The 1,153,433-nt window shown below is 42.3% G+C and overlaps 6 protein-coding genes across 13 annotated transcripts in view; 4 read left to right on the top strand and 2 right to left on the bottom strand.

Moving 5' to 3' along the window:
- Positions 1-18,182, top strand: part of RANBP9 (RAN binding protein 9) — a 90,095-nt gene extending 71,913 nt beyond the window's left edge. The window contains exons 10-14 of one of the 2 annotated variants that reach the window (XM_073631085.1): positions 1,963-2,110; positions 7,811-7,932; positions 10,666-10,814; positions 12,512-12,623; positions 16,909-18,182. In XM_073631085.1, the coding sequence (XP_073487186.1) occupies positions 1,963-2,110; positions 7,811-7,932; positions 10,666-10,814; positions 12,512-12,623; positions 16,909-17,039 (662 nt within the window). In that variant the 3' untranslated portion in view covers positions 17,040-18,182. Of the gene's footprint in view, positions 1-1,962; positions 2,111-7,810; positions 7,933-10,662; positions 10,815-12,511; positions 12,624-16,908 lie in introns of both variants that reach the window. The other variant, XM_073631084.1, reaches the window with a different exon arrangement.
- A 17,896-nt stretch (positions 18,183-36,078) lies between these two features.
- Positions 36,079-77,372, bottom strand: NOL7 (nucleolar protein 7). Its single transcript, XM_073631083.1, has 8 exons — positions 77,177-77,372; positions 70,974-71,034; positions 63,189-63,247; positions 55,186-55,226; positions 47,199-47,253; positions 45,869-45,990; positions 42,336-42,413; positions 36,079-38,731 (listed from the first exon to the last, which is right to left on the bottom strand). Exons 1-8 carry the CDS (start codon positions 77,287-77,289, stop codon positions 38,667-38,669), a joined length of 594 nt encoding a protein of 197 aa, XP_073487184.1. The 5' UTR covers positions 77,290-77,372; the 3' UTR covers positions 36,079-38,666.
- A 49,136-nt stretch (positions 77,373-126,508) lies between these two features.
- Positions 126,509-155,875, top strand: SIRT5 (sirtuin 5). Of its 2 annotated transcripts, none has more exons than XM_073631080.1 (9): positions 126,509-126,633; positions 136,799-136,925; positions 140,548-140,681; positions 143,846-144,071; positions 146,082-146,169; positions 147,553-147,606; positions 147,767-147,890; positions 148,547-148,662; positions 154,183-155,875. In XM_073631080.1, exons 2-9 carry the CDS (start codon positions 136,817-136,819, stop codon positions 154,256-154,258), a joined length of 927 nt encoding a protein of 308 aa, XP_073487181.1. In that variant the 5' UTR covers positions 126,509-126,633; positions 136,799-136,816; the 3' UTR covers positions 154,259-155,875. The 2 variants fall into 2 exon arrangements, with proteins under 2 accessions (XP_073487181.1, XP_073487182.1); XM_073631081.1 differs by lacking the exon at positions 126,509-126,633 and adding an exon at positions 136,504-136,523.
- Positions 155,876-212,942: 57,067 nt separating this feature from the next.
- Positions 212,943-354,317, top strand: GFOD1 (Gfo/Idh/MocA-like oxidoreductase domain containing 1). Its single transcript, XM_073631079.1, has 2 exons — positions 212,943-213,697; positions 336,778-354,317. Exons 1-2 carry the CDS (start codon positions 213,445-213,447, stop codon positions 337,695-337,697), a joined length of 1,173 nt encoding a protein of 390 aa, XP_073487180.1. The 5' UTR covers positions 212,943-213,444; the 3' UTR covers positions 337,698-354,317.
- A 62,737-nt stretch (positions 354,318-417,054) lies between these two features.
- On the top strand, positions 417,055-452,140 carry TBC1D7 (TBC1 domain family member 7). Its single transcript, XM_073631078.1, has 8 exons — positions 417,055-417,202; positions 426,489-426,611; positions 427,254-427,334; positions 429,794-429,981; positions 430,729-430,866; positions 436,763-436,908; positions 444,927-445,056; positions 451,942-452,140. The coding sequence occupies exons 2-8, from the start codon at positions 426,500-426,502 to the stop codon at positions 452,026-452,028; spliced, it is 882 nt and encodes a 293-aa protein (XP_073487179.1). The 5' UTR covers positions 417,055-417,202; positions 426,489-426,499; the 3' UTR covers positions 452,029-452,140.
- Positions 452,141-497,792: 45,652 nt separating this feature from the next.
- On the bottom strand, positions 497,793-1,006,063 carry PHACTR1 (phosphatase and actin regulator 1). Of its 6 annotated transcripts, XM_073631073.1 has the most exons (17): positions 1,005,727-1,006,063; positions 1,005,332-1,005,354; positions 1,004,688-1,004,795; positions 997,087-997,186; positions 966,365-966,511; positions 676,304-676,468; positions 595,936-596,016; positions 559,249-559,410; positions 548,937-549,134; positions 544,590-544,905; positions 530,171-530,391; positions 526,854-527,010; positions 526,265-526,320; positions 523,540-523,601; positions 505,549-505,689; positions 501,354-501,430; positions 497,793-498,976 (listed from the first exon to the last, which is right to left on the bottom strand). In XM_073631073.1, the coding sequence occupies exons 4-17, from the start codon at positions 997,145-997,147 to the stop codon at positions 498,961-498,963; spliced, it is 1,860 nt and encodes a 619-aa protein (XP_073487174.1). In that variant the 5' UTR covers positions 997,148-997,186; positions 1,004,688-1,004,795; positions 1,005,332-1,005,354; positions 1,005,727-1,006,063; the 3' UTR covers positions 497,793-498,960. The 6 variants fall into 6 exon arrangements, with proteins under 6 accessions (XP_073487174.1, XP_073487176.1, XP_073487177.1 ...); XM_073631075.1 differs by lacking the exon at positions 548,937-549,134 and having other exon boundaries at positions 1,005,727-1,006,060; XM_073631076.1 differs by lacking the exons at positions 966,365-966,511; positions 997,087-997,186; positions 1,004,688-1,004,795; positions 1,005,332-1,005,354; positions 1,005,727-1,006,063 and adding an exon at positions 882,874-883,032.
- Between the last annotated feature and the right edge of the window lie 147,370 nt (positions 1,006,064-1,153,433).

Genomic DNA, 1,153,433 nt, shown 5'->3' with positions numbered 1-1,153,433 from the left:
CGATTTGCGCAGCCATGCCAACCTGACGCAGTATAATGATGGCGGCAGGTCAGCAAGCGGCTAAAACTGGTACACAGGATGAGAATATTGGGCAAATGATCGTCCATGTTTTTTTGTCTCATATGAAAAATGAAGAGGTTACTAAGGTTGCAAAAATTCTTGTATGATAGAATACAACTTCAGAAGCGATGTATTGTAATGTATTATTTCGTTTCCGAGCATGTGTGGTCTTGGTCTTCTGATTTTTTTTTTTTTTCTTTTCAAACCAAACAAATACTGTACTGATTAAACAATAATCGCTCCTTCTGTTATTGTACAAGAGAAATTTTCATGCTTGTCCCTTTAGATAATTTCACATGAACTGTCGTGATCGTCTCTGTTGATTAGATTATCGTACGATCAATTTGAGAGAGTTTTTTTTTTTTTTTTTTTTTTGCGTCCGATTTTCTGATCGTGTGTACTAAGCTTTAGTAACAGATTGGATTGTATTATTCCTAATTTGTTATTGATCAACCTTTGCATGGGGCCAAAGGCCTACTTATTTTTTCTGTTAACTCCTAACATGGCAAATGCTGTATAAATAAACCTAATATCTTTAAAGAAGGCAAAGCCAGATGCTTGCACATGCCTTTAGCATTAAAGCTGAACTCCTGGCAGATATAATATAAAAGTATACCATTTAGAATGGCTGTAAATTACTTCTAATTGATTGAATATATAGTAGAAGTAAATGAGTCTGCCAGGTTTTTGACTGCAAGAAGGTGGAGGAACAGCATGGGGAACTAATCAGGCTCCACTGCATTGCATTGTGCTGTTAATCTAGTCTTGGAGCCTTCTGACTGGAGGAGAGAGCAGAGTGGATAGAATAAGGACCTTAGCAGGGTGCTGATATATCATTTTTGTTCTCTTAGCAGGCTGGGGGTGGGTTGATGACCAACCTGTAATACCTAACTGCAAAGGAGAAAAGTAAGGCGAGGGACCTGGTTAAACTGTCTTGCAGGCCTGCCTGAATAGCCTAGTTGTCTGAATAAAAGTACACATCTTTGACAGTTGGGACAGATCACACATCTCTTTAAATGAATACAAAGCTTCCTCTGGCTGAGTGAGAGGGGTGGGCTGACGATGTCATGCTCTCAGACTCGTCCAATCAGAGGAAGCTTTGTATTCATTCACAGAATACAAAGCTGCCTATGATTGGCTGAGCGCTGCTCAGCCTGACTCTATTTTGTTCTGGGTGCGAGACGGGGAAGTCTCTGTCTCACAGCTGGAACCCAGCACTGTGTACTATATGTAGCTGAAGTTGTATGCAGTACATACAGTGCTTAGAGACACTGCAGCACTTTGGACCAACTATTTAAAGTGACATGAAACTTGGTCAGCTTTAAATAATGCAATTTTGTGGGATGAAACTTAGGTATTGGGTACAGACGCCTACATTCCGTTATGCATTCCTTTTGGATTCCACTACACTGCTGCTGTAAAAAACATCAAAAAATCATTGAGGGGGATGTCAAGCAGACATCGGGGTTGATTTACTAAAGGAAAATCCTCTGTGCACTACAACTACACTCGCTGTAGATCTGAGGGGAAGCTCTGCTGATTTCTATCATCCAATCATGTACAAGCAAAAATGCTGTTTTTTATTTTCCTCGCATGTCCCCCGCAGATCTACAGCGACTGTACTTCCAACTGCACTTGTAGTGCACAGTGGATTTGCCTTTAGTAAATAAACCACATTGTTTGCTATCACACTTTATCTGTAAAATGTAAAAGCAAATAAACATACCTTTTAACATTTGTACACTATTTTTATATGTTGTATACCGGTACATCTTCATTTGTTTTGTTTCAATAACCTATTTAAAAATATGCATGTAATATTTGTGTATAACCAATCTTTTGTATATAATTAGGTATTTGATGGTTTTCTTACAGCAAATGTCTTTACTTTTCTCTTCTTAGGATCAGAAAGCAACTGCAGTAATGGCGTTATATCCAACAAAGCTCACCAGTCCCACAGTCGTAGTAAACACCAGCCTTCCAGCCTTAATGTAACAGAGCTTAACAGTATAAACATGACAATGTCACAGCAAATCAACAGCTATCCTAGGTAAGGAGTCCCCACTGTGAATGAATGGTCTGCTTGATGACACAAATTTTCTGACAACTGTCAGGTTGAGTTTGTGCTGCTCCTGCAAAGCAGCCTGTTGTGTGACTCGCTGCACACTGCCGCATTCCTGCTGACTTGCCAGAATATCGGCTTGCAAGGCATATATTTCATTCATGCTTCTGTGCAGTCCCCGTAATGCGTTATATGGAAAAGGCTGTTGTAGAGCACTTTGAAATCTAAAAGGCTCAGGCAAAGACTAAGCCGACATCACTTGTGTTAAATAGGCCTGATTTTTAGTTGGCCTCCTACTGCCATTTATTTTTTCCTCCCAGGTTTGTTTAACCACTTCAGACCCGGAAGGATTTACCCCCTTCCTGATCAGAGCACTTTTTGCGATACGGCACTGCGTCACTTTAACTGACAATTGGGCGGTCATGCAACGTTGCACCCAAACAAAATTGATGTCCTTTTTTTCCCACAAATAGAGCTTTCTTTTGGTGGTATTTGATCACCTCTGCAGTTTTTATTTTTTGCGCTATAAACAAAAAAAGAGCGACAATTTTGAAAAAAAAAAGCAATATTATTTACTTTTTGCTATAACATAAATATCCCCCCTGAACTGCAATCGAGTTCAAGGTTAGATTTCTGCTGCTGTTTCTAATTATAAAGTGGAGAAATGCGTGCACTCCGGGAGTAACCACTCTGATACCTGTTCAGCTCGATTACTTCCACATCTCTGTTTATTTCAGGACGGTGCTAATGTTTTATACACAAAGAATAATAGTTTATACGTAATTGCTATGCAAATGTGGTCAGTCTAATAGGTACATCTTATTGGCTGAAATACAAGAATGCAGAAACTTGATGCTTGAAGCTTGGTTGAAGCTGGTTCTCTCTTCACTTCCTTATTCTTCTAATGCGGGGGTAGTAGGGGATAGGCGCCATCTTTCTTGGTTCCAAAGCAAAGCTGTTTTACTATGTAATAAATAAGGAGTTGCATAGAAACATGTATACACAGAAGAAAATAGACATTTTTATGATTATCATTATGTACATTACATTCCTCCACAGTGCATTTTTATTTATTTTTTTTTATTAGTAATGACTGCGATCTTTATCGCGATTGCAGCGGACACATCGGACACTTTTGACACTATTTTGGGACCATTGACATTTATACAGCGATCAGCGAAATAAAAATGCACTGATTACTGCGTAAATGACACTGGCAGGAAGGTGTTAAACACTAGGGGGCGATCAAGGGGTTAACTGCGTTCCCTCACTGTGTTCTAACTGTAGGGGGGGATGGGCTCTCTAGAACATGACAGAGATCTCTCCTCCCGATCACTGGGAGCAGTAGATCCCTGTTATGTTGCTAGGCAGATCAGAGAAATGCCATGTTTACATCTCCCTGTTCTGCCTCTCCGTGCCACAATTGCGGGCCACCGGCGGACATCGAGTCCACGGGACCCACGTGCACGCTCACGCCCGCCCACTAGCCCGCGATTTGAAGGGGACGTGCAAGTACGCCCATTTGCGCAGCCGTGCCATTGTTCCGACGTACATCGTCGTGCGCTGGTCAGCAAGCGGTTAATAGGTTAATGTATAACAGCACATGTAAATAAAAATTTGATTTTTTTTTTTTTTTTTTTAGGCTTTCCTACACATCAATTTTATTATGGTAACAAGAGGCTCCCTATCACACTCTTTCTTAAAACCCTGAAGTTTAACAAATTTTTTTCCTTTAGTCTCATTACTTGCTTCCAATACTGTGCGGCTGCTGGATCCTGTAGAAATCTTCACTGAAGGGATGCAGGCCCTCTTCCTGGCTCTGACCTTCTGTCACTGCAGTGGTTGATAGTTTTAGGTCTTCATGCAGAACAGCAGTACAGATGGACAGCAGCAGCACATCGGAGCTGCACCTCTCCATTTGGTAAAGTTTTTCATTAATTCCTGTAAGATGATCTCTGAGAGGGAAAGGAGTATAAGATAAGTCACAAGATCCTCTCCCCGTTCTCAGATCATCTTACTTGCAGTGTAATCCATGAAAGAACTTTTCTCAATGGAGAGCAGGAGTGGCTGTGGGTCCCTGCCGGGTCATCTTTTGTTCATTTCGGCCTGGAGATCCAAAGCGGTTATCTCCCCCCTCAGCACCAGCAAATTCAGAGCCAGGAAGAGGAAGGACATCCCCTGCAGTGAAGATTTCTAGAGAATCCAGCAGCCTCCACAACGGGGGACATGCTTCATTACAGCTAAATAATGCAACTAAGACTGTGGGAAAAAAAAATAGCTGAACTTCAGCTTTCAAATGTTCTTGCCCTAGGCTTCAGCCTTTTTGGCCTTTTCTATAAATCTGAGGTTGATGGTTAAGTAGAATTTCCTTTAAAAATGAAAGCTACCGATTTATTTGAAAGTGTAAAGAAAACTGCAATTAAAATTAGTATTGTTTAGCAAAATATTAAAGTGAAACGATATTTTATCTATTTATTTATTTAAAAAATTCAATTTAATTCACTTTTAATATTCAAAGTAAATCCATCCACGTTTCCATGCTTTATTTTGTTGAGAAATCACCTTGAAAAAATCCCCCCTAGCGTTTCTGGCCGTGGCCATCTTGAGTAAGGGAAGAGAATTCATGTAGCATTTATTTTATGGAATCCACCTGCACTTAGCTCAGGCGTGCAGGCAGGAGAAGATGTACTTAGCTGAGAAAGTTCCTCCTGAAGACTCCTGGGATGTTTGACATAATTTGCTTAGGGATGGAAACCATGATGTAACTGAAGAAATGTAAAAAAACAAAAAGTAAAAAAAAAAAGTAAATATGATATACTTTCATAAATATTTACTAATGCTAGCAGAATAAGGATTAAAGATAGTCAATGTTGATTTAGAGAGTGAAGTTCTGCTTTAAGTAAACATTTCAACGTTTAAGTTAAAGAGCCTATCCATTATTTCTACCTGCTCTTAGGCAAGACTTTGTAGAGTTATTTAAAGGGAAATCACAGTGTGTTCCTTGTGAGCTCATAATTTGGGTTAAAATTACAGTGTTCACTGTGAAAGTCATTTTTGATGTGACTTTAAAATAAAACGTGTTCTCATTGTTTATTTGAATGGAATTTTATAAATGAAATATAGAGATTTCTAGAGGAGTCACTAGAAGAGCGCTCTTATTGGCTCCCTCCCCCCTTTCCTCAATCTTCTCATTACCATCTTTTGGTACGCTCTAGTTATACTCCACTGTCCCTTCACTAGCAGATTTATGTTCTGCTCATTTTATGGAGTACTATAAACAACTTCTTTCTGTATCTCTGTTGAACTAGTATATGATGATGTCCCTCACACTGTGTAATGATGCTTACTTGCTGATCTTTGTACCTTGTTACAATTTTTATACGTCATTGTCTGTACCAGTTTATTGCCACAATTCAATAAACATATTTCTGATAAAAAAAAAAAGACTGATTGTGGCAAATAAAACACAGTATTTGATTCATTCAAGAGACCTGATATCTTGACTTTTTAATCAATAATGCACTTGCAGCCTACTCTAATGGTAGAATAGGCTAAACGCAAAAGAGCTGTTCAGTGCGCTATTAATTAGTTGTGCATATATTGAATTCTGGCAATCGTGAGGCCTTCTATTCACAGAATAGTCACACTTTCCCAAGGCATCTTTCAGAACAGCACCTGAGAGATAGTGACTCCTCCCACCGGACCACAGGAAACGCCTTCTTCATCCAGTTCTTTAAAGGGAGGCACCTCCCTACCACACCTCAGTTATTGTGTTTCCTCCGGCCCGGAGGGAACATCTTTTGGTGGGGAGCCAGGATCTCTTAGGTGCTCCTGAGAGACAAGGTCTCCTCTCATTTTTTTTCCTCCTTTTTTAGAGAACTTCAGCCCTCCCATCTTACCAGGGCTTTGGCAGCGGTAGGTTCGGGCTCCTCTTATCCCCTAGGTGCTTGGGGAGAGCCGCAGAAGATCTGGTGACCCGGATCTTCAGGGGGTAAACGCCCTCCTTCATTTGGGCTTTAGCTGTTTTCAGTGTGTCTATTGGACTTGGGCCATAATAGTATATTATATATTAATATGTATTCAAAGAACTAAGGTGTATTTATATCTCAAAACTATACTACTTAGAACAGCGGTCGCCAACCAGTGATCAATGAGAATATTTTGGTGGTCCCCAGGGGTTCTGCTGCAAATCAACATTGTGGCAGATATATAGTGCCCAATGTTGTTTTCAGTGTGCACTAACAGTCAATACTGTCAGTGAGCATTGATACCCAATGCCTCCTCTGTAGTTTCGGCTCCTGTGAACTCAGAGGGAGGCGCCGGGAGTACTGCAGAGAGCTGGAGGTGAAGTAGGGGACTTCCTAATGGCAGCTCTGATCAGACTGTGGGAGGGAGCATGGAGCTTGAGCATATGGCTGGATAAGGAGGTGAGATCCAATCTGTGTAAGGTAGCAATGTGATGCAGAGTGTGGGAGCCGGAACCTTGTGTGTGTGTGTGTAAGGCAGCAATGTGATCCAGGCGGAGGGGAGCAGAGAGTTGGAGCGGTGTGTGTGTGTATAAGGCATGTAATATTCATGTTAGTGGTCCGTGGGATTCAAAATTGTGAGGTCCAAAGGTTGGCGACCACTGACTTAGAGGGTACTGTTGTAAAATTACAGACATTTGGGGTATTTTAGATAATCTGGCACACACCGGGCTATACTTGTTATTTTTTTAACTTTAGTTTGTTTAAAATGTGGAAGGATTAGAACCCCCTGTCAAGTTTTCTACTGCTGTCTAGGGCTCTGTTGAAGAGCCTTCCCCATACTTCCTGTCCTACTGAGGCACCTTCACAGTTTTTCAGGTGGACCTGATCAGAAGCTCAATGTGAGGTTGACATGTGGATGTTAACGGACATCCACATCCTTTTAAATTACGTTCTCATTTACATTCAACTTGCCTTAGACTGTCCGGGTATAGAAACATTTTTTGGAGAAGATCTGTTCCTTTTTCAGTCTTTCCTACCTAAATGTGATAGATGAAAAGTAGTCTGATGTAATCGGAAGCAAGTCCATCCATAGGTCTAACGTGTCCAGAAAGCTGCATTTTTTAATGGAGCTAGACACTAAATGGACACGAAATCACAAAAGCAACCATCCCATTTTGCTCTCATTCAGCAGGGGATCTGTTCACATTTCCCTAGCTGAACAGACTGGGCAACCCACAATGATTTAATCAGGCAGGAGGTGAGGGACCAGGGACACAAAACAATACAAATACTTAAGTAGAATAAAGCAGGTTTTAGAACCGCTTGTCCAATTATTTTTGCAGTTAACATTAACAATCTGATAGACGTTCTGTTCCTTCCCCATTTTATCCAAAACTAAAAACAATGACTAAGCACAGGAGTAGTTAGGAGAATTCAGCAATAATTGTACCAGATCATTTAACTTACTGTGTGGTCTTATGAGAAGGGTGGTTTTATCTGCTGACATAAATATTTTCAGGTTGTCAATAAGACAATACCTAATATAATAAAATAAAATCAGATGATCGATCGTTAATCGGTATTACGTATTTAGTGTCATGATGAGGACTGTGTCAGCAGAGGATTTTTTTTCTTTGCTCTTTGTGTCTCTGTAAAATAATGTTTGCACCTTCTTGCTATGCATTTTGCTAATGTAAGGTATGCTTTTGTTTTCTTACAGCAGTGATGTAGAAATGGAGACTGATCACTACTCCAATGGGTTTGCTGCAGCCTCATCTAATGGATTTCTTAATGGCAGCACAAAGCATGACAGTGAAGTGGAAGAATGTGACACAGAAATGGGTTTGCCGTGATATTCATTGCCTTCATCATTAGTTAGGATTAGCCTAATGGGGATTTCCCATTTAACTGGCAATCCAGTATTGCATGTGACCTCTTTATTTAGTAACACAGAGATGTCTCCTGCCACTCCAGGTTCTTACTGGGGTCTGAAACTCTAATTCTAGATTTAACATCTGTATTGCTGTGTAGTCAAAAAAATTGTTATTTTGCTCCATCAAGGTATTACCTGAGTAGCTAGCCATACATAATTTATCACTCCCTGATAAAATATTCCCCCATTCACGTGGATGAAGGAATCTCCACTGCCAGCTGTTACATTTACATTTTAATAATGTGCGGTCACTGTTTGGCCGACTGGAGTTTCCATGCCTTACAGTAAGCCAGCAGATGGTTCAGACCATTCCTAGATGACCCTTTTAATCGAACCACAGTGGCTGTAAGGATCTGTAATAGTCTCTGACAGTAATTGGGTGGGCATGGGAGGCATGATGCAAGATAAACGTCTTGTTGACAGTCACCTAACAATACTATTATTTAGGGGTGCTGCAAATGACATAACATGCAGACACCTGAACAATTGCTGGCTGATCAGACTTTCTTCTTAAGATATCTTTTATCAATAACAAGTGCATCTAATGCTCAGAAGCTGATATCGCAACCAGTGCTTTAATCATTTTACAAATATTTGGCCAAACTAAATGCACTGGGCTGGAAATATTACCTGTTTTTTGTGTGTGTCTGTTTTTTTGGGGGTTTTTTTTCTAGAAAACCATTAGCAGTCCATGTCTTTTTGCATAATGATGGTGTTAAATGAATATACAAGGAAAAAAGGTTTCCAAGGCCTAAAATGTTTTGTTCTCACTGTGTACACTATACGTACCCCATTATCTGACACCAATTTGAGCATCATAACACTCGTACCATGTGAGGGTTAAAGTGGAAGGGACAGAGTACAGTAGTTATGCTAGATAAGATGGTTGTTTTTTTAGTAGGGACGGAACTGATATAAAAGAAAAAAAACTTTTTTTATTAGGTTTCCCATGATGTTTTGTGGCAAAAAAATTTTGACACTAAGGTGGGAACTCTCCAGGCTAATACGTATTGGCTCTATTCTAACTACATATTCTAGCAACGCTATTTTATGGTATTCTCTCAAGAAATCCACAAAAGGGATAGGTTGAATAGATCAAACGCCAACCAATCTGTTCCATCTTGGTAGATCTGTTGTCAGATTGCCAGTTTACAGTCTATAGGGCAGTGTTTCTCAAGTCCAGTCCTCAAGGCGCCGCAACAGGTCATGTTTTTAGGATTTCCCTCTGATGAAACAGCTGTGGTGATTACTAGGGCAGTGAAACTGATCAAATCACCTGTGCACAATAATGGAAAGCCTGAAAACATGATCTGTTGGGGCGCCTTGAGGACTGGAGTTGAGAAACACTGCTATAGGGGAATTAGAGGGGACAATGCACATATCACTTTTAAGAGAGGACAATGATAGTGTCAGTTTGGAGCCATGTTTAAAGCAGACCTTGCACTTCAAGCATGTTCTCCTTGTTCAATGTGCAGCTGACACCCCCCTTTGGCCATACATCTCCTTTAACTAACTTTTTTCCTCAACTGGGTTTAATTTATTGCACTTTTATCCAGCCTCTTGGCAAAGAGGCCCACGTTTCATCATACAGTATATCATGGGTGAGTTGGAAAGAAAAGTCACAGTGGGTTTCAGCATGTCGGGCAGATGTCCCACCACCTGTTCTGAGTGATAGATCAGCTAGTGTATGTGTTTCATGCAATGAATAGCAGAAGAATATAGCCTAACACAAGGACAAGTTAGTGGTACCCAAAGGGAAATTCTAGTTCTCCTCCCTCAAGCGCATTTTCCATGTTTTGGGAATTCACTTGGTCACATATGTCAAACACAAGGCCCTCAGGCCGAGTATGGCCGGCTAGGCCTTGTCATGATCTCCCTGTAAGTCAATGCAGAGCCGCCTCCACAGGGAGGTACTAGAGCCAGGCCAGGTAGGAAAGAGTAGAGATGCAAGGAAGCTTGGTTGGGGTTGCATAGTGCACCCCTAAACCCTGCACTTTGTACACAGTGCACCCCTGAACTCTACACGTATTGTACTCCTGAACTCTGTACATAATGCACTCATTAACACTGCACTCTGTACATGGCTCACTCCAAAATCCTGCACTCTGTACATAGCACACCTCTGAACCCCGCACTCTGTATGTAACACACACCTTGAACCCTGCACTCTCTGTGTAGCACACGCTAGATACAACCGGCCCTTTGAAGACAGCAATACTGCTGATGCGGCCCATGATGAAATTGAGTTTGACGCCCCTGCACTAGGTGAACTCTTGACTCTCCATTACAATATATAACAAAATGTAGTGCAGAAAGCTGAAACCGGCTTTTGCTGTCACAGTAGGACCAGAGTTTGGGAGACATCTCCATGCTGGGTCATGAACAAAGTGGAGAGATGTGACCCACAGAATTTCCACTTTAAGCTTATATCTTCTATCTTTCCCTGAACTGAATACCTGAAATCTGATCTGAAGCCTGATATGGGGAACACACGCACTTGACATGCATTTTAGAATTCTTGGTTTGGTTACCATACAAATGCACTATTTGAGGAAAATGGTAGGTTTTGGAAAGGATCTTGTTGTCATGTATGACTTCATCATTGAGTATTGTAACTGGCAAACTCCCTTTTCTTACAGAAGTAGATTCAACTCAGGTCAGACGACAGCTGTGCGGGGGGAGCCAGGCTGCTGTCGAGAGAATGATCTGTTTTGGAAGAGAGCTACAAGCTATGAGTGAGCAACTAAGACGAGAACGAGGAAAAAATGCCACTAACAAAAACATGTTAAAGGTATGTTTGCTGTTTAAGCTGCAATGTCATGTCATGTCATAATTTGGCCCTTGTGTATGAGAGCTGAAAACAGTCACCATGTTTCACTCACCCGCATCCCTCAGCTACCCACAGAGAGAGGCACTCACAATGTTTGATGTATGCAGTATGTGATGTAAGCGCCTGCCATCAGACAAATATATTGTCTGCCTATGCTGACCTTCTGAAAATGTTAGATGCCTGGCTGCCTCTGTCTTCAAAACTTTGCGTTTCTGACCTGGAAAAATTAATTTAGCACGAGGGTTAAGAGTAAAGTCAGAACTCCAACTTTGCATACTTGTTCTGGAAGAGTCCGGGAGGTCACTTGACAGCCAGGGAACTAGTATTTTCAGATGGAGACCAGCAGATAGCAGACTTTGTGCTTGTTTCATGACAGTTTCTGTTGAGCATCAACCTGGGAAAAGCCTTTATTTGGGGGCTTCTGGGATGCACTGGGCTGCTATTTACTCAAACAAGGGGTCTGTTCAGACACCATAAAGTGATATGGACCTGTTGTCTCTATAAAGACGAATCCACTATTGTATGTATTTTCTTTTGTGTGGCTGCAACATCAGTTACTATGCCACACTGTGGATTAAATAACATCTCATTTTTTTTTTTTATTGTTTTGTCTCCTATGGGACAAAGTACATGCAGTATTTCATGTATCCATTAGAGTAGGTGCTTCTGATAACAGCTAGGAAGGAGACGGATGCTGCATAACGACAGCATTTCTCAGCTTTGAGCACTTTCTCCAGATAAGCAACAGCAAGAGGATTGCATAAAATCTGTGCTTCCAATATGTCCATGATATTTTTATTTAGAAGTGTGTGTTCAGAATTTTTACTCATCATAAGCCTGGGATGCACTGGACTGCTATTTACCCAAACAAGGGCTATGTTCATGCACCATTAAGTGATATGGACCTGTGGTCTATTTACAGTGAATCCACTATTATATGAATTTTCTTTTGTCTGGTTCAGGCTGTGACTCAATTACTACACCATACTGTAGAATACAAAACTTATCTCTCATTTTATTTTTTTAGTGTTCTATGGGACAAAAGTACATGTAGCATTTTATGATAACAGCTAGGAAGGAGACGGATGCTGCATAACGACAGCATTTCTCAGCTTTGAGCACTTTCTCCAGATAAGCAACAGCAAGAGGATTGCATAAAATCTGTGCTTCCAATATGTCCATGATATTTTTCTTTAGAAGTGTGTGTTCAGAATTTTTACTCATCATAAGCTTGGGATGCACTGGAATGCTATTTACCCAAACAAGGGCTATGTTCATGCACCATTAAGTGATATGGACCTGTGGTCTATTTACAGTGGAATCCACTATTATATGAATTTTCTTTTGTCTGGTTCAGGCTGTGACTCAGTTACTACACCATACTGTAGAATACAAAACTTATCTCTCATTTTATTTTTTTAGTGTTCTATGGGACAAAAGTACATGTAGCATTTTATGTGTTTCTGATAACAGCTAGGAAGGAGACAGATTCTGCATAACGACAGCTTGTTTCCGCTCTGAGTACGTTCCCCAGATAAGGAATGTATAAAATCTCTGCTTCCAATGTCTATGATATTTTTATGTAGAAGTATGTGTTCAGTATTTTTACTTCTTATGCTAATGTATTTTTTTTTTAATCAATTGAATTTATTTTACAGGATGCATTTAGTTTATTGGCTTATTCTGATCCTTGGAATAGCCCAGTTGGCTACCAGCTTGATCCCATACAGAGAGAGCATGTGTGCTCTTCTCTCAACAGTGCAATATTAGGTAAGAACGATCATTCTTTGGTGTAAAGACCATTCCAACAATTAGTACCATTTATTTATTGAGGTGGTTTTATAAAACCTTAGTTCAAATAATTTGCAGGCCTACATCTGAATTGTCTGATGATTGGACTTTGTTCAGTGGCTGCTCTCATTACTCCATCTCATTTGTCTGTCTGCATTTCACAGATGCATATATTTTATACACAAGGCCTTGTTTTATACAGATAATCCTGGCTGCAGTTACTATAGAAACAGTCTGGGAATTCTGCCAAATTCAATGCTACACATTTCACTGTGTATTTGTGTGTGATTTGAGCAGTGAGGGGGTTGTCTGGCTAAACGCACAGGCAGTCATTCTTCTTTCCTTTACAGCAGTCACAATTATACTCCTCTAAAGCACGATATGTAATTTAACAAAGATTTTTTCCCCCCCCCAAATTCCTGACATGATTAACTGTATATTCTTTATCACCATTCAGGTGTTAAGAATATGCAGACAATAGCTTAGAGCTGTTCAAATGAATAATTTGTATTTAATGTTAAAAAAAAAAACAAAACGTATTTCGTAGACGGAAACTTGATCATTGTGTGCTTCATTACAACTACCTACGTTTTATATACATAAAGATCAGTAGATCCAGGACTAGAGGCAGCTGAAATAGTATGAAAATTTCAACCTTTATTTTCAAAGTTAAAGTGGTTGTAAACCTCAGACATGAAAAATGAACAAAGCCTATCCCTCTGTAGTGTGTACTTGTCTCAAATACAGAGCACTAATGCCCCGTACACACGGTGGGACTTTGTTCGGACATTCCGACAACAAAATCCTAGGATTTTTTCCGACGGATGTTGGCTCAAACTTGTCTTGCATACACACGGTCACACAAAGTTGTCGGAAAATCCGATCGTTCTAAACGCGGTGACGTAAAACACGTACGTCGGGACTATAAACGGGGCAGTGGCCAATAGCTTTCATCTCTTTATTTATTCTGAGTATGCATGGCACTTTGTCCGTTGGATTTGTGTACACACGATCGGAAATTCCGACAACGGATTTTGTTGTTGGAAAATTGTATATCCTGCTCTCAAACTTTGTGTGTCGGAAAATCCGATGGAAAATGTGTGATGGAGCCTACACACGGTCGGAATTTCCGGCAACAAGGTCCTATCACACATTTTCCGTCAGAAAATCCGTCCGTGTGTACGGGGCATTAGTGTCATTTCTGTCCACTGCCTTGTTCCTCTGCTATAAGAATAAGTCGCTTCTGACAAGTTTTCCTGACACCAAGAGAAAAATGGTGACAGGGGAAGGACCTCCAGCTAATTGTCAGCCTTAACTATGTTACTGTCTGGAGGAAGGGACCCATCCCTTTCAATCCGCTCTCAGAGCTCCCCTCACAAATGTAAATTCAGCTCTACCCCCTGCTTTTGAGAGCTGAGAAATCCTGTGTAAATTCTGCACTCTGAATGGATGCAGGGGAAAGACAGGTACAACTTGTGTAGGGGGATTTGTTTCATCACTGGGTATATGTAAGGGTTTACAACAACTTTGAGGCTGATCCTTCTTCTGAAATTTCTAGTTGGCAGTTGTGCTGAACCTCTGGCTTCAGGTACTGAAAAAAGAACACGTATGCATTATATTGTAGCTCGCAGGTCCCTAGATGTGGTGTCTGCATCCGATTTTTCTTTTTTCAGGTTGGGTACATTTTCTGCAAGTACAAAAAAAAAATACCTGTAGATTTTTCCAGCAATTGTCTGTGAACCACAGAACACCTCCCCCTATGTTGTGAAGATGAGAGGGAGATGTTTTTGAGCCCCAGATGAAGACTGAGTAGCCTGGGGTGAAAACACTGTTCCTCCATTGATACTGTAGAGTGAGTGAGTATTGTCATCCAAGGATGGAAGTGCTACTGACAAGATCACCAGGTGAAAATAAAGCATAAATAAAGAAAATATAGCCACTGCTTCTCAGGACTGGTAGCTGCAGTGTAATGTGGGTCTTGGGTTTAGATATGCTCTAAAGCAGGGATATTCAATTTGTGGACCTCCAGCTGTTGCAGAACTACAAGTCCCATGAGGCATAGCAAGACTCTGACAACCACAAACATGACACCCAGAGGTAGAGGCATGATGGGACTTGTAGTTTTGCAACCGCTGGAGGTCCGCTAATTGCATATCCCTGCTCTAAAGTGTCCATATCTTTTGAAAGTTTATCTAATCCCCAAACCAAAAATTGCTATATATTGAAGCTCTTTAGTCCATAGTGTAACACGGTGACTGCATTCATTTTAATTTTCAAGCTTTTTTTTTTTTGCTTTATTTTCACCTGGTACTCCTGCAAATACTGCAAAGTACTTCCTGTCATCGGGTTGCTTACCGTGAAGGTTTGTCACGCCTTCACTGTATCTAAGGAGGGTGTCATGGTTGTCATCCTAGACTGCTCTCCTGATATGGACTGCTAGTAAAGAAGATTTACTCTTTTACAAGGACACTGCATTTCTGGCAAGATCAACAGGCTGCATTTTCTGAAACAAACCTAAGGCAACCACCACATCAATTGACTGTCAGCTGCAACAGATTGCATTCATGATCTCGGGTTTAGTACCAAGCAGTACAAAAATAAAATTCACAACAGCAGTACTGAAATTGCAGCCACTCTTATTTTCTGTGGTGGCAGGGGCTTGGCAGCCTGACAGCCACCTTTATGTAAACAAGCACCAGGTGCTGTAAGCTGTTAGAAACTGAGTATGTATGAATTACTCCACAGTACATGCAGCTACTGAGGTCAGAGAGGACTTGTTTTTAGCTGTCCCTAAGACTATGTCATTAATTTATTGTTCATAGTCTGGTCACAAGTTGACTTTAGGACAGTATAGTATGATCCATTCCTTCTAGTTGTCATAAGTTGTGGACTAGGATACGTTTCTATTGTTTTAAAAACTGGAACACGGTGTTAGGCCTGTTTCACAGGGACTCAGCTTGTTTAGGAGTAGTGTGAACAGCAAGCTTTGTTGAAGCTTTTAAAGTACCATTCAGCTCCAATTGAACACAGACCCAAATGGGAGTGCTGATTATCACCTTAAACAAGCTGCTAGCAGGTTTTAGCACTACTTAAAGCTTGTTTAAAAAGTCTGCTAAAGCCTGCTAGCAGCTTGTTTAACTGCTTGCCGACCGCCCCACATACATATAATACAGGTGAAATTGCGTACTTGCGCGCCGCCGCCGACCAGCTCCCGCTATGATTGGACACATCGGGAGCCAATCGGCAGGTCCAGCGGACCCACCGATCGTTCCCAACAGAGGCAGAACTGCGGTCTGCCTATGTAAACAAGGCAGATTTCCATTCTGTGACAAGGGAAGACAGAGATCCTGTATTTCTGCAAAGCAGGAACACGCATCTCTGTCTTTCTACAGTTAAAGCACCCCCCACACAGTTCAAAATCACTCTCTAGGGAAACATTTAACCCTGCCTGTGTAATTTTCTGACGGTTGGCAGGTGCCAGCGGTAATCCATGCACCCGGTGATAAACCTCTGTTGTGTTTAATCACAGCATGGCCGGGTCGCTGTGGTAGTGCGCCCGGAAGTGTCAGATCACGTACTAGGTGTGTGATCTGGCGCAGCCAGGCTGCCTTGCCACCATATATCTAGGTTTTACGGTCGGCAAGCAGTTAAGTACCGTAGTTTTGCTGCATTCCATGAATGTAAGCAATTCTAAAGCGTGACATGTTTGGTATCTATTTACTCTGCGTAACATCATCTTTTTATATTTTCCCAAAAAATTGGATCATCTATGGGGCCTTTTTGCATTAAAATTCATATTTTTTTCCCCAAAAAAAATTGCGTTTGAAAAATTGCTGTGCAAATACCATGCGATATAAAAAAATTACAATCACCACCATTTTATTCTTTAGGGTCTTTGCTAAACAAATTATATATTTAATGTTTGGGGGTTTTGAGTAATTTTTTAGAAAAAAAATGATGATTTATACATGTAAGAGGGAAATGCCAGAATTGGCCTGGATGCGAACTGGTTAAAGGCTTAGAGAAAGCTGCTCGAAGCTTGCGGAACGTTTCATAAAAGCTTGCTGTCCACACTACTCTTATACAAGCTGAAGCCTGTGTGACACAGGCCTTATAGTTAACACATGCATTTTCTATTTTCTTAGACCTATTCATTTTATAATAGAACCCTGTCAGACTGCCGTTTTTGCCAAAGAGGTGAATTTGTTTTGTCATAATGGTATCTCTATGTTCCTAACAATATTTTGTGTGTTTAATCCCATAGATATACACAACCTGCCAAAGCAGCCACCCCTCTCCTTGGCTCTGGAACAAGCTGCTCAGTGTTTAGAGATGATGGCTCACTCAGGCATAGGTTCCTGTGCATTTGCCAGGGTGGCTGATTACTTACATTAGCTATGCATTAGAAGAAGTCAATGTAAACACAGACTATATATGCAGTATGGGAATACTGTAAGACACATAGACCAGCTCTAGTTACTTGGAACTTTTTATTTTGTTTTCAGTTATACCATTTGTAACAAGCACGACTCTACCATTGACTTTAAATAGCTATTTTTTTTATTACTATAATTTCTTTCACTTTTAAGAGAAAGTTGATATGTAATTCTGGTGTGATATATACCAGCAATAATTTGATTTGACTTATATTAATCCTATAATATTCTCTTCCAATACGTGAGGTACAGTGAAGAACAAAAAATAAACAAAAAAAATTCAAAGACTCACAGGGTTGTGCTAAAGGACAAGCAAAAGGCTTGCAGCTTGGTCCTGTGGTTTTTTTTTTTTTTTTTTTTTTCTTTTTTAATTTTGTTTGGGTGCGTAACAGACACTTCTGTGCTGCAAAAGGATAAGTGTTTACAATCTGCATCCAGGCTTTTTATTTGCACAGTCCATTCATTGCCTCCAGGTCTTCACTCACCAAACTGTTATGTATCTGTTGTGAGCCTGCACGCACTGTGATTGAGAAACAGAACTGCCAGTGTACCAGTTGTGTATGTTCACTTGGCATGTCTAAAGTGTGGACATCAATCATATATGCTTCTGGTCTATCTACTAACCTGTAAAGGGCATCATCAGATGTAGGACATCTTGTGTGGATTGCAGAATATCCCCAACTCTTGTTGTAAGACTTGAAATAACCTGTAATTTCTTTTCCTTCTATCTGCATCTTGACTTTGTAGTCCCAGGATGGGTTGCTGTGGCCAGCTTCAGCCTTTGTTCTCGCTATGGGCTGTGTCATTGTTTTTTCCTGTTGTGTGATAAATTCTTTATTGTAACATGTCAGCACAACGTGTGATGTGAAGACTTCTGCTCAACTCATCCCATAACAGGACTGCTTCTTCTACACTATATTAGAGATTGGTGTGTCTTTAATCATTTATTTATAGAAAAGAACCAAATATTTAGTCTATTTCTAGGTATCTTAATTTCACCTTTGTACACTTTAATTTTTAAGTGCTAAAATATTGAATAAAAATGTAACTGTACTTAAATTAATCTGCCAATAAAAATTTCAAAATTTGGAAACTGAAACAAGGCTTAACATTTTTCTGAATGTGTCTTGGCTCAGGGGGAACTCTGTGTGCCAACCTAGGCAAAGGGTGACCTGGTGCTTCTTACTGGAATCAAGGTTTGAATTTTAAGGGAAGATTCAAGGAATTTTAAGTCAGATCTGTCATAGGCCTGAGTCTATGGCTACACTGGCACAGAAGAAAAAGGCCTTTGCTACGGAGAAATTTCACCACTTGTTGGCATTCATCTAATTTGCAGCACACTGAAACCAATATGATTTGTAACAAGATAATTGTTAACAATCTGTTAAATCTCTGGCTGTGTCTGTCTGCTTTGCATAAGCAGAGCGCACACAGACAAGCCATCCACCTGCTCAGTGGGGATCAGCGGACAGAGTCCACGCTGTGCAGACAGACTCCTGGCACCCCATGTGAAAGGGGCCTAAAGAAGTTGTTCAGTCTGTTTGAAAAAAAATACTACAATTACTTTAGCTGCTTACTTTTAATAAAGGACACTTACCTGTCCAGGGATTCAGCACTGTCCTTCAGCCAGAATGGTTGTTCGCCGGTGTTCAGGTTCCTGGCACTGCCATGTTTACTGTGCAAATCCAACTGTGAGTCCCTGCAGTTTCATAGCCATCTCCCTACTGTGCATCCGTGTGCCGCACTGCGCTGTGTGACTGGTCCCACAACCTCCTGGGACCTGCGAAATGTCCCAGGAGGTTGTAGGGACGGAGAGGGAAGAACTTCTAGTGGGATTGCCTAAGCGATTCCAGCAAAAGTGGGAAATGGGTACCTGTCAAAACTGGAAAAAAAAATATGATGGAAGAGTCTGTTACAGCCCTACATATGAAAAGGCACAAGGTTATCTACAAATCCCAGGACCATTAAGAGAAAGGGGGGGGGAGATCAGAAGAAGGGAAGTAAAAAGGGGTTCTCAAATTGTGAAGTCTTGAGTTTGTATAACAGGAGGACATTATTATCGGGGTGTGCCATTAAACTATTGAAGGGGGTCGGACATCTTCCACTTGACAAGGTGACTTTCCTAGCATAGTAGAAAAAATAAAACAAAAACAATCTTGTATGATGTGTAGTAGCAAGTGTGTCACAGATGCCGGTTAGAAACATGAGTGGATCCATAGGTATCGTCAACACACTCACAGTCCCAACCTCAGATACTACTATCCTCCAGAAATCCTGTAGACGAGGATAGGACCTAACCATGTGAATAAATGTACCTACCAAAGCCCAACATTTGGGACAGGTAGGATCAGCATTAGCTTATATGGATGACAACCTTTGAGGAGCGTAATAAGCTCTATGAATACATTTTCAGTTGGATCCACTTATCCTTAGCTGATATAAGAGGAACATATTGCTGGATACCCACCTCCCAATCTCCGTCAGTTAGATTAGGCAGATACCCATGGCAAGTATCATATAAGCAGGTGACTTTGGAAGTATCGAGCTGAGCAATACAATGGGAGGTTAGCGGTTTATCTAGCTTTTCTGTAAACAAAAGTGACTCCACTGGGTGGAGTAGCGTCCCTTGAGGAAATGTAAATTGGGCCTGAGCAGCATGCCTAAGTTGAAGATATCTGAAAAACATTTTGTTGGGCAACCAGTAATCAACTTAAAAGTGATTGTAAAGGTTTTTTTTTTTTTTTTTTCAATAACAAACATGTTATACTTGCCTCCTCTGTGCAGTTGGTTTTGCACAGAGCAGCCCAGATCCTCCTCTTCTTGGGTCCTTCGTTGCTGCTCCTGGCCCCTCCCTCCTTTTGAGTGCCCCTCAGCCAGAAGCTTGCTACAGGTTGTCACCCGAACCAAGTCAGCTCCGTGTATCCATTCAGACACGGAGCCCCAACCCCTCTCTCCCCTGATTGGCTGGCTGACTTTGGCTGAGAGAGCAGCAGTGCTATTGGCTCCCGCAGCTGTCAATCAGGAGGAGTGTACTGGATGGCTGAGGGGATCGTGGACATTGCTAGAGAAAGAAGGAGCTCAGGTAGGTAATTGGGGGTGCTGGGGAGGCTGCTACACACAGGTTTTTTATCTTAATAATATATATATATATATATATATATATATATATATATATATATATATATATATATATATATATATAATATGAATTTCAGTAAAAAGGGTTTTAAGTAGGATAACCCTACCCCCCGACAGCACGTCACTGAGACCGTTTCGAGAGGATCGGGTAGAGGTTATCCATCAGGAAAGCAGACAAATCCCCCTGGACCACTATCCCCAAGTATTTGAAGTGGGATACCCAGTGCAATGGGGCTACTGGGTCTAAGGGGACTCTACCCAAGCCCAGGAAAAACATGACCAACTTGTCCCAGTTTATCCTGATGCCAGAGAAGGAGCCAAAGTTGTCAATCATTTCCAGAGCTGCCGACAGTGAGGCAGAAACATCACCAAGATAAAGCAGAGTGTCAGCCGCATAGAGTGATATCTTCTCCCCCAGGGGCCCTCTAAGAATACCTTGGGGATTAGCGGATTGGTGTATTTTATGGCCAGAGCAAACGGGCCCAGAGAAAGTGGGCATCCATGTCCAAGGAGAAGCTAAATTCAGGGGATGAAATGTCTCCTGTATGTATCGTAGCCACAGGGGAAACATACAGCAGTTGGAGCCAGGATATACAGTACATTTACAACCAAAGCCAAACTTCCTCAGGACCTCACAAAGATAAATCCACTCCACTGAGTCAAATGTTTTCTCCACATCCAGGGAGGCCACCAAACCTGGAGAGTCGTCGAACCCACAATAGTGAACAACCTACAGAGGTTTATGTTTGTACCCTTGCCAAGCATGAACCCTTTCTGATCGCTGTGAATAAAGGATAGAATGACATTATTGAAGCAAGTAGCCGTAATTTTGGTAAAGATTTTTGCGTCCACGTTCAGCAATGATATAGGAGAGTAGGATGAGCAGAAGTACCTACCTGGCTTGGGACATTGGAAGTTGGGAGAATCTCCCCCTCCACTAACGTTGCATGAAATTTAGGGGCCAGAGCTTTAATACCCGTTTTATAGAACTCTGATGGTAGGCCATCCATTCCAGGAGTTTTCCCAGACTGCATAGAATAGATGGCCTGTTGCATCTATTCTGTGCAGAAGTGGGAAACCCAGTGCAATGTGGCTACTGGGTCTAAGGGGACCCTGTTGCACTTTGTTGCAAGTGTCCAGGGGACAAGTCTGTTGCACTTTGTCCAGGGGAAGGCTCTGTTCAACAGTCAGAGTGGGGAATTTTACTTCTGACAGAAATCCTCATTTGCACACTTGTTCTGTACCAGTAATTTAAACTATTGCAAGACAGAAAATTGGCACAAAAGCTGGCCAACTAACACTTTCATAGAGCTGAGCAAAGGCAGCCTCCTTATGTCTCTCATAATAGATTCAATATAAAGGAAAACTTCACTTTTTTAGTTAAGTTGTTCTTTATGTATCATCCCAACCCCTGAGTGCAGCTCACATGGTTAAATATTTACCTTCCTCCCTGAACCAGTAATTTTTCTCTGTGTGGTCCTACCTGACAGCGCACAGCCTTTGCAAGAAAAGACATCCTATGTGGGTCCCCTACTACTGTTCACCATGGTTACATATGGCCATCCAGTGGAGTACAGCTCACCCAGAGGAATAAATTGGTTAGTGACACGTGTGCAGTAGGAGGGGACCTGGCCAGGATGTTTTCTCTTCAAAAGTGTGTGGCATTAGGTAGGGCTGTACAGTGCAGATCACTGGAACAAGTAGGAAGGTATTACTGGGTGGGATCCATTAAGGGGGTCACCTAAAGGACAAGGATTTTTGTAGAGTCCATTGAGGGACAAAGCATCAGTTTAGGATACTACGTGTTGTACTGCCTCCTACAGGAGAAATAGAAAGAAAAATTGGAGGCCAGCCCCTAGGGGCTATAACCCCTCCACTATACTTCTCTAGTTGTCCATAGGAACATAGTTTAACATTTAGGGGAGGGTACTGTGAATTCAAGAAAACTATTTTAGTCACTACGAAATCCAGTTTTTCCTCAATCGTTCCTTTAAGGGACACTGCTTCAGGTTATAAAACACCAACAATGACTCACCAAATTCATGTATAAATAGTGAAAGGCTAAACAAGGGAACACTGCTTTAGATATTCTAGAATAACAAACCAGGAGTCTGACTGTTGGAAGGGAGCTGTGGCGTTAAAGTAAACCGTAACAGCCCTTACAAAATCCAGGCAATGGAAAGGAGTTGAGAACCACTGCTGTAGATGGTAAGGCCAAGACTTTGTGCCCAGAGTATTAATGAATATCACTAATCCCTTCTTCTGGAAAAGAGGCAAACATCATTAAAATCACTGGTCAATAGTGACGAAATGCGTAGGGTGGAGCCTGCTTTTCTGACGTCATCACGCTTTCCTCGGAGGAGGAGATGTTCTGACAGCAGTTAGCGTACGAAGGAAGCTGCCGCTTTGATCCAATGATATGGTCACCTGTGTGTGCTTGTACTCAGCCACCTTTCTGTAAGTGCATTACTTTATTAAGCTCATTAAATATATTAACATACTGCACTATGGGAGTCCTCTCTGGTTTATATTTTTGAGTGACATCGCCAACCACAGTGGAGCAGCCTTGGTCCTTCCTATCCCCTCAGGCGTTACAGATACCACAGCCTTGAAATGTTCATACGGTTTTTGGGAGACCTAATTCCCGAGGCTTGGTGAGACCAACTATTTGGTCTGTATAGCTGGTAAGGAGCCAACCTATTTCACTTTGGGTGTTCCGGTTTCATTGGATAAAGGGACTTTTTTCTCATCACAGTGCCAATTGTAGTACTCACCTGTTGAAGCTTCTTTTTCCTTTTGCAAGTTCATTGGGACTTTATATTCACCATTTATTTTCATTTTTATTTTTATCACGCATGTTAATATATTTCACTTGTGATTATCAGATTCACAATATTCAACTGTGGGATTTATTTAATTGATTTGTTATTTATGTACATATTAGTGATGTTTACTTGACCAGTTTCACATCACTTAATGATTCAATTTTCACATTACTAGTATACATCACATATGTCTTCAATTTAGCGCTGCACCATTTATATACGAAATGGAAATAGATTACCTAGGGATGGGCCTGGGTCAGGCACAAAGGGAGCACAACTAACTAATTTAGGTGAAAGGCTGAGACCACCTTGGGTAGAATAGAAAGTTTGTGGTCACAAAATGACCTTGTTCTTGTATTGGATCAGATGAGGATCTTTGAAAATTAAGGCTGCCAATTCCGACATCTTCCAAGCCAATATAATAGCCACCAAAAGTCCAAGGGAATTGTCCTAAATGATTTAAAGGGGAGGCTTTGTAACACCAAAACCAGATTAATATTCCTTGGTTGATGAGGAGTTCTGACAAGATGAGCAATGTAACTCCCTAGAAGAAGATGGACAGAATACATGACAAGTGAACTTTAAGAAACGTGCAGACTGATGACCCTTGATTGTACTAAGGGGCAGGCATTGATCAACTTCCAGCCCAAAAAAAAAAAACACATGCCCTACCACAAAACGGCAAAGGTGAATGCCTCTGGATTCACACCGACACATCACTATTCACATCCCATGGTAAGTCTTTCATAAAGTATACATGCTCCTTTAGCATAGTCAGAATATGTCAGAGATGCCACTGCATCTTCAAACCTCGTCTTAACAGCCATGTTGAGGCCACTGGAGAAGCAGTGGCCTTAACATGCTATGAGCCCAACATTGACCCATAGCAAAGAGAGCTGGCTGGTTGGTAGAGGCTATGGAGCACTGGCAAACAGCCAAACAAGGTCAGTGTACCCCACATTCCCAGGCTGGTACAGGGCAATAAAAATTTCTGGGGTCCCATTTACCTCTGTGAAGCAGTTTGGACAGCAGCATCAAATGTGCAAAAGGCATAGATTGGAGCATACAAAAATTTGTTTAAAAACCCGATGTGCAAATATTGTGCAACAACCACCATTTTAATCTCCAGGGTACCCATTTCAAAAAATATATAATGATTAGGTTTTAAGTAATTTTCTAGCAAATAAAATAGGATTTTTATTACAGCTTACCTGTAAAATCCTTTTCTTGGAGTACATCATGGGACACAGAGCCTTAAAGTGGATGTAAAACCAAATTTTTTTTTTTATATCATACCTTAGAGCAGGGACATGCAATTAGCGGACCTCCAGCTGTTGCAAAACTACAAGTCCCATAATGCCTCTACCTCTGGGTATCATGCTTGTGGCTGTCAGTCTTGCGATGCCTCATGGGACTTGTAGTTCTGCAACAGCTGGAGGTCCGCCAATTACATATCCCTGCTTTAGAGTATAAGATTTCCTATCATTTGAGCCCAGTCTTGCCACACAGAGTTAATGCATCTCTGAGCAATCCTCTTTTATTGTTCAGTGAGATAAATCTTGACAAACTGAGAAAAACTTTGTCAAATCTTCCCCCTTGCTGTGAGTGACAGTGGATTTACATATCTCGTGCACTAGCCTAAGAGACATGCAGTATTTTTTAATTCCCTTCCACTCCTTTCTTCAGCAGCTCTGCAAGGATTGGCTGTTCCACACCTCAGCATGATTTGGCATGCTGAAGTCATGTGGTTACTTTCCTGTCTTTTCACTGGATGTTAGAGATCATAGCAGAAGTTCAGTGTTAGAAATACACAGGAGAAAATGCATATTGAAAAGGGGAGTGTAGAGGTGGGCGGGGAGTCTAGTGACATCACAACTCCACCCACCGAGCTCCAGACAACAGACCCACCCACAGAATCTGCAGTTTTTCGGCTCTCATAACAGACAGAGGGGAGACATTTGACAGGTAAAGATACATGCAGGAGGCATGTATATCCTTATAGATAAACCCTATGGCAGTAGTTTAGAAAGGATGACATTGGGTTTACATCCACTTTAAGTCATTACTTAATGGGTTATAGGAAGTTTACTCCCTATATAACCCCTCCTCCTCCCAGGAGCACATCAGTTTTTGTAGCAAAGCAATATACTTAAATCCCAAAAAAAGAGGGGAGGGACCTCTGTGTCCCATGATGTACTCCAAGAAAAGGATTTTACAGGTAAGCTGTAATAAAAATCCTATTTTTTTTATTGTACATCATGGGACACAGAGCCTTGAGTAATTACTTAATGGGATGTCCCATAGCAATGCCACTTGAGGGGTGGGAGAAACAACCCGCAGGGTACACCCAGACTTGAGGATCTATACTGCTGCTTGCAGCATACTGTGCCCGAAGGCGATATCCTTATACCTCCTTACATCCACCTGATAAAATTGTGTGAATGTATGCACTCAAGACCAAGTTGCGGCCTTACAGATCTGAGCCATGGAGGCCTGATGACACACTGCCCAAAAACCACTAACTGACTTGGTAGAATGTGCCTTAACTTGAAACGGGGGAATTTTACCCCTTACATCATAAGTTTGAACTATCACTTGCTGAATCCCCTTAGCAACAGTGGATTTCGATGCTGCCTGTCCTTTCTTTGACCCTCCGGCAGAATAAATAAGACATCAGTCTTACGAATCTGAGCAGTTCTCTTTAAATAGATTTTCACTGCTCTCACCACATCAAGAAAATGTAGTGACTTTTCTTCCCTGGAACATGGTTTAGGAAAAAACGATGGCAGGACAATATTTTGGTTCAGGTGAAAATCTGAAAATACTTTCTGCAAAACACCTGCACACCACTCTGTCCTTATGAAAAATCAAATATGGCTTTTTACAAGAAAGAGCAGCCAATTCTGAAACCCTCCTTGCTGAGGATATAGCAACCAAAAATACCAACTTCCTTGTCAGAGGGACTAGGGGAATTTGTTGTATCGGTTCAAATGGCTGTTTTTGTAACACAGACAAAACTAAGTTTAAGTCCCAAGGGTTCAAGGGAGGTTTGACGGGCGGATTAGGCCGCGTCACCCCTTGTATAAAGCCCCAGACTAAAGAATGAGTAGCAAGTGGTCTTTAAAATAAGAGTGATAAAGCTGAGACTTTGCCTTTAATAGTACTTAAGGCCAATTTCATTTCTACCCCTAATTGTAGAAAGGCAAGAATTCTGCCTATGATATATCTCCGAGGCCAACCCTTGGATTCACACAAGGAAACATAAGCCTTCCAGACTCTATAATATATAGTTCTGGAAGCTGGCATCCTAGCATTAATCAGGGTAGAGATAACTGACCCGGAGAAGCCCATGTTTCTTTAGAATGTGTGTTTCAATAACCAATCTGTTAAATTTATAGACCGTAAGGAAGGATGGAATATCGGTCCCTGAGAGAGCAGATCTGGCCGTAGTGGGAGTGACCATGGGCCTTCCACTGCCATCTTTACAATTTCTGCGTACCATGACCTTCTGGGCCATGCTGGTGCCACCAGAATTATCGGTTTTCTTTCCAGCTTGATCCTGCAAAGAAGTCGAGGCCGCAACTGAATGGGGAGGGGGGAATGCATAGATCAGTGAGAACTGATCCCATGGGGTCACCAACACATCCGTTCCACATGCGAATGGATCCCTTGTTCTGGCCACAAAGTTGCCAAACTTCGTGTTGAACCTGGATGGTAGAAGATCCACGTCCGGAGTCCCCCATCTTTGGCAAACAGCCTGAAAAATGTTGGGGTGAAGAGACCATCCCCCTGGGAATAACTGCTGGTGACTTAAATAGTTTGCCTGACAATTCTCTACTCCCAGAATGAATATTGCAGAAAGGCACGGAACATTCCTTTCTGCCCAAGTTAGAATATGGTTCACCTCTCTCTGTGCTGAGAGACTTTTGGTGCCCCCTTGGTGATTGATATAGGCCACAGCTGTGGCATTGTCGGATTGAATCCTGACAGGACAATCCTGTAACCTGAAAGTCCAGGCCTTTAGAGCTAGACGTACTGCCCAAATCTCTACGATATTCGTGGGCAAGATTCTTTCGATTCTTGACCACTGACCTTGGACAGTTGTCTTTTCTAGTACTGCTCCCCAGCCTGAAGGGCTGGCATCCATTGTTACTTTCCAGATGACTGGTCTGAAGGATTTTCCTTTCAGCAGATTCTGGGTTAATAAATACCAAGTGAGGCTTTGGCCACTCTTGGGGACAGCCACATTGGCAAGTCTAAAGCTTGAATTGTTTCGTTCCAAGCAGACAGGATACTGTTTTGCAGCAGTCTTGAATGGAACTGGGCATAGGGAACTGCTTCGAATGAAGCCATCTTTCCCAACAACCTCAAAGGCGAATAGAAGGACCCTTCTTTGCCCTGACTACCTGAACCAGCTCCTTTATGGCACTGATTTTTGCCTGGGGTAAAAACACCCTCTGGGTTGTATCTATGACAAGACCCAAGTACTCTAATCTTCTTATTGGTTTTAAAGAAGACTTCTCTAGGTTGAGGCCCCAACCTAGGTATTCCAGGTAGTTGACTGTGGTGACCAAGCTTTGGTCTAAGCGGGCTACCGACCGGTCTATTAAGAGCAGGTCATCTAGGTACACTATAATCGTTATACCTTGGGCCCTTAATCCAGTCAGAGGAGGAGCCAGGACCTTTGTGAACACCCGAGGTGCAGTAGCTAGACCGAAAGGCAGGGCTACAAACTGAAAATGAAGTTTTTCCACTTTGAACCGCAGATATTTCTGATGAGCGGAGAAAATAGGTACCAGCAGGTATGCATCCTTGATGTCTTGATGCCAGAAGTTCTCCTCTTTGTAAGATGGAGAGTACTGATCAGATTGATTCCACATCAAATCTTTAGGAACCGGTTTAGATCTTTGAGATCTAGGATGGGTCTGACATCTCCATTTGGTTTTGGCACCATAAAAAAGGTTTGAATAAAACCCCAATCCATGCTCTTGCACGGAAACCACAATGATTACTTTTTGCGACAAAAGTCGCTCCAACGCTTGAAAGAGAGAGTTCTTTTTCTCTGGGTCTTTGGAACATTTGACCTGAGGAAAAGGGAATTCTTGGAACTCTAGTTTGTAGCCTAGAGTTTTTGTGGAGACCACCCAACTGTCCTGAAAATCCTCCTGCTAGACCCTTGAGAACTGTAGCAGTCTTCCCCCCACTCGAACGAGCAGGGGCGCCCCTGCTCGTTCGAGTGGGGGGAACTGTAGCAGTCTTCCCCCCACTCGAACGAGCAGGGGCACCCCTCATAAAGAGGCTTTAGCATTCTGTCTTGTAGATTTCCTCCCCCAGGACTTCTTTTGTCCCTGGGGTTGACTGAGTTTTTCCTCTTGAACCTGACGGTGGAGGCCGTCGCGACTGCCTGGAGGCTGATGCCCCTGGCACTGGAAAAAGAGCCCGTTTAAATGAGGGACGTTTACTCCTTTTCTTAACTGGCAAAAGAGTACTTTTTCCACTTGAGATTTTTTGGATATAATTGTCCAAATCCTTCTCAAATAGCCTTGCACCACGGAAGGGAAACCCACCCAGGAGCTTTTTACATGGCGTTTCGGTTGACCAGTTTTTCAACCATAAGATTCTACGCATATGCATCAACCCAAGCGTAAGGCGGGAGGTCTGAGGATAGAATCTCTGATTGCGTGAACTGCAAAACACAAAGCCGCCGGCAGGTTGGCTAACTCCCGGGCCTGCTGTTCAGGGAACAGCACTTTGAGCACTTGCTTCAAGTGGTCTCTCAGGGATTGAAATACCCCAGTTGCCGCCACCAGGGCTTTTTTTTCTCAAACAATAGGTGCTGGAAATTAACCACGACCCCACAAAACCCCTCCCCCTACACACACCCTCCAAATCATATCAAATAGTGGGTGTTCAGTCAAATTTCACGAAAACAGTAGGAGGGTCTTAAAGGGGCATTAAATACCAGGATTGCATTACATACAGAGTGCAGAGCTGTCACTTGTAAACACAGAAACCAGACTTTTGTGTTTACAAGTGATTGTGGTGAGTAGGCACCAAAGGGTCTGAGCCAGAGGGGGTGGAACTGAGTTCCACCAAGTTCCCCTTGAAAAAAAGCCCTGGCCGCTACGGAACCTGCTAAGGAATTCCAATTGTTTATTGGTTGGATCCCTAAGCATTCGAGCATTTTTAACAGGACAAGTCAGACTTTTATTCACAGAGAATATAGCGGCGTCAATTGCCGGTATACCCCAATGTGAATTTTTCCTCCATAGGATAAAGTGTTGAAAGCTTTTTAGGAGGGAAAAAATGTTTATCTGGGTGATCCCACTCAGAATAAATAAGCTTTTCCAGCAAGAAAATGAACAGGAAAGGCATGCACAGTTTGAGGAGGCTTCAGTGAACCCAAGCAAGACATGGGTTTTTCAACCTTCTCAGTTACGGGTAACTTAAATATGGAGCGGACCATTCCAGCAAGAGCTTGCACCAGCAATTTCTCATCCTGTGAAGCTTAAGAGGGTCCTTCCCCACTTGATTCCTCAGAAGAGGAGTCCTCGGTCTCATCCCGTTCCTCTGAGGGGATTTGTCTCCCCTTTCCCAGAGTTCTGATGTTTGAGGGTCATGGGTGGTAGACGGAGACCCAATGCGTTTTCTTCCACTTTGTGAAGATACGATTAAGGCCATTAATCTTTCCTCTAATCCACCTATGGTTGAGGAAAAAACCTCCTGAGTAATATATACAGGGGCTGAAATCCCAGAAGCAGTTGCAGCACCTGACCCCGACAGCTCACTCCGACCAGCCTCCTTCGTCCTTCAGGGGGAGATGGTGCTGCAGAGGGGGGGTCCTCAGAGCCTGAGGGAGATCCCTTTGAGCCCCTATTCCTCTGGGAATTTGTACCTCCCTTTCTGCCCATAGTGCCAAGCACAAAATGCAGAGGTACTACCAGAAACGCACCCACTGCTGAGCAATATAGTCCAGCAACTGCCGCTGCTATCAAGGCTCAGTCTGATGCTAAGTAAATGTTGCCTGGGAATGCCTGTGTCACCCACACTCACATGCTCCCGTCTGCTCTGTGTTCCTCCTTGAGCTGTATGTACCTGCAAAAGTGTGCACTCTATAGCTTTGTATAGTCCGCGTTGTGGGTGTTAAACCACACTGTCATGCTAAAGCTCCGCCCCCTCGACCACCTCTTCGCACCCCCTCATCTTTTTCAAAAAAGATCGCTTTTCCCGCGCGGGCCAAGGGCTCCGATCCTGATCGGATCACACATGGAGGGAAGGCTGGGGCGGAGGAGAGAGGAGGGCCGATGGATGGAGAGCCGCCATAACGGGATGCATTCCGCCAACTGCCCTATGGCTTCTAGCCTAAAGGAAGCTGTGGGGGGCCATTCCTAAAAGGAAAAAAAAAACCCTTCCCTCATACCTACCTGGAGCATGGGCACGGAGGAGCGTGCAGCTTGTGACACAGAGACGAGACTGACAAGCATGGAAAGGTACGTGCTCTTGACAGCTCCCGGTGGCGACTTTAGGCATAGCATACATTTACTTAAAGGAGAAAGCCCACAAGAATTAGAAAAATTCCTTAGGAATCTCCCTTACCTTATCCAGCTGCAGGGTTCTGTAGGAAAAGAAACCCAATCTTCGCCTCTCACGGTGGGCTCCGTTTAGAAAACCTTTAGGGACTGGGGCCCGCTTTTTTTTTTTTTTTTTTTATCAGGGGATCCGCAGCTCTGGGCCTGTAAAGCACCCCGCCAGGAATATGGCTGAAAAAAAAAAAATACTGGTTCCCGGGGTCCAGCTCTCTAAAAAGAGAAGCGTTACAGGTAAAACCTTGTTTCTTCAGACACAAGGCCCGGGTACCATTCAATTCGGCCTAAAAAGACACTTTGAATGGATCCGGTTGCATGGCTTGCCCCAGTAAGGAATATTTCAGTGGAGCTCAGCACAGCACATCTTTACTCGTGACCAACACCTAAGATACTGGCGAAAAAAACTGATGTGCTCCTGGAAGGAGGAGGGGTTATATAGGGAGTAAACTTCCTTTGATTGGGTTTACCAGTGTCAACACCTGAAGGTGGCCTATAACCCATTAAGTAATTACTTAAGGCTCTGTGTCCCATGATGTACGAAAAAGAAATGCTGATTTTTACATGTATGTGAGGAGTGTCAGAACTGGCATTGTGGTTAGGCAGCTCAAGTGGAATAACACATTTTGGCTCAGTCAGCAAAGCCTCAAAGATTTTTTTTAAGGCGTTGTAAAGTTGCCAGGTCATAAATGGGGATCTAACTTCCATTAGGCAGAGCTAGGTGTAAACAGTTTAGCAGGCAATTAAAAGAGAAGTGTGGAATTTCAAAATAAGAAACATACATACTTACATAGACAGAGGCAGCATTGCTCCATGTTTTAGCCCGCTGTCAGCTGAATCTGGGTCACAAGAGTGCGAAACTAAGTGCATTCCTGCAACCCACAGAAGTATGGGCAAATGAGCTTTGACCATACTTCTCCTTTAATAAAAAGATATCATCAGGATTTAGAAGTGAACAATCAGAGATCAAACTTGATCAGGTGATATAATATGGGGGCATTAACTGCCGTAAGAGTTCTACTCTCTATCAACTCAAGACTTAAAGCGGTTCTAAACCACGGTTGTTGAAAAAAACAAAAACGCACAAGACAATGGCAAAATGCGCTAGTATGCATCGCATACTAACACATTATGAAATGCTCACCTTGGAACGAAGCCCACCAGCACTGTAAAGTCACCGCTAAGGGCTGACATGCTCCCCTGTCTTTCTTCCGGGTTTGTGGGCTCCGGCTATGTGATTGGCTGGAGCCGCAATGACTTCAAGCCCTCGGTTCCGGCACAAAGCTCTGAAGGTCCAGCAAGGTATGCCGGAACTTCAGAGCGCATGCACCAGTGATGTCACTGACTGCATGCAGGGTGACTATCTACTAAACGTTTAGGAGATATTTTTACCTACAAGTAAGCCTTTCCTGTATGTAAAAATGACCAAGTGGGGTTTACAACCGAATTAACAGAATGAACCTCTGGGTCACAGAAGTGCACTTATTTAAATGGACTGGGGTGTCTTTCACAATGAATGGCACCATAATGCATCACACACAACAGGCATTAAACAAGTGTGAATGGGCCCTTAAACTATGACACTCAGCTGCTGCTGAAGGGTGTACACATCTACTGAAGTCAGCTGACGGCCTCTTATGGTTTCCAATACCATTTCTATGCTGATGACACCCAAATCGATCTCTCTACCCTCAAGCTCACCCCATCAGATTCCTCAAGTATCACTGATTTACTAACAGACATATCAGCCTGGATGTCGCATCACTTCCTCAAACTCAATCTATCCAAAACGGAGCTCATATTTCCTCCCCCACGTCCCCTTCCCCTGACTTATCTGTCAAGATCAAACGGCATAACTATCAGTTTGTCCCCACATGGCAGGGTTCTAGGGGTAACCCTGGACACTAAACTGTGCTTTCAGGCCCACATCTAGTCCCTGTCCAAACCATGCCACATCAACTTCTGCAACCTCTCCGAAACACGCCTCTTTTTAACCAATGACACCACAAAGTTTCTAATTTACTCCCTGGTTGTCTCTCGCGTCGATTACTGCAACTCCCTCCTCATTGGATTACCTTTAGATAGGCTATTCCCCTTCAGTCCAGCACAATTGCTGCTGCCAGGCTCATCCACCTTACCAACCGTTCAGTGTCCAGTACCCCTCTCTGCCAATCCCTCCACTGGCTTCCGCTCAACCAACAAATAAAATTCTAAATACTAACTTACAAAGACATTCACAACTCTGCCCCCAGCTACAGCTCTAACCTGGTCTCAAAATATCATCCAAACTGCTCTCTTTGATACTCCCAAGACCTCCTAGTCTCTAGTTCCCTTGTCACCTCCTCCCATGCTTTCCTCCAGGACTTCTACCGAGCATCACCCATCCTTTGGAACTTCCTATCCCGATCTGTCTCCTAATCTATCTAGCTTTAAACAATCCCTGAAAACCCTTCTCTTTAAACAAGCCTATCATGCTTCTAATACAGTGTTTTTACTTTCTCCATCAGCTCATCCCCCACAGTTTTGTGTTAGTACTAAAGTGCTGCTATGTGAATAAAGTGAACAGTGTTAAATCCAAACAGAACAGCTGCACCATTAAAAATTATCTTAAAACATTAGATATTGATAAATGAAAACAATGGTGCCCTTATTCCAACAAAAAACAACATACATAATTGCACAAAAGCCCCATAAAAGGCATACATCAATCTATATATGTAAAAGTCCTTCAACAGGTTAATAGTGACTTCTTAAAGTGTCCATGCAGAGCGCCTACCTCCTCCAACACAAAACTTTATTGTGATAAATTTCACTGCTTCCACCACCGGGTGCAATGCCCGCTCACCTTAAGAGGAGACCCCACTGAGTCAAATCGTGCTTTTGGGATATATAATCTTTAGTGCGAACAGGAGCGCGCTGTTAGAGGGAAAAATTCAGAGTGTCCTCTAATACCTAGACATCCGCTGTTCTCTGGAGTGACTCAGAGCAGAAAAAAGAAAAAAAAAAGAAAAAAAAAAGAAAAAAAAAAAAAACACTTTCATTGCTCAAAATTATATATGAATGTGGGTTTATTGCATATGACAATATTCCACTAACAATTTATACACACATATATAGATTGATGTATCCCTTTATAGGGCTTTTGTGCAATTATGTCTATTGTTTTTTGTTGGAATAAGCGCACCATTGATTTCAATTATCCATCCCCCTCAGTTATTAACTTTTGTATCACTTGACGCTCCCTCTTAGATTGTAAGCGCTAAATGAGCAGGGCCTTTCGATTCCTCTTGGTACCAAATTGTATTTTAACTGTAATGTCTGCCTTCACATTGTAAAGCTCTGCGCAAATTGTTGGCGCTATATAAAACCTGTATAATAATAATAAATAAGTCTACAGCAGCCCTCAAATTTTCCACTCGCCTACTTGCATTTTGTGAGTGGAAAATGAGGGCTTGCGAGCTGGGCTGCCTGCCTGGGAGAGGGGGGGGAGCACCGCCTCCTGGGTTGATCGGGAGCCGTTCTCCCAGCGATCGCCCCGGGGAGGAAGAGGAGAGCCACAGGATAGCATGCTGTTAGCGGGGCTTACATTATAATTGTCTCCACTCGACACAGCCCCTCCTCCTGACCTGCGCCTCTGATAGACAGAATGGGATGCGTTCTAGCATAGGCACGGGTCAGGAGGAGGCGGGGCTGTGTCTAGCAGAGCAGATTATAATGTAAGCGCCGGTAACAACGTGCTATCCCGCGGCTCTCCTCTTCCTCCCCAGGGCGATCGCTGGGAGAACAGCTCCCGATCAACCCCGCCGTCAGTACTCTCCCTCCCTCTCCCAGGCAGGCAGCCCAGCTCGCAAACCCTCATTTATTTTGCGAGTGGAAAATTTGAGGGCTGCTGTAGACTTATTATACAGGTTTTATATAGTGTCAACAATTTGTGCAGCGCCTCCTCCAGCCATGCATTCCTCTGCCCGAGGCTGCAATGGGTACGGTGTGGCTGATATGGGCACGGTAAGGCTGCAACAGTGGGCACAGGTGAGGCTGCATTGAGGGGCACAGGTGAGGCTGCATTGAGGGGCACAGGTGAGGCTGCATTGAGGGGCACAGGTGAGGCTGCACTGATAAAGTTGTTAATATTTATTTTTGTAACTTATTTTTGCATAAAGCATTTAAGTGTCATTTCATGAGATAACTTATGAGGGCGTGTTTAGGGGCAGGGTAGGGGTTGAGTGGGGCACTGGTGGCGAGTAACCCTTGAGGCCTGGCTAGTAGCTCAGGACTTGACATTCTGAGCCCTGGTCTACAGGATGTGTACAGTGCAGGGACAGAAATCAAAGAGGCAGCTGTATATATATATATATATATATATATATATATATATATATATATATATATATATATATATATATATATATATTTTTTTTAAACACACATGAATCTGTTTTACTTACAGTGCTCTACAAAAATGACCATTTGTGGGGGCTTAGTTTTACTTTAAAACTATTTTAGTTCCGATTTGTAACACTACAAAATGTAGAAAGTGCAAGGTGGCATATACTTATGTGAAGCACTGTACCTAAATTTGGCTAAAACAACCTTTGTATATGTAGCTTTAGAAGGTAAAAAAGAACTGCAAATTTCTTTTTGAGAAGAGGAGTTTTTGGAGGAACAAATTATGTACGTTGTTTACTACATTTGTTATAAGTTATTGTATATAGTTATACATTTTTTTTTTCTTTTCTTGTACATTGTCATCAGGTTCAGATAGAAACATATTGCTGCAACTTCATTTGTTCTATTAGTGCACCCAACACAGTTCAATCTGTTTACACCAAATCTGGATCACAGCCCAAACAAAATCCTTTGCCTGTAGATTGAGCGAGGAATAAAAATGAAGTAAATCAGCTGCCTTCAGCACTCCATCTGCTATATGGTGCTTAACTACTTATCTCTAACATCTTCTGAGGTCAATGGCTAGGCTATTTCTATTCTGAGGCAGCAATAAACCCGCCAGTGTGCAGCACTTTCACTGCAGCAAATTAACTCCCAACATGCTGATGTTCATTCCCAAAATTAGAATCAGCAGAGGGAGAAATGTGTACTATGTAAAACTGTCCTGTTTAACTACAGTGTGGATGTGGGCCGAATAAGCAAATATATTTTGTGCATCAGTATAAATGAAGTATGCTTGTGATAGGTGTACATTCTGAGATGCATATTCTTTTAATCTCAACTAATTTGAATAAACATGAATGTTCATTCATGCCGACCTGAATGAGCTGCATTAAAATATAGGTCAGGAGGATGTGCGACGCAGAGTTTGGGACCACATGAATGTCTATGAATCATGTCATCCCCATTCAAGAAAAGATTCCATTCAGACAGCTATAGTTGCTACGCCATCTGCAGAATTCTCCATGTACATAGCCTTTACCAACCCGTTAAAAATCTCACTAAATTAAGACAAAAACATTTTTTTTTATTAAAGGAGAAAATAAAAATTGTATACATTTACTTGTGTACAGCTGTACATAATAAAACCGGTTTCACAGAAATCCGAAACATAATAAAAATAATCCACAATCCGTAGAACAGTGTTATTTTGAGTTTCTGATCCCCAACAGTGCATATTTTCCCATCTACCATAAAGTCAAAATCTACATTTAAAGCTGAACATCAGGCACAAATATTTCCAATATTTCTGTAACTGCTGATCCCTCTTGCCATAATACTGCATTTATTTCCAATGAAACCCATGCAAATACCTGAAAACAGTCCAAAAAGCAAGGCTCCAAAGTGCCAGTAGCAAAGGACTTGCTGTAATAAAACACTTGTAACAGACAAGTAATGGCAGCACCACCCAGATACATTTGTACTGGGTTACTGGTCTCCACCTGCGCAAGATAATAAGCCAGAGACAGCTGCTACAGCTCTGGTGACGGGACTAATTTTGCAGAATCATGCAGGGACAATTCTCCAGTCCCATCACTACCCATATACCTGGGCTCAGGTACCTCTCTTCAATTTTGATTTACTAAAGCACTGCAGCCATAAACTGCATAGCAGCTGCTACAGCTATACTGCCTCACATCTGAAGCCTAAAGTGGTTTTAAACCTCAGACAAAGCACATCCATCTATAGTGTGTACTTGTCACAATTAAGAGTGCCAAGTCATTTCTGTCTCCAGTCCTGCAGAGTTCCATTAGGTCGTCTGGTGATATCCGTGAAGACCCCGGACTTCTACTTCCATCAGAGAGAACCAATGATTTGATCATTCAAGCCTTTTTGACCCGGTGTTGATGACATCCGGCTCCACCCTTTCTGGTAAGAGTACCTCATCTTATTTCATCTATTGGATCCACCACTGTTGAAGTCTCTTAAGGTCATTTGCACGATAGAAGATTGACACCTTATTGTCATGCGCTTCCTTTGGACTTTGATATAATTCACTTCATTTTGGACTTTTTGCTTTGTGTATGACTGTTACATTTAGGTACATTTCCACATGCATTGGGTTTGATTTTTCACATTTTCTCCTTGCACTGTATCACAGAGCATATATTTTGTTAGCGCTACATTTTTCTACACTCTTCGTTTAAAATTTGTCACATTTTGTGTAGCAGCTGCCCTATTTATTGTATATTTGCGCAGTATTATTCCACTTCTAGGATAAGTGATGACATGAATATCAATTTGACATATTTTAAAAGAGAGGTGCAGGAAAAAATAAAAACATTAATACCCACCAATGTGGATGCAGCATCGACCCGATGCTGCAGTTGTCTCCCTCTGGCTCTAAGACTGGGAACTGGGTGATCATGTGACCGATCATCGCTCAGTTTTCCTACTTTACTGAGCAGAGCGCAGTGACTGTGTCATCAGCTCTCTGCTCTGCCCCTCCAGCGCTTACTGGAGGGGCTGGGCTGTAGAGGAGGTGGGTGCAGCTGGCTCAGGCTCCTAGTGGTGCACTGAGAGGCTGAGCCAAGCTGCAGGTCAGGCATCTGGATGGATCCTGACTTTATTGTCCGGATCCCTGCAGAGCCTGGACCAGCTATGCAATATCAGCTGCCAGCGAGCTTTAGCCTGCTGTCAGCTGAATCCAAGTCACAGGAGTGCAGAACTAAGTGCAATACTGTGACACAGAAGAGAGAGAGCTTTGGCCCTACTTCTTTAAAGGAAAAGTTCACCGTTTGGGAAAAAAATAATAAATGCACAAATTTTTTTTCAGAAAAAAAATGTGCATTTATTATTTTTTCCCTAAGGAGCTTGGAAAGCATTGCACCTGCAATTAGTGGATTAGGGGTGTAATACCAGACTCCTGTTGACAAGCCACGCAGCCATCTGCCCATACCTAAATACTGCCTGACTGTTAATGAACTACAAGGCTACTCATCAGGGACCTGGCAGTCCATTCAGAACTACAAGCCGCCAGCCGCAATGGCCGACGGTGGTTGTAGTACGTGCATTCACGGGAAACTGTGAATGAATGAAGCGGCCATGTGGGCGGAGCACAGCACAGCTGCATTATTTTCAAATAGTGACAGCGCGTGTGGGGAGAAGATCCTCCGCTCACTGTCACAGGAAGGGACGAGAGGGGAAAAGGCTGCAGCTACTGGAACATGTTACACTCTAAATATGGGTGGAACATGTGACATGTTCCAAAAGGTGAACTTATCCTTAAGGTGTTTGAATGCTGGAAAAGCGTACAGAATTTTCGTGAGAAGCAGAACTGTTTAGAGTTACACTTAGCCCACTGGATGGTTCTGACTTTTTCAAGATGCGACTAGACAAAAATGGTGTTGCTTTCCTTTATGTGGGGTCTGATCGGTTTATTTCCCATCTGGTCATAGCTTTAGTTACATGAAGCTATTTCCCCGGCTGCCAACCCATACACAAAATTATTAAGTGGTAGAACATAAGGTTTAAAAGAAAAAAACAATGGCTTTGCACATGCCCAAAAACTAACAGTAAATCATTATAGATTTTCAGTGAAGGACAGGAAAACATGCACTGTGCAACATTTACAGAGTCTTGTTTATGGCAATTTTAGAGTTTCTTTCTATTTCTCCACCGAAGGTTGAACTTTGTTGCTTTCTGTTTCTCCTCTTCTCCTGTTTATAAAAATAATAAATGGTGATCAAAAGTTTTTCCCAACAACAGTCTACACAAAATGTGGTGAATTTACTAATGAAATGCATAAGGTTAAGCTCTCACTTTAATAATATGCATGAAAAATATCCTGCTTAAAAGTATGCAGTACATCTTTGCCATACACACACACACATTTCCCCATGTTTTATCTCTTTAAAAAGCAGAAAATTGCTGAACAAAATTGGTCAATCCTGCCAGAAATTTAGTGTGCTCCTAACCGCTTGTAGTGAGCAGACAACTCTTTGCTGCACTGAAATCCCAAGTAGTGTTTATAGCACTGCTGGAGCTCTTTTTTCCTGAAATGCAGAACCCCAAAAATTATAATTATATATATATATATAATTATAATTTTTATATATATATATATATATATATATATATATATATATATATATATATACACACATACACACACACACACACATATATATATATATATATATATACATACACACTGTGGGGAAATTATTTGATCCCCTGAAGATTTTGTAAATTTGCCTGCTTACAAAGAAATGAAGGGTCTATCATTTTATCATTGGTGTATTTAAAATGATAGAGACAGAAGATCAACTAAAAATCCAGAAAAAAAAACATGATAGAAATGTTATAAATGGAGTTGAGCAAAAAAAAAAAAAGTATTTCATCCCCAAGCAAAACATGACTTAGTACTTGGTGGAGAAACCCTTGTTGGCAAGCACAGAAGTAAGACATTTCCTGTAGTTGGTGACCAGGGTTGCACACATCTCAGGAGGGATTTTGGTCCACTCTTCTTTATAGATCTTCTCTAAATCCACCCAAAAGAGGAAGCTCCACTTGTTTGCCTCCTGCCCCTGCAAGGGGGGTGTTGGCGTAGTAGGTACCTACTCCCACTTCTATCTGACTTTGCCACAGCAAACTCAACCGGAAATTCGCCCCCCTTCCCCCCCCCCCGCTGCCGAGCCATTCATGAAGCAATCTGCGCATTCACAGTAGGGGACTGGTTGTTAAGCTGCATGGCTTCATTTTCGGTTTCCATTAGTTGAGATGGCAGCAGCCTCAGGTGAAGACACCTCTGGATCCTTGGTCAGATAAATGTCCTAACATTAAAAGTCAGCAGCTACAGTATTTGTAGCTGCTGGCTTATTTTTTTTTCTGAAGGAGCCTGGAGCACTGCTATAAGGTTTTTTGGCTGTGGCTTGGCAATTTGAAGTTTCAGCTCCCTCCATAAATATTCTATAGAATTAAGGTCTGGAGACTGGCTAGGCCACTCCATGACCTTAATGTGCTTCTGTTTAAGCCACTCCTTTGTTGACTTGGCGGTATGTTTTGGGTCGTTGTCATGCTGGAAGACCCATCCACGACCCATCTTCAATGTTCCAGCTGAGGGAAGAAGGTTCTCATCCAAGATTTTACAATACATGGCCCCGTCCATTGACCCCTCAAGTTGGCCTGTACCCTAGCAGAGAAACAACCCCAAAGCATCATGTTTCCACCTCCGTGCTTCACTGTAGGGATGGTGTTCTTAAGGTCATAGTCAGCAATTTTCTCCCTCCATACATGGCAAGTTGAGTTAATGCCAAAGAGCTCAATTTTGGTCTCATCTGACCACAGCATTTTCTCCCAATCCTTCTCTGAATCGATTAGCTTTTTATTGGCAAACTTCAGACTGGCCTGTACATGTGCCTTCTTGAGGAGGGGGGACTTTGCAGGCGCTGCAGGATTTCAATCCATGGTGGTGTATTGTGTTACCAATAGTTTGTTTGGTGGCTGTGGTCCCGACTGCCTTGAGATCATTCACAAGCTCCCCCCCCATGTAGTTCTGGCCCGATTCCTAATTTTTCTCATGATCATCATTACCCCATGAGGCGAAATCTTGCATGGAACTCCAGACCAAGAGCGATTGGTGGTTACTTTGTATTTCTTCCAAAAGCAAATAACTGCTCCAACAGTTGTCTCCTTCTCACCAAGCTTCTTGCTGATGGTCTTGTAGCCCATTCCAGCCTTGTGCATGTCTACAATCTTGTGCCCGACATCCTTTTACAGCTCTTTGGTCTTTCCCATGATGGTGAGGTTTGAATGAAAGAAAGATTCTGTGGACAGGTGTCTTTTATACACATAACGAGTTGTCGTTAAGAGCACCTTCTTAAATTACTTATCTGTGTACCACATGAGGACATACGGTAGCCAGTCTGTGGGAGCCAGAATTATTGTTGGTTGGTAGGGGATCAAATACTTATTTTACTCACTGAACTGAAACTCAATTTATAACATTTGTATCGTGTTTTTTTATGGCTTTTTGGTTGACATTCTGTCTCTAGCATTTAAAAACACACCGATGATAAAAAAAAGTATAGACCCTTCATTTCTTTGTAAGTTGGCATACTTACAAAATCTGCAGGGAATAAATTATTTTCCCGTTTATACACACACATGCTAAAATTTACAAGTTACTACTTGTGTTTTAAATAAAATTTTTACTGGATTAGTGCACTATGGAGCCCACCTTCTCTTATTACATGTAAACTGTATTTGATGAGCCACGAAAGCGATCCTTATACTGGAGCGGTTTTGGATACCTCTGGAAACCAACTGATTGCTGGGAATTATTGTTCCATCTATACAAGAGGCTTGCCTCGACCCATGGGGGTCTCTGCATGCGGTGAGAGGCTGGGGAAAACTATTGGCACACAGCGGATGGTGACAACACTTGGATGGTTTCCGTTTTTTTCTTGCACAAGCACTTTACTTTATTAACTATCTATTATCCTTGATTGGACAATACTGAGCGGATGGTGACGACACTTTGGATGAATTGGATGTTTCCTGTTTACTTGAAGGGGGAACTTTACTTTATGAATTTTTTTGTTAACTTTGATTGGACATTTTATTTTCATGTACTTATCACTTTGAAGCACCTTTGCACTTTTGGAATTTTTTGCAGTTCTATGTAAGATTACATATATGAAGTTTCTCACTTGATTATTGCACTTTTGAATATTGCACTTTATAGCTTATTAATTATTGTTTCACTGAGTATGCGCCATATTATTTATTCCTATTGATAGATTTGCTCCCTTTTATTTAGCTGCAGGACTTTGTGCCTCCACCTCCAACTCATACACAATTCTGTATCGCTGCACTTCCAATAGTGCAAGTGAAGTTGAAGAATAAGCGCCACAGAACAACCAAAATGTTGATGAGAAAGCCTTAATGAATTTTCAGTGGAAGACACAGTGATGGGAATTAATCAGAACCGGAGCAGCTAATCAGCTTCTCTCTTTCATTTTCAAGGCTTAACAATCAAGAAGCTGAACACAGGAGCTGATTGGTTGCTATGCACAGCTACTCCAGTTTTAATACTCACAGTAAATATGCCAACACAAACACAATTAAATGTTTTTCTGTGTAAAAAAAAAAAAAAAAAAAAAAAAAACACTTCACTCCCTTTAGTGTATGATTATATATATATATATATATATATATATATATATATATATATATATATATATATATATATATATATATATATATATATATATATATATATATATTATATATAAAATACTGTTGAATATTATTACATACCCCAGGAGTTGTCCATAAACTTAACTGCTGGCATTTTGTTTGCTCCCGTTTTTCTTGAAATGGAAAGAAATTCATTTGCTGCAAAAAACATAAAAGTACAAATATGTAAGGTGTTATGCATATTATCACCTGCTGAAGGAGATAACCATCCTACTGTGTAACTTAATCCCTTCACGCCGAAGTAACACAATTATGCGGCCTCACTGGACTGAGCTTTTTTCAGTGGGGCCACATATTTGCGCATCTCCCTTTGTGCTGGGAGCACGCCACCCTCACCTGATCGCTGTGATAGCCTCTGATTGCCCATCACAGTGATCAGTTACTGTGAATCCCGTCCCCACGCATTTCTCTGTGAGTTGATTAGAGAGATGCATCGTATCTCTCTCCCTTTGCAGAGTAGAAAATAAATAAATAATAAAATTTAAAAAAATTGCTAGATCAAGGTTTGATCTAGGCCAGTGTGAGGGTTAGTGTTTGGGTCAAAGGTCAGGGTCAGTATTCTTTTGGACAGGAATTTTTTATTTTTTTATTAGTATCAGTGTGTTTTAGTTAGGATTAAAAAAAAAAAGAAGCAAAATGTGCACTATTGTTTTTTTAGCTGTACTACGGGTACAAACAACTAACATGCCCATATGTGGTATAGCTGCGATTGTCAGAATTTCATTTGGGTTGCTCTTTGGTAGAAGGTTATAGTAGTAGCAGGAAATATACAGCTACATTTTTAAAAAAAATATATATTTTTTTACTATTATGGGCCAGTTTTCCTTTGATAATAAAAAAAAAAAAACATGAGATATTCATTACCATTTACCATCAAATGAAAGCCCAATTTGTCCTGAAAAAAACAAGGTATAATCCACCTGGATGTACAAAATAGTTGTGATGTTATGTACAGTTTTACTAACACATGTCAAAGTTGCAAAATTGTGCTTAGGCATTAAGATTTACATAGTTACATACATAGTAGGTGAGGTTGAAAAAAGTCAAGTCCATCAACTCCAACCTATAAGTGTGATTATATGTCAGTATTACATTGTATATCCCTGTATGTTACGGTCGTTCAGGTGCTTATCTAATAGTTTTTTAATACTAATCGATGCCCCCCCCCGCTGAGACCACCACCTGTGGTGTGAATGTGAATTCCACATCCTTGCCGCTCTTACAGTAAAGAACCCTCTACGTAGTTTAAGGTTAAACGTCTTTTCTTCTAATTTTAATAAGTGGCCACGTGTCTTGTTAAACTCCCTTCCACAAAAAAGTTTTATCCCTATTGTGGGGTCACCAGTATGGTATTTGTAAACTGAAATCATATCCGCCCTTCTTTGTAATCGCTCCATTTCCAGTACATTCTTCCTGAGGACTGGTGCCCAGAACTGGACAGCATACTTCAGGTGAGGCCGAACCAGAGTCTTGTAGAGTGGGAGAATTATCGCTTTATCCCTAGAGTTAATCCCTTTTTTAATGCATGCCAATATTCTGTTTGCTTTGTTAGCAGCAGCTTGGCATTGCATGCCATTGCTGAGCCTATCATCTACTAGGACCCCCAGGTCCTTTTTCATCCTAGATTCCCCCAGAGGTTCTCCGCCCAGTGTATAGATTGCATTCACATTTTTGCCACCCAAATGCATTATTTTACATCATTATACATTTGTTTTACCTTTAGGAGCAAAGGGGTTAAAGAAAATGTGTCTGACCAGGTAAATTGGAGCTGCCAATACAGATTTGCCTTTAAAGATGCAAGAGCTGCTTTATTACTTTTCATCCTGACTTTTGACCTGGATGCTTTTGTAACAGAAGTCACATGTCAACGTTTTCCATATTTCTATATGGCAAGCTAATGACCAGTGAAGCTGTAGCCTAGTCTGTGCTTGTATAATTCTAGCTAAAGTGTGCTATTTCAGGGATTCTGTCTGCCAGAATGTAATATCTGCCTAGCAAATCACAGAGCTGTAAACCCCATTTTTTCTTAGAATTGTATTTTAAGTATATTGTATTTAATAATTGTAAGTTTTAAGTAATGCTTTACTGGTAAAAAGCCAATGCAATGAATGCAAGTAAACTGAACACAGTTTTGCTTTTACTTTTAACCTCTTCCAGTCCACAAACTTATGATATGATCATTCTTAAGCAGATTTCAGATTTAGCCGCTCGTTATGTGGAAAAATGATATATCAAAACAAAATCACACCATTGTTGTGTACTGTATACGACCAGCATACTAGCGTCAAGTAGTGAAATGCAGACACACAAACAGGTGTCATTTTAGGTATTTAAATGAATAAGCTCACCTTCTGGAACATGTTATATGTTCCAGTAGCTACAGCCTCTCTCCCTCTCCCTGCGACAGCGAGCGGAGGATCTTCCCCGCAAACCCGCTGTCACTATTTGAAAGTAACGTGGCCGCGCACACAGGCGCGTCATTCATTTACAGTTTTTGTGTTTACAGACAAACAGGTGATATTTTTTTTAGGCATTTAAAGGATAAGTTCACCTTTTTGGAACATGTTACATGTTCCGCCCATATTTAGGGTGGAACATGTAACATGTTCCAGTAGCTGCAGCCTTTCCCCCTCTCTGTGACAGCGAGAGGGGAATCTTCTCCCCACGCCAGCTGTCAACATTTGAAACGGGGCCGTGCTGGGCTTTATCCACACAACCGTGACATTGCATGCACAAAATACAACTACCGTGAGCCATTGCAGCTGGCTGCTTGTAGTTCTTAATAGACTGAGACTGTCACTGATGAGTAGCCTTGTAGTTCATTACAAGCGGTTTACAAACTGCAGGGCTTGTTAAACAGTCAGTACATATGAAGATATGGGCTGAAAGCTGCAGAGCTTGTCTGTAGGAGTCTGGCATTACACCCAATTCACTGATAACGGGTGCAATGCTATCCAGGCTCCTTAAGAAAAAAATAATTAATGCACATTTTTTGCAAAAATATGTGCATCTATTATTTTTTCCCCAAAAGGTAAACCTATCCTTTAAAAATCCTTTAACATGGTCTCGGTTTTCACCTAAGGAAAAGTACCATTATGATATGTGATGTAAAATCTAGTGGCCAGTGTGCAGAGTTCTCAAAAGAGACTTTAAACATGGTGTCACCTTTTCCAGCACATTTTGCATAATTCATCATTTGGATTACTGATCTAGTCAATTCATCAAACTTCTACTGAGAGAGGACACAGTAAGGTTAATTTATTTTTTTTATTCTAGTAGAATTTAACATTCTTTCAACCTTCCTAATTCTAAATAATACATGCATGTGCACTGGGGTAACAATTACGCGATGGAGCGCTCTGCAATCACAGCACAGGCAGTGTGCTGTGAACGCACAGTGAACTGCACAATCGCTAGCGACATCCAAAGCCGATATCTATATCTTGTTACCAATGCATTTTTAAAAGATTTTGAAAGTACATCATACAAGCTTTAATATAGGGGAAAATAAAAATGTTGGGTTTATCACAACTTTAAATAAAAGCCATTACAGACAGACATAAAAGGATTCACCACGATCATACAATACAGACCTGTTGTCCTGTTTTTGTTTTTTCCATACAATGTGCTCTGGAGGAACTGTTTTGCTTTTTGCTGCTGTAAATCAATTGCATTTTGATCGTTCAGGTGCACAACCATATAGTTGTTTTGGAGACTGTGATAAGAGAAATATGCCAGGTAAGATTGGAAAACATTCATTCATTTCTTTCAAGCAGTTTCATGTGCCTTAGGCCTCATTCACACGAGGCGGACCCAGTTTCCACGGAGCCCGCCTCGGTCCGCTGGCTCAGCAGGAGATCTCTCCGTGGATCTCCGCTGAGCCGGCGGATGACAGGTCCCTCTCTGCTCACCGAGCGGGGAGGGGCTTGTCAGGCGCCGCTGCTGCCTATGGAGGGATCAGACGAAAACGGACAGCATGTCCGTTTTCATCAGATCTCACCCGATCTGATAGCGACGGATCTCGAAGTAGGGCCATCCGTCTGCTTTATGCGGATCGGACCGGGTCGAATATCAGCGGACATGTCGACGCTGACATCCATCACTCCATAGGCTAACATGGAGCGCCTGTTCAAATCCGCCGTCAAAACTGACAGGCGGATCTGAACAGTCCGATCGTGTGAAAGGGGCCTAACATGTAAAAAAACAAAACTGTAATCTTTCAAAATACATATTGTAAGTTTAGTTAGTTCGTACTAAGTTTTACAAAACAGGGATTATTCACAGAAGCCAGATGCTAGCTTTTTTTTTTTTATTATAGTTACAGAACCAAAGTTCTGCTTAGCTAAATTCATCCACACAGGGAGCGAATTCACCCCTCTGACCTCTTTATAAATGACATTTCCATCCACAGCTCCTTCCCCAGTCATAGTCACCATTACAGGAAATGGTGACATCACCAGAGCTTCATTATAAGAAAGCTCCCGAACCTAGAGATTGGCCGCTAGGAAAGTTATATATCGTGTGGGCAGGTCTAAGCAACATGATGACTATCAAACCAGGGCAATTGTTCCAAAGCGTTTCAATTGTGCAGCTTCAAATTGTGTAAACAGAAATGTACCAAAGTAAATAAACCTTTCAGGGCACTTGTTTCTCTGCAGGATATGGCTTTGAACAGCAATCATTCACAGACCAGAAATAGGGCAAGGAAAAGACAGGATTACCTTTGGGCTACAATTTCCGGGTACACACAAAAGTAATTTAAAAACATTTAACTTTATTTTTAATTGCAAAATATATTTTTTTTTGCTTGACATTCGACTGCTCCCTTCGTATAGGCTCCAATTAAAAAAAATAAACAAAAAAAAAATATATATATCCTTATGTGAAAGGTAGTTTTTAGTACTGCAAAAGAAAATCTAGTACCTTTTTCTAGGACGTAACTTCTTAGCATGTTTAGTTTTGCCACCGTGTTCCTTCTCTGTTAAAAGAAATACAGATTAGGTCTTAAAATGATGGGAGCACAACATACAGCACACAACAGGGTGATTAGCTCTGTTTTTGGCTTGCTGTACCAAAATGCTCAAATTTCTCTTCTACCTCTCTGATTGGATAATTGCGCCTGCACATTTAAACAGACGGGTTGGTTACCCAGATGCTTCTTGGCACTTCCGTACCAAATTAAGTGTTCTATAAAGCAATAAACACATGTACAGCTGGAAAACCTCCCTGCCTATTACGTGAACATGAACAGCTCTCCCAATGCAATAGAGAAAGAGTTGAAGAGGCTTCAGTGTTAAGAGAATAGAAAAAAAAAAAAAAAGACAGATGAAATTAAAATCTTCAGAGATCGAGTCACATAAAAAAGTGAGAACTTTCTGTATTTAAATGTACATAAACCCAAAAATGAAAAATATGCAGCTGCTCAAGCAATAGCCAACTTGCAAAGCTTAATTTTAACTTTTCTGTTGTATTGCACTGAATTTTACCTGATCTTTCCAGTCACAGTGCTGTCGCGGACAATGCTCACCCAATGCAGTAGTGGTTTTGCCACCCCACAGTGCTTGCTTCTGCTGGAGGAGGATGCAATAACTTAAACATATTAAGCCCCATGCACACAGGACAGTTTTTTATTCCTCTGGACGGCTATGCTCCAGGGGAGGAAAAAGCAGAGTTAAAAACGCGCCTATTAAATTTATTCTGGGCATTGGAATGAATGAATGCGCTTAGCCCTAAATTTCGCATACACACGTTTACACGTGTTAAGGCACATTGGGCGTTCTCCTGGGCACTCTGGGTTTTATTTTCTGCCGCTAAACGCCTATGTGTGCATGGATACATAGGGGCGTTTAACAGTAGGAAAAAAAAAAAAAAAAACACGATTCTAAAAGCAGCATTTTTAACACCCTGTGGCATGAGGCCACAATGGTAATTATAACAATTATCCACACCTACAGGCTACTACCATACAGTGTTGTCACTGAAAATGAAGAGTTGCTGTATCTTTCAAAATGCCCACAGTCCTGGCTATAAAGTGGATGACTTTTGACTGATGAAAAAAAAAATTTTTTTTTTATAACAGCTTACCTGCAAAATCCTTTTCTTGGAGTATATCATGGGACACAGAGCCTAAGAAATAACTTAATGGGTTATGGGCCACCTTCAGGTGTTGACACTGGTATACCCAATCCAGGAAGTTCACTCCTTATATAACCCCTCCTCCTTTCAGGAGTACCTCAGCTTTTGTAGCAAAGCAATATACTTAAACCCCATAAAAGAGGGGAGGGGCCTCTCCCATGATGTACTCCAAGAAAAGGATTTTACAGGTAAGCTGTTATAAAAATCCTATTTTCTTTATCGTACATCATGGGACACAGAGCCTAATAACTTAATGGGACGTCCCATAGAAATGCTATTTGAGGTGAGGGAGAGACAAACCGTAGGGCACCCCCAGACCTGTGGACTTATACTGCCACCTGCAGCACACTGCGCCCAAAGGGGATATCCTCATACCTCCTTACATCCACCTGATAAAATATTGTAAATGTACGCACTGAAGACCAAGTTGCGGCCTTACAGATCTGAGCCATGCAGGTCTGGTGACGCACTGCCCAAGAAGCACTAACTGACCTGGTAGAGTGTGCCTTAACTTGAAAAGGGGGAATCTTACCCCTGAAATCATAAGTTTGAATTATCACTTGTCGAATCCACTTAGCGACAATGGATTTCGATGCTGCCTGTTCTTTCTTAGGACCCTCTGGCATAATAAATAAGACATTACTCTTACGAATCTGAGCAGTTTAAATAGATTTTCACTGCTCTCACCACATCAAGACAATGTAGTGACGTTTCTTCCCTGGTACATGGTTTTGGAAAAACTGATGGCAGGACAATATCTTGGTTCAGGTGGAAACCTGAGACTATTTTTGGTAAGGGTGTAACACCACCCTGTCCTCATGAAAAATCAAATATGGCTCTTTACAAGAAAAAGCAGCCAATTCTGAAACCCTCCTTGCTGAGGATATAGCAACCAAAAATACCAGCTTCCTTGTCAGAAGGACTAAGGGCTCTTTCACACGGGGTGTCCGTATGTCCGTTTTTCATTCTTCCGTTTTCGGATGAAAAACGGACATACACGTATCCCTATGGAGCGTTGGATGTCAGCGGTGACATGTCCGCTGACATCCGACCCGCTCTGATCCAAAAAGTGTAACGGAGGAAAACCCTACTTTTCCATCAGTTTTCGGATCAGATGACGACGGACACTACGGTCCGTCATCATCCGATCCCCCATAGGGGAGAGCGGCGCTCTGACAGGTCCTGTCATCTTTCTGCTCAGCGGGGATCGGCGGAGCGATCCCCACTGAGCAGGCAGGTGTTCACGGGGCGGATCATCACTGATCCGCCCCGTGTAAAAGAGCCCTAAGGGAATATGCTGTATCGGTTCAAATGGCTGTTTTTGTAACACTGACAAAACTAAGTTCAAGTCCCAAGGGGTTAAAGGTGATTTAACTGGCGGATTAATCCGCATCACCCCTTGCATAAAACCCCAGACTAAAGAATGCGTAGCAAGCAGTCTTTGAAATAAAATCGATAAGGCTGAGACTTGGCCCTTAATAGTACTTAAGGCCAACTTCATCTCTACGTCTAATTGTAGAAAGGCAAGAATTCTGCCTGTGATATATCTCCGAGGGTGCCAACCCTTGGATTCACACCAGGAAACGTAAGCCTTCCAGACTATAATATATAGCTCTGGATGCTGGTTTCCTTGCATTAATCAAAGTAGAGATAACTGACTCGGAAAGCCCACGTTTCTTCAGAATGTGGGTTTCAATAGCCAGGCCGTTAAAATTTAGCGTTTGGAATATCAGCCCCTGTGAAAGCAGGTCTGGCCTTAGTGGGAGGGACCATGGACCCTCCACTGCCATCTTTACGATTTCTGCATGCCATGACCTTCTGGGCCTTGCTGGTGCTACCAGAATTACCAGCTTTCTTTCCAGCTTGATCCTGCAAAGAAGTCGTGGCAACAACTGAATAGGGGGGATGCATAGATCAGTGAGAACTGATCCCATGGGGTTACCAATGCATCTGTTCCGCATGCGAGTGGATCCCTTGTCCTGGACACAAAGTTGACTAACGTCATGTTGAATCTGGACGCTAGAAGATCTATGTCTGGAATCCCCCATCTTTGGCAAACAGCCCCAAAAATGTTGACCATTCCCCTGGAAATAACTGCTGGCGACTTAAGTAGTCCGCCTGCCAATTCTCTATTCCCGGAATGAAGACTGCCGATAGGCACGAAATATTCCTTTCTGCTCAAGTTAGAATATGGTTCACCTCTCTCTGCGCTGAGGCACTCTTGGTGCCCCCTTGGTGAGTGATATAGGCCACAGCCGTGGCATTGTTGGATTGGATCCTGCCAGGACAATCCCTTAACCTGAAGGTCCAGGTTTTCAGAGCCAGACGCACTGCCTGAATCTCTAGGATGTTGATGGGCAAGGCTCTTTCCTTTCTTGGCCACTGTCCCTGGACAGTCGTCTTGTCTAGTACTGCTCCCTAGCCTAAAAGGCTGGCATCTGTCGTTACTACTTTCCAGATAATTGGTCTGAAGGACTTTCCTTTCAGCAGATTCTGGGTTAATAACCACCAACTGAGGCTTTGGGACACTCTTGGGGACAGCCGCATTGGCAAGTCCAAAGCTTGGATCGTTTTGTTCCAAGCAGACAGGATACTGTTTTGCAACAGTTTTGAATGGAACTGGGCATAGGGGACTGCTTCGAATGAAGCCACCATCTTTCCTAACAACCTCATGCAAAGGCGAATTGAGGGATTTCTTTTCGACCTGACCATCCGCACCAGCTCTCGTATGGAGCTGATCTTTGCCGAAGGCAAGAACACCTTTTTCTGGGCTGTGTCCATGATCAGGCCCAAATACTCCAGCCTTCTTAATGGTTTTAAGGAGGACTTCTAGGTTGAGGATCCAACCCAGACTTTCCAGGTAACTGGTTGTAATGCATACACTTTGCTCGAAGTGAGCCACTGACTGGTCTATTAGCAATAGATCATCTACGTACACCAAGACTGTTATGCCCTGTGCCCTTAACCTGGCTAGAGGTGGGGGCCAGTACTTTTGTGAATACCCGGGGTGCTGTGGCTAGCCTGTAAGGCAAGGCTACAAACTGAAAGTGCTGCTGTTCTACTTCGAATCGCAGAAACCTTTGGTGAGCGGGAAATATAGGGACATGCAGATATGCATCCCTGATGTCGATGGACGCCAGAAGTTCTCTTCCTTGTAGAATGGAGACCACTGACCTGATCGACTCCATGCGAAGGGAGCGCATTTTCATGAACCGATTTAGATTCCTTAGATCTAGAATGGGTCTGACACCACCATTTGGTTTTAGTACCGTAAATAGGTTTGAATAAAACCCCAAACCTTGCTCTTCTGTGGGGATCTGTATGATCACCCCCTGAGCCATGGCAAAACATCTATGGCTATGGCAAAACATAATGCTTTTTGGTACTTATCCGTTGGATCTTTAAGCATCTGTGCATTGTCTACTGGATAAGTTAAACTTTTATTCACACTGGAAATCGCAGCGTCAACTGCCGGAACCTTCCATTTTTTGGTGAATTTTTCCTCCATGGGATAGAGAACAAGAATCTCTTTGGAGGGAGAAAATGCTTATCCAGGTGATCCCATTCAGCATAAATAAGCTTTTCTAGTAATGCATGGACAGGAAATGCATGCAAAGGCTGTAAAGGTTTTAAAGAACCCAAGGAAGAAACCGGACTTTCAGCTAACTGTTAGGGGTAGCATGAAAGCGTAGCGAACCATTTCCGTAAGGATTTGTACCTCAGATTGTGAAGCTACATCATCAAATGTTGTTTCTTGCGCAGAGGAATAATCGGCTTGTTTTTCCTCTCGATCGCCTGAGAGTAATACCTCATCCTGTCCCCATCCCGTTCCCTTGGTAAAGGATCTGAAGTGGGGGAAGAAGATCTAGCACGCTTTCTATCCACTTGGATAGAGGATGCAAATAAAGCCTTCTAGGCCCTGCAGGGCAGAGGAAAATGCATCTTCAGTCACGTATACAGGGGCTGAAGTGTGAGAAGCAGTTGTACCACCAATCGGTTCCAAAGACTCACCCTGGCTTGCCATATCTGGTATCTCCAGAGAGGATGACAGTGTGGAGGCATGACTGGAGTTCCCCGCGCCTGGGGTTGGAACTTTTGGTGCCTTTGTGGTAACCTTGAAAGCCATAGTGCTAAGCACAAAAGCAGAGGCACTCTAATAAAAATGTACTATTTGCTGAGCAATAGTATAGAAATAACAATGGCAGCATAAAGATTAATCTGATGCTAAACACTGTATTTTCCTGTACTGGAAATGCCTGTATACACCCCTCACGTGCCCCGGAGCTCTTGTGTGGCAGACTCTTTATTCAGCTGCTCTGGTAGAGACATTTAGTCATAAGAGTGTCCGCTTTTATAGACTTCTCAGGTGTAAGCCTGACTGCCTGTGCGTCGTGTGCTCCACGTGGACGCTGAGTCCCGCACCCAGCGCCGACTGCCTCTCATTCCACTGACCCTCCCCATCTCCTCTTTTCAAAAGTGAACCTCAGCCCACGCGCGGACGGCACGGCATTCAGGTCTGAGACACAGACCCAAATAAGAGGCTGCTGCGGCCGTCATGCGGCCCTTCTGGCAGGAACGGAGGGATTTCTTCTCACATATATGAGAGAAGCTGGCTTCCTTGCATTAGGAGTAATGCTAAAAGGCAGGTAAACATAAAAATGTTTATATAAGAAAGCCACCCCGCACCCCTCGCGGGGGGGGGGGGTGTTTCTTAGCAGTTGAGGCTTTAGTGCCGTCACACTTTGAATAATCATGTAACACCGCTCTTCCCTTACCTTATCCTCGCTGAAGGATACTGCTGGAACAGACAGATCCAAATTTCACCCATCATGGCGGACTGCGTTAGTATACCTTCAAAGACATGTACACACCCCTCAGGGCAACTTTAGGTAATGTAGCAAGACCAAAAAGAGTCCTGGTTCCTAGGGTCCAACTCTCAAGGAAGCGTTACAGGAAAAACCTCGCTCTTCTATGCGAGGCCCGGGAACCATCCTGTGGCCTCAGTGGCTTGGATGGATCTGACTGTGGAGGTTATTTAACCTCTTCAATACCGGGCCAATTCTGACACTTTGCTCCTACATGTAAAAATCATCATTTTTTTGCTAGAAAATTACATAGAACCCCCAAACATTATATATGTTTTTTTTAGCAAAGACACTAGAGAATACAATGGCGGTTGTTGCAACTTTTTATCTCACACAGTATTTGCGCAGGAATTTTTCGAACGTGTTTTTTTGGGGAAAAAACTGTTTTGTGTTTAAAAAAATGACAAAACAGTAAAGTTAGCCCAATGTTTTTGCATTTTGTGAAAGATGAAGTTACGCCGAGTAAATAGATACCTAACATGTCACGCTTCAAAATTGCACACGCTCGTGGAATGGCGCCAATGTTCGGTACTTAAAAAACACCATAGGCGACGCTTGAAATTTTTTTACTGGTTACATGTTTTGAGTTACAGAGGAGGTCTAGGGCCAAAATTATTGCTCTCGCTCCAACGTTCGTGGCGATATCTCACATGTATGGTTTGAACACCGTTTTCATATGTGGGCGGGACTTACGTATGCGTTTACTTCTGCGTGCGAGCACACGGGGACAGCGGCGCTTTAAAAAAATTTTTTTTTTTTTTTTTTTGTTGTTAATTATATTTTTTTTTTTTTTATTTTGACACTTTTTTGAAAAAAAAAAAAAAAAAAAATTGATCACTTTCATTCCTATTACAAGGAATGTAAACATCCCTTGCAATAGCAATATGACATGTCAGGTGCTCTTAATAGTGAGATATGGGGTCAATAAGACCCCATATCTCACCACTAGGCTGGGAAGCCTGAAATAAAAAAAATACAAAAATAAAACGATCACCGCTTCCCAGCCGAAGCGGCGCCGTTTTTTTGAATGGAGAGGCCGGGCGTGACGTCATAACATCGCGCCCGGCCTCCGACGATCATAGAGACTCCGGGGACCATCTGGTCCGCCGGAAATCTCTATGATCTACATCCGGCGCCGGCGGATCCACTCTCCGCCTCACCGATCGTAACGGTGAGTCGGAGCAAGCACCGGAGGGCGGCGGGAGGGGGGACGTGTGAGATTCGCCGGCTGAAACCGGCAATATCTGAATGATGTCTGTAACTACAGGCATCATTCAGATATACCAACCCAAAAACCCAGGACGTCATATGACGTCCGTGGTACTGAAGTGGTTAAATCCAGCATGGGTCCCTTCGGAGCTCCTCAGAGCACATCTTCACTCGTAACCAACACCTTAGACACTGTCAAAAAACTGAGGTACTCCTGGAAGGAGGAGGGGTTATATAAAGGAGTGAACTTCCTGTATTGGGTATACCAGTGTCAACACCTGAGGGTGGCCCATAACCCATTAAGTTATTACTTAGGCTCTGTGTCCCATGATGTAAGATAAAGAAAGATATTTTGGGGATGCTTGAAACTTTTGAAACTCATTGAAATTGATACATAGTGACAGTATATACCATGCTTGTTTATGAATCCTTGCTTTCACATTTACTTCAAATTACTTTTGTTTATGTTCAGAGCTTAGGATGCTGTGCTAGAGAGCCAACATTTTATACAAAATGTATTTCTACCCTGTTTGTTACCCATTGAGAAAGCCCAGATAGTAATTATTAAATGCCTGGTAAGGGGGGCACCCTACATTATACAAGTATATATTGATACCCAAACAATTTAACAAATATTCCAAGCACAATGTAAATCTGGCTTTATATCATAGACAAGGATAAAGTCAACTATTAAATCTTACCTTTTCCCTTTGTCTCATCAGTAGGTTCGGAGGGTTCATCTCTATAAAAAGAAACCAACCACAGTTTAATAGGTACTGATACACCAGACAGAGAAGGGGGACACATATGAAAATTTTAGATTAAAAAAAATCAAAAGGATGGAAAAAACGGAGTTACTTACCGGTAACATCCTTTTCCAGGAATCTTTCAGGACAGCACCATAGAGAGACACCGGCTCCTCCCCTCTTAGGAAACACCGCCTTCCAATTCAATATTTAAATCTCATCCTCCCAACGGCCCCTCAGTTCTTCACGAGTTCCTCCGGCCAGCTGGGGAGACACAAGAATACGTCATACAAATCTTTATCTTACCTGACGTTCTCATGCGATGAGTTTTCATAGATAATCAAAAACCTGGGTGGGTACTAGTGCTGTCCTGAAAGATTCCTGGAAAAGGATGTTACCGGTAAGTAACTCCGTTTTTCCCCATTCATCTTTCAGGACAGCACCATAGAGAGGATAAGCGAGCACCTTACCTTAGGGAGGGACTACTGCCTGCAGCACCTTACACCCAAAGGCTTGGTCTTTGGCTGACAGCAGGTCCAATCTGTAATGCTTCACAAACGTGGAAAAACTGGACCACGTTGCTGCTCTACAGATCTGCTCCGGAGAAGCACCAGCCCACTCTGCTTGAGAAGTTGCCACTGCCCTGGTGGAATGTGCTTTAATACCCTCCGGGGGCTCCAAACCCCCGATTACATAGGCCTGGCTAATGGCCAACCTTAACCATCTGGCTATTGATCGTCTAGAGGCTTTGAACCCTTTCCTAGCCCCTGAAAACAATACAAAAAAAGAATCGGATTTCCTAAACTGTTTTGTACTATCTAAGTACTGAAGGACACACTTTCTAACGTCCAGTTTGTGAAAAATATGCTCCTGTTCCCTCACAGGATTCGAACAGAAGGTAGGTAAAATAATTTCCTGGCCCCTATGAAAACTAGAGGCCACTTTTGGTAAAAAGGCCGGATCCGTTTTAAAAATCAAACGGTCCGGAAAAACCTGAAAAAAAAGGCGCCCTAATAGAAAGGGCTTCGAGTTCACTTACTCTCCTTGCTGTGGTGATCGCCACCAAAAACACAGTTTTGAGGGTGATCAACTTCAAGGTACAGGATTCCAATGGCTCAAAAGGATCCCCTGTAAGAGACTGTAAAACTAAGGAAAGATCCCACACTGGGAATGGGGAACTTTTAACAGGCCTCTGTCTGCCTAAAGCTCTAAAAAACCTAGCTACCCAAGGAACTATAGCTAGCGGCTTTTCCAGGAAAACGCTTAGTGCCGATACCTGTCCTTTCAAGGTGCTAAGGGCTAATCCTTTGTCCGCTCCTGCCTGCAGAAACTCTAATACTGCTACAGAACTTCGTACATCGAAGGAGCTTTCTGTGCACCAACTGTTAAAGCGTTTCCACACCTTTAGGTAAATGGCTTGCGTCTCTCTTTTCCTGCAATTTAGGAGAGTTGTCACTAGCCGGTCCGAGAAACCTTTGCCCTTTAGCAATTCTTCCTCAGTAGCCACGCTGCGAGGTTCCATCGCTCCACCTGAGGGCAACAGATTGGACCCTGAGAGAGAAGATCCTCCCGGATAGGCAGAATCCAGGGAGGCTCCACTGTCAGACTCTTCAAGAGGGAGAACCACGGCCTCCTTGGCCAGTGTGGTGCGATCAGAATGAGGGTTGTGTCTTCTGACCGAAATTTTCTCAGAACTGCTGGAATCATTACGGGAGGGGGGAAGGCATAACACTTTGAGAAACGCCAGCTCTGAGCTAGTGCATCCACCCCGGCTGCTCCGTCCCATCTGTTTAGGGAAAAGAACAGACGAGCTTTTGTATTCGCCTTTGAGGCGAAGAGATCCACGGAGGGGACCCCCCCACTTCCGAGTAATCATCTCGAAGATGTCCTGGTTCAAGACCCAGTCGCCTTCCTTCAGCATTTTTCTGCTCAGAAAATCTGCTACGTGGTTCTGCTCCCCCTTCAGATGTATTGCAGAGAGAGAGAGAGAGAGAATGCTCCCTTCGGCCCACCTGAGGATGGATTCTGCCAGACCCCACAAGGATCTGCTCCTGGTTCCCCCTTGCCTGTTGATGTAGGCCACTGCTGATGAGTTGTCCGAACGGACCCTCACATGCTGCCCCAGGAGTTCTCTCTGAAAAGCTCTGAGAGCCAACTCTATTGCTCTCAGTTCCCTCCAGTTCGAGGACTTCTTTGCGTCTTCTTTTTCCCAGGTGCCTTGCATCATCTTGGAATCTAGGTGTGCTCCCCACCCTGTGCCGCTCGCATCGGTCGTAACCGTTCTGGACACTGGAAGAACCCACTCCAGGCCCTGTGAGAGATTGGACCCTTTCCTCCACCACCAGAGGGACCTTTTGACCTGACTTGGCACAGATATAAGGGAGTCCAGAGATGCTGGACTGTGGTCCCAGACACTCAGAATAAACAGCTGTAGGGGGCGAAAGTGCAGCCCTGCCCACTGAACTGCCGGAAGCGTGGAAGTCAGTAAGCCCAGTGCTGACATTGCTTTCCTTACTGAGATCTGACTGCTGCCCTGGAGCAGTAATATTGCTCTGTCCACCTTCTGGATTTTTTCTGCTGGAAGGAACACTTTTTGTTTTGTCGAATCCAGTACATAGCCCAGGAAGGTGACCTTTTGGGCCGGAACCAAACTGGATTTTTCCAGGTTCAAGAGCCATCCCAGGTTTTCTAAGCTGTCTCTTGCTACCTGAAGATCCTGGTACAACTGCTCCGGGGAAGGAGCAAACAGGAGTAGGTCGTCCAGGTACGCGACTACAGAGATGCCTCTGAGCCGCAAGAAAGCCAGGACCTCCACCATCACTTTGGTGAAGATGCGGGGGGGAAGAGGATAGTCCAAAGGGGAGTGCTTTGAACTGTAGATGAAACGTTCCTTCCCCAGTTTTCACCGCCAGTCTGAGAAACCTCTGGTAACTTTCTGCGACTGGAATGTGCAGATAAGCGTCCTTTAAGTCTATTGACGCCATGAAGCAATTTGGGGGAAGAAGCGCTTTCACCGAATAGATAGAATCCATCCGGAATTTCCTGTAGGTAATTGAGACATTCAGAGGCTTCAGATTCATGATAAGCCTGAATTTTCCCGAAGGCTTGCGGACCACAAAAATGTGGGAGTAAAAGCCTCTGCCTATCTCCTCTACAGGAACCCTCACTATCACCTCTTGTTCCTCTAACTCCTGTAGGGAGGATAGAAGAGCTGACGCTTTCTCTGCACACTTTGGCAGCTCGGTGACCAGAAGTCTGTGCTGAGGAGGTTCTGAGAACTCTAGCTGGTAACCTCTTCTTATGATCCCTAACACAAACTGGTTGGAGGTGATCATCTCCCATTGTGGGAGGAAGGCCCCCAATCTTCCTCCCACCGTGGTTACCCCGTCATTGGGTCTTCTTGGGCTGTTCAGGAGGGCGAAAAATCGCCCCTCCCCGCCCCTTGCCCTTCTGCCCCCAAGCTTTTTTCTGCCGCTCTCCTTTTGGGGTTTCAAACTTTCTCTGAGGGCGAAACTTTCTTTTAGCCTGCTCCCCAAATTTCTTTTTAATGGGAAAGGCCTTTTTCTTATCGGCCGTCCGGTCTAAAACGGTCTCTAAACCTGGGCCAAACAAGAGATCTCCTGTGAGGGGAATTCCACAGAGTTTAACTTTAGACGCGCTGTCTCCTTGCCACGTCTTAAGCCATAGGGCCCCTCGAGCCGAATTAGTGAGGGCTGAAGACCTTGCGGACATGCGCACTGATTCGGCGGAAGCGTCCGCAATATACGCTACACCCTTAAGTAGCATGGGAAAGGAAGCCAAAATAGTCTCTTTTGGCGTTCCTGCCTCAATATGCGCCTTTATCTGCGTAAGCCAATATTCCATATTGCGGGCCACTACTGTGACCGCCATGGCAGGCTTAAGGTTTCCCTGTGACGAATCCCAGGACTTCTTTAAGAGAGAGTCCATCCTTCTGTCCATGGGGTCTGCAAGAACCCCCATGTCCTCGAAGGCCAGATCTGTTTGCCTGGAAACCTGAGAAAAAGCAGCATCCAGCCTAGGGGTCTTATTCCAGACTAGAGACTCCCCTTCTGAAAAAGGAAACCTTCGCTTCAAAGCCCTTGAAAAGAAAGGTTTTCTCTCAGGATCTTTCCATTCATTCTTTATGGCCTCAACCAATACATCATGGACTGGGAAATCCTTCCTTTTTTTGTTCCCCAAGACCTTTGTACATTTGGTCATGGAGCGACAACACCTTCTTTTCTTCCTGAATTCCCAAAGTGGTGTGAATAGCTCCCAAGAGCTCCTCCACTTCGTCCAGGGAAAGCTTATAGCGAGAGGTTTTTGTGGATTCCCCATCCACCTCCTCCACATCCGATTCCCTTTGAGAATCTGAAGCGGTGCTATCTGGCTCCTCCTCAATTTCTACTCTGGAGCCCCCTGGTCTCTCTCCACTAACAGAGGGAGTATCCACTGGGCTAGGTGTAACACTCTGCTGCACTGGTAAAGGACTGCTTTGGGCTTGCGGCAACTGGAAGCTAGAAAAGAGTGCCTTAAAGGACTGAAAGGTGCTAGAAAGCTCTTTGACGGATGCAGCAAGATCTGTACCCTGTTCTGCTGCCTGTTCCCTGACTAATCCATCAATGCACTCCTTGCAAAGTGCCTTGGTCCAGGATTCCCCCATACTAACTCTACAAGAGGGGCATTTTTTCTTTGAACCATGAGGCGACTTGCTTTTCTCTGTGGCTTTCTGAAAAAGAAAGAGAGAGAGTCGCCATAAATGCCCAATCCCACCAGTGCTTTTACAGAGGACCACCAGGAGTGCCCCCCCCCAGGACCAACCACCACCAGGGTCCCAGACACACTCCCCTTCCCCCCGACCACCAGTGAGGGGAGAACACCCGTGAAGCTATCGGGATTTAGGTAAGGGAACACCACCCCAGGGTTCCACTTACCTTAGCACGGCTGGTGCTACTGTCTCCTGGAGCAGTTCTAGAGACCTCTGTCTCAGACATGTCCGCTGAGGATGGTGGTCGATCGTTTCCCCCGACAGCTGACTCTACAGCAAAGCAAGAGGGTCGCACCAGCCGAACGCTCGGTCCGTTTTCTTTCCCCGCGTCCGGAACCGGAAGACGCGGAATCGTCGGAAGTGCCCGCCCTCGCCGGAACTGACGTCACCCGTCATCCGACCCGGCCATAGAGCTTCAAACGCTGGCTGCTTGAACAAGCAGGAGAGACTCAGGCACTTCCCACAGCGCCCCCCTGGGCAGAAGAAACACGGACCTCCTCAGCTGTCTCTTTCCCCAAGAGAGGCTGAGGCGCACCAATTCAGTTTTAAAAACAGGTAAGTATGGCTTCCCCAGCCTTTACCTAACTGAATAAACAATAGTAGAGGGAAAGAGCTAGAGAGACCCGACTCCCCCTCTTCCTCACACAAAATCTTTGGCTTCAGTCTCCCTGACTGATCCGCCACGGTTCCCAAGCAGTGTCTCCCCACCGGAGGAAACACCTGAACTGAGGGGCCGTTGGGAGGATGAGATTTAAATATTGAATTGGAAGGCGGTGTTTCCTAAGAGGGGAGGAGCCGGTGTCTCTCTATGGTGCTGTCCTGAAAGATGAATGGGGAAAATTGAGAGAAAAAAATGTAACAAGCTATTGTTCTGCATATTGTATTGACTACTACATTACTGGATACAAAATCAAACACTTACGTGGTGTATTAAACAGTATAAGTATGTCTCTTCTGCAATAAAACGATGCCTGCATGCTCTATTAAAAAAACTAAAAAAAAAACCCCTAAAATTCAGTTTTTAAACATGTATCCTTTATTGGTTATATGTCAAACACCATAATAGTACACATATAACATGTATAAAATGTTATCAGAAGACCAGAACATCATCCTTCGTTTATGACAAACTTAATCTGAACCTACGTTCACTATAAATGAGCCAAACAAAGGCTATGAGAACTTACAATGCCTCAGTAGACTGCCAATGAGCTCCCCCGCCTCTCTCCTACCATGTGGGCCATCACACATACTTCAGGTGCAGTGCGGAGCTTCACAAACTAGTGTCAATGTCTATTTTTCGGTAGAATGTCTATAGTGCAGTGTGCAAGTGAAAATACATGTCCTATAGATGTGAAGAGGGAGCCTAGGTTGCCTTGATCCTTTTACCTGTTTTTGTGATTGAAATTTGCTGTGTACAGCCAGCATAGTATTTATGCAGAAAGGGACCCTAAAATAACAGGGTAAACAATTGGTCCAAGGTATCCATACATTGTAAAAATGAACACATATAGAGGCTTCAGCATACCAAGGAATGATGCAAGGGACTAAATTCCAACAAAATGTAACAGCAGCATGTCCAGACACAGGATCACTGGCCTACTTTAAAAACAATATTCTTTACCAGTGAACCTTCATTATGCAAGGATAAAATCTGATGAACTATTAGGGTCATCCTACAATAGTCAACATTTCAGAACTGTGCAGGGACTCTTTTCAATGCAGAAAGACCTTAATCTTTTGAGAAACCATCCCAGAAAGGCTTTCCCTTCTCTGTGTACATTGCATCAACAGGAAAGCACAGGTATATGAACACAGAAAATCCCAGCCTAGAAACTACCTACTCTAACACCAGTCAACAAAGGGGACTTGTAAATAAACTTGCAGGTCCCTTGCCTACCAACTAAATGTGCATGAACACAACTTAGGCCTCATGCACACTGGATGTTTTTAAGGCAGCTGTTTTTGGCTGTAGACATTTTTTTTCTACAGTCATTAAACTCTCCATCATGTTATCCTATCTGTCCATGCACACATAGGCTGTTATCAGCAGTTTTAGGCAGTGGCGTTTTTGAGCAGTAAAAAAAAAAACCCACAAAACTAGCGGGTTATGAGAGATGTTTTTCAGCAGTAAAAACGCTCTAATGCTGATAAATGCTCAAAAACACCGCTCACCAGCGTTTAACGTTTTTGATCCAATCAAAAAAAAAAATTTTTTTTTGAAGAGAAAATATTTTACATATTTTTTATATAATGCCAAAACGCCAATGTGGAAAAACGATAAAAAACGCTATTGCAAAAACGTTAAAAAACTCACTGCAAAGCTACTGACATTTTCATAACGTTATTTTAACGTCCAGTGTGCATGAGGCCTCAAAGTGTTAACAGACCCACAACAGTAAAATCAGTCTGTATATGCAGTAAAGCATGCTTGTTATACTCAATGTGGTACCTAAGGGGTTAATCCTCCATATTGTGTAAAAAGGCTGTTTGATCTGGTCTTCTCTGATCCTCTCCTCCTTCCACTGTCTCATACAATGTCTAATACAGAGCTAGGGGACAGGCTGCACATGCTCAGTTTGGAGTGTATTGCTAGAGAGATTTTTTTTTTCTAAGGAGGGTGCATGTGATCAGCACTGTCCAGACAGAGAGTCAGGCGTCCTGTATCCTAATAGGACAGTCAGTGCAGAATGAAATCTCCTCCAAGTACACTAAAACGCAGATCAACTTAAGTCAATGTGAATGAAAGTTCACATGAAATGGATGGAAATGTAACATCCATTTTCCCTGCATTTTATCGCAAGTCAGTGTGAATTCAGACTGTATCTGGTGGTAGGCCTTTATTTTCCACTCCCCCAACCCGGGTCTACCGCTGTTCTAACTCATTCTGCTGAAAACAGGGTATTGTAAGCTATGTTCACAAACGACAGAAAGGGAATTGAAAACCTCAGGCTGAAGGAATAAAGAGCCTGGTCCCCCCCATCTTCGGTTGTGTGTAAATCCCAAGTCACTGAAACACATTGTTGTTTTCAGGTGAGGAGCTTATGATGTAGCAGATCCTTTTCTGACTAAGAAAGAACAACAAAAAAAAAACTAAGCTTTAGTGGAAGAAGTATTCTCTCAAGTTGATTCCTGAAAGATGACCAAGGAAAAATCAACCTGTGGAAAACAGGTAATGAAGTAAACTTACGGCTTCTCTGGAAGTGCAGTGATTGTTTGAAGGATGTCATCTGAAAGCAGCTTTTTTTTCTAAAATAGAAGGTAAACTTGTTTATTTGGAAATTCAAGCACAAAACTAATTATCACTGAAAATATAATTATGAAAACAAAGGGACCAAGCAAGAAATATTTGTTTAGATGTAGGTTGTTTCCATATAAATTTGTATGTCTTCATGCTTCTTATTCTACTGGAGAAAGAGCTTTACTTTGTACACAACGTGACAAGCCCATTAGGGTTTAGTTACATTGGAAATTTTAATTACTTGCTGCTAGGTATAACTACTTTTTGGCAACCAAATCTGAAATCAATGTTCTACTAAGAAGACTATTGCCACAGAGACGCTAAATCATTTAAGGCGTATTCATACAGTCTTCATGCAAAGCATGTTACATGAAATGCAGTAGAAATTTCATCCTTTCCTATGTAGCTCTTTCACTTTTATGTGCTACAGTTTAGTGTGAAAGGGAAATTGTACATTCTCATTCACACCTACACATATATTTTACCACACTTGCTGCATGCATACGGAACAGTGTGAATCCAGCCTTAGTATCAAATTATACAAATCGCCCGTGTAGCTCAGTCCTTAGGAAGTAGCGGCCTACTGACGTGAAAAGATACTGCCCATGAATACCTAACAGATGTGAAATATCCTCATCAAAAGAAGTATGGTCAAAGCTTTTTTGGTCATACTTCTCCTGTGGGTGGAGGAGTGCACTTATTGGTGGTCTTCTGTGACCCAGAATCAGCCAACAGCGGGCTAAAGTCCACTGACGGCTGACAATACAGAGCTGGCCCAGGCTCTGGAAGGATCCCAATAATAATATTGGGATGTACAAAAAAAAGTATTTGATCCCCTGCTGATTTAGCTCGTTTGCCCACTGACAAAGAAATTATCTAGGGCTGCAACGAACGATTATTTTCATAATCGATTCGTTGGCCGATTGTTGTTTTGATTAATTGGTTGATAACCTTAAAAAGAAAGTGTGATGTATAATTTAGTTAATATGTAAAGTTAAAAAAAAAGGCAATTTATTCTTAAATACCAATAACCAACTATATGGTTAGGGAGCAAAATCTCTAATCCACTCTTAAACTAACAGACAAAAGAGATATATTGTATATACAATTAGGGGTTGAAGCTGGTAAATATCATCAGACTCAGATCAAAATTTTTTATTTAAAGAAAAAAAATAAAAGAAAAAAAATTGACTGTTTTGCAGATTTTCAAACAGAACTGTAATATATTATATGCTGGCCATACAAAAACAATGTCTTAGTTCAAAAAAAAAAAATAAAAAAAAAAAATTGTAATTTTAAGAACGTTCATTTGATTTTCTAATCATTAGTGGGGTGAAATCGACGTTTGTTTTCAACCACAGTGACGGGAAAATATAGAAATAATAGAAAAATGCTTGGTCAAGGGAATTTTTTAGACAGTGTATGTGGTTTTTGTTCAGAAATTACATTCATTTTAAAACAGAATGTTAAAAGCAAGTGAAATTTTCAAACAACATTCTTTCATTCAGCGAATGTACAAAGATTTTTCATATGAATATTCTCATCTGAAAATTGATCCGTGTGGCCAGCATAGGGCACGGTGCACACCTATGCAGTTTGCTTTTGGTCTGTTTCTGCAGCGCTTTTTGCTGTGCTTTTCATTTTTGCAAACGTGATTTTGCTGCGATTTGCATTTTTGCATTTTTTTTTGACCAAAAAAAAGACACAAACTGCTGCAAAAACACACTACATGCTTTTCTGCAGCTTCTCCATATATAGTATATTGAACCAAAAAAGCACTGTTTTGCGTTGAAAAAAGTTCTTGACCCTTTCCAAATACGTAGCGGCTGGAAAAAAAAAAAGCATAGATGTGAACGTGTCCCATAGGAAACCATGTTAAATGGACTGTAGCACGTTTCTGCAAAAAGAACCAAAAAACACATAGGTGTGAACCAGGCCCAGGACATTTAGTAAAATAATGGGGTTAAAAAAACTAAAATTAACCCTTTATAGTACAAAAAGAGAAAATCGCTAATGTAAGGGGTTAATTTTTTTACTGTGGAACAGTGAAAGTAATATTTACAGTAGCGATTGTTTGCTTTTTTTTGTACTATAAAGGGCTAATTTTAGTTTTTTTTAAACCCATTATGTTACTGACCGATTAATCGATTATGAAAATAGTAATCAATTAATTTCATAATTGATTAGTTGTCAATTGATTAGTTGTTTTGGCCCTAAAATTATCAGTCTATAATTTTAATGGTTTACTTTAACAGTGAGAGACAGAATAACAAAAATATCCAGAAAAACGCATTTCAAAAAAGTTATAAATGGATTTGCATTTTGATGAGTGAAAAAAGTATTTGACCCCTATGCAAAAACAGGACTTAGTACTTGGTGGCAAAACCCTCACAGAGGTCAGACGTTTCTTGTAGTTGGCCACCAGGTTTGCACACATGTCAGGAGGGATTTTGTCCTACTCCTCTTTGCAGATACTCTCCAAGTCATTAAAGTTTTGAGGCCGATGTTTGGTAACTTGAACCTTCAGATCCCTCCACATATTCTCTATGGGATTAAGCTCTGGAGACTGGCTAGACCACTCCAGGACCTTAATATGCTTCTTCTTGAGCCACTCTTTTGTTGCCGTGGCTGTGTGTTTTGGGTCACTGTCCTGCTGGAATACCCATCCGCAACCCATTTTTAATGCCCTGGCTGAGGGATGGAGGCTCTCACCCAAGATTTGATAGTACATGGCCCCATCCATCGTCCCTTTGATGCAGTGAACTTGTCCTGTCCCCTTAGCAGAAAAGCACACCCAAAACATGATGTTTCCACCTCAATGTTTGATGGTGGGGAAGGTGTGCTTGGGGTCATAGGCAGCATTCCTCCTTCTCCAAACACGTTGAGTTGATGCCAAAGAGCTCGATTTTGGCCTCATCTGACCACAACATTTTCATTCAGTTCCCTGAATAATTCAAATTCAAATATTCTAATAATTCAAAAATAATTAATTAGTAAAATTCAGACGGGCTTGTACATGTGCTTTCTTGAGCAGGGGGACCTTGCGGGCGCTGCAGGATTTCAGTCCTTCAAGGCGTAGTGTTACCAATTGTATTCTTAGCGAGTATGGTCCCAGTTTCCTTGAGATCATTGAGAAGTTTCTCCCGAGTAGTTCTTTAAGACCCCTTTCACACTGGAGGCGTTTTTCAGGCACTACAGCGCTAAAAATAGATAGCACAGCGCCTGTAAAAAGCCTCAGCTGCAAAACCAGTGTGAAAGCCCGAGTGCTTTCACATTGGGGCGTTGCGTTGGCATGGCATCACAAAAAGTCCTGCCAGCAGCTTCTTTGCAGCGGTGTAGGAGCGGTGAATACACCTCTCCTCCACCGCTCCTGCCCATTGAAAACAATGGGGCAGCGCCGTGATACCGCCGGCAAAGCACCGCTGCAGCGGCATTTTACGGGCGGATTTAACCCCTCTTCGGCCGCCAGCGAGGGGTTAAAACCGCCCCATTAGCGGCCGTATAGCGCCACTAAACCTATGGTAAAGCGGTGCTAAAAATAGCGCCGCTTTATCGCTGACGCCCGGGGCGGCTCATTGTGAAAGGGGTCTAAGAGAGCCTAATCTTAGCTCATTGTCTGTATAGAAGACACCTGGGAGCCAGAAATCTTGCTGATTAATAGGGTATCAAATACTTATTTCTAGGTGTGCACCAAATGGAAATTTTGGTGCCAAAACCAAAAATGACAGTTTTTAAAAAATATTTAGATTTTTATGTATAAATTGTATTATAGTCGACTTTCTAATTACTATCAATTTAAATTAATATGAATTTATTGTTGGCCATTATTGGCACCTTTAGTGCAAGAAAGGGCAAGCAAAATGCAGTCTGCAGTCTCTAACCATCTCTTGCATCATGTCCTTGGTCTCTAACCATCTCTTCCATCATGTCCTCGGTCTCTAACCATCTCTTGTATCATGTCTGCAATCTCTTACTTAAACACACTAAAAGTATTAGCAAAATTTCCATTCGGTGCACCTCTAGCAGAAATGCTAAAAGAGATCAATCCACCCTCACCAGTGCCTGTCAGATGCAGCCTACCAGTCAGATGCAGCCTAGCCTGTGCCCACCAGATGCAGCCTGCCTATTTTTGTTGTCATTCTGTCTCTCACTGTTAAAATAAACCTACCATTAAACTATAGACTGATCATTTGTCAGTGGGCAAATGTACAAAATCAGCAGGGGATCAAATACTTTTTTCCCCCCACTGTACCTAGATGCCTGATCGGCAACTGGCTCAGCCTCTCAGCTCGCCACTAGGAGTGAGCCAGCCAGCCAGCCATTTCCACCCCAATCACCACTCTGCTCAGAACAGATCGAGAACTGACTGATCAACAGTCATGTGATTACTCAGTTCTGTTCCTGTGGGGAAAGTCAGATGATGCAGCAGGAAGGCTGGTATGGATGGGTTTTTTTCCCCCCATTCCCAAACTTCTCCTTAAGGCTAGGTTCACATATATGCAAGTCTGGTTTTGGTGCAGAGTCTGTTGTGGTTTCCATTCAGTGGTTCGGGTGCAAATTTGACACAGAAATTAGGTCAAAACACATCCATTTTGCATATACAGTGGGGACAGAAAGTATTCAGACCCCCTTAAATTATTCACTCTTTGTTATATTGCAGCCATTTGCTAAAATCATTTAAGTTAATTTTTTTTCCTCAATGTACACAGAGCACCCAATATTGACAGAAAAACACAGAATTGTTGACATTTTTTTTATTAAAAAAGAAAAACTGAAATATCACATGGTCCTAAGTATTCAGACCCTTTGCTCAGTATTTAGTAGAAGCACCCTTTTGATCTAATACAGCCATGAGTTTTTTTTTGGGAAAGATGCAACAAGTTTTTCACACCTGAATTTGGGGATCCTCTGCCATTCCTCCTTGCAGATCCTCTACAGTTCTGTCAGGTTGGATGGTAAACGTTGGTGGACAGACATTTTTAGGTCTCTCCAGAGACGCGCCATTGTGTTTGGGTCAGTCAGGGCTCTGGCTGGGCCATTCAAGAACAGTCACAGAGTTACTGTGAAGCCACTCCTTTGTTATTTTAGCTGTGTGCTTAGGGTCATTGTCTTGTTGGAAGGTAAACCTTCGGCCCAGTCGGAGGTCCTGAGCACTCTGGAGAAGGTTTTCGTCCAGGATATCCCTGTACTTGGCCGCATTCATCTTTCCCTCGATTGCAACCAGTCGTCCTATCCCTGCAGCTGAAAAATACCCCCACAGCATGATGCTGCCACCACCATGCTTCACTGTTGGGACTGTATTGGACAGGTGATGAGCAGTGTCTGTTTTTCTCCACACATACCGCTTAGAATTAAGGCCAAAAAGTTCTATCTAGGTCTCATCAGACCAGAGAATCCTATTTCTCACCATCTTGGAGTCCTTCTCCCCCGACAGCTCAGTTTGGCCGGACGGCCAGCTCTAGGAAGGGTTCTGGTCGTCCCAAACGTCTTCCATTTAAGAATTATGGAGGCCACTGGGCTCTTAGGAACCTTAAGTCCAGCAGAAATTTTTTTAACCTTGGCCAGATCTGTGCCTTGCCACAATTCTGTCTCTGAGCTCTTCAGGCAGTTCCTTTTGACCTCATGATTCTCATTTGCTCTGACATGCACTGTGAGCTGTAAGGTCTTATATAGACAGGTGTGTGGCTTTCCTAATCAAGTCCAATCAGTATAATCAAACACAACTGGACTCAAATGAAGGTGTAGAACTATCTCAAGGATGATCAGAAGAAATGGACAGCACCTGAGTTAAATATATGAGTGTCACAGCAAAGGGTCTGAATACTTAGGACCATGTGATATTTCAGTTTTTCTTTTTTAATAAATCTGCAAAAATGTCAACAATTCTGTGTTTTTCTGTCAATATGGGGTGCCGTGTGTACATTAATGAGGAAAAAAAAATGAACTTAAATGATTTTAGCAAATGGCTGCAATATAACAAAGAGTGAAAAATTTAAGGGGGTCTGAATACTTTCCATCCCCACTGTATGTGAACCGAGCCCTAGCCCTGGTTCACATTGATGCGATTTGGCATGCGATTTGACATGTCAAATCACAAGCCAAATCGGCAGCAATGGCAGCGTCCGAATCGGTGCAACGCTGCACTGATTCCCAAAAGTAGTTTCTACTTTTGGCGATTTCGGGGTGCAATTTCCATTGACAACCCGCACAGATGTCTCTGAAGTCTCCTCAAAGTCGGGACTGATATATGGGAATGAAATCGTGCGAGTTTACATTTCATTCCCGCAGTTAGTGTGAACCGGGGCTAATGCTATTCTTTTTTGCAGAAATGCCCAAATGCTCAATGTCATTTTTTTTTTTGCCAGATACTTTATTTTAAAGATTTAAAGTTCGTATATAGAAAAGAGAAACAGTGTGCAAATAAATATATGGTATTATTTCAGCTTTACAGAATACATAAGTCTGCTAATAACCGGACAAGATTATTTCAGAATACCCAGTACACCTTATAAGCATGAAAACGCCGCTCACCATAACCGATCCTAGTGTGGATGTGTTCATGTGAAAGCATCAGTCAATGCCGCTCCTCCTGAGGCTTTCACATGAACACATCGACACTACGATTGGCTATGGTTAGCGGTGTTTTCATGATTATATGTTCATTGATCACTGGATTATTTTCTCTTACGCTGGCATCCCTACTATTCTGAGTGCCAATATAGGGCCTTGCACCTCAAACTGGAGCGGCACCACCAAATACTAATGCCCTTATCTAGTACACCTTAGCATTTATGAGCAGCAAACAAGAAATGGGAAAGAATAAAGAGGAATGGAGGGAGAGGGGATGGGGAGGGAGAGGGAGAGGGGATGGGGAGGGAGAGGGAGAGGGGATGGGGAGGGAGAGGGAGAGGGGATGGGGAGGGAGAGGGAGAGGGGATGGGGAGGGAGAGGGAGAGGGGATGGGGAGGGAGAGGGAGAGGGAGAGGGAGAGGGAGAGGGGATGGGGAGGGAGAGGGAGAGGGAGAGGGAGAGGGAGAGGGAGAGGGAATGGGGAGGGAGAGGGAGAGGGAGAGGGGATGGGGAGGGAGAGGGGATGGGGAGGGGGAGGGGGGGAGGGGATGGGGAGGGGGAGGGGGGGAGGGGATGGGGAGAGGGGATGGGGATGGGGAATGGGGAGGGGGAGAGGGGATGGGGAGGGGGAGAGGGGATGGGGAGGGGGAGAGGGGATGGGGAGGGGGAGAGGGGATGGGGTCGTGAAGAAAAAAAAAAAAAAAAAAAAAAGGAAATAAACTTGGTAAATTATAACATAAGCACCTCCATGCACTGTTTGAAAGAAGCGTGCCTTAACCTCTTCAATTGCAGACAGAATGACATAAAGAGATTGAAAAGGCCCAAGTCTCACAGCAAATGAAAATCCATATACTATGACAATCTTACATTGATGGTAAGCCTGATGTTTCTGCACTAGAAGATAGTAAAATTTGTCTCTAATCAAGTCCACAGGTGCAACACTTGGAGTATTCAGCATTGTCATGGTTTTTGAATGGTAACTCAACATATAATGGTGTAAAAGAACACAAATACAAGCCAGGTTTTGTGGGTTTTTTACATTTATAATAGAAGTTGATGCTTAAATATAGGAATCATGTAATTCAGAGATTTTCTGTTTGCAACATTTTACCTAATAATGCAACACCATTACATTGTATGACTGGATAATATGTTAGTTTATACCTTTTGCTCACTGAAAAGCTCCTGTTTGCGTTTCCTCTTCTCTTTTAAGAGGGTCTTCTCTCTGGTAAAGAAAAGTGTTCTCAGTTTGTTTTAGTGATCATAGATGTTTTAAAAACATTTTTAAGCAAAATCACAGGAAAGAATATATGATTGCCATGGCCAACATGAGACTTTATTCAATTTTATAATGAATTAGATAAACAGTGCTGTACACAGGATCAGCGCACTTATAGTCCACTGAGAGCTACAAGCTCAGCTGGCACAATGACAGGACTTAATAGTTTATTCATTCACAGATCTCTGAATAAATGATGCGGCTGTGCGGGCGAAGTCCAAACTACCGTGACAATTTGAAAAGTGACATGCAGCTTCGGAGGAGAGGAACTCCCGCCGGCTGTAAAGAGGGGCTCGGGGGATGTGGGCTTGAGTGCTTAGCAACATGTTCTACCCTAAACACAAGTGTAACATATTGCTAAATGTGGAGATAGTGTTTATACTATATTTACTGTGCTTCAGCTATGAATGAACACAGAAGTGATCAGTACCGATCACTAATAATGTTTACTCAAGACAGGAAAGATGCAGAGCAGGGGAGGTCAGTGAACATGTCTCTCATATTTACCAGCACCCCACCTCTCCTCCCTCACTCCAGATAACAGCTTTTAATTAGCAGCATCTGCTAGATAGTTCTGCCACAAATTCATGGTCACTGAAGAGACCATGAGCTTTAAGGATAAGTTCACTTTTTGTAACATGTTACACCCATATTCAGGATGTAACATGTTACTAATGCAAACCCCCCCCGCGGTATATCTGCCTGCGCATATTGGAGGTACAGGCTACACAGAGTCTGCAGGACCGTGGCATTACACCCACTATCTGCTGATCATAGGTGCAATGCTTTACAGGTCCCTAAAAAAATGAAAATTAATAAATTGATATTTTTTACCTGCAAAAAAAAAAAAAAAATGTACACTTTTTTTGTAAAAGTGAACTTATCCTTTAAAGGAGAAGTCTAGCCTGGGCTTCTCCTAAGGGTCACAGGAGTGCAATTCATTGTGCACGTCACTGCCACCAGTCGAGGCACCACGTCAACCCAACTTCCCAAGTCTGGATCCGCCAGCTGCCTTGATTGATGGCAGTCTCAGCATCTCAGTGAGCCACTGAGATGGCCGCTCCCCTCCACAGCTCATCGCTCCAATGAGCATGGATAAGCAGACCAGGAGTGATGCTGACTGACAGTCAGCATCGCTCTGCTCGGGGAGGAGTGAGAACCGAGCCAACGGTGGTGTTCGGTGGCTCGGTTCTCAGTGCAAAGATGCCGGGGGACAGCTGCAGCATCGTTCTGATGCTCCATCCATGGAGGCAATTATGATTAGCAAAAAAAAAACATTCTTCTCTTTTAAAGCGTAACTAATCTCAAGCAAACCATTTTATTTTGTCCCTCCCCCTTACACAAATATTAACTGCTTTCCAAATGTTACCTATGGATTGCTTTTGTGCTAACAAAACTGCACTACCAGATTTCCAATCTAAGCTGGGCCCTGGTAACTCATGGGATTGCTACATTACAGCTATCCCAGGAGACAGTGGGTTACTAAGCTTACTAAGGCACACATGCTGCAGATTTTCAATACATGCACACAAATGCAGCATTTGTGCGCATGCAGAGAAATCCACCACCCTGGACAGATACACTGCCAGTCTCCTCCAGCTCCCAAACGCCTGGAAGAGACCAGTGACACATTTATGCATGGGAAGGTTCTTTAAAAATGGTGGCGCGGAAAAGGGGTGGGGGGGGAGGCAATTCAAAAGTGGTTTAATTCTGCTTTAAGGCAGAAGGGGGAATGCAGTTTATGTAAGGTATACTCAGTTCGCTATATGTTGGTGGCAGTGGAAAGGTAAACACTGCTTTACAGAAAACACACTATTATCCCAGTAAGCAAGGTTGTATTAATGCATTGCAGAGTTACAGGCAGGGGAACAATGAGAGGAAGCTGATCTTTTTCTCTTTCTAGACATCCTCTGCTGCTCCAGCATATAAAATGACAGTGCAAAGCCTGCCCTCAGAGAGCTGCTCTTCAATTCAGCCTCAGAATTTGCAGACGAAGAGAACTTAAGTTGTGTGTAGGAGAATGGCTTTAGAGTGCTGTTTGTTGACATATGCTGAGGCTGGGTTCAAGAGCACTTCTCTGAAGTAGTCTCAGTGCTGTCATTCTGCTGCAACCTAACCGAGAGCATCCAGAAAAAACATTTTTTTTTTACAAAACCAAACTGTCCCATTCTTCTTATTTTTCCCACAATTCTAATTCTGGACAGTGATTTGTTGACAGTATAGGAGCAAGAGTGTGTTCAAAGAATAATAAAAACAAACATATTTTATCTGGTGACATGGTCTCTTTAACCACTTGCCAACTGGCTCACACAGATATACGTCGGCAGAATGGCACAGACAGGCATATTAACGTACCTGTACATTGCCCTTTAAGACGCAGGATTGTGAGCGCGTGCGCCCGCCACGAGCTCCATGAGTGTGATCACAGGTCTCTCAGACTCGATGTCCGTGAGGATACCCACGATCGTCTCACGGAGAGGAAGAACGGGAAATGCTGATGTAAACAAGCATTTCCCCATTCTGCCTAGTGACAAGACACTGATCACCACTCCCTGTGATTGGGAGCGGTGATCAGTGTCGTGACACACGTAGCCCATCCCCCCTAGTTAGAACATATCCCTAGGACACACTTAACCCCTTCAGCGCCCCCTACTGGTTAACCCCTTCACTGCCAGTCACATTTACACAGTAATCAATGCATTTCTAATCGCACTGATCGCTGTATAAATGTGAATGGTCCCAAAATAGCGCCAAAAGTGTCCGATCTGTCCGCCATAGTGTCGCAGTCACAATAAAAATCGCTGATCACCGCCATGACTAGTAAAAAAAAAAAAATTAATAAAAATGCCATAAAACTATCCCCTATTTTGTAGACGCTATAACTTTTGCGCAATCCGAATGCTTATTGCGATTTTATAGCAAAAAGTAAAAAATATTGCATTTTTTTCCAAAATCATCGCTCTTTTTTTGTTTATAACGCAACAAATAAAAACCGCAAAGGTGATCAAATACAACCAAAAGAAAGCTCTACTTGTGGGGAAAAAAGGACGTCAACTTTGTTTGGGAGCCACGTCGCACGACCGCGCAATTGTCAGTTAAAGCGACACAGTGCCGAATCACAAAAAGTGCTCTGGTCTTTGGCCAGCCAAATGGTCCGGGGCTGAAGTGGTTAACCACCTCAATATTGACATATTTTAAAGATACACGGGCTGCCAGTTAAGGATGAGTTCCGGCAAACTCGCACACCCCACGTGCAGAGCCCGCCAGGAAGTCGGCTCTGCACAGCGCTGATCACAGGCAGTGAGACATTTCCCAATCTCTGCAGCCACGTATCGGGACAATTTCTTACTGCCTGTGATTAGCGATGTGCAGTGCCGACTTCTGGGTGGCTCTGCACGTGGGGTGTGCGAACACGCTGGAACACATCCTTACTGCCAGTGTGCCTCTGACCTGAGCGGTCACTAGCACTGATCAGAATGATGATGCAGACAAGAGTAGCTCTGTGCCTTGTGATCCAATCACAGGTGTAAACCGTAGTGGTTATAGACATTCACAATGGAGGAAGCTCCCCTTCCTTATACATGAGATGTTTGGCAAATGGGTAAGTACGGCGGCAAAGCGGCTCTTTTATGCCGGATCACATACCTATAGCATGATTTTGGCACTTCCAGGTAGGTGGTGCGCGCGCATGCCGCTGTGGCTGTGCTGTGATTAGACACAGCACATGATACTCAGCGGGTGCCGGTCAATAGATGTCTGCTGGCACACGCTGATAGGCGAGGAGACACACAGGAAAGAGCTCTACCTATGTAAACAAGGCATAGCTCTGTTCTGCCAGCAGGGATGTGGTGGATTTTGTTTCCCTGCAAAGCAAGGAATATAATTCACCAGCTCCCTTATTAAAAACACATAGTAAACACAAAAACACTGGTTAGGCACACATGTAACCCTTTGATCGCCCCTTTGATGTTTAACCCTTCCCAGCCAGTGTCATTAGTACAGAGACAGTGTATATTTTTAGCACTGATCATTGTGTCAGTGTCATTGATTCCCACAAAGCGTCATTTAGTGTCCAATTGTCCACCGCAATATCGCAGTCCTGCTATAAGTTGCTAAATGCCGCCATTACTAGTATAAAAAAAATAAATAAAAATTTGTAGGCGCTAAAACTTTTGCGCAAACCAATCAATATATAAGCTTTTTGGGATTTTTTTTATCAAAAATATGTAGCAGAATACATATTGGCCTAAATTGATGCAGAAATTCGACTTTTTAAATTTTCTACATTTTTTTATTGGATGCGTTTTAAAGCAGAAAGTAAAAAAAAAAAAAACTTTTTTTTTCAAAATTGTCTGTTTTTTTTTTTTTGTTTATAGCACAAAAAATAAACACAGAGGTGATCAAATACCACCAAAAAAAAAAAAAAAAAACTATTTGTGGGGGAAAAAAAGGACATCAATTTCATTTAGGTACAGTGTCTCACAACTGCCCAACTGTCAGTTAACCGCCAGCCGACCAGCCAATGCAGTTATACTGCGGCAGGTTGGCACGGCTGCGCAAATCGCCATAGCTATACGTTGTTCCCTAAAGTCGCCATAGCAGGCGTGCGCCACGTGTCCCTAGAGCCGATGTGCATTGCCGGTGGGTGCAATGTCCGCCAGGCACCAGTGATTGCTTGTGACAGAACGAGAACAGGGATGTGTGTGTGTAAACACATAAATCCCGGTTCTCTCAGAGGAGAGGAGACAGAACGTGTGTTCGTACTAAGTAGGAACACCGATCATTCTCCTCCCCTAGGCAGTCCCATCCCCCCTACAGTTAGAATACGCCTAGGGAACACAGGTAACCCCTTGATCGCCCCCTAGTGTCAACCCCTTCCCTGCCAGTGACATTTATACAGTAATCAGTGGCTATTTTTAGCTCTGATCGCTGTATAAATGTCAGTGGTCCCAAAATAGTGTCAAAAGTGTCCGATCTGTCCGCCGCAATGTCGCAGTCCTGATAAAAATCGCAGATCACCGCCATTACTAGTAAAAAAAAAAAAAAAAAAAAAAAAAAGACAAATCTAAAAACATTTGCGCAAACCAATCAATATATGCTTATTGCGGATTTTTTTTACCAAAAATATGTAGAAGAATACATATCGGCCTAAACTGAAGAAGAAATTATTATTTTTTTATTTTTGGGGGATATTTATTATAGCAAAAAGTACAAAATAGTGTTTTGTTTTTTTTCAAAATTGTTGCTCTTTTTTTTTTTTTTTTTTTTTTATTATAGAGCAAAAAATAAAAACCGCAGAGGTGATCAAATACCACCAAAAGAAAGCTCTATTTGTGGGGGAAAAAAGGACATAAATTTTGTTTGGGTACAACATCGCACGACTGCACAATTGTCAGTTAAAGCGACATAGTGCCGTATCGCTAAAAAATGGGCTGGTCAGGAAGGGGGCAAATCCTTCCGGGGCTGAAGTGGTTAAAGTAACGCAGCGCCATCCTTTTTATAGGTTGGGGGATAATACAAAGTCTATCGTGAACGCACTGATAATGCAGAGTCTATATAGTGAACGCACTGATAATGCAGAGTCTATATAGTGAACGCACTGATAATGCAGAGTCTATCGTGAATGCACTGATAATACAGAGTCTATAGTGAATGCACTGATAATACAGAGTCTATAGTGAATGCACTGATAATGCAGAGTCTATAGTGAATGTACTGATAATGCAGAGTCTATAGTGAATGCACTGATAATGCAGAGTCTATAGTGAATGCACTGATAATACAGAGTCTATAGTGAATGCACTGATAATGCAGAGTCTATAGTGAATGCACTGATAATGCAGAGTCTATAGTGAATGTACTGATAATACAGAGTCTATAGTGAATGCACTGATAATGCAGAGTCTATATAGTGAATGCACTGATAATGCAGAGTCTATAGTGAATGTACTGATAATGCAGAGTCTATAGTGAATGCACTGCTTCCACCTTTGTTCTACACGGTACATCCTGCAGACTGGGAGATGCACCCACAGAACACACACATATTACAAGACGGATGATTGCGTCCTTCTGGCCGCTCATTCACCTGCCGGCCACCTCCCTCCTCGTGCGGGCGTTCTGCTCCGCCTGGCTTCTAGCATTCTGGAAAGTGACCTCCTCCGGCGCCTCATCATTTTCACTCTCCAGCTCCGGAGTCATGCTGCTGCCACACAACACACACTTCAGCTGAGCGCAGGAAGCGGAAGAGCGCTGCGAGTACAGCACACTACCTGCTGGAATATCCCGAATAGCGACCTCTTCTGGCCGGCTGACCGAAACCCTTGGTCGAAACACTAGAGCTCCGGAAGTGAGGCGCACCGCTTACTGGAATGTCCACTTTCTCATACACAGCGACACCCGCAGCCCTGTATGACCGAGACAAGCGCTAAGGCGCATTGCACGCTTGAATGACATCTATCTCGCAGGGCGACACTTGCTGCTCAGGATGACCATAACATCTAAGTAGAATGTTGTATTCATGGGTTACCGTGGCTGAGACTCCACAAAATGTTTAGATATATAATGGGGTATGGCGCTCCCTTTAGGATAAATGGGATGGTGTAATGGGAGGGAGGTTTTATTGTATAGTCCCTTGCTTCTAGAACCAATTTTATACCTCCAACTATGCCCCTAGTGGTGGTACAAATTACCACCAACCCTATTAAGTGCAAAAAAAATCTAATGTGCAACAGTGCAGTCTTCAGTGAGAAAATTAACCATTCCCAAATTCATAACTCATACATGTGACCACACTAGAAAAAACAAAACCAAACAGTTCCAAATACATGAATCATACCTGTGACCACACTAGAAAAAAGGGGGTTGTATGCTGGACCCCTAATTTTGTGATAGATCTTCCCCAACAAGCCAACATTGACTTATTAGCAAAGACCATGCAGTACACCTTGTAGCAAATCAAATTAATTAATAGTATAATTTATATAATATAAACAGTGGTCATAGTCCTAAGTGTGCTAAATCATTAGAATTCAGCAGACCCCCTCCAGGTGCATCTTTACTCAATTAGTGCAAGTGTGTGCAAAACAATTAATATTAAATAGTCATAGTCCATATAGTAATCAGAGTCTTACATCCAATATTCAAAATTATTTCCAAAGAAACTGTGACTGGGGTGCTCTCAGATGATAATGGTGACTTGTTGTGCTCCCCCTCACGGGTCCCCACTCACCGAATCCCGCAACCCCAAAAGGGGCAAACAGCATAGGGTATCACGGCCACAAGCTCCTCTCCACCACGATCATCTGGGGTATCCAAATTGGTCTCCGCTCACCGTGTTGTATTTAAGGTATGTTCCCACTGGCTCCCTTTATCTCCAACAGACCTGTCTGTTCCCCAGGACACCAGGCGAGCGCCATACCCCATTATATATCTAAACATTTTGTGGAGTCTCCTTAGGGAAGCTTCTTTAGGGGGGCTGCACACCTTACATTCTGTCCTAAGCGCAGCGGTTCCATACATACTTAATACCGTGGCTGAGAGTCTCTTCCACTCGTGGTGTTATCTGACTAAACTTATATCTCCCAACTTCCTCTGCCCCAACCCGAAGCTCCCATCTTTCTCTGACCAAATCCATACCTCCCAACTTTCCCTTACTAAACCCATACACCTTAACCTTCTCTGACCAAATCCATACCTCCTATTGTTCCCTGACTAAACCCATATTTCCCAACATTCTCTGACTAAATCCATACCTCCAAACTTACACTGACTAAACCCACACCCCCAACCTTCCCTGGCCAAACCCATATTTCCCATCTTTTTATGACCAAACCTATACCTCCAACCTTCTCGGACCAAACCCATATTTCCCTGACCAAACCCATATCCCCAAACCTTCTGTACCCAAACCCATATTTCCTAACTTTCCCTGACCAGAGCCATACCTCCCAGCTTTCTCTGACCCAACCCATACCCCCAAACCATCTCTGACCAAACCCAAATTTCCCAACTTTCCTTGACCAAACCCATACCTCCCAACTTTCTCTGACCCAACCCATAGCTCCCAGCTTTCTCTGACCCAACCCATAGCTCCCAGCTTTCTCTGACCCAACCCCATACCTCCCACCTTTTGCTGATTAAACCTATACCCCTCAACCTTCTCTGACCAAATTTATACCTCACAACTTTCCCTGACCAAACCCATATTTCCAAACTTTCTCTGGCCAAACCTCTACCTCCCAACCTTCTCTGACCGAATCCATACCTCCGAACTTTCACAGAGTAAACCCACACACCCCAACCTTCTCTGACCAAACCCATATCTCCCAACTTTCCTTGGAAAAAAAACCATATCCCCAAACCTTCTCTGGCTAAACCCATAGTTCCCAATTTTCTCTGATCAAACTCATACCCCCCAAACCTTCCCTGACTAAATCCATATCCCTAAACCTTCCCTGACCAAACCCATATTTCCCAACCTTTACTGTCCAAGCCCATACCTCCAAGGCTCCTCTGCCCCCCCCCCCCCAGCCTTCTCTGACCAAACCCATACCTCCCAACTTTCCCTAACCAAACCCATACTTCCCAAGTTTCCCTGAAAAAAACCCATACCCCAAAATCTTCTCTGACCAAACCCATATTTCTGAACTTTCACTGACCAATCCCATACCCCCAAATCTTCTCTGATCAAACCCATATTTCCCAATTTTTACTGTCCAAGCCATAGCTCCAAAGCCCCTGTGACCAAACCCATACCTCACAACTTTCCCTGACCAAACCCATACTTCCCAACTTTCCCTGACTAAACTAGTGCCCCCAAACCTTCTCTAACCACACCTAAACCCATAAAACCTCTCTGACCAAATCCATACCCCCAAAACTTCTCAGACCAAACCCAGCCATACCCCCTAACCTTCTCTGGCCAAACCCATTTTTCCTATAGTCACGATAAACCACTTCAAAGCCGCAACATAAATTATATATATAGATATATATATATATCTAGATATATATATCTAGATATATATATGTGTACAGTAAAACCTTGGATTGTGAGCAGAATTCGTTACAAAAACATGCTTGTAATCCAAAGCACTTAAAAGCGAATTTCCCCATAAGAAATAATGGAAACTCAAATGATTTGTTCCACAACCATTAATTCATAGGTCCTACAGTTTATAGCCCATATAAAAAGATTATAAAAATGTGATAAGTTGTGTAACTATAAAATGTCCATCCACAAAAGGAAGCCTCCACAAGGAGATTAGAAGCAAAATCCAGCAGGAGCTACAGAGTATAAAGGAGAAGAGAGGCGCCTCTAAATGTAGCAATATGTTGCTAAATGTTGTACCTTCATTAAATGTAATCATATTACTACACTTAGCCTCGGTTCACACTGGGACGACTTGTCAGGCGACCTAGGTCGCCTGACAAGTAGCGTCCCGTTCAGTACAATGGAACCGTTCTAATCGGAGCGACGCAAGTCGCTCTGACTTAGAAAAAGGTTCCTGTACGACTTTGGGGGCGACTTGGGGCGACTTGCATAGACTTCTATACAGAAGTCGTTTTGCAAGTCGCCCTGGCAGTCGTGTGCAGGTCGCTTTAGTGAGGCGACCTGCAAGTCGTGCCGCCTCTGGTGTGAACCGAGGCTTAGAGGCGCCTCTCTTCTTTTTTATACTCAGTTGTGACATGACGCTACTTGTAAATCAAGACATCGCTTGTATATCAAGTCAAAATGTATTAAAAAATGTTGCGTGCCTTGCAAAACGCTCTCAAACCAAGTTACTCTCAAACCAAGGTTTTACTGTATACATAAATAATATATTATAGATTAAAATGGAACTTTAGTCAGAAAATTAAGTCGTGCTAAATCACTTGAGGCTGGTCCTTTTTGCAGGTATAGCAATGTAAAACATTACAAATAAGTGCCTTTACGGTTTAAAATCCAGTAATAAACGGTCTCACCCTGCTCTGCACATGCCCAGTTGCTTTCCATTTTTAGGCACTATGCAGAATTTGTAGAAGCCGATTGGCTGACAATCTAGAAGTTAAAGCGGGACTAAACCCATCAATTTACCAGTTTGAAAAAACAGTTACATTCCCGGCATGCAAGGAATGTTAAGTGTCATATTTGCATGTGTTCTTAACTAAACTTCTAAAGTATCAAATGACTGGTGTTATAACTGATCATATGTGCAATACCATGGCAGTTGCAGATCAAACAGAAGCAGCTTCCTTGGCTAAAAAGGATAGGAGGGTTTAGTTGTGCTTTAACTGCTGCTCAGGTGCTCTGAGCTTCAACAAAATGGCAGCCTCCAGCAAGACGAAACAGAAACAATGCTGGAAGAAATTTACAGCACACAATAATTTTGGTAGCATCATTATTAATGTGGAATGTATGTTCCTTGCTAAAAAAAATATTTTTTACCAATTGTTATGAGTAAAGTTACGCTTTAATAAACACACTTTCACCTGTCCCAGGATCCAGCGATGTGCTCACCCGAACCATCGCTTCCCTCCCTCTTCTTCCCCAGAGCCGGAATTTCAACTGCGGCTTCACAGCCAGGTGGCACTCCGCATGCGCAAAAGGCACTGTGCCTGTTCAGGGCCCTCTTATCCAGCGGGCACAGCTGGGCACTGCCCAGGGGCCCCAGGTACACATGGTGCCCCATCAGGACCCAGCTACCTAGGGAGATGCTGCTGGCACTGGGGCACAAATGCTTCTCCAGCTCTGCCTTATCTCTCCTACTGATTGCAACACATTAATACCTTTCCTCTTCGATTGCTCTCCTTCCACGGCTCACTCCACCTTCTTTCCAGATGAGTTTCTTTCACTTATTTCTGCTACAAACGGCTCGCCCTCTATCTACACTTTCAGTTTGCCGTAAGTTGGACAATTTCACAACGATCTGATCTGATTCCCCTCCCTCTCCCCTGTTAATGCTATGGCCTCTCCTGTCCATAAATCTGCACTATAAACAACATTGCAGCCTCCAGTCTCAGCTTTGGGCATTTGGAAGAGATAAAAAGTGAGCATGCATAGAAAGGGTGCAAGACAGATGAACGTGTGGACTGTCTTGCACCCTTTCTATGCCTGCTCACTTTTTATTTCTTCCAACTGTCCTGCAGCCTAATGCCCCATACACACAGTTGGATTTTCCGATGGACAATGTCCGATCGGAGCGTGTTGTCGGAAATTCCGACCGTGTGTGGGCGCCATCGGACATTTTCCATCGGATTTTCCGACACACAAAGTTGGAGAGCAGGAGATAAAATTTTCCGACAACAAAATCCGATCGCGTCAATTCCGACCGTGTGTGGCCTGTTCCGACGCACAAAGTGCCACGCATGCTCAGAAGAAATTCCAAGACGGGACAGCTCGTTCTGGTAAACTTAGCGTTCGCAATGGATACAGCACTTTCGTCACGCTGCAATGTTCAAAATGGTTTAATACAGCGCACTCTCTTCTTCTTTATAATGTGACAAGAATTAAGTAGTTTTGCTGATCATATTCACACACACTTCTCACAAAGTTTTATTTGTGTTTTTTTAGTGGGATTCCCTGAATATATTGTTATTAGTTGTCACATCTGACTTTCTTTTTTTTTTTTGTATTTTCAGCCTTTTTTTTTCTTTAATGTTTGGATTTTTTCCAAGGCTGATCTTTGTTCAATGTTATTTTTATTTTTACTCCAGAATATTTTTGTGTGTGTTTTGTGTGTCAAGTTACCCCAACACCATTGATATCTTGTATTATTTAATCTCCAGGAGATTGTTTGGTGTTGGTGTCCCTTGTTCATTTCACATTGTATATTTGAAATGTACCTGAATCCTCACAAACCAACTGTCATTTTTGAAGTAAAACACATAGGAGAGTAGAATTCCAAACAAAAATCCTTTATTAAGGGATCAGAACCAAACAAAGAGGAAGGCAACACTGGATCAACAAGAGAAATAAGCGAAGCCTGGGACCCCCACGGCAGACGTCGATTCTTCAACATCAAAATTGGTGGCCTGAGGAGTCCATATGTAAGGGAGGGCAGTCTGGTCCGGGATTCGCAGAGACTCGGATAGCAGCAGATGACATGTATGTCCCCAGGCTGTGGTACCACAAGAGGCTGCATCTTTTGGCCGACCAGACTGGATCCAGGGTCCTCACTTTCTGGTCTTCCTTTCACGCTTCCTTCCCGGCTGTGGCTGTGCAGTTGGAGATGTGGCAGGAGGAGGAGTAGGACCTTGAGGAGGACTGGGAGGACCTGGAGGAAAGGGAGGACGAGGAGGAGGACCTGCAGGAGGAGGAGGAGGAGGACCATCACAAAGGTGTGTCTCAGGTGTAATTTGGCCCCTCATACCTTTCTTCAGAGCCTCCGATATGAGGGCCTCACACATTACTTGTTGGCCCTCCTCCATCCTCTGCATTTTATATGCAATGACGGCAGCAATGTCCTCCTCCACGGTCTGTCGTGCTCCCAGGACCTCTGTAGCCCTCCAAAAGAGTCCTCCGGTAGCCTCCTATAGGGCACTCCTCCTACTGCCACTTTCTCTTTTCAGTGGGGGTGGAGGGACCTGCAGATCAGCCAGCCGGCTCGGCCCGGCCACCTCCTGGCTGAGACTTCCCTGTGTATGAAAAAGGGACATGGTTTTAGTTGTTGCTTCATCAATCACAATCCTAAATTAGTACTCCCAACTAACATCTAGTTAACATCATTGATTGGACAAGCAGAAATATTTAGAGGAATGCTATACCTGGCTCAATCTGGGCTCCTCCATGTGTTGTTGCCTGGAAGGCCCAGGCTGGGCGTCAGAAGCCTCAGCCGGGGGGGAAGGAAGCATGGAAGGAAGACTGGAGAGGGATGGCCTGGGTTCAGTCTGGCCTGCCATAAAATGCAGCCTGTCATAGTACAACATCCTGGGGACATAGATGTCATCTGCTGCTCCGGATCTCTGTGAATCCAGGACTTTCTAGCGCTCCCTTAGATATGTACTCCTCAGGCCACCAATTAATATCTTTAAATAGGTGATGTCTGCCGTGGGGGTCACCTGCTTCACAATTACCAACAATTGCACCAGTGCTGCCTTCCTCTTTGCTTGGTTCTTGAAATGGGGGTGTTTAATCTCCCACAGACAGCGCAGCTCCCTTAACATATCTACGAATACTGACATGAAGTCATTATCTTTGAGTACCATATCCATGTTCACTGCAAGACACAACACAAGACAAAGCCTAATGTCAGACAAAACTCTCCTAATCTTTTACAATATAGGCCTCAATGTAGAAGCAGTATAGGCACAAGTTTGTCTCTTACCTTCGTTCTTACGATCGGCGCCTCCAATGCTCCTTCCTCCGCTCACAGATCGTACGTAATACGCACGCGTGTTACGCTTTATATACACTGCGCATGCGTGTAACTCCGCCCGCCCCTGACGTTCTTTCTAGTCTATTCCCCGCCCCTTTTCGTTCGGCACAGTGGGTGAAGAGCAGGTGCGTGATAATTGCAGGAACGAGGAGGAGAAGGAGGAAAGCCCGGATCCAGGCACGTCCCGATCCAGAAGGAGACGTTTTAAGGCCACAAATATGTCCTTTGGGGAGATGTTGGATATGGTCGACATCATGAAGAAGTCCGACTATGACGGGAAGTATGGGCCTTACCCCAACCCGAACATCCGAAAGGCCAAGATCATGGCGAAAGTGGTCAGGAGTCTTGAGAGGAATTTCGGGGTCCGAAGATCAAAAGATCAGCTCAGGAAGTGGTGGTCGGACCTGAAATTGAGAGAGCCAGAGCAGTACCGAAAGATCCGGAGAGTGCTGCAAAAAAGTAAGTAGTTGTGCTGTGTTCCTATTCTTTCTGTCTTTATTCCGTTCGTTCTGCTCCATATGCTTTTAGTAATTGTAACGTTTAAAAGGGCAACTTTAATGTTCACGGGCCCATTATTCGTTCGTATCAAACATTTTTCTTTGGGCCTCTAAAACACCATTGTTTAGGCCATATGCATTTTCCCACATTTTTTTTGGGCCTACTTGGATGCCAAATATTTGTTTGTGTAGATGGGTTTGTTACTAGAATGAAATGCCAACTAGATTGTGTGTAAGGAGAGGACACTGAGCAGCTGTTTTCACATCTGGACACTGGAGCACTAGTGTGATACCCCAGAACACCCTTTTTATTAGGGGGCCACACAGGTGCTCCAGTGTATACTATAGGGGGGTCTCCATCTGTGAAGCTTGTACAAGACAGGTAAAGTATTGCAGCTTGACAAAGGGCAATAAAAAATATACATCTTGGAACTCTGCTAAAATAGATAATTGTACCCCACTTCAAAGCAATGTTTCCTATTTCTAGTTCTGCCATAAAATATCTGTGTGCTAAGTATACCATTTTTGTTTTACATAGGGGAGAAAAGACTCGGAGGACACCCCTCATCCCAGGAGACCAGAGACCCCCCACCTCTGGAAGAAGGTGAAATACCGCAAACCCAAGAAGAAGAGCAGGAGGAAGAAGAAGATGTGGTGGAGATTGGCACCACAACAGGTGAGTGTCTGCGACCACAGGCTCAGGTAAAAGAGATGGATGGTGGCAGATTTTTGATACCTATTTTTGTTTTCTTTATCTCTTTTTAGGTGATCATGATGTGAGGGAGAGAGAACGCTTTACTTCTGAAAGTGCCCAGATCCTGATCGGGGAGATCATGGGGTGTAATCTCGAATTGCACAACATACAGCAACAAATCAGTGATGTTATTAAAAAAAATAATAACATCATTGATGTTTTGGGGCGAATTTAAAAGGCCACAAAATCACCTTTTTGGATTGTGGTCCAATCTTTAAAATATTTTTGCAATGTTTTGAAAAGCCAAATTTGGAGGATGCACACAGTGTGCCAACATGTGCTATCTGACATCACGGGAGATCAATGGACGCGTTTTGGGGGTGCAACACCTTCCTCAATTATAAAGTAGCGGTGAGGAAGGGCTTGCTCCCCCAAAACACGTCCCTTGATCCCCCCTGATGGCAGCTAGCACATGTTGACATTCTGAACTTGGTGTGCATCTTCCAAATTTGGCTTTTCCAGGGGTGATTTCCCCCCATCTGAACGCTATATCAAACACAGTTCCTAAATACTCATGTCTGATATAGCCTTCAGGTTTTACCATATGTGAACTTTGTAAGTTCAATTTTTTTGGATTTCTTGTTGGTTTTACACAGGCCTGTTTTATCAGAAAAGGACATTTCAATTTTTGATAATGCTACAGCAAAAATTGTTATACAACAAACATGTTGGTTCCTTTTAAAAACCTTTGGTAAATGCACATGTGATTGTGCAGCTATAAAAAAGTTGGTTACTCAAGAATGTGTGGATTATTGTCTCAACGCTACAACACTTTTGGGGTGATGTAATTGCTGTTTTATGCAAACATGGGGGTTATTTCCTAAGGGCAAATACACTTTGCACTACAAGTGCAGTTTCAGTGCAGTTGCAAGTGCACTTGTAGTGAAATGTGGAAGTACCAGCCAACAGTGTTTTTATAAGGTTACCCAATCACAACATTTTCTGCACTCAACACATTTCTGTCAGGGTCAGCTAAAACAAACACAAGCAGTAAATGTCCACAAAGAATTTCTTTTGGTTGTTTTTTATTTGAAAAAGGTTTCACAGATTGTCTGGCATATTGATAGCCCCCCTACCCGCAAAGAACTCCAGGTATCGTAACCGGACATCACGGGCATTCAGGGAGGGCAAGCCAGGACAGCCACTTTCAAGCGCCGTCAGTGTTGATGGATTTGGGATTCCGGCCTCAGGCCCAACTGAGCCAGCATAGTTGGCTGAATGTTTTCTTAAAAAATTATGGAGAACACAGCAGGCAAGTATTATATGGTTCAGTTTATACTCCGCCATATGGATGGGTGTCAGAAATAATCGGAACCGGCTGGCCAGGATTCCAAATGTGTTCTCCACCACTCTTCGGGCTCTGGCCAGCCGGTAATTAAAAACCCTCTGTTCCGGGGTGAGGGTCCTCATCGGGAATGGCCGCATCAGGTGGTCCCCCAGCGCAAACGCTTCATCAGCAACGAACACAAATGGGAGACCTTCAACATTGTCCTCTGGAGGTGGCAAGTCCAAGCTGCCATTCTGGAGACGCCTGTAGAACTCCATCTGGGCGATGACTCCACCATCGGACATCCGGCCATTCTTCCCCACGTCCACATACAGGAACTCGTAATTAGCCGACACCACCGCCAACATCACTATACTATTAAACCCCTTGTAATTATAATAGTACGACCCCCAGTTGGGTGGTGGGACGATGTGGACGTGTTTCCCATCAATTGCCCCTCCGCAGTTAGGAAAGTCCCACCGCTGGGCAAAGTGGGAGGCCACAGTCTGCCATTCCTGTGGCGTTGAAGGAAACTGTTGAGGAAAAAACAATAAACATTACTATTTTTTCACAGAAACATGGCAAGCAGATTAGACACAAACATTATGGGGCAACCTCCAGATAGCATTTATTAAGGGGAATTTAACAACAACAAAGTATAAGGTACACCTATCATATTCCCCCTCCCCCCTCTCATGGGCCATTTCTAACATTATAGGGGGGGGGAACTCTTGGACAGGTAACCCTCTTCACTTCATTGAGAGATGAATGCCTAAATAATGGGTATTACTTGGAACAGCCCCTCCTTAGTTACACTATTGGCAGACCACTGGACAGGTAAGAAGTGTCTGAATACAAAGATATAAATACACACTGTACACATTTGAGCACATTTGAACATTCTGATATTACCTATCAAAATAATAATAGGATACAAAAACTTTAAACAGTACCATTGGAAAGTATACAGGCAGGCCCTTGCACTACATGCTTTGGGGAATTCATCCATAAATCTGAGCACTAAAGAGATGGGTATAGTGTGTATGGGTTTGGCAAAGTCAGCAGATAGATGATTGAGGATAGAGAATTGTGATCAGCTGACTTAGCAGTTGGGGGGAGGGAGGGTTCCAAAAAATTTGGGGACACCACAAAAAAAAGCCTCTGGCACTCTGCCTGAATTTAAATCAAAAATAACATTTCCAAACATTTTAGGGGGTGTTTGGGGTAAAGCACTACTATAGAGCTGATAAAATACATTGTTAAGTGACTACATGAGGTGAATATAGGGCAGGAGACACCATGCTGGGGAGGTTATTGAAGGGCAAATATGTATGAAGGACATAAAATAATAATTACATAAAAATCCAGCATGCATGAGAACAAAGGGGACATTCACAGCATATTACAATCGTGGTAATTAGGGAATGAGGAAAGAAATACAAGATATTAGCAAACATTCAATACAATAAAATGTGATATTAAAGGATAAAAATCTTACCTTCATATACTCCTTCTGCAGGACCTGTATGATGGCAGAACAGGTCTCTGGGATGATGATACCCAGAGCCTGGGGGGAGATGCCTGTCGAGAACTTCAAGTCCTGCAGACTTCTCCCTGTGGCCAAATACCGCAAGGTAGCAACCAACCTCTGCTCCGGAGTGATGGCTTGCCTCATGCAGGTATCCTGCCTGCTGATATAGGGGGTCAGCGAAGCCAACAAACGGTGAAACACGGGGTCCGCCATCCTGAGAAAGTTCCTGAAATCATCAGGATTATTCTCACGGATCTCACGGAGCAAAGGCATATGACAGAACTGGTCATGCTGAAGCAACCAATTCTTGGTCCATGAACTCCTCCCCACCCTGTTCATGGACTGGACTTGTGTCAAGGTCAGGACCCCAACACCAAGCCCCCGCACAGCACGAACTCTATGAGGAGTACGCATACGAAACATGGCTAGAAAACGGTCGGCTTCTCAGAACGAAGTAACAGAACACACTGAAGAACAGCAAGGCCTGTGAAGAGCGACCTGAAAAACAGCAACGAGCAGGCAAGATCACACAGAAAACTCTGATACGAACTGACTGCACGCACTGAAGAGAAGATACAAACCCACAAGCACAAACTGAACGGCGGAAAACGATCTGAAAGCCACGAGTCTGAAAAAGCGCGAATCGTCTCTCACCAAATTTTTACTAACACGAGATTAGCAAAAGAAGCCCAAAGGGTGCCGCGCTTGGTTCTGAACCGGCCTTTTCTAGTTTCGTCGTACGTGGTGTACGTGACCGCGTGGTTGTCGATCGGAAATTCCGACAACTTTGTGCGACCGTGTGTAGGCAAAACAAGTTTGAGCCAACATCCGTCGGAAAAAATCCTAGGATTTTGTTGTCGGAATGTCCGAACAAAGTCCGACCGTGTGTACGCCCTATAACACGTTTTCTGCGGCTATTTAAACTGCCCATAGACGCAACATTTTCCTATAGCCAGCAGTCTGATCGAAGAACAATCAGATTCCTCCAATCCACACAATGTCCCCCACCAGGACATTGTATTCTGACATCAAGATCTGGCACTATCAGAATACACTGACCATCAGCTGCACTTAAATTGGTAGCATTCAACAGGCAATACTGCCCACTGAAAGCAACGGGGTATTGGTAAAATCATGTCTCAACCACCTGTTTTTGCCACCCTCACAACCACAAGTCTAAACAAGGCCAGTAAAAGCAGGCAGTTCAGCCATGACTTTACCACCCTTACCACTCATTTCAGGGCAGTACATGTGACAAAAAGCAAATAGCATGTCACCATGAATGGGGCTGCACCATAACCACCCTACAGCCATGCAATGATCCCTGCAGTCTGAGCATAACACACGAATGATCCCTGCATTCTGAGCATAACACACTAATGATTAAGGATGAGCTCCGGCATGTTCGCAGTGCCGACTTCCCGGCGGGCTCCTTACTAATGATCCCTGCATTCTGAGAGCAAGCACTCCTGATCCCTGCATTCTGAGAGCAACACCCTCCTTAATCCTGCATTCTCAGCGCAACGCACTACTTAAACCTGCATTTTGAGCACAACGCACGCCTTAACACTGCATTCTGAGCACAACGCACGCCTTGACCCTGCATTTTGAGCATAGCGCACTGCTTAACCCTGCATTCTGAGCATAATGCACTGCTTAACCCTGCTTACTGTCTATCTATTTTTTCTTTTGGTGGGATGCTTCAGAATTCCCTGCCTATAGACTCCTGAGATGTAAATCCTGCCCTACCTACAAATCGCATAGATGCACAAAAAGTAGTGCATGCACTGGCACCACAATCTCAGTGTGAACCGGCCCTAACAACAGGACACCATGCTCGGTGATCTTTGACTTCAACAGTAGATCTCCATTTGTCTAAGGTTAACAACACAGAAGGTCTCAAAAAAGATCACTTATCCGGCGCTTAGGGAAATGTACTAATGAAATGGAAGAGCAGCTGCTATAGTATAAACAAACATTTCTAAAAAGGAAGCTATCAAAACTACAATTAAAATAAGATTAAATTAAAAAAATAGTCTTTCAAACTTCAGCAGCGCTAAAGGTTTTGCGTAAAAGCCTGTAAAGTCTGTAAATCCAGCTGAAACCGAAATTCAAACAGTTTTTTTCATATAAAATAAATGAATGATTCATCAGCTGTTTAAAACGTCCGACCATCGATACATCTAGTGCTTATGCTCCCTCTAGGAATTGCACTCACCAGAAAAAAGATTAATCAAAGCCTCTTAGTATATGTGGGGTGGCTACGATCGCTGCCAAACGAACATCCGTCCAATCCTCAGTAAGCGAACAGCCGAAATGGAAACAGACACTCATGTCTTCTGATTCACCGGGATCCAATCAGCTGAGAATTTTCCATAATACTCGAGCAAAGAAGGAGAGAGGAAGCCTAATAGTGTAAAACTGTAAAGCTTTTTATTATCCCTTCCCCTAATACATTGAACTTACAAACAAATATAAAAAAAAAGGCATCCAATGAATGGTAGCACGGTGCATTCGGTTCTGTTAATCTCACCACCTGTCCGAGAGCTGTAAACAAGGAAAAGGGGCGCCTCTGAGTATATATCAATAATCATTTATTTACAACAAACAATATCCACTCACATGGAAGATTGTAGTACTGCGTTCCGGTGCGTCTCTGAGTAGAGCAGAAGCTGTAGGACCACAAGTCTCAGCAAGTCCGTGCAGTGCTGGTCTTACATCAGGTCCTGGCAAGGATAGATGATGGTGACTGGACACGGCAGGGGCTCCCTCAGGTCTCCAGATGGCGCTTCCGGATATATAATGGGTTAACAAAGCATAGACCAACGGTCTGTGGGTTCCAAGGAGGGGGTGAGGGGACGCCAAGGCCGATCGCCGGGCGCGCTGCAGTCCGAGGCTCGTACGTCTCCGTGAGAGAGATATGGTAGCGGCCGTACAGGGAGCCAGAACGAGGCCTGGATAGCAAGCACAGCGCGGCGCCGGGTCGTGACGTCACGGCTATGCGACGCGTTTCCGAGTCTGCGCGCTATTGGTGACAGGAATAGCGGCTATTCCTGTCACCAATAGCGCGCAGACTCGGAAACGCGTCGCATAGCCGTGACGTCACGACCCGGCGCCGCGCTGTGCTTGCTATCCAGGCCTCGTTCTGGCTCCCTGTACGGCCGCTACCATATCTCTCTCACGGAGACGTACGAGCCTCGGACTGCAGCGCGCCCGGCGATCGGCCTTGGCGTCCCCTCACCCCCTCCTTGGAACCCACAGACCGTTGGTCTATGCTTTGTTAACCCATTATATATCCGGAAGCGCCATCTGGAGACCTGAGGGAGCCCCTGCCGTGTCCAGTCACCATCATCTATCCTTGCCAGGACCTGATGTAAGACCAGCACTGCACGGACTTGCTGAGACTTGTGGTCCTACAGCTTCTGCTCTACTCAGAGACGCACCGGAACGCAGTACTACAATCTTCCATGTGAGTGGATATTGTTTGTTGTAAATAAATGATTATTGATATATACTCAGAGGCGCCCCTTTTCCTTGTTTATTTTCTTTAGCCTATTGGACCTTGCTTCTGGTCTTTTTTTGGTGGCAGCCCTGATTGACTCCCTCCTGTATATATATCCATATATACCATCCCTGCCATTGGACTATTTAGGAACAGTTATGTGAGGTATACTTGCTTTGCGCCTTTTTTACTTGTTTTTTGTCCGAGAGCTGTAATCATCCGTGGTGGTTCCCGGGATACAACAAGAACCAATGACCTGTATAGCAAGCCGTGTGGTATGCCTAGACGCATTTCGTGAATCCGTCTTTATCAATAGGCGTGACCCACACGGCCAAAACTTGCTAATATATATCCTCTCAGAATTGTGTGTTAACCCCTTCACTACTGAATATTCGATCACTCATGAACAACGAAAGGTAACCCCCTGAATGGGACTTTGACAGACCACCAACTCAATGCTAAAAAATGTCTTTTAATAATATAGAATAAAAAACATGTATTGTCTATACAAAGCCAAAATACATAAAGTGCATCACATAGAAAACAAAATAGGACATATGCTAATATAAATCATCCTATATACTCTCCAAGGGATTGTATGCCCTGATGTCCGACGCGTTTCCAGTATTCAATATTCAGATACCTTCATCAGGGGCTGAGAGTTGGATAAATCTACAGAGATATTGATTCCAATGAAATAATTACATGTTAAAGAGGCACCAAAGGCAATTAGGTCAAATCGAATGTTGCAAGAGCACCAGACTATAATAATGGACGTGTTTTTTTTTAAGTACACTGCGTCTGCGACATCAGTAAATAATGGACGAGGTACATGGGACAGGTTGTCGTTGGAGCCTAGAATATGGGCTCAGTGACAGGCGGAAAAGTATCCAAGTGTCCCTGGGTAGGTGTATCTTGAGGGTGTCCTGGTCCAGTATGTGGTGTGCTGCCTGCTTAATACTTAAAATACGAAACGCGTCTAGGTATACCACACGGCTTGCTATACAGGTCATTGGCTCTTGTTTCAACCCAGGAACCACCACGGATGATTACAGCTCTCGGACAAGTGGTAAGATTAACAGAACCGAATGCACCGTGCTACCATTCATTGGATGCCTTTTTTTACTATTTGTTTGTAAGTTCAATGTATTAGGGGAAGGGGGTCTTTTGGATAATAAAAAGCTTTACAGTTTTACACTATGAGGCTTCCTCACTCCTTCTTTGCCCGAGTATTATGGAAAACTCTCAGGCGTGAGTGTCTGTTTCCATATCGGCTGTTTCCTACTGAGGATTGGACAGATGTTCGTTTTTCAGCGATCGTAGCTACATCACATATACTATGAGGCTTTGATTGATCTTTTTTTTGTGAAAGCATCTCTCTAAGGTTGCCTACCCAGCCCGTCCATTAGGGGTGCCCGGGCTCCGCCCCCCCATCCTCCGGGTCACTGGGCATATGAATTAGAGCGGCCAGGGTTTGTTTTGTTTTTTTGAAGCACTGATTATAGCCATGGGCTCTAAAAGGCTTCAAAATAGGGTGGACTTGGGACGCAGAGCATTGTGTCTGGAGCCCACCCAGGTTTGTTACAACAGCCAGTGAAAATTTGCTGTTGCAACACTGATCCTCCTCCCGGCCAATCGGGAAATAGGTATGAGACCTGTTTCCCGATTGGCCAAAGCGCCTGGCGATCCTATTGGAGGAGAGAGGAGACACCGCAGAAGCTGCTCCAGGAGAGGACAACGGAGCAGTTTCCCCGAACCCTCCACGCTTTCACCTCCTGCATCCAAGGTAAGGACAGAGGGTGGTGGTGGGGGAGTGTGTTAGTGCCACCACTGTTGCCTACCCCTGCCTTAGAGTCTTTTCAACCCCTCTTCCTCCCTCAGTGCCCCCTAGATCCCTTTAGTTCCATGCACCAACTCATTTCCAACTGGGAAATATGTTTCCTCAGTCCCTTTCATTGTATCAAAAGTGAGACTTCTGGAGTCTATTTACACCCCTGATATCTTACCAAAGACAACAGCGTTATGACAAAAATGTACAAAAATTATTTTTAAAAAATGATTTTAAAAAATAGGTCAAAATCAAAATAAAAGTTCTAATCAGCCTAAAAAGCCACACCCAATATGTAGCATAATTTAGCCATACCTACTGTTTGCCACGGCACGCATAGCACGCCACAGGTCACCATCTTCATTGTTGGGGCCCCAGTGCATTACTTTGCCCAGGGGCTCATGATGCTTTTAAGATGACACTGCATCTGTTGAATTGTCCGGCATTCTTCTGGGATCCGTGACGTGTCACAGAAGGGTGTAAGGAGGGACAGGGAGAGGAGAACTGTCAAGACTAGGTACCCGTTCCCCCCCCCCCCAAACAAAATGTCATGCCAAATGTGGCAGGGAAGAGGGGGAGGAGTGCTTAAAGCGGAGCTTACCCTTTTGGGTGGAGCTCCGCTTTAAGCACCTTCTACTGTTAAAGAGGAACTGCAGTCTGCTCATATAATTTGTAATAAAAACATCTTTGCCATTCTGAAGCTTCACTCCAACTATTTTGCATATTATTTTATATATACTATGATTCTGTACTTGCCAAATATGCTGCAGACATCTCCCTCCACTGAGTCTGGCTGCAACCATTTTAACTGTGGGAAGCTAAAGCTGCTGCCTGTTCACTTCCTGGATTTACACAGACACACAGAGGCACACCTCCAGCTCTGCAGCTCTCATTGGCCCTCTTATGACTCATCCCCCCCTCCATTCCTGGCAAACTCTCACGAGAGTGAGAGAGAGAGCTGTGTATAATGTTATAAGCCTAGGCCTTTTTAACAGACAAGAAACAGGAAGTGGGCTGTATAAGGTATTTACTGGCAGAAAAAAATGTTTTACTATCCAAAGATAAAACAACAAGGGCAGAAGATTTAATAGATGGAAAGATGAAAAAAACGACTAAAGTTCTGCTTTAACAATTTGGCCACACCCACTTTTTGCTGCAGTCACTACCTTTTTGAAGTGTCCCTCATTCTCAAGTTCTAAAGTAGGGAGTTATGTCAGTGAAGCATTGTGATGTGAACAGGGCACATAGAAAACATTTGGTATTTATGTGCCCTTGTATTGAGGTTGTGTTGATCTATACAGCTCAGGGGAGATATTGTACAGAGTGGTGGAGTTTATTGTTCTCTCTGCTGCTATGTATTATATCTGGGAGTCAGCCACTGGTTTTCTTATGACAGTACAGAGGCCAACTCCCGGAGTTCCCCATATCAGAGCAGTATATCAAATAAGCCCTTCCTCTGCTGTGCACTACTTTCATTCAGCTCTGATCTTATATAACAGAAATCATCTGGACCCGGGGGTTACACCTCAGTGTCCTACCGTCGTAGGCACCCCTCGGGTCGGAGGGGCAAACAATCCAATGGCAGAGGTGGCGTTAACGGAGGACATAGAGGCAGGGGCTTCCATCAAGATCATTATGACCCAAAATATAATACCAGAACTGACCACCCTATCGATGGTTATGGTTATGGTACCCCTGTCCATGTGAGTAACCGTTTTTCTGCCCTCCGAGATGGACAGTCTCGAGATACACAATATGACTATACATATTATAATGACAGTGGGAATGGTGAGAATAACAGAGTGGCTTACTAGTCTAACCACTCTGGCCCTTCCCAAACTCCGGGTTTTCACAAACCAGGGTACAACCACCCTCCTCGAAGCCCAAGACCAAGAGAGGATGTAGAGGAGGGTGGCGATTACAATGGAGGAAAGAGAAAAAGGTCACACTAGGCGCCGGTATATATAATTTAAGTAAGGTCAGTCTTTCTGACCACGAAAAATATGTCCTTGATAAGGGACTTAAATTTGTCCCCCCAAAAAGCTAAATAAATTCTCCACATTTGTGGATGTACACAAATACATCCGCTAGTTAAATATACAAAGACATTTTTTGTCCCAACCTGTAGCTAATTCTAGGATTAGGGGACCGAGTGATATCAGACACTCGGGTCTCTCTAACCCATCACTTTTTAACCCCCCTAATAACATGTCCCATTCCGTCAATGTTTTTAAAGAGTTGGTGTTACACGATTTGGAAAAAATCCCTGACAAACATATACATCAAGATCCAGCCATTAGAGCAGGCATTGACTCTCTCTGTGATAGGAACAACTTGGTCATCCGCCCGGCCGATAAGGGCGGCGGTATAGTGGTCTTAGATAAGGCTGACTATATTGCTGAAATGAAACGTCTATTAGATGACCGTACTACCTATAACATTCTCCCTAAGGATCCTACGAAGGATTACAAATGAGCTCTCACGGCCCTTATAGATGAGGGTTTCTCACTTAATATACTCAATAAAAAAGAGAGAGATTTCCTGGTACCAGCAGCACCCCGGATACCGGTCATCTATTACCTTCCGAAAGTGCATAAGAATCCCACCAATCCCCCTGGTCGTCCCATCGTAAGTGGGATAGATTCGGTTACTTCACGAATCGTCAAGCAGATGCCTTCCTATCTAAAGGACACTAGGGCTGCGATTAATCTTTTAGAACAAGTCGAATACCAGGACGGCCTACTTCTAGCTACTGCGGATGTTTCCGCATTATATACGTCCATTCCATTGGATCAGGGTCTGGCGGCTGTCAATCTGTTCCTTTCTAGGGACTCTGGCCTTCCTCTCATTCACAGAAATTATGTTATGGAACTCCTTAGGTTTGCTACGGAACATAACTATTTCTGGTTTCAGGGAACTTACTATTCCCAGATTAAGGGTGTGGCCATGGGGGCCAAATATGCCCCCAGTCTGGCCAACCTTTTCTTGGCCCTATGGGAGGAGGATGTCGTCTATGCCTGCAGACCACCGCAGTTGGTCCTGTGGGCTAGATATATAGATGACATCCTCCTCCTATGGAACGGTGACCTCGAGTCACTTGAAAAGTACATGGATCATCTAAACACCAATGATAGAAACATCTCTTTGTGCTTTGAGGCCAGCCTTAAGACCATACATTTCCTTGATCTTGAAGTGTCTATAGTCAATAGACAACTGGTACTCAAAACTTTTTTTAAGCCCACAGATCGCAACGGGTACATCCCGGTGGACAGTTGTCACCATCAGCAGTGGCTGAAATCTGTCCCTAAAGGACAGTTCCTCAGGTTGCGACAAAATTGTAGCAATACTGAGGACTTCCAGTCACAGTGCCAAACTCTTAGAAAAAGATTTCTAGAAAAGGGATAGAGACCATCTGACCTTGATAATACCATTAAGGAAGTCGGGGCGCGTTCAGTTCAGGGGGAGATTGCCCCCATGTAATTGATCCCCCTCGGTCCATCTCTTTTTTTCAAGACTGTAAGGGATTTTTCCCGTGTAGAAAGTGTAATGTGTGCCTACACAATATTAGTGGGAGACGCAAAACAACGACTTTCCACTCTACGGTAACATCTAGAGAGTATAACATGAAACACTTTACTACATGTGCTACCCGACATATTGTTTATCTTATCACATGTCCATGTGGTAAACAGTATGTCGGGCACACTACCAGGACTTTCTCCATTAGGGTCAATGAACACATCGCCAAAATTAAGAAAGGCTGTATTAAGCACATTGTTCCCCACCTTACAGGCACCTCTTTTATTATTATAGATAAATTTGTCCCCCATTGGAGGGGCGAGTCTTGGGTTAGGGGCGTGTCGCGGCTCGAAACGTACTGGATTTATGAGCTCAGGTGTTATACTCCGCACGGTATGAATGTCGAATGGGACATTAATAGTTTCATTAACCGTGCGTGAGAGATACTCTGGTTCCTGAGCCGTGACGCACCCCTTACCTTTTTGTCCCTATGTATTATACTTTACTTTTGGGTTACGGTTATTTTTTAGTTTGCAGTTATGAGTGTTATTGGGGTTTTTATTTCCATTCTTGTGTTCATTTTTACTTTTATGCCATTTATGTTTCTCTTCTGTATTTGTGGAGTATAGTGTCTCCCATTTTATGCGAGCTCGTCCCTCTGTGTAATTGACTCTACTTTGGGTTGGGTTCTATATTTCCACCCTGGTTTAATGATACCAGATATATTTGATGCCACATTTGTCTATCCCAAGATCATAGATTTCCCCCTCCCCTGGTCAGTTTGACAATGGGGCATTGTCTGTTCATCTCCTGTTGTGGCCTGAATTTGCAGTCCTATGTTGGAGCTGCAGGGATGTGATTAGTACAGATACACTACTGGTGGAATTCACCTTTATTCTATGATACAGTGTAAGAGTTAATCCCCCCCCCACATCTGATTATTATGATATGCCCATCCTGCGATATGTCACCTATATGATTTTTTTTGTTCGTGGTCATGTTTCAGAGGCAAGTAATTTAGTTTCAATACGGCGGTACCGCTCTGGCATTTGTTTTTCATTTGTTGCCATAGCGGTCCGCGCCGTGTTGTTTAGTGTTGCCATAACAATGTGCGCCGCGATCTAGTGATTAACATTCTACTGACAGGAGGGGGAGTGGTCTATCCGTCCAGCCTGTCAGCGATTGGCCCGTTTGGCCACGATCGCTGACGAGGCTGGCTTTGGAGCGGCCATCTGCCTCTTTCCATACAGAGGCTTGGAGCGCATGCCCCATAAGAGGGAGTGGAGGAGTTGCCGGCGGCGCATTGGCTGTCGGCATGTATCCCCTCCCCACTTCCCTATGTGACCAGGAATGCACGCCCCCCCGTAATGATCGTGTGAAGCATCAGCGGCGCAGTGTGCGCCGGCTGTTGTTTCCTTTCCGGTCACATGCTTTAGGCTTTTGGAACGCAGGTTCCTCCAGTTAATGTGAGGCTTGGAACGCAAGCCGATTTGATATTTCGATTTTCGAGATCTTTTACCAATGTTTACACTCCGGTCTTACCCTGAAATTGTTATATACTTATAACCTAATGTAATATGTTCGCTTACATGGGACTGATACCATATTAGCATTATAAGTAGCCAGTTTATGGTGTTTTATTATTCAATCTCGCACTTCCGGTTCCGCCATGATGGGGGCGGATCCAATGAATTTACAATGGTGTCTACAGTCTATATATATGGGCAGTGTGGAGAGGCTGTTTCATGCCCCTGTTGAAGGCTTTTTAGTCGAAACGCGTAGGGCGTTCAGCTTTCCACATTGCCAATAATTTTTATCTTGTGATCACTTTTAATTTGTAAGGTTTTTTATTCAATAAATCCCTTTATTTTTGACCTGCGCCATGTGGAGCCCCTTTTTCCTTTTTTTTCCTCTACGTTTTTATCCTTGATTGGTCCCTTTGAACCTGCCTGGAACCTGAGAGCGTGCGAGAGGACTGTCCACCCTCACCGTTGACTGCCTTGGCTAATGGTGACCGCGACTCTAGGGACAACCTGGCCGATTGGAGATCGTGATCGAAGAGAACACTTGGAGAGAGTGTATGGGAGGTTACCTCCACAAGCTCCGATAGACGTACAGCTATATGGCTGACACGACCCACTCGCTCTGGTAAGAGTATTTTACTCTATATGTTTTGTCGTGCTGTCCATGATTGATGTGCTTTCCAGTCTCCAGTCAACATCATGGGTCCAAGCACCCCAGCTGTCTGAGAGGACTCCTTTTATGCACTGACTCCAGCCTTGGACTGCAGTCCGTGGAGCATAACATATTGTTACTGGACATTCTTCATATATTTAACACTTTTTTTGGACATTTACATACACTTCACCAGTGTTTATTATTGTGTAGATTAATATCACATTATATTTGGTTTCAGTCACCAATCGTATGTTTGATTCACTCACCTTTTAGCGCTGCACTTATTCTTTTTATATAACAGAAATCAGTCTATTTTCTAATTCCAAAAGAGGGTTTATTTAGAACAGGTGAAGACTCTTGCAAATAATGTAATGTTTTATAACTTTAAGTGGAACATTACCCTTCTATCCTTTACAGCCAAGGAAGCTGCCATCTTAGCCTCTGTTTGGTCTGCAGTTGCCATGGTGCTACACATGTGATCAGCTATATTTGAAATTCTGGGAGATACCACACTGCTATATACCATTTCTAGCAAACTTTACAATAAAAAACAGGGATTTTTAGTTCACACATATTGCAGTACATATTTAACCACTTGCCAACCGCAATACCTATATATATGTTGCGATTTGGAAGAGGTTTACTGGGATTATGGCTGGCTTTTCCATGAACGTATTCTGAGCAGCTCATGAGCCGCTGAAATGCTTTCCGCAGTGTCGGGAAGAGACTTCCCTTCCTCCAGCTACTCGCCGGTGTTTCTCTGGCTTACCGTTTCTGCCGGTAGATACTCAACTTGATCACCTCTATGGCCTTGGAGGACCGGTGCAACGTCATGACGTAATTTCTGGTCCATGCTGGAAGTAAATAATTTTTAATATTTTTTTTTTAAGTGGATGTTAACCCATTGTGTAGGCTTGTACCTAAAGGTAAGCCTATAATAAGGCTTACCTGTAAGTAGTATGAATCTCCTAAGGCCCGTTTCACATGGGCGTTCCGTATGTCCGTTTTTCATCCATCTGTTGACGGATGAAAAATGGACATACATGTATCTCTATGGGATAGCGGACGTTAGCAGGAGATCATCCGCTGTCATCCGCTAATATGCGTGTCCGCTAAGCGTTTATGACCTCAACATGGGGGGGGTGGGTGTTTTGTTGATGGGGACAAGGGCCTCTTCCCGACAACCCTGGCCGGTGGTTGTCGGGGTCTGCGGGCGGGGGTCTTATCGGAATTTGGGGGCCCCCCTATGTGAATGGGTATCGGGTACATACTACCTCTACCCATTTACCAAAAAGGCAATGAAATGTAAATCGCCCTGCCCCCAGCGATGTCACAAGGGCGGCCTCTCCAGGTGACATCATCGGATAGCTATGCCCCATGGCTTTATAACAGATGTGGACGACAACACAGCGGAGGATTATGGCAGCAGAAGAACAGCAGCTTTTTCATTTTTTTAGTGGGTAAACGGCAGCGAGGAAGAAGACGGCGGTGGGAGAGAAGGCATCGGGGAAGACAGCGGCGGTGTAGAAGGCACCGGGAGAGACGGCAAGAGAAGACAGCGGCGGAAAGAGACGATGGTGGAAAAGACAGAGCAATTATTAAAAAAGGAATTGTCAAAAACCAGCTCTTGTTTTTTTTTTACATTTCACTGCCTTTTCAGTGAATGGGTAGGGGTAGTATGTACCCGATACCCAATCACATGGGGGGGCCGGGATCTGGGGGATTCCGGTAAGCCCCCCACCCGCAGACCCCGACAACCACCAGCCAGGGTTGTCGGGAAGAGGCCCTTGTCCCCATCAACAAAGTACCCACCCCCCCCATGTTAAGGGCATGCGGCCTGGTATGGTTCAGGAGGGGGGGGGGGGGGGGCGCTCGCTCGTCCCCTCCCTTTCCTGACCTGCCGGGCTGCATGCTCAATAAGGGTCTGGTATGGATTTTGGGGGGCCCACGCCTTTTAAAAAAAAAAATTTGGCGTGGGGGGTCCCCTCCGCATCCATACTGGACCCGAAGGGCCTGGTATGGGCCTGGGGGGGGACCCCATGCCGTTTGTTTTGCAATTCTTTTTTTTTCGCCAGCAATTTCTTTTTTTTACATTCAGCTGTCAGCAGGGATGTGGCGTTTATTAAGGACATGGCAACCAGTTTCCTGGCCCCTTCTTAGCAACCAGCTATATACAGTGTTTGAAGTTCAGCCACTTTTTTTTTTTTGTAAAAAACGGATCTCAGTGGATATAGAAAAGAAAAATTGGCACGGTTTACTTCCACTTTAAAGCTAAAGATCACTTTTTTTTCATCCTTATTTCTGTTACAAGGGATGTTTACATTCCTTGTAATAGGAATAAAAGTGATAAAAAGAGGCGAATGCATATGTAAGTCGCAAACACATATGTAAACAATATTTGTACCACACATGTGAGGTATCGCTGCGAACATTAGCACAAGAGCAATAATTCTAGCACTAAACCCCCTCTGTAAAGGCATTTAAAGCGTCGTCTCTGGACATTTTTAGATACTATAGTTTGTTACCATTCCACGAGCGTGCACAATTTTAAAGTGTGACATGTTAGGTATCTATTTACTCAGCATAACATCATCTTTCACATTATACAAAAAATGTAGGTAAATATTGTGTTTTGTTTTTTTATTATCTTATTGTTAACGTGTATGTTTTCCCAAAAAAATGTGTTTGCAAAACTGCTGCACAAATACCGTGTGACATAAAAAATTGCACCGATTGCCATTTTATTCCTTAGGGTCTCTGCTAAAAAAAGTAAAATGTTTGGGGGTAATAAGTAATTTTCTAGCAAAAAAACAGAAAATTGGCCAACTGTGTTAGCGTAATCACTCTATGGCCATCCTACTCTGCTCTGCAAAATGCAAATGCTACAGTGAACACAATGCTAACACAGGGCAAACAGACACAAATTGGAGAACACACATACATGTGGATGAGCAGCCTCAAATGCTGTTTGTGGTTGCCTGTATCTGTTTGCAGATACAGGCACTTATATACTGTACACTTATATGGGCTGCTTGTGCGCAGCACCCGGCTGCTCAAGTCGCAAAAACACATGGCCAGTTCACTTTTACCAAAACCTATGCAGGTAAGGGGCATCTATAAATAAAAACAAACTGTACCACCTGAAGTCCAAAAAAACTCCCAGAGATGGCATAATCCCATTTACCTTGTTGCTCAAACCCCCTGTAAGGACCTGTGCGATCCACAATCTCCTCCATCACAGCATTGCTCAGTTCAGAGCTACTGCCACAGGGGTGAGGAAGCACATAGGAGGGGGGTTAAATTGGCTGTTTTTTGCTTGGGGTCCCCCTTAAAAGTTATAGCAGACACTAATGGTCTGACATGACATATTTTTTTGGGGGGGGGGGGGCACGCCATTTTCTTGTGTTCAAGGCCCTTTTTGACATCCATCATCCATCCAAGAATATCCCATGTGTTTTTTTGTGTGGGAGTCCCCCATTAACATTTGTCAGGACCTCATCTAGGATAAGGGAGCAGGATAGATGAAGGGGATCCCCCTACCTGTTTGTTTGGAAACAAAAGTAAGCAGCTAAAGCTGTCAGTTACCAGCAATTTAAGTTTCTTTGTAACTTTCAATGTTGCTGTAGTAGCACTTCACAGGAAGGGTTTTGGCACCCCCAGGCATGTTCTTTAAAGAAATTTTGCATTTTTAACTACTTCAGCTCCAGGGACATACAGGTAAGTTTAAGTAGGTATAAGGGGATGATGCACACAGCTGTAGGCATCATCCAGTACCATTTTTTAGAACCTGCGGTCGACTCTCTTGTAAAAGCAATCCTAGTGGCTAACTAGCCGCTGGATTGCTTTTACAAGCAGTGGAAGGGGTCATCCTTCCGCAACTGTACTGGGATCTCCTGTCCCACCGGGAGTCCTTATCGACCAGCTGGCGCTTCCACCGATCATAGAGCCCATCAAAGACTGGTTTGGCTTTGTTTTGCTCTATGATATAGTAACCCAGAAGTGATGACGTCACATCACTTTCGGGTTACCCAGATGTAAATGGCGCCATTTAAAAAGAAAAATTAAAGCAACACTGTAAAAATGAATAAATAAATATTATTAACCACTTGACAACTGGGCACTTAAACCCCCTTCCTAACCAGACCAATTTTCAGCATGCAACACTGTACCCATATGAAATTTTTGTCCTTTTTTTCACACAAATAGAGCTTTCTTTTGGTGGTATTTAATCACCACTGGGTTTTTTATTTTTTGCGCTATAAATCAAAAAAGACTGAAAATTCGATAAAAAAAAAAAAAATTCTTTGTTTCTGTTAAAATTTATTGCAGAGTATTGGCGAGTATTGGCAGAGTATTGGCGAGTATTGGTAGAGTATTGGCGGGTATTGGCGACTATTGGTAGAGTATTGGCAGAGTATTGGTAGAGTATTGGCAGAGTTTTGCAGTGTTGCAGAGTATTGGCAGAGTATTGCACAGTGTTGCAGAGTATTGCAGAGTATTGCACAGTGTTGTAGAGTATTGCACAGTGTTGCAGAGTATTGCAGTGTTGCAGAGTATTGCAGAGTGTTGCACAGTGTTGCAGAGTATTGCAGAGTATTGCAGTGTTGCAGAGTATTACCATTATTTACATTGCGCAGCGCTGTGGGCACTAAACATCCAGTCCACAGCACTGCTACCATCTCTCCTCGGCGGTCACGGATGTTCCCGGGTGCGTGCCCCAGGGGGCGCGCGGGAGCAACATTCTGGAATTAAGTCCATGGACGTCCACCCAGAACTAGCCGACCGCGCTGTTGCCGTCCTTCGGCAATGGCCCGGTCGGCAAGTGGTTAAACAAAAATTAAAGTGCCCCCGTTCTTGCGCACAAAGGTGAATGTACATGTCAGTCCCGCACGCACACAGACAGCGATTGACCAACACGTGAGATATCACCGCGAACATCAGATCATGGGCAGTAATTCTAACACCAGTGCGTACATCTAAAATAGTAACCTGTAAAGGCTTTTAAAGCGTCACCTATGGAAAGTAAAATGTATGTTGTTTGTCGTGTTTGCATGGACGCGCGTAATTTTAAAGCGTGACATGTTTGGTATCTATTTACTTGGTGAAATATCATATTTTCATATTTTACCAAAAATTGGGTTATGCACTGTGTTTTTTTGACATTTACATTCCCAAAAGTGTTTTTTTTTTCCCATAAAAATTGCATTTGAAAAACTGCTGCACAAATACCATGTGACATAAAAATTTGCAAAACCCACCAATTTATTGCATTTTAACTACTGTTTGCCCTAGCATTGTAAAGTGCTGCGCAAACTGTTGGCACTATATAAATCCTGTATAATAATAATTTATTCTCTAGGGCCTCTGCTTTAAAAAATATATAATGCTTGGGTGTTCTAAGAAATTTTCTAGAAAAAAATATGGATTGTTACATGTAAACAAAAAGTGCTGAAAAAGGCCTGGTCTTCAAGTGGTTAATGTTGTCCCTAAATCATTATTGAATAGCTGCTCCCTGCCAAACTAATTTTAAAAAAATGTTTGTCTTGCTTTGGTACATGTTCCCCAGGGCAGTGCCCAGACCCCGGTGCCATTTGTTTGACAATTCCTCGCCTTCTAGCCTAGAAAATAGCCAATACTGTTAACATTTGGCTCACACTGACTTCTGTGAACATACCTCTAACAAAACCCAGGTACACTTGGCTCATCCCTATTTATCACTAAATGTAACACAAAGACATACATCCCCACTTTTTGAGCTGGGAATGAGGGACACCTATTAGCAATAGTATGTAGGCATAGGGTACCCCCCCTGCCACACCCCCTTAAAGGAGAAATGTACAAAAAAAAAGATTGGGTAAACCCACAAATGCCACTACTATTTCTTTTATACTGGCTTTTGACATTTACAGATGCACCGATTTAGGAATTTAATGAAAGGTTTAGCACTGGGACAGACTTTTTGAAAGATAAATAGTGCATTTTATATACAACTATATAAATCAGACAAATGACAAATGAGGAGGAAAGATGGACAGAGGGACATTGTACCAAAGCAGGGTGTCACGTACCTGGTAGGTTGTGAGCCTGAAGTGCAGGAAAAGACCTCCCTTACAGCTCCCACTCCCGTTCCCCTGGAATGGAGACAGAGGGCCAGGAGTGAAGAGTGGTATGGGTGCCTGGCAGGATCAACAGTTGCTGAAAGTCCAGTAGTGGTGGCACCCTCTGGAGTCAGTAGTCTGAGGAGTAGACTGAGGACAGAGACTGGAATGCAGGACTGGAACCAGGAACAACAGCAGGTAATAGCAGACTGGAAGCTGGACTGGAACAACAGCAGAAGATAGCCTGGAACACTGGACTGGAACCAGGAACAACAGCAGGTAATAGACTGGAACGCTGGGCTGGAACACAGCAGAAGATAGCCTGGAACGCTGGGCTGGAACACAGCAGAAGGTAGCCTGGAACGCTGGACTGGAACCAGGAACAACAGCAGGTAATAGACTGGAACGCTGGACTGGAACACAGCAGAAGGTAGCCTGGAACGCTGGACTGGAACCAGGAACAACAGCAGGTAATAGACTGGAACGCTGGACTGGAACACAGCAGAAGATAGCCTTGAACGCTGGGCTGGAACACAGCAGAAGGTAGCCTGGAACGCTGGACTGGAACCAGCAGAAGGTAGCCTGGAACGCTGGACTGGAACCAGGAACAACAACAGATAATAGCAAACTGGAAGCTGGACTGGAACCAGGAACAACAGCAGGTAATAGCAGACTGGAAGCTGATGAACACAGCGGAGGGTCAACAAGCCGGTGGTCAGTAACTTTCGGACAGCAGAGGTACCAGGGGTAATGCAGAGGGATGGTCAGGCAAGCCAAGAGGGTCTGGTGCAGGCAGATAGCAGGATCGTCAAACAGGAAGCCGGGTCAGATAACAGGAAACACAGATCAGATCAGGTAACACTCACAGAACGCTGTAGAGCAGACAGCGGGGATGGAGTGTGACAGGCAGGTTTAAATAGCCCGCCTGACACCAGCGGGAGTGCGCGCGCGCGTGCCCGTGCGTGACCGCACCCGTGAACGCGCGCACATGCGCAATGGGACCCGTGGCCGGGTTCCCGTGCGCCTGGGACGCCGGTTACTAGCAGGATCTTCGTGACATTGCCCCCCCCAAGGGGCAGCCTCCGGATGCCCCTTTGAAAAAATTTCTCTGGATGAGCTGTCTTAAAGGCTTGTAACAGGTCTTCAGCATGGATATTATCCTCTGGTTCCCAAGAATTCTCCTCTGGGCCAAACCCCTTCCACTTTATTAAGAATTGATTTTGGTTACCTCTTTTCCTGTGGTCCATGATAGCCTCCACCTCGAATTCCTCTTCCCCATCTACCAGGATTGGATCAGGAGGATCCGTACTTCGACCTGGAAATGGGTTAGTAATAGATGGTTTAAGCAAGGACACGTGAAAAACTGGATGTACCTTTAGTGAATCCGGGAGTTCAAGTTCATATGCAACTTCATTAATTCTCTGTTTAACAGGGAATGGTCCAAGAAATTTGGGACCCAATTTCTTGGAAGGGCAGGCCAACCTGAGGTTTATGGTGGACAACCATACCTGATCCCCAGGTGCAAGTGAGAGCTCACCTCGCCTCTTTTTATCGAAGGTTGCTTTGTTGTACTCCTGGGTTCTGGTCATGGTGTCCTGTAGAACTTGGTTGTTAGAGGTAAAGAAATCCAATTTCTCCTGGACTGCGGGTACTGTGCATTCTGGAAGAGAGTTTGGTAAAAATGAGGGGTGGAAACCATAATTCGCAAAAAACGGAGTTTGCTTGATAGCAGAATGAATAGAATTGTTATAAGCGAATTCGGCCAATGGTAAAACAGCAATCCAATTATCTTGGGCAAAGGAAGAAAAACAGCGCAAATATTGTTCAAGGGTCTGGTTTGTTCTTTCTGTTTGCCCATTAGTCTGGGGGTGATAAGCCGATGAAAATGAGAGTTCAATGTCCAAGGTTTTACACAAAGCCCTCCAGAATCGAGAGGTAAATTGTACCCCTCGATCTGAAACGATGTTAACTGGTACCCCATGGAGCCTGACGACCTCTTTAATAATTGCTTGTGCTGTTTCTGTAGCTGAAGGGGTACCCTTCATTGGGACAAAGTGCGCCATCTTCGACAACCGGTCCACTATGACAAAGATTGAAGTGAAGCCCCCGGACGGGGGTAGTTCTACAATAAAATCTATTGAGAGCATTTTCCAGGGTCTATCTGGGACAGGCAAGGGTTTTAGTAGACCCCATGCCTTTGTTTTGTGCCCTTTGTTCCTAAGGCAGGTGGTACAGGACTCTACAAACTCTTTACAATCTTTGCGCAGCTGAGGCCACCAGAAGGTGCGCTGAACCAAATCAGTGGTCTTAGCCACACCGAAATGCCCAGCCAGCGCATGATCGTGACAAAGCTCTAGTACTGGAACTCGTAGTGTTTCAGGTAAAAAGATCCTACTCTCATGCCACAATAACCCATCCTTAACCTGGAGCTCTGTCTTAATGGAAGATTCTATTTCTGCGGAGGCCTGTTTAATCTGGGAAAGCAGGTTTCCCTGAAGTAGAAGAAAGTTCCCTGGAGACAAAATGGTGTCTGCAGGGGAAATCTCTTGAGGTTTGTGAAACATTCTAGACAGGGCGTCAGGTTTGGTATTCTTGGAGCCAGGACGGTAAGTGACATGGAAGGAGAACCTGGAGAAAAAGAGAGCCCACCTGGCCTGACGTGGTTTCAACCTCTTTGCAGACCTCAAATACTCCAGGTTCTTATGATCTGTAAAGATTAAAACTGGATGAGCGGCACCCTCCAACAGATAGCGCCACTCCTCCAATGCTGACTTGATTGCCAACAACTCTCTGTCACCTACATCATAATTTCTCTCTGCCGTGGATAATTTACGAGAAAAGAAAGCCACAGGATGCAGCAGGGCTTTGGTTCCCTGTCTTTGGGATAATACTGCTCCTACAGCAATTTCAGATGCATCCACTTCTAGAATAAATGGCAGAGAGGAATCTGGATGCTTCAGTACAGAGGCGGAGGTAAAAAGGCCCTTGAGAGTCTCAAAAGCCTTTTGAGCCTCGGCCGACCAATGGAAGCGTGTACCCTGTTTGGTAAGCTGTGTGATGGGTGCAATGATGGCTGAGAACCCTTTAATAAATTTGCGGTAAAAATTAGCGAATCCAACGAATCGCTGGATTCCTTTCTTATCAGTCGGGACTGGCCAATCTAGAACAGCCGTGACCTTCTGGGGGTCCATTTTAATGCCCTTACTGGAGATGACTAACCCTAAAAATGGAATACTTTCCTGTTCGAATTCACATTTTTCAGCCTTTGCATATAGACCGTGTTGTCGAAGTCGGCCCAATACACTTCTGACGTGCCTGCGATGGGATTCAAGGGAACAAGAGAAAATCAATATGTCGTCTAAATAGACGATGACAAACAGGTCTAGAAAGTCACGTAACACATCATTAATAAAGTATTGAAATGTGGCAGGGGCATTACACAGGCCGAAAGGCATCACAAGGTACTCAAAATGTCCATAACGGGTACGAAAAGCGGTCTTCCATTCGTCTCCATCCCTGATACGAACTAAATTGTAGGCCCCACGGAGATCAAGTTTGGTGAATATGGTAGCCGTCCCCAGTCTCTGAAACAACTCTGGTACTAAGGGGAGAGGGTACCGATTCTTCACAGTAATCTTGTTTAGTTTGCGGTAATCCACACACGGCCTGAGGGTTTTATCTTTTTTCTGCACGAAGAAGATGCCTGCACCTGCGGGGGACATGGATGGACGAATGAAGCCTCTTTTGAGGTTTTCGTCAATGTATTCCTTCAATGCCCCTTGCTCCACCTCAGTCAGGGGAAATATTCTTCCAAAAGGAATTTCAGCACCAGGAAGTAACTCAATGGGACAGTCATAGGCCCGGTGAGGGGGTAACACCTCTGCCCTCTGTTTACTAAATACGTCCAGGAAATCATGATAGGCGGAAGGAATGGATTGAAGTAGACTAGGATCTGTATCTAGGCATAACAGAGTAGAGTTCTCCTGGATGTTCTGGGTTCTGCAAAACTGTTGGCAGTAAGGAGAGGGAAAGGTCACCTCACCCGTGATCCAATTTATGTCCGGATTATGGGCCTGTAACCATGGCATGCCGAGTATTATGGGGAACAGGGGTGAAGCGATAATGTCCAGGCGCAGCTGTTCCTGATGGACGTTGGAAATGAAAACGGGTATTGGCATAGTCTCTTGGGTGACAGGTCCAGACTTGATAGCGGTCCCATCAGCTAGATGGATAGAAAGTCCATGGGCTTTAGGTGACAAGGGTATTTGGTGTTGGATGGCAAAACGAGAATCCATGAAACAGCTGCAAGCTCCTGAGTCAATAATGGCAGTGATTTGTAGATCCTTCCCTGGAAGCTGTAGCAGAAGAGGAAGAGCAAGGTGAGTGGTATTTTTAGCCAGAGATGTCACATAGTCATTAGATAGAGATAAACACTTACAGAGTTTGAGGGGACAGTTCCTGACATAGTGCCTGGGTTCCCCACAATACAGGCACAAGTTATTTGCTCGACGGCGTTGTCGTTCCTCTGGGGTGAGTAAAGGCCGCATGACTCCTAATTGCATTGGCTCAGGTAAGTTAAGCGTGGAGGTAGGTGGTGTTGATGATGGGTGATGGGGAACCTTAGGGGTAACCCAAGTTGGACGAGAAGATCCCATAGCTCTCTCAGACCTGCGCTCTCGTAGGCGTCGATCGATGTGGATAGCTAGATCGATTAAAGCATTTAAAGTCTGTGGTGTACCCACCCTGGCCAGTTCATCCTTCAGAGGATCAGAAAGTCCCAACCGAAATTGATAACGGAGAGCCGCATCGTTCCAGTTAGTATCCACACTCCACTTCCTGAATTCAGCCACATAATCCTCTGCTGCTCTGCGACCTTGTTGAAGGGAGCGGAGAGCCGCCTCTGCAGTTACAGATAGCTGGGGGTCATCATATAACTGGCCTAGTGCGTCAAAGAAAGTGGAGAGGTTGGTCAGAGATATGTCCTTTTGCTCTAAGAGGCGATGGGCCCAGGTTTGGGGGTCACCAGAGAGTAGAGAAATCACGTAGCCCACCTTTGTAGCCTCCAGGGAAAAGGTACGTGGCTGAAGAGCAAAAAATAGTTCGCAGGAGTTGCGGAAGGCTCTGAACTTATGGCGATTTCCAAAGAAACGTTCAGGTGTGGGAACCTTAGGTTCCGGAGGGAGCATCACCACCGTTGAGGAAGGCCCAACTGAAGGAGCAGGAGCAGAGGAAGCTCCCTGGGCCCCAATGGGGTTAGACAGGGTTAACACTCGTTCCTCCAGTCTGGTGTATCCTTGCTGCAGATTTTTGACTGCTTCAGTCAATCCTGCCAGGTGTGCACAGAGTTCCTCCATGGGAGACGTTCCCTGCTCAGGCTCAGACATGGCTGTCTGCTACTGTCACGTACCTGGTAGGTTGTGAGCCTGAAGTGCAGGAAAAGACCTCCCTTACAGCTCCCACTCCCGTTCCCCTGGAATGGAGACAGAGGGCCAGGAGTGAAGAGTGGTATGGGTGCCTGGCAGGATCAACAGTTGCTGAAAGTCCAGTAGTGGTGGCACCCTCTGGAGTCAGTAGTCTGAGGAGTAGACTGAGGACAGAGACTGGAATGAAGGACTGGAACCAGGAACAACAGCAGGTAATAGCAGACTAGAAGCTGGACTGGAACAACAGCAGAAGATAGCCTGGAACACTGGACTGGAACCAGGAACAACAGCAGGTAATAGACTGGAACGCTGGGCTGGAACACAGCAGAAGATAGCCTGGAACGCTGGGCTGGAACACAGCAGAAGGTAGCCTGGAACGCTGGACTGGAACCAGCAGAAGGTAGCCTGGAACGCTGGACTGGAACCAGGAACAACAGCAGGTAATAGCAAACTGGAAGCTGGACTGGAACCAGGAACAACAGCAGGTAATAGCAGACTGGAAGCTGATGAACACAGCGGAGGGTCAACAAGCCGGTGGTCAGTAACAGCAGAGGTACCAGGGGTAATGCAGAGGGATGGTCAGGCAAGCCAAGAGGGTCTGGTGCAGGCAGATAGCAGGATCGTCAAACAGGAAGCCGGGTCAGATAACAGGAAACACAGATCAGATCAGGTAAAACTCACAGAACGCTGTAGAGCAGACAGCGGGGATGCAGTGTGACAGGCAGGTTTAAATAGCCCGCCTGACACCAGCGGGAGTGCGCGCGCGTGCCCGTGCGTGACCGCACCCGTGAACGCGCGCACATGCGCAATGGGACCCGTGGCCGGGTTCCCGTGCGCCAGGGACGCCGGTTACTGGCAGGATGTTCGTGACACAGGGGCAGTTGGGAGCCATGCATCCCTTCCCTCCTGTCAGAAGGACGATCTGCCTTGTTTATGTAGTGCTGGTAGATTTACAATCTACCGCAGATTAGGTAAATTTAGTAAATTGTGTGTTAGGAAGGTTAAAAGGTCGCCTCTGTTCCAGCTTGGCTGACGTTGTGTGTGACGTTGTGACGTTGGAAAGGCAACGTGTCGAAGTGTATAGATGCTTCTCTGTCTTGGAGACAAGCTCGGTGGAGGTGGTCCTCCGAGTTGCATTCTGGGAAAGGGGTATTTATGGGACAGACGCCATGTTCTGGGGTTCGTTTTTACAGCCACCTGCTGGCCCTCCTGGCCGACAGGTATGCGTTAAGGAGCTACCTCGTGGTCCTCCGATCGGGAGGCCCATGATGCTACGGCGCAGGGGTGGGTCCAGAGGCTTCTCTGGGGCCTACCACCGCGGCCGAGGAATGGTCCTGAGCTGTCGGTCCTGTGTGACGAAGCTGGACAGCCGAGGGGATCCCAGGGGAGGACCCGTCTTGGAGAGATCACGCGGCGTGCTGGTCTATAGAGGGGCCTGGTGACTCGGTTGGAGGACGTATCCAAAAGAAGTGATTATACAGCATAGTGTTGCCGGTTCGGCTTAAAGGTTCAGGCACTGTGACTGACTGTTCACTGCAGAAAATCTGATACATCCTGTGGCAGAGGATCGTGCAGATTTACCCCCCCAAATAAGTCTGTGGCAGAGACTTTAGATTCGTGCTGCGTACTGGCTGCTAGACTAGTGAGAGAGGCCTATCCAGACAAGCAAAGAGTGTGTCCCGTGAGGGGAACACATTCCACATAATTATCTGAATTCTACCGGGACATTTGTCGCTAAGATTTTGTAAGAAGATATTTGAGTTTCTCCTGAAAGTTTCCTTTTCCGTCACTTTCCTGCTACTTCCTAAAGTTTGACTGTTCAAAAAAGCATTGAAAAGTACTCCAGTGTTGGTGCGTGTGTCGTCCAGCAGTAAACTCAACGGAACCCCTAGACCCGGTTCCCGGTGAAACAGAGGGAAGCAAAGTGAAAGTAACAGACCCGCTTAAACCAGGAGCTCCACCGTGAGTTAGTGCTACATTTACATAGGTAGATCGCAGTTCTGTGTCGCTGCTTGACGATCGGCGGGTGTTTGCAGACATCGAGTACCTGGATTGGCTTCCGCTGTGTGTAATCACAGCAGAAGCGAGCTGCCAGCGTCAGGCATGTGCACCCTAAACGGAAGTGTCGGATCACGTATTTATACATACCTCCCAACTTTTTGAGATGGTAATGAGGGACACCTATTAGCAAAAGTATGCAGGCATAGGACACACCACCTTGCCACACCCCCTTCAAGGAGAATTGTAAAAAAAAAAAAAAAAAAAGGATTGGTTAAACCCACAAGTTCTTTTTTTTTAGCACTACTATTCCTTTATATTGGCTTTTGAACTTTATAAATGCAGCAATTTAGAATTTGGACAAAAGGTTTAGCACTGGGAAACACTTTTTTAAAGATAAAAAGTGCATTTTATATACAAACATATAGATCAGACCAAAATGAGGGACAAATGAGGGGCACTGAGGGACAGAGGGACTTTGTTCCAAATCGGGGACAGTCCCTCGAAATCTGGGACAGTTGGGAGTTATGCAGAGACTATTTCTGCTTCTGGTCAGTCAGCAATTTCTTGCTGTTTTTTGGGCAATTGTTGCTTTTTCAGGTGACAAATTGTGGGCTCTGTGGCTCGCTAGGTAGTGAAGCTCGTATCACGATACAAACATTAAAATCTCCACCTTCCAAAATCAAGTGACTAATGGTAGCGCCCGCATTTCTATCCTCACATGATCACATTAAGGCTTAAATGGCTAAGTGTTTAGCTAAGTGATAGGATTAAACCTAAGTGTTAAAGGTTATTTTTAAACTTGACCTCCAGGCAAACAGCTGTATAAGATAAAAATGTATTTACATCCAAGAACAAATAAATTCATATTTTGCAGTTTACCAATCCTTAAGCCTCATACACACTGGCCGAATGTCGGGCGGTTCAATAGAAAAAAACAACAACAAAAAAATAGCAGTGTGTACTAGACTTTACATGTGGCCGCTATGTCAGTTTTTGTTTTCTTTTATCTTGTCAAATTTGTTTATTGAATTTTAACAATTAATATACTTAAGGACATATGGTGGCAGCAAATGAAAAGATCACATATACTGTATGGTAATAATATTGAGTTGTAGTTCCAACATAAACTAAAAGTAGTTTAACTAAAACAATTTTAGCATGGATCTAACTACTCAAAAGATTGCGTCATACATTGTATAAGAGAGGATAAAACCATCTTAAACCACGTTAATATAAGATGACCAAGATAAAAAAAAAATAAGGTCTTAATTATTATCAAGAGTATAGTTTTTAAATTAAAAAAAAATAATAATTTATTACAGAATCTAAAATCTTATACTACATATTGGAACTATGTACAATTGGTATAATGATAACCAAGGAAATAAACGTTTTGCTACCAGAACTATATAAAGAGTAAATTGAAAGAGGAGAGAGCGAATAAGGGGAAAAATGTAGAAGAGAGAAAGAAGATAAAACAAAAAGTAATCTTAGGTAGGAGAAAAAATAGGGAAGAAAAAAATGAGAACATCAGTTTTTTTATTTCAGATTTTGGAGGTTATTTACTAAAGGAAAATGCACTTTGCACTGCAAGTGCACTTGTAAGTGCAGTCACTGTAGATCCGAGGGGGACATGCAAGGGAAATAAAAAACAGCTTTTTAGCTTGCACATGATTGGATAATAAAATCAGCAGAGCTTCCCTTCATTTCAGATCTACCCCTTAGATTTAGAGCGACTGCACTTTCAAGTGCACTTGCAGTGCAAAGCGGATTTGCCTTTCGTAAATAACCCCCTTTGTTTTCATTATTTTACCCTGGTAATCCCACGTGTAAAGACACTTTGAGGAGGCATTTACTAAAACTAGAGAGTGCAAAAACACTGCTGAAGTTAGAAGCTGACTGGCCACCATGTACAGCTTCACCACATTCTGAGGAGCAGCACCCTAGGATAGAATGTGTTTTGGACCACAGAACACCTTCACCACTCCCTATGTCCATAACATGGGTAATATGTCTTTTGTGGTTCACAGACATGAACTGGACAAGAATGATAAGACTTCTTGGGATTTTAGTGCAGCAGAAGCAAAGAGCACAGTAATTTAGGAACTTATTCGATTTGTGTCAGGATCTACAAGCCGGTTTAACAGAAAAAAAAAAAATTCTGTACAACCCTCCTGCCCAAAATTCGGCTGGTTCTTGCTGAACCGGCCAAATTTTTATCAATCCATATATGGCCTGCTTAAAACAATGATATGAGCAGCAGCAAGTCAGCTGTGGAGTTAATGCGGAAATAAACTTTCAGGTAATCAATTGTTTATCCTTATTGCTTGGTCACTAGTATACATTTTTGATTACCTGGAAGTTCTTTCCCTATCCACTCCGCAGCTGACACTGTGCTGCTCATAACTGCTGAGCATATCCTATGAAACCAGACTTTTCTACCTGCACCAGACATGTACGTCCTGTCTCCACATGTCCTATATAATTGGTTTATTCTGTCAAGGAATAATACTTTGTGCCTAGCCTGCTACTTTTTGATTTACGATAAGTGTTTCAGAACATTACTGCTATTGCTCAATCGCTGTAGTATATTTCTCTTACAGTTTAAAGTGGAACTTCACCTTAAAGGGGAATTTCCACTTCATGCCCCCCTTTCTTTTAGAAAAACTTTTCAGGAAAGGGGTTGAGCAGGTACCTAGTTTTGACAGGTATCCACTCCCACTTTCAGATGGATTGTCTAGGCTAGTGACGGCGAACCTTGGCACCCCAGATGTTTTGGAACTACATTTCCCATGATGCTCAACTACACTGCAGAGTGCATGAGCATCATGGGAAATGTAGTTCCAAAACATCTGGGCTGGCAAGGTTCACCATCACTGGTCTAGGCGATGCCATCGGCAGTTCGTGACCCAACTCCCCCCCCCCCCGCAACTTCTAGGAACATGTCACAGGTCCCAGAAGGCTGTAGGGCCATTCAAAAAGCGATCCCTGGACAGGTAAGTGTCCTTTCATTAAAAGTCAGCAGCTACGGTGTTTGTGCAGAACTTCTTGTCTGTATTGTACTTTGCCCACATTGCAACATCATCAGTTCACTGGGATCTGGGAATAGGAAGACTACAAGTCCTATCTACTATGGCTAGAGGGACTCACAGATCACAGGAGCCAGTGTATTGTACCAATGATGCACTGAACATGGTTCCAATGCCCTGATGCCTTCAATGCAAAAATATTATAAATACACAATTAATGTGGGTGAATTTATTAAAGTTTTGCAAAAAGTGGTACTTAACCCAAAATGTAAAATTTTGTTGCTTACCAACTATTAGATGTAGTGACTGCATCCATTTTCATTGATGACTACAGAAGAAAGAAAGCCTAAAAAAAGAAAACGAATGCAGCCATCACATCTGAGAATTGGTAAGATATAATATATCAAATGCTTTTGGGTTTATGTGTATGGTGTTTTGATTTCATGGTGAACTGGTTTATTTTGTAAGACCTAATGCACACAAATATTTACCAGCTCCTGTTTCCTGAGGCATAAAACCCCCAACAAATTCCCGCAATTTCTGCATCTGCGGTTACCCTTGCATGTGCGCTTCACCCCAGATCTGCACATGCACCATATGCGCATGTGCAGATACATGCCGATGCAGAAGCTATTAATGTTTACCCTTAGCACAGCTGCGTACAGCCATTTATTTATTTATTTCAGGCACTTATATAGCACTCACAATTTATGCAGTGATTTATTTTAATATATATCTATATTGTACATCAGTCCCTGCCCTCAAGGAGCTTACAATTAAGGGTCCTTAACTCACATACATGCCAACAGTCCTGATTCTGCCAGGACATTCACGGGATTTAGACCCTTGTCCCGTTTTTATGTTGTCACGGGCATTTGTCCCGACTCCCAGACAATCACCACAACCGCCGCTAGAGGTCTGGGGCCAGCACTGGCGATGATCTCCGGCACCATTTTACAAAAGACCAGCACTCGTTGAGCCTGTGACCTGTTGTGGGAAAGGCCGCGGGGCGGGGGGTTGGTGGCAGCTCCATTTCTTTGGCAGCCACCTGGGCTCTGCCTCTTGTTTCTTCCACTCGGCAAGTCAGGCTCGGCCTCCACAAGAGCTGGTCTTCTGTAATGGTCGCGGAGATCAAATCATGCATTATCCAACGAGAGGCAGAGCCGAAGGACTTTGCTAGGGGCACCTGATGTAAGGAGGGACTCTGCTGGGAATGCCTGATGTAAGGAGGGATTCTACTGGGGGCACCTGATGTAAGGAGGGACTCTACTGGGGGGCACCTGAAGTAAGGAGGGATTCTGCTGGGAATGCCTGGTGTAAGGAGGGACTATACTGGGGGCACCTGAAGTAAGGAGGAACTCTACTGGGAATGCCTGATGTAAGAAGGGATTCTACTGGGAATGCCTGATGTAAGAAGGGATTCTACTGGGAATGCCTGATGTAAGGAGGGACTCTACTGGGGGCACCTGATGTAAGGAGGGACTCTACTGGGAATGCCTGATGTAAGGAGGGACTCTACTGGGAATGCCTGATGTAAGGAGGGACTCTACTGGGGGCACCTGAAGTAAGGAGGAACTCTACTGGGAATGACTGATGTAAGGAGGGAATCTACTGGGGGCACCTGAAGTAAGAAGGGACTCTACTGGGAATGCCTGATGTAAGGAGGGACTCTACTTGGAATGCCTGGTGTAAGGAGGGACTCTGCTGGGGACACCTGATGGCATCTGGTGGCAGGTGATGGTTGCAAGTGACATGCTCAGGGCTCCCACTGATTCTGCATTAGGGTGAGTTGAACTATTTCATTTTATATTACAATGTAATAATAGAAATAATGCCCTTCAATCATCCTGACACCATATTAACCATGGTGCCGTGATGATTGAAGCGCTAACACCAGGTGTTTGGAGTATCTTTATTTGCTGATTGTTAAACTTTCTGGAATATACATATTTCTATTGGTGTACGATCTGGGCCTGCTGTCCCACCATCCCTCTTTCTTTCCTTCCTTCTGTCTCCTTCCCTCCCTATTTCCTTCTTTCTTTCTTTCTCTCTCTCTCCCTCTCTCTTTCTCCCTTTCTTTCTCCCTTGTTCATCTCAGACCTGAGCCATGCCCCATTTAAGCCACGCCCAATATTTAGGTTAAACCATGCCCATTTTTCACCTTGGCGCACATTTTTTCTTTCCCTGCTACGTCACACCTACAAATGAATGCCCGCCCCCTAAGTATATTAAGACTCCGCCTACAGACAAAAATCTATCCCTATAAATTTTTTTACAATGTTGGCAACTATGAACTTACATTCATGCATACATACACATTCAGTTGTATTAATGACTGTATGGTACACATGTGACTCCCTGCCAGCAAACACCAGGGATTTTACGCCTTGCCACACAGGAGCTGGTAAGTGTCCATAGGCCTAAGGTTGGGGTCACACATGTGCGGTGCAAATTGAAGCTCCGTTTTCACAGCTAATTGACAAAGTAGTTGTTCAGCATTTCAGGTTCGTTTTTGATCAGGATCAGGTCAGGATTTAATCCTGTTCACAACTGAATGATGTGCGATTCAGAAGCGTTCCCATAGAAGTCAATGGGCCTGAATTCGCACCTGAGCTGAACCGCAGTGCTAAGAAAACTGACAGGACTTTTTCAATTTGCACTAAATCCGAACTCCAGCTGCACCAGACATACTGTATGTAAACAGGCACAATATAAAGCAATGTTCTTTCACATGTCATACGAATTAGATGTGGTTCAAAACGCATCCAATTTGCATATGTGTGAACTAGGCCTCAATGTTTTTTGTTAAAGCGGAACTTCACCTTAAAGGCTCTTTCACACAGGCATTGAAAATAGGCGGCTGAGTCACATTTTAAATGCTTCCCGAACGCCTATCAATGCCACACAGAACTGTTACTATAGGGAGTGGATGGAGGTGTTCACACTGCGGTGTTAGCGTTGCAGTGAGGCAAAATGAACGCAAAATGAGCTTGCAGGCCTTGACGCTTTGAAACTGCCTCCAATCACTTCTATTGAAATGCACCACAACCGCATCTTAAACGCAACGTAAACGCACCTATTGCGTTTACAGTGCATTTACGGTGCAGTTGCAAAGAATCAAAAGTGATCATTTTCCCATTTTAGCATTGTAATAATAAAAAAAAAACCCATATGCACGTTTTTTGGCAAGGTAAATTAAAACTGCACAACCAATGCCTATTATTACTGTAATGTTATTTACGCGCCCCAAACACAGACCCTGCATTCACTGAATCTGGTCTCCCACAGTAAACAGATAATGTAAATGCAATTATTTTAGTAAATATAAACTGCTAAATACCTTTTCTCATCAGCAGTGTATAGCAGTCTTGTGACTTCTATCAGTGTTTGGCTAAAGCTTGTAGGAGGAGTTTTCATATCCTATCAGGATGCAGGACCCCTGACCCTCTATCTGGACAGTGCTGATTGGCCCTCTGATGATCAAATGCACCCTTCCAAGAAAAAAAGAAAAACTCTCTAGCAATACACACCAAACTGAGCATGTGCAGCCTGTCCCCTGGTTCTGTATTATCAGGAAATATATTGGGAACAGTGGAAGAAGGGGAGAATCTGTGCATGTAGGATCACACAACCTGTTTACACAATGCAGAAGATTAACCCCTTAGGTACCACAGTGAGTATAACAAGCATGCTTTACAGCATTTACAGACTGATTTTCCTGTTGTGGGTTTAGTAACACTTTAACCAACACGCTTATAGCGTTAATGCGAGCTGTTAGCTGAGTTTGCGTCACATTTAACGTGCTTTAAAGGCGAGTTACAAATGCTCCCCAAACGCCCTATGCACTTTTGACATGAGTTTGATGAGCATTAAATATGCACTCCGGGTGCTTAGGTTTATTCTTGGCTGCTATAAACAAGGCCTAACACCCTGCAAACTCACTGCAAACACATACCAGTGAGTTTATGGTGCGTTACCATAGACTTGAATAAGTTGAGATGCTTGAATCCTTCCAAACTCCACATGAAGCTTCATGTTTGAACGCGACGCAAACTCTTCCTGTTTTGATAATGTGAACGGCACTGTGTGCTGTCCATAGTATTCATTGCAGAATGCTTTACTAGGAGTTTGAGGAGAGTTAAAAACACTCCACAAATTTCTGCTTTTAATGCCCGTGCGAACAGGGCCTAACACCTCCTTTCCTGACAGACTGCATGGCAGCCTATGTATGGGTTAATCCCGCCTCTCATACCTCATAGGACTCCAGTCCCATAAATCTTTGCTTCTAGTCAGAAACCGTGTTCCTTTTTTTTTCCTGGATCCTGTTTATTACCTTTTTATTTCCCTCAGCCCCTCTAGGTCTGAACATATCGATCATTTCAGATCACAACATCAGCATTCTTCATCAAGTTCCAGGCGTCCTAGATCAGCTTCTAGACGTCATAGCGAAGAGCCCAAATCCACGTCTGGGCATCATTCCCACCGCCATTCTAGCCGCTCTGAAAGGAGAGCTTGCTGGGGATGTAAAGCTCAGGTCCCAGAGGGTAAATCCCTCTGTGAGCTATGTTATTCACGAGCTGCAAAGGAAAGAGGAGCTGGAGACCAGCAGGTAGAAGCTCTGGTCAGAAAGGTGGTTCAGGAATCTTTGATCAGAATGGATCCCAACCGTACAAGTATTCCTCCTTCTGCTCCAGCACTAGTTCCTGGCGGGGTCGACCTTGGGACTCCTGGTCCCTCTAGACGTAGTCCCTCTTTAAGTGGATCCTCGGATAGCGAGGCAGAGGTGGATGACCCTGGCGCGGGTTTTGATTTTTTCCTGGTGCCATGGTTGGTAAAAGCGGTTAAAGACGCATTGAGATGGGAAGAGCCAGTAGAAGCACCCTCTAAACAGAGGAAATACTTCAAACATCTCAAGAAAGATCGCCCAAATTTCCCCTTCCTGGGCGAACTTGGCGAAATTATTTCAGATGAATGGGGTAAAGTTAAGAGAAAAAACTTGCTAATCTCCAAAGTAGCAAAGATGTATCCATTCAAGAGTGAAGAGGTAAAGCATCTGGAATCGGCTCCGCTCATTGACACTGCTTTAATGAGGTTGGTGAGACATGTCACTCTCCCTCTGGAAGATACCTTTTCATTCAAGGATGGTCTAGAGAGGAAGATCGATACTGATCTTAAGCGCATCTATATCACGGCAGGTATGGCTTGTAAAACCAGCCTTAGCCCTTGCAGCCTTGTCTAAAGCTATGGAGTCTTGGACGGATGATGTGGATGCAGCTTTAGCAAGTGTTTCTGAAGAATTGGTCAAGAGCTCACCGGTCCACGAACTGAAGCTGACGATAGTCTTCTTGGGGGAAGCATCCCTTGATATTATTCGCCTAGTGGCACATGTCATGCTCTCTTCAGTCACAGGTAAGCGCGCCTTGTGGCTGCGCCCGTGGGTTGCGGACCCTGCCTCTAAACAGGCTTGGTGTAGAATTCCCTTTGAGGGCTCCTCCCTCTTTGGGAATAAGCTTGACTCTGCCATTACCCGTGCTACGGGGGGGTAAATCAGGGTTCTTACTCCAGGGCCATCACCTCTTGGGTCAGAGAAGACCTCAACCCAGACAAGATCCAGAGCGCACTAGAGATGCCCGCGACTACAGGCCCGGCCGCAAATTTAGAAAGAACTGGAAGAGAAATCAACCTTCTGGCCAGAAATCCTCAAAGACAACCTCTTCTGGAGGATGGAAAGCTTCCAAGTCTTTTTGATATAAAGCCTGTCTAGGCGGAGCATGTTGGGGCTCGTTTACTCCTTTTTCAGCACGTCTGGGAAGCTTCGATCAGGGACTACTGGACGGTCAAGACAGTCTCATCAGGTCATTCGTGGGTATTCAGCAGTCCACCCATACACCGGTTTGTTCCCACAGTCCTACCACACTTGGAAGAGAAGAAACAAGTTCTTCTGTCATATACAGACTCACTGATAGCTCAAGGTGCCGCCATTCCGGTACTAACAGAAGAAAGATTTCAAGGGGTTTATTCCCCCCTTTTCATGGTCCCCAAAAAGAATGGCTCCTGGAGGCCAGTCATCGACTTGACACACCTGAACTCCTTCATCAAGAAGGAAAAATTCAAGATGGAAACACTGCTAACAATACGTCAGACAATACAACCAGGCGATTGGCTTGTCTCCATAGACCTGAAAGAAGCCTATTTTCATGTGCCGATTGCAAGGGAATTCCAGAAGTATCTCTGTTTTGCAGTAGACCAGAGGCATCTCCAATTTACATGTCTCCCATTCGGGCTTACAACGTCGCCTCAAGTGTTTTCGAAGCTCTTACTGGCTGTTGTGGCATTAATCAGAGTCAGAGGTATCCAGTTACACCACTATCTGGACGACCTACTCCTGCTTTCGCAAGACAGGGAACAGCTGTTGTCATAACGAGATAAGGTCATCTCTACCCTGACTGAGGTCGGTTGGCTGCTGAACAGGGAGAAAAGTCATCTAGACCCGACACAGTCTCTAATATTCCTCGGATCCCAATTCAACACGGTGAAGAGCACCATCTCTTTGCCTCTAGAGAAAATTCCGGTAATTCGGGACAGAATTCATCTCGCAATGTCGTCATCCCTTCTCAGAGCTTTGCAATGTCTCAAGATAATCAGCACCATGGTAGCAACAGCCCCCATGGTGAAATGGGCACAATGGAAGATGCAGCCCTTTCAGAAGGGTTTTCTCCAACAGTGGGATCCGGGGTCTCAACACCATTTGTCCGGATAACCCCTTCCATGTGGGAGAGCCTCCCCTGGTGGCTGCAGCGGAAAAATCTCCTCAATTGCGATTCCATAGCACCTGTCTCCTGGATCACGGTGACAACGGATGCCAGCAACAGAGGTCGGGGCGCTCTCTGTCTGACGGATGTAGCCCAAGGCAAATGGGATTTCCCATCCCAAGGTGTAGTCTCAAATGTTCTGGAGCTCCGAGCTGCCTTCTGTGCTCTACAAGCATTTCTCCACTTGACATCAGGAGCCTCAGTTCTCCTAAGGCTAGACAATACGACAGCAGTGTCATATATCAAAAGACAAGGGGGCAACCGCAGTCTCTCCTTACTGAGGGAAGTAAGTCCAATCATGTCCTGGGCTCAGACGAACTTGACGGATCTGACGGCTGTCTTCCCGGAATTCAAAATGTCCAGGCAGAATTTCTCCCAAGGTTTGCCCTGGACAACAACGAATGGTCTCTCCACACCGAGGTTTTCAACTTGATTCTGTCTCTGGGGATGATGCCGGAGGTAGACCTGTTTGCATCCCCTTGCAACTACAGACTGAAGAAATATTACACGAGATGTCCCCAGGCCTTCGGAGTGGATACCCTGACGGACTAGTGGAGATTCCACAGGGCTTATGCCTTTCCCCCAGTTCCGGTCATTCTCCGATTTCTATCGAGGCTCAGGTGGGAAGAAGTCGAAGTAGTGGCAGCTGTTCCGTATTGGCCCAACAGACCATGGTTACCCCTCCTGTTGCAGCTCAGCTACCGGGATCCAATTCCTCTCCCTTCCAGACCAGATCTCCTGTTGCAGGGAACTTCTCTTCACCCATGCCCATCCCATCTCCATCTGATGGCTTGGTTTTTGAGAGGGGAAGGCTGGAAGCACTAGGATGTCCAAGTACAGCTATTGCAACTTTACTGAATGCCAGTAGACCAGGTACCAACAAAGTTTACCAAAGAATTTGGTCGAAGTTTGCAGATTATGTTTCCACCACTGACGGTTCCTGTAATGATCCAAAGATGCAGGATATTCTGGGCTTTTTACAAACAGGCCTGGATCTGTCCTTATCAGTAAGTTCTTTACGGGTTCAGGTTTCCGAAATCTCTGCCTTCACAGGTGTATCCTGGGCCAGACACCCTCTTACTAGGCAGTTCTTCAGAGGAGCAATAAGGCTCAGGCCTCAAAGAAAACCGAGGTTTTTCAAGTGGGATCTTCTTTTTGTCCTGGATTTCTTTTCGGAAAAAGAAATACAACATATGGATCAGGCAGCTATTAAAGATCTTTCTCTCAAAGCTGTCTTCCTAGTGGCTATAACATCGGCTAAGAGTGTCTTCGAGATCAGTTCTCTAGGATGGAAAGAACCATTCCTTACTTTCTTCCCTGATCGTGTGGTCTTGATTCCTATGCTAGGATCAAATCTTAAGGTAACATCTGTATTCCATGAGAATCAAGAGATTGTTCTTAAATTTTCCGGACAACTGAAAACTCTAGTATTCATCCTTTAGATGTTGGAGAAGTTTTAAAGCAATACTTAGAAGCCACAGCTTCTTTTCGGAAGTCTGATCATCTGTTCATTTATTTCCATGGTAAAAACAAAGGTTTGCGTGCTTCTTCCAGAATCATTGCAGCTTGGATTGTTCAGGCCATCCAAGGGGCTTATAAGGCTAAAGCCCCGTACACACGGTCGGACTTTGTTCGGACATTCCGACAACAAAATCCTAGGATTTTTTCCGACGGATGTTGGCTCAAACTTGTCTTGCATACACACGGTCACACAAAGTTGTCGGAAAATCCGATCATTTTAAACGCGGTGACGTAAAACATGTACGCCGGGACTATAAACGGGGCAGTGGCCAATAGCTTTCATCTCTTTATTTATTCTGAGCATGCGTGGCACTTTGTCCGTCGGATTTGTGTACACACGATCGGAATTTCCGACAACGGATTTTGTTATCGGAAAATTTTATCTCCTGCTCTCCAACTTTGTGTGTCGGAAAATCCGATGGAAAATGTCCGATGGAGCCCACACACGGTCGGAATTTCCGACAACACGCTCCGATCGGACATTTTCCATCGGAAAATCAGACCGTGTGTACGGGGCATAAGGGTTTGGCTCCTCCGGAGGCAGTGACCGCTCATTCTACCAGGAGCGTTTCTACATGGTGGGCAGCTTCCCGTCATGTATCCCCGGAAGTGATCTGTAAAGCGGCCTCATGGTCGTCGATTAACACATTTATGACGCACTATTGCGTAGAACCGGCTTCTTTGTCTTCGGTTAATTTTGGTTTGCATGTCTTATCTGTTGACGGTGCCAATTAAACCTTTTTTTTCTTTAACCAGCAATTTCCCACCTGGGTGTGTATGGCTAGTCATTTCCCATACGTAGGCTGCCATTGAGTCTGTCAGGAAAACGGAAAATTTATATCAAATACTTACCATCATTTTCCTTTCCTGATGGACTCCATGGCAGCAGGAGTTCCCTCCCATTTGCTGAAGTAGGCTAAGTTACAGAACACGGTCTCTGACTAGAAGCAAAGATTTATGGGAGTGGGGTCCTGTGAGGTGGGATTAACCCACACGTAGGCTGCCATGGAGTCCATCAGGAAAGGAAAATTACGGTAAGTATTTGATATAAATTTTCCGTTTTCTCACCGTTGGAGGGGGAAAGTGGGTACCTAGTTTTAGCAGGTACCCGTTCCCACTTTGCTACCACCACCCAAAACCCCCTGGGACACGTCACAGGTCCCAGAAGGCTGCAAGTCCATTCACAAAGCGCAGCATGACTTGTGCATGTGCAGTGAGAAGCCAGCTGTGAAGTTGTAAGGAGTCACAGCTGGCTGTCCATAGTAAACACCCCAACACCAGGGACCCGAAGACCAGTGAAGAGCTGGACCAGGTGAGGACGGTGCTGGATCCTTGGACAGGTAAGTGTCCTTTTTAAAAAAAAAAAAAAAAGACAGCAGCTACAGCTGCTAACTTACAGGGCCAGTTCACACCATAGAAACGCAGTCCAGACGCATTCCAGATGCTTTTCTGCATGCGCGTTTTTGACACATTTTTGATGCACTTTTTTTTATAACGCATCAAAAACGCACTGGAATGCATCAAAAAGGTGCATGCAGAAAAACACCTGGAACGCATCAGGACTGCGTTTCTATGGTGTGCCATATAACCCACGATCCATGTGTTTTTGAGGCAGAAAAAAAAAGACGCACTGGACTGCATGTGATGTGAACTGGCCCTTGACAAAAAAAAATTAAAGGTCAGGTCACACCACATGCAGTCCAGTGCGTTTTTTTTTTTCTGCATCAAAAACGCATGGAAAGTAGGTTATATGATTTTCAATGGCATAGTTCACACCAGTGCTTCCAGTTCCAGTGTATTCCAGTTCCAGAAAAAAAAGAACATGCTGAATTTTTCCTGCACTGGATGGCTGTAAAACACATAAAAAACGCACTGGAACACACCGGAACGCAGCTAAATGCACCAAAAGCGCACATGTCCTTATTTAACTGCTTTAACAAACCAGGGTGCCAAGATGGGCCCTTCCAATTTTTTTCAGCCCATTTTGTTTTATTACTTTTTCATGTAGACACAAAGTGCCAAGTTTTTAATGCCAATGTAGTTTAGCACTTGTGACCTGAGCCCAGCCACACAGAGAACATAGCAGTAGGGTATAAGAACTGTGCTGTACTCAGTCCCTGTAGAAGAGGTGTACTTCTGGCAGCGGCCGATAGGTGGTGCTGCAGGCTACGTGTGGCTGCTGTCACACTTGTTTATTGGAGTAGTTGCAGGCCTGGCTGCTCGGCAGGTAATAGGAAAGATCTGTGATGTTGGGGAGAATTGTACAAGAGAGGGGGGTCTGTATGGGAGGGTCGTTCTACCGGATAGAGGAAGGTGGGGAGGGGGAGACGCTGCTTACAGGCGATGGGAAGTTACTGCAATGGTGGCTTCCTGCACTACAGATCGGCCTTGTAGATTGTTATACTGCTCATGTGTAAGTCTGTGTGTGTGTGTGTACACATTGATTTCAGGTGTGCGATCTGCAGATCAATGTTATTAGAGGTGCCTTTTCCCCTGTATGGGGCGTATATACACGTGCTGCCAGTCCTGATCCCAGTGACCTCAGCATGTCCTGTGTGGCCTTGTACTGGAAACATGCTGATCGTTGTCTAGCTGGGCTCACACAGCAAACTAAATATTTAGGGCTCCTTCACCCCAAATGTACAGGGCAGCATGGGTCAGACCAGTCCAAACCTATACACAACACTTTGCCGTAGATCTGTGCAAACCAAGGTGCTTTGTTAGGCCAGTTGCACACAGACGTAATCATTTACTGAAGTTTATACTCTGGATCTTATTGACAGGAAGGTCCTCAGAAAAACGTTCCTTGCGTAAGTGTAAAAATCTTCGTCCTCTTCTGCCAGCATTGCAGGTATACATGCGTATGCCCGTAAATGTATACATGCGTATGCCCGTAAATGTATACATGCGTATGCCCGTAAATGTATACATGCGTATGCCCGTAAATGTATACATGTGTATGCCCATAGATGACTGCACCCAAATCTCACATTTTCTGATTTCATCTTACGGCTCTATTACTGTTCTTTACATAGCTGTGTGTGTTGTTCCATGGATGAACTTGTGCTCAGATCAGTAAAACATTTGCTATTACTTTTGTTTTTTTTACTCGCGTATGCAAGAGGCATGTGGGGGAAAAAAAAGCAGATGTATTTTTACAAAGCACAGTACAGTAAAACCTTGGATTGCGAGCATAATTTGTTCCAGAAACATTCTTGTAATCAAAGCAAATTTCCCCATAAGAAATAATGGAAACTCAAATGATTTGTTCCACAATCATTTATTCATAAGTCCTTCTTCAGTTTATAGTCCATATAAAAAGATTATAACAATGTGATCAGTTGTGTAACCATAAAATGTCCATCCACAAACGGCAAGCCTATACAAGGGGATTAGAAGCAAAATCCAGCAGGAGCTACAGAGTATAAAAGAGAAGAGAGGTGCCTCTAAGTGTAGCAATATGGTTACATTTAATGAAGGTACAACATTTAGCAATTCACATGGCTGATGATTAAAAGAGGCACATCTAAGTATGCAGGAATCCGGACTAAAGCTGTCCACATAGGCCAGTGATGGCGAACCTTGGCACCCCAGATGTTTTGGAACTACATTTCCCATGATGCTCCACTACACTGCAAAGTCCATGAGCATCATGGGAAATGTAGTTCCAAAACATCTGGGGTGCCAAGGTTCGCCATCACTGACATAGACCATCTCCCGCACCGCCGGCTCTCACCGCTGTCAGTCTGCAATTGTGACCGGGAAGACTATCCTGCAGTAGAGCAGGGTTGTACTTTGATGTGTCTGTTTTAATTATCAACTATATGAGTTGCTAAATGTTGTACCTTCATTAAATGTAACCATATTGCTACACTTAGAGGCACCTCTCTTCCCTTTTATACTCCGTTGTGACATGCCGCTACTTGTATATCAAGACATCGCTTGTATATCAAGTCAAAATGTATTTAAAAATTTTGCTTGTCTTGCAAAACGCTCTCAAACCAAGTTACTCTCAAATCAAGGTTTTACTGTATTATGCAATGTTCTACACTGCATCACCATGTGCTGTGGTTCATGGATTTGAATTAAGGTGTCTGTTTATGAAACTGAAATGAGCTGCGATCCTGATGATTGCAGCTCATCTCAGATCATTCGTTTATGAAAAAGAGATGATCAGGGGAGAACACAGAGAATCTGTCATTGACAGAAGAAGAAATTCCCAGTTTATGAAGGTGCAACTCAGCACCTCAACTGGCGATCTGTGTGAGAATTCCCCCTCCCCAGAGTCTCCATCCCAGAGGTGACGAATCGGGGAGAGAGTCTCCAGAGAACTGAGGAGGAAGACTAGAGGACTTCCTTCTTCCTCAATCAGACACCCCAAGACAGTAAAAGAAAAAAAAAAAAAAAAAAAGCCCAGCCCCCCCCTCCTCTCACAAACCCCCCCTAATTTGGTAGAGCAGGTTAGATACACAATAAATATAATATATACGTGCGTATGTACAGTATCTCACAGAAGTGAGTACACCCCTCATATTTTTGGAAATATTTTATTCTATCTTTTCATGTGAGACTGAAGAAATGACACTTTACTACAATGTAAAGTGGTGAGTGTACAGCTTGTATAACAGTGTAAATTTGCTGTCCCCTGAAAATAACTCAACACACAGCCATTAATGTCTGGCAACAAAAGTGAGTACACTCCTAAGTGAAAATGTCCAAATTAGGCTCAAAGTGTCAATATTTTGTGTGGCCACCATTATTTTCCAGCACTGCCTTAACTTTCTTGGGCATGGCGTTCACCAGAGCTTCACAGGTTGCCAGTGGAGTCCTCTTCCACTCCTCCATGATGACATCACAGAGCTGGTGGATGTTAGAGATCTTGCGCTCCTCCACCTTCCGTTTGAGGATGCCCCACAGATGCTCAATAGGGTTTAGGTCTGGATACATGCTTGGCCAGTCCATCACCTTTACCCTCAGCTTCTATAGCAAGGCAGTGGTCGTCTTGGAGGTGTGTTTGGGGTTGTTATGTTGGAATACTGCCCTGCGGTCCAGTCTCCGAAGGGAGGGGATCATGCCCTGCTTCAGTATGTCACAGTACATGTTGGCATTCATGGTTCCCTCAATGAACTGTAGCTCCCCAGTGCCAGCAGCACTCATGCAGCCCCAGACCATGACACTCCCACCACCATGCTTGACTGTAGGCAAGACACACTTGTCTTTGTACTCCTCACCTGGTTGCCGCCATACACGATTGACACCATCTGAACCCAATAAGTTTATCTTGGTCTCATCAGACCACAGGACATGGTTCCAGTAATCCATGTCCTTAGTCTACATGTCTTCAGCAAACTGTTTGTGGGCTTACTTGTGCATCATCTTTAGAAGAGGCTTCCTTCTAGGATGACACCCATGCAGTTTTTTGAGGCATATGGTCTGAGCACTGACAGGCTGACCCCCCACCCCTTCAAACTCTGCAGCAATGCTGGTAGCACTCATACATCTATTTCCCAAAGACAACCTCTGGATATGACTCTGAGCACCTGCACTCAACTTCTTTGGTCAACCATGGCAAGCCCTGTTCTGAGTGGAACCTATCCAGTTAAACCGCTGTATGGTCTTGGCAATCTTATAGCCTAGGCCAGGGGTCAGCATCCTTTTTCCACTTAAGGGCCGGATTCAATGTATGTGAATGCATGGAGGGCGCATTCACCTGCTAATAAATGAAGTTGGGGGGGTACAGTGGTGGCTGTGGACAGGGGGGGTACAGTGGTGGCTGTGGACAGGGGGGGATACACAGAGGTGGCTGTGGACGGGGGGGGATACAGAGGTGGCTGGGGACAGGGGGTACAGAGGTGGACACGGGGGGGGGGGGAATACAGTGGTGTCTGTGGACTGGGGGGGGTACAGAGGTGGACACGGGGGGGGAATACAGTGGTGGCTGTGGACTGGGGGGGGGGCACAGTGGTGGCTGTGGACTGGGGGGGGTACAGCGGTGGCTGTGGACTGGGGGGGGGTACAGCGGTGGCTGTGGACTTGGGGGGGGGGGGGTACAGTGGTGGCTGTGGACTGGGGGGGGTACAGCGGTGGCTGTGGACTGGGGGGGGGGGGTACAGTGGTGGCTGTGGACAGGGTCCAAACAATACTTAAGATGGCCCTGAATATTCCTCCTATTAGTCACTGTTATCTGCAAAAGTGTTTGTGATATGATAAAACTGCAGCTATATTACCTCATTAAGAGCGCCACTCGGTGCTCAGATTGCTCGCCGCCTCTCTTCTTCTCGTCTGACAATTCGGCAGGACAGAGAATGACGTCAGTCAGGAGGAGAGGCGGGGGGGGGAGTAGAGAGGCGGCAAGTAATCTGAACGCCGAGTGGTGCTCTTATTGAGGTAATATGGCTGCAGTTTTACCATATAACAGTATGAAAAACATCCAATCACTTGTCCACGGGCCGGATCCTGTGAATTAATGGCGGGCTGGAGATTTAGCGGTGGCGGGCTGCGGGTTGCTGACCCCTGGCCTAGGCCATCTTTATGTAGAGCAACAATTCTTTTTTTCAGATCCTCGGAGAGTTCTTTGCCATGAGGTGCCATGTTGAACTTCTAGTGACCAGTATGAGAGAGTGAGAGCGATAACACCAAATTTAACACACCTGCTCTCCATTCACACCTGAGGCCTTGAACCACTAACGAGTCACATGACACCGGGGAGGGAAAATGGCTAATTGGGGCTCAATTTGGACATTTTCACTTGGGGTGTACTCACTTTTGTTGCCAGCGGTTTAGACATTAACGGCTGTGTGTTGAGTTATTTTGAGAGGACAGCAAATTTACACTGTTATACAAGCTGTACACCCACTGCTTTACATTGTTACAAAGTGTCATTTCTTCAGTGTTGTCACATGAAAAGATAGAATAAAATATTTCCAAAAATGAGAAGGGTGTACTCACTTTTGTGAGATACTGTGTGTATATTAATAATATATAAAAAATCCAACATTGAGGGTTTAACCCCCTCTTAAAAGCTGGTGTGACAGAAAATGCAGGAGTACAATTTGGAAAGAGGATAGTGTCTCCATCACAAGGCCGAATGGCAAGGAGAAAATGCATGAGCACAATTTGGAAAGGGGATAGAGTTTTTCCATTGGAAAACCTGTGTTGGACACAATTTGGAAACTGAAAAGAGTATCTCCATTCACTCCAATTTTGTATTGGAATTGCACCTGAACCTCTGAACAAAATCTCACTGCAAACCGGCCCACACATATGTGAACCGAGTCTGAAGGTATCGGTTTTAGTATCGAAGCATTTGCGGGAGTACAAGTACTTGTGCAGATGTACAGTATCGGCACCGGTATTAGTGCAATGCTAACCCAAGTCTAGTATAAAAAGTCCTCCATGTCCTGCAAGTACTCCAAGAAAAGGATTTCACAGGTAAAGCAAAAATTCAAATTTTCTGTTTAACCGCTGGCCGCCCCCCGGCCATCATATGACGGCCAGGCAGCGCGGCTCTCGTTCTGGGAGGACGTCATATGACGCCCTCGCCTTCCTTGCCCACCAGCGGCAATCACGCGCGCCTGCCGTGTCACTGGGCACCCGATGCGCGTGCCCGGCGGCCGTGATATCCGCCGGGCACCTGCGATTGCCCGGTAACACGGCAGGACCGTGGATCTGTGTATGTAAACACACAAATCCATGTCCTGTCAGAGAGGAGACCGATGTGTGTTCTCAGTATAGAGCTACACCGATCGGTCTCCTCCCCTTGTGAGTCCCCTCCCCTTCAGTTAGAAACACTCCCTAGCAACACAGTTAACCCCTCGATCACACCCTAGTGTTAACCCCTTCCCTGCCAGTCACATTTACACAGTAATCAATGCATTTTTATAGCACGGATCGCTGTATAAATGTGAATGGTCCCAAAAATGTGTCAAAAGTGTCTGATATGTCCGCCACAATATCGCAGTCACGATAAAAATCGCAAAACGCCGCCATTACTAGTAAAAAAAAAAATAAATAATAAAAATGCTATAAATACCCTATTTTGTAGTCGCTATAACTTTTGCGCAAACCAATCAATATACTCTTATTGCGTTTTTTATTTGTTTATTTTTTTTACCAAAAATATGTAGAAGAATACGTTTCGGCCTAAACTGAGGAAAAAAATTGTTTAAAAAAATAAATAAAATTGGATATTTATTATAGCAAAAAGTAAAAAATATTGTGTTTTTTTTTTTTTTTTTTATTTTTTTTTCAAACTTGTCACTCTTCTTTTGTTTATAGCGCAAAAAATAAAAACCGCAGAGGTGATCAAATACCACTAAAAGCTCTATTTGTGGGGAAAAAATAATAAAAATTTAATTTGGGTACAGTGTTGCATGACCACGCAATTGTCATTCAAAGTGTGACAGCGCTGAAAGCGGAAAAATGGCCTCCGCTTTCCGATAAGAGTGGTCTCTGCGGCGAATTCGCTGCGAGATCATTTTTATCGGCGGCTGGGGAGGGGCACCCTCCCCTGCTGCCACGCTCCGGTGCCCTCCGCCGCTTACTAGAGCTGTCGGCAGAGGCGAAGGCGATTGGATGTTTTCACTTGCTGGGTATGGAGACAAGTGAGGGGAAGATGGCCCCCACCCGTCTCCATACCATTGCAGGGCGGAAGCGACGTCAAAACGTCACTTCCGCCCATAGTTCTTAAAGGGCCATTTTTTATTATTTTTTTTATTGCATTTGAGTGTAGATATGAGATCTGAGGTCTTTTTGACCCCAGATCTCATATTTGAGAGGTCCTGTCATGCTTTTTTTCTATTACAAGGGATGTTTACATTCCTTGTAATAGAAATAAAAGTGACACAATTTTTTTTTTTTTTTTTTAAAGAACAGTGTAAAAATAAAAGGTAAAATAAATAAGAAAATACATTTTTTTTTTTTTTTTTTTTTTTAAATGCTCCCCGTCCCACCGAGCTCGCGTACAGAAGCGAACGCATACGTGAGTAGCTCCCGCATATGAAAACGGTGTTCAAACCACACATGTGAGGTATCGCTGTGATCGGTACAGCGAGAGCAATAATTCTAGCCCTAGACCTCCTCTGTAACTCAAAACATGCAACCTGTAGAATTTTTTAAACGTCACCTATGGAGATTTTTAAGGGTAAAAGTTTGTCGCCATTCCACGAGCGGGCACAATTTTGAAGCAAGACATGTTGGGAATCCATTTACTCGGCATAACATTATCTTTCACAACATAAACAAAAACTGGGCTAACTTTACTGTTGTCTTATTTTTTAATTCAAAAAAGTGTATTTTTTTCCAAAAAAAGTGCGCTTGTAAGACTGCTGCGCAAATATGGTGTGACAGAAAGTATTGCAACGACCGCCATTTTATTCTCTAGGGCAGTGATGGCGAACCTTGGCACCCCAGATGTTTTGGAACTACATTTCCCATGATGCTCATGCACTCTGCAGTGTAGTTAAGCATCATGGGAAATGTAGTTCCAAAACATCTGGAGTGCCAAGGTTCGCCATCACTGCTCTAGGGTGTTAGAAAAAAAATGTATAATTTTTGGGGGTTCTAAGTAATTTTCTAGCAAAAAAAAAACTGTTTCCAACCGTGGATAACAGAGAGGTATGGGGTTTGGGGCTTTTGCAGAATCATACTTGCCTAGTTTGGATGTAGCATCGATCCGATGCTGCATCTGTCCCCTGCCGACTCTAACACTGAGCTGTGAGAACCGAGCAATTGGCGGTGTTAGATCGCTCAATTCTCACAGCTCAGTGTTGTCAACCTATTAGAATTAATTTTACTGACACAACACCCAAAATTTACTGACATTTCCAACATTTAGTGCAAATTTGAGTATTTAGGCTACAAACAAGTACAATATGCAGTTAGCAATTTGATTTAAGATGGATATTAAGACAAACCTATTTCTTGTTTTAGTTTTGATATAGTAAGTAGCTCAAGGACAGGACTTAGAATGGGCAGGCACACACACATAAAATTGACTCTCACGGTGACACTGACAGCAGCACAGATGATGATGACCGCTCACTGATACAACACGTTCCCTCCTGAGTCACAGTAACCATCTCTTGCCACGCCAGGTGGATTCTTCCGTTCACTCCAGTCCTTACAGCACTGACAGCCCCCCTCCGGGCTTTCCTTGCTCCCGTCCTGCAGACCCACACACGAGGCTCCGGCCACTTGGCTTCCTTTGCCCAATGACATCACAGAACATGCCTAGGCACCGCCTCCTCCAGACCCGCGCCCCACAGGCACCACCCAAACACACTGTAGCAGGGACTCGGATGGTCTCGGCTAATTCTGGACCAGAGCGAGCGCTACAGCCATATTCTTTACTGGCAAACTTTTTGTGTCACTGGCAAGAGAAAAATACCCATTATTTAGTGGCTGCCAGTAAAAATACCGATGGTTGGCAACACTGCTCACAGCTCCGTGAGCAGTGAGCTGGTGACTGTCAGTCAGCAGCTTTCTGCTCTGCCCCCCCCTCGCTCACTGGAGCGCTGGGCTGTAGAGGGAGCCGCCGGCTCAGGCTTTCAGCGGCCCGCTAAGAGGCTGCGCCGGGTGCCTGTCCAGGCATGTGGGCGGGTCCCGACCCCAGTGTTGCGATCTTGCCCGAGCTGAGCAAACAAACGAGCTGAGCTTTGGCTGTATGTCTCCTTTAACTGATTTTGGGGGTACGACATTTTGTATTATTTGTAGTCTTTTGATGACAAACCATTTTTGTCCATATTGTATCTGCTTTAAGGGCCAACTGTTCCTAGAGGAGTTTAGTGATTTGCCTGTAGAAGCAACTAATGTTATCCTATGGGGTTATTTACGAAAGGCAAATCCATTTTGCACTACAAGTGCAAAGTGCACTTGGAAGTGCAGTTGCTGTAAATCTGAAGGGAAGATCTGAAATGAGGGGAAGCTCTGCTGAATTTATTATCCAATCATGTATAAGCTAAAATGCTGTTTTTTATTTTCCTTGCATGTCCCCCTCGGATCTACAGCGACTGCACTTCCAAGTGCAATTTCAAGTGCACTTTGTAGTGCAAAGTGGATTTTCCTTTGGTAAATAACCCCCTATGTGTCCATGCACATTAGGACATTTAGAGGCAGTAAAAAAAACCCTTCTGTTTTGCATTATTAATGCCGCGTACACACGGGCGGACTTTTCAACGGACTTTCGAATGAACGGACTTGCCTACACACGATCAACCAAAGTCCGACAGATTCGTACGTGATGACGTACGACCGGACTAAAATAAGGAAGTTCATAGCCAGTAGCCAATAGCTGCCCTAGCGTCGTTTTTTTGTCCGTCGGACTAGCATACAGATGAGCGGATTTTTCGACTGGACTCGAGTCCATCGGAAAGATTTGAAACATGTTTTATTTCTAGGTCCGTCGGACTTTTGGGGAAAAAAAGTCCGCTGGAGCCCACACACGATCGACTTGTCCGCCGGATCCTAGTCCATTGAAAAGTCCACTTGTGTGTACACGGCATAAGAGTGGTTTTCTGGCAGAAAAAAAAAAACGCTAAATGCTAGTACAAAAAAACTCTCAAAGAGTATTTTTGTTTTTCTGTCGAGCACAGGTGTGTTTTTTTTTTTTTTTTTTTTTTAAAGCCAGTGTGCATGGACCCTAAGATGTTTATGATTCTTCAGAATATATTTGCTTTCTATATCAAATTATTCTACAAAACTATAATTATATGGCGTGTGTATTGTAAGCAAGAACTGAGATTTGTCTCTTTTTTGCTTTTTTCTTCTTCTTCATTTGTTACTCTGCTGCTTTGAAAGCAATCTGTACCAGCTGGAATTGGCTTTTGCTACATCTTTTTACACTCCTTTACCCCAGACAGATGTCAAAAACTACACGGGGTGATGTATGTATGCCAAGCTGCCCTGGAGGAAGCTGGCCAGTCGTAGGAGGGGGGGTGGGGGGTATATTGTCAGCAAATTTCAGATGCCATGCTCTTTGCTCACGTAGCACTTTAATAGTCTGATGCCTAGAACTGCACGTCTCTCCTGTATGTTGGCTATGACTCAGGCTGTGTACTTAGGACTTCCTCCCCTACTCTGCAAGGCAAAGCTATACACTGCTCTGCTGTCTGTGTAATGGTAAGATGCTCAACGCTGCAACCTGCCAATTCACATCCTGGTCTCCCGTTTATCAATTTACTACACAGGAGAAAGAATAGGTTTAGCAACTCTAAAACTTCATAGTGCACTTTATATCTAACAAAATTAAGGCTGAATATATTTTTAATAACCTTGTGAAATCGTATTGCTCAGAAAATGTTATTGTTTAATGGTACTTTTTTATATGTGCTTCAACACCTACACTTTGATAGAACAGTTAACATTTTTTTTAATTTGCATGTTTTGTCTTCTAGGTAGCCTAATTAGTCCTAATGATTTTTCTTCCATTTCACACTCGGAGGCTGGTAACCCAGGTTTACTTTGGATTGAAGCCAGGAAGACAGAAGGGCATTGCTGTTGCTATGGCACGACCAAGCTCTAGTAAGTATCACTGTGTTGGTAGAAATGGTCTGTACATCTGCTATAAGATGGCATTTCCATCCAACTTTTTAAAGCTTTTCTTTAAAAGAAAAAAAACAGACATTTTATGTTTTACAATGGCTTGAATTTTGCATGGTACTTGCAATGCTAAGGCAACATACATCAAAACTTCAACATTATTTCTTTATAAAGGCTGTTGAATGGTCCAAAATTCAACCCCTGAGTGGCTCTGCAAGCCCCAGCCTGCTCGACTGAGTCGGGTGCAAACTTCTAGCCTGAACAGCAACTGCAACTTGTCAGATGTGGTCATTGTTCAGGTATTTTCTCTCTGTCTCTCACAAGCTCAATGGACAGACTTCAAGTTGTCTGTGCCCAGCCATAACTACAGTTTAAAATGTTTGATCATTTCATTTAGTAGACATTGCTCCTATATTGTTCTGTCTGCTTTATCTCACTTTGATTTGCCTTAGTAGCATATATCCTTAACCACTTAAGGACCAGCCTCGTTTTGAGATTTTGGTGTTTACAAGTTTAAAACCTTTTTTTTTTTTTTTGCTAGAAAATTACTTAGAAACCCCCAAACATTATATATTGTTTTTTTTTTCTAACACCCTAGAGAATAAAATGGCGGTCATTGCAATACTTTTTTTCACACCGTATTTGTGCAATGGTCTTTTTTTGGGGGGAAAAAAAAATCACTTTTTTTTGAATAAAAAAATAAGACAACAGTGAAGTAAGACCAATTTTTTTTTATATTGTGAAAGATAATTGCGCCCACTCGTGGAATGGCGTCAAACTTTTGCCCTTAAAAAACTCCATAGGCGACGTTTAAAAAAATTCTACAGGTTGCATGTTTTGAGTTACAGAGGAGGTCTAGGGCTGGAATTATTGCTCTCGCTCTAACCATTGCGGCAATACCTCATGTGTGGTTTGACCACCGTTTTCATATGCGGGCGCTACTCACGTTTTTTTTTTTTTTCTTCTTATTTATTTTACTGGATTTTTTTTTTTTTCACTGTAAAAAAAAAATTGGGTCACTTTTTTTATTCCTATTACAAGGAATGTAAACATCCCTTAGAAAAAAGCATGACAGGTCCTCTTAATTATGAGATCTGGGGTCAAAAAGTCCTCAGATCTCATATTTGGACTAAAATGCAATTAAAAAAAAAAAAATTTTTGTCATTTGAAAAAATGGCTCTATAAGACGTATTGGCGGAAGTGACGTTATGATGTTGCTTCTGCCCTGCTATGGTATGGGGACGGGTGGGGGTTATTTTCCCCTCACTCGTCTCCATACCCGGCCATGGACAGGTCCCGATCGCCTCCGCCGTTGCCGACAGCTCCGGTTAGCGACGGTAGGGGGGTGGCTCCTCTCCCGCCGCCGATAACGCACACGTACCAAATTTCGTGTGTAGCTCTGTCTTTTCAACAGAAGCTGGTCTAATGACCGGCTTCTATTGAACGGTCCTGCTGGAAAACCAGCATTTGATCAGTGCATACAACCAATGGCTGCAGCGCTGAACTGTGTATTCTGATGGGAGGAGAATCTCCGCTGTCAGAATACAATAGAGCAGTGGTTGCCAACCTTTCAGACCTCACGGACCACTAAACTCACAATTTTGAAGCCCGCGGACCACTATAATGAATTTTACATACCTTATACACACAATGCTCGGGCTCTCTGCCCCCCTCCCCTGGATCACACTGCTGCCTTATACACACAATGCTCTGGCTCGCTGCACTCCTCCCCCTGGATCACACTGCTGCCTTACACACACAATGCACTGGCTCTCTGCACCCCTCCCCCTGGATCACACTACTGCCTCATACACACAATGCACTGGCTCTCTGCCCCCTCCCACTCTGCATCACACTGCTGACTTATACAAACTCCTCATTATTGGATCTCACCTCCTTTCCAGCCATGTGCTCAAGCTCAGTGCTCCCTCCCGCAGTCTGTAATCAGTGCTGCCATTGAAAGTCCCCTTCTCCCCCCCCCTCCCCCCCCCCCTCTGCACTGCTCCATTTGAGTTCACACAGGAGCCAGAACTACGGAGGAGGCATCAGGTATCAATGCGCGTTGACAGTATTGATTGTCCGTGCGCATTGAGAATAACACTGGAAACAACTTTGGGTGGTATACATCCGCCACAATGTTGATTTGCGGCAGTACCCTTGGGGACCACCAGAATTTCCTTGTGGACCATCAGTGGTCCAAAGACAGCTGTTTGGTGACTGCTGCAATAGAGCAGTGGGGGAGATTCCTGCATCCTCATCACTTGTGTGGATGCGGGGATCTGTGAATTATTTTTCGCTCCACCCGCTGGTTGATTAAAAAAAAAAAAAAAAAAACTCTGCGTTTATACCATGCTTTATTGCCATTAAAATCCCATGCAATCTCTAACAATTACAGCGCCCCTGTCCCCCCGTGCTCGTGCGCAGTGGTGAAATCATACGTGGGTCATGCCCACATATGTAAACGATGTTCAAACCAAACGTGAGGTATCGTCGCGAGCGTCAGAGTGAGAACAATCATTCTGCCACTAGATATCCTCTGGAAACTCTAAACTGGTATTCTGTAGAAATGTTTAAAGCAACGCCTATGGAGATTTTTAATTAGCGGAGTATGTCGCCATTCCATGAGTGTGCGCAATTTTAAAGCATGACGTTTAATTAATTGAAGTGTATTTTTTTTCCAAAAAAAGTGTTTGAAAAACCGCTGCACAAATACCATATGACATAAAAAATTGCATTGATCGCCATTTTATTCTCTAGGGACTTTCTAGCAAAAAATACAGATTTTTACATATATGAGAGGTGTTAGAATTGGCCCCAGGCAAGTGGTTAAAGCAATACAGTATGCATTCAGTATTTTATCACAATACATATTGAATTTATCACAACAATGTTGTAATATTAGATTTTGTAGTATTTCTTATATAAAAAGTCAACTCACAATTCTCGCACAGGTTATTGAATCTTAGCATGATTCTAGCTTCGGAATGATATTGATTGCGGGGTTCTGTAAGGTGTCCGTTGAAGAAAACATTAGGGCTAGATTTACACTGCTGTGATCAAACTGCTTTATGTAATGCTACTTGGATCCTACTTGGATGTGGTTTGCATATTCTATGGGACCAAAATTACTCTGTGCCAAGTTGCATTGATGTGAATTTACACCATTGCAAACAATGTGATTTTCATTGTCATGCGTCTTGAGTTGTACAGAATTGCATTTGAATTTGCACTAGTGTGATCTAAGCCCTAATGTACCACTGGGAGGAGGATTACTGTTATTAGATACCCTCACCAGAATTCCCAGATCTGCCCAACAGCTGTGGACAATACAAAGCCAAGTAATGGTGTCACACGTCCCCTGTGAACTTTCTATTCTGTAGAATAAACAAATAATTGGGAAGCCCATAGTGACACTTTGTGTCTCCTTGTAGCAGTTTATGATTAATCCCCCTCCTACAGGACTATAAACTGCTGTAGTCTCCAAGAGGTAGAAAAAGCTGGGAGATTATGTATAACAGAGACATGGGGTTCTTTACACACTAAATAGTAGTAACATTCATACTGCATTGTTTTTTAACCTTACATCATTTCTCACATGTAATAGATCTGGCTGAATTTCGAGAAGTATTTGCTAAGGCAAAACATATAGCAGTTATTACAGGAGCTGGAGTTAGTGCAGAGAGTGGAGTTCCTACTTTCAGAGGTTCTGGAGGATTCTGGAGGAAATGGCAAGCTCAGGTAAGCATTTAAATCACCTGGGTAGCATTTAATTTGTTACATTTATGGAATCCCTATCAGAGGGATAGATCTGCTAAAGGCATACGCTGTAAATCAGTTCTGATCTGTAAGCTTGTTTGTAAGGATAGGTCATATAAGCTGAAGTGTTGTAAACCAGTTGTAGAAGAAAAGGAACCCAAACTATGTGCTAAAAGCAGAGATGATGAGGTTACCTATTGCAACCAATTACATGTTTTATCCGTTTAATTTAAAAAAAAATATCTTATTTTTGTGGTTCATCCTACCTCTCTGCTTTTCATCAATCTGCATTTACCAGGTTATAAACAATACAGTGCTAAAATTACTTAGCTTGAATAAAGCTTTATCACTTCAATACAGGGAGCTTTCACCTCCTTCCTAGCCGGTCCAATTTTCAGCTTTCAGCACTGTCGCATTTTAAATGACAATTGTGCGGTCATGCAACACTGTACATAAATGAGTTTTGTTTTTCCACACAAATAGAGCTTTCTTTTGGTAGTATGTAGCCACGACTGGGGTTTTTATTTTTTTGCTAAAAAAAAAAAAGAAAACAAAAAAAATGCATTTTTCCTCGTTTTCAGTTATTAAATTTTGCAATTAAATAATCTTCCTTCAAAAATTTGGGCCAAAATGTATTCTGCTTCATTTTTTTTTTTTTTTTTTGGTGAAAATATCCAAAATCAGTGTATTATTTAGTCTGTAAGAAAGTTATAGAGTCCATAAACTATAGTGTATATACAGTATATCTGAAAATCTATCAATCCTGATGTTCTGATGTTCATTTTTTGAAGCCCAAAAAGGCCAGGACAGTACAAATGCCCCCAAGTTCCCCCTTTTTTTTGAAAGTAGACAGTCCAAGGTATTTAGTAAGAGGCGTGGCGAGTTTTTTTTGAAGTTGTAATTTTTTTTTAAATTTATTTATTTATTTTACATACTGTCAGCATTTCAGTACAGCGTTATTCTATAAGGAGTGTGGCGGTGAATAGGGACACTAACTGGTGACAGTATGTAAAAATCCATTAAATTTATTTCTTATATATTACTTTTTTTTTTTTTTTTTTTTAACACACTGTGACCAGTGCAATCAATACAGTGTTACCACAGTAACACTGTACTAATCTGGGGAAGTGATCTGGATTTTTTTTAGCCATTATGATTGTTTATACCAGTAAATTTCACTGGTATAAGCAACTGTTTTTATTGAATGAAACTGATTCATTCAGTGTCATTTGTTGTGATTTGGCCACAGCTAATAACATGGTGTAGATGGGCTGTGATTTGCCCTGACTATATCATGTGATCACTGTGACCAGTCACAGCTAGCAACACAATTGTACACCATGGGTGGCATGAAAGGAAGCCATCCATTGTTTACAATTGTCATGTGATTTGGTGTGCGATCACATGGTACTGGCAGCAGGCCGGTACACTGATCAGTCATTGTCTGTATCTGACGGACACAGATTGCTCCATAGCATGGCGTGTGTGGGGGGATGTCATGACGCTGACAAAAGTCGAGACGATCGACGGAAGTTCAGTCCTGCCATCATTTTGCTATAGACCGGGTGGGATAAAATATAAAATGCCCATCAAGGATTCAGCAAATTGCAGTCTGCTACGTCCAGGTTTGTCAATTGTCTGCTTCTAAAGAAATAAAAGTAACTCACTGGAACATTTAAGCCTCGTACACACTTTTAATTTTCTTTTAGTTCAACCCAGCGGGCTGAACGAAAAAAAACAAAAAGCTGAGGAGCTTGAGGGGCGTTGTTGTACCAACTATGCAATGTTAGTACAGTGATCTCTACGCTGAGCTATTGTGTTCTGACAGGGGGGGGGGGCTGCACCTCGTGGATAATGGTTTTTCAGCATGCCTTTTTGACAGAAGTCGGCCAGGCTGATGTACACATAGGCCGAATAGTGGCCTGTTTCTGTTGAACCTGCTGATACCGGCCGATATTTGGTCCGTGTGTACCAGGCTTTAGGGTGCATCCACACCTGCGAATGCACCCGCACCCCGATTGGATGTGAGAACCCCAATGGGGGCTGCCTGCAAAAAGCTGTGGAAAGCGGCCCCATTGATAGCAATAATAGGCTGCTAGCTTCCGAAGCAAATCGCTGCCAATTGCATGTAATCTCTTATGCAGTGATCAAATGCGAGCGATCAGCCTTAGATGCAGATTGCTGCGTCCAGGACTGATCGCTTGCATTAAGATTATATGCAAGTTAGCACGATTAGCCACAGGAGCCGGTAGGCTCCCATTGCTTTCAAGGTGGCTGCCTCCTGCAGGCAATCATGGGAACCCCCCTGCTGGGGTTCAAATCTAATTAGAGTGTGGGTGCATTTGCAGGTAAGAATGCATCCTTTAACATATGTCAACAGTTAAGACACATAGGGGTTGATTTACTAAAACTGAAGAGTGCAAAATCTGGTGCAACTCTGCATAGAATCCAATCGTTTTACAGGTTTTGTTGTCAAAGATTAATTGAACAAGGTGCAGTTAGAAGCTGATTGGCTACCATGCACAGGTGCACCAGATTTTGCACTCTCTAGTTGTAGTAATTCAAACCCACAGTGTGAATTGTTTGGGTTTTAAGTGGTGGAAACCTTTTTAGAATGAAGGCAGAAAAGATGATGAAATGGTTGAGCTGCCTGCCCAATTACATACATAAATAATATAAACAGTGGAAGAGGGATGTCCAGTGTACTGGGGATATTGCTGCAAGAATTGTATTTTAAACTAGGTGGAAGATTTTAGTTTCAGGATAGGCTTTGTATAAACACGTTTAAAAATGCATGAGGGTAGTGCAAAATCTGGTGCAGCTCTACATTCAAACCAATCAGCTTCCAGAGTTTTTTTTTTTTTTTTGTCAACGCTTAATTGAACAAGCTGAAGTCAGAAGCTGATTGGCTTCAGCTGCACCAGGTTTTGCACACTCCAGTTTTAGCAAATTAATTCATAGCTTCCCGTTTAATTTCTGTTGCCACTTCCATGGTACAGTTATAAGTAAAGTTAAAGTGTAAATATCTACATTTTTACACGGCCAGTGTTTTTTAAACTCCATCTCCAAAAAATATCTCAATACAGATGGACACATGTTGCTGACATTTATGTAATATTAAAGCTGCTTCCATTATTTTATCCTAGCACTTGGCTACACCAGAGGCCTTTGCCAGGAATCCCTCTCGTGTTTGGGAATTTTATCATTACCGCAGAGAAGTCGTGCTGACAAAAAGTCCAAACCCAGCACATCTAGCCATTGCAGAGTGTGAATCTCGGCTCAGCAAGCAGGGGAGGAAGGTGGTGGTGATTACACAGAATATTGATGAACTGCATCGCAAGGCTGGGACACGCAATCTCTTTGAAATACATGGTAGGCTGGAGACAACATTTTGTGATTGTCCCTCAATAACCAGATGGGCACTACTCAAAAATGTATTTTATGAATTTCTCTATAGTAAGCCCCCATTTATACTTGAACATCAGCGTTTGAATGCAATTTTGAAGCTTTTTTGTTTGCTTTTTGAAGCGATTTTCTGGTGTTTTTTATTTTAGCCAATGGAAAGCAGTATCATCTGTGTTTATCGTATGCCACCCCTGTTCTTGTATCTGCTTCCTGGTTTTTCTGTGTGGTTTCTTGTACTGTCATAGCTCTTGGGCTATACCAATTTCTTTCCAGGCCTTCTGCTGCTTGCCATGGCTCTTGTATTGGGCATCACTGAGGTTGTAGAGGTTCTTGTGGGCCCTCCACTTCCAGCATGGACACTCCGAAGTTATAGCATGGTATGGCACATATATAGAGTCTGAAAGGCTGCGCACCCCGGATAGCAAATGTTGAAAAGAAGGAAAAAGTTCCCCGTGGGGTTTTAAAGCAGCAATTGAAAGTCACAGAAGAATTAGTAAAAAATAGGTATTTTTATTATCAAAAAACAATAGGACAATACTGTACAAAAGTTAAAACATGAGCTCTGGTATACACTGTGCGAGACCAAAGGATAGGGAGAAGGGGGAAAAAATGGTTGACAATACCAAATAGAGTACAAATTTCAAAATTTATTTAAAAATTCTCAGCTTGCAATAATGGAATTTTGGTTGTACTGTCCGATGTGTGGAAAAAACAAAATTCCGTTGTTGCAAGCTGAGAATTTTTAAATGATTTTGAAATTTGTACTCTATTTGGTATTGTCAACCATTTTTTCCCCCTTCTCCCTATCCTTTGGTCTCGCACAGTGTATACCAGAGCTCATGTTTTAACTTTTGTACAGTATTATCCTATTGTTTTTTGATAATAAAAATACCTATTTTTTACTACCGTATTTATCGGCGTATAACACGCACTTTTTCCCCTTAAAATCAGGGGAAAATCGCGGATGCGTGTTATACGCCGATCCCCTGCCATCCCGAGCTGTCAGATCTTTAAAATCGCCGACCGCGATTTGAAAATGGCGCCGCCGGCGCCGAAATACACAGAGCCGGTCCTCGGCTCTTCTCGGCCACTTTCGGCTTCACTCGAGCGCCGCCCGAACCTAGCCGAGTGTACTCGGCTAGGTTCGGATGGCTCCGCTCACAGTCACGCCCATCCCGGGCGGGACTACGAGTGGAGCCGAAAGTGAACGAGAGCCGCCGAGGAGCGGCTCTGTGTATTTCGGTGCCGGCGGCGCCATTTTCAAATCGCGGTTGGCGATTATGAAGCCTAGGATGGCAGGGGATCTAAGGATCGAAGGCTGCACTGGGGCAAGGCTGCACTGGGGCAAGGCTGCACTGACAAGGCTGCACTGGGGCAAGACTGCACTGAGAAGGCTGCAATGATGGGCATTTAAATGTAAGTTTTTTCCCTTCAACTTCCCTCCTAAAAGTTTTTTTCCTTAAAATTCTCTCCTAAACTTGGGGTGCGTGTTATACGCCGGCGCGTGTTATACGCTGATAAATACGGTAATTCTTCTGTGACTCTCAATCGCTGCTTTAAAACCCCACTGGGAACTTTTTCCTTCTTTTCAGGACACTCCAAAGTATCCCATTTTGTTCACGAGCATGAGGCTGCTAGGAGATTGAGATCATGCGCAGAATGTGTGAAAAAATGCACTCAACGTCTATGGAGCCAAAAAATGTACAATTCTGTGGGAGAAAAGCTCACATATTTTTCATGTGACAACTGGCAGCACAGCGCTCAGGTGTAAATGGGTACCACTGGATATTATAGGAATGTGAGTGTTGTCGTACTTCAGGAAATATGCAACAAGTTACTCGTGTGAATGGAGAATAAGATTGTTTTGTTTTTTACTCTATTACTTAGACTAAAATAGTATAGGTCCTTTAAGTAATGCTTGTAATAAAGCATATAGCTTAGAAGTGTATTTATTATCTGTATTTCATTTTGAATTAGGTAGCTTATTTAGGACCCGTTGTAACACTTGTGGCAGTTTGAAGGAAAGTTACAAGAGCCCTATATGTCCTGCTCTTGAAGGAAAAGGGTAAGATTTTCACATGAACTTTGTTTGCATCTATTTTCTCAGGTTGGGTTTGAGCAAGGCCCTAACGTGGGCAAGCCCCTCTCTTGAGCTAGGAGCTTGTAGTGGGTCATTGTTACATTCTAAAATGTTTTGAGTACTATTGTTAAAGGTACACGTTCAAATTTTTAACAGTATTAGTAAACAGTTTTTTAACAGTAGAGTATTGTCAAAGCCTTTTTGGCCATACTTCTCTTGTGGGTCACAGAAGTGGACTTATTTTTGCTCTCCTGTGATCCAGAGTCACTTTATAACAGGCTTTTGCCTGCTATCAGCTGATGTTAGAGAGCCATCCTTCTGGAAAGATCCTTACCATATTGTCGAGATCCACTCAGCTGCCTGATTGACAGCTGGCTTCCGCTCTCAGCGCGTGGCTGAGAACTGAAGCCAAGTGTGCCCGCCCCCTCTCCCGCCCAGTGCTCCAGCGAGCGCTGGAGGGGCAGAGCGGAGAGCAGTGACTGTCGATCACTGCTCTCTGTTTGGAGCAGACATGCAAATTGAGCAATCATCAATTATGTGATAGCTCAGTTCTCTGTCTTAGGGCCAATGTAGGACAGCTGCAACAACACACCGATGCTGCAAGATAGAGGCGAGTATGAAGATTTATTTATGTGCCCCATACATGTTCTTTAACATTATGACTCAAAGGACAGGTCCTAACTGCTCCAGATTCTATGTGGCTCATTTTGTGCACCTAGCTTACCTGCATGCTAGGTTCCAATAGTTCCCAGCATCCTCCTCTTCTACATGCCTCTGAATCTGAGCCTGTAACGGTACAGACAATGTTAATTCGCTAGAGCACTGACCTTTTTCAAGACCACTGCAGCCGTGTGTACATATATATTGGAGAAACCATGAAAGGTTGCACAGTACAGATCATGTGAAAAGAGTATGTTGAACCATTTAAAAGCCCAGTGGGAAGCCTGATTAATTTAGCTGCACTGGATTTTTATATAATTATAAGGTAAATTATTTGGACTTCTTGGCTTTAGTACAGCTATAATGTTTCCTGGAACAGAAAATTATTGTCTGTGGCATGCACCCCAGATGTGATCAGTAGAAGTCTAATGCAGGCTGATGTACTGTGATTTGAGAGTGTTGGTTCTGAACGAAGTGTCTGCTTTAATTAATCATAGAGGGTAGGCAAGAGGATTGATGACACCCCACAGTGTAGAAGTGACCAAGTAATAGATCTACCATAGGCAAAGTTCTCAGAAGGCCTGAAGGATTTTTAACTATGACACATTTGTTTTGAACAGAGTTGCTGATGGTTATGTATTTTACTTCCTTCAAATATTTTCTTATGTAATGGGATAAAACATGGTCTTCTTTCTTTGTTTCTGTTAGTGCTCCTGAACCTGAAGCGACTGATGCTGCTATTCCAGTAGATGACTTACCAAGGTGAAGATATAGTTTATTTTTGTATTTATTTTTTTTATCTTTCTTTTTTTTTCCTCTGATTGTCAGAAAACAATATATATAAGCCAGTTTCCACGAGTACAGGGGAAGAAGTAAAACAAAGTTATTGAAGTAAACAATGATGTCTTGTATCTGCTTTCAGGTGTGAAGAAAATGACTGCCGCGGTCTCCTCCGACCTAATGTTGTTTGGTTTGGTGAGACTCTGGATTCCACTCTTCTTGGAGAAGTGGAGAAAGAGTTGGAAACATGTGATTTGTGTTTGGTGGTAAGTGGTATTGGGGATAAAAAAACAAAGGGTTTTTATGCACTTCAGAGCCAAGATGTGCTCAACACATCTTAGATATGTCTTATGCCGCGTTCACACGGTCGGAACTTCCGACAACAATACAATACCGACAAATGTTCAATGTGAGCTTGTTGTTGGAAAATCCGTCAGTGTGTATGCTCCATCGGACATTTGCTGTCGGAATTTCCGACAACAAATGTTTGAGAGCTGGTTCTCAAATTTTCCGACAACAAAACTTGTCAGAAATTCCGAGTGTGTGTACACAATTCTGACGCACGAAATTCCACACATGCTCGGAATCAAGCAGAAGAGCCGCACTAGCTATTGAACGTCATTTTTCTAGGCTCGTTGTATGTCTTGTACGTCACAGCGTTCTTCACGTTCCGAATTTGCGACATTTGTGTGACCGTGTGTATGCAAGACAAGTTTGAGCCAACATCCGTCGGAAAAAAATCCATGGTTTTGTTGTCGGGATGTCCGATCGTGTGTACGCGGCATTAGTGTTTTGTGTCCCATTTAAAAAAATAAAAAAAAATCCATCATATTTATATACTACATATTGTGTTTTTTTTTTTATCATATTATGCAGTGATACTATTTGTTATAGTCATACTCTCACATGGATTGCCTTTCAGGTTGGAACTTCATCAGTTGTCTATCCTGCTGCCGTGTTTGCACCACAAGTGGCTGCTCGAGGAGTGCCTGTTGCTGAGTTCAACATGGAAAGTACACCTGCAACTACGGGCTTTACGTAAGAAGTGTCTTGAGTTAAACTTTATGTTGTGGTCTTGCTAGATCGGTATAAAGGACAGTAATTTTCACAAATCTGAATGCAAACATACTTTGGATTCTGTAATTTGCATGTTTAGCCTTTATATGACATGGCATGTTGCTGCGCCTTTTATAAATAGTCCGAAGAAAAATTACTTGCAGTCGCTGTGAAAAATTTTATTATATCACATAGTGATATATTTCAAGCATTTCTTTCTTTTTAATTGTGATGGTTATGTCTTACAGCTAGTAAAAACCCAAAATTCAGTATCTCAAAAAATTAGAATATTACATAAGACCAATAAAAAAAAATAAAAAAAAAAGGATTTTTAATACAGAAATGCTGGCTTGCTGAACAGTATGTCCATGTACAGTATAGTATGCACTCAATACTTGGTCGGGGCTCCTTTTGCATGAATTACTGCATCAATGCGGCGTGGCATGGAGGCGATCAGCCTGTGGCAATGCTGAGGTATTGTGGAAGCCCAGGTTGCTTTGATAGAGGCCTTTAGCTCGTCTGCATTGTTGGGTCTGGTGTCTCTCATTTTCCTCTTGCCAATACCCCACAGATTCTTTATGGGGTTTAGGTCAGGTGAGTTTGCTGGCCAATCAAGCACATTGAGACCATAATCATTAAACTAGGTATTGGTACTTTTGGCAGTGTGTGCAAGTGCCAAGTCCGGCTTGAAAATGAAATCAGCATTTCCATAAAGCTGGTCAGCAGAGGAAAGCATGAAGTGCTCTAGAATTTCCTGGTAGGGGGCTGCGCTGACTTTGGACTTGATAAAACACAGTGGACCAACACCAGCAGAGGACATGGCTCCCCAAATCATCACTGACTGTGGAAACTTCACACTGGACCTCATGCAACTTGGATTCTGTGTCTCTCCATTCTTCCTCCAGACTCTGGGATCTTGATTTCCAAATGAAATGCAAAATTTACCACAGTCCGTGATTTGAGCCATGTTGTCTGCTGGTGTTGGTGCACTGTGTTATATCAAGTCCAAAGTCAGCGAAGCCCTCTACCAGGAAATTCTAGAGCACTTCATGCTTCCCTCTGCTGACCAACTTTATGGAGATGCTGATTTCATTTTCCTGCAGGTCCTGGCACCTGCCTACACTGCCAAAATTACCAATATCTGGTTTAATGATCATGGTATCACTGTGCTTGATTGGCCAGCAAACTCGTCTGACCTAAATCCCATAAAGAATCTGTGGGGTTTTTTCAAGATGAGGATGAGAAACATCAGATCCAACAATGCAGATGAGCGGAAGGTCACTATGAAAGCAACTTGGGCTTCCAAAACACCTCAGCAGTGCCACAGACTGATCGCCTCCATGCCACGCCGCATTGATGCAGTAATTCATGCAAAAGGAGTACCGACCAAGTATTGAGTGCATACTATACTGTACATGGAGTATGTACAAGTTTGGATTTGATTTGTTGCCATTAGGGTAATCCATGGAGTTCTTTTAATTCAAATATTTTTTGCAAAATAAGCCCTTGGTGCTTTATATAGTATAAAACCTTTTTTAAAAAGGAAATGTACGATTTTGTTAATTTTATTATAATCTGAACTTTGAAAAAAAAATGTTTTTAGATGAGGTAAATTTTGAAATATTGCACATACACAGCCAGCAGGTGGAACTTTTAGTGTTTCTCTCTTTTCCACACCTTGAATAAAAGCTTACTGTTGACAGAAATTAATCGCTCAAGGTGGAGTGTTCAAGTACTGCTCAGTTAAAAATACAATGAAAAGAGATTTTTCCTAAAGGGAGACAACTACTGCCATGCTTTTCGTTAGCAATCCCATAGTGTTCTGTGAATCCTTTGTCATTTATTAAAGTGGTAGTAAACTGCAGAATAATGTTAGAATGAGTTAGTATGCACTGCATACTAGTACATTTTCACAGACTTGCCTCAAATCGAAGCCCCCTAGCGGTGCACTGTCACTGCTGACAGGGCTTTCATCTTCACATGGTCTTTCTTTTGGGTTAGTGGCCTTCGGGCCCTTTAAATGGCTGAGCCATGGTCACGTCACGACCATCCATTGAGAGCGCAGTGCGCATGTGCTGGTGATGTCACCAGCTGCTACTAAAATAAATCTCTCCTAAACGGTGTATGTTTATGGGCCCATTTACACTAGAAACTACATATCTACTGCGTGGTTTTTCTTTGCACGTATGCATGTATTTGATGCACATTTACATGCAGTTGATGCACAATTTTTGACGCACAATTTTCTATTTGCATTTGTCCTGTAAGGACACTTCTTTCTTCTTGCTTTTCCTGGGGCTCTGTGTGCACTGTGATGTGTTGCAGTGCGTTGGCATACACTTTTGCGTGTTTGCGGTGCGCAAAAATGCGACATGCTCTACTTTTTATGAGTACACTGCAGTAATGTGAACTATACCCATCAGATTACATTGATTTTTGACTGTCAATGCAGTTGGAGTGCAGTCAAAAATGCATCCAACTGCATTAGTTGTGAATGGGCTCTCAGAGATATTTACTGCACCTACAGGTAAGCCTTATATAGGTATAAATCAAAAAATTGACTTTTCTACCATTTTAAATATTTAAAGGTTTGTTTTTTTAATAACAAACATGTTATACTTGCCTCTTCTGTGCAAGGGTTTTTGCACAGAGTGGCCCCGATCCTCGTCTTCTGGGGTCCCCCAGTGTCCTCGCTCCTCTCAGCATCGAGTACCCCCCCCCCCCCGAAGACCCGCATTCCAAGGGGACACTTGTGTGGGTGCGCTCCCAAGTCCTGCTGCTGCGTCCATTGATACAGACAGCAGGACTCGGCCCCGCCCTTCGGGTCACTGGATTTGATTGGCTCCCGCTGCTGTCAATGGCTGCACTGCTATCAATCTATCCAATGAGGACCCGAGACAGCGGCTGGAGCTGTTGTGCTCATCCCCGTTGATGGAACAATTGGATTCAGGTAAGTAAAAGGGGGGGTCTGGGGGGCTGCTGCACTACAGAAAGGTTTTCACCTTAAGGCATTGTAGTGCATGGGGTGTCATTCAAAGTGTACAGTTTATACTCCTTTAGACTAGGTTCACACTTATGCGGTGCAATTTGCATGAGTTTTTTTTAGTGCCATTTCACTGATCACATCCAATGCGACTTGATGCTGGTTCAGTTGCGATTCCAATGTGTTTTGCATGTGATTTGAATGCAGCTGTGATTTGGAAATCAGGTCAGAAACACAGCACAGACTTGTACACTGGAATTACATTATTTTTGACAGCTATGCGTTTTGTATGCAATTTCCATTAAACTATATGGAGCCTAAAATCGCATCGTACCAAACACGCACAGAACCCTTTTCAAAGTCGCACTGCGTTCAGACTACATATGTGAACCGCCTTCATAAAAAAATCATGCTTTTTTTTATCTGTCATGCAATTCCATGCATTCTAATGCGCATCTGGAAAATGCATGTGAACCAGTGCTATAAAAAAAAAAAAAATAGATGAATAAACATTTATTTTAACGTTAAATATAAAAAGTGCAGCGCTAAACATCTCCAATTAGCAACATAAACAAATAGTGATATTAACAAATATACATACTGTTATTGCACAATACACTTTATTATGTGTAATGAGTCCAGGAATCTCCTACACAAGAAATTATAATAAAGTGGGTTCAAATTAATGTGACCACCATGTGAAAAAAAAAAAAAAGTCCAAATAGGAAGACAGCAGAAGGTCCGTTCCAGTGGTTATTAATGACAATCAACGTCAGCTTAAGGAGATCACCATGGCGCGTGCATCCACCACCCTAGAGATGGTGACATGACCTTTCATGTCATTGCGCTTACTTTTATACTCATGTGATCACATTATGGAGATGTTTCATTGATGCCTACTATTCCCGAATTTGTGTAAGTTTTCTACTTTTAAATAAATCATTTGTAAGACAGTTTTACACTATGTGGAGGTCTCTTGTCTTTTATAAACGTTGAGGCCTATGATATATTAAGAAGGGTGGTCCGTGTGGAGAACTGTGGCCCAACCCTGGAATATTATTCCTATGACCATCAGCCCGATGACCTCTTCATGCTCGTTTGAATTCATCTGGTAAGCGTGTTTACTCTCTCTTGGGTGGTGGATGCACGCGCCATGGTGACTCCTTAAGCTGACATGGATTGTCCTTTATAACCACTGGAACAAACTTTCTGTTGTCTTTCTATTTGGACTTTTTTTCACTTGGTGGTCACATTAATTTGAACCCAATTTATTATAATTTCTTCTGTAGGAGATTCCTAGACTCATTACACAGCGTCATTGCACAATGTATATTTGTTAATATCCCTATTTGTTTTCGTTAATAATTGGAGATTTATAGCACTGCACTTTTTTATGTTATTATTGGTACACAATTGTCTCTTAGATTGTAGTGCTGGCTGCTACCTTGCAAGACTTTAGCGCAGTCATTTTTGCACTATTTCACATTTATTTTAACATGTATAAAAAACAACAAATTAAAATAATGCCAAAGTTTACCCAAAAAGGCCCGCAGCAGCTTTTTCTTTTTTGTTTTGAATAGCGTATGGTAGGGTTAAAACCTGTTTCAGGTTATTTCTCGGTGTCCTTGTTGCTGACATTTCTCATCACTTCACTACCTGAACTGTTCCCAGGTCAGGGAGCAAAGTGGAAATCTGACAGACACAATCTATGTTGTAGGGGGGATTTTGGTTTCAGGGTGTCGCCAGGACAGGAAGTAAGGGGCTATAGCTATGACGGGTTTGAAGAGGCGAAAAGTTGGGACTTTGAGTCAGACGCGAGTCTCCATCCCTATGCATACAGGAAATGGGAAGGTTGGGACTTTGAGCACCTCACTCAAAGTCCCAACCTTCCTGTTTCCTATCGCTATGACGGGGACACAAATCGCAGTAAAAACCTGACAAAGTATACATTCATATCATTCCCTGCCCTCAGGGAGCTTACAGTCTAAGGTCTCTAACTCACATACATACATACATAGGACCCACGCAGGCACAGGGAGAACATGCAGACCCTGTGCAGGTTGGGGATAGTGCCGTGGTTGGGATTTAAACTAACGACCTTAGTTCCCTAGACTTCAAAAAGACATGCTGGTAGGTTTATTGGCTCCCGTCTAAACTGTAGTATGTCATACACCTGGATTGTGAGTTAGGGCCCTTAGATTGTAAGTTCCTTGAGGGCGCGTATATATATATATATATATATATATATATATATATATATATATATATATGTATGTATGTATGTATGTTTTTATATATAATTTATAAATTTGTGTGTATGTATGTAAATTGACGGCACTATACAAGTACCTGTAATAGTGCTGCTAGGCGGAGGTGCTAGCCACTGAGCTGCCCGTGAATCTGTAACATATTTAAAAACTTGTAACTGGGGGATACTCTGTTTTTGCTAAATGTCTTCAATTCCCAATAAATACCTCCTGTTAACTTTCTTGTGTGTGTTTTTTTTTTTTTTTTTGTAGGTTTCATTTCCAAGGTCCTTGTGGAACAACATTGCCTCCAGCACTTGCTCGCCATGAAACTGAGCTTATCTCTTGAATTTTACTTGAACATGTAACGAATGGACTGTTTTGGTGTATGAGCAAAAAGGGAGGATTGGTTCAACAGAATGGCCGAATTTTCTAGGAACCAGACCTTTTTACCACTTTTTCGGTTCTCTTGATGTCCTCACTTGCACTATGAACAATACCTTGCACCGGATACAAATTTGCCAGGATTCATCTTTAACAAGAACAAATCACCAAAAATTATTTTACCAAAAATTCTGGGCAATTCAAACTGAAAATATAACGGAAAAAAAATACATAAGCAGTGAAAACAGTCAAAACTCCTGATTGTCAAAACATACACCAGACCCAACAATATAACTTCTAAAGTTTATATGCAAAGCTCAGCCTTTTTTTCTTCGCCTAACTTCTCCCAAGTCTCATTGAGGCCGTAGGAGGGGTCGGGCCAAAATTAACTTTTAGAGGAAAAGAACTTCAGCTGCCTATATCTCTAGATCTGCTAAAAACTTTGACATGCAATTTTACTTAATGTAACCTTTGCTTATGCATTTTTACATAATATGCAAAGTTTGAATGGCCTAGGTTTATGATGTTTACTCTAATCCTTCTCAGAAGTAATTTTCCAGTTTGTATAGAGCCACCCTGACACAGCTCAGTCTCAGTTAGTTCAGTCTGTTTCTTTATCAATAGCGTTCCCATAATAATCAGTAATGGATAACTAAACTTGTGTATATTTATCCTTTTAAGTTATCCCCAAAGGTCTTTTACTCTGTCTACTATCCTGCAAGATACTCAGGGGTTGATTTACTAAAACTGGAGAGTGCAAAATCTGGTGCAGTTCTGCATAGTAACCAATCGGCTTCTAACTTTGGCTTGTTCAATTAAGCTTTGACAATGAAACCTGGAAGCTGATTGGTTTCTATGCAGAGCCACACCAGATTTTGCACTCTTCAGTTTTACTAAATCAACCCCACTGTTGGGCCCACAGAGAACCGCAAATGTACCACTGAATACTCTCCAGCTGGTCTCTCGCCTCTTCTGCAAATACTAACCTGCTGGAAGATTATATCTGATTGCTATGGGTTACTGCACACCACTGCTTTTGCCTCATATTAAATTGAGTTCTCTGCTAGCTCCAATTGTTCTTGTACAATAAAAATTTGCAATAGGTTTTCTACATGAATGTAAAAATGGTAATCTTTGGTGTTCGCAAGGTTCTGTGAAAAAAACAAAAAACTGTTTTATCTAGCAGAACAGTTAAATTAAACTGAAAACCTGTTTAGAGCTCATGTTTTACATCTATACTGTGGACAAAATAATCTAGGCCAACAATTGCCATGCACACTACTTGTATGTTACAGGTTTTTTGCAAACCTCTCTGGGACATCCTTAACTTTGGTTTAAGTGCCATTGTTTAGGATATGTTGATTTGCACATACAAACCACTTTATATATACACACACAACATTGCTGCTAAATTATCACTTTCGCAGCGTTGGAGTTTTTTCGTCCTAAAATGTCTCCATCAGGGACATCAATTCCATTTCAAATGTGTTTGTGTAGATCAATTGCAAATGTGTGGTTTATGTTTTTTTTAGGTTTGTTGTAAAAATCATTTGTAAAGTTAATAAACTTGGAAAAAGGCATATTTCATGCTGGTCAGTTAATGTATATTGCGTACTTGCTGACATATGGCAGGTCTTTTTGTAGGAAAAGTGATGTTTTTCTCATATTAACTGCTTGCCGACCACCTCATGTAGGAGTACAGCAGCAAAGCAGCTCTCCTGTGCTGGATCACATGCTAGATATACTATATTGTCAAAAGTATTGGGACACCTGCCTTTACACGCACATGAACTTTAATGTCTTCCCAGTCTTAGTCCGTAGGGTTCAGTATTGAGTTGGCCCGCCCTTTACAGCTATAACCACTTCAACTCTTCTGGGAAGGGTGTCCACAAGGTTTAGGAGTGTGTCTATGGGAATGTTTGACCATTTTCCCAAAAGCACATTTTTTAGGTCAGGCACTGATGTTGGACGAGAAGGCCTGGCTTGCAGTCTCCGCTCTAATTCATCCCAAAGGTGTCTTTATCAGGTTAAGGTCCGGACTCTGGTGCGCAGTCATGTTGGAACAGGAAGGGGACCTCCCCAAACTGTTCCTACAAAGTTGGGAGCATAAAATTGTCCAAAATGTCTTAGTATGCGGACGCCTTAAGAGTTCCCTTCACTGGAACCAAGGGGCCAAGCCCAACCCCTGAAAAACAACCCCAAACCAAAATCCCCCCTCCACCAAATGATTTGGACCAGTGCACAAATAAAGGTCCATAAAGACATGGATGAGTGAGTTTGGGGTGGAGGAAGACTGGGATGCCATTAAAGTTCATGTGCGTGTAAAGGCAGGTGTCACAATACTTTTGACAATATAGTCGATGTGATCCAGCACTTCCAGTTGTTTGATTAGTCACAGCACAAGCCGATCAGCTGGTTCCGGCTAATGACTGACCATCAGCAAAGAGGATGACAGGACAGAGTGCTGTAAATGTAAATAATACAGATCTCTGTCCTGTCAGCGGGGATGCGCCAGTTGTTGTTTCCCTACAAGCCAGGTAATAAAAAAACAGTCACGTCCCTTAGTAAAAACAGCACACCGTGAATGCACAAAGCACTGTTAGGCACACATTTTAACCCTTTGATCGCGCTAGATATTAACCCCTTCCCAGTTAGTGTCATTAGTACAGTGATAGTGTATATTTTTAGCACTGATCACTGTATTAGTGTCACTGGTTCGTACAATGTGTCAGTTGGTGTCAGACTACCTGCCATACTGTCACAGTCCCGTTAAAGTTGCTGATCAGCGCCATTAATAGTATAAAAAATAAATTAAAATTCCAGTATATATACCATAGTTTGTATACGCTATAATGTTTGTGCAAACCAATCAACATACGCTTATTGGGAATTTTTTATTTTTTTTTACCAAACATATATAGCAGAATACATATTGGCCTAAATCTATAAAGAAATCCAATATTTTTTTTTAATTATTATTTTATTAGATGTTTTATAGCAGAAAGTAAAAAATGATTGTCTTTGGTCTCAAAGGAAAGCTCTAATTGTTTAAGAAATATTTTATAAATTTCTTTCGGTTACAGTGTTGCATGACTGCACAATTGTCAGTTAAAGTAACGCAGTAGCAAATATTTGCCTGGTCATTAAGAGTGGGTAAATCTTCCGGAGGTCAAGTGGTTAATGAAGAAAAATTCTTTCCAAGCCAGTCCTAATCATTGCAAGGGTTCTAACAAACTTTTTTTTCCAGACACTTTCCTACTTTTGCTCTGTAGATACTGAGGAAGAAAATGTAATTAATTCCTTGGAGTGCAATTAGGAATGTCTGCCAGCTATAATCGCATAATTTACTCCCTAGTGATATAATATCAGAAGAAACAAATTGAAGTGCAGAACTCTTAAAACTAAATAAAAAAAAAAAAAAAAAGATTAAACAGTCCATTGTGCGTATCTATTATAAAATGGCCATGCAAACAAAAGAACTCCACTGTGAATTCTAGGTGAGATAATGTTCACATACATCTCCGCATTATAATGTGAAAAAAGTCTCCCACACCAATGCACAAATCGGAGGCTTACCAGAACAGTACAGGGGGTCCCCGGGTTACGAACAGGATAGGGACTGTAGGTTTGTTCTTAAGTCGAATTTGTTTGTAAGTCGGAACAGTACCTTTTTTAAGTGCAAATCTAGTCTCAGAGACGGGATGTAAACCCAAATCAACAGAGAAAGGCAACCGGATGGCAGGGGCGGCATGGTTAGTTCAAATGTGTTTTGTTTCTTTTATTTTTTTACTTTTTAATCACTTTTTTTTATTTGTATTTATTTGTAGCTTGTCGTTTACTTTTTTTTTATTTTTGTATAATTTTCTTATTTTTAATATTATTTTTCTTATTCTTTACTTTTTTTTAATTATTTTTTTTATTTTATTAATTTAATTATTACTGTATTTCTTATTTTTATTTTTTTTATTAATTTTTTTTTCACTTAACTTTATTGCTATCACACAGGAGGAAACAATTCCCTGTGTGATAGCAATTGGAGGTGACAGGTTCTCTTTATTGACCCTGTCACCTCCAAAACAGGAGTCCAGGAGCGCAGCTCTCCCCTCTCACTATTTTCATGGCGGCAGCGACAGGAGACAGCAGAGAGAGGTACACTGTATGGCACAGCAGGGAGATGGATGGTGAAAGCAGCCATCAGAGGCCAGGCAGGCCGGCCGTGGTGCACCCTCGCGGGGCAGCGGCGTAGGAAAGACCGGGGATCCTGGAGGCTTCGTAGGCCACACAAGGCCTCGGCCACGACGGGCAGTTTTAGCGGCCTGGCAGGCCACCGGACCATACCAGGCCTGTGGATGGGCAGGCAGGAGGACGAAGGGGACCCGCAGCCAAGCCAGGAACGGAGGAAAGGCTCAGGAGAGGAAGATTCGGCCAGCAGTGACGTCATTCGGGCCCCGTTCGTAAGTAGGGGTTGTTCGTAACTCGGATGTTCGTAAGTCGGGGACCCCCTGTATGACCCTCCAAATGAGAAGTCGTATAGCACTTGATTAGCTTAAATCCTAGATATATGGTGTTGCCACTTCACTCCACAATACAAGCAGGAATGCACGTGAAAAAATAAGAACGCTCCAAATACTGTAAAATCAATGGTATCAAATATTTAATAAATATTTCAGAAGATGTCATTTTTTTTTTTTACAGAAAAACGCTGCTGTTTATTTACTTAAGAAGAGTACACAGTATGCATCACATTGGCTTGTACAAAAAATACTTAACATTGAAAATAAAAGTATACAGTTTTCCCTTCGTAACATTTGCGGCCTTTATGGCCAACAGAAATAAAACTTATGCAGACCATGATGTGTGATTCTTAGGTATATGGTCATCTATTATAACACTGAGGAGTTGCACCCCAGTAACATTCTGTATACTACATATTTAACTTGCTAATATTTCTTCATTTGGTGTATTACAAGTATTTGCATTATCTAACCAAGAATCCCATATTTTTCCATATTTAGCTGGGCAACCTCTGTGAGCATATATTTCTTTTTTGTATGGTAAGACAGTGTTAACAGCAACTATCCATTCCTGAAGTGTTGGCGGGTCTATTCTCAGCCATTTTCTGGCTATGAGCAGTCTTGCTGTAAACATTGTTTCTCTAAGAAATATGGTGTGAAATTTTGTCTGTCTGGGTCTGGGAATATTCCCAGAAGGCATTGCTTGGGGCATAGTCTAAGGGGAGATCCCATTTCGTCATGTATAAAGCGCACTATGTGGGACCAGTAATTATGTATGACTGGACAGGACCACATGAGATGGAATAATGAGCTGGTAGGGTTATCGCATCTGGGACAGAGAGGTCTATGATTGGGCTTGAATCTGATCATTCGTGCAGGAGTTAAATATGACCTATGGAGAATATAAAGTTGGGTAAGACGATCTGAAAGTCTGGTGGACACGGTCTTTCAGTTATCTAGCGCATCCTCCCACTCATCGTCCTCCATCTCCCCCACATCTCTAGCCCATCGGTCCTTTAGTCCATAGGCAATTTTCACAGCCGCAGGTCTAAGCAAAGATGCGTAAAATGTCGAAATGAGTTTAGAGGGGTCTTGATCCCTAATAATATTGAGAATATCCATTTGGTCTAGATTAGGAGAATTATTTCGAAACTGGACCTGAAGAGCGTGGCGGAGCTGGAGGAACCTGAAATGCATGGAATTGGGAATGGTAAATTCATCCTTCAATTGTTGAAATGACTTTAGCATATTTTCCCTGTAAATATCTGAAAGAAACACCACCCCATGAGCAATCCACAGTCCGTGGTCTGGCAGAGATGTAAGTTCCTTCAAGCCTGGGTTATCCCAAAGTGGTGTGTGTGAGTGTGTATGTGGCGCGTTTAACTTACGCCTTACTACTGCCCATATTTTACAGTGAGTATATATTAAGCCTGTACATTTTCCCGACGTCCAGGAGTCTACAGGTTCTTTAAAAATAATTTGAAATGGGTGGGTGCATAAGCGGGAGCACTGGGAGCAAAGCAGAATCATGTACCATTCTCTGTCGCATTTGTCTAAGTAATAAAAATGTGATAATTGCGCTGCCAAGTAATATAAGTTGAAATCAGGCAGGGCTGTGCCACCCAACTCCGTGGGGTTTTTTAATATTTGCCAAGATAGTTTGTGGCGAGCCTTCCCGCACACAAATGAGTTAAGAATTTTTTCTATTGTTTTAAAGATCCTAAGTGGCAGGTATATTGGGGCATGCCAAAAGGCATACAGGAATTTAGGGAGCAAAACCATTTTTATAAGGTTCACACGTCCCATAACCCCCAAAGGGAGTTTAGACCAGATGTGAGTTTTATTTTTCAGAGTTGCAAGCAAAGGTTCAATATTTTGTTTGGTGTAGTCTGCGGGATTACGGGTGATGTTAATCCCCAAGTATTTCATGTTGCTAACTATCGTGAGGGGGGAGGAGGCTTGAATTTGTGTGGGTGCACCTATGTCTAAAGGGAGGATTTGGGATTTGTCCCAGTTTATTTTAAGAACCGAATATTTACCAAAGGTTTGTATGGTCTCCAGTGTTGTTTTTAATGAGGGGCCTGAGTCTGATAAGTATAGCAACATGTCATCTGCGTAGAGACTAATTGTCTCCACTAGTCCACCTCTACTCAGGCCTATAATATCCGGGTGTGATCTCAGTGAAGCCGCCAGCGGCTCCACCGCGAGGGCGTATAGTAGCGGAGATAGTGGACACCCTTGACGTGTCCCCCTTGTAAGGGGGAATGCGTCCGAGACCCTCCCGTTGACCAAGATCCTGGCACTAGGGTTTTGATACATTAATTGTATCCACCTAATGAATTTCGGTCCAAATCCAAATTTTGCTAGGCATTGCCAAAGGAATGTCCACTCAACAGAGTCGAATGCCTTAGCGGCATCTAGGGACACCACGACTCTGGATCCCATTTGATCATGCTGAGCTTGTATGTTCATATGTAATCTACGAAGATTATGAGCCGTGTTTTTTGTGGGCATGAACCCCGTTTGATCCAGATGGATTAAGTGCAGGATTACTTTATTGAGTCGTACTGCCAGGACCTTGGCCAAGATTTTTATATCTAGTTGGAGAAGTGATATGGGGCGGTATGATTCCGGGATTTCTATATTTTTACCAGGTTTGGGAATGAGCACTATGTATGCTTCGGTCATAGATTGAGGGACAGAAGATGTCATTTTTGACGAAACATTGAGGATAGAGCCCACATTTCTGACATCCTCATGTATTATGAAAACCAGAAGCGTTCTGCATATTCCCCCAGGGATTTTGATTTGTACAGTGTTGTCTATATATTTTTTTTATATGTAAGTAGTATGGTTTCTAATTAAATATTTGATACCTCCCAAGACTAACGCAAATATGTCGCTGCTGATAGACAAGCTGAGGTTACAGGAAAGCCCACGTGGCTTTCTCTTGGATTATGCACACATTTTTTGCTTATTGGTTGGTTCTATTCTCAATCCCTCCCCCCTCCCCTATTTTTTCCTCTCCCTCCTAGTTCTAATAGAAAGTGTATCTTTCTATTCTTCTTTCCAGCAGTTGTAGTAGGTAGTTTTCTATGTGTGTCTCTTACTTAGAAAATTCTGGATCCTCCCACACAGCCAGATTGGAGGCAATTTTTGAGCTCTGTACGAAATATCAACCTTCCAACCCTGGGTTGCTGTATATCTGCTTTTAACGTATTGTTATATTTTGTTTATTGCCGACTATGCATTGGTTTTTCGGTTCGTACCTACGTCAGCTGGTGGTACGGGGGGTATAGGAATGTTGTGTACTGATGTTACTTTTCTGTATTGTACAGCTTTGTGGTTTATTTCAATAAAAGCCTAAAATGAGAAAAAAATATTTGATACCACTGATTTTACACTATGTGGGGTGAAGCAGTGACGCCATAAGTCCAGGATTTGAGCTTATAACTTTCAAGTGCTATATGATCTCTCATTTGGAGGGTCATACTGTGGTGGTAAGCCTCTGATTTGTGCATTGGTGTGGGAGCACTTTTTTTTTCTTCCTATTTCCCCCTAGATGAGTTTTCCACATTATCCTGTGGAGATTTTAAAGAACATTTTTCTCACCTAGAATTCACATTGGAGTTGTTTTGTTTGCATTGACATTTTATGATGGATACACACACAGAACTGTTATTAGTTTTGATTTTGTTTGAGTGCTGCACTTTAATTTGGTTTATGTGTTTTTACCATTTGTGTATCTGATGGTGTGCTAGCTGCTAGTTTTCAGATTTTACCCTTTTAGTGCAATTTTTTTATGTTTAAAGAGATATAATGTCAGACGCATCATCCCCAGCTTCTCCATAGTTGAATTCCTGGAATATAACCAAAGGTGAAAGGGTCATAGCAAATAACTTAAGGGCAAGGCAGAGAATGCCTTACATTCTACAACAAGATCTGTGCAGACTTCTGGGAAAAACTGTGAGCTAATGATATGAGCAGGGGAAGACAATTTAGGATGTTCCGTACACATTGTACTGTTGGCATGGTTGTCAGAAAAGTAAAGAATCAGATTCAGACTGAAACCCAAAAGTGGTTTGAACACCCCTATTGTAAAAGAGGCAATAGGAGCGTCACCAGAAAATAGGGCAGCAAATAATTGTGATAGTATCATGTTTAAAGTCAGAACTACCTGCTTTTCGCACTATGACTTAAAGTCCACCTTCTTAGGGGTCCTCCTTTTGTACTGTCATAAGAAAATCAGAGACTGACTTCTGAAGGTCATACACTGTAGAGCCAATAACAGAAGAGAGAGCAATGATTTACAGCTGTAGCACCCTCTAGTTAGTGAGTGCTAAAAAGTGAGGATTTTTGATAGGGTAGGAAAATTTGGACGGGCCTAGCTGGTGGCTAGGCCTGTTTGTTTACATTCTGGGCTGGGAGCGGCTAAGGGTAGGAGTTGGGTGACTAACAGGTGGCATCACCGTCACCTCCCCCTTCCTTTTTAGAAGGTCATGGAAGGGGAGGAGAGGTGGAGCTGCCTGAGGTATCTGGGGATCCCAACTTGGATTGGCAGGGAGCAGGCCTCTTTTTAAATACCTGTGGTCAGCCCAGCTGGGGGGGGAGTTGTCGGGTGGACGAGCTGGAGTGAGAGGGTGTGGAGGCTGTCGGGCCTACGGGGAGCTCCCCAGTCTGCGGGGGAAGGGGGTGACCCTGAATCAAAGGCACATGAGAGAGCAGAACAGAGGATTGTGGAACTCCAGAAGGGCCTGTGAGTGAGCACAGTTGGGAGGACCGGGGAGGCATGCCTGAGAGAACTGGAAGATTGCAGTTTGAGAGATGGGTGCAGAACTAGCAGAGAGACGACTGTGGGAAGGGGTCTTTGCAGCCAGGCTGGCTGGCAGGGCCTGAAGAGAGCTATCTGGGATTGGTAGCTGAGCAGAGGACAGTTAGCACCTGGACTATTCTACACCACAGGGGCCCGAGGTCCCTGCTTGCAAAAGGCAGTTCAGTGAGGCCTGGCAGAAATAAGCGTCAGGCTTACCCATGCGGTGCTAGCTGGTCCGGAGGAGTGATAGTCTGCGGCAAGGGAGGTGCTGGTGAAGGAACAGTCTGCAGCAAGTGAAGTTCTGGAGGAGGAACAGTGTACAGCAAGCGAAGTGCTGGAGAGAAGATTGAGGTGTATGTACAGGGAGTGTACATAGTAGTCCCAATTGATGGATATACAATTCATAATTTGATTGTTCTGCAACCTACAATTGATCTACAATTCACAAGTGTTTGTTCTAAAATCCTGGGCACCCCATAATTCCCTAATACCCATCCCATGGGTACCCATCAGTTTACTCCCTTCAATAAAACAAAACAAGCTACGGACTGGTCTGTGTTACTGAGTGACTGTAAGATGGACGTTGGGCTGGGCAGGGTGATGGGTGAACCACAACTTTCGCTATGCACTGCTTTTATTTGGCTCTTCTTTATTTGGCTCTTTTATTTGCATTCCTATCCACAAAAGGTTATATGACCATACTCCTCCACTCTGCACATTGTATACTGGCATTTACTTTTACAGCTATTCAGTCATGGCAAAAGAAACGGTAAAGTATCAGCACGAGGAGGGAGATATGATGGGGAATACTGTATTGAGTGACAGCTCTGAGGATGGCTGACATCACATCAAAGATAGCGACACCTGGCAGCAGTCTTGGTCCTTTTTGATGTCTATACAAGGGAGGCATCTACAGGTAGGTTACATGCAAAAAAAAAAATGTTAACTACACAAATAATCCTATAGGTAAGTTGTCGTAGAAATGAAAGTTTTGGCGACAAGGTCTCTTTAAAGTGTATTTGAACCCCAAATCTATTTTTAGTATGTTCGTGTTCATGCCTCACTGTATACAGGTTGTATTAAAGTGACTGTAAATATAATTATTTATTTTTTTTATTAATAACAAACGTCATACTTACCCGCTCTGTGCAATGGTTTTGCACACAGTAACCCCAATCCTCTACCTCCTCTGGGGTCCCCCGCTTGCGCTCCTGGCTCCTCTCTCCTACTGAGTGCCCCCACAGCAAGTGCCTTACTATGGGGGCACTTTTGTGGGTTGGATCCCGAGCAGCGAGTCACAGACACCTACAGCAAGGCCTGGCCCCACTCCCTTGTCACTGGATTTGATTGACAGCAGTAGAAGCCAATGGCTCCCACTTCTGCCTCCATATCCAGTGAGGAGAGAGAGCGAGCAGAGAGAGACTCTGCTTTCAGGCACAGTGCTGGATCAAGATTGGGCTCAGGTAAGTGGGGGGAGCCCCGGGTCTTGGCTGCAACACAAGCAGACTACATTTTCAGGCAAGATTTTAAAGTATAACTAAAGGCAACAGTTTTTTTTTAGATTTGGATAGATTACTGAAAACCCTTATCAGGTTTTTAGTGCTGCATGTGTCCCTGTTAGGGAGATTCACCCTCTCCAACTATCCTGATTAGCAATGCCACCAGGATTGGTGAAGTTAAATCCTACATTTTGCACTGCCAGAACAGGAATAGAGCAGATATATTCCAATGGGGACATCTGGCTAGAGGGTATATCCCTTACGTTGGAAATATATCCGCTTACTTCCTGTTGAGTATACATGACAGGAAGTGAAGGGAAATCTCCCTAATGAGACACAGATGGCAAAAAAAAACTGACAGTGGTTTTAGGTCTCCCCTTACTTATACTTATGCAATTTAGGTAGGGGGGTGAGTATTAGAGTGTGCTTCACAGTTGGGAGTAATTTAGGGTTAGGTCATTTAGGTGACACTCATATTTTCAATACAAAAGGTAGTGCTCCAAGAGCAACTGTGGAGTTGCCAGTTCCAAAAATTAATATACCAGTTATAATTACCTTTCCAGAGACAGTTACTTTATTCTGCCACTAGAGGCCAACCTTACCCAGATATACAAATCCATTTGCTTTCCTTCTGCTTTTGGTGCACAAAAACTTCACCCCTTTTTCTTTTTCTTGAGTTTACTACAATTCTTTTTAACTTAAAACATATTTGCTGGTTGGAAAATGTATTTGTGGATAAACTTTTATTTAAGGTTCCCTTAATTCAAAAGTCCAGGCAGTTAATACAGTATGTACTATGCGCTCTATCCCCTATACTCAACCTATAGCTGCAGTCAATATCATTTAGCATGCTGAGTTTTATGATCCTTTACATATCTTCTGTTAGATAGGGATGAGCCAAACACCCCCGGTTTGGAACATGCGAACAGGCAAAAAATTTGTGCGAACACCGTTAGTCTATGGGATGCGAACGTGAAAAATCAAGTGCTCATTTTAAAGGCTTATATGCAAGTTATTGCCATAAAAAAATGTTTGGCGACCCGGGTCCTGTCCCAGGGGCCATGTATCAATGCAAAAAAAAAAAGTTTTTAAAAACTGTAGTTTTTTTCGGGAGCAGTGATTTTTAATAATGCTTAAAGTGAAACAATAAAAATGAAATATTCCTTTAAATATCGTGCCTGGGGGTGTCCTTAGTTGCCTGTAAAGTAGCGCATCTTTCCGATATTTATAACAGTGCCACAGCAAAATGACATTTCTAAAGGAAAAAATGTCATTTAAAACTGTTTGAGGCTGTAATGTATTGTCGGATCCCGGCAATATAGATTAAAAAAAAAATGGCGTGGATGTCCCCTCCAAAATCCATACCAGGCCCACCAGGTCTGGTAAGGATATTAAGGGCAACCCAGCACCAACATTTTTTAAAAAATGGCATGGGGGTCTGCCAGGCCCCAGGCACTATATACTCTGAACAGCAGTATATATACTATATGGCCTGCCCTGTATACTCTGCAGAAAAACTGGGCCTTAGGTGTTGGTGGTACCAAAACACTGTAAGCCCTCACAGTTACTCTTGGGGGCAGGAACAGGCCCTGCTGTGAAATATTATATCAAAAATTGTAATTACATGGCCCTGTTAAACAGGGGCAGAAAAATTGGGCCTTGGGTGGTGGTGCCCTAAACCAACAATATTGTTGGAAGCTAGCATCATCAAGATCGAGGAGGAATAGAATAGTCAGCATAGGCAGTCTTCAAGGGATCCCAGATCCATAGCAAGTTCAATCAGTTACATCAGCATCAGGTGCTTGATAGCTGCTGATTCAAGACTGATTCATTTTTATGAATGTGAGCCTATCAGTGGAGTCTGTGGACAGGCGCACTCTTTGATCCGTTACAAACCCTCCAGCAGCACTGTCTGTTGGAAAGGTCTCCAAGTCTGCACTTGCCATTAGATATTCCTGCACCATATAATGCAGACGCTGGCGATGGTTGCTTGAACCGATCAGACCTTGGCGCGGAGGACTAACAAATTGGCATCAGTCAGCTGGCCACCTTCTCCATCGCTCTTCCTCTGACTGAACGAAGCCTCAGCAACATGTTGTCCAGCACCAGGAAATGGTAACCTCCCAGGGTCTGGAAATGTATTGCACAAACCTTTCTTCAAGGCCACCTGAAGATGTTTCATCCTCTGGTCCCTCTGCAAAGGCAGGATGAGTTCTGCAACCTTACCCTTGTAATCTGGATCAAGAAGGGTTGCCAGCCAGTAATGATTCCTCTCCTTGATACCACAAATCCTAGGGTCTTTTCGCAGGCCTTGCAGAATCAGGGAGGCCATGCAGCGTTAGTTTGCAGAGGCATTTGATTCTGAGTCCTCTGGGTCACTAAGGATCACATTATCCGTAACTACCTCCTCCCAGCCACGTACAACTCCTTGGGTTTCCGGGGACTGAAAACCATCCCTTGAAGACTGCTGCTGAGTGTTATCCTCTACGTCCATGCTGACACAATCATCCTCCTCCTCTTCTTCCTGTTTGTTTGGCGGGCCGCAGGAATGCTATCTGGATAAAGGGGGCCTTGAGAGGAAAGGAAGTCCTCCTCTTCCTCCTGCTGTTCTGCCTCAAGTGCCCTGTCCATGATTCCACGAAACGTGTGCTCCAGCAGGAAGACTAGAGGGACAGTGTCACTGATGCATGCATTGTTGCTGCTCACCATCCCTGTGGCCTCCTCAAATGGTGACAGGACAGTGCATGCATCCTTGATCAGTAGCCACTGGTGGGCGAAAAGAAGCCAAGCTCCCCTGACCCTGTCCTGGTGCCATACTCGCACAGGTACTTATTGATGGCCCTCTGCTGTGTGTGCAGCCACTGCAGCATTGCCGATGTTGAGTTCCACCTGGTGGGCATGTCACAAATGAGGCGGTTGGTGGGCAGGTCGCATTCCCTTTGAATGTCAGCCAGCTGAGCAGTGGCATTGTATGATCGGTGGAAATGACCACAGACTTTTCTGGCCTGCCTCAGGAGATCTTGTAAGCCTGGCTACCTGCTCAAGAACCGCTGCACCACCAAATTCAGGACATGTGCCAAACATGGGTCAAGTGTCCCTGTCGGAGGGCGGAGAGAAGGTTGGTGCCTTTCTCGCACACAACCATTCCTGGCTGAAGCTGGCGTGGCGTCAACCACCTCTGAGCCTGCCCCTGCAGAGCTGACAGAATCTCTGCCCCAGTGTGGCTCCTGTCCCCTAGATAGACCAACTCAAGCACTGCATGGCATCTTATAGCCTGACTGCTTGCGTAGCCCCTTGAATGCTTACGGAGCACTGCTGGTTCAGAGGACAAATCTGCAGAAGAGGCCAGAGAAGGAAGAAGAGGAGGAGGGGGTGGAGGAGAGAGCTGTAGCAGAATCACCACTAGTATTTTGGAGGCATGGTGGCGGAACAAGCTCCAACAACACTGAACCATGTCCTGCATCCTTCCCAACTGCCAGCAGAGTTACCCAGTGTGTCGTGAAAGAAAAGGAAAGGTAACGTCCCTGTCCATGCCTGCTGGACCATGAGTAAGAGGTAATATGAATCTTACTGCTGACCGCCCTGTCCAATGAGGCCATACATTGCTTTCCACATGCCGGTAGAGAGCCGGAATGGCCTTCCGTGAAAAGAAATGGCGTTTTGGAACCTGCCACTGAGGTACAGCACATTCCTCAAATTCACGAAAGGGGGCAGAGTCTACCAGCTGAAAAGGCAGCAGTTGCAGTGCTAGCAATTTGGCCAAACTAGCATTTAGACGCTGAGCATGTGGATGGCTGGGACCGAATTTCTTTTTACGGTTCAGCAACTGGGGGAGAGAAATTGTCCTGCTAAAATCAATTGGTGGTGTACTGCTAGCAGATTGTCTGCAAGTACATGGGACACCTATTGCTACACCCTCATTCCTTTTAGTGCAGGTTTTTGAGAGGACTGGAGGTATCGTAGGGTTGGAGATATCAGATGAGGAGCAAGGAAAAGTCAGCTTTTTACACAGATTGTTCTGGCGACGACGTTGGCACTCTTCTGTGGTGAGAGAAGGGCGGAGCAAGCCCAATTGCATGTGCTCGAATGTATCGGGAGCAGAAGCTACTGGAGCTGGTGGAGCCTGGCTGGAGAAACTGGGAACTTTGGGTAACATCCAAGTTGGATGATATTGCCCTGAAGATTTTTCCGATCCTCGTTCTCTCAGACGTCGGTCAATCTGTATATCAATAAGAGCATCCAGAGATTAAGGCACCCCTATTTGTGCTAGCTCATCCTTTAGGGGCAGCGCCATTCCAATTGGTATAAAAACTCCAGCGCCTGAATTCAACCACATAGTCCTCGGCCGCACTGCGACCTTGCTGGAATGAATGTAATGCTGCCTCAGCAGTGGCAGTTTGCTGGGGATCCCTATATAGTTGAGACATGGCATCAAGGAAGGTGGTGAAGTTTGTTAGGGATGCTGCTTTTTGTTCCAGGAGACAGTGTGCCCAGGCTTGAGGCTCATCCAATAGCAGCGAGATGACAAAGTCCATCTTGGTTGCCTTCAGGGAGAGGGTGCGTGGCTATAAGGAAAAGTAAAGTTCACATGCGTTGCGAAACTCTCTAAATTTGCTGCGTTCCCCAGAGAATCTTTCGGGTATAGGTACCCTTGGTTCTGGTGGTAGCCTTACAACTGCAAGTGTGGGTGATGCACTAGCCGAAATAGCAGAAGTGTGAGAAGTACCTTGGGTACTGGCAGGGGATGACAGAGCTTGGACCAGTTCCTCCAGTCGGGTGTATCCCTCTTGTAAATTTTTGACGGCTTGCGTCAGAACCGCCAGATGTTGGCAAAGTTCGTCAATGGGAGAGGTTCATCGCTCAGGCTCAGACATGGCTGTCTGATATTGTCACATTACACGTACCTCGTAGATGAGCACGATAATGCAGAGGAAGGCATCTCTTATGTATCTGACTCGCGGCCCCTGGTAGAGCAGACAGGAGGCTCGGAGGTGCAGAGTGGTATGAGTGCCTGGCGGGATTGCTGTCAGAAGAGTCACTCTGGAGTTCCTGATGACACGGTGATGAGCACCAGCAAGATGGGAGATCCGGACAGCAGACAGGCTGGAACTGGATCAGCTGATATCTGGACACCACACACAGGGATGCAGAGGTTGGTTAACAGCAGATAGGCTCCGAGGGATTTGGAGCACAGCAGGCTGGGTTAGACACAGGCAGGAGATGCTGGAGCAGATGCAGGGTCAGCGCACAGGCCGGGTCGGTAACAGGCGGACAGCGTGGTAATCAGAGAAGCAGGCAGGATCAAGATCAAATACAAACCGGGGTCATGGGGCAGGCAGAAGGCAGGAAGAGTCAGAGGCAAGCCGGGTTAAACATAGGAACAGGTCACAGATGCTGGATACAGGCAGCAGGGGTCACGAGGAGCTGCAGATCAGACAGCACTGATCCTGTTTACAATCCTGGTTTAAATAGTCCATTTGTCGCAGAGAATCGCGCGCGTATGTGCACTGGCGCTCGTAAACATGCACCAGCTTGAACATCGATAGGATTTCTACTGCGGTGAACTTCCTGACACAGCCGATGCTCCTATAATATTTGATATCAGATTGCAGGTCCTGGCCACTTCTTGGCAGATGTGTTGATTCTGCTGAAAGAAATTCACCGGGCTCGGTGCTTAGATCCCGGTGTCCTTCCTTTTCACCCGTATGACAACTAAGGCCTCGAACTTTCTCGAGGCGTTCCTCTTCATTGCTTTACTGCTCCCCTCAAAGCTTTTTGGGAGAATTGTACTGCTTTCGACAGCAATATCATGTTATTCTATATACCAAAACTTTTATTTCCCCTTCTCCTTTGCTTGTTAGCATCTCCTTCTTGTTAATCAGTGACAACAGGCAATATGAAGTGCCTGTAGATTTGTTGTCCGACCAGCCACCTTACAGAGCCTGTTTTGGCCTTGTTCATTTTTAAATAGGGTTTTTCAATGGTAGCACCTGTCCGTAATACGATGGGTGTTAATGGGGTGTACAAGTCTATTATTAATTTAAAGTGGGATTCTGAGAAGTTCACATACACATACTGGTGTAAAAAGCCCCCCTTTTACTAAGCTATAAGCATCATTCTTTTCAGCAAAAAGTGCCAATGAGAGCTGAACCATTGACATGACTAAAAATAACTATTCCAGTGATTACTTACCTGAAACAGGAGCTGCTCTGTACATGATTATTCCCACATCCTCTGTGCTAGAGCCAGGGCTTTTTTTCAGCGGGAACGCGGGGGAACGCAGTTCCGGCACCTCCTGGACTGACTGTATGTAATGGCAAGGAGTGCTGGGGTGTGCTGCAGGGTATTGATGCTCACTGCTGGGGGATCTATTCTAGCTGGAGGGGATCTATTTTTGCAGGGGGGTCTGTTGTTGCTGAGGAGGTCTATTGTTGCTGGTGGGGGACCTATTATTGCTAGGGGTGGGTCTTATGTTGCTGGGGGGTCAGTTGCTGCTGAAGGAGATATACTGCTGGGGGAGGGGTCTATTGTTGATGGCTGCCAGAGAGTCTATTAATGCTGGCTGTGCGGAGATCTGTTGATGCTGCCGGGAGTCTATTGTTGCTGGGGGGGGGGATTTTGTTGTGGGTGGTACATTGTTGTTAGGGGGATCTATTGTTGCTGGCTGAAGGGGACCTATTTTACTGCTTTTCTTGATATCATTACCAAATGCCATACAAATTACTTAGCACCACAAAATGTTACTTGGTTCTGTATTGTTTAAAAGGGGTGGTACTGGGAGGTGGGTAGGAGATGGAACCAAGGGTCGGTGCTCGGAGGTGGGTAGAAGCGGGGAAAAGGGGTGACTCGGAAAAGGGGAGTTCCTGCACCTATTGTCTGAGGAAAAATAGCCCTGGCTAGAACTATGAGATACCGTCCGGTATTGCGCACAGACCTAGAGCCCAGCCAGAGTGCTTACATTCATTGAACATATAAAACCAAAAAGAAGCCCGATGATGACTGTGTGGTGGAAATACGCTAGGCGGAGTCTAGGCTTGGGACGTCATCTTGATTACTGTATACTGCGAGTTTCCCTCATGTGAATGGATTATTGCAATAAATTGTCATGCTTTTAAGATTTGTTGCACTATGAGTTTAACCTTTTTTCTGTTTTTACCTCATATGCCATATGAATGGAGCCATAGCAGACCTGAGTAGCTGTTGGAGATAGTGTGGCTTGGTCACCACGAGGCGCATTTGGAGGGTTTGGGACTTTAAGCGAGGCATGCAGCTACAATAGTAAAGTAAAAAATTTAATAATGTATTTTATTAACATATAAATACATGAGGAAATATAATGGACTGAAAGTATTAACAGTATAAAAAAACACAGTAAATTCATGTCTGTACATATATTCCAACATGATAAATCCATATACTGTATAGTAGTATGTAGATGGGTAACTGCATTCTCCCTTGTTAAACATGGACAATAAAAATTACAAAGGTAAATCATGATTCTAAAAACCCCAAGTGGGTAAACTGGTAGTAGATATACATTGTCGCATCATAGAAAGGCTCTGTGGACAACTTCCACTCATCAGGAGCATATGTGAAGTACATCTAGGTGTATCTGAAAAAATATATAGCCAGTGCTATCTAATGCTCTGCCATGGATAAAAGGGAGGAAGAAAGGGGTAGAGGAAGATAAAATAACTCCCATTGTACCCTGCAGATCACCCTAACAATCCCACAGGGTACTAGGAACCATGGGCATGGTGGGAATATCATCTCCAGGAGCTGTGGCAGTATGGTCCCGCAGCAAACAGATTGGCAGAAAGAACAGTGAGCCAGCACATGTGAGAAGGTCATGTCCCAACTGGGATAACAGATGATGAGATAGTGATTCCAAGACCATGCTGTGGAAAATGATAAATGAGGTAAAAGTGTCCTAGATTCATCTGGATGCACATGCACATCTCTGGACTATGTTCTTAGGATCAAGGTACCACTTGGCTTTATGTCTTTCTTATGGGTGGTTGGCTTTTGGTTGTTTCTTGGTGCTCAGTATATTTTTTCTATTTATCTACCCCACATGGTGATCAACACATACCTGTCACCATCTTTACACACAACTCTATTCCTACTTTGCACCTAGTTCACTATATTTGATATTACTTTAGCTCTCACATTATATACCAATATGCACATACTTATACGTCTTTTATCATTTTCCACAGCATGGTCTTGGAATCACTATCTCATCGTCTGTTATCCCAGTTGGAACATGACCTTCTCACATCGCTGGCTCCCTGTTCTTTGTCCACGAAACGTAGTAGAGCCTTTCTATGATGCAACAATCTACGTCTACTACCAGTTTAACCACTTGGGGTTTTTGGAATCATGATTTACCTTAGTCACTTTTAATACTTTCAGTCCATTGTATTTATATGTTATTAAAATACATTATTACATTTTTACTTTACTATTGTAGCTGTATTCCTCACGTAAAGTCCCAAACCCTCCCTTTTTTTTTTATATGTTTACCCTAGGGATGGCGGCACATGATTTTACCAAGTCATGGCCTCATTTAAAGTCCCACCCATTCTTCTTCTTCTTTCTTTTTGGAGCCATATCAAACCTGAATTGCTATTGGGGATGTTGTGGCCATATCACAGCAAAGTGCAATTGATCTCTGTTTGTTTATTGAGATCTCTCCATCTGGTAAGAAGTATGAGCACTGGTGTCATTCACTTGGAGAGCACTTATTATTCGTATTCATTCACCGTTCGATATTGTTAACTTTTGAACTTTTTGCACTCTATTTCATATATATGGACGTTTTAATCTATGTTTTTAATCTTTATTTTTCATTTTATTCATATTTTTGCACAAAGTATACAGTGCCTTGCAAAAGTATTCACCCCTTGGCATTTTTCATGTTTTGTTGCCTCACAACCTAGAATTAACATGGATTGTTTGAGGATTTGCATAATTTAATTTACAGAACATGCCCACAACTTTGAAGATGTGGTTTTTTTTTTTTTACTGTGAAGCAAACAACAAATAGGACAAAATAACTGAAAAAGTCAATGTGCATAACTATTCACCCCCCTAAAGTCAGTACTTTGTAGAGCCACCTTTTGCGGCTATCACAGCTCCAAGTCGCTCTATGAGCTTGCCACATCTTACCACTGGCATTTTTGCCCATTCCTCCCTACAAAACTGCTCCAGCTCCTTTAAGTTGGATGGTTTGCGCTTGTGAACAGCAATCTTTAAATCTGACCACAGATTTTCTATTGGATTGAGGTCTGGGCTTTGACTAGGCCATTCCAACACATTTACATGTTTCCCCTTAAACCACTCAAGTGTTGCCTTAGCAGTGTGTTTGGGGTCATTGTCCCACTGGAAGGGGAACCTCCGTCCTAGCCTCAAATCACACACAGAGTGGTACAGGTTTTGCACAAGAATATCCCTGTATTTAGCACCATCCATCTTTCCCTCAACTCTGACCAGTTTCCCAGTCCCGACTGCTGAAAAACATCCCCACAGCATGATGCTGCCACCAACATGTTTTATTGTGGGGATGGTGTTCTTCGGGTGATGTGATGTGTTGGGTTTGCGCCAGACATAGCGTTTTCTTTGATGGCCAAAAAGTTCCATTTTAGTCTCATCAGACCAGAGCACCTTCCTCCATACATTTTGGGAGTCTCCCACATGCCTTTTCGCAAACTCAAAATGTGCCATTTTGTTTTTTGCTTAAAGTAATGGCTTTCTTCTGGCCATAAAGTCAAACTCTATGTAGCATACGGCTTATTGTCGCCCTATGTACAGATATTCCAGTCTCTGCTGTGGAACTCTGCAGCTCTTCCAGGGTTACCTTAGGTCTCTGTGCTGCCTCTCTGATTAATGCCCTCCTTGCCCAGTTGTGAGTTTTGGTGTGCGGTCATCTCTTGACAGGTTTGCTGTTGTGCCATGTTCTTTCCATTTGGTTATGATAGATTTGATGGTGCTACTAGGGATCATCAAAGATTTGGATATTTTTTTATAACCTAACCCTGACTTGTACTTCTCAACAACATTGTCCCTTACTTGTTTAGAGAGTTCCTTGGTCTTCATGGCAGTGTTTGGTTAGTGGTGCCTCTTGGTTAGGTGTTGCAGCCTCTGGGGCCTTTCAAAAAGGTGTGTATATGTAATGACAGATCATGTGACACTTAGATTACACACAGGTGGACATCATTTCACTAATTATGTGACTTCTGAAGGTAATTGGTTGCACCAGAGCTTTTTATGGGCTTCATAACAAAGGGGGTGAATACATACGCACATGCCAATTATCAGTTTTTTATTTCTGAAAAATAGTTTTATGTATATATTTTTGTAATTTTACTTCACCAACTTAGACTTAGTGCTCTGATCCATCACATATCATTCAAATTAAAAAAACATTGAACTAAAGGCTGTAATGTAACAAAATAAGTAAAAAGCCAAGGGGGTGAATACTTTTGCAAGGCACTGTATATATTAGTATGAATAGCACTTTAAAGTGACAGTGCACCTATTTAGTGAGACGTATTCAATAAACATATAAAAAAATAGATAAAAATATAGCGCTCGCAAACAATAAATTAATGTGGAATGAAAAATGATAAAACAACACAAAGTCTAAAACAAATGACTCAAGGTGCTCCAATCCAAAAACGAAGAGAAGAAAGGTGCATCATCTTTAGGATGATGGATAGGACATCAGGTCATCAGACATCAGGCCATACAAAACACGTACCCAGAAGTAAAAAAACGAACTCTGGCTGAAACCCTTCACCAAGCAACCCTGGATCTGATGACCTGATGTCTTATCCATCATCCTAAAGATATCCATATTAAGCCTTAAGTGACCCACCAGACTGAAAAGCTGGGGGTCATGTGGATCTGGTGAGTGGGGACACATAAGGGGGTGTTGTGCACCTGAATTTTTTGAAGCACCTTTTTTCTCTTCATTTTTGGATTGGAGCACCTTAAGTCATTTGTTTTGGACTTTGTGTTGTTTTATAATTTTTCATTCCACATTTATTTATTGTTTGCGAGCGCTATATTTATATATATATATATTTTTTTTTTTAATGTTTTCCAAGTGATTAGCACTTTGTGTATAGCAGCTGCAATATTATATCACCAATTTTGGTTCACCAATAGCGCGAGTTTATATATTTAGCATATATTTTTCTATTCAATAAACATAGCCTGATTTTCATCTACCCACTGAGGTTCTTGGGCACATTACAGGCAAGGGGCAACTTCTATCTGTAAAGGGCGGGCCCCAGAACTTCAAATGCCCCTGTGCTCTGATATGTACACCTATTGGCTAAATTCAACAGTTTTCAGCACACTAGAGGCGCAAAATTCAATTTCCTGTGTCTTCATGTATTTGAACCCCTAACACTTCCTGACCCAATGCTGATGAACATACAGTCAGGTCCATAAATATTGGGACATTGACACAATGCTAATATTTTTGGCTCTATACACCACCACAATGGATTTGAAATGAAACAAACAAGATGTGCTTTGACTGCAGGCTTTCAGCTTTAATTTGAGGGTATTTACATCCAAATCAGGTGAACGGTGTAGGAATTACAACATTTTGTATATGTGCCTCCCACTTTTTAAAGGACCAAAAGTAATAGGACAGATTAACAATCATCCATCAAACTTTCACTTTTTAATACTTGGTTGCAAATCCTTTGCAGTCAATTACAGCCTGAAGTCTGGAACGCATAGACATCATCAGACGCTGGGTTTCATCCCTGGGGATGCTCTGCCAGGCCTCTACTGCAAAGGTCTTCAGTTCCTGCTTTTTCTTGGGGCATTTTCCCTTCGGTTTTGTCTTCAGCAAGTGAAATGCATGCTCAATCGGATTCAGGTCAGGTGATTGACTTGGCCATTGCATAACATTCCACTTCTTTCCCTTAAACTCTTTTGGTTGCTTTTGCAGTATGCTTCCAGTCATTGTCCATCTGCACTGTGAAGTGCCGTCCAATGAGTTCTGAAGCATTTTGCTGAATATGAGCAGATAATATTGCCCGAAACACTTCACTTCAATTCATCCTGCTGCTTTTGTCAGCAGTCACATCATCAATAAATACAAGAGAACCAGTTCCATTGGCAGCCATACATGCCCACGCCATGACACTACCACCACCATGCTTCATTGATGAGGTGGTATGCTTTGGATCATGAGCAGTTCCTTTCCTTCTCCATACTCTTCTCTTCCCATCACTCTGGTACAAGTTGATCTTGGTCTCATCTGTCCATAGGATGTTGTTCCAGAAGTGTGAAGGCTTTTTTAGATGTTGTTTGGCAAACGCCAATCTGGCCTTCCTGTTTTTGAGGCTCACCAATGATTTACATCTTGTGGTGAACCCTCTGTATTCACTCTGGTGAAGTCTTCTCTTGATTGTTGACTTTGACACACATACACCTACTTCCTGGAGAGTGTTCTTGATCTGGCCAACTGTTGTGAAGGGTGTTTTCTTCACCAGGGAAAGAATTTTTCGGTCATCCACCACAGTTGTTTCCCGTGGTCTTCCAGGTCTTTTGGTGTTGCTGAGCTCACTGGTGCGTTCTTTCTTTTTTAAGGATATTTCAAACAGTTGATTTGGCCACATCTAATGTTTTTGCTATCTCTCTGATGGGTTTGTTTTGTTTTTTCAGCCTATTGATGGCTTGCTTCACTGATGGTGACAGCTCTTTGGATCTCATATTGAGAGTTGACAGCAACAGTTTCCAAATAGCACACTTGAAATTAACTCTGGACCTTTTTATCTGCTCCTTGTAAATGGGATAATGAGGGAATAACACACACCTGGCCATGGAACAGCTGAGCAGCCAATTGTCCCATTACTTTTGGTCCCTTAAAAAGTGGGAGGCACATATACAAACTGTTGTAATTCCTACACCGTTCACCTTATTTGGATGTAAACGCCCTCAAATTAAAGCTGAAAGACTGCAGTTAAAGCACATCTTGTTTTGTTTCATTTCAAATCCATTGTGGTGTATAGAGCCAAAAAGATTAGAATTGTGTCAATGTCCCCATATTTATGGACCTGTCTGTATGTGCAATATAGTGGGTGCTTGTAGGCTTTCTGGTCCAAATGGGCACCAAGCCACAAAGTGAAAGTGTCTTAAATTGTTTATAATACTGTCACATAAAATGAGCTAACACGCTTTTGTGTTCATTTCTATTGAAGACCCCTAGGTCGAAACGCGTTGGACTCCCTCCATGTTGCCCATTTATTTTAATGCATTGTGATCACGTTTTTTATTGTTAAATGGTGTTTTTTTAGAAATAAAAATACCCCCCTTTTTCATCTGCACTATGTGGAGGCATTTTTTTCTTTCCATATACCCTTCCTATAAGAGCCCTTTCACACCGGGGCGAGGGGCGTCATCGTCGGTAAAACGCCGCTATTATTAGCGGCGTTTTACCGTCGGCATGCGGCCGCTAGCGGGGCAGTTTTACCCCCCCCGCTATCGGCCGAGAAAGGGTTAAATACCACCGCAAATCGTCTCTGCAGAGGCGCTTTGCCGGCAGTATAGCCGCGCCGTCCCATTGATTTCAATGGGCAGGAGCGGTGAAGGAGCGGTATACACACCGCTCCTTCACCGCTCCGAAGATGCTGCTGGCAGGGCTTTTTTTACCGTCCTGCCAGCGCATCGCTCCATTCTGAAAGCCCTCGGGGCTTTCACACTGGATACACAGCAGCGGCACTTTCGGGTCGGTTTGCAGGCGCTATTATTAGCGCAATAGTGCCTGCAAACCGCCCCAGTGTGAAAGGGCTCTAAGTCAAGTGTTGACTTAAGCTTTACAAGAGACGTCTCCCTTCACCCGATTTGCATCCTGGTCTTGCTGTGAGGATTTTCCTGGTGGCCCCCGGAGTTCCAAGCAGATTCGAGCCTGGAAGATTCCAGTGAGGAGATGTCGCTTTCCATGCCCTGAGTGGCATAACGCACATGCGATTCCCTGTCGCTGACATGGGAATCAACGGGATCTGGTAAGATGTTTCCTACATACCATCCTTTCTACCATCCTTTTTACCATTGCCTCATCCCTCTGTTTTGATTGGATTTTCATGAAGTTCAGTTTGGGGCAATGATCCGAACAACACCAAACTTTGGAGTTTATTCACCCCCCAGGGTTGTGGGCAGTGGTGTATTTAAGTTTTGTGCTGCCCTAGGCCTGACTAAACCCATGCACCCCTAATTTAAATATGACCCGCCCCTTCTTGTCAAGGCCACACCCCTTTGAGTTTAAGTCCCGCCCTGTCTTCCGTAAACCACATACCTTTCCATTTTAGGCTCCATCTTTTCATCTTAGAGCTCCACCTCTTCCTCTCTCTACATTAAAAGTGGGTACCAAGTGTAGCCTCATCACTGCCCTTCAATGCAGCCTCATCAGTGCCCATCAATGCAGCCTCACCGGTGCCCATCAATGCAGCCTCACCAGTGCCTATCAATGCAGTCTTACTGGTGCTCATCAATGCAGCCTCACCAGTGCCCATCAATGCAGCCTCACCAGTGCCCATCAATGCAGCCTCACTGGTGCCCATCAATGCAGCCTCACCAGTGCCCATCAATGCAGCCTCACCGATGCCCACCAATGCATCTCACTGGTGCCCATCAGCACAGCCTCACCAGTGCCCATCAATGCAGCCTCACTGGTGCCCATCAATGCAGCCTCACCAGTGCCCATCAGGGCAGTCTCGCCAGTACACATCAGCACAAAGTGCCGCCCTAGGCCTGGGCCTTGTTGGCCTAGGCCTAAATACAGCACTGGTTGTGGGACAATATTGTTCACATATTATTGACTTTATGTTTAGCACAGGCCATCAGGCTGACTTTTCCTCAATTATTTTTATTTTTTATCTTCTTTTTTGAAGCACTTATTTGAAACAATTCACTTGTTTCCATTTTACTTACACATATATTATGCGCTGCATTTTTTAAGTTATATTATCATTTCTATTACTCTTTTTGATTTGTGTCTCCTTGTAGCCCTGATGAATGGGGAGTTTTGTTGCCCCTAAAACACATTGGCTTTTTTGTGTGACAGTACTAACAACAATTAAAGGTACTTTGCACTATTTCACTTTGTGGTTTGCTGCCAATTTGTATACTTTGCTTTTTTCATAGATAACCATCGAGGAAGGCCTGTGTATTTAAGGGTGGCCCCACCAGAGCCAGTGAACTTGTGTGATTTTCTTGCATTTGTACCATTGGAATAAGCATTGAAACCTCAATGATTCTTAAATAAATATGTTTTTCTGCAGATGAAATACTACTCATGGGTGTTTTCAATAGTTACCAAGGCCACCTGAGAACCTGTAGGATTATTCCTGCCTATTACAGCTTACAAACACACTTGCCTGGAGACCGAAGATCTCTCTGGGGAGTCCAGCTGTCTATACTCAATACAATGATGATGTCTATGTACTATAATGATATCTGTACTACCTATAATGCCACAGGTACTTGCATTCTCCAAAATTATACATTATGGAACTGGAAAATCTATCTATCTAATCTATCACACTGTGCTCAAGCTGCCATGAGAGCTGCTGAAACTGCTTGTGAGCATGAGCCTCAAATCATACAATTTTGCAATGTATAGGAACTGTATTTCCTCTTGTATTAGCTATGCAGGGCTGTGCTTTACATAAAAATCTAAATGACCATTCTCAACCAGTATTCCCCAAGAGGTTGCTAGGGGTTCCTTAAACTGTGGTTGATTGTCCTCCCATTTAATAGTGTCTGCATAATTCTGGGGCCAATGCCACTTGGCAGAGCCAGTTACATGACACCATTTATTTATTTATTTTTTTATATATTTTTATTGAGTGTTATAAGTTCAAATCCATAGACAATGGCTAAACGTGTCACTAAACCCACTTAATTAAAAACTATCAATAAATGGTGTATTACATGCTGTTCATACTCATTCAGTCACTATGAGATTCTTTTTCTGTATTCTGGAAAAAACATGGTTGATTCTGCTGTTCTTTGTCTTCCCCTCCTCTCCATGCCCCCGCTGCAGTTGAGGATTTTGCAGAGCAGTGTTGGCAGTTAGTGCACATGTTCAGTTTTCAGTGTGTTTCTATACTGAGCTATTCCTCAATCACATCTGAGCAGCCCATGTGATTATAGAGTCACATATGTGGGTTTATACACAGTGGTAAATGACAGCCCACTCCCTCCCTCCTTCTCCGTGCCCATAAACCAGCTAAACACAATGAGGGTGGGATATTACATCTTGATTGATGGAGGCTTTACCTCCTTGTTATTCTAAGACACAGGCTGGAGGGGCGTGCCACAGACTGTGGCTGGCAGAAATCCACCCATGTCATGTTATTGCCAAAAAATATTAAAGATTTGATTTCTAATATATATTTTTATGATGATTTAAAACAGTTTATTGATATTTATTTTTATTCTGCATCCCAGAGACTGTTTTTTATTTTAAAATGTAACCAGAAGCAGAGGATTGGAAGCTCCTCCTGCTTATGTTTCCCTGCAGACAGGCTGGGAAAGAAATGGATCATGTGACAGCTGTATATTGATTAGGAAAAGGTACATTGATTTTTTTAAATTTAATTAAAATAATTACTGTGCCATCATCCATATGCAGAAAGAGAAAGGATACTGTAAATTAAACAGTGTGCGTTTAGTATTACTTTATTGTAATGTACCCAATAACAGCCTAAAGCACATAAACCATGGACATCAGGATCACTTTACAGTTTGTCTCTTAACCACTTATGGACCGCCCGCTGTCATTATATACGGCAGCTGTTTGAAGGAGGATATCGTTGTTATGGCAGCAGCTAGCTGCAATAACCCCGGTATCCCCGTCTTCAGCGGGCGGTCCGCTGCAAGTTTTTTTTTTATTTTTTTATTAAAAACAGTGTAAAAATAAAAGGTAAAATAAATTAAAAAAAAAAATTTTAAACGCGCCCCGTCCCGACGAGCTCACGCGCAGAAGTGAACACATACGTGAGTAGCGCCCGCAGATGAAAACGGTGTTCAAACCACACATGTGACCTCCTCCTTTGTAACTTAAAACATGCAACCTGTAGAATTTTTTAAATGTTGCCTATGGAGATTTTTTTTTTTTTTTACTAATTTTTTATTTAATCAAGGGGAGAGGTCCATGGACCTTTGACATAGAATAAACATTGTTTCAATGTGTACAGAACTTATAAGAAGCAATACAATAATGAAGAAGAAAGGAAATAGTTGGCGAGACAACAATTTGCCCAGCTCTCAACATGAATGACATTGTTCAGTACATTACTCCCATGTGGCCTTCTCCACTCATTTTATTTACTAATAATAAGCGAGTGCAGCTATGGAATCACAGGAGCATGAGAGAAAGGAAAGAAGCAGAATAGTGAAACTAGAAAAGTAAGAATTAGTATAGGTAGGAGGGAAACAGCAGTTAGGATGAGGGGGGGAAAAAAAATAAAAAAAAAAAAAATAGGGGGGGGGGGGAGCTACTGTGGGGAAGGGGATTCAGGTCTTTTGGGACTAATTTTTGGACCGTTGCTTTTAGTCTGAGCTCAAGTCTCCAAATAAATTGCGACCCTCTTCAGAATAGACAAACATGTTCCAAAGTGACCACGTCTTGGAATATAGTTCTTGTTGGTGCCGTGCTGTTAGGATTAGGTCTTCAAATTTATTGATTTGTTCTACTCTCCTGAGCCACATCCCGAGACTGCGGGGTCTTCCATTTTAGTGGAATGCATGATTTGGCCGCGTCCAGGAGGTGACGAATAATTGATTTTTTGTAGGTTCTCACCGGGACAGCTGAGACGTGGAGGAGGAAGAAGGCAGGGTCATCTGGAATTTGCCGGTCTGAGAATTTCTGAATAATCTTTTTGACCTCTGACCAGAATTGTGCTATGATAGGACATGTCCGAAAGACGTGTAGTAGTGTACCCCGTTCCTCCTGGCACCTCCAGCATCTATCTGAAGTTGTTGGGAAAATTGTGCTTAATTTCGCTGGTGTTCTGTACCATCTGGTTAAAATTTTAAAATTGGTTTCATGCGTTTTTGTACATATTGACGATTTGTATGTGAAATGGAGGATGCGTTGTTTTTGTTGTGGGCTATATGTACGTTTCAAGTCACGTTCCCAGTCAGTTAAGCAGCTTAGTAAGTGGGAGTCCGGGGGAGTGATCAGAAGGTTGTACATGCACGAGAGTGTATGTGGAAGTGCTCCTTCCGTTGAGCATATTTCCTCTAAGGTGGTAAGGGGTTGTTCGAAATTGCTTGGTGAGGGGAGAGCCCTAAGGAAATGGGAAAGTTGTAAAGCATTCCAAAACTTCAGGTGAAATGATCCCAAAGGGTCCATTAGGTTATGTAATTATTATTATAATAATAATAATAATGTAATGAGGGCCATCTACCCTGTGTTAGAAAGTGCGATGCCTGTGAATAACCTGAAACTTGTAGATGTTTTAAAGGATTCATCCTGATAGCCCGGCGAAAAACTTGGGTTCCCCAATATCAGGAATATCGGCGAGGTCTCAGTTGAGAGGGAACCTTTTTTGAACAGAAGGGAGCACACCCTCGCAGTCTGGCCCATCAGCGGGTGTGACTTCACCCTATTGGGTAAGGAGTCATAACACCATGGAGCTCTATTCAGAGGAACAAGGCTTTGATCTTGTTCAAGCTGGGTCCACAGTTTTAAGGATCTGTGTCTGCACCAATCGACCAGTCTGCCAAGGTGAACCGCCCTATAGTATTTGTGTACATCTGGTGCTGCCAATCCCCCCTATTGCTTTGGCAATGTGAGTTGGGATCTTTTTAGTCGGGGGTGTTTGTGGGCCCATATAAATTCAGAGAATACTTTTTGTATCTGCTGAAAATAATTAGATGGGATGTGGACGGGTAAAGCCTGTAGGAGGTATAAGAATTTGGGAAGAATACTCATTTTAAGAATATTACGGCCGAACCATGAGTGTAAGCCCGAATTACATTTGTTGAGAAGCATCCGGACCTTCGTAAGTAATGGAGGGAAATTCATTTCAAATACCTTCGATGTGTGAGATGGAATAATTGTGCCCAAATATGTCAATGATTTTCACTCCATTTCAATCTGAAGTTCGACTGAAGTTGTTGCTTCAGTGACTGAGATAGATTAATGCCCATTGCTTCTGATTTTATGAAATTTATTTTAAGGTTGGAGAGGGCACTGTATTTATCAAATTCCCTAAAAAGATTTGGAATGGATATCACAGGGTTCGTAAGGGAGAATAACATGTCATCGGCGTATGCTGATACTTTATGTTGAAGGTTGCCCACTGTTATGCCAGTAATATCCGGATTTCTACGAACTGAGCAGAGAAAGGGTTCCAGTGACAGGGCCAAGAGGAGGGGCGATAATGGGCACCCCTGCCATGTCCCATTGGAGATTTGAAAGGCATCAGACAAGACACCGTTGGCTTTTACACGAGCTGTGGGTCTTGAGTAAATTGATGAGATCCACCGGGACATATTGGCGCCAACACCAACATATTGAAGGACTGCGTGCATGAAGGCCCAGTTCACCCTGTCAAAGGCCTTCTCTGCATCCGTACCCAGAAAGACGCATGGGGAGTGGGAGTCGTTCGCTGTGTGTATGAGGTTTAGTACCTTAATGGTGTTGTCTCTTGCTTCTCTCTTAGGTACAAACCCTACTTGATCTAAGTGAATTAGGTGAGGGAGGTGTTGTTGAATTCTATTCGCAAGTATCTTAAACAGTTTAATGTCCGTATTAAGCAGGGAGATTGGTCTATAGTTTCCACAGGAGGTTGGGTCTTTACCTTCCTTTGGTATGACCGCAATATGGGCCTGTAAAGAGTCTATTGCAAAAGGTGATTCTGGGCCTACGCCATTAAATAATTTTACCATATAGGTGCTTAATGTCGGCATAAAGGTCTTATAGTAACAGATGGTGAAACCATCAGGGCCAGGGGCTTTCCCTGGCTTAATTGCCGCTATCGCGCCTTGCACTTCGTCAATGGTGATGGGGTTTTCTAGGGCTTCCTGAGCTAACTCGGGCAATTGTAGCATTTGAGAAGCAGACAAGTAGGACTGCAGATTTTCTTGTGAAGGGGGATCTTTATCTATATTGTACAAAGATGTGTAAAAGTTTTGGAATTCTTGGGCAATGTCTAAGGGTTTGGAGACCCTGGTTCCTTTTAGCGGGCTTATGTGAGGAATATATGTCGCCAACCTTTGATCCCTGAGCGACCGCGCTAACATTTTGCCACATTTGTCCCCCGACTCGTAGGAAATTTTCCTGCAAATCTGCAACGACGCCTTAGCCTTGAACTGTAACAGGTCATTGATTTGAGAACGTCTGACAAGGAGGTCGGTCTCTAAGGAGGGGGAGGGAGACTGTTTATGTCGTGTTTCCAGCTGACGCAAATCGTCTAGTAGTGAGGTCAACTGTTGGGTGCGTTGTTTTTTAAGCCTCGAGCCATGCTTAATAAGCACTCCTCTGATGACCGCCTTGTGAGCCTCCCAAACAATGCCAGGGTCACTGTCCTCTGTATCGTTTGTATTGAAGTAGAACTGAAGTTCCCTAGTGACCTCCGAGATTACATCTTTGTCTTGTAAAAGACTTTCATTCAGCCTCCAATATTTAGTTTTTGAGGTGAGGGACTCAGTAAGGACATACGATAGAGAGATCGGCGCGTGGTCAGACCATGTAATGGATCCTATGGTGGAGGTTTTGACTGCATGCAATTGTGAATGTGGTATTAGAAAGTAGTCTATGCGAGAGTATACTTTGTGTGGTGAAGAATAAAATGTGTAGTCTTTTTCTGCAGGATGAAGGATACGCCATACATCTACCAATTGGGCTTTATGTAAAGCTTGATCAATGCGTCTACGGGTGCCAGGAGGGACGAAATAATGTTTTGTCTTCTGTAGGGATCATAGGAACATTTAAATTCCCCCCCTCCCACGATCAGCTGTCCTTCAGAAAAGCTTAATAGCTTTTCAATAGTCTTCTCCATGAACACATCCTGATGAGTGTTAGGGGCATATAGATTTGCTAATGTCACCCTAACACCCCCAAACATGCTTTTCAGGAATAAGAACCGACCCATTGGGTCCAGCACAGAGTCTAGATAGGTCCACGGCACCTTACTTGATATCAGTATAGACACTGCCTTAGACTTTGCAGCCTCGTTAGTTGAATGGAAGGCTATAGGAAAAGCTTGATTCTTAAGAACGAGCAGTTTGTCGCTTCTGAAGTGGGTCTCCTGTAGGAAGGCCACATCCGCTTTCAGGTGGTGGAGATCATGTAGAAGCATACGTCTTTTTTCTGGGACGTTAAGACCCTTCGTATTAAGTGAAATCACGTTGATCTTATCCATGTTAAAAAAAAAAAAAGGGAGTGGGGCAAGAGGAGTAGGGGTGAGAAGGTGAAAGGAGGTTAGGAGCAGAAGGGGAGAGGAATGAGGGGAGAAAAAGAGAGAAACAGAAAAAAGCAGTAGAAGAGAAGAGATTCTAAAGATGAAGCAAATATGCTAGAACGCTCACCAGGAGAGAAAATAAATTCCCGGCGGTTGAGCGCTGGCCTAAGAGGGGGAACGGATAGACGCAGCCGAAGAGGAGGCTCTGGCCATCCCCACCCACCTCGACCTTAGTGCATAATAAAGTTTAGCGACCTTCAACGTGTGACCGCTCAAAATGGACACAATTGCAAACTAAAGAAATGTAATGAGCCCCTTGCTCGCTCGGTTCCACTCTCCCGACACTCCTCTGCAGCTATAGAATCAGATTGCAGATCGCAACATCTGATTGTTCGGTCATCCAATGCTCCAGGATTAGAACTACAGCTATGTGCTGTTCTAACCCAGTTGTGATAGCTCAGAACAAACACCAGGCAGGCTGTATGTAAGTTCAACCAGGAATCTCTCTCTTTATTGACAGGAATACAGTCTCTTTTATACAATAAAAGAGGAGGTGCAGACCTCCTGCTCATATTACTCTAACAATACAGCTGTAACCTAATTAACCTAATTAACATGAGCTAATTAACTAATCCCTTTAGACAGCCTAGATGACTCAGACATGACCTTTAGGCCAGACTGGCCGTCTTGTAGTTCAGAAAATCCAATCAACATTATCACAATAGCAGAGTTAATTAACACAAACAACAATGGGGATCTAATGACTCTTAAATCCCATACTAGAGACTTATTTACAATACACATTTTAGCAGACAACAGACAGTTAGCTGGAATTGATGACATTAGCATTTAACAGTAGGAGTCCCAACGGTATGAATCAGTCACTATTCCAATATGGCAAATCCAGGGTCCCCAGAGTCTGTGTGTCCTGGGGGACCAGGACCCGAATCCACAGTAATACCACCTCAAGGGTCCCCAGGCATACAGCTCACAGCTCCCCCAAATGCCAGGGCCCACAATCGATCGGCAAGAGGCTAGCATTCAGTCCCCTCCAAAAGTCTCTCTCCCGGCTAGGTCTGTCACACCTAACATATCAAAATATAACATTCCTATAGAAACATTCTTTTCCAGCAGCCTTGGTATTATACTACTAGTTCCAATGTCTTAACAAAGCTTGAGAGTTCCCTCTAAACATGAGTCTATAACTCATCAGGCTTTACTCCTCAACTCATTGGTGTTAACCTCTAGGTGGAGTGGGTTGGTAAAACCATTCCAGTGTCAGTTGGAGGGGTATCGCCCCATATCCCTTGTGTGGAGGGAGGGAGGGAAATGGAGGGAGGGGGAAGGAAGGTAGGGAAGGGGAGGAGGGAAAGGGAAGGGAGAAGGAAAGGGGAGAGGGGAGGGAGGTAAGGTTGGGGAGGCGCAGGGTGGGGGAAGAGGGGGGGGGTAGGGGAGGAAGTATGGTGTACTGGAAGAGAAGTATATTATGGGAGAGTCATCCACCGTCTCAACAGCTGATTACCGGTTGAAAATTTGGGTATCTGTATAGGGTCCGGTGGAGGAATGCACTCAGATTCAAAAGGCAGACGAGCTAAGATGAACACCCCTAGGCCTTTGGAGAAGGGTAAAAGTTTGTCGCCATTCCACGAGCGGGCGCAATTTTGAAGCGTGACATGTTGGGTATCAATTTACTCGGCGTAACATTATCTTTCACAATATAAAAAAAAATTGGGCTAACTTTAATGTTGTCTTATTTTTTAATTCAAAAAAGTGCATTTTATTCTCTAGGGTGTTAGAAAAAAAATGTATAATGTTTGGGGGTTCCAAGTAATTTTCTAGCAAAAAAACTGTTTTTAACTTGTAAACAGCAAATCTCAGAAAGAGGCTCGGTCCTTAAGTGGTTAAATGGTAATTTTCTTTCAGCTGTCAGTTTATAAAAATCTTTGGTGCAACCTACGTATGTGTAATCTACAGTAGTGATGGTCATCTCCATCTAGCGGACAATGTACACACTACTTAGTTCCATGTTATTCCACTAGAGCATGCGTATGAGAAAATTTCTGAAACCTGCGAGGGGGGGCCCCAATGTTTTGATTGCCTAGGGGTCTCTACAGAGTTTATTCTCTGGAAATAACCATGTAAGAGGTAACAAAGAAGAGAAAATACAGCAGAAGAAAAGAAACAAAAGAAAAGGGGAGAAAGGGTGAGAGAAGGGAGAGGGCAAAGGTAGGGATCGGTGTTCTAGGGGGTACGTATTAGGAAAACAGAAATAAAGGGAGAGATCCTCAGGACGTCAATAGAGTTTGGAAATGCATACTATCTTGGAAGACAATAGAGGAGAGCAAGGTAGCAAGGTAGCAGAGATCTATTATATATCTATTATATATCTGGATCATGAGTTCCTCCATTTGCATCAGGGAATTAAATCTATCTATTCCTTGACGGGGGGGTGGGGGAGGGGGGGGGGTGGTTGTTGACTCCCAATGTCTGGGAATGACTGCTCTCACAGCACAAAGATAAAAGCAGAGTAGGTGTTTCTTTATATCAGTTATGGGACATGATGTTTTTAGCAGCCCGTGAAAGTGGCAATTCTTATCAGCGCTGCAAGGGGGAATGGGATTGTACACCCCATTAACTCCCATCATTCCAGAAGAACATAAATCGGGTCCATAAATATTGGGACATCGACGCAATTCTAATCTTTTTGGCTCTATACACCACCACAATTAAATGAAATGAACAAGATGTGCTTTAACTGCAGACTTTCAGCTTTAATTTGAGGGTATTTACATCCAAATCAGATGAACAGTGTAGGAATTACAACAGTTTGTATATGTGCCTCCCACTTTTTAAGGGACCAAAAGTAATGGGACAGATTAACAATCATCCATCAAACTTTGACTTTTTAATACTTGGTTGCAAGTCCTTTGCAGTCAATTACAGCCTGAAGTCTGGAACGCATAGACATCACCAGACGCTGGATTTCTTCCCTGGTGATGCTCTGCCAGGCCTCTACTGCAACTGTCTTCAGTTCCTGCTTGTTCTTGGGGCATTTTCCCTTCAGCTTTGTCTTCAGCAAGTGAAATGCATGCTCAATCGGATTCAGGTGCAATTGGCCATTGCATAACATTCCACTTCTTTCCCTTATAAACTCTTTGGTTGCTATCGCAGTATGCTTCGGGTCATTGTCCATCTGCACTGTGTTGCTGAGCTCACCGGTGCGTTCTTTCTTTTTAGGGATGTTCCAAACAGTTGATTTGGCCACACATAATGTTTTTGCTATCTCTCTTATGGGTTTGTTTTGTTTTTTCAGCCTATTGATGGCTTGCTTCACTATTGGTGACAGCTCTTTGGATCTTATATTGAGAGTTGACAGCAACAGATTCCAAATGCAAATAGCACACTTGAAATTAACTCTGGAGCTTTTATCTGCTCCTTGTAAATGGGATAATGAGGGAATAACACACACCTGGCCATGGAACAGCTGGGCAGCTGGTGTATAGAGCCAAAAAGATTAGAACTGTGTTGATGTCCCAATATTTAGGGACCTGACTGTACCTAAATAATAAACTGAACACACAACAAGGATTGTGGAAAAGTTTAGGCCGCGGCCCCTTTTTTTGGGTTTAAATCCATTTTAATTATGAAATGAACTTTACCTTTAATACCAAACGGAACTGCTGTTAATGTGTTACCAAACCCACAACAGTAATATCAGTCTGTATATGCAGTAAACCATGCTTGTTATACTCACTGTGGAACCTAAGGGGTTAATCCTCTGCATTGTGTAAAAAGGATATTTGATCCTGTCTTCTCTGACCCTCCCCTTCCTCCACAGTCCCCAATCCATCTCGTGATAATACAGAGCCTTGGAGTCACTCTGCACATGCTCAGTTTGGTGTGTATTGCTAGAGAGTTTTTTTTTTTTCTTGGGAGGGTGCATGTGATCTGCACAGGGCCAATCAGCACTGTCCAGGCACTGTATAAACTGCTCAATACTCTTTCTCATCAGCAGTATATATTACTTCTATCAATGTCTGGTTAAAGCTTGTAGGAGGAGTTTTCATTCTCCCCTGATTGTCCTATGAGGCTGCATGACCCCTGACCCTCTGCCATGCAGCCTTATAGGACAATCACCTCCTACAAGCTTTAACCAGACACTGATAGAAGCCATAAGACTGCTATATACTGCTGATGAAAAAGGGCATTGAGCAGTTTATACAGTGCCTTGAAAAAAGTATTCATACCCTTTGAAATTTTCCACATTTTGTCATGTTACAACCAAAAATGTAAATGTATTTTATTGGGATTTTATGTGATGGACCAACACAAAGTGGCACATAATTGTGAAGTGGAAGGAAAATTATAAATAGTTTTAATAATGTTTTACAAATAAATATGTGAAAGGTGTGTTGTGCATTTGTATTCAGCCCCCCTGAGTCAATACTTTGTAGAACCACCTTTCTCTGCAATTACAGCTGTAAGTCTTTTTGTGTATGTCTCTACCAACTTTGCATATCTAGAGAGTGACATTTTTGCCCATTATTCTTTGCAAAATAGCTCAAGCTCTCTCAGATTGGATGGAGAGCAGTCTTTCCACAGATTCTGAATTGGATTTAGGTTTGGGCTTTGGCTGGGCCATTCTAACACATCAATATGCTTTGATCTAAACCATTCCATTGTAGCTCTGGCTGTATGTTTAGGGTTGTTTCCTGCTGGAATGTGAACCTCCGTCCCAGTCTCAAGTCTTTTGCAGACTCTAACAGGTTTTCTTCTAAGATTGCCCTGTATTTGGCTTCTTCTATCTTCCCATCAACTCTGACCAGCTTCCCTGTCCCTGCTGAAGAAAAGCATCCCCACATGATGCTGCCACCACCATGTTTCACGGTGGGGATGGTGTGTTCAGGGTGATGTGCAGTGTCGGTTTTCCGCCACACATAGCCTTTTTGCTTTTAGGCCAAAAAGTTCAATTTTGGTCTTATCTGACCAGAGCACCTTATTCCAAATGTTTTCTGTGCCCCCAACATGGCTTCTCGCAAACTGCAAACGAGACTTCTTATGGCTTTCTTTCAATATTGGTTTTCTTCCTACCACTCTTCCATAAAGGCCAGATTTGTGGAGTGCACGACTAAGGCCCCGTACACACGGTTGGATTTTCCGACGGAAAGTGTGTGATAGGACCTTGTTGTTGAAAAATTCCGACCGTGTGTAGGCTCCATCACACATTTTCCTTCGGATTTTCCGACACACAAAGTTTGAGAGCAGGATATAAAATTTTCCGACAACAAAATCCGTTGTCGGAAATTCTGATCGTGTGTACACAAATCTGACGGACAAAGTGCCACGCATGCTCAGAATAAATAAAGAGATGAAAGCTATTGGCCACTGCCTCATTTACAGTCCCGACGTACGTGTTTTACGTCACCGCGTTCAGAACGATCGGATTTTCCGACAACTTTGTGTGACCGTGTGTATGCAAGACAAGTTTGAGCCAACATCCGTCGGAAAAAATCCTACGATTTTGTTGTCGGAATGTCCGAACAAAGTCCGACCGTGTGTACGGGGCATAATAGTTGTCCTGTGGAAAGATTCTCCTACCTGAGCTGTGGATCTCTCCAACTCCTCCAGAGTTACCATGGGCCTCTCAGCTGCTTCTCCGATTAATGCTCTCCTTGTCTGGCCTGTCAGTTTAGGTGGATGGCCATGTCTTGGTAGGTTTGCAGTTGTGCCATACTCTTTCCATTTCTGGATGATGGATTGAACAATGCTCCGTGAGATATTCAAAGCTTGGAATATTTTTTTTATAACCTAACCCTGCTTTAAACTTCTCCACACCTTTATCTCTCACCTGTCTGGTGTGTTCATTGGCCTTTATGATGCTGTTTGTTCACTAAGGTTCTCTAACAAACCTCTGAGGGCTTCATAGAACAGCTGTATTTATACTGAAATTAAATTACACACAGGTGGACTCTATTTACTAATTAGGTGACTTCTAAATACAATTGGTTGCACTAGATTTTAGTTAGGGGTATCAGAGTAAAGGGGCTGAATACAGATGGATGTCACACTTTTCACATATTTATTTTTAAAAAAGTTTGAAAACCATTTATCATTTTCCTTCCACTTCACAGTTATGTGCCACCTTATGCTGGTCTATCACATAAAATCCCAATAAAATACATTTACATTTGGTTGGTTGTAACATGACAAAATGTGGAAAATTTCAAGGGGTATGAATACTTTTTCAAGGCACTGTATTTACTAAAATAGTTGCATTTCCATGTGTGTACTGCAGGAGACCAGATATAGTGAATGCAGGGTCCTGGGTTTAGTAACACTTTAACTATTAACAGACGAACATGCTTTGCCACTGATGCTCAAGCAGCAATATCTTATACTAACCAAATAACAGTTTACCAACCACTGTCCTCCCACAAAGTGGGTGACATTACCCCATAAAGATGGACCTTCAATACCAAACAAAACTTTCGACAGCCAATAGCAGACCAACATGCTTAGTCACCAAGACTCAAGCAGCAACATCTTACACCAATCAAATAACAGCGTACCAACCACCCACATAAAGGTGGAACGCGACAAGGTAAAATAACTAAGGGGAGGTTTGGTGGGGGAGCAGGTCAAAAGATTTGAGGTAAGACCTGAGGTAAATGCTGACTCCACCCAGTGACAGAGAAGGATATACAAGTTAAAGGTTATACTCATTGGCTAGATGTTTCTCACCAAAAGGTTTTCCACCAATCCAGTGCTCAGCAGCTGAGGTAAATCATCTATAGCAACAGCAGGCAGTTTGTTACCTGAAACACAAAACAGAAAAGAAACAGCAAAGCAGCCACAGAGAGTCATGTAAGTAACGATTATTATAGCCCTCTATTACCCAGATAGCAAGCAATTGTGCTGCAAGCTTGAAAATGATTGCATTTGCAGTAAGTCCGCATTGTATGACTCCAGATCAACATTCTTTGCAAACATTCTGCAAGTCTGCTGCAACTTCTGGTTCAGTTATGTTGTGCAATAGTCATCCCGCCACAGGGGTCACTGTGGCTGAATTTCCATGCTGTAGACTTACAGAGCTCGTAGACTCACCACTGCAACTTTGCTCTTGCTAGAGACTTGCCATGCAAATTTGCTATAAATTGGAAAAGTGTCAATTAGAACTTGTGCTTCAAGTGCTCTACAAAGTGTACAAGTTTCCAGTGAATATATGCAAGAAATTGGATTTACATAGACCGGATCTACTGCTTTACCTGATAAACAGTATATATATTGTGTAAATAATATCTTTGTTTTTTTTTTTGCCACTTCAGCAGACTCTTATACGGGAGCTTAACATCATCTTTCAGCTCATTGCTTTCCCTACTTTTGTCTCATCATTGTAGCTTGGCATATGCTGTAATAAAAGTGTGGGAAAACCACTAGTTCCCAAGTCTCTCCTTCTTTAAATCCCCAGCCCGGATCCCCACCAACCCACCCCTCAGCCCCTGCCCCCCCCCTCTGTTATTTCGCCCTTAAGAACACTTTATTTCACCGACTTCCCTGAATCTAAAAACTCCTATCTCAGCTCCTCGGCGTTGCTCCACGATCTTTTAAACGCCCTCCAACAAGCCCATTTCGCTCTAAACCCTTCATTGTTATCTTCAAAATTTGTTCTTAGGTTCTCTAGTCTGAAAGTTTCCTCAACTGCGTTAATCCATTCCCATATTGGGGGGCTTTCCTCCTCTAGCCAATTCTTAGGGATGAGTTTTTTGGCCGCGTTTAGCAGATGTGGAATCAGAGTGTCCCTATATTGCCTCACATCTCCCTCGACTCCGTGAAACAGCACCACCCACGGGTCCTCTCTGATTTCTTTTTTAGTGATTTATTTTATATACTGAATAATCTTTCTCCAATAATTTCTGATTTTGGGACAGAACCACCAGATATGTGCCATTGTCCCTCGATCACCGCACCCTCGCCAACATTCTGCTGGTCTGTCCTTTTGAAATTTACTAATTCTATCAGGGGTAGCATACCATCTCGCTAGGCATTTATAGTTAATCTCTGCGGTTTTAGAATCAACCGCTGAGCCATGTGTCAAGGTCAGCATTTTTCCAATACTAGTGTTATCCCTCTGTGTCCCCAGCTCCTGTTCCCACTTCTTTATATATGGCGGTATCTCCACCTCGTTCACCTTCAACACCAGGTTGTAAAGCTTAGAGATCGTCTTTTTAGCATTATTCGTACAGCACATCCTTTCCAGAGGGGTCAACTCATCTCCGGACCTAATAGGGTCGGAATACTCTGTGTGAAATGATACAGCTGGAGATACCGCCACTCATCCATCCACAAAAAAATATTACTGTGTTTTAACTCCAAAAGTGAGAGAATTTTCCCTTTTTTTTAATATATCTCTTAACTGTGTTGTGTCTTTTTTTTATCCAGTTTCCCCCTATAACCTTTACCCCTGGTGCAAATATCTTATCTTATCTTTTAACCCAATTAGTGTGGAGTTGTAGCTTCCGTTTAGTTGTTTATACATTTTATCCCATATTTTTAAAACATTCAGTGTAAGTGCGGGTGTGTTTACGTCAATTGTTCTATAGTGTGGTGGATTCCATATTATTTTTCCTAGTTGTGCCCCACTGAGTGTTTTTTTCTATCTTGACCCATCTTTTATCGTTCTTTTCCTTGGCCCATTCCACCGCTCTCGTCAGGACAATAGCTTTATAGTAACTATATATATCTGGTACCGCTATACCTCCTCTATCTTTTGCCTGTCTTAGGACTTCGAAAGAGATTCTCGGTTTTCTATGCTTCCATATTGTGTTCATAATTATTGTTTTTAGTTTTTTAAAATAATATAAAGGCAGGGCTATTGGCAACATCTGGAACTTATAAGAAATCTTTGGTACTAAAACCATCTTTATGATATTTATCCGGCCAATCCATGATAGGGGCCTCCCAGCTATTCTTTTGCACTCTGTTCTGATTTCATCCAGTAATACTACAAAATTTACTCTGTAGATTCTGTTAATGGTATTTGCTAGTTTAATCCCCAAGTAATTCAGTTCTCTCTTCCAGGCAAATTTAAACTCCATTTTCAGTGTTGATTCTTCTGTCTTACTTATATTTATGTCGAGAATTTCTGACTTTGCAAGGTTTAGTCTGAAATTAGATATCTCACCATATTGTTTCAGGGTGTTCAGTAAGTTAGGTAAGGAAATCCGCGGATTGGTAACATAAAACAACACGTCATCCGCATATGCTGCAAGTTTATGCTCCTCTTCCCCAATCTTAAATCCACTTATATCGGGGTTCTTTCATACCGTGGCCAATAAGGGTTCCAGAGATAGGACAAATAGGAGCGGGGATAGAGGACATCCCTGCCTTGTCCCATTTTTCATCTCAATGGGAGAAGATAATACGCCGTTTATTCTGATGGTTGCCGTTGGGTGATGATATAAGGTTTTGATCCACTGGATCATTCTTGGACCAATTCCCATCGCTTCCAGCGTCTGTATCATGAGCCCCCAGTCTACCCTGTCAAAGGCCTTTTCGGCGTCTATTGACAGGAGTAGACCCGGGGGCGCCCTTTCTTTTATCCTCTGGAGGAGAAGGAGTGGTCTTACCCCATTATCTCTACCCTCTCTTCCAGGGGTAAAGCCCACCTGGTCCGGGTGGACCAGGAATGTCATCACTCCTTTAATTCGCCCTGCTAAAACTTTGGCATACAGTTTTGTGTCCGCATTCAGCAGCGAAATGGGCCTGTAGCTAGAACACCTCGTCTCGTCCTTCCCCTCCTTCAGAATGACTGTGATTGCAGATAGTGCCATCCCCCCATTTCGTAGTCTACTCCAAGGCCATTCATATATTGACATAGCCTAGGAATAAGAATATCCTTAAAATTTTTATAGTAAAACGTTGTAAACCCATCCGGGCCAGGGCTCTTCCCTTTGTCCGAGTCTGCGAGAGCCCTACTGATTTCCTCCACTGTTATCGGGGACTCTAGAACTTTTCTCATACTCTCTGGGATTTTGGGTAGTTCGGCTGTTTCTAATTTTTTTCATTTCTTTTTTTTTTAATCTCCTATCTGACCCCGGTCATGTGCTACCGCGTACAAGTCCTGATAGTAATTCTTAAATGTTTCCGCTATTCTCTTAGTGGTATGAGCCATTTCCCCTCCTTTTGTTAGAATTTTATCTATAAAATTTAAGGATTTTTTCTTTTGCAACATCCGGACTAAGTTTCTGCTGGCCTTATTTCCCCACTGATACCTTTCTTTAGATATTCTATTAAAAACTCTTGTTGTTTCCTGATCTATGAGATCTTTCAGTTCATCTCTTTTCCTAACTAACTTTAGATATATTTCTGTATAGTTACCCTGATATTTGTTATGCTCCTGTTCTATTCTGAAAATCTCTTACGTTAATTTATTAATTTTCTCAGATCTCTTTTTTTTTTCCTTGATCCTATTTTTATCAGAATCCCCCTTATGTAGGCCTTATGTGCCTCCCACAGGTAGGACCCCGCAACCTCTCCTGTATCGTTGCTTTTAAAATATTGTTCTAATCCCTTTTTTACAACCTCTGAAGTCTCCTCGTCTTGAATAAGCTGTTCATTAAGGCGCCAAGCATGTAACTGTCAAAAAATACCCGGAACCACTATTTTCTTTTTTACCGGGGAGTGGTCTGATAGTGTTGATATTTCTATGTCAGCATGTTTCACCCACTCAATCAATCTAGGTTCGACGAAGATATAGTCTATCCTTGAGTACATCCCGTGTACAGGAGAGAAAAACGAGAAATCTTGTTTTTTAGGATTAAAAATCCTCCATATGTCTACTAGTTGACACATATGTAATTTATGTTTTACCCTTTTCAATTGTACGTTACTTGTCTCCTGCACACGGGACGCACTATCCAGGCTTTGGTCCACACAAAAGTTCATGTCTCCCATCAGGATCACGTACCCGCTCTTGAAGTCCATTAGCTTACCCAAAATGTCCATTAGATATTTAATCGGTTCTTGTTCGGGGCGTATATATTTGCCAATGTACACTCCATTCTACCAAGCTTGCCTTTCAGGAAGAGGAATCTTCCCTCCGGGTCTGTCAGCCTATCTTCTAGTTCAAATCTGACCTCTTTCGAAAACCCTATCGCCACTCCCCTAGCTCTCTTTGTGATGGTGTCCCCATAATACCATGTTGGAAAATGGCCCGAGTGCAATTTCACATTGGACTCATGGGACAGATGAATCTCTTGTAGAAAGACCACCCCTTCCCTGTGTCTTCTAAGTTCTTCTAAGATCTTATATCTTTTAGTAGGAGAATTTAGACCCCTTACGTTGTAGGTCATGAAGGTTAGTATTGTCTCTTCTTCTATCTTAGTTTTAGTTAGGAGCCTCCTACTTGGGTTTCAAAGGGGTAGTCGTATTCTTAGCGAAATAACAGAGGATTATTATTATCTGACTATCCTTCTGCCTGATCCCTGATACCTGCCTGCTACCTGCTGTTGTTCCTGGTTCCAGTCCAGCATTCCAGTATCCAGCCTGCTACCTGCTGTTGTTCCTTGTTCCAGTCCAGCATTTCAGTATCCAGCCTGCTACCTGCTGTTGTTCCTGGTTCCAGTCCAGCATTCCAGTCCCCAGCCTGCTACCTGCTGTTGTTCCAGTCCAGCATTCCAGTCTCCAGCCTGCTACCTGCTGTTGTTCCTGGTTCCAGTCCAGCATTCCAGTCTCCAGCCTGCTACCTGCTTTTGTTCCTGGTTCCAGTCCAGCATTCCAGTCTCCAGCCTGCTACCTGCTGCTGTTCCTGGCTCCAGTCCAGCATTCCAGTCTCCAGCCTGCTACCTGCTGTTGTTCCTGGTTCCAGTCCAGCGTTCCAGTCTCCAGCTTGCAACCAACCTGCTGCTTTGTTGCAACACGAACAGAGGTGGATATTCAAGTTAGATGCCACCTCTTTTCCAGGATTAAATGAGGCCATCTCATTTGCCCCATTTTTAAAAGGCTTTGTTTCAGGGAAAACCCAAAAAACATTCTTGGAAGTCTTCTCCCAATAAAAAAGCCCATTTGACCACCTCTTTGGTTGTCATCCCCCCCCCCCCCTTTTTGGATGATCTGATTTTGTTTTTATTTTGTCCTATTTTATTTTATTCATTTTGCTGTTTTCTTGCAGAGTTATCAATGGATGTGATTATTGTTCCTTACTTGTAATGATGTCTCATGTATATGTATATTATATATGATATCTGGTTAGTACCACCATGTTAATTGAAATTAGTTTGGGAGAATATACCCACGCATGTCATGTACCATTTGTTCCTATACATCCCTTTCTTTGTAAGCAAATGTAAATGGTTGTGATGTTTCCTTTTTTGGCCCTCTCCCCTTGGGGTCTGGCACACTCACTGCCGCTGCTTCCGGATCGGGGGTTTTTCCCTCGGATGTGCCTTCCCGGCAAGGGGGGAGGAGCCAGTTACCATCCAGCGGCTCCTCCCCCTTTTATTCCCCATCGGGCACCCGGGCTGGTAACTGGCTGCCGCATTGGGGTTTTCTTTTCCTTGCCAGCGGCGTTCCAGACCATTCTCGGACGTTCGCGTCACTGTGCATGCGCGGGGCCCCGCGCGCACGACGTGACGTAGGTGCGTCACGTGGTTGTGACGGGACTGACATCATTTCGGGGCTGCACGCCTGTCCCGAATGCCGGGGAAGCCACACGTGGCTGCCTGAATGGCGGCCATGCCGCCTATGACGGTCTGTCTGGTCGGCCCCATGTTGGGGCGTGGGGGGGATGCGCACCTGTAGTGGATCCATCTTGATTAGGATACGCCCCTAGTAAGTATATATACATGTGAATGTTTATGGATCTGTAGCCTCTGTTTGATGGGTCAGAAATCTATGCAGCTCCCGCACTGTAAGTATACACTTGAGCAGTATGTTATTGCGCTATCTTTGCCTTTATATTTATACTTTATAACAAATATATTATGTACCTATGACAGTTACTCATAGTACCTCCTTTCCATATATATGTATTTCAGACTTGTCGACTCAGTTTGGACACTAATCCACTGAGCCTGACACAACTTGCGGCCAATCCCGGGCTAGGTCACAAATTATAGTCTGATCATATAGGGCGATCTGGCGCAGCTTCATATCTGCTTCAACACTTGTTAAGGTTTATTTGGGTTTATCCTGTTTTTTTCTATATCTGGCTCTAGTGGCGACTTCTTTTTCTTCCCTTTCAGTCATACACTGTTTGGTTTTTTGCACCCCTGTGCCCCACTAGATTCTCATTATGTGTGGTCCTGCACACACTGTATGCATCCCTCCTCACCCTTTGGTCACCTTTCTAATACTATGTATGCACAAGTATTTCTTTAGATATTTAATATTTCACTGCATCCTTTTCACCCTTTCACAATCCCTTTATTTTAATCGAGCTGACATGTATTACTCTGACCCTCTAATCCACTACTTCATTTAACAACTTAACTTATTTATCCATTTTTTTTCTCCTAATTCATCTTTTTATATTTATTACTGCTTAGTAAAAATACAGTTGCCAAGCACCCAGAGGCCGCTAAATGCATATATGGAATGCAGGTAGACTGGTGCCTTGTAGCTGGTCAATTGACCATCTATTTGGACAACTATATTTTTTTAAATAATCCTCTCTTATATATAGGGATATATTGTTTAGTGTATTCTTTTTGGATTTCCGCTGCAGGTGTGGCTTTTCCCCTCGACCGATCACCTGGCCCGATGGGGGGTGACTTTTTTGTGTGACTTCTCGTAAGCCACATCGTTGGACTACTGCCCCTTTTTCTGGTTGCGGTGTCGGTGGAGGTGCTCTGGGACCCCCTGGGGGTGAGAGAGTGAGCAGCTTTTAAAGGGACCTATATGTAGGAAGTCTTCTTTTCCCCTGCTGGACATACACTGTAATTATATCAGGTGTATACATTGCATATTACTGTTATCCAGAGGCGTTGCTAGGTCTACAAAAGATCTGGGGCTAGAGCCCATAGCAGCGTAGTAAAGAGAGTCATATGCTTGGGCGGGCATACACATGTATATACAGTAATATACGTGTGTGTATATATATCCCCAGAGAGCCCCCCACTTACATCATGGTCCCCAGAGAGCCCCCTTACATCAGGGTCCCCAGAGAGCCCCCCTTACATTAGGGTCCCCAGAGAGCCTCCCCCTTAAATCTGGGTCCCTAGAGAGCCTCTGCCTTAAAATTAGGGTCCCCAGAGAGCCTCTCCCTTGCATCAGGGTCCCCAGAGAGCCCCCCCACTTACATAAGGGTCCCCAGAGAGCCTCCCCTCCCCTTGGGGACCCCTGCAGAGACTCGGGGCTATTGGCCCCAGATTCGGGGCTATAGCCCTAAAAGCCACCCCCTAGCGACGCCCCTGCTGTTATCGTATGTAAGTGCTCTGTTACATGTGTACTTATATCACATATCTCTCAACAGACTGACCCTCTGAAGAAGACCCCTAGTACATGGGTTGAAATGCGTCAGGTTTATTTTTCATATTGTTGACATTTTTGTCCAATGTTACTATGGAAATATGTCTGTATAGTGTATGTTGATTTTAAAAGGTCAAAATACTTCCTACTGGAGCTCATTTCTTAACTTTCATGATATGTGATTTTTGTAAAATAAACTTTTTCAATTTTATACATACTTTGACTCAATATTTGTACTTTGCTGCCAAAAAACCCCACCTTGGGGGAACTTTTCTCTTTTTCCTGCTACCTGCTGTTGTTCCTGGTTCCAGTCCAGCATTCCAGTCTCCAGCCTGCTTACCTACTGTGGTTCCTGGCTCCAGTCAGCGTTCCAGTCTCCAGCATTCTCTTCAGTTCCAGGTTTCTGGGTCCTCACCACTCCTGGACTTCTGGGTGACTGTTGATCCTGCCAGGCACCCATACCATTCCTCACTCCTGTGCCCTCTGTCCCCATTCCAGAGGGCCATGAGTGGGAGTGCACTTCGGGCTCAAAACCTGCCAGGTATGTGACAGTACTGCTATACCGCTGTAATCCACAGTGTCACTTTCTCCAAATTCGCCTCCAGGGGTGACCTCTCCTCTGCCTCTCAGACCGCACTTGCCGCGGGCTGTGATTCCTTTTGATGTCACGTGTGCTGACGCGTTTCGTTAGCCAATCACCGCTAACTTCTTCAGAGCAAGGAGGAATCAATAGGAGATGGCTTAAATATCTGTAGTAAAGATGTAATACTCTTTTCTAAACATCAGGGGTCTCACAATCATTCTCCTCCCTTGATCATTCAGCACGCTGGAGATAGACAAATTAAAAATACAATTGAGTGCACTTGGCTGCCACCTAGCTCACACTAATACAAGAGAAAGATAGGATGGGGGGGGAGTCATTTTAGAGAGTTTATCCATACTTTTACCATTCCTGATTTTTTTTTCTTCGTTTTTTTTTCAAAGGAGTTTAGGGAAAAATTAGATAACATAAAATAAAATAGATTAGAAATTAATAATAAGTATTCCCATTCTTACCTTTGGAATAATAGTAAATGGCAGTTATACACACAGCCAACAATAGGACAGAATATCATCTGATATTACTGGCGCTAAAGAAATATATAGCATGATAGATGTCAAATCTACTATACTTCCAGAAATGGCTGCAAGTTACATTCATTGTTCAGGCCTTGTGGGACTAAGGAACCCAAATTATAAATCCACATTTTTTCCTCCTCTAAAAACTATGGTATTGAAGTCTCCCTTCCCAACAGAAGATTCAGAACATACACACCCTTCACTGTTACCCCATTTGGGTTACCTTGGTGGAATTGAGTGAAATGCAATGCTAGAGGACGTTCGTCATCTTGTTTCTTTATACTTGCAATGTGCTCACCAATTCTTATACGGAGTTGTCTTTTAGTTTTTCCAATGTACATTTTATTGCATAGACAACAAAGCATATATATTACACTTGTTGTAGAGCAATTAATAAATTGCTTTATTTTACATTTTTTTGTTCCGTCAGTATTGGTGAACACATCAGTTTTGTGAACATACTTACAAATATTACAATGTCCGCACGCATGCATACCACATATAGGCGTAAGGCTAGTTAGCCAGTTTTTTGTTCTGTGTTCTCTGATATTCAGAGTGAACTAGCGTATCATTCAAATTCCGTGCTCTTCTAGCTTTCATTAGTGGTCTGGGACCAACTATATCTGAAATGAAGCGAGTAGACTTTAACACATACCATATACATTTCCAAGATATATTTGATTCCATTGAGAGCCATAATTGGTGATAATTCTGGGGTATTCTTTTGTTTTTGAAATTCCCTTTTTGGAACTTACTAATCGGGTTTCGCGTTTACATTTTTCCTTTTCTAATGGTTTATGAGGATACCCTCTTTCCGTAAATCTTTTATACATTTCTTTTGCTTCTTCTCTAAAATGAAAATCTTCAGAGTAGTTTCTCCTGATCGTTAGGAATTGCCTAGTTGGTATTCCATGGATCAGGGATTTGGGATGATGACTTTGGGCCAGTAACAGTGTATTCGCAGCAGTTTCTTTACAAAATGTTTGAGTAATGATTTTATCTCCCTGTATAGTAAGTAATAAGTCAAGGAAGGGTAGTGATACCTCATGGTGGGAATAGTTAAATCCTATATTTCTCTCATTAGTATTGAGTTGTACCAAGAATTAGGTCAGTGGTTCTACTGTCCCACTCCACACCATGAGGACATCATCGATGTACCTCAGCCACAAAAAACAGTGGCTGAGGTACATCAAGGATTTGTACACCACCTCTTCCTCCCAAATGCCCAAATGGAGACATGCTTTTGCTGGGGCCCAATGTGCTCCCATACAGGTGCCTCTTTGCTGATGATAATTAACCCACAGAAAGTGAAAGTAATTATTGCTGAGCATAAATTCAAGAACTTCAGTTACAGATTCACGCAAGACACGCAAGTGGCAAACAATATCGTCAATATGTCAACCACATTCCTTCTTCTATCAGTGTCACCCATCTCACTCTCCTTATTTCATTTCAGTTGCCAGAAAGGGAAGTGCCAGTCACCGCAATTATTGACTCTGGGGATTCTCTGTCTACTTGGCTGATGGGTCATGCATCAAATTCGGCCCTGTAACTCAAGAGACATTTCCTCTTCCTGCACTGACCTCCTCCCAGCACAAGGAGATCCACAGCCTCTACACCATCGCATCCCCTTTGTTCCCTGTTATTTTGGGCCTACCCTGGCTACGGGCACATAACCCACAAATTGACTGGGCCACAGGGAGAATCCAGTTTCACTTCACCTACTGCTAGGAACACTGTCTACCGGAACCTCTAGCTCCACCCTCCACATTGTTCTGCATAGACTCTGGACCTGAGGTGCGACAAGCTGTGCCCGAACACTACCACAATTTCTTGGATGTGTTTAGCGAGCGAGGGGCTGATGCTCTTCCCCCGCATCAGGTCATATCATGCCCCATTGAACAATTTCCTGGAGCGGAAATCCCTTTTGGCGGGATCTATAACCTGGTCCACATGCGTCGTCGGGAAGATGAATGGAAGACGGCCTTCTGCACTCAGTTCGGCCACTTTGAGTACCTATTGATGCCCTTCGGCCTTTGCAACGCCCCAGTGACCTTCCAGCAGTTAGTTAATGACATTTTCCGATATTTCCTGGATATCTTTATGATTGTGTGTCTGGGCGATATTTTGATTCTTTTCTGTCTCCCTAGATGCCCATCGGGATAACGTCAGGAAGGGACTGGGTCGGCTTCGCCAACATGGGCTGTATGCCAAGAGTGAGAAGTGCAATTTTGAACAGCGCAGTATCCAGTTTCTGGGATTGGTGATCTCGCCCGAAGGCATTAAAATAGTTTCCCAGAAAATTTCCTCCATTCTGGACTGGCCCGCACCAACTGAAAAAAGGGGGTACAATGTTTTGTGGGATTCGCTAATTTTTAGGAGGTTCATCCAAGGCTTTTCTGCTATCATTACCCCATCACACGTCTGACTAAATAGAACCTCCACTTCCAGTGGACAACCAAGACATAGGGTGCCTTTGACATCTTAAAAAAAAATGTTTACTTCGGCACCTGTCCTCAAGTCACCCTGATCCATCCCTGCTGTATGTGTTGGAGGTAGACGCATCCAAGTTGGCCATTGGAGCAGTCATAGCCAAGGACCCGAGGATCTATTACATCCTGTGGCCTTCTTTTCCCGCAAGCTTTCCCCAGTGGAAAGGAACTAAGTAATTGGAGACTGGAAACTGATAGCCATAAAAGCAGCACTGGAGGAATGGAGATACATTCTCGAAGAAGCAGCGCATCCCATATTGGTCTATACAGACCACAAGAACTTAGAGTATCTCAGGACTGCTAAGCACTTGAAGCCGCGCCAAGTGCGCTGGGCTCTCTCCATCTCCCGATTTGTGTTTTACATCACCTATCGACCTGGCTCGATAAATGTGAAACAGGATGCTCTGTCTCGTATGTTTGATGACCCCAGGGAGCCACCTGTATCGGATAGAAAAAAATAGATGGCTGCACTCTGAGGTAAATGATAAGTCTCTTTAATGTAAAATCCGTATCATAAATTACACCACAAGACAAAAAAGCAGGTACAGGTAGACTGATTTCACACAGCGACGCTGTGCTTATTCATTAATGTTAATGAATAGGTGCAGTGTCGATATGTGAAACGCGTCTACCTGTACCTGCTTTTTTGTCCTGTGGTGTCATTTATGTTATGGATTTTACATTAAAGAGACTTATCAATTACCTCGGAGTACAGCCATCTATTTCTTTCTACCCTAATTCAAGGCAGGTGAGCCGAGGCTAGCAGCCTTGGGAGGGAGTCCACTCACCAGCCTATGTGGTCTCATCACTCACCTGGAGCAGCATTTTCCTTTTCCCACCTGTATCGGATACTATCCTCTCAGAGGGTAATTTCTTACTTTTACAGACTGACCTTCTCTCCTGCATGAAACAGGCTTCGGCAGGTGCTCCCAGCCCTCCAGGGGTCATGTTGATGCTTCAGGAAAGACTGCTCTTGAACCTCTTGCCCTTTTAGTCCCCTTGCAGTTTGATTGTGGTGTGAAAGTTTTTCTCTGCTAGCTGTGTTCCTAATATCCCCTCTTAATTGATTAATTGCCAGATTCAACCCACACCCAACACACAGTATAAAAACAAGGCCTTCTTTACGGGGGAACACATACAGGGGGCTGCACATACAGGGGGTTCTTCCAAAGAAGTGGGGTTCTTTAAATAAGTGGCACTTCTGCTCTTGCACTTCAGCGATTTGAACAAAGCAAACTACAACAGACTGCAGATGACCTCAATTCCAAATTATCTCACCTTCCTCTCTTAAACATGCTCTCTTTACCTCTCCTCCTTTTCACAATTGCTGCCTCTCTCCTCAAACTCTCTTTTCTTCACCCCTCTGCTCCACCCCACAATCTGTACATATCACCCTCACTTCTCCCCTCCTCCTATTACTGCACTCATCACCTCTTTCTAACTCTAAGCCCACTTACTAACAAACCCCCCAGGATACTGAAGCATGTCCCCTCATACAAATCATATTCTCATATTACCTCCCTTACTCTTCTGCTTCTCCTAACCTGCTGGAGATATTTCCCCAAACCCTGGGCCTCCCTTATTTAATTGTGCCCAACACACACATCACCATCACCCTACACCCTCTGGCAGTAGTCGCAATCTACGCAATTTAGTCTCCATTCCTCTTCTTCCCAACGCCAGCCTCCCTCTCTCCTGCGCCCTCTGTAATGCCCGCTCTGTCTGCAACAAACTCACTGCTGTTCATGACCTCTTTGTCACTAATTCCTTTAATCTACTTGCTCTCACCGAAACCTGGTCCCACGAATATGACACCCCTTCTCCTGCTTCCCTATCCCAGGGTGGCCTTCACTGGACTCACTCCCCTAGGCCTAATGGACGCAAGGGAGGTGGAGTGGGATTCCTCCTATCCCCCAATGCACCTTCCAGGTTATTCACTCTCCTCCCTCTTTTTCTCTCTCATCATTTGAAGCCCACTGTATACGTCTATTCTCTCCTACTTCCCTAAGAATTGCTGTGATCTACCGGCCCCTGGACCATTATCAACTTTCCTTGATGAGTTTTCTGCCTGGCTACCCTACTTTCTCTCTTCTGAAATTCCCACAATCCTTCTTGGTGATTTCAACATCCCTGCTAATACAAACACTCCTGCTACTTCTAAACTTCTTATGCCGCGTACACACGAGCGGACTTTACGGCAGACTTTGCCTGGCGGACTTTTCGACGGACTTTACGACGGACTTTCTGAATGAACGGACTTGCCTACACACAATCAACCAAAGTCCGTCAAATTCGTACGTGATGACGTACGACCGGACTAAAATAAGGAAGTTCATAGCCAGTAGCCAATAGCTGCCCTAGCGTGGCTTTTTGTCCGTCGAACTAGCATACAGACGAGCGGACTTTTCGACCGGACTCGAGTCTGTCAGATAGATTTGAAACATGTTTCAAACCTAAGTCCGTCCAACTTTTGAGAAAACAAAGTCCGCTGGAGCCCACACACGATCGTCCGCCGGGCAAAGTCTGCCGTAAAGTCCGCTCGTGTGTACGCGGCATTAGTCTAACCTCTTCATTTGACCTAAAACAATGGGTACATGCTTCTACTCACTCTGATGACAACACCCTTGACCTTGTATTCTCCTACCTATGTACTCCATGCAACTTCTCAAACAATCCTTTTCCTCTCTCCGACCATCACCTTATTAGTTTCTCTCTCCCCCTGTCTTCCACCACCTTTCCCTCCAATCTCCTAACCATCACCCGTAGAAATTTTCGCAACTTCAACTCCTCTCTCCTCTATTCTGCTACTGACCACCTCTATGACAAAATCTCTCCCCTGTCCTGCCCCAACCAAGCCACGTCCATCTACAATAAATCCCTGTCCTCCACCCTGGACAAGCTCGCTCCCCTCACTACACGCAGAATCAGGCCTCGACCCCTACAACTCTGGCAAACAGATGAAAATTCTCAAAAAAACGTAGTCGCGCTCTTGAGCGTCTGTGAAACAAGACTAATGCTGCGTACACACGAGCGGACTTTACGGCAGACTTTGCCCGGCAGACGGGATTTTGTCGGACAATTCGATTGTGTGTGGGCTCCAGCTGACTTTGTTTTCTCAAAAGTTGGACGGACTTAGATTTGAAACATGTTTTAAATCTATGCGATGGACTCGAGTCCGGTCGAAAAGTCCGCTCGTCTGTATGCTAGTTCGACGGACAAAAAGCCACGCTAGGGCAGCTATTGGCTACTGGCTATGAACTTCCTTATTTTAGTCCGGTCGTACGTCATACGAATTCGACGGACTTTGGTTGATTGTGTGTAGGCAAGTCCGTTCATTCAGAAAGTCCGTCGTAAAGTCCGTCAAAGTCCTCCAGGCAAAGTCTGCCGTAAAGTCCGCTCGTGTGTACGCGGCACAAGTCTCTCAAAGACTTCAACCAATACAAATCTGCCCTCCAAAAATACTATTCCTTCCTCCACACTGCCAAGCAAACCTATTTTACAGCTCTTATTAACACCTTCTCATCCAGTTCCCATAAACTCTTCTCTACCTTCAACTCTCTACTTTGTCCTCCACTGCCTCCACCCACTGACTCACTCACTGCCCAGGAGATCGCTAATCACTTCAAAAACAAGATTGATACAATCCGCGATGAAATCTCCACTCTACAGGTATCTCCCCCAGCTAAGACCCCATATCAACAGGTACAACTGACACTCCCCCTATTCAAATCTGCTACTACAGACGAAGTTGCTAAACTCCTTTCTATCGCCCACCTAACCAACTGTCCCCTGGACCCTATTCCCTCTCATATGCTACGGTCGCCCTCTGACTCCATCCTACACTCTCTAACCCACATCTTCAATCTCTCCCTCACCTCTGGCATCTTCCCCAATGATCTAAAACATGCACTGGTCACCCCCATACTTAAAAAGCCATCCTTGGACCCTACCAATTTTAACAACCTACGCCCTATCTCCTTGCTCCCCTTTTCCTCTAAACTCCTTGAACGTCTGGTTTACAACCAACTGAGTGACCACCTCATTAAAAACAACATTCTTGATCCCCTTCAATCTGGTTTTTGCCCTCAACACTCCACAGAAACTGCTCTTTTAAAACTCACAAATGACCTACTAACTGCAAAAACCAACGAACACTATTCTGTACTCCTACTTCTGGATCTTTCAGCTGCCTTTGACATGGTTGACCACCCCCTCCTCCTCAAAAAACTTTACTCCCTCGGTCTCCATGACTGTGCTCTTCAGTGGCTCTCATCCTACCTATCCCAACGTACCTTCAGTGTCACTTACAATTCTACTTCCTCCACTCCTCTTCCCTTCTCTGTCGGGGTCCCCCAAGGTTCTGTTCTTGGACCTCTTTTATTTTCAATCTACACCTCTTCCCTGGGTCAGCTGATAGCCTCTCACGGCTTTTAATATCATTTCTACGCTGACGACACACGAATCTATCTCTCCACCCCTCAACTCACTCCATCAGTCTCCTCACGCATCACTAATTTGCTAACTGACATATCTGTATGGATGTCACACCACTTCCTCAAACTCAACTTTTTCCAAAACCGAGCTTATAATATTTCCTCCCCCACGTGCCTCTTCCCCTGACTTGTCTGTCAAGAGCAATGGCACAACCATCCACCCGTCCCCACATGTCAGGGTACTAGGTGTTATCCTGGATTCTGAACTCTCCTTTCGGCCCCACATCCAATCACTTTTCAAAGCCTGCCGCCTCAACCTCCGCAACATCTCTAAACTACGTCCCTTTCTAACCAAAGAAACCACAAAGCTCCTGATTCACTCCCTGGTTATCTCTCGCCTCGACTACTGCAACTCCCTCCTCATTGGCTTACCTTTAAATAGACTATCCCCCCTTCAGTCCACCATGAATGCTGCGCCCAGACTCATCCACTTTACAAACCACTCAGTGTCTGCTTCCCCTCTCTGCCAATTCCTCCATTGGCTGCCACTCGCCCAACAAATTAAATTCAAACTACTAACAATAAGTTACAAAGCCATCCACAACTCTGCCCCCAGCTACATCACTAGCCTAGTCTCAAAATACCAACCTAATTGCCCTCTCCGTTCCTCCCAGGACCTCCTGCTCTCTAGCTCCCTCATCACCTCCTCCCATATCCGCCTCCAGGACTTCTCCCGAGCCTCACCCATCCTCTGGAATTCCCTATCCCAATCTGTCAGACTGTCTCCAAATGTATCCACTTTTAGGCGATCCCTGAAAACTTTCCTCTTCAGAGAAGCAATCCTGCCTCCATCTAACAACTGCACTATTTTCTCCATTAGCTCATCCCCCACAGCTATTACCCTTTTGTATAACTTGACCCTCCCTCCTAGATTGTAAGCTCTAACGAGCAGGGCCCTCTGATTCCTCCTGTATTGAATTGTTTAGTACTTGTACTGTCCTTCCTAATGTTGTAAAGCGCTGCGTAAACTGTTGGCGCTATATAAATCCTGTATAATAATAAAAAATAATAATAACAAAGACAAGGTATTTGTGTCTGAAAATGTACGCTTAGCCATTTTGGGTCTCTGCCATGATCACCTCTTGTAGGTAATTTGTGGTGGTCAACCGCTTAACCAAGATGGCCCATTTTCTGCCACTGAAGGGTACCCCCTTGGCCATGGAGACGGTCCGGTATTCATCAGGGAAATAGTGAGGCTTCACAGGGCCCCCACGAACATTGTTTTTGACCGAGGGGTCCAGTTCACATCCCGCTTCTGGAAAGCCCTGTGTGGAGCCCTCAAATTGAAAGATCAGTGTCTTCCGCCTACCACCCTCAGACCAATGGGCAGACAGAGAGGACCAACCAGACATTGGAGCAGTATATCCGCTGCTTCACCTCCTTCGTTCAGGATGACTGGGTATTGCTGCTGCCACTGGTGGAATTTGCATACAACAATGTCAGCCACTCTGTCACAGGTCAGTCTCCCTCTTCTCTAATTATGGTTTCCAGTGGAGTTTCTACTGCGCAATAATAAGCTCCAATCAGAAACGCAAACCAGACAAGTTTTTTTTCCTGCCTTTAATTGTTGAGCTCAAAATGTGCCTGTAATCGTCCTAATGTGCATGGACACATCATAGGATAACATTGAGCTGCTTCTACAGAAAAAACACATCTGTAATAGCAGCGATTTCTAAGCCAGTGTGCATGGAGCCTATATTGTCTAATTTGCTTGCCACAATATCGCAGTCCCGCTATAATTCTTAAGTCATTACTAGTAAAATAAATAAATAAATAAAAAATTTCATAAATATATCCCATAGTTTGTAGACACTATAACTTTTGTGCCAACCTATCAATAGACGCGTTTTGGGATTTTTTTTTTACCAAAAACATGTTGCGGAATACATATTGGCCTTAATTGATGAAGAAATTCGATTTTTTACAGTTTTTTTTATTGGATGTGTTTTATATCAGAAAGTAAAAAAATATTGTTTTCTTTTTTCAAAATTTCCGGTCTTTTTGTTAGTTTTTTTTGCGCAAAACATTAAAAACGCAGTGGTGATCAAATACCACCAAAAGAAAGCTCTATTTGTGGGAAAAAAAGAGCATACATTTTATTTGGGTATAGTTTCGCACGACCGCGCAATTGTCAGTTAAAGTAACACAGTGCCGTATTGCAAAAAATGGCCTGGTCAGGAAGGCCTGCCTGTAATCGTTCTAATGTGCATGGACACATAGGATAACATTGAGCTGTTTCTACAGGCAAGACACAGAACTTCTGTAGTATCAGCGATTTTTAAGCCATTGTGCATGGAGCCTAAGGCCCCTTTCACACGATCAGCCTGCTCGGATCCACCTGTCCATTTTTCAGGCGGATCTCAGTGGGCCACACATTGACTTCTATGGGCAGGCGGATGTCAGCGGAGATGTGTCCGCTGACACCCGCTTGCCATCTGATCTGAGAAGATCCGCTCATAACAGACGGATCACCACCCGTCCAGCGGATAGGATGGGATCGGATGAAAACAGACAGGCTGTCCGTTTTCATCCACTCTCTCCATAGGGAACAGCGGGGCTCTGACAGGTCTGTTCCCGCACAGTGAGCAGAGACAGACCTGTCACCTGCCAGCTCAGCGGGGATCAACGGAGCATTCCCCGCTGAACTAGCGGAGTCTGTCCAGCGGATCCACCCTGTGTGAAAGGGGCCTAAGGGGCCTAAGTGTCCGATTTGTCCGCCACAATATCGCAGTCCCGATATAAGTCACTGATCGCCGCCATTACTATTAAAAAAATAAATAAATAAAAATTCCATAAATACATCCCATAGTTTGTCTATAACTTTTGTGCAAACCACTCAATACACACTTTTTAGAATTTTTTTTCTAACAAAAATATGTAGCAGAATACACATTGGCCTAAATTGATGAAGAAATTCTTTTTTTTATTGAATGTGTTTTATAGCATATTGTTTGTTTTAAAATTGTCAGTCTTTTTTTTTTTTTTGTTTATAGCGCAAAAAAATGAAAAAATGCAGAGGTGATCAAATACCACCAAAAAAAAAAAAAGCTCTATTTGTGGGAAAAAAAGGACATAAATTTTATTTGGGTACAGCGTCACATGACTGCGCAATTGGCAGTTAAAGTAACGCAGTGCCGTATCACAAAAAATGACCTGATCATTATTATTATTATACAGGATTTATATAGCACCAACAGTTTACGCAGCACTTTGTTGAAGGGGGGTAGATAACTTTAAGGGTTCCTCTGGGGGTAAAAAAGTAGAGAAAGGCTGATCTATCCATTATAAAACAAATCGAATGAGAACACTACAATAAAAAGGCGCAGACACTTTTACCGGTGCTTCCATGTGATTAGTATCCTCATGACAATCCACCTCCTGTTTTCAGGTGTAACTGGTTCTTTGCATTTTTCCCTTACTCCCAGTAAATAGCAGTTGGGTGGGGGAGTCTCTGTTTACTCTGTCTTCACCATTTGTTTACAGACACGCCTAGGTCTGTTTACTGAATTGACCCTTTGTCTTCAGATTATTATTTTTTTTTTTTTTTGTTGTTCCTGTAAAGTGGAAATGCTGAGTGATGTAAATGTGTGAACATTGAAGCTGATTGCTGATTGCAGCACCCACAAGTATAATGTGATCCTGTGTGTGTGTGTACTCAGTATCTGCATAGCACCTGCAATGAGCATCATCTTGGACCAGTTGTAGATCCTGCATCTAACACATGCCAAGTGTGGTCCTCCAGGGGCAAGCAATGGTTAAATCTCCCCTTAGCAGTAACCAATAGGAGAAGAGTTTTGGAAAGAGGGCGTTCCAGGAAAAGACACACACACTAGGTGACAGCAGCTGCCTCCACCCACTCTCTGTATCACAGCAATGAAGAGGGGAAAGCCTGTGATCATGGCAGAACAAGACTAAAGACTACCTCCAGCCCAGGGATCTCCTGATTGCAGCCAGGCCACCAGATCTGCTCTCTGTTATTAGAAATATGAGCAAGAGGACCTGCCTACAGCCAGCAGCTTCTTGATGTCCTCTCCTGGGATCGTATTGTCCTTTTGATTAGAAGAATCGGGGGAGAAGCAGGCTGCCTAGGGAGATCCTGACATGAGCAGGACATGGAGGGAAGAGCTTGGCCCCTCCAGCCTGAGAGGTGAGAGGGGCATCCGAGGCTAGAGCCATCGAAGGGTGGACACCCCATGCATTCCAGTGTGTCATTCTGCATGCACGCTTCCTGCTGCACCTTGTCATTGTGCCTGCTGGAGGAGGAGGAGGAGGAGGAGGAGGAGGAGGTCCGCCTCATCTGATACATAGCACCACCATGCTGCCCGGAGTCGGAGTGTTCGGCACCAGCCTGACCTCCAGGGTGATCATCCCTCTGCTGAAGGATGAAGGCTTCTCGGTGAAGGCTCTGTGGGGTCGGACCCAGGAGGAGGCTGAGGAGCTGGCCAAGGAAATGAGTGTCCCCTTCTATACCAACCGCATCGACGACGTCTTGTTGCATCAAGATGTGGATCTGGTCTGCATCAACCTACCGCCACCTCTCACCAAACAGATCGCAGTCAAAACCCTAGGTAAGTCCATTGCCAGGTCCACCTACCACCCTCAACAAGTCAGCTTGTCCTACTCTGCTGTCACTAGTGCATTATGTACAGGAAGGGGGCTTCCTAGACATGTTTCCTCCCAGGAGGCTCAGTGTGCTCAGGAATCTCATCTGGGATCTGATCAGGGGTGAAGATATGGTCAGGGATGTGGTATCAGATCAGGGACCTGGGGATCTGATAATGGATGTGGCATCTGATTAGGAATGTGGTCTGTGACCAGAGATCAGGGATCTGATCAAAGATCCAGGATCTGATAATGGATGTGGTATATGATCAGGGATGTGGTAACTGATCAGAGATCTGATCATAGATGTGCTGTGTGATCGGGGATGTGGTATCTATCAGAGATCCTGAATGCGATCATGGATCGGGAATGTAGTATCTGATCAAATATCCTGGATCTGATCAGGGATGTGGTAACTGATCAGAGATCTGGGATTTGATCATGGATGTGGTGTTTAATCAGGGATGTGTTATCTAATCAGAGATCCTTGATGTGGTATATGATCAGGAATGTGGTATCTGATCAGAGATCATGGATATGGTATCTGATCAGAGATCCTGGATCTGATAATGGATGTGGTGTGTGTGATCGGGGATGTGGTATCTGATCAGAGATCCTGGATCTGATCATGGATTTGGTATATGATCGGGACGTGGTATCTGATCAGAGATCCAAGATCTGATCATGGATGTGGAATTTGATCCAGGATCTGATCAAGGATGTGGAATCTGGGATCAGATAAGGGATGTTGGATACCCTGATGGCTACTTCTACATCTTTTGTGGCCAGTTTATATGCTAACCCAGCCTTTCCCAACCTTTTCAATCCAAAATAAGCATTTAAATAACTTTCAGGCCTCAAGGAACCCCTAAGAATATTTACTATATCTACAATTCAGGGAACATAAGTGTGATGGTCAGTGGGAAGAATGTTTCTAACACTGGTGGTCAGTGGGCAGAATGCCCTTGTTACAGATAGGTACAAAGATCATTGGTGTCAGTGGTCACTTATCTGAAAGTTAGGAAAGCCATTCTTGATGCAATTTTCTTTCCTTCAACCACAGGTTGAAGGGAAAATGGCTCGATTCCACCATCAACACAGTTAACGTTGATGGGGGAATCCCCCGTCAGCCCTTTTGTGTTCTTCTGGCTGGGAGCCTTCCCCACTGGCACAATACAATGATCACTGTCCACAGCCATAGCCTTTGGCAGTGATCGGGTGTAAAAAAAACAACAGACAGGCTGGTCATACTGAAGTCGATCAGTGGTTTGATTTCAGTACAACCAGCCTGCCTATAGATGGTTTGAAATTTGCCCAGTTCCTGCTGAACCGGCCGAATCTCAATCAGTCTATGGTCACCTTTTAGAAATTGGTCATTGCTCCAGGAACCCCCTAGAAACCTCTAGAAGAACCCTAGTTGAGAAAGGAGATGCTAACCAATATGCAGTTATGCATATAAAAGTAGATTTATACTCAGTCATGTTAATGTAGTTTAATGTTTTTTTTTTTTTTTATATGCAATATTTATTAATACAATTCCTGATGATCTTGCCTTGAATGAGATTGTTTAGGCACTTCCTGTTAGGGGGTGGTAAGTGTCTTGTAATTGCACTATTGTGCTGTCACATGCACCTGGGGAAGTCTATTACTGAAACAGTGTGATGGTCATTGGGATGAATGCCCTCTTTACAGATAGCTACAAAGATCATTGGTGTCAGTGGTTACTTACCTGAGAGGCAGAAATTGCCTAATATTGTCCAAAAAAGGTTTGACGTTGGAGATGTAAAAATCCTCCCTTGCTGGAACAGCATATCTCACTGCTGGTACATAACAGACACCATCCCGTATATCCTGTACACTGCCGGCTGGTGTGAACAAGCACTTGAGAAACCAGTCCGGATCACTAATGTGCCACCAATGCCAGATCCAGTGCATGTAGACAGGAAGCAGTTGAAAAAGCCTGGAGGACATCAGCAGTCTGAGGTACAAATAATAATAATAAACATAATAATAGCAGAGAAAAAAACAGTATTTTATGAAAAAAAAAAAGCAAGGACTGGAGCAGACAGAATTTTGGAGCAGCTGTGCATGCGTTGTAATCAATCAGCTTCTATCTTCATCCTAGGTTCACACAGCTGCGAGATTGAAATTGTGCGAGTTCAGCTAAACTCGCACGATTTCATACAAGCATGTCGGTCCGACTTTGGGGGTGATTTCAGAGACATCTGTGTGGGTTCCTGCACAGATGTCTATTGAAATTGCACCGAAACCGCCAAAAAGTCGTACAGAAACTACTTTTGGGAATCGGTGCGGTGCCGAAAAGTCGGCGTCGCACCGATTCGGACAGTGCCATTGCCAGCAATAGCCGCTCATTTGGCATGCAATTTGACATGTCAAATCACATCAATGTGAACCTAGGCTTAAAGTGGTTGTAAACCTCAGACATGAAATATGAACAAAGAATATCCCTCTATAGCAGGAGTCTCAAACTGGATGTCCTCCAGCTGTTGTAAAACTACAAGTCCCATCATGCTTGTAAACTGTCAGCCTAGCAATGCCTCATGGGACTTGTAGTTTCGCAACAGCTGGAGGGCTGCCAGTTTGTGTAGTGTGGACTTGTAGTGTGTACTTGTCTCAATTAAGAGCACTAAGGCCCCTTTCACACTTACGGACCGTTCAGGTCCACCTATCAGTTTTTCAGGCAGACCTGAACGGACGCTCCATTCACCTCTATGGAGCGATGGATGTCAGCGGTGACATGTCTGCTGACATTCGATACGCTAAATGCAGACGGATGGAAACCCTGTTTTCCATCCCTCTGGCAGATCGGATGAAAACGGACAGGAGGATACATTTTCATCCGATTTCCCCCCCCCCCCCCCCATAGAGGAGAGTAGAGCTCTGACAGGTCTGTCCCTGCACAGTGAGCAGAGATGAACCTGTCATCCGCTGGCTCAGCAGGGATCAACGGAGTGATCCCTGCTGAGCAAGCGGAGCCTGTCAAAAACGGATCCGCTCCGTGTGAAAGGGGCCTAACTGTCATTTCAGTCTACTGCTTCGTTCCTCTGCTATCAGTATGAATCACTTCTGACAAGTTTTCCTGACACCAAGAGAAAAATGGTGAAAGGGAAGGGATCTCCAGCTGATTGACAGCCTTAGCTCTGTTCCTCTGAGCTATGTGGAAGGGGGATGTCCCTTCCCTCCAATCAGCTCTCAGAGCTCTCCTCACTGAGCTCTGCAGAGTGTAACTTCAGCTCTCCTTTTTTATGACGGCTCAGACAAGTTAATACATTCTGGGCTATATATAGAGAAGTGAAGAATGCAGATAAACAAGTACAATTTATGTAGGAGGATTTGTTTAATCTCTGTGTATCACCTGAGGTCAGTCACACTGGGTGTATGTAAGGGTTTACAGCTCCTTTTAAGCTTTGAAAATGAAAGATAGATGCTGATTGGTTGCCATGCACAGCTGCTCCAGATTCTGTCTGCTTCAGTTTTAGTAAATTCCCCTCTATGTGTTTTGGTAGGAGTCATTGAGTTCCCATTTAGATCTGCTTTAATCAATGGGCTCATAGCAGTAAAAAGTTTGCACTTAGTCTGTGTCAGCATATGTTTATGCCATTTACTTAGTTTTTGCGGTTGAGAGGGGGTTGCAGTCTACGGCAGCATCATTTCTTGGCATTAATTAATAGCTCCTATCCAGCTGCTGCATAATTTACTCTTCTTCCATTTGCAAAACAGAAGCACAGCCATTAGATAATGAGAGGTGCCAATCATTAATAACTGGGATTATACTGGCCAAGTTCAGTTTTTAGCCATAGTAATTCCAGGCTTATGAATGATTTCTATTCTGCATACGGCCAGTACAGTGTAATGTGCTTTTAGAATCGCAGGGTGGGCAGGAAATGCACTGCACATGCCCAATATATGCCATTATACCTATTCAGCTCTCTCATATAGCCAGTCCTGACAGTTATTTCCCATGTAGTCCCGCTCCCAATCTAGTGTTGGAATTTAATTGGGTCTCTGAATATCTTTCTTCAGCATTGCGTCAGGTCTGCATAGTGAAATGCAAGAATAATGGATCCCATACACACATTCGTCTTATTCTCTTTGCCTTTATTATGTTTTTAATTTATCTGTATACCCATAACTGGTATTGTGATAACGTCACAGATTACACCAATAAGGCAGGCCATACACAGTTCAAATCTCGACCAATTCAGCAGGAACCGGTTGAGATTCAAACAGTGTAAGGGCAGGCTGAATTATACAAAAAAAAAAAAACGAATAGTGTATACCCGACTTAAGGCAGGCCGTAGACGATGCGAATCTCAGGTTGTAGGAAATAAATTTGCATGATTCCCCCCTCAACACAGACAGTGCTGACAGGGGAAACCCGCCTGCCAAGCAATTGTCTGTTCCCGGCTGGGGGGTGGGGGAAGCCATTCCCGCTGGGAGAAGACAGTGATTATTGCACTGTCACGATCGATCAACTTGGTACATTCAGCCTGCCCACAGACGGTTCAAATCTCGGCTGGTTACTGCTGAATGGTGGCCATACATGGTTATACATGTCTCCAAAAAACGTTCGATACGCTTGATTGTTGGACTCTCGAAACGTTAGTGGGCTCATTTCGATTCTCGAAGTGCAAAGTTCTATGGCAAAAAACGAACCATCATGTCGGATTTTTGTAGCATAAAAGATTGATGTTTTAAATGTTAGTAGTGGAATAGATTGGAAGCAGTTTGAAAAACCTACAGCGCATGTGCGTGTTAAAATGTAATCCAGGAAGTACAAACAATGAAAAAAAAGGGGAAATATGTAGATACAAAGATGGCGTTATCGCATGCACGTTCGATGGATCATTATCAAATACGACCATTTTCTCGAACGATTATCTAACCATATGTGGCCAGCTTAAAGCTGGTCATACATGTTTAGATTTCTCTCAAATCCCTCCGGGCTGAATGAGAGAAAACACATAAGTTCCCCATCCGCTCTAAACTGTGTGGATGCACTTCTGGCTATTATATTCTGACAGCCAGCAGCCCTGGCTGTCAGAATATTCAAGCAATGCATGCAGCTGATTGGATGTTGGCGTTGTTCGACTGAGAACTTTCCACCTGTATGGCCAGCTTTAGTGACCCATAGAGGTTCGCAGGTAGAACCAAAATAAGCTAAAACTGAACTCCTGCCTAAATGGGATGTGTATTCTCAGGTGATTCTTGGCATGCTTTGTCTATTTCTTCTAGATCTGTGCGGACACCAGACTATCCCAGTAGACAGCCCTGTACCCCCTCCAGCACAGTCTCAGCAGTGCATATTTTCCTATGTAGAAGAGGTTGTGTCCATTCGTCCACTCAGGTCTCAGATTACACTTAGCTCCCTGCACTATGCTGTGCAGTGTGTGGCCTTTCTTCTATGCTTTACAGCATCTTTTGCATTATCTCTGCTGTTGTCATAGAGTGTACTATATTATTACCACAATGCGCGCAGATACTCTAGTATTGTCATTATTAGCCAGTCACTGAGCGGAGGCTCCTTCTTGTGATAGTGTACAGGGACATTATGCTACATAGCAGTGGCACATACTAATGAACACATAGACTCTGTACAATGTATTCCTTTTCAGCTGTTGCCTTTAGAGCCATGTCAACTAACTGAAACAAAAACCAGTGAAAGAGTCTGCTAGATGAAACAATATTTCATTCCAACAAATTGTTTCATTTACTACATTCTATTAATCTTCAGTATTGTGCATCAGTTAGGTTCATACTTGTGGCTGTGCGTTTTCAAGCATTTCTTTTTTATGCATTTTTCATGCAATTTTATGTGTTTTTCTTGTGCATCATATCACACCAAAAGATGACAGGCTGCTCCTTATGGTCCCTTTCACACAGATCTGTCCACAATCCTCTGCTGTTTTGAACAGAGCGGACCCAACCGAGCCTGCTCTGATCTATGGACCAGTGGGTGTAAACGGACTCTGTTGTCTGTTTACACCTGACTGCCCTTCAATCTGATCCGCCTTGATGGAAGTGGACTGATTCCCTTTTGTTTTTTTTGTTTTTTAGAGCACCAGATTGGATTGGAGGTAGGTGGTACATAGGGGTGAATGGATTTGTCCGATCAGCTTTGCCTGAAAAACTGACAAGCCGACCTGTTCTGACCCTTTGTGTAAAAGGGGCCTTACTTTTTCAAGTGACATGGAAGCACATTGTATAGTCATAAATGGGCTCCATAGACAATGAGATTCCCTTTGTCATTTATAGTTGCACAGGTGTGAACAGGGACTAATTTGGAATGGTAGCCTGTTCACATACTAAACTATTATAAATGAGGCCCCTTTCACACGGGCTGGCTGATCAGGTCCGCCTGTCAGTTTTTCAGACGCACCTGATCAGACCCTCCAGTCTCTTCTATGGAGCGGCGGATGTCCGCTGACACCCGCCACCATCCAGTCCAATCCTGTGTGCCAAAAACAGACAGATGGTGGTCCTATTCCCCAGCTGTCCAGCGGATTAGATCAGATGGCTTCAGATGGAAACGGACCACCCCATAGAGGAGAGTGGCACTGTGTCCGTGTCCGCTCTGCATAGAGCTGTCATCCGCCTGCTCAGCAGGGATCAGTGGAGCGATTTCCTCCGATGAGCAAGCAGATTCCACTTAGTGGAGTTGCCTGTGTGAAAGGGGCCTTAAAAAGCAAATTTGGTGATTAATAATAGACAGACATGTTGCTAGTTCATTCTAAGAATGGAGTGCGCAATCCGGTATGTCACAGACAAGCAGTGAGTAATGTTATAGTCATTGGATGTTGAGGTCTTACACTCACAGGAAATAAATGCTGTTTATTTAAAGTATGAGCCAAAAGTTTTTTTAAAAATATTTTTAGATAGAATGAAGAAGGGTGAGAACATCTGTCAGTTTTTTACAGCTGTCCTGGGTTCCATTGGGGAACATCCCTACACTTCCTGCACTGGTGATACCATTGTGATAAAATGCTGTACTTGTAGATATATACTGTATATTATGTACATACTGTGTATGTGTGTATGTGTTATATATATATATACATATATACACACACACACACACGGTGCCTTGAAAAAATATTCATACCCTTTGAAATTTTCTACGTTTTCTCATGTTACAACCAAAAACGTAAATGTATTTTTTGGGGATTTGATGTGATAGATCCACACAAAGTGGCACATAATTGTGAAGTGGAAGGAAAATGATAAATGGTTTTCAACATTTTTTACAAATAAATATGTGAAAAGTGTGACGTGTATTTGTATTCAGCCTCCTTTACTCTGATACCGCTAACTAAAATCTAGTGGAACAGAAGTCACCTAATTAATAGAGTCCACCTGTGTGTAATTTAATCTCAATATAAATGCAGCTGTTCTGTGAAGCCCTTAGAGGTTTGTTAGAGAACCTTATTGAACAAATAGCATCCTGTAAGCCGAGGAACACACCAGACAGGTCAGGGATAAAGTTGTGGAGAAGTTTAGAGCAGGGTTAGGTTATAAAAAATATCTCAAGCTTTGAATATCTCATGGAGCACTGTTCAATCCATCATCCAAAAATGGAAAGAATACGGCACAACTGCAAACCTACCAAGACATGGCCATCCACCTAAACTGACAGGCCGGGCAAGGAGAGCGTTCATCAGAGAAGCAGCCAAGACGCCCATGGTAACTCTGGAGGAGCTGCAGAGATCCACAGCTCAGGTGGGAGAATCTGTCCACAGGACAACTATTAGTTGTGCACTCCACAAATCTGGCCTTTATGGAAGAGTGGCAAGACTAAAGCCATAAGAAGTCCCATTAGCAGTTTGCGAGAAGCCATGTGGGAGACAAGGCAAACATGTAGAAGTGCTCTGGTCAGATGAGACCAAAATTGAACTTTTTTACCTAAAAGCAAAACGCTATGTGTGGCGGAAAACTAACACTGCACATCACCCTGAACACACCATCCCCACCGTGAAACATGGTGGTGGCAGCATCAAGTTGTGGGGATGCTTTTCTTTATCAGGGACGGGGAAGCTGGGCAGAATTGATGGGAAGATGGGTAGAGACAAATACAGGGCAATCTTAGAAGGAAACCTGTTAGAGAGCAAAAGACTTGAGACTGGGGCGGAGGTTCACCTTCCAGCAGGACAACGACCCTAAACATACAGCCAGAGCTACAATGGAATGGTTTAGATCAAAGCATATACATGTGTTAGAATGGCCCAGTTAAAGTCCAGACCTAAATCCAATTGAAAATCTGCGGCAAGACTTGAAAATTGCTGTTCAGATGCTCTCCATCCAATCTGACAGAGCTTGAGCTATTTTGCAAAGAAGAATGGGCAAAAATGTCACTCTCTGAATGTGCAAAGCTGGTGGAGACATAACCAAAAAGATTTGCAGCTGTTATTGCAGCGAAAGGTGATTCTATAATGTATTGACTCAGGAGGGCTGAATACAAATGCACGCCACAATTTTCACATATTTATTTGTAAAAACTGTTGAAAACCATTTTTAATTTTTATATATATATATATATATATATATATATATATATATATATATATATATATATATATATATATATTATAAATTGCACACAATCAAGCTGGCCTGTGCTCCCTTTTGTTTTTGTTATATCTGTTCAATTATAAAATACATTATACAGCACCTGCAGTAAATCCGGGGAACTTGGTGGGAGAAAACAGTGGGATGCCATCCAACACACTTGGAAGTTTCCTGCATTTGAAACTTGGCAAAAGGTTAAGTATAAGACTTATTCACACCAACAGCTTTGTTTTGCCACGGCTCCTGTTGTGCGCTGTGAAGGAAATGGTGTTAATGCTTTGTAGATTATTCATTACACTATTTATGTTCTTCTTTTTTTTTTTTTTTTTACTTTATTGAAATGTCAAAAAGTGACATTACTGTTATCTTTAATGCTGTGATGTGATGCGGTGTACTGTGCTGCAACATGTTGCGCTGAAAAAAAGTACAGCATGTCCTACTTTTTTCAGTGCACAACGTGGTGCAGCACAGTGCAGTGGTGTTAATTGAACTAATTGCACTTCTATGTGTTGGGATTCTATTTGTAAGGCTGCCCATTGCAGCCTAATGCATATGATATGAATGTGCCCTAAAGCTTCTTCTAGTACAGGCTTGCTTGGTCTTATTTTTTTTTTCCTACCCCCCAGAGGCAGGGTTATTTTTAGTGTAGATGTTTGTACATTTTTCATCTCTTAAAGGTTACGTTCACCTTTTTGTAAAAACAAAAAAACATATTTTTGCAGGTACAAAAATGTGCATTTTTTTTTTTTTTACCCTGCCGCCTGTAAAGCATTGCATCTGCAATTAGCCATGTCAGAATCCTGCAGACTGTCAGTCAGCTGTCTGCCCATACTTCTCGTACGGGGGGACAGTTACTGCACTGCAGGTAGAATCAGTGAATTACGAGAGTACTCACCAGCACCCTCACAGTTCATTAAAGCCGTCTGCCCCAATGTCTGACGGTTCTTTCATTCACAGGAAACTGTGAATGAATGCGGCGGCTGTGTGGGCAGAGCGCCGCACAGCTGCGCTGTTTTTAAATAGTGATAGTGGGTGTGGGGAGAAGATCCCACTGCCAAAATGAGGAATCGGGGGCGGGCGGGGGGCAGGTGCTCTTTGCTAACATATAACATATAAGGACCTGTGTTAACAGGCTCTAGGCCTGTGTCAATAAGCAGATTTAGTTTTATTTTGACAACAGTCATTCAGAATTAATTGACAACAGGCTCAAACTCCTGCATTTGACCTCTCTCTGACTGACTTGCATTTGACCTGCTTTTAAGCTTCTTTTGTATTCTCAGACTTGTATGAGAATTAAAAAAGGTCTGCCACAAACAAAAGGCAATCAACATGTGCCCTGCTTTGGTAAAAGGGGAATCAACTGACCTAAGAACACATTAACTAATGGCTCTGCTATGTTTTGCTATTAGATCGGAAGGCCCAGTGACACTGGGGTTTTGAATAATATAAGATATACCTGCTAATATCTGAACATCTATTTTCTCTGACCCTTTGGCTTAGTTTAGACTTGCAGTTTGGGGGGCGGCAAAAATGCATGGTTACGCAATAGGCAGCAGACAGGGGTGTTTACATGCTGCGGCCATGATCCTTCACGCCCGTGGCAAAGTTCACAAGACTTGTAGCGATCGCCAAGTGGCAAGCCTGCCAAACACTACACATTCAAGTACAGTGATACCTCAGTTCACTAACTTTAATTTGTGAAATGACTCTGGTCGTGAACCGAATTGGTTGCGAACCGAGGCAAATTTTCCCATAGGGTTCAATGTAAATCGGGTTTATCCGTTCTGAACTTTTTTTTGTTTTGTTTTTGACCCCAAAAATATGAAACAAAGTACAGTACAGTATGAAGAGAGAGAACACTAAACTTGCTTGAGATGACTTTTTACCGCTCATTACCGCGCTGCACTTTCTTTTCAACAACATGCTTGCTCTGAACAGTCTTGTCACCTTCATTGCTACTCCGTACTTTCCTCTTACCACCATGCTTGCTCTGAATTTTCTTTGGAGCCATACTGGATGTCCGGTACAGTACAGTATGTGATGAAAAGCACACAAAAAAGCTTTGCAACAAGTGTGCACAGGGATGTACAGTACGTGCTAAAAAAGCACACCAAAAAGCTTCTCAATATAGTGTCAGAGCAGGGAAAATGGCCGCGGCTCATGTTCGTGAACCGAGTTGTTTGTGAACAGAAGCGTTCGTGAACTGAGGTATCGCTGTATATGGACAAGTGCTACAAACACATGCAATGCATGTGGTTGCAGCGCGTTTTGCTGGTAAAAATGTGGCCAAAACAGGCAGTGAGGAAGTGCTTCCATGCTATCTGACAGTAGCCTCTGTAGCATGATTCGAATGCAGATTGTGCTTCAGATGCAAGAAAGATTTAGACGCATGTCTAAATCTACCCTTAAGCCCCTTTCACACTGGGGTGACTGCACCGTCAACGGTAAAGCACCGCTATTTTTGTGGGGTTTTCGGCCGCTAGCGGGGCATTTTTAACCCCCACTAGCGGCCGCAAAAGTGTTAAAACGGTCCTCAAAACGTGGTTCAGCAGCTGTGCCTATTCATTTCAATGGGCAGGAGCGGTATATACACCGCTCCTTCAACGTTCCAAAGATGCTGCTTGCAGGAGTTTTTTTCTAATGTCCTGCCAGCACACTGCCTCAGTGTAAAAGCCCTCCGGCTTTCACACTGAGACTGCAGGGGAGCCGTTTTTCAGTCACTTTACAGGCGGTATTTTTAGCCCAAAAGTGCCTTTAAAAAATGTCTCAGTGTGAAAGGGGTCTTAAGGCTCCTTTCACACTGAGGCGCTTGTAAACTGGCAGTAAAACACTGAGCACTTTTGAAGAGCTTTTCAGGCGCTTTTGAAGCGCTTTTTTCACCACGCTGCCAGTGCACTGCCCCAGTGTGAAAGCATTCATTGATTTTAATTGAAATTGTTTTTTTGTGAGCTTTTCAGGCGTGAAAAGCGCCTCGGTGTGAAATGCGAATGCTATTTCCATTGCATGACCTAATACACCTGTGTTTTCACGAGGCCTTTAAAGGAAAAGTGCGATTTTATGTATTCTTTCATCATTGGAGCAGTTTGAACTGTTTATGCTGGCGACAAGTTTACCTAAAGCAAACCATTGCTCAGCCTATAGAAATCACAGGTTTTTGTGTTCACCATCCATTTGCACAAAGGCTGCTACATTTTCCTAGGAGAGCGATTAAACATGATACCAAACCTGCTCATGTATAGCAAGGACGTTCATAGAGGTTTACAAGGACATCCCTTTGATAATTTGTGTAGGCTTGCCTTTGCTGATAACGAGTACCAGTACATCAGACTAGCTCATTGAGATGTTTGAGACACAATGGAAACTGGAAATATTCCGTCACCTGAGCTAGAGAAAAAAAAAAAAACTTCCAGGGGATCGGTAGCTACAGTGGTGAGGGACAAATAATAATATTAGGCCTCATTCACACAGCTATTATGTGTCAGTTGTGACAAGCACCTAGTGTATTCCTGTAGCTGGATTCTCAGGTGGATGGGGGTAGTTATGGTGGTGACAGCAGCTACAGCGGTCTGTGAATGTACAGATGTAATCACACATGGAGAGATTACCTGTGGTTTTGGCTTGTTCACACATGAGGTAAGGGGGGAGGTAAAACCCAGTGGCCAACTGCTACCCCCTTAAGCTGCAAAGGCAGCAGCCAGGGTGTACACATGCCATGGACACATCAGGAATTATATCCCCTGCTGCCCCCAGTGTGCATAGCGCCTTGTGAACACGATCCTTTGAAGTGAATGGAGACAATCTGCAAGCGTCTGCAATCTGCAATACACATGGTTGCGACCTGCTTGTGTGGGCTTCAAGGAGTTAAAGCAGGAGGCGATACAATGCCTTACCACCGCCTGTCAAATACTTTCTGAAGACCTATCTGAACGCAGGTCGGTTCTCGGAGAGCCCTTATGCCCCGTACACACGATCGGAAATTCCGCCAGCAAAAGTCCGATGTGAGCTTCTGGTCAGAAATTCCGACCATGTGTATATGCTCCATCGGACTTTTGCTGGCGGAACTGGAGCCAGCAAAAGATTGAGAGCAGGTTCTCTATTTTTCTGATGGAAAAAGTTCCTATCGGAAATTCCGATTGTAGCAATTCCGAGTCGCAAAATTCCTACGCATGCTCGGAAACAATTTGACGCATGCTCGGAAGCATTGAACTTCATTTTCTCGGCTCGTCGTAGTGTTGTACGTCACCGCGTTCTTGGCGGTCGAAAATTCAGAGAACTTTTGTGTGACCGTGTGTATGCAAGGCAAGCTAGAGCGGAATTGCGTTGGAAAAACCATCAAAGGTCTTTCTGATGGAAATTCCGCTCGTGTGTATGGGGCATAAGAAAGAGATAAGCTGCTCTATATGCTGACTGTTTGCATCCAGGCGAATCAGGGTGGAAAAATCAATGATAATTAAAAAAAAATAAAAATAAATCGAAAACATTGGATTTTGTTTTATTAAAATCTGATTTTTTTTTTTTTTTTTTATCAAATTTATTTTAATAAAATGCTTTTGGAGTAAAAATATATATAAAGATAGTTTTTTCTATTTAATAATTTTGTTTATTTAGCATGAAATGGAGCTTGGTTATGTAGCATGAGGCTGTATATTCTGCAATATTTGCAATTTTGGTAAACTCATTCAATGAATCCAAGCTCTGAAAGCTGAGATAACATGCACTGGCAATGTTATTGTTTTAATTAAATAAAAGAATTTGAGTAGTTCACCAACTATGTGTTATTAACCTATTAACCTAAAATCGGTTCTAATATCGCTGTTTTACTAACCTGACAGCTTATTATTCTAAATAGGGAACCTTCATTTTTGTTTTTGCAAATATTAAAGATTCTAACTACCAGCAAGAATGAGTCCTTATATTTAAAGAGCACCTGTCATTTCAGATCCATCGTGGCAGCTCCTGTTAGTGGGCATCCACTCACCTGCTGCTGCCACATCCCTCACCTTTGTTGTGTCACTGCCGCGTCACCAGCTGTCCCATCAAAGTTAACGGGACTGTCCAGTCAGAGGAGGAGCTGCTGTGGGACAGAGATGACAGTTGCTCCTTAAAAATTATGATTTCAATTGAGATTTTAAATCAAGCCTTTTTACAAGCAATTTAAAACATGATTTAAAGAGGAACTGCAGTCTGCTCACATAATTTGTAATAACATTTTTTGCCATTCTGAAGCTTCCCTCCAACCACTTTGCATATTATTTTATATATACTGTGATTCTGTACTTGCCAAATATGCTGCAGAAATCTCCCTCCACGAAGTCAGGCTGCAGCCATTTTAACTGTGGGCAGCTGAAGCTGCTGCCTGTTCACTTCCTGGATTTAAACCTCCAGCTCTGCAGTTCTCATTGGTCCTCTAATGACTCATCCCCCCTCCCTTCCTGGCACACTCTCACGAGAGTGAGAGAGAGAGCTGTGCATGATGTCACAAGCCTAGGATAATGACCAGACAAGAAACAGGAAGTGGGCTGTATAAGGTATTTACTGGCAGACTTTTTTTTTTTTACTATCCAAAGTTAAAACAACAAGGGCAGAAGATTTAATAGATGGAAAGATGAAAAAATGACTGAAGGTCCGCTTTAAATCGTGATTGAAATCGGCTTGATTTAAATCAAATCCACCCTAAGGGGGATTCATCTGTCTCTTATCACAGGCAGTTGCTCCGTGTGCGATTACAACCGAATAACCAATGTAATTGACTGGGTTGCCGCAACTGTCCGCATCTACCTGTGAATCCAGCTGCAGGGAAACGCTAGATTCTTGCTACAGCTGACATATAAATGCTGCGTGAATGGGGACCTAATACGAAAAGGGCTACCTACAGTTTTAAGATTTATTTTTTAAGCAGATCACAAAAAGGGAACAACTATGTATTATGAGATAGGTTTAATGTATTCCAAAATGTAGTGGAGGCGCTGTTTTCATGCTATACAGATATGGAACCAAATCCATCATAAACAACGCACCCACAGGAATGATGTTTGGGGACATGTCAGTTAGTTTTGTTGCTATTTATAGACATATATACAGTTACTACTTGGGCTTGATAATAAACCTACAAATGTCAAACCTGAATGGTGAAGGTCAGCTGTGATCTCCATCACTCGTGATGACTATTGAGAAGCAATACTTTGACACAGCGTCTTTGGTTTGCAGGATCACTTGCCGTCGTGACTAAAATAGACAATTGGCAATGTCCTGGCTGTTGAAATTAGGTCATCCTCTGAAGAACTTGTAGAATGTTATACAATAGAGTTTTAGTCATCTGTATAAACAGGAACAAAAAGACAATGGGGTGTATAAACAATGACATATTGTCAGCTTTAAAGGTCCTTCATTAAAGGTCTATTGCAGGGATATGCAATTAGCGGACCTCCAGCTGTTGCAAAACTACAAGTCCCATCATGCCTCTGCCTCTGGGTGTCATGCCTGTGGCTGTCAGAGTCTTGCTATGCCTCAAGGGAATTGTAGTTCTGTAACAGCTGGAGGTCCGCTAATTGCATATCCCTGGTCTATTGCTTCTTGACCATATAACTAGGGCTGCCTATAGGTTAGATAGGTGATCTCTGGTTTTGAACGAGTCATTGGAGCACCCAGGACCTCTGCAGTTCTAAACGAGTTGGAAGTTGTTGTACCTTCTATTTAAAACATTTTTCTTTGCAAATAGTAACAGATATAGAGTGGTGAAAAATAAAGCCAATATATCCTTATTTTCCAAAAAAAATCCATACACATCCAGTACTTAAAGTGGACCTTCACCCTAAAGGGGAAATTCCGCTTTATGTCCTCCTCCTTCCTTTACCACATGTGGCATTTTATATTTTTTGGTGTGGAATGGGTACTTAATTTTTTCCCACTTCCACTCGGATCGACTAGGCAATTCAAGCAAAAGTTTGCCCACAGCTATCTGGGACATGTTACATATCCCAGGAGGCTACGGGACCATTCACAAAGCGCAGCTTATGCATTTGCAGTGGGAAGCCGGCTGTGAAGCCACAGGGGGCGGTCACATCCGGCTTCATACTAAGCATGCTGGTGCCTGGGACCTGAAGACTAGTGAAGAACCGGCCTGGGTGAGGATGGTGCTGGATCGTTGGACAAGTAACTTTATTAAAAGTCAGCAGCTACAGTATTTGTAGCTATATAGGATGAAAATCGTGTTTAAAGTGGAATCTAAACACTAATATTAAAAAACTGTGGGCAGGGAGGCAGACTCTTTATTGCACAAGAAACATGCAATGGGGATGATTTACTAAAACTGGAGAGTGCAAAATCTGGTGCAGCTCTGCATAAAAATCAGTCCACTTCCAGGTTTTTCTGTCAAAGCTTAACTGAACAAGCTGAGGTTAGAAGCTGATTGGCTACCATACACAGCTGCACCAGATTTTGCACTCTCCAGTTTTAGTAATGCTGGCCATACATTATACAATTTTCTTGTTCAACTTTCCTTTAGATTTACCAAAACCATATAATATGAGGTCAAACCTAATGCTGTGTACACACGGGCGGACTTTTCGACCGGACTGGTCCGACGGGACAAATCCGTCGGACAATCTGACTGTGTGTGGGCTTCATCGGACCTGCAGCGGACTTTTTCGGTCGACGGACTTTAGATTTGGAACATGTTTCAAATCTTTCCGACGGACTCGAGTCTGGTCTCAAAATCCGCTCGTCTGTATGCTAGTCCGACGGATGAAAACCGACGCTAGGGCAGCTATTGGCTACTGGCTATCAACTTCCTTATTTTAGTCTGGTCGTACGTCATCACGTACAAATTCGTCGGACTTTGGTGTGATCGTGTGTAGGCAAGTCCGTTCATTCGAAAGTCTGTTGAAAGTCCGTCGGATAGACCGTTGGACCTTTCATGCAGAAAAGTCCGCCCGTGTGTACACGGCATAAGCCCTTTCAATTTGTATGCAATCAGGCAGGCCCTTGCACTACATAGTTGAAGGTAAATCTAAAGGAAATTCAATAAGAAAATGGTATAGTGTATGGCCAGCCTAAATCAACCCCTATGTCTCTTCTGCAATCAAATTAACCTACTTTCCTGCTCACAGTCTTCTGGAGAATGTACACTGAGCTGCGCATGCATATTATGTTATGTAATCAAATTCGGAACCAAGCAAATCGTACATGGGCAGAAAAGACTCCTCTTACCGTCTGTTAGAGCAGACCTTATGGGATATGTCAGGGGTGGAGCTAAAATAGTTTCACAGTGCTGCATTTCCAATCAGGTCTTCTTCTGACTGTTGTTGGGAGGAGCAAATTCTGCTTATGATGAATTTGATTGGCCAAGCTAAACAAATTCCACATAGGCAGAAATGGCTGCTCTCACCGGCTGCAAGAGCGGACCTGTTGAGAAACTGACTGCCAGTTTGGTGGCAAAATTGACTTCCTTCATTGCTGTGAATCAAAAGCCACCCATGTCTTAGCATTTAGGAAAGAGAAAAGGCTGCCTAAACTCAAACCCAAGCAGCACTCAGTCCCCAATATATGAGAAAAGCCAAAAAGAGATGTGCCCATGGGATCTTTATCAGTGGTCCCAAATAAAATGGTACAACCGGATATTGTAAAAATACAAATTTATTTAAATATACATTAAAAAAATCTACAATTCAGTTCTTTTGGCATCCTCAATAACAGATCAGACCTATGTAGACAAAATACCACATATAGTTGCTAATACATGTGATTCCTTATCCATGGGGGCTGTAATCTCTACGCGTTTCATGGGGACAGCACCAGTGTTAAATTTTGCATGTATACAAAAATTTTGTTGGAGTGAAGATGAACATAATAATGCACCAGAATCTCAATACTGTGGACAGAGATACCACAGAAAAAGGCTTCCAACCGGGAGCTGATGATGGTAGATGGACTCAGGACCAGGCACATAAGAGGAATCGAGAGATATGATGCCCTGGGTAGACAATATCAGAAAGTTGGAAAAGAGTTGGTGAAGTTGGAAAAGCACGGCGCTCAGCAACAATCTGTCTTAGCATCTAGCTGAGCATTGATGGTAGCCAGTAGAGGCTATTGGCTGTATTCATGTAAACATTCATCAAGCGTCATATGCCTACATGCAGGATCTTTCTAGCACCTTCTGGCAAGATCGAACGTAGAGAACTGCAGGATGGCGTGAATGAGATCTAAGGAGGATTTCTACTTTCTTGATTTTAAAACAAGAAGCAATCCTTCTGTGTTTTGTTAGTATACAGTATATGAGTAAGTTTAACGTATTTCTCCTTTTGTATGCCTGTACAGGCTCCTCATACAATATCCACTTTATACAGTGGAACATTTATTTACACTTTATTTGTAGCACAGTGTTTGCAGACCAATGAAATAGTGAGTTTACACAGGCATTCCACGGAGGTTTTAGACCAATCTCAATGACAACAAGCAAACCTTGAACATTTTCCACTGGGCACAGTGAATAATTCAAGAGCCTGTACATACATAATGTAATAATGAGAGTAATCAATGCTATTTATAATCCTGACAGAGGGAATCTCACTGTATGAACTGAAAATAAAATGGTCAGGTCAAATCTAGGGTAACACAAAGAGAAACTGGTAACAAATTAAATGTATGCATAATATATGAAAAATAATATATTAAACATTTAGGCTGTCTTATCTGTCTCTGTAAATCCTGCAGGGTGTAAAGGTTAGAGCTAAATGGTAAATCAATGAACTGGAGCACTAACATATGAAGAGAACACAATTAGTAATAGGAAAGACTTTGGCAGTAATTAGCAAAGCTATTCAGTTCTGTGACAGCAGTTGGTGAAAAGTACATCCCCTATGGCAGGGATATGCAATTAGCGGACCTCCAGCTGTTGCAGAACTACAAGTCCCATGAGGCATAGCAAGACTGACAGCCACAAGAATGACATCCAGAGGAAGAGGCATGATGGGACTTGTAGTTTTGCAACAGCTGGAGGTCCGCTAATTCCATATCCCTACCCTATGGGTACCTGGTTTATAGCCTTGGGTCTCATTCGCTGATCATCTGTCCTTAATCGCATGTAACTGCTTGATGTGCGGTTGCATGCTTACAGCGGTGGACAGCCGCGGCTCCTGTCAGCCTGTCATTGACTTGTACAGGCTTCCCGGCTGCAGTTGTCAACAATCACCTGGGCTTCTGGCTGCAGATATTTGCAATATGCTTACCACACCATGGCCAGTTTAGCCATCTAAATTAGTCCTTGAACATCACTGTGACATCAAAAGCATTTCTGCCAAAAGGAAGACAAACATAATTCTGTGTTTAATAAGAATATTTAAAAAAAAATAGAAAAAGTTTTATACTTTCTCTCCTGCATCTGTAAGGCCTTGTTTAGCCTGCCAGACGCCAACCACCCCCCTCAAGCTACAATAGGCAGCAGACGGGGATATTTACATGCCGTGGCTGCGATTCTTGGCTTCATGCCCATGGCAAAATTGACCCAACATCAGTGGGTGGCAAGTCGATAGGAAAGTGCCATTATTATGGCTCATTTGTTAGCAAAAATTGGGTTAAAACAGGTGGTGAGGAGGCATCACATCCCTTCCTCGCCGCCTGTCAGTAGCCTTTGGGGTGGAGCGTGATTTGAAAGGGGATCAGGCTTCAGAGGCAAGAGAGATTTAGACGTATGTCTCAATCTACTCTAAAAGGCTTGGGGCCAAGTGCCAATCAATGAATCGGAGCAATTTGCTGGTATTATAAAATACTGTAATACTAACAGCTTTGGGGTAGTGGCTGAGATGCGGAATGGGAACTAAGTTGAATCAGACTTTAAAGTATGTCAGTTCAAAACCTTTTTTCTGTTTTTTGGATAGAGTTGAGAAGAAGTAGAACTCCTGCTTACAATGGTTTTTCTAGACAAGACGTAAGGGGAAAATCTGCAACAGGAAAACATGGACAGAAATAAAAAGCGGGAGGATTTGGCCTTCCTCTACCCTACTAAAGAGGAGCGTTTCTATTTCTGTTGCTGTTGGAGAGTTCCCCTCACTTCCTGCTTAGTAAAACGTTGTCCTCAGGACAGGAGGTGAGGGGGCATCTCTGTGACAGAGACCTAAATTGCAAAACAGGGGTTTTAACTCTTCCCTGCTCTACCCCCCAAAAATGTTTCCGCTGGCCATACACTTGAAAACGACTTGCAAATGGGGCGTCCAGTCCCTGTGCGTCCAATCCTAGCATTTTCGTGCACCTGGAAAAGTGCAGCGTCCAGCCCCCCTGCTATGACAGGCTAAAATATGCAGCAGCCTGTCAGGTCTGAATTCTGTACTTGTGTTTAGGGCTCTATGCATTTAGGGACATATGCCAGAACATATAACACACTGGGGTTGATTTACTAAAACTGAAGAGTGCAAAATGTGGTGTAGCTGTGCACGGTAGCCAATCTGCTTCTTACTTCAGCTTGTTCAGGTAGCATCCCTGACGGTTTTCCCGAGTGTAGCTTGGGGTTAAATTTCAGTCCCATTAGCGGTAACCCTGAGCCACACTCGGGATTACATTGCAGGATCCTGGTGCGGCGTTACTTACCTTGCCCCCGGGATCCTGCGATGTCCCCCGCTGTGTCTGCGGGCTCTGTCTCCTCCGAAGCCTCTCCGTGCCAGGCCCCGTTCCCTGCGAGCGTCGCGACGCACGGGGGCGGAGCCTGGTGGCAAATTTAAAAAAATAGATTACAGTACTGTATGAAATTATTTCACATCCCTTTTGTCCCCAGTGCTTTATATTATACGTACTGTTCTTTCTACCTGGTAACTTGAGATTGTCCATAGCAACCAAAAGTGTCCCTTCACCTCAAAAGTGGTTTTAGACCATCTAGAAAACCAGCGATAGTAAATTAGAACACTTGAAGAATTAAGCGATAGTGAATCGTGGGGAAAGTTATATTATTATTATTATTATTATATATTTTTTTAATTATTTATATTTATTTATTATATTATAATTTTATGTTTTTGTGTTTCAAACTTAATCATACCCGGTATATCTACTAGACTCTTGTTTGGACAGATTTAAGTGTGTTATTGTTAAGAATTACAGGCCTACAATATAAAACGCCAAATTTCCATGCAAAATGATTGTACCGCTTTCAGCACCTAAAATCCGAAATAATCATACCGCCAGGGAGATTAATGGAGAATTCCAGTCTGAGCTCATTTGGCTGTACTTTGCTTATGGATCACAGGTGTGCAGTTCGTTTTGCACTCCTGTGACCCATTTTCAGCAGAGGGCTGAAGTCCGCTCTCTGCTGATGTCACAGAAGTCGGTGCAGGCTCCGTATCATCATGACCACGGTGTCGGGATCCGCCAGATCCCTGGACTGACAGCCAGCTCAGCCTCTCAGCGAGCCGCTGAGAGCCTGAGCCGCCCGCTCCCTCCCCCTCAACAGCCCAGTGCTCCAGTGAGCGAGGAGGGGCAGAGCGGAGAGCTGTGACTGACAGTCAGCAGCTTTCTCCTCACGGTACCCTGAGAACCAAGTGATCGGCCGTGTTCGATCACTTGGTTCTCAGAGTAGAGGCACCGATGCTGCATCCACCTAGGTAAGTTTGATTCTTAAAAAAAAAACAAAAAAAAAAAAACAGAAATCCATACTTCTCTTTTTAAGCTTTGACAATAAAACCTGGAAGCTGATTGGTTTCTCTGCAGAGCTGCACCAGATTTTGCACTCTCCAGTTTTAGTAAATCAACCCCATTATGTTGTGCCTAAGAATTAACCTGAAAGGTACACCTTTTATCTGGAATTTCTTCTAAGATCTAGCAGTGGTATGTGAGTGTGCATGTGTAGCACTGTAGTTCTGTTGATGCAGGGATCTGTCAGTTTTTTTTTTTTTTTTGAACCTGCTGGATGAATGAAAAAAATATTGACCGTGTATGGCCAGCTTAAAGTATTACAAAAGTAAAATCAATCTATATATGCAGTAAACATGCTTATTATACTAACTGTGGAACCCAAGAGGTTAATCCAGGCTGTTTGGTCCTGTCTTCTCTGATCATCTCCTTCTTCCATTGCCTCCAATATATCAATATACAGAGCCAGGGGACAGGCTGCACATGCTTTGGTGTGTATTGTTGGAGAGGTTTTTTTTTAATGCTTGGGAGAGTGCATGTGATTAACACAGCGCCAAGCAACACTGTCCAGACAGAAGGTCAGGGACCCTGCAGTCTCATAGGACAATCAGGGGAAAATGAAAACTCCTCCTACAAGCTTTAACCTGACACTCATAGAAGTCACAAGGGTCTCTGCTGATTAAAAGGTATTTAGCAGTTTATATTTACTAAAATAATTGCATTTCCATGTTCTGTTTACTGTGGGAGACCAGATATGGTGAATACAGAATCCTGGGTTTAGTAACACTTTAAGACACTTCTGCCTCTGCCTGTCACTCTTAGGAGACGTCGAGTGGCATTTGGTGACGTCACTACTGTTTTGCTCACTGCTCTCATTGCTGGAGTCTGACTTGAGGAAGCAATGCCCTGCCTCTACCAAGATGGCCATCTCCACACAGAGACAGTGCAGAACAAGACATGGCGGGGTTGCTTTACTAAAGGCAAATAGACTGTGCTTTTGACAGTTGCACTCCTTTTTCATAGTAAATGTAATGTGGTGAAGGTTGACTTTTTAAAGAATATCGGGTGCAAGGAAAATTAAAAAAAAATCTTGCTTGCACATGATTGGATGATGGAAATCAGCAGAGCATTTACCAAGCTCGGAAAATTAGTGCAACTGCAGTCTATTTGCCTTTAGTAAATCAACCCTGGTATGTCAGTAATTGGGGGAAGATTAGCTATAAGGAGACCACAGACAATGCTGGTACTTTGCACTCTGCCTGCCTTTTTTTGAGGACAGCTTCCAGAGTTTATTTCCTTTCTGAATCATCAGAATTCTGAATTATAAATGGTGCATTTTCCCTTTTTATTAATTTTTTTAAATTTGTTTATTTTTGTTTTAGCTAACTTTTATATGAATACATTATTCCTTTACTTCTTTTTAATTGTACTATTTATACTTAAAATGGAATCAAGCACAATAAAATAAATCAGAGTACCAGAAGTTAGCTGAACAATCCAGTAAATATTCATGTTTTTTAGTACTGCCTTCATATCTCAAATACAACGTATAAGAACTGCAGATCAAATGGGAGCGTTTACATTGTTGTGAGCCTCTTTTTTCACATTTTACTAGTGTTACCTTTGCTGGATGAGCTGCGATGAAAGTGAAGTGGTAAAATGGATCGTTGAGCAAAGGCAGGAAGGAAACCTCATGCAAAGATGCATTCAGTAACCGTCTATACAACATTTGTGTTTTCAACTATTAAGGAAGAGGTATGCAGTAACAAGTAGTCCTATGTGTGACACATGACACATAGTTCAGTTTTTACACTTTGCGTTACAGTATTTCCATTTCCTGGCGTTCATTTCTTTTTTTTCTTTTTTTTTTTTTTTTTTTTTTACTTTACTGCATGAAGTTGGAATCATCTTGTCAGATGTAAACTTCAGTGGTATACAGTATGCTTCAGAGAATCAAAAACCAAAATATTTCCCGTTGTACACCATGTATTGGTCATATGTAGTTCAAGGTATTAGGTCAAACTACTTTTTTTAGTTTTGAATATAGCACATATGCCTTGCAGCGGTAGGGTCATCGGTTTGAAACCCAGGCAGGACACTATTTGCATGGAGCTTGTATGGAGCTAGTAGGTTCATGGAGGACGTTCTCTAAATTGGCCCTAATTTGTGTATGCAGGACTGAAAATACCGACTGGATAGCCTTGGTAACACTAGGTTGGGTAGCTAATGTAGCTCTGGTACACTTTTTAGGCATTGAGCCACAGAAAAAGAGAGATTCGGGCAAAGCAAAGATCACAATTTAAAGGGGTTGTAAACCCTCAAGGTTTTTCACCTTATGCAGAGGAGGTAAGTATAACATGTCTGCATTAAGGTGAAAAAACTTTTGTTTTTCACCTTAAAACAAAGGTGAAACAGCAGCTCCCCAGAGCCCCCTTTTTACTTACCTGAACCTGATCGTTCCAGCGACGGGGACGAGCAGAGCAACTCCAGCTGCTGTCTCAGGTCCTCATTGGCTGCATTGATAGCAGCAGGAGCATTGGCTGCAAAGCCAGTGACACGGGAGCCGGAGGGCGGGGCGGAGTCCTGCTGTCTGTGTCAATGGCCACAGCAGCAGGACTCGGGAGCGTGCCCCCACGAGTGCCCCACAAAGAAAGCGGGTCTCCGTGGGGGCACTCTAGAAGAGTAGGAGCCAGGAACGCCGCAGGGGGACCCTAGAAGAGGAGGATCAGGGCCATTGTACACACGTTGAGCAGCGGCCGGAACATCTCTTTCCACTCTGTGGGGTCTAATCCCCCTATATAGTAACTGAATGATCGGTCAGACGGATTGCGGGACAACTCCTAACGAACTACCAGAGGAGTGGTGAGCTGTATCGACATTTATATACCCGGCTGGGTATTGAAGTTTATATATTCATATACACTCACACTGCCTTCATGCATCTGGTAACTGCTCTCCGTGCCCCAGTAGAATATCTGTTGTGGACTTAGTGTTGTTCATTGCTAATAATCGGCTGCTTTACCTGCTTCCCAACTGTTGTGTAAATCCCTGTTCATATTTCGGAATCATCTGGGCTTCTCCCCTTCATACAGACTGCTATCTAGTTCCTCATTGAAGCTACCTGTGAAGCTATTATTCTCTCGTGTGGAGTACCATAAAGAACTCTAGGTTCCATCTATCTTGGTTCTATGATCTATTTTTCCACAGATATAGCTCCTGAACATGTGGAATTAGTGGCCCAATAATAATAATAATAATAATATATGTGTGGTATGAGTGTCTGTGGTGACTACCGGTGTCCTCTGACAACGTTGTCAAATTTTAAATTTGAATGTGGTGGAGGTTATTTAGATATAATTTTTATTGTTTCTAGTGTCTGTGGAATTTTCTAATAGACATTTAATCAATTTTCACTAATGCCGGCTGTTTCTCGTTGAAGAATTCCTTCGAAATCCCCCCCCCCCCTTTTTTTTTTTAAGTAAAACATGTTTGTTATTTTAAAAAAAAAAAAAAAAAAAAAAAAAGAACCTTTACAACCCCTTTAAAGAAGTATAGCCAAAGCTTTTTTGGCTGTTCTCCTATGGATCACAGGAGTGCCGTTTTTAGCCGACAGCGGGCTTTCATAGAGCCAGTCCAGGCTGTGAAAAGGTCGGGATCCATCCAGATGCCTGGACCAGCAGCTGGCTCAGCTTCTCAGCGAGTCGTTGAGAGCCTGAGCCAGCCCCTCCTGTCCCCTGCACAGCTCAGAGCTTCAGTGAGTGCTGGAGGGGCAGAGTGGAGAACCCTCTGCGGCCTGGAGACCAAGAGCTGAGAGATCAACAGTGTTTGATCGCTCAGTTCTCGGTCTTAGAGCTGGCGGGGGACAGATGCAGCATCGGATTCGCGTAAAGACAGGAAGTAAGATGGAATTCCCAAAATGAATCTTCTGCTTCGCTGTTCCTAAGGCCAATCTACTGTAACGATGAGCTAAATGTATAATAATTACAATTATATAAGAGGCTAAATAGCAGTTGGATGAACAAACAGGACTTTTATGGTGTTGCAAGATCATAATTACAAAAACTCCAAATTATATCATAAAATACATCACTTATTTTTACAAAATGTAAAGACACATCTAGAATACTTATACCTAGAGAACTATAGAGACATGGTGCATGAAATATTGCATATTATATGTCTGTAATAACTACCCTATAAACTTTCCACTGAAGATTGTTTAAATATGCAGCTTCCAATATATAGAGATGGTCACGTGGAATGGCGGTAACTGTTTTGATGCATTTCTCAGACATTAGTCTACTTTATGAGAAAAATGATGGAAAGTATATATATACAGTGCCTTGAAAAAGTATTCACACCCCTTGAAATTTTCCACATTTTCTCTTGTTCCAACTAAAAACGTAAATATGTTTTATTGGAATTTTATGTGATAGACCAACACAAAGTGGCACATAATTGTGAAGTGGAAAGGAAAATTATGATAATTTTTTTTTTTTACATATAAATAAGTGAAAAGTGTGGCGTGCATTTGTAGTCAGACCCCGAGTCAATACTTTGTAGAACCACCTTTTGCTGCAATTACAGCTGAAAGTCTTTTTGGGGATGTCTCTAGAGCACATCTAGAGAGTGACATTTTTGCCCATTCTTTGCAAAATAGCTCAAGCTCTGTTTGATTGCATAGAGAGCGTCTATGAACAGCAATTTTCAAGTCTTGCCACAGATTCTCAATTGGATTTAGGTCTGGACTTTGACTGGGCCATTCTAACACATGAATGTGCTTTGTTCTAAACCATTCCAGTGTAGCTCCGGCTGTATGTTTAGGGTCGTAGTCCTGCTGGAAGGTGAACCTCTGCCCCAGTCTCAAGTCTTTTGCAGACTCTAACAGGTTTTCTTAGAAGATTGCCCTGTATTTGGCTCCATCCATCTTCCCATCAACTCTGACCAGTTTTCCTGTACCTGCTGAAGAAAAGCATCCCCACAACATGATGCTGCCACCACCAAGTTTCACGGTGGGGATGGTGTGTTTAGGGCGATGTGCAGTTTTAGTTTTCCACAACACATAGTGTTTTGCTTTAAGGCCATAAAGTTCAATTTTGGTCTCACCTTCTTCCACATGTTTGCTGTGTCCCCCACATGGCTTCTCACAAACTTCAAATGGGACTTCTTATGGCTTTTTTCCAACAATGGCTTTCTTTCTGTCACTTTTCCATAAAGGCCAGATTTGTGGAGTGCACGACTAATAGTTGTCCTGTGGACAGATTCTCCCACCTGAACTGTGGATCTCTGCAAATCCTCCAGAGTTACCATGGGCCTCTTGGCTGCTTCTCTAAATAATGCTCTCCTTGTCGGGCCTGTCAATTTACATGGACGGCCGTGTCTTTGTAGGTTTGCAGTTGTGCCATACTCTTTCCATTTTTGGTTGATGGATTGAACAGTGCTTCATGAGATGTTCAAAGCTTGGGATATTTTTTTTAAAACCTAACCCTGCTTTAAACTTCTCCACAACTTTATCCCTGACCTGTCTGGTATGTTCCTTGACCTTTATGATGCTGTTTGTTTACTAAGGTTCTCTAACAAACCACTGAGGGCTTCATAGAACAGCTGTATTTATACTGAGATTAAATTACACAGAGGTGGACTCTATTTACTAACTAGGTGATTTCTGAAGACAATTGGTTCCACTAGATTTTAGTTAGGGGTATCAGAGTAAAAGGGGCTGAATACAAACTTACGCCACACTTTTTACATATTTATTTGTAAAAAAAATTATGAAAACCATTTATCATTTTCCTTTCACTTCACAATTATGTGCCACTTTGTGTTGGTCTATCACATAAAATACATTTACGTTTTTGGTTGTAACATGACAAAATGTGGAGGATTTTAAGGGGTACGAATACTTTTTCAAGGCACTGTAGTACCATGAATCAGCATGCATATGTCCACAGGGAGACTGGGGGGGATAGGATAGATTTGGGAGATGGATGATTCTTCTTGCTTTTCTGCCCCAACGTTCCTTTTGGGCACCAGAGCATACACAAACATGCCACAGGTCTCTGTAAGATTCCAAATATCTGTCAGAGACCTGCGGCTTGTATACATATGAGTTGGATCCTGTGAGGGACAGGATCTCGCAGTGCACATGAACAGGCAAATCGGGAAGAAACAGCCGTCTCCCCAATCAGGAGTATCAGGATGGCAGGGTTGGGTCTTTTGGGTGTACAAACTTCTGTCTCAGTGTATTGCTCAACTTGAAAAACACAGGGGCTGGATGTCTTTCAGATTTCCTGGAGTTAGGTATTATCAGATATGAGTTATCAAAAGATAGATCTAATGAATGTCGACTGTATTTTTGTTGTTGTCAGGATATTTCCTGTACACCAGAAACAAAATCAAATGGTAATAAATGACACAGATTTGCATTATTTACTTAAAAGGCATTGAAAAGAGGTGATTTATTTAGCAGAAGAGAATGTGGGATTGAACCTTGTGGTAGAAGGTTGTGGTAGGTTCCCTGAATGATCTACAGTGTAAATTTTCTTCAGTTTAGTGTGCAGTTACCACCAGTAATTCCAGCTTTTCCACATTGCTTCAAGGTAACTGTGACTTGTGACCTAGCTCAGACATTCTCTAGGTAAAAAAACTGTTTACCTTTTCATATGACCTCTCATGGGCTAGTAATATCTACTAAAGGTTGATTTAGCCAGTCATTCATAGGTAAGGTATTTGAAAAGTAGCTGCACCCAGATCTAAGCATTCAATTTGATGGAGTAAAGTGACATAATATGAAACGTAGTTATGCTCATTAAAGCTCTTCTGAATTCCAATTTGAGAGAATAATATTTCATATTGTGTTAGCTTATTCTCTCATATCTCAATACCTATACAATTTTAGATACTGTTTCCACTTCCTCGCCATTATGAATACCTTTTAAAATCTATAATAAAAATACATGTTGTTTTATGGCGTAATAGAGATGAATATAATTTGAGGTCCTTATTGAGTAGGAAACGGCTTTCGTGATCCTGCTTTTGAACCTTTTTATTGACTTGTTCAATAATGACCTTTTTAGAAAAATCAGCAACTGCAAGCAGACCTTTAATTTCAAACAGAAAGTTTTCTTGTGACTCATATCTATCACAATCTAGATTGATCCTTTTTCCTGCATTTTTAAGACCTGATGGAGGCAGTCCTTTGTAACCCCTGAAACGTGTCGGCCTTTTATTGGATGCAAGCAACAAAGAAAATTGATCTGGTGTTGTCTTCTGTCTAACCTCAGTAACGTTAATGCATGAACTTGGAGTTGGCTCCTGTTCCCAGAGCAGTCTGTGGAAACAATTTCACAAATCAATTTACCCAATCGGGATTTTAATAGTATCAAGAGACACTTTGATACTACCATTACCATTCCATCTACTCTCTTGTACCTACAACTCTACCATTTTACCAACTACTCTACCATGTTGCCTACTCTCTCTCATCCCTACTATTCTACCATTGTACCTATTCTGTCATCTCCCTGCTACTCTATCGTTTTACCAACTATCTCATCCCAGCTACTCTACCGGTCTACCTACTCTCTCGTTCCTACTACTCTACCATTCTACCTATTATGGCATCCCTACTACTCTACTGTTCTACCAACTATCTCATCCCAACTATTCTACCTGCTATCTCATCCCAACCACTCTACCATTCCGCCTACTCTCTCGTCCCTACTATTCTACCATTCTCCCTATTCGGTCATCTCTGCTACTCTACTGTTTTAGCAGCTATCTCATCCCAGCTATTCTACCTACTCTCTTGTTCCTACTATTCTACCATTCTACTTATTCTGTCTTTCCTACAACTCTACTGTTCTACCAACTATCTCATCCCAAATAGTCTATCATTCTACCCACTCTCTCATCTCTACTACTCTACAATTCTACCTATTCTGTCATTCCTTCTACTTTACCATTCTACCAACCATCTCATCCCAACTACTCTACCATTCTACCTACTCTCTCTATGCATGTGTCAGGCAAATGAGGGCTTAGTTGGATTTTGTTGCCAGCCAGAAACCACAATTGGACAGGTGAGTCCAGTTTATGGCCAATGTATGCCTGGGAGCAGCATGTCCTATTATCATAGGAACATAATCTCAAACAAAATTTCACTTCTTTGCACTAAAACAATTGTAGAATCAATGTAAGCTTCACTTTTCACTAAAATGTTGGAATTTAAGTACCTCAATACTTCTGAAGGCAACGGATGTTGTTTAGTTTAGAAATGAAGGTTAGAAAAAGAAAGCAATTACTGCATATCCTTACTGAATGTACTTACACCTCTTTTAAATGTATCTATTCGGTATTATATAGTTTCCTACTTGTTAATTTTTCAGTTTGCGACTGTGTGTGCGCATGTTACAAATGTCAACAGATTATGTACTGTAGCATTGCAATGACAGGTTGTCCTAGATTTGCCATGTTTTGCTATCTTCATATGCCATCAGTACACATTAATTTCTCCCGATTTACTTGCTGCTGTCTCTGCTGTAAATGCTTAACTCTTTATGGCCATCTAGATAGGTGTTCTTACCATATGTAAAGATAGTAGAATGCGGGATGCGTTTCCAAGATACACACAAAGCAGGTTTTCATTGTTCACCCATAAAAGCTTGGACTAATGACCTAAAGCAGTGTTATCTCACAGTACGCATTATCTTATAGGTTTGCTGGCCATATACTACGTAAACATTACCTTTTTGGTTTATCTCAATGCACAGTTTCTGAACGTTATAATTCAAGTTTTTCCTGCAGACTTCTTGATATGAGGAGCTACAGGAGGTCCCCGGGTTACAAACAGGATCGGGTCTGTAGGTTTGTTCTTAAGTTGAATCTGTTTGTAAGTCGGAACAGGTACATTTTTTAAGTGAAGCTCTTGCCAAAAAAAAGATTTTTAAGCTTTTTGGATAGCGCAAAGAAGGGTTAACACCCCTGTAAAGTTTGTATTACTCTCTGTGTCCCTGGTTAGAAGATTTCATCTCACTTTCTGTCCCTATGACAATTGGATTTTGAAAAATTTGGGTTGTTGTGGAAACAAGCCTTGGTGATAAAGCCTCAGTGGAGGTACCTTTTTCCCATAACAACTCTTACAGGAGTGAATTTCCCTTCCTAGGGGTAGATTACCTCTCACTTCCTGTTGTCTCCCTCCGTTTCCGTTTAAGTAGAAGTGGTTTGTAAGTCAGATGTTTGTAACTAGGGGACCGCCTGTATAATGGATTCCTATTGGTAAAAAGTTTGGAGACGTGAAAGTCCTGCCCACAAGTCTGATTATTTTCTAACCTGTTCTAGGCTTTTCATAGAAATTAGATTCCATATCACAGGTGGAACTAACTGGCGGATGTAAGCAACATCTCCAAAATTCTTTACCTTCGTTTTTGGAAATCAGATGAATAACCACCAATAGGGAGAGATCTACTCTTGTCATTTATCTCTCGAACAAAAGTGGGATTTGTAAAAAAAACAAAACCTCCCCATAACAACTGTCAATGGTGGGAATTCCACCCTTCTTTTCTTTCTTAAAAGAAAAAGGGCACACATTTTTTTAATCCACCAACCCAAAGTAGCTTGCTCCACCAGATGTATACTTGGCCTTCCTCAATGTTTACATCATACTGGTTAAATCTTCCCTGTGGACACAGCACGGATATTCAGGAAGACAGGGTAGGTATATCTTCCCAGGGGGAGTACAGAAAGCTGTAAAAAAAAAAAAAAAAAAAAACTTAAAGTGGAGTTCTACCCAAAAGTGGAACTTCCACTTTAAGGACTCCTAACCCCCTGACATGCCACTATCGCCATGTCATTTTTTTGGGGGGGGAAGTGGGTACCTAGTTTTGACAGGTACCCAGCTCCCCACTTCCGCTCGGGCTGCCCAGATGACTCGAGTGGAAGTTCTCCTCTCCCCCTCCCTCCCTGCAATCTTCTGGGACATGTCACAGGTCCCAGAAGATTGCCGGCCATTGAGAAGGCGCAGTGTGACTGGTGCATGCGCAGTGCTCACCTGGCTGTGAAGCCGCAAGTTGTCACAGCCGTGTGCCCACACTTGTTGATGCCGGCACCGGAGAGAGGGAGAGAACCAAGGTTTCAGGCGGCCGCATCGCTGGACCATGGGACAGGTGAGTGTGTGCTGATTAAAAGTCAGCAGCTACACTTTTTTTTTTTTTTTGTAGCTGCTGACTTTTAATAAACACAAAACCGAGTGGAACTCCGCTTTAAGAAGGTTCTAACCCTTCCATACTGTAAGGCCATCTGCGGTGTGACTTTGCCAGGTGACTTCCTGGCAACTTGAGTACTACTTTGATAGAAGCATAGAATAGAAGAGAATAGAAGTCGCCTTGCAGTTGTACAGGAACCTTTTCTGAAATCAGAGCAATTTCAGTAGTCCTAATTAGGACTGCTCTCATTGACTATCATGGGATTTCACATGTCATGCGACTTGCAGTTTCAGAAGTCGGATCCCAGGTTGCGGCATTGTGAATCGAGCCTAATCAAAACAAAAAAAAGTATTGGCTGGAGTCCCACTTTAATGTTTACTATGGTTATATGTTCGTTGTTGTGATATGAGTAATACATACCTTTCTGTAGATTTTAATGTGTAAAATATATCATCATATCTTGCACAACTTTTATGTACACCACTGTACTGTATACATTTTCATGTAGAAGAGATGTTGTCAAATACTTTCATAAATTGCTGCAACACTTTTTTTAGTCATTAGCTACATTTCCTTAAAAGGAGAACAGAACACGTAAAAGGGAAGATATGTGCTTTTCAGTATTTATGGAGCATTTGTTGAGCTCCAACATAAGTAAATCTTCTTCAAACCAAGGGTAGCTTTTAGCCGGTTTTATTTATACCTCTTTAAAGTATGTGTGAAATGTTCTTATTTGCTAGGTTTTAGTTTGTTAACCACTTGCAGACCAAGCCTTTTCTGGCACTTTTTGTTTTCAAGTTTAAATCAGTATTTTTTGCTAGAAAATTACTTACAACCCCCAAAGATATATATATCATTGCAATTTTTTTACGTCACACAGTATTTGCGCAGCGGTTTTTCAAACGCAATTTGTTTGGACAAATACATTTTAATAAATAATTAAAAAAACCCCACAATATTTCCCCCAATTTTTTTGTATAATATCAAAGATGATGTTACACCGAGTAAATAGATACCTAAAATATCACGCTTTAAAATTGCGCACGCTCGTGGGATGGCAACAAACTACGATAATTAAAAATCTCCATAGGCGACGCTTTAAAGGCCTTTACATGTTACCTGTTTAGAGCTAGAGGAGGTCTAGCTCTAGAATTTTTGCTCTCGCTCTAACGTTACCTCACATGTGTGGTGCGAAAAGTTTACATATGCGTGTGCAACTTATGTATGCGTTGGGGGCATGATGGGGCAGTGATGGGGGCACTACACATTTTTATTCTTATTTATTTAATGTTTTATTTTCACACTGTCTCTCTTTTAATTTTTAATGTAAACATCCCTTGTACTAGAGAAAAGGATGACAGGTCCTCTTTATGGAGAGATCTGGGGTCAAAAACACCCCAAATCTCTCCTTTACCTTTTTAAAAGCAAAATATCAAAAAAGAAAAAAAAAATTTTTTTCGATCCTTTGCTTTTAAACCTGGACCGTAAGTGACGTCATGACGTTGCTCAGATCCTCCAAGGCCATAGAGGCGATCAAAGACAATCTAATCTTTTGTCATCTCTGTGACCAGCCATTCGCACCGCCTGATCGTTTCTCGGGCGAACTGGCGGAAACAGTAAGCCGGAGAAACACTGGCGAGAGACGTCTCCCCCCTCCTGCCGTTTCTGAAAACGTTCTATTGGCTCATGAGCTGCTCGGAACGCTTTCAAGAGAAAGCTAACCACTGGCTGAAAAAAACCATACCGGGGTTATGACGGATATCTTCAGCCATAATCCCGGTAAACCACTTGCAAACTGCAACGTATATACGTATTTCAGTTGGCAAGTGTTTAAAATGGAACTTCACCCAAAAGAGGAAATTCCACTCTTCCTCCTCCTCCCCTCCTTCTCTGCCATAGTTGGAACAAATTTTTTCCTAGTTTTGACAGGTACCCGCTCTCACTTCTGCTCATGATCTGAGCAGAAGTTCTCCCCCCCCCCCTCAAAAGACCGGTGAAGAATCAGACCGGGTGGGGACGGTGCTGGATCCTTTGACATTTGAGTGTCTATTTAATAAAACTCAACAGCTACAGTTGTTGTAGCTGCTGACTTTACAATTTTTGCAGAACTGACCAAAGAACCGATTTAAATATACTATTGAAAGTCCTGTTATATGTTCATAAAGTGCAAAAAAAAAACATTATTCACGTCAGAATTTCAGAGTTGTCCTCTGTCCCGTGCACACGTCTCATGTTACCTTCTGAAGTCCAAATAGCCCTCTTCATTTTTGTCTTGGCACTACAGAATGAACAAAAAGACAAATTGGCAGGCCTGACCCCACTAGGTCCAAAAAATGCTGTCAGCCCACAAGAGAACATACGAGCTGAGTGCATTTTTGGCAGATCAACAGTTATTTTTGTACTTGCAGTGTCTTTTTTAAAGGGCTAAAACATGGCGGATGTGAACGTATTGCAGAGACAATTTTCTGTCTGACTTCTTCAATTTTTCAATCAAAGGATGTTGGTTAAGAAGGTTTCGACAGGGTCAACCATAGTGCAGATCTCAGCTGGTTCATCAGGAACTGGTTGATATTTACAAAGTTTACAGCCGGCTCTAGAGGTGGATTTACTAAAGATAAGGGGTTTGCTCAGTGGTTTAATAAAAATACCTTTTTTTTTTTTTATTGTGAAAGTATGTGAACAAAAGCTCATATGCTGAAAAATAAGGCACACATTAAGTTCAGCACCTGTGGCAATAGGTGGACATTCACAGTTTTAAATGGGTAGTGCCTTGCTTCTTAGTAACTACTGAGGACTCTTCTAACTAGGATGCAACCTACCAGTATCTGTTATCACCAGACTGGCACATTCACTATAAATTTATTTCATCTGCAAGCAACCCTTAAAAGTGTTACTAAACCCTGGACCCTGCATTCACTATATTTGGTCTTTCACAGTACACAGAACATGGAAATGCAATTACCGTATTTTTCACTCCATAAGACGCACCTAGGTTTTAGAGGAGGAAAACAAGAAAAAAAATATTCTGAACCAAATGGCTGTGGGTCCTGCTGGGAGCTGGCCGCGGACCTGTGGGTCCTGCTGGCTACTGGCCTGTAGGTCTCGCCGGGGGCTGGCCGCGGACCTGTGGATCCTGCTGGCTACTGGCCTGTAGGTCCCGCCGGGGGCTGGCCGCGGACCTGTGGATCCTGCTGGCTACTGGCCTGTAAGTCCCGCTGGGAGCTGGCCGCGGACCTGTGGATCCTGCTGGCTACTGGCCTGTAGGTCCCGCTGGGAGCTGGCCGCGGACCTGTGGATCCTGCTGGGTACTGGCCTGTAGGTCCTGCTGGGAGCTGGCTGCGGACCTGTGGGTCCTGCTGACTGCTGACATGTAGGTCCTGCTGGGAGCTGGCCATTGCCTGTGTATATGCAGTAAAAGCATGCTTGTTATACTCACTGTGGAACCTAAGGGGTTAATCCTCTGCATTGTGTAAAAACGTTTGTATGATCATGGCCAGCTCCCAGAAGACCTACAGGCCAGTGGCCTGTAGGACACACAAGCCAGCAGGACCCACAGACCATGCCAGCTCCCAGCTGGACCCACAGTGTTGAGGGCTATTTTGAGGTTACTGGGTAGACACTGGGGCGCAGAGTAAATGGGGTATGGGGGGGAGATAGATGGGATGGGGGTGTCAGGGTCTCTCACCTCAGTGATAGCAGCTGCTAGTGCCAGCTCAACACGTCCTTGCACGGCCTCCTTCAGTCCTGGGGGGGGGGGTGATGCTCCTGTCCTGGGGTCAAGCAAAGTTGCAGCTAGTCATAGTCACATTGGTCCCAAGTCCCGACTCTCTGGCGCGCCCTGCCTCCAAGATCCTGGGAGTTGTAGTTCCCTGGCTGTGCTGCTTCCCCACCCACCGGGAGCTTGAGCGTGCGCGGAGTGGACTACAACTCCCAGAAATCAACAGCATCAGCTAGTTGGCGGCCGTTGGCAGCCGTGCCCCCGACCGACACCTCTAACGCAGCGGTGACGAGTCAATATTCGCTCCATAAGATGCACAGACACTTCCCCCCATTTTTTGGGGGGGGCAAAAAAGTGTGTCTTATGGAGCGACAAATACAGTATTTTAATAAATATAATACCTTTTCCCATCAGCAGTATGTAGCAGACTTGTGACTTCTATCAGTGTCTAGCAGAGCACTGGGTAAAGCTTGTAGGGGGAGTTTTCATTCCCCCCTGACTGTCCTATGAGGCTGCAGGACCCCTGACCTTCTGTCTGGACAGTGTGGATTGGCCCTGTGCTGATCACATGCAACCTTCCAAGAAAAAAAAAAAAAAAAACTCTCTAGCAATACACACAAAACTGAGCATGTATTGCTTGCCCCCAAGGTTCTATAATGAGGTAGGGTGGGGACAGTGGAAGAAGGGGAGGTTTAGAGCAGACAGGATCAAACCGCTTTTTTACACAATGCAGAAGATTAACCTCTTGGGTTCCACAGTGAGTATAACAAGCATGATTTACTACATATACAGACTGATTTTACTGTTGTGGGTTTAGTAACACTTTAAGTATATACACACACTTAGATTTTGTGTGTGATTTCCTGCAAAAAGTTAGCATTTGTAGTGAAGTCATTAGTGGCAGTCAAAGCCAAATATCTAGGCCCTGTCTGCATCCCTTGATGGGACCTCATGTTATTGTGGACCCTTTGTAATTGCAATAAATGCTCCTCATTGACTTCCTCTATATTTTAGTTCAGTAGTCCATTATGTCTGGTGTCCCATGAATTACGGTATTTTATAAATTAACATTTGAGGCTGATCTCTTTACTTTCCTTAGCCTGTCACTCAAATTTGCATTAAAAATTAACCAATACTGTTAAACACGTCATATTCATTTTCTAAATAGATACACTGTCTGACATGTTCAAAAAATGGAAAAATCTATTTTGGCCAAAGTTCAGTTTGCTTATTGATTCTTTGCGTTCAAATGATGTTGACGTTATGAGTGGGCCCTTGAGTTCTTCCAACTATTAGTAAAATTGATAGGAGCAAAAGAATGTTTGTAGACCAACGATTGTTCTGTGCATGCACACATTACTTAGAAGGGCTGTAACTGTTGCTTAAAGTGGTTGCAAACCTCAGATATGAAATCTGAACAAAGCATATCCCTCTATAGTGTGTACTTGTCTCAATTAAGAGCACTAAGTGTCATTTCTGTCTGCGGCTTTGTTCCTCTGCTATCAGCATGAGTCACTTCTGACAAGTTTTCCTGACACCAAGAGAAAAATGGTGACAGGGGAGGGAGCTCCAGCTCATTGACAGCCTCTGTACCTGTGTGCTATGTGAAGTGGGTGTGTGTCCCTTCCCTCCAATCAGCTCTCACTGAGCTCTGCAGAGTGTTACTTCAGCTCTCCGCCCCCTTTTTTTAACTCTCAGACAAGCTTTATTATTCAACACTTTTGATGTAGAGAAGAGATAGCTGCAGAGAGACAGGTACAACTTATGTAGGATGATTTATTTTATCTCTGTGTATCACCTGAGGCCAGTCATTTCACTGGATAATTTGTTATGTCTTAGAGGAAAAACCTGGATTTGATGGGTTTTTCATATCTGAAATTATTTTGGGATCAAATTTTCATCCTGGGTGTGATATTTCCTATGCAGCTGACTTTAGTCTTATAGTCTTATGTTACCTAATACGTGTTAAAATTTCTCTTGTTAATGCCGGCCATACACGGTTCGAATTTCGAAAGAATTTTCTTTCGAAAATCGTATCTAAGAATTTTCGTACGAATTTTGCACCATTAGTGGGCTGCAGCAACGGCCGATTTTCGTGCGGCAATCAAATTTGAGGAATCGGACATGTTGGAAATTTTTTGAAAAACAAACTATTTTCTAATCAATGATGGGAGAATCGTGCAAGAAATGTGATAAGAAAAAAAATGCACATGTGCAAGAAAAGAAAATTTACAGAGAGAAAAGAAGATTCCCAGCCACGAAAATTCTTTTCTGCAGCAACAGGAGGTGAAATTGAAGGCTTGGTCGGCCGAATTCCGAAAATCAATGGTGGCGTCATCGGATCACGAAAAAAAGAACTTTCTGATTTTGAAAAAAAAATTTGTTCGAAATTCGACCATGTATGGCCTGCTTAAGCCCCATGGACTGAACAAGACAAATCACTTTTAAACCCCCCATCCATTCCTAAAGCCTAGTACACACGGGCTGAATGCCAGGCGACATCAGCCAGTTCAATAAAAAACGTCCGACATTCGGCCCGTGGGTATGGCAGCCAGTCCGACAGAAGCTTACTAGCTCCCAGCCAAGGGCCGAGAGCACTGACTGGTGTGTTCTGGCGGAGGGGGGGGGGTGGGGTGGCAGGGCATCCCTCTGTCTGTACACAATAGCATAGCATACGAGAGTGCTGTACTAACATTGGATTGTTAGTACAGCGGCTCTGAGCTGTCAGGTTTTTTTTTTTTTTCAATCCACTGGGTTGAACAACAAAAAAACTGATAGTGCATACTAGGCTTAACAGCATGCAAAGAGGTAAATCCCCCACTACCCATTGTATGGTGACAGCTGCTGCTTCCACAGCTGTAAATATACTTGGACAGTGACTGAATCTGAGAGTTTTCTGCCTGACTCCTTTGATTTTCAGATCCATGTATGTTGAGCCAGGTGGTGCCATCTGTGGCTCAAATTTTGTCTGAGTTAGGCCCCTTTCACACGACCGCGACTTCAAAGTCGCACGATTTTTCTGCAATTTTGACGTGATTTTTGCTGTGATTTCAGGGAATGCCTGCGTAACTCGCATCAAAGTCAGACTGAAGTATTGCAGGGACTACTTTGAAGTCAGCACGCTTTGAAGTCGTACTAATATGAATGGTTGTCATTGGAAATCATGGGGAACGTCTTGTCATGCAACTTGGGAGTCCCAAGTCGCAGGACAAGTCGTACAAGTGTGAAAGGGGCCTTAGCAGGAATTGAACAAAATTCCAGCAGTGTATGGCCAGCATTAGGGTACCCATGAGATGATAGTCAACAAATGTGGGTATTATCGTTTTGATTGATGACGCCCAAAGGGGGCCTCTGACCATAGCCAATGTTGCAGGAAACATTGATCGCCATTGCTCCATATGTGATAGGGAGGTGTTAATACCACTGTTCAGCTCCTTCACCCCCCTTCCTGATGAACAAGAATATTCTGACAGCCAGGACCTTGCTTTTTGTAAAGCTGCCGACCAATTCTTCTGCCTGGTTGCTTTTACGGGCCGGTTCACACCATACTTTCTGCGTTCCAGATGCTTTTCTGCATGCACGTTTTTGTGTGCTCAAGTGCATTTTTCATGCATTCAGAAGCGTTTTTGATTCATTTTGCCGCATTCCATACATGTTCTACCCCTATCACTTTAAGAAGAGCCTTGCAGATATCCTTTGCATGGTCCTAAAATGTTTTTTAATCAAAAAAGCTGCAGTATCTGCTCTCTTTTAGAAAAGGATGAGATTTAGAGGATCTCACCGAAAATCCAGCTGTGATAGCAGCAGATACCTGAAATGTGTTTGATTGCAGACATTACAGAGAAGTGCAGGAGCCAATCACACAAGCAGGATTTCCGAAGACATTCTGTAATGCCGCCAAGTTGACATATTGCAAGAAAGTGACACAACATTTTTTGACAGTTACAACTTCTACAGAGTGAAATAAAAAGCAATAAAAGGAAACTTAACATGTAGTGAGATAAATGCAGAGGCTGCCATTGCTGATCTAGTTTCCTGGCTATCTGTATTTTTGAAGAAAACCTGTAGGGAGAGTAGTAGTGTGTTGAAGTGCCATTCATTTTAAATGGCGCCCCAATGCATTTCCAAACCAGAGCTGTATTACAATATACCGCAGTGTACCCCAACGCACTGCAAATTTTTTTTTTTTAGCATGACCCAAAGTCTTCATGCATAAAGTATGATGCAATACATTCACTCATTTTGAATGGGCAGCCTAATGCATTGCACTTCAGTGCATGAAAATGCATGCGTTGCAGCGCAGCGTGTACTTGTGTAAACAGGCAAAAGAACAAAAATTCCATCCCCTATATCAGGGATATGCAATTAGCGGGTCTCCAGCTGTTGCAAAACTACAAGTCCCATCATGCCTCTGCCTCTGGGTGTCATGCTTGTGGCTGTCAGAGTCTTGCTATGCCTCATGGGAATTGTAGTTCTGCAACAGCTGGAGGTCCGCTAATTGCATATCCCTCCCCTATATTTTTCTCACTGCAGGTGTCTTTTCAGACAAGGAACCTGTAACAAGTATTAGGAAAGTCAGAGCTCTTAATACTTGTTTAGAGTGCTGACCGGAGCTATTGGATCGACGTGACAGTCAGGAAGTTTATCTTAAAGGGGTTGTAAACCTACGTGTTTTTTCACCTTAATGCATCCTATGCATTAAGATGAAAAAACACCTGGCAGTGACCGGCCCCCCAGCCCCCCCCCCCCATTTTACTTACCTGAGCCCTGGAACTTCACCCACTGGGACGCGCTGTCTTTCTGCCCGGGGTTCTCGGCTCTTGATTGGATAAATTGATAGCAGCTCACCCATTGACTCCCGCTGCTGTCAATGAAATTCGAAGACACGAGCGCCGGGGGCAGGGCCAAGTCCTGCATTCGGCGGCTATGGACGCCAAGTGCTGGACTCGGGAGCGCGCCCGAAAGGTAATCCCCTGGGAGAGCACTTTTACTAGGGGTTATCTAATGCGGGGAGGAGCCGCGAGAGCTGCCGGGGGACCCCAAAAGAGCAGGATTGGGGCCACTCTGTGCAAGAAAAAAGGTCTTTACAATCACTTTAATATTAGCTAGCTATGAGAAAAAAAAAACATTCAGCAATTGAGATCAGTTTTTACTGTTTCATTTGCATGTTGCTCTTCAGTTTTCTTTCCTTCTACCACGGGTTGAATGAATGAAAACTGCTTGATTTGTCAATGTTCATGGGAATTTTTTTCCCACTGCACACAGACGGAGATTTCCTAGCTGTCAGAATACAATGATCACTGCTGGTGGCTATAACCGCCAGCAGTGATAAAATGAAAAAAAAAAACAAAACAACAAGCTGGTTGTACTAAAGTCAATCAATAGATCGACTTCAGTACAACCAGTTTGCCCATAGATGGATCGAAATATGTCTGGTTCCTGCAGAAGCGGACAAATTTTGATTTGCTTATGGCCGGCGTATCCAAAATCATTGCAGGATCAACCAGCACATTTCTCCCCTTTATCATAGAGTCTAAAAAAGAAAAATTGCCTTAAGTGCTCTATAACAACCAAACACATTTAAAGCCAAACTAAACCCTCTTACCATTTGCAGTACAGCCAAGGAAGCTGCCATCTTAGCTTCTCATTGATCTGTAGTTGCCATGGTGCTGCACATGTAATCAGATATTACATTAGCCATTTGATGGTTTGACAGTTCCGTTGAGAGCACAAGCAAATGTGACAGTTGGCATTCCTGGTAAGCTTTGTTTTGGGAAACGGTTAAATCAAAGGATTTCATTTCGCTCTAAACTCTTGGATTTCAACTGTCACTTTCCAGTAGAGGTTTGAATTTGACTGCCTGATGTTGGGCAGGCACAGTTTATATTTGAGACATTGATAAATTGAGCCATATGTATCTTTTTGCTGTAAAAGAAGAGAACAGTCACTGAATTCCAATTTGCTTAGCTGCACAGTGAATGTGAAAATGTTGCTGTGTCAGTTGAAATGGGCAGAAATCCATATAAATTTGTGCCAGACTGTACAGGACGCTGTGTGACTGCCCTAGTTCTGCAGCTGCATGGCAAGTCTTGCTGTGCATTTTCTAGGCTAGAGCTTCATTTGTCAAGAGCTTCCTGCTCATTCTCAACGCCGATCAACAAAACACTGCATGGGAAGTAGGACAATAGTAGGGATGGATTTATTGACATCCTTTCTCAGGACTTTTGAGCTGTTCTAGGAGAATGGAACGGCTTCTTCATATAGTAATATTTCTAGAAACAAATCTGCTATGATTAACGCTGCGGGGAACATTTTGTATCGAGCGTATGGGATGTTATTTTTTTTTTTTTCTTCTTTTCTTTTTTTTTTGTGTTTTTTTTTTTTTTAATATTGTTTTACATAAAAAAAAACTACACTTTTGTTTTATGTGTAATTTACCCAATAGTATTCTACAATCTAGAATCCCCTATAAGAATGCCCAGCTCGCTCTCAAGCTAGCCAGCTTATAAAACCTAATTAACCACTTCATGTCCAGACACTTTTACCCCCTTCCAGTCCAGGCTAATTTTCAGCTTTCAGCGCTGTCACTCTTTTGCCCCTTTCACACATGCGGACTGTTTGTTTTTCATCTATCCGTTGATGGATGAAAAACAGACAATCAATGCAGCTCTATGGAGAAACATATGTAAGAAGATGATCATCCACTTACATTAGTAAATATCCGATTTTTGGAACGGATCAAAGCCCTATGTTATTTCCATTTTTAAAAAAATGGATCGGACGAAAAACGGATGTAAACAGTTAAATGGTCCGTTTTTACATGAAAGAATAGCCCCGGCACTTAAGTGGTTAAAGGGGATGTAAACCCTCCAGGTTTTTCACCTTAAATGCCGCGTACACACGGCGGACCGGACTCCGTCGGACAATTCGATCGTGTGTGGGCTCCAGCAGACTTTTTTTCCCCCAAAAGTCCAACAGACCTAGAAATAAAACATGTTTCAAATCTTTCAGACTCGAAAAGTCCGCACGTCTGTATGCTAGTCCAACGGACAAAAAACGGCGCTAGGGCAGCTATTGGCTACTGGCTATGAACTTCCTTATTTTAGTCCGGTGTACGTCATCACGTACAAATCCATCCGACTTTGGTTGATCGTGTGTAGGCAAGTCCGTTCATTCGAAAGTCCGTGGGAAAGTCTGTTGAAAAGTCAGCCGGACCTAGTCCGTCAAAGTCCGCCCGTGTGTACGCGGCAAAAGGAGTTGTAAACCCTCGCATTTAAAAACACAAAAAAAAACAACCAAACATGTCATACTTACTTACCTCCACTGTGCAGTTTGTTTTGCACAGAGTGGCCCCGAACCTCCTCTCCTGGGGTCCCTCAGCGGCGCTCCTGGCTCCTCCCCGCATCAAGTGTCCATTTTGGATAATCGCTCTCCTTGGTGGACACCCGTGCGAGCACGCTCACGAGTCCCGCATCTTTGTCCATTCACACAGAATGCAGGACTTGGCTCCGCCCCCCCGGTGCCGCATCATTGGATTTGATTGAAAGCAGCGGGAGCCAATCTATCCAATCGGGACACGAGATGCCAACTAGAGCTGTGTGCTCGTTCCTGGCTGGTGAAGGATCGGGTTCAGGTAAGTAATGCATTAAGGTGAAAAACCATGAGGGTGTACAACCCCTTTTAATGCATTCTATGCATTAAGGTGAAATACCTTTTGTGCTGCAGCCCCCCTTTTACTTACCTGAGCCTGACGGGGATGAGTAGAGCAGCTCCAGGCGCTGTCTCCGGGTCCTCATTGGATGGATTGATCGCAGAAGGAGCCTTTGGCTCCCGCTGCTTTCAATCAAATCCAGTGTCAATGGACGCAGCAGCAGGACTCGGTAGCATGAGTGCCTCCATGGAATGCGGCTCTCCATGGGGGCACTCAAGAAGAGGAGGAGCCAGGAGCACTGTGGGGGGACTCCAGAAAAGGAGGATCGGGGCCGTCGCAAAATCCTTGCACAGAGCAGGCAAGTAGGACATGTTTGTTATAAAAAAAAAATAAATTAAAAAAAAAAAACAAGCTTTACAATCGCTTTAAGAATTCTAGCTGGCAGATGTAAAAAACTGATGTAAACTTTATAAGTTTTTTTTCTTTGAAAAAAAGGGACTGAACTTATGAAACAAATGGTCCGCATGTGTGAAAGGGGCCCTAGAGTTACAGTTACTGAGGCATGCAACACTGTACCCAAATGAAATTTTTATCATTTTTTTTTAAAGCGATAGAGCTTATTTTGGTGGTATTTAATCACCAATGTTTTTTGGCTATATACAGGAAAATACCGAAAACTTGGGGAAAAAAAACCCCAATGTATTCGTTTTTGTTACAACATTTTGCAAATAAATACCGTATTTATCGGCATATAACACGCACAGGCGTATAACACGCACATTAATTTTAAGAGGGAAGTTTTAGGAAAAAAACTTAAATTTTAAATAAGGAACTTTGAAGCAAAATAAGGGTCAGTGCCCATCTGCAGCCTCACCATTGCCATTAGTGCAGCCTGATCAATGCCCACCTGCAGCCTAGAGGGGACAGGGAGGGGGGGCGGGATGAGCGCCGACAGATTACAGTGAGAATCTTCTATGATGGACAGAACAGTGGTCCAATGGCGGCCCAGGAGACGGGACTTCCTATTACAGAGGCCACTAAGTAAACAGGAGATTCTCACTGTATGTAACCTGATGGCGCTCGTCCCGCCTCCTTCCCTGTCCCCTCCGAGGCAGCTAAAATTGAAGTATTGGCGTATAACACGCACACGCTCTTTGCACCCAATTTTCATGGTGGAAAAGTGAGTGTTATACGCCAATAAATACAGTAGTCGTTCTTCATAGAATTAGGCCAGAATGTAATCTGTTACATTTTTGAGTAAAAATAACCCAAAACAGTTTTTTTTTTTTTTTTTTTTAAAGCCGAACCTTTAGCCCTCATGCACACAGGCTGTTAAAAAAACGTTATGAAAACGCCAGTATCTTTGCAGTGATTTTTTTTTATTTTTTTTCAGCTTTTTTCAGCGTTTTTGCAATAGCGTTTTTGAGCGTTTTTGAGTGTTTTTGAGCGTTTTTCCGCGTTAGCGTTTTTGAGCGTTTTTTTTTTTTTTTTTTTCAAATTTTTTTTTTTTTTTTTTTCAATGGATCAAAAACGCTAAAAAACTTTGGTGAATGACGTTTTTGAGCGTTTTTGAGCGTTTTTCAGCGTTAGAGCGTTTTTACAGCTGAAAAACGTCTTTCAGAACCCACTGGTCCTGGGTTTTTTTTACAGCTTAAAAACGCCTATGCCACTTGCAGCTCAAAAACGCCTAGGTGGGCATGAAGCCATAGACTAACATAGACAGGCCTTTTTAAGCTGCAAAAAAAGCTCAAAAAAGCAGCTGTAAAAACGTCTGTGTGCATGAGGACTAAATATCACTTTTAGGTAGACTGCAAAAAAAGAAAAAAAAAATGTGTGTGTGTGTACTTTATATTTAGATTTATTTATATATGCAATGGGGGTTATTTACGAAAGGCAAATCCACTTTGCACTACAAGTGTAAAGTGCACTTGGAAGTGCAGTCGCTGTAAATCTGAGGGGTAGATCTGAAATGAGGGGAAGCTCTGCTGATTTTATCATCCAATCATGTGCAAGCTAAAATGCTGTTTTTATTTTCCTTGCATGTCCCCCTCGGATCTAAAGCAACTGCACTTCCAAGTACACTTTCAGAGCAATTTCAAGTGCACTTTGCACATGTAGTTTGGCACTTGTAGTGCAAAGTGAATTTGCCTTTCGTAAATTACCCCCAATGTGTTATTGTCTTAATTCATGGCTTTGTAATCTAAAGCTGGATACACATTATACAATTTTAATTGTTCAATTTCTTTAAGATTTACCTTCAACTATGTAGTGCAAGGGCCTGCCTGATTGCATACAAATTGAAAGTGTTTAGGTTTGACCTCATATTATATAGTTTTGGTACATCTAAAGGAAAGTTGTAGCAGAAAATTGTATAAAAGTCGTATAGTGTGTAGCCAGATTTAGGTAATCTCTTAATCAGTCAAGATTTCAGGTGGCCTTTTTATATTTTGCCTTTTGGAAAACTGAATGCAGTAATAAATGTGCACTAATGCTAAAATCCTTGTGGTATATTAAGCAGCTTTCATCAGTGCTTGTTGCTAGTACTAAAGCCTTGGGCTTGCATCCCTATAAATACCAGGAGTGGTATAAATGCACAAAGTGCAGGTTTTCAGTAAGTGGCCATTGATTCCAATGTGCGACCTTCAGTACAGGCCGATCAATCAGGGCTTGCTTTGATGGATGGTCAATAATTGTATTTTTCTATGGGTTAGAAGATAAATATTGTAAAAAGAAGTGACTCTTTGCTATAACAGCACTATGTGGATGTCCTGCAGATCCTACAGGACCATTGCAGAGAATATACAAATGTATGTCGATGTATTGCCAACATTATTCATTTCTTACCTTATTTTCATGACTGTATTTTATGTACGGGTTTAAAAAATTCCCTCCTGCTGCTGTGTATAAAAAGTAATCAGGTCCTTAGTAAGCAACTGCTGAGATAAGTCACTTCAAGGTTATGTTTAAGGAGCTGACCGCAATCACATTAAAGTCCAACTCCAGATTAAACAGTTTGTTTATGAACTGGATAGAATGTGGAAGGGTTAGAGCCTCAGCCAGGTTTTTATTACGGTCTGTATAACTAGTTGCCCAGCACTTCCTGTTTTGGTGACATGGTGTTCCAGGGACAGGAAGTGAGGTGCAACCAAAGACACAAATGATTTCTAGTAGAATGGGTAAAGGTTAGACAATTCTGTGTGTGTTGTTGTTTTTTTTTTTTTCCTATTACTGTCTGTGTTTTGCTGTTGCAGTGACCCCATTCCCTAATTTACTCCCTGGTGTCACAGGGATAAAAAGCAAAGGAATATTTCCTCAGTGGGGTCACAGATAGCAAAAAAAAAAAAAAATCTATAGAAGCTCTAAAGCAGGGGTCTCAAAACTGGTGGCCCTCCAGCTGTTGCAAAACTACAAGTCCCATGAGGCATTGCAAGGCTGACAGTTACAAGCATGATTCCCACAGGCAGAGGCATGATGGGACTTGTAGTTTCGCAACAGCTGGAGGGCCACCAGTTTGAGACCCCTGCTCCAAAGCTTTACACACACAGGTCGAAAATCAGCCCCCCCCCCCCCCCATATGTACAGCTCTCTGTTCTATAGAAGGCGACTGCCTCCTGTCAAGTGGGCATGCTGGAAAACCAACATCTCACTGGTATCTGATCAGCGCTGGCAGCCAGTCCCCCTGTCAGAACACAAACACATAGCGGGGGAGATCGCCACACTAACATCGTTTGTGTTAGTACAGCTTAAAGTGATTGTAAAGTCTCATTTTTTTTTTCCTACAAAACAAACATGTCATAACCTGCTCTGCTGCAGTGGATTTACACAGAGCAGCCCAGATCCTTCTTGGGTCCCTTTTCTGTGATCCCAGCCCCTCCCTCATGTTCAGTGTCCCCACAGCAAGCAGCTTGCTATGGGGGCACCCGAGCCGAGTCATAGTTCCCTGTGTTCAGAGACAGAGCCCCAACCTTGCCCCACCCCCCTCTCTCCTGATTGGCTAGCTGAATTTGATTGGCAGCCAATGGCAGGGGGGAGAATCTCGGACAGCTGAGACACTCGTACATATTGCTGGACAGAGAGAAACCTCAGGTAAGTGTGCAGCACACAGAAGGCTTTTTATTATTGCAAAAACCTTCTGACTTTACAACCACTTTAAGGGCTTGTGCACACTGGCAGCATGCTAAATGCACTGTTTTAGTGTGCAGGCAGCTGTCAGTTTTATTTGCTGTGGTAAGGGGGAGGTGTTGTGTGAGTTTCAGTGCACAAGACTATTTTTTTTTAACTTTTTTTGAAGTGTCACATAGACACTTCAAATAAAAATATGCTGGAAAATTAGAATATCTATAAAAAAAAAAATAGACAGGATCAAGATGAATGTCAGGACTCTTTCATCCAGGTACGTTCTGAATCTGAATCCGTGGTCACCAACCAGTGGTCTATGGACCATTGATGGTCAATGAGAAAATGTTGGTGGTCCCCAGGGATGTATACCGCCCAATGTTGTTTCCAGTGTTGTTCTCGAAGCGAGCTGACAGTGCATTGACACCCCAGGCCTCCTCTTTAGTTTCGGCTCCTGTGAACTCAGAGGGATACACCTGGAGTAGTGCAGAGAGTGGGAGGTATAGGAGGGAACTTCCAATGGCAGCGCTGATTACAGACTGTGGGAGGGAGCACGAAGCTTGAGCATGTGGCTGGATAAGGAGGCGAGAGCCAATAATGAGTCTGTGTAAGGCAGCAGTGCGATGCGGGGGTGGGGGGGGCATTGGGGGTCGTAGCATTGTTTGTATAAGGTATGCAAAATTCATGTTCGGGTTCCACGGGATTTGAAAGTTGTGAGTTTAGTGGTCCGTGATGTCTGAAAGGTTGGGGACCACTGACTTGATCAACTCAACCTCAAAGCAGGGACGCAGCAAAAACAATTACTGTCTGTGTGCCTTGTTCACACCAAATTAGCATGTTGGTGTGCATTGATGAAAAGTGTAGGCACGCTGCATTTCTATGCAACGCACAGTTTTAAGATTTTAAATCCAGTTAAAAAAAGAAATCGCACATCGAAGCATGTGTGCACAAGGCACACCGGCACACTTGCTTTATGTGCACCATAACACATGCCTGCTGGTGTGAACAAGCCCTTATAGTCAGAGCAGGAAACAAGTGTATGGCTGTGAACAGGCTGTGACCCTTTACAGATACCAGCTGGCTAACGTCGGGGTGAGAGTTGATCATTAGCGATGCAGCTCGGCAGTTGATCACTGGCGTTCCCCTGTGATAAGGCCGGTGCCAGGAGTGCCTGTTCACTGCAGAAAAAAATGCACGCCAGCTGCTGTGAGTACAGTATGTGTATTTTTTGACACAGTGGTCAAATTAAATAATTGAGAAAATATAATAATAATTTTAAAAAAATATAATAAATACATGAATTATTATAAAGACTGATGGACTAGGATCACATATCTATAGGTACCTTAGGAGTTATGTAACTGCCAGTGATTCAATTACTAGTGCACCATAATATATATTTTTTTCCCTGCTCCATCTGTGTTGGGGGCTCTGTCCTCTTTAGCGATGTATTTTGACTGTGCTGCCTGCCGGGCTTGTACATTAACTTATCAGTGTCATCTTACATTGCTTAATTGTAAAGGCCTGTTTACTTTAGTGCAGAGCTGTTGTTTAACTGTGTTTCCTCGGTTGGTGTGCTCAGGAGATGGGATGCTTTTGTAAAGATGCACTTTTACATTTGTGCTTACTGCCGCAAGAATCCCTCTTTGCCTTGAATGTAAAGCCAGCTGGTTGTACACGAGTCAGGGATCTATCGATCGACTTGTGTACAACCAGCCGGTCGGGTTTTTCCTGATCGATCAGTACTGCCAGCTATAATCAGACATGTGCAGAATGGAAAAATGTGTTTTGTTAATTTTTGAATAGATTGATTAGGTTACTAATTTCGTTTCGTTCATTCGTTTCATTTAATTTAGTTTTGTTTGTTAATTTTCTAACAAATTCCAAATTTTTGGAACAATTCGGATTGGTCGAAAAATGATCAACCAACTGGAATTCTGTGTGAAGAATGGCTGGTTGTTAAGGAGCGGGCTGGGAAGCCAGCTGCCGCATCCTTAACAACCGATTAACTCATCAGCTGTCAGCGGGTTTCCCCGCTGAGAGCTGAAATATCAACAAAAGAATGCCGGTGTTCTGTTGAGAAGTGCCGGTATGTACTGCGCATGCGCCCTTGCGGAACAGCACAACAGCTGATTTGCCGATCAGCTGGGCTGACGTAACCAGGGCGCATGCACACATCATAGGAGGTATCTCTCGATGGGAGATACCATTCCACAGGCACAATTTAAACCTATACAAACAGTGAGGGACACTGTAGTTCTCAGATTGTGCATCGCTGCTGCTGGAGGGCGGCTACTGGCTGTGTTGAGGAGCTGGTGTTGTCTGTGTTACAACCCGCCCTCTCACACAGGCAAAACCGGCCGTTCAACACAGCAAACCCGCCCTGCAACACAGACAAAACCGGACCATCAGCACACTGTAAAGCCGTCCCGCAACAGCAAGACACAATGTGAGCACTACTGCCTCCCCCCGCTGTTTGTATAGGGTTCAATTGTGGCCGTGAAATGGTATCTCCCATCGAAAGATGCCTCCTTTGATGTGCTCTTGCGCCACGTCACTCCAGCTGATTGGCAAATCAGCTGAAGTGCGGCTCCATCCTGCGCATGCGCGGGCACTATTCAATGGTGGGTACTTCTGGACAGAGCACTGGCAAAAGAAAATTCGGAAGAAATCAGTTTGGGGTCCTCCTTCCATTACATACCAGACCCTAAGGGTATGGATTTTAAGGGAAACCCCCACCCTAACATTTTTTTAAAAAATGGCGTGGGGTCCCTCCCAAAATCCATACCAGACCCTTGTCCGAGCATGCAGTCAGGCAGGCCAGGAAAGGGGGGGGACCAGCGAGCACCCCCCCCCCCCCTCCTGAACCATACCAGGCCACATGCCCTTAACATGGGGGGGCAAGGGGGGGGGCTCTGCCTACTCATTCACCAAAAAAGTGAATAAAGACAGTACAATTCCATTATTAAAAAATAAATGTCCCCCAGTGTAGATCAATCGTTGATCACAACACCCGCCGCACCACCGGACCCGAAAAAAAAACCCTCCGTCATCGTCGAACGCTCCTACAGACTGGCAGCTCCGCCGTCTGACATTTCTTAAATAGCTAAGAGGTGGAGTCACCGGATGACTTCAGCATGCCCCGGTTGGTGACGTCACAAGAGGGGACGGGGTTACCCAGTGACATGGAGCCAGCTAGGTGTTTAGGAATCGAGGTGCGTAGGACAGATGTGGGGCATTTTTTAACCTAGAGACAAAGAATGCATTTAAACTATTTAGTTCCACTTTAACTGCAGTAGAGAAAGGAGGGGACACCAACTTGACTGTGCTGTTTGGCAGAGGTTCCTGCATCACAAGACCTGCTGAGCACAATCACTAATGCCCCGTACACACGATCAGAAAATTGTACAGAAAATACAGCTTTCGAAGTGATCGTACGATAATCGGATCATTAGTACAGAGCTTTCGAGAGCCGATCATGACAGTTCATCCGATATTATTCTATCGGACGTACACGAAAAAAATTTTTGTACGATTTTCGTTTTAATCAGTATAGCTGTCGTTTAAAAATGCAATACAAGTGCATTACAACATGACATCACTTCCGAATTTTTTTTTTTTTGTTGTACGGGAATTTTCGTGACTTTAATAAACTCATCAGATTCGATCTGAGATTAGCATGCAAAAAAAAACGGACGATCATTCGTCCGATAATCTCATTGTGTGTATGGGGCTTTATGCTATGACAGATAGAACAGTTTGACTGGAGATATATAGGCGAAGGCTTTGTTCTCCTGCATAGAGCACATGCCTGTTATAGTTTTATAGGATATTTTAGATGTTTTTTGTCTATCAGATGGAAATTTTTCAGCAAATGAAAAAAGAAGTCGATAAACATAAAACACGTGTGCTTGTATACAGGCCTATAGCTGCTGGAAAGTCCGCCTAATTGTTCCTATAAATTGAGGCTGCTGACTAGAGTTTACCTCAGCTGCACTGTAGACTATCTGCCTCCAGGGTGGTTACAGAAAATGGATTATAGAAGCCAGAAGTCCTTTGGGGTTCCCTCGTAGTGTATTTTAATGGGACAACAGCTTTTTTCTTATTAACTGTTTTGAATCCTGGCCTAGTCTTTTATCCTTGGGCCTAATAACTCCTCTATAACCCGGAAAACACGCTGTTCTCTATACAGAAGAGTTCTTATTACATTAACGTAACATTGTGCCACAACATAATTATAGCATATATGTGTGCATTGTCTTGTATATAATATATATATATATATATATATATATTTTTTTTTTAGCAGAACTGTAAGTTTATATCACCATTAAACTTGAATTGTGAGCACCATTATAGTCATGACATCAAGTCCAAAATCATCCTACTTGATTTCGGCACATCAATTTTAGTACTGTGGTATTGGGGTGAATATTCCGATGACTTGCACAAGTCAAAACTGTATTTTAGAGCATGACAGCCCACTTTTATTGAACAAAACAGAAAGTTCACATAAACGTCAGTGTGCCCACGCAGGGGTTCTTCCACATCAACATGTATAGTCAATTGAAAATGCCGAGCCACCTGGCTCCCTTGTTCCTTCTTACCACTCCCTCTGACTATGTTGCCCAGCTATCCTGGTTCACTCAGCTCTCTTAGACCCCTTTTACACTGAGCTGCGGCCGCATTAGTGCTAAAGCGCCCCTTGTTTTAGTGGCGCTTTAGCGCTGTTTAGGCGGTGCTTTTCGGCCGCTAGCGGGATGCTTTTAACCCCCACTGGTGGCCAAAGAAGGGGTTAAAAACGCGCGTGTTGCGGTGCTTTTGAAACGCTTTTCAGGCGCTTTGGAAGCGATGCCCATTCATTTCAATGGGCAGGGCGTTTTGGGAGCGCTGTATACAGCGCTCCCAAACTACCCCAAAGATGGTGTTTACAGGACTCGCCCCAGTGTGAAAAGACACACTGAAATGAATGGGAGGTGGTTTTCAGGCGTTATTTAGAGGCTACTTCTAGCGCTAAAACGTGTGTGAAAGGGGTCTTTGCCTTGAGCCCTGGTTCACATTGGAGCAATTTGGCATGTAATTTGACATGTCAAATTGCATGCCAAATCGGCGGTAATTGCCGGCAATGGCACTGTCCGAATCTGTGCGACGGTGCACCAATTCCCAAAAGTTTCTGTACTACTTTTGGCGACTTTGGGGTGCGATTTCCATAGACACCTGTGCAAAAACCCGCACAGATGTCTGAAATCACCCCCGAAGTCGGGACTGACAGCTGAACTTGTACTATTTAATTCCAGCTGTTAGTGTGAACCAGGACTTAAATGGGGTACACACTATAATGCCGCGTACACACAAGCGGAATTTCCGTCAGAAAAAACTTGGATGGTTTTTCCCACGGAATTCTGCTCAAGCTTGCCTTGCATACACACGGTCACACAAAAGTTCTCTGAACTTTCGACTGTAAAGAACGCGGTGACGTACAACACTACGACAAGCCAAGAAAATGAAGTTCAATGCGTCGAATTGTTTCCGAGCATGCGTGATTTTTTGCGCGTCCGAATTGCATACAGACGAACGCATTTTCGGATAGGAACTTTTTCCGACCGAAAAATGGAGAACCTGCTCTCAATCTTTTGCTGGCTGGAATTCTGCCAGCAAAAGTCTGATGGAGCATACACACGATCGGAATTTCTAAACAAAAGCTCACATCTGACTTTTGCTGGCAGAATTTCTGATCGTGTGTATGGGGCATTAGAAAATTGGGCAAACAGTCGTCCGATTTTACTCGCTGTTTTTTTGTTGTTTATTGTTTCTGATTATGCGCAGTCTTTCTTTTCTGATTTTTCTTGTACGAAAACGGTACACATTAAATGAAAATCGTTCATTCTGTTACCGTACGAGAAAAAAGTTTGTCCCTTCGGGAATTTTCGTACGAAAAATTCAGAATCGGCTGTCGCAAGTCGTGTACACACTATCCGAAAATCATATGAAAATTCTTTGGATGAAAATGTTCGCCCGGTCTTCTTATAGTGTGTACAAGCCTTTAGTCTCCAATACTGGAGCTGCCTGCAAACTGGGAGCCCTGAGCTATCCTCATGCTTGAGTATTTAATGACTCGGCACATCTGTGTACTCACACAGGCTGCAGGCACTCAGTAAAATCCGGACCTAGGATTGAAGGTTGCGTCACAGCCAAGATACTTTGGAAGCTTCAAGCTCCAGGCCCCAATCCAGGTTTACTGAATCCAGAGAAAGCCAAAAACACAGCTTTCTCTGCTCAGAAACGATAGTCTGGAACATCGCATTAAGCCTTAATGCAAATTCTGTGTCATTTTCTATTACGTTTCCACAGTGGCAGGGCCTCACACTGTCACAGTACATTTTGCCTGACTTTATTTTTTAATTCTTTATTTAGCAATTCTGACAATACAGACAAAGCGGTAATTATACAAGTAAATACAAACATATGTAACAGAATATAGTTGCTCCATAGGTGATACAACGGGGAGATGAAAGTATCGCCAGCGTCATAGAAATAGAACCTTAGGGACAAAACTGTCATACGTATGTACCTGCCCAGTGATAGGTTCCTAACAGTGGTACCGCAAGGCATGTTTCATTGTTTCAGAGTATAATTTGAAGAGCTTTTGGTTAGATGCATGAGTTAGCAAGTTTGGGGTGGGAGGTAAGGAGAAGATGTAGGGCTAATGGATAATGGATGGGTGGGGGTGGAAAGAAAGATTGCAGAGCATGCCTTAAACCCGCATTCTGAGCGTAATGCACTGCTTAACCCTGCTTACTGTCTTTTTTTTTTTTTTTTTGGTGGGATGCTTCAGAGTTCCCTGCCTATAGACTCCTGAGATGTAAATCCAGCCCTGCCTACAAATCGCATCAGATGCACAAAAAGTAGTGCATGCACTGGCACCATGTTCTGGTGTAAACCAGCCCTAACAACAGGACACTGCCTGGTGATCTTTGACTTCATCAGTGTGTTTTGGAACAGACCAATTGTCTGATGGGTATCTGCCCCCCTACTTCTTTGTTCACTGTGCCCTCTTCTCCCAGATCTCACTCTTTCTCTCCCTCTGAATACTGGCACATATACACAGACACAAACCGGGCAACAGATACTCTATTTGACAGGTTCAAAAACTAGGCTCCGGGCAAGATATTGCCTGTCTTTTGGTGACCGCTGGCAGCCGTCCAAGACACAGAAATGGACCAACGTAGGAGACAGAAAATGTACTGGCAATATATTAAAAAAAATTGTATCTTACTGTACTTCGGAGGTGATCAGTCTCCGCCTCGTCTGCGCTAGTCTACCTCGGTGCTTTCTCTGTCGGCTGTCTGTTGGCTCACAGCCCAGAGCCCCACGTTGGGCGCCAGTTGTTTTGGAACAGACCAATCGTCTGATGGGTAACTGCCCCCGTCCTGATTAACACTTAGTGCATGCACGATAAAAGATCACACTGAAACTGTGTTCAGATTGATGATACTCTCTTTATTGGTTCCGGAGACATGGGGGTTTTATAGGTGAGCTACTAGGGCGGTGAACATATGTATCATTAGCACAATGTTATCTAGGTATTAGTAGTTTCTGATTGGTTGTGTCCATGTAAGGGGGGGCACTACTAGCGGCTATTTTGAGTAAGGAATATAAAAGCAGTTTATATACAGGAAAAAATATAGACTTTATAGTATAAAAAAGATGCATAGAAAATAGGCATTTTACCTGATTCATCACAAGTGTTGTTCAAGTAGATCTCCATCTGTCTAAGGTTGCCTATGTTTATTAGGGGTGCCCGGGTGCCGCCCCCTATCTTCGCCACCCCCTCTATGCATAATGGATAAATTCATGCATAGCATGAATCTATCCACTGCCGCTGCGGCCGCCCCCTATTCATGTGTCTGGCCCCTTTCGGGTCACCGGGCATATGAATTACAGTGGCCAGGGTTTTTTTTTTTTTTTTTTTTGAAGCACTGATTAGAGCCATAGGCTCTAATAGCTTCAAAATGGGGTGGACTCGGGACGCAGAGCATTGCGTCTGGAGCCCATCCAGGTGTGTTGCAACAGTGAATAAAAATCACTGATCCTCCTCCTAGCCAATCAGGAAGCAGGTATGGAACCTGTTTCCCGATTGGCCAAAACGTCTGGTGATCCTATTGGATTGGAAATAGTTAGCTAAAAAAAGCTTGGACTTTTTAGGCACAACAAAACAAAAGTTGAAAAAATATAAATTTATCCTATTGGATGCCTAGCGCTGGGAGGAGGAGAGAGAAGACACCGTGGAAGCTGCTTCAGGAGAGGACACCAGAGCAGCTTTCCCCGAGCCCGCCACGCTCTCACCACCTGCATCCAAGGTAAGGGCAATGGGTGGTGGTGGGGGAGTGTGTTAGTGCCGCCACTGTTGCCTACCCCTGCCTTAGAGTCTTTTCAACCCCTCTTCCTCCCTCAGTGCCCCCTAGATCCCTTTAGTTCCATGCACCAACTCATTTCCAACTGGGAAATACGTTTCCTCAGTCCCTTTCATTGTATCAAAAGTGAGACTTCTGGGGTCTATTTACACCACTGATATCTTACCAAAGACAACAGCGTTATGAAAAAAAATGTACAACAATTATTTTTAAAAAAATAGGTAAAAATCAAACTAAAAGTTCTAATCGGCTTAAAAAGCCACGCCCAATATGTAGCATAATTTAGCCATACCTACTGTTTGCCACGGCACGCATAGCACGCCACAGGTCACCATCTTCATTGTTGGGGCCCCAGTGCATTACTTTGCCCAGGGGCTCATGATGCTATTAAGATGGCACTGCACTCATGTCTCTGTCAGGAATGGCTACTTTAGGAAAATCTCTTTACAATCACTAGTGACATTTTTTCTTTACATTCTGTGTAATAATTAGTTTAACGGAAACAAGCCTCATCTAATGATTTCCGTATGTTGAAGCAGAGCAGAAAACAGGAGTATGGAACAGTGGTCTGGCTGGGTTTGATTTCATATATATACGTGATCTGCCATGGAGCCTTATCTTTCTTTCAGGAAATCAGGCTGACACTCCAGGTCCTGAACTTTTTTCTTTTCTAGAAATATTCAGTACAGAGATGTATTGGGAGTAAATAAACGTTCCGGGTATAAAAAGGACAACAAGCCCAAGTCTCTATATCTAAATGTATTATTTGTACAGAAATCAAATGCAGTATACTTTCAGGTACTCTTGAGCTTCTTAAGCTTGCCATACACTGTAAGATCTCTCTGGTTCAGCCCTGTAGGCTAAATGAGAGAAATCTATCCATTCCCCCATCCAGTCTAAACAATAGGAATCTCCATTATCATAATTCTGGCAGCCAGTGGCAGTGGGCTGATTGGATGCAGCCGCTGTTCAGCCGTCCATTTACCATCTGGCCCCTTGGTCTTCATATAGTAGGATGTGGTGTGGGAAGATGCCAACAGTTGTCAGAAATCAGTTGTAATCCACTCTGCGTATGGCCAGCTTAAGACTTCCTTCTGGGTTTCTTTGATTTGCTACTGAGTTACACAAAAATTTGCTTTAAGCTGCTTCTTAGTAGCTTTGTGCTGCTTCAAAGTTGCATGAGCTTTTATAGAGAAGAGAAAAAGGCTTAGGCCCCTTTCACACTGGGGCGGTGGGGGCGTCGGCGGTACAACAGCGTTTTTAGCGCTGCTGTACCGTCGTTCTTGCAGCGGTATTCGGCCGCTAGCGGTTCGGTTTTAACCCCCGCTGGCGGCCGAAAAAGGGTTAAATCCACTCGTACAGTGCGGCTATAGCCGCGGTATTACTGCGGTATAGCCGCGCTGTCCCATTGATTTCAATGGGCAGGAGCGGTGAAGGAGCGGTGAATACACCGCTCCAAAAAAAGCGGTTTGCAGGACTTTTTTCACCGCCCTGCCTGTGCACCGCCTGAAAACCGCTCCAGTGTGAAAGGGGCCTTAGAGGCAAATAAATACCCATGTCCTCAGTAAAGCTCTTTGCTCATTGCCATTAGTCCATGTACGTTACATGTGTCAGAATGGGATGCCTGTTGCATATAACCAACACACACTTGGCATACCTGTCATGGGACTTTTAAGTCCAGTAAAATCCTACCTATACTTGATATTAAAGGCTATGTTTTTTTTTTTTTTTTTTTTTAAATAACAAACATGTTATACTTACCTGATCTTTGCAGTGCTTTTGCACAGAGCAGCCCTCTTCTCGTGTCTCTCGCCAGCACTCCTGACCGCTTCCTCTTGCAGAGTGCCCCCACAGCAAGCAGCTTGCTATGAGGACACCCGAGCAGACTCTCTCCCAAGCCGCTGATCTGTGTCCATTTAGTGACGGAGCAGCAGCTCGGCCCCGCTCCCTCTCTTTTCTCGTTCGCTCACTGATTTTGATTGGTCCTAAAGGCTGAAGGCTGTTTACCTTCTAGCATTCTATACTGAGGGCACTTTGATCCGGTCACATGTTCCACTCCCAGCGCCGGCTTCAGTGTTCAGCTGACAACAGATGCCCCATAGTAAGACTATGGGTGACGTCACCGCATAGGCTCTGCTGCCTTTGTCAGCGATCACTCCTCTTCACTGAAGCTGCAGGTGAGACCAGTGTGACCGGAGCACCCTTCGTACAGGTAAGTATAGAGATCTTTCCTTTCACAGGGTAGAGAGAATAGACTCATAATGGGGGTGGGAGCAGTTTTAAGTATAGTTAGAATTTGACTGAACTTCTACTTTAAATTCGTATTTTCCCCTGAGGGGAATTTGAGTGTTACTCCCTAAAAGAGTCAGTACAAAAATTCTCTGTGCAGAGTGAGCAGCCAAAGAGCGTGTGCATGGCATTGCCACGGAGTGAGATGCAAGCGTCCTGCCTGAAGCGTGATGGTCAAAGAATGCCAGGGGCTCTACTTATGTACTGCTACAGGGGAAATGTTCCACACTTATTTGTGTTCAATCTCCAAACACTTTCAAATAAAATAATTTGAGCATGGAGAGTAATAAAATCTTCCTAAATCTGTGGCAGGAGGATGGAACCTGGATGGCACAACCAATTTTACAAGAGTTGGCTATGATTAAAATAGAACTATAGGCAAATTTTTTTTTTTTGTTTTTTTTGTTTTGGATAGAGCAGGGAAAGGCAATCGGACACTCTGTGTCCGATTGCCGAGATTTCACTTCCTTTCCCATAGCCAAACTGGAAGTTGGAGGAAATCTGTGCAGATTAAAGTAGAACTAAAGGCAAAACTTTTTTTCATTTTGGATAGAGCAAGGGAGTGTTATAACTAGGTGTTGACTGATTATCGGCGGCCGATATTCACTTTTTTTTTTTTTTGCAGAATCGGTAATGATAACAAACTTACCGATATTGCTTCAGGTGGTTGTACCAGGGTGATGCCTGTAGCTGCAGGCATCACCCCGGTACCATTCATTAGAGTGAACGGTCGGCTTTCTTGTAATACCAACCGATGCGGCTAAGCAGTCACTTGGCCGTTGTCCCCCCCCCCCCCCCTACGCCCGCCCCCCCCCGCCTTCTGCCGCTTAGCCCGGGTCTCCCGTCCCACCAGGAGGCCCGAGCAAACTGCCGGCTAGCCAGAAACCCGAACAAAGCCGATTGCTTTGTTTGGGGTTCAGATCTAGTAACCCAGAAGCGATGTCATGACATCACTTCCGAATTACTCTCATCCTAAAGGTAGCAGTTTTAAAAAATAGAAAGTATTCAAAAGCGCCGATCTTGGCGTTTTTGAAAACTTTTAGTTCAGTGGAGGGGTTTGGGGTCTTATAGAGTACCTGTCACTGCCTATTACTGTCACAAGGGATGTTTACATTCCTTGTGACAAGAATAAAAGTGATTAAAAAATGTAAAAGGACAGTGTAAAAATAAAAACTTTAAATCTGCAGAATATCGGCACCTGATATCGGCTATCGGCCTTAAAGGCAGCCAAAAAATCTGTATCGGCCCTGGCAAAAAACGATATCGGCTGACCCCTAGTAATATAACCCCTGTCAGATTTTTTTTTTTTCACCATCTGTGTCCCATTGCAGAGATTTCCCTTCACTTCCTCTCCCATTGCCAAACAGGAAGTGAGAGGAAATCCCTGCAATTTATGGGTATTCCTTGGGGACCCCAGGTCACCAGAACTAGTGTCCCCTTGGAAGATTTCCCCTCTATTTCTTTTCTGGGGACAACCCAAAATTTGGGATTTTCCTTTCTTTTACTTTCAATGATAATGGTAAACAGGACAAATAGTGTGGGTGCGTCTCCCTAACGGGGTCACAGACAGCAATAAAAACTGACAGATGTTCTAAACCCTCTCCATGATCTCCAAAACTAAAAAAAAGTTTTGCCTTTTATTATACTTTAAGATAATTCCTTGGGGACCCCCAGCTCACTGGAACTAGAGTAGAAGATTTACTTTTCTGGGGACAATCCACAATTTGGGGTTTTCTTTCACTTTTAATGATAATAATAAATATGACAAATAGGGTGAATCTCCTTAAAGAGTTACTAAACCCAGGACCCTGCATTTACTATATCTGGTCTCCCACAGTACACAGAACATGGAAATGCAATTATTTTAGTAATTATAAACTGCTAAATACCTTTTCTCATTAGCAGTTAGAGCAGTCTTGTGACTTCTATCAGTGTCTGGTTGAAGCTTGTAGGAGGAGTTTTCATTCTCCCCTGATTGGCCTATGAGGCTGCATGGTCCCTGACCCTCTGTCTGGACAGTGCTGATTGGCCCTGTGCTGATCACATGCACTCTCCCAAGAAAAAAAACTTTCTAGCAATACTCACCAACTTAGAAGACAGGATCAAACAGCCCTTTTACAAAATGCAGAGGATTAACCCCCCAGGTTCCACAGTGAGTATAACGAGCATGCTTTACTGCATCTACAGACTGATTTTACTGTTGTGGGTTTAGTAACACTTTAATAGGGGGACAGACAGCAATAAAGAATGACAAACGTTCTAACCCCTCTGCACACTATCCAAAACTAAAAGAAAAGTTTTACCATTAGTTATAATTTAAACCAACTGGTGTCCACCCATACCTGAAATTTCTTCATTTAAAGTACGTGTACTGTTACTACAACCTATATTCCTGACCTAAGCTACAATAACCCCCCCCCATATTATAGCTCAGTAGGGCCTCAGTAGAACAGCCTATATCTGCACCTTGTTTCCTTGTTGTCAGATGTGATTCATGCTGATAGCAGAGGAACGAGGCAGCAAACATAAATTACACTTAGTGCTTTTAATTCAGACAAGTACACACTATAAAATTGCCAAATTTTATAACAATCTATATTTCTTTTTTTTTTTTTCATCATTTTCAGTCTTTTTATCGTTTATTTAGCAAAAAATGAAAAAAGCCAGTGGTGATTAAATACCACCAAAAGAAAGCTCTATTTGTGTGAAAAAAATAAAAATAATTTAATTTGGGTACAGCGCTGCATGACCGCGTAACTATTATTCTAAGTGCGACAGCGCTGAAAGATGGAAATTGGCCTGGGCAAAAAGGAGGTAAAAGTGCCCAGTCTGCAAGTGGTTAAACACACTAGAGTTGATATGCTCTTTCTTAAACCTTTTACGTTGATGAGCATTTTTCTTTCCACAGCACATACATGTCCTATTTGCACCCAGTACACATCAGTGCAGTATGTTGGAGTGAACTGGGACCATGGGAAATAATAGATTCCAGCTTGTGTTGTGCCAGCATTGAGCAACGCAGCCCAATAAAAGTGGCATGAATAGGCCGTAACACTAAAATTTGAAAGTTAGATTTTGCATCAGATTGTTGCTTTTTCCATAAAAAAAAAAAAAACTTCAGTCCCAGAGGTTCTAAGCCTTTCCATAGTCTATCCAAAGCTAAAAAACAAAAATCTGGCTTCAGTTCCACTTTATATCTTGTTTGTGCCACAAGATGGGTGTTGGACACATGGTTACACATGACTTTATTCTTACTTCTACATTAGCACTAATAATATGTACTTTCAGTGACCTCTTGGTTGATTTTTTTCCTCTTTTTGCAATAGCACATAACCACAGACACAGAAGGGTGTGTACAACATTGCTTTAGTTACAACAGGCAGGATACATCTATATGTTGAGAAATCCTCCTCATCACATTTGTAGCTGGACTCTTTTAATGAGGTTTAAGTACTTCCTCCATCGTTCAAATAGCAATATATATATTACTGTAAAATACAAGTAGTTTGTTAAGCCGCATCATATACAAGTCTGTAGTAAAACAAAGGTGTAAAAGTGTGTTGTACAAAATGCATTACAAGCGCTTGATGTAAACATCAGTTGCCTGTGGAATAGGTTTTACAACAAAGCACAGTGATTTGATTAGAGTAAATGCCGCGTACAGACGATCGGAATTTCCGACAACAAATGTTCGATGGGAGCTTGTTGTCGGAAATTCCAACCGTGTGTAGGCTCCATCAGACATTTGTTGTCGGAATTTCCAACAAGAAACATTTGAGAGCTGGTTCTCAAATTTTCCAGAAATTCCGATCGTGTGTACACAATTCTGACGCACAAAATTCCACGCATGCTTGGAATCAAGCAGAAGAGCCGCACTGGCTATTGAACTTCATGTTTCTCAGCTCATCGTACGTGTTGTACGTCACCGCGTTCTTGAGGTTCAGAATTTCCGACAACATTTGTGCGACCGTGTGTATGCAAGACAAGTTTAGCCAACATCCGTTGGAAATAGACCCACGGTTTTGTTGTCAAATCCTGTCGTGTGTACATAGCATAAGGCTATGTTGACCAAAAAAATAAATAAAAAAAAATTATACAAAAAAAAAAAAAAAATAGATATGTGCCCAGCTAACCGTTTGAGAGCCACCAGTAGTTCAAGTGCATTTAAAAAAAAAATTACAAAAAAAAAATTTTGGCCTATTTCAGGTGGTCTGATCAGGTCTGCATGCCAGTTTTTCAAGTGGACTTGATTTGTAAGCTCCATCTAATTCAATAGGTGGCTGGATGTAAACAGGCTTATCTATGAATCTATCCATGTCTGATAAAAATTGGAAAAAGGTCTGTGTCTTTTTCCATGTTTTCTAACCTAAACGTAATGGTGTAAATGGACGCAAGTCCGTTTACATCCATCCAGCCATATATCTGATATGCGTCTGAAAAAGCTCAGTTGTTTAAACGCAGCACAAAAATTAACAAACACAGCGATCACAACAAATGCCATCAATTCTATTGTGCTCTGATTCCGCAGGGAATATGTTGATAGATCCCCCACTGATTGGACTGGACACAGCCCATTTAATGCCGCATAAACACGGTCGGACTTTTCGACAACAAAGGTCCAACGGTCTTTCCGACAAACTTTCGACGGACTTTCGACGGACTTTCTAACAACCGGACTTGCCTACACACGATCACACCAAAGTCCGACGGATTCATACGTGATGACGTACGACCGGACTAAAATAAGGAAGTTAATAGCCAATAGCTGCCCTAGCGTCGGTTTTTGTCCGTCGGACTAGCATACAGACGAGCGGATTTTTCGACCGGACTCGAGTCCGTCAGAAAGATTTGAAGCATGTTCCAAATCCATCAGATTTTCAACCGAAAAAGTCCGCTGCAGTCCCCATACACGGTCGAATTGTCCGCCGGACTCGGTCCGTCGGACCAGTCCGGTCGAAAAATCTGCTCGTGTGTACACGGCATAAGACTTCATGTACACTAGCCTACATTTACCACTACTGCACCCGGTGGAGAGGGGAGGTTGAAGCTCCTAAACTCTGCTAAAAGCCTTTGTGTACATTGACACATAGGGGTTGATCAACTAAAGAGAAATAGACTGTGCACTTTGCAAAGTGCAATTGCACTCTGCATGAGTAGTTGCTCCAGAGCTTAGTAAATGAGCAGAAGCTCTGCTGGCTTCCATCAACCAATAATCTGCAAGCAAAAATGCATTTTTTTTTATTTTTCTTGCCTGGGATTGGTTATTCTTTGCAAAGTGAACCTTTACCTAATTTACTAAGCTCTGTAGCAACTGCTCTGTGCACTTTGCAAGTCTATTTGCTTCTAGTAATCAACCCTGTGGGCTTTTATGGAGTTGAGTTTAGGAGCTTTGGCAAAAAAACGCCAAAAGCTCCTAAACTCAAGATTAGGAGCTGTCAGCGTAGGGTAGTGTACATGAAGCCTGAAGGCTGTATTCACACCTGAGCGTATCATTTTCAGGCGTTTTTCTGACTTTTTTGGGGCGTTTTTGCAGCGTTTTTGTACAGGCGTTTTGAGGTCCAAAGGTCATCTCTGTAAAAAGCAGTAAAATGGCTGTTCTCTGCCTAGAAAGAAGCTCATGTAGTTTCTTGAGCTTCAGGCCTTTTGCTTCAGGCGACAGAATGCTCAGATGTGAACAGGGACCATTTAAATGAATGGGATTTTGCTTGTTGGGCGTTTTGGAACTTTTGAGATGAGCGTTTTATGAGCTGAAACTGCTCAGGTGTGAATGCAGCCTAAAGGATTCTTGGAAGAAGAAATAATGCAGAAACAAAGTTTATAGGGTTTCTAATGGCAGTGCTGTATAGCTTTATAAATATAACATGACAAAAAGTACTCTCATTTTCTAAAGCTGGTATGGCTGCTAATATGCAAATTAGCCAGTTACCCAAATTAGACTGTAAAAGTAAACGTTGACTTGATAGAAGAGTTGCTACTGTTACTTGTAAAATTCATTGTGATCTAGACAGTTTGGATGCATAAAGAGCTTTGCAGAAGTCTCATTTATTGACCTAAAACGGCTGCAGATATAAAATGTAGATATTGGACCAGGGGTAGGCAACCTTTTGAGCACAGTGTGCCGAAAAATGATTTCAAAGAAATTGAGCGTGCCGATTTTATAACGAAAAAATGTCAACTTCACACTCTGAATCACAAAAAGGATTTTTTATAAAGTAAATACTTTAAACTACTTGAGTAGTGAGAAATTAACATCCTGCACTCTCACGCCTCAGATCAGCCTCAATTCCTGCACCTTCACACCTCTGCTCATCTGCCCCACCACTGTACCCCCCTGCATATCTGCCCCACCACTGTACTACCCTGCACATCTGCCCCATCTCTGTACCCCCTGCTTATCTGTCCCACCAATGTAACCCCCTGTACCCCCTGTACATCTGTCCCACCAGTGTACCACCTTGCTCTTCTGTCCCACCACTGTAACCCCCTGCTCATCTACCCCACCAATGTACCCCCTTTCTCATGTGCCCCAGCACTGTAACCCCTTGCTCATCTGCCCCACCATTTCGTTCAACCCAGCAGGGCTGAACGAAATAAAACTGATAGCTCAGGAGGAGCCGCTGTACTAACGATATGATTATTATTATTATACAGGTTTTATATAGCGCCAGTTTGTGCAGCGCTTAACAAAATAAAGGCTTACATTACAGTTACATTACAATTTGGTACAAGAGGAATCAGAGGGCCCTGCTCATTAGAGCTTAACATCTAAAAAGGAAGGGTCAATTGATACAAAAGGTAATAAACGGTGTTAGTTAGAAGCATGATAGGCTTCTTTAAAGAGAAGGGTTTTCAGGGATCGTCTAAAGATGGATATATTAGGGGACAGTCGGACAGATTGGGGTAGGGAGTTCCAAAGGATGGGAGAAGCTCTCAATAAATAGGGGATAAAAAGCCAAGAGGAGGAGAGTCCAGGACCTGTCAAAGTCATGTGACCAGCCTCTAATCCAATCATGGCATATTTTTTGCAACTCCTCGCTGGCCTACCTATACTCAGGCTTTCCCCCCTTCAGTCTATTATGAATGCTGCTGATAGACTCATACACCTAACTAACCGATCTGTGACTGCGGCCCCTCTCTGCCAATCACTTCCCTGGCTTCCTCTAGTCCAAAGTATAAAATTCTAAATACTAACCACAACATACAAAGCCATCCACAATACTGCCCCCCAACTACATCACCAACCTCATCTGCAGATATCGCCCATCCTCTCCACTCCTCTCAAGACCTCTTGTGTGTACATGACATAGGATCCTATCTTTTGGGGGGTGGCCTGGTGCATTTGCTACTTAGCGGCTTTGTATATAGTATACATTTTCAGCTTGCAGATAATGTATAGGCAATTAATGGAAATCGATGTCTGTTTGATAATGGTTTTCATCACTTAATAGCCATTATGCCCAGAATACCGAGCAAAGGAGGCCACGTTGATGCACGCTACATTTATTTGCTATCATGGTATACACATTAGTCCAAAACGTCAGGCAGATACGTTCTTCCTTGCAAACAGAAAATACGTGGCTTGTCCCCGCCGGAGCAGTACCATGGCAGTGCACACTTTCCATTCAGTGTTGACATCCTCCTTTGCCTCTGTGCAGCGCCGTGTCCATAAACTGCTCCCAAGTGGCAAGCTGGGTTTCATTCTGTATGAGCTAGCATGTGGCCAACCCTATTTTTCTGCAGTTCACAGTGGGGCATTATTAAAAGCAGCACCAGGGAGACTGTTGGCATCACATCCAGTACAACCTTGCTATTGCTGAAGCAACAATGTACTTATTTTCTGGTAGCAAGGCAGCCAACTTATGGTTGTAAACTGCTGGGTGAGTTTTATTTTTTTTTTTATTTTATTTTTTTCTAACCTGCAAGGTAAAGGCATAATGTGCTAGTATGCATTGCATACTAGCACATTATGTGAAACTTGCCTGAAAACGAAGTATTCCAGCCATGCACTGTCATCACTGGAGGCCGCTTCCATCTTCACCAGGTCTTCCTTCCGGGTCCGTGGACTCTGGCTGTGTGGCTGGCCGGAGCCGGGATGACTTCACTCCTGCGAATGCGCGGGAGAGCCGCTGTTGATGGCACAGGGTTCTGAAGGAACGGCCCGGGTTTCCGTTCCTTCACAGCGAATGCGCTGATGACGTCATCGGTTGCATATATAGTAAATCTCTCCTAAACTGTGCACGTTTAGGAGATATTTACAATACCTATAGGTAAGCCTTATTACTTATAGTTACAAATAAGAGATGGAAGTTAACTTCCACTTTAAAGTGGAAGTAGCTAAATACAAGGCAAAATAACACGTAGCATTACTGTTTACGTGCCAAAGGACTGTCATTTTGGATAGCTATTTTTGTGATCCATACACCTCTATTATTCAGTAAGATACCCTGCTGCTTTCTGGGTACCCTGTTTTCTCACTGGACAGAGGTGATGATGCCGATTTACAGACTGATTCGGAAGCTGGAGGCAGAGAGCTGACATAGAAAGTGGAATTTCTAAACAAGGAAGATGAATTGCTTTGTTGGGAACTAAAGTTGGCCAAACATCAGTAGATTTTCAAATGAAGGTTTGTATGAAAATACTCAGAACATTTGATGATCGGTAAAATGTTGTTCAAAAGTACTTCAAAATTTTGTTTGCTTTTACAATTGATTTTGGGAGAAACGGAACCCCCCCCAAAAAATCAAAAAATTTTCCAGTTATTTTCTCATTGCTATGGTTGGCAACAAACTATGATTTGACCCCACTAACGATTAGAAAATCAAACTAATATTCTCAAAGCAAAGAATGTTGAACACAATTCTACTAGGGCAGTGATGGCGAACCTTGGCACCCCAGATGTTTGGGAACTACATTTACCATGATTCTCATGCCCTCTGCAGTGTAGCTGAGCATCATGGGAAATGCAGCTGGGGTGCCAAGGTTCGCCATCACTGTACGAGGGTATGGCCAGTTAAAGTTGAACTATAGGCAAAACTTTTTTTTTTTCAGATTTCAGATTTTTTTTTTTTTTGTCCCATTTCGGAGATTTCTCTTAATTTCCTTAAGAGGAAATCCCTGTGAATTAAGGGAAACTCTTGAAGACCTCCATGTCACCAGAACTAGTGTCCCCTTTGGAAGATTTACCTACTTTTCTGGGGGCAACCCAAAGTTTGGGATTTTCTTTTACTTTCAATGATAATGGTAAACAGGACAAATAGAGAGGGTGAAGTTCCCTAATGGGGGCACAGACCGCAATAAAAACTGACAGGTGTTCTAATCCCTTTCCACTCCATCCAAAACTAAAAAAAAAAAGTTTTGCCTTTAGTTATACTTTGTATCAGTTGTTTTGCTGTGCAGCGTGTTCACTTGATTCACTGTTCACAAAATTCACTTGATTAGAAACCCATTGGTAAGCAAAACCGTTTGTATTTATGTATTTTTACTGTATACTGTATGTGGCGTTTGCCTGGAGTTTCACTTCACTTCCAGGTAGGGGGCGCGAATGCGCACCACCGCCGGCTCGCTTCCGCTGTGATTACACCAAGTAGAAGCTGCCAGTAGAAGCCGATCGGCGGGTACCAGGTACTCAGTGTTCGCCTGCACCCACCAATCCTCAGGCAGAGACACAGATCTGCGATCTAGAAGCCAATCGGCGGGTACCAGGTACTCAATGTCCGCCTGCACCCACCAGTCCTCAGGCAGAGACACAGAACTGCGATCTGTCTATGTAAACAAGGCAGATCGCCGTTCTGACAGGTGGGAAAGGAAGGAATTTGTGTCCCTGCAAAGCAGGGAATAAAGTCCATCTGTTCCCCTAATAAAAGTACAAAAAATATATAAATAAAAATAATTAAAAATATCCCATAATTTGTAGACGCTATAAGTTTTGCGCAAACCAATCAATACTAATAAATATGTAGCAGAATACATATTGGCCTAAATTGATGAAGAAATTAGATTTTTACTATTTTTTTTTTATTGGATGTGTTTCATAGCAGAAAGTAAAACTTTTTTTTTTTTTTCAAAATTGTCAATTTTTTTATTCTTGTTATTGTCTATAGCGCAAAAAATAAAAAACAGTCACAGTTTGATCAAATACCACCAAAGGAAAGCTCTATTTGTGGGAAAAAAGGACATGCGTTTTATTTGGGTACAGTGTCGCACGACCGCGCAGTTGTCAGTTAAAATAAAGTAGTGGGGGGGGGGTAAATCTTCTGGAGGTCAAGTGGTTAAACAGTATTCAGCCAAATTTGGATATAGCCTACTTTATTATTGTATCACATATCACATATTATCACATATCACAAAAAAAAAAAATAATAATAATTACTGCTTACCTTTTTTACGTGCCTTTTCCTTGCTTAAAAATCCTACCAAGCTCTCCCCTGCACAAAAAGGAAAATTGGCCCTACGACTGTCCCTTATTTTTACATTGCCATCTTTTCAAAGAAATATAAGCTGCTTATAGAGTCCTATGTATAAATCTGCACCAAAGATACAAATAGAACAGTTAGAAGCATATTGTTTAATTCATTTAGGTATGCTTTGTGAAAAGGAACACATAACAAACACATAATAGGGGTTTATCAAATTTGACTGTCAAAGTGGAAAGACAACTGGGCACCCCATAAAGCTGTGTAGAAGATTGTTGTTTAGTTCCTTAATCTTAACTCATCTTTAATCTTAACTAAAATATAGGCATGACATAAATGTTAATTGTTTTTCTCACAAACTTTATTGAGAAAACCAATTTTCTATGGCTATTCATGGCTTGTGTTTAGTGCTGGTTTTGCAGAACATTGCCTAACCAGAGCAGCTATGTGACTTCAGGAGAGGGATGTTTTGCTATCTTTGGTCATTTCCATTCTAAAAAGGTGATTTAAAAAAAAATATATATTTTTTTTTAGATAAAATTAGTTTTGCTGCAAGGTTGTAAAAACTCCAGTTATTTGTAATAAAGCCAGACTTTTCTCAGGAAATTAAATTTCTCTGGGGCCTCAGTAAAGGAAATGAAGCTTTTTTTTTTCTTAGCAATGATAGACATAAAAATGGTGCCTAGTTCTGCACTGTGTGGGTTAAATTTTATGATGTTCTTGAAGCTGAAACAAATAGAGAATTTTTTTTTTTTTTACAACAACTTGTTAGGCGGTGATTTCCAAATGTTATGAGTGTGTTTTATAAGAATTACCTTCATAGGCAACACCCCCTGTCCGGTGTAAGGTTTTCCTTACCTGGTGAAGGCCATTATACTCCCCTAAGTCCCCCCATCCAGGTCCCTTGTGGATGTTTCCTCCTATGGGCACTGTTAATCCAACACTACTTGTTAACCCTCACCATCCATTCCCCTTCACTACCATTGGTCCGCATGATCTCTTCAGGATCCTAAGAGGATCCCTCTGCTGGCTGGTGAATGGGAATTTTTTTTTTATAACTCTAACAACTCTTAAAACTGATTCCCCCACATCCCAACACCTTTGCTTACTAACCTGTGAAAGAAAGGTGTATATACTTACCTTTTTTTAGGCCATGTTAAGGCCCTTTCACACTGGGGCGGTTTGCAGTCGCTATTGCGCTAATAATAGCGCCTGCGAACCGACCCGAAACAGCCGCTGCTGTCTCTCCAGTGTGAAAGCCCCGGTGCGCTAGCAGGACGGGAAAAAAAGTCCTGCTAGCAGCATCTTCGGAGCGGTGAAGGAGCGGAGTGTATACCGCTCCTTCACATTGAAATCAGTGGGACAGCGCGGCTATACCGCCGGCAAAGCGCCTCTTTTTTAACCCTTTCCTGGCCGCTAGCGGGGGTAAAACCGCCCGCTAGTGGCCGAATACCGGCGGTAAAGCGCCGCTTAAAATAGCGACGCTTTACCGCCGATGCAGCCCCCCGCCCCAGTATGAAAGGGCCCTAATCCAGGATAGGAGGGAACATTGACAACAGATTGGCCATTGAAGCCTATGGGTGATATCAAGCTCCCAGACATTACCAGCCGCTGTCAAAGCGCTCTCTTCTCTCTCCTCTTCAGCCAACTCTGGCTTATACAGGGGAGATCACGGGACCGGACTGGAGCAGCCTGAATATAGGCAAGTATAGAAATCTTTGTTAAGCCTAGTACACACTATTATTTTTTTCGTTCAACCCAGCAGGGCTGAAGGAAAAAAAGCCTGACAGCTCTGGAGAAGCCGCTGTACTAATAATCCGATGTTAATACAGCAATCTCCTCTGCTGAGCTATTGTATTCTGACAGGGGGATGGCCTCTGCACCAGAACAGTCCAGGGAGAACTCTCAACCATTGGCTGAAAGCGCTGAACAGGAGCCGATTGGCAGACATTTTTTGGTCATGCCCCATAGACAAAAGGTTGGCTTCTGTTCAACTGGTTGCAGTACACACGGGCCGACTGTCGGGCGGTTTAATAGAAAAAATGCCGCCCGACACTCGGCCTGTGTGTACTAGGCTAAGCATATGTGTTAGGAGGAGGGGGCAGGAATAGTTTTGAGTAGTCAGGGTTACCCTGAAATCCCACTTCAACTCAGCGATCAGATAGGATAGAGTGGGAGGAAGAGTGGCTACTTTTTATTTTTTTTACTGGAGTTGGGCTTTAAATAAGAATTATACCAGGTTGTCCAAATAAATCTTGAGTCAGTTGAATTAAAGCTTTCAAAATGGTCTTAAAGTGGTTGTACACACTGTACAACCACTTTTACCTACAGGTAAGCCTATATTAAGGCTTACCTGTAGGTGCTGGAAGTATCTCCTCAACCTCCGCGGTTGAGGACATATTTACGAAAAAGCCGAGCGCCGATGACTACAGCGCCTGCGCCAATGTCATCGATGCATGCGCACTTTAGAAAGGGCACATTGTGCCGTTTCTAATAGGGGTCATGCCACGACTGCGACTCCGGCCAGTCACAGAGCCGGAGTTTACGGCCCCGGAAAGAGGAGGAGCGAAAATGGACGCTCCCTGCTAGTGGGGGCAACGGAGACATCTCGGGCATCGGTTTCAGGTAAGTGGCACACAATGGGCCACTATGCGACGCATAGTAACCCATTATGCTTTACCTTTGCAGGGAAATAAAGAGGAAGTAAAACCCACCAGTGTTTACTTCCTCTTGGATGCATCTGAGTTGTACCTGGTAAATCGCATTTGACACCGCATATATTTTCAATCATATCTCGGATGAATGGTTCCGAGACCATTATACTATAATATGTTAATAGGAATCTACCATGATGGAAGTATGTTAGTGGCCTTTGCTTACTTCATTTGGAAGGGGTATTCTCTAACATACAAATAATTGTAACAAGTCAGTGACTTACAAAGTAGTCTTAGCAGAGATGAAGAAGGAAGCATGTACTTTCCACAAGTCCCCAAATGTTGCTCCCATATTTTTGTCATAATTCCTTTGAAGAGCATATTCATTTAGGGCTCGATCTCATCAGATGTGCATAAAAATGATTGCAGTAAAAATACATGCAATTTAAAGCAGTATTACTCCCAAAAGCTATTGCAGCTTACCAATTCTTGGATGTAGTGGCTGCATTAGTTTCCTTTTTAGGCTTTCTTTCTTCTACTTTCATCTGGTGATCCAGCACATAAATCTGAATCACCGGGGTTGATTTACTAAAGGCAAATAGACTGTTCCCTTAGAAGAATGAATTTTCACTTAGCAAGGAAATTGTTATTTAACTCCGTGAACGTGGCGAAAATGAAAACTCACTTTGCAAAAAATACAAAATCATAAGCAACAGAAAAAAATAATTTTTGCTTGCAACTGATTGGATGATGGAAGTGAGCAGAACTTCACCTCATTCACTAAGCTAAGTGAATCAATCCCTAAGCTTAGTAATTTAACCCCAGTGACTCCGGTGGGATTAAAACCTGAGACAATCAGGCAACTAGTATTCTCAAAAGGACTTCTTCAAAAAATAAATAAAAAAAGGGAAGAGAAAAACGTAATAAATATCTAAAACTAATTTCTTTCTTTACAATCCCTTTTAAAAGTCATTAAAAAGGGTGTGTGATACAGATTGGTAATTGCTTGTCGGGAGTCCATTTATTTGGGTGTTTTCAACTAAAATGCCTAGGGGAAGAACAACCTAAAATACAGCCCATCCTAAAAATCCCAAATCTTGGATGCATTCATTTAGCAATTTTTTTTTTTTTTTTTTGATGTGTCACAATTGTTAGGTTTTTAAAGACTACAGGGAAAGTCTTAATTGACAGGCTGGGGCTACACATGCAATTTTCTTAATCTTCAAGAGAGAAAAAGGTCTCCCAGTTCAAAAATCAGTCTTAAGTACTACTGCAGGAAATTGTTGGGGCTGTTAGAAAAATAGCCCTAGAAGCTAAATGTCATGGGGTATAATTGAATGGAAAAAACAGCCCAAGAATAAATGAGAGATAATTATCTCCTGCTCCTAATAAAGTCTATGGAGCAGAACAGATCAGTTATTATAGTTTTGGCTGCATGATTATATTGTAGCATCATAGGCGTCCATAGGGTCTGTAAAGACATGGATGAGCAAGTTTGGGGTGCAGGAACTTGACTGTCCGGTGTTCTGTCAAAATAGCCAATTCATTGAGATCTCCAATCACATCACTTCCGGTTACTGTAAAGCAGGGGTAGGCAACCTGGGGCCCTCCAGCTGTTGTGGAACTACATTTCCCATGAGGCATTGCAAGGCTGGCAGTTACAATTACTCCTAGTGGCATGATGGGACATGTAGTTCTGCAACAGCTGGAGGGCCCCAGGTTGTCTACCCCTGCTGTAAAGCATGAGTAATTGGAGATTTCAATGAGTTGCTGTTTTGACACAACATCAGCAAGTGTATACACTGCGGTACATGAAGAGTTTGCTGTTCTGACAGAACAGTGGCTAGGGAGGAAAAAGTTGTCGCCGCCTTGGAGGCGGCCATGTTGTTGGTTAGTATCCGGCAGACTAGCAATGGGGGTTATTTACGAAAGGCAAATCTACTTTGCACTACAAGTGCAAAGTGCAATTGAAATTGTGCTGAAAATGCACTTGGAAGTGCAATCGCTGTAAATCTGAGACGTAGATCTGAAATGAGGGGAAGCTCTGCTGATTTTATCATCCAATCATGTGCAAGCTACAATGCTGTTTTCTATTTTCCTTGCATGTCCCTCTCCGATCTACAGCGACTGCACTTTCAGTGCAATTTCAAGTGCACTTTGCACTTGTAGTGCAAAGTGGATTTGCCTTTCGTAAATAACCCCCAACGTCCGCTCATAATATTGTGTAGCGGAGTGTATACATTTGCCGATGTTGTGTCAAAACAGCAACTCGTCCAAATCTCCAATTACTGATGTTTTAGAGTAGGGGTAAGCAACCTCGGCCCTTCAGCTGTGGTGAAACTACAAATCCCATCATGCCTCTTATTGTCAGGATCTTGCAATGTGTCATGGGACTTTTAGTTTTCATCACAGCTGGAGGACTGCTTTAGAGTAACCATAAGTGACGTGATTTGAGATTTCGGCGAGTTGGCTATTTTGCCAGAACACCGGCACAGAGTCCTAACCTCAACCTGATAGAACACCTTTGGGATGAATTAGAGCAGAGACTGCGAGCCAGGCCTTCTCGTCCAACATCAGCGCTTGAAGAATTGTCAAACATTCCCATAGACAAACTCCTAAATCTTGTGGACAGCCTTCCCAGAAGAGTTGAAGCTGTTATAGCTGCAAAGGGTGGGCCAACTCAATATTGAACCCTACAGACAAAGACTGGGATGCCATTAAAGTCCAGTGATATAGTGTACCTTTACTTGGTCAAGTGTACTTGTGTTCACATTGCACATCGCAATCCTGTGCAGAAAAATGAAAAAACAATATCACCCAGGTGAGTGTGAACATTGTATTGTACTGTTTTTTAGAAGCTTGCAGTACAGAAAAATAACATTGTAATGTACACTTGTAAGCCCATGGAAGTAGAAGCTACAATGCTATGCTTACAACACCTATACTGTATAATGAAATGTTCTATGTGCATACAGTATATGACATGCTATCATATTGTAAACCATAATGACTACTAACAGCCCTAGTTCTTTTAAATGTTAAGACTATTTCATAAAACGTCTTGGGAATGTATTATATAAGACACATTTTCTATTTATATTATACTAAACGCATATGTCCATATCTTATTGTCCCTTGGTTACTGTGATTTCTGGTGAAGACAGACATCGGATATATTCGGATTTGCGTCATTAGCTCTCACACTCTTATGAAGAGTAAAAGCACAGCCACACATTAATATTCATTGCAAGCTGTCTGTTCTGGTCTCCTACTTTCTATTGCAGATACCAAAAGATTGTGCTTTTTAATAGCTGCAGTGACTGCATGTGCATACATGTATAGTGTGAATGAGTCACAATTCTTTAGATTACTGAGCTGATTTTCATTTATGTCAGAAAAACTCCTTTTTAAAGTGACTCTGCTTTGAGGAAGGTATGGAGGTTGCCATAGCTGACCTCTCCTATGAGAAGGTTATTACCCTGGCTGTCATGCTGATGCTTTGACTTCAATGCTTTCTGAGTCTTTTACTTGGAACAAATATGTTTTCTGGCAAAGGATCCTCATTTTGTAAACTGTGGGGAAGGGAGAAACAATTAATAGGTGGGCTTTTTTTAATACAGCAATCCATTTTTAAAGTAACACGTAAACAGCATAGTACATAACAGTGACATTCCTAGTGACACATGGAGCGATCCTTGGGAAATCAAATCATCTGCATAAGGTTATGTTGAAATATTAAAAAATAGTTTTAATACTGGCAAAGACATCAAAAAAATGATTGCAGAGAGAAAAGCATTTTTATAGAGAGCATTTGCTGGTGCCTAGGCATTCTGGCCCAAAGTATATTTTTGCCTAAATTCTTGTATAAAATAATTTCTGCAAAATTTTGATCGCTGCGTTGGGCTTAAAGTGTTACTAAACCCATAACAGTACAATCAGGCTGTATATGCAGTAAAGCATGCTTGTTAGATTCCCCATTAAAATTAAGGGGTTAATCCTGCGCATTGTGTAAAAAGGCTGTTTGATCCTTTCTTCTCTGATCCTACCCTTCTTCCACTGTCCCCAATCCATCTCATGATGGAACAGAGCCTTGGTGGCTCCTACAAGCTTTAACCAGTGCTCAGCCAGACACTGATAGAAGTCACAAGACTGCTATAAACTGCTGAAGAGAAAAGGTATTTAGCAGTTTATATTTGCTAAAATAATTGCATTTCCATGTTCTGTGTACTGTGGGAGACCAGATCTAGTGAATGCAGGGTCCTGGGTGTAGTAACATTTTAAGCCAGACACGGCCAACTAAAGGAGTGTTTCCCAACCTTTTTTTCAGTTGTGGCACCTTTTTAAAAGCATGCAAAATCTTGACCACCCCAGTTTAAAATGCTAGAAAATGCTAAAAAAGAAAAATATTAGCTATCAATAAAAAAACTGAGCCTGGGATAATGCACATAACTGCCTTGATTAAATTATATTAACATCAGAAGCTACCTTCACAGAGGTTCCCCCATCACATCAGAGGCCTCCTTCACATCAGAGGTTTCCCCATCACATCAGAAGCCCCCTTCACATCAGAGGTTCCCCCATCACATTAGAGGCCTCCTTCACATCAGAGGTTCCCCAATCACATAAGAGGTTTCCCATCACATCAGAGGCCTCCTTCACATCAGAGGTTCCCCCATCACATTAGAGGCCTCCTTCACATCAGAGGTTCCCCAATCACATAAGAGGTTTCCCATCACATCAGAGGCCTCCTTCACATCAGAGGTTCCCCGATCACATCAGAGGCCTCCTTCACATCAGAGGTTTCCCCATCACATCAGAAGCCCCCTTCACATCAGAGGTTCCCCCATCACATTAGAGGCCTCCTTCACATCAGAGGTTCCCCAATCACATAAGAGGTTTCCCATCACATCAGAGGCCTCCTTCACATCAGAGGTTCCCCGATCACATCAGAGGCCTCCTTCACATCAGAGGTTCCCCCATCACGTCAGAGGTTCCCCCATCACGTCAGAGGCCTCCTTCACATCAGAGGTTCCCCCATCACGTCAGAGGCCTCCTTCACGTCAGAGGTCCCCCCATCACGTCAGAGGTCCCCCCATCACGTCAGAGGTCCCCCCATCACGTCAGAGGTTCCCCCATCACATCAGAAGCCTCCTTCACATCAGAGGTTCCCCCATCACGTCAGAGGTTCCCCCATCACATCAGAGGCCTCCTTCACATCAGAGGTTCCCCCATCACATCAGAAGCCTCCTTCACATCAGAGGTTCCCCCATCACGTCAGAGGTTCCCCCATCACATCAGAGGCCTCCTTCACATCAGAGGTTCCCCCATCACATCAGAGGCCTCCTTGAGAGCCCCCCTATCAATTTAAGGGCCCCTTGTACATGAGTCCCCTCCACCACAGAGCCCATCAACCACCTAATTCCCCAATCACAAAGCCATTGGTTGTTACAGTGCTGGGGGCAACCCCCCTCCCCTCCCTTCGCATTTTGGATGGAAAGTCATGATGCTGAGCCAGAAAGTGGGAAGCAGTGAACTAGAGCGCAAGCAATGGCAGCCCCATATTTTATCATAGCAGTGTCACTTTAGGATGGAATTTTAACTTACACCCTTTGCTTTGGATCCCAATACATTTTGGGATCTCGAGCTGATATGTACGTCTTACATACAATTGGACATACTGGTGTTTGAGACAGATCGGCTCAAGCTGAGTAGCTTTTTATTTCAGCATAATGGCTAGAAAAATGCCTATATGCAATTAAATATTTGTGCAATTAACAGACTGAAATTGGTAGATAAACATGAAAGTGATCAATCTAAAGTCCTTTTAGTCTCAAGCTTTGTAAAATGCATTAAAGCTTGGGGAGAAAAAAAAACGGTATATTAAAACGCCTCAATTACTACTGTGAAGCCTGTGTGGTGAAATGAACCTGTGCTCACTTGAACCATATAATCATGTGTACAAGCTATAATTTTTTCCTTTCCTCTGCACAATTGGATGTTTGAAGTAAACACATGTTTGCTTCACATCACTTCTGCATTGTGAACCTAAGTGACTCAGGCCTTTAAAATGAACATGCCTGACCACTTTCCATATCTCACCACTGGTCAATGAGGCTGCACATCACTCCACTAGTAAGGCTTGGGGGGGGGGGGGGGGGGGGGGTAGCGTAGTGTAAAAATATTTGAATTGTAGAGGTCTCTGATCTTTAGTGTTGCTGAGGTTTTCTATAAGGTATCTGACCACATGTGCAGGCATTTCTAGGCACCCACTGTAAATGGCTTTGTGCAGTTAAAGAGGGTTAATGTAAACACGGGTCCCATTTGAACACAACCAAACCTGAACAAATGAGTGTTGTGTGGATTCAGAAGTGTTACAGATGTGCTGCTTGCCCGCTAACATACAAGCCTCCTGAGATACTTTTTGGTTGCTGGTTTGCTCACTCTCCTTTGCAGACTGGTTTATGTTGCTTTCACATGGGTGCCATCTGGTCTGGTCAGCAGAGGACCCCTGAACAGATCTCTTGCTGAATCAGAGCAGAATGGGATGGATGTCATATTTGTGATATCTGTGCATGATCACTTTTTTTCTGCATTTACAAACTGGAGCTTTCCAGACCAATGTTGGATCTATGGGTGGCTGGATGCAACTTCCAATCAAATCCACCTAAAAACGGACAGGCAGACCTGATCATATTAGAGTACTTAGAGTAGATCCCCAATGCATGACTGCACTATACAAGAAGAAGCACAAGGCTTCATGGGACTGTAGTCCTGACTGAATTTTCTACGTGCTCCCATGATGCTCCCATTCCCCTGATGACGCAAATTGACACAAAACACATTGGGAGGAGCCTGATTTGTGATGTCATCATGCCCCTGCCGAGGCCTCGCAGGTGTGGCGTTTGTATTGCATGCTAACTTGATTTTAAATTGTAAGTACCTGTCTCTATTTTAAATAAATACTGTAGTAGCAATTTGACACTATGTGCGGCCTTTGTTCCTTTTTTCCAAATACGGTTCATTGTGATATCTGGCCTGGTATAACCACTTTGAGAGCCATCTGTGTTACAATGGTTGGCGGTCTGAATACCTGAAATCATTTGTTAACGACATCCGTTAGTGATCTCTGTTATACGGGGATCAACTTAATCCAGTAAGAGGCTCATATTTGTGGTGGAGGGCACAAGGTGTTCATATCTATTTTTTTCAAGAAGTGATCACTTCATCAGTGGAAGGCTGGAATATAATATTTCATGCAATTATTTGTTTGATGGACTCACTGTTTCATAACGTTTGATTTCAGTTTTTTTTTATATTGATTTTCTGGACATTTTTTTACACATTTATGTATTATTAGCGAATTATTTGGATGCGCTTATTATTTGTGTATTTAATTTGGTCATCATCATGTATTCATAGTGGTGAGTGCAGCTCTGGACAGGATTTTCTTTTTATTCTATTGCTGGGAAGAGATGTGTACCACAGCTATAATAGAGGTGAGCGAAGCTGAAGACACCACCAGAACCCACATAGTTGTGCATGGCACACAAACTTGAAAGAATGAAAAATGAACTTTTATCAATTCAATTTTTGAAGTTTGAAGCTAAATAGGTGATCCTGCTGTATTAGTGCTAGGTGTAAGAACTTATTAAGAGGCAGCATGCTTATGTATCCAGTTATTGCCATTAGTCAAAAATGATTTTACGTTATTTCATTGATGGAGTACCCATTACTCTGATCTAGTACATTGGCTTGATGTATCAGACATACTGGATTGTAATCTTGATTGCATGGCTGCATTCTAATAATATTGAAAGAAAAACAAAATAGTGACCCGGTTTTAATTTACTGTACATGTTAATGAGAACAAAAAATATCAGCATTGTTGCTTAAAGAGGAACTGCAGTCTACTCACATAATTTGTAATAAAAACATCTTTGCCATTCTGAAGCTTCCCTCCAACCACTTTGCATATTATTTTATATATACTGATTCTGTACTTGCCAAATATGCTGCAGAAATCTCCCTCCACTGAGTCTGGCTGCAGACATTTTAACTGTGGGCAGCTGAAGCTGCTGCCTGTTCACTTCCTGGATTACTCAGACACACAGAGGCACACCTCCAGCTCTGCAGCTCTCATTGGCCCTCTTATGACTCCTCCCCCCTCCCTTCCTGGCAAACTCTCACAAGAGTAAGAGCGAGAGCTGTGCATGATGTCATAAGCCTAAGCTAATGACCAGACAAGAAAAAGGAAGTGGGCTGTATAAGGTACTTGCTGGCAGAAAAAAAATGTCTTGCTATCCAAATTTAAAACAACAAGGGCAGAAGATTTAATAGATGGAAACTGAAAAAATGACTGAAGGCTTTAACCGCATACCGACCATCCGCTGCAGTTGTACTGCGGCAACATTGTTCGGTTGTGCAAATCGCCGTCATGGTACGTCGGTACCATAGACTGCCACTAGGGAGCGCGTGTTCGCGCCCCCTGCTTGCCCACGGAGCCGATGCAAGTGATCGCGATCACCGCCGGGCTCCCGCGATCGCTCGGGCACACCGGGATCTGTGTGTGTAAACACACAGTTTCCGGTTCTCTGAGGGGAGAACAGACAGATCGTCTGTTCATACAGAGTACCTGTATAAACAGACGATCTGTCATCTCCCCTGACCAGTCTCATCCCCCTTCAGTTAGAACACATACTAGGATACACTTAACCCCATTCACTGCCCCCTGGTGGTTAACCCCTTCACTGCCAGTGACATTTTTACAGTAATCAATGCAATTTTATAGCATTGATCGCTGTAAAAATGCCAATGGTTCCAAAAATGTGTCAAAATTGCCTGATGTGTCCACCATAATGTCGCAGTCCCGATAAAAATCGCAGATCGCCGCCATTGCTAGTAAAAAAAAAAAAAAGAATAATAAAAAAGCCATAAAACTATCCCCTATTTTGTAGACGCTATAACTTTTGCGCAAACCAATGAATATACGCTTATTGCGATTTTTTTTTTTTTTTTTTTTTTACTAAAAATATGTAGAAAAATACATATGGGCCTAAACTGAGGAAAAAAAAATGTTTTTTTATAATTTTTTGGGGGGATATTTATTATAGTAAAAAATATTGCGTTTTTTTTCAAAACTTCGACTGCACAATTGTCAGTTAAAGCAACGCAGTGCCGAATCGCAAAATGTGCTCTGGTCTTTGGTCAGCCAAATGGTCTGGGGCTTAAGTGGTTAAAGAGGAGCTCCAGGCTCCTTCAGAAAAAAATGTAGTCAGCAGCTACAGATACTGTAGCTGCTGACTTTTAATATTAGGACACTTACCTGTCCACAAATCCAGCAGTGTCTTCAATCGGCTCTCGAGGGCTCCCGCCACCATCTTGGGTAAGGGAAAACGGCAGGCAAGCCTTTGCGGCTTTACAGACAGTTCCCCACGGCACATGTGCTGTGCTTTGTGAATGGCCCAGCGGTGGGGGAAGGGGGAAGGGGGGCCGAACTTCGGGTAGAGTTTGCCATGGCGAAGTCTGCTGGAAGTGGGACCCCCCCCCCCCCCCCCGCAAAATGAGAGGAGGGGGCAAATAAGTGGGGGCTTCCCCTTTTGGGTGGAGCTCTGCTTTAATATTATCAGATGGGTACAAGACTGTCTACTGGAAGACATACACTAATGCCGCGTACACACGATCGGGCATTCCGACAACAAAATCCTGGATTTATTTCCGACGGATGTTGGCTGAAACTTGTCTTGCATACACACGGTCGCGCAAATGTTGTCGGAAATTCCGAACGCCAAGAACGCGGCGACGTACAACACGTACGACGAGCCGAGAAAAATGAAGTTCAATAGCCAGTGCGGCTCTTCTGCTTGATTCCGAGCATGCATGGAACTTTGTGCGTTGGAATTGTGTACACACGATCGGAATTTCTGATTTTGTTGTCGGAAAATTCGAGAACCAGCTGTCCGATGGAGAATACACACGGTCTGAATTTCCGACAACAAGCTCACATCGAACATTTGTTGTCGGAAGTTCCGACCGTGTGTACGCGGCAAAAGACTTTTTTTTGTCTTGTTTCTATTTTAAATAGCAAGAAGGCCATGCATTTTTATCCCATAGTTTATCCAGAGCAAATACCTGAAATGACTTGTGTAATTACCAATGCAGACCCAGCAATGCACTTTTTAATCAGGGTAATGCACCCTGATTGCGTTTCAAGGTCGCCCATTACAAGTGATAGTGTTTATTAAAAAGTATGACTGTTACTGGAAAATATTTGATAGTATTAGAGTCTTTGTAAGGCGACACTGTATGCAAAGCTAAAACTTTTTTTGTTTTTTTTGTTGATCGACTCCATAACAAAGATCATTTTAAAACTAGCATCCGTTATCTAAGAGTAAGTATATCAGTCACTGGCGGCTGAAAGTCAAAGCAGCAGAGATTAGTATAGGTATTATTGAGAGGGAAATGTTTTTTGTTGATTTGTTTCAACAATATATAGGGGTTGATTTACTAAAGGCAAATAGTCTGCGCACTGCAAGTCGCTCTAGATCTGAGGGGAACGCGCAAGGAAAATAAAAATACAGCATTTCGCTTGCACGTGATTAGATGATAGAAATCACAGTAAGCAAGGCACAATAAAATATGGATAGGTGCATTTTCATGCACTGCAATGTCATCAATAGGCCCTATAAACTCATAGTAATCTTTAAAAAACAGACCGAGCATGTCAATAGATTTGTGAGCTTCCAACATAATGGGCTAACCTTTGCACACATGTTCACCTGCGTCAAAACAGAGTTATAAAATAGTCAGCCAAATGAAGGTTTTTGATTGGATGTTTGAAAGTCATCTTATCCTAAATTCTACTGTACAGTATCCTGGTTTTCCATAGAAGAAGCCTGCTTCATGCAGTAAAGTATTTGTAATGTCTTCCAAATAATTTTTCGATTTTTAGCCCCCACACAGTTAGAACACACCCAGGGAACACTGTTAACCCCTTGATCGCCCCCTAGCATTAACCCCTTCCCTGCCAGTGTAATTTATACATTGATCAGTGCATTATTTATAGCACTGATCAAGGTAACAATGTTGCCGGTCCCCAAAAAGTGTCACTTAGGGTCAGATTTTTCCGCCGCAATGTCACAGTCCCGCTAAAAATTGCAGATTACCAGTAAAAACATAAAAAATAAATAAAAGTCCATAAATCTTTCCCATGGTTTGTAGACGCGATACGTTTTGCCAGTCAATATACGTTTTGCCAACCAATCAATATACACCTATTGCAATTTTTATTTATTTATTAACAAAAATATGTAGAAGAATATATCGACCTAAACTGATGAATACATTTTGTTTTTGTATATATATTTTTTGGATTTGTATTATAGCAGAAAGTAAAAAATATTATTTTTTTTTTTTTTTTTTTTTAAATTGTCGGTCTTTTTTTTTGTTTATAGTGCAGAGGTGATCAAATACCACCAAGAAAGCTCTATTTGTGGGAAAAAAAGGACATCAGTTTTGTTTGGGTACAACGTCGCACGACTGCGCAATTGTCGGTTAAATCGACGCAGTGCCGTATCACAAAAAAATGGGCTGGTCATTAAGGGGGTAAAACCTTCCGGGGCTGACGTGGTTATTAAAGTGGAACTCCACTCTCCCAATCAACATTGATTACTTTAATCCTTATGCTGCTAGCATTAGTAAATAGATAGGAAAGTACAGTAAAACCTTGGTTTGAGAGTAACTTGGTTTGAGAGCGTTTTGCAAGACAAGCAAAATTTTTAAATAAATTTTGACTTGATATACAAGTGATGTCTTGATATAAGAGTAGCGTCATGTCACATCTGAGTATAAAAGAGAAGAGAGGTGCCTCTAAGTTTAGCAATATGGTTACATTTAATGAAGCTACAACATTTAGCAACATATTGCTACACTTAGAGGCGCCTCTTTTTTATACTCTGGAGCTCCTGCTGGATTTTTCTTCTAATCCCCTTGTGGAGGCTTCCATTTGTGGATGGACATTTTATGGTTACACAACTTATCACATTGCTATAATCTTTTTATATGGACTATAAACTGAAGGACCTATGAATAAATGGTTGTGGAACAAATCATTTGAGTTTCCATTATTTCTTATGGGGAAATTCGCTTTGATATACAAGTGCTTTGGATTACAAGCATGTTTCTGGAATGAATTATGCTCGCAGTCCAAGGTTTTACTGTATATTATATTTACTTGCTTTAGACTTTTTTTTTTTTTTTACATTTCTTTAGTTACTTCCTGGTTTCTTGCCTAGGAAAAGGATGCTGTACATCCCAGGATTCGTCAGGAGAGGAAGAGGGGTTTTCTCAGCTAAGCACACTCTCCTACCTGCATGCTTGAGCTAAGGGCAGATGGATTCCAGGAAGTACAAGCTACGTTAATCGTTTGCCCCTACTCAAGATGGCCATAGCTAGGGTTTTTTTTTTTTTTTTCAATGTGATTTCTCAACAAAATAAGGTATGAAGACGTGCATGGATGGGGGAGTTTGCTTTGGATATTAAAAATGAATGAAATAGCGTTTTTTGGTTTGTGTTGCTCAAGTGTAGTGAAGATCCGCTTTACGGATTAAATTAAATAGAATCAAGTTTCCTACTGCAGTTTGTCACTTGACTAGCTCTATTTATATCTGCAGGTTTACCCAGACCTTTTAAAAGGATCATATGTCAGATTTATTACACATTAAGCAGTAAGGCAGCCACAGAAGTAAATACAGAGAGTGGATTAAATGGGTCGCTAACACATAAAACCTCCTTTACCATTTGTTAGGTAGCAATTTAGCTTGCATTGTAATTAGGATATTGCTTTTATAATCATTATAATACATGGGATTGTAAATGGCACCCAACCAACCCAATTATTTAATAAAACAACACAAATAATCATTTTTTTTTTTTTTTTTTACATTTTGTTTATTTGCAAGAAATGGCCATGCTAATATTGAAATTTGTGAAACCAAAGCTTATCATTAAAATCATAATAAATAGTATCTTACCATACACATGCTTAACCACCGGACTTAGCATAATATCAGCCATAAGTATATAACATAACATTGGCCCCACCAGCTGGGCTTGTTAACAAACAAGCCTGGCATCACCCAATGATATTCGATAAATATTTGCAAACCAAAATGAAATATATCTAGACACATATATCCAAAAGATGTACTACATCTTTCCTAAACAAATATGTCAAACCCTGATACTTTTCTTTTTAAGAAAAAAGAAAGTTTTACTTAAAGGACTTCAGGCCATGTTAGTTTTTTTTAGCTTTTGCCTATAGGATCATGCCAGGGGGATTCCAAAATAAATTCACAAAAAAAATCGTAAGGCCTCAAAAAAATGATCTAAGTGATGAACTACAAAATCAAAGCCTGATTTATAAACTAAAACCCAGTCTAAAAAAGCTAGAAAAAGACTCAAAATAGAATGCAATAGCAAACAGCCTATTGGCAAACATGATCAAAAATAATAATCAATAAAAACCAAGAGAACATAGTAAGATTAGATATCAACTTTAGCCAATAAAGCACTTGGCCATAGTAAGCTGTTTTAAAGGTCAGATAAATCAAACGTGAAATACTGTATAAATCACAAGGTGGAGTCTCCTTTTAAAGTAATAATAAATTCTCAATTTTAAGCACTTTCAGCAAATGATTTTTATCACAGGTATGCATCTTTCTTGTCTTTTAATCTTTGCCTATGTTCCAGTTTAAGCTGGTGTCATGACCGCTGCGGCAGTTTTCCTATTTCGGGGGCTCCTTTCTCTTGCAGAGTCCTTTAGAGTCACCTTTACATTCAGGGAGTAGAGTTGTGTCTTCCTACACTGTGTGCATCAATAGAAACTCAGATCCCTGAAGCCTGGATGTCAGGGCACCCCCTGCTCTTCTCTCCTCCTCCTCACTCCTCCCTTTTCCAACCTAACAGACTGACTGGAGGCTCTACTGTCCACTGTTAACTCTTTCCTTTTGAAGGTTATGTGGTCAGAGATCAGTGCCAAGGTTTACATAAGATATGGCACCAACATCCCATTTAGATAAGAACAAAAACATATAGGAGATATGGGACTTTAAAATTGCGAATCATTAGAGACAACAAGATATAAAAATATATACACATTTTAATAAATGAACATCGTTAAAAGTAATGCATACAGTACAGTCAAGGCCATGGATGTGTGCAAGGCATCCTATTCAGGAAAGAACGTGAAAATTCATTGAATAACGAAACCTATGATTCATCAACTAATTAATTTGTATTCTCTTTATTTTTGTTGCACAACTAAAAGTTGTTGAATCATAGGTTTCGTTATTCAATGAATTCTCACGTTCTCTCCTGAAGAAGCCATACGGCGAAACATGTAGAAAACATGAACGTGAAAACATGAACTTTCCTTTTGAAGATCATAAGTTCAGTGAAGCAGCATTGAAAAAGCTGGAGCAGGGATAAGAATTCTAAGAAGTAGTTTATTGGGGAATGTCTTTTTTTATTGTGCTTAATGTGTTATGCTACAAAAGCTGAGGGTTCAATACTACTTTAAGCCTGGGTTCACACTATTGCGAACACAGACATCGCATTTGATTCGCATCGCATTGCTGTGCAGATCACATGCGATGTCTGTGAAATGCAAATTCAGCTATACAGTTGTATGTATGGCTGAACTCGCATTGGATTTGCACGAAAAAGGTGCAGGAACTTTTTTTTTTTTTTTTCTCCGCACTGGAATCAGATCGCATAAGTGTTCACACCCATGCGATCTGATTCCTGTCCAAATTCACAGTTCGCACTGCGATCTGCAAACCGATCTTTGTATTGACACCCGCAGTGGTTTGCAGAGGGCAGTGTGAACTGCTTGCGAGGGAGATGCGATGCGGAAACCGGCACTGGAATTGCAATATTGTGAACACAGACGAAAGCATGTTTTAAGCAATCCTGTAGTCATATTAGCTCCAGCAAAGGATTATTATAATGAATAATAATGGTGTATTCTGTATTAGTACTGGATTGTAACGGGAAATTGGGAAAAAAAAAATAACTCCCATGTCGGTGATGGTTCCATCAGCATATTAAAGGGGCAGGACAAGAATCAGTTTTTTTATCGCAACTTGCATTTTGCAATCCCCACATAAAAGGGTGTGTACCCCTTAGTATTGTAGAACAAGAATTTCTTGAATAGCAAGTCTTATAAGGACTAAGCTTTCTGTCAGTGCAGTTTGCATTTTAAAAAATATTGTATACTTCAAATACAAGTAGTATAGTTACAACTGTGTAATTTCTTATATAAAGCCTGCATTTATTTATCAAATTATATTAATCTTGTTTAATAAAGTGCAAAAGGCATAGTGAAAGATCAGGCTTGTTCACACATTTCCTAGACGTATAACATAAGAGCTTTATGTATACATAGAATAATGCACACTACCATTGTAAATGGTAATAGGAGCATTTGTTTACTATGCAGTTTTACGACCAAATAAAGGCACAATGCTAATACAGACTCCCTGAGCTATAATATGCCTACTATTTACAGTGCAGCATATTTATAGAAACAGATATTTGCGCAACAAATATTGCGATGCTGCCCATAGCAAGCAATGACATTAGCTTTAATTTTTCAATGTGTACTAAATGAGTGACATTTCTACGAGTTTGAATAAAGACCATTGCTGGAATTCCTAAAGAGTGTGGTAGATACCCTTTGCAAATTTGTCTTTGGATAGTGTGACAAAAGGTTTATATGAATCTGTCACAGAGCTGTCGCAAGCATTACTCCTGCAAAGTGGCGGAGTTTTACAGGCAGATCATTTATTTGAAGAAGTTGGAAGAGTATTGGAAACATATCAGATATTTGTTACAGGGGAATCTAAAGAGCAACTACACTGTGCCTAACAGCCCCCCCCCCCCCCCCCAAAAAAAAAGAGGATCCCCTACACTTGTCCCTATCGTAAAATAACAGAAAAAATACCTTCTAGACCCAATGTTGTATTTTTGAAAGCAGAAGCTCTCCCTTTGCTCCTCTTCTTCATTATCTGTTATCTTTAAAAGAGAGGCATGGGAAGATATATTTCTTACTTCCCTTGGTGGCTGCAGCATCAGTCTGATGCTGCATCTGTTCCCGCCGACTCTAAGGTTGAGAACCAAGTGATCAAACACCGCTGATAGTTTGGTTCTCAGAGCTCCCTGAGCAGAGAGCTGGTGACTGTCAGTCACCGGCTCACTGCTCTGCCCCACCACGCTCACTAGAGCACTGGGCTGTGGAGGGTCCGGGAGCGGCTGGCTCAGGCCCTCAGAGGCTGAGCCAGGTATCCGTCCAGGCATGGGGGCAGATTCCGACCATATGGTCTCGATCTTTCCCGATCCTGGACCGGCTCTGTGATGTCAGCAGACAGCGGACAAACGGGTCACCAGAGTGTAGAACGAACTGTACTCCTGTGGTCCACAGGAGAAGTACAGCCAAACGAGCGTTGGCTGTAATTCTCCTTTAATTAAGACCCTGTGTATTTGCAGACACATGTCAAATCTCCCAGGTCTACGGGACCTGGCAGAGATGCCTATGGTGTGTGTGCATGCTCCAGATCCCCTGTATATGCTTGCAGGACATCTCACAACTCCTGGGATGGCTACATTACACATCCTGGGAGGCAGTTTGGGAAATATTAGATATGCAATCACATGCACAGGGGTCTCTGCCAAAAAACTATCAGAGACCCACAGTGTGTCTGTGCATGCGCAGAGGAACTTACGTCATTTTGGCCTACGCCAGAGTTGGGTAGTAAAATTTAATAAATACAAAAGTTGTTTGTTTGCTAATTTGCAAGAGGTTTAGTTATTGTGTTGAGGTTGGATATTGTGTTGAGCAGCGTTTCTCAACCTTTTTTCCAGTCAAGGCACCCTTTAAATGGACGATCTTGTGATTTAGGTATTTTATGCCCTGTTCACACCTGGGAAGAGAAGGAAAAAATCCCCTATGTGGCGTTTGCGATCACTCTGTAAAACTGTCAAATTGCACCACACTTGTTCAAGTGCCATTCATTTTCAATGGTACCTAAACGTGGGTGCGATTCTGCCTCGATTGTCGTGCTGCAATTGTGGCAAACTGTGTCACATGAAGCTTGTCGCCCAAAAGAAGCTCCTGCTCCTTTTAAACGACAAGCTTTATGCAATGCAGTTTGCCGTAATAGCAGCGCGGTTTATCGTGCGACAGTCGCGGAGTAATCACACCCTTGATTTGTCGGTTTTGCAGAGCGTTTTGGGATTGTGGGCAAAATCACAGCGATTCTGCCCGCAATTGCAAACACCCAGGTGTAAACAGGGCCTCATTCTTTCAAATAAAATACTTTTTTGCACACTGGTATTGACTATTATTCCAGCATTTCTTCTTCCTCTCGTTTTCTCCCCTAGCCCGCCTGCTAGCTTGTCCAATTTTTAGGCAATTTGGAGCAATTTTTGGGCATATTGCCAAGGCACCCATGAAGAACCCAAAAGGCACCCTGGTTGAAAAAGACTGGTGTAGCGTACTAACCATATCAGAGGTTGAATTGCTCTTACCGTACTATGGTGGATCAAAAACATTTCAGCAATATTTCTAAAACATTTGCCACATTAGTGTGCTGCGCTTATTTCTGTTTGCTGTAAATATGTTGTGCCAATTGTTTCTTAGAGTGCACTCATGTGTAGTTTTTTAATTAGTCTCTGTCCTGTTTTACTATTTAATTTATGCTGTTTATTAGAGCCATGGGAATTTATAGCAATCTTCTTTTGACTTTGGCTTCTGACCTACACTGGAGAACAAGCATAATGGTAGGAAGGACTTGAAGATTATATTCATTAATGGAGACTGGGGCATTTTTATTTGTTTAACTGTCACTTGTTCCTAGTGTTCTATAATCTAGACAGGGGTTTAGAGAGCTTTTTACTGATATTTTATTTCCCCTGCATAATAAGAACAAATTGATGGAAAGTAACCAGAAGAAAGTGGAAACAGTTTGTTTGGGCCTGAACAAAGCAACATCCTGAAAGTAATCAAGGCAGGAAGAATGTGCCTTTATGCTTTGTTTCCCAAGAATAATGGGTCTACAGCTCTTCCAATTTTCTACATGACCCTGTTCTGATTGAAAGGAATGTAATAAGTTAAAGCAAAACTCTGCCTTTGGTAAAACTATTGGTATAATATAAGTAAATGGTACACAAGCCACATTAAACACAATTCACTAAGGTATAGTATATATTTGCAATAACGAACGTTAATTTTAGCCATGTGTCATTTTTTTTTTTTGAGGTCTCGTTGACTGCCTTTGGCGAAAATACAATAATTTCTCCGTAAATGATAATTACAACTATGCCCCGTACACACGATCGGGCATTCAGACAACAAAATCCATGGATTTTTTCAGACGGATGTTGGCTCAAACTTGTCTTGCATACACATGGTCACACAAATCTTGTCGGAAATTCCGAACGTCAAGAACACGGTGACGTACAACTCATACGCCAAGTCGAGAAAAAACGAAGTTCAATAGCCAGTGCACCTCTTCTGCTTGATTCCGAGCATGAGTGGAACTTTGTGTGTCGGAATTGTGTACACACGATCGGATTTTATGACAATGGATTTTGTTGTCGGAAAATTTGAGATCCAGATCTCAAATTTTGTGTGACGGAAATTCCAAGAAAATGTCAGATGGAGCCTACACACGGTCAGAATTTGCGACAACAAGCTCCCATCGAACATTTTCCATCGGAAAATCCAACCGTGTGTACGGGGCATTAGTGTATGCGACAGGCAGTAGGTGCACACAACTGGACTTTCAGCAGGAGGAATTTTGCAACTTAGTTTATTTAATGTCAACGTTTTGATGGGGCACAGCCTGCCTTTCTCAAGTCTTGCATTTCGACATACTTTTTTTTCATGAATTGCAATCGGGCCAATACCCCTACAAGCGTGTGCTGTGGCTCATCTCTACGCTACCAATTCTAACTTACTGTAATTCTTATCAATATGTAGCCATCTATGGTTTTCAAAAACAAAAAGAAAATCCAATCACTGAAACATGTACAGCATGTTTGATCGGCAAACTGGCTTTCCTAGTAGTCTGCGTTATGGTTAAAGTCCTAGGAGCAACTCGCCCATATGCCCAGACCTTATCATCGTAATCATCAGCATATAGTTGCCAGCTCACTGCCTTCAACACCTCTGCTCCTTTTTATTTTTTTTGTGCAAATTCCCATTCACCATGCCTGAAAGCCTGTGAAATGCCTAAGCCTAAAAATGAAATCTTCCTGTATAAAGTATAGTGGCAGCTTGCTATTGTATGACCTGGGATGCTAACTGGGACTATCATTTTACACTATAGTAGGGATCTCCAAACTACGGCACTCCAGCTGTTGCCGAACTACACATCCGATGAGGCATTGTAAAACTCTGACATTCACAGACATGACTAAGCATGATGGGAATTGTAGTTCCTGAACAACTGAGGGCCATAGTTTGGGGACCCTGCACTATAGCAAGGTCCACTTTTCATTTGTGCATATTAGATCTGCACGATTCTAGCTAAAATGAGAATCACGTTTTTTTTTTGCTTAGAAGATAGATCACGATTCTCTCATGATTCTCGCGGCGTAACATCATCTTTCACATTAAAACAAAAAAAAATTGCGTTTGAAAGACCGCTGGGCAAATACAGTGTGACATAAAATATTGCAGCAATTGCCATTTTATTCCCTAGGGCAGTGATGGCGAACCTTGGCACCCCAGATGTTTTGAAACTACATTTCTCATGATGCACATCTATACTGCAGAGTGCATGAGCATCATGGGAAATGTAGTTCCAAAACATCTGGAGTGCCAAGGTTAGCCATCACTGCCCTAGGGTTTCTGCTAAAATATATATAAATGTTTGGGGGTTCCAAGTCATTTTCTAGCAAAAAATATTGATTTTAACTTAAGAAGTGTCAGAAAAAGATTTAGACTTTAAGTGGTTAAACTTCCTGCATTTACACGTTGTTAAAAACTTGGCAGACTGCCTGGATTTTTTCTTTACACACAGAAGTTTATCCCTTTGATCTAAGAAGGAAGCATTAGTTACAATGTTTCATGTTAAAAGCTTGGCAGACTTCCCGGATGGTTTTTTTTGACAGCTGAGTGAGCAGATAAGGGCCCTTTCACATGGGACGGATCTGTGATGATCCGCCCTGTGAACATCCGCTTGCTCAGTGGAGATCGCTTCGTTGATCCCCGCTGAGCCGGTGGATGACAGGGCGGCCTCTGCACACTGTGCAGGGACCACCCTGTCAGATCTCCGCTCCCCCCCCTATGGGGGGTTTGGATGAACACGGACCGCCTGTCCGTGTTCATCTGATCCGCTCTGCAGACGGATAGAAAACTAGGATTTTCCTCCGTCTGCCGAATCGGACCATAGCGGGGACAGATGATATCGGGTGTCAGCGGATGTTCATCCGCTGACACCCGCTATCCCATAGGGATGCATGTATGTCCGTATTTTATCTGAAAAAGGATGGATGAAATACGGACATACTGTCTGCACGTGTGAAAGGGGCCTAAGTCTCTCCACTTGTTATATGAAAGAATCGGCAAACTCTGCAATAGAGATCGTCAGGGGGGTTGAATCGAGATCAAGATTTTTTAATGATTAATTGTGCAGCTCTAGTGCATATGTTTGAATCCTTGCATTGTTGACGGTTCATGTGTCCTGTCTACATGTGTCAATATTTAGGGGGTCATTCTGATCCAAAACTTTGGTTTCCATAATAAGTGGAGTATGGTGGTCCAAGTCACCCTCTGGCTCCTTGCATTTCCCTTTCATAGTTCCATTCCATGCTGTTGTCCATCATCACAGTTGTGCCTACTACCCATTGTAGAAAATAGTAAAAAAATACATAAAAAATTCTCTGAAAAGAGAGGAATGTTCATGGAAAAGAGAGGGAATAACCCTCATAATGGCATTTATGGCAGTGTACATTTATACAGAGGGAACGCTAAGCAAATGCTCTGTATCGGTTGTGCTCGTCTCCTGGGATGAAAGCCAATCCTTGGACTGTACACTGGAGGAATTCTTCTCTTGGGCTAGCTGCAGGAGACACTCTTCTTGTGAGCGGTTCATCCTTTCTCCATTTAGATCAGGGTTTTAGTGTTATTTGAGCCTGAGCACTCAGGATCTTAGTGAGTGCAGTATGAGTGGTTTTATGTTTTGTGTATGTTTTATAATGGCATAATTTGAACTAATGGCAGATGTGAAGACTAGGGAAATCAGGAGTCCAGCATATAAAACTGCTGGGTGATTTAAATCTTGAAGTTGTGGTCCAGCGACATTATTTTAATAACATGTCAAGGGTCTGATGTTTAGTGTGAATTGGAATAATCTGGCAGGAAGGTCATAGTCTACACAGACTTGTTACCAGACCAGGCCAGATCGTACAAGGAAGCTCAGAACAGGTTTGTAACCACTGATAACCAACCTGAGCAACATTCCGTGTTATTGTTCTCATGTCGCCTACACTATATATATTTTTTTAATTATATCTCAAAGCTTTGATGCCTGTCATTTATATTTTCAATCTGTTTATTTAACATGTCATATAATAATAATAAACTTTATAATATCTTAAGAGATTATTAAGCAATGTTGGCACTCTATACGAAAAACAATATAACTCGCTGGCATTGCTAACAATAGCTAAAGGAAAATCACTTGTGGCAGCCTGTTTCTTCATGATGAGTAAGAGTATTGTAATTGGGGGTTTTTCTTTGTATCCTGAGCAATTCTTCCGCCAGTTGTGACTGCAATCTTTCTTGGTCTACCTGACCTTGGTTTGGTATCAAAAGAGCCCCTAATTTTCCACTTCTTAATAGGTGATTAAACAGTACTGACTGGCATATTCGGGGCTTTGGATATCTTTTTATATCCTTTTCCATCTTTGTAAAGTTTCATTATCTTGTTACGCAGGTCTTTTGACTGTTCTTTTCTACCTCCTCATGGCTCAGTGTCTAGCCAGCTTAGTGCATCCATGTGAGAGCTAACAAACTCATTGACTATTTATACACAGGCACTAATTGTGATTTAAAAAGCCACAAATGTGGGAAATTAACCTTTTAATTGCCATTTTAACCTGTGTGTGCCACCTTCTGCCAAACATTCCAGGGCATATAAACTTTTAATCAGGGCTATTTGGGTGATTTATGTTATCAATATGATTTAAAAAGGATGCAAACTTTTGAACACAAATGTGTGTGTGTGTATATATGTATATGTGTGTGTGTGTGTGTGTGTGTGTGTGTATGTATAGATATAGATTATATATATATATATATATATATATATATATATATATATATATATATATATATATATATATATATATATATATATATATTATAATAAAAAAAAAACAGGCGAAAGAACCCCTGGACTTCTAAGACCCCGTGGCCGTGTTAGCGCCGTTTGTTTTAGCGTCGCTTTAGCACTGTTTAAGCGGTGCTTTTCGGCCGCTAACAGGGCTTATTTAACCCCACAGAAGGGGTTAAAAACGCCCATGTTGCAGCTCTTCCGAATCGCTTTTCAGGCGCTTTGGAAGCACTGCCCATTCATTTCAATGGGCAGGGTGTTTTGGGAGCACTGTATACAGCGTTCCCAAACCGCCCCAAAGATGCTGCTTGCAGGACTTTTCCTAACGTCCCGCAAGCGTACCACCCCAGTGTGAAAAGACACACCAAAATAAATGGGAGGCGGTTTTCAGGCGCTATTTAGAGGCGTGAAAACTCCTGAAAATCACCTCAGTGTGAAAGAGGTCCAACAGGAGTCCATCAGTAGTTGAATTATATCATCATTTGGAATGAAGGCAGTTTTAAAAGCTGGCCATTGATGATAATGATCGCCCGTTTTTATTGCATTCTAGTATCATATCGAAAATGAAGAGGTTACCCCACTTACGAAAATTCTCATATGACAGAATTTTTTCGGAATAAAAACTGTACTAAATAAACGTAAATTGGACGTTGTGTTCATGTACGCTAAAAGTTTTCTAGCCTGCACCTTCAGTTTTTGTGGTCCGAACAGTTGGAATCGGCTGTCGAAAGCATTATACTATCGATCAGATTATTGGCTGATCGTTTGTCGTACTACATTTTTCTTCCGATCTTCTTATCAAGTGTACGGGCCTTTACACATATCTAAATATCATGTTCTTTTTTTCCCCTAAAATAAGTATATTTTAGAGCAGATGTCCCCAAACTGTAGCCCTTTGCGTGCCTTTATTTGGCCATCTATTCCTCCCACTGACACCAATGATGGGGCACTATTCCTCCCACTGACACCAATGATAGGGCATTATTCCTCCCAATGACACCAATGATGGGGCACTATTCCTCCCACTGACACCAATAATGGGGCACTATTCCTTCCAATGACACCAGTGATGGGGCACTATTCCTCCCAATGACACCAATGATGGGGCACTATTCCTCCCAATGATGGGGCACTATTCCTCCCAATGACACCAATAATAAGGGTAAACAGCAAAGTGCAGCGCTATATATATATATAAATGTGACATATAAAAAATTATAAATAAAAACCACCAAGTGACATCATATCAGTCAGTAGATACATAAGCAAAATCAATCGATCAAAAAACAAACTTTGTTCACAAGTGCGTGTGAAAAAATATATATAAAAAAACAATATGTGTAATAGTCCAAAACATAATAGTAGAGTCCACAAAAAGAAAAAAAACCCTCGTCCAGGAGAGGTGTGATAAGAAGTAGATAATCCACCAAGGAGTGTGTGAGTAAGGTCTGCTTACCGGACGGCGATGACTGCTATTACAGCAGTCTCGCCCAGCATAGGGATTATGGTCTCCCAAAACCACAGATACAGAGCGGGACCAGTAGCTTTAACACTCGATCATGACCGGAAATAGAAAGCAAAACACATCCATAGTGCAATAACGTATGATAAAAGGTTTTTAATAGAATAAAAGAATTGCACTTACAATTTGGCAGAAAATAATGTGGCATGAGAGATATCATACACAGCAGCGGTGTCTCCGTGTGCCTCGATTCACTTCCTGTACTACAAAGCCCGTCCGAGAACGTGATGACGTCACCGTCGTAGACTCCTCCCTTTTTAGGGATTGGCCAATAATAAGGGGCAATTCCTTCCACTGATACCAACAATTAGGCACTATTATTCCCACTGACACCAAAGATGGCACAATATTCCTTCCACAGACATCATTTTCTGCTTCCACTGAACAAAGTCTGCTCCCCTCCCCCAAATTTTGAGGGGCAGTAAACTGGCCCTTTGTTTCAAAAGTTTGGAGACCCCAGTTTTCGAGTAATGACTCTTACTGCACAGCATATATAAACGAAAACAAAATTGATAGAGCCGCTGTAAAATTGTATAGTGAAACAACAATAGATCCAGTAAGGTGTTGAACGAGTATTTGGTGGAAATGGCTATGTGTTCTTAGGGTACAATGAATACTTTGTATTTGTATCAGATGTTTTCATAAATAATAGGAGTGCATTCAGACAAAAATATAGACAACCATTGTCCTTAAATCTCGTCTTCATAAATAGTCTGGCGTATCGGTAGAAGCAGGATGTAAATAGAAGACGTCATATTAAATATGCAGTGAGTGCCTGCAGGCAATTTGGAGAGATTATGATGCTGAAGGTCTCTCCTGGAACACAAACGGAACCTCATTCAAAAGATTCTGCTAAACGATCATACTAATTGAATGCAGAAGAATTTACTGCCGTTGCTGGATTCTTTTTAGCAGGTCCCTAAGCAGCAGTTAACTTCCAAGTAACTATTTATAGTTTTGTGTAGCAGCACTGATGGTATTTTTATAAAAGAGAACACAAAACTTGTAACGTGCTTATATACAGTGTTTATCCAGACATTTTGTCTTTTTAATTCATTTTTGAGGTGTATCTTGAGGTAGTGCATCAATGAAATGGTTGAACCAATAACCCCCCATGTTATGTAGTTGAATTTCTATACACCAAACCTCTTAGGTAATATAGCTAATTCCCCAAAATCATAATACCCTTCTAATAATTTTCAAGGACCAACCTCCATCCTCCACCAACCTGGACCAGCCTCCACATCCAAAGTGTGTGTTACAATTTTACATGGACAGTTAATCAAACAACTTTTTTTTATTTTTTTTTAGTTTGGGATAGAGTAGGGAATGGTTGGTACCTCCTGTTTTTATTTTCTTAATATGTGTCCCATTGTGTAAATTTCACTTCACTACCTAGACTACCCTAGACTCAACTTTTAGTTCAGTGGGCAGGCATTATCACTATTCTGGTATCCATGTAGAGCCATGAGTCACGTTTCCTGCAGCTCTGCAGGACTATCTGATATTGGCAAAGCCTGCTGAAGGATGACCTATCACAAATCAGGCTTCCTAATCAGACTGGTGACCAGTGCATAGTGAAGAGATGTCCTGTCCTCTTAGGCTGACCAAAGCAGAGAGAATTCCTTGGAGAACTTTCTCTTATGTCGTGTACACACGAGCGGACTTTCGATGGACTGAACTCCGAAGTACTTTTTGGCGGACTTTCGACGGAGTTCCGACCCAACGGACTTTCCTACACACGATCACACCAAAGTCCGACAGGAAAGATTTGAAACATGTTCTATTTCTAAAGTCCGTCTGATTTTTCGACAGCAAAGGTCCGATGAAGCCCACACACAATCGAATTGTCCGGCGGATTCATTCCGTCGGACCTTTGCTGTCAAAGTCCGGTTGTGTGTACACGGCATTACTCTTCCAGGTGCCGCTCTGCTAAGCTGGTATGGCATGGAACACAAAAGCAGGAAGGGTGAGGTATGCCCACAGTTTATGTATGTTATCATATACATACAGTATATAAACTGTATTTAATATTTTCAGCATGTCTTTGATGTGTGGGAGGAAATCCAAGTTCCTGGAGGAAACCCACGCAAGCACAGGGAAAACGTGCAAAAATACAGATAATGTCTTGACCGGGACTCTCCTGTAGTTTAAATAACAATTATGTAATCTAGTTCTTACATGGGGACCCTGATACAATATTGGAACTCATTTAATACATTTGGGGACAAAATGAATGTTTTCCATTACTGTCCACAAATTATACCTTTCAGTACCATCAAAACCACCACCCTTGTACAAAGGAGTTGGTAATAAATTGAGCTCAAAAGATGCATTAATATCCAATAGTTATGGCAAGATAATTTATTCATAGGTATTATATACCTCCGCTGGGAGGCTATCCTATTCCTTATTATGGAAGCATGTCCACTGCTCATTCAAGTGCTTCAAAAATAAAAGGACACTCTAATTCATTGTGGGCCGCATATGCATTTTGGTTGCCCTCAAAGGGCAGTTGTATCTGTAAGACTAGATGTCTAGAGCAGCGACGGCTGATGCTCCATCATCAGAAGGGGGGGGCTTCAGACGGACCTGGCCACAGACCCCCATGCCGCTCCAGCCTGCCACTAAATCCCCCCCCCCCCCCCCGGTCACTGGCTCTCTTACTGTGTGCTGCTATCTTTGGATGGACCATGCCCAGGAAATCCAGCTTTATGGGGTCGGCGGCAGGGAGGGATCGATGTTGGAGAGGAGAGGTGTGCGCTGACACAGAGGCGATCCATGGAGAATGGTGCGCATTCTCTGCTACCTACCCCTTCCCTCTATAGGTGTGTGTGCCCCCCTTTTCTGCAGCCAGTTCTGCTCCCCGAGTCGACCCTTTTTTGAAACATATTAGAGCCTCTGGCTCTAATCACATGCTTAAAAAAAAAAAAAAAAAATCCATTGGAATCTATGCGCCCTGAATGTATGCAGGGTCTGTAGGAGGACCAAAGGAGGGCTGGAGTAAGCTGCCAAAGTCTGCTGAATGCTGAGACCAAGGGTATCACAGAGAGGTGCATGATCTGTAGGAGGAGATCTGTTGTCCTCTGTTGCCAACTGCTCAGACATGGTGGAGGCGGAGATGAGGGAGGTGCCGTAGCTGCAGGGGAGGTGCAAGGGCCACATGAAATGGCCTGGTGGGCTGGATTTGGCCCCCGGGCCTTGTGTTTGACTCGTGCTCTAAGTTATCTATATCCCCCAACTTCAAAACTGGTAATGTTATCTGTTCTAAATAATTACCTAGTTGTTTCATCTGAATATGCCATTTTAGAGACAGTAGACTATCTGCTATATCTGGGGTAGAGGAGACTAGTATGCCCATTTCATTTTCTGCTGCTGAGCCTGTGCTATAGTTGCTTCTAAATGCACTACTTAGACATCTATGTTCAACCATTTGCTAGATCCCTAGATCCAATACCCAATTTTTCAAATAAAGATTAGAGGGATCATTCATATATAGCTGTTCTGCTCAATTAACTTTTACCATCAAATTCCTCACCCATTCATTCATGGTTGCTCTGACAAATGAAATTTGTTTTTACAAGTAGCACTTTGCGATATGATTTCAATGCATCCCAGACTACCAATGGAGAATCCATAGAATTATTCCACCCCCTAAAAAAATCATTTGTGAATAGAGGAGGACTCTGGGAACAGTTCTGAACAATAGTGATGTAATATCCAAGAAAGGAGAATGGGGGGAATCCCTCCCATGGAGCCATTGTATGTCGAATTATAGCTGGCCTAACTTGCCAAAAGGTGAAAGACAATTAGAAGTTTGCACCCCAGGAAGAGAATGTCTACCCATTTCAAGCATTATAACATTGTTAGAACTATTACACTAAGACATTTTTATTGCTTATCTGAAATAAATTTAGAAAGTGATTTCATCATTTCACCAGAATATAGTGCAAAATGTAAATGTTTCCAATGATAATATGAAGCAGTCAATCAAACAATTAATTTCTTTCAAGGAGGGATGACCACACACAGATTAAAACTTGACCGGTCCCTGCTAACCTAGGTAGATGCTCTAGCTAGGTATTAAAAGGACCAGAAGGAGAGAGAAAAACAACATTCAAATCTTGCCTCAGGAACATAGAAATGGACCCTGAATTAGGCCTGGGTCACACCTATGCATTTTTCAGTGCATTTTCAGTTCTACAGAAACACACTACAGTCCATTTAACATGGTTTCCTATGGATGTAGTTCACATCTGTGCATTTTATGGAAACGGCTTGGGACTTTTTTCAAATTTTTGGTTTCATAGACTTCAGTGGATCTAAATCGTGTTTTGAAAAACGCAAAATGCACCTGCAATATGCAAACTGCAACCTGCATAGGTGTGAATCAGGCCTTAGCAACTTGACCACTCTAATGCCTCGTACACTTGATCGGATTTTCCGACAACAACTATTGGATGTGAGCTTGTTGGTGGAAAGTCCGACCGCGTGTATGCTCCGTCGAAGATTTGTTGTCGGATTTTCCGCCAACAAATGTTGGCTAGCAGGTTCTCAAATTTTCCGCCAACAAAACTTTGTTGACGGAATTTCCGATCGTGTATACACAAGTATGTCGCACAAAAGTTCACGCATGCTCGGAATCAAGCAGAAGGAGCCGCACTGGTTATTGAACTTCCTTTTTCTCGATTCGACTTACGTCTTGTACGTCACCATGTTCCCACGTTCGTAATTGTTGGCCAACATTTGTGTGACCGTGTGTATGCAAGACAAGTTGGAGCCAACATCCTTCAAACAAAAATCCACGGTTTTGTTGGCAGACAGTCAGATCGTGTGTACGGGGCATAAGAAACATTCTGTCTATGTTCTGAACTATCAGGTCCCACAAGAAAAAGAAATGAGTAAAAAAGAAAATATCCAGCACATTCCATAACCATCAGTGTTATCATAGATCATTTCCTTTATCATCAATCCAGAAAGCTGCCTCAGTCCATGTATCAAAAAATGAGTTTCTCCCCTAACAACAATTGTTAGACATGCTGGATAGACTATAGCATATGACACTTTCAGCTACGTGTTGTCACACTACTTTCAATGTATTCATTCCAATCAAAATCTTTTACAGATAATTAGATTCTTTAATGATATTTGTCTGCCTGGAGAGACAAGAGTCCTACTAAATCATCTGGAAAGCAGGCCTCACTTAAACGTGTGATACAAGCAAGGCTTTCTGTCTGGAACCCAGCAAGCTATTTTAGGCTAATGCATTAGACCTAGTACATTAATCAGACCTACTGTACGTAGCTGTTCTTAAGTTTGTGTAAACAGTACATTATGGGGATGTTTACATATTTTTGTCACATTTGTATCTGCTTAACATTTTTGGTGGACCATCTTCCACAGTACTTTGGCTTAGATTATGCAGAGGAGGAAATGGATTCATAACCATTAGTCCATAGAAACTAAGAAAGACAAAGCACCCATTCGTACGTTATTGGTTTTATGTTATACAGAGTTAACTCTTTCTTGGGTTTTTAGGTTGGAATTTTGACAGCTCATATTGGAACATAACAGAAAACAAGTTCTACATTTTAAAAAAGAGATACTGGGGTTGATTTACTAAAACTAGAGAGTGCAAAATCTGGTGCAGCTGTGCATGGTAGCCAATCAGCTTCTAACTTCAGCTTGTTCAATTCAGAATTGACAATAAAACCTGGAAGCTGATTGGTTTCTATGCAGAGCTGCACCAGATTTTGCACGCTCCAGTTTTAGTAAATCAAACCTGGTGCATCATGGTGTCTGTATCCCTACTGGAGACTTCTCCCCATGCTAGAAAGATTTTCACTCTTTACGAATTCTGTCACCAGGACAGGAAGTGGAGAACAATTTATTGTGTCCATTGGGGAAATTTCGCTTTACTTCATGTCCCATAGACACAACAGAAAGTGAGCGGGATTCCCTCTAAAGTAAGGAAAATCTCTGGTGGTCACCAGAACTAGTGTCCTGGTTGGAAGTTTTCCTGCTATTATGATTAAAATGACCACTCCAAATTTGGGATTTTTTTCACACTTTCATTGATAACAATCAATAGGACAATTAGAGAGGGTGAATATCCCTAGCGGGGACACAGACCGCAATAAAACACCAACAGAGGTCCTAATCCCTTTTTACTATATCCAAAAAATAACAAGTTTTACTTTCCTACTATACCTAAAAGTGCATACTTTTTTACTAAAATAATAAAAATGTTATACTTACCTGCTCTGTGCAATAGTATTGTGCTGAGCAACCCCAAATATTCTCTTCTGGGTTCCCTTGTAGGTGCTCTTGGCTCGTCCTCCTATGCGTGTGGCCCCAAAGCAAGCTGCTTGATATGGGGGCTCACTCCTGAGCAAAGCTGTGTGCGTCCACTCATGAACACAGCGCTGCACGTTCCACCCCTGCTCCCTCTTCACAGGATTTTAAGTGGAGTTCCAGCCATTGTTTTATTTTCTCTTTTAAATAAACCCCCCCCCCCCCCCCCGTAACTGTTGCCGCTTGTAGATTAAAAATCAGCATATGCTGTAAATTTATAGAGTTTCCGCCTTTGTGCACATCTTAGGACTTACTTGGAACTCCTGATAAAGCGAGGAGCCATCTTGTTTTTTGGCATTTGAAGCCCGCTGGGACTCTCTCTTCTGGGATTAGGTGCAGCTGGCTACCCAGCATGCACCTCCCAATCTCACACATGTGCAGTACCCCCTCTCAGTTTTCTCATGCAGTGCAATAAAAGCATCTCTGCTTTGCGATGTTGCTCCTGTTGCCGCCGGTACCGATATCTTCGCTGCTGCCAGGTACCAATACAAAGAAAAGACTGAATTCCCCAATCAAAAATGGTGCCTATCTCCACCTAGCATCGCCAGTTGCATCACCATTTCCAGTTGTAAAATAACACGATGCTAGCAGCAGGGGATGCCCATTGACTCATGGGATTGAGGAGCCAATGGGCGGGTGGAAATGATGAAAAAAAAAGGTAAGATGAGTCATTTTAAATGCAGTCACGAATCGGGGGAGGCAAACTTTAAAAAGTGGGTGGAACTCTGCTTTAATTGACAGCAGCAGGAGCCAATGGCAGATGCATTTGTTTGGGTTATTTATATTCAGTTGGAGTTTAGCTTTACTTGAAATGCTATCATTTTATCTGCACTGCCCAACACAAAATTGTAATCTGTAGCCCAGTAGAAACAGCGGTATTGTGGTTTCCTTCAGTGACCGTAATTTTATGTTTATTTTTTCCCACCAACTTCTAGCAATGGCATCATATTAACTCTATGGGACTAATATTCGGAAGAAGTAGAGACAGTGACTGTTTAAATTCTACAGAACTTCTTCTGTAAAGTATATCTGTCAGACCCGGCATTTGTTTAGCTATGCTAGCGACTATTTTATCATGTCTCTGAGCGGAGTAGAAATGTTAGGAATGTTTATTATAACACTCGCAAAGTGTTGTGTGAAGTGTATTATGACAGCGCAGTCAGAGTTTATATGTCACACTAAGAAGTGAAGAATATTTTGGACATCAAACTCTCCCACAGAATTGCTTACAACATAAAGCAAACCTATCTGAAATGGTAAAGCAGGATAGTAAAATAATTGGATTTGTACCATATATACTCGAGTATAAGCCGAGATTTTCAGCCCTTTTTTTGAGGCTGAAAGTGCCCCCCTTGGCTTATACTCGAGTCACCGCCGTCTGCCTACCTGATCAGCATGTCACGTAGACAGACGGCGGCCATCGTGTCATAAAAACATACGGCGGCCATTCCAGTGTTCAAAAGCCATGCCTCCTCTTCGTCTGTGATAGGCGGAACACTGAATTTACCAGCAGTCAGTGTTCAGCCTATCACGGACATCCACTCATCCTCGTCCGTGGTATGAGGATGAGCGGATGTCCGTGATAGGCTGTACACTGACTGCTGGGAAATTGAGTGTTCTGCCTATCACAGACGAGGAGGAGGCGCGGCTTTTGAACACTGGAATGGCCGCCGTATGTTTTTATGACACGCTAATTGGCGCAATGGTGGCTGCAGATCGGCACACAGAGGCTACAGATCGGCACACGTAGGCTGCACAGGACACAGGGGGGCATGCACAGGACACAGGGGGGCATGCACAGGACACAGGGAGGCATGCACAGGACACAGGGGGGCATGCACAGGACACAGGGGGGCATGCACAGGACACAGGGAGTCATGCACAGGACACGGAGGCATGCACAGGACACAGGGAGGCATGCACAGGACACAGGGAGGCATGCACAGGACACAGGGAGGCATGCACAGGACACAGGGGGGCATGCACAGGACACAGGGGGGCATGCACAGGACACAGGGAGGCATGCACAGGACACAGGGGGGCATGCACAGGACACAGGGAGGCATGCACAGGACACAGGGAGGCATGCACAGGACACAGGGAGGCATGCACAGGACACAGGGAGGCATGCACAGGACACAGGGAGTCATGCACAGGACACAGGGGGGCATGCACAGGACACAGGGGGGCATGCACAGGACACAGGGGGGCATGCACAGGACACAGGGAGGCATGCACAGGACACAGGGAGGCATGCACAGGACACAGGGAGGTATGCAGCTGCAGATGGGCATTGTTGACCCTCTTTTCCACTTACAGTAGCTGCTGCATTTCTCACCCTCAGCTTATACTCGGGTCAATAAGTTTTCCCAGTTTTGTGGCAAATTAGGGGCTTCGGCTTATATTCGGATCGACCTATACTCGAGTATATACGGTAACTAATTTTGATATATTTGTACAGGATAGGTGAGGTGGATAGCAGTAAAAACCCGACAGGGTGTTCTAACTTATAGCATATTTCTGAGGGTCACAAAGTACAATCATAGTTCAGTAAAGTGGAACTTCTTTCTTGAAATCCAGAGGGGTTTAAAGAAATTACCGTATTTTTTTAGGCTTACAGGTAGCTCAAAGGGGTTTAACAAAAAACTGAAAATTCCTTATACTGGAGCCTTAGGCCGTATTCACACTGGCACCCCTGCGTTTAGTTTTTGTAAACACAGGGAAATTTTATCTGACTTTTATATTTCCGAGATCACTAATTCCTGCTTTAGGGTTGGCAATGGCAGCGAGGAGACATTGTGTCGCCTTCTCAAAACCTGTTTTAACCTCAAATAGGCTGCACCAATGCCCCACAACTGTGGTTACTTGAATGGGTCACGTTTTGCGGACAGATTGCGACTGGGTTATAATTTTTGCGGTAGCGTGATTTGCAGCTGAGGCATGTGTACACTTCTCTACAGCCTTGCCCTACTGGTTCAGCAGGGACCAGCAGAATTTTGATCCATGTAAGGTCATGGTGGCTGTACAGAAGTCTGTTGGATTTTTGCCACTCGTTCAGCTCCGCTGGCTATAGCCAGCAGCACTGATCGGCGTATTTGGACGGCAGGGAAGTCTCCCTGCTGTCAAAATACTTGTCTCCTCCTCCCATGCTCGTCTCCAGGGCTTCTCCAGAGCCTCTCCAATCCTCTGGAACTCCATACCCCAATCTGTCCAGCTATCTCCTACTCTGTCCACTTTTAGGCGATCCCTGAACAGGAATTTCTGCAGGGAAGCCTATCCTGCCTTCAGCTAATAACCAGATCTTCTTCTATTTCTCCCATCAGTTTATTCCTCACAGTTACCACCTTTTGTTCCCCCAGCCCCTAAAAGATTGTAAGCTTCCAGGAGCAGGGCCCTCCTAATCCTCTTGTATTGAATTGCATTGTTGCTGTATTGGCTCCCTTTATATTTTAAAGCGATGCGCAAACTGCTGGCACTATAATAAACCTGTATTATGATAAGAATAATACAAAGGCTCAGCAGGAGGATTCCCCCATCCACATCGAATGTGTGCATGGTGAATCAAATCATTTTTTTTGTTAAACCTACTGGTTGAATTAAAAAGTGACTAATGTATGGGCTGCTTTAGGAGAAAATAAAATTGCAGCTCAACCACCACAAATTAGGGCTTAAAGCTGGTATAACTGTGTGTTTTACATGTGTTTAGCCATGTTTAGAGTTTCTAATTGGATCCTGGATTCACAAAATTCTATTTTTTCTAAATGCAGCTAAACTGAATACATATAAATGTAGGCAAATGCTCCCAACAGCCCCGCTGAAAAATCATTACTGGCATTATTCGAATTTCTAAATATTCTCTATCAACATTTAAATGCGGGTTTGACAATGCCGGTGTAAATGAGGCCCACGGTGGACTGTCAAGGATCAGTTGTTTGCTCTGACTACAGAACCCATTGTTTCCAAGTTTCATTGCACCAAAAAAAACACAATGCTGACAGTGGTCGGAGCCTGATGGGGAAGCTGAGACCATAGTTTCTTATCAGGTCCATGTTCTACGTGTGAGTGACAGCCAATAGCAGGCTGTCTATTTGTTACGGATCCGCCCACTGCCTGCTGTCAGTCACAGGGAAGGTGGACGTGATTGGGAAATCGTGTCTGTAAATCTCCATCGGGCTCTGCCTCCCCCCTCTATAAAACAATTTGCCTACAGAGCTTTCTGTGTGACAGCTGGGAGGAAACCAGAGTACCCGAAGGAAACCCATGCAGGCACAGGGAGAACAAGTAAACTCCAAACAGATGGTGTAGTAATCGGGATTTGAACCAGTGACCCTATTGCTGCTAGATGAGAGTGCTAACCACTACACCACTGTGCTATCCCAGAGAGAGTTCAGCTGCATTGAGGATGGAGTGCCCATATTGACACTCTGATCCAAGTGCACTTCCGCACGCAGAAAATGCCCAAAATTCATGTACCTGTTTCCAACAGGTACAGTGGAACCTTGGATTGCGAGTAACGCGGTTTACGAGAGTTTCGCAATACGAGCTATTATCTTTTAAAACAATGACTAGTTTTGTGAGCGTTGTCTTGCAAGACGAGCTGGGGTGTGCAGTACTGCATTTTGGCCAAGAGGTGCGGGGGCGGCGGTGACGCTCGGAGACACTCGGAGCCGCTCAGACACTCAGAAAGGCTCGGAAACACTCCGTTCCCAAGCATCTCCGAGTGGTCTCTGAGCGTTTTTCCGAGTGTGTCTCCAGCGCCCCCCGCCCCTCTGGCCACAAGCGGTACTGCATAGACCAGCAGTGGCTGTGGAACAGATTATCTGAGTTTCAATTATTTCCTATGAGGAAACTCGCTTTGATATACGAGTGCTTTGGATTACAAGCATTCTTCTGGAACAAATTATGCTCGTAATCCAAGGTATTACTGTACATAAATCTGTTGCTTGCACCAACATTTGTGGGGTGGAGGCATGATGGAATTCAAAAAAGTGTCATAGAAGCTTTTTATGAATTCCCCAATTTTTTTTTTTTTTTCAAAAATGCATCTGTTTCAAGTGTTTCTCATGGTTTTCAATGGAGCTGAACAAGGGATAATATTATTGTGGCTATGAAGGTTGGAGCCCTCTATTCCCTTTTGTCTGGACAGACCATAACAGACCACAAATGGTAACAAGGGTATGGTCATTCAACTTTTTTGATGATTACAGAATAGCTAGGATGCTCAATTAATGAGCTTGTAGGCTGTATTTCCTGCATGTATCTCAATGCTTAATTTTCATTTTGACTGGAGCATACTTTTAAATTGCGTAATATCTACATTACTCAACACTTGCTAACTAGTAGTCTAAGAACATGAAGGCAAATGTTTGTTATGGAAATGTAGGAAACGCCATGTCGTCTTTGCTGCATTGATTAATGATATACATACCTATTATTCTCTCTATAATATCAACAGTATCTTGGGAGGCATACATTGTCCTTATATAGAAGAGATTTTATATTGAGATTAGTTCATTTTGCGTATGATGTGGGGTTGCGGCATTCTCCAGATGTACTAGGTAGAGTTCATCTCAGTTATCCAGGATGTACTGTCTTCTACAATCCCCTTATACTCCAAATCCAAGATTGTGCTCTGGGATTTGGCAAAAATAACACTATGTTCCCTCTGATGCTAGTTATCCTTTTAGAATCATTTTGGATTTAGATCTGTTCCCATAGTCAGTGATGTTTCCGGTCTCTCTTTTTAGTATTGAGAAAGGGTAGCTTTTATAGCTAATATATGAAATTCCCAGGATCGTATTAATATAAGAATAAACAAATAATGATCTGAAAGAAGGTCTTTAGAAGGCATTTTAGTCATTGACTATGAATGATAGAGAAGTACTTTGCGTCCTTTCGTTGAAAGATTAAACTATATTCACATGATCTGCTTTGCTGCCAACAGCTTTGAGATTTGTACTAAACATTTGTATTCCCACGCTGTGCTGTACTTGCCTAATTTTTGAAAGTTTATTTAAGTCTAAAATTTAAATACAAATTTTAAAATGATTGAATTGATAATCAATAGCAATTCATAACAATAATAGCATACCATAAAAAAAAACATAACCATTCAAATAAATCTAAAAGAATTTCATAATCAGTTAAGCCTCGTACACATGATCGGATTGTTGGCCAACAAAACCGTGGAATTTTGTCCGCGTTGGCCCAAACTTGTCTTGCATACACATGGCCACACAATTGTTGGCCAACAATTACAAATGTAGTGACGTACTACGTTGTTTTTCAGCTCTTTAGCGCCACCCTTTGGGCTCCTTCTGCTAATTTCGTGTTGGTGGAAGTTTGGTGAGTGTTGAATTCGCACTTTTCATTTCGCACTTTTCATTTCGCGCTGTTCAGTTTGTTTTTGTACGGCCGTTCGTCAACCAGCCATGTTGCGGAATCGGAGGAGATAACGTGTTATTTATTATTGGCCTTGGAGTTATTGCTTTGACATTATTTTTTTGGGTTGAATAATGATTTGATTTGGTATATTTTCTATATTTTTGGATGCATAGAATGAACTTTTTGGTTAAGTTCTATTGGCAGATAGCATGTCTAATTATATTTGTTTTCTTTTTTTAATGCACAATAAAAAAATTGTGGAGAATAATACTTGGCTATGTGTTTTAATTCAAATGACAGTTTGGGAGTAGGCAAAAAAAAAAAAAAAGCATAGTAATATTATTCTTGATATCACTAGAAAAAAAAAGCCTTTGAAAATTATTTTGCAATAACTCCATCAGTATCACCAGCAAAGCGGCTTCATTATTATCCCATTAAAGAAGAAGAGAATATGCGCTGCATTTCGAGATTTTATAATTTGCCACGTCACGAATGTTAATTCTCCATTACAAGACCGACCACTTCTTGCTCGTCTTTGCTAGAGGTCGACCGATATATCGGCCGGCCGATATATCGGCCGATATTTGGCGTTTTTTACTTAATCGGCATCGGCCGATTGTGCTGATAAAAAAGGCCGATTATAACTTCAGCCGTGACTTGCAAATGACTTCTGTAATATAAGTCAATGCAAGTTGCCTGAAAGTTATCTTCTCTCCTTCTCTGGGCAGCCTGCCAAGTCTGATAAGAAGATACATTTGTATCTCTTCAAGTTCTTTTTTATCAATAGACTGAACTCCGTGGAGAAGTTTTCAGTTTAACCATTTAAAGACTAAATCTTTTCTGACACTTGTTGCTTACAAGTAAAAATCCTGTATTTTCTGCTAGAAAATCACTTAGAACCCCCAAACATTATATATATTTTTTTTAGCAGAGACCCTAGGGAATAAAATAGCGGTTGTTGCAATATTTTATGTCACACGGTATTTGCGCAGCGGTCTTTCAAACGCAATTTAAAAAAAAAATACACTAATAAATTAAAAAAAAAAAACTAAGCAGTAAAGTTAGCCCATTTTTTTTTTTTGTCCAAAAGTTTTGATTACCTGTTTTTGTGTATTAATTTTTAAGATATAGTTTTTTTTTTATATTTTTTTTAATCTAAATTCTACATACAAGTGAACTGATTGGAGGTTTGTTTTGTTTAATAAATGTTTAAATGTAAAAAAAATTTCTGTATCACTTTAGGTTGCTTTCACACTGGAGCGGGCATGCGTTGACGGTAAAACGCTGCTAGTTTTAGCGGCGCTTTACCGTCATTTTAGCGGCGCTATTCGGCTGCTAGCGGGGAGCTTATCACCCAGCAGCAGCCGAGGAAGAGGTTAAATGCGCGCCTGAAGCGCCGCTGCCGAAACGCTTTGCAGGCGCTTTGGCAGCGGTGTGCATTCATTTCAATGGGCAGGAGTGGTGGTATACACCGCTCCAAAGATGCTGCTTGCAGGACTTTTTTTTAACATCCTGCCAGCGCATCGCCTCAGTGTGAAAGCACTCGGGATATCACACTGAGACTGCAGGGGAGCCGTTTTACAGGCACTTTACAGGCGCTATTTTTAGCCCAAAAGCGCCTGAAAAAAGCCCCAGTGTGAAAGGGGTCTAAATGTTAGATTTTATGAGATGAAGGGGAAAAAAAAAAAAAAAAATCGGCCTAATATATCGGCCCAAAAAAATCGGCATCACATATCGGCCATCGGCCACTGCGATTTCTAAATATCGGCATCGGCATCGGCCAGAGAAAAACCCATATCGGTCGACCTCTAGTCTTTGCTTCCGAGCATGCATGTTTGTACTTTGGACTTTTGTCCGACAGACTTGTGTACACACGCAATCCGGCGACACACATTTGTTCGCTGAAAATGTTTTAAACATGCTAGCCAACATTTGCCCGCGGAAAATCCAACAACAATTGTCCGATGAAGCATACACACAGTCGGATTTTCCGCCAACAGCCTGTCATCGAACATTTCCCGTCAAAGTCCAATCGTGTGTACAAGGTTTAATAGTTTCACTGTGAAGTTGGTCATTAGTAGGTAGATACAAAGTTTTAAAGGGTTAGTTCACCTTTACCAAAAAACTGCCTGTGCCGATAAGGGGCGTCTGTAGATAAAAACAAGCTGTGCAGCTCTGACTAAGTCTCATTTCGCACTTCTGCGATTTAGGATCCAAATTTGAGACCCAAAGTTGCAGGATATGTAAATTGCCATGTGTCTCTATAAGGCCTGATTCCCACCTACGCATTTTTAGTGCTTTTTGCATTTTGCAGATTTGCACTACAGAGCCTGTTCCATAGGAAACCATGTTAAATGGACTGTAGAGCAAATCTGCAAAATGCAAAAAGCACTAAAAATGCATAGGTGTGAATCAGGCCTAAGAGCTGTTCCAGTTGACACTACTGAAGTCGCTTCGACTTCAGAAAAGGTTCCTGCACTATTTTGATCTGACTTTGACATGACTTCAATGCCAGAGAGTGTCAAAGTCTTATCAAAGTCACTTCAAAGCCATATCAAATTCGGACTCCAAAGTTGCACTGAAAATCGTGCAACTTTGGAGTTGGCTAGGTGTGAACCGAGCCTAAAGCTGAATGATGCCCTTGCTATAGGTGTAGCCCATTTACATACCTCATGAAGCCTGACCTGAAAACTCTGTCTCTGATTCAAACCTCCCCACATGTGCTTTCTCTCCTCTGATGCGTAGCCCAGCATTTGAGAGCTTGTTCCTGTGGTGGTGAAGGTGAACAGTAATAACTGGGACTCTCTTAGCAAAATCCTAGCAAAATCGTTTTCAGGTCAGGCCTCATGAGGTACTAAGGCCTCTTTTACTCAGGAGCCTCCACCTGATAGACTCTGCTTGCTCAGAGGGGGATCGCTCCACTGATCCCCACTGAGCAGGCGGATGACAGGTCTATTTCCACTCACTGTTTAGAGTGGATACGGACCCAGTCCCGCTCTCCTCTATGGGGAAATCGGGTGAAAACAGACCACCTGTAAGTTTCAAACTGATTGTATCTGATCTGCCAGATGGATGGAAAATAGGACCACCATCCGTCTGGATTTTGTGAACAGGATCAGATAGCAGCGGATGTCAGTAGATGTCATTGCTCACATCCGCCGCTTCATAGGGGAGACTGGAGGGTCCAATCAGGTCTGCCTAAAAAACTGATAGGCGGACCTGATCAGACAGCCCGTGTGAAAGGGGCCTTTAGTGGCCTACACCTGTACAAAAGCATTATTCAGTTTTGGTCAAAGCTACACAGCTTGGTTTCATTTACAGACATCCCTTATCTGCATAGGCAGTTTTTTTGGTAAAGGTAAGCTTATACCTTTAACATTTGGCTATGTTCTGGAAATTTGTAGGGATCTCTAGAGTGAAAGTAGTTGTATAATTACCTTTTTTAGTGCAGGATTTTTTTTCTCTTCATGTCAGTCTGACCCGGCACAGAAGAAAATTGAAGCTGATTTACAACAGCCTCTTGCTCACATCCAGAGGGCCATGCAGCATAGTAGAAGAGAGGTATATACACAAGTCACATTGTTTACATGCATGTGGGGACTTGCGCACTGGCCCGAACATAGGCCTCTGCTTTCCCAGTAGTGCGTAAGTTCAGTATGCATGTAAACATTGGGAGATAATATAATAGGTGACCATTCAGGTGTCAATAAATCAAAACACAACTAAATACTTTAGCTTTGCACTAGCTGACAACCGAGGGTAAGTGTATGCAAATTGAAGAGTGTATAAAGGAAAGATTTTGAATAAAATAAAGCATAGCTGATCAATGAACTGTTAGCCTGTACAAGTAAAAAAACACTTATAAACCAACTACAATTAGAGATAAATTTGTGTGCAAGTAATACACTTAAAAGATAGTCCCAGAGGTATAGGTTTAGAATAAATAACAGTATGTAGCTGACACTGCTGGTAAAAGCAAAGCTGCCTCCTGGAGCAGGCTGGGAACCCAGGCACTGCAATAAAAGAAGGAAGGGCAAAGAGAGGCACCAAGCTACCAATAGTGTAGGACGTTTATTGTATGGCAAGCTAATAAACAGACAAAAATACACTCACAAATGTCAGTAAAAAAAAAATGGGCACATCATTAGCTCCAAGGGAGATCACCAGCGGGAAGTCAAATCCAGGCTTGAGCCGCTAGGTCGAAGGCTGGCTGACGAAGGAGGCGGGACTGGGCCCTCTAAACGTGTTCCTGATTTGGCACCTGCATCGTTGGTATCTGACAGCTCCTCTGACAGCTTGAATCCCTCGTGGCGGCTTCCCAGCGGCTTGCCGATACCTCTGCAAGGAATCTTGCAGCAGACCTGTCCTCCTAGCAGCTCCAGCCTGGATTTGAATTCCCACTAGCAATCTTTCCTTGGCGCTAATGACATGCCCGTTTTCTACTGACATTTTTGAGTGTATTTTTAACTGTATATTCGTTTGTCAAACAATAAACGTGCTACACTATTGGCGGCTTGGCACCCCCTCATTCCCCTTTCCTTCGACTATTCAGATGTCCTGTGCCATCTGCAATTGGTAAGCTATGTCAATGTCTCCTTTTTCAGACCCGGGAGTCTATCATCATAAGCAAAAAACAAAAAGGCGCAAAGGCCTAGTACATTACCAAACCAAAGCTTTGCTCTGAAGAAGAGGGCACATCCCTTGAAACACATCAGCTAGCAAGTCTGGGTAATGTCAGGGTCGTGTGATTGTCATCTTTAACAGAACTGCCCTACCATTTGGATTGTCCTTTTACTGCTCTTTCTGCCTTAGGCCGGCCATACACGGTTTCGAATCTTGACCTGTTCAGCAGGAACCGGCCGAGGTTCAGACCATTAATGGGCATGCTGAATGTACCAAGTTGATCGATCGTTTAATTTGGGTGCAACCAGCCTGCCAGATCTCTTGCAATTATCGCTAATGGCTGCTGTAGCTGCTAGCGATAATCACTGGCTTCTGCTGCCGGGAGAAGACAATTGCTCATCAGGAGGGATTTCCCTGTCAGCACTGTCTGTGCTGATGGGGGAATCATGCAAACTTCTTTCCTGCAGCCACAGGTCATGTATGGCCTTAGGCTATTGTGAGTATGCACTAATTGGGTTTATTATCAATAAATATTTGTTTAGTGATGTACTAGACCTCTTTGTTTATCTGTACAGCCACGGCTTCACCAACCTGTCATTGCTTTGTACAGATTGGCTGTATGTGGCTGCGGACTGATAAATACACCTGAATGTACACTTTATAGCCTCTTGAGGCCATGATCAAGAGGGCCAAATGAGTTGAAGGTCTTCAGTTAGGCCCCTTCCACCTTGTGTGACTTGTCCTGCGACTTGGGACTGCAGAGTTGCGTGACAAGTCGTACCCCATGATTTCCAATGATTTCCAATGACAACCATTCATATCTGTACTACTTTGGTCCGACTTTGATGCGAGTTGAGCTCCGTTGACCTCAAGTTTACACAGGCATTCCCTGAAATTGCGTTGAAATCCTGGTAGGAGTGAAAGGGGCCTTATTCACTCATGTGAAAATTAAAGTCCTGTTTACTTATTTCATCTGCATATGACTGAATGATTGAAGTGAATATTCACACAATTTAAAAAAAACATTCTCAACTTTTGGTAAATCAGCCTGAATTAGTAATTGGCTGAAATTTCTGTCTCTGCTGGTAAGTTTTGCCCTAACAGAAGTGATGCCAAATTGTCTAATGTAGACACCCTTTAGAAAACCCACTTGTCATCCAGTATTGTTAAAGTCAGACAATGGGCATGTAAATTCTGTGGGTACTGATAATAAAAGACCAGTGTAGCTGCTTGTAATTTGCATTACAGTTGATAAATGTTTCCTGTTGCCTCCTCTTCTCTGAACTTCGACTGTGAGTAACTGCAGTATCAGTTCATAAACAATGGAGGTGGCTACGGTTATTACTGCAATTAAAAGAAATGGTATATATCAGGGATATGCAATTAGCGGACCTCCAGCTGTTGCAAAACTACTAGTCCCATCATGCCTCTGGGTATCATGCTTGTGGCTGTCAGAGTCTTGCTATGCCTCATGGGACTTGTAGTTCTGCAACAGCTGGATGACTGCTAATTGCATATCCCTGGTATATACGATCATATGTATTGGTCAGTTCTAGTAATATGCATATGGGACTTTTTTTTAAAAAAAGGTTAAAAAAAAAAAAAAAAAAAAATGCAGTCCATTGAATGAAAAAAGTGACCGCCCCTTCACACTATGCAAATAGTGACTTTCTGCCCCAAGTCAGAGCTCTGGCTCTAAACCCCCCCCCCCCGCAATGCGAGTATTTCTTTTGGTTACAAAAGAGCTTTGCGTTTAGGGATTGGTGAGGGTAAAGGAGGGGGCATATGTTTTCACGCGGTGCTCTGCAAGCTAAACCAAGGAACATGTAGTTTATAACCAGTGCTTGATTTGAATGTTAAACATTTGACAGATTGGCTTTGCCTACTCTGTTTCCGATATTATATAATAACTAAAAAGCTATTTTGTAGCGATAAAACAATAAATTACAATAAAGTTATCTACACGTTAAAAAACATCAGCGGGGTGGCACAGCATGTTTCCTGTTTCTGTTTTTCACAAGGCTGACTGGGTGTAATTGAAGTGTTTATACATTGCTGCTAAGAGCTGGGTAATGGGTAATGAAACCGCATTTACACTTGCTGGCTGCGGAGGTCTGGGGGAAGTTGGTGAGATTATCTACATTAATCAGTGTAAAAATAGAACTGTTTGATATGCACGAGAGGCACATTCTAAAATGAGACATAAATAGAAATCAAAATATCCAAACCTAAAGCATAGGGTTCTTTACTACAGCTATTGGGGTTGATTTCTAAAGGCAAATAGGCTTTTCACTTTACAAGGGAATTTCCCCCAGAGCTTAGGTAAAAGAAGTGAATCTCTGCTGTCTTGCATCATCCAATCATGTGCAAGCAAAAATGCTGTTTTTTATTTTCTTTGCACGTGATTGGATATTCTTTGGCAAGTGAAATGTCACCACATTCAGTAAACTGTGGGGCAAATGACCTTGCAATGTGAACAGCCTATTTTGCTTTTAGTAAATCAATCCCATTACGTTTAGGCCTGTTCAGTGAAGATGTGAACTTGGAATTTCAGAATAAATCAGCAAATTATTACTGAACTTTCATACATGGAAAGTGAAAAGTACAGGTTGCAGGTTTTAGTAAATACAAAAGTTAATCTATCAATTAAATGTGTTTTTCATCTCATCAGATAGCATTCAATGAAGTATATTGGTAATTTGAAATGAAAGTGCATATGTATTTCCTATCCCCTATGTATGCCGTCATCTTAGTCTTTATGTAAATCTGCAGTTGCCATGGTGCTGCACATGTGATCACCTATGACACCAGCCATTCTATGCATTAAGGTTAAAACCTTTTGTGGTGCAGCAGCCCCCCAGAGCCCCCCTTTTCCTTACCTGAACCCGATCGTTCCAGCAACGAGAACAAGCCCAGCAGCTCCAGGCGCTGTCTCAGGTCCTCATTGGATAGATTGTCAATCAAATCCAGTGACATGGGAACCGGAGGGGCGGGCCAAGTCCTGCTGTCTGTGTCGATGGACATAGCAGCAGGACTCGGGAGCGTGCCCCCCACAAGTGCCTCCATGAAAGCGGCTCTCCGTGGGAGCACTCGATGAGAAGGAGGAGCCAGGAGCGCCGGCGGGGACCCTTGTAGTCCTGTACCTTCTACAGGCTCTACCGATCCAAATCCCCTCTCACTACTTTGACCAGACTAGTGCCCTTTTTTTGACTTTATATGGGCACACAAAAGGCCCAGACTCAGCAAACGACAGCTATGGAGGCTTGGCAGTACCAGATCTCCGCAAATACCAACAAGCAACCCATTTGACCAGACTTATCGACTGGAACCGCCATCAGTCCACTAAATTATGGACCCAGCTGGAACAGACTCAATGTGCCATACCATTGAACAGAGCACCCTGGTGTCATAACTCACTACCAAGAACTATGAAAAACCATCCTTTGATAGGCGTGACTACACGAACATGCTCGTCTCTCTTTACATGATTACACCTTACGTCTATTAGTTCCCCGCTCCACCCGATTCTGGGAACTCCAGAATTCATTCCAGGATGTACAGATCCAGTCTTTCGCTCCCTACGAACCCTAAGCTACTTTCAAGCATCCCAGTTCATCACAAACGGTCGGTGGCCCTCCACAGCTACCCTCATGAGCTCAGAAGGGGCTGTTCCGTCTAGATTTTTGGAGAGCTCTCCAACTTAGTCATTTCCTTAAAACGTTACCTCCTCCTGGAAGTCTTGACCAGACCTTGACCACCTATGAAACTTATTGCTCAGAAGAGGGAGCCCTACCTCACACACTGTCTGCCACCTACCAACTGTTGATCACACCACCAGATAACCATCAAATGCATGGCCTTGGAGCATGGGAAAGGGATATACAGTGTACCTTTACGTCACGGCAAAAACAAAACATTCTTTACTTCACATTTAGATCCTCGATATGCACAAAGATGCAAAAAAAAATTATAAAATAGTCACCAGATGGTACAATACCCCTGCGAAATTACAAAAGTTCTTCCCATCTTCCTCTGTTGGAGATGCCGGAGAGATCGGGGAACGATTCTCCATGTTTTCTGGACCTGCCCCAAGCTGGAGCAGTTCTGGAAGACCATACAACAGACGATACAGAAGTTCACGGAGCGTCCTATCTTAGCTGATCTTGCCCTCTTCCTGCTGCATGCTTCTAACATGTCAGGTAAGGCCTACAAAAAATCTTTGATCCACCATCTATTAGATGCAGCAAAGGCATGCATCCCCTACTGTGGAAGTCCACCAAACCTCCAACTGTGGGCATGTGGCTCAAAAAGGTGGAAGACATCAGGAAAATGGAGGATCTTATCCTTACGGCCCAACATCAAAATGAACAGTACACCAGAACCTGGTCCAAATGGCTTATGTTTATATTCTCTGATGAGGGACAGAATCTTTTAGCAGGACTAGGGACTGGAGTAGGCAGCTGAGGTCAACTGGCCGCGTTTACTGACACATGTGCCCCAAGTCATGTGCGTGTGCCGCCTCCATGTCCCCTCGCTGTGTCCTCCGCCGGATCATCTGCCCGATGCTCTGTGTTCCGGGCTCCGTTCCCTGTGAGCGTTGCGACGCATGGGGGTGGAGACCGGTGGCAAATTCAAAAAGTTCAAAAAACATAACGCATACAGTACACTGTAATCTTACAGATTACATTACTGTATCAAATCATTTCACATCCCTTTTGTCCCTAGTGCTTTGTCCAGTGCCCTGCATGCAGTTTTATATTATATATACTGTTCTTTCTGCCTGGTAACTTGAGATTGTCCATGGCAACCAAAAAGTGTCCATTTACGTCAAAAGTGGTTTTAGACCAGCTAGAAAACAGCGATAGTAAATTTGAACACTTGAAGAATTGAGCGATAGTGAATCGTGTGGAAATTAATTTTATTATTATTATATTATTATTTTTTATAATTACTGTATAGTCATTTATTATATTATAATTTATGATTTTGTGTTTCAAACTTATGTCTACTAAACTCTTGTTTGGACAGATTTAAGTGAGTTATTACTAAGAATTTCAGGCCTACAATATAAAACACCAAATTTCTATGCAAAACCGCTTTGAGATTAAAAAATCTGACATAATCATACCGCCAGGGAAGCTATGAAGACAGTTGCCAGGCCCGAACACTGGCGGTGTTGACAACCTACATCTTGATAAGCTTTCTCTTTCTCTGAGTACTCGATCATAAGCTGGCCATAGACAGGTATTATTTCAGTCAGCGGTGGATGGAGGAATCCCCTTACGGGTACAGAATTCTGACCATTGGTGACCAATAATGAATTTTGTGGACTTGTATCACAGTATTAGATCTCACCAGGAGTTGGTATTCCAGGCAAAAATCCAAATTATAGCTTCTGTTCCTGGTAAATGGAAATCACTATTAAATTTCCAGCAAGAGACAGGGCACAATGAATGTATTTATTGCAGACAGCCAGTGCCTCATTGTTATAATGGAAGTAGATGTAAATCTCCTGTATGTGTACGGTATCTAATCAGATGCGAGATCTCTATCTTCCTCTACTTTAAGTGGCAAAATATTTATTATGCTGTTTCCAGCAGTGTGCATCAACAAGCCGTGCAGAGGAGTCAGAAGACTTGAAGCGTCTCTAATGACTCTATTACTTCTTGTCGAATTGTTGTTCTTCCGAGAGCGCAATATTTATAACATAGTGTCCCCACTGACTAATGTTCTTTCAGACGTGCAGATTTATACTATGTACAATTTTACGTTGCTTTCCCGTGTATTTTTAAAATTGTTCTAAGGTAGAAAACACATTCTGCTCCCAAATCAGAGCTCTGGTGGATATACAGTTACTAAAATCGTCTGTCTGTTTCTTGTAGTACAGGGGTAGGCAACCTTTTGAGCAAAGTGTGCCGAAAAATGTTTTCAAAGAAGTTTACAGCACCTCTGTACCCCCTGCTCTTCTGCCCATCCACTGTAACCCCCTGCTCACCTGTCCCACCAATGCACCTCCTTTCACCACTGCCCCACCACTGTACTCCTCTGCTCTTCTGTCCCACCACTGAACCCCCCTTCTCATCTGCCCCAACATTGAACCCCCCCTGCTCATCTTTCCCACCACTGTAACCCCCTTCTCATCTGGCCCAATACTGAACCCCCCGCTCATCTGCCCCATCACTGTACCACCCTGCTTTTCTGTCCCACTGCTGAACCCCCTTTTCATCCTTCCCAGCACTGTACTTACTGCACATCTGCCCACCACTGTACCCTCTTGCTTTTCTGTCCCACCACTGAACCCCCTTCTCCTCTGCTCCAACAATGAACCCCCCTGCTCATCTGTCCCACCACTGTAACCCCCCTTCTCATCTGGCCCAATACTGAACCCTCCCCTGCTCATCTGCCCCACCACTGTAACCCCTTGCTCATCTGCCCCATCACTTTACCCCCTGCTTTTCTGTCCCACCGCTGAACCCCCTTCTCTTCCCTCCCACCACTGTACCTCCTGCACATCTGCCCACCACTGTACCCCCTTGCTCTTCTGTCCCACCACTGTACTCCCTTGCTCTTCTGTCCCACCATTGTAACCTCCCTGCTCATCTGCCCATTAGTGTACCCCTTTTCTCATCTGCCCCACCACTGTACCCCCCTGCACATCTGCTCCACCGTCGTATCACTATGCTCTTCTGTCTCACTGCTGAATTGCCTTCTCATCTGTCTGAACACTGAACCCATCTCATCATCTGCTCCACCACTGTAACCCACTTTCTCATCTGCCACACCAATGTACCTCCTGCACATCTGTTTAACCTCTTTACCCCCCTGCTCTTCTGCCCCACCTCTGTTCCCCCTGCTCTCCTGCCCCACCTCTGTAACCTCCTTCTCATCTGTCCCACCAATACACTTGCTCTTCTGTCCCACTAAAAAAAAAACAAAAAAATACTGCGCTACCTATAGAAAATATCCCCCCAAAAAGCAGCAGTTAAACAGTGAGATGTGCACTAAAATAACTAATAAAAAAGAAATAACCGCGCTAAATATAAGTGAAACACGTGAAGCAATCTCAAAGACTTGTGTGAGGAAGTACATATATAAATACAAAAATGTTGAAAAATATTAAAAATTAATTTATGAAAAGTACATGGGTTAACACATGTATGTATGAATCAAACATGAGTGTCCATATGTAATATTTGCGAATAAAAATAAGTGTCCATATATAGTAACAGAAAATAAAAATGTGAAGTGATGATCTGAAAACAGTCCAAGAAAGTCTCCTTGGGTGAATCCAACCAGAGTCAATGGTGTAAAAAATATGAGTGACAACCCATACAGTATCCGCAAATACCCAATAATTGCGCTTACCGCAAGGCAAGCGAACACCAGCCCGTATCACGTCTTGGTGTGGAGAATCCAGATGGTGCTCTTAGACTGTATACATCGTAGCTGAAAGGATGTAATGAGGACACCAAACTTCCATCTCATGGACATGTAAATAAAAGGAAATTGGCCATAGTGTAATACTGCCAAACTCATTAAAGTTTAGAAAAGGTAGAAAACTTACACTAGTGCATAAAGATACAGCAGGAAAAAAAAGGAACTTAGAGTGAACACTAGCAAACTCAGTAGTGAAGATGAGACCCCACACTCCGTGCAAATATTGCGCTTACCACAAGGCAAGCCAACAACAGCTTGTGTTCAATAGCAGTATGAGAGATCCAATGGCGTTCTGGACTGCTTACGGCAGGAACCGGGGGATACAGCAGAGACTCCAAAATGACATCTCACAAGCATGTAAATAAAAAGGAACTGGCCATAGTGTAATACTGATAAAAACGATTTAATAGATAAAGGTAGAAAACTCACATGAGTATGTAAAAATACAGCAAACAGCCGGCCGGCATAGCGAGCACCCGTCCACACTGAAAATGGCGATGACGTCAGAGCGTCAACCTCCCGACGTACGTTTCACCACAAATGGCGTCGTCTGGGCGTCGTCTGTCCCACTGCTGTACCATCTTCTCATCTATGATACGCGTGATATGCAGAGTGGTGAAAGGAAGCAGAGATGAGACACATATACCTGTCCTGGCACACTCATCCTGTTGATCCACCTCTCACATCCAGCCCACATGCTTGTATGTGATGTATGTGATGTCACATACAAGCATCTGAAATGGATGCACAATGATGAGCTCAGGTCAGGGGCATTTTCTGAAAGCAGGACTGTGATTGGCTTTAGTAGTGGCCAATCACAGTCCTCCTCCTCCTCTGGAAACAGGGACCGCCCCCTCCTAGCAGGACTGCACCCAATCCCTTCCCCATCACAAAAGCCGACGATCGCAGCTACAGCAAAGCTATATAACCAAACAGTGTTTCCCATCTTTTACAATGTGTGGGGGGGTACAGTGCCTCCCCTCAGTGCAGGTGTGGTGTGGGGAATTCTGAAATTGGAATGCATTAGTGTCTCACTGACACTTCCCTGCGCTGCTCTGCTGATGGGGAGGGAGTCGAGTGACGGCAAAAGAGGCTTTGCATGCCGCTTGCGGCACCATTGTCGGGGTTTGCCTACCCCTTTTGTAGTACATGAACATGACCTATATCACCTAATGACAGAAGGAGAAAGCAACAAGCCATTTGTAAAGTAGCAAATGTACAATAAGAGCGTGAACCAGCTGCTGAAGCTTGCTTTAACTCTTTATACAAAGTATTCCTAAAAATTTTATTATGTTTTGAGTCTACTTTCACTTTTGCCTATTTCCTTCTATGTACAGAATTTTTTACGTAGCTCTGATGAACGGGGATCCTATGGAGCACCCAAACTGCTAATCAGTTCTGAGTAATTCTATATCACTAGTGATGTGTATATGTATATTCAATAAGACTTATAAAAGTTATTGCAAATCATGTGGCTCACTGTCAGTAACAACTTTCCTTTATATCAAAATGTTTATAGTACAGTTCAGTTGGGATCATATTTTTGCTGCCCTGTATGGTTTGTGCATTTTTATTGGTAGGATAGTTTGATGTGCGTTTACAGCTTACTCTGGGTCATGCTCTCTCCCTGGCATAGTCAGGTATCAGCTTACCTAAGGCCAGGGTTCACACTGGTACGACAAATGCTCTGATATTGAGAGCTCATGTCGCATGACAAGTGAAAATCAATGTTTCCCTATGAGAGCTGTCTTAACTGGTCTGACACAAGTCAGTCCGACTTTGAAAATGCTCCCTGCACTACTCTGGTCCAACTTTGATCCTACTTCAGCCCATTGATCATCACTGAAGTCAGATCAAAGTCGGATCGCCATCGTAACTGACACAACTTTGGCATGCAAATTGTGCTCTGAGGATCTTGAAGGGGAACTCCACGCCAAATTTAAAAAAAAACGGCATGGGTTCCCCCTCCAAGAGTATACCAGGCCCTTCGGTCTGGTATGGATTTTCAGCGGAACCTCCACGAAAAATGGCATTGGAGTCCCCCCAAAATCCATACCAGACCCTTCCTTCTCCATAATTGTCCTGCACCTGAAAAATAATTTAGGAAGTAACGCTTGCCACATCTGAAACATCTGAGTTTAACTGTACTCACAGAAAAATGGGATTCTGGGAGATCCCTATGCTTTATTTCTGGAACAGTTTGTCTTAATTACTTTTAATTATTCATTAATTTATTTTATTTTATTCACTTAATGGATCGTTTTTAACTACAGTGTTTTCTGCTAAGTAAATTGAGTCATTATGTTTGACAGCATAGGAATAGTAGCACATAATCCCCCTCCCCCCCCCCCCCCATAATGCTCTATCATTGCAAGACTTTTTTTTTTGGGCAACAACCTAAAAGTTGTCAGTTGTTGGCTTGTTATAGTCATTTTTGGTGTAATAAAACAGTTTTGGGTGTCTTTTAAATGTATCAGACCCAAAAATCAATTGACATAAATACTAAACGTAACCTAAACAATAACATCTAAACCAAACTCGCGAATCTTATCCTACCTCTGAACCTATCAAAGCTAACCTAACAACTCTATCCCTAAATTAAACTCTTATAACCATTATCGCGTATCCTGTTATGCCAGAACCATTATGAATTAAACTGTCAGCTACTGTATTTTTCACCTGGGACGGAAAACCCCAACTTTGGTATCCTCTTTAATTTATGATATATTTTTCTATATTTCGGAACAACACAGTTGAGTTCTGTATATGATACTTTTTATTTGCACTGTGCAAGTGCACTAATATGGCTGCGATATTCTACATTCTGCAAATTTTTTGCACAGAATTAAAATGTAGCATTTATCAGGTTTAGTGTAAATAAATGGCAAATTCTGTGTTTTGTCTGTTGTACAAATGATGTGAAAGTAGCCCTTCTCCAACGGCTGTCATACCATTATATTCTGATTCATCTCTTGTGACAATGCCAATGCTTGATGATTGGGCTGTGTCAGTCACAGGGGCAGTGAGCCCTATGTAAGGTCTGACATGGATGGTTTGCTTTACTTATTGAATAGAGTAGCAGGGGAGCAATGGGAAGTTAGTGTGCTACTGGGGTGGGAGGCATTAAAGTGAACCTGCTGCTTTTTCCCTTCATGGGTAACGATTGACTTTAAAGCATACTTGATATGAATAATATTTGAATTAACCCCAGCTGACAACTTGAAAGCTTGCTATGATGTCCTCTTCAGTTAGCCATTAAATATATTACCCTTAGCTACTTTTTGCTATTTGTCATTGCTAAGTTTGGTTGATATAATAAACTTTGGATTTTAGCGCATTTTATGTATGTTGATTCTTTGAGAAATGATGCACCTTAAAAATCCCAGAAATCCTCTTTTGCGTCTTGAAGGACAGATGTTAATGTTCAATGTTGTCGGGATGTTGTGATTGCTAGCTCCATTGGAACCCTTGACATTTCTATGTAGACAAAAAGTGCTTTTCAGGATCCCAACTGACGAATGTCTCATTTGTTGCACATTGAGATATCAGTGTGTTGAAAACCTTTTGTAGCTGTTTATACCAGTTGCGTTCATTAAACTCCTATCCTCTGTTTATGTACATTGGAAACAACATGTCAATATATCAGTCTTAATTATTTTTGTTTATGTCCTACAGGGATCGGAAAGAATGTCATTTGTGACAGAACAGCAACGCCTCTTGATGCTTTCCGCATGATGTCAGCGGCCCATTATTATCCGAAGTTGATGAGCATCATGGGAAATGTGTTACGGTTTCTGCCTGCTTTTGGAAGGATGAAACAGCTGATTCAAGAGGGATACGTGGGGGAGCTTCAAGTATGTGAAGTACAGGTTCACAGCGGAAGCCTCTTGGGAAAGAAGTATAATTGGAGCTGTGATGACCTCATGGGTGGAGGTGGACTGCATTCTGTGGGTAGCTACATAATTGATCTGCTGACGTTTCTGACCAGCCAGAAAGCAGTGAAGGTCCATGGGCTTCTGAAAACATTTGTGAAGCAGACAGACCATATAAAAGGAATACGCCAGATAACGAGTGATGACTTTTGTACATTTCAGATGGTTCTGGAAGGTGGTGTTTGCTGTACAGTTACTCTAAACTTCAATGTCCCTGGGGAATTTAAACAAGACATTATAGTTGGTGGATCAGCTGGTAGACTAATGGTATTGGGGACCGACCTCTATGGCCAAAGGAACACTTCACTGGAGAGAGAATTACTGTTAAAAGATTCTACACCTGTCAGCAACTCCCTCTTGCCTGAAAAGGCCTTTAGCGACATACCTTCTCCTTACCTGAGAGGGACTATTAAAATGGTACAGGCTGTGCGGCAAGCATTTGAAGACCAGGAAGACAGAAGAACATGGGATGGCAGGCCGCTTACAATGGCAGCCACTTTTGATGACTGTCTGTATGCTCTGTGTGTAGTAGACACTATAAAAAAATCAAACCAGACTGGTGAATGGCAAAATATAGTAATAATGACAGAGGAGCCTGAGTTAAGCCCTGCCTATCTAATAAGTGAAGCTATGCGCCGGAGTCGTATGTCTTTGTACTGTTAGCAGCCATAGGTGACCAAATCTGGAACCGTTTGTAAATAACTGCTGATTGACATGCGTACATGTACCAGGCCTATGGTACAAGTTCGTGTTATAACTTATGCATCTCTGTATAACTGCTGTAGTTGGAAAGGAACTGAACTTTCCATCACAGACAAGCTGTGAACATTTATGAGAATGTATTTTACCATGGGGTATTTAGCCACAAATGCATAACTTTATTTGCCTTTGAGCTTCAGAAATGGCTCACCACTGCAGATGTGTTCATTTTTAATAAGATCGTTTTTCTCTTAGAACATTCGAATGTCAGTCTATTCCAAACTGCTCAATTCAGAATTTCTTGACTCTTGTTTGCAGCATGAATGGTGCGTATGTCCTAAACACATGGACTGCTATACCTACAAAGCACAATGCACATACATCTCACTTGAAGTTCCTTGTAAGTAGTGTGCTGTTTAGGATGTATACTTCCATCTGAAAATGTCCACCTGCAGTATATAATATGCATTACTGTTATTGTGTATGTTAAATTCAAGCCAAAAGCTTAAAATGCACCCATGCTAGGTATTTTAAGGAAAAAATCAGTGATAGTGTTTAGCGGGTACACTAAGGTTCCTGTTACTACATTTTTGTCATTCAGGCACTGCTAAAGTAGATGTAAATCATAACTGGAAGACAGTTTGCAAAAGCACTGCATACATATGTTTTTCTTTTTCATAAATTATTATATTTTTAAATAGTTTTAATAAAATTATGTTTTTATATATTTTTTATCCTTCTGGTATCTCCTGTCTACATGCACATTCTAGAACATCATTGCTCTGGATCTAAATACTGATAGTGTAACAATGGCCAATGCCTGCGCGATATGAGTTGGCACGCATTGTCTCCATCAGGGTTGCATGTGACAGCGTGACAACAGAGGAGCACGATAATAAGAACTCATCACCTACAGAACTAGAAAGGCCTTAACCAGGACCTTCATGGCAGGATAACTTGGTATTAGTTTAAAGGCAATGTATACTTTTAAATGTTTTTTTTGTTGTTTTATCTATTAGTGTAGTTATATTCCCTGTGTTGTTTCTTTGCCTTACCTTGTAATGATGGGCCCAAATGTTGTAGCTGCAGCTTGTGGTGTAATGGCTCCCTATGTTCATGTTTTTCTACAACTAGCCTGTCCCTATTCACCAAAGGGACAAGCAACTTCTTGTTCCGGGTCACATAGCGTCCAGTGCAAGCCTTGCCATTTCCTATGTGTTGCATCACTGATGAGAGATTGCTAATGTTATAAAGCAGTGATCTCTCTGTTAATTGCTCTGGCTGTGTGATTTATTAGTAGCTTTAACCTGCATAGCACGAGACTGATAGAGGCAAGGATTTGGAGGTATGTAGTTTCTTAACAGGAAGTGTCAGTTATTGGACTACAGACAGAGGTCATACATTAATGGGTGCAGTGCCATGCTGCATGCTTTATGATTGAACACAAACTAAAATTGTGACAGCGGGATGTGAAGATTTACTCTACTATAGGCTATGCGTACAGGCCAACTAATGACAACATGAAGCTGCAGGATAAGCGCACATCTTATGCAGGTAAAAATACAAGGTGCAGATAGGAAGATTTTTAATGCTTTTAAAAAAATGTGGATATTAAAAAAATAATGGAAATACATTTTGTAAGTGTACTAACATGTTAAAGCTTATATGAGATTGTACATTTAACTTAAGGTAAGAACAGGCACCTTAGTGTGCCTGCTGTTATACACTCTCATTGTGTTTGTCTTTAAAAAGCTTAGCATGGGTTCTCTTTAATGTGTCTACCATTTAGCCATAAATGACTGTCAACGTCACTAGAAACCATGACAGACCTACTGTTGCATTGACATCCTATTAGTATCATTGACATAAATTCACTTTTTTTATTTGCCAGTATATTAAAATACCAGCCATGTAGCCACACTTGTGTAAAGATATTTTTAATAATTATTTTCCCTCTTAAGAACATATGGTTTATACTTTATTGACCAAACCTTTTAAGATTTGGTAAAAAAAAAAAAAAAATGGAAAAATCTGAAGTAATAATCAGCATCTTCAAAGTTGGTCCCATCTTATAAAAGTTTGTTTTTATAATTAAAATGCAGCATGACTTTGAAAAGCCATACACCAACGCAAAGAGGATGCCTTAGAACAGATACATTGATTTATTTGTCTTTTGCAAACTTTATTGGAAAAAAAAAGTTGCTGATTTTATTTCAAGTACATGTTCATAATGCAACAAAAATGCCCCTGGCTCCTCTAAACACACACAGCCGGATTTCCACCCCCAAGGGTCCATACTTGTTTCATCTGGTGCTGTCTGTAGCTCTCTAAAAATCTAGTGCCTGCGCATTAACACCCCATTGATCTGAATGGGACAAACCCATATTGCTCGAGCAATGTCCCATTGAAGTCTATGGGACATCTGTGCCTGGGTGCGGGCAGCTTGACTTATTTTTACTGGCCAGGGATTGGACATTAAGGCAGCAGGCATCAGAGTTAGTAAGAATGGATGTGCACGGGTCTGGACCCAACAGTGTGTCTTGAGAAGGGTAGGAAGAGGTACCAATAAACTAAGATACTAATTCAATTGAAAGTCTAGACACCAGAATAAAGAATCCATATGTGCATTGAAAACATTTATAAATAAAATGTGAAAGTACAAAAAATATCCTTCTAAAATCAGATCGCAGTATCCTTCTGTATTTTTTCCATATCAGATCACAGTATCCTTCTGTTTTTTTTTTTTTTTCCAATTTCATAGAAGCCTAGGAGAAGGGATCTAGAGGCTCAAGTTGGTAATGTGATGTAGTAACATGACATTGGGAGATTTGTCCTGAAAATAAAACAGGCATGAGAAAGAAAGGTGTTATGCTGTCATCTATGAGATGGAATCGAGGTTCTGATATCAGTGAAGTGTTCTTCACTCTGAACTGTGGTGTTAGAATCACTAAAATTTGACTGAGGTGCCATGACTACAGCCAGAACTGGCACAAGATGTATATGATATATTAAATAGGATCTCAAGTACTGTTTGTGTTTATTAAAAGTCAGCAGCGACAAATTGTGTCGCTGTTGACTTTTAATAAACACACACTCACCTGTTCCAGGTCACCCAAACCATCGCTTTTCTCCCTCTTCTCTCCCCGGCACCGACATTTCAACTGTGACCATCTGGCTGTGACAGATTGCAGCTTCACTGTGCATGCGCGAGTCGTGCTGCACCCACTGAAAGGTCCGCCACCCTTCTGGAACTTGTGACATGTCCCAGAAAACTGAAGGGAGAGAGGAGAACTTCCGCTCAGATTGCCTAGTGGGAACATGTACCTGTCAAAACTAGGTACCCACTCCCCTCCCAAAAAAAAAAAAAAAATGACGTGCCAAATGTGGCAAGGGAGAGGGGAGGAGTACTTAAAGCCGAACTTCCCCTTTCGGGTGGAGCGCCGCTTTAAGAATTCTGGCTGCAGAACAATAATGTAAAAAGTCAGGTTAAAAAATATTGTTAAAAACACATCAATTAAAGTGTATCTATAGGCCAACCATAACACCACTGTCAGTTTTTTTTAACTGTCTGTGTTATTGGAGATCTTTGCCTTCACTTTCTGAAGGCAAAGACCTAATAGGAAGTGGAAGATGATCTCTTTTCTTCCCTTACCTTCTATTTTGGTGTCCATAAAACTTTGCATTTCCCAATTATATATTGTCCCGGTATGGATGGTCACCTGTACAAATCAAGAAGGTGAATATTCAAGCAAGATTACAGACAGAGATAAAACCTTGATATACAGTTGTATGCAAAAGTTTAAGAACCCCTGACAATTTCCATGATTGTCATTTATAAATATTTGGGTGTTTGGATCAGCAATTTCATTTTGATCTATCAAACAACTGAAGGACACAGTAATATTTCAGTACTGAAATGAGGTTTATTGGATTAACAGAAAATGTGCAATATGCATCAAAACGAAATTGGACAGGTGCATAAATTTGGGCACCCCAACAGAAAAATCACATCAATATTTAGTAGAGCCTCCTTTAGCAGAAATAACAGCCTCTAGACACTTCCTATAGCCTGTAATGAGTGTCTGGATTCTGGATGAATGTATTTTGGACCATTCCTCCTTACAAAACATCTCCACTTCAGTTAGGTTTGATGGTTACCAAGCATGGACAGCCCGCTTCAAATCACCCCACAGATGTTCAATGCTGTTCAGGTCTGAGGACTGGGATGGCCATTCCAGAACATTGTACTTGTTCCTCTGCATAAATGCCCGAGTAGATTTTGAGCAGTGTTTTGGGTCGTCTTGTTGAAAAAAAACAGCCCTGGCGTAGCTTCAACTTTGTGACTGATTCCTCAACATTATTCTCAAGAATCTGCTGATATTGAGCGTAATCCATGTGACCCTCAACTTTAACCAGATTCCCAGTACCGGCACTGGCCACACAGCCCCACAGCATGATGGAACCTCCACCAAATTTTACTGTGGGTAGCAAGTGTTTTTCTTAGAATGCTGTGTTCTTTTGCCGCCATGCATAACGCCCCTTGTTATGACCACATAACTCAATCTTTGTTTCATCAGTCCACAGCACCTTATTCCAAAATGAAGCTGGCTTGTCCAAATGTGCGTTTGCATACCTCAAGCGACTCCGTTTGTGGCGTGTGTGCAGAAAAGGCTTCTTTCACATCACTCTCCCATATAGCTTCTCCCTGTACAAAGTGCACTGAATTGTTGAAGGATGCACAGTGACACTATCTGCAGCAAGTTGATGTTGTAGGTCTTTGGAGGTGGTCCGTGGGCTGTTTTTGACCGTTCTCACCATCCTTCGCCTTTGCCTCTCCAATATTTTATGTGGCCTACCACTTCTGGCCTTAACAAGAACTGTGCCTGTGGTCTTCCATTTCCTCACTGTGTTCCTCACAGTGGACACTGACAGCTTATATCTCTGCGATAACTTTTTGTAGCCTTCCCCTAAACCATAATGTAGAACAATCTTTGTTTTCAGGTCATTTGAGAGTTGTTTTGAGGCCCCCATGTTGCCACTCTTCAGATGAGAGTCAAAGACAACAACAACTTGCAACTGGCCACCTTAAATACCTTTTCTCATTATTGGATGCACCTGTCTATGAAGTTCAAGGCTTAATGAGCTCACCAAACCAATTGTGTGTTCCAATTAATCAGTGCTAAGTAGTTACAGGTATTCAAATCAACAAAATGACAAGGGTGCCCAAATTTATGCACCTGTCTAATTTCATTTTGATGCATATTGCACATTTTCTGTTAATCCAATAAGCCTCATTCCACTACTGAAATATTACTGTGTCTTTAGTTATTTTATAGATCAATTGCATTTAAAGAGTAAGGATTGCTACAGACCTAAAAAAAAATAAAAAAAAGTGTCTCCTTATGTAAGAGCTCTGCTAATACAGTTGACACATACTGTATGTATTTAAACTCAAACATTGAGATAATAAACAGCTGTTTGCAGGATCATTTGATATAAGTATGTGAGACCCTTGAAGAAAAAAATCTCTTCTTAAAGCTAGAACTTTATCCTCATCTCTGACAAAGTCATGAAACACATATAGGTTGGCCATTGGTGCCAGATTGTCTTTAATAACTAATGACAAGGAGACTTTTGTCTGTATTTTTATGGCATTGCTCAACACCAAAAACTTACTTGATATTGACTGTGGTACATGCACAAGGCACTTTGGATCCTTCAGTCTTCTATACAGAAGAGAGAATGATTGGACCTGCTTGCAAGTTAGAACATTTCGGTGTGCAGTAAAGGGGTTGATTTACTAAAGCTGGAGAGTGCAAAATCTGGTGCAGCTCTGCATAGAAACCAATCAGCTTCCAGCTTTTATTGTCAAAGCTTAATTGAACAAGCTGAAGTTAGAAGCTGATTGGCTACCATTCATCGCTGCACCAGATTTTCCACTCTCTGGTTTTAGTAAATCAACCCCAAAGTGTACATCCTACTGTCTAAGGTGTATTTATTTTCCTTTAGCTTATTAGAATTGGCCTAAAAACGGTAATCAGTGTTAAGAACTGAAGACACTCAAAGATTGATGGATTGAACCTGCCCAAAAGGAGATTTCCTACAAGCTCAACCCAAGCTAAACATTTGTTTTAGTTTTGGATAGACTAGGGGAGTGTTAGAACAGGGATGCCCAACCTTTTGAAGAGCAACTTGATAACTGGTCGCAGGCCCCAATGAGCGGAGCGGGAGCAGATGACAGGCATATGCAGAGCAGAAAAGAACACAGCCCTCCGATCCACCCAGACGGAAGGGGACAGATCCCCTTCTGTTTTTTTTTTTTTTTTGTGGATCGGATTGAAGGTACGTGAGTGTAAATGGACACAAACCCTTTTACATTTGCTGCTCCATACAGGTGAATGGAGGGTCTAATTGGGTCCGCCTGAAAAATGGATGGGCGGACCCGATTGAACCGATCGCGTGAAAGGGGCCTAAGGCTGCTTTCACACTGATGCGATGTTTACACACACCACGGGTGCAGCGCAGTGCACCTGTGGCTTTCCTGCCATAGACTTCTATTATATCCTGCAGGTGTGGTGCACTTTTTGAAAGTGCACCAAAACTCCCACAGTCAATAGTTTTGGTGCACTTTCAGAAAGTACACCAAACCCACAGGTAATAATAGAAGTCTTTGGCTTAGTGCAGGTAAGCACTGCTCTGCACCTGCGGATCAGGTTGAAAGCAACCCAGTAACCACTGCAGAACTAATATGCCCATATATACACTGTGATTTTAGTAATAAATTGACCTTTAATAACAGTCTTCCATTCAGATATCATTGGCTGTTGCTGTCCCAGGTGGAATGCATTAGGTATCACTCCGCCTGTGACAGGAGCCAGCGCTATACAGGAATCATCGGCTTATGCAGCTCTGCTCTGCAGCCGCTTGCTTCCTCTACCACCGGCTCCATTCACAACACTGATGCTCTGGGGTGGCGGGTTGGCAACCCGCCATGTGGGCTTGCCGACCCTCCATCCTAGAGCAGGAGGTTGTGGGCCACCGGTTGGGCACCCCTGGTTAGAACCTTTGCAGGTTTTTGCTGCTATGTGCGGCCTCATGTGGGAGCTTTTCCCTTACCTCCCGTTCTAGTGACATATTACATGGACAGAATGTGATGGGAAGTCTATGTCTTATTGTTCCAATGCCAGGGGAAAGATTGTTGGTGTGTTAGGAGACAGTAAGACAAAGACAGTCAAACAGAAAATCTAACCGTTCTAGTCCAGCCTTTCTCAACATTTTTACTTTGGTGGAACTCTAGTTTACAGGTTTCAAAGAACCTCTGCTAAAAAAAATATATACCTGCAATCTGCAGTACATTAGCATGATCTTTAAAATGTAGAACATTTTAACTGTAGGAATAAATAATATTGCATACCTAACATATTTGGCACATCAATTTTTATACCCTCATACCCTATACAACATCATTTGCAGTTGTTAAAATTGCATGAATAATAACAACATAAAAGAAATGAAGACAGTATCAATTGTGGTGTCCCCTGACATTAGTGGTCTGTGTAGACATGCTACTTTGAATTGATGGTCAGTATAGGTAGGTAAACAATTCGCCATTGCCCACTGCTTAAGGTGTTTTTTCACTGTTCCAGTATACACGGGATGTTTTTACAACCTCTCCTGAACAATTTAACTTGACAGATAGTAGCCCACGTTTAAAACATCAGTTTTGCCACATTTACATGCCGCGTTTAGCTGCGTTTTGCCGGTTTGCGTTTAGAAGTGTTTTTTTTTTTTTTTTTTTTTAAATATATATATAATTTTTTTCAAAATAGCCAAAAATGAAAAACGCCTGTAAATGAAACGTGGCTAAACGCGAGTTACCGCGCTAATCCGCGTTTAGAAGCGTTTGCCGCTTGAAATGCCTCTAAACTCAGCTTCTGGACCTATTTTTTTGCGTTCCAAAAAAAGCTGGAGGGGAAAAAATAAATTATTCTCTATGGAGATGGTTCACATCTCCACTCCAAAAGGCCTGAAGTCAGAAGCCCCAAAAGGCCTGAAGCTCAAACAAGTTCTGGAACTTTTTTTTAGGCAGATTTGGGCATTCTTCTGCTTTTTACATTCATGGCCTTTTGACCTGTACAAAAATGCAGTAAAATTGCGCGACTTTCTGCCTGAAAATGCTAAGCTCAGGTATAAATGGGGCCTTAACTGCCTGTAAACGACCCTGTGTACTGATAATAAGATAACATAGAGGAGAGTTCAGGAGCAGTTGAAAAAAATGCCCAACTGCTCAGAAAGGTCCGTTTAACAGCAGCAGTGTACTCCAACTGCTCCTAAACGTCCCTTTAGCAGCAGCACTGTACATGGTCAATCATGGCGAGGCCTGTTCTGAGTGGAACCTGTCCTGTTAAACCGCTGTATGGTCTTGGCCACCGTGCTGCAACTCAGTTTCAGGGTCTTGGCAATCTTCTTATAGCCTAGGCCATCTCCACGTAGAGCAACAATTCTTTTTTTCAGATCCTCAGAGAGTTCTTTGCCATGAGGTGCCATGTTGAACTTCCAGTGACCAGTATGAGAGAGTGAGAGCGATAACACAAAATTTAACACACCTGCTCCTCATTCACACCTGAGACCTTGTAACACTAACGAGTCGCACGACACCGAAGAGAGAAAAAGGCTGCTTGGGGCCAATTTGGAAATTTTCACTTAGGGGTGTACTCACTTTTGTTGCCAGCGGTTTAGACATTAATGGCTGTGTGTTGAGTTATTTTCAGGGACAGCAAATTTACACTGTTATACAAGCTGTACACTCACTACTTTACATTGTAGCAAAGTGTCATTTCTTCAGTGTTGTCACATGAACAGATAGAATAAAATATTTACAAAAATGTGACTCACTTTTGTGAGATACTGTATAAGGGAACTGTTTTACCTGCCAAAATATTCATAGTTTTCTCCATCTAGTGCTAAGATTTAGACAGCCATGCAACACAGCACAACAGGTGGATGACACCACTTTTTGCATTACAGCTACAGACTTGGAATATGGTACTATCTTCTCCTTACACCTCAGGCTGCTGATTGGACAATGAAGGAGCAGCAGGAGACTGATTGGGAAAGATTTACTAAAACTGGAGTGTGAACAATCTGGTGCAGCTCTGCACGGAAACCAGCCAGCTTCCAGGATTTATTGTCAAAGCTTCATTGAATAAGCTCCTCCCATGCTCGCCTTCATGACTTCTCCAGAGCCTCTCCCATCCTCTGGAATTCCCTGCCCCAGTATGTCCAATCAGCCCCTACCCTGTCCACCTTTAGGAGATCCCTGAAAACTCATTTATTCAGGGAAGCCTATCCCACACCCACATAACTGTCCCTGAGCCACCCCCATCAAATCATTCTTTGCAGCTATTACCTTTTGTACCAGCACCCCCTCCCTTTAGAATGTAAGCTCTACGAGCAGGGCCCTCCTGTACCTTTTGTATTGAACTGTACTGTAATTGTGTTGTCCCCCTTATACATTGTAAAGCGCTGCGTAAACTGTTGGTGCTATATAAATCTCGTATAATAATAATAATAATAATAAGCTGAAGTTAGATAGTGATTGGCTACCATGCACAGCTGCACCAGATTTCTAAATGCTGAAGTTTTAGTAAATCGCTCCCCATTATGTCATACCCCTACAAACTTTATCCCTTTCTATCAGCATATTCCTAGTCAGTCCATTTTTACACTGGTTTATTAAAAAAATAAATGTCATGATTTATTAATGAGTATTTACCGGCATCAGTTTGTTTGTTATATCTGCCTGTAGCTCAGCGTTAAGGTCACAGTTAATAGTTCTTTAGCTTGTTTAGCCAGAACTAACATAAAAAGTCTTAAGAACATTAAAGACAAAACCTTAAAGAATATTTACAAAATATATGCATGCACAGAAATAGTTTACTTGTTTGGGATAAGTATTGCATCGGATCTTTCTCAGTGTTCCAAGATGGCCACAAGGCCATTGAAGGTTTTCTTTCTTAAAGTAGGAACAGGGAAGATTAAAGTGTACTGAGAAGGAATTAGCTGCAGTAATTAGCCTAATTGAGTGGAAAAATGCAAAAATGAGATTTGAGCATGAGATACTAAAATGAGACTGAATGGATGAAGACCACGCATCTAGGGAATGCTTACCCTTTAGCTTGTAAAAAATGTGTGTCAAACATTTCTGTAAATAGAACATTTGAAAAAAGAAAGTATGCTTATAGGTATACAGACATCAATGCAATTAGATTAACCAGGCAGATCAGGCAGTTTCAAACCTTATTTGTAGACAACTGGCTCATGTATTGTTTGAAACTGATGACTTTCATCAGATATTAGGAGAATAGGGTGATGGATGAGTTATGATGACATTATGTCTAAATATAAGAAATCAACTTAAGTCTTGGTCTCCAGTGCAGTCCTATTACTTGGGTTACTGAATTTTGGGATTTTTTTCAGGTTTGGCTGGTATATTGTGCAGTCCCATGTCATTAAATTTTTGTTGTTACGCTGTCATGGGATGGGCATTTGAGCCCCTGTTTCTCGGGTAACCAAACTGAAATCAAATTAGAAAGATTACTAATACTAGGGCACAGGGGAAAGGCATGCTATCCAACATACTAGGAAGTGTTTGATAGCAGCAATGGCTGTAGCCCTGCAAAAGAGTAAAGATTGGAATCACCGCTGGCTGGACAAGGAAGTGTTATTAATTTTCGTTTTTAGGATGCTTTGATTTCTGTTTGGTCAACTTAGTGACACAATCACGTTAAAAGATTATTTTGCACTAAACTCATTACATACATACCTAATGAAACAGTGAAAAGACTGTAGTTTCCTCTGAATTCCAAGGCATATTAAGGACTGTGTGAGCTTAGGAAACCCTTGTTCACTAGCTGCACTGGGACATATTGATGGGTAGGAGAGTTCCTGTGGCATACCCATCTTAAGATCCTAAAAGGTGTCTTGATTCACAGGATTTTATGGCAACCAACTTGCCCAGGTCTATAGGAAGAGGGTTTACCATACTAAACAAGGGTAAATTCAACAAATAATGGAAACTGTCTTATTGTGGCCTGACTTAATGCCAACCTATGGTCCTTTATTCAAGTCCTAACCCCTCGCGCCTAAGGGTAATCAAATCCTAATGCCTAAGCACAATTTTCCAACTTTGACATGGTAGTAAAGCTGTACATATCATCACATTGACTTTTTTCCTCTGCAAGGAGAGAGAGATACAGTGTATCTCTCTCCTCCGTTCAGAGAGCAAGAAAACAAAGAAAACACGGGGGCGGGCTTCACAGTGACTTATCACTATGATAGCCAATCAGAGGCTATCACAGCGATCAGTTGACCCAGAATCAGGTGTTCCGGGTCCTGATTGTTAGTATGGGGCCCAGGGCTCTTGGTGAGACTCCGGTCTCTGTTCTAGGAGCACACTGTCCAATGCACTTCCAGCACAAAGAGTGATACGCAAATATGCGGCCCCACGGAAAAAAGCCCAGTCCAGTGGGGCTGCATATTTACATACGCTCGGCACCAAGGGGTTAAGTTGTGAAGGATTTTACAAGGGGTGAAAAGTGGCTACTATGCAACATGGTCACCAAGAAAAAGGAAGGAAGTGTGCTGCTTGCGCTTATTGAGAACACTGTCAATGGCCATCCTGCCAATACATCAAACTGCATTGTAAGTAATATTTTCACAGTGCTGCACATAGTAGAAAACAATATGCTTTATTTGTTCATATCAGATTATCTGAATATAGTTTTTACTTTGGTAAACAAGTTGGCTAAAGGTCTTGGAGATAAACAGATTTTTCTTTTGGAATGGACTTTTGTCATCTGAGCCTGCAGGCACATAAACGTTTGTATACTAAATAACTTTGCTATGTTAGGGTCACCTCTTTAAAACAGGACATTTCCCTCTTTTCCGATCATAACCTGGCATTAAAAATTGTGAATACCATCATACGAGATGACTTTTTATTGTGCGGATGGGAAAAACAAAGGTCTGGCCAATGATACTTTGCCTGTAGGTATGTGCCCACAGGGCCTAATGGTAAATGCAGGCCTACCCTTCTTAATTCCTTTTGTTTGCTCTTTTTAGTGACCTTTGCAAGAGGAACCTGTAGAAGAAGCATTCAAACAACAGGTGGACCTTAGAATGAAATGTATTAAATTAATATGGTCCCTAAAATTACATTTAGGATGCTACTGTTATATGTTTATTTTATGTAGAGATATTTTAATGTACAGTTTTTTTGTATAACGTAAACTGCTGGCTGCAGTTTGTGCTCCAAGGGTGGCCATGTATGAGTTTACCAAAAAGTTTATTTTGGGCAGTCTTCCTTTAAACAAAATGGGAAAATGACTGAGAACCCATTTTTTTCTCATCATTTAGCAGACAACTACTAACCATGCTGATCAACATTTTCCAATCGACTGAATCTCCTAAATCAGCAATGCTGCGTGTTTTGAACTTAACTCTCCACAGTCTTATATTTTGTATAGTTGTCAAGATTTTCTGATCTAGAAAAGGGCTGGGTTTGTCAAGTGTAGTAGTGACACACACACAAATGTTGTCAAATTTCATATAGAAACTTGGCACTAGGGTGGAACCTAATGCCTTTCCTCTTTTGAAACACTGTGAAGTCATTGGAAGCTTTTGTGCTCATTTGTGTGGTGTGGTGGTCTCTTGACATACAGTACATGTCCATATTTAGTGACTGCCAAACATGAAAGATTTTTTTAGCAGTTGTGAGAACCTAGATTGAGACCAAGCATTACTGACCAATTATCAGATTTGTGTAGTGTACAACTGTTCATAGGAAAACTGCATGAGCATGCAATGGATTCTTTTAATGTCTAGATTATGTAACTCGCTACAAATGTAATCATAGCTATGCTAGGAAATTAAATCCAGATGGAAGAGATTCCGATATAGTCTGCGAATGACAGATTAAGGAGATCTTTTAAGCAATTAGTGGCCATGTAGCTGGACTAGAATAATGATGGTTAAAAAGCGTTACTTATCTTTTGACCTGCGCCATGTCATTGTTCCCAACCTTTAAAAGTAAGAAAAATCTACTGTGATTTTGGGACATAAACAGTAACAGTTCTGTCTACCAGTCAGCCAAGGTACACCTGTATCGTTACCGGTATAAGATGTTGTTACTTTTCTGGTTACCTGCTCTGTGAAATTGTTTTGCACAGAGCAGTCCTGATCCTCTTCTGGGGTGCTCTGCTGGTGCTCCAGGCCCCTCCTCTTCATCGAGTGCCTCCACGGAAATCTGCTTTCCCTGGGGGCACCTGTGCAGACTTGCTCCCGAGTCCCACTGCTGCATAAATTGACACAGACAGTGGAACTTGGGCACTGGTCCTGTGTCACTGGATTTGATTGACAGCAGTGGGATCTGTTCAAAGAGGAGAGAAACAGCAGCTGGAGCCGCTGCACTTGTGCACATCGCTGGATCGGACTGGGCTCAGGTAAGAAAAGGGAGGGGGGGTCTGGGGGGATCTGAAGCACAGAAGGTTTTTATAGAGTGCATTAAGGTGAAAAAACCTTGAGGCTTTACAACCACTTTAAACCTGCTCCCACCCACATTCTAACCCCCAGTCTAACTACCCAGTGAAAGGGGGATGTATATACTTATTCTGAGGGAACTTCAGTCTGGTCACGTGATCAGCTCTCATTGGCAGCTTCAGGGGAAAGGACAGACAGCCGATAAAGGATGCCCCGTAACAAGCCTATGAGTGACGTCACCGCACAGGCATTTTAGCCGTTGTCGGTGATCTCTCCTCCCCTGAAGCCGGCCGCTGGAGAGATCATGTGACTGGACTGGAGTGCCCTTTTGAAGAGGTAAGTATACATATCTTCCTTTCACAGTGTATTTAGAATAGGAGTGAGAGTGGGGATGGGAGCATGTTTAAGGATAATTAGGAATAGCCTGGATTCCACTTTAAAGCAATATTAAACTAAAAAGCAAACTTTTATTATGTTGCAACTTACCAATTCTTAGATGTGGTTGCTAGTTTTCTATGTTAGGCTTTCTTTCACTTCCTTTTATCTGGTGATCTGGCTAGTAACAATAGCAAATTAGCATTGTTCAACCATGACTCACCAAGGAACTCAGAAGACTCGTGACCAGGCTTAAAGCGGGGGTCCACCTATCTATCATTTTTTTTTTTTTTTTTTTGGAGTTCATTCAAAAACTTTTCTTCTCATCATTATCTACTCACATGTTCTGTGTAATAAGTCCGCCTGTGTCCGGTTTCGTTGTAAAGAATAACTTATAAAATTCACTGAAGGCGGTTTCCATCTTCATTGTGGGCATTTGAAGCCCACAAGCATGTATTTCCTGGATGCAGTGAATGCCGTGCTCCCAGCATTCACCGAGATGTTGTGATGATGCTGTTGCACAATGCATGCTGGGAAGCCTGAGACTAGCTCCCAGGGGACTGTGGGAGGTCTGGGAGAGGCTAGAAACACGCCTACTCCCATGGGAGGAAAACCAGGAAGTGCTAAGAAGATTAGAAAAAAAAGGTAATTACGGCGATTTAAATTTTTTTACACAGCATGTCAGCATCTAGGCAAGGAAGAGAATGCATAGAGATAATGTTCAAAATTTGGGTGGAACCCCGCTTTAAGTGTCTCCACACTATAAATCGCTTTGCAGAATAAAGTCAAGTTGGCAACTCAATGTGATCCCAATAGTAAGGCATGACTAAGGCCTGCCGGATAAAATATATAAGCGGTTTTAGGCTTCATGTACACGGGACGTTTCTCAACCTCTCCTGAACGCTGGAGTATCACAGCTAGTAATCCACGTTTAAAAACGTGTGTTTAGCAGCATTTACAAGCCGCACTTAGCTGCGTTTAGCCGCGTTCAGCCGCATTTGCGTTCAGAAGCGTTTACTAAAGATAACCTCAGGAGACCCTCCCAAATAATTAGAAAGCACTAAAAACAAGTATTTATTAACTATTTCAGCCATTCTGTGAGAGAACAGTGTGAGTAGCAGCTGAGAAAGCAGTGTGCTTGAAACTAGCTGTTAATTTTTGGTTGGTTTGTTAATATGGATCCCATGATGAGCACGTGTGAGGAAATGCTCCTAATGTTGCTTTTGCTGCGGCTCCAAAGATGTAGAAAATTGTGTGAGAGAACCAGAGTTCGTTGCCACTGGACACATCCATTGATGGCTCAATGCATGTCCACAGGATACTTTCTAAAATCTATGTTCAGCTGCTTAATTACCCAGAGAATTGTTTTTAATTTTACACACGTCAATTGCCACCTTTGATGTTCTCTTGGAAAAGGTTAGACCCCGTCTAGTTCGCATGGACACCAACATGAGGAAAAGCGTGCCACCAGTTGGTGACTCTCAACTTCAGCGTCAAGTAATGCAAGTTGTGTATTGTACAGCATAATTGGCTGATGAGGGGAATATGGCATGGTATATCAAGCTTGCATACAGTGATAATTGAGTCTTTGGTGTGTTTTTAGGATCTTCCAGGCTCAAAAGTAATAAATAAAATGTTTCCCTTAAAAAACGCGGGTAGCCGCGTTTGGCGCTTGAAATGCCTCTAAACACAGCTTCTGAACGCATTTTTTTGGGTTCCAAAAAAAAGCTTCTAAACTCAACTGCCTAGAAACGACTATAAATGACCTTGTGTACATGTTCTGATAAGATAACGGAGAGTTCAGGAGCAATTGAAAAAAAATGGCCAACTGCTCCTAAATGTCCGTTTACCAGCAGCGGTGTACATGAGGCCTTATTCTGTACTTACCTTGTAGCCAGTAAAGTGTACTTATCTTGATGACACAGAGTTGTCGGCTAGACTTTTTCCTGCAAAGTGATCTGGCTAGTAAATCTGTTGCTTTCCAATAGAACAAGCTGTCCTGCAGAGTTAGAAGGTTGGGACAAACTAGTTAACACTGACAAGGGTGCTTACAAGGATCAGATTTTACATATTTATGTAAAATCTTTATCCCAAAAGGAACAAACCTTTTGCTGTAACTGCTTATAAAGTATTAGCTAGAGTTGGACTTCAATTTGTTAGTGTATCTAAATCTGTTAGTCCATCTAACATTCTTCCACTTTAAATATTTGCAAGAAGATGTGCTTCAAAATGTCATATAAAATAGCAGCAGTATCCTTTGTAACTTCAACAAAACTGAACCTTAAATACATTCAATTGTTAAAAATCTACTCTTTTCTAGGGAAAAAAGATGTAAGTGTTTCACATGTAGACAATTCTACTTGCAAAGGAACTTTGCTCTAAGTTCTCCTAATTTATCAAAGAAATGGCTGTCTTGGACAGGTTAAACTGAATGTAATATATTTTTGTGATGGCAATCAAGCCTTTTCAGAACAAAAAGAAAAGAATATTTGCACCACTTATCTACAAAATGTCAATTTGTTCTGCTTGCAACATATTGCTGTAAGGTGTCAGTGACCTTACAGAGGTATATTCTGAATGATTGTTCTTTGAGTGTCTGTTTAATGCCACGTGTGTGCTTGAGAATTCATTGAATGGACACAATAAATTCTGTGCTTATCTGGTGTTGAAGTCCAAGGCTTCTGCTTGTTTATTTTTTGTAAAGGAGCTACTTTAGATATCCACTGTGAATGTTTTTACAAAGACATCTAAAATAAGGAGTCATGATAAAGGTAAAAAGATAATAAAAGATGCTTAATACAATAAACGTATTTTACCACCGCGGCTCTGAAACTATTGTGTGTAAAAAAAATTGTATTTGTCAACTAGTAATCATTAATGGCTAGTAGATATTATTGCCATGTAAGGTGACGGTTTATAAATGTATGCTGCAGGTTCATCTGATCCTCTGGGACTTCTAGCAGTATGTCATTGTGAGCCAGATTTCATTTGCAAGTATATTAGAGAAAATTTAATTTATACCATGTTGTTTTCAAGTTATGCGGATGCTCTATAAGAAGTTACATAAGCTCTCTCAAAGTTACAGAACAGGCTTGTCATTACATAATAGCCAGACTATGGATGGGGTGATTTACAATACAGCGGTAAATTGTGAGATGCTGGATAGAGGTATGCCTATCTCACCACTAGACATTTGAAAGTTGCAGTTCTAACTTTGGAAGCTCTTAGCCCAGGACAACTGGACTCCTGAAGGCCATTTTAGGCCGGGTTCACACATGCAAATTGGATGTGGGTTTCACCGCATTCAATTTGCATGACAGGAGAATGTGCCCGACTCCCAATGGACCTGGTTCACACATCTATGTGGCGGCCGCGGAGTGGATTGCACAAGGGTCCTGTGCGCCTTTGGTTCCATTTTCAGGTCTGAATTCAGGCAAATATTTGGGCCTAATTGTCCCTAAAACGGAGAACAGAAATGCAATGGACCGCTGCTGTGAGCCGCATCCGCACTAAGTGTGAACCCAGCCTTAAAGAGCATTATGTGATGCATTTTCCACAGTTTTCTCCTCTGACTTGCTTTGACAAAATTAGGGGTTTGAAGGTTCATACACACTATAAGAAAATTGGGCGAACATTTTTGTCCGAGGAATGATCATACGATTTCATGATAGTGTGTACACAAATTTCGACAGCCGATTCCAACCTTCCGAACGAAATATTTTGAAGAGACAAATGTCCAAAAGAAATTTCGTACAGGAACCTAATTATTTTAGTTTAATGTGTACTGTTTTCGGACGATTTTCAGGAAAGAAAAATCTGAATCTAAAAGACTGCGCATGGTTAGAGAAAAAAAAAATAAGCCTTTGTCGTACGAGAATTTCCGTACATTATTTCTTACCTCGGTTCCGACTTGCTGTGAAAACAACGAGGAAAACCGGGCGATCGTTCTGCTGATTTTCTTATGGTGTACCCCACATTATACTGTACATAACAAAACAGTGTCGCGCTTCCTAAATAACTACCAATAAATCCTTAAAGAGAATAGATTAACTTGCAATAAGGCAAGGTACTGAGTGCACAATCAAATATTCGTGTTACCTGACTGTCAATAGTGAATAATACACAATAATGAAATATACATGTTCCCTATATGATATGGGAATAATGAACAATAAACAATAAAGATAAAGTCCACACACTCAAAAAAAGAAAAAGAATTGAATAAAAATAAGAGTCCAAATGCACAAAAATAATCCTCAGAGTCTTCTGCACAAAAACGCACAACACACCACTAGTGCATAAACGTTGAAAATGCAAGTGCTCTCCTCCACCTCGATATCCTATCCGCTCGCTTCACGTTCTGACCCCTGTTTCACCAGAAGAGGTCCCTGAGGTCCCTCTCAGGGATATAAACGAATCAGCTGGTCGTGGAGCTCCTATTCCATCCGTGCTGTAAAAAATTGAATGTAATAAATTGCAGCATACCAATCTTTAGATGTGATGACTGCATTCGTTTTAGTTTGTAGGCTTGCTTTTTTTTTCCACCTAGTGATCCTGCCAGTAAGGTTGGCCATACATTATATAATTATCTTGTACAATTTTCCTTTAGATTTACCAAAACCATATAATGTGAGGTCAAACCTAAACACTTTCAATTTCTACACAATCAGGCAGGCCCGTGCACTACATAGTTGGCTTTTCCTAACTAAGCTTAAACCTTAAACCTCCAATTTTTTTTCTTTTTCTGAAACAAACACATAGACAATACAATCGTACAATACTTGGCTCAATATCTTATAAGGTACCCACGCAGGGGTCACCAAGATTCAGTTTGATACAGGGGAATTTTAAACATTCTACCAATATCATAAGACATCTTTGTCAGAGAGTTGACCTGACACTTGCTCCAAGAATAAACTGACACAGAAACATCACACGTAACACAGCGCTATAAGTAACACAGTGCTATAAGGAGCTACCCCTTCGGATCTTCAGGAGGTGCCATCACCTACTAGAAAAGTACCCTAATTAGCTGCAGTGGTAGAAGGTTCTGCAAAGCACTTAGTCCACACTCTGTCATGTTTTTTCGGACAGCCTCTATATATATATATAGGTATCCTTATATAAGGGGATCACATTTATTGACAAGTGTTTTCCAAAACTCAATAGAGGGGGGAGCCTGTCGCTTCCAGCATAGGACAATGGATTTCCAGGCATAGAATAGCAAGAGACCCAGCAAGGTCCTCTCTGCCACCCGGGGCACCAGTTCCTCCACCAACCCAAGCAGGCATATTTTTGGGGACAGAGCAACAGAGATATGTAAGAGTTCATTCACCGCCATAAGGATCTGGGGCCAAAGGGTCTTGATTACCGGCTAGGACCAGAAAATGTAGATGTAATTCCCGAGGGTATGGTCACAGCGCCAGCACTCTGGGAAAAGAGAGGACCTCATCTTGTGCACCCGGGCGGGAGTGAGGTAGGCCCTATGAACAATTTTGTACTGAATGAGGCAGTCTCTTAAGGGAAAGGGAAAGTCCCAGTCCTCGGAGTCTAGCTCTGGAACATCCTGGATCCATTGCTGATGGAGCCTAGACAATTCAGGAGATGAAGCTCCCACCCCAATTTTAACCTTTATTCTAACTACCTTGTGAAAGGGAGATGTACAGTATACAGTATACTTACTTATTTTGAGGGCATTTCAGTCTGGTCACGTGATCAGCTCCCAGTGGCAGCTTCAGGGAAGAGGACAGACAGCCAACAACGATTGCCCCATAAAAAGCCTATGGGTAACATCACTGCGTAGGCATTTTAGCCATTGACGGTGATCTCTCCTCCCCTGAAGCATTTTTTTTTCCTTTTGGGATAAAGGTTTTTCATAAATGAATAAAAGCTGACCATTGGAAGCACCTCAGTGCTGTCAGTGTTAAATTGTTTGTCTCAACCCTCTACTGCTATATTTTCTAGAAAGCTTGGTCTGTTAAACTAAAATAAAAAATAACAGACTTAATGGCTGGATCAACAGGTGAAACTAAAGAGGAAAAAAGCCTAAGAAAAGAAAACGAATGCAGTCGCCACATCTAAGAATTTGTGAACTGCAGTTTAATACATTTTTGTTTTTGGGTTTAATACTGCTTTAAAGCATCCCTGGTGCTATATTAAAAATGTAAAGCAGAACTCTAGGTAAAAAAATCAACATCCCTGTAAGAGTCCTGTTACGCAGTTCAGTTATACAGGCAGATTTAAAACACAGATAATAAAGGATGCGCATCCATTTACATCTGATTACCTCCAAGTCTGTCTAGGTCCAAAAGAAAAAACAGAAAAGGTTAGGCTGCTTTCACACTGAAGCGAAAGAAAAACATGTGGCCATGTAATCCTATGGAACTCTTCACACTTCACATGTCCTGTGAAAAACGCACCATAAACACAGTAAACTTGCAGAAAAAACGCATATGTATTTTTGCTAGAGATCATTGTAAGAGTGCCCTTAGAGTTGTTTTTCATTTTATTTATTTTATTTACATCTTCCTGCCCATAAATCTAGCATGGGTCCAGTTTCAAGCTGGAGTTAAAATTTGAAGGGACACTGATATCACAAAAGTGACATCTGTTCTGTTCTGCTCTGATTCAGCAGGGTATCTATTTGCATGTTTCATTTAGTGACAGGATCACTTTAACTGCTTCCCTATCCCAGTTGCATATACTTAACTTACCTTATCCACCCCTCTTTTGTACCCCACAGTCCGGTTAGGGGATAAAAAAATAAATACACCCAAAGTTACCCACTTGTAGCCTCCACCATGTAGCTGTTTGCTGCCATCTAAACACCCACGGTAAGGTTATTGTATCACTAGGAGCTGATTTGCCTAATGTAGATGTAACTAGGCATGGTATCAGAGGCCTCTTACAATGTGGGTTATAAGCAGGACTTCCAAACAGGGTTTTTTCAATAAATGATGATATTTTACAATTACTTTTCCATGTAAGGAGATAACAGAGTCCAAACCCAGATACTGAAAGAAAGAGCTGAACAGATTATATTGGGTGGCAGAGTTACTTGGATATGTTTAACTTGGCAAGATCTATCCTGGCAATGGTTTTACAAAGTATTAATATAAATAATTGAAAACACTTTGTCCTGAGAATCAGTATACAAAGACAGTTTGCTTAAAACATTGCAGGCACAAAACAAGTTCACCATGAGGAGACTATGCCCCCAGATCATTCATTTCAGCAACAAAACCTGGATCATATGTGAATTCACCATATTTTATATCTATTATTTTCCTGTAAAAAACATTCTTGTATAGACATCAACAAAGTCCAGAGACTAATGCAGGGTACCACTATCTTGGATATGAAGTCAACAGCCTCAGCAAACTCATAGCTGCTGTCTGATATTCTATACTATTCTCCATACATCCTGCCTTGAATGCTACATAAAATGACATGCGAGGAGAAGAGGGCAGTGCTAGGGACTTTTCTGATGTAGTCAAATTTCAGTAAGTTCGGAGGCTCATTAGGAGTGAATAAAAGCATTTATGGAAAGAAGGAATGCTGCAACTAACAATTTAATATGCTAGATTTTTCCGTGCTTTTACCTGCAATTTTTCTAGTTGACAACAGGGTCTCTTTATTAAATATGCTATATAAAATCTAAGCGTGCCAAAAAAATCTAAGGTAGACCTGTAGGCAGTCTGCCTACAGTATGTTACTTAGGCAGCTGGCTGGCCCAGGCTAGGGAAGGGGTTAATGCTCTGTACCTGTGTTCCTGGGCTTTTTGGGACCCAGCCTATCTGCCCTGTGATATAAAAAAGGGGGAAGGCTAGGTTCCGGAGCTTCGGCCTGCTCAGGAAGATGCTGTGACTGCTGTGGAGCACCAAATGGGGGACTGCAGCGCCCAGCAGTCCAATCGCTGCAGATTGAAAAGGAAAGCTTTTAATAAAGTTAATTAACGTATCACACTACGGGAGCCCTGTTTCTTTCTTACGAGGACAACCCGGACCATTGATGGGTACATCACATGTGGAGCAGTAGCACCCGGGGACAGCTCTATGGGAACCCAAGACGCCATCATTGCCTGTTACTACATGCCTATTACCCCTGCAGGGGTATAGGGAGCTGGTGAGTGGGGATCCTTGAGGGGGAGCACCGCAAGTCACTGGATATCAACTGCTGTTTCACGAAAGTCACTATTCACAGGAACTTTGCTTATGTTGGAACTTTTTACAACATTTTTTATGCTGGAACTTTAATATATACGCTGGGACTTTTATATATATTTTTTTCCAGATTTTTTCCCAGATTTTCAGATAATATATATTTTTCAGTATTTCAATTTTTTCACTTATTTTTGATTTTTTGTATCACCATTATATGTGATGTAACACACAAGGATTGAGTTAGAATTTATCCTCTACTCATTCAAGCGTACATGTGGATGAGTATGAGGTTTAACACGGTATTGGATATATAGGATTTATCACTAATTGTTATTGATTTATGATATTGGGGATCAGTTACTACACCATTTGCAGGGGGGACCTCTAAAGGCCAGATTCCTCTCTCTGCAATAGGTGGGGTGCTTATTTTTATTTTTATTTATTTTTTTCACATATTGTAATATATTGTACACTTGCCTGGATGGTTAGCTACACCTAAGAAATCTACTTACTAGCACGGTTTATAAATCTATTGGATGCACATTCACTGTCACAAAACATTTGCAGTTTTGGCTGAGTGTTTCTTCTTGCTCTGTACACAAGAGCACGGATTGATAATTTAAATAGGTACCCCAACTTAGGCAGCGCCACTCACCCCTTATCTATAATTTTGTTTATCAATATACCTCACCCCTTTGGGGGTGTGCGCAAGGGGATGCTGCAAACCTTAGTCTGTGAGCGCAGAAACCTCTTTTATATTTATTATTCATCGGGGGATGGTATGCCTAGGCAGCCGGGATAGGTTAGTTAGGGAATATCGCATTGAATTGTTCATGTTGGACTGTGCCTCAAAATGTTCAAGTAAAGTTGCATCAACTGTTCTAAGCCTGGTCTGAAGTCATGATGGTTCCTGGCATATGAAAGAACTAGGATCAGTAAAGCACACGTGTATGAAGCAAAGCCACTAAAAAAGGTCTACTAAGTCAGACAAGGAGAAGGAATGCAGTTGCTATGGGTAACCAAGAACTAGTGTAAGGTAGATTGCGTAGTAACTTGTGAAGTGTGGTACCTGATGTAGGTGATGGGTCTTCCTGTAGAAAGGGGGGCGGTGATCTGGCTCCCTCCCCAGCAGTAATTTCCCAAAGCTTCCGGGACTGAACCCGCATTATGTAGACCCATAGCCTGGCCAAATTGTACGGGAATGAAGGAGTTGACAAGTGAACATATGAGGTCCATAATGAATGAACAGCAGGGCACCATTCTGTCACTGAGAGTGAGGTGGCAGAGGTACGCTAGACTGGTGCAACCTACATCAAGCTAAAGTGTGTATCAACATGGGACAGTACTTGTAGAGAGGGAACTCTGTGTAATGAATTACTGTACACTGTGTGAAGCTTACCTCTAAGAGCCAGGAAGCTCCAAAATATATGATTCTCACATGAACGCGGCCCCCGTCTGGGCCCAGGCATCGAAGAGCGTACTCATGCGTGATAAGTACCCCAATGTGCAGACCCTTCAATAATCTCAAATAAATACTGCTTGGAAGTTGTTACCTGGGTTTGAGGTGCTGGGCTTATGCTCAGGCCTGAGGGCCTCCTCCCCCTGGGCCTACCATGTGCTACTATTATATATGAAGTATATATACTATATACTATAAGGAAATACTAAGGGACTTTAAAGGCAACTGGTCAGCAGATTTTTAGAAAACAAATATAGAAATTTATTAATATAAAATATGTGGTGCATACAACACCATCAATAATTCCATAAAAGACAACAACAGAATCATATATCAAATTTAAATGCAGATCCGTCAATGTTAATCCCGACGCGTTTCTGGACCTATGTAGAGTCCTTTCTTCAGGGGCATTTCATGTGAGGTAGTGCTGCTATATTGCTATTCTATAATGAGACAAAGTCACACATCAGAATCAACATCGGGGTCAGAGAAATGAGCATCGTTGAAGTCAAGTAAAGACAAACATACCAGTCAAGTAGAAAATATGCAACAAGGACTGCCACCTAGTGTGTGGCTGATAATGGAAGTGAGTTTGACTGCTGCAGAGAGGTCTGAGTGAGTATAGGGCCTGAAAAGATATTCGTACTCATTGGAAAAATAAGGGAACATCTGAAAAAACAATAGACGGATATACTGCTATTGTACCCACAACAAGGACCCAAACAGTGCTACTGTGTGATGATGGTGTCGACCAGTGCCCGAAGGGTGAACAAAAGACCCTAAGAGAGAGCAAATATGTTTCATAAATACAATGCTTATAAATATACAGCCGTATAAGGAACATAGGCAACATTAACATAGAGAGAACATTTGGTACTAGATATTTGAAATGGGAGTCAAAGGCGCCATGCATATTTAGTTCAAAGTCATAGTTAATGAATTTAGATGGTATGTATAATGATCAAAAGACATAAATTCTAGATATTTGAAATGGAAGTCAGAGGCACCATGCATATTTAGTTCAAAGTCATAGTGAATTTAGATAATACGTATAGTGATCAAAAGACATAAATGGGATATAAATTCCCCTCAAAATATCCAGGCAAAGCCCTATGTACAGTGGGGATGGAAAATATTCAGACCCCCTTAATTTTTTCACTATTTGTTATATTGCAGCCATTTGCTAAAATCATTTAAGTTCATTTTTTTCCTCATTAATGTACACACAGCACCCCATATTGACAGAAAAACAAAGAATTGTTGACATTTTTGCAGATTTATTAAAAAAGAAAAACTGAAATATCACATGGTCCTAAGTATTCAGACCTTTTGCTCAGTATTTAGTAGAAGCACCCTTTTGATCTAATACAGCCATGAGTCTTTTTGGGAAAGATGCAACAAGTTTTTCACACCTGGATTTGGGGATCCTCTGCCAGTCCTCCTTGCAGATCCTCTCCAGTTCTGTCAGGTTGGATGGTAAACGTTGGTGGACAGCCATTTTTAGGTCTCTCCAGAGATGCTCAATTGGGTTTAAGTCATGGCTCTAGCTGGGCCATTCAAGAACAGTCACAAAGCTGTTGTGAAGCCACTCCTTCATTATTTTAGCTGTGTGCTTAGGGTCATTGTCTTGTTGGAAGGTAAATCTTCGGCCCAGTCTGAGGTCTTGAGCACTCTGGAGAAGGCTTTCATCCAGGATATCCCTGTACTTGGCCACATTCATCTTTCCCTCGATTGCAACCAGTCGTCCTGTCCCTGCAGCTGAAAAACACCCCCACAGCATGATGCTGCCACCACAATGCTTCACTGTTGGGACTGTATTGGACAGGTGATGAGCAGTGCCTGGTTCATCTTTCCCTCGATTGCAATCAGTCGTCCTGTCCCTGCAGCTGAAAAACACCCCCACAGCATGATGCTGCCACCACAATGCTTCACTGTTGGAACTGTATTGGACAGGTGATGAGCAGTGCCTGGTTTTCTCCACACATACCGCTTAGAATTAAGGCCATAAAGTTCTATCTTGGTCTCATCAGACCAGAGAATCTTATTTCTCACCATCTTGGAGTCCTTCAGGTGTTTTTTAGCAAACTCCATGTGGGCTTTCATGTGTCTTGCACTGAGGAGAGGCTTCCGTCGGGTCACTCTGCCATAAAGCCCCAACTGGTGGAGGGCTGCAGTGATGGTTGACTTTCTAAAACTTTCTCCCATCTCCCAATCTCTGGAGCTCGGCCACAGTGATCTTTGGGTAGTTCTTTACCTCTCTCACCAAGGCTCTTCTCCCCCGATAGCTCAGTTTGGCCGGACGGCCAGCTCTAGGAAGGGTTCTGGTCGTCCCAAACGTCTTCCATTTAAGGATTATGGAGGCCACTGTGCTCTTAGGGACCTTAAGTGCAGCAGAAATGTTTTTGTAACCTTGGCCAGATCTGTGCCTTGTCACAATTCTGTCTCTGAGCTCTTCAGGCAGTTCCTTTGACCTCATGATTCTCATTTGCTCTGACATGCACTGTGAGCTGTAAGGTCTTATATAGACAGGTGTGTGGCTTTCCTAATCAAGCCCAATCAGTATAATCAAACACAGCTGGACTCAAATGAAGGTGTAGAACCATCTCAAGGATGATCAGAAGAAATGGACAGCACCTGAGTTAAATATATGTCACAGCAAAGGGTCTGAATACTTAGGACCATGTGTTATTTCAGTTTTTCTTTTTTAATAAATCTGCAAAAATGTCAACAATTCTGTGTTTTCTGTCAATATGGGGTGCTGTGTGTACATTAATGAGGAAAAAAATTAACTAAATGATTTTAGCAAATGGCTGCAATATAACAAAGAGTGAAAAATTTAAGGGGGTCTGAATACTTTCCGTCCCCACTGTATAACAGCCAATTTGCTAAAGCCTTGTACACACGATCAGATTGTTGGCCAACAAAACCGTGTACTTTTGTCCGAAGGGAGTTGGCCCAAACTTGTCTTGCATACACACGGCCACACAAATGTTGGCCAACAATTACAAATGTAGTGACATACTACGAGCCGATAAAAGGGAAGTTCACTAGTCATGCGCCACCCTTTGGGCTCCTTCTGTTAATCTCGTGTTAGTAGAAGTCTGGTGAGTGTCGATTCTCGCTTTTCAGCCTCATGCTTGTCAGTTCGTTTCTGTTTTTCAGTGCGTGCTTGTCAGGTCATTTCTGATTTTGAGTGCGTTCTTGTCAGTTTGTTTCTGAACAGCCTTTCGTCTACTAGTCATGTGTCGTTCTCGTCAGAGAGATTGTGGTATTATTGGGATTGGAGTCATTGATTTGACCCAAGTCCAGTCCAGGAACAGGGGGAGGAGGAGTTCCTCGACCAAGAATTGGTTGCTTTCTGGGCATAGACTAGATAAAAAATCAGCCGAAAATCGCCCATTTGGACAGTTCGTTAGTTTATCGGCCAGTTAATGGGCACAAAACGTTAATCGGTAGTGAGTTTTTTTTGCCAAAAAAATGAAGGACAAGTCTGGAAATTTTTTGCCATATGAACAACAAATCGCCAAGTTAATGTGATTCTCGGGCAGCAATAAATCATTGTGTGTAATGCGCATGACGAAAAGAAGTACCCTGAAGTTTAGTTCCTTTGTATGAATGTTCATTCCTAAAATTAATGATTATCCTCAAAACATCAGTCATGAGCAAACGCCGCATGAGAAAGATAACCAAACCAAAAAAAAAACAGCAATTACTACAGTAATAAAACTTTATTGCAAAGGAGAATCCAGCAACATAGCAGAAATTATAAATTTCCAAATGAGTTTACACAATGATATTTTTTTGGAAAAGTATTATTACAAAATACCAACATACATATAGCTTCGTTAAAATTATGACTGATTTTTGTGTGCAAAACAGACCTATCAATGATTTTTACTGTAATGTTTGTTCCCAAAAACTTTAGCAATGATTTGTGAATAACAATAGTTTTCTTTAAAACAAAAATTGCAGATAGTATGCCTTTCCTTTGTTCATGGACATGAAAAAGGAGCACCAGTGGTTCATGTGTCGCAGATACTTTGAAAGGCGGCACATGCACCACTGAGATTTGAGCCCTGGATGCACATATCTACTTGTGCAAAGATGAGATGTACAAAAGTGACAACTGACAAGTGCAAAAAACATCAATAAAGTGTACCTATAGATAAAAAGAAGAAAAAAGGCCATGGATCAAAAAACATTTAACATGCTTCAATAACACTAAAAAATGATCATTAACATATTTAAACTTTAGCAAGGGTCTCAGCAACATCCACTAAAGTTTTAATTACGGAGCACACTTGATCTATCATTTTTTCGAGTTAGCTATGCAATTAAAAATGGCAGAAGATAACATCTGTGCGATTAACCTATCTATAGTGTTCTCTTTAGAGGGTGGATTGACTGTAAAAAAAAAAAAAAGTACGGTGAATAAAGCTGCAAATATCACAGTTGTGTGCATGTACTGTGTGTTTTTGTAGACATACCTGTGCTGCTAGTAATCTCCCCGAACAATGTTATAGGATCTTGTAGCTCCAAATCACATTCAGTTGTTGGTAAAGCTAGGACATCTCCGCTGTTATCTTGCAGTGGAATGGCATCATCACACTTTTCAGCCTCAACAGAAGCCGAAGCAGATTTCCCTTGTCTCTCTGAGTTAAAAAAATAGGATTTTTAGGGGCGCATGCGCGGCGCCAAAGGAAATGGACGTCTGACACAGTAGCTCCGCTCCACCCGGGCCTTTCACGGCATCCCGAGGGCTATTAACTGCTCAAATATCCTCGTTTCTTGCACCCCTCGAACCACTTAACACTGGTGCATGCCGTCGAAGAGAAGGAATTCCCGTGGTTCCGCTCAAAATACCCTAACTCACTATCTCCTCCGCACGCGGGAACGTTACAGTATGTCCCAAGATGGCGCGGCAGGGAAGGGGGTCTCTCCGGCTCAAGCTCCTACATCGCAGCAGACGCCATCCCGGTCTACATGCAGCACGAGTGAGTACCACACTACCCTCTCTAAGGCTGACCTGGACAGCAGTCTGGAAACGATGTATACCAAACTGGCTTCCAAATTTCAGATGGAACTACAGAAAACCTCCCATACACTATCACAAGAAATTGCGGCCTTAGGATCACGTACCGAGCTCCTTGAGACCAAGCACGATGAGCTGGCTCTGGCCTACAACGACCTTAGTCGGGAACATGACTCATTAGCCACAGCACTATCTGTGATCCAAGCCCAAGTCGAAGATCTCGACAATAGAAACAGGCGCAACAATTTGCGCCTCAGAGGTATCCCGGAATCAGAGACTGAACTTATCCCTGCTGTTATTCGTTTATTTAAATCACTGCTTCCAGAGTGTGACTCCTCTGCTTTTAAGTGTGATCGCATTCACAGAGCACTTCGCCCAAAGCCTCCTGATGATAAACCACCCAGAGATGTGATCCTCTGCCTGAAAGATTTTCTCATCAAGGAGGATATCCTAAGGGCTGCACGCAACAAGCAAAGGATTATGCTGGACAATCATCAGATCCAGATCTATCCGGATATCTCCCCTGCCACCCTTGACAGACGCAGAGGTTTAAAAGAAGTAACCACCGCACTCCAATCCGCCCGCATCCGCTACAGATGGGGCTTCCCGTTTAAGTTGCTGGTCCCCCACAATGGCACCACCTTTTCAGCCACTTCTCTACTCGAAGGCCAAGAAATCCTGGTGAAACTTGGCCTCCTTGATGCAGCTGCCATCCGTCGCCCACCGCTGACCCCGCGTCCAGCCCCCATCTGGCAAACCCCTCCATCACGCAGAGAAAGAAGGAGAATCCGTTATGATGTTGGAGAGGGCCTCGCGGAACTTCCACGGTGACATTCCTGATACCTACCACTCCTCCACCTATTGGACGCATGACACTGTTTTTCCCACCACCTTATTACAGGCGACAGTCCCGCGGAGCCATGGCATGTCCTCCCCACCCAGCAAAAGTTCCGTTTGAAACCACAGGCTACGTACTGGTTTGAATTTTTTCTTTTCTGTTTTTTTTTTTTTTTTTCCTCTTTTTCTGCTTTTTTGCGAGCCTCACAGGTTTTTCCCCATAGTGGGAATTAGTAAACCAGCTGGGTACGAGACCAAGTTGTCTCTTTAATAAAGGTTTCTTTTATTAGTCTTCACTGTTAACAGGTAAAGTTTCGTTTACCTGACCCTTTTTTGATACTGGACTTCATGTCTAGCTATACATTTTTACATGTTTTTTTTTCGTTTTTTCATTCAATGCTTTTTTACAGCTATTCTCTCTTTATTTGGTCAGTCACCTTACAGTCTGGAATGTTTGCTCTCCCGATATGATGCTAATGTGATAGAAATGTTCTCTCCTAGTATTGGCCTGAATGTGAATTTTATGTACCACTTACTCCACTTGATGCTTGATTTAATGACAGCACCCCTGCTGGGCCTGGCTTGCTTGGTACACAACCCCTCTTACATGCATAGTTTGGTACCTTTTCTGCCTGACTGCACAATATTGACCTACCATGGCAATCACCTGTATTTCACATAATGTTAAGGGGTTTAACTCCCCTATTAAAAGACGCAAGGCATTTGATCTTTATAACCGGCTGGGCACCAAGATTCTCCTACTCCAGGAGACTCACTTCTCCCACTTCTCGCACCCAAAATACCTTCATAGAAGCTTCCCACAATCATTTTGTTCCCTCCACACATCCAAAAGCAGGGGTGCTGCCATTCTACTACATTCCTCAGTTCCTATGGAAATTAAGCAATGCTTCAAGGATAAGGAAAGCAGATTTGTTATTATTAAAGGTGTAATGCATAATAGGGAAATCACCATAGCCAGTATTTATGCACCCAATGATGCCCCTGCCTCCTTTTTTAAAATGTTTTTTGACAAATTAGCCTCCTTGGAGTCTCCCCATATGATTATAGGAGGGGACTTGAACCTAGTAGCTAACCCCACATTGGATAGATCCTCCTCCACTACTGCTACCAAAGCCTTCCCCAGGTCTCTAACCCAACTGGTAGATACCTGGAGAACGCACAATATGGGCATTAAAGAGTTTACCTTCTACTCACACCCGCATAAAAGTTATGCCAGGTTAGATTATGTGTATACTACCCCCATCATTTTAGCCAATTCCACTGGTGCCAAGATCCACCCCTGTGTTTGGTCAGACCATCACGCAACCTCCTTCACCACTGACTTCATCAGACTTGCCCCCACTCCGTATACCTGGAGACTTAATGAGGCTTTGCTCTCAGACTTGGTTGTAGAGTCAGAGGCAGCCAAGTCCATTGACGAATATTTCTCACTAAATGCTCTCCCTGAGACCCCGCCCTCGATTGTCTGGACAGCCCATAAGGCAGTGCTGAGGGGCAAATTAATCAGCCTCGCCTCCGCTTATAACAAACTCCATAGACAGAGAATTGTCGACCTCACAAAAGACCTTGATAGGCTATACAAGGACACTGGTTCTCTGGCTTTGGAGTCCACTAGACAGCTTATTGACCAAAAAAGCCTAGAACTAGACTCCCTTCTCTCTTCTAAGACGGAGAAGGCACTTAGATGGTCGAAAGCGAAATTTCTACTTCATAACAATACCGCCTCGACCTTATTTGCCAGACGGCTCAATCAGTCCTCCCGCCCTCCCCATGTCTATAAATTAACACAGAGCTCAGGGTTACCCACTTCCCATCCCAAAGAAGTACTCCAACTTTTCAAACAATTTTACTCAACCCTTCTGGCTCCTACCCAAAAGCCTCCCACCCAAGCTGAAACTGACTGGCTCCGAGAACTACCTATACCCTCCCTCACCCCATCTCAAACTGAGAAACTCAATGCCCCCATCACTACCTCAGAGGTACTTAGGGTTATTAAATCTCTAAAGTTAGGCTCTGCTCCGGGCCCAGACGGCTTTTCAGCCATTTACTACAAGAAATTTATCAACCTTCTGGCCCCTAATTTAGTACAATTATTCAATTGGGTTCTACAAGGAGGAAGCTTCCCTGAGGAGATGCTCCTGGCAAATATGTCCATGATTCCCAAACCAAACAAAAACCACTTACTCCCTCAGAATTATAGACCAATCTCGGTAATAAACAACGATCTAAAAATTTTTAGTAGAATCCTAGCTGACAGACTGGCACCCATTATCTCTTCACTTATTTCCCCTTACCAATCAGGATTTATACCCCATAGATTCATTACTGACAACATACGCTTAGCCACTAACATTATCCAAGATGCCAACCTAACCTCCCGGAAACTGTTTATGCTTAGCCTGGATATACACAAGGCATTTGACAGCGTATCCTGGAACTACCTTTCTACCATCCTACAACGAATGGGATTTAAAAACGAATTTTTCCATGCATTTCAGACCCTCTATTTAAACCCCAAAACCCGCATTAAGATCCCAGGTTGTAGCTCAGACTTTTTCTCCATAGGTCGGGGCACAAGGCAGGGATGCCCACTTTCCCCCTTAATTTTTGCCCTTGCCCTAGAACCACTCGCTATAGCAATACTTACAAACCCAAATATTTCTGGCTACACCAAAGGACCCTCCTCTTACAAATTTTGTATGTACGCTGACGATGTCCTCATGTTCTTGACTAACCCCCTCATATCTCTACCCAACCTCTTACGGACTCTCTCGGACTTTGCAGGAGTCTCTGGCCTCAAGATTAATGTCTCGAAATCTTTTGCCCTCCCAGTAGGTTTTTCACAGTTAGAAACCCAACAACTGAAGAATGCTTTTCACTTTGTGTGGGCCACTACTCACCTACAATATTTGGGCATCGAGCTGACTGGAGACTTCTGCAGACTCTTTGAGGCCAATTATCCCCCCCTGACCACAAAACTTAAAAAAACTCTTAAACTTTGGAATCATCTCCATATATCCTTCCTTGGAAGAATCACGGCCCTCAAAATGACAATACTTCCCAGGCTACTCTACCTGTTTCGTTCCCTCCCTATTAGAGTGTCCAAATCATACCTACTTACTCTTCAAGCACACCTTAATAGATTCATTTGGCAAGACAAACCCCCGAGATTCGCTAGAGAGACCCTTTACCATTCCTCCAAAAGGGGTGGGCTGGGAGTCCCAAATATTTGGCTGTACTACATAGCCAGCAGATTTGCACAGCAAGCACAATGGAACATTAGAGATTCCAAAGTCCCATGGGTTAGGTTCGAACAAGACTCCTTCGCCCCCCTCTACCTACCTGGCCTACTTTGGTCCTCGCACCCTTCCATCCCAGACCTTTCCACCCGAAACCTGGTAGTGACAGCCGGTTTGAAACTTTGGAAAATGTATAAGACCAAATACTGTCTCTCCTCTCCGATATCCACTGGAGCCTCATATCTCGGGGACCCTAGATTCCCCCCTGCATATGACCACCCGGAGGCCTTCCTAGAGTGGACCCAAAATAATCTGATTACTCTTGGGGACTTTCTAGTCAACTCCACATTTACCACATTCTCGGCACTTCAAACCAGATGCCAATTACCTAACAGAGAATTTTACTGTTATCTCCAAATAAGACATTTTTTTCAGCTACACTACCCCAACCCTAATACAGACTCCTCGACACTCTATGAGGACTTGTGCCACACATCCCCTCGTCAAAAAGGCCTTATCTCTTTAATCCATAGTATGCTAGAATCTTCTAATGACCCACCTACCTTAAAATACAGATCACAATGGGAACAAGAGCTAGCTCTTGACCAGGAGGAATTAGACTGGGATAAAAACTGGCAGAACATTCGCAAATGCACAAAATCATTAACTATCAGGGAGACAGCCATCAAACTTACAACAAGATGGTATTATACCCCAACCCGTCTCCACAGGTTTTATCCACAGGTGTCTCCCAGGTGCTTCCGTGGTTGCACCAACTTAGGCTCATACCTACATATATTCTGGGAGTGTGATAAGCTACAACCCTCTTGGAAGGAGGTTTTTAAAATGATTGATAGATTGGCAGAGAAACCCATTAATCTCACATTCCACCACTGTATTCTTTTCCAAGACATCCCAGAAGTGACTAAACCTATGATGAGATTAATACACTCTATCTGTATTGCTACACTTTGGGTCATTGCACTACACTGGAAATCCTCTACGTTCCCCTTTGCACAAATTATCTCACGTATAGATAGTATGATGGTGTCTGAGAAAATATTCCATACCCTACATGATTCCATTCCGACATATGATGCCAAATGGAATCCATGGTTTTTATTCAGGCTCCAAGACTGACCACTCTTTGATTATATAGACTGACTATTAATAATCTACTATTTGTTCCATCTGTTTTGGAAAATCCCTTTTTCTTTCTTATTCTTTCTTTTATTATTTTACCAAAGTAGATACCCTTCAGGGTGATAATTTCATGTGAGTCATGAACGGAATGCATTGGGCCACTGTGATCTCAGGACGGTCTTATAGCCTACCATACCTACACCTCATCATATTGTTTAAAATGATATCCCTATGACTCTGAAGGATGTACATGTATATCTATTTTGTGTACTGATTTTGTTACTCTCAATAAAACTATTTGAAAACAAAAAAAAAAAAAAATAGTATTTTTAAATACAGCTTACCTGTAAAATCTTTTTCTTGGGAATACATCACAGGACACAGAGGCTTGGTAATTACTTATTGGGTTAGATAGTACCTTCAGATGATTGGACACTGGTAACCCTAATTATAATATAACCCCTCCCATATGGAGAGTACCTCAGTTTTGCAGCAAAGCGATAAGTACCCCAACGTATAATCCCGAAGAGAGGCGAGAGCTCTGTGTCCCGTGATGTATTCCCAATAAAAGGATTTTACAGGTAAGCTGTATTTAAAAATCCTATCTTCTTGTTCATACATCACGGGACACAGAGGCTTGGTAATTACTTAGTGGGATGTCCTAAAGCAATGCCCACATTGAGGGGAGGGAGACACAGATCAGAAAATACATAGACCGCCAACGGACAAGAGGATCTATACTGCTGCCTGCAGCACACTGCGCCCGAAGGCGGCATCCTCATGCCCTCTTACATCCACCTGATAGAATAGAATAGAAGCCTTGCAGATCTGAGCCATGGAGGCCTGGTGATGCACTGCCCAAAAAGCACTAACCGCTCTAGTTGAGTGTGCCTTAACCCCGAAAAGGAGGAATCTTCTTCTTTATACCATAGCCCTGAATAATAACTTGCCGAATCCATCTAGAAATAGTGGATTTCGACGCTGCCTGGCCCTTTCTGGGGCCTTCTGGCAGAATAAACAGACAATCAGTCTTTCGTATGTGAGTGGTTTGCAGATAGATACTGACTGCTCTTACAACATCAAGAGAGTGTAACAACTCCTCTTCCGCGGACTGCGGATCTGGAAAAAAGGACGGTAGGACCACATCTTGATTCAGATGGAATCCTGAAACCACCTTAGGTAAAAAGTCGGGTGAGGACGCAACACTATCCAGTCTTTGTGAATAATCAAATATGGCCCTTTACAAGAAAGAGCTGCTAATTCTGATACCCTTCTAGCTGAGGAAATGGCTACCAAAAAGACCAGTTTCTTTGTCAGAACAACTAAAGAAGCATGGTGCAATGGTTCAATAGGTTGTTCTTGCAAAACGGACAAAACCAAATTCAGATCCCATGGGCACACAGGAGGGTTGACTGGCGGATTCAAACACAGTGCCCCCTGAACAAAGGCCTGGACCAGGGAATGTGAGGCAAGTGGCCTTTGAAAGAATACTGACAAGGCCGAGATCTGGACCTTGATAGTGCTCAAAGCCAGCCTCATTTCAATGCCTAATTGAAGAAAAACAAGAATCCTGCTAATGGCATACTTTCTAGGATGCCACCCCCTGGGTTCATACCAGGAAACATATCCCTTCCAGATTCTGTAGTAGATGAGCCTGGAGGACGGCTTCTTAGCATTAACCAGAGTGAAAAGGATTGATTCCGAGAGCCCACGGCTTTTCGGAATGGGAGTCTCAACAGCCAAACCGTCAAATTCAGACTTCGTAAGGCAGGATGGAATATTGGACTTTGTGAGAGTAGATCTGGACGCAACCGAAGAACCCAAGGTCTTCCCACTGCCATCTTTACAATCTCTGCATACCAAGGTCGTCTGGGCCAAGTCGGGGCCACCAGAATGACCGACTTTGCTTCCCTTTTGACCCTCCGAAGGAAACGCGGAAGAAGCGGAATTGGAGGAAAGGCATAGATCAGAGAGTACCGATCCCATGGAATCGTTAAGGCATCTGACCCTTGTGCTAGCACATCCTTTGTTCTTGACACAAAGCTGTCCAGTTTTTTGTTGAACCTGGACGCAAACAGGTCTACATCCAGGGTACCGCAATTTTGACATATGTCTAAAAACCCACAAGTAGAGGCCAGTGGGTAAAAAAGGAAGAAGGTGGGACTTTGAATGAAGCCAATGGTTTGCAAGCCGACACATAACGGTGGGTCAATAAATTCTTTTATTGCATATTCATACAAACAATGATATCAAACAATATCAATTTAACACTTGGTAAAATGTTAACAATGATAACCAAGGATCAGCATAAGGACCATTAGTATGAGTTATCAAAGATATAAAAGATATAAACGGTAACATGAATAATAACATGGGTATGAGCAATATTATTGAAGATAGACAAGGGATCACCAGGTGTCAGAAAAGCGTAGATAGTTAAAACAAGGTAATGCCTGCCTGATAGCTGGCCTCAAATTCCTGTTAAAGGGTAAAATTCTGTATAGCATGGGTTAAAACAAAACAGGGGGCAACTAGTAGCTCGACGCGTTTCGTGGTTCAGGACCACTCATCAGGAGCAGACATGTCATGTTTCTGGAAATTAAAAGTAATAATATCATGGATCAGGGTTACAGTGGGTACAAGGGACCAAGTAATCCCCCAAAACAATATATGTAGAAGTACTTACAGCAGGCATGGGAAGATGGTGAATGGCCAGATACGGCAACCGTCCGGGAATAACGCCGGGCCGGGAGCTGAGGCGGGCCCCCCCCGGCCGCGGCGACCAAAACAGGCACCCCCCCCAAGGCGATGCAGCGCCACAAGGCACCCTAGAGTAGAGAGTGGTGGATGAGTGATAATGCAAAGGGTGTGAGTGCAGAGGGGGGGTGGGGAAAGTGAGGGTGAGGAGGGGAGTGTGGGAGGAAAAGAGGGGAAGTGGGGAGAGGGGGGGAATTGGTAAGCATGATGTGAAGGTCTAAAAGTGAGTGAGTGAAGTGAAGGAAGGGAGTGAAGGAGAGAGGAGTGAGTGAAGCTAGAAATGGACATGTGAGCGGCCAATAAGTAAAGTGGTATTACCTGTGTGCCAGGGTGGTGTGGAGAAGGAAGCACCACCACACTGTAGTGTACCTGTAGTGTACCTCAAGCGCCGCACCGCCCCAAGTAAACAAGAGCGCCCATATATAGGCGCCGCCGCGGGGAGGCTCGCCAACGTCACGCACGCACGGCCAAAAATGGGAGGAGCCACAGCGGGAGGCCGACCAATGATCGGCGGCCGCTGGGACCAACCCACCAAGCCTGCGAGCATAGCAACAACAGCGCAGAGGGCGCGGCGGCGCCGGGAGGCGCGGCACACGTCCGCCGCGGGTGGCGTGACGTCGATGGGCAGTAGCGGCAAGCCCCGCCCCCACAACACGCCCACCAGGACGGGCGGGCGGGGGAAGAGGGGGGGGAAACCATAAGGCCGACAGTGCCCATCGCAGCTCCCGGGCAGGCAAGGGCCGGACGGCCCACCGGCCGGCCACAGGCCATCCACCCAGGATTAGGTTGGACTAATGATTGAAAAAAGGTTAAAGGTTAACATAGTTAATAATTAAAACCTAGTCACAAGATAAGAAACATGACATGTACAATTAGAACTGGTGAAAATAACAAAAAAGTAAACACAGGTGAGGCTACCAAGGAATCAATAAGGGCAGAATAATAACAATTATTGGTAACATCAAGATAGAGCAGTAGAGCAAACCATAGGCTTCCATCCCTATTAATAAACAACAAAAGGGGGAGGGGAATTGGGACTTTGAATGAAACTGCGCCGGGTAGAGGACGCACGTTTCCATCCCTATGACACAATATCTAAAAACCCACAAGTAGAGGCCAGTGGGTAAAAAAGGAAGAAGGTGGGACTTTGAATGAAGCCAATGGTTTGCAAGCCGACACATAACGGTGGGTCAATAAATTCTTTTATTGCATATTCATACAAACAATGATATCAAACAATATCAATTTAACACTTGGTAAAATGTTAACAATGATAACCAAGGATCAGCATAAGGACCATTAGTATGAGTTATCAAAGATATAAAAGATATAAACGGTAACATGAATAATAACATGGGTATGAGCAATATTATTGAAGATAGACAAGGGATCACCAGGTGTCAGAAAAGCGTAGATAGTTAAAACAAGGTAATGCCTGCCTGATAGCTGGCCTCAAATTCCTGTTAAAGGGTAAAATTCTGTATAGCATGGGTTAAAACAAAACAGGGGGCAACTAGTAGCTCGACGCGTTTCGTGGTCCAGGACCACTCATCAGGAGCAGACATGTCATGTTTCTGGAAATTAAAAGTAATAATATCATGGATCAGGGTTACAGTGGGTACAAGGGACCAAGTAATCCCCCAAAACAATATATGTAGAAGTACTTACAGCAGGCATGGGAAGATGGTGAATGGCCAGATACGGCAACCGTCCGGGAATAACGCCGGGCCGGGAGCTGAGGCGGGCCCCCCCCGGCCGCGGCGACCAAAACAGGCACCCCCCCAAGGCGATGCAGCGCCACAAGGCACCCTAGAGTAGAGAGTGGTAGATGAGTGATAATGCAAAGGGTGTGAGTGCAGAGGGGGGGTGGGGAAAGTGAGGGTGAGGAGGGGAGTGTGAGAGGAAAAGAGGGGAAGTGGGGAGAGGGGGGGAATTGGTAAGCATGATGTGAAGGTCTAAAAGTGAGTGAGTGAAGTGAAGGAAGGGAGTGAAGGAGAGAGGAGTGAGTGAAGCTAGAAATGGACATGTGAGCGGCCAATAAGTAAAGTGGTATTACCTGTGTGCCAGGGTGGTGTGGAGAAGGAAGCACCACCACACTGTAGTGTACCTGTAGTGTACCTCGAGCGCCGCACCGCCCCAAGTAAACAAGAGCGCCCATATATAGGCGCCGCCGCGGGGAGGCCCGCCAACGTCACGCACGCACGGCCAAAAATGGGAGGAGCCACAGCGGGAGGCCGACCAATGATCGGCGGCCGCTGGTACCAACCCACCAAGCCTGCGAGCATAGCAACAACAGCGCAGAGGGCGCGGCGGCGCCGGGAGGCGCGGCACACGTCCGCCGCGGGTGGCGTGACGTCGATGGGCAGTGGCGGCAAGCCCCGCCCCCACAACACGCCCACCAGGACGGGCGGGCGGGGGAAGAGGGGGGAAAAACCATAAGGCCGACAGTGCCCATCGCAGCTCCCGGGCAGGCAAGGGCCGGACGGCCCACCGGCCGGCCACAGGCCATCCACCCAGGATTAGGTTGGACTAATGATTGAAAAAAGGTTAAAGGTTAACATAGTTAATAATTAAAACCTAGTCACAAGATAAGAAACATGACATGTACAATTAGAACTGGTGAAAATAACACAAAAGTAAACACAGGTGAGGCTACCAAGGAATCAATAAGGGCAGAATAATAACAATTATTGGTAACATCAAGATAGAGCAGTAGAGCAAACCATAGGCTTCCATCCCTATTAATAAACAACAAAAGGGGGAGGGGAATTGGGACTTTGAATGAAACTGCGCCGGGTAGAGGACGCACGTTTCCATCCCTATGACACAATATCTAAAAACCCACAAGTAGAGGCCAGTGGGTAAAAAAGGAAGAAGGTGGGACTTTGAATGAAGCCAATGGTTTGCAAGCCGACACATAACGGTGGGTCAATAAATTCTTTTATTGCATATTCATACAAACAATGATATCAAACAATATCAATTTAACACTTGGTAAAATGTTAACAATGATAACCAAGGATCAGCATAAGGACCATTAGTATGAGTTATCAAAGATATAAAAGATATAAACGGTAACATGAATAATAACATGGGTATGAGCAATATTATTGAAGATAGACAAGGGATCACCAGGTGTCAGAAAAGCGTAGATAGTTAAAACAAGGTAATGCCTGCCTGATAGCTGGCCTCAAATTCCTGTTAAAGGGTAAAATTCTGTATAGCATGGGTTAAAACAAAACAGGGGGCAACTAGTAGCTCGACGCGTTTCGTGGTCCAGGACCACTCATCAGGAGCAGACATGTCATGTTTCTGGAAATTAAAAGTAATAATATCATGGATCAGGGTTACAGTGGGTACAAGGGACCAAGTAATCCCCCAAAACAATATATGTAGAAGTACTTACAGCAGGCATGGGAAGATGGTGAATGGCCAGATACGGCAACCGTCCGGGAATAACGCCGGGCCGGGAGCTGAGGCGGGCCCCCCCCGGCCGCGGCGACCAAAACAGGCACCCCCCCAAGGCGATGCAGCGCCACAAGGCACCCTAGAGTAGAGAGTGGTAGATGAGTGATAATGCAAAGGGTGTGAGTGCAGAGGGGGGGTGGGGAAAGTGAGGGTGAGGAGGGGAGTGTGAGAGGAAAAGAGGGGAAGTGGGGAGAGGGGGGGAATTGGTAAGCATGATGTGAAGGTCTAAAAGTGAGTGAGTGAAGTGAAGGAAGGGAGTGAAGGAGAGAGGAGTGAGTGAAGCTAGAAATGGACATGTGAGCGGCCAATAAGTAAAGTGGTATTACCTGTGTGCCAGGGTGGTGTGGAGAAGGAAGCACCACCACACTGTAGTGTACCTGTAGTGTACCTCGAGCGCCGCACCGCCCCAAGTAAACAAGAGCGCCCATATATAGGCGCCGCCGCGGGGAGGCCCGCCAACGTCACGCACGCACGGCCAAAAATGGGAGGAGCCACAGCGGGAGGCCGACCAATGATCGGCGGCCGCTGGGACCAACCCACCAAGCCTGCGAGCATAGCAACAACAGCGCAGAGGGCGCGGCGGCGCCGGGAGGCGCGGCACACGTCCGCCGCGGGTGGCGTGACGTCGATGGGCAGTGGCGGCAAGCCCCGCCCCCACAACACGCCCACCAGGACGGGCGGGCGGGGGAAGAGGGGGGAAAAACCATAAGGCCGACAGTGCCCATCGCAGCTCCCGGGCAGGCAAGGGCCGGACGGCCCACCGGCCGGCCACAGGCCATCCACCCAGGATTAGGTTGGACTAATGATTGAAAAAAGGTTAAAGGTTAACATAGTTAATAATTAAAACCTAGTCACAAGATAAGAAACATGACATGTACAATTAGAACTGGTGAAAATAACACAAAAGTAAACACAGGTGAGGCTACCAAGGAATCAATAAGGGCAGAATAATAACAATTATTGGTAACATCAAGATAGAGCAGTAGAGCAAACCATAGGCTTCCATCCCTATTAATAAACAACAAAGGGGGGAGGGGAATTGGGACTTTGAATGAAACTGCGCCGGGTAGAGGACGCACGTTTCCATCCCTATGACACAATATCTAAAAACCCACAAGTAGAGGCCAGTGGGTAAAAAAGGAAGAAGGTGGGACTTTGAATGAAGCCAATGGTTTGCAAGCCGACACATAACGGTGGGTCAATAAATTCTTTTATTGCATATTCATACAAACAATGATATCAAACAATATCAATTTAACACTTGGTAAAATGTTAACAATGATAACCAAGGATCAGCATAAGGACCATTAGTATGAGTTATCAAAGATATAAAAGATATAAACGGTAACATGAATAATAACATGGGTATGAGCAATATTATTGAAGATAGACAAGGGATCACCAGGTGTCAGAAAAGCGTAGATAGTTAAAACAAGGTAATGCCTGCCTGATAGCTCACCTCAAATTCCTGTTAAAGGGTAAAATTCTGTATAGCATGGGTTAAAACAAAACAGGGGGCAACTAGTAGCTCGACGCGTTTCGTGGTTCAGGACCACTCATCAGGAGCAGACATGTCATGTTTCTGGAAATTAAAAGTAATAATATCATGGATCAGGGTTACAGTGGGTACAAGGGACCAAGTAATCCCCCAAAACAATATATGTAGAAGTACTTACAGCAGGCATGGGAAGATGGTGAATGGCCAGATACGGCAACCGTCCGGGAATAACGCCGGGCCGGGAGCTGAGGCGGGCCCCCCCCGGCCGCGGCGACCAAAACAGGCACCCCCCCAAGGCGATGCAGCGCCACAAGGCACCCTAGGGTAGAGAGTGGTGGATGAGTGATAATGCAAAGGGTGTGAGTGCAGAGGGGGGGTGGGGAAAGTGAGGGTGAGGAGGGGAGTGTGGGAGGAAAAGAGGGGAAGTGGGGAGAGGGGGGGAATTGGTAAGCATGATGTGAAGGTCTAAAAGTAAGTGAGTGAAGTGAAGGAAGGGAGTGAAGGAGAGAGGAGTGAGTGAAGTTAGAAATGGACATGTGAGCGGCCAATAAGTAAAGTGATATTACCTGTGTGCCAGGGTGGTGTGGAGAAGGAAGCACCACCACACTGTAGTGTACCTGTAGTGTACCTCGAGCGCCGCACCGCCCCAAGTAAACAAGAGCGCCCATATATAGGCGCCGCCGCGGGGAGGCCCGCCAACGTCACGCACGCACGGCCAAAAATGGGAGGAGCCACAGCGGGAGGCCAACCAATGATCGGCGGCCGCTGGGACCAACCCACCAAGCCTGCGAGCATAGCAACAACAGCGCAGAGGGCGCGGCGGCGCCGGGAGGCGTGGCACACGTCCGCCGCGGGTGGCGTGACGTCGATGGGCAGTGGCGGCAAGCCCCGCCCCCACAACACGCCCACCAGGACGGGCGGGCGGGGGAAGAGGGGGGAAAAACCATAAGGCCGACAGTGCCCATCGCAGCTCCCGGGCAGGCAAGGGCCGGACGGCCCACCGGCCGGCCACAGGCCATCCACCCAGGATTAGGTTGGACTAATGATTGAAAAAAGGTTAAAGGTTAACATAGTTAATAATTAAAACCTAGTCACAAGATAAGAAACATGACATGTACAATTAGAACTGGTGAAAATAACACAAAAGTAAACACAGGTGAGGCTACCAAGGAATCAATAAGGGCAGAATAATAACAATTATTGGTAACATCAAGATAGAGCAGTAGAGCAAACCATAGGCTTCCATCCCTATTAATAAACAACAAAGGGGGGAGGGGAATTGGGACTTTGAATGAAACTGCGCCGGGTAGAGGACGCACGTTTCCATCCCTATGACACAATATCTAAAAACCCACAAGTAGAGGCCAGTGGGTAAAAAAGGAAGAAGGTGGGACTTTGAATGAAGCCAATGGTTTGCAAGCCGACACATAACGGTGGGTCAATAAATTCTTTTATTGCATATTCATACAAACAATGATATCAAACAATATCAATTTAACACTTGGTAAAATGTTAACAATGATAACCAAGGATCAGCATAAGGACCATTAGTATGAGTTATCAAAGATATAAAAGATATAAACGGTAACATGAATAATAACATGGGTATGAGCAATATTATTGAAGATAGGCAAGGGATCACCAGGTGTCAGAAAAGCGTAGATAGTTAAAACAAGGTAATGCCTGCCTGATAGCTGGCCTCAAATTCCTGTTAAAGGGTAAAATTCTGTATAGCATGGGTTAAAACAAAACAGGGGGCAACTAGTAGCTCGACGCGTTTCGTGGTTCAGGACCACTCATCAGGAGCAGACATGTCATGTTTCTGGAAATTAAAAGTAATAATATCATGGATCAGGGTTACAGTGGGTACAAGGGACCAAGTAATCCCCCAAAACAATATATGTAGAAGTACTTACAGCAGGCATGGGAAGATGGTGAATGGCCAGATACGGCAACCGTCCGGGAATAACGCCGGGCCGGGAGCTGAGGCGGGCCCCCCCCGGCCGCGGCGACCAAAACAGGCACCCCCCCCAAGGCGATGCAGCGCCACAAGGCACCCTAGAGTAGAGAGTGGTGGATGAGTGATAATGCAAAGGGTGTGAGTGCAGAGGGGGGGTGGGGAAAGTGAGGGTGAGGAGGGGAGTGTGGGAGGAAAAGAGGGGAAGTGGGGAGAGGGGGGGAATTGGTAAGCATGATGTGAAGGTCTAAAAGTAAGTGAGTGAAGTGAAGGAAGGGAGTGAAGGAGAGAGGAGTGAGTGAAGTTAGAAATGGACATGTGAGCGGCCAATAAGTAAAGTGGTATTACCTGTGTGCCAGGGTGGTGTGGAGAAGGAAGCACCACCACACTGTAGTGTACCTGTAGTGTACCTCGAGCGCCGCACCGCCCCAAGTAAACAAGAGCGCCCATATATAGGCGCCGCCGCGGGGAGGCCCGCCAACGTCACGCACGCACGGCCAAAAATGGGAGGAGCCACAGCGGGAGGCCAACCAATGATCGGCGGCCGCTGGGACCAACCCACCAAGCCTGCGAGCATAGCAACAACAGCGCAGAGGGCGCGGCGGCGCCGGGAGGCGCGGCACACGTCCGCCGCGGGTGGCGTGACGTCGATGGGCAGTGGCGGCAAGCCCCGCCCCCACAACACGCCCACCAGGACGGGCGGGCGGGGGAAGAGGGGGGGAAAACCATAAGGCCGACAGTGCCCATCGCAGCTCCCGGGCAGGCAAGGGCCGGACGGCCCACCGGCCGGCCACAGGCCATCCACCCAGGATTAGGTTGGACTAATGATTGAAAAAAGGTTAAAGGTTAACATAGTTAATAATTAAAACCTAGTCACAAGATAAGAAACATGACATGTACAATTAGAACTGGTGAAAATAACAAAAGAGTAAACACAGGTGAGGCTACCAAGGAATCAATAAGGGCAGAATAATAACAATTATTGGTAACATCAAGATAGAGCAGTAGAGCAAACCATAGGCTTCCATCCCTATTAATAAACAACAAAAGGGGGAGGGGAATTGGGACTTTGAATGAAACTGCGCCGGGTAGAGGACGCACGTTTCCATCCCTATGACACAATATCTAAAAACCCACAAGTAGAGGCCAGTGGGTAAAAAAGGAAGAAGGTGGGACTTTGAATGAAGCCAATGGTTTGCAAGCCGACACATAACGGTGGGTCAATAAATTCTTTTATTGCATATTCATACAAACAATGATATCAAACAATATCAATTTAACACTTGGTAAAATGTTAACAATGATAACCAAGGATCAGCATAAGGACCATTAGTATGAGTTATCAAAGATATAAAAGATATAAACGGTAACATGAATAATAACATGGGTATGAGCAATATTATTGAAGATAGACAAGGGATCACCAGGTGTCAGAAAAGCGTAGATAGTTAAAACAAGGTAATGCCTGCCTGATAGCTGGCCTCAAATTCCTGTTAAAGGGTAAAATTCTGTATAGCATGGGTTAAAACAAAACAGGGGGCAACTAGTAGCTCGACGCGTTTCGTGGTTCAGGACCACTCATCAGGAGCAGACATGTCATGTTTCTGGAAATTAAAAGTAATAATATCATGGATCAGGGTTACAGTGGGTACAAGGGACCAAGTAATCCCCCAAAACAATATATGTAGAAGTACTTACAGCAGGCATGGGAAGATGGTGAATGGCCAGATACGGCAACCATCCGGGAATAACGCCGGGCCGGGAGCTGAGGCGGGCCCCCCCTGGCCGCGGCGACCAAAACAGGCACCCCCCCATGGCGATGCAGCGCCACAAGGCACCCTAGAGTAGAGAGTGGTAGATGAGTGATAATGCAAAGGGTGTGAGTGCAGAGGGGGGGGTGGGGAAAGTGAGGGTGAGGAGGGGAGTGTGGGAGGAAAAGAGGGGAAGTGGGGAGAGGGGGGGAATTGGTAAGCATGATGTGAAGGTCTAAAAGTGAGTGAGTGAAGTGAAGGAAGGGAGTGAAGGAGAGAGGAGTGAGTGAAGCTAGAAATGGACATGTGAGCGGCCAATAAGTAAAGTGGTATTACCTGTGTGCCAGGGTGGTGTGGAGAAGGAAGCACCACCACACTGTAGTGTACCTGTAGTGTACCTCGAGCGCCGCACCGCCCCAAGTAAACAAGAGCGCCCATATATAGGCGCCGCCGCGGGGAGGCCTGCCAACGTCACGCACGCACGGCCAAAAATGGGAGGAGCCACAGCGGGAGGCCGACCAATGATCGGCGGCCGCTGGGACCAACCCACCAAGCCTGCGAGCATAGCAACAACAGCGCAGAGGGCGTGGCGGCGCCGGGAGGCGCGGCACACGTCCGCCGCGGGTGGCGTGACGTCGATGGGCAGTGGCGGCAAGCCCCGCCCCCACAACACGCCCACCAGGACGGGCGGGCGGGGGAAGAGGGGGGGAAAAACCATAAGGCCGACAGTGCCCATCGCAGCTCCCGGGCAGGCAAGGGCCGGACGGCCCACCGGCCGGCCACAGGCCATCCACCCAGGATTAGGTTGGACTAATGATTGAAAAAAGGTTAAAGGTTAACATAGTTAATAATTAAAACCTAGTCACAAGATAAGAAACATGACATGTACAATTAGAACTGGTGAAAATAACAAAAAAGTAAACACAGGTGAGGCTACCAAGGAATCAATAAGGGCAGAATAATAACAATTATTGGTAACATCAAGATAGAGCAGTAGAGCAAACCATAGGCTTCCATCCCTATTAATAAACAACAAAAGGGGGAGGGGAATTGGGACTTTGAATGAAACTGCGCCGGGTAGAGGACGCACGTTTCCATCCCTATGACACAATATCTAAAAACCCACAAGTAGAGGCCAGTGGGTAAAAAAGGAAGAAGGTGGGACTTTGAATGAAGCCAATGGTTTGCAAGCCGACACATAACGGTGGGTCAATAAATTCTTTTATTGCATATTCATACAAACAATGATATCAAACAATATCAATTTAACACTTGGTAAAATGTTAACAATGATAACCAAGGATCAGCATAAGACCATTAGTATGAGTTATCAAAGATATAAAAGATATAAACGGTAACATGAATAATAACATGGGTAGGAGCAATATTATTGAAGATAGACAAGGGATCACCAGGTGTCAGAAAAGCGTAGATAGTTAAAACAAGGTAATGCCTGCCTGATAGCTGGCCTCAAATTCCTGTTAAAGGGTAAAATTCTGTATAGCATGGGTTAAAACAAAACAGGGGGCAACTAGTAGCTCGACGCGTTTCGTGGTTCAGGACCACTCATCAGGAGCAGACATGTCATGTTTCTGGAAATTAAAAGTAATAATATCATGGATCAGGGTTACAGTGGGTACAAGGGACCAAGTAATCCCCCAAAACAATATATGTAGAAGTACTTACAGCAGGCATGGGAAGATGGTGAATGGCCAGATACGGCAACCGTCCGGGAATAACGCCGGGCCGGGAGCTGAGGCGGGCCCCCCCCGGCCGCGGCGACCAAAACAGGCACCCCCCCGCAAGGTGATGCAGCGCCACAAGGCACCCTAGAGTAGAGAGTGGTAGATGAGTGATAATGCAAAGGGTGTGAGTGCAGGGGGGGTGGGGAAAGTGAGGGTGAGGAGGGGAGTGTGGGAGGAAAAGAGGGGAAGTGGGGAGAGGGGGGGAATTGGTAAGCATGATGTGAAGGTCTAAAAGTGAGTGAGTGAAGTGAAGGAAGGGAGTGAAGGAGAGAGGAGTGAGTGAAGCTAGAAATGGACATGTGAGCGGCCAATAAGTAAAGTGGTATTACCTGTGTGCCAGGGTGGTGTGGAGAAGGAAGCACCACCACACTGTAGTGTACCTGTAGTGTACCTCGAGCGCCGCACCGCCCCAAGTAAACAAGAGCGCCCATATATAGGCGCCGCCGCGGGGAGGCCCGCCAACGTCACGCACGCACGGCCAAAAATGGGAGGAGCCACAGCGGGAGGCCGACCAATGATCGGCGGCTGCTGGGACCAACCCACCAAGCCTGCGAGCATAGCAACAACAGCGCAGAGGGCGCGGCGGCGCCGGGAGGCGCGGCACACGTCCGCCGCGGGTGGCGTGACGTCGATGGGCAGTGGCGGCAAGCCCCGCCCCCACAACACGCCCACCAGGACGGGCGGGCGGGGGAAGAGGAGGGAAAAACCATAAGGCCGACAGTGCCCATCGCAGCTCCCGGGCAGGCAAGGGCCGGACGGCCCACCGGCCGGCCACAGGCCATCCACCCAGGATTAGGTTGGACTAATGATTGAAAAAAGGTTAAAGGTTAACATAGTTAATAATTAAAACCTAGTCACAAGATAAGAAACATGACATGTACAATTAGAACTGGTGAAAATAACACAAAAGTAAACACAGGTGAGGCTACCAAGGAATCAATAAGGGCAGAATAATAACAATTATTGGTAACATCAAGATAGAGCAGTAGAGCAAACCATAGGCTTCCATCCCTATTAATAAACAACAAAAGGGGGAGGGGAATTGGGACTTTGAATGAAACTGCGCCGGGTAGAGGACGCACGTTTCCATCCCTATGACACAATATCTAAAAACCCACAAGTAGAGGCCAGTGGGTAAAAAAGTAGAGGCCAGTGCGTCCTCTACCCGGCGCAGTTTCATTCAAAGTCCCAATTCCCCTCCCCCTTTTGTAATTTTGACATATGGTCTGAAATTTGTCGGGGTGTAGAGACCATTCTCCTGGACACAGCTGCTGGCATCTTAGAAAATTCACCTCCTTTTGGGCATCCAGGCTCCTGGTGCCTCCTTGGTGATTGATATAAGCCACAGCCGTGGTATTGTCAGACTGTATCCGGACAGGATGACCCTGTAGTCTGAAAGTCCAGACCTTGAGGGATAGATGAATTGCCCGAATTTCCAGAATGTTGATGGGCAAGAGCATTTTGGCTCTGGACCATCCTCCCTGGGTGGAAGCTTCTTCCAGAACTGCTCCACAGCCTATTAGGCTGGCATCTGTGGTTACGAGTTTCCAAGCAGCTGGGGCAAAGGACTTTCCTTTTAGAAAATTCTTGGTCAGTAACCACCAATTGAGGCTCTGGGGCACCCCTGGGGATAGGCACATTGGAAGATCCAAGGCTTGAACCCTCTTGTTCCAGACAGAGAGGATGCTGCTTTGTAAAGGCCTCAAGTGAAACTGGGCGTAAGGGACAGCCTCGAAAGAGGCAACCATTTTCCCCAATAGTCTCATACATAGTAGTCGGATGGAGGGATTTCTGCTTGCTGAGACTACCTTGGCCAAATCTTTTAAGGCCCTGGCTTTTGATCTGGGTAAGAACACTCTACTTTGGACTGTGTCTATGGCCATGTCCAAATACTCCAGCCTTTTTAGGGGCTACAAGGAGGATTTCTCTAGATTGAGGACCCAGCCTAGGTACTCTAAGTACTTTTCTGTGCAGAGCACATTGTGGCTTAGGCATGTCATGGACTGTTCTATGAGTAGCAAGTCATCCAGATAAGCTGTCACAGTTATGCCCTGAGCCCTTAGATTTGCCAGGGGCAGGGCTAGAACTTTTGTGAATACTCGAGAAGCGGTAGCAAGACCAAAAGGAAAGGCCAAAAATTGAAAGTATAAAAATAAGTGTAGCGCTAATATTAACCAAAAATACAATATGTGAATATATAAATGTGGATCAAAAACACATTCAAGTGCATAGGTGAAGTGAATACATATAAATAAATATAAATATATAAAAAGAGGACCAAGAGTCCATATATGAAATATAAAACAGCAAAATGAACTTCTAAAAAATGAAAGTCCACATGTAAAGAGGTTTGAGTAGAACCCTGAGCCGTGCTCTTCCGGGGGCCACCTCTATAATTACCCCTTGGGATAACAGACGTTCTAAGGCCAGAAGTAAGGGCCTTCTTTTTTCTGGGTCCCTGGTGACTCTTGACCTTAGGAAACAAGATGGCGGAAGCTCCAGGAACTCTAGCTTGCAGCCCAGAGACACCGGAAGGCTATCCATCTGTCTGAATCTCTTCTTGCCAGGCGCCTGCAAACTGCAGCAGACTTCCCCTCACTTGGCCGATCGGGGACGCCCCTTCATAGGGAGGCTTTGGGGTTCTGTTTACCAGATCTTGGACCTCAAGATTTCTTTTGCCCTTGGGCTTGACTTTGGACCTTTCCCCTAGTATTTGATTGGGGAGGCCGTCGCCACTGCCTGGAGGATGAGGCTCCAGGGGCTGGGGACAGAGAACGTCTAAATGAAGGACGTTTACTCTTCCTTTTGACAGGTAACAACGTTATTTTACTCCCGGTAATCTTCTGGCTATATTTGTCCAGATCATCCCCAAACAGGTGTTCTCCATGAAACGGGAACCCAGTTAAATATTTTTTGCATGAAGCCTCAGCTGCCCAATGTTTAAGCCAAAGGGACCTGCGCATGTGTACCAGCAGGAGAGTGAGGCGAGATGCTTGCTGAGCAGAATAAATAATGGCATCAACCAAAAAAAAAGGCTTTAGGTCTGCATAAACCTCGGCCTCCTCAGTGGAAAGGAGGCTAAGCACCTGCTTCATTTGTTCCTTGAGGAACTGGCACATGCCAATTGCTGCGACCGTAGACTGGACTACAGCACCCGCCACAGAGAAAGAGGCTTTAAATAAAGTTTCCAGCTTTTTGTCAGTTGGATCCTTAAACCATTGAGCATTGTCCACAGGACAGGTCAGGCTCTTATTCAAACAAGAAACAGCTGCATCTATGGCTGGGACTTCCCATTTCTTGGTGAAACTCCTCCACCGGATAAAGCATAGAAAACCTTTTAGGAGGAGAAAATAGTTTATCTGGGTGACCCCAGTCCTCATACAACAATTCATCCAGTAACAGATGAGTTGGGAAGGCGTACGCAGCCTGTGGTGATTTCTGGGACCCCAGGGAGGAAACAGGGGAAATGGCAGCCTCAGCAGAGGGCAATCTTTATGTGGAACGCACCAATTCAGTACAGTATTGCACCTGCGCGTTGAGGGCCTGGGAGGTAGAAGAGAGCTTCTCCTCTTCCCCTGATTCGTCCAACTGCACCTGATCCCTATCCTTAGATAGGGATATTTCCTCATTATCAGAATGCTCATCCGATAGGCAACCCAAAGCAGAGGGAGGGGATCTACTCCTTTTCTGCTATTTTTTAAGGAAGCTGTGACAAAGGTAGTAATCCTTCCTTCTAAAGCATCCAATGAAGCCTTCAAAGCGTCTTCTGTGACATAATCAGGGACTGAAACATTGGGAGAGGCTGCAAAACCTGACAGGGGTACAGACTAATCCTGTGAGGGTGCCTCCAGTCTTGCAGGGGGGGGATGGTATCCTGCAGGCATGTCCAGAACCCCTAGATGTAGGTGGTGATTTTCTGGTGCCTCTTTTACCTCCCCCTGAAGCCCTCTTACGAGGAGACAAGCTGCAAAGCAGAGGTACTAGCGTAAAGAGCAATCTCTGTTATGCTATAGTCCTACAATATAAACATTAGCTACAAACTGCACAACCTGATGCCGAGTAGGTGTCTTAGGTTTCCCAGGATCGGATCCACTGAGATGCTTACTGCCCACAGCTCTGTGTTCCACCGCTTACAGGAGCTCTGGCGCCTTGGGCTTTAAAAAATGGCAGCTTTGCGCCTGCGCACTGGCACGCCATGTACGCCACATGTGCACTGTGCCGCAACCACGCCCCCCCGCCGACCCTGTCGTAAAAGCGTGCCCCCTGCGTGCGCGTAGGACCATCATGGCGGTGGCTGGGGTGAGGGGGGAGAAAAGAGACCATCTGAGGACTGTGTGGGACCCCCGGACTGCGTGGGATCCCCCCATTCAGTTTATGTGGCAGAGCCTGTAGCGGAGGAAGTGAGCGGCTTAGACCAGCTTCACTGAGCGTGTATCCTGGAAGGCATGTAAGTATACACCAGGTATGTCTCTTACACCCTCTAGTGGCGGAAACCAGGTAAGACATACAAACTACTCACAGAAGATAATCCATAATGTGTAAACTTTAGGATTGTCTTCACTTACCTTATCCCCGCCAAAGAAACTGTTGAGAACAGACAGATTCCAGCCTTCACCCATCACGGCGGGTAGCGTTGTGCCAACCTTCAGGGTTCTGGGTTCCTACTCACAGGATCCTCTTCCCTGGACCTGTGGAAGACTCTGCCAGAAACTTTTCGTGCCACTGTTATATTAGTACACCAAAGCCTGGATCCCAGAGCTCAAACCTCCAAAGAGAGACATTGCAGGCAAAACCTTGTTTCTTCTTATCACGAGGCCCGGGTACCATCCATCTTAGGCGTTTTAGTATTGGCCCGAGGTATGGATCCGGTTGTATAGCTCCTAGATCCTCGCAGAGACCATCAAACAGAGCTTTCTTCTTAGCACATCTTTGATGTGACCAACCACCTTAGACACTGGCGAAAAAACTGAGGTACTCTCCATATGGGAGGGGTTATATAGGTGAGGAACTCACCTTGTAATTAGGGTTACCAATGTCGAATCACCTGAAGGTACTATCTAACCTACTAAGTAATTACCAAGCCTCTGTGTCCCGTGATGTATGAACAAGTAAAAAAAAAATGCAAAAAATTTCTGTTATGCAAAAAGAGGCAGGACATGTAAAGATAGTGAAATATGTACAGACTTTACCTACCTAGTGTGATCTGAAAAAATGAGAACATATGAGTGCAGGAAAAAGCAACATGATAAGCATACATAAGCACATCTCAATGCAACATAGCATTTATAAAGTAAGACCTCTAGTTAAAGATATTCTGACTCAGAAACCATTGCACCATAATTAAATAGATATTAATTACCTTTTTTAATTATTTTGTGGATGCTGTGAAGTTGTTCATGCTCTCTCAGCTTTAGGTCTGACCACCTTTTCCTTAGCTGGTCCTTGGAATGTTGTACACCATGCTTGCTGTACAGGGACTCCACCACCTTCTACATAATTCTGTCTTTCCTGGTATTTGGCTTTGGATAATTTGCCAATCTGCCATCATAATCCCTTCTTTCCAATATCTTCACCATGGTGACCATCTCTCTCTCTTCAAAAGCCATAACTGTGGCCTTTTCTTATATTGGGCCCTGATGCCTCGTTGCAGCCATGGAGGCCTCTGCAACCTCCGCTATGTGTGCGGGTGAAGATGGCGCCAGAAGTAGAAGAAGGGCGGAGTAATCTCTGAGACCATGGGAGATCGCGTGGCTACGTCATAACGATCGTACAACGAACAATTTTTTTCAGGTTGAGGATTGTTTCCAGGTAAATTTGCTCTATGTTTTTAATATACATTTTCCTGTATTTTTTTTTTTAAGTCTGTTGCAGCTATGCATAGCCATTACTGTATGTTGTACTTGTGTTTACATGAAGCAATCTGAAATATGTGAAGTAAGCTGCAGTAGTTAATGCAATGTACAATCGTATCAATTTTGTGAATGCTAAGGTTGATTGCCGTGTGAAAAATTCTAAATCGATTAGACATGATTTCAAAAGCGTTCTCAACCACACGCTTTGCCCTGGATAGTCTGTAATTATAGATTGTTTGCTCCCTTGAGAGGTTCTTCAGGGGAAAAGGTTTCAAAATATGACATAGAGCAAATGCATCATCTGCCACGAAAACGAAGCTCAAACCTTCGACCGTCTCCTCTGTTGTGGGTAGATGTAATGTTCCATTTCTCAAACGGGTGTGGAATTTTGTTTTTTTCAATTACTCCTTCATCAGAATTTCTTCCATTTTTGCCAATATCAATGAATAGGAATTCATATTTGGCATTGACTAGAGCCATTCGAATTAGACTGAAGAATCCTTTATAGTTGTAGTAATAAGATCCAGAATTTGAAGGAGGCAGGATCCTTACATGTTTGCCATCGTTCCTCCATAGTTTGGGAAATTCCAGTGATCCTGTAATTGCTTGGCAATCATTTTCCATTTACTGGATGATGATGGGAACTTTAAAAGTAAAAGAAATATTATGTTAAATACAAAATTTTAATATTCTACTTTGCTTTATTGCACAGGATATTACACAGGATATGGCAAATACTATTTCACAAAGCTTCCTTCCTGCATCAGCAACAACACCAAGTAATAGGAAAAAGAGGTCATACCAAGACTCAACAAACTATTTCTTTTTACAAGCAACTGCTGCTCTTAATCAGAAGAGAGATGAATGCGATGATTTGGGTGGCCTAACCACTAAAAAAATTTGCAGGATGTCAGATGACCAGAAACAACTTCTTGAGACAATATTAATTCAGCTACTTAAAAAGGGACTGAGAGGTGACCAAGAATACACATTTGGCTGAATACAACACCTCATATGGCAAGCCTCCAGTACAACTTCAGCACAGAGACCTGTTCGGCCATCATCCAAGTCTTGCAGAAGGACTATATTCGGGTAAGTTTTTGCCTTTAACATCACATTCTATGTATTTAATGTTTGCTAATGTATTGTATTAATTTATTGATTCCATAATTACCATTATTGTAATATGCTGTGTCCTCTTTGTCCTCATGCATGCTGTAAGCTTTTAATGCTCCTTTTTTGTTCTTAATGCATATTTGCCTTCACTAACCTCCCCAGCATGCTATTCTGGGCCCATACACACCTAGCCTAGTAACTTAACAATGTATTTTGTCAGCTTCATTTTTGTACTTACCCTAAACACCCCCTAAAATGTGTACAAATGTTATTGTTGTCCTCAAATTCAGGCAGAGTGCAAGAGGCTATTTTTTGGGGCCCAAACTCATTTGGAACCCTCCCTCCCCCCTTCCCCCCTCCTCCCTCACCCCAAATGCTAAGTCAACCGATACCAATACTCTGCTGACTTTGCCAAACCCATACACACTATACAATACACTACACTACACTATACACATACCTCTTTTGTGTTCATATTTCTGGATGAATTCACCAAAGCATGTAGTGCAAGGGCCTGCCTGAATACCTTCAAATGGTACTGTTGAAAGTTTTTGTCTCCTATTATCTTGATAGGTAATTTATGAATGTAAAAATGTGCTTCAATTTGGACAGTGTGTATCCATATTTTTGAATTATGACACTTCTTACCTGTCAAGTGGGCTGTCAATAGTGTAAATAAGGAGGGGCTGGCCAAAGTATCACACACTATTTAGGCATTCAGCTCTCATGGTAATGGAGAGGGTTACCTGTCCAACACATCTACCCGTCCCCCTCCCCCCACCATAACATTTTTAGAATGGGCCACCAGAGGGGGTGAGGAACCTGATAATTTGACCTTATACTTTTGTCTTTAAATACTCATTTAAATAAATGTTATACTTATGTTGGCCAAGAATGTTTGTGTCTAATCTGCTTGCAATGTTATGTGCAAAAGTAGTAATTTTTTTTCTTGTTTGACTGAACAGTTTCCTGCAAATTATGAGTTCCTGTACCTTGATGTTGGGAAGAACGGCCGCAACTCGGTCGAAGGAGTGATTGCCCAGACCGAATTCTACCATTGGCTACAGAATGGCACCTTACATTTGCCACCTCCTGAGGAGAATGTCAAGGGCCTCAATTTTGTATTTGTTGCAGATGAGGCCTTTGCTCCGGGAAACATCTTATGAGGCCCTTTTTCCATGAGGAACCTCACCCCAAAGCAGAGGATCTACAACTATAGGCTGTCTTGTGCCCGAAGAGTTGTAGAGAATGCATTTGGAATACTGTCAAATTGGTTCAGGCTTTTTCTAACAGCAATTAACCTGGCCGAATACAAGCTGAATCATGTTGTCTTGTGCTGCTGCTAGTCACCAAAAAAAGGCCCTTAAAAAAAAAGGTCCTTTAAGTGCATTGTGTTTGGGCGCCAGACACAGTGCACTATGGGAAGCGTGATGCCAATGCAATCAAGTGATTGCAGACAAGACATTTCATTTGCAGGTTTTTGTGACGGTTTGTGGCGCTGTGCAGTATGCCTCTATACTCCTTTATGTGTCATTTTTCTGATGTCTCTCTGTTGATTGGCACCGCCGACGTAGGACATGGGCGGTGCTTTCCCCGGGCAGTGATGTCATTTCCGGTTTCTGTGTCAGCGTGAAATCGGCTCCGTGAATGAAGAAGCCAGCCTGGCTAGGTACTGTGATCTAACACTCTGAGTGTTTGTCCACCCATATACAGCAGCACCTTGTACTGATGTCCACCTTCTCATCCTGTGATCAGACTGAAGGTGGAGGAAGGGGGCGGGTGCCCTGCTTCTTCTCTGCCCGGGAATCACCCTCCAGCCGTTCACCTGACAATCTATCTATCTATCTATCTATCTATCTATCTATCTATCTATCTATCTGTGTCTATCTATCAAGGGAAGGAGGGGCCAAATTACCCAAAAAACCCACATCTGCGATTTAGAGGACAATCCTACACCACCTCCACAGACACCAACCACAGCCACCCCACCAGCCGTGGCAAATGCAGCCCCAATGCCCCCAACAAGCCCGCTGGGCTAGGGATTTTCACCCCTAAAATTTGTAATTTTCTTTTTGTTTATTTAGAAAATTATGATTTGAGTTGTTCTACTTTTTTTGTGCAGAGAATGCATTTTTTATTTAATTTAGTTTATTTGTGTGAAAGGAAGCGTTGCGAGCGATGGCCTGGGTCTGGCAAAAAACGCAGGCTGTTGTAAGACCACAGCCTGGAGACATATATGTCATCTGCTGTTTCTCCCGATCTTTCGGAGTCCAGGACCGTATTGTGCTCCCTATTGAATGGACTCCTCAGGTTAGCAATTTTGCACTTCACACAATTGATGTCTGTCCTGGGGTACAAACGCTTTACCAATTCCAACTGTTTCTCCACTGCTGCCTTCCTCTTGATTTTTATATGACCTTGTGCACCCTATTAAGTAAAAAATATTTAGTTTGAAAAATACTTGGCTATGTGTTTTACTTAAAAAAGGACAGTTTGTTTATGAGTAGGCAGGTACATTTAAAAAATACAATGTCAAATTAACAAGGGACACCAACATAGTTGTATCTTTTGAGCTTAAAAACTACGGGATAATAATGGTGTTGTGGTAACTTGACCTAAAAAAAAAAGAAAACAAATATTATTCTGGATATCACTAGAAAAAAAAAGTCTTTTGAAATACGTTTGGCAGAACTCTGTCAAAATCACCAGCAAAGCAGCTTCATTATTATGCCATTATAAAGAAGAAGAGAATGTGCGCTGCATTGAGCAGTTTCATAATTTGCCATGTCACGAATGTGATATCTCCACTACGAATGCTAGTTTTACAAGACCGCTTCCGGCTTGTCCTTGCTTCCGAGCATGCGTGTTTGTACTTTAGACTTTTGTCCGACGGAGTTGTGTACACACGCTCGCAAAATCCGAAAACACACATTTGTTCGCAGAATATTTGAAAACCTGCTATCCAACATTTGTTCACAGAAAATCCAACAACAATTGTCTAATGGAGCATACACACGGTCGGATTTTCCGCCAACAGCCTGTCATCGAACATTTCCCTTAGGAAAGTCTGATTGTGTGTACAAGGCTTTAGGATGCAGTATTGCATCCAAGGCCTATAGGGAACATATGCAAAGTGTAGCCATACTGACCTTGAGTGGGCCAAACAAAACAGGCAATCTGGTCTGGAACAGAGCATTGTACGCGGTGCAGCGAAGGTGGTAGCGAGTAAGAGGAAGACAGTTTCCTCCTTAAATGGCCGCAGAGGTGATGCCCACGCATGTGCACTAAGCAGCGCGTGTCGTGTGCAGTGTCAATTGCCAGAGGTATCGGATTATCCAATGGGGAGTATGGTGAAGAAAAACATGGGCAGGGATTGTCCCCACCGCAAAATACATTGAGATCCTGGTGGCTCAAAGACGTCACCGAGCAGAGGGGCGGCGTCAGTCGCGAGGGTAGCTCCAATCACGTTCGCAACATATGTGGCCTCCTCCCATGTATATAATAATGCATATTACGCACTAGGAAAGGGAGGGGCCAGGGGGTTATGGAGGTAACCTCCAATACAGTCCCCACCACACAGGAAAAAGATAGGCGGGCAGTGGCAGCGTCACACATAGGCAGCGCATGTCACATAGAGGTTAGCACCATGGCCCAACCCCCTCACATAGGCATACATACTAGTGATGCACAGGAGGGGGAGGGACAAGGAGTTGCTGGGGGGGCAGACAAGATTAGATCATAACAACACAGAGATGCCAATAGACCTGACACTAAGCAGCAGCAGAAAAAAAACAACAGACAGGAGCAAGAAGGGGAGGGGGGAAAGCACGTGACTGGACGTTGATAAACTTGACTTCAAGAGATTATAGGACTACCGTAGGGCACACAAAAAAGGGCCTCAGATGTTTACATGGAAATAAAAGTAAAAAAACAGTGGCATACAAGCATGACTCGGAAAAAAGGCATAACAGGTATAAACATAAAGGTATAAACATCAGTATACAAAATACACAAAGAAATACATTTTGCAAGCTGTTACAACACATAAAATATACATAGATAGTTCCCATTATACCCACAGGGCACCCCCCTAGTTTAAAGATCCTTCTCGCATACCCCTGATTCTTTTGACTGCCGGGGTGGTTTATCTACTCACTTGCCAGTGTGTCAGCATGTTGACGGCAAACCCAGAACTCCCTCTGGGCAGACATGTTTGCTGTCACCATGCTGGCATATGCCCTAGTTTTCCATTTTTTAATATTAGATCATATCCATATCCATGTTCCAATCTCCTCCTCTTGAATTTTGATGGATACGATCTATTAAAAAATGGAAACTAGTCGATTGTGGTCGTGGCAATCCCCCCCCCCCCCCCCAAGTGGGGTGTGGGGGAATGGGGGGACCAGGTGATAATTATATTTACCTCCTAGACTACAGAAATGTTCATTGGTTGTTTTAGTGCTTAGTCCTTTCCGGAATTGCAACAATATAATAACAGATGTGCAGTTAATAATTCGCTTTTCTGTGAAGATTTTGTTGTATACTTATATTGAGATATGACAAATCGTTTATGCCAAAAATGTCAAGCATGTTTTGCAACTTTCAATAAAAACCATTGAAATAAAAAAAAATGGAAACCAGGGCATATGTGTGGTGGGGACTGTATTGGAGGATTCCTTCGTCGCCCCCTGGCCCCCCCTTTCCTAGTGCGTAATATGAATTGTGTGTGAACGTGATTGGAGCCGCCCTCACAGTTGACGCTGCCCCTCTGCTCGGTGACGTCTTTGAGCCACCAGGATCTCAGTGTATTTTGCAGCGGTGACAATCCCCACCCATGTTTTTCTTCACCGTACTCCCCATTGGCTAATCCGATACCTCTGGCTATTGACGCTGCACATGACACGTGCTGCTTAGTGCACATCACTTCTGCGGCCATTTAAGGAGGAAGCTGTCTTCCTCTCACTCGCTACCACCTTCGCTGCATCGGATACGGTGCTCTGTTCCGGACCGGATTGCCTGTTTTGTTTGGCCAACCCAAGGTCAGTATGGCTACACTTTGCATATGTTCCCTATAGGCCTTGGATGCATTGCTGCATCCTAAGCAAATTGGCTGTTATACATAGGGCTGCCTATGTTCCTTATACGGCTGTATATTTATAAGCATTGTATTTATGAAACATATTTGCTCTCTCTTAGGGTCTTTTGTTCACCCTTCGGGCACTGGTCGACGCCATCATCACACAGTAGCACTGTTTGGGTCCTTGCTGTGGGTACAATAGTAGTATATCCGTCTATTGTTTTTTCAGATGTTCCCTTATTTTTCCAATGAGTACGAATATCTTTTCAGGCCCTGTACTCCCTTAGACCTCTCTGCAGCAGTCGAGCTCGCTTCCATTATCGGCCACACACTAGGTGGCAGTCATTGTTGCATATTTTCTACTTGACTGGTATGTTTGTTTTTACTTGACTTCAACAATGCTCATTTCTTTGACCCCGATGTTGATTCTGATGTGTGACTTTGTCTCATTATAGAATATCAATATAGCAGCACTACCTCGCATGAAATGCCCCTGAAGAAAGGACTCTACATAGACACAGAAACGTGTCGGCTTAACATTGAAGGATCTGCATTTATATTTGATATATGATTCTGTTCTTGTCTTTTATGCAATTATTGATGGTGTTGTATCCACCACATATTTTATATTAATACATTGCTATATTTTTTTCTAAAAATCTCCTGGTCAGTTGCCTTTAAAGTCCCTTAGTATTTCCTTGGGGGGTACTTCATATATAATATTGTTCAAATTGGGATGTTGGCAACATATGGGTCTTCTCGGTTGGATCTTTATAAAATACCATGTGCTACTGGTTAAATAAGAATTGTCTAAGAACGGAGCTCACCCACATTAATCTGGCTACTACAACGTGTTCAATGGGGATACTGGATCATTCACCACATGAACCTCCACTGGCCTGCTGCTTTATTCAAATCAATCCAGTAGTTTAAATAGATATCACTGGGGAAAATGGAGTAACAACTGGACTTCCACTAGTCTGTGGCTGGCTGCAGTCATACCTAGTACAAAGAAAACACAACAATCTCTGTTGTAATGGATGCCACATATGTCTGCTGTGTGCAAGTAAAGTTTTGGTTCCATGAAGGGACTGCTAGCTATGAGAAGATTGTACAACTGTTGAGTTTTCTAGCCCTCCCTACCCCCTTTTTGTTTATAATTAACCATTAAAAAGCTATTCAAGGACTTTGGACTGATATTGCAGGAAAAAAAAACAAGTATGCCTGGGGACAAGGTATTGTCAATTGTGGGTCCAACAGGTGGAGGCACTACCAGAGAGTCTTACTAGGGCCCCATACTCCCACCTTGCAAAGGCTTAGCCTAAATTGTTAACACTGTAGGAATTTAGTGATACAAAATTGTTTTATGACACTATATGAATAGACTGACCCACTAAAGCTCATTTGGGAACTGGAATTACAGATTTGGAGGACCCTGGATAATTTTGCTAATTGGGCCCAGATACAGAATTTAAAACTGAACTAGCATCACATAAAAATTTTCATGTTATACGCATAAGTGTAATACTGTATCTGTATTCCAGTTCCCAAAAATCTGTAATCTGTAATTCCAGTTCCCAAATGAGCTTTAGCGGGTCAGTCTATTCATTTATTGCCCATCACAGAGCTCACAGCTTTCCCTGCAGATAGCGAAATGTAAAGGGACTTTGTCTTGAGAGCGTCATGGAGGCTGCCATTGCTGAACTCTCCTTTTGCCTCCCCTGTAGCATTTGTTTATTTTTCTGTCCCCTTTAGGCTTTTTCTAGCTCTTGACAAACAGAGGGGGGAGAAAAAATACAACCCAGTCATTCAGTAGTGTGTTTTTTTTTTTTTTAATTTAAACTCTTTTTTATTAGTGTAAAAGAGTAAATACAACAAAACAAATACAGTTCCTTGAAAAAGTATTCATTGGTTTGCTTAGTATTGTCATAATGGCTATTGTTGACTCTGTATACGTTAAAAAATTCTGAATAAAAACCATTGAAAACAAAAAAGTATTCATACCTCTTGAAATTTTCCATATTTTGTCATGTTAGATTAGAACCTAAAAAGGAAATGTATTTTATTGGGATTTTATGAGATAGGCCAACACAAAGTGGCACATAATAGGGAAGTGGAAGGAAAATGATAAATGGTTTTCAAAATGTTTTACTAATAAATATCTGAAAAGTGTGGCGTGCATTTGTATTCAGCCCCCAGGAGTCAATACTTTGTAGAACCTCCTTTCGCTGCAATTACAGCTGCAAGTCTTTTTGGATATGTCTCTACCAGCTTTGCACTACTAGAGAGTGAAATTTTTGCACATTCTTCTTTGCAAAATAGCTCAAGCTTCGTCAGAATGGAGGGAGAGCGTCTATGAAAAGCAATTTTCAAGTCTTGCCACAGATTCTCAATTCTGGACTTTGACTGGGTCATTCTAACAAATGAATATGCTTTGATCTAAACCATTTCATTGTAGCTCTGGCTGTATGTTGAGGGTCATTGTCCTGCTGGAAGGTGAACCTCCGCCCCAGTCTCTAGTCTTTTGCACACTTTAACAGATGCTAAAGCCTCGTGCACATGATCAGATTTTCTGCAGACAAAACCTCAGACTTTTGTCCGAAGGCATGTGCCTGGATTTTATCTTGCATACAAACGGTACACAATTGACGGCCGACAAACATGAATGTAGTGACGTACTAGACATACTACGAGCCAAAAAAGAGGAAGTTTAATTGTCAGGTGCCACCCTTTGTGCTCCTTCTGCTAATTTCGTGTTAGTAGAAATTTGATGAGTGTTGATTTGCACTTTTCATTTCGCACTTTTAATTTCACACTTTTCAGTTCGTTTCTGAACGGCCGTTCGTCAACCAGCCATGTTGCGGAATCGGAGGAGATACCGTGTTATTTATTATTGGCCTTGGAGTTATTGCTTTGACCCAAGTCCAGTCCAGGAACAGGAGAAGGAGGATTTTTTGGACCAAAAATTGGTTGCTTTATTAATCGTGACCAATTATGTCATATGCCTTTGCTGCGGGAGCTCCAGGAGAATAATCCAGATGATTTTCAGAATTATCTTCGGATGACGGACCCCTGCTTTCACCAACTCTTGGCATTGTTGACCCCTATATTAAGAAGCAGGACACATGCATGAGGCTTTTATTTTATTTTTTGGTTGAATAATGATTTGATTTGGTATATTTTTTATATTTTTTGATGCATAGAATGCATTTTTTGGTTAAGTTCTATTGGCAGATAGCATGTCTAATTTTTTTGTTTTCTTTTTTAATGCACAATAAAAAAAATTGTGGAGAATAATACTTGGCTATGTGTTTTACTTTAAATGACAGTTTGGGAGTAGGCAGTTACATTTTAAAAAATACAATGTAAAATTAACAAGGGGCACCAACATAATTGTATCTTTGATATTAAAAACTACGGGATAATGGTGTTGTGGTAACTTGCACCAAAAAAAAAAAATAAAATAAAAAAATAACAAGCATAATAATATTATTCTTGATATCACTAGAAAAAAAAAGCCTTTGAAAATTCGTTTGCAATAACTCCTTCAGTATCACCAGCAAAGCAGCTTCATTATTATCTAATTAAAGAAGAAGAGAAAATGCGCTGCATTTGGAGATTTCATAATTTGCCACGTCACAAATGTTAATTCTGCATTACAAACGCTAGTTTACAAGACCGACTGCTTCTGGCTCATCCTTGCTTCTAAGCATGCATGTTTGTACTTTGGACTTTTGTCTGACGGACTTGTGTACACACGCTTGGAAAATCCAACATTTGTCCGCAGAAAATCCGACAATTGTCCGATGGAGCGTACAAACGGTCAGATTTTCCGCCAACAACCTGTCATTTCCTGTCGGAAAATCTGATCGTGTGTACGCGGCTTTACAGGTTTTCTTCTAAGATTGCCCTGTATTTGGCTCCATCCATCTACCCATCAACTCTGACCAGCTTCCTTGTCCATGCTAAAGAAAAGCATCCCCACAACATGATGCTGCCACCATAATGTTTCACGGTGAGGATGGTGTGTTCAGGGTGATGTGAATTTTGGGGGAAATTTTCTTTTAGGCCAAAAAGTTCAATTTTGTTCTTATTTGGCCAGAGCACCTTCTTCCACATGTTTGCTGTGCCCCCCATATGGCTTATCCCAAACTGCAAACAGCACTCCTTATGGTATTCTTTCAACAACGACTTTCTTCTTGCCACTCTTCCATAAAGGCCAGATTTGTGGAGTACACCACCAAAAGTTGTCCTGTGGACAGATTTTCCCACCTGAGCTGTGGATCTCTGCAGATCCTCCAGAGTTACCATAGGCCTCTTGGCTGCTTCTCTGAGTAATGCTCTCCTTGTCTGGCCTGTCTGTTTAGGTGGATGGCCAAGTCTTTGTAGGTTTGCAGTTGTGCCATACTCTTTCCATTTTCGGATGATGGATTGAACAGTACTACTCTGTGAGATGTTCAAAGCTTGGGATATTTTTTTATAACCTAACCCTGCTTTAAACTTCTCCACAACTTTGTCCCAAAATGAATTCCAAATCACAGACCTCATAGCTGACAATCAGACCATAAAGTGAATGACAGGAGTGTATAAAACATCTCATTACACATTCTGAAATGTAATTTTACAAATACCAAACGGTAGGCAGAGTTTCAAATGCAGAGCAACAGACAACAGGTGTAAGTGTATAGTACAGTTCTTCCATATATGTAAAACGATAACATAAGAGCTCATGTGTCCAATAGGTGTTGAATTGAAATCACATTTATAACAACCTATCCATAACCAGCTGTGGTGAGGTCAATCCCAGGACATCCAAACAGCTCTGCCAAACCCAAGTAAATTTGCGATGGGCAAATGAGTAAGTAACCAGTACCTAGTTATCAGCTTTATAGCTAAATATAGGAGCCTCAAAGCCATAATGTAAACCCCTGATTGTTACAGCTTGACATCTAATGCCCCCAAAAGGCATATCAGTGGATCTGGGAAACATCTTATTAGGCAACTAAAAAAATAGTTTGTAAAACCTGCGTCCAATATCTAGAAAGCTTTGGACAATGCCATTACATGTGGATAAAGTCACCTGGTCACCTCTGTGTATAGCAAATGGTTGTGCCCCTCTTACCCCACTGAAATAGCCTATCAGGAATCTTGTAAACCTGATGAAGAATAAATAATTGAGTAAGCTTATGAGAGGCCGAGTGAGAGATTAGGGGGATTGACTCTAAAGCCATGTGCCACAGTTCACCACTGACCTCCTCTACATCGTCTACCCACATTACTCTACTTTTAAGATTGGCTGGATCTTGAATTGTAGACGGGAGATTCATGTATACCCAAGATATCATACCTTTCCTCTGGGTAACCTCTTTTACAAGTGTAGAGTCCACTCTCTGGAGGGTGGTAATGTGAGTTTGCATCTGTATGGCTTGTTTGAGCTGCATTGCTAAAACTGTCTATGGGGAAAAGAGAAATTCAGACTGCAGCTGGTCAAAGGATTTAAAAGTCGAGCCCAAATCTAACTGAGCAATAAAATGAACTCCCTTTCTCCCCCAGTCATGGAACCCTTCTAATTTAGCTAGTTCAGAGTAGTTAGGGTTGTCCCATAAAGGAGTAGTATCCATATAGTCAGTTATGTGTATGAGAAATTATAGAGTACTCCATAGTCTCCAAAACAAGTCAACAGTAGGGCCATAAGTGGGAAGTGGAGAGAGACATCTCTAGGTGGGAGAGCTCCGTCTGTGCAGGGTTGGTTGAAATAACTATTCTTACTACTGGGTGTAAATTTTTCAGCAGTCCCCAACTGGCTAGTTCTTAAAATTTAGCTGCCAAAAAATACATTCTAGAATGTGGGACTGCCAGACTCCTCCTATCTTTGCTATACTGCAAGGTCGAGAGCCATATCCTAGACCAGTGTTTCTCAACTCCAGTCCTCAAGGCGCCCCAACAGGTCATGTTTTCAGTATTTCCCTTAGATGAAACAGCTGTGGTAATTACTAAGGCAGTGAAACTGATCAAATCACCTGTGCAAAATAATGGAAAGCCTGAAAACATGACCTGTTGGGGCGCCTTGAGGACTGGAGTTGAGAAACACTGTCCTAGACTGCTGCTTTTTCCAGATCAAGGTTCATGGTTAGAAGCAGTTCCCCGGTATCCCCCACCTCATGAAAGGCACGCTGTAAGGAAGTAGAGCATTCCAGAGGATGGGAGAGGCTCTGGAGAAGTCCTGGAGACAAGCATGGGAGGAGGATACAAGAGAGCTAGAGAGCAGGAGGTTTTGGGAGGAGCAGAGAGGGTAGAGTTGTGAATAGCTTTATATGTTATTGTTAGTATTTTGAATTTAATTCACTGGGCAGTTGGAAGACAGTGGAGTGATTGGCAGAGAGGAGTGGCAGACACTGAGCAGTTGGTAAGGTAGATGAGACTGGCAGCAGGATTCATAGTAGACTGAATGGGAAATAGGCTGCGTAGAGGTAGGCCTAAGAGAAGGGAGTTACAATACGCAAGGTGAGAGATAACAAGGGAATGAAAATGTAGCTTGGTGGTTCTATTAATTAAAAAGGGATGAATTTTAGAGATATTACGAAGGTGAAGTCTGCAAGCTTTTGACAGTGATTGGATTTGGGGCTGAAAGGACAGGTCAGAGTCTAGGATTACACTTAGTACCCTGGCATGAGGGGAGGAGCTAATAGTTGTATTATTGATCTTTATGGAAAAGTCATGGAGGAAAGCGCAGGTGGGGGATTATTATAAGCTCGGTTTTAGAAAGATTTAGCTTGAGGAAGTGGTGTGACATCCTTGTTGATATGATGTCAGTTAGTAAGTTAATAATGGGAGAGGAGACTAAAGGAGTAGGGTGAGCAGTAGAGAAATAGATTTGAGTGTCATCAGCATAGAGATGGTATTGGAAGCAGTGGGAGGTTATCAAGTGACCAATAGGTGTAGAAGAAGAAGGGGTCCAAGAACAGAGCCTTGGGGGACCCTTACAGAGGAAGGGGGTCAAGAGGAGGAGACAGAGTTGTAGGTAACACTGAAAGAGCACTGTGATAGATAGGGGGAAAACCAGGACAGAGTAGAATCTTGGAGGCCAAAGTAGTGGAGTTTGTTGAGGAGGAGCACATGGTCAAAAGTATCAAAGGCTGAAGAAAGGTCTAGTAGTAAGGGTATGGATTATTGGCTATTGTTTTTAGCAATTAGTAAATTGTTAGTGATTTTTAGTAGGGTAGTTTCTGTGAAGTCCTGTGTGCGAAAGCCAGACTGTATGAGGTCAAGAAGATTGCTTTCCATAAACTAGTTACTGTGGATGCAATAATTGACCCATTCTATTGGTGGCTAGATGTGCCTCAGCACCTTTGTACATCTTTTGTAGAAAGCCCTTTCTTATTCTGGATCAGGCAAGTTGGGCCTGGTACTATAGTTGACCAAATAATAATCCTCATCATCTTTCTTCAAACATGCATTTCTTGCCCTCAGCTCTACTATTCTGTATAGACGCTGTGGAGAATAGTATCCGTCATATCTCCAGAATGTCTTTACTTTCTGTGCATATGCACACAATTTTATAGCTCATAGCCTTGGAAATTGGTCTTGTATTAGAATGATGCACAGAAAGATCCATTAGCCACCCCTCCTTAGGCATCACCGATTACTGTGGGTCCTCCTGGCCATGGCAAACCTTACCCCCTTAAACACATGAAGCTACCAAAAGCCTTTCTTCCCTAGGTCTTAAACTTTTACTTTAAAGTGATTGTAGATGATCACCTTATAAAACAACCCATTCAGTTTAAAATAGAAATGAAAGGCAAAACATTTTTGTATAGCTACAAATGGCTGTGCAGCGGGTGGGGGTTTGCGGGGGGGTGTCAGGGCAAGTCTGATCATTGGAGGAGAGCACACTGAGTTCACAGCATAGCTAGAGAACTGACCATGGTGTGCTCTCCTGCTTAGTGTGGTCAGTTTTTAATAGGAAATAAGGGGACTAGCACGATCACCAGGGATTTCACATAAAGGAGGCATAACAAAGAGAACAGGATACTTTCTCATACAAGTACATGGTACAGCAGGCACATATCAGGAATATCAAGTGTTGGGGTAACAAATGTTTTAATTCTGTTTTCTTGAGAAGATGCACAATGAAATCCCATTGTTGTACCCTCTGCATTCTCTCTTTCTTATCTCTCGTATCTTATTCCTACTCACTGCTAGGTAAGAAAACATTTCCCTAACCCCACTTGACCTTATAGGCACAATGGGTATTCGTCTTCTTCCTTTTTAAACAGAGTTCAAGAGCGGGTGGATTGGATACTTCATTGTTATTTTCTTAAAACTTGAACAAGAATATTTGTACCAGAAAGGAAAGTTGCACATACCATCAAGCACAGGTTCTTTTGCTGCACCACTATTTCAGTATGTGGGCTCACAGAAGGTCTCCTTAGACCTAACCCTTGATCTCACTATAGTCAGGCCTTACCTGCCAGGCCAACGATTCGTTCTGTTATGGTACAGCTCCTTGTTATGAGGTAGGTGTAGTGGGGTATACTTCATCCATGTGAACCCTATTTTAGTAACCAGATTATAATTTTCCCTTCACCCTGACAATCGAAATGATGAATTTTCTGGGTTTTTTTTTAAACCCCTGAATAACCAGAAAAAGTCTCGGAGACCTGGGCCATCGGCCTTCTATACCAGTCTCTTGCATCTGTTGCTTAACAGCTTATTTTCTCCATACTCCTTTACAGTAGAGCCTATCTGCCTTCTCAGGGTTTTTTTTTCCCATTACCCTCTCTTACTCAGGCATCAAGGTACATTGCTAAAACCTTCCTTCATCACGTTTTGGAATTTTATGGCTTCTGTAGGCACTATTCGCAAAACCTTCCTTCATCACGTTTTGGAATTTTATGGCTTCTGTAGGCACTATTCGCAAAACCTTCCTTCATCACGTTTTGGAATTTTATGGCTTCTGTAGGCACTATTCGCAAAACCTTCCTTCATCACGTTTTGGAATTTTATGGCTTCTCTAGGCACTATTCGCTTGCTCCTCCTCTGATTTTTTTTTCTTTTTTCATCCTGCCTGTCATTTGAACAACCAGGGTGCAGTCATTGCATTTAGGTCCCTGGTTTAGGTTAATGGGGAAGTTAGTTCTATTACCAGGAGCCCCTACTGCTCTGTTGTGCCATGATATATTCTTCCTGGTTTCAGCACTCAGGCTCAATTCCTTGTCTTCCTTAGCTCTTGCACTTAGTGTCAGACAACTTATTAATGACCTGCATTGGACAGGTTACCAACCCCCACTCAGAGCCTTTGTGTAAGCTGTTTGGGCAATGCGCATCAGGTTGGCTTTGAGGTCATTACCTAGGATGGAGCTAGGACACCATCTTGCTGAGGCTTGTATAGTGGAAAAGCCCTTTTACCCTTTCTGCCATATGGGTGTATTTCCACAAGTTTTATAATAAAATAGTGGTTTGCAGTCTGCCCTATATTGCCTTTCTTTTTTATGACATCTATATTGGAGAGACTGATGACCAGTATGAACAATGAACCTGAATGCAAGCGGTGAAACTTCTTTATATTAATAAGCATTGACCTCCTGTTGTTAGAGGGTTCTATCAAACCAGGTGAGAGGACAACGAGAGAAAAGAAAAAGAGGGTGCACCAGCCATGTTCTCTTCTCTTTTCTATTCTCTCGTTGCCTGCTAGGATTCCCCATCCTTGAGGGCAGCAAGGCCGGTGGCTACTCATTTACTACTTGTCTGGTTATCCGCTTGTGCGCAGGAGCTTTTTTCTTTATTATCAGGTGAGAGGACACCCAGAGAGGGGCTTTGGTGGTGGGCACACCAGTGCTACTTTCATTGGGGGATAAAGTGTAAATTCCTTATGCATGGAAGAAATTTGCTGCACTTTCTAAAGATTGTTGTCACATGAAGATTCACTGGTGTATGGGACTGTTATCATTTTGGACAATTTGCACAATTTTTCTTTGGGATATATATTTCAAGAAGTATATCTGCTATATTATACTGATTCACATTGTTTATTTGCTTTCCGATGTTTTTGTTATATTGCACATTTTTTGCACAAATGACATTTTTAAGATACAGATTGCTTTTGTTTAGATTGTATAATTTAGGATTTACAGAGCACTTCACTTATCATTCTAGGTATATGCATCTTGGATCACTGCTCACAAGCAACCCCTCAAATCAACATTCACAGTGATGCATAGATCTGAAGGAGCAGGAGGGAAAATTATTCTCAGCTGAATAAATATCTAACAAAGCATGTGATTTTCATTTGGCAAAGTTCATTTACACCAAAAGTGAAAGGTAAATAAAAAAAAAATGTTTAACTACTTTCGAACGACATTGATCAAGCAGTTGAATGTACTGAGAACTTTTGTACAAAAGCTCATATGAATTTTTGTCTGAATTTTCATTCCAGAATCAACTAATGTATATAGTCAGCTGTAGGCTACTCTTAAGGACCAAGACTACAAGAACTCAGAGAAAGCTACACTAAATTGGGATTTGGACATTGAAATTCACTCTGCAACCTGTGTAGGCCAGACTTGCTCCTGTGATTATCAGTATCCTGTACCAGCAATAAACAAATAAGACTAAAGTGACTGGTGTCCAACTTACTCACCTTACCATACCGTAAGGATTGCCTTTAAAGTGGATTCACCCAGGAGACTAAGTACTGAGGCATTCGGAGATGTAAGAATGCTGTACCACGTTGAGGGTCATTCCACATACCAGCAGTGCTACATACAGTATAGACCACATATTAAGATCAGTTTTCTTTTTGACTCCCTCATCTCCTCTAGAAAAATCACTTCTGACCAGACAACACTAGAAGGATAAGTGGAGAAGCAGAACAGCAAGTATGTGGCTTTGATGGATGAGAAATTTGGAAGTGAAAAGTGATACAGAACAGAGGCATCTAAATATCTGTCTAAAATGGACACTGTAACTGAAAGTTAGGCCTGCTGTTCCTGTTCCTGAAAGTAGTATTCTTTAAAACTGGCAGAAAAGTGATTGATGCATAGGATTTCCAACTGGACTATCCTATGCAAACAAACCAAAAGACACACAGGGCTCCTGTGCAATTCGCCCCGGAGCCTCTGCAGAGATATGTAAACCGGCTCCATAGAGAGCCAGTTGCAATCTCCTGCTATGCGAATTGGATGCAGAGAAAAAACCCGCATCCAATTCGCATAGGTGTGAACCCAGCCTTAAGCACAGTTATGTGTTAAAGACTAAATCCACTTTTTAGACCATGTTTTATTTTACACACGTATTTAGAGTGTAACAAGAAAAATAATCACATACAACATCCCCAAAACCCAAACCTCCTTGCTGCTTACCTGAATGACAGGTCCCTCTGCCTGCAGCATCTTGTAATTATTTGAATTTAGCATGACTAAACATAGCTCCACCTGCACAGCCACATCATTAAAGTGGTTGTAACGGCAGAAATTTTTGTACCTTAATGCATTATCTGCATTAAGGTAAAAAAACCTTCTGTGTGCATCTCCCCCCCCCCCCCCCCTGTATTTACTTGAGCCCAACCTCGATCCACTGATTTGCACGAGAGCAGAGGCTCTGTCGGCTCTCTCCCTCTTCATTGGCTGCTGACAATCACAGCCAGTGAGAAGGGATTGGGGGTGGGGCCAAGCTGCTGGCTCGGGAGCGAGCGCACACACAAGGGCTCCCATAGCAAGCAGGTTGCTATCAGGGTACTCAGTGGAGGGGAGAAGTCAAGAGTGCTGGCAGGGGACTCAGGGAAAAGGAGGCTGGGGGTTGCTCTGTGCAAAACCATTGGTAAGTATAACATGTTTGTTATTAAAAAAAAAAAAAAGATACGCCTGAGTCCAAGGTCAGCCAATGGAAATTACTACAGTCCCATATGCCACCGTTGAATAGAAGCTATTGCAGAATGTGTCATGAGTCCTTCCTCCTTTTTCAAGCAGTAGTTAAGCCATACTTCCTTTTTAGCAAAAGGCGGTCAAAGCCTTTAAAGTGTATACAGGATTTTAGTGATTATGTTTACTTTAAATTTTACTCAACTATTTAATTAGTAAAATCTTTGAGAATGAAGTTTACACACTTTGAGCTTGTCCCCAGAGCATAAAAGAACCTTGATTCTGCTGCATTTCTAATATGTGTATTCATCTAGCTCTTACAGTATATATGTATGAAAATAAGCTCCCTCTAGTGTAAGCAGACTAGATTTTCCATTTCTTTCAGTCACATAAGATCCGCAGTGCCATTTAATGATGCCATTTAAAAGAGGTTTATATTATCATATTTAATTTAGCTCTTACTGACCATACATTCATTAGCAAACAGTTTGGTTTTACCATTAGAATACTATGTTAACTATGCCAACGCAAAATATCTTAAAAGACCAAGATAGCATACCATGTGGTAACATAGTATTAGATTGTAACTAAAGGTAAAACGTTATTTTTAGTTTTGGATAAAGTCGAGAGGAATTAGAACACCTTTTTGGTCATCAATGTTGTGTGTGTCCCCGTTAGGGCCATTCACCCTCTTTATTTGCCCTGGTGTCCATTATTACCAAAAGCGAAAGAAAATTCCAAATTGGGTTTTTCACCAGAATAAGTATAACTAGGGCATCTTCCAATGGGAACACTATTTCTGGTGACCCTGGTGACAACCAGGAATTCCCTTACTTTGGAGGGATTACCTCTCACTTCTTGTTTTGGCTATGGGACAGGAAATGAAGGTAAATCTAAAAATAAATAAATATAAATATAGATATATATATCTATATATCTATATATATATAGATATATAGATATATATCTATATATATATACAGGGCCGGACTTGCCATTGGCTTACCAAGAGCCGCCAAGAGCCACCGAGAGCGGCCGAAAGCCGCCGAGATACACAGGACACCTCTGTATCTCGGCAGTGCCATTTTTAAACTGAAAGGCTGCAATGACAAGGCAGCAATGACACTGGAGCAAGACTACACTGACAAGTCTGCAAATGACACTGGGGCAAGGCTACACTGACAAGTCTGCAAATGACACTGGGGCAAGGCTACACTGACAAGGCTACACTGACACTGACAATGCTGCAATGACACTGACAAGGCTGCAGATGGACACTGATAAGGCTGCATTGATGGGCATTTAAATGTAAGTTTTTTTCCTTAAACTTGGGGTGCGTGTTAAACGCTGGTGCGTGTTATACACCGATAAACATGGTAATTATCATTTTATTCATTTTTATTGCTTTTATTAATCGTGGACCCAGGACGAATACCAGTACAGTATCCCCCACTTATACGCTTATATATTATCTACGTTTGTGAGTAGCCATTTAGCTGTTTTGTCTTGTCCAATTAAACAGAAGTTCTTTAATACTGCACTGAGTCTGGCGCACCTTGTCCTTTTCTATTTCTGTTTTATAGAGCTGTGCATATGTATAGAAGGTAGGGCCCGAAAGTGACTCAAGCCCAGGGCCCCCCACCACACAAGTCCTATATATATATACTGTATACACACACATAATCAGTCATAACATTATGACCACCCACCTAATATTGAGTATGACCCCCTTTCATGCCTCCCAACATTTTGAGATGGGAATGAGGGACTCCTAGTAGCAAACCTATGTAGGCATAGGACATGCCCCCTGCCACACCCCTTTAAAGGAGAATTAACAACAACAAAAGTTTATAAAATTTACAAGGGCTTTTTTTACCACGAGTATTCCTTTATATTGGCTTTTAAAATTTACGAATGCAGTATTTAGAATTCGGATGAAAGGTTTAGCACTGGGAAACACTTTTTTAAAGATAAAAAGTCCATTTTATAGACACATGTATGAATCAGACTAAAATTAGGGACAAATGAGGAGGAAAGAGGGACAGAGGGACATTGCTCCAAATTAGGGACAGTCCCTCGAAATCAGGGACAGTTGGGAGCTATGCCCCCAGACCCATTGAGGCATGGACACCAAAGTAACATCCACATGAATGGCAGGAACCAAGGTTTCCCAGCAGAACATTGCCTAAAGCATCACACTGCCTCTGCCAACTTGTCTTATTATACCGCATCCTGGCGCCATCTCTTCCCCAGGTAAGTGACACACACGCAGCTGGCCATCCACATGATGTAAAAGAAAATGTGATTCATCAGACCAAGCCACCTTCTTCCATTGCTTCGTAGTCCAGTTCTAATGTTCATGTGACCATTGTAGAAGCTTTTGGCTGTGGACATGGGTCACCATGGGCTTCACAGTCTCATACACAACAAACTGCTATGCCCATTTTTTTTTCTGCTTTCACCACATCAACAACAACTTCACGGACAACATGTTCACTTGCTGCCTAATATATCCCACCAAGCTTCAGATGCCATTGTAATGAGATATTCCCTTTACCTATCAGTGGTCATAATGTTATGGCTTATCGGTATATATACACACATTCACCAGCCACTTTATTAGGTACACCTGTTCAATTGCTTGGTAACACAAATAAAGCCAATCACATGGCAGCAACTCAATGCATTTAGGTATCAAGACGTGGAGAAGATGACTTACTGAAGTTCAAGCTGAGCATCAGAATGGGAAAGAAATGGGATTTAAGTGACTTTGAACGTGACATGGTTGTTGTTGCCAGATGGGCTGGTCTGAAAATTTAAAAAACTGCTGATCTACTGGCATTTCACACACAACCATCTCTAGGGTTTACAGAGAATGGTCCAAAAAAGAGAAAATATCCAGTGAGCAACAGTTGTGTGGATGAAAATGTCTTGTTGATGTCAGAGGTCAGAGGAGAATGGGCAGACTGGTTCAAGATGAAAGACAGGCAACAGTAACTTAAATAACCACTCATTACAACCAAGGTATGCAGAATACCATCTCTGATTGCAAAACACATCAAACCTTGAAGCTACAGCAGCAGAAGACCTCACTGGGTTCCACTCCTGTCAGCTAAGAACAGGAAACTGAGGCTAGAATTCGCACAGGCTCACTAAAATTGGACGATAGAAGATTGAAAAAACATTGCCTGGTCTGATGAGTCTCGATTTTAGCTGGTAGGGTCAGAATTTAGCATAAGCAACATGAAAGCATGGATCCATCTTGCCTTGTATCAATGATTCAGGCTGGTGATGGTGGTGGTATAATGGTGTGGGGGATATTTTCTAGGCACACTTTTGGCCCCTAATACCAATTGAGCATCTTTTAAATGCCACTGTCTACCTGAGTATTGTTGCTGACCATGTCCCTTTATCCCTTTATGACTACAATGTATCCATCTTCTGATGGCTACTTCCAGCAGGATAATGCACCATGTCACAAAGCTCAAATCATCTCAAACTGGTTTCTTGAACATGACAGTGAGTTCATTGTACTCCATTGGCCTCCACAGTCACCAGAATTAAATAGGGCACCTTTGGGATGGAGGAACAGGAGATTTGCATCATGGATGTGCAGCTGACAAAACTGCAGCAACTGTGTGATGCTATCATGTCAACATGGAGCAAAATCTCTGAGGCATGTTTCCAATACCTTGTTGAATCTATGCCACAAAGAATTAGGCAGTTCTGAAGGGAAAAGGTACTAGCAAGGTGTACCTAATAAAGTAATAAAGTGGCCGGTGAGAACATTATATATATACAATGGGGACGGAAAGTATTCAGATCCCCTTAAATTTTTCACTCTTTGTTATATTGCAGCCATTTGCTAAAAGCATTTAAGTTCATTTTTTTCCTCATTAATGTACACACAGCACCCCATATTGACAGAAAAACACAGAACTGTTGACATTTTTGCAGATTTATTAAAAAAGAAAAACTGAAATATCACCTGGTCCTAAGTATTCAGACCCTTTGCTCAGTATTTAGTAGAAGCACCCTTTTGATCTAATACAGCCATGAGTCTTTTTGGGAAAGATGCAACAAGTTTTTAACACCTGGATTTGGGGATCCTCTGCCATTCCTCCTTGCAGATCCTCTCCAGTTCTGTCAGGTTGGATGGTCAAGACTGGAGGTCAAGTCTGGAGTTGGAGCACTTACCCCTTCTTGTTATGTAAGAGTACTGGTAATCCCACAAAGTCAGTTATTAAAAAACAACAAATGGCAAAAGACCTCTGACCAGTGCAGCAGGTCCATGTGTCACAGGATAGTCACGCAAAGGCACCCCACGCCTGTTACAGACGGTCTTCCTAGCAGCACTGTGAACTGAATCTTCTCCCTGGGATCAGCAAACCTGGCACCACAGATCTGGAACTGCAGTCTGCGCAATCCATGTTTAGGTGGTCATGCTGAGTTTTGTAGTCCCATAGAAACAGTTAATATCATAATATCATAGCACCTTCAGCAAGTATCCCACACAGAGGAGAATGCAAAGGGGAACAATCTCTCACCAGAATCCATATCAATGACCACAGCACTGGCAGTTGAGTTCACACACAGCTGAGCAGGGTCAGTCTCCCACCAGTTCACTGAAGCAGTGACCACTGCCCCCAGCAGCTCAGTCATCACAGGTGGCAGTCCCCAGGTAGCTCATTATCTTTAGACAGCACAGTGCAATTCAGGTCAGATTGCTCTTTGGCAGCAGCGGAGCCTGGAACCAAGTACATAGGCTCCCAGCCACACTCTCCCTTACAGGAACTGGACAGAGATCCTCTATCTTTCAGCTGCAGCACACAGTAACAACATGTCTCCAGCTACTGACTCCCCACATATGTCTCTTCCCCCATGGGCCCCTAATTCCTTCTCTTCCTCTGGTCTTGATATCCAGGGAATTGTAGTTTCTCCTTTCCTGCTCCTCCTTTCCACAGGTCTATGTCATGGTGTGGAGACTACATCTCCCATTAGCCCTGGTTCCTCCCAGTAGGTGTTGTCACTCCCAGGATGCGCGGCTGTCCAATCTATCATCCTTTGTGTTCCCTGGGGAGTGGGTGGAGTTTCCTCAGGCTGCTCATAAAATGGCTAGTGTTCGGGCTACACTGATGGGGCTGCACTGATAGCCTGCGCTGATGGACACTGATGGGCTGCACTGGTGTGCGCTGATGAGGTGGCACTGATAGGCTGAACTGGTGGGCACTGATAGGCTGCACTGGTGGGCACTGATGAGGTGGTACCGATGGACACTGATTGACACTGATAGGCTGCACTGATGGGCTGCACTTGTAGGCACTGATGAGGTAGAACTGATGGGCTGCACTGGTGGGCACTGATGAGGTGGCACTGATGGACACTGATAGGCTGCACTAATGGACACTGATAGGCTGCACTGGTGGGTACTGATGAGGTGGCACTGAAGGACAATGATTGACACTGATAGGCTGCACTGATGGATAATGGTGGGCTGCACTGGTAGGCACTAATGAGGTTACATAGTTACATAGTAGGTGAGGTTGAAAAAAGACACAAGTCCATCAAGTCCAACCTATGTGTGTGATTATAAGTCAGTATTACCTTGTATATCCCTATATGTTTTGGTCATTTAGGTGCTTATCTAATAGTTTTTTGAAACTATTGATGCTCCCCCCCCTGCTGAGACCACTGCCTGTGGAAGGGAATTCCACATCCTTGCCACTCTTACAGTAAAGAACCCTCTACGTAGTTAAAGGTTAAACCTCTTTTCTTCTAATTTTAATGTTAAACTCCCTTCCGCGAAAAAGTTTTATCCCTATTGTGGGGTCACCAGTATGGTATTTGTAAATTGAAATCGTATCCCCTCTGGTGGCAAGAATGGACACTGATGGTCACTGATAGGCTGCAATGATGAACGTTGGTGGGCTGTGCTGGTAGGCACTGATGAGGTGGCACGGATGGACACATAGGCTGCATTTAATTGGCACTGCTAAGGCTGTATGTTATTGGCACTGGTAAGGCTGCATTTCATTTGGGAGGGGGTCGGCGCCGGCGAGAAAGGTTTCCTCCCTGAAATTAGTTTTTGCAGGTTGGGATCTCTGGGAGTATCTCACCAAAAATGAAATTTTTGTTGCTGGGGATGCCTGAAATCTGACTTGTATCTTAGTGTAGACTTCTAGAAAAATCAGTGAGCCAATCAACAAGCAGGAAATGATTTATCTGGGGGATGTTTTGTACACACTCTGTGTACAGAACACCTCCAGGTAGCCCATATTGCATTGCACATTACAGAAAATTACTGCGCTGCAGATTGAAAAGGAAAGGTAATGTTTAATAACATTCAGTTACAATATGAATTGTATACGCTATATTATTATTATTTTTATTTTATTTTGCTAGTTTTTTTTCCCCACGAAAGTCGAGCTACCCTTTAAAGTATACCTAAATGCAAACACCTGGCAGATTTATTGCTGTCTGTGTCCCTATTATGAGGATTTACCTTGCCTGTTTGTCACATTATAACCAAAAGTAAAGAAAACCCCACGTTTTGTGCTGTTCTCAGATCAGCCTCCCTCCAACCACATTGTATATTATTTTATATATACTGTGATTCTGTACTTGCCAAATATGCTGCAGACATCTCCCTTCACTAAGTCTGGTTGCATCCATTTAACTGTGGGCAGCTGAAGCTGCTCCCTATTCACTTCCTGGATTTACACGCACACAGAGGTACACCCATAGCTCCCAACTGTCCCTGATTTGGAGTGACTGTCCCTGATTTGGAGCAAAGTCCCTCTGTCCCTCTTTCCTCCTCATTTGTCCCTCATTTTGGTCTGATCTTTAGAGTTGATAATAAAATGCACTTTTTATCTATCAAAAAAGTGTTTTCCAGCCCTAAACCTTTCATCTGATTTCTAAATTGCTGCATTTGTAAATTCCAAAGCCAATATAAAGGAATAGTAGTGGTAAAAAAAGCACTTGTGGGTTTAACCAATCTTGTTTTTTTGTACAATTCTCCTTTAAGGGGGTGTGGCAAGGGGTGTGTCCTAAGCCTGAATACTTTTGCTGATAGGTGTCCCTCATTCCCATCTCAAAAAGTTGGGAATTATGTACACCTCCAGTTCTGCAGCTCTCATTGGTCCTCTTATGACTCGTCCCCCTCCCTTCCTGGCAAACTCTCACAGTAGCGAGAGAAAGAGCTGTACATGATGTCATAAGCCTAGGTATTTTTCCCAGATAAGAAACAGGAAGTGGGCTGTATAAGGTATTAACTGGTAGAAAAAAAAATGTTTTACTAACCAAAGTTAAAACAACAAGGGCAGAAGATTTAAAAGAGAAGTCCAGCCTGAGCTTTTTAGTCTGGGCTTTTCCTATGGGTCACAGGAGTGCAATTTGTTTTGCTCTCCTGTGACCCGTTTTCAGTGGAGAGCGGTCTGAAGTCCCCTCTCTGCTGACGTCTCTGTCATCAGTCGAGGCAGCGCATCATCCCGACTTCCCAAGTCTGGAGCTGCCAGCTGCCTTGATTAATGGCAGTTTCAGCGGCTCAGCGAGCCCCTGAGAGGCTAAGACAGGCGCTCCATGCCCCTCCACAGCTCAGTGCTCCAGTGAGCGTGGAGAAGCAGAGAGGAGAGACGCTGAAAGACAGGCAGCAGCTCTCCTGTTGGGGATCTGTGAGAACCGAACCATCAGCGATGTTCAGAGGCTCGGTTCTCAATGCAGAGACGCCAAGTCACAGCTGCAGCATTGGCCTGATGCTGCATCCACCTAGGTAAGTATGGATCAAAACTTAAAAAAAAAACATACTTCACTTTTAATAGAAATGAAAAAAATATTGACTGAAATTACGCTTTAAATGGGTGTTCTGGCGATCCTGGTGACAATCTGGGATTCCCTCATTTTTGAAGGGCTATCCCCCCCCCCCCCTGTTTTGGAACGGGACAAAAAGTGAAGGTAAATATCCCCTATGAGATGCAGATGGCAAAAAAAATAAATGGTGAGAAGGGGTTATAACTAAGGATGAGCTCAGGCGTGTTCGCAAACCACACGTGCAGAGCCCGCCAGGAAGTCGGCACTGCACAGTGCTAATCACAGGCAGTGAGACATTGTCCTGATGCGCGGCTGCAGAGATCGGGAAATGTCTCACTGCCTGTGATTAGCGCTGTGCAGTGCCGACTTCCTGGCGGGCTCTGCACATGCGGTTTGCGAACACGCCTGAGCTCATCCTTAACCCTCTCTTCCTCTATCCAAAATGACAAAACGTTTTCCTTGTGATCATACAGATGACTTGCTGCATTCCACAATCTTTATTTCTACAATATTTAGTATGACCCCAGAGCTCTGCAGGCACTCTCATTGCACATAGCTGGTCTGTACATAAACACAGTGCTATTACATACTGTGTATAAAAACGCGCACGTGTTGGCTGTCATTTTGACCCTTCTGAGCCGCTGTACGGCACATGTTGATGATGTCAGAAGCAGGAAGTGATCTTACAGAGGATGTACACCAGGATGGTTAATAGCAGCTGTCAGTGAGATCCAGCGTTCTCGGTTCTTGTCTCCCATCTGATACACTGAACAGGTTTGTTTCAATGATTTTATGTCTGTCTCCATTGTCTGCTCTCTGACAGCCTTACGTTGTGCTGTGCTGTGCTGTGCAGTCTTTATTTCTAGAGATGGTGTTTATATTAGGCTTCTGCTGTTTGCTTTCTCCTCCTGTTACAGAATTCTATGTTCACATTGTAGACAATACAGGCCAGCCTTTGCACTACTCTGTGCTCAAGTGCATGTGTTTAAATGACACTACATTTCATTGCATAGGACAGAATAGAACTCTACCTTCATGTCTTTACCCCCCACCCCCACTGCAGTGTTTTTTTTTTTTTTTTTTTATCCAGTGTGTGCAAAGATCTATTCAAGGTATTTGAGACATGTGGCATGTCTGCGCATGCACCAGGATTCATGCACACACATGGCACTTAGTTCTGGTATCTGAGACATGGCAGATACCTGCAGCATCTGTGCAAATGCATGTGTATCTGGTGCATATGCAGCAGTGAGGTGGGTCCCTGCCAGGGTTCGAATACCTGGCAGAGTGCAGTGTAATGTCTGCACGTGCATAGAATCTTGTGGTGTGCATGCACCCTCAGTAAGATTGCCTAATGGGAATGTGTGTGATATGGCAATCCCAGGATACAGTAGGTGTGTGGCCATGATTCCCACCTAAGTTAGGAACTGTACATCACCATTTAAAAAAAAAACAAAAACATTGATACGGTGGTTCTGTAATAGTATGGAAGGAGAAACAAAAGAGAATAGGTTCATGTAAGGGGTGAAGGTCTGCTTTTGTTAGAAAATCAACACAGACCCAGCCAGCTCAGACTTTAGAAAAACACATATCGAGTTTATTATGCATTACTTCTCGTAGGACAAAACACAATAAAACCATCAAATGCATATGTGAACCCTTAGACCACTTTCACACAGGCAGCTGCACTTTGCGAAATCTGCTTGTTCAGTGGGGGATCTCTCTGCGGTTTGGATGGCAATGGGTCCGCTGACTGCCACATCATAGAGGACAATGCAGGGTCCCATGAGGCCTGCCTGGAAAAACTGATAGGAGGATCTGATCGGAGACAGCCTGTGTGAAAGGGGCCTTAGGGCAGATTTAGACATGTGTCTAATATCCCTTTCCTCTGAAGCCCAATCTGCTTTCAGATCTCGCTCCAGAGGCTACTGACAGGTTGTAAGGAAGGAAACAATGCGATGCCTCCTCACTTCCTGTTTTAACCCCAGTTTTGTACCTTTTCATGTGACAATACTGAAGAAATGACACTTTGCTACAATGTAAAGTAGTGAGTGTACAGCTTGTGTAACAGTGTAAATTTGCTGTCCCCTCAGAATAACTCAACAAACAGCCATTAATGTCTAAACTGCTGGCAAAGCAAATACACCCCTAAGTGAAAATGTCCAAATTGGGCCCAACGTGTAAATATTTTGTGTGGCCACAATTATTTTCCAGCATTGCCTTAACTTTCTTGGGTATGGAGTTCACCAGAGCTTCCCAGGTTGCCACTGGAGTCCTCTTCCACTCCTCCATGATGACATCGCAGAGCTGGTGTATATTAGAGACCTTGCGCTTCTCCACCTTCCGTTTGAGGATGCTCAATAGGGTTTAGGTGTGGAGACATGCTTGGCCAGTCATAACATTTACCCTCAGCTTCTTTAGCAAGGCAGTGGTCGTCTAGGATGTGTGTGTTTGGGGTCGTTGTCATGTTGGACCACCTTGTGGCCCAGTCTTCAAAGAAAGGGGATCATGCTCTGTTTCAGTATGTCACAGTATATGTTGGCATTCTTGGTTCCCTCAATGAACTGTAGCTCCCTAGTGCCGGCAGCACTCATGCAGCCTCAGATCATGACACTCCCACCACCATGCTTGACTGTAGGCAGGACACATTTGTCTTTGTACTCCTCACCTGGTTGCTGCCACACACGCTTGACAGACACCATCTGAACCAAATAAGTTTATCTTGGTCTCATCAGACCACAGGTCATGGTTCCAGTAATCCATGTCCCTAGTCTACATGTCTTCAGAAAATTGTTGGCTTTCTTGTGTATCATCTTTAGAAGAGGCTTCCTTCTGGGACGACGGCCATGCAGACCAATTTGATGCAGTGTGCGCCATATGGTCTGAGCACTGACAGGCTGACACCCACCACTTCAACCTCCTGCAGCAATTCTGGCATCACTCATACGTTTATTTCCCAAAACAACCTCTGGATATGACGCTGAGCATGCGCACTCAACTTCTTTGGTCGACCATAGCGAGGCCTGTTCTGAGTGGAACCTGTCCTGTTAAATCGCTGTATGGTCTTGGCCACCGTGCTGCAGCTCAGTTTCAGGGTCTTGGCAATCTTCTTATAGCCTTTCCCTAGGCCATCGTTATGTAGAGCAACAATTCTTTTTTTCTCCCCTCGTCTTTCAGGACAGCACCTGGAGAGAGTGCAGCTCCACCCACTTTTCCCAGGAAACACTGCAGTCAGTTTTTTCTTTAAAGACCGGATGCTTCCACCATGGCCTCAGTTGTAGTGTTTCCTCTGCCATGGTGGAAGCGCTGCAGGGAGCCAGGGGTGTGCTGCGCTTTCTCCAGGTGGAGAGAGTATGGGGCATACCGGTATTCTGTTTTTTCTGTTACTACAAGCCAGCCCAGCTTCCTCCCTTACATGCGGGGGTTGCTCCAGCGTCCTCCCCTCTTCTTACCCGGCGAGGGTCAGGCTGCTCGGGGTCCCCGCTCCTTCAGGCCGGCGGCTGGGCTAAGGAGGAGCGGCGTCTCCTTTCATCCCCAAAACCTCAGCCTTCCGGGTTCCGGTGGCGAGCGCATCACTACGGCCGGGGGCGGGACCTCTAGCGGCGCAACGCGGCTTCCGGCCGCTGGAACGCAGGAGGAGAGGGCGGCCTCTTCCGGCTGACGTCATTTCCGGCCCTCGCAACGGCGAGTAGACCGGGAAACTTGAAATATGAGCACCAAACGCCATTGTGAATCCTGGCAGCATGGAGGAGGAACAATCGGTGGTAGCAGGAGCCACACAAGTCAGTCAGGCCCAGGTAAGCGGGGACAATGGTCTCTGTAACTTACTCTATGGGCATGTTTTAGTCTCCCTCTTTGTTAAAGTTCTGGGAATTTAAGAGCCTGCAACACTCTTCCTGTGTATTGAATCAGGAAGTAAGTGTGTTTAATGGTTGTGAAGTAAATCTGTGGGGGGATTTACTGGCTGATCTCAAGTAGAGGGGTTAAAGTGTTAGCTCCTCCATCTTTTTTCAGCATGGTTTTTTTTTTTTTTTTTTGTAAGGATAAAAACATACGGTTATTTTCTTATGTATTTCATAAGGCCAAAGAAAAGACCAAACATTCCTCTTTTCCTGGTAAAAGGAAATGCCCATCTTGTAAAAATGTGCTTGAAGAGTCTTGGGCAAAAGTGTTATGCAAGGCATGCATTGCAGACTTAGTGAAAGAGGAGACCACTCCTACTACACCTTTTGCTCAGCAAGGAGATTTACTGAACTCCTTCAGAAAGGATTTGGCTGATACTTTTGAGTCATTCAGGTCTTATCTTGACAAACGTCCAGCTGCAGGTAGCAGCTCAGTGCCTTGTTCCCAGTGACTCTGAAGAGGAAGTCCTTTTCTTTCTCTTCCTTTCTTTCCTTTCTTTCCTTTCTTTCCTTTCTTTCCTTTCTTTCCTTTCTTTCCTTTCTTTCCTTTCTTTCCTTTCTTTCCTTTCTTTCCTTTCTTTCCTTTCTTTCCTTTCTTTCCTTTCTTTCCTTTCTTTTCTTTCTTTCTCCGGTGTTTCCGGTGCATACGTTTCTGTCAGAAACAATAAAAAGGGAATGGAAGGACCCAGAGAGGGCCCCTTTCTTTTCTAGATCCCTCAAACGCAGGTTTCCCTTTTGAAGAGGATAGCACCCAGGTCTGGAACAAAAAAACCAAGGCTGGATGCAGCTTTCTCTCAAGTGTCGAGAAACACCGACCTTGCGTTTGAGGATATGGGTATCCTTAAGGATCCCATGGATAAAAGGGCTGACTCCCTGCTAAAGAAAGCTTGGGATTCCACCCTAGCAAATTTAAATCCAGCTATGGCCTCAACAGTGGTGGACAGGAACTTAGAGCATTGGCTGGAACAACTAAAAGCTCAAGGCAGGAACCCCTTGTAAGGATCTTTTAGAGACACTACCGGTGCTACTGAAAGCAGTAGGATACATAGCAGACGCTTCAGCTGAATCAGTTAGAATGTCAGCCAGATCCTCTGCGTTAATTAATTCAACCCGTAGGGCTCTATGGGTCAAAACATGGACCGGAGATACAGCCTCAAAGACCAAGTTATGTGGTCTACCCTTTGAAGGGGATTTGGTTTTTGGCTCGGGTCTTGAAGCCATACTTGAAAGAACGGCTGACAAGAAAAAGGCCTTCCCCATTAAGAAAAAGGTGATCCCTCGGCAATAAAAATTTTCGTCCTTTTCGTAAAACCTCAGACACAAAGGAGACAGGATATAAAAGACCTTGGAGGTCTCAGAGAGGCAGAGGCAAGTCAGGAGTACTATTTCGCCCCCCTACCCCAAATGCAAAGAGCCAGTGACTGTCCTCCGACTGTGGGAGCAAGGTTACAAACCTTCTTTCCACAGTGGCAGAGGATAACGGACAGTCATACATCTTCAGTTCAGAGCTCTCCCTTTCAGGCTGTCATCCTCTCCGAGGATATTCACAAAGATCCTAGCAGAAGCCTTAGCCCCACTCAAAGTAGAGGGAATCTCGATTTGTCTCATATTTAGACGATCTTCTATTATTTGCCAAAACAAGGGACGTATTGGAGAAGAATCTGGAAAGGACAAAGACACATCTGGAGAGTCTTGGCTGGATAATAAACAGGGAAAAATCAAACATGATTCCATCGCAGATAATAAAATTCCTAGGGTACACTATCGATTCCATACAGGAGAGAATGTTCCTCCACGAGGAAAAGATAGAAAAACTTCAGAATGTGGTAAAAAAGACCCAGACAAACCTGCCGATTTCCATCAGGGCAGCTATGTCCGTCTTGGAGCTCCTGACTGCATCGACACCAGCAGTACAGTGGGCACGTTTACACGCAAGGAATCATTGAGACAATCTTGAGAAATTGGTCCTATGGAGAGTCCCTGGAAAAAATTGATAATAATATTCCCCCCCGAGTTCAGAGGAAGCTCTGGTGGTGGAGGAGCCACTCCAACCTGGACGGGGGCCTGCTCTGGTGTTTTCCCCGGGAGAGGAGGTTAACAACGGATGCAAGTTCTTGGGGTTGGGGTGCCCAGCTGGAAGGACAGATGGCTCAGGGGAATTGGACGAACAGGGAAGCCAGGAGATCCTCCAATTGGAGGGAACTAAGGGCTATTCTCCTAGGACTATGGGCTTTCGAGAAACTAGTCCAGGGTCACCATGTTCAAGTACTATCTAAGCAGAGAAAGGATACTAGAGGCAGAGTGGAGTCTAAACAAGGAGGTATTCAAAAAATTAACAGAGAAATGGGGAGCTCCTCAGACCTTTTCGCATCCCAGAAGAATTCAAAGGTGAAGGCCTATTAGACACTAAACAGGAAAGTTCAAGCGAGAGGATTGGATGCGCTGGCACAACCCTGAAACTTCCACTTGTGCTACGCCTTTCCCCCCTTTCAAATGATCCCTTTGATTTTAAAGAAACTACAACAAGAGACCACAAGTATGATCCTAGTGGCTCCTTTTTGGCCCAAGGGGCCCTGGTTTGCAACTACACAGAGGATGGCGGTGGAACCTCACTGGTTTCTTCCACTTCGAAAAGATCTCTTAACACAGGGACCCCTTCAGCATCCAAATATCGACCAGCTCAAGCTGACGGGGTGGTTACTGAAGAGCAGATTCTAAAAAAGAAAAGGTTTCTCAGATAAACTGGTGTCGACCCTGTTAAGTAGCCGAAAAAAGGTTACCAGAGTTATTTCAAAACATGGAAGAGGTTTAATTCCTGGTGCATGACTAAAAAATGTTCACCACAGGAATTGCCTTCGATATTAGAGTTTCTCCATGAAGGAATGGAGATGGGGTTGGCAGCCAGTACCCTGAAAGTCCAAGTGGCTGCCTTGTCGGTCTTTCTTGAGAGAAAGTTATCTCAAGAGCCGCTTATAATTAGATTTTTCAAGGCATTGGCCAGAGTTAGGCCAATACCTTTTAAATCGTTTCCTAAATAGAATTTATCATTGGTTCTACAGGGGTTGATCAAAAGATCTTTTGAGCCCCCAGAGGAAGCGACTATAAAATTATGGTCGCTCAAATTAGTTCTTTTGGTAGCAGTTACTTCGGCCAGAAGAGTAAGCGAGTTGCAAGCTCTATCTATAATAGAACCCTTTTGCTATATATTTCCAGACCGGGTAGTGCTAAAAACCGACCCGGGGTTTTTGCCAAAAGTTGCAACCGCTTTTCATAGGGCACAAGAAATTTACCTACATTTTGCCCTACACCATCCAACTCTAAAGAGGAGTTGTTTCATATTCTGGATGCGAGAAGATGTTTACTTCATTATTTAGAAATCACGAGAGAGTTTAGGAAGTCTAATTCTCTTTTTATTCTTTTCTCTGGATCACGCAAGGGTTATAGTGCTTCCAAAAGCACTATAAGCAGATGGCCAAGAATGGCTATCGGTGAAGCCTATAAAGCTTCAGGGGCTGATCCTCCTACGGGGGTAATGGCCCATTCAACAAGGGCAGTAGCAACGTCCTGGGCGGAAAGAGCAGGGGCTTCTCCAGGACAGGTCAGATCTGTAAATCGGCCACGTGGACAAGCTTCTCCACCTTCACCCGCCACTACAGGTTGGACTTGCTATCAGCATCGGAACAATCGTTCGGCAGGAAAGTCCTGCAGGCGGTGGTCCCACGCTAGAGTAAGTACTCTTTTATCTCCAGGTGCTGTCCTGAAAGACGAGGGGAGAAAAACCCTAGTTAGACTTACCGGTAACGGTATTTCTACAAGTCTTTCAGGACAGCACCAATGACCCGCCCTAATTGTTTTGTAACAGGTGGTGTTATTGGCTATGTTTTGCTTATCTAATTTCAGCATGGCTGGAGGTACTCTGTGAACAACTGAGGCCATGGTGGAAGCGTCCAGTCTTTAAAGAAAAAACTGACTGCAGTGTTTCCTGGGAAAAGTGGGTGGAGCTGCGCTCTCTCCAGGTGCTGTCCTGAAAGACTCGTAGAAATACCGTTACCGGTAAGTCTTAACTAGGGTTTTTTCATATCCTCAGAGTTCTTTGCCTTGAGGTGCCATGTTGAACTTCCAGTGACCAGTATGTGAGAGTGATAATGCCAAATTTATCACACCTGCTCCCCATTCACACCTGAGACTTTGTAACACTGAGTCACATGACACCGGGGAGGGGAAATGGCTAATTGGGCCCAATTTAGACATTTTTGCTTAGGGTTGTACTCCCTTTTGTTGCCAGCAGTTTAGACATTAATGGCTGTGTGTTGAGTTATTTTGAGGGGACAGCAAATTTACACTGTTATACAAGCTGTACACTCACTTCTTTACATTGTAGCAAAGTGTAATTTCTTTGGTGTTGTCACATGAAAAGATATAATAAAATATTTACAAAAATGTGAGGGATGTACTCACTTTTGTAAGATACTGTGTGTATGTATGTATTTTATTAGGGGTGTGGAATTTAATCAATGCATCGCGATTCGGGTGTCCCTGATGCGGCATCGATGCAGGCAACCCGAAATATCAATGTCGGGCGACGACATGCCCCGTCCCTCCCGGAAGAGCGCTCAGAGCGTTTTTGTCAAAATAGCTTTTGTAATTAGTTGTAATCCATTAAGTGGCCACCGCTGTATGCGGGTTTTTTTTTTTTTTTTTAAATATATGCAAATTCATACCTCATTTCTTAGTGTGTTATAACTGTATATCCCGCTCATGTGACTGCCAGGTCCGGCCCGCCTCTCTCCTCTCTCCTCTCGCGTCTCTCCTGACGTCAGCCCCGCCCGCCTCTCTTCTGATCTGATAACTACAGTCGATGGGCGGGGCTGAGAACTCCCACTGACGTCAGGAGAGACGTCAGACCGAGCAGTCACATGAGCGGCATATACAGTTATAACACACTAAGAAATGAGGTATGAAGCTGCATGTATTTTAAAATGCACATACAGCGGTGGGTACTTAATGGATTACAACTGCATTTTTTTACCACAGGTATTTTAATAGCAGTATGTAGAGTACAAGTGTGTACTTACACTGGCTCCTACACCTGCTCTGTGCTGACATTTCCCTGGCTCAAACCCCCCCCGTTTGCACATTACACTGTGTTAACTCCTAGTGTGCTGGAAGGTGCAAACGAGGGAGCCCAGAGAAATGTCAGTACAGGGAACTTCACAGGGCTGTTTGTCAGTTGTGGATTCTAATCCCTCCTGACCTCCCAGCAGCCGTGTGTGAATTCCTGTACCCTGTAGTGCACCGGATCACTGTGCTGTTGAAAGCAGAGTTCCACCTGTGTTTTTTTTTTTTTTTTTTTTTTTTTTTTTAGTTTATTAAAAGTCAGCAGCTACAAAAAGTGTAGCTGCTGACTTTTAATAATCAGACACTCACCTGTCCCACGGTCCATCAATGCGGCCCACAGAGCCCCGCTCCTCTCCCCCTCTCCTCGGCGGCGTCATATCTACTGTGGGCAGTGACACCAGCCCAGGACAGCTTATGGCTTCACAGCCGGGCATGCACTGCGCTCTGCCATTGGCCAGCAAATCTTCTGGGACCTGTGTTGTGTCCCAGAAGATCGCTGGCAGGGAGGGGCCGCCTAGGGCGAGAGGAGGAGTCGCCTAGGACCCCCCCCCCCCCAAAAAAAAAAATACATGCCAAATGTGGCATGTCAGGGGGCGAGGCGTGCTTAAAGCGGAAGTTCCACTTTTGGGTGGAACTCCGCTTTAAAGGAATGAGGTTATTTTTAACTCAAAGAAAGAGTTCCAGTAAATTTTTTTATTTAAAAGTCAGCAGCTACAAAAAAAAAAGTGTATCTTCTGAGACTTTTAATTAAGACACCTATCCCACAATCCAGTGACGTGGCCACCCAAACCCTCCATTCTCTCCCCTGATAGATATATATATAATTTCTTTTGTGATTACATAATCCTGTTTCAGCTGTATGAAAGGCTTAGAGGTGGGGAGGGCAAACGGCACACTGATCTTCCCAGTGAAGATCTTTTTCCATGATGTGAAAGTATGCACTGCAAATGCCAAATCCTGTATTTCTAAAGCCCAGTTATAATATGCTGCCTTTACTATACCTCTAAACTATTAAATATTTAGAAAATGTTTGTTTTCAGCATAAAGAAAAATGGCAGAAGATTCCCAGAGAAATTTCCGGTCTGTGTATTATGAGAAAGTTGGATTTCGTGGAGTAGAGGAGAAGAAATCCCTGGAGATATTGTTGAAAGATGATAGGTTAGGTGAGTAGAATAAAAAGAAATAAAAGTGAATAGTTTTACAAGCATCTACAGCAACACAGTCATATCTCATGCATTACTTTCACTTTCAAAATCGATTCCACACTCGGCTATAGATTTTTAAAATCGATATTTAGTCTTTATAAAATTTGTAAATTGGTTACAAAATTTTGACATGTTTAAATATTCAAGTGGGATAATAGAAAATGTAAAAGTTTTTGTCTCCCAGTGATTCTAATGTGTAGATTAAGGATTCAGTAGGGGAGTGGGATGACTATACTGTGGGAGAGAGCAGAACCAGGGACTGTGGCCAAGTCCCTAAGAAATTTAAGATGCCAGCGAGTGTCTCAGTCTACAAGTTTCCACCAGTGATGTAAATATCGCTTTGAAATGGATACACCTTTAAATGCTTGTAATTGTCTAGCATCGTTCAATGTAATAAAAAAAAACTTTAACTTGAAAGAATCTGCTAGGAGTCTGTCTGTTGAAACTGTACAAGATGGTCACTGTGATAATCTCTATTACATAAATGATATTGTATTTCCAGGGTGTATATAAGGATTTTTGGGTCTTCTTCAATAGTAATTATTCCTGTTGTGATTAAATGCTAGTTTTATAATCAATTATTAACCTTTTTGTCCACAGATATTGAGAAACTGTGTACCTTCAGTCAGAGGTTTCCTCTTCCATCCATGTACCGAATTCTTGTATGGAAAGTACTTCTTGGTATGGATAACATTCTCCAGTACTACATGACTGTCATATGAACTTCAGATATGATATTGGTTTAAAAGTTAAAATATCTGTGTTGTTCACGGCAACCAATCGGGTTCTTCTAATTTGGAAGCATCACGGCTTCCAAAACGGCAATATAGAAATCTTTCCCTTCAGACACTTTTGATGCACAAGGCCCTGGTTAACAAATAATGTATTGATCAAACACTTCTATTATGTTTAATATACTTAGATATACACATTTGTTAAATACAGTATTAGAATGAAAGTAGATCTAATTTTTAAAGTTGGGAGACAGGGACCGAGCATTGTAATCTTTTATGCCCTGTACACATGATCGGATTTTCCGTCAGAAAAAACTTGGATGGTTTTTCTGGCGGAATTCCACTCAAGCTTGCCTTGCATACACACGGTCACACAAAAGTTCTCTGAACTTTCGACCATCAAGAACGCGGTGACGTACAACACTACGACAAGCTGAGAAAATTTAAGTTCAGTGCTTCCGAGCATGCATCAAATTGTTTCCGAGCATGCGTCGTTTTTTGCACGTCCGAATGCATTTTCCGATCAGAACTTTTTCTGATCGTGTGAATGGGGTTTATGGCCTGGTTCACGCCTATGCAGGTTGCGGTTTGCATATTCCAGGTGCATTTTGCAGTTTTCTATACACATTTTTGATTCATTGAAGTCTATGGAACAAAAAAACGGAAAAAAATCCTTGGCCCTTTTCATAACATGCACAGATGTGAACTACATTCATAGGAAACCATGTTAAATGGGCACCTATAAGTGCCGAATTATGAATTTGGAATAATATTCTAACAAGTGTGTTTCTGCAAAACTAAAAATGCACTAACAAATGCATAGGTGTGAACCAGGCCTTTAGTTTAATTAAAGCTGCAGATTTCAAATGACTGAAATGAATTGCGTTACATTAAGACGCTTAATGTTGTATGCAGTTCTTGTGATTTTAAGTGCGGGCTGGGAGATTTTCTTAAAAAAAACTCTATTCACGATTTCAAATCGAGGTGTGTGTGTGTTTTTTTTTTTTTTTTTTTTTTTTTCCTTTGGAAACCGCGCCGGTCTTGTGGCACTGCGAGCATGAGTTTTTAGGCGAGGCCGTGGCTTCGGCATGGTCCACGGCGTCTGGCCGAAGCCGCGGCCTTGCCTAAAAACTCATGCTCGCAGCGCCTCAGGACTAGTGCGGTGAAAAAAAAAAAAGAATTTTTTTTAAAATCGATTTGCTTAAATTTTGAATCTATTTGACCTCTCAACTCGATTCAAGATTTAAATCGATTTTTTTTTTTTTTTTTTTTCCCCAGCCCTAATTTTAAGTTTACGTATATTTAAAATAAAGTGCAGTTCACCTGCTCTGTCGTTGCTGCCTTATTTGTTTCATTGAACATTATCAGTATTTTCTTTCTCTTATCTTATTGGTAGGCTTGAGGGCAGAATGCCACTGAAGAGTAACCTTTCTCAAACTGTTCCTAATTAATTGTAATTAAGTCCAAGATCAACTGAACGGAGTCTAAGATGGTCTGTCAATAACTATTCTGTCTAACAAATCTATAAATAATGGCTGCCATGCCTTTATTATCAGTTATTGCCAGTTATCAATTATGAGTCATCAGAATTCTTTCTTAAGCCGGCCATAGATGGTTGGAATCTTAGCCGGTTCAGCAGGGACCGGACGAGATTTAAATCATGTATGGGCAGGCTGATTGTTCCCAAGTTGAGTGGTCAACTTGGGTACAACGAGCCTGTCGGATTTTTCATGCAATTTCTTGCCATCAGCTCTAGCAGAAACTTTAAATGTATTCCTTAATACATTTATTAAGGAATACACAGAGGTTAATTTACTAAAACTGGAGAGTGCAAAATCTGGTGCAGCTGTGCATGGTAGCCAATCCGCTTAGAACTTCAACTTGTTCAATTAAGCTTATTGGTTTCTATGCAGAGCTGCACCAAATTTGGCACTCTCCAGTTTTAGTAATCAACCCCACAGAGTCAAGCTTTGAGGATGATGAGACATATAATTCCGCCCTTGGAAGCTTATTTTGGATTAGGAAAATGGTTACAGTGTGTTAAATTTGGTGTTCTATAGTCTACGTTCCTTCCAGTACAATGGATTCTTTGGCTGGATATCTAAAACACAGACGGCTTTGGTTTTTGAAATTAAAGATATTCATTTTAGAATATCAACAAGCACCATAGATTTTACCGTAATTTTTAGAGTGAAGAATATAACTTAAATATTAAACTTCTTAATAAACGTTAACAAAGCCTAGCTAAATATGTATAGACGATTCACGTTACAGTTGTTTACAATTGACAATGTAAGAGATTGGTGCTTGTGTGGTTCATATTGCTGTAACACGTGTTTAATATTGCCTATGAGCTGTCTACATATTCTTATACGCTTTAATTTTGGATTTTTTTTTTTTTTTAAGGCATTCTGCCCCCACACCAGGAGACCCATCCAATGGTGATGGTACACAGGAAGGAGCAGTTTTATGATGTTCACCATGCTCTGCAGGTTATGCGCTTCATCAATGACACTACTCCCCAGACAGAGGTGTTCCTCCGTATGCATCAGTTGGAGACAGGGAAATTGTCTCAAAGCCACACTTGCCTTCTGGTATGCCGAATTATGATACATTTATTAAATCGATGTGTGCTGTGTTTTTCAATAGTGTGAGTAAACGCTAATTTTGTAGAATATGGGGTTGATATAACTAGAACTGGAGAGTGCAAAATCTGGTACAGCTCTGCATAGAAACCAATCAGCTTCCATGTTTTTTTTTTTATCAGAGCTTAATTGAACAAGCTGAAGTCAGAAGCGGGTTGGCTACCATACACAGCTGTACCAGATTTTGTACTCTCCAGTTTTAGTAAATCAACCCCTATAAATGTTGGGGCCATGTAAAATGTCAACTGCTCAGCAACAAATCACTAGAATTGCTGCATCACAGATCTTTTGTTGACTGCAGTATATTGATTTCTAAAAAAAAAAAAATGCTAAGGAGAGCTACTATTTAGCAGTAACAAATTACTAATTTGACAGGACACATATAACTAACTGTATTAGAAACCAGTACTGAAGGTATAGGTGAACTGTAGGATTCCAATCAAGCGACAGGTGTTCATAGTAACAAACTACCAAAATAACTGATTAACATTCAATGCAATGTGCTGACCTACAGAAAAAGAAAACCAACAACCCAGTGGTGTGAAGGCATGTACAATATCTTGAAGTTTAATGTATTTTTTTTTTTTTTTTTAACTGTGCCGTATAGCCATACTAAATACATTTTCAGATGATGCATGTATATGATTTACACATACTTTCCTGAAGCCATTGTTGCAAAAATTGTTCATATTATAGGAACCAGAGGATGAGTTCTTCCTGGTCGTAGCTAACATGATGGAGGAGATGGTTGATGATGAAGTAGATTGCTATTGGCTCACCAAAAATTTTGTGCATCATTTGGATACCAAGTTTAGAGATTCGCAAGCTGCAATGGTATGTATACAGTGTTCTTGTACCCAGAAATGACTACACCCTAGCATCCTTTGAGAAGTGGCTGTGCCCCATTCCTAGAAGCTCATGCAAATAGATTTTCAAATGTTTAGTTTTTTTTCAATGCTGGCACCTGAGCAAGGCCAGGGAGTGCCTGTTTTTCTTACGATAGGTGACAATTAACTCGCACTCCTATATTCTAAGGGAACAAATTTATTTACTGAAAGAAACAGTCACATATTTCTTTGATCCATCAAAGATCCATCTTGTTTTCCATTTCTGTATTGATAGATGATGAACTGTGGTATATTAAAGTATAACTAAAGGCAACAGTTTTTTTTTCTATTTTTTTTTTTGATAGAGTAGAGAGGGATTAGAACACCTGTCAGTTTTTATTGCTGTCTGTGCCCCCGTTTAGGGAGATTCACCCCCTCCTATTTGTCCTGTTTACCATTATTATTGAAAGTTAAAATAAAAGAAAATCCCAAGTTTTGGGTTGTCTCCAGAAAAGTAATAGAGGGGAAATCTTCCAGTGAGAACACTAGTGACCCCGTCCCCTGTGACATCAACCCAGCATGCACTGGTCGATGGCATCACAAGGGGGTGGGGTCACCTGTTGATGTTTCCGGGTGGCCCTCGCCCATTAGCTAATTAAGAACTGTCAGAGAGCAGAGGGGGCAGATGGCGGGAGCCAGCGCTGAGTGCAGAGATGTTTATTTATTTTTTTTCTTCGGGTCAGCAGCGTTCATTGTGATTGGGACTGGATCTACACCGGGGGGTCATTGTTTTGTTTTTTTTAATAAGGTAATTGTCTATTTTTTACACTATACTTTTTAGGTGAATGAATAGGGGTAACCCCCCCCCCTATATTGAGGGCATGTGGCCTGGTATGGTTCAAAGGGGGGGGGGCACTCGCTTGCTGACAGTTGATGACTCACCAGTTGTTATATGGACCTGGCGGCCGCACGCTCCTTGACAACTAGCTATTCATAGTTTAACCACTTGCCGCCGGCAGGCTGTCATAGGTTGTCCTCGGCTTTGTGGTGGTACATCATTCAGATATCTGCATGTTCATCCGGCGATTCCCTACACCATAAGAATGATCATAGCGGCTGTTGAGCAACCAAGCCGGGTCAAATTTTTATTCTTCAATTGTTATTTTCTAGTGAAAATTTAAATCTGGCTTCAAACAGGAGACAGAAACAACTTCCAGTTGACACCCTAATAAATATGGGCAATTCTGCAGTTTGCAAAGCTAGAGTTTAATGTTGTAATTTTTTTTTTTTTTTTAATGCCTTGTGTATATGGAAACAGCCATGTGTATTTGCTCATTACATATGCAGGGTTTTCTTCTGCTTTGCAGTGCCTTACAATGGTTGTTCTTTCTTGCTTCTTCTCAGAATGGAAGTCTGTGAGTTTGCCAACTTGCTGGAAACAATTCACTTACAACCCCAATTCCAAAAAGTTTGGGATGCTGTGTAAAATATACATAAAAACAGAATGCAATGATTTGCAGACCTCATAAACCCATATTTTATTCACAATAGAAAACATATTAAATGTTTTAAACTGCGGAAATGTACGATTTTAAGAAAAGAATAAAGTCATTTTGAAATTGATGGCAGCAACATGTCTCAAAGGTTGGGACAGGGTAATAAAAAAAAAAACTGGCAAAGTACGTGGTACTAACCAGGAAGCAGCTGTAAAATGTTCTTCCAACAAATGAAGTAATTGGCAACAGGTCAGTAACATGACTGGGTATGAAAAGGTCATCTTGGAGAGTCGCTGACTCAGGAGTAAACATGGGCAGAGGTTCCCCAATTAGTCAAAAGTTGTGTCTAAAAATTGTCGAACATCCTCAAAAGATTCCAAAAATCTGGACAAATCTGTGTGCAAGGGACCAGGCCAAAACACAATATTGGATGCCTGCAAACTTTGGGCCATCAGATGGCACTACATTAAAAGTAGGCATGATTCTGTGATGGACATCAATACATGGGCTCAGAAATACTTCTAAAAATCACTGTCTGTGATCACAGTTCCCCCGTTCCATCCAAAAGTACAGGTTATAGCTCTATCCTGCAAAGAAGCTATATCTGAACATGATCCAGAAACGCGACTGTCTTCTGTGGGCAAAAGCTCATTTGAAATGGTCTGTTGCAGAGTGGAAACCCGTTCTGTGTTCGGACGAATTAGACTTTTTTTTTTTTTTTTGGCAACCATGGGTGCCTCCGGCCTAAAGAGGAGAAGGACCTTCTGGCTGGTTACAAGCACTCAATTCAAAAGCCTGCATCTCTGATGGTATAGGGATGCATTAGTGTATATGGAACAGGCAGCTTGCACATCTATGTTTTAGAGCAGCATATACTCTGGTAAGAATGGCACAACATTCCTCTCCCATAACTCCAGCAACTGATCTCCTTAGTTCCAAGATGTTTACAGAATGTTAAAAAGAAGAGGGGATGTTACACCTTGGTAAACATGGCCCTGCCCCAACGTTTTTGAAATTGGGGTTGTACTGTGCCAGCTTTTTGTTGCCCTGTCCCAAATTTTTTTTTTTTTTTTTTAATCTGATTTGTTGCTACCGTCAATTAAAAAATCCAACCCCCCCCCCCCCCCCCCGCCCCACGTGTTTTTTTTTCTTTTTTTTTTTTTTTTTCTTCTTAAAATGGTAGAAATCTTACGTTTTGCTCAGTTTAAACATTTGATGTTTTCGATTTCTATTGTGAATAAAATGTGGGTTTGAGATTTACAACTCATTGTATTCTGTTTTTATGCAGATTTTCAGAGTGTTCCAACTTTTTTGGAATTGCGGTTGCATTATGTGACTGATATTTTTTACTTCAACAGTTAAGAAGGGAAGGATGGCAGAGTGACTAAATATTGAGCGTTGAATAACATAGTGGCTTACCCACCTGTTAGAGTCCTCTTGCCTGTCTTGGTGTATAGTCGCAAACAAAATATAATTACTGTTTAATACAAGCAATTGTGTGCTGTGACCTGATACTATTTAAGGGCACCAGGCATGTTAAAGCGGAACTTTAGGCAACAGCTAAATACATTGTTGAAATACAAATATATATTTACGGTTTTACCTGTCCCGGTTCAACAATTCAGTTGCTGCCTCTGCCTGGTTCAGTGGACAATGAATGAGCCTTCTCATCTCTGTTCAGTTAGTGTAGAGCAGTGGTTCTTAACTCCTGTCCTCAGGACCCACTAACAGGCCAGGTTTTCATGATAACTGAAATACATCACAGGTGATATCATTTGCTGCTCAGTGATTGCAGTATTCTAGTCTGCATCTACCCAATGTAATACTTAAAATCTGGCCTACTAGTTGGGTATTGAGGACAGGAGTTGAGAACCACTGGTGTAGAGTTATCTAGAAATCAATAAAGCTGGGAATAATAATAGTAGAGTGATATTCCTATCAGTGCAGTGTGGTAGAAGTGTGTGGATGAACAAAATTTTAGATCCATTGGAGTATAATCAATATATCGAGTACAAATGAGTAATTACAAATTAAAATAAATTTGGGTAGTGAGATCGGTTTCTTCTCTGGTATGCAGTGCCAGTGGGAACTAGTATAATTTTTGTCCACCGTTTTGCAGATAGATGGATGCTGCATACTCGGGGTGAAATACACATTGCTTTTTCTTCAGAGAAGAGAGAGATCAGGGTCTGCCAGCAAGATAGAAAGTTTTGAAAATGACACAAATTATTAATTTTCACAAAGTCTGCTGCTTCAGTGTTTTTAGATATTTTTGTCAGATGTTGCTATGGTATGCTGAAGTATAATTACAAGCATTTATTGACAATTACATTAAAACGTAACCACTTTTGTTGAGAAAGAAAAACATTCCCCTCTGGGTGATCAAGGTACATTGCAAGGATTATAACAACCTTTGTTGCAGATTCCTAGACCTTCTTCCTTTTTTTTTTTTTTTTTTTTTTTTTTTTTTTTTTTTGTTCTGAAGTGTAATCCATGTGTGTTTTGTCTGTGCCTCTGTATCGAGTGGGTCTAATGAAAGTGGTTTCATAATTAACTGTCAGGTGTGCAGCTGCAGGGCACTAATGAGGAAATCTGCTGGGCTTGGGTCCCTTTTTAAATGCGATCCTATTGAAAGTATCTCTCCAAAAATGATTTTTTTTTTTTTTTTGTTGTTGCAGGGGATGCCTGAAATCTGACTTATCTTAGGCAGACTTTTGGGAAAATTGGTGCGACAATCTCACAAGCGGGATATTATGTTTATGGGGGTGGTCAGTACACACTCTGTGTACAGAACAACTCTATGTAGCCATATTGCAATACATTCTCAGAAAATTACAGTGGCTGCAGATTGAAAAGGAAAGGTAATTTTTAATAACATTCAATTACAATATAAGCAACCCCACACATAAATGGTCTCAGGATGCTTTACTGTTGGCTTGACACAAAACTGATGGTAGCACTCGCCTTTTCTTCTCCAGACAAGGTTTTTTTTTTCTGGATGCCCCAAATAATCGGAAAGGGGATTTATCAGTCCAATCCCTGTACCTTTTGCAAAATATCAGTCTGACCCTGATGTTTTTCCTGTAGAGAAGTGACTTATTTGCTGCCCTTCTTGACACCAGGCCATCCTTAAAGTCTTCGCCTCACTGTGCATGCAGATGCACTCGCCTGCCTGTTGCCAAAGCAAACTCTGCACTGGTGGTGCCCCGATCCCGCAGCTGAATCAACTGTAGGAGACAGTCCTGGCGCTTGCTGGATTTTCTTGGGTGCCCTGAAGCTTTCTTCACAAATGCAATGGAAATGTTTTTTTTGTTTTTTTTTATGGGATTAAGTTCATTTTCATTGCAAAGAGGGACTTTGCAATTAATTGCAATTCATCTGATCACTCTTCATGACATTCTGGAGTATATGCAAATTGCCATCATAAAAACTGAGGCAGCAGACTTTGTGAAAATTTTATATTTGTGTAATTCTCAACTTTTGCCCATGGCTGTATATTGTTCTGTTTTCATGGATTGCTCTTTACCAAGAAATTATATCCTTCCAAATGATGATTGCTTGCTTACATTGATTGGGTCATGTATGGCCCTAAAGTGGAGAAGCTGAGGTAACTGTAGGTCTGTAAGGGGTATCGACTTGGTTTATTTATTAAGTAGTGCTCAGCATCTCACAAAAGTGAGTACACCCCTCCACATTTTTTGTAAATATTTTGTTTATACCTTTTTACGTGACAACACTGAAGAAATGACACTTTGCTACAATGTAAAGTAGTGAGTGTACAGCTTGTATAACAGTGTAAATTTGCTGTCCCCTCAAAATAACCCAACACACAGCCATTAATGTCTAAACCGCTGGCAACAAAAGTGAGTACACCTTTAAGTGAAAATGTCTAAATGGTGGCCACAGAAAATATTGACACTTTGGGCCCAATTATTTTTCAGCACTGCCTTAACCCCCTTGGGCATGGAGTTCACAGGTTACCATTGGAGTCTTCTTTCACTCCTCCATAGTTACATAGTAGGTGACGTTGAAAAAAGACAAGTCCAACCTGTGACTTCATGATGACATCACGGAGCTGGTGGATGTTGGAGACCTTGCGCTCCTCCGCTGCCCCACAGATGCTCAATAGGGTTTAGGTCTGGAGACATGCTTGGCCAGTCCATCACCTTTTACCCTCCGCTTCTTTAGCAAGGCAATGGTCGTCTTGGAGGTGTGTTTGTGAGGGGTGTACTCACTTTTGTGAGATACTGTATATTCATGAAAGGGGACTCGGGCAGCAATGATGTGCAAAGTACAGTAATCTACAGCACATCAGTTTAACAAGATGCACTTTTACACATTGTTGTATTAAACACCCCTTATTGGGGTCTTCTTACTACCACTGTACAAAATCATTCTTTTTTGCAGCAAAAAGGATTTGAGCATTACTTAAACTTAGAGGACAACAGGCTGGTGGCTCATCTGAAGACCTGCAATGCTTTGGAAAAGCTCCCATATGACTTGTGGTTCAGAAAGTGCTTTGCCGGTTGTTTACCTGCATCCAGCTTGCAAAGGTACAAATATCTTTGTACTATGTACTTTATTTGTTGGTTCTCCTAAGGTCTTCCAATGTCTTTTGTTTTGCGCATCGAGGCCTTCGGGTAAGACTGCGTAGGTTAAGCATTTTAATAAATTAATAAAAAAGCTACTTTATGATTGAGTCTTTAAAGGAAACCTGACGAAGTCACAGATCAGGAAAATGTATGCAGAAGGGAAATTCAGAACTGCCATACTGTGTAATGGTTCTGGGAGACTCAAAGTATGGTAGGCAGAGAGTCTGCCTGAAAGCCAGACAATTATCATTTTCAGAAATCGTTCAGCAGTAGTAGCCTTTGTAGTTCACGAATGACATGTTTCCTTTAATTACCCTTCATGTTTTAATAAAAAGTTTGTGTGTTCCAAGCTGGGAAAGAGAAGTCTTTAGGATTTTGTTGGGATTTGCATTTTCTGCATTCTGTGTGTTGCTATAAGAAAGTATGTAACACGCTATTTTTAGATTAAGTAGGGAAATTCCCAGAATAAACTGGCGCCTGCCAACAGTAGGCACACCCAGGCTACTCTGCAAACGTGCTTTTGTAGACATGAAAAGGGTATATTACTTGGGATTTTACCTAGAAATATGTAAGATGTGTGACAATCTATATCGATATATTATACACGATTTTTTTATAGCACCAATAGTTTATGCAGCGCTTTATAATGTAGAGGGGGGACAGCACAATTACAGTACAGTTCAATACAGAGGGGACAGGAGGGCCCTGCTCGTAGAGCTTAAATTCTAAAGGGAGGGGGTGCTGGTACAAAAGGTAAAAGATGCAGGGAATGATTTGATGGGGGTGGCTCGGGACAGTTAGGTGGGTGTGGGATAGGCTTCCCTGAGTAAGTGAGTTTTCAGGGATCTCCTAAAGGTGGACAGATCAGGGGGCTATATGCAAGTCACTGCAGAATCTGTCGAAGTCGTCATTTTGGGCTGTAGATTAGAATAAAGCACTCCTATGGGTGGCATAATAGGGCCACCAAATACAATAGAAGTATACACCAATACCCAGGTAAGGGAGGGGTGTCTACTTACCCACAGCTACCTTTTTGAAGCTCTGTGCGCTATATGAATGCATTTAATCCTCATTAGTTAAAGTGGAAGTAAACCCTCCCATCCTTTTCAGCAAAGGAGGCTGCCACCTTGGCCTCTGTTTAATCTGCAACTGCCATGATGCTGCACATAATATCAGTTAAGCACCAGCAATTGGATGGTTTGACAGTTTAAGAGCACAGCCAATGTGACAGCATTTCTGGCATGCCGGGAATGTTAACTGTTTTTTTTTTTTTTTATTTAAACTATCAAATGCATATTTATCAGTAATGTTGGCTATATACTTGTCAGTTTTGGAACTTTTTAGACCAGTGTTTCTCAACTCCAGTCCTCAAGTCGCCACAACAGGTCATGTTTTCAGGATTTCCCCCAGATGAAATGGCTGTGGTCATTTCTAAGGAAGTGAAACTGATCAAATCACCTTTGCAAAATAATGGAAATCCTGAAAACGTGGCCTGTTGGGGCGCCTTGAGGACTGGAGTTGAGAAACATTGTTTTAGACCATAACAGTCTGCTTTCCTTGGGTTCATTTGATTTCCAGTTTCTAGCTGCCAAATAGTTGAAATTGTGCTGGAAATCAAGCACATCCATTGCATTGTCAGTTAAAAGCCATTTTGTCTCTGCTGAGATAACCAATAAAACTGTTATTTGACAAAAAAAGCCAGTTCGGTTTCTTACTATGCCAGTTCTAGTCATTTGTTCACTCACAACTGTTAAATGATCCTATGGGTGGTCATCTCTGCGGTTGATATCTAATAGCTCCAAAAGTGGCATGTGTATGGCCAGCATTGGAATCCTCCCCTAGTTCAAACTAGGATTCAATCTGTTTTTCTCAACCACAAGACTTGTAGTGAGAAATTGCTCTTAGAGGTTGATTTAGGCCTCCTTTCGCACTGCTCTATAGCAAAATCGCGGTAAAAAAACACCTCGCTTTTGCTGTGTTTCAGATGCATTACACTTTGTTTTCTGGTGCGTTTTCGAGCCCATTTGAAAAATGGACATGTGACTCAAAAGTGCAAATAGCAGGTTCGATTTATTTATCTCTTTTGGCCACGATTTCCGTTTATTTCAATGGGAAGCTGTGTTTTTAAAACACACCCCACCCACAGCACAGGGGTGTGAAAAGTCCCATTAGATTTAAAGGGGTAACATTTTTTTTCCTGCGTATTTTATTGCAAGAAAAAAACGCAGGGAAAACTTATTAGTGTGAAAGGGCCTTTACTAAAACTGGAGAGTGAAAAATCTGGTGCAGCTGTGCATGGTAGCCAATTGACTTCTAACTTTAGCTTGTTCAGTTAAGCTTTGACAAAAAAAAAAAAAAAAAAAACCTGGAGGGTGATTGGTTTCTATGCAGAGCTGCACCAGATTTTGCACTCTCCAGTTTAAGTAAATCAACCCCTTAGTGTCTCCAATTCTCTTGCTTTTGTTTTCTCAGTTTATTGTTTATACGTTTTTTATGTAGTTTTTTTTTTTTTTTCCCCCCCCCCTCCATTATAAATGTGCTTTCTATATTTTCTGCACAAAATGGGGATATGAAAATATGAGCAGAACTCCAGCCAGAACACTTTTCTAGCTATGGATAGAGAAGAGTATTTTTTTTATTTCTGTCAGTGTCTCCACTGGGGAGATTTACTCTCACTTTCTACCTTCATGTCCAGTTGTTACCAGAACAGAAAGTGAGAAAAATCTTACATTTTAGAGTAGTTATCAGAACAGGCGGAAAGCATATATATCTTGGAATGGAGACAGTTGTTCCAGTGACAGCTCTCAATGGCAGACTTTACATTGGCTTTGGGGAAATTTCCTCTAATTTCCTGTTATGTATCTAGGGTAGCGTTGGTTGTTCTTTTTATGTGAGATTGATGCTTGACAACTTCAGCTCCAGAAGGTGTTACTCCCCCCCCCTTCATGACCAGGCCATTTTTTGTGATACAGCACTGTGTTACTTTAACTGAAGATTGTCCGATGCTGTACCCAAATAAAATTGATGCTTTCTTTTGGTGGTAATTGATCACCTCCTGCAGTAATTTTTTTTTTTTTTTTTTTTGCGCTATAAACAAAAACATAGACAATTTGGAAAAAAAATATTATTCTACTTGTAATCTAATTTCTTCATCAATTTAGGCCAATCTGTATTCTGCTACATATTTTTGGTAAAAAAAATCTCAAGCGTATATTGATTGGTTTGCGCAAATTTTATAGTGTCTACATACTATAGGATATTTTTATGGAATTTTAATTAATTTTTTTTTTTTACTGGTAATGGGGGGGTGGGCGGGCGACCAGTGACACTAATACAGTGATCCGTGCTAAAAAAAAAAAAAAAAAAATGCACATCTGTCTAACAGATTGCATTATTACATTGTTTGCCAGTATAGCACCCCTGCTCAAACAGACCTTGATTACACAGGCTTCAGCAGTGTGTCGCGCAAGCTTTGGTAGAGCATTGGCAGAGCTTTCTTCTTCAAGCCTTGTTGAAGTATTTAAAAGGATAAGTTCACCTTTGGGAACATGCTACATGTTCCACCCATTTTTAGGGTGGAACATGTTCCCACTCCTGCAGCTTCTCCCTGATCCACTACATCTAGTAACAGCAAGCTGGGTCATTCATTCACACAGTTCTGTGAATGGGAAACTGCAAGTACCAACAGCTTTTTGCGGCTGACGGCTTTTAGTTCTCTGAGTGCGAAGTTTTCCAGGCTATATATAATATATTACAGTTGTGCTCATAAGTTTACATACCCTGGCATAATTTATGATTTCTTGACCATTTTTCAGAGAATATGAATAACACACAAACTTTTCTTTCACTCATGGTTAGTGTTTGGCTGAAGCCATTTATTATCAATCAACTGTGTTTACACTCTTTAAATCATATTGGCAACAGACACCACCCAAATGACCCTGATCAAAAGTTTACCCTGGTGATTTTGGCCTGATAACATGCACACACGTTGACATAAAGAGGTTTGAATGGCTATTAAAGGTAACCATCCTCACCTGTGATCTGTTTGCTTGTAAATTGTGTGTGTATAAAAGGTCAATGAGTTTCTGGACTCCTGACAGACCCTTGCATCTTTCATCCAGTGCTGCACTGACATTTCTGGATTCTGAGTCATGGGGACAGCAAAAGAATTGTCAAAGGATCTGCGGGTAAAGGTAGTTGAATTGTATAAAACAGGAAAGGGATATAAAAGGTATCCAAGGAATTGAGAATGACAATTAGCAGTGTTCAAACTCTAATTAAGAAGTGGAAAATGAGGGGTTCTGTTGAAACCAAACCACGGTCAGGTAGACCAACAAAAATTTCAGCCACAACTGCCAGGAAAATTGTTCGGGATGCAAAGAAAAACCCACAAATAACTTCAGGTGAAATACAGGACTCTGAAAACATGTGGTGTGGCTGTTTCAAGATGCACAATAAGTAGGCACTTGAAGAAAGATGGGCTGCATGGTCGAGTCGCCAGAAGAAAGCCATTACTATGCAAATGCCACAAAGTATCCCGCTTACAATACGCCAAACAGCACAGAGGCAAGCGTCAAACATTCTGGCACAAAGTCATTTGGAGTGATGAGACCAAAATTGAGCTTTTTGGACACAACCATAAATGCTACATTTGGAGAGGAGTCAACAAGGCCTATGATGAAAGGTACACCATTCCTACTGTAAAACATGGAGGTGGATCGCTGATGTTTCGGGGATGTTTAAGCTGCAAAGGCACAAGAAATTTGGTCAAAATTGATGGCAAGATGAAAGCAGTATGTTAACAAAAAATACTGGAGGAACATTTACATTTGTCAGCCAGGAAGCTGCGTATGGGACGTACTTGGACATTCCAACATGACAATGATCCAAAACACAGGGCCAAGTCGACCTGTCATTGGCTACAGCAGAATAAAGTAAAGGTTCTGGAGTCTCATCCACAAATATCATATTCTCTGAAAAATTCTCTGAAAAATGGCCAAGAAATCATAAATGTTGCCAGGGTATGTAAACTTATGAGCACAACTGTGTGTGTGTGTGTATATATAATATATACAGTGAAACCTCGGATTGCGAGTAACGTGGTTAACGAGCATTTTGCAATACGAGCACTGTATTTTAAAAAATCGTAATTCCTGTTTGTAAGTGTTGTCTCACAAAACAAGCACGATTCAGGCCAAAGCGGTGTGCAGTACCGCTTTTGGCCTGAGGTGGGGGGGGGCTGAGCAGAGTCGAATGTCACCATTCGGAAATGCACGGAATGGCCCGAGGACAGCACGGCTGACCTCGGCAAATCTCGGGTAGGAAGTCTTTCCGAGGTTTGCCTAGGTCAGCCGAAGTGTCCTTGGGCCTTTTGGGCCATTTCCGAGGCTCTCGGGGGTCCCCCCCCTGCCTCTGGCCGCATGCGGTTTTGCATCCCATTGAAGTCAATGCGGAACAAATTATTTTAGTTTCCATTGACTTCAATGAGAAAACTCGCTTTCATATGCGAGTACTTTGGATTACAAGCATACTCCTGGAACGGATTATGCTCGTAATCCGAGGTTCCACTGTATTCACAAAAGTGAGTACACCCCTCCCACATTTTTATAAATAATTTATTCTTCTTTTCATGTGACAACACTGAAGAAATGACACTTTGCTACAATGTAAAGTAGTGAGTGTACACCTTGTATAACAGTGTAAATTTACTGTCTACTCTAACTCAACACACAGCCCTTAATGTCTAAACCGCTGGCAACAAAAGTGAGTACACCCCAAAGTGAAAATGTCTAAATTGGGCCCAATTAGCCATTTTCCCTCCCCGGTGTCATGTGACTCGTTATGCCCCGTACACACGGTCGGATTTTCCGATGGAAAATGTGTGGTAGGACCTTGTTGTCGGAAATTCTGATCGTGTGTAGGCTCCATTACACATTTTCCATCGCATTTTCCTGACACACAAAATTTGAGAGCAGGATATAAAATTTTCCGACAACAAAATCCATTGTCAGAAATTCCGATCGTGTGTACACAAATCCGACGGACGAAGTACCACGCATGCTCAGAATAAATAAAGAGATGAAAGCTATTGGCCACTGCCCCGTTTATAGTCCCGACGTACGTGTTTTACGTCGCCGCGTTTAGAACGATAGGATTTTCCGACAACTTTGTGTGACCGTGTGTATGCAAGACAAGTTTGAGCCAACATCCGTCGGAAAAAAGGATTTTGTTGTCGGAATGTCCGAACAAAGGCCGACCGTGTGTACGGGGCATTAGTGTTACAAGGTCTCGGGTGTGAATGGGGAGCAGGTGTATTACATTTTGTTATCACTCTCCCTCTCATACTGGTCACTGGAAGTTCAACATGGCACCTCATGACAAAGAACTCTCTGAGGATCTGAAAAAAATTATTGTTGCTCTACATAAAGATGGCCTAGGCTATAAGCAGATTGCCAAGACCCTTGCTATGAGGGCACATGTGTGGGCTCAATCCCAAACCAGACTGTGTACGTCTATAGACACACAGTGTGGCTCAGCCCCGCCTTATACTCTCTCCTCACAGAATTTGATTGAAAGCAGCAGGAACCAACGTCTCCCACTGCTGCCTTGGAGTCCTGTGAGGAGAGAGAGAAAAGCGGTGTCAAAAATGCATCTAAAGCTGTGGTTTTTGCAAACCTGTTTAAGATCATCAAGCGCTTGGGAATTTATTCAGTTCATTGGCCAGTATATTCATTTATTCTGGCCATTGAAATGAATAAACGTAGCATAATGCTTAAGCACATTTACATGCGTTTAGACACATTAAGCATTTTTTATTTTTTATGCCAAAATGTTGCTGCTTCGGAATGTGCTGGCAGTGGGCTTTTTTTAAGCCTCTAAATGCCTATGTGTGCCTGAACACAAGCTAATATTTGAGGGATGTTTTGAGGCAGAAAAAAAAATGCAAGATGCCTCTAGAAGCGGCTTCGAAAATGCCCAGTGTGCAGGAGACCTAAGATTTGTTTAACATTTTCAAACTGGAACAAAAGTTTCTTGCCATGCCTGCACAGTAGAGTCTTGCTTCCATCCAGAGTCAGGAGATACAGGGAGACAGGTCGCATTGACTTCTATGTGACTTATTGCACAGGTGCAGCCAGCAGATTGAGGACATGCCGCTCAAGATGTAAACATTCCCTGGAGATAAGGGCATCTGATCAAGGTAAGTATGCATCTCTGGAGGGGGGAGAGATGGGATCTATTATTGTGAGCTTAAATTGGTTGTAAAGCCATTGCATTAGGGTGTAAAACCTTTTGTGCTGCAGTTCCCCCAGATCCACCCATTTTCTTACCTGAGCCCGATCCAGTGATGTGCACAAACCCAGTGGCTCCAGCCGCTGTCTCTCTCCTCATTGGACAGATTGATAGCAGCAGGAGCCATTGGCTCCCACTGCTGTCAATCAAATTCAGTGACGTGGGGGGGCGGGGCCGAATCCCACCATCTCAGTGGACGCAGCTTTACCTGGGGTTACCTGATGAAGAGGAGGGGCCTGGAGTGCCAGCGGGGCACCCCAGAAGAAGAGGCTCAGGGCTGCTCTGTGCAAAAACAATTACACAGAGCAGGTAAGTAAAGGCATTTTTCGTTTAAAAAAAAAAAAAAGGGGGGGGGGTTTGCAACCCCTTTTAAAGGGTCAAACCGGATAAGTGCTCTTTCTCTAAAAATGTACTTCTCCTTTTTAATGTTTCACCAAAGCTCATCTAAACATGAATAAAAATGTTTGATTCACACACTTCTCTTATACAAGCTAAAACCTGAAAAAGCCTTCACGTAAATTTGTCCCTGAATATTTGGTAATGGGAGCCTTCTGTTTTGGCTCTGTGTATGCACACTGACCTTTTTTATACAGGGCGCTTCTTGTTTTACTTTGTTAACCAGTTATTGCTGCTGATCGGCAATGCCTCCTCTTCTAACACCTGCTGTTTTCATCAACTGTCTGTAGGGTGTGGGACAAACTCGTTAGTGGATCCTGCAAGATTCTTGTATTTGTTGCTGTGGAGATCGTGTTAACTTTTAAAATGAAAGTTACGACCTTGAATAAATCTGATAGTATTAATGAATTTTTGGGAAAGGTAAGCAAGTGAAGTCTACAGAGACATGTTAAAAACAGTTATTTTTTTTATGCTGTCAACAAACGACCTATAACATAATCTCTTCCAATATGTTTACTAAAATTGTTGAATAAAAGTTTTGCAAGGTGAATTTTCACCACATTCACGAAGGGAAGTGAAAAGCCTGTTTGCCTGGACTAAATCGACCTCATTGAGGGGGTCCCAGCTTTTTTTGCCACTTCAGCCCCGGACCATTATGCTGCCCAAGGACCAGAGGACTTTTTCCAATTTGGCACTGCGTCGCTTTAACTGCTAATTGCGCGGTCATGCAAGGCTGTACCCAAACAAAATTTGCGTCCTTTTCTTCCCACAAATAGAGCTTTCTTTTGATGGTATTTGATCACCTCTGCGGTTTTTATTTTTTGCGCTATAAACGGAAAAAGACCGAAAATTTTGAAAAAAAAATGTTTTCTACTTTTTGTTATAAAAAAAATCCAATAAACTCAATTTTAGTCATACATTTAGGCCAAAATGTATTCGGCCACATGTCTTTGGTAAAAAAGATGTCAATAAGCGTATATTTATTGGTTTGCGCAAAAGTTATAGCGTCTACAAGCTGGGGTACATTTTCTGGAATTTGCACAGCTTTTAGTTTATGACTGCCTATGTCATTTCTTGAGGTGCTAAAATGGCAGGGCAGTACAACCCCCCCCCCCCCCCCCCCAAATGACCCCATTTTGGAAAGTAGACACCCCAAGGAAATTGCTGAGAGGCATGTTGAGCCCATTGAATATTAATTTTTTTTTGTCCCAAGTGATTGAATAATGACAAAAAAAAAAATTACAAAAAGTTGTCACTAAATGATATATTGCTCACACAGGCCATGGGCATATGTGGATTTGCACCCCAAAATACATTCAGCTGCTTCTCCTGAGTACGGGGATACCACATGTGTGGGACTTTTTGGGAGCCTATCCGCATACGGGGCCCCGAAAACCAATCACCGCCTTCAGGATTTCTAAGGGCGTAAATTTTTGATTTCACTCCTCACTACCTATCACAGTTTTGAAGGCCATAAAATGCCCAGATGGCACAACAACCCCCCCCCCCCAAATGACCCCATTTTGGAAAGTAGACACCCCAAGCTATTTGCTGAGAGGCATGTTGAGTCCATGGAATATTTTATATTTTGACAGTTGCGGGAAAGTGACAAATTTTTTTTTTTTTGCACAAAGTTGTCACTCAATGATATATTGCTCACACAGGCCATGGGCATATGTGGAATCGCACCCCAAAATACATTTAGCTGCTTCTCCTGAGTATGGGGATACCACATGTGTGGGACTTTTTGGGAGCCTAGCCGCGTACGGGGCCCTGAAAACCAATCACCTCCTTCAGGATTTCTAAGTGCGTAAATTTTTGATTTCACTCTTCACTGCCTATCACAGTTTCGGAGGCCATGGAATGCCCAGGTGGCACAAAACCCCCCCAAATGACCCCATTTTGGAAAGTAGACACCCCAAGTTATTTGCTGAGAGGCATGGTGAGTATTTTGCAGCTCTCATTTGTTTTTGAAAATGAAGAAAGACAAAACTTTTTTTTTTTTTTCAATTTTCAAAACTTTGTGACAAAAATTGAGGTCTGCAAAATACTCACTATACCTCTCGGCAAATAGCTTGGGGTGTCTACTTTCCAAAATGGGGTAATTTGGGGGGTTTTGTGCCACCTGGGCATTCCATGGCCTCCAAAACTGTGATAGGCAGTGAAGAGTGAAATCAAAAATTTACGCCCCTTAGAAAGCCTGAAGGCAGTGCTTGGTTTTCGGGGTCCCGTACACGGCTAGGCTCCCAAAAAGTCTCACACATGTGGTATCCCCGTACTCAGGAGAAGCAACAGAATGTATTTTGGGGTGTAATTTCACATATTCCCATGGCATGTTTGAGCAATATATCATTTAGTGACAACTTTGTGCAAAAAAAAAAAAATTTGTCTCTTTCCCGCAACTTGTGTCACAATATAAAATATTCCATGGACTCGACATGACTCTCAGCAAATAGCTTGGGATGTCTACTTTCCAAAATGGGGTCATTTGGGGGGGTTTTGAACTGTCCTGGCATTTTATGCACAACATTTAGAAGCTTATGTCACACACCACCCACTCTCCTAACCACTTGAAGACAAAGCCCTTTCTGACACTTTTTGTTTACATGAAAAAATTATTTTTTTTTTGCAAGAAAATTACTTTGAACCCCCAAACATTATATATTTTTTTTAAAGCAAATGCCCTACAGATTAAAATGGTGGGTGTTTCATTTTTTTTTTTTTTTTCACACAGTATTTGCGCAGCGATTTTTCAAACGCATTTTTTGGGGAAAAAACACACTTTTTTAAATTTTAATGCACTAAAACACACTATATTGCCCAAATGTTTAATGAAATAAAAAAGACGATCTTAGGCCGAGTACATGGATACCAAACATGACATGCTTTAAAATTGCGCACAAACGTGCAGTGGTGACAAACTAAATACATTTTTAAAAGCCTTTACAGGTTACCACTTTAGATTTACAGAGGAGGTCTACTGCTAAAATTACTGCCCTCGATCTGACGTTCGCGGTGACACCTCACATGCATGGTGCAATTGCTGTTTATGTTTGACGCCAGACCGACGCTTGCGTTCGCCTTTGCGCGAGAGCAGGGTGGGACAGGGGTGCTTCTTATTTTTTTTGCTTTTTTATCTTATTTTTAAACTGTTCTTTCATTATTTTATTATTTTTTTTTTTATCATTTTTATTATCTCAGGGAATGTAAATATCCCCCATGATAGCAATAGGTAGTGACAGGTACTCTTTTTTGAAAAAATTGGGGTCTATTAGACCCTAGATCTCTCCTCTGCCCTCAAACCATCTGACAACACCAAGATCGGTGTGATAAAATGCTTTCCCAATTTCCCAAATGCGCTGTTTACATCCGGCGAAATCTAAGTCATGAAATGCTCATAGCTTCCGGTTTCTTAGGCCATAGAGATGTTTGGAGCCATTCTGGTCTCTGATCAGCTCTATGGTCAGCTGGCTGAATCACCAGCTGCATTCTCAGGTTCGCTGTTGAGACAGGAGATCCAGAGAAAAACACGGAAGACGGTGGTGGTGGTGGTGGGGGGGGGGCATTCCCTCCCACTGCTTGTAAAAGCAGTCTAGAGGCTAATTAGCCGCTAGGATTGCTTTTACATGAAAGCCGACCGCTGGCTGTAAAGAATGATACCAAGATGATACCTAAACCTGCAGGCATCATTATGGTATAACCACTCAGTCGTGAATGGCGTACCTGAAGACAAAAAAATGGTTAACAATAAAACACAGTAAACGGTAAAGTATAAAAAATTGCATACCTGAAAAGCAAACATGATAAAACATAATAACAATAAAACATTGCAGAATAGAATACAGTAAAAAAGAGCAGAAGAATAGAGAGAACAATAAAACGACAACTAATAAATATATATGTATGTATTTATTACACTTTTTTTTTTTTTTTGTAACTTACTTTTATAACTGTAACCGGTTCCAGGTTCGGGTCTCTCAAAATGCGATGGCATCTTGGGAGACCCTGTGAAAGTGCGCCTAGTCTGTGCAATGCTGTACCCTACGCTAATACTCGACTAGTGAATGGTAGCGTTCAAAACATTCACCAATGCAAAGACCAGGATTGTCAGGACAGGAGGGACAATAATAGCGGGTGTCACGCCTATATCCGCGCTTGCTGCAGACACAACATCTTTTTTGGGCGGGTTCTCTGGGTAGGGGTACTCGGGAGGACATAAAGAAAATGCCTCTCATGCAGCCGACTGCATTTGGTTGGGGATGTGAATGGGGGAAGTACGGGCGCTGCAGAAGCGGTGGGTTCCCAATTAGGATTGGCGAATGCAGCAGGAAGGGCATGATGGGCACGACGGGCCTGTGTTTGTCTTTTTGGTGGCAGCGGGACACTACTTGTGCTTGCCGCCTCACCAGCTTGAACTGCATTTATGGGACTCGCCACGTCACCAAGTGTTACTGCAGTGCTGGTTTGACTACGACCGGGGTGTACTAGGCCGCTGGTGCTTGCCAGTTCACCAAAACGCTACCAAAAAAACTGTTAGCGATCGCAGGGATCAGGCCTGACTCTGCAAACGCTGCAGTTATGCATTTTGTAAGTGACAGTGATCGATCGATACTGCACTTGGGTGGGCTGGGCTGGGCGGACGGGCAAAATGCAGGTGCTAGCAGGTATCTGGGCTGATTCCACTAACACTGCGTTTTTGGGAACCCTAAACTGCTGGGGACGCTAGTATAGATCTGATCGGATCAGATATTGATACTACAGATACTATACCACTAAGGGAGGCGTATGCTGCGTGCGTGGGTGTTAGCGGTACTGGCGCTAATCTGACGCTGTCTAGGGCGACGCATATCGCCGCCGTGCGATTACGGGGCTAAACCTTTATTCGGTAATAAACGGCGGGTGCCCTGACACTATAAAAAATAAACAAACTAACCAGCGTCACCCATAACACTTATACGGTGATCAGTGGTGAAAGGGTTAACTAGGGCGCAATCAAGGGGTTAAAACATTTATTAGGTAGTATATGGGGGTCCCTGTCGCTATAAAACGCTGACGGCGTATCCTAAATATTTACGTTCCTAACTAGCGTCACCATAAATACAGCAATCAGAAATATGATCGCTTAGAGACACTGGCGACGGGGTGATCAAGGGGTTAAAACTTTATTAGGTAACCTCAGGAGAAATGCAGGCTGCTCTGGAAAAAGATGGTGTGTTTGTAAGGGTTTTTTTGTTTTTCTTTTTTTTAAACCGCTTCCGGACTGCCGCACGCCGATGTACATCCATACTTTGGGGACGGATATCGTTGTTATGGCAGCAGCTAACTGCCATAACCCCGGTATCCCCGTGTTCGGCTGGCAGTCCAGTACAAGATAAAAGTGGTCTCTGCGGTGCAAGATCACTTTTATCTATGGCGGGTGCTCTCTGCCGCTTACCGGAGCCATCCGCGGCGGCGGAGGTGATGGCGTCTGTTTCCTGGGCTGACATGGTGACGAGTGAGGGGAAGATGGCCCCCACCCTTCTCCATGACACTGCAGGGCATAAGTGACGTCATAATGTCACTTCCGCCCATAGCTCTTAAAGGGCCATTTTATTTTATTTATTTATTTTTTAAATGACTTATGTATTTATTTATTGCATTTTAGTGTAGATATGAGATCTGAGGTCTTTTTGACCCCAGATATTATATTTAAGAGGTGCTGTCATGCTTTGTTTTTATTTTTTTTCTATTACAAGGTATGTTTACATTCCTTGACATAGGAATAGAAGTGACAGATTTTTTTTTTTTTTTAACAGTGTAAAAATAAAAAGCACCCGCATATGAAAACGGTGTTCAAACCACACATGTGAGGTAACGCCACGATTGGTAGAGCGAGAGCAGTAATTCTAGCTCTAGACCTCCTCTGTAACGCAAAACATGCAACCGGTAGAATTTTTTTAAAATGTCGCCTATGGAGATTTTTAAGGGTAAAAGTTTGTCGCCATTCCATGATTTGGTGCAATTTTGAAGCGTGACATGTTGGATATCACTTTACTCGTCGTAACATTATCTTTCACAATATAAAAAAAATTGGGCTAACTTTTACTGTTGTGTTGTTTTTTTAATTCAAAAGTGTGTAATTTATTTATTTTTTTTTAAAAAGTGCACTTGTAAGACCACTGCGTAAAAACTATTGCAACAACAGCCATTTTATTCCCTCGGATGTTAGAACACCCAAACATTATACATTTTTTTTTCTAAGTAATTTTCTAGCAAAAAAAAACCCTGTTTTTAACTTGTAAACACCACATCTAAAAAAGAGGCCCGGTCTTAAAGTGGTTAAATAACAAACCTATATCATACTTGCCTCCTGTGCAGCTCGTTTTGCATAGAGTGGCCCTGAATCTCGTCTTCTGGTGTCCCCTGGTGGCTCCTCCCCACATCAGATAACCCCCCCCCCCTAGGAGAAGCACTTCCCCGAGGGGGTTACCTTGTGGGCGCACTCCTGAGTCCAGCATATGGCGTCCATATACGCCGAATGTATGACTCAGTGCCCGCGCCATTGGATTTGATTGACAGCAGCGGGAGCCAATGGCTGCACTGCTATCAATCTAGCCAGTCAAGAGCCAAGAACCCCCTGCAGAGAGACAGCTCGTCCCCCCCGGCGGGTCAAGTTCCAGGGATCAGGTAAGTAAAACTGGGGGGTCGGTCACTGCCAGGTATTTTTTCACCTTAATGCATAGTGTGTGTGTGTGTGTGTATGTGTGTGTGTATATATATGTGTGTATGTGTATATATATATATATATATATATATATATATATATATATATATATATATATATATATATATATATATATATATATATATATATATATATATATATATATATATATATATTTTTTTTTTTTTTCCATCTATATAACGTTCCATTACTTTGCTATGCAGGTCTCTAATTGTGATTTTAAAAAGCCACACATGTGAGAAATTAACCTTTTAATTGCCATTTTTACGTGTGTGTCTATACCAAGGCCTATATATATAATATAATATTTAGAAAATCCTCTCTCGCTATGACCTTGTTGGGTCCCAAACCCTACCCCATAAGAGGCTATTGATTTCCATACACTGCGCTGATGATGGCCAAAAATTCTGAAACAGTTTGTAAAAAATGGTTCAATGCTCTGAAAGTATTGCAGCTAGAGAAAAGCAAATCTGTGTTTTCTGGGGGAGCTAAACAAAAGCAGCCTCTATATAATTTTTTTTTTTTTTTTTTTTTTAGTATTCACTGTTTTTAACTAAATTTTTTTTTTTTTTGTTCTTTAGATTCCTGAAGACAACACGGATCCAATTGTGAATAAAGCTATAGATCTGTGGCATAAGCACTGTGGTATTCCTGCTCATTCTGTATAAAGATTCTGGTTACCGATTTTTGTATATATCTGTTCAGATGTCCAGCCTCCCTCTGGTTATTTATTTATAACTTGTATATTGACTAATAAAATGTGAATATTCAGTTTCCAAATATGTTTAACTTGATGTCTTCACACTGTATGTTTAATGCAGAATTCAAGCAAGCAGCTCATGTGAAAACAAATATGGATGAACTATTTTTCCTGTGGCATCCGGGTTTGTGATCGAGGTTCATTTTCCAAGCAGGTTTTTGACCTAGCTGCAGATTACACCAAAAATGAATAGACTTAGCCTGGTCCAGACTCCAGTCCAGTTTGTGACTGGAATCTCAAGGGACAGCAGCACACAAAGTCATTTCTGTGCTGTTCTCTGCTTCAAGCAGGCTCACATAGTTTGTTTTAACCAAAGTCTGAGACAATCAGAACTGTACTGCTTTACAGACTGCTGTCCCTCCCTTTCCTACTCCAGAATGTCAACCAAGACCGACTTAAATCTGTTTTTATTAAAAAAAAAAAATTTTTTTGTAAGGTTACAATTCCTTCAGGGAATGTTGCGCGCCACTTTATATTAATTAATTCTATGACGATATTGCTTTGCAGCTAAAATAAGCCAACTTGACATCTTGGATTCACTTTGAATCTCAATCGTCATATCTCACAAAAGGTTTTGCTCTGGGGCTCTCAATCCTCTATATACCTATTGCCAAAGATCGTGAAAAAAAAATCAAAATCTCTTTGAAATCTCTTGAAACAAATATATAAACCGTTATTTAACTCTTGTTGCCTCCCTGAACAGTTTTCTTATCGTCTTTTCATCAATTTTGGAGGGACGTCCAGTTATTGGTAATGTCACTGTTGTGCCATGTTTTCTCCACTTGATGATGACTGTCTTCACTGTGTTCCATGGTATATCTAATGCCTTGGAAATTCTTTTGTACCCTTCTCCTGACTGATACCTTTTAACAATGAGATCCCTCTAATGCTTTGGAAGCGCTCTGCTTTTGCTGTAGGATGCGACTTAGAAAATGTCAGGAAAGACCTACTAGAACAGCTCAACTTGATTTGGGATTAATCAGAGGCAATTAACATGATGGCAGGTGTGTGCTGACTCATATTTAACATGAGTTTGAATGTGATTGCTTAATTCTGTTATAAGAGGGTGTGCGCACTTGTGCAACCACATTATATTAGTTTTTTATTTTTACTCCCCCCCCCCCCCCCCCCCTTAAAAGTTTTTTTCTTTTTTGTTTTTTTTTTTTTGTTTTTTTTTCCAATTGAGTGATACAGTTTATAGGTCAAATTTAAAGGTGGAAAAAGTTGTAAAAAAAAAAAAAAAAAAAAATGGAGACAAAGATAAAATCATTTCATATCACAGAAACCCGACCTTTTAACAGGGGTATGTAGACTTTTTTTATATCCACTGTGTTTAATCATGGATGGAGTAAAGGCAGGTAAGCCTGGAGGGAGCATGCTCCACCTTTTAAAGGCTTAGGGAAATCCAGCAAAAGCACAATTGCAGCAAAGGTATCCAGTGCGTCCCTGTTAAAACAAGGGGTTTAGTTTGCACATATATGCAAATATATGCATAAGCTGCAGTGGCCACGTCACGGCACCCCGCAAATGTGTGCAAACTAGACCCCTTGTTTTTAACGTGAACTGTTAAGACTGGGTCAATTTGGTCGGTTGCACACTGGCTGGTAAGTGAGCTGGGAATTTTAGTTTTTTTTTTACATGCGTCGCCTTTCCATATACTCCTTGCTGCAAAGGCTAGTTATAGCTTTTAGCGTGGTTGCCATTTGTTTGTACTGTTGCTGAGGGGACGCACTGGATACCTTTGCTGCCATTGTGCTTTTGCAGGGTCATAGCACACCAGTGTACTTCAGTCCTAACTCCTATAATTTTGAGAGTCTCCAAGTTGGAGCACATATATAATAATGGATAGATTAACCCCTTCCCACTAACTATACATACATACATATATACACACGCCCACTATATTGCCAAAGGTATACTGCCTCTCAGTATAGGAGTGCAGAGTTGGAAGAGGGCGAAGACAGTGGTCTGGGTCTCTCCTACCTTGATTCAACAGAATATGAGGAGAGGGGACCAGGAGTACCTCAAATACATTCGCATACAGTACGCACCTGACACACACACACACACACACACACACACACACACACACACACACACACACACACACACACACACACAACCACCTGCCTCTTCCACCATGCGCCAAGATACTCTCACCGCGCGCTAAAATACTTAAGTGGCTAAAAGCGTTTATATCAGACCCCTATTTACATATTGAGAGGGTAATTCAAAAGATTTTGGAGAAACTGTTAACATTTTGACATACTCTCCAGTTCTTTTGAATACCCTGGAGCAGGGATAGGCAACCTTTTGAGAGGTATGGATCTACCTGACAACATGGAAAAGATCAAAGGGGTTTGGCACCTTTTTTTATTTACAGAAATTAGCTAGTAAGGCTTATATAAATAGTAAGGAAAAATGTGAAAAATATAATAAAACAAATTTCACTGTAAAAAAATGTAAACGTAGCCTACCTCAAAAGTGGACAGTGTCAGTAGAACAGTGGATGGTGTGTGTGTGTGTGTGTGTGTGTGTGTGTATGTGTATAGCTAGATAGAGTGGGGACGGAAAGTATTCAGACCCCCTTAATTTGTTCACTCTGTTATATTGCAGCCATTTGCTAAAATCATTTAAGTTCATTAATGTACACACAGCACCCCATATTGACAGAAAAACACAGAATTGTTGACATTTTTTGCAGATTTATTAAAGAAAAACTGAAATATCACATGGTCCTAAGTATTCAGACCCTTTGCTCAGTATATATTAGAAGCACCCTTTTGATCTAATACAGCCATGAGTCTTTTTGGGAAAGATGCAACAAGTTTTTCACACCTGGATTTGGGGATCTTCTGCCATTCCGCCTTGCAGATCCTCTCCAGTTCTGTCAGGTTGGATGGTAAACGTTGATGGACAGCCATTTTTAGGTCTCTCCAGAGATGCTGAATTGGGTTTAAGTCAGGGCTCTGGCTGGGCCATTCAAGAACAGTCACGGAGTTGTTGTGAAGCAACGTTCGTTATTTTAGCTGTGTGCTTAGGGTCATTGTCTTGTTGGAAGGTAAACCTTCGGCCCAGTCTGAGGTCCTGAACACTCTGGAGAAGGTTTTCGTCCAGGATATCCCTGTACTTGGCCGCATTCATCTTTCCCTCGATTGCAACCAGTCGCCCTGTCTCTGCAGCTGAAAATCACCCCCACAGCATGATGCTGTCACCACAATGCTTCACTGTTGGGACTGTATTGGACAGGTGATGAGCAGTGCCTGGTTTTCTCCACGCATACCGCTTAGAATTAAGACCAAAAAGTTCTATCTTGGTCTCATCAGACCAAAGAATCTTCTTTCTCACCATCTTGGAGTCCTTCAGGTGTTTTTTTAACAAAGTCCATGTGGGCTTTCATGTGTCTTGCACTGAGGAGAGGCTTCCGTCGGGCCACTCTGCCATAAAGCCCCAACTGGTGGAGGGCTGCAGTGATGGTTGACTTTCTACAACTTTCTCCCATCTCCCGACTGTATCTCTGGAGCTCAGCCACAGTGATCTTTGGGTTCTTCTTTACCTATCTCATCAATGCTCTTCTCCCCCAATAGCTCAGTGTGGCCGGACAGCCAGCTCTAGGAAGGGTTCTGGTCGTCCCAAACGTCTTCCATTTAAGGATTATGTAGGCCACTGTGCTCTTAGGAACCTTAAGTGCAGCAGAAATTTTTTTGTAACCTTGGCCAGATCTGTGCCTTGCCACAATTCTGTCTCTGAGCTCTTCAGGCAGTTCCTTTGACCTCATGATTCTCATTTGCTCTGACATGCACTGTGAGCTGTAAGGTCTTAAATAGACAGGTGTGTGGCTTTCCTAATCAAGTCCAATCAGTATAATCAAACACAGCTGGACTCAAATGAAGGTGTAGAACCATCTCAAGGATGATCAGAAGAAATGGACAGCACCTGAGTTAAATATGAGTGTCACAGCAAAGGGTCTGAATACTTGGGACCATGTGATATTTCATTTTTTCTTTTATAATAAATCTGCAAAAATGTCAACAATTCTGTGTTTTTCTGCCAATATGGGGTGCTGTGTGTACATTAATGAGAAAAAAATGAACTTAAATGATTTTAGCAAATGGCTGCAATATAACAGAGTGAAAAATTTAAGGGTGTCTGAATACTTTCTGTCCTCACTGTGTGTGTGTGTTTAATAAATAAATATAAATATATATATATAAATATATATTTATGTAGAGAAGAGAACATTTCAGATAAAGTCCCATAATTTATAAAGCTTGACTGAGCATTCTGAAAAAAAAGGGGTCAGAGAGCTCTGACATCTGATTGGAGGGAAGAGACCCCCCCCCCAGGAACATAGCTGAGGCTGTCAATCGGCTGGAGCTCCTTCCCCTGTCACCCCTTTTTTTTTTTTTTTTTTTTTTTTTGTGGTGTCAGAAAAACTTGTCAGAAGTAATTCATGTTGTTAATAGAGGAAGCAGCACACAGAAATTACATTTGGTGCCCTTAATTGAGACAAGTACACGCTATAGAGGGATATGCTTTTGTTCATATTTCATGTCTGAGGTTTACAACCACTTTAAATCAATGGGTTTCGTTCTGCCTTAATTCAAAGACTTTTATAAGAAATGCTCACACATTAAATAGAATGGCGATGGCCTTATCTGACTGTAGGAGTACTAACACACTCTGTGTTGCCAGCACTATCCAATAATTCCTGCTGCACCACAATCTTTGTTCAATCCTCTTCTGCTGCTGTTAGAAATTACACATTTTCTTCAAATTACTACACGTAATGGTTCAGAAAGGCCATTAGATGGAGACAAACCTCCTACTTTATATAGTTACGCAATATATCCTGCTTAGACAAAGCATATTATTGATAGGAAGTCAAAAAAAAAAAAAATGAATACCCTGGTGAAATAAACACAAGAAACTAGTAGAATTGCTGAAAAAAAAAAAAAACCCTAACAAAAGAAAAAAGGTCTGAATATCAACTTACAATTTTAACACTTTTTGTAAATTATAGTTTTAAGTACATAAGTTGCTTTGTTCCTCCTTTTATGATTTGAGATATTTATTTGTAGTTAGCCATGTGTTACAGTATTTATCTAGGATTACATTTTTATACATCTTTAATCAAAGCATGTTATCACTTTTTGTTAATATTCTCTGGAAAGAACAAAATCTTCCTGCTATGAAGTCCCCCCTTGAATTGTGAAATAGGACAATGCAGTTGAATCTGAACTCCAGGCAGATATACAAGGCACTCCTTAATGCAACTCTGTATACATTAATACATCATTAAATATATGACAAAGGAATTTTAAACTCAGCGCTGCACCTATAAACTGTTAATATTCATAAATACATGCATCAACATGTGTAACCTATCAAAATGTATAACATAATAAAGTGCTCACTGAGTCACTGTGTATCAGTAATTCTCTAGGGTCAAGGTTCAGCGGTTCCCCTGCCAAATTGAGAGTAAAAAGCATGTTGCAGTTGGATGTACGTATCTGAAGAAGTGTAGGTTGGGTAGGGTGAGGCGCTCATTGAGTTCATTAAATGACATTAGGGTGCCATTTAGTACAATATGCTGTAAAGTTTTGACCCCATACTTAGTCCAGTTGACGGGGTCTGGGTAATCATAAAAGTGTACCAAATTGTGATATTTCCACAGTGGTAAATTGGGGTAGAACCTGTTGGCACTAGTCAACCGCAATCCCTGAGTCACATTCCATGCCCTTATTACAGAGCGCATGGAGGGAGTCAGGGAGTATGGGGACCTCAAACCTCTGTAGACCAACTGTGAGAGCGCCTCATAGGAGTCCACACAGGCTGCCTCCAGGGACACCGAGGCGTCATCTGGGGGCGAAGTCAGCCAGCGGTGAGCTAATGTCAGTTGGCCAGCTAGGAAATATTTGTAACAGCTAGGTATCGCAAGACCCCCTTACCCCCATGGCTGCTGAAGTATGGTCAATTTCAGGCGGGGAGGTCTCCCCTGCCACAGAAAGTAGGAGAGCATACTGTCTATCGACTTGAAAAGAGAGTTTGGGATCCATACTGGGGAATTTCTAAAGACATACAGTAGCAAGGGCAGAATTGTCATTTTGATCAGGTTTATCTTCCCTATGAGGGACAGTGGAAGGTTTTTCCAGGCCTGGAACTTTTTAGATAGAATACCAAGTAAAGGGGAGACATTGAGGTTGATAAAATCAGTCACCGAGTTTGTGATTAAAAGCCCCAGATATTTAATCTGGCTCACCCATTGCAAGGGATTATCGGGATCAGCTTGTCCGGGTACAGGATGGGACCACAAGGGGAGTATTTTAGACTTGGTCTAGATAACTTTATGGCCAGTGACCCCCGAGAATTTACCTAATGGCAACAGCTCTGCCTGCAGAGACGTTCCAGTGTCTTTGATAAATGACACTAGATCGTCAGCATAAAGGGCCGTAGTTTCAGTCAGGGTGCCAACAGTAATACCCTGTATCTGCGGGGAGGAAGCAGCGCGATCGCAAGGGGTTCCATAACTAAGGCAATATGTCCCAGTGAGAGCGGCACCCCTGTCTAGTGCCCCTGGATACCGGAAAGGCATCTGACACCCCGCCGTTAAGACGGAGGGCTGCAACCGGATGGTCGTACAGCAGCAATATCCACTGAAGGAAGGTGGGGCCAAACCCCATGCGGTGCAATACCTGTCATGTACCCCCAATCAATGGAGTCAAATGCCTTTTCCAGATCAAAAAACACCAGGGCCGCCCCCCGGATGAGCCCCCATTCTCTCACTGAGTATGTGTATGCACCCTCCGGATATTGATATCTGTGGCCTTTTTAGGCATGAACCCAGTCTGGTTGGGCAATATTAAATGATGTATTATGTTCATTAACCGATTGGCAAGCATTTTAGTGAGAATTTTGAGGTCCATATTGAGCAGTGCTATAGGCCTATACGATGAGCAAGAAAGAGGGTCTTTGTCAGGTTTGGGCAGTAAGACCACATGGGCCTCGTAAAATGAGGTAGGTAATGTACCTGTTTCTAAACAGTTCTCATAGAGTTGTTAGAGTCTGGGGGACAGGAGCTCTACAAGTTGTAGTACCATTCAGCTGGAATCCCATCAGGTCCCGGCGACTTCCCATTTGGAAAAGAGGCAATGGCCTTCGCCAATTCTTTGTCAGTAAAAGGTGCATCCAAACTGGTCGCCACCTCACCTGGTGGTCATATGATGGGACAGGAGCATACAGTTCAGAGTAATAAGAGACAAATGCCCGCTTAATGCCCTCTCCATCTCTCACAAGAGTGCCCTCAGGTGAGTATGCAGGGGATTACTGTATGTGTTCGAGCATCAGCAGTCAGATAGGCTAGTAACTTCCCATTTTTGTCCCATTTTATAAACAGTGTTTCAGCTCTGGTTTTGAAGTTACATTGAGTGAGATTTTGGAAGTGCACTAGTAGTGCTCTTCTGGCCATCTGCAACTCAGCCAGGGAGGAAGGGGAGGGTGTATCAGTGTGAGTCTTTGCACATAGTATTTCATGAGCTTGAAGCTCTTCAGAGGTGGACTTTTTCTCTGCGCTGGCATCCTTGATGGCCGATACATACATTCCCCGGGTGGACGCCTTAAATGCATCCCACACTACAGGTCTGTCCGCTGTACCTTCATTATGGTCCCAATAGTCCTTTAACGGCGGTGAGACCAAGGCCTCCACCGAGGGTTCAGCCAGGATGTAACCTCCACACTCCACTGCGTCTACCAGAGGTAATAGTCAATACAACCTGTGGGGGGGGTATGATCCGAAATTTCCCTGGCCAAGTAGGAGACCTCAGTGACCTGGGGCAGTAGAGCTGGGTTGGCAAATGCCAAGTCTATACGAGAGGAGGAAGTGCTGACATGGTAAAGATAGGAGTAACCCCTCTCTCCAGGATGTTTCCACCGCCACACCTCCTCCAAGATCGCTGAGTCTTCCCAGTATCCCAGCTCCAGGTTCTGCACCCAAGTTGGGTTAGAGGTGTCCATGTCATAGTCCAGAATATTGTTGAAGTCCCCAGCCACAAACAATTTAAGTGGTCCAAAGGTGGCAACCTTCTCGAGGACTGTATACAAGACCTCACTTTTAAAAGGGGGTGGGATATAAATATTCACTACTGCCAGTCACTGGGATTCAACCTCTAGGACCACTATGGCATAACGACCCTGAGGATCTGCCACCACATGCTCTATTGAACAAGTCGGCTTCTTGTGAATTAGTATAGCCACCCCTCTAGCATATGAAGAATGTGTGGAGTGTATGGCTCTCTGGATCCAACCCCTGTTTAGGAAAAGTACCCTGCTCCCAGTTAGATGGGTCTCCTGCAAGAGGACTATGTGTGGCTGTTGATCTTTAAGATATTGGAGGACCAACGATCTCTTAAATTTAGAGTTTAACCCTTGGACATTCCAAGAGAGAATTTTGAGATTACTCATAAGGTGGTAGTTTATAGAACATAAGGATATATGTAATAGTGGTGGGGGGTCAGAGAGGTAGGATCTGGATGCAGAGAGCCACGGCGCCCCACAAAACAACACATTAGCAGCATAATCCATACTAGGCAAAGAACAAGCACATTAATAGAGTCTCTCAGGGCAAAAAAAAAAAAAAGAAAAAATTGTAGAAAAATGTTGAAAAGATAGAAACAAAAAACAGAGTAAAAAAAAAAGGTTGTAACATCGTATGTACCCAACGCCCTGTTTGCTCCAGGTGAACAGAAAAAAAACCACCGGAGAAACTTTATTCCCAAAAACATAGCAAACATCAGTGGATCGTTCTAAGAGTCCATCCACTCGGGAAGGGGTCTTGTAGACTTACAGGTAAGTCTCAGTATCCAGCAAAATCAAGTCCTAGGTTCCTGCAATGTGACGGATAGGCAGTACCGGATTGTTGAATGCTATCCACTTATTAAAGAAAGTATCTGTCCTAGAGAAGCAGGTTAAAGCCCAACCATCTTATCCCACATGGACAACTCCCAGCATACCATTTCAGGCGATGGAATCCAACCAGTCAACTGTATCTGCAGTGGATTCAAAGAATTTTGCAGATCCTTTGTGAATAACTTTTAGATGGCTAGGCTATAGCATGTTGTACTCTGTGTGCACGTTCCACCACATAGACTGGGGACAGGTGTTGCAAGCCCAGGAGCTGTTTACAGAAGGTTTCAGCAAATACTACAGGGTTAGTGCCCTCCGTCCCTTCTGGGAGCCCAACCACCTGGACATTATTGCGTCTGAGTCTATTCTCAGCGTCCTCCGAACATGCCATAAGGAGTTTTACTTGTTGCTGAAGTTCAGCCACGGATTTCATGGTGGAGGCTGAAGTGTCCTCCACCTCAGAGATGCATTGTGCAGCCTCATGGAGGTGGCTTCTGAACTTGTCCATGTCCTGCCTTATTAACCCACATTCTATGGACAGGGTGTCAATCTTCCCCCCCACAGAGGATTTACTGTCCGCTATAGCTGCCAGGATTACTGCAGTGGATTGTTCAGTATGGAGCTCAGCATCCACACTATTGCCAGCTGAGGAGCCCACAGGGTCCGGTATTATAGGCGCCGCCATAGGGGGATCTGTCTGTGTCTCAGATAAGATAAAAGTGCAGGGGCTGACAAGCAAGATGGCCGCCGCACGAGTGCTTGGCGGGATGTTCTGGGGCCTCTGGCTGATTTCTTTGCCGTTTTGCTTCTCACGGGCATGGGGAGAACCAGGGCAGCTACCCAGTCCCTCTGGAGGTACCTGTATTGCAGGATGAGCAGTCGATTTCAGGATGTCGGCGGATGGCAGAGACTGAATCATCCCTGCCAATATTAAGAAGTATATTTTTGAAGAGAAGGATGTCAATTTGGCCTCACTACTAATAGCGGCCCAAGATGTTACGGAGAACAAGTCATTTGCTTGTGGAGAGGTGTCGGTGGTGCTCAAAACCAAGGATCCCAGGCTTAGTCGCAAACTCAGTGTGCCGGAATTTGTACTGGCGTTCGGCATTTTCAGAGACATTGTCTGTTCAGTCAGTCCGGGCAGGAGGGAAGAGTTTGACTTATACCTTCATAAGGTGGTGGATTTGGCGCACAAGTATGGGGCGATATCGATATGGAACTGTTTTGCAGGCATTTCGCCAACCAGAAATCTCCTGTATGTGCCAACTGCCAGTCATCAGCACATACCATAGCTTGGTGTTCAAATTGTGAGTCCTCTAGTCAAGTGGGGACCTCCAAACAGGCGGCCGGTGGTTCTTCTGGTAGTTCTGGTCAGGTGGATAAAATGGGTAGACCTAGCTGTTATCTGGGTAAAGCTCAACTGTGCAATAATTACAATTACACTGGTTGCAACTACAACCAATGCAGATTATTGCATGTTTGTTCTAATTGTTTCAGAGCCCACCCTAAGTCTGCCTGTCTTGTCAAGCCTAGCAATGCTCCATGACTATGCCAAGTCAATATCTCCTTGCTAGGGGATTACTTGGAAAACCACCCATCCCCAGACTTCAGACAGTTTTTACTGGAGGGTTTTTCATCAGGCTTCCACACTGGCCTTATCACTCTTCCTACCGAATCTTTCAAATGCAATAATTTGAGGTCAGCAGAAAGTCACCCCGCTATTGTCGATGAGTTACTACAGGCTGAAGTGTCCAAAGGGTTCCTGATCGGGCCTTTTCTATCACCATTTTGCATGTGGAGGGTTTGCCCCATTGGGGGTGTCTGTGGAAAGTTTTCCAATACGCTTGATTTATGATTTGTCCGCGCCTCATTCATCTCACGTTCCTAGCCTTAATTCTCTCATCCCCTCCGAGGAGTTTTCGCTGAAGTATTCATCTGTGGATTTGGCGATCCAGCATATTGTACAGTTAGGCAGGGGTACTTGGCTGTCCAAAGCTGATATTACTGATGCTTTTAGGCTCCTTCCTATTAGTCCTGCTCTCTGGCAATGGCATGGCATCAAGTGGCGCGGCCAGTATTATTTCGCTACTAGGTTAACTTTTGGGTCAAAAAGCAGTCCTTGCTTGTTTGACTCCTTTGCTCAGGCTCTTCATTGGATTTTAGGTAATTTGGGAGGTTGTCAGAGGGTAATTTAATTATCTTGATGATTTTTTACTTTTGTAAGACCCTGGTGACCTGCCCAGGGATCTGCATGCGCTTACGGGACTGTTTTCGTTGTTAAATGTCCCATTAGCTGCGCATAAGATGGAAGGTCCGACCAAAGTTATCACTTTTTTGGGGGTCACGCTTGATTCTGAGCTCCTGGTTGCTAGTCTGCCCTTGAAGAAGTTGGTTAGGATACGCCAGACCATTCATCTGTTTGTCCGATCCCCGGTCTGTTCCAAGAAGGAGTTGCAGTCTCTGTTGTGGGTGCTTAATCACACCATGAGAATCATCCCTCAGGGTAGGGCATTTGTGTCAAGATTGCTGGCCCATCTTCCCCAACATCAGGATTCTGACACGGCTGTTAAACTATCAGCAGATGCCCAAGCTGATCTAGTCATGTGGGATCGGTTCATGTGTGACTGGAATGGTATCTCTATGTTTATCCCCCAGCCAACAGATAGTTCTCCCAGAGTGTTTTCGGACGCCGGTGCTTCGATTGGTTTTGCAGCCATTTTTGGCCATGAATGATTGGCCAGCCGTTGGCCACCAGAGGTTTTCCATCTGCCGAAGTTTGCTCCCACTTCGGCTTTGTTTGAAATCTATCCGATTCTGGCAGCAGCAGTCACATGGGGTCCAGTTTGGTCAGGCAAATCTGTCATCTTCTTTACGGACAATTTGGCCACAGCCAAAATTGTCAATAAAGGTAGATCCGGGGTCCCTTCTGATCATGTCTTTTATGCGTAGGTTGACATGGCTGGGCTTGATGTATACGTTTCATTTTCGGGGTGAGTTCATCAGTGGGGAGCTCAATGGTGCAGCTGATGCTTTATCCTGGCTCAACATGTCCCTATTTTTCTTACAGCATCCGGTAGCAGAATGGACGGGCCAGCTAGTTCCCCCTTACTCGCTGTTAGTCATGGATTAAACACATTCTGGACTCAGGCGATCGATCTGGCCAATAGGTCTTTATCCAGGAATACGCTGAAAGCGTACATGACGGGTTGGAAGACTTTCCTCAGGTTTACGCCTTTATACCCTTGTAGTTGCCCTGAGGATATCAACTATGTCATGTCTTTTACTGCATATTACCACAGTGAGTTGGCTTTGTCTGCTAGTACCATCAAGCTATATTTGTCGGGTATTCAGCATTTTAGGTCCCTGCATACACCTGACAGTCCATCCATTTTTGCGGCTCACCCTCTGAAAGCCATGCTGAGGGGTATACAGAAGACCCAGGGGAGATCTCAGTTATCTCAGCAACCTATCACCGGTCAGATCTTCCGTGATATGTCAGACATACTGTCACCTTCCCCTTTTGGCACAGGTCCCAGCCTAGTGCTCAAGGCAGCTATTTTTCTGAGTTTCTTTGGGTTCCTCCGACCCGGGGAAGTGTCTCAAGCTAGCGGTCATGCTCCCGTTCTGCTCAGAGGTAGTCTTACCAGATTCACTGAGCATTACGAGTTACAGCTTCCTAACAACAAGAATAGACAGACTGGTCAGGGGTTTGTGGTAAAGTACTACCAAACCAACAGCAATTGGTGCCCGGTTGAAGTGCTTGACTCCCTTGGCAATCTGTTTGTAGCGACTCCTTCAAAATAGCCCTCTGCTCCCCTTTCCCACGCATCCTATTACTTTAAAACAGTTTATTTCTTATGTTAGGATTTTACTCGCCAAGTTAGGTTTAGATCCAAAGTGTTTCTCTGGACATTCATTCAGGATCGGGGCAGCGTCTGCAACGTCTAAACAGGGGGTCCCGTCTTACATTATTAAGTACATGGGGCGCTGGAGGTCATCCTGCTATAGCAGGTACATTCCCGAACCACATACGGAAGTTATCAGGGCATTCATTACTTTGTTAGATTAATTGTTATCTATTTCATTAAAGCTTTCATACCTTACCTACCTTTGTGTCTTTTGCCCTCTTTTAGGCGTACCGACCAGCGAGAACTAGGCACACCGCAGGTCTTGGTAGTTAGGGTTACCGCATGTCACAAGTGAAGACTCAGACTACAAGTTAGAAGGCTGGCCGGAGTCAGCTTGGATTTGTAGGAGGAGTCTGAAGGGGTATATATCTCTCCTCCTCTTGCAGGTCCCTCGTCGGCTTGTCTTCCTGGTTCCCACCCTCCCATTCCCCAATTTCATTTCATTCACAGCACATATTTCTCATACTCCTATTCAGGCTATGCCCTCTTTTAGGCGTACCAACCAGTGGTAACCCTAACTACCAGGTCTTGGTAGTTAGGGTTACCGCATCTCACAAGTGAAGACTGACTACAAGTGTTACTTAAATGGTTAGTTCACTTTTACAGAACAAAATGTAAAAGTGAACTAACACAGACAGCCTCCTCACTCCAGTGGTCCCCGCAATACTTACCTCTGGGGTTGCTGAGCTGTCAAATCCCTGGAGCCCTTGACCAGCTGTGGAAGTGGTGACAGCTCAGCAACCCCAGAGATAGGTACAGCAGTGACAGGGGGAGTAGGGAAGGTGCTAGTTCACCTTTACATTTTTTCTGTGAAGGTAAACTATTTTAACTTCAGAGGAGCAAAAATTAAGTCGCCCTCAGCAATGAGTTTCACCATCATATACTTTCTCAGGAGCTGCCATAGTGAATGTCCATCATCTTTTTAAAGCTCTTTCCAATTTCATTAACTCTATCTGGTATAGTCTTGTATATTCTTTACCTAAAATGACTATCTGTTCAATACTCTTAACAAGGCTCCTGGTGTATTACCGAGAATGATATCTATAATCCCCACAATATAATCATCCACTTCTAAAACAATCATCATAAAAAAAACTGACAAAATGTATAGGAATACAAGGAAGTACAGAAGAGCACCATTCACGTTTCAGAGCAGCAAGAAGTTTAAGGCCCAGAACACCCAGCATTACATGACCTCGCAATTGTCATTCAAATTGTGACAGCACTGAAAGCTGAAAATTGGCCTGGGCGCACAGCAGGTGATTGACAGCCTCAGTTGTGCATGTTCTCCTAAAGACTGTGTGGGAGGTGTGTGTCCATTTCCACCACTTAGGTCTCAGGTTACACTGAGCTATCCTCTCTATCCTGTGCAGTTTGTGACATCAGATCCCTGCCCCTTGCCTGCTGGAGCTGACAAAAAACCCTTGATTTATGTACTTTGAAAGGTGGTGCAGGAGAAATAGCTGCAGATAAACCGGTACAATTTATGTAGCAGGACATGTATCATCTCTGTGCATCAGCCAAAATTAGTCACTTCAGTGGGTATATGTAAGGGTTTACAATCACTATAAAGACTTCCGTATAATGTCTCCCACTTTGTTGGGGGTTATCCTGGTTATCCTCTTTTGTATTGAACTTGATTGAGGTTATTGATTTCTTTCTCGAACATCACGGGACACAGAGCCTCAGTAATAACTGATGGGTTATATAGGTATCACTAGGTGATTGGACACTGGTTACACCCTAAACAGGAAGTTCAACCCCCTATATAATCCCTCCCCTTGCAGGGATACCTCAGTTTTTACGCCAGTGTCTTAGGTGATGGACGTGTAAAGATGTCCTGTGCTGAGCTCCAAAGGGAATATCCTATATCCTATACTGGGGCAAGCCAGGCGAACCGGATCCATTTCAAAGTGTCTTTTCTAGGCCGAATTGGATGATACCCGGGCCTCGTGTCCGAAGAAACAAAGTTTTACCTGTAACGCTTCCTCTTTTTAGAGAGCTGGACCCCGCATATCAGAAAATGGTTTTATATCCTTATTTCTGGCCGGGTGCTTTGCAGGCCCAGAACTGTGGATCCCCCTATCCGTAGGGGGCCCCAGTCTCTGAAGGTTTTTCCAAACGGAGCCCACCGTGAGAGCTGAAGATTGGGTCTGTATAACAGAATCCTGCGGCTGGATAAGGTAAGGGAAATTCCACAGAATTTTTTAATTCTAGTAGGATTTCTCCTAGTAAATGCATGCTATGCCTATTGTCGCCGCCGGGGGCTGCCAGGAGCACATACCTTCTCATGCTGATGTCGGTCTCAGTGTTTCACGCTGCACAAGCTCCTCCAGCCGGCTCCAGGTAGGATGGGATGGGGGGCTCTCCTCAGGAATATTCCCCCCCCCAGACTAGGGGGAGGCCGCAGGTGGTCTGTGAGGCGGTTATACACCGCACTATCACCGCCGCCATTGCCACATGCAGGCCCCATCACTGCCGGCCTCTCTCCTTCCTCCTCCACCCCCAGCCTTCCCTCCATGCTTGTCCCGGAGGGTCGGCTCGCGCGGGAAGCGCATGTTTTTTGAAAAACGAAGGGGGGGGGGGCGGGGCGTCAGCACAGCATCCAGCGTGCTCAGACACCCACATTGCAGGCTGCAGGCTATTAAAGGCACATTTTACAGGTGCACAAAGCCTTTGGAGGGACACAGATCTGACGGTCGCATGTAAGGTGGGACACAGGCATTCTCCTAGGCAGCATTTACTAAGGGAACACCAGACTGGGCATTTGGTAGCAAGGCTTTTGCCAGACTACATCGCTCAGCAGTCAGTGTTCATTTTGTGATACCTCCACCTTGTTGCTTTGCACTATGGGTAGAAGAGGTTCAAATACCCCAAGAACCAGAGACTCTAAGGGATCTCCTTCAGGCTCTGAGGACTCCCTTTCTGCAGCACCTTCCCCCCCTTAGGGGCCAGGGACGGCTAGCCAGGGAGAGCCGTTGGGGTCAGGGGCTACACCTGCTTCTGGCACTTCAGCCCCTGTATACATTACACAGGAGGTTTTTTTCCTCAACCATTAATGGTCTAGAGGAAAGATTAATGGCCGTAGTTGCATCTTCACTCAGTGGAAGAAAACGCACTAGGTCTTCCTCTGTTACCCGGGACCCTCAGGAGAGGGGCTCTGGGATAGGGGAGAAAGATCCCTTTCAGAGGATCGGGATGGGACGAATGATTCCTTCTCTGAGTAATCAAGTGGAGAAGGGCCCTCTTCGCTTCTCAGGATGAGAAAGTCTTAGTACAGATCCTTGCTGGATTGGTCCGCTCCACATTTAAAGTATCCGTATCTGAATCAGTTAAAGAACCCTCTATTTCTTTGGGGTCACTGAAGCCTCCACAGACAACACATGCTTTTCCTGTTCATAATGTACTTGAAAAAGCTCATTTTTTCTGAGTGGGATCACCCAGATAAACGTTTTTTTCCGCCTGAAAAAGTTTTCAACACTTTATCCTATGGAAGAAATGTTTATAAAGATGTGGGGGATACCGGCCGTTGATGCCGCCATTTCCTCTGTAGTCTAACTTGTCCTGTGTACAATGCTCAGAGGCTCAGGGATCCTGTGGATAAAAGGATGGAATCCTTATTGAAGGATATTTTCTCCTTAGCAGGTTCAGTAGTTCAACCTGCAGTGGCAGCGATCGGAGTCTGTCAATACTTAAGAGACCATGTTAAGCAGGTCATCAAAGTTTTACTTGAACAGTAGGCCCAGGGGTTGGCTAACCTTCCAGCGGCCTTATGTTTTGCTGTTTACGCCATTAGAGATTCTATCATGCAAACCCCTCGTTTTTCACTTGAGTTGGTGCGTATGCGTAGAATCTTATGGTTGAAAAATTGGTCAGCTGAAGCACCATGTAAGAAACTTCTGGCTGGATTTCCATTTCATTGTGCAAGGTTGTTTGGAGAAGACTTGGATAATTACATTCAAAGGTTCTCTAGTGGGAGAGCACTCTCTTACCTGTTAAGAGGAGTAAGCGTCCCTCTTTCAAACGGACTCTTTTCCCCAGTGCCAGGGGCATCAGCCTCTAGGCAGTCGCGACAGTCTTCTCCGTCTGGGTCAAGAAACAAGAGTCAAACCCCAGAGACAAAAGTCCTGGGGAAAGAAGCCTGCTAGACAGGACTCTAAGGCCTCTTTATGAAGGGGCGCCCCCGCTCGCTCGAGTGGGGGGAAGACTGCTACAGTTCTCAAAAGCTCTGGCAGGAGGATTTCAGGACAGATGGGTAATCTCCACGGTAACCTTAGGTTACAAACTGGAGTTCCAAGAGTTTCCCTCTCCTCGTTTCCTCAGATCAAGTGTCCCTAGAGATCCAGAGAAGAAGCAGTCGCTCCTTCTAGCGTTAGAGCGACTTTTGTCGCAAGAGGTCATTATGGTGGTTCCCGCGAAGGATCAAGGATTGGGTTTTTACTCCAACTTTTTTTGCGGTCCTTCCGCATGGAATCAATTCGGACAGTAGTCTCCATCCTGCAGGGAGGAGAATTTGCTGGCATGGATAGCCATCAGAGATGCATATCTGCATGTGCCCATTTTTCCTGCTCATCAGAAGTTTCTGCACTTCGAGATAGGAGGCCTTAATTTCCAGTTTGTGGCTCTGCCTTTCGGGATAGCCACTGCACCTCGAGTGTTCACAAAGATCTTGGCTCCTCCTCTGGCCAGATTAAGGGGTCAGGGTATAACTGTCATAGCATACCTAGACGACCTGCTCTTGATAGACCAGTCGGTAGCCTCGTTGAATGGGAACTTGAGGACCACAGTCAAGTATCTGGAACACCTAGGTTTGATCCTCAACCTAGAAAGATCTTTCCTAAAACCAGTAAGAAAACTGGAGTATTTGGGTCTGATCATAGATCCAAGCCAGGAAGAAGGTATTTTTACCTCAGGCAAAGATCATTGCCTTAAGGGAGCTGATTCTGGTAGTCAGGACCAAGAAGGGTCCTTCTGTCCGCCTTTGTATAAGGCTGCTGGGAAAGAGGGTAGCTTCGTTCGAAGCAGTTCCCTATGCTCAGTTTCAGTCAGGACTGTTGCAACACAGTATCCTGTCGGCCTGGAACAAGAAGGTTCAGGCATTAGATTTTCCGATGCACTTGTCTCATGCAGTGCGTCAGTGCCTCAATTGGTGGTTAATACCCAAAAGCTTGCAGAAAGGGAAATCCTTCCTACCGGTCACCTGGACGGTGGTAACAACGGATGCCAGTCTTTCGGGTTGGGGAGCAGTTCTGGAACAGTCTGCGGTCCAAGGGGTATGGTCCAAGACCGAGAGGTCTCTACCCATCAACATTCTTGAGATCCGTGCGGCAGATCTAGCCCTAAAGGCCTGGACTCTCAGGCTACAGGGTTGCCCAGTCAGGATCCAGTCCGACAATGCCACAGCAGTGGCTTATATCAAATTTGTGGCAGGGACAAAAGATCCTCTTGCATACGGGATGGATGCAGTGGTGATTCCGTGGCATCGGTTCCCACTGGTTTATGCAGTTCCGCATATTCTGCTACTGCCATGATTCCTTCGCAGGATCAGGCAGGAAGGTCGGTACTTCTGGTAGCCCCCGCTTGGCCCAGGAGGACTTGGTATGCAGAAATACTAAGGATGACGGTGGGTTCCCCATAGACACTACTGTCACGCCCAGACCTGTTCTCTCGGGGTCCAGCGTTCCAGCCTGCCTTACAAACGTTAAAATTGACGGTTTGGCTATTAAAACCCAGGTTCTGAAGAGCCGTGTGGTTTCAGGTCCTGTGATATCTACCTTGATCAATGCAAGGAAGCCAGCTTCCAGAGTAATTTATTATAGAGTCTGGAAAGCTTATGTATCCTGGTGTGAATCCAGGGGTTGGCATCTCAGAAAATATGTGATTGGTAGAATTCTTGATTTTCTACAATTGGGATTAGAGATGAAGCTGGCCTTGAGTACCATCAGGGGCCAGGTCTCGGCCTTATCAGTATTATTTCAACGGCCACTTGGTACGAAACTTTATGCAGGGGGTGACGCGTCTTAATCCTCTGGTTAAGGCGCCCCTAAACCCCTGGGACTTGAACTTGGTTCTGTCTGTGTTACAGAAACAGCCTTTTGAACCAATACGTCAGATTCCTTTGGTCTTGCGGACAAGGAAGTTTATTTTTCTGGTAGCCATCTCTTCTGCTAGATGAGTATCAGTTCTTCGGAAGAAAGGTCACTACATTCTTTGGATGTAGTAAGAGAAGTCAAGGCCTATCTGGAAGCAACTGCTCAAATTCGCAAAACGGATGTTTTGTTCGTGCTGCCAGAGGGTCCCAATAGAGGACAGGCAGTGTCAAAATCGACCATTTCTAAATGGATTCGACAATTGATTATTCAGGCTTACGGTTTGAAACAGAGGATTACTCCGTTTCAGATCAAAGCACGTTCCACAGGAGCTATTGGTGCTTCTTGGGCAGTGCGTCACTGGGCCTCTATGGCTCAAATCTGCAAGACCGCAACCTGGTCTTCAGTTCATACATTCACTAGATTTTATCAGGTGGATGTGAGAAGGCATGAGGATATCGCCTTTGGGCGTAGTGTGCTGCAGGCAGCGGTACAGGGTACTCAGGTCTGACTGCACCCTACTTGGTTGTGGTTCCCCTCCCCTCAGGTAGCATTGCTCTGGGACATCCCATCAGTTATTACTGAGGCTCTGTGTCCCGTGATATTTGAGAAAGAAAATAGGATTTTTTATAACAGCTTACCTGTAAAATCTTTTTCTTTCGATGGACATCACGGGACACAGAGGTCCCGCCCCTCTTCTAATACACTTATATTACTTGGCTACAAAACTGAGGTATCCCTGCAAGGGGAGGGATTATATATGGGGTTGAACTTCCTGTTTAGGGTGTGACCAGTGTCCAATCACCTAGTGATACCTATATAACCCATCAGTTATTACTGAGGCTATGTGTCCCGTGATGTCCATCAAAAGAAAAAAAAATCCTATTTTTATTAGATTGTCCTGGTGCTGATGGAAAATATTTAATTAGAATTTTCCTAATGAACTTTTTGTATACACCTCTATCACTTTCACCATCTCTTTCCTTTCTATTCATATTATCTCTTAAAATTCCTTTATATGGACCTTGACTTCTTCCTTGTGGCATCCAGCAATGGCCTCTCACCTGAAAATGTGGACCCCTGTGTCTGCGAGGACCCTGATTATGAAAATTAAGAAAAAAAATGATAACCCCCCCTGGTTAGGGGACTATAAAGGCAACTGATACACTGACGTAATCGAATATATAAAAAAAAGTGTATTACAATTTTTAAAATTGAACAGAATTTCCTCTTGCCAGTAGATAGAGGCAGGCCGAGTGACCCACGCCAAAGTCCCCAATATCTTCAGTCTGAATAGAGCGTGGGGGCTTCAGTGGCATGTAGCTACATGCAGCCAAGGCAGGAGCACCTAATATGAAAATTGGGTCTCATAAAAAGGGGGATTAATTGGTCTATAGGATAACATTTTTATCTGTTGATTCCTCAATCTATTTTCCCAATGTTCTCTCCATAATCCAATGAGACTATCTGCAGAGTATCATGTGCTGTGCTAAAGCTGCTTTTTTGCAGGACATGGTATATTTGGCAGTCCCAGGATCTTGCTGAAAAGACTGTGATGTTACCCTCTCCAGTCCAGTGTGGAAGCATGAAACCGAAAATGAGAAGAATTTTCTCCAATTTACACACTGACCATAATAAAAACCCTTGTTTAGTATACTGGGAGGTGTAACAAGTTGCAGTCTGCATCTTTGTGGGGGAAGACCCCCTGTCATATTCTGTTCTAGAACAGGAAGAGATCTCAAATATGGGGACCCAGAGAGCAATAAATCTGACTATAGTTTTAACCCTTCCCTGCTTTATAGGGAAAAAAAGTTTTTGCTGACGGTACACTTGGGTATTGTAAGCGGATGCCTTTTGGTCTGCATGGGCCCCTGCATCGTTCCAGCGAATGATGGACAAAACTTTGAGACCACATCGCCCGTACGCAGCCGCTTATTTGGACAATGTAGTCATCCACAGCCCAGATTGGGAATTGCACCTGCCCCGAGTACAAGCAGTGGTAGATTCCCTCAGGTCTCACGGTCAACCCAAAAAAGTGTGCCATAGGCCTGGAGGAGGCCAAATACCTTGGGTACATTATTGGCTGGGGACTGGTCAAGCCTCAGACCAATAAGATAGTGGCAATTCAAAAATGGCCCCAACCGGTAAACAAAAAACAAGTTCGGGCCTTCCTGGGTTATACGGGGTATTGCAGACGTTTTATTCTCGACTTTGCCACCATTGCTGCCCCTCTGACCGAACTGACGTAGGGTAGAGGGTCGGTCATGGTTAAATGGAATCCTGAAGCCGAGGAGGCGTTTCAGAAGTTAAAGCAGGCCCTTTGTGTACTACCAGTGCTGGTGACCCCGGACTTCAGAAAGGGGTTTGTGGTACAGACAGACGCCTCTGAGGTGGGCCTAGGTGCTGTACTGTCCCAGAACAGAGATGGTGAGGAGCACCCGGTTGTATACCTGAGCTGAAAACTGAACAGGCATGAAAAAAACTATGCCATTGTCGAGAAGAAGTGTCTCACTAATAAATGTGCCTTAGACTCCCTGAAGTATTACTTGTTAGGGATGTCATTTAAGCTGGTCCACTAAAGTGGATTTGTGACAACAGGGAGAAAAATGGACGCGTGAAAAGATGGTTCCTGGCTTTACAGCCCTTTAAGTTTACAGTAGAGCATAGACCGGGCAAGCTCCAAAACAATGCAGATGCCCTCTTCTGCATGCACTGTATGCTTGGGACAATTGCTCAGCCACAGGGGCTTGAGCAGAGGGGAAGGATATGTGATGGTATGCGAGGTAAGGTAATGGACAATCGATATATTTCACCTGGTATGCGTTCTGTTGTAAGAGACTGAAGCGTAATCCGACCCGGGTTTTTCCAGCCTCTGTGGCAGGCTTGGTTCCGGTCTGGATGTTGTGCTCCACTTGAGTCCACGCTCAGGTGAGCAGGAATGAGCAGGAAGAGAGCACAGGATAGCGCTGGTCTGAGACTCAGAAGGGAATCTGAGAGAGAGCGAGCTCTGTTTGCTTTACCACACGTTTTGTGGGTGTCTGGGACCAGCCCCACACCGTATAGAGAGGAGGCTACTGTATAGTTTAGCGCCGGGCGGCAAGGATTTGTTTTACTATTTTTTGTTTGTTTTCATTATTTTGCAAACCTCTGCTAAATAAACCTGGCAAACCACCAGATTTTAAAGAAATTGTCTGCACGGTGACCTTTTTTTCCAGAAAAGGTGATCCCCATGAGCTAATCTCCCACAGTGTGTACAGGAGGGCCAGAGAAACACAGTACAAAGAAATAGTCCACTGGGCAGCAATGTATTACAACACAGATGGATAGTCTGCCCAGTAGCAACAGGGGATGGAGATAGGGGAAGAGTCTGAGACCACAGAGCAGTAATCTAGATACAACCGAGTATACATCGGTATGGCACTGCAGGGGCTAAATCCTTAGCACAAGGCAGCAATTCCAAACACTGGTCAATTCTCATGGAGGATCCAATTCTGGGCAGTCTAGTAACATCAAGACCCCAAATTACCTATAGGAAAACCGGCTCCATAGGCGATACACTCACACAAAGTGAATATAAAGGAAGTGCGAGAAGAGATCCCTGTAAGACTTGGTACATACCCATGTGGATTGTGCGCACAATGTGGAGTCATAGGAAAAAGGGGGGGAGAACCAAGATAACCCTACCCAGTGGGGAGATTTTCCAGTTGCGACATTTTGCCAACTGTAGAACACGGGGGGTAGTCTACTTAATGCAATGTCAGTGTGGGGCCTTTTATGTTGGCAAGACCCGACAGGAATTTGCCAAAAGAGTGGAAAAACATATACATAGTATGGGCATAGGCAATCTTTACCTACCTTTGGGCAGGCATGTAGCCAAACAACACAATTATAGGATGCCCAAGGTAAATTTTACAGTTCTGGATAGACTCCATATACCAGCCAGGGGGGGTGATTGGAACAAGATCCTGCTCCAGCGTGAAATGCGCTGGATCAGGCGTCTTAGGGCCACCACCCCCCCTGGTTTGAATGAAACGGAGAAGTTTCAGGCCCTTTTTGGAGGGCTTTGGGTCAGGCAAAACTGACTAAGATGCCCTCCCCCACTATTCTTTCCAGCGGTCATTCATCCCTCCAGATGGGTTACGCTCTCATCCCTCAATCCTTCCTTATGTGGGTTACTCTCCATGAGTGACCCTGATGTGTATAGGCATCAGATAGATATTTTTCTCCTAGGGGGGGGGGTTCAATATGAACTATTAGATGGAACTAATAAATGATCTGAATGTTCCTCTTCTTGTTATTTTGTGTAAAAACTTTTTATGTATTTTTTCCTCTCCTTGATTGGAGGTATTGTTATCACCTGGTAAGGGCATTTCAGCCCTTCCAAATGATCATTTATGTGACGATAGGGTAGTTCCTGTTTAGGTTCTGCGTTTTACTTAGTAGTTTTACTTAGTAGGGGGAACCAGTCTCCTTGGATCTATACAGACAGGGGTTTTTCCATACCCCCTGCATCCTATACCCTACCCGGCACAGGGGGGCCCCCGTGTTAGATATACACGGGGGCCCTCAAATTTCTCCCTGCCTGGGTCTCTCTCAGACAGGGAGCCTCTCGTGTCGGTGGTTATTAGTAAGGGAAAGTGTGTAGATCGCGCCAACTCTCAAAACAACTAAAAATAAAGCAGCCAACACAACAATCTGACCGTTGTAAATGTGAAAATAATAATAAAGTGTGGCGCTAATAAAATACTGAACAAGTAATATCTGTGAAGACCGTGTTCAAAACTTGAAGTGTGTAACCATAGAGAGAGTGTTAAAGCATCACAGAAAATAAACACAATTAATACCAATAATTGCTTAGGTATGTAAAGAAGTGAATGTTGAGTAGCAAAAGATGGGGAATAGAAAACAATTATGCATAAAGTGCTGTATTCAACCAAAGTATATGCGAATAATAAAATGTCCCAATAAATTGAGTGTATGACTCAGTACGGACGTAATCTCCGTTTGTGCAAGTGCTAGGGGAAAAAAAAGTCCAAAACCCTAGAAAAAATAAACATAAAAAATTGTGAAAGTCTATTAGTGAAGAGGTGCAATACTTCAAGTGGGCCCCCAAACATCTGGATGTAAGGCTTCTTCATATGCAGTAATGTAGGGTTGCTTAAAACATCTTTAAATGTAGGTGGGTTCTTCACTCATATAGGTGTTTTCAACATGGAGAGAGAAAGACAAAAGGATGCCCTTACCGGATAAGGTGGACTCACAGGCCCTTGGCGGTGAGTCAGACAAGCTTGTACCGTCAAGCGGTATGAGGTGGCACTCTATAAGAGGATTTTATGTGGAAACCCATCCGAAGTCCTCACGTGTTATGCCAGTATGGGAACCGGAACCTCCAGAGATCGGCTTCGATCGACAGTTGTTTGTTCAGTGGTCCATCCCATATACAAATGAACAAGGAAAAGAAAAAAGCTTCCACATGGTGTAAATCCTTATTTAAAAAAGCCTGGTAGCATTTTATTCAGGAATACACTCCGAAAAATTACAAGCGGGGGCAGTAAAAACTCGGTTCAATTTACAAAAAATATAAAAAATATTAAAAGAACAGCGCAGTAAGTAGTGGTGGGGTGTAGACATAGAAACCCGACGCGTTTCGCCTTCATAGGCTTCTGCTGGGGTATGAATAAGCCCCCCACACAACTGCGCTTTATATAATGCCTTTTGAATGGAGTAAAACAGCTGATCAGCGCTGTTACGTTGGATGACTTCCGGGTCACGCGGCGTCACAGGTGACCGGCGGTCACATGATGCTTTAGTGGCCAATAGTATCTCAAAGAGGCAGGTCACAGAGCCAAGCCTCGCATTCACTGTCCACTCAACAAAGCGTCACTCCTATTGGTCTCCCAGGTCACGTGTCAGTCACGTGATGTATATCCTAAGGAATGACGATAGGTCGCTCACGGCCTGCGTATCACAGAGGACAGGAAGTAGAGACTTTACATGTTAGGACCTGGAACGCAAACACAGTCACGATCCGTGATACTGTCATTTTACTTTGGGTTCAATTTCATACAGAGCGATCCAAGTCCCGGGAGTCATCCCCTAATATCTCCATGTAAAGCTCAATGGATGGCGCAATAGATGGATAAATGGCCACGAAGAGTTTGACTGTGCAAAACAGCGGATAAAGACCTGATATTATCTAACATTCTTAATAAATCTTAAAAATGCATAGTGGACAACAAAAATATAAAAAATAAAAAATAAAAATGAAAGTAATCTGAACGGAACAAAAAATGTAAAACATATTAAATAAATAAATAAATGCAAGAAATCGATGGATCAATGAAGCAAGTCTATATACATTGTATAGCAGAGACCTATATAGAATTGTATTTGTGAGATTGTGTTTTAGGAACACGCAACCTGTACAGGGTTACCTTTAAAACAGTTCCTATTATCAAGGAACCATTCAAGAGAAGAAAAGAGGAGAGGGGTACCCTTATCCGTCTAAGAGATAAACCACACCGTAGTGAGGTCCTAAGAGTGATAAAAAGTAAAAAAAAAAAAAAAAAAAATTTAATTTAATATTTAATAAAAACGTTGATACTGTCTAGAACGAGGAAATGTTGTAATGAGGAGTGCTCTTAGTTCTCACTCCGATAGAATTGGATGGACTCTCTGAGGTGGTATTCAATAGTCAAGTCATTTATTGAAAACCGTAAAAAAAGGACAATCTCAAGGACAATCGTCGGGGGGATACCAACGTCTAAGATTGATTAATGAAAGCATTGATGTCCCACTCGACGTTAAGTCCGTGTGGCACATAGCATTTCATAAGATGTATCCAAAAAGTTTCCAGTTTGGAGACCCCTCTTATACTTGATTCCCCTCTCCAATGTGGAACGAATTTATCGATAATTTGGAACTTCGTTCCAGATGGATTCTGGTTGTGATAATGTAGGTAGTGTTTAGGAACACTATGATTAGTGCGTCCTTTTAGTATAGCTGTAATATGTTCGTTCACTCGTATAGAAAAATTGCGTATGGTTCGTCCTATATATTGCTTACCACAGGGGCAGGTGATAAGGTATACGATGAACTTAGTAGTACAGGTAGCAAATTGTTTCATCTTGTATTCCCTCCCAGTTGAAGACGACACAAAGGTTTCTATTTTGCGGGATTTGCAAGCATTAGTCCTACAAACCGTGCATTTCCTGCAGGGATAAAAACCTTTGAGGTCAAAGAAGAATGATGGTATTTTAGGGGGGTCTACTACGCCCGGCGCAATCTTGCCCCCTATCGATGGTGCACCTTTATAGATCACCCCTGCCTGTTCAGGTAATAACGGGCCCAGTATTCGATCGTTTTTTAATATTTTCCAATGTTTTGAGATAATATTCGTTAGTCCCAGTCTCCCCCTTTGCCTGTTTTACAATCCCAGTGCATGTGGGGTCTTGTGTGGTTCTTTGTATACACAACTCCTCCATTATCGAATTTAGCCCAATATTTACCGTTATCCCTCCTATTTTTTCCTCCCCCCTTCTTTTTCTCCCCTCCCCCTTCTCCTCATTCCGCGGATTAAGGGGGAGGGTGAAGACACTGTAATGGTGTCTTCTGCATAAGGGTATATGTAGGGGGTACTCTGAGAGTGATTTTGTCCTTTGGTCTATTCCCTTGTGGGGACAATCCTTTTGAGAGGACATAACATTGGCATGGGCATAGCCCTTTCCCAAAATGGCAGCGGGCTGGCGGCTTACGCTGCGAGATGCGTGTGGGATGCATTACAGGCTCCCATGGCACGCATGCGCTGCCCTGCAGCGTCGTCCGTCTTCGTGGTGACGCTCAGCGTGCGCATGCACTGCCCTGTAGCGTCGTCTGTCTATCGGACGCGATAGTGGCGCGCAGGCACGGCCTTGCGGCGTCATTGGTTTCCGTGGCGACGCCTACCGTCACCACGCTTAAGCACACTAAGGGGCGGTCAGGGCTTGTGAGCCGCGCCATTGGTCGGCGCGGCAGATAACCCCCGCCCACACCGCATAAAAGACGCCTGAGACGGCAAGATGGCGTCATTCCCCCTTCGGGAACCACCGAGGGATGTCAGGGCAGACGTTTGGCCCCATTCTCTTTACCATCTTTGGAGCACCTTTTGCTTGACACTGGGCAACAGTAAGTGTTCAATTATCCCACTGACCTTTGCAAATGGGAAGTTTGTCTACTTTTTTTTTTTTTTTTTGGAGGAAGTTTGGGGATTTGGAGGATGTTGAGGGGTTTGTGCGGATGCACAGGGGATGGGGGATGAGATATGTGAGTGGAGGGTCCTTACAGGCCTTCCCTTGCCTATTCCCCCCCCCCTCTCCCCTCCATTTCTGTCCTTTCCCCTCCCCCTTTTTTCGCTTTTGTGGCCTGTTCTAATTATGCCCCCTTCTTCACACAGCTATCACTATCTTATGCTGAATACGCCAAATACTTGGATTCAATGCTTATTTCCAGCCGTCTAGTAGGAGTTATAGGATATTTAATCTTTGGAGACTTGGTACTTTCCACCCCTGTTGGGAACCTCTGTTTGTCCATGAGATATCCTGGAAGGATGTGAGTAACAGAGCCTCTGCACATTGCAGGAATTATAATGCATTGACTGAGAGTAATATAAATAGTAATATGACGTTTTTGATTTTTTAAAATGTGATGCATTTCCCTGAAGAAGACTAAAAAATACACAGGTTGAAACGCGTTGGAAATTCACCACTCAACGCCACGGTTTTCATCTGTGGTGGTTGTATTGAGTGGTGTGCTGTATCACCTTTTCTTCGAAATTGCTTTTATAGTTACGTAATATTAGCAATCTGAATCTTTATGCTCAACTTTTTTCTACCTATTTGATTTTGTACAAATAATTTTTCTTGATTTATAATAAAATTGATTTTAAGTAAATCTAAATTTTCATTGCCTCAAAAATCCCGTTAGAGGTTATATATAATGTTCCAGGTACACAACAAGAATGGGCAGGACCTTCCAGCCTGTAGGCTGACACAGCAAGGAATCCTTGTCCAGGGGGAAGGAATATGGCAGCAAAATGGTACATCAGCCCACAAATTCACAGGAGGTCATGGCAAGGGGAAAACAAATCCTCAGGGTGAAAGTATGGCACAGCAAGGGTTAAGCGTCCAGGGGGAGAAAATATGGCAGCAAAATGGGAAACAGTCTCCGGGGCTATAGGAAGGCATGGCAGGGAAAAAACAGATCCTTGGAGCAGTGATATGGCACAGGAAGTGTTTAACGTCCAGGGGGAACAGCAAAACCGAAAACAGACCACAGGACCACAGGAAAGCATGGCAAGGGGGAAACAGATCCTCAGTGAGGTAATATGGCAAGTGTTAAGTGTCCAGGGGGAGGAAATATGGCACAGCAAAATGGGAAATAGTTCACGGGGCAACAGGAAGTCAAGGCAAGGGGAAAACAGATCCTCGGAGCAGTATTATGACACAGCAACGATTAGGCATTCCAGGAGCTTGCATGCAGATGGACGGCAAGCTCTTTGTTCTCCAGCAGGGCACAGTGCTAGAAGAAGAGTGCACTGTGCCCGCTAGACCCTGGGGGGAGGAAATCTGTGGCCAGTATGAAGAGATCACAGCACCAGCTGCTGCAGGGGATCTGACTGCCTGGCACCTTGACAATCAGTGTTTTCTTTAAAGATTGTGGTTTTAATCTGCTCAGTCACTAAAGATGTTATTTCAGCTCTAAATTTCTCTGCTTCTGTTGACAGCTAAAAGGACCTGTCTGCTACTGCTAAGCCATTGTTTAATGAGTACTCTGTAGCGGACATTTAGTCCATTAACCAAAGAAACATTCTACATATTTCTGTAAACAGCCACCACAAGAAAGATAGTGTTATAGATAAGAAAATAAATTAACTTGCTTGTGTCTTTTACCTAAAGCAAGCACGTCAAACTCAGATGAATGAGCAGGCCGAATTGAGAGAACTAAATCTTTAACAGAGCCACATTATGTTTACCGAAGGCTACATAAAGCGGACCATTCCCCCCTTTCACTAAAAATCTCAGCTCTGTATGCTGATATGAAATCATCTTACATTCAATAGTTAACCACTTAAGACCGGAAGGATTTGCCCCCTTAATGACCAGACCATTTTTTGCGATACGGCACTGCGTCGCTTCAACTGACAATTGTCAGGTCGTGCGACGCTGTACCCAAACAAAATGTATGTTCTTTTTTTACCACAAATAGAGCTTTCTTTGAGTGGTATTTGATCACCTCTGCTTTTTGTGCTATAAACAAAAAGGGAGCGACGATTTTGAAAAAAAAAACAATGTTTTTTTCTTTTTGATATATTAAATATCCCCCAAAAAAGTAAAAAAACTAATTTCTTCATCAGTTTAGGCCGATATGTGTTCTTCTACATATTTTTGGTAAAAATAAATCAATAAGCGCATATTGATTGGTTTGCACAAAAGTTATAGCGTCTACAAAATAGGGGATAGATTTATGGCATTTTCATAATTTTTTTTTTTTTTTTACTAGTAATGGCAGTGATCAGCGATTTTAAGTGGGACTGCGACATTGCGGTGGACAGATTGGGCACTTCTGACAATTTTGGGACCATTGACATTTATACAGCAATCAGTGCTAAAAATAGCCACTGATTACTGTATGAATGTCACTGACAGGGAAGGGGTTAACACTAGGGGGCGATCAAGGGGTTAAGTGTTCCCTAGGGAGGTGTTTTTTAACTGGGGGTGCAGTGTAGTGACTGGAGGAGTAGACAGATTGCTGTTCCTAATCACTAGGAACAGACAATCTGTCTATCCTCTCCTGATAGAACGGGATCTATCTGTTTACATTGACAGATCCCCGTTCTGTCTCTCTTTAGGAGCAAACGCGGGCGGTCAGCAGACATTGTGGCCGCCAGCCACGCGCATCGACTCCGGCGTCACGCCGCCGGCACGCACGCCCCCTAGTAGCCTTAAAGCGACCGACGTACAATGACGGCGATTCACTCAGGAGATCCAACCTGCTGCAGTACAACTGCGGCGGGTGGTCTTTAAGTGGTTAAACAATACATTTTTGCTTGTTCTTACAATGACTGTTTTTCAATGGCACTGGTGATGTCACCCTGGCCTAACAGCTGCATCCTGGAAAGTTCCTGTCACATGCTCCAGGTGGCCGATCCAGAATTCTAGGCTGAGTACCAGGAAGTAAAGGGAGATAACCTGTCTGCCCTTAGACAAAATGGCCACCGCGAGAAGAATGGTAATGAAAAGAAAAATAAGATATGCAAAGAATAAAAAACATTTATTTAACCACTTATCTACCGGGCACTTTCACCCCCTTCCTGCCCAAGCCATTTTTCAGCTTTCAGCGCTGTCACACTTTGAATGATAATTGCATGGACATACAACACTGTAACCATGTGAAATTTTTATAATTTCCTTCACACAAATAGAACTTTCTTTTGGTGGTATTTAATCACTGCTGGGATTTTTTTTTCTTTCCTAAAAAAAAAAAAAAAAAAAAAAGTTTTTCTTAGTTTTTGTCAGTACATTTTGTAAATAAGTAATTTTTCTCCTTCACTGATGTGCGCTGATGAGGTGGCACTGATGGGCACTAATAGGCTGCACTTATGGGCACTGATTAGGTGACACTGAAGAGGAGGCACTAATATTCTGCACTAATGGGCACTGATTTCTGGCTGTGGTGGGCATTGATTGTTGGTACTGTTGGTCATTGATTGCTGGCACTGGTTGCTGGCACTGGTTAGCATTAGTTGCTGGCACTGGTGCCCTGATCTCTCACTGTCCCCTGCGAGGAAATACCGCTGATCGGCTCTCCTTGCCACACACTCTGTCAGTGTGAGACGAGGAGAGACAATTACCGCACTTCCTTGTTTACATGTGACCGGCTGTGATTGGACACAGCCGATCACATGATTAGAGAGCCGCATCAGCGAGAGCCGCATCAGCGAGAGCCGCACCGTCCCGCCGTCGTTGATATTATTTTTTTCTTGATAAGGATTCTAAGCACTAGTGATCGTGCAGTTGCTATTTTTTCAACATCTATACCCTTTATGAACTATTGGTGGACCCCTTAATTTTACCATTAATATACATGATTGTAAAACATGTTATTATCAGTTTTTGCCGGTGTAGAAATTGGCGCCTGGTCAACGGGTGCACATATATGTATGTGCAATTTTATGTATATCAAACATGTTTTCATGCAATATTAAACAATTTTTACCTCCTACCATTTTGTTCATTTTGTCATCATGAGCTTCATTTAAAGTCCCACCCTCCTTGTTTACACCTGGCTGCCCTTTGTTGCACCGGTGCTTGTTTTTCGTCACAAGTGATTGGACACAGCCGAACACATGTTTAGAGAGCCACATCAGAGAGAGTCGCACCGTCCCGCTGTCATTGACGGTGGGCGGGCGGCAAGTGGTTAAAGGAGATGTATGGGCAAAGCTTTTTGGCCATATATCTCCTATGAATCACAGGAGTGCAGTTAGTAACTTAGCCAGTCCAGGTTCAGGAAAGTTCGTGACCATATGGTCGGTATCCCCCAGTAGTCTGGACAAGCACCTGGCTCAGCCTCTCAGCGATCCTCTGAGGGCCTGAGCCAGCCCCTCCCGTCCCCTCCACAGCCCAGTGCTCCAGTGAGCGCTGGAAAAGAGAGCTATTGACTGACTGTCACGGCTCTCTGCTCGGAGCGGAGGGGGAAAATTAGGTGATCAGCAGTGTTCGATCACTCAGTTCTCACTACAGAGCAGTAGGGGACAGATGCAGCATCGGATCGATGCTGCATCCACCTAGGTGTGTATTATTATTTATTATTATTATTATTATACAAGATTTATATAGCGCCAACAGTTTGTGCAGCACTTTACAACATGAGGGCAGACAGTACAGTTACAATACAACTCAATACAGAAGGAATCAAAGGGCCCTGCTCGCTAGAGCTTACAAGCTAGAAGGAAGGGTAATAAATGTTTATTTCTTTTTTTAAATCCTGAACTTCTCTTTTAAAAGAGAAGTAAAGGATCATTTTTTTTCAGATTCATACTTACCTAGGTGAATGCTGCAGCTGTCCCCTGGCACCTCTGCACTGAGAACCAAACGCTCGAACACCGACGATCACTCAGTTATTAGAGCTCCGTGAGCAGAGAGCTGTAGACTGTCAGCCACAGCTCTCTGCTCTTCTCCCTCCTTGCTAACTGGAGCGCTGAGCTGTGGAGGGGCTGGGAGCGGCCAGCTCACTCAGGATCTTAGCTGAGCCGGGTGTCAGTCCAGGCACCTGGCGGATCCAAATTTTATTGTCGTGATGACGTGGTGCCTGGACTGACATCTGTGACGTCAGCAGAGAGCGGACTTCAACCCGCTCTCTGCTGAAAATAGGAGTGCAAAACGAACTACACTTCTGTGATCCAGAGGAGAAGTACAGCCAAATGAGCTTTGGCTGGACTTCTCTTTTTAGGTTACTGGTTATAGCTTACCATCACTAAATATTTCTAAAGGTTACTGTGTTGTAATTTTTATCAAAACGTGAATGTTCCTCTTTGATTCCAAATAATTATGACACTTTGGAACAATATAGTACAAATTTAAATTTTCAATATGTAATCTGAGAAAAAGGATCACAAAACAATTCCTGAGGTATATTTGCTGCAGATGGAAATGCTTTCACTGTTTTTCCAGTGAGCCTACATTACAGTCCAAATGCAGGGGGCATAGATAAGGCAGGTTCCACATCCCCCCCACCCCCATCCCCCAGCGTTTCAGGCCAGAGTGCCACTGAGCAACATTGACAGAAACTAACAGCAGAGCAGCTACACAGCAGTGAATGAAAAAGCAGTGACAGCCCGACCACCGGGCTGACTATTCTGCCACGTACAGACGATCGGACATTCCAACAACCAAACCGTGGATTTTTCCGACGGATATTGGCCCAAACTTGTCTTGCATACACACGGACGCACAAATGTTGTCGGCAAGAACGCGGTGACGTACAACACGTACGACGGCACTATAAAAAGGAAGTTCAATACTAAGTGCGCCACCCTTTGGGCTGCTTCTGCTAATCACGTGTTAGTAGAAGTTTGGTGAGAGACGATTCATGCTTTTCAGCCTTGTGCTTTTCAGTTCGTTACTGCTCTTCAGTTTGTGCTTGTGGGTTCGTATCTGTTTTTCAGTCTGTGTTGTCGGTTCCTATCTGTTTTTCATTGCGTTCTTGTCCGCTTGTTTCTAATTTTCAGCTCGCTCTTCTCAGGCCTTTCTGATTTTCAGTGCGTTCTTTTAGTTCTTTTAGTTCATTCTGACCAGCCGACCGTTTTGAAGCCATGTTGCGGGTACGTACTCGTCATAGAGTTCGTGCTGTGCAGGGGCTTGGTGTTGGGGTTCTTACTTTGACCCAAACCCAGTCCCCTGCCAGCTGGTTTTGGAGTTGCTCTGTGTGTGGTGCACCTTTTGGTCCACACACACAGTTTAGTTCTGCAACACATTGTTTAGGCCATGTCTTATGCGTATGCATGAGCAACTTTTTATATGTGACGTACATCTTGAAGCTACATGTAATTTATTAACATTTGGTACTATACCCTGTCAACTGTTTCTTTTAAGTCCTTATGCCCTTGTTCTCTTTTCTTTTTTCTTCTCCCCTAACCTGGGATGGAGGCACTACTTTGTGCCTCATTCAAAGTCCCATTATAATCTCTTCATCACTATATATTAGGGATGGAAGCAGTTGACAGTCATACAGAATTCCCTGCAACACAATTGCTGCTAAAACTCTGGGAATTACAGACACATTCCTGCATAGGTTATGTGGGGTCTGGTTTCCGGGCTATGTTTTGTTTCAAACCCAGAGCTGCGATGCGCTCTGCGCGCCCTCCCCTCACCCTTTGGGGACCGGGCGGCAGCTCACAGTGCATCGGCGTCACGTCTCGCTCCTCCACACGACGTCACTAGTTGGCGTTGCGGTGGAGGTACGCGTCCTTTTCATCTGTCCGACCCAGCCGGATGTGGTGACGTCAGTCTGGGGCGGGTCCCCACCGCCTAGGCTGTGGTCCCGCCTCACGCATTGTCGGCTCCCACGTGACGTTGGCGGCCACTGCCGACGCAGGCGGCATGCATATTTAGGCGCCGGTTTTTCTCCCACGGACGCAGCCTTCACTCCCGCACACGTGCAGACGCCATAGCTTTGGAAAGCTCTTGTCTCAAGCACATTTAGGTAACACTTAGTGGTTCCTTTTTAAAGTACTCTACTTCTTATACTCTTTCTGTCAACAACAATGGCTTATCTCAATGGACTTTTTATCCATTTCAGATACAAATTTATGATGACTTTGATTTGTTTTCATTGGAAGTGATGGTTTGCATTCTGGAGATGATGCCTGTGTATGCCTGTCCTGCGTTGGGTCCTTGGCCGCCTCAGCTCCGGGGGAGAACAAACCCTTGTAGCCCGGTACCCACCCTACGATACACCTTAGTTAGTGTAAGTATCCAGAAATCGACTTATTGTCCTTTCTGGTTGCTCTTAGCTCATCGGTTGATGTTTTCATATTTTGTTATTTACAGATACCCCACTGCATCTGCCCCTGAAGAAGTGTTAATCAGAAACGCGTCGGGCAATACGGATGCAGCTACTCTTGTTTTAATAGGATCTCATCCAGATCAATGTTTTTAGGAACCTATATATTTATACGTACCTTTTACATCATGCTGGCATGTACCTCCCAGTTCTGTATATATACTCCCTCTATGAAATCTGTTAATCTTGATTTGTTGCTCAGATGTCATGTTATTCTCTGTTTAAACACATATTCATGCAGGTTTTGTTAGCGTGTATGCGCATACAACCCTCTATGTCCATACTGTGTGATGTATTTTTGGATGCCTATGCAATAAATTGACCTTTTTGATTTCAACTCCATCCTGTCAACTGCCTCATTTAAAGTCCCAATGTCTTCCCTGTTTATTTTCTGAACCCGGGATGGAGGTACTATCCTGTCCTCATTCAAAGTCCCACATTTTCTTTTTTCAAACCCAGTCCATGAACAGGACGAGGAGGAGTTCATGGACGAAGAATTGGTTGCTCCAGCGTGACCATGCCTTTGTTGCGGGAGATCCAGGAGAATAATCCTGATGATTTCAGGAATTTTTTTTTTTTTTCAAAAAGGGTTTTATTGAATTTTATGGTTGAACAAAAAGTGTAGAACATACATCTCAATAAACAAGGTTGCAGACGAATAATATGCAGTTATATTGCAATGGTACAAGCTGTCCGCCCATGAAAGAGGTATCGGTCACCTTAAGCGAGGTGGGGAAATATAAAAACATTAACATATGTAAACTTGCAAGATTCCTAATTCATTTTCAGTGCAGGTGAGATATCCAAGGGCCAGCATCTAGGCCATGGGAACTAGTTAGAAGCACAGTGGAACTGTCAATTATCAGTCAATATCTTCGTTATTTTCTGCAGAAATAAGAAGCGGACAGTGTTGAGATCGGGATAGGCCCGTGGGTTGCTTACACACCAATGAGTGATAATCCCAGTACCATTCACCCCTAAAGGGAACTTTGCTGTGGATGGAGCTAGAATTGGTGGTGTGGTTAGAGGCTTGCTTAGTTCCCGATAGGAACTCTGAATGACAGAATGGGAATGGCAACTGGAGTGTTCATAACAGTACGAGCATGAGCCCTTACCTGTGGGGTAAACAGGAAAGGGGATGTTCTGGGGGTAGTATAGAACTTATCTAAATGAAAGACAGTGTTGGGAAAACACTGTAGGGGAGAGATAGAGTGGGAAATGGGGATGGGAGATGGCGGTTGTGTTATAAGGGGGTATCCGGAACGGAAGGCAACAGATGGCCTTCATGATGATCGTGGAGGAGTTTGAGGCAACGAGGTCCACGTTTGGGTTTGTCTGTAGTGTAGCCAACTTGCCCATGTGACATAGAGTTTAGTAGGGTTGTCATTGGATTGGCCTATAAGATTTTCCATGTCAGCTATTCTGTCTACCCTACGGATCCAATCTCGGACCGTGGGGGGGGGGGGGGGGGGGGCAGTATTCCTCCAGAAGGCAAGGATGCATAGGTTGGCTGCATTGATGAGATGTAAAGTGAGGGATGTTTTGTAGGAACTCAGAGAGACGGGAGTGTGGTGGAGCAAGTAGTGTGCTGGAGAAAGTGCTAATTGGAACGTTGTGATTTGTGAGATCAACTGATTTATTTCATTCCAAAATGGTTGTATCAGGCTGCATTCCCACCAAATGTGCAGTAGAGTGCCCCTGGCTGCACCACATCTCCAGCAGGTTGGGGGAATGGTGGGGTGGAAGTGATGAACCTTCTCAGGTGTCCTATACCATTTAGAGAACAATTTGTATCTGTTTTCCTGCATGGAGACGTTAATGGAGCCTTTCTTTTAGCTGTCTCCTAGGTTTGCCAATGGGCTTTTCTTTTTGAACATTTTCTTCAATAGTGCAAACATTATTTATTTGATACATGAGGTGACAATCTCTTCTTCAGCTAACTATTATGTTGTGGGTCTGCTACACACACACACATTGTTTTTGTTGTTAATGTATGTAATGCATTGATGATAAAAAATTCAAAAAAATAATTCATCCTTTTCAGCACCATGAATTAATTGTTTTGAGTCCCTAAAATGGCCTGATTGGGGCCAATTTTAGAGCACTGTGGGGGTTATTTACTAAAGGCAAATCCACTTTGCACTGCAAGTGCACTGAAACTGCACTGAAAGTGCACTTGTAGTACAAAGTGGATTTGCCTTTTGTAAATACCCCAATTGTCACTGTAAACTACAACAACTTACTCCAAAAACTGCTATTGAGCATTGAAATAAGAAGCCACACATTGTTGAGTATAAAACATTTTCTCCGTGCACATTCACATGTGTGTTAGAAAGGGGTTTTTGAACAAACCAACATCTTTGGTGTATAACATTTTTATGGTTGACATTAGAAATAGCCCTTTTTTGGTTAATGTTTGGTTATGTTTAAAACCATAATAACATACACAACTCGGGAACCTACAAAGTTCAACTTTGAAAAATTGAAGGCAATATCAGACATTAGAATGTCCAAACTGTGTTGATCTTGCCTTCATCAGATGGGGTGATGTAACCCCTGTAAAAGCCACATTTTGAAGATGCACACAAATTGGGAGCCAAAATGAGTTTGTTCTTCCACAACATCCACATCACCTAAAATAAAAAAACACACCATGTATTATAAATATGCAGGCATACATCTATTACCTGAAGCTGTGGTCTCAGACACTCACCTGTTGTGGTCACTATTTCGCCCAATTCATGTACCTCTGAATCCACATCTTCATTTTGTGGTGTGGGGATTTCCCCTTCTTTACGAGGTGTGGTGTTCTTGGAGTCCTCTGATGTCCCAAGTCTTTTCTTCCCTATGTAAATAAAAAATAAGGTATACTTAGCACACAGATATTTGAGGCAAGAAATAGTAATATGAAACATTGCTTGGAAGTGTCATACAATTGTCTGTTTTGGCAGAGTTCCAAGCTGAAGACATGATTTTTTCCCTTTCTTCAAGCTGGAATACTTACCTTTTTTGGTAAAGTTTCCTACATGGAGACACTCCTAGTATCCACTGGAGCACCTGTGTGGGACACCCTAAAAAGGGTGTTCTGGTGTCCCACACTAGTGCTCCTGCGTCCAGATGTGTAAACAGGTGCTAAGTGTCCTCTCCTTACACTGAATCAAGTTTGCATTTCATTCTAGTTAAAACACATCTAGACAACAATGTAATAAACTTCTTTTAATACAAAATTGCCTGAACAAATGTAGTTACGCTGCATCTGTCAAAAACATCATATTAGTGGGCGAACGAACGATGTTTACTACGAACGATTACTGTCCCCACGAACCGGAAACTTGCCATTTTAAACTGTACAACAGTAAAGAAAAGCACATGGAGCAGCATGCAACTAATAATAATAATAGCAACACATGACAAAAATGACAAAATTCTTCTGCAGACTTTTCACAACTTTAGTCATGATTTTGGCCTTTCTCACATTTGCGTTTCTGCATGGTCCATATTTCTCTTCATAGTCGGCCCTCTTCAAGATATCCACCATCTCAACAAAGGCCGTATTTAAGGCCTTAAATCTCCTCCTGGATCGGGACGTTTCTCGCTCCGGGCTTTCCTCGTCGTTGCTGCTCTCCTCTGCATGCACCTGCTCTGTCTCCGCCATGTGCTCTCCCACTGCGCCGAAAGAGAAGGGGTAGATATACTAGAATGAAGGTCAAGGGCGGAGTTTCATGCATGCGCAGTGTATATAAAGCATAATACACGTGCGTCGTACATACGATCTGTAAGCAGAGGACGGAGAAGCGTAAGCGCCGATCGTGCTAACGAAGGTACAATTTTAACTTGAGGCATCAGTGGCCTATACTGCTTATAGATTGAGGCCTATATTGGGACAAGATTAGACTGACATTAGGATTTGTCTTGTGTTGTGTCTTGCAGAGAATATGGATACATTCAATGACCATGATTTCCTCCCTAGCTTCATTGATAAGTACAGAGAGCTGCCCTGTCTGTAGCAAGTGAAACACCCATTTTATAATAACAAACTAAAGAGGAAGGAAACGCTGGATCAACTGTTGGAATTGGTGAAGTCGGTGATTCCCACGGCAGACATCAACTATTTGAAGTGCAAAATTGGTGGCCTGAGGAGTACATATAATAGGGAGCGCAAAAAGGTCCAGGATTCCATGAGATCAGGAGTAGCAGCAGATGACGTTTATGTCCCCAGGCTGTGGTACTATGACAGACTGCGGTTTTTGTCAGACCAGACTGAAATTAGGCCATCACTCTCAACTCTTCCTTTCACTCTTCCTTCCACCTCAGATGAGGCTTCCGACGTACAACCTGGGCCTTCCACCCAGGAAGTTGTGAAGGAGCCCAGCTTGAGCCAGGTACAGCATTGTTCAACATATTTCTTGACAAAAAATTAATGATGTTAACTAGATGTTATTGATCACTAATTTCAGATTTAACAAAGTGGTTTACATATCAATAGGATAGTATAGAGTCAGGAGGATCAGGGTCAGAAGGATAGTCTTTTCTATTTGTTAACATTCAATTTGCAACAGCCATGAGCTCAAAATTGTGTGTGATTGACGACCAAAAAACTATAATTATGTCCCGTTTTCATACACAGGAAAGTCTCAGCCAGGTGGAGGCCGTGGAAAGTGGCAGCCAGGAGATGGCGGGGGAAAGTGGCAGCCAGGAGGTGGCTGTGGAAAGTGGCAGCTAGGAGGGGGCCATGCCCAGTAGCCTGACCAAATCCCAGGTTCCTCCCCTCCGCCTTCCAACAAAAAGGCCCAGGTAGGGGAGGAGTGTGGGGGAGTCAGCGCTTGGTTTGATCCAGCAGGCGTTCTCACAACAACCCCCAGTGTTCAAGAGGCCTTTGCGTGTATGACAACCAGTAAGATGCAGGAAATAGAGGTGGGCCAACGCATCATCAGTGAGGAGCTAATATTTCAGGTCCTAAATAAGGGGGTGATGAGCGAACTCACAAAAAAGTCACGTATGTGAGTTGGACCATATTCTCCCTCCACCTCCTGCCACAACTCCAACACCACAGCCTGGAAGGAAGCGTGCAAGGAAGTCTTGAGAATGATAGCCTGGGTTCGGTCTTGTCTGGCAAAAGATGCAGGCTGTGGTAAGACCACAGCCTGGGGACATATATGTCATCTGCTGCTGCTCCCGATCTCTCGGAGTCCTGGACCGGATCGTGCTCCCTTTTAAATGGACTCCTCAGGCTACCAATTTTGCCTGTCAAATAATTGATGTCTGCCCTGGGGTACAAAGGCTACGCCAATTTCAACAGTTTATCCAGCGTTGCCTTTCTCTTTATTTTGTTATGACCCCTAATACATTTATAATTTTTTACTTTAAATCCTTGGCTATGTGTTTTACTTCAAAAAGGAGAGTTTGTTTGTGAGTAGGCAGGTACATTTCAAAATTACAATGTCAGATTAACAAGAGACACCAACACCAACCAACTTCTTTGAGGTTAAAAAATAAAAGATATTAATGGTGTTGTGGTAACTTTGCACACAAAACAACAAAAAAGATTATGGAGATCACTAGAAAAAAAAATTATAAACATTGTTCTAGAGATATGGCGAAAAAAAAAAAAGATTATTCATGAGATCACGAGAAATAATAAAGAAATCAGTTTGTCAGTGTGTGAATATCAGCAGCAAAACTACTTTATTATTCTAGCATTATAAAGAAGAAGAGAATGCGCTGCATTAAAAGATTAAAAACTTTGCAGCGTGATGAATGTGCTATCTCCATTACGAATGCTAGTTTTACTAGACCCAGCGCTTCCGTCTCGCACTTGATTTAGAGCATGTGTGGAATTTTGTGCGTCGGAATTGTGTACACATGCTCGTAATTTCCGACAAAAAGTTTTTTTGTCGGAAAATTTGAGAACCAGCTCTCAAACAGTTGTTGTCGGAAATTCCGACAGCAAATGTCAGATGGAGCATACACACGGTCGGAATTTCCGACAACAAGTACACATCAAACATTTGTTGTCGGAAATTCTGATCGTCTGTACGCGGCATTAGAGTGATCTGCAGCTCTGTGACCATCAGTGTGATATCGTGCGACCGCCCTGTCAAGTAATGTAAATATGTATACGCATGTATCTGCACATTAAGCGCTTACTTGCAGTTAGGGATAAATGTCTTCCCCTGGTACCTGCTACATATCATACCTCCTAACTTTCTGAGATGGGAAAGAGGGACACCAATTAGAAAAAACATGCAGGCAAAGGACACAACCCTGTCACACCCCTGTTAAATTGAGAATTAATACATAAAAAAATGTATTGGTTACTCCCACAAGTGATTTTTTTACTGCTATTCATTTATACTGTTGTAGCACCCCCTAGCTGTTAGTGTAGGTAAATTCAGGCTTGGCTGGCAGCTAAGCCTGTGTGTTTTTTCTGGGTCAGGGTTTGAGTGACTCAGGGAGGGCTGGATGAATCACAGGGAGCATCTCTGAGACCGTCCCCTACTTCTGGAAACTTACAGAAGGTTCTAAAGGAATGGGAGTGGAGAAGAGGAGGAGCTGCCCTGAGTTGCCTTGAGCTGGCTTGGCAGGGGGCAGGCCCCCTCAAATACTCAGGGTCAGCCTAGCTGGGGGCAGTGGAGTTTGGGTGGAAGCTGGAGGTGGAGTGTTAGGCTGTCGGTGGCCCTTGAGGGTAGCCCCCTAGTCTGGGGGGCAGGGGGCCTGGGCTCGGGAGTGGAAGGGACCCCTCTTCATGACACACAGAGGTATCCTGACCGGAGGCACCAGAACAAGTGGAGGACAGCAGGAGAACACTGCGGGCTGGTGGAGAGGACTGAGAGGCATGCCTGAAGGGACTGAGGGAAAGCAGCCTGGAATGGATGCAGAGTCAGTCAAGGAGGACTGTGGAGTCTTAGGCAGGAGGGCTAGAGAAAGGGGCAGCTGCAGCCAGGTTGGCTGGCAGTGCCCAAAGAGGTGATGCCGGGCACTAGGACTTTGTTACACAAACAAGGGGCCTGCGGTCCCTGCCTGTAAAGGGCATTTGCTACCAGTCTAACTGTGCCTTTGTTAGATCATCCAAACAGTGCCAGCTGGTCCTGGGAGTTGTAGTTCTACAAGCAAGATTTGTGTTGGAGGTAGAAGAGAAGTGTATATACGCACTGTATATAGTTGTGTCCCTGAAGAAGTCTACTGCTTTGATCAAGTGGGCATCCCATAATACCCCTATCTCTATCCAAGTTTATTCCCCTCAATAAAATATAAAAACAAAGCACTGAACTGTTCTTCTGCCTCAAGTGTGCTGTGAAGATGCTGTGTGCCTGGCTGTGCAGGGTGAGGGATACCTTTACACTTGCGGCTCATTAGGGGGTGCGCTACACTGTCTTTTGAAATTTACAAATGCAATAATTTAAAAATTGAATGACAGAAGAACAGATTAACGTTATTCCAAAGGAAGTACAGTCCCTAAATAATCGGGGACAGTTGGGAGCTATGGTTACATAGTCAAAATTTGAAGCAGATACTAATTAAAAGTTTTTTTAAAACACAATGTTCATCCTTAGTGTTAAAGAAAAAATTTCCTGAGGCCAAGTTAAATATTTGTTCAGTTACTGTAGGGCGCTATCATACTGCAATACAGTGTAAACCGTGTTTTTGTGCAGTTTACCCGTGGTTTCCCATAGACATCTATTATGTCCCGTGCTTTTAGTGCATTTTATGAAAGTGTACCAGATGTCCTGCAGGTTGTATCTGTGATGCACGTTCAGAAAACGCATCAAAAACATGGAACATAAAAGTCTATGGGAAGCAGTGGGTATACTGTACTGCACCCGTCAAAGCACAATGTGACAATGTAAAAGAGCCGTATGTATATAACTGGTATATATTTTCAAACATAAAGATGTCAGCTACATAAATTCTTATCATTAGAAAGAGAACTGAATTCCCTCCTGCCCCCCAAGGAAAAACAATTATCCACAGCCCTGCAAATGAAAGCCTCTTTTTATTTATGCTCCTGTTTTGGCCCTGACTTCATTACCATACTTTCTAGCATAATATTTCAGTCTACATTTGTTGCTAACTTGCATTATAAATATTTTATAGGAATCACATTATTAGGTGACATAGTAATGTACATACCTGGGAACATTTGATAATAATAATAATTCCTGAGAATGGGGGGGGGGGGGGGGGGTGGAGTGGACAGGGCTAACCACAACACACAAAGCATGATGCACAGAACAGCGAGGGGGGTTTAATAGATAGGTCTGGAGTCTATAATACAATACAAATGAATATAAAATCTCGATGCCTGACTCAAAAATGGTGCCAAGTCTAGCAAATCATCCCCTGTCCTATAGCTGTGCATTTGACGCTATTATGTTATAGTGTAGGCGCATTCTGGTGCTGTTAGGCAAAAGCAGACTTTGCCAACCACTCTTTGATATACACAGCCCTCAGAACGGCGAGTCCAAAAAGCATTGTAGCATACTGCTCCACAAATTACTGAGCACCAGAATATTAATATATCCAGCAGAACACCCCTAAACAGCCCCTATGTTTTATCCAGCTTATGTGTACCATGTCATTGGATTTTGGGAGGAGAAAAGGAATACGAATGTCAGTTGACACTAGCATGACAGGCTCAGTCCACCGCCATTCAGGAACTCTGTTTCTGAGCCATAAGCCTCGTACACACGATTGGATTTACCACAGACAAAGCCTCGGACTTTTGTCGGAAGGGTGTTGGCCAAAAACTTGTCAAGCAATTGTCGGCCAACAAACACAAACGTAGTGACATACTGGATGTACTACGAGACGATAAAGAGAAAGTTCAATTGTCATGCGCCACCCTTTGGGCTCCTTCTGCTAATTTCATGTTAGTAGAAGTTTGGTGAGTGTTGATTCGCACTTTTCATTTTGCGCTTTTCAGTTTGTTTCTGAACGGCCCTTCGTCAACCAGAAATGTTGCGGAATCGGAGGAGATAATGTGTTATTTATTATTGGCCTTGGAGTTATTGCTTTGACCCAAAGTCCAGGAACAGGAGGAGGAGGACTTCTTGGACCAAAAATTGGTTGCTTTATTAATCGTGACCAATTATGTCATATGCCTTTGCTGCGGAGCTCCAGGAGAATAATCCAGAAGATTTTCGAAATTATCTCCGGATGACGGACCCCTGCTTTCACCAACTCTTGGCATTGTTGACCCCCTTTATTAAGAAGCAGGACACATGCATGAGGCTTTTATTTTATTTTTGGTTGAATAATGATTTGATTTGGTATATTTTCTATATTTTTGGATGCATAGAATGCACTTTTTGGTTGAGTTCTATTGGCAGATAGCATGTCTAATTTCTTTTTGTTTTCTTTTTTTAATGCACAGTAAAAAAATTGTGGAGAATAATACTTGGCTATGTGTTTTACTTCAAATGACAGTTTGGGAGTAGACAGTTACATTTACAACAATACAATGTAAAATTAACAAGGGACACCAACATAGATGTAAGCTTATGTGAAACACAAAGGATATGAGTTGCCGAGACTTTTTATGACAACAAGCACCCCTTGACCACTCTCATGCAGAGGGTTATGGCTTTCTGGTAAGCCTGCAACTCCAACATGGTCTTTGTGGTGATGTGGAGAGCACAGTGGTTGTTTTACTCCCACAAAGTCATATTTTTCTACATGGTGGACTTTTATGTGGACTTATATTATAATATTATACATTTCTTTACTTCTTGATAATGCTTTCACGTTATTTCTACTGTATGTTTGCATTTATTGTATTATTGAAGGATTACAAATTTCTTTAGGTTATTATTGGCGGTGGGGGACATATGCAGCATTAGATTGATGCTGCATCCACATAGGTGAGTATGTAGGTTTGTTTAGTTTTGAACCCAATATTACCAAGATACCTTTCTCAACGCCACTTTTTTTTCGTGAGAAGCTTTAATTGTTATTTCTTCACTTTGCAACCCCGTTTTAGGGTTGTGACCAAACATTATACAATGAATTAACATTGAAAGGTGTCCAAGATGGCTGTGTTCAGGGGCGGACTGACAACTCATGGGGCCCCCGGGCAATAGGAGATTATGGAGCTCCTGGGCAATAGGAGAAGATTATGGGGCCCCGGGCAATAGGAGATTTTGGGGCCCCCAGGCAATAGGATATTATGGTGCTCCCAGGCAATAGATTATGGGGCCACACAGTATACACACATACAGTATACAGACACACAGTATACACACACAGATTACACATACAAACACTGAAAAGGTACTGGAGAGGGGGGGCGGCTATAATCTTGGGATTTTTAAAAAAAACACAGATTTTTACATACTGTCCCTGGTTTTATTGAGGCTGGCAACCCTGATGGGGCCCCTTAGTGGCATGGGGCTCTCGGGCAGTGCCCGCGTGCCCGAATGGTCAATCCGCCCCTGGCTGTGATAACATTACATTACATATTATTATCCTTAATAATACAGTGCCTAGGTTCTACTTTTTATTTGGGAGATTCTGCTTCTATTTGAATTTAGCTGAACAAAGCATACTCTAGCAGTGGCCTCACACTACCTGCACACAGATTGGTCTTTTCCCAGTAAGATCCTACCTCCACAGACACACACAAAATGCAAAACAAGCTGCCTCTACCAGATGCAGGTTTAACCCTAGTGTGTTTTTGTACTTGGCACTGTAATCCAGTGGGTGGGATTTAATCATCAATGTCATGTCTTTCAATAAATGGGAGAGAAAAGTGAGCTGGGTTCCTATGTAACTTGTTTGCTTACAGCAGACTACAACAAGGTACTGAACTTCCGACTTTCCTGTTATTTAAGTTTGTATTATAGACGGTGGCAGAATTGGCGGGATATTAGTCTCCTGATAGCTCTTCTTCCTAGAAATCAGAATTCTGATTTAAAAAAATACCCCAGATCACAATGCACAAAATACACAGTATTATCTAAAAGCAATGTACTTGAGGTGTTGTTATGCTTCCCTTGTGCATTCCTAGTAGCATTATATCCCATCAAGTTGCAATTAGAAATGTTTGTCTAATAGGATCTGATCAAACCTATGTTTACACACACACACACACACACACTCGCATCGAGATATATGTTACTTTTTTGGACAATGACACCATTAGATGGTAATTCACCAGAAATATTTGCATAAACGAAAAGTCGATTTTGAAAAATATTCTTGTTTATTTAATTTACAAGAAAACTCCATGTTTATATGAACAGGCCCAGTCATGGGAAACGTCTAACCTGGTGAAATGGCTGACTCTGTCTTTGCAGTCGTTCCTAGTCTATACAGAACAGGCACAATATAATGACACCACATTCCCAAAGACAAACACCATCAATATCTGCCTTTGGGAAAATATTATTGTGGGATGTAAAATGGAAAATTTGGACCGACCAAGACTGCACCTCCTGATACAGAATTGTAGTAACAAAAATACATTGAGCAGCCTGCTCAACTTAAGAACTGTATGCAATTGAAATATGGTACAATGAAATGCACTGTGCAAAATACACATAACCAAGTATGCAGACTCAGAACCTAAGTACACTGACATTCGGGCCACACCACTTTAGGTAATTTGAAAAAAAAAAAAAAAAAAGAATATTTTTGTTCTTCAAATGGGTTGATGTCTCTGTGAGCTTTTATTATCCGACCCTGATTACTCTCTTAATGGCTACGGAACATGATGATGATTTTGTTGCCAGATAATAGCTGCAAAGCTACATGTTGCTGGCCATTCCTTCCCTGTCATTTCTCTATATTCTGCGGAGTGAGCACATGTTCCATTGTAAATGTTCCATTTACCACAACAGGCTCAGAATTTCCAACCAGTCTCTGGCGTGGAAGATGCAACATGAACTGGGAATGCTTTACAGAGGAAAAGTAGTGCAAGTCTCTCTTCTTTGCTTACAAAGCCCATATAGATTTGGCTGAATGCATCAAGAATTTTTGACATATGCTTCACAGGACTCCTCTGCTTGTTCAGGTTCAAGGACCCTTCACGTTTCCTTTCACGTGGACTATCGAACACAGCGACACATAGATGTTGACGTCCAAGCACCGACGGAAGAACAACATCTGTTCACTTTGTACATACTGGACAAATCCACACTTCTGCTGACATTTTCCGTTGCACAATGCTTCACATTGAGAAGGTCTAGTGAAGATGGAGATCATCTATGAAGACTATGCAAATGCCATTATTTTCTCTTGAGAAACAAGGCAGTTCCATAGATTTACATTGACGTATAAGAGAAAATAAAATATCCCAGCACTTTGTGGTTCCCTTTTTGAAGATAGTATTCAAGTAGAACTTTAATGCTAGGGTCTGTGAAACCTGTAAAACAGAAAACATACAAAAAAAAGGTTGGCTTGGTGTACATTCTTTGTGACGCACAATGTTACAGAGTACTGTGTTTGTAATTTTCCCACAAGTCTGTTCGCAGTTTTTTCTTTTTATTAGGTGAAAAAACCTGCTGTGCTATATGAGAAAACTTAAAAATAATTATACATGAAAACCTTTGAACATTCCTCCATATCAAGGAAAATACCACAAATGTAATGCTCAATAAACATTTCTGAAGTTACATCTTAAGATTCTAATATTCCAGGGCATGGCATAGCTAGTAATACTTACATTAAACTAGATAATTTCTGCAATGTTGAAGACATTTTGCCACTTATCAAGTAGCTTCCTCAGCCTAAATGACAGTGGGGTTGATTTAGTAAAATTGGAGAGTGCAAAATCTGCTGCAGCTGTGCATGGTAGCCAATCAGCTTCAGCTTATTCAGTTAAGCTTTGACATTTGATTGGTTTATATGCAGAGCTGCACCAGATTTTGCACTCTCCAGTTTTAGTAAATCAACCCCAGTGTCTCAAATGTCAAGACCATACCTCAGCACTTATAGACATACATGTAACTCAGTCACCTTAATGCAATCACCTTGGTGTAAGGTAGTGTGTCAAGGCCAATAATATTATGGAAGGTTTCAAACTTTGGCAAAGCATCCTGTTCTATGTAGACGACAGTTGGTGTTAATCTTCATAAAACTGGAATCACTCCTAAACAGGAGTGGGGGCCTTTGCGACCAGCTTTCACCCACATATAATAACGTTTAACATCTCTACGCTGTTGATTTAACACCTATTGCAGACTTTTTGACGCCATGGGATTGGAATATGTAATTAGAGCAGAATTATTTTGCAAGCTTTCACCACTCCCATTATGTTCCTGGGAATCAACATCTGCCTCAGTACATACCAAGGTGATGGGATTAAGGTGATTGAATTACTCATAAATGCTAGCTACTTCTGAAGGAAACTTCAGCAACATCACAACAGCAGATATCAGTTGGACCTTGGATGCTCCATTTAGTAAAACAAATAGAATACCCATTCCAGTTATTATTTTACTAAAAGTTTCACTAAAATATATCAAAACCCTGTAAAGTTGGAATATTTGCTTTTTTTAATATAAAATTGGTGAGGCATACCCAATAATTAACCCTAATCAATCTAATCTTTGGTTTAACCACTTAATGAAACCCTTAACTTTAACATGCTCCTAACCCCTTATCCTTAAACTTAACCTCCCTGATGGTATTCCCGAGTGTGGCTCGGGGTTAAATTTCAGCACCATTAGTGGTAACCCCGAGCCACGCTCGGGATTGCATTGCAGGATCCTGGTGCAGTATACTTACCTTGTCCCCAGGATCCTGCGATGTCCCCCCGCAGTGTCTGTGGGTTCTGTCCTCTTCCCGAAGCCTCTCTGTGCCAGGCTTCGTTCCCTGAGAGCATTGCGATGCACGGGGGCGGAGCCTGGCAGCAAATTCAAAAAACAAAAATGTAAAAATCATAACACATACAGCACTGTAATCTTACAGATTACAGTACTGTATGAAATCATTTCACATCCCTTTTGTCCCCAATGCTTTGTCCAATGCCCTGCAGGCAGTTTTATATTATATATACTGTTCTTTCTGCCTGGAAACTTAAGATTGTCCATACCAAAAAGTGTCCCTTTACGTCAAAAGTGGTTTTAGACCAGCTAGAAAACAGCGATAGTAAATTAGAACACTTGCAGAATTGAGTGATAGTGAATCGTGGGGAAATTTATTTTATTATTATTATATTATTATTTTTTAAAATTATTTTATATTTATTTATTATATTATAATTTATGATTTTGTGTTTCAAACTTCATCATACCTGGGATATCTACTAGACTCTTGGTGGACAAATTTCTATGCAAAATAATTGTACCGCTTTTAGACGCAAAAATCTGAAATAATCATAATGCCAGGGAGGTTAATCTAACATTATCAGTTGAAGTATCACACCAGTGACGGATATAAGTTCAGCTATCATGCTGTTTTGCTGACAAAAACAAAAGCAAATGTTCCATATATAATGGGTTACAACACTGTTTGGGATAAGTACCACGAATAGCTAGCAATTCCAATACCTTATACCAAAAATACAACCTTTCTAACCTCTGGTGAAATAACAGTCATTTCAGTACATTTTATTTACGAGTTACATTAGTAGTCATCTGCAATGCAGCATTACTGTATTTATTAACTTGTTTCACAGCAACTTATTACATTCAGCTTATAGCCAATGTGATCAGTATAGCCAATGCAAGGAGTTCTTATGTGAAAAATGCTGCTGGAAATGTTCTTTCCATATGTATCTATTACTGATAAATACCAACCTTGTTAAATGCCTACTTAATTCATGAACTTCCATTTCTGTACTTTTAAATTCATTCAGCTCTTTTCGTATGGCTGCCTGTAATGACAAGAGAGAGTATGTTAAAAAATATGTCCCTTTTCACCAGATTTATTACAAAAAGCAATACATGCTCACAGGCAATGAGCAGTAGAAATGTATACCCTAAAAAAAATAACATATTAAGTGTAAATGTACACATGTACATTTTCCCATGTTTTGGCTTTAAAAACACTGGAAAAATAGAATAATATCTGTTGATCCTGCCAGAGGATCCAAGGAGCATCTAACTTCTTGTAGTGAGTACAACACAGTGCCTCTGCTGTACTAAAAGCCTGAGCAGTGTTGTCAGCATCAGCTTGAGTTATCCCCTGCTGGACTACAAATCCCCCTTTTATTTCATGGAGATGTGGAGACAAAGCTACAGTGCCTTGAAAAAGTATTCACACCCCTTGAAATTTTCCACATTTTGTCATGTTGCAACCAATAACTGAAATGTATTTTATTGGGATTTTATGTGATAGACCAAAACAAAGTGGCACATAATTGTGAACTTGAAGGAAAATGATAAATGGATTTCAAAATGTGTTACAAATATGTTAAAAGTGTGGTGTGCATTTGTATTCAGCCCCCCTGAGTCAATACTTTGTAGAACCACCTTTGGCTGCAATTACAGCTGAAAGTCTTTTTGGGGATGTCTCTACCAGTTTTGCACATCTAGAGAGTGAACTTTTTGCCCATTCTTCCTTCCGAAATAGCTCAAGCTCTGTCAGACTGGATGGAGAGCATCTGTGAACAGCAATTTTTAAGTCTTGCCACAGATTCTCAATTGGATTTAGGTCTGGATTTTGACTGGGCTATTCTAACACATGAATATACTTTGATCTAAACCATTCCATTGTAGATCTGGCTGTATGTTTAGGGTCGTTGTCCTGCTGGAAGGTGAACCTCCGCCCCAGTCTGAAGTCTTTTGCAGACTCTAACAGGTTTTCTTCCAAGATTGCCCTGTATTTGGCTCCATCCATCTTCCCATCAACTCTGACCAGCTTCCCTGTCCCTGCTGAAGAAAGGCATCCCCACAACATGATGCTGTCAACCACCATGTTTCACGGTGGGGATGGTGTGTTCAGGGTGATGTGCAGTGTTAGTTTTCCATCACACACAGCATTTTGCTTTTAGGCCAAAAAGTCCAATTTTGGTCTCATCTGACAAGAGCACCTTCTTCCACATGTTTGCTGTGTCCCCCACATGGCTTCTCGCAAACTGCAAACAGGATCTCTTATGGCTTTCTTTCAACAATGGCTTTCTTCTTGCCACTCTTCTATAAAGGCCAGATTTGTGGAGTGCACAACTAATAATTGTCCTGTGGACAGATTCTCCCACCTGAGCTGTGGATCTCTACAGCTCTTCCAGAGTTACCATGGGCCTCTTGGCTACTTCTCTGATTAATGTTTTCCTTGCCCGGCCTGTCAGTTTAGGTTGGTAGGTTTGCAGTTGCGCCATACTCTTTCCATTTTCGGATGATGAATTCAACAGTGCTCTGTGAGAGGTTCAAAGCGTGGGATTTTTTTTTTTAACCTAACTACTGTTGAAAGCAAACATCAGGAAGTTAGCTCCCTGGATTTTTGGCACAATCAAGACGTTTTTTTTCTCTGCTTGCAGAGGCAAAAGATGGAGAAATGTGCATGTATTGCAGAGACGTTCTGCATATGTTTTATTTTTATTCAGCTCACCCATATATTTAAACAATTGCAACGTTTACAGTTCTAACTACATTACATTAATTAAAGATTAAATCTGGTTGCTGCCTGTAAGTGGAAAACACAACTCTTTGTTTATTAACCATTTCAGCTCTCACACTTGTAGCCCTTAAGCCCCTTACACAAGGGCCGAATGTCAGGTGACATCAGCTGGTTCAATAAAAACCGTCCGACATTTGGCCCGCCTAAATGCCAGCCGGTCTAACAAAAACCGCCTGAGCATGCTGGAAAACCAGCAGCTGACCGACTCTCGGTCAGCGCTCTCAGCGCCAATGGCAGAGAGCGCTGATCACAGTGTTCTGGCGGGGGGGGTGGGGGGTGGGGGGGGGACACGATGTCCCCCTGTCAGAACACAAAAGCTCATCAGAGGAGATCGCTGTACGAACAACAGATCATTAGTACAGCGGCTCCGACCAGAGCTGTAAAAGCTCATAGTTGTTACCAGGCTTTAGTCTAGTAATGTAATCAGTGTGTTGTGCCCATGTTTCCTGACACACTACAAATGTAGTGAGGACTCACTTGTGGACGGGTACCTGATGCAACCGTGGCGTGTGCGGAGACGGACGCTTGGAGTGGTATTATCTGCTTTCGATTCAACTAACCTAACCAAGGCTTGCACATTTTTATTGATTATTTAATTCAAAATGCAGCCACTCCTGTATAAAATAACACCTGCAGATAGTCATTAAGTAAAGTATCATTGCACTGCATTTACTATGTCATGTAGATTTTTATATCATGTTAACACTCAGTTAACCTAATTAACTCCTTCCTCCATTTTGCATTTTTTAAATCTAGGAATAAAGGTACAAGAACAGAAATGAATAATGTTTATCTTGAAGTCATTTTTGGTGAGAATTTTCCTTATACCACTGAAATAACCATAATATTGTGCCATGCAATTTCTTGATGCAAGCACAAGAGTATAAAAAAGGACGTTTTAAAACATCCAATCAGATAACTACTACCCCTGGTGGCTGTTTTGATAGAGTGCAGGTAGGGAGATGGGTAACCCCTTGGCGCCGGCAGTACGCAAATATGCAGCCTTTCAACGTCTGGTCCTTAGCGCCAAGGGGCGGCATATTTGCATGAATAGCTGCTTTTGTACTCATGCTGACAGTGTGCGTGCTGCATGCACCCAGTACAGTTACCGTCGACTAACCGAAAGTTGGCGAGCGCTCGCTTGCGTTCCGGACCATGTGACACCATGACAGCCAATCATGGCAGTTATGTGATCTTAAGCCGTGCCCGCCTCCCTGCATCATAAACCTCTTAAAGGGCCTGGAGGCGCCGACGCTAAGAGGTTAAAGTGGAACTTTAGTCAGTAAATTAAGTCCTGCTAGATGACTTCAGGCTGGTCCCTTTTGCAGGCAAAGCAATATAAAACATTAAAAATAAGTGCTTATACTGTTTAAAATCCAGTAATACACTGTCGCACCCTGTTCTGCCTGTGCTCATCTGCTCCCTATTCTTAGGCACTGCCAATGTTGTAAAGGCCAATCTGCTGACAGCCTTAGGCCCTTTTAACACGGGCACCTCCACTTAATGGAATCCGCTTGCTCAGCATTGGATCACTCCACTGATCTTCACCGATGCAGAGCAGACACAGTCCCACTCTCCTCTATAGGGAAATCAGATGGAAATGAACCGCCTATCTGTTTCCATCCGATCCACCGAACAGGTGGAAAATAGGACCACCATCCGTCTTTTTTTGGCGGACAGGATTGGATCGGATGGCGGCAGGTGTCAGTGGACATGTATCCTACTGACATCCGCCGCTCCATAAAGGACAATGTCGGGTCTGATCAGGTCCGTCTGAAAAACTGACAGGCTGACCCGATCGGACAGCCCATGTGAAGGGGCCCTTAAAGCGGAATTGAACCCTCCTATTCTTTACAGTCAAGGAAGCTGCTTCTGTTTGATCTGCCAACTGCCAGGGTACTGCACATGTGATCAGTTATGACACCAACCATTTGATGGTTTGACAGTTTGGTTGAGGGCACAAGCAAATGTGACAGTTAGCAATCCCAGCCTTCCAGGAATGTAACTGTTTTTTGAAGCTATTTAATCGGAGGGTTTAGATCAACTTTATGATTTTACTGCTCTTAAGGGACTCTGGGCTTCAGCAAAATGGCAGCCTCTGACAAGAAGAAACAGGAGCAATGCTGGAGGCAATTTACAGCACACACTCATTTTGGTGGTATAGCTATTAATGTGGAATGTATGTTCTTTGCTAAAGAACATTTTTTTTTTTTATCAAGTTGTTATGGGTAAATTTCCACTTTAATAAACTGGCAGATCACATTTTAAAAGCCTGCATTGCTTAATATTTCCTAGTGATTTCCATAGCAATGCTCTGTTACTCAGAGAACCTAAACTTTGTTAACACTGAATAATTTGTTTGCTAAAGATACAAACTTTGTCAGCGGCTGTGAGACGAGTCCATGGCTTATCCGCCCTCCTGTCGTAGTCCTGTGCATCTGCAACCTCCACATAATCGCTGAAACGTATCAGAATCTTCTTCTCACGTAGTTCCTCCACTGTTGGCCTCTGACTGAGCTGCAGATGTAAAAAATGCATTGTTAAAGTGTAACATAGATATCACTCAGTATGATGCTAGATTAACTGTGAATATTATCTTTAAATTAGGTTTCTATAACTTGCACTTGCCCAGGTGTACTGCTGACAGGTGTCATAGCAGAGATGTATGTCACACACAAGAAGTGTCAGCTTCATGCTGTCATCCTTTTAGCACACAAAAGGGTCCTAAAAGTATTGCATGTAAGCAACCCGCATCACTCATAAGATGAATGATATATTTCTACTCCCTGTGTCTAGTGGTGGTAAATATTATACAGTATTAGTAATAATGTCACTTGACCATCAACATAGAGATATCAGGAAGTCTTCTTGTCATAATACACCAGGGGCCACACTTGAGGTCTGAATGCTGGAGATTTACATATAACTGCACAACCTTTAAAGGTGCTCCTTTGAATCCATTCTATAACCTTGTTGAAGTTGAACCTTATGGACTTTCTGCAGCAGGGCAACCGCTGTGACCCTTGTTCCTATTCCACTGAAGTGTATCAAATGGAAAAATTTGGAAGCCCAAACCTCACTGGGCCTCACTGGGCACAACCTTCAGCTTTCTCATCTGCTGTCCATAGCTCAGCATCGCAGTGCAAGTGGGGTTGCCACCTTTTCTTCAAGTCAAACCCGAACACTTTACTGGCGCACGGCATTTTGTTTTTATAGTATAAACTATACATATATTTTGCTATTAAATAACATTTCTAATCATATGAAGTTAATAACAAGAGTCCCTATTTACATCTGGATCCACAGAGTTCCCCTTTTACATCTGAACTCACAGAGTTCCCTTTCATTGTAAGGGGGGACTCTGCAGACTCTGATGTAAGGGAGAACTCTGGGGCCTCTAACATAAGGGATGCTCTGGGAACCCTGATTTAAGGTGGGACACTGAGAACTCTCATGTACGGAGAAGACTCTGATGTAAGGGGAAACACTGTGGCCTCTGGTGTAAAGGGGAACTCTGATGTAAGGGGTGACCTGAGAACCCTGATTTGCCTTAGTGTACTCGCTCAGATGCAGAAGAGAGAAGAGGGAGACTTCAGTCACAGACAGGGATAGGTGGTGAGCTCATTCACTCTTTGGCAGTCAGCACCTCTCATCTAGATGTATCTGAGGCTGCTGGACTTCAATCCCCGGTGCTATGCCTCAGAAAAAGTTGGGGCTGGAAATTTGGAGTGTGGGCAGACACAGAATAGTAGGGGTGGGGGGAAGAGGTGCAAATTGAGCCCTCTCTCCACTCCCATAGGTGTGTGTGTTTGGGGGGGGGGGTTGTTAATGTTGGCTTTAGGGCTGTGAAAGAGTAATAGATACTCTCAGCTTAGACAACTGCAGCCAGCAACCCTGCTGGGAAGCCATAGTCCAGTCTAAATAATGTGTCCGGGTTTCAAGACAGTCTGACGCATGATTCCAAACCCGAACTGTCTGGGTGAATCCTGGACAGGTAGCAACCCTAAGACCCCTTTCACCCTGGGGCGCTTTGCAGGCGCTACAGCTCTAAAAATAGCACCTGCAAAGCGCTCTGAAAGAGCCGCTGCTGTGTCTCCAATGTGAAAGCCCTGAGGGCTTTCACATTGGAGCAGTGCGCTGGCGGGACGGTAAAAAAAAGTCCAGCTAGCAGCATCTTTGGAGCGGTGAAGGAGCGGTGTATACACCTCAATGGGGCAGCACGGCTATACCGCCAGCAAAGCGCTGCTGCAGTAGCGCTTTGCGGTGGTTTTAACCCTTTCTCGACCGCTAGCAGGGAGGTAAAACCGCCCCGCTAGCAGCCGAATACCGCCGCTAAAACGACGGTAAAGCGGCGCTAAAAATAGCGCAGTTTTACAGCCGATGCCGCCCCCCGCCCCAGTGTGAAAGGGGCCTAAGTGCAGGTCTCTGATTTGCACACCTGACCTTAACTCAGACCTTTTACCCAACCTTTAGAAGGTTTAAGGTTGCATTTCGTCTCACTGTGCATGGCCTAATTGATTTCTGTGATTTTCTGCAAGTTTCTGTGAACTTTGTACCCAGCTTGCCAGTGCTTATTCTGATCATCAGCCCATTACCTCTGCTATAGTGTCTCTCTTAGCTCTGTTTACCTGTCTGGAAATTGGACTCTGTTTATTTGCATCTGATCATCATCCTGCTGCCTCTCTATCTGTCTGAGCGACTGCACCACTCTATCTTCTGTGCTACCTGTAGACAAACTTTCTACCAAACTCAGTGACACACAAGTCATTTTTTTTCTCTTAATTTGCCACTAATCAAACTAGGTATTATAAAATTATATAACATGGACTTGAACTCAGTGTCATTGCTGGCCCATTTATGTGTCCATCCTGTGTTCAGTACCAGTATTCCTTCTAAAACGTGTCTTTCCTGCTAGCAACGCCACCCCCTCTCTGCTGCAGGCAAGGATATATAATAGCAGAGGGGTTATTTAAAAATGATAAATTAAAACTACCCTATCTGTTTCTTATAACTCTCATAGAACTAAATAAAACTCTTTTTCAGGTATGGATATTTTTTCATAGTTACATTAGTTCAGTGTGGATTAATGTAAGTATGCATACCTGGCTGATCTCTGTGGAAGCGGAGAATCGCTGTAGCAGCCCCTGCTCAACACAGGCTCCACACAGAGAATGCCTTGCTTTTTCCTCAATGAACGCAAAGTATTCTCTGATTGGACAAGGTGGAGAGGCAGAGCAGTGATGTCACACCACCTCACCCAACGCCAGAGAACGCCTTGTATCCTTTGAGAAAAACACAAGGCATTTTCAGAATGGTGCACATGCCGAGTGAACAACCCCCTGTGTTTGCTATGCAGCAGGGCAGCCATTTGGCACAGGAGCCAGAAGATAGCGAGGATTACTGTAGTAGCAGTGACTACTACAGTGATTCTTCACTTCGACAGAAATTGGTGAGGTTTAAAACGTGCATATTTACATTGGTTCAAGATGGACCAATAATTATGCAAAAATATCCGTACCTGGAATTCTGCTTTAACCTCTTAAGGACCAGCCGCCGCAGTTATACTGCGGCAGGTTGGCTCTCCTGGGCGAATTGCCGTTCCTGTACATCGGGCACTTTAAGAGCTGTAGGGGGCGTGCGCACGCCATCAGAGGTGAAGCACGCCCCCCCCGGCGTGACGCCGGAGCTGATACACATGGCAAGGCCAGCGATCACGCTGCCCGCCGGCCACACGCGATCGCTCCTGACAGAGACAGAATGGAGATCTGTCAATGTAAACAGGGGAGGAGAGACAGATCTGCTGCTTCTAAAGATTAGGAACTGCGATCGGTCTCCTCCTCCAGGCAGTCTTATCCCCCCACAGTTAGCACACACACGAGGGAACACATTTAACCCCTTGATCGCCCCCTAGTGTCAACCCCTTCCCTGCCAGTGACATTTATACAGTAATCAGTGGCTATTTTTAGCTCTGATCGCTGTATAAATATCAATGGTCCCAAAAAAGTGTCAAAAGTGTCCGATCTGTCCACCGCAATGTCGCAGTCCTGCTAAAAATTGCTGATCGCCGCTATTACTAGTAAGAAAATTCTAATAATAAAGTAGTCAATTTTGTTTGTGTACGGTGTCGCACGACTGTGCAATTGTCAGTTAAAGCGACGCAGTGCCGTATCGCAAAAAATGTCCTGATCATTAAGGGGGCAAATCCTTCCGGTCCTTAAGTGGTTAATGGTATCTGTATTTTATTACTATTTACTGCAATGCTGTTGTTATATTGGATTCATTTTGAATTTTTTTCATCTCTATTTGTAACTTGTTTTTCCATGTACTGATTCAAAAGGCTTTAGGAGTGACAGAAAGCTGGCTTTATTTAGCAAAAAAAACCAGAAGGGACCAGTTAAAACGTGTTATATATAATTGCATATTACAAAAAAATGTTCAAAGGTATTGTTGAACTGTACAGCATGCTTTTTATTTTCTTCATTCTTAACATAGCTTCATTTACATATTTGTTGCAGAAAGACTTTGAAGTTTCTTACTAAGAGATCCGGCAAACTTGAGTCGCCAGTTTTCAGTCTGGAGGAGGGTCAACCCCACTGATGCATGGCACATAGCGGTCTATTTTAGTCAGCAGATTTACCACAATATAAAGCAAAACCTCAGCTAGAACACCGAAAACACCACATTACAACTGTGAGAAAAAAGTTTGGGTACCCTTAGGGATTTCTGTTTGCATGTCTCCTAAAATGTGATCTGATCGTCATTTGAGTCATAATATTAAACATGGCCATTTTTTGTTTTAACAGACAATACGCATAACACTGTTGCGTATTTAATGAAAGATGGTTAGTCCACAAAGAACACTAGGGAACAAGAATGTGAATCATTACAACCTCAAAACACTCTATAGTTGTTGATGAGACTGGTACAGCGGCTGGGGAATGTTCTGGTTCATTCCTGTATATTAAATTATTCCAGTTGATAATTATTTTTGGGAAGTTTCATTCTGCTCATCTGTCCACAGAACCTTATTCTTGTAGTGCTGTACAACATCAGTAGAACCTCAGCAAGCTTAAGAAAAGCAGCAATTTTTTTTAGCAGTAGCGGTAACTTTGCATGAATTCCAATGGTATGCAAGATTTTTCTTCATGAACATGGTTGTCATCAAGTGCAAGAGATGCTTTCAGATCCTTAGTCTAGCTTTTTTTGCTTGTCTGAGGATTATATACAATATCTCACAAAAGTGAGTACAACCCTCACATTTTTAAAAATATTTTATTATATCATTTCATGTGACAACATTGAAGAAATGACACTTTGCTACAATGTAAAGTAGTGAGTGTACAGCTTGTATAACAGTGTAAATTAGCTGTCCCCTTAAAATAACTCAACACACAGCCATTAATGTCTAAACCAATGGCAACAAAAGTGAGTACACCCCTAAGTGAAAATGTCCAAGTTGGGCCCAATTAGCCATTTTCCCTCCCCGGTGTCATGTGACTCATTAGTCCTCATGCACACGGATGTTTTTACAGCTGCTTTTTTGAGCTTTTTTTGCAGCTTAAAAAGGCCTGTCTATGTTAGTCTATGGCTTCATGCCCACCTAGGCATTTTTGAGCTGCAAGTGGCATAGGCGTTTTTAAGCTGTAAAAAAAAACCCAGGACCAGTGGGTTCTGAGAGACGTTTTTCAGCTGTAAAAACGCTCTAACGCTGAAAAACGCTGAAAAACGCTCAAAAACGCTCAAAAACGTCATTCACCAACGTTTTTTAGCGTTTTTTGATCCATTGAAAAAAAAAAAAAAATTTGAAAAAAAAAAAAAACGCTCAAAAACGCTAACGCGGAAAAACGCTCAAAAACGCTCAAAAACGCTCAAAAACGCTATTGCAAAAACGCTGAAAAACGCTGAAAAAAGTTAAAAAAAATCACTGCAAAGATACTGGCGTTTTCATAACGTTTTTTTAACAGCCTGTGTGCATGAGGGCTTAGTGTTACAAGGTCTCAAGTGTGAATGGGGAGCAGGTGTGTTAAATTTTGTGTTATTGCTCTCACTCTCTCATACTGGTCACTGGAAATTTCAACATGGCACCTCATGGCAAAGAACTCTCTGAGGATTTGAAAAAAAGAATTGTTGCTCTAAATAAAGATGGCCTAGGCTTTTAAAAGATTGCCATGACCCTGAAACTGAGCTGCAGCATGGTGGCCAAGACCATACAGCGGTTTAACAGGACAGGTTCCACTCAGAACAGGCCTCGCCATGGTCGACCAAAGAAGTTGAGTGCAAGTGGTCAGCGTCATATCCAGAGGTTGTCTTTGGGAAACAGACGTAAGAGTGCTGCTAGCATTGCTGCAGAGATTGAAAGGGTGGGGGGTCAGCCTGTCAGTGCTCAGACCATATGGCGCACGCTGAATCAAATTGGTGTGCATGACTGTCGTCCCAGAAGGAAGCCTCTTCTAAAGATGATGCACAAGAAAACCCGCAAACAGTTTGCTGAAGTCAAGCAGACTAAGGACATGGATTACTGGAACCATGTCCAGTGGTCTGATGGGATCAAGATAAACTTATTTGGTTCAGATGGTGTCAAGCATGTGTGGTGGCAACCAGGTGAGGAGTACGAAAACAAGTGTGTCTTGTCTACAGTGAAGCATGGTGGTGGGAGTGTCATGGTCTGGGGCTGCATGAGTGCTGCTGGCACTGGGGAGCTACAGTTCATTGAGGGAACTATGAATGCCAACATGTACTGTGACATAGTGATGCAGAGCATGATCCCCTCCCTTCGGAGACTGGGCTGTAGGGCAGTATTCCAACATGATAACGAACACACCTCCAAGATGACCACTGCCTTGCTAAAGAAGCTGAGGGTAAAGTTGATGGACTGGCCAAGCATGTCTCCAGACCTAAACCCTATTGAGCATCTGTGGGGCATCCTCAAACGGAAGGTGGAGGAGCGCAAGGTCTCTAACATCCACCAGCTCCGTGATGTCGTCATGGAGGAGTGGAAGAGGACTCTAGTGGCAACCTGTAAAGCTCTGGTGAACTCCATGCCCAAGAGGGTTAAGGCAGTGCTGGAAAATAATGGTGGCCACACAAAATATTGACACTTTGGGCCCAGTTTGGACATTTTCACGTAGGGGTGTACTCACTTTTTTTGCCAGTGGTTTAGACATTAATGGCTGTGTGTCGAGTTATTTTGAGGGGACGGTAAATTTACACTGTTATACAAGCTGTACACTCACTACTTTACATTGTAGCAAAGTGTCATTTCTTCAGTGTTGTCACAGAAAAAGATATAATAAAATATTTACAAAAATCTGAGGGACGTACTTACTTTTGTGAGATACTGTAGCATGTTCTTGTACCTATTTTTGCAGGTTTCCCCTTATTAAGGAGAAGATACCATTTTTTTCATGGCTAAAATGCTCTATTAGTGATGTAAGCCTCAGTAATTAGAAATCCTTTTGTCTTTTCACTCTTAAAAGCTTTAACAATTATTCTTCTGAGGCTTCGTGAAATTATCTTTTTTATTGATCCATATTGCCCTTTAGCAATTAAAGGGTAAACAATTTTCATTATATAGCAAAGCAGTTCAACCCCACAGTTGACTTAATATATTGCAGTGTACCAATGCTTTGATGTGATGGCTGCAATAGTTTTCTTTTTTTAGGCATTTTTTCTATCTGTTTTTAAATGGTGGTCTGGCCAGTAACATACCTCCTGTATAAAGCCTCATACACACGATAGGACGTTGTACAAACTTTTCTGTGGATTTTTGTACAAGGGGCGTTGGCCATAAGTTTGTATTGCATATACATGGCAGAACTTTTTCAGCCAACTTTCACCAAATCACGTGTTTTTTCAGCTCTTTACCACCACCCTTTGGTCAACTTCTGTATTGTCTGATATTGTGTCAATTTTGTTGCTTTTATCAGCGAGATTGACACCTTGTGAGCACACTGGTGCGGGGATCCGCACTGTGTTTGGCATGAATCATGAGGGGGAACTCCACGCCAAATTTTTTTAAAAAACCGGCATGGGTTCCCCTCCAGGGGCATACCAGGCCATTAGGTCTGGTATGGATTTTAAGGAACCCCTACGCCGAAAAAACTGCGTGGAGGTCCCCCCCCAAAATCCATACCAGACCCTTATCCGAGGGTCCCCCCCTCCTGAACCGTACCAGGACGCATGCCCTCAACATGGGGAGTGGGTGCTTTGGGGGAGGGGGACGCCCTGCGGCCCCCCCCTCTCCAAAGCACCTTGTCCCCATGTTGATGAGGACAAGGGCCTCTTCCCGACAACACTGGCTGTTGGTTGTCGGGGTCTGCGGGCAGGGCCTTATTGGATCCCGGCCCCCCACCCTATGTGAATGAGTATGGGGTACATCGTACCCCTACCCATTCACCTAGGGAAAAAAGTGTCAATAAAAAAACACACTACACAGGTTTTTACAGTAATTTATTAGGTAGCTCCGGGGTCTTCTTCCGACTTCGGGGGTCTCTCCGGCCTCTTCTCCCGGTGTCCGGTTCTTCTCCGCTCTCTCTGGCCTCTTCTCCCGGTGTCCGGTTCTTCTGCCGGGCTCCTCCGCTATCTTCTGCTCTTTTGCAGCTCCCTTGCTAGCGGTGGCCCTGTCTTCGTTGTCTTCTTCCCTCTTCTCTTCTTCCCATGTTGACATGACGCTCTCTCCCACTGTAATGCTGTGTGAGCACCTCGCAATGACTTATATAGGCATGGGTGATGTCACCTGGAGACCCCGCCCCCTTATGACGTCACAGTCCCAGCATGCCTCGGGACTGTGCGTTCGCACAGCCAACAAAAGTCAGATGAAAACAGAAAAAGTTTGTCCGATGGAGCGTACACACGGTCGGATGTTGCTCCAAAACAGCTAATTTGCATGTTTGTTGTCAAAAAGTCAGATCGTGTGTACGGGCCTTTAGAGTGGATAAAAGAGCACTGGGGGCACATTTGGACAGCAGCATTATCAATCTGAGGGGAGGTGAGAGTTAGATGTATTCGCAGATTTTGATAAATTAACAGTTTGAAGCCAAACTCCAACTAATACTTTACAAAAAAGGATAAATGGCGCTAGAACATACAAACATGCATATAAAGAGTCCAAAGTAAATGTGAAAAAACATCCAGGGTGTGATAGTCAATAAAATTATATATATATAGAAAAATTGTATGTATATATATATATATATATAAAAAAAGCGCTTCCAGGAGAACCTGCACCATGCACTTTGCCCACATCTGAGGAGGACGTCCCTGGACCCATTACTTGTCCTTGCCTTAACCTATTTCATCTTTGTTAGTAGCCATTTGGCTGTTTGTCCGTTTATAATTATCTCATTAAAGTTTCATGATACTGCACTTAGATTGGCGCTTCTTGCTGTTTTTTCCAACTAATACTTTATAAGCAAATACAGCAAACATTTTTTATTTTTTTTTGCTTTTTGGGATAAAGATTTTACATAAATAAATAAAAGCTGTTCATTGTAAGCACCCTTGTCAGTGCTAAATGGTTTGTCTCATCCCTGTAACTCATGCATCTGCAGGACATCTTGTTCTTTTGAAAAACAACAGATTTATGGCTGGATCACCAGGTGAAAATAAAATTAAAAAAAAGCCTAAAAAAACAAAATGCAGCCATCACATCTAAGAATTCGTAATCTGCAAGATAATAAATGTTTGCTTTTGGGTTTAATACTGATTAACCACTTCAGCCCCGGAAGGATTTACCCCCTTCCTGACCAGAGCACTTTTTACAATTTGGCACTGCGTCGCTTTAACTGCTAATTGCGCGGTCATGCAATGCTGTAACCAAACGAAATTTGCATCCTTTTCTTCCCACAAATAGAGCTTTCTTTTGATGGTATTTGATCACCTCTGCCGTTTTTATTTTTTGCGCTATACACGGAAAAAGACCGAAAATTTTGAAAAAAAATGATATTTTCTACTTTTTGTTCTAAAAAAAATCCAATAAACTCAATTTTAGTCATACATTTAGGCCAAAATGTATTTGGCCACATGTCTTTGGTAAAAAAAATGTCAATAAGTGTATATTTATTGGTTTGCGCAAAAGTTATAGCGCCTACAAACTAGGCTACATTTTCTGGAATTTACACAGTCTTTAATTTATGACTGCCTATGTCATTTCTTGAGGTGCTAAAATGACAGGGCAGTACAAAACCCCCACAAATGACCCCATTTTGGAAAGTAGACACCCCAAGGAAATTGCTGAGAGGCATGTTGAGCCCATTGAATATTCATTTTTTTTGTCCCAAGTGATTGAATAATGAAAAAAAAAAAAAAAAAAATTACAAAAAGTTGTCACTAAATGATATATTGCTCACACAGGCCATGGGCATATGTGGAATTGCACCCCAAAATACATTTAGCTGCTTCTCCTGAGTATGGGGATACCACATGTGTGGGACTTTTTGGGAGCCTAGCCGCATACGGGGCCCCGAAAACCAATCACTGCCTTCAGGATTTCTAAGGGCGTACATTTTTGATTTTACTCCTCACTATCTATCACAGTTTTGAAGGCCATAAAATGCCCAGATGGCACAAACCCCCCCCAAATGACCCCATTTTGGAAAGTAGACACCCCAAGCTATTTGCTGAGAGGCATGTTGAGTCCATGGAATATTTTATATTTTGACACAAGTTGCGGGAAAGTGACAATTTATTTATTTATTTATTTATTTTTTGCACAAAGTTGTCACTAAATGATATATTGCTCACACAGGTCATGGGCATATGTGGAATTGCACCCCAAAATACATTCTGCTGCTTCTCTTGAGTACGGGGATACCACATGTGTGGGACTTTTTAGGAGCCTAGCCGCGTACGGGACCCCGAAAACCAATCACCGCCTTCAGGATTTCTAAGGGTGTACATTTTTGATTTCACTCTTCACTGCCTATCACAGTTTCGGAGGCCATGGAATGCCCAGGTGGCACAACCCCCCCCCCAAATGACCTCATTTTGGAAAGTAGACACCCCAAGCTATTTGCTGAGAGGCATGGTGAGTATTTTGCAGCTCTCATTTGTTTTTGAAAATGAAGAAAGACAAAAAAAAAATTTTTTTTTTTCTTTTTTTAATTTTCAAAACTTTGTGACAAAAAGTGAGGTCTGCAAAATACTCACTATACCTCTCAGCAAATAGCTTGGGGTGTCTACTTTCCAAAATGGGGTCATTTGGGGGGGGGTTTGTGCCACCTGGGCATTCCATGGCCTCCGAGACTGTGATAGGCAGTGAAGAGTGAAATCAAAAATTTACGCCCTTAGAAAGCCTGAAGGCGGTGCTTGGTTTTCGGGGTCCCATACGTGGCTAGGCTCCCAAAAAGTCTCACACATGTGGTATCCCCGTACTCAGGAGAAGCAACAGAATGTATTTTGGGGTGTAATTTCACATATTCCCATGGCATGTTTGAGCAATATATAATTTAGTGACAACTTTGTGCAAAAAAAAAAAAATAAAAATAATAATTTGTCTCTTTCCCGCAACTTGTGTCACAATATAAAATATTCCATGGACTCGACATGCCTCTCAGCAAATAGCTTGGGGTGTCTACTTTCCAAAATGGGGTCATTTGGGGGGGTTTGAACTGTCCTGGCATTTTATGCACAACATTTAGAAGCTTATGTCACACATCACCCACTCTTCTAACCACTTGAAGACAAAGCCCTTTCTGACACTTTTTGATTACATGAAAAAATTATTTTTTTTTGCAAGAAAATTACTTTGAACCCCCACACATTATATATTTTTTTAAAGCAAATGCCCTACAGATTAAAATGGTGGGTGTTTAATTTTTTTTTTTCACACAGTATTTGCGCAGCGATTTTTCAAACGCATTTTTTGGGGAAAAAACACACTTTTTTACATTTTAATGCACTAAAACACACTATATTGCCCAAATGTTTGATGAAATAAAAAAGATGATCTTAGGCCGAGTACATGGATACCAAACATGACATGCTTTACAATTGCGCACAAACGTGCAGTGACAACAAAATAAATACATTTTTAAAAGCCTTTAAAAGCCTTTACAGGTTACCACTTTAGATTTACAGAGGAGGTCTACTGCTAAAATTACTGCCCTCGATCTGACCGTCGCGGTGATACCTCACATGCATGGTGCAATTGCTGTTTACATTTGGCGCCAGACCGACGCTTGCGTTCGCCTTAGCGCGAGAGCAGGGGGGACAGGGGTGCTTTTTTTTTTTTTTTTTTTTTTTCTTTATTATTTTTTTGCTTTTTTATCTTATTTTAAAACTGTTCCTTTCATTTTTTTTTTTTTTTAATCATTTTTATTGTTATCTCAGGGAATGTAAATATCCCCTATGATAGCAATAGGTAGTGACAGGTACTCTTTTTTGAAAAAATTGGGGTCTATTAGACCCTAGATTTCTCCTCTGCCCTCAAAGCATCTGACCACACCAAGATCGGTATGATAAAATGCTTTCCCAATTTCCCAATGGCGCTATTTACATCCGGCGAAATCTAAGTCATAAAATGCTCGTAGCTTCCGGTTTCTTAGGCCATAGAGATGTTTGGAGCCACTCTGGTCTCTGATCAGCTCTATGGTCAGCTGGCTGAATCACCGGCTGCATTCTCAGGTTCCCTGTTGAGACAGGAGAGCCAGAGAAAAACACGGAAGACGGTGGAGGGGGGGGCATTCTCTCCCACTGCTTGTAAAAGCAGTCTAGAGGCTAATTAGCCGCTAGGATTGCTTCTACATGAAAGCCGACCGCTGGCTGAAAAGAATGATACCAAGATGATACCTAAACCTGCAAGCATCATTCTGGTATAACCACTCAAAGTCGTGAATGCTGTACCTGAAGACAAAAATATGGTTAACAATAAAGCACAGTAAACGGTAAAGTATAAAAAATTGCAGACCTGAAAAGCAAACATGATAAAACATAATAACAATAAAACATTGCAGAATAGAATACAGTAAAAAAGAGCAGAACAATAGAGAGAATAGAGAGAGAGAGAATAGAGAGAGAACAATAAAACGACAACTATTATTTTTTATTTTATATTTTTGTTTGTGTTTTTTTTTTTTTTTTTTTTTACACTTTTTTTGTAACTGTAACTTTTATAACTGTAACCGGTTCCAGGTTCGGGTCTCTCAAAATGCGATGGCATCTTGGGAGACCCTGTGAAAGTGTGTCCTAGTCTGTGCAATGCTGTACCCTACGCTAATACTCAACTAGTGAATGGTAGCGTTCAAAACATTCACCAATGCAAAGACCAGGATTGTCAGGACAGGAGGGACAATAATAACGGGTGTCACGCCTATATCCGCGCTTGCTGCAGACACAACATCTTTTTTGGGGGGGTTCGTTGGGTAGGGGTACTCGGGAGGACATAAAAATGCCTCTCATGCAGCCGACTGCATTTGGTTGGGGATGTGAATGGGGGAAGTACGGGCGCTGCAGAAGTGGTGGGTTCCCAATTAGGATTGGCGAATGCAGCAGGAAGGGCACTATGGGCATGACGGGCCTGTGTTTGTCTTCTTGGTGGCAGCGGGACACTATTTGTGCTTGCCACCTCACCAGCTTGAACTGCACTTATGGGACTCGCCACGTCACCAAGTGTTACTGCAGTGCTGGTTTGACTATGACCGGGGTGTACTAGGCCGCTGGCGCTTGCCAGTTCACCAAAAACGCTACCAAAAAAACTGTTAACGATCGCAGGGATCAGGCCTGACTCTGCGAACGCTGCATTTATGCATTTAGTGTTTTGTAAGTGACAGTGATCGATCGATACTGCACTTGGGTGGGCTGGGCTGGGCCGGGCGGAGGGGCAAAACGCAGGTGCTAGCAGGTATCTGGGCTGATCCCGCTAACACTGCGTTTTTGGGAACCCTAAACTGCTGGGGACGCCAGTATAGATCTGATCGGATCAGATATTGATCAGTTCAGATACTATACCACTAAGGGAGGTGTACGGTGCGTGCGTGGGTGTTAGCAGTACTGGCGCTAACCTGACGCTGCCTGGGGCTGGTGCTTGCCAGTTCACCAAAACGCTACAAAAAAAACTGTTAGCGATCGCAGGGATCAGGCCTGACTCTGCGAACGCTGCAGTTATGCGTTTAGTGTTTTGTAAGTGACAGTGATCGATCGATACTGCACTTGGGTGGGCTGGGCTGGGCCAGGCGGAGGGGTAAAACGCAGTTGCTAGCAGGTATCTGGGTTGATCCCGCTAACACTGCGTTTTTGGGAACCCTAAACTGCTGGGGACGCTAGTATAGATCTGATCGGATCAGATATTGATGCGTTCAGATACTATACCACTAAGGGAGGTGTACAGTGCGTGGGTGTTAGCGGTACTGGCACTAACCTGACGCTGCCTGGGGCTGGTGCTTGCCATTTCACCAAAATGCTACCAAAAAAACTGTTAGCGATCGCAGGGATCAGGCCTGACTCTGCGAACGCTGCAGTTATGCGTTTAGTGTTTTGTAAGTGACAGTGATCGATCGATACTGCACTTGGGTGGGCTGGGCCGAGCTGGGCGGAGGGGCAAAACGCAGGTGCTAGCAGGTATCTGGGCTGATCCCGCTAACACTGTGTTTTTGGGAACCCTAAACTGCTGGGGACGCTAGTATAGATCTGATCGGATCAGATATTGATCTGTACAGATACTATACCACTAAGGGAGGCGTATGCTGCGTGCGTGGGTGTTAGCGGTACTGGCGCTAATCTGACGCTGCCTGGGGCGACGCATATCACCGCCGGGCGATCAGGGGGCTAAATCTTTATTCGGTAATAAACGGCGGGTGCCCTGACACTATAAAAAATAAACAAACTAACCAGCGTCACCGTAACGGTTATACAGTGATCAGTGGTGAAAGGGTTAACTAGGGGGCAATCAAGGGGTTAAAACATTTATTCGGTAGTATATGGGGGTCCCTGTCGCTATAAAACGCTGACGGCGAACCTAAATATTTACGTCCCTAACTAGCGTCACCAGCGACACTAATACAGCGATCAGAAAAATGATCGCTTAGCGACACTGGTGACAGGGGGTGATCAAGGGGTTAAAACTTTATTAGGGGGGGTTAGGGGGGTATCCTAGACCTACAGGGGGCCTAACACTCACTGCCCTGACACTGTAACTGTCACAAACTGACACCAATACAGTAATCAGAAAAAAAAAAAAAAAAAAAAAAAACCTGCTTGGTGTCAGTTTGTGACAGGGGGGGGGTGATTGGGGGGGGATCGGGGGGCGATCGGGGGGCGATCGGGGGGGGGGATCGGGGTGTTTAGTGTGCCTGGCATGTTCTACTGTGTGTAGTGTGTTGGTGCACTCACATTGCAGTCTTCTCTCCTCGGCCCGGAACGGAAAATACCGAGCCGAGGAGAGATGACATCATTTCCTCTGCCTCTGTGTACAATACAGAGGCAGGGAAATGATCCCATTGGCTGAGAGCGATCGCGAGGGGGGGGCCACGAATGGATGGCCTCCCCCTCACCTCCGATCGCCGGGGGAGATTTGCCGACCGCCGCAGGCACCGGGGGGGGGTCCGATCGGACCCCCCACCCGCGGGCAGGCAAGGACGTACATATACATCCTTTTGCCTGCCCGTGCCATTCTGCCGACGTATATAGTCGTGCGGCGGTCGGCAAGTGGTTAAGCTTTAAAGTAATTGTAAAGCCTTGTTTTTTTCCTATAAAAATAACAAACATGTTATACTTACCTGCTCTGTTGCAGTGGATTTGCACAGAGCAGCCCAGATCCTCCTCTTCTCGGATCCCTCTTCTATGATCCTGGCCCCTCCCTCCTGTTCAGTGCCCCCACAGCAAGCAGCTTGCTATGGTGGCACCCAAGCTGAGTCACAGCTCCCTGTGTCCATTCAGACACGGAGCCCTGACCCGGCCCGCCCCCTCTCTCCCTTGATTGGCTAGCTGACTTTGATTGACAGCAGCGGGAGCCAATGGCACCGCTGCTGTTTCTCAGCCAATCAGGAAGGAGAATCTCGGATGGCTGAGACACTCGTAGACATCGCTGGACAGAGAGGGACCTCAGGTAAGTGTCAGGTGGTGCTGGGGCTGCTGCTGCACACAAAATACTTTTTATCTTAAAACATAGAATGCATTAAGATAAAAAACCTTCTGCCAACCCCTTTAATATCTAACACCAAAAAGTCATTGACCATACTTGTTTATCAATTGCTTAAACCATTTGTTCAGTGACCAGCCAGATCCAATTTTAAAATTATTTTATGTAGTATAGCAGATGGTTCACAGACATTTTTCCATAACTGTATTAAACAGGATTGTTTCTGTGCATTGAGAAAGCAAAGCTTCTCATTACCCTAAATCCAGGAGAATGATTGCACACATTTATTACAAAGTTTAACTATTGGGTAAGTTCACACAATACAGTAATAACAAAGCCATATGCATGCAGTCTATACAATATCACCCAACAGTATTAAAATACTACTATGCCCTCCATGAAAAAAAAAGAAAATGAGAAATTGCAATATCTGCCTACCTTTTGGAGGCAAAAAGACACAATAAAATGCAAATGTATTTTTATAGATTACTGAACAGTAAGCAGCTGTGTGTTGACCACCATGGTCTTAAATGGTCTTTCATAATTTGTTTTTTTATTGCCATTTTATATTGTGATTATTGTAGTTGAGATATAGGTTCTGAAATGTTCCATCCAATAGTTATCTGCATATAGATTCCTATTTATTCAAGCTTTATAGAATGTCTGCTGTTTTCAAGTAAGGTAAGACCTGACCTACAGACTTGCAGAGAGAGTGAAGGACACTGAAGTTCTGTCATTGTGCGGACATAGCATTAGCACTAAGCAAAGCCTGTAAATGTAATGGTCAAACATGGTCACCCTATGTTGATGCAGTTCTGCCTTCCAAAACATGTCTGACCTGTGTCTGAACTAATGCTGCTTAAACCACCCTGCCTTAGGCTAAGTTCACATGGCATCATACCCTGAAAATCGATCTGTGTTGTGTCGCTTTTCAGGAAGCAACTAAGCAGCAGATTCCAGGCATACGGGTGGTGATTGGCTCCTGGTTTGTGTTCCTTTGTTTCGTACCTAGTGTCATACTCTTGTAAGTGGCACTATAATCTAGTAATTAGGATCTAGTGATGTATGCTGTCTTTTTCAATAAATACAGAAGAAATGATTATACAGTGAAAAAATCCTTTATTTTTCTGTTTAAATTTGGTTTTATTCAGAAAACACGCAACAGGGGAGATTTACTAAAACTGGTGCACACAGAATCTGGTGCAGCTGTGTATAGTAACCGATCAGCTTTTAACTTCAGCTTGTTCAATTAAGCTTTGAAAATAAAACCCAAACCTAAAAGCTGATTTGGTTACTGATGGAATACAGAATTGTATTTTGTGCAACAGTTATGTCACTTAGTAGATGGCAGTGTTTGTAAGTTTGTAGCTGCATCTATGGCAAACACTATGGCTTTTCTGTGTGTAATAAAGTTCCTGTTTCCTGTCTGCAGTTAAGCAGCAAAGCCAATGTGGACTGTGCACTGTCTGCTCTGTAGGACTATATACAGAATTTCTAACAGTTATGCCCCGTACACACGGTCGGATTTTCCGATGGAAAATGTCCGATCGGAGCATGTTGTCGGAAATTCCGACCGTGTGTGGGCTCCATCGGACATTTTCCATCGGATTTTCCGACACACAAAGTTGGAAAGCAGGAGATAAAATTTTCCGACAACAAAATCCGTTGTCGGAAATTCCGATCGTGTGTACACAAATCCGACGGACAAAGTGCCACGCATGCTCAGAATAAATAAAGAGATGAAAGCTATTGGCCACTGCCCCGTTTATAGTCCCGATGTACGTGTTTTACATCACCGCGTTAAGAACGATCGGATTTTCCGACAACTTTGTGTGACCGTGTGTATGCAAGACAAGTTTGAGCCAACATCCGTCGGAAAAAATCCTAGGATTTTGTTGTCGGAATGTCCGAACAAAGTCCGACCGTGTGTACGGGGCATTACTATGCAGAGCTGCACCAGATTCTCTGTGCGCCAGTTTTAGTAAATCACCCCCAACAGGTACATCCGTACAGAAGATGTGCAAAAGGAGTTAGTCATATACATATACAGTGATACAGATAATAGTAATAGAGCTTAGCAAGGACGAACTAAGAAAGCAACCCATGGAATGCATATCAATAAGATGAAAGGAAAGGAATGTTGGGAAACAATGGTCAGTGCACTTTCCTATTTATTTTAACCTAAAAAATCTTTTTTTTGCCAGTTCAGCTAAAATATTTATGCCATATTTGAAGGCTATTAGTTTTGCTTAGAGAATCATTATTTTAGGCAATGATCAAGTGTATAGTCCTACCTTGCGTGTTAGCCTCCTCTTTATCTCTCGTTTTTCCTCCTGCTCTTCTTGTTCATTACGAGCTGTAAAATAGGAATTTTTGAGAATGTTGTGATGTTTCTTTGAAAGGATTAATTTGCCAAGCCTGTGTGCAAACAACTATCTCTTCTTCTGTTCCTCAGCAGTATGAAGAGATCTATTTTTTGGAACAACGTGCTGCCGTGAGAGTGCATTACCTGCTACTATAATGGTGTTTTCAGTGCCATTTAACATAAATGGCAATGGAATGCACTGTGGTTCACATGGTTGCCATGCATTATGGCAGGGGTCTCCACACTTTCTAAGCAAAGGGACAATTTACTGCCCTTCAGACTTTATTGGGGCCAGACTGTGGCCAGTGGAAGTATAAAATGCCTCAGCATCAATGCCCCTTCATTGGTTTTAATGGGAGAAATAGTGCCCCATTGACCATATCAGTGGGAAGAATAGTGTTCCATCATTGGTGGAATATTGCCCCAAGAGCCAGACAAAGGCAAGTGAAGGGCCACATCTAGCCACCGGGCCACGGTTTGGAGACCACTGCATTATGATATGCTAAATTATAAAAGTGTGTTATGGTGCACTGCTAGTCCATTCAAAATGAATGAGATGTTTTAACACACATTAACATTAACACAGGTGCATTAATGCTACCCATAGTAGGAATGGGATATTACAAACAAATAATCAATATTTTACCATGAGTTATGAGTATATCATAAATGTCAAATATTTACATGCTGTAAGAACGACTGATCATCATATATGAAACTGTAGTGACTTGTGACCAGACTTTCATTACTCAAGTGTTATGTAGTAACCTCTGTATGAGCACTAAACCTAATACTTAAAGCAACCCTGTCAGGTTTTTCAATAATCCCCAATGTCAACTTCCTGAAAGAGAAAAGGTAGTTTACTCGCCTCTCCAGCAGCCTATGTCACCTGCACCCCCTCCATTTCAGCACTGCAGCCTCATTTTGGCATTCTGCACTTTGAGGAGTATTGAATACCTGTTACCCACTCCATGTGCTATGGTTCCATCCCGTGACCCCTACATCACTGCTGAGTCCTCTATTGACACGTGGGTCAGAGAAAAGAGCCAGAGTGTGCGGTAGGGGAAACAAGCCTGTAGTTGCAGGGTCTGTGGAGCAATTCCTCAATAAATTTACGGCAGAAGCGCTGAAGTTCTAATCTCTCAACAACTCAGCTTACTCAGTTTTAGTGCGTATTCCCTGTGTTTTTATTAGAGAGTACAAGACTGGCAGGCTGCTGAGTCACTGGGAAGGGAAGTAGTGGGAGCTGAGCTGGCTTTGAATTATGTTCTCTGAGCTTTGAGGATGAATTGCTCTATAGCACATGCAGCTACAAATGTTAGTGAGATCTTGTTTTAAAGCTCAATAACTGCTTGTTCCTAATATATGTCAATAGCCAGGCCACGTGTCCACGTGTAGCCTGGCTCAGTTATGTATAATTTACATACCATATGATCAAGGCTGTATTTATACATAATTCTGCTATAGTGCCTGAGTGATGATACTCTTTTGTACAAGCCCCACCTCTTGTGTTTGGTGATTTTAGTTTAGAAAAAACAATTGCAAGAATACACTATTGGAGGTAACATAAAGCCAGCTTTTTATGCAGAGCCACTTTTTAATATTACATAATGTTTCCTGAACAATAGTGAGTCTTTTGATGCCACTCAACATCCCCTGCATACCCTCCCCCTACTGCTTTCTTGCTGGCAAAACAAATCCAGAAATGGACTGAAGAAAAAAAAAAGTTATCTGTACATTTTTAACCCTGGTGATGCCCCTTCTAACCCTCTAGCCCTAGGCTGTTGCCCATTACTACCATTAATGCAAATACAACCATGCATATGTCTGTAATAACTACTTTAATGAAGCCAGGGCAGTATTACACACTCCAGCCCATCACTTCTCTTGTGCCTTCAGCTAGCAGGACATTTGTCTCCATACCTGCTTACAATGCAGTGTATATAACAGTCTATCATAGAGAAAAATTTTCACAAAGGGCTAGTGTACACGCTTTGTTAAAGTTCTTTGAACGCCAGTCAAAGCACCTGTCACTAAATAAAATGGTTAACTTACAGTTCTGTTTACACCTTGCGTTTGCTTTGCTTTGCTTAAAAAATTATACCCTATGTCGCTTTAGTGGTGCTTCAAAGCATCTTCAAAGTCTCAATAGAAGTCTATGACAAAACTCGCTTGAAGCACCTGCAGCTTTTGAGAGACTTTAATTTAGCTTTAGCTTCACTTTGTTCTGGAGGTATTGCAGATATGGGACATAAACACATACACAGGGCATCTGCCAAGCTTCATTAAAGCTTCAAAAAAGCACCACTGAAGCATCATTGAAGCACCACCGAAGCACCACTGAAACATCACCGAAGCATTGCAAAGGCATCAAGAACACATCAAAAAAGCATGTTAAAGCGGTAGGCGCTTTAATGCGTGTTGAAGTCAAAGCAAATGTAAATGAGCCCTGAGTGTCTATGCAGATTGACAGTTTGGTGATGATTGGATGAGGCATTTTTGGAGTGCACTGCTGTCAATAAAATGCCTCAATGTAGTGGATATGTGGAACCCAGATATCAGATGGTAAGGAGGAATGTTCTTGAAAAGATGTCCTTTCCAAAAAAAAGCACAAAAATTCATAAAATATACATGCAAAGTACTGCAAGACTTACGTTTCAAAATATTTCTCTGCTCCAACTCTTCAGCTGTTGGCCTTTGACTCAATCGCCTACGAAAAAAGGTAGAAATCTTTTGAACCATTTTTCCTACCGTATATAGTCATTTAATGCTTGCAAGCCTCGTTGTTCTAAATTTTACTGTAGCAGAATGATAACTTTTTCACACAGGATGTGGTAATACAATTGACAGAGTTAACATTATCAGATGGAGAAGAAACTAACACAGGTTATTAAGTCATCTAGCCTTGAGCCATCAGAACTGATGTCTAAACACACTGTTTTACAACACTTCCTTTTTATTTACAATCCTCCGGATATTCATATGTTCACTATACAGTGAACTGCAATAGTAAAAACTTGACTCATAGATGCAACTGTAAAAAAAGGTAATGTGAACTTTTCCTTCTGTATATACAGTATACAAGCAGGCAGTCACTAATGTGTGTTGTGTTTGCCACATTTTTGGCCACAGTCTGGTTATTTAACATAAAGCTTCTTGCGTTATATGAAATATCACACTTCCTTTTAAATAATACTGTAAATGTAATAATAAAACTGGCTATGCTTATGCAAATGAAGTTACCTTATAAGTTTAGTGCCAATCTGTTGCCGGAGTTCCAGCCTCTCCTCATCTGTCTGCACGGGGAGGATATTCTTCTCCTCCAACTCTCTCTTGGAGGGTCTGTTGCTTAACTTAATTGCCAGCGAATCCTTCCTGAGGACCTTTAATGTCAAGGAGTCTTGAAAAATAGAATGAATAATAGCTAAATAGTTGTAATCCCCAATGTAACAGCACAGTAAAGACAATGTTGCACATTTCATTATTCTTTCAACACCGCAATTGCAAATATGGGGTTTTTAAGTACTTGTAGTGTGTTTTTACACACAATATTTGGATAATTTTTTGGGGCATTTAATTGTTTATTTTTTGTACATGCTTTTCAGCTGTTCAATATTGGTATTGCTGGGAAGTCCTTGTGACAAAATGCGTTAGAAGGATGTGATAATAGACATTGCGGAGAACCTGAAAGTGGCAGGGATACTTAATGTATGGGATCGCATTCTTTGCTGGCTTTATGTAAGTGCAATTTTACTATTTAAATGTGTGGTCTTCACACTGTAAGGGCCTGTGCTGATGGGCTTTGGGTTTAAGTGGATTAATGATGTTTAATTCCCATGCTTCTGGAAGGATGCCATCATTATGGTTGCAGGATCCCATGCGGCATGGTAGTAACCCGTCTATACTGCCAATACTGCACATTCATGGGATTTCACTGCCATTCTGTGATGTCAGAAATTAAGTGGTGAGATCCCGCATATGCGATGTAGTGGTAGTACAGATTGATTGCAAAATTCACGTGCACAGGGTCTCATCACTATATTTCTGACATCACAATATAGCGGAGAGATCCCGTACATTCGCAGTATTATAGATTGATCACACGCACGGGATCTCACTGTCATACTGATGGCAGACTTTCAGGAGCGCAGAAGTAAAATATGGTCCCGCACTTCCACTGTTTTTGTTAGACAATGCTCATGATATTGGGATACAGTACTGTGCATGTGTAGGGATATGTTCTTGCATCTGTGGGAGTGGTTTAAACAACATTTTGCATATCTACGTGCATCCTAATGACGCATGACCACCCACCATTGCTACAGAACTTTTGCAGAACCCCCGACACCATCTATAAATCGGCAAGTGTGCCCATTTTAGAACTGAAAAGTTTGGGGAGGGGAAGGTGCTAAGAGCAGGCACAGTGGTGAGGGGTGATGGGAGTCAGGCACAGTAGCAATGGCAGGGCAGCATGCACATGTGGTCAAGGGGAAGTTAGAAGCAGGGGTGATTAAAGGAAGGAATATGTGGTCAGGTGCAGTGCTGAGGGAGTGTAAAGGTACAGCAGAGAGAGCCATGGGGTGGTATGCACAAGCACTGTGGTGCGTTCAAGGCAGAAGATGGTGGCCAGGAGCCGTGGTGTGGTAGTAAAAGCAGGGAGAAGGTTGCACAGACATGGAGGTGAGAGGAGGGTGGAGGCGCGGTGGTGAAAGAGGGCTTAATGCAGGCACAGTAGAAATATCGAGGGTATGGGATGTGAGTGCAAGGGGAGTGGGTGTGAAGAGAAGGCAGTGGGAGGGTATGTAGGCATGGTGGGGAGGGTGAGGGATCAACTACAGTGGTCACATTGGGATGGGGGGGGGGCACAGGCTCAGTTTTGATAGTGGGAGAGAGGGGTGCATGCATGTGCAGTAGTGAGAAGGGGAGCATAAGAGCATAAAATGGGGGGTATATATGTGTACCATTTACAGCAGACAGGTAAAGAGGGGAAGGTCATTTCTGCACATGCTGACATATTGAGTTTACATTCTGATAAAAAGTGTGGTGAAATAACTCTGTGTGTTTGCTAGCTGACAACCAACGATTGTATTTCATAAGTTTTTATTTTATATTTTGGTTATATATTGGTTGAGCTGATTTGATTGTTGTTGCTACATGCTGATATATTCTCTATATATTTCTGTATCATTATATTTTTATATTATTATTATTATTATTATTATATATTACTATATTACTAAGACATACTCTAGCTATCAAACATCTCAACTCAGCTGGTAGAGACATGGTTTTCAACCTTGTTCTTCATATAGGTAAGGCAACTAAGAACTGCAATTCTGAATGGCAGAGGGAAAATAAAATGTCACTAGTAAGATGGTTGTGGCTATTCGCTCATGTGCAGTAGAGTCTGTTCTCTGATATTGCTACCGTGCATGGACAGAGAATTGCCACATCTTACTAGCAACAAATTTCTTTGCGCGGAGCCCAAAAACATTGCACATGGGTGGCTCCTTCAACATTGCATTTACACTCTCTACTATATGAGCTCACCAATACAGGGTTGAGATTGGTCATTCCCGTGCAGGTGCAGGTTCATATCCCCATACCTCTGATGACAGTGTGCATGCGTGGGAATGTATGTTCCAACAATATAAGAATGCATAGGGAATATGGCCCATTCCTTATGACAACTTTGCCACGACTGCTGCTTACCATTGCTATGGAACCCAGATGCCATCTTAAAAAGGCAATTTTTGAAATAATATGTTTAGAGCCCGGACTTCTCTAAGTAAGAATGTAGATTTCAGCTACCAAAAAATGATTTACAAGTAAACAACCCATGCTTACTCTCTATTAATATTTTGATGATTATATCTCAATTTCAACCTGAAACTAAGGAGGAAACCGAACACCATTTTACTTTCTGTATGCTTCTCTAATAAAAACATATAAAAACTATAGGATAGATAATTATAGTTACATAGTGGGTAAGGTTAAATAAAGACATAGGACCCTCCAGTTCAACCTATGTGTATGTGTATGCTTTGCTCCCACGTCCCTGCCTCAGCCTCTTGCAATCCCCTATACGAAAGAGCTCAGACTGGCAGGTTAAGAATTGGCACAAGAAGCCAATCAGTTGTGCTGCAATGCTAATGTGCAAGCAAATAACATGCTGATAGAAGTAGGGAGCAGAGTGACAGAGAGAAGAGCTCATCAGTCTTCTCCTTTCATTGTCTATTCGCAGACTAGGGGAAGGACAAGATGTGTATGTGTTACTCAACTGCATCAAAGAAAAATCAGTTCTACTACCCTGCAAGATAGGACTGTGCTGTGTGGAAGAGCTGTGTATATCTCAGACAGGATAGGCATACTGGATAGACAGAAATACAAATCCTTTGACAGGTAAAACATTTCTCTTATATGTATTTCATCTGTACATTTAGCTGCCTGCCTTGAGTTCAGCTTTCAGTTGAGATTTTGTCCAAATGTTTGGGTTCCCTTGGGGTCCTTGTTTACTGTATAAACTAATATTGTGGGAAAAAAAATTGTCAAAGACATACTTGTGTATAATGAGCTATCATCATCATCATCGTCATCTGTATCTTCATCTGTATCATCTTCATCATCTCTGGAGTAGAGGCAGGAGTCATCATAGTTTGATTCATGAGGCACGTTTTCCTTGTCATCTTCACATTCAATAACAACGGTTGGCACTTGTCTCATGTCAGAATATCCACTGAGCCCTGCTTTTGACATGCCATCACCTCCATGCAAACCCGAGCTATGAAGATAAAAGGACTACTATTACTTTGTTCCAATATCTGTAATATTGTAGGGTATATTGATACATAAAAACAGCCATTTTTTTCAATGGGGCAACTTTATGGGTATAGGTATAAAAATGTAGGTTTTCTCAGGAATCTATAGTATACTGGTATACTGTTTTTTTGATCAAGGTTTGTGACCTTTTTTGAATAAATATGGTAGAAAGCAAACCTGGCCATAGACGGTTTGAATCTTGGCCCGTTCAGCAGGAACCGGATGAGATTTGAACCATGTATGGCAGGCTGAATGTACCCAAGTTGTATTGATCTATCAACTTGGGCATAACCAGCCTGCTGGATTTTACATGCGATTATTGCCAGGGGCTGTTATAGCTGCTAGCAATAATCACTGTGTTCTCCCAGCAGGGACGGCTTCCCCTGAGCCCCCCCCCCCCCTCGCTGGGAGAACACAATGGCTCTACGGGAGGGATTCCCCTGTCAACACTGTCTGTGGTTGCAGGAAAGAAATGAACTCCGTCCATGGCCGGCCTAAGGCTAAAAAAATAAAAGTTTGCTATCCGATACTGTTGTTTTTTTTTTGTTTGTTTTTTTACACAATTATTACAGTTTTAAAAAAATACACCAGATAACTGCTCCAGATATGTTACATATACAATTCTAACTCTGTATTGTAATTATACTGTCTGCCCTCATGTTGTAAAGCGATACGCAAACTGTTGGCGCTATATAAATCCTGTATAATAATAATAATAATAAAAATAACTCTGACTATACTGCACCTTTTTATAATTGTATACTTAGACTTCCAAAGAAATGCAAGCATTAGCAGCGCTACACAATCCATATAAAATGTCCTTATAAGAGTCTTTAAACACATATACCCGGTGAGCCATAAATTAATCAACGGTGGATTGAATAAGGTTGCTGATGATCCAGGTCTGTTCCTTGAATCCTATCACCACACCTCGTGGAACACTGCTCCCTGTGGATATTGAACTCACCAGATCTTTAAGTAACTGTGCCTCAAGTACAACACCAATTGATCCAAAGGATTCTCCTCTCATTAGCAGATCAAGGGATGGACTACACCTTAACCTCAAAACACCTTCTTCCAACAGAGTTCGCTATAAGTGAGGATCCGCCTCTCATCAGCAATAGCACACAAATAGGTCTCTTAAGGCACAACATGCAAAAGCATCATCCTTACATATAAAAGATATTATCACAATACACAACTATTAAAACGATTTGACAATACAGTATATCATGTCCAAGATTGATGATCCTAAGGCTCGATGCGTTTCCTGGATCTAGTTCACTTCTTTAGGAGCCATTGATATATATTGTTACAGTAAACAATCTTGTTTTATGTAGCAGTTTCCCTTCACTGCTTGTACAACATGAACTAGCGGGTTCCCAAATGTATCCAAGAGGTAAAGCTTTCAGTTAGTACTGACAAGATACATCTCTTTTGAGCAGAGATAAAATAAAACTACAATGTGCAAATGCTCAAATAAGAGGTAGGACACAAATCCAATTGCTTGTAAATGAGGAAGTGTTGTTCCCATTTATAAGTTCTTTGAATCAAAGATGGAACTAGCGACTTAAAGCTTAATTACTTCCATAATCTCATGTCCAAAAGTTACCATAAGCAACTTGCCAAAAATCCTCTCAAGATGCCTTATATACTATGCCAAATCTTCCACCTTGGTGACTCTCTTCAGATAATAAAAGTATATCTAAAGCCCATACTTTTTCTTCATTTTGGATAAAGTTGGGAAGAGTTAAAAGCACAAAGAACAAATATCCAAGTATGACATCAAGCATAATGCATCATAGGTATTCACTTTCACTGTTAATTTCAACCAACAAAATTCCAATAAAATACATTTAGATTTTTGAATTTTTGATGGTAACAAGACAAAATGTGGGAAATTTCAAGGGGTATGAATACTTTTTCAAGGCACTGTAAGTGGTGCTCATTTTACCTACATACATGCATGTATTGTTGTTGGTTGGATTTAACAGTGGAGCGAATACCTATGCTGTATTATGCTTTATGTGATACAATATACTGTACTTATATTTGTACCTATTGTATAATTGTATGCATATGCCTAATATGACTTTATTGCTAAAGAATTTTTTGTGGTGTGCTCACTATATATTTAAAACTATTGTACTAGCAGACTGATACACTGTGGAGGGGCTTAAGCAGCCTAAAAAATAATCTATTGTTAGTTGCTTAAGAAAACACAAGTAGGGCGCTGGAGTTGGTAGAATCAGAAGCAACACCATTTATTTTGAAATAGCACAATTACATGTTAAAAACACTTTGATAACGACCTCAAACAGCATGGGTACACAGTGACAAGGGCCAATCATGAGGTGGTTAATGGTTCAGATCAGAGGTCTCCAAACGTTCTAAAGAAAGGGCCACTTGACTGTCTTTCAGACTTTTAGGGGGCCAAACTATGGCCATTGGGAGTAGAAAAGGTTCCCAAAGTAAGTGGGAAAAATTTACATGGTTGGTATTAATGGATGAAATAGTGATCCAAGGGCTAAATAAAAGCAAGCAAAGGCCACATCTAGCCTCCGGAAGACCACTGGTGTAGAGACAACTGGTTTGGCGACCACTGGTGTAGATGATAGTGTACAGAACTTTATTGCTAATTACAAGAGTTAAAGTGGTTGTAAAGGCTGAAGGTTTTTTACCTTCATGCATTCGATGCATGAAGGTAAAAAAAAGTTAAGTGTGCAGCTCCCCACTCAGCTCCCCTTAATATATTCCTAAGCCCAATACGATCCCACAATGCGCAGTCTCTCCCTTCTGTTTGGCTGAGATGAAGCATCAGGAGCCATTGGCTCCCGCTGCTGTCAATCACAGCCAGTGATACCAAACTTGTATGGGTTACTCAACTGCATCAAAGAAAAATCAGTGCCTATCCTAAGGCACAACTGGGCTGATTGTCAGGGCCTGGACTTCAACCTGGGACCTCTGCTGTGTCTGGTAGGTGGCTTGCAGAGCCACTTGGAATGCTGGATGACTCCCTGGACAATTCCTTGAATGATCCTGCCTTGAATCTTGTTTGTCTTGAACTTTGAACTCGTTACTCCTCCCATGAACTCCCTGATTAAAGCTTTAGCTCTGCACTTCCTGTTTGCCAGATGATTGAGCTTTTGTCTCCCCTGTTGCTGCCCGTATTTTCACTACCATTCGTTACCGGCTTGTTCCTTGACTATGCTACTGTTTGATCCCTACCTGCTATATCTGCTACTGGACCCCAGCTTGCTCACCTCCTGGTGGGGAAATCCTGATGACCATGACCTGGTACTAACACGCAGCAAAGCCCATCTCCACCATCAGGAGCTCTGGTTAATATCAGTTAGTACTTAGACCCCGCACCTCGGTGAACCCGTGTCATTACCCAAGGTGACCTGCGTGTATACCCGTCCTGCTTGTTGGTGGGTGCTGCTCCACTGCTATAGCTACTGGCCTCCGAGCCTGACTCTGGACCGTGACACTGACATTTCAATAGACTGATTCTTTTTTTTGTGCACCTACTTGTGAGGCTGATATAAAAAAATGGTAGGGGGAGTGCAAACTTGATGGTCAAGGGATTAGACCACACTGAAAAAAAGGAGAACCCGCTCCAGGTGTCACTTTCCAAAAATCTCCTCCCTCTTAAGGTGTGGGTGCAGCTTAATATGCAACCGTATGCAAGAGAAGAACAAAAATTCCGGATGCCCGCACTCCAATAAATAATGATTTCTTTATTTATGTAAATCCATACAGCAGGGATAAAACCACTAACGCGTTTCACACCGTCAAGGCAGACGCTTATTTATAGCCCTTATTCACACCGTCAAGCACCTGCCTTGACGGTGTGAAACACGTTAGTGGTTTTATCATTGCTGTATGGATTTACATTAACAAAGGATTCAATATTCATTGGAGTGCGGCCATCCGGACTTTTTGTTCTTCTCTTGTAGACCACACTGAACTGTTATTTTGCAGCATTTAAAGTGTACTTATAGCCCAAACATTTATTTTTCTGTATAGAGCAGGGTAGGGTCATTGAAAACCCATATTAGGTTATTTGTTGAGATCTGTGCCATGCTGAGTAGATTTCCTATCACTCCCACTCCTTGAGATACAACAGGAGAGGAAAGGAAATCTCCCAAATGTGAGGAGAGTTCCCATCTTCAACAGTTGTCACCAGAACATTTGACCTCAAAGGAAGATTTCCTTAGTTTTTGCTCTTAGACAGCTCTAAGGTTTAGGAATTCCCCTACTTTCTGTTTTAGTGAAAACGGTCACCAGGACAAATAAAGGGGTGAATCACCCCAGCATGGAAAAAAACTTCAAAAAACCTTGTCAGTGGGTCTAACTCTTCAACACTATCCAAAACGAAAAAATGTTTTCCCTTTACATACATTTTAACAGTTCTCTACATCATTACTTGGTATATTTCCACCATCAGAGTATGTGATGAAGTATACTTTTATCAGCACAGTGCATTTTAAACGAAACAAAATAATGTATCTCCATTCTAGGAGGGACTGGATGATAGTAAGTACCTGCAATGTGTCACAGCTCAGATGATATACCCAATCCCAGCTGGCTGTAAACACTTGGCTCTCACAAGGAAGTATTCTGTGTTTGCAGTAATGCCATAATTGCTTAATAAAGCAAAATGCCAGCAATGCTGCCAAATATTCTGCCTGGACATTAAAAAATGAATGCAGATGAATCCAAAGTGAGTCAGACTACTCATATATGTTTACATATTTGAAAATCACAGCAGTAATCTTTAGCCTGTTATTGCTGAAAATTGCACTCATTCCTGGCTCTGCTCCATTGGCAACAAGGAAACTAGACAGACCCACTATTATAGGTTTGTGCCATCTGAGACAGTAGTACATTTGTGCCATGTAGATAAGATAAATGAGATGGAAAGTTTCCATTTATAACCCAGGGATAACTGCACTGTGATGTGCATCTGGTTCACTATGTATTATTGTGGTTTTCAAAAGAGCATCAAAGCATACAACGCATACTGTGATATCTATAAAATGAACAGCTTTCACGATAGTGTCCTTCACATCATCACTGCCACATTGTAGGCAAATAATGAGCCCACTATTACCCTTGCCATGGCCTCATGAATAAATTGACAGAATGAAGGCATGTTCTTATTGTTGGTAGCAAACTAAGTCTCTGTTCCATGTTTCCCATCTAGTAAGAACTATAGATAGCAGAGCATCTAACTAGAACACTTTTACATTGTATGTGCTGCCGACAAGCACCAATCAGATTAGAACTTTGTACAAAAGAAGGAATGTGATTGGTGACTGGATAACACAGACTTAATTTTTTAATATGTTTTGATAAATGACGACAAATATATACATGATAGCTTTATGACCACCCATCTAATATTTGCTGCCAAAACTGCCCTGACCGGTTGAGGCAGGGATGCCACTAGACCTCTGAAGGTATACTGTGGTATCTGGCACCAAGCCTTCAGTAGCAGATCATTTAAGTCTTGTAAGTTGTGAGATGGGGCCTCCATGAATCGGACTTCTTTTTCCAGCACATACCACAGATGCTCAAACAGATTGAGATCTGGAGAATTTGGAGGGCAAGTCAACACATCTAACTTGTTGTTGCATTCCTCAAACCATTCTTGAACCATTTTTGCAGTGTGGCATGGCACATTATCCTGCTAAAAGAGGCCACTGCCATCAAGGAATACTGTTTCCATGAAGGGGTGTAGTTGACCACCAGCAATGTTAAGGTAGGTGGTACGTGTCGAAGTAACATCCACTTGAATGTCAGAACCCAAGGTTTCCCAGCAGAACATTGTCAAAACCATCACCCTGCCTCCTCCGGCTTGCCTTCTTCCCACACTGCATACTAGTGCCAACTCCTTCCCAGGTAGGCCGATGCACTTGCATCCAGCCATCCACATGATGTAAAAGAAAACATGATTCATCAGACCAAGCCACCTTCTTCCATTGTATAAGTGTACAAAAACTGCACTAATGCCAAATTATTAAACACACAATTATATTAATCTTACGCTGAGCTGCAACTCAATCATGTGATATAAACATAGTGCATACAAAGTAAATAAAATCAGAGCTGTGCTTGTACCATATAAGACATTTGTTAAATATAAACCAGTGACAGAAATAAAGTCCACGTGAGATAAGAAAAGGGGATGAGAAAATCTTCTTTAGAAGTTAATTCCAAGAAATCCAGCACCACACGACAATAACCACTGAAGTGCGAAACCTCCACCTCTAGTATAGGGAGCGCTTACTGGATATTATGGACCTTCTATCTCTAGAACGGTCACATAGGCAATGATCAGAATCATCAAAGGTCACATAGACAATGATCCGAGTCACCAAAGGGGTCCTTCTGATGTTACTATAGGGCAGCTCATCCTTTGGTGACTCGGATCATTGTCTATGTGACCTTTCTAGAGATAGAAGGTCCACAATATCCGGTAAGCGCTCCCTATAATAGAGGTGGAGGTTTCACACTGCAGTGGTTATTGAGCGTGCTGCTGGATTTCTGAAAATGAACTTCAAAAGAAGATTTTCTCACCCACTTTTCTTATCTCACGTGGACTTTATTTCTGTCACTGGTTTATATTTAACAAATGTCTTATATGGTACAAGCACAGCTCTGATTTTATTCACCTTCTTTCATTGCCTGGTCCAGTTCTGATGATCCTGTGCCCATGGTAGGTGCTTTTGGCTGGCATAGGCACCCTGAACAGTCTGCAGCTGCTCATCCCCAAACACAACAAACTGTAATGCCCATTCTTTTGCTTTCAACAAGTCATCTTCAGGGACAACATGTTTACTTCCTGCTTAATAAATTCCACTGACTTTCAGATGCCATTGTAACAAGATAATACATTTTATTCACTTAACCTGTCAGTGGTCATAGATTTAAGACAATAAGTATAATATATTTATTGACTTTTACCAAAAAAAACCCAGCAATTTGTAGACAAGCTGGTCTTGTTTTCAATGCATCTTCTATATTTCTTCTATGGTGACATCACAACTAAATGGAAGAGTAGATTTAGCTGAATTTTTGTTTCTAGAAATAGTGCAGCAAGGCGCGCTATGGCAGAGAATATGATAACTGGTCAGCAATATATACCAAAGGCTTTTATATAAGAAGTGCTGACACAATCTCCAATCATCCAATCATATCTGATTCATCAGTGTAACACACTGGCTAAGCTTCAAATAGAAGGCCGGCTGATTGCTTCATAATTCACAACTCCATCACCCCCCAGACTCTTATAGAAATCTGCAGGAACCGCAGTGGAGTGCCTATGATGGAAAATGATAACATAAAGTGCCTTGTTACACAAGTCAGCTCTCGACCTTTCCACAAAGAAAACAATCTTCATCGGTCTTTTAGCAAAGCTACCAGCTATAGAACTGTTTATAATAAGAAATGTGGATGTATTCTGGGGCCCATGGTTGAAGGAGAACTACCATGGGTTCAGGCTATGTAGCTGCACCCCAAGCCTGTGATACAATTGTGTCCAGCAGCACCTCCTAAACCCTTAGCAGTTTACCTGTACTTAGACCACATGATAGGAAATGAGAAGCCAAGGAACCCAAACCACTCTCATTCAATATTAGCAGCAGAAATATACTCACCAGCCACTTTATTAGGTACACCTTGCTAGTACCCAGTTGGACCCCTTTTTGCCTTCAGAACCTTAATTCTTCATGGCATAGATTCAACAAGGTGTTAGAAACATTCCTCAGAGATTTTGGTCCATATTAACATGATAGCATCACGCAGTTGCCGCAGATTTGTCGGCTGCACATCCATGATGCAAATCTCCCATTCCACCACATCCACAAAGGTGCCCTATTGAATTGAGATCTTGTGACTGTGGAGGCCATTGGAGTACAGGGATCTCATTGTCATGTTCAAGAAACCAGTTTGTAATGATTTGGGCTTTGTGACATGGTGCATTATCCTGCTGGAAGTAGCCACCAGAAGATGGGTACACTGTAAGCATTAAGGGATGGACATGGTCAGCAACAATATTCGGGTAGGGCGTGGCGTTTAAACAATGCTTAATTGGTACTAAGGGGCCCAAAGCGTGCCAAAAAATATCCCCCACACCACCATTAAGCCACCACCAGCCTGAAGTATTAATAAAAGGCAGGATAGATTCATACTTTTATGCTGTTTAATCCAAATTCTGACCCCACCATCTGAATGTCGCAGCTGAAATCAAGACTCATCAGAGCAGGCAACGTTTTTCCAATCTTCTATTATTAAATTTTGGTAAGCCTGTGAGAATTGTAACCTCAGTTTCATGTTCTTAGCTGACAAGAGTGGCACCCGGTATTGTCTTCTGCTGCTGTAGCCCATCTGCTTCAAGGTTTGATGTGTTGTGCATCAGAGATGGTATTCTGCATACCTTGGTTGTAACAAGTGGTTATTCGAGTTACTGTTGCCTTTCTATCATCTCAAACTAGTCTGCCCGTTCTCCTCTGACCTCTGACATCAACAAGGCATTTTCATCCACACAACTGCCGCTCACTGGATATTTTCTCTTTTTTTGAACCAGCTAGAGATGGCTGTGTGTGAAAATCCTGGTAGATCAGCAGTTTTTGAAATACTCAGACCAGGCCATCTGGCACCAACAACCATGCCATGTTCAAAGTATCTCCTTTCTTCCTCATTCCAATTCTCAGTTTGAATTTCAGCAAGTCGTCTTCACCACGTCTGTATGCCTAAATGCATTGAGTTGCTGCCATGTGATTGGCTGATTAGCAATTTGTGTTACCAAGCAGCTGAACAGGTGTACCTAATAAAGTGACCTGTGAGTGTATGAGCTTTGAAAGAGCAAAAACATACTTGACAGTGAGCCTTAAACAATATTCTATTGAATTCTGTGAGATGTAAATCTCAATTTACATGGTATCACAACTGTATATTTTTATGTTAGAACATTTATGTTGATAGTAATTCCAGACTGATATCCTAATTATGTGTACTGAGTGGTATATACAATGTAAATACAGTACCAGACATCTCAAGCTTTAGGAACTTTTGTATAAACATCTGTACGGTTGAATGTTCCCATGTTATAAACCTACAACTTTTTTGTTAGGACATAGATGTATAAGGTTTAACGTCTTGAAAACGTCATACTCCAGTTTTGTTTTATTTCAGACAGATACTGCGGATTATTAACTACGTCTGCATACTGGGCCTTGTTATGCCTTTTTGAGTACTCAGGGTGTATAGAATATGGCATGAGTGTAAGATACATTTTATCATCACATACTTATGTATAGTGGTTTTATCCCAGGGATCTTAAAATTAGATCTTGACGATGGACTATAAATTGTGCACTTAAAGTGAACCTGTGCCCACATTATGGCCATGAAATAATATACATTTTTTTAACAAGCAGTAAAATAGCTTTAAAACAAGCTCTCTCTCTGTCTCTAGCTGCTTGCAATGGGAAATAATTCATTCTTAAAGATTACTACAAGTTCTCTAAAGCCAGGTTCGTGCTGTGTGTTGATATTAGAAGGTTGATAGCCTGCCAAAGTTCCACTTCAATATAAAGTAATAGGAAGAAAAAAGATTCCATGGCATCTGTTGTGAATTTTGAAAACAAATTTCTCCACAATGCTTATAGCTACAGAGGTAAATGATGCTTGTTTTAAAGTGTTTTTACTGATTGTTCAGAATATTTAAAATAGTTTACTGTACATAATCATAACATATGTTCACTTTAACCACAAAGGACCGGAAGAATTTCCCACTTAATGACCAGACCATTTTTTGCAATACTGCACTGCATCGCTAACTGACAATTGCGCGGTCGTGCGACGTTGTACCCAAACAAAATCGATGTCCTTTTTTTCCCCACAAATAGAGCTTTCTTTTATTTGATCATTTATTTGATCACCTCTGCGTTTTTTATTTTTTGCGCTATAAACAAAAAAAGAGTGACAATTTTGAAAAAATAAAAATATTTTATACATTTTGCTATAATAAATATCCCCCAAAAAAATGTAAATAAAAAAATGTCTTCCTTAGTTTAGGCCGATATGTATTCTTCTACATCTTTTTGGTAAATAAGTGTATATTGATTGGTTTGCGCAAAAGTTATAGCGTCTACAAAAAAGGGGATAGATTTATGGCATTTTTATTATTATTTTTTTTTACTAGTAATGGCGGTGATCTGCGATTTTAATCGTGACTGCAACATTGCGGCTGACAGATTAGACACTTTTGACACTATTATGGGACCAGTGACATTTATACAGCTATAAATAGCCACTGGTTACTGTGCAAATGTCACTGGCAGGGAAGTGGTTAACACTAGGGGGCAATCAAGGGGCAATAAATGTGTGTCCTAGGGAGTGTTTCTAACTGTATGGGGATGTGACTGACTGGGCGAGGAGACATATTGTTGTTCCTACTTAGTAGGAACACACAATCTGTCTTTTGTCCCCTGACAGAACAGGGATGTGTGTGTTTACACACACACGTCCCTGTTCTGGCTCTCGTGTCATCGCGACCGCCAGCCACGCACATCGGTTCCCCAGCCATGCAACGGGAGCGCGCGTGCCTGCTGTAGCTGTTTAAAAGGGCTGATGTACAGCTACGACGGCTCGCAGGAATGTGCCAACCTGCCGCAGTATAATAACAGCGGCTGGCAGGCAAGCAACGCTAAACTTGATTTTGCACAAGTTTATAAACAATTGTTTTGTAATACTTCTGTATTTATTTATCTAAAATATTTTTTTTTAGAAATAAACATTTAATACAGAGTGTTTATCATAATGTTTGCAAAGAATAATAAAATAAACCACCCTTGTCTTTATGGTTTCTAGCAGGCTGTGTTAATCCATTAGTTAAAACATTGCTGTCTTAGTTCTATTTAGCTCAACAAGACAATAGCTGTTATCTGAGACTTACTTTAAGCTCAATTTTGTTCAAAATTATTAAATATGAAATATTCATATTCAATATGTTATATCTGCTCAATTAAAAAAAGGTTTCTCTTTAGTCTTTTGAATATAAAGAAAGAAAACATAAAGAAGATTATAGACTTGTCCTGTAGAATTAAAAGATGTTGCTAATGATTTTGTATGTCCAATATATTATTTGTCACACAAATGTTTAGCAAAATTATATTTTCAACGGAAATACACCCAAATTATAAATAGTGCACACGAACACAATAAAACATCTAAACGATTGCTAAATCTAAAAGAAATATGTTAAAGTGATTGTAAAGTCTTTTTATTTTTACATAAAAATAACAAACATGTTATACTTACCTGCTCTGTTGCAGTGGATTTGCACAGAGCAGCCCAGATTCTCCTCTTCTCGGGTCCCTCTTCTGTGCTCCTGGCCCCTCCCTCCTGTTGAGTGCCCCCCACAGCAAGCAGCTTGCTATGGGGGCACCCGAGCCGAGTCACAGCTCCCTGTGTCCATTCAAACGCGGAATGGACACAGGGAGGTGTCACCTGCCTGCTCATACTAAGCAAAGAGCAGCAGGAGATCGCTGAAAAGGTATTATTGGTCTGGGAAGGTGGGGTGGGTGAGGCTTTTCACAGATACTGTCATTTTGACAAATACCCAGGTGATAGTACTCTTTGGGAACTATCAGGGGTCTAAACAGAAACATGAGGTTTCATCTTTGAGCCTGAGAAAAATATCAAAGATGCAGACTTTTAAAAGGTTGCCTATGGGCACTTTTAGGTACTGTTGTTTTTTTTGCCATTTCTCAGGCACACACAGTTTTGAGACTTAACATATTAGCTATCTTCTATTTCACATAACCCAATGTGTAATTTTACCATAAATATTATATTGTGTTTGTGTGCACGAAAATGAATATGATTTAAATTTTTACTGATAATTTAGATTTTATAAAATTTTGTTCAACATAAAAAATGCAACTGCTATTTATTTTCTAGGTCCTCTACTTTCAGAAAATGTATAATGTTTCAAGGGTTTAAGTGTGTTTTCAAGCAAAAAAAAAAAAAAAAAAGGGCAATTCTGAAAAAAAAAAAAAAAGGCTCTGGCAATGAAGGGGTTAATGAGAGGGCCCATTTCCAGAAACTTCCCAAACTATGACTGCCCCTGGATATCAGGTAAAGTCTGCAGATGTTTATGACATGCAGAGAGTCAGGAACATGCATTCCTTAGAGATACAATGTCTACCTCCTATTACATTACAAAGGCAAGAAATGCTGTTTCTTCTCTCACTTTCATCACGTGCCCTTCATGTTTCCTACCACAGATCTCAAGGAAGATCTGATCTTTGTATTATTATTATTATTGTTATACAGGATTTATATAGTGCCAACAGTTTGCGCAGCGCTTTACAATGTTAGGGCAGACAGTACAATTACAAGACAATTCAATACGGGAAGAATCACAGGGCCCTGCTTGTATTTTCAGGTATGCAAGGTGCTGGTCTTGGTCCAGACCTATGGCTTCACAACACAAATTCATTTTGTCTGTTATACAGCTTTATACTAAAACCCCCCCCCAAAAAAACTAAAATGCCCAATGCAAAACAAATTACAGTTTTTAGCAGTATTAGGTGTCGCCATAATGAAACGTGTGACTGTTTTCATTGGTGTGAACTTGTAACCCAGCCAGAACCACTGTACAGTTCTGAACCCATAGTTCATACTACCCAGGGGAGATCAGCAAAGCAAAGTTCAGTTGAGGGGGCAGCACCTTCTCTTACATGTAGAAGTGATAGGGTAGCTTTAAAGCTGCCTGAATCACTTCTAAAGGAAAGTCGGCAGTCGGGAGAAAAAAGCAGATGCTGTGGCAGTTAAAGTTGCAGAAGACAAAGTATTAAAACTTATTTACTGCTTGTTATATACTCAAACACAGCCTTGCCACAGACTCAAGGTACTATGCAGCGGATCTCTGCAGTATGTTCAAAATACATCTTTTTTTTGGTGGGCGGGGGGGGGGAGAGAAATCTAGTAGAAAAAGTGGGCAAAACCTTTTCTCTTTCTTTTTATTAATTATAAAGATTTTAGGGTATTTGAAATGGTGTCATTAAACCTCCCTCCTACATATACAAACCTGCCTTCCACACCATTAATATCCTCCTATACATAGGTGTGTGCACCCTAAAGCTCAAACCACACCTTTTTCTGCGGTCTCAGCTGCATAGGACAGTGAATGAATGGGAAGTGCTCTGTGCTAAGCAAACTGAAGCATAGTAAGCACAGTTTTGTTTATGCTTCAGTTATGAACGAACACAGTGAGTGAGTGTGTTCACTGTGTGCATTTAGAAAAGGAAGGTGCTGGTATATGACATATTTACTCGCCCTTTCCCCCACTCTCCATCCTGAAACATACCCCGCAGCAGCTGGGGAGAGGAGAGTAGGGAAGTCGGCAGCACCTGTGGGGCGGGGAGGCTGTGCCTGGGCACTAGGAGAAATGGACAGTGATTAGGGTGGGCCCAGGCACACTTGGCACACCCCTTGCGCACGCCTATGCTCCTATATTATATATCCTGAAACATACCCCGCAGCAGCTGGGGAGAGGAGAGTAGGGAAGTCAGCAGCACCTGTGGGGCGGGGAGGGGGTGCCCGGGCACTAAGAGGAATCGACAGTGATTAGGGTGTGCCCAGGCACACTTGGCACACCCCTTGCGCACGCCTATGCTCCTATATTATATATGGCAGCTATAGGAGGGTTATAAAATAGAAGAATTTGATATTACGATTAAATCATTTACAGAAAACACTAATGCATTTTTACATCCACTACCTTCGTTCTTTACTGTATTACTTTTTATATTAAGCCACAGATGTGCTTTAAATAAATGCAGTTGTAGTTTTTCCCAGCAGTCTATACTTCACAGGATCCTAATATGCTGCAAAACAAATCATCATGACCTTGACATATGAAAAAGTACATTTACAGTCTGGAAGAGTGCACAGGGGATCTGAATGGGCTTACGATTTAATATATCCTGATTTTCAAATGCAAAATATTTGCACTCTTGTTTGTCATTGAGTCACAGAGCTGACACAATAAAGTAAAATATACCATATTCAACAGTGCTACTGCAATAGAGATTATTATCTTAAAGTCAAGTACAAGACATAATAGAAAACGTTAGGTCTTTACCTTTCTAACCTCTGCATGGTCATGGCAAGTGTCTTATTCAACTCCTCTATCACCCTACATCCGGGAGGTATTGATGGATGAATGGGCACGGAGCTGGATCCAGTTGACAGGTGCTGGTTACCATATTGAAGTTGGTGCTGGTGGACGGCTAGCTGGGATGGCAGGATAGTGTGATGATGCTGAGAGCTTTTCTGATTGCTATAGGAGTGGGAGTAATCTGCTCCTCCTAATGGCATGCATATCATAACTTTCTTTGGAGGTAGTGGAGGAGACATCTTCCCCGGCATACAAGGCAATTTCACAGGTGCTCCGGAGTCTAGAGAACAAGAACCATACATTTACTATAAATCAATATAAAATAAGGTAAATTTAACTCTCAGCTGTGGTTTTGCAGCCATTGCAGCTACACTATTGGAAAATCTGAAAATTTTATAGGAGACATAGTCATGAAAATTTGAAGAATCGTGAAAAAATGCCAAAGCCTCATCCAATTTACTTTCCATCTTCGGCTTATTAGAATAACTCACTCAAGTCATTTTTCCTCTTCTAACTATAGCTGCTGCATGAGTTAACAAGAAAATAGAATGGAGGCTCATGCACACTGGCATACAGTGCCTTGAAAAAGTATTCATACGCTTTGAAATTTTCCACATTTTGTCATGTTACAACCAAATACGTACAGTGCCTTGAAAAAGTATTCATACCCCTTGAAATGTTCCACATTTTGTCATGTTACAACCAAAAATGTAAAATTATTTTATTGGGATTTTATGTGATAGACCAACACCATGTGGCACATAATTGTGAAGTTGAAGGAAAATGATAAATGGTTTTCCAAACTTTCTTACAAATAAATATCTGAAAAGTGTGGCGTGCATTTGTATTCAGCCCCCTTTACTCTGATACCCCTAACTAAAATCTAGTGGAACCAATTGCCTTTAGAAGTCACCTAAAGTAAATAGAGTCCACCTATGTGTAATTTAATCTCAGGATAAATACAGATGTTCTGTGAAGCCCTCAGAGGTTTGTTAGAGAACCTTAGTGAACAAACAACATCATGAAGGCCAAGGAACACACCAGACAGGTCAGGGATAAAGTTGTAGAGAAGTTTAAAGCAGAGTTAGGTTATAAAAGAATATCCCAAGCTTTGAACATCTCACGGAGCACTGTTCAATCCATCATCTGAAAATGGACAGAGCATGGCACAACTGTAAACCTAATAAGACATGGCTGTCCACCTAAACTGACAGGCCGGGCAAGGAGAGCTTTAAGCAGAGAAGCAGCCAAGAGGCCCATGGTAACTCTGGAGGAGCTGCAGAGATCCACAGCTCAGGTGGTAGAATTTGTTCACAGGACAACTATTAGTCGTGCACTCCACAAATCTGGCCTTAATGGAAGAGTGGCAAGAAGAAAGCTATTGTTGAAAAAAATCCATAAATAGTCAGTTTGCAGTTTGCGAGAAGCCATGTGGAGGACACAGCAAACATGTGGAAGAAGGTGCTCTGGTCAGATGAGACCAAAATTTAACTTTTTGGCCTAAAACCAAAACACTATGTGTGGTAGAAAACTAACACTGCACATCACCCTGAACACACCATTCCCACTGTAAAACATGGTGGTGGCAGCATCATGTTGTGGGGATGCTTTTCTTCAGCAGGAACAGGGAGGCTGGTCAGAGTTGATGGGAAGATGGATGGAGCCAAATACAGGGCAATCTTAAAAGAATACCTGATAGAGTCTGCAAAAGACTTGAGACTGGAGCGAGGTTCACCTTCCAGCAGGACAACGACCCTAAACATACAGCCAGAGCTACAATGGAATGGTTTAGATCAAAGCATATTCATGTGTTAGAATGACCCAGTCAAAGTCCAGATCTAAATCCAATTGTGAATCTGTGCCAAGGCTTGAAAATTGCTGTTCACAGACGCTCTCCAACCAATCTGACAGAGCTTGAGCTATTTTGCAAAGAAGAATGGGCAAAAATGTCACTCTCTAGATGTGCAAAGCTGGAAGAGACATCCCCAAAACAACTCGCAGCTGTAATTGCAGCAAAAGGTGGTTCTACAAAGTATTGACACAGGGAGGCTGAATACAAATGCACGCCACATTTTTTAAGATATTTATTTGTAAAAATTTTTGAAAACTATTTATCATTTTCCTTCCACTTCACAATTATGTGCCGCTTTGTGTTGGTCTATCACATAAAATCCCAATAAAATACATTTACATTTTTGGTTGTAACATGACAAAATGTGAATACTTTTTCAAGGCACTATAATAAAATGCTGGTATCTATGCAAAGATCCTGCATAAAAAAAACACATGTCTGTGGAGTTCTTCTGTTTAGCGTATACAAGATTGCTGCATTCAGATCCATAAAAAGTTACACGTTGTAGAGATCTCAACAGAGTGTTTTTAATGCCAGTGTGCATGAGCTCTGAGTGTAATAGTCAATTAGACAATACTAAACTGTGACAGTTGTCTGTTTTGGCTGTCTTTTGCTTCCATGGCCAACACTCTCATGTCTAAGGGCCCTATGCAGGTAGCTGAATGATTGATTTTGTTCTCCTAAAATAAATGATGTTGGCAGCATTTGCCTGTGCCACTCATCCCCTCCCACTCTCTATTCACTTGAACAGGAACGTTCAGCCAAGGTGGACATTCCTGTTTATGGAGACATCAGCAGACTGTAAAGCCTAAGGGTGCAGGGAACCTGTCTGCACATCTGTCCACCGCATAAAATCTATAAGTACCCTGAGGTGTATGAAAATTTGAATAGAAAAACATAATAAACCACATTAAACCTCTGGTGCATAAAACAGTGTGCCCTGAATAAATGGTCTATCCAGAATAGTTCTAAAACAAGTTACAACAATACATAGAGTGTAAGCAATGCAAACCTGAAGTTAAATGAGAGTTGAATAGATATACAGTTTCATGGTACATGTGACTCTGCTTCGAGATTGAACAGCATACTATGAATCAGTGATATTCCTCTTTCATAAACAAGAACAAGAAAACAGCAGTTGACAAAAATATCATACAGTACTTTATATTGGACTAGCTTTCTTTTTTTACAATGTACTCAGCACATGACATGTTAAAAGGTTTGTTTCACCTAAATTGGTCATCCTTTTTTTCTGGTAATTGGTGGAGAGTAAAAGTGTATCTAAGCCAAAGAACCAAAATGTTATATAGAGCAGCTCATCAGTCCTTAGATGTGGTGGTAACATTTTTTTTTCTTTTTTTCACTTCGTGATCCTGCCAGTAACACACTTCCTGTCCTAGGATGAAAATGCTTACTCACTGTACTGTATCTATGGATGGCCAATGCTGTCACTCAGTACTACAGAACACTTCCATATTTTTTAATCTCTATTATATGGGGGGGGGCGCTTGCAAGATGTCTGGCAAGATCAACAGCTATTTTTTTTGACTTGTTAAACTTATTTTAGATGCATTAAATGGAAGATTTTACAGACTAAAATGGAAAAAAGTGAAAAGAACAGAAAAACACTGTGCTGAGCTAATACATGGAGCAGCTACATAAAATGGAAAAAAAAAGAGAAGCCCGTCACCAGGGTTTACATACCCTTCAAATCGCCTAGTGATTCTTGATGCCTCTCACTGTATGTCGCTGTCACTGTGAGATTTCTTTCACTTTTTTAATGTTATAGAGGATATAATAAGAGGAGTAGGAACACCTGTCCTGGAGGGGGCTAGTGGAGTTGGGAATTGGAGATTGAACCTTAAGCCAGCCATAGACAGTTCGAATCTTGAAACATGCATGGGCAGGCTGATTGAATCCAAGTTGATCGATCAATCAACTTGGGTACAACCAGCCTGTTGGATTTTGCATGCGATTACTGCTAGAGGCTATTAAAGCTGCTAGCAGTAATCCTTGTGTTCTCCCAGCAGGGATGGCTCCCCTGGTCTCCCTGCAAGGAGAACACAATAGCTCCACGGGACACTGTCTGTGTTGATGTGGGAATCAAGCAAACCCGTGGTTGCAGGAAAGAAATACACTCTGTCTATGGCTGACTTTACTCCTGGAGTCTCTGACAGAGATATAAGAAGGCAATGTTTATCTAAACTGCCAGGCTCAATTAAGATTTAAAATCCACTTAGATATGTAATCTAATGGGGGGGGGGGCATTGAATCTGATACACCAAGTCATGGGACACTTCTCTGTGGAAGATCACCAAAGAAAAGTCATTACCAGTAGATGAAGAAGCGGCCCAAGGTCAAGAGGTTTGTTGTGTTTACATTTCTAGTAAGACAACTAAGTGATAAAGGTATAGAACACAGAAGGAAGAGGTACACAATGCTTATTTACTCTTTCTTACCTGTTATATGATTGGCAATTCTGGAAATAGGTTTAGGAGGCAGGGCAGGGGGCTGCTTGTGGAAAGATAGCGGTTTCACAGGGCAGTCCTCATGGTCTACAGGGAAAGCAGTTGATTTTTTGGGGGGTAGTAGCAGGGTTGGCTTGTATGGTGGATCCTGGGACATGGATCCTGGCTCTGATGAGAAATCTTCAGACACTGAGGAACATAAACCACATCGCACACATGACACATGTGAAATAGGAACAAACATATATGACAACAGCATGAACAGTAATGGGCTAATTCACAGACTGCACAATTCAACAGGTGGCACAGAATGGTATCATTTTACATTGTCTAGACATGTCCTTTGATATTGCCAAATACCCATTTATGAATCACATGGAACTGTTGTTAGATCTCCGAAATGTGATATACTGTTGAAGAGTAAGGGTAACAATAATCTCCTTTTGACTGACATAATGTTCTCTGCAAGTCTACAATGAAAGAGCTAACAAATGTACACAACAGCAGGATAATGATCACAGTGCTGAAACACAACAATGCCAAGAATATTTCCAATGGAGTTTAACACCACAGCAACATATACTATATGACAAGGAAAAAAGCAATAAAGCTTTAAAAATGGGTTTCTGATCTCTTATTTCATCATTCATCACTATGTGTGTTAACCACAAGATACATGGGGATTATTTTATTGTATGTATGCTTAAACCCCTTTAATAACCATAAAATACAATTTAATTGACCTTGACAACTTGTGGAGCTGATGCTTAAAGCAAACTTTCCATTAAAATGCAAAGTCAGAGCTACCAAAAGACCCCCTCCAAAATGCAATGAAAAAAATACTTACCTCTGCCTCTGCTTTCCACCCTTTTAGTAGGCCCAGGTGACATCACTGTGCATCACCACAACATCCTGGAAATGCTGGGTTCTCTAGGCAGTGCATTATCACAGGATTTTGATCCCCTAGCCATCCCAGCAGGCAGCGATGAGAAATGGTAATATCACCCGTACCTCCCAGAAGCACTGAAAGATGGGTCTTCAAAGGCAAAGTGGTTTTGAGGACTGGGGGACTTTTAACCAGGATGGACTTGGTCTGCTTTAACCTTGCCTTTTCTTTATAGACATTAGGGTGAAAAAAAAAAAACTGATGCCTCTGCAAATTAAATCTGCGTGTTTTTTCCATCAGTTTTCATGCACTTATGGTGTGAAGGAGCCCTTAAGCCTTAAGAGTACACGTGATAAGAAAATTGGGCGAACGATTGATCCTAGATGTTTTACAGCAAGTCAAACCCAAGGATGGTACTAATTATATGAACATTCTCAAATGAAAAAAGCTTTTTTTTGTTCGACGTAGAAATGTTGTAATGTATATTATTGTTGTTTATTGTTTCTGATCATGCACAGTCTTTCGTATCTGATTTTTTTTGTATAAAAACAGTAAACGAAACATGTGCATTTTGTTCACATACAAGAAAAAATTTGGAATTAGTCCCTTCGGAAATTTTAGTTTGTAAAGTCTGAGTAGGATGTCAAAAGTTGTGTACACACTATACGAAAATTGAAAGTTCCTTGTTTTTCTTCAAATTTGCTTGTAGTGTGTACCCAGCTTTAGGCTACATTCATACCTAAGCGTCACATTTTCAAGCGTTTTTTGGAGCAGAACTGCACGTTTTGGCAGCTTTTGACAGGCATTTTTTCAGGAGATTTTCAAATACAAGGTATGGAGTGCTGCTAAAAAACGAGCAGAGAGCTGCTTTTGAGCAGAAAATTAATGACAAAACGCTTGAAAAAAACGCTAGAAAAAAGCTCATGTTGCTCTTTTCAGGCATTTCTAGTGAAGTCTATGGGGACAAAACTGCTCAATTCTGCCTGAAAAGTAGCTCATGTACTTTTTTGAGTGACATGCGTTTTGCTACAAATGACAGGATGCGTACAAGGGCTATTGAAAACAAAAGGTTTTTGCTTGTTGAGTGTTTTTTAGCTTTGCGCTACAAGCTACAAATTGCTCTAGTGTGAATGGAACCTTACAGATACCTATTTAAAAAAAAAAACAAAACGAAAAAACAAGCAATAAAAACAGCCAGAACTTCTTTCCTTCTCAACCAGGTTAGAATGGCATAGCTCCAGTTGACCATAGCCTTTGAAGAAACCTCTACCACACTATGCATGTGCCGGTTAATGTACAGCGCACTACGCATATGCCATGTCATTACGTCGACAGCTGCAAGAGCCAGGAAGAACAGCTGGCCCTCTGATGACGTAAGATAAGATAGCTGGATTTGCTGGGCATATGTATATGTTTTTTTTTAGGGCAATCCAATGGACAAGGCAAGTGGGAAAGAGGAGTGAAGTTCCTCTTAAAGTGTTACTAAGCCACCCCACAGTGCCCACAGCTTATAAATCTTCTTTTTACATTAAAATACTGCCACTATATACCTTTTTGACTGATCTGTATACCACGGTCACATGATAAACTGCAGAGTTTGTCCAGAACTGTGTGTCCAGGTAGATTTCCACTATAGCCTGTATACATGCCCACATGTGTGATGTCAATATCATGTGACCTGGCTAGGTCTGAGAACAAGGAAATGTTCTCTCCAGCATAAAAGACACAACTGAGCATGTGCAGGTTGGCTACCCTGCCTGTGTGTTAGTTGGACAGTGCAGCAGGGGAGGATCTATGCATATGGGATCAAAAAGCCTTTTTACACAATGCAGAGGATTAACCCCTTAAGTTCCACAGTGAGTATAACCAGCATGCTATGCTGCATATACAGACTGATTTTACTGTTGTGGGTTTAGTAACACTTTAAGCTTCAATGATTTGTGCTTTTTGGATCAGGACTTGTAAATAAATTCACAGCATCCTCCATATTTGTGTTTGAGGGGTCTCAAAATAGCAACGGTAACTATTGTTTATTAAGGGGCTGAAAGCATCACCTTCCAACTATGAGCCTGATGTTTCTTCTAACTTGTATTTCACTGTTCATGAAATAAATAGAGGGGGAGATGTACCCCGATGAGAGTGGGAATAGGACATTTTCAAATCATTTTATGCAGCGGTAGGGTCTAATGCTCTTAGTAAAGCATTATGCTGGGTTAATGGCATACCTGGCAAGAAGCTAATATAACCTCATGTTGTGATCAGCACAAATGCAACTTGACTAATTACTCCTACAGGAATTCATTTACATGCGTTTGCAGATTTTGGTCATTAAATTTTAATGCATGAAGAGCAACTATACTACTATTTATTTTTCCTTGTGTGGTGGGAATTTTTCTATACGCACTAGCACATTACTAAAATAGGCATATTTTAGCAAAACCCTGCATTAGGGTTACTATGCTTCAAACAGCAAAAAGCTCATTGTAAAGTCTAAATTACATTGGCACCCTATGTTTTCAAGCACCGTTCACAAAACATTGCTGCTAATTAACAAAAGGCAATTTGGCTAAACAGAGAAAAACGATACACAATGTTAATTTAAAATTGTCCACCAGATGTCCCTACTGATTTACCTGAGAGCATGGTACAAAAGCATAAGCAATCACAAAGCAAAAAATCCCACTGACAAACTGATCAGAGGCGTGAAATGTGTTTGAAAGTGTATTTCCACTTTTGCAGCCAAATTGGGATAACACCAACTTTATAATTGTTAAATGTCTTCATTCACATAGCATAATTAAAAAAAAATATTTTAAAATTGCTGCTTACCATTTTCGATGCTCCTTTCTGATAACTTCAGCACCTAAAATTCCTTCTTAGTTCTCTTTATTTATGAGGGTGGTAGGCAGCTGTGTTTGCCATAGTTAACCCTGTCTCTAGTATGCTGGCTGATCTCACAGTCAGTTGTAAACTAGATTAGATCACTGTCTGTCCTAACAAAAGGTTAAAGATTTAAGGTTCATTCACATTTGCAAATGCACCCGGTCTACGATTTGCTGCGTGAACCCCAGCATGGTTACCTGCTACTGATAGGCCCTGGTCTCAGACTGCCTGCGTCCAGGGCCTGTCACTTGCATGTGATCGCTGCATGCACTATTACATGCAAGTGGGCACAATTAGCTGCTAGAGCTGGCAGCCTCTTATTGCTTTAAAAAAGGGTGCATACTCACAGCTAATCATGGGAACCCCCACTGGGGTTCTTGCAACTGATCACAGAGGTGCATTTGCAAGTGTGAATGCACCATTAGAAGCTTGCCTTCTGCGTTGTATGTTAATGATAGAAAACTCAGCCTGTCCTAATGCCGTGTACACACGGGCGGACTTTTCGACGGGACAAATCCGTCGGACAATCCGACCGTGCGTGGGCTTCATCGGACCTGCAGCGGACTTTTTCGGGCGAAAATCAGACGGACTTTAGATTTGAAACATGTTTCAAATCTTTCCGACGGACTCGAGTCCGGTCGAAAAATCCGCTTGTCTATATGCTAGTCCAACGGACAAAAACCGACGCTAGGGCAGCTATTGGCTACTGGCTGTCAACTTCCTTATTTTAGTCCGGTGTACATCATCACGTACAAATCCGTCGGACTTTGGTGTGATCGTGTGTAGGCAAGTCCGTTCGTTCGAAAGTCCGTCAGAAGTCCGTCAAAAGTCCATCGAAAGTCCAGCGGAAAGATCGTCGGACCTTTGATGCCGAAAAGTCCACCCGTGTGTACACGGCATAAGCCTCTCTTTTGTGGCAAACTCACTCACTGTAAAACTGTTCAGAAATACTTGCAGTCGTCCATAAAGCTTTCTCCTAAGAAACATCTAAAAAGCAACAAATAAATAGTTTTAGGCATGTTTTGTGAATGCGAACACATAACAAACATATTGTGGGTTTTTCTTAACTTGGACTGCAAAAGTGGAAATACACTTTAAATTCTAGACACTGGAGACCAAGAGCTGTTGCTATAAACACATAAATAATTGATCTAAATGTCAATATTACAATTTCACTGGGGGGGGGGGGGGGGCATATACTGTATTTAAATGATCAGAGTATTATAAGGTCTCCACCGATAATTGCATCTCACACAGGAAGGAACAGACACAGACATATTTAGAAAAATATATTTAAATACATTCTTTCTTCCACAGAAACACATTTCCTAAAAATATTTAAAAGCGTCTGCTTTCCGGTCATTTATCAAATAAATGTTAACAATTTATATTAGCATAGTGGGCCTATTGTCTGCATAAACATAAACTACACTATCAAAAAAAAAGCTCTTGGTAATCAGAAACACTGTGACACATTGGATATACTAGTGAAATCATTTTTCATTTTCTGGGTTCAGATGATTTGCCACCCCAGCAAGAGATTGATAAGCTTTAATGTTCCAGTCTCTACAACATGTGAACATGGCTCTGTAGGTGTATAAAATCCTGATATGAGGTAAATTTAATAAGTGTTGTCACCAGTATCCATTGCATATAGTCCATCTTCGGAGTAATACAAGACCATAACTCTTCAAGTTTCCTTAGTAGGATTTTCACAGTTAGCTGGCTCCATTTAGACAAGACTCCTTTACACTCATCTGATGTTAACACAGTACATTGCAAGTATGGATCATTGGTTACCGCAATTCCCCAACAAAATCATTGCACCAATAACAATCGTAGAGTGCATGTATTTATCTTTCACTGTTAATATATTTTTATACATCTAAATATAGCAGCATATGCCTTGGGGGCTGTATAGGCATTTATCCCGAGCAGTTTGTATACTGTAGCACACTTGGCTGCGGGATGTAAATAGGGTCTGCTTTTCAGCAGGAGCAGTTAGTCAGCTTGCCACTAGATGGCTCTGTCACCAACATAATCTGGTATAGGGAAAGTGGTAATTGGGGATTGGGAGCCAAATACCCCAGAGTTATTTGGATGTAGTTGACGACTATCCAAGGGCCCTCTGTAGGACTGAAACTCCAGGAGAGGTGGTTCAGCATCTAGTAGGAACAGTTCTAGTCACCCTGACTCTTTTTATGGTCTTCTGCGAGGTGTGAGCAGGATGTAAAAGGTCTTTTCAGCCAGGCTAGATTCCTCTGAAGTGAGTAATAGTACACCTGGGAACAAATGTACCATCTGGGAGCATGTGTGGCTGGCTAGAGCCATGGAAGGGACATTGGGACTGTTATACTAACAAGGGCACCTTGATTATACTCAGCGATGGACTTAGTATACATGGGGAAAGTGGTCCCAACTCTGTGGTGCTTACAAATTATGTGCTGGTGTTCTGCGTCCAAATGACAACTACAGAAAATCTACTTTTGTATGTGGCATTATGCACAAAGAATTCTGTTAGTCTGTCAATGTGGTATTAGATGTCACAGAAATCTTGTAGAGTTACAGTAAAGTGTGGAAAATTAATTTTGTGTGTGGGCATTTCTTTAGTTTCAAAAATTGAGGTCTATGGCTGGGAATGTTGTGAGCAGGCCTACGGCCAGTAGTGTGACACAATATGGTGAAGGGTTCCATCTACCATTAGATGGGTAGCTGTCTTATCCATGAAGAAGCGGGGTGGGGACGTGCACAATTTTGGCACCAACACCCAGCCAAACACGAACCCCTTACATGCTGCTCCAATCAATTGGGATAAGTGAACAAGCTATTGCTGCATCCTAATATTCACCTTATATCCTACAGTGGATATAAAAAGTCTACTAACCCCTGGTAAAATGTCAGGTTTCTGTGATGTAGAAATATGAGACAAAGATAAATATTTCAGAACTTTTTCCACCTTGAATATGACCTAAGAACGTATAAACTGTACAACTCAGTTGAATAGCAAACTGAAATATTTAGGTGGAGGGAAGTAAAAATAAAAACATAAAATAATATGACTGTATAAGTTTGCACACTCTTAATTCCAAAGGACATGTTTGGTGCAAAAACAACACTGCACATCACCAAAAGAACACCATACCCACAGTGAAGTATGGAGGTGGCAGCATCATGCTTTGGGTGGTTTTTCCTCAGCTGGAACAGGGACCATAGTCAAGGTAGAGGGAATTATGAACACTTCCAAATACCAGTCAATATTGGCACAAAACCTTCAGGCTTCTGCTAGAAAGTTGAACATGAAGCTGAACTTCATCTTTCAGCATGACAACGGCCCAAAGCATACATCCAAATCAACAAAGGAACGGCTTCACCAGAAGAAGATTATTGAAGTGGCCCAGCCTGAGCTCAGACCTGAATCCGATTGAAAATCTGTGGGGTGATCTGAAGAGGGCTGTGCACAGGAGATGCCCTTGCAATCTGACAGATTTTGATTGTTTTTGAAAAGAAGAGTGGACAAATATTGCAAAGTCAAGATGTGCCATGCTGATAGACTCATACCCAAAAAGACTGAGTGCTGTAATAAAATCAAAGGGTGCTTTAACAAAGTATTTTATTACACTGCTCAGTCTTTTTTCAAAATTGGATTCATCAGACCGTAACACATTTTCCCACATGCTTTTGGGAGACTTCGGATGTGTTTTTGCAAAATTTAGCTGGGCTTGGATGTTTTTCTTGGTAGGAAAAGGCTTCCATCTTGCCACTCTACCCCATAGCTCAGATATATGAAGAATATGGGAGATTGTTGTCACCTGTACCACACAGCCAGTACTTGCCAGATATTCCTGCAGCTCCCTTAATGTTGCTGTAGGCCTTCTGGCAGTCTCCCTGAACAATTTTCTTGTCATCTTTTCATCAATTTTGGAGGGACGCCCAGTTCTTGGTAATGTCACTGTTGTGCCATATTTTCTCAACTTGTTGATAACTATCTTCACTGTGTTTCATGGTATATCTAATGCCTTGGGAATTCTTTTGTACCCTTCTCCTGACTGATACCTTTTAACAATATCTTTTAACAATGAGATCCCTCTGATGCGTTGGAAGCTCTCTGCACACCATGGCTTTTGCTGTAGGATGCAACTAAGAAAATGTCAGGAAAGACCTACTAGAACAGCTGAACTTTATTTGAGGTTAATCAGAGGCACTTTAAATGATGGCAGATGTGTACTGACTCCTATTTTACATGAGTTTGAATGTGATTGCTTAGATCTGAACACAGCTACATCCCCAGTTATAAGAGAGTGTGCACACTTATGCTTTTTCACAAGGCTTGAACCTCTAAAAAAAGCCATTAAAAAAGTTACAGGTGTGAAAGTGTATGTAAGTGTGCCATTTGAGGTAATGGTGGATCACGAGACACGAGAGACCCAAACAATTCAATGGGTCCTCTGTGGGTAGCGCTACATTTGACTTGCAGATTTCACTAAAGCCAGCCTCTGCTCATGCATATTTCATCATAAGCTCAATTTAAATGTCCAGGCTTGAAATGTGCTTACTTTAGATCAGGGGTGGCCAACCTGCAGCCCAAGAGCTACATGTGGCCAAAGACGGCTATGAATGCGACTCAACACAAAATCATAAACTTACTTAAAAATGTTGATTTTTTTGAGGGGGAATTCTTTGAAAAAATGTAAGTACATTTAGCACACACCTGTAGCCGAAGTAAAATTTGACAGTGTTTCTTTACTGGACTTTTATAAGTTTTATCTTCCCAAAAGAAAATATCCCACTCTTCACAATCAAGCCTTATTCATGTCATCAGTTTTCGGCAGCACCTATATTTGTGAGCAACTATTTTCAAGGATGATGCACACAAAGGGCAAAATTAGAACCACTTTGATAATTAATCGAGAATTGCTTCTACATCCATTGAACTAGATATTGATGCGTTAGTTTATCAAAACAGTGTCAAATATAGCAGTAGTTTTATGTTGCCCCCTTTTGCTTTTATAATAAAAAATAATTACAAAAAAATAAACTTGTATTACTCAGATAGGTATATTATCTATATTGGTGATTGTTAATTGGATTTGTGATCTACCAAACTTTTCTGCTCATCGGCTATCCTTGTTGTTAGTGTATTTTATGTGTGGCCCAAGACAATTCCTCTTCTTCTAATGTGGCCCAGGAAAGTCAAAAGTTTGAACCCACTACACTGTTTAGAAATTACCATATTGTTTTAGGAAAACTGGAGCAAGTGTAGATCTCTTGTCTAAACTAACCAAAAAAAATGTGTGTTTCTGTAACATGCAAGGGATCCTAAATCTTAAAATATATTAAAATAATAATGTCAATGTATGTGTCTGTATTAATTAATTGATTTTAATGTATTTATTTAATAAGATGGTATTTATGATTCACAATATTTGTTACTTATTTGAAAGGAACATGTACTATTGCATTGGACCAAATTCCTGGGTCCTATCTTGAGGTAACATGGCAGGGCATAAAAAATGGATCAGGAACAAGAATTTTATAAAGGACCTCCAGCGTAACAAAAAAGCATTTGGTGGATCCAAAGTTTTGGACCTTAGTGTCCAGTTTTTGCAAGTATAGTAGGAATTTTTGGTCCCGTTTAACAGTGGTAACAGATGGAGCTGTTGGAGAAATCCATCAGTAGAGCCCTTTGCGCTGCCAATAAACAGAGGAGAGCCCATGAGGATAGTGAGCATGCTCTTGAGGCAGGGATCATAGGCTGTCAGTCATGGAACAAGAATTATAATGCTGATAGATTTTATTTAGCAGTACTGGTCAATTGCTGAGCTCTAGCCCTCAATCTGTGTCCATACCCTTCTCACATAATGATATGGGTAATGCCACATGCAGCTCTTTTACAAATGTAAGGCTTCATGTACATGGGACATTTAACAACCTCTCCTGAACAATTTAACTTGAGAGAGAGTAACCAACATTTAAGAACATCCGTTTTGCTGTGTTTACATGCCGCATTTAGCCTCGTTTGCATTTAAAAGTGTTTATTTTTTTTAAATAGTCAAAAATTAAAAACGTCTGTAAACGAAATGAGGCTAAACGCGAGTTACTGCGTTTACATGCTTCTTCAAGCTGTTACAGGCGTTTGGCATTTCAAATGCCTCTGAACATCCATCCTGAACACATTTTTTTGCTTTCCAAGACCCTGTGTACATGTACTGAAAAGATTCAAGACCCTGTGTACATGTACTGAAAAGTAAGAAAAAAAAAAAAACATCCGTTTACCAGCAGCAGTATACAGGAAGCCTAACAATAGCACAAGGGTGGGTAGTAAAAGGCTTCACCAAGCATAGTAAATTCATTTACTGCTTTACTGTTTGGCATTGATTCTATAGTAAGTTAAGACAAACATAACCCAAAAAGACAATATAAGACTGAATACTCAGATTTTAGTCAGAGATATGCAAACCATATAGGTCTCTGTTTATCGCTACATACCTGAACAAATAGTGAGCCATAAGATATGAGAACCCTTTAGTTATTTACCTGTCCCATCCATGAGTTCAGAGGTTGGAAGAACTTCATATGCACATGTATCCCCTGACACTGTGCTCGATTCAAGCTCTGTTATGACTGGTAGGGAGGATGAACCTGTTCCAATTGTTTGACCATTTTCCATCATTCCTTCATCATTCTGTAAATCACCATCTTAAAATCAAAAAGGACCAAGAGTTAATATGATATATCCTACTATATACTTGCTTATATCTAACAGTTTAACATTTACGAGTAGGACAGGCATTACAAGTTGACTTACATGGGAAAAAGCATGGCCTATTGGTAAGTTTGATACCACTAGCTGATACATCTTCTAGTGGTGTATCTTTGCAAGCCACTATGAAAACATACATTTCGATGAGTCTATCATTCACACAATGAGAGAACATGATCAGGATCAGAATATGATCAACATTTTACTGGAAGGATGGTGGAACCCAACAGAGACTTTGCATCTGATAAGCGATTGTGTAAGTCATTGCAAAGTGCTGTTGAACAGTACTAATACAGTCAAAGTGACACTTACATCTACATTGATTTAAAAAGATATGAAAATATAATTTTTGAAGCAGGTGATGACTTAATTTTAATAATAAAAAAACACAATTTTTATATATAATTTTGAATAGTTCTTAAATACCAGTATTGTTAATTGTTTAAAAAATAATGTTCAAATCTTTGGTCAAAGATGGCAGTGATGCAACGGCACACGGAAAGTAAATCTAAAGCCAAAATAATTTTTTATTTTAAAAGATAAGTTTCTTTTTGTCATCTGTGTTTTCGTAAAGATACCTCACTTGCTGTCCCATAAAGACAACGGGATGTGAAAGCAAATGTTTACCAAAGTGGAGAAAATGGTCTCTTGGACAGTTGTCACCAGAACAAGTGCCCCTATTGGAAGGGTTTCTTTCTATTCCTAACTATTCTGCTGACAACACAGAATTTTGGATTCTCCTTCGCTTTCAGTCTAAATGACTGGGTCAGAGACAGCATTAAAAACCTAAACCATGGCCCTAACCCCCTCATTGCATTATCCACTGTAAAACTAAAAACTTAAAAAAACTGACTTTAGGTACACATTAACCTTTACATGTGCTGGTAGTGTGAGTTTAGTAATAGTTTTGTGTATTTACTTGTGTTGTCAATGTAATAGCCACATTACACAGTCAGTTATGTACTGAGCTGTTGAAATGATGTTGAAAAGCATCTGCTACATTGAAAAACCTCTAATGGAGGTCAGACAAGGCTAATTACATTTCTTCAGTCCAAGTAACTATACCACAAACAAACCAAGTTCATGTTGTATTGTCTAGTGCAGCTTAGGTGCTGCTGAGACATTATGAGTCTAATTAATTATACCTCCATATGACTCCATAAACTAGAAATCTAATTACAAGTGGTTATGTGATCAATGTCATGTAACTAACACCATCAGGAGGAAGGCGAGAAATAACTAATGAATACAAATAGAAACATGCCCCCTACCCCCGTGACCACACTTTGTAGTCTGCATAAAGCTGCATCCCTGGCATGCAAATTGATCAGCAATATGCTAATCATTGACTTGCCTGCTCTAAGCTCTGCTTAATCATGAAGCCAAACAATATTTTTTAAATATTAAATTACATAAGAAAAAAATGCGAAACACAAAATTACATATATGCAGTTTGTCACTAGCATTAACACAGCAGTTTTTGTTCAACTGAATCCCCCATGGTTTTAATACCAGTTCATCTTGTTAGTAAATGTGTTATTTTACTGATTCCTGTAATGGGGCGTACACACGGTCGGACTTTTCAGCTACAAAAGTCCGACAGCCTGTCCGACAGACTTTCGACGGACTTTCGACGGACTTGCGGCGGACTTTCTAACGAACAGACTTGCCTACACACGATCACACAAAAGTCCGTCGAATTCTTACGTGATGACGTACACCGGACTAAAATAAGGAAGTTGATAGCCAGTAGCCAATAGCTGCCCTAGCGTGGGTTTTTGTCCGTCAGACTAGCATACAGATGAGCGGATTTTTCGACCGGACTCGAGTCCGTCGGAAAGATTTGAAGCATGTTTCAAATCTAAAGTCCGTCGGATTTGAGGCTGAAAAAGTTCGTTGAAAGTCCGGAGAAGCCCACACACGATCGGATTACCAGCCAGCTTTAGTCCGTCAGTGTCCGTTGGACTTTTGTAGACGAAAAGTCCGACCGTGTGTACGCGGCATAAGAGGTCAACTGTCTGGCAAAAACAGAAGTTACAGAGGTTGGGACAAACCATTTAACACTGATGGAGTACTTAGAAAAGTCATGGTAACCCCTACCCACCTGTCTGCTTTGGCCGTTTAAGTTTTGAGATTGATTGGCTGTTGCAGCAGTCACAGATTATGTTCACGTTTTACCATCTACCTCTCATAACTATAGGCCAGAAGCTGTTTGTGACAGCTTGGTGATTGTGCTGTAGACATGGACACATATGTGTTGAATGTGGGCGTTAAAGCCCACTTTCCTTGTCATCTCACATATATGTGTTCGGCAAGAGGTTCAACTTTTTTTCTTTTAGAAAAAAAACTGTTGCTATAACTGCTTAAAAATTGATAACTGTGGACTGCCTTGATTCTTTCGTTTTTTAATTCTTTATTTTGAATTTTTACAGTCATACAATAAGTGTGGGACACATACAGATGTAGGATTGAGCACAGGTGAGAGGCATAAGAGAACAACTAACTTGTTACTTCCATTGTCCCATGCATAGATAAAAAGTGGTAGACAGCCTTGATTTTGATTGTATCTTGCGTAGAGATGTTTAAAATGTCATGTCCACCTAAGACTAACTTGTCTACATAGTGGCAATGCTGCTATGTAAATTTCACTTCAGAGCGAACAACTGTTAAAGAAGTGGAAAGATAAAAAACCTACTGGCAGGATTAACAGGAAATACAGTCATGTTATGGAGGGGGGGTTTCTAAAAAACTGAAACTGCTGTATTAATTCTAAACTGCATTATAATTATTTTTACGGTCTTACTGGAAAAAAAACAGATCAAATACTAAAAACTACTATAACATCAAACTTATTCCTAAAACATGGATCACAGGAGAAATTAGTTGGGGTAAATGTAGTCTTTTCTAATGTGATCAGGGTTGGGTTTTCTAGCATATAAACCAAGGTGAACATTGAAACAGGCGAATTAGGTCTAAATATGGAGCAAGCTAGCTACATTCTAGGTCATCCTCTCTCAACTGGGGTTCTGTAGGACCCTAGGGTACCTTTAGAGCAGTGGTTCTCAATGCCTGTCCTCAGGACCCATTAACAGGCCAGGTTTGCAAGAAAACTGAAATACATCACAGGTGATATCATTTGCTGCTCAGTGAGTGCAGTATTCTAGTCTGCATCTTGCCAAGGTAATACTTAAAATCTGGCCTGTTATTGGGTCCTGAGGACAGGAGTTGAGAACCACTGCTTTAGAGTTTGCTAGGGGTTCATAGACAAGTGAACATTGGTGGATTGGTCCTCTGTTTTAGCACCAATGTAAGGGGCAATTTTCTACTGACCATCAATGTAAGGGGAATATTATTTCTACAACTTACTGATCAAATAATTGTTCTGGATATTTTTTCTAGATAGGCAACTCCTATCCTCATATTGATTAGCGATTCCAAATTAAATGTTTACTACTGCAGTAGGGAACAGACACAAAAGATACACTCAGCATCTTTCCAAAATAACTGTTCTGATTTATTTGATGCAATTGAAGGTTTTTATATACATGATTACGTAGGTATCACATTAACCACTTCAGCCCTGGAAGATTTGGCTGCTCAATGACCAGAGCACTTTTTACAATTTGGCACTGTGCTGCTTTAACTGGTAATTACACGGTCATGCAATGCTGTACCCAAACGAAATTTGAGTCCTTTCTTTCCCACAAATAGTGCTTTCTTTTCATGGTATTTGTTTGCCTCTGTGATTTTTATTTTTTGCGATATAAACGGAAAAATACTGAAAATTTGGAAAAAAATGATATTTTCTACTTTTTGTTATAAAAAAAAATCCAATTAACTCAATTTTAGTCATACATTTAGGCCAAAATGTATTCTGCCACATGTCTTTGAATATTACCTTTAGTTGTCACTTAATGATATATTGCTCAAACATGCCACGGGCATATGTGAAATTACACCCCAAAATACATTCTGCTGCTTATCCTGAGTACAGGGACACCATATGTGTAAGACTTTTTGGGAGCCTAGCTGTGCACATGACCCCGAAAACCAAGTTCCCAACTAGCTCCCTTAGTGATGTCATCTCTCACATTCACTTGAACATTATTCTTGATATATAAGCATACCCCTCCCCCTTTTTTACCCTCTCTATCCTTGCGATAAAGGGTATACCCTTGAATGTTTGCCAGCCAATCATGAGAGCTGTTGAACCAGGTCTCTGAAACAGTATCTCTAGTTCACCCATCTTGTCCGCCAGGCTTCTGGCATTGGTGAACATGCCACGCAGTTTGGACCGGTCGCATATTATGCTCTTATTGGGTGTTCTGAGATTGCAACTAGGAATTGCTACTATACTTACCTTGGGTTTATGTGCTTTGGTCAACCTACCACTAATGCCCCCAATACTACCCTCTGGAATATGTTCTGCGCTGACTATCTCTACCTCTGGACCCTCCCCCCCATCGCCTAGTTTAAAAACCCCTCTAACTTTTTGGCCATCTTCATTCCCAGCTGATCTGCACCCTCCTCATTTAGGTGCAGTCCATCCCTTCTATAGTATCGACTGAGAAGTCGGCCCAGTCCTCCAGGAACCCAAATCCCTCCTTACACCAGCTCTTCAGCCACTTGTTTACTTCCCTAATCTCCCTCTGCCTTTCTGGTGTGGCTCGATGTACTGGTAGTATTCCTGAGTATACTACCTTGGAGGTCCTTTTCCTCAATTTAGCTCCTAAGTCCCTAAAATCGTTCTTTAGGACACTCCATCTGCCTCTGACTTTGTCATTGGTGCCAACGTGCACCATGACAGCTGGGTCTTCCCCAGCCCCTCCCAGTAATCTGTCCACCAGATCTGTGATGTGCCGAACCCGAGCGCCCGGTAGACAACATACTGTTTGGCGCTTCAGGTCTTTGTTACAGATTGGCCTCTCTTTCTTTCTAAGAATTGAGACCCCTCATTGAGTCCCCTTCCTCATTACCTATCACAGTTTCGGAGGCCATGAAGTGTCAAGATAGCACAAAACCCCCCAAATGACCCCATTTTGGAAAGAAGACACTACAAGCTATTTGCTGAGAGGCATGTTGAGTATTTTGCAGATCTCGCTTTTTGTCACAAAGTTTTAAAAATTGAAAAAAGAAAAAGAAATAAATTTTTCTTTTCTTTCTTCATTTTCAAAAACAAATGAGAGCTATAAAATACTCACCATGCCTCACAGCAAATAGCTTGAAGTGTCTACTTTCCAAAATGGGGTCATTTGGGGGGAGTTTGTGCTATCTTGACACTTCATGGCCTCCGAAATTGTGATAGGTAGTGAGGAAGTGAAATGACCACTTTACGCCCTTAGAAAGCCTGAAGGTGATTGGTTTTCGGGATCCTGTACACGGCTAGGCTCCCAAAAAGACTCACACATGTGGTATCCTCATACTCAGGAGAAGCAGCAGAATGCATTTTGGGGTGTAATTCCACATATGCCCATGACATGTTTGAGCAATATATCATTTAGTGACAACTTTGTAGAAAAAAAAAAAAAAAGTTTGTCATTTTCCCAAAACTTGTGGCAAAATATAAAATATTCCATGGACTCAACATGCCTATCAGCAAATAGCTTGGGGTGTCTACTTTCCAAAAAGGGGTCATTTTGGTGGGGGTTTGAACTGTCCTGGCATTTTATGCACATTAGAAGCTTATGTCACACATCACCCACTCTTCTAACCACTTGAAGACAAAGCCCTTTCTGACACTTTTTGTTTACATGAAAATTTTCTTTTTTTGCTAGAAAATTACTTTGAACCCCCAAACATTGTAAAATGTTTTTTTTTTTTTAAGCAAAGGCCCTACAGATTAAAATGTTGGATGTTGCAATTTTTTTTTCACACTGTATTTGCGCAGCAATTTTTCAAACGCAATTTTTTTGGAAAAAAACACTTTTTTAAATTGTAATGCGCTAAAACACACTATATTGCCCAAATGTTTGATGAAATAAAAAAGATGATCTTATGCCTGAGTACATGGATACCAAACACGACAAAATGCTTTAAAATTGCACACAAACGTGCAGAGGCGACAAACTACATACATTTTTTGAAAGCCTTTAAAATCCTTTACAGGTTACCACTTTAGATTTACAGAGGAGGTCTACTGCTAAAATTACTGCCCTCAATCTGACCTTCGCGGTGATACCTCACATGCATGGTGCAATTGGTGTTTACATATAACACCAGACCGACGCTTGCATTTGCCTTTGCGCATGAGCACAGGGGACAGGGGTGCTTTTTTTATTATTATTTATTTTGCTTTTTTATTTTACTTTTATTTTACTTTTAAACTGTTCCTTTATTTTATTATTTTTATTGTTATCTCAGGGAATGTAAATATCCCCTATGATAGCAATAGGTAGTGACAGGTACTCTTTTTTGAAAAAAATGGGGTCTATTAGACCCTAGATCTCTCCTCTGCCCTCTGCATCTGACCACATCAAGATCGGTGTGATAAAATGCTTTCCCAATTTCCCAATGGTACTGTTTATATCCAGCGAAACCTAAGTCATGAAATGCTTGTAGCTTCTGGTTTCTTAGGCCATAGAGATGATTGGAGCCGTTCTGGTCTCCGATCAGCTGCATTCTCGGGTTCCCTGTTGGGACAGGAGAGCCCAAGAAAACCATGGAAGACGGTTGTGGGGGGGAGGGGGAGGGAGTTTTTTTAAGTTGTATTTTTTTCCCACAATTCTTTGCAAAATGAAGATTTTTTTTTTTTTTTACAAAATTGTCATATTATCAGGTTATTTCTCACACACAGCATATGCATACAACAAATTACACCCCAAAATACATTCTGCTACTCTTCCCAAGTATGGCGATACCACATGTGTGAGACTTTTACACAGCCTGGCCACATACAAAGGACCAGCATTGAAGTAGTACCTTCAGGCGTTCCAGGAGCATAAATTACACATCTCGTTTCATTCCTACCTATCACACTTTTGAAGGTCCTTGAGCACCAGGACAGTGGAATTACCCACAAAATTACCCCATTTTGGAAAGCAAACGCCCCAACATATATTCTATGAGGTATGGGCTGCAGATAGGTACTCGGTTACTCTGATGGGCTGCAGATAGGTACTCGGGTACCCTGATGGGCTGGAGACAGGTAACCAGGTAACTTGATGAGCTGCAGACAGGTACTCGGGTACTCTGATGGGCTGGTGACAGGTACTCAGTTACTCTGATAGGCTGGTGACAGGTACTCGGGTACTCTGATGGCCTGGTGACAGGTACACGGGTACTCTGATGGCCTGGTGACAGGTACTTGGGTACTCTGATGGGCTACAGATAGGTACTCAGGTACTCTGATGGGCTGGTGACTGGTATTCGGGGACTCTGAAGGGCGGTGACAGGTACACAGGTACTCATATGAACTGTGACAAGTACTCATATGGACTGTGACAGGTACTCGGGTACTCAAATGGACTGTGACAGGTACTCTGGTACTCATATGGACTGTGACAGGTACTCGGGTACTCAGATGGACTGTGACAGGTACTCGGGTACTCAGATGGACTGTGACAGGTACTCGGGTACTCAGATGGACATTGACAGATACTCGGGTACTCAGATGGACTGTGACAGGTACTCGGGTACTCTGATGGACTGTGACAGGTACTTGGGTACTCTGATGGACTGTGACAGGTACTCTGGTATTCAGATGGACTGTGACAGGTACTCGGGTACTCAGATAAACTGTGACAGGTATGAACTGTGACAGGTACTTTGATGGGTGGTGACAGGTCCTCTTTATTGGGGGGGCAATCAGTGTGATTGGTGTACACTGTAAGCGGTAACAAGATGTTACCGCAATCTCCTCCTCACACATGATCGGTGTGTGAGGAGGAGAACCCGGTAACATCTTGTTACTACGGTTTGTTGACATTTAGTAATCGGCTGTGAAAGGATCACATCCAATCACGTGGTAAACAGCCGCCGGCCAATGGCTGTTTACCAGCGTCGGTGACGAGCAGTGTTCCCGGGATCGTGTGCATGCGCCATGCAAAAGTGGGGCGGTACCATCTGTGATCGCCCGTGATTTATCACGGCTGATCACGTGGTAAACAGCCATGCTCAATGGCTGTTTACCCTCCTCGGTGGTGCACATTCCCTGTTTAAATGGACAGACGTCATATGATGCCCGCCCAGAACGAAAGCCGCGCCGCCTGCCCATCATATGACAGCCGGCGGGTGGCAAGCAGCTAGAGGCTAATTAGCCACTAGGATTGCTTTTACATGAAAGCCGACAGCTGACTGAAAAGAATGATACCAAGATGATACCTGCAGGCATCATTCTGGTATAACCACTCAAAGTCCAGCAACATACTAGTACGTTGCTGGTCCTTGTTGGGCATATATTGTAATGTTCTTTTTTTCATGCAGCCTGTGGGCTGAACAAAAAAAAGAGATTGATCGGTGGGTGTGCACACCATTAGAATATCGCCCTTCATCCACCCACTTCTAATGATGGGCATACATGCACCATTTTTTTTAATTGTGGTGGTGAAATCACCTCCTACAGCGCTGGAGTTGCTGATTTTCGTATCGCGAGAGCAAACGCTGTTGCTGTCAAGATAAATAAATCAGTGCTGCAGCAGAATGGCGTACCTGAAAAGCAAACAATGGTAATGATAAAACATTAACTCAAAAAAACAACTTGATTTTTTAACACAATCTGTACCTAAAAAATATATGCCGAAGCATGGGGGCAATCTGCCCCTAATGTTAGGAATAAATCCCTCCTCCACCCCTGCCCCCATGCTTTGGCATATATGCTCTTTTTTTTAACTGTGGTGGTGAAATCACCTCCTACAGTGCTGGAGTCACGGCTTTACGTACCGTGGAAGCAAACGCTGTTGCTGTCAGAATAAATAAACCCATGCTGCAGCTGAATGGCGTACCTGCTAAGCAAATGATGGTTAACAATAAATCAAAGTAACATTACAGTATAACAGTAAGACATACCATACCTGCAAAGCAAATACTATAAAACATAGTACAAATAAAACAGTTCTAAAATACAGTAACAATAGAGAGAGAACAATAGAGGGAAAATAGAGAGCCAACATAAGAGAGAGAACAATAGAGAGAGAAGAAAAATAAAACCACAACTATTTTTGGCTTTTTTTTGTGCGCGTTTTTTTTTTTTTTTTTTTGCACTTTTATATAAACTGTAAACGTTCCAGATTAGGGTCTCTCAAAATGTGATGGTCATCTCATCTTTCAAGACCCTGTGTAAGTGTGCCCCAGGACTGTGCAATGCTGTACCCTATGCTAATACTCCACTAGTGTGTGGTAGTGAAACGTTCACCAATGCAAAGACCAGGTTGGTCAGGACAGGAGGGACAATAAAAGCGGGTGTCATGCCTATATCTGCGTTTTCTGCAGACACAACATCTTCTTTGGGGATTTCTTTAGATAGGGGTACCAAGAAGGACATACAGAAAATGCCTCTCATGCAGCCGGCTCATTGCATTTGGATTGGGAAGTTGGGCCACAGCACCTTCTGGAAAAAGAAGGGCTGTGATGATCTCTTCCTGGAATTTAAGGAAGGATCCAGTTCATTCTAAAGCTTTGTATAGCACATAAGCATTCAGCAGAGCCAATTGGAATAATTATACAGACACTTTTTTATACCAGTGTCTGGCCTTAAGGGCAATTAGGTACAGCGCCAACAACTGGTCGTTGAGGTTCACCCCTCCCATGTTAAGGTTGTATTCGTGGACACAGAGGGGTTTCTCCACAACACCAGTCGCCATTTGAATTTGGACCGCCATGTCTGCGTGAAGGGAGGACAGAACAAAAACATTCTTATTATCCCTCCTCTTTACAGCGAGCAAATTATTACATCTCAAGCAGGGTCTCTCCCCCAGCCTAAGATGGGAATCTACAAGCCGCTGGGGTAAGCCCCGGCAATTAGATCGCACGGTGCCACATGCGCCAATTCCATGATCAAACAAGTGACTAAAAAGTGTCACGTTTGTGTAATAATTGTCCACATACAATTGGTACCCCTTTCCGAATAAGGGTGACACCAAGTCCCACACAATCTTACCAGCGCTCCCTATGTAGTCTGGGCAGTTCTTTGGCTCCACATAACTATCTCTTCCCTCGTAAACCATAAAACTATATGTATAGCTTGTTGCCCTGTCACAGAGCTTATACATCTTGCCCTTATATCTGGCACGCTTGCTGGGAAGATACTGTTTGAATGATAAGCAGCCAGAAAGCTTAATCAGGGACTCATCAACGCAGACAACTTGATAGGGAGTAAACAAGGCTGCAAACTGCTGCTTGAAGTGGTTTATGAGGGGCCGAATTTTGTAGAGCCGATCGTATTCAGGGTCACCCTGAGGACGACAGAGTTCATTGTCATTGAAATGCATGAACCGCAAGATCTGCTCGTATTGTGCCCTGGTCATGGAGGCAGAGAACAAGGGCATATGGTGACTTGGGTCAGTGGACCAATATGACCGCAACTCACTTTTTTTAGTTATGCCCATGAGGAGGGATAGGCCCAGGAAGGTCTTAAATTCAGAGACCACAATAGGTCTCCAATCTCTGGCAAGGGTCAACTGGGGATTAGCGGTGATGAATTGACCAGCATACAAATGGCTTTGGTCCACAATAGATCTATAGAAATCTTCCAAAAAAACAGCGAATAAAAATCAAGTGATGTACAATCAACTGTTTCCACCTGAATTCCGGGTTGGCCAGTGAATGGGGGAAGTACAGGTTCTGCAGAAGTGGTGGGCCCCCAATTCGGATTGGCAAATGCAGCAGGAAGGGCACTATGGGCTCGACGGGCCTGTCTTTGTCTTCTTGGTGGCTGCAGGACACTAGTTGTGCTAGCCACCTCACCAGCTTGAACTGCACTTATGGGACTCACCACGTCACCAAGCGTTACTGCAGTGCTGCATGTACGACCAGGATGTACTAGGCCACTGGTGCTTGCCAGTTCACCAGAAGGATGAGTGGCACTAGTACTGGCTTTCTGCTCCATAGGAGAGTCCTGCAGTTCTTTCACCTCAACAACAGCAGAAAAACATGGTCAGGTACGCCTGACCTTGGCAGGGACCACTACTTCATCGTGAGAGCTATCTGTCAGGGTGCTGCTGCTGTCTACAAGTTTGTATTCTGAGCCTGAATCTGACAGATGGGTGAGTTCCTCTTCACTCTCATCTGTCATGCTCAGAAACGTGTAGGCCTCTTCACTAGTGCACCTTCAATTGGACATTTTGGCCTCTAAATTTACTGGTACAACTAGTGAGACTCAGGAAAAAAAGAGCACCATACTGTCAGCGACTGCTCCAAACGCAACTAAAAAAACTGTTAGTGTTCACAGGGATTAGGCCTGACTCTGTGAATTGTGCAGTTATGTGTTTAGTGTTTTGTGACAGTGATCGATTGATACTGCACTTGGGTGGGCTGGGCTGGGCGGAGGGGCTAAACGCAGGTGCTAGCAGGTATCTGGGCTGATCCCGCTAACGCTGCATTTTTGGGAACCCTAAACTATTGGTACGCTAATATAGTTCTGATCAGATCAAAGATATCGATCCGTTCTGACACTATACTATTAAGGGAGGTGTATGGTGCGTGCGTGAGGGTTAGCGCTACTGGCACTAATCTGATGCTGCCTGGGGCGACGCAGACCCTAACTGATGCTAAAACCTGCCGGGTGATCATCGGGTTAAACCTTTTATTGGGTAATGTATGGCGGGTGCCCTGACGCTATAAAAAAATTACTAACTAACCAGCATCACCCGTGACCCTCTTTCTTCCGGGGGCTCCGGCTCTCTGACTGGCCAGAGCCGTGAGACGTCACTCCTGCACACCATCAGTAATGGCACAAGCTGAGGTTAGAAACGGCATGGAGGTCCGTTTCTTCATAGCGCATGCCCCGATTACATCATCGGCGCACTACAAGTGAAATATCTCCTAAACGGCGCACGTTTAGGAGATGTTTCCACTACCTATAGGTAATATATATATCAAAAAAGTCGCGCTAAAAATTAGAGGTAAAAAACTTCATAAAGATATGAAGGTGAATAGTGATCATTAGGTAGATGAATTTCATAAGAGTGCTGAGCAATGTAAATACACGCTTTAAAAATAAATGCTGTTGGTTAAATAGGACACAGAAATCATTGACTATGTCCGTATGAAAGGATCAATATTGCATGACCCAATCGGTGACAAGTAAATATCTCAAATAACTGTAGGGATAATAATGTGACAAATCTGTGACTAAAAAACTGAACCGTGATGAATGAAGAAAAAAATATAATATAAATGAATAAAAAAATAAAAATACAATAAACCCAAAATAAGTCCGTGACTCAACAAAAACAATAATAATGGAAGTCCATCTGTGCTAGATTGATATGCAAAGAAAATAACTTGTCTCCCAGTGCTCTGTGAAATAATGTAACAAAATCTTGCTGTGGTAAAAATTAGAGTGCGTAGACAGACCTCCACCTCTTGGAAAAATTGCTGCCTCTTACCAGACAAAAATGGTCTCTTAATTACAGGAGACCCAGGGAGTGGATGGCTGCAACCCCAGCCAGGGATCTTAAAGGCAGGCACTCAGCATCCAGATCCAGGGACTCTCTCCCACCAGCCTTCTCCTCACGTGTTCAGACTAGCTCTTAGTCTGAACACGTGAGGAGAAGGCTGGTGGGAGAGAGTCCCTGGATCTGGATGCTGAGTGCCTGCCTTTAAGATCCCTGGCTGGGGTTGCAGCCATCCGCTCCCTGGGTCTCCTGTAATTAAGAGACCATTTTTGTCTGGTAAGAGGCAGCAATTTTTCCAAGAGGTGGAGGTCTGTCTACGCACTCTAATTTTTACCACAGCAAGATTTTGTTACATTATTTCACAGAGCACTGGGAGACAAGTTATTTTCTTTGCATATCAATCTAGCACGGATGGACTTCCATTATTATTGTTTTTGTTGAGTCACGGACTTATTTTGGGTTTATTGTATTTTTATTTTTTTATTCATTTATATTATATTTTTTTCTTCATTCATCACGGTTCAGTTTTTTAGTCACAGATTTGTCACATTATTATCCCTACAGTTATTTGAGATATTTACTTGTCACCGATTGGGTCATGCAATATTGATCCTTTCATACGGACATAGTCAATGATTTCTGTGTCCTATTTAACCAACAGCATTTATTTTTAAAGCGTGTATTTACATTGCTCAGCACTCTTATGAAATTCATCTACCTAATGATCACTATTCACCTTCATATCTTTATGAAGTTTTTTACCTCTAATTTTTAGCGCGACTTTTTTGATATATATATGATTTATGGTTTACTACTTTTTAGTCGCTGCTTATATATATTAGTGTAAGCGCAATTTTTGTTTTTACCTACCTATAGGTAAGCCTTATTCTAGGCTTACTTATAGGTAAAAGTCAGGAGGGAGGGTTTACAATCACTTTAACTGGGGGGGGGGGCGATCGGGGTTGATCGGGGGGTGAAATGTGTGCCTATGTGTACTGTGTCAGTGTAGTGTTGGTGCAACTCACATTTGGATGTCCTCTCTCCTCTCTCTGGAACGGAAAAGAATTCCAGAGCGGGAGATGACATCACTTCCCCTGCCTGTGTTTACACTTACAGACAGGGGAAGCATTTCATTCGTCAGAACCGATCAGCAGGTCCAGGCCAGAAATCATTGGCCTGAGCCTGGAGACTGATCGGTTCTGAAACTAATCCAATCGTCGTGGCCACCTAGGGGGCACGCCCCTGACGTAGGGTAACGTCGTTTCACCCACCCGTTCCATTCTGCTGCAGGAAAACTGCGGCGGCTGGTTGGGAACCGGTTAATATTACAATTGTACTTTTACGGTAACAAGGGGCGTAACATGGACAGGCTAATTCTAATCAGGACTCTAAAGAATGCAAACATGTACTGAAAACATTTGTGCTGTGTGCACAGTGAGTGCAGTGTGCAATACATACAAAATGGAGTACAATAATATACAGAACTTACAAATTTTCTTTACATAATTATACCATAGCCTTTAGATATAATTTTATCAGGGGTTCTCTGAGACCTGAAAATTACTTTGAGGGTTCTCCTGTTGTCAAAAAGTTGAAAAAGGCCAAATTAGGTTGATAGCCATCAGTGTCAAAAAACAGCATATCCAATCTTTGGTAGGAATATCACTGAAGTTGATATATTTATGCCAAGTCTCTGATTTTTAAAATAATATTTACAAGCCTGTTGGCTGTACAGGTTTATTTCCTGTGTTGCTTTAAGATTCATAATGCCAATTTCTGATGCTTGTGAAAAGACCAATTTCAATTTCTTATATCAGTAAATGTTTAATGCCAGCCCTAGTTACAGGAAATGTGATATATTTCTATTAAGCATGGCAAAACTCACACCATGTTCTGGTGTCTTTTAACACCAACCTTGGGAAATTTTAATTTAATATGTGATACAGTATAAATAAATAAGCACAGGTTATTTTCAGTTACAATCAAATGTCAAAAATATTAGGTACAGAGATCTAGGCAGCTGAAATTGTATGCAAATCAAGACTGTGGAAGCTGAGATTAGACCCTGTTTCCTCAGGCCTTCCTAATGGTCAGTGAGACCATCCACCAGGTTAAGAACCAATCGAGAGTTGCAATTGGGATTTGCATATAAATACAAGTGCCTTTGCCATATGTCTCGATTTGCTCATACTTTGTTCCTAAAAGCATTTATTTTCATCATATGCTCAAAGTGAAATAAATTGGCCAAGTTTGTCACAGGTTTACTTTAGGACAACCCTGGGACTAGACATTAAAGGGCCGCTATACAGGAATTACATGATTTTCTAACTGGTTTATGTCAAAGAGGATTTAAGGATTCTGGAGATTATCTGAAGGGGAAAAAAATGAAACCAAGGCTGCAGAGCAGAGACATTTTCCAACACATAGCTGACTTCCTGTACAGTAGTTTGTAAAAGAAACTAACAACTGTCATGTCCAAGCTACCTTTTAAGGCTTACAAAGAGCAAACGGCTGTGCAGCAATTGTACATAAATGTCATATTTCTAAATATTTTTTTGTGTAGAAATAGAATTTGTACTTACATACTTGTAAAGGTCACCTAATGCACAAAATATAAGAATGTTGAACTTACTGAATAATCTATTTCATTAAATCTTTTGCGGGACATAGGAATTCAGAAGCAGTTGGGTTATACTGCTGCCTACATTAGGTTGGCACACTGGCAAATAGAAAGATTGTAAGTCAGCTCTACCCAGCATGCCTCAGTTTATGAGCAAGTCTCCCTCAATGGACTGGAAGAAATAGATTTTATGAAAAGTACATTTTCTCCATCAACTATTGAAGAACTTGAAGAAATTCACAAGCAGTTGGTATGCCCAAAAGCAGTCCGGCTGATGGGTGGCAACAGTCACTCACAGGACCAGGAAAAGACAAGGAACTGTCTGCAACCCAGGACTACCAGGGGGGTGATTACCCAATTCTAAGCCAGAGGGATGAAGTTCCTGTCTGACAACTTTTTGGGCACAGTTTTCAGGGTTCAGTTCCTATTTCAAATCCTTATATATGCTTGAGCATTTGGGTTTCTAAAAGGTCAATTTACGTGAGTCTCACAGTAAAAGAGACTAGAACATGTTTAATTTGCAAAATGTGAAAAAAAGTTAATAGAATTCAGTTGCAACTAATGCACATATGAACACTACTCCGTAAGACTCATATCAATATTTGAACACTGCAGTTTAAACCCTTTTCAAACTTGTTCCCAGACACATGGCAGGCAGAAGAACAAACAAATGCCCTAAGATTCTAGAGGGCCGCCTAACTACTTGTAATAGCACTGGTCTGTGAGTTCTCAGAATCACAGCCAACTCGTGAGATCTATCACATAGTACCTGACATTACCCAAGGTAATGTGATTAATGTGACTCTTTTCAAAGTCATTTCTCTTTGTGCTTCAGGCAACTACAACAACTGTATTATTTTTCAGTAACATGTAAATAATTCAGAAATAATGCAGTTATGTGTAAGAGGGATCATTATATATGATTACATGAAAACAGAAACAAAATTACCATCTCCTTTATAACAAGAGAATTGAGCTACCATAGCGATAAATTATTTATACAGTTGCATCTTTCACAGCATTCTGCATTTTACATATTATCACAGTACTCTTTTTATGAAAATATTTGCACTGTCCTTTTTATAAAGAGGAATGAACTCTAATAAACAGATTAGACATGGTGGGATGTGTTGGTATACAAAAGGCTTCATCAGGGGTGCAAGGAGAAGCTGTGGACTGATGTAGGGTGGCCTACAAAAATCGCTAGACAGATAGTTAAAAAAGAACTTTCATTTTGGATAGAGTAGGGGAGGGTTATAACCCCAGTCAGATTTTTTTTTCACCATCTGTGCCCCATTGCGGAGCTTTCCCTTCACTTCCTGTCCCATAGCCAAGTAGGAAGTGGGAGGAAATCCCTGCAAATTAAGGAAATTTTTGGGGCCCCCCCAGGTCAACAAAACTAGTGCCCCATTGGAAGATTTCCCTGTCTATGACCAGCTTAACACTTCATTTTTCTGGACAAGCTTTTGTGAGATACACACTTTTTCTGATCCTAGCAGAACTGATACAAAAAGATTTAGCAAAACAGCAAAATGTTTAGTAAATTGCCATAATGAAAAACTTTTAATGCAAAAAAATCCTAAACAGTAATCAACTGTCTTTACACTACCCAAATTAGTTTGGAAGTCTTTCTCTACACTCACCATAAGAAACTAGGGCTATGCTATATACTAGCCATATGAGTTCTTGTAAAATCTAAGATCCCTAACTCACATTCATACATACACATACTAGGGCCAATTTAGACAGCAACCAATTAATCTAGCAGTGTGTCTCTTAGAGTGTGGGAGGAAACCAGAGTACCCAGAGGAAAGCCACGCAGCCCCAGGGAGAACATGCAAACACTATCTGACTGGAGTTTGCATGTTCTCCCTGTGCAGGTTTCCTCCGGTTACTCCGGTTTCCTCCAACACTTCAAAAGATATGCTGGTAGGTTAATTGGCTCCTGTCTAAAATGGCCCTAATATGTCTATGTGTGAATGTGAGTTAGGGGCCTTAGATTGTAAGCTTATTGAGGGCAGGGACTGATGTGAATGCACAACATAAAAGTAGTAGAGTGAAAGTCTGTCTAAACCCAAGAACAAGTGTCTGTGTTAGTGTCCTTTATTTTCACCTGCTGTTCTTGCCAGACCTTTATTCATAGAGGTTCCATACACTTGAAGCCCTCTAGGTACCAGATCTTCAGTTTGAAAGGCAGGCACTGACATGGCAATGTGAAAAAGTACAATAACCCTAACATAGATTAACCCTAACAGCCTTAGTTCAGTTTTTTTCAGCTAAGACAAGTCAGGGAAAATAAAAGTTGACTGATTAGCACTAGCACTGTGTAGCATTAGCACTGTGTACTGCTTCTTAAAGCAGTAGTAAACTCATAGACTCTGAAATTACAAAGAATGAAGTGTATTATTTGATTTTATAGCAATGTGCCGCATATCGAAATGATATTGAACAATTCTTACTTGTATATTCTTTTTTTTTTTCTAAGCACCTTTTCGGGTGCAGCCATTGCCATGCTGACTGCTGTTTTCCACGCCCAAAACAATTCTTACTTCCACCCCTTTCCCCCTCTCCGTGTTCGTAATCTCGCGCATGCGCAGTACTTAGATAAATACTCCCTCAGGCTAACTCCTGTATTGTGCTCGCCGCCTCTACAACCCCTGTGACATAACGAGTCACATGGAGTTAAGGCTCAGCTTGTGAATGGGACATTAGTCCCACCGGATCTTGGAGTTGATGCCAGGCAAAGGAAATATCGTAGCTCCGGCATGTAAATACAGGACTTATGGCATGAAGAGCGTGCTGGAAAAATGGGACTAAATGCGCATGCGCCGATTACATCATTGCAAAGAAAAGCACAGATTACACAGAAAGGAAGAAGGTAGGAAGCATTGTACACACAGCAATAAGTTCATTAGTTTGGAATGCTTGATATGGCAAAAATAGGACTGGTTGGGTTTACTACTGCTTTAATCTACTGAAATAGCCCAGGCCTACCTTCGCTTTGATATCACTACCACATGAAGAAAATAAAAATAATACTCATATCACATCTGTTTGGCTTTAACTCAGTGTGACCATACATCTTTTCTGGCTTGTAAAATATAAAGAGTTGATTGATGAATTGGAAGATAAAATAATAATCTAGTTAAGCTAAGTGTGATTTCCCCATAAAGGAGAACATATCCTTTACCATAGAACACTAGTAAAAAACTGAGGACTCACGGAATGGGGCAGAGTTATGGGGGGGGGGGCACCCAGAGAGATTATATGCAAAGGTGCACCAGTATCAAATCACCTGAAGGTAGCCTATAACCCAGGGTCTACGATTATCAAACCAATGTCCTGTACTGTACGATTAAGATATATGTATATAGATTTAAATAATCCCTACCCTTACACCGTTTTTTCAGCCATTGCCTCTTAGCTGTCATCTTCTCAGCCATTTCCCTGGCAGTCCCACAGAGTTTATTACTTTGAATGTGGTTGTCTGCTCTTGAACAACAAACATGCAGTTCCCTGCAGTAACACCATATGACAGTGAAAGTGATCTAATCTTGTGTCATCTGCTGTGTTCTTAGAATTCAGGCAATGCAGTTTGTTGTTAGATAATAGACAACTTCATATCATAATTAAGTTACACACACAGAAAAGAAATGGTAGCTTTTGGAGGGATCTTTATTTTAAATAGATGTATTGTTCCAATAAGTGGAGAATTAAAGTGGCTGTAAACCCTTACATATACCCAGTGAAGTGACTGGCCTCAGGTGATAAACAGAGATGAAACAAATCCTCCTACATAAATTGTATCACTCTATCTGCAGTCTTCTATTCTCTTCATCTGTTCCAAGTGCAGAATTTATAAAGCTTGTTTGATAGTTCAGAAAACAGGAGGCGGAGAGCGGAAATTACACTCTGCAGAGCTCAGAGAGCTGATTGGAGGGAATGGACACACCCCGTCCACACAGCTCATAGGAACAGAGCTGAGGCTGGCAATCAGCTGGAGGTCCCTGCCCGTCACATTTATTCTCTTGATGTCAACAAAATTGTTAAAAGTGACTTATGTAGCTAACTGAGACAAGTACACACTATAGAGGGATACAGTATGCTATGTTCATAATTCATGTCTGAGGTCTGCAACCACTTTAATGTATAACTAAAGGTAATTTTTTTTTTTAGTTAAGGACAGAGTAAAGAGGGCTTAGAACACCCATTAGGTTTTTATTGCTGCCTGTGCATCATGTTAGGGAGATTCACCCTCTCTATTAACATTAGCATTGAAAGAGAAAGTAAAAGAAAAGCAAGCTGCTTGCTGTGGGGGCACTTGGAAGGAGGGAGGGGCCAGGAGAGCCAAAGAGGGACCCAAGAAGAGGAGGATCTGGGCTGCCTTGTGCAAATCCACTACACAGAGCAGGTAAGTATAACATGCTTGTTATTTTTAGAGAAAACAAAAAAAAGACTTTACATTCAATTTAAGTGGTACACTTACATTATTTAAGCTGGCCATACAAAAATAGATTTATTTTGTTCAGCCCGTGGACTGGATTTAACCATCTCCTGCTGCAGGCTATTGTATTCTGACTGGATGCATGTGCCATTCAGCCAGCAATTTTACACTCAGCTGACAAAAGTCAATTGAAGATCAACTGTTATCGATCCGGGTGTTACAAATAGGGCCACCCATGGAGAAAATGTAATGATGATGAAAGATAAATCTGATAGGTCTTATAGGCAATGGTATGATAGACAAGATGATAGGGTTAGCAACACAGCAAGGAATGTGCCCTTGTGATTAAGAGAAGCCAGTGTTCTAAAAAGATTAGAAAAACTTAATTTGAGCAAATAACCAGGACCAAATGGCTTGCACTCAAGAGTTCTCAAAGAATTTAGCCGATCATTGCTAGACCATTATTCCTAATCTTTAAGGAAAGCATTTTGACTGGAATGGTACCAGTTGATTGTCGTAAAGCTAACCAATATTCAAGAAAAGGTCGAGATACATACCTGGAAACTACAGGCCAGTCAGCCTTACATCAATAGTTTGTAAACTTTTGGAGGGGATGATAGGGGGCCATATTCAGGAACTTGCAGATAAGAATAGTATCATTAGTAGTAACCAGCATTGATTTATGAAAGATCTTTTTTGCCAGACCAATCTATTTACATTCTATGAGGAAGTGAGCGGTAATCTGGATAAGGCCTGTTGATGTAGTGTATCTAGATTTTGCTAAAGGATTTGACACAGTACCCCATAAATGCTTAATCCACAAATTGAGGTCTGTTGGCATCAATGATAGTATATACCTGGATAGGGGGTGTGTCCAAATGGTGGTGATAAATAACATTTTCTGCATTGTCTGTAGTTATAAGTGGGGTACCACAGGGCTCTGTCCTGGGACCAATTCTGTTTAACTTGTTCATAAATGAGATAGAGGTTAGTATAAGTAGTTAATTCTTCGTTTTTGCTGATGATATAAAGTTAATTAGGGTAATAACTTCACAACAGGATATAGAAACCCTATAAGAAGAACCCAATAAATTGGAGAAGTTGGCAAAAACATGATAAATGAGGTTCAATGTAGGGAAATGTAAAGTAATGCATATGGTGGCCAAAATATAAGTTACACGCTAGGAGGAGAACCTCTGGGTGAATCAAAAATTGAAAAGGATCTGGGGGTCCTGGTCGATGATAGACTTGACAATAGCATGCAATGCCAAGCTGCAGCAAGCAAGGCCAGCAGAATATTAGCATGCATTAAAAAAGGTATTTATTTAAAGTGGTTGTTAAGCCACAATGTGAGCTTTATATCGTTCCCTCTGTTAGATAAAAACCTGTATCCTAGTGCCTGTGATTTAAAAAAAAAAGCAGATTTCTACCTGTTTTAACGTGACTCCCAGCTCTCTCCTCTCTGTCTGATAGCTCCAGCGAGCGGGGCCGAGATTACCCCGCTGATGTCAGCCAGGGAGGAGAGGAGGAGAGAGCTGGGAGTCACGTGATTGCCGGGAGGCGCTGTTTTTTTATAAAGAACAGGCACTAGGATACAGGTTTTTATCTAACAGAGGGAATGATATAAAGATCAGATATTTGTAGCAGCGGAGAGAGGAGCAGAGCGGTGCTAGTGAGAGCTGACAGGTAGGGAGGGGAGGGGGGGAAGAGGGAGACACAGGAGAGCTGCAGATAACAGAGGCACGTAAACTGACCACGGTGTCTGGGCTCAGCAGCCATGATAAACCGTGGTCAGTTTACAGAGGGGAGGGTATTGCCAGGCAGGATCAGCAAGGTATTTCATGTGTTACAGGGGACAAAATTAGACAGCACAAGCACTGTGCTGTATAACATGCTTTAAGGGAACAAGATCCATTTTTTATTTTAGTAAACACTTTAAAAGATAAAACTATAATTCTACTGCTTTACAAAACTCTACTTCAGCTACATCTTGAGTATGCATCCTTTTCATGTTACCAGTCCTCAGGAAGGATGTATCAGAACTGGAAAAAGTCCAAAGATGGGCAACAAAGCTAACAAGAGGGCTGGAGGATCTCAGTTATAACTACAATAATTAAAGTGTTTTTTAACCTAAAAAAAAAAGATCCTGCTCCTTTAAAGCATGTTATACAGCACAGTGCTTGTGCTGTGTCATTTGACCCCCTGTAACACCTGAAATACCTGGCTGATCCTGCCTGGATCTGCCCTCCCCTTTGTAGTTTACCACGGTTAATCATGGCTGCTGAGCCCTGACACCGTGGTCAGTTTACGTTTGCTCTCTCCTCTGTCCTCCTTTGTGCTCTCCTCCATCCTCTCCTCTGTGCTCTCCCCCCTCCCCTCCCTGCCTGTCAGCTTGGTGTCTATGCCCGCCTCCTCCCCTCCTGCTGCTGAAATTACTGATAAATGTTTACACTATCCTCTTTGTTTATTCATGTAATCTGCTTTTTTCAGTGGGCCGATCGGTGCTCACATGACCCGCAGCCTCTCTCTTTCTCTCCTCCTCCCTTCCTGACTGACATCTGCGGGGGGATCCTCGGCCCCGCCTGATGCAGCTGTCAGGCCGAGGGAGGAGAGAGCCGTCGGGGTACGTGAGCACTGATCAGAGCTCTGAAAACATGTATATAGCTGCATTTTTTAAAAGGCACATACACAGGTGCAGATTACATGAATAAACAGAGAGGATAGTGTAAATTTTACTTAGTGGGTTAACAACCACTTTAACCTCCCTGGTGGTATGATTATTTTAGATTTTTGCGTCTCAAAGCGGTACCATTATTTTGCATGGAAATTTGGCGTTTTATATTGTAGGCCTGTAATTCTTAGCAATAACACACTTAAATCTGTCCACCAAGAGTCTAGTAGATATCCCGGGTATGATGAAGTTTGAAACACAAAATCATAAATTATAATATAATAAATAAATATAAATAATTAAAAAAAAATATATAATAATAATAAAATAAATTTCTCCACGATTCACTATCGCTCAATTCTGCAAGTGTTCTAATTTACTATTGCTGTTTTCTAGCTGGTCTACAGCCACTTTTGATGTACAGGGACACTTTTTGGTTGCTATGGACAATCTCAAGTTTCCAGGCAGAAAGAACAGCAAAAATGATATAAAACTGCATGCAGGGCACTGGACAAAGCACTGGGGACAAAAGGGAAGTGAAATGATTTCAGTACTGTATGTGTTATGATTTTTACATTTTTTTAAATTTGCCGCCAGGCTCCACCCCTGTGCATTGCGACGCTCGGAGCCTGGCACAGAGAGGCTCCGGGCAGAGGACAGAGCCCCCAAACAGCGCGGGGGGAAATCTCAGGATCCTGGGAACAAGGTAAGTAACCTGCACCAGGATCCTGAGATGTAATCCCGAGTGTGGCTTGGGGTTACCGCTAATGGTCCTGAAATTTAACCCCGAGCCACACTCGGGAATACCGTCAGGGAGGCTACACTTATTCTTCCTGGTGAAGAGAAGCTCAAGGGGGGATATAATAGGATATACAAGATCTTAATGGGGATTCCAGAATTGGGAGGAAACTATTCAGTCTCAGGTCACTCATGAATACACATGGCCACTGAATGAAGTTGAATGTTAAACTAAGTAAGGGTTTTTTTTACTGTAAGAGCGGTAAGGATGTGGAACTCCCTCACACAATCAGTAGTTGCAGCGGGCAATGTTGTTAATTTTAAAAAAACTCTTAGATGGACAACTTATTGAACACAATATCCAGGGATATGGCAAATTGTAGGGACATAATACTTACACACCCACCCATACAGGTTGGACTGGATAGACTGATATATTTATTCAACCTTAACAACTAACTATGTATGTAAGGTCAATGTTAAAGAAATGGTCAATGTTAATTGGACATAACCCAAGATAGATTACATTTCTATATGCAGCCATAATATTTCAATAACATGCAACAATCAACAGAGAGAGACCCTTATATTTTATATTTAGTTCTTCAAAAAAGGTCCAGTCACAAATCACACAGCAGGAATGCTCCTCAATTGTTGGTCTCTCCAGCAAATGAAAGCTTGATAAGGCTATTTAATCATAATTGCATTTACAAGTTAAGCAGTTGAAAACAATCCTGCTATGCTTATTGAAGATATAACAAACATTGTTGAATGCAAACACTGGAGTGAAAAATACATTATGCCAACGATGGAAAAAATAATCGAGCCTGCCAAAGATAGCAGGTGCACAGGGATTGCAGTGAATCATCAAAGTGCAATAAACCATGCCAGTGGCAATAACTAACTAAACAACTAAATTTTAGAAATGTAACAACATATATGTAGATAGGAAAGTGACAGAGAGAAAAAAGACAGAGAGGAGAAACTAACATTGGCCTTGCACTTTAAAGATTAAAGAGAATGATGGTCTTTCTAATTTTCCACAGTACAACAGCTTTAAATTGTTACTTTTTTGTGAGATTTCTTTCATTACCTCTGATAACAATCAATGATTATGCAGCATTCTTGAATTTGATTCAAGAATAGTATTTTTTTCCCTTATTCTTGCCAATTAAAGCATTTTTCATCACCAAAAAAGGGCCTTCATGCTCACAAGTGTGTATGTGACTGTGTGTATATATATCTATCTATATATATATATATCTATAGATATATATATATCTATAGATATATATATATATATCTATAGATATAGATATATATATATATATACAGTATATATATATATATATATATATATATATATACACACACACACACACATTACATTTATTTATTACAAGTACTTGTATAGCGCAGTCAATTTACGCAGCGCTTTATATATTGCACATTGACATCAGTCCCTGCTCTCGAGGAGCTTACAATCTAAGGTATATACTTGATACACTGTATATGTTTGTATATATTGGAGTTGGTTTACTAAAGGCAAATGTTGTATGCTGTTCACTTTGCGAGAGAAGTTTCCTCTAGCTTAGTGAATATGGTGAAAATACACTTTTCATCAAAAAATACCCAATCACATGCAAGGAAAATAAAACATACAGTATTTTGCTTGCAGATGATTGGATGATGAAAGATAGCAGAGGTTTACCTCATTAATTAAGCTAAGGGAAAAATCCCTTGCAAAGTTAACAGCCTATTTACCTTTAGGAAATCAACCCCATTGCGTTTATAGTAGACATTATTAATAATAAGATGAATTATTAAATCCTGCTTTACATTGTTGTCTCAGGAGCTAGACAAGAATAAGGTCACCCCTCACTGTTTATTGGGAAGTTAGAGTTTAATCTTACTGTCCATGTGTGCATGGCATTCCCAATACAATACATGCCACTCCAAAGCAACTGAGAGGTTTGAGGCATCGGACTCGCAGATAAGCTCATGAGGAGAATAAAAGAAGAAAAACTGATTGAGTTCCTCTAAATGAGGAACAGTACTTGAAGGGGCAGTTTGCTCGGACGTTGCTCTTGCTCTCTCCCTACCGAAGGGGCTCACAGATACCACCATCGCCACCTATTTAAAGAAGCTGGTATAAGGTCCTCACAGACTGCCATCTGTGCTTCTTCTGGATGACATCATAGTCTCCAGATGATAAACCATAACGCTTTCATCTTGTACTCACTTCCATAGGCCCATAGTTTCAGCTGCTATCCTACTTCTATTGTCATCACACCATAAAACCCTACTGGCCATCACAACAATCAATAAACATGCATTCCAAGGAGAAAGTTTGCCCACATACATTGTAGATCCTTACAGGTTTACCGTTTTACAAGACAGCATTTAAAGGGAAACTCAACTCCATACCCAACTGTAAGTTTATAATCTATAGCATATTGTCTTTGGTATATGGTCTTAGTGTATTGTCTTTGAGTTGTTTTAGTATATTGTCTTTGAGCTGTAAACTCTTCACAATACAGCTCGGGAATAACTGAACTGTAAATAAAAATTTTGAACATTAAAAAAAATCAAAAAACAAGAAAAATAAGGGTAATTTTCAGAGGCAGTGTATGAATTGTGGGAGTTCTTAATAAACGGAGGAACTGTAAGTGTTGTGTATTAAAGTTTGATGATATAAAAACTGACAAAAACAGTACTTAAGTATAGAGAAAGGATGGGGATAAAGCTTTCAGCATTATTTATTAAACCCCTTTTTTATGACATTTCATTTAAACGTTATATGTAAATGCACATTGTTTCAGACAGAATAGTGAAAAAGATTATTATTATTAAAAAAATACCTTGCAAGTTTGATCGACTTCACAGTTGTAAGACAGAAAGATCATGTTGTGGGGCAGGGCATAGTTACATAGTTACATAGTAGGTGAGATTGAAAAAGACACAAGTCCATCAAGCCCAACCTATGTGTGTGATTATATGTCAGTATTACATTGTATATCCCTGTATGTTGTGGTTGTTAAGGTGCTTATCTAATAGTTTTTTGAAACTAAAGATGCTTCCCGCTGAGATCACCACCTGTGGAAGGGAATTCCACATCCTTGCCGCTCTGACAGTAAAGAACCCTCTACGCAGTTTAAGGTTAAACCTCTTTTCTTTAATGAGTGGCCACGTGTCTTGTTAAACTCCCTTCCGCGAAAAAGTTTTATCCCTATTGTGGGGTCACCAGTATGGTATTTGTAAATTGAAATCATATCCCTCCTCAAGCGTCTCTTCTCTAGATAGAATAAGTTCAGTGCTTGCAACCTTTCCTCATAACTAACATCCACCAGAACCTTTATTAGCTTTGTTGCCCTTTTTTGTACTTGCTCCATTTCAAGTACATCCCTCCTGAGGACTAGTGCCCAGAACTGGACAGCATACTCTAGGTGCGGCCAGACCAGAGTCTTGTAGAGCGGGAGAATTATCGTTTTATCTCTGGAGTTGATCTCCCTTTCAATGCATGCCAATATTCTGTTTGCTTTGTTAGCAGCATCTTGGCATTGCATGCCATTGCTGAGCCTATCATCTACTAGGACCCCCAGGTCCTTTTCCATCCTAGATTCCCCCAGAGGTTCTCCCCCCAGTGTATAGATTGCATTCATTTTTTGCTACCCAAATGCATTATTTTACATTTTTCTACATTAAACCTCATTTGCCATGTAGTTGCCAACCCCATTAATTTGTTCAGATCTTTTTGCAAGGTTTCCACATCCTGCGGAGAAGTTATTGCCCTGCTTAGCTTAGTATCGTCTGCAAATACAGAGATTGAACTGTTTACCCCATACTCCAGGTTGTTTATGAACAAAATTAATAGGATTGGTCCCAGTACAGAACCCTGGGGGACCCCACTACCCACCCCTGACCATTCCGAGTACTCCCCATTTATCACCACCCTCTGAACTCGCCCTTGTAGCCAGTTTTCAATCCATGTACTCACCCTATGGTCCATGCCAACTGACTTTATTTTGTACAGTAAACAATTGTAGGGAACTGTGTCAAATGCTTTTGCAAAATCCAGATACACCACATCTACGGGCCTTCCTTTATCTAGATGGCAACTCATCTCCTCATAGAAGGTTAATAGATTGGTTTGGCAAGAACGATTCATCATGAATCCATGCTGATTACTGCTAATGATACCGTTCTCATTACTAAAATCGTGTATCTAGTCCATTATCATCCCCTCCAAGAGCTTGCATACTATTGATGTTAGGCTAACTGTTCTGTAATTCCCAGGGATGTATTTTGGGCCCTTTTTAAATATTGTGCTACATTGGCTTTTCTCCAATCAGCTGGTACCATTCCAGTCAGTAGACTGTCAGTAAAAATTAGGAACAATGGTCTTGCAATTACTTAATTCTGTTCTCTGTTAACCATAGAGATGCTTCCTGTGATGTGTCATAAGGATAAACACAGCAGTTTTAGTTACAGAAGCCCCCCAATTACCTTGTGAAGACTGAGGAGAAGAATAAATTCAATACCTTCACCATTTCCCCATCCTTTGTAACCAAATGTCCTTCCTCATTCTTTATGGGGCCAATATGGTCTGTCCTCCTTTTTTACTGTTTACATACTTAAAGAATTTCTTGGTATTTTTTTTTGCTCTGCTCCGCTATGTGTCCTTCGTGTTCTATCTTAGCTGCCCTAATTGCACCCTTACACTTCTTGTTGCATTCTTTATAAAGTCTGAATGCTGTTGATGATCCCTCAACCTTGTATTTTTTGCTTTTATATGCATTTTTACATTGGAGTTAAAGGGGTTGTAGACCTTCACAGTTTTTCACCTTAATGCATTCTATGCATTAAGGTGAAAAACATTTTTTAATGCAGCAGCGCCCCCGAGCCCCCCTTATACTTAACTAAGCCCCGAAATTTGTGCGATGGGAACGGGCACACCAGCTCCGGACGGTGTCTCGTGTCCTGATTGGATAGATTGATAGCAGCGCAGCCATTGACTCCTGCTGCTGTCAATCAAATCCAAATGATGTGGGTGCCAGGGGCGGGGCCGAGTCATACAATTGGCAGCTATGGATGCCAAATGATGGACATGGGAGAGCGCTCGCAAGGTAACCCCCCGGGAGAGGGCTTCTCCTAGGGGGTTATCTGACGCGGGGAGGAGCCGCAAGGGCCGCCGGGGGGCCCCAGAAGAGGAGGTTCGGGGCCACTCTGTGCAAAACGAGCTGCACAGTCGTGGTAAGTATGATATGTTTGTTATTAAAAAAAAACAAAAAACGAACCCTAACAGTCACTTTAAGCCATCCAGGACTTTTATTCGCTTTTTTAAATTTATTACCCAATGGGATGCATTGGCTAATGCCCTTATTTAATATGCTCTTAAAGCAAACCCATCTCTCCTCTGTGTTCTTCGTTCCTAAGATTTTATCCCAATTCATGCCTTCTAATGAGGTTTGTAGTTTAGGGAAGTTGGCTCTTTTGAAATTCAGTGCCTTTGTGTTCCCCGTATATTTCCTATTTGTGTGATTTATACTGAAGCCAACTGACCTGTGATCGCTATTTCCTAAATTGCCTTGTATTTCCACATCCAGGTCTCTATTGTTTGTAATCAGTAGATCCAGTAACGCTTTATTTCTAGTTGGTGCATCTACCATCTGAACCATAAAATTGTCCTGCAAGACATTTAGGAACTGGTGAGCCTTAGATGAATGCGTGGTTCCCCCTGCCCAGTCTATGTCTGGATAATTAAAATCCCCCATTATGGTAACACTTTCCATCCTTGCTGCTAAGCCAACCTGTGATAGGAGATCCATCTCCCACTCCTCCCTCAGGTTAGGGGACCTATAGCATACTCCCAGTATTATTTTCCCCTTAGTTTCATCCCTTTAGAGCTCTACCCATAAGGATTCCACCTCCTCCCTAGCTTCCTTAGTGATGTCATCTCTCACATTCATTTGTACATTATTCTTGATATATAGGCATACCCCTCCCCCTTTTTTTACCCTCCCTATCCCTGCGATAAAGGGTATACCCTTAAATGTTTGCCAGCCAATTCAAGGGTAACCTGGCAGGTGGGGAGGAAGTATTTAGGGCAAGAGGGGAGGAAGTCTATAAAATAAGTGTAGAGAATATGTTATGAAGCAGAGGCTGGGTGGGGGGTGGCAAAATGGTGATGGTGTGTGACAGAGTCTTAAGAGTGGGAGACTGCAGAGAGATGAGCCGGGTAGGAAAAAAAATGTTGAAAACAGGGGTAGGTGGATGATCATGTAGGAGGGTGGTGTTGGGGAGGGCAGAGTATTTAAAGGACATAGGGTTGGACAAAGTGATGAAAGAGGGACTGCAGAGTGGCGAGTGGGGGTGGCGAAGTGGTGTGAACAAGAGAAGAAGCTATATCATGGTGAGATTGCGCACATACACGGTAGGGGGTCAGCCTGTACTGCCACTACTGTGGTATTATGATCCTATACATATGTAGTAGTGGTAGCCCAGCTACCGCCATGCATGCGAGGAATCTTGGAATCATATTGCTTGTGGCCATTCAGGAGCATTGGAGTAAAACTCATCTTTCCCTCCCAATGTTTAAACCATAACGCACATGTGCGACAAAGCCTGGGACTGCATGCGCCATTTTGTACAACAAAGCTGCCAACAGACAGAGCCCTGACACCACCTTGCTAAAGTCCAGGGTGAAAACTTAAGACTGCCTTTGGTAAGGTACATTTTTTGTAATCTTAACTAAACAAGCATTTGATATCTTTTTACCAAATAACCTACTGCTTATCCTTTATTTTTATTATGAACGTGCATTCTGATTTTTAACCTGAAAGTACGAGGAATCAAAAACACCTATTTACTTCCTGTGTTCTTCTCTCAATATAACTACAGGACTATAGCATTGTCTCATATCTCAAATATGCTTTCATGCATAAAGAACTAAAAGAATGGAATACATTGGGGAGCATGAACAGCACTGCGTCTAGAATCCCTTATTGTCCTAAAATGTGTGATGTTCAATTATGAATACTTGTTCTCTGCCACTTGTGGAATCTTGCAAAACCAATCAATCTGTTTTGTGTAGATGCTATTTTAAATTCCACAATACAAAGTGCTCAGAAGAAAGTTTCCTCTTGAACCATGCATCACTGAATAGCTTCCTTTTCTGCTCAAATAAAAGAGATTAGAAGGGTTGGGATTACATAACAGACAGACCTGACACTAGATACAAACACAAAGTGACAGAATCTTGGGTTTCTTCTCTTCTACACCACAGAGAAAACTCAGTGCACAAGAGATATTTTGTCAGAGCATTTATATTAATTCTTATTAATTTTTCTTACGTCCTTAATTGTAAAGGCTGAGTCCATGGAAAACAATTCCATTTTAGGAGGGCACTACGACCAACTAGGTTTGCATAATATATAACAATGGTGCAATGTAAGACCAGATTTGACCAAACCCAAACTCCACATAAGCAAAGGGAACTATTACAGCCAGGGCCAGTACAAGGGGTAGGCAGAAGGTGCGGATGCCCTGGGCGGGACCATTTACTGGAGGAAGGGGGGCGCAGTAGAGGCCATGCTACAGACCGCTTTGATCTGTGGCTGCAGCGCTCCCCTCCCACCTCCTCCTCTTGTTTGACACACAGCGCCGGGAGCGCTGTGTGTCACACAGCTGGGTCTGTGTGTGTGTTCGGCGGCGCCGTAAAAAGGACCCGCCCCCCTAGACTGGCTCATGTGGTAGCAGATTGAACCAGTGTTCCGCCTATCACACGAGCCAGTCTAGGGGGGCGGGACCTTGTTATGCTGCCGAACACACACATAGACCCAGCTGTGTGACACACAGCGCTGCAGGAGATGTCGGCTGTGTGATCCATCCAGGCAGGCTATGGTGAGTCTGCATTCATAGGTAAAGTGAGGCTGAAAATATGGTCAGAGAGAGAGAGAGGCTGCGATTATGGTCACACAGGCTACGATTATGGTCACAGAGAGAAAGAGGCTGCGATTATGGTCACAGAGAGGCTGCAATTATGGTCACAGAGAGAGAGGCTGCAATTATGGTCACACAGGCTGCGATTATGGTCACAGAGAGGCTGCGATTATGGTCACAGAGAGGCTGCAATTATGGGCACAGAGGCTGCGATTATGGGCACAGAGAGGCTGCAATTATGGGCACAGAGGTTGCGATTATGGGCACAGAGAGAGAGAGGCTGAAACTATGGGCACAGAGAGGCTGCGATTATGAGCACAGAGGCTGCAATTATGGGCACAAAGAGAGAGGCTGAAACTATGGGCACAGAGAAGCTGCGATTATGGTCACAGAGGCTGCAATTATGGGCACATTGAGGCTGCAATTATGGGCATAGTGAGGCGGCATTGATGGGCACAGAGGTAGGCTGCATTTGATGGGCACTGGTGAGACTGCATTGATCTCTTGTATCATGTCTGCAGTCTCTGAGGGGAGTTTGCTTAATTAGCAATGGTATTGGTAATATGCAGCAGGAAGGGGGTTAATGCACTGTCACTGATGCATTAGTATAGATCCCATCATCTGTAGGCGCTGTAGCTTTTCACAGGGGGGGGCGCAGTTTTTCATCTTCGCCCTGGGCACCGGATGACCTTGTCCCGGCACTGATTACAGCCATGACTGTCTTTTAGGATGTTACAAAATAACATGGTGGCTGCTCAGGTCCATCCACATTGCCGCAGCTCTAATGTCAACAGGACCAAGGCATAACCATGTGCCAACCTTTTGGCTTGCAGTTGCGGTATAATATTGCAATGCAAAATCCCCTCTGGGATCGTAAAAAGAAGAAAAAAGCAGGCATTTAGGAGGCAGTATCGCCCGCTGAATGCCTGTAAACCACCTCTAAGCCATCTCTGAAAATCAATCCACCATGGATAAGATTTCAGGGTTGTGTTTATAATCACTGCATGTGTGAACTAGATCTAGTTCAGAGAAGTATCAGGGTGGGAACAGCAGGACAGGTAAATATTAACAGTTTGCTTTCAGAGAGTTTTTTAAGCTTTTAACATTGTGAGAGAATTATTCTTATTCTTTTGCTTTTACCTAAAATTTACAATTAACATAACCCTCAAATTAGACTATGGATATACAATCAATTATTTACATATTCTTAACAAGCAGAATATGAGATTTAAAAAAAGCCCTCACTGACTTCTGTTGCTGCAGGCATGGGTATGTGGTCACGAACACACCCTGTTTGCATTGGAGGCCACGCACCCATCCCTGTAGTCTGCCAAATAGAGCACCACAATGTCATATAACACAATGAACTCAATAAGCTGCCTTAAGGTAATGCAGGCTAATAAGGTGGCTAATGCGCCAAAGCGAACCGCAAAGACGTGAAGGGACCCCAAGGAGAAGAAGTAATAGAAAAGCACAATCCCATTATGTTGTCCACTCAAGAAAAAGTGACAGGTTCTCTTGTCAGTAAACACCCCCCCCCCCCCCATCTGCTGATACCTTCGCTGTTTTGGTTATAATTTAAAAGAAAGCAGAGGATGAATTTAAAGGTCTCATCTAGGATATGTCTTCACACAAACCTCAAAACTCCCCTAGGGCCTAAAATAAAGGGGTCATTATATAAAGGTATGTAGGTTTGCTGCATTGTGCATTCTCTCTTCATTCATGTGAGATGAGGTGGCCACAGGCAAAGTTTTCTGCGGTAAGCTGCACATCTGATGCAATATGCATTGATAGCAAACACAAGGAGAATGCATTATTCAAGCAAGCAGTATGTAAAAATGAATTTACTTTATATTCAACATAATTGTAAAAATGTATGAAATTCAACAATCTCATATGAGATGTTGCCAATGTTAACAATAAAGATCTATATTACCACTTTCTGGGTTTAAGACAATCCACAAAAACTGAATCCAAATGGAAAAGTGAAATTGACAATGCATTTCTAAAATTGAGTCATCATCTAAAGGAAAATAACTGCGCCAAAAGCTCCTTGTTAATGTTCCTTTGATAAACAACAGTTGAGTAGAATGTATTTTATATACTATAAAAGTGGTACTCTGCTAAAGCGACCACAAAACATAATGCCCATGAAGTTTTTAAAAAACAACTTATTTCTTTGGATCAAAATACTTTTTTTATGGCATCCCTATTTCCCTAGCAGTCATTAAAGTAGAACTATAGGCAAAACTTTTCTTTTTTTTTTATCATGTTGGATAGAGTAAGGGGGAGTTATAACCCCTGTAAGGTTTATACCCCTGTAAGGTATCATGTTGGATAGAGTAAGGGGGAGTTATAACCCCTGTAAGGTTTATTTTTGCCTTCTGTGTCCCGTTGGGGAGATTTCCCTTCACTTCCTGTCCCATAGCCAAACAGGAAGTGGGAGGACATCCCTGCAAATTAAGGGAATCTCTTAGTGACACTTAAGTCACCAGAACTAGTGTCTCCTTTGGAAGATTTCCCCTCTATTACTTTTCTGGGGACAACCCAAAATGTGGGATTTTCTTTTGACTTCAATTAAAACAGTAAACAGGACAAATAAAGAGGGTGAATCTCCCTAACGGGGGCACAGGCAGCAAAAAAACTGACAGGTGTTCTAATCCATCTCCCCTCTATTCAAAAGGAAAACAAAATTTTTCCTTTAGTTATACTTTAACTTGGGAAGAATTCAAAAACTTAGTAGCCATTCTCAGTATATCAAAATCAATGATGGTGGGCAAACACAAAAAAAAAACGTACTGATTCCCAGATTAACAAATTCTGCTGCTTATTTACTTTTAGAGATTCATATGCGAGATTTGCAAGATGGCAGCCAAGCCAGAAAAGCTGTAGACAATATTGTAATAGAAGTAGATTTACTTAATAGCTGTTTAAATGTCTCAATGTATTAACAACTTTGTCTATGGACCCGGGATGGCTGCAATATCAAAATATCTCTGAAATTAGAATCAATAAAACATTTTGTATTTAGACTGGAGTTCCATTCAGTAGAGGAACTCCATTCAGCAGGGCTAGGCACCTGGTCAATTGGAACTTTAATCTTCCACTTCAAAAGAGATCACATGATTAAGTTCATGGGTTTTCAGCAATAGGGCCAGCAGCAAAGGGAACTTGGAGGAATGCTTTTTCCTGAAGATAAGTATTTTAGGCCCTCAACTGTTAATTTCCATCCATCCCACCCAAGAGTGCTACCATGGCTTTGTGAAAAGCCATGAAATGATGGGGCCCCATACAGCCTACCTGATATGACCCCCATTCCTAACCAAAAGTGACTGAGCATATAGATTTATCAGTCCCTTTCTTTCCAGCTTCAGCAGCACAGACTAATGAATAGGAAACGCTGTGAAGCTTCTTGCTCATTCACAAACTGAAGCATAGTAAATACAGTTTACTATTCTTCAGTGATGAATGGACAAGGAAGTGATTGATACTGATCGCACACTGTGTTCTTTCGGGAAAGAAAGGGGCCAGTAACTAACATATCAACTGGCCCCTTCCTCCGCTCTCTATCCTGAAGCATCCTCCTTTGTGCTTGCAGCAGCTGCCGGTGGGAGAGGAGGGCAGCCAGAAGTGCTGGGGTGGAAAGGGGTGCATGTGCTAAGACCAATCTTCCTGCAGTGCTGGCGTGCTGCAGGGGGGGGGGGGGCAGAAGAGGATTGGTGGCTGCAATAAGACAGTACAGCTGACCCTTGTGCTAAGCAGTTGCCCAAGCCCCTCATTTGAAATGATAGTGCTCGGACCCGGTACAGGAGGGCTGGCTGTACTGCCTTATCAGGGGCTCTGGATAAGACACAGAGGTTGATTTACTAAAGGCAGATAGACTGTGCACTCTGCAAGTACAATTGCTCCAGAGCTTATTAAATGAGGTAAAGCTTCACTTTACAAAGATTTCCCAATCACGTGCAAGGAAAATTTTAAAAAACAGCATTTCTGCTTGCACATGATTGGATGATGGAAGTCAACAGAGCTCTCCCTCATTTACTAAGGCCTGGAGCAACTTGCAAAAGTGTACGGTGTATTTGCCTTTAGTAAATCAACCCCACTGTCTAAGCTTAGAAGCAGGCACTCCTATACTTCTTGTAGAGCTAGAGCTAAGGTTCCCCAAGGCTGTGGCTGGACGGTAATGGAGTATCACTGATGAGATCACCACTCTGCTCTCTACTACATTCAGAAAGCTCAGCACTGTGCAGTGCAGTGGAACCTGACTAGCTCAGTGTGTCGGTCCCACTTCTCCTATTCTAGGTATGCAGGCGTTATAGGAGACTGATGTCAAGGAAATTGGCGTTACTTTTCCCAGCTGTATGTTCTATTAAAACATTTATTGAATCCAAAACTAGACTAAATGGTGGCTTTTGACATCTACATGAAATTCAGTTAAACAGCAGAATATAGGGCGACTTGCACAGTATTATTTACCTACCCTCTTTCCCCGAAAATAAGACAGTGTCTTATATTAATTTTTGTTCCCAAAGATGCGCTAGGTCTTATTTTCAGGGGATGTCTTATTTTTCAATAAAGAAGAATACCAGCACTGTTTACCAGTATTTCTTGTACTTTAGACCCTTCAGCAGAAAAGCAGACACCCCCTAAAGTGACACACTGGATCAGAGGGGGGGGGGATTGAAATGGGGGGATCACTTAAAATGACACAGGGGGGATCAGAGGGGGGAATTAATAAAAATGGCACAGGAGGATCAGAGGGGGGGGGTTACCATTTTAGTACCTCCTGTGCCATTTTGATTCCCCCCCTTCTGATCCTCCTGTGCCGATTTGATTCCCCCCCCCCTCAAATCCACCATGTGTCATTTTTAGTCATTTTAAGTCCCCCTCCCCCCACCCCTGTGCCAGTGGACAGTTTAGTCTCTCCCCCTCCCACCTTCACCAGACATCCCCCCCTCACCTCAGTCACCCCTGTGGCGGTGAGATTCCACACAATGTGCCCGACTCCTGTGTCTGGCAGCGGCGGCGCGGGCTCTCTGACGGGTGACGTTCCCCTGCGCAACATCAGGGACGTCACTCGTCATCCAGAGAGCCCGCCGCAGCTCACTGATTTAAAGAGACCTCGCACTGCCTGAACAGCTGCGGCCAATCAGTGAGCTGCGCGGCGGCGCCTGCCGCTACGGTCCAGAGTCAGACGCCTTATTATCGCGTGGATGCCTTATGTTCGGGGGATGCCTTTTGTTCGGGGGATGCCTTATTATCGGTGGATGCCTTATTATCGTGCCTTATTATCGGTGGATGCCTTATTATCGGGGGATGCCTTATTATCGGGGAGGTCTTATTATCGGGGGGATGCCTTATATTACAACGAGAGGCAAAACTGGAAGTAGGCCTTATTTTCGGAGGATGTCTTACTTTCGGGGAAACACGGTAGCAGTCTGCTGAGGAATAGGCAGTGCAATGACATGGGCATAAAGAAGCAAGAAAATAAAATACCTTTATCGTAGATTTCTTTTAAAACTCCTCTTTTAATAAGTTCATCTCTGCTCTGTCTCATTGAAATCTTTCGCTCTAGTGCTACAAAGAAGAAGAAAAAACATTTAACAACCCATGCTAAAACATAATCATATCTACACAGATGTACTCTTGAAAAAATAAAAATACATTCTTTATATATACGTTCTACTTTCAAGAGATAATCAGTTAGCTAGCAATTTTTCCTGTTTTTTTGGTTTTATATATACTGTAATTTAGTTGATAAACACAAAAATACCACAAATATTTTAAAGGTCGTCATCAAATAAAATTATTAATTTTGTTCATAAGTAGATCATTTCATTCATATTAGGGCATGTGTGGCATTCACCATTCCAGGCATTAATTTGGATGCATTCATCTTGTGGTTATGATACAGTTGAGATACTTCTTATTTCCTTCTGAACTGTTTCTGACTGGAGTTCCCTGAGTTGCTGTTGCCTTCACCCTAACTTATATGCATCAAATAGAAACAGATCAGAAAAATGTCCTACATTTCTTCACAGCCAGAAAGAAAGATTCTATGCCTCCTCAATGCACCACTGTTACAATAGCCTTTACATCTTGCTGCTCATGCACTTGATATGGGTGACAAACGTTGCCTTTCACTATGTTAAATAACTTACAATTCAAGCTGAAAAAAAAATTGACTATCAGTTCCTCAGATAAAGTGGTAAAGCTGATTTTAAGGGGTACACCCTTTTCAGAGCCTAAAGAGAAGAAAATGCCACATCCCTTAATGCGCACTACTGTGCAAAAGTTTTAGGCAGGTGTAAAAAAATACTGTAAATTAGGAATGCTTTCAGAAATAGAAGTGTTAATAGTTTATTTTTTATAAATTAAAATGGGAAGTAAATGAACAGAAGAAAAATCCAAATCAAATCAATATTTGGTGTAACCACCCTTTGCCTTCAGCGTCAATTCTTCAAGGTACATTTGCACACAGTTTTTGAAGGAACTCGGCAGGTAGGTTGTTCCAAACATATGGGAAATCTAGACCCAAATCTTCTGTGGATGTAGATTGCCTGAAATCCTTATGTAAACCCAGACAGACTCGATGATGTTGAGATCATGGGCTCTGTGGCTGTCAAATCATTACTTCTAGGACTCTTTGTTCTTCTTTACATTGAAAACAGTTATTAATGGCATTGGCTGTATGTTTGGGGTCATTATACTGCTGCAGAATAAATTTGGGACCAATCACACGTCTCCCTGACGGTATGGCCTGATGGATAAGTACTTTATCTGCCTGTATTTCTCAGCACTAAGGACACCATTGATCCTGACCAAATCTCCAACTCCTTTTGCAAAAATGCAGCCCCAGACTTGCAAGGAACCTCCACCATGCTTCACTTTTGCTGGTAGACACTCATTTATGTACCACTCTCCAGACCTTCGGCAAACAAACTGCCTTCTGCTACAGCCAAATATTTAAAATTTTGACTCATCAGTCCAGAGCATCTGCTGCTATTTTTCCACACCCCAGTTCCTATATTTTTGTGCATAGTTGAGTTGTTTAGCTTTCTTTCCATGTTGGAGGTATGGCTTTTTGGCCACAAATCTTCCATGAAGATTCAATAAACCCACAAAAGGAAAGAAAAGGGGGAGATTGTGACTTTACGATATGAGAAAGGATAAAAGCAGTATATCCAACCCAGAAAATAGAATAATAATAGAAATCCTTAAATAAGGGAACGTGATTATAATATCAAATGATAAAAATGTATTAGCTGAAAAATACAGAGTACCACACAATGCCAACTTTAGAACACAATATATGCAGTGCACAATATGAACAGATAATACAGATGCATAGAACCCCGATGCGTTTCAATGTTTTACATCTTCTTCAGGGGGTAGGCATCCGTTACAAGGCTGAAAGGATCTCTGCAATGTAAACATAAATCAGTATGTCTGATAAGCAACAAAATAACATAATAACAAAACAGCATTGTTTACAAAACACAGATATAAAAAAACAAAAAAAAAAACCAATTGGTTATTCATACACCTGACTCTATTCCTACAAAATCCCTGACTTTGTGCAAGTGTAAGAATTGATGTTGGTTTGAAGCCAAAGGGTGGTCACAGCAAGTATTGATTTGATTTAGTTTCTTCTTTTGTTTGCTCACTTTGTATTTTGTAAATGAATAAAAATAAAAATTTAAAATATATATATTTTTTATAGGGATTCTTACTTAACAGCATTTCTTCACATCTGCCTTAAAACTTTTGCACAGTACTGTATATAGAGATATAAACGATATCTCTATATACATATACTTAATCATCCTAGGATGAGGTTGAGCCACCCTTATGCTGTCTTAGTCCTTTTGACTTTGACACTCTGAGGTTAATTTACTAAAGACAAATTGACTGTTCACTTTGCAATAGAAGTTGTATTTTGCAAGAGCATTTTCCCCAGAGAGTTTAGTGAGTTTAGTGAAAGTGAAGTTTCACTTTGCAATGAATACCCAATCATGTGCAAGGAAGTTAACAAAACACAACATAGTTGCTTGTACATGATTGGGTGATGGAAGTCAGCAGAGCTTCCCCAGCTTTGCCCCAGAGATTCACTAAGGTCTGGGGCAAATTTCCTTGCAAAGTGCAACTTCCCTTACAAAGTGAAAAGTTTATTTGCCTTTTGTAAATCAGCCTCTCAATTAGTCCTATTTCCAGCACTAGAATATCCCCATTTGCAATATTCCTTAATCACTAATCGTCTTCAAGTGATCTTCTCACCAATATCTTAAATGCTCACCAGATTGTGAAACCCCTCTTGTATAATCACACTTGTGCTCAACAACAATTCAGTGTCACTTCTCTTCCCTTCACCGCTTGTCACACCTTCTGTTCAATAGTTGTTCATGGACATATAAAAACAAAAACCAACATAGCATGATACTATCAAACCAAAACCGTGCTCCTCACACTATTTATTGTGCTCAGATAAACATGTTGTGATCTCACACTATACCACCAAAATACTACACCGCCAGGCATCCCCTCATGCAATGAAGTCTCACCAGAGCCTTGCGACCACAATTGGTCTAGAATGTATCCAATCTCCACTCTCCTTTTCTCCGCTATCTTCTCCAGACTCACCAATCCACCTCATATAAAAGAGCTTCCAACAGTTTAGAAAAATATTTTCCAATATGCTTACATATCCAAGGGAAAGAGAACACATATTTCCAAAGATGGCCGCACCACAACTTTCTGTCCCTGTGACAAAGTTCCGGTTCCTGTGATGACACCATTTCCTTCATTTCCTTGACCCATTTTGTCCCAGGCTTGAGGATTGTGTCCATATGATGTAATCACGCCAAGGTCGTTAGCGGAAGCGAGGTTTTTGTACATTTTATACATTTGTATCGATGTCTATGTATTGCTTAAGGTGGTAATACAGCTATTAAGGAGGCAATATATCTGAGTGCATTGGGATACAGTGCACATAGTTTGTGAGTGTTTTTATCTGGCTTTTAAATAAATGTGGGCATTTTAAATATATATATTGTGCTATCTTTTCTCTTAAGCCAACCTTGCTGATGTAGAGAGGAGCTGGTATGTGGTGCAGTAGGAGAAGCCGGCACTTACAGATGGAGAGTAAACTGTTACTCCTGGGATTACTGCAGCCTAGCTTAAAGGACTAGGTGCATATTGACCTTACTGTGCAGTAGGTCATATCTGTAGGTAAGCAGATGGAGGATCACGAAACAGTTGTGTTTTTTCAGGTTTGGATATATTATCACAACAAAAAGCTAGTATGTGCACAACAGTACACGTAGACGATTGGAGTATTGGACTATTATTGCATGAGATGTATTATATTCTATTTATGGATTTATTGATTTATTCAACCGTTGATGCATGCAGGTATATCCACATGATCCCACTTGGTACATGTGGTTATTATAGCAATTGTTAGTGTAAATACAGTGGGGACGGAAAGTATTCAGACCCCCTTAAATTTTTCACTCTTTGTTATGTTGCAGCCATTTGCTAAAATCATTTAAGTTCATTTTTTTTCCTCATTAAAGTACACACAGCACCCCATATTGACAGAAAAACACAGAATTGTTGACATTTTTTCATATTTATTAAAAAAGAAAAACTGAAATATCACATGGTCCTAAGTATTCAGACCCTTTGCTCAGTATTTAGTAGAAGCACCCTTTTGATCTGATACAGCCATGAGTCTTTTTGGGAAAGATGCAACAAGTTTTTCACACCTGGATTTGGGGATCCTCTGCCATTCCTCCTTGCAGATCCTCTCCAGTTCTGTTAGGTTGGATAGTAAATGTTGGTGGACAGCCATTTTTAGGTCTCTCCAGGGTTTAAGTCAGGGCTCTGGCTGGGCCATTCAAGAACAGTCACGTAGTTGTTGTGAAGCCACTCCTTAGTTATTTTTAGCTGTGTGCTTAGGGTCATTATCTTGTTGGAAGGTAAACCTTCGGCCCAGTCTGAGGTCCTGAGCACTCTGGAGAAGGTATTCATCCAGGATATTCCTGTACTTGGCCGCATTCATCTTTCCCTCAATTGCAACTAGTCGTCCTATCCCTGCAGCTGAAAAACACCCCCACAGCATGATGCTGCCACCACCATGCTTCACTGTTGGGACTGTATTAGACAGGTGATGAGCAGTGCCTGGTTTTATCCACACATACCGCTTAGAATTAAGGACAAAAAGTTCTATCTTGGTCTCATCAGACCAAAGAATCTTATTTCTCATCATCTTGGAGTTCTTCGGGTGTTTTTTTAGCAAACTTAATGCAGGACAGCACCTGAGTTAAATATATGAGTGGCACAGCAAAGGGTCTGAATACTTAGGACCATGTGATATTTCAGTTTTTCCTTTTTAATAAATCTGCAAAAATGTCAAGAATTCTGTGTTTTTCTGTCAATATGGGGTGCTGTGTGTTCATTAATGAGGAAAAAAAATGAACTTAAATGATTTTAGCAAATGGCTGCAATATAACAAAGAGTGAAAAATTTAAGGGGGTCTGAATACTTTCTGTCCCCACTGTATATTATATAGTTTTTCATTTCACTTTATTTATGTTGGTAGAATGTTAATTTATTCATTTTATCAACCATTGATGCATATATTCATATGATCTCACTTAGTACAAATGGACGATGTAGCATTTGTTAGCGTAATGAATAAAATAGTTTTTCATTGCACTTTATTTATGTTGGTAGATTGTTAATTTATTCATCTGATCAACCTTTGATGCTTATATTCATATGATCCCACTTGGTACACGTGGACCATTCAGCAGTTGTTAGTGTAATTATATGATTTTTTTTTCTATTTCATTTTATTTGTGTTGGTAGACTGTCAATCTATTCATCTTATCAACCGTTGAAGTGTATACCCATATGATCACACGTGGTACCAATGGACGATGTAGCATTTGTTAGTGTAATTATATGAAATTGTTTATCATTTCACTTGTTTAATTTTGGTAGATTGTTTATTTCTTAAGTTATATCTTATATATAAGATATAACATAGTGAACACAAGATTTATACACAGACACGTGGATAATATTTAGTGTAATTCTTTTTTTGGGGGGGATGAACAGGTCACACATTATTTGACGTAGCGCACACATAGTAAACATATAGAAGGCTGTGCTGCACTTTATTTCTGGATTGAATCAGAATGACTAGTTGTCAGTATCTGAGCCATGGCTGTTCTCTAGACAAATGAAGAAAGAAAGGTATGTAAATGTTTGTGGTCACAAAATTCCTAGCGTGGGGCATTTACTTACTAGTGCTACAGATTATTTGTTTGCTGTATGAACATCTAGTTGATAAAGGGGATATAAATATCTGTACAAAATGAACGGATGCATTGATGGGTAAGGAAAGAGTGACTACATAGGCATGCCACAATTTATATTTATTTTCATTTCCAATCAATTTTATTCTTTTACAAAGACATGTAATACAATTACAAATGCTCATTTGAACATGGCAGTGGATATTACCGTAACAGAGCAAGGTATTTTTGCCAATATAAAACTGATGTACAACATTATAGAATGCACATTAGGTACATCCACAACACAATACAGGAAACAGATTGGGTAAATGAAAACCAGAGTATGCCATCCTTACAGATCACTGGCCAAAAGCCCTATACATTTCAATGCAGGGAAAGACATTTATATCCAGGTAGGAAAAGGAACAGAAATGAAAAAGAGGAGGGAAAGAGGAAAATAGAAGTGACTGTGCAACCACACCATGCTACCAAAGATGGTAAAAAGCCAAGAGGGCACTAGGCATTTCCTGAGAGATACTTCATCCATGGGTCCCAAGTTTTTTCAAACTCTGTCATTTTTCTATTCAAGATAGCGGAAAGTCTTTCAGTAATCATTATCCAGGATAATTTAGCCTTAATCAAGTCAAATGGGACTATAGAAGACTTCTAAGACCTGGCTATAGCAATTCTTGTGGCTGTGATTACAAATGCAATTAGCCATCTTTTTGAGGTTCATCCCTGTCAAGGTATATGTAAACATTTATCTTCTACATCTCAGTGACAGTCAACACTATGTTGTCCTAAAAAATGTGTTTTTACTCATTTTACTCAGATGATAGTTGTTATTTTGCAGTGTTTTTTTTTAAAGAATACAGTGTAGATATAAACTGTTCTACAACCCCTGGCAATAAGTTAAAACATAAGCATTAACTGCAGCATTCAAGAGAAATGAAGGTGGAGGCAAAGTGATGGTTTTACAGTATGTGGAGGAATTTTATTTTCTATGATTATCGGACTACATGATCAAGTGAGAGGGCCTATCTCCTGGAATGACATGGTGTCAGATCCCTTGAGTTATTTCATAGACCACTACTGTGGGGATATTCAGTTCTCTTTGCCTGTTTGACTCAGTGCTGCCAGCATTTGAGTCCACATAATTCGGTAAGCGTGTTCAGTCTCTCCTCTGGTTGGTGGATGCACATGCCCTGGTGACACTTAGTGGATATCTGTTGTCACTTATAGCAACAATTGGGACTGTAACCCCCTTTTTTCACTTGGACTTTCTGCAAGCATGTATTTGGACTTTTTGCACATATTTACTTATTTTCACTTGGCACTTTATACTAAATATATATATATATATATATATATATATATATATATATATATATATATTCAATCATGTAGTAATTATCACATTCTGTATGTATACGAATTTTTGTTTGCACATTTGTTTACAGTTTTTATCGCGCTTAGTATCATATATATATAGCGCAGCACTTATTTTTATATATTTTAAGAATGCTGTTCAGGCATTATAAGACATTTAAAATGTGAAATAAATATATTCATGTCTGTGTCATAACAATATGTTATTATTTTAAAAATGGCTAACAGTGACAATTTGACGGATTGGTACAAAAAAAGACTATCTATGCTTTTATCAGCACATACAATCCTCCACTGTCATGTAACTTATTCATCTAAAAGATACAGTCAAAAATGGTTGCTAACATAATTTCTGACTGCAATGCATAACAACTGTATTATACAGTATGTCACATAAACTGTTTTCAACTTGTCATTACAGAAAATAATTTGGAAGTAATTCCAATAATATGGAAGCTATTCAAGAAAGTTTTAAGAAAATAAGGATATTAAAGTACACGGACAGAAACAGAAATCAGAGCTTTAGGTAAGGCTTTAAGTATCATTCTCACCTTGATTTCTGTATTTGACAACTATATTAATAAACAACGAGGTATGCATGCATCAGAGGAGCTACACAATATGATCAAGAACATCTAGTGCACAGAGGAAAATCCAAGGGTCAATTTTAGAGTTGCCAACACTGAAAACAATTTTTAAGAGACATACTGTCTAGCACTTTAATATGCTATTCTAACTGAGAAGCAGGATTCTCTATTGTATTGTAATACTAAACCAGGATTAAGGGAATATATTTCATTTCATTTACCTTTTTTAATGAAAACTGAAGATGTCAAATTATTATTTTCGGAATTACATTAACATTTATGAGCAGGGCCCTCTTAACCCTCTTGTCTTAAATTGTATTACTGTACTGTCTCCCTTTCATTTGTAAAGCACTGCACAAACTGTAGGTTCATTATGAATCTTGTATAATAATATGTTAAAGCTTTTATGAGATTTTAGTGGTTGAGTTTGGATCTAATTTAATTTTATACAGTATTTAATTCCAAATCAACAAGGTGGCTTGTGGGGCAAGTGGCTTTCATTATAGGCACTCTATAAGAATAAACGATTTTCTAATCATAAATCTCCCACTTCAGCTCCAGGCCTTTTTTGACACTTTTGTTTACATGTAAAAATCTGTATGTTTTGCTAGAGAATTAGTTAGAACCCCCAAACATTATATCTTTTTTTTAAAGTAGAGGCCCTAGAGAATACATTGCGGGTGTTGCAATTTTTCTATGTCACACAGTATTTGAGCAGCAGTTTTTCAAATGCATTTTTTTGGGAAAAATACACTTTTGAAAATTTTAATGCTGCTCGAATCTCCTGGTGGGACAGGAGAGTCAGAGAGAGCAGTGAGAGGTGGGCCGTCCCCTTCTGCTGCTTGTAATAGCAATCCAGAAGCTAGTTAGCAGCTCTGATTGCTATTGAAAGAAAGCCAACCCCTGCCTCTTTAAAATAATACTGGGACGATGCCTGCGTCTGCAGGCATCGTCCCGGTATAACCACTGAAATCCAGCGTACGGGTACATCGCTGGTCGTTAAGTGCTTAACTAATACTGCTTTGAAAATCTCCCCAAGATGCTTTCATAAAAATGTTCTTGACAAAAGCAGCAAAATGTAATTTGCTCAATCATGTACTGGTTGCACTATCCATAAAAATATGTTCCTGTTTGCAGTCACAAATAATAAAAAAGAAGCAAAAACTGTTCTGTAACCTTGCCACACACAGTACCCAGTAGCAATTAGAGACAGTGAACATGAATTTCAATAAATACTGTTGTATTGAGTACTTCAAAGTTGTTCATGTCAACTATAAAAAACTATTGGCTAACAGCAATACACAGTTAGATGATGTTAGAAAGTAAGCAGAGTAAATACAGGTAATAATTAATAGTCAGATTAAATAAAGATGGCAAATAATGAATCACTGGATGATGTAGTATGGATTATAATGGTGCTTTCTAGAGGTGCAGCACTGGCTGTGGAAGAGATGCCTGCCACCAATGCATTTAGGCTCCGCACATTAACTGGTGCAGTATTGGGAAGGAAGGTAGAAGTTCTCTACCGGCAGAGGAGAGTTACTCCTGGGTGGGTGATAGATATCTATAGTAAAAAGCAGTTTATGTTTGAGACTTTATCTTCTGCTGGCAATAGATTGGGGCCCTTCAACACTTAAAGTATAGGTGCTGGTGTTTGAGTCAGATCTGCATACAGTGAGGACAAGGTAGCAAGATCTGCTTAACTGAGATGGGGGAAAAATGCCTGTTGGCAGTGCCCATGAATGAAAGAGAGTAAAGGCTTGGCAAACTGGCCTCTCACCAATCTCGACTGAAGATAGGACTCCAGTGTAAGACGGTGGAATGAGCAGGCTTTACATTGCAGTAGGTTAAAGCAGCAAGTGCACAGCTGGCTATGGTAGCTTTGGCGGGGAGTCACAGATGGTGATTGCTGTCGATGTCTCTATGCCACCGGCTGCTAAGGACAGCTGGGTGTGTGGCACTGGGGTGAGCGGTGTCACTGAACCTCTGGCGCTGGTGCAGATCGATCTGTAGACTGATGCTTGTGTGAGGCTGGATTATTGCATCTCAGTGCGGCTGTAAGCAGGACAGCGCCTTCTGACTGACCTCTTAGATGTCCCCAGGCCAAGAGAGTGAGCCCCCCCAGTAACAGTCAAATTCATATACTCTCCCAGGGTTCCATGTGGTTCCAGAACATTGGGATTTGTAATTCAAAACCAGCTTGACTCCTCAATAGATGTTAGCTGTTAAAAGTCCCCAAGTCTCTCTGCTGCAAATCAGAAAAGGAAATCTCCCTCTAGAGGCTGGAAATGATGCAATCTGCATGCTTGAGCATTGGGGGAGAAACAATCAGTCTGCTGTGCATTCTAAATATGTCTTTTCCTCTCAATTATTTAGTAGCCCCTGCACCTGGCTACAGATGTATTGCATATGTGAGGTTTTTGTTTTTGTTTTCGACCTGACATGCACTGGAGCTGAAGCTGGCCATGTGCATTGGCATTTGAACAACTGGAATCTAACTTTTAGACTGGGTTCACACTTATGCGAATTGGATGTGGGTTCCCCCGCTTCCAATTTCGCATGACAGGAGCTTGTGACCGGCTCTCAATGGAGCCGGTTCACAGATTTCTGGGGCGGCCGCGAAGCACATTGCACAGATGTCCTGTGCGTCTTTGGCTCCGTTTCAGGTCTGAATTCAGGCAAAGATTCGGGCCTGATGAGTCCCTAAAACGAAGAACAGGGATGCGCCGGACCCCTGCTGTGAGCCACATCTGTATTAGGTGTGAACCTAGCCTTAGACAATATGCAGTACATCTCTGCAATATATGCACATTTTCCATGTCTTTTCCCTCCAAAGACCCTGTTTAAAGACTGCATGGTGTCAGCCCTCCCAGTTGACATTTGCTAAACGATTTAAACCTGCCCAATAATCTTTTCTCTATAACATATAGGTTAATTATGCTGAAGCCCCAAGATAAGAACTAGCAGGGCTAATTAGGCTCCTTAAGATAAAACAGGAAATGTGCACAAACCTAAGGGCAGCTGTAAATTTCAGACATGAAATTTTTTTACATATCGAAAATATATATTAAACACTCTCAATGGTACATTTAATGGATCAAAATGGAACAAAGAAGGTTTTACATACACTTTATGGTCTACAAAGGAATGTCATGGTACCGCAGAATGATATCATCCTTTGTCATGGTTCACATCGGAAACTTATATTTTTTACATTTAGTGAACCTTTCACATCTCACTGGCTGAATCAGGAGACATCACCTTTTAATTAAGTTTTCAAAAAAAGGAGTTTTACTGCTTTCTTCCTAAAAGTAAATATTCCAATGGTTACAGGTCTGATTTACTAATTAGCCAGACACATCAAATGCAGCTTTAGACTTTCAGCAAACCTTAGAACTTGTTGGCCGTGGATACAGTCCAACACATGGAAACATACCAACTCTGATGTTTCATCCTAGCTACAAAGAAAGAAAAAGAAAATTCCTACAACCACAAAAAAAGACCATTCATATTTGCTTTCTTTTGATTCTGATCTGTTTAATATATGTGTATAAATCTAGGGCACAGAGCATATAAATGAATAACAAAGAAGAGATTTTCATTCTATTCTATTGAATGACAAGTAGAATGTGAACCAGCTTTTCCGTTTTCATAAATTTAATTTATACTCTGTTGTGTTATATTTCTGAACCACCGTGTGCATTAAAATGTAATCAGAACAATTTAAACTACCTCCCCCACACAGCTGCATTCACAGTTCAATGCCATTGCCTTGTCAAGCAGAATGATTTAGCACTCCCTGCTACTACAGGGTTTACTATGCAATGCTAAATGTAATTGAAACACATTCATTCCATGTCTAGTTTTGTGCCCTTTTCTATGAATGAAAAATCTATGTCAGGGGTCGGCAACCCCTGGCACGCATGCCAGACAAGGCACGCTGCTGCATTTATGTTGGCACGTGAGGCAGGTTGCCAGTCATCAGTTTTGCTGACAGCGCTGGCTAACAGCACAGTGGTTGAAATACCCTGTACTGCCGCTTCATGCAATCCCGCCTCCCCATAGATTCCCAGCACAGCCACGCTCGTTGGCTGTGTCTGGGTCCCGGGATGGCAGCCTGTGTGTTCGGTAGCCGGGCGCCACTCCTGGGATGGAAGCGCGTGTGCTTGGTAGCCGGGCGCCAGTCCCGGGATGGAAGCCTGTGTGCATTGTAGCTGGGCGCCGCGCTGTGCGTGACGCCCCACGCCGGTTCCCGGGCAGCCGGGTTCGGCGGGATTGTTACAAGGGGGAGGCAATGGCTGTGGTCCTGTACCATGTGGAAGCGCCTTGGACACACTGTGAAGGAGGAGAAGGGGGGGACTGCTCTCCTCAGTAGCTGCTAAGTGGGACTTGCTGGCTTTGCTTCTTTCTTTTCTTTTTTTTCCTCTGGAAAATGTATGGGTTCATGGGGATTGGTTTGCTTTTGGTGACTGTTGGCTGGGGTTATGGGACTAAGAGGCTATGAATGCAGGGGAACAGGGTTGGCTGGCAGTGTACTGTTTCATAAATGGGGTGTTATGACTTTGCAAATTTGGTGTTGTGTGAGTGAATATGTTGCAGTCGGTGTATGTATGTGCATGTGCGGTTGTGTGTGCACGTGCAGGAAATGTTGTGCATGGCAGCGCATGTGTCATGTGATTGGTGTGGATGTGCGATTTGTCACAGGTCGGGTTATATCTATATGTACGTTTTTGCATTGGTGATTGGGTGTGAGGTACAGCTGGGTTGGATAGAAGATAGGATATGCTTGGTAGAGTCATGGTTTGGTGAGTGTAAGAATATGGGGGGTTATGGCTGTATGCGGTGCATGGTCTAAGTATGTTGGAGTGTTTTAGTGGGACTCTGGGGATCCTGATGTAATGTGGAGGACTCTGGGAACCCTGATGTAATGTGGAGGGACCCTGATGTAATGCGGAGGGACCCTGATGTAATATGGACAAACTCTGTTGTCCCTGATGTAAAGCGGGGGACTCTGGGGGACCCTATGTAATGTGGAGGGACCCTGGTGTAATGTGGAGGGACGAGGGACCCTGGTGTAATGTGGAGGGACCCTGGTGTAATGTGGAGGGACCCTAGTGTAATGCGGAGGGACGAGGGACCCTGGTGTAATGTGGAGGGACCCTGGTGTAATGTGGAGGGACCCTGGTGTAATGCGGTGGGATGAGGGACCCTGGTGTAATGCGGAGGGACCCTGGTGTAATGTGGAGGGACCCTGTTGTAATGCGGGGGACTCTGGGGGACCCTATGTAATGCTGAGAGGCTCTGGAGACCCTGGTGTAATGCAGAGGGACCCTGGTTTAATGCGGGGGAACCCTGGTGTAAAGAGGGGGACTCTGGGGGACCCTGATGTAATGTGGAGGGAATCTGGGAACCCTGATGTAATGCGGAGGGACCCAGGTGTAATGCAGAGGGACCCTGGTGTAAAGTGGGAGACCCTATGTAATGCAGAGGGACCATGGAGTAAAGTGGTGTCGTGTGGGGGAATCTGGGGGACCCTATGTAATGCGGAGGGACTCTGGGGACCCTGGTGTAATGTGGAGGGACCCTGGTGTAATGCAGAGGGATCCTGGTGTAATGTGGAGGGACCCTGCTGTAAAGTGGTGTCGTGCGGGGGACTCTGGGAGACCCTATGTAATGCGGAGGGACTCTGGGGACCCTGGTGTAATGCGAAGGGACCCTGGTGTAATGCGGGGGGACCCTGGTGTAAAGAGGGGGCACCCTGGGGGACCCTGATGTAATGCGGAGGGACTCTGGGGACCCTGATGTAATGCGAAGGGACCCTGGTGTAATGCGGAGGGACCCTGGTGTAAAGTGGGAGACCCTATGTAATGCGGAGGGACTCTGGGGACCCTGATTTAATGCAGAGGGACCCTGGTATAATGCAGAGGGACCCTGGTTTAATGCGGAGGGACCCTGATGCAATGCGGAGGAACCCCGGGCACCCTAATATAATGCTGAGGACTCAGGGGACCCTGATATAATGCAAAGGGACCTTGATGTAATGTGAAGGGACCCTGGTGTAATGCGGAGGGACCCTGGGCACCATGATGTAATGCTGAGGACTCAGGGGACCCTGATGTAATGCAGAGGGACCCTGATGTAATGCGGAGGGCCCCTGATGTAATGCAGAGGGACCCTGATGTAATATGGAGAGACTCTGGGGACCCTGATATAATATGGAGAGACTCTGGGGACCCTGGTGTAATACGGAGAGATTCTGGGGACCCCAATGTAATGCGGAGGGACCCTGGGGACCATGATGAATTGTGGAGGGACCCTATTGTAATGTGGAGGGACACTGAATTAATGTGGAGGGACCCTGATTTAATGCGGCGGGACCCAGATGTAATGCGGAGGACTCAGGGGACCCTGATGTAATGCAGAGGGACCCTGTGGACACTGATGTAATGCAGAGGGACCCTGATGTAAAGGGAGAGACTTTGGAGACCCTGATAGCACGAGAGTGGTTTATGGATACACTGGTTTAATGGGGCTCTTGGGACTCTAATGTGGGGGGGAGCTTTGGGAACCCTGATGTAAGAGGAGACTCTGGGGATCCTGATGTAAGAGGGAGAACTCAAGAGACCTTGATACAAGAAGAAATTGGGGGCCTGATGTAAGGGGGGACTTTGGGAACCCTGACGTAAGTGTTTAGTTAGTGTTTTCTAAAAGTAGTAGTTATTGAAGATGCAGGAATTGGGGTGATTAGAGGTCTGATAGTACAGGAATCGGGGTTATTTGAGGTGTGAAGTTGCAGGAAATGGGGTGATCTAAAGTGTGAAGATGCCCAAATTGGGGTAATGTGAGGTGGGAAGGTGCAGGAATTAACTGATCAGTGGTCTGATGGTGCAGGAATTAGGAGGGGTCTGAGGTGTGAAGATGCAGAAAGTGGGGTGATTTGAGGTCTGATGGTGCAGGAATTGGGGTGATCTGAGGTGTGAAGATGCAAGAACCGGGGTGATCTAAGCTGTCAAGGTGCAGAAATTGGGTCTGATCTTAGATATGAAGGTGTAAGAACTGGGCTGATCAGAGGTCTGATGGTGCAGGAATTGGGCTGATCTGAGGTTTGATGATGCAGGAAATGGGGTGATCTGAGGTGTGAAGGTCCAGGAATTGAGCTGATCTGAGGTGTGGAGGTGCAGGACCTGGGGCTGATCTAGAGTCTGAAGGTACAGGAAATGGAGCTGATCAGCTGTCTACTGTAAAGGTGCATGCATTGGGGCTTATTTGATATTTGAAAGTGCAGAAATTTGGCTAATGTGAGGTGTGAAGGTGCAGAAATTGGGGCTGATTTGGGGTGATCTGAGGTGTGAAGATGCAGGAATTGGAGTCATACGAGGTATAAAGATGAAGGAATTGGGGTGATCTGAGGTCAGATGGCTATAGCAACTGGGGTGATCTGAAGATGCAGGAATTGGAGTGATATGAGGTATAAAGATGCAAGAATTGGGGTGATCTGAGGTCTAATGGCTATAGGAACTGGGTGATCTGAGGTGTGAAGGTGTAGGATTTTAGGTGATCTAAGGTCTGATGGTGTAGGAACTGGGGTAGTCTAAAGTGTGAAGATCCAGGAACTGGGGTGATCGTAGGTATGAAGGTGCAGAAATTGGGGCTTATCTTAGGTGTGAATGTGTAAGAATTGGGGTGATCTGAGGTGTAAAGCTGCAGGAGTTGAGGTGTGAAGAGGCAGAAACTGAGCTGATGAGAGGTCTGATGGTGCAGGAATTGGGCTGATCTGAGGTTTAATGGTGCAGGAATTGGACTAATCTGTGGTGTGAAGGTGCAGAAACCGGGGCTGATCTGAGGTGTGAATGTGCAGAAACTGGGGCTGATCTGAGGTGTGACGATTCAGAAATTGAGCTGATCTGTGGTGTGAAGGTGCAGAAACTGGGGCTGATCTGAGGTGTGAAGAAGCAGGAACTGGGCTGATCTGAGGTGTGAAGGTGCAGGAATTGGGGTGATCTGAGGTTACCATTTGCTTTACCACCTTCCATTAATCTTTGAAAGCTCAATATTAATTTCTTATTATTGTTAAAATGTATTAGTTATTATTATTAAGTCGTTTATACTGTAGCATTTACTTTAATGTTGCTGGCACTCTCACTTTCTTTAAAAACCTTTTTTTGGCACACTATGCTCGAAAGGTTGCCTACCCCTGGTCTACTTCTAGTTTTTATACCTACATTATTTTTTTGTTGGACTCTTCTCATTTATCACAAAGAAAAAAAAGTTGCACTTACAAAAGAGGTAGTCTAATGCAGCTGTCCTTGAAAAAATTCCTAATGAATCTCACCTATTTTATGTTAGGATAACTAAGACAATTTTGATGAACTTGTGACTGTCGTTATGCCTCATACAATGTAATGAACACATTAGCAAATTTGTTTCTTGTGTATATAACACATTCTGCAGATTAGGAAATATCATGAAGAAACAATATCTCTAATCATAGCTCCCCTAGGACATGGGCCCAGAAGCTACCGCTTACCCTCATTACTACACCACTTCTAGCTAAAAAAGTAAAATGAACCTATTAGCCATTTAAAAAATGTAAAAGTAGCTTTGCCTAACAGTAGTAAGATGTCTGCTATTACTTTTGTTAACCAAAAATACCACTTATGTTCAATGCTTGGACATTGGTTTCAGTTTGTTGCTAAAGGTTTGATTTTAATGACTTCAATGATAAACCTGACCACAGACCTTTGCACCACCTAAGCAATGCCCCACTCTCCAATGGTAATGCCTTCACTGCCTACTGAGGTTCTCTGACTAGACAAGAAAATGGTACCCCGAAGTCAGGGAAGTAAAGCTTTTTGCTACATAAACCAAGATCATGGGCCATAGAATGAAAATGTTTCTGGACAACAAAGGTAAAAACAGACAGACCCTGGTGCCTTCTTTTAGGCATGCCATTTATTTTTAAAATGGTGGATGATTCACCTTAAATCATCAGGCAGGTGGTGTCGTTAAGGATAACTGGATCCATAATGGGCAACAAGATATCCAGACGTCTGTGGACAACCTGGACAAGAACTTGGATGAGAACATGGATGTGAATGGAGGTTATTGTCCAAAGCAACCTGTTCTATTTTACCCTCCAATCCTTCCTGATCGCAAAATGGATGAAAGGTTTGGAGGTAGCTGGAACATGGCTCTAGTTTTTTTCTATACTGTCTTAAATATATAGATGGAATAAGCATCTAACATCAGTTTGCTCTGCACATATAGGGATATGCTTTTACCAAGATTAGAGAATATAATTGCATCATTATGACAGTTCATTTACATATATTTTCTCCTTGGATTTTTCCACAAGTGGCACTATATGACTAAATAATCTACTTAGGATTTATGTTGGAGCTCCAATGTTATAATAATTACTTACATTGCCTTATTTCCTACCTACTGTTCCTGGTTAGTAAGGGTTAGGGGGAGGTAAGCGTTTTTTTGGTTGGTATATAGATAATGACATTCTGATTTTAATTGACTTTGGGGAAAAACGGCGATTTTAGAAATTTTTGTATTTTGATACAATCTGGCTTTTTAATAAATATTTTTTTTATAGCATAGATTTAGGGGGTTGACTATGTGGTTCCCGTAAGTCACATTATTCTCTTGTTTTGTATGTATATTTGTAGTATGGGCACCAGCCACAGATTCTTTGGATGTTTTACCATTGTTTAACTAAATTATTATCTGCTGCGCTATTGTTTGTATTTGTGTATAGTACAGTTACTGGTATAGATCCACTATATAATCTTTAAATGTAATGTTGTGAATGACAGATGCGGACATGTTGGTGGTTGCACAGTTTTGCTTTTCCAGAGCTTCTGCACACAGTGGCCAGAGAAAACTGATTTCAAATACAAAGACTTGGAAATGACAGTTAATATATACTTCCCACAACATAACTGGGGTTCAGAAATATGAATATACTTTTTCTAGGGAGGCTACAGATGAGCTTAAGGCGCCATTCACACCTGGGCGTTCCAGAATTGAGAGTGATTCTGCCCGCGATTCTAGAATAGCAGAAAACATGGGGAGCATTTGCAGTGCCATTACTTCTAATTGCACCCCAAACGCGGTGCAATTTTGCCGCAGTTGTCGCGTGAAAAATCGTGCTGCAATTCCGGCAACATCGAAACGTGTGAAGCTTATCGCTCAAAAAGAAGCAGGAGCTTCTTTTGGGCGACAGTGTTGCACATTGCAATTTATCATGTGACAACCATGGCAAAATCGTACCACAATTGGGGTGTCATTAAGAAATAATGACATTGCAAATGAGTCCCACATTTTGCCACTATTTGGAATCAGGGGCAGAATCATGGTGATTCTGCCCGGGATTCAAATCGCCTAGGTGTGAATGCGGCCGTATGCCCCGTACACACGATCGGACTTTGTTCGGACATTCCGACAACAAAATCCTAGGATTTTTTCTGACGGATGTTGGCTCAAACTTGTCTTGCATACACACGGTCACACAAAGTTGTCGGAAAATCCGATCGCTCTAAATGCGGTGACGTAAAACACGTACGTTGGGACTATAAACGGGGCAGTGGCCAATAGCTTTCATCTCTTTATTTATTCTGAGCATGCGTGGCACTTTGTCCGTCGGATTTGTGTACACACGATCGGAATTTCCGACAACGGATTTTGTTGTCGGAAAATTTTATATCCTGCTCTCCAACTTTGTGTGTCGGAAAATCCGATGGAAAATGTGTGATGGAGCCCACACACGGTTGGAATTTCCGACAACAAGGTCCTATCACACATTTTCCGTCGGAAAACCTGACCGTGTGTACGGGGCATTAGTGTATTGCCTGAAACTAAGGAAACATTTTGGCTGAACTTAGGTTTTACAAAAAGCAGGAAACAGCAAGCTTGCTGTGCACTAACTAAACACATTACTTTCCCTTTAACATACACAGTATATTAAGCCTGTAAGTTGACTTGCTAGTACTAGTAACTGGTAAGAAATATAATGGGGAGGAAATTGATAATCCACAGGCTAGAAATTAATCAGGAAGGCTTGTTAGTAGGAGCGTTTGGATCTGATCCCAACATTGTCTCTGAAAAGTTTATTGAGACAGAAAAGATTTGATCAAATTTCATGACATATACAACCTTCTTGTAGAATATATTGTCATATCTACATGGGTTTTTCTTGGGTTATAGTGGGTAAAGTGTGGTCAATTTTTTTTACAGCACTACTTTCAGATGCAAAGAGCAGACCTTAAAACTATGTAAGTACAGAAAATACCTGTAACTTCCTCTGAATTTAACTAAAATCTCAAACAATGTTATCCGCCTATAAAACTATCTTTTGTATTCTATAAATACCTCTGCTGCCCATGTAACTGAGATGATAAAAGAGGGGCATGTTTGTAGCCCAAATCAGGAGAGCAGCCTGGTTAACAACACTGCTCCACCGTGGATACAGTAAAGTAAGTGAATGTGGCCATTCTAGGACAGGAAATGTGTTAGTGGCAGGATCACCAGTTGAAAATAAAGTGAAAAAGTCTGAAAAAATGCAACCAAAACATTTGAAGACTTGTAAACTGCAATGTTTAACATTTTTGTTTTTGGGATTAAATATACTTTAAATAAAAATGTATTCTTTGCTCTAGGTCAAGTATGCTAAGACAATTTATTTTAAATGTACATGAATAAGGTTTATAATATATTCTTCATAATAAGTAGGTAATAGTAAAGGCAGTATTTATACAGGCCCATTGAGGTACAAAATACCTGCTTCATGACAATGATGGCAAATGAGTTATGGGATAAAGCCAGCTGTTTATTGTCTAGCATATAGTTAAACATGACCAGGAACTGCCGGTTCACACAGGGGCGACTTGTCAGGCGACCTAGCCGCCTGACAAGTCACCTCCCGTTCTGCACAATGGAACCGTTCTAAAAGGCTCCTGTACTACTTTGGGGGCGACTTGGGGCGACTTGGGGCGACTTGCATAGACTTCTATACAGAAGTCGTTTTGCAAGTCGCCGTGGAAGTCGTGTGCAGGTCGCCTCGGTGAGGCGACCTGCAAGTCGTGCCGCCCCTGTGTGAACTGGGGCTAACTCTTCAAGTCTACACAAATAAATACTTTATACAATTCCTTGGAAAAATAAAGCAACAATATAGATTTGAATAAATAACCCTCCCAATTGTTTTAATGGGGCTTCCCGTCTGCAGCTGTTCACAGGAAACCTTGTAGTTTTAGTCATGGGACCTTGTCTTTGACTATCTACCAGAGAGGAGGAAAAAAATATAAAAAAGGGAGGGCAGGAGAAAAAAAAAGTGGAAAAAATGGCAGGAAAAAAAAAGAGGAAAAAAGAAAGCAGGTGGTAAAAAAGGCAAAAAAAGAAAGAAAAAAAAAAGCATGAGGAAAAAAGATGGAAAAAAAAGGGCAGGAGGAAAAAAAAAGAAAAAGTAGGGCTGGAAGAAAAAAGAGGCAAAAAAGAGGGCAGGTGCTTTTTAGAGCTGAGAGATCCCATGTAAATTCTGCACTTTTGGATTTAGGAGGAGAGAAGGCTGTGGACAAAAAGGTACAACTTACGTAGGATGATTTTTTTCATCCCTGTGAGGCCAGTCACTTCACTGGATATATGTAAGGGTTTACAACCACTTTAAAGCTTTGGGAAGTACATTTTCCTCCAATCATCCTCATTCAGTGACAGCATAGAGGAAATCGGTGGTAAATGTTTTTTAGCAGAGGCTGCTCTATAAATTTATAAATCCTGTGAATTCCGTCTTCTCTATGCTCTGCGAGCTGTCACCATAGGCCCAGGTGAAAATAAACATTGTTTTATTTATATGTACCCATCTGCAGTACAACTGCAGTCTGCAGAGCATGGTTTCTGCACATTAGGGCTGAGAAGATTAAAAGGAAATTTGCTTTGGCTGACTGTAATCACTTGCAGGAAAGGGGGGTGGTGTTGATGCAAGGGCTGCAGCTTGTTTCGTCAATGACTACATGTTATTCCTGAGAGTGCAATGCAGTATAGAAACCATTATCTACAGGTCCTGTTACTGAAGACGCAGGTATGTGGAACAGCATAACATCTCCTTTTTACTTTTACCACAAAATTGCATTCATTCTTTAAAAACTGAAGATAAAATATCAGATCCTTGGAGACCATTCTATGCCAGCAATGCGTAACTTCAAGTACCTGCAGGAGGTAGTATGCTGGAAGATTCCTCACAGAGATCAATGGCACCTACACATTATTCTGACAGGGGCACATGACTACCTCAGAATAGAGTTCCTCTGGGAAACTTCACAATGTTATATTTTCAGATCCTTGCTTTGAAGATCTAACTATACACACAAGGTGCCCTAAACACATCACCAAAACTATTACAAGTCTTACCTGGTATTCTCATTACACCTTGCACTACAGAATACACAGAACCATTGAAATCAGTCCCTGTGCTTGAAAAATATCTACCACAGGTATACACATAACTCAGAAACAGTTCCTAATTTAAAGCCAACTCCCTCTGTTTGTCCTTTCTCCTTACTTAATAAAAAATATTCCATTCCCAAATCAAAAGTGTTATGTTGTACTTTCATACAATGTATAAATTATTGCATATGTTATTTTCAAACAATATAACTTAAAAAAAATAGCGCTAAAAAGTGTCAATAGATTTAGCAGAAATTTTTTTGTACATAAAAGGTCCATGTAAAGGAGGCATGATCAGAATGTTAATAGGTATTCCTTTTCAAGGCTCACATTAAGGCTACACTGGGCACCAATTAGGGATCAATTGCAATCATTTTTGACTCTGAGAAGAGTGAATACTTCCCTTGAAGGTTTTATTACTGTCCTTGCCTAGTGTTGCTGTTCATATTATGGTCAAAGTGAAATTCTCCCCAAATTTTATGTTTTCGATTTGGGAAAGCTTGAACTGAATAGCTCTGATGTTTTTATAGGAAGTTTTTAGGGGACTATCCAATAATGTCCTGGACCTTCACGGCAACCAATCCACAGCAGGCAGTGTTGGCCCCCAGTAGGACTCACCACTGGCAGATTCCACAAATTAAAATAAATAGACAGATAAAGGAATATAAATACATGCATGAATAAAAAATAATAATAAAATCAAAGGGATAAAGGCTAAAAATGTTACATTTAAAAATGTCATCCTTTTTTTTTTTTTTTTTTTTTGGAGACAACTTAATTGGGCTTCTGCCCCTAATCTGAGGTCTATCTCAATTTTGGGGAAGATCCATCCAAAGGTATTCTTCCATTTTTTAGACCCATGGTATAAGATCAAAATAGGCAATCGTATCCCACCACAGGTGAGGGAATACAAAATATGTCTTGGGTGTTCAGCACAGCTAGAAGGGCGGTGACTGATGGATGCGTCTATCTATCCACAGGCAGTGGTAACCGCAGATGCCATTTACACCCCCTGGCAGCTTCCACCAATTAGCTGCCGCATGTTTGTCTGTGATGGAGCATATATTTACAACATTAAGAGCACACACTGTTCCTGAAAGGCTGCGTTGGTGCTGCTGATTTCTCTCCTGTCTCTTTATAACTTTCTTTGTAAATGAATGGTGTTGGCCATCAATCCCACTGCCAACCTGGACAATTCCTGGCACAGCCTTCTTCCAACCCACCACCCTCTCCTTTTCAACCCCTCCCCCCAAAACAAGATCATTCAATAAATAGATAGCTAGATAGCTAGATAGCTAGATAGCTAGATAGATAGATAGATAGATAGATAGATAGATAGATAGATAGATAGATAGATAGATAGATAGATAGATAGATAGATAGAAAAAAGACAAAAATTAGCCAAATTAATTATTTATTAATTTAAAACTCCACCTATTAAACATCTCAAAATGTTATTTGCTATTTTTGCAAGACACCTACCTTCTAGAGAGGTAGAAAGAAATCCTGGATAGCCGCACTCTGGGATAAGGACATCTTTATTTCAATAAAATCCAAACATACAGTCAATAGCAGAGACGTACAGGGTGGTAGACTGCTAACGCGTTTCACATCATTTGGATGCTTATTCGTAAGCTACAAAGCCAGCACCTGGAACCAGTTCTTACTAGGGCGGTGTCATTCCAGAGCAAGAGTGTTTGTGAGCTGCATCTCCTTTTTTCCTTCACACCTACCTTCTACCTGATCATTCACACTTGTCAGTGGTGCTGTCCAAATGTTGTACAATGGCCGGGCAAGTTGAAAAACTATACCCACAAATACCCAAGTGCCGATGCTCTCATTTTTTGTCGCCAATACAGCTATTTGTGCTTTGCAGTGCCATGCATTACAAATGGGGTATTAAGTGTTACTTATTAACTCTCAAACTCAAATGACTGAAGCCCTAATTGTTTGTTTCTGTGAAAGATGCCTATCATGAAGTCCATTTCTACTTTTAGTTTGCTACCCTTCTTGCAACCATTAAGGAAACAACTTTTGACAATGTTGAAATAAGAAGTTTTTGGGAACAGACCAATGCAGGGCTAATACCATTAGTTAAACTAACACCCGTCAAGGCTCATACTACAACAGTAAAGCTTTTTAGTTTGGTTGACATTTCTTTAACAATGTTTTTGAAATGCTGCTGATGTTGTGGACAAAGGTATTTAAACAAAATGTTAAAATATAGAGCAATGTGTGCACTGGTAACATACAATGTCACTATTGGGAGTCCCAGAAGTGACTTTTAGTGATTCCATAACATTATTAACAGCATTAAAGAATCCCACAAAGCTGTAAACTGAAGGATTTGCATCACTTCCATGATGCCCTTGAAGTGGGATAAAATGGCTCCTCCCCACCACTGGACATATTTTCTTCCCTTTGTCTCAATAGTAACATGTTCCTTATACAAGTGGTTGGCTTCCCATGCTATTTTGTTACATTTGGCTGCTGTCGTTGCCTTCCAGAGGCTCGAAAAATTACCAACATTTTTCTCCTATTGACTTCCCCTACAGTTAGAATCATTCCCTAGGAAACATATTTAACCCCTTGTGTCCCCCTAGTGGTTAACCCCTTCACTGCCTGTCACATTTACACAGTAATCAATGCAATTTTATAGCATTGATCGCTGTATAAATGTGAATGGTCCCAAAAATGTGTCAAAAGTGTCCAATGTGTCCGCCATAATGTCACAGTCACGAAAAAAAATCGCGATCGCCGCTATTACTAGTAAAAAAAATAAATAAATCTATCCCGTATTTTGTAGACGCTATAACTTTTGCGCAAACCAATCAATATACGCTTATTGCGATTTTTTTTTACCAAAAATATGTAGAAGAATACGTATCGGCCAAAACTGAGGAAAACATTTTTTTTTTTTTTTTTTTTAAATTGGGATATTTATTATAGCAAAAAGTAAAACATATTGTGTTTTTTTCAAAATTGTCGCTCTTCTTTTGTTTATAGCGCAAAAAATAAAAACCGCAGAGGTGATCAAATACCACCAAAAGAAAGCTCTATTTGTGGGGAAAAAAGGACGTCAATTTTTTTTGGGTACAATGTTGCACGACCGCGCAATTGTCGTTTAAAGTGCGACAGCGCTGAAAACTAAAAATTGGCCTGGGAAGGAAGGGGGTGAAAATGCCCGGTATTGAACCGGTTAAGGATGTTTTTGACCGTACAGAACCTACAGAAAGAAATAATAAATGGCAATAAAAACAAGGGCCACTTGTTTACCTCCTCTGCGCATAATAATGTGTTATAGGCTGTTCAGATGATAATGTACAGTAAGTGCAGCTTATAAAAAGTGATGTTGAATAGTATTGCATATTCATAAAACATTGAAGTAGGTAAGGTCTTTGCAACTGAAGCATGATTATGTAACTTACTTTGTATTAAATACAATAGTCTCTATTTATATAATGAAAAGTACAGTTCCTAAGCACAAGGTGGTACATTTTGTGGGGTTAAACTTATATACAGTAAAACCTTGGTTTAAGAGTAACTTGGTTTGAGAGTGTTTTGCAAGACAAGCAAAATGTTTTAATAAATTTTGACTTGATATACAAGTGATGTCTTGATATACAAGTAGCGCCACATCACAACTGAGTGTAAGGCTATGTTTCCACTAGTGCGACTATCCATGCGACTTGGGACTGAAAAGTCACATGACAAGTTGTACCCCATGATTTCCAATGAGTACCGTTCATATCTGTGCGACTTCAAGTCGCAGCAACTTCAAAGTAGTCCCTGCACTACTTTGGTCCCACTTTGATGCGACTTGAGGTCCTTAGAACTGAAGGTAAAATCACGGTAAAATTGCGGCAAAAAATCGCTGCAAAATTGTGCGACTTTGGGGACGCAATAGTGGAAACATAGCCTTAAAGAGAGGCGCCTCTAAGGGCTCTTTCACATGTGCGGACCATTCAGATCTGCCTGCCAGTTTTTTCAGCAGATCTGAATGGTCGCTCTATACATCTCTATGGAGCGACGGATGTCAGCGGTGACATGCCGCTGACATCCGATCCGCCCCGCTCCGCAAAATCCAGACGTATGGAAACCCTATTTTCTATCCATCTGGTGGATCGGATGAAAACGGACAGGCAGTCCATAATCATCCAATCCCCTCATAGATGAGAGCAGAGATCTGACAGGTCCGTCCCTGCACAGTGTGCAGAGACGGACTTGTCACCCGCCGGCTCAGCGGGGATCAACGGAACGATCCCTGCTGAGCAAGCTGATGGCTGAATACGGATCCGCAGGTGTGAAAGAGCCATTAGTGTAGCAATATGGTTATATTTAATGAAGGTACAACATTTAGCAACATACTGCTACACTTAGAGGCGCCTCTCTTCTGTTTTAAACTCTGTAGCTCCTGCTGGATTTTGCTTCTAATCCCTTTGTGGAGGCTTCCATTTGTGGATGGACATTTTATGGTCACACAACCTGGTCACATTGTTATAATCTTTTCATATGGACTATAAACTGAAGGACTTATGAATAAATGGCTGTGGAAAGAATCATTTGAGTTTCCATTATTTCTTGTGGGGAAATTGGCTTTGATATACAAGTGCTTTGGATTATAAGCCTGTTTCCGGAACAAATTATGCTCGCAATCCAAGGTTTTACTGTGAATATGTGTTGTCACAACTTACTCTTGCATTAGATGCTATACAGACAGTGGTAGGGCCAACATTTGGCCTTGTTGTCTAGTGTCATAGTTGCCAACATTGGGAAAAAAAAATTAGGGACACTTTTTTTGGCTGTAGGCGGAGTCAGCCTATAATTAGGGGGCGGGGCATGCGTTAGTAGGCGTGGCATAAAAAAAAGGAAAAATGCGGCGCGCGAAGTGCGCCGCGCAAAAAAATGGGCGTGGTTTACGTGAAATAGTGGGCGTGGCTTACATGGGCGTGGCTAAATGGGGTGTGGTTAGAGTCTGAGGTGAATGAGGGATGCAGAGGGAAAGGGGGGTAGAGGGATGGAGGGAAAGCAGACCCAGACCCTACACCATAATAGCAATGTGTATTCCAGAGTTTAACAATCAGCAGATAAAGATACTCCAAACACCTGGTGTTAGCGCTTCAATCATCCCGGCACCATGGTTGTTATGGTGTCAGGATGATTGAAGCGCATTATTACTATTATTACATTGTAATATAAATAATGAAATCATTCAACTCACCATAATGCAGAATCAGTGGGACCCCTGAGCGTGTCACCTGCCACGTCGCCTGCCACCAGATGCCATCAGGTTCCCCCAGCAGAGTCTGTCCTTACATAAGGTGCCCCCAGCAGAGGGGGGAGAAGGGGGTGCAGGTATGTTGGTGACACAGGGGGGAGGGGGGAATCAGGTATGGTGGTGACACGGGGGGGAGAGGGGGGTGCAGGTATGTTGGTGACACAGGGGGGAGGGGGGGAATCAGGTATGGTGGTGACACAGGGGGGAGAGGGGGGAATCAGGTATGGTGGTGACACAGGGGGGGAGAGGGGGGTGCAGGTATGTTGGTGACACAGGGGGGAGGGGGGAATCAGGTATGGTGGTGACACAGGGGGGAGAGGGGGTGCAGGTATGTTGATGACACAGGGGGGAGGGGGGAATCAGGTATGGTGGTGACACAGGGGGGAGAGGGGGGTGCAGGTATGTTGGTGACACAGGGGGGAGGGGGGAATCAGGTATGGTGGTGACACGGGGGGGAGAGGGGGGTGCAGGTATGTTGGTGACACAGGGGGGAGGGGGAATCAGGTATGGTGGTGACACGGGGGGGAGAGGGGGGTGCAGGTATGTTGATGACACAGGGGGGAGGGGGGAATCAGGTATGGTGGTGACACAGGGGGGAGGGGGGGGTGCAGGTATGTTGGTGACACAGGGGGGAGGGGGGGAATCAGTTATGGTGGTGACACAGGGGGGAGAGGGGGGTGCAGGTATGGTGGTGACACAGGGGGGGAGAGGGGGGTGCAGGTATGTTGGTGACACAGGGGGGAGGGGGGAATCAGGTATGGTGGTAACACAGGGGGGAGAGGGGGGTGCAGGTATGTTGGTGACACAGGGGGGAGGGGGGAATCAGGTATGGTGGTGACACGGGGGGGAGAGGGGGGTGCAGGTATGTTGGTGACACAGGGGGGAGGGGGGGAATCAGGTATGGTGGTGACACAGGGGGGAGAGGGGGGTGCAGGTATGTTGATGACACGGGGGGAGGGGGGAATCAGGTATGGTGGTAACACAGGGGGGAGGGGGGGTGCAGGTATGTTGGTGACACAGGGGGGAGGGGGAATCAGGTATGGTGGTGACACGGGGGGGAGAGGGGGGTGCAGGTATGTTGGTGACACAGGGGGGAGGGGGAATCAGGTATGGTGGTGACACGGGGGGGGAGAGGGGGGTGCAGGTATTATTATTATTTCTTGTGGGGAAATTGGCTTTGATATACAAGTGCTTTGGATTATAAGCCTGTTTCCGGAACAAATTATGCTCGCAATCCAAGGTTTTACTGTGAATATGTGTTGTCACAACTTACTCTTGCATTAGATGCTATACAGACAGTGGTAGGGCCAACATTTGGCCTTGTTGTCTAGTGTCATAGTTGCCAACATTGGGAAAAAAAAATTAGGGACACTTTTTTTGGCTGTAGGCGGAGTCAGCCTATAATTAGGGGGCGGGGCATGCGTTAGTAGGCGTGGCATAAAAAAAAGGAAAAATGCGGCGCGCGAAGTGCGCCGCGCAAAAAAATGGGCGTGGTTTACGTGAAATAGTGGGCGTGGCTTACATGGGCGTGGCTAAATGGGGTGTGGTTAGAGTCTGAGGTGAATGAGGGATGCAGAGGGAAAGGGGGGTAGAGGGATGGAGGGAAAGCAGACCCAGACCCTACACCATAATAGCAATGTGTATTCCAGAGTTTAACAATCAGCAGATAAAGATACTCCAAACACCTGGTGTTAGCGCTTCAATCATCCCGGCACCATGGTTGTTATGGTGTCAGGATGATTGAAGCGCATTATTACTATTATTACATTGTAATATAAATAATGAAATCATTCAACTCACCATAATGCAGAATCAGTGGGACCCCTGAGCGTGTCACCTGCCACGTCGCCTGCCACCAGATGCCATCAGGTTCCCCCAGCAGAGTCTGTCCTTACATAAGGTGCCCCCAGCAGAGGGGGGAGAAGGGGGTGCAGGTATGTTGGTGACACAGGGGGGAGGGGGGAATCAGGTATGGTGGTGACACGGGGGGGAGAGGGGGGTGCAGGTATGTTGGTGACACAGGGGGGAGGGGGGGAATCAGGTATGGTGGTGACACAGGGGGGAGAGGGGGGAATCAGGTATGGTGGTGACACAGGGGGGGAGAGGGGGGTGCAGGTATGTTGGTGACACAGGGGGGAGGGGGGAATCAGGTATGGTGGTGACACAGGGGGGAGAGGGGGTGCAGGTATGTTGATGACACAGGGGGGAGGGGGGAATCAGGTATGGTGGTGACACAGGGGGGAGAGGGGGGTGCAGGTATGTTGGTGACACAGGGGGGAGGGGGGAATCAGGTATGGTGGTGACACGGGGGGGAGAGGGGGGTGCAGGTATGTTGGTGACACAGGGGGGAGGGGGAATCAGGTATGGTGGTGACACAGGGGGGAGAGGGGGGTGCAGGTATGTTGGTGACACAGGGGGGAGGGGGGAATCAGGTATGGTGGTGACACAGGGGGGGAGAGGGGGGTGCAGGTATGTTGGTGACACAGGGGGGAGGGGGGAATCAGGTATGGTGGTGACACAGGGGGGAGAGGGGGGTGCAGGTATGTTGATGACACAGGGGGGAGGGGGGAATCAGGTATGGTGGTGACACAGGGGGGAGAGGGGGGTGCAGGTATGTTGGTGACACAGGGGGGAGGGGGGGAATCAGGTATGGTGGTGACACAGGGGGGAGGGGGAATCAGGTATGGTGGTGACACGGGGGGGAGAGGGGGGTGCAGGTATGTTGGTGACACAGGGGGGAGGGGGAATCAGGTATGGTGGTGACACGGGGGGGAGAGGGGGGTGCAGGTATGTTGATGACACAGGGGGGAGGGGGGAATCAGGTATGGTGGTGACACAGGGGGGAGGGGGGGGTGCAGGTATGTTGGTGACACAGGGGGGAGGGGGGGAATCAGTTATGGTGGTGACACAGGGGGGAGAGGGGGGTGCAGGTATGGTGGTGACACAGGGGGGGAGAGGGGGGTGCAGGTATGTTGGTGACACAGGGGGGAGGGGGGAATCAGGTATGGTGGTAACACAGGGGGGAGAGGGGGGTGCAGGTATGTTGGTGACACAGGGGGGAGGGGGGAATCAGGTATGGTGGTGACACGGGGGGGAGAGGGGGGTGCAGGTATGTTGGTGACACAGGGGGGAGGGGGGGAATCAGGTATGGTGGTGACACAGGGGGGAGAGGGGGGTGCAGGTATGTTGATGACACGGGGGGAGGGGGGAATCAGGTATGGTGGTAACACAGGGGGGAGGGGGGGTGCAGGTATGTTGGTGACACAGGGGGGAGGGGGAATCAGGTATGGTGGTGACACAGGGGGGAGAGGGGGGTGCAGGTATGTTGGTGACACAGGGGGGAGGGGGAATCAGGTATGGTGGTGACACGGGGGGGGAGAGGGGGGTGCAGGTATGGTGGTGACATGGTGTGCAAGAGGGGAGCCAGGACCATCAATGTCCCCAGCCAGCGGAGCCCCAGTCCATCCATGCTGGACCTCAGCCTTTGAGAAGTGTACTGCAGGGAAAGCTCCAAGCCTCCCATACACTGAGTACACCCCCTCCCCCTATCTCTCCTCTCCCCCACTACACTGACAGGCCACTACTCACAGTGTCAGACAACTCCTGAACAGCCAGATGAAAGCCTCCCTTCTTCCCTCCCGTCACTCCCACTATTCCCTGAGCTCCGTTGGACACAGGGGGGGGGGGGGGGGGGAAGGGTGATGGCAGTGGAGGCTGATCACGTCTTCCTTGTGTGCAGTGTAGAGCGGGGAGGGGTTGCCAATCCCTCCAACCAATAGGCTTCAGTGTACAATAGAATTTTCTATTTGTACACTGAAGAGAGAAGCGGATTAGCTGCCCCTCTCCCCTGCACTGAACACAAGGGGAACATTGTGACTGACTCGTGGAGGCAACGGCGGCCATTTTTGTGGAGCCGTTGCCGTTTTTTACAAAAACACTCACGATTTTCTCGGGACAAACCCCAAAAATTCGGGAAAACACCCGGGACAAAATTAAATCGGGACAAGGTTCCCAAAATCGGGATTGTCCCGGGAAAATCGGGACTGTTGGCAACTATGTAGTGTGTACATCATATTTCACATATCCAGCAGCTGTATTGCCTCTAAAGTGCCTAGTACAGTCTGAAAGCTAGAAAAGGTAATGAATGGTCCTCATTATTTCCCTTTGTACTTCAGGCAATATTCTGCATAGTATATATGTATGAATTGTAGGCAAACATATAAAATGGATTTCTTTTGCTGAAGCTATGTAATTGGTAGAATCAATCTACACCCACTTCTGTTATCTCTTTATATGTGTCCCTAAGTGCACTATTTCAGTTATTTGGCCTGTTTGCAAAAATACACGTAACAGGTAAATATTCAATGCAGTGCCTGGCTTCCCTTTACAGTTTTGTGATAAATTGCCTACCATTTAGAACTTACAGTAAAGAACATTATCCAAAGCCTCACCTAACCTACAGCAGAATGCCTTCATGCACACGGCAGATAAAGAACAATATATCAATATGTCAATATTTCCTAGGAAAAAAAAAAACGCATGCTGTGTTGCGTAAACAGAAAATACTGCCTAGGGAAAACACACTGGAGAGCACTGCTTTCATGTAGATAAGAGAAGCAGCTAAGCAAAGCTGCAAAGCACTAGTACAATATGAGGCTGGAGAACAAAGGAAAATGCAGATGTTCTGCTGACTTTGGTAACACAACAGATCATGGTATAAAAATAAAACCACCATACAAAAAGGAACATTTTACAATTGCTGAAAGCAACTATTACTATGTTTTGCTTTCCAACTAATAAAGGTGCCCATACATACAGTAATAATGGCGGTCAACCAGTTTTCCAGTATGACAGCTAGGCACACGTGCAAAAGATGTTTTGCCTGCCAAAGGATTTGTCCGTCTGTCCATCCAGTCCTTCCAAACAGGAGAACTAGGACAGTGAGAGACTTTTCCTAGCTGTGGTTAAAGCAGTATTAAAAAAAGCAAACATTTATTATATTGCAGCTTACCAATTCTTAGATGTGATGGCTGCATTTGTTTTTTTTAGGCTTTCTTTGTTCTCTTCCAGATGTATCAGTTTACAGGGATGAAATCATTTAACACAGACAGAGGTGCTTACAATGATCCGTTCTTAATTATTCATGTAAAACCTTTATCCCAAAAGGAAAAAAAATGTTTGCTGTAACTGATTATGTGTGAACTGGAGTTTAGCTTCAATTTGTTAGTGTTTTTAAATCTGCTAGTACATCTAACACTCCCTCCTCCCAAGACTGCCAATGCTGCTGTCCAAATGTCCTGTGCTCCTTCATTCAGAGTGAGGGCACGCTAATACAGGAGGTGTGTTACTGGACGGATTTCCAAGTGAAAACAGATGGAAAAAAGCCGCAAAAAAGAAAACAAAAAGCCAACACATCTAATGATGGGTAAACTGCAATATATTCCATTTTTGGTTTTGGGTTTAATACCACTTTAAAGCTTTAAGTCTAAGTAAAAAATGTTTAGTATGGCGATACCACATGTGTGGGACTTTTTCACAGCCTGGCCCCATTGAGAAGCGCAACATCAGGTATTATCCACTTTAAGCCCAGGCCTTCTTTAGACACTTTTTGATCACAAGTAAAAATCTATATTTTTGCTAGAAAATGAACCCCCAAACATTATATATTTTTGTAGCAGAGGCCCTAGAGAATGAAATGGTGGGTTTTGCAAATTTTTATGTCACACAGTATTTGCGCAGCAGTTTTTCTAACGCAATTTTACACACTAACGCATAAATACATTTTAATTAATTTCAATGCACACAGAGGCAATACCCACATTTTTGGTAAAATATAAAATATGGTGTTGTGCCGGGTAAAGAGATACCAAACATATCACGCTTTAAAATTGTGCACGCTTGTGAAATGGCGTCAAACTTCGGTATTTGAAAATCTCCATGGGTGACACTTTATAAGCCTTTATTGATTACCAGAAATAACAAAAACTGTGCTACGCTATTAAAAAAGTGGCCAATAGTGATACATCCAAATAAGCAAGGATCAATAACGTAATTATCAATCCATAGAGAAAATTTAGTGCTGTAAGTTCATAAATTAAATCCAGTGACTGATTGAAGTGATTTCAAAATATTAATAAATGAGTGGTGCAAAAAAATCCAAAGTGCTTGTGCTCTCCTCCACCAGTGTGACGGGTTGCTCACCTCACATCTGAGTAAAATCAGCAGTGTTCCCCTCTGGGGATAATAGAAAAATCTGGCATGTTGCTGATAATCACCCCCTTCCTCCAAGACGCCTGCTCCCATGGGACATGAACCCCGATCGTCTCACCAAATAGGATGGATATGCAAGAGAAGGAGGGCAAAATCTAGTGCTCTCCGTATAAAATATTTATTTGTATAGAAAAAGGTTAAGAATACAACTCACAAGGGTGGCACTATAAGCTGTGCATGCTTAATATGCATTCAGACACAATAGGTCTCAAGATGGCCACGATGTGACGTCAATACGCAAGCTCTGCCCCCTGGACGCGTATCGTCAGGGCATTGACTTCTTCAGTAGGGATATGCACGCTCCCATTTTTTGGAAAACACATTTTGTTTAAAAAACATATGTTATTAGGCAGTTGTATTTCTGTGTCCCCATATAATTGTATCAGTGAGTCCATTCTATTCTATTTCCTGTGGGAAAGAACAGGGGAAAGGCTAATTAGCTGCACGTGTATGTTTAGGAAATCAGTGAGTATTTAAACAGTGGGTGTACATCTTTAGCTCCACCCCTACTGAAGAAGTCAACGCCCTGACGACACTTATGATCAATGTGCCGCATAGAGAAGGCAAATAGAATGCTTCTTACTTGATATAATAAACATTTTTATAAAGCCCCTTGTTGTTTGCAGCCGCTGCCATTGTAACTCCTGTCTTCTGTGTCTATAGGTTAGTTTACTTCCACCCTCACTCACTCTTCATAGCTATAATCCCGCACGTGCACGGTAGTTCCCACGCCAAGCCTCGTTTTTATTCCTTTTTTTACCATAGCAACCTAGTTCAGCGAATAGGATCTGATCCTGTGCTCTGTTGGCCGTCTCCACAAACCCAGTGACATAATGAGTCACATAGGGTTAAAGCTCATCTTCTGAATTAGGAAGTAGTATCACAAGATCATGGGGCTGATGTAGAGCGCAGAGGAAATTACATAGCCCCGGCATGTAAACACTATTTTTCGGGCACGAAGAGCTTGCCGGAAAAATGGGAACAGTGCATGCGCCGGTGATGTCATTGCACACAAAACACAGGATTACTATGAAAGCAAGCAGGTAGGAAGCCATGCAAACAGAGCAGACATTTCAATTGATTTCAATGAGTTTACAACCACTTTAAGTTCCCCATTATTACAACTTTTAGAAATGAATTTGTTCCTTCAGAAAATCAAAAACATTTTCAATGAAATTCTTCTAGTGTATGGCCAGCTTTCGTCCTGAAGTAAAGGTGACATTATACAGAATTTAATGTTTACATTCAGTGCGATAACTGCTGTTGTTTTCGATTAGCCCTGCCTGGTGTACCTGAGGGCTGTATGACACCCCGTTACACCTATACTAGCTGCATTTAAAATGCATGGGATAATAATTTACAGAAATATTGCAAAAAGGCAAAACCTTTTTTTTTTTAGTTTTGGATTGAATTGAAGAGGAATTAGAGCACCTGCCAGTTTTTATGGCTGTCTGTGTCCCCATTAAGGATATTCACTCTCTGTGTCCCCATTAAGGACACTCTCTCTTTCCTGGTGACCCTAAAAACAACCAAGGATTCCCTCACTTTTGAGGGGTTTCTTCTAACTTCCTGTTTTGGTTATGGGACAAGAAGTGAAAGGAAATCTTCTCTATGGGACACAGATGGCAAAAAGAAACTGACAGGGGTTATAACCCTCCCTTATGCTATCCAATATAAAAACAAGTTTTAGCTCCATGGTTTGTGGCAAGAGATATATAAATAAACCGCCCCTGAATCTCTCTTACTCCACTGCGCCAAAGAAAAGTGCAAGCTATATCAAAGATGTGTAAATGAATACAAAATGTGTGTACATACACAGTGTACAGTGAAAAAAGCTGCCACTTAAATAAATACGTAAACTGATCAGAATCCCAAAACTATACCTCTCACACGTGTACAGATAGAGATAGCGGCGCTAATATAAATTGTGTAAAATAATGGGTCAGAGCAGCATAATGCCTATGACCCTCTACTTATACATAAAAATAATAATAGTGTCATGAAAAATATTATTTTTATCATGAAAAGAAATTTCTTTAACACCCAGTGAAAAGTGTCACTATAAATAATAAATTACAAGAATGAATAAGTTCAACAGTTGTTTTTCAATCTTCTTGTGTGAAAAATCTTCTACTCTTCCACCACACCACCGTGATAGTGACACCACTCCCTCTGAAGAGCGCACTCACCAGATTGTATAGCCTCCCACTCTCGTGTTCGGCAAAAAAGCAATTGAACCACTTTATAGTGACACTTTTCACTGGGTGTTAAAGAAATTTCTTTTCATGATAAAAATAATATTTTTCATGACACTATTATTATTTTTATGTATAAGTAGAAGGTCATAAGCATTATGCTGCTCTGTCCCATTATTTTACACAATTTATATTAGCGCCGCTATCTCTATCTGTACACGTGTGAGAGGTATAGTTTTGGGATTCTGATCAGTTTTAGCTCCAGTTCTACTTTAAAGATAAATAATTTTTTTATATATCAACCTTCAGTGAGCGATTACTAGAATGCAAAAATTACTTTATATGGTAGTGTACATGTTTTTAGTAATATCACATTTTTAAGCAGCAAATCACTGGATAATTCCAATTTTTTTAGAAATGTAGTGAGGCCAGTTTTTTTGTTGTTGCATGACTCACTTGAAGTGTCAATCCAATACATTTTTGCTCACTTACATAGTTAAATAGTAGGTAAGGCTGAAAAAAGACAATAGTCCATCCAGTTCAACCTGTGTTGGTGTACATATCTCAGTGTCTAGAATTATTTCCCATATCCCTGTATTTTGTGTTCTTTAAGATATAAATCCAAGAGTCTTTTAAAAATATCCATACTCCCCGCAGCCACCACCAATTGTGGAAGAGAGTTCCACATCCTTATTGCCCTGACAGTGAAAACCCCCCTGCGCAGTTTAAGCTTAAACCGCTTCTCCTCCAGTGTGGCCCTGTGTCCTCTTACACTCCCTGAGACTGAATAGTTTCTTTCCTATGTCGGGAACCCCATTGAGGTATTTGTAGATCGATATCATGTCCCCTCTCAAGCATTGCTTCTCCAGCGAGAAATCATTCAGTCGTTCCTCGTAATTGAGGTCTTCCAGTCCCCTTATTTGTTTTTCTGCCCATCTTTGGACTCTCTCCAGCTCCAGCACATCCCTTCTGAGGACTGGTGACCAGAACTGGACAGAATACTCCAGGTGTGGCCTTACCAGAGTTTTATAAAGTAGCAGGATTATAATTTTATCCCTAGAGAATATTCCTTTTTTATGCATGCTAATATTCTGCTGGTAGCTGCAGCTTGACATTGCATGCTATTGCTCAATCTGTCATCTACTAGGACCCCCAGATCCTTCTCCATCCTTGATTCTCCCAGAGGTTCTAACCCTAGTGAGTAGTTTGCATTTATGTTTTTTGCCCCAAGTGCATTACTTTACATTTCTCCACATTAAACCTCAATTGGCATTTGTCTGCCCACTCCATTATTTTGTTCAGGCCATTCTGCAAAATTTCTATATCCTAATGTGATGTTTTTGCCCTGCTTATCTTTGTGTCATCTGCAAAAACTGAGACTGAGCTATTTATCCCATCCTCTATATCATTTGAATATAAATTGAATAGAATTGGTTCCAAGACAGAACCTTGGGGTACCCCACTCGCCGCTCCCGACCAGTCTGAGTACATGTTATTTATCACCACCCTTTGGACACGTCCCTATAACCAGTTTTTTACCCAAGCACAAACCTTATGGTCCATGCCTACAGATCTCAGCTTGTAAATTAAGAATTTATGGGAAACTGTATCAAATGCTTTTGCAAAATCCAAATACACTAAGGAGTTATTTACTAAAGGAAAATCCACTTTGCACTGCAAGTGCACTTGAAAGTGCACTTGGAAGTAAAGTTGCTGTATATCCGAGGGGGACATGCAAGGAAAATAAAAAACAGCATTTTAGCTTGCACATGATTGGGTGATAAAATCAGCAGAGTTTCCACTCATTTTAGATCTACCCCTTAGATTTAGAGCGACTGCACTTCCAAGTGCACTTTCAGTGCAAAGTGGATATGCCTTTCGTAAATAACCCCCTAAGTCCACAGGTCTCCCCCTATCTTGATGGCAGCTCACTTCCTCGTAGAATGTTAGCAGGTTGGTCTGGCAGGAACGACCTTTTGTAAACCCATGCTGATTACTACTAATGATATTTTTTAAATTTTTTTCCTCAGTACATTTTTGGATATGTCTCTGCCTTTTTTGAATATTGGTACCACATTGGCTTTTCTCCAATCAGCTGGTACCAATCCTGTCAGTATACTGTCCACAAAGATTAGGAACAATGGTCTGGCTATAACCTGACTGAGTTCTCTGAGGACTCTTGGGTGTAAGCCATCTGGTCCTGGTGATTTATTTGTGTTAAGTTTATTAAGTCTTTTCTTGACTCCGGCCTCTGTTAGCCACAAGGGTATGTCCTGTGTTGTGTCACTAACAGTACAGTCGTGGTTGGTAAACTCCTCCCTTACCTGCGTAAAAACTGAGGAGAAGAAGGCATTTAGCACAGTTGCCTTCTCTGTCATCCGTAACCATCCTCCCATCCTTGTCTTTTATGTGTGCAATGTGCTCTGATTTTGCCTTTTTTACTGTTAATATATCTAAATAATGTATTTGTTTTTTTTTTTACTCTCCTGCACTCCGCGTCTCTCCTAATCTTTTTTAGCCGCCCTGATTGCGGTTTTTACACTTCTTATTGCATTCCTTGTAGTGTTGTAATGCTGACAGTGACCCATCCTCTTTATATTTTTTAAAGGCCATATTGTTCTCTTTCATGAGGATTTTTACATTATGGTTTAGCCACCCAGGTTTAACCTTTGCTCTTCTATATTTATTGCCCATTGGAATGCACTGTGTGATAGCTTTGTTTAATATGCTCCTAAAGCATTCCCATTTTTCTTCTGTGTTCAATGTTTCTAGGATTTGGTCCCAATTGATGCCTTGTAGCATTGAACACAGTTCCTGAATTTACAGAAATGTAATTCCATCCAGACAGTTAAACTTCTGTTTTACAGCAGAACTCCAACATATTTTTTTACTACACCCCATTCTGTATTAAAAAAAATGCTCAAGTTCTACTTACTTTCTCTATGCCCCTGTTCCTCCTCTTTTTTATCACCACAAGTCTTCTTCAGGCAAATATGAAAGTCATTGTCATTCTGCCCATGTCCTGTAAACCTAGGCTGTCATTTACACACTCCACCTGGGGATGCATCATGCATTCTGCGTTCACAATACTCCAGGACTAAGCAGCACTTATACATGGCTCACACACCCTTACATAAGCACCACTCATTCCCGACGGAAGAACCTCCCCCTGCCTCGGCTGAGAAAGAAGAAAAATGACCGTGATGTCACAAAAGCGGAAGGAAGGCTACTGTGAAAAAAAGGTACGTTTATGGTGTTTTTTAATATTATTATTAAAAAACATCTGGTGGGCTGACAGTACAGAACATAGTGCTGGAGTTGCACTTTAACTTTTATTGTTATTTTAAAATCATCTCATAGGGAAGACTGCAGAAAAAAGAATAATGTATAAAAGCAATACACATCCCATATGTACTTTATTTGACAGAACTGTGTCTGGTTCCCTAATATTGTATTACATTTCTATGATACTATGAGGTTGTAGAGTAACAGACCGAATCCTGTGATCATTAGGGAAAAATCAGAGCACAGACCTACACTGAATATAATGAGAGCTGTACTCTTACATTCCCTGCTGTGACCATGTGCTGCTAGAGCAGACATAGCTTTTGAAGAGCTAACCTTCTGCATGCATCAGGTCAAAACCATCTTGCTGCTAACAAGCCTGTTGGCATATTCCAGTACTGTTTGTGGACACAGTTGTTTTCTAGACTATATATAGGAGAATGATTGGTTTTCTTGCAGCAACAAGGCCTATTACATCTCTAAATACCGATAACCAGATCATAACATACTGTGTAATAGTGCAGGAAATTGACCATTGTTTAATGCGACATAAAACAGGCTCAGTGTCCCAACAACCGTATGAGCAAGAAAGGAAAAATATTGTATGTGAGGTATGTGAGAGCAAACAAAACATTCTCCAATATGTATAATGGAGCGTTTTTTCTATAGTCCAGATTTCAGGTATAAATCTTTTGTTCCTGAGAAAAACTCTTGGGTCCTAATTTTAAGCATGAAAAGACACACACCTAAACCACTTAAATAAATGTTGGAAATACAGACTGGCAGCTGATCAATGTTTTGTCTGTGGTTATTTTCCTTCAGTCCCTTGTGGAACAGCTGCTGGGCAACTCTAGGAACTTGTATAATCTCCACAACAAATGTCAGGCACAAACTTTTTCAGCTGGGAACAGTACAGCGACGGCTCAGAGTATGTTAAAATAATGTCTATTTATCTCTCCATGAGGGTTTACTCTTAAAAGCAGGCGGAGGAGAAACATACACATAAGCTGCACAAGCACATGCGCTGTCCTTTCCACGTGAGACACTGAGAGCTTAAAGCAGAACTCAGTGCAAAAACTTCTTTACATGTCCTTGTTGCTGATTTCCTACCTTCAATAAATATATCATCCATCTTCTGGTTCACACAGTAGTTGCTCTGAAATAGCCTATTTATTTTCAGCTCAAACCAATTCTTCTTTTTGGATTCCTGTATGTAAGACCAGTGGCTGCTATGCCTCCTATTCCCCCAGCCACTGGTTTTGGCACATCTCTTCTGTAGTTCTTTCTCCGGGAAGCAGTAATGTAATTCAGCCCCACTTGCAGTGATGGGCAGACCGAGACTCTCAGACACATTCAACATGTACAGGCCTAGTGTACCCGCCCACATTCACTACAATGCCCTGTGTTTGATGGGGACTGTAGTTTCCTTTTCCTGCAGAGAGAGAGGAGAGGATATAATATAATCCCTGTTGTTGCACCTCCTCCTTGGCAGAACAGATTCTGTTTTCTTTTAAATTACAGAGTTAAGGTCATGAAAATTAAATTAGACTAAATGGTAAAGCCCCTTACACATGGGCTGAATGCCGGCCGAGATTCGGCTTGTGTGTATGCCAGCTGGTCTTACAGAAGCCAGCCATTTGGTTGGCTTCTATGGGAAGAGCATGCTGGAAAACCAGCATCCGACCGGCTCCCGATCAGCGCTCTCAGCCAATGGCAGAGAGCGCTGATCAGAGTGTTCTAGCAGGGGGGCCGTCCCCTTGTCAGAACATGGGGGAAGATCGCTGTACTAACGTCATATTGTTAGTACAGCGGCTCTGACCGGAGCTGACAGTTTTTTTTTTTCATTCAACTCGCTGTGTTAAATGGAAAAAACTAATAGTATGTACCAGGCTTAAGAATTTTCTAAATTTTATTAAGTGTTTTGTGCAGAGGGGTGTACTAATTTGTTTTGCTTATTCTGAGAGAGAGCTCAGGCCCTGTATTATCCTGCTTCTATATGCCTCCGTGTATGTTGTTATGCTTTTTGCACCTTTTGATATAATTATATGCCTGGCCTTTTATAACATAATCACATTGTGATTTTTTTGTGTTTTAAAATGTATATTTTGATTTAATCATCATTTCCTGCAGCACAATACATCTCTGTACCCTGGAGAGATCTGCCAAAAAGAAGTTTAGGACATGCTTACTCATGGTTGATGAGGAATGTGTATGTTATTTATATGTTGTCTATGTTGTTTGTTAACTTTGTTTCAATTGTTTTTTATGTAGGCAATGACACCTGTGTAGGGTTTTGTTCAGAAATTTTGGTAACACGGTTTACGATGTTTTTTTGTGCAATTTGTGCAATTTATTGTTAATCCCTTCCTTATTGGTAAAGGTTTTATTCCTTAAACTATTGCACAATTTCCATGATCTCATCATGTTGTGAAATCCCCATATGGTCTTTTTAATTTTAAACACCCACAGTATCCAGTGCCAAAATCATGATATGAAACTCTACTTTTGCAAAGGGGGCGGTCGCAAACAACGAGAACAGCTATGGTGATTCATCACCAGAAGAGACACACCTGACAAGCACATGACTATGTCAGCAGGTTACAGCGATAAAAAGGGTAGACATCCGATTTCAGTTTTGCTTGCCCAGAGATCAGCTTTAAGATAATATGGGTTAGATCAGCCTATGCAAATTGACATGGTTTAGAAAGGTTCAGTAATTACATTCTAGCATAAGACAGGTATCCTTCTTCAATCATTATAATGCAGGTAATGCTAAGTAATCCTATTGAAAAGGATACTGTGTTTGTACTGAAAATGTATATTGGAATGCTACATAATAATAAATGTCTGAGAGTGTGTTGAAAGCTATACATATATGACACAGGTATGCTGCTGATTAATTACCATGTTATGTACTCCCACATGGTGTCAGACAGATATGCCTTCCATAATCTTGGCACAACAGTTGCGAAATTGTGAATGTATAATGTATATTTTAAAAGATTTGTGTAAATTCTATCAGAACTTGCTAGCATTGCTCATTGGGAATCACCTAGGGATAATCTCCAGCCAGTTCATAGATCTTATCAAAAGGCAGTACAGCGCATATATTACAAGATCTAATAAAACAGTAAAGAATAGTCCATTTATATGTTTCAAGACAAAAATGTTCAGCAATTACTCTGGTGACACGAGTGACATCCACACAAAGTTGAGTGACTGTAGTGAAAGAAACCTCCACCTTCGGTAACACAAGCCGCTCACCTCAGCAGATGGACCCCTGAGTTAATCAGTCAGGTCTAGATCAGCAGTTCCCTCACAGGGATAATGACCGGAAAAGATGCACTTAAAACTGGTCAAACACCGATAGCTGGTGGGCTTGCAGTAATCACATTGAAAAGAGTAATAAAGGAGATCTAGTGCTCTCTGAATGTTGCTTAAAAGATTTAAAAAAAACAATGGGAACACTTACAAACATTGCACTGTGCCCCAGTGCGAAGGATGAATCGTAAATATGGATGATCCACGAGAGTAAACGGGCAGGACGCCGGTGACGTCACGATCTATGTCACGTGGTAATTTCGTACGCGTTACGTCCCTAAAGGGGGCAGGACTTCTTCAGCGGTAACGGCATGACGTGAGACACCCGCTTGATATGCATGTCTGCTGGTCGAGATGACCAATGGGTGCCAGTGTAGACTAATCTCCATAGCAACCCAGAAAGTTTGTACGCAGAGACATAATATGTGAAAAGAGTCCACAGTTACAATGATACAACTGAGACAACTTTGCCATAAGACAAAAACAAATGAGATGGTTTGTTAATGTTAAAACGAAAACGAAGTTAAAAATGTGTAATAATCACCCCGCGTTCATGCTCAATCTCATGGAACATCCATAATAGATACAGCATAACAACTAAAACATATTAATCTTAATAAAACAAAAACAAAAAACAAAAACTATTACCGGTCAGTAATAAAACAATTGACGTCAAAATCGACGTTCAGGCCCCCCGGAATGAGAACCTTGGTCTCGTGAATCCAATGGGATTCCCTGCAACTAAGTTGACGTACAAATGGAGGGGGGGGGTAACTTTCTACATCAACTTAGTCGCAGGGAATCCCATTGGATTCACAAGACCAAGGTTCTCATTCCGGGGGGCCTGAACGTCGATTTTGACGTCAATTGTTTTATTTCTGACCGGTAATAGTTTTTGTTTTATTAAGATTAATATGTTTTAGTTCTAGTGGATCATCCATTTTTAGGATTCATCCTTCGCACTGGGGCACAGTGCAATGTTTGTAAGTGTTCCCATTGATTTTATTAAATCTTTAAAGCAACATTCAGAGAGCACTAGATCTCCTTTATTACTCTTTTCCATGTGATTACTGCAAGCCCACCAGCTATCAGTGTTTGACCAGTTTTAAGTGCATCTTTTCCGGTCATTAACCCTGTGAGGGAACTGCTGATCTAGACCTGACTGATTAACTCAGGGGTCCATCTGCTGAGGTGAGCGGCTTGTGTTACCGAAGGTGGAGGTTTCTTTCACTACAGTCACTCAACTTTGTGTGGATGTCACTCGTGTCACCGGAGTAATTGCTGGACATTTTTGTCTTGAAACATATAAATGGACTATTCTTTACTGTTTTATTAGATCTTGTAATATATGCGCTGTACTGCCTTTTGATAATACTTATATTTAGGGATTTGATAAATTTGACCCTCAGTACTACAGCTGCTTATGGTTAGTGTTATATGGTTTGCACTGATTGATTTTATTATATTGCAGTTCATAGATCTCACTATTTATAGCATTGGTGCTCAACTTGTGGCCCTCCAGCTGTTGGGGAACTACAAGTCCCATTATGCCTCAACCTTTGGGAGTCATGCTCTTAACTTATAGCCTTGCAATGCCTCATGGGGTCTGTAGTTCTGCGACAGCTGGAAGGCCACAGGTTGGGCACCAATGATTTTTTAAAATAGGTCTACAAGCAAGTTCAGATTAGGTATGCTTAACCAAAGCATTGGTTTGTAGTATTTGGCCAGCTAAAAGACTTTTAGATAATTAATAAGTTAAGGTTATGCATTTCTACCTTTATGAGTGTGCCAAAATAACCAATATCATGAACAAATTACAAATCAATTGGTGACTTATCATACTTTATGTTTGCTTTTGATGTCTTCACTGTCCTATTAAAATGCTCAGGTCTGACCATAGCTTACTTGTAGAGCACTGCATTGTTGCAAACCGTTTCTGCCCAAACCAGAGTTTATGTGTGTTCCAGAAGATTAAAGAACCTGTGTGTTCCAGAAGATTAAAGTGTGCAATGCTGGATGGTACCTGCTGTCTGACATAAACACTTGCATCTTGTGCTCAGATCTATTCTCACAATGTCTCTCTAGGACAGATGAACGCCTCCAGTTTCTTTCAAACTTCTCTATGTCTCAGGACAACTGCTTAGTTCCTAGCTTCCATGAGACACTCTTCAATGACAGAGGGGTTAATAGTCACAATGCCACAGGACAGATACCCACTTCCCAACTTTCACCCAGCACATTTCAGTTAGTCCTCAAGACCACATCCTTAGGCGAGACTGTTTTGCTCCAAATATGATTAGGAATAGGCCCCCTAGTCCTGCCACAGCTGGGGCCTCAATAAACATCAGTAGACTCCAGCACAAACTGTCTCAGAAAAGCAGAACCCCTGAGGCTGTGGAACCTCTACAGCAGGACAAGAACAAGGGCTGCTCCTGACATCCAGAATATGTGTGTTCTCCCCAGCCACCTACTGGGTGCACCTCCCCATGGATTGGCTGAAGCACACTAAATAATCAAGCTGCCCATTTGTCTCTCTCAGCCCTCTAATGTTTTGGAAGCCTCCAGAATGCAGTGGGAGCCATCAGACTGCAGCATGTAAAATCTAGAGCAGCCCAAAGGAATTAATAACCGCTCCAATGATTATAGAGGAGCCACAAAGAACAAAATGTATCTATCATCCTGCTAACCTACCTAGGAAGGCACCACAACAGCAAAGTCTAGTAAAGTCTAGTATTTGGATGCAATTTCAATCAGTATTAGTGCTATTAGTGCTGTAAAAAAAGAACTTTATGTGAACTCCCCAGATTTAATAAATTATTTACAATGCAATAGTGTGAATGGGGTCAAAGAGCCGAAACTTTAAACATGACAAACAAGGCTTGCATTTTTAAGGAAAGTCATCAAATGGTGCAACAAGATGTAATATATTTTCTTAAGCCCAATAGATACATAGTATGTGTGTTTTAAAATGTGTTTTTACAATCTAATTTTAATCATGGCTGCGCTCCTCCCTAATTACTCTTGCTCACGTAGTCAAATTCTGTTGAGGGTTTATAATGAGTGGCATGACACTTGTATTACGCAGTGTAAAACTAAAGTTGAGGCATTTCTGTCTTATAATTGTACGCAGTCACCAATATCGTCATGATTACAGGTTCACGTTCATGTATTCAATAACTGGGAGCAAGTACCTTATAATCAAGGATATAACTGTTTATTTGACTTAATTACACAGTACTTTATAAAAAGTTTTATCACAAGGGATTAAGGGGAATTCACAACTGTATGTCAGGTACTTTCTTCAACTAGCACAATCAAATGGGTATAATGACCCAAAAAGAGTTGTAGACAATTATCTGCAATAGTAATGTGATTTAATACAGCCGAATTCCAGAGAAACAGGTAAATACATTGAAATACACATGTGTGCCTTAACGTAAAAGCATCTGCAATTCAGTCCACTTATGAGTCATTAACAGAAATGAGCTTGGGCATTTTCCGAACTCATCTGTATCCAAAATTCCACTTTGCACCATTTTCTAGTCCAGGGGTCAGTTTACTGTCCTGCACACTTTGAGGGGGCTGGACTGTGGCCAGTGTGAGTAGAAAATACCCTGGCAGTAATGGGAGTAAACAATGCCTAATCATTGACATTAGTAGGAGGAATATTGCCCCATTGTTGGTATCACTGGGAGAAATAGTGCCCCATCATTGGTGTGAGTGCAAGGAATAGTGCCTTATCATTGGTGTTAGTGAAAGGAATAGTGCCCCATTGTTGGTGTCAGTGGATGGAATAGTGCCCTAGTTTTGGTGTCAGTGGAAGGAACAGTAGCCCCATTGTTGGTGTCAGTGGGAGGAATAGTGCATTGTATCAATGGGAGGAATAGTGCCCCAAGGGCCAGATAAAGGCAAGAGAAGATCTGCATCAGGGCGTCAGGCTGCAGTTTGGAGACCACTGTTCCAGTCCAATCAGGCTTATTTCCTGCTCTGCAGCACATGTAACAAAGGGGCTGGTTGTTGACCCTTATATGAACACATGACCATATTTCATCAATGACATTACTAACACCCTTTTTAAGACTTTAGAGGAGATATCTCCGTTTTTATTTGCTAATCCCTGCTATGCTACACCCTTTGAAGTGCAGTACAACTGAACAAAACAGGCGGGACATGATTCTTCACTATTTGCTAAGCAAGTTGTAAATGAGTCAATAAAACATTGATTTTATTTGTGATTTGGAGCCTCCTTTAGTGCTTCATCATGCAAGAAATTTTCTCTGAGGAGGAGTGATCTAGAAGACGTGGTTATATTGCAGGTATCTCTATTGTCAATGCTGCTCTTAGTTATTACATTCAGATTTCATGAAATTGGCAATGTAGGGCTTATAGGGGGAGATTTACTAAAACTGGTGCACACAGAATCTGGTTCAGCTGTGCACAATAACCAATCAGCTTCCATGTTGTATTGTCAAAGCCTAACTGAACTAGCTGAAGTTAGAAGCTGATTGGTTACTATGCACAGCTGCACTAGATTCTGAGTGCACCGGTTTTAGTAAATACCCCCTATAATGAGGTGGAATTTTGGCACAAGATGAATAAGCATGTAGAACAGTGGTTTCCAAACTGTGGCCCGGGGGCGGGATGCGGCCCTATGATTGTTTTATCAAGTCCTTGGGGTACTATTACATCCACTGACACCAACAATGGGGCATAATTCCTGTCGCTGACAACAATAATGGGGCATTATTCCTCTCACTGACACCATCAAATAGGCACAACACTAAAGGTGGAATTCCTTCCTTTGACACCAATAATGGGACACAATTTCTTCCATTGACACCAACAATGGGCCACTATTCCTCTCACTGACACCAGCAATGGGCCACTACTCCTCCCACAGACACCAACGAAAGGGCACAATTCCTCCCACTGTCACCAACAATAGGCTGAATAGATGGGGCACTATTCCTCCAATTAACACCAACACTGGGGCACTATTCCTACCAAAGATAGGGCATTGTTTACTTCCACTGGATGCAAGCACATTTTCTACTCCTACTGGCCCTAGTCTGGCCCCCCTAAAGTCTGAAAGACAGTAAACCGGCCCTTTGTTTCGAAAGTTTGGAGACCCCTGATGTAGAAGAAGGGCTTACTTTCCCACAAAAAAAGCCATTGACATCTTTGTTCAGGCATCATCCAGGGTCAAAATTTACTTTGGGCTGAGATGTTAGCCCAGAGATTACACAATCATGAAAACTTCTTGGTGTTATGTACATTTGTAGTCTTACACACATTGATTTCCTGTTGCTACTTTGCTACAAAGTTACAATGTAGAGTCTGAGTGATCATGGGAAAAAAGAAGAATGTGTATCCTTGTCTCTTTGTAGCAGATAATTTACTTGACTGGAGCTCAAAGGGTGCTTGTTAAAGGCTATGTAAGTCCAAAAATAAAAATTACATTTGTTGTACAGTGGTTTTTAAACTTGATCATTCATGATGTTATATTTCATTTTCATGCTAGTGAACTGAGAATATCTGGTGATCCTGCCAATCTCCTTTTGTCCTCTGCAGTCTTCTTCTCCTTTCTGTCAATGCTATCTACAGGTTCAGACCATGGTATCATTGATAGGCATCAGTGGGACTACAGTTCTGAAGCCAAACTGTGGACATCGCATTGAACTCTCCCTGCACTGATTGACAGCAGTTCCTGGATAGAGACTTGCTGCCTGTGCTATGCTTGGAAGCTGCTGCTCCTTCACCACCTTTCACAAGCAGTGGATACAGCATTGAATAGTGTGACCGCATGATCATTTTGCATACATTTTTTAGCTAGTTCAGCTTTTTGGGGCGTATATACGTGAACCCTTAAGCACAAACTGATGGCTGCAGTAGCCACCGTCAGCCTGTGCCCATTTTGTTCTGCCAGGTCCCGGCTTGAGAGTAAAAGTGATCAGGAGCCTGGACCCACCGCCAACTTCAGGATGGAGGGCAGGGGGAGACTGAGGCACATCCATACCTCGATCTCCCCTGTACTGATAAAAACCAGAAGAGGAGATGAATTTGGTTACTTCCAGTTTCAGAGCCTCCATTTCTTGGCTGGTACAGCCAGGGGAGCATCTCTGCTCGATCAGATAACGTGAAGGGCTGGGAAGACATTGGGGTCTATTAAACCCCTAATGTCTTCATAAAGAGAATCTGTCATCTGCTCAGTGCTTTCACATGGGAGTTTAGTAACGCTGGCCATACATTATACAATTTTCTTATTCAATTTTCCTTTAGATTTACCAAAATCATATAATATCAGGTCAAGCCTAAACACTTTCAATGCGTATGCAGTCAGGCAGGCCCTTGCACTACATAGTTGAAGGTAAATCTAAAGAAAATTGAGAAATATAAGAAAAGTGTATAGTGTATGGCCAGCCTAACTCCTTGTGATAGCAATAAAGTAAAAAGAAAGAAAGAAAGAAATAATAAAATTATAATAAAATGAAAAGGCTTTTAAGGTGACTCCTATGGAGATTTTTGGGTACTGTCATTTTTTGCGATATCACAGGCACATGCAATTTTAAGACTTCACATGTTTGGTATCCATTTACTCAACACAACCTAATTTTTTATATTTAACCAAAAAATGGGTATTATATTGTGTGTGTTGGCATTAAGAATAATTTTACTATATTTTCCCTGAAACTTTGCATTTGATAAATAGTTATGCAAATATCATGTGAAATAAAAAGTTGCAACTAACATTTTTGTTATTCTACATGGCCTTGCTTCCAAAAAATATATAATTTTCTGGGGGTTGAAGAAATTTTATGGCCAAAATTAAACATTTTTACATATGAATGAGTTAAAAAGATATTAAGCAACTTTTTAATATTTTTATTTGCCTTGGCTAGTATTTAAAACCCTTATGCCCCTACACACGGTGGGACTTTCCGACGGAAAATGTTCTATAGGAGCTTGTTGTCGGAAATTCCGACCGTGTGTAGGCTCCATCGGACATTTTCCATTGGAATTTCCGACACACAAAATTTGAGATCTGGATCTCAAATTTTCTGACATCAAAATCCGTTGTCGGAAATTCCGATAGTGTGTACACTATTCCGACGCACAAAATTCCACGCATGCTCGGAATCAAGCAGAAGAGCCGCACTGGCTATTGAACTTCATTTTTCTTGGTTCATCGTACGTGTTGTACGTCACCGCGTTCCTGATGTTCGGAATTTCCGACAAGATTTGTGTGACTGACCGTGTGTATGCAAGACAAGTTTGAGCCAACATCCTTCGGAAAAAAAACATGGATTTTGTTGTCGGAAAATCCTATCGTGTGTACAGAGCATTATCGATTGCATTAATGGGTGGTGCACGTTACTACACTGTTGCTGTATATATAAGCCTGTCAGTATTTTCACCACACAGAGTTGTAAAGTCACTTACAGACCTACTTTAACAACAACAACAGAGGAGAATTGACACTGAGCCCAACTTCTCTGCTCAGACGTGGATTAACGCTAAAACTAAGAACCTTAGCAGATTGTAATTTTAATCTCCCAAGCTCCCTAACCAATTACAAATGGTTTCTGTTGATTCATTGATATATTTTTACTGGGATAGTACAGTTTGTCCCCAAAACACACATGACCCAATCTTTGCGCTTCTTAAAAATATCTCACAGTACTAGGCCTGCTGTAGGCATTTACAAAACAATTGTGTAAATTACACTTTTTTTTTTATTACCATGTGATTCTTTTTGCAGTGGAAGCCTTCCTTATATACAATCCAAATAAGGTGTCCATATCTCATTTTATGGTGTTCTACACTTTATAACAACAGTTTTCCAATGTGTAGATACTAAGGTACCAAGGCACTGAATTCACATTTATGGAAATACCCAATATTGTAGGTTTACATCTTCAGGAGCCATTTAGATTAAATTGTATGACTTTCTAAATGTGGTCCCACAGAGATTGTGGGAATAATTGCTGCTCTGCCTTGATGTCTGCTATTGGCCACGAATAAGTAACATTTTACAGCAACATCTGGTTTGTTCAGAAGTATAAAGCTAGCCATGGAACCATTGTAACTTCCAGCCACTTTACCACTAAGATAATAACAGTAAGAAATGAACACCCCTGCCCCTAAAGAAGCCTTGTTCTGATATTAGTAATGTGAAATTTGGAACGTTATATTTTACCTAATCCACAGAAAAAGTGGAATGATGGCCCCTGTTCTCCCTATAAGACATGCCTACAATATGGAGGTTTCAAAACCATGGTAAATTTAGAACTATTTTAAACTAAAGGGAACATTTCATAAAGTTATTTTTCAACACAGCCAATTAAAGGCTGACAGTTCTGCATTGCCCATACAGAACCAAATATTTTGGACTGTTAGGCTGGCCATACATGGTTCAAATCTTGGCCAGTTCCTGACGATTCGAACCATTAATGGGTTGGCTGAATGTACCAAGTTGATCGATCAATCAACTTGGATACAACCAGCCTGCCGGAATCTCTTACGATTATCCCTAGCGACTGCTATAGCCGCCAGCGATAATCACTGTCTTTTCCCTGCGAGGGCAGCTCACCCCACCCACCCCTGCCCCCTCCGCTGGGAGCAGACAATAGCTTGCCAGGAGGGATTCCCCTGTCAGCACTATCCGTGTTGGTTGGGGAATTGTGCAAATTTCTTTCCTGCAACCTGTGGTTGCAGGAAAGAAATTTGCACAGTGTATGGCCACTACTGTAAGCAATCTTATACTAGAAAACCCCAATTATTGCCAAACAACAGGGAACATGAGATGCAAAACCATACCTTTTGTATTGTACTAAAGAGCTACCAGAACACAGAAAAAAAAAATCCATGAAAAAATCTTCACTTGCTAATAGGGGAAAATAGCCAAACACTTTCTGGCAGAGCACAATGCATTGATTTGTACTTGAGCAACCTTGGCCCAAGCATTATTGAGTATATGGGGCCACCATGCAAATATCAACTTTCAGAAAGTTTTTGCATAGGAGGTTCAAAGGGCTCCAGAAGCCAGGTGATAACTCTAAGGCTGGGTTTACACCTGTGTCTGTGCATGTTCATTAAGTTGCAATGCATATGGGCAGCTCATTTATTTTAATAGGCTACCCAACACGTGACAATTTCACACATCTCTGCACACCTATTTTTGTGCAGGCATGTATGCAGGCATGTTTATTTATTTCAGGTACTTATATAGCGCCATCAATTTATCGTAGCGCTTTACATATAAATTGTACATTCACATCAGTCCGTGTTGAGGTGCGGTGTGTCCGGGCAGCCCCATAATTTCAAATGGCTTGCCCAACCTGTGGCAATCTCACACACCTCTGCACACCTGCAGTATGTGTGCAGGAATTAATAGGTGTGGTGCGTTTGGGCAGCACTTTCATTTCAATGAACTGGCCAATGCATGACATTCTGAACAAGGAAGTTTTTTTTTGAAGCACGCAGCACCCAAACACATGGTACTTTGTTTTGGTACGATACAATGCATAAGCATTAGCAAGGAAAAAAGAGGCTTCCATCATACCAAATGAAGAGTATGGTGGTCCCATCCCTAGTGTAATGAACCAAAGAAAGATGCCCCCCTTATTTTGGGACTTTGACAGACCACCAACTCTGGAGTTAAAAAATATGTTTTTAATGGTATGCAGTAAAAAAGACATACAAATGTCTACCACATATAAAAAATGTACATTCCATACAAACACAGAACCGAAGATATACAGATGAATATTTATCGTGTTAAAAATACTCTCCAAGGGGTGATGTACCCCGATACCCGACGCGTTTCCAGTATTCTGATACCTTTATCAGGGGTTTGGGAGTTGGAGATGTTTTACAAATGTATAGGTTCAGGTGGAATGACTCTGTGTTCAAGTAGCACTCAAGGCACCGGGGTCAAATAGAATATTTTATGGATGCCAGACCCAATCTGTATTGGGCAGATCCACTTTAGGGCAGACGATCGTTGAAGCCTGTAATGAAGGCTGTACAACGGGCGGATGAATATCCAACCATCCCCCTGTGGATGTATCCTCAGGATGTCTATTGTGTGGGTGGGCACATAGCATTGCATAACCGCATAACCGCGCAATTGTCAGTTAAATTAATGCAGTGCCGTATTGCAAAAAATGCCCTGGTCATGAGGGGGGATAAATCTTCTGGAGGTCAAGTGGTTTAAGGGAGGGACAGTTAGGAGGTGGTAACAATTGTCTCATTTGTTTTCAGGCAGAAAAAATGCTTAACGCTCCTAAACGGGCGTTTAAGAGCGTTTGCATTTTCAAATGTACATTGAAATATGTGTGGGGGAATGGTTTGGAAAAAAAAACCACTTGTAAAAGCAAATACGCATAAACTCTACTAAACCCCTTGTGCAGTATGAGCTACTTTGAGCATTTTGTAATGCCAATTTTTCTGCCAGAGGTTCTGCCCTTTTTTCCATGACTAATGCTGCATACAGATGGGCGGAATTTCCGTCAAAAAAGTGTGATGGGAGCTTTTGGTCGGATATTCCGACTGTGTGTATGCTCCATCCAGCTTTTTCTGTCTGAATTTCTGCCAGCAAAAGATTGAGAGCTGCTTCTCTATTTTTCCAACGGAAAAAGTTCTTGACGGAAATTCCGTTCGTCTGTATGCAATTCCGACGCGCAAAATAAACGCATGCTCGGAAACAATTCGACACATGCTCGGAAGCAGTGAACTTCATTTCCTCGTCGTAGTGTTGTACGTCACCGCGTTCTTGATGGTCGATAGTTCAGAGAACTTTTGTGTGACTGTGTGTATGCACGCCAAGCTTGAGCACAATTCCGTCGGAAAAACCATCCAAGATTTTTCCGTCGAAAATTCTGGTCGTGTGTACGGGGCATAAGGACTAACGTCCGAAACACGTAGGTTGTTTTACAGCTTTGTACATGCATTTAATAAAGAAATAATATTTTGGATGCCATTCTGAGTGCTGACCATCACTTTCCTTTATTCTGGCCTTTTTTCTGCTCCTAGTGTGCATGGACCATGATGTTTTCAAAAACCTGAAGCTGGACATGTACTTTATGCAGCTTAAATACACAGTAACTTTTCCCCTACATACATCTCTACATTCCAAGCTCCTAAGTGATCTGTTTCTGCTGGACTTCAATTTTTGGACACTAGCCATGTGAAAAATTGGTGTTTTGCTTATGCTAACATTTCCAAGAATTGAGACTAATGGTTCCTTTTCTAAATATAATATGTTAATTTTAATGATTTAATGGTTATTTTGTATTTTACATTACCGCTTTTTGGGATGCACCTTTTTAAATACAGATATGTTCATTTCTAAATTTCCAAGGTCGTGCACAAAGAAAAATCCTCAGAACAATTCCTGTATTCTAAATGTTCTCACACATATATTAAAAATAAAGCTTTGGAGAGCGATAAGATGTATAATGCAAGATGGGATCTCCAATCAATCGTCCTCCAACTATCAGAGATATATAACAGAACTTTAACCACTTGCCGAACGCCGATATATGTCCTCACTTTGAGGACGGATATCGTTGTTATGGCAGCAGCTAGCTGCCATAACCCCTGTATCCTTTGTTCGGCCATCGGTCAGCTATAAGATAAAAGTGCTCTCTGCGGCGGATTCAGAATAAATATTGGCCTAAATTGATTTTTTTTGGATGTGTTTTATAGCAGAAAGTACAAAAATATTGTTTCTTTTTTTTTTAAATTGTCGGTCTTTTTTTGTTTATGGAGCAAAAAATAAAAACTGCAGAGGTGATCAAATACCACCAAAAGAAAGCTCTATATGTGGGAAAAAAAGGACATCAATTTTATTTGGGTACAGTGTCGCACGACTGCGCAATTGTCAGTTAAAGCAACACAGTGCAGTATCGCAAAAAATGGCCTGGTCAGGGAGGGGGTAAAACCTTCTGAAGCTGTAGTAGTTAAAGTGGTTGTAAACCCAGTTAAAGAAGAAGAAAAAAACTGCAAGACAAATTCATAATGAGCTAGTATGCATTGCATACTAGCTCGTTATGAATTACTTACCTGAGATCGAAGCCCCCGCAGCGGTCCTCGTTCACCGCTCCGGCAGCCGACATCTCCGGGCTACTTCCGAGTACAGCGGCTTCGGCGCTGTGATTGGCTGGAGCCACGATGATGTCACTCTTGCGCCAATGCGCGCGGAAGCCGCCGGTAACGGCACAGTACAACTGAAGCAATGGCACATACGTGCCATTGCTTCAGTTTGCTTAAGTGCACGTGTGCCGATGACGTCAGCACATGCAAATACAGGGATAACCGTGCAGGTTTAGGAGATATCCAGTGTAGCTACAGGTAAGCCTAATTATAGTCTTGCCTGTAGTATAAAGTGGTTGTAAAGGGTTTACAACCACTTTAAAAAAGTAGCTATTGCACTACATTTGGCAATTTCAGGTGCGACTTGCATAGACATCTGTGCATGAAGCTGCACAGATGTCTTCCAAGTTGCACCTGAAGTCGCACTGACATGCGGCTTTGAAATTGTTGCACAATTTCAAAGCCGCAGTCAATGTGAACGAGGCCTGAGAGCTGCTATATAATTGTAAACATACTCAGGTAGCATTACCTGCACTGATTCTTGGATATAAACAGATGATGTCCACTTGAAACATAAGAAAAAGCAATCCAAAATGTTACATGCATGCCAGGACATTATATGTGAAAATAGAGGCAGCTATATTTATTCATTATACTGTATATTCAGTGCTACACAATAGTTTCACTTTACTGCTCTTTCTCACAATGGATGCCTGAGCTGCCAGACTTGTAAACAGTGCATTCCTTGAGTGGCTGCTTATCTCGATTATCTTATCTTGATTTACTGACAGCTCCCTCTAGTGACTAATCTACAAATCTATACATTTAATGCGATAACAAAATATGGACCATCTAATAAAATTTTAAAATATGTGAAAACTACTTTAATGTAAAAGTTGCACTAAAAATACAGTTTAGTTTACCTTAAAAGTGTGTATAAATCCCCTTTATTTTTTTTTCCTATCTCTGTGATTTCCTTTCATTTCCAAACGTGGGCATATCCCCTCAAACAGTTATCACTAGAACAGATGTTCCAGTTGGAATATTTCTTCTCACATTCTGTTCATGTGGCAACTCAAACAGATTTCCAATTGGAAACTATAGTCACCAGGATCAATAGAGAGAGTAAATCTACACATCATAGATACAGATAGCAATAAAAAACAGACAAGTGAACCTATCCTCCTTCCACATGCTATCCATAACTAAAAAAAAAAAAAAAAAAAAAAAAAAGTTTTGGTCTGACATACACTTAAAAAGAATCCTCCAATGTCACAAAAATTATATAAGATATTTAACTGCTACACATAGCATTTTGTCATTTAAGGTTAATAAAATGCTGTTTCATTGTAATCTGCAAACTCTATAATTTTCTGTACTTGCCAAGAAATTGAAAGGTCACTTCCCTCCAATATGGGAACCTAGCACATTCTGTACAATGCATGTGTACAGAATACTCCCAGAGACCCCATTCCCTGCTTGAGCGAATGGTTCTCTACATCTACCATTTACTCTATGGCACTGGTCAAATCAAAAGCATCCTCTGCAATAGTTCTTTGGCACTTGATCTGCATTCTCTCCAGACCAATTAAAATGCAAATCCATTTTAAGAATAACTTTATAGGACTATTTTCTTACTGTATCCAGCCAGCTCAGACATGAAGGCACGGTGGGACGAAATATGAAACACTTAAGTTTTGCATCTCTTTCAAGCAAGTATGGCATCCTTTACATACAGGAGCCAAATTTACCTAACCAAGCTATCCTACTATTACTACTAGGGTTGTCCCGATACGGATACTAGTGTCGGTATCGATACGAGCATTTGCCCGAGTACTTGTTCTGATGCTTAATCCGATACCTTAACAGTCAGGGGTGATCAATGCGGCGCTGGGGAGGAGTTACAATCACTGATCTCCCTGTATACATTTCAATAAAGCAGCTGACAGCTGCTTCTCCTCCTCTCCCTCCCACGGCTTTTGGCTGCTTTATTGAATGTATACAGAGAGATCAGTGATCCTCCCCAGCGCTGCACCGATCACCCCTGTCTGTCCCCCATATCCTCCTCTGGTCCCCCTCTGTCCTCGATCCATCAGGATAGAGAGTGGAGGAAGGAGCCGGTAAATATGTCATTTACCAGCTTCTTCCTTTTCCACATGCACAGAGTCTGTGATCCCTGACTCTGTTCATTCATAACTGTCACTGAGCATCGTAAACTGTGTTTTACGATGCTTCAGTGTATGAATGGAGAGGAGCCGCTATCTCCTGTCCATTCATCTTTAGTGCAGCTGAGGCTGCAGAGAAAGGGACTGGGGAATCTGTGTCCTCAGTCCCTTTTCCTGTCTCAAAAAGGAGATGTCAGGGGTCTGCTAAGACCGCTGATATCTCACCAAAACCACCCCCCAACAGGGCTAAAAAAAAAATAAAAATAAAGAATTGTAAAAAATAAAATTGTAAAAAAATAAATAAATAAATAAATAAAAACTATTGACGCAGTCTACGTGTCATCAGTGCTGCATATTAGTGCCCCTGTCACATGACATAAAAAAAAGTATTGGTAATTGGTATCGGTGAGTACTTGGAAAAAAAGTATCGGTACTTGTACTTGGTCTTAAAAAAGTGATATCAGGACAAATCTAACAACTACTATCCTACTACTTATTATTCTACATGAACCAACCATATAGCTTTTACTGTTTGCCACCAAAAGCCATGCTTTAGTCTTCTGGGGTATATTTGCTAAATCCCTGTCACATAGGGCATAAATGTTTAAGTAATATGGTTTCCAGCAGCCCTGATCAATATCTGATCTACATCTTCTGTCAGTTTGAACCAAGACTTGTGATTTTTAGCCAGTTAGATAGGAAAGTATTAACTTGGCTAATGGAATTACATATATGGGAAACCTAAAGGTAGCTTTCTATGTACCATTTCATGTGCTAACAAGAAATTTTCTCACCCATAAGAAGCTCCTATGACCTCTACCGAATGTAATTATACAACAGATGTTCATATTACCAATTATGAAAGAACAACTATAATTAGGGATTGAAATACCCAAAGCAAATTGATTCATGATGAGTCTTCAACACAAAGACCTTTCCAAAATCTACATCTAACACAGAGCATTAGGCTGTTTATTACTTCTTAACTAACCCTTTATTGCTAACATGAAATATCAAGTGTGTTCAGTCATTCATGTGAAAGAAGAGACACAAATTGGAATAGACAGTGAACTTAAACAATTCCTTGGATGCCTCACTGACTCTGAACAATGAAATGTAACTCAGAACAATAAAATGTAATAAGAAGTTACACAAATATTTCTGCAGGACATATAATAAAATAAAATTAGTTTTGTTGTTTCAGTCATTCAAAGAAAATTTTAGTAAAAAGTGTACTAAAGCGCTGATATGAACTAGTAAATAAATAAATAAGTGACAAATACTAGAAGATGACCAAATAATATAGCTGCAATTATTGTGTATGTGAACTGATATCACACAAAAAGTGTTGTATATATTCAAAATGTATAATGCGCTAATATTAACCTCCCAATATAACACGGTGTGATCTCTTAATGATTAATCAGTGAATCATGTGCAAAATAATCAAATAGAGCCTATTATAAATAACATAACATCCTTCACCATAACAAAATCCTATAGCTAAATATCAATGTGATAATAAATTATTGAACACAATTAAAAAGTGAAAAATAATATTGGGAGGTTAGTATTAGCGCATTATACATTTTGAATATATACAAAGAAAATTTTAGATATCATAAAGAACACATTTTGGAGAGAAATAAAAAAAACATTTGGTATTTCCAAAACACTTCATTTGAAATAATTCTGGGCAACTCTACTCCACTTTTTCATAAATTCTCTCTTTATTAGTAGTAAGTAGTAGTATTAGTAGTAAGAACAATGCAAACCTTCCATAGGGCCTGTATCAGACTGATGCCATCAACACAAGACCAAAAACCTGTCAACATTGGCCCTAAAACATAATTCCATGTTGCATTCAGTTCTTGTTTTTACCCCAGATGTATTTTGTTCTGTTTTGCTGAATTTTCGATTCTTCTTTATTAGGACCCATCCCCAATTATATTGCATTGCTTTGTACTGGAAAAAGTCCTGCATTTTATAATTCAAGTTATTAAAAAAGGGGGTCCGAATTTGATGAATAAAAACAAAATCTGTGTCTGGACTGTTATTGCTGACCTCCTTTTGAAATGTGTATGTGACGCTTTAAGATTTTATTTTAGTTTTGCAAAGAGCAGAGGAGAGTTCGAACCACATAAGGATTGTATTGCTCTCTCTGCCTTACTTTGTTGATGTACCCACTAACTTAGCCCAGGCGAGCATTGTCACAGGACAGAAAACAATGGGAAATCCAAAATTTTATGGCTATTACCAGAATAAAAATAGGGGACAGATTCTCAGAGGGGGTCTAAGAGGGGAAATCATCTTGCTGACATTTCCTCTTACATCCCAATACATCTCTGAGACAGGAGGTGAGGGTAAATCCCCCCAACAGGACACAGACAGCAAAAAATAAACCAACAGGGTTTTTAACTATTTCCATAGCTACCAAAGGGCTCCTGTGTAAGACCAGATTTTGAGCCCCACATTTAACTACTGGTCCAGTAAAAATACTTATTCACTGTAAATTGATGAACAGCTAGAAATGTTGAAATCTATGCAAAAATGGATGGAGTCCCAGCACCCCTCTCATCAACATCTAATATAAATGGGCCCCTAAGTCCCAGAGGGCCCTTTGTGTAACTGCACAGTCTACAAAAATGGTATGTGCAATCTTGTAAACACTTATGATTTCTGTCTGTCTATGGCTCTTATATTAATATATCACTGCCCCCCCCCCCGCCCCAAGCATGTGTCTTTAAAACTTTAGGCCACTGACCCAATTTACAGACGGGCTTAGAAGGATAGTGCAACAACATACTGTATTTATCCAGCATCAGATTTCCTTTAAATGTGCAGTATACAAAAATACTGCTTCTGTGATTTATTTAATTGCTGTTATCTAAATACAGAATGTTGTGGTACACTAAAAACAGACAAAAATTAACTAAATGTATACTTAAAATTCCATCTAAGGCCCTGGTTTCTCAGTTTGTGTATCTAGCAAATCCAGAATATACTCAAACAGGACAGCAGCAGTTATAGCAGACTAGAAGCTAAATAGACATGCACTTGTTGCGTGACTGTATTTTACATCCAATGCTCCTTTTCTTGTCTGGTCCAGTAACTGTAATGCCCTGTACACACAGTCAGATTTTCCAACGGAAAAAGTGCGATCGGATTATGTTGTCGGAAATTCCGTTTGTGTGTGGGCTCCATCGGACTTTTTCCGTCGGAATTTCCGACACACAAAGTTTGAGAGCAGGATATAAAATTTTCCGACAACAAAATCTGATCATTTAAATTCCGATTGTGTGTACACAAATCCGACGCACAAAGTGCCACACATGCTCAGAATAAATTAAGAGACGAAAGCTATTGGCTACTGCCCCGTTTATAGTCCCGATGTACGTGTTTTACGTCACCGCGTTCAGAATGATCGGATTTTCTGACAACTTTGTGCGACCATGTGTATGCAAGACAAGTTTGAGCCAACATTCGTCGGGAAAAATATGATGGATTTTGTTGTCGGAATGTCCGATCAATGTCCAATCGTGTGTACAGGGCATTAGAGCGTTACTTATTTTGAAAAAACATAAGTTAACATGATTTATTATTGTTTTCACCCAATGTAAAGTTAATTAAAAAGGCTGCTTATTGCTATGTCAATAAAGTTTCAAAAATGTAGTCGGAAGGAATAGAAAAAGGATCTACCTTCTGTAGTCAAAAACCTCTTTTCATTTCAACACAACACTATACAGAAAAAGATAAATTCTGTGATTCAATAATGTTCATTAATCGTTATCATTGATTTATAGGTTTATCAACTAACTCCTGAGGCTCTACTTGGCTTGAAAAAGGTTCTGCTCATGGTGCAGAGCACTGCACCCCAAACCTAACCACTTGTAACAATAGCAAATTAATATTTGCTATTGTTTTCCGGCTTCTCCTTCTGGGCAATCAGGACACGAGGTGGGTTGGGGTTGGCCGGGAGGAGAAGCCGAGGAAGCTGTGGAAAGGCTAAGTGTGTGGGGGGGACCATCACTGTGGAGGGGTGAGTGCGGATGAACCATCACTGTGGAGAGGCCAAGTGTGGGGTACCATCACCGTAGAGGGGCTGAATGCGCGGGGGGGGGCATCACCGTGGAGAGGCTGAGTGCGGGAGGACCTGGGGGGGGTTTGTTTGCCACCCTCCCAAAAAGTTTAGCATCAGGCGCCACTGCTAGTAACTGTGACTGTGTGCATCAAGCTCTAAATAGCAGCTACACAAATAATTCTTTACACTTGCACTTTAAATTGAAACTCTGTGGGGACTGCTACACTTTTAGAGCCAAATCCCTCTTTATTCCTCGATCCAACTTATAGAACTCTGTGAAAAATTACTGTTTATCTACCAAATACTAGTCTACATTTTTGAATTTGTTATTTTGTAAGACCAGTATAAAGGAAAAGTATTGGCTGAAAACAATGAACTTTTGGGCTTAACCAAAATTTTTTTTAATAGAGTTTTCTTCATGGCTCCTGTAATTAGGGAGTCTTTTAACTATATAGTTTGTGCTAAAAATAGTCTGAAAGTTGAGTAGTGGTGGTGTCAGCAACATAGGCGAGTAGGCATTACTTCTATACGCTGTACTGTTAGCCTAATATTGACAAATGCACTCATAGACTCATTTAAAAATAATTACAGGGTATATAGGTAGCGCAGGAAAGACCTTATCACTGGGATGATAACTCCCTGTATCAGCTCACAGGAGGGTGATAACTCCATGTATCAGCTCACAAGAGCTGCGGGCTCTGATTAATTTAAAAAGGGTTTGAGAATCAGATTACTGGCTGAAAGAAATTATGAACATTTTGCCACACAAAATATATCCCATAAAAGAAAAAAGAAAAAACAAAAAAACATGTATTACTGGTGGTTATCTCCTTACTGCCATTTTTTCCTCCCCAGCAGACAGGCTGACAGGAGCAGAACAAGCCAGCCTGTATAAGTGACAAGTTGCTCAAATCATAGCTTACACAGGGGTATGAAGTCTCCCCATGTGACTGTGCTGGTGGTTGGCATATGGCCCAGTGGTCATCCAGGGCTTGCTCAAACAGCACACCTAGCCAGTACTATTTAATCCCTGAACAAAGGCCTCCCTAATTCATTCCCTAGTTATCTCTTGCCTTGCCTTTTGCAACTCCCACCTTGCTGGTCTACCTCTACAATGGCTATCCACCTATAGTCATGAATGCTGTGTGCTGGCAGATTCATCTACCTTACCAAATGCTGCCAATCTCTACATTGGCTTTTGCTCACCCAACAAATACAATTCGGAGTACTAACAACAACAAAACAAAGCCCTCCACATCTCGTCCCTGAGTTACATCACAAAACTCCTCTCAAAATATTACTCAGACCATCCTTCTAACTTCTCCCAAGGCCTCCACCTAATAACTGATATTTTACTCCATCAGCTCATTCCTCACCGTTACCTTATCTATCACTTTCCCTTCCGTTTTAGATTGTAAGCTCTCAAGAACAAGGCCTCCTTACTTTCTTGTATTAAATTGTATTGCAACTGTACTGTACTGTCTCTCTTTATTTTGCAAAGTGCTGCACAAACTATTGACAGTATATAAATCCCATATAATAATATTTGACAATAACTTTTCAAATATCAAATTTTCTGTGCAGAGACTGGAACATCCTGATATTCATATTCATGAACGGTATTTGTAGCTCCGTATAAAGTAACTTTTTTTTTTGTGTAGGCCTTTAGGCCGATACATCAATAGACCAAGAGGTGTTCATGATGCATTTTGTGTTCCAGACTGAAGTATGCAATTACCATAGAAATGGCACCACATGTATCTAGCAATGATGCCGAGATATTTTTCTTTTGTACATTACTGTAGCTGTAAAAGAAAGATACATTTTTTCCCAACATCATTCAGATGTGTATTTAGAAAGCAAAACACTTGGGAATAGGCAGAGAATAATCTTGTCTGTAGCACATTCTACAACAGACCCTTTTCATTTCACTCAAGTATATTTGAGAGGGAGAACAACAAAGCAGAGTGTTGTACTGCACAAAGATACACGGTAGAAAAAGTTTTTTTTTTTTTTTTTCTGTTTCCCCGAACTGGAGGATAACAAGGAATATAAAGATTCAAGATCTTTTTCCTACGACTGAACAGACCTCTGCAGAAACCTTCAGAAATTGTGGTGTTTTGCTATATTTCTATATAGATACTACCCACTGAACTTTTAGCCTTCAGTATATGTGCTGTTCCATTTATGTAGCAGGGATGATTGATTTTATGTGCTGCCTTCTAGTAAATGTTGGCTATTTGTTATGCCTCAGTGAATGTGCATAAAAGCATAGAGGGCAATGGAGATATGGTGATAAGAGTTCTTTGACAGCTAGATCGCTATTTTGTTTTGCAACATGCTTTTACATATATTAAAGTAGCTCTAACTCAAGTACTAAAATGTCACACAAGCTTTTACTTGGTATTATACTGTACTTTCAAAAGTGTTTTTTTTCATAAATATGCAGATTTCTTTAAAGTGTATGGAAAGCCAAAAAGATTGTAGTAATGAAGTCTTTGTAGAGCACCTTGCACCTATTGAAAAAAATGCAAGACATTTGCAGAATGGAGAAGCTGGAGTACAAGCATTACAGCTGTTGTAAATAGAAGAGAACTTTGCAATTTCAATAAAGCTTCAAAAAAAGGGTGAACAGTTCCTTGCGTTGTTGCAAGACAGGGCAAGGCACCACCCACTCCCCACCACTGACACAGAATGGACAATGGCCTGCATGCTAAAACGGATTGATTTAGCGTGCAGGCATGTGTGAACGAGTCCTAACAGTTAAAATTGCTTGATTTCTGTTTTACATAATACACCATACATACAAGCATTAACCTCAAGAAAGCATTGTCTACCAGGAAATTCACAGGTCACGGTTAATACAGTTAGAACACAATGAGCACAGCCTGTGAAATATTACATGATGCTAAAAAACAGCTTTTTGGATTCTTTAATAAATACTGTTAAAATGAAAAGATTTTAAGATATGTGTTACTTAGCAGATGTCTAGATTTTGTTGCCAGTATTCTCAGCAAAAGCAAGAATTTTCTGGTAGAGAACGAATGATGACAACAAACATATCTAAAAATAACAAAATTCAAACTAGGCAGTAGCAGAGGGGCATATTGCATATATATTAAAGTGAACCTGTGCTTTCCCCAAGCAGAGAAAAGCAACAGGTACACTTTAATACCAGCCCCACAAACTGCATATACTTACCTTACGCTTTGATCCCTCATAATTCCCACAGAAGGTTAGCCCTCTGTAACTCCAAATTGTGACTTGTAGCTTCCACTGTGATCAGTACTCTCTTCCCTCACTCATGTGAAAGGCCTTGTTTACACAGGTGTACTATACAGTATGCCAGTGCGCTGGACGTATTTGCCTGCATGGTTGATGCGCAGGTGTTTCATGCATCCAGGCAGTCCCATTCATATCATTTGGGATGTAGAGGTTGCATGCACACAGCTGCTGCTTCTAATTTGATAGACATGAGGGTGGGCGGCCCTGAACACACACTGTCTGCATTTGGGGTCCTGCTCCTGCACTCGCACAGTTGTCAAATTGGGAGCAGTGGCTGTGTTCGTGCAGGTGCTGCACGAACACGAATGGGACTGTGTGAATGGGGATGCACAGAACACCTGTGCAAACAAGGCCCTTGCATGGGCGTACACTGTAGTAAAAAGTTATTATTTCCCCAACTCCAGGATTGGCACTAGGCTATCAGCTCTCAATCACTCATGGGAAATATAAATGATGAAGTTAAAAAATAACCCATATATTAAACAAAGACAATAATACAGACCACAAATATTACAGACCAAAATCAGGGGGATGGGGCTTTATGAGGGGGTAGCCCTTATAACTAGACAAAAGGAACTGAAGACCTAGGGGTGCTGCTATCAAAACGGAGGTGGGACTCCATCTGTGAATCAAAAAAGAGGGGAAGGGAGGGAGGCAGCAGAACTACTCTGGTGTAGTAAGTTCCAACAAGGTTTAATTACCAAGAAAAGTAAAAAAATAATACAAAAGTATAAAAAACACGCATATAAGAGTCCACGGGAGGGGGTGAGACTGTGGTGGAAGCACAGTCCTGAAAGGGTGCAGCTGGATGGACGGATGATGAGCTGCTGCAGGCACAAAGTCCAGGATTCTCTGTGCCACTGACTGTTAATAGGGAAATGACTCTGACAGCCCAGCAAGCATGTGTAGAGGAGCGGCCTTCTCCTTTACAGTGTCAATGACTGATGGATGATATTATCAACCTGCAGTCCTTGGTCACAGGATGCGTTTCTGTTATAAAATTTTGTAAATAAATAATTTTTCTCCTTCACTGATGGGCATTAATGAGGCTGCACTGTTGGGAACTGATGAGGCAGCACTAATGAGGCAGCACTGATGGGCACTGATGATGAGACACTAATATGCACCACTGATAGGCAGCACTGATGGGCATTGATAGGCGGCACTGATATGCAGCACTGGTGGGTACTGATTGGCGTCACTGATGGGCACTGATAGGTAGCACTGATGGGCAGTGATAGGTGGCACTAATGGGCTCTAATAGGTGGCGCTGATGGGCACTGATAGGTGGCACTGATGGGCACTAATAGGTGGCACTGATGGGCACTGATAGGCGGCATGGTTGGGCACTGATAGGTGCCAATTATGGGCAGTGATAGGCGGCACTGACGGGTAATGATGGGCGGCACTTATGAAAAGGCACTGGCAGGCATTACTGATGGGCACTGATTGCCATCCCTGGTGGGCACTGATTCGCATTCCCTGAATTGGGCACTGATTGCCATCCCTGGTGGGCTCGGGTTGGCATCCCTGGTGGGCACGGGTTGTCACTTGTGGGCCACCTTGATGGGTCTGCACTGATAATCGATGTGCTGATTAATTATAAGCGCAGATCCCCCTGTCAGGAGAGCCACTGATTGGCTCTCCTCTACTCGCGCCTTGTCAGCGCAAATAAAGGAAAAGCTGATAAACGGCACTTCCTGGTTACAATGTGATCAGCTGTGATTGGACACAGCTGATCACATGGTAAAGAACCTATGACAGAAAAGAAGAAGGGGTGCTCCCCCGAAACGCGTAAGCCATCAGCCATTTGCGCTGGTCTGATCCTCTCGGCAACAGGTCCTGGGGTGTCGATCCACAGAAACAGCGTTTTTGCGCCCTTTTGAAAGCTATCTTTATTAGCTCGTTTGTGAGTATAAATTTTTACTGTTTTTATGCTGCATTAAAGTTTATCAGTGGTAATGCACTAGGTTGGTGCGCCCTCTTTCTTTTCTGTTTTTTTAGCTTGAATACCCATTGTTCAAATGAGGGCTGCAAGACGCTAGGCATTACTTCTATAGGTGGCTGCACCACATATCCAGTTCATGGACACCTGAGCGCAGGAGAGGTCTTTTTTTTTTTTTTTGTGTTTGAAAGAGCCTATGACGTCATAGGTTTTTTACCAAGATCAGAGATGCAGTGTGTCGCTCGTGGGCGCGTGTGAGCGGCTTATCCTGCTGGATGTCATATGACGCCCAGTCAGGATAACTGATTCCCCGCCTGGCCGTCATTCTAATAAAGGCTGGGCGGGATGTGGTTAAAGGGCAACTCCGGTTTTGTGGCAACAAATAGCAAATAAAGAAAATAACAGCATAAACAATTGGTACACAAACCATATTGTAATTGAATGTTATTAAAATTACCTTTCCTTTTCAACCCTCAGCCACTTTAATTTTCTGTAAAGTTTAATGCAATATGGCAACCTGGAGGCCTTATGTACACCATTAGTGCACAGAACACCCTCAGAAATGTATTTTCCTGCTTGTGTGATTGACTGATTTTCCCAGAAATCTACACTAAGAGATTAGTCAAATATATGGCATTCTTTGCAGCAAAAATGTAATTTTTGGTAAAATACTTCCAAATGGATTAATCACTAAAGGGATGCAGACCTTGCAACTTTCCTCATTGAAGCCCTGCGAATGCATCAGCTGTTTAATAATGAAAAAGTCACTCCAATTCAGATGCACTCTGCAGACAACAAACAGCTTTTTCTTCAGAGCAGAAACAGGCAGGACTCTGCAACAAAGTTTGGTAAAGTTACTGCAGAATACATTGCATTTTTTCCCAACATACGTGGTGTATATATGTGGTTAACCAACATGAAATATCTTGGATATAATGCTACAGTATTATAAGTTAATGCCTCTTTAGGTGTCAGACAGTACTGGGTCTAAGGGTCTATAGGTGTATTATTGTAGAAATGATATCTGTTGAGAGTTCCCTGAAAAAGCCTTCAACAAAAGGGGTGAGTGGTCCTTGATGGCCTGATAATTACAAGTGATGCTGCTGTTTTTAAGCATTTCTTGCATTATTTGGTCAATAACTGTTGGGAAATCTTTCTACATTGAGAAGAAAAGCTCAAAGAACTGCAGTATAGTAAATGGGAAAGAATTACAGCACCAATATACTAGTACTAAAGCACTTGTTCAAGAATGGGCAGATATCTCCCTACCTGTAATTGTTGGGAAGATCTCTGCTGTTTTATAGCCACCACTTTTAAAGCAACTTTGCCATGAACAGGCTATAATGCAGCGAGCGAAGTGTGGAACGGATGACGGTGCCATCTTGGGTTACAGCTTAAGTAGTTTCAGATGTTCCCTGTGATCAATTTTTAGACAAATCCTTCATTGGTGAGTCTCTCTATATATACTACAGCGATTGCACACTATACTCACACCCCAGATGATGTCTGTTGGGACAAAACGCGTTGGGTGACGTTCATGGCAATCGCTTTTTACCTTCCAAAGTGCAAGCTTGTTTTTATCTGCAATCCTGTAAGTGTGAACCCCACTTTTTTTAAAATAAAAGACCTTACGGTATTACACTATGTGGATCCATTTGTTTTTCATGTTCAATGCCAATGGGATGATTCAACATTTGCTGCATACTTTGGAGTTTGTCTGCTTGAAGTGTGATCATCTATCCTTTGGGGTCTACCTTCCACCTACCGCTCCATCCACAGATTACTATATTGAGGCTAACCCCTCATTATGCCTGTTTGACCCATGTGCTGTATGGTACATGTGTCCACCACATTTGGTAAGCATACAGGGGGGCTCCATTACTTCAAATGCAGATTGCTCCCAATATCATTAATCCCCCTTCTTGACCCATGTTCTTTCATAATTTGAAGGGTTATTTCCCATGCAAAAAATGCAATGTCTGTCTTCATAACACACTTGGGAGAAAGAAAACAATCTCTTTCACATCAAATGTCCCTCATAGATCTTATCCCATTAAACCGTTCATTACGTGTGCTACAACTAATGTTGTATATCTAATCACTTGCTCTTGTGGGAAACATTATGTGGGAAGGACCTCGCAAAGTTTCTCAACTAGGGTCAGTGAGCACATTTCCAATATAAAGTTGGGAAAAAAGAAAAACAGCGTTGTCAAAGACTATGTCCATTTTAATCAGAAGGACCCTACTGGTACTCAGTTTTTGGAAATAGATCGGTTCATTTCTCCTTGGCGGGGAGGTTCAGCTAAACGGGGTGTATCCAAACTCGAAACGTACTGGATATATGAACTCAAATCATATTTTCCATAAAGTATGAATGTAGAGTGGGACATCAATGCATTTATTAATAAAGCTTGATGTCCCTCTAACATGCTCTCACTCACTCTGCTTTATGTCATTTTAATGTTCCTTTTATAGATTTTATGAATTTTCATATACTTTCCTAAAGTTTGTCCCAATGATCCATTGCTATTATTGGCTTTATATTATGCTTTATTTACCCTTTGCCATCCAGGGGATCTATTTATCATCACATACCTCTAGGCAATGTATCATTTATTTTTAGGGAGTTTCAGATATCTATTATAATGTGTGTCCCTGAATGTTATGTTCAGAGAGCACATTTATTATAACATGGTAACAGTGTAGTTACTTTTTTTAGCCATGTAATTCTATATTTGTTTCCTATGCTCAGTTCATAAACAAATCTCTTGTTGACAATGTAGCTGGATTATTGATGTGTCCAACCCCCCTTATTGTGTCCGCCCATAGCCTTGCCGCAAGGTGGGTGGTCTGCATCATGTTGTACCCGCTTTTCCAGCCAGTGAGAATGGACCAAAAAGCTGGGCTGTGTCCGATTATAAGTGTGGAACGCATCCACGGTGTTTCCGCTGTTAATCCACTGACAGGAAATCATGAAAGCGAGGCGTGAATCGCTTTGCATCATTTCCGCCTTTCGATCTGTTGGTTTGGGAGGTGTGAAGTGCATCACTTCTGCCCCTCTATCCATTAACGACAGATCTTGTGAGTGAGGCATGGAACGCAAGCCTGCACCATCTTGGGTTACCATGGAAGTAGTGCCAGGTGTCCCCTGTGATCAATTTTTAGGCAAATCCTTCATTGGTGAGTCTCTCTATATATACTACAGCTATTGCACACGATACTCACACCCCACATGATGTCCGTTGGGATGAAACATGTTGGGTGACGTTCATGGCAATCGCTTTTTACCTTCCAAAGAACAAGCTTGTTGTTATCTGCAATCCTGTAAGTGTGAACCCCACTTTTTTTAAATAACAGACCTTACAGTATTACACTATGTGGATCCATTTGTTTTTTGTGTTCAATGCCAATGGGATCATTTAACATTTTCTGCATGCTTTGGAGTTCGTCTGCTTGAAGTGTGATCATCTATCCTTTGGGGTCTATCTTCCACCTACCGCTCCATCCACAGATTACTCCATTGAGGCTAACCCCTCATTATGCCTGTTTGACCCATGTGCTGTATGGTACATGTGTTCACCTCATCTGGTAAGTGTGCCAACCTTACATCCCTTGACTGCACTTCATGATCAAGATTTATTACTACAATTTATTCACTTGTGTTGATTCATACTTACACCATTATGGTTTATCCGATCAAGATGGACTAATATATTATGCCATTATTCTTTTAATTTCTTACATCAATTGTCACATACATTTTTTCAATTCACTATCTTTTTTATCTTATTTATTTCACTGCTATTTGAGCGCCACATTATTGTTTTTTATTTTATAATGCAGACATTCAGTCTTATCAATATGATGCATCGCTGTACTGATCAATAGGTATTTCAAGGGAACTGCAAACTCTGTTACTACCAAATTGTTTAGTACCTTATGGGCCTATGGATTGTCCTGTGTTTGCATCAGAACTGCTTTATTTTCCCATACCAGTCAATGGTAATGCAAAAGCAGCATGTCAGACAGTCCGCCGTACACATGGGTTGATCGTTGGCCGATTTCTGTTGAACCGGCTGATATTTTGAGACACAACAAAAAGTGAAAAGATATCTCATCAAAGTGAGGGGAAATACCCTATTAGAATGCTCTCATGATAACAGGTGTCCTAAACTTCAAGTGGTTGTTAACCCTCTCATATACCCAGGTGAATAGCCTCAGATGATAAAGAAAGATGAAGCAGTACTGGGCAAAAGACCTCTGAGAAGTAGGGATCACTGGTAAGTGCAACTAAATAAATTCTGAATACTACTATGGGTTTCAACTACTGTACGTGGCTATTTTTTAGCAAAAGGGTAAATAGCTTTTTTTTTAAATTATCAATAAGCAGTAAAGTTCTTTTGTTGTCAAATAATGAATTACAAAAATGGCAGCAGAATTGTCGGGCCTTCGGTCACTTTTAACAACTTGTGATTTCACAACAGAACTAGACTACTGCAATATAATATAGACATGATCAGTTGCTCTCAATCCAAGTATCTATCGCAACTCTGTCAAATACCGCTTGCTTTTGACATACTCTTTCTTGTTAATTATCTCTGCCAAAGAAAATGCTTAAACCAGACGTCCAAGCCAATGTTAATTTTCTGGGACAGCAAATTATTTTCTTGCATGCAATTAACATTTCATTATTATATTAAAATCCAAGAAAATGAAATAAAAATAAGATATTGAAACTGTTGGAAATTATCTGAAAAGATTATTGCAAATCAAAAGTAATCAAAGAGGGCCACTAGGTATCTGTGATATGATCGCTACAGAAACATATCATGTATTATTCATTGCATGATTTGCTCACTCCAAAATGTCTTCGAAAAATATTTTTTAGGATGCTGCTTAATATTGGCTTATCCGGTTTATATGATATGCCAGTTGGGTAGGCAAATGACTTACCTCTGCCAAAAATCACAAGCTATTCATATAAAATGCTCTCAGTTTTCTTATCCTGATCAAATACATTTTGCAACTAGAGTTAAACATAGTTTCAAGCAGCATAACTTGAGGCAGTGATAGATAACGTATCAAGGTTCATTATCTTCAGCTAGGACACAAGCTGTTTTTGTGTTTAGAGCATAACTGTTCCTTTCAAACACATTAGATCTCTTGTTATATTCTAGCATTCCAGACAGCTCTTCTATCTTTTATTTGCCTGTGAGAGCGATCTTTGCAAACCCAGACAATCAGCTGGTCTGCAGTCTTCATGTTGACACTTTGCTGCATATAGAGGTGGCTAAATGCTGCCTCTGGGTACAGCAACAGTCTACAGTCTATGCCAGCCTTTCTCAACCTTTTCAACACAGAGGAACCCTTGAAATAGTTCTCCGGTCTCGGGGAACCCCTGCTAAAAATCTAATTAGAAATCTACAACTCATGATACACTAGTGTGATGGTCAGTGGGAAGAATAGTCCTTACTCTTGTGGTCATTGGGAAGAATTACCTCCTTACAGATAGCTAAAAAGATCAATGGTGTCAGTGGGAACTTATCTTAGAGGCATAAATTTCCCAATGCTGAAGGAACCCCTAACAACCTTTGGAGGAACCCTAGGGTTCCACAGAACCCTGGTTGAGAATCACTGGTCTATGCTATGGCCACTAGGGATGAGACGAACACCCCCCTGTTCGGTTCGCACCAGAACATGCGAACAGGAAAAAAGTTCGTTCGAACACGCGAACACCGTTAAAGTCTATGGGACATGAACATGAATAATCAAAAGTGCTCATTTTAAAGGCTAATATGCAAGTTATTGTCATAAAAAGTGTTTGGGGACCTGGGTCCTGCCCCAGGGGACATGGATCAATGCAAAAAAAAGTTTTAAAAACGGCCGTTTTTTCAGGAGCAGTGATTTTAATAATGCTTAAAGTCAAACAATAAAAGTGTAATATCCCTTTAAATTTCGTACCTGGGGGCGTGTCTATAGTATGCCTGTAAAGGGGCGCATGTTTCCTGTGTTTAGAACAGTCTGACAGCAAAATGACATTTTGAAGGAAAAAACTCATTTAAAACAACCCGCGGCTATTGCATTGCCGACAATACACATAGAAGTTCATTGATAAAAACGGCATGGGAATTCCCCAAAGGGGAACCCCGAACCACAATTAAAAAAAAAAAATGACGTGGGAGTCCCCCTAAATTCCATACCAGGCCCTTCAGGTCTGATATGGATATTAAGGGGAACCCCGGCCAAAATTTAAAAAAAAAATGACGTGGGGTTCCCCCTAAATTCCATACCAGACCCTTCAGGTCTGGTATGGATTTTAAGGGGAACCCCGCGCCAAAAAAAAAAAAAAAAAAAAAAACGGCACGCAACCTGGCAGGCCGCAGGAAAAGAGGGGGTGACGAGAGTGCGGCCCCCCCCATCCTGAACCGTACCAGGCCACATGCCCTCAACATTGGGAGGGTGCTTTGGGGTAGCCCCCCAAAACACCTTGTCCCCATGTTGATGAGGACAAGGGCCTCATCCCCACAACCCTGGCCGGTGGTTGTGGGGGTCTGCGGGCAGGGGGCTTATCGGAATCTGGAAGCCCCCTTTAACAAGGGGACTCCCAGATCCCGGCCCCCCCCTGTGTGAAATGGTAAGGGGGTACAAAAGTACCCCTACCATTTCACTAAAAAACTGTCAAAAATGTTAAAAATGACAAGAGACAGTTTTTGACAATTCCTTTATTTAAATACTTCTTCTTTCTTCTATCTTCCTTCATCTTCTGGTTCTTCTGGTTCTTCTGGCTCTTCTGGTTCTTCCTCCGGCGTTCTCGTCCAGCATCTCCTCCGTGGCGTCTTCTATCTTCTTCTCCTCGGGCCGCTCCGCACCCATGGCATGGGGGGAGGCTGAAGGGTCTGGTATGGAATTTTGGGGGAACCCCACATCATTTTTTTTTTTTAATTTTGGCCGGAGTTCCCCTTAATATCCATATCAGACCTGAAGGGCCTGGTATGGAATTTAGGGGGACTCCCACGTCATTTTTTTTTTTTAATTGTGGTTCGGGGTTCCCCTTTGGGGAATTCCCATGCCGTTTTTATCAATGAACTTCTATGTGTATTGTCGGCAATGCAATAGCCGCGGGTAGTTTTAAATGAGTTTTTTCCTTCAAAATGTCATTTTGCTGTCAGACTGTTATAAACACAGGAAACATGCGCCCCTTTACAGGCATACTATAGACACCCCCCAGCTACGAAATTTAAAGGGATATTACACTTTTATTGTTTGACTTTAAGCATTATTAAAATCACTGCTCCTGAAAAAACGGCCGTTTTTAAAACTTTTTTTTGCATTGATCCATGTCCCCTGCGGCAGGACCCAGGTCCCCAAACACTTTTTATGACAATAACTTGCATATTAGCCTTTAAAATTAGCACTTTTGATTTCTCCCATAGACTTTTAAAGGGTGTTCTGCGGCATTCGAATTTGCCGCGAACACCCCAAATTGTTCGCTGTTCGGCGAACTTGCGAACAGCCAATGTTCGAGTCGAACATGAGTTTGACTCGAACTCGAAGCTCATCCCTAATGGCCACATACAAACTGTTCAATTACCTATGGTCAGTTTGTGTGCAACCAAAAACACCTACCCTGGATGCACACTGGCTTTGTCCAGGGTCTGTAACTGCTCAGTTGAGAGATTACATGTGAACAGCAGAGGCGCCTTTCATTGATTTGTACAGAGTAAAAAGCAGAGCCCAGATTGGGAGAGTCGTTACTCTGAGCCAATCAAGTTCTGCTGCATGCACATGTGCAGATGAGGAACACAGCGACTGAAAGAGAGAGGACCACTTTAGTCTGTTGCTCTCTGTCCAGTCACAGACTGGAGCAGTAATGTAACCAAGCTGTATTGACTGTGCTTTGTGGCAGGGCTATATAAATCCCAGGCTGGATGGACGGAATTAAAAATAAATTGGCAATAAAACACTTACCAAATGTCTTTCAACTGTAAATTGAGCCTATATTATAGCGGAACTTAACTTTATCTGAGTATCACAAACTGAAAACCTTATTTAATTTATTTTAAATATTCAAAGCAAACTCACCCATCCATCCATGTCTCCATGCTTTATTTTTTTGAGTATTCACTTTGAAAAACACCCCCTAGAATTTCTAGCTATGGCCATCTTCAGTAACGGCAGATGATTCATGTACCATTTACTTCCCGGATCCATCTGCCCTTAGCTCAGGCATGCATCCAGGAGGGTGTGCTTAACCCCTCCTCACCAACTTCCAACTTTTTGAGATGGGAACGAGGGACACCTATTAGCAAAAGTATGTAGGCATAGGACACACCCCTATAAGGAGAATTATACAAAAAAATAGTTAAACCTAAAAGTGCGTTTTTTTTTTACCACTACTATTCCTTTATACTGGCTTTTGAAACTTACAAATGCAGCCAGAAATTAGAAATTGAATGAAAGGTTTAGCACTGGGAAACACTTTTTGAAAGATAAGAAGTGCATTTTATATACAATTGTATAGATCAGATCAAAATGAGGGACAAGTGAGGGGGAAAGAGGGACAGAGGGACATTGTACCAAATCAGGGACAGTCCCTCAAAATCAGGGACAGTTGGGAGCTATACCCTCCTCTACATGAAAGATAAAAATACCCATGAAGCCTCCTGGGATGTATGAAATCATTTTAGCCTAGGCAAGAAACCAGAAAGCAACTGAAGAAATGTAAAAAAAGTTTAAAACAAGTAAATATAATATGCCTTCCTATTTATTTAAAAAAGGCTAGCAGCATAACAATTAAAAATAGTTAATGTTGATTGACAGAGTTTAGTTCTGCTTTAAGCTTTAAGTCATATGAATGAGTTTGCCAAGGAAAAAATGTAATAAGTGTGCAAGCCATTATTGAATTACCTTAATTATTTCATTTTCTCTGGCATGCAAACAAACTAAATTTCAGTGAAAGGAGGGGGTGTTGTGAGCGTGGGATGTAAATATCAGGCAGAGGACTAAATAAAGAAAGTAAAATAATGTTAAAAGAGTATTTATTGCACAAAAATACAGACTGACTCAAATGTAAGAAACTTTAAAAACGCATGGCAAGATGCCAAGAGCTTTTTTGTGTATCAGGGATTTCATAATCTCCAACAGGCTGCCCTTTTATTCCCACATGAATTTCAAACCACAAAAGCATTTATGGTATATAAAAAAAGCATACTAATCCAGAAAAAAACAAGAATACAAAAAATCTTACAAAACACCCATACCACAGCACCAAACATAATGACAAGCAGGAGAAAGATAGGGGATCGGGATAGGGGACACAATATTTGGTTTCTTTGTAAAGAAGGTTTTAGGAACCTTTCACACTACCGCGACTTCAAAGTTGCTTGATTTTGCTGTGTTTTTTCCACAATTTCAGGGAGACTTGAGGTCTATGGACCACAACTCGCATCAAAGTCGGACCAAAGTAGTGCAGGGACTACTTTGAAGTCTGCACGACTTGAAGTCGTGCTAATATGAATGGTTGTCATTGGAAATCATGGGGAACGACTTGTAATGCTACTTTGCAATCCCAAGTCGCAGGACAAGTTGTACAAGTATGAAGGGGGACTTAGTGTATTTTGGAAATGTCATGTTTAACCACCTCAATACAGGGCACTTTCACCCGCTTCCTGCCGAGGTCATTTTTCAGCTTTCAGCGCTGTCACACTTTGAATGACAATTGCGCGGTCATGCAACCCTGTAACCATTTGAAATTTTTTATCATATTATTCACACAAATAGAGTTTTCTTTTGGTGGTATGTAACCACTGCTGGGATTTTATTTTTTACTAAAAAAAAAAAAAAGTTTGAAAATGTTGAAATTTTTTTTTTGTAAATAAGTAATTTTTCTCCTTCACTTATGTGCGCTGATGAGGCTGCACTGATGGGCACTGATGAGGTGGCACTTATGGGCACTGATGAGGTGGCACTTATGGGCACTGATTAGGTGGCACTGATGAGGAGGCATTAATATGCCGCACTTCTGGGTACCTATAGGCGGCACTGATGAGTGGCACTGGTGGGCACTGATAGGTGGCACTGATGGCCACTGATAGGCAGCACTGGGGAGCACTGATAGGTGGCACGGATAGGCAGCACTGACGGGCATTGATGGGTGGCACTGATGGCCACTGATGGGCATTGATGGGTGGCACTAATGGAGGACACTGATGGGCATTGATGGGCAGCACAGATAGGCGGCACAGATGGGCACTGAAAGCCAGCACTGACTGGCATCACTAATGGGCATCACTAATGGGCACTGACTGCTGGCACTGGTGGGCGCATTAGTGTAATCAGGGCACTGATGATCAGTGCCCTGATTACATGTCTTGTTGTCCCCTGTGAAGAGATGCCACTGATCGTCTCTCCTCGCCACACACTCTGTCAGTGTGAGGCGATGAGAGACGATTACCGGCACTTCCTGTATTTCCATGTGAATGGCTGTGATTGGATACAGCCGATCACAAGGTTAAAGAGCCACGTCAGTGGCTTCTTACAGAGATCGGGGTTGCGCCGTGTCCTAGCAACATGGCGTGGCTGCTATTGCCGTGCTGCGTGCCCCCCGGGGGCGTGCGGGAGCGGCCATTCAGGTGCGCCATCATATGACGTCCACCCAGAACGAGAGCCGATCCGTCCCTCCGTCATTTGACGATGGGTGGGCGGCAACTGGTTAAGAGCCAATCTGGCCACATGTGTCTGTACTTTTTGCCTGAAACAGTCAGGTGTGCTTGGACTAAAACTAAACCCTCCTATCCTTTACAGTCGAAGAAGCTGTCATCTTAGCCTCTGTTTGATCAGCTGTTGCCATGGAGCTACACATGTGATCAATTATGACACCAGCCATTTGATGGCTTAACAGATCAGTTGAAAGCGCTTTGAATGTAATGGGAAACAGTTAAATCGAGAGGTTTAGTTCCACTTCATCCGTGATGTATCACCTTAACAAGGGTTTCCAAACTTGGCCCTCCAGTTGTTCAGGAACTACAATTCCCATCATGCCTAGTCATGTCTGTGAGTTTTACAATGCCTCATGGGACGTGTAGTTTTGCAACAGCTGGATTGCCATAGTTTAGTGCCTTAGAACATTGCTTTGGATTAAACCACTAAAGTTGTTGTAAACCCTTGCATATACCCAGTGAAGCGACTGTTCTCAGTTGATACAGGTGATAAGTTGTATCTGTTTATCTGCAGCCTCTCTTCTCTACAGCCATTCAAAGTTCAGAATTTATACAGCTTGTCTGAGCTTCCACAAAGCAGGGGGTGGGGAGCTGAGTTACACTCTGTAGAGCTTAGTGAGAGCTGATGAGAGCAGAGGAAAAGGACTGCCAATCACAGGTAGTATGCTTGAGATCCCTCCCCTGTCACTTTTACCTCTTGGTGTCTGAAAAACTTGTCAGTAGTGACCCATGCTGATATGAGTAACAAAGCAGCATAGTGAAATGACTTAGGGCTCTAGATTGAGACAAGTACACACTATAGAGGGCTGTGCTTTGTCCATATTCCATTTCTAAAGTTTACAACCACTTTAAAGTGGTTGTAAAGTCAGAAGGTTTTTTTTAGCTTAATGCATTCTATACATTAAGCTAAAAAGCCTTTCTATGTGCAGCAGCCCCACTCAGCCCCCCTAATACTTACCTGAGCCCCATCTCTATCCAGCAATGTCCACAAGTGCCTGGAGGAGAGAAAGGGGATGGGGCCGGGTCGTGGCTCCATGTCTGAATGGACACAGAGAGCTGTGGCTCGGCTTGGGTGCCCCCCATAGCAAGCTGCTTGCTGAGGGGCACTCAGCAGGAGGAAGGGGCCAGGAGCCCCTAAGAAGGACCCGAAAAGAGGAGGATCCTGGCTGCCCTGTGCAAAACCACTAAACAGAGCAGGTAAGTATGATATGTTTGTTATTTTTATAAAAAAAAAAAACGAGACCTTATAATCAGTTTACAGAAGAAATCCAGGTATGGCATTTTTTTTCCATAGTTACATTGATCAAAATAAGCATGTATGTGTCGGTGACGTCATAAGGGGCGGTGCCACCGAGTGAGGTAGCCGGGTGGCCTTGCCCTCTGCCTATATAAGGAATGTCAAAGCGCAGAGCGGGCATATGGCTGGAGGCCTCCCAGGAGGTGAGAGTGTTTTTATTTTTTCCTATTTTTTGGGTCCAGCGGGTGTCGTGATTGAGGGGGACACTAATTTTATTTTTTTACTGTTTAATAAAGGAATTGTCAAAAACGGTTTCTTGTGGTTATTACTTTGTGACACTGTTTTGGTGAATGGGTAGGGGTACGATGTACCAGATACCCATTCACATAGAAGGGTTGGGGGCATTATCTGGGGGCCCCCTTGGTAAAGGGGGCTTTCAGATTCCGATAAGCCCCCTGCCCGCAGACCCCAACAACCACAGCCCTGGGTTGTCGGGAAGAGGTCCATGTCCCCATCAACATGGGAACAAGGTGCTTTGGGGTGGAGGGGCAGAACCCCCCCGCCCCAAAGCACCCACCCCCCCTATGCTTAAGGCATGTGGCCTGGTTATGGTTTGGGGGGGGACGCTTGCTCGTCCCATCCCCTTTCCTGACATATTGGGCTGCATTCTCGGATACGGGTCTGGCATGGATTTTGGGGGGCCCCCGCCGTTTTTTAAGAGCATTTTGGCGTGGAGTTCCCCTTAAAATCCATACCGCCACTTTTTAAATTTTTATTCAGCTGTCAGTGGGGAAACCCATTGACAGCTGATGACTCATCGATTGTTAAGGACAATGCGGCTGGCTTCCCTGTGCCGCTCCTTAACAACCAGCTTACACTGCGCACTGGCCAAAGCTTTTCCCAATCAGGATGCAGTATGCACTGGGGGGGTACAAACAGCTGAACAGGAAAATGTTTGGCCCGAACTCATGCTCGTGGCGAACCATTTGCTCATCCCTACTAGTGAGGAAGCAGCAAAAGAAAGTCATAGAAAATTTCCTGACCTCTAGCTTTGTTTTTTAAGCTTAATGACACAAAAGGCACTGAATTCAAAGTATAAGGATGACAGCCAGTGAGCTAGTATTTTCAGACGAAGAGGTCAGCAATGGCGGCCCATGTATTTCTCTTATGATAAATGTGTGTTAAGAAGTTGGAAAAATGGGAGTATATAATTTTCTTGCAATGTATGATTCCTTTGCTATTAAAGTATAATGCTAAAAACATAACAAACACAGCATAAAGCATACTTTTTTCCCCCAATGTACTGCAATGTAATATGTTGGGGGAATGGGCCTTCAAATGAGTTGGGGGAGGAGGGATTGCTGACACGAACAATCTCCCTCTAAACACCTACTACATGGAAACAATTTTACACTAGGAATATTTTACAAGCCTGTAGGGCAGCCTTTTTCAAAAAGTTTACCCCACAAAAAACCCTTAAAATATTTTCTATGCCTTGGGGAACCCTATCTAAAACCAATTCATCAGGGCCCTATGGGGAAAATGTCTCCTTACATTGGTGGTCAGTGGGAGGAATGCAACCCTTACAGACAGCTAAAGAGATAATTTTGAATCATGCTGCTGGCTTTGCATAAGGCTACCATACGTGGATCAAAATTAAGCCTGTTCTGCAGGGACTGGATGAATTCCATGTATGGGCATGCTGGTTGTACAGATGAGTGAGGATGGCGACGGTAGCCTTAAGGAAGAAGACAGCTTGCCCACATCCCTATGAAACTATATAATAGAACATTGTTTTCCTCTAAATGGGACTTTGTAAGGCAAGAGTCTTCAAAATGACAATGTTCTATTGCTGGTTGTACAGAAGTCAATTTACCAATCAGCTTCTGTACAACCAGCCTTTTTTCATTTAAACCACTGGCTGAAAGAAAAATAATGATTAATGTATGGCCAGCTTTAGTAGTGTTGGGCCTGGAACTTTGAACGCACCATCGCATGAGAAAATAATCAGCTACAGCCCAAGGAACCACTAGCAACCTTTGGAAGAACCCTAGGGTTCCACAAACATTTGATTGAGAATGGCTACTGTACTGGTTTCAGGGCACCATATAGGTTATAAATAATACAACATATCTCTAGGAATATGTGTGTCTTTAAAGAAAACCAGTAATATGATAATGCTTGATGTTTGGCTGTCACACCAACACAAAAGCTTTAATAGTTTCTCATATACTTCTCCATAACAAATATACAAATCAAGACTTCTGCCTTCACTACCTCTATGCATGTTCCAGTGGCAAAAAATACTGATGCCAACTTAGCATTTGATGGGCACACTGGTAGCATCTAATGGGCACACTGGCAGCATTTAATGTGCACACTGGCAACATTTGATGGGCACACCGGCAGCATTTGTTGGCACAGTGGCAGCATTTGATGGACACACTGGCACTGGCACACTGGCAGCATTTAATGTGGCACACTGGCAGAATTTGATGGCATACTTAATGGGCACACTGGCAGCATTTGATGGGCACAGTGGCTGCAATTGATGGCACAGTGTCTGTTTGATGGCACAGTGGCTGTCTTTACTGGCACAGTGGCTGCAATTGATGGCAGAGTGGCTGCAATTGATGGCACAGTGGCTGCAATTGATGGCATACTGGCAGCATTTGATGGGCACAGTGGTTGCGTTTGATGGCACAGTGGCAGTATTTGTTTTTTTTTTTCAGAATTTTTCAGTTTGTTTGCGCCCCCCCAAAAAATTTTGAGCGCCAGAAGGTGAAATCTCTCCAATGGGAACATAGACAAGAACAAAACAAATTTTTAATAAAGAAGGGTTAGAGCTCTTGACAGTGTTTTTATTGCTGTCTGTGCTTTCTTGTCCCAGTGACTACCAAACCCCTTATTTCTTGTAGGAGTGCCACTTGGACAAGACGTGAGGAAACATCTACCAGTGGGTTCATGGACAGAAATAAAAACCTAACCTGAGTTTTTTAAATTTTTCTCCACTCTATTTAAAAACAAATTAACAATTTTGTCAGGATTTAGGCTTTAAACTAGCACTAGGAGCATCCTTTTTCAAACATATAACTGAATCCCAAAACTTAGCAACCAATCATATTTGGAATCACTGTATCCAGCCATGTGTGTAAAAAAAATACGATTAAAAAAAAAATAAAACGCATATTGACTCAGAGATATCAGCACTGTTCACAATGTATTCATGTTTTATATTGTTTTATGAAGAAATATGTTACCTGCAGATGTTTGCTTGAATTTCTCACTTTTCTTCTTCCTCCATTTCCATGGCTTGAAAAGTCTTCCTAAAGTGGCAAATTTACTTCTTCTCCTGATTGGCGGAGTGTGGGTACCGGGCACTAAGGATTCCGAGCGCATTGCAGCCAGTCTCTCCACTTCCTCAGCTGAAAGATATCAGACAAAATAGTAAGAAAATCTGCCCATGTACACACATAACAGGTTTGGAAAGAATGGCTTATGCCAATACTGAAACACCTTACATATATAAAGTCATCTAAGTTATTGAATTTCTGACTGATGCCACATACTGAACATTGTAGGTGTTCTTTATGCCCCCATACACTTTGCGATTATAAAGATTTGGGGTTTAAAATGGAATTATGAGTGGATATAAAATACATTTATTACTGGAGCTAAGTATTCATTAACCTCTTCCCACCCAGACCTGTCATCCCTTTAATAGGGTCTGTACACCTGAGGGGCGGGAAGGATTGGTTATTATGTGACCACTGTGATTGACTATCACAGTGGTCAAATGATTAGGAGCTCGTTCTGCCAGCTACTGATTATTAGTGGGGACTGAGGGCTGTGTTTAACAGCTTAATCTCTGTGAACCCGTACAAAGACGAGGGATGCCACTCCAGGCTCCTATCAGTGCTCATCCTCTAACAACCACTGGCAACGGGGCTTAGTCATGGAGGCCATGGTGGTGACCTCCAAGACTAAGCCCCTTGGGCTGGACAAAACGCATCAGGAGGAGGCGCAGCCTGGATGGAGTCTAGGCTAAGGCTGCTTTTACCATTCACCCAGGGTTTTGTGAGATGTGTGGCATTTGGGACCATTGTTTTTCCTTAGCTCAGTCTTTGTGCTGACAACATGTAGTGAGTGTGTTCTCAGCAAAGAAACATTGGCTGCCCAGTGACACATATGTGGAGTGTGTGGGCATTAAAGCCCACACTTTTGCTGCTGCACATATTTGTTGGGTTAATATAATGTGAATGTTTTTTTATTTTTAAATGCAAGCTGTGTAGGTACCTGGATTTGATTTATTACCTCTTGAAATTCACTGCACAGCAGAGCTCAAATTGGGATGGGGAGAAGCAGCACAAGGAGCCAAACAGTTGCTGCAGTGATGCTAACAAGGAGGATATTGATAGTAGAGAGCAGAGTAGGAGAGATGAGCTTATTAAGCTGGCCATACAGGGCTCAGTTTTTTTTCGTTTAGCCAATGGACTGAATGAAAAAAGCTAAACTGATTACCCCGTTCACCTTGAATGTGTGGAATCCTTCATGCTGAGCTATTGTATTCTGAGTGGGGACCCTCTCGCCACCAGAATACAATTATCAGCACTGCAGCTGATTGGTTGCATGCGCTGATTGAAGCAAAATTTTCCAACAAGCACGTTCATGAGAAGTCGATCATTAGATCAACTTCTCAAGAACAGGAATGGCCATAGATGGATCAAAATTCAGCCGGTTCCTGCTGAACTGGCCGAATTTCAATTCATCTATGGCCAGCTTAAGGCTTCATGTGGAGTACAGCTCCTAAACTTGAGTTTTGGCATTTTTGCCAAAGTTCCTTAACTCAACTCCATAAAAGCCTATGTGTCCATGTACACTAGGCTTTTGAGATCATTTAGGAGCTGCTGCGGTTAGGGAAGGTTCAAAATCGCAGTTAAATTGTTGTGCGATTTTGCAGCGTTTTGCGTTTCCTGTGCCCAGCGGTCATATTAGACTGTATGTACATGAAGCCTTAGTCTATTTATCCATTCAAAATCCAATATTAGGCTGGAGGAGAAACATAATCTGTATGTGTTGCTTAAAAGCACAGCAGAGAAAAATCAGGTCTCCTGTGCTGCTAGACAGAGGTTTCCTGTGTGGTGGAGCTGTGTAAATCTTAGAATTGGATGGACAGAAAAGCAAATCCTTTAGCAGGTAAAGCAACTCCCCATATACACTATTTTACCAAAAGTATTGGGTTTAGTATTGAGTTGGCCCACCCTTTGCAGCTATAACAGTTTCAAGTCTTCTGGTAAGGCTGTCCACAAGGTTCAGGAGTGTGTCTATGGGAATGTTTGACGATTCTTCCAGAAATGCATTTGTGAGATCAGGCACTGATCTTGGAGAGTTCTAGCTGCAAAGGGTGGGCCAACTCAATATTGAACCCTACGGACTACTGGGATAAAATTAAAGTTCATGTGCGTGTAAAGGCAGGTGTCCCAATACTTTTGGTGATATAGTGTATGTATTACATCTGAATATTTAGCTGTTTTCTTGGAGTTCAGATTTAATCCAGGTCTGTCTACTATTGTAACGACCATATGTACTGATGCTCTTATATGAAGTCCTTAAATAATAAGTAAATGTTATAAATATGCAACATTGTAAAAAAATGGATTTTAAAGTGAATGATAAATATAAAAAATTAGATTAAAAATTAAAAAATTAATCAGTCACCAACCAAAACAAACATTCTCAGGATTCACTTCTCATTCCTAGTATAGTTCAGTGTGTCATTTATGAGACAAGGTTAAGGGACGGAAGAAGTGAAGAGAGATCAAAGGAGCACATGAAACAAAGTTATTCCGACATGTAGCTGGAATGTAGGAAATGTATTTATGCAACCAAAAAAAATAATGTGTTTGCAAAGACAGCATTGTGTACTGGCAGCAAAACAATCCTCCTCCACTTGACAATGTATTCCTTGTCTAAAAGAATGCATGGGCTTTCATAAGCAGTCAACAGGGAGGGAAGCTGCAAACAGTTTTTTGGTATCTGTCTCATAGCGCTCATACCACACTGCATAATTTAACGATTGATGACATGTTTTATAGGCACATTTTTTGTAGGACCTCCTCTCAAATGACTTTAATTACACAATGCATTATTTTTCCAATATACTGAAATGCTGCACATTTTTGGGGATGGGCCCTATTAAAGAGTTACAAGATGAATAATGCAGCAAAACAGAACAACATACATCTAGTGTGAACAAGATCCAAATGTAACATGGAGCATAATTTCATCTGTTGCTGTTGATTAACAACTGAATATGTTTACTGATGGGAACCAATACGTTTCAGGGACCTGCACCACCTACTTCAATTCTAACAATAAACCTTATATGTGAAGAGTTAGACCAAAGGGGTACAGGAAAGGTTGACATAATTCTGCAAAGTGTTGGTAAAAGGAGAGGGGATGCTACACGGTGGTAAAAATGGCCCTGTCCCAACTTTTTTGAGACATGTTGCTGCCATTAATTTTAAAATTATCTTATTTTTTTCTAAAGTAGTATATTTTCTCAGTTTAAACATTTATTATGTTTTCTATTGTGAATAAAATATGGGTTAATGAGATTTTCAAACCAATGCATTCTGTTTTTATGTAGATTTTACAAAGCTGCCAAATTTTTTGGAATTTGGAAATAACTACATTTGTAGTCCCAGTCCCATGATAAGTATGTTTGTATTTAACATTAAACTGTAGACCTGTAGATACAGTACAACATTTAAGTTGGCCATCTGTCATCCTGTGGCAGCTGTTTCCTATTTCGGAGATTTTCTTTTACTTCTTGTCCTATAGCTAAACAGGAAGTGAGAGGAAATCCCTGCAAATTAAGGGACCCCTAGGTCACCAGAACTAGTGTCCACATTGGAAGATTTCCTTTCTATTACTTTTCCGGGGACAACCCAAAATGTGGGATTTTCTTTTACTTTCACTTTCAATGATAATGGTAAACAGGACAAATAGGGTGAACGAGGGCACAGACAGCAGTAAAAACTGACAAGCGTTCTATTCCCTCTCCACTCTATCCAAAACTAAAAAAAGTTTTGCCTTTACTTATACTTTAAAGAGGAAGTAAACCCTCTCTAGAAAAAAAAACACCCTGCAGGACAAAGGCATAATGAGCTAGTATACATAGCATACTAGCTCATTATGAATTACTTACCTGAGATCGAAGCCCCTGAAGTGACCCTCGTTAACCTCCACCGTCGCCGCCATGATACGCGGAGTGACTTCCAGGGATCGCTGCTTCGGCGCTGTGACTGGCCGGAGCAATGATGACGTCACTCCGGCGCATGCACGCGGGAGCCGTCACTGACGGCATGATCGCCTTCACTAAAGGCACGCTCAGTGCGCCTGCGCCGTTGTCTACAGCACGCAGGCGCCGTAGACATTGGTGCCCGTTTTTAGGAAAATATCTCCTTAACCGTGTACGTTAAGGAGATATTTCTTGCACCTACAGCTAAGCCTTAATCTAGGCTTACCTGTAGGTTAAAGTGGTCTGTAAGGGTTTACAACCACTTTAAATCTGAAGGATGATAATTAGCACCTCAGTGTAATTTTCATACATTTAAATTAGTCAGATTACGTACTTTACATTCATGTATTCTAGTATTCCCATTATATCAGCTCATTGATGAACATTCTTTTATTTTTTAAATTTATTTAACATGAATACAATTAATAAAATAAGATAAATTAAGATAAGTTTATGTAAAGCAATTTTTTCAGATAGGGTAGAATAGGGTTAACCTCTCATTAAGATGGCGATTCTGTTTAGAGAGACTTCTTTCCGTTTCCTGTTCCATCCCTTGGACCTGCACTGCAGGGGTTTATGGAACTTTATGTCTAGGGGCTGAGGATTAGGTTCACACTGCTACAACAATTGTACTACTTAGGATCCGACTTTGCCCCGCGACTTGAAGTCCGACATGCGTCCGACTTCAAATGAACAGGCATCCGACTTTGATCCCCGACAATACCGGGCACCGTGTCTAGTATGAATCTTTAGGGGGAACTGCAGGCCAAATGTTAAAAAAATGGCATGGGTTCCCCCCCCCAAGAGTATATCAAGCCCTTCGGTCTGGTATGGATTTAAGGGGGACCGCCACGCCGAAAAAACGGCATGGGGGTCCCCTCAAAATCCATACCAGACCCTTATCTGAGCACACATCAGAACCATACACATCCTGAACCGTACCAGTCCACATGCCCTCAACATGGGGGGGTGGGTGCTTTGGGGCAGGGGACCCTGCGCCCCCCCCACCCCCAAGCACCTTGTCCCCATGCTGATGGGGACAAGGGCCTCTTCCCGACAACCCTGGCCATTGGTTGTCGGGGTCTGTGGGGGGGGCTTATTGGAATCTGAAAGCCCCCTTCAACAAGGGGGCCCCCAGATCCCGGCCCCCCACCCTATGCGAATGAGTATGAGGTACATTGTACCCCTACCCATTCACCTAAAAAAAATGTCAAAAATAAAACACAGTACACAGGTTTTTAAAGTATTTTATTAAGGCAGCTCCGTCATCTTTTCCGATTTCTTCTCCCCTCTCCGGCTCTTCTGCCTCCTCCACTGTCTTCTCCGCTGTCCGGGTCTTCTCTGCTATCTTCTTGCTCTTTTGCTCGCTCTTTTGCCCGGTCTTCTCTGCTGTCTTCTCCCTCTGTTCTTCTTCCAATGTTGACTCAATGCTCTCTGCTGCTCTAATGCTGGGTGCACGGTGTGCCACTACTTATATTGTCATGGGGCGGGGTCATCGGAGGCACGCCTCTTATGACGTCACCGCCCATCATGCCCGATTTTTGACATTTTTTTTGGGTGAATGGGTAGGGGTACAATGTTCCCCCATACTCATTCACATAGGGTGGGGGGCCGGGATCTGGGGACCCCCTTGCAGACCCCAACAACCAATGGCTAGGGTTGTCGGGAAGAGGCTCTTGTCCTCATCAACATGTTGAGGGCATGCGGCCTGGTAGGGTTCAGGAGGGGGAGCCCTTGCTCGTCCCCACCCCCTTTCCTGACCTGCCGGGCTGTGTGCTCGGATAATGGTCTGGTATGGATTTTGGGGGGACCCCCCATGCACTTTTTTTTAGAATGGGGGTTCCCCTTAAAATGGGGGTTCCCCTTAAAATCCATACCAGACCGAAGGGCCTGGTATGCTCTTGGAGGGGGAACACATGCTGTTTTTTTTTAATTTGGCGTGGAGTTCCCCTTCAAGATTCTCAGAGCACAAGTTGCATGGCAAACTCGGATCAGTCAAGACAGCGACCAGACTTTGATCTGACTTCAGTGATATTCAATGGGCTGAAGTAGGATCAAAGTCGGACCAAAGTAGTACAGGTAGAATTTTCAAAGTCGGACCGACTTGTGTCGGACCAGTTAAGACGGCTCCCATAGGGAAACATTGATTTTCACACGTCATGTGACATGAGCTCCCAATGTCGGAGCGTTTGTTGTGCCAGTATGAACCCAGTCTTAAGGAGAAAATACCTTATTCCTCAGATCAGCAGGCTCCCTTCAGTGCTGTAACTTGTCCCCTGCAGCTGCTCTGTAAGAAACGATCAGCTTTGGTCTCACTCCAATCTCCTGGCATTTAGGGTGGAGGAGGAGAGCATCGGAGCCGGCTGGAGCGAGGAATCAGGTAAGAGAAATAGCCTTTTTCATCTCTCCCTTAGACATAATGAGGGGGAAGAGGGGCGCTGCAAGGGTGGATTTTTTATTTTCCTAGAGCTGAGCTTTAAACAAATGTCTAATCTATACTTACACTTTAAGGCTAAAGGCACATGGCTGTAACATAGCAGTAACATTTTCACTGATCACAAAATTCCTGTATAATTGGATCCATTTTTTAATGTGTAAAAATTGTCCGGTTCTTTTTTTTAATGATACATACACATGCTTCAGATGCAAGTTTTTGGATTACAGAGATATATATATACTGTACATACAGTATATGCAAAAATTACTCGTGATTGGAACAATCTGTGTGAAACAATTGGTTTGCAGCTGCCAATAATTGGCAGATGACCGCCCCTGTTTAGGGATGTAAATGCAAAAACTCTAACATATATAACAGATATAAAACATCATAAGATCATCATAAGAACAGACTGAATACAAAATAAAAATGGAACCCAATTTTTAGAAAAAATTGGAAAAAATGTCTATCGGGGTCACCAGTAACAAAAGTTTGAAAAAATGTCTATCGGGGTCACCAGTAGCAACAGTTTGAAAAAATGTTTATCGGGGTCAACAGTAGCAAAAACCTAGGATGCACTTTATTAATTCATAAAAATGTGCATGGCTTAACCATTCATTTAGGTTTACGTGTACCTAGACGGAAGATCCAAACTTCCTTTTTACACAGAAGTCTGAACTTATCACCACCTCTCTTGGGGACTATGATCATTTCTACCCCCTGTATAGATACAGCTGAGGGGTCATCTGCATTACAATCATTGAAGTGGTTAGCTACATTGGTTGAATGTTAAGATGGTCATGAAGGCGGTCCCTTAACCTGTTGCACGTAATTGCATATATCAAATACCTAGTGTTGCAAATAAAGAAGGAAGTAATGTCATAATTTCTGTTGTTACTGGTAGAATGCACTGAGTCTCCCCTCTTAATGTGCGAATAGCAGGGGCAACCACTAATGCCACATGCAAAAGTGCCTTTGAAATGAAGCCAGCGTGAAGGATTTTGTTTCCTGCTGGAAAATAAACTTGGAGACATATATCTGCCTAATGTCGGTGCCCTGCGGGAGACTACCTTAGAAGAAGACTACCTAAAGAAGAAGGGGGGAGAAGGGCATAAAGCAGAACTTCCCCTTAGGGTGAAGTTCCACTTTAAGCTTATATGAGACTGGGTTTACATATACATTATCTAGGTGATGGCAACATCATGTAAGATGCAGTTCTATAAAAAGTGGATCCGCAGTTACAGCATTTACATGCCACGTCTGCCACATACTACATTCCACTGAGATTTCTCTCTCACTTTTTCCTACTCTGTCCATAACTAAACTATGTTTTTGGTGTAATTCCACTTTAACACTAACCGGCTGGAGCACAGAGGTCATCCATTTGATGAGAGTGCTCCCAGACATTTCTCCCGCTGTACTCGCTGACTAATTTCTGCACATTTCAAGTATCTGAATTACTATTACATCAGATGAAATTACAGGGCTGATTCATCACACTCTCTGTTTATCAAGGCCACATTATTACAGCTATTAACAGAATCACAGCATTAACCTTTCCTGGATTTGGCCCAAAGTTTGCTTAGCATGTAGAAAATGTATTCTTAATTAGTGTTATTTTGAACTTCTTATACAATTTTTTTTTATAGGATTACCAAATCAACAGGGTTGACATCCAAATAAAAGAATCCAATGTGTCCATACAGTAAATAGCAAGTCAACAGCAAATATGAATAGTAAGAAACTTAAAATTAGTACCAACTTTATGAAAAGTCATAAACTGTAACTGGAGGTTCTAGGTTGCATTAAAGCGGAGCTAAATGTAACATGCAATGTCTCCTCTGCAATAACAAACACCTAACCTGCCTGCTTGCATTCCTCTATTGAATGTACACTGAGCTGCGCATGCACAGCTCACTGTGCATTAGCAGCAAACTCCAGCTGTGCCGGAATGATGGACTCTCTTGAGCATGTGCGGAATGATCTCATTCAGCCACCAGCCAATTAAGCAACCGAAAACCCTGCACTCAAAAATAGCCAAGAAGAAGATGACAGTGACTGGCAAGGGTATTTAGAATGAGGAGGTGATTTTTTTTCTTTCAGTTTAGTTTCCACTTTAACAATACATAATGACTTTGTGAAACGAAAAGTTCTCATACATTATGATTTGATGATTTCCAAAAATATGAATAATATAAATTCAGTTACTAGAAACAGAAACCTTAATCATAGAAGAGTGAAAGACAGGTAAGATTGAATAATGCCGTGTACACACGGTCGGACTTTTCGACCGGACTTGTCCGACGGACCAAATCTGGCGGACAATCCGATCGTGTGTGGGCTTCACCAGACCTTCAGCGGACATTCCCAGTCGCAAATCTGACGGACTTTCGATTTGGAACATGCTTCAAATCTTTACGTCGTAACTCCGCCGTACCCAGAAATCCGCTCGTCTGTATGCTAGTCTGACGGACAAAAACCCACGCTAGGGCAGCTATTGGCTACTGGCTATCAACTTCCTTATTTTAGTCCGGTGTGCGTCATCACGTACAAATCCGTCGGACTTTGGTGTGATCGTGTGTAGGCAAGTCCGGTCATTAGAAAGTCTGTTGAAAGTCCGCCAAAAGTTCGTCGAAAGTCTGTGGAAAGTCTGTCAGACGGGCTGTCGGACTATTGTAGCTGAAAAGTCCGACCGTTTGTACGCGGCATAAGAGTGGGGAAAAGAAAATGTGGAGAAGTGGGTTAAGCAAGAAAGCAAGCAGAAAAGCATAGGATGTGGTGGGGGGATATTTTGAACTTTAAAAGCAAATGTGTACAGTTGCTGCTGTATAGAATATAGCTTCATTTCCCAGTAACATGATCTGAAAAATGGAGGTGTCCAGGAATTGCCTTTGTACCATTACTGCAGCTGTACACGTGATGACTTACCTAATAACCAGAGCCCAAACTTTATTTTCAAAATCCTTTTTCAGTGCAGCTGTGGACTATTCTTTTTCTCTCCTTTTACCACCCTATGTGCATAAACAATATGGGGCATTTGGGGCTCGATAATTCCTCCAAAATGAACAGGACTGGTGGACCCACTGCCATAATCTCATAATATCATGAGGAAAAGCAAGATTAAAAACATTTCAAACCACTAATGCCGTGTACACACAAGCGGAATTTTCGACAGAAAGAGTCCGATGGGAGCTTTTCATCGTATATTCCGACCGTGTGTATGCCCCATCTGACTTTTTCTGTCGAAAATTCAGACGGATGTTCTATATTTTTCTGACAGAACAAATTACTATTGGAAAAAACGCTCGTCTGTATGCTGTTCCGACGCACCAAAAACGACCCATGCTCTGAAGCAAGTACGAGACAGAAGCTATTGGCTACTGGCTATTGAATTTCCGTTTTCTAGTCCCGTTGTACGTGTTGTACGTCACCGCATTCTGAATGGTCGGAATTTGGTGTGACCGTGTTGTATGTAAGACAACTTGAGTGGCAGCGTTATCTAATCTCCCGTACAGGGGACCGAGGGCAGTGACAAGTACTATGAAAACCACAATTCAGGTGTGGAAATCATCTAGAGCATCCCTCATAGAGCAGACACACATCTCCCCGCATACCCCACTATGGGCCAACCCCATGCTCCCCCATCTCTTTACTGTCCCGGACCCGGCAATTTGGGCCAAGAGGGGTATCACTAAAATAAAGCACGTCATGCCTCGGGGGGTTATACTTTCATTTCGCGAACTACAAGCAGCTTATAATCTACCGAGGACTTTCCTATTTAGATACTGGCAGTTACAACACGCACTAAGAGCCCAATTCCCCTCCCGGGTGACATTGGAGCCTGATTCCATCGAGCGTCTTCTGACCTTGGGGATACTGGACAAACCCCTTTCTTCCTTATACCTTTACCTAACAGTGTCCCATGAGGTTAAGAATAACAGATCACTGACCAAATGGCAGGGGGATATTCCTTCCTTAGGCGAGGAGGAATGGGAGGAGTGTCTAACTACGTTCATACCTTCTATGATCGCAGCTAAAGATAGATTTATCCAATTGAAATTTATACACAGGGCCTACTATACGCCTAGTGAAGATTTATCCTGCTCTTAGCCCTAACTGCACCAGATGCGAACTAGACACGGGCACCTTCTATCATATGGTCTGGTCCTGTCCCAAACTTCACCCCTTCTGGAGGTCGGTCGCGGACACTCTGGAGAAAGTATGTGGAGTTAAGATACCACTAGACCCATTGACTTTCCTACTGAGCCACTTGGAAGACTTAGAAGGGGACCGTTATACTAAACTATGCCTAACATACTCGCTATTCTATGCGAGAAGGGAAATACTCCTTAAATGGAAACAAAAAGAGGCCCCAACTAAAGAAGCATGGCAAAAGGCGATAAACAATGTATTACCATTATACCGTATAACTTATGAGAGCAGGAACTGCCCACAGAAATATGATAAAGTATGGTCGAGTGGGATTGATGCTTGTGGCTAGACCGGTGTCGGGAGTGCGTCTACCAGTGTACTTGTTCGCTGGGGGGGCTCGCTCCTCTCGTCGGGAGGGCCTCGGGTTACACCTCCTCCTTGATCTCAGGGTCTCATACTATATGACTTGACCAGGGAATGGGGGTTGTTCCCCCGCCCCCCCCTGCTCCCCCCCCCCCCCCGGGGCTGGGAGCCCTACTGTGAGCTGGAGTGATATGTCTGCTCCCGTCTCGAGGTGATCTCAAGGGACCGTCCCTGGTATAGCATGGATCTTGCAATATTTATTTGGTTACACCTGATAACTCTAATAAATAGTATACCACCCAGTAGGAATAATTTAACACCTACACGTGTATTATTAATGTCATCTAACTAATCACCTCATGTCTGATCCTCTGTATGTTTCTTACAATGATGTACTGTCTTGTTTTTCTTTGTGTTAAGGAAAAAATAAAAAACTCTTCTGTTAAAAAAAAAAAAAAGACAACTTGAGTGGAATTCCATGAGAACTCTGTCGTAAAAACCTTCAGAGTTTATTCCGACGGCAAAACCAGTCGTGTGTACAGGGCATAACTGCAAAAAACAAAAACATTCTAACATATATAAAAAGTAATCATGTGCCAAGAGAAATACAGGACTGCCATTACAGATCCCCTTGTGAAGTAGCTAAATAATTGAGACTTGTGCCTGATCCTTCAACTATACTGCTTTTCGAATCACTAATATACATAAACATAACAATGTCAAGACTTATTACAAGTACTTGTGCGCTTGTTCCAGGTTAATAAATAATGATACACAAAGTAGTGAAACCAGTTGATTAGCAGAGCAGCCAGGTAGCTAGCATTTTTATAAGGTCAAGTCTGCAGTTGTAGCATTTATATTTCTCCACACAGGCTTCCTTTAAATTAGAAGAAAGACTAATTTGCAGTCCAAGATTTGAAACCGAACCACTACCAATACATGTTGACTGACAGCACTGCCTAATACTCCTACTGCATCATGGAACTAAGCATTGTTGCATTTGTTCAGAATGGCTCTGGTATGGAATGCTGAGGGGGAATGGTCTCAGCCAGATCCTAAAATATTTTAACATGTGCCTGAATGTTGGAGACACTATAACTATAACTATATATATATATAACTATAACTATAACAGTGTATAGCAGCATGAAAACTTTATCTCAACTGTGAAGCACGATGGAAGGAGAATACTAGACTAAGGCTGCTTTGATGCCTCAAAACACTGACAGCTTTCAGTCATTGAAGAACCAATGAATTTCAGATTGTATCAGGAAATTTGTAACCCAAAATCAACTTAGGCAAGGGAACATGACAATGATTCAAAGTATAGAAATAGCCAAAGAACCAAGTTGTTTACAAAGACACATGGCATTAATGGCAGTGTATTTTACATATTATGGAGACGTGTGGTCATAATCAAAATGTAGATATGGTTTTAGGGGTATGAATGGTTAAATAGTGAAAGATCTTTTAGCTCACAATTGCCATATGAAGTAACAAACCTTCTATGTGCATACAGTGCCTATAGCCTATTACTCTTTCATAGAGGTCTCCAAACTTTCTAAACAAAGGGCCGGTTTACTGTCCTTCAGACTTCAGGTGGGGCTGGACTAGGGTCAGTGGGAGTAGAAAATGTCCTATCTTTGGTGTTAGAGGGAGGAATAAGGCCCCATTTTTGGTGTCAACGGAAGGAATTCTGCCCCATTGTTGGTGTCAGCGAAAGGAATTCTGCCCCATCATTGGTGTCAGTGTAAGGAATTATGTCCCATAATTGGTGTCAGTGTAAGGAATTCTGCCCAATCATTGGTGTTAGTGAAAGGAATTCTGCCCCATCATTGGTTTCAGTGTAAGGAATTATTTCCCATAATTGGTGTCAGTGTAAGGAATTCTGCCCCATCATTGGTGTCAGTGTAAGGAATTCTGCTCCATCATTGGTGTCAGTGTAAGGAATTCTGCCCCATCATTGGTGTCAATGGAAGCAATTCTACCCCATCGTTGGTGTCAGTGGATGGAATAGTGCCCCAAGGGCTGGATGAAGTAAAAAAAAGGGCCACAGTTTAAAGACTGCTGCTCTAGCATATCTACCTATAGTACAGACCCTATTGAGGAGATATCACTGAATAGTGTATCATCCACCAATTTTATATATCAGTATGCAATAGCAAATTTTGTCACCAAACAACTTTAGATTATATAGTAGCAGTATAATCAACAAGCAGCAGTGTATCAGTGTGGCAAGCATTATGGCACACAGCAATACATAAAAATGTTTAGCAGGTACACTTCACCAGCAGCAACAGCACATACCATAATGCAGCAAAATAATATATATCCTTGCTGCAGAACAGCAGTAGACAATCATATCACACAGCAATACATGTCCCAGCGTTAGTATACATCACAGAGCATTGGTGCAATGTAGTATAACCATAAAATATATTACATTACTGAGTAACAGATAATTCTCACTTATACTAACATAATGTATCTCCTAGAATCAGTCAATTAGAAATATCAGCAGGGGCATATTATATCACCAAGTAGCAGCAAATTATATTACAAAGCTATTGTTATATAAAGAAGCAGCATTCTATTATTATATATCACACACCAGCTGCATTATTATATAATATATTTTTTTATGTCACTTAGCATATTATTTTAACCCCACAGTAACACTGTGGCACAGGATTCAGGTCTCCGGCCAAGTAGCCCAAAGTAGTGCTGGATTTATAAGGGGGCGAAAGGGACAATTGTTTTGGACTCCGCTCATTGCAAAAATATAACAATTTTGTTTCTTTTATTAAAATTTATCTTGGGAAGAAATATTTTACCTGTATTTTTTTGTGATTTTTTTTTACTCTAGCACATTGTATCCGTTTTAAACAAATTTTGGCGGCTCATAAGTGAACTATGCATAGAGCGTTTATGCCCTTAAAGAAGGTAACCTACAACTGCATGTGTGAGTGCGTGCAGTGGCGTCTCCAGCTTTCAAATTTAGGGGGGGCACATGGGGGGACAGGGACAAAAGTAGGGGGGCAACTATAAAATGCATATATATATATATATATATATATATATATATATATATATATATATATATATATCCTGGGGCCCTTTACTACGACCCCACAACGGGCCCTTTCACATGTTCTGCAGTGAGCTCCCTTCCTACTGTATTGGGGTCCCCCAGGGTGGCAGAAAACAAGAGATATATGTCACCAGCATATCAAGAAAATATAAGGATCCAAAGCAGTGGGAGAACCATCAGGGTTGCAAAGGTTGTCTTGCCTCCGGGCCCTGGTGTTCTGCCACTGTATGGTTCCCCAGCCTCCTCTTGCTGTCCTGCCCCTGCTATTGACAGCTCTGGTCTGGCATCTCTTGGAATTTACAGGCTGGTCCTCTTGTCCTAAGGACGGGAGAAATCAGTCTGTTTTTTCAGTAACTGAAAGTCCTGGTGGAGTCCTTCCTGCAACTCGCTCTTCTCCCTGCCAATGAGGATGCAGGTGAAGGAGCAGATCAGGCGGCCGTGGTTGTGTGAACGCTCGCATTATGCAGTGTCAGCGAGCAGGGGAGGGGGGAGGAATCACCCGCAGGAGCTGACTGGGGACTCTCTCCCTCTTAGACATTGATTTTTTGTAAAAAAAAAAAAAATTTTTTTTTTTTTTTTTGGGGGGGGGGGGCACATGGTGGGGCACAGCATAATGTTGAGGGGGGGTCAGGGCCCCCTCTGGCCCCCCCCTAGGGTCACCATTGAGTGCGTGCTACCTCATAATGTCATCATTGTTGGCCGATTTATGTAGGATATTCTACACAGTTTTTTTAATGTGTACACAGGGGTGTATGGGGCTTAACACAGCTGGCAGACAAGTTGCATTTTACATATCAAAAGGGGCCAAAGCAGTTACCCACAGGGGATCGTAAAATGTAAATTTGTCTGATCAGACTTGAAAGTCTATATCACTACAATTGTGTCATGTTTTTTAAAAAAATGTGTGAATATCATTGAGACACTAAACCAAATGCTTGGATATTGAATAAATTGTTGAGTCAGCTTAGTCATCTATGAAAACTAAAGAGTGCATAGCAGTATAGCTATTTTCTTTGTATTTAATCTTACCTAAAAATCTACTTATGCCGTATACACACGGACGGAGTTTTGACGGACTTTTGACGGACTTCCAACGGACTTTTTAACGAACGGACTTGCCTACACACGATCACACCAAAGTCCGACGGATTCGTACGTGATGACGTACACCGGACTAAAATAAGAAAGTTCATAGCCAGTAGCCAATAGCTGCCCTAGCGTCGGTTTTTGTCTGTCGGACTAGCATACAGACGAGTGTATTTCTGGGTCCGGAGGAGTTACGACGTAAATATTTGAAGCATGTTCTAAATCTAAAGTCCGTCAGACTTTTGACAGAAAAAGTCCTCTCAGGGTCAGATGAAGCCCACACACGATCGGATTGTCTGCCGGACTCGGTCCGTTGGACCAGTCCGGTCGAAAAGTCCGCCCGTGTATACGCCGCTTTAGAGTTTTGCTCACATGTATTTACAGGTATACTGTACATGCACTTACTTTAGACATATACTGTATAACTCATTTAACCTTTTTATGTATGTACAACTTGCCAATTCTAATGGTATGCAGTAAATGGACTTTCATGTGTAAATTTGGTGATTTAAAGCTGAATTCCGAGAATAAGACAGAATGTACCCTTGCAGTATTAAAATGCTTGTTCAGTCTAGGGTTACAGGGATAAAGTGTAACACCTTATTCCTGGCTCCAGCAAGCTTCCTCCATCCATGCAATTGGTCCAGTGCTACTGCTTCCCTAAGGTGCTCTAAGCCGTGGTCACATGCTCACCTCCTCCACATGCAATTCAGGTTTAATAGCCCTGAGCTGAATGTCATGGCCCACAGCATGTAGCTTTGGGAAGAAGAGGATAGTACTGGAGCTTGCTGGGGCAGCTTATTCCTGCTCTCCTAGAATAAACAAGAATTTAATCCTTGTGCTGCTGGGGGTGGTCATTTGAGCTATGCAATGGTAGAATTTGTTCAATTCCTGGAGTCCAGCTTTAAATCATGTGTGTTAGTGTCCCACAAACCTGAGGTGCCCCAGGTCCCTTAAAGTCTAAATCTGGCCTGCAGACAATAGAGGAGCCAGAGGGTACTAACTAACTGGTTGTGTCTAGTACTATAGGCCAATCAACAGGCTGATAATCTGTCTCTTTACCTAGGGATGAGCAGTACTCAAAGGAGATAAAAAAACAAACACTGATAGAAAGGAATAAAGGAAAAGACAAAGGAAGGGAGAAGAGAAAAGATAAAAAGAACAGAAACCAAAATAAGTTCTGCTCACTATGATATTCCACGGCATTTCATGCAAGGTAGGGTGTCCAAAATTCAGCAGACCCTCACCTCATCCTCTAAGTTAAGTAAAAATTCACTTGATCACAAGATACATTTTTAGGGCTCTTTTATACTCACTGTGAAATCTGGTGCCCTCTGAAGGGCAATCAGTAATGAAATCGCTTTTTAGGGGGCATCTGACAGGTGGAGCCGCTTTTTAAACTCTGTGAAGCCAAGTACTATGGCCACAGCATATGAACAGCCCTGTCCAGCTGTTATTTTTACAGTTCAGATGGGTGGCTGGGAGGTGCAGTAAAAATACAGCTCAGCTACTTGGTTTTGCCGCCCGATACCACCTGTCTGAAAGAGACCTCGCTTAGCCTAGTTAATGAGATGGAGTGTGCTGACTCAGATCATCCATTTATATTAGATTAAAAATCCTGTTTTTTTTTTAGTTTTCATTTTTCCTTGCACATGATTGGGCATTCTTTCCTAAGTGTAATTATCATTAGCTTTCTCTTATTCGCTACGTTTGGTGAAAATGTATTAATAACAGTTTGACAAAAAAATAAAAGGCCGCAATAAACACTATTTCAGCTAAGGTCACACATGTAAAATAAATATGAACCACAAAAATCAATAGGAAGTTAAATATTCACAAGAACTGTGCAAATGCATCATTCAAAAACTATAATGCTGCACATAATGTTATCCTATGCTAAAACTAGATCATCCATCACCAAGAACACTGCTATTTGTCAGGTCATAGTGATTTAAAATAATGACAGAAACAGAAGCGCATAGAAAGGTATTTATTTCCAGCATTTATACAGAGCTGTCATACTGTCTAGTACATAACAAAGACCCACTCACATTGGCCTCTGGCCAGAGAAAAAAAAAATCTATATAATATATAATAAAAATAACAAAACCGACCACAAACCTGGTCAATTCAAGCTGAGCACATAATGGAAAATCCATATGTAGAGGTTACGTTCGGGGTAAACTGCAATTAAAAAATGATCAGCAAATCCAGAGATAAGAACATCTGAAATGAAATTCTAATCTTGGCATTTCCTCCAAAAAATAAAGTTTAGCTTCACCCCTCCTGAACCTCCTTAAAAATAACAAACATGTTATACTTACCTGCTCTGTGAAATAATTTTGCACAAAGCAGCCCCGATCCTCCTCTTCTTGCGTCCCCCACCGGTGCTCTAGTCTCCTTCCTCCTGCCGAGTGCCCCCATAGCAAGCTGCTTGCTATGGGGGCACTGAAGTGTGCTCAGTCCTGAGCCACCTTTGTGTGTCTATGGGACACACAGAGCATGGCTCAATCCCACCACCCCCCTCCTCCCTGGCTGTTATAGACTGTGAGCCAATGTCTCCCACTGCTGTGTCTCAGCCAATGAGGAGGCAGAGTCTCGGGAGAGCGGAGGCTCTAATGCACATCACTCATAAGTACTGGGGGGTCTCGGGAGAAGCTACATGCATGAAGAAAAAAAAAAAACCTTCGGCCTTTAGAACCACTGAAGCCAAATCTGAAGCCAAAGCATTTTTTTGTTTTGCATAAAGTAGTGAATGGTTAACCCCCTGGCCAGTTTTCTTTTTCTTTGTCATATTGGGCATATTTTCTTTACTTGTCTCAAAACATAATAGGAAGTGATAGGAGATTTCAACAAAGCAAGGAAAATCGTCTCTTGGAGAGTTCTTACAGGAGCAAGGGTCCCCACTGGAAGATTTTCAATCTAATCCTTTTCTGGTGCCATCTCAAAATTTTTGATTCATCTTTACATTCGGTCCGTGTGAAAGCAATCCTTAGGACCAACAGAGAAATTAAAAATCCCCAGTGGAGTCACAGGTGGCAATGAAAGTCTGACGGTTGTTTCAAACCTTCCCTACCTTATCCGAAATGAAAGCATTTTCCGAAGGAGAAACCCAGAAGACAGATGGCTATAAAAGACCAAGTGGTCCATTGAGTCTGTCCCATTTTCTATTTCTAACTTTTTTGTCCGAGTATAGATCTATGTTTATCCTAAACATGTTTGAAGCCACTTACTGTTGACTGACTTACCATTTCTACTGGAAGCCTATTCCAAACATCAACTATCCTTTCTGTAAAATGATACTTTCTAAGATTAAATTCATTTTGACTTTCTTCCTGCTAGTTTGAGGCCATGTCCCCGTGCTTTATATCTGTGCTTTATATTAAAAATACTGCCCTCCTGGACCTTATTCATACCCTTAACCCCTTCACGTGACTGTATGGAAATATGCAGCCATACTGGACTGGGCTTTTTTTCCGTGGGGCTGTATATTTGCATATCTCCCTTTGTGTTGGGAGCGTGCCGCATGTTGCACTCCCAGCACAGAGACCGGGTTCTCACTCAGAGCCCCGGGCCCCGTTCTAACAATCGGGACCCAGAACATCCCATTCCGGGTCACCTGATCTCTGTGATAGCCTCTGATTGGCTAGCACAGTGATCAGTCACTGTGAAGCCCGCCCTGACTTTTCCGTCTTTGTGAATGGACGAGACAGATACATTGTATCATTCTCTGTCCTTGCAGAGATAGAAAAAAAAAAGTGTGTGTAGAAAAAATGATAATAATAATTTAATAAAAAATAAATAAAAAATACCTAGATCAAGGTTTGATCTAGGTCAGCCCCAGAGTTAGTATTTAGGTCAAAGATGAGGGTCAAAGGTCAAGGTCAGGGTCAGTATTTTTTTGGCAAGGTTTTTTTTTATATTATTATCAGTGTCAGTTAATGTCAGCGTCAGTGTATTTTAGGTAGGATAAAAAAAAGCAAAATGCGCACTATTGTTTCTGGGCTGTTCCACGAGTACAAACAACAACTAACATACACAAATGTGGTATTGCTGCGATCGTCAGGGGCAGGAGAATTTATTTTAAGGGGTTGTTCTTTTGTGGTAGGTTATGGTAGTAGCAAGACATATACAGTTACATTTTTTTTTATGCTTTTTTTTTTTACCATTTTGGCCCAGTCAGTTTTCCTTAGATAATAATAATTAAAAAAAAAAAAAAAAAACATGAGATATCCATGACCATTTACCACCAAATGAAAGCCCAATTTGTCCTGGAAAAAAACAAGGTATAATCCACCTGGATGCACAAAGTAGTTGTAATGATATGTACGGGTTTACTAACACATGTCAAAGTTCCAAATTGGGCTTAGGCATTAACATTTGTTTTGTCAAGCTGTGACTAGACAGCAAGCCCTCATGCACACTAGACATTTTTAACATGGCTGTTAGGGGTGTCTGGCATTTTTTTTTTTTCTATTTCTAAATGCCCTTGCATCTTAGCCTATGTGTTCATGCACATATAGGTGTTTAGAGGCAGAAAAAAAAACCCCACAGCCAGTGCATCCAGGAGCAGTGGCTATTTTGACATGATAAAATGCTTGACACATATAAACGTGTCTAAATGCGCGTTTATAGCTTGAGCGTTAATGCGCGTTAATATGCCGGCAAATGAAATGGATTAACACCCAAAGCGCTTGACACCCCCAAATGCAGCTAACAACCATTCAATGGTGTTTATTTCTGCCAAAACTTTGCTGCCATGAAAAAAGGCATCCAGGAAAGATGGCTAAATGTCCAGTGTGCATGAGGTCTTAAAAGTGAAGCAGCAGACTGATGAGCTCATGGACCTGTCACTCCGCTTTCTCCTCCTATTGTTCCTTGCTGGCACATAGGCACTTCAGCACAACTGATTGGTTCCCCATCCAGGCTCTCCCTCCCCCAGTCTGAGCTCTGATGTATAAGGGATTGTAAGAGGCTGATACCAATCAATTCAGGGACTTGCACTTAAAAAAAAGGGACTTGCTTTAACAAAAGGTCTGGATTCTTTCCTAACTGTACATAATATAACTGGGTACTAACATTTATAGGTAAAGTTGATCCAGGGAAAATCCGATTGGCTCTCGGGGGATCAGGAAGGAATTTTTTCCCCTGCTGTAGCAACTGGATCATGCTTTGCTGGGGTTTTTCGCCTTCCTCTGGATCAACTATGGGTGAAGGATTGTGTATATGGGATTGTATTTTTTTTTTTTTTTTGGTTGAACTAGATGGGCTTTTTTCAACCTGACTAACTATGTAACTATGTAATTTGGACATTTTCACTTTCACTGTAGCCAGCGGTTTAGACATTAATGGTTGTGTGTTGAGTTATTTTGAGGGGACAGCAAATTTACACTGTTATACAAGCTGTACACTCACTACTTTACATTGTAGCAAAGTGTCATTTCTTCAGTGTTGTCACATGAAAAGATAGAATAAAATATTTACTGTGAGGGGTGTACTCACTTTTGTGAGATACTGTATATATATATTCTAGTGAGCAGCATAGAAGGCATTACAATTGCTAACATTATATTATTCAATTATTTAAATATTTTCATTTTCTGTTTATATGAAGATAAGGTTCAAATTCTGTTTGCAAACAGTACAAATCTTTTGTAAGACTAGTATTTCAAAACAATGTAATAAATATATAAAAAATGATATTACTACCTTAAATATTTTTCAAGATCTCTCCTGCAGTTTCACCTGGTAAAGGCTGCACACACCAATGGCAACTGTGCTGCCCAAAGCAAAGTGCATATGCTATATGCTACTATTTACTCAGTTCCTTTTTTTTTTGTTATCAATTAACCTAGCAAACATACCTTCTAGTATATTATTTGCATGCCTTCCAGGGATAGAGGATTTTTTTTCTCTAAAGACTACACACACTTACTGGCTGTAGCTCTGTAAGTCTCTACTTGGTTTCCTGAGAGCTGGCTGTCATAGGCAGTTGAATCCTCACACTTCAGTAATGATCAGCATACTGCGCAACTGATTAGCCAGTGGCTTGTGTATGATTGCCATCCTCCTCTGTGCCTTCTCGCCTTTTTAACGAGGGGATCCACCACATGGGAATACCTGCTGGACCAAACCAGACTACACTGCAGATGCTGCACAACTCATTGACTCTGCAGAGGAACTGAAGCCTTCGGGATGTTGCCTTGTCAGAAATCAATGGTTATTTTGTAGCTTTCACTTCTCATTGTAGCAATTCAGAATGGTATCCATCATCCACTTGATTCAGTGTGAGGCAGGTGATGACATGAACTCACACACTATAGAGAGGTGTACCCCAGAGACACCACTCCTCCCTCTGACCTTCAAAACTCACATCCCCAGGGCATTTCCCTCCCTCCACACTAGCAATAACAATGGCAATCCATTAGCCCTCCACACAAATGACAACTACCATGATTGTGGGTGGCAGCGCGGCACACGGAGCAGCTACAAACTCCATTGTGCCATGTTATGGAAGTGAAGGCTTTATCTGATGTACTCTGTTTGGCCACCAGGGTAAGCACCAGCTTTGACACAGGGTCTTCAGGTGACAGCTAGTCCATCATATTGCATGAGGCCCTTTATATAGGCACTGGCTAACCCAGTTGCCCTCTTGGAATCATATATAAAGAGTTGAGGGCATGTGTGACCCACCTGCACACAATGTACCTTATAATGTTACATACACGTAGACAGCTTTGGTCTACGGTGGTGAAACTAGAAATCCCATCATGCCTCTGCCTCTGGGAGTCATGCCTGTGGCCATCAGAGTCTTGCAATGCTTCATGGGACTTGTAGTTCCACAACAGCTGGAGTGCCGAAGGTTGCCTACCCCTGCTCTACTGCAAAGGGAGCAGCGGTGGCGTCAGCCCTGATGCTACGTCTATCAGGCTGCCCTAAGCATCGGGATCCGGAGAAGAAGACCGTCATAAGGAAGACAATGCAGACAAACTGCACACACACAGCCAACTCACATCCTTTTTACTCACCCTCTCGAGCTTCTTCTCCGCGACTGCAGTTGCTGCAAATGTGCTTGATCTCCTTCCCTATGTGACAGTGGATGACAAAGGACACGTTGTTGTTGGTGGGCTCTTTCAGAGGCTTCATCCTGACTAAATAGAAGGATTTCTTCTTCTGTTTGTCGCCTCTTCCAGTGCCAGGCAGTACAGAGCTCTCCCTGCAGCCAAAGGAAGGCAAAGAGAACATCCCAGGCTGCCTGCTGTTGTAGTTGTAGTGTGTGAGATCCGCCATCCGTCCCTCTGCTCTTAGCAGTCATCTCACACACACACACACACACACATTCTCAAGCAGGACTAGAGGGGGAGGAGAGCAGCCCCAAGACTTGCATGACCTCTGGAAAGTGCTTGCACCAATCCAGGCACATCCAGGGTGGATAAAGCTCCTCTAGAATAACATTCCTCTGACTGTACCTGTCATACCAGCATCTCATTCTCACATAAATCATAGCCACCCAACCCCCCTCCCACTATCATCTTGTCCTGTCTCCCCCCACCATTCACCAGCTGACCTTACTTCTCTTCACATTCTGCTCAACTGTACAGCTTTACACCACACAATAGGAAGCTGGCTGGCTTTCTTCGGGGGGCTCTCACACCCCCCTTTTTTTGTGAAGTGTTAATTCTAAGAATGCAGATGAAACAAAAATACATTTGTCCACCAGATTTAGCTGCGAACGATGATTATCATCAAAACCCACATTTTTTTGTATGAAAAGAAGCATTTGAGTACTGTCCGTGATTCTTTTTTCAATTGCACTAACATACAATTTTTCAGGACAAGCTTTCGAGGTATGTCCCCTTCTTCAAGGTCCAAGCAATCACCTCAAGCGTTGTATGAAAACTAAATAGAATAGCGTGCCTCTTAGATTGTAAGCTCTAACGAGCAGGGTTCACTGATTCCTACTGTATTAAATTGTATTGTAATTGTAATGTCTGCCCTTATGTTGTAAAGCGATGCATAAACTGTTGGCACTATATAAATCCTGTATTATAATAATAATAATAATAATAATTGTCACAGATATCTAAATGTAGTCGGAAAGGGCATTGCTAAACCTTGGCGTGTTCCCCCAGTGTTCAACTCAGCAATTTTTGCTGTCATTCCAGGTATGATCTTGTAGACAAACATATTTCTATGAATAAATTTGATTTTGAATTCATTTAACTTTTTTTTGTACATATGCATAGCTGAAACTGCTATTCATACACAAGTAAATGAGACGATGAGGCTTGTTTACTAAAGGAGATGAGAACGTTCACAAAAAAATTAGGATTCTCTTTAATTGTCCAATCATGTGAAAAGCAAATTCTTGTTTATTTCATATGTACATGATTGGATAATTGAAGAGAATCCTCAGTTTTTTTGTGAACATTCTCAACTCCTTTAGAAATCACTCCTCATTGTTTCATTTACTTGTGTGCGGAAGTAGCAGTTTCAGCTATGCAGAGGAACAACATTTTTTTTTTCAAAATTCTAAATCAAATTTAATCAAATAAATATGTTTGTCTATAAGATCAAACCTGGAATGACAGCAAAAAGTGCTGTGTAGAAGACTTGGGGCAAATGCCAAGGTTTAGCAATGCCCTTTCCAACTACATTTAGATAAGTGTGGCAATTTATTTCATCTGCATATGATTGGATAATTAAAGTGAATCGCTTCATCCTTTTTTTTTTTTCTGTGAACATTTTTTACTTCTTTAGTAAATCAGCCTTGTAGACAGCACATCCTGAAGTTGTAGTCGGAACAAATCTAGCCTCAAGGCAAGTGGTTAGCTGTCCTGACTTCCAAGCTGACCTAAATTGCACTGGGAAAACATTGCCATCCAATAATATATATTAAAGAAAAAAATGTTTATATACACAGTACATATATATATATATATATATATATATATATATATATCACAACTGTTTGTACAACCATTTGTATATTGAAAAAGTAACAACAAAACTGGCCATTATGTTTTTCCTGCTACTAAGAAACATAGAAACATAGAAAGGCGATGGCAGTATAAGACCAAGTGGTAAATGGAGTGTTTCCCATTTTTTATTTTTATTTTTTTTATCTGTTTTGTCTAAGTATCAATCTATGTCTGTCCTATACATGTTTCAATTCACTGTTAACTGACTCATTACCTGACTCATTGCCTCTACTGGAAGTCTGCTCCAAGTATCAACCTACTTTTTGTTGACTTAACAAGGCAGATATACTTAAAGAGTTGAGAATCTTCATTCAATAAATTGTTTGAATATTCACTTTAATCTGAAAATCGAATTCCCATTTACACATTTTATCTGCACATGATTAGGTAGGCAAATTGAACAGTAATTTGCTTTTCACATGATTGCGTAATCAAAGTAAATACACGATTTAATGTGTGAGGATTTCCAACTCCTTTAGAAAAAGATACCAGCCTTGGACTCTCAGCGAGTTGGCCTATTCATAGACTTGTATTCAGGGATGGATCACTAAAAAGATGAAAGCAATACCTACATGTGAAATGATTAAACATGGCTGTCCATATATATATATATATATATATATATATATATATATATATATATATATATATATATAATCCACACTCAAAAATCATAAAATGCACTATCGTTTAAAGCAGACATTCATGTTGTTGAGATCTGACAGTTTAGAAAAATAGTATTGTGTAACCTATAACTGGTTCCAGAAATGTACATTTGACGGTTCACTTCTTCTAGGAGATGGGTTTAAGCAGAGGAATTCTATCTTGTTCTTCCACAGTGAGTGATTTGCTGCCAACACCAACAGAATGCCAGTCACTAGATGCTTACTGTAGCACTGTGACTGATCTTTCACCCTATCAGTAACCATGCCGGGTGCTGGGAATATGTGTGACACACTACCTCTTTTTGCAATCATTACAAAGTGGCTGGTAATGACGGGAAGCAACAGTGGAGTCTAGAGCTAAAAATTAATAGAAAACCTAATTTAACCTAATTTTGTACATGAAACTTCACTTTAAACCCCAAAACATATGTTTTCTTTAAGCAGAGACCCTGTAAAATAAAATGCTGGTAGTTGGAATGTTTTATGCCACGCAATATTAGTACTATTTTTAATCAAGTCTATATTTTCAGTAAAAAATGCATTTTTTATAAACAATGAAAGATAAGGTTGTGCTGAGTGAATAGATACCAAATATGTCACGCTTTAAAATTGCATTTGCCTGCGGATTATCAAAAAACTATGCAGAATTGTCAATAGGTGATAACTTTCAAATCCTTTACAGCTCATCAATTAGTTGATCGCTCATAGAATTAACTATGAATCATGGGTCTGGCGTTCTCAACTATATCTAGTATGTGTGACACAAACATTGTTTTCACATTCATTCGTATGTATGTGGGTGCGGGGGCTTTTTTTTTTTAGCTTAACTTTTCCCTATCACAAGGGAGCCAATAAGCCTACTATGTGAAAGTATCCTTCAGGTGACAGGTTTTCTTTAAGGAGATATCAGGGTTCCGTTAGACCTGTCACTTCTGCACTCTGCTCGACCAGCTTCTTCCCTGGTCAGAGCAGCCGAGCTTGACATATTTATACATGTAAGTGCTCAGAGCTGAGTCCCCAAAACCTTATATCAATCGTTCCCCCAGAGTGCCTCGTTATGTTGGAGATGTCAAAGGAAGACGGGCTCCATGCTCTACGCTTTCTGGTCATGTGAGGGGCTTAAAGATTTCTGATCACAAATCAAACACTAGATTCAGAGGTTAACTGATGTCCAGATGCAGGAGGATGCAGCCGCTTTTCTTTTGCATTATACTCCCATGTCCTTGAAATATTACAAACGCTTCCTATTACTTCATTTGCTGAACGCTGTAAAGGCATGTATCCTACTCTTCTGGAAACAAACCACACCCCCTTCCATTAAGAGTTGGTTTGCCAAGATCAGTGAAGTTCAACTAATGGAAGATCTCATGGCTGCGGCACACCATAGAGAGGAACAGATTTGTAAAACTTGGTCGGTTTGGACGGAATTTACTTTCTCATCTGAATAACGGCATATTCTAGGCTACTTTTGTGGTTATGCCTTTGACCCCCACGGACTTTCTTGAAACAGCTCTACTCGGGCAGCACACACACTTTTTTCCACTAACCCCCTCCTTCCCCTTTTTTCCCCCTTTCTATTCTCTAGCTATATTTGGGATATAAGCTCCTCAGGGGTCCTTGGGTGAAGAGAGCTGCATGTCTACTGTTTTGATAGACTTTATATATTTTCTTTGTTCTCGTATTACACTTTACTCAGTATGCTGGTCTCTTTGCAGTGCTTTTAAAGTTGACTTTATTTCTGTATGTGTACCATGCTCCTTGTTCATGCTGCTTGTTGTTTGTGGGAGCCTACAGGCCCCAATTATCCCTGTATGACGTAAAAACAAATAAATAAAGAATTAAAAGCCAAGCCCAGTGATAAAACAATTGCATGCGCTCCTGGTCTCCCCCTGCCTAGCCCGGATAAAAAGCTTGTTTTCATAGGCATGCTCCCGGCTAAAAGGAACAAGATATGCTCCACTTCACGGGTGACTCGTTCCAAAAACTTTACTGGGGAAATACATAGGTTTTTCTCACCTTCACTGAGGAAATCCTCGGGCAGAAAGATGGTGGATACAGGTGGCACGTCTCAAAGGGCCCTGGTCTCACAGGCACGGTCTGCTTCTCTGAGCTCATCCATAGCCTCCGATGGAATCGAGAGATGTTAGCAGACTCTTTTTTGGGCACCCCTGACCCTACATGCCCATCGGGTCTGCAACGCCTGGACACTGACATACGAGCGCTCTTTCAAGCCCTCCCTACCAAGATGGAGATCAAGGCCCTCATTCTCCGGATAGAGGATGCACACCGTAAAGACATTCAGGTGGTCAGGATGGATGTACAGGCTCTCTCTGACAGGGTGAATAATGGAGAGACCTCACTCTCGGTGCTTGAACATAGAGTGGCAGCTCTGGAAAGCTCCCAGGACACACAGATGGACACGGCTGTGGCTCTCCAATTACACCTGGATGACCTAGAAGACCGTAGCAGGCAGAACAACCTGCGGCTCAAGGGTCTTCCAGAGGCCACAGGTGCGGAGAATCTAGCAGATACATTCACTGCCATCTTCCACAAACTACTGGATCCCCCCAATTGTTGTTTTTAAAGGATTTGTGCCTTAATGTTTACATGACCTACCTATGCTAAGTATTTACCCATGCCCTGGTATAAATGTCTTTTTTGCAGCATATATGTTCCCAGGACAAGTACACGCATGTTATTTGTTCTATAGGTTATGCCATGTACTAAGCACAGGGTACACAAATATAGTTGAGGAATGAGATATTGAGAGGTTGGATGGGTGCTGGGGTACCGGAGCGTCCTCTGGTGGTGGGGGCTCCTTTCTACCCCATATCTGTTTGATGAGTTAAAGGGATCGCCGCGTGGGGATACCTTTCTGTTTTCCTCTTGCGGAGCTCCACATGGCTCTCATGGAGACACTGCCACTTCTTTTGAATAGATCTCGTTTACTCCCATATCGCTCTCCAGAGCGATAGCAGGCATTTGGGAGGGGGCTTTCCTGTAACATTTCCCCCTACCATGCCCATGGTTTCCCTTGGAGGACCGCATTTGTAGCACTGACCCCTGAAGGAGCTGCTGAAATAATTTGGGTTGTTGCCGTCACCACTTTACCTGTAATTTCACCACATCAGGAACCTAAAGTCCATGTTGAGCTTTGTATCCAACAATGTATGCACCAGTCACTTTAGTAATTTTCCATTGCTTTATTGAAAGAACTTGAAAGAAGTAGCTGTGAAGAGGTAGAAAGGGAGTTGCAGGAAAATTCAAATACCTTTTTAGATCATTGAGGGATTGAAGATCTTAGAGACGATTAAACCTTCAGTCCAAAGATCTTTTGCCCACCCGGATAGGTCTCTCTCACTGACCTAGCAGCTGCAATGGCGCACGAACAAAAAGTCTCTGCCACAGACTTTAAAGGAACAAAATTTGTTGTATGATCCTCTGCCACGGGATGTAATATTAGATGAACAGTCCTATGCCACATGACGTAATGGATTTAGATGAACAGCGACACAGTACCAGAACCTTTAAGCCGACCCGGCAGTACCGTGCGATAAGTTAGGTTAGGATGCATCCTCCAATCGAGTTACCAGGCCCCTCTTGGGACCTGCCTTCCACACGGTCCTCTCCAAGATGGGTCCTCCCCTGGATCTTCTCAATTGCTTGGCTTCTTCCCGCAGGACAGACAGCACAGGACCAACTCTAAACCAGCGGGCCCCACACGACCTCTGGGCCTACTTATAGTAACGCAGCCTGGGGCCAGCATGGCTCTGAGACTGAAAAGAAGCCGTCACATACCTTTAGGCCAGGAGGGCCAACAGGTGAAAGAGAACCAAAAATGGCGTCTGCCCCTTAAGTACCCTCTCCCAGAATGCATAGCAGTGGGCCATCTCTGCCGAGTTGCTTCTGAGAAAGAAGAGCACTCAATACACTTCAGCCTGTTGCTTTTCAACATCGGCCTGTGGTGACAACTACACCTACAGGCAACAGTGTGAAACTGCACACAACACAGCCAATGCTGGAACAGAGGCTAATTTAGCCATAGATTAAATCTGTATCATATATTAACCAGATAACCCACTAAATTGACATATAAGCGCCTGATCAACAGGAGCAGGGCACTACACCTACATGATCACCTAGCTGGGAGATGGATGTGGGTGATCTTTCCCTGGCCATGCCTTTAGGTTATGGGTGGGACTCGGACACGGCTGTGCCCGACCCTCCCATTGGGAGAAACAAAATTTACCATCAAGGTGGGGAATTACACTGCTTATCCCCAGAGATATTGGGAGGTGGGGATTCATATCCCTCCTCGTACCCTCTAAGTCAGAATGCTCCTCTCCATCCTGTGACACCGTTTCTCTTATTCTCCTTCTGTTTTAATTAGTGTCCCTCAGTCTACTCCACAATCCACAATTTCTAAATAAAACTGATGTCATAATAACTATCGATTAAAATGTTGACATGTCTTACCATTGAAGGGCTGAACCTTTTGGGCTGAATATGAATATGAATATTAATGTTATATGCCTAATTGTCATTTGTTAAGTTATGATATATGCTTTTTATTTTTTCCTTGTTCACATTGCACAAAGCAGGGGGGGGGGTTAGGGAGAGTCAGGAGCCTCTCTCATTGCTCTCTCTAACCTTGTCCCCACATAGACCCACTCTCGATAACCAGCTTCGTGTTGGGGAGCGTATTGGCAATAGTTTGCCATTACATTAGACACCTGGACACCTGTGCTCTACTGACCACAACCTCTGTTTCTTTCTCTGCCTCCTTCCTCTACTTTACACTTTTTTCTCCTTCTCCCTTTCTTCTGTTTTCTCTCTTTACGTTACCTCTTGTGTCTGATCTTTATCTCCCCCACTAACGTGGTCCTCCTTCTTTGTCTTTCCCTACCCTAATCCCCTTCCCTCCCCCCTATACACACAGATGGATACTATCAGAGTGCTATCATTTAATGCTAAGGGACTTACCATCCCCGAAAAGCGACAAATACAGTTACATGATTTGAAACATTTGCATGCAGATATTGCATTTCTTATGGAAACCCACTTTCGGGATGACAAACTCCCCATAATTAGAAATAGGTTCTTCCCTGTGACATATCACTCTACCAATCCGGTTGCCAAATCAAAAAGTGTATCCATTGTTATATCGGGAAAAGTACCATGGGCATGCTTGCATACTCTTATTGATTCTCGCGGACGCTTCTTGTTTCTCAAAGGCACGATTGGTACGATAGGGCTACTTTCTATGTCCCTAATAGCCAACAAGATGTTTTCATTACTCGTACCCTGGAAAGGCTTCTCGAGTTTGCTGAGTCCTCTTCTAGGTTTTCCTCCGCCCCCCCCCCCCTTTTTCCTGCAAGCGTATTGCGCAATCCTTCCATAAAGCTCAACTAGTGGATGTTTGGTGTCTGCTACACTCTGGTGAAAAGGGCTATACGTTCTACTCTTCGTCCCACAGAGTATACTCACGCATAGATTATTTCATGATACCACACGCAGTCTTGGATTCCTCTATTGGATCCATTACCTGGTCGGATCACGCCCCTGTGATTTTGTCTTATGCACTTATGGATGCTCTCTCATCCAAAACTAGGATGTGGAAACTGAACAAAAGCCTACTTCAGGACAAGGAAGTCCTGATGGAGGTCATTGAAGGAATGGGTTTTTATTTTCAAACCAACGCCACTCCTGAAAGTGATCCTTGCAGTTTCTGGGAAGCTCATAAGGCAGTGATTCGCAGGGTGCTTATCAAACATGGCTCCTGAATAAAGAAACAACACTCATTGCAGCTGACTTCTCTTTTGAGGGACTTACACGTTCTAGAATCTCGCAACAAACATGTCCCATCATCATCATTAGAGAGCAAACTCATGACTGTACACAAACAAATTAACGATTTATTACACTTTAAGGTGAAGGTGGCCTTACAAGTTTGCCAGAAAATCTCATATGAATCCGGAAATAAATGTGGTAAAATGCTGGCTAAATCTCTTTGGGAACAAAAAATAGCGACTTACATTCCTAACATTATATCCCCTATCAGACACAAGTTCACGTTGTCCAAATCAATTGCGCAGGAATTTAAGTCATTCTATGCCTCCCTGTATAACTTGCAGAACACTTCCCAAGAGCAAATTGAGGATTATGTGACTTCTCCTGCGATGCCCCAATTACCCACTTCCGTGGTGGAGGCATTGGAAGACCCCATCACGACAGAAGAACTTCAAAAAACAGTAGGGGTGGCCAACGTGGGTAAAGCTCCAGGACCCGACGGTCTGACTATACAGTACTATAAAACACTGGTACCCTCCATTGGACAGTATATGGTCAGCATGTTTAATGCGCTGGGGTCAAGAGCGTCCTTTACTAGAGACACCTTACAGGCACACATATCAGTAATTCCCAAGGAGGGTAAGGACCCTACTTCTTGTGGCAGTTACAGACTGATATCTCTTCTGAATATTGATCTCAAACTGTTCACCAAAATATTAGTGTCTAGGATTCAACAACACCTGCCAGGTCTGAATTTCCGAATTTCGAATTTCCAAATTTTGAATTTCCAAAAATTAGAAATTTCAGAAATTCAGAATTTCGTAAATTCAGAATTTCGAAAATTCGAAATTTCGGAAATTCAGAATTTGGGAAATTCGAAATTTCGAAAATTCAAATTCGGAAATTCGAAATTTCAGAAATTTGAAGTTTCGGAAATTCAAAATTTCAGAAATTCAAAATTGCGTAAATTTGAACAGTAAAAAATTTGGAAATTTGAAAATCCGAAAATAAGAATGAAATTCTGAAAATTCAAAAGAATGAAAATCCGAAAATTCGAAAACCCGAAAATCTGAAATAATAACTAACTAATAACTGATGGGCACTGATCGGCAGCACTGATTGACATTGATTGGCACTGTTGGGGCTGCACTGATAATCAGGACACTGATGACCAGTGCCCTGATTATCAATGTAAAATTCCGCTGTCACAATTGCCGGTTACCAGCTCTGACCTCCGCACACTTTGACAGCTTGTGAGGAAGGGTATGCCGATAACCAGCAAGTGTGTTTACATGTGATCAGCTGTGATTGCACACAGATGATCACATGGTAAGGGGCCGATGTGATTGGCCCTTTACCCCGAACACAGAGCGCTCCGGCTGGATGCACCAGCGGGAGCATTGTATAAGGACCCTAAGAAGGGACACAAGTACCCCCCAGTACACTGGGTTTTTATGGGCAAACAACAAGAAATACATATATCATAAAATATCATTTATTTAGAAAACTGGTTAAAACGTATGTGTAATGACAAATATGGCAGCAGTTTGTACAATACATTTTATATGAAACAACAAGGAAATGCTTTCACATGATACATTGTTACAAATTCCAATGAACGTAAATTTCCTCCATTAGCCTGACTTGTTTCAGGAAAAATATCCCTTCCTCAGAGGCGTTATAGGAGAAGGTATGAATACATTCGACATTGGATTGTAGAGAAATATTTTAAAACAAGGTTTGCATAGGAAAGTAAAGTTGCAGCTGTTTGTCCATCGAAGAAACGATGAACCCCACCTGGGCTCTGAACAGCCCTCACAAAGGTCCGCACGGGATAACCACCATGGCGCAGCCACAGAGAAGCCTTAGAGCAGGTGTGTAGACAGAGGTGGCTGGGACGTTGTTGGTCCTGAGAGACAAAGTTTCACCAGCGGGCGCATGTGGGCGTGGTTCTGGAAGGATATCTATAGATGACCTCCCAGAACTAGACGACACGCTGATATAATGATAAAATAACATACCAGCAACTTAAAATACTAATACTTTAAAACAAAATGTACCTACCCTTTTTTCTGACGTAAACTAGCCTACTCTCTCCTCTCCCTGATGCCTATTTACCTCAATGTGACAGTTATGGTCTCATTTTTTGTTTATAGCCTGCGCTGAAAGTCCTTGGTGATTACATGGTAAAGGGCTGATGTGATTGGCCCTTTACCCTGAACACAGAGCACTCCAGCAGCATGCCCCAGTGGGCGCACAGGGGCTTGGTTCTGGAAGGATATCTATGGATGCCCTCCCAGAACTAGATGACACGCTGATATAATGATAAAATAACATACGACCAACTTAAAATACTATTACCTTAAACCAAAATGTACCTACCCTTTCTTTAGACAGAAACTAGCCTACTCTCTTTTCTCCCTGATGCCTATTTACCTCAATGTGACAGTTATGGTCTAATATTTTGTTTATAGCCTGCGCTGAAAGTCCTTGGTGCTCTGGCTGCACCTGACCATCTCCTGACCATTTCTAGCCTAAGGACACCACCCAATAGAATAGAATTTATGGGGAGCTTTTTTGCAGGTGGAGTGAGCACACTGAAGATTCTCAGTGCAGGATAATTTAGGTAAGTAGGCATCTGGGGAGGGTGGGCTAGTTTTGTTTAGAAAAATGGGAAAAATGGATAAGTGCACTCATACTTTAAGGCAAGGCTCACATTTCAGCAGTGATGTATGTTAAAGTGAATGTAAACCCTCACATACACCCAGTGAAGTGAACAGCCTCAGATGATACACAGACATGAAACAAATCCTCTTACATAAGTCTTACATGTACAGTCAGGTCCATAATTATTGGGACATCGACACAATTCTAATCTTTTTGGCTCTATATACCACCACAATGGATTTGAAATGAAACAAACAAGATGTGCTTTAACTGCAGACCTTCAGCTTTAATTTGAGGGTATTTACATCCAAATCAGGTGAACGGTGTAGGAATTACAACAGTTTGTATATGTGCCTCCCACTTTTTAAGGGACCAAAAGTAGTGGGACAGATTAACAATCATCCATCAAACTTTCACTTTTGTAATACTTGGTTGCAAATCATTTGCAGTCAATTACAGCCTGAAGTCTGGAAAGCATAGACATCACCAGACGCTGGATTTCATCCCTGGTGATGCTCTGCCAGGTCTCTACTGCAACTGTCTTCAGTTCCTGCTTGTTCTTGGGGCATTTTCCCTTCAGTTTTGTCTTCAGCAAGTGAAATGCATGCTCAATCGGATTCAGGTCAGGTGATTGACTTGGCCATTACATAACATTCCACTTCTTTCCCTTAAAAAACTCTTTGGTTGATTTCGCAGTATGCTTCGGGTCATTGTCCATCTGCACTGTGAAGCGCCGTCCAATGAGTTCTGAAGCATTTTGCTGAATATGAGCGGAAAATATTGCCCGAAACACTTCAGAATTCATCCTGCTGCTTTTGTCAGCAGTCACATCATCAATAAATACAAGAGAACCAGTTCCATTGGCAGCCATACATGCCCACGCCATGACACTACCACCACCATGCTTCACTGATGAGGTGGTATGCTTTGGATCATGAGCAGTTCCTTTCCTTCTCCATACTCTTCTCTTTCCATCACTCTGGTACAAGTTGATCTTGGTCTCATCTGTCCATAGGATGTTGTTCCAGAACTGTGAAGGCTTTTTTATATGTTGTTTGGCAAACTCTAATCCGGCCTTTCTGTTTTTGAGGCTCACCAATGGTTTACATCTTGTGGTGAACCCTCTGTATTCACTCTGGTGAAGTCTTCTCTTGATTGTTAACTTTGACACACATACATCTACCTCCTGGAGAGTGTTTTTGATCTGGCCAACTGTTGTGCTGGGTGTTTTCTTCACCAGGGAAAGAATTCTTCGGTCATCCACCGCAGTTGTTTTCCGTGGTCTTCTGGGTCTTTTGGTGTTGCTGAGCTCACCGGTGCGTTCTTTCTTTTTAAGGATGTTCCAAATAGTTGATTTGGCCACACCTAATGTTTTTGCTATCTCTCTGATGGGTTTGTTTTGTTTTTTCAGCCTAATGATGGCTTGCTTCACTGATAGTGACAGCTCTTTGGATCTCATATTGAGAGTTGACAGCAACAGATTCCAAATGCAAATAGCACACTTGAAATGAACTCTGGACCTTTTATCTGCTCCTTGTAAATGGGATAATGATGGAATAACACACACCTGGCCATGGAACAGCTGAGCAGCCAATTATCCCATTACTTTTGGTCCCTTTAAAAGTGGGAGGCACATATACAAACTGTTGTAATTCCTACACCGTTCACCTGATTTGGATGTAAATACCCTCAAATTAAAGCTGAAAGTCTGCAGTTAAAGCACATCTTGTTCATTTCATTTCAATTTCAGATTGTGTCGATGTCCCAATATTTATGGACCTGACTGTATATCTGCTGTATTCAGCTTTATATACTGTTTAGAAAGTGCACGTCCTGTTAGAATTTTCTCTTCCTGATTCACCTTGGAGATTGGAGAAAAGACACACACCTCCCTCCACATAGGCAGAGACTTGCAGAGCTGTGCTGTGAATAGACAAGCTCTCTGATAATATATTTATAGCACCCACCCTGACACAAAATTCAGGCTGGTTTTTATCACAGTTGTCGGAGAATTTGACAGAAGTTATCATGCTGATATCAGAAGACCTGAGCAGGAGAAAGCCACTGGACTTAGGGCTTTGAAGAGAGATAATAAAACACTGCAGATATATGTGCCCAGCTCAAATTTCATGAATCTGGTTTACATGCACTTTAACATGTATAATGTTTCTCTGGCCATCCATACACATACCCCTCTCCTCTCCTTGCTGCAGTGCTAATCGTCGCTGTCCATCCTATCTCACTACAGTATTGACATCATTATGGTAATGCTGTATATTTTAAAACCTTTTTTCAAATTAGAACAATGGCGCAAGTGCTTTATTGTTTTGGTGCTCGTCTTTTAACATTGTTAATGCAGAGCACTGAAAATGTGTCACTATTTACACCACAAAGCTGGTATTTTTTTGTCATGTCTGTGGAATTTCTGGCCACGCACAAACTGACCGCAGCTAATTCGCCAGTTTGTATGTGACCATAGGATAGAGTACAGCTGCATCCAGAGTAGGGTAGCCACCTAAAACCGAACACGTATTAATTACACAGGTTCTGTGGCTGATTAAAGTAATTAAACTGACTTGGTGCCTTATCTGAATTAAATTAGCCTCAGAACCTGTGTAATTCATATGTGTTCGGGTTTAAAAGGATAGGGTTGCCACCGCATCCCTTTAAACTCGAACACATATGAATTACACAGGTTCTGAGGCAAATTTAAAGTGGCTGCACACCCTGTACAACCACTTTTACCTACAGGTAAGTCTATATTAAGGCTTACCTGTAGGTGCTGGAAATATCTCCTAAACCTCCTTGGTTTAGGATATATTTACAATAAAGCCGCGCTCCGATGTCTACGGCGCATGTGCACTTTAGAAAGGGCAGATTGTGCCGTATCTAAAGGGGGTCATGCCGTGACTGGTGGGAGTGACGTCACGTGACTCTGGCCAGTCACAGAGTAGGGACAGCAGTGACATCGCAGGCTTCGTTTTCAGGTAAGTGACACATAATGGTCTACTATGCGGTGCATAGTAACCCATTATGCTTTACCTTTGCAGGGAAATAAAGAGGAAGTAAAACCTATCAGGGTTTACATCCTCTTTAATGCAGATAAGGCACCAAGTGAGTTTAATCACCAACCTAATTAGCCACAGAACCTGTGTAATTATATGTGTTCGGTTTTAAAGGGATGAGGTGGCAACCCTAATCCAGAGACGGCTTTGAACCGCCTTTGAAAACAGCAAACTATGCCATCATGGCTGCCCATGTAAATGTAGCCTTAAACAAATACAGTGGCAGGGAAGAACTAGATGAACTCCTCCTGTTTGCTATCATAGGGCATTATGTTCTTATAGTCGATAGGGAATCAAAATATATGTATTAAATACGAGCAACCATTCTCTTTTAATTGATATTCTCCACACTTTCCTAAAATAAGCATCACCATGCTTGTAATCTAAATTCCGTTGTGCCTACATGACACATTTTAATGTTCCAGGTCAGTGCAATTTTCTCCACGTGGAAAAACGACGTACAGATGACATGTGCTGAACATGTGCAGCTCATCTCGCCCCTGTCTAGCAGCCACTATGAACAACTGAAAAGCTGTCACCAGGAGTATTGGGCAGAGGAAGTCCAGCTATGGCATTTCAACAATGTGCAGATTAGTTACAGGAATGTTAAAAGAAAACAATGTATGACTGTAGCAAGCAACTACTTGGAACATGGCAGCATAAAACGTATGCATTCTCAATGAATAGGAAAATGAAATATTAAATGACCTATTAAGAGGAATATAAGAAGGTAAATTAAGTTCTGTAGGTATGAACAGTATATCTAAAGCCAAAACTTTTTTTCCTTGTTTTGGTTAAAGAGGTTTAAAACTGCTGTCAGTTTTTACTTTTATTTTTTATCATCTGTGTCTCATTAGGGAGACTTTTCCTCACTTCTTGTCCTGAAGACTTGATAGTGAGAAGATATCTTTTTAATGTGTGGGAAATTCTTTGTTAGGGCTTTTTATACAGGCACAGAGACACTGCAAAAAACTAGCATATCTCTGCACTCTACACTTTGCCTGTACAATTTAATGACAGGCTTCGGCTGTACACTGGTAGCCACACATCCAAGCATTTACTAGTTTACAGGAATGGATGAGCAGCACTGGATACAAACTGCCTGCATCCATGGGCACACATCCATGCCTGTGAGCAGTAAACACTCTAATGTGTGGTTACCAGTGTAAATTGTACATGTGGCCCTACTCAGGGTCTCTCCTGGGTGCAGAGCTGTTTGTGTAGCACCCTCTAGTGTGCTAGAATAGGATTTCTCTGTAGTGTAGGAAAATTGTTCAGGCTTGGCTGGCAGTCATATGAGTGACTAAGGGAAGGCTGGATTACTCACAGGTAGCATCTCTGAGACCCCCTATTACTTCTGGAGCTTGCTGGAAGAATGGGAGTAGAGGTAAGGAGGAGCTGTCTGGAGTTCTGAGGGCTCTAATCAATCCCCAACAGATGGGTTGGCAAGGGGCAGGCCCCCTCAAATACTCAGGGTCAGCCCAGGTGGGGGCAGTAGAGTTCGGGTTACAGCTGGAGATGGAGTGTTAGGCTGTCGGTGGCCCTGGAGGGTGCCCCATAGTCTGGGGGGGTGACCTCGGGCCTGGGTTCAGGTGCAGAAGGGACCATCTTCACGACACACAGGTGTCCTGACCAGAGGCACGTGAGCAGGATAATGACACCAGGAGTACACAGCAAATCTCCATTGAGGAAAATAGCCAGGTGGGCTGGTGAGTGTTACAGTCAGAGGACTGAGAGGCATACCTGAGAGGACTGAGGAGAGCAGTCTGAGATGGATGCAGAGTCAGTCTGGGAGGACTGTGGAAGAGTAGCCAGGAGGGCTAATGAAAGGGGCAGCTGCAGCCAGGTGGGCTGGCAATGCCTGAAGAGGTAGTGCTGGGATCAGTAGCCACAGGAGGACAGCTGGGCACTAGGACTTGCTACACAAACAAGGGACTTGTAATGGGCTTTTGCTACCTACCCAAATGAGCCTTTTTGACAGATCATTCAACAGTGTGCCAGCTGGTCCTGGGAATGATAGTGCTGCAATCAAGATTTGTGCAGGAGGCAGAGGAGAAGTATATATACCAACTGCATATAGTTGTGTCCCTGAAGAGTCCTTTTGCTGAAAGTCAAGTGGGCATCCCATAATATCCCTGTCCCTATCCAATTGTATTCCCCTCAATAAAACATAAAAACAAAGCACTGGACTGTTCTTCTCACAGTTTCAAGTGTGCTGTGAAAATGCAGTGTGCCTGGCTGTGCAGGGTGGGGGACCCCTTTACATTTGCGGCTTCTAAGGGGTGCACTGCATTTGTTTTCACCGTGTATGGCTCTTTGCGCCCATCTGGTGGCAGTTCAAAATTTTGGATTTACTTTCGCTTTCATTCACAGTGACATTGGTAATCAGAAAAGTTAGAGAGTGAATCTCTCTAATGGAACTCAGCAATAAAGACCCGACAGTGGTTCTAACCCCTAACCACTCTATCAAGTTCTACAAAAAACTGTTTTGTCTTTAGAGTCAATTCACACTATATGTGACTGGCTTTTTGCTGCACTTTAAAACATCGATCAATGCTAGGACATACAAAAATACAATTGTTTTCTGTGCATCCCATTCACACTACGACACAGCCCGAGGCTGGGAAGCAGTTAGCTGCAATAAAATGCAGACATGCGGCATTATATCACAGCACACTGTAAAGAATTGCATGTCACTGTACAGCAGGGACGTGCAGTGAGGTCAATGGCTGGTGAGGCACTGGCTAGTATCAGAGCCAAACTTCAATATGGAGCTTTACATTTTTTTACAGATTACATATTTAGAGTTACAGAGGAGGTTTGGTGCTAGAATTATTGCTCTCGCTCTAACAATCGCGGCGTTGGTAACCTGTGTGTACATACGCCGCAATCGTTAGAGCGAGAGCAATAATTCTAGCACCAGACCTCCTCTGTAACTCTAAATATGCAATCTGTAAAAAAATTTAAAGCGCCGTATTGACGTTTGCCGCCATTCCACGAATGTGCACAATTTTAAAGCATGACATGTTAGGTATCTATTTACTTGGCGTAACATCCACTTTCACATTATACAAAAAAATCTGGTTATCTTCAGTGTTTTTTTTTATATATATTCATGAAACAGTTTAAAAAAAAAAACACGTTTGAAAATTTGCTGCGCAAATACTGTGTAACATAAAAAGTTGCAACAACCACCATTTTATTTCCTAGGTTGTCTGCTAAAACAATATATATAATGTTTGGGGGTTCTGAGTAATTTTCTAGCAAAAAAATGATGATTATTACATGTAGGAGAGAAGTGTCAGAACTGGCCTGGGTGGCAAGGGGTTAATTACCATAAGTAATATACAAATAATTATTATAGATTGTTTTTGCGGTAATTTACTATATTTTCAAAAACTGTACTCAAGCAGGTAGCTTAACGGACAAAATACTGAAGTTTGAAGTTATAACTTCCAACCAGTAATTTCACAGTAAATAGATAAATAATAAAATATTATCTTATAACACACAGTATATTAATATATGATTTAGCTTGATTATAACAGTATTTTTTCAACAGCAGCGGATTCTCATTCTCCCTCTTAACTGTGTGAGAAAAACATGGGATTGTGGGTAAATCTTATACCCATAAACCCATGTTTTTTCCTTCTAGTTGAGAGGGCTGGGCTGGAAGGGAGCATTTGTCTTTTAGACACATGCCTCTTCTATGACACTGCAGAGAGAGGCGTGCCTCCACTGCACAATTTTTATTGGACAGCTGGGGCTAATGGTACTTTACCATTGGTCCAAGGCTCCAAGCTGTCCATTGAGAGCAGTGCTTCTGACAAGAAGTGAGGAGAGGCATGTGAGCTCATCCTCTCATTCTGCTGCAAACAGAGTATGTCAGCTTGTATTTAAACTGGCCGCTCTGTATGTAGCTTCTGACAGGCTGCGCAAGGAACCCTGTATCTCTGGAACCATAGGTCCTAAGAGCCCCAAAGTGGCGGGGTAGGATTTAGGCTACCCCCCCCCCCCCCCCCTCCACACACACACACACACACACCAAATTTGGGGTCTCTGTGATCTCAGGTCACTGAGCTATGACCCTCGAAGCGCAATTGTTTTTTTGTTTTTTTTTTAATGTTCATGGTAGGTGAGGCTCTGCCTCACCTGCCTCCCCTGACTGCACGTCCCTGCTGTACAGTGACAGTAATGAATGTACATTTCAAATAAAGTTTAGTGTAAAAAAAAAAAAAAAGGAGCTGTGTGGTGTGCTAAACTGCGCACACCACCCCTTACCTCAGTCAGAATGGGCAGTTACCAGACAAGTAAACTGCTGTGGTTTACTCTCTGGCAGCTGTCAGTTCAGTGAATGGGCCCTTAGTTATACAGTACTTCAAACTTTCTTTGGAACTAATTCTTGTATTGCATTATACTTACCTCTCTTATATAAAAAAATCATTAAAGCAGAAGTAAAGTATATGTATATGTATATACAATATACCGTGTATATATATATATATATATATATATATATATATATATATGCACAAACAGTATATACTGTATATGCAAACACTCTGAAATTGTGAGATAAAATCTGTGCATGTATGCTTGCAAATCTGTGTTACCTTATGCATTATGGCAGCTTATGCATTATCTATATTTTATATTCAAGTGAAATATAAACAAAAATCCACGCAACAGTTACTATTTACTAGTTGCTCGCACTTAGTGAAAACAGATCACACAATAATAGTAGGATGAATGTGCTAAAAGCGCAGCACATTTATTATACTATATTTTATGTTATCTATATGCCATCCTGCCTAATTATTTTCCTCTGCATTAGAAGGAGGCAATGAAGGAGGTGCAACCATCTTATTGGAGTGATGTACAGTGCATCCGGAAAGTATTCACATCGCTTCACTTTTTCCAGTTTGTTATGTTACAGCCTTATTCCAAAATGGATTAAATTCATTATTTTCCTCAAAATTCTACAGCTACCCCATAATGACAATGTGAAAGACGCTTGTTTGAAGTCTAAAAATAAAAAATAAAACAATCACATGTACATAAGTATTCACAGCCTTTGCAATGACACTCAAAATTAAGCTCAGGTACATCCAGGGTTTCCATTGATCATCCTTGAGCTGTTACTACAACTTGATTGGAGTCCACCTGTGGTAAATTCAGTTGATTGGACATGATTTGGAAAGGCACACACCTGTCTATAAGGTCCCACACTTAACAGTGCATAACAGAGCACAAAAAAAGACATGAAGTCCAAGGACAGGATTGTATCAAGGCACAGATTTGGAGAAGGGTACAGAAAAATTTCTGCAGCATTAAAGGTCCCAATGAGCACAGTGGCCTCCATCATCCGTAAATGGAAGAAGTTTGTAACCATCAGGACTCTTCCTAGAGCGGGCCGCCCGGCCAAACTGAGAAGGGAAGAAGGGCCTTAGTCAGGAAGGAGACCAATGGTCACTCACGCCTTTGTACTGGCCCGGCCACCGTGCCTTTGTACCAAACGGTGGCCGTGTCCATACAAAGGCACATGCGCAGTAGCCACTCTCATCTTCTCTGAGGACCCTATTAGCCTGCACAGTGCCAGCTGTGTTCACCCACTGCTCTTTGAATGACTGCTGCTTTTCCCTGAAATTGAACCTGGACAAATCAAACTGTATGTGGAGAAGTCCTGGTAATCCTGGAGCCATTAGCTGAAGCCCGTTTCTGATCTGGCTGATCTTTTCTTTGGAGTAATACTGAAAGTGCCATTAGACCCAAGGGGGTCTTCCTTTGAGGGGAGCAGGCATTGCACACTGAGGTGGTGGTGATGATTGTCTGTCAGCACATATTTCCTGCAGAGACTGTCACGGAGCATGGAGTGATTTTATTCACGTTTTTCGTCAGCATTCAAGAGTTTTATATATTTTGTGCATGTGGACTTTTTTGCATTTTTATATGATCACTATTTTTCACTTATTTACTGGAGTTTATTATTCATTTTGAGGTTTAGAGCACTATTTGTTTTATTTAAAAAATGAAGCTGTCAACAAATGATCAGTGAGAATGCAGGACAGGACTGGGAGGAGACATACTGTTCGGTGCAGTGATGGTCTTTACTCCTTAGGCTCCACTTCGCATTTTGGAATTGCAGGCAAAATCATCACGGTTCTGCCCGCAATTCCAAATTGTGTGGTAATTGCTGCACAGCGTGCGCAATTAGAATTCGCAAGAAGCTTTAAGCCCAAAAAAAAAAAAAAAAAAGGAGCAGGAGCTTCTTTTTGGTTGACAAACATGCATAGGCCAGCCCATACAAGTGAATGGGCTGGCCCTATGTGACACACAAAATCACATGCAAATTGCTCAACCAGATTTGAGAGGAAGAACGCTTGTTCTCGCTATGCGAAAGTGTGAATGCAGCCTTATCCCAATGTAACAGCATAATGACATACAAGGAGGGAGGTATGAAAAGCATATGACCCCTGAGTTGAGCAGCCTGAAGTGCCCAAGCTATATGGTCAACCTTACAGAAAAGGAAAAAGGCGAAGCAACTATGCATGTATGCACTATTTTCAACTTGCAGTTTCAGAGTTTTTGCATAAAAAACAAAACTTCAGCTTTAAGGGGATCCTGTTAAAGAATTGCAGGTTAAGGCGCAGAAAAACCAAGTATCATATGTATTTACCTTCAGTGTTTTTTCTTTCCATAAATTAATTTTTATTAAATTGCAAAGTGCCTTTGAACTTGCTAGAACGTTTGAGTACTCCAGGAGAGTGTATTCTCTAGCACAGCCCCTCTCTTCTGTGTGTGTAACTGCTCTTTGTTTATGGCCCCGCATGCTCACCTCTCCCTTCACCTCCCTGCATAAACATGTATCACCCGCGATGAGGGGCAGGGAGGGAAAGGGTTTAGGGGAAAACCCTAAATCCCCAAAGAGGGCTGCTCTAAATCTGCTGGTGCTTCTGACATCTAAAGCTGGCCATAGATGTATAGGACATTTAGCTGGATGTATAGATGTATTGAAATTCAGCTAGTTCTGTAGGGACTGGCCAAATTTTAAACCATCTAATGGCTGTTCCCGTTTGTGAGAAGTCAGAATACAATAGCACAGCAGGGAAGATACCTCCATCCACCTCGTTTGTGTGGATGGAGTAATCTGTTCAGTTTTTTCGATCAACCTACTCGCTGGTTAAGAAAAAAAAAAAGAAACTGATCCATGTATGGAAAACCTAAGATGGCAGCTTCCAGCAGCATTCTGAGAAAATGTGAACTTCTATAAAAGGGAGGCTTTTACCAGTAAACAACATGCCTAACATTTGTTTGACTGTACATGCAATCTAATGGAAAGACCATTGTTGAAATGAATGGTCAAGTGATAAGGTCTCTTTAGGCTACATGCATGTTTTTATGTTCTTGCTGTCCCCCCTCTAACTGCTGATTGAATAACTGATAAGTCATGAATTTTGTTCATTCTGCTTCTTTCTTGTCAAATGTTAACTATCATCACCCTGTGCATGCAACAGAGCCTACTGTGCTACTGTGCAAGGGATTACAGAAGGTTGATATCAATGAAGATTCAGTTTCTCATGCTAGTGATATGTGAATTACATTTTAATCTTTTTAACCACTTGCTTACTGGGCACTTAAACCCCCTTCCAGCCCAGACCAATTTTGAGCTTTTAGCACTCTCACAAAAAAACCCCAAAAAAACTGTTTCATAGCTTGTTATACAATTTTGAAAATGGGTAAATTTTCTTCTTCAATGGTGTGTGCTGATGAGGCTGCACTGATGGCACTGATAGGCTGCACTGATGGGCACTGATAGGCTGCACTGATAAGGTGGCACTGATGGGCATTGAGAGGTGGCACTGATGGGTGACACTGATGGACACTGATGGTTGGCACTAATAGGCAGCACTGAAGGGCACTGATAGGTGGCACTGAAGGGCACTGATAGGTGGCACTGAAGGGCACTGCTAGGTGGCACTGATAGGAAGCACTGATGATCACTGATGGCTGGCACTGGTAGGCACTGGTAGGTGATACTGATAGGCAGCACTGATCGGTGGCACTGATGATGAGGCACTGATTGGCATTGATTGGCAGCACTGGTGGGCATTGATAGGTGGCACTGTTGGGCAAAGGTAGGTGGCACTGTGGGCACTGGTAGGTGGCACTGGAAGGTGGCACTGGTAGGCACAGATGAGTCAGCTGCAGCTCTCTGTGTGAGGGACCGATGCCCCTCTGACAGAATCCGGTGAACAGCTTTTTTTTTCTCCCTCACGCTTACAGCATAAGGGGCCGGGATCGGCCCCTTACTCCGATCTGTGATCAGCCGAGTCTCATCTGAACTATCAAATTGTGCTTTTCTTATTTAATCCAGTCAGCTGCAGGAATGACTTGTAAACAAATCAGCATGGCATCAGTGCCCCTATATGGACACATTCTATTATTTAGTCAATGTCAGAGGCTAAGGCTGGGTTCATACCTATGCTAATTGGATGCGTTTTTTCCGCATCCAATTTGCATAGCAGGAGATAGTAACCATCTCTCTATGGAGCCGGTTCACAAATCTCCACAGCGGCTCCGGAGTGATATTATACAGGAGTCCTGTGCGTCTTTTGGCCCGTTTCAGGTCTGAATTCAGTCAAAAACTCGTCTGAATTCAGACCTAAAACTGTGAATGGAGATGCACCGGACCCCTTCTGTGAGCTAGAGTGCCTGCAGTGTGAACCCAGCCTAAATATGGGCATGTGTCCATATAAGGGCACTGATGTCATCAGCATCCCACCCTGTTATTTACATGTGCTGTAGGGTGGGGAATGACCCATACCGCATCTGATTACATTTTAAAAAGTGCATAGTTTGGATTGGAACGAGTCTGGGGGATGTCTAAGGCAGACCATAGATTATGTGATTTTCTTTCCTGCAACCACAGGTTGCAACAAAGAAAACGCTTGATTCCCCCATCAACACTGTGTTGATGGAGGAATGCTTCAGAGCTATTATGTTCTCCTGGCAGGGGCTACTAGCGGCTATAGACCCTGGCAATATTGCATGCTAAAAATAAGACATGCTGGTTGTACAATTAGCCTGCCCATAGATGGATCAAATCTTGGCCAGTCCCTGCTGAACCAGCCAAGATTCAACCTATCCATGGCCAGTATAAGCCCATCTCTACTGCCAGGCATGTGAGCTGCTTTGTATTTAAACAAAACTGTAGTAGTTGCAAGCCATCCTAGTCTAAAGCCTCGTACACACGATCTATTAAAAGGCAGTACAGCGCTAAAAAGTAGAGCTAACAGGTACAATCACAATAAAACAAATAAAAATAATGGAAATACGAAAGTCCTTTAAAAACAAAAGTCCCAAGAGCACTAGCAGATTTCCGGTGATGAGAGTGAAGAGTTAAAACATAAATGGTGACTTCTGTGACACCCTCCACCAGCATACAGAGTGGCTCCTCACCTCATGTAGTGGATCCCTGAGTAGATCAGTCAGGTCTCAATCAGCATTCCCATAAAGTGAATGGGTCGGTAAGCGCAAAACAGCAAATGCAGTGGGATGGCAATAAGTGTCTGGATAAGAAATCCTCTTCAACTCCAAAATATGGGTACATGAAATGAAATTGATAACATCTAGTGCTCTCTGAATAGTATACCAAACTGGTGTTTATTAAATGAATAAAAACTCACAAAGCTAGCACTGTTCTACAGTGCTAGGGATGAATGGCGATGTATATCAAAGCGTGTCTACGAGGATCAGCATACAGAGGTACGCGGGTGACGTCACGAACAGGTCATGTGATGTCCGTAGACCTGACTGATCTACTCAGGGGTCCACTACATGAGGTGAGGAGCCACTCCGTATGCTGGTGGAGGTTGTCACAGAAGTCACCATTTATGTTTTAACTCTTCACTCTCATCACCGGAAATCTGCTAGTGCTCTTGGGACTTTTGTTTTTAAAGGACTTTCGTATCCTTTCTATTATTTTTATTTGTTTTATTGTGATTGTACCAGTTAGTTTTACTTTTTAGCGCTGTACTGCCTTTTAATATATTTTGTATTTGGGATTTGATATTTTGACCCCCCAGTATTCCAGCTGCTAGTCATAGGAATTGTTGTTGCGCTGGTTGATTTTTTTCTTTCTTCGTACACACGATTGGATTTTCCGCAGACAAAACCTCGGACTTTTGTCCGAAGGGCGTTGGCCGGGAACTTATCTTGCATACTAACGGAAAGGAACTGTCGGCCAACAAACACGAACGTAGTGACGTACTACGTGGTTTTTCAGCGCTTTAGCGCCACCCTTTGGGCTCCTTCTGCTAATTTCGTGTTAGTAGAAGTTTGGCGAGTGTTGATTCACGCTTTTCATTTTGCGTTTTTCATTTTGCGCTTTTCTGTTTGTTTCCGAACGGCCGTTCGTCAACAGCCATGTTGCGGAATCAGAAGAGATAACGTGTTATTTATTATTGGCCTTGGAGTTATTGCTTTGACCCAAGTCCCGTCCAGGAACAGAAGGAGGAGGATTTCTTGGACCAAAAATTGGTTGCTTTATCAATCGTGACCAATTATGTCATATGCCTTTGCTGTGGGAGCTCCAGGAGAATAATCCAGGTGATTTTCGGAAATTATCTCTGGATGATGGACCCCTGCTTTCACCAACTCTTGGCATTGTTGACCCCCTATATTAAGAAGCAGGACACATGCATGAGGCTTTTATTTTATATTTGGTTGAATAATGATTTTTTTGGTATATTTTCTATATTTTTGGATGCAGAAAAAGCACTTTTTGGTTAAGTTCTATTGGCAGATAGCATGTCTAATTTTTTTTGTTTTCTTTTTTTAATGCTCAATAAAAAAATTGTGGGGAATAATACTTGGCCATGTGTTTTACTTCAAATGACAGTTTGGGAGTAGGTAGTTACATTTAAAAAAATACAATGTAAAATTGACAAGGGACACCAACATAGTTGTATCTTTGATCTTAAAAACTACGGGATAATGGTGTTGTGGTAACTTTTACCAAAGAAAAAAAATAACAAGCATAATAATATTATTCTTGATATCACTAGAAAAAAGCCTATGAAAATTTGTTTGCAATAACTTCATCAGTATCACCAGCAAGGCATCTTCATTATTATCTCGTTATAGAAGAAGAGAATGTGCGCTGCATTTCGAGATTTCATAATTTGTCACGTCACGAATGTTAATTCTCCATTACGAATGTTAGTTTACAAGAACAACCGCTTCTGGCTCGTCCTTGCTTCCGAGCATGCGTGTTTGTACATTGGACTTTTGTCGGACGGATTTGTGTTCACACGATGGGAAAATCCGACAACAGAACACAGAAAATTTTAAAGCCTGCCATCCAACATTTGTCCACGGAAAATCCGACAACAATTCTCCGATGGAGCGTACAAACGGTCGGATTTTCAGCCAACAGCCTATCATCACACATTTCCCATCGGAAAATCGGATCGTGTATACGCGGCTTTAGAATGATGTTTCATAAACAAGTTTTTGTAAAGATCAGTCTAGGATCGCTGTGAAGGAAACTCAGGATCTCAGCCGTACTTAAAAGAGTTAAATATTCAGGCAGCGAAGGATGATTTTGCCAGCAGCCATTTTCAGCAAATGAGATGCGCTACCTGCTAGGATTTTTTTAATGCATAAATATAGCTGATGTTTCCCTAGGGACAAGCAATGGTTTCCTTCTTAAAACTGCAATCTCTATCCAACAATTTTAATTAAGCAATTTAAGTATAGTATGTTTCTTTGGCATTTTTAAGTTGTATGTTCGTATGAAGCATGATTAATGATCATTTTAGATGGCTTAAAGTGTTTGTAAAGGTGTTTTTTTTTTTTTTTTAAAATAACAAACATGTTATACTTACCTTCACTGTGCAGCTCGTTCTGCACAGAGTGGCCCCGAACCTCGTCTTCTGGGGTCCCTCGGCGGCTGTTTCAGCTCCTCCCCGCAAGCATTCACCACCTTAATGCGAGCTCCCTCGCACGGTGGTGAGTGCTTGCGGGCGCGCTCCCGTGATACAGCCGGCGGCTATAGCCGCTCGCTGTATCACTCGGCCCCGCCCCCCGGCGCGCCGCGTCATCGGATGTGATTGACAGCAGCGCGAGCCAATGGCTGCGCTGCTTTCAATCCATCCACTGCAGCCAATCAGCGGCCAGGGTGAGCGGAGGAACAGATGTCGGGAACGCGAAGCTGACTTTCGAGGCGTCAGGTAAGTAAAACGGGGGGGCTGGGGGCGGCGGTTCTGTCAGAAGTTTTTTCACCTTAATGCATAGAATGCATTAAGGTGAAAAAATTTTTACCTTTACAACCCCTTTAATCTGAAATCTTTTTTTTTTTTTGTTTTGTTTTGTTGTATGTATCCTAAATAAATCTTATATTCAGTTACAAAGATATGGGCTGCAATATCCACATATCAAATAGCATGTTTAAAGTGCAAACTGTTGATGCCATTGAATAAACCATTTGGTTTGCAGACAAGTGATGATGATTGACAATAGGAAGCAGTTGTAAAGAATTTTACCAGGCTGTAAAAAATTCTCACATCTTTTCAAAGCTTATTAAGCAACGGTTCACCAGTACAGCTGCTATAGAATAACCATAAATGTTCTTTTAGGACAATTTGCATATTGCATACATTGCTGAATTTCAGATTTTTAGAAAAAGAGAAAGATGAACTAAATAAAGTTGTATTGTCTCTTAAACTCAAAGAAATATTATTAATAGACCAATGATGTTTTTTTGGTTACATTGCTTATAGGGGTGTATATGCAGACTATAAAAAAACTACAACCAAGGGAACCTTTAGCTATATGTCTTTTTAAATTCACTTTTGCCACTTTTTTTGCACTCTTTCAGGCTCAGTTCACACTGGAACCCGCTGCGGATCGCACAGGAGCGTTGTGCGTCCCTGTTCCCCGTTTCAGGGCCAAATCTATGCCTGAATTCAGCCCTGAAACAGAGCCAAAGACGCATTTCTGTGCAGTGCGCTCCGCAGCTGCAACGGAGATATGTGAACCGGCTCCATAGGGAGCCAGTCACATTCTCCTGCTATGCGAATTAGATACGGGGGAAACCTGCATCTAATTCGCATATGTGTGAACCCAGCCTCAATGTTTGACATGGTAACAAAGATCCACTTAGGTCATAGGTGCTCAACCTGTGGCCTTCCAGCTGTTGCAAAACTACAAGTCCCATGAGCCATTGCAAGGCTGACAGTTACAAGCATGACTCCCAAAGGTAGAGGCATGATGGGACTTGTAGTTCTGCAATATCTGGAGGGTTACAGGTTGAGCACCCATGATTTAGATGCTGCCAGGCAGTGGCGGACAGAGTTACCAAATTATTAATTTCTGGACCCCCTATTCATCAGCTCTTTAAGAAAAAAAACATATTTGCCATGTATTGAAGGTAGGTGTAAGTGAGCCATGTATACGTGATAGTAGGAGCTGTCCCAGCACACATCTGACCTCATCTAGTAAAAATAGTCAGGGGCCCTTGTGTACAGCAAGCTCATATTGTATGTCTGTCCCTGCTGCCTGGTTAGTCTTGTGATCATTGTTGTTTTAGAAGATGCTACAAGCAAGTCTGTTGGCATCTTCAGGAATCCCTCCTAAGCGATCCAGTCCAGTGCTCGATTCTGGAAACAGCCATTAGAGAATATTACTGTATTAATCAGTCAAGCGGAGTGTCCCCCTTAGCAGTTTGGGCAGCACACAAAACAGTTATCAGGGGCCATGTCATTCAGATAACCTCGAAACTCAAGGCTGAACATAAAGCGGACATACTGAAACTCTTGGCAGACTACGGCTCGTTAGCTCGGTTACACAAGAAACACCCCACCCCTGAGTCACTGAAGGCCCTAGACAAGTCAAGAGCTCTCCTTAATCTGTCCCTGATGACAGCTGCAGAGAAACATTTGAGGTGGACTGGGGCTAAATTTTACTCTCAAACTGACAGGATAGGGTCCAGACTGGCAGCGAAGCTCAGTCCTAAACAACGTTCCCTAGCATTCCCCAAAATTAAGACCTCTTCAGGGGACTTAACTCAGAACCCAACAAAGATAATGGATGAGTTCTCCCGTTTCTATCCTGATCTATACAGTCCGAATAAGCCTCCCCTCAACGGCAAAGGGACCAATTCCTTGATAATATTCTGCTGCCCATTCTAACAAAAGAACACAGGGAGCTCATGGAGAGCCCGTTCTCTACCGAAGAGATATTAGATACCATTAGTTCCCTTAAAATTGGTTCTGCCCCTGGCCCAGATGGCTTCTCCACTGGCTATTACAAGAAATTTGGCCCATGCCTGGCCCCTCATATGGCCAAGTTTTTTAACTTCCTCAGGGATGTAGCCCCCTGGGATCTGATCTCAATTCTGCTTACATCTCGGTTATTCCGAAGCCAGATATAGACCCTAGCGAGTTGGGTAATTACAGACCCATTTCGCTTATAAACAACGATATTAAAATAATGACCAAGATTCTTGCTAACAGAATCTTTATTTCTGCCTATATTCATAGAGATCAGGTGGGCTTCAGACCAGATACGCAAAATCTAGGTGGGACGGGGGCTCCCCTCAATCAGGTTTCCTCCTTTCCATTGATTTTACCTTTGATTCAGTATACTGGACTTATCTAACTGAGATATTACAGAGATGGGGTTTTGGCCCTAACTTTCTGAATCTAATTAAGTCACTTTACGCGTCTCCGTCAGCGCAGGTACATCTCATGGGTAGATATTCAGAATCATTCACGATCGGGAGGGGTACCAGGCAGGGCTGCCCTCTCTCTCCTCTCCTATTTGCCGTGGCGATTGAGATGTTGGCATTAGCGATAAGAACGAACCCTGACGTTAAAGGGGTGAGGTGCGGAGGACGGGAACATAAGTGCGCGCTTTATACTGACAATCTCCTCTTATATGTCACATCCCCTCTAACATCAACACCCATGATTTACAAAATCTTGGCGAGTTTTAGTGTAGTATCAGGTCTGCGGGTAAACATGTCCAAATCGATAGCATTAAATATAACAGTCCCCCCGGAACTGCTTAATCAAATCTCTAATAATTTTGACTTTGCCTGGGCCACTTCCTAAATCCCATATTTGGGCATCAAAATTACACCAGATATTGAAAGTCTCTTCAGAGCCAACTATCCTCCTATGCTACAAAAATGTAGGGGCGACCTGGAGAGGTGGACGAGGTGTGGTCTATCCTGGCTGGGTAGGATTCACGCAGTGAAAATGACCCTTCTCCCCCGTATATTGTATTTATTCCGATCTCTCCCAATCCCGATTAAGAAATAAGTACTTAGCAAATTCCAATCAGAGATTATCCGATTTGTGTGGGGGCGTAAGGGTTATAGATGTCCCTCTAATACTCTTCATCGCCTTAAATCTCAGGGGGGATTAGGATTGCCCAATCTATGGGGTTATTATCAGGCGGCTCAACTGTCTCAAGTTTCGGTGGTCTTTTCAAAAGGCCAGAAGCCTGAATGGCTTTCGATGGAGAGATGTGCTGCTCCTCTGAACACTATCGACTATCTTCTCGGGTGTAGTCCAAAACTTAGGCCTGCCATTATGTCCCCTACCCTTTCCCATTCCATGGCCCTATGTTCCAGACTCCTCTCTCATCACAACCTGACCTCACCTATGAAACCGTTAGCACATTTATTCCACAATGCTGACTTTACTCCAGGGTTGTCCATCAAATCTTTCCAATGGTGGACAGACAAAGGCCTTTATAGGATTGGCCACTTTCTCTCCCCTAATGGTTTGATTACGTTGTCATACTGTAGGAAGAAACTAGATATGCCCGATTCCGAAGTTTTCAGATTCTCCCAAATCTCCCACTACCTTAACTCAATCTGGGTAAATAAAAAGGAACCCCCCACGATTACCCCCTATGAAAACTGGTGCGCCAATACAGAGGTCCAGAGGGGAGGGATTTCCCTGATTTATTCTGCACTAATGTCACACCTAGACAAACCAACCTACGCTCAGGCCTGGGAGGAGGAAACAGACATCTCTTGGACTACGCAGGCATGGTTAAGTGCATTTAAACGAGCATTTAAAGGAATCCTTAACATCTCCCTTATCGAAGCCAGCATAAAGGTAATGTCTCGATGGTACTATGTACCCGCTAGATTAGCTGTCATCTTTCCAGGGTCCTCCCCTCAATGTTTCATGGGTTGCGAACTGGAAGGTACGATGCTACACACATGGTGGACCTGTCCACACATCAGATCCTTCTGGCAGAAAGTTTTCCGTACAGTTAGTACAATCGTGAAAGCTGTGGAAACCCCCAACCCCAAGGTAGCGCTGCTAAACAGCAATATTGAAACTCTTCCCAAACACTCACAGGTGTTAGTATATTTCATCCTATTGGGAGCCAAAGTTACCATCGCCAAAGCCTGGAAAAAACCTGGTGTCTCTCCTGGGGTTCAAGAGGAAAGTCTCTTGGATCATGGCCCAAGAACAAATTGTGGCAAAGCTCAACGATAAATTGGGGAAGTTCTACAGCACCTGGGAGCCTTGGGCCACTTACTGCAACATTCCTCTCCTTCCAGGAGTGGTGCAGGGTTCTGGGAGAGCTCCAACTCCACTTTGAACCTACCTCTTCCCTATTCTTCCCCCTTTCTCACCTTTCTCTTTCCTTCTCTCTGGGACACTCTAGTCCCTCTCACCTTTTATGTTGAGCCAGTTGTCCACTGGCTACTATAGAGACCTCAGGAGTAGTTATCATATAATCTCTAAGGGGTAAGACAACCTGAACATGTTACAGGAACATATATCATTAAATATCTACTGTATTCGAGGGGTCTTGGGTTCTCCTTGAACCCACCAGATGGCTGGTACAGGCTTTAGGGAGGCGGCGGGTCGGGGATGTCCTGGGAGCACTACGCACTACCACAGTAAGTTCCCACAGGGGTGGGGTGCGTGGGGCCTTAGGGTATAGCCGGTCATTGCCAGACAAGGTCTTATAGTACACAGCCAGTTATATCGATGTTCAGGCTCTTGATCCCATCCCTCTTTTTTGGTCTACTGATGTTATCTTGGTTCATAATTTACATTATTCTTTTGTTCTTTTTATTTGTTTTTCAATGCTGTTTCTACATTGTGTTATGCTATACATGGTGCTTATTTTATTGTCTTATCTAAAAACATTTCAATAAAAATATTTTAAAAGTAAAAAAAAAAAAAAAAGAAAAATAACACATAAAAAAATCTAGGCGAAAAGTTGAGCCTCCACCAACCATAAAAACTATTAAAAGACTACCCTAGAAGTCGGTCTGAAACGTGTCGGGTAGGGCAGGCTATGATAATGGAGATAGTCAAGAATGCCCAATAGCCAGTTGATTGCTGAAATTAAACTAGTTTGAAACTGACACAGTCTCTGTCAAGTAAGGCATTAATGGACATTCATGTTAAATGAGTTTGCGGCCAGTAACCGAACACCTGTGATCATGAGTCGTATATAGAGGCTGCTTCTCAGTCACTGGGGAGGCCGGTACAAAAGTGAAACATAGTGCACTATGCACCACCTCCGCCGTACTGCTACTTCGCACTCAATTGTGCAATTTAGCATAATCAGGGTGCTCAAGCTCATCTGTCCCTCTCCACTTGTCTGGCATCTGTTTAGGTTCGGGTTGACTCCAGCTCGCTTCCCATTCATTGTCACTACCCGTGGGCTGTGATCCTGGGAGGCGTCGTGATGACGTCATGTTGACGCGTTTAGTTAGCCAATCCGCGCTAACTTCCTCAGTTTAGCAAAGTATCTACCAGGTAAAGGAAAAATTTCCAGTCCTGATTAAAGCAGTCTGTGGGGCTGGTTTACTAAAGGCAAATAGACTGGGCACTCTGCAAGTGCAGTTGCTCCAGAGCTTAGTAAATGAGGGGGAGCCTATGCTGACTTATCCAATCCATTATCCAATCATGTGCAAGCAAAATTGCTTTTTTTCCTTGCTTGTGATTGGGTGTTCTTTGCAAAGTGAAGCTTTGCCTCATTTACTAAACTCTGGGGCAACTGCACCTGCAAAGTGCTCAGTCTATTTGACTTTAGTAAATCAACCCCAATGTTTGCTTCAAATATCCAAACATGTTTAGGGAAAGTTCCCATTTTGATTATATTGATTTCCTCGTGATTGTGTGCTTAACGTGTACACCGATTTACTTTAACAAAGATGCCTACGGAGAGTAGAGAATGATTGTAAGTTCACATATAGGCTTGTTTATGACCCTGGACAGTGCTTGCCAAGCCTGCTAGGGGAAAATTTGTATTGGCTGGGATAGATTTTCATGATCGACAACTTTTTTTTAAACTACTGAAAAACTTTTTGCTTGTGATCTCTTTTTTCTTTTTTTCCAGCGTGCTCCTCCAAAGGCACAAATATGCAAGTACTCCTTCCTGATGTGAACTTGCAACCTCGTAGAAAGGTTTTACTTTAGAAAGACTATTTAATGGCTGGTTACACATGCATGGCTGCCTATTCTCTAATAAAATAACAATATCCTCCCAATTTACACTAACATACACCAAGAGAACCATATTGTTGAAAGTATATATTAGTTTGGCTAATATTGCTTATCTGACTTTGCTTTAAAAGAGCCTTTCTATCATATTGAGGTTACAAATTTGATTATTGTAGATCTGGTGATCAGGGTATAGCCAGGTATAACATGCCCTTGCCTTTTCTGAAAGTTAAAAATACCTTACAATAAGCAGCATATGACAAGGTTTTTTTCGGTAAGCAATTTATAGAAATGTTGATGGGCGTTAAAGACAATAGTTGTGACCCCAACAAACACAATCAAGTGGATGTCACAGAGAAACTTTCATTACTATTATAGGTCAAGAATGGAAAAACAATGAACTTATAAGTCTTCCATGTACAGTGCTTCAAAAATAACATTGAGAGTTGTAAATGTTAACAGTTCACATAACCTATTTACTGCTGTATCCTTTATTTTGTCTAGAGTACTGTGGAACTCAGATACATTTAGAATTGTCTTTGCATTAAAAACAAGAATGCTTTCTCGAGGTATTTTGAATCCATTTAGAGATGAGTTCACAGGGTGAGATTTTAAGGTCTATCACCCAAGCTACATTTCTAGCACAGCAATCTTGGACAGATTTCTTCTTTAGAGTATTAAGAACAGAAGTGGGATTACACAAACCTTAATTATTTGCTTCCATCTGTTCATTTAAAGAGCCTGACAAACAAAACAAAACACCATTATGTTTTAAAATGAACTATTTCTACACTCATAAAAACAAAATTTCTTACTTTGGTTGTTACTGGTTGTGAAACAAAGCAGAGCCACATTATTGGACTATTTACCTGTCACTGGAAAGGTAAAGAATAGAGCATATTGTACCGTTCCTAAATACATACTTTTGAGATGTGAGATCTTAAATGATTAAGGTCAAACTTGTATTTAAAGATTGTTCGTGTTTGATTAAAAAACTGTTAATGGTGTCTATAGTAGTAATGGTATCTAGATAAATGCTTCATGAAAGTAAAGTATTGAATATTTTCAGTATATTTCACTTTACGTTAAGGTTATTTGTGACATGACTTTTTTTAGGGTCAGTGTCGAATGGCTGCTGGCTTGTGTTGATGGGTTAGCAAAGTTTGCTTTTGAAATGAGCTTAATACACTTCTGAGATTGGTGAGAATTCGTTGACATATATACAAAAGCCTGTGATATTGATAACACTTAACTGTGGCAAAATTAGACTAGAACTAGACAAGGGTGCTCCTCCCTATGCACCATAAGGTGACTTAACTAAAACTTAAACTTAATCTAACCTTAACCTCAACTTAAAGCGGGATTCCGGCCAGGATAATTTTTTTTAAAAGTCAGCAGCTACAACACTTTAGCTGCTCACTTTAAATAAGTAGACTTACCTGTCCTGGGTGCCTCCACTTTAACCTAAGTTAACTTAACTTACTCATAAAAAGTATGTAAGTGACCATATCAGGTATAACTATAGGATGAGGTCAATGCCATTAAATATAAAAAATAAAATTTTTATATATAATGGCATTGACCTCATCCTATAGGTATACCTGATATGGTCATGTACATACTTTTTATGAATTACAATAAAGGTTAGGTTTTAGTTAGGTGGCCTTTTGGTGCGTAGGGATGTGCACCCTCATCTAGTTCTAGAGAATTCATTGACAGGTGCAGTTAACCTGCTTCAAGCTACTTTTGCATTCCAGTAGGCTTGTATAGGGGGAGAATAGAGTTCTGAGGTGAACAAAAGCCCATCGCCACTGGGCCCTACATGCTCATTCCTCTATATTTTTGGTATTGTTTTGAATGTAGAGGTGTGTAAATTAGCCACAATATTATCTATATTTTCTTTGCTTTTGGTCCAACATTTGAGGTGCATTATATTGAGTGGGTTGGCAAACCCTTCAATTCTAGGAAGAAGCAACAAAGCATTATAATTGCTTATAATATAACAATAACAATATATATAATATAACACTACAAAGAGGAAGAAAAGTCGACATAATTTACCAGTAAATTTGGTTTCTCCATGTACATATATAATTACAAACTATACATAGATACAGGTTTTTTACAACATGAATGCACACTGACAAGAATACGTTATGTATTGCCTTTAACTTAAAGCGGAACTTCAGACATTTTTTCATCTTTCCATCTATTAAATCTTCTGCCCTTGTTGTTTTAACTTTGAATAGTAAAACATTTTTTTTCTGCCAGTAAGTACCTTATACAGCCCACTTCCTGCTTCTTGTCTGGTAAAAAGCCTAGGCTTATGACATCATGCACAACTCTCTCTCTGACTCTCCTGAGAGTTTGCCAGGAAGGGATGGGAGATGAGTCATAAGTGGGCCAATGGGAGCTGCAGGACTGGACGTGTGCCTCTGTGTATCTGTGTAAATCCAGGAAGTGAACAGGCAGTAGCTTCAGCTGCCCACAGTTAAAACGATTGCAGCCAGACTCAGTGAAGGGAGATTTCTGCAGCATATTTGGCAAGTACAGAATCACAGTATATATAAAATAATATGCAAGTGGTTGGAGGGAAGCTTCAGAATGGCAAAGATGTTTTTATTACAAATTATGTGAGCCAACCGCAGTTCCTCTTTAAAGTGTATTCCTCTTTAATGTTTCTAACTACCCTGCTCTGGTTAAAGCAGAGACACTTGCAGCTTACAATTTTTAGTTGTGATGGCTGCATTAGTTTCCTTTTTCTTTTCTTCTATTTTCATCTGGTGATCCAGCCAGAACGTTAGGTGTTTCTCAAAAGCACAAGCTCTCCAGCAGAATGTATCAGTTTACACAGATGAGATAAACCAATTAACACTGGCGGGGGTGATTAAATCAGATTTTATTTTTATTATGCAAAACCTTTATCTCAAAAGGAAAAAAAAACTGCTGTAACTGATTATGAAATGTGAGATGGCATTTGGCTTCAATTTGTTTAGTGTATTTAAATATGCCAATACATTTAACACTACTTTGCCTCCCCCCATGCTCGCCAGACTGACAATGCTGCAGTGCTCATTCATCCAGCGTTGTGTCTCACTAATACCAGAGATTTATTACTGGTCAGATCACCAGGTGAAAACAGAGGGGGAAAAGCCACAGAAAAGAAAACTGATGCAGCCACCACATCTTATGACTGGTAAGCTGCAATATTTTGGTTTTGGGTTTAATACCACTTTAACTGATTCTCAAAATGTAAACCTAGGACATAAGATCTCCTCTGCAAAGCTGCCCAGCCTGCCCTACTCAACTGCAGATGCATTAAATAAAGCCAACAACAAGCTCACCTATTACTGGAAATACTGCAGATAGGAATTTAGGTTTGCAGATTTGGCAGATCTGCCCCTCAGATTCCCCAAAATGCTGATAAATGATACAATGCATCTACTGAAAAATGGAACACCGGCTTTGGATGGACAAGACAACAAAATTGTAAAGGAGAATAAATGAAAGTAAATATTAAAAAGAAAAAACAAGACCTGTGGGAACCCCAATCTTGTCACCATTAGAACACAAATGACTGATTTCCAGTCACAAGCAAGAACCTTCAGGGGAATCAGCAACACAGGGGAATTCTAGATATATAGCCAGAAGTAAACTGATTAGCAAGTACTTATCATTTAGTAATATATGTGTTTGAAACAGAGATAGCAGAAAGCACTTTGGGGTATAAAAAAAAGATTCATAGAGGCCTGAAGTCATGGACATATCTGTTTAAAGCATTACCTCCAGACTCCATCATTTGATATATGAACATCTGGGACTATATTTGTAATAACATGCAGTCTTTTGGGCTTTGTCCAGCAGAGACACATGATTGGGATTTTCATTCCCAATGAGGTATCCAGACTCACATAAAGAACTCTATTAACAAAACTGTAACATAATTAGCAATTACAGTGAGCAAACCAAAGCTTCTACAATGGTCTGTGATTGCTTTATGACTATAACATTGTTTCTAAGGAATAATGTTAGATGTTCTTTTAGTTTGATGAGGGATAGCAGTCCTGTTAATTGTGGAAAAGTACTAAGTAAAATGTTTTATAAAATAAATATTCTATTCTCACCAGTTCAAAACTAGGTACATGCAGACAATAAATATTTTCCATGTGTTTTAATGATTTTGACACTGTTATTGGATAATTGAATATATTTAAAAAAAGAATAATGAAAAAGTGTTTTATTCATATAACAACTAATTTGATTCTGGCTATCATTTTCTACCTGTACAAGAAAATTGACAGCCAAAATTGTCTTCATTGCTATTGATAAAACAGTGACAATAGCGTTAATAAAAAGAAAAAATGTTGTCAGAATTACTATTATGCCGCGTACACACAAACGGTTTTGCCGTCGGAATAAACTCCGAAGGATTCTCTGACGGAACTCCGATGGAATTCCATTCAAGCAATCTTGCCCACACATGGTCAAACCAAAATCCGACCAAAGTCCGACCGTCCAGAACGCGGTGACGTACAGCACGTACAACGGGACTAGAAAAAGGAAGTTCAATAGCCAGTAGCCAATAGCTTCCGTCTCGTACTTCCTTCAGAGCATGCTTCGTTTTCGGTCCTTCAGAACAGCATACAGACGAGCGGTTTTCCCGATAGGAATTGGTTCCGTTGGAAATATTTAGAACATGTTCCATTTCTAGGTCCGTCAGAATTTTCAAAAAAAAAAGTCCTATGAGGCATACACATGATCGGAATAGACGATGAAAAGATTCCGTCAGACTTTTTCTGTCGGACATTCCGCTTTACAGGATTGAGATCTGGTGACCTTTGCAAGCTCTACATCTACATATATCCACAACCTTTATAAAAAATGCACTTTTACAAATAGTGTCCTGTCCACAAAACTATCATATTAAAGTTTATGTATTACTATGTTTTCATTTTTTATCAACATTAATGGTTAGTAATTGAATATAGTTGGGAAACAAAAAATTTTGCCATATTTAGGAAGGACTCGCCAAAAGCCAAGGCCAAATAGCAACCATTGAGGTCAGCTAATGGTATTCACCAGCATTGGTAAAATTCTGCCACTCTAATGCTGCGTACAGACGATCGGACATTCCAACAACAAAACTGTGGATTTTAATTCGGACGGATATTGGCTCAAACTTGTCTTGCATACACACGATCACACAAATGTTGTCAGAAATTCCGAACGTCAAGAACGCGGTGACGTACAACGCGTACGATGAGCCGAGAAAAATGAAGTTCAATAGCCAGTGCGGCTCTTCTGCTTGATTCCGAGCATGCGTGGAACTTTGTGCGTCAGAATTGTGTACACATGATCGGAATTTCCAACAACGGATCCAGGTCTCAAATTTTGTGTGACAGAAATTCCAATGGAAAATGGCCGATGAAGCCTACACACGGTTGGAATTTCCGACAACAAGCTCCCATCGATCATTTTCCGTCAGAAAATCCGACCGTGTGTACGGGGCATAACAGTACTTGTTATTTGCACATTGTTTCAAGATCAATCTCAAATTGGGTGTGAGAGAACCAAGCTCCCCTGGTGAGGGGGCTTGTAGGTTGTGATGCCTGCCACAGTGAACTGTAAAATGGTACTTTGTTCTTAAGTTCTCCACTGCTGAGATTGTTATTATTATATTATTATTATACAGTATTTATATAGCGCCAACAGTTTACGTAGCGCTTTACAACTTGAGGGTAGACAGTACAAATACAATACAATTCTGATACAGTAGGAATCAGAGGGCCCTGCTCCTTAGAGCTTACAATCTAAGAGGGGAGGTCAAGAGATACAAGAGGTAATAACTGTGGGTGATGTGCTGATTGAGAAGATAAATGTACAGTTGTTAGGTGGGGGCCAGATAGGCTTCTCTGAAGAGATGAGTTTTCAGGGATCGTCTGAAAGTGGATAAAGTAGGAGAAAAACGGACGGATTGGGGTAGAGCATTCCAGAGGATGGGGGAGGCTCTGGAGAAGTCCTGAAGGCGAGCATGGGATGAGGTGACAAGGGAGTTTGAGAGCAGGAGGTTGTTGCAATTATAAAGCAAAATCTAAAACTCCAACAAGCCATAAGGGCTCCCAAAGCAAAACTAAACATGAAAACTGCAACTTAAAAACAAAACAACTAAAAAAACAAACTAAAAAAAAACAAAAAAACTTTTTTTGAAATGATTAGCTTTTCCTCTACTCTCCAATTTATTATTGTAATGCTTACTAGGTCTTCCCTTTTATGAGGTTAAATATTTAGGATAACAGCCTGGATAATGTGTAACAATCAGCCTCAGAATTATGAAATTGCATAGAGATTTACTATAGTGACTGGAAAGTGGGATTTTGGAAAATGTAAATGCCAAAATCTCCTTGTTGTGATTAGTAAGTTACTTTATTCATTCAACAGTTAACAGCCTTGCATTAAAGCTTAACTCTAAAGAATCAGATACTATACCACTGAAATATGTATATGGGAGCCTTTTTAACTGCAAAAGGACTTGTATTTCTGCTAGTCCATAGATAAACATGGGCCTAACAGATAGCAGAATTACGTTGTCGAACTTATGAAAATTAGCTATGTTAGCTCTCTGCCCCAGTGAGTGGACAGTAAAGGAGCAGTTGAAGCACAGTAAAGAACCATCCCTCCCACTGTTCACTCAAGTGTCTCCTCATGTTTCTTTCCAACATGCACTGCAGCATATCTGATTGGCTTGTAGTGTTGCTTCTCTTTCTTCCAGTTTGAGCACTGCTGTAATTATAGTAGGCCTATACTAAGTCAAAATACCTCCCTGCAGTTCAGCAACAAAACAGTGGTAATTTGAGTGCTGTTTTCTGATGAAGGCCATATAGGTTGGCATTTGCTGCCTTCCATAAAAGTGTCAGCCCACATACCTGGTGTGCTGGCCTCATATCCCTTGGACAAACACCTGTTGTTTAGTTATTAAAAAAAGGTAAGACAAAAAAAGGTTACATAGTTACATAGTAAGGTTGAAAAAAACAATAGCCCATCCAGTTCAACCTGTGTAGGTGCATGTGTGTCAGTGTGTATAATTATTTCCCATATCCCTGTACATTGTGCTCTTTAGGATGCACATCCAAGTGTCTTTTGAAAATATCCATACTCCCTGTTCTCACCACCGATTGTGGAAGAGAGTTCCACATCCTTATTGCCCTGGCAGTGAGAAACCCCCTGCGCAGTTTAAGTTTAAACCGCTTCTCCTCCAATCTCATTGTGTGGCCCCTTGTCCTCGTACACTCCCTGAGACTGAATCATTTTTTTCCTATGCTGGGATCCCCATTGAAGTATTTGTAAATCGCTATCATGTCCCCTCTCAAGCGTTGCTTCTCCAGCGAGAGTAAATTTAGTGCTTGTGGTTGTTCCTCGTAATTGAGGGCATCCAATCCCTTTATTAGTTTCATTGCCCTTCTTTGGACTCTCTCCAGCACATCCCTTCAGAGGACTGGTGACCAGAACTGTACAGAGTACTCCAGATGAGGCCTAACCAGAGTTTTATAAAGTGGTAGGATTATAGTTTCATCCCTGGAGTATATCCATTTTTTATGCATGCTAATATTCTGCTGGCTTTGATAGCTGCAGCTTGACATTGCATGCTATTGCTCTATCTGTCATCTACTAGGACCCCCAGATCTTTCTCTATCCTTGATTCCCCCAGCGGTTTGCCTATATGTTTTTTGCCCCCGAGTGCATTACTTCTCCACATTAAACCTCATTTGCCATGTAGTTGCCCACTCCATTATTTTGTTCAGGTCTTTCTGTAAACTTTCCATATCCTGGTGCGATGTCATTGCCCTGCTTATTTTTGTGTCGCCCGCAAAAACTGAGATTGAGCTATTTATCCCATCCTCTATATCATTTATGAATAGATTGAATAGAATTGGTCCCAAGACAGAACATTGAGGTACCCCACTCACCACTCCAGACCAGTCTGAGTACATGTTATTTATCACCACCATTTGGACACACCCCTGTACCCAGTTTTTTTACCCAGGAACAAACCTTAAGGTCCATTCCTGTAGACTTCAGCTTGTAGATTAAGCTTTTATGGGGGACTGTATCAAATGTCTTTGCAAAATCCAGATACAGTAAAACCTCGGGTTTGCGAGTAACGCGGTTAACGAGCACTTCACAAACCGAGCACTGTATTTCTAAAAATCCTAACTCGGTTTGCGAGTGTTGTCTCACAAAACAAGCAGGATTCAGGCCAAAAGCGGTGTGCAGTACCGCTTTTGGCCCGAGGTGGGGGGCGCCGCTGATCAGCGCCATATGGAAATGCACGGAAAGGCCTGAGGACAGTTCGGCTGACCTCGGCAAACCTCGGAAAGGCTCATGAACGGAGTCTTTCCAAGGTTTGCCGAGGTCAGCCGAAGTGTCCCTCGGGCCTTTTCGGCCGTTTCCGAGGCTCTCCGGTTCCCCCCCGCCTCTGGCTTTGATATGCGAGTACATTGGATTACGAGCATACTTCTGGAACGGATTATGCTCGTGATCCAAGGTTCCACTGTACATTAAATCTACAGGCCTGCCCCTGTCTGGATGGCAGCTCATTTCCTTGTAGAATGTTAGCAGATTGATATGACAGGAACGACCTTTTGTAAACCCATGTTGATTACTACTAATGATGTTTTTTTCCTCAGTAAATTTATTGATCTTGTCCCTTATCATCCCCTCTGATAATTTTAAATAATTTAGGTGAAAGATAATCATCTGTAGAATATTTGATTCATTGCTCATCTCTGATTCCAAGTATAATTAGAGCTCCAAGTTGCATAGCAAATCTATATAACTGTGTATTTCCTTAGCATTTGCTCTTCTGCATGCAGAAAAAAATAATATGTTAATCAAAATAAAAAAAATATGATAACCATAACTGGTATATTGTGCTACAGTTTTTTCAGCTGTGCAATACAGAGAGCCTACAGTGGACTGGAGAAAATTAGATTTATTGGTATAGGTTATTAAAATGATGTAAGGTCATCACTGATAGCGCTCTGTGGGAATCTGGCTCCAAAGACAAGCTCTAGAATTGCTAAACATATGTGCATTATTGTCACAGCTTCTAATTTCTGGAAGGTCTGATACCAGATGGCTTCAGGTTATTAAGGGCAAAATCATTAAGTCTAGCTTTAAATGAATTCATTCTAATGCAGTTTGAAGGAAGCAATGGCAGTTGTGCTTGTTCAGCATATTGTTTTTGCAGTTACTGCAGTTGCCATACTGCCCAGATAAACTTCCATTTAACACTAATAAATGCTGCAGAGACTCTCAACTGGGGCTGGGACTATAGGACCCAGTACCAAACAGGCCCAACACTTTGTGATTACAAATGTACTAGCAAATGTTTAACAGGCTAAATACAGAAGGGTGCCTCACTACAGTGACGAAGAGTGCAAAGTGTGCACTGGTAATATGGTGGGAAGCAGTGAGGCATGAGTCAGTGCAGTGATTGTGAGCGCATAAGAGGCAGGCACTGTTGCAACAGAGGATAAAGTGGGGGCTTGTGACAGAGGTGGTGAAAGCAGAGAAGGGTAGGATGGGGGTCAGCTACAGTGGTCTGAGTGGGGATTGTTGTGTAGGTGTAGGGTGGGGATAGCACAATTTGAGACAGCTGCAGGGGTGAGAATGCAAAAGGGTTTGATATGATGGAGCAGTTGGGGGGAGGTAGGAGGTGTGAGTTGGTACTAAAAACATGAATGAAACAAGGGGGAGCCATAAATAATCTATATGCCAACTCACTCTGTTAGTTTGGTCACTGTAACCTAGAGCAACAGATACAAAAAAGAAGACCATGGTATAAACACTGTAGTCCTGACATTTTTTTTTCAAATTCTTTATTTAAGATTCAAAAGGTAGCCAAGGCAATAAATCAAATCAGAACATTGGAAAAGTAGTCAAGTTATACCAGTGCATCAGGTATACAGGCTCCAAACCCAGAATGCAGATGTAACAGTAGAACTACTATTGTATGTAGGGTAAGACTACTAAGATGAACATGAGAATGGGTACCCAAGTTTTTCAAGGCAAAAAAGAGGGAAGGAAGAAAACAGATAAAGATAGAAAGGGGGGTAGAAGTGTGTGTGTGTGTGTGTGGGGGGGGGGGCAGTAAAGGGGAAAACTCGCTTGACAGGGTGGAGCTATTATGGCAGTTGTGGAAGGTCATCTAAAAGAGATTGTCCTCCTCTGAATATATGAACATGTTCCAGTGAAGCAATGTTTTCTTGTAACGCTCATGCTTGTTTTGTGCAGTCAACAACAAGTTCTCTATTTTGTTGGTATCCTCAACCACTCTAAGCCACATTTGGATAGTCGGAGGGTCAGGTTCTTTCCATCGCAAAGTGATACAACACTTGGCAGCGTCAAGTAAATGACGTAGCACTGATTTTTTTATATGTTGTAATTGGAATGTCAGAGCAATGTAGTAGGAAGAAGGCAGGGTCCTCTGGGACTGTATGGTCTGTGAATTGTTGTGTGAGTCTGCGCACCTCCATTCAGAAGGTCCCAAAACACATGTAAGAGCGTCCCCCCCTCTCCCCGGCATCTCCAGCACCAATCAGAGGCCTCTGTTGAGTACATTATAGTTGCATTCTTGGACGCGCGTACAGACGGAGGACTTAACGGCAAACCATACGCTTTTTCTATCCTGATCAGGCATGAAAGATTGTCCCAGATCTGCTTCCCATTTGATAATTCCGGAATATCTGAATTCTACAGGCAGGGAGATCAATATAGAGTACAATGTGGAGAGGGTGCATGGTAGTGTGACTTCCCCCATGCAGTGGGATTCAATTGTGGTTGGTGGCTTTCTGCATTCTGTCAGAGACCCTAGAGTTTGGAGGAAGTGATGGAGTTGGAGTGCCCTCCAGAAATCTAAGGCAAATCTCCGATCAGGTTGCATCAGAGTCAGGATTGACAGCCATCTGTCCAAGTTAAGAAAATGTGACACCTGGAAACAGCCTGTATCTAGCAAGTGCTGAAACGGGCCTCCCCGAAGACCATGGGGAAAATTGGGATTATCCTATACTGGGTACAATGGTGACTTAGAGGAGGTAATTTTTACACAAAGCGTTTTGCAAATCCGTAGGGTTGGGTCTATGACAGGGTGAGCTTTTAGCATCGAGGGCAGGGCCCAAAAGCCCCAGGGAGCTTTACGGAGAGGGATGGTGCAGAATTGTTGTTCTAGTTGGGTCCACAATTTTTGAGCGCCGTGTTTGCACCAATCAATCACTCGTGTGAGGTGAACAGCTTGGTGGTATTTTTGAATATCTGGGACCGCAATGCCCCCAAATATTTTGGGGAGGGTCAATAGACGTCCTCTTATCCTGGGCATTTTTTTAGTCCAAATTAATTTAGTGATGATGGCGTTCACTTGTTTAACCACTTGCCACCTGCCATATAGCAGAATGATGGTGGCAAAGTGGTTGTGATATCCTGACCGGACGTCTTATGATGTGATCAGGATAACACAGCTGGCGTGTGGCGATCGGAGGTGCTTGTGTGACAGTCTGAAACACCGCAACTCTGATCGTGGTATGGAGCTTCTGACAGAGGATTCTTACCACGTGATCAGCTGTGACCAATCACAGCTGATCATCGTGTGAACCAGGAAGTGCCAGTAAATGGTTTTCCTCGGTTCACACTAACAGAGAGAGAGACGATCGGCAGCTCTCCCTGTCAAAGGTGGGGTCTGTGCTGATAATCAACACATTGATTATCAGCACAGCCCCCATCAAAAGGTGCCCATCAGCTGCCAATCAGTGCCCAACACCTGCCAGCCTGTTCCCATTATAAAAGCCTCTCAGTGCCTACAACAGTGCCGATCAGTGCCCACAACAGTGACAATCAATGCCCAAAAGAGTGCCAATCAGTGCCCCTTGAGTAATGCCTGTCAGTGCCCCATCAAAGTGCCAATCAGTGCCACTCAGTAATGCCTGTCAGTAGCTCCTCATCAGTGTTGCCTATCCAGTGCCACCTATCAGTGCCCATCACTGCCGCCTATCAGTGCCCATCACTGCCGCCTATCAGTGCTGTCAGTACCGGCTATTAGTGCAGTTAATGCTGCCTATCAGTGGTGCCTATCAGCGCCCATCAGTTGTTTTTTTTTAATTCTCTGGCTTTTTTTGTTTATAGCACAAAAATTAAAAATGGCAGAAGTGATCAAATACCACCAAAAGAAAGCTCTATTTGTGGGAAGAAAATGATAAAAATTTAGTTTGGGTACAGTGTTGCATGACTGCACAATTGACATTCAAAATGCGACAGCGCTGAAAGCTAAAAATTGTCCTGGGCAGGAAGGGGATGAAGTGCCCGGTATGGAAGTAGTTAAAGTAGGCTGGTGGAATATGAATAGGGAGGGCCTGAAAGACACAAGAATTTGGGTAAGACACTCATTTTTATAATGTTACACCGATCGAACCACGAGTGTATCCCATGATGCCATTTATCCAGAAGCTTTTGCACTAGTCCCAGGAGAGGTGGGAAGTTCAATTTAGAGACATTGGACACAGATGGGAGGATATACGTCCCTAAATATTTTAATGCCGTGGAGGTCCACTTAACTTTAAAATTACTTTGTAAGTGGTGTAGTTGTGTGGAAGTCATCCCCACATCCATAGCCTCAGACTTTGAAAAATTACCTTTCAAGTTCGATAGATCAACAAATAAACAGTGTAGTCCCTCGCGCTATCAAGTGAATCAATCTAATCTAATAAAAAATTGCAGCTAGACCTAAAGTGTATACAGTGCACAAAGTTGGTGTGAGATAAAAAAGCGATCAGCGCAACTTAATAAGATAAATGTATACTACCTGTGACAAATGAAAAAGTCTCCTAAGTAAACAAATACACTCCTGTGCAAAATAGAACTCCTGTGTAGATTTAAGCAATAAAGTGTACTGTGCAAAATGACAATAAATATAACAAGATACAAAAAAAAAACTCCTGTGCAAATAACATATCCTGCAAATAGCAAATAGATAAATAAATAATCTGTGCAAATGAATATGAAGTCCCAGGTAGTTCAAAGCCATGGAAATATAACACAAAACTGTGTAGTGTAATAATATAGTCCATTGTATCTCAAATAGACAAATAAATAAAGTGCTGAACGTGTCATCAAAGGGAATCTTCAATAGGAGATCTTCATATACACCACTTAATGCTCTCTGGACTCTTACCTCAATATGAAGTATATACAGCGTTAGCAATCCGCTTAGCTGGGGAACATCTATGGATCTCCCGACCTTTGAAGTCAGTAATAGCCAGTGGTGTTTCTCCAAGTAGTGTATTCCAAATGATGGGTTCCGGATTCACAGCATAATCATTCGCGGTAAACGGGCATATGAGGGGATAAAAGAAGAATCTCCCATAGTGAAAACTGTTTAAATAATGAAGTTATTAAATAGCCAAATGGGCACTTACAAAGAAAAGATTAAAAAACAGCAGAAATGTACAATGCATAGGGAAATGTACAATGCATAGGGAGTGGCCGGATATCGAACGAACTGGAAGTGACGTAAGAAGCGTCTGCAACGCCATGCATTTCATCTGAATCATCCTGTCCCCCATGCCAATTTTTTGAAGGGTCGCAAACATGAAACTCCAATTCACCCTATCGAAAGCCTTCTCGGCATCCGTGCTCAGGAAGACACATGGTATTTTGGTATGGTTGGCTAAGTGTTGCAAATGAAAGACTTTAGTGGTGTTATTACGTGCTTCACGAGTGGGGATAAAGCCTACTTGGTCTAAATGGACCAGTTGGGGAAGAAATAGCGTGAAGCTAGTATTTTAGTGAAGCGTTTCAGGTCTACGTTAAGTAGTGATATGGGTCTATAGCTGCTGCACAAGGAGGGATCTTTACCCTACTTGTGTATGGCTGAGATATAGGCCAGCAAGGTTGCAGGTGGGAAGGAGGAAGATTGTCCCAACGCATTAAATGTTTTTACCGTTTGGGGTCCCAAGATGGGCAACAGAGTCTTATACTATTGGATGGTGTAACAGTCGGGGCCGGGAGCTTTGGTTTAGCTGAGCCCACTGCGGTCTGTAACTCCTCAAAGGATATAGGGGCCTCCAAATCATGCCGTTGTGGGGACTACAGTCTAGGGAGGTGGGCTGAGAAGAGAAAATCGTCCAGTTGCATCTGTGATGGTGGGCTGGCCGGAAGGTTATATAAAGAGGAGTAGTATTCTCCAAAGGACTGTGCTATGTGTTTTGGTAGCATCTTCTTCTGACCCATCAGGCCCACTACGTGGGGAATATAGGAAGCTGTTCTTTGGTCCCGTAGGGTCTTTGCCAGTTGTTTTCCACATTTGTCTCCGGATTCATAGTGAAGTCTCCTACAGGTCTGAATCGCTGCCTTAGCACGATAGCGTAATAATTCTGACACCTGACGGCCTAAGTGAGGTCCTGTTCTAGAGAGGCTACAGGGGTCTGCTTATGTTGCAACTCCAACGCTTGTATGTCTGTAAGTAACGTAGTGAGTTTAGCGTCCCAGGCACGCTTGATACGGGTGCAGTGTTTGATCAACAACCCTCGGATGACCGTTTTATGTGCCTCCCAGACGATCCCAGGATCGCTCTCTGGGATATCATTGAATTGAAAATATGTAGTAAGTTCTCTGGTAACGTTTGCCAGAACTTCAGAGTCTTGTAACAGGCTTTCGTTTAAGTGCCAGCACCACTCTTGGGAGGGAGAAGGCTCTGTGAGTCTGTACTGTAATGTGATAGTGAGCAAGCTGACCAAGTGATGTTGCCGATGGTTACATCAATGATATCCGAGGGATGTTGATGGGGAGCCAAGAACAAGTCTATTCGGGAATATGAGTGGTGGGGGGTGAAAAAGAATGTATAGTCCCGTTTGCCAGGATGGAATAGACACCATCAGTTGGTGTCTATGCAGGATCTGGAGTATGCGTCTGCGAATGCCGGGGAGAATGGAGGAGGTGCCAGTAGACGTATCAACCTTCGGGTCCAGAGGAATATTAAGATCTCCCCCTAGTATCAGCTTTCCCTCTGTAAACTCCGCCAGGGAGGGTAGAGTACTAGAGAGGAAGGTATCTTGATGCTGATTAGGGGGGTATACCATAGCCATTGTCACCTTAACGCTGCCTCATCCGCGCAGATATCCAAGAGGGACCAAGGGACGTGGCTAGAAATTAGGATAGAGACGCCTTTGGATTTGGCTGAATGGTTTGAGGCACGATAGACAAAGGGGAAGAACCTGTTCTGAAGAAAGGGGTTTGTTCTTTCTGAAATGCGTTTCTTGTATGAACGCTACGTCAGATCGAGAGCGTTTTAAGTTGTGCAGAAGCATCCTTCGTTTCTGGGGGACATTTAGTCCTTTGACATTAAGAGATGTAATGGTCACTAAATCCATCCTGTCATCGAGCAGCACAAAACAAAAAAAACAAAAAAAAAAACAAACAAAAAAAAAAAAGTAGAGGGGGGAGGGTAGGTTAGGGACTAGTGTGGAAAAGACTTGAAAGAGAGAATATTCAGATGGAGTAATATAGAAAGTGGAGGAAGGACACAAAGTAGTTGTAGGATACCAAGTGGCTCTGGGTGACAAACCCTAGAGCCCAATAGGTAACTAAATAATTGTAAAGGCACTCACTGCGACGTATCACTGTGCCAATGCGTGCAGGCCTAGGGGGGGAGGTGTTAGAAAAAAGCGGGTAGGCCATGTCCTGAACTTTCCAGCAAATTGCAAAAAACAATGGATTAATGTCAGGCATCAAAAATTAAAAAGAAAAGAGGAAAGGTAAACATCAAATCAAATTAGAAGGGAGGGAGATATGGATCAGCAAACATTTTTAAAACAATTGAAACATTACTAAATAAGCCTCTGCAATAGCAACTCTTATGCGTAGGCCAGTTCTGTCCAGTCAGGCAGCACCTTCAGTACTGAATGTACAGATGAACCTGACTGTCATCATAAGCATATTTAATCTGTATACATTTTCTGTATGTGCTTCAGATATAGGAGATGTAGGCAGCAGTATCAATATGTTTGGTGCTGCTGGTTCGGCTGGATATGAATGTCTGACTGGCTGTGTGAGTTAAGAACGACTGTAAAACAGAAGACAGAAAAGACACATCTAAGCTGAACGATATGCAAACAGCGAGTAGGAATTAAGTCTACTTCAGTTGTTGTGACTGAAGGTATAAGTTTCACAATATGTTGTAATATCATACCTTATGTAACAAGAAGGTACTATATAATTATGTCAAGAGTATGAAGGAACAGTCAAAAGATGGCTTATGTCCTAACAAGCAGGCATCACATAGTGTTTATAGGTACAATAAGGACAACAGTAATCCATATATGGTGCTTGTCAAGGTAGATGTATTGCAATATGTGTGGTTGTTATAATGCAGGTGACTGTGTCAACAACCCAATCCTCAACCGCGTGTCAGACAAAACACACGCAGGCCCAGTGGGGCCGCCAGGGCACTCCACTGCGGGGCACAGCCTCGAGACCGTGATTCTGCAAGACAGCTTGTAGTACCTGCCGTGCCCCCCAACGGAATCGCCAATGGCAACACCATAAAATAAGCTAAATAGCCATGAACTTATATAAACATAAAGAAAAAAAAAGCAATATATAACATAACACTCCGAACAGGAGATAGGGAGCAGCAACATAAATTGAAGCTGTCCTTGTCCACGTATATGGTGGTCAAGAAGTGTTCTCATATATAAACCTGAGGGGGAGAGGTCACAAAAGAGAGGACATAGTCATAGGACATATGGGTATAGAGCAGAGGTCTCAAACTGGCGGCCCTCCAGCTGTTGCGAAACTACAAGTCCCATCATGCCTCTGCCTGTGGGAGTCATGCTTGTAATGGTCAGTCTTGCAATGCCTCATGGGACTTGTAGTTTCCCATCAGCTGGGGGGCCGCCAGTTTGAGACCTCTGGTATAGAGGCTGGAAGGAAGCCAATAAAAAATTGAGGAACTAAGCCCTTGTCTGCAGAAAGCAGAAACATATGAATGCAGCACAGTGTAGTGCTGTGCAGTGCATTGGGACAGTGAAGTCACCATACCTCATTTGCAAGACTTAAACAGTACCTTACTGAAAGATGGAGAGATCAAGGTTCAGGGTCAGAGAAGCTTGGTGGATACCTAGGGACTTGATGGGTCCTGGGCGGTCCAATAGGATGACTGGTGGATCCCCTAGTGACACCGGCTCTCCTGGCAGGCCGCGGTAAAGGTTGTAACCAGTCCGGTACCGCGATAGGATCTGTGTTTAGAAAAGTGAACAAGGCTAGTAGGTCATTGGAATCATGCAATACAAAGGACAAAGAGCTCTTTCGTGCTGTCAGTGACAGGGGATATCCCCATCTATGAGTGCAGCCCAGTTGGCAAAATGTATCCAGCAATGAACGGAGCAATGCTCGGCGCTGAAGAGTCACCCTGGAGAGATTCGGGAGTATTTTCTCAGATGCTCCATCAAAGTCCACCTCCCCCTGTTCACACGCCTTTCGGAGGATCATTTCTTTGTGGGTATACCGTTGAATGCGGCAGATCACATCCCGTGGCCTGTTGGAATTTGGCAAGGAGGGCCCAGGGCTCTGTGCACTCTGTTCAGCTCCAAGTTTAGCGGAGGGGATGAGTCAAGCAGCCTATTGAAAATTGCCACGACTGTGTCTGGCAGGTGATCCGGTCCAATAGCCTCTGGGAGGCCCCAGAGCCATGAGTTGTTGAGACGGCTCCTCTCCTCGAGATCCTCCAGGTGGAGCTGCAGGGACGACCCATGAGCGGTCTGTGAGGCCTGCACTGCCTCTAGCTGTGTGATGCGAGCCTCCATGGAGACAATAGAGGCTTCCCCCTTGGAGACCCGCTCCGCCACCTGATGTACCTCAGTGCGGACTGCCTGCAGGTCTTTGTGGTGTGTCTCCTCCAGACAATGGAAAAGTGCCTCAATGTCCACCTTGGTGGGAAGTGCTTGGATTAAGGCATGCAAGTCCGTGTCCCCGGTATTTGGCAGGGTTCTTATCTGTTCACATGAAGGGTTCACCGGGTGGGAGCAGAAGGCGTCCAGGAGATCAGAAAAGGTATCCAAGGTATCCAAGGCCGAAGAGGCTGGGGAAACCGGAGGTGCCGCCATCTGAGAGACCTCTGGTGATCTGCCACGTGTGACCGCTGCACAGGCCTGGGATTTGGAAGACCGTAAGTCCATAAAAAAGTGCTGTATCTCCGACCGGGGAGATGTTCTGTGGAGGTTTTTCACTCTCCTCCGTTTAGAGCTCATTCCATGCAAGTTTGTCTTCTGGAAAGTGTTGATTTTGCTGGAAAGGGAGCAGGAGCTGTACTTCTCTACTCCGCCATGTCCAACCCACACCCCCCTGTCCAGACAGTTGTTGCCTCAATAGATGCATGTGGCTTCTGAGCAATTTTAGTAAAGTCCAAAAATATTCAATAATATTTCAACACTGTAATATAACACAATTAGTAAAAAAACAAAATACCCTTCACATCACCCACAAATAAAAGAGACAACATTGTCCTATACAACACAAGCTAACATCTAGCATCTCTTTTCTCTCCCCTTTTTCCTATGTAAAAAATATGGTCCATGGACCTCACCTATTATGTAACTATTTACATAGTTACATAGTTAGTAAGGTTGAATAAAGACACCAGTCCATCAAGTTCAACCTAAGTCAGTGTGGGTGCGTGTTTACAATTATCCCTATTTTTATTTAAGGTACCCATATAGCGCTGTGTCAATTTTTACGCAGCGCTCCACACATATATCGCACACTCACATCAGTCCCTACCCTCAAGGAGCCCACAATCCAAGGTCCCTAACATTCATATACTAGGGCCAATTTTGGACAGAAGCCAATTAACCTACCTACCAGCATGTGTTTGGAGTGTGGGAGGAAACCAGAGTACCCGGAGGAAACCCACGCAGGCACAGGGAGAACATGCAAACTCCAGGCAGGTAATGTCGTGGTTGGGATTTGAACCAGCGACCCTTCTTACTGCTAGGTGAGAGTGCTACCCACTACACCACTGTGCTGCCCTGAAAAACTATTAGATAGGCACCTGAATGACCACAACATATAGGGGTATACAATGTAATACTGACATAAAAGCACACACACACACAGGTTGGGCTTGATGGACTTGTGTCTTTTTTCAACCACATCTACTATGTAACTATGATATTGCCCCTTAATGCAATTGATATATATACTTTTCTACTTTATATAATGTAAACATCCCTTGTAATAGAAAAAAGGCATGAAAGGAGCTCTTAAATATGAGATCTGGGGTCAAAAAGACCTCAGATCTCATATTTACACTAAAACGCAATAAAAAAATAAAAATAAATGTTGTTTGAAAAAAAAAATCTCCATTTAAGAGCTGTGGGCGGAAGTAACGTTTTGAATAATATCAATTTTAAACTCACCCTGAATGGTGAAAAAATTGTGAAAAAGAAAACTAAAGCAGCTGCCACACACAAAGTGCTACTCACTAGAAATGTAAAATTATGAAAATGTGGCACTCACAAATGTTATTAAACATGTGTAACCAAGTGTAGATGAGTGCAGATGTGAATATACAGACTGCAAAGCTGGGGGTCATCGCCATTTGGTGAGTGGGGACACATGTGGGGGTGGTGTTTCTGTACCTGAAAAGTCCTGGAGTGTCTGTGGTCCATTGCACTTTAAAAGTTTTATTCCATTGCGAATCAGAACATTCAGCACATTTATTTGGACTTTATTTATATGTTTTTTGCTTTGTATATTCACATCTGCACTCATCTACACTTGGAAGTGACGTTTTGACGTCACTTCCACCCTGCAATGGTATGGAATGGTATGGAGCAGGTTGGGGGCCGTCTTCCCCTCACTCAGCTCCATTCCAAGCAGGGGAAAGGACCCAATCGCCTTCGCCACTGCCGCTAATGTCGTTAATGTTCATGGCCCTGCCTCACCTGCCTCCCCTGACTGCACGTCCCTGACACCCACATGTTTGACTCTATAGTCATGTGGGCTACTCAGATGCACAATCAAAAAACATCAACAGTATTTGATGTTTCATAGAAATCAATATAATGTAATCAAAACCAAGATTGTAAACTCAATCACGTTAAAAATTTGCTAAACATTTTATACATAAGCAAACTAAAGCCAATACGTTCTATATCTTGCAAGTCAGCCTGCAAGCACAGGGCTGCGGACATAATAGCTCTGCAAGTCACAGAGGTAGAAAAGTTTTTCCACAATTACAAGGAATCTTCAAAAAAGTATCATCAATCAACATAAATATTTTCAAAAAACACTGTGTTTTTAAATATATTTACAGTTTATCTACATTTCTGCTCCTTAATCATATGATCTCTCAGCCACATTTCAGGGCTTATTTCATGATCTTTTGGCAGTAACTTCATCAACGTCCTGCAGTCTCTTGTGCAATCCTGCTGAGACTTTCACAAAGCCTAATGAAATGTTGTTTTTAAATATATTCTGCCTGAGCTGTGGGTTACTATGGCTTCTTATATACACAGATTATTCCTTATTTTTTCCTGATCAAAGTTATTGACTGCTTTTCTATTCTACCTGATCTGAATATTTAACTGTCCAGATTGACTGCCTTTTTGACCCTTTCATTAAAACTCATGATCCCAGAATGTCCTTGGCTTGCCTACTGGGAATTTGTTTTGACTCTAAGCTTTGTTAAACTGCACTGTTGTTACGTCCAAACGAAAGTGAAGTCCTGCAAATGTTCCAATTTATTCAGAATCATTTAAAAATGGTGCCAAGAATTGCCATCACCGGGTAGTACTCTTTCATCCTTCATATTGCCAGTGGTATTTATTGCATTAATTCTTGTAGTAAAAGAAAAAAGCAATAAATCAGCTTTTTATTAAAAAAAAGAATGCCGTATAAGTATTTATTTAAATAATGGACATCACAGCTTGATGGAAAATGGACAATAACTTTGATCATCACATTACCATCTTAATTCATTCATTTGAATAGGCTGCTGTGCCTGCTAGAAACACAGGAAAAGAAGTCCCCAACCCTTTTTTAAAAACACTGCACGGTGAACCTAGACTAGTTGCTCTAGGCTGTATACTAACTAAATATTTAATATTCATAATAAAACATATATTCCCAAGTATATTTTAGAAGCCTTTTATAAATAATTTGTCCAAAGGCTCTCAGAGGACTGATTACGCAAACCATAAAAATACATGACCAATAAAATATAATTATCTAATATTTAAAAAGGTTTTTCCAAAGCCTAAACATTTTTTACCTTAAAAGGGGTTGTAAAGTCTCGTTTTTTTTTTTTTAATAACAACCATGTCATACTTACCTGGGGAAGGGTTTTGCACAGAGTAGCCTGATCCTCCTCTTCTGGGGTCCCTCCGTGGCACTCCTGACTCCTCCTCTTCTCGAGTGCTCCGATGGAGAAGTGCTTTCCCTGGGGGCACTAGTGCAGGCGCACTCTGGTGTCCTGCTGCATCCATTGACACAGACAGCAGGATCCGGCCCTGCTCTCCAGCTCCCGCGTCATTGGATTTGATTGACAGCAGTGGAAGCAATGTTTATATTTAAAAAGTACTTATTTTTCACAGTTTTGCTACAGTGCGTAAGGTAATAAAACAGTATGCAAGGAAGCAGGAGCAACTATGCAGTAATAGAGGCAGGAAAGGAAATGCACACAGTGTAGCTTTCAGGAATATGTATAGCACAGCACAACAAACAGAGTGCAGCAGTCAGGACTATGTCTGTGATATGCAATTTGCAGAGTGGTTAGTGTACTGCCCCTTAAGTTGTGGTCAGTGGAGAAGTGTCCCCTTCTATTGGTGGTCAGTGTAGTGACCCCTTACATTGAAGGTCAGTGAAAAAAGGAACACTTGTAATGGTGATCAGTAAAGTGCCCCTTTACTTTTGTGGCCAGTGGAGAAATGATTTCTTATATTTGTGGTCAGTGTAGTGACAGATTACTTTAGTGGTCAATGCATATTAGTGGTCAGTTGAGAAATGCTCTCATACACTGATGGTTAACAATGAAGTGCTTGTTTGCATTGGTGGTCAGTACAAATATACTTCATTCCACTGGTGGTTACTGGAAAAGTGCCCTTTAAAATCAGTTTTGTGCTTAATCACTTTGGTGGTTAGTGTAGCGCCCTCTTAGATTGGTAGTCAGTGGAAAAGTGCCCCCTCATGTTGGTGATAAGTAGTAAAGTGCCCCCCTCCATGGGTAATCAATTGTGACGTGTCTCCTAAACTTTCTCCGTCAGTGGAGAAGTACCCACTTATCTTTGTGGTCAGTGGGAGCTTAGCTAAAGAAATCACTGGTGTTTGTGGTTACTTATCCAAGAAAAGAACCCCTCCCAATTTCATTTATAATTTTTATTCTATTTTTTTAACTGTCTATGTCCCTGTTGGAGATATTTACTGTATGTCTTCTAATCCTTCCCAATCCTATTTAAAAAAACGGTAAGGTTAAACTTTAACATTCATTGATTACTATGTAAAACTTTTTAGGGGGAGTATCAGAAAATATGTAACATGACTTTCTGCTCACTGAGACATATAAACTACAAACCAAGGGATTTGATAAAAGTGGTAATGGACCATGCTGCAAGAGACAACATTCCACAAGATGAGCCAGTTGGGGAATGCCACCCATAGGCATGGACTTACAGTCTCAATGATGTTTTAGAAAACTGGCGTTGTATATGTGGTATTGTCTAGTGCAGAAAATACCACATATTCAACATTTACCTGCCAGTCCCATACTGGCAGGTGAATTACTTATTATCATGAAAACCAGGGAGCCTAATTTCCTCTTTTTACTGACTGTGCAACCTCCAGATACTACTGTAGGAAAACATTTGTGTGCATTTTCAAATGTCATGACTTTTTGCATCAATAATTGCTCAAATGTGGTCTTACCTGCAAATTCATCACAATAAAAGACAAACATCTTTATGCATAATACACGATTTTCATCTTTCATGTCTTTATTGAACACATGATTTAAACATTCATAGTTCAGACTGAATTGGCAGCAATTTAGGAGCCTTAGTAATAGTAATTTCCACCAAAAGTTTCCTCTAGTTGCTTATCTGACATGCACAATGATTAGGAGACACTTTAGACTATTTCTTCTTATAAAACTGTTTCAAGTGTTTGATGTTTCAAAGATTCCATGAATGAACAGCTCTCTAAAGGTCATGCTGCAGCATTGCAGTTGGATCAAGGTTAGAACTCTGACTTGGCTGTTCCAGAATATATTCCTTTAGGCCATCCATTTGTTGATTTTCTGCTTCATTTTGGTTATTGTCTTGTTGCCACTCCAAACTTTTATTAAACTTCAGAAAACACAACTTTACATTCTCCTGTAAAATTTCTTTATGTGTTTTTAATTACTTGGCTCCTTTATTATAAAAAACGGACTAGGCTTAGGGGCAGTAAAGTTGTTGCAAACTGTGATATTCCTTACAATGCAACAGGGTAATAATACGATTTTGGTTTCAATGAGCAGTTTTTTTCCCTTGAAACATGGCATGCCAATTCTGCAAAACAAAAGTTAATTTTGTTTTCTCTAAAAATTGTCTCAGAAATGCAAACCTGAGATATGTAACAATGAATGTTAAAAAAAAGGACTGTGATAAGTGTTAGGTGTTACGGTCAGTTTAAGGGTTGGTTTGGGTATATTGACAGTGGCATGGCTTGTTATTAATAAGCTTTATTGTTATTTATAAACTTGTGACCATCTTAGATGGACAGATTTTATGTTAGTGGCACAATTATGCTGGGATTTCCACTTCTGTATTCATGAACACCATTCTTTTTAATATTTTTTATAGGGAACACAAGAATAGTGGTGTGAAAGACTCAGCCAGGACAGGGGCTTTTGGAGGGGACTGCAGGGTGGCATCTTGCCTACTGACTATGGATCCTGACTTTTAAGGGAACACTACTCTTTTGGAGGTGTGTGCCTGGGTGACCCTTGGAGTGGTCTTGCTTCGGATTCAAGTCCATGGTCTCCCCAAAACACATAGACTCTGGGAAGTGGAGGACCAAGGAACATATTTGGGGGCATCTATCTATGCCCAAACCAGCAATGACTGCTTTAGACTGTGAGACTCAGAGCAGATGTTAATATGATCAGCTAAAAGCAACCTGATTCTGGTGGTCATCCTAATCTATTTAAGGTGTTATGTGTTAAGTGTCTTTGTCCCATTGTGTGCCTCCTGGGTGTGCATTCACATTGTTAATTGAGTCACCTATTGTTTCTGTCTGTCTGTTCATCTCTTGGCGATTAATATTGTGACCATGTTACATTGTTACTGAACCACAGTGGGATGTTTATGCTTACGATAAATTGTAATGTACTTTGTACCCAGGGATGTGGCTTTGGTGCCGAATGATTTGGGTGGGCCCTGAGTCACCTAGGTGGCTAATTGTTTAATTAGCTTAATGTTTATGCTGGCTGTTCCTTAGCTATGTTAATTATATTCCTGTATACAGTTTCCTTTGTATACAATAATGTGATTAGGCCCACCTGATCTGGTGTACTACGTATATGTAGCACCCTCTAGTGTGCTAGAAGTGGTAGTGGTTAGGTTTTTGTTAGTATAGGCAAATTTCAGGCTTGGCTGGCAGCCAAGCCTGTCTGTTTGGTGTGGGTTGGGAGTGACTCAGGCAGAGCTGGGTGACTCACAGCCATCATCACCGAGACTTCCCACTTTTTTCCAAAACATTCTGAAATCTTCTGGAAAGGAAGGAGGAGAGGTGGAGCTGCCTGGAGTATTCTGAGAAGCCCTGACCAATCCCTAATCTGGATTGGCAGGGGGTAGGCCTCCTTAAATACTCAGGGTCAGCCCAGCTGGGGAGGAGTAGTTCATGTGGAAGCTGGAGATGGAGTGCTAGGCTGTCGTGGCCTTTGAAGGAGCTCCCCAGTCTGGGGGGGGGTGATCCTGGGCCTGGGCTTGGGTGAGGACAGGATCCTCTCATGCCACACGGAGGTGTCTTGGACAGGCTGCCTGGAAGCAAGGAGAGGACAGCAGCAGAGCCCTGACAGGCACATCTCCAGGAGGAACTACAAGTCGCAGCCAGGAGGGCTGGTGATTGACAGTCAGGAAGAACTCAGGAGGCATGCCTGAGAGGACTAGGAGATTGCAGTCTTGGATGGGTGCAGAGCCAGTGGAGTGGACTGTGGTGGTACGGGCAGTGGAGAGAGGCAGCTGCAGCCAGGAGGGCTGGTAGGGCCTGAAGAAGTGGTGCTGGGATTAGTAGCCACGTGGACAGCTAGCATTGCGACCACCTATATTTTTTGCTACACCGTAGGGACCCAAGTTCCCTGCCTGCAAAGGGCATTTGCTTTGGGCCTAGCTGAGCCAGTGTCAGGCCTGCATATCAGTGCTAGCTGGTCCTGGGGAGTGAGATTAAGAGCCAAGTAAAATGCTGGGGAGAGAGAGAGATCAAGAGTTGTGTCCGTGCTAGAGTAAGTTGTATATACTGAACATGCATATAGTTCAGTCCCTACATTTTCTGCAATCGACTGGGCATCTCATATTTACCCTATCCCCATCCAAGTTTAATCCCCTCAATAAAAATACAAAAAACAAAGTGCATGGGCAGGGTGACAGACAGACCACAACTACCAACAGCCCCTACAAGGGGTACCGCTACATATATATAAATATATATATCTCTATATATAGAGATATATATCTCTATATATAGAGATATATATGTATCTCTATATATATCTCTCTATATATAGAGATATATATATATACTGTGTGATTTTACAATAAAGTTAGTTCCAGTGCATCTAAGCTAGTGTTGAATAGATTCTTAGGTGCTCAGCTATAACAACTGGTTCCTGGGTGTAGACTGGAGGAAGCTGTATACTGATGGAAGCACCCAAGCTGGGTGCTGGACAGTTCTATCACAAGTGGCAATTGAGATTGAGAGATTTTAAGCCCTTTGTTGTTAAACTGTGGTTCATATTCACCTCCTTTACCATTACTCAGCGCAACTGCACTTGCAAAAATGAACAGTCTAGTTGTCTTTAGTAAATGAACCCCAAATTACTGAAGTACTCTGCGTGAACAAGCCCACCCCCATCCAGATGTGCCGCTGGTCCTGTTAATCCAGAGACAGGAAGAGGTCTGTGGAAGGCAGTAAGAATAGATAGAATTGCATATGAATATACCACTGACAGTTTGCGGGAGTGCAACTATAGGATATCATGGTAGGCAGAAGTTTTATTGAATAAAATATAGCATCTATGCACATGTGGCACTAACTCACGGTGGAGCTGCTGGTTTAAGCGGGTGTGTTACCTTCACTCGCTTCCCCCTGTTTCACCGTCACCGGGTCTAGGGTTCCGTTGAGTTTACTCCTGGACAACACACACACCAACACTGCAGTACATTTTCAATGCTTTATTAAACAAACAACTTAGGAAGTAGCAGGAAAGAGGTAGAAAGGAAACTTGCAGAAGAAACTCAAATATTCTCTGGTAGGGTTCTCTTGACAAAATGTCCTGGTAGAATTCAAATATTATTTGGAATGCGCTCCCCTTGTGGGACACACTCCTTGCTCGTCTGGATAGGCCTCTCTCACCGGTCTAGCAGCCAGCACGCAGCACGAATCAAAGTCTCTGCCACAGACTTGTTTGGGAACAAAATCCGTACAATCCTCTGCCACAGGATGTATAGGTTTTTCTATAGTGAAAGTCAGTCACAGTGCTTGAACCTTTAAGCCGAGCCGGCAACACTATGCTGTATAGTTACTTTTGGATACGTCCTCCAACCGAGTCACCAGGCCCCTCTATAGACCAGCACAGAGAAACTCTCTTCCCACAACCTATACTAGAAAAATATATACTTTAGGAGTCCATACCTGCATAAGAACTTTTTTTTTTCTTTTTTATAAAAGAAATCCGGCTAGCAAAAAGAAGTCCTTGGATTTAAACATTCTGTAGATCTTGACCACGCAGATCTCTTTACCCTGACACTATCTAGCTAGGTAATTTCAAAGTTCTATTGTCCATAATTACCAGTAAAACCGGGGATCTGGCAAGGTCAATGATTTCCCTTCTTTATCCACAGTGGTAATAAAGTACACAACATTGTCCTTTCCCGGTCTGCAAATTACCACTTTATCGGCATAAATGTGCCGACCGAAGTTCCAATGTACAAAGCATCCGCTGAAACGTTCATCCATCCGGACGGAACATCCAGTCTTTCTGAAGGGCTTAGGCACAGACAAGTAGTCCCAAACAGCCTCACTGTACCAATGTTCCCTATTAGCTTCAATCTCCTGCATAATATCCTGGGGCACATAGGGAAACTCCAGTCCATACTCTGTGGCCACACGCTTGTTTAACATCCGTTGCAAGCGAGCAAGTTTTGGCAAAGATCTGTCTCTCCCCATACCAGGCGGTACACAGGAATTTAGTGACTTTCTCACCATAGACCCAGCAGGTGTCTGTAGTGAACTAGTAGCCTTTGGCAAAGTCTCAGCAACAGTACTGTGTGTTTCCACACAGGGTGACGTCTTCCCAGAACTCAGGGCAGTCCATTCAGAAAAAGTCGTTGTGGAGGCAACATCTTTGCCTTGTGACCACAACAGCTCCTGCAACATGGTTTCAAATAAGTCATCATCATCGGAAAGATCCGGCATGGATTCTATTTCCGAGTCTCTCAATTCTTCCGCTGGCAAATATTTATTTACAGTCCCAAACAGTGGCTTACTTGTTCCGGACGTAGACTCTGATAGCTTCGGCTCAGGCATTCTCTGGGGTAGGCCTCGACCACGGCCACGGGAAGCCTTTACATAGCCCACCTTCCTCTGAGTATGCACCATAGGAGTAGGCGTAGTGGACTTAGGAACTAAAGTAATGTCTCTGGGCGAGACAACAGTAACAATGTCTCTTTCTGGAACATTGTCAGTAACAACAGACAAAGTGGCGGCCCGTCGCTCCCTCTCTGTAGCGATAGCAGCCTCCACTATAGCGATACCTGTCACCCAATCCATCCGATAGGCATGGGGCGACATGGTAGGTTGCTCCACCACAAACAGGTATTCTCCACACTGTGGACATTGGCCGAATGGACGAAGATGCACGGCCAATCCTTCGCATCGATGGCAGGTCATGCCCAGTCCCTCAACATCTCCCGAGGTATACAGGACAAACCTCCCCTGCGGCTTCAATCGAATCCCAGTATCCGTGAGCAGAGTCCCAGATTGCACAGTATTCATCACGGCTTGCAGGGAACATTCTGGGTCCCACAACTGATTGCAACGCCGAAAAAGACATGGCCACACTCTGATCTTCTCAGCACAATCACGAGGCCTCTCTTTTCCTCTGGCGCCAATCACACACACGCGTCCCACTCGGTAGCAAGTAGGGTAATTCCTCCCACTTGTTCTTTCAGTCACGTAACTCCTGGGCCCTTTTCTGGCGCCCAGTGTCTATGCACTTAGAAGCAAAGTCCTGCAGTGTAACCTTTCCTCTTCCTGAAAAGATTTTTTTTCTCAAAGTCCAGCTCTCTCTGTAAACTCCCGGTAAAACACTCCACTGGGTTGCAATAATTGACGGTCAACAAATCCCGGACGAGGCTCCCACATGTAGCACTAACTCACGGTGGAGCTGCTGGTTTAAGCGGGTCTGTTACCTTCACTCTGCTTCCCTCCCTGTTTCACCGGCACCGGGTCCAGGGTTCCGTTGAGTTTACTCCTGGACAACACACGCACCAACACTGGAGTACGTTTTCAATGCTTTATTAAACAAACGACTTAGGATGTAGCAGGAAAGACGTAGAAAGGAAACTTGCAGAAGAAACTCAAATATTCTCTGGTAGGGTTCTCTTGACAAAATGTCCTGGTAGAATTCAAATACTATTTGGCATGCCCTCCCCTCGTGGGACACACTCTTTGCTCGTCTGGATAGGCCTCTCTCACCGGTCTAGCAGCCAGCACGCAGCACGAATCAAAGTCTCTGCCACAGACTTGTTTGGGAACAAAATCCGTACAATCCTCTGCCACAGGATGTATAGGTTTTTCTATAGTGAAAGTCAGTCACAGTGCTTGAACCTTTAAGCCGAGCCGGCAACACTATGCTGTACTTTTGGATACGTCCTCCAACCGAGTCACCAGGCCCCTCTATAGACCAGCATGCCGCGTGATCTCTCCAAGACTGGTCCTCCCCTGGGATCTCCTCGGCTGTCCAACGTCGTCACACAGGACCGACAGCTCAGGACCATTTCTCGGCCACGGTGGTAGGCTCCAGACATGCCTCTGGACCCACCCCTGCGCCGGTAGCTCCTTAACGCATACCTGTCGGCCAGGAGGGCCAGCAGGTGGCTGTAAAACGAACCCCAAAATATGGCGTCTGTCCCATGAATACCCTCGCCCAGAATGCAACTCGGAGGACCACCTCCACCGAGCGTGCCTCCGGGACAGAGGAGCATCCATTCGTTTTAACACGTTGCCTTTCCAACCCTGACCAGTGGCAACAGCGACACCCACCGGTCAGCACGGAAACACACGCAACATCAGCCAAGCTGGAACAGAGGCAAACTTTAACCTTCCTAACGCACAATTTACTAAATTTACCTAACATGCGGTAGATTGCAAATCTACCAGCGCTACACACACTTTAAGTTTTAAGGACTAAAAATGTTATTCTTACTGTATAGTTACTTTTCATGCTATTGCTGTACTGTTACCTAGCAACCCTATTTCTTTTTTTGGACATGTTTTGGTAGCCAAATTAAAGTGTAGATTGGAGATTTAAGCTCTGAAAAGATTATCAGGATATTAATTTCTGGGGCCCTAAACTGCCGCTGCCTGTGGTGCATAGCAGGACCTTCTACCACCCCTAGCATTCCAGCTTAAAGCTGGCCTCCCACATTAAAATCCACCCGTTCAATCTTATTTAGATTCCACAATATCTAGTGTAAAGGCCTACATAAACAATATGTTAAAATCACATTTACAGATAGGCCCTTGTACTATATACTGTCTAAATATATCATTTGGAATGTGAATGTGGAAGGTTAATTAAATTAAAGTGAATTAAAGCCTAAAGCCTGTTTTTATTGGGCTGCCAAACCAGCTGCTGACAAGATCTGTGCTTGTAATCACACTGTAAGTAAAACCATTAAAGGTCCAGTTCATTCCTAGTCCATTCACATTGTTATCAATCACCCCATGCCCTTATGAAAGGGTGTTTTTGGATGATGATGATGCCATTTTAAATAGGCAGTAACACCTAACATATCAGACAATAATACATTTTCAGATTAGTTACTACTTTTAGCACCGCTTTACTGAATTCTGAATGGTGCTAACACCTAAAAAAGTTGTGACATAAAAATGACAGTTGTCACAAGAGTATGTCAGTTGAAAAAATAAAAATTAGCATCTGTTTAGCACTTGTCATTAATCACTAAAACACTTTCAAGGATGAAATAAAGACTAATGGTATATTTATGAAGCAATGAATGTGACATCCCCCAGATATTCACTGCTGATCCTCCTGGTGCACATGTTTCATTATACAGGGACTGATGAACCACTTGTGAATGTTTGGTGAATGTCATATTTTATGCTTTATAAATCTTTAAAGATTTTTTTATGGAATAAAGTTGTTTGAGCTTAATGTGAAATGGGAAGGAAGAACAGATTATAGGAGGACATCAGTAAAAGCACTATTGATCTAAAGGGGAAACTTTGTTTTACATATAGTATTGTAATCTTTAATTTGTTTATAGTCATTTTAAACCAGATTTTATATTTGTATGTGTTTCCTGTGATTGACATTTCACTATTGCATTTAATATACAGATGTAATACCTAGATTTATTTTCCTGCTAGTCAATATACAGATGTAATACCTAGATTTATTTTCCTGCTAGTGGTTATGTTTCAGCGTAATGCAATCAGCATCTGTGCTCAACAATGGCTATGAAGAAATGTACAAGAAAAGCCATTGATCTTATTGTATATGCATGTATATCTGTGCAGCTTGAGTCGAAAACATTTTTTTATAAAGAGCTATTGCCATACCTCCCAACTTTTTTAGATGGGAATGAAGGACACCTATTAGCAAATGTATGCAGGCATAGGACACACCCCTTGCCACGCCCTCTTGAAAGAGAATTGTACAAAAAAACAAGATTGGTTAACCACTTAAGGACCAGCCTCGTTTTGGATTTTAGGTTTTTACATGTTTAAAACAGGTTTTTCTGCTAGAAAATTACTTAGAAACCCCAAACATTATATATGGTTTTTCTTCTAACACCCTAGAGAATAAAATGGCGGTCATTGCAATACTTTTTTTTGCACCGTATTTGAGCAGCGATCTTAAAAGCGCACTTTTTTTGGAAAAAATTCACTTTTTTGAATAAAAAAACAAGACAAGTTAGCCCAATTTTTTATTATATTGTGAAAGATAATGTTACGCCAAGTAAATTGATACCCAACATGTCACGCTTGAAAATTGCGCCCGCTCGTGGAATGGCGTCAAACTTTTACCCTCAAAAATCTCCATAGGCGACGTTTAAAAAATTCTACAGGTTGCATATTTTGCGGTACAGAGGAGGTCTAGGGCTAGAATTATTGCTCTCGCTCTACCGGTCGCTGCGATACCTCACATGTGTGGTTTGACCACCGTTTTCATATGCGGGCGCTACTCACGTATGCGTTCGCTTCTGCGTGTGAGCTCGTCGGGACAGGGGGGTTTTAAAAAAATTTTTTTTAATTTTTATTATTTAATTTACAATATTTTATTTATTTTTACACTGTTTTAAAAAAAAATGGTGTCACTTTTATTCCTATTACAAGGAATGTAAACATCCCTTGTAATAGAAAAAAGCATGGCAGGACCTCTTAAATATGAGATCTGGGGTCAAAAAGACCTCAGATCTCATATTTACACTAAAATGCAATAAAAAAAAAAAAAGTCATTTAGAAAAATGACATTTGAAAAAATGTGCCTTTGAGAGGCGTGGACGGAAGTGATGTTTTGACGTCGCTTCCGCCCAGCAGTGTCATGGAGACGAGTGAGTGCCATCTTGGCCTTGACTCGTCTCCAGACAAACCACGGAAGAGGATGCGATCGCCTCCGCCGCTACCGACGGCCCCGGTAAGCGGCGGAGGGCACCAGATTGCGGCGGGAGGGGGGGCCTTCTCCCGCCACCGATAAAAGTGATCTTGCGGCGAATCCGCCGCAGGGACCACTTTTATCTGACAGCCGGCCGCCGCACGAAAACGGGGATACCGGGGTTATGGCAGCTAGCTGCTGCCATAACAACGATATCCCCGTTCAAAGTTTGGACATACATCGTCGTGCGGCGGTCTTGAAGTGGTTGAACCCACAAGTGCTTTTTTTACCACTACTATTCCTTTATATTGGCTTTTGGAATTTACAAATGCAGCAATTTAGAAATCAGATGAAAGGTTTAGCGCTGGAAAACACTTTTTGATAGATAAAAAGTGCATTTTTATATACATCTATATAGATCAGACCATAATGAGGGACAAATGAGGAAGAATGAGGGACATTGCTCCAAATCAGGGACAGTCCCTTGAAATTAGGAACAGTTGGGAGCTATGGCTATTGCTGCTATATGTACATATACAAAGTTAAAGCAATAGTAAAAACCACTTGGACACTTGTACCTATACAGTATCTCACAAAAGTGAGTACACCCCTCACATTTTTGTAAATATTTTATTATATCTTTTCATGTGACAACACTGAAGAAATGACACTTTGCTACAATGTAAAGTAGTGAGTGCACAGCTTGTATAATGGTGTAAATTTGCTGTCTCCTCAAAATAACTCAACACACAGCCATTAATGTCTAAACCGCTGGCAACAAAAGTGAGTACACCCCCTAAGTGAAAATGTCCAAATTGGGCCCAATTCGCCATTTTCCCTTCCCAGTGTCACGTGACTCGTTAGTGTTACAAGGTCTCAGGTGTGAATGGGGAGCAGGTGTGTTAAATTTGGTGTTATCACTCTCACTTCTCTCATACTGATCATTGGAAGTTCAACATGGCACCTCATGGCAAAGAACTCTCTGAGGATCTGAAAAAAAGAATTGTTGCTCTACATAAAGATGGCCTAGGCCATAAGAAGATTGCCAAGACCCTGAAACTGAGCTGCAGCAGGGTGGCTAAGACCATACAGGGGTTTAACAGGACAGATTTCACTCAGAACAGGCCTCGCCATGGTCGACCAAAGAAGTTGAGTGCAAGTGCTCAGCCTCATATACAGAGGTTGTCTTTGGGAAATAGACGTATGAGTGCTGCCAGCATAGCTGCAGAGGTTGAAGGGGTGGGGGGGTCAGCCTGCCAGTGCTCAGACCATACGTCGCAAATTGCATCACTGCATTGGTCTGCATGGCTGTCGTCCCAGAAGGAAGCCTCTTCTAAAGATGATACACAAAAAAGCCCGCAAAAAGTTTGCTAAAGACAAGCAAACTAAGGACATGGATTACTGGAACTCTGTCCTGTGGTCTGATGAGACCAAGATAAACTTATTTGGTTCAGTTGGTGTCAAGCGTGTTTTTGCGGCAACCAGGTGAGGAGTACAAAGACAAGTGTCTCTTGCCTACAGTCAAGCATGGTGGTGGGAGTGTCATTGTCTGGGGCTGCTTGAGTGCTGCCAGCACTGGGGAGCTACTGCTCATTGAGGGAACCAGGAATGCCAACATGTACTGTGACATACTGAAGCCGAGCATGATCCCCTCCCTTCAGAGACTGGGCCGCAGGGCAGTATTCCAACATGATAACGACCCCAAACACACCTCGAAGACGACCACTGCCTTGCTAAAGAAGCTGAGGGTAAAGGTGATGGACTGGCCAAGCATGTCCCCAAATCTAAACCCTATTGAGCATCTGTGGGGCATCGTCAAATGGAAGGTGAAGGAGCGCAAGGTCTCTATCATTCACCAGCTCCGTGGTGTCGTCATGGAAGAGTGAAAGAGGACTCCAGTGTCAACCTGTGAAGCTCTGGTGAACTCCATACCCAAAAGGGTTAGGGCAGTGCTGGAAAATAATGGTGGCCACACAAAATATTGACACTTTGGACCCAATTTGGACATTTTCACTTAGGGGTGTACTCACTTTTGTTGCCACTGGTTTAGACATTAATGGCTGTGTGTTGAGTTATTTTGAGGGGACAGCAAATTTACACTGTTATACAAGCTGTACACTCACTACTTTACATTGTAGAAAAGTGTAATTTCTTCAGTGTTGTCACATGAAAAGATATAAAAAAAAATATTTACAAAAATGTGAGGTGCGTACTTACTTTTGTGAGACACTGTAGGCAAGCTTAAAATAAAGCTTACCTGTAGGTACAAGGAATATCTCATGACCGTGCACCATTTAGAAGATATTCACTGTTAATGCAGACTTCACCGATGCATGTGCTTTGAAGGGACAGCTTACTCATACTGTCCCCTCAGAGTTCTGTGCCACAGCTGTGACTCCTCTATGCATGCGTAGGAGTGACCTCATCGCGCCCTGCCCATACAAATGACCTGGAAGCAAGGATGGGTGAAGATGGAAGCCCTGTCAGCGGTAACATCGCGTTGCTGGAGGGCTTCGTTTTAAGGTAGGTCTTTCATAGTGTGCTGGTATGTGATGCATACTAGCACATCTTGCAGGGAGAGTTTTTTTTTATGCTGACTTTACTACCGCTTTAGAAAGTTATATAGGTATCAAGGTTTAGAAAAGTTAACGCATACTGATAAGATTACATCTGTTAAGCTGATTTCAGTCACATGGAAATCTAAAAACAAGAAAAAGACAATAGATGTCATCACTGCTCATGCTATTTTAGTGTTTGATTTGGTTTTTCCATTGTTTAAAAGAAGTATATGTACAACAGGTTTTTATTTATAACTGGAAACATCATTTCATTCCTTACAAAGTCATCACTTAAAAATGTTGAACTGCATATCCCTTACAGCCAGCTGTGGGAATAGATTGACCTCAGGATCTGCTGAGCTGTCTTTTCTTCTAGCTATTTATTGATCTCATCTCATGTGCCCATGCGTGCTAAGTGTACCTTCAATCTGCTTAAAGATATCTGGCTGGCCTTACAGTACTTCATGCTCGTTGTCTTCTGTTTTCTTCTTTGTTTAATCCCCATGTGAATGTCCCAGTGCCAAGACCAGTCTGCTGCAGTTTACATTAGTACAAAAACTAAATCCATGTTACTCGTCTGTTAATAATCAGGCAGTATGATTGTTTTCTCAGTGTGGGACAGCTTTGTCATTTCTTTCAGTTTGAAACAATATGCTAAGTTACAGAGAAGTGGCATAATTGCATTTAACAGCTTTCCCTGGGTTGTCATTGCCCTTGGGCTAGATATATGTCATCTTAATTGCTTTAAGTACCAAGGACTGTGGAAATCCTAAATCATTTGAGACATAGGGCACAGTAGTGTACCATCACTAAGGTATTTGGAGACATTTAAAAAGGAACCACAGTATTAACAGCCTATATTATCTTGGCGCGTCAAGGGATAACTTTTTAATCTTGCTTGATGATGCAAAGTAATGCACTGTCTGGATCTCTGCAGGGTTCCTTTAGTGTCTTTAGTAGAAAAATGTTTTAAAATGCGGTTAAGTAGATCTTTGAGTCAGGGTAGGGGAAAACTGGTATGGGGAGTCAATATAAAGTAGAGTTGGCTATCAACAGTGATGGTCAGATCAGGCCTATGTGGCCATTTGGCCCTGAAACCAAACAACCAGAATATACAGTGCACAAAAGCAGATGTGCCCTGATAAAACCCCCACCTGACTGATACCTCAGCCATCTCACCTAACATTAAAATTTAGGGACAGTCCATACACATTTAGCCAGGTGCCTGGCTAGAGACAGAGATGGACACTGTGCTGCAGTGCCCTCTATGCTCCCAACTGATTTCAGGCTGAATGAGTTAACACTACCTCACATCCGTCAATCAGGGAGCGCTGACAAGCAGAAGGTTGGTAGCAATAAACCATGAGAGATGTAGATGGGGACAGAAACTCTGTTATTCCAATTAATGGATTTTTGAACTACAATTCCAATGGAGAGCCAGGTATAAGGAGAAGACAAGTTTGTATTTTCCCAGTCTAAATACTGGGTGATTTCCTCTTTGCTCTGAGAAGCATGAGGTATCAGGGAATTAGTAGACCAGACTGTGTGGACTGCACAGAGGAAACCAAAACGCATGTAAGTGAATGAAAATGGTGTTTATTAAAATAGGTGACAAGTAAGTGAATACAAACAGTGCACAACCAACCACAGACCCACAAACAACAAATAGTATATACAATAAATGGGAGATACCGGAATCGTAAACAAAAGCCAGGCCGAGGTCATACACAGGGAGATCAGCAGATGGGTAAGGACGGGAAACCAACAGGACAGGAAGAGGATGGATGGATAGGCTGCAGGGCAGGGATCCAAGGTAATTAGGTAACAGGAGGGACAGGTCCAGGATGGGCTCGGGATAGGGATCGGATCAGATCAGATCAGGTCAGGTCAGATACAGGCTCAAGGTCAGGATTACAGGCAGCGAGGTCAGGGTGCAGAGAGAGAGATACCAAGGCAAGCATGTGAGGGCTTGCCGGGTATTTATGAGACTGTCAGTAATTGTCCTCATGTAACCCCTGAGCGCAAGAGGTGCTGCCTGCCCCACACTGCCTGAATACACCCGCTGGTGGACATCGGTACTACGGCCCATGGATCTGACAATGCCACCAGCAGGTGAGATCCTTTATCACAGTTCCTGGCCGCAAGAAGACACCCGCTGGTGGACACTGGTACTGCAATCCACGGGACCAACAGCGCAACCAACGGGTGAACCCTTTCCTGACAGTACTCCCCCTAAAGGAGCGGCCTCTGGACGCTCCAACTAGTTTAAATTGTCCATAGTCTATGGCATTGAGCAGAACAGTGGATAAGGGTACTTCATGCTGGTCATTAGGCTCTTTAAACTGGACAGTAGGCACATCCGGGCAGACAGCGGGCACCTCCGGGCAGACAGCGGGCTCCGGGTCATCAAGTTGCACACCGGGCGCCTGTCCAGAAAGCCGAGTAACGTGCATTGGTTTAACAGACTGGGACACCGGGACTCCAGACTGGGACACCGGGACTCCAGACTGGGACACCAATATCAAGACATCAGGCTGGAAGGCAGGCACCGAGACATCAGGCTGGAAGGCAGGCACAGAAACATCAGGCTGGAAGGCAGACACCGAGACATCAGGCTGGAAGGCAGGCACCAGGACATCAGACTGGAAAGCGGGCACATCAGACTGGAAAGCAGGCACATCAGACTGGAAAGTGGGCACATCAGACTGGAAAGCGGGCACAAGGCAAGCATGTGAGGGCTTGGTGGGTATTTATGAGACTGCCAGTAATTGTCCTCACGTAACCCCTGAGCGCAGGAGGTGCTGCCTGCCCCACACTGCCGGAATACACACACTGGTGGGCACCAGTACTACGGCCCATGGATCTGACAGTGCCACCAGCAGCTGAGATCCTTTATCACAGATCCTGGCTGCAAGAAGACACCCGCTGGTGGACACTGGTACTGCAATCCATGGGACCAACAGCACCACCAACGGGTGAACCCTTTCCTGACAGTATCCCCCTAAAGGAGGCACTGAGACATCAGGTTGGAAGGCAGGCACCGAGACATCAGGCTGGAAGGCAGGCACCAGGACATCAGACTGGAAAGCGGGCACATCAGACTAGAAGGCAGACCCCAAGACATCAGACTGAAAGGCAGGCATATCGGACTGGAAGGCAGGCACATCGGACTGGAAGGCAGGAACATCGGACTGGAAGGCAGGCACATCAGACTGGAAGGCAGGCACATCAGACTGGAAAGCAGGCACATCAGACTGGAAGGCAGGCACCGAGACATCGGACTGGAAGGCAGGCACCAGGACATCAGACTGGAAGGCAGGCACTAGGACATCAGACTGGAAGGCAGGCATATCAGACTGGAAGGCAGGCACATCGGACTGGAAGGCAGGCACATCAGACTGGAAGGCAGGCACATCAGACTGGGAAGCAGGCACATCAGACTAGAAAGCGGGCACAGCAGTTTGGAAAGCAGGCACATCAGACTGGAAGGCAGGCATCGAGACATTGGACTGGAAGGCAGGCACCAGGACATCAGACTGGAAGGCAAGCACCAGAACATCAGACTGGATGGCAGGCATATCAGACTGGAAGACAGGCACATCAGACTGGAAGGCAGGCAGGTCAGACTGGAAGGCAGACACATCAGACTGGGAAGCGGGGACATCAGACTGGAAGGCAGGCACATCAGATTGGAAAGCAGGAACATCGGACTGGAAGGCAGGCACATCGGACTGGAAGGCAGGCACATCAGACTGGGAAGTGGGGACATCAGACTGGAAGGCAGGCACATCAGAATGGAAGGCAGGCACATCAGACTGGGAAGCAGGGGCATCAGACTGGAAGCCAGGCACATCAGATTGGAAGGCAGGCACATCAGACTGGGAAGTGGGGACATCAGACTGGAAGGCAGGCACATCAGACTGGAAGCCAGGCACATCAGACTGGAATACTGGCAGCAAAACTTCAGGCTGGAACATGGACACAAGGTCATCAGACCGGTCAGCAGGTACTGAAACATCCGACTGGGTAGTAGGCACTGGGACGTCAGACTGGGTAGCAGGCACTGGGACATCAGACTGGGTAGCAGGCATTGGGGCATCAGACTGGGTAGCAGGTACTGGGACTTCAGACTGGGTAGCAGGCACTGGGTTGGCAGATTTAGGTGGGTCATCAGGTTCAACTGGCATGAACGCAGGCAGGAACAGGTTGGTTGGTGTGGAGGCAGGTTGGGTTACTGGCAGGATGGTGTGGGTCTCAAAGAACTTTCGTTTCTTTTTTGGCTTAGCCACTGCAGATTTGTAGGTAACAGCGAGGATGTGAGAAAAGGATGTAGTTGGGCAAAAGGAAGGGCTGGAATGCGGTAGAGACATGGAAACAATGGCTGGAGGAGGATTTTGTGGAATTGTTACAGGTGGAAGGGAAGAGGCAGGTGGATTGAAGGCAGGATAGGTGCAACAATTGGAGACTGGGCAATAGTATTTGGTAGGAAGCTGTATAAACTGGGCTGTAGCTGAGGTTACCATAGACGACGGGGAGATAGATTCTTGGGAAGGCAGGTGAGTAATGGCAGGGCTGGAATGTTGTGGCTTGGCTAAATACAGTAGATCTGACCATGCCTGTAGCACAGGTTGAACAAACATTGATTCACACACAGCCTGGCTAACCAGGCATTGCACTGAATGGATGCAATCAGACAACACCTGCTGGGAACAAGAGGAATAACGTTCCATGAAAAAGGCTGGATCATCCTCTAACAACCATACCAGAGATTAAACTTGGCCATAATTGAAGGGGGGACAAAAATCGTCACTTCCTTCGGGAATACATGATAGGGCTGGTTTTGCACATAACTGGATTAAGGGCTGAACATCCTCAAATAACAGATACCCCTGATCCACTAGGGAATGAGCTGATCGGATCGTTTCCAGCAGTTGGTCACTGGTCCAATCTTTCAAGGTTTGGCAGCAATATTCACCATCCTCTGCCGCCAGCAGAGAATAATAGATAATTTAATTGAAATCCATCTTAGCGAATCCACTGAACCAGGATGGTTCCTCGGTGCAGCCATGTCTGGTCAGGGGTGGCCTTGGTATACTATCAGGTATTTAGTAGACCAGATTGTGTGGACTGCACAGAGGAAACCAAAACGCATGTAAGTGAATGAAAATGGTGTTTATTAAAATAGGTGACAAGTAAGTGAATACAAACAGTGCACAACCAACCACAGACCCACAAACAACAAATAGTATATACAATAAATGGGAGATACCGGAATCATAAACAAAAGCCAGGCCGAGGTCATACACAGGGAGATCAGCAGATGGGTAAGGACGGGAAACCAACAGGACAGGGAGAGGATGGATGGATGGATAGGCTGCAGGGCAGGGATCCAAGGTAATTAGGTAACAGGAGGGATAGGTCCAGGATGGGGTCTGTATAGGGATCAGATCAGATCAGGTTAGGTCAGGTCAGGTCAGATACAGGCTCAAGGTCAGGATTACAGGCAGCGCGGTCAGGGCGCAGGGAGAGAGATACCAAGGCAAGCATGTGAGGGCTTGCCGGGTATTTATGAGACTGTCAGTAATTGTCCTCGCGTAACACCTGAGCGCAGGAGGTGCTGCCTGCCCCACACTGCCGGAATACACCCACGGGTGGACACCGGTACTACGGCCCATGGATCTGACAGTGCCACCAGCAGGTGAGATCCTTTATCACAGATCCTGGCTCCAAGAAGACACTGGTACTGCAATCCACGGGACCAACAGCACCACCAACAAGTGAACGCTTTCCTGACATGAGGTGTGAACATCACAACTCCTATGTGCACATAAACTTGCTACAAGCCTGCAGGCAAAACAGAAACCATAGCACTGTTATGTGTGTTAAGGTCTGGAGTCGCTTCAGGCAGATCCAGAGTGAGCTGATATCTGAACAGTGGGACCACTGTTGCTGTATCACTGGGACTGGTGAGAGGGTACTGCTGCCATTAATCTATCGCTGCTAGCAAAGACTGAGCACTTAGGAACTTACCATCTATATAGTAGCCTTAACAACTGTATGCAGACTTTACTGTACTTATGTGCACCATCGTAAAAACTGGGCCCCAACACTAGCTGGCTGAAGAACTAGGGCTGATCACTTAGCTGCTTCACAAGAACTTTCCCTTTTGTCCATAGTAAGAGGTAACTCTTTAGGCAGTTCTACATTTCATTACTGCCATTTAAATGAAGTGCACTGTAAAGGAGTTATAGCCTACTGGCTACAGAAAAGTTATTACATTATTGATCGCGGTTACTGTTTTCTAATGCCATTGATTAATGCTGATCTTGTGGATTACCAGGTCTACTTTAATTTAGCCATATACAATTCCATTCTAAGCTGCTATAACATAGTGACTTTATTGTCTAGTGAACTGTAATTGACCTAATTCTCTACTTGATCATTTATGTATATGCTGTAATTTACTCTAACCCATGACAACATATTGGTTTCCATTACCAATTATCAGTTTGGTGTTTGCTTTTCATACTGAATCATAGTTGTGTGCAGGATATCTATATTTGTGCTCCCAATAGCATTGTAGTATCCACGTGCTTATCCTGGTGTGTCAGAGGGGCCAAAGCTGTTCACAGAGTCGAGACAAATAAACAGAGAACCCTATCTACCTATCTCCTGCAGGGGTAGTGCTATAGACATGCTGGTTGTTTGGCATATTGCAGCTAAAACAAGCTGGCCTGCAAGTATTTGGAATGCTTGTAGGGACCAGTGGTGGAAATCAACAAAGAACCCCTGTGCAAAAACAACTTTAGTGCCCCCATCCCCCCCCATTCATCAAGTTTCCACCAATTCTTCATGATAGATAGATAGATAGATAGATAGATAGATAGATAGATAGATAGATAGATAGATAGATAGATAGATAGATGCACAAATGGTGTGTCCGCCCCTGCTGGGCACTTTGCCATTGCTTTATATACTGTATGGAAGAAAGACAAACAAACCAGCTGAGAAAATTATATGTATTGTTTGTTCTAGCAAGCCTTTAAAGCAACCAATATGTTTATATTTTTTACCAATTGGCCATGGTAAAGGTAAAAACACTCCAAATCAGTGCATTATATATGCACAGCTATAAGCTTTCCAAATGTTAGATATGTGTACCTACAGTTACATAAGACAATATTAAATGTGTAAGTATTTGCACTGGTCTGTATAAATATTCTAAGTTTGTTAAAGGGAACACAGATAATAAATATGAAAATATATATACAAAATATATATTTATTTCACTGGACTAAATAACATAGTCACGATTGTGTAAAAGATTGTATCTTAAATATGCATAAGCATATTGCTTATTTACATTATTGTGGTTCTAAAGCCTGAACATTTTTTACCTTAATGTAATTTCTGCATTAAGGCAAAAAAAATGTCCCAGAGGATATATCGCCCCCCTCAAACCACTTTATACCTAGTCCCATCTCAATCCAGTGCTGTGCCTGTCTGCAGCAGCTCGTTTCCTCTCTCTTTCTTCTCACAGAAGGTGGTCAATCAAATCCTGTGAGGAAGGAGCGGGGGCAGGGCTGAGACACGCTATGTGTGTATATGGACGCACATGGCCCTCCTCAGGAATGATCCAGCATGAGCGCCCCCCACAGGAAGCGGCTTTGTATGCTGGCAAACGGAGAAGAGAAGGAGCCAAGATCATGGCGGGAGACCCTAGAATAAGAGGTTTGGGGCTGCTCCATTGCATAGACAGGCAAGTATAACATTTTTGTTATTTAAAAAAAAAATAAATGTAACCTTTAAACCCGCTTTAACCACTTGACAACTGGGCACTTAAACCCCCTTCCTAACCAGACCAATTTTCAGCTTTTGGTGCTCTCACATTTTGAATGACAATTACTCAGTCATGCAACACTGTATCTATATGAAATTTTTGTCCTTTTTTTCACACAAATGGAGCTTTCTTTTGGTGGTATTTAATCACCGCTGGGTTCTTTATTTTTTGCGCCGTAAAAGAAAAAAGACCGAAAAATCTGTAAAAAAATAAATTTTTCTTCATTTCTGTTATAATATTTTGCAAATTAGTAATTTTTCTTCATATATTTTGGCCAAAATTTATACCGCTACATATCTTTGGTAAAATTAACCCAAATCGGTGGATATTATTTGGTCTTTGTGAAAGTTATAGAGTCCAAAAGCTATGGTGCGAATATCTGAAAATTGATCACACCTGAAGTACTGACGGCCTATCTAAATTCTTGAGACCCTAACATTCCAGAAAAGTACAAATACCCCCCAAATGACCCCTTTTTGGAAAGAAGACATTCCAAGGTATTTAGAAAGATGCATGGTGAGTTTTTTGAAGTTGTCATTTTTTCCCACAATTCTTTGCAAAATCAAGGTTTTTTTTTTACTTTTTTTTTTCCCACAAAATTGTCATATTAGCAGGTTATTTCTCACACACAGCATATGCATACCACAAATTACACCCCAAAACACATTCTGCTATTACTCCCGAGTATCACGATACCACATGTGTGAGACTTTTACACAGTGTGGCCACATACAGAGGCCCAACATGCAGGGGAGCACCTTCAGGCGTTCTGGAGCACCCAGGCCAATTCTGACATTTCTCTCCTACATGTAAAAATCATCATTTATTAGCTAGAAAATTACATAGAACCCCAAAACATTATATATGTTTTTTTAGCAAAGACCCTAGAGAATACAATGGCGGTCGTTGCAACTTTTTATCTCGCACGGTATTTGCGCAGAAATTTTTTTAACGCGTTTTTTTTGGAAAAAAAACTGTTTTGTGCTTTACAAAAACCAAAACAGTAAAGTTAGCCTAATGTTTTTGCATAATGTGAAAGATGAAGTTACGCCGAGTAAATAGATACCCAACATGTCACCTTTCAAAATTGCACGCGCTTGTGGAATGGCGCCAAACTTTGCTACTCAAAAATCCCCATAGGCGACGCTTTAAAATTTTTTACTGGTTACATGTTTTGAGTTACAGAGGAGGTCTAGGGCCAACATTATTTCTCTCGCTCTACCGATCGCAGCGATACCCCACATGTGTGGTTTGAACACCGTTTTCATATGTGGGCGGGACTTACGTATGCGTTCGCTTCTGCATGCGAGCACACAGTTTTTATTTTAGTTTGATGCTTTTTTCCAAGAAAAAAAAATTTTGGACCACTTTTATTTCTATTACAAGGAATATAAACATCCTTGTAATAGGAATATGGCATGACAGGTCCTCTTTACAGTGAGATATGGGGTCAATAAGACCCCACATCTCACCTCTAGGCTGGGAAGCCTGAAATAAAAAAAAAAAAAAAACGATCCTGGCTTCAATCGTAGCGGTGAGTCGGTAGAAGCGCGGGAGGGGGGGACATCCCCTCTCGCCTCCCGTAAGAACGATCAAGCAGTGGAACAGCTGCTATGATCATTCTCATGGTGTAGGGAATCGCTGGCTGAAAAAGCTGATATCTGAATGATGCCTGTAGCTGCAACCATCATTCAGATATCCCCGCACAAAGTCAAGGACGTTGTATGACGGCCGGCGGGTGGGAAGTGGTTAAAACGCTTTTTTTTTTTTTAACACAAAGTTGTCCATTTATACAATATTTCTACCACATAACATGTACATACCAAAAATGACACCCCGAAATAGATTCTCCTGCTCCTCCTGAGTACAGCGATACCACATGTGTGAGACTTCCACAGCCTGGCCACATACAGAGGGCGAGTACAGCCGAGCATGGCTCAGCATGGCAGAGTATGGCGGGGTATTGCGGAGTATGGCGGGGTATTGCAGAGTATGGCGGAGTATGGCGGAGTATGGCGGGGGCATGGCAGAGTATGGCGGGGGCATGGCAGAGTATGGCGGGGGCATGGCAGAGTATGGCGGGGGCATTGCAGAGTATTGTGGGGGCATTGCAGAGTATTGCACAGCATTGCAGAGTATTGCACAGCATTGCAGAGTATTGTGGGGGCATTGCAGAGTATTGCACAGCATTGCAGAGTATTGTGGGGGCATTGCAGAGTATTGCACAGCATTGCAAAGTATTGTAGGGGTATTGCAGAGTATTGCACAGCATTGCATAGTAGTAGGGATGGCTGAGCATGGATGGATGGATGGCTGGATGTCTCTGTGTAGCGCTGTGGGCACTACACATCCAGCCCACAGCGCTGCAGACATCCATCCCCCTCTCCTCCACAGTGTACCGATCGGTACACAGGAGGGGAGGAGAGGAACCGGCGTCATCAGATGACGCCGGTCTGTTTACATGTGATCGCGCCGTCATTTGACGGTGCGATCACATGGTAAACGGCCGCGATCAGCGGCCATTTACCGGGATCCGTGATGCGCCGGGTCCTCTGGACCCGGCGGTCACGGATGTGTTCGGGTGCGCGCCCCAGGGGGCGTGCGAGAGGGGAATTCTGGGAGGACGTCATAGTACGTCCTCCCAGAGTTATCCAACCGCCCTGCAGCCGTCATTCGGCTATGGGCCGGTTGGTAAGTGGTTAATAGTTTCACTGATCTTGTAACCATTGGGTGTGTCGCGACTCTGCAATAATACTTTCATGACCTGTCTGTCTCTTACCTGGACAGCGTATCAGCCTTATGCCTCGTACACATGTTCTGAATATTGTACGGCCGATCGTACGACCGTTCTCGCTTAAATAGTCGCAAGTAGAAATTGAATAGCTAATAAAGTCACGAAAATTCTTGTAGGACAGACAGAAAAATTGGAAGTGAGTCGCAAGTAGAAATTGAATAGCTAATAAAGTCACGAAAATTCTCGTACGACAGACAGAAAAATCAGAAGTGATGTCATGTGTTGTATTGTATTTGTATTGTATTTTCGGACGAAAACTATACTGACTAAAGGAAAATCATAAGATCTGGAATCGTACAAGGAAAATTTTCGTGTATGTCCGATCGAATAATATCGGATGATTGGTCGTGATCGGCTGTCGAAAGTAGTGTACACACGATCCGAATATCGTACGATCCTTCCTCGGACGACCGTTTTGTCCGATATTTGGATCGTGTGTGTACAGGCCATTAGGGCTTGAACTCTCACACCTGCATGGTTAAGTAATCTTCCCTCAGTGTGGCTCCACCCTAGCCTCAACAGGAACCACTATTTAACATCATGTTCTCCAAGCCTGCCTTGCTGAGCAATATTGTGTGTTTGGTTTCCTGTTTCCTGCTTGCCATGTGTTCTACATCTGTCTCTGTTACAGATCTTGGCTTGTTCTTGACTATCCCTGCCTGCTTGTGACCCTGACCTTTTGGAGTGTTCTCTGTGTATCCTTGTCTTCTAGTCGCCCCGACCTTTGGCTTATCTCCTTACTATCCCTTGTTTTCCTGGGCTTCTGCTTCCTCTCTATCCTCCTGTAGCCTACAGTGAGCTTGAGCTGGGAGACCCTGGGGCTGCGACCAGGAGTCAGTTGCAGCGCAGTCCATCCTTACCACTAGAGACTCTGATGAACACCTGCTGGCTCTTAGATTCCGTGCCCTGGGGAATCTTATGCTCTAGTTCCCAGTGGTATCTGTGTTGGTACTCCAGTGGACCTGCCTTCCTGAACCACCCAGAGTTCCATCTGCAGCAGTCAGCCGTAGGGTCCACTACCTTAGCGGTGCACTCCTGACTGCAACGGTGTGCATCTGTCACCTGGACTCAGGTGACCTGATAGGGTGCCATAAACATTGGAGGGCTCTGCACTCCAGAGAATAGAAATAAGAAGTTCAGCTCATTCAAATGCCCCAAGTCTCATCTAGGGTTTCTATACAGCTGACATCTCACCAACCAGGCCAATAAAATAAAAACCAGAATGTGTCAGTAGACAAATAAGATAAGAGTCCATTAAAAGATGGCAAATTGCTGAACAGCATGCCAGTCTGTCCAGCTGCCCAATCTCAAAAACTCATACCTTTACCTTTAATATCCACTGTTCCTTACTAGGAGCTGCTTATAAAAGCTTGGTATAGTCAGTGTTACACTTTATAGAGTTGGTAAGGATTCTCTCTTTGTGTTATAGTATATTTCTTGGATCCCTAATGAGAGTGAGCATTTAGCGAAGTTGTGCAGCCAGCGGAGCCTTCAAGTTACTGCAGCAAATGGAGCTTACTACCTATTTCACCTTGAGCTGCTAAAAGCTAATAAATGTGAGATAATGTTACTATGCTTTCCAAAGACCCTTCATACCTCCCCTATGACTTTTCACCAAATGTCTGCAAGGTTACAGCTTTCAAGTGTTGTAATTTGGAAAGAAATAAACATAAAATAAATAAAAATAAAAAAATATGTATTTGTTAGTCAGTATTTCTTATAAATAATCTTTCAGCTAATTAGGAAGGAAGGATGGGGGTTAGTTTTCTGAACTTTATTTGAACTTTCTATTATGTGAATCGACTATGACATTTCATAAGAATGAGGCAAGCAGTATCCCGCCTCTTTGCTGAATTTTCTTTGTGATGACAGGGAGGTGTGGAGGAACTTTAACAAGACCTGAAGTTTGCTGAACTATAATTTTCATGCATCATCTATGCTATATTTCCTTTGGCCCACATATACAGACTGAGAAAGTTGGCAACAAGAGTTCCTTCAGTGCAGAAAGTGTGGAGCAATCTCTCTACTGGGGACTAGTAATGAGCTTGGGTTCGATGTGAACTCAAGTTTGTTCAAATCCAGAAGTTAGTTGTCATTGCTAGTCCAATGAGTTTTGAGCAGGAGATCCCTTGACATGCGTCTGATGTACACAAAGGAGCGAGGATGCTCATGACATTATTGACATAATATGGTCACATGGCCATAATAAGTCAATTTCTTTGACCTAATGTGGCTATGTGGTCATATTAGGTCAATGATGTCAAAAGCATCTCTGTCCATTTGCATACTGTATGTACAGCTGCAGGCCAAGAAATTCTACCCACAGCAAATTGGCCCAAAATTACAGTTAATTTACTTGTTTGGACAGAACCCAAGCTCACCCCTTCTGGGGATATATAGGCAACAATAAAAGTTGACTTTTTTCCTAGTTTTTGTTTAAATGGGATTGAATCAGAACTTCTCTTAACCTTTAGATGCTGTCAGGAGGAACCACAGTTCCCAACATGGGACACACTATCCAACAGACCTAGAAGTGTAAGATGGCAGCAGTGTCTGGACATTTGCAAGAGAACGACTATTTAACTTTCTACCCCTCAGACAGGTAAGTACTTATTCTTTTACAGGGGGCAGCTGAAATTCTAATACAAGCTATAGAGTTGCTTAAAGGAAATTTGTGTTGAATATTGAGATTAGAGACTGCAAGAGATGACTTTTTGTTATAAGGTAACAAAGCTGCCTGGAACACAGGCAGAAACAGGAGGATATCAGCTCAGAAGATGGCTGGCAGGATCAACAGCTATTTTTTTTTTGCACTTACCGATCAACAAACAACAACAAAATGCTTTTAATGGAATACACAAAAAGGGGAGCAGATAAGATAAGTTCAATGTTAGGGTTTACATACACTTTAAATCTCTAAAATGTCTTTTATATGGCAGCTGCATTGAACATAACTACTTTAGGATAATAAATGTGTGATAAATTGTTAATTGTTAAATGTGGAACTAATGTGCCAGGGGTACAAAGGCAATAAGCAACTCTGGTTGGTTCTGAAAGATCTAGACAGCTGGCTTTTCCTGAAAGTGTATTGTCATTATAGCTAATTGTGTACTGTATGCATCTGAGCTGGCCAAGAGAAAAGCCATGTTTTAAACTACATGTGTTTATAGAAAAGAAAAAATGATTACTTGCAATTGTACTATAATGAGATGGGCGCTGGGAACTTCCAAACAAAAAAGAACATTTCTGAGGTCATAATGAAAATTAACTCTTTCTGTTAAGGGCGAAGAAACACATTTGCTTTAATTTCCTCATCTTCAGCAGTATATATTTCCCTTTCTTTTTCTTCCCTGCTGTTCCATGCAGGGAGCCAAAGGAAATTCCCAGTACTTCCAGGTACAGGGGAGCATGTGACTCTAAGTGGCAGATTAGATCAATCATGGGTAGGGGTCGGTAGCTCTATGTGTTCCATAACTGTTTTAGGGTTTTGATTTCACTTATAGGGGTAAAACAGAACTGCAGAGGATCCAAAGGAGGTATGCTCTTGGTTTGATAAAGGAGCCGTCCTGTTGCCCTGAAACATGAAGCCATGCCCCCTCTACTTCCTCTCACCATCACCTAGCCAAGAGAAGTGCTGATTGGAGTTGCAGCCTTCTTGTTACACCCGGAAGCCACTGCTGCTGAGATTCCAGCCTGAAGCCTGACAGCTATACTTCCACTAAGAACTCTGCTTCAGCTAGCCTCTTGCCTGCGGAGCTCTGGAGCCTCAAGGTGATCCTATGGAGGTCTATATGGGTTTATGACAAGCCTTGATCTACTTTTAACTAGTGAGTGCATTTTGTTGTCTTATATTCTTTTTTATAAATTGCTACACCTTGATGGAGGCACCCTCTTGTCATTTTTTTTTTTTTTAAGTATGTTCGTGTGGGAGATCTGCATTGAAGTGAACCTGGCATTGGTCTACATTGGCAAAGTACAGAATCACAATAATACAGAAATATAGGATACGCAAGGATGCCATCCTAGCCACCAAAGTAAAGAATAAGGGGGCAGTCTTGGAGCCTGCTTTCCTAAAACAAGTTAGCAATAGTAGCTTGCATATTTCTGTCCTTGTAGCAAAGACGGACACAGAATCCACTTTATTTGCATTCTAAAGGTGTCCTAAACTGCCATGCTATTTAATAGAAGGTGGCCTTAACAAAGAAATCTAAATGATTCAAGTCCATGAATCATTTATGCAATCCAATGAATCAGGAACTTTTGTGGTTTGGATGCATGCATGGGTGATGTAGCTTTAAGGAAAACCTATGAGGGAAATAAGAGCTGTTATTGATGACCTAAGATTACTAGTCATCTGGTTGTCTCTGGGTTCACTACTTTCCTAGCCACTGACCTGGAACAAGCATGTATCAATGGCAAACTCCATATTTTTTTAGTACAGGTCTCTATTAAAGCCCAACCCTGGGAAATTTGAAAATTCTCCTCTGCACAGGACCTGTGCCTACATTGCAAGAGTTATCTGCTCTAGGGACATAGAAAAGAAGATTTTCTTACCCGATTCTTCCCAATGCCAGACCGGTCCCCACAGGGTTTTCTACCCCTTACTCCAGCAGTCTAACTTCCTGACATCATCAAGACCATTGACATCAAGGGACAGTCCAGCCACCGGATTATGGGGAATCTTCTGATGGAGGAGCAGGGGATTGGGTAAGTAAAAGTGCTTTTACTTTTCCCTAGGCCAAAACAAGTAGCTAACCCTTGCAGTGCGGGCACAGCTCCACTGCAAGGAGGAATTTTCAGATTTCCCAGAGTTGGTCTTTAGACAGAAGAGATGCACTCTTTATCTGGGTAAAACCAGGAATGATTCATTCACCTTGAAGAAAGAGAGGATCTGCAGCAGCATAATAAAGCAATAGGATCCAACTACCCTGTATTTTCTCCTAGCCAGTTAAAGTAACTAGTTGCTAGCAGGTATAATATGTTGGCTTGTAGATACATTTGGCTATTGCAGAAGAGAAAAAGCTGCTGCAGGTATGTGCACCAACACTTAAAGTAAAGTATGCCTAATGACAAAACTTTGTTTTTTGTATAGAGTGTGTGGGGAATGGGGGGGTTAGAACACCTGTCAGTATTATATTATTTTTTGCTGTCTGTAGGAGGACTGTAATAGAGGGAAATTCTTTAGTTACACTTTAAGTGTATCTAATGCCATTTTTTTTGTTTTAGATAAAACAGTGAAGGGATGAGACTTTTGTCAGTTTTTCAATGCTCCAGTTGGGTAGATTCATGCTCCATTTGTCCCGGTGACCACTAACACTGGCACTTAAAGTGAGAGGAAAATCCAACATTTTAAGTTGTGGCTAGAACAGGAATGCAAATTAAATCTTCCAATGGGGACACATATCTAATGCCGCGTACACACGGTCGGACTTTTCCGCCGAACAATCCGACCGTGTGTAGGCTCCGGCGGACTTTTCCAGTGGACTTTTTCCCAAAAGCCCGCCGGACCTAGATTTGAAACAAGTTTTAAATCTTTCCGTCGGACTCAGTTTCTGGCGGAAAGTCCGCTCGTCTGTGTGCTGGTCCGACGGAAAGCCCGCTCGTGTGTATGCTGGTCCAACGGACCAGATACAACGCGAGGGCAGGGTATTGCATTTCGTGCTCGCTGCAATAGAAAAACAAATTATCCTATTGCGGCGAGCGCGGGGCATACCAGGCCCTTAAGTCTGGTATGGATTATAAAGGGAAGCCCCTACGGCGAAAAAACGGCGTGGGGTCCCCCCTAAAATCCATACCAGACCCCGATCCGAGCACGCAACCCGGCCGGTCAGGAAAGGGGGTGGGAACGAGCGAGCGCCCCCCCTCCTGAACCGTACCAGGCCGCATGCCCTCAACATGGGGGGGGTGGGTGCTTTGGGGGAGGGGGCGCCCTGCGGGGCCCCCCCACTCCAAAGCACCTTGTCCTAATGTTGATGAGGACAAGGGCCTCTTCCCGACAACCCTGGCCGTTGGTTGTCGGGGTCTGCGGGCAGGGGCCTATAATAAGAGGGCCCCCAGATCCCGGCCCCCCACCCTATGTGAATGAGCATGGGGTACATGGTACCCCTACCCATTCACCTAGGGAAAAAGTGTCAATAATAAAACACACTACACAGGTTTTTAAAATAATTTATTAAACAGCTCCGGGGGGTCTTCCTCCGGCTTCGGGGGTCTTCTTCCGGCTTCGGGGGTCCCTCCGGTTCCTCTTCTCCCGGTGTTCCAGTTCTTCGGCCGGCTCCTCCGCTGTCTTCAGGCCGCTCTCTTGCCAGCGGAGGTCCGGACTTCTGGGCTTCTGGGGGGGCGCTACACACTGCATCAAATTTGTCTGCATGGCTGTCATCCCAGAAGGAAGCCTCTTCTGAAAATGATAGACAAGAGAGCCCACAAAAAGTTTACTGAAGACAAGCAGACTAAGGACATGGATTACTGGAACCATGTCCTGTTGTCTGATGAGACCAAGATAAACGTATTTGTTTCAGATGGTATCAAGTGTGTGTGGCGGCAACCAGATGAGGAGTACAAAGACAAGTGTGTCTTGCCTACAGTCAAGCATGGTGGTGGGAGTGTCATGGTCTGGGGCTGCATCAGTGCTGCCGGAACTGGGGAGCTACAGTTCATTGAGGGAACCATGAATGCCAACATGTACTGTGGCATACTGAAGCAGAGCATGATCCCCTCCTTTGGAGACTGGGCCGCGGGGCAGTATTCTAATGTGATAACGACCCTGAACACACCTCCAAGACGACCACTGCCTTGCAAAAGAAGCTGAGGATAATGGTAATGGACTTACCAAGCATGTCTCCAGACCTAAACCCTATTGAACATCTGTGGGACATCCTCAAAACGGAAAGGTTGAGGAGCGCAAGGTCTCTAACATCCACCAGCTCTGTGATGTCATCATGGAGGAGTGGATGAGGACTCCAGTGGCAACCTGTGAAGCTCTAGTGAACTCCATACCCAAGAGGGCTAAGGCAGTGCTGGAAAATAATGGTGGCCACACAAAATATTGACACTTTGTGTCCAATTTGGACATTTTCACTTAGGGGTGTACTCACTTTTGTTGCCAACGGTTTAGACATAATGGCTGTGTGTTGAGTTATTTTGAGAGGATAGCAAATTTACACTGTTATACAAGCTGTACACTCACTATTTTACATTGTAGCAAAGTGTCAGTTTTTCTTCAGTGTTGCCACATGAAAGGATATAATAAAATATTTACAAAAATGTGAAGGGTGTCATCACTTTTGTGAGATACTGTATGTTCAGCATGTAATACTACAGAAAAGGGTCAGAGACTTGACGAACTACAGTAGATGGTCAGAGACTACAGAAATACTACATGCTTAGTTGCAGACTGCGAACGTGTTGCAAGGGTCTGTCAGAGACTAGGAACATGCTACAAAATACTGCTAGAGATCACTACCACAGCAGTTTCTTTACAAGTCAGCACTCCTTACAACCCCTGTGGCACCACATTTGGTATTCCTCTCAGCAAGATTTATTATAATAGGCCATACAAAAAAAAATCACTGAGAAAGAAGAATGGGTAGCCCAGGAAAAGTAATACAGTGTGAAATATATAAACCAAATAATTCTAGGTAGTAGAAACCAGTTTAATTCATATCTCTGAGTTAGCACCCAGGCAATAAAAACACTGGTTGCAAGGTCTCTTGAACTGCACAGTAAGTACAACAGGCTCTTGGGCTGCTGGTTGGGCACCAGAGGTGTAGATGATAGTATTAACTTGCTTTAGGCCTTATTTGATAAGATAATTATGGTTTTATTTTCTAAAGTTTTATTATTTTTTATTTGTTTGTAGAAAGCATTAAGTCACAAAACTATAGAAAAAGATTTTATAGGCAGACCAGGTAATATAGTGAAAAAAATAATTTATTTAGTATAAATACAGTAAAATTGCATAAGCAATGAATCAAAAATCAAATAAATGTATCAAGTTACAATGTACCCAAATTATACATTGGTATGGAAATTAGCTGCCCTAAGTGCAATTCTGGGTTAGCATATGCACATACTGACGATGATGCCTGACATGTTTCGGACACTGTAGTCCTTTTTCAGAGGCTTATGTCATATTGGGTCATGAATATTCTATAATGTAAATATATAGTATATTAGTAACATAGTAGAATAATATAACAATGTATAAAAAAGGAAGCATATGTCTTATCACATCAAACAGAAAAACAGCAATAGAAGTTGTACTTACAAAAATGATGAGCAAATTGTTAATACAAACAACCAGGGATCTGGTGGTCAATGCTCCCACACATCAAAGATGTGGCCGTGGTTGATCCAAATGGTGATACAGGGTAAGAGGACGTGAAGGAGAGGAAACAGAGAGGCGGCCCAGCTAAAAGGACCCTAGGCATAGGAGCGTAGCTCCTGCCAAATTGTGGCCAGCAATCAACTAGATCTGAATGGGTGAAGCAGTGAGATATTGTCTATTAATCTGTATATGTAAAAAGAGAAAAAAAACATGAGAAGAGGGAGTCAGTTAGGATTCCTTTGAAAAACTGCATACTAAGTCTAATGCTGAATAAATCAGACTTTCAGTGGTAAAGGCATAGGTATGTATTCAAGTATTCCCAGTGTATTGCACCTAAGGCACACAGGGAATGAATAAGAGGCATACACCAGAGAAAAAAGGGTAATTTTGGGTAAAGAGTCCTAACTTTTCAACATACCTCCACTTGTGTTTCCATTAGCTATATAACACATCCGCCACACAGCCACCATGGCATCACTAAGATTTGCTCATCATTTTTGTAAGTACAACTTCTATTGCTGTTTTTCTGTTTGATGCGATAAGACATATGCTACTTTTTTTTTTATACATTGTTATATTATTCTATTACTAATATACTATATATTTACATTATAGAATATTCATGACCCAATATGACATAACCATCTGAAGAAGGACTACAGGGTCCAAAACATGTCAGGCGTCATCGATAGGGATGTGCCGAAGAGGGGGCGGGGTCACGTTTGCGTAAACGGGTGACCCCGCCCCCTCTGACAACAGGGGGAAAGCCATAGGGAAGTCCCCGTGCGTCAGAGGGGGCGGGGTCAACGGGTGGCCCTGCTCTCCGTTATATAAGAGCTGTCATCTGAACAGAAGCGCCACACAGCGGGAGACTCCCATTGAGGCGGATCGGGGGAAGAAGCGGAGAAGAAGATGTCGGACGAGAAGACCGGAGGAAGAAGCGGAAGAAGATAGAGGAAGAAGCGGGGGAAGAACAAGATGGAGGAAGAAGAAGAACACCGAAGAAAGACCAAAAGAAGATGGAAGAAGAAGCGGGGAAAGAAGACAACATTAATAAAAGAATTGTCAAAAACCGTCTATTTGTAGTTCTTCTGACATTGGATATCACATGGAGATTTGTTTTGTACCTAATTTAAAGACACCATTTTGTAACATCAACTCAATTTTATTGTATCTCTGAAGGACGAGACTCACTATCCTATCTCTATTTTGAGAATCTCTAAAGGTCTAGTTGCACTTATGGTCAGTGGAAAAGAAGTTCTCAGATCAGCTGATGGGAGAAGTGGTTGTGTTTATACCATATAGAGATAGGCAATTTAGTTCACTGGTTGTTTACCATATTAAGAACTATGTAACATATCTGTAAGTCATGTTTTAGTATAAATGTAAGGCCTGAAAACTATTAAATTAGTGAGCAGAGATAAAGCCGATTTGTGAGTTAAGTTTGATTGACGCTAACAAAAATACCTGACAGTTTCTAAAATCTTTTGGGTATTTTATTGGTAAGAGTCTGTACACCCCATGTTGCCATTATGAAGGGTTGCTATTGTATTGTTCACATTTTATAGTATGGAGAAATCAACAGGAGGTGCTATAACACTCATAACTCCCAGATAAGGACATGATTTCTGTTAGAAATATATTGTTATTGGAGTATCCAAAACATATGAGAAACTGATGTTAACTCAGGCCACTAGCCACTACCTTTCATCAATTGTGGGTAAACTGGTGGCAGTTTACATATAGCAAAGACAAAAAAAATCTCAGAGGTCACTGTGGGTTACTGCCATTGTCATACTTGCCAACTGTCCCAGATTTCCTGGGACATTCCCGGGACTTGGACGCCATTCCCGAATTCCTGGTGTCCCGGGAAATGTCCCGAGAAATCCGGTTGTTCACGATTCGCCGCCGCCGCCGCCGCTAGAGGTCCGCGGCCGGCGGAGACAATGTCTCCGCCGGCCGCCATTTTGTTGAAGTTCAGGAAGACGGCTGGGGGGGGCTAGACGGAGCTCCTGCGTTGCCGCCCACCCTCCGCGCCGCTCCGCCTCGCCCCGCCTACCCCCGCCCCTTTCCATATCAGACTGGCAGCGAGGCGGGGCGAGGCGGAGGGTGGGCGGTGATGCAGGAGCTCCGTCTAGCCCCCCCAGCCGTCTTCCTGTCTGATAAGGAAAGGGGCGGGGTTCTAGCCATGCTACTACTAGGACACCTCTAAGGTGGGGGGGGAGGGCGCACCGCTGTGGGACTCCTGATGTGAGGGGGGGGCTCCTTTGGGGACACACACATGATGCAAGGGGGGCTCCACTGGGGACAACTGATGCAAGGGGGGTCCACTGGGGACACCTGATGCAAGGGGGGTCCACTGGGGACACCTGATGTGAAGGGGGGCTCCACTGGGTACACCTGATGTGAGGGGGGCTCCGCAAGGGACACCTGATGTGAGGGGGGGCTCCGCTGGGGACACCTGATGTGAGGGGGGGCTCCGCAAGGGACATCTGATGTGAGGGGGGGCTCCGCCGGGGACACCTGATGTGAGGGGGGGCTCCGCTGGGGACACCTGATGTGAGGGGGAGCTCCGCTGGGGACTCCTGATGTGAGGGGGGCTCCGCTGGGGACTCCTGTTGTGAGGGGGGCTCCGCTGGGGACTCCTCGTGTGGGGGGGGCTCCGCCGGGGACACCTGATGTGAAGGGGAGCTCCGCCGGGGACACCTGATGTGAAGGGAAGCTCCGCTGGGGACTCCTGATGTCAGGGGGAGCTCCGCTGGGGACTCCTGATGTCAGGGGGAGCTCCGCTGGGGACTCCTGATGTGAGGGGGGCTCCGCTGGGGACTCCTGATGTGAAGGGGAGCTCCGCTGGGGACACCTGATGTGAAGGGGAGCTCCGCTGGGGACACCTGATGTGAGGGGGAGCTCCGCTGGGGACTCCTGATGTGAGGGGGAGCTCCGCTGGGGACACCTGATGTGAGGGGGAGCTCCACTGGGGACACCTGATGTGAAGGGGGGCTCCACTGGGGACACCTGATGTGAGGGGGGGCTCCGCAAGGGACACCTGATGTGAGGGGGGGCTCCGCTGGGGACACCTGATGTGAGGGGGGCTCCGCAAGGGACACCTGATGTGAGGGGGGGCTCCGCTGGGGACACCTGATGTGAGGGGGAGCTCCGCTGGGGACTCCTGATGTGAGGGGGAGCTCCGCTGGGGACACCTGATGTGAGGGGGAGCTCCGCTGGGGACTCCTGATGTGAGGGGGGCTCCGCTGGGGACTCCTTGTGTGGGGGGGGCTCCGCTGGGGACTCCTAGTGTGGGGGGAGCTCCGCTGGGGACATCTGATGTAAGGGGGGCTCCGCTGGGGGCACCTGATGCAAGGACGGATGGCTGGTGGCAGGCGACGTGGCTAGTGACACGCTCAGGGATCCCACTGATTCTGCATTATTATATAATAGAAATAATGCACTTCAATCATCCTGACACCATAACAACCATGGTGCCGGGATGATTGAAGTGCTAACACCAGGTGTTTGGAGTATCTTTATCTGCTGATTGTTAAACTTTCTAGAATACACATATTTCTATTGTTGTGTAGAATCTGGGGCTGCTGTCCCGTCATTTCCCTCTCCCCCTCTAATCCCTGTAATCCCTCTCCCCCTCTAATCCCTCTCCCCCTCTAATCCCTCTCTCCCTCTCCATCCCTCATTCATCTCAGACTCTAACCACACCCTCTTGAGCCACGCCCATTTAAGCCCACTATGACGCGTAAACCACGCCCATTTTTCGCCGCGGCTCGCTTCGCGCGCCGCACGTGTATATTTTCCTAAGCCACGCCTATAAACGAATGTCCCGCCCCCTAATTATTCTACGGCTCCGCCTACAGCCACAAAAGTGTCCCACATTTTTTTTTTACAATGTTGGCAACTATGCATTGTTTTCCCATTTGTTGCATTTATGGACTTCTTTTCTAACATGATAACTGTCCATATTGTCCATAACAAGCAATTATATTCTCCATTGTCTATATTTTGACAGCCTTTCCCTTCTTCAGGCCCATTATAACTTGCCCAACTGTACAAAGATTTTTTGATCTTTGCATTTTATTTTCTTAAAAACATTTTGATCTGGCATCAATAGAATACACTTGGACAGTAAATTACTGTCTGCAATTGCAATTTCCACACTGCAGAAAATGACCTATATTATGGCTGTAGATGCAAATAATCATTCTTGTCACTTGAAAGAAAAAAAAGTGCTACTATATTGTTAGCTACATTAATAGATGTTTGTAGAAACTCTACCACTCTAGGCGACAAAGTAAGCAGGATAGGGTTAATGTACGTTTGGTAAGGGAAATTATTTTCTTGAAATTGAACTCAGTGTGGTCTCTGTTTTCAAGGTTCTGTGTAAATGAAGAAAAGATAAAAATCACTAGTGTTAATCTAAAACAAATGACTTCATTTTTAACATTGAGGCCAGTTCTTGTACAGACTTTTTATGTAGTACGGGATGTACTGAAGACAATGCAATCTATATACTCCAGTGGAGATGGAGACAAAGGAGGCCTGCTAGGTACACATAATACATACTGTTAGTGCAATCTGACAGATCTATTAAGCTATGGCTTTTTGCTCATTTAGTGGTTGACATCTGATCCCATTTTCTTCAGTCTGACAAAATGTCCCTGATATAATTTCACAAGACTAACCTTATAAATGTTTCAGTTCAAATTGAGTTCACTTGCTTTCTGCGGATCTGGTCTGAGTTTCATAAAGACTGATTAATATAAGCAGTTGCACTAATGACTGTAATAATATGAATTAAAGAAGTTTCCATTTATATTCTATGTTTTATTATCTATGAGTAGATCTATTTAGAAATACAATTTTGACTCCTTCTATAGCTCAAACCATATACTGCCGATAGGAACAGCGATGTCTGTTTTTTCCTGCAGGTGGTCATGGTTTCACAACCCTTCCTTACTATTTTAGCTATTTTATTATATTAACCACTTAAGCCCCGGACCATTTGGCTGGCCAAAGACCAGAGCACTTTTTGCGATTCGGCACTGCGTCTCTTTAACTGACAATTGCACGGTCGTGCGACGTGGCTCCCAAACAAAATTGATATATATATAATTAATATTGATATTATATTATGTATAATTGATATTGATATATAATAAATATCCCCAAAAAATATATAAAAATTTTTTTTTTTCCCTCAGTTTAGGCCGATACGCATTCTTCTACATATTTTTGGTAAAAAAATCGCAATAAACGTTTATTGATTTGTTTGCGCAAAAGTTATAGCATCTACAAAATAGGGGATAGTTTTATGGCATTTTTATTGATAATTTTTTTTTTACTAGTAATGGCGGCGATCAGCGATTTTTATCATGATTGCAATGGCGGACACATCGAACACTGTTGGCGTGATTTTGGGACCATTCACATTTATACAGCGATCAGTGCAATTAAAAATGCATTGATTACTGGGTAAATGTGACTGGCAGTGAAGGGGTTAACCACTGGGTGGCGCTGTAGAGGTTAAGTATGTCCTAGGGAGTGATTCTAACTGTGGGGGGGGAGGGGCTGTGTGTGACACTACACTGATCACCGCTTCCGATTACAGGGAGCTGTGATCAGTGACAGTGTCATTAGGCAGAACTGGGAGATGCTTGTTTACATCAGCATCTCCCCGTTCTTCCTCACCATGAGACAATCGCGGGTATCGATTCCGCGGGACCTGCAATCACGGGCACGGAGCACCTGGCGGTCGCGCGTGCCACCGGCGGTACACGCGCGCCTGCAAGCCGCCTCTTAAAAGGCCATGTACAGGTACGTTAATCTGCCTGTATGTGCCCTTCTGCCGCAGTATATCTGCATGAGGTGGTCGAGAAGCGGTTAAAGCCTAACATCAGGAAAAACATTTTGTTTTGGATGGAGTGGACCAGATTTAAAGCATCGGTTTAATAGTATTGTGTTGTGTGTCCCTATTGTAGATATTTTCCTTTACTTCCTGCATTTTTCTCTCAGGTCCGGTCATGAGAACGCTTCTGCCACTAAATAACAGATCCCTGGCTGGTTTGTTTATGAGCAGCAGCTCGCTGGGGATCTGTTATTTTGTGGTGGTAGCGCTACCACCCCAAAAATAACAGATTCTCAACTGAATTTTGCTCATAAACAAACAGGCTGGGATCCTGAGTGATGTAATCGACCAGAAATTTATGGGGATCTGTTTTTTTCTATCAGCAGTAGTGCTGTCTGTGCCACAAGACTTTGTGTGGAGTAAAATGCCAGCTACAACTTCAGTATGCAGCTGAATGCCCAGCCGCAATGTTTTGAATGAATGCTGGAAGACTGTCAGGCTTATTAATTAACCACTTCAGCCCTGGAAGGATTTACCCACTTCCTGACCAGGCCATTTTTTTATGGCACTGCAATGCTTTAACTGACAATTTCGCGGTTGTGCGACACTGTACCCAAACAAAATTTATGTCCTTTTTTTCCCACAAATAGAGCTTTCTTTTAGTGGTATTTGATCACCTCTGCGGTTTTTATTTTGTGCGCTATAAACAAAAAAAGAGCGACAATTTAAAAAAAAATAAATGATTTTTTTTAACTTTCTGCTATAAAACTTATTCATCAGTTTAGGCCAATATGTATTCTACTACATATTTTTGGTAAAAAAATTGCAATAAGCATATATTGATTGGTTTATGCAAAAGTTAAAGCGTCTACAAAGTAGGGGATATATTTATGGCATTTTTATTATTATTATTTTTACTAGTAATGGCGGTGATCAGTGATTTTTATCAGGACTGTGACATTGCGGCAGACAGATCGGACACCTAACTGACATTTTTTACACTTTTTTGGGAACCAGTGACATTATTACAGTAATCCGTGCTAAAAAATGCACTTTTATTGTACTAATGACACTGGCAAGGAAGGGGTTAACATCAGGGGCGATCAAGGGGTTAAATGTGTTCCCTGTTTGTGTTTTCTAACTGTATGGGGGATTGTGTGACTGGGGAAACACACAGATCTGTGTGATCTCCCCTGTCAGAACGGAAATCTGCCTTGTTTACACAGGCAGATCCCTGTTCTGTCACTGCGGGAAAGGTTCGCGGTTCGCCGGCGGACATCGAGCCTGCTGGACCTATTAATTGGCTCCCCTGCTGGCCAATGGGAGCGTGCTCGCCCACAAACCGCCAAGTAGGAGCTGACGTACACCTACGGCGATTTGCGGGATCAAGCTACATTGCTGCAGTAAAACTGTGGCTGCTGGTTCTTAAGTGGTTAAAGAGTCCCTGTTATCAGGCCATTCATTTCAACAAAAATCTTCCTATAAGATTATACAGTATGTGCATTTAACATACTTTTTTAGGCATGTTATTTACCTATAAAAGATCAGTAAAAAAAATCTCTGAGGCTGCTGCAAATACTGTAGCTGCTGACTTTTAATATAAGGACACGTACCTGTCCAGGGAGCCCTCAATGACGGTTTTCTACTGCGAGTCACGCAGTGCTTTCTGAATGGTCCCATCGTCTTCTGGGACACACACAGGTCCCAGAAAGCAACAGGGGTGGGGGGGTGGTCAATTGTTTGAGACCGAGTTCTCATTTTTGCCTGAAACTCTGCTTTAAATACCAAGATTATGGCAGCTGTACATCCACACTGGAATGCTGTATATATGTATATATTGTGTGTTGTCTCATGCTGTTGGACTCTTTGCTGGGATCGTTTGGGGTGTGGTTGTATTCCATTGTTCTATTGTGTCTGTCTGCCTTGGGTATAAAAGTATATTATGGGATGTATGTCTAATTGGAGGGGTGGATTTTCTCCAGCAGCCCCTCCCTGTTGATAAGACTGTTTACTGGTGAGAAGTTTGAATACACCTGACCTGTGTGTCTATTGTTATTGGACAGTTTACCCCACTCTGAATGCAAAGGGAGAGTGGGGTATACGTCGGTCCCTTGACGTTAAATACTGTTGTTATGGCAGCAAATAGCTGCCATAACCCTGGAATTTTCTTCAACGGAGACCACATTTGAGATAAAAGTGGTCTCCATGGCGGATTCGCCGCAAGATCACTTTTATCGGGGGCGGGAAAGGGCTCCCCCCCGCTGCGTTCAGGTTGTCTCCACCGCTTACCGGAGCCATCGGTATCGGCGGAGACAATCTGATCCAGTCCTGCTTGGCACTAATGCCCTGTACACACGGTTGGACATTGATCGGACATTCCCACAACAAAATCCATGGATTTTTTCCAACGGATGTTGGCTCAAACTTGTCTTGCATACACACGGTCACACAAAGTTGTTGGAAAATCAGATCGTTCTGAACGCGGTGATGTAAAACACGTACGTCGGGACTATAAATGGGGCAGTAGCCAATAGCTTTCCGCTCTTAATTTATTCTGAGCATGCGTGGCACTTTGTGCATCAGATTTGAGTACACACGATCGCAAAATTTTATAGCAAGCTCTCAAACTTTGTGTGTCCGAAATTCCTATGGAAAATGTGTGATAGAGTGCACACACGGTTGTAATTTCCGACAACAAGGTCCTATCTCACATTTTCCATCGGAAAATCCTATCGTGTGTACAGGGCATAAGTCGAGTGAGGGAATGATGGCCCCCACCTGACTCTTTGCAATTTTGAAGCATGACATGTTGGGTATCAATTTACTCGGCGTAACATAATCTTTCACAATATAGAAAAAAATAAAATTGGGCTTTACTGTGTTCTTATTTTTAATTCAAAAATTATATATTATTATTATTATAATTTTTTCCCAAAAAATTCCCAAAAGATTGTGTTTGTAAGACCACTGCGCAAATACGGTGTGACATAAAGTATTGCAACGATCATTTTATTCTCTAGGGTGTCTAAAAAAATATATATAATGTTTGGGGGTTCTAAGTAATTTTCTAGCAAAAAGAAAACTAATTTTAACCTGTAAACAACAGTTGTCAAAAATTGTCCTGGTCCTTAAGTGGTTAGCATGACATGTTAGGTATCTATTTAAAATCATTTTTTTAATTAATTAAAATGTATTTTTTCAAAAAAATTGCGTTTGAAAGACTGCTGTGCAAATACAGTGTAACATAAAATATTGCAATGACCGCCAATCTGTTCTCTAGCCTCCCTGACAGTATTCCCGAGTGTGGCTCGGGGTTAAATTTCAGTCCCATTAGCGGTAACCCTGAGCCACACTCGGGATTACATTGCAGGATCCTGGTGCAGCGTTACTTACCTTGTCTCCAGGATCCTGCAATGTCCCCCGCTGTGTCTGCGGGCTCTGTCTCCTCCGAAGCCTCTCTGTGCCAGGCTCTGTTCCCTGCGAGCGTTGCGACGCACGGGGGCGGAGCCTGGCGACAAATTAAGAAAATGTAAAAACCATAACACATACAGTACTGTAATCTTACAGATTACAGTACTGTATGAAATCATTTCACATCCCTTTTGTCCCCAGTGCTTTGGCCCATGCCCTGCATGCAGTTTTATGTTATATATACTGTTCTTTCTGCCTGGAAACTGGAGATTATCCATAGCAACCAAAAAGTATCCCTTTACGTCAAAAGTGGCTTTAGACCAGCTAGAAAACAGCGATAGTAAATTAGAACACTTGCAGAATTGAGCGATAGTGAATTGTGGGGAAATGTATTTTATTATTATTATATATATATATTTTTTTTAATTATTTATATTTATTATATTATAATTTATGTTTTTGTGTTTCAAACTTCATCATACCCGGGATATCTACTAGACTCTTGTTTGGACAGATTTAAGTGTGTTATTGTTAATAATTACAGGCCTACAATATAAAACGCCAAATTTCCATGCAAAATAATTGTACCGCTTTCAGCACCTAAAATCCGAAATAATCATACCGCCAGGGAGCTTAGGGTCTCCGCTAAAAAAAAAATATATATATATATATATATATATATATATATATATATATATATATATATATATATTATATATATATATAATGTTTGGGGATTCTAAGTAATCTTCTAGCGAAAAATATAGATTTTTACTTAATACGCATAAGCCCGTGCCATTTTCTTTAAGGAAAATTGTCATTTTATAAAAGTCATGGGTTATTGCTTTGAGACATCGAATTGTGTGCTACTATTTTAAATAGGCCTTGTGTGTGGCATCTCGACCACGTGTAACACATCCTCAATATAATTAAGTAGTTGACTTGAATGGAAATTTTTAAATGGAAAATAGGCCGTATCCCCTCAGTGTTTTACATTAATAGATATATACTGTATGTATAGGTTTTATTCCCGATGGTCTAGTTATAGCCTCTGTTAGTGATGCTTTAGGTGCATATCTTGGCAGCTTTGGTCTTCTGGAACCTATAGACTTTTGCCAGTATCTTGCTTTATATTTAAACTTGTATTGTTATCAAAATTGAAAATCACATTTGAGTGTCAAGCACTGGCCCATTTGTTTCACACAGGGCACATTTGGCAGAACGAGAAATAATGGATGCTGAGCTTTAAAAAAAAAGAAAATGCTATTTCCTAACTCTTAATTATCTTGGAATTACAGAGCTTTTTCTGAGACCTGTGTTAAAGTCGCTGTTCTTCTGAATTGTATAGCTGTCATGGATCTGCCACCTAGGGGTTAAAATAGTGCAGACTGATTTCAGTGATTGGCAACAGGCTGCCTTATTTAAACACTTCAGCAGCACTGTGTCTTTGCTGTCTGATCTGCAGCTCATACCTGTTCCCGTGACTTCCTGTTCTTGTGATCCAATCTGTTTCCTGTGTTTGACCCGGCTTGTTTGACTACGATTGATCTCTGTTATCCTGACCCCGACCTGCCTTGTAACCACACACCACTCTACACTGCTTGATATCCTGTTGCCGAACCTTGCCTGTATCCTGACCATTCTCTGCCTGTCGCCTATATCTGATCGTCTGTTACCAAACCCGGCTTGTCTGACTACATATTCAGTGTCTCCCTAGCCCTGCACCTACCAGCCTGCTTCCAGTTTCCTGCTGCACCAGGTGAACTGACAACACCAAAGACAAACCAGGCACCCATACACTGCCAGGCTCTTGCCAGCCAACACCGGTGGCCCTTGATTTGGGGTTGTACGAGAAAGCCTTCCCACTGCACTTCAGGCTCATCCGGCAGGTACGTAACAGTGTCAGACAGCCATGTCTGAGCCTGAAAGTGGGAAGTCGGCCATGGATGACATCTGTCAGCACCTTGCAGCCATTACCCAAGCAGTCAAATCTCTACAGGAGGGTTAAGCGCAACTGGAACAACGTGCACAGACTCTAGCTACACCAGCAAGCACTGCTGCGCCTTATGCCTCAGGGACTGCCACTGCACCAACCTCAGTGGTGATGCTGCCCCCTGAACCCAGAGTTCCAGCACCAGAGAGATTTTCAGGTGACCGGGGAAAATTTCAATCCTTCCGTAACGCATGTGAACTGTACTTTGCCCTGCAACCTCGAACTTTCTCCCTCGCCACCAAAGTAGGATTCATCATATCACTGCTTCAGGGTGAGCCCCAGTCCTGGGCTCATCGGATGTTGGAGATGAACGATGTTGTTACAGTCCATGTCCTCCTTCTTCGGCACGATGGCTGAATTATATGATGACCCGCAACGAGCCTCCACAGCAGAGGCTGCCCTTCATGCACTCCAGCAAGGCCGCAGAACAGCCGAAGATTATGTTATAGACTTTAGACATTGGAGTGCAGATACACAGTGGAATGACACCAGTTCCGCTTGGGGTTATCAGAAGGTCTGAAAGACGAATTGGCACGTGTCAGAGTCCCAAATACCCTGGAGGCCCTTATCACACTGGCCATTCAAATTGATTGTCGGCTCCGTGAGCGACTATCTGAAAGATCAGCCCAGCAGCCAAGTCCGGTCTGGATGGTGCCCCGGATCCCAGCTCCTACTCACTCCGCACCTGTTAGCTTCACTCCAGTTCAGCCAGCTCCTGTTACTACTGCCATCAAAGCACCGGAGCCTATGCAAATCGGCCTATTACGCCCCTCTCTGTCTCCAGAGGAACGCCTGCACCAACGACAGAACAACCTCTGCCTATACTGTGGGGAAGCGTATGTACGTTCCTGTCCAACCAAGACACGTAAGTGGCAGATGTTTTCTTCAGTTAATATCTTTTCTTCATCTACCAATGCCACCAACCTAACCTTTCCCATCTCTTTCCAGCTGCTAGAAAGGGAAGTGCCAGTTACCGCGATTATTGATTCATCGATCTAACCTTTGCAACACAACAACGCATCCCCTTGAGACCTAAAGCACAAGGAATTTCTGTTTTTCTAGCTGACGGGTCATGTATCAAGTCCAGACCTGTGACCCAAAAGACATTTCCCTTACCCGTGTTGGCCTCCTCCCAACATAAGGAAATGCTAAGCCTCGCTGTCATCTCTTCCCTGCTATTCCCTGTTATTCTGGGCCTACCCTGGCTGCAGGTGCATAATCCACGAGTTGACTGGGCCACAGGGAGAATCAACTTCCACTCAGCCTATTGCCAGGAACACTGCCTACCAAGGTCCCCAGCTTCTTCTACAACACTACTTTGTGTGGACTCTGAGTCTGAGGTGCGGCAAGTCGTACCTGAACCCTACCATGAGTTCCTGGATGTCTTTAGTAAGTGAGGGGATGACATTCTTCCCCCACATTGGGCCATACGACTACCCAATTGAACTGCTTCCAGGGTCTGAAATCCCTTTTCGGTAGAATCTTCCCCCACTCTGAACGAGAACAGGAGGCACTAAAAGAGAATATCCAAGAAAACTTGAAAAAGGGGTTCATCTCATCCTTTACCTCCCCAGCAGGAGCAGGAATATTTTTTGTTGAGAAAAAGGACCACTACTTATGACCTTGTGTGGACTATCGGGAGCTCAACAAAATTTCAGTTAAAAACCGGTATCATCTCCCTCTAGTACCCAAACTATTTCAGAGATTAAGGTCGGCAACCATTTTCACCAAACTAGATCTACGGGGGGCCTACAATTTAGTCCGCATCCGTCAAGGGGATGAGTGGAAGACGGCCTTTCGCACCCGATTCGGCCACTATGAATACCTGGTGATGCCCTTTGGACTATGCAATGCCCCGGCTACCTTCCAACACTTTGTCAATGACATATTCCGAGACTTCCTGGATATATTTTTGATTGTTTACCTAGATGACATCCTGATTTTTTCCATTTCTCTAGACTCTCATCGAAGTCATGTCAAAAGGGTGCTGAGCCGGCTCCGCCAACACGCACTATATGCTAATTGTGAAAAATGCGAGTTTAAACTAAGCAGCATCCAATTCCTGGGACTGATAATCTCACCTGAAGGGATCAAGATGGACTCTGAAAAGGTCTCTGCTATCTTAGACTGGCCTGCACTTACCGACCAGAAGGGGGTGCATCGCTTCGTAGGATTTGCCAACTTTAACAGGAGGTTCATTAGGGGCTTCTCCGCTATCATAACCCCTATCATACAGCTGACTAAACTGAACCCCCGCTTCCATTGGACACCCGAGGCACAAGCCGTATTTGATACCTTGAAGGGACTGTTTACTTCAGCACCTGTTCTTGGTCACCCAGACCCGTCTCTGCTGTCTACACTAGAAGTAGACGCATCTGAAGTCGCTATTGGAGCAGTCATCTCCCAACGCCAAGGCCCTAAGGATCTGATCCATCCAGTAGCCTCTTTCTCCCGCAGGCTCTCTCCAGCAGAGAGAAACTATGACATTGGGGACTGAGAATTACTGGCCATAAAGGTGTCTTTAGAAGAGTGGAGGTACCTCCTGGAGGGAGCAGCGCATCCCATATTGGTCTATACTGACCACAAAAATCTTGAGTACCTGAGGACTGCTAAATGCCTAAAGCCACGTCAAGCACGCTGGGCCCTGTTCTTTTCCCGATTTGTGTTCCACATTACCTGCCAGCCGGGCTTGAAGAATGTCAAACCAGATGCACTGTCTCGTATGCTTGACCCTAAGGAACTACCAGTGGCAGATACCATCTTGTCCGAAAACAACTTCTTACTTTTACAGGGCAACCTCCTCAACCGAATGAAGCAGGCTTCGACAGGTGTTCCTAGCCCTCCAGGGGTCATGCTGATACTCCGGGAAGGATTACTGTTTAACGGAAGCAAGGTATTTGTGCCTGAATGTTTATGTATAACCATTTTGGGTCTGTGTCATGATCATCCCCTAGCAGGTCATTTCGGGGTCCACAAGACGCACATTCCGGTGGCCGGACCTGGAAGAAACATGGAAGAGGTACGTGAATTCCTGTGCAATCTGCAACCGGAGCAAGGGTACACCTGGGGTCTACTTCGGCCACTGCCAGTCCCTGACAGATCATAGAGAATGATAGCCATGTCACCCCTGGTTTTCCTGCTCAGCACTGGCACAATATGGAAAGATGTGCCTGTGTTCTGCTGGAGTATTTTAAGAAGAAAAAGATGCAGCAGGACACAAGCTTAACTGTGTTCTCTGTAACAGATCCAAATGACACAAGAACAGAAGCCAGACATGTGTTATCTAAAATTACCTCCCTGAGTGACAGTCTGATGTGAGCAGGCACAGCATTACATTCACTTATTTGACACCAGGCATCCTTGTAATAGCGACAATGTGTCATACTAGCTAACAGCACTTGTGCTATAAAGTATGACCCATTTGATTGAAGCTTTTAATTAGCATTTATAAAAAGCATATCCGTGTAAATTAATAAACTGTCAAAATATATTTATATTAACATAGGGAAGAAAGTTTGGATTCTACTCAAATGAATATAACTTTTTTTGACTTGCTTAAAGATGAATTACAACGTAATAATGCGTATACCATACCCGTGGGATCCTTCTAGAAGCTAGAAATCACTGTAGTGGGCACTACTACTCCAGTGATCTGAACACAGGAGGTCGGTTGTTTGCCACAAGTACTATTAAAGTGTAAGTTCACCTTTACAGAAAAATCTGTAAGGTGAACTTACACAGGACCCCCTCCTCACCCCCCCCCCCAGTTGCGCTGACCTGTTGCGCAGCAATCTCCCATTCTGAGTCCTGTTATAGCCAACTCAGGGCTTAGAAATCCCCTCAGAATTCAAAGTTTTCTCCCCCCACTAAGCCTGAATTGTCGGTGTTCATGAGACTGTGCTTCTGTCACTAGTAGCCCTATGTACTATTTTAGGAGAACCTGTGTATTTCCATTGGCCCTTCTGGGAGTTAGCGCTAAAGATGCAAATCATTCTAATTTGACGAGGTAAAGAGTGCGACATCACGGCCCTGAAGCATTCACTGATTGGACAAGGTGGGGAACGTGATGTTTTGCATTCAAAAAGAAAATGCAAAGTGATCTCTGAATGGTGCCCATGCTGTGTGGCCAACCTCTTGTGTTCACAATGCAGCAAGGCATCTGCTTGGCTTGTAACTTGGAAGCTAGTGGAGATCACTGGCATAGTGACGCCTACTAGAGTGATTTCTGGGTTCTATAGGTATGGTTCCCACATGTATGGTATATGCATAGTTACATTAGTCCAAGTTGGACTGATGTAGCCATGTAAAAAATGCCATAACTGCATTGTTCTTTAAAGTATAACAAAGGGCTTTTAGATTTGGTTGGCATAGGACAGATTTAGAATCCCTGTTTTTATGGCTGCCTTTGTCTCCACTGAAGAGATTCACCCCTCTAGATGTTTTGGTGACCATTATCACTGAGACTGAAAGTGAGGAAAAATCAAAATCTCTGATTTGCCCCCACATCATGGAATGGGTACAAATATTTCAACGGGCACACGTATACTGGTAATAACTGTCTAAAAGGAAATTTACCTCCATTTGGATAGATTGTCTCTTACTTTCTGTTGTGTCTACAGGACAGGAAGTGAAGGAATCCTTTTAAATGGGACACAGTGGTTTAAACATTTACTACTCCATACAAAATGGAAAAAAAATATTTTTGATATACAGTAACTTAATGATTTTATAGGAACATCTGAAAGACAAAGCAAGTTTTACTAACTGCAGACAACTCCAATCACTCCGCTCCAGGCTCTCTACGCCCTGCTCCACTGACCAAAGTGTGCTGGCTCCAGGAGGTATGTGAAAAAGAAAACCCTCTTTCTTAAAGCCAAGCATAAACGTTATTAAATATAGTGAATTACAAGGCTAATATACATGTTCCCCTAATGCATTTTCCTCCACTAGGAGCTCAATCATAGAGTTTCTATAATTAAAGTGGAACTAAATGCAAAAAATAAAAATGTGAGAACAGGCAGGCTCTTTATTGCAGAAGAGACATGCAATTTCTCAGGTCTCTAGTAACACAATCAATGCCCATTTTCCAGTTATATACCAATCTTTACAATAGCTACCAATCTTTCCCTACAAATCTACCAATCTTTACAATACCTATTTCCCAGTGTTTAGAGCATAATTTACAGTTACAATTGCCTTGTGCCTGGCATCTACTGAATTTTGGTTTCCAGTAATACATAATAGACATGAGAATCTCTCAATATGGAACTAAAGATGTTATTATCCACCACCTGGCTATTGTGGGATTGGAGCCATCCTGAGATTCTTGCTGAGCCCCAACAAAAGCGTTATCATATCACAAGGGAAAACACATTTTATACAATTTGGTAGCACTTACCTCAGTCAAGTTTTAGTTATTTTGTACAGCATACCATGCCCATCTGCTTGTATTATAGTGATGCATTATAGTGATGTTTCTCTTCTGCTTCAGTTTCTCCCCCTTACTCAGCCAATGTGATCCCAGAGCTGACGAAAAGAGGCAGGGGAGAGGCAAACAAGGATGCTGTGCAGGCGACTGACATCCTCCTAATCAACTAATGTCTTCATTAGTTGTTAGGACGCCAGCGGCTAGAAAGTTTTAATAGTGCACAATGAAAGCCCATGGCTTTGTGTAACTAAAAGGCTTGATCCACCCACTGGCTTGTATATATTTTTTGGCATTTTTCCAAGGCACCCCTGAAGAAACTGAGGGGACCCCAGGGTGCCTGGGCACCCTAGTTGAAAAAGGTTGGTATATAGTATGCAATTCCTAGTTTTCTAGTATGTAGTGGTAGATCCAATGGTGTTGATTTACTAAAGCTGTGCAGCTCTGCATAGAAACCAATCAGAATCCAGAATTTTTGTCAAGGCTTAATTGAATAAGCTGAAGTTCGAAGCTGATTGACTATACTACACAGCTGCACCAGATTTTGCATGCTCTGGTTTTAGTAAATCAACCCCAATGTCTATTAGCCCTATATAAGTAATATATGCAATGTTTACTGCTCTCTTTTCTAGTGGTATACACCATAACCAAATCTATTAATATACATCTTGCCAGCCACTTTTTACCTAGCAATACGTTCAGTGTGGCATTTCCTTTCCGATGCCCATTTCTTTATTATTTAGTGAGATACACAATTGCCAATTACATGTAAACTGCTGAAAATGTATAAGCTAATCAATTCCTTGTTTTTTACTTTTAGAAACAATTCCCAGATCTGCTATCTACTGATATTTACAATGCCCCCCAAAAAATCCATTAATGTATACAATGTTCAGTTCAGTGATTTATAGACAATATCTAAATCCTTGTTCTCCTGTAAGAGACATATTACCAATTTCCCTGTCCTGCTGCCTGGTTTCCTAGCAATACAATACCATAACACAAAGGCCAATTACATCCATTCTGATATAATTCTCTCATTAGCAACTTATCATCGCGTCCCCGTCAACTCTTCTCTACCGTCAACTCTCTACTTCGTCCTCCACTGCCTCCACCCGCCAACTCACTCACTGCCCAGGAGATTGCCAATCACATCAAACAGAAGATTGATAAAATTTGTGAGGAGATCTCTACTGTTTACATACCCTGCAAGTTTTAAACTTCATGCCCACAGGTACAATAATTACTTCCCTCTTTCAACCCCACCACTATAGACAAGATTGCTAAACTACTTGCTAACGTCCACCTTACCACCTGCCCTCTGGATCCTGTTCCTTCGCAAATGCTACGTTCACCCTCTGGCTCTATGCTACACTCTCTAACCCACATCTTCAATCTCTCCCCCTCTTCTGGCATCTTCCCCAACTCTCTAAAACATGCACTTGTTAGACCCATAATTAAAAATCCCTCACTGGACCCATCCAATCTTAACACCCTACGCCCTATCGCCTTGCTCCCCTTCTTATCCAAACTCTTTGAACGTCTGGTCTACAACCACCTGAGTGTCCACCTTGCTGATAATAGCCTTCTTGATCTCCTTTAGTCTGGATTTTGTCCTCAACATTCCACAGAAACTTCTCTCCTAAAACTAACAAACGATCTACTAACGGCCAAAACCAATCAACACTATTCTGTACTCCTACTCCTGGATCCCTCTGCTGCCTTTGAAATGGTTGACCACCCCCTTCTCCTCAAAAAACTCCACGCCTTTGGTCTCCGTGACTGTACTCTTTGCTGATTCTCTTCCTACTTATCCAAGCGCACTTTTAACGTTTCTTATAACTCTACTTCCTCCTTTCCTCTTCCTTTCTCTGTTGGGGTCCCCCAAGGTTCTGCTCTTGGACCTCTCCTATTTTCAATCTACACCTCCTCCCTGGGTCAGCCTCCCATGGCTTCCAATGCCACCTCTATGCTGATGACACCTAAATCTATTTCTCTACTCCTCGGCTCACCCCCTCTGTCTCCTCATGTGTCACTAATTTACTATCAGATATATCAGTCTGGATGTCACACCACTTCCTCAAATTCAATCTATCCAAAACTGAACTTATCATTTTTCCTCCCGCATATGCCTTTTTCCCTTCCCTGATCTCTCTGTCAAAATCGATGGCACAACTATAAACCCATTCCCGCATGCCAAGGTTCTAGGTGTAGTCTGGGACTCTTAACTCTCCTTTAAGCACCACGTCCAATCACTGTCCAAATCTTGCCGCCTCAACCTCCGCAACATCTTCAAAATACACCCCTTTCTAACCAAAGACACAACAAAGCTCTTAATTCACTCCCTGGTCACCTCTCGACTACTGCAACTCCCTTCTCATTGGCTTACCTCTACATAGTCTATCACCTCTTCAATCCATCATGAATGCTGACTCATGGATGAATGCAGGCTCATCCACCTTACCAATCGCTCTGTGTCTGCTATCCCTCTCTGTCATCTGCTTCCGCTCACCCAACAAATTAAATTCAAAATACTACTTACAAAGCCATCCACAATTTAGCCCCCAGCTACATCACAAGCCTAGTTTCTAAATACCAACCTACTCGTTCCTCTCAAGACCTTCTGTTCTCTAGCACCCTCGTCACCTCCTCCCATGCTCGCCTCCCGGACTTTTCCAAAACCTTACCCTAATCTTTCCACTGATCTCCTACTCTATTAGATTTTAAACGATCCCTGAAAAACCTTCTCTTCAGAGAAGCCTACCCTACCTACACCTAACAACTGTATTTTCATTTTCTCTAATAGCTCACCCCCCCCACAGTTATTACCAGGGCCGGACTTTCCACTGGGCTTGACAGGGCTCAAGCCCATGGGCCCCGGCCAATAGGGGGCCCCGCCCGTTCTGAAAGCCGCCGAAAGCGGCCGAAAGCTGCCAAAAGCTGCCGAGAGCCGCCGAGAGCAGGCAAAAGCTGCCAAGAGCCGCCGAGAGTGGTCGAAAGCCGACGAAAGCCGCTGAGAGCCACCGAGATCGGCCGAAAGCCAGCTCTGTATCTCGGCGGCGCAATTTTTAAACTGAAAGGCTGCAATGACAAGGCAGCAATGACACTGGAGCAAGGCTACACTGACACTGACAAGGGTACAGATGGACACTGATAAGTCTGCATTGATTGGCATTTAAATGTAAGTTTTTTTCCTTAAACTTACCTCCTAAAAGTTTTTTTCCGTAAAATTCCCTCCTAAACTTGGGGTGCGTGTTATACGCCAGCGCGTGTTATACGCCGATAAATATGGTAATTATCATTTTATCCATTTTTATTGCTTTTATTAATCGTGGACCCAGGACGAATACCAGTATCCCAGAATACAGTATCCCCCACTTATACGCTTATATATTATCTTCTTTGGTGAGTAGCCATTTGGCTGTTTTGTCTTGTCCAATTAAACAGAAGTTCTTTAATACTGCACTGAGTCTGGCGCACCTTGTCCTTTTCTATTTCTGTTTTATAGAGCTGTGCATATGTATAGAAGGTAGGGCCCGAAAGTGACTCAAGCCCAGGGACCCCCACCACCCTAAGTCCTGCCCTGGTTATTACCTTTTGTTCCAATTGACCCTCCCTTCTAGATTGTAAGCTATAACGAGCAGGGCCCTCTGATCCCTTCTGTATTGATTTGTATTGTAAGTGTACTGTCTGCCCTCATGTTGTAAAGCGCTGTGCAAACTGTTGGTGCTATATAGATCCTGTATAATAATAATAATAATAATAATAATAATAATATAATATACTCAACTTCCAGTTTATTACCCTCTAGTAATATATAGTATATTTCCCTACTTTTTCTAGTAACACATACATGCAAAATACAAGCACTGGACACAAAAATCCCCCCCCCCCCCCCCCCCAACAATCAAGTGAATTACACCTATTCAAACATGTAAAAACTGAACAGTATAACTAGCTGAGTTGTAAAGGTGGCTGCTTACAAAAATCATACCAATCTTTACTAAAATTACTTAATATTGGTACAATTATATCCGTGCACCAAGTATTAAACCAATCATAACCTTCCAACAATAAATTGTGCTTCAAATGTAATAGTTAGTTACACTTTTAATCACCTTAAAAGACAACTGTAGCTTTGATACAAAATTCTCTTTGAGGCATACTCTCATCCCTGGGTGCACCCCAACTTGTCCAATACTTACCTCTGTCCCTGTTTCACCAATCATCACTGTGTGGTTCACAGAGTTGTACTCTGCAGGGCCACTGGAGGTCAGCGAAAGCACAACTCCTCATAACAATTATTGTGGTCACAGTGTGCAAGTGTAAAAATGAAAAGGAACTGGTGGGGATATTTTTGGAGGAAAGGCTGTGCAGCTCCAGATTGGGCTGCACAGTATAGATTTCTGGAAATGGGGCAGAAGTATTTCTCCAGATGGGCTGCAATGAGTGGATGGGGGCATGCGTTAAGGGATATCTTGTACCAACGGTACAGTTTTTCTTTTAAAGGGTTATCCATCTTGAACCGTTTGTTGTCGGGAAGAGGCCCTTGTCCTCATCAACATGGGGATAAGGTGCTTTGGGGTGGGGGGGCCGCAGGGCGCCCTCCTCCCCCAAAGCACCCACCCCCCATGTTGATGGCATGCGGCCTGATACGGTTCAGGAGGGGGGCCCTCGCTCGTCCCCACCCCGTCCCTGCCCCCTTTCCTGAACTCAATCATTTGGAAGTATGGCAACATATTTCTGGCCACGTAATGTAAACAAGAATGCAAATTTCTTCAGCATTTATATTGTAATGTAATCATTCATTTATAAGTACATATCCTCTGATGTGCCAGACACACAGGAGTACAGTAGGGGGTGACTCTGCTTTCCCACCTAAGATTAAGCAAGCTCTCAAACAGACTTCTTTTCTATAAACCTTTCTTGCTCCAGCTTTTTGCTCATTCCCTATGGTTTACTGTAAGCACTTTTTTTCTTTTTAAATACCTCTTGAGACACTTCTTCCCAATTGTTGAAAACACCAACTTGACACTTTGATTTTGTCTGAGGACAGAATGACATAGAAAAAAACAAGATGTCATCACGATGAGCCAGGTGAAACTGGTTCATGATAATCATATTTCAATCTTTAATGCCCGACATACTTATTACAGGAAATGTAATCACATTTATTTTGATAAAACCAAAGGTTCTAATTTAAATCTGATAAAATCAGTATGGTACAAACACAACCACAAATGTGTCTGCAGTCAAAGCTAGCACTGGAGTGATAAAGCAGGGATGTGTCTGCTAAGGCTGGCCATACATGAGTAATTTTTTATATTTATTCAACCAGTGGGTTGAACGAAAGAAAATGACTTGATTCACCATCCACACACTCGATGTGGATGGGGGAATCCCTTCCACTGTGCTTTTGTGTTCTGACAGCAGGAGACCTCCCCACCATCAGAATGCAGCTGGTGGTGTTGATCTAGAGAAATTTTTTCGAGCAGGCTGGTTGTACAGAAGTCAATCGATATATTGACTTGCTAAAGTCATATGACTGGGCTAAACTTGCAGTATATAGCAACACAGTGGCTTAGTGTTTAGCACTTCTGCCTTGCAGCACTAGGGTCCTTGGATCAAATCAAAATTGGGACACTATCTGCATTGAGTTTGCATGTTCTCCCTATGCTTGCGTGGATTTCCTCCCACACGGCAAAGACATGCTAGTAGGTCTCCTGTGCAAAACTGCCAAGTACAAGCATGTGTGCATGTAAGATAGGGACCTTAGACTGTAAGCTCCTTGAGGGCAGAGACTGATGTGAATGTATATTATATGTAAATCGCTTTGTAAATTGTCAGTGCTTAATAAATACATAATAATAAAATAGTGGATTGTGGGATAACTAAAGAGAGAGAGAGCGAGAAATAGAGAGAGAGAGCACAGGCGCACGAGCATGAGAGAGAGAGAGAGAGGACTGTTCGGATAAAATTGAGTTGGACTTTATATGTCTGAAGTGGATCCTTGCTGCTTGTTGTTGTGAAGTGGGATACTGCCCTGTTAGCTTATGTAGCGCTCACCCTGGAAAAGGCCACTAATTTGTCCCAGGTTCCTCCCAAACAAGTGCAGCGGCAGCCAAGCACACAGCAGCATTCAGTCTTCTGGCTCAATAAATAGTCTAGAAGTGTCTTCTTTATGTATTTATTGCTGAACTTGGTTGGGGCAGGGATCTGTGGAATACTTCAGAATGCTAAACAGTGTGAGTAGGACACTCCTCACTCTGCAGCTACTTCAGTGGTCATTTCCTTTCATAAGCGCGCCAATGTATGTGTTTAGCACACCTCCTCAGGAGCCGCAAGTAACTAGGATCCCCCACCCTGCACAGCCTGGCACACCGAATTTTCACAGTCACTCCAGAGTCAGAGAAGAGTCCGGTACTTTGTTTTATTTGTTTTATTGAGGGATTAAAACTTGGCTAGGGATTGAAAAATTATGGGATGTCCACTTGACTTCAGGACAACTCTTCCTATATACAGTCTATATACACTTCTCTGCTTCCTCCAACACTTTTTGCACAACTCCAGCTGTGTCACCTTGTTGCAATTTGGTAGGAAGGGCCCATTACAGGCAGGGACTTGCACCCCCTATACTTGAAGATAGGGTGACACAGCTCACACTTTCCCAGAACTTTCTTTCTGTGGTCACTGATCCAAGCACCAACTCTTCAGTCACTGTCAACCCACCTGGCTGCAGCTGCCCCTTTCACTAGCCCTTCTGGCTAACTTCCTCCCAGACTGACACTCTCTCCACAGTCCTCCCAGACTGAACACTCACCAGCCCACCTGGCTGACATTTTAGGAGATCTCCCGGACATGCTGACCTGCTTCTGCTGTCCTCTCACTTGCTCCTGTGCCTCTAGGAAGGGTTTCCTCTGTGTGTTGTGGGGGATCCTTCCAGCACCCAAGCCCCAGACCTGGGGTCACCCCCCCCCCTCTGCGAGGGCCTCTGACAGACTCCTCAGCACTTCATCTCCATCCTCCACCCGACTGCCCCTGCTGGCATGGCCCATGTCTATTTATGAGGTGAGTCTACCCCCTGCCAACCCATTTGCTGGGGACTGGCCAAGGTCCTCATAAATATGCATGCTAGCCCCTCCAAGATTCAACCCACTACATCTGGAAGCTTCTCCAAGGTTCTAGGAAAGAGGGGGAGGCACCAGAAGAGCTGTCAGATGAGTCATCCAGCCTCCCTGAGTCACTCAACTCTTTTTGTTTTTTTTTAATTGATTTTATTTACCTTTAATTTTTTTTAACTTTAAACTTTAATGAGATATCTGGGTCTATTAGATTCCTAATGTATCCCCTGCACTCTACAGAAGCTTATCAAGCAGAGTGACTATAGCGGCCAGGAATGATGACAGCCCATAAATTGCAAGTGCCAAAATGCTCATCACTTCCAGCTTCATTCACCACAGGGAAGGTCAGCAAACATCCACTCTTCTTGTTGACGCTCGGCATAAAAATCCTGAGCACCCAGGAGAGGCAGCAGAGCTCAGAATACACGGTGGGAAACTCAAGTTGTGGAAGACAGCATGTTACCACACCCATGGAAGTGATCGGGTAACTTTACAACTGCTCGAATCACTTTCACAAAAAGCTGACAGTTGGATGATGAAATATACACATGCTAAAGCAGCTGCAGTGGATATAGAAGAGAATCACTCAGATAAATTTCTCTCCACAGTCAGTGAGTGCTTTCTTTCTGCACTAAATGACCACTATTTATTTAATGCGGCCTAGTATGATATGCACCGCTCCTACCATTAATGCCGAACAAGGCCTAGCAGCAAATTTCACCGTTTTATGTAACTCAATTCCTCCAGATATTAACCTGAGTTTTTACTCACAAAATACCTTTTAGGTGGCATTAAGAGTACGTTTTAATAAAGTGTCTATTGAGGAGAATGAGAAAAGGAGCCACTCATGAGATAAAATAGTTAATTAGAAACAAAGGCTTTCAAAAGTTAAACGTTCATTTCATGCAGAAAATGTAACCAATGTAATATTTACTTTCATGAACTGAACATTTTAATGCAGAATTTTATTGTATCATGAGATATAATTAAGAACCTACAGTATGCAAAATAATGTATACAGCATTGTGGACTAAAACTCTAGTCTGTGCACTTTGCATTGCCTTCTTATACAAACCCTTTATGTTTTAAATACTTAGAGAAACCACTGCATCTATTCAGCTTAAACAAAACTCCCAGGTACATATTCAGGTGTTACCCTAAAACCTACCTATATTCCATTTGGGAGATTCCATCTTGCCTCTCATACATCAAAGAGAAGATGAAACTAGGCTGTCAATCACAGATGTCAGACACTTCTGTCCATTCTGTGATACTAATGTGGCACTGTTATCTGCACATGTCAGCAGTCAGAGGTAGTGGTTATAGCTGAAGATAAGGGTTTAGCTCATGACATTTGATAACAAGCCAAAATTTGCATCCCATTACAGTAGTGTTTAGTCTACTTATGCTGCTTATTTTGGGGAAAAAAATGAGAGCATTTGAAACAGCTAATGGAAAAGATTTTAAATGCACCACTATGTTTACATGCCCGGGGAATGAAAAGCCTAGTATAGGCTCATCCTTAACAACAATCTATGCCATATGTTCAGATTTGTTTTGCTATCTGCCTCAACAAGAAACCATTTAACCACTTCAGCCCTGGAAGGATTTACCCCCTTAATGACCAGGCCATTTTTTGCGATTTGGCACTGTGCCGATTTAAATGACAATTGCACGGACGTGTGACGTTGTATCCAAACAAAATTGGTGTCCTTTTTTTTCCCACAAATAGAGCTTTCTTTTGGTGGTATTTGATCACCTCTGCGGTTTTTATTTTTTGCACTATAAACAAAAGAAGAGCGACAATTTTGAAAAAAACACAATATTTTTTACTTTTTGCTATAATAAATATCCAAAAAAATGTAAAAAAAACGAATTTCTTCATCAGTTTAGGCCAATATGTATTCTTTTACATGTTTTTGGAAAAACAAATTGCAATACGCGTATATTGATTGGTTTACGCAAAAGTTATAGCGTCTACAAAATAGGGTGTAGATTTATGGCATTTTTATTATTTTTTTTTTTTACTAGTAATGGCGATGATCAGTGATTTTTAGCTGGACTGCAACATTGCGGCGGGCAGATCAGATACTTTTGACACTTTTTTGGGACCAATGACATTTATACAGCGATCAGTGCTATAAAAATGCACTGTTTCCTGTATAAATGACACTGGCAGGGAAGGGGTTAACACTAGGGGGCGATCAAGGGGTTAAGTGTGTCCTAGGGAGGTGTTTCTAACTGTGGGGGGGAGTGGACTGACTGGGAGTACAGAGAGATCGCTGTTCCTAATCACTAGGAACAGACGATCACACTGCACTCTCCTGACAGAGCGGGGATCTATTTTGTTTACACTGGCAGATCCCTGTTCTGGCTCTCTGTGGAGCGATCATGGGTGGCCGGCGGACATTGCGGCCACTGGCTACGCACATTCTCCCATGAAAAAAAAAAAACCTCTCTAGCGATACACACCAAACTAATCATGTGCAGCCTGACTCCATAGACTCTGTGTTAACAGAAAATTATTAGGAGTCAGTGGAAGGAGGGGAGGATCAGAGAAGACAGGATCAAACAGCCTTTTTACACAATGCTGAGGATTAACCCCTTAGTTTCCAGAGTGAGTATAATTAGCATGCTTTACTGCAGATACAGACTGATTTTACTGTTGTGGGTTTAGTAACACTTTCATTCCAAAAGGAAAAAAAACTATTGCTGTATCTGCTGAAAAATATCTGCGTAGCTGGAGTTTGTCTTCAACTTGCTAGTGTATAGAAATCTGCTAGTCCCCCCAGATTAACAAAGAGAACAAATGCAGCCACCACATCTAAGGACTGATAAATTGCAATATATTACATTTTTAGTTTTAGGTTTAATGGAAAAGATTTTAAATGTACCACTATGTTTACATGCCCATTTTTACATGTTAGGTCATCTCCCAGAAGCCTTCACTTCCTTGTTGCATCGCAGAGGAGGGTATAATAGGGTGTGTTCAGCACTCTGGACCACACCTCCCTCATTAAAATACCACCTTCCACTCATTTTCTATAATCTGATTGTACATTCTCCTTTAGATCTCCCTTCAGCTATGTAGTACAAGGGCCTGCCTGATTTGATACACATTGAATGGATTGTTCAGGTGTGATGTCCTATTCTACAGTTCTGGTAAATCTAAAGGAAATTGTGCAGAGATTGTACAATTAGATTGCATAGTGTATGGCCATCTTTATACAAGTACATAGGAGGGAGCGGACGGAGACACTTAGTAGTCAGGCTCTGTTCACATCTCCTCGTAGCGAAAAGTCACATTCCCACAGGCATTTGTTTTGGGTGTTTTGGGGCATTTTCACTCGCCATGCAGAGAGCAGCCAATTCACTTGAATGGGCTGCCCTACATGCAATAATCACCCCAGAGAAGCTATAGAACTTTTTTGGGATCGGAGCATGGTGCATTACCAAAGTTTTTGTGCACTTGGGGAGGCTTTAACATGTAATGACTATAAAAGTACGATACACATTTGCAGTGTTTCTGAAATGCATGGCAAAACGTGCATTTTCTGTGCCGTTTGCCATGCGTTTGGAAATACAATGTGAATGGAGCCTCATTGTTCTTCTGTAAATGCACCAATTTCACTTTCAGGCCCCATTCACACCTAGGGTAGTGGGAGCGCATGTTTTTTGGCTCATTTTTACAGCGACACACATAGGGTAGCCCGCTGATGTCAATAGGCTGCGCTACACGTGGCAAAGTAGCTCATGAGACATTTTTTCATGTGTATTTGCTTCTGTGTTTGGTGTGCCATTAACAATTAAAGTGATTGTAAAGTCTAGTTTTTTTTCTATTAAAATAACAAATAAGTTCTACTTACCTCCTCTGTGGTTCAGCCCCACCCCTCTCTCTTCTGATTGGCTAACTGAGTTTGATTGACAACTGCGGGAGCCAATGGCCGACGTTGGTGTGTCAGTCAGCCAATCAGAAGGGAGAGTCCCAGATGGATGAGGCACTTGTGAACATCACTGGATAGAGATGGGGCTCAGATAAGTATTGGGGGGCTGCTACACACAGAAGGCTTTTTTTCTTAATGCAAAGAACGCATTAAGATAAAAAACCTTCTGCCTTTACAACCATATTAATGACACTGAAAGCGCAGTTAGGTAATTTAAGTGTATAAATGTGTCAATAGACTATACAATCTGTACAATCTCCTTTAGATTTACCAAAACTATATAACAGGAGGACACACCATATATCCAATACCTCTGTATCTAATCAAGCAGACTCTTGCACTACATCAGGGGTGTCCTGTGGGCTACTGAACTTTTCTATCTTTAACTTTTTGGGGGGGGGAAAACGGTGGGTTTTAGCTCCATTCTAACTGAATTCCCATTCAACTGAAATATTAGAATCTCTTCATTATGGTATGCTGTTTTGTTTGTTTCTTTTCCATTATTTATCCTAGAAATATTCTTTTACCTGGAAAACATTTACTGGATATACCGAAATACGTACTGTACATAAATAACATAAACTGTATCTAAAGCCAATATTTTTTTTTGTAGATTTTATTTCTTTTTGTAAGATTTTATTTTCCTGCAGAGATTATCTAACATTTTCTGATCTAGATATATAACAGAAAGTGAAAGAAAATCTCTCCAAAGTGAGGGTAGATCCCCTCTTCTGACAGCTGTTACCGAACAAGTGTCACCATTAGGGATGAGCTTCGTGTTCGAGTCGAACCCATGTTCGACTCGAACATCGGCTGTTCGATCGTTCGCCGAATTGCGAACGTTATGGGCCGTTCGCGCTAAATTCGTGTGGCGCGTCACGGCCCATAATTCACTGCGGCATCGCAGTGCATTGCTGGCTGATGATTGGCCAAGCATGCACTATGACCCGCATGCTTGGCCAATCACAGCGCCATCAGTAGAGAGAGCTGTAATTGGCCATAGCCAGGGTGAGCTCAGGGGATTTAGTACACACCCCACACTATATAAGGCCGCCTGCACGGCGGCCCTGTGTAGTGTGTGTTCCGGTGTGCTGAGAGATAGAGAGAGAGACAGACAGTGTCATTTGATTTGAGTTAGATAGATTAGGTAGAACAGTCAGTCAGTTAGCTGCACTTACAGTGTATTGTGTATATATATGCATCCCAGGTGTTGCATATATATATATACACTGTATTCAGTTTAGCTAGATCCGTTCCTGTTATCTTCTATCTAGACTATTTACATTTAATGCAGTGCGTCCTGCTCACAGTGTTCAGCTAGATCCGTTCCTGCTATTTACATTTAGTGCAGTGCGTCCTGCTCACAGTGTTCAGCTAGATCCGTTCCTGTTATCTTCTAGACTATTTACATTTAGTGCAGTGCGTCCTGCTCACAGTGTTCAGCTAGATCCGTTCCTGCAATTTACATTTAGTGCAGTGCGTCCTGCTCACAGTGTTCAGCTAGATCCGTTCCTGCTATTTACATTTAGTGCAGTGCGTCCTGCTCACAGTGTTCAGCTAGATCCGTTCCTGTTATCTTCTAGACTATTTACAATTAGTGCAGTGCGTCCTGCTCACAGTGTTCAGCTAGATCCGTTCCTGTTATCTTCTAGACTATTTACATTTAGTGCAGTGCGTCCTGCTCACAGTGTTCAGCTAGATCCGTTCCTGCTATTTACATTTAGTGCAGTGCGTCCTGCTCACAGTGTTCAGCTAGATCCGTTCCTGTTATCTTCTAGACTATTTACATTTAGTGCAGTGCCTCCTGCTCACAGTGTTCAGCTAGATCCGTTCCTGTTATCTTCTAGACTATTTACATTTAGTGCAGTGCGTCCTGCTCACAGTGTTCAGCTAGATCCGTTCCTGTTATCTTCTAGACTATTTACATTTAGTGCAGTGCGACCTGCTCACAGTGTTCAGCTAGATCCGTTCCTGTTATCTTCTAGACTATTTACATTTAGTGCAGTGCGTCCTGCTCACAGTGTTCAGCTAGATCCGTTCCTGTTAAATTCCTACTGACAGGCAGGCTTGTCTGGTTACAGTATATAAAGCTACCTGAAGAAAATTACAGGTGTTCTATTTGATCCTATTAGTACCACGGTCAGGCAGCTAGACTATTTACATTTAGTACAGTGCGTCCTGCTCACAGTGTTCAGCTAGATCCGTTCCTGTTATCTTCCTACTGACAGGCAGGCTTGTCTGGTTACAGTATATAAAGCTACCTGAAGAAAATTACAGGTGTTCTATTTGATCCTATTAGTACCACGGTCAGGCAGCTAGACTATTTACATTTAGTACAGTGCGTCCTGCTCACAGTGTTCAGCTAGATCCGTTCCTGTTATCTTCCTACTGACAGGCAGGCTTGTCTGGTTACAGTATATAAAGCTACTTGAAGAAAATTACAGGTGTTCTATCCCAGCTTAGTGCAGCTACAGGCCATTAGTATGTCTGGAAGGCCAAGAAGGAGAGGCAGACAGTCACAAGCCAATAAGAGAGGGCAAGCAGGCTCTGTGTCTAGTGCTGGTCGTGGAGACGGTGCATCCTCATCAGCACGTGGCCATGGGACACCTAAGGCCCAAATTTCTGCTGAGTATATAGGGCAGGACCCTACTTTCAAACATCTAACTTACAAACGACTCCTACTTGCAAACGGAAGGAGACAACAGCAAGTGAGATGAAATCTACCCCTAGGAAGGGAAATTCTCTCCTGTAAGAGTTAATATGGGAAAACAATTTCTCCTTTCCACTGATGCTTTCCAATCCTTGTTCCACAAAAAAACCCAAATTTTCAAAAAACATTTTTCATTGGGACAAAAAAGTGAGGTGAAATCTTCTGAAGAGGAGGAAAGACAGCAAAACAAATGTCACAGGGGTGATAACCCTTCCCTATGTTTTCCAAAAAGCTTAGAAAAGATTTTTTGGCTGGAGCTAAACACGTTAGAAATGTTCAAAATTACAAACAGATTCTACTTAACAACAAACCTACAGTCCCTGTCTTGTTTGCACCGCCTGTATACTGCTGTTCAGAGTATATAGGGCCTGGTGGCCCCACACCTTTCCTTATTTTAATTTGGGTGCGGGGTTCCCCTTAATATCCATACAAGACCCAAAGGGCCTGGTAATGGACTGGGGGGTACCCATGCCGTTTGTCTCACTGATTTTCATCCATATTGCCATGACCCGACATGACATTAAACCCGCAAGCAGTTTTAAATGAGATTTTTTCCTTTAAAAATGACATTTGGTGCAGGGACTGTTCTAAACATGGGAAACACGCGTCACTTTACAGGCATACTATAGACACCCCCCAGGTACGATATTTAAAGGAATATTTCACTTTTTTTTTTTTTACTTTAAGCATCATTAAAATCACTGCTCCCGAAAAAACGTCCGTTTTTAAAAGTTTTTTTTGCATTGATACATGTCCCCTGGGGTAGGACCCGGGTCCCCAAACCCTTTTTAGGACAATACCATGCAAATTAGCCTTTAAAATGAGCACTTTTGATTTCGAACGTTCGAGTCCCATAGACGTCAATGGGGTTCTAACGTTCGTGCGAACTTTCGGTCCGTTCGCGGGTTCTGGTGCGAACCGAACCGGGGGGTGTTCGGCTCATCCCTAGTCACCATTGAACAATTTAATCTCACCTCTTGTTCTGGTGACAACTGTAATGGTCACAAGGACAAATTTAAGCTGGCCATATGTTAGTAGATTCCTGTATAATGATATTTCTTGGTACATTTGATGGCTGGATGCATGTTAAAAAAAATTGCTTTTAACATTTGATTTTAGAATAATTGTAATTTCCTGAATGAAAATCACATACACTTTTAGAAATTTGTTTGAGAAAATTTTTTCATTCTGCCCCGTCAAATTTTTCATTACTGTGGTTGAAAGTGAACATTGATCTGACCCCACTAACGATTAGAAAATTGAATGAACATTCTTAAAGCCAAAGTTTACCTTTTCAGGAAAAAATAGTAAATGCACAAATTTTTGCAGTTAAAATATGCATTTATTATTTTTCCTACAGGAGCCTGCAAAGCACAGGACTCATGATCAGTGGATCGCAGGTGTAATGTCAATGTTCTGCAGACACGTCCCCCAGCTTTCTTGCCCATACCTCTGTATAGGTTTTATGTTAGAAAGCTGAAGGAAGTCTCAATGAACTATGAGGGCATTCATTGTGACAGCAAGTGTGGGGTGAGGATCCCCCACTCGCTGATGTACATAGTTTGTTAGTGTAGGTAAATTTGGCATGGCTGGCAGCCAAGCCTGGTTTTATACTGGGTCAGGGTTTGAGCAACTCAGGAAGGCTGGAAGGCAAGAAGGAAGTATCTCTGTTACCTCCCCCTACTTGCTGGAACTTTGAGATACTTTGAGAAGAATGTGATTAAGGTTACGAGAAGCTGCCTGGAGTATTAAAGAGGGCCCCAACCAATCCCCAGCCAAATGGGCTGGCAGGAGGAGGTACCTCTTAAACACTTTGAGTCAGACCAGCAGTGGTAATGGAGTTCGGGTGGAAGCTGGACATGGAGTGCTGATGAGGCTATCAGAGACCCTTGAGGGTAGCCCCCTGTTTACAGTTTGTATTGTTGGGATAATGTGATCAAACTCATCTGATCTTGCATGGTATATACTGTATTCTGTTTGAGTTTAAAATAAAGTGTTACATATTCAGTATGTACCTAAGCTAGTGTCGTCTAGTATCTTGGGTGCAATATTCAGCTATAATACCTGGTTCCTGGTTTCAGATTGGAGGAAGCTATATCTTGACGGAGGCACCCAAGCTGGTTGCTGGACGATTAAGTCACATAGAGTGAATATAAAAAACCCAGTTTTTGTAAATACCACAAAAATAAAGCTTGACCTGTCTGGAAAATGATGAAAAAATTCACTTTGGCACTCTATTGCATGCCGGATTAATTGTCAGTCAACACTGCAAACTAAAGAATAGCTCTATAATAGAGAAGTATATACAGACTGGTACTCAGCTGGTGAAAACCCAACTGAAGTCACAGAAGTAGATAGATGGGCAATGTACTAACCTGAATTTTCACAGTCTCACCTCCATTTTTGAGCAGTTTTATGGTGTCTAAATATGGCTGCACAGTCTTAACAGGCAGCAGAGCTTGACTACACTGTCCAGTAATTTAAAAGATCTAGTCAGACTCCCTCTCCCTCCCTCTGCATAAATCTATAGAAAATCTATAGAGGATCCTTAAGACAAGGAAAAGAGGGGTGGAGCTACAACCTGACAGCCATTATCAGATGGAAGCAGACAAGCATGTGCTAGATCCTTAGCCATACAACTGATGAAGCTTGAATCCATACAAATCGATCGGCACACCAAAGAGCTGCAGTAAAATCTTATTTTTATTAATCCATTCACAGGGATAAAAGCTCAGGGACAAATTGAAGCGTTTCTGCCCATAACTATTTAAAACTAAGGTCCTTTTGGGCAGAAATGTGTTAACTTGTCTGTTAGCTTTTATTTTTGTGGATGGATTAAGAAAAGGATTTTACTAGGATACACGTACATAGGGGAGTGTCTGTTATTCATTTATGCATTAAGCACCACAGTGTAAGCACAGGAAGCTCATTTCCACTTATTTCCTAGTTATTTTAAGCCTTTGCCAGGTAAAACAAAATAAGATATGGCCGCACCAGACTATATTAAGAAAAAAAGATGTATGAAACCTAATTTGGGCCTTAATTTTTAAGTGACAATTATACAATATTTATCAATACAGTAATCTATAAAATCCGCTATAGTCTGAATTTCTCTATTGCAAATAGTCAATTTGATTTAAAGAGTATCTCCAATTTTGCTGAGAAAGAAAACAATCCCCTCTGGGTGACCAATATACATTGCAAGATATTTGAACACACTTTGTAGCACATTCCTACCTTTTGTTGTTTTGAAAAAACAAAACAAAAACAGGTTGTTTCATGTCCCTTGCAGACTGATTCTGAATGGCAGGATTTGGTTCATTATAAACACCTGGTGCCCTCTCAGTGTTCTAATAAGAAAAGCTGCAGTGTCTGCATCCCTTGGGAGGTATTTAACTCATCAGGAGTATCTCATCTAAAATTTGACTTGTACCTCAATGAATACTTCCTGAAAAATCAGTGAGCCAATCACACAAGCAGGACATGACATTTCTAGGGCCGTACACAAACAGTTTACAGAATGCCTCTAGGATGCTATATTGCATTCAGTTTTACAGAAAATTACAATGGCTGCAGACTGAAAAGGAAAGGTAATTTTAATAATGTTCCACTGCAACATGGCTTGTGTAGTAATTGTACTACCATACTATTTTTTTTTTTTTATGTGCTAATTTTTTTTTAAGGAGTTAAGAAGTGGAGTTAACTATTAAGAATCTTTTTTTAATTCTGTTGAATAGGATTAAACATTAATATGTACTACTGAGTATGATAATTCCTTATACATCAGTCCCTAAGTATACCTGGTGTATCAGTTTTGCTTGTTGAATCTTCAACACATCTGTTGGTATGAGCTTTACATTCTGCTCCATCTGTAAGCAAACAGCCCAGAATACCAAACAGCGGCACAGCGTATCACAACATTAACTGTACCGGTCCTGGCAGGAGACAGCCTTTGTTTTGTTCTTCACTAAAGCAATGTATAATTTAAGTCATATGAATCGGGTTTATATTTGGAACATTATGTATTCCATTTTTTCCAGGCTGCTATGTCAGGAGACCCTAGGGAGTATCGCATTGCTAGAAATTTTTGATCAGTTGACTGAACATGTTAACAATTTTACTGTACAAGTTTTGCAATCCAAATAATATGTTCCATATTTTTTTTTTCCTCCAAATGTTCAAAACAGTTTTTCAGAGACGTCTGCTCTGATGAACAATCCAAAAATGTTTCCTTCCAAGGAATGTTTTATTGAAGAAGGATGAGATATTACATTTCTGACACCAAGTGGTGATAGTGGGTAATAGTATTGTATAAATCAATGGCCATGCCTGTGTTATTAGAATGCGGATGTTTCTAACAAAGCACATACTTATAAAGAACAGCGTGTCTTACTTGTATTCAGTTACTAAATAGTCCAGTGATACTAATCAGATTTAAAAGACTGAAAATAGCAGAAAATCACCAATGAATTCACCATATCTGTTTTACCTATCTTTGCTTTAAGCTTTTATATGCAGAAATTTCATTATAGCAGTGTTGCCAACCTACCAGATTGAATTTTACTGACATGACACCCAGAAATTTTCTGGCAGAGCCAAGTCTTTGCTGACATTTCTAAAAGTTACAAAATTACAGCTTTAAGTGCAAATTTCAGTATTTAGGCTAGAAACAAGTACAATATGCAGTTAGCGATATGATTTAAGGTAGATATTAAGGTAAAAAAACATATTTCTTATTTTATTTTTGGTATAGTAAGTAAGTAGCTCAGGGAAAGGAATCAGGAGGGCAAGAAATTAGAATGGGCAGGCGCACACACATGAAATTGACTCTCATAGTGACACTGACAGCAGTGTGCAGCAGCATAGATGACAAAGACAGGACATGTCCCTCATGAGTCACAGTGGCAGCCTCTCCCCACGCCAGGTGGTACCTTCAGTCCACTCTAGTCCAAACATCACTAATAGTCCCGCTCCCAGCTTGCCGGAGGCTCGGGCTGCTCTGCTTGGCTCCCTTGTGCCATGACATCACACGTCACACTTAAGCCGTGTACACACAAGCGGACTTTCGACGGATTGAACGCCGAAGGACTTTTCGACTGACTTCCGACGGAGTTCTGACGAAACGGACTTGCCTACACACGATCACACCAAAGTTTGACGGATTCGAATGTGATGACGTACGACCGGGCTAAAATAAGGAAGTTCATAGCCAGTAGCCAATAGCTACCCTTGCGTCCCTTTTTGTCCGTCGGACTAGCATACAGACGAACTGATTTTTCCACCGAACTCGAGTCCATCGGAAAGATTTGAAACATGTTCTACTTCTAAAGTCCGTCTGATTTTTCGCTGGCAAAGGTCCGATGAAGCCCACACATGATCGAATTGTCCGGCGGATTCATTCCATTGGACCTTTGCTGTCGAAAAGTCCACTTGTGTGTACACGGCATAAGGCACTGCCTCTACCAAACCAACCCCCCGCTGGCACTATAGCAGGCACTCAGATGGCCTTGGCTGCAGTTCCGAGTCGAACGTCAGCCATATTTTTAACTGGCAATCTTTCCCTGTCACTGGCATTTACTGGCAGGGGAAAAGTGACTGGTTTTTACTGGCTGCTAGTAAAAATGCTGACGACTTGCAACACTGCATTTTAGGGAAGATTAGATTCAAAATGAGAAAATCAGCCAACATCTACATAGTTGACGCCTGACAACATTAAAAAAAAGTTTTTCAAATACACTGTAAAAAAAATCAAGGTTACTTGCCCTTCTCTTAGCCATTTCATTATAACTGTCACTGAAATCATTGGAGACATAACAACTGCTGTTAGGTCCAATGACTTCAATTATACATACTACATGACAGGTATATGACACAGCTCAATTTTTATGTCTACTGCTAGCTGAGTTATAAAGATTTTAGAAATAAGTGGGCAATCAGTTAAAACTGAAGCTTAGTGATTTTTTTTTTAACCACTTCAATACCAGGCATTAATACACCTTCCTGCCCAGACCAATTTTCAGCTTTCAGTGCTGTCGCAGTTTGAATTACAATTGCACGGTCATACAACACTGTACCCAAACTAAATTTTTAACATTTTGTTCCCACAAATAGAGCTTTCTTTTGGTGGTATTTGATCACCTCTGCGGTTTTTATTTTTTGCTAAACAAATAAAAAAAGACAGAAAATTTTGAAAAAAACAAAAGTTTTGCTTTTGTTTCTGTTAAAAAATGTTGTAAATAAGTAAGTTTTCTCTTTCACTGATGGGTACTGATATGGCAGCACTGACAGGCACTGATAAGGCGGCACCGATGAGGTGGCACCAATGAGTGGGCACTGACGTGCACTGATATACGGCACTGATGGGCACTGGTAGGCGGCACTGATGGGTGGCACTGATATATAGCACTGATGGGCATTGATAGGCGGCACTGATGGGCACTCATGGGTGGTACTGGTGGGCAATGATAGGCGACACTGATGGGCACTGAAAGGCTGCAAAGATGGGTTCTTATGGATGGCACTGATAGACGGCACTGATGGACACTGATAGGCGGCACTGATGGGCACTGATAGGCGGCACTGCTGGGCACTGATACGCGGCACTGATAGGCATCCCTGGTGGCACTGGCAGTGGTAGGCATTGTGAGAGGGCACTGATTGTTGTCAGCTGCCTGGGCATTGATTGGCAGCTGCCTGGGCACAGATTAGTATTTCCCTGGGGGTCTAGGGGGCATACCTGGTGGTCCAGTGTGGATGGCCATCCTGGTGATCCTGGGTGGCTTCCCTGGTGGTCCTGGGTGGCTTCCCTGGTGGTCCTGGGTGGGATCCGAGGGGGGGCAGTGCTGATAAACAATCAGCACAGACCCTCCTTGTCAGGAGAGCACTCGATCGGCTCTCCTCTACTCACGTCTGTCAGACGCGAGTGAGGAAAAGCCGATCACTGGCTCTTCCTATTTACATCGTGATCAGCCGTGATTGGACACGGCTGATCACGTGGTAAAGAGACTCCATCAGAGACTCTTTACCTAGATCAGAGTTGCAGTGTGTCAGACGGACACACCGCAACAACGATCACCGTGATGCGCGCCCCCAGGGGCTTAATATCCTGAGGACGTCATATGACGCCCAGTCAGGATATTGAAACCACTTTGCAGCCGTCTTTTTGCTATATGGCGGGCGGCAAGTGGTTAAACAGCACCAGGGACGTTACTTACCATACATGAAGATTGACCTGTGCACTGGTGGCTACTGTGATCGATTAAAAACTTAAAGTATAACTAAAAGCAAAACTTTTTTTGTTTTGTTTTGGATAGAGTGGAGAGGGATTAGAACCTCTGTCAGTTTGTATTGCTGTCTGTGTCCCCGTTAAAGAGATTCTCCCTCTCTATTTGTCCTGTTAACCATTAACATTGAAAGTGAAAGTAAAAGAAAATCCCAAATTTTGGGTTATCCCCAGAAAAGTAATAGAGGGGAAATCTTCCAATGGGTACACTAGTTCTGGTGATTTGGGGGTCCCCAAGGAATTCCCTTAATTTGTAAGGATTTCCTCTCACTTCCTGTTTTGGCTATGGAACAGGAAGTAAAAGGGAAAATCTCCACAAAGGGACACAGATGGTAAAAAAAAATCTGACAGATTAAAAGCCTCCCTTGTTCTATCCAATATGAAAAAAAAACCTTTTGCCTATAGTTCTGCTTGCCCCTGGATACCCTGCAGTGGTGATATTCCACTGAAAAAGATGTTGATGAATGGGGGAGGTAGAGCTTTAATTTATCCACCTGTCCTCCATTTATAGAGTGCTTTTCATTGTGGGAACAAATAGTACAGCTTGTAAGAATGAAGCACGGGGTCACAGTGCTTGTGACAGGTTCGGCTGCTTACATTACCACCAGAAGATCACTGCTGTGGGGGAATCTGGGGGCAGAGGACTTCAGATTTGAATCAAACGCAACAACGTCCTGCATGTCCTGTTCATTTAGAGTAAATACCATCCCGGGTGCTGTTTTTTTTTTTTTTCCACTAAACTTTTGCTTTAAAAATTTGATTCATTCAACAGGAACCTTTGAATATAAATTGTTTTCAATGCCAAAGTGAAAAGACAGGAGATTGCTGCCCAATCCACTTTTAGGCCTTGATAGGATTTCTTTAAGCAGAAAAAACTCATGACAGTGAAAGACACCTTGGGTTTTTTTTTTTAAATAGGAAGGAAGGAGGGTCAGAATGTAGGGATAAAAAAAAAAACTTATTATAATATAAAAGATATTTCCAATGAGCTCCATCACTGGGCAAGTGAACTGCTTAAACATTGTGCAAAGGACTGCTTGCTAGTACACTTTCTTTCAGCAGAGCAGCAGCTGGAGCCCTTCTAAAGCAGGTATCTTCTGTGATATTACTGTCCTAACTAGGATGTACTATACTAGGAAAGCACCCTTTAAGACGGTATACTACTTCCCTTGGCCAATTACATTACAGGCACATGGGGCAGAAAGTTTATTGAATCCCACCAGGTTAATGGACAAGAGTGGACTTTATGCTTCAGGGGCTAAAAAGTGAACTGGTTAGTAGTTCTTACTTCTTTACAGAGTGCATTGGGTTGTTGAAGAGGTTGTAACCATAAAAAAAAAATTCTGTTCCTCTAATGCGGGTTAAACAGCATAGTGGTTGTGCTGTCTAATCTGCCCCTTTGTATGCTGTAAAAACCTGGTTGATCCTGCCTGTAACTGTGTCCCCCTATGTAAACTGAACACGGTAATCATGGCTGCTGATCCATGATGCCGTGGTCAGTTTACGTGCCTCTGTCATCCTGCTGCTCTCCCCCCTCCCGCTCTCCCCCTTCCTCCCTGCCTGTCAGCTCCTGTGTGTGAGCGATCTCTTCCCCGCCTTTCCCCTCCTGCCTCTATGAATCGCTGGCAGTAAAGTCAGAGTATTACTACCAGCCTCTCTGTTATACCAAGGCATACTACACAATGTAAATGTTTGTTTAAAATGATGCCGCTAAATGCCTTCTTTCAGATTGCCACCACTCTCTTCCCCCGATCTAAGGGCTACAGCGGGAGGGGTCACATGACCTCCCGGCTGAAGCCCCTTCCACCGTAGCCCTTAGATCTGGGGAGGAGAGAGGTGGGAGGTCATGTTACCGCACATAGGCGATCTGAAAAAAGGTATTTATTGGCATCATTTTAACCATTTCAGCTCCCCCTTCATGACCAGACCATTTTTTGTGATATGTCATTATGTTATTTTAAATGACAATTGCGCGGTTGTGCGATGCTGTACCCAATAAAATGTACGTCCTTTTTTTCCCACAAATAGAGATTTCTTTTGGTGATATTTTATCACCAAAAGACTGTCAATTTTGAAAAAAAACCCCCAATAATTTCTGCTATAAAACATATCCAAAAAAAGAATGTAAAAAATCTAATTTCTTCATCAATTTAGGCCAATATGTATTCTGCTACATATTTTTGGTAAAAAAAAAAAAAGAAATCCCAATAAGCGTATAATGTTTAGTTTGCTCAAAAGTTATAGTGTCTACAAACTATGGGATATATTTATGGAATTTTTATTTATTGATCAGCGACTTATAGCAGGACTGTGACATTGTGGTGGACAAATCAGACACTAAGTGACAAATTTGGCAAGCAGTGACATTATTACAGTGATCAGTGCTAAAAAATATGTACTGTCACTGTACTAATGACACTGGCTGGGAAGGGGGCAATCAAAGGGTTAACTGCGTGCCTAAAATGTGCTTTGTTACTGTGGGGGAGGGGCTTGTATTATCGGAAAGGCAGAGATCTGTGTTCCTGCTTTACAGAAACACGGGATCACTTCCTTCTCTACTAACAGAACGGCGATCTTGTTTACATAGGCAGACCGCTGTTCTTGTTTCCTGAATGATCGGCAGTGTCCAATCACAGCAGGAGTGGGTTGCCGACGGTGTGCGTGCGCGCCCCAGACCCGGAAGTGCTTAATCACGTACTAGGTACGTGATCCAGCTCAGGAGAGCCGCCTTGCTGCTGTATATACTGTATACAGTATACAGTTGTCAAGCAGTTAAGCAAACATTTACACTGTGTAGTATACCTTGGTATAACAGAGGGGCTGGCACTAATCCTTCTCTGACTTTACAACCACTTTAACAAAAAAAATCACTGCCTTCCAGTGAACCCGGGATTGAGTTGAACAGGTCCAATTCCTTATGCATTCTAATTCACGTTTATCCTGGCTAATTTCTAGCCAGGAATATTTTTACATTTAAAATGCCTTATAGAAAAACAAAGTATTGGACACCTTTCACGTTTTACATTTTTGCCTGCCGCGAATATTGTCGAATATAAAAACACTGCTGTTTTGATCTATCTCCTCTGCAAGACATGTGAGTTCCTCTATACCAGTTTTAGATTTACATACAAGGTACAGTATATAGGTATATGCATATTGTGTGGGTTTCCTCTCACTCCCACCATGTAGGTTAATTGGCTATTGTCTAAATTGGCCCTAGTATTTGTGTGCAGGTTTAAATATTCTAACTGCAGCCTCCAATGGCCAAGCTAGGTAACACTCTGTTGAGTGGGTAATGCAGTTGCGCTACGCATTTCAGGCATGGAGCCACAGAAAAATAAGGTCTGAGGGTTAGGAAGTGCAGCAAATATCACTACACAATCATGGTAGTAGAGATGGGGATAGGTAGATAGAAAATATTACATGAAAAATGTTTATTTTTAAAAATTTGATCTGTATAGGATATGTAGAGAATTTTTTTTGCTGCCTGTGTTTTTCTTTTCGTGTCCTGTTATTGGCTCAGCATTAGGGAGAATTCTTCCGAAAAGCATACAGACAGCAATAACAGTACTTTTATACAGTAACTAAAGTGAACAAGTAAAACTTACCCAAACCCTATTTCCTTCCTAATAAGGGCATTGATAACCCTAACCTGTTTCTACAATGTCGCTCCCTTACTGGCCAGACCAGCGAGGCATTGATTCCTCATAGTTTTGGCTAAAAAGGTAATGACAATTTGCTAGTCCAGCTAACTAGGCAGTAATGCCATAGAAAAAGGTGTTTTCCTGGCACACTATAGCAATCCTGTCGATACCAATATGCCACCAGCAACAAAATCGGTAGTATGTCGCAGGCCTAAAATTGCTGGAGACATTTTAACAGAGTTTTTAAGATTTAAACCATGTAAGTAAAGAATGACTGTTAAAAACAGTCCTGGAAGTGTTATAATTTGTTCCAACACTTGCAACTGTCACTTTGCTGGTTGTCTTTGTCTGCAGGTAAATGTGGAGAGAAGTATACAAGTATTAATATCATAGGCGTGCGCAGCCTATTGCATTAGGGTGTGCACCCTTAAGCTCAAACACACATGCATGTGTATGTGCCTACATATATATGACCCCGGCACATTGATCTCCCTTCCTATGCAGAGGTACTACAGGGGGTATTTGACAGAAAGGGGAGGGGAAAAATTATCAATGAGTAGCATAGGCGTGCGCAGCCTGTTGCATTAGGGTGTGCACCCTTAAGCTCAAACACACATGCATGTGTATGTGCCTACATATATATGACCCCGTCACATTGATCTCCCTTCCGGCACAGTGAAAGAGAAGAGCATAAACACTTTTCTTATGGCAGAGCAGGTAAGAGGGAGATCTTTACCATGTTCCTGCTGCTACATAGAGCGATAACACTAATGCGCATGGGGCACACCCTGTGCGCACGCCTATGATTAATATACAGATTTTAAATGTGACAGCAGCTGCAGGGTTCATAAAACCTCACCAGCTGTCAAAGTATGGGGTTGGGGTGCTTTAGCAACAGTAACATGTTCCTAAAGGCATAGCGTGGCACAGTAAAAAATGGACATGGCAAATGGGAGGGTCTTAGAGGGGGATTGAATAGAATCTGTGCCTGCTGTATACACTGCACACATATACCACAGTCCTTGTATCCGCAAAATATGAAATACTGTGCCAAAACTGACAATCTTAAAGACACAAATAAACCTCGGGACAAAAGATAGATATTTTTTAAATTAAAAGTCTCCATACATCACATTATGCTCACAAAAAAGGATATTTTTGCCTTACTGAGCCTACTAGCCTAAGAAGAACTTCATTAAAACCAGCAACTGTTGAGACAATGAACACCTTGGTCAGGTCTATGTACAATGTAGAGTGCAGGGGTCAGAAGTAAGTAACAATAAAACAACATATGGAGTGCAGCAGTCAGGATGAGTGCCATGTTCACATCAGAGTGCTCCCTTATATGCAGCTGAGAACAGAGGGTATGTGATAACTTATAAAAATGTATAATTTTTTTTATATCTATATACAAATGTTTTTCTTTTCATTTCTAATTTAACCACTTCCCATCCAGGCCAATTCTGACATTTCTCTCCTACATGTAAAATTCATATTTTTTTTGCTAGAAAATTACATAGAACCCCCAAACATTATATATGTTTTTTTTTAGCAAAGACCCTAGAGAATACAATGGCGGTCATTGCAACTTTTTATCTCGCACGGTATTTGCGCAGCAATTTTTCGAACACGTTTTTTTTGCATGCTTTAAAAAAAAAAAAAAAACATTAAAGTTAGCCCAATTTTTTTGCATAATATGAAAGATGAAGTTACGCCAAGTAAATAGATACCTAACATGTCATGCTTCAAAATTTCACACGCTTGTGGAATGGCGCCAAACTTCGGTACTTAAAAATCCCCATAGGCGACGTTTTAAAATTTTTTACTGGTTACTTGTTTTGAGTTACAGAGGAGATGTAGGGCTAGAATTATTGCTCTTGCTCTAACGGTCGCGGCGATACCTCACATGTGTGGTTTGAACACCATTTTCATATTTTTTTATGTATGCGTTCGCTTCTGCGTGCGAGCACATGAGGACAGGGGTGCTTTACATTTTTTTTTTAATTGTTAATTTTACATGTCTTTTTTTTAGTTTGACACTTTTTAAAAGTATCCGGGGCCGGCGGGTCCGTTCTCCAACTTACCAGTCGCAGTGGTGAGTTGGTAGAAGCATCAGAGGGCAGTGGGAGGGGGGGGGACGTCCCTTCTCGCAGCCCGTAAGAATTATCAAGTGGTGGAACAGCCACTATGATCATTCTTTTGGTGTAGGGAATCACCGGCTGAAAAAGATGATATCTGAATGATGCCTGTAGCTGCAGGCATCATTCAGATACACCTGCACAAAGTCAAGAACGTCATATGACGTACCTTGGGCGGGAAGTGGTTAAACCGAATTTGCTGTTTTACAAGGTGATGGTTTACAACCATTTTAAGGTGCAGGCATCTAGGGGGCCCATCCAGCCCATTATCGCTAACGCTCAATAAAGGATGAATCCGCACACTTGGGCTGACTGATAGTGTGTGGCTTCATAATTTAAAGTGACTGTGCTTGTTTTAATTTATTGGGGTTAAGAATATAGCGATGTGGGCCTTTAACAAAACACATTAGTAAGGAACATGGAGCAAGACATTAGAAAGAATCCTTATCTCATATTGCTTCAAATAAGATTCCTATGCTTCATCATGGTGGGAACATATAGGTCTCTAAGTAAAATAATATTACACTACTGCTACAAAAGGCATGTCAAACCAAAAAAAAAAAAATTCAAGCTTTACAACTAAATGCCAGAGATGGGGCTCTGGTATAAACTTTAACCAACGCAATACCCTAATAAACAGCTGCAGTCACTCAAAACACAAAATGTGCTGTACAACGATTCAAAAGGAGGATTGTGACTGCGCTATAACATATTAAAATAAATCCTGAATAATCCTAAAGACATCTTGAGTTGCAATTTTTTGAGGTGCAGTAGTCTCCTAGTCTTACAGATGTCCAGCACTATTCATATTCTGCAATGACTTAATACTACTCTTTAGCACTATAACTTTCAGGTAAGCTGCTCAGTCTCTGGAGAGCGTAATATATTCCTAGGTGTAACTCCTAGATGTAAGCTTGTTTGTCCATCTACTCCACTGATCTCACAATGTCTGGAATTGTAGGGTTTCCATGTGGCCTTCTCTTCCCCTTTCTTCCCCTTTAAACCACTGGAAATTGATTGCTAGCACACAGGGTGATCCTGAGCAACCAATCATCAGCTTGCTAATACAAAAAATGTCACTCTGCCAGCTCCCGCCCCTCTCTCCAGAACTGTGCTGCCTCCTGGTCTCCACTGTGGTATGGGAGGAGGGAAGGGGGGTTACTGCTATATGTGAAGGGGAGGGGGGGCAGAAGACACCACTGTGTGCGTGTATGTTTGTGGAGAGGTGGTGTGAAGGGGGCAGAGGACACAGTTATGGGCAGGGTCACCCCCAATAGCAGTGTCCTCTACCACCCTTCACATCACCCCCCCACCCCTGCATTGTGACCGTAACACACTTCTGATCTCTGCGTTCTGAGTGTAACGCACTCTTGATCCCTGCATTCTGACCGCAACGCACTCTTGATCCCTGCATTCTGACCGCAACACACTCCTAATCCCTGCATTCTGACCGCAACACACTCCTGATCCCTGCATTCTGACTGCAACGCACTCCTGAACTCTGCATTCTAATCGCCATGCACTCCCGATCACTGCATTCTGACTGCAACGCACTCCTACCTGATCCTTGCATTCTGACCACAACACACTCCTGATCACTACATTCTGACCGCAACACACTCCTACCTGATCCTTGCATTCTGACCACAACACACTCCTGATCACTACATTCTGACCGCAACACACTCCTACCTGATCCTTGCATTCTGACCACAACACACTCCTGATCACTACATTCTGACCGCAACACACTCCTACCTGATCCTTGCATTCTGACTGCAACACACTCCTGATCCCTGCATTATGATCGCAACACACTCCTGATCCCTGCATTATGATCCCAACGCACTCCTGATCCCTGCATTCTGACCACAACGCACTCTTGATCACTGCATTCTGACCGCAATGCACTCCTGATCACTGCATTCTGACCATGATGCACTCCTGAAGACTGCATTCTCAGCATAGCGCACTTCTGATCTCTGTATTCTGAGTGTAACGCACTGGTGAACCCTGCATTCTCTGCACAACGCACTTCTAAACCCTGCACTCTTCTGTAATACTTATTTTTGTTCTGAGTAAAAAAAGGTCGGTCTTACTGTTTTTTTTTTTTTTTCTTGGGGGGGGGGGGGGGGGCACACTGTGCCTGGTTATCTTTGACTTCATCAGTGTTATTTAAGTAGATCTCCATCTCTCAAAATTTGCCTACCCCTGCCTTTTTAATTTTTTTAGAATATGGAAGAGTTAAAAGCTTTATTGCCTGTAGTGTCAATAATGGGGAGTTTTCCCCAGTCAAGTCACAGGAACATAAAGTGAAGTAGTGAAGTATCCTATCAGGCAGGTTGTACAATCCTGTTGTAACATTTTTAAGACAATGCTGAAATCTTTTTACTTGTTAAAATTTTTGCTGCCACTCTCAAATCGTCCGCATTATTAAATCGCCAGTTTTATGGGGCCTTTTATTTGCCGCTTTCCCTGATGACAGCAATAATTCAATCACAGGACCCAGAGTATTACATGGTAACTTTAATCCAAACATTAAACAACTCATGTTATTTTGTCAAATCAATGTTTTGCAACATGTCCAAGAATTCTTTTGAAGGTGGCAGTTTCTCTTTGAAATTTCAACAGTAAAAAGTATCTTCCATCATACTTGATTTGTTGTAGCCGTATTAGTGCAATTGTGACAGAGAAAATTGAGTACTGTCCGTGATACTTTTTTTATTTGCACTAACATACAATTTTTCAGGACAAGCTTTCGGGGTATGTCCCCTTCTTCAAGGTCCAAGCAGTACTGATTGGACCTTGAAGAAGGGGACATACCCCGAAAGCTTGTCCTGAAAAATTGTATGTTAGTGCAAATAAAAAAAGTATCACGGACAGTACTCAATTTTCTCTAACAGTAAAAAGCAAATGCTAAGTAGGGTAAAATGCTAAAATTGGTTGCAATATGTAATATGGCCACTAGATGGCAGAGTTGGTTAAAGTTGTTGTGGAGCAGAATTGTGCAGGGAACACATTTGCTAAATACATTCAATACAATATCAACCTAGGCATATTGTTCAGAATTGTTTGAGCAATTGTTTTCATAATAATACAAACAAAATATTACATTGCTCTAAGCATCATAGCAAACAACTGTCCTTGATTCCTAAAGTTAGTTTAAGATTTATAGATTTATGTTCAGATAAAGCACTGCACAATTTGTTGGCGCTATATAAATCCTGTATAATAATATATTTGTTCCTGGCTGTCAGCACTGATTAAATCCCAACTGTAGACAATTTTCAAAGTCTTAGATAGAGCTGGGAAGGTCGACACCTCTAACACATTCTTATTGTTGTCTGTGTCTCTACTGGAGAAATTTCTGCTAACAGCCTGTTGAAGCTGTTTAAACAAAGCAGAAAATAAGCTGAAAATAACCTACGTGGCTTATTAGATAAACACCTACTAAACACTCTAAAGGTAATAAAAGGATGATGATGCTCTGAGTTGAGCTTTAACTTAGGCATTGAGGGCCTATTCACACAATGCAGGGTGCTGCAGCACACATTTTTAGGTGCGCTGCAGTGTGCTGCATTAGGCAGCCCGTTAAAAATGGATGGGCTGCAGCTCATGTCAGCGCACCAAAAAAAAATAGTTATAGTTTGATTTTTTTTTTTTTATCACAGTGCAACACACAGGAAGCCATATGTTATGCTGCACAGTAGTATGTTGCAGTACACATGCTTTATGAAGGTATATTCGGGTGCCATTCACAAGAAATGACACCATAGTGGATGTAATGCTGTAATACATACATTCATTTCGCGTTATGCAATGACATACAGTGTAACTCCTTCTTACAGTGTATGACGTCATCACACAATGAGGACGTAGACCAGTATTTATCGCTGCATATCTGTGGGATGGAGACTAAGGATGTGTTTTAACTGGCCTCTGTTTAGAGCATTTCTTTGAAGCCCTATACTATGTTCATTTATGTGAATGTTCTGATTGTATGTTTATTTTAATATTTGATTTAAACAGAGAGCACTAGAAGTCTCTATTTTGTCTCTAACTGAGAAGGAGTGGAGGGAGAGTTTTAAACTCAAAGAAATGAAACATTGTATAATCTCCTTAGAGAGGGAGTCCTTGGAAGAGGCTAGAAGTCCTTTACTATCAGGCTTAATATAGAAGTCTGTAGAGGGGCGAGTGCATATACGAAGTGTGTCTAAAAAGTTTGGTGAATGGTATCAGAAAACAAACAAAACAGAAGGTACAAATGACCTTTATTGGCCTTCAAAATAATCGCCATCCTTCACAACACAATTTTGGCAAAGTTCATAAAGCTTCTGGAAACTGTCAGCAAAGGCCTCTTTAGGAATCAATTGCAGAACCGCTGTCACACATTCTTCGATTGCTGCCACGTCCGCAAAATGGGTGCCTTTAATGAAACTCTTTAGGCGGGGGAAACAGAAAGAAGTCCACAGGGGACTACGGTGGATGATCGAGAACAGGTACGTCATGCTGAGCATTGGCGCACATGGATTGCACAGTGTGCATGCGCGTTATCGTGCAGATACATCCACTGTCCAGTCCTGTGCAACTCTGGCCGAACACAGCGGATGCATTTTAGCAACCGTTTAAAAACTTCCTCATAGAATGCAGTATTCACTGTTTGACCAATGGGAACGAATTCCTTATGGATAATGCCAGTGTTGTCAAAGTAGGTGAGCAACATTGTCTTGACCTTGGGGACACTTGCAGGCTACTCTTTTTGGGTCGCGGGAAGACGGTGAATGCTATTCCATCGATTGCCGCTTGGAACCCGGATCGAACTGTTAGCACCAGGTCTCATGCCCTATGATGATGGCTCGCAGAAAGGATGGATCATGTTCGCACATGGTAATAAAATCTCCAGAGGTTTTGCTTTCCAGTCGTCTGTCAGCTTGTGCTGCACAAAGCCAGAACAGATCTCTTACCCAAATCTTTGTGGACGATGATGCACACTGTGTCCTTGCTGATGACCAATTCCTCTGCTATCAATCGTAGAGTCAGTCACCGATCTTGTGCCAGCATATGCCACACTCGCTCAATCATGTCTGGGGTTCTGCTTATCAACGGCTGACCTGAACGCGACTCATCCTCAGAATGTCATTGGCTCTTTAACCCGATTGGGGATAGGCTGTGTCAGACTGACACGCCTTGTCCCCAATCGCCGCTCTGCGCTCCTCTGGGGGCACGCATGAGCGGCATGCACGAGGACAGTGCTTTTGACCGGCTGTGATTGGACACAGCCAGTCACGTGGTAAAGAGACATTTTTATTGGCTTCTTACACTGATTGGGGATAAGCTGTGTCCCGAGGGACATGCTTCATCCCCAAGCGCCGCAAGAGCGGCGAGAATGGACGGACATCATATGACGTCCACCCGGAGGGAGGAGATGTTACTGCTGGTGTAATTTTACTATGACCTGGTATGGAAGTGGTTAAGCACCAGCCGCCACTGGTTCTGAGTTTCCCTGTGCAGGCAATCCCATTGCTGTCAACTGGGAAGCAATGGGTACATGGACACAGCCACTGCTCCCAATGTGACATCCATCCATCCACCATTTGCAGCTAGAACAGCTTCAACTCTTCTGGGAAGGCTGTGCACAAGGTTTAGGAGTGTGTCTATTTGAATGTTTGACCATTCTTCCAGAAGTGCATGAGGTCAGGCACTGATGTTGGACGATAAGGCCTGGCTCGCAGACTCCTCTCTAATTCAAAGGTGTTCTTTCAGGTTGAGGTCAGGACTCTGTGCAGGCCAGTCAAGTTTCTCCACCCCAAACCCGCTCATCCATGTCATTATGGACCTGGTGCAAATCATTTGGTGGAGGGGGGATTGTGGTGTGGGGTTGTTTTGTAGGGGTTGAGCTTGGCCCCTTAGTTCCAGTGAAGGGAACTCTTATGCCCTGTACACACGGTCGGACTTTGTTCGGACATTCTGACAACAAAATCCTAGGATTTTTTCCGACGGATGTTGGCTCAAACTTGTCTTGCATACACACGGTCACACAAAGTTGTCGGAAAATCTGATCGTTGTAAACGCGGTGACGTAAAACGTGACGTATTTATTCTGAGCATGCGTGGCACTTTGTCCGTCAGATTTGTGTACACACGATCGGAATTTCCGTCAACGGATTTTGCTGTCAGAAAATTTTATATCCTGCTCTCAAACTTTGTGTGTCGGAAAATCCGATGGAAAATGTGTGATGGAGCCTACACACGGTCGGAATTTCCGACAACAAGGTCCTATCACACATTTTCCGTCGAAAAATCCGACCGTGTGTACGGGGCATTAAGGTGTCAGCTTAACAAGACATTTTGAACAATTTCATGCTCCCAACTTTGTGGAAACAGTTTGGGGATGGCCCCTTTCTGTTCCAACATAACTGCGCACCAGTCTCCGCCAGACCTGCGCCCAAACACACTGACGGCCAACAATCACAGCCAAATGTTTTACTGGCAACCTTTTCCTGTTGCTGACATTTACTGGCAGGAGAAAAGTACCTGTTTTTTACTGGCCTCCAGTAAATATAATGATGGTTGGCAACACTGATTGGGAGCAGCAGCTGTTTCTTAATTGACAGAAGATAGACTGCCTGCACGGAACACCTCTGTATCCCTGTGTGGGTAAGCATGGCCCTATATTGGTGTATGTTTATGTATGCCCCGGCTGAACCAAGGCCTTACTGCCACTTTTGCTGGACAGCTTTGTCTGTTAAAGAAAGATTTGCTAGCCTTACTAGCCAGATCCACATGTGAAAATACAGGAAAAAACCCTAAAAAAAGAAAATAAATGCAGCCACCACATTTAAGTATTGGTAAACGGCAATATTTTACATTTTTGTTTTTAGGTTTAGATACACTTTAAAACCCCTTTCACACTGAGGCGCTTTGCAGGCGCTATAGCGTTAAAAATAGCGCCTGCAAAGCACCCTGAAACAGCGGCTCCATTCACTTCATTGTGAAAGCCCTCGGTGCGTTGGCAGGGCGTCAGAAAAAGTCCTGCCAGCAGCTTCTTTGCAGCGCATTAGGAGCGGTGAACTCACCACTCCTAAAATGCCCCTGCCCATTGAAAACAACGGGGCAGCGATGCTATACTGCCGGCAAAGCGCCACCGCAGCGGCGTTTTGCGGGCGGATTTAACCCCTTTTCGGCCGCTAGCTGGGGTTAAAACTGCCCTGCTAGTGGCCGAATAGTGCCACTAAGACAACAGTAAACCGGCGCTAAAAATAGCGCTGCTTTACTGCTGATGCCCGGGGAGACTCAGTGTGAAAGGGGTCTAAGAGCTAAATATCTAAATACCTTTTTGAATCTTGCAGAGTCATTTTAGATATTAGTGCATTATGAAAGTGAAAAAATATTGAAATATCAATACTTAACCTTCACAGTGCCCTTTTTATTTCACTTTTTATTTCAACTGTTTTCACAATAACATAAACCAGAAATAGAGAATGAGATCAGCAGAGGTGACACAGACCATTCAGTAACATTGTGCTTTATTAGCAGCTGCAGCACCAGCTAAGCTCCCTGCCAGACTGTGACCTCAGGGCAGTACAGGGTTGTTATACATTGTTTAATTCATTGCTAGCATTTGGCATTTACTTGCAAACATTACAAATAATGAAAGGATGTACATCAAGTAACCTCAAGTGACCGATGAGATAGTTTGAAAAAATAAAATCTAGCTGATTACTAGTAAATCATTTACAGTAAATGGAATGGTTTCAGAGAACCAGACTGAAAGACAAAAGAAACAATGCAACAATACCATAATCCTGAATAAGAATTATTATTATGGGGTTCAGGAGCACAAAAATTGTGCACATAGGGAAAACTATACTCACACTCTAATTGTGAATGCCAACTGATATTTCCAGCACTGTTAAAATGAAAAGAAAAAGTTGGCTTTCCTCTTTTTTTGTATTTTGTTTCTACTTCAGTGTTGGGTTAACGTTTATATTTTCTATATACAATTTGTGTAGTCTTCTGTTTTTTGTGTAGCTTCTCTCTTTCTTGCTATCACTGTATTATAAAATACACTTTAAACATACGTTGGACATTTTGCGAAGCTTGGAAAATTGATAATAGTATATAATAAATATATATATATAACACAATATATCAACTAAAACATACTTTACATCTGAAATGTGTAGTATTTTTTCATATAAATGCATAATGGAAAAACAGAGGCGCTACCTGATTTAAAGCATGGAGATCCCCCTAGGGACCAATAAATCACCTACACTATGTTAACATTGTTCCATAATTGGCTAGCTTGACAGAAATAGGACCTTATAACATCTGGTGGTTTTAATTATTTACTATGCTGTCCAAGTTTTGGCCTGCATATGTTTTATCAACATGGTTGCAGACCTGATTTAAAAACTGATGTCATCCAGTGCATACTATGATCATACTGAACAAAATCCACAGAGGGCATAACCAAGCAGCTGCGTTCTGCTTATCGTAACCCCTGCTTGTGTACCATAGAGCTAAAGTATATAGAAGATAAAGATTAGCTATTTGTAGTGATTTACTAAGAAGAAGGCACTGCACCAGTTCATACATTAATTGGTGCGCCGGAAAAGTCATTAATTGAACGTGCAAACCGGCGCACATTGAAGCGCAAATAACACTTATAAATACCCACATATGTAAACTGCAACTGGCGCTAGGGTAACTGCGGTTTTCTCATTGATAATAACGCACGCCCAATACAATTGGTTCATTTCATCTCATTGGATGTGTCTTGTTAGACATTTAGTAGTGTAGTACTCAGTTAATTAACCCTTTTGATGTTAATCTCATTCCTATCACTTCTAATATATCTTCGAAATGTGTTTTTTTCTTTTTTTTACCCAAATCTTTCTATACATTACAAAGAACAGAGATGTGTTTCTAAACCCAATAAATTAATATTTTCAGATCTTGATCTTTAAAGGTGACCATACACTGCAATCAGTTAGATCTTAAAAAAATTAGATTTAGTGCAAGAACCTGTTTGATTTCCTATATTTTGAAATATTTGTTCAAGTGTGTCTTCCTATTACCTACTTTGCCTAAATATTGAGTGATACAGAGATTGGCCAATCAGATTGCATAGTGCATGATCATCTTAAGTGCCAAATTTGGAATGTAGATGTGCCATGACCCACTTGTATTTCCTAACAATATTTCTTGGGCATTATACAAGGGACATGAAAAACCACCTTTTTTCAAGACATGCTAGAGTGATCAGGAATCTTCAAACTACGGCTCTCCAGCTGTTGAGGAACTACACATCCCATGAGGCATTGTAAAACTATGACATTCACAGACATGACTAGGCATGATGGGAATTGTAGTTCCTGAACAACTGGAGGGCCGTAGTTTGAAGACCCCTGTGCTAAACCATTATTATGCCTCCAGAATTAGGAGTGTAGCATCTACCCAACTTCTCTCTGCTGGTGGACACAAGAACCTACATCTATACATCTATAGATAGATAGATAGATAGATAGATAGATAGATAGATAGATAGATAGATACACACACACACACACTGAAACAGGAAGCAATATAAATTGGCCCGGAAGTGAATCTGTACACAGGAAGTAGGTGTGTGTTTTGAGGCCAAATCATTTAGACATACACACATGACCCACAGAAACACCACCCCATGTAAAAATAAATCAAAAATTATCTTAATTTGCAAATAAGGATCATCTCTTCCTCAGAGAACAGTGAGCGGGGAATGGTGGTGGGAAGAAATTAGCAGCAGTACAAGCAACTTCTGACCCACTGGCTGTGGGACTTCTTTTACTGGGTGGCTTCATTGTATTATTTTTTTCCATGGAGCTGCTTTACATAGCTTATTTAAGAAATACATTTCAACATTAAGTATTTTCATAGAGTAAACAGCAAATGTGCTAGGCTCCTTTGTTAAAAAAAAAATACTTTTCTCTATGTTATTTTTATTTTTTTGGTGCAGTCCTCCTTGTGTACAGTGTATTATTAGATAATTTTGTTTCTTTTTGCAATTATGGATGAAAAAATAGCAGGTATAATGACAATTAAAATTCTGACTAATTAAAGTGCTGCTGCCCTACACCAAACTATCTATCTGTAGGCTAAACCTTAAAATCGAAATTGAAATATGTGAGCCACTGGTGCAAAAAATACAAAAATTGTATATGTGTAGCCTAACTATATTAAGGTTTGCTGCAGTCAAAAATGCATTCCACCTTTGGGTGGAGTGAAAAAACTACTTCCGTGTGCTTTTATCCCTATCCGAGGTTCCGTACAGCTGGTTCCACCAATATTGTGACAACAGCACCATCATATGGATTGGCCACTCACCAGATATAGGTGTCAACACGCCTTTGGTTCATTAATGGGATAACCACTCCACTCAGGGTCTTTGCCTATGCTTTTCCCAATAGTATCGGTACAAAAGATATCTGTCCTCATAGAAAATAAACAATGATCATTGCACAGTATATGTGTACTATTTATTTAAAAGTTTAAAAAGAGACTATAAAACTCCCATTCAAATGTGCCCATAGGCCGGTACCAAGCCTATCCAGCGGTTTTAAATGGGTGAAAGTATCGCCGTGTGTCTCCTATGTCGGCATGCGTCTCAAGCCTCGTTTTCGCCCAGCAGGAAGTGACGTAGTATTTTTCCCAGCAGCCTCTATGCGTTTCGCAAATACAATTGCGTCATCAGAAAGCTCACCTGTATCTGGTGAGTGGCAAAATCCATATGGTGGTGGTGTTGTCACAATATTGGTGGAACCAGCTGTACGGAACCACAGATGGGGATAAAAGCACACAGAAGTAGTTTATTCACATTGGAGAGTTGCACTGAGACTTGTAAAATATATATTTTTCTACCCACTAGTAATAATTAGCTGGTATATTCAATCCAGCAGAAACACTGGACACTTATTTATTTATTAATTTATTATTTGATTTAAAATTTGCTATATTGATGGGCTAAGGAAGTTTTTGTGGTGTTGTTTTGATGTACCATCTAAAGGCTAATGTTAACATATTGGATGTGACACAGGCATTGGTTGAATTGCACAGTAGAATATAGTGGTATATTTTGTGTACATATATATATTTTTTGGGTTTCACTGTCTCATATATATATTCACTGTCATAATATAAGTGGTGTTGTTTGATTTATTTAATTAATATAAGATAGAGGTTAGCGCAGTCAACACTTTTCATTTCAGACCTTAAAACCAGCCATGTGAATTTCCTAAATTTGGACTAGATACCTATATACCTATCCCAAAGCTCACTCCACTCGAAGACTGAAGATTGGCAGATGCTGAAAGTAAAAACTTAACACCATAAAATAATTCATGAATGATGTTGGAGCTAGTTTTATCTGCAACTAACTAGCTCATCCTAGTTTTTTTTACTTAGACAACTTAGCTATAATTCACTATACAGTTATATATTAAAGCTACCTGTGTGATTTTTACCTACAGGTAAGCCTATAATAAGGATTAGCTGTAGGTACAGTAAAGATCTCCTAAACATGCACCATTTAGGAGAGTTTTACATTAGCAACCGTGATGTCACCGGCTCATGCGCACTGAGCTCTGAATGGACGGTGCCACCCATTCAGAACTCTGTGTCATGGGCAGTGAGGGATCTTTACCGATCATTCATGTCTTCATTCTTAACTGGAGCATAGTAAACTATGTTTACTGCAGGCTACAGGGAAGGGGACTTAGGAAGGTCTGTCCTCAGTTTCTTTTTCTGTCTCAAAAGTGAGACATCAGGGGTCTAGACCCTTGAAATTTCACCAAAGCCCTATATAGGGGCTCCTAAAAAAAAAAACAAAAAAAAAACAAATTGTAAAAATAAATAAAAAACTACTGTTTACACCACCTAATGTCCTACTGACACCAGTCTTTGCTCTACTGACACAGTCCACAGCTCTGCTGATGTACACGCATGTGTGTTTGTGCTCTGGGGTGCACACCCTAATGCAATAGGCTGCGCTCACCAATGGACCGAACCATACCTACTGATCACTATGACATGACTGAGCTACTAAAAAGCTCCTGTGTAACCTAATGAGGTGATTGCCAGCATATCTCTCAGTAGGAGGACATTAAAATAGCCTGTGTAGCTCTTGTGCCCTTGCGTCTAGATGTCCCTTTTCAGCAAGTGAGCATTAGTCATACTGAAGTGATTATAATTCATCCCCAGCTGTGCAATTTTTAAATTAAATTGTATACCTTGCACTTTGTTTTTTTGGTTTTGAGTAATTAAGTATCTTGCTGGTGGCATCATTGGGTTTGTAAGACAAACCACTGAGATAAGTTCACTAATGAATAAATGTAGTGCCACCAACCTAATGGGAAAGATTCTTAATACTCTGCATACTGTGAAAGACAGCAAGCTACAGTTCATTGTTTATACAGATCTTTTACCCACCTCGTTAATCACATGGTCTCTTAACCTTTGTCTTTATTCACCTGACACACAATAAGTGCGGCACAATGCAGAAAAAAGATACTATGCCACTTTGTACCCTTTCTTGTTTCTTTCCTTCTCTTTTTTTCACATACACACATTCAGGAGACCAATGATATAGCCATGTAACAAAATAATTACAGTAACTTCTTCTGTGTGAACATATACTTAAATAACATGTAAAATTAAGCTTTAAACTCAATGTAAAATTAATAAAATTGTGCAGGCTACCTTTGAGAGATATGTTTTCCTGCATAAAGTGCAACTACAGCCAAAACAATTTTAAAATTTTAGATAGAGTTGAACACCTGTCCAATTTTTATTGCTGTCTGTGTCCATGTTAGGGAGATTCAATCTATCTGACCTGGTGATAAAGGACATACTGTATAATGGTGAAAGGAAACCCCAAATTTTGAATGGTCACCAGACCAGGAATAGAAGGGAAGTCTTTATATTGGGGACAATAGATCTGGTGACCCTGGTCACAACCAGGGATTTCCTTCACTTTGGATAAATCTCTACTACCTTCATGTTATGGCTATGGGACAGGAAGTAAAGGGAAATTTGCCCAGTAGATCAAAGATCGCATAAAAACTGACAGGGCTTATAATCCAGACTTACCTGAAATTGAAAATGAAAAAAAAAAAGTTTGGGCTTTCATTCTAGTTTAACCGCTTGCTGACCAGGCCTTTTCTAGATCTTTTTGTTTAAAATAATATTTTTTGCTAGAAAATGACTTACAACCTCCAAACATTCTATGTATGTTTTTAGCAGAGACCCTAAAGAAAACAATGGCGATCACTGAAAATTTTTATGTCACACAGTATTTGCGCAGCAGTCTATCAAACCCAATTTTTTTAGAAAAAACACACTTTAGTGAATAAAAAAAAAAACAGACAATTGTTTTGCATAATGTAAAAGATGATGTTACGCCAAGTAAATAGATATCTAACATGTCATGCTTTAAAATTGCGACAATCTACGGTACTTAAAGAAAACTCCATAGGCAACACTTTAAAAATGTTTACAGATGATATGCTTAGAATTACAGAGGAGGTCTTGTGCTAGAATTATTGCTCTTCCTCTAACGTACGTGGCGATATCTCACATGTACGGTTTGAGCACCATTTACATATGCTTGCATGACTAACGTATGCATTCACTTCTGCACACGAACACGGAGGTATGGGATGCTTGACTTTTTTTTTTTTCTTATTTATTTTACTTTTTACTTTTCATTTTTACACTGTCTCTTTTTTTTGTAATAGAAATAAGGATGACAGGTCTTCATTATTGAGAGATCTGGGGTCAAAAAGTCCCCAAATCTCTCAGTTACCTTTAAAAGCAAAAGATCAAAACAAAATTTTTTTTTAACTTTAGCTTTAATAATTAAAAAATACTTACTATGACCTGGGAGCCAGAAGTGATGTCTGACGTTGTTCCGGTCCTTCAAGGGCATAGAGATGAGTGGCAGCCATCTTGGCCTCACTCTTCTCTATTCACAGCAGGGATCTTCAAACTACGGCCCTCCAGCTGTTGCGGAACTACACATCCCATGAGGCATTGTAAAACTCTGACATTCACAGACATGACTAGGCATGATGGGAATTGTAGTTCCTTAACAACTGGAGGGCCGTAGTTTGAAGACCCCTGATTCACAGCTACCGCCAGCATTGGATCGCTCCCGGGCTTCACCAATGGGTCAGGTAAGCCTGGGAATTACTGGGAAGTGGCGAGACGGGGGGAAGCACCCCTTCCGCCACTTTTAAAAGTGATCCCGCGGTGAATCCGACAACGAGATTACTTTTATCTGTAAGTGAATCGGCTATAGTAAAAAAATGCTGCCATAACCCTGGTATTTTACGCCAAACAAATTAAATGAATCTACCTTGGTCTATTGTACTTTATGATATTAAATGCAGGTATTAGTTATTTTTAGTATAGGAATTCCTTGTTTATTTGTTATGCTTATTTTTTTTTCTCTATAGATGAAACTACCCAGTAAGAGTGATAAGACTATAACATAACCTACTTGCTATAGCTTTTATTTGCAAGGTTTAAAGCTTATTTTAGGAAACAAAACAATAAAAGCCATAAAAAAGTTTTTCAGCCACTACATCTAAGAACTTAAACTATGTTAGATTTTTCTTGAATTTACATACACTTTGATGTGGGGTTAAGTGTAACTAGCTCCATGGCCTCTCCAGTTTACAGCTGTCACATAAAAATGATCAGAGCTACATTTTGGGGGAGATTTAATAAAACTGGAGCAATCTGGTGCTGCTGGGCATAGTAACCAATCAGCTTGTTCAGTCAAGCGTTGCCAATAAAACCTAGAAGCTGATTGGTTACTATCTGTAGGTGCACTGCATTCTGTGTAGCAGATAGTTCACAAACCCCCGACGGAGCTTCCTGTTCATTCACAATCATAAAATATCAATGAGCCTAGATTTGAGAGATCGCATGACAAGTCGCAGCCTATTGGAGGCAATGACACTGTTCCAATTGGTGCGGTTTTGTGGCACCTCACCGATTTGCAAAAGTAGTTCCTGCACTACTTTTGCAGATTTCAGGTGCGACTTCAATAGACATCTTTGCATGAAGCCACACAGATTCCTATCAAGTAGCACCTGAAATTGCGCTGATCTTGCTACTTTGAAATCGCGCTGCTTCAAGGGAAGTGGGCGCGATTTCAAAGTAGCATCAATGTGAACCGGGGCTCAAGGCTGCAGGGCTATGTGAGCTATCTGCCAATGCAGTGTATGTTTACTATCAGCCAGTAGCTCTATCACAATACCCTGCAGTGCTGATTGTTCATTCATAATTCTAAAAGATTATTCAGCACTATGGAGCTGAGAGATAGAGCTGCCAACTGCAAGGCCTCCCAGGCTAGTGTTAAGTCTGACATGCCCAAGAGTTGCTTCAAGTCCCTCTCCCTTCCCTGCAGCAAAGCTGGCCAAGGGGCAGTAGGCCTCCCTGTGTGTATGTGTGTGTGTCTTGAGCCCAGTGACTGTTCTTTTATTAATGTGACTTGTGTAATGAATGGAGCTGACCCCACAGGTGGTAATTGACAGCGCTGGTCCCTAGAGTGCCCCTGATGCCAGAGACCAGTGCTTATCACACCTAATTATATGCCTGTATCCTTGCTAACAGTGTGGATGGAAAGCAATGAGATGAGGGCAAACTTTCTGACCATGCTGCTCTGCAACCACAGGATGGATTGGAACAGGACTTGCACTTGCCCCCCTGGGGAATTTAATGAAGATTTTAAATATTTGGTGACACTTCTTTAGATTGTTTTTTAAACTTTACCCTTCCACAATACCATAAAACTGAAAAGCAAACAAGGGCAATGTTTACTTTTTCTACACTCCTCTTTTACGGCACATTTGCCATAATTACAGGTGCACACTCTCTTCTGAAGTGCTCATTGCAGTCCTGGGTTATTGCCTGTGCTGGTCTGCCATGATTATAGCTACATGCACACCACACTATATAATATTCAGATTTATAAAAACAGTAAGGAAAAAATTGCCTTTATTGACAACTAACATCTGAATTTGTTCTCTATACCTATATCTATATTACAAGTAAACCTAAAACGGAACTTCACCCTAAAAAAGAAGTTCCACTGAAGTTCCTCCTCCCCACCTCCTCTAATACATTTGGGGCTTTTGGGGGGGGGGGGGGTAGGGAGTGGTTACCTATTTCTAGCAGAATCGCCTAGGCGATCCCACTTGAAGTTCTCACCATGCAGTACAGAATTCCAAATGACTAAGGCAGGGATCTTGCTTTAAGTGTCCCTAACCAATTTAGTGCTTTTGCAGCTAGGCCGTAGCTAGCCTGAGCTTTTGTTTATGTTTTCTGTGTTTTGTTAGGTTTTTCCTAAGCTTAGGGCATTGAATATTCCTACAAAAAAATCAGATAAAGAGAGGGTGCACCAGCCTAGTGCATTATCCCACGTACCTTTTATTAATAATCCAAATAAAACATACTCACAAACCGTAGCATATCAAACAAAGCATCAGCCCAACGTACTCCGAGTCAGACACCCTTGGGATCCTAGCTGGCTTGTGCATTTCAAGGGAAGGACCGTCTTCCTCAAAGCCAAACCAAAAAAGCTGGTACTTTTATATACTATGTACTATATACTCATCATTTGGTTTGTGAGTATGTTTTGAGTATTGAGTTATGAATATTTATCTGAATTGGTCAATTACTAAAGGTTTTATTTCAGTGATGTGAACTGAAGGAACAGGATACTGTATATATTTGGAGCAACCTTTTAGAACGGTCCTCTCCCAGGCATTTGTATGGAGAGGGTGCTAGTGTGAGGTCATCGTCCTTTCCTCCCAAACTTTGCTAGTGTAAGGTCAGATTGAAGAAAGGTCTTTTTCTTCTTGGGGACCTGAACCTGGGTCTAAGTAATCTAAAGCTGGCCTGTAGCAGAGGCTTAAAGAGCTTAATAAAGCTGGCGTGTGGCAGAGGCCTAATGCATCTAAGACAGTAGCACTGTAGTAGAAGCCTAAGAAACAGGAAGAAGTATCTTCTGAGGATTCTGCAGTGCCATATAGCTTGGAGAAGCTGAGTCTAAAGAACAATTCATAGGCATGTATGCTGCTCAAACATTCATGTTATATAGTGTCAAAGCTCAGGGATCTCTTTAAGACCCGTTTCACACTGAGGTGCTTTGCAGGCGCTATAGCATTAAAAATAGCACCTGCAAAGTGCCCTGAAAGAGCGGCTCCATTCACTCCAGTGTGAAAGCCCGAGGGCTTTCACACTGGAGCGGAGCACTGGCAGGGCGTCAGAAAAAGTCCTGCCAGCAGCTTCTTTGGAGCGCATTAGGAGCAGTGAACTCACCGCTCCTAAAGCACCCCTGCCCATTGAATTCAATGGACAGTGCTTTGCGGGCGGTTTTAACCCTTTTTCGGACGCTAGCGGGGGTTAAAAGTGACCCACTAGTGGCCGAATAGCGCCGCAAAAACTACGGTAAAGCGCTGCTCAAAATGCCCGGGATGGCTCAGTGTGAAAGGGCTCTAAAGGAGAAAATTGCTTATAATGATTGCTATTGATATGTTAGGGTCACTGTAACGTAATTGGCTGCTTGTAGCTTATCAAGGGGCAATTAATTATTCGGGGGCTGTTATATTAGAGTCACCGTTAATTTATTTTGCTGCTAGAAGGCCTGAAGAAGTTTTGAATTTTTTGGCTTATCCTCTACCCCAGGGATATGCAATTAGCGGACCTCCAGCTGTTGCAAAACTACAAGTCCCATCATGCCTCTGCTTCTGGGTGTCATGCTTGTGGCTGTCAGAGTCTTGCTATGCCTCATGGGACTTGTAGCAACAGCTGGAGGTCTGTTAATTGCATATCCCTGCTCTATCACTAATATTCTCTCAACAATCTAATGAGCAAATAAACTTTAAAAAAAATAAGAGACTGAAACCAGATTGTTGTAATGGTGGGTCTGTGTGTTGTTGGGTGCAGTTACAAGGCAAGCTAATTTTGGGAAAATCAGGTAAAGCCTGAAAGATTCCAGCAGCACCTTCAAGTGCTACATTAACAACATAAAGACTGGATGTGCTAACTAGAGAAAACACAGATCCTTCACAAGAGCTAAAAGCTGGTTGTCTGTAAGTACTGGTTCTCTTGGTAATATTATGTATTTTCTAACCATAGCTCCATCTTTCTTTTGTGCAAAGACAGAATGAGCAAATCCACAATCTATTGAGCAAATAAACCTTTAAAAATTAAGAGACTGATGTCCAGATTGCTGTCAGTGGTGGGTCAGTGTGTTGTTGAGTGCAGCTTCAAGGCAAGTTAAGTTTTGGGAAATGCAGGAGAGCCTGAAAAAATCCAGCAGCTCCATTTGAGTGCTACACTAACAAGATAAAGACTTAACACAATAACTAAAGGAAACAGAGATCCTCCACAAGAGCCAAAAGCTGGTTGACTGTAAATACTGGAACTCTTGGCAATATGGTGTATTTTGTAACCATAGCTCCATCTTTCCTTTGTGAAAAGTCTCAACGAAGTGCCCATGTTTTAAAGTCATTGCAGTGCGCTAATAGTTTTTTTTTTTTTTTTAACAGACAAGTTTTTAAGGAGAATAAGGAGAAGTTAGAGGTACAATACAACAGTGCATCGTACATTTTTAAAACTCAAACAATAAACTGTGAACAATCAAACTCTCAATTATATCCATTACATAGATTTAGCTTCAAGTCGGTATACAGTCATATCTACATAGACAAACACGCGTCTTCTTAACAGGTGCTTTATATAAAAAGCTGATTATTAGTCAAGCATTGCCAGTATCTGGCACTCAGGGGAAAGGTAGGGCTGTGGGGGAGGGAAGGAGGGGGGAGGAGACCCTAGTATCCATAGATGGAACCATCAACCAAGTCGGATTTAAGAGTGTGAAGGTATGTGGGGGGGGAAGCAGGAGGGAAGAGTGGAGAGGAGAGGGTAGGGGGGTGAGGAAGGAAGGGGGGAGTATCAATGCCAGTGAGTACTTCCTCTCTAACAGTGATCTAGCCCTTTGCCCATCTACCCCAGATCTTGTCAAATTTTTGAGGGCATTTCCGACTCATGTAAGTGAGTTTTTATATGGGAAGGATGGAGTCAATGAGAGCCTTCCATTGGGAGACCCTGGGGGGGTCTGGTTTCTTCCAGTTTAGAAGGATAACTTTTCTGGCATAGAAAGTAGTATAAAACACGAACAACTGTCTGTGTGTACCTGGTGCCACTCTGCCACAAACGCCCAGGAGCAGGACCAGTGGGTCCAGCCCCAGCGAGAGACCTCCAGTTGAGTTAATTTCCCGGACCACTCCCTCCCAGAAATGTTGTATAACCGGGCATTCCCATACCACATGAATAAACGATCCCAGTGCCATGGTGCACTTGGGGCACCTGTCTGATTGTGTGGGATAAATTCTCGAGAGCCTTTGGGGGGTATAATATGCCCTATGTATGAATTTAAGCTGGATAAACCTATCCTTAGCTGATATCATTAGGGGTATATACTGTTGAATCCCTTCCTCCCAGTCATCGTCCATCATGGCTGGGAAGTCGGTCTTCCATTTTTGGAAAAGTTTAGTTCCACCACTAGACCCCCCCCAGAGGAGATCTGTAAGTACAGAGAGGAAAGGATGCGGTCTGCACTTTTGGATATCAGGAACTTCTCAACCCCATGTGAGTCAAAGGAAACTCCATCGGGGAACTGTGCCTGTACCGCATGGCTCAGCTGGAGATAGCGGAAGAACATCTGGGATAGAAGCTGGAACTCGTCCCTCAGGGAGTCAAAGGTAAGGAGTGCGTCGCTTGGCATTATGTGTTGGATAATTTTAATACCATATCTCGCCCAGAGGGCAGGATCAGGGAATGAGTTTAGGTGTTTCAATCTTGGATTCCCCCACAGTGGCGTATATGGTGAGATGGTGGCGGGTGTGCTTAACTTAGCCGTAACCTGCGAACACACTTGAACCGTAGTTCGCATAGGGGTAGTAACGTCTGGATGTGCTTTAGGTCCTCGAAAAACTAAATTGCTGAGTGCAGCATCAGAGCCTAATAAATAAATTCACCGAGGGGTTGGGTAAACCACCACCTCACCGTCACCAATACCGCCGCCCAATAGTATTGTTTCAGACATGGTAGTGCAAGTCCCCCAAGAGAGAGGGGTAATTGGAGGGTGGTTTGTGCAATTCTAGGGGCAGCACCCGCCCATATAAAGGCATTTATTGTCTGGTCCACTTTAATAAAAAAGGAGTTAGGAATAAGGACTGGAGTGTTTCGGAAAACATATAAGAACTTGGGGAGAAACGTCATTTTAAGAAGGTAGACCCTACCTACCGGGGGTCAGGGATTTCCAGGTTTGGCATTTAGTAATAAGGTTTTGGAGCACCGGGTAGACATTATCCACCAGGTATAGCTTGGGATCTGTCTGGACCTCTATGCCCAGGTAGCAAAATTTAGTGGTACATTTCAGGGGTATCTGCGTTGATAAGGCGGGGGTCGATTGGGAGAGAGGGAAAAGTATAGATTTATCCCAATTGATTCGTATTCCAGAGAAGAAGCCAAATTCGTCAATAAGTCTAAGGGCCTCCGTGAGGGACGAGGACGTGTCAGGTAGGTACAGGAGAGTGTCATCGGCGTAAAGGGATATTTTGTCAGTCAGTGGGCCGATCCGCAGTCCCCCTACCGCAGAAGAGGCCTGCAGGAGGTTGGCCAGGGGTTCCACGGCCAGAGCGAACAATCCCAGGGAGAGGGGGCACCCCTGCCTCATACCTCTTCCAAGGGTAAAACCATCAGAGAGGAGACCATTTGTGCGCACCCTGGCCGTGGGCTCCCTATAAAGTAATTTTATTCAGGAGATAAATTTGGGCCCAATATTGAATCGTTCTAGGACCTGCCAGAGGAATTCCCATTCGACCGAGTCGAACGCTTTTTCTGCGTCTAATGAAGCAATGACTCCTTGTGATCCTTAGCCGCCAGGGAGATATGTGTGTATAAACGACGTATATTAATATCGGTGCCCTTACCTGGCATAAAGCCCGTTTGATCACCCTGAACCAGAGTCAAAATGACCGAGTTGAGCCTATTTGCAAGAATTTTTGTAACAATTTTGGCGTTGACATTGAGTAGCGAGATTGGGCGGTAGGAGGAGTAGAGGTCAGGGTCTTTATTGGGTTTGGGTATCACGACGATCACCACCTCAGACATCGTGGGTGGAAGATCCCCCTTCTCCAGCATGGACAGCAATAGGGCATGAAATCTCGGGATGACCAGCTCAGCATGAGTTTTATAAAATTCAGCCGGTATTCCATCTGGGCCCGGGCTCTTAGCCGTCTGAAGAGAGGTCACAACCACCTGGACCTCTTTAAGAGTTATAGGGCTATCGAGGGAGGCACGATCCGAGTCGGAGAGCACCAGGAAAGCCAAGCGGTCCAAAAATAATCCTAGTGCTTCAGGGGAAAACGCAGCTCTGGAGGTGTAGAGGGTCTTATAGTAGCTTGTAAATCTGGCATTGATTTGTTGGGGGTCAGAAAGCAGGTCACCCCCCCTGATGTTGGCTATATGGGACACTGAGGCTCTCTCCCTGGCCAACCATGCCAATAGTCTACCTGTTCTCTCTCCCTGCTCAAATATTCGCTGTGTTTGGCTCAGCAGTTGCACTAATAGGTTTATGTAAATTGGAGCAGGTGCAAGTTTATTAGTAAGAGAAGGGTGCATTCATTATAGAACCTTTGTTTCAATAACCAATCCAATGAAGTCCAATGAGTCCAATGAAACATGTGGTGTAAAAACAGTAAGAGAAATAACAAAGCTTTAATTTATGATGTAAATTTGTAAGTATGAACATTTATATTGACATGAGGTCACTTATAACCATGTAGTCACTGAAGTTTTCTGTCTCTTTTCATTTGACCGGTACATCAATGCTCGTAAATACTGAAAATTGGCTAATTGAATTGGGAACAAACTGAAACCAGCAAGACACTGTCAGATCAAACTGGCAATACATATCCATCCAGCAGTGTCACTTCTGTATTTTGCTTGCATTTTTAATTATAGTAGCCTTAGCAAGGTACTAGCCAATTTGTAATGAAAACATTGCGCTTAGTTGTGTATTTATTTGAGCTGCTGCACATTAATAAACCTGTTATTTAAGGAGACAGCACACTTTCTTATATGTGTTAGATAGCATAGTACTGGCTATGCACAGTGCACAAACTACCAGCTTGCCTCCTCATACCTAAGGGTTCCAATTTGTAGCACAAAGTGTGACCACAAAACTAACTAACAGAAGAGCAAACTTTTCATTGATGCCCGCATGTCACTGACTAGCTGAAAGAAAACATGCTCATGAAATACCTTCCTTTACCATGTAATCTTTATATATCAGTTAAAGCAGCATTGTTAAGTGGGACAGGCACATGTTCGAACAAAAATACTGGAAAGCAAGATTTTCTGTGCTGAAAGTGTATATAAACCCTAACAATGAACTTGTATGCTTTGCTTCCTTTTGGTTTGTTAAATATATCATTGAAAATGCACCATCATATCTGTTTGCTAAGTGCAAAAAATACTTGTTGATCCTGCCAAACATCTAGTGACCTCTCTGTACTGTTTCTGCTGATTATTAGTTAGCATTGTTCCCATTTCTGTCTGTGGATTACAGAACACCTCTCCTCAATGTTAAAATAATGGGTTAAAATGTTGTGTAGGCCTAACAAATTTCACGTCATAGGATGACAATGCTGCTGTTCAATAAATTCAGTACAGTGAGTGAATGTTGTCACCCTATGACAGGAAGCGTATACCTAACAGTGTCACTAGGTAAAAATGAGACCATTTGCAAAAAAACACAGCATTTTTTATGGCTTTGAACATAGGGGCCCCGTTGTCTATCAGACAATCCACACAGCTGTATAAAGATCCATAATGCAGCAATTGTTTGAGTGCAGCAGTTTATGCGTCTATGTGCAATGTATATTAAGTATTGCATATATGCAAGTACATCACAAGTACATATAAGCGTATAAATGTAAATTGAAATACTGGCAGCTAGAAGAGGATAAAGAAGAATTTTAAGTGTATGTACTAGGACGCATGTTTATGCTCCTGCATATGTGTTTTTTTCATTATTATAGCCCAAAACGATTGTCAATTAACTATTACCATTAACTTTTAAAAAATTTTTGTTTTCAGAATGTTCGATTTTCTAACAAAATTCTACATGTGTACGGCAAGCTTTAGGCTTTCTATCTCAGGGATGAACTGCTGGAGAAATCAATTGATTTCTTCATTCACACTGAGCAGCATTGATGGAGGAATCTCCACTGTTGGCTTTTGTATTCAGACAGCTGCACCCCTGGTTGCCTGTATAACCAAATAGTCACTTGCATATGACAGGATGCAGCAACGGTTTGTCCAATAAATTTTCCACGTGACGTCATTTTTTGATGCCTTCCGGTTCCTTTTTTTGAGGAGTTTTTTTTATGCTTTTTTTCTTCTTTTTTCCCTGTTTTTTATTTCACTGTACTGGAGTCCTGTGCATTTTTGATATGTTCCAGTGCTTTTCAGTGTGTTTTGATGCATTATAGTGCAGCGCCAGTGCAGGAAAATTGCAGCATAATCTACTTTTTTTTCTAGAATTGGAACACACTACAACTGACCGCACTGGTGTGAACTATCCAATTGGAAACCATATAACCTACTTTCCATGTGTTTTTGATGCAGAGAAAAAAATGCACTGGACTGCAAGTAGTGAACTGGCCCTAAAAGGGGGTGAATACAGATGCGTTAAAGTAAAGGCAAAGGAGAGGCAAGGCTGAACTATAGCCATCCAATTCCAGAGAGGAGATTTTTAAAAAAATTACAGAAACCTAATAGTGACTGGTTCTCTTTAAATTGTATTGAGGCACATCATACAATAGTTTGCTAATAATGGGTCATGGTCCTTCAAAACTACGTTTTGGATGTCAAGATTGGATACAACTCAGCTGCAAGGGGTCCCATCAAATGATTTTAAACATTGGCAAATGCATTTGTACACTGTGCTACAAAAATATATTATGTCAGTTTGATGAGAGCCTATTTAATGGCCGATTGCTGTCTGCTGGCTGCTGTTTCAAATAACATACATCTTTTTTTTTGTCCAGGTGAAATAGATGAATTTTCTCTGCATGTTTGTCTTGCCAATTTCTTTGTAATGAGAATGACTTATGAAGACTATTATCATTTATGAAAATATATGAGATGAGAAACGGCTGTACAGAGCAGACGAGATTCAGCACCAGATCTTTCCAACGACTTCACTCTGCTAAATATGTCAATAGTAGTATTCCAGAATGCATGCAGACAAAGTATTTTATTAATTAGTGCTAAATGGAAACTTGGCTTATCCATTACCATTTTGACTATTGTTGTACATCTAGCTGTATAGATGTCTATACAGACATCAGAGATCTAAGATGTATAGACGATATAGAAAATTAGTAAATGATTGTACACAATCTGTCCTGTATGTAAATACCCAGTCATTCATCAATTATAAATGAGAAGACACATGTTATGGCAGATGCTGAGGATTGATGTGTCGGCACATGAAAAAAAGGTTCATTCTCTACACACAGCAGCTAGAAGATGCCGCTACATTTCAGGTTCCTTCATTCAGCATCACAGGGATTACTGATTATGAACACTGGTATTACACAATAGCACAGAACAAAAGCTACAAAATAATGTAACTTCTTTTGTGTAATTTGGGAAAGTTAGCAGCTGGAATCATAGAAAGCTATAGGAGGCCAGCATTTTTGGAAGCAACTTAGTTGCAGTGTTAGGCCTCGTGAACATAGGACCTTTTTTTACTGCCCTGGATGCCTTTGCTCCTGGGAGAAAAAAGAAGCAGCTTAAAAAATGCACCTAAAGCCATGTTTTGCACATGCGTTTAGGGGCATCAAGTGTTTGGGTGTTAATTGATTCCATTGCCCAGAAAATGTATTTATTGTGGCCAGTGTAATGAATGAACGCTCAAGCACTAAACGTGCTTAGCATTTAGGCATCTTTAGATGCATTTACACGCATTCAGAATTTTTTCTGCCCAAAAGCTCCTCTCCTGAATGCGCTGATGGTGCGCTTTTTTCAGCCTCTACCTATATGCATGTAAACGTGTATGTGTGCATGGCCACATAGGCTAAAATAAAGGTGCATTTACAGGCTTAAAAAATGTCTAATGCTTTTAGAAGTGGCATTTTTTATATCCTGTGTGCAAGGCCGGGACAAGGGGTGGGCAGGAGAAGCGGCTGCCCTGGGTACAGCAGTTTACTGTATGGATGAGGGCGTCAGTGAGCTCATTTTGATACAAGGCATTTTGACAAGCAGATTATTGCTGGGGGTAACATCCCGTAAGTTTGCGCATAATGAAGGGGGGGGGGGGCGCAGTTTGGCTTCTTTGCCCTGAGCACTGGATAACCTTGTACCAGCACTGCCTGTGTGCATAACTTAAACTGTTAAGCGTGCTCCAACTCTAGCAACTCTATGTCAATCTATCAAATGGGAATTACTATCCCAAAAAGAGTTCTGTGAAAAATGTGAGTTTCGTATGCCTCCATGTTCCCTGCAATCCAGCAATTGAATATCCCAGTTTGAGAGGCTTCTGGGATTTATTGCCCACTTATCACTCTCTGTCTTCACAAATTGTCAGAGCGATACAAGTGTATGGGGGAGTGTTTGACAGCCACAAGAATTTAATTCCCAGAACCTGCTCTGAATGAGACTTTAAAACAGAGCTAGATTAACTGTTAAGCAAAAATGAGCACTTCTAGAAAATAGGAAAGCGCTAACCCAAAAAAAGTGATGAACGATATAAGGGCAGCTGCCCCTTTAAGTGTGTAAATAACACTTTATAAAAGCCAACATCAATAAAGATAGGCATTAGCCTTACAAGAATACAAATGCTTCAAAGAAAAAAATAAAACTTCAAATCAAATAATTGCATTACATTCATAAATTATACTTCACTTGTGCGTATAATCATATTAACAATAAAGTTCAAAAATATGTGTGTATGTTTCCAATCACCATGTCCATGAAAAATACAACTGGGTGACAATATCTTCTTATAAACACCACATGTAGATTAATTCTACAGGAAGCTTCCTGAAGACGAACGGAGCGTGAAATGCATTGACGCTGAGCTGCTGATATCACTTCTGGATCCATCTCCAACGTCACTTCCAGTTCTGGTTGTTACAAGTGGTGTTGCTGAGCTAAGTCCTTGGCAAGTGAGCTGTTTTAATTGTTTTAATATCGTTCATCACATTTTTTTGGGTTAGCGCTTTCCTATTTTCTAGAAGTGCTCATTTTTGCTTAACAGTTAATCTAGCTCTGTTTTAAAGTCTCATTCAGAGCAGGTTCTGGGAATTAAATTCTTGCGGCTGTCAAACACTCTCCCATACACTTGTATCGGTTTGACAATTTGTGACAAAATTGGATCCATCTCCAACGTCACTTCCAGTTCTGGTTGTTACGAGCGGTGTTGCTGAGCTAAGTCCTTGGTAAGCGAGCTGTTTGTGTTGGTGCCTTTCCTGGCACTATTTTATGGGAGTGCACAGTTTATAATTTTAAAACTTTTGAGCTTAATAAAAACATATTACCCTATATATATTCTCTCTGCACCTTTTGATTGTTTGTTTCTAGTGAATGAGAGTTAACAGTGGACTTCATAAGCAGACTGGTTCCACTTCCTCTTCATCCTGGATGTAATGCCTAGTGCTTGCAGGCTGCTTTGTTGGTCGCATAGGTCTGGTGAGTGTGGGATTTATTTACACGTGGTGGAACACATCGTGTATAAGAAGATATTGTCACCCAGTTATATTTTTCACGGACATTCAAATCACACTGCCCTTGCGATATGCAGCAAGCGTCAGCAGTGCAATTTTAAGAACACAGTATCACACCAGATTGCATGGTACAAACGTACCATGCAATCTGGTTGCAGTGCAGTTTCAAAATTGGTATTTTTCTATGCAGGGTTCTGTACGGAGCTGCAGCACCTACAAAACAACTGTGAGATTTTGAAATGGCAGATCAGCAGCCTAAAAGTATTGTGTATGTGTGTAAGTAAATTACTTTTAGGTCACTCAGACAAATTTTACTGAGACATGATTTGTTAGATCAGCAAAATATACCAACAACTATTCAACTTAAAAGCCTACCTTGCCAAAAAGCATTGAATGGATTGTAACATAATTAGTTACATTAACAAAAAGACACATGCTCATCTATGTTTAACCACCTCAATACCAGGCACTTTCACCCCCTTCCTCCCCAAACCATTTTTTAGCTTTCAGCGCTGTTGCACTTGAATGACAATTGCACGTTCATGCAACACTGTACCCAAATAAATTTTTTATCTTTTTTTCTTCACACAAATAGAGCTTTCTTTTGGTAGTATTAATCACTATTGGGATTTTTATTTTTTACTAAAAAAAGTAAAAAGACCGAAAATTTAGAAAAAAAAAGTTTTTCTTATTTTCTGTCAGTAAATTTTGTAAATAAGTAATTTTTCTCCTTCCCTGATATGCGCTGATGAGGCTACACTGATGGGCGCTGATAGGCTGCACTGGTGGGCACTGATGAGGTGGTACATGTGGGCACTGATGAGGCAGCACTTATGGGCACTGATTAGGTGGCACTGATGAGGAGGCACTAATATGCCACACTCATGGGCACTGATAGGTGGCACTGATATGCGGCACTGGGGAGCAATGATAGGTGGCACTGGTGGGCACAGATAGGCATAAGTGGTTGGCACTGATGGGCAGAAGTGGTTGGCACTGATAGGTGGCATGGATAGGCAGCACTGATGGGCACTGATGGGCGGCGCTGATGGGCAGCACTGATGGGCACTGATGGGAGGCACTGATGGGAAGCACTGATGAGCAGGCACTGATTGGTGGCACTGATGAGCAGGCACTGATTGGTGGCACTGATGGGCACTTCTGGGGCTTTCCTGTAATCAGAGCACTAATGATCAGTGCCCTGATTACCTGCCCGGGTCTCCTCTGCGAGGAGATGCCATTGATCAGCACTCCTCGCCACACACTCTGTTAGTGTGAGGTGAGGAGAGCCGATTCACGGCACATCCGTATTTACATGTGACCGGCTTTGATTGGACACAGCTGATCACATGGTTAAAGAGCCACGGAACATTGCTGGAAAACGGCGCGGCCACTATCGCTGTGCGGTATTGGTCATTTTGGCAGGATGTCATATGACGTCCTCCCAGAACAAGAGCCGCACCTTCCCCCTGTCATTTGGCGGTGGGCGGACAGCAATTGGTTAAGCAACAGAAAGGTTCAACCAACAAAAAAGCTTGGCAGGCTATAGTTCTACATAATACTTGCTAAATCCTAATGTAAACCATGTCACAGTAGCCATAAAAAGAACAAAAGAAAAGGTGCACCAGCCTCATGTATTACCATAAGTGTGATTTATTAAAATAAAAAGGAATTCCAATATACTCAGAGGAGTATGTCAATTTAGGCACATCAAAAAATCCAGTATAAAATCCAAAAGCGATGCTCATATTATGTCCAACCACCAGAAATTAGGCTTAGGCCCCTTTCACATTTGTGCGACTTGTCCTGTGACTTGGGACTGCAAAGTTGCATGACAAGCTGTACCCCAATGATTACCATTCATATCTGTGCGACTTCAAGGCACACCAACTTCAAAGTAGTCCCTGTACTACTTTGATCCGACTTTGATGCGAGTTACACAGGCATTCCCTAAAATCAAGTCAAAATCGCGACCGTTTATCAGTTAATCTGCAGCCATTTCTCCTGTAAAGCCTTCTAAAACACACAAATCAAATGATTTTTCTCAGCAGTAGAAAGCAGGGGGTGAGGATCTGACAGCACACACACTTCAGAATTAGAGCACTGAGCTCCCTGAAAACTGAGTGGTAGGACGGTACACATCCCCCTTTTAAAGGCTCACAGGGAAACATGCAAAGCTGAAGCTGTCAGTCACCTGCTGTGTTTTGGAGGGGGCAGGTCATCTCCCGGGAGGCTTAGATTCTTGTCAGTGACTCATGCAAATAGCAGAGAGAAGAGAGAACACATAGAAATGAAACTCAGTGCATTGGATCCAGACTAGTACATACTTTAGAGGATAATGCTTTGTTCACTTTAGACATGTGTGGTTCACTTCGTTCTAAATTGAAATTCTGACAAATTTTTGTTTTTCTGAAATTTGGATGTATCGGAATTTCTGAATTACAATAGTACCAAATTTAAACGATTCCGAAATAACGAAATTCGAATTCGAATAGTTTTCGAATCGTTTTCGAATATTTTTCAAAAACTTTTCGAATTTGAATAGTTTTCAACTTCGAATTTGAAAAGCTTTCGAATTTGAATAGTTTTCCAATATCCAAAGAGAATAAAAAAAAAAAAAAAAAAAGGAATAGAGTAGAAAAAAAATAATAGGATAGAAAAGAATATAACAGAAAATAAAATAATATAATAGAGTAAAACAGAACAAAATAAAATAGAAAATAAAAGAACAAAATAGACTAGAATATACTAGAAACAAATAGAATAGAATAGAACAACATAGAAAGAATATAACCATTTTCTGAAATTCAAATTTCGAATAGAATAAATTTGAATTTGAATAATAAGAAAAGAACAGAATAGAAAAAAAAAGAATTGACTAGAATAGACTGTAATAGCATAGAAAAGAATAGAATTAGAAAAAAAATAATAGAATAGAATAGAAAGACTATAACCATCTTCACAAATTCGAATTTTGAATAGAATAAATCTGAATTTGAATACAAAACAATAGAATAGAAAATAAATTAAAATAATAGCATAGACAAGAATAGAATAAACACATAGAAAAATAATATAATTTAAAAAACAATTGAATACAATAAAATAGAATAGAAAGAATATAACAATTTACCAAAATTCAAAAAGAATCAATTCAAATTTGAATAGAATAGAAAAGAATAGATTAGAAAAGGAAGATGGTTATATTCTATTCTGTTCTTTTATTTTCTATCCTATTTTGTTTTGTTTTACTCCCTCTTTTTTAATTATTTTATTTTCTGTTATATTCTTTTATATTCGATTCTATTTTTTTTCAATTCTATTCCTTTATTTTCTATTCTATTTTGTTTTCTTTGGAAATTGGAGAACAATTTGAATTTGAAAACTTTTCAAATTCGAAAACTATACAAAATTGATTTGAAAACTTTTCGAATCGATCCGAATTTTAATTAGAAAATTAAAATCGATTAAAATACGAATGAACGAAACAAATTCCGAAAACGAATTCAACAGATTAAACAAATTTAACTAAACAAATTTATGTAAATAACGAAACAAAACAATTTTTTTCGTTCTGCATATGTCTAGTTCACTTTTAATTTTAGAGGTATACTGCCACTTTAACCTCTTGCGGCCCCTGTACTGTGGTGGACAGCTTTGCACCCAAACTAGTATTGAAGCAAAAGCTGCTATTTTATGTTTTAATAGGCTATTCATTTTTTTTTTTTGAGTACTGCTTTAATTAAATTTCAATTATGTGTTTGGCCAGCTAAACACAATGGCTACCTTTTTTTTTATTGCTAGTTAGATTAGAAAAGAGTTGCCCTTTGAAATCAGAATTTTGTTTTCACTCTGAATTTTTACATTTCAGAAGCAATGGGGGGATTTACTAAAACTGGTGCACTTGTTCAATTAAGCTTTGACAATAAAACCTAAAAACTGGTTACTATGCACAGCTTCTCTAGATTCTGTGTGCACCAGTTTTAATAAATCTTCCCCAATATTTACTTATCACCTAGGAAAGAAGCAATTTACATTAGTGGATAAGGTAAGGCAAATGTCTCATTACTTGGTACTATATTTTATAGTCCCCCCCCCCTACACCCTGTTTATTTAGTGTTGTAATCATCCTGAATCAAGCTCTGGCTATACTTTGTCAAAGGTTTTGCTGATGTTCTTTATATGTCATACAGACCATGGGCTATGGTAGGGTGGCATCCAGACAGCAGCACCCTGTCATCATTCTTCATGTTGCTGGCAAGTCTGCTCTGTTTCTGAGTCCCTTGCTGCTCCTGATTCCGGTGCTCTATTTATTGGTGGATTATTATTTGAAGTTATTAACAGCATTATCTTTACTACTAACATGTGGAAATCAATGCATACACTGCACAACATTTATTTTTATTTTATTTATTTCAGGTACTTGTATAGCACTGTCAATTTACGCAGCGCTTTTACATTTACATTGTACATTCACATCAGTCCCTACCCTCAAGGAGCTTACAATCTAAGGTCCCTAACTCACATTCACAGTCATACTAGGGACAATTTAGACAGGATCCAATTAACCTACCAGCATGTCTTTGGAGTGTGGGAGGAAACCGGAGTACCCGGAGGAAACCCACGCAGGCACAGGGAGAACGTGCAAACTCCAGGCAGGTAGTGTCATGGTTGGGATTCGAACCAGCGACCCTTCTTACTGCTAGGCGAAAGTGCTATCCACTACATCACTGTGCCGCCCAACTTGCAAAACCAAGGAAATACTTGGTAAGCATTTACTTTATATAATTTTCTCATCCATTAGTGTTTCCATTGGTGACCTGTAAGTTGTTGTGGGAATAGGTAAAAACCCATATTTGAACTGCACAGGCAATAGTTCACAATTAATTTATATAACGAACGTAGCTGTTAAATAAAACAGAAAGAAGGACAGCAAAGACTACTTCCTTGGTTCTGTCATGTTCATTTACTATCCTTGTTAGGTTAGTGATATTTTAGTTGAATCATCCTTTGACATGGACCACACAAATCTCTGGACCCAGCCAGTTCAGATTAGGAGCCTGTGAAGATAGACATTGTTACTTTCAGTATGTCCAGCCATGTAACAAATGGCTTATGCCTTGCACACCCAATGAGATTATCGGACAAATGACGGCCCATTCTTTTTTTTTTTTTTTTGCATGCCAGTCTCCATATCGAAAATGAAGAGGTTACTAAAGTTACAAAAATTCTCGTACGACAGAATAAAAATTCAGAAGTGATGTATTGTATTGTATTGTATTTTCGGACGAAGACTGTACTAATTAAATGAAAATCGGACAATCTGGTATCCTATGAGAAAAATTTTCGTGCTTGTCCCTTCACATAATATTGGATAAACTGTTGTGATCAGCTCTTGAAAGCTTTGTACTAACCATCAGATTATCGTACGAACGCATCAAAAGCGGTATTTTGTGTCTGATTTTCTGATCGTGTGTACAGGCCTTAAAGGTCAGTGCCCAAGTAGAATGGATAACAGTCTTGCCTGAAATAACTGTTTGATGTGCCAGTCATTGCAGGTGTTAAATTGTGGCTATTTATGGAACCTTATGCTAGCCATTCATGTATGGATTTTTTTCTGTTCAGCTTGACAGAAAAAAATCTAACAGATTCCTCCATCCATGCTACACAGCAAAGATGGAGAAATCTCTCTCTCTGGCTATCGTATTTTGACACTGATTCTGCAGCTCTGCATATCATCATAATAATTATATTTATAATGTATTATTATCATCATTTTAATGGCAGATTAAGTAGAAACTCCAATAACATGTAAATCAAACACAAACTGGGCCTGACAGTACGGTCTCCAGGCCATGGAAAACTCCACTATGTATGTTGCCTAAGGCTCCATGCCATCTGAAAATAATGAAATAAAACAAATACCTTTGCTATGGATTGTGGAGATTGAGTGATATTTCAAGCATAACCATGGATTTGCTGTTTCTTGCATTGTAACATCAAACTGCAAAATATTCCGTATCTAGCAAAACACATCAGTTGAGCCCAAAACAAAAAGAAAATGAAATTTCTATTTTATTATTGCAGTGCCTGTAATACATCTAACAAAGGCTCTCCTATTTTATGTACAGTTTGCACTATTTGGCATCCTTATTTAAACCACTTTAAAGTACAAATCAATGTATCTCTTTGTTATCTTCCGTGGATATCTTTATCCTGTTTCACCAAACCTTTCACAGTGGAATCTTTGTGTCTCAGGTTTTAGCTTAATGTATTCTTCAATAGCTACAAAGTCTAAAACATATACTGTATTGGTACAAAAGAAACATTATCTTATTAAAAATGGAAACATTCGTCGGTTGCAAACTAAAAGTAATTATTTAACAAACAGTCAATTTTCACTTTTTAGGCCTCATGCAAACAGTGCATTTGAATTTCACCTCTGAACACCTTTTACCACTACCAGAAAAAATGCAGGCTTATATAAGAGGGAAACTAATAGGCATAGAGAAAAAAAATGAGAAGATGAATTCCTTTTTAGAAAGATTCAGGAGTTGGATCAACAGACTAGTCCCAAAGGTATCCCAGAGAAGCGGGAGTTAATTGAGAAAAAAGGGGAGTTAGCAGCACTCTTGGAACAAGAGTCAAAACATGCATTCCATATAGTCATGAAGGAGAGGTATCAATTGGGGAGCCAACTTCCCTAAACTACAAACCTTGCTAAAAGGCATAAATTGGGATAAAATATTAGGAACAAAGAATACGGAGGAGAGATGGGTTTGCTTTAAGAGCATATTAAATAAGGGCATTAGCCAATGTATCCCATTGGGTAATAAATTTAAAAGAGCGAACAAACATCCTGGATGTCTTAACTCCAATGTAAAAATGCATATAAAAGCAAAGGAGAAGGCCTTCAAAAAATACAAGGTTGAGGGATCATCCTCAGCATTCAGAATTTATAAAGAATGCAATAAGAAATGTAAGGGTGCAATTAGGATGGCTAAGATAGAACATGAAAGACACATAGTGGAGGCGAGCAAAAAAAATCCCAAGAAATTCTTTAAGTATGTAAACAGTAAAAAAGGGAGGACAGACCATATTGGCCCCATAAAGAATGAGGAAGGACATCTGGTTACAAAGGATGGGGAGATGGCAAAGGTATTGAATTTATTCTTCTCCTCAGTCTTCACGAGTGAATCGGGGGGCTTCAGTAACCAAAACTGCAGTGTTTATCCTCATGACACAACACAGGAAGCACCTACATGGTTAACAGAGGACGGAATTAAAATTAGACTTGAGAAACTTAACATTAATAAATCACCGGGACCAGATGGCTTGCATCCGAGGGTACTTAGGGAACTCAGTCAGGTGATTGCCAGACCGTTGTTCCTAATTTTTACAGACAGTCTATTGACTGGAATGGTACCAGCAGATTGGAGAAAAGCCAATGTAGCACCAATATTTAAAAAGGGCCCAAAAAACATCCCTGGGAATTACAGACCAGTTAGCCTAACATCGATAGTATGTAAACTCTTGGACAGGATGATAAGGGACTATATACAAGATTTTAGTAATAAGAATGATATCATTAGCAGTAATCAGCATGGATTCATGAAGAATCGTTCTTGCCAAACCAATCTATTAACCTTCTATGAGGAGGTGAGTTGCCATCTAGATAAAGGAAGGCCCGTAGACATGGTGTATCTGGATTTTGCGAAAGCATTTGACACAGTTCCCCATAAACGTTTACTGTACAAAATAAGGTGCGTTGGCATGGACCATAGGGTGAGTACATGGATTGAAAACTGGCTACAAGGGCGTGTTCAGAGGGTGGTGATAAATGGGGAGTACTCAGAATGGTCAGGGGTGGGTAGTGGGGTTCCCCAGGGTTCTGTGCTGGGACCAATCCTATTTAATTTGTTCATAAACGACCTGGAGGATGGGATAAACAGTTCAATCTCTGTATTTGCAGACGATACTAAGCTAAGCAGGGCAATAACTTCTCCGCAGGATGTGGAAATCTTGCAAAAAGACCTGAACAAATTAATGGGGTGGGCGACTACATGGCAAATGAGGTTCTATGTAGAAAAATGTAAAATAATGCATTTGGGTGGCAAAAATATGAATGCAATCTATACACTGGGGGGAGAACCTCTGGGGTAGGGATGAGCCGAACACCCCCCGGTTCGGTTCGCACCAGAACCCGCGAACGGACCGAAAGTTCGCACGAACGTTAGAACCCCATTGACGTCTATGGGACTCGAACGTTCGAAATCAAAAGTGCTCATTTTAAAGGCTAATTTGCATGGTATTGTCCTAAAAAGGGTTTGGGGACCCGGGTCCTACCCCAGGGGACATGTATCAATGCAAAAAAAACTTTTAAAAACGGCCGTTTTTTCGGGAGCAGTGATTTTAATGATGCTTAAAGTAAAAAAAAAAAAGTGAAATATTCCTTTAAATATCGTACCTGGGGGGTGTCTATAGTATGCCTGTAAAGTGACGCGTGTTTCCCATGTTTAGAACAGTCCCTGCACCAAATGTCATTTTTAAAGGAAAAAATCTCATTTAAAACTGCTTGCGGGTTTAATGTCATGTCGGGTCATGGCAATATGGATGAAAATCAGTGAGACAAACGGCATGGGTACCCCCCAGTCCATTACCAGTCCCTTTGGGTCTTGTATGGATATTAAGGGGAACCCCGCACCCAAATTAAAATAAGGAAAGGTGTGGGGCCACCAGGCCCTATATACTCTGAACAGCAGTATACAGGCGGTGCAAACAAGACAGGGACTGTAGGTTTGTTGTTAAGTAGAATCTGTTTGTAATTTTGAACATTTTTAACGTGTTTAGCTCCAGCCAAAAAATCTTTTCTAAGCTTTTTGGAAAACATAGGGAAGGGTTATCACCCCTGTGACATTTGTTTTGCTGTCTTTCCTCCTCTTCAGAAGATTTCACCTCACTTTTTTGTCCCAATGAAAAATGTTTTTTGAAAATTTGGGTTTTTTTGTGGAACAAGGATTGGAAAGCATCAGTGGAAAGGAGAACTTGTTTTCCCATATTAACTCTTACAGGAGAGAATTTCCCTTCCTAGGGGTAGATTTCATCTCACTTCCTGTTGTCTCCTTCCGTTTGCAAGTAGGAGTCGTTTGTAAGTTAGATGTTTGAAAGTAGGGTCCTGCCCTATATACTCAGCAGAAATTTGGGCCTTAGGTGTTGCTGTGGCCACAACACTGTAAGCCCTCACAGGGCCCTGCTGTGAAATATTAGATCAAGAATTGTAATTACATGCCCCTGTTGAACAGGAGCTGAAAAATTAGGCCTTAGGCACTGGTGCTGGTGCCACAACACTGCAACCCCTCACAGACACTCTAGTTGGAACGCAGGAACGAGCCCTGCTGCAAATTATTGCTTCAAAAATTGTAATTACACGCCCCTGTTAGACAGGGGCAGAAAAATTGGGCCTTAGGCACTGGTGCTGGTGCCACAACACTGCAACCCCTCACAGACACTCTAGTTGGAATGCAGGAACGAGCCCTGCTGCAAAGTATTACATCAAAAATTGTAATTACACGCCCCTGTTAAACAGGGGCTGAAAAATTGTGCCTTAGGCACTGGTGGTGGCGCCCAGAACCAAAAATGTTCTTACAAGCTATCAGCGTGATGATTGAGGAGGAAGAGGATAATTACTCAGGGATAGTCACTCAGCATCAGCATAGGCAGTCTTTGAAGGGATCTGAGATTTCAAAAAAAATTATTCGGTTACATCAGCATCAGGTGCTTGGTAGCTGGTGGTGATCCAAGACTCATTCATTTTTATGAAGGTCAGCCGATCGACCGAGTCGGTGGACAGACGCACCCTGTGATCGGTTACCACGCCTCCAGCAGCACTGAATGTGCGTTCCGAAAGAACGCTGGATGCAGGACAGGCCAGTAGCTCAATTGCATACTGTGCAAGCTCTGGCCAGTGATCCATCCTCAAGACCCAGTAACCCAGAGGATTTTCGGTGGGAAAGGTGTCCAAGTCTGATCTTGCCCCTAGGTATTCCTGCACCATGTAAAACAGACGCTGGCGATGGTTGCTGGAACCGATCATACCTTGGGGCTGCGGACCAAAAAATTGTCTGAACGCATCGGTCAGACGGCCACCTTCTCCACCGCTCCTTCTTTGACTGACCGAAGCCTCAGCAACACGTTGTCCAGAAACAGGAGTTTGTAACCTCCCAGTCTCTGGGAACGCGTTGCACAGACCTTTCTGCAAGGCCTCCCGAAGATGTTTCATCCTCTGCTCCCTCTGCGATGGCAAGATAAGGTCCGCAACCTTACCCTTGTAACGTGGATCAAGGAGGGTTGCCAGCCAGTATTGGTCCTTCTCCTTGATACCACGAATACGAGGATCCTTACGCAGGCTTTGCAGGATCAGGGAGGCCATGCAGCGTAGGTTTGCTGAGGCATTCGGTCCGGAGTCCTCTGGGTCACTAAGAACGACATGGTCCGCAGCCACCTCCTCCCAGCCACGTACAAGTCCATGTGTTTCTTGGGACTGATCCCTTAAAGACTGCTGCTGATGCTGAGTGCCAGGCTCCACCTCCATACTGACACAATCTTCCTCCTCCTCCTCTTCCTCCTCGTCCTCTTCCTGTGTGATCGGCGGGCACGCAGGAACACTGTCTGGATAAAGGGGGCCTTGAGAGCTAAGGAAGTCCTCCTCTTCCTGCCTCTGTTCTGCCTCAAGTGCCCTGTCCATTATTCCACGCAGCGTGTGCTCCAACAGGTGGACAAGGGGGACAGTGTCACTGATGCATGCACTGTCACTGCTCACCATCCTCGTGGCCTCCTCGAATGGTGACAGGACAGTGCATGCATCCCTGATCATGGCCCACTGGCGTGGGGAAAAAAAACCAAGCTCCCCTGACCCTGTCCTGGTGCCATAGTCGCACAGGTACTCATTGATGGCCCTCTGCTGCGTGTGCAGCCGCTGCAGCATGGCCAACGTTGAGTTCCACCTGGTGGGCATGTCACAGATTAGGCGGTTCTTGGGCAGGTTAAACTCCTTTTGGAGGTCCGTCAGCCGAGCACTGGCATTATATGACCGGCGGAAATGCACACAGACTTTCCTGGCCTGCCTCAGGACATCCTGTAAGCCCGGGTACCTGCCCAAGAACCGCTGCACCACCAAGTTAAGGACGTGAGCCAAACAGGGCACATGGGTCATTTGTCCCTGTCGGAGGGCAGAGAGGAGGTTGGTGCCATTGTCGCAAACCACCATTCCTGCCTTAAGTTGGCGTGGCGTCAACCACCTCTGAACCTGCCCCTGCAGAGCTGACAGAACCTCTGCCCCAGTGTGGCTCCTGTCCCCCAAGCACACCAGCTCAAGCACCGCATGGCATCTTTTGGCCTGCGTACTTGCGTAGCCCCTTGAACGCCTACGGAGCACCGCTGGTTCCGAGGAAGAGGCCATGGAGGAAGAAGAAGAGGAGGGGGTGGAGGAGAGAGGTGTGTCACAATCAGCATTTTGGAGGCGTGGTGGCGGAACAACCTCCAACACTACTGCACCTTGTCCTGCATCCTTCCCAGCTGCCAGCAGAGTCACCCAATGCGCCGTGAAACTTAGGTAACGTCCCTGTCCATGCCTGCTGGACCATGAGTCAGCGGTAATATGCACCTTACCGCTGACCGCCCTGTCCAGCGAGGCATGGACATTGCCTTCCACATGCCGGTAGAGAGCCGGAATCGCCTTCCGTGAGAAAAAGTGGCGTTTGGGTACCTGCCACTGAGGAACCGCACATTCCACAAACTCACGGAAGGGGGCAGAGTCTACCAACTGAAAAGGCAGCAGTTGAAGTGCTAGCAATTTTGCCAAGCTAGCATTCAACCGCTGGGCATGTGGATGGCTGGGAGCAAACTTCTTTCGGCGGTGCAGCAGCTGGGGCAGGGAAATTTGCCTGGTACAATCTGACGTCGGTGTACCAAAAGCAGATTGCCCACAAGTACTTGGCTGTGACACACCTAATTCTACACCTTCATTCCTCTCACTGCAGGTCTCAGAGAGGACTGAAGGTCTAGTGGGGTTGGAAATCTCAGCTGATGAGGAGCAAGGAGAGATCCTCTTTGTTCTTTGGTGTGGGTCTTTTAGATACGCTTGCCAACGAACTGCATGGCAGGTCAACATATGTCTGGTCAAGCATGTGGTACCCAAGCGGGAGATATTTTGGCCACGCGAGATACGCTTGAGACATATGTTGCAAATAGCAGCGGTGCGATCTGATGCACTCGTCTCAAAAAAGGCCCACACCAAAGAACTTTTTGAATAACGCGCAGAGACTGCAGCGCCCTGCACATGTGGAGCTTTGGGGTGTGATGCAGTCAATGTGCTGCCCTTAGGCTGGCCCCTGGAGGGCATCCTGCCTCGTTGGTGATGTGCTGCCGCCTCCTCCTCCTCCTCCTCCTCCTCCTCCTCCTCCTCCTCCTCCTCTCTCCTATCAGGCACCCACGTTGAGTCAGTGACCTCATCATCCCCTCCCTCCTCATCACTGGAGCAAACCTGGCAGTATGCTGCAGCAGGGGGAGCATGACTGCCAGATTGCTGTCCTTCTTGGGCACCCCCTCTGTCCGCGCTCATGTTACTGCCTTCATCGAGCTCAGTATCGTCATCAGAGCCTTCCAAACGCTGGGCATCCTCCTGGAGCATGTACCCAACACTGTGGTCAAACAGTTCGAGGGAATCCTCATGAGGACATGGTGGAGCTAGGGAAGGAGTCACTGATGACATTGAGCTGAGGGAAGAGGCCGCTGCTTTGCCAGACAAAGCACCCTGGGCATGGGTGAGAGAGGATGAGGAGGATGAGGACGGCTTGGTCATCCACTCGACCAAGTCTTCCGCATGTTGCGGCTCAACATGGCCAGCTGCCGAAAAAAAGGCCAAGCGTGTCCCATGGCCACGTGCTGATGAGGATGCACCGTCTCCACGACCAGCACTAGACACAGAGCCTGCTTGCCCTCTCTTATTGGCTTGTGACTGTCTGCCTCTCCTTCTTGGCCTTCCAGACATACTAATGGCCTGTAGCTGCACTAAGCTGGGATAGAACACCTGTAATTTTCTTCAAGTAGCTTTATATACTGTAACCAGACAAGCCTGCCTGTCAGTAGGAAGATAACAGGAACGGATCTAGCTGAACACTGTGAGCAGGACGCACTGTACTAAATGTAAATAGTCTAGCTGCCTGACCGTGGTACTAATAGGATCAAATAGAACACCTGTAATTTTCTTCAGGTAGCTTTATATACTGTAACCAGACAAGCCTGCCTGTCAGTAGGAAGATAACAGGAACGGATCTAGCTGAACACTGTGAGCAGGACGCACTGTACTAAATGTAAATAGTCTAGCTGCCTGACCGTGGTACTAATAGGATCAAATAGAACACCTGTAATTTTCTTCAGGTAGCTTTATATACTGTAACCAGACAAGCCTGCCTGTCAGTAGGAAGATAACAGGAACGGATCTAGCTGTACACTGTGAGCAGGACGCACTGTACTAAATGTAAATAGTCTAGCTGCCTGACCGTGGTACTAATAGGATCAAATAGAACACCTGTAATTTTCTTCAGGTAGCTTTATATACTGTAACCAGACAAGCCTGCCTGTCAGTAGGAAGATAACAGGAACGGATCTAGCTGAACACTGTGAGCAGGACACACTGTACTAAATGTAAATAGTCTAGCTGCCTGACCGTGGTACTAATAGGATCAAATAGAACACCTGTAATTTTCTTCAGGTAGCTTTATATACTGTAACCAGACAAGCCTGCCGGTCAGTAGGAATTTAACAGGAACGGATCTAGCTGAACACTGTGAGCAGGACGCACTGCACTAAATGTAAATAGCAGGAATGGATCTAGCTGAACACTGTGAGCAGGACGCACTGCACTAAATGTAAATAGTCTAGAAGATAACAGGAACGGATCTAGCTGAACACTGTGAGCAGGACGCACTGCATTAAATGTAAATAGTCTAGATAGAAGATAACAGGAACGGATCTAGCTAAACTGAATACAGTGTATATATATATATGCAACACCTGGGATGCATATATATATACACAATACACTGTAAGTGCAGCTAACTGACTGACTGTTCTGCCTAATCTATCTAACTCAAATCAAATGACACTGTCTCTCTCTCTCTCTATCTCTCAGCACACCGCACACCGGAACACACACTACACAGGGCCGCCGTGCAGGCGGCCTTATATAGTGTGGGGTGTGTACTAAATGCCCTGAGCCGTAATTGGCCAAAGCCACCCTGGCTTTGGCCAATTACAGCTCTCTCTACTGACAGCGCTGTGATTGGCCAAGCATGCGGGTCATAGTGCATGCTTGGCCAATCATCAGCCAGCAATGCACTGCGATGCCGCAGTGAATTATGGGCCGTGACGCGCCACACGAATTTAGCGCGAACGGCCCATAACGTTCGCAATTCGGCGAACGATCGAACAGCCGATGTTCGAGTCGAACATGGGTTCGACTCGAACACGAAGCTCATCCCTACTCTGGGGGAATCTAGGATGGAAAAGGACCTGGGGGTCCTAGTGGATGATAGGCTCAGCAATGGCATGCGATGCCAAGCTGCTGCTAATAAAGCAAACAGAATATTGGCATGCATTAAAAGGGGGATCAACTCCAGAGATAAAACGATAATTCTCCCGCTCTACAAGACTCTGGTCCGGCCGCACCTGGAGTATGCTGTCCAGTTCTGGGCACCAGTCCTCAGGAGGGACGTACTGGAAATGGAGCGAGTACAAAGAAGGGCAACAAAGCTAATAAAGGGTCTGGAGGATCTTAGTTATGAGGAAAGGTTGCGAGCACTGAACTTATTCTCTCTGGAGAAGAGACGCTTGAGAGGGGATATGATTTCAATTTACAAATACTGTACTGGTGACCCCACAATAGGGATAAAACTTTTTCGCAGAAGAGAGTTTAATAAGACTTGTGGCCACTCATTACAATTAGAAGAAAAGAGGTTTAACCTTAAACTACGTAGAGGGTTCTTTACTGTAAGAGCGGCAAGGATGTGGAATTCCCTTCCACAGGCGGTGGTCTCAGCGGGGAGCATTGATAGCTTCAAGAAACTATTAGATAATCACCTGAATGACCGCAATATACAGGGATATGTAATGTAATACTGACACATAATCACACACATAGGTTGGACTTGATGGACTTGTGTCTTTTTTCAACCTCACCTACTATGTAACTATGTAACTATGTAACCCAGGAAATGGTTGGCAAGAGCAGTGAGGGAAAAAAAATGCATCTTTTATCCCAACAATTTTAAACGACAAAGGGGAAATAGTGCATTCATCCCCAGAAATCACTAGGGTATTCCACTCATATTATAGTCATTTTTATAATGTTAGACAGAAAGAGGAAGGTGGGGGGGCGGGAGGAAGGAGAGCCTTGTAATACGGTAGTACCTTCAGGGACTAGACCTTCCAACAGTTCCCAAAGATGAGTTAGAATACCTAGAGGGCCAGATCACACAGGAGGAGGTGATAAGGGCAAAAAAGAACATGGCTTTGGGGAAGAGCCCGGGACCTGATGGGTACTTGATCCTGCATTATAAAAGGTTTCAAAAACGTTTGGTCCCAATTAATGCGAATATCTGAATGTGCTTGGAGAAGGGGTGAACATGCGGGAGGAGTCACTGTTGGCCTATATAACTCTAATTTTGAAGGATGGAAAGGACCCTGCGGCACCTACGACTTATGTTGTTAAACACAGATATAAAGATGTTTGCCAAACTAATAGCAGAAAGGCTAAAACCATTATTTCCAAGATGGATTCATAATGACCAGGTAGGAATTGTGACAGGACGGGAGGGACAACTGCCTTAAGTCATCATTTCTGATACATGAAGTGAAAAAAATAGAGGACCCAGTCATACTCCTGTCGATAGATGTTGAGAAGGCCTTCAACAGGGTAGACAGGGGTTTCATGTTAGAAACCCTGAGACATCTAGGCATATGCAATAGGATGATGCGATGGATCTCTGCATTCTACCATCATCCAATGGCAAAGATTAAAGTAAACACAAATCTACCCCCCCTTTGAATTATTTAATGGCCCTAGGCAAGGATGCCCCTTCTCCCCAATGCTGTTTGTAATAGCCTTGAAACCTTTGCTGGCTGTGATTCATAAAAACGCAGACATCAGAGGTGTGAGAATAGGGGACAAGGAGTACAAGGTAGCTGCGTATGCAGACGATGTGCTATTCTACATCTCCAACCCTATGTTACTATTGCCAATTGTGCTGAATGAATTGGGCCAATATGGGAAGATGTCATACTTTAACATCAATATAGCTAAATCTGAGATTTTGAATATAACAACCCCAAAGAGAGAACAGATGGCAATGCAACCTAAATTCCCCTTTGTATGGTGTAGAGAGGAATTGGGATACCTTGGAGCCAAGCTAACTGCAGCTTTAACGACCCTGTATAAGGCCAACTACAGTGCTTTGCAAAAATATTTACCCCCCTTGGCTTTTTACCTATTTTATTACGTTACAGCCTTTAGTTCAATGTTTTTTTAATCTGAATTATATGTGAGGGATCAGAACACAATAGTTTAAGTTGGTGAAGTAAAATTAGAAAAATATATACATAAAACTATTTTTCAGAAATAAAAAAATGATAATTGGCATGTGCGTATGTATTCACCCCCTTTGTTATGAAGCCCATAAAAAGCTCCGGTGCAACCAATTATCTTCAGAAGTCACATAATTAGTGAAATGATGTCCACCTGTGTGCAATCTAAGTGTCACATGATCTGTCATTACATATACACACCTTTTTGAAAGGCCCCAGAGGCTGCAACACCTAAGCAAGAGGCACCACTAACCAAACACTGCCATGAAGACCAAGGAACTCTCCAGACAAATAAGGGACAATGTTGTTGAGAAGTACAAGTCAGGGTTAGGTTATAAAAAAAATCCAAATCTTTGATGATCCCTAGGAGCACCATCAAATCTATCATAACCAAATGGAAAGAACATGGAACAACAGCAAACCTGCCAAGAGATGGCCGCACACCAAAACTCATGGACCGGGCAAGGAGGGCAATAATCAGAGAGGCAGCACAGATACCTAAGGTAACCCTGGAGGTGCTGCAGAGTTCCACAGCAGAGACTGGAGTATCTGTACATAGGACAACAATAAGCCATATGCTCCATAAAGTTGGGCTTTATGGCAGAGTGACCAGAAGAAAGCCATTACTTTCAGCAAAAAACAAAATGGCATGTTTTGCGAAAAGGCATGTGGGAGACTCCCAAAATGTATGGAGGAAGGTGCTCTGGTCTGATGAGACTAAAACTGAACTTTGTGGCCATCAAAGAAAACGCTATGTCTGGCGCAAACCCAACACATCATATCACCCAAAGAACACCACCACAGTGAAACATAGTGATGGCAGCATCATGCTGTGGGGATGTTTTTCAGCAGTCAGGACTGGGAAACTGGTCAGAGTTGAGGGGAACATGGATGGTGCTAAATACAGGGATTTTCTTGAGCAAAAGCTGTACCACTCTGTATGTGATTTGACGCTAGGACGGAGTTTCACCTTTCAGCAGGACAATGACCCCGAACACACTGCTAAAGCAACACTTGAGTGGTTTAACCTCCCTGACGGTATTCCCGAGTGTGGCTCGGGGTGGATTTTCAGCACCAAAAGCGGTAACCCGAGCCACACTTGAGATTGCATCACAGGATCCAGGTACAGCAAACTTACCTTGTCCCCAGGATCCTGCGATGTCTCCCCGCTGTGTGTGTAAGCTGTCCTCCGCTCGATTCATCACAGCGCTGAGCTACGTTCCCTGTGAGCGTTGTGACGCACGGGGACGGAGAACAGCGCCAATTTAAAAAAGTAAAAAACACAATACATATACAGTACACTGTAATCTTACAGATTACATTACTGTATCAATGTATTTCACATCCCTTTTGTCCCTATTGGTTTCTCCAGTGCCCTGCATTCAGTTTTATATTATAAATACTGTTCTTTCTGCCTGGAAACTGGAGATTGTCCATAGCAACCAAAACTGTCCCTTTACATCAAAAGTTGTTTTAGACCGTTAGAAAACAGCGATAATAAATTAGAATCACTTGCAGAATTGAGTGATAGTGATTCGTGGGGAAATCCGTCATCAAACACTGAAAGTAATGACAGTGACAATTCTGCAACTGAGCAATTTTCAGTGTTTTTGATTTGATTACATTATTGAATAATTTTTATTATTATTATATTATTATTTGTTATAATTATTTATAGTTATTTATTATATTATAATTTATGATTTTGTGTTTCAAACTTTATCATACCCGGATGTCTACTAGACTCTTGTTTGGACAGATTTAAGTGATTTATACCTAAGAATTACAGGCCTGCAATATAAAGCGCCAAATTTTTATGCAAAATAATTGTACCGCTTTCAGCATCAAAAATCTGAAATATTCATACTACCAGGGAGGTTAAGGGGAAACATGTAAATGTGTTGGAATGCCCTAGTCAAAGCCCAGACCTCAATCCAATAGAAAATCTGTGGTCAGACTTAAAGATTGCTGTTCACAAGCACAAACCATTCAACTTGAAGGAGCTGGAGCAGTTTTGCAAGGAGGAAAGGGCAACAATCCTAGTGGTAAGATGTGGCAAGCTCATAGAGACCTATCCAAAGCGACTGTGATAGCCGCAAAAGGTGGCTCTACAAAGTATTGACTTTAGGGGGGTGAATAGTTATGCACATTGACCTTTTTCTGTTATTTTGTCCTATTTGTTGTTTGCTTCACAATAAAAAAAACATCTTCAAATTGTGGGTATGTTCTGTAAATTAAATGATGCAAATCCTCAAACAATCCATGTTAATTCCAGGTTGTGAGGCAACAAAACACGAAAAATGCCAAGGGGGGTGAATACTTATGCAAGGCACTGTATATCCCAATGCTCAGTAAGATTAAGAAGCAATTGAACCTCCTGAGACATAGACTCCTTTCTTGGCTAGGCAGAATAAACGTGTTAAAAATGAATATTCTGCCTAAGCTAATATATATATTTCAAATGATTCCAATTACTTTACCTCAGGAATACTTCAGGAAACTAAGATATATTGTATTAAAATACATACGGTACATAAACGACCTAGGATTTCCTATGCCGCGTTGACAAAGGAGAAAAAGGCAGGGGGACTAGCAGCACCCAATTTTAAAAAGTATTACCAGGCAATTATTATCTCATGAATGGAAAAAGTTGGGTGGAGATAGAACTGACACAAAGTAAGTTGGATTTAGGTAAGATGGTATGGATCCCACGATGGTATCAAGAATTAGCTAGTCCACTGACTAGAAACACTTTTAGGATATGGGATGTCCTAATATAACCTAAACTGGACATTGCGGGCTTTGCATAGGTAGCTGTAGGTTGCAAAGCTTCTTTATTAAAATACTTTTGTAAGCTGATTTTCAGTTTGCCTCTTTGGGTTACAGAATACAACAGAAGGCATTATACAATTTCAATTTGGGGTGTAACATAAGTGATTGTTCTGCATTGGGCTTAGGTCTGCTTGTATTTTTTTATTCATGTAGTTTTGCATATATACACTTTTAATATTTACAGAGAGTTATTACACAAACTGTTTTGTTAAAAGTGGTTTAAAAAATATATGCTTCCTTTATGTGAGGTCAACTCCTTGAATAAAACATACATTATTCATTAAAAAAAAAAAAAAAAAAAATGGCCTATACGAGCATGCACGTGTAGGCCATTGGTCAGAATATTAATTTATTCTGGCCATTGGAATGAATGAATGCTCAATCGCTAAATGTATCTGCCCAAAAGTTCCTCTCTTGAGTACACTGGTGATGGGGTTTTCTTTGATCTGTAAATGCTCCTCTTCTAATATGCCTGTAAATGCCTATGCTGCATGGACACCGAGGCATAGGAGGAGATTTACTAAACCTGGAGCACACACTTGCTGATGCAGCTAGATAGTAATCAATCAGCTTCTAACATAAGCTTGTTCAATTTAGCTTTGACAATAAGCCCTCGTTCACACTGAGGGCCACTTTGAACTCGCACAATTTTAAACAGGCATTTCAGTGAGACTTTGGGGGCAATTTTACAGACATCTGCGTGGGTTCCTACACAGATGTCTATTCAAATCGCCCCCGAAGTCGCCAAAAGTAGTGCAGGAATTACTTTTGGGAATCGGGGCGGCGCTGCAAAGTCGGCGTTGCACTGATGCGGACGGTGCCATTGCCGGCAATATCAAATCTCATGCCAAATCAGCCCAATGTGAACATGGGCTGAGATCTAGAAGCTGATTGGTTACTATGCACAGCTGCACCAGATTTTTTGTGCTACAGTTTTAGTAAATCCTCCTCAAAGGCTAACATAGAGGTGCTTTTACAGGCTGAAAAAAAAGTCAAACACCCATTTGTAACGAGCCCCTTGCTCGTTCGGTTCCACTCTCCCGACACTCCTCTGCAGCTATAGAATCAGATTGCAGATCGCAACATCTGATTGTTCGGTCATCCAATGTTCCGGGATTAGAACTACAGCTATGTGCCTTTCTAACCCAGTTGTGATAGCTCAGAACAAACACCAGACAGGCTGTATGTAAGTTCAAACAGGAATCTCACTTTATTGCAAAATACAGGCTTTTATACACTCAAAGGAGAGGTGCAGACCTCCTGCTCATATTACTCTAACAATACAGCTGTAACCTAATTAACTTAATTAACATGAGCTAATTAACTAATCCCTTTAGACAGCCTAGATGACTCAGACATGACTTTTAGGCCAGACTGGCCGTCTTGTAGTTCAGAAAATCCAATCAACATTATCACAATCAACATAGAGACTCTTCACACAATAGCAGAGTTAATTAACACAAACAACAATGGGACTCTAATGACTCTTAGATCCCATACTATAGACTTATTTACAATACACATTTTATCAGACAACAGACAGACAGGTGCTGGAATTTACATCAGCATCTCCTAACAGTATTTGTCCCAGCATTATGAATCAGCCACTATTCCAATATGGCAAATCCAGGGTCCCCAGAGTCTGTGTGTCCTGGGGGACCAGGGCCCGAATCCACAGTAATACCACCTCAAGGGTCCCCAGGCATACAGCTCACAAAGAGCACCGTTACCCCAAATGCAAGGGCCCACGATCGATCGGCAAGAGGCTAGCATACAGTCCCCTCCAAAAGTCTCTCTCCCGGCTAGGTCTGTCACACCATTAAATAGGCCTTGTTTAAGCCCTGTGTGCATGAGTCCTTACTCAGCTGAGAGAAACAGTCACTATAACTGCATATTTAGGAGAATGCTAGTCAGGAAAATATTACCAAGACATAACATTATGGTCAAAGTTTTGCCTCCCTCTTGACTCCAAATACTAAAAACATCCCCAGTCTATCCTTTTAAATTCATTTACAACCCAGTCAACTAAGGTGAATGCAGGTTGTAAGTGAATATATGAATTTGATATTTGAGTTGGCCCTTGATTTTGGTTATTGCAGTATACTCATGTAATTGCTATTATTCTAATTTTAACCACATAGGCACCATTTAACTTGCTCCCACACCTGCTTCAAGGGGAGACACTGCATGGTTGGGCTGTGACATAAGCTTTGGTAATTGTTATATTTGTTTTCTGATTGTGGTTTAATGTGTAAACACATGCTTAAAGTGGTTCAGGCCCCCCCCCTCCTTTTTTTTTTTTTTTAAATCCCTGCATACCTTGTTGTGGGCACTGAATGTTCCAGACACACACCTGGCCAGCGATCCAGCAGTGTCTAGCAGAAACCTGTCAGGATTCTGCCCGTGCCTGTGTCCCATGCAGCCATCTTGCCGTGTGACATTATCCCGGCACTTCTGGGTTTAGCCGGTGGGCCTCGGAATGATGCACCACTAAGCTCGCCCCTCCGCCTTTCTTTATGAAGCACTATGCTTCCTGGGATATGTGACGTGCATATCCTAGGAGCCATAGCAGGCATACTGTCCATAATTTGTCTAATTCACTTTTTTAAAGAAAAATAAGTAATCAAACAAAAAGGAAAAAAAAGTACGCTTTACGTGAGGAGGAGGTGAGGAGTAGTGGGGAGGAGGGAACTTCGCAATAAGGGTGACGTTCTGCTTTAATTAGGATGTTTTGTGAATTTCAGTTTGTTGTTAAACTCCCCTATAACTCCTGAAAAAGTGGGGTTCCCATGAAATGCATTGAGGCATCCGGCCCATGTTGAAAACACCCCAAGTTGAAGTCATCTGATTTAATTTCTGATGATAATTCTAACATTGGAGTGTTGCATACCATGGGTACCATGTTAAAGGGAGGGATGTGAAACACTATGTTTGTGTACAGCTTTTATCATGTTCTTAACTTTTGGATTTTTGTAATAAAATGGTATATTTTTAAATTGTTGTTTCTATGTTCTGGCTCCTTAAACATCCATCTTTCCTTTTCACATGAGTTATGTTAATTGGATGTGGTGCGTATAGCAACCCTGCATACCATATGTTGTAACAACTTATATTTGACGACATGTATTACCACCAGCCAAGTTCTCAGAAAAAACATCAAAATTCCATTTTAGCAATACATATTAAAAATTCACCATAAAACATTATCACCACAAAATATTCCCATACATGAATCTTCCCCTTTATGTGCGAAATTACTATAGACCTTTTGGTGTAGCAGAGTGTTTTGAGCTATTCCGTTTTTAACCTTTGTAAGGTCCTTATTTTATTTATCTCAAATGCCAAACATTTCACAGCAACAGAACACATGGTCTGTGCTGTTGTCATGGTTTTAACTGTTCCACTGTATGTTCTGAAAGGTAAGAGCAGCCATAGCTTCCAGATTATCCAAGAGAGAGCCAACACTATTCCCAGAGTGCACTATCCACTGGCTGAACCTGAGTTAAGCCCACATGAGAATGCATCCCTTTTCAAATCTACTTCTTCATTATACACAGTCCTATGTTCCCAAGAGGGGCTTGCCTGAGTTCCAGTAGATATGTCAGTTTTGTAGAACCTAGGCAGTCACAAATGTATTTCCATATTTTACAAACTGCTACCGCGGGGGTTTCTAAGCATGAAAAAGAGGAAGTCCTGACATTACCCCTGTATCTCTGGCTTTTTAAAGAGGTAAAGCCAGGAATACTGTTTCAGTCAGGTATCTCTACAATGTATGGATTAACAAACTCTAAGCATATTAGTTCTTTGTTATATTACTGCTTCTGATTAGTAATCCCGTTGTTTAGAGATTTAGACAGAAGGGCCTTTATCTTCTTGATTTCAGCAATACATTTTAATGGTTACCTATTCATGATACATTTGCATTTGTGTCAATTACAGATGATTAATGAATGAATTTCCACAATAGTCTGCATATATTTATACTGTTAATGCTGAATGCTAATTCTCACATGTTCCTGCTAAGCCATAGGATAAGGATCTCAGTACATTTATTCTATTTCTTTTAGCTTTCAACCCTATTTAGTCTATTAAAATAATACTGCAGAGCACCAGAAATCCGACTATATTTCATTACGTTTGCAAGATAATGAAATATGAAATAATACCATGAATTTTTTAAATTAAGTTTTGAGAAAGCCAACTTTTATGATTATTTAACAGATCAATTATTGCAAGATCTGTGAATATGTACCTTTCTGCACAAAGGGATTGGTAATGTAAGATTTCAGTGTGAGAGGTGCGAGCGTTTGGATCACAGGCTCCCTGGTATATAATGAGATAAGTGTACACAAGAAGGGTTATTTATGGGCCCCACTTTTAAGAGCTGCTATTGATATCCACTCTCAAGTGTTAAGAGCTAGGTTAAAACTCTTCTCCAGTCAGGAACACTTCTCCCACTAAACATTACCCCTATTCCCCCAATAACTAATCATCCAATAGTGTAACAAAAAGTAAATTAAATACTATAAATACGTATCTGAAACCAGGGTCAGGTCATGTGGCAGGTTCCATGTTTTTTTCTCTTCCTTACTAGAGTGGGAGGGCCTTTCTTCAGGTACTCACAATGCTGCATGGTGACATGAACATTTCCCATAGACTGTCCAGCATCAGGGCCCTCACGGTGTCCTGAAAACTTAGTTGGTGGTATTATGATGTCACATAAAGGGGGGAGCAGCAAGACAAATCATGGTTAGCAGACCCAGACTGCAACGCTGACTCACCATTTCCCACTAGTGGAAGAGGTGATGTGGAAGGTCACATGACGGTGTATTTAGGTAGGTGAAAAAGGGGCTTAGAAGGGCTTTTTTTCCTAAAATAAAAATGGCAAATGAATGGCATGAATACTGAATGACTTTTATTTTTGCCTAGAGTTGCAATCTTTATGTAAAATAAAGGATTGAGACTCACATGTGCTGTAAGCCAGTGGTTCTCAACCTCAGTCCTCAAGTACCCCCAATGGGCCATGTTTTGGGAACTTCCTTTAGATAAAATATCTCTTATCAATACCATGTCATTGATATTGATTTAAACCAGTTGTGCATAGTAAAGGAAAACCTAAAAACATAGCCCATTGGGGGTACTTGAGGACTGAGGTTGAGAACCACTGCTGTAAGCAGCTGGTCAATGCTGAGCACTGGAGGGAAGGACTTAGATGCCTAGCTCAGACTAAACTGTGAAATGAACAGTCAGTCTATTCTGATCACTGACATTAAAGTTAGCCATAGACGATTCATTTTTCACATTTAACCAGAGCAAAAAAACAAAAGAAAAAAAAAACAAAAGGTTCCTCTATCCACATAATCGAGGTGGATAGTGGAATCCCCCCACTGGGGCACTGTAGCCTGACAGTGGGACTCTCTGCTACCAGAATACAATAATCAGCAACTGCAGCTGCTGATCAACAAAAGCTTTCCACCATTCCCAGGTGGCTTCTGTTGAACAGGAATAGGAATGGCTATGCACAGATTGAAATTCAGCTGTTCTTTGCTAAACCAGACAAATTTGGTTCCATCTATGGCTAGTTTCAGGCTTTGTTGTGAATAACAGGTAACATGGGATAGTTTCACATAGAGGAAGCAGGAAGTTTCAAACTGCAATCTGTCTTAATAACCTATATGATATGTCTTGGGTGCAGCCAACTTCCAATTAAACATGAAACACCCATTTACAGTCTATTGTAACAATGCCTCACTCTTTAACAACCATTGTGGCTACTTGTGCTTAATATAAGAGAACATATAATTTACAAATAACCTTTGTTTAGTTAATGCTTCAACATGTGTATGTAAGCATACAAATACACACTTAATTTAACTTACTGCCTCCCTTGGAAGTCTATTTATAAAATATTTGCTCTGCAAATGGCTCAGCATTCACATAGCTGTCACGAGTAAGCTCCATAATGTATCTAATATGTGTATTTTCTATAATAGTCAGCATCTAGTGACCATAATGCAGTATTGACCCTGCTGTGGTATTTCACAAGATTCCACTCCACACTATTTGAAGTGTCTCTCTTCCACCACTCATATCCTATGGGAGTGTGCTCCCCCAAAATGTTGGACCTCTTAGGTTATAGGAGGTCATACCAGGCATGCTCCCCTCAAGGTGTTAATCCACTTGGACACCTTAAACATGTAAAAAGGCTTTAGGTTGCTCAAAATGATAAACATCAATACCCTGTAAACTATGGACGTGCATCCAGTACATCCAATGATTGTAAATGACAGTATCTCAAAAAGACATGCAATTACATTCAAAGTTTGTATTTCCCTCCAGCAGGACATTCCCACCAAGCGCGATGTCACAGCCCACAACTCAGTCTTATGTGTTATGTCCTGAGGACTTTGTCAGAGGGTACTAAGTGTGGAGTAAATAGTGGTGTATTATTTGGAAGAACTGGTGAAGAGTTGCACTGTGAGGACTCCACACCACAGGTTGCACGCAAAGTATGCCTACCCCCTGGCCCTGGCTCCATGTGACAGGAATATAGACAACCACAACTGTTTTAGCATCACAACATTTTGCACAGTTATAAGGATGCTAGTTTGGTGACCTTACCCAAATCTTTTTAGGGATAGAATATGTGTACACCTTTACAAAAAAAAAGTACTAAGTAAACAGCACCTATCTGATTTCAGCCTTAAAGAGTAGCTTCCATAGTTCCATTTTTGCAGATTCCAGATTATATGATTAATTACATCTCACAAAGATGTACTTAACTTTGTAAAAGTATAAGAGATACATAATTAATGAAAGACAAAACAACCAAGCTGATTCAAAATTCATACATACACATAATTGATGCGCTGACCAAAACAAATCTAAAGCTCCTGTCCAGAATCTTTGTGGCTTCAACTATATGCAGGACTGGACTGCCTACTGCAATGCAGACACTCAGCTACCTATTGCATTAAAATATAAACATATAAATCTTATATGGGCATTACAATGTCCCTTCTTGATGACTTCACTGTCTGCAATACAGCATAAAAATAATTAGATTCAGTAGCTTTTAAACACTATTACAACAGCAATGTATATATTTATGACTGCACATTTCACTTTTTAATTAGTATAAGACACCCAGCATGGTCTGATTTTGTCATTATCACTAAGGTAAATCACAACACTTTTCAGTGTTGTCCATAGCAGATATTTACAGTAGACACATCAGGCTTGAATTACTAAAGCTGGAGAGAGCAAAATCTGTGCAAGGTAGCCAATCAGCTTCTAACTTCAGCTTGTTCAGATAAGCTTTGACAAAAAAAAACCTGGAAGCTAATTGGTTACCATGCACAGCTGCACCAAATTTTGCACTCTCCAGTTTTAGTAAATCAACCCCATAGTTTTGGAACGGCTATTGATTACTTGACAATGTTTTGGTCATGTCAAAGCAGACCTGTATTCAGATGCAAACAGGCAGTAGTTCTTGATTGTGATTAAACAATCAAATCTCTGTACTCATGTAAGCGTCTGTCAGTACTTACAGTGCAGACCTAGTGAGTCATGATTTAATAATACATCCCTGCCTTGTGCTAGGAGTTTTACTATTGTAGAAGCCAAACACTCAGGGTGAGAGGAAGTGCACAGTTTATAGCTACAAAACTCAGATTTACGTAAATAAAAAAAAAAAAAAAAAAAAAAAAAAAGAAGCCTTTTCATGCATCTTGTATTAATTTTCACATCATGTACAAGCTTTGCTGAAAGGTAATCCACCATGATCCCTAAGCCCTATCAAGTGTATTTTGGGTACAATAGCTCAAGTATAGCCCTGGAATGTGCAACGCTGATTGGCAGCTCCCTGTTAACGTGTAAAGGTAGGCATTCATTCTCGCAGAGGTATGACGCACACCACTGAGCCATTAGTTATTTTTAACCATCACTATAAGAAAAGAAAGTCAGCCTGACTGTCACAGATTAATCATAAAGGTGATTAGTTCCAACTATAGCACATGTTGCTATTGTATAGTTTTTATCCAAATACTGCAAAGACCAAATCCCCCCCCTCCCATAATGATACAGAAGCTTAAATGTTGTTTTTTTGCTAAAATATATAACACAGTGAAAGGAAATGTATGCATCTATATGTCAGTGGATAACAAGTATCTTTTTTCCAAAGCATAGCATAGCTGCTAATTTGAGAGATAGATGGAAAGAGGTAATTACCTGAGGTGATCTCCCAAATCTCTAGTCATACCTGGTGCACAGTCAACCTAAATCAGGATGAAGCAGAAGAGCAGAGAAATGTGATGAGCCTTGCCTGATCAATGCTCTGATCTCTCTGCAATCCCTGCAGAGCTGCAGTGCACTACTGGCTCACTGTCACTGTCTTTACTCGGGCTGTATACAGGCAACTTGCTTTACACCAGCTAAGATACTGCTGAGCCCTCACAAAACCATAAGTTAGGAACATTATGCTAATTGCAATATACCGGGTATTTAACATTCAGTATTGTTCACATTACATGATGTGCCAAGAGAAAAGGAGAGAACGTCACTAGAATATCAACTACTAGAGCAAACTGCAATCATTTTATGGCAGCAAGGCGGTGCATCTTGAAGTGCAATTAACCAGTTGCCTTAGCAGAATCCAAAGAACTCAAGCAGCTGACCCTAATAGAAAATACTTACAAATTTCTACCTAATCACAAGCATACAGTAGTGTCTGTGTTGACAGTTTTCTAAGGCTATATGAATGCTGACAACAAATCAGCTCTTGCTTTTTTTTTACTTGCTGTCAGGGAATAAAGTAATGCTACATGAAAGCACCATTCCAATGAATAGAACACCCAAAAAACACTGTATGGAGCACATTTATTTTGTCATTGTCTAATAGGAATGCCACCCAGTTAGTATTTTATTGGCATGGCAGGAAAAAGGACACAAGTTTATCTAGTTCAACCAAGGGAAAAAAAAACATAACATCCTATATACACAATCCTATACCCACAGTTGATCCAGAGGAAGGCAAAAAACCCTAGCACAGCATGCTCCAATTTGCTCCAGTAGGGGAAAAAAATCCTTCCTGATCCCCCCAGGAGGCAATCAGATATTCCCTGGATAAACTTTACTTATAAATATTAGTAACCAGTTCAATTATGTACATTAAGGAAAGATTTATGCCTTTTTTAAAGCAAGCTACTGAGCTAGCCAGAACAAGCTCTTGAGGGACTCTATTCCCCATTTTCACAGCTCTTACTGTGAAGAAGCCTTTCCGTATTTGGAGATTCAATTTATTTTCCTCCAGACGTAAAGAGTGCCCCATTGTCCTTTGTGATGACCTTACAGTGAATAACTCAACACCAAGTTCACTATATGGACCACTTATGTTACTAATGTTAAAAGGATGAGATACTTTTCCGCAGAAAAGGTGGCAACTTTAGTACCTGACTATCATTTGTGCCATCATCTTCCTAAACTGATCCCAGGACTGAAATGAGGGCACCTAGGATTGCCTACACATACCAAGTGTCTGGGGACCCTGAATCTCAGGCCTCTCCAATATGCAATAAGTGGAAGGGGTTATTGGAAGGTAGGGACTTTCAGAAAGCCATGGCCTGGTGAGGTCAAGTATTTCCATCCCTAGGGACTTTAAATGATACCTGGTAAGGTCATGAATGTTCATCTAATTTGCATAAAGAGGAAAAAAGTATATTTACAAGGAGTGTGGGACTTTGTGTGAAGCACGTGGCAGCAAAAGATGTAATTGGATGATCATAAAGGAGTTTATTGGAAACTAAATTAATAAACATACATATTTCCAGTAACATTGGTACAAGGCAACATACATATATATAGTACTTGGACCATTATGCACAGTCCATACATACATGTAATAATAGTAACAATGGTATGCAATGAGCAAGGTAATTACAGGTAAAATTGATAATAATCTCTATGATACAACCACACAGAATTCCCTAGTTCACCTCAAAGAAGGGTTGTATATAATAATGATTCAAAAGTGTTGCCTGCAGGACCTATGGCCTCACTAGACCTGTGGGGGTAAAGTCCCGCACTCCTTGCAAATATACTTTTTTCCTCTTTATCCAATATGCCATATCCACACTTATTCACAGTACTGAAAATGCTCACCTGTACTGGTACTTTTCTACTGGTTAGTATGGCCTCATAACATAATGGTGTGTCAATAGTATAGAGAGCAGGCCAAATGTCATCACTGCTAGAAAGTATTAATATTTGCAGATCAGCATGGCCAGGATTCAAAGTCTTGGGGGTGGTTTAGGAAGACAATAGTACTAGCATACTTTTCTTTTTTTTTAATCGCAAAGAACTTTATTGAGCAAGTAAGGTAAACGGAACAAAGTCCAGAGCGTATACATCTCATAGAAACATCATCGATTTGCATCTTACACAGAGTATAGTAATACCAAGAAATGCAAAAAGTTAACCACAAAAATGTATAAACCAGCATATAGGCATATGTTACACCTTTGAGGAGTCAAGGTATAACACTAAATTACCCCTCAACACTGTTGCAGTCGATCCATAATAAGATCAACTGGGGCAAAACCCAGAGTATCTAACTATGGTGCCCAGAGCTTATCAAATTTATCAAAACACCCTCTGTGCTGATAGATACATTTTTCAAGTCGTAGGGTATCTCCCACTTTTGTTATCCATTCTTTTAGTGTAGGGCGATCAGTCAATTTCCAGTGCCTTAGAATTAACTTATGGGCCTGAAAAGGGCCCTAGCTATGGCTTGTTTAGGTATACCCTCAGCAAAGAGATCACATGGAATACCCAATAAACATTGCTTGGGATCTTCACATACTTGGACCTGAAAAACTGGTTAATAGTGGCTATGACCCCCTTCCTACTAGCATACTTTAAGGCAGTTTCAAAACAAACTCTGGGAGCAGTTGGGAGTCAAGAAAGTGATCTGAGTATTCCATTTAGGATTTGTGTGACTCCATAATGCCACTCTTGAAAGCTGAAATAACTGTTGTAGATTACAGTACTAGTAAGATTTTTTTTTCAATATATTTTAAGCTGCTACATTTTAAAGATATCCAGTTTTGAAACCTTGAAGTAACAAAGCGTTCTGTAAAGGCACAAAAAAGCACACTTGATGTAAATCCATTGGCAACAAAACAAATACGAGTGTTGTAGCTGGCAAAGCATCCACATTAGGCCTATGGAAAGGCATCCTGATTGGGCAACCTTTGTCTGTTTTAAAGTACGGATCATGTAAAATGAATGAAAATTGTTTCCTAAAATTAAAGAAAATTGTTTCTTAAAGAACACTTGACCCAAATCTCGTAATTAAAACTAAGAACAAAAGAAAAAAAACACAATACAATGATGAGAACTGAATGTAAAAACAATAAGTAGATTCAGAAATACAGACACCTAAATAATCTTCAACCTTATTTAATTAATTTTTCCTTGTCAAAAGAAGTTTATTGAGTATACAATGTTATAAAGATACATAAAGTAAGTTTACAAGGATCTATAAAGTAAGCTCATTGTTTTACAGTAGGGTTTATATAGGTAAATATCATGAAATTTCAAATATTAAACGTTGGGTTCACGTAAACCTAAATTAAAGATATATATCATTTCCTTAGTTACTTTTGTAGGTATTTAATATTTAATTAATTTTTAACTCATATCTATCTCCTACAAAGTCTCAAGCCCATCAATGTACTGGGTGGTCTCAATGGTCAATATGGAGACTTGATAGGTAGGAAGGGACATGAACAAGTCTCACTTTTAAAAGAAAAATCAGTATTTTCATGTAAATGTCTATAATACTGGATATACTGATTGTTATGACATTAGTGTGAATATCTACTATATATGTTCAGTTTCAATTGCCTAGGTAAAAGGTTTACATTATGTCTTAAATATCATATTCAATGTGTTCAAACTATATGTTGTTAATTAGGGGAAGGTGTGGACAGATGGAAGGACTATAGAAGGATACATAAAAAAACAAGAGAGTTTTAGTAAAGTAGTTAAAGTGATTGAAAACCTTTAGTTTAAAAAAAAATAATAAACATGTTATGCTTACCAGCTCTGTGTAATGGTTTTGCACAGAGCAGCCCCAATCCTCCTCTTCTCGGGTCCCCCACTGGCGCTCCTGGCTCCTGCTTCCCCCCGAGTGCCCACCATAGCAAGCTGCTTGCTATGGGGGCACTCGTGAAGGCTCGCTCCCGAGCTGGGTCTATGTGTCCATAGACACACATTGGGTGCCACGGCTCTGCCCCGTTCCCTCCTCACTGGATGTCTCTGAGCTACTGAGGATGGAGAAAGCCAAAAGAGCCACTGCTCTCATGCCCATTGCTGGATTGAGATCATGTTCAGGTAAGTATAAGGGGGGTTGGGGGGAGAGCTGCACTGAGAAGGTTTTTTACTCTAATGCAGAAAATGGATTAAGATAAAAAACTTGCAGGCTCTAGAACCACTTTAATGCAACAGATGCTGCACTCGGATTTATCATTTAACACAGTAGGCATGTGCTTATAAGCAGCACAAGCAAAAAGGAGGCGTTCCCTCTATAGCTATTGGCCAACAGTTGTCACAATATCCTACGCCAAATTTGTATGAGTAAAACGTGCAAAAGAGATGAAGCTAAAAAAGAGGTGCTGCTTATGTATGCAAAAAATGTGTACCTAGAGGCTCCAGTGATAGAAATCAGTCCTGGATGCACTATTTCCCATTGTCTCTTGAGAACGCTGTATTAAGATGGCAATGCAAGATAAATTGTGCAACAAATCACTAAAACATTATAACAGTATATTATTACTGCACGTTTTTTTGAAGAGGAAAAGCGAGGGGAAGGGGTATAAAAAAAATGATTTATTGATATTCCTTAGAAAAACTCATCAGTAAGTTGGCACCATAAGTGCTGACCAACGTCTTTAGTTAATGTAAGAAGAACCTAGTGTAAAAAAATTAAGATCTACTTATCTTAGAATAGGACTTCACTTAATCATCTAGACAAACATTTTAATAAAGCAGCACTGAGTATGCTGATAATGTAACCACACAACATTTTCCCTGCACTACTACTACACCCATTTATTTGCAAATGGAAAATCTATGCTAAACAGGCAGTCTCCATTGCACTTACTATTATGATTCACTAAACACAAAATAAGTCATGCATCATGCTGATAATTGCTTCCTTGTCAAGTTACACAAAGGAAAATATTAATTAGGAAGAAGGCTTGTGGGCTGTTAGTGTATATGGATAGAAATATTGCATTGGGGATTTAAATCTGGAGGATTTTCTTTTTTTAAAGGGTCAAAAAACTTTTTTAGATAAATGTGAAAAAGAAATCAGCTTGCTGTGCATAATGTTATGAGTGTGTTAATGTTTTAAAAAGCTATCTATAATGATATATATGTGCATCAACCACATACTGTATACTAATACATATCTAGGATTTACTCCCTGATTTTCAGTTCTACGGAATGGTTTTGCTTTACTGCTCTTTTTGCAATTGAAGGCTGTAGGTCGTCTGACTCTTCGAAAACAATTTACTTCCTATGTAGCTGATATCTTACTTCAACAGCAGTTAAAATAGTCACTGTAGTGGCTAATCTACCCTTCCTCTAGTAGCTAATCTACAAGTCTTTACATTTATGACAATAACAAGTATAAGGAAAACAAAGGTGTAATATAAAAAAGCACTACTTAAAGAGGAGCTCCAGGCTCCTTCAGAAAAAAAAAAAAAAAAAAATACCGTAGCTGATGACTTTTAATATTAGGGCATTTACCTGTCCAGGAATTCAGCGGTATCCTCACCTGAGCCAATTTTTAAATGGGCTATCGGGTGCTTGTGCCGCCATCTTGACTAAGAAAGACCAGCAGTAAAGCCTTGTGGCTCTACAGCCGGGTTCCTACTGTGCATGCGGGAATCGCGTTGCATTTTGTGAATAGGCTGGCTGCGGGAGAAGGAGGAGGGGGATGAACTTCTGGGTGAGTTTGCCTGTCAAAACAAGGTACCCACTCCCCCCAAAAGGTGCCAAATGTGGCAGTGGAGGCAGGAAGGAGGCAGACTAGTGCAGCTTCCCCTTCCTTAAAATGACATTACATGGCAATACTCCATTTTTTCTTTTTAAAAACCCCATTACCCCCTTATCTTAGAGCAACAGTGATCCTTCTCTGTCAGAGAGGTAGTCATCTTTTTAAACATTCATATTTTCATTAAGGAATGTACCTTTAACTAGGAACCATAACTCCATATCTCCTGCACCAGTGCTTCAGTAAAAAACATATAATGAGGTTGTATTCTTTTAAATTGTTTTCTTCTTCTATTGCAATAAATTTTAATCTGCAAGGCATATGGTATTTGATTCATATTTTCTCCTGTCCAACTCTGCTACTTCCCCTATAATTTTAGTAGCAAATAACAGCAGGTTGGTGGTTGTGCTCTGTCACTAGTGCAGGCAGTGACAGGGTGTGTTCTGGGTGCAGACAAAAGTAACAATTGCAGCGCTCAGCTGGATCCTCATTCTAAATGACACTATCTGCATAGTTCTGGTGGTGATGTCAATTCGGGAGCCCTCATCAACAGTACACAGGACAGGAGATGGCTGCTGTTTCTCCAGATAAGTATCAGCTCTTCTACTGACACCAATGTTTGTTTTTTACCATTAAATAAGGCATTTACTAAATGGCTACCAATGTTAGAAAGGCCCCTTTTATTGGTAATCAGTGGGAGGAAGAAAAGTCCAACATTGTGCCCACTAACCACCAATGTAAGGGACGCAATGGGGTTGATTTACTAAAACTGGAGAGTGCAAAATCTGGTGCAGCTCTGCATACTAACCAATCAGCTTGCAGGTTTTATTGTCAAAGTTTAAAGGGGTTGTAAACCTATGTGTTTTTTCACCTTAATGCATCCTATGCATTAAGGTGAAAAAACACCCGGCAGTGACCCACCCCCCAGCCCCCCTGTTTTACTTACCTGATCCCTGGAACTTGACCCACGGGGACGCGCTGTCTCTCTGCCCAGGGTTCTCGGCTCTTGATTGGATAGATTGATAGCAGCGCAGCCATTGGCTCCCGCTGCTGTCAATCAAATCCAATGACATGGGCGTCGGGGGGGCGGGGCTGAGTCCTGCATTTGGCCTCTATGGACGCCGAATGCTGGAGTGCGCCTTCAATGTAATCCCCCGGGAGAGCGCTTCTCCCAGGGGGTTATCTGATGTGGGGAGGAGCCGCGAGAGCCGCCGGGGGACCCCAGAAGAGCAGGTTCGGGGCCACTCTGTGCAAAACGAGCTGCACAGTGGAGGTAAGTATGATATGTTTGTTATTTAGCCGCTTCCCTTCCCGGCCATAGACAAATGACGTCCACAGATGGCATCTCCCATCCTGGGTGGACGTCATATGACGGCCTTGGGTTCCCGGCCGCCTAGGGGGCGCGCGCGTGCGCCCGCCGCATTGCTCAGGACCCGGTGCGTGTGCCCGGCCGCCGCGATGTCCGCCGGGCACCCGCGATTGCCCGTTAACCGGGCCGGACCGTGGATCTCTGTGTGTAAACACAGAGATCCACGTCCTGTCAGCTCAGAGGAGAGCGATCTGTGTTCCCAGAACGGAGGAACACTGATCGGTCTCCTCCCCTTGTGCGTCCCCTCCCCCTACAGTTAGAAGCATTCCCTAGGAAACACATTTAACCCCTCCCCGCCCCCTAGTGGTTAATCCCTTCACTGCCTGTCACATTTACACAGTAATCAATGCAATTTTATAGCATTGATCGCTGTATAAATGTGAATGGTCCCAAAAATGTGTCAAAAGTGTCCGATGTGTCCGCCATAATGTCGCAGTCATGAAAAAAAATTGCGATCGCCGCTATTACTAGTAAAAAAAAAAATAAATAATTTTTTTTTAAAAATGGCATAAATCTCTCCCATATTTTATAGACGCTATAACTTTTGCGCAAACCAATCAATATACGCTTATTGCTATTTTTTTTACCAAAAATATGTAGAAGAATACATATCGGCCGAAACTGAGAAAATTTTTTTTTTTTTTTTTTTTAAATTGGGATATTTATTATAGCAAAAGTAAAAAATATTGTGTTTTTTTCAAAATTGTCGCTCTTCTTTTGTTTATAGCGCAAAAAATAAAAACCGCAGAGGTGATCAAATACCACCAAAAGAAATCTCTATTTGTGGGGGAAAAAAGGACGTCAATTTTGTTTAGGTACAACGTCGCATGACTGCACAATTGTCATTTAAAGTGCGACAGCGCTGAAAACAAAAAATTGGTCTGGGAAGGAAGGGGGTGAAAATGCCCTGTATTGAACCAGTTAAAAAAAACAAAAAAGCGAACCCTTGCAATCACTTTAACTGAACAAATTGAAGTTAGAAGCTGATTGGCTACCATGCACAGCTGCACTAGATTTTGCACTCTTTATTTTTATCCCTATGTCCCTTTCCTTGGTGGTTAGTGGGAAGAATGCCATTTCCTTCTCATTGACCACCAGAAAGAGAGTTGTTCTTCCTTTTACTGACCATGAGTAAAGCCTTAACCCATTGGAAACATATACTGAAGTTATAACTGTTATTGTTACTGACTGATATTTTACTGCAAATGGACTGCAGTAATGGTTTCCACTCTGTGAGCAGAGGATACACTTACATAGTATACATGTATTTGTTATTATTATATTATTAAATCATTTTGCCTTACAGGTGAAGTGGGGTTAAAAAATTACCCACCATGTGTCCAATACACCAGGTATAACCATTTGTCATTGTAATTGTGTGTGCACCTCAACCATGTTTTGATCACTTATGTAGACTGGGAGCCTAACTAGTGTTTGGATTTATAAAGATCAATTCACTCAGTCAATAGCCTTTAAAAGGAACACATTCAGTCTTGAGACAACAGTCCTCGATCAGAGACGTGGAATAAAGATGCTGCCGAAAAGAACTGCTCATCTGTAAAAAAAACATTTCCGTTTCAGTAGACTAAATGTATAAAATATTATTCTATGTGTTTCTAACACTGGAATGTGCTGAGCCAGTTAAAACATACGCAGCAGCGTTTGAACCATAGCAAGAGTTAAAGTTCATATCCTGTCAGTTATGGCCAGATCAGAAGCAAGCAGGCACTCTAAAGTAATAGATTTGACACCTGAATTTTAGCAGTGTTGAGTTTATGACAGTCCTATACAATAAAAGCAGTTTACACAGTAATTTCATGGTAAATTTCCATGGCTTAGAAATACATTTACCACTGATTTTGAGGCCAATGCTTCAATCATGTCATGATAAGACAGTAAAGCTAAAATTATATGCTGTTTGCTTGACACTAGAAGTATAATCCTCAGATAATGATACATTCTGAAGATTCCCATATGATTATACATACAGCACAACTACATAATATGTCTTCATATTCTATTAGTACAACCAGCATCCTTATTAAGATGTAAATTAACATTTCCCAGTTACAAGAAGTAATCACACAAATAGGCAAAGTCATAACTCTAAAGTAAATTAAACTAGTCATACATATAATGCTTGCTTCTTTATGGTTGTTCAGAGTCTACAAATAATAATATATTTAATATACTACAAGCATGTTAATCATATGTAAAATATATGTCTATAGAGTGTTCGCCAAATTGGTCCAAATATAGAAAATAATTAGGATTATTATTATAAAGCAGCAAATATGACAGTCACCAAATATTCACTGAATGTGACTTTTCCTGGTGCATGTGTTTTAAATAACACAGAAAAATTAACCACCTGCAAGTGTTTGGTGAATATCAGATTCACTGCTTTATAAATATGCCCAATCTCATTCTTACTAATATGAAGAACCTGACTGTATTTAAATTGGACCGTTTAATATTTGTGTTGATTTTCCACCAGTAATGATTTCAGTTTTATTCAATGAATCATGTCCACCACTCAAAACCAGGTATTAATATTAAGTGAACCTAAAGTGGTTGTAAAGCCTTAAGGTTTTTCACCTTAATACATTCTATGCATTAGGGGCCCTTTCACATGGGCTCCTTCGTGGGGCGGAATCCGCTTGCTCAACACAGACCCTGTCCCACTCTCCCCTATGGAAAAAACACACAGAAAAGCGCCTCTAAGTGCAATGTTTAATATTTAGTATTATAAAGTATCCAACACTTACATCAAGGTAAGGACTGGTGTGCTCTTAGGAGATCAAATCTCCATGGTATCGTCTTCAGTATCTATAGCATGTACTGAGTGAGCAGTCCAGCCGCGGGAGCCGTAAGGAACCAGAGAGGAAGCCAGCTGATCCTTTTGGCTGGGGGAGATGGTGATGATCTGCTCGTGGAGCGATGCTTCCCCTATGGGGGAATCGGGTGGAAATTGACTGACTTTTTTATCCAAATCCATCCTGTCTGATCCACCAGACGGATGGAAAATAGGACCACCATCCCTCTGGATTTTGTGGACAGGATCAGATAGTGGTGGATGTCAGCGGACATGTCACCACTGATGTCCGCCGCTCCATAAGGGAGGCTGGAGGGTCCGTTCAGGTCCGCCTGAAAAACTGACAGGCGGACCTGATCGGACAACCTGTGTGAAAGAGTCCTAAGGTGAAAAACCTTCTGTGACACAGCTGCCCCCCAGATCCCCCCTTTTTATTACTTGAGCCTGATCCAGTGATCGGGCTCAAGTAAGCGCCAGCGCAGCAGCTCCAGCCACTGTTGCTCTTTCCATTGAACAGATTCATAGCAGCAGGAGCCAATGGCTCCCATTGTTATCAATCAAAAGCTGTCACATGGGAGCAGGGGGTGGGGCTGAGTACCACTGTCTGAGTCAATGGACGCAGCAGAGGGACTCGGGAGCATGCCCGCATGGGTGCCCCCATGGAAAGAGGTTTTCCATGGGGGCACCGATTGAAGAGGAATTTCTTGGAGCACCAACGGGGTGCCCCAGAAGAAGAGGATTGGAGCTGCCCTGTGCAAAAGCATTGCACAGAGCAGATAAGTATAGGCATGTTTGTTATTTTTATAAAAAAAAAAAAAGCGAGGGTTTACAATCACTTTAACCAAATGTTGTCTTAAGGAGTGGCACCACTTTTGTTAAGAAAAAAAAAGTTCCCTCTGGGTGATCAATGTATTGCAAGGATTTTAATAATCTTTGCAGGGGATTCCTACCTTTTGTTGCTGTGTAGAAACATCTGTTTGTTTTACTAGACTGATTTCTTACTGATTCTGAATGAGAGGGTCTGGTTCAACATAATCAGCAGCTGCACTTTATGTGTTTTGATCACTGATCACAAATCAGTGAGACAATCGCACAAACAGGAAATTACATTTTTGTAAAATTCAATACAATATGGCAACCTTCTGTACACTGTTGGTATTACAGCAAGTAAATTACAGCACTGCAGATTGAAAATGAAAGGTAATTTTTAATAACAATAAATTACAATATGGATTGTGTAGCAATTGTACATGCTATATTATTTTTTATTCGCTATTATTTTTCCACGAAAGTGGAGTTACCATTTAAATTAATAATAACCTAATTTAACTCCTTCCCGCCGAGTGTACGCAGATGTGCGTACTCGGCTTTCCGGGGTTATACCGGGATGATGCCCGCAGCTGCAGGCATCATCCCGGTACCGTTTTTTACAGCAGGCAATCGGCTTTCCGGGTATAACAACCGATGCGGCTGAAAGCCGCTCGGCTGTTATACCGGAGCAGCGGGAGGCTTTAGCAAATTTAGAATGTAATTGTCTCATAATTATCTTTACAACTAGTCTGTTGTCCCAACGTATGCTCTCAATTTTAGTAAAATAGTGGCAGGAATGCTAAATAAACAATGCTCATTAATATTAACAGATTCAGTATATATATATATATATATATATATATATATATATATACACACATTATCAGAAAAAAGATTATGGCATCTTGGATGAAACACTAGTGACAGACTTTGATAATATATTACTGTATTACTGAATCTGTTAGCCTTTTTTAAAATGTTAAAAATAAAAGCAGTCACTTTCTGGTGCCTGATCTTACTTTTATTATCCAGAAAAAAAACCTTTTGCGTTCCCCTTTGATCCCAGGCACACAGTCATTTGGGGGCTTGACTTCACTGCCTTGAGACATAAAGCCTAATTGAGGATTCGTTAGAAAGGCTAAAGCTAAAATAGTACATTATTTGACTTTATAATTCAGTCCCATCCCAAGCATAAAATCTACTGCTTTGGCATTCCGCTGCACATAAGGGCCTAGGTTTTCTGTGTGAAAGCAGCAGTTTCACACCCCCTGCCTTGTCAAAACTACAAAGCTAAATGCTGCATGGAGCAAGGCCTGTAGCTGACCTCCTTCTGACCTACATTTATTCTCCTTCTAAGCTGCCTCAACCTGCTTCAAGTTGCTTCTGCATTCGGAGTGAATGTTGCGTAGAGAAGCAGTTTTCACATAAAAAAAGCCCACTGAGATAGGTACTAAAGCATCAAGTATCAATCTAGTCAAATGCTTTTGTTCATGCATCAGTCAGTATAGGAGACGAGTTGTATAAGATACCTTTTACATTTTACTTCCCCTAAAGTTACATGTTTACTAGTAGTGTTTTTTCTTTATGTAAATTATTTTTTATTCACTTAAAATGTGCTTTGAACCTGCTAGAAACCTAACTACTGTCATAGCCCTCTTTTCTCCTGGGGTGTCCCATTACCCTCTGTGCTGGCCCAGCATCCCCATCTCTCCCCTCACCTTCCTACATAGCTTTTAATGTGGCTGCTGGGGGTGAAGCAAAGAGAAATACCATAGAGTGTCATTTAAAGTGGAACTAATACTTAATTTTCCTCCAGCGGTCATCCCTTGCTAGCACCAGCATCTTCTTTTGTGCACTGGCCTTTGGCTGTCTTCATTGGGCAACACAGGATGATGTCACTCTTGCGCATCTACAGGAACCAGTCATCCAGGCACAAATGGATTGGACTGGCACTGTAAAATGAGCTGTGCAGCTTAGTTTACATGCCGGAGACCGCTGAGAGCAGGCAGGTAAATGTCTCCTCTACAATAAAAAGTCTGTCTGTTTGCAGTGAGTAACATCGGGACCTTACATTCGCTTTAAGTAGGGGTGATTCAGTAAAGCATTTTCTGGTATTATGAAGTATTAGAAAGCACTGTGCCAAATTAATGAGAGCCATGCATCAATTGTCTTGCTATTTCTGGCATGTGCAACAAATTCAGATGGTTAAGTGCAAAATTTTTACATTCTGGCACTATGGCTGCAACAATTAAGAAATACTGCCGTATCATTATTAATAAAAGTAAAGGTAAATAATTTGTACTAAACTGTGTTGCACGTGTAAGTATCGTGTTGCAAACTCATGTATACCTTACCGACATTTTCTTGAATGTGCACTTGCACGGAGACAGATTTGTAATCAGTGTCTATGACACTCTTTATAAATTCCAGGGTCTGAGCCTGCTGGGACTGCTGACATCACGTTCAAGATGGTGGTACCCATTTGCAGTCTTAGGGCTTTTAGATGTCTATACAAAGGAGGCATTTACAGGAAAATTACATGCATATAATACAATATGCTAAATGCACACATAATCCTATATGAATATCTTGGTTCGGCGGCAGGATCTCTTTAATGGAAAAGCTACATTAGGTAGGCCTACTTAGCGTGGGCTTCAACAGGCATTTGAGCTGATGGTGGAAGTCGAGTGTTCCCTTGAGTCGCTATATGGAGAGTCCTGCGGAGATAGGTTGTGAAAACATCCTCTTACTAGATGTTTATTCACCCTTGCCAAAGTAGATCCTTGCCGATTGGGTCCACACGCTCCAGTAAGCCTCTTCAATTCTTGTTGGTGGTGATACCTCTTACAGTGGTGACCCCTGTTTGTGATTTTTGGAACACTCAACCATCCTTTTCAGATCATTACCCCAGTGATTTGTCTTATCACACCATCTTGGACTTTTTCACATTTTTCTTTATATATTGCACATTTAAGCACATTTGCTTTATTGTTGATATGGGATATTTTCTATATGTGCTGAGGGCATTTAATGCAATAGATATTATTGTTTAATCACATCACGGTTCAAGAGTGTCACTTTGTTTACGTTTTTATGTATGTCTATGAGTGTTATGAGTGCCCATTCCAGACATTCATACATGAGTGTCACGAGTACCCACCATTTATTTTCATATATTTTTGACATGTTCAAAGTGTAAAAGGTTTATATGATACAATTTTGCACTGTATTTGCACTGTGTGTTTCAATTAGACTATTTTGTTTACTCCTGATATTCACAATATGATTTATCGAGGTGCCCGTTTAGATAGGGTCCCCATATATCCCAGTCCATTCTATTAGCACTGCACATATATATTCTTTAATTAAGCCTACTTTAAACACTTTTCTTTTTTTTTTAGGTTGCTACAGGCTATTGTTTGTTTTATCAAACAGTAACCAGGGATAAAAATTACAAACTGTATGAGTCTGCAGCAAACCCCATCTTGGTAAGCATAAACTCCTAAGAAAGATGTAGTGTATGCTGAAGTGTTTTTTTTTTTCTTGCTTTTTCTACCTATCAAAATCTTTTTTTAACTATAAAAATGCAATTTTTGTCTCAAAAGCAGAATATGAAAATAAATAAATTAAAACTTATAGCAAACATGCCTATTGTAAAAATAGCTGGTGCCCGTGCCAGTGCTCAGCCACTTAGTATCAACTGATCTCTGAAATCTGATTACAACTTGATGCTTTTGCTGTAAATGAAATCATCAGATATGAGAACGCAAGCTATTCTTTATCGGCAAGAAAATTAATTGTACAAGCAATCAACTGTGCAAAGTAAGTTTGTTGTGCTTTGACTGTATTTAACAGAAGATTTAAAAGACCTTTGTTTAATTAATCATGAAAAATATAAATGCATAATTCATAACTGCACAAACCAAAACATATTAAAATAATCAAAGGGCATTTAATTGTTTCTGTTTAGTAAATAGCCAGTGGACTATAATTGGTATTTTTTGTATACTTTGATGTTAAAGTTGTACTCTTCTTGATCGCTTCTTCCTTTGATAGAGTTACTAAGCAATTTCAAGTATTCATTTATTGTTGCTTTCTTTGCTTTGTGTGACTTGGAATTGACCAGACAATAACATGTTCAGAAATCATGTGTCCTTAATGTTTTCTTGAGACTGATAGCTTGTTCCTTATCCAGTTCTTTGTAAGCCAAGACTGGGCTTCTGTTAGGATTATCCAATAGTACAAGGATCGATGACAAAACGAGTAATCCACAGCAACATGGGGTTGGATGAAAAAGGATAAATTAAGATTGGTTGTCATTAGTCACTATTCTTTGACTTAAAGGCTAAGTTCACCTTTGTTCACCTTTCTTTTTTTTCTAAAATCCAGCTCCCCTATGTACTGTACCAATATAGCATTATTGTACTTCTTTTGCAAAAATAAAACAGCTTTCCATTCATTTTACACAGGCTTACCTCACTGTCTTCATGGCTGTGCAGCCACCCTGGCGGTATAATTATGTCAGATTTTTGTGTTTTGCAGAATTTTGTGTCTCAAAGCGGTACATTGTTTTGAATAGAAATCTGGCATTTTATATTGTAGGCCTGTAATTCTTAGTAGGGATGAGCTCGATGTTCGGGTCGAACATAAGAAAGAAAATTTGCCGAAGTGCATTGCTGTATGATGATTGGCCAAAGCATGCACCTGACCTGCAAGCTTTGGCCAATCACAGAGCGCTGTGCTAAGAGAAAAATAGTTGGCCAAAGGCAGGGTGCCTTTAGCCAATCATGGCTCAGGGGGACTAGGTCCACGCCCCACACTATTTAAGGCTGCACTATTTAAGGGTTGATTGATATATATATATATATATATATATATATATATATACAGTCATCAGTCTAATATATATACACTCTGCATTTAGCATAGACTATATATTCAGTGTTTACTCAATATTCAGTCAGTACAGGCAGTGTATTAATATATATACTGTATACATTCTCATATATATATATATATATATATATATATATATATATATATATATATACTCTGCATCCAGTGTAGCCTATATCTACAGTGCATTCAGTGGTGTACTGTTCTTAATACACTTCAGGCAGTGTACACAGTATCTAATACAGTGTGTACAGTTTCTACTACACTTCTGGTGGTATACACAGTATAAAATACAGTGCAGCAGTTGTACAGTTTCAAATACAGTGCAGGCTGTGTACACAGTATCTAATACAGTGTGTACAGTTTCTATTACTTTTCTGGTGGTGTACACAGTATCTAATACAGTGTGTACAGTTTCTACTACACTTCTGGTGGTGTACACAGTACACAATATAGTGCAGCTGTAGTACAGTTTCTACTACTTTTCTGGTGGTGTACACAGTATCTAATAAAGTGTGTACAGTTTTTACTACACTTCTAGTGGTGTACACAGTACACAATACAGTGCAGCTGTAGTACAGTTTCTAATACAGTCCAGGCGGTGTACACAGTATCTAATACAGTGTGTACAGTTTCTACTACACTTCTGGTGGTGTACACAGTACAAAATACAGTGCCGGCGTAGTACAGTTGCTAATACAGTGCAGGCTGTGTACACAGTATCTAATACATTGTCTACAGTTTATAATACACTTCAGGCGGTGTACACAGTATCTAATACAATGTAGTGTGGTGTTGCAAAACAAAAAATACATCATGTCCGGAAGGCCACCAAGGAAAGGCAGACACTCACAGGCCACTAAAAGAGGGAAAGCAGCCTCTGTGTCTACAGTCAACAGTGGTGGTCATGGACATGGTGCATCCTCCGCAGGTGGCCGCGGGGCACGCTTGTCCATTTTTTCTGCTGCTGGCCGCGTTATTGAGCCAGAACATGCAGAAGAGTTGGTGGAGTGGATAACAAAGTCGTCCTCATCCTCCTCATCCTCTGTCACCCAGGCTCAGAGTAGTTTGCCTTCCAACGCAGCTGCCAAAGCGGACTATTGCAATGGCTCCTTGTCCACAGTCACTCCTTCTGTAGCCCCACCATCATGCACGGAGGAGTCCCTGGAATTATTCAACCACAGTGTTGGGTACTTGCTGCTGGAGGATGCGCAGGGATTTGAAGGCTCCGATGTTGGTTCCCAGGTTAAGGAAATGAGCAATGTGAGCCCAGAGAGAGGGGGTGACCAAGAAGGACAAGAAACTGGCAGTCATATTCCCCCAACTGCAGCATACTGCCAAGTTTGCTCCAGTGATGAGGAGGGAGGGGATGATGAGGTCACTAACTGTACTTGGGTGCCTGAGAGAAGAGAGGAGGAGGCACAAATCCAACGAGGCAGGATGTCCTCTAGGGGGCAGCTTAAGGGCAGCCATTGCATCACACCACAGAGCTCAGCAGGTGCAGGGTGCTGTTGACTCCCTGCTGACTTTTAAAAGCTCCTTGGTGTGGGCCTTTTTTGACACGTGTGCAGCAGATTGCACCATTGCTGTTTGCAATCTATGTCTGAAGCAGATCAAGCGTGGCTAGAACAGCAGCCACTTGGGCACCACATGCTTGACCAGACATACGATGACTTGCCATGCAGTTCGTTGGCAACAGCACTTGAAAGACCCACATCAAAGAAAAAGGCGAACTTCTCCTTGCTCCTCATCTGGGATCTCCAACCCTACTATACCTCCAGTCCTCTTAAAAACCTGCACTGAGAGCAATGAAGGTTTAGAAATAGGTGTCCCAAGTACTTGCAGCCAATCTGCTAGCAGTACATCACCATCTAATTTTAGCAGGCAAATTTCCCTACCCTAGTTGCTGAACCGTAAAAAAAAGAAATTTGGTCCCAACCAGCCACATGCGCAGCGTCTAAATGCTAGCTTGGCCAAATTGCTAGCACTGCAACTGCTGCCTTTTCAGCTGGTAGACTCTGCCCCCTTTCGTTAATTTGTGGAATGTGCTGTACCTCAGTGGCAGGTTCCAAAACAACATTTCTTTTCACAAAAGGCCATTCCGGCTCTCTACCAGCATGTGGAAGGCAGTGTTTTGGCCTCGTTGGACAGGGCGGTCAGCAGTAAGGTTCATATTACTGCTAACTCATGGTCTAGCAGGCATGGGCAGGGACGTTACCTTTCCTTCACGGCGCACTGGGTAACTCTGCTGGCAGCAGGGAAGGATGCAGGACAGGGTTCAGTGTTGTTGAAGCTTGTTCCACCACCACGCCTCCAAAATGCTAGTGGTGATTCTGCCACAGCTCTCTCCTCCACCCCCTCCTCTTCTTCTTCCTCTATGGCCTCTTCTGCAGATTTGTCCTCTGAACCAGCGGTGCTCCGTAAGCATTCAAGGGGCTACGCAAGCAGTCAGGCTAAAAGATGCCATGCGGTGCTTGAGTTGGTCTGCCTAGGGGACAGGAGCCACGCTGGGGCAGAGATTTTGTCAGCTCTGCAGGGGCAGGCTCAGAGGTGGTTGACCCACGCCAGCTTCAGCCAGAAATGGTTGTTGACAATGGCATCAACCTTCTCTCCACCCTCCGACAGGGACACTTGACCCATGTTCCATGTTTGGCACACATCCTGAATTTGCTAGTGCAGTGGTTCTGGAGCAGGTACCCAGGCTTACAGGATCTCCTGAGGCAGGCCAGAAAAGTCTGTGGTCATTTCCATCGGTCATACAATGCCAGTGCTCGGCTGACTGACATTCAAAGGGAATGCAACCTGCCCACCAACCACCTCATTTGTGACATGCCCACCAGGTGGAACTCAATGTTGGCAATGCTGCAGCGGCTGCACACACAGCAGAGGGCCATCAAAGAGTACCTGTGTGAGTAAAGCACCAGGACAGGGTCAGGGGAGCTTGGCTTCTTTTCGCCACTCCAGTGGCTACTGATGAAGGATACATGCACTCTCTTGTCACCATTTGAGGAGGACACAAGGATGGTGAGCAGCGACAATGCATGCATCAGTGACACTGTCCCTCTAATCTTCCTGTTGGAGCACATGCTTTGTTGAATCATGGACAAGGCACTTGAGTCAGAAGAGCGGGAGGAAGAAGAGGACTTCCTTACCTCTCAAGGCCCCCTTTATCCAGATAGCATTCCTGCGGGCCCGACAAACACACAGGAAGAAGAGGAGGATTGTGTCAGCATGTATGTAGAGGATAACACTCAGCAGCAGTCTTAAGGATCATGTGATCCTTAGTGACCCAGAATTGAATGCCTCTGAAAACTTTCGCTGCAAAGCCTCCATGATTCTGCAAAGCCTGTGAAAGGGCCCTAAGATTCGTGGTATCAAAGAGAGGGATCATTACTGGCTGGCAACCCTTCTTGATCCACATTACAAGGGTATGGTTGCAGAACTCATCCTGCCTTCGCAGAGGGAGCAGAGGATGAAACATCTTCAGGAAGCCTTGAAGAAAGGTTTGTGCAGCCCATTTCCAGACCCTGGGAGGTTACAATTTCATGGTGCTGGACAATGTGTTGCTAAGGCTTCATTCAGTCAGAGGAAAAGCGGTAGAGAAGGCTGCCGGCTGACCAATGCCTTTAAACAATTTTTCAGTCATCAGCGCTATGGTCTGATCAGTTCAAGCAACCATCACCAGCGTCTGCATTACATGATGCAGGAATATCTAGAGGCAAGAGCAAACTTGGGGGCCTTTCCAACAGACCATCCACTGGGCTACTGGGTCTTGAGGATGGACCACTGGCAAGAATCTGCTCAATATGCAATTGAGCTACTGGTCTGTCCTGCATCCAGCGTGCTTTCTGAATGCACATTCAGTGCTGCTGTAGGGTTTGTAACGGATCAAAGAGTGCACCTGTCCACAGACTCCGTTGATAGGCTCACATTCATAAAAATGAATCAGTCTTGGATCAGCAGCTATCAAGCATCTGATGCTGATGTAACTGATTGAATTTGCTATGGATGTGGGATCCCTTGAAGACTGCCTATGCTGACTATCCTATTCCTCCTCAATCTTGATAAAGCTAGCTTCCAACAATATTTGTGCTTTAGGGCACCACCACTGCCTAAGGCCTAATTTTTGTGCCCCCGTTTAACAGGGGCATGCAATTACAATTTTTGATATAATATTTCACAGCAGGGCCCATTCCTGCACCCAGCAAGAGTATCTGTGAGGGGTTACAGTGTTGTGGCACCACCACCAACACCCAAGGCCCAATTTTTCTGCCCCGTTTGACAGGGGCATGTAATTACAATTCTTGATATAATATTTCACAGCAGGGCCCGTTGCTGCACCCAGCAAGGGTAACTGTGAGGGCTTACAGTGTTCTGGTACCACTAGCACCTAATTTTCTGCAGAGTATATAGGGCAGGTATAGTATAGTATATAGTATATATACTGCTGTTCAGAGTATATAGTGCCTGGGGGCCTGGGGACCCCACACCATTTAAAAAAAAATGTGGACATGGGGTTCCCCTTAATATCCCTACCAGAACTGAAGGGCCCGGTATGGATTTTGGGGGTGACATCCATGACTTTTTTTTGGTATTTTTGATAATTTTATCTATATTGCTGGAATCCGACAATACATTACAGCTACGAGCAGTTTTAAATGACATTTTTTTCCTTTAGAAATTTAATTTTGCTGTGGCACTGTTATAAACATGGGAAAGATGCGCTAATTTACAGGCATACTATGGTAACTCCCCAGGCACGATAGTTAAAGGAATAGTTCATTTTTATTGTTTCACTTTAAGCATTATTAAAATCACTGCTCCTGAAAAAACTACAGTTTTTAAAAATTTCTTTTGCATTGATACATGGCCCCTGGGGCAGGACCCGGGTCCCCAAACACTTTTTATGGCAATAACTTGCATATAAGCCTTTAAAATTAGCACTTTTGATTTTTTAAGCTCGTGTCCCGTAGACTTTAACGGTGTTTGCGTGTTCGAACAAATTTTTTGCCTGTTCGCATGTTCTACTGCGAACTGAACCGGGGGGGTGTTCGGCTCATTCCTAATTCTTAGTAATAACACAGTTAAATCTGTCCAAGAGTCTAGTAGACATCCCGGGTATGATAAAGTTTGAAACACGAAATCATAAATGATAATTTAATAAATAACTATAAATAATTAAAAAAATAATAATATAATAATAATAAAATGAATTTCCTCATGATTCACTATCGCTCAATTCTGCAGGTGTTCTAATTTACTATTGCTGTTTTCTAGCTGGTCTAAAACCACTTTTGATGTAAAGGGATACTTTTTGGTTGCCATGGACAATCTCAAGTAAAAAACAGTATAAATATATATATATATATATATATATATATATATATATATATATATATATATATATATATATATATATAAAATATAAAACTGCATGCAGGGCACTGGACAAAGCACTAGGGACAAAAGGGAGGTGAAATGATTTGATACAGTAATGTAATCTGTAAGATTACAGTGTACTGAATGTGTTATGTTTTGTGTACTTTTTGAATTTGCCACCGGGCTCCGCCCCCATGCATTGCGACTCTCGCAGGGAATGGAGCCCAGCACACAGAGCATTGGACGGAGGACACAGCCCGTGGACACAGCGGGGGGACATTGCAGGATTCTGGTGACAAGGTAAGTACACTGGACCAGGATTCTGCAATGCAATGCAATCCGGAGTGGGGCTCTGGGTTACTGCTAATGGTACTGAAATTTAACCCCGAGCCACACTCGGGATTACCGCGAGAGAGGTTAAACACACTGCTCCATTACTTTTGCCTTACTTCCTGGACAGACTTTAGGTCATGACACAGGAAGGAGTTGACCAGCTGAGGGTAGATGATGCAGAGTGTGTGCTAATGAGATCAGCCGGTCAACTCCTTCCTGTGTCATGACCTATAGTCTATCCAGGAAGTTAGGCAGAAGTAATGGAGCAGTATTTTGAAACATCCATGAAGACAGCGAGGTAAGCCTGTGCAGAATAAATGGAAACCTGTTTCATTTTTGCAAAAGAAGTACATTATTGCTATATTAGTACATAGGGGAGCTGGAATTTAGAAAAAAAGGTGAACAAAGGTGAACTTAGCCTTTAATGCAAATGCAGGAATTGGATTTTCAAAGTTACTGCTGCTTGCAGAATGTACAGGTAAATTGGGACAGATCCCATATATGAGACCCTCAGAAAATAGAGTTCAATTGTGACAAAAATTACCATAAGTTGGCCACACACAAACCAGTCACCAATGAAATACCCAAGAGTATAATTATTCTAAGCTGATGTGCAACGCAATATCCTATGTTGACCAGACATAATCTGAAAGCTTTGATCAAAAAGTCTATTTTGGTACCAGAAAGGCTATAACTAACTTGTTTATTCCACATTGTAATTAATGCAATCTCTATTTCCTGTTTCTAAAATTAACATAATAGTAAGTAAAACAACAATAGTTTTGTATCTCATTTACATCAGGTGTATTAAAAAGCATGGTTGTCTGCTTTGCATTTACTGTACACAGCTGTTTTCTGAGCAAAGCAAAGCATGTTCGCATTTACAATTTTCGCTTTTGAAAATCAAATCTACTAATATTAATCAAATGGCAATTTAATATAATGTTAGACTCAGCTGTTTTCAAAAAGAAAGCCATTTACATGAAGTTAAACATGTTTTCAGAGTATTGTAAACTCTATTATAATCATTCTAAGCAATTTGAAAAGCCTCACTTATATTGTTAGAATGTGAATGAAATGAGCTTATAAGACATCATACTATTTGTTAATACTTTCATTATGTGGCATGGTTGGGGCCAAACCAATGTTTGTCAAATATTTTAATAATACTTATTATAAGTATACAATACACTATAAACTGTCTAATTCAATGTTTTGAACTAAAAGCTTAAAACCACTTACAAATTTTATTGATGTTTAACCCCTTCCCGCCGACTGTACGCAGATATGCGTACTCGGCTTTCGGGGGTTATACCGGCATGATGCCCGCAGCTGCAGGCATCATCCCGGTACCGTTGTTTACAGCGGGCGATCGGCTACCCGAGTATAACAACCGATGCGGCTAAAAGTCGCTCGGCTGTTATACCGGAGGAGCGGGAGGGGACAGCCCCCCCTCCCGCCGCCTCCCGCCGCTCTTACCGGGCCTCCCGTGCGATCGGGAGGCCCGGTGTCCAATCGGCTGCCTCCAGCGGCTGTGGGCGGGCTGGAACGAAGCTGTGGGCGGCTTAGTTCCAGCCTTCTCAATGTAAACGCGGAAACGACGTCATGACGTCACTTCCCGTTTACTCGGCTGCCAATGGCGCCGGTTTTTTAAAAAAATACAGTATTCAGAATCGCCGTTTTCAGCGATCTGAATACTTTGATGTGCAAAGGAGAGATCGGGGGTCTTTTAGACCCCCGATCCCTCCATAAAGAGTACCTGTCACCACCTATTACTGTCACAAGGGATGTTTACATTCCTTGTGACAGCAATAAAAGTAAAAAAATAAAATAACATTTTTAAACACAATTTATAAAGTAAAAAAATAAATAAAATAAATTAAATTTTTTTTTTTTTTAAAGTGCCCCGTGAGCTCTCGCAGCGAAGAAAACGCATACGGAAGTCGCGCCCGCATATGTAACCGGTGTTCAAATCACACATGTGAGGTATCGCCGCGATCGTCAGAGCAAGAGCAATAATTCTAGCCCTAGACCTCCTCTGTAACTCAAACCTGGTAACCGTAAAAAAAAAATTTTAAGCGTCGCCTATGGAAATTCATAGGTACCGTAGTTTGTCGCCATTCCACGAGTGCGTGCAATTATAAAGGGTGACATGTTTGGTATCTATTTACTCGGCGTAACATCATCTTTCACACTATATAAAAAAATTGGGGTAACTTTACTGTTTGGATTTTTTTAAATTCATGAAAGTGTCCCTATCCAAAAATCTGCGTTTAAAACACCGCTGCACAAATACCGTGTGATATAAACTATTGCAACAATCTCCATTTTATTCTCTAGATTCTCTGCTAAAAAAATATATATAATGTTTGGGAACTCTAAGTAATTTTCTAGCAAAAAATACGGATTTTAACTTGCAAAACACTAAATTTCAAAAATAGGCTTAGTCATGGAAGGGATAAGGTCTGTTATACAAGAGGCTTGACAAAACAGGAAGAAAGGTAAAATCTCCAATGGGAATATGTTTTTAACTGAATGTATTTAATGGTAGCTATATGTTGTATGGAGACAGTTTCTCTCCCTCAGTAATGCTTTTGGCACTGTAGCTACTAGCTACAATAAAATTTGATATAGTAGAACATGTATATGATCTGGCATAATTTTAATCACCAATTCAGGAAAAAATGCCAATTTGGGGGGATATGTAAAGCAGCCAATGTAATCATAATTTAGAAAATGTCAATAGTGGTTTAAAGGGAATGAATGGTCCATTTAAAGTTGTTTAGATAAACCTGGAAAAGCTCAGCTTGATGGTAATATTATCAATACATGTTAATGGTTGAAAATATTTGTTCTCTGTAAATTTGTAATAGCAACATCTCAGAGGTCTGCAAAAACTTCCTGAATAATGTAGAGGTAACCTCTGCAGCAAATAGGTAAGATTCCCATATTAGGTGCCTGACCCCCATGCCTTTTGATAAGGATTTTATATTAATTAACATGAGAAGCTAAAAAAAAAGGTAAAAAAAAAAAAAAAAAAGAAGAAAAGATAGAAAAGGGGGATGGGAGGAGGGAAGGAAGAGGGGAGGAGCGCTAGGGAGGGATGGAACGCAGGCTAGCATGGAATAATTGAATCAATAGTTATGGGCCATGCCATAGCACTCTAAGTGGAGCCCTGTTGGTCAATCAGCTCCTGGTAAGTGATAGAATTGAAAAAGATCGACCACGGCTACCATGTATCACAAACCTTCTCCACCCTATGGTAGAAAGAAGCTGTAAGGTGCTCCATATATTCAATCTCATTAACTTTAGACAGCCACAGAGAAATTGGAGATACATTTCTATATTTAATATATAATAAAAAAACAAGGGCAAGCTTTCAGAAACAAGAACATTACATAATTGTTAGATTAAGGTAAATATGTAAATATTAAAACAATGACATACAGTCATATGTGCTCTGAAAAATTGCACCCTACTTTTCTTTTAAGAAGACTCCAAAACAAAACCACATAAACAAAAACTGATATATAGTGTAGACACCTAGAGGTGATGACACCACCAGGCGGCAGGTCTATGACAGCTTCAGCTCAGAAAAAGTATGTTAAAGCCTAAGTGCAGCTAAAATCAAAAACAGAAAAATCAGCACAGGTGTCCCTTGTGCTAATATCTCTTCAGTTGGTGACAATCTTCTTCATCCTCCTCCCCCCAATCGTGCAATCTTTCTGTGCAGTGGGATTTATTGCAACTAACGGCTATCACAGGCTGTCATCAACAGAGACTAAATATACCTGCCCTTTCTGCCCAGCTGCTCCATACTACAGCTTTTATGAATGAAACAGGACCTATGAATGGAGGATGGTTGGATGATTGATATAATAATATAAGCGGTAGTAAGGCTTCTATGAATGGTGAATCTGGGTGGAAAGGGTGGGCATAGTCAGGCTCACTTAATGAAAGCTTGATACAGCCTATTAGCTGTATTAACTGCCGCGACACTGAAAGATTACGGCAGTTAGGCTACGGGGGCAGGACACAGGAAGATTTTAACTAATAGAAGAAAAATTAGCACAAGGGACACACGCTACTTATTGTAAGTTATATCCCTTGTGCCAATTTTACTTTTGATGGATTTGGTTGCACTTTGGCTAGTAATGATATTGGCTGCCAATCAACCCAGAAGCAAGTCTATGAGGCAGCAGAAAAACTTAAAACCACTTTCAAGATTTTATTGATATCATCCACTCCCTATGTGGATGATATCTTATCTCTACAGTTTTCGAGAGTGTCACAATAAATGCACTGAGCCACTGAGAGCACCCTCTGATGGCTAACTTACAAATTAATAATTTTTAATGAGATAAAAAAGGACACGCTTGTAGATTACATTAATGTAACCATTGAAATAATGACCCAAAATGCGAAACACTATACTTTCTTTTTAAGAACAAAAATACATAAGCTGATGTAGGTATAATGTGCAGACACCTAGAATTGATGATGCTATACCAGGGGGCGGGTCCTTGACAGCCTGGGTTAAAAGGAAATGGATTCAATGATCACTGCATAGGACAAGCTGTATCTTCTATTGTACTGCTGTCAATTTTTGTTTTTATTTTATAACAGGTATTTAGCTTTAGGGTAAGATTAACATACATTACAAAATAAGCACCATATAGTTTGAAGAATGAATGCTCTGTCTGAAGGATTTATTTCAGCCCATGGGATGTTCAACTTTTTTAAACTACATTCCTTAACAAATGATAAGAGAATTTTAAGATGGGAATAGTATACCACTAAGGCTTGTTGTTATATTAGCTTATTGTTGTCTCATTCCAAGCATCTTAAAATTTGTTAGATGGCCATTACATATATTCAGAATCTTCAGATTTACTTAATTTGCTTTGTAATCTGATTAGTTCCAATGGGGATGCTATGAAGTAAGCAAATAAATTGATGGTATCATGTATAAATTCTTTTTATTTATACATTCTCAGAGTAAATTACATATCAACTGTTTTTGTCCAATGGACTTGGCAAGGAACTTCATATCCAGCGCAAATACAACATGCAACAAAGGGCATCCCTGCCAAGTTCCATTAGCTACAGTATATTAAATTGGCCTGATGATATATCTGATGTGCATACCACAAAAGCAAGAGTCGAACACAGCAGATATTGCTGATTTTATCAATACCTAAATGCAAATTTGACAAGGCTGACTACAGCCTTGGGCATTTAATGAGTTATAACATATCTGTACTGTTGTGTTTTTAAATCCTTGTCAATTGCACTGAGAAGGTTCCAAAAGAATTCAACTGAATGAGAAAATGTGGGTCAGTGGACTAAACATCCAGCAGACACAACCTTTGAGACACAGTTCTGTGTAATACTTTTGGTGTAAATAGCTTCAACAGGTTAATATTGCTTGTTAACATGAACTACATTTAAAGGGAAATTATAATGTTTTTCACTATTTGGTTTTATTTTGTTTTCAAGCTTATATGTTCTAAACTGGTATGTGACAGGTGAAACATACTTGTCTCCTATATGAAGAGTGGGCAGGTACATTTTACAAAATCCCCCAGATGCTGTCACCCCTTCTTCTACAGTAGAGGTACTGGTCAGCATAGGCATCCAGTTTTTATTAGAGGGATGTTTCACTCTTGAGGCACCTCCTTTTAAATAGAAGCTTGCATGCCTGGTGTGTGGGGCTTTTACCCTTAATGGGAGCACCGTAAGTCTTTTTAGATTGAAGGCAAAATAAAAAAAATACTGGTGGCTCAGTGCACTAGGATTGGGATATCTGATATCATGTGTGGTTCTCACACTGGGAGAAGCACTTTGAAAAGATGATAGGTAAATATTGTTAAATCGATCTTCAGTTACTGTCTCTAATATTATTCAAAATTTGATGTATTGCATAATGGAACTCATCAGGGATGCCCTTTATTGCATGTTATCTTTGCACTGGTTATGGAGTTCCTTGCCAAGTCCATTGGACCAATAACAGTTGAAGTTTATGTAACGAGCCCCTTGCTCGCTCGGTTCCACTCTCCCAACACTCCTCTGCAGCTATAGAATCAGATTGCAGATCGCAACATCTGATTGTTCGGTCATCCGATGCTCCGGGACTAGAACTACAGCTCTGTGCCGTTCTAGTCCAGTTGTGATAGCTCAGAACAAACACCAGGCAGGCTGTATGTAAGTTCAACCAGGAATCTCTTTTATTGCAATATACAGGCTCTTTTATACACTAAAAGTGGAGGTGCATACCTCCGACTCATATTACTCTAACAATACAGCTGTAACCTAATTAACCTAATTGATATGAGCTAATTAACTAATCCCTTTAGACAGCCTAGATGACTCAGACATGACCTTTAGGCCAGACTGGCCGTCTTGTAGTTCAGAAAATCCAATCAACATTATCACAATAGCATAGTTAATTAAACACAAACAACAATGGGGATCTAATGACTCTTAGATCCCATACGAGAGACTTATTTACAATACACATTTTAGCAGACAACAGACAGGTAGCTGGAATTGATGACATTAGCATTTAACAGTAGGAGTCCCAACGGTATGAATCAGTCACTATTCCAATATGGCAAATCCAGGGTCCCCAGAGTCTGTGTGTCCTGGGGGACCAGGACCTGAATCCACAGTAATACTGCCTCAAGGGTCCCCAGGCATACAGCTCACAAAAAGCACCGTTCCCCCAAATGCCAGAGCCCACGATTGATCGGCAAGAGGCTAGCTTACAGTCCCCTCCAAAAGTCTCTCTCCTGGCTAGGTCTGTCACAGTTTAAAAATACTGTGGGAATGTATGAACATAAAATAGGACACATAATACTATTTCTTCTAGATCAACAACTTACTTCTTAAATAACTTCATTTTCAAGATTTTTTTTTACAAACCCTTTTGTGCTTGGTGAATTTACTGATTTTGTGCTATATATGAGTTGTCCTCTTACTATCTAATTGAAGATTGTTTTAACCATATAGTTACTTTTTAATTAAAAATTAAACATTTATTGTTTTTGAAAGCCCATCTCTGAAACTGAAAGAAACTACAAGGATTAATTGTTCATTTTGATCTAGGAGAACAAAAAGAGATTTATTACCCGATTCTCTGCTCTTCCCCGCTGCTAGATCATTCTTCACAGCTTCTGCACCCCTGCACTTCAGCGGCCTAGAGTCCTAATGTCATCAAGACCAGAGCAGGGTCTATAGCCCTGCTCTGGACATGTGGACACCGAAGGACAGTCCACCACAGGAGTATGGGGGAGCGCCGTCTGCTGGGGGAGCAGAGGATCGGGTAAAACTGTTTCTCCTGTCCCCTGGACAAAACAAACAATTAAGCCTTGCATTGTGGGCACAGCCCCACTGTGGGGGAATATTTTTTTTTTCTGCCCCGACTTGGACTTTAAGACAAATACTTACATGATGCTACCATGCTTGGGTATTAAATTTGGAACCCAACAAAGATACTTTACTTGGATGTAAAGATCACTAAGGTATTAGTGCAACATGCAGATAAGTTGCCCAGGCTTTGGGCATTGCAACGTCGAATGGAGCAGAAGAAAAGTGCTGTAGGTGGCACTGGAGGGCATAGGATTGTGATATGTGCTGACAGACTATGCTATCTGGTCCTACAGGCAGTTTAATATCTCCCCTTCATCAGTAGGTTTGCTTTAAAACCACTGATCAATAGAACTCCCAATACAGCAAGCTACAGATTATTGTTATTACCCATTGAAAAGGTTCCTACTCTTTTCCTATGCATTAGTATTTTAGAAAGAAATCAGAGTGACACCAGTAAAATGAATACAGTGAAGGTCAAACTGTTCTATAAAAAAGACTCTCATGGGTAAGCCCCTTTGTTAAATGTAATTAAATGTGGTGGTAAGAGAGAGCACACTGTCAAAGATTGACATTGGCACTTTTACTAATGTGGTAATAAGAATATATAACTAGATATTCCAGGTCCTGAATGTAAGCCCATCCATTTTAATAGAGAGCTAAATGTCTCGCTCAGTAAACTTGGATTTAAAAATATCTCTTTGATTTTCCTGCATGGCATTTTCAAAAGATAAGCCCACCCAGAACAAATAATTACATTTTGGATTGATAGCAGTTTATCAGATCCATCACTGGCATTAACATTTATTGAACTGTTTAAGGGTGAGGTTTTTTATTGCATTCCCAGCTTCACCCAGCTAACACAGACATAAGCCTTATGGACCCCCCAACACTAGGGGTTGTGTTGCACCTTCAAGGTCTGCTACCCCCATTCTTACAGCACAGTACCCCTTTAAAACACTCTTCAGGCTACTAATATATTGTAGCTTCTCCTTTGTTAAAGGGCCAGGCAGTGTATTGAGTGCATATTAAAAACAACATTTAAAGCTTTTTAACAGTGTGCAGACAGCTAACTAGAGGATAAATCTGTTCACTTATAGGGGTTGATTTACTAAAGAGAAATAGTCAAAGGAAAGTCGGGGCACTCTTGGTTGGCACAGATTTCTAGGATATGTACTGTAACAGGATGGGCGTAAGACTGGGATCTGCAGGCCACATGGAAACAGAAAGTGTAGATCTCTATCTCACAGAATGCAGGAAGAGGCCACATGATACAGTAAAATTAACTGTAAATCAACCTGTACATTGATACAACATCCACTCAGTGAGAAACTATACCAAAGACTAGGGGGCTGATTTACTAAACGTACATAGGCTGTTCACTTTTCAAGGCGAGTTCAAGGCTTATGGCATTCCTTAATCACGTTAATCACATCATGTTGTTATAAAAGATAATGGAAGGTGCTCATAGTGCATTAATGCATATAAAGCTGGTTTATTAAATATAAATTGCATTTACATCAAGGACAATGAATTTGAGTGATATGAGATAAAATCTTACATGGCCACGGTAATTGATGCCACTTTGCTAGCTACAATCCAACGCATTTCCTCTCAGAAGGCATCGACTGGGATGAGGGCCTTCATCCCAGTCAATGCCTTCTGAGAGGAAACGCATTGGATCGGAGCTAGCAAAGTGACGTCAACTAGCGTAGACCGTGCAAGATTTTATCCCATATCGCTCACATGCTGTGATTAACGAGATTAAGGAGCAACATAAGCCTGGATACATTCCCTGGAACTGGCTGACCACTGGGCTTTAGAGACGCTTCCATTCACACGCATATGATCTCTTGGTGGGAGAGCACAGAGCACAGCTGTGACAAACTTTCCATTGTGGATTATTTCAGTTGCACCAAAAACAATTTGTTGTATTTGCATGTGGGAAAAGTTGGAGTATCATCTATTCAATAAACACATTGAATTGTGGAGCACTAGACTATTTATAAACTTTCTGCACAATTTATTATTTGTCATTTTTTGTGAACAGATTGTGGCTATTTACCCAAATAATTATTTTTTATGTAATTCACTTGAGACACCATTCTAGGCAACACGAGTTTCACTTATCCAGTGACACTTTGCCATTTGAACATTCACTGTTGTTTAATTTTGCTTGGTGCACATTGTTTGTTGCATCTGTCACCTAATTGTTTTTAGGATAATACCCCAGTCAAAAACAGCACATCTTATTTATTTTACAAAATATATATTCTTATCTGTCATAATATATACCCCAATAATCCATAGTTATAAAACTGAAAAAAACAATGCTTAAATACCATTTTGTAATACCTTCAATACAGGACAAGTGATCACTTGTCCTTCCTCAGGACATCATAGAGTGCTGTGTGCATGTTTGACAGTGAGGTAGATTGAAGCTGCTGTCAATCAAGAGAGGACAGATGGGCGGGGTGTGGCTTCAAGCTCACCTCAGAAGATACAGGTACACCCCGCCCATCCTCTCTCACAAGTGATCATGTTTCCTGTATTGAAGGAATTACAAAATGGTATTTAAGCATTGTTTACTAAAGGCAAATAAACTGTGCAACTTGCAAAGTGCAGTTGCACTCTCCAAGTGCAAATGCTCCAGAGCTTAGTAAACTAGGGAAAGCTCTGCTGACTTCCCTCATCCAATCATGTGCAAGCAAAAATGCTTTTTAATTTATTTTACTTGCATATGGTTGGATATTCTTTGCAAAGTGAAGCTTTACCTCATGTACTAAGCTCTGAGCAACTGCACTTGCAGAAAGCAAGTCTATTTGCCTTAACCACTTGACGACCGCCTCACGCAGATATACTGCGGCAGAATGGCACGGGCAGGCAAAATCATGTACCTGGTACGTGATTGCCTTCCCACGGGCGGTCGCTTTTGGTCTGGCAGTGATCAGAGATGAGGGGGAGGCCATCCATTCGTGCCCCCCCCCTCACGATCGCTCCCAGCCAATGAGAATCTTCCCCTGCCTCTGTGTAGTACACAGAGGCAGAGGAAATTATGTCATCTCTCCTCGGCTCGGTATTTTCCCTTCCGGCGCCGAGGAGAGAACACTGAAATGTGAGTGAAAACACTACACACACACAGTAGAACATGCCAGGCACACAAAACACCCCCCTTTACCCCCCGACCCCCCCCCCGACCACCCCCCGATCACCACCCGCCGTCACACTGACACCAAGCAGTTTTTTTTGTTTTTTTTTTCTGATTACTGCATTGGTGTCAGTTTGTGACAGTTAGTGTGGTAGGGCAGTTAGGGTTAGCCCCCTTTAGGTCTAGGATACCCCCCTAACCCCCCCCTAATAAAGTTTTAACCCCTTGATCACACCCTGTCGCCTGTGTCGCTAAGCGATCATTTTTCTGATCGCTGTATTAGTGTCGCTGGTGACGCTAGTTAGGGAGGTAAATATTTATGTTCGCCGTCAGCGTTTTATAGTGACAGGGACCCCCATATACTACCTAATAAATGTTTTAACCCCTTGATTGCCCCCTAGTTAACCCTTTCACCACTGATCACGTATAACTGTTACGGGTGACGCTGGTTAGTTAGTTTATTTTCTATAGTGTCAGGGCACCCGCCGTTTATTACCGAATAAAGGTTTAGCCCCCTGATCGCCCGGCGGTAATATGCGTCGCCCCAGGCAGCCTCAGATTAGCGCCAGTACCACTAACACCCATGCACGCAGCATACGCCTCCCTTAGTGGTATAGTATCTGAACGGATCAATATCTGATCCGATCAGATCTATTCTAGCGTCCCCAGCAGTTTAGGGTTCCCAAAAACGCAGTGTTAGCGGGATCAGCCCAGATACCTGCTAGCACCTGCATTTTGCCCCTCCGCCCAGCCCAGCCTAGCCCACTCAAGTGCAGTATCGATCGATCACTGTCACTTACAAAACACTAAACGCATAACTGCAGCGTTCGCAGAGTGAGGCCTGATCCCTGCGATCGCTAACAGTTTTTTTGGTAGCATTTTGGTGAACTGGCAAGCACCAGCCCCAGGCAGCGTCAGGTTAGCGCCAGTACCGCTAACACCCACGCACGCACGTACACCTCCCTTAGTGGTATAGTATCTGAACGGATCAGATCTATACTAGCGTCCCCAGCAGTTTAGGGTTCCCAAAAACGCAGTGTTATGCCCCGTACACACAGTCGGATTTTCCGACGGAAAATGTGTGATAGGACCTTGTTGTCGGAAATTCCGACCGTGTGTAGGCTCCATCACACATTTTCCATCGGATTTTCCGACACACAAAGTTTGAGAGCAGGATATAAAATTTTCCGACAACAAAATCCGTTGTCGGAAATTCCGATCGTGTGTACACAAATCCGACAGACAAAGTGCCACGCATGCTCAGAATAAATAAAGAGATGAAAGCTATTGGCCACTGCCCCATTTATAGTCCCGACGTACGTGTTTTACGTCACCGTGTTGAGAATAATCAGATTTTCCGACAACTTTGTGTGACCGTGTGTATGCAAGACAAGTTTGAGCCAACATCCGTCTGAAAAAATCCTAGGATTTTGTTGTCGGAATGTCCGAACAAAGTCCCACCGTGTGTACGGGGCATAAGCGGGATCAGCCCAGATACCTGCTAGCACCTGGGTTTTGCCTAGCCGCCCGGCCCAGCCCACCCAAGTGCAGTATCGATCGATCACTGACACTTACAAAACACTAAACGCATAACTGCAGCGTTCGCAGAGTCAGGCCTGATCCCTGCGATCGCTAACAGTTTTTTTGGTAGCATTTTGGTGAACTGGCAAGCACCAGCGGCCTAGTACACCCCGGTCGTAGTTAAACCAGCGCTGCAGTAACACTTGGTGACGTGGCGAGTCCCATAAGTGCAGTTCAAGCTGGTGTGGTGGCAAGCACAAGTAGTGTCCCGCTGCCACCAAGAAGAAGACAAACACAGGCCTGTCATACCCATAATGCCCTTCCTGCTGCATTCGCCAATCCTAATTGGGAACCCACCACTTCTGCAGCGCCCGTACTTCGCCCATTCACATCCCCAACCAAATGCAGTCGGCTGCATGAGAGGCATTTTCTTTATGTCCTCCCGTGTACCCCTACCCAACGAACCCCCCCAAAAAGATGTCGTGTCTGCAGCAAGCGCAGATATAGGCGTGACACCCGCTATTATTGTCCCTCCTGTCCTGACAATCCAGGTCTTTGCATTGGTGAATGTTTTGAACGCTACCATTCACTAGTTGAGTATTAGCGTAGGGTACAGCATTGTACAGACTAGGCACACTTTCACAGGGTCTCCCAAGATGCCATCGCATTTTGAGAGACCCGAACCTGGAACCGGTTACAGTTATAAAAGTTAGTTACAAAAAAAAATGTAAAAAAAAAAAAAAAAATACAATAAAAAAAAATAGTTTCAACAAATCATGGCTTTCATGTAAAAGCAATCCCAGCAGCTAATTAGCCTCTAGACTGCTTTTTAAGCAGTGGGAGGGAATGCCCCCCCCCCCACTGTCTTCCACGTTTTTCTCTGGCTCTCCTGTCTCAACAGGGAACCTGAGAATGCAGCCGGTGATTCAGCCAGCTAACCATAGAGCTGATCAGAGACCAGAGTGGCTCCAAACATCTCTATGGCCTAAGAATCCGGAAGCTACGAGCATTTCATGACTTAGATTTCGCCGGATGTAAACAGCGCCATTGGGAAATTGGGAAAGCATTTTATCACACCGATCTTGGTGTGGTCAGATGCTTTAAGGGCAGAGGAGAGATCTATGGTCTAATAGACCCCAATTTTTTCAAAAAAGAGTACCTGTCACCTATTGCTATCATAGGGGATATTTACATTCCTTGAGATAACAATAAAAATGATTAAAAAAAAAATGAAAGGAACAGTTTAAAAATAAGATAAAAAAGCAAAAAAAAAATAAAGAAAATGAAAAAAAAAAAGCACCCCTGTCCCCCCCTGCTCTCGCGCAAAGGCGAACGCGTGTCGGTCTGGCGTCAAATGTAAACAGCAATTGCACCATGCATGTGAGGTATCACCACGAAGTTCAGATCGAGGGCAGTAATTTTAGTAGTAGACCTCCTCTGTAAATCTAAAGTGGTAACCTGTAAAGACTTTTAAAGGCTTTTAAAAATGTATTTAGTTTGTCGCCACTGCACGATTGTGCGCAATTTTAAAGCATGTCATGTTTGGTATCCATGTACTCGGCCTAAGATCATCTTTTTTATTTGATCAAACATTTGGGCAATATAGCGTGTTTTAGTGCATTAAAATTTTAAAAAGTGTGTTTTTTCCCCAAAAAATGCGTTTGAAAAATTGCTGCGCAAATACTATGTGAAAAAAAAATGAAACACCCACCATTTTAATCTGTAGGGCATTTGCTTTAAAAAAAATATAATGTTTGGGGGTTCAAAGTAATTGTCTTGCAAAAAAAAAAAAAATTTTTTCATGTAAACAAAAAGTGTCAGAAAGGGCTTTGTCTTCAAGTGGTTAGAAGAGTGGGTGATGTGTGACATAAGCTTCTAAATGTTGTGCATAAAATGCCAGGACAGTTCAAAACCCCCCCAAATGACCCCATTTTGGAAAGTAGACACCCCAAGCTATTTGCTGAGAGTCATGTCGAGTCCATGGAATATTTTATATTGTGACACAAGTAGCGGGAAATACACAAATTTTTTTTTTTTTTTTTTTGCACAAAGTTGTCACTAAATGATATATTGCTCAAACATGCCATGGAAATATGTGAAATTACACCCCAAAATACATTCTGTTGCTTCTCCTGAGCACGGGGATACCACATGTCTGAGACTTTTTGGGAGCCTAGCCGCGTACGGGACCCCGAAAACCAAGCACTGCCTTCAGGCTTTCTAAGGGCGTAAATTTTTGATTTCACTCTTCACTGCCTATCACAGTTTCGGAGGCCTTGGAATGCCCAGGTGGCACAAAACCCCCCAAATGACCCCATTTTGGAAAGTAGACAGCCCAAGCTATTTGCTGAGAGGTATAGTGAGTATTTTGCAGACCTCACTTTTTGTCACAAAGTTTTGAAAATTGAAAAAAGAAAAAAAAATGTTTTTTCTTGTCTTTCTTCATTTTCAAAAACAAATGAGAGCTGCAAAATACTCACCATGCCTCTCAGCAAATAGCTTGGGGTGTCTACTTTCCAAAATGGGGTCATTTGGGGGGGTTTTGTGCCACCTGGGCATTCCATGGCCTCCGAAACTGTCATAGGCAGTGAAGAGTGAAATCAAAAATTTACACCCTTAGAAATCCTGAAGGCGGTGATTGGTTTTTGGGGCCCCGTACGCAGCTAGGCTCCCAAAAAGTCCCACACATGTGGTATCCCTATACTCAGGAGAAGCAGCTAAATGTATTTTGGGGTGCAATTCCACATATGCCCATGGCCTGTGTGAGCAATATATCATTTAGTGACAACTTTGTGCAAAAAAAAAAAAAAATTGTCACTTTCCCGCAACTTGTGTCAAAATATAAAATATTCCATGGACTCAACATGCCTCTCAGCAAATAGCTTGAGGTGTCTACGTTCCAAAATGGGGTCATTTGGGGGGGTTTGTGCCATCTGGGCATTTTATGGCCTTCAAAACTGTGATAGGTAGTGAGGAGTGAAATCAAAAATTTACGACCTTAAGAATCCTGAAGGCAGTGATTGGTTTTCGGGGCCCCATACGCAGCTAGGCTCCCAAAAAGTCCCACACATGTGGTATCCCTATACTCAGGAGAAGCAGCTAAATGTATTTTGGGGTGCAATTCCACATATGCCCATGGCCTGTGTGAGCAATATATCATTTAGTGACAACTTTGTGCAAAAAAAAAAAAAATTGTCACTTTCCCGCAACTTGTGTCAAAATATAAAATATTCCATGGACTCAACATGCCTCTCAGCAAATAGCTTGAGGTGTCTATGTTCCAAAATGGGGTCATTTGGGGGGGTTTTGTGCCATCTGGGCATTTTATGGCCTTCAAAACTGTGATAGGTAGTGAGGAGAGAAATCAAAAATTTACACCCTTAGAAATCCTGAAGGCGGTGATTGGTTTTTGGGGCCCCGTACGCAGCTAGGCTCCCAAAAAGTCCCACACATGTGGTATCCCTATACTCAGGAGAAGCAGCTAAATGTATTTTGGGGTGCAATTCCACATATGCCCATGGCCTGTGTGAGCAATATATCATTTAGTGACAACTTTGTGCAAAAAAAAAAAAATTGTCACTTTCCCGCAACTTGTGTCAAAATATAAAATATTCCATGGACTCAACATGCCTCTCAGCAAATAGCTTGAGGTGTCTATGTTCCAAAATGGGGTAATTTGGTGGGGTTTTGTGCCATCTGGGCATTTTATGGCCTTCAAAACTGTGATAGGTAGTGAGGAGTGAAATGAAAAATTTACGCCCTTAGAAATCCTGAAGGCGGTGATTGGTTTTCGGGGCCCCGTACGCGGCTAGGCTCCCAAAAAGTCCCACACATGTGGTATCCCTGTACTCAGGAGAAGCAGCTGAATGTATTTTGGGGTGCAATTCCACAAATGCCCATGGCCTGTGTGAGCAATATATCATTTAGTGACAACTTTTTGTAATTTTTTTTTTTTTTGTCATTATTCAATCACTTATCACTTATTCAATCACAAAAAATTAATATTCAATGGGCTCAACATGCCTCTCCGCAATTTCCTTGGGGTGTCTACTTTCCAAAATGGGGTCATTTGGGGGGGTTTTGTACTGCCCTGCCATTTTAGCACCTCAAGAAATGACATAGGCAGTCATAAACTAAAAGCTGTGTAAATTCCAGAAATTTTTTTTTACAAAAGACATGTGCCTGAATACATTTTGGCCTAAATGTATGACTAAAATTGAGTTTATTGGATTTTTTTTATAACAAAAAGTAGAAAATATCAATTTTTTTCAAAATTTTCGGTCTTTTTCCGTTTATAGCGCAAAAAATAAAAACTGCAGGGGTGATCAAATACCATCAAAAGAAAGCTCTATTTGTGGGAAGAAAAGGACGCAAATTTCGTTTGGGTACAGCATTGCATGACCACGCAATTAGCAGTTAAAGCGACGCAGTGCCAAATTGGAAAAAGTCCTCTGGTCTTTAGGCAGCCAAATGGTCCGGGGCTGAAGTGGTTAAGTAAATCAACCCCTGTATGTTGTGCATTGTGCCTGGAGCTCCGAACAGGAGCAGAAGAAACGCAAACTGACCACGCCAACATGGCTCGGCTTTCATGCTTAGTGGGGTGAGTTTACAACCAGGAAGATGAAAACTGACAGGAATTAGATCATTATATTAGGAAAAATTAACATAATTGTATGAAAAAAAAAAGTTTAAAGATTCAACGAGACAGATTATAACATTTACATTTTTCAGGTTACAAACACTTTAAAGTGACTCTGTCAGGGGTTTAAAAATAAATAACAATGGCAGTACCAGATCCTATTACAAGAGCAGTACTCAATCCCATTGGCCACTGTGGGTAATCCCTTCGACCCCTATATTACTACTGTGTCCTGCAGTAACTCAGTGTCAGCAGCAGGAACCAGAGAAGCCAGCTAGGGGACGTGCTATTCCTTTAGCCAGAAGAGTTGAATAGGAAATGTGCTGGAAGCTCTGATACAAAATGAAGGTTGCGCAAACCAGTCACTGGACAGATAAGTATAATGCTCCTTTCTTCACTGGTTACACATTGTAATTATGTTAGCCTTCTGACAGCGTCGCTTTAACTGCAAGAAGAAAAAAAATGAGGTCTCTTGCCCTGCAAGAAAAGGCTATAATGTGTGGCAGGGCTGTGTAAACCTCAGGACAGAATAAACAGGTATACAAATCCTTTCACATGCAAAATGGCTATCTCATATGTATTTAGCCATTTGTCTGGAGTTCAGTTTTAAATGTTGTTTCTCTGTTCAGTTAGCCTTTAGCTATTCTTGGCATGTGGTAGTAACCATTGCAATATCATTGTTTTTTTTTTTATTTACTTTTGAATATGGTAAAATATAATTCCACTGTTTGAATGACCATAAAGGAACTACTTCTCATATCTTCTTTATTTCTAGCTACATTAAAAATGCTTAAATGCATTTACTCACGTAAGCAGGTAGGATAGTTTATATCAGTGTACCGCCACATGTAATAAATTGATCTATCTGCTCACAGCCAGCATTCCAGCTAATGATATGCAAATGAGCACACACTGTGATACAATATTGATGTGTACGCTCCTTGTGAAAAACCCATTGCTAAAATCTCTATGTCCATTTGCAAGTAATATTAGCAAAGAAAGTATTTTTAGTGTAATATAACGGTATATATATTTATGCATACTGTATGTTATTTATGCTTACTGTACGGAAAACAAAAAATGTAGAATATTTCTATAATGCTTGAAGTTAGGCACATTTTGTGAAATAGGCCTAATGAAAACTTACACATACAAAGTATTTCTGAAATAGAGGAGACTGCATCTTATTAACAGCCATTGTATATCTATACTCTTAAAGCTGAACTCCAGACATTTTTTTTCCATCTGAATAAAGTGTCTTTATTACCTTAACCCCTTTGTGCCCAAGGGTAGAACAAATCTAAATGCTTAAGCGCAATTTTGCATTTTTGACGTGTGTTAGTAAAACCGTACATATCATCACAACTACTTTATGCATCCAGGTGGATTATATCTTGTTTTTTGGTAATGGTAAAGAATATCTCCTGATTTATTTTTATTATCAAAGGAAAACTGGCTCAAAATAGTAACTTTAAAAAAAAAATGTAACTGTATATTTCCAATCAGAGGCTATCACAGCGATAATGTGACCTGGAATCGGCTGTTCCGGGTCCCAGTCGTTAGAATTGGTCCTCGGTCTCTGTGCTGGGAGCACAACATTGAGCACACTCCCAGCACAAAGGGAGATATGCAAATATGCGGCAGAATATTTGCGTATGGTTAGCGTGGAGGGGTTAAAGCGATATTAAACCCCAAACTAAAAATGTAGCTTACCAATCTTTAGATGTATAAGTTTGATTTTTTTAAGTTTTTTTCTAGGTTTTCATCCGGTGATCTGGCCAGTAACACACTTCCTGTATTAGGGTGCCTAGACTCTGGATGAGTTAGCTAACAGAGACACCTTTGGACATGAGCATTGTCAAACTGGTACATCTGCAAGACATGTTCTGTTGAAAAACAACAGACTTGTTGGCTTGATCTGGAGTCTCCAAACTTTCTAAACAAAGGGCCAGGTTACTGTCCTTCAGAGTTTAGAGGGGGCAGATTGTGATCTGTGAAAGTACAGCCATGGCCAAACGTTTGGAGAATGACACAAATATAAATTTTCACAAAGTCTGTTGCCTCAGTTTTTATGATGGCTATTTGCATATACTCAAGAAGGTTATGAAGAGTGATCAGATGAATTGCAATTAATTGCAAAGTCCCTCTTTGCCATGAAAATGAACGTAATCCCATAAAAAACATTTCCACTGCCTTTGTGAAGAAGGCTTCAGGGTGCCCAAGAAAGTCAGCAAGCACCAGGACCATCTCCTACAGTTGATTCAGTTGCGGGACCGGGGCACCACCAGTGCAGAGCTTGCTCTGGAATGGCAGCGGGTAGGTGTGAGTGCATCGGCATGCACAGTGAAGAGAAGACTTTTGAAGGATGGCCTGGTGTCAAGAAGGGCAGCAAAGAAGACACTTCTTTCCAGAAAAAACGTCAGGGACAGACTGATATTCTGCAAAAGGTACAGGAATTAGACTGCTGAGGACTGGGGTAAAGTCATTTCCTCTGATGAATCCCCTTTCCGATTGTTTAGGGCATCCAGAAAAAACTTTGTCTGGAGAAGAAAAGGTGAGCGCTACCATCAGTCCTGTGTCATGCCAACAGTAAAGCATCCTGAGACTATTCATATGTGGGGTTATTTCTCAGCCAAGGGAGTGGGCTCACTCACAATTGTACTCAAGAACACAGCCATGAATAAAGAATGGTACAAAAACAGTAACTTCTCCCAACCATCCAAGAACAGTTTGGTGATGAGCAATGCCTTTTTCAGCATGATGGATCACTTTGTCATAAGGCAAAGGTGATAACTAAGTGGCTTGGGGAACAAAACATCGAAAATTTTGGGTCCATAGCCAGGAAACTCCCCAGACCTTAATCCCATTGAGAACTTGTGGTCAACCCTCAAGAGGAGGGTGAACAAAAAACCCACAAATTCTGACAAACGCCAAGCATTGATTATGCAAGAATGGGCTGCCATCAGTCAGGATGTGGCCCAGAAGTTGATTGACAGCACGCCAGGGTGAATTGCAGAGGTTTTGAAAAAGAAGGGTCAACACTGCAAATATTGCATAAACTTCATGTAATTGTCAATAAAAGTCCTTGAGACTTAAGAAATGCTTGTAATTATACTTCAGTATACCATAGTAACTTCTGACAAAAAGATCTAAAAACACTGAAGCAGCAGACTTTGTGAAAATTCATATTTGTACCATTCTCAAAAATTTGGCCATGGCTGTAGAAAATGCCCTAGCGTCAGTGGAAGTAAACAATGTTCCATCATTGGTTTTAGTGGGAGTAATAGTGCCCCATTGTTGGTATCAGTGGATGGAATTGTGCCCCACTGTTGCTATCACTGGCCATAAAAGTGCACCATTGTTGATATCAGTGGGAGGAATAGCACCCCATCATTGGTGTCTGTGGGAGGAATAGTTCTCCACCACTGGTGTCAGTGGATGGAATGTTACCCCATCATTAGTGTCAGTTGTAGATGGAATAGTGCCCAAGGAGCCGGATAGAAGCAAGCAAAGAGCCACATCTGGCAGTTTGGCGACCACTGGGGCTAGATCAACAGTGAAAAATAAAGTAAAGAAAGCAAACTAATGCAGCCATCACATCTAAGAATTGGTAAACTGCAATATAATAAATGTTTGTTTTGGAGTTTAATACTGCTTTAAACAAATGCATTATACGTTTATAATGTTCATAATGGGGTTTAATACTGCTTTAAACAAATGCATTATATGTTCATAATGTTCATATTGGGGTTTAATACTGCTTTAAACAAATGCATTCTTCATTATAAGCATAATGCAGCCAGTGAAAAATCCTACTTAGTTTTCTCCTGAAAGGCCTCTAGTTCCTTTAACCTCCACTTCATAAGACTGGTGGCCCGCTATGCTCGCTATACTCTCACCACCGATTTTGTAGCTTTACTGCGGTATTGCTTTGGTCAGTGAATAGGGACGTACTTAGTTCCCTGTTCGCTGTAGTGGGCAGATCTGGGAGTCTCAGACTCCTGGTCTGAACTGTCCACTGTTACGGTGTTGTTTGATTGACAGCCCTCTAAGAATGTGGGCGTAAAACCAAGCAACTGATTAAAAATGTTTATATGGGAACATAGCTGCCCCCTCAATTCCACACATTCACCACATAATTTCCATTGCATGACAGCAGTTGTAGTTTCAAATGTTGGCACCGCATGAAAAGCGGATGTGATGCATCTATTGCCTAGATACCTCCAAGGGGTTCCTTGCCAGAGATGCATTTTTTAAAGAAAACAATGATGTTACAAATTTTACCAAGGTACATTTATACTAAAGGGGCAATTTTACTAAAAACTGATCCTTCTAGTGTTCATATCTCATGGCTCCTAAAGATTATTTTTTATGTATCCCGAAGTTTTTTATGTATCTCGAATTCACAAAGCAAGGCCTTATGTTTGCCAGGTAGTATATTTTATATTTGAATTTAAAGGGAATGTGAACTAAGGAAACTGTTCCCAAAAAGTCAAGCAGAAGTCATCGGTATTGCCTGTAGGCCTCCAGCAGCTGATCTTTTCCTTACTTACAATGCCTTATTCTGCACTGCGTCTCTGTGTAGATGTGGCCATCTTGCTAGAGGCAGGGCTTTGATTTTTCATATCAGAACTTCCCCCTGATGACTTATGGGAGAATAATAAAGCAGCAGCAAGAAAGGTACAGAAAGACAAGATCCCCAGAATTAATAAAGCACTCCAGCTGGGAGAACAGTGAGCAGCACAGAAGTGATATCACTGTAAATCTTGTGAGACTAGCAGCCAAAGGCAGCAGTACCTTTTAAAAACTAAACAGCTTCAACTCTGTGCTATGGGGGAGATTTACCAAAACTGGAGAGTGCAAAATCTGGTGCAGCTCTGAAAAGAAACCAGCTTCCAGGTTTTATTGTTAAGCTGATTGGTGACCATGCACAGCTGCACCAGATTTTGAGTGCTCCAGTTTTAGTAAAGCTCCTTTATGTGTCTGATATAAAACCCTTATATGCATTGCAGAATGCAGATTTGCAGCAGATATTCAAGACAAAGGAGTGTCCAGGAACAAAAAATACACTTCTATTTTTTAAGGAGAAAAAAGGTACCATTTGTCATGGTAAAGCTTAGGCACAATTAGCATTTGTAAATGTTCCCTGTTTGCCATTTGTCTGTTTCCTCTTTGAGGCTGTTCTCTTATGAATGATTCAAAACTTACTAAACTATGGAAGTCTTTCATGCTATTATTTTCTGTTTTGTTGAATAGATGTTATAAGAGCTCTGACTCCTCTTCCATCCAGAGTAAGCAGCATTATCATCCCCCTGTAGTTTAGTGTCATTGGCTTTACCATTATACTGTATATACTGTAGTACTTCCTCTGCCATCTTGGCTTTATTACAATATATAAATTTAGATTATTTGATTTATGCCTAAAGCCATTATTGTTTTTGTTTTTTCTATGTTAGTACCGCAAAAGTTTTTTTCCTAACGTGTGACATTATCTTTTAGAGAAGGATAGTGAGTGGCAGCACTGTAAACCAATTCGGCTTTACTGCATTGAAGAGTTTCCCTTCCTGAACAGAGGAAAACAGAGGGATGAACACATTAGTGTGCTGCTGCTCTTCATTTTCCAATCAGCATTCTAGTGACCAAGATGAAGTCCTTAAAGTGGTTGTAAATCCCTACCTATACCCAGTGAAGTGACTGTCCTCAGGTGATACACAGAGATGAAACAAATCCTCCTAAATAAGTTGTACCTGTTTATCAACAGTATTTTCTTCTCTACATCCCTTTAGAGTCCATGATTTATAAAGCTTGTATGAGCTGAGAGAAAAAAGGGTCAGAGAGCTGAAGTTACGGTGAAGAGAGCCTTTGAGAGCTGATTGGAAGGAAGGGATCGCCCCCCCTCACACAGCACACAGGGACAGAGCTGAGGCTGTCAGTCAGCTGGAGGTCCATCCCCTATCCCCTATCACCTTTTTTCTCATGGTGTTGGGAAAACTTGTCAGAAGTGACTCATGCTGATAGAAGAGCAATTTGAATTTGAAATTTCATATTTCATGCTTGAGGTTTACAACCACTTTAATTCTACTAAGGAAAAGTGAGGTCACTAACCTAAATCGAAACCATGTAAATGGCAAAAAGACTTATATTCTGTAAATTAAGGCATGTCCTATATATGTATGTAGCAGAACCCCCGAAAGAGCTGCTGATTTTATTTGGGTCTTTGCCGTCACCCTCTTACCTGTATTTGCACCATATACGGGACTTAGAGTCTATATTAGGCCTTACGCCCACCAATGTATGCACCAGTCACTTTATTCTGTTTCCAATGCTTTATTGCACAACTTTTTAGGAAGTAGCAGTAAAGAGGTAGAAAGGGAGTTGCATGAGAGTTCAAATACCTTTTTCAGATCACTGAGGACATTCAAGATCCTGAAAATAAACACGCTTTCAGTCTAAAGATCTTTGCCCACCCGGATAAGTCTCTCTCACTGACCTAGCAGCCGGAATGGCGCACGGACAAAAAGTCTCTGCCACAGACTTGAGAAGAACAAAAATGGTTGTACGATCCTCTACCACAGGATGTAGTATTAGGTGAACAATCCTCTGCCACAGGATGTAGTATTAGATGAACAATCCTCTGCCACAGGATTTAGTATTAGATGAACAGCAACACAGTACCAGAACCTTTAAGCAGACCCTCAGGTACTGTGCGGTAGGTTAGTTAGGATGCATCCTCCAATTGAGTCACCAGGCTCTTCTTGAGATACCAGCCTTTCGCACGGTCCTCAAGATGAATCCTCCTCTGGATCCTTCAATTGCTTGGCTTCTTCCCGCAGGACAGACAGCACAGGACCACCTCTGAACCAACAAGCCCCAGACGACCTCTGGGCCTACTTGTAGTAACATAGCCTTGGGCCAGCATGGTCCCGAGACAGGAAAGAAATTGTCACATACCTTAGGCCAGGAGGGCCAGGAGGTAAGAGAGACAAAAATGAAGTCTACCCCTTAAGTACCCTCTCCCAGAATTCACAGCGATGGACCACTCCCACTGTGTTACCTCTGAGAAAGAAGAGCACTCAATACACTTCAGCCTGTTTCTCTTCCAACACTGGCCTGTGGTGACAAAGACACCTACAGACAACAGTGTGGAACTACACACAACACAGCCAATGCTGGAACAGAAGCTAATTTAGCCACAAAATTAAATCTGAACTATGTACAGAACAGATATCCCTCTAAAATTGACATGCAAGCGCCTGATCAACAGGAGCAGGGCGCTACATGTATTTAAAATGTGTATTTAGCTTTAGCCCCGGTTCACACAGGGGTGGCACGACTTGCAGGTCGCCTCAGCGAGGCGACCTGCAAACGACTTCCGAGGCGACTTGCAAAACGACTTCTGCATAGAAGTCTATGCAAGTCGCCCCCAAAGTAGTACAGGAACCTTTTTCTAAGTCGGAGCGACTTGCGTCGCTCCTATTAGAACGGTTCCGTAGCACAGAACGGGAGGCGACTTGTCAGGCGACTAGGTCGCCTGACAAGTCGCCCCTGTGTGAACCGGCCCTGAAGCTCCAGGAATTTAGCTTTATGAATTGATTTTGGTAATTGCTGTAATATTAGGATACTCATCTGTTTTCTGCTCCAATGAGGGTAGTTTTCTGAATGTTAATTTAAGACATCTTTGTGTTTTTAAAGTTGAAGTGGTTCTAAAGCCTTAATATTTTTCTCCTTAATGCATATGCATTAAGGTGAAAAACCTTCTGTGCTGTACCTTGCCCCCAGACCCCCTCCATTTTTCCTTACCTTAGCCCATTTGATCCACCGGTGTGCACGCCTCTGTATCTCTCCCCATTGGACACATTGATAGCAGTGGGAGTGATTGGCTCCCACTGTTGTCTATCAAATCCAGTGACACGGGAGTGGGGGGCGGGGCCGAGTCCTACTGTCTGTATCAATTGATGCAGCAGCAGGACTCAGAGCCCCAAGGGAAATCGGCTTTCTGTGAGGGCACACAATGAAGAGGAGGAGCCAGGAGTGCGGGCGGGGGACCCCAGAAGTAGAGGATCAGGGCTGCTCTGTGCAAAACCATTGCGCAGAGCAGGTAAGTATAGGCATGTTTGTTTTTTTATTTTAAAAAATGAAGGTTTATAACCACTTTACATTTTGTAAGAGAAGGGCAACAATGCATTTCCCTAGGTAAAAAATTGGGGAAAGGGGAATGGGAAATGTTGGGACTTTAAATGAGGCTATGACCTGGTAAGGTCATGCGTCTCCTTCCCTGTCAATATGAGAAATTGAGAGCAAAGGGGTGGGACTTTGAGTGAAGCACGGAGTTGAATAGAATACAATGGTGGATATTAAAAAGTTTAATAATCTGTAAATACATGATTACACACATTTATTCCATATATATAGAAACACATACTATTCACAGTGTTGATTTCTACAACAGTGGTAACTGATAATACCATGGTTATAAATGAATACCATAAAAAATTACAGAATCCACCAATGGTCATAATGGGGTACACATATAATACAAGATAACAACTGCATGGCCTATGACCTTCCTGATCATGTCACAAGGTATAGTGGTGTAGGTGAATGGCATATAGTATTAAGACTGAAATGCTAGGATACACGGCATCTGGTAGCTCAACGTGTTTCGTGGCTTGGTGCCGCTCATCAGGAGCAAGCACGTGATTTACCTGAAAGTAGGGAATAATATCTAATTAAATAACTTGTATCAATAGAGGGGAAGGAAGATTAGGGAAACCCACCTATAAATCCCTTACAAGTGGGTATGCAGAAGTAGGCGTGATGTCAGAGATCACCGGCCACTCAAAAAAGCACCAGGGTCGGGAGCTGAGGAGGCACATTCACTCAAAGTCCCACCCTTTTGCTCTCAATTTCTCACAATGTATTTCCCTAGACCTATTTGGACAGGAGGTACACCAAAACACTTAGGATGAATGCAGACGGTGACTCCAATCCTTCACAGCATAATATCTATTTATTTAATGTAGGCAGAGGTAAACAATCTAGAAAGCAAGCAGCTTACATGTTTCAGCCCTCAGGGGGCCTTAATCATAGCTATGATTGCATTCGTCCTAAATCTATTTTGCTGGCTTGTGGAGCCTGTTGATTGGTCACTGGAGGATAGTCTTTCCCGGTAAACTGGATTATTGGGTTAGAAGCACAATACATGTTAAAAAAACACAGCTAAAACACTGATGAATAACAAAACCAGGATAGAAAAGTTTGGACTAGAGACCATATCTTTATTGATCTAGGAAGCCAAGACACCCCTTTTTTAAAGACGTTCTAAAATAAAATTCCAGTAAAAATCAAAAAAGTAAATTAACAAGCATAAATGTACTGCTGTAATCCTAATCCAGAATGAATTAAAAAACTAAGTCCTGTTAGGATACTGCAGTGCTAACAAAATTATAATATATTAAATTCTATGAAAATTACACAGACATGATTTTCCATCATTCCTATTTATCATAGCATGACTGCATTCACTTATGCCGCGTACACACGAGCGGAATTTCCTACAGAAAGAGTCCAATTGGAGCTTTGCATTGTATATTCCGACTGTGTGTATGCCCCATCTGACTTTTTCTGTTGAGAATTCAGATGGACTTAGATGTTAGAAATGTTCTATATTTTTCAGACGGAAAAAATTACTATCGGAAAAAACGATCGTCTGTATGCTGTTCCGACGCACCAAAAACGATGCATGCTCTGAAGCAAGTACGAGACGGAAGCTATTGGCTACTGGCTATTGAACTTCTGTTTTCTAGTCCCGTCATACGTGTTGTATGTTACCGCGTTCTGGACGGTCGAAATTTGGTGTGACCATGTGTATGCAAGACAGCTTGAGCGGAATTCCGTCGGAAAAACCTTCAGAGTTTATTCCGACGGCAAAACCAGTCATGTGTACGCAGCATTACAGTAAACTGATCACAAACTGCAGCAATTAAAAAAAAATGATAAAAAAACATATGACCAGAGGTCAAATTTTTTTGAAACGCTGCATTTAAAACATTGACAAGATACACTAGGCTAAAATTATATGCAAATTTGTACTTTTAAAGGACGGGTCAGAATCTGAGACAGGTCTGCTGAGCACAGGGTTAGAGCCAAGAGATTGTTTAAAATGACAGACAAACCACAAGACCCACAAATAATCAATGAAAGGAGAGACCAAGCCCCTGACCAAAGGTCCCAAAAAGGGTTCACAATATTAGCTTGCTTTTGCATCTAACAGGAAGAAAGAAATGACTGGAACAAAGGTGCATGGAAGATGGAGACCGGAGAGAATCAGGGGGCAGGAGTGTAACATGGTGGAAACAAGACTAGGTCAAACCATAGAAATACATGAAAGAGCGCCAGACCAAAATCAGATAAAGTCCAAGATCATTTTAATTGTTGACAAAAAAAGTTATATAAAAACAGCCAACACATTGTGGGGGCAACACCGCTCCATTCATTAGGGCTGAGCACAGGATAAAACAGTGACGTCACAGATCTATATTAGCAACGGTATTGAACTCTCCTCATGGAGGAACAACTTCACATTCTTTGAGAAATCACTTGAGTTATTTTAAAAAAACTGGAGTGTGCAAAATCTGGTGCAGCTCCGCATAAAACCAGTCAGTCTCCAGGTTTTTTGTTAAAATCTTAATTGAACAAGCTGAAGTTAGAAGCTGTTTGGCTACTATGCAGAGCTGCAACAGATTTTGCACTTTCAGTTTTAGTAAATCAATCCCAGTGTGGCTAGTGGGAAACATGTCAGAATAGAATTTGTTCTTGCTGGCTCTTTTAATAAAGGAAGATTATTTTGCATCTTGGTGTGTGGTATTTCTGTTACTGATATAATTGATTGCTTTGATGTACATGATCAGAGCATCACGTTAGATGTGGTTGTGGAGTCTGCTCTTGCCTGGTTCAGTATGTGAAATATTTAACAACTTCACAGCAGTTCTTGAGCAGCAATGGAGAAAAAGGAAACAAGACTAGGGTCAGTTTTCAAAGACAGTCATAAAACAGGAAATGAAGGACAATCCAAAGGATGTACATTAAAAGGGTACACAAAAAATAAGTGAAAGAATATGGGAGTGAAGGAAAAGGTGAGGTTGCCCATGAAAACAACAGCAGTAATAAAGAACAGACAAAAATAGACACTAGACACATCAATTGTAAACAATAGATTAAAGTGGTTGTAAACCTCTGGCATAAAATATGCCTCTATAGTGTGTATGTGTCTTAATCTAGAGCACTAAGTGTAATTTCTCTCTGCCACCTTATTCCTCTGCTATCAGCATGAGTCACTTACAACAATTTTCCTGACACTAATGCCCCGTACACACGGTCGGATTTTCCGACTGAAAATGTGTGATAGGACCTTGTTGTCGGAAATTCCGACCGTGTGTAGACTCCATCATACATTTTCCATCGGAATTTCCGACACACAAAGTTTGAGAGCTTGCTATAAAATTTTCCGACAACAAAATCCGTTGTCGGAAGTTCCGATCGTGTGTACACAAATCCGACGCACAAAGTGCCACGCATGCTCAGAATAAATTAAGAGACGAAAGCTATTGGCTACTGCCCCGTTTATAGTCCCGACGTACATGTTTTACGTCACCGCGTTCAGAAGGATCGGATTTTTCGATAACTTTGTGTGACCGTGTGTATGCAAGACAAGTTTGAGCCAACATCCGCTGGAAAAAATCCATGGATTTTGTTGTCGGAATATCCGATCAATGTCCGACCGTGTGTACGGGGCATAAGAGATAACAAGGCGACGGGGAGGGAGCTCCAGCAAACAACCTGTGATTGACAGCCTCATCTCTGTTCCTGTGTACTGTGTGAAGGGGGATGTATTCCTTCCCTCCAATCAGCTCTCAGTTCTCACTGAGATCGGCAGAGTGTAAATTCAGACCCCCCACCCCTGCTTTCTGAGGCAACCTGTATAAATTCTGTAGAGAAGGGAAGACTGCACATAAACATATACAACTTATATAGGAAGATTTGCTTCATATCTGTGCACCACCTGAGGCTAGTCACTTCACTGGGTATACGAAAGGGTTTACAACCACTTTAAGTTCAAACCATATTGTAAAGAGGAGACAAGAATAAAGCTAGTCATAGAGAATTCGAATCTCGGCTGGTTCAGCAGGGACTGGCTGAGATTCTATGTGGCAGGCTGATTGTACCCAAATCGATCCATCAATCGACTTGGGTACAACCAGCATGTTAAATTTTATGGGCAGCAAAATCCTGACATTAAAAAAACCTTGGATACAGAGAGCTATACATGCCACATACTCTACTTATGCAAGGGGAGTGTCAATTCTCATACATAAGAACTTCCCTTGCATGATTGAGGAAGTATGTACTGACCCACAAGGGAAATTTGCTATTGTTGTATTTACACTATGGTCGCAAAGATATATAGTCATTAACATGTATATACCCCCACCTTTCTCGCCTGAAATATTGTATGCGGTTATTAATAAGATCGCACCTTTTAGCCCTGGGAAAATTCTAATAATGGGTGATTTTAATGCCATAATGTCCCCCCGGTTTTGGATAGACCTGCTCCACCCAAAAACCATTGCACGCAACTTTCTGCCTGGGCCCAGGCAGTTGGTCTGGAGGAAATCTGGAGGTGGAAACACCCTACTACCAAACTCTATTCGTGTTTTTCAGCGTCGCACAAAACTGCATCCCGTATAGATCTGGCATTCTCGAATACCCCACTGTTGGCAGATGTGCTGGAGGCATCTTACCTGCCCAGTGGTTTATCCGACCACAGTCCATTAGTAGTAAAGCTCCGCTCTCCTGCATCTCGCAGTGCTGCATTGTGGAGGCTAGGAGCGCATTGGGTCTCTCATCCAGAACTGAAATAATACCCCCCTCTTAGCTGAATTCTGGGAACAGAACACAGGGTCCTCATCCCCTGAAATTACATGGGATGCATTCAAGGCGTATGCGAGGGGCCGCTATATTTCATCTATAGCCCACGTAAAAAAGCAGCAAAAAAAAAAACCCAACTGTTACAGCAATCAGTGATAAATAATACAGTTACATATAGTGCTGATCCTACACCAGCTCACTTTGATCTGCTTATGGCGGCTCAGAGGGAGCTGAATTTACATATGGCAGAGGTCACACGACTTGACACACATAAGGGCAGGCAGAGAGCCTTTGAACAGGGCGATAAAAATGGTCGCATGTTGCCCTTATTGGCACAGAATGACCAACCACTTACACTTGTCTCCACATTGCAGACCCCAGATGGCGGGATGGCAACATCTCCCTCAGAGGTTCTACAAACATTTAATGCCTTTTATGATAAGTTATATACCTCCACTTTGACCTCTGATTTTCGGCCTGAATAACTGCAGGACCTATTAGATCCCTTGGCACTGGGTTGGCTCTCGGACCAGGAACGTGAAGCCTTGGTTCGGCCATTTACGGTACCGGAGATTCTGAATGCCATTCAATCGTTTCCCACTGGAAAGGCACCAGGGCCAGATGGCCTTCCAATTGATTTTTATAAAGCACATGGGGAACTTTTGGCACCGTTGTTGGCCCAGTTATATAACACTTGTTTTAGAGCTGGAAAGTTGCCTGACTCTATGTATCATGCATACTTAACCTTAATATACAAACCCTCTAAGGACCCAACATCTTGCGCCTCATACTGACCCATTGCATTATTAAATAATGACTTCAAAATTTTGACCAAATTACTTGCACTACGTCTATATCCTCTACTACCATCAGTGATCGATTCAGATCAAACCGGTTTTATGCCCTGCAGATCCACTGATGTTAATTTCAGAAGACTATATACCAATATACATACCCAACATCATAATACGGGCTCCAGGACTATAGCCTCACTAGACATAGAAAAGGCTTTCGATACAGTGGAGAGGCCATTTATTTGGGAAACATTGCGCAGAATGGGATTTCCCCTGCTGTTTATTGAATGGCTTCAGATATTATACAAATGCCCCACTTCATCGGTAAGATTGGGGGGTGGTTTGTCGGCTCCCTTTAGACTTACAAGAGGAACGAGGCAGGGCTGTCCTCTCTCTCCAGCGTTATTTGCCTTAGCAATTGAGCCTGTGGCGGAAGCATTAAGCTCATCCCCGCATATTAGAGGTCTTCGTATTGGCTTGCTGGAGGAGAGGCTAGCCCTGTATGCGGATGACATGTTGTTGTTTCTGAATGATGCAGGTGCATCCTTGCAGGGAGTTCTAGATGTATTAAACAAGTTTGCAGATGTCACGGGGTTAAGAGTTAACTGGTCAAAGTCCATACTTTTTCCAATAAACCAAGCAGCTAAAACTACATCCCCCTTAAATTGCTCTCTACAGTGGGTAGAAACCTTTAAATACTTAGGGGTCCACGTCTCCACCCAAGCAACAGATTTTATTTCACTTAATTTAGCCCCAGTGCTTTTAGAAACAAAGAAGAAATTTAAAACATGGAGTAACCTGCCTCTTTCAGTTTGGGGACGAGTAAATCTCAAAATGAAAATAATCCCTAAATTTACTTATCTGTTTCGCCACTCCCCCCAGTGGATGCCCAAGTCCTCGTTCAATAAATTGAATCAATTATTCTCATCCTTTATATGGGGTCTCTCACCACCTAGATATCGTTTAACAACCCTGATGCGGCCGACAACGCAGGGTGGTGTGGCATTTCCTGATTGTTACAAATATTTCTTAGCCATTCAACTGGTGACAGCGACCTGGTGGTTGCACCCCGACAAAACTAATTCGTCCACAGTTCTAGAAGCGACGATATTAGGCTCGTTAGAAGCTCTACAATTACTTTTATTCAGAGGTCTTCGTGCCCCGTATCCTTTGACTCCCTCAACGTGTACCACCCTGCGGGCTTGGCAGGCAGGTCTGGCCATAGAAAAGTATGAAGCAAACGAGTTCTCTCCCAATACTCCGATATGGCTGAACCCCACTCTACCTCATATGAGCAAACTTCCTGATCCTTATGCATGGACCAAATATGGTATAAAAGCCCTTTCTAACATATCACCACAAATGTCATTGTTTTCATTTTCACAACTCTCTCTGATGTATAATTTACCACCTCATTACCAATTCCGCTACCACCAACTGTCACATGCATTTGCCGCACAATTCCCTCACGATTCCAGTGCCATGGTCCAATCCGGGTTGGAGAAGACACTAAGAACTAAATGCGCAGAAAAACCTACCTCACAGATATAAGAGCATTTTGTCTATGTGTCTCTCCCACCGCTTGACAAGATTTGGTCCAACTGGCAGCGTGACATCCCTGCGCTAGATAATGACGATTGGGACGATGTCTGGGATTTTCCATTTATATCATTAGTTTCTATGCAAGACCGCCTTATCCAATTTAAAATAGTTCATAGAGCTTATTTTACCCCATATAGATATGCCAAAATGAACCCTTCATGCACGGCGGAGTGTTGGAGATGTGGATTCTCCCCAGGCGATTTTTCACACATTTTTTGGCATTGGCCACAAATCCAGCAATACTGGAGTGAGGTGCTTGAAGTGGTAAACAGGGTTGCATCCACTTCACTGCCTTGTGCAATGGAAATCTGTCTTCTGGGTCTGATTGAAACGCACATACCAAGGATAGCAAAACGCACATTGGTTGGATTGTTACTCTTTTATGCCCGCAAATCCATTGCCCTGCAATGGAAGAAAACCGCCCTCCCTTCGTTGACACAGTGGAAAAGCCTGATAAATACTAGTCTTCCCCTTTATAAAGACACCTATTCAAATAGAGGATGCCCGGCAAAGTACGATAGAGTTTGGCGTGCTTGGTTAGACATGACAAGGGTGGTTATTATGAACTTTTGAGAGTCTACTGGTGTTACCATGAGGAATAGACGGGAAGTCTTTTCTGTAATATGTAAGATATACTGGTAACAATACACTATGAGTCAGCTTGTGAAGGAGACACTGTGCACAATGTAATACCATGCCATGTGTTGTATATGTCATACTGGATGTACACCATAGTTGTTTTTAAGTTGTATATGTATTGTTTGTCTTAAAAATTAATAAAAATAATTAAAAAAAAAAAAAAAACACTGACTGTGTTGATGGGGAATCAACCAATTATCTTTCCTGCAAACAACATGGCTGGCTTAATACACAATTTACAACAGAGAGATTAAAATAACATAAAGGTTATACATAAAGTGATTTGCACTAGATAGAAATACAAGTAGTATGCAAATAGGAGCAGTTTGCAGAAAATTAGGGCAGACTATGAAAGACAGTGCTAAATTGAAGGAAGGACGAGTACAGTGAGCCAAGCCAGAAAACTGCAAACTGGTAAATTCAATGTTAAGTTGGAGTGCAGGCTAGCCAAAGCCAGCCCAAATAGACAGATTAGACAATATGCTCCAGCAGCCTTCAATGGGAAGTGCAAAATTTTCAAATAACAGGGGGTGCTGAGAGATCAGACATAGGTGAACAAGGCTTGGGCAGACAGACCAGCCATGTATATATAAAAAACTAAAGTTATCCAGTGATTAAAGTGGATATATAGACTTGAAAAGTCCTGTCATCAAACACGGGCAGTAGTCATTATATGCAGAGTTTAAGGCCTCATGCACACATTTTAAAAACGCCAGCACTACTACAGCAGTGCTTAAAACGCCCGTTTTTCGCATTTCACGTTTTGACATTAGCGCTATTGCACGGATTCCCACATTTTTGTGCATTTTCCCGCTTTTTTTTGACGTTAGTGTTTTTGGGCATTTTTTCATTAAGAACACTCCCGATAATGTAAAAACGCCTAAAAACGTCAAACGCAGCTTGACGCGTTCAGCTGCTTTCTTGCTGTTTTTAGTTTTTACAGCTCGTTTTTACTGCTCCTGGAAGCACAGGGTGTCGTTTTTTTTTTTCTACTGCCCCTAAACGCTTATGCCTCCAAATGCCTCTGACAGTTTATGTGTACATGGACACATAGGATAACATGGAGGGGCTTTTAGAGGCAGTTAAAAATAAGTCAAACGCCCCGTCAAACAGCAGCTGTAAAAACATCCTGTGTGCATGAGCCCTAAAGAGTAACTCCACTTTTGTTGAGAAAAAACAACCCCCTTTGGGTGATCAATGTACATTGCACGGATTTTAACAAACTGTGTTACAGAATTCTATCTAGTTCTGCTTTGAGGAAAAAGCTATTTGTTTTTTTGATTCACTGCGCAGAGTGAATCTGAATAGTAGTAACTTTTTCATTATTAATCAGCTGATGCACTTCAGGTGTTCTAATGAGGAAAGTTGCAGGGACAGCATCCCTATTAAAAGTGATTAACCCTTTGAAGGTTTTTTGCCAAAAATTACATTTTCGTTGCAGAGGTTGCCTAAAATCTGAATTGCAGCTTAGTGCCCACTTCTGGGAAAATCAACGAGCCAATTGCACAAGCAGGAAATTATGTTTCTCTATTTAATACAGGCAAATCATGACTGGTGGAAATGGCCAGCAGGGAGATGTAAATAGCTCTCTGAAAATATTACAGCATCCTCATTACTACTTTAACCTCCCTGTCGGTATGATTATGTCAGATTTTTGATGCTGAAAGCGGTACATTGTTTTGCATAGAAATTTGGCGTTTTATATTGTAGGCCTGTAATTCTTAGTAATAACACACTTAAATCTGTCCAAACAAGAGTCTAGTAGATATCCCGGGTATGATAAAGTTTGAAACACAAAATCATAAATTATAATATAATAAATAACAATAAATAATTATAGCAAATAATAATATAATAATAACAACATTTATTCAATAATGTAATCAAATGAAAAACACTGAAATTTGCTCTGTTGCAGAATTGTCGCTGTCGTTACTTTCAGTGTTTGATGACGAATTTCCCCACAAATCACTATCGCTCAATTCTGCAAGTGATTCTAATTTATTATCGCTGTTTTCTAGCTGGTCAAAAACCGCTTTTGATGTAAAGGGACATTTTTTTGGTTGCTAGGGACATTCTCAAGTTTCCAGGCAGAAAGAACAGTATTTATAATATAAAACTGCATGCAGGGCACTGGTCAAAGCACTAGGGACAAAAGGGATGTGAAATGATTTGATACAGTAATGTAATCTGTAAGATTACAGTGTACTGCATGTTATGTGTTTTTCACTTTTTGAATTTGGCACGCTCGCAGGGAACAGAGCTCAGCAATGTGATGAATCGAGCAGAGGACACAGCTCGCACACACACAGCGGGAAGACATCGCAGGATTCTGGGGACAAGGTAACTTTTCCTGGATCCTGCGATGCAATCCCGAGTGTGGCTCGGGGGTTACCGCTTTTGGTAGTGAAAATTCACCCTGAGCCACACTCGGAAATACCGCCAGGGAGGTAAATGAGCACTCAGCCCTATTGCAGTGGGCTGGCACTTGGGAAAAGTAACGCAAATATCAAAATCCCTTGATAACTGAATGTTAATTTGAAGTAGATTGTGTTCATAGGCAGCCTGCTTTTGAATGGCTAATGGCCACATATGGTGCTATGCCCCACTGATGGAAAAGACTGAAATTCAATGAATGGAAGGGGTGAGCCAGGGACTTTAAGACTGGGGAGTAAAAAGAGAAGCTAACAGTGTGCAATGAAATCAGAGTAAACAATTTCAATACAGGAGAGGAGTCGGTACAACTGTGCAAGATTTTATGTAAGGCTGCAGTTTAGCTTTAAAGTGACTATAAAAATAACAAAACTTACCGCGCTTCCCAATAAATTGAGCTGCAGTTCTAGTTGTAGGCATACAAAAATACATAAATCAGAATAATCAAAAGAACCTCGCTACAAAATTGAATACATAAATGTGAATTAGCACTGAATCCAGTGCTAATTGTCATGTGGTTCCCCCTGCTGACCATTTGGATTCACCGGACGGAGAGTTCCTGTTTGTTCTCCCTCTGTGAAGAGATTGAAGGTGTTGTCCCTACTGAGTGGAATTCCACATATAAGCTGATATAAAGCTTGCCTTTGGTAAGCGCGCATTTCTATAGGTGGCGGATTTCTCACTGGGTGTTTATCGATGAACTTTTATTAATCACCATTGGTGCATTTATTTGGCCTCAGGGATTCATCTTTTTTAAGTCATTTATTTTCATTTTTACAATTTCAAGTCACTATTGATATTTGTTTTTTCATTTTTCCACGACTTGGTTGGGACTTAATATTACACTGTTTTTTATTTATAATATTGTTTGGTCACACTTAATGATTATTTTTCATTCATCCTTGCAGTTTGTGGTTTTATTCACATTTATGTATTCAATTTTGTAGCGCGGTTCTTTTGATTATTCTGACCTGTATACTATATATTGGGACAGTGCTGTGCCTTGCCATTGGGCTGAAATAGGCAAAAATGACACAGAGCTCCAGAAGATCTGTGCAGATCGGAGAAAACTGGTCTTTTGGTTTTCTCTTGAGTTTTCGGAACTCCCGGATTGGGGGTCTGAAGTCCAGAGACTTTGAAGAGCTTTTGGAGTAAAGAGGCCTCTGAGCCTAATGCCCCGTACACACGGTCGGATTTTCCGACGGAAAATGTGTGATAGGACCTTGTTGTCGGAAATTCCGACCGTGTGTGGGCTCCATCACACATTTTCCATCGGATTTTCCGACACACAAAGTTTGAGAGCAGGCTATAAAATTTTCCGACAACAAAATCCGTTGTTGGAAATTCCGATCGTGTGTACACAAATCCGACGGACAAAGTGCCACGCATGCTCAGAATAAATAAAGAGATGAAAGCTATTGGCCACTGCCCCGTTTGTAGTCCCGACGTACGTGTTTTACGTCACCGCGTTTAGAACGATCGGATTTTCTGACAACTTTATGTGACCGTGTGTATGCAAGACAAGTTTGAGCCAACATCCGTCTGAAAAAATCCTAGGATTTTGTTGTCGGAATGTCCAAACAAAGTCCGACCATGTGTACAAGGCATAAGCCTCTAAGTTTCACTGAGAACCATCAAAGCCTTCGGAATCTAGAGCCTGGCCATAATTCAGGCCTCCACTTGGGAGTCAGGAGATACCTTGCTCAGGCAGCTGCAATAAGTACAGAGGTGTATATGAGCACAGTGGTATTGTGAAATGGTCTGAGGGACCAGCCAAAAGGTTTGAATTTGAGGTCTAAGCAGTGGTCCTGCAAAAGCGAGCCAGAAGGTTAATGAAATTTTCATTTGCACGTGAAGTAAAAGTGGAAGCCGCAAAGAAAAAAACATTTGTTTTTGAGGAACTTTCACTTTCATTTTAAATAAGTGTTCCATCAAGCCCAGAAAAGTAGTTCCTGGATGGTGTGAACTCACTGGAAAGTACTACTACCATGGAGTAAGTTCCCCAAACATCACAATCTATATAAATATCAAGTAATATATTTGTTTTTGGTTGTCTGATCTTACCATTTTAAATTCTACACCTCACTTAGGGACAATATATTCATCAAATAAGAAATCATCAAATTGTGTCTACAGCTTATATTTTTGATCAAAGTTACATTTATAGATTGAGAATAGTTGTGGAATTGCTCATCCTGTTCCTGTGTCTGATTACAGGGTTTGAGAAGTTTGATTTCAGTTCTGCAAATTATACTGTTTATCTTCATAACAGAAGTTGAACAACATGTATTTGAGCTGAAATGACAGACAGACAACAAAAGGGTGTGCTCATGTTAGAAGTCAAACAGGCCCATACTGTTTGTAGTTTTACCTGACCTACTGTCATATTCAACAAGGAAGGCATTTTCTATGGTTCTTTTAAGTATATCTAAAGCTCAATCGATTTCCCCCTTCAATGTGCCCATTGGAAGGTTTCCCCTCAATTCCTGTTCTGAGAATAAAGATTTTGGGTTTATCCTCACTTTCACATTCTAATTGACAGAAGTCACCAGGACAAACAGAGAGTGTACATGTTGCTAATCCACTGTTTTTTTCTTAGTGATTATAGCCCTTATTTTTCAATATGCTGTAAATTGTGTGATGGAGATACAAAGCATCAGTTGGCTGTCTAACTGTTTGATACTGAAAAGTATTGTTAAGAGATCTGTAGAAGTCAGCGTGTGGACTGGTGTAATTCTATGGCCTTACATAGACACTTTGAACAGATGGACAATTGATTTATATATGTAGTCTTTATAAAACTTAGCTGTGAAAGCCAGTTAGCTTTTCCAAATCCAATTATCAGACCTAATAATGCTTACTTAGTTTATATAGTCTATTACCTTGCTGGCATGAGTTGTGGTAGCTATTTTTTGACCCATGTTAGTAATTACAGTATACTGTAAAGTATAATAGTAACGTCATGACTTCATACCTGTCAGGGGACCTGAAAAATTCATATGAGTGAACGTATAAAGAGAAAACACTTAAGACAATATTTATATCTTGATCTTCTGGAATTTTACATGATTAATATATGAATCATCAACACACAAAAGAGTTACCAATAAATTGTGCACGTTACAGAAAAGGTTTCATATTCAGTAAAAGAATGCCACCCAAAATGATAACTTAGCCACAGATGGAGTGTGGAAAAAGAGAGCACACCTTCAACCATACATATGAGAACTGTATGGTTCAGCTGCTTAGAGATTTCTCTTATGGTATCCTTCGTTGGTGCTTTTGTGCTACCTCTGCCAACCCATGTACCAGAAGATCTATTAGGATAATCACACAAAGGGGGATATTTAATAGGGTGCGTAGTGAGGTAGCCACAACAGTCAACTATTCATTGTTAGCAGATGCACATTGCACAGTGACTGTTCCACTGCCTTAAGACATATTCCAGTAAGTAGGTAGCTTGGGCAGAATATCATAGGGGGTAAAATCTTCAGACTGATGGCAATGAAGATAAGCATAAATTTGTAGGCCTAGTTGCATAACAGTTTTTCTATAAAACCTTAAACCAAACTATTTCTCAAAAAAATAGTTTCAAGATATCCTAACTTCATCTTCAGATACAGTATTAAAATATTAAAGAGTGTAATGTTCAAGCTTACTGCTACCTCCCACCCCCACACTATGTTTTGGCCTATCACTATGATAAGCTGCCAAACTGGCTGAAAGGAATGCAAATTAGGCAGGCAAGCTTCAGCAGTTTCGGGAAGCGGAACCTTTGCCTGTTAAAACTGCACAGAAATCAGACGTAACTGCAGCATTGTAGATCAATGCCTCCCTTGATGTGGAGCAACTGGGTAGTGAAGTCCAGTTCTTCCTCTCCTAGTCACTGAATCTGTCACATGTCCTCAGTCCCCTCTTCAAACCCCCTTTCTCCTCTCAATGCCCCCTTCCAGCCACAAAAGCCCCATCTGCCCACTGTACCTCCCCACAGAGCCCCTTTGTCCTTCACGGTAACCCTTGTAGCCTTCTCTCCCCCTCCCCCATGCTGCCCCCAAGTCTTCTCGAGAGCTGTCCTTCATCCACAAAGCCCCACACCCCTTCCTAAAGCCCCCTTAGCCTGCTGCAGAGCTCAATCCCCCTGCAGTCCCTATTCCCCCACACATTGCCTCCCCCCAGCTACCCACAGATTTCCCCCCACGAGTCCTCCACAGTGCTCTCAGACCACAACAGACTCCCTGATATTTTTCCTTCCACTGACACCAATGTAAGGGTATTTCTTCTTTCTGCTGGCCACCAATGTTGGTGCGTTTTTAACTCCATTTTGCGTTTTTTTTCCTCCTATTAACCACTAATGTCATGGCAATTTTTCTTCCTTCTGACTCTGAGGAGTGTTTTCCTACTGACAAGTAACATCAGGGCATTTTTTTCCCTACTACTGACGCCAAGACATTTTCTTCCCTACTAACCACTGAACCTGGAACATTTTTCTCACCCACTGACCATTACCATTTTGCCTTACATCCTGGTTTAAGAATATAAACTATGTAACATAAAAACTCTACAGCACATTATGGCAAACCAGACCCATCTTCCATTTGACCCCTCTGAGACCTTGTAGAGGTCACTTTGACCCAGGGCAGATTGGATAAAAATTTATCAACTTAATACCTTACACTCCATTCCATAATAGACATGTGCACACTGAAATATTTTGTTTCGGAATTTAGTTTTCGTCCGAAAAATACATTTATTTAGTTACTCCCGAAATTCGTTTTTATTTATTTTGTTTCGTTAAAAAATGCATTCGTTCAAAAATCCGAAATAATTAAGGTTGAATCTGTCATTGAAGGCTCATGGTGTCTGTCGAATGTTCTAAGAAGATTCGACGGAGCAGCTAAACTGTACGATGCTGCAATCGTACATTTCCGGTCCAATGTTCCACCTACAAGCTATAGTAGAATTCTAATGTTGTATGACACTAGTAATAATTTTATTTATTAATTATTATTACTAGTCAACCAACATTAGAATTCTTCTATAGCCTATAGGTGGAGCATTTAAACATAAATGTCCACTCGCGGCGACTGCTTAGTCGAATCTTCATGTCGAATCTTTTCTCTTTATGTCGAATAATCTTGGACTAATAGAGTTAGGTTAGGCACATTCAACCTTTTTTGCTATTGTCTCTATAATGTCGAATCTTTTCTCTCTATGTCAAATCTTTTCTCTCTATGTAGAATAATCTTGGACTAATAGGTTAGGCACATTCGACCACAGGTTCGATGGACACAGATCGCTATTGTCAGCGTCATGTCGAATCTCCTATCTATATCGAACTGTCGCAACGAAAACAAAAATAAGGCATTTGTTTATGTCGGATGTTTTGGTTTTCGGATTCTGCATGTTCGTTATCGTTTGTTAAAACGATAATGAAAATACCCGAAATTTGGACGAAAATGCATTCGGATGAAAACAAATGCACATGTCTAATTCATATATACCCTCAGACTTCATTATATTTTCCAGAAATTGAGGGAAGATATCCCCGTGTTGGTGAGTGAGGCCTGGAATGATGTGCTAACTACCTATGTATCCCAGATGATCTCAAAGTTGCTTTATCCAACTGAAAATGTTGCACATGGTATACTATACCCAGCTAAAGCTATCCACAATTTATCACACAGCTGATCACCTGTTCCCTAAATGCTTGGCAGAACCTGAGTCATTCCTGCATAATGATGTGGATTTTCCCAAAAAAAAGCGACTGCTGGCAACAAGTTATTACTGCCATGGGTTTAATTGTGGGCATAGTGTTGGCGGCTGACCCGGACAATTTTCTTTTGGGTCTCATGGATGTATGCATACTGTTGGGGAATCCTTTAAAAATTTTGCTATGAGACCCTGTGATTTGCAGTCACACCCCTGGTTAAAGGGTCACTGCACTTGGACTCTAGACTCCCCGTCTCTCCGACTCTAGACTCCCCGTCTCTCCGACTCTAGACTCCCCGTCAGGACCTCTCCTGCCAGATATCCTTGGGATCGTTGAATCCCTCAAGCCTGTATGACACTCCACCGTAGGGTGACTGTGTCCACCCCTTCTGGTAAGGATATTTATTTTTACTATTTGCAGTCTCCATTTGGAACCTAGAAGATTCATGTGTAAAGTGCCTCCTAATACAGAGTCTGTCCCAGCCCCCACCTCACGTGGAGTTGCGACACTATCTATGCTCAAGAACCCCCATGTGTTTATGAACTAATATATGATCCACCCTGTACTTATGGACTTTTGCCCTTAGTTGTTTATGTGTTAGATGTTCACTTTTCACACGTATTACCCAACAGGTAGAGATTATGTTTTCAGCACTGTCTCACAGATATATGTTAAAATTGTAAATGTACACTTTTTTAGCACTGCATATGTTTTTTTATCACTTTTTCACTTGCACATTGTCTACCACACTGTTATATGCCGGCAGCTATCACTTATATATATTTGTAATAGCGCAATTATTGATTGGTTTTATCGATTGTCACTGCACTTTGCCTTACTAGGAAAATTCACTTATGTTTATAAGACTTGCAATTGAATAAAAGACACAATGTGCATCCATAATTTATTATTGGAATGATCTTGTATTTTGATTTGCTTATATCAGGATTACAGATTATGAGATTTTATAAATATACAGTATATATATATATATATATATATATATATATATATTTATAAAATCTCACTATATATATATATATATATATATATATATATATATATATATATATAGTGAGTACACACCTCATATTTTTGTAAATATTTTTCATGTGACAACACTGAAAAAATGACACTTTGCTACAATGTAAAGTAGAGTGAGTGCACAGCTTGTATAACAGTGTAAATTTGCTGTCCCCTCAAAATAACACACAGCCATTAATGTCCAAACTGCTTGTAACAAAGGTGACTACACCCCTAAGTGAAAATGTCCAAATTGGGCCCAAAGTATCAATATTTTGTGTGGCCACCATTATTCACAGGTTGCCACAGGAGTTCTTTTCCACTCCTCCAAGATGACATCACGGAGCTGGTGGATGTTAGAGACCTTGCGCTCCTCCACCTTCTGTTTGAAGATGTCCCACAGATGCTCAATAGGGTTTAGGTCTGGAGACATGCTTGGCCAGTCCATCACCTTTACCCTCAGCTTCTTTAGCAAGGCAGTGGTCATCTTGGAGGTGTGTTTGGGGGTTGTTATCATGTTGGAATACTGACATGCGACCCAGTCTTCGAAGGGAGGGGATCATGCTCTGCTTTAGTATGTCACAGTACATGTTGCCATTCATGGTTCTCTCAATGAACTGTAGCCACCCAGTGCCAGCAGCACTCATGCAGCCCCAGACCATGACACTTCCACCACCATGCTTGACTGTAGGCAAGACACACTTGTCTTTGTACTCCTCACCTGGTTGCCACCACACACGCTTGACAAAATCTGAACCAAATAAGTTTATCTTGGTCTCATCAGACCACAGGAGATGGGTCCCGTAATCCATGTCCTTAGTCTGCTTGTCTTCAGCATACTGTTCGCAAGCTTTCTTGTGCATCATCTTTAGAAGAGGCTTCCTTCTGGGACGACAGCCATGCAGACCAATTTGATGCAGTGTGCGGTTTGGGGTCTGAGCACTGACAGGCTGACCCCCCACCTCTTCAACCTCTGCAGCAATGCTGGCAGCACTCATATGTCTATTTCCCAAAGACAACCTCTGGATATGACGCTGAGCATGTGCACTCAACTTCTTTGGTCGACCATGGCGAGGCCTGTTCTGAGTAGAACCTGTCCTGGTACAGAGAGTTCTTTGCCATGAGGTGGCATGTTGAACTTCCAGTGACCAGTATGAGAGAGTGAATGCGATAACACCAAATTTAACACACCTGCTCCCCATTCACACCTGAGACCTTGTAACACTAACGAGTCACATGACACCGGGGAGGGAAAATGGCTAATTGGACCCAATTTGGAAATTTTCACTTAGGGGTGTACTCACTTTTGTTGCCAGTGGTTTAGACATTAATGCCTGTGTGTTGAGTTATTTTGAGGGGACAGCAAATTTGCACTGTTATACAAGCTGTACACTCTCTACTTTACATTGTAGCAAAGTCTCATTTCTTCAGTGTTGTCACATGAAAAGATATAATAAAATATTTACAAAAATGTGAGGGGTGTACTCATTTTTGTGAGATACTGTATATAAAAATTATATTTATATATTTGTTATATGGCATTTTGCAAAGTATGCCTTCATCATGGTAGCACATGTCAATAGCATAAAAACATACCAAAAAACAAGCTAATTAAAACAGTGCCTTCAAAACCTAAAATCTGAGCCACACAAAGACTACAATGAAATAGTTAATATTTCTTGCCCTGTTCTCCTATGTTGTCAGAGCCCTTAGAAAGATTTGACACTGTAATCTGAACATTTTCCACTGAAAAAGCTGACACTTCACTTCTGCCTGACAATAGTGTAGCTTTTCAGGATGCATATTTCCAGTAGAGCTATGATGAAGTACAATTGAAATAACTGTGTTGCATTAAAATGTCAGCATTTATATTTAACAGGAGATCACAAGAAGTATGCTTCTAGTAATCCAAAGAAAAATATATCACACAGAACCAAAAGGTAAAGCGGTGCAATGTGTGCCTAAGCAAATTAATTATTAATCTCTAATGATAGTGATTCACTGAGACTTTTAATGTATTTGAGCTGGCTGGAAGGAATTCTGCTGGCTAATTTGATGACAGTATCACTGCACAGTCCAAAGTCATAATTAAATATGCTTCATGCTGACATTAGGATATTGCATTAGGCTGATATTTTACTTAAATATAATTACAAACTGTCTTTAGCTGTCTTTAGCTTATACAGCATGAAGTTTATAGAACATTTTGAGTCTGTGCTTCAATATAATTGAATGAATTATACAGATGTAGGGGTCTATAGCCAGACATACCTATGACTGCAAGAATTCTCATAGTCAAATTTAAAGCTACAGTGCCTAAGTAGTTAGTGTTTCTGCCTAGCAGCACTAGGGGTTGTCGGTTTTAATGCCACTCACAGCAATACTTGCCTGGAGTTTGCATGTTCTCCCTGTGCCTGCATGGGTTTCCTCCGGGTACTCCGGTTTCCTCCCACACTCCAAAGACATGCTGGTAGGTTAATTGGCTCCTGTCTAAATTGACCCTAGTATGTGTATAAATGTGAACTAGGGACCTTGGATTGTAAGCTCCTTGTGGGCAGGGACTAATGTGAATGTACAATATACACTATATTACCAAAGTTAGGCCTCATGTACACTGCTGCTGGTAAACGAATGTTTAGGAGCAGCTGGGCATTTTTTTCAGCTGCTCCTGAACTCTCTTCTATGTTATCTTATCAGTACATGTACACTGGGTCGTTTATAGTAATTTCTAGGCAGTTGAGTTTAGAAGCATTTTTTGGAACGCAAAAGAAATGCATTTAGGACTGATGTTCAGAGCCATTTGAAACGCCAAATGCCTGTAACAGCTTGTAAATGCTGCTAAAAGCAGTAACTTGCATTTAGCAGCATTTCCCTTACAGCCGTTTTTAATTTTAACAAAAAATAATGCTCCTAAATGCAAACGCGGCAAAAAGCCGCTAAACGCAGCATGTAAACGTGGCTGAACGGACGTTTTCAAACATCAGATTCTAGCTGTCAAGTTAAATCATTCAGGAGAGGTTAAACAACATCCTGTGTACATGAAGCCTTGAACTTTAATGGCATCCCAGTCTTAGTAGGTAGGGTTCAATATTGAGTTGGTCCACCCTTTGCAGCTATAACAGCTTCAACTCCTCTGGGAAGGCTGTCCACAATATTTAGGAGTGTGTCTATTGGAATGTTTGACCATTCTTCCAAAAGCGCATTTGTGAGGTCAGGCACTGATTTTGGACCTTGCTTTGTGCACTGGTCCAAATCATTTGGTGGAGGGGGGATTACGGTGTGGGGTTGTTTTTCAGGGGTTGGGCTTGGCCCCTTAATTCCAGTGAAGGGAACTCTTAAGACATCACCATACCAAGATATTTTGGACAATTTCATGCTTCCAACTTTGTGGGAACAGTTTGGGAATGGCCTCTTCCAACACAACAGCACACCAGTGAACAAATAAGGTCCATGAAGACATGGATGAGCAAGTTTGGGGTAGAGGAACATGACTGGCCTGCACAGAGTCCTAACCCTAACCCAATAGAACACATTTGGGATGAATTTGAGCGGAGACTGCGAGTAAGGTCTTTTCGTCCACACCAGTGCCTGATCTCACAAATGCGCTTCTGGAAGAACGGTCAGACATTTCCATATGCACACTCCTAAACCTTGTGGACAGCCCTTTCCAGAAGAGTTGAAGCTGTTATAGCTGCAAAGGGTGGGCCAACTCAATATTGAATCCTACAGACTAAGACTGGGTTGCCATTAAAGTTCATGTGCGTGTAAAGGCAGGAGTCCCAATACCTTTGGTAATATAGTGTATATGTAAAGCACTACATAAATTGACAGCGCTATCTAAGTACCTATAATAAATTAATATTAATAAATTAATATAATAAACTACACTGTAGTAGAATGAGTATGATAACTGTAAAGGAAGGATCCCGGCACTATGATCTTCTTTTGATGTTAGGGCCGGTTGTAGCCTAATTTACATATTTACCATTTGTTTTTTCACATTGCGACCATTTGCAATGTAGTATGGATAGGCCCACCTTACAAGAAAGGTAAGATAAGGTAATAATGCCCACCTCCAAACTTTCTGAGATGAGAAAGAGGAACATATTTTAGTATAAAATATGTAGGCAAAGGACACATTAATGTGATGCATCAGTGGACCATGAGGAAATGATAAGCAAAAACATGACTAGCTTAACCCTCACGTGTTTCTTTTTCACCACTACTTTTTCCTTATACTGGCTTTTCAAATTAACAATCTCAATTATTTAGTGATTGGATGCACAGTTTGCTGCAGTATAACACTATGAGTAATTAAATGTTAGATTGTAATGAGCAGGGCCCTCTGATTCCTTCTGTATTGAATTGTATTGTAATTGTACTGTCTGTCCTCATGTTGTAAAGTGCTGCACAAACTGTTGGCGCTATATAAATCTTGTATAATAATAATAGTAGTACAGGTCTATACATCAAACCAAAAAGAGGTACACACAAGGAGGGAAGAAGGGATGGAGGGATTTGGCTCAAAAAGGACAGTCCCTCCAAATTAGGGACAGTTGGGTGCAATATAAATGTATCAGCTGTTGTTGCTGACTTACTTTTGGAAGATGCAAGCTTTGGGGCTGTCTCCATATCCTTGCATCACTACTTAGTGAGTAACTGACCTGGAACCAGCATGTGCCAGAGAAGGATCAGGATACCTTACTTGCAGGTCACTGACTCATTAAATAGTGAAGTATAATAAGGATGACTGTCTCTAACCATCTATCCTAAAACATCAAAAGAGTCAGGTTTCCCTATTTCAATCCTGGCAACTGCCCTTTAATATCTAAATATACAGTATTTTATGAAATGTGGAAAAACCACAACCACTGAACCTCTGAAAAGAATTAAAGGAACAAGAATGGATTACAAAATCTTTAAAAAACCTATCCACTGACACGTGATCATTTATCAAAATGCTTTTTATAGAGACCACATTGCTTCTCAGGTCCAGAAGGTGGAAATTAAAGCACCGATAACAATACTTTTTTGTGACTTTACTTACTTTTACTTGTTAAATATTCCTGTGTACAGTCATTGAGTTCATTCCCATACACAAGATTAATGTTCAGAGACAAGCAGCACTGTACAGGGATATCAGGGGGCTGCTACCCTGTACAAATTGCAGGCTCAGAGACTGCTACCATCATTGCACCTTTAGTATTCAAATTATTGTCTATATTACCTCGCAATTCACTTGACGCATGACCCTAGGCTGGGGGCACATTTTTTGTAGTGCAATTGGAATGTTAAACTTGTGTACCTCATTTTATAGGGAGCCATATAGAATGAGTGTTACTACTAGAGATTAATGACTAATGATTTTAATAACGTGATAATAGTACCAAAAATTCCTCATGCGCTCCCAGCCTAACACTGGTTGTGAATCTAAACATATACTTAAAGTGCCATTAAACCCAAACGCAGCTTATCCTTTTCCTCTTTCTTTTTCCTCCCCTTGCCCTTTTTTCTCCCTCCTCTCCCATTATACCCTTCTGTTTCCTCTTCCAACTTTCCCTTTTTATCTCACCCCTTTCCCCTCTCCTTCTCCTTTTTCCTTCCCCCTCCCCTCACTCCCTTCCCTCCTTTTCTATCCTTCTTCTCCTTTCCTCCCCCCCTCTCCCCCCCTGCCCCTTTCCTTTCCTCTTTTCCTTCCATACCCCTTCCCCCTCTTGCTCCTTTCCCCTTTTCTCCCCCCCCACTTCTCTTGATACCCCTCTCTGCTTCCCCTCAACATTTCTCTTTTCCTCCCCAATATTGTTACACTATGCCAATATTTTTATTTACACTTTTCATTGGCACTTATTTCAACAAACGCTCACAGTATTACTCTTTATACAGAGGGGTCCGCCCTGAGTTTCCTCTCGTGGGGCTTGGTGGGGTATCCCCATGGGCTCCCCAGGCCCACTGTCCCTCCTGGACTGACACACTGTCCACATAACCTGAAGGTAAGCTATAAATAAATACATTTAGTATTAACAAATTCAACCTTTGTATGCATAACTGGAGTATCCATCTTTCTCCCCCCTCTCTTTCTATGGAATACTTTTGTGTTTGTAGGACACCACTGAACATAAATAAGTATGACATGTAACTGCATTTTTGTCAAAAAAATGTTATGCTGTTATACTTGCACTTTTACCAAAGGGTAATTATAAATGCCCTACAATGGTGTAGGAGCTTCTATACTTTACATATGTACAATCAATATTTTATCTGATGTTATCATATGATATAGCTAATTTTGCATTTTTGTATCTTTAGGATATTCTTAGTATTTACATGCTGTCTGTGCTGTTCTAAAAGGCCCTGATGAAGCGGGGTTCCCGTGAAACGCATAGGCCACACTCCTGACGTTCCATACCAGGACTCGCACAACTTGGACCAACAGTAAACAGTAAACTGTACTCTCTTTCAGATTGTAACATGTTTTAAATATTTCCATCCAAGGATGGTAAATAAAGTATCTCTACGTTTCTTTTTAAAAATGGTGTCATAAATCATTATTTACACTCCACTGAGGCACATGTAAAGTCCCATTCAATGTCTTTTCAAAAGAAGTGTAAATTACAGAGCTTCAAATGTGCCCTAATATTCCCATGACTTAAAAGAGAAGTATAGTCAAAGCACTTAGTTCTGCACTCCTGTGACCTAAATCTAAAAAAACAAAAACAAAATTACCCTTGCTACAGATGTGACTAAAAATACAAATAAAACAGTGTCTCACAGCTATGCCGATCTATACTGACACCAGTATGTGTATTGTACCATGTGTCTTGTGTTTGTCTTTAAATTTGATCAGCGCTTTGGATGTGCTACAAACAAATAAATAATGCTATACCACTGTGTGCTGTGCATTATTTTGTCTGTAATACTCATATAACAAAAATATATTCAGTCCATATACATAAAACAAAGAAAATATAGTCCCAAACACAATAGTGAATCTTCACTTCATTAATAGTAAAAAGATTTCCCTATTTAAAAACATTTAAATGTGAACTCACATGAAATAGTGCCTAAAAACCAACACTAGTGTTTCCAGCAACTAATAGACAGTAATGGCTGATCGCTGCCCCACTTCTGGGTCCAGCATGCACTCCGAGCACAGGAAATTATGTTACAGGATGTGATGTCAGCATCCGACCCCACTTCAATGCATTTTACCTATTTTTAAATGGTAAAATCTTTTTACTATTAATAAAGTGTGTTGTGCAATGATCTTTTGTTTGTGCCTTCCCTATGTGATGTACACAGCTGTTGTGAGGACTGAGGAGGTACCTGCAGCGTAGTGCGGGGCTGGCAGAACGGTGGAAAATAACAGAAAGCCTATGGTCCATGTAATTGAGTGCAATTTGACCTGAATTAGATAGTGGGTCACTATATGTTCGGGGAGTCGTTACCTTTCAGGGGGGGAGTGTGACACATCACATGTGTGGAACACTTTTGTTTGATCAAGCAAGCATGTGCACAGTGAAGAGTTCACCATATTTTCTTCGTTTAATGTATATTGACTGAATATATGTTTGTTGCATGAGTATTACTGCCAAAATATCGCACAACACACAGTGATATAGCATTAATTATTTGTTTGTAGCACATCCATAGCTCTGATCAATTTTGAATATAAACACTCCTGTTACCCAGATTCAGCTAGTTTCGCTCTGTTGGCTGATGTCACAGAGCCAGTCCAGGCTCTGCAGGGATCCCAACAATAATGTCGAGATCCGCCAAGATGCCTGACTGGCAGCGTGCCGTTGAGAGCCTGAGCCAGTTGCTCACCCCCCACAGTCTGGAACTCCAGTGAGTGCTGGAGGGGCAAGCAGAGCAAATTGGACCTGAGAATTGAGCAATCAGAGCGGTCTCTGATCGCTCAGTTCTTGGTGTATAGCGGAAAAGGGACAGCTGCAGCTCAGATGGATGCTGCAGCTATCTAGGTGAGTATGTGTGTTTGTTTGTTTTTTGATTCCCACAGTTCTCTTTAAACGCCAAGAACAGAAGAGAGCATATTTTAATGAATAAGTTATTTTGAGAAACCGGTCCATCATTTTGCTCAGTCTTCTTACAGTTTACTGTTTCACATCCTATAGTACTGGCAACTCAAGGCCATCTTAAGGATAAAGAAACTGGAGCAGTAATCTTAGACATTCAAGCTCAGCAGCTCTCCCACCTACTGTATGAACAATAAATTGACTTTCTAAACAAAGCCATCATCGCAAGGAGGTCATAGGAGGCAGTGCTTCCCATTCATTACCATGACTGCATTGTGGTCTTCGGAGCACTTCAAACTTGGTGGCTCCATGTTTGAAATTAGTACCAGAGCTGCATTAGTCACTGTTACCAGGGTCTGTTTAGGAGGCTGCAGTTGGATTTTTAGACCCGCACATATACTAAGGCCAATTTAGACAGAAGCCAATTAACCTAGCAGCATGTCTTTGGAGTGTGGGAGGTAACCAGAGTGCATAAAGCTTCCCAAAAATTAATTATGTGCCTCCTTGAATAGTGTTCATGTGTTTCCAGTTATTTCTGCAATAGTAACTGAGCACCACCACTCAATTCAACGTCTGGTACTAGCTCTTTTGCTAAGCATGTGTGAACAGATGTGGACTCAACATCAATTCTACTATTTTCTAACACTGCAATAGAACCATGCATTTACTGTAAGCACAATTTTGTCTTCAGCAATGCTTGTTTAAAATATGTCATTACTCAATTTTTATTTCTGCTTTAGGAATAAGGTATTAGAGAATGTTTAAATGTGGTTTTAAAGATGGATGCTCAGCTTTTGAGTTAATATGAAACTACAGCCAAATCTTTTCTTCTAAACCCAGAATATAAATGTGCCCTCATGTTATTATACCATATGCATGAAATGAAACATTGTGATGTAGCTGGAGAGAAGCATACAGGGAATTGTAGTGTAGAAGATGAATAAGATAGCCCTTAGGCTGGGTTCACACCTATGCAAATTGGATGCAGATTTTTCCCGCATCCAGTTCGCATAACAGGAGAACATGACCGGCTCTCTATGGAGCTGGTTCACATGTCTCCGGGACGGCTGGGGAGCGCACTGCACAGAAACGCTGTGGGTCTTTGCCTCCATTTCAGGGCCGAATTCAGCCAAAGATTTTACCCTGATTTGTCCCTGAAACGGAGAACAGGAACGGACAGCGTTGCTATGTGATCCGCAACCAGTTTAGGTGTGAACCGAGCCTCAAAGAAAAAATTCAAAGAGATTCAGTACAAGAGGTAAGAAGGGAGTTATCTTTGAAGCAGGAATGCAATAAAAGTAATATAGTATACACTTGAATACAAGTACAGAATAATGATAACTTGCTGAGCGTGGAGAAACTTTTCAAAACGTATCTATAAAGGAGTGTCTAGTGCAAACATACATAAAAATAATAAATAACATATAGAAGATGAAACCCAGATGCCCCAAAATTTGGACTTTTTATAAATATTATTTAATTCCCAGGTAATCACTTCATTGGGGTACCACATAACTGGCACAGTAATAAGTCTGAGTCAGACATTAAAGAAAATTGTATAATCTAGTTAAAGTTTTTAGACATACTCGTAAAAGTGATCAGCTTGATATAAATAATCTAACAAGTGTGTGTTGTTTCTAGTTTCTAGTTATATTATAAGTACACATGCAGTGTTTGACTGTTATCCTCCTCTATATAAGGCCCTATGCATTTGGGGGGGGGGGGGGACCCTAAACGCACAGGGCCCTAAACACTAATATCACTTGGTACATTGTTTAGCCCTATCCAGCCTCAGCCTGCCATAGACTTTGTGCGACTGTCTGCAGTTGAGCTGAATGCTGCACCTGACCCTCTCAGGTGCACTAAAACACTAGGAAGGATGCACTGCTGCACTGCTGCTGGATGATTTTAAGTGCAAGGGGCATTACTTGAAAAAGGTTGAGAGCAGATGAGTGATTGTGGTAAGGCTCTGTGGATTAACCATAGCTTTCTACACTTCAATTTTACTACACTGTTTTGTCTAGAGCAAAGACCCTTGTAAGGCACTGGGTCACTTAAGCAATTTAAAACTTCATAAGAAGCGCTTTAATGCTCAACACTGGGATTTCCATTATATTCAATGGTGCCAGTTCACACCTGAGAGTAGTGTCACTTAAGCTTTTTGGGGTGACAGCAGCAGAAGCCTATGGCTCCTGCTCCTCTCAATGTCTCCTATGGGACTAAGAAGAGGGAGCAGCGCTGCTGCAAACAAGACAGTGACGGTGCTGGATTGGTGAAGGAGTCAGGTAAGTCAGGGGCACAACAAGAAGTGAGACAATTAGACTTTAGAACCAAAGATATGTGTGAGCCACTCAGATTGTGTAGGAATGTAATCCTGTGCCCACTACTGTGAGTGGTGGCTGGGAAGGGAGCTAGTCTATGCTCCAAGCAATAGTCCTGGGAGCTGCACATCAAAACAAGACCTGCTGTGTGGTGGTAAATGGCAATCTCAGTCTGGACCCCTGCCAGGCGATACCCCCAATGCTTCCCACTCCCCCCCTGGGTAACGTTGGGGGCATGGCCTGGTGGGGGTCCAGGCTGAGACTGATATTTACCATTACACAGTGGGTCTTGTTTTGATGTGCGGCTCCCGGGACACCTGGTTACTTTCCACTATTAGACTTTGCAACCACTTTAAAAATACTGAATACTGAAAAATACTGCAGACATAAGTGCAGACACATACCTGTAGCAGCTGTAAGTATTTTCTGCTTTGCCCGAATGCCAGGCGATGCTTTCTGGTAGTGTTGGAGCATGCTGCTAAACTCCACCCACACATTGCTATTGGTCCATCACTATGATAAATTATCTTTCAGAACAATAGGAATGTGTGTAAGAGAGGTGGGGCAAGCTTCAGCACTATGAGGAAGAGCTAAAGCTTTGCTCAAGTAGAAAATCTGGAATTTGGTAAATTGGGGGATAATGTTACGTACCTCTGGGTCTTGCAGCTTATATCAGTCAACACCTTTCAGTATTTTTAAAGTGACAAGATCTCTTCAAAGCAATATGTGTCTTATTTTCCTGTAAACCTAGTGAGCTAAGATACAGTTTTAGGACCACTGCTGTCTAGGCTCCATTGGGTGGCCTACATTCAAACAACCACAGTCTACATGATATATTCATGGAAATAAATCACTTACTATACAAATGTACATGTGAGAATTGAGGCTCAACTTGCTGAATCAAATATTCATTTTTATGTGGCCGGATGTGATCAGGGCAAGACGTGTCTCTTCTGTGCTCCGTTTATACTCCTGCTAAATACCCCGTTTGGAGCCCTTCAAACCAACTCTTACTCGGTAAGCTGCCTGGAACTAGGTAAGGGAGACTCCAGAGCACACTAAAATGCCGTCCTCATCCGCAAAAAAGCCCAAGGAGAGCCGTCCACCACCGCCAAAGGATCAGAGGCAGCTCCGTTCCCAGCGTGGAGGAGACTCTGGCCCTGCCCCCACCATCTTGGCTCCTGTGTCATCCTCACAGCCCGCCAAACAGCAAAGAGCGAGGATGGAGCAGGAATCAGGCTCGGGCCATGCTCATGGCACACTGGAGCTACTACCAGCATCTATACCTCCTGAGTTAGAAGTAGATACAGCGGCAGTCACGGGCCCGATCCCAGAGGTGATTGCAGCCTCCAAAACAGAACTCATGGGGCGCATTGACTACCTGGCCTCTGAATGTAACCTGATCAGACATGACCTGGACAAGATCAGAGGCAGGCTTACAACGGCAGAAGACCGCATCTCAGAGGTGGAAGATGCCTTACACTGCCAAGGCTCCCAGCTGTCTGAACTCAAGGACATGGTAAGATCACTCCAACAATGCGCTGATGACGCTGAGGACAGACAAAGGAGAAATAATGTAAGGGTGGTGGGTCTGCCTGAGGGTGCAGAAGGAGGCAAACCAGTCCTCTTTGCTGAACAGTTCTTTAAATCCCTGCTCTCTCTAGAAGATCTTCCACCTACATATGTGGTGGAGAGAGCACACCGGGTTCCCACAGGTGCTAGACCCCCTGGTTCCCCACCCAGGCCCTTCCTGGTCAGGTTTCTAAACCACATATACCACGATATGCTCCTGGCTGAAGCAAGAAAGCACCTGGATTTAAAGTTTGAAAATACTCGCATCATGCTCTTTGCAGATTTTTCTGCTGAGACACAGAGGAAATGCCACTCCTTTATGGATGTACGCAGATGATTCCAAGAAAAAGAAATAGAGTACAGCATGTTGTATCCCAGCCGTCTACGGGTTCAATACAAGGGCTCGGTCAACTTCTCTGACACTCCGCAAGATGCGTCTGCTGGCTAGATAGCAACTCCTAACATCTCATGAGAGTCTAATCCTTTCTGGGTATGGCCGGTTATATTTCTGGTTTTCTCTTCTTCCTTTGTTTTTTGTTCCTGCCACACACGAAGAGTTCTTGAATGTCATAAATACAACCCCACCATATGCGGTGCTGGCTAGCACTAGTAGTGGCTGTTGAGAGATCTTTTTCCAAAGATGGCGCTCTAACCTGTGGTTTGAAGAAGGCTCCACTCCTATACTTGGTGGGCACGGAGTTCTGTGTGAAGAGACAGAGTTTTTCATCTAACAATGCCGAACTATCGACACCAACGGTTGGACCTCTTCACTTTTTTTGTTCTCTGGGTACAAGCTGCATTGTCTTTTTAGATATGTTGCACCAATTACTGCTCTAACTCTTAAAGCGTGTCCCAGGGGCTGGAAAGCTAATGGTTCATTTGTATTGCCTACTCATCTGTTTTTTACCAATGGATAGCAGCCTCAGTATAGTGTCCTAGAATGTAAGGGGATTGAATAGTAAATTTAAAAGAGCAGTTGTTTTTCAGTACCTTAAACAGGTAAAGCCACATGTTGCCCTCCTGCAGGAGACCCACCTGGAGGGAAATAAAATCCTATCCCTGCGCAAGGCCTGGATTCAAAGGGCACTCCACTCTACATATTTCACATACGCCAGAGGGACCTCCATCCTTATTAGCAAGGTTGTCCCTTGCACTGTTCACCAGGTGTTCTATGACCCGGGGGGTCAATATTTGGCTGTGGTACTGGACATACACTACCGAAAAATGTTGATTGTGAATATATACCTGCCCCCCCGCTTTATGATCTTATGGTAAAACTAGCTCCCTTTATTAACCTACCTACCATATTTATGGGGGTTTCAACACCATTTTGGACCCTACACTGGACTCATCCAATACCAATAGACCGGCCTCATCGGATCTATGTACTTGGATGTCTGTGACAGGCCTCTTTGAATTATGGCTTTGGAAGCATCCCAATGATAAATCATATTCACACCTACCTACTACACATCGATCATCTGCCAGAATAGGTCTAGCATTTGTCAACCCTTCACTTCTAATGTATGTTAATGATACTGAATACTTGGCTGGGGGAACTTCAGACTGCCCACTTTCCGTCACCCTGACACTCCCAGTTGGGGGGAGGCTGGAAGTTGTCACCAGACTGGTTACAAGATGAACAAGTCGCCTCACAGGTACAGGGCTCCATTGCAGCTTACTAGTCAACCAATGTAGATACAGCCGACCCGACCATGGTTTGGGATGCATTTAAAGCTGTGACAGGAGGTGAATGTATTTCTGCGATTAAGGCAGCTAGGAGAGACCATAATGCACATGGGGAACTTCTCCTAACTAGGGAATGAGAATGCGCAGCTGCCCACGCCGACACTCCGACAGTGACCAACTATACATCTCTGCTGGAGACTCGGCGACTTCACTATTCTTCGCTACTTCGCTATTCGCCTTCGCTAGGGCGGAGTCGCTATTTACTCAAGGTGACAAGAATGGCAAACTCTTGGCCCTTTTAGCAGCGGATCAAACAACACCAGTTAGTATTCCCGTCATATAAACCAGTGGGGGGAATGTGGTTACTGACCCTTCTGGAAGAATTTGTGTGGTATTATACTACACTCTACTCCCCTATACCAGCATATGATACCAGTGAGCTGGATGGGCTATTGAGTGACCTCTCTCTCCCCATATTGTCAGACTCAGATGTTACCCTTCTAGATGCTGATATCTCTGCTCTAGAAATAGAAGTGGCAATTTTAGCTTTTCCGCCACACAAGTCTCTGGGCCTGGATGGCTTCCCGGCAGACTTCTACCAGCATTATATGGCACAAATAGCCCCAAGACTCAGTGTCCTTTTTGACCACTGCCTTAAAAACGGAGCCCTCCCGTGTTCAATGATGGAAGCATGCATGGTTCTTCTGTTGAAACCGGGTAAGTACCCACAAGAGTGTTCGTCCTATCACCCCATAGCATTACTAAGCTGCAGATATAAAGATGCTAACCAAAGTGTTGGCATTACGACTGACAAAGGTCATTTCTTCACTGGTGGACATTGACCAGAAGGGATTTATGCCCGGGAAATCCACAGACACCAACCTCTGGAGATTATTCACTCATTTACAATTAGATACTACAGAAGCCCCAGAAAAGTTATGGTGTCTATTGACATTGAAAAAGCCTTTGATTTGGTTGACTGGCTCTATATGCATAAGGTGCTGGAGAGTATGGGCTTCGGTCTAATTTCTGGTGCTGGGTCATTTTACTGTACAGTGGCCCTCGAATGGCAATTCGGTTGGGGCTCCTGATTTCAGAGCCTTTTGTGGTTGGAAGGGGCACTAGACAGGGCTGCCCTCATTCTCCCTTTGCCCTAATGATGGAGCCTATATCGAGAGCGTTACGTTAATCTCAGGAGGTGGGTGCCATCCAGGTGGGTTTCATATGGGAGAGCCTTTCGCTCTATGCAGATGACTTGCTTCTGTTCCTCAGAGATCTGGGAATATCTTTACAGGGGGCATTGCACATACTTAATAATTTTGCATCCTTCTCGGGCCTTCGGGTGAATTGGAGCAAGCCATCAATACTACCTTTGGGTCCGGAGGCAGGAAGGGTGGATGAAAACAATCTTCCACTGCAATGGGTTTCCGCCATCCCTTACCTGGGGGTGAAGGTTACGGCCAATATACGGGATTATATGCCACTAAACCTTCTACCATTAGTTCCCCGTCTGACACAAAAGATACAGGCTTGGAAATGGCTTCCCCTGTCTCTAATAGGATGTATAAACCTCTTGAATATGAAGCTCTTGCCTGTAATCTTGTATTTCATAAGGCACTCTCCAGTATGAGTTCCCAAATCATTTTTCCACAAACTGAACATCATTATCGGTTCCTTTCTGTGGTCTCCCAAATAACCCCACATAAGCACACAGGTACTCCAGGAACCATGGGGGCAGGGGGGGTTAGCACTACCTTATTGGCAGAAATACTATCTGGCTGGTGAAATGGTTTTTGCAAGATGCTGGCTCTTGGCGGAGGATGGGGACTCGACCACGGTTCTTGAGGCTGCTCATTTGGGCTCTTATGACAGTTTAAGTTTTTAGTGCTCTATAGAGGCCCAAAATCTAACCCACCTTTAACAGAATCCATGAAAGCAACCATTAAAACTTGGGAAGTAGCCACGACTCTAATGTCCCCCAGCTATGTGGGAACCACTCCATCTGCCCCTTTATGAATGAACCCCAACTTGCCTCATTTCTATTCCCTGCTGGACCCCATGGTTTGGGCTAGTAGGTGGGTTAAAGTACTAGGAGATATTACCAGAGAGGGGGAGCTCATAACGTTTTAACCAATTAGAAGCAAGACATAATCTGCCTAACACACACTTTTTCCGGTATTTACAACTACGCGTTTCAGACACAATTCTCCACCTGGAAGGTGGAGGTACTACCCTCTGCCCTTGAGGATCTCTTGGCGGGTGAAGAATTGGCTAAACCCTTATCAGCTACATACAAATCCTTTTTCAAAAAAACACCACCAGCGGTAACTAGATGTCGGGAAAAATGGGTAGCAGATATCCCTGAAATCCAAGGAGAAGACTGGGAAGATATGTGGGACCACCCATTTAAACACTTGTTATCCGCTAGGGACTGACTTATATTCTTTAAGTATCTACATAGGATTTACTATACGCTGGCCAGGCTGGCATGCATTTATTCCTCTGCCACAGATGAATGCTGGAGGTGTTCTTCCTCACCTGCGAATGCAGAACATATTTTCTGGAGTTGCTCGTGGGTCAAGATTTTCTGGTCTGCGATCACCTCCTGTTTGTCCGAGGTTCTCAGTATCCCAATCCCTACAACCCCAAGAGTATGTCTCATAGGTTTGGTGGAGGAGGTCGTCCCTTCTCTAGCTCACCGCACTTTACTCAAAATAGGGTTGTTCTATGGTAGGAAGGCCATCTTACTACATTGGAAAAAGGAAATGCTACTGCAATAGCATATTGGAAGGGTCTGATAAACTCAGTAATCCATCTTTATGAGGCCACATACATTTCAAGGGGCTGTAAGAAAAAATTTTATAAGGTATGGCAGCCATGGTTGGACTCCTCTACAAGAGTGGGCTGATACAAACAATTTTAGCTTATTGAATTGCGTAATCTCATGAATAGGAGGTGGGTAATGTGAACTCTTGCTACTGATGTTGAAGAGCTTGCTCTACATGTATATATGATTGCTTTACCAACCATTCCCCTGATTTCAGGTGGACAAGTGACACAACTGAACTCTGATTATAACTTACTGGTGCTCTATTTCTCCTGGACTGGTGCTGATGGTTGAGTTTCGGGGGGGGACTTCTAGTTTTTTTATTTAGGTTGATTATTTGGACTATGTTAGTCCCAAATTGCGGCCCTGCGAGGCCAAGAGGAGAGAGGGTATGTTGCCCTCTCAGCCTCTATGTTTTGAATGTATACCATGTATGAAAAAACTGAACAAGAATTAAAAAAAAATATTCGTCTTTCTGAATAGACTCTGTCACTTTAATAGCTGCACTAAAAGCTGAAGACATGTAAAAGTACAGGCACATACCTGTAAGAGCTTTTGCTATCTTCTGCTTTGCCTGTATTCCTGGCAATGCTTTCTGGTAGTGTTGAAGCATGCTCCTAAACTCCACCCACACATTCCTATTGGCCCATCACTATGACCACCTTGCTAGCCAATAGGAATGTGTGGAAGGAAGTAAAGAAAAGAGGGCAGGCTTAAGCCCTATGAGGAAATGTTGAACCTTTGCCCAAGTAGAACAGCTGGGATTTGGTGACAATGGAAGTTGCTGCAGGTACATACAGTACCTCTGGGTGCCTGCAGTTCATAGCAGTCAACACCTTTCAGTATTCTTATGTCTCGTACACACGGTCGGATTTTCCGGTGGAAAATGTTCGATGGGAGATTGTTGTTTCCATCACACAAAATTTGAGATCTGGATCTCAAATTTTCCGACAACAAAATCCGTTGTCATAAATTCCGATCGTGTGTACACAAATCCGACGCACAAAGTTCCAAGCATGCTCAGAATCAAGCAGAAGAGCCGCACTGGCTATTGAACTTCATTTTTCTTGGCTCGTCGTACGTGTTGTACATCACCGCGTTCTTGATGTTTGGAATTTCCAACAAGATTTGTGTGACCGTGTGTATGCAAGACATCTGTCGGAAACAAATCCAGGATTTAGTTGTTGGAAAATCCTATCGCGTGTACAGGGCATTAAGATGACAGGGTCTCTTCAAACAATATATGTATTTCTTCTTTTCTTTAAAATCCAGTAAGTTAAGATACAATTTTAGGACCGCTGCTATCTAGGCTCAACTGGGTGGCCTTAATCCAAACAACCACATTCTACATGACATAATATACACAGGTATAGTTGGACATATACAACTTATTCATTTCATTAGTAGTAAAAACACTTCTCTGATCATTTCAACATAAAGTCAGCTGATTCTTAACCTCATTTTCTAACACAGATCCTGGAACAGAACAGAACAGAACATTTATAGTAGTAGTATATATTATTTTTCCTCTTAACTAATTAAAACCATTGTGATTGCTTCTTGCAAAACAGCATGAGCGACCAAAATACAATACTTGTGAAACTCCAGGTTTGATTGACTCTTCGTGTAGCATTTGTCTCCTAGCCACAGTACTCCAATCACCATGGCAACACATCCTTCATTCAGTCAAGCAGATTTCAAAATATTTCACAATACAATTAACCTTCTACATGGCACTCTGCTCTAAAAAAATGGAACCTTTACAGCCTTAATATACAGTATCAAAATGATAGAAAAACCCTAAACCACAACAATATACTGTATAAGCTTATTTGTACCTTTTAGGTATTTATGATTCATGATGATTTCCTTTACCTTTAAGATCTCTGTGGTATTTTGTACACATTGTAAAAAAAAATGCACATATATATATATATATATATATATATATATATATATATATATATATATATATATATGCATATATTATTGTCCAAGCCTCTTCTTGAACAAGTCAGCAGAAACAAATGTTGCAAAGATATATTAAATCACAGCAAGCATATTTAAAAAGAAAACATTGTCTTTACTTTATCTGCTCTAGTTAAGTTAGATGGAACATTAACATAAGCTAATTTAGATTTCTAGATTGATCTATAAAACACATGGATTTTTGCTTTAAGCAATACTAATGTGTGTTCACATTCAGCAATGGCAGCTGATCTGTTCTTATGACCATGACATATAGCAAGTAATGTGTTGAAGCATTATAAGGAGGAAATATTGAATCACAAAGTGTTCTGCAAGCAATATTTAAATAAACAGTCTTCTTATTCTTTTCTGCTCTCAGATGGAACACTAATATCAGCTAATTCAGAATCACATTGCTAAAACTCAAGGATTTTGCTGTCAGCAATATTTATGTGTGTACACATTCAGCACCAACAGCTGATCTGTTCCTACGACATATAGTAAGTGCTGTAATATATTGATGCATTATAAGGAGGACACATTATACCGCAAAGTGATCAGCAAGCAGTATTTTTTTTTTTAAAAGTGTCTTCTTGACCTTATCTGCTCTGGTTAAATCAGATGGAACACTAATATAAGCTAATTCAGATTTCTGCATGCATTGATAAAACTCAGGGATTTTGCTGTCAGCAATATTAATGTGTGTTTTCACATTCATCACTAGCAGCTGATCTGTTCCTATGACATATAGTATGTAATTTGTTGATGCATTACAAGGAGGAAACATTGGACCACAAAGTGATCAGCAAAGCAGTATTAAAAAAAATAAAGTCTTCTTGACCTTATCTGCTCTAGTTAAATCAGATAGAACACTAATATGAGCTAATTCGGATTTCTAAATAAATCCATAAAACTCAGGGATTTTGCTGCCAGCAATACTAATATGTGTTCACATTCAGCACTAGCAGCTGATCTTTTTCTAGTACCATGATGAGGCATTTTAACACTTGCTATTCATTCTCCTGTTGAAATCACAGCAGTGTCCTTTCATGACTTATAACACATTATCAGTCTCCATGCTTTGCCCTTTCTACAATCATGATTCCTTCTCCTGTGTCATTGTCTGTAGGTGATATTTAACACACACCTATGTGAAACACACAACAGGACAAGTTTGAATTCATTTTAATTTTCATAATGAATGTTCTCATCGGAAACACGAGAGCAGATCCTTATAGCTGTGACGCTACCACCTTTGTAAGTCAGCCCTGGGACTTTTGATATGTTGGTCCCGAGACTGTCAGCTGTCAATAGTCACTGACACAAAGGAGCGCTACAGGAGCTCAGGAGTAGATCAGCACCAGCAGGGTGGACAGCTACAGAGGTGCCCGGTCGGAGTTGATCAGCACCAGCAGGGTGGACAGCTCCAGAGAAGCGGATCAGCATCATTAGTGTGGACAGCTCCAGAGGAGCCCTGGCGGAGCGGATCAGCACCGACAGTGTGGACAGCTCCAGAGGAGCCCAGTGGAGTGGATCAGCACCGGCAGCGTGGACAGCTCCAGAGGAGCCCTGGCGGAGCAGGTCAACACCGGCAGCGTGGACAGCTCCAGAGGAGCGGATCAGCACCATCAGTGTGGACAGCTCCAGAGGAACCCCGTGGAATGGATCAGCACCGGCAGCGTGGACAGCTCCAGAGGAGCGGATCAGCAACATCAGTGTGGACAGCTCCAGAGGAGCCCAGTGGAATGGATCAGCACCATCAGTGTGGGCAGCTCCAGAGGAGCCCTGGCGGAGCAGATCAACACCGGCAGGATGGACAGCTCCTGGGGGGAAGGATCGTCTTACCTGTCTGCAGGTTCAGGGAGATCCTAGCCTCAGCCAGATAAGGGGTGTCACTTTTTGACCGTACTCTTCTGATGGGTCGCCGATCAGTCTCCTCCTCTGAAGATGCCGCCATTAAGGGGTGCACGGTGTACAGGGTCGCCCGGCGAGCTAATACAGTGGGTCAATGAAAACCAAAAAAAAAAAAAAAAAAAAAAGAGAGGGGGGCAAGGAAGAGAAGAAGGTGCCAAGGAGGAGGGGGAGAGAGAGGGGAGAGAGAAGAAAAGACACATACATAGGAAGAGAAAGAGAGAATAGTGGGGGGAGGGGAGAGGGAAAAAAAGGCAGAAAGAGACAGCAGAAGGGGAGGAGGGAAAAAGAGAAAATACGTTAAGGATTTGAATGTAGATGGGAACAGGAGGAGAGAGCAGCAATGAGCAGGAGGTGAGGAAATCCCTCCCCCAGCTCAGCTGCAACAGCAGACCCACTTGTCACAGCTTACCATTGCATCCTTATCCCTCTGCTGGCCATGCAAGGGTTAATGTCTGAGCACTGGAGCTGCATGGCAGCAGAGGGTTAATGCTGAACCTTCCATGACAAAGCTGATCGTCTGAGCTGGGTAGTAAGGCACACAGATACATTACATGAATGGACACACTCTGACAGCAGGGGATGCTGCTGGACACATTACAGATACACCAGCATGCAAGAGGCATGCCTCTCCAGCAAGCAGCAAAATCACGGGCTGCTGTGGACACACTCTGACATAAAAGATGATATGTAGATTAATCTTTGAGGATTCTCAGGAACTGTTCAGTTGCATGGCTAATAATGGCTTTACAATCAAGTCATAAGCAGAAATAGCTGTAATATATGTGGTTAAATGTTACCACGATTGTCATACATTTTATAAAAGCTGATATTCTGTAATGTACAAATCCAGAGCTATTTAACAATGGCTGCAATGGTTTACTGTTCTGCAAATTGCCTTACTGGATAAGTATGGACATGGCTGTATTCCATATAGATCAGAAATAGAAATAATAGGTATTAAAGCATTGTGCTGGTGTTAGTTTTGCATGACTATGATCCAAAACTTAAATTGAAAAAACATATACTAATAACAATAACATAATATTTATAATACTGCTATTATTTATAAATAGTATTATTATTATGAGTAGTAGTAGTAGTATTGTTATTATTATTAGTAGTAGTAGCAATAATAATAATATTACTACTACTAATAATATGTAGTAGTATTTCAACATTAATACATCTAAAGAATACCTTAGCTAAAAGAAACGTGTAGACTGCCCTTGCTGACCTCCCCCTGAAAATGCTACTTATCTGGTGGTCATAATGTTTCCTTAAAGCGTATCTAAACCCAAAAACAAAAATGTATTTTATTGCAGCTTACCAACCCCCAAATGTGGTGGTTGCATTCTTTTTTTAGGCTTCCCACCCTTAATTTTACCTGGTGATCCAGCCAGCAACACATTTCCTGTCTTAGGAAGGCTCCACTCTTAGAGGAGCAACAGAGACACCTTTGGACTTGACTAGCAAATTAAAGCGAATCTCCAGCTAAAGGCTTTTAAGCAGTTACAGTTTTATAAAAACTTTGATAAAGGATATATCTATCTATCTATCTATCTATCTATCTATCTATCTATCTATCTATCTATCTATCTATCCATCCATCCATCCATCCATCCATCCATCCATCCATCCATCCATCCATCCATCCATCCATCTATCTATCTATCTATCTATCTATCTATCTATCTATCTATCTATCTATCTATCTATCTATCTATCTATCTAGATATATATATCTATATATTTATATCTATCTATCTATCTATCTATCTATCTATCTATCTATCTATCTATCTATCTATCTATCTATACAGTATTTCACAAAAGTGAGTACACCCCTCACATTTTTGTAAATATTTTATATCTTTTCATGTAACAACACTGAAGAAATGGCACTTTGCTACAATGTAAAGCAGTGAGTGTACAGCTTGTATAACAGTGTAAATTTGCTGTCCCCTCAAAATAACTCAACACACAGCCATTAATGTCTAAACTGCTGGCAAAAAAGTGAGTACACCCCTAAGTAAAAATGTTCTAATTGGGCCCAAAGTGTCAATATTTTGTGTGGCCACCATTATTTTCCAGCACTGTCTTAACCCTCTTGGGCATGGAGTTCACCAGAGCTTCACAGGTTGCCACTGGTGTCCTCTTTCACTCCTCCATGACGACATCACAGAGCTGGTGGATATTAGAGACCTTGTGGTCCTCCGCCTTCCGTTTGAGGATGCCCCACAGATGCTCAATAGGGTTTAGGTCTGAAGACATGCTTGGCCAGTCCATCACCTTTACCCTCAGCTTCTTTAGCAAGGCAGTGGTTGTCTTGGAGGTGTGTTTGGGGTCGTTATCATGTTGGAATACTGCCCTGTGGCCCAGTCTCTGCAGAGAGGGGATCATGCTCTGCTTCAGTATGTTACAGTACATGTTGGCATTCATGGTTCCCTCAGTGAACTGTAGCTCCCCAATGCCAGCAGCACTCATGCAGCCCTAGACTATGACACTCCCACCACCATGCTTGACTGTAGGCAGGACACACTTGTCTTTGTACACCTCACCTGGTTGCCGCCACACACGCTTGACACCATCTGAACCAAATAAGTTTATCTAGGTCTCATCAGACCACAGGACATGGTTCCAGTAATCCATATCCTTAGTCTGCCTGTTTTCAGCAAACTGTTTGCGGGTTTTTTGTGCATCATCTATAGAAGAGGCTTCCCTCAAGGACCACAGCCATGCAGACCAATTTGATGCAGTGTGCTGCGTATGGTCATAGGAAGAACAGGCTGATTCCCCACCCCTTCAACCTCTGCAGCAATGCTGGCAGCACTCATAAGCCTATTTCCCAAAGACAACCTCTGCAAATGATGCTAAGCATGTGCACTCAACTTTTTTGAGTTGCACATGCGAGGCCTGTTCTGAGTTGAACCTGTCCTGTTAAACCACTGTATGGTCTTGGCCACCATGCTGCAGCTCAGTTTTAGGGTCTTGGCAATCTTCTTATAGCCTAGGCCATGTTTATGTAGAGCAACAGTTCTTTTTTCAGATCTTCAGAGAGTTCTTTGCCATGAGGTGCCATGTTGAACTTCCAGTGACCAGTATAATAGAGTGAGAGCGATAACACACCTGCTCCCCATTCACACCTGAGACCTTGTAACACTAACGAGTCACATGACACCAGGGAGGGAAAATGGCTAATTGGGCCCAATTTGGAAATTTTCACTTAGGGGTGTACTCACTTTTGTTGCCAGAGGTTTAGACATCTATGGCTGTGTGTTGAGTAATTTTGAGGGGACAGAAAATTTACACTGTTATACAAGCTGTACACTCACTACTTTACATTGTAGAAAAGTGTAATTTCTTCAGTATTGTCACATGAAAAGATATAAAATATTTACAAAAATGTGAGGGGTGTACTCACTTATGTGAGATACTGTATATATATATATATATATATATATATATATATATATATATATATATAATGGCCATTGTAAGCATCCCCGTGTCATTGGTAAATGGTTTGTCTTACCCCTCTAACTGCCACTTTTTTTTGACAGCTTGGTCTATTAAAGCGGTAGTAAACTCTCTCTTTAACCCCTGCAGGTTAATGTCATAATGTGTGCGCATGGGAGTCCTGATTGCTGCATAGTGCTCTGAATGGACTGCATGCTTGAGTGTGCCATCCATTCAGAGCGCAGTGCGCATGCGCTGGTGACATCACCGGCCACTATAAATATAAATATCTCCTAAAAGGTGCATGTTTAGGAGATATTCACAGTACCTGCAGGTAAGCTTTATTATGGGCTTACCTGTAGGTACATGTGAAAAAATAGGAACTTTACTGTCACTTTAAGGGAAGTTCAAAACCAAAAGGCTTACTGGCTAAATAACCAAGGGTAGATAGAAGAAATAAAAGCTTATAACTGAAAACTAATGAAGCCATCACATTTTTGGTCCCTAACCCAGAACTTTTATCAGCTGACTGCTAACTTCACTCCAATTTTACTAGCTGCATACTTGTTACTGACCAGTGACAATGTTGTGACATTAGGTTACAAATTATTGAAGACAGAGTCAGCCAGGCAAATCGCATTTTCAGCCTACATGTTTGCTCCATTACAGGTTTCTTTAATACTATTTTGATATAAGTTACAAAACCTCTGCCTGCTTTACTCTATTGTGAAGTGTATACTGTATTGCCGTAGGCACAGAGATAAACTTATAAGTAGTAATGAGCTCCTGGGAGGCTGGCTGCTGTGATAATAGAAGAACAAAAACTGAGAGGCACCTTTGTCTGAAGAACCAGGCATAGAAATATATGTGCATGAGTGCATATTTACTGTTGTACAATGTTACAATGTATAATGTTACAAAAATGACACACAAATTAAATAATAAAATGACCATACACATATTATTTACTTATAAAGAGTTGAAGACAGAAATAAAGGTAAATACATCTAAGACTCTTGAAAAGCATGTAGTATATAGAACACTACCCAGTCATAACACACATACACCAGCAGCTCTCCTAACAACACAAAGACTTAATTGACAAGAAAATAGCTACATCAGTCTAAAAAAGCATAATTAGGTAAACACAGCTAAATATCTCCTCTATGACAACACTGCAGACAAGGCTGGCTTAAAACAACAACATTTTCTCTAATTTGCTTTTTTTTTGGTCTGTTAAATATACCGCTGGAAGCATGTTCAATGAGTGCCAAAAATACCTGTAAATCCTGTGCTGCACTGTTATAAATTGAAATTGTTCCCAGTTCTCTCTGTGGACCACACAACATCTCTGCTATATGGCATGGATTTGAGGGGAAGAGGAGGAGTTCTGTCATCCTAGCACACTTCCTGTTCTAGGGTGACACTGTTGACCTCCCCATACAGTAAGGCGGGTGAGTGTTGTCAAACTAGGACACGAAGAGTGTTACTGACAGGATCACCAGGTAACAATAAAGCCTACAGAAAGAAAACTAAGGCAACTGCACCATCTAAGGACTGCTATATATATATATATATATATATATATATATATATATATATATATATACACAGTAGTGGTAAGAAAGTCCCATTGGAATTAACTGCTTTTCTGCAGTAATTTGCCACAAAATGTGATCCTCATTTAAGACACTACAATCGACAAACATAATGTGCTTAAGCTGAAAACACATAAACACTTCTAATTTCTTGTGTCTTTATTGAACACACCCATTAAACATTCCAAGTGCTGCAGGAAAATGTAATTGAACCTTTGGAGTTAATAACTGGTTGAACCTCCTTTGGCAGCAATGACTTCAAGCAAGCACTTTCGGTAGCTCTGGATCATACCTTCACAAACAAAATATCCTACAGGATAATGTCAGGGTGGCCGTCTGCCAGCTGAAGCTTAGTAGAAGTTGGGTGATGCAGCAGAACAATGAGCCTAAGCATTGAAGCAAATTCACCACAGACTGGTTTCAGAAAAAAGAAAATGCACCTTTTGGAGTCGCCCAGTAAGTGTCCAGACCTTAACCCCATAGAGATGCTGTGGAATGACCTTAAGAGAGCTGTTCACACCAGACATCCTAAAAATGTGTCTAAGCTGAAGCAGTTTTGTAGAGGAATGGTCAAAAATTCCACCTGAACGTTGTGCAGGTATGATCCAGAGCTACCGAAATTGCTTGCTTGAAGTCATTGCTGACAAAGAAAGTTCGACCAGCTATTAACTCCAAGGGTTCACTTTCCTTTCCCTCAGCATTGTGAATGTTTAATGGGTGTGTTCAATAAAGACAAAATAAACTATAATTATTTGTGTGCTATGAGCTTAAGCACATTGTGTTTGTCTATTGTTGTGACTTAGGTGAGGATCAGATCACAATTTATGGCAAATTATTGCAGAAAACTAGTTCATTCCAAAGGACTTACATACCTTTTTCTTGCTACTGTATATATGTTGTTCTTGGGTTAAGATACACTTTAATACCCTTGTTATATTGGCAAAGAGAATATGTTGTGCAAACTAAGCAAATAACAAGAGAGGGAGGGATAGCAAGCTGCCATCACAGGTTAGTATAAATCTTACTTCTACGTAACTGTACTCAAATTCTAAAATATGTCTGCCAACCCATCACCATCAACAGAATGAGAAGGGAGTGCGAGTGAAGACCAACCATAACCGTGCCTTGTATGACCAATTCGTGCCATATTTGATGTCTAAACCTTTTAGATATTGCACATGGTAATGATAAGGCATAGAAATATTGTTTCACAATTTGTTTGTTTTTTGTGAATAATTTTTCATCATACCTACTGGGATTCCTTACAGTCTCTGCAGTCTTGGCACATATATTGCCATAACAATCTACAGTACTACTGGTCTGCTATTTACTACAGTATATCTCGAAGGTTATATGTAGATATTTTCTGGATTATTCAATATTAAAAACAACCTAAAGAAGAATACATGTGTGCAATTAATGATGATCCAAATAAACTAGTTAGATTTCAGTTTATTGCCACTAGGGTAAAAAGAAAATTATGGTTGCTATGGGCTCCTTGCTGAAAAAGTTCCCTGTTGGTAGGGGATCTGGTTATTCAGGAATGATTATATCACTGAGTGTGGGCAGAGGAGGATAATTGGGTGATTCTTTCAAGGATTCCAGAGGGGAGCTGTGAGGTGAAGTCTGCTGCTACGCCAGTAGTGGGTTCACAAGACATTACAATTACAGGGAAACTTGGGGGATTTACTAAAATAGGTGTGCACAGAACCTGGTGTAGCTGTGCATAGTAACCAGTCAGATTCTAACTTCAGCTTTGTTCAATTACGCTTTGACAATAAGACATGAAAGCTGATTGGTTACTATACACAGCTGCACCAGATTCCATGTGCACCATTTTTAGTCAATATCCCACCATGTGTTACTGAACTGAGTTTAGGGAGGGCAACTGTGTGCACAGAGAATCTGCTGAATTGGAGATAGAGGGAGAAATATTTTCAGGGACACTACTCTGCTGCATTTTTCCTGCCTCCAGGTACACCCACAAGGATGTTTTGGAACTAGCATGATAGCTGAGAAATTTGTGCTGCATGGGACCCCCAAGCCTAAGCAAAGTCAGGTCTGAAATAAAATCTGCCTCGTGATTGAAGGCTTGTCATTATATAAAGTGAATCTATTGCTGTTGGATATTGTTCAAGGTGGAGGTAGGTAAATGGACCAGCAAGACCCAACATAGATATAGTAATCTAGGCAGATAGGTAATTTTCATTGCCGCAATATGGTCTAGCCAGAAAAGGGTGTGATCAGCCCAGGTATGCAAATACTGATGACGTTTGGAAAGAAGTGGGGGGAGTTTGTTACATTTATAAGAAATACAGGAGCTTAGCATCTTCCCAATGGTATGAAAATGATTGCTGGACAGAGTTGCATAAGGAAGCCAGAAGGGACACATTAATGGCCTAAGAATTATTAGGGTTCAATAAGCCAGATAGGGAGCCAATCTGTGCTAAAAGTTTTTGAAGAGTTGGTAATGAAACAAAAGGGTTTTATTTATTGCCACAATAACATAATCAAAAATGAGACTCAGCTTTTAGTGACAATGTATAACTGACAAACCTGGGATGTCTGATAGTCCTAATGAGTTGTGGTAAAGGTTTGATCGCTAATGCAAATAGAAGAGCAATAATGAACATCCTTGTCTCGTGGCCCAAAATATAGTAAATGTAGATGATCGAAACTCTGAGTTCTTAACAAACGCATGTGGAACTTCATAGAGTTTCTTTATTCATGTGCAGAATTTTGGGCCAAAGCCCTATCTGTCCAGGATAAAGAAAAGGTACGACAAGAGAGAGAATCAAAAGCCTTATGCCGCGTACACACGATCGGAATTTTCGGCCAGCAATAGACAGATGAGAGCTTTTTGTCGGAAAATGCGACCGTCTGTATGCTCCATCGGACTTTTGCTGGCCAAATTCCAGCCAGCAAAAGATTGAGAGCATGCTCTTAATTTTTCGGTTGAAAAAGTTTCTATCCGAAAATGCGATCGTCTGTAGCAATTCCGGCGGGCAAAATTCCTACGCATGCTCGGAAACAATTTGACGCATGCTCGGAAGCATTGAACTTCATTTTCTCGGCTCATCATAGTGTTGTACGTCACCGCGTTCTTGACGGTCGGAAGTTCAGCGAACTTTTGTAAGACTGTGCGTTTGCAAGGCAAGCTTGAGCGGAAACCCGCCGGAAAAGCCAGCATATCTTTTTCTGATGAGAATTCCTATCATGTGTACGCGGCATTACGAATACCGAGAGAAAGGAGTATAACTGGGACAATGCTTCAATCGTGATACTTTTTTTTATTTGCACAAGCTTTTCAGGACTGCTCTATCCAAATACTAATGCTTGGATAGGCCCCAAAACTTTCTCCAGTTTCTCCAGTTTCCACAAATGTAACTGTTATTGCAAAAAAAGTATTACAGACAGTGCTCAACTGTTAAATTGTAATACAGCTATGGCTCATGCTGACATGAGTCAAATTGCTGAGAGAAGGGTTCAGGGGCATGGCTTGATGGCACTGTGTGTGTCTATGTATGCACAAAGCCTAGCTCGGGGATGGGACACGCATGGGCGTCTTCTTAGCAAAAAGCTAGCTAAGGAGACATTTGCAAATGGAAAGCTTTAAAGGAAGAAAGTTATATTTCAGAAGAAGAGGACTACACATAGTGGGTATGTGTGGACCTCCTCTTCTAAAAAAAAAATCCAGAGGCTTTAGTCTTACTTTAAGCATGTACAATGTATTAAAGTATTTGTAATGGCAAAAAATTGTGCAGTGCACATTTTTAACTTTGAATTCCAACCGTTTGTTTTTTTTTTTCTAATTTTGGATTGAATAGTAAAGCATTAGAACCCCTGTTAGTTTTTATTATTTTCCGTGGCCTGAATGTTTTTTTCTCACTAAGGCTCCATTCACACTAGCGCGTTTTTTGATGCATTTTGCATTTTGCAGAAATGCATGGGAATTTTTTAACATGGGTTCCTATGGAACATGTTCACATCAATGCTTTTTTGTATCTCTGCGTTTTTGGAAAGGGTCGGGGACTTTTTTTCATGCAAAAAGCAGCGTTTTGCATGTAATGGATTTCAATGGACAAGCATCAAAAACGCAAGTGCACCGTTTTGCAGCGTTTTTGCAGCGTTTTTGGTGCGTTTTTGGTGCGTTTTTGCCGTTTTTTTTTATTTTTATTTTTTTGTAATTTTTTTTAAGACTGTAAAAAAAAAATGAAAAAAAAAAAAATAAAAAAAAAAAACGCAAAACGCAAATCGCGGCAAAAACGCCGCAAAAACGCCGCAAAAACGCTACAAAAACGCTGCTCAAAAACGTGCCAAGCATGAAAAAAAAACCTCCAAAAACGCTCAAAAGCAACATGCATAGGTGTGAATCGAGCCTAACACGGTAGTTATCAGAGCAGAAAGTAAGGGCAAATATTCAGAAATATGCAAAATTTACACCTCTGCTTTGTGGTGAGACCCTATTCGGATGGGAGTCTTTCAATATTTGCATGGTGTTTATCATAGTGCTCGGTTATCTAATGTAAGCACAAATATGTGTTTTTCATTTATATATGTCTTAAATAAAGCAATATTTAACTATTGGATCGTCTTTTATGAAAATATCATTCCCGCATTGAGATAATTTATGGAAATGGAGTTGGAAGTATGGAAAATAGAATCTTTATAAAATAATTGGGAATTCCTATCCAAATGTTTTTTTTTTTTTTTTTTTACCTATGAAACATTGAGTCTTTCTGAAAGTGATGGTGGATATCACATTTGGAGCACATTTGACATAGAGTTCAGAACACGTGGGGTGCTGTCGGAATTTACCTGGTTATAGGTGGTTGATCCATTTCCACCGACTTTCTTTGTGTGGTGAATGAATCATAGTTACAGAAAAAGCTTTGGGGCTTTGCAACATTGTATTTATAATTTGTAGCACATACTTGGACTCTGGTGCTGGTTATATATGTGGATATAATATTATATTTATCTAATCACAGCTGCTTTTCACATTATAAGGAATTAAAAAATGTGTTGATTTATTGGATAACACGGTTGTAGGGGATATAGTAAGAAAAAAATGGATTTACAGTGTAGTGCTGGCTAAGCCCATAAAATTTTGCCCAGCAACATTGAAGAATTAAACTCTTCAAGGATGTTATTTTTTCCTCTCCTTGCTTGATGGACAGTGCACGGGGGGAGGAGAGTTGTCATTAGCTGTTGCTAAAGTCAAAAAGCAACCCACTCCTCCAGTAACTGTGACAAAGGAGGAAGCTGGTTGCCCAGCAGGATCGGCTGAATGGGGATTGTTTGCCACTCAGCCAGGTGTTTAAGCTCCATACACCACCCTATGGGGATGAAGGGACCCACCTGGGGTACACAGTAGACAGAGTTCTGATCTGCAGGGAGAGTGGGGTGACCAAGAGTGTGCAATGTCCCATAGAAACCCAACCTTTCCTTCTGTAGGGCTTTTGCATTTAATAAATCCCATTTAAAGCATACCATGTGTGTTTTGGTGTAATTCGGTTACAGGCTGGGGTGGGTCATCATTGGTTTAGGGCAGAGACACTACATCCAACAGCTCTATCGGAGATAAGTGATAAGTGAAGAGTTAGGCACATTGCTGCAATGTGCTTTTGATGTGATTTTCATTGCAATTATGTAGTGCGACTTTGATGCAACTTTGGATGTGGTCAGCATATTTTATGGAACTAAATCGCTCTGAAATCACACCAACGTAGCACAGGAATCTTTCCCAGCATTGCAATGCACAGAGTCACACTGATGTGAACGGGCACTATTGAAAATAATGTGATTTCTCCGGTCATGCGATTTTGTATGTCGCATCAGAAATCGCACCAGTGTGAACCAGCACCTAATGTGTATCTATTGATAGAAAATATAAAAAGTGTGCAGTTGTTACAGTGTCCACTAGGTGTCTCAAACTCACTGTGTACATTCCAATATACTCTTTTCAATGGGATGTCTAAATAATCGGATATGTCTGTTAGAACCCTACACTTACAGTAAGTAGGGTGAATATTTTAATAGCTATAGGGATTGTAATATAAAGAATATATTCACCTGCCAGTTACAATGTTCTATATGTGCATTCATACTACCTTTCATCATTGTTCAACTGAAAGCATTCATTTTCACTTTGCTTGAAAATAGATTACTGTCTGTCTAGCACCAGAACAACAGTTCTCATAGCAACTGTCTAGATGTTTAGTAACTATAAAAGGAGAAACATGATTTATACCATCTGTTTAGAACAGGAACAACTACAGAATAGACATAAAAAGAATTGTTCTCCCAAACCCATAAAATTTCTTTATATAGTAACTTTATTTCAAAGCTAATTAAATATATTGCTGTGGTGCCATAAATAGGATGAGCTTTGAGCCAAACACACAATCCTGAATTCCAGGTGGTCTCTCTACTACATTCCTAAGTAGAGGTGAGTGGTACAACTTGGAAAAGTGTACCTTATAGGCCTAGTTCACTCAGCAGTTTTAAGTGGAACTTTCATTGATATACACTCATACCATGATCCTCAGCTGTAAAGTTATGGGGACTGTCCTTTCACCCCCCCCCATTTGTGTGTGTGTGTGGTGTGTGCAGGGGATTTCCATTAGACATTTGTAAACTTATGCTTACTTGATGTGAAATTGGAGGAAGAGAGTAGTTGGAAATGAACATAGTGGATATTTAATTTTCTCCCATCCCGGGGGCAGCTGTGAGGTCCTGGTTATGTTACTAGTGCCTGTAGTGACCAGTAAGTGTCATCTAATTAAATGTAAGTAAATGCTATATTTTTTTTAAATGCAGCACAGCAGGATGATTTGATTTCAGCATGCACAGCTGCATGCACCACTGATTTGGACTGTTCGGTGGGAAAGTCCGCTTTGAAGGAAGTGGAAAAATTACAGATCTACTGGCATGAAGAGCTTAAAAAAAAGCATTAAAACCGATCTACTAGACCTGCTGTGTTAATGCTAGTGGCAGATTGAAACATATATGTCATTTTTTTGCCAATAAATTCAACTTCTTCTTCTTCTGATTGTTGAAAACTTCAAAGTCAGAAATTCAATTCAGTTTAGTTTCATGTTATCAACTGCACCCACAGTTATATCATTTGCAGTATTAGGTCAAATACCTAATAAAGTGTTACAGCCAGTATAGTAGTGCCAAAGAGTCATCTCTGATGTCCCTAAACCATCCTCTAGCTCAGGGATATGCAACTAGCGGACCTCCAGCTGTTGCAGAACTACAAGTCCCATGAGGCATAGCAAGACTCTGACAGCCACAAGCATGACATCCAGAGGCAGAGGAATGATGGGGCTTGTAGTTTTGCAACAGCTGGAGGTCCACTAATTGCATATCCCTGCTCTAGCTGGTATTTCCCTATGTCAAAGCCTGAGGCTGAGGAGTATGGAATAATGAATCTTACCCTTTTTAAAGATTTGAAATTGTAATCTTGTATTTTAAAGCAGTGTGTGTTTTTCATGACTACAGTATGTGTGTCTACGTTTTGCAGCTTGGACTGGCTATCCAGATCTCCAGTATGATGCTCAGGTTAGTGACACCCACTGGAGTGCAGGCTAGTCTTTGGCAGACTGATCTCCTGCCTGAGGGTGCCTGCATAGAGCCAGGGCCACCAGCAGAGGGCATAAAGCAATTATTTCACCAAGAAACCACTTACACCAGTGCTTGGGCATTCTTGCTTCTACTAACAAAAAAACTGGGGCAATCTTACTGACACCATAGTTTCTCCTACTGGCATCAATACTTGGTCAGTTTTCCTCCTAATGTTGGAGCAGTCTTCCTTTCATGAGCACCAATGTTAGGACATTATTCCTCCCACCAACACTGATGATGTGGCATGCTTGTTCCCACTGACCCCAATGCTGGGATATTCTTCCTGCATTTGACTCAAATCCTGGGGCATTCTTCCTCCCATGGCCCACCAGTGTTGGGTAGTTTTCCACCTCTAAACAACAATTATGGTGCAGTCTTACACCCACTGACCACCATTTCTGTGAAACTTTTCCTCATATTGACACCAATACTGAGGCATTGTTCCTCCCACTGATACCAGAGCTAGGGTATTCTTCAACATCAACGCTGGGAAAGTTCTTGTCTCTAAATGACCAATAATGTAAAGTTTTATTTTTTTATCACCAAAAGAAGGAAGCATTGTCCTGCCACTGATTATTAGTATATAGGCAGTACATTACATAATCCTGACCACTGTGTTGTGTATGCTGTGCTGTACATTACATACACCTGACTGTATTAGCTATATTGTACATTACATACTCTGAACTACTGCACTTTAAAATCTGTGCTGCACATTACATACGTCAGGATGCTACACTCTAAGTTGTGTCGTACATCACATATTCCTGGCTGCTCCACTCTGTACACTGTGCTGTATGTTACATACTCCTGGCCTCTGCACTCTATTTGTATATTGTACATTACATGCTCCTGGCCTCAGTGCCCTCAATGCAATTTTGCGCTTTAGGTGGTCCTGACTGCTGCACCCAAGCTGTGTGGTAAATGGTATACTCCTGACCAAAGTGTTTATGATCTCAGCAGATGATGGTTGCTGAGTACTCCACAACTATTTAATTTGAGTTATTTAAGGTAGGCTCAGGTAGGTTAAAGTGATTGTAAAGGCTTGTTTTTTTCCTATAAAAAATAACAAACATGTTATACTTACCTACTCTGTGTAGTGGATTTGCACAGAGCAGCTCTGATCCTCGTCTTCTCGGGTCCCGCTTCTGTGATCCTGGCCCCTCCCTCCTGTTCAGCGCTCCCACAGCTTGCTTGCGAGCTGAGTCACTGCTCCCTGTGTCCATTCAGACACAGAGCCCAAACTGGTCCTGCCCCCTCTCTCCCCTGATTGGCTATCTGACTTTAATTGACAGCAGCAGGAGCCAATGGCGCCACTGCTGTGTCTCAACTAATCAGGAAGGAGAATCTGAATGGCTGAGATAATTGTGGACATCGCTGGACAGAGAGAGACCTCAGGTAAATGTCAGGGGAGCTGAGGGGGGCTGCTGCACACAGAAGGCTTTTTATCTTAATGCATAGAATGCACTAAGATAAAAAAAACTTCTGACTTTACAATCCCTTTAACACTATTTATGTATTCTGCGAACAGAAAAGCATATGTAAGTGGGGAAAAATAGAAGAGTTTGCTTTTTAACCACTTCCCTACCCAGGTATTGTCAAATGACGTCCACAGATAGGATCTCCCATCCTGGGTGGACGTCATATGATGGCCTGGGCTTCCCGGCCGCCTAGGGGGCGTGCACGCCGTGATGTCCGCCGGGCACCCGCGATTGCTCGTTAATCGGGCCGGACCGTGGTTATGTGTGTGTAAACATACAGATCCATGTCCTGTCAGTTGAGAGGAGACCGATCTGTGTTCCCAGTACAGCGGAACACTGATCGGTCTCCTCCCCTTGTATGTCCCCGCCCCCTACAGTTAGAATCATTCCCTAGGAAACATATTTAACCCCTTGTGTCCCCCTAGTGGTTAACCTCTTCACTGCCTGTCACATTTACACAGTAATGAATGCAATTTTATAGCATTGATCGCTGTATAAATGTGAATGGTCCCAAAAATGTGTCAAAAGTGTCCGATGTGTCTGCCATAATGTCACGAAAAAGTCATGAAGTCATGAAAAAAAATCGCGATCGCCGCTATTACTAGTAAAAAAAAATAAATACTTTTTTTAAAAAAAAAATGCCATAAATCTATCCCGTATTTTGTAGATGCTATAACTTTTGCGCAAACCAATCAATATACGCTTATTGCGATTTTTTTTTACCAAAAATATGTAGAAGAATACGTATCGGCTGAAACTGAGGAAAAAATTAGTTTTTTTAAAAAAAAATTGGGATATTTATTATAGCAAAAAGTAAAAAATATTGTGTTTTTTTCAAAATTGTCGCTCTTCTTTTGTTTATAGCACAAAAAATAAAAAACGCAGAGGTGATCAAATACCACCAAAAGACAGCTCTATTTGTGGGGAAAAAAGGACGTTAATTTTTTTTGGGTACAACGTCGCACGACCGCGCAATTATCGTTTAAAGTGCGACAGCACTGAAAACTAAAAATTGGCCTGGGAAGGAAGGGGGTGAAAATGCCCTGTATTGAACCGGTTAAAGAGGAACCAAATCTGCAGAGTGATTAGTGGGCTTTAGCTATAATGTGCATATATGCACATCATATTTGCACATTATGGAAAGCTTTTCTTGAAAAACAAACAAAGGCGCCTCTAAGTGCAGAAGGTAAACAATTTTAATACCCCAACTGGGTTAAAAACACTTACAAAATAGGAGTGGTTAACAGGCACATCGTGGGTAAGGCTGCATAGGAAGGGGTCACGATCAGAGGAAGCCTTCAGGAGGATGGATGTGGTCACTGTCAGCAGCGGTGTAAAGCACAGGGAGCCGCTGTGAAGCCGGCGTCGTCAGCGTGTGAGGGCTGCGAACCCGGAAGTGATGTCATCCGATGAGCAGCTCTGTGACCAGCCTGAACCGCAAACGAAGGGCCAGAGAGGGGATGTGATGTCATCAATGAGGGACGCGTTTCGGAACCGTCATTCGTTCCTTTCTCAACCTCGGACTAAACTGAACCACAGGAACATAAAACTAACAAGGAGACTCGGAAGGTATGAGTGTCATTCCATGGTAAGGCGAAAGTCCAAGAGTATGGCTGAACATCAGACCGGACCTACCATGCCTCGCGTCCTGCGTGATACAGCCACATTTTTCTATGCTCCTGAAGAAGCGTGAATGCACGCGCAACATGTTGAGCCCACTTTAATGTTGAACAACAATACTTTACCGTCTGTCTGATGTTCAGCCATACTCTTGGACTTTCGCCTTACCATGGAATGACACTCATACCTTCCGAGTCTCCTTGTTAGTTTTATGTTCCTGTGGTTCAGTTTAGTCCGAGGTTGAGAAAGGAACGAATGACGGTTCCGAAACGCGTCCCTCATTGATGACATCACATCCCCTCTCTGGCCCTTCGTTTGCGGTTCAGGCTGGTCACAGAGCTGCTCATCGGATGACATCACTTCCGGGTTCGCAGCCCTCACACGCTGACGACACCGGCTTCACAGCGGCTCCCTGTGCTTTACACCGCTGCTGACAGTGACCACATCCATCCTCCTGAAGGCTTCCTCTGATCGTGACCCCTTCCTATGCAGCCTTACCCACGATGTGCCTGTTAACCACTCCTATTTTGTAAGTGTTTTTAACCCAGTTGGGGTATTAAAATTGTTTACCTTCTGCACTTAGAGGCGCCTTTGTTTGTTTTTCATGTCATTTTAGACCCTGCTTCAAGTCTTTTAAAGTTGCAGCCCTTTTTGCTGAAGATTACCATCCTCTCATCCCTATCCACCAACATTTCTCCTGCTCATTTTGGACTGTCGATCCTTTATAGAGACATTATTTGGACTACAACAGTCCTGTGCGCCCTAGACCACTTTTTATTTCCATTGGAAAGCTTTTCTGCCAAAGTATCCCTCCAGCATTGTAATGGCCATGATCTCCCTCATCCCCTTGTCTTGATTGACCAGTCTGGGATGACATTTTTTATTTCATCCCAGCACCAAGGCTTGCTGAAAAAGTATACTGAGCTGCACAGCTTATTATACATTCAGAAAAAACATTGCTGGCAGACAGAAGAAAAGCTTTTTTTCTGCAGAAGATGTATACACAATCCCCTCTGCAGTTAACGCCTACCTACCAGCAATGTTTTGTAAAAAATAAGATGTATGCTTGGTTTTAAAAATGATCCTTTGACCTAAGGTTTTTTTTCATTTTTTTTACCTGAGATACAGCAATTAAAGTGATTCTAAACCTTTAACTAAAAAAAAAACAAAAACATGTTATGCTTATCTGGTCTGTGCAATGGTTTTGCACACAGCAGCCCTGATTCTCCTCTTCTATGGTTCCTCGCTGGCTCTCCTTGCTCCCCCTGCGTTCTGAGTAACCCCCATAGTAAGTTCCTTTCTAGGCAGAGTACTTGTGCGGGCTCACTCCCGAGCTCCACTGCCTGCATCCATAGACACAGATAGCGGGACTTTAACCTGCCCCCGCCCCCTTGTCATAGGATTTGATTGACTGCAGCAGGAGTCAATGGCTCCCACTGCTATCAGTCTGCCCTGTGAGAAGGAAGAGAGTGGAGAGAGCTACTGCACTCGTGCACAAGGCTGGATTGGGATCAGGCTCAGGTAAGTATAAGGGGGTGGTGGGGATGGGGGGAGACCTGGACACAGAAGTTTTTTTTTTACCTTAATGCAGAGAGTGCATTATAGGAGAAGTATAGCCAAAGCTACTATGGATGAAAGGAGCGCAGTTTGTCTACACTGTGACCTGTTTTAGCCAACAGCAGAAGTTGTTCAATCGGTTCAGGCTCTGGAAAGAATATGACTTTACACTCAGAATCCACCCAGATACCTGGACCAACAACTATCTCAGCCTTTCAGCAAGCTGCTGGGAGACTGAGTCAGCTGCTCCTGCCCTCTCCATAGCTCAGTGCTCCATTGAGCGCTGGTGGGACAGAGCAGAGAGCCAATGACTGACAGTCACCAGCTCTCTGCAGGCTAAAAACCGATAGCTGAACGATCAGTGGTGTTTGATCACTCAGTTCTTGGTCTTAGAGGCAGCAGGGGACAGCTACAGTGCTAGTTCTGCAGCTATCTAGGTGAGTTTAATCGTTTATTTTTTTTTAAAGCCATACTTCTCTTTTAGCCCTGGTTCACATTGATGTGATGGGGGAAACACAGCAAATCCTGTGCGGTCCCACACCGCATTGTAATCGCACGGTGTTCATGCAGATCTGCTGTGGGTGTCGATGTTAGATTAATGACACCCCAAAATAGATTGCAAAATGCAGTGCAATTGCCAGAATTGGATTGCATGGGTATGAAGACCCATGCGATGCAATTCAGGTGCAGAAAAAAGGGTCCTCCACCATTTTGGTGTGGATGCGATTTGAGTCATACAAAATGTATGGCTCAAATTGCACCACACAGACATCGCATGTCCTGTGTGAATCACATGCGGTGTCCCGCAACGTACAAGTGTGAACATAGGCTTAAGGTGAAAAAACCTTAGGACTTTGTAACCACTTTAAAGCATATTTAGTGAGCATGAGGGCATTGCAGTATGTGTGCAGTGTATACAATGGGCACAGGTTCCATGCAACCACAACCTTTAAAACAATGCCAATGAAATCTAACTATGCCCACCCTTCTGAACTTTAGCCTCTTCAATGTACCAAAGGTGCCACCTCTCTTTTTACAATCCTAGCAATGCCCCTAATCATGAAAAACAGGCCAGAACAAGGTATACTTATGGTATGAAAACATGAATGCTGATGGCACCATTATCTTTTAACTAGCAAAAGCTTAAGGGGGCACCCAGATAAATCTGAAAGCAAAGTGGAGAATCCATTTAAATATACACACATATAAATGTAAAAAAAGGTAACTAAAAAAAATAACTGTTATAATATTAATTTACTCTGTCAGTCTTACTGAGCTATTTAATTCTTACATCTAGAACTGACCTTTGAAAAAGTTATAGTCGTCATGACAACCCTTTCTTTGATGATTCATTCCACTAATGCTTAGCTGTTGACGCAGATATGTACCATTTTTATATTATTCATCACGGGACACAGAGTTAGGCTATTATTCCTTACTTACTGGGTCATACTTCATCTCCAGGTGAATGGACACTGGTAGACCAAAGGTCTTTAGACAGTAAGTGATCCCCTATATAACCCCTCCCATACAGGAAGTACTTCAGTTTTTTGTCTGCAAGGTGAATGGGCACGTTTGTTTGAGCTCTCTCAAGCTCCAGGTCTTGAAGTCCCAGCATGGTTCTAAAATGAATCAAGAGATTGACCGATCAGATCCATTTGAAACAAGCTTATATGCTAAGATAGATGGTACCTGAGCCTCGCAAAGAAGACGCAAGGATCCTGCGAGGTTTTGCCTGTAATGCAACCTCTGGGTGCTGGACCATGTGTAGTGGAATCCTGGACACCACAGAGCTAAGGCATTTCTGCTGGGTGCTGTACAGGTCCAAGGGAGTGGACCCTAAAGCATGAAAAGGGTACCCAGTCCTTGAAGGTCCTCAAGTGACAGGAACACGCCGTGATGGGTGAAGATTGGGCTCTTCATTTCTAAGGTTGCCCTGCGCCTGGACTGGTAATTAAAACTCCCCCTTATTTACTTATTGTGGGATGCCCCATATGTGTAACAATCTGTCAATCTAGCTAAGGCTGGAAACCTCCGCTGGGGGGAGTTTTGGGCTGAATTTTTGGAAAGAGTAAGCTTTCTTGTTGTCTTTTGCTGTCTTGCTGTGTTTTGTGGACAGTCCGCACACAAAGCTGTGGGATACAGAGCAGGCTCTAAAAACCTTTCACTTTCAGCAGTTCATTCCTCCTTACCCGGGTCACGTGAGTCACCAGGTGTTGGTTGGCAAGCTAAAGAGCCTTGCAGGATTGTTGCATAGGGGCTTGGTGAGCCCTATTAAAGGGTCTCCCTTCTGGGGTAAAATACTAAACCCAGATACTCCCTTTTTGTGACTTGCAATGTCTTAAAAAAAGAGGAGTCGGGCTAACACTACAGGAAAGGGCACACCTATGTCGTCAGTAGCTCCTGAGGAGCCTAGTCGAAACCCTAGTGTTGTATCCCCTGAGAGACCAGAGGCTTTCAAGCAATCTGAGCTGCTGCACCTGTCTGGTATTGTACCTACAGTCAACGCTGCTGCTTCAGCCTTTATCACCAGGGATGAACTGTCCTCAGCCCTCGCCGGGTTAGAGCACAGGATTGCTGGCATGATTGCCTTCATCCCGTGGGGTGGCTAGAAGCGTGTCAGATCCCCCTTCCCTGAGCCTCCTAATTTGGAGCAGGAATGGGTTGAGGATGGGGAACAGCTAAATGCCAAGGATTCTGTGGAGTGCCTGGCAGATGAGTCTGCTTCTTAGGAATCTGTGCCAGAAGATGTCCAGTTGGTATCAGCCTCTCAGTTGCAGAGGCTTTTGATCCAAACTCTGACTGAGATGGTTCGTTCTACCTTTAAGTTACCTCCTGCAGAGGTTTCTGAGCCTCCCTTGTCCTCTTTGAGTTCCCTGAAACCTCCTCAGGTTGCACAGGCTTTTCCCTTGCAACCACTGTTGGAACAGGCGGTGTATGCTGATTGGGAACATCCTGAAAGGATTTTAGTTCCTCCTAAGAGGTTATCCCTTTTATATCCAATGCAGGAAAAGTTTAAGAAATGGAGCATGCCAGCCGTAGATGCGGCAGTCTCTTCCTTAAAGAAGAACTTAACTTGTCCAGTGGATAACACACAGGGCTTGAAAGACCCTGTTGACAAGAAACTGGAGTCCTTATCAAAGGCTTCCTTTTCTTTGGCCAGTTCAGCTATTCAGCCAGCGGTCGTAGCAATTGAAGTCTGCCAGTCCTTAAGGGATCAGGTCAGACAGCCTGATAGGCCTAATCCGGAGGATGATCTTGCTGAAAATAGGGTAGATATTCCTCGAGCGCTGTGTTTTGCTGTAAATGCCTTAAAGGATTCTATACAGCAAGTCTCTCGTCTGGCTATCCTGTCTGTACACATGCGCAGACTTGTGTGGCTTAAGAACTGGTCAGCCGAGCTTCCCTGTAAGAAGTTATTGGCAGGGTACCCCTTCCATGGGGAATGATTGTTTGGTGATGATCTGGACAAGTGCATACAAAAGATTTCCGGAGGAATTCGTTCTTTACTTCCTGTAAAGAGAAGGACAAGGCGTTCCTCGTTTAAAACCTCGGGGACTTCCTCAGGTATTTCAGCAACAAGGCAATTCCGCCACCAAACAGGGCGATAGAGCTAGGGGCAAGCCGCAGGGCCAGGGCCAGAAAAACCCTGGGTCCAGAACTCTTCTAAACCCGGCACCAAGCCCTCCTTTTGAGGGGATGCCCCCACTCTATCGGGTGGGGGGGAGGCTGCTCCACATGGGAACATAAGGCCAATCTTGGACCCCTCTAATATCCCTGAACCAACATCTGTTAATCCAATCCTTCAGGATGGAGTCAGTCTGCTCGGTAGTAGCCTCACTCCAGATGGGAGACTTCTTAGCTTCCATGGATATCAAGGACACATATTTACATGTACTAATCTTTCAGCCTCATCAGAGGTTCCTGCGATTTGCAGTAGAGGAACATAATTTCCACTTGTGGCACTGCCCTTTGGGCTTGCCACAGCACCTCGGGTGTTTACAAAGATCCTAGCACCTGTACTGGGTCTTCTAAGGGCCCAGGGGATCTTGGTGCTTGGATACTTGGATGACCTCCTGCTCAGAGATCACTCACTACAGGCCCTGGAACACCATGTAGCCTGCACAGTGCGGTATTTATAAATCCTGGGCTGGTTCATAAATACCGAAAAATCAGCATTGAGACCAGCTCAGAGTCTCAAGTATCTAGGTCTTATCCTGGATACAGTCCAGGCAAAGGTATTTCTGCCACACATAAATATTTGTGCCCTGAAGGTTCAGGTGCATCAAGTAAAGGGCACCAGGCAACCCTCCATTCGGCTCTGTATGAATCTTCTGGGAAGGATGGTGTCCTCCTTCGAGGCAGTTTCCTACACTCAACTCCAGTCCAGGCCTATACAAGAAGACATCTTGTCGGCTTGGAACAGGAGAGCACAAGCCCTGGATTACCCAGTGTCCTTATCTCCCCAGGCACGCTTAAGCCTAAGATGGTGGTTGCAGGATCGGAACCTGCAAAAGGGAAGATTCTTCCTCCCGGTGTCTTGGAGAGTATTGACCTCAGATGCCAGTTTCTCTGGCTGGGGAGCGACCCTAGAGGGGCTCACAGCTCCAGCTCAGGGGGGATGGTCAAGGGTAGAGCAGAGCCTGCCCATCAACATCCTGGAGTTACGGGCGGTATGTTTGACCCTACTTCCTGGACGGTGGAGTGTCAGGACTGCCCCATCAGGGTTCAGTCCTACAATGCCCCTGCAGTGGCCTATATCAACCACCAGGGTGGTACCAGGAGCTGTTCAACTCAGGAGGAGATGAACCATATATTAACCTGGGCAGAGGGACATGTGCCGGTTCATGTGTCGGTGGTCCATATCCCGGGAGTAGAAAACTGGAAGGCAGATAATCTAAGCCGCCAGCAGATCTGCCTGGGGGAATGGTCCCTACACCTAAACACATTTCAGGAAATCTGCCAGCCCTGGGTATGACAAGAGGTCGATCTATTGGCATCCAGGTTCAACAACAAGCTACAGCAATTTGTGTCCCGAACATGGGATCCCCTGGCAATCGGAGCAGATGCTCTAGTAGTTCCATGAAACCAGTTCTCCCTGGTTTATGCTTTTCCCCCAGATCTCTCTCCTTTCACATTAGTTGCGCATCATTCAAAGAGTGGGGGTTCCATCATCCTGGTGGCACCAGCCTGGCCCAGAAGGCCCTGGTTCCCAGAGATCGTGTAATAGACGGGCCATGGGCATTTCAGCGCCGCCCCCATCTACTGTCTCAAGGTCCTATATTCCACCCCAATTTACAGTCTCTAAATTTGACGGCATGGCTATTGAAGCCAGGGTGTTAAAGGATCGTGGCGTCTCGCGACCGGTGGTGTCTACCCTAGTGAATGCCAGAAAAATGGTCACTAGGAAGATCTATTATAAGGTTTGGAAGATATATATTGCTTGGTGCAAAGCCAAAAAATGGCATCTTTGGAAATACGCGATTGGCAGAATTCTCTCTTTTCTACAGTTGGCTGTGGAAATCAGATTGGCTTTGAGTACAATCAGGGTTCAGATTTCGGCCTTGTCAGTATTCTTCCAAAGACCATTAGCCTCCCATTCACTGATCCGAACCTTTATGCAGGGGGTAACTCGTTTGCTTCCCCCCATTAGGTCACCTATGTGTCCTTGGGACTTAAACCTGGTACTGTATGTGTTACAGAAACCGTTTGAGCCTATCCTATGGAAATTCCATTAGTCATGCTGTCACGCAAGCTAGCCTTCCTGATGACCATCACCTCGGCTAGAAGGGTGTCAGAGTTGTGGCCCTTTCGTATAGGGAACCATACTTGATCCTTCACCATGACAGGGTTGTGTTACGACCTGTTCCATCCTTCTTGCCTTAGGTGGTGTTGGCCTTTCATTTGAATCAGGACATTGTTTTACCTTCTCTTTTCTCTCAGCCTCATTCAGCAGAAGAGAAACGACTGCACTCCTTGGATTTAGTGCGAGCAGTCAAAGTTTATTTGTCTAGATCTGCGGAGATCAGACTCCTTTTTTTGTTTTACCAGGATCCAAGAAGGGGCAGGCAGCTTCCAAAGCTTCCATTGCCAATTGGGTCCACCAGTTGGTCATTCAGGCCTATGGTCTGAAATGTAAAGCTCCTCCCTTCAGGATGAGAACTCATTCTACCAGGGGTAGAACCTCCTAGGCTTTTCGCCATCAGGTATCTGTGGCTCAGATTTGTAAGGCTGCTACCTGGTTTTCAGTGCATACATTCACAAAATGTTATCAAGTGGGTGTTCGAGCAGCCGAGGATTCGGCTTTCGGCCACAGCGTACTGCGGGCTGCCATATAGGTCTGATAGCTATTGTTTTGGTAGGGTGTCTCCCTCCCCTCTAGGCTATTGCTCTGGGAAGTCCTAGTAAGTAAGGAATAATAGCCTCACTCTGTGTCACATGATGTATGATAAAGAAAATAGGATTTTTTCATCATACTTACCTGTAAAATCCTTTTCTTTGAGTACATCACAGGACACAGAGGTCGCTCCCCTCTTTTTGAGGATTAAGTGCTTGCTACAAAACTGAAGTACTTCCTTAATGGAATAGGTTAGATAGGGGATCACTTCCTGTCTAAAGACCTTTGGTCTACTAGTGTCCATTCACCTGGAGATGAAGTATAACCCAGTAAGTGAGGAATAATAGCCTCACTCTGTGTCCCATGATGTACTCAAAAAAAAAAAGGATTTTACAGGTAAGTATGACGAAAAAATCCTATTTTTTCAACTTGTACCCTTCATGAATATAGGAATGAAGTGAAGAATGCTGTGATGTAGGCTGTCTCAAACACATTACCGTATATATGAAAAATAAATGACTTTTGACACTAGTAGTGAATATACATCATCAACAAGTGATAGAACATCATACAAAAGCATTGCATAGTGTACACAGTTTAGATGGATAAATAAAGACTACACTCTGCAACTTATAAACCTCTCTGCCAATCAAATAAATAGCAATGGCGGATTGTTTGTATGTGAATGAGCAAGTAAAGACATGACTTATGATAAATGAAAGTGTAAGTGTAGGCAAACAGATGAATACACAGATGGAATACACATGTGTAAACAATGTGTAAACTGTTTAACATGCTAAAAAAGAATTAGTCAAGACTATTTGCTTTTCGTCATTGTCATTACAGCAATAAAACTTGATCAGGGCTGTGATTGGATGGTAAAGGTATAATATCCTTCAATCAGCCAGCTCCTTTTTTTTTGATTCACAGCAGTGTGCAGAGCCTAATTGTCTCTATTTCTTTCAATCTGAGTACTGATGTACAGGGGATTACAGGAGGCTAGTACAAAGGCAGCCTAGGTTCTATTTAAAAATACTTAAATGGATTACATGAAGGTATTTTATTCTTATCTACACTTACACTTGAATGAATGAATAGCATTCTACTATGTATAGTGATGATTTAATTAAAATATACAGTTGGACTTGTCAAATCATATCTTAACCTAAGGACACAAATATAATATATTGCATCTTTCCAGTCCATAGATACTGTAAGGTGACTGCTTTCATTTTTTCATTATTTTTTTCCTTAACGCTCACTCACTATACTGTGTCTATAAAGAAGCAGCATTGGTTGGTTAGGACTACTTTAACCCCCCCTCTCCTTAACTCCATAACATAAAGGGTAGGTGTTCTGTATTCCACAAAGAAAACTGGGAACAGTGTAATGCCGTGTACACACGGGCGGACTTTTCGGCATCAAAGTTCCAATGGACTTTCGATGGACTTTTGACGGACTTCCGACGGACTTTCGAACGAACGGACTTGCCTACACACGATCACACCAAGGTCCGACGTATTCATACGTGATGACGTACGACCAGACTAAAATAAGGAAGTTAGTAGCCAATAGCTGCTCTAGCGTCAGTTTTCATCCGTTGGACTAGCATACAGACGAGCGGATTTTTCGACCGGACTCGAGTCCGTCGGAAAGATTTGAAACATGTTTCAAAGCTAAAGTCCGTCTGATTTTTGCCCGATAAAGTCCGCTGCAGGTCCGATGAAGCCCACACACGGTCAGATTGTTCAACGGATTCGTCCCGTCGGACCAGTCCGGTCGAAAAGTCCGCCCGTGTGTACATGGCATAACTGATAAGAGTCAGCGGAATCAGAGCATAGGAAATGAATTGCTCACAAAATTTCTTGCCAGGATCAGGTATTTTTTGCACTTATTAAACAGATATAGTAAAACTGTGCAAATTGGTGGTGTTCTATAGGCTGAGGTTTGGATTCCCAGTTTTAACTTAAAGGCCCTTATCTATATATTGACTGTCATTAGAAGTCTGGAGTTGCATTTTTGTCACTTTTTGCATATTCTGCACCCTAACCCTCTCTTCTTGAGTTTATTATGCCTTAATAAACTCTCTTAAAGTGGAGGTAAACTCCACTTTTAAACTTGTACCGACAAGCAACCTATAATAAGGCTTACCTGTAGGTACAGTGCATATCTCCTAAACTTACACATTTTCGGAAATATTCACTAGCGATGCTGCCGGTGATGTCATCAGCGCATGCACGCTGAAGGTACGGCATACCCGTGCCATACCTTCAGAGCTCCATGCCAGAGCTGAGGGCTCCTGCGTGCATGCCTGGGAGTGATGTCATTGTGGCTCCTGCCATTCATACAGCCGGAGCCCACAAACCCGGAAGGAAGACCGGGTGAAGATGGCAGCATTGGGCATCCATGACATCACTGTGCAGGAGGGATCAACTTTACAGGTAAGTCTGCCATAATGTGCTAGTATGTGGTACATACTAGTACATTATAACTTAACCCTGCAGGGGGGCCCATTTTTATTTCAGTGGTGGTTTACTAGTGCTTTAAATGCTCCCAATTTCTTTTCACTTCAGAAAGTGTCAAGGATTTCACCTTGAGATTTGAAACACTAAGGCACCAAGCCACCTGGGGGTCCTACTTATCTGGCCATGGCTAAGGAAGTGCTACAGGTATATTTATCACCCCAAAAGAAAGAGAGTCAGGAGAGTCAGGTAACTAATATTTTCAAAATGGGAGGTCAGCAAAGGCAGCCAACATATTTCTTTCAAAATCTTTAACAAAACCTGCTCTAGACTCGTGGAGAAACAGAAGTTATATATCCTTCTCTCCCCATTCACAGAATGTGTTGCATTCTGTCCAAAGCTATGCAAGGACTTTTGTCAATGGTGGAGAGGACAGAAAGGGACAGGCACCTGTTGGGATCCACTTCAATGTACTTCAGTGTTAGACCTAAAGTTAATAAACTGTGCAGTATCAGAAACTGTGAAAAGGACTGGGCATCACCAGAGAGAAGACATGGGACTGACATGTGTTTTATGACTGCAAATGTAGCAAAAAAAAAAAAAGAAGATATTTTAACTAAACTACAGCTTTAAATTGAAGAATAAATGTGGCATACCTAGAGTATTTGACATCCAAGGCAGATCATATTTCTTTAACACAAAAGACATATAGACAGTAAAAAATGTGGTTGTCTCTTAACTCTAGAGGTCAGTGTCCAAGTAACCACTTACATTCATGTATAGTGGAAAATTGCCCCTTGCACGGGTGGTCAGAGTACTTGGGAGATCAACTAATTATTGTTTACTGCTTATGGAAATCCTAGAAACCTCGGGAGGAACCCTAGGCTGCCACAGAAACCTGTCTGAGGAAGGGTGGTCTATAAAGTCATATTTATACATATTTGTCAGTACAGGGGTGAATCATACTTATCAGAGAGCAATAAATGTTGAATTAGGGGAGAATGGTCTGTCCATTAGCAGGCCAATAGTGTTTTAACAGAAGGTAATTGTCAACAATGCACAACATGTTAATTTTGTAAAAAAAAACATGCATACCTTGCAGAATAATGAAAGCTGCACAAATATATAAATACTGCACAAATATGGACTTTTCATGGCAATGACTCTGTGACTCAATTGGAGTAAGTGGCTGCCTAGCATAATCTTTTGAAGACTTTATATGACTCTATAACAACAGGCAATCATTACTTTAGAAACATTTTCAGGACAGCTATTTGCGTCTATCCTTATCAGCCATGGCCCTCACAGTGAAGTCCAGGGTAGCTCTTGAGATGCTCTCCAGCTACACTGCTATACTGATGCATTTACAGCTACCTGGGGCAGAACCCTCCCATTTCGTGCACAGGTTATTAGACTTGGGACCTCTTAGGGAAATCATATAGTATATTCAATTCATATACTTTATTACCTTACAATTGTGATTACTGTTATGCTCTGTTTTTATTTACAGTCAGGTCCATAAATATTGGGACATCAACACAATTCTAATCTTTTTGCCTTTATACACCACCACAATGGATTTGAAATGAAATGAACAAGATGTGCTTTAACTGCAGACTTTCAGCTTTAATTTGAGGGTATTTACATCCAAACACGTGGCTGCTATGTGCCGAGACTACCTGCTACAGAGAATTGGACCATATGCTGCTGTGTTGAGAGCTACTGTCTGCAGGGACCAGAGGGAAGAGACTCACATGCTGCTGTTTCAGTGCCAGTTGTCTCCCAGTGCTGTTCCAGAGTATTCTAGAGCTCCAGGTGTTCCAGTGTGTGCCTACCGTGTAATGCCAGGAGACTTCTGCATCAAGACTCCAGAGCTACTGGAAGTCATTGTTTATCTCTGAACCAGTAAAAATGACGAGAGGCCCCTGGAATCTATTTCTGCTTGCTCTATCTACAAATACCCTCAGAAGTTGAAGGTGAGTGATCCATAAAAGACCGAGGGCCCCAACTCCAGCAGTACAGAGTTTAGGTTTACTGGCCAGTGACTAGGGTCTTACAGGTTTAAGTAAGAACTGTTAATGCTGTAGGCATGTGTATTTTTTCTACTGTGATGACAAGGAGTAACTTCTTAACCTCTGTGTGTGGGTCAGTTTTGTTCCCTCAGGCTGGCCTAGTGTTTATGGTAAGGTTGTTTTCATAGGAGGATGTGGAGAATGATTAGGTGTTTTCACAGTGGTCTGTGTCACATGATGAACTGTATTTGTGATGTTATATTAAACCCTTCTAACCTAATTTTTCCTTGCATGGCTTTTCCTGTTAATAAAGCCCATTTAAACTGTGGTTTCACTTCAGGTACAGGGTGGATCATCACTGGGCAGGGCAGGAGGACAAAACAAACCAGCGGCTTCCCACTGGAGCAGGCTAGGACGACCCAAACAATTCAGTGGTTCCTCCGGAGGCAGATAGCTCAGACTGAGCCCTAGAAAGTGTGCTCCTTAAAATAGTGGAGCTGACATGAGTGATAGTTAATGTAGAGTTCTTTGTTGTTCGGCTTCAAATAATATACAGAAGGATTAGAACCTCTGTTTTTTACTGGTGCTTTATAGGTTTGTGCCCTCACTTCCTTCTCTGGTGATTGTTGTTATTTGGGACAGAAGTGGTTTAAACACAGGCAGCAATAAAAACACTTTTTGTACAGCGGGGTAGGGGTGGCTTTTTTCTTCCGTCTTCAACTCTGTGGAGAACAATCTTTACTTTCTTTCCCAATTATTTGTGACACCTAGAAATTCCTTCCCTCCTCTCATGTGCAATTTTATTTTTTTTTTAGTTCTTAGCATATGTACATTTTAGGTGCTGTCTTTGGTCTGGTCACAAAACATCACCTTGTCCTCTTCCTTGTCTTTTTGCTGTGGCAGTGGGCAGTCCTCAATGATGCAGAGAAAGAAACCCATGTAATGTTGCGGGCACTGTACTCTGCTTCATTTATTTGTGAGACCAAAGCAACTGGATGATGTGCCCCCAGGGAGTGTGTTCTGGACACTTAGGACTCACAGGCAGTAGGTTGACTGTCACTGGGCATCATTCATCCCAGAAGAGGAGCAGCAAGTAGGACTAATGGAAGATGAGGAGTTTAGTACTGCAGCATGGTGAGGATAAATATTGTTTTGGGGGTTTTTGTTTACATTTTTCTTTGGGGTTGGACTTTAGTACATTTAACCTGTTGTATATCTCAGATTATATTTGCAACAGTGCTATTGATGATCAAAAGACAGCCAGCTTTTGCCAATCACTTCCTCTATTTGATCGATCAGTTTGGGTACAATTAGCCTTCTCTTACATGGTTCGTGTCTCAGCTGGTCCCTGCTGAACCGCCTGAGATCTGAACCATCTATGGTCATCTTAACTTTAATATAATTTCCATTTATGTATACTTCATCTGAAAATTCTCAGTCTTTCAATAACTATATTGAAAAATAATATACACTATATTCAATTCATTTTTTGTAATCCGTATTAGTTTTGTGCCTTGAATTTCTAGAAATAATGAATGAAGGAGTAGTGTTTCATTGCTGGCAGAGTCTCTATAAAGACATTCTGCAGTTTATTTTTTACTACATATGGCAGCTTAGTTGCTTTTTCCCTGATGCTCTCGTCATCTGGGTGACACATACAGTGCCTGAATAGGGATGATATTTCAATACTTCTCTTACACCCACAGTTTTCACAGTGAAGAAAAACAGCATTGCATTTCCTGGCAAAGGTTTGGAGTCTGTTGGTATAATTACTTTCTTGGACAATCAGATAATTACACCAAATGACTCTGAAGAATGCAACACTGCTATAATGTGCAATGAATATACATATTTCCCAATAAGTAAACTGTGCATGTAGCTGTCTTTTTTTAGCCACAGATAAATACTATAAGTAGCCTTATTTATGGTATTAAAAGTATGGATGTAGAAAAATCTGTAGTAATCAAATTGATGATCATTTTCAGCAACTTTTTGCGACCAAATTAAAAGTAGATTTCAGGGAGACAAAAATAGCAGGGCACAGCTGACCTTGGTTGCTGTACTAAATCCCTGCAGTTTTGGCATTTTTATTTTCTAAATGGCCCATTATCTGAACCTTGGAGAAATAGAAGCTAGTATTTTCCCTGTAGATGGAGGCTGCACAGCACAGAATCATGTAACCAGAGCCTTCAGATTGACCTTCAAATACTAAGGAAGATTTATTGAAGCTGACTACAATTGCTGATATAAACCTCAGAATAAAGGTGAATTGAGTGGCCTCTCTGACATTAATTGTAATATTTCCTTAATAGCTAGAGTAGTTTACTAATTTTCTTTAAGTCCTGGGGTTGCTCAGTGAACAATGGTTTGTGACTAGTTGCTAAGGGTTACTGGTGTTGTTGAGTCGGTGTCAAAGTGAAGCTAAACTCACTAATAGCTAAAGGTGAAATGATTTAAAAATTTAACAATATGTAAATAGTATATAAAGGAAATGTTACCTTGTGCTCCTTGACTGAATAACAGTCTTGGTATATAATCCACATCCAAAAAGTTTGTCATTTTCAAATATCTATGGAAAGTCAAGTCACCAATAAAAACCTGCAACATAAAATAATACATAGATTAAAAATAAAATACATACATATACTGTATATAAGAACCATCTACACTCTATCCAAAGCAAAAACGTTGGCTGAAGTTGAGCTTTAATAAATATATGTATTAGGTTGGTTCAAGCACATACACTGTTTTTCATTCCTTGGCAAGCAGAATGGGACAAGGATTCCAAAACGTTTAAAAGACTTTTTACCCCTTTCCTGTCATTAAAGTGGTTGTAAACTCAGTCTATAATGAGACTTACCTCTAGGTAATGTAAATATCTCCTAAACTTGCACAGTTTAGGAGATATTCACTATATACGCTGCTGCCGATGTCATTGGAGCATGCACACAGAAGAAACTGGCCACTGGTGCCGTTTTTTTCAGGACCCATGCTGTGACCGGCAGCTCCCACACACATGCGTGGGAGTGATGTCATTGCAGCTCCGGCCAATCACAGCGCCGGAAGCTCGCGAACCCGGAAGTAACTCCAGTGAAAGATGTCGGCCATGGGAGCGGAGTGCAGGCGCACTGCAGGGCATCGTTCTAAGGTAAGTATTTCATAATGAGCTAGTATGCAATGCATACTAGCTCATTATGCCTTTGTCTTGCAGGTTTTTTTTTTTTTTTTTCGGGAGCTTTACAACCTCTTTAATTGTGTTCAGATCTGGGCCATACCAGAGAAAAGTCGCATGCATCCAGAAGGGTACTGATTCCATAGCTCCCAAATTAAAAATACGTTTAATTTTAAGATTCACTCATCGCTTCTAATCACATTTTTTTTTTGTTATTATGTCTGGTTTATTAATCTTTTTTTCAAGCCCCAAGTGGATATTTTTGATTTGTTAATTTTCAAATGGCCACCTAAACTCAGGAACCTCACCATTTACAAAGTTAACAACCTAGGAGGACAATATGCACTGCCCATAACACAAGCTTGATCCCTTCCAGAGAGATTACCACCCTATTGCCTTTAAGATCAAAATATAAATCAAGATGGATAATAAAACTCAAATAACAATGGTATCCCTTCTTGTATAATAGTGTTGCCTATTTGCTTATGTGTCCAAACTGGCTATACCACTAAAGTGGAACTTTAGTCAGAAAATTAAGTCCTGCTAGATCACTTCAGACTGACCCCTTTTGCTGGTATAGCAATGTAAAACATTAAAAATAAGTGCCCATACTGTTTAACCACTTGCCGCCCGCCATATAGCAGAATGACGTCGGCAAAGTGGTTTAATTACCCTGACTGGACGTCATATGACGTCCTCAGGATATTAAGCTGCTGCGCGCCCCCGGGGGCGCGCATCGCGGCAATTGCTGTTGCGGGGTGTCAGTCTGACACCCCGCTACACCGATCTAGGTAAAGAGTCTCTGACGGAGACTCTTTACCACGTGATCAGCCGTGTCCAATCATGGCTGATCACAATGTAAATAGGAAGAGCCGATGATCGGCTTTTTCTCACTCTGACAGACGCGAGTAGAGGAGAGCCGATCGGCTGCTCTCCTGACAGGGGGGGTCTGTGCTGATTGTTTATCAGCACAGCCCCCCCTCGGATGCTACCCAGGACCACCAGGGAAGCCGCCCAGGACCACCTGGGAAGCCGCCCAGGACCACCAGGGAAACCAGCCACACTGAAATACTGATCTGTGCAAAGGCAGCTGCCAATCAATGCCCAGGCAGCTGCCAATCAGTGCCCACTCCCATGCCTACCACTGCCAGTGCCACCAGGGATGCCCATCAGTGCCGCGTATCAGTGCCCATCAGTGCCGCGTATCAGTGCCCATCAGTGCCCATCAGTGCCGTCTATCAGTGCCCAGCAGTGCTGCCTATCAGTGCCCAGCAGTGCTGCCTATCAGTGCCCATCAGTGCCACCCATAAGAATCCATCTGTGCAGCCTTTCAGTGCCCATAGGTGTTGCCTAACAGTGCCCATCAGTGCCCACCAGTGCCACCCAGTGCCACCCATAAGTGCCCATCAGTGCCGCCTATCAATGCCCATCAGTGCTGCATATCAGTGCCACCTATCAGTGTCGTCTACCAGTGCCCATCAGTGCCGCATATCAGTGCCCATCGTCAGTGCCCGTCAGTGCCCGCTCATTGGTGCCACCTCATCGCTGCCGCCTTATCAGTGCTCGTCAGTGCCGCCTTTATCAGTGCCCATCAGTGAAGGAGAAAACTTACTTATTTACAAAATTTTTAAACAAAAACAAAAGCAAAACTTTTATTTTTTTCAGAATTTTCGGTCTTTTTTTATCTGTTTCGCAAAAAATAAAAACCGCAGAGGTGATCAAATACCACCAAAAGAAAGCTCTATTTGTGGGAACAAAATGATAAAAATTTAGTTTGGGTACAGTGATGTTTGACCGCGCAATTGTCATTCAAATTGCGACAGCACTGAAAGCTGAAAATTGGTCTGGGCAGGAAGGTGTCTAAGTGCCCTGTATTGAAGTGGTTAAAATCCAGTAATATACTGTCTCACCCTGCTTTGTACATGTTCAGTTGCTCTCTATTTTTAGGCACTACCGAATTTGTAATGGCCGATCTGCTGTCAGCTTAAAGATTTACTGTTGCTCAGGGGTTCTGGGCTTCAGAAAAATGGCAGCCTTCAGCAACAAGAACAGTAACAATGCTGGAAGCAATTTACAACACACACTAAATTTGGCTGCAAAATTATTATTGTGGAATGTATGCTTCTTGGTAAAGAACATTATTTTTATCAAGTTGTTATGGGTAAAGTTCCACTATAATAGTATGCCCAACTATACTATTATACTAGTATATTTAGAGGCTTTTTATATATTTATATACAGTATGTATTTTAGAAAGAGTAGGGGAGGGTTAAAAACACTGTCAGTGTTTTAGTTGCCATCACTTCCTACCCTGTGGAATCATCAGGAACTGAGGGAAATCACCTTTTGGACAGCTGCCACAGGTACAAGTGCCCCATTGGAAGATTTATCCTCTATTCTTGTTCTGGTGGCCACTCAAAATTTTGGATTTACCCTTACTTTCATTCCCTGTGATACTGGTGAATCCCTATAATGGAGCAAAGAAAAGACATTCTTTCACCCAGGGCAAAGAATCAGTTTGCCGTCCCCCTCCTTACCGGGACAAAGTCAGTCAGTGCCCTGGATGAAGATGCCAAACTGCTAAAAATGCCTAAACAGGCAGCTGCTGCAGGGAGGAAATATACAGTAGGTAATAGATACTAGTAAATGCCACCCCTCCTGTCCAGTGTTGCAGGGAGGCACCACAGAGGCATAAGTGGGGTTGCTATTGTGACCCCTGATACTACACCCATGAATAGTGGCTTCTCCAGCATTCAGCAATTTGGCAGTGTAAGGCCCCTTTCACACGGGTGGACCGATCGGGTCAGTTGTTTCTTTTAGGCGGACCCCCCCCCACTGCCCTCTATGGAGTGGCGCATGTAAATGGACATGTGTCTGTTGATACCCGCCAACATCCAAACCGATCCTATCAGCTAAAAATAGACAGGTAGGGGATCTGTTTCCCATCCTCTGGTGGATTGGATGACAGTTGGCTGTAAATGGACAGGCAGTCTGTTTACATCCGACTGCCCATAGAGGAAAGTGGGCTGTGTCTCTGTCTGCTCTGCATAGGTGGAGTGAACACAGACTTGTCATCCACCTGCTCAGTCGGGATCAGTGGAGAGATCCCATGCTGAGCAGGCGGATCTGCTGGAGAAGTCCGCCCATCTGTGTGAAAGAGATAATGCAAGCAGCTGATACAATAGACAGGGGGATTAGGCAGAAAAGTGGGAAAATCCCAGGCCACAGCTGTTGAGTCAGTCATCCCCTTCTCCTGTGGTTACCTCCTTTCCCCTCTGGTCCCCCCTGTGTTCCTCTGGTCCCCCCGTGCTCCTCTGATCCCACCTTGCTCCTCTGGTCCCCCTTGCTCCTCTGGTCCCCACTGTGTTCCTCTGGTCCCCCCTGTGTTCCTCTGGTATCCCATGCTCATCTGGCCCCCCCCCAAACTCTGCTGGTCCCCCCTGTGCTACTCTGGTCCATCTGTGCTCCTCTGGTCCTCCCATACTCCTCTGGTCCCCCCTTGCTCCTCTGGTCCCCCCTTGCTCCTCGGGGTCCTCCTTGCTCCTCTGTTTCACCCTTGCTCCTTGGGTTCCCCCTTGCTTGGGTTCCCCTGTGCTCCTCTGGTTCCCCCCTTGCTCCTCGGGTTCCCCCTTGCTCCTCAGGTTCCCCTTTGCTCCTCTGGGCCCACTGTGCTCCCCTGGTCCGCCTTGCTCCTCTGGTCCCCTATGTTCCTTTGGTCCCCCAAACTTCTCTGACCCTCCCTACTCCTATGGTCCCCCCTGTGTTCCCCTGCCCCTCCTGTGCTCATCTGGCCTCCCCCATGCTCCTCTTTCCCCCCTGTGTTTCTCTGGTCCCCCCAAACTTCTCTGACCCCCCTGCTTCTCTGGTCCCCCCTGTGCTCCTCTGCCCCCCTATGCTCCTCTGGTCTCCCGTGCTCCTCTGGTCCCCCCAAACTTCTCTGGCCCCCCTCTGCTCCTCTGACTCCCCCTTCTCTGGTCTCGCCTCAGCGCTCACCTCCTCTTCCTTGCTAGTTGTGCAGTGTGGGCTGAATAATGAAAATATCCTCGTTAGCTCATCTTATGATTTGGAAGACAGTCAGCCATACAATGTTATAACATAAGCTTCCGTGACACTCGTTCTCCTGGTCTTTCCTTCCCCCGCTCTCCATCTAGATTTCTCGCAGCTGCAGACAGGATGGAGAGCGGGGAAAGGAAAGACCAGGAGAACGAGTGCAGCGGAAGCTTATGTTGTAATTTGTGTGGCTGCCTGTCTTCCGGATCGTACTATGAGCTTCTCCGTGCCAAGGGTATTGTCACTATTCAGCACGCACTGCACAACTAGCAAAGGAGAGGAGATGAGCGCTGCGGGGAGACCAGAGAAGGGGGGCAGAGGAGTGGAGAGGGGACCAGAGAGGGGGGGAGGGCAGAGGAGCGGAGGTGGGCAAAAGAAGGGGAAGGAACAGAAGTGGCAGCTGGGTCAGCTTTACAGGTACATACCGATCCCTGTATTTTCCTCCTGCAGCAGCTGAATGCTAGCAGGAGGTAGAGGAGGAGAAGGATAAGCTTCCCCCCTGCCCCCCCCCCCCCCCCCCAGTTTTAGCCCTAATGGGGACACAAACTGCAATAAAAATGTTCTAACGCCTAACCTTTTTTGGCCAAAACCAAAAAAGTTTGCCTTTAGTTATACTATAACCACAAAATATCAGCTTTCTTAGAATTAAAGAAGATTCAAATCACTATTAAAGGACACATTTACTAAAGTATGAAGATTGCCATTGCTGACCTCTCCTGTTGAAAAAAATGGTGGCCTGACCCATGGGCGTCCGCAGAACTTTTTTCAGGGGGGCATCATTTTAAGAAAACCCATGCTCCACCCCTTTTCAACAATGTTATGAAGGGTAAGGGGCTTAGTCATTATCACATAAAGTGCATCCCATTATATGCAGCCTTACTGTGCCCATCAATTGCAGCCACATTGTGCCCATCAAATGTGACCTGTACAGTATGGAGGGTGTACAGTATGTGTATATAGAGGGGGTGGATGGTATTAGTATATACAGGAAGGAAGGTGGGTGTATAGAGCTGTATACATGACAGATGATGTATATCTGCAGCCAGTGATGATAGTGGAAGGTCTCTATATACAGGAAGGAAGGTGGGTATATACAGCTACCTGAATATAGAGACCTTCCTCCATGATCACTGACTGCAGATATACATCATCTGTCCTGTATACAGCTATATATACAGGACAGATGATGTATATCTGCAGTCAGTGATGATGGAGGAATACAGGAAGGAAGATGGGTGTAATATAGCTGTATACAGAACAGGACAGATGATATGATCTTTCCTAACTCTGGCACCCCCCTTCACTGATCATACCTGTATTCATTCAGCTGCCCCCCTCATCTGTATATATATGTCAGGCCCCCACACACACAGCTCTGCCACCCTGTACACAAACAACCTCCTCCCTTTATTTGTACTCACAGCCCCCATTTGTAACGTGGTCTTCCTTCTCCCAAGTCCTGTTTCCACATGTCCCTGTGAAAATACAACAGGCAGCAAAGCAAACACGAGGGGCACACATACAGGAAGCAGCCAGAGGTGGCAGTAAAGAGCTCTGGAAGCTCAATGACACAGATATGCAGTAGCTGTGGAGCCGACTCGCACAAACACAGAGAGACAGCACAGCTACAGATGCGGCCGCAGCGGACCCTTAGTAATTCCAGGGGGGGGGTCACTTGCCCCCCTTGTCACTACCTACGGACACCCATGGCCTGTCCATAATGCAGAATCAATGGCTTCAGAACTTTTGTAGTCACTGACCTGGAACAAGAGTGCACATCAGGAGTTCTGACTTCACTCTGACACTTCTAATCTGCATACTTGCTCTTAGGTCAGCAACTCAGCAAGTACTGATGCTGGAAACAGGAAAGCAACTAACATTTTCAGAAGAGGTCAGGAATGCCAGCCTTTTTAATTCAGCATACATTTCCATTAATTCATAATGCATATTTATTTCTATCCTCAAAGGGTAATAAAAATCATGCAGATATTCATGGTGTCATAACCTGGAGTAAACAAGTAAAGAGAACATGGAACATGTCAAGTTGCTATATCTTATAAATATAATTATATTACATTGGTTCCCTTAACTATCAAAAGTTACTCTTGTGCGTTCAGCATTTTAGATGGATGAACTATGTTTTACACCAGCATCCACATTGTTGTAAAGTAATTAAACATAAAGCTAATGAATAGTTTATAATTGTCTTCTATTTTGGATGCAATGTAAGAAGATAAATGCCTCAGTGGTTGACTCACAGCAGTCACTATGCTGGAGCATGGCCTAAAACGATGTCAGTACAATCAAACGCACTGCTAGGAGCTATATTGATCTCCCCAGGGGGCATTATACCCTGTGCATTAACCTATTAACATAAGTGTACTATTGAAGGCTGTTGTAACTGCTTCTATCGTGCAGGGATTTAATCTATTGCAAATACAGTATATCTGTATTTGTCATTCACCTTTCACATTTTTTGCACACCTATGATTTAGACCAGGCTTATGATTGTTGAGCTGATGTGGGACTGCAGAACCCAACGTGTCCTCCTAGCTTACACAGAGCAGGACATGCTAAGCCCTTGTAGTTCTATAACAACTGGAGCTCTCTGTTATATTATGAGTGCCAGTAATGCTTAAAATACAGTACAAGTATAGTGCTGCTTTCACCTGGTAAAGGATGTACTCCACTTAAACCATGAGTGCCATTCACAAATGTATAGAACATGTATCTGTATAAAAAAACACAAGCACAAATAAGAGGTGAATACCCACAACATGCAGTAGGTATTCTAGTGGATAGCAAAAAGCAGATGAGTGCTAACTTTTATCTCTTAACATTTTATCAAAGCACATCTCCACAACAATAAGTACTTACTGCCTAATGTCCTGATACGATGACTCCAAATCAGCGCCCACGCCAAGTTTCCTTAACCATAATAAAACTGCTCGGCACAAGGATTAAATCTGATTCTTCGACTAGAACCTAGATGAATAATGCATAGCATAAGGCGGACTTCCTGTGATCAACTGATAAAAATGGCTAGTAGCTGTAACCAGGGCAACAGATTGCTTTAGCACCATCATTTTAATATCCTTCCCTTACCATGAAGGAAATCACTGGCCCTCCCTTATAACTTACTTGGGTTTTTGGAAAGAGGCAATGTATATATTCCCTTTCAAAGACAGCTTTTTTTTTTCTGTCACTATGCAAAGGAATGTCATTATCATATGGAATTTACTGCATACTCTGAAAAAGAATTACATTTTAAATAAAGATTATGGCTTTTAGCATCTTATGGTAAATTATATCATTTGGTTAATAGTTCATTCTTCTTATTGCCAAATTATTCACTGTATCTTTTCATCAGAATGTTTTACAGCAAATATGTACAGCATGCTGTAGAAGACTGTTAGTAACTAGCAATTCAATACCACATGAAATGAAATACGAGTGCAGTTCAATTACAGTATTTTTGCAATTCACAAAAAAGCTTAAATAAAGGACTGCATTTTCCTTACCTTCTCCATTCATGGCAAAATTCCTGCAAAAAAAAAAAAAGCAAGATCACCTATTTAACAAGACATGCCAATAGCAATATTATTGTACAAAGAACAGTAACCTACAGCAACCAGATCTGCAGATATCATTCCACTGCAGGCATATCAGTGAAAGATTTGACCTGATTCTGGGATATATGGTACTGCACCTTGCTTTTTTAAAGGGCAAAGGCGATTTGTAACCAACAAGAGTTCATCTCACTCTAGTCTGATCTGTAAAAGATGAATTCTGAAAGGTTTCTTTCGGTTTTTACTCCTTGTACTGTACGTTGCTCTTTGCTTGAATAAATTCAGCCAACTATCATTTTGCAAGCTATACGTATGCTATATATACAGTGTGTATGTATAGAACTTACCAATGTTTCAACCTTTTCCCAAATCTCTCCTTAAAAATGAATACCACAAAACAGCAGCCAGGCAGAAAGAACTCACAGCACTTCAAGCACAGATAGAGATTATGAACGAAAATCTTGTCAGCTATGCTGTCTTTTCATTCTATGACGATGTTAAGCCTTCCCCTCTGAATTCTGAGTGATAACTGTTTGTTATTAACTTGCGTTACCTGCTAATTTAAGAGAGCTGAAAGGGTTTTTTTTATTTTTTTTTTTCATCATTGAGTGGTTTGCGCATTCTTTATCTGCCCCCTCAGATTTCATTAGCATGGAACATATTTTGTGAAGGTAAGCAGCAGAACACAGCCAATCCACCTTTTGTACAGTTTTCTCTTTCCAAAAGCTTACTGTGCTGTTATTGGATCAGACGGTACAGGGAGTATAATTATTACATCTGTCTGTGTTTCTAAGGAACGACTATCTAATTGATTGCCCGCAGGTTATGTATGGCTGCTATGGGGTTTTACTCAAACCCCAACACTGCTGATGACTCAGACATTAGAGAAATCAATGAGAATAAAGAACAGTGAAGAGGTGGTACACATACGTGGGGCTACAGTTTCAAATCAGAGAGATAGAATACACAAGGGGCTGGAAAGGATGTTCATAATAAAACTGCATTTTATTTTTCATACAGTGGTCATGGCTCATATGGAGGTTAAATAGGATATATTGTCATTTACTATTTGCAGGACATGCTACTGCTTTCTGCAGAAAAACTAAAGATAACTGGGCTTATTACCTAAAGCAAATCAGCTAAAATTATGTGTTGCTCCACTTTATAAGCTAATTTATACCTGCACAGAAATTAAACTGCTGGTTATTTTGGGCAATATACACAGTGTTGATTACAGATGATTTGATAATAGCATTAATAATTTTTCTGAAACAATTTCAAGGGCAATGGTGGACCATGGTGAGCTCAGTGCAGGATATAAATTACAGTCACCCCAGAGCAGGGGCAAATCAATATATGATGAGCTCCCACAACAAAAATATTAGGGGCCTTCTACATCTCTACTTCCTTCCTCACAGACAGTTGCTTTAGTATTAAAGAGTAACTCCATATTTTTTAGAGAAAAAAAATCTTCTTTGGGTGGTCATTGTGCACTGTAAAAAGGTTAATTTACTTTGTTGCAGATTTCTACCTGTTTCTGCTCTAAAGATATAGATGTTTGTTTGAACATGTACTGTACTTTGTGATTCTGAATGAGAGGGTATGTGTTCATTATAATCAGCTGGTGCACACTTGGTGTTCTGATGAAAAAGTTGCAGTGTCTACATCCCTTTAGAAGTAATTAACATTTATTATTATACAGGATTTTTATAGTGCCAACTAGGGATGAGTCGAACACCCCCCGGTTCGGTTCGCACCAGAACCTGCGAACGGACCGAAAAATTGCACGAATGTTAGAACCCCATTGACGTCTATGGGACTCGAACGTTCGAAATCAAAAGTGCTAATTTTAAAGGCTAATTTGCATGGTATTGTCCTAAAAAGCTTTTGGGGACCCGGGTCCTGCCCCAGGGGACATGTATCAATGCAAAAAAAACTTTTAAAAATGGACATTTTTTCAGGAGCAGTGATTTTAATGATGCTTAAAGTAAAAAAAAAAAAAAGTGAAATATTCCTTTAAATGTCGTCCCTGGGGGGTGTCTATAGTATGCCTGTAAAGTGGCGCGTGTTTCCCGTGCTTAGAACAGTCCCTGCACAAAATGTCATTTTTAAAGGAAAAAAAGTCATTTAAAACTGCTTGCGGCTTTAATGTAATGTCGGGTCCTGGCAATATGGATGAAAATCAGTGAGACAAACAGCATGGGTACCCCCCAGTCCATTACCAGGCCCTTTGGGTTTTGTATGGATATTAAGGGAAACCCCGCACCTAAATTAAAAAAAGGAAAGGCGTGGGGCCACCAGGCCCTATATACTCTGAACAGCAGTATACAGGCGGTGCAAACAAGACAGGGACTGTAGGTTTGTTGTTAAGTAGAATCTGTTTGTAATTTTGAACTGGTACATTTTTAAAGTGTAGCTCCAGCCAAAAAATCTATTTTAAGCTTTTTGGAAAACATATGGAAGGGTTATCACCCCTGTGACATTTGTTTTGCTGTCTGTGCTCCTCTTCAGAAGATTTCACCTCATTTTTTGTCCCAATAACAAATGTTTTTTGAAAATGTGGGGTTTTTTGTGAAACAAGGATTGGTGATAAAGCATCAGTGGAAAGGAGAAATGTTTTTCTCATATTAACTCTTACAGGAGAGAATTTCCCTTCCTAGGGGTAGATTTAATCTCACTTCCTATTGTCTCCTTCCGTTTGCAAGTAGGAGTCGTAAGTTGGATGTTTGAAAGTAGGGACCTGCCCTATATACTCAGCAGAAATTTGGGCCTTAGGTGTTGTTGTGGCCACAACACTGTAAGCCCTCACAGGGCCCTGCTGTGAAATATTAGATCAAGAATTGTAATTACATGCCCCTGTTGAACAGGGGCTGAAAAATTGGGCCTTTGGTGGTGGTGGTGCTGGTGCCACAACATTGTAACTCCTCAGTTACTCTTGGTGGGTGCAGGAACGGGCCCTGCTGTGAAATATTATATGAAGAATTGTAATTACATGCACCTGTTGAACAGGGGCAGAAAAATTGGGCCTTAGGCACTGGTGCCACAACACTGCAACCCCTCACAGATGCTATAGTTGGAATGCAGAAACGAGCCCTGCTGCAAAGTATTGCATCAAAAATTGTAATTACATGCCCCTGTTAAACAGGGGCTGAAAAATTGGGCCTTAGGCACTGGTGCTGGTGCCACAACACTGCAACCCCTCACAGATACTCTAGTTGGAACGCAGGAACGAGCCCTGCTGCAAAGTATTGCATCAAAAATTGTAATTACACGCCCCTGTTAAACAGGGGCTGAAAAATTGGGATTTAGGCACTGGTGGTGGCGCCCAGAACCAAAAATGTTCTTACAAGCTATCAGCATGATCATTGAGGAGGAAGAGGATAATTACTCAGGATAGTCACGCAGCATCAGCATAGGCAGTCTTTGAAGGGATCTGAGATTTCAGAAAAAATTATGCGGTTACATCAGCATCAGGTGCTTGGTAGCTGGTGGTTATCCAAGACTGATTCATTTTTATGAAGATCAGTCGATCGACCGAGTCGGTGGACAGACGCACCCTGTGATCGGTTACAAAGCCTCCAGCAGCACTGAATGTACGTTCCGAAAGAACGCTGGATGCAGGACAGGCCGGTAGCTCAATTGCATACTGTGCAAGCTCTGGCCAGTGATCCATCCTCAAGACCCAGTAACCCAGAGAATTTTCGTTGGGAAAGGTGTCCAAGTCAGATCTTGCCCCTAGATATTCCTGCACCATGTAAAACAGATGCTGGCGATGGTTGCTGGAACCGATCATACCTTGGGGCTGCGGACCAAAAAATTGTCTGAACGCATCGGTCAGATGGCCACCTTCTCCACCGCTCCTTCTTTGACTGACCGAAACCTCAGCAACACGTTGTCCAGAAACAGGAGTTTGTAACCTCCCAGTCTCTGGGAACGTGTTGCACAGACCTTTCTTCAAGGCCTCCTGAAGATGTTTTATCCTCTGCTCCCTCTGCGATGGCAAGATAAGGTCCGCAACCTTACCCTTGTAACGTGGATCAAGGAGGGTTGCCAGCCAGTATTGGTCCTTCTCCTTGATACCACAAATACGAGGATCCTTACGCAGGCTTTGCAGGATCAGGGAGGCCATGCAGCGTAGGTTTGCTGAGGCATTCGGTCCGGAGTCCTCTGGGTCACTAAGGACGACATGGTCCGCAGCCACCTCCTCCCAGCCACGTACAAGTCCATGTGTTTCTTGGGACTGATCCCTTAAAGACTGCTGCTGATGCTGACACTGTCTGGATAAAGGGGGCCTTGAGAGCTAAGGAAGTCCTCCTCTTCCTGCCTCTGTTCTGCCTCAAGTGCCCTGTCCATTATTCCATGCAGCATGTGCCCCAACAGGTGTACAAGGGGGACAGTGTCACTGATGCATGCACTGTCACTGCTCACCATCCTTGTGGCCTCCTCAAATAGTGACAGGACAGTGCATGCATCCCTGATCATGGCCCACTGGCGTGGGTAAAAAAAAACAAGCTCCCCTGACCCTGTCCTGGTGCCATAGTCGCACAGGTACTCATTCATGGCCCTCTGCTGCGTGTGCAGCTGCTGCAGCATGGCCAACGTTGAGTTCCACCTGGTGGGCATGTCACAGATTAGGCGGTTCTTGGGCAGGTTAAGGTTCTTGGGCGTTTGTGTGTATGCGTGTGTTGGGGGGATCCGCAAAGTCTGTTTTAAGTCAGTTTGTGACTTAACACCACCAACCTTCTACAGGTAGCTTTAGCTGAACACTGCAGAGCTCGCAAAAAACTAACTTGTAGCTTATTTAGCTGCCTGCGGTAGTGATAGGATCAGGAAAACACCACCAACCTTCTACAGGTAGCTTTAGGTGAACACTGTGCAGAGCTCGCCAAAAAAGAACTTGTAGCTTATTTAGCTGCCTGCGGTAGTGATAGGATCAGGAAAACACCACCAACCTTCTACAGGTAGCTTTAGGTGAACACTGTGCAGAGCTCGCACTACACTAACTTGTAGCTTTAGCTGAACACTGTGCAGAGGTCGCACTACACTAACTTGTAGTTTTAGCTGAACACTGTGAGGAGGACGCACTACCCTAACTTGTAGCTTTAGCTGAACACTGTGCAGAGGTCACATTAAACTAACTTGTAGCTTTAGCTGAACACTGTAAGGAGGACACACTACCCTAACTTGTAGCTTTAGCTGAACACTGTGCACTACACTAACTTGTAGTTTTAGCTGAACACTGTGCAGAGGTCACACTAAACTAACTTGTAGCTTTAACTGAACACTGTGAGGACGCACTACACTAACTGTAAATAGTCTAGCTGCCTGACTGTGGTACTAAAAGGATCAAAAGAACACCAGCAATTTTCTTCAGGTAGCTGTAAATACTGTAACAAGACAAGCCTGCCTGTCAGTAGGAAGATAACAGGAATGGATCTAGCTAAACTGAATACAGTGTATATATATATATGCAACACCTGGAATGCATATATATACACAATACACTGTAAGTGCAGCTAACTCACTGACTGTCCTGCCTAATCTAGCTAACTCAAATGAAATGACACTGTCTCTCTCTTTATCTCTCAGCACGCCGGAACACACTATACAGGGCCGCCGTGCAGGCGGCCTTATATAGTGTGGGGCGTGTTCTAAACCCCCTGAGCCATAATTGGCTAATTACAGCTCTCTCTACCGACGGCGCTGTGATTGGCCAAGCATGCGGGTCATAGTGCATGCTTGGCCAATCATCAGCCAGCAATGCACTGCGATGCCGCAGTGAATTATGGGCCGTGATGCGCCACACAAATTTGTCGCGAATGGCCCATAACGTTCGCAATTCGGCGAACGATCAAACAGCCGATGTTCGAGTCGAACATTGGTTCGACTGGAATGCGAAGCTCATCCCTAGTGCCAACAGTTTACGCAGTGCTTTACAATTTGAGGGTAGACAGTACAAATACAATACACTTTAATACAGTAGGTATTAGAGGGCCCTGCTCCTTAGAGCATACAACCTAAGAGGAAAGGGGTCAATTCAGCAAAAATGATTGTCCTAGAGGGCGTGACCAGTTGTGAGCAGTCAGAGAGAATGGAGTGAGAGTGTAAGGCTATGTGAGCTCTCTCCCACCCTCCCTTCTGCCCTTCTGAAGTGCAGCTGTGATGACAGGAGATGATCACTGGGATGGCTGGAGGCGGCTGGAGTTGACGTCACGGATCGCTCTGTTTGATCGGGCTGGCTGACTGGCAGATTCGCGCCTCAGTGAGGGGCGGGAGAGGAGGCAGTGTCCACCCCCAGCGCCCTGGCATCCAAAGTGTCTCTGCTGAGTGGTGGTGTGCAAGCTACGAAAATTTTGTGAAACTCTGCGGGAGAAGGAGGAATTAACTCGGATACACTGTGTGAAGTACAGCAGGTACAGCGGGAGAGGGGGTGAGACACACTCAGGTGATACCCAGCATCGGTGTAAGAACAAACGCCAGGACTGAGGTATGAGCGGCGTATTAACACTGCAGGCATAGACTGCAAGGCTGGGTACCTCTTGTCTAACAGCTCTAAGGGACGAGCGCTAAGCACGCCTGCTTTGAAGTGCAGAGCACGGTATTATTGAGCAGCATACTGACATATCTGTCTCTGGTTATTAGCACTGACATTTTAAGACACTTAATGTCTATTAGCTCGCAGTAAGAGCCACTGTATTAAAGGACAAGATTACAGGACATTTCTATATCACCCCAGGGGGCCTGGAGTTTGTTAAAATACATTATAATATGTTATAACAGTATATCAGGCCCTCTCTAGGAACGGCCTGGAGCGTCCAACCATTTGGCTCTAGTATCCTGGTAGTCTTTATAAAGTGGAAAACACAGGAGTCGGTTTCCTTGCCCTTGCTGATATGTCACTTTGACGAATTAGCCATATAGTGTCTAATACCTTTTAGTCAGCACAGTCCTGTTCATAATAAACTGTTGGATTACCAAATTTTTGCTTTATCACTTGGACGACTTGATGCATTTTTAGTATCCAGTATTTCTCCCACTTACAGGCTCTTGAGGTTTCTTTCCCCTTTTTTTTGCTATAACAATAAATAATATGACTAGAAAGAAGGGAGAGGAGCAGTCACAGCAGGAGAATACTGGATCTTTGGCAACAAGTTCAGTAAAAGAACAGGAAAAGGGGAGTCAGGCGGCAGCTAAACTGGAGAGGTTTGCCCACACCCCTGGAAAGTCACCTAATAAAGGGCCCCCACAGTCAAGTGCAAAGGCCCAACCTGGACCCTCTCAGGATAGAAAGAGCCAAGGCCAGGGTCAAAAAGCCACGGTATCAACGGGTACAAAAATGGCAGGTAACAAGGGGACAGAAAGTGAGATCCCGGGGCCTCTTGCTAAACCAGTCCTACAGATAGCTCTAGTATCACAGGAAGAACCAACATTGAAGGATATACTTTCGGCTGTAAATGCATGTAAAAGCTCACTGAATAGTCTATGCGAACAAATTGGGGGAATTAAGGAGGAACTGCTTGTGATGGGCCAGGATTTGAAGAAAGTCAGGGAAAGAACAAGAGCCCTAGAGGAGAGACTGAGTTTAATTGAAGATGACTTTTTTCCCTTAAAACAGGAGATTAAAGTAACAATCTAATAGGGAAGGTCAAGAGATACAAGAGGTAATAATTGTGGGGGATGTGCTGATGGAGAAAATAAATGAACAGTTGTTAGGTGGGGGCCAGATAGGCTTCTCTGAAGAGATGAGTTTTCAGGGATTGTCTGCAAGTGGATAAAGTAGGAGAAAGTCTGACAGATTGGGGTAGAGCATTCCAGAGGATGGGAGAGGCTCTGGAGAAGTCCTGAAGGAGAGCATGAGATGAGGTGACAAGGGAGTTTGAGTGCTGGAAATCTTGGGAGGAGCAAAGAGAATGATTAGGTTGGTATTTTGAGACTAGGTTAGTGATGTAGCTGGGGGCCAGGTTGTGGATGGCTTTGTGAGTTATAGTTAGTATCTTGAATTTAATTTGTTGGCTGAGTGGCAGCCAATGGAGGGATTGGCAGAGGGGTATAGCAGACGCTGAGCGGTTTGTGAGGTGGATGAGCCTGGCAGCAGCGTTCATGATGGACTGAAGTGGGGATAGTCTATTTAGAGGTAAGTCAATGAGGAGGGAGTTGCAGTAGTCAAGGCCGGAGATGACCAGGGAGTGCCTTAGAAGCTTTGTGGTGATATTGGTTAGGAAGGGGCGTATCTTGGAGAGGTTAAGGTGGCAAATTTTGGATATTGATAGGATGTGGGGCCGAAAGGTTAGTTCAGAGTCCAGGATTACACCTAGGATCTTGGTGTGGGGGGACAAGTTGATAGTTGACCTGTTGATATTGACAGAGAAATCAGGGAAAGTGGTATCTGGGGGAGGAAATATCATGAGCTTTGTTTTGGATAGGTTGAGTTTGAGGAAGTGATGTGACATCTAGGCTGATATGTCTGCTAGTAAGTTGGTGATGTGTGAGGAGACAGATGGAGAGAGCTGTGGGGCGGAGAGATAGATTTGGGTGTTATCAGCGTAGAAATGATATTGAAAGCCATGGGAGGCAATCAACTGACCCAGGGAGGTGGTGTAGATTGAGATAAGGAGAGGTCCAAGAACAGAACCTTAGGGGACACCAGTGGAGAAAGGAAGAGGAGAGGAGGAAGTAGAGTTGGAGGTGACACTGAAGGAGCGGTGGGATAGGTAGGATGAGAACCAGCGAAGTGTACAGTCACAGAGACCAAAGGAGTGGAGTTCACTGAGGAGGAGGGGGTGGTCCACTGTGTCAAAGACGGCAGAGAGATTCAGGTGAAGTAGTACAGAATAGTGTCCGTTGGTTTTAGCCGTTAGTAGGTCATTTGAGAGTTTAAGGAGAGCAGTTTCTGTGGAGGGTTGAGGGTGAAATCTGGACTGAAGGGGATCAAGAAGTTTGTTCATGGTCAGATGGTCGCTTAGTCGGTTGTAGACCAGTCTTTCAAGAAGTTTGGAAGAGAAGGTGAGTAAGGAGATGGGAAGTAGGTTGTTAAGATTGGTGGGGTCCAGTGAGGGCTTTTTAAGCATGGGGTGACTAGCGCATGCTTCAGAGTGTTTGGGAAGATGCCACAAGAGAGGGAGAAGTTGAAAATGTGAGTTAGAGAGTGTAGAAATGAGTCAGAGGGTAAGCGTAGCATTTGCGAGGGAGCAGGATCTAGGGGGTAGGTGGTTAGATGAGTGTTAGATAAAAGTTTAGCAACCTCATTAATACTAGCAGGGTTGAATGAGGGAAGTAATGATTGTATCTGTGGACATAGGGTGTTGCGTGGGAGAGGTTTTTGCACATTGGAGATGTCCTCATGAATTGTATTAATCTTATTTTTGAAGTGATTAGCGATCTCCTGGGCAGTGAGTGAATTAGAAGGTGGAGGCAGTGGAGGACAGAGTAGAGTGTTGAAGGTAGAGTCGATTTGACGTGGAGTGGATGAGAAGGTGTTAATGAGTGTGATAAAGTAGGTCTGTTTGGCAGTGTGGAGGCAGGAATAGTATTTTAGGAGGGAGTATCTCACTTATGGAGTATCTCACCAAAAAGTGAAATTTCTATTGCAGCAGATGCCTAAAAAATAACGTATCTTAGTGCAGACTTTTGTGAAAATCACACAAGCAGGAAATTGCATTTTGGAGGTTCTGCACACTAATGCTGCGTACACACGATCGCACATTCTGACAACAAAATCCATGTTTTTTTTTCCGACGGATGTTGGCTCAAACTTGTCTTGCATACACACGGTCACACAAATCTTGTCGGAAATTCCAATCGCCAAGAACGCGGTGACGTACAACACGTACGATGAGCCAAGAAAAATGAAGTTCAATAGCCAGTGCAGCTCTTCTGCTTGATTCCCGGCATGCGTGGAACTTTGTGCGTCGGAATTGTGTACACATGATCGGAATTTACGAAAAAGGATTTTGTTGTCGGAGATCCGGATCTCAAATTTTGTTTGTTGGAAATTTCAATGGAAAATGTCTGATGGAGCATACACATGGTCGGAATTTCTGAAAACAAGCTCCCATCAAACATTTCCCGTCGGAAAATCCGACCGTGTGTATGCAGCATTAGTGTACAGAGCACCTCCAGATTGTATCATTAGAGTTAAGCAAATCCCAGAACTTCCAATATAGTAGTGGGTTCCCTAGAGCAAGAGTGGTTTATCTATACTCCAGGACATTAGAGCAGTGATTGTCAACCAGAAAATGCTAGAGGTCCTCAAGTGCGGCCCCCGACACCTCCAGAGGGACACAAAATAGCAGTGCATTTTCCTACCTCAGCAACCAAAACTTTGCTGCTGCTGCATGTTGTGTATTGCAATGCACTCTGAAGTTGGAGTACAATAAACCCCAGTATTGGTGTCAGTGAGTGCAATAATAAACCCCCATCATTGGGCTTAGTTGACGCAACAATAACCCACAACATTGGTGTTAGTGAGTGCAATAATACCACCCCTGTGTCAGTACAATTAACCCCTCCCCTCACAATGTTGGTCAGTGGCCATGCAATTTAATTCTACCTGCATTGGTGGTCAGTGGAAGTGATATTTACCTCTTTCCTCCCCCTGTATTGTGGATTGGCAGTGAAAGTTACCCCTCCTTCTCCCCTGTATCGTGGACTGGCAGTGAAAGTTAACCCTTCTCCTCCTCCTGCATTGGTCATTGGCAGAGATATTTACCCTCCTTCCTTCTCCTGCATTGCAGACTGCCAGTAACAGTTAACTCTCCTGCTTCCCCTGTATTGTGGACTGGCAGTGAAACTTAACCCCTCTCCTTCCTCTTTATTGTGGACTGGCAGTGAAATGTAACCCCCCTCTTTCCCCTGTATCGTGGACTGAAAGTGAAAGTTAGCCCCATCACATACCCATCACATACTCCCAAACTGCTCTCTCTCTCCCCAGGTTGGGATTTGCTTGTTTTGTAGACAGAGATAAATCCTCTCATAGTACAGTCTCTCTCATTCATTGTTGAGTGCTTTAACACAAAGCGCATTCTTACACCTGGTTCCCTGCTGCCACTCTGCTTTCTTTATGGTGCCCAATAACCCCCCAGGCCACACACAGACTAGCTGGTCCGGCTGTGTGTTGGGCACCAGGGCATAAAGTCAACCTCTTAGCCGAGAACACTCAATATTGTAGAATCTATGGTTTTACCTAAGCGAAGTATCATGTAATAATACCTGTATACAGTGAATTAAGAGTAGCCCTCTTTTTGGGGGGCTATGAGTAATGGCCCTCCGCAAACAGGATATTGTGCTAAACCTGTAGGTCAATAGTAGGACCAGAACCTTCACTAAGTGAAAGAGTGGGTTTGATAATAAAGTTGGCAGTGCCTTCATCCATGACTGGGCCTCTGTAAGCAGAGAGGATTCTTTCTCCTTAATCGATAGTCTAATCAAAGTAATTGGAAGCAGAACTACTGCAACCCGCACATAACATTGACCACGATAAATATAGAGATGCACAGTAGTATAGAAATAATCCAAACATTACATAGGAAAGGTATTATCAGCAAGGGGCCCAATAGGAGTCCTGGACAAATTGTGCACATATTCCTGGGTATATATACTGTAGGTATTTATAGAGATACCATCAGATGAATGTTGCAGCAAAGTCCAGTTGCAGGGGCCCCAGAGGATGATGCAGCATTTGTCTTTGTATTGGAGACCTTAAGATAAGTTTAGTGGTCGGGGGGATCATCTAACTGTTGTCCAACCTGCCTGGAACAGAACTTCTCACCAGCAGGAGCTGCGGTGTGGCACTGGAGAGTCAGCTCTGTGCTTTAGTCCCTAGTAAGCAAATCTGACATGCAACTGAATGTCTAACTACCAGAAGTGGCCATCAGATACATAACCTGGCTCTAGCACAGTGTTTCTCAACTTTTTTCAGTCAGGGTACCCTTGGAAAGTATTTTTAGTATTGCGGTACCCCCGTCTAAAAAGTACATGCCCAACATGCAGACAAAAGCACTGCTTTTTAGCAGATGCGCAGGGGTGTCATTCATTTTTAATAGCATCCCCCACCCATTGGCAAACACAGTGCATTTTAGGTGTAGTGTGATTTAAAAAAAGGGTATGGGACTTTTTTCCCTGCGTTTGCGAGGGTAGGGCAGCTGACTAAAATAAATGTTTAAAACAAATTCACTACGCAATAGCACAAGTTAAGTTAGACACCTAGCAGCTGGTGACCAGTGCTATGAAAACAATAAATGAATCACCAAGTTATGTGAAACAAAGAATACTTCCAAACCAGTAGTAACCAATATATCCAGTGAAATATATCTAAAAAAATGTGACTAGAATAATAAAACGTCCATGTGTTAAAGTCTATATCTTCACTAAAAAAAACCAATATGTTTCCTCTTCATGCTCACAAATCCCCCTTGAGTAGATGAAAGGTTTACCGAATAATTATGATCCCCTTTTTTCAGTGAGTCATACAGCGCTTTTCACAGAATATGTGGCAGGGCTTTTAAGGTGTCTCTCCTTTCTTCCACCGGATAAGGACTCGCCCTCAGAACGTAATCCTGTTCCTCTTATCCACTTCCCCTCAATGTGATACCGGTATTAAAATATAAACAACTCCATAGTGTAGTATGCCTCAATAATCACAGAGCAAACACATACATATCTACTCACACAGCAAACAATAAATGAAAACTCCTCAACCTTTGGTTTTAAACAAAGGTAGAAAGCTCACCAGAAATTTATGACCCACTTATTAGCAGGTCAAAATAATGCAATCCGCATAAAATCTGCAAGGATTAGTAACTTTCTTCCTTATTAACACATTCCTCTTTCACCCAGCGTCATAGACTTCCACTCCTTATCTGATTGAGCCCGGTATCAAAATAAAAAAGTACTCAGTGCAGAAGGAACCATGAAACCCTCAACTCCACTCTACAGGTGCAATCCCAGACCAGGATCAATAGAAAACCGCTTCTGCCCCTTTTAAATTCCTTCACCACTCACAATGAACATAAAAAAAGGCATTTCCATAGTTTAAAATAATTTAAAATATAAAGCGCTTTTTTATTAGATGCATTCACATAAAATCATAAAATATGTGCAAAATCTTTAAGAACATAAAAGCCAGCACTTCTGCATTTAGGGGGTTAAAACAGATGGTGAGGAGGCGACAAATTGCCACTGACAAGCGATCCAAACACGGGTCATGTGTATATATAAGGGTGTTAGCTACCTTATATATATATATATATATATATATATATATATATATATATATATATATATATATATATATATATATATATATATATATATATATATATACACACACATACCTTGTATCTTGTGTTCTTTTGAAAGTGTCTCCCGGACCGGTAATGGGGTTCTTCGGGTGATCTGTCACGTACCTGAAGTACCTTAAAACCCCTTCAACATATACTGTATATAATATATATATATATACAGACACACAGCCTTCTTAAAATCTGCAGCACTGTACCTGCCGCATACTACATTGTAGGGGGAAGCAGAGACTCTGGACTCAGGAAGCTACCTTCCCCTTCCACTGCTCTTCACTTCTCTGTCCTCCTTGTACACTTCGGCAGAGGAGCGGGAACTTGGCTTTGATGTGAATGCCTTTCTCACTTAGAATGCTGTGACACCCCTGGTGACCTCAGGCGGCATGCCAGAGTGCCGCAGCACCCTGGTTGAGAAAAGCTACTCTATGTTATGCTGGTTATTGAACCTTACACTGAAACTAGCTATAGAATCCCAGACCAGAAGGGACAGGGTTAATTTGAATAAAAGGAGCTGCATATAAACTATTTTGCAACAAACAGGTTCACCCACTAATATACTGGAAGGTGACCAATGCACAGATACAGTAGCACAGACCTAGCTATCTGGCACTGTGCATGTGTGATTATAACAATAGGACAGAGGCTTGTCTGTCACTAAGATTTTGAAATACACTCAAAAAGCTTTCGGCAGCTTCAATTAAACTATTGGAACATAAGAATACCTGCAGAATAGTCTCTGCCTCTGGTCTGGGTGAGAATACAGCAGCAGTAGCAGCCCCTGTGTGTGTAAGGCCATGTGGTTTAATTTTCTCTCCCTTTCTTCACTTCCCACTTCTGGGATTTTCAAGGCTGAAACAGGAATTGTTAATACATAATTATACATAACACTATTAGTTTTAACATCTAACAGTAGAGGGCAGCAGATCCCTACACACTCATCCCGGGGAAATCTTTACGCAAACAACGGAAATACAATGTGTATAATAAACATCAATTTAAGAAACTACGTTGTCCTCTCCACATTACAATGGCTTGCTGAGGAAAAACAAGTTAGCACCCAAACATGATACAAGTGTGTCTGATTGATAAACCTGAGGTCCCCCAGATTATCATAGGTCAAAACAGGTGAAGGATGTCTGACTCTCTGCCCTCTCTGCACATCCCTCTGAGGTGATCTTGTGTTTTTCGGCACTGAACTAGGACTATGAGTCATGGAAAGGGATGGTGCTAGCTATGTAGAAGGGCTGGGTCCATGATTAGACATGCTCACTAACTGAAACACAAACTCTGGTGATTTAGGGTTCAGTGGCTCTCTTGAATGAGAGAGTGCTGTTGGACTAGAGGCCTTAGGAACTACAGTCCAATCACTCTCATGGGTATCAGGAATATCAGATGAGAGGTCTGCCTGTAGCCAGTGTTAGTCACACTCTGAAGTGACATCTGGGCCATCTTCATCACTGACTTGAGGAATAGGCAACAAATCATTTCAATGCCAGGCTTTGATCCTGCTTTCTGCTCCATTTATCTTGTAGACTGGTATCCCAGGCAATTTGTTTGCCACTATGATCTTTTTCTGCCTTCTGTTGTCCACCTTATGTTTTTGCAGATACTGGACTGAGTAGCAAGGCTTGGTCACCTGGTCTCAGATCTCTATCTCACATGAAGATCAAACCTTCTTTTGTTCTCTTTATTTATTTTATCTGCATTATCTTCAGCTAAATGGTAAGCAGACTTCGTGGTATGTTTCAGGTGAGCCACATATTGATAATGACTTTGATGACTAAAGTCATTGGTGGAAATTCCTAGCCACTGAAGATGGTGCGGTATCTGTATTTCTGCCAGAGACCTGAAAACAAGATCAGCGGTCACAGGGGGATCCTGCTCTGTTGTCCAACCCACCTGGAACGGAGCTTCTCACCGGCAGGAGCTGTGGTGTGGCACTGCAATTCAGAGTCATCCTATCTTTTCCGCTCTTTATTCCCTCCCAGTAGTTTCTTTTCTGACATGCAGCTGGAGCTCTAACTACCAGAAGTGGACATCAGACTGATCGACTAATACAATTTAAAATTCTTCATAGAATATACTGTACTTCACTCCCTAAAAATGGATTAGGATATTTCCATCGCACCTTGCTAAATGTTGGTGCAGTCCGGAAGTTCTGACAGCATTTATACATGTCTTATGGGAATGCCCTGTCATCCAGTCCTTTTGGGCTACTGTCTCCAAGTGTATAAGCTCTGTGTATCTGTACTCTTATCTGTTGATGTTTGTATTGTTGTGCTTTTGAGGATAATTTTCCCGCACGATAATTGTGAATGAGTAATTTTTAAACAATAATATTTTTAGGATACAGGATCAATCAATATGAACACAGACTAAAAATTGGAGATTTATTAACCAGACATGTATTCATACAAAATAGTAATATGCATTGGTTGACATAAATAAATGTTACACAACATATTGAAAACCAATTGAAACAACCGCTAATGGGAGTGCTGTACTTTCTGAATGACACAAATATGATTCATTTCCTCCGTAGAGTCAATAACCATATATATGACGATTAGACAAAACGTCTGTATTTCACAAATTCAACCATTACTATACTGCAGGTAAGTAAGTGATCAACAGCGTGAAATAAAATAGACGTCTGCTATGTCAACAGACGTCTATTTTATTAAGAAAAATTACAAAAATTGTAATGTAAAAATTAAATAAAAAAAAATCTACAAATTGGTTATCTCTTTGAGGGAAAAATATCTAATTGTTCAATAATAATTAATAATCACTATTTTCAAATAAAACCAAATGAATATAAGTTAGAATCGGTACAATATAATTACCCTTCCCATAATGGCTGCTGGTTTAATATGGTGGTGACCAGAGTCTCCTAAGATGGTTGCTGTTTCGAAGATGGTATCTGCTTAAGGGGGAGCTGTGTCTTGCTTTCTTAATTCCAGAGTATAAGGCATAATGATGAAGTATGAATGTTAATTAATTTTCATGAGTGTGAATGGGTGTATGAGTTGATGGATTCCTATGGCGTGTATGAAGTTGATGGATGATGTGTGTATCTGTCCATCTCTTGGAAAATGGTCGGTGGTCTTAAATACCACTTTGAACAATGAACTCATAAATATTTTCATAAACCTAGCCCAGAAGGTGTAACTTCTTTTTCATTGGTGGAAAGATCTATTGATTACCTTTTTGTAAGTTTAGGTAATACCTCTTTCAACCACCAAGCAAAAAATATTTAACCTGAAATATTTCTATGAGTGGTATTTTGAAAAAATGTTCATATCATCATAATGTGTGCCCGACTGTATAATGTTGCTCACATATCCTGTAATATTGAGGAGATCTGGCAACCAGTACAAGATGATTGTACAATCTTTACACATTAATATCACACAAAATTATTGAATATGAATATATGTTTTACCCCTATAGATACTATGATTACTTATGCATCTAAGTAAATGGATATACAGTATATATACAGTATATTTTTTTGTATACATGGTTAATATATATATATATATATATATATATATATATATATATATATATATATATATATATATATTTAACAACAATAATTGGTATACTTAAAGTACTTATACTTATTAGTTTGTTTTTCTCTGGTAGTTGTCTAAAAAGGACTTTGGACAGCCTTGTTAGGTTTTCTAGAAGGTGGTCAGCTGAACAAACAAGTCTTAAAGCTTTCTTCAATAAATTCTGTCTAAAGACAGGTATTTCACCTTGAAAACAATCAGTCAAGTAGATGTGTCGTCAACTTTTATTTGAGGTATCAGGCTTCCTCCATCTTTTTATTTAACAAACCAGAGATTGTAAATATATTTGGTTCTTTGGTCTCAGCTCTGCAAATAGTTTGTTTATAATGTTCAAGGCCTGATGAGTCACTAGAAGTTTGGAAATAACGGAAGTGACTGCGCTCTTAGTTTAGCTTTACATCACGGGGCTTACCCCATGTAGAAATTAAGATGATGTTTTCATTTCTTCCCCAAAAAGTCTAATGCCCCGTACACACGGTCGGACTTTGTTCGGACATTCCGACAACAAAATCCTAGGATTTTTTCGGACGGATGTTGGCTCAAACTTGTCTTGCATACACACGGTCACACAAAGTTGTCGGAAAATCCGATCGTTTTAAACGCGGTGACGTAAAACATGTACGTCGGGACTATAAACGGGGCAGTGGCCAATAGCTTTCATCTCTTTATTTATTCTGAGCATGCGTGGCACTTTGTCCGTCGGATTTGTGTACACACGATCGGAATTTCCGACAACGGATTTTGTTGTCGGAAAAATTTTATCTCCTGCTCTCCAACTTTGTGTGTCGGAAAATCCGATGGAAAATGTCCGATGGAGCCCACACACGGTCGGAATTTCTGACAACACGCTCCGATCGGACATTTTCCATCGGAAAATCCGACCGTGTGTACGGGGCATAACAGTATCCTGGGTCTGGCCCACCTTTTGGCCATGTCTAAAGCCATGAAAACATTGATAGGCTTGTTCCTGTTTTACGCACAAAAGGCCATTTTCTTAAAATGGAAGTCCTCACAGGCACCTACAATTGATCTCTGGAAGCGCTTAGTAAACACAGCAGTTCCATTATATAACTTTACTTATGAAGCAAGGGGTTGCCCTAAAAAATTCTCTGAGGTTTGGGTTATTTGAATAGTCTCTACAGATATGGGCGCATTCAATGATACACCGGATTAGTTTGAGGCGGCTATTATTTTTCTGTTGGAAGTTTTGTCATTACTAAAAAATGCACTGCATGTCGGAGGGTAATGAAAAAAAAAACACTCAAGAAGCTATGGGCAGCTGCAGTTAAGCTACTTGAACATAAAAAGACTTGCATAATAGTCTCAACTTTTGATCTGGGTAAAAATACAGCAGCAGTAGCCTCCCCAGTTTGTTCTGTATAAGGCCATGTGGCTCAGCTGTCAGTCTTCCTCTTCACTTCCTCCTTCTGGGAATTTCAAGTCCCTCCCTGAGACACAGAGTGTTAATACATAATTATACATAACACTGTGATTTTAAAATTGTATTTATTCTGTCTGGGTGTATATATTTTAAATTACTGTATGATTGATTCACCCACAGTAAAAGCTTGGTGAATGTCACATTCACTGCTTTTTAAATATGCCCAATAGTATTTGAATAAATTGTATTTGTCAGGAAAGCTTCACTTTTGCTCAGTTTGTATATGGATTTTTCATGAATAATAATAACAATAATGATAATAATAATAATAATGTGGAACTCTATGCAGATACAAGAGGTGGCCTCTTGCAGTCCCTGTACAGAAGAGTTTAGTTGGAAAGGAAGAAGCAGTACAAGTGTGGTTGATGTGCTAACAAGGAACAAGGAAAAAAATGGAGTAACAGAGAGATTATCTCATCACTTCTCCTTAGCTGTCTGTTCACTGAGGGGTCAGACTCATGATGGCCTAGGCTCAAGGAAAGTGGATTGTTGTTGGCTGTCAAAGTAATGATATTTTTTTAAAAAAATGGTGCACTGATCATTTTTAAATCAAGCACTTTAGTAAGCAATAGCTAAATGGATTCTGTCCTCAGATGCTATAAGACTTGTTGGTTATAGATAGTATGTTCATAATACTTTGAGTTACAGCTATTTGCAGTTTAGCTGATTGAAAGTTCTTCTACCGAAAAGCCTTTCAGTCACTCGTTGTTGCGTCAGGATTGTTCTTTATGTCTATGCAAATGCCATTATTATTACTCTTACATCTATATCCAGTGAATTGTTTCCGTCTTGGTGTAGGAGTATGAGATGATTGATTTTAACAAGTACGTGACTCCCATAAATGTGCTATAGCAGTTTATTCCTTACCTTACAGTTAAAGTGGAAGTCCATGCAAAAACTAAAATCTCTGCATCTATAGGCACCACGGATCTAACACTAACCTCTCTATCCCTTTAAAGAAAAAATGAGTATACATACCTTTTTGGAAGCCGATCTGACCCGCTCCGACCTGATCTCCAGTGGCGAAAGCTCTGCAGAGGACACGGCTGACAACGGCTATGAAATGAATAGGAAGTGAGGTCACCCATAGACTTACTATGGGGCTTGCGTTGTCACCTGTCTCCTCGGCTCCCGCCTCTACAGTGAAGCCGCGACTGAAAGCTAAGTGTGGGATTCAATCGGGGCGGGTCAGATCGGCTTCCAAAAAGGTATGTATACTCATTTTTCCTTTACATGGATAGAGAGGTTAGTGTTAGATTGGTGGTACCTATAGATGCAGGGATTTTAGTTTTTGCATGGACTTCCACTTTAAATGTTCATGTTGCAGTGTGCCGATTATTGTGCACAGCTGATAAAAGTTATTTGGAAAAAAATAAATAAAATACTAAAATAATTTGCTTAGAACTGTTCTTAATGGAAAAGGCAGATAACAAATGATTGTGTCTGGCCTTTCTAAGACAGTTGCTGCAAACAGGTACTTTCCTTTCAACCTGCATGGTTATTCTCTGTTTGAAGTAACCTATACTGTTAGCCTCGGTTCACACTGGGATGACTTGTCAGGCAACCTAGTTGCCTGACAAGTAGCGTCCCGTTCTGTGCAATGGAACCGTTCTAATCGGAGCGACGGAAGTCACTCCGACTTAGAAAAAGGATCCTGTACTACTTTGGGGGCGACTTGCATTGACTTCTATACAGAAGTTGTTTTGCAAGTTGGCGCTGAGTCGTGTCCTGGGTCGCCTGAGGCAGTCACGCTGCAAGTCGTGCTGCCTCAGTGTGAACCAACCCTTAGTGTATTTTTATTCCTTTCACCCATAACAGTAGGTGGCAGACAGTATCTTGGGCATTTTCTTTTGCCACTATGTCTGGAGTGTGGTAAAGATTTCATATATGGAATGAAGTGTTGCTGAATTATGGAAGAAAAAACCTTGAAGCTCAGAAAGGCTAAAATCTATGTAAGATTATCATAAGCTAAAACAAATTGAAATCTATCTATTAAAACAGTAGATGTCAGAGCCACGGTCAAACACCAGCTTATGTAGTGCTACCAGTGCTTGGCAGTACAAAAGCTATAGAACTGAGCAAAATCTTATGTAGTAGCAAACAGTTGGAAAAACTCTTCAGAACCCTAGCCAGTGTAACCTTGTTCAGACCTTCAGCTGATTATATAGCACACCAGAAGGGGTTAAAAGCACAAGTCTACAGATCCTTTAGATTGTCTGTACTCACAAATGTCTAGTGACAGCTGGTAGCCACCTTCCAACTGCCAAACAACACCCTATACCAGACCTGATCTTGAGCAGACAGCCCTTTCAACCAGCTCTCTGTCGAGCATGGCTCACTCTCACTAACATTAGGCCCTTAGGACCCCCACTGTCAGGGCTGGGCTCAGCCCTTCCTTCTCTGAGCTGAGATCGAGGCGAGTGGTCCCAAGTAAACTAATCAAAAGGACTTCACTCTTTTTTGGCCCCAGTGGGTCCCCAGGCTCTTTTTGTCAACCCGACTTTTTAGGGGGGAGGCTGGGTCAACGGTGAGCTGTTTGTCTCTTGGGCATGACATGGACATCACTCAAAAAGAACGCTACTAAAGGAGTTCTGGGTTGGGAAATTGAAAGCATACTGTGCTCTCGCATGTTTTTAAGTATAACATATTGAATTGTTAACCATACCGTCACAATGTATAATATAAATTCTTCTTGCTAATATATACCCCTGAAGAAGGAGTCAACCTGTACAATGAAACATGTTGGGTGCAAGAATTATAGACTGTACTACATTTAAATGACGGTGACAATGTTGTAGATATGTTAAGCATTCCATGTTTTTACACTAATTCTATCATCTACTTAGGAGGGTGCTACACTTATGTGCTCTCATTCTTCTGCCCAATCGGTTTAAAGTCCAATTGTGAAGCACTGGGCATAGGTGGTTATGTGTCCAGGTGAGACATTGAAAAATCATTGTTCCAATTGTTAAGCTGTCCAGGGAAATACATATTTGTACATTAAGCTTATAACTCCCTTATTTGGATTCAGCTGTAAGTGTGCCTACAGACATTAATACATGTGCCCAGTCTATCTGTATACATACAGGCTTCCCCAACACCTAATAGCAGAGCTTTTATATGGTATTAATCAATGTTCCAGGATTTATTAAGACCTGAGATCAGCCCCAATGCATGTACTCAGACCTCAGATTGACTCTCATTTTTGCATTTTTAGACCTTCGATCAGCCCCAATTTCTATATCTCCACATCTTAGAGCAGCCCCAATTTCGAGACCTTCAGATCTTACAGCAGCCCCAAATTCTGCATTTTCAGGCCTCAGATCAGTCTTAGTCACTGTACTGATCATCCCCAATTTCTACACCTTCACATCTCAGATCTGCTTCAATTACTGCACCCCCAGACCTCAGATTGGCTCTAATGTTTGCACTTTCAGACCTCTGCTCAGCCTCAGTTCAATGCACCTTTAGACCTTAAGTCAGTCTTGGGCAGCCCATAGACCACGGGTGGAAAGACCTTCAGACCTCAGATTGGCCTCATTGCACACATGCACTTCCCTTTAGGAACGGCATTTAATATAGCCCAGAAATTGGTTGTTTGGTACACAAAACCTCCATCCTAATGGATTTTTGTTTAGGATCCCAGCTCATTTATTACATTTAAGCCTTGGACCTGGCTATCACATTGTTCCTTGCACTGAAAAGCCTGCCCCTGTGTTTCTATATCCTCAGACCTCAGATTAGGCCAATTACTGCACCTTCAGACCTCAGATAAGTCTCAGTCACTGTACGGATATATGGAAAGAACCCACACTCTGGAATCCATTCAAATTCTTTATTTGATAATCACTAAGTAAATAGTAACTGCTAACATGTTTCAGCGAAGAGCCTTGTTCACAGCGTGCTGTGACGCATTCCAGAGTGTGGGTTCTTTCCATATATCCATATTCTGAGTTTGTAACGAGTGGGAGGTCGTCTGAACCTGGCACCTGGAGAGAAGGTACCAGTAACCAACATGCATATTTGGAGGTTTTCACAGTAGAGCAGTGCTACCCTGTGTGTACATTCAGTCACTGTACCATCTGACCACAGATCAGCCCAAATTTCTGTATCTTAACACCTTAGATCAGCCTCAATTTCTGCACCTTTAGACCTCAAATCAACTCCAGTGACTTCATGCACTTCAAACCTCAGATCAACCCCAATATCTTCATCTCTGCACCTTAGATCAGCCCCAAATTCTATACCTTCAGATCTCAGATCAGCCCTAATTTTGGCACTTTCAGACCTCAGGTCAGCCTAATGCATGTACCCTCAAATCATAATACTTTAATACTGTTAAATGTATTTGATCTGAAAACAGAGGTAGTAACAGCTGTGTACAAGGTATTAAAATCTTTATCAGAGTATGATTTGTAATTCATAATGCTACTTTTGCTTACAAGAGCCACTTGGGCTTTTATGACATCATTAGCAGTGACACCCTTTAGTAATGTTTAATATAGAATGTGTGGCCTTAATGAGTGATCCCAGCCAGTAGTCTGAGAGCAATAGCTTAATTTTAAATGGTTCCCCATAGTCTCTGAACAGCTGCTTTGTACTCATCATTAAAGCATCCTAAAGCCAAGCAGAGGTCAATTTAACTACTGTAATTAAAAGGTTTAATATATGTTTCAAATGTTTAAAAATACCTTTGATAAAATGTTTTTTGTCAAGCAAGGTATCTTCAAATTTATAGTAGCACAATGCTGCTGGTTAGATTTCAGCGTGGCTCAAAAGCAGACAGAGAACGGGGATTTCATTTCTTAATGATATTGTCCCTACTTAGGAATCTGCTCCAACCAGAGAAGGGTTGGCTGACCAGAACTGATTGAGACAGCTGGGCAGATGGTGGCAAAAACCATAGTCACTCACCCCAGCAGGCCACCACTGAGAACATTAGCAAACTCTCTTGCAGCACCAGGGCAATGGACTCACAAGGCAGCAGGATACACAGGGAAATAGCCAGAGAGCTCAGGAATACACTAAGAGACAAATGAGAAATACAAGTCGGGAGTACACAGGTGCTGATAATGAGTCTAGAGGAACTCACAGGGGAAACAGATTGGTGCAGAGAAGCTAGTAACAAACTGAAATGCAAAGAGAAACACAGAGTTGAAGGAAGACAGAATGCAGGTAAGAGTGCATGAAGTGACAAGAGCAGGATACAGACTAAGAAACACAAGGCTGGCTGCAGGCTGGAACACACTTGCCTGGGTGCAGGCTGAAACACACTTGCCTGGGATACGCTGAAGACACTAGGAATGCTGAGGATCACTAGACACACAGAAAAACATTCAAAGAGATCACAGGGGATCCCGCTGCCAGCATGTGGACACGTTGCCCGAACACTAAGTAAAGCATGCGCTAGCCCTTCAAGACAGTATCTTCTCTGTGATTGACTGGAAGCCGCACATACAGGGAAAGACCTGGCATGGGAGCATGTGAAAATTGAGTGTGACATTACCACCTACTTTTACAGGCCCTTCCCACTCACCAAGGTCCAGGTTTCTAAGGGAAACATAGATGAAACCTCTTTATCAGGAGGCGAGCAAGAAAACAGAAGCTGGGACCCAAGGTATTTTTTTAGGGCTACAGCCCTTCCAGACTTTTAGGTAATGGAGTGTCCTCCAGGAGAGCTTAGAATCCAGGATCTGGTGGACCTCTTAGTCTTTGGATAAGTTGGCAGGAGGGGTAGCCAAAGATGGCCTAAGAAGGACAAGAAAATGTTTTCAGAACCAATGGCTTGAGCAGAAAAACATGGAAAGATTTTGGAATCTTCAGGTGCAATAGCCAATGTGGTCTGTTACAAACAGGATTGATTCTTGCAGTGACAATATAAGGGCCAGTCTAATGTGGAGCAAATTTTACACATGGGACTTTAAGCCGCTGGTCAGCAAATCTCTTCTGTCTATAAAGAAATGAAAGTTGGCAGCACACTGCTGGAGTCCTTTATTATTCAAAAATGGGACACACAGTACAGGATATAGAGTACAGTTGACGCGTTTCACACAAAGGAGTCTCAAATCATAACCCTGTGTCCTTGCTTAATCATAATCTCCTGTGTCTAGCAGCAGTTAATTGATTAAGCTGATTCTGGATTTGGGACCAGCTTTTTAGGTTCTTCGGGAACAGGTAGTGGTGCAGCCCTGCAGGAGCTTGACTAGGGGATTTTGTCTGTACACAGATCAGACAAGCTTTAACATATTTTTCCATATTCTTTCAGAGCCCAGACCAGGAGGAGGTTTCACAATTCACTTTCACTTCACAATTATGTGCTACTTTGTGTTGGTCTATCACAGAAAATCCCAATAAAATACATTTACGTTTTTGGTTGTAACATGACAAAATGTGGAACATTTAAACAGGTATGAATGCTTTTTCAAGGCACTTTTCTTATGTACACAGAGTTCTGTGTGTTTGTAAACACACAGAACTCTGTGTTTGATTGGGCCTGCCGTTCACCAGGTTTCAGCCAAAATCATTGGCCAAAATCTTTTGCCAAACTTTTGCTATAACCAATCAAAGCACAGGTTGGCAGGGTGAGTGCACATGTGCGCACCAAACCCAAAAGAAGGCTGGTCACATACATGTATGTGACTGTGCCTGTGGCCCGCTCGCAGTATATTTACTGTAAGCGGTTGGCAGGTGGTTAAGGACCAACAGGCCTGCCTAGGGTTCCAGCGATGTGGACTCAGAGAGAAAGACTCGGGGCTACAGCATGGAACAGGTGAGTGTGACAGATATTTTATGGTGCACAAAATGAAACACAACATTACATCATCTAAATTATCCCCATTCCACCATTAAGTTACTCCCACTCCCCAATACTCCCATGATGCAATACTGAACAGGAAGCTTGTGGCACTTTGGGGTGCCAGGATGCTCAGTGTAATATTAAGGGTCCTTTCAGATGGGAGTGCTACACTCCAGATATATATATATATATATATATATATATATATGTCAAAATCATGATTATTAGCTTGTACAAAAGTTACTGTTTCATTCTTTGAAGCTTTGAGGTAAACCTGGTATGAACCCTAGCAATTCATACAAATGACAAATTGCACAGTCTTCTAGAGCAGTGAGCCCCAACGTTTTTGGTATCACAGTGCCACTTTACCACATTAATGTACAGGGGACTGCTCTGTAAAGGGCACTGTAATGTAAAGGGGGCTGCACTGTAAGGGGGCAATGTGATGTAAAGGGGACTACAGTGTAAAGGGGCACTGTAATGATTACAGTGCCCCTTTACAGTGCAGTCTGTTTTATGTCACACGGCCCCTTTAAATTACAGTGCCCCTAGCAATCACAGCCACAGCAGTCATGGCCCCCATTTCCTTTCTTACATCACAGTGTCCCCTTTCAATCTCTGCCCTAGGACTCTTCGTCTGGGGTCTAATGAGACGAAACGGGTCGGGAGGACTCCACTGTCGCCATTATTTATCCAAAGTGTTTGTAGCCACTTTTTAAATGTAAGTGTTTTACTTTTAATACATTTTAATTTCATACAGTATTACGCTATGTGGCCATTTCTTTCCATTCCCCATTGGTTATTATCTTCCGACGTGTAACCACTTGTATAAAGACGGATTTTCCATGAGGGTCTAGGACTATCCAGGTTCCCATCACGGAGGATTTTCAAGATTTCATCCCTGTTGTTGGCTGACAATACAAGCATATTTGACTCATAGAACGCACGTTCTTTCGGGTTCAAATTATCTGGTAAGCCTGCATCTATCTCGGTGGTGGCTTTATCACATTGGTGTTCTTAGTTCCTATTCACTACATTGGCTACTCATGTGGGGATCGAGACTACTCAATCTCTAATATGGACTGCAATCACTTATTGCAAACTATGGACTTCTGAGATGTTAATGGACTTTAATAATTCACTTTGCATCTATTTTTATTCTTAACTACACTATTATGTCTATTATTATTGGGTCTTTTATGCATTTACCACACACATGTATTTTGCACAGTCTATTAAGTCACAAGTTATTTAGTCAGAAAAGCAGCACTTTTTCTAGTATTTATTTGTTTGAATTGTGGTAATTTTCAAATGTTTTTATAAGCATTTCATGCAAAGGTTTTATGACTAGGAGAACCTAGCAAAAATAAATTATCTTGTTAGCGTATACAATTGTATACCTGATAAACTTTATTAACATAGAGATTAGAAAGCATCATAGGCGTGCGCAAGGGGTGTGTCAGGTGTGCCTGGGAACACCCTAATCCTGGAGTTGGCAACCCATCAATTGTGGGCAGGTGACAGGTAAGCTGCGATCCTTACTTGCCAACCCCCAGAACCTGGACAGGATAGGCGGCTGGGGTGGAAATGAATGGGCCGATCTGTATTTTCTTCTGCAGCAGCTGAAAGTAGGCTTCTCCTCATCTTCCTCTCGCCAATATTCAGCTGCCATGGGAGGAAAATACAGGAGATTGGTACCGATGTATGTGAGGATACTCAAGCGCTGACGTGGATAAAATGATATAAAAAATGTGACTATTAAGAGATGTCCAAATAATATAGCTGCAATTGATATAAGTGAAAAGTTGATATTTGAGTGTAAGTGACTAATTGCGCTGATATTAACCTCTTATTACTGCACTTAGGTGTTTAACTTATTAAGTGATAAAACATAAATAATTAAATATATGTTCTAATTGTGAATAAAACAATCCTCCTGATATTCACCCTTATAAAAACACAGCTCTGCGCTGGAGACTGCTCATCCACCACCAGTGCTCACACACAGCCACTGCTGGGGACGTCACAGGCTCCGGGAGGAGGAGCCTGTGACATCTCCAGCAGTGGCTGTGTGTGAGCACTGGTGGTGGATGAGCAGTCTCCAGAGCAGAGCTGTATGCAGCTGATCATTATAACCCTTATGCGATCTTACGAATGGGGATACGTGAGCTGACAATCGGGAAAATCTCAGTACATGCCACCGGTGAAGGAGTGGTGATAGCGACAGTAAATCTGCTACTATTTATTTCACAAATAGACTTGGCACTTATCTATATTTATCTTGATTTATTAATTAGTTTACCTTCTTAGCATATATGGTTGTTGCACATAATTTATTTATTTATCCTATTTATATTCTTTGGCTTGGCACTGATTTTTATCCATCTTGATTTATTAATTAGTTGAACTTTGTAGCATTTAATGTTGGTGCACATAATTAATTAATTTATTTATTGACACTTTTTGGCAACTCTAACTAAGGATTATTGTGGTATTTTACTCAGAGGTGTTTTTATAAGGGTGAATATCAGGAGGATTGTTTTATTCACAATTAGAACATATATTTAATTATTTATGTTTTATCACTTAATAAGTTAAACACCTAAGTGCAGTAATAAGAGGTTAATATCAGCGCAATTGGTACCAATGTATGCCACCCCTCTTGTCCCAGTTCCTTTTCTTTCTGCTGCCCAGGTCCCCCTGTGTGCTCACCTTCTCCCCCCATTGTTTTAGGATGACAAGTAGTGAAGAAGCTGGTTAATAAATCACAAAGGCATATATGTTGGAGCTTTGAGGTGCACACCCTAATACAATAGGCTGCGCACACCTATGGAAACCATATACTGTATGATGGCTACTAACTGTGCTTCACCAACAATTTTAGTTGCTAATCTAACAAACTGTTACTGAAAGTTTCAAATGAAGATGCTACTGATAAGAGAGGGTGCATGGAAGTGTATACAAGAGCCGAGCCAATGTCACCTACTACCAATGAGAGGACAAAATAAGATCTAAAAAACTCTATATCCTATCATAGATGATGGCTATTAGCTGTAATTAATTATAAAGCTATACCAGAAAAAGCTAATAAAAGGCCAGCACATGCAGGACTATAAAAAGATGTATCTTAGAAATAGGAGGGTACCTTGCCCCAGGAGGGTGACATCCCATGTTGGTGAGGACAAGGGCCTCTTCCCCACAACCCTGACCAGGTGGTTGTGGGGTCTCATAGGCAGGGGGCTTATTGGAATTACCTCTTTAACTATAATGGGACCCCCAGATACTCCCCCCCCCCCCATTGCAAATGAGTAAGGGGTCTTACAAAATAAATAATGACACTTATACAGTTTTTGACAAATTCTTTATTAAACGTAAAACCCCAAAAATGTCCCATGATGTATATCCTTCATCAATCATGTTGTCCAGAAATGCAGATCCATGGCAATCACAATGAAAAAAACCCACTGATCAACAGACACCACCAAATTGGTTGTCTACTAACCGCAAATATTCCAGGGTCCCACTACCAAAAGTGACAAAGGGGTGAAGTCTCCCATATTTGGTCATTGATGTGCTATCCCTGCCCCATTTTTTATGTGGCTAGGGATTACCTTACAGTAAATGAATGAAGTCAGGTGACATTACTGGTTGCTAAGGATGAGGCGGTTGCCTGCACCCACAACTGTCATAGCAACCATTGACAGGGAGGAAGCTGCCATATATAGCAGCAGTAAAAATACTACTACTGTATATAATGTTTGGTTCCTGCCAAATGAGCAAGATGTCAGGCATTAGGACGAACGCCCAAACAACAAAAGAACCTTGAGCTCAGCCATTGTATTAACCACTTCCCAGCCCGCGTATAGTAATATGATGGCCGCAAGGTGGCTCTCTAATCCTGGACAGCCGTCATATGACGTCCTCGGCTTCCTGGCCATCTAGGGGGGTGCCGCGTCACTCGGGGCCGATGCGCGTGCACGGCAGCCATGATGTCCACTGGGTACCCGCAATTGCTTGTCACAGAGCAGGGACGTGGATCTGTGTGTGTAAACACACAGATCCATGTCTTGTCAGGGGAGAGGAGACAGATTGTGTGTTCCTTGTATATAAGGACACCGATCAGTAACCTCCCCCAGTCAGTCTCCTCCCCCCACAGTTAGAATTACTCCCTAGGTAACACATTTAACCCCTTGATCGCCCCCTAGTGTTAACCCCTTGCCTGCCAGTGACATTTATACAGTAACCAGTGCATATTTTTAGCGCTGATCGCTGTATAATTGTCAATGGTCCCAAAATAGTGTCAAAAGTGTACAATTTGTCCGCCACAATATCACATTCCTGACAAAAATCGCAGATCGCTGCCATTACTAGTAAAAAAAATAAAAATGCCATAAATCTATCCCTTATTTTGTAGGTGCTAAAACTTTTGGCAAACCAATCAATATACGCTTATTGCAATTTTTTTACCAAAAATATGTAGAAGAATACATATCAGCCTAAACTGAGGAAGAAATTTGTTTTTGTTTTTTTTTTTAATTGGGATATTTATTATATATATTACAAAAAGTAAAGAATATTGTGTTTTTTCAAAATTGTCTTTTTTTGTTTATAGCGCAAAAAATAAAGACCGCAGAGGTGATCAAATACCACCAAAAGAAAGCTCTATTTGTGGGGTACCGTGCAATTGTCATTCAAAATGTTACAGCGCTGAAAGCTGAAAATTGGTCTGGGCAGGAAGGGGGTGAAAATGCCCTCAATTGAAGTGGTTAATAAATATAAAATCTTTGCTATAAGATGACCACACTCATCTTTTTTTCCCTGTTTTTTTGTATAAAAGTTGAACTTTGCTTGCACTAACTCTTCCTATTAAAATAATAATCTGCTGTAATTTGGTATTATTGTGTAATCACCTAAATTAGGATGACACACAAAACGACCCTATAATGTGTGATAGTGGCAGTATATACCTAGATACCTATAATACATATAGTATATAAAAAGATAGAGGCACACCTGTCCTTGCAAATAATGTGGTCAATTTGAGCATAATTTAAGATGATGTAGTGACTACATAGGGCTGCATATCATTCTCCTTGAGGCCTTAGCCTCTCAGTCTTAAGGCCCATACACACGATCGGACTTTTTGACAACAAACTTGCAAATTACCTGTTTTAAGGCAACATCCAACCGTGTGTACGCTCCATCGGACAAACTTTTTCAATTTTCATCGGACAAATGTTGGCTGTGTGAACAGACAAGCTTTCCTGCAACAAAAGTCCTACGTCGGCTAGTCCGATTGTGTATACACAAATCCATCGCAAAGTACAAACACGCATGCTCAGAACCAATGCAAAAGATCAGACAACAATACAGAAGTTGTCCAAAGGGTGGCAGTAATGAGCTGAAAAACCACGTGATTTGGTGAAAGTTGGCTGAAAAAGTCCTGCCGTGTTTATGCATACCAAGTTCATGGCCAACACCCTTTGGACAGAAATCCACGGAAAAGTTTGTTTGAAGTCCAATCGTGTGTACGAAGCTTTAGACACTAATAATAAGAATAGAATGTAAAATCCTCTATCTTGTTTGCAAAGTTAAAGTAACACTAAATGATATCCTTAAGGCCCATACACACGATCGGACTTTTTGACAACAAACATGCAAATTACCTGTTTTAAGGCAACATCCAACCGTGTGTACGCTCCATCGGACAAACTTTTTCAATTTTCATCGGACAAATGTTGGCTGTGTGAACAGACAAGCTTTCCTGCAGCAAAAGTCCTATGTCGGCTAGTCTGATCGTGTGTACACAAATCCATCGGACTTTAGTCCAAAGTACAAACATTCATGCTCAGAACCAATGCAAAAGATCAGACAACAATACAGAAGTTGTCCAAAGGGTGGTGGTAATGAGCTGAAAAAAACACGTGATTTGGTGAAAGTTGGCTGAAAAAGTCCTGCTGTGTGTATGCATACCAAGTTCACGGCCAACGCCCTTTGGACAGAAATCCAAGGAAAAGTTTGTTTGAAGTCCGATTGAGTGTACAAGGCTTTATTCTTCAAAGATAATGCATATACATCCAACATTTAGTTACCCTGTATTCTACTTTTTCTTACATTTTTTTCTTGCTGTGCTTTTTTGCCTCCTTGTAATATCCTACATGAGCTCCCGAACCTCTCCTTTTGCTGCTCCCTTCAATTTGTATGGAACGAGCAGTGCATGTTAGTTGCTATCATGTGCACTGACTGCTTTATGCATACTACAAATGCATAGTCTTCAGTCATTAGTCCATAGTCCTTAGTCTATCTTGGGAGCAAGCAAGAGAGGGTGACTAAATTATACATACAGTGGGACCATAGAGAGGAAACGTGGCCAATCTCTAACAGGAATTTGGATATTTGGTGAAGTCTGAGAGCAAAATAAAGTACATGAAGTGAAATAAAGTAAAGTGGTTTTAGAGCTACTTTTTTGTTACCTTAATTCATTCTCTGCATTAAGTTAAAAAACCTTTGATGTTTAGCTCCCTGTACCACCCCCGCCCCCCCTATGTCGATCCAGTGCTCTGACTGAGCCATCGGCTCCTGCTGCTGCCAATCAAAAAGGAGGGAGCGGGGGTGGGGCCAAGCCACACTGTGTGTATCAATAGATGCACACAGCCTGACATGGGATCAAGCCCGCACGTGTGCCACCATAAGAAACAGCTTCCATTGGTGGCACACGGAGAAGAGGAGAAGTGGAGAGGGCCAGCGGGGGACCCAAGCAAAGGATGCTCTGTGCAAAACAATTGCACAGTGCAGGTAAATATAACAAACAAAAAACCTTTCCTTTCGCTTTAAGAATACATATTTGAAGATAATCTTTGTAAACCAGAGTTTAGTGTCACTTTAAAGATATGTAAACCATCACCTTGTAAAACAAATAAAAATCCAAGGCAAAACTGTATTGCCCCATACACTCGATCGGATTTTCTGACAACAAATGTTGGATGTGAGCTTGTTGGCGGAAAGTCTGACCGCGTGCATGCTCCATCGAAAATTTGTTGGCGGACCACCAACAAATGTTGGCTAGCAGGTTCTGAAATTTTCCGCCAACTGGTAAAATTAGCGTTCGTAATGGAGATATCACATACGTCTTGTACGTCACTACGTTCATAATTGTTGGCCAACATTTGTGTGACCGTGTGTGTATGCAAGACAAATTGGAGCCAACAACCTTTGAACAAAAATCCACGGTTTTCTTGTCGGAATGTCCGATCGTGTGTACGGGGCATAAGAACTCATACAAATGGCACAAATGTTCCAGCTGTGACAAGAATCCAACAAGATCCTGCGGATGGATCTGTTTGTATGATCAGCTGCAGGAATCTGCTGGATTCTTGCCACAGCTGGAACATTTTAGCCATGTGAATGAGGAAAATACTTTGATCATATTATGTTTTGGTGCAATAGGATTCTACATGGCCAACTTCAATTCAAAGTTTGAATGGGCTTTAAGTGAGGGCTAAAGGCATCTTGATAAAGAATACGTTATGTTGTTCTAAATAACACATGAGAGGATCTAACTTACAGATGCTGGAACAAGTAAAACTAGAACCTTAGATATATAGCTGCCCACACAATTATTAAGGGTAATTCTCTCAAATAATAAATTTAATGTATTTGCTAAATTTTCATTCCACTTATGCTTTTTATATTTTTCTTTACATTTTTATTATAGAACAAAACATGGTGAACCTATCATGGAAAAAGGGTTTAAATCGGAGGTCCGCCAAAATGTTTTTTTTTTTAAAGTCAGCAGCTACAAATACTGTAGCTGTTGACTTTAAAAATAAGGACACTTACCTGTCCAGGGCGCCTGCGATGTCGGCACCTGAAGCCGATCTGTTGCTCGGCTCTCAGGTGCTGCCGCCGCCATCTTCGGTAAGGGAATCAGGAAGTGAAGCCTTGCGGCTTCACTTCCTGGTTCCCTACTGCGCATGCGGGAGTCGCGCTGCACAATCTGAATGGTCCCTGCTGTCTCTGGGACCTGTGTGTTTCCCAGCAGATAGCGGGGGGGGGGGGGAGAGGCGTAGACCGCGGGAGTCTATGCCCGGAAGTGGGTGCAAATACCTGTATTATACAGGTATCTGCACCCCCCCTACCCCCTGAAAGGTGCCAAATGTGGCACCGGAGGGGGGTTCCGAAAAGTGGAAAAGAGTAGTTGTAATTGTCAGGTCCTCCTATCGAATAATAATATCTCATAAGTCCATATGCATAGTTATGTGTGGACCCAAAAGCGGGTTCGTCTGAGTCTGATTCCTAATTATAATATTAACAATCACTCAAAGGGATTTAACAGGGGTGGAAGGAATGTGAGGGAACAGGGAGTGGTGTCTTTCAAGTTTTTTGGTTCTGTGAGCCTCCTATGTTCTTGTGTACATTATTGCTAATGCCAACATTTGTTCTGTAACACTTATCGTGTATCCATTACTGTAGCACTGGATTTCATTATGTATATATTAATGCTGACATCTAGTGTCAATTCATTGTTACTACAACTTTTTTTTGCTATATTTGTTAATGGTAGAATCCAGCTTCCCTGTATGTAGGGGCCAGTTAATTTAATTCTTAGATAGATAACTTCCTTATTCTTCATGTTCCCTCAGTGAGTTGCTAGCCTTCATAACTGACATAAGGCTGAGAAAAGTATTATCTCTTCATACTTTAAATGACCTAGGAAAATCACATGCCCGGTAGCATTAAACTGGTTGAGGGTTCTTATTCAGAAGGTGACCATACTGGCTGAATTGACAGAAGTCTAAAGAAGGCATGTCAATGCATAAGGCAGTGCTTGAAAAAGAACAGCATCCTATATGCTATAATTTAAAAAAAAACAAAATTAGACTGTGACGAAAGTGGATGTCAGACCCCTGCCCTTCTCACCAATTTGTGACAAAGGACTGGCAAATCTCACACTACGCTGTCACTTGCTTAACAATGCCACTCTCAGCTGCACCCTGCACAAAGATTTTCCAGCTTGCGGGCAAACAATCACGAGACAGGGATTCTTTTCATTTGCATTAAATTTAGATATGTGCAATTCATTTAGTTCTGAATTTGTTTTTTAACAAATTTTGACAAATTCGTTAATTCCGAAATTTTTGAATTTCCAAATTTTTCAATTTCCGAAATTTTGAATTTCCCAATTTCCGAAAATTAGAATTTTCAGAAATTCAGAATCTTGGAAATTCGGAAATGGGATCAAGCCCGCACGTGTGCCACCATAAGAAACAGCTTCCATTGGTGGCACACGGAGAAGAGGAGAAGTGGAGAGGGCCAGCGGGGGACCCAAGCAAAGGATGCTCTGTGCAAAACAATTGCACAGTGCAGGTAAATATAACAAACAAAAAACCTTTCCTTTCGCTTTAAGAATACATATTTGAAGATAATCTTTGTAAACCAGAGTTTAGTGTCACTTTAAAGATATGTAAACCATCACCTTGTAAAACAAATAAAAATCCAAGGCAAAACTGTATTGCCCCATACACTCGAACGGATTTTCTGACAACAAATGTTGGATGTGAGCTTGTTGGCGGAAAGTCTGACCGCGTGCATGCTCCATCGAAAATTTGTTGGCGGACCACCAACAAATGTTGGCTAGCAGGTTCTGAAATTTTCCGCCAACTGGTAAAATTAGCGTTCGTAATGGAGATATCACATACGTCTTGTACGTCACTACGTTCATAATTGTTGGCCAACATTTGTGTGACCGTGTGTGTATGCAAGACAAATTGGAGCCAACAACCTTTGAACAAAAATCCACGGTTTTCTTGTCGGAATGTCCGATCGTGTGTACGGGGCATAAGAACTCATACAAATGGCACAAATGTTCCAGCTGTGACAAGAATCCAACAAGATCCTGCGGATGGATCTGTTTGTATGATCAGCTGCAGGAATCTGCTGGATTCTTGCCACAGCTGGAACATTTTAGCCATGTGAATGAGGAAAATACTTTGATCATATTATGTTTTGGTGCAATAGGATTCTACATGGCCAACTTCAATTCAAAGTTTGAATGGGCTTTAAGTGAGGGCTAAAGGCATCTTGATAAAGAATACGTTATGTTGTTCTAAATAACACATGAGAGGATCTAACTTACAGATGCTGGAACAAGTAAAACTAGAACCTTAGATATATAGCTGCCCACACAATTATTAAGGGTAATTCTCTCAAATAATAAATTTAATGTATTTGCTAAATTTTCATTCCACTTATGCTTTTTATATTTTTCTTTACATTTTTATTATAGAACAAAACATGGTGAACCTATCATGGAAAAAGGGTTTAAATCGGAGGTCCGCCAAAATGTTTTTTTTTTTAAAGTCAGCAGCTACAAATACTGTAGCTGTTGACTTTAAAAATAAGGACACTTACCTGTCCAGGGCGCCTGCGATGTCGGCACCTGAAGCCGATCTGTTGCTCGGCTCTCAGGTGCTGCCGCCGCCATCTTCGGTAAGGGAATCAGGAAGTGAAGCCTTGCGGCTTCACTTCCTGGTTCCCTACTGCGCATGCGGGAGTCGCGCTGCACAATCTGAATGGTCCCTGCTGTCTCTGGGACCTGTGTGTTTCCCAGCAGATAGCGGGGGGGGGGGGGAGAGGCGTAGACCGCGGGAGTCTATGCCCGGAAGTGGGTGCAAATACCTGTATTATACAGGTATCTGCACCCCCCCTACCCCCTGAAAGGTGCCAAATGTGGCACCGGAGGGGGGTTCCGAAAAGTGGAAAAGAGTAGTTGTAATTGTCAGGTCCTCCTATCGAATAATAATATCTCATAAGTCCATATGCATAGTTATGTGTGGACCCAAAAGCGGGTTCGTCTGAGTCTGATTCCTAATTATAATATTAACAATCACTCAAAGGGATTTAACAGGGGTGGAAGGAATGTGAGGGAACAGGGAGTGGTGTCTTTCAAGTTTTTTGGTTCTGTGAGCCTCCTATGTTCTTGTGTACATTATTGCTAATGCCAACATTTGTTCTGTAACACTTATCGTGTATCCATTACTGTAGCACTGGATTTCATTATGTATATATTAATGCTGACATCTAGTGTCAATTCATTGTTACTACAACTTTTTTTTGCTATATTTGTTAATGGTAGAATCCAGCTTCCCTGTATGTAGGGGCCAGTTAATTTAATTCTTAGATAGATAACTTCCTTATTCTTCATGTTCCCTCAGTGAGTTGCTAGCCTTCATAACTGACATAAGGCTGAGAAAAGTATTATCTCTTCATACTTTAAATGACCTAGGAAAATCACATGCCCGGTAGCATTAAACTGGTTGAGGGTTCTTATTCAGAAGGTGACCATACTGGCTGAATTGACAGAAGTCTAAAGAAGGCATGTCAATGCATAAGGCAGTGCTTGAAAAAGAACAGCATCCTATATGCTATAATTTAAAAAAAAACAAAATTAGACTGTGACGAAAGTGGATGTCAGACCCCTGCCCTTCTCACCAATTTGTGACAAAGGACTGGCAAATCTCACACTACGCTGTCACTTGCTTAACAATGCCACTCTCAGCTGCACCCTGCACAAAGATTTTCCAGCTTGCGGGCAAACAATCACGAGACAGGGATTCTTTTCATTTGCATTAAATTTAGATATGTGCAATTCATTTAGTTCTGAATTTGTTTTTTAACAAATTTTGACAAATTCGTTAATTCCGAAATTTTTGAATTTCCAAATTTTTCAATTTCCGAAATTTTGAATTTCCCAATTTCCGAAAATTAGAATTTTCAGAAATTCAGAATCTTGGAAATTCGGAAATTTCGGAAATTGGAGAATTCAAAATTTCGGAAATTGGAGAATTCAAAATTTCGGAAATTTGAAATTTTGGAAATTTGAAATTTTGAAAAATTGGAAATTTGGAAATTTGGGAAATGGAAATTTTGGAAATTGGAAAATTTTGGAAATTGGAAAATTCAAAAATTCAAATTTGGAAATGTGAAATTCTCAGAAATTCAGAAGATCAGAAATTCGAAATTTCGGAAATTTGGAAATTCGAAAATTCAAAATTAGGAAATTCAGAAATTCGAAATTTTGTAAATGTGAAAATTAAAAAATTTGGAAATCTGAAAATCCGAAAATAAGAATGAAAATCTGAAAATTCAAAAGAATGAAAACCCGAAAAACTTAAATAATAACTAACTAATAATAACTATTCAATTCTAGGTATTGGAATTTCCTTTTATATTTGGCTGTTAGTGAATGTAATGAGTATGAAGTTACGAGTTATCTGAAATAACGAATGCCGTATCTAAACAAATGGAACGTAACGATCTAATAATAATAAATAACAATGATAATAGTAAAACCTTTTTATTATTATTATTTATTATTAATTTGTTCAATTCCATTTGTTTAGATGCGGCATTTGTTATTTTAGATAATTTGTAACTTCAGATACATTTGTGTTCGTTACGTTCACAAACAGCCAAATTTGAATGGAAATTCCAATACCTATAATTTAATAGCTAGTTATTATTAGTTAGCTATTATTTCAAATTTTACTGACTTGCTTTCTTTTTTCAGATTTTCGAATTTTTGAATATCCAAATTTTTGAATTCTGAAAATTCGAAAATTTGGAAATTCAGAATTCAAAAATTCAAAAATTCGGAAATTCGGAATGCAAAAAATCAAAATTCAAAAATTCGAAATGTGAAAATTCTAAATTTGGAAATTTGAAATGTGAAAAAATTCAAAAATTCAAAAATTCAGAAATTCAGAAATTCAAAACTCGAAAATTTGAAAATTCAGAAATCCAAAAATTCGAAATTCGGAAATTTGAAAATCTGAATTTTTGAATTTCTGAATTTCCGAAAAAAGCAAAAAACGAATAAAATGGAAACTAAAACAAACAAATTTTTTGCCAGTACACATGTCTAATTAAAAGCTTTAGAGACAATTTTCAACACTTTTCAAGATAGGATTTAATAATGAAAAAGTCAAAGTGGTGCAAACAAAAAATGTACAGAAAAAGGGTGTTACAAAGAAATAAAGAGACAATAAAACAACAGAGAAATAAAGAAAAGTTGAAAAGGAAGAACACTTGCAAATTCTGGTTTCAGCAGTGTCCAGCAAATAAGCAAAAATGGTACAGAGGCTCTCACAAGTTCTGTTAGGTGTTTTCCTTGGTTTGATGTTAATGAAAGCTGTCAAACTGTCCTGGCATTCCCATCTTTTCTGGTATGAAAGGAGTGTTGACAGAAGCCATGTGACCAATTAACTGCTTAAGCTCCGGAAGAATTTACCCTCTTCCTGACCAGAGCACGTTTTGCAATTCGCCACTGCGTCGCTTTAACTGACAATTGCATGGTCGCGTGATGTTGTACCCAAACAAAATTGACGTCCTTTTCCCCCCACAAACAGAGCTTTCTTTGGTGGTATTTTATCGCACCTGCGGTTTTTATTTTTTGCGCTATAAACAAAAACAGAGCGACAATTTTGAAAAAAACGCATTATTTTTTTAGTTTTTGCTATAATAAATATCCCCCGAAAATATAAAAAAAACTTTTTTTCCTCAGTTAGGCCGATATGTATTCTTCTACATATTTTTGGTAAAAAAAATTGCAATAAGCGTATATTGATTGGTTTGCGCAAAAGTTATAGCGTCTACAAAATAGGGGAAAGATTTATAGCATTTTTATTATTATTATTTTTTTTTACTAGTAATGGCGGCAATCTGCGATTTTTATCATGACTGCGACATTATGGCGGGCACATCAGACAATTTTGACACATTTTTGGAACCATTGGCATTAATACAGTGATCAGTGAGATTAAAAATGCATTGATTACTGTAAAAATGTCACTGGGAGTGAAGGGGTTAACACTAGGGGGCGGTGAAGGGGTTAACTGTGTAACCTGGGAGGTGATTCTAACTGAAGGGGGAGGGACTAACTACAGGAAGTGACAGATCGTGGTTCCTAGCTAATAGGAACACACAATCTGTCACTCCTGTCAGAACAGAACAGGGAAGTGTGTTTACACATACTTCCCTGTTCTGTGTCACCTGGCCATGATCGCTCGTGGCCAGTGGTCATCGCGACCGTTGGCCACGAGTATCGGCACCCCCGCAGTGCAGCGGGCACGCGCGCCTGCTATCCGGATCCTGTGAGATCACATACAGTAACGTATGCGACGGCTGGTCCGGAAGTGGTTAAAGTGTAACTCGTAAATTAATTAAATTGTGTAACTCGTAAAATCATATTGTAGTTGAATGTTATTAACCACCTCAATACAGTGCACTTACACCCCCTTCCTGCCCAGACCAATTTTCAGCTTTCCGCGCTCTCACATTTTGAATGACAATTACTCAGTCATGCAACACTTTACCCATATGAAATTTGTGTCCTTTTTTTCACACAAATAGAGCTTTCTTTTGGTGGTATTTAATCACTAGTGGGTTTTTTATTTTTTGTGCTATAAATAAAAAAAGACTGTAAATTTTGTGAAAAAAATGCCTTTTTCTTTGTTTCTGTCATAAAATTTTGCAAATTAGTAACTTTTCTTCATAAATGTTGGCCAAAATTTATACCGCTACATATCTTTGATAAAAATAACCCAAATCAGTGTATATTATTTGGTCTTTGTGAAAGTTATAGAGTCTACAAACTATGGTGCCAATCACTGAAAATTGATCACATCTGATCACACCTGATGTACTAAAGGCCTATCTCATTTCTTGAGACACTAATGCCCCGTACACACGGTCGGATTTTCCGATGGAAAATGTCCGATCGGAGCGTGTTGTCGGAAATTCCGACCGTGTGTGGGCTCCATCGGACATTTTCCATCGGATTTTCCGACACACAAAGTTGGAGAGCAGGAGATAAAATTTTCCGACAACAAAATCCGTTGTCGGAATTTCCGATCGTGTGTACACAAATCCGACGGACAAAGTGCCACGCATGCTCAGAATAAATAAAGAGATGAAAGCTATTGGCTACTGCCCTGTTTATAGTCCCGACGTACGTGTTTTACGTCACCGCGTTCAGAACGATCGGATTTTCCGACAACTTTGTGTGACCGTGTGTATGCAAGACAAGTTTGAGCCAACATCCATCTGAAAAAATCCATGGATTTTGTTGTCGGAATGTCCGAACAAAGTCCGACCGTGTGTACGCCCTATAACAAGTCAGGAAAGTACAAATACCCCCCAAATGACCCTTTTTTAAAAATTAGACATTCCAAGGTATTAAGTAAGTAGCATGGTGAGTTTTTTTAAGTTGTATTTTTTTTCCCCACAATTCTTTGCAAAATGAAATTTTTTTTTACTTTTTTTTTTTTTTTTACAAAATTGTAATTTTAAGAGGTTATTTCTCTCACAGAGAGAGATTTGCATACAACAAATTACACCCCAAAATACATTCTGCTACTCTTCCCGAGAATGGCGATACCACATGTGTGGGACTTTTACACAGCCTGGCCACATACAAAGGCCCAACATCAAAGTAGCACCTTCAGGCATTCTACGAGCTTAAATGACACATCTCATTTCTCAACCACCTATTACACTTTTGAAGGCCCTGGAGCACCAAGACAATGGAATTGCCCACATAATGACCCCAATTTGGAAAGCAAACACCCCAATGTATAATCTATGAGGCATAATGAGTCTTTTGAACGGTTCATTTTTTTCCAGAAGTTTTTGGAAAATGTGGAAAAAAATGAAACCGCATTTTTTTTACACAAAGTTGTCCATTTATAAGATATTTCCAACACATAGCAAATACATAGCAAAAATGACACCCCAAGATACATTCTGCTACTCCTCCTGAGTATGGCGATACCACACGTGTGAGCCTTTTACACAGCCTGGTCACATGCAGAGGCCCAACATCCAAGTAGCACCAAGTGGCGTTCTAGTAGCATAAATTACATATATAATTTCCTGGCAACCTATCATTTTTGAAGGCTCTTCATATTTCTAACACATAGCATGTACATACCAAGAATTACAATCCAAAATAAATTCTATTGTGGAAAGGGTAAAAAAAAGGCATTACCTGTGCTTTTAGTAGTGTCCACAGAGGAGAGCACTGGTCCAGGCAGCAGGCAGGGGTGTGCTTAGCGATAGCAATAGTAATTATACAGGCAGCAGGCAGGAATATTGTCTATAGTCAGCACAAGGATATTGTCAACATAGCACAATCCATAGAAATTGTCCAGGCAGAGACAGCCAGCACAACCATAATATTGGTCCTGGTACACTGTTACCTGTAGAGACTCATATTGTACCGCTCTCTAGCCCTTCATAAACATACTGCCTCTTGCTACAGATAATTATTTGCATAGTCCAAGTAGCAGGCAGAGGCATGATGGCGGTAAGTCAGCAGCAGGCTGAGGGCCACAATCAGGTAAGACCTGTGCACAGTGGCACACGGGTAGAAGCTTCGACCCACCCAAATCTCTATGAAGCCACCAGACTCCAGACCCTAATCTGGAAATTCCGAAACCCGGAGAAAACAGAAAAGTTTTCTCTATCCGGAAAAACAATTTTGGAGCCCCTCACATATGTGAGACCCCTGTGTACTACAGTAGCAGGGCAACAGATCAGTCCAAGCGGTAGGCAAAAGCATAGTCCATAGAACAGGCCAGGGTCAGTTCACGTGCAAGCAGTCCAAGTGGTGGGCAGAAGTGTAGTTGATAAAACAGGCCAGGGTCAGTTCACGTGGAAGCAGTCCTAACGGTAGGTAGAGGCATAGTCACAAAACAGGCCAGTGTCAGTTCACGTGGAAGCAGTCCAAACGGAAGGCAGAGGCATAGTCAAAAAACAGGCCAGGGTCAGTTCACGTGGAAGGCAGTGGCATGGTTATTTGGGGAAGCATGGAAAATGGTCAGCACAGATGATGAAAATGGGGAAATGGTTAAAAATATGGGCTAATATTTTAGGGATGTATGATCACGTTGAAAGCATTCACCAATGCAAAGGCCAGATTGGGAGGGACACTGAGGACAATGGTAGCATTATATCTCATCGAAATCCCCTTTTCTTGCACACGCAACATTTTTTTTGCCTTCTTCGGCCTGTTTCTGATGGTGGAATGTGGTACAGGAAATGGCGTTCATGAAGTCGGCTAACAGCATCAGAGAGAAGGTCTTCTGGGGGGGTCTTTGTTGATAAATGAGGGACGTGACAACTTCTTCTATGAATTTCAGGAAGGGGAGGGGCTTTCCGTGGATTTGGCATAGACTACATAGAAATTATAAATGGCCAAATGGATGAGATAAATTGCTACCTTCTTGTACCAGAATTGGGACCTCCTTATTGACAAATAGGGCTGAATCATTTGATCATTGAAATCCACCCCCCATGTAGAGATTGTAATCTTGGACACATGTTGGCTTTTCAATGGGACCTTGTCTTCTTTGAACCTCAATTGTAGTATCGTCATGGATGGTGGACATCATGTGCACGTCCCTTTTATCCTTCCACCTCAAGGCCAGCACTTCGCTGCATCTCAATGTTGCTCTTTCCCCCTTTGCAGGTTTTTGTTCGCTAGAGATTGTGGGAAGCCCTTCCTATTCTTTCTAGAGGTTCCACAGGCCAGGGTTTTTTCGATGTACAGTGGGGCAAAAAGTATTTAGTCAGCCATCAATTGTGCAAGTTCTCCAACTTAAAAAGATGAGAGAGGCCTGTAAATGTCATCATAGGTATACCTTAACTATGAGAGACAAAATGTGGAAACAAATCCAGACAATCAAATTGTCTGATTTTCGAAATAATTTATTTGCAAATTATGGTGGAAAATAAGTATTTGGTCACTACAAACAAGATTTCTGGCTCTCACAGACCTGTATCTTCTTCTTTAAGAAGCTCCTCTGTCCTCCACTCATTACCTGTATTAATGGCACCTGTTTGAACTTGTATACAGTATAAAAGACACCTGTCCACAACCTCAGCCACACTTCAAACTCCACTATGATGAAGACCAAAGAGCTGTCGAAGGACACCAGAAACAACATTGTAGACCTGCACCAGGCTGGGAAGACTGAATCTGCAATAGGCAAGCAGCTTGATGTGAAGAAATCAACTGTGGGAGCAATAATTAGAAAATGGAAGTCATACAAGACCACTGATAATCTCCCTCGATCTGGGGCTCCACGCAAGATCTCACCCCGTGGGGTCAAAATGATCACAAGAACGGTGAGCAAAAATCCCAGAACCACACGGGGGGACCTAGTGAATGACCTGCAGAGAGCTGGGACCAATGTAACAAAGACTACCATCAGTAACACACTACGCCGCCAGGGACTCAGATCCTGCAGTGCCAGATGTGTCCCCCTGCTTAAGCCTGTACATGTCTGGGTCCATCTGAGGTTTGCTAGAAAGCATTTGGATGATCCAGAAGAGGATTGGGAGAATGTCATATGATCAGATGAAACCAAAGTAAAACTGTTTGGTAGAAACACAACTCGTCGTATTTGGAGGAGAAAGAATGCTGAGTTGCAACCAAAGAACACCATACCTACTGTGAAGCATGGGGGTGGCAACATCATGCTTTGGGGCTGTTTCTCTGCAAAGGGAACAGGACGACTGATCCATCAGCAAGGGCATTGAAGATGAAACGTGGCTGGGTCTATTAGCATGACAATGATCCCAAACACACCGCCTGGGCAACGAAGGAGTGGCTTCGTAAGAAGCATTTCAAGGTCCTAGAGTGGCCTAGCCAGTCTCCAGATCTCAACCCCATAGAAAACCTTTGGAGGGAGTTGAAAGTCCGTGTTGCCCAGCGACAGCCCCTAAACATCACTGGTCTAGAGGAGATCTGCATGGAAGAATGGGCCAACATACCAGATTTTGTCTCTCATAGTTGAGGTATACCTATGATGACAATTAAAGATGTCTCTCATCTTTTTAAGTGGGAGAACTGGTACTGGGCCCGGGCTTTTGTTCCTGGGGCCTATCGCTGGCAGCAGAGCTGGTACTGGGTCTGGGAATTTGTTCTTGGGGCCTATTGCTGACAGCAGAGCTGGTACTGGGCCTGGGAATATAATCCTGGTTGCTGGCAGCTGCCTGGTTTCCAGAGTGCCGTGCCCTTTTAGGAGGGACCCCTTCTTCCTCCGAATCATTTGCCGATTCAATATTCTCAATTGGTTCAAATGCCGAATTTGATTCGGAATCAGAATTGCAATCTGATGAGAACTCCCCGTTGCTCTCATCAGTCATGGAGAGGATCTGGAACGCCTCCTCAGTAGGATATAATCTTTTGGACATGACGCTGAAGGCTGTGTGACAGGTGGAAGGTGATGGTCACTGATGGGCTGTGCGTTGGGTGGCAGGTAACGTGCACTGATAGGTGATGACGGTGTGACAAGCAATGGTCACTGATGGGTGACAGGCGATGGTCACTGATGGGTGACAGGCCACAGATGGTGATGGGTGATGGTCACTGACGGGTGATGGGTGATGGTCACAGATGGGCGACAGGCCACGGTCACTGATGGGTGATGGGTGCACTGCTGATGGTCACTGATGGGTGATGGGTGACAGGGCACATTCACTGATGGGTGACGGGTGCACCGCTGACAGTCACTGATGGGTGATGGGTGATGGATGACAGGCTATGGTCACTGATGGGTGACGGTGCACTGCTGATGGTCACTGATGGGTGATGGGTGACGGGGAAGGTAACTGATGGGTGACGGGTGCACCGCTGATGGTCACTGATGGGTGATGGGTGACAGGTGACAGGGCATGGTCACTGATGGGTGACAGGTGCACCACTGATGGTCACTGATGGCAGTCTCTTATGTGACAGGTGCACTTTATGGGGTGACTGTGGTGACTGTTGGGTGACAGATGACAATGGGGGCGATGAGACAAGTGTTGTGCTTGGTGCAGACACTACAGAACACAGGTCGATAACTTACTGCTCCTGGCTTTTCTCTAGAAAACCAAAAAGGGGGGCCCCCTTATAGCTCATGCCATCTAGTAGGTAATAATCACTCGCCCAGTACCATCCCCAGATAAAGAGGCTATATCCGTAACCAAAACCAAGCATACATAAAAGATAAGGTTCCAGAAAGAGCCACAGAGAAGATGATCTCCCTGGAAAGACAGCTACTGTGGATATAGTGGACAATGATGGGAGAGTGTGTAAAAAATTCAAAATTTTTAATTTTATTAGACTAACAAAAACTATAATTTACACAAAAATTGTTCCTGTGAATTTTTTTACACACTCTCCCATCATTGTCCATTATATCCACAGTAGCTGTCTTTGTTCCAGGGAGATCATCTTCTCTGTGACTCTCCCTGGAATCTTATCTTTTATGTATCCTGGCTCTTCTCTCCTCACACTGGAAACGGTGAGTGAGGAGACAAGAGCTGGTAACAGCTAGTTACTAAGAATGAGCTTCGAGTTCGAGTCAGACTCATGTTCGACTCGAACATCGGCTGTTCACCAGTTCTCCAAACAGCGAACAATTTGGGGTGTTCGCAGCAAATTTGAAAGCCGCAGAACACCCTTTAAAAGTCTATGGGAGAAATCAAAAGTCCTAATTTTAAAGGCTTATATGCATGGTATTGTCATAAAAAGTGTTTGGGAACCTGTCCATTCCAGGGGACATGGATCAATGCAAAAAAAGTTTTAAAAAAGGCCGTTTTTTCAGAAGCAGTGATTTTAATAATACTTAAAGTGAAACAATAAAAGTGTAATATTCCTTTAAATTTCGTACCTGGGGGGGTGTCTATAGTATGCCTGTAAAGGGGCGCATGTTTCCCGTGTTTAGAACAGTCTGACAGCAAAATGACATTTCAAAGGAAAAAAAGTAATTTAAAACTACTCGCGGCTATTAATGCATTGCCGGTCCGACAATACACATAAAAGTTTATTGATAAAAACGGCATGGGAATTCCCCACAGGGGAACCCCGAACCAAAATTTTAAAAAAGATGACGTGGGGGTCCCCCTAAATTCCATACCAGGCCCTTCAGGTCTGGTATGGATATTAAGGGGAACCCCGGCCAAATTTTTTTTTTAAAATGGCGTGGGGTCCCCCTCAAAATCTATACCAGACCCTTCAGATCTGGTATGGATTTTAAGGGGAACCCCGTGCCAATTTAAAAAAAAAAAAAACGGCATGGGGTCCCCCCAAAAATCCATACCAGACCCTTATCCGAGCACGCAACCTGGCAGGCCGCAGGAAAAGAGGGGGGATGAGAGAGCGCCCCCCCTCCTGAACCGTACCAAGCCACATGCCCTAAACATTGGGAGGGTGCTTTGGGGTAGCCCCCAAAACACCTTGTCCCCATGTTGATGGGGACAAGGGCCTCATCCCCACAACCCTTGCCCGGTGGTTGTGGGGGTCTGTGGGCGGGGGGCTTATCAGAATCTGGAAGCCCCCTTTAACAAGGGGACCCCAGATCCCGGCCCTCCCCCCTGTGTGAAATGTTAAGGGGGTACTACCATTTCACAAAAAAACTGTCAAAAATGTTAAAAATGGCAAGAGATGGTTTTTGACAATTCCTTTATTTAAATGCTTCTTCTATCTTCTATCTTCTTTCTTCTATCTTCTATCCTCTATCTTCTATCTTCCTTCAGTTTCTTCCTCCATCTTCTTCTTCTTCTGGTTCTTTTGGTTCTTCTGGTTCTTCCTCCGGTGTACTCGTTCGGCATCTTCCTCCACGGCGTCTTCTTCCCTTCGTCTTCTGGACCGCTCCACATCCAGCATGATCGGAGGCTCCCACTGTGTGACGCTTCTCCAATTCTGACGGTTCTTAAATAACAGAGGGTGAAGCCACCCGGTGACCCCGCCCCCTCTGACGCACGGGGACTTGACGGGGACTTCCCTGTGGCATTCCCCCTAATGTCAGGGGGGGCGGGGTCACCCGATATGTAACGGGTGACCCCATTCCCCTCTGACATCACGGGGAATGCCACAGGGAAGTCCCCGTCAAGTCCCCATGCTTTGGAGGGGGGCGGGGTCACCGAGTGGCCCCACCCTCCTTTATTTAAGAACCGTCAGAAGTGGAGAAGTGTCACACAGCGGGAGCCTCCCATCATGCTGGATGCGGAGCGGCCTAGAAGATGAAGGGAAGAAGACGCCGTGGAGGAAGATGCCGGACGAGAACACCAGAGGAAGAACCAGAAGAAGAAGAAGATGGAGGAAGAAAGCGAAGGAAGATAGAAGATAGAAGAAAGAAGAAAGAAGATAGAAGATAGAAGAAGCATTTAAATAAAGGAATTGTCAAAAACTGTCTCTTGTCGTTTTTAACATTTTTGAGTTTTTTTGTGAAATGGTAGGGGTACTTTTGTACCCCCTTACCATTTCACACAGGGGGGAGGGCCGGGATCTGGGGGTCCCCTTATTAAAGGGGGCTTCCAGATTCCGATAAGCCCTCCGCCCGCAGACCCCCACAACCACCGGGCAAGGGTTGTGGGGATGAGGCCCTTGTCCCCATCAACATGGAGACAAGGTGTTTTGGGGGGATACCCCAAAGCACCCTCCCAATGTTGAGGGCATGTGGCCTGGTACAGTTCAGGAGGGGGGCGCTCTCTCATCCCCCCTCTTTTCCTGCGGCCTGCCAGGTTGCATGCTCGGATAAGGGTCTGGTATGGATTTTTAGGGAGACCACATGCCATTTTTTTTTAATTTTGGCACGGGGTTCCCCAGAAAATCCATACCAGACCTGAAGGGCCTGGTATGGAATTTAGGGGGACCCCCACGTAATTTTTTTATTTAAATTTTGGTTCGGGGTTCCCCTGTGGGGAATTCCCATGCCATTTTTATCAATTCATTAATAGCTGCGAGTAGTTTTAAATTACTTTTTTTCCTTTGAAATGTCATTTTGCTGTCAGACTGTTCTAAACACGGGAAACATGCGCCCCTTTACAGGCATACTATAGACACCCCCAGGTACAAAATTTAAAGGAATATTACACTTTTATTGTTTCACTTTAAGCATTATTAAAATCACTGCTCCCGAAAAAACTGACGTTTTTAAAACTTTTTTTTTGCATTGATCAATGTCCCCTGGGGCAGGACGCAGGTCCCCAAACACTTTTTATGACAATAACTTTTATATAAGCCTTTAAAATTAGCACTTTTGATTATTCATGTTTGTGTCCCATAGACTTTAACGATGTTCGCGTGTTCGAACAAATTTTTTGCCTGTTCGCATGTTCTGGTGCGAACCGAACAGGGGGGTGTTCGGCTCATCCCTACTAGTTACCGCTCTGTGTTTACATTTAGTGATCGGCTGTGAAAGGATCACAGCCAAACTAGTGGTAAACAGCCGCCAGCCAATGGCTGTTTACCAGTGTCGGTGACGAGCAGTGTTCTCAGGAACACGCTACCACGACGTGCGTGCGCAGCATGCTCGCGATCATGCGACTGTGCCATGCAAAGTGGGGAGGCACCATCTGTGAACGGCCATGACTTCATCATGACCGATCACATGGTAAACAGCCATGCCCAATGGCTGTTCACCCGCCTCGTGATGAGCGGTGTGTCTGTGACACGCCGCCACTGATAGTACAGGGCTGAGCGCACACAATCGCGTGCATGCCCTGTTTAAATGGATGGATGCCATATGACGCCCGCCCAGAATGAGAGCTGCGCCTCCTGGCCGTCATATGATGGTCGGCAGGCGGCAAGCGGTTAAAAATAACCTTTCCTTTTCAATCTTCAGCCACTGTAATTTTCTGAGAATGCATTGCAATGTGGCTACCTGGAGTTGTTCTGTACACAGAGTGTGTACTGACCACTAGGGATGAGTTTCGAGTTCGAGTTGAACTCATGTTCGACTTGAACATGGGCTGTTCGCAAGTTCACCGAACAGCAAACAATTTGGGGTGTTCGCGGCAAATTCAAATGCCGTGGAACACCCTTTAAAAGTCTATGGGAGAAATCAAAAGTGCTAATTTTAAAGGCTTATATGCATGGTATTGTCATAAAAAGTGTTTAGGGACCTGGGTCCTGCCTCAGGGGACATGTATCAATGCAAAAAAAGTTTTAAAAACGGCCATTTTTTCGGGAGCAGTGATTTTAATAATGCTTAAAGTGAATCAATAAAAGTGTAATATCCCTTTAAATTGCGTAGCTGGGGGGTGTCTATAGTATGCCTGTAAAGGGGCGCATGTTTCCCGTGTTTAGAACAGTCTGACAGCAAAATGACATTTCAAAGAAAAAAAGTTATTTAAAACTACTCGCGGCTATTGCATTGCCGGTCCGACAATAAACATAAAAGTTCATTGATAAAAACAGCATGGGAATTCCCCACAGGGGAACCCCGAACCAAAATTAAAAAAAAAAAATGACGTAGGGGTCCCCCTAAATTCCATACCAGGCCCTTCAGGTCTGGTATGGATATTAAGGGGAACCCCACGCCAAAATAAAAAAAAAAAACGGCATGGGGGCCCCCAAAAATCCATACCAGACCCTTATCCGAGCATGCAACCTGGCAGGCCACAGGAAAAGAGGGGGGGACGAGAGAGCGCCCCCCTCCTGAACTGTACCAGGCCACATGCCCTCAACATTGGGAGGGTGCTTTAGGGTAGCCCCCAAAACACCTTGTCCCCATGTTGATGAGGACAAGGGCCTCAGACCCACAACCCTGGCCGGTGGTTGTGGGGGTCTGCAGGCGGGGGGCTTATCGGAATCTGGAAGCCCCCTTTAACAAGGGGACCCCCAGATCCCGGCCCTCCCCCCTGTGTGAAATGGTAAGGGGGTACAAAAGTACCCCTACCATTTCACAAAAAAACTGTCAAAAATGTTAAAAATGACAAGAGACAGTTTTTGACAATTCCTTTATTTAAATGCTTCTTCTTTCTTCTTCTTCTATCTCCTATCTTCCTTCATCTTCTTCTTCTTCTGGTTCTTCCTCCAGTGTTCTCATCCAGCATCTCCTCTGCGGCGTCTTCTTCCCTTCTTCTCCTCAGGCCGCTCTGCATCCATGGCATGGAGGGAGGCTCCCGCTCTTCTCTTCATCTTCTTCTCTTCATCTTCTTCTCTTCATCTTTTTTTCGGGCCGCTCCGCATCCATGCTGGCATGGAGGGAGGCTCCCGCTGTGTGACGCTTCTCCTCTTCTGACGGCTCTTAAATAACGGACATGATGGGACTTCCCTGTGGCATTCCCCGTGACACCACAGGGAAGTCCCATCAAGTCACCATGCGTCAGAGGGAGGCGGGGTCACCGGGTGGCCCCCCCATTATTTAAGAACCGTCAGAAGAGGAGAAGCGTCACACAGCGGGAGCCTCCCTCCATGCCAGCATGGATGCGGAGCGGCCCGAAAAGAAGATGAAGACAAGAAGATGAAGAGAAGATGAAGAGAAGAAAATGAAGAGTAGAAGATGAAGAGAAGAGCGGGAGCCTCCCTCCATGCCATGGATGCGGAGCGGCCCGAGGAGAAGAAGGGAAGAAGACGCCGCGGAGGAGATGCTGGACGAGAACACCGGAGGAAGAACCAGAAGAACCAGAAGAAGAAGATGAAGGAAGATAGAAGATAGAAGAAAGAAGAAAGAAGAAGCATTTAAATAAAGGAATTGTCAAAAACTGTCTCTTGTCATTTTTAACATTTTTGACAGTTTTTTTGTGAAATGGTAGGGATACTTTTGTACCCCCTTACCATTTCACACAGGGGGGAGGGCCGGGATCTGGGGGTCCCCTTGTTAAAGGGGGCTTCCAGATTCCAATAAGCCCCCCGCCCGCAGATCCCCACAACCACCGGCCAGGGTTATGGAGATGAGGCCCTTGTCCTCATCAACATGGGGACAAGGTGTTTTGGGGGGCTACTCCAAAGCACCCTCCCAATGTTGAGGGCATGTGGCCTGGTACGGTTCAGGAGGGGGGGCGCTCTCTCGTCCCCCCCTCTTTTTCCTGCGGCCTGCCAGGTTGTGTGCTTGGATAAGGGTCTGGTATGGATTTTTGGGGGGACCCCACGGCTTTTTATTTTTAATTTTGGTGCGGGGTTCCCCTTAATATCCATACCAGACCTGAAGGGCCTGGTATGGAATTTAGGGGGATCCCCACGTCATTTTTAAAAAAAAATTTTGGCCAGAGTTTCCCTTAATATCCATACCTGACCTGAAGGGCCTGGTATGGAATTTAGGGGGACCCCCACGTCATTTTTTTTAATTTTGGTTTCGGGGCTCCCCTGTGGGGAATTCCCATGCCGTTTTTATCAATGAACTTCTATGTGTATTGTCGGACCGGCAATGCATTAATAGCCGCGAGTAGTTTTAAATGACTTTTTTTCCTTTGAAATGTCATTTTGCTGTCAGACTGTTCTAAACACGGGAAACATGCGCCCCTTTACAGGCATACTATAAAGACCCCCCAGGTACGAAATTTAAAGGGATATCACACTTTCATTGTTTCACTCTAAGCATTATTAAAATCACTGCTCCCGAAAAAACGGCCGTTTTTAAAACTTTTTTTTGCATTGATCCATGTCCCCTGGGGCAGGACCCAGGTCCCCAAACTCTTTTTATGACAATAACTTGCATATAAGCCTTTTAAAATTAGCACTTTTGATTATTCATGTTCGTGTCCCATAGAATTTAACGGTGTTCGCGTGTTCGAACAGATTTTTTGCCTGTTCGCATGTTCTGGTGCGAACCAAACAGGGGGGTGTTCAGCTCATCCCTACTGACCACTCTCCAGAAACATAATTTCCTGCTTGTGTGATTGGCTCACCAATTTTCCCAGAAGTCTGTCTAAGCTACAAATCAGATTTCAGGCATCCCATGCAACAACAATGTCATTTTTGGAGAGATACTTTCAATAGGAACACGTCTAAAGGGATGCAGGCTTAGCAGATTTCCTCATTAGTGCCCTGCAGCTGCACACCTGACAGTTAATTATGAAACCACACCCATTAGACGAACTCAGTACAGGGGCACAGACAAACACACAGGGATTTCTTCAGAATAACAAAAGATAGGAATTTGCAACAAAGGTTGTTATAATCCTTGCAATGTACATTGATCACCCAGGGGGGAGTGTTTTTTTCTCAACAAAAGTGAAGTTACGCTTTAAGCGCCTGAGGAATGGTTTCTGGGATATCACTATGGTTATGGCTATGTCCCAAATACAGTTTTCTATAGATACTCATATCTCTGAGTATCAACTGGGTACAGCCTGCTAAGTTGTAGATTATTATCCAGCTTGAATTTAGCTTTGAAATGAAAATAAACTTGACAAGTTTCAGATGCCCAATTTGCCTAGGAGATGAATTGGGCTGGTTCTGCTCCCAGTACTTCTAGGTTAAAGATGTTTGGGCTCGCAAGGCTACAAATTAACTGAGGGAGGTAAATATGTCTATATTCTGGAGTTATGAAACGTGCTGAAGTTTCAGAGTTGTAACTGATAACAAGTCTACCAGATATGTGTATAAGTGATTCCCTTCAACTTAGCTATTAACAACCAGCATCTGTTAGTTCTCTGGGTTGTTCAAGCTTGCGAGGGTTACAGTTTTATTAGGGTTTCCAGATCTAAGTTGTGGATTGAATAATGGAGAGGTCTGATCAATGGATTGATAAGGACCTGGCATCAGTTAACAGTTTGTGTATTGTATAGAGTGAAGGAAGGAGGGGGGGGGAGAGGTCACTGTGGCTATGCATTCTTGTGACAAATAGGCAGGGGAGACACAAACAAAATGGCTGTTACACACACAGCTATTTGTGTACCCATTACGCGTGACCATTACATAGACTATAGAAATTTTACAGGTAATTATAAAATAATAATATTGCTTAGCCCATTCAAAACATGCCTTTTCAAGCTTGAATAGTGGAATCATACACATTTCGCTTAGACTGTCTGTGCTTTTCCAGTGCAGCAAAAACGTTCCAGGGAGATTATGGGGCATGAGGAAATCAATTTGGGAAAAAAGGACATAGAGGTTCTTTGAAATTTGTTTCTTTGTTCAATGTTCTTCAGTAAAAATTACTTTATGAGTTATCATCTGGGTCAGGAAAGAAATACGAAAATGATTTCTCTTTAATAAAAAAGCTGACCAAAAATCATAAACTGAATAGATTGTAATAATCAATGTCATTTAGTTGCAGTATGTTTATGTATCCTGTCATACATGGTTGAGTACAGCAATCAATCACATACTACCTCCAGGCTGTATTTTCTTTTCTGTACTGTAGTTGTCTGTGGAATGAGATAAACACACATGCTGCTATTGCTGTTATGTTCTGTAATATTAGGATGCCAGCTGGATGTAGAACTAGAAATCTTTATAGAAGTAATATAACAGTGTGTGGAAATACGAACAGAGCATAGAATGTCAAAAAATATAACATGCCTCAGGACAAAACCCCATGGTGTGGTCACATAATTTTAAAGCAGAGTTCTGCTTAAAAAAAATTAAAAGTCAGCAGCTACAAATACTGCAGCTGCTGAGATTTAATAATCGGACACTTACAGTATCTCACAAAAGTGAGTACACCCCTTACATTTTTGTAAATATTTTATTTTATCTTTTCATGTGAAAACACTGATAAAATGACACTTTGTTTCAATGTAAAGTAGTGAGTGTACAGCTTGTATAACAGTGTAAATTTGCTGTCCCCTCAAAAAAACTTAACACTCAGTCATTAATGTCTAAACTGCTGACAACAAAAGTGAGTACACCCCTAAGTGAAAATGTCCAAATTGGGCCCAAAGTGTCAATATTTTGTGTGGCCACCATTATTTGCCTTAACTCTCTTGGGCATGGAGTTCACCAGAGCTTTACAGATTGCCACTGGAGTCCTCTTCCACTCCTCCATGACGACATCACGGAGCTGGTGGATGTTAGAGACCTTGCGCTCCTCTACCTTCCATTTGCCCCACAGATGCTCAATAGGGTTTAGGTCTGGAGACTTGCTTGGCCAGTCCATCACCTTTACCCTCAGCTTCTTTAGCAAGGCAGTGGTCATCTTGGAGGCGTGCTTGGGGTCGTTATCCTGCTGGAATACTGCCTTGCAACCCAGTCTCTGAAGGGAGAGAATCTTGCCCTGCTTCAGTATGTCACAGTACATGTTGGCATTCATGGTTCCCTCAATAAACTGTAGCTCCCCAGTGTCGGCAGCACTCATGCAGCCCCAGACCATGACACTCCCACCACCATGCTTGACTGTAGGCAAGACACACTTGTCTTGGTACTCCTCACCTGGTTGCTGCCACACACACTTGACACCATCTGAATCAAATAAGTTTATCTTGGTCTCATCAGACCACAGGACATGGTTCCAATAATTCATGTCCTTAGTCTACTTGTCTTCAGCAAACTGTCTTTCTTGTGCATCATCTCTAGAAGAGGCTTCCTTCTGGGATGACAGCCATGCAGACCAATTTGATGTAGTGTCCGTATGGTCTGATTACTGACAGGCTGACCCCCACCCCTTCAACCCACTGCAGCAATGCTGGCAGCACTCATTCGTCTATTTCCCAAAGACAACCTTTGGATATGACGCTGAGCATGTGCACTGAACTTCTTTGGTCGACCATGGCGAGGCCTGTTCTGAGTGGAACATGTCCTGTTAAACTGCTGTATGGTCTTGACCACCCTGCTGCAGTTCAGTTTCAGAGTCTTGGCAATCGTCTTATAGCCTAGGCCATCTTTATGTAGAGCAACAATTCTTTTTTTCAGATCCTCAGAGAGTTCTTTGCCATGAGGTGCCATGTTGAACTTCCAGTGACCAGTATGAAAGAGTGAGAGCGATAACACCAAATTTAACACACCTACCCCCCATTCACACCTGAGATCTTGTAACACTAACGAGTCACATGACACCGGGGAGGGGAAATGGCTAATTGGGCCCAATTTGGTCATTTTCACTTAGGGGTGTACTCACTTTTGTTGCCAGCGGTTTAGACATTAATGACTGTGTGTTGAGTTATTTTGAGGGGACAGCAAATTTACACTGTTATACAAGCTGTACACTCACTACTTTACATCATAGCAAAGTGTCATTTCTTCAGAGTTGTTACATGAAAAGATATAATAAATTTTTTTCAAAAATGTGAGGGGTGTACTCACTTTTGTGAGATACTGTACCTGTCCCGCGCTCCAGCGATGTGGGGGAGTGAAGCCCTGCTCGTCTCCCCCTCCTCTCTGCGGCACCAGCATTGTAACTGTGGGCGCACGGCTGTGGCTTTACAGCCAGGCACCCACTGCGCATGCGTGAGCCGCACCACGCACCGTGACTGGCTGGGCAATTATCTGAGACCTGTGACGTGTCCCAGATGATTGCCGAAAGGGAGGGAGGAGAGGTGATCTCCCTTCCGGTGCCGCGGTGTGCCGGGAGGAGGTGGGAGCTGGGACCCTCTAAAAAGAGGGTCCCGGCTCCCCCCCAAAAAAATGACATGCCAAATGTGGCATGTCAGGGGGTCACTTCCCTTGGTGGAACTCCGCTTTAAGTCATAATTACTATGTGGTGGGGAAGCTGCGGATATCTAGCCTTGTTTCTTGTGCTATATTGTATTGCCACTTAAAGGGACTTTAAACCCCAAAAATGAAAAATGAACAAAGCATATCCTTCTATAGTGTGTATTTGCCTCTATCCAACACACCTAGGAAGATTTCTGCCTCCTTTCCCATTCTTCTGCTATCTGCATGAGTTTCTTCTTACAACCTATGCCATCACCGGGCAATCCTGGGAGCCCCCCCCCCCCCCCCCCAGCACACAACAGATGATTGACAGCTTAAGTACTGTATGTTTCCCTATAAGAATGTGTGCAGGGGGGTGTCCATTCCCTCCACTCAGGTTTCAGACTATACTCACCATCCTGCTCTGTGTTGTGCACTGTGTGAAATCAGATCCCGCCCCTGCCTTCTAGAACTTAGAAATGCTGTTTAACTTATTATGACCAGTTGTAGAGGAGACTGGGCTGCAGATAAACAGCCACATAGTATGTAGGAGGATTTGTTTCATCTACAGTATGTCTACCACCTGAGGCTAGCTACTTCAGTGGGTATATGTAAGGGCTTACAACCACTTTGAGGCTAGCCCAAGTTAGATGTGCTTTAATCACACAGGCTGTAATAACAGAGGAAATCTCATGGTACAAAAGTATGGAAATTCCTTGTAACTGTAAATATAACTCCAGGGCACTACATTTTCTGATTTGCATGGTCTGAAGCTTGTGCACTGGGGCCTGCTGGACCTGCTTCGTAATGCAGATGTAAGGTAAGTGTTTTCACAATTTCACTCATCTGGCCTACTTCTCTAATTTTAGCATTTACCAAGCCCTCATTGACTTCTATTGCTGCAGGCACTGTGAAGCAAGTCAGCTTCAAATTTCCCATCAGAATCATTGTATTCATTGAATTAGCTCAGCTCACCCTGCTCCCACCATGCTGTGCATTTGATCTTCATTTACATTAGAGATTAGAGTGTTGCTGGGAAGGGGAAGCAAGGTTAGCTAAGTTGCTAATAGAACAAGTTAAATGACCTTAGTGCTTCTGTTGTTCATTTTTGAGGATTAAATTGCTCCACAATGTCTGCAGCTACACATGCCTTTGGAGTGTGGGAGGAACTCCAGTGCTGCAAAGCTACTAAGCCACAGCAGTTAACTTAAACCTATTCTTCCAGTATCTATCATTGCCCAGGCTAATTAGAATCTCCATCTCCAGAAATCCTGACAAGGCTGTGTGGAGGTTCTAAAATATTCCCTGGCACAGTACAGTATACGGTATTAGAAATGGTTTTAAATGGGCAGCCAGATTTTGATTGAGGTATTGTGCTGCCAGACCTTAGACTTTTAAATTGAATAGCTTTAATAAACTCTATTTTTGGAATAGACAGCTGATAAGGTCTGTACAATAGATCACGAACCCTGTCTTGATAAAAACATTTCTTTGTACATGTATAAAAATATGCTGCACTAATTCATACAACCCCAATTCCAAAAAAGGTGGGACATCGTTTAAAATCTATATGAAAACAAAATGCATTTGCCAATCTCATAAACCCATATTTCATGCACAATAAAAAATAGAAACATATCAAATGTTTAAACTGAGAAAATTAACCATTTAAAAAAAATAATATAATTTTGAAATTGATGGCAGCAACACATCTCAAAAATAATGGGACAGGGCAACAAAAAGCTGGCAAAGTAAGTAACACTAACAAAGAAGAGCTGGAAGAACATTTTGCATATTTTTATACTGCAAACTGTTTACCTTAAATGTGATACTTGCCTTTGTGTACACCCCCCCCCCCCCCCCATTTTCTAGAGAGGTACTGCAGCTTCTCCTGTTCTTCTCCTTCTTACCTGATTGACAAACCCAATGTCCCCATCATGATCATGGGGGACTCTAATGGATACCTTGATCCCAGTATGGATAGACATCCTCCAGTACAGCCCCCGATGGGTGGCAGAGGCACTATTTTGAGCCGGCTGCTACAGGAGGTGGGCTGGACAGATGAATGGAATAGGGCTAAGCGCCCAACAACCAAACAGTTCTCATGCTTCTCGAATACTCATGGGTCACTCTCCCACATTGACCTCTGTGTAGGGTCCCTGCAAATTTTACATATGGTCACCAGGGTGGAATATTTTCCCAGGGGGGTATCAGATCATTCCCCACTGGCTGCACACTTAACTACCCATCCAGCTACTTCCCTGCCCAGAGCACCCTGGAAGCTGATTGCTCTTTGGATAAAACTTTTTGCTTCACACGACTGAGTGGTGAAATGACTAGAACAATACTTTTACAATAACTGTTTGCACACAGATGTAACACTGAGATGGGAAGCCTTCAAGTCATGCCTTAGGGGTACTTTCATAGCTGAAATAGCGGCCATAAAACATAACTCATCAGCTCTATTGGTATGGGTCGAAGACCAGGTGAGACAGCTTGAGCTAGCATATGTCATGGACCCGTCCGATTCTGCGAGGAAGGCATGGATCTCTGGCCAGGACTCCCTGGACCATTTGAGATCCTCCGCTGCAGAACGTAAAAGGTTCTTTATCAAACAAGCATTTTATAAGGAAGTGGAAAAAAACGGCCGATGGCTGGCTAGAATTGCCAGGTCTCAGCAATCATCTCCAGCCATAGGAGCAATTCGCAGCTCACTGGGACCCCGAGCTAATAATCGCTGAACTAGCATCTTTTTATGCTGACTTTTACAAATCTTGTGATAACTACACTGACGAGGTGCTGAAAAACTGTTTAGGCACTGTGTCCCTGCCGATTCTGACCTGTCAAGCGCGCATGGAGCTGGAAGCTCCATTTACACTAGATGAACTGAAAGAGGCTGCTGCCTCCTTTCCCACCTGTAAGGCTCCGGGGGATGATGGGATCCCTATGGAGGTTTACACCCAATACGGTGAGGTGATTTTACCTAAGCTACTTGAAGTTTTTAACTCATCATTTAAATCAGGACAGCTACCTATAACTATGACAAGGGCGAATATAATACTACTACTTAAACCTGGCAAAGACCTGGTAGATCCTAGCTCTTATAGGCCTATCTAGCTACTGAAAAGCGATGTAATAATACTAGCCAAGGTACTGGCCATGAGGGTCAACAAGGTTATACTGTTCATCATTCACCCAGACCTAGCAGGGTTCATGCCACGTAAGTCCACTGCGACCAATCTCGGACGACGCTATTTAAATATGCAGATCCCACCGGATACAGCTGGCCATAGAGCACTGTTCTCTCTTGACAACAATAAGGCATTCAAGAGTGTTGGCTGGCGGTATCTGTAAGCTGTATTAGCTAAGTTTGGGTTTGGGCCCATCATGTGGGTGAGGTTACTATATGACACACCACAGGCTGCCATACGCATGTCAGACAGAATGTCACACACTGGGCAGGGGGACTAGACCGGGGTGCCCCCTGTCTCCCCTGCTTTTTGCATTGGACATTGAGCCCCTCGCGGCACAGGTGAGGAACTGCCCACAGATCATGGGATTCCACTATGGTGAATTGCATGAGAAAATAATGCTCTACGCCGACGATATGCTCCTCTTTTTAGAAGACGTGGATTATTCATTGGCTCATGTAATGTCCCTTATCACTGATTTTGGCCATTTTTCAGGCCTTACCATCAATTGGTCCAAATCAGCTTTAATGTTCCTGGATGGGACCCCCGGGCTGGGCACGGGGCTCTCTTGTCCGGTACCCATAGTGAACTCTTTTAAATACTTAGGCATATAAATCTCCCCCAAACTGAGTTTTATAAATTGAATATATACCCTCTATTAACTCGCTTTAGAGACAAAATGAATATATGGAACAAACTCAAAATTTCCCTGGCAGGAAGGACAAACCTCATCAAGATGATCCTAATAGCACAGTTCCTGTACATGCTACACAACACGCCAGTAGTCATTACACTGAGAATATTTAGAGTGGTTAACTCCTTATTTAGGCTATTGCTATGGCACACAATCCCCCCAGGATTAAATTAAAGCAGCTGCAGTACCCAAAGGAGGGAGGGGGCCTTGCTCTCCCTAACCCTAGGATATATTACCTGGCTGCACAGCTTCAGCACTTGATAGGGGCTATGGCACCCGCTCCTGTGGGCTCATCGGCTCATCGGCTAAACTTATGCTAATTGGCTCGGGAGTGGAGTCGATACTTGAGGGCCTAGAGGCTCAGCAATTTCAACGACCTAACAAGCAAATGCCCACTTACACACTCTTCCAGAAGGTGTGGAACAAAACTAAACAGCTACAAAACGTAACAGGGTATACAGCTTAAAGCCCACTCTGGGAAAACAAAACATACACAGAACCGGCCAAAGTCCAACAGGGACCTAGGTGGTGCCCATTGGGAATAACCCATTTAAGACATGTTTTTCATAATGGGGCCCTGCTCTCTTTCAGTGACCTACAATCCAAATATGCACTACCATGCATATGGTAGTCTTTCATATGCTGCAGGATGCATCAGACACAAAAGGTATAATATCTCAATGTTACAATATGCTGTTGTCATCATTTCTGGAGGAACACCCCATGAAAGCAGCAACACAATGGGAAGCAGATCTGGGTCCCATTGCAGGGGAACAGTGGGAGGAGGCCCTGCAGGCACTTAATACATGCTCATTAAATGTGTCACAAAAGGTATCCCAGCTATATATACTACTAGGAGTGCACTATACCCCAGTAAAGCTATACAAGATGGGCAAAGCACCAGACCCGATGTGTGGCAAGTGTAGAATAGTGCCTGGGGATCTGATTCATCTCCTCTGGAGATGTCCTAAACTCCATAGATATTGGACGGAGGTTCTTGCTAGACTTAATCGGGTGTTTCAGACCAACGTTCCTCTTGATCCACTGGACTGTCTACTTGGGGTTCTGGAAAGGGCGATCCCAGAGGAGGTGACAAGAATGGCTTTTGCCAGAGCACTGTTTCAGGCTAGGAAAACAATTCTTATGAGCTGGAAATCGGCTGTGCCACTGAAGGTTACAACATGGATTTAACACATAGGAAACACACTCATTATGGAAAAATATATATACCAACACAGGGGAAACCCTGGGAAATTTGATAGGCTATGGGACGCATGGCTTGATACACCAGGAATAAGTCCCAAGGAACTAGTACAGATGAGATTGTTGAGAAGCTTGTAGATATAAACAGTAATAGGAGAGGCACCTGGATAGACATCAGAATACATGCTGGAGCAAGGACAGCGACTCAGGAAACTTTGATTGAATGGTAGGAGCTGGCAATGTAGCTTATAAAAAAGAAAAATCCAACAGGATAGGCTGGATGTTACCCAGATTAGAAGTTAAATATATACACTGTAAGATGTAACCAAGGATTGTATGTTGGGAAATTCCATGACCAACGTATACTGTGATTCATGTATGATTATATTTTTTGTTTCTTGAGCAATAAAAACCTTTTGATTGAAAAAAAAAAAAAAAAAAAAAGAAAGTCAGAAGTAAAGATGGGCAGATGTTCACCGTTCTGTGAAAAATGCGATATTGGATGGCTGAATGCCCATGATCTTCAGGCCCTCAGACGGCATTAAACTGCATTAAAAACAGGCATGATTCTGTGATGGACATAAAAAACAGAAAACAGAAAAAGCAGAGTTTGGCCAGGAAGCGGCTGGGCAGAAACAGACAGGAGAGCTGTGGCTGAGGAAGCTAAACCATGTGCAACGCTGTAGAGCGGCAGCTTCTCTGTGTCCTTGGCTGGCTCGGCAATCACTGCTGGGTTGAGGTAATGACCTCTCTCTGTCAGTGGGTGTGGTTACACATTGGGGGGCTCCACCCCTTTGTCAAACCATAGGGAAAGGGTGAATGCTCTCTGGTGCACATATTTTATAGGGAAAATAGGCTGGAAGTATGTGGACCCAGAACCTCCTCTTCACAGGTTACCTGCCGGTTCTCCCCGCTCTGCCCAGTGCCCCCATGAGAAGCTGCTTTCCATGGGGGCACATGTATGTGCTCACTCACAAGTCCCACTGCTGCATCCATTGACACAGACAGTGGGACTCAACCCTGCTCCCTTGTTACTTGCTTTGATTGAGAACAGCGGGAGCCAAAGGCTCTCAGTGCCCTAGCAAAACTGATGCCTAAACATTTTTTCCATTAATGCAAGGAATGCATTAGGGTAAAAAATGTTTAGGCTTTAGAACCATTTTAAAATGAATAGTGCATTTCTTAAAAGTCAACAAGCTAATCCAATTTGACAGGTGGCAATCGTGTGTCATAGGATAGGGTAAAAAAGATAAAGTGTCCTACAAGTGAAGAGAAAAAGGTGGGGAAGAGACCTCAGAAGAGAACAGCCAGGGAGGGGAACTGAAAGAAGGGTAGGGACACTTTCTCCGGAGAGCAAGGAGGGAGAAGAGATAAACAGTGGGCTGTTGGATTATAGTTGGAGTAGCCATGTAGTGAAGCGAGAGACCAGTTGATAATCAAGCCAAGGTTGCCATATAGACAGGAATTTATTGTGTTTGTCCTCCAATATCGCAGTGAGTGTTTCATTGACAAAAATACCTTGTATTCTTGATTTAACTTCCTTACAACTAAGGGTTGGGGATTTCCACACATGAGCTATGGTTTGTTTCTTTGCCATAAAAATGAAGGAGGTTAGAGTGTGGGACCACCTTGGCATGTCTTTTATTGTCTGTGGAGAAGAACTTACCAAGCTTTTTTCCAGATGTTAATGTGCATAAGTGATAGAATCATGTTGCACACTCTTATCCATAGGCGACGTACCGCTGGACCACACAGCCAGAGCAAGAAAGCAGAAAGCAAGAGGACTTGTAATTCGGGACATATTTAGCAATGCACGCTGGTGTCAAATACCACCGGGAAAGAACTTTGAAAGAACTTCGTATGAATTTTCAAGAGCTTGTAAATTGCAAGAGCATTTCGAGATGGCTTGCCAGATCATCGCCCAGTCATCTGGTGGGAGAGACTCTTCTAGGTCTCGCTCCCATTGGGCGCAGTAGGATGGCATACCATCAGTAATGTAACCTCTAATAGACGCGTAAATCAGGGACAAGGCACCTTTATTGGTCACGGCAAGCATTAATTCTTGCACACAGTTTTTGAAGGAACCCGGCAGGTAGGTTGTTCCAAACATCTTGGAGAAATATCCACATATCATCTGTGAATGTAGGCTGCCTCAAATCCGTCTGTCTCTTCATTGTTATTCCAGACAAACTCAATGACATTGAGATTAGGGCTCTGTGGGGGCCAAACCATCACGTACAGGCCTCTTTGTTCTTCTTTACACTGAAGATAGTTCTGAATGACATTGGCTGTATGCTTGGGGTCATTGTCCTCCTGCAGAATAACTTTGGGGCCAATCACACGCCTCCCTGATGGTATGGCATGATGGATAGGTATCTGCCTGTACTTCTCACCATTGAGGACACCATTGATCCTGACCAAATCTCCAACTCTATTTGCAGATGCGCAGCCCTTGCAAGGAACCTCCACCATGCTTCACTGTTGCCTGTAGATATTCATTATTGTACTGCTTTCCAGCCCTTTGGCGAACAAACTGCCTCCTGCTACAGCCAAAAGTTGACTCATCAGTCCAGAGCACCTGCTGCTACTTTTCTGCACCCCAATTCCTATGTTTTTATGCATAGTCAAGTCACTTATCCTTGTTTCCACAACAGAGGTATGGCTTTTTGGCCACAATTCTGCCATTAAGACCATTTCTAGCCAGAATTCTATGGACAGTAGATGGATGTACCTAGGTCCCACTGGTTTCTGTCAGTTCTGTGCAAATGGCACTGATGGACATCTTCCAATGTCAAAGGGAAGTAAGCATGATGTGTTTGCGATCCTATCCTCAATGCTGCCTGTTTCTTTGTGCTTAAACAGCACATTTTGAAACTCCAGTCTGCTTTGTAATCTTTGCCTAGGAGAGACCTTGCTTATGCAGTATAACTACCTTGTATCTTGTTACTGTGCTCAGTCTTGCCATGGTGCATGGCCTATTACATAAAACTGTATTTCAAAACCCCATCTTAGTCAGTGTCCCTGATCAACACCACACCAGTTAAATAATTATGATGTACTGCACTGGTGACAGTATGTACAAATAAAAATGTGAAAGACTATTTTTTTAAATTTCTTTATTTTCCAAAAAATTGTGACAAATAACTACAACTAAAACTTGCCATGCCTCTTACTTAATACCTTGGACTGTCTACTTTTCAAAAAGGCATAATTAGGGGGATATTTGTACTGTCCTGTTTTTGGGCCTCAAGAAATGACAGCATTACATCAGGATTGATCTAATGTAAGGCAGTGGCCTTACGCATGCCTTGTACTATGAGATCGATCCATTTTAAGGTGCAAAAATGCAGCTATTTCTCTCTATGGTTTTCCTAGATCTTCTTATACAAAATCACAAAAGGAAACACAGACTACAGTTTTCCTAAACATTTTAAAGATAAACATGGCCAATCCACTAAAAATGCATCTGCATTATTGAAAGTATCTCATCTGATTACAAAAGTGCAGAGTGCTTTAACCACTTAAGGACCGGAAGGATTTGCCCCCTTAATGAATAGGCCATTTTTGCAATACGGCACTGCGTCGCTTTAACTGATAATTGCACGGTCGTGCGGCTTTGTACCCAAACAAATGTCCTTTTTTTCCCACACATAGAGCTTTCTTTTGATGGTATTTGATCACCTCTGCATTTTTTTTTTTGCCAAAAAAAAGAGCGACAATTTTGAAAAAAAAAAACAATATTTTTTACTTTTTGCTACAATAAATATCTCCAATTTAAAAAAAAAAAACACATTTCTTCATCAGTTTAGGCCAATATGTATACTTTTAAATATTTTTGGTAAAAAAATCACAATAAGCGTATATTGATTGGTTTGCACAAAAGTTATAGCTTCTACAAAATAGGGAATAGATTTATGGTATTTTTATTATTCATTTATTTTTTACTAGTAATGGCGGCAATCTGTGATTTTTAGCGGGACTGCAACATCGCGGCAGACAGATTGGACACTTTCCTTTTTTTTTTGGGACAAGTGACATTTATACATTATCAGAGCTAAAAATAGATACTAATTACTGCATAAATGTCACTGGCAGGGAAAGGGTTAACACTAGGGGGCAATCACAGTACTGTTCTGAAGAAGTGATCAGGATTTTTTTATGATTGCTTATGCCAGTGAATTTCAGTGAATGTGTATTGGCGTGATTAGCTGTGTTTGGCCACAGCTAATTACATGGTACACATGGGCTGTGATTAGCCCTGTCTATACCATGTGATCACTGTGACCAATCACAATTAGAAACACAATTGTACACAATGAATGGCATGAAAGGAAGCCATCAATTGTTTACAATTGTCATGTGATCTGCTGTGATTGGTTACATTGAACTGGAACTGGCAGCGGGCCGATACACTTATCAGTCATCGGCTGTGTCCGGTAGACACAACCGGTGACAGATCACACCACAGCGTGGCCCATGGGGCGCACACAAGGTGCATTCCATTAAGATGTCATATGGCGCCCACCCGGAATGACAAATATCCCACCCAGCTGTCATTTGACAATAGGCTCAACGGGAAGTAGTTAAACAAAGTGCTATCATTGGTTTTTAGAATTAAGTAGATGTGGCACTCAGGAAACATTTATTTGGCCCCTAGCACATTTATTCCACTCAGTTCAGCACACTGTTTTCATGAAAAACTTACAGATAATTGCCCTTTTAGTCTAGGGGCAGAAGATTAGGAAGTAAATACTTACCATACTCCTTAGTCCAGCAGGCTTTCTCCAGCACAGCAACTGGTCCCCGCCTACTGTTCTGTAAGCTGCAACCAGCCCTCCTAGCATACCATACAGGATTAATGTCCCTCAATTGTACGTGATGATGCTGAGGCTTTGCCTGCAGACCACAACTTTGGGTGGAGGAGGAGAGCACTGGAGGCGGATGAAACAAGAAGTCAGCTAAGTGGTAGGCCTCCTGTGAAAACTCCTAGCGAATTCAAGCAATTAATCCTTGCAGTGCAAAGGCCCACCGAAAGGGTTTTAATTTTTTTTTCTAGAGCTGGCCTTTAACATGCTTGATTTTCATTTCCTTTGATTCCTTTGGTCCATATCAATCACAATGAATGACAGCTCTGACCCACCCATAAGAAGAAAACTTGCCACCTGCCGAGACACGACCCATCCAGTCACTTACCTGAGGCTGAATGTCATCTCCAGTCCCCTCAGTGGCTAGGAGAAACAAATGGGTGGTGTTATCCGTTCACATCATTGATCAAATATGGACATGCCCAGACATGACCCTGCCTATGGTCAGATGACCCCACTCCTTTGTTTACTTTAGTGGCAGAGGGACAAAGACATTTCATTTGGCACCAGGCAAGCTAAGGGATTGGAGGTTAGACCCCTGATATCTCTCCAAAGCCCCGCGCAAATTTTTATTTTTAAGTATTAAATAAATAATAAAATTTAAAAAATAAAATTGTACATGTGCAAAAAAAAATAAAGTTGTAAAAAAAGTTTTAATTTAAATAAAATATATAGTAAGGGCTTTTTTATACGAGCTGGCCCTGCAAACGGATCTGCCCCCCATGCAGAGCAAACACAGACAGATGGGGAATAGGACCACCACCCGTCTGTTTTTGGCAGACAGTATTGGATCGAATGGTGGTGGGTGTCAACAGACAGAAAGGGGTGGGATAAATTTAAAGGGGGGTGCCCGATTTTTGTCTTGCCTAGGGCAGCACAAAACCAAAATACACCACCTGATTAGCAGAGGATAGATACCATTCACTGATCTTACGGTCATCATCTACCAAACTCCGAATACTACCGTTAAGACTTATATCACTTCTACGATCCAGATTTATCTTAAAGTGGGAGTAAGACCTAGGTCAGCATTATAGGTCAGCATGATTCGGAATCTGCATGGCGATCAGCTCTAATCGTGACCTATAGGTCCATACCATGTGTAGATCATTGGAAACTTTACAAAATAATACAACATATGTTGTATTTCATGCCATACAAATTATTGAAAATGTTGCCTAATATCTCTAATAAATATTGGAGAAACTGTGACTCTGTAGGCACCCTAATCCATATTCTGTGGTAATGTAAGTCTATTAAATCATATTGGAACCAGATCTTCAAAATAATTTCAGCATTCACCCCACACTCTATAACTCCTTCAGTTGAACTAGCTGTCCTGCATCTTAACATCAATGCTATTCCTCGTAGAGCCAGGTCGATTGTAGTACACATACTCTTGTCAGCTAAACTTAACATAATGAGACATTGGGGCTCCTTAGACACCCCAAACATATTCAATGTTATTAGAGAATATATACAACAGTGTAGCGCTGGACTAATAAAAATACGCATATAATAATATATGCGAAAGAGCCAAGATCCCAATATTTATAAGTGAATGTGAAAAAAACATGTACCACTTAATCTCCAACAATTAAGTGTCTAAATACATGTAATTAGATCAAATGCACCAATATGTATCCAAAACGAAAATTAATATATAATAAACTTAAAATATATCATATAAGTCTGATGTGGATAATTAAAATTACATTGACATGTGATAAGAAACTTATTTCAATTATATATTATTAATTGATCCTTCGTGCTTAGTGATCACAATGAAAGTGAAAAATGAAAGTGAATAATTATAATAAAAGTCCCAGTAAATAGTGTTTTATAAATAAATAAAACACCGAGCGCAATTTCTCCCCCTTTCCCTTTTCCTAATGTTATTAGAGAGGTGAATAGAAACTGCTCTTTGAATGTGTATTTGCTATGAAAAATGACAACTTGGATACGTTCAACATACTATGTGACTCTTGGTTGACACATCCATACTTCTCCACTGACTGACAGTTACATATATAAAAGTATTGTGCTCTCATACCTAGGGGTATAAAGTTTACTATAATTACTGTTTATACCCCGTTGTCAGATGCAATGCATAGTCTGTTTACTAAGTTTGATATTGTATATGAAATACGCTTCTTTGTGTAGTTGTTGCTACACTATTGACTGTAATTGATGTCTACACGTGCTGTATTGTTGTTCTTTTGCTTATTGGCCATACAGGCCTTTTGTGTGCTCTTCCCACAAAATCTTCAAAAAAACTATTGCAAATAAAGTAAGCATTAACATGATGAACGTCTGGGACAATTTTTTTGTAAAAAAAAGTGGGGTTTTATTACTCTACCCCACCTACCTACACCTAGCTATTCACTCTGGGAATTAAGAAGTAAAAATGAACTTGTAAATAAGTCATAATTTAGGACTACAAATGGGAATATGCAGGTGCAAAATACATTTATCATGGGACTTGTCAAACTGTCAGTGTGTTTCATGTGAAGACCCCATATTACTTTAACTTCCCACTCATAAATCACTATGACAGCAAGTAAAATGTGAATTCACTATTTAAATTAACATTATTTCTGCCTCAAATCACTGAATTTTCCAAGCTAGTTATGGATTGTGGGTTAAGGTATGTGTTAAGCTTCCAAGAAAAACAACAGCGTTTGTGAAATGTCTCTAGGATCTTTAATTAGATAAAAGTATGTTTCCCAAGAACTAGAAAGAGACAAAGAGAGCTTCATGTCCTTCTCAGCTCTTGAGTTACATCACCTTAGTCAAAAAGCCTCATATGCCCTGTACACACGATAGGATTTTGAGACAACAAAATCCATGGGATTTTTTTCCGACGGATGTTGGCTCATACACACTTGCATACACACAGTCACACAACGTTGGTCAGAAATTCCGAATGTCAAGAACGCGGTGACATACAACACGTACAACGAGCCGAGAAAAATGTAATTCAATAGCCAGTGCTGCTCTTCTGCTTGATTCCTAGCATGTGTGGCACGAATTTTGTTGTCGGAAAATCTAAGAACAAGATCTCAAATTTTGTGAGATGGAAATTCCTAAGGAAAATGTGTGATGGAGCCTACACACGGTCGGAATTTCCAACAACAAGGTCCTATCACACATTTTCTATCAGAAAATTCTAACGTGTGTACAGGGCATTAGACTTGACACTAGATCAAAAAGAGGGATCAGTGCTTTAATGATTGAAAACATATTTTTCCAAAATATATTTCCTATGGTATATTTAATTTAAAGCACATTTTTTTTTTATGAGACTGACAGTTACCAAATATGTATCCATGGCAGCACTAGCCCAGGGGCCATGACACAGAAGCAATTTGTGGAAACGTTATATAGCATATGAAATTGCTCTCCTTAGTATTTTTGTTACTACTAGAAAAAATATAACTGCAGTAAATAAAAGGCCTGTGTCAGAGGAATATTATCAATTTGTAGCTCATATACAGAGCAATTGACTTTCTAATGTGTTTGTGACTAGGAATATAATTGCCAGTTTCAGTGGATAGTCATGCTAGTTAAAATATATGTTTAGACAGGTATTTTTAAAATTAGCCTTTGGTAGAGTGGGGAAGAACTAGAAACCCCATCATGATTTTTTACTGTCTGTATTGCTGGGTAGCTTTACCCTCTCTATTTGTCCTGTGATCATTGTCCCTGAGACCAAATGAGCCACCTGTTCCAGTGACAACTGTCTAAGAAGTTTAATCCCTTTGTAGAGGTTTTCTCTTACTTCCTGTTTTGTTTTTGGAGTAGGTAGAAAGGAGAAGTCTTCCCAACAGGACACAGACAGCAAAAAAAAATCTGACCTGGTTTTTAGCTGTTCCCTACTCCATACAGAACTGAAAAAAAAAGAGAGATTTGGCTATACATGCACCTTTGCAGCTGCTAATGGCCGTAGCAGGCCAACAATAGCTGCAAAGACAAACACCATAGATATCAGTAGCTACAACAACTCTGCAGCAAGTTGCAAATCTCCAGAGAAAACAATCAGTAATGATTTTAGATGGCCCTCTGAGATGGCCCTATGAGATGGCCTTCTCAATACAGCTGACACTTCATATGATTCTTGGCTTTACTGTGGAAGTTAATTAGTTGAATGCTCTAAAAAACTTAATAACCTATCTATGAAGTAAGAAGAAAGAATTTAACCACCATATTTATCGGCATATAACACGCACAGGCGTATAACACGTACCTTCATTTTAGGAGGGAAGTTTCAGGAAAAAAAAATTAAATTTTAACTACTTCCATACAGGGCATTTTCACCCCCTTCCTGCCCAAGCCAATTTTCAGCTTTCAGCGCTGTCGCAGTTTGAATAACAATTGCGCGGTCATACTACACTTTACCCAAATGAAATTTTTATCATTTTTTCCCTACTAATAGAGCTTTCTTTTGGTGGTATTTGATCACCCCTGTGCTTTTTATTTCCTGTGCTATAAACAAAACAAGAGTGACAAATTTGAAAAAACACAATATTTTTTACTTTTTGCTATAATAAGTATCCAAATTTTTTTTTTTAAACAAATTTTTTCCTCATTTTAGGCCGATACGTATTCTTCTACATATTTTTGGTAAAAAATATCGCAATAAGCGTATATTTATTGGTTTGCGCAAAAGTTATAGCGTCTACAAAATAAGGGGATAGATTTGTAGCATTTTTATTATTATTTTTTTTTTTACTAGTAATGGCAGCGATCTGCGATTTTTATCATGACTGCGATATTGCGGCGGACACATCAGACAATTTTGACACATTTTTGGGACCATTCACATTTATACAGCGATCCGTGCATTGATTACTGTATAAATGTGACTGGCATGTGAAGCGGTTAACCAGGAGGGGGCGCTGTAGGGGTTAATGTGTTGCTAGGGAGTGATTCTAACTGTGGGGGGAGGGGATTCACAAGGGGAGGAGACCGATCGGGGTTCCTCTGTACAAGGAACACACCATCGGTCTCCTCCCATCTGACAGGATGTGGATCTGTGTGTTTACACACACAGATCCACGGTCCTGCTCGGTTACCAGGGCAATCGCGGCCGCCGGGCACGCGCACTGGGACCCGAGCAATGCGGCGGGCCCCTGGGCTGCCTGGAAGGCTGCGCCGTCATACGACGGCGGCCCAGAACAGCAGCTGCACCGTCCCGCCATCATATGACGGCGGGCGGGCAGCAAGTGGTTAAATAAAGAACTTGGAAACAAAATAAATGTCAGTGCCCATCAATGCAGCCTCACCATTGCCCATCTGCAGCCTGATCAATGCCATTTGCAGCCTCACAATTGCCTATCAATGCAGCTTGATCAATGTCCATCTGCAGCCTCACAATTGCCCATCAATGCAGCTTGATCAATGCCCATATGCAACCTCACAATTGCCCATCAATGCAGCTTGATTGGTGCTCATCTGCAGCCTCACAATTGCCCATCAATGCAGCCTGATCAATGCCCATCTACAGCCTCACAATTGCCCATCAATACAGCTTAATCAATGCCCATCTGCAGCCTCACAATTGCCCATCAATGCAGCTTGATCAATGCCCATCTGCAGCCTCCCCATTGCCATCAATGCAGCCTGATCAATGCCCATATGCAGCCTCACCAGTGCCATGAATGCAGCCTGATCAATGCCCATATGCAGCCTCACCTCAGATTACTGCTGCCTCGGAGGGGACAGGGAGGGGAGCGGGATGAGCGTTGTCAGATTACATACAGCGGGAATCTTCTGTTTACTCGGCGGCCTCTTTAACACAAAGTCCCGTCTCCTGGACCAGCTTCTATGATAGACAGAACACTGGTCCGATGCGGGCCCAGGAGACGGGACTTCCTAGAGGCCGCTGGGTAAGCAGGAGATTCTTGCTGTATGTAATATGACGGCTCTCATCTTGCCCCCCTCTCTGTTCCCTCCTAGGCAGCCCAAATTGCAGTATAACACGCACTTACTATTTGCACCCGATTTTCAGGGTGAAAAGTGCGTGTTATACGCCAATAAATACAGTATTTACTGTAGAAACCTTTTCATAATTAACCTTCTGCATATTCATAAATTGTGCCTGCCTATCAGTGGTGGATTATAATTATGACAGAATGAATGGCTGCTCGGGCCCCAGAATCTGAGGGGACAGGGTGGGTCATTGGAAAGCAAAAACTTCAGTGCTCCTTATAAGAAGACAACTTCACTTTGCTAGACTTTTTCCCAGGTGGACATCAGTAAGCTTTGCACTTCTCTCAACACAGGCTTTCTTTAAGACAATCAGTCATTCTCAATAGAGAAGCACACGCCCAGAGTATACCACCAGATTAAATCCAGTTCAGAATCCAAGCACTGCCTTGCAAATCCTTAAGAAATGCTTTACAAATTCATGTCAGAAATAACATACAAATGTCTGTGTCTTTTGCATGATCCCATTAAACTGGTGGAGGTCCAAATGAAAACCGCTCAGAGCCCAAAGTACACTCACTACACACTGCTTACCCTTACCAGCCAACTAATTAAAGTGATAGCAATGGAAAAGATAAAGGGGGGAATTAGAAGAGAAGTTCAGGAATACCGAAAAATAAAAAATCATACTTACCCAGATGGCTGCAGCAGTGATCCCAGCTCTAGCTGTCCAATGCCGCCTCTACAACTGTGCAGTCAAACACTGCTGATGGCTCAGTTCTCCCCCTCCGCTCTGACCAGAGAGTGGTGACTGTCAGTTACCAGCTTTCTGCTCTGCCCCCCCCAGCACTCAATGGAGCGCTGGGCTGCGGAGGGAGTGGGAGGAGCTGGTTCAGGCTCTCAGTGGCATACTGAGAAACTGAGCTAGCTGCTGGTTCAGGCATCTTGGTGGATCCTGAATGTCAGGATCATTCCTGAGCCTGGACCGGCTGAGAGACATAAGCCGACAGTCATTGTCGCCTGCAAATGGGTCACAGGAGTGCAGTTTGATATAAGAGAAGTATAGCCAAAAGAGCTTTGGCTATACTTCTCCTTTAACTAAGCAGGTGACCTGCCACATTAACAAAGAAGATAGACCTTTTTTAGGTCTATTCGCACCAACCATGTCACTTTCTGTTCAGAGTGAATTAGAAACTGATGCAGATTCTGTGTCTAAGTACAGAAAACTGCTGAAGATCTCGGCCAGATCTGACTTGACGTACAAAATATGAACTTTCTGCAGGCAACTCTCATGTCTGTATTATAGTAGATATAGTGTCTTTTGGTGGTATTTAATCACCTCTGCGGTTTTTATTTTTTGCGCTATAAACAAAAAAAGACAGACGATTTTGAAAAAAAAAAGCAAAAATATTTTTTAACTTTCTGCTATAATACATATCCAAAAAAAAAAAACAAAAACAAAACAAAACAACATTTCCTCATCAATTTTGGCCAATACAGTGCATGTAATATTCTTTTTTTTGGCAGCCTGTGTCAATCAATGTGAATGAAGAAATCTCTGCCAGAAAAAGTGTATGCCCACTGTTAGAAGCTTCCGCCACACATCCACCCACTTTTCTAATGTTGGGCTTACTGTAAATATAATGTTCTTTTTTTCATTCACAAATTCCTCCGTTCACATCAATCGATGTGGATGAAGAAATTTCTGCCAGAAAAAGAGTGAAAAAAGCAGATGCTGATGCATAGGAGCTACTACCTGCTGACCACCCAATGCTCCTAATGTTGGGCATACACATTCTTTTTTTTTTAACTGCAGATGGAGAAATCTCCCCATGTAGGGTTACAGGCACTGATATATCTGTTCTGAGAGCAGCACCCTGCTGCTGTCAGAATACACAGATCAGTGCTGCGGCTGATTGGCATTCCTGCAAAGCAATCAACAATGGTTAACAATAATACACAGTAAGGATATAACATTTATTTACTTTTTTTAAACTTTTTTTATAATTTAACTTTTCTAGAACTATAAAGTTTCCAGCCTCTGATTTTAGGGCCTCTCAAAAGGTGATACACAGTTTCCTGACTAACATCTTTAGAGACCCTTCTTCTGAAGAATTGTGTGTCATGCGGTACCCTAGACCGTACCGTGCTGTACCCTAGACTAAAAGTGTTACTAAAAGATATACTGACACTGCACTTGTGGGGGCTGGTTGGCTAGCTGACCCAGACTGGGAGGGGCACTAACTGACCCTGATGCTTTCTGAAGCTATCTGATGTCGGTAGTGACACTAATAGAGTGATCAGCGAAAAAAAAATACTGTACACTGTAGTAATGACACAGTGACAATCAAATGGTTAACTGGGGGCAATCAAAGGGTTAAATGTGCCTAACAGGTGTATGCAAGTATAAATGTGCTGTTTCTACTCACACAGGTTCTGCTTTCTTCTCTCCCTGAACCGAAAAAGACTTAAGGAGATAAGAACAGTGCAGATCCTGTGTCTGTGTTTGCAAAAAAAACACTGGACCATGCTATGATTGGCTACAAAATCATTGGCCAGGACCTGCTGACAAGCTTGTGCTGTAGCCAATGACAGCACAGGTTAACAGGAGGTATGCGCCCCAACCCGGAAGGCAGGTGGCAACATACAGGTAAACCTGTGCAAATGAAAAGTACTGTGGGCAGGCAGCAAGTGGTTAAACTAATTTAAAAAAAAAAATGTTTTGTTTTTAAATATTTTTTTAGATCTGTTTTCTTTTACCTACTCACTCACAATTCCTTTCTACTGCTTCCTAGTTGCTAGAGAGGATCAGGAATGTGGCAATAAAAACCCTAAGGGCCCTTTCACACTGGGGCGGGCGTCGGCGGTAAAGCGCCGCTATTGTAAGCGGCGCTTTACCGTCGGTATGCGGACGCTAGCGGGGCGGTTTTACCCCCCACTAGCGGCCGAGAAATGGTTAAAAACCAACGCAAAGCGCCTCTGCAGAGGCGCTTTGCCAGCGGTATAGCCGCGCCGTCCCATTGATTTCAATGGGCAGGAGCGGTGAAGGAGCGGTATACACTCCGCTCCTTCACCACTCCGAAGATGCTGCTAGCAGGACTTTTTTTACCGTCCTGCCATCGCACCGCTCCAGTGTGAAAGCCCTCGGGGCTTTCACACTGGAATGAAAGCAGCGGCACTTTCGGGTCGGTTTGCAGGCGCTATTATTAGCGCAATAGCGCCTGCAAACCGCCCCAGTGTGATAGGACCCTAAATCAATGAATTTGTGGGCAGTCAAATTACTGCACACACAGGAATGTGATACTTATCCACGACTGCAGAAATGAGTCATACATTAAACATAAAGTGTTATTAAAGAAGATTTTTTTTCAAATTAAAATAATAAACGTGTAATACTCACCCTCTCCTTGCACAGAGAGACCACAAACATCCTCTTCTGGGGTCCCCCATCAGTGCCCTTCTTTTTTGTCCGCCCCATACCAAAAGCTTATTATTGGTGAAGACGTGTGGGCTCGCTCTCGAGCTGGGCTGTGTGCTTCCATAGACACACACAGCATTGTTCGGCCCTGCTCCCTCCTCACAAGGTATGATTGACACCTCTGTGCCTGTGAGGAGAGAGAGATCTCGGGCACAGCATTGCATCAAAAAAGGAGCCAGGTAAGTATATGGGGAGCTGAGGGGAGGGGATACTGGAAGAATAGAATCCATTAAGGAAAAAACCCTAAGCCTTTAGAACCACTTTAATATTACAAATGTTTGCACAAAATGCATTTTGGATTGCTGCCCATTTTAGAGTTGTATGCTGTACAAAATTCCTGCTGACTGCATCTTCAGTGTTTTTTCTTAAAAATGCGCCTTCCATTATAGCCAATAGTAGCACACCAAAAACCTACTAAACGTGTGTTTTTATAAGTATGTTTTTTGAGTTATGTGCCCATTTTTCAAAGGTGCTTAATGGGAGGAAATTGATTTTTGGTTGGCAGAGTAAAGACAAGAGGCCAGCAACAAGGAGCACAAAGAGAAGCAGAGAATCTGGGAGCAACCAAGTGGACAGTCCACTACTGTTGATAAGGAGCTATTCATCAACCTTGTGAGGGGAGATCTAGAGGTCTTCGATCCTTCCAATGCCAGTTATGCAAATATCATGAAAAGAGCCAAAGCATGGGAGGACATTGCTTGTCAAGCCATGGGAAATAGGATAAGCTATCCTAAGCTGAGAGAGAGGAAAAAGGTAAGTTTCCTGACAATATTCAAATGATAAATTGCTTGTAGGTTGAATATGCAGCATCATGTTCTAACCCAGCTCTGTCCTATTACAGTATGCTTCTGACAATATTCAAATGATAACTTGTATTTGCACGTACTGCATCATTGCATAACCAAGCTCTGTGCTTTTGTATTGCATTAGCTCTGTGGCGCTAGTGTATTGATTGCATTTGCTGTATAAGCTTGCATAATACATTAAGGAAAGCAATGTTTTGTGTTGTGCAGTAATATGCATTCATGGCATTTGATCTTAGTAGACATACATGTGGTTTTTACAACACATTTTTTTTCCTGGTGTTGCATTGTGATGTATGTCTGCTTGCATTTGTGAAAAAATGCAGCTCCCTCTAGTGGTGATATTTGGTGACACATTTCTCAATAGATGCATGTTTAACGAGTTTGAGCATGTATGGCTTTTACAAGATAATACAATAAACCAATATACTGTTGTTGAAATGCTCCCTTTCCATCACTACTTCATACAATTATACTGGGTTTAACACAATTTATTAATTACTCCACTAGAACCATTATTTTTTTAAACTACATATACATTTAATATTTATTCCCAGATATTCTTGATTGATGAGCCATATACCATCATTATATTTGTATGGACACCACTCCCGTCCCAGGCATTTCACTACTTTGCCTCATGCTGCAACCCTCTATACATGTCACCTCAGCCCCCGTGGAGAGGTCACTTACCTCTGGTTCACCTTGTGCCGTTTACCACATGCCTTACTACCTGTGTGAATGTGTGTGTGTCACCGGCGCAAAACCACTACTTTTCAAAAAAGCTGGGAGATTTTTTTGCACCACGTGACCGGACAGGAACGGGAACGAGGCTTGAGGTGCAAGCCAAGCGTGGAGACCGCACAGTATCAACAGGCGGACCATGCAAACAGCCAGATACCCGCCCATAACTGCTGGATAAGCTTCGTGCAGGCTCGAGGGCACTTTTAAATGTGAGTGGATACTCTTTCTTTGGATTTTAAAATAAATAGTTTAAACATATTGCGCTATGATTGCTTTTTGTCCCTATGCTTCTATATGAGGAATACTAGAGGCCAAGGTTAGCCGGTGAGGAGTGTTACATAGGTGGAGTGGTTATCCCTTGAATGAACCAAAGGCGCATCTTTATATAAGCATCTGGTGAGTGGCCAATCTGGATGGTGGAGGTGTCTCACTAAGTCACAAATGATTATTAAAGGAACATAGGAGCACGGCAGTCACAATAATTGATAAAGGATTTTGGAGCATGTTTGAAGGACTTTTTATGTATTGGATGTTTAATTTTGGTTTGATTTAAAGCACATGATAATATCTATAAGTGGTTGTTTTGAAAAAGAGAATAATACCAGTGGTGGTAATTTGAAAGTAGCGCATTCACACGCATACATCAGCATTTTCATGCCTTACTACCTGCCCGATCTGGTAAGTATGTGTGGTCAATTACTCACAGCATAAGGTTATTTATCCTTTCCCTTCCATGCTGAGTGTGGTTTACTATATCTATTATACTTTATAGGCAATTGTCGCATCTGCTCCTGACGAGTGAAGGTATTCACGAAACGCGTTGAGCTACAAGTTAAATCTGATGCCACTTTTATACCAACTATGTATTTATATTTAATTATCATGTGATCATGGACACAGTTACCGGGTATGCCATTCTTGGCACCTGCATACCATACTATTGCTCTATATGCCAGTACTTCCATTACCATGTATTTATTATGACACGTGTTTTATTGATATGTATTCTTGTCTATTACGTTTACATCTTGTCCTAAGGATATACATGTTTACATATGATATCTTTCTTGTTTATTATTACTATGCTACGAATAGAAAACTTTTTACTCTTACCTCCACATTTCACCCGCTTCATTTAAAGTCCCAAACTTCCCTTTGTTATATACCTGAGACAGGGATGGAGACACTTAATCGTGCCTCATTTAAAGTCCCAAATTCCCCCCCTTTTTTTACAAATTATATACCGGGATGGAAGCGGTTGAAAATTGGATTAGCAGTGTTCCCCTGCCATCCACGTGTGAGGATTGTCTTTGAAAGGCATGTATGCCCTATTGGGATCTGCACATCTGAGATAATTATAACTATTGTTGTATTATGTATATACTCAGTAACTTTAGATTTATCATCTGGCATTCCCGGCACTGGTCCTATGTTCTCTCATGAACCAATATACTGTTGTTGAAATGCATGCTTATCATTGGCCAGTGTATTATGCCTCTGTTGTCTACTGAGCTTCTTGGTTGTGCTGGGGTTTTTTTCCCCTCTTCGGGGGCTGCGATGCGCTCTGTGGGTCCTCCCTTCCTCCCCTGACACATCCTTTTGTGTTTGGGAGGCTCGGGGGGACGCCCCTCAGCGCATCGGCACCACGTCTCTTGCGCCGTACGTGTGACGTCAGTCATGGCGCCACCGCACTGTATACCAACTACGTGGTCCCGATGATGGAGTTTGGCGCCAATCGCTGAGCACTGATTGAGCTCAGGTGTAGACGCCATCCCCTCCGGGATGCACGCATGTGGTGCTGATGGCACGTATATCTACATTCCAGATTGGAGTAGGCTGTTCACACGGCTGGTCTCCTTTTTGGGATTTCCTGCGGATCAGCTGTTGATCCGCTGGTACTGTATGGATGCAGCATTTAGGTAAGGACTCCTTGGTGATTCACTTCCTCACTTTGTTTGTCATGTCCTTTGTTACACTTCATTTTTTCTTTTATCCATTGGAATTTGCTTCACTTATTCTATTATTCCTCTAATTTAATTTAGTAATATGCACATTAGTCATTTATTTAATTTCCCTTTCCATCACTACTTCATACAATTATACTGGGTTTATCACCATTTATTAATTACTCCACTAGAACCATTATTGTTTTAAACTACATATACATTTAATATTTATTCCCAGATATTCTTGATTGATGAGCCATATACCATCATTATGTTTGTATGGACACCACTCCCGTCCCAGGCATTTCAATACATTGCCTCATGCTGCAACCCTCTATACATGTCACCTCAGCCCCCCTGGAGAGGTCACTTACCTTTGGTTCACCTGGTGCCATTTACCACATGCCTTACTACCTGCCCGATCTGGTAAGTATGTGTGGTCAATTACTCACAGCATAAGGTTATTTATCCTTTCCATTCCATACTGAGTGTGGTTTACTATATCTATTATACTTTATAGGCAATTGTCGCATCTGCTCCTGATGAGTGAAGGTATTCACGAAACGCGTCGAGCTACGAGTTAAATCTGATGCCATTTTTATACCAACTATGTATTTATATTTCATTCTTATCATGTGATCATGGACACAGTTACCGGATATGCCATTCTTGGCACCTGCAAACCATACTATTGCTCTATATGCCAGTACTTCTATTACCATGTATTTATTATGACATGTGTTTTATTGATATGTATTCTTGTCAATTACGTTTACATCTTGTGCTAAGGATATACAGGTTTACATATGATATCTTTCTTGTCTATTATTACTATGCTACAAATAAAAAACTTTTTACTCTTACCTCCACATTTCACCCGCTTCATTTAAAGTCCCAAACTTCCCTTTGTTATATACAAATCCTTAATGGGGATGGTATTGACATGATCCAAAATGGCAAAAAACTATATATGATCCAGAAATTCTGCCTGAACACTGCCAGAAGCATTGCTAGGGGGTGGCTACTGGGGCTATAGCCCCGAATCTAGGGCCCATAGCCCCGAGTCTCTAGGGCAGGGGACGGCAAGCCCCTGCAGAGCGATCCTGGAAAACCACCTCCCACATGCAAAAGCCAGTCTAATATTCAGTGGCTGTATATGAGAAGCTGTGCGGCTGGTTTCCGCTCACCTCCTTCACGCTGACATTGGCACTATCGATCTGTGCAGTGAGGGAGTCGGATGCCCTGGGGTCAGACAGCACAGTAGTAAGGGGCAGCGGCAGTCTTTTATCATCTGGGTCATGGCCAGACTTCTGTATGTTGAATGTGCATCTGTTGTCTCTGAGCACTGCTTATAACTAAGTAGCCACGTGACTAGCTGAAGGGGAGACCATGTTGGCTGTGGATGGGTTTTTTTTACAGGTTTGTTGTGTAAGCAGTGGTGTCACTACAGGGGCGTAGGGCTGCTGTGCTTAAAAATCTCTGGAGTCTGGTATTTTCCTGCCCCTGCCTAATGCAGCTCAACGTGCACACAGGGAGGAGTCCACTCCCCCACTGCTTGCAGAGAACATATGGCCGGGCTGAGTGTACAAGTGACAGATAAGAGTGTTACTTCTCCCCCCTCAGCTGAGAGGGGGGAGAGATAACAACAGTTATGTCCCTGTCCCAACAGTAAAGTTGGGACAGAAGTGACAGCAGCAAACAGAAGAGAGCTTGGAGGAGCAGACTCTGCTGTATTCTCCCCTCTCTAATCAGAACAGTGCTGTATTATACATTACTGCCCACTCTGTACTCTGCTCTCCCACTTGCCCTGCACTGTGCCCCCCCTGCCAGCTCTGCACTGCACCTACCTGCCCAGCCTGTAATGTACCCTCCTGCCTTCCCCGCACTGTACCCTCCTGCCCGCCCCGCACTATAACCTCCTGCCCACCCTGCACTGTACCCTCCTGCCTTCTTTGCACTGTACCCTTCTGCCCGCCCTGCACTGTACCCTCCTGCCTGCCCTGCACTGTACCCTCCTGCCCACTCTGCACTGTATCTTCCTGCCCATCCTGCACTGTACCCTCCTGCCTGCCCTGCACTGTACCCTCCTGCCCACCCTGCACTGTATCTTCCTGCCCATCCTGCACTGTACCCTCCTGCCTGCCCTGCACTGTACCCTCCTGCCTTCTCTGCACTGTTCCCCTTCTGCCTGACCTGCACTGTACTCTCCTGCCCGCCCTGCACTGTACCCTGCTGCCAACCCTGTACTGTACCCTCCTGCCTGCCCTGCACTGTACCCCTCTGCCCACCCTGTACGGTACACTTCTGCCCACTCTGTACAGTCCCCACCTGCCCACAATGTACTGACTTTGTGAGAAATGCTTTATATCTGGCTTTGTGAACAATGCTTTATAATTAAAAAAAAAACCCTGAAGGTTAACGCTGCGCTAGGAATAAATATAAAAAACTAAAAATGAATCAAGTGAATAGAAAAGCTGCCAGCGCCAGCTAAAATACAAAACTCAAATAAGTGGAAAAAGATGTGGGTGCAGCGCTAGTGCAAATTATGTTCCCAATATTATCAAAAAGGGAAAAATGTTCAAAATTCAGAAGTGGTGAAAAAAGTCTGAAAATAAAAAAACTAAGGTAGAGTTCCAATATATGATATTGAAAAAACAAACTACAACTAGGTGAGGTAAAAAACATAAAAAATGCAAATTACCAATAAAGTGCTGTAATGACAAATGATGAATTAATAAAGTGCTCAGAGCAATGTGTTAAATGAATGCTGATAAGTGCTAAAAACCTACAAAAAATATTCATAAGCATATAAACAATAACCTAACATCATATATAAATAATACAATTATAAAAATTCTCAAATACATTTGGTGAAAAAAGTCTGAGAAAAAAGACTAAAGTGAAGTCCCAAAAATAAAAGTTGAAAAACTGACACACAGTCCCAGATGGATATCAGTGGGACTTCATTTGGCTGCTCTATGCGCTAGAAATGCGGAAGAATTCCCTAACACTTTTTCAAAATCACACGGATGCACAGCACGTCAGCAGATGCGTGAGGGTGTCATTAACAATTAATGGCACTGCTGTGTATCTGCTAAAGGGCAGCACATTTCTGTGGTGTCAGGAAAGCGATTTTGCATGCATTCCCGACACACACAAATGTGAATGCAGGCTGAATGTCTCAGTTACATTGGTGGTCAGTGTAAATCTTCTCATTACATTGAGGCTTGGTGTAGAATCCTTTCATTCACACTAGTGGCCAGTGTGAAGGTCCCCCTTACATTGGTGGTCAGTGTAAATCCCTCCTTACATTCGTGGTTTCTGTGAATGCTTCTATTACATTAGTGGTCGGTGTAAATCCCCTTTACATTGGTGGTCAGTGTAAATGTTCTCATTACATTGGGGCTTGGTGTACAATCCTTTTATTCACACTAGGGGCCAGTGTGAAGCCCCCCTCCTTACATTGGTGGTTACTGTGCATACTTCTATTACATTAGTGATCAGTGTAAACCCCTATCACATTGGTGGCCAGTGTTGAAACTCCTCTTTGGTAGTCGGTAAAAAAATCAGCATTGCCATTGATCACATCCTCCCCTCCCCCCAGCACTGCCACTGATCCCAGGAGTTCTAGGATCCCTAGGAGTTTTCTGTCTGTTGATGGGTCCCCCTCCTCACCCCAATCCATGGTGTGCAGGCATGTGGAGAGCGAAATTGCCTGGAGGGGGGGGGCCCAATCAATATTAAAGATGGCCCTGGGGGGAGGAGTGGCACCAGCACACTGAGCCTCCCAATGAATGGCTGTGAAGCAGGGGGCATGTCTGAAAAAGTCTGATCATTGGAGGAGAGCATGCTGAGTTCCCAGCATAGCTAGAAAAATGACCACGCTGTGCTCTCATGCTTAGCGTGGCCAGTTCTTAATAGGAAAGCAAAGGGACTAGCAGGATCACCAGGGATTTCACATAAAGGAAGCACTTCAAAGAGAACAGGATACTTTCTTATGCAAGTACACGATACAGCATGCACATATCAGGACTATGTTGTGTTGGGGTAACAAACACTTTAAGGGACTGAAGAAATGAGGCCGTCAGCACATCAAGATTGACCAGTTTTCAAATATAACAAAAGGAAAAAAGGGGGGTTTTTTGGGACTTTAAATGAGACATGCAGCTGGGAAGGGAACACAACATAGTACTAGAAAGGGTATCTAATCAATGCACCATATATGCGACCGCATCGTGCTGCATAGTAACAAGTTAGTAAACAGTCAAGTAAAATAAATCAAGGAAGCTTTATTGGATAGTCAAATACATAGTATTAAAACAACATATAACAGCATGATGGTGTGGCAGCCCATTATAGTCATATGGTACCATAATACAAAGTCATCAGACTACTATTTGCATGTAGCTGCATCATAATATCAGTACTGTCTGATGAGTGGACCATATTGGTGAAAAAATAGCCTGCATATACACATACATATACCCTACATTTCAAAATATCGTAACTTCTACACTCTTTGGTTCACGTTGGTATTCACTTATATCCATTCAATGATAATTATTTTATCTCACCTTTGCCCTATTATATAGTCACATTCAGCAATTTTACATCTATTTTCTTATAGGTTATAAACATGCGGTCACAATGTTTTAAGCTCCTCACAAACACCAGTTGCCCTCTAGGTGCCGCCTCAGCTCTCGGGATTGTGTACACATATCCCTGACAGGTTTACGCCCTCGATGCCTTCCACCCACCCACACAGGTTCTCTGTAAGTAATTTACTATGGTCTAAAGCTACCACTGCTACTTTAAGATCTTATTACAAAAAACCTTCTTTTGCCTGTCCTGTGGTTAACCCCTGGACATCTCCCTATATATACTTTTTATAGATAGCTACTTTGCATCTGCTCCTGAAGATTGGAAAGATCCATGAAACGCGTCGAGCTTTTAGATGCTATTCACATTAACAACCTCCCTATATCTCCACCTTATTATGCCGTTTGGATTTCACCAATTATCATTATGATACTGTGAAGACACACAACTATTAGCTTGAATCCAATTTTTACCTCACCATTGCGATCCACGTCATGCTGCTTTGTTGCTGGGTTACTTTGTTATTCCGGATTAGCTTTATGGAACGTGTACTTATATGTCTTACTATATGATTATGTGTATATGCAGGCTATTTTGTCACCAATATGGTCCACTCATCAGACAGTACTGATATTATGATGCAGCTACATGCAAATAGTAGTCTGATGACTTTGTATTATGGTACCATATGACTATAATGGGCTGCCACACCATCATGCTGTTATATGACATTTTAATACTATGTATTTGACTATCCAATAAAGCTTCCTTGATTTATTTTACTTGACTGTTTACTAACTTGTTACTATGCAGCACGATGCGGTCGCATATATGGTGCATTCATTAGATACCCTTTCTAGTACTATGTTGTGTTCCCTTCCCAGATGCATGTCTCATTTAAAGTCCCAAAAAACCCCCCTTTTTTCCTTTTGTTGTATACATTTTGGGGATGGAGGTACATTTTCTCAAATGTCCTCATTTAAAGTCCCATTTAGCTAGTTTTCTCGTTTCCAATTACCAGGGATGGATACATGCATGCTACCATATGTATAATATATACAACGGTGATATCCAGTGTAAGTGCTATTTAGGCTTGCTATGTTTTTTTTTATTAAGGTTTTAATTATATTGTGGATAGGATCTTATGTTTTTTTATTACAATTTTTATCATTTTGGCATCTTCCATCATTAGTACCTATATGATTTAAAAATATTTTTTGCTATAGTTCTATTTTTGAGGTCTCTCCGGGGACGGGCACTTATCTATGACCATTATTATTATTATTATTTTTAAATCCGACTCGTTTTCACACCCCTGCAGACAACACCCTGTGAACGGGGCGTGGTCGGCCTCTGAGTGTTGTTTCCTGCCGGGGCTCGCAATCCCGGGAGCTGCGATGCGTGCTGGGAACCCCCCCCTTCCCTCCTTCGTCCTTGTGACGCGAGGGTTGGGGCGGTTATCCCACCACGCATCGATGCCACACCCCCAGTGCCTTGCGTGTGACACCGTTCTTGGACGCCATCACGCTGACACTGTTGTGATCTACATCCAAGCGTCTTAAGAAGCGCCAGCTGCAGGGCGGTTTTGGTTTCCCGCTCTGACGGCTGGCTCCCTTCTCTGTTTAGTCGCTCACGTGGCGTTGGCGGGTACCTATTGGTGGCTTTCTGGGATACTTACTCCTCCTAGCCGGACACACATTCCCTACAAACACTATCTACCGGTGCCCATCCAGATGTCATTTGGTGTTTGGGGATTCACAGGTATCATTATGGTCACTTTTTACCTTTCCTATTGTGGCCACCCAAAACCCCCCCCCCCCCCCTCCCCCTTTTTTGGTATAGGCTTACCTAATGAAATTTCACCTCTTTTTACTACTTTTTCCTTGGATTGGTCATTACATTAATATCTACTCGTACATATCCACTCTCTCCTTTTTCCCCCCTACATTTCAAAATATCGGAACTTCTACACTCTTTGGTTCACGTTGGTATTCACTTATATCCATTCAATGATAATTATTTTATCTCACCTTGCCCTATTATATAGTCACATTCAGCAATTTTACATCTATTTTCTTATAGGTTATGAACATGCGGTCACAATGTTTTAAGCTCCTCACAAACACCAGTTGCCCTCTAGGTGCCGCCTCAGCTCTCGGGATTGTGTACACATATCCCTGACAGGTTTACGCCCTCGATGCCTTCCACCCACCCACACAGGTTCTCTGTAAGTAATTTACTATGGTCTAAAGCTACCACTGCTACTTTAAGATCTTATTACAAAAAACCTTCTTTTGCCTGTCCTGTGGTTAACCCCTGAACATCTCCCTATATATATTTTTTATAGATAGCTACTTTGCATCTGCTCCTGAAGATTGGAAAGATCCATGAAACGCGTCAAGATTTTAGATGCTATTCACATTAACAACCTCCCTATATCTCCACCTTATTATGCCGTTTGGATTTCACCAATTATCATTATGATACTGTGAAGACACACAACTATTAGCTTGAATCCAATTTTTACCTCACCATTGCAATCCACGTCATGCTGCTTTGTTGCTGGGTTACTTTGTTATTCCGGATTAGCTTTATGGAACGTGTACTTATATGTCTTACTATATGATTATGTGTATATGCAGGCTATTTTGTCACCAATATGGTCCACTCATCAGGCAGTACTGATATTATGATGCAGCTACATGCAAATAGTAGTCTGATGACTTTGTATTATGGTACCATATGACTATAATGGGCTGCCACACCATCATGCTGTTATATGACATTTTAATACTATGTATTTGACTAGCCAATAAAGCTTCCTTGATTTATTTTACTTGACCGTTTACTAACTTGTTACTATGCAGCACGATGTGGTCGCATATATGGTGCATTCATTAGATACCCTTTCTAGTACTATGTTGTGTTCCCTTCCCAGCTGCATGTCTCATTTAAAGTCCCAAAAAACCCCCCTTTTTTCCTTTTGTTGTATACATTTTGGGGATGGAGGTACATTTTCTCAAATGTCCTCATTTAAAGTCCCATTTAGCTAGTTTTCTTGTTTCCAATTACCAGGGATGGATACATGCATGCTACCATATGTATAATATATACAACGGTGATATCCAGTGTAAGTGCTATTTAGGCTTGCTATGTTTTTTTTTTTGGCCAAAGCATGCACCTGACCTGCATGCTTTGGCCAATCACAGCACACTCTGCTGAGAGAGCCATAATTGGCCAAAGTTAGGGTACCTTTGGCCAATCATGGCTCAGGGGGACTAAGTCCATGTCCCACACTATGTAAGGCTGCTTACATAGTGGCCGTGTGTAGTGTTGTTGGCGTGGACAGAGAGATATGTATATATATATATATATATATACTCTGCATTCAGTGTAGCCTATATCTACAGTGCACTCCGTGGTGCACAGTTGCTAATACAGTGCAGGCAGTGTACACAGTATCTAATACAGTGTGTACAGTTTCTACTACACTTCTGGTGGTATACACAGTATATAATACAGTGCAGCCATTGTATAGTTGCTAATACAGTGCAGGCGGTGTACACAGTATCTAATACAGTGTGTACAGTTTCTAATACACTTCTGGTGGTATACACAGTATATAATACAGTACAGCCATTGTATAGTTGCTAATACAGTGCAGGCCGTGTACACGGTATCTAATACAGTGTGTACATTTTCTAATACACTTCAGATGGTGTACACAGTATCTAATACATTGTGTACAGTTTCTACTACACTTCTGGTGGTGTACACAGTATACAATACAGTGTAGCCGTTGTACAATTGCTAATATAGTGCAGGCGGTGTACACAGTATCTAATACAGTGTGTACATTTTTTACTACACTTCTGGTGGTGTACACAGTATACAATACAGTGCAGCCATTGTACACTTTCGAATACACTTCAGGCGGTGTACACAGTATCTAATACATTGTAGTGTGGTGTCGCAAAACAAAAAATACATCATGTCTGGAAGGCCACCAAGGAGAGGCAGACGCTCACAGGCCACTAAAAGAGGGCAAGCAGCCTCTGTGTCTAATGTCAACAGTGGTGGTCACGGACATGGTGCATCCTCAGGTGGCCGTGGGGCACGCTTGTCCTTTTTTGCTGCTGCTGGCTGTGTTATTGAGCCACAACATGCAGAAGAGTTGGTGGAGTGGATAACAAAGCCATCCTCACCCTCCTCATCCTTTGTCACCCAGGCTCAGAGTACTGTAGTTTGCCTTCCAACGCAGCTGCCAAAGCGCCCTATTCCACCGGCTCCTTGTCCACAGTCACTCCTTCCATAGCCCCACCATCATGCACGGAGGAGTCCCCAGAATTATTCGACCACAGTGTCAGTTATATGCTGCTGGAGGATGTGCAGCGATTTGAAGGTTCTGATGTTGGTTCCCAGGATGAGGAAGGGTGTAACGGGAGGCTAGAGAGAGAGGGCGCCACAGAAGGGCAAGAAACTGGTAGTCAGATTTCACAGCAGGGCCCGTTCCTGTGCCCAACTAGAGTATCTGTGAGGGGTTACAGTGTTGTGGCACCAAAACCACCACCACACAAGGCCCAATTTTTTGGACCCTGTTTAACAGGGGCCTGTGATTAAAATTTTGTATATAATATTTCACAGCAGGGCTGCTCCTTCGCCCAACACGAGTATCTGTGAGGGGTTACAGTGTTGTGGCACCACCACCACCGAAGGCCCAATTTTTCTGCCCCTGTTTAACAGGAGCATGTAATTACAGTTTTTTATATAATATTTCAACGCAGGGCCCGTTCCTGCATCCAACAAGAGTAACTGTGAGGGCTTACAGTGTTCTGGCGCCACCAAAACCAAAGGCCCAATTTTAGTATAGCCATATAGTATATATACTGTTGTTCAGAGTATATATTGCCTGGGGGCCTGGGGGACCCCCCCACCATTTTTAAGAAAAAATTGGTGCAGGGTTCCTCCTTAATATCCATACCAGACCTGAAGGGCCTGGTATGGATTTGGGGGGGGGGGACATCCATGCTATTTTTTTTTTTTTTGTATTTTTGGTATTTTTATCTATATTGCTAGTATGCGACAATACAGCCGTGAGCAATTTTAAATGACATTTTTCCTTTAGAAATGTCATTTTTCTGTGGCACTGTTATAAACATGGGAAAGATGCGCTACTTTACAGACATACTAAGGACACCTCCCAGGCACGATATTTAAAGAAATATTTCATTTTTATTGTTTCACTTTAAGGGTTATTAAAATCACTGCTCCCGAAAAAACGGACAATTTTAAAACTTTTTTTTGCATTGATACATGTCCCCTGGGGCACGACCCAGGTCCCCAAACACTTTTTTATGGCAATGACTTTCATATAAGCCTTTAAAATTAGCACTTTTGATTCTTCACGTTCGCGTCCCATAGACTTTATTGGTGTTCCTGTGTTCGAATACATTTTTTGCCTGTTCGCATGTTTTGCTGCGAACCGAACCGGGGCTCATCCCTAGTCATTTGTTTGAATCCCAACCACAGCACTACCTGCGTGGAGTATGGATTTTCTCCCCATGCTTGCATGGGTTTCCTCCCATGCTCCAAAGACATGCTGGTAGGTAGAGGCATAACCAGAACCTTCATGGCCCAGTGCAAGAAACCATAAAGGGCCCCTGATCCCCCCTCCCCCTTCTATATTGCTAGTATGCGACAATACAGCCGTGAGCAATTTTAAATGACATTTTTCCTTTAGAAATGTCATTTTTCTGTGGCACTGTTATAAACATGGGAAAGATGCGCTACTTTACAGACATACTAAGGACACCCCCCAGGCACGATATTTAAAGAAATATTTCATTTTTATTGTTTCACTTTAAGGGTTATTAAAATCACTGCTCCCGAAAAAACGGACAATTTTAAAACTTTTTTTTGCATTGATACATGTCCCCTGGGGCACGACCCAGGTCCCCAAACACTTTTTTATGGCAATGACTTTCATATAAGCCTTTAAAATTAGCACTTTTGATTCTTCACGTTCGCGTCCCATAGACTTTATTGGTGTTCCTGTGTTCGAATACATTTTTTGCCTGTTCGCATGTTTTGCTGCGAACCGAACCGGGGCTCATCCCTAGTCATTTGTTTGAATCCCAACCACAGCACTACCTGCGTGGAGTATGGATTTTCTCCCCATGCTTGCATGGGTTTCCTCCCATGCTCCAAAGACATGCTGGTAGGTAGAGGCATAACCAGAACCTTCATGGCCCGGTGCAAGAAACCATAAAGGGCCCCTGATCCCCCCTCCCCCTTCTATTCAAGCCCTATGCTTCCAGTTCTGGGAAGGGAATCCATGGACATCCTCTCAGAACCCTGCCTCCCGCATACCCCCTAGGGCTTGCATCCAGTGCGCACTGTGACTGCTGTGTCCTTTGGACACAGCTGATAACAGATTATGATAAAGGGCCAATCACAACAGCCCTTTACCATGTGATCAGCTGATCACATATAAACAGACTTGCTGGTTATTGGCAGTCCATTCCTCCCATGCTGTGTCTGTGTGAGGAAAGAAGAGATGTTGACTGGCAAGATTGTGAGTACACTGTTTACACTGATGATCAGTGCTACCTATCTGTCCCTCCTCAGCAGGACTTGCACGGATAGGAGGGCAAAGAGCCAATCTGCGCCTTCTCCTCCTGCCCCTCTAGTGCTTCACACTTCCCACGGTGCACACAGGAGGAGAGGGGTCTGAGGAGAAGGAGCAGACTGGCTCTTTCCTTTCCCATCTGTGGGAGGGAGGAGGGTGGTGGAACTGTCAGTGCAGGCTCTGGGCTGTATGAGAGAGATGCACTTGTCTCAGAGTCCTGTAGCAAGCAACCCTGCTGGGCCCCCCAACAGTGGCGGAGCTACAGGGAACCGATCGCAAGTGTGACCTTTGCGACCCTTGTAGTTCCGCCACCGGGCCCTAGTAAATTCGTTAGAGAGTTTAAATTGTAAGCTCCTTGAGGGCAGGGACGGATGTAAATGTACAATATACACTATATTACCAAAAGTATGGGGACACCTGCTTTTACAAGCACATAAACTTTAATGGCATCTCAGTCTTAGTTCGTAGGGTTCAATATTGAGTTAGCCCACCCTTTGCAGTTATAACAGCTTCAACTCTTCTGGGAAGGCTGTCCACAAGGTTTAGGAGTGTGTCTTTGGGAATGTTTGACTATTTTTCTATTTTTCATTTGTGAGGTCAGGCACTGATGTAGATGAGAAGGCCTGGCTTGCAGTCTCCACTCTAATTAATCCCAAAGGTGTTCTATCAGGTTGAGGTCAGGACTGCGCAGGCCAGTCAAGTTCCTCAATCCCAAACATGCCCATCCGTGTTTTTATGGATCTTGCTTTGTGCACTGGTGCACAGTCAAGTTGGAACAGGAAAGGGACATCCCCAAACTATTCCCACAAAGTTGTAAGCATGAAATTGTACAAATTGTCTTGGTATGCTGATGCCTTAAAAGTTCCCTTCACTGGAACTAAGGGGTCAAGCCCAACCCCTGAAAAACAACCCCACACCATAATCTCCCCTCCACTAAATGTTTTGGACCAGTGCACAAAGCAAGGTCCATAAAGACAAGGATGAGCAAGTTTGGGGTGGGGGAACTTGATTGGCCTGCAAAGAGTCCTGATCTGAACCCGATAGAACACCTTTTGGATGAATTAGAGCGGAGACTCCGAGCCAGGTCTTCTCATCCACATCAGTGCCTGACTTCACAAATGCGCTTTTGGAAGAATGGTCAAACATTCCCATAGACACACTTCTAAACCTTGTGGACAGCCTTCCGAGAAAAGTTAAAGCTGTTATAGCTGCAAAGGGTGGGCCAACTCAATATTGAACCCTACTGACTAAGATTGGGATGCTATTAAATTTCATGTGCTTGTAAAGGCAGGCATCCCAATACTTTTGGTAAAATAATGTATATGTAAAGCGCTGTGTAACTTGACGGTGCTATATAAGTACCTGCAATAAAAAAGTGTGTGAAAAAAGTGATATAAATTTAATTTGTATACAGTGTTGCATAACTGCACAATTGGCAATCGCCAGTTAAAGTAGCACAATGTGAATAGCAAAAAATGGCCTGATCATGAAGGGGGTAAAACCTTTCCGGTGGTTAAAGGATAAGTTCACCGTTTAAAAAAAATATATAAATGCACATGTTTGTGCAGGTAGAAAAATTTGTAGTTCTTATTTTTTTCTCAGGAGCCTTCAGAGCGTAACACCCGTGATCAGTGGATTGTGAGTGCAATGCCAGGCTCCTGTAGACACTTGCTACAGCTTTCAGTTCTTTCTGTTTGAAAGCTGTAGGAAGTGTCAATGAACTGTGAAAGTGCTCACATGTGCCCTCACAGTTCATTAAGAACTACAAGCCACCTGCCACAGTGGCAGACAGGACGTGTAGATCATTCATTCACAAATTCCTCTGAATGAATGATGCGACTGTGCGGGTGGGAGAGGACCCCCCGCCTGCTGTAATGGGGGGGGGCGCATCGGAGGGGGTTGTGGGAGGATGCATTGCTTGAAGCATGTTACATGTTACATCCTAAAAATGCGTATAAAATGTATCATGCTCTAAAAGGTGAGCTATTGCATTAGGGTGCGCACCTCAAAGCTCAAACACATGTATGTGTATATAGCAGTGGACGATGTCAGTAGGGCAGTGGATGGTGTTCGTAGTTTTTATTTTTATTATTTTATTTTTTATTATTTTTTACAATTTAGTTTTTTAATTTTTTTTTACAATTTTTTTTAGGAGCCTCGTTAGGGGGCTTTGCTGAAATATCAGGGGTTTAAACAGGGGGAATATGTGCCACACAGGGTGATTAGGGTGTGCCCAAGCACACCTGGCACACCCTGTGCGCACGACAATGGCTGCAATCCAGACAGATACAAATCACTAATAAAGTATGTAGAAGGTAAAAAAAGGAACATCACTGCTCTGTAAATATGCTTACATGAATGGGAAGCTCAGGAATAACGCGTGCATGTGTGTTGTTGATACATGATCTAATTAGTCCTTAAATAGTCTAGAGGCTTTGAATTTGACTGTTCTGTTTGGCATGGTTGCCTGGATCACAAGTTTGACTGAATAGAATGACAAATATTTTAGCAATGAGGCAGTTTACACATATGTTTTTAAATATTGTATTTAGCTGTTTCCCTGGAGTTTTGTTTTAATGCACATCATACTAATGTAACCGTCACACAAACCGTATTTTTTATACTGGTCTATAGCCATCATGTTGTATCGCGCCCACAGCACTTCTAGAAGAATTGATATTGTTAGATACCCTTTATATGCTGTAAATGAAGGTAAGAAACAAGCTGTATGCAGACCTTCAGCCACTATGCACACAGGTAAGACAACTGTCGCTTTGCTCTGTGTTTTCTGGTCAAGCGGCATTCCAAGGTTGCAATTTTAATTAAAGATGTTATTTTTTACTTCTGCCATTGCTAAATGTCAAATATACTGTATAAAGTCAGATAATGGCGGCTCCGTTTACACCTCTCAATTTCTGGCATTCTCTGGCAAAATGGTTAATATTACATAAATATACAGTAAATATGCCTGTCACAAGCTTTTAAATGAAAATGAAATATTAAAATAATGCAGTTGTTCATTTTAAGTTTTTAATTACAGACTTTTAGTGAAATAAATATAAGGTATTTATTTTTAGCATTCAGTGACATATATGAACTTTTGCTATCATTCAGTGAATATCATTCTGAATAAATAACAGCAGAGTTAATCCAGTCTCAAGGGACAGGAATGGCTCCGAATTACTTTTCACACAAACCTGAACAGGTAAGCAATACAATCAGGCCCATTATGTAAAGGGGTTTATTTATAAAAAATCTGTTGTGTGAATCTGTCAGCATTCGCATAGCTGTCACGAATAACCCCAGGATGTGTCTAATGTGTTTATTTCTATATGATTGCCAGCTCCATCTAGTGGTCATAATGCAGTAGTTTACTGATTGAGGTATTTCAAGAAAATACTGCATTATCGCCACTAGATGTAGCTGACAATCATAGGAAATAAACATATTGGGGGTTATTTACAAAAGGCAAATCCACTTTGCACTACAAGTGCACTTGGAAGTGCAGTCGCTGTAAATCTGAGGGGTAGATCTGAAATGAGGGGAAGCTCTGATTTTATCATCCAATCATGTGCAAGCTAAAATGCAGTTTTTTATTTTCCTTGCATGTCCCCCTCGGATCTACAGTGACTGCACTTCCAAGTGCACTTGCAGTGCACTTGTAGTGCATTTGTAGTGCAAAGCGGATTTGCCTTTAGTAAATAACCCCCATTGGATGATGTACAGGGATTATTTGTAATTGCTGTGTGAATGCTGAAACATTTGCACAGGATTTTTTTTTTTTGGAAATAGATTTCAGAGAGTCTAGAACAAAGCAATGTAACTATAACTACTTTTATTTCATACCAAAAAGGAAAAATATTTTTCTAAATAGAGGGTTCATCAACATTATTACAGGGATATGCAATTAGCGGACCTCCAGCTGTTGCAAAACTAGTCCCATCATGCCTCTGCCTCTGGTTGTCATGCTTGTGGCTGTCAGAGTCTTGCTATGCCTCATGGGACTTGTAGTTCTGCAACAGCTGGAGGTCCGCTAACTGCATATCCCTCTGTGGGGATATTAAAACTATAATTGCATCAAAACATACTCTTTCAATTCAAAACAAAGGTATTGGGGTTGATTTACTAAAGGCAAGTATACTGTGCATTGCAAGTGCAGTGGTTCCAAAGTTTGGTAAATGAATCAAAGCTTCACTTTGCAAAGAATACTCAATCACATGAAAGGAAAATAAAAAAAAAACAGCAATTTGCTTGCACATGATTGGATGATAGAAATCAGCAGAGCTTCCCCTCATTTCAGAGTGTCCCTCAGATCTAGAGCAACTGCACTTGCAGTGCACAGTATATTTGCTGTTATTAAATCAATCTCACTATCTAAGGCCCCTTTCACACTGGGGCGGGAGGTGCTTCGGCGGTAAAGGTAAAGCGGTTTTACCCCCCGCTAGCAGCCGAGAAAGGGTTAAAAACCACCTCAAAGTGCCTCTGCAGAGCTCCTTCACCGCTCCAAAGATGCTGCTAGCAGGACTTTTTCCCATCCTGCTAGCGCACTGCTCCAGTGTGAAAGCCCTCAGGGCTTTCACATTGGAGACAAAGCAGCGGCACTTTCAGGGCGCTTTGCAGGCGCTATTTTTAGCGCTGTAGCACCTGCAATGCGCCCCAGTGTGAAAGGGGTCTAAATTAAATAAAACTGTCATGATTAGCTTTTTTAGAAGGAGGGTTTACTAACTGCTTGAATGCCATGTGGAACCTTTGGCGTCAATATTTTGTGTCATCAACCCCCAAACAGCATGTAGAAATATGGTCTGCAGACATTGCTTTGATGTATCTGCATACCTGTTTTTGGACAATGACCTAGAACAGTGTTCATCAGCTCAGTGGAGCTCTGAGCTGATGGGAACTGAAGGGAAAACTGCGCAGATTTCACTTGCAGAGACATCAGTTTTTTCCTCAGTTTTCATGCATGTGGATATCAGTTTTTATGCATGTTGACATCAGTTTTAACCACTTCGGCTCCAGAAAGTTTACCCCTCCCCTCATGACCAGGCCATTTTTTGCAATACTGCACTGCATTGCTTTAACTGACAATTGCGTGGTCGTGCAACGCTGTACCCAAATAAAATTGATGTCCATTTTTTCCCACAAATAGAGATTTCTTTTGGTGGTATTTGATAACCTCTGCGGTTTTTATTTTTTTGCACTATAAACAAAAAAAGACCGACAATTTAAAAAAAAAAGTATTTTTTACTTTCTGTTATAAAACATATCCAATAAAAAAATGAAAAAAATAAAATTTCTTCATCAAGTTAGGCCAATATGTATTCTGCTACATATTTTTGGTAAAAAAATCCCAATAAGCGTATATTGATTGGTTTGCGCAAAAGTTATAGCGTCAACAAACTATGGGATAGATTTATGGACTTTTTTCTTTCTTTTTTTTTTATACTGGTAATGGCGGAGATCAGCAATTTTTAGTGGGACTGGCTTGAAAAATGGCAGTTAAATAGTTTTGGATGATTCAAAACATTAAGAAATCCAGGCATAAAATAAAAAGCTCATTAAATGCTGCAGGTGTTCAGTTTGGTAGTGATGCATTGGAGGACCAATCATTGGGTACTTCGAAGTAAGCCCCTAAGTCAATGTAATGCTTCAATAATAAAAAAAAAACTATATTTTCAGCAATACATTTATTGATATTTTTTCTCTTAATTCATTAATCCTGGTGCATGTTCATGGAATATGACCTTGATGAGCCACTAGATGGTGCTAGAAGAACATAAGTCAGGTTTATTAAAGTAGGAAACTCATTTACCAGGCAGTTGAGTTCAGTGATGCAGGAAGGATAACGTACTTTTAATTTAATGAAAAAGACCATGATGCATATACAGGTGCATGCTCAATTTGGAAATAAGTGCACGCTAGTTTGCTACAGTTGAGCCAGAACCCCACAATCAAAACTCCTCATTTCTCAATCTGCTCCCCTCCTAGAAACATGCAAATGCTAATAATAGTATTGAATAACATTTTTAAATTATTGTAATGATTAGTGTGGAATATTTTTTCTTAATTATTATAAATGCTTAAGACTTTGTAGGGTGTCATTGCAAAACATAAAGTATTGGCTTGCCATATTTCTTTTGAATTAAACTGTGTTATTATTATCCTTATATAAAAAAAAACAATATACAGATACCTTATTTAGTGATGATGATTATACATATCTAAAAATTTGCAGCACCCTTAAAGTGTATTTATAACTTTATAACTTTTTTTAAAAGTTTTGGATGGAGTAGGAAAGGGTTGAAATCAGGTGTTATTGCTACTTATGCTTCCCTTGGGAGGTCCCCTATTTGGGGAAAAATAAAAAAAGTAACATTGAAAAAAAGAAAAACTATAAGAAAAAAGAAAAAAAAGTAAAAGACAAAGAGGGAAAAGAAAAAAAGGAAAAGAGGAAGAAAAAAAATAAGAAATAAAATGATAATGAATAAAAATCTCACATTAAAAGAGGACAATTAAGAATGGAAAAAAATGAGAGAAATGAAAAAATGAAAAAAGAAAAGAAAAAAATATGAAGAATAGGCTGCATGGAAGAATTGCTGCTCTCTGTGTGAGTATAGCGCTGTCCTGCAAATAGACATGTGCACTGCTGAAAACTTTTTTTTTAGTTTTTTTTGAGTCATTCGTTATGATCAAAATTCGTAAATTTGAAAATTCGTAAATTCGAAAAGCCGAAATCCTTAATTTCGTAGGTTCGAAAATCCGAAATCCAAAAAATTCACAATTCTGGAAATTCAACATTTCCTAAATTCGAAATTTCATAAATTCGAAAAGTCATAAATCCAAAAAATCGTAATTCGTGAACTCGAAAATTGGGAAATGTAAAAATTCAGAAATTCTTTCCATCACCGCCGCCACTCCCTATTCATGCATCTGGCCCATTTCAGAATGCTGATGCATGAATTATAGCAGCAGGGTTTTTTTTTTTAAGCACCTGATTAGAGCCAATCAGGCTTCAAAATAGGCTTCAAAATAGGGTGGGCTCCGGACGCAGAGCATTGCGCTCGGAGCCCATCCAGTTGTGTTACAATAGTGAATGAATATTTGCTATTCTAACACTGAATCGCCTCTCCGCCAATCAGGAAGTGCGGGTGTAAGACGCGTTACACGATTGGCAGAAAGGAGAAGCGTTCTGATTGGCCTCCGAGGAGGAGAGAGGAGACAGAAGCCACCGAGCAGGGAAAGGAGATGCCTGCTGGTGATGCCCACGGAGAAGAGAAGGGGAAACGAATTGCACATACTGTATCTACCTGCAAAGCGGTCCAACATGTTAGCACCAGGGGCTGCCCGTCTATTAAGGACGCACGTGCGCTGCCTCCCCTTTCCATCACCGCTGTCACACCCCTTTCATGCGTCCAGCCCCTTTCAGGATGCTGGGCACATTAATTACAGCGGCTGGGTTTTTTTTTTAAGCACCTGATTAGAGCCAGAGGCTCTAATAGGCTTCAAAATAGGGTGTGCTCCAGACGCAGAGCATTGCGATCGGAGCCCATCCAGGTGTGTTAAAATAGTGAATGAATATTTGCTATTCTAACACTGAATCGCCTCTCCACCAATCAGGAAGAGTGCGTGTGAAACGCGTTTCATGATTGGCTGAAAGGAGAAGCGTTCTGATTGGCCTCCGAGGAGGAGAGAAGAGACAGAAGCTGCCAGGCAGGGGAAGGAGATTTTGTCATGATGCCCACGGAGGAGATCCTGGGAAGCTGCCCGTGGTTGAGGTAAATGCACCGGCTGACTGACCGACCCGACCCGAATTTCTGGATTTTCGCATTTTCGAAAAATAAATTCGTAAATTTCAAAAATTTGAAATCCAGAAATTTGAAAATTCGTAGATTCATAAATTCAGATTTTTTTCGAAATATTAGAATTTACGAATGTACGGAAAGATTCATCAAACAGGTTTTCGTACGAATTCGGAACAAAACTAATTGCACACGTCTACCTGCAAAGCGGTCCAACGTGTCAGCATCAGGGGCGGCCCGTCTATTAATGGCGCACTTGCGCTGTTTCCCCTTTCAGTGGCCGCCGCCACCCCCAATTCATGCGTCCGGCCCCTTTCAGGATACCGGACAGGTGCGACATGCATTTCCCGATTGGCCGAAAGAAGAAGCGTTCTGATTGGCCTCCGAGGAGGAGAGAGGAGACAGAAGCCGTCAAGCAGAGGAAGGAGATGCCCACTCGTGATGCCCGTGGAGGAGAGTCGGGGAAGCCGCCAATGGTTGAGGTAAGTGAACCGGCTTACTGACCCGGGGGGGGATTGAGGGGTTGCGGGTGCACTGTTTGTTCCCCCCCCAAAAAAATTACTACCAGCCGCCACCGGTCAGCACTACAGGAAGTCACTCTACTCTGCTTGGCAAGCGTTGATGATTGGTACACTGCAATACTGATATGTGCTAACAGTGCCGCGGTCACACAAATAGCAGCAATTGTTCCACTAAGCTTTAGAATTGTGGCTGGTGCTGAGGAGCAACAAAGGCACTGTAAGCATTGATGCTTAGCAGTTTAAACTTTTAAAGCAATGCTAAAAGCTTCTGCCTATTTCTTAGCTAAATTGAGTTTAATAGGGTTTTAAAAACAAATGTGAAACTACAACCATCTGGTTAGTGATGCCTACTTCATTGATTTCCGGCTTCCAGGAGCATCGTTTAGGTATGGTTATTGCATAGTTACATTGGTCCAAGCAGGAGCAATGGAACTATGTAAAAATATCCATACCAGGAATTTATCTTTAGGTATCTATTTCTAAAGATAATAATAGTTTTTGTTGGGGTTTCCTGCATTTGCCCCAATTTACAGCTAAATCTTTCCATGTTTTCTTTGAATTTATCCAGGTAAAACTATATGCAGAAGATGATTTCACGTGATCGAGAACAAAGACCAACCATACATGGTTCAAATCTTGGCTGGTTCTGCAGAAACCGGCTGAGATTAGAACCGTTAATGGGCAGGTTGAATGTAACAAGTTGATCGATCAACTTGGGTACAACCAGCATGCCGGGTTTTATTTTGTATATATTGCTAGTGGCTGCTATAGCCTCTAGCGATAATCACTGTCTTATCCCATCAGGGAGAGCTTCCCCTGCCCGCCCCCACCCCTCCACCGGGAGAAGACAATTTCTGATTCCCCAGTCAGCACTGTCTGTTGGTGGGGGAATCATGCAAATTTCTTTCTTGCGAATCATGCAAATTTCTTTCTTGCAACCTGCGTGTATGGTCGGCTTTACCAACAATTTGTCACCCACAAGATTGATTGTTTCCCAGTTTACAATGACCAAGCTAACAAATAAGCATGTGTAATTTGGTTGAACATGCCTTTGGGGCAGTCTATTAAAATCAATGGGTTTTCGATTCACAAAAACATCCAAATTATCAGAAATTTCACAAATGTTTTGTCGCAAGGCAGTGCAAGTCACTATACATTAGGTTGCTATTCAAAATGAATGGTACTATAATGTGTCCAGTCATGTAATGTGCATTGCCATGCATAACGGTAACGCTGCATATACTGTAATTATTCCACAACAAACTGATTTACATTTACCACTGCACTTTTCTAAAAACATGCAGTGATTTAATGATAATGATAAGAAAACAGCCTATGTTCAGAGTATTTTCATTGGCTAAATGCAACCCTAACAACATAATTAATGATAGAGTTACTCATTGAATTAATTTATGTAGAGCTAATGCCAAATGCACTTAATTATATGTAATCAGTTCATTTTAGATGCGTTAATTGTGGTGTTTCTTGCATTAAAGGTCGGAATTAGAAAAGGACTGGCAGCAGAGCCAGTTGATTGTTGCCAAAGAGATTAGGTAAAAAAAATTGACAGCAATTCTGATTTCAATACATTCCATTATGCTTAAATCTAAATTTGTGAATCTGCTTTCAGATTAACACACCCCAAAAAACATGTTGATGCATAGGCAAAATATGAGATACCAAAATGTTAAATGATTACTTCTAATTAAATTGCTGTTACTATGTATTCTCTAAAGGATAGAAACAATGTAATATTGCTTAACCTCAAAGATATACAGTATGCATTTACATTTTAGAAATAGTTGGTAACATGCCTATTTTTCACCTGGCAAATGTACACGATAAAGCACTTAGTAAAATGATGCCACACATTCCCCAAGACAGTAAAAGTTATTTTACTTTTAAAGACTATATGTTAATTGTGTACATTTTCTTTACTTAGTTATTATTATCTGAAAAGTATGTTTATTTCTTTGTGATCAGGGAAACATGAAATATTGATTATGAGTATTTTACATTTACCATTTTCAACCTACAGATGGTGAGTTGTAAGCAGAAGGAGCATCTTTGTGTAAGGGATACCAACTTTTTTTGTATAATAACCACTTGCCAACTATAACACTTACATGTACGGTGGCAAGGTGGCTCTGCTGCACTGGATCAAGTACTAGGTAAGTGATCCGGGGCACCACTGGGTAGGGGGCACCTGTGTACACCACTGGTGACCCGGCTGTGCTGTGATCAGACACAGCAGATGCCAATGGATGTCTGCCGGCAACCGCCCATTGTTGGGAAAACACACAGGACAGAGCTCTGCCTAAGTAAGCAAGGCAGAGCTCTGTCTTCTCAGTGGGGAAGTTATGGATTTCCTTTTCCCGCAAAACAGGGCATAAAATCCATCACTTCTCTTAGTAAAAGCAGCACACAGTATACACCAAAACACTAGCTAGGCACACATTTAACCCTTTGATCACCCTAGATGTTTAACATCTACCCAGCCAGTGTCATAAGTACAGTGACAGTGCATATTTTTAGCACTGATCACTGTATTAACGTCACTGGTTCCCAAAAAGCGTCAGTCAGAATGTCCGCCATAATACCACAGTCCCACTATAAGTCACCAATTGCTGCCATTACTAGTAAAAAAATACAGAAAAAAAATTCCAGTATATACAATAGTTTGTAGATGCTATAACTTTTGAGAAAACCAATCAATATACACTTATTGGGATTTTTTTAACCAAAAATATGTAGCATAATACATATTGGCCTAAATTAATAAAGACATTTGATTTTTTATTGGATACGTTTTATAGCAGAAAGTAAAAAAAAAATATATTTTTTTCAAAATTGTCAGTCTTTTTTTTTGTTTTCAGCATAAAAAAAATAAAAATTGCAGTGGTGATCAAATACCACCAAAAGAACGCTCTATTTGTGTGAATAAAAGGACAAAAGGAAATCTCATTTATGGACAGTGTTGCATGACCGCGCAATTGTCAGTTAAAGTAATAGTGCCGTATTGCAAAAAATAGCCTGGTCATGAAGGGGGGTAAATCTTCCGGTGGTCAAGTGGATAAATAGAAAAGAGCAGGAAGATGAAATTACACACACTGCAGAATGACTTATAGGTCACACCCCTCCTCCTCTGTCCTATATCTACTTAAACTGCTTCATACAAGGTCTTTCCATGTAGGCAGGCAGTACTGGAATTTTTTTTATTTGAAAGCCCTGCATGCTTTTGCAAAATGAATATTATGCATGTACCCTGGATTAAACATTTATTTAAAAACAAATGTATACAAATAAATAACTATGCACATGTTAGCCTTTAGCTAAATAAACAGATAGATATGAACAGATAGAGAGAGTGTTATTTATCAAATTGTTATACTTTTTTTTAAACCACACATTTTTATTTAGTGATTAAAACTTTCCCTTTGAAATTATAAATTCATTTTTAATGTTTTTTTTTCTTTATACATTTTTATTCTGTTACGCATTAGTACAAGAATAGACCATAGGTATCTACATCACTTGTACTATGATATACAAGATAAGCAAATCATGGAACATTACAGTGTGTCAGAATATCTGAAAGTATTTTGATTCTATGAATGAGTAAACTGCAAAACAAACCAATTTTTATTTTTTTTTATTTACTACAAACAAAATAATTGTCTGAAACATTCTAAACTACTGTCAGGATCATTTAAGTGCTCCTGCTCCTAATTTCAGCATCCGGGTTTTGGTTATTGCATTCTCCCTGTCTATGTCCACCTGCAAGGTGATTGATGTGGTCAGTCACCTGTTATAAGCAAACTAAGCACTCAGTCCCTTGCTTGTGATAGTGAGTGATACGTGTGTTGTTCCTAATCAAGCTCCCTATCTGTCTGCCCAGCTTTACTAGTTTGGATTTCCCTATGTATGACTTTGGACCGGATTATTGGACTATTCCTTGAACTCAGCCTGCCTTTTTACCTGGACTGTCATAGAACCATGCTACCTGTCTGCTAACTACAAGTATCTCTTGGCTTTGCTCAGTTCGCATCCGCCCTGGTGTGGTGGCCAGGCACTATAGCATTGTGTATAAGTTCTGGGGGCAACCAAGTACCGGTAGGCCTGCTTGCCTTAGGGGAAAGTGGGCTGATATAGGTAAAGCACACAGTAGCCAGCTATAGTGTCTGTACACCTGCGTTGAAGTAGACGTGATAACTACTACCCACATTATGGCACAGTGGTGTAGTGGGTAGCACTCTTGCTTAGCAGTAAAAAGGGTTGCTGGTTTGACTCCCAACCACCTCACTACCTGCCTGGAGTTTGCATGTTCTCCCTGTGCTTGTGTGGGTTTCCTCCAGGTACTCCGGTTTCCTCCCATACTCCAAAGACATGCTGGTAGGTTAATTGGCTTCTGTCTAAACTGGCCCTAGTATATGAATGTGAGCTAGGACCTTAGATTGTAAGCTCCTTGAGGGTAGGGACTGATGTGAATGTACAATGTATATGTAAAGCGCTGCGTAAATTGATGGCGCTATACAAGTACCTTAAATAATAATAATAATAATTATCTATTGTTAATATCAAAGTAGAGTGAGGCATCACAATATTCTAGGGGTCTCTCCTTACTATGAAGGGCTGACTAAGATTTTAATATTTCCAACAGAGCAACACGTCTTTGGGGATTGGAGTACCTAATTACCTAGGGTGACCTTTTAATTTGGTCATATTGTACCAGGAAGCATATTTAAATATAATAGTTACAACCTTAATTTGCGCTAATGTAAGTTCAGTGTTAAGAAAATTAGACCATGTCTGAAGAATGTTTTGGTAGGGTCTAAATTGTATTTTGTGTCCAACTTGTCTATCAACAGAACAAGAACATGATGTGTTTTCAAGCATACCTAGACTCCAAAAATTATAATATATTGCAGCTTAGCAATCCTTAGATATGGTGGCTGCTTTCTCTGTTTTTAGGCTTTTTCTCTTTATTTTCACTAGGTCATCTAACCAATTACACACTTCATGTATTAGGGAGGCTCGTGTATTTGCAAGATCCTGGACAGCAGCATTGTCTGGAGAGGGTAGTGTAAAATGGACTAGTAAATTACTTAAAGCCTAACTCCAGCTAATACTGTTTAAGTAGTTACAGAAAAAAGTTTTTTCCTTTTGGGATAAAAGTTTTATCGAAATGATTAAAAGTCAACCACTGTAAGCACCCCTGTCAGCGTTAAATGGTTTGTCTTAATCCTCTAATTGCTAGACAGCCTATGCAGGCCATACACAGAACAAATTTCTTTCGTGTAACCATGGGTTGCATTAAAGAAATTCACTTTATTTCCCGATCAACACAGACAGTGTTGACAGGTGAATCGTTCCCCCATTGTATTCTTCTGGTGGCCATCCCCTCCGGGAGAAGACAATGACTATTGCTAGTGTGTATGCCAGCCACTAACTAAAATTGCATGTAAAATCCAGCAGGCTGGTTGTACCCAAGTTGATCGATCGATCGACTTGGTACATTCAGCCTGCCCATACATGGTTCAAATCTCGCTGGTTCTTGCTGAACCGACCAAGATTTAAATCATCTATGGCCAGCCTTAGTCTGTTAAGAAAATTTAAAAAAAAACAGCATTAATGGATGGATCACCAGATGAAAAAAAAAATTCTAAAAAAGAGAACTATTGCAGTGTCCAGTTGATTACTCCATACTGTGCTCGGGTGCGGTTCAGCATGCAGGACCTGTTGGAAGAGGTGGCTTGGGGTACAGTTCAGTTGGACTCTGGCACGGTGTGATCGCTAACTATGCTCGAGCACAGAACTCTTATAAATCACAGTGCACTTGTGGAGCTGATGATGTAAGGGTGCCTGAGTGCCTGAGCCCAGGGCCTGAGTATGGGGGGGGGGGGGGGGCAATCATACTTGGGCACAGAGAAAGACAACTGTGCCTAGTATGATTATATTGTTATTTCTACAGCCCAGTCCTCAGCTACTGCATCTTTTCTCCTAAGGCTCTGTTGATTTATATTATACTGTATGTTTGGATGCTGGCAGACGACAAAAGAAATAATGGAAAATTATTCAGAATGAGATGAATGATGGTAAAAAGGCAGTTTAAAATAATTGCTACTAAAACCATAGTATATTTTTATATTTAAACAAATGAACTTTGCAATAGCACTCAAAGTAGGCAGTTGTATATATGTAGCTATTTATACTTAAACATTACACTTAACAGTCAATTATAGCAAATAATCTTTGGAGCTCATCCGCACACACATTTTCCATTATTGCAGACTATGTCAGTGCCACATCTTTTTCAAGTGATTCAGTCATCTTCCTGCATGACCACGTCATACTTTCATTGCCGGGGGTTGTCTGATCAATCCGGTTCAAAAATAAACTCCTATCAGAAAACACTTAATTTAGCTTTTTTTTATCAAACAAAAAGCAACTGTCTATTCTGTAATTCACACTCAGACATTTTGCACTAAAGTTCTACTGTTGTTTCTAAAGTTTCAGTTTCAAAAATGTAATTATCAACTCATTATTCAAAATAGATTGTGTATATAGCAAATCTGAGATTATTTGTGCACTGTTTATTATGGTGTTGTTTGCTTACAAAGATACATTTATAATGGTTTTTGGTGACAATGCGCCAACCATAATATGTTTATTTAAAGTGGACTTCCAGCCTAAAGGATGGCTATATATTATACAATTTCCCTCTCTCCTATACCCTGATGCCGTCGCTTACTGTCACAAGAGATCACGTAGCATTGATTATAACAAAAATGTTTTCTCTCTTAAGGTGTATATCCACTTTTACAGTCAAATTTGACACTGAGATAATAAAAGATGAAAACAAGCATTGTATTAAGAAAGTGTACCCCAGAGAAGGGCTCAAGGTATTATGTATCACGTCCACAAGCAAAGGGTAGATATACTGCTTTTACAAGAAACCCATTTTAAAGGTCCAGACCGTCTTACTTTTTGTAACAAATATTACACTCAGTGGATTCATTGCCTCAATCCACTAGCCAAAACTCGGGGTGTATCCATAGCCATTCATAAAAATTTACCAAGTACCATTCTTGAAACCCAAGGTGATGACATAGGTAGACTGTTGTTGGTCAAGCTTTCCCTTTATAATTCTATCTACACTATTGCTAAGTTGTATTTCCCTAATCAGGGCCAAGTGTCCTTTGGATTGACTACTTTATCTCGCCTGCGAAATATTGCTGCTGGGAACCTTATTGCGGTGAGGCGATCTGATCATGGTATTATAGCCTACCTCATGCCACCACCAAACGTCTCAGAAAATCACAACACAACACCCGCCTCTGTGACATTTGGCGATTACTCAATCCTTGGGGTAGAGACTATCGTTTCTTTTCAGCTCCTCATGGGATATATAGCAGACTTGACTACATTTTTATCTCCCCTGACCTTCTTTACTGCTCCTAATCGGCGGACATCGGCTCCATCTTGTTATCCTCCATACACCCGTATACATGACTATCGACCTGCCTGACCGAATGCTGCATTGTAGCTCGTAGTGCTTAAACAATAACCTTTTTAATGACCATACTTACCTAGGAGATATTTCCAAAACAATTGCACTTTCTGTTGAGACTTAATAATGTCTTACCTACCCTAGAAACAGCTCATAAATGTCTAGGATCACAAGACACACTGCTTCAGTTATCTGATGCAGGCATACAACTGCGCCAATTAATAGATTGTTATTTCATAGGGCAGGGATCTCCAAACTATGGCCCTCCAACTGTTGCTAAGCTACACGTCCCATGAGGCATTGTAAAACTCTGACATTCACAGACATCACTATGCATGATGGGAATTGTAGTTCCTGAACAAATGGAGGGCCATAGTTTGTAGACCCCTGCCTTAGTGGCTCTTGGCTCGCACGCCGGTTGAATCAGAGAACCACATCCAACTTTATTCAAAGTATCCACATCATCCAATCTCTCACGCACAAAACGTGACATCTCCTCAACTTTTCATTTGTTCTATTCAATGCATTTAACCTCCCTGGCGGTATGATTATTTCGGATTTTAGGTGCTGAAAGCAGTACAATTATTTTGCATGGAAATTTGGCCTTTTATACAAAAGGTCTGTAATTCTTAACAATAACACACTTAAATCTGTCCAAACAAGAGTCTAGTAGATATCCCGGGTACGATAAAGTTTGAAACACAAAAACATAAATTATAATATAATAAATAAAAATAAATAATTAAAAAAAAAAATAATAATAATAATAAAATAAATTTCCCCACGATTCACTATCGCTCAATTCTGCAAGTGTTCTAATTTACTATCACTGTTTTCTAGCTGGTCTAAAGCCACTTTTGATGTAAAGGGACACTTTTTGGTTGCTATGGACAATCTCCAGTTTCCAGGCAGAAAGAACAGTATATATAACATAAAACTGCATGCAGAGCATAGGACAAAGCACTGGGGACAAAAGGGATGTGAAATAATTTCATACAGCACTGTAATCTGTAAGATTACAGTACTGTATGTGTTATGATTTTTACAATTTTTTGAATTTGCCGCCAGGCTCCGCCCCCGTGCGTCGCGACGCTCGCAGGGAACGGAGCCCGGCACAGAGAGGCTTCGGGAGGAGGACGGAGCCTGCAGACACAGCGGGGGGACATCGCAGGATCCTGGGGACAAGGTAAGCGACCTGCACCAGGATCCTGAAATGTAATCCCGAGTGTGGTTTGGGGTTACCGCTAATGGTCCTGAATTTTAACCCCGAGCCACACTCGGGAAAACCGCCAGGGAGGTTAATAGCATCAAGGGGAAATTTCACTGATCTCCCTCAGGACCAACTTCAGGCTCATATTAAAGTGTACATTGAAGCGACGGCCCTTCCCACTCTATCTGCAAAAACAATTAAGGAACTAGACTACCCATTCTCTGAAGATGAATTGTCCTCTGTGATTTCCTCCCTATTACTTAATAGGAGCCCGGGACTGGACAGTTACTCTGCCAGATTTTATAAGGTACTTTGAGACCTATCGCCTCCTATATTACTTAAAACCTTTAATGCAATATCACCAAGTTGCCTATTCTCTCCGCAAATTCTGTAGGCCCAGATTACTCTCATAACCAAACCCAGCAAAGAGCAGACGAACTGTGGGAGCTTTAGGCCATTTTTGCTCATTAACATTGACACAGAAATGTTCGTTAAGTTAATAGCAAACCGTCTCCAATCCCACCTCCCATCTTTGATCCATGGCAACCAGGTCGGCTTTGTGAAGGCTAGGAAGGTGAGAAATAGCACTTCTAGAGTTCTAGGTGTCATCAATTATGCTCACTTCCAGTGCCTTCCTATGTGACTCCTTTCTGTGGATGCAGAGAAGGCTTTTGATAGGGTCATTTGGCACTTCTTAGAAGCCTCCCTGTGTCAGGCTGGTCTTGGAGATACCCTTATCCATAAGATCATGGCCCTCTATCATATTCCTTCTGCCATAATAATATATTTATTATTATGGCAGAATAATAAACAATAAAGACAAATGGGATACTGTCCGATTCCTTCCTTTCTATCATGGGACTCAGAGTTGCCCCCCTTCCCTCTTGCTATATGTTCTAGTAATGGAGCATTTGGAAGTGGCCCTAAGGTCTAATGACTCCATTAAGGGCATCCAAGTGGGCTCTACTTCACATAAACTGGCCCTTTTTGCTAACGATCTTTTACTATTTATTACACAACCCTTCATTAGCCTGCAGAATATAGTAGGGGAATTCAAATGTTTTGGTAGTCTTAGTAACTTTAAATAAAATGCATCCAAGTTGCAAATCCTAAATATTACTCTTTCTTCGTTGTTACAAGCTCAACTCCGATGGGACTTCCCATTTATACTTATAGTAAATCCAACTTTATCACCTACCTAGGGACCTGTATTCTCTCTAACCTCGCAGATTTGTTAGCCATCCTTTCCAAATCTAAAACAGTGAGGGGACTTGGCCTCCCTGATTTTGAACTTTTCCACAGAGTGTCTCTACTTAACTGAGTTAAGAAAACACCTTCCCATCACCCTTCTTCCTCCTCCCTTTGCTTTTTAGCATTACCTCCCCTCACCCTATAACACATAATTTTAGTCCCAATAGGCCTGTCTCATAGACTGGGGCCATTAACCCCCATTTTCGATAACCCCCTTTTCGGCCAGGAACTCCAAACATCCATGGCCATAGGCTTATGCTGAGCAGATTGGCCCCAAATATGTAGCATTCATCCCAATTACATTACACACCAAGGCACACTGCATTTCCAGTTAACCTCCTATCACAGCCGTCACTGGCTTGCCAGAGCACAATTGATGACTTTTTAAACAAATACTGTTCAGACCCTCATGCCTCTTCTATATGTACACCACCTGAGAGACTTCTCTCTCAGAATACTATCCCAGGTCACACAGTCTCCACACTTTATGGCGCGTTGAGAGAGGGGACTTCCTCTATAGATCCCCCTTTTGTCTCCAAATGGGAGACCTATTTAGGCTCCCTGTTGTTTGGACAATCGGAAGAAGTGGATCTTTTTCACTCATAAACTTTTCTACTTCCTTTTTCCAAGAAAAAATTTATATAATACTGTCTGTGGTAAAGGACCCCAGAAGTGGTACACTGCACCTTTCCCTCTACTTCAAACATTTGTTGGTGGTGTTCAGAGGAAGTGGGCACATACATTTCCATGTGGTGGAGTTGCCACCTGCCTATACAGTTTTGGGGGAAAGTATTTACTGCATATAAATCTATGTATATTTCGAATGCCACAGCTATTCCTGAAATTGCTCTTTTGTCTATCGTCCCTGGACCCATTTCCAAAATAAAAAAAGGTGTCTTGCAGCATTGTCTATTGACAGCCAAAGTTGTCATCTTTCATCACTGGAAGTCCACCCCCTACTTTTACTTGTGGAATGGGCCCAGGTTCTTAACGACACAATGGTGATGGGAATGTTGTTGGCTGAGGATAGTGCGGATCCTGAAGTCCTAAGTCTGCACTACTTGGACTTGCTTCCAATAAAAACACCTTTATTTAGACATATTCAAAAAAGACTCTCCACACTACATTCAAGGGAACATAGCACTCCAGCTAATGCATTTCATGCCAACATCAGCGCTTAGTCATTATATTTGATATGCGGCCGAACAGACTCTTCTCTTCTACTGTCAAGCCTGTGACGAACAGGACCAGCACCTGCTAGCATGCAGTGGAGGTGATACATGTAGAAACCAACCTAGAGGGGTGATTATCTTCTACTTGGGCTTGCTGGTGAGCATATAATAATTCCGCCAATTTTCAAGCTCTCCTCAATTAATATCTAGTTCGGAACTTATCATGTCCATGTATTTGGGCATTTCCCAATTAATCATGGGTGGAGCAAGTTTAAGAATTTTTATTGTCTGGGCTTAAGTATGTTTGGTTTCTTTTGGTCACATGTGTTACACCATTTATGACTTCTTTCCCTCACCTTGTTTTTGATATTGCTCAGTTCTCTGATATTATGTTGACATTTTGTCTCCCAAGGTCTCCTCTGATGTTCCTGAGGCTCAATATAACCTGTTTGGATGTACAGATTGGATTTGTATATAGCTTTCCATTTTCTCTTTGTGAAATTTATATGTAACTTGAGTCTGTACTATATATCTAAGTTACGTTATAATTTTGTTATGTTCACTGAACATTTGTAACCCACCCTTCTGAAATGTTAAAGTATAAAAATAAAAAAATGTATTTGTTGGTGAAAAAAGTGTTTGTGATACACAATGCTGTAGCAAACTAAATGTCATTAAGTTTAGCCGGCCATACGTGTATCGAAACTCGGCCAGTTCAATGGCTGAATTTCAATCTATGCATGGACAGGGTGGTTGTACAAAAGTTGATCTACTGACCGACTTCTGTACAAACGCCCTGTTGGATTTTTGGCGCTCAATCAGCACCGCCAGCTATATCCGGCAGCAATGATCAGTGTATTCTGATGGTGTGGAAGTCTCCCTGCTTTCAAAATACAATAGAACAAGGAGGGGGATTCTCTCAACAATCTTGAATGTCTGGATGGGGGAATCAAGTTATCTATGGGCTGCTTTCGAGTTTACATCTATTTTAAACCCATGCCTGCAACCATTAAAGATGTAAATCCCAATTGAAAAATCATTTTTTATGTATTTTCACCCGTGTATTTACCTGTTTACAGTATTTGTAAACCAAACCTGTCTTATGAATTTACATTATAACAAGTGTGTGTACTTGGGAAAGTCTTGAATTTATTGTCTAATAATAGGGCACCAGGAAACAACTGAAAAATACTTATTAATGCAAAGGGAGAAGAAAAATAACTCTGGAAAGATTACTGAAGCCCCAAGGCCATATTATTTGTAAAATTTTGTTGCCCATCTTATTGGCAGAAAAAAAGCATCTCTCACATTGTAAATCCTGCACAATGCCATTTAGAAAATTTGCAATATTTCAAACCCCACATTTATTTGTGATACTGTGTGCTAAAGGTTCCAGAATCCTGTGTAATGTTCTGGGCCATGGGCCATAATCGGGGCCTTCTCATGTGGTGATTGCATGAAGATGAGTATGTTTGTTGGCGTCAGCAAAGAAAAAAGCTCCACAGCTGCTTTTTTCCATTCTGTTGTGGTGAAAGTCTCTATGTGTTCTTGTTTTCTTAAGAATTAAAAGAATATGAAGTGGAAAGCATTGTATAATAGCTTCAATACATACAGACATGATATATCAGGATGCCAGACCTATTTGTCAAGCACATAATGAAAAAAGGCAGAATTAACCATAGGTTCTTAAATTAAACACAGCCAATACAGTTAGCACAAAGTGTTTACATTAATCATTTTTTGTAGGCATTCAAGGATGTCAAAATCTTAAAACTGCCATCAAAGTTTTAAATCCCAAATAATGAACTACTTTAATTGGCTGCAATGTATTCCTGCTGGATTTTAAGTGTCAAGCACTGACGAGGCAGCGGTGAAGCACAGTGATGTCATCTACACCTCCTAGACAGAGGGAGTTTGATGTCATCCTTTTTTGTGAATTTTTTTAAAAGAATAAGTTCACTTTTAAATAAAAAGATAGTAAATAGACACATTGTCACAGAAAAAAATGTTATGAGCGTGCTAAGCGAACAGTGGATTGAGGGTGCAGTATTAGGCTCCTGCACATTCTCCCTCCATATTTCTGACTGTACCTCTGTATGGGCTTTCAGTTAGAAAGCTGGAGAAGAGTGAATGGACTATGAGTGCACTGATCAGTGCACTCATAGTCCATTGAGAACTGCAAGTTATCTGCTTGTGGTATATAGATAGAAAAAACTTTTAAATATGGGACTTTGAGGGCACAATAGTATTCAACTACAAACTATATATTTAGTAGAGATATTTTATTAGAAAAATATAAAAAACATTAAACACACATAAATTGTTTAAAAACACTACAAATTCAATGTAGATACTAATGATAATACACCGTATGTATTGAATACTATTGTGCCCTCAAAGTCCCATATTTAAAAGTTTTTTCTATCTATAGTCTGATTCTTGGGGACGCTGGCACATATTGTTACTGAGTACCTGCAGAGTCACCCTGCTTACTGAGGTACTCCGATACTAGGTCTTCCTTTTGATGTTATCTGCTTGTGGTAGATGGGACTTGTGGCTGTTTGGATGGAGATGATTTTAAACACGACAGTGGCTGTGAAGAAAAAGAACTCCTGCCTGTTGTCATGGGGAAAGTGGAGAATGAAAGGGTAAGAGGGGGGTTCTGGATCATGTTATATGTTACCTCTTAAATATGGTTCTAACATGTAACATGTTCTAAAGGTGAACTTATCCTTTATTTTTTTTTACAGCTAAATTTGTTTGCACAGATGGGGGCTGGCAGAAATGAAGACCTTTTATTTTTCATTTTGTAGCAATTATGACACCATCTTAGCATTATATACTGGGAAAATCAAGCAATTGGAGACATCTATTTCAAGGAAAGCATGGGGTATTAGAAGAATAGGGGAAAATTGGTGTAGAAAATGAGTATACAATTGTTGAGGTGGCCATCAGTATTTACTAGAGTACATATTTTGGATTCAACTCAACTTTAGCTTCAGCAACTCAACTCCAGCTCCACATCCTCCAGCCTCCAGCAATTAAAGTGGAACTAAAGTCTGCAATACTTACTTTTCAATCAATGGTCTGACGGTCTGCACCAAAGCTGGCATCTGCTACAGAGGAATCTTCATGGGCATTTTATTTCATCTAGAAGGGGGAGGAGGGTCTTTCTAAGTTAAGCATACCCTCCTGACTGCATGCCTGAGCTAATGTACAGAACACCTGTGCATATCACAGCTGTGCACGACAGCTCATGTCACCCACAAAGACATCACCTATACCTAATTGCATAAGAATAAATCAAGTGCAAAAGAAACAAAGGTCCATAAAAATGACAATGCAGGTGTGGTGTAGTTCAGGTAAAGCACTTCTATGCAAAGCTGCAGCGACCTCAGAAAACTGGGGGACTCCAACTGAAACAGACAAAACAAACCAAGAGGGTGCAGCTAAGGATAGTGTAAACTGCTTTATTAAGATAAAGAAGACAATAAAAAAAAACACTTGCAAAACATGGAGGGGTAAAGCGCATGTCAAAACCAGATGATCGCCCCCTTTCTCCAGCCTGCCCAATGGACATGCTATGAGTGATTTTATACCAACAAAGAGGAAGTCTTGCAGAAGGGAATGACAAGGGTGGAGAAGAAGGCAGGAGAGGGTGGGACATGCATGTCAAAAGTGAAGACTAGACAAGAAGAAGACTGGAGGAATAGACGGGCAGGACAGAGCAGGAGGCAGTGATCTGGTGAGCCTCAAAATGGGAACCAATGGAGCAAAGAGACAGAGTAGAAACAAAAAGCAGAGTTTTAGATACAGTATGACTTGCATAGCAAGGACTGAAGTGGCCAAAAAAAAGAAAAGAACAAGAACAAGACCTTCAGATCGAGATGGAAAAAGGAAATCACAGACCAAAAGTCTGCGAACACTGCAGAAGAAACAAAAGGGAGATCAATGGAAGGATAATGATTTCACTATCAGGAAGACCGTTACAAGCCTTGAAACAAATGAAACAAATAGGAAATAATGCATGGAAATAAAAATAATTATTAGACTGGAACCTTCAAGGTTCTTTTATGTTATCTCTTCTGGTCTGTTGGTACAGGTATTTAGGATTTCACACTTATGTCTGTGTGCGTCATGCATACACAAGTGTGCACCCATGTACAGTATATAATTGCATGTCCTGAATTATTATTATCTTTGTAAAAACCTTAATTATTATAATAAATAAAAATATTCCCATAGTTTTGCATTGTGATATTGTATTTTTACCATTTGTACTTGTATGTACATGTGTTTATATGCATATTAATGTATACTTCCATATTTGTTTTTATTATCCAATTGCATTTGTAATTTTACGTTGTATGCTATTGAAGGATCTTTTGTCATCCAGTACTATATACTTTTTTTCTATCTTGTAAGATATAAACCATATATTTCTTTCCTTAACAGTTTCAAATAATTCATTTTTGGCATTCAGATGCAGCTTCACTTCACCTTACCCAAATATAAATTATTATATATTATATATATTTATTATTTATTTTTATTCCCATGCATTATTTTCTATTTGTTGAATGGTTAGCTTGAATGGTTAGCTTGAATTAAATAGCATGTTCGGTGTGCGTTGTTTAGATACAGTTAAGTTCCACGTTCAACTCCAGCACTCAGTTTGTCTTAAAAAAGTAATTACTTTCATTCTGGCACTAGGTAAATGAGCTGAATCCTTGCCAGTCCTACTACACATGGCTAATAAGTGATTTAAAAATATATATATTACAATGAATGGGTCAAACTGCTTTAGAAAAGTTTTACTCCTCTCCATGTTTTCCTGTTTTTTTTTTTTCTGGAGCTACTTTCAAAACTTACAGAAGCTATATCCCTTGCAGTTTAAGAGTACCTTACCTAGAATCCTATTACCACACTATACTGAGCCCCTGATCAGACAAATAGTCAGAACGCTGATGCCTTCTTGAGTCGTCTTTCAATTCACACACTGTCCACGGCTCACGTATCTCTCATGGATCGGGATATACACGTTTTGGAAGTTCTTCAATGTATTATAGATCTGAAAGTGGGCAAGAGACCTGGTTCGGATGGCTTTAGGGCACTTTTTTATAGGAAGTTAGCTGACAGTTAAGCTCCACATTTGACAGCTATGTACAATTCCGTTAAACATGTGTAGTGTTGTTGGCGTGAAGATATATATATATATACTCTGCATTTAGTGTATATATATATATATATATATATATATATATATATATATATATATATACAGTCTTGTGTATATATATATATACAGTCAGGTACATAAATATTGGGGCATCGACTGTTCTGTCTCAAGGAGCAGAAAGCTAAATCTTCTCATCCCAATAACTGTAGATACCATATTTCTTTGATCTCAGTTTTATTAGAACAAGCCAGGTGAAACTACAAAATAACAGAAGTAGACTTCAATAAGTACAATATTGCATACAATACAGCATACATTGCATGAACAATGATATACAGTACAAGATGAGATAATAAAAACTTACTTTTTAAGTTCTCTAAGGGGTGATGGCGATAGATAGAGAAATACATGACTTACTTCTTGCAATGTGTTGAAAAGAATGGTGGATGGTTGACTTCCTGTCTACCCAGAATTCCCTGCTTGCTGACAACTTCCTATTACACATATAACAATTAACAGAACTGCAGCAATACCAAAAGGGAACGCTAGATGGAGCCTGCACACCACATATGATTGTCTTAAGTAAATTATACATTTGCATGTAAATTTAACAACACAGGTACAAATAACCAGTATAAAACATTAGCAAGACATCTGGTGGACAGAACATCGACACAATTCTAATCTTTTTGGCTCTATACACCACCACAATGGATTTGAAATGAAACTGTTGTAATTCCTACATTGTTCACCTGATATGGATGTAAACACCCTCAAATTAAAGCTGAAAGTCTGCAATTAAAGCACATTTTATGTGTTTCATTTCAAATCCATTGTAGTGGTGTATAGAGCCAAAAAGATTAGAATTGTGTAGATGTCCCAATATTTATGGACCTGTTGTATATATATATATATATATATATATATATATATATATATACCCTGTTTCCCCGAAAATAAGACCTAGCGTGATTGTCGGTGATGGCTGCAATATAAGCCCTACCCCCCAAATAAGCCCTACCCTCTTTCCCCGAAATTAAGCCCTACCCTGAAAATAAGACCGACAAGGACTTTAACTAGGGCTTATTTGGTGGGTAGGGTTTTTATTGCAGCCATCACCGACAATCACGCGAGGTCTTATTTTAGGGGAAACAGGGTATATATATATATATATATATATATATATATATATATATATATATACTCTGCATCCAGTGTAGCCTATATCTACAGTGTATTCTGTGGTGTACTGCTTCTAATACACTTCAGGCGGTGTATAGATATATATATATATATATATATATATATATATATATATGTATAAGTCACTGGGTGAGGTGCACAGAACGATCTATTGGAGGTATTGTGCAAGCAATCTAGTCCTTCCCAGGGACCAAAATATAAAAAGAATGAAAGAGGATTTCTGCACAAAAGGTGAAATTTTATTTGTAAAAAATTACATTACATCAGGCATTTTCAGTTAACATTTCGGGCTCGTAATGATATTGCCCTTCTTCATGACCACATACCCACAAATGGTGATACACAAGAATCTATATATAAGAATAGCTTGTCAGTGCTATCAATTAATCAATTAAAATCAGCTGGAATCAATTACACTTGTACAAAAAACATATTCCATATCATAGATTATATAAAATGTTACATGGTTTGGAGCGACTTCTGGAACCAGGTGGATTAAATCGCTCATTACATGATAATATGCTTGATAGAATGGTTAATCTACAGAATAAAGATATATATAGCGTAATCAATAATAATCAAATGATTATCCATCACTAGGTAATGTTTAAAAACAACTGCACAAAATCCTGCGGCATGATGTTAAATAGGTCAATATAAAGCCGACCGATACCTAGATCGGTCGACTGTACAGTGGCCGATTTGCTTTTTTTTAAAAAAAGGAACATAACAAGAAATACACATTTTAAAAGGAACAAATACAAATCAAAATCCGTATTTAACCCCTTAGTTTATAAAGTGTCTAATTGGTTTATCCAATATACCTCTCTCTTTCTCAGTTCTAGCTCCCTATTGCCTCCTCGTCTCTTACTTGGGATACCATCTATCACCAAATACCCCAGTTGTGAAACAGTATGGTTCATTTCTATAAAATGCCTAGACAGCGGTAACTTATCAATTTTATCGCGAATAGAATATTTATGTCTAGCAATTCTGTCCTTTACTTTCTGTGTAGTTTCCCCTACATAAACAAGTCCACATGGACATGTAATAATATATATCACATAAGCTGATTGACATGTGAAATGATCTTTAATGGTGATATTATATCCTTTATGTGGATGGCTAAAGCTTTTACCTTTAATCATACTAGTACACTGAATACATGAAAGGCATGGAAATGAACCAAAATTTGCTGGACCCAAAAATGTCACGGAGCGGTAGGGATTCTGAATTGGTCAGATTTAACCAATCTACTGTGTATGGTCCTACCCTTACGATATGATGGTAGTGGTGGGTATTGGAATTCAGAGACAGCAGGATAATTTTTGTTTAATATAGACCAATGTTTTCTAATAATGTTATTGATACTATTAGAAAAAGGATGATATTGGGAAATGAAAGATAGCCTCCGTGTAGTGTTCTTTTCTTTTTCCTTATGTAGATTAATACGTTCCTGATGTATCATATCGCCAGGATAACCCTGTTGTTAAAGTCTAACTTCCATTTCATCCAGTCTATCCTCTTTATAAATGGACTTGTTGGTAATTACTCGTTTTAATTGGCTCCTTGGTATTGATTTAAATACCCCCAGGGGATGGAAACTAGAAAAATGTAGCAATTGGTTGCAATCTGTTGGCTTTCGGTAGAGATCACTAAGAATCTGACTGTCCTGTATATACAATAAAGTGTCCAAGAACGGGGTAATCTCTAACGAAGCAGGGATCAACTGATTTAAATATACATTAAATAACCATAATGAGTCTTGGTCGCTCAGCCATATGCCAAATGCGTCATCAATGAATCTAAACCATCCCATGCAGTTATCTTCAAATAATCTGCAATGATAAATAAATGCATGTTCCAGCATGTCCATAAACACGTTGGCATATGGGGGGGGCGACATTAGAACTCATCGCTGTACCGGTCAGCTGCAGTTAGTATGTGTCTTTGAACAGAAAAAAGTTTTCCTCTAAAACTATCTTGAGTAGCTCCAAAATAAATGCAACTTGAGCTAAATCATATTGTTTAGATTTATTTAGTAAGTGTCGACACGCTTCAATGCCTAGCGTATGAGGAATGGCTGTATAAAGATTGGCTACATCCCAGGTGACCAATACAGCTGCTGGTGGTAAAGTAAATTTTTCGATTTTTTCAAAAAAATCTTGGGTATCACGAATTGTGGAGTGTGTATCTAAAACTAAAGGAGTAAGACATTTATCTAGATATTTTGCTAATGGCATAGTCACAGAATTGATACTAGAAACGATTGGGCGACCTGGGGGATTTTTGGGGTCCTTATGTATTTTAGGTAATACATTAAAAATAGGAGTAATGGGAAAATCTGAAATTAAAAATGTTTGAGTGTTGTTATCTATTATTCCTGTTTGAACTGCCTGTTTAGTTACCTCTTCAATTTTATTTAAAACCCGTGTGGTCGCCTATAAATCTGTGTCAGCTAGCTGTCTGTATATTTCTCCTTCATACTGGGCAGTATCCATAACAACTATGGAACCGCCTTTGTCCGCTGGCTTGATTGTAATCTCTTTTCTATTGGAAAGAGAAGACAATACAGAGATCTCTTCATGGCTCAAGTTGCGTTGTATATGATCTCTTTTTGATTGGTCACTCAAAAATAGCTTAACATCTGTCTCGACTTTATTGATGAATAGTTCTGCGGCAGCACTTAAAGTAGGTGGTACAAAATTACTTTTATTCCCTAACCGTATGTTCCTATAAAAGCGGTACAAATCTTGTTTTAATTTAAACACATCCATTTTTTCTTTAGGACAGAAGTTCAGGCCTTTATTTAAGACTCGAACTTCAGTAGCATTCAGATACAGTAGAAATATTATGTACCACATTAGGGATTAAGTCCTCTGTTGGTTCTTGGTCCTGGTGGCGATTGCGCTGGATGTTGTGGGGCCTTCGGCATTTCTTGCCTCCTCTCCTCCTGCTTTTGGCTTTGGGGGACCACGATCCAAAAAAGATCCCTGGAAGCGTTAGTTGATGATCCAGTAGAGGTAATGGAGGAATTTAAACGTGGACATCTGTTGATTGCGTCTCGCATTTTTAAATCTGGCGCGGAAGCGATTTGGTTCAGTCCAGTTGTAAACTCGATTATTAATATAATCCTCCTGATCTCTGTCCATTTTAGTACGCTTCTTGATTTCAATGGATTTTCTATGTTTTACCAATTTATCCTCCATTTCCTTTTTGGTTTTCAAAAAGTCCTGCTGTCCCAATGATTCTGATAACTGATTCTCCAAATTGGTGATTTCTTGAGAGATAATGGTACGCTCCTGTTGGAGGAATTCCACTGTTAAAGTGATTAAGTCAAAAGAGCATTTATTAATGATTTATGTAAAACGCTTCTTATATTCCTCATTTTGAGCAAAAAGGGTGGGTACTAACCGTACCCTAAGTCCTCGTGGTATTAACTGTGATTTGTAGCACTCCTCCAATGTCACTTTGCGTAGTTCCATAGATACAGATTTCTGCAGGACTTTTTCTAATTTATATTTATATATATTAGAAATTGTATATATATATATATATATATATATACAGCCTCAATCACACTATAGATATGAAAATTCTGACCAAAATTTTAGCTTATCACTTAAACTTTTTTCTCCCTCTCTTAGTCAAAAAGGATCAAGTTGGCCTCGTTCCGCAGAGGCAGACAGGAGACGCTATTGGGCGATTAATCCAGTTACAATATATAGCTCACAGTGATTTTTTGGAATCAATGTTTTGTCTCTCTGCCTGTAAATAAGGCCTTTGATACTTTGTCATGACCTTACCTTATGACCATTCTCCACCATTATGGTTTTGGGGCCTCATTCCTGCGATAGATGACAGCATTATATGACTCCCCTCAAGCTAAAATTAAGTACTATGGGTTTGAGTAATTTCCTTTCAATATTAGAAGGGGTACCTGTCAAGGTTGCCCACTCTCACCGCTGCTTTTCATCCTGGCTCTGGAACCATTGGCGGAGGTGGTCCTCTCCTGTTTAGACATAAAAGGTATTGACGTTGCGGGTTCTTCCTACAAAATATTCCTATTCGCAAATGATATTTTACTGTCTTTAACTTCCCCTAGAATCTCTCTACCTAATCTACTACCCCTTTCCTCTTTGCTTTATTTGGGAATTCGTCTTACCCCAACATATGACAGATTGTATCAGGCTAACTTTTCACCTCTCTTCAAAAGAGGACATTTACCGATGTCCTGGTTTAGTAGGATAACCTCAGTCTGCATGTCTTACCTCCTGAAATTGCTTTATTATTTTCTAGTTTTACCCATCTCAGTCCCCTCATATTTTACGCATACACCAACGTAAGCATTGAAGTTTATCTGGGGATTCACTCATCCTCAAATTAGTAAACATGTTTTATACGCCCGCAGGATCAATGGTGGCCTTTCTGTTCCTAATCTGCAAGCTTACTATACTGCAGAGAACAAAGCCCCGCTATCCCATCTTCACGAAACATGTCCATTACTGCTATGGGCCACAATTGATCTTGTGGATTCCAATCCTACCCCTATCTCTTCTCTACCCCGGTTCCCCACCATTCACCGCCCAACCACTTTGGGACCATGCTTAGCCCACTCACTGCAATTGTGGATCTCAGTTAAATTTTTTGTGGGTCTGATTTCTCCTCATCTCCCCCTTCTTCGCCTTCTTTGCTGCCCATTATTCCCTCCGGGTTGTGAAAACCCTGCTGAATTTTCCTGGTGGACTGCCAACAGATTTACTGATATTCACTCCTTGTTTACCTCTACTGGGATAATGACATCTGATGCCCTACATTTTTCTCATGCTATTCCCCTACAAGAATACTATAGCTATCTTCATTTTAGACACTGGTATTATATGACGGCTAGACTGGCTCATTTTATCCCAACTTATTCTTCTCTCTGCTTCCTGGGGATGTTCACAGGAAGGTACTATGGCACATATTTGGTGGTCTTCTCTGAAGGCATGCAGGCTATGGGTCAGAGTCTATACTCTTCTTCACAACTCAAATCTCTCTGTTCAATTTTAAAAGGGATCCCTATGAAGCTCTTTTTGGCAAACCAATTGCTGAATTGCTTAGTCCAGAGCATCAACTGGCTCTGGATCTATTTACTGCAACTAAGCTAACTATTGCGAAGGCGTGGAAATCTCCTGTACATAGCTTTGAGGTGGCCAAAAACCATTTGAATGACATCATGGTGAATGAGAAGTTGACGTCTATTCTTTCAGAGACTCGACAAATGACAAATGTCTTCAAGTCTGGCAACCAGGGGTTGCATATACTCAACCTTCCAGGTTTGATAGTATGCTTCTCTTGATTTAGCGCTTCTCTGACGCACGCCCCGTGGACTGTTCTCCCCTTCTTCTTCTCCTTTCTTCCTCTTTTCTCTCATTTGATTTTCTTTTCTCTATTTCCTTTCCTTTTTTAAGTCTGTTCTACTTTATGCATTTATCTCATGTGTTTATCAGGCCGTCGGGCATTGTCCTGGTTGGGATGATTATGGTGATAACATTTTTAAAAATTTTTTGCAAATTGCATTTTCCTCAATAGAGAGACTCTTGATAACAAAAGTATTTTGCTTAGATACATTAAGTTCTATGTTTGGACATTTTTCTTTTCCAGTAATATCCAGCTTTATTTGATCCTCTAGGATACCTCAGATAGTTACTTTGGGATGTGTTGCTGCTGTAATGTGTCGCACATGGAACTTGCATCATTTTCTTGCACATTTCTTTTTATTATTTACATTTTGTTTTATGTTTGTTCATTATACCATGTACCATCTACCTGTTGATCTTATTTGTTGGATTCATTATTAATAAAATCCCATAATAGAAAAAAAAACAGACTTGATTCCCTCTTTCACACACTAGACGTAGATGGGGGAATCGTCCCGTTGAGCTATTGTGTTTGAACAAAATCGAACACAGTGGTTGGACAGAAGTTGACAGATTTCTGTATAACCTCCCCGCTTATACATGGATCGAAATTCAGCTCCCTGCTGAACCAGCCAAGCTTTAATTCATGTATGGCCTGGTTTAAGAACCAAAGATGGGATTTAGGAGTATGCAACACACCCCTTGTGTGACTGCTGTGTCCACCAGACACAGCGGATAACTGTTACTGATACCCGGTAACCGGGTATCATGTGATTGCTATAATTTGGCTTTCCATTCATTAATAGCTTGCTTACTGTTGTGATCTGCAATTGGGCCGAAGCAATCACATGGTACATGGCTACCTGTACCATATAATTAGCTTAGCCAATCACAGATCACAATCAAAAGCAAGCCTATTTATGAATGATAAACTAATTCATAACAGCTAAAGCTATTGCTTATACAGTGATCACTGTATAAGCAATAACAGTTTAAAAAAAATCCCTGATCACCCCCCAGAGTGGTACAGTGTCACTATGGTGACAATGAACTACTCTGATGACAGTATGTAAAAAAATATGTGGAAAAAAAACAAGTGTGACTTTTTTTTTTTCATTTTCCAAAACAATGTAGCAAAAAATCACAACTTCAAAAAACTATCCATGCCTCTTACCAAATGCTTTAGACTGTCTACATTGCAAAAAGTAGTCATGGGGGGGGGGGGGGGGTATTTGTACTGTCATTTTAGGGCCTCAAGAAATGAGGCTGTTAGTACATAATTTATGGTATATACAGTAAATTTGAGCATTTTTCAAATATATATATCATAGTTTGTCAGCTCTGTAATTTTACACAAACCAATTAATATACACTTATTGAGATTTTTTTTACCAAAGACATGGAGCAGAATACATTTTGAACTAAATGTATGAATACATTTGATTATTTTGCATATATTTTATAACCGAAATTAGTAAATATCATTTTTTTTTTTTTTTTTTTGTGGCCTTTTTCTGTTTATATGTCAAAAAATAAAAAACAGTGGTGATCAAATACCACAAAAAGAAAGCTCTATTTGTATGAAAAAAATGATATAAATTACATTTGTGTACACTGTTGCATGACTGCGCAATTGCCAGTTAAAGTAGTGCAGTGCCGAATAGCAGAAAATGGCCTGGTTATGAAGGGGGTAAAACCTTTCTGGAGCTCAAGTGGTTAATTTAAACATCCTAAAAAAACAAATAAACAATGCTCCAAATAGTTACATTTCTTGCTTTTTATCTAGGCGCGAGTGAATGTTTTATGGTGGTTGTGATCCTCCTTATTTTCAAAAAAGTGACAGTTATGTTTAGCCAAATAATTTTTATACTTTTTAACAATAATAACAATTGCTTTCAAGTGCTGGCACTATGACTCTAAATCCTCGTACACAAAAAACGCCCAACAATCAGCCCATGTGTATATCGGACGTGCATGCTGGTAAACCAACATCCGACTGACTTCCGATCAACGCTCTCAGCCAATGGAGAGAGCGCTGATCAGAGTGTTCTGGTGGGGGGCCGTCCCCCCTGTCAGAACAGAACAGCTCAGCGGGGGAAATCGCTGGACTAACCTTGCATGTTTAGTACAGCTGCTCCAACTGTGTACCAGGCTTTAGTTAACAAACAATCATTTTGCTTTCTTTTCATAGCCTGAAGCCTGAATGAATATGTAGTCATTAGGTGGCATTTATTTAGGCCTGTGAATAGGGGTTAGTGACAGATAGCTGTTCCATAAAAAGCCAAGTCAATTGCAGATAAAACATCAAAATTAATTTTAGTAATTTATACTGGTTACAGTTATATGTTACTACAACACATCTATTTGAATTGTAGGTTTTTACAAAAAAACAATAAGGTTTACCTGAAAAAATACTTCCATATATTTTCCCTTTCATCACATATACCCAAACACACTAGACTGTACCCAGCACCAGATTTATTATTAGACATGCTAAGCATGTGCTTACAGGCTCCTCTTCTGATGAAGAAGCCTATTATACCTCTCACCACAACCAAGACCTGACTAGGCAAGATTAGATAGATACACCAGGCACAATACTCATCACTCATTAGCTCTTGATATATAAATCTGGCCCTAATATTACCTATATATGTGAACTGATGTTGTTAAATAACCATTCATGTCCAAATATGTTCCTGCGAATTAATTAAACCTTACATTAATTTCAGATGAAACATAGGGAAAACACAGGGAATTTAATTATGTATGGATTAGAGTCCCTGCAAGAATCTGGACATGAGAACTCAGATTTATAACCTCCTATCCTTTACAGTGGAATTATAACCTCCTATCCTTTACAGTCAAGGATGGTGCCATCATACCCTCTATTTAGATCTGTGTTTGCCATGATGGTGCACATAGGATCAGCTATGACACTAGCAATTTGAGGGCTTGAAAGACTGGTTTGAGATTAAGCTGTGCTTTTCGGCTACTAGCGAGACGCTTTTAACCTCAAAGAAGGGGTTAAAAATTTCTGTGTTGGAGCGCTTCTGAAGCGCTTTTCAGGCTGTCTATTCATTCCAATTAGCATGGCGTTTTGGGAGCGCTAAATACAGCCCTCCCAAACTGCCCCAAAGATGCTGCTTGCATGACTTTTCAGAACGTCCAGCAAGCGCAGCACCCCAGTGTGAAAAGTCACACTTGAATGAATGGGAGGCAGTTTTCAAGGTCTTAGCAGAGGCTATTTCCAGCGCTAAAGCGCCTGAAAACCACACCATTGTGAAAGGGGTCTAACTGTTCAGAGAAACAGTTAATTCAGTAGGTTTAGTTCCACTTTAAATAACTTTTTTGTGTTCTGATGAAAATCTGTATTGCAACTAAAGAAAACAGTGCAAGGGTTTTCTTAAACTGACTTTGCACCCCTACTGGCATCATTACAAGTAAAAAAATGTTCTTCACGTTTTTATAAGGATTATGTTAGCTTATAAATGCCTTAAAGAAAAAAATGCCTGGAATTAGATTTCTTTTGACCATGAAAACTAGACTTAGTAACTGGCAGAGTTTGTAAATTCTTTGAGAAGGTTAATAACGCAACTATTGGATTGTTTCCCATATGGAGACTGAAAATTTGTTTTGGAAGAATAAACATGCAGATTTTCTTAATGTTCAGGCATCATATACTTGTATATCCCTCTGATACAAGCTGATGAATGATCCAGGTTCAGGTGGGGCTTGTGTTAATTTAAGATGAATTACTCCCATCGTTACTCTCTTCTCTGTCTATTCTTTATTACACATCCCTTAAGGGTAATGTTATTAATGTTATTACTTTCTTTACTTGTGATCTAATCAGTTCACACACAAGTAACCTCAAATCACCAATCTATCAATTTCTGGCTGTAGAAGAGCTTAATGTGAATTCAGGCAAACCTTTAAAACATGAGTGAATCAGTCCAGAACATATCCACTGGAAGGGTTCCCAGATTTTGCAAATTGTTTTACTGATTGAAATGGGTGCATACACTATAGAAAACCTTTTATAGTTATACATATTCACTACGCTCAATTTCATCTACTGATAAACATGCAATCAGGTGTATAATGTCTGTTCATTTAGGAATGATTTTAAAAAAGCAATATACACATTTTTCAATGTGTGGGCTACGTAAAGACTTACACATGTGGGTGAAAATTTCCTGTTAACAAGAATTGTGCTTCAGGCTTTTACAAATTTGATCTGATAAATGTAAGTTCTTGAAAAAAAAAACTGTATAGTAGCTAAAGAGATGGGGGGGGGCTTTTGGTGGGGACTAGGGCCAAACCTCATACCCGCTGATATGGCCCATGGAGGAAACTGGGGTCTTTGTCTGCTTCTTCTGATCAGAGCATAGTAAGGAGCTCAGTTCAGCCTCAGATCCCAGTGGTGGTTTGGATGTCCCAGACTGCAGGAAGCATCTCACTGCTTGCCACCAAATGTGACAGAACTGTCCAGCAACCAGCTTCTGTCAAGATACAGCTTCCTCCAGTCTGGACCCAGGAACCAGATAATGTAGCTGAGCACCCAAGTACTAGACGACACTAGCTTAGATGCAAACTGGAACTCTAACTGACTTTATTGTAAATTCACACAGAATATATACCATGCAAGATCAGGTAATAGCTTTATCACATTATCCTAGACAATTCGCACATCTAAGAAACAGCCAACATAAACATACACAGTACTCTAACAACAAGCCTTGATTAGTCAGGGAGGGCCCAGACAATCCAGCATCAAGCCCACACCCTTGATGCACAAAGTACATTACACATTATCATAAGCATAAACACATAACCATCCACAATTGTTCAATACCAAGGTAAAGTGGACACAATATTAATTACATCTCCAAGAGATGAGCAGATAGACAGAAACAATATGTGACTCAATTAACAATGAGAATTCATACCTAGGAGGCACACAATTGAGAATTGATACCATGGGAGACAGACACCTTAGTAAACAGATTATAGCAGGAGACCCCAGCCCAGCTCAGACTGTCCGGCACCAGTCTACAACAGTCTATGAGACAAAGCCCATACAATGTTCCAGCAGTCTGAGAAAAGTGGAATTAATGTATCTTTATAGATTTCTTGAATATTGTTGATCAATATTACTGTCCAGTGGAGGGGCTTCTCTAACCCAGTCTGCAGGAGGGTCACCATATTTCCTTGGACCATGAACCTGTACAAGATTAATTTTACACCTGTGCATCCACTCTAGAAGGGAAGCTTTATTGTCCTTATTCAGAGAATGAATTCAAGCCTCCCTCTCAGCTTTCACCTTGTTGTTGTCCATCATGATCTGCTCTCTCTCATGGGATCAGAGGATGAATGGAGCTCTTTACTATGCTCTGACTGGACGAAGCAGACAAAGACCCTAGTCTCCTCCATGGGCCATAATCAGTGGGTAGGAGGCTTGCCCCTAGTCCTCTCCAAAAGCCTCTGTCCCAGTTTGGTCTGTCAAAATTCTCACCCATCGAAGGTAGACTAACAGATCTCCACCTAGCCTGGATCTGTGTTAGTCGGATAGAGTGAACCCATATAGTTGGACCACATGATTTCCATTTTTGGCTGCAGAGAATAGTTGTCATCGATAGGTGTAAAAAAGGTTTTTTTGGGACTTTAAATGAGAAGTGCATGAAAGGACTCAAGGATATGACCACGTAATACAGATGTGTTTATTTGTATAAAACACCTAGCAGAGCATGTGATTTAAAGTACATACATAATAGTAGGCATACATAATAGTTAACATGTAAAAAGCATGATGCAAGAAACCATAAAACATAGTAAAACGACTTATTCCTCGCATTGCTATAAAATCCTCTTACGAGTGGAAACATTGAAACCGGGGTGGGTCCTAAAGTTGAATCACATTGCATCTGTGTATGACTGACACATTTCATGGTGTAATTGCCAATCTTCAGGGGTGGATGCATAATAAAGTAAAATCTGCAGAAGGACATAAATATAATGTGTAAATTTGGACATACCACCCAAGGGCTGGAGTACACTAACATAGAGATGAATGTGGCCCATCTCCAGACAGCAGACCACATACACAGATGCAATATGATTCAACTTTAGGACCCACCCCGGTTTCAATGTTTCCACTCGTAAGAGGATTTTATAGCAATGCGAGGAATACGTCATTTTACTATGTTTTATGGTTTCTTGCATCATGCTTTGTACATGTTTACTATTATGTATGCCTACTATTATGTATATACTTTAAATTGCATGCTCTGCTAGGTGTTTTATACAAATAAACACATCTGTATTACGTGGTCATATCCTTGAGTCCTTTCATGCACTCCTCATTTAAAGTCCCAAAAAAACCCTTTTTTCTGAATTAATAGGGATGGAGATTATGTTCTCATAATTCTCATTTAAAGTCCCGCAACCCCTTCTGTTCTCATCGATAGGTGTGGGACAGAGGTCGTGGACTTTCTGTCTGGTTGCCAGAACTTTAGGTGGGTGGTCTTTACCATTCTGGGGCTTGGTCTGCTGGGGAGAGTGGCCAACTGCCCCAGCTCTCCAGAGCTCTGGAATTGTTGCCATTGCCGGGCAGAGGTTGGTAGCACTCTACCGTGATGCCAGCACTTCTGCTGGGGACCCCACATCATCTGCTCCAGCTAACTGTTGGGGAGGGAGGCTGGCTTCCTCCACTCCCAGACTGTGGGTCTGCCACTGGGGTGGGAGGACACCTCCTCTACCGAACTGTGGATCTGCCGCTGGGGAGGAAGGACACCTCCTCTACCGAACTGTGGATCTGCCGCTGGGGAGGAAGGACGACCACCACCTTTCCCAGTTCCTTGAACTGTCGCTGGGGAGATGAGCCAGTTGCTCCATCTCCTGGACTCCTGGACTCCCTCTGTAGAGCGAGGATGACTTCCTTCACTCTGAGTCCCTACACTGCTGTTAGGGAGGGAGAACGACTACCTCCCCTCCTGGCCTGTGGATCTGCTGCTGGGGAGGAAGGACTACCTTCTCTCCCAAACTGTGGATTTGCCGCTGGGACCACCTCCTCTCCCTGGTCCTTGGCCTGCTGCTGGGGGAATGGCTTCTGGCTTCCTCCTCTCCCTTCATCTCTGACTGCAGCTGGGGAATGAGGATGACTTCATTCCCTCCCTGCATCTTGCACTGCTGCTGGGGAAGGAGGGTGACCACGTCCACTCCTGGCCTGTGGAGCTGCTTCTGGGGAGTGAGGATGGCTGCACCATCTCCCATACTCTCATCCAGCTGCTGGAAAGACATTTCTCTGGTACTGTCTCCCAGGTGCATGGAACCTTGCTGTGGAGGGAAGACCGTTTCATCAAAGAAACAGTGGTACACCAATCTTCTTAATAAAAAGCTGTGCAGGGGGCATATCAGAAGAAGCTTAACCATTAGCTTATAAGCAGGCTGTGCTACCAAGTAGAATGCAAAGAAGCAAACTGAACATTTTGGGATGAATGTACTTCCATGCTTTGAATTGTTTGAAATATAGAAGCAAGGGGACCGACAGGATGACCAGTTATTGCACACAAGGAAGTGATGCAAACAGAAAACTTTTATCATACAAGCACATGGTTCAACAGACACATATCAGAAATATAAAATATTGTAATATGCACTTTAAGTGCAAATGTTCTTACACTAACACAGCTCTTCATCTTTTTTCAGTAAGTGAGCAAATCTCGTATACAGAAGAGGTAGTAAGCTAACAACAAGTCAATTTAAACATTCTTGGTATAAACATTCAAGCATTTTGAAAAAGAACCAATTCAATGGAACAGTTGGACGCCTTCTTTTCCAGTCATTAAGTTTGTATTTATATGTAGGAGAAACACTTTTTAAATATATGTTTTTAAACAAAATGAATAAAAACAGAATATAACTGCCTCAGGGTTAGCCTTGTTATATTACACGCCAAAGCTGGTTTATCTGGGTTTAAAGATGGAAAGTATATCATACTTGTTATTTATCTTTGCAGATATGTGCCAAGTTCAAAGTGCTTCAGCCTCAAAAAATGGAATGGGTGGGTGAAGCTGAGAGCTTATTTTTCAAAGTTTGATCTTCTCTTTGTATATTGCCAGACATCTTTTTGTGTGCAGTCACTTACACACTGCAAAGAGCTACAAATGTGTTCAGGGAAGATCAGCGTTAGAAAAGGCAGAAGCATTATGTTTAAACATGGGCAAAAATGTGCCATTGTTGAGTAGAGGGATTACTTACTAAGTTTAAACTTTAACTTTAACAATGTTTCAAAATATTTTGTAAGCTAAAGTCATGTTAGTCCTTTTTTAGAGTTGAAATTGATTATATTGAAAATGTTAGAATACTTCTGTTTTTTGTTAAACCATCACTTTTTATCATTATTTTCATTTGTTACTGGTTATCCTCCCTGAAGAAATTAGTTAATGTAATACATTACGTGCTTTCAATTCTTACCAAAAAAACTATTTAGTGGGGTTTGGATATGAAAACATAGGAGTAGAAAAGGAAAACAAAATAGATAGTACTATAGAAAAAAGTCCAGGGCAAAGCAGTAAGAAATATATATATATATATATATATATATATATATATATATATATATATAGTACTATAATGTACGTATTACACACGTCACACATTTAAATGTATATAAAACTTGCCCTATATGTGCATAACTTAAAGGGGTTCTAAAGGCAGAATGTTTTTTACATTGATATGAGGGCACTCGGCTGGGGGGAGGAGCCCAAAGTGCCGGCGGGGGAACCGAGAAGAGGAAGATCAGGGCTGCTCTGTGCAAAACAATTACACAGAGACGGTAAGTATAACATGTTTGTTATTTAATAAAAACAAAAACATTGTGGGTTTAATATCACTTTAACTGCTTCAATACTGGGCACTTTTAACCCCTTCCTTCCCAGGTCAATTTTCAGCTTTCAGTGCTGTCACACTTTCAATGACAATTGCGTGCTCATGCAACACTGTACCCAAACAAAAATGTTATTTTTTATGGTATTTTTGCTGGTATTCAATCACCACTTTTGCTGACAAAACAAAAAAGACCGAATATTTTGAAGAAAAAAAAAAAAGTTTTTCTTAGATTCTGGTAAATTTTTTTGCAAATAAGTATTTTTTCTCATTCACTGCGCTGATCAGGCTGCATTGATGGGCACTGATAGGCTGCACTGATGGGCAATGATGAGGCAGCACTGATGGGCACTGATGAGATGACACAGAAGGATACTGATGAGATGGCAATGATGAGGAGGCACTAATATGCAGCACTAATGAGCACTGATAGGTGGCACTGATGGGCACTGATAGACAGCACTTATGGGCACTGAAAGTTGGCACTGATGGGCACTGATAGACAGCACTTATGGGCACTGATAGATGGCATTTATAGGCAGCACTGAGGGGTACTGATGGGTGGCACTGATGAGCAGGCACTGCTGGCGCTGAAAGGCAGCACCAATAGGCATTACTAATGATTACTGATTGGCATCCCTGATGGGCACTGATTGGCAACACTGATAGGCACTGACTGGCATTACTGATGGGCAATGTCTGGCATCACTGATGGGCACTGTTGGGGCTGCACCGATAATCAGTGCCCTGATTATATGTTCATGTCTTCCCTGTGAGGAAATGCCGCTGATCGGCTCTCCTCACCTCACCGGCTGTCAGTATGAGGAGAGGAAAGCCGATAACCGGCATTTTCTCATTTACATGCGATCAACTGTAATTGGACATGGCTGATTACATGGGTAAAAAGCCGCGCCATCCGCCCCACCACCCCGCAGCCATAATTTCCCTATACAGCGGGCGGGAGGTGGTTAAAGAGTAAATCCACTTTAGTGGAAAACATTTCCCTCTGGATGATCAACGTATATTGCAGGGATTCTAGCACACTTTGTTGCAGATTCCTACCTGTTTCTACTCTGAAGCAATAGCTGTTTGTGTCAATATGTCTTTTGGATTCTGAATGGAAGTTTCAGTGTCTGCATGCTTTTAGAAGTGATTACCCTTAGCGAGTATCTCACCAAAAATATTTTTTTTTGCAGTGGATGCCTAAAACTTACTTGTATCTTAGTGCAGAGTTCTTCACCCAAGCAGGAAATTACATTTCAGGGAGCATTCTATACACCAACTGTGTACAGAACACCTCAAGGTTGCCATATTGCATTGCATTTTACAGAAAATTACAGCGCTCCAGTTTGAAAAGGAAAGATACATGTTAAATACAAACATTAAATTACAATATGACTTGTGTAGCAATTGTATATGCTACAGTAATGTTTTTATTTGCTAAATTTTTCCCGCAAAAGTGGAGTTACCCTTTAAGGCTCGTGAATTTTATTATTATAATTGTCTGTGCATCTCATAGAAACCCTTCAGATAGGTCTCTAGCATGTGCTAGAAGAGTGACAATAAACATTCTAATAATTAATGCTTTTTTTTTTTTTTACATTTTACTTTATATAGTATATACCGTAGTTAAAGTATATACGATAACATTTGCATATTATGACCATTGTTTCTGTTTGCGCTTTCAGTATTTCTGCTCTATTCTTTGCCTAGTTATAAAAGGGTGGGTTAGCATCATTACCTCTGTCAAATGAACAGCCAGGTTTGCAGGAAACTGTAAAACTGAACCAGAAAGTAACAGAGTCATCATCCTGGCTATGCAGTATGCCTAAATTATGTGAATTACAAAAATTGGCTGCATAGAAGTACTCCTTTAGAGTAGTGCTCATTAATTATTATGCTTAAATGCAGGGTAAGGCTCCTTTTATTGTCATTTGCCACAACTCCCTAGGTTCCTGGACACAGACACAGAGATAATAGTTTCAGTTTCCCTCCTTCAGCTGTTCAGAGAAGCCACATTTGATGAAGGCAAGTGATTTGAAGCTAAGTAAGAGGCCCCCCACCATCAGAACTGGTGTGTGGGCAGCTAGGCAGGAGTCTATTATCACTAATTTTTTATGGAAGACCCAGCTAATGTGGGGAGCCCCTCCCTGATTAATACCAGAGTACTCCAGGTCCAGTGCTGTGGCCCTTTATCCTTGGACCTTGAATCCTTCCATCCATTCACCTGTGTTACCAGAGCTACCCTAGACTTTGCTGAGAGGGATGCTCTTCATAAGGATAATGGCAGGGAGACATTGTATTCTGTTTTTAGAGAGTTTTTTGAGACTACCCTGACTAAGCCACAGAAACATTACTGTAAAGAGATCATGTTTGTGCAGCAGTGCACATGGAAAAGAAAGTAGAAATCGAGCCCCTCACTGCATGAACTGATCAGGCAGATTTCACGGATGATATTTTTACCTGCTGTTCACTTCGGGTGCCAGGATATCAGGCACAATGAGGTTTTCTCTATTGTATCCATCTATATGAGGAATATTCATCATAGTCAACCAACAGTCCAGAAGATATCTACATGGCTCGCCCCACACATGCATTTGACCTAACTAGTGATAGTTGGTCATATCCCAAGGGTGAGTGCACATCTACTAGGGGGGCACCATATTTAAGCACATTAGGAGCACAGAACTACTTATCAAGTCACAGCACTGTATATGAGTTTTTCATCATTGTTCCACAAGCACCAGCACTTTTTCACTGGGGACTGTTTCATTCATTGTTTGTTTTCAGCATTTTTATTTTTCTGTATGTAGCAATGTATTGTATATAGCATTTAGCGCGGTATATTTATTTTCTATTATCAATTGTTTACACCAATTTCACACTGCAGCTGCTCAAATCATGTGGTAATTTTTATGTATTTTTTATCCATGATATTAATACATACATGAAGTGATTTTTATTGCTAGTAATCCTTTTGGCGCTTTGGTCCATATATACAGTGGGGACGGAAAGTATTCAGACCCCCTTAAATTTTTCACTCTTTGTTATATTGCAACCATTTGCTAAAATCATTTAAGTTATTTTTTTTTTCTCATTAATGTACACACAGCACCCCATATTGACAGAAAAACATAGAATTGTTGACATTTTTGCAGATTTATTAAAAAAGAAAAACTGAAATATCACATGGTCCTAAGTATTCAGACCCTTTGCTCAGTATTTAGTAGAATCACACTTTTGATCTTATACAGCCATGAGTATTTTTGGGAAAGATGCAACAAGTTTTTCACACCTGGATTTGGGGATCCTCTGCCATTCCTCCTTGCAGATCCTCTCCAGTTCTGTCAGGTTATATGGTAAACGTTGGTGGACAGACATTTTTAGGTCTCTCCAGAGATGCTCAATTGGGTTTAAGTCAGGGCTTTGGCTGGGCCATTCAAGAACAGTCACGAAATTGTTGTGAAGCCACTCCTTCCTTATTTTAGCTGTGTGCTTAGGGTCATTGTCTTGTTGGAAGGTAAACCTTTGGCCCAGTCTGAGGTCCTGAGCACTCTGGAGAAGCTTTTCGTCCAGGATATCCCTGTACTTGGCAGCATTCATCTTTTCCTCGATTGCAACCAGTCGTCCTGTCCCTGCAACTGAAAAACACCCCCACAGCATGATGCTGCCACCATCATGCTTCACTGTTGGGACTGTATTGGACAGGTGCCTGGTTTTCTCCACACATACCGCTTAGAATCAAGGCCAAAAAGTTCTATCTTGGTCTCATCAGACCAAAGAATCTTATTTCTCACCATCTTGGAGTCCTTCAGGTGTTTTTTAGCAAACTCCATGCAGGCTTTCATATGTCTTGCACTGAGGAGAGGCTTCCGTTGGGCCACTCTGCCATAAAGCCCCGACTGGTGGAGGGCTGCAGTGATGGTTGACTTTCTACAACCTTCTCCCATCTCCCGACTGCATCTCTGGAGTTCAGCCACAGTGATCTTTGGGTTCTTCTTTACCTCTCTCACCAAGGCTCTTCTCCCCCGATAGCTCAGTTTGGCCGGATGGCCAGCTCTAGGAAGGGTTCTGGTCATCCCAAACGTCTTCCATTTAAGGATTATGGAGGCCACTGTGCTCTTAGGAACCTTAAGTGCAGCAGTAATTTTTTGTAATCTTGGCCAGATCTGTGCCTTGCCACAATTCTGTCTCTGAGCTTTTCAGGCAGTTCATTTGACCTCATGATTCCTATTTGCTCTGACATCCACTGTGAGCTGTAAGGTCCTATATAGACAGGTGTATGGCTTTCCTAATCAAGTCCAATCAGTATAATCAAACACAGCTGGACTCAAATGAAGGTGTAGAAGCATCTCAAGGATGATCAGAAGAAATGGACAGCACCTGAGTTAAATATATGAGTGTCACAGCAAAGGATCTGAATACTTAGGACCATGTGATATTTCAGTTTTTCTTTTTTAATAAATCTGCAAAGATGTCAACAATTCTGTGTTTTCTGTTAATATGGGGTGCTGTGTGTACATTGAAATGTGTAGTTATTCCTGCGCTACCATGTAAACGAAGGGCAATGAATGTTGAACTGCTGCAAGCACCGAATATAGGTCAAACTCAGCCCATACAGCAATAGAAATAAGGTATGTAAAAATTGGTGCTGTGCTGTTCTTTAAAAATAAAAAAATAAAAAACTATGCTGCTAGAGGTAGTAGTACAAAGGTAAATAAACACGTAAAATGATATAAATATATAAAAAAACAGAAACAATATAAGAATATGTACAATCAATATACAGCACTTCTATACCCAATAGGTGCAGTGTGATGTTCCACAATAATCGGTGGTAATAGCAAAGCGCAAAGTGTAAGAAAATCATTCAATAAAGACTAAAGGCCAGATGTGATAAGTATCTAACTGGAAACACTAAAATCAATATACAATCATTAAAAACCTCAATGGATCGTGCAAATAGGCAAAAAACATTGTGCAAAAAACAGCAAATAATAAATGAAATGTGCAACGTGCAATCAATATGTGCAAATATTGCAAATGCAGTGTATAATAAACATATAACCAAAATAAGTCCACTGTAGACCTTGTAGAAATTCAAACAAAGGAAAACGTGTGCAAAATATATAATGGGACTGGGAATGTAGTCCAATGCGATTAAATCCTCTTTTTGTGGCTAATCAGAAAATGTGCAAAAAAATTACAATAAGGTGCTGAGAGTAGGGATGAGCTTCGTGTTCGAGTCGAACCCATGTTCGACTCGAACATCGGCTGTTCGATCGTTCGCCGAATTGCGAACGTTATGGGCCGTTCGCGCTAAATTCGTGTGGCGCGTCACGGCCCATAATTCACTGCGGCATCGCAGTGCATTGCTGGCTGATGATTGGCCAAGCATGCACTATGACCCGCATGCTTGGCCAATCACAGCGCCGTCAGTAGAGAGAGCTGTAATTGGCCAAAGCCAGGGTGGCTTTGGCCAATTATGGCTCAGGGGATTTAGTACACACCCCACACTATATAAGGCCGCCTGCACGGCGGCCCTGTGTAGTGTGTGTTCCGGTGTGCTGAGAGATAGAGAGAGAGAGAGACAGTGTCATTTGATTTGAGTTAGATAGATTAGGCAGAACAGTCAGTCAGTTAGCTGCACTTACAGTGTATTGTGTATATATATGCATCCCAGGTGTTGCATATATATATATACACTGTATTCAGTTTAGCTAGATCCGTTCCTGTTATCTTCTATCTAGACTATTTACATTTAATGCAGTGCGTCCTGCTCACAGTGTTCAGCTAGATCCGTTCCTGCTATTTACATTTAGTGCAGTGCGTCCTGCTCACAGTGTTCAGCTAGATCCGTTCCTGTTATCTTCTAGACTATTTACATTTAGTGCAGTGCGTCCTGCTCACAGTGTTCAGCTAGATCCGTTCCTGCAATTTACATTTAGTGCAGTGCGTCCTGCTCACAGTGTTCAGCTAGATCCGTTCCTGCTATTTACATTTAGTGCAGTGCGTCCTGCTCACAGTGTTCAGCTAGATCCGTTCCTGCTATTTACATTTAGTGCAGTGCGTCCTGCTCACAGTGTTCAGCTAGATCCGTTCCTGTTATTTACATTTAGTGCAGTGCGTCCTGCTCACAGTGTTCAGCTAGATCCGTTCCTGCTATTTACATTTAGTGCAGTGCGTCCTGCTCACAGTGTTCAGCTAGATCCGTTCCTGCTATTTACATTTAGTGCAGTGCGTCCTGCTCACAGTGTTCAGCTAGATCCGTTCCTGCTATTTACATTTAGTGCAGTGCGTCCTGCTCACAGTGTTCAGCTAGATCCGTTCCTGTTATCTTCTAGACTATTTACATTTAGTGCAGTGCGTCCTGCTCACAGTGTTCAGCTAGATCCGTTCCTGCAATTTACATTTAGTGCAGTGCGTCCTGCTCACAGTGTTCAGCTAGATCCGTTCCTGCTATTTACATTTAGTGCAGTGCGTCCTGCTCACAGTGTTCAGCTAGATCCGTTCCTGCTATTTACATTTAGTGCAGTGCGTCCTGCTCACAGTGTTCAGCTAGATCCGTTCCTGCTATTTACATTTAGTGCAGTGCGTCCTGCTCACAGTGTTCAGCTAGATCCGTTCCTGTTATCTTCTAGACTATTTACATTTAGTGCAGTGCGTCCTGCTCACAGTGTTCAGCTAGATCCGTTCCTGCAATTTACATTTAGTGCAGTGCGTCCTGCTCACAGTGTTCAGCTAGATCCGTTCCTGCTATTTACATTTAGTGCAGTGCGTCCTGCTCACAGTGTTCAGCTAGATCCGTTCCTGCTATTTACATTTAGTGCAGTGCGTCCTGCTCACAGTGTTCAGCTAGATCCGTTCCTGTTATTTACATTTAGTGCAGTGCGTCCTGCTCACAGTGTTCAGCTAGATCCGTTCCTGCTATTTACATTTAGTGCAGTGCGTCCTGCTCACAGTGTTCAGCTAGATCCGTTCCTGCTATTTACATTTAGTGCAGTGCGTCCTGCTCACAGTGTTCAGCTAGATCCGTTCCTGTTATCTTCCTACTGACAGGCGGGCTTGTCTGGTTACAGTATATAAAGCTACCTGAAGAAAATTACAGGTGTTCTATTTGATCCTATTAGTACCACGGTCAGGCAGCTAGACTATTTACATTTAGTACAGTGCGTCCTGCTCACAGTGTTCAGCTAGATCCGTTCCTGTTATCTTCCTACTGACAGGCAGGCTTGTCTGGTTACAGTATATAAAGCTACCTGAAGAAAATTACAGGTGTTCTATTTGATCCTATTAGTACCACGGTCAGGCAGCTAGACTATTTACATTTAGTACAGTGCGTCCTGCTCACAGTGTACAGCTAGATCCGTTCCTGTTATCTTCCTACTGACAGGCAGGCTTGTCTGGTTACAGTATATAAAGCTACCTGAAGAAAATTACAGGTGTTCTATTTGATCCTATTAGTACCACGGTCAGGCAGCTAGACTATTTACATTTAGTACAGTGCGTCCTGCTCACAGTGTTCAGCTAGATCCGTTCCTGTTATCTTCCTACTGACAGGCAGGCTTGTCTGGTTACAGTATATAAAGCTACTTGAAGAAAATTACAGGTGTTCTATCCCAGCTTAGTGCAGCTACAGGCCATTAGTATGTCTGGAAGGCCAAGAAGGAGAGGCAGACAGTCACAAGCCAATAAGAGAGGGCAAGCAGGCTCTGTGTCTAGTGCTGGTCGTGGAGACGGTGCATCCTCATCAGCACGTGGCCATGGGACACGCTTGGCCTTTTTTTCGGCAGCTGGCCGTGTTGAGCCGCAACATGCGGAAGACTTGGTCGAGTGGATGACCAAGCCGTCCTCATCCTCCTCATCCTCTCTCACCCATGCCCAGGGTGCTTTGTCTGGCAAAGCAGCGGCCTCTTCCCTCAGCTCAATGTCATCAGTGACTCCTTCCCTAGCTCCACCATGTCCTCATGAGGATTCCCTCGAACTGTTTGACCACAGTGTTGGGTACATGCTCCAGGAGGATGCCCAGCGTTTGGAAGGCTCTGATGACGATACTGAGCTCGATGAAGGCAGTAACATGAGCACGGACAGTGGGGGTGCCCAAGAAGGACAGCAATCTGGCAGTCATGCTCCCCCTGCTGCAGCATACTGCCAGGTTTGCTCCAGTGATGAGGAGGGAGGGGATGATGAGGTCACTGACTCAACGTGGGTGCCTGATAGGAGAGAGGAGGAGGAGGAGGAGGAGGAGGAGGAGGCGGCGGCACATCACCAACGAGGCAGGATGCCCTCCAGGGGCCAGCCTAAGGGCAGCACATTGACTGCATCACACCCCAAAGCTCCACATGTGCAGGGCGCTGCAGTCTCTGCGCGTTATTCAAAAAGTTCTTTGGTGTGGGCCTTTTTTGAGACGAGTGCATCAGATCGCACCGCTGCTATTTGCAACATATGTCTCAAGCGTATCTCGCGTGGCCAAAACATCTCCCGCTTGGGTACCACATGCTTGACCAGACATATGTTGACCTGCCATGCAGTTCGTTGGCAAGCGTATCTAAAAGACCCACACCAAAGAACAAAGAGGATCTCTCCTTGCTCCTCATCAGCTGAGATTTCCAACCCCACTAGACCTTCAGTCCTCTCTGAGACCTGCAGTGAGAGGAATGAAGGTGTAGAATTAGGTGTGTCACAGCCAAGTACTTGTGGGCAATCTGCTTTTGGTACACCGACGTCAGATTGTACCAGGCAAATTTCCCTGCCCCAGCTGCTGCACCGCCGAAAGAAGTTTGCTCCCAGCCATCCACATGCCCAGCGGTTGAATGCTAGCTTGGCAAAATTGCTAGCACTTCAACTGCTGCCTTTTCAGTTGGTAGACTCTGCCCCCTTCCGTGAGTTTGTGGAATGTGCGGTTCCTCAGTGGCAGGTACCCAAACGCCACTTTTTCTCACGGAAGGCGATTCCGGCTCTCTACCGGCATGTGGAAGGCAATGTCCATGCCTCGCTGGACAGGGCGGTCAGCGGTAAGGTGCATATTACCGCTGACTCATGGTCCAGCAGGCATGGACAGGGACGTTACCTAAGTTTCACGGCGCATTGGGTGACTCTGCTGGCAGCTGGGAAGGATGCAGGACAAGGTGCAGTAGTGTTGGAGGTTGTTCCGCCACCACGCCTCCAAAATGCTGATTGTGACACACCTCTCTCCTCCACCCCCTCCTCTTCTTCTTCCTCTATGGCCTCTTCCTCGGAACCAGCGGTACTCCGTAGGCGTTCAAGGGGCTACGCAAGTACGCAGGCCAAAAGATGCCATGCGGTGCTTGAGCTGGTGTGCTTGGGGGACAGGAGCCACACTGGGGCAGAGGTTTTGTCAGCTCTGCAGGGGCAGGTTCAGAGGTGGTTGACGCCACGCCAACTTAAGGCAGGAATGGTGGTTTGCGACAATGGCACCAATCTCCTCTCTGCCCTCCGACAGGGACAAATGACCCATGTGCCCTGTTTGGCTCACGTCCTTAACTTGGTGGTGCAGCGGTTCTTGGGCAGGTACCCGGGCTTACAGGATGTCCTGAGGCAGGCCAGGAAAGTCTGTGTGCATTTCCGCCGGTCATATAATGCCAGTGCTCGGCTGACGGACCTCCAAAAGGAGTTTAACCTGCCCAAGAACCGCCTAATCTGTGACATGCCCACCAGGTGGAACTCAACGTTGGCCATGCTGCAGCGGCTGCACACGCAGCAGAGGGCCATCAATGAGTACCTGTGCGACTATGGCACCAGGACAGGGTCAGGGGAGCTTGGTTTTTTTTCCCCACGCCAGTGGGCCATGATCAGGGATGCATGCACTGTCCTGTCACCATTCGAGGAGGCCACGAGGATGGTGAGCAGTGACAGTGCATGCATCAGTGACACTGTCCCCCTTGTCCACCTGTTGGAGCACACGCTGCGTGGAATAATGGACAGGGCACTTGAGGCAGAACAGAGGCAGGAAGAGGAGGACTTCCTTAGCTCTCAAGGCCCCCTTTATCCAGACAGTGTTCCTGCGTGCCCGCCGATCACACAGGAAGAGGACGAGGAGGAAGAGGAGGAGGAGGAAGATTGTGTCAGTATGGAGGTGGAGCCTGGCACTCAGCATCAGCAGCAGTCTTTAAGGGATCAGTCCCAAGAAACACATGGACTTGTACGTGGCTGGGAGGAGGTGGCTGCGGACCATGTCGTTCTTAGTGACCCAGAGGACTCCGGACCGAATGCCTCAGCAAACCTACGCTGCATGGCCTCCCTGATCCTGCAAAGCCTGCGTAAGGATCCTCGTATTCGTGGTATCAAGGAGAAGGACCAATACTGGCTGGCAACCCTCCTTGATCCACGTTACAAGGGTAAGGTTGCGGACCTTATCTTGCCATCGCAGAGGGAGCAGAGGATGAAACATCTTCGGGAGGCCTTGCAGAAAGGTCTGTGCAACGCGTTCCCAGAGACTGGGAGGTTACAAACTCCTGTTTCTGGACAACGTGTTGCTGAGGCTTCGGTCAGTCAAAGAAGGAGCGGTGGAGAAGGTGGCCGTCTGACCGATGCGTTCAGACAATTTTTTGGTCCGCAGCCCCAAGGTATGATCGGTTCCAGCAACCATCGCCAGCGTCTGTTTTATATGGTGCAGGAATACCTAGGGGCAAGATCAGACTTGGACACCTTTCCCACCGAAAATCCTCTGGGTTACTGGGTCTTGAGGATGGATCACTGGCCAGAGCTTGCACAGTATGCAATTGAGCTACTGGCCTGTCCTGCATCCAGCGTTCTTTCGGAACGCACATTCAGTGCTGCTGGAGGCGTGGTAACCGATCACAGGGTGCGTCTGTCCACCGACTCGGTCGATCGGCTGACCTTCATAAAAATGAATGAGTCTTGGATCACCACCAGCTACCAAGCACCTGATGCTGATGTAACCGAATCATTTTTTTTGAAATCTCAGATCCCTTCAAAGACTGCCTATGCTGATGCTGAGTGACTATCCCTGAGTAATTATCCTCTTCCTCCTCAATCATCACGCTGATAGCTTGTAAGAACATTTTTGGTTCTGGGCGCCACCACCAGTGCCTAAGGCCCAATTTTTCAGCCCCTGTTTAACAGGGGCGTGTAATTACAATTTTTGATGTAATACTTTGCAGCAGGGCTCGTTCCTGCATTCCAACTAGAGTGTCTGTGAGGGGTTGCAGTGTTGTGGCACCAGCACCAGTGCCTAAGGCCCAATTTTTCTGCCCCTGTCTAACAGGGGCGTGTAATTACAATTTTTGATGCAATACTTTGCAGCAGGGCTCGTTCCTGCGTTCCAACTAGAGTGTCTGTGAGGGGTTGCAGTGTTGTGGCACCATCACCAGTGCCTAAGGCCCAATTTTTCTGCCCCTGTCTAACAGGGGCGTGTAATTACAATTTTTGAAGCAATACTTTGCAGCAGGGCTCGTTCCTGCATTCCAACTAGAGTGTCTGTGAGGGGTTGCAGTGTTGTGGCACCAGCACCAGTGCCTAAGGCCCAATTTTTCTGCCCCTGTCTAACAGGGGCGTGTAATTACAATTTTTGAAGCAATACTTTGCAGCAGGGCTCATTCCTGCGTTCCAACTAGAGTGTCTGTGAGGGGTTGCAGTGTTGTGGCACCAGCACCAGTGCCTAAGGCCTAATTTTTCAGCTCCTGTTCAACAGGGGCATGTAATTACAATTCTTGATCTAATATTTCACAGCAGGGCCCTGTGAGGGCTTACAGTGTTGTGGCCACAGCAATACCTAAGGCCCAAATTTCTGCTGAGTATATAGGGCAGGACCCTACTTTCAAACATCTAACTTACAAATGACTCCTACTTGCAAACGGAAGGAGACAACAGGAAGTGAGATGAAATCTACCCCTAGGAAGGGAAATTCTCTCCTGTAAGAGTTAATATGGGAAAACAATTTCTCCTTTCCACTGATGCTTTCCAATCCTTGTTCCACAAAAAAACCCAAATTTTCAAAAAACATTTTTCATTGGGACAAAAAAGTGAGGTGAAATCTTCTGAAGAGGAGGAAAGACAGCAAAACAAATGTCACAGGGGTGATAACCCTTCCCTATGTTTTCCAAAAAGCTTAGAAAAGATTTTTTGGCTGGAGCTAAACACGTTAAAAATGTTCAAAATTACAAACAGATTCTACTTAACAACAAACCTACAGTCCCTGTCTTGTTTGCACTGCTGTTCAGAGTATATAGGGCCTGGTGGCCCCACACCTTTCCTTATTTTAATTTGGGTGCGGGGTTCCCCTTAATATCCATACAAGACCCAAAGGGCCTGGTAATGGACTGGGGGGTACCCATGCCGTTTGTCTCACTGATTTTCATCCATATTGCCATGACCCGACATGACATTAAACCCGCAAGCAGTTTTAAATGAGATTTTTTCCTTTAAAAATGACATTTGGTGCAGGGACTGTTCTAAACATGGGAAACACGCGTCACTTTACAGGCATACTATAGACACCCCCCAGGTACGATATTTAAAGGAATATTTCACTTTTTTTTTTTACTTTAAGCATCATTAAAATCACTGCTCCCGAAAAAACGGCCGTTTTTAAAAGTTTTTTTTGCATTGATACATGTCCCCTGGGGTAGGACCCGGGTCCCCAAACCCTTTTTAGGACAATACCATGCAAATTAGCCTTTAAAATGAGCACTTTTGATTTCGAACGTTCGAGTCCCATAGACGTCAATGGGGTTCTAACGTTCGTGCAAACTTTCGGTCCGTTCGCGGGTTCTGGTGCGAACCGAACCGGGGGGTGTTCGGCTCATCCCTAGCTGAGAGCATGGGGGTGATCTCCTCTTCATGTACAGGACACACAGTGGTGTGAAGTGGCCTCTTACCTTGCAGTAAAGAGGTAACCGCATAAAGTTGCTGGTAATGGCTGCTTCTCCCTTGTACTCCTAACTGCCTCTCACTAATGTCTCGTTTCCACTGAGCGGATCGGTTCGTTTCGGTACAGTACGCTATTTTGGGTGTTTTCATTATGAAAGCGGCCCATATAACCGAACCATTCAGGGTCCTGCTTCAGATGTGGGGCCATAGAAAATGGAACGGTTCAGTTAAGGCGGAGCTACGATACATTCCACTGATTGGCTGACAGAAAACCCTCTGCTGTGCTATGCTGAGGCATTTTTTCTAAACACTGTATGGCTCCTTGTGGTCTCACTTGCAGTGGAAATGCTCACCAGAATAGACCGGACCATTCTAGGCCATTCAAACTGTACCGACCCAAACCGATCTGCTCAGTGGAAACGAGGCATTAGATTCCTGGGCTGGATGGAGCTGTTAGTGGGTCTTTGTCACTCAGTGGAGCAGGAGGGGGATTAAAGGAAAGAAGGGGCCAAATAATGTAGTATTTCAATCAGAGGTTGGTTTTTATTAAAGCAATGGTGAGGGTACTCACTTCACTTACAAGAAAAAAACATACAGAAAACTTATCTCCTACGAGCGGCGAGCTCGTTTGCATATATCAGTCTTGGATGCCTATCCCGTCCCTACGCGTGACGTCATGTGTGTACATTAATGAGGAAAAAAAAATGAACTGAAATGATTTTAGCAAATGGCTGCAATATAATAAAGAGTGAAAAATTTAAGAGGGTCTGAATACTTTCCATATATATATATATATATATATATATATATATATTCACAGCAGTGCACATGCTCTTTGCCATCCTGAACTTGTTTCACATTACTGCTTCTAACTTTGCACCTGTTTTGTAAACTGCAAGTTTCAGTTATTCCTTGTCTGATCATTTGAATGGTTACAGTAGCGGCTGATGCTCAATATTTTGGGAGGGGGGGTGGCAAACTACCCCCCCCTACGGTACATGGATATGTAGGGGGTGGCCAACCCCCCCATGTGGGAGACGGACGGGAAGGCGCCGATCACCCCCCCATGCAGGAGACAGACGGAAAGGTGGCGATCAGAGGCCTCCTTACCTTAAGAGGCAGGTGACAAGGATCAGGGGTAGGGCTGCTGCTTCTCGCTCCAACTCTTCCTCGCTCCCGGGCTGTTGCTTCTCCTCATGGCTGAACAGGAAGTGGGTCCTGAGATCCAATTGGCCGGGAGTCCTAAGACTCCCTGGCCAATTACATAGTTACATAGTAGGTGAGGTTGAAAAAAGACACAAGTCCATCAAGTCCAACCTATGTGTGTGATTATGTGTCAGTATTACATTACATATCCCTGTATGTTGCGGTCATTCAGGTGATTATCTAATAGCTATCAGTGCTCCCCGCTGAGACCACCGCCTGTGGAAGGGAATTCCACATCCTTGCCGCTCATACAGTAAAGAACCCTCTACGTAATTTAAGGTTAAACCTCTTTTCTTCTAGTTGTAATGAGTGGCCATGAGTCTTATTAAACTCTCTTCTGCGAAAAAGTTTTATCCCTATTATGGGGGTCACCAGTACAGTATTTGTAAATTGAAATCATATCCCCTCTCAAGCTTCTCCTCTCCAGAGAGAATAAGTTCAGCGCTCGCAACCTTTCCTCATAACTAAGATCCTCCAGGACCCTTTATTAGCTTTGTTGCCCTTCTTTGTACTCGCTCCATTTCCAGTACATCCCTACTGAGGACTGGTGCCCAGAACTGGACAGCATAGTCCAGGTGCGGCCGGACCAGAGTCTTGTAGAGCGGGAGAATTATCGTTTTATCTCTGGAGTTGATCCTGGTTCTCAGGACCCGCTTCCTACATGGCCAGGAGCAGAATCAGTAAGACAATAGCGAATATTAATTTACTATTGTCATACAACTGGGTGGGCTCAGGGCGCAGTGCTCTGTGCCCCGAGCCCACCCTTTTTTAACCACTTCAATACCGGGCACTTATACACCTTCCTGCCCAGACCAATTTTCAGCTTTCAGCGCTGTCGCAGTTTGAATGACAAATGCATGGTCATCCATCACTGTACCCAAACTAAATTTTTATCATTTTGTTCCCACAAATAGAGCTTTCTTTTGGTGGTATGTGATCACCTCTGCGGTTTTTATTTTTTGCTAAACAAATAAAAAAAGACCGAAAATTTTGAAAAAATAAAAGTTTTGCTTTTGTTTCTGTTATAAAATTTTGTAAATAAGTAAGTTTTCTCCTTCACTGATGGGCACTGATAAGGCGGCACTGACAGGCACTGATAAGGCGGCACCAATGAGGTGGCACCAATGAGCGAGCACTGACGGTGAGCACTGATATGCGGCACTGATGGGCACTGGTAGGTCGGCACTGATGGGTGGCACTGATATGCAGAACTGATGGGCATTGATAGGCGGCACTGATGCGCACTCATGGGTGGCACTGGTGGGCACTGATGGGCACCGATAGGCAGCACTGCTGGGCACTGATAGGCGGCACTGATGGGCATTGATATGTAGCACTGATGGGCACTGATACGCGACACTAATATGAGGCACTGATAGGCATCCCTGGTGGCACTGGCAGTGGTAGGCATTGTGTGTGGGCACTGATTGGCAGCTGCCGGGGCATTGATTGGCTGCTGCCTGGGCACAGATTAGTATTTCCCTGGGGGTCTAGGGGGGCATACCTGGTGGTCCAGTGTGGATGGCCATTCTGGTGGTCCTGGGCGGCATGATGGTGGTCCTGGGTGGGATCCGAGGGAGGGCTGTGCTGATAAACAATCAGCACAGACCCCCCTTGTCAGGAGAGCAGCCGATTGGCTCTCCTCTACTCGTGTCTGTCAGACGCGAGTGAGGAAAAGCGGATCACCGGCTCTTCCTATTTACATCGTGATCAGCTGTGATTGAACACGGCTGATCACGTGGTAAAGAGTCTCCGTCAGAGACTCTTTACCTAGATCGGAGTTGCGGCGTATCAGATTGACACACCGCAACAACGATTGCGGCGATGCGCGCCCCCGGGGGCTTAAGGACGTTATAGGATGCCCAGTCAGGATATTGAAACCACTTTGCCGCCCTCATTCTGCTATATGGCGGGCGGCAAGTGGTTAAAGCCAATAAGAGCCTCAGGCTCTAATCATATGCTTCAAAAAAAAAAACATTGAAAGCCATGCGTCCGGCGCCCTGCATGTAGATTGGGGCCAGGCGCATGGATTGGGGGGGTGATGCTCCTGCGCCCTGTATGGACGGGCCACCACTGGCTGGTTACCTATACTTTAAAACTTCTTTTTAACTTTTTAACTTACTTTAGAAAAGCACTCCACACAGATATAAACATCACCCATTATTGCAGTTCTGCATAAATTAGTAAATAATTAAATGTGTTTTTTAAGCAACTAGTATAAACATCTATTTACTTGTATGCCTCTTGCAATTCAAATGCTAATGAGGAACATACTAATAGAAAAAGAGAGCAAAGTGGGTAAAAAGATGTCCCTGTTTGCTGCTGCTCTTGAAAATGTATCTGAACTGTACATACTTCGACAAATGTAGTGTGTGTAAAAGCATTAACATTATTGTTCATCTATCACTTTAAATGCTTTGAATGATTGTAAATACAGCACCTATTTTCAGTTGTGCTTTAATGTGTTCACCTGATCATTTCCATCATTTCCCTTATCCTTTCCATTACAATGGGAGTTATGTGGGTGGACCTCAAACCCATATTGTGACATGTCCTGCACCCATCACTGCAGTGTGTTCTTGTCATTTGGCAAGGGCTGCACAGAGCCGATTGCTGTTCTGGCAGTCACATAACTATTTGTTAAAAAAAAAATCATAACAATATTTTTAAACAAAGACCATAGACATAATGATTGTGTAATGTTATTATCCTTCATTTAAATTAAAACAAAATTCTTGGTAATCTTCTCAGGCACCCCACGTGATGCTCTTGAAGTCTTGCAGGGCAGCGCTAAAACTGTGATTGACAGCGCAGTACTTCTTATTTTACATATTCAAAAGCATCATGAGCTAGAAGACAAGGAGGGAAAAATAAGAAGTACTACACTGTCAATTACAGTTCTAGTGCCCCACAACACTGCATGAGTGTCACATGGAGTGGTAGAGAAGATTACCAAGAATTTAGTTTTAATTTAAATGAATGATAATAACATTAAACAATCACTGCATACAGCATATGAGCTTTTTTTTTTTTAAAATAAAGAATGTTATAGATATTTTGATCTTAGAATTTAGTAGATAGAATTTCATTTTTTTTTCAGCACATAGTCAGTCATGAGTGTCATGTGAGAAGGTAAGCTGGGAGGGGGGTTTAGAAGAGGAAATATGGGGTTTGAGAATGGAACTTGCGCAGACAGGGTGGCAACACAGAAGATTGTGGATTGGCTAGCATAGTGTTGCCACTCTGAGTAAGGAACTAATATGCACTAGCAGGATCACCAGGTATTTTGTCTCTACTGTTTTAGTTGTGAAGCAAAATGTTCAATACAACTAGTTGGGTGAAAAGAATTTGGAAAAAATAGGGCAAAATACATTTTTGGGTTTAATGACACTTTAACTGTCAACTCAAAGGGTGGGGGTTGAGAAAATACACCACTATATCCTTTCTACAGTCTATAGCTGTAAGAAAGAAAGTAGTATAATCTGTTGTAAGTTAATTTGTCATGTGTAAACACGGCTGTGTAAATCTCTGAACTGAATGGACAGATATATAAATAATAATTTGGTAAGTGATACTTAGATTAGGAGACAGTATTATTCAGTTTAGCTAGCAAATAAAGGACATTTTTGAAAGCTGCAAGTGATTTTTATACCTTCTACTTACAACTATTGGGTTATGTTCAAAATATATTACAACTGCTACAGTGAAACAAAACTAAACAATAAAACAGAAGGGTGTTCTTCCCTACTGATTCAATTTCAACTATCTGCCATATATATATATATCAATATATATATATATAGATATATATATATCTATATATATATATATATATAGATATATATATATATATCTATATATATAGATATATATATATACAGTTGTGCTCATAAGTTTACATACCCTGGCATTTATGATTTCTTGGCCATTTTTCTGAGAAAATGAATATATATATATATATATATATATATATATATAAAGATGTTTGTCTTGATTTTTATTAGGCATAGCAAAAAGTTTGCTGCTTCTACAATTCTTTGCTTATCTTTGGCTAGACTTTATACATGAAGTAGTGTAAGAATATAAAACACTTTCCCTGTTGCTTCAGGGACATGCTGTACTTTGTAAAGATTAGAATGTATTTTCTTTCATGGGAAGGCCAGATATGTTTGTTTTTCCAGCATTAGAACTTTGCTGACTAATTGTATATCTAATTAATTTGAGATTTATACTGGTGTGCTTAGTTGTTATGAGTTTTTCCTAACCAAACACAAATAAACATGCTCCCATTTTGCCCATAGATACATATTCCATTCGTAAATGTG

The sequence above is a fragment of the Aquarana catesbeiana genome, linkage group LG05 (genome assembly GCF_042186555.1).
Source record: "Aquarana catesbeiana isolate 2022-GZ linkage group LG05, ASM4218655v1, whole genome shotgun sequence".
NCBI classification, from domain to species: Eukaryota; Metazoa; Chordata; class Amphibia; order Anura; family Ranidae; genus Aquarana; species Aquarana catesbeiana.
The sequence above is the reverse complement of the archived record's forward strand: the minus strand, read 5'-3'. Positions and strand labels throughout refer to the sequence as shown.

What these genes read in the sequence shown, in the direction of transcription:
- SIRT5 (XM_073631080.1), top strand. Translation starts at nt 136,817, where the DNA reads ATGATTTTTCTTCCATTTCACACTCGGAGGCTGGTAACCCAGGTTTAC. An exon ending in TATGGCACGACCAAGCTCTA is followed by an intron (nt 136,926 to 140,547) that starts GTAAGTATCACT and finishes CACATGTAATAG; the next exon opens with ATCTGGCTGAATTTCGAGAA. An exon ending in CCTGCAACTACGGGCTTTAC is followed by an intron (nt 148,663 to 154,182) that starts GTAAGAAGTGTC and finishes TTTTTTTTGTAG; the next exon opens with GTTTCATTTCCAAGGTCCTT.
- TBC1D7 (XM_073631078.1), top strand. Translation starts at nt 426,500, where the DNA reads ATGGCAGAAGATTCCCAGAGAAATTTCCGGTCTGTGTATTATGAGAAA. An exon ending in AAAGCCACACTTGCCTTCTG is followed by an intron (nt 429,982 to 430,728) that starts GTATGCCGAATT and finishes TTCATATTATAG; the next exon opens with GAACCAGAGGATGAGTTCTT. An exon ending in CCTGCATCCAGCTTGCAAAG is followed by an intron (nt 436,909 to 444,926) that starts GTACAAATATCT and finishes AACTGTCTGTAG; the next exon opens with GGTGTGGGACAAACTCGTTA.
- GFOD1 (XM_073631079.1), top strand. Translation starts at nt 213,445, where the DNA reads ATGCTGCCCGGAGTCGGAGTGTTCGGCACCAGCCTGACCTCCAGGGTG. An exon ending in GATCGCAGTCAAAACCCTAG is followed by an intron (nt 213,698 to 336,777) that starts GTAAGTCCATTG and finishes TATGTCCTACAG; the next exon opens with GGATCGGAAAGAATGTCATT.
- PHACTR1 (XM_073631071.1), bottom strand. Translation starts at nt 698,765, where the DNA reads ATGGCGGATCTCACACACTACAACTACAACAGCAGGCAGCCTGGGATG. An exon ending in AAAAGAAATCTACGATAAAG is followed by an intron (nt 559,411 to 595,935) that starts GTATTTTATTTT and finishes TTTGATTTTAAG; the next exon opens with ATGGTGATTTACAGAATGAT. An exon ending in AGAGGAGGCTAACACGCAAG is followed by an intron (nt 505,690 to 523,539) that starts GTAGGACTATAC and finishes TTACATCTGCAG; the next exon opens with CTCAGTCAGAGGCCAACAGT.
- NOL7 (XM_073631083.1), bottom strand. Translation starts at nt 77,289, where the DNA reads ATGACTCCGGAGCTGGAGAGTGAAAATGATGAGGCGCCGGAGGAGGTC. An exon ending in TGATGAGACAAAGGGAAAAG is followed by an intron (nt 47,254 to 55,185) that starts GTAAGATTTAAT and finishes TTCTTTTAACAG; the next exon opens with AGAAGGAACACGGTGGCAAA. An exon ending in AAACAAAAACAGGACAACAG is followed by an intron (nt 42,414 to 45,868) that starts GTCTGTATTGTA and finishes TGTTTTTTGCAG; the next exon opens with CAAATGAATTTCTTTCCATT.